The sequence below is a fragment of the Ambystoma mexicanum genome, chromosome 4q, assembly GCF_040938575.1.
Source record: "Ambystoma mexicanum isolate Mex_15411 chromosome 4q, UKY_AmexF1_1, whole genome shotgun sequence".
Classification (NCBI taxonomy): Eukaryota; Metazoa; Chordata; class Amphibia; order Caudata; family Ambystomatidae; genus Ambystoma; species Ambystoma mexicanum.
Genome location: NC_090928.1, coordinates 56,525,077 through 57,678,509, shown reverse-complemented (window position 1 = coordinate 57,678,509; position 1,153,433 = coordinate 56,525,077). Strand labels below are relative to the sequence as shown.

Sequence of the window (1,153,433 nt, the reverse complement as noted above, 5' to 3'; positions counted from 1 at the left end):
AAGAGAAGCTGCAATATTGTCAGGAATATATGTTGTATATAGGCCAGTTCTCACATGAGGGAGAAAGGGTCACACCTGAAAGAGCTGAGGCGATCATGAAAACAGCAAAACCGCACACGGTAAAGCACATGCAACAATTTTTGGGATTATGCAACTACGTTAGAGCTTGGGTGTTTGATTATAGTTCATACACAAGACCCCTTTTGCAGGCTATGAAGAAAGCATATGTGAATAAGCAAAAAAGATAGAATGGACTGAGGAAAGGTTTGAAGAACTAAAGAAAGCAATTTTACAGCTCCAGTTTTAGAAATTCCCAATCATGATGAGTTCTTTTTTATTTTCGCTCACAAATGGGACAGTCATGACAGCAGTGCTTACACAGAGAACTAGACTGGGGTACAAACCTCTGGCATATTATAGTGGAATTCTGGATCCAGTTATGAGAGGACCGCTTCCTTGCAAACAGTTGCTGGCAGCAGCCGTGTTCGCAATAGAGAAATCTACCAGTATTGTGATGGGATGTTCCAGGACACTTTGTACAGCATGCTTGGTTTGCTATTTTAGAAAAACATAAGGCAACATTGACATCTTAGAGAGCTTCTGCATACGAGGTGGTTACATCGAATCCTGCAATCAAAATAGTCAGGTGTAAAATAGTGAACCCTGCCACATTTGTAGCTGAGCCCATCATAGAGGGCGAGGGTGAGTATGTGCATGATTGCTCCAACTCCGAAGAATTCTACGATGACATCCCGCGCGTAAAAAGGAAAATGCATTCGCAGGTCGGAGGGGGGAGATTCTCCTTATTGATGGTTCTTCGAAAATCTATCAAACCAGTGGGCAAGGCATTCTGGCTCAGCTATGGTGAGGCACGGAGCAAACTGTAAATTTGAGGTGGTAACAAGTACAAGACTACAGTCTCACATTTCAGCGCAAGCAGCAGAATTGGTGGTGCTTATTGTTGCACTCGAGAAACACAAAGGGCAGGAAGTGACGCTGTACAGTGACTCCACCTATGTGACGTCAACAGTGCATGCAGGAATAGCACGTTGGAAAAGGAGGGGCTACCTCCGAGCAGATGGCACTCCAGTGCAACACACAGCATTATTGGAAAGGCGTATTAAAGCACTACAACTCCCAGTAGCCACTGCAATAGGTAAATGCGGAGCACATACTAAAACTCTCTTGTCGGAACGAAGCTGCAGACGAAGAGGACAAAAGGGTTGCATATTCACCAGATATTTCAAGTTTTTATACTCCAGATGTAAAGGAGTAGGTAGTCACGATCATGATAGTAAATAAAGGGTTTCATCATTTATCAAGAATACAGCTGATGGAGGTTCAAGGCAGTGCACCACAGGAAGAGCAGGAATTGTGGAAATGAAGGGGGTGCTCTTTTTCCCTCCTCTGAAGCATTAAGATGACAGGACAGCACTGGAAAGCCAGTGATGCAGGTAGCACTGTTGAAGTTAGCACTTGAACAGCTGCTAACTTAGTTTGCATGTAACTAAGGAAAGCCTCGCAGCAGCTATTGTGGAGGACTGGTTCGTACCGAACCTATTAGAACATCTTGGATTTTATGTAGTAAATTGCATCTATGTTAAAAGTTTACCGCTGGGTATTCATGGCAAACGATCAGAGGAGCGATTCCTCGACTGAATGGTCCTTTTTTCAGCATTTACATATCGATTATGTTGACATGCTGCAAGTATGTAGTGGATAGATGTATATGATAGTGGTGGTGTGTCCCTTTTCCAGGTGGATCGAAGCAGGTCCTTGTACACACGCTGATGCCACTTTGTTTTAATTCCAAGAAGTCTTTCCCAGATGGGGAGTTTGTGAGGTGCTGACAATGGGTCCCATTTTGTTAATGAACTATTTTAACAGATTAGCCTATTGTGAAGTATAAAACACAAGTTTTCTTCTGCTCATCACCCGAAAGTGAACACGATATGTGAGACTCAATGGCCTCCTTAAAAAAGAAATTGCAAAATTAAAATTGACACTTGAAGAAGGGATGGCTGTATTGCCTTCCCCTTGTGTTATATGCATTAAGGAATCAGCCTGGGTCAGACCACCACCTCTCACCCCACGAGCTAGTGACAGGGAGGCAAATGAGAATGCCTTTGTCTCCTCCATCGAGGAGCAGAAGTGATGCCCAGAAGACTGCAGAAATGTTAGGAAAGGAGTTATATGCTTGTTTGACATGTATCACAGATAGTATCTCTGTCATTTCATACAAACTCAAACTCAAGGGCAGTGGGGCGTGGGTCTCAGGACACACATGAAGACCATTCAGCAACCAGAGTTCAAGAACCATTTCCTGTCCCTAAACTTTTTATTGGCGATCCACTCATAAGGAATTTCACCAGGAAGTGGCAAGAGCCACGCTTTAGTGGTCCTTACTTAGTGGAAAATATTACTCCCTCGGCAGTAAAAGTCCAAGAGAGACGCGCCTGGATCCATTTGAGCAACGTAAAGCCATACGCCGGTGAGACCAATGCACCCCTGACTATCGATTCGAAGCAAGACAAGAAGAGAAATTCAGCATGTGCAAACCGGGTCAATGACAAGGAAGAAGGACGCTAAGGTTGCGGATTAAATAAATACAAGTGTGCATTTGGACTGTGGCTCACCCCAGACTCACTTTATAGATATTATAGCAAGAGTGCAAACTCAGTTCTTTAGTCACAGGAATCTTTGAATTGGACTTTAGAAATTTGCTGACGTATAAAATATGCCAAACCTGGAGTTTGGATTCAAATGGAAACGTGAGCAGTTTCCAGACTCGTTCCTGTCACGCCCCCGCACTCACCCCCACTCCCACTTTCTCCCTCACACCCGTCTCCCCTACCTGGCGCTTCTCGCCATCATGTTTTCCACCCACATCAGCAGGGGAGGCACGGCAGGCGGGATACCACGGTGGGCAGATCCGCCTCTTTTCGCCCTTTTCCACGGTGGCGGTTGCTATGGCGCCTCCTCCACACCCGGTGATGCCAGCATACCAGGAAACGCCGGCAGCACCAATCGCTGGCCGCGTTGCGCTCTGCGTAACGCACGCTAGCGGTCACGTGATGCGTCACCTGACTCCACTCGCAGCTTCAAAAGAAGCCGGCAAATGCAGCGCGTCGCTTCACAGCTACTTCTCCGGAGGACTGCCAGGCGTTACTTACTGCATCTTGTTACTATCCTTACCTCGACCTCGGAAAGTTTTACTTGGACTTGCTTTGGATTACCCTTGGACTTTGGCGCGCTCTCTGACCCCCCGGATCATCTTGACCTCTGTTTGAACACTGGACTTGGCTCTGGATTGTCCCTCTGTTTCTGAAACCTCGAATTGCTTCAAGTTTTGCCACAGATCATGTTCTTGCTTCACCCAGGTGTTTCTGGAGTGCCAACTGCATCATCCCAGCCTGCTGTTGGTTTCCCCTGCTGTCTGTGTATGTCTCCTACCTATGCTACCATCCTTTAGGTAAGCTGGTGTCACTGTACCTTGTTTGCTCCCTCTGCCAGTTGCCTTTTGGGTGTTTCCTTGATTCCAACCCTTTGCCTTACAGCACACTCAGGGGTCCTTCCGGCGTTCCCGGTACCAGGCTGACGACGACACTCCACACCTGTGGCCTCAAGGATTGCTAGGGCAGTTATATTTTCCTGCTCGAGCGGTACTTGGGGACGGAGGTATTACATAACTGCACGACCATCAAGTCTGACCCATCGAGATAGAACAGACTGTGAAGCCGTCTGCTCGTCCAGTTATGGATACCTCAGTCCGGGACCCTGTGACTGCTTTAATGCAAGCAGTGACATCGCTTAGGGCAGACATGGCAGCTGCTACCACTGCCCTCTACACTGACATGGCCACTGCCACTACTGCGTTGCACCACCGCCTTGATGCCATGCAAAGCACACTCCACCCCTTGCCTGTAGACGCAGAATTCGGTGATGCCGCTCCACCCCAAAACCCAATCCCTGTCACACCGCCCACCTTGCCAGCCCCGCCTGTAGTGGTTCAGACCCCCTTCCCTCTGGCAGCCCCCAAGAGATACCAGGGGGACCCAAAGAAATACTGCACCTTTATAAACCAATGCAAATTGCACTTTCTGTGTCGACCCCAGGCTTTTTCTGATTCAGTCTCTAAGGCGGCCTTTCTCCTCTCCCATCTGTCAGGTGTGGCAGCCACGTGGGCAAACCCATTGTTGGTGGGCGACCATACCGCCCTGTACGATTTTGAGCTGTTAACCCAAGAAATGGCCAAAGTTTTTGACACCAGATACAAAGCACAATCCAGAGATATGGAACTCCTAGATCTCACTCAAGGCCGGTCATCTCTCATTGAGTACATCACCAAGTTCAACCAGCTCTCTGCTGAGACCTCCTGGCCAGAGAACAAAAAGGCAGTGATATACTATCGGGGCTTGTGTGGTTCCATGAAGGACGCATTGTCTGTGGTGCCCTCTCTTCCCGCAGTCTATGCAGACTTGGTTGACCTGACATTGCAGGTCGACGCTAGACGAGCAGAACGTAGGGTGGAAGCAGGGCTATCCCATACCCCATCATCAACCACATCCGACACCTCACCCGAACCCACGCAGATCGGCGGGGTACACAGCCCGATTACTCGTGCCGAACGAGAGCGCAGAAGGACAGACAGTGCTTGCTTCTACTGTGGCCTCAACAGTCATTTTGTAAAGGAGTGTCACCGTCACCCAAAGAACAAGATTCCGGGTTTTCCGAAGACTCGCCCTTGAGATCAGGGGTTGGGGCGAGTCCTATACGAAAATCCCTCTGATCCTGCTTTTGGTCCCGTCCGGCCTGTGGTGGTACAGGCATCCTTGAACCCTACTGCTGGCATCTCCCACGCAGTACGAATAGTGATCGACTCTGGAGCTACAGGCTGCTTTATTGACATAGCACTAGCCAGTTCATTGAATCTACCTTTGGTTAAAACAATACACCCCGAACCAGTTCATGCAGTGGACAGGACATCCCTTGCTTCTGGACCAATCATGCAACAGAAAACCCCATTGGAATTAGTCATACAGGAAGTCCACAGGGAGACCATATCTTTTGATCTCATATCCACACCTCAGTTCGGAGTCATCCTGGGCGTCCCTTGACTGAAAAGGCACAATCCTCTGATTAACTGGGGCACAGGTCAGGTCTCCTTCGAATCAGAGACGTGCCAATACTACTGTCTACTCGAGACACCTCGGGTTTCCAGCCCCGCAGACATCCTAGGAGTAGTCGCTTCTTTGGCCATAGAGGACAGTTCCGACACCCAGGACATGCACATGATAGGGGCAATCACGGGCAGTATTCCTCCTGAGTACCATGATTTCTGAGCTGTGTTCGACAAAGGGGCTGCGGAAGGCCTACCTCCGCATCAGTCCTACGATTGTCCCATTGATTTAGTCCCTGACGCTCCAATCCCAAAGGGCTGAATCTACTCCTTGACCCAGACGGAAGAACAAGTCCTGCAAGAGTATATACAGCAGGCTCTACGTCTAGGTCACATTCACCCGTCGACATCCCCAGCTGCGAGCCCTATCTTCTTTGTTCCGAAGAAGGAAGGGGATCTCTGCCCCTGCATTGATTACAGGCGCTTGAACGCCATCACAGTAAAAAAACGCTATCCCATACCCCTTATTACCCCGTTGTTAGACAGGCTTACTCATGCCACGATCTACACCAAATTGGATCTCCGTGGGGCGTACAATCTCATACGCATGCGTGACGGAGACGAGTGGAAGACGGCCTTCTGCTCACGACAAGGGTTATTCGAGTACACAGTTATGCCATTTGGCCTCTGCAATGCTCCTGCTACGTTTCAGCGCTTCATGGATGACATATTCAGCGACATCCTGAACGCTTACGTCGTAGTGTACTTAGATGACATACTGGTTTTCTCTTCCTCCCTCGATGAACACATCACACATGTTAAGGAAGTGCTGGGACGGCTTCAAGCCAACGCACTATTCGCTAAACCCGAAAAGTGTCTTTTTCATACCAGTCAGGTCGAGTTCTTGGGGTTCCATATCTCTCCCGGGGGTCTATCTATGAACCAGTCCAAAGTCGGGGTGATCAGCGAATGGCCAATCCCGACCAATCTCAAGCAGTTAGTCATTTCTGGGATTCGCTAACTTTTACTGACGGTTCATTGCTGGGTTCTCCTCTATTGTGGCACCTCTAACTGCTCTCACTAGGCCTTCCATCCCCTATGTCTGGTCCATGGCACAACAAGACGCTTTTGACTCTCTGAGAACCATGTTCACCACTGCTCCGGTGTTGCAACACCCTGACCCTGAGCTCCCGTTTGTTCTCGAGGCAGACGCCTCTTCCTACGCACTGGGTGCTGTATTGTCCCAACCCTGTCCTACCACTGGCCGCCGTTTGCATCCGGTAGTGTTTCACTCACGTAAATTCACGACAACCGAATTGCACTACACGGTTACGGAAAAAGAGCTACTGGCCATTAAGGACGCTCTACAAACCTGGAGGCACCACCTCTTGGGTACAAAACACCAGACTGTGGTGTTCTCCGATCATAAGAACCTCCAGGACCTTGCCTCCCTGAAATGGACAAACAGCCGACAGATACGTTGGCACCTCTTTGCCGTGTTCGATTTCGTGGTCAAACACAGACCCGGTGTCGGGCATGGGAAAGCAGATGCCCTGTCTCGTTCTCCTGGGGGGGAGATTTTCCCATCATTCCCTGAGACCTTGTTGGGTAAGACTCATGTAGTTTGTGTCTGCACACCGTCGCCTTCCTTACAGTCCACCATACGGCAGTGGGTCTCCCAATATCCACAATCACTAACAGAATGGGATCCGGTTATGCAGGATGGGCTGCCTTTCGTACACGGGAAGCTCTTCCTTCCCACAAGTGAAACCAGGTATCTAGCGTTGGACTGGTCTCATGATGCTGCCATTAACGGTCACCCCGGGCAACATCGCACTCTAGACCTCCTCAAACGCTGGTGTTGGTGGCCGACTATGAAACGCGATGTGCAGAACTATGTCAATACCTGTTCGGTTTATGCCAAGGGCAAGTCACACAGGGGCCGGCCCTTGGGTCTTCTTCTCCCTCTCCCCGTTCCTCCACGGCCTTGGCACACGGTCTCAACGGACCTGATCACCGATCTGCCGCGTACACAGGCTTCGATGCCATTTGGGTCGTCGTCGACTCCTATACCAAACTGGCACGTTTCATACCGCGCAAGGGGGTACCCTCAGCCCCAGTCTTGGCTAAGCATTTCTTTAGGTCTGTGTTCTGTCTTTTTGGCTTGCCCCATGTGTTAGTTTCCGATCGTGGCACGCAGTTTACCTCCCGATTCTGGCGGGCCCTCACCTCTCTACTGGGGATCGACGCTCACTACTCCTCTGCTTATCATCCAGAGAGTGATAGGCAGACCGAGAGGTTCAACCAGACATTGGAGTAGTATCTGCGCTGTCTGACATTACAGTACCAGGACACATGGCTCAACCTGTGGCATCTGGCCGAGTTCGCCTACAACAATACACTGCACTCTGCTACTGGGTTCTCACCTTTCTTCGCTCTCTATGGCCAATATCCCCGTACTCTCCCCATTCCGGACTTCTCTTCTGATACCCCCGCCGCTTCGGCCTGTGCTCGGGATCTGGTTTCGGTCCGTGCCCAAACATTGGTCCACCTGCACGAAGCCCAGGCCTCCATGAAAAACGCTGCTGACAGGAGGGCGGATGCCCCTGCTTACAGGGTGGGGGACCGGGTTTGGCTCTCTACCCGCCATTTGCACATCCCTGGCTGTCGCAAACTGCGTCCTCGTTTTGTGGGTCCGTATGGGCTGGTCAAGGTCCTGAACCCGCTGGCGGATCCACCCGGTGTTTCACGTCTCCCTGCTTAAGCCATGCCTTGGCCCTACCCGGTTGGCTGCCCCTCCTGCCCCGGTCTCCGTCTCGTCCCCTGATGCGTTTGAGGTGCGGGCTATTCTGGGTTCCCGTATGTACAGGATGGGTTGCAGTATCTGGTGGACTGGCTGGGTTACGGTCCTGAGGACCACTCTTGGGTTGCTTTCCTGGATGTTCATGCTCCTTGTTTGGTTGCCCGGTTTCACCGCGAGCACCCGGTCGTGGGCCTTTAGGGGGGGGGCTCTGTCATGCCCCCACACTCACCCCCACTCCCACTTTCTCCCTCACACCCATCTCCCCTACCTGGCGCTTCTCGCCATCATGTTTTCCACCCACATCAGCTGGGGAGGCACGGCAGGCGGGATACCACGGTGGGCAGACCCGCCTCTTTTCGCCCTTTTCCACGGTGGCGGTTGCCATGGCGCCTCCTCCACACCAGGCGATGCCAGCATACCAGGAAGCACCGGCAGCACCAATCGCTGGCCGCGTTGCGCTCCGCGTAACACGCGCAAGCGGTCCCATGATGCGTCACGTGACTCCGCTTGCAGCTTCAAAAGAAGCCAGCAAATGCAGCGCGTCGCTTCACAGCTACTTCTCCGGAGGACTGCCAGGCGTTACTTACTGCATCTTGTTACTATCCTTACCTCGACCTCGGAACGTTTTACTTGGACTTGCTTTGGATTAACCTTGGACTTTGGCGCGCTCTCTGACTCCCCAGATCATCTTGACCTCGGTTTGAACACTGGACTTGGCTCTGGATTGTTCCTCTGTTTCTGAAACCTCGGATTGCTTCAGGTTTTGCCACAGACCAAGTTCTTGCTTCACCCAGGTGTTTCCGCAGTGCCAACTGCATCATCCCAGCCTGCTGTTGGTTTCCCCTGCTGACTGTGTAGGTCTCCTACCTATGCTACTATCCTTTAGGTAAGCTGGTGTCAGTGTACCTTGTTTGCTCCCTCAGCCAGTTGCCTTTTGGGCATTTCCTTGATTCCAACCCTTTGCCTTACAGCACTCAGGGGTCCTTCCGGCCTTCCCGCTACCAGGCTGACGATGACACTCCACACCTGTGGCCTCAAGGATTGCTAGGGCAGTTATTTTTTCCTGCTCGAGCGGTACTTGGGGACAGAGGTATTACATAACTGCACGACCATCAAGTCTGATCCATCGAGATAGAACAGTTCCTCACTGAGTTTCTGTTTGGTTAATCCAATGGTCCAGACAGATGCCGATGCCCATAGGCTACTTCTCGCTGTTTTTGTTTTCATTATTCAAGCTTATCCTGCTCTTGTTGGGCACAGTGTTGACACATGCACTTTTCTGCATGATCCTAAAAAAGACCCTGCAATAAGGAGGCTGCTTATGGCGATAGTTGAACAGATCCTGCAGTTACCTGATTATTTAGCAGGGTTGCCTGATTAAAAAGATGTTTCCTTCCTTAAATCAGTATGCAGGCACAATGAGGAATGTCGAGAATGGTACAGTTTTGGAAAGTGAGCAAATTCAACGACGTGTGGAAAATCGTAAATGTGGGTATAAATGTATTGGTGCATTATATATGCATGCTCAGCATTCATCATTGTTTTCCTGATTTTGTTGATCCATACTGTTTATTTCATTGGTCCAAGCAACGTATAAGTCCCTTTGATTCATTCCAACTCCAGTGACTCTCACAGAATTATCTATTACTGAAAGACGAAGACCATTTGTGATTTTCCCCACACCAGGAGCTAGTGTGAGGGTGCCTATTTCTATGACAAGTGCACCCATGTTCTCCCCCTGTAGGAAGGACCATTACTGACATACTTCTTGAGTATTATGCAAGCACTCACTTTGCAAGAGGGAGACAAGAGAAGCATAAGGGGAGATGATCATAAATTAAATAATTATCTAGACAGCACAGCGCACTTGCACAATAACATGTGGTATCAGCACATGAAAAAGGTGGGATAGAGACGAGAGTTGCTATGTTTGTGCTCTGATACTTTATGCCATGGGTAATTCTAAGATATTTATAGCTATAGACGTAGAAGTCCAGAAAGCTCATTGTCCAACACACCTTGCACTCTGCTAGACGAGAGGTCAGTTCCAGGGTCGAACAGCATCCTTGGTATGGGTGACTGAGAAGACAGCTCCAAGAGAAGATGATTATGTACAAGATTTAAAGACAAGAGAGACGCCAGCAAAAAAGAATCAAGTGATAAGATATGAACAGCCTGGAATAAATGGAGCAGGAGTCAAATGGGAAGAAAATAAAATGTTCAATTGTCAAAGAAAGAACCACAAAGAAATACAAAGATGCAAGGAGAGAGGTCAGCTGCAAATCAAAGGAACACTGCTGATCCCAGAAGGATGGGCTGAAGGCCTGATGATATGTAGAGCATCAGCACTAATGGGATACTATGAACCAGTCAGATACTGCAGAAAATGAATGCAAGCATCATTGGCCAAAAATTGTGAAATTGCTGACATGAATCCATGATAAAGGAGGATCATTGCAGATAGTACCTCTGGCACATGCACAACTGTGCTTCAGAAGCAATGGCACAAGAAAGGTTCGAATGAATCAGCAGTGCGGATGAATTTTCAATGTACCAGGCATGAAGGATGGAATAGTAGTGATAATCGATCACTACTGGGCCTGTGGATCCAGAGCATATATGAAGTTGCCCAAGGATTGGGGAGGGCTGTGTTCCATAGTTCTCATTCATGTTCCAGCATTGGTGATTCCGAAGAGTGACCTGAGCAGTGAAGAACTCTTAAAAGCAGATGCTTACCTGAGGAACAGGAGATCAGTTGGAGTTCTCAATCGAAAAAAGGAGAACTACTTTTCAGCTAAATCCTCAGAAACATTTGATTCGATTCCGTATGAACACAGGTTGTTCAATCAAACTGCAGTATTCACAGCTATCTTCATTCCAGTGATCCAGACGACGGCAAATGTGAAGTGGTTGCAAATCATTCACTCGGAGCTCCTGCAGACGATCAACACTACCATAAAGGGATTCAACGATATCAAGGAAGAATTGAGAGCTATAAGATTGATGACCCTGCAGAAAAGATGTGTCCTGGACAGGATTACAGCAATAGAAGGAGGGGTTTGTGTCAAAACCTGAGAATTATGTTGCACACACATGACAAGAATGGGACCTTGACAGAGGCCATAACAATGCTAACGAACTTGCACATCAAGATGGAAGATGAGAGAAGATTTTGCATATCACAGCTGGTTTGCATCAATCTTCTCATGGGTTCCTCAATGGATGGCGAATACCTTCATGTTTCTCGGAGCACTATTGGTGACGATCATGTTTGGATTCTGTGTGATCGGAATAATCACTTATGCAAGTCGACGGCAAAGAAAGCTGTAGGAATGACGATCATGATCGATATAGAGTCTAAGTTTGGACTCAAGGAGCTGACAGAGGAAGAAATCAGAACATTTGTAGAAGCGAGTATTCTAGCACCTGAGGGAACAAAGTTCCTGTATCCAAGCAACCTCAAGACGTATGTGGGAAGATGGATCTACTGCAGCCCGAATGGACAATATAGACACATGACCTGGGGTGTTGATAAACATGTAAAATCAGCAGGATCTCTGAAAGGAGTAGTGAAGGTATGGACTCCAAAAAAGCACTTTTTTGGAGAGGATGTCTAGAAGTGGATGCAGGTGAAAGAGTGGTTGATTAATCAACCAGATGGGGAGTGTAGAGGAGGAGCCAAATGCCTCTACTGGAAAGAAATCCTGCCCCTATTTTGCCTATTTGTTGGAAGCCAGAAATTGCGACATACACAACACCAGTAATTTTACTGATCCCAAGAAGAATCCTCAAAACCAGATATCCATTGAGAAAGCCCTGCATGATGTTCCGGCTTAGAGATGATACTCTCTTAAAGGAGGTTCTTGAAATGTGAAGCGATGAATGCAAGAGGATGGTGACGTCACATGAAGAGGATGCACCAAGAAGAGCTGCCAAGAAAGATGGCGAATAGACCTTATAGAAACTGATGAAGTGAAGAGTCGAGTAACATTTCATGTGCAGAATAAAGATTGCACATGCGAAGGGCACTGAAGAAAATGCAAACCGTTTTATAACTGTAAAGATGCTGTAACGCAAGTTGACTATGTAATCATGAAGGCTGGCGATACGTAGTAAATAGACTGCAGGCGGTGCCACCAATATATGTGTATAGAATTCGATTGTTCCACGTCGTATTATAGCAAACCAGGACCCCATGAGCAAAAGGGCTGAAAGTGTGACGCAGCAGAGAAAGACAGCTGAAGATGGAGGAATAATCAAGGCGGCTTGTCTGGTCCAGTGTCAAGGGTTGAGGCAGCCAAGAAACTGGTTATCTATTTTAGAAGATACAATGAACGGGAGAAGCAAGGCCAGCTCCTGTTCAGGTGCAATGGAAAAAGACTATGAGTGCCAAGTGTAATGTATTAAATACGAAAAATGAGCTAAAACAGGGTCTCCTGTCACATGGGGAAGATGGAAATAGACTTTGGGCAAGCTACATCGACACTGAATATCAGAATGTGGTCGCAATTCTTTCTATTCTCAGCGGCAGTAAAAAATACTCTGCAAAGACATTTCGAATGGCAGACATCAGGAGTGATGATGGATAATGGGCTAATTGGGTGGGAAGGCATGGTCAAGTCTACCCACAAGCACCTGGAGTACCAGCTTGCGTGCTGCTAGCGAGTGGAATATTCCAGAAGGGTACAAGCGTGCCAACCAATCTGAGGGCCACATAGCAAAGAGCCCTATAGTTTAAAAGCCAATGAAAAATTGTGTATTTGATGACAATGAAGATTACTTGCACTAGGGGTGGGCATAAGTTGTCCAACTTACTATAGAGACCAAGGTAAAGAAAACACCAATAGGAGTATTGCTCAGAAGAAAGGATATCAGTCGTAGACTCGAACTTGGTAATATCGTCAACAGAAGATTTGCAACTCTCAACGGGATACAGCCACCAGATGATGTGCAAGTCTCAAGAGATAATCACCTAAGACAAAGGTACAATTCAGATATCAGAACAGACCCCTTAAGACCCTAAATATATCAGGAAAGACTGCACTGTACAAGGACACAAATTCACAGTAGCGAAGCTTGGAAATTCATAGGAGAATAATAAAACATGAAGGGAAAGCAGGCTTACCAATAGTGGAAGTAGAGCGGTGGAGCAATTCTGGTCTTGAATGTACCACTAAACACCCGACGAAACGTGGACGCAGAACTAAGGTGGCGAGTCTGTAGTCCACTGGAACCACCGGACCCGACGGCACACGGACGCCTTTCCTGAGGTGGTAAGTCTCAAGTCCACAACAGAACCACCGGACCCGACGGCACACGGACGCCTTTCCTGAGGTGGTAAGTCTCAAGTCCACAACAGAACCACTGGACCCGACGGCACGAGGACGCCTTACGTAAGTTGTAACCTAGACCAGAAATTGCCTGGAGAATGTTGTTATTCCGCGTTCTTCCATTGGGCTGCACAGTTTCCAGCAAGTAATCCCAAGTTGTTCCGTGGATGTCAAAACGCACTGATTCCTTTAGTAGTTGAACCCGAAGACACAACTGCAGGTTCCGTGATGAAATGCTGGGACGTCGGTTCTTCTCACCGTGTTAAAACCTGTAAACAGGTGAGCAGAGTCCCAAATGCCAGAACAGGAAACGGGCGAAAGAGCAGGCAAGGATAGCAGTAAGCGGACAAAGCCAGACAAGGAGACAGAGAAATAACAATCCAGGGACGTAGCCAAATAGGTCGAGATACCAGAACCAGGAAACCAAAACAAAGGGCAAGGCAAGAGCAATCCGTTAGGCAGGCAGAGGTCGAGAAGCATGATAACGCACAAGACAAGGTAGGCAAGTAGCAATGCACAACTTCAATCAGAAGCACCGAGCTGATTCAGCGAGCGGTTTAAGAAGCCAAAGTCACGTGATCTGCGGATACTATGCACGTGACCAGTACGTCGTCCAAAACGACCCAGTCTCCAGGGCAACTGCCAACGCTCTGCGAGACGAGTCCTAGCCATCAGAAAAACTCGATTTGCAAAAGGCATCATGCGTCTTTGTAACTTAACGCCCCTCCTCACTCTGGGATAACAGTTCTCCGTAGGAAGCGCAATGCAAACACCAGGTAGATTAGGGGCTGACTGATCGCGTATCCTAACATTTTGTCACATAGTATGATGTCCATGATGAGGAGGTTTTGCTATATAAATATTTTTTCATGTGAAATGTTGTGAGACTGGAGCGAACACCCGTTGATGTCCGTTGTGCTACCTGTTTTAGACAATTGATATTAAAAAAGTTATGTTTTGCCAACTTCCTGAGTCAGTGTTATTATTGGTGTAAGAGTAAATTCTGCATCCCCAACCATCCAATAAATAGTTAACTTACTTAATAGGCTTACGGGTTCACTCCTTTCAATTTTGAGTTCCTTTCTCACTCGCTGTGGAGAGTGTGTTTTTAAATCCGCTATTTCCACTTTACCCAACCCTAAAGACACTGTTCTGCCAGAACAGACCCAGAGATTCAGATTACCAATCGAAACCCACTTCTGCTTTTATGCAGGGTTCGGAGAGTGGTAAACAATTCAGAATTTCGTTTTTTTATATGCACCCTCCACTTTAGGAGATTTTTGGTATTGACAAAGGGCAATAGGTGATCCACAATTAATTTCAAAAGAATATATTATTAGCACTTGGAAAGATGTTGAAGATTGCAATTTTCCCCCAAATCACCCCAGTGTCTTCTGTTGACTATGTGGGAATACAATTATTAAATAACCGGGACATTCTAGGGTTCTACTTATGGATGCCCACCCCAAGAACCTCTATAGGGAGCAATCAATTCATTCAAATAGAACCCCACCAAGAGTTTGTTCTGATGGAATCATGGACTTACTTTAGAATCTCTCTTGGTCCTGCACGGTGCATCAGGCTTCCTGGGTTATCTTATAGGAAGAATAGGGACCTGGTTGGACTGCTTCTCCAGACTTTGCTATTGAGGCACCCGGCATCAGCCGTTCTGACTGTGGTGGTGGATGGCCCTGAGCGCAGTCCTCCGCGTTCCATCTTTCTCCTAGTTTGGTTGGCTTAATGGCTGCTTAACTGTTCTGCTCTCAAGATCTCATTCCAGTGTCTCCTTGTCTTTTCTAAAGTTCTCCAGTGACTAATCATTTTCTTTCTGATCTGATGATCGCCTTTTCAACTGTGCGTCTGCTTTTATGCTAACCACACTCCAAAATATGTAAATTACGATTGACCGGCTCATGGGCTAATGATCATAATTGGACATCTATTGTGCTTCCCCCGACACAAGTCCTAGCCCCTTCCCTCTAATTGGCCCTTCGGTCTCTAGGCCACAATTCTGAGAGTTCTTGCCCCACCCATCTGACATTTTATTTCTCAACAACTTAGATCTGATTTAAAAAATCTCCAACATGGCACTTTTCTTCAATTTACTTGTAAGGGGTAAAACCCCATATATTTCTAAACTGATCTGATCATGCCGGTCACAATGAACTGTCTGGTGTCGGCACGCAAATGTGTGAATGACAGATTTCTGCAATTTCCCCAAAAAGGACTCAAGTGAAAATCTTGATCTTTTACAGACCGTTATCCGATTTCAATAACCTACCATATTCGTGACTCTCTGACCTGTAACCTTTTCAGGAAAGCTACAGTCACATTTTAGCATATAACTCTGGTTCCCAAGGTCATATTTTATGTGATTCCCGACAACAGAGGCCTTGTCATGTGCTTTCCGAAGATGTCAACCATCTCTGACTATTCTGGTGCCCCAGTGAATGAGCAAAATATGATCCCCCATATCATCCCAGGGGACCATTTAATTATATGCATATTATTAATTCAATCAAACAGAACATTTCTGTTCCCAGCCCTGTAGGTGGCATAGCCATCTATCTTTTCTTGACCTAGTCTGCAATGAAACATTGCTTTCAAGGTTAATGACCTGCGCATGTGTTTCCTTATCTGCTTGAACAGAGGGTTATAGCTCCGCCCCTGAATCATATGACATGTCAACTGTCAGCCAACCCAGCACCTTACCACAAATTACATTTCATTTTCAGTATTTTACATACATACATGAAAATTCATGTATGTATGTAAAATTTTACATACATAAAATTCATTTAGTATTTTTCAGAGTTCAAACATCCATGGACTGCATCATTATTTTCTCAGTGTTGATTAATTCACCCCAATAACCTCTGTCACAGGCTCAAGCTCCCACCCATTCCTGGCACTGTTGAGCTTCAACGTTTTTCCAGATAGTGAGTTGAAGGAGTTTTTGATCTTTCTGGTCTGATGGGGTTTGGGGGGAGATTTCTTTGGGTGTTTTAGCACAGGCTGAAATCTCTTCTTGTAGTGCTTTTAAATTCTGTATTTTTCTTAACACAAGACCTGCTTTAGTATTTTACATCACAACGTATGTATTTTTCTCCTGTACCATGCCATCAATGTCAAACCTTACGTTCTGAGAGATATTTATACATATTTAAATGACTCTGGCAATGGAGTTTCATGTTTCATGTGTTCATAGTTCCGTACAAGCTGTAAAATGCACAGACTTCTCCATGCTAGCTCTCTGTTTTAGCAAACCTGCACTTCAATGCATCAGTCACCTGTAATGGGAAGAAGGCCATATTTATTTTTGCCTCGTAACTCGAACACAGGGCACAATTCGTTTTTATTTTCCTTCTTCTGAAAACCCTATTTAGATGTCCTGTAGTTGAGCTAAATGCTGGCCTTTTGGTCTGATGTCCAATAGTTTTATTTCCAGATTTCTGCACCTCTGGGCTCAACATAGCTAGATGCAGTCCACTTATATACTTGTGCGGAAACCCATAACAGAGCCTCAATATCAGGCTGGGTTGGCAGGAAAGTTTTCTTTTAAGGTAATGGGCGTGAACCAAGCGGACAGGTCTACATTTAAAGAAACATGCAGATTTTTTAAGTCATTTTTAAATTCTATGCTATATCTGACCAGGAATGGAAGCTACGTAGAAAAGATGAAGGGTCCAATATATGGCTAGCTTGCTAGAAGTCCCTTCTGTACTTTGGACACTCAAATCAGACCAGACATGACTAGCATGGAATATATTTTCCTGGCAATGTGTAGAATGGTGCAGAGGAGGGGTGCTGGATCACATTCAGGGAGGCGATTGATTATACTTCAAAGTTTTTCCCGAAGTGTTATTTGGAACAATGTTTTTAACACACATGAACACTTTTTGGGGTCCACCTTTTTTCAGTGTGGAGGCTGGTTCTTACTCTGGTGCCAATTAATGGATGACCTCAAAGAGCGATAGTCACAGAAGATTCCTCATACTATATGGGGGCTTCTGTCCTTAGGCGTGGGGTGTATGGGACTGCTGCCCATTTCTGGGTTGGCGGTTTTGTTTCAGAAGAACCTGGGGCCACATTTCAGAGAGGAACTATTTTTTCTTCTTTTATTGACCTTCATAGGAAGTGTGTGGTCCCCGAGTTACAAATCACTCGCTGATGGTTCAAAAACAAAGTGTTCGTAAAAAATAATTAAAAACAAGGAACTTCATCCATAGTAGTGTTTGTATGGTCTAGTTCACGGGATATCCCTGGTTGATTTCTGGGATATCCTTAGTTAAAAGGTGGTCGACCAGTTTGGATAATGGCTATTTATCATCTTCTTCAGGACCGTGATTTTAGCTCGTCTCAGGGAGATCAAGGGTAGGTGAGGGGCGCGGAGGCCATCATCTCATCTACCTAAGAGAAAGAGAAAACCAATGTGGGTTTTGAGTCTTGAGGTCACTGTAATTTCTTATTCTTAATCTAATAAGGGAGTGCTTTTTTTGGTTATTCAGAATAAATTAATTAATGAACATTAGGATTATCTGAACAGAGGAGGGGTGGCCACCAGGACATGAAGGTTGGAGGGGAAGGATAGTGGAATGATCTAAGGAGCAGCTGTAGTTTGCAACAGTTCTTTTGGCAACAGCAACTATTTAAAGGTGTATTTTGTTGTCCGTACCTGTTGTATTCTTCTTTACTCTCGATCAAGAATGGCCTGTTCTTCATTTTTTCTCTCGAAGTGGGAGGTCTGGTTTCCATTTATCTCCTGGTTTCCCAGGGTATGGAGGTGGGTCTCCTTCCTGGGTCTTTTTATTTTTCCTTTTCTTTCCGTTTGAAGGGTCACCTTTGGACTCCTATCTGGTTGCGAGGCTGGAAGAAATTTGCATTACTTTTCCTAAAGAGAAGAGTAAAAAGAGTTATTTAGAATGTATGTTTAAACAGTTTCCACAGACAAACATTGCCTGTAATTTGAGACATTTACTCTTTAATATTTGCAATAAAAACACTATTCAATTTCTGTCAAACATTTTAGAGGAACTTTTATTTCAATTAGTCACCAGTTAGATATTTTATTTTGTTGCCTTCTTCTGGGATGGCAGCTTTTTAACTGATAGAAATAGACCGCATTCTCTTCCAGCTGTTCTCCATTAGTGATGCAGATTACAGGTCTGATTCATGGAATGTTTTCCTATGGCATTGCACCTTTATAAAACACTTCCATGAATCAGGCCCTATGTAGGCAACAGGTGATATTTTATCAATAGTCTCAAAACTGCTACGCCAAGATGGAAGGAATTTCCATTCCTTGGTTTGGTTCCTCTGAAAGTTATAGAGCTGGACCTTTTCACCTACCTCATACTCCTTTTTCGTGGTCTTCAAGCCATAGTATGACTATATCCCTTCAGCCGACTTCTCAAAGTTGCGCTGGGTATAAGTAAAAGTGTGCTGGAGGTACTTCTTTAGGTTATCAATATACTCATGAGTGGTGGATGCATTTATCAGAGTCTGCTCCTGAGTTCTATGGAGCACATGCTGAGGTAACACCATGTACTGTCCGTTCATCAGTTCAAATAGAGACATTGTAGTTTGCAAACGAAGGTGTAGACCTAAGAGCCCTCAGGATAAGCAGTAATTTAATATATCAACTGAGTCCAAAGTCAGCCACACATTTCTTCAGTATGGTCACAATGTTTTTTTTTTTAAACCGATTGAATATCCCACATCTTGGTCATCAGCTCACTGGTAAAATGACTCCCTCTATCTGATTTGGTTGTTCGTTAGCGTGGCAGCTGTGTCCACCTTACAATTTGGGGCAGAAGGATATCTACACACTTTGTAAATAAGCATGTTGTCGTCAACATAAACTTATTAAAAAGGAGTGTGAGGGGTCAGCAATGCGGACAACTTTTAGATGATTTCTCAAGATATGGCATTTTATTAAATCATAAATGTTCACAAACGTCTCACTATGCCTACTCTGACGAGGATTTCCCTGCCTATCAAAACTAAAGGAAAACATTTCATAGTAACTTCACAATGATATTCACAGTCTCTCTTGGTAAGCCCTGGGTGAATTTCCCTTCCCACGCTTCAAGATATATTTAACTCCAATGTTCAACAAAAGAAACAAGTACATCCGGGTTTGTAATACAATCTCAATTTAGTTCTTGGCTTCTTCAATGTTAAGGTAAAGTGTTGTCAACCAAAGTTCCAACAACAGAAAACGCTTTTCTTCTTGGTGAAATAAATCTTTCCACTTCCTCAAAAAAGCATCAATGTCATTCCCAGCCACGATGCATTGACAAATTCCAGTTGTCCAAGAACAACCACAGTTCTTGGTTAACACTCAGTAAATACAACTTCTGCAAAACATTAGAGAAACATAGTTCTTTAGTTAGGTATCTGTCAGGGTGACTTCACAACACAGCTAGGTCTACTTCTGCATCTTTCAACTCTGAGCAACTTCTACGAAGGTTCACGATGAGTCTACTACTCTGCCTCATAGTATTCCCACTTCCATTGTGCCACTGAAGTGTCAGATCTACTGACAACCAAATACACCAACACAGCTTAAGTACTTTGAGACTTAGTGTTCAGATATAACAAGATTCACTTTCTTGTACTCCCACACCCTTCATCTGAATATTCTTTCTCCAGAGGGGCAGCCTCTTTGCCTCTCTTGTCTGTCTGCCACAACAACAACAACCAAGAATTGCCTCGAGGACACCTGTCTACTTCCTATTGGCTTTCAAAATAAAAATCACAAGTAGCAAGTTTCCCTTCCCCAACATTGCCTTTATCCCTCTGCCTACTGTTGAAAATAATAATTAACCAGAAGTTTTGTTGCCACTCTCTTGGCTTCAGGTAATGCTTTCACGCCCTTCCCTTAGGCAAGGCTGATGTTCTATTCGGCTCACAGTTAGACTATTTTTTGTCTCTGGGAAAGGCTGGTTTCAGCCTTAATGGGGCACTACCTTGTTCACTCTTGGCTTGAGCAATGCTTGCTCTGTCCAACTTATAATGTTTCAAGACTTGACTTGTCTTATTGTAAACTGCTTAAATAAAGATTCAGAGGTCATCCTTCCTCACATAATCCTTTATTAGGCACACAGGACCACTTCTTTATGGCCTTTGCAAGGTTTTAAGCTAAACAATGGGGGTGATGGTAGTTTTTTTGTAGCTTTAACGCAAATGTTGCAGAATGTAAATGCGATTAATGTGATTTTGGGAGGGGACTTCAATGTGGTTTTAGAACCTGGACTTGATAAAAGTGTGGGGGGTGTGGACAATGCCAACGCTCTGAAAAGAACAGCATTAAAGAGACTAATTGATGAATGGAACCTCACAGATGTTTGGAGATTGCAAAACCCTTCTAGGAGACAATATACTTTCTTCTCTGCAAGGCATAATGCTTATTCAAGAATTGACCTCTTTATGACCTCTGGCCTCTGTACACAATCATTCCAAAGGGGTAACATCGGATCACTACTTGTTTCGGACCATGCTCCAATCTCCATAGTCTTGCGATTGACCTTCCCGGTTCCTAGGTCTAACACCTGGCGGATGAATGTCTCCCTCTTGGACGATGAAATTGTGGACAAAATTGTTCAAGAAGCGAGATTCTTTATATCTGTGAATTGGACTGGTGAAGTCCGGGTGGAGTTTGTGTGGGAAGCCTTCAAATCATATATGCGAGGATTGTTGATTGGTTTGTCCAGCAAAAGGAAAAAAATGAGAGATGCAGAAGTGAAAAAGCTTATTGTGGACATTCAGGATCTTGAGAGAAATAATATGCAAAACTTTTCAGATGAGACTATTAAAATATTGAAGCAGAAAAGGAGACGATTGGAAGATTTGTATTCTTCGAAGGCTGAGTGGTTGCTTTTTAGAACCAAAAGCAACTACTATGAAAAAGGAGAAAAATGTGATCGACTTCTGGCACATCGGTTGAGGGTTATGGACAGTGTCAGATCTGTCAATGCAGTGGAAAGACAGGATGGGTTGGTGACTTTTGATCCTGTGGAGATTAATGCAGCATTTCTGTCGTATTATAAAACCCTGTACTCTTCAGAGATCAACTTATCTGAGCGTAGAATTGGTCAATTCATTGATGACTGCCATCTGAAGAAAGTGAGTTTGGAATCCTTGGAGTGTATGGAAAGAGATTTGAACGTGGAGGATCTCAGGTTGACTGCTTATGCGCTGAATTCTGGGAAGTGTCCAGGCCCGGATGGGCTACCAGCTGAACTTTTCAAAATTTTCCCAGAAGAGGTGTTTGCTTTGATGCTAGAGATGCTGCGCGCCTCTTTGAGGAATGGGTGCCTTCCAAGTTCAACAAGACATGCTTCAATCTCCGTTTTTCTGAAGGAGGGACGATCACCAGTGAAAACTGGCAGCTATAGGCCGATCAGTTTATTGAACACGGACAACAAGATTTTCGCCAAGGCGTTAGCTTTGAGGATTGAGAATGCGCTGATGGATATCATAGATGTAGGCCAATCTGGATTTGTAAAAGGCAGACATGTTTCAGAAAATGTGAGAAGATTGTTGCTGACACTGTATGAAAGCAAAGAACACCATAATGATGTGGTGACGTTGTCCTTGGATGCTGAGAAAGCTTTCGACCGTATTGAATGGACATATCTTTTAAGTACATTGAAAGGCTTTGGTTTTGGAGATACCATGATCGGATGGATAAGACTGCTGTATTCCCGGCCGACTGCTTGTGTTCGGACTAATGGCATGGACTCGGGCATTTTTGAACTTGGGAGAGGGACGAGGCAAGGCTGTCCACTGTCGCCAATTCTGTTTGTGATCGCCATGGAATTGCTGGCAGTGAGGATAAGAGAAGAGGATAGAATTGAGGGCGTACGCTTTGGTGCAGCCTCCCAGAAAGTTTGGTTGTATGCGGATGACATGCTGGTGGTGGTTCAGAATGTGGAGAGCTCCATTCCTGTGCTGATGGAGTTGATCGATGTGTTCAACAAGGTTTCTGGATACAAGATCAATTGGACCAAGTCGGAAGCGCTGCCGGCATCAACCACTTGCACTGTTTTGAAGATGCAGGGTTTTCCCTTTAAGTGGTGTCCGAATAAGATGAGATACCTTGGGATTTGGCTAACGAATGATGTCTCGAAAATAATGGATGTCAATATTACACATGTGATTCAATCTTTGGAGGTGGACCTGAAGAGATGGAATGCACTTAAATTGAGTCTCTGGGGGAGAGTGAATGCCATCAAAATGACATCAACACCGCGAATCAACTATGTGCTCAGTGTGCTTCCCCTGGACGTAAAGAAGGGCCATTGGTGGAAAATTGAGAGTTTAATCCAGTCTTTTCTCTGGGAGAACAAACAGCCACGCCTCAGCTTGTGGAAATTGCAGCTGCCCCAAGACTGTGGAGGTTTGGGGGTTCCTGACTTTGAGAATTATCATTTGGCCTTTGGAGCCAGGCATCTGGTTCCATTTATTGAAGATTCGGAGGATGTTTGGACGCTGGCGGAATCAAGTAGTTCTTCTCCGTTGCCGCCTAGGGCCATACTGTCCACGGTGGATGGATCTGGTTATCGCTCATTTCCGCCGACAAGATTCCTGAGAACTTGTTGGAGGGAACTATGGAAGAAAAGTAAGCGTAAGGTATGTGATAATGATTACATACCTATCTGGTTGAATCCAGGTATTTTGCTGAATGGGAGGCCGCTATTGTGGTTGAACTGGCTCCTGAGTGGTGTACTATGGTTGAGTGATCTGATGGAAGACGGCAAATGGATCAGCTATAGAAGACTTTCACAAATTAAAGATCTCAGAGACTGTACAGTGGGTGAATACAGAAAATTGAGAGGTTTGCTGCGGAACCAGAGAACTGTTGATGGCGGTGGTTGGCAGTTATGGCTACCTGAATATAAGACATTAGGTGGTATGGCGTCCAAAGTATATAGAAATCTGAGCCAACAGTACACGCCAGCAGAGGGGTTGTTAACTAAGTGGTCTGAGGTCCTTGGCTCTGATATGACTGTGGAGAGGTGGAGGTTTCTTTGTAAAAACGTAACTCTGACATCCATTAATCTTGGACAACAATGCCGCCAAATCAAAATTCTTAATAGAGTGTTTTGGACTCCCCAGAGACTTTATGCGAGAGGGATGATTGACTCAGAGTCCTGTTGGAGGTGTAAGCATGATGTCGGCTCCTTTGAACACTTGATCTGGGACTGTTATGAACTGAGGACATTTTGGAGGAGTGTCACTGAAAAGATTAATGAGGTTCTATTACTGCAAGAGGATTTTGATTATAACACTATCATCTTGGGTGAGGATGATAAAGTGGAAGATCTCACTTATCCACAGAAATGCTGGTTTTTTAGCAAAAATTCTGCGAAAAAAATTGTTTTGAGAAAATGGAAATGTGATGAGAGACCGACCTGTTCAGAATGGGTGGAGGACTTGAGGCAAGTTGCCAGAATTGAGAAGGTTATCCTTCGCAGGAACAAAAAGTTGAAATTGTTTGATGATATGTGGGGTGGGTTTTTGGATGACATGTGATAATAAGTTGGCCTGTTTTGCTTTTTAGATTCTGTGAAGGTTGGGGATGGATATGGGGTGTGGATTCTATGCAATGAGTTCTACGATTACAATGCTGATAAGTTTGTTGCTTGTATGTTTTCTATAAAATTCAATAAACTTAATAATAAAAAAAAAAAAAACAATGCATTGTCACTGTGTTTTCTCCTTAAGTGTGTGAAAGGGAGAATGCTTGGTCAAACGCAAGTGCTACAATTCAAGAGTTCTATTGTCAAATACTTAATCAAATTTGCATAACTTCTACTCATAAGCAAGTGATTATTTAGCTGGATACTGTTGTCAGCAGTGCTTGCGAAAGGAATCAACACCCGGCTCTCCTCACCGGCTTCTCAGTTTCCTTTCTCTGTGTGCTGCACATCATCCACGACTGCTAGCTACACTTGGGACCGACATCTTTCCTCTTTGAAGGAATCTCTGGTCCTGACACAATTAAGAAGTCCCTTCTCGCTCTCGAGACTCACGGCTTCAGAGCAACATTTCGCCAGTGTCTGATACCCTTCCTGCTATACAATCTCTGCCATTGGGTTCACATGGGGAAGGGCAGTATTCCTGCACGCCTTCCGCTGCACAGCCTCTGCACATCAGAGTTTGAGGCAACAGGACCCTCATAGGACAAGCAGGTGAAATCTGCTGCAGAGTCCTGTTGTCCCTTCTGTTCTCCCACTTCTGCCTGGATTGCCAACTGCTTCTGCTGAATACACTCCAACCACAGTTCCAGCTCCTTCTAACTGCCTGCACCTGAAGGGTCCTTTTAAGCCTCACAGCTTCCCTCCGGTGTAGGCCATAAGGCTTAATTGCCTGACTACTACAATATGCCTCTTCAACCTTCTTCCTCGTCCCAGTACTTATGGGATTATGCGACTTGTAGTCCTTAACAAAAAATAGTTCATTTTGGCCACTTCTTATTTTTAAGGGTAGATTAATTTCCCTTAAAGGTATTTAGCGATGCATCATGAGAATTGTTAAAGAGGAAGACAATGTATTTAAGGTGACATTTTTAAAGTCCCTTCCATTATACCTTTGGGAGTAAGGAGGATGTGTATCCTTAGGTGCCTTAAATTGTCTGTTCTTGAGGGTTGTTCCGATTTTATATGTCACCCATGCCTAAAGCCACATATTTTATATGTGGTTTAGATCCATCAAAACGACAATAGGCCATTGCATGCTTTGGCAACTTTAAAAGGTTCTCCCCTTTAAAGCACAAATACTGCATCTCATACCACAGGATATCCTCACCATCCTGGTCTCCGCGCAGGTGATCTTCCCACAGTACACCCCCAAGTGCCTGCCTTTCCTGGGCCACAGGAGAAGAGAATTTAGGAAGGGTTTTAATGTAGGATTCATAGAAATCACATGAGCAAATCACTGGCCCGATGAAATTGACTTGCAAATGTGTCCAGGGTAGTGTCATTCCCCTTTTTGGTAGGGGAGCTTGATGTGTGGGAAATTCAGCACACATGAGGCACTGCTTTAGATACGTGCTGAGGTCCTGGCCCATATGTGGCCAGTATGCAACTTCTCGGAAGATTTCAAATATCTTGTGAAAACCCCCATGACCGGCTGTAGCAGCGTCATGGGCATGATTCAGCATCATAGAATGAGGTAGGTACCACCCATTGGTCACATCCAAATAGTGATCTCTTTACCAATAAACTGTCTTGAAAACATTTTGGAAAATGCCATCAACACGCGGACAACCCCCTTTTTTAGGTATAATCACTGGGTCTACAATATGAATAGAATTTTCAAATATGGTCCTCTTTTTGTGCAATGATCAAATGTACATCCGGGGCATCCCTGTTGGCATGAGTTCTAGACATGGTCACAGCCTGAATTTCTCCCAGCAGGGATTACGTATCTATGAAGTCTTACTTTATAGATCCAGTTTTAGCAAGCTGGTCAGCCGGCTGCTCCCAGTCTTACCCAAAGACCCTGCATTTTGGAATGACCACTAATCTTTTTCCAATAGATGGTCATCCCATTAGAGTTCACTATATTATCAATGGACTGGATCAGTTTCTCATGTTTTAATGGTATGTTAGCAAAAAGCATGCCTCTATTCTTCCAATTGATCAGGCGCTCCACAAACCCATTTCTGACGTAGTCAGTCACTGATTATCCCCAGTTCTTTGGGTTGGTGGTGTATCACAGTGAGGATGGCTTGATATACGGCCATCAACTCCACCACCCGACTACTTCAGGGTCCTATTTTAGGACTAGCAGAGGGTTCAGGGAGATCCTTAACCGACGCATTCCCAATGCAGACACTTACTTTTTACATCATAGTTGACATGGTAGGAGCACCCGTCCACATGAACTGTCAGTATCCCCTGGCACAGGTCTTCTTCACAGACCTTGTGTGCAGAAACTTGGTATGCCTCCATATCGTCTTTGGATATTAGAGTTTCTTCCTTAAGACTGTTTCCTTGAGCACAAAAATGCAATTCTGTTAATCCTTGCGCAAGAGTACTCTTGTTTTGGCCACATCTGATCTCCACAGGAAAGCCTTGAATGGACAGAATGCAGGAAGTAATTTTGGAATTTGATCCATTACCAGCTTGTATTCTGTCAATTTGTTAATCCTGCAAGGTTTGGTGAGGAGTCGCTATAATGATGTGTTCCCCTGGATAAACAGGAGCTGGTTTTTTAATGCCCATGCCCTTGCCAGGAGTGCCTTCTCACAATTGTTGACATTTTCCTCCACAGAGGAAAAAGATTTGCTTGAGTAAGAGATAACTTTGTAATAAAAGCACGACAAGGTCAACAATCTGCTGTTCCTTATTCTAAATGGGGTAAACCAAACAACTTGACTGAGTGTTATTTTCAGTTGCTTAACTGCCTCAGATTGTTCCGGACCCCACTTTCACTTGACTTCAGCCATTAATGTACCAGGGGCCGAGTGACCTCTATGTAGTCCTCAATTAACTTTCTACTCTAATTAATGAGTCCAAGATGGCTTCTCAATTCTCGCAAAGTGGTAGGGTCTTTTAATCTCAATGCTTCTACCGTTTTCCCCTGGGGGTTAAGACACTCAGGAGTGATTTTATGCCTGAGAATGTTCACTCTGGACTTAGACCATTATGCCTTCTGAAAAGGACAGTTTTGCTCCAGCTTTCTGCAACTGGGCCAGAACATAGCGAATTTCTGCAATATGTTCCTCCACAGTTGAGCTCTTGATATTTACTTACGGCAGGTTTCCCCTTTCGCCCAAGTCGGGCATGTCCTTATGAAGGAATATATTGAACTTATTTCTAGAGTTTATATAATCAAAGGGTGTTTGGGTCCACATATAATGCTGCCCCCACCCCAGAGGTAAGGGCAAGCTTGGACTGGTCTTCCTTACTCATGGGCACCAACCAGTAAACAGTCAAATCAGTGGCTGACAACACTTTTGACCCATGAATCTGCGCCAGCCATTGATTGATGTAGGGGCTGGCCATCTTGACATGTCGACCAGTTGGTTGAACTCCCTCAAGTCTGCACATATTTTCCATTGCCCATTGGGCTTCAGTATCCCCAGTACAGGGTTGTTAAAGGTACTGCAGATCGGAAGAATTATCCCAAAGGATTCCAAGTTCTTGATCATCTCTGAGTGACTCCATATATGTGAGAGATAACCGGTATTGTTGGACGAATACTGGAGCCATCTCTCTTTAGGTATTGCAGTCGAATGAACTGATGTATGTTCACAATCAAAAGAATCTACTGAAGAAAAGTCTAGAAATACCTGTTTCAGCTGCTTTCTCTGTTCCTCAATCTCAATCTCACAGGCATCAGCAAGATTGATCCATTCCTCGACCACCTGCCTGAAACCTGCAAAAACCTCAGGCTTGGAAATCCCAGCAGTATCCTCCAGTTGTGAGGAGAGATCCCTTTTAATGGTGTTTAAATGGGCATGAGGTTCCATTGATCCGAGGTGGTGATGAGGCATACCTATTGACGCAGTTACCTAAGAATATAAACATTGATTATTTTTAAATGAGAATAAATATGGGGTGCCCCAATAGGAATGAGAGCAGTTACAGTGCAATGTGCACTAATATTGCTAACAAGTAATGTTTGTAGATCCTGCCATCACCATGGCCCCAGAGCGCTTTAGATTGTCTGATAATTTGGCAGAGCGATGTCTCAGCATGATAAAGCGTGCATCAAATTGCACAAGAAGGCTATTACATGATACTGAGAATTTATTTTGGCAGGGAAATGGCAATTTTTTGCAGTGACGACTAGCGCCGCAACATTGTATTTTAGCAGTATTATGCGTTGGATGTGGAATGGTGTGTGATTTACTATATCAGTGAATATGTGGTTGCTGGCATCAGAACCAATGCGTTTGGCTAATAGAGGGACACTGCCGTAGTAGATGGAGCAAACTGTGTATATGCATAACTATTTATCCCTATGGCAACTGATTGCATATGATGGCTCTGCAATTGCATAAGACAGAACTTTACATTGCAAGCATGTTTGCCAATGGGTAATCTGCAGGCATGCAGCATTCTCAGTGGTACACATGCACGAGATCTGAAAAAAAGCAGGTGCCTGCCATCATCCTCCCAGGGTACGCAAGTCCAGCATTGCAACCTCTAGTGGCTAGAGTCATGTCACCAGAATGCCATGTGTGGCCATGCCGCCTGTCGAAGACATCTGCTAGAATCAAACACTTGACAATACTATGACTCTGTCAATAAGGAAACATTTAAATGAAAATGAGAATCGGCCATTCTTCAGTCATTAAACACAGGCATTCATACGGTATAACATCAATTTCGAACATCATGCACAATTACAAAGCTGAATTAATTGGCAAAAAGCAAATCCAATTTGAGTGACTTAGTTTCACATTCTGAGAGTACATGCCCATCATGTTTATTGTGGCTCACTCATTTTTGTGACAATAATTGCACATATTTTAGGTCTAGAACGAAAGCTCAGCAGCCTTGAAGAATCCATGTTCATTAGAGGGCGGGGCCCTGATGCTAGACAACTGCTTCGGGATGCAAAGCGAGTGCATCCTTGTGAAAGCTCTGTTATAGCAGTGGCCGTATTGTGGGATCGAGTAGAACTCCCCGAGTTGGGGGGAGGGGGAGAGATTTGTGAATTATACTTTTAAGAGCAAGCCTTGTTTTTGAGTAATTTGCTGCATTAGACGTGGTATTCACTTTTGTGTTTTATTACATTATTTTTCCTGGTTCCATAGCCTGCCCCACAAAGCAGGGCAAAGAAAATCTACGTTTACAAACCCTGATCTATATGCATGGTGTGCTCAATATAACAATCAGAACTTCCCTTTAGTTGGAAACGAATCATACCTTTAAAAAAACTTGTGTATTTTAAAAAGGAGTATGCTGCCACCGGCGATCATCTTGTTAGCCCTGTAGGGTATGTTATTATAATTTGTATAGTGCATATTCCCCATTGGTATGGTCTCAAAGCGCTGTGGATGAACGCCCTTGAGGGACCGAAGTTCAAGGTATGGGAAAATCGTCAGAAGAGTTTTGAATGCGTATGTGCATTTTGGCCTACTCTACAGATAGGATATGGCATTTGTAATGTACCTATACACAAGTGTTTCAAGGCGCGACGAAGCAAGGAAGGGGGAACAGAGGGAGGATAGACAACGATCTTACTAGGCCAAGTGACATTGAGATTGCGCAAGTGCAGGGGAGGGGGGAAGTGCCAGGGGAAGCGGCAGTGCTGTACATGAGATCAAAACAATAAGAAGTGCAGCCAGCAGGTGCAAGGGTAAGTGCAGACAGTAGGTGTCCAAACGTGCAGGTAGGCGGACTGTAGGGTTACAGATACAGACCTAAGTGCAAGGGATGCCGGGTGGCAGTGCGGGTGTGCAACTAGGAGGGCAGGGGCCTGGGCCCAAAATCAGAGGGTAGCCAGGTGACCAGTGCAGTATCAGACAGGAAATCAGCAGGGGAGAGGAAGAGAGAAGGCAGAAGCAAGGAGGAAGGTCTTGAGGTGCTTCCGGAACCAGAGATGGTTCTCCTTGAGTTTCAGAGAGGCAGAAAGGCTGTTCCATAGGGAGGCCCCAGCCGAAGAAAGATCTAGCACCAACTCATTGTTTGGAGAAGCGACTGACCCTGACGGAGTTGGCGGTGGAGGAGTGAAGCGCTCGAGTAGGAAGAAATTTACGAAGAGAGTTGGAGGTATTGTTGACCTAGGCCCCAGAAGGACTTGTGGACAATGCAGAGGGTCTTCAACTTAATCCTTGCAGCCACTGGCAGCCAATGCAGAGATTTCAGTGCTGGAGAGATAAGATCCCTGAGCTTGAGGCCAAGGACTAGACTTGCAGTCCTGTTCTGGATGAGTTGCCGAGGGCGGAAAGTAGAAGCAGGCAGATTTAGAAAGAGGCTGTTGCAGTAGTCCAGCCTAGAGAGAACCAGAGCTGTAGAGAGTGAGCTTCTGGGGGAAGGAGAGGAAAGGAAGAATACCTCTGAGGAGGTACAGTTCATTTGACTTCTTAGAGACAGAGCATTGTGGATAATTTCTATTAAAATGATACCACAGCTATAAGGAAGTTTATAGCTTTATTGTAGAGAACCCACAGCTGGGTGCACTCATCAACAGACATCAATACACCCCTCACGTCATTCTCTAGCTCTGTTAAGCTCTAGAACGACATCAGAACCGCACTGGAAGAATGTTACATAAACACACAGATTACATCATAACAGAAATGTGAGGAGAAAAGGAGAGTGTGGAGCCAAAGATGACGCAAGGTTCTTAGCCTCACAGGTGGGAGCAGGAAGAGGGCACGGGAGGCCAGCCAGAGAGTGACATGAAAGGAGGATGCAGGTGTGCCTATGAGGAGAATCTCCATCTTACTGGCATTAAGGCAGAGATCGTTGGTGGCACAACACTGGATAGCAGACAGTCTAGAGATGAGAGAAGAAGAGGTGGCAGAGGGGAGCCTGAAAACAAGCAGAGTGGTGTCATCTGCACAGCACTGAAAGTTGGAGCAGAGAGCGGCAATGCAGTGGGCGAGAGGTACAAGGTATTGGTTGAACAGCCAGGGATAGAGCTTAGACCCCTGGGGAATGCCACAGGTAGAGCGTGAGATAGAGGAAAGGAAGGTCCCAAGTTCGACCTGGGAGGGTCGATCAGAGAGGAACAAGGTCAGCCAGGCCAGGGCTTGATCAGTGATACCCAGGTCATCACGGAGACGATTGAGCAAGATGGCATGGTTGACTGGGTCAAAGGCAGAAGAGAAATTGAGTAAGATGGGGACAGAGGGGAGATTAGATACAAGGTTAGAGAGCAGGTCTTCACAGATGTTCAGGAGACCAGTTTCCATGCATCTGGCTGCTCTGAAACCAGACTGATGGTCATGGAGACAACCATCAGATCCGGTGTGAAGATTAAGCTGGGAGATGGCCAGCTCTTCCAGGAGTTTGCCCAGGAAAGCAGTAAGGGAGATCGGGCGATAGTTAGGAGGAGTTGGCTGAAAGTTTGAGAAGAGGGTGCACAAGAGAGCAAGAAAGTGCTTCAGGGGGGAGGGAAGGCTCCAGTGGTGAAGGAGTGGTTGCAGTAGTCAGCCAGGGCAGGAGTGAGGGTGTCAATGTGGTCCTTGATGGTTTTGGAAGAACAGGGAAGAACCTGTTTTGACAAGACTTTCATAGATCAGACTTGTCTAGAAACCTTGTCGGTGGAGAACGGAGGAAAGGAATGGAGAGGTGAGGTGGCCACAGAGGGGCCGAGGTAGATGAGAGTAAAGGGAGGAGAGGACAAAAGGGTGGACAGGATGTCCTGGGTTTCAGAGATGAAATGAGAAGCCAGGGCCGGGCAGAGGCACTGGGAGGGGACAGAAGAGGTAAAGACTGCAGCAGGATTGGCCAGCTCCTTGCAGATTTTAAAGCGATCAGCCGAGTTGTTAGATGCCGCAGAGATGCGCGCTTGGGTGTGGGCTCTCTTCTTACTGCGGATAGAAAGCCGGTATTGCCTTTGGAGCAGGCGGCAGGCCAGTTTGTCAGAGGATGCAAAAGAAGCTAGCCATTTCCTCTGAGCCAACCTGCACTTGCATTTAAAAGTGACAAGGCCAGAGTCATACCAGGAGTTGCACTTGGCTTTGGGCTTCAAGCAGATCCTCATGACATGGGCAAGAGCATCAAAAGTATCAGAGATAGAAGAGTGGAAAGGGCTGTGTCAGGATGCGAGTCAGTCAGAGGAGTAGGGGAGAGAAAGTGGTGAAAGCCTCAACTGAGACACGCTTCACTGCTCAGATGACAGAGAAGGTAGGTGGCAGTGCTGGAGTTGGCTTCGCCTGAGGGCAAGAGAGGGAGCGATTGGAGGAGAGGTGAAAGTGATCACAACAGGAGAGAGAAGTGGTGAGGGGGAGGTCTGAGGAGATCAGAACATCCAGAGTGTGCACTGCAGAGTGAGTCGGGCCAGAGGGGAGAATAGAAGAGTCGCAGAGGTCGTGAAAGAGTCCAGAGGAGAGACAGGAAGCATCCAAGTGGATGTTAAAGTCTCCAAGAAGGAGGAGTTCAGTGGTCGAGGACAGGACGGAGGAGTGGTCTGCCCTCTCAGAGGAAGGAGGTGATATGACCGGAGTGGCCAGGAGAGAGAGAGAGAGATCCTGCAGACAAGGTATTCGAAACAGTAGGCCTGCATAGGAATGACAGAGGCAGCAATACACTCTGGGAAGATCAAGGCTACACACCCCCTCCGGAACAGTTGGATCTAGGCGTGGAGAGGATCTTGTAGCCATCAGGGAGGAAAGTGTCAAAGCTCATGACAGAGCTGGCCGTGAACCATCTCTCAGTGAGACCGAGGACCTAGAGATCAAGTTCTTCCAGGAGTGGGCAGATGTCAGAGGAGTGTGACAGCTGAGCGAGAGTGGCAACATGGAGAAGGTTGGCAAGCTTGAAAGACTTCTGGGAAGGGGTACAAACCAGAGGTGTGCCCTGTGGAGGTATAGAAGGAGCCAGAGGGCAAGGTAGCCAAAGAGGAGGCAGAGGGGGGAGGCGAGGAAGTCAAAAAAGGGAGAGAAGGGACAGCAGGAGATGAAAGGAAATTGAGGAGGCGCGGGAAGTGTCCATCAAAGAGGAGAAGGTTGGCCTGAGAGCCTTGGACCAAGATGGTGCCATTCAGGTAAACATTAATGATTACCTTAGAGGAGTGGACATGGGCCAGGAGGGCCTCCAACTGGGTGCCACCATTAATGGGAGAAGAAGAGAAAGGAGAGAGCACAGACCATATGAAGAGTCCATAGGTCAGACGAGGGAATGACAAAGAATGTGGGTGAGGGTCTGTCTGGAGGAAGCACTGGTATAGGTGTCGGTGATAGGGAGGCCTGGTTTGGAGACCAGGATATCCTTTTTGAACTTCCTCCTACCAGACGTAGTGAGGAGAGCAGGACAGTCAATAGATAAACAGTTTGAAAAGACAGGAAAAACAGAGCGCACCATAGAGTAGATGGGGGAAGAAGAGAGGAAAAGGGGTGGAGGATAAAGGTGACGGCGACACTAAGGGAGGACACAAAGAGGGGTGCAAGCTGACGAGACTGAAAGGGACAAGACAATAGTAGATGATTGACTACGTAGACAAGAGCTAAGATGGAAGAGCAGGCAGAAAACAAGGCAGTCCGGTGACCAAATGAGGTTACCAGGGCATCAGGAATAGAGCAGTCATTAAAAAGCAAACCTAGAGGAGGGTGGAGCACAGCAGAACACAGAACAATATACAAAAGAACAAAGCAGTTGATAAATGTAAACGTACAAGAAGGAAGAATGCAGCAGAACCCAAAGCAATACAATGCAAAACAGGGCACTCAATGAGGAAGAGCAAAGGGGCGCGTGGGTGCAGGAGGCTGGAGAAGGGGGGGGCACGAGGCACACGCGATAAGGTGTTGAGGGACCATGCAGTCAGGGAGGCACCGCTGTGAGCAAACCGCTCACACGCTGCGGTGCGAGAATTTAACTTATAAAAGCACAATCCCAAAGATGCTCTATGGGATTGTTATTCACAACATTGATGGTGCCTAATAGAACAAAAGCATGTGTGCAGTTGTTGCGGGTACTCATGTTCGAAGAAGAATTTCCTGGCATTCCGTTGAGATACTTCCCTCATCGCCATGAACAGACTGATTTGCAAATGAAAATGTATCCTCTATATGGCACAAAGGGGTAAAATGTTACTGTATGCAGACTTGATTGACAAAATTGCATTGAACATGTTATTGGTCTTTGTTCTCACTAGAAGGTTTAAGATCATTTATTCTGTACATTTTTTTAAGAATGGTAAAACTATTTAAATAAATATGACTTCAGAAGACTTGCATCTCTAAACAAGCAATGTAACAGATTGGGCTTTTGTGTAGGCATGGTAAAGGCATTTACCAGGCACTGCCATAGTGGTATTAACTGGCTACTGATGGTAGCAGGTGCAACATGGAGCGAGTACCCGGGCCTCTATTAGCAGTGCCTGGCAAATGCCTAATACTTGTACACAAGCCAAAACTGTTGGCTTTGACAATGCTGGTTTTGTTTAGTCTCAAAGCACAACTTCCTTTGTTGCATAAAATATATAGTTAACGCCTTCTGGCTTTCATGGACTTGTATTATGCTTCAGTCTATTTAGCCGGTTCCATGTAATAATGTCCCCGCAAACATATCGCCATGCAAACAAATCGCCGAAAAATGGCCGTTTTTTGTGGGGACATTATTACATGGAACATGTGGGGGACACCCCCGCACCCACCCCAAGCCTTTTTTCTTCTTCATGGTGAGCGGGGGACACCCCCGCAACCCCTGCTGCCCCTGTCCCCATATATATGGTCACCCAAATAATATTGCCACGACTTGTTCCCGGCGATGATATTTACGGCGACCATATATATATATATGGGGATAATATTACCTGATAACATATTACTCAAAATGTGTATTAAATGATGAAGGCCAAATGGTAATATTTGGGTTGCTCATTAGGTGGACACCCAAATCTCATAACCCCTGAAATACAGCCCGCCGCACAATTTATGTGCAAGAAACAGGCATTTGTTTTTAAATAACTCCCCCTTCCCCTTCTAAAATCATGGACACCCATGTGAGATGGCTTGGCTACACAGACATTGTCCTCTTGGACCATACTCCAATAGGCCTCAAGAGATCCCTTAATGAAGAGCATGAGCCAACCATTAATCTGATGTGACGAATCCAAGCATCACGTCCCTTTTACCATGCAAGGAAACACTGCTCCAGTGCTTAAAGCTACTCTAAACACTCATATGACCTACCAAGTGGTGTACGGCAAAATAATAGCACCACCTACATGTGCTATTAGTACTGGGATGAGGTACTAGAAAGGCATATACCATATAAAATGGAGGAACTCGGGAAATACTATACTGTGGTGTGAATACCTGAGAAATCCAACGTTTAAATAACCAAAATTCACAGATTAGAACTCGCAGGTCCATTACACCTTGAGTGAAGCTGACCATTTTCAAATTAATACTGAACTATTTTATTACATTTGAGCACATTTATGTTAAAATACCAAACCTAAATGGTCTTGTATATTCTAAAAACTATGTCAAAATCCCCAAATGATTTTCAAAAGAATAAAATGAAATGTGTTGTCCAACAGAAAGTTATTCAAAAATACATTCAATATACTTCCCCCAAGAAATTCAAACTGAATCAATATGTTGCCTATGACCATCTCAACAAGTTTCAGTTCCTAGATGTCAACAGTACTTAACATTCCTCAGGAGACCCAACATAAAATAATCACCCAATGTGAAAATCACCCATTTATAATAAGCCCAGACATTGGGATTGACATGCTCCCCCACAGCAAATTTATATAACAAATATTTTTTGTTCAAGTTTTCTGTTCGCTCGTTTATTCATATTAGACCTGTGAGTAACACAATAAAATAAACAGGCATTAGTATATACCGGTCGCTCAAAACGACTTAACTTTATTATAGTAGTATTGAGTTTTGCACACTACCTTAACTTGCAGTGTGCAGACAGAAACGAGTAGGACGACACCAGAACGAGGACCAGGAGCAGTAGCCCCTTGTCAAATTTGTCAACATACAGCTTAACCAATGCTGACAAATTAGTCATGAACAAGAGACTGGGGTTTGTGGTCACTAAAAACCATGATCCTTTTGAATTTCGATTAGAGAATCAGAAATACTTGGAGAGAAAAAATAAAATAAAAATCAGACTACATGAATATTTCGATGTGATGAATGCACAGTGAGAATGAGGCGTATGTGCCCGGACATGGCACTGCATGTTTCTCGGTTCGTTGTGGTGTCTGCCAAGGCTGTATTCTAGATTCTAGCTCTGATTCTTTCTTACCCTCAATTATAAATGGCCTTTTAAAGGCTTTGGAGGACACGAGGGCGGATTTTCCATATAGGGGGGGGGGGGCATGGCTTTTCCGATTCTAGCATATGCAGATGACACCATGCAATTTGGCAGAACCCCAAGGGCCCTCCAGGTGCCGATCTCTGCTTATGTGGCCTTTATGGAAGATCTAGGGCTTAAAATAAACAATACAATCTGCGGTAATGGGATGTACAGGGCGAAGGAGGCCGGCGAAGATGCTCCCAATGATTTGTAACAGATATTATTCCCAGAGTGAAGGAATTGGACTAACTGGGGTCAAATTATCAGTCAATTACGGGTATGGCGCATATCAAGTGACAATCTGCCAAGTTTAGCCAACAAGTGGGAGCGATTTTTGTCCCACTGTAATGGACAACACTTGGATGTTGACCTTAAAATCTACTCCGCCCAGACAAAAGCAGTGACCTTGCATGGAACACCACTCTGGGGCTTCCAGACAGCCACTGAGATTCAGGTGAAAGAATACATTTTTGACAAGGCTATCAGGACTTCCTGGAGCAGTTCCCTCTATCTCTACTCAGAGAAGTGGGAGTGTAATTTTGGGAGGACCAGTGGGCTTTGACTTCTATAATGTTTTGGATCAGGCTTTGGACAAACGAGTATGCATCTGTATGCCATTTTATTATTATGTCCCTAATGGTCAAGGACAATTGAAGGACAATCCTGTGTCACTCCTATATTGATGGAGCATTGTCCAGTGGAGATATTCAGGCTTTTCACCACCAGTGAACCTGTTGACCAAAAGCCTAATGAGATCCTACAAAGGGAGCCTACGAGAAATGTTTAAGAGGAAAAGAGATCTCATTGAGTCTGCAACTATTTCAGATGGAGCACATGCAGTGATCAGCCAGGTGGAAGAGATCCAGCCCTATTTAATTTGGGGCTCTAATATAACAGACTTCACTCGAGTTCACTCGTGCAAGATTTGACTGTCTACAGTTGAGGTGTAACAGCAAAATGGCGTGGGCTTCCCGACAAGGCAGGTTGCCCAACATGTGGTATTGCTAGAGAGGACATGGTACATCTTTTATTGTTCTGTCCTGCCTATACCAACAGTTTACTATACTGCCAGTTCTTACATCAGCTTATATCCGTAACTATAGGCCGGCGGTTATTTAACTTGTGACAGCAGATTCTGTTTTGACAGCATGGGCCGTACTAAGATTTCTAAAAAGAGCTATGCACCGAAGAAAGGGGCTGCTTATGTAAATGCACTAAAAATAGGCTCTCTTTTGAAGAATTTGAAAGTACTATGCCAACTGCAGTGGTGGTATCCTGAGGGTTTTTCTCTCCTTTTTATCAATTATTCGCTATTGATATATAGGACTTATTTTTTTTGTATGTTATGTGATTCTTTCCTTTTTAAAGAGCGCTGTGTTTTGATTGGTCTCCATTTCTAGGAAACAGGTTTTATATGCAATTATGAGCAGTCATTTTAAGTCATGTATTTTATATTGTATGCGTTTGATTAATTCTTTTTGATCCGGATAAAGATGTTGACTGGCTGAAAAGGTATTAGAAAAGTACCAACAACGTTCTAGTTGTTGTCTAGCTACGGGAGACACTGAATAAAAAGGGAAGTGGAAAACGGACACAGAAGAAATCATAGTAGTAGTAGTAGTAGTGGGAGGCGTGGAAGAATGAAAGACCAGCAATGGCTAAGATTGAAAGCCCGCTCCAAGACAGCCAGATAATAGGGGAGGTCGTAGAATAGAAAAGTGCTCTGTTTACTTCCAGCAGTGAGAGCCGACAGGAAAAGAATAATTGAAGCAAGTGACGAAAGCTGGAAAGAGGAACAAAGGCACGCCTAAAAGCAAATCCCAAATTCCCTATAAATTGGGGCAGTAGTGAACCCGAGGCAGGACAGCAAAGCCTTATGGGATCCACAACTTTAAAGCAGCAAGGCACACAAGCAAGAACTCGCGCCAGCAAAATACTATCCCAGCCTGGTGACCAGAGCTGTGGAAGGCACAGGAGGCTACGCTGGGTGTCGAGCTTACCACCATGGGGCAAGACGACGAGGAAGATCGGTCACAAGCTGCACACAACAAAGTTGGTGCAGGGGCAGGACTAGTCCTCAATGCGGGAAACCTTTATGTACTTTTGCCATAAGACTGTCAGGGAAGCCCGCAGGACAGAAGTTTCTTTTGTTGGTGTTGCCACTGGCAGGCTGAAGAGAGCCCTTGGAACCAAAGGAAAACCACAAATGGAGGAGCCCCAACCCGGCCAGCGGCACTGATCCTAAAGGTACCACATGTGGAAAACAAGGCTCCCATATAAAAAGGGGCTGGTAAAAAGTATATTAGAAAGGTGGGTTGCAATATAGCCCCCACAAAGTTTGTTATTGGTGAATGACAATCTGGGTAGGGGAGTGAACCCATTCTATCAGTGGATAAAATCTAAAACAAGAAATAAACAGGCAGTATCAAAATGCTGTGCATAAGCCCGAAATGAAAAGAGCCCCTCTTCTTCGTCCAAGTTTTTCTGGGAACTAAGATTGACAGTACTTGGCAGGCGAGTAAAACAAGTCTGTCGGAGACTGGAAGAATGTTGTTTTTGCAGTCACTCAAAAATAGTTGAACTACTGGAAAGGCATAGGGAAGACCAGGGGAAGAGGATCGTCACCCTTGGCATTTTGTTTTACCAAACACCAATGCAAGGAAGTCACTTCCCCAACAGTAAGCTGTCCATCAAAACCTCACTGAGTTGGTGGAACTTCATTATTTTGTAACACTTAGGTTTCTTTTCATATTGGAACTTTGTGCATTAGGAATTGAAGAAAGTTGCAGCTAAGCAGCTGTTAGACACTTTAATTTCCCCCTTGTTGCACCTTCAGGAGCATTAAGTGTGTGAGGGTAACAATAGGTTTTGGACACAGGACAGACAACCTTATTTTGGACATCCTGGAGACTGGTACATTTGTTTTGTTGAAGCAGGGAAACCACTCTGAGTTAGGGCTAGTGAGGCATTTTTCCATCCATTTATTATTTGAACAAAAGTATTGGCAAAACGTCCACTACCTGTGAGTTTCATATGTTCAACACCTCACACTGGCTAAATCCAAGATGTAGTAGTTGAGGGAATAGTTTTCCTTCTACCAATCACTGGCTGCTAGGTAACTCAAATCTAGAATGTGTTTGCACTGATCTCTATCTGGGACACTATTTAATAATAAACATTGTGAAAATGTTCTTTGGGAGAACACAGACTAAAACTGTGAAAACATGGTACTCAAGCAGGTAAGGGGGCACTTTGGAGGCTTCTGTTTAAAAGGCTCCATTCAGTTTCATCTTTCCTGACTGGTGCCTACTGCACTATGGAATTAATGTTCGGCTGGAATACGAAAAATGATGGGCTAGATGTTTTAGAGGGAACGATATAGAAAAGGTTGCTGGAATTGGCAAGTGCAGTACAAATATCAGTTATCAAGTTGGAGTGGGGAATACCATCTTTATATGTATTGGCCATGATGAGAGGTTATCTTGTATCTAAAAATACAAAAGTGCTTCAAAAATCATATCTGGCCTTTGATGCATTGGCGGAAAAAGCTGGTAGATATGTTTGGCTGAAGACCATTTGTGCCAGTATACAGGGCTTTGAGTTTGTTGGACTGGCAGTGTGGCCAACTCCTTACGGTCAGTTGTTGCTACAATCAAAAATATACAAGGGCTAACAATTTGCGAGATTGCTGCCAACATGAAATCCACTCAATCTTGGCCAGCCTCAACGTTACCTGTTAAAAACTCCCTACTCCAAACAATGAAGGGTATTTTTACTATTGCGATGTAACTAACTGAAATGTTTGGCGACTTATGGCCCCAGTTAGACCTTCCCAGGGAAACCAGGGGCAGTCGATTGTGTGTTAAAAGTCAAGGGCAGGAAGCTATGAGGTACTTGTTGCTGGAATGCACAGGGTTTACACCTCTTAGACATCACCATCTTAATATTTTAGTGCATTCTGGTGTTTTTATTAAGACAAGTGTTTTGGGTATGCTGCCTGAGGGGATCACAGGTATCGTTGGTAATTGAAGACAAAGATGTGGGGCTTCATTGAAAAAGAACTGCAGCAGTCAGGTCCAGATTAGTCCCCACTCTGTGGGGAGTAGATTGTTTTCATTATTATTTTTATTTTTTCTTCAACTAGTTTATGTATGTACAAGTTTTTGGATGTTTTGTTTTAAAATTGGATGGATTGTGTTTTATATTTTGTATAGTACGAACATTGTAAGTTATGAAAGGTTATAGCGTGGCAAGTTTAATGTTAAACTATCAACACACTGAATACAATAATTTTAAAAAAACAATGTGCACAACAGGCTGCTTGTCTACAGAAAACTAAATTAACTTGCCCGCACAATTCTCAATATTTCCCTCACACATGCATCCCATTTCCATTAAGAAAATTAAATAAAATATTATATATAACAGCCTGCAATTATGGTTAAGTTGCTCAACTCATATCAAGAGCACTTTATGCGGCTTACAACTTTGCCCCCTCTGGACGAAGCCTCACCAAACTTTGCAAAAAAGTATTTCACCCTCAGAATTACTTTGCGAAGTTTGGTGCGGTTCGTCCAAAGGGGGTAAAGTTACAGGGGAGTCCCAAAATTTGAGAATCCTCAGACGCAATGGAAAAAACGTGTTGCTCACGCCTGCAGCACAAGCCGCTGGACAGATTTTTACCAAACCTTGCGCCAGGAGCGGTGGTTTGGTTTATGAAAGCATGCTTTTTGAAATTTGGTGGGAATCCGTCCAGTATTTTTTTTAAATGGCAAAAAAGTTGGGAAAAAAATATGTGATATGTTGGTTTTCAGACTCCTTTGCTGATTTGAAGTCTGCGGACACCTCTGGACCAATCAGAGGAGTGTAATGTTCTTGGACATCATACATGCCCACTGATTCGTCAATTAAAAACGTGAGGTGCTCCAAAACTTTTGAAATGGACGCCATGCCATGTTGGATTCACAAACAGTGCCCGTAGTCTGCAGACATCGCAGTAAAACCATTACAAAACACAACATTGCACTAGTCAAACAAATGAAACCTTTTCTCAGGAAGGGTCATTGGGATGGGATGGGGCAATAAAAAAACAAGCCAGAAGAACAAGTTACTTTCTTACCTGGTAACGTTCTTTCGATGGGATGGTCCGACGACGTATTCCATATCTATGACAGGTAATGTCCACAGCTGTGCTGCTTCGGAAAATCTTTGGCGTCTGCGTCGATGACGTCGATGCGCCGTCCCCGAGGACCTCCTCCGACGGCACCCGATGTGATAAGTAGGACGCACGATGCCCATAGCCTCAGTTATAGTTTTTTCCCCCAGAACGTGTGCCACCAGTTTTCTGCCAGACACACAAGGCCTTGCGGAACGCAAGCTGCAATCGCAAAAGAAATTGTACAGCGGGGAAGGCAGGGAGGGAGCGATATGGAATACGTCGTCGGACCATCCCATCGAAAGAACGTTAGCAGGTAAGAAAGTAACTTGTTCTTCGAGGGGATTGGGTCCTCCGACGTATTCCATATCTATGACAGACTCCCAAAGAAGTACCAAGCAAGGAGGTGGGAAAGAATTTAGAATACAAATTTAACATGCCCAATCAAATTGCGGAATAGAGAACTGCCTTCCCAAAGGCCAGATCTTGCCCTCTGATGGAATCAAGGGAATAGTGACGTACAAAAGTATGTACTGAAGCCCAGGTGGCTGCATCACAGATGTGACGAATAGGAACTCCCCTCTGCAGGGCAGTAGACGCAGCCACTCCCCTGGTAGAATGGGCCCGCAAGCCAGCCGGAGGGTCCTTACCCGCCAAGCAGTAACACTCAGATATCTAAAATAATCCAACGAGAAAGTCTGTTTCGTCAGAGCTTGTCCCAAACGCTTTCCAGCGTAACCAATGAAAAGTTGATTGTCCACTCTGACCCGGGACATGCGCGAAATATAAAAGCTCAATGCTCTCCGAGGATCAAGCCTATGGAGCCTCTCCTCTTCCTTACCAGGATGTGGAGGAGGATAGAACGCTGGAAGAACAACTTTCTGGCTCAAATGAAATTCCGAAACCACCTTCGGAAGAAAAGAAGGACGAACTCTAAGGACAACCCTGTCCTTATGAAACACAGTGAAGGGTTGCTTAACTGAAAGTGCCTATAACTCACTCACTCTGCGAGCGGAAGTAACCGCAACCAAAAACACAGTTTTCTGAGTTAACAGCCTCAAAGGGCAATAATGTAAAGGCTCAAACGGAGCACCCATAAGAAACTTAGGAACAAGGTTCAAATCCCAACCTGGCACCAAAAAAGGTGACGGAGGGAACACATTAGTGAGCACTTTCAAAAACTGCAAAATTAAAGGAATCTTAAAATAGGAACACTCTTCAGACGAGCGCTTAAATATGGACAGCGCCACCAGGTAGCCTTTAATGGTCCCCACTTGCAAGCCCCTATGGGCCAAAGGAAGCAAAAAAGACAGAACCATGGGAATGTCACATTCAAAAGGATCCACATTCTGAACTCCTCACCAGTCGCAGAACTTTCTCCAACGGCAACGGTACAGAGACTTTGTTGCCGGCCGCCTGGCTGTGAGCAACACCTCCATCATGTCTTCAGGGAGGTCCCAATCCTTATACCTCAACCTTTCAGAAGCCAAGCGTGAAGATTGAGGGAACTGACCTCTGGATGGAGAACCTGACCCCCCCTCCCGTGAGAGCAGATCGTCTCGGTAGGAAAGACGACGGGGAGGGCAGATGGACAAGTCTAGAAGGTCCGGGTACCACGTCCTCCGGTCCCACACCGGAGCAATGAGGATCATCCGGGAACCGAACCTCCGTAACCTCCGCAGCACTTGCAGGATCACGGGGACTGGAGGAAACGGTACAGCAGTGGGAATGACCACTCCACCACGAATGCGTCTCCTAAGGCTCCTTTTGGAGGAAATTCCTGCGAGCAAAACCTTTCGCACTTCCGGTTCACACTGGAGGCGAAGAGATCCACTTGAGGGGTCCCCCAAAGGGCGAAGATCTCCAGGAGAATCTCCTGAGACAGCTCCCACTCCCACCGCCGTCTCGTTGTCGTCCCCGGCCAGATGAACAGCTGAGATCGAAACTTCCTGCTGGATGGCCCAGAATTCGAGCTGCATCGCCTCCCTGCACAGCGGAAGTGACCCTGCCCCCCCTTTTTGTTGAGGTAGTGCATGGCCACCGTGTTGTCCGTTAGGATCAGGACACTCTTTCCGCGCACAGTCGGCAGAAAAGCCTTCAGGGCTAGCCTGACGGCCCTCAGCTCCAACAGATTGATATGGAGTCTGGACTCCGACGGAGACCAACGAACGCTGACTGTCAACTCGTTGGCATGAGCTCCCCATCCCGTGAGGGATGCGTCCGTCACGATCGTCACCTCCGGCCAGGGCAGCCAAAATGGGGCCCCCTTCATCAGATTGCCCTCGACGGCCCACCACAGAAGGTCCTGGGCTACCGAGGGCGGCACCTGAACAGGGTCTGACAGCCTGCCGGAGGACTGACCACTGGAGCTTGAGTGCCCACTGCAAAGATCTCATCCGCAGACGAGCCTCTGGAACCAGAAGAATGCAGGATGCCATGAGGCCGAGCAGTCTCAAGAATTCGGACGCTGGGAGATTCTGGGCAAGCTGAAACTTGTGCACCATCTGCTGAATGTGAAGAGCCCTCACCTGAGGAGGAAAACATTGCCCCAGGGACGTGTCGAGCACTGCTCCGATGTACTGGAGCCGCTGCGTTGGCAACAAATGGGACTTCTTTAAATTGAGGGAGCAGCCCAGCCTGTGAAGGGAGTGGCAGGTGACGGACAGATGATCCAGGACTTGCTCGGGAGAGCTTCCCCCTGATCAACCAATCGTCCAGGTAGGGGTAGACGTGAATCCCCTCTTTCCTGAGATGCGCTGCCACCACCACCATGAGCTTGGTGAAAACCCTCGGGGCGGAGGTCAATCCGAACGGCAGGACCCGAAACTGAAAGTGCGAGTCGCCAACCGCGAACCTCAGGTACTTCTTGTGCTGGGAATGGATCGGCACATGGAAGTAAGCATCCTTGAGGTCGAGAGACACCAACCAGTCCTGAAGTTGAAGGGCCTGGAGGACTTGAGAAAGAGTCACCATCTTGAACTTGTCCTTCCTGAGGAGTTTGTTCAAACCGCGCAAGTCCATGATGGGTCTCAATCCCCCCGTCTTTCTTCGAGATCAAAAAATAAGGGGAAAACCATCCCTTGTTCCTCTCCGCTACAGGCACCAGTTCTATAGCGCCTTTCTCCAGCAGGGCTTGAATTTCCTGCGCAAGGAGCGGATCCGGACACTTCAAAGAGAGGCTCCATGGTGGATTGTCGTGAGGCCTCTGCCGAAAAGGAAGACAGTAGCCGTGGGTTATGATCTCCAGAACCAGTCCAAGCCGCCGCCACCCTTCTCTGCAGAGCCATATGAAAAGGCAAAACCGGGTCAGTGGGTGGACCGAGATCAAGGATGTCCGTGAGATCATCCTGAACGAACTCCCCAGGGGGAGCTGACCAACCCAAGTACTCGGTAACCCGAGACATAAGGCGCCCATATGAAGAATCGGCATGAGTGCCAGGCTCCGGCCGACAAAACTCCACTGGCATCATGCAGTGACTGCCTCAGGTCATCAAACTGGCTATGGCCCGAGATAAGCTCATCTGGAACCGTAACCAGAACCAGGCCGCCATCAGAGCCTTCATCACCCTCTGAAATGTACTCCAGGCGGGGAGAGGAAGACCTCTGAGGACCAAAGCAGTGCCGGACCTTAGCCATACCCCGTGCCACGGGGCCCCTCCGACACCACCGCCTCAAAAGGCGTCGAGGGCGACGAACGAGTCGGCGCCGACAGAAAAGGTGTCGAGGGCGCCGAACGAGTTGGCGCCGGCGTCGATGTCAGCTGCAGCACCGCCAGCATCGGCGGCGTCGACACAGTCCTCGAAGCCGGAGCTCCGAGCGCGTCTCTCGACAACCTAGGCGCCGACAGCGTCGACAACCCCCTCGGAGGCGGAGCCTCAAGAGAAAACGTCGACGACCTCGGCGCCACAGGCGTCGACGTCAACTTCGAAGACAGCACAGGATCACATGGTCTCGAGCGCTTAGAGGACCGGGACCTGGCACGGCATGGCGAGAACAGCTACCCTTGTCCGAGCGGGACCTCTCCCGCGAGCCGTGCTGACCACTCGAGCCCGAAGGCGTACGTGCGGTGTCTCTCGACCGGTGCCGAGCTACCCCACTCGGAGGCGCGGACGGACCGGTGCCCTGCGATTCCAGAATCGCTAGCATCTGCTTCGCGAAGGAAGCCCATTCCTCCGGTGTCGCTTGCATGGAGGGATAAGCGGCCCGCCGACGGGCGGAGTCCTCAGAAGAGGACGGGGAAGGCGACCTATGCCGGCGCTTCCTGGAATGCCTCGAAGAGGCGGAGGAGTGGCGAGACCGACTCCTGGAAGGAGACCCACCGGACCTCCGACAATGACACGGAGAGTCGCCCCTCGAGTCATCCGTCGAAAGCCCCACAGACCTCGACTTCCGGGGCTTAGACACCCGGCCTACCGACAGCTTCTTCTTGCATTCCCGCAAGGCCTTTGCCGTGAGCGATTGGCAGTCGACACAGTCGTCCGTATCGTGGGCCTCCCCGAGGCACCAGAGGCAGGCGTCGTGCGAGTCCGTGACCGACATCTTGGACCCACAGTCCCCGCAGTTCTTGAAGCCCGGACGCGGGGTTGAAGATGAGAAAGACATCGCCACGAACAGGTCTTCACAACAAACCAAACAGGTTCAACGAACCGAGAATTGAAAACAGCAAACTCCAAGGAGTCGAGGCGTACCTAGATTCACGAAGCGAACACGTTCGCAGAAAAAACGGGTCTGAGGCTATGGGCGTCGTGCGTCCTACTTATCACATCGGGTGATGTCGGCCGTAGGAGGAGGTACGCGGGGACAGCGCATCGACCTCATCGACACAGGACGCAGACGCCAAAGATTTTCCGAAGCAGCACAGCTGTGGACATTACCTGTCATAGATATGGAATACGTCGGAGGACCCAATCCCCTCGAAATCAGGCTTTTTCTTCTACGAAGTCCGCAAACCTCTATTGTTCGGGACAGTCCTTTGATGTTCGTGAACATCTCAGATGTTCAGGGATATCGATGCATATTTGCAGGGTTGGAAGGCTTATAACTTCGGCGCCAATTAATGATGCTGCATGAAATGTTGCAATATGATTATAGAACTGACCCGGAATACTTCTGCAAAGTTTGGTGCTGTTTCGCCAAGAGGGGACAAAATTAGAGGGGGGGTCCCAAAATATTTTGAAGGCTTTTAAATTTGGTGCCGTCTGACAAATCTGCACAAAGGTTTTCAGAAAGATTACAGACCCAACCTTGAATGTTTGTGCAAAGTCTGAATGAATATTGAGAAGTGGGGGCTAAGTTATAGGACTATTCTTATCATGCACATTTTGACACTTCTCAAAAAATAAAACATGGATGGATTTCCAAACTCGTGCAAGAAGCATTGGCAAGAACCTGGAAAGCATTGTTTTGCAAGTGTCAGTGTTTTATTTTTTGAAAAGTTTCATAAACGTAGGTAAACAAAAAAAGATATCTTTGGCCAAATGCCATGACCCGGACAATTTAGCTACTGGCATGGCCACTAGAGACCAGCAATGGGGTTAAAGTGGGCATGGCCGTGTTAGGGAGAATTCTCATAAATGTGCCAATTACCTCTACTTTAGAGCCCTCCAGCTCTTTTGGGAAACTTTGGGACTTTGAACATTTTCATTCTGTTTGTTTTCTGTGTTTATTTCTTTGATTATTGGGTTTTAAATAACTCCACAGACATCTTTTCATGTGTGTCACAAAGCACCCTCAGTGCAGTGACACAGGGAAGTCTGTCCCAAGGTTTAAACACCTTCTCTGGGATAAACTACTGTTTCCCAGAGAATGTAAGGTTAAATTGACTTTACTAGTCTTTAAATTCCTAGACCCAGCACACACTATCTTACAATAGATACAGATCTATAGAACAGGTTATCATGCCATGTTCTTTCTGGAGAGGAGCGCCTGCTATGTTTTTTGAAATATTTGCAAGGAACTTGGGGTTGGACACCCTGAGTTACCTGGGGGCAACCAGACGTGGACTCCCTGCTCACTGTGCTCAGAGAGGCACAGCTTCACCTCACTGATGAGGCCCAACAAGGCTGAAACACGTGTATGGGGTTGCTGTTGGTACTCTTGTTCAGATAGGAATTGCCATAGCATTTTGGTGCTGGACTGCCCATGTGGGCAGGACAAAGACTGATATGCAAATGGATATGTGGTTATCATGCCTTGTTCTTTCTGGAGAGGAGCGCCTGCTACCTTTTTTGAAATATCTTACAATAGAGTGCTGAGGGGTTATCTAGTATCCCCTGTGTCTAGAAACTCATGTAGCAGTCAAATGCTACACTTTCCTATCGAAATGGCTGGTGGCAGTGGTTTCATAACTAACTACCATGATTTTTCCCAACCGCGAACACCGGTAGGTAAAAATCGTGGGAGCCATGTTTTTCAAGATGGCGCCCAAGCCCCCTTTGTTTAAACAGGTCCCGGTCTTCTTTTTTCGCCATTTATTTTTGGAAAGGTCCTTCTAGAGTTTGTCTCTGCACACCAAACCAGGTTTGGTCCCTTTGTTTCCATGCCTTTGGCGGGCTTCAGGACTGAAGACCGCCTCTGGCGCCCGAGTGTCTGGGGTGGGCAGGAAGTGAGGGAGGTGCCCAAAACTCCCTGTGCTTATTCTCCTACAAGACCCAAATGCACTCTGGTGTGATTGGCTGGCTGACTGTCCGGCAAGGACAGCCACCCTGCTGGGTGAGTGGCAGCTAGGCTGGAATGAATGGGAGAAAACTGCTTAAAAGGCTGGTCTCTTGGCTTGGAAGGCGGAGTCGACCACTGGAACGAAAGAACCAAAGACAAGCTGGAAGAGGACGGCTGCTGCAACTACTAGACGTTGGTTTGCTCAGTGGAGCCCTGCTGTGGGTCTGAATCGCCAAGTTCACCTCGACAGAGAAGGCCTTCAAGGACAACTTCTTCCTTAGAGACTTTTCTATTTAAATACAGAACCGTTTTTAACTATTCAAGACACTAGTGCATTGACTTTGGCCTACCTATTGCATTGAATCAACTCCTCTGGTGAACTGAAATGATTTGCAATGTTTTAGAGTAACTAATATTTCTTTTATTAACTTATGCCTTTTTGCTCCTACTTCAACTACTCTGAATGCCATTTTGCTCCTCCTTCAAAGTAGTGTCAATGTATCAGAACCGGTTAGTGTGAAGTATTGCAGTATATTTTTGTGTGATCTTGAATGACTCCTTTTAGTGAATGTTTTCTAACTGACTGTGTAATAAATTAAGTGTTTTACCAAACAACCTTGAGCGGAAGTGTATATCTGAATACTTGTGATTGTAGACCTCTTTGTAACATCCTTACAAGCTCACATTCGCACTTGAGATAAGCCTGGCTGCGCAGCTCGCTACCAACAATTGTGTGGTACAGACTTCTACCAAAGGTTGGTTTTTCTTACACCTGTAGTCATAGTTGTGTGTAGTGGTCCCAGAGGGTACTGCATGCAAACTTTGCCTAAAAGGCAACTAGGGACCAGCTATGTGGTAACTTTTTTCGAAATATAGATAGGTTTGAATGTGAAAAGAAATTCTGCTTGCAGCTACAGACCAAAGAGAAGGACAAGATTGCAGCAAACATTTGCGAGGAGCATTAGCAAGAACATCAAAGTATGGTCTTGCAAATCTGTCCTGCGTTTCATTTATCCAAAGTGTCACAATGTAATTACAAAATAGTGATATACCTTTCGTGCATCGACAGTGGGTCTGGCCCTCGGCAAGGACAATGCCTGCTCTGATTTACTTATTGGGGAATGCGGCAAGGCCGAAGCCCATGCCTCATGGATTGTGGGGATTGGCCTTGGCTACAAGCCATGAGCACTGGCCATTGGTCTCATTATGAGGGTATAGTGGACACTGAACTAGGATGCAGGGTAAGTGCAGTGGATAACAGGGGTGGTTTGGTGTGGCTGCGGTCATGGTCGAGCCTCATGCCCTAGGCAATTTAATCATGACTTTCATCCCTAGCATGCGCTGCTGACATCAGTATGTGTTGCAAAAAATATGTTTGTTAAAGGTGGCTTACAGTTTTAATATATATTAAAAGAGGAATTATTAATAAAGTACATACAGGGATGCAACTTCATGAAACATTTTCACTTCAAAAACTATGAAATTCACATAAAAAACCTTTGTTAAAGGGTCGTTATGGTTACAAGTAAAACCGAAAAACCCAGGAAATTCATAACTTGCACCACCACCGTGCACTGCTAAGACTAACACCCAAGACAAAAATGACATCACAAATGTCACTGATGACATCACATATGAAATTATGTTGATGACGTCCCTACAAAGGGTTGCGTTTATAGTGTTGCTAATAAGATGTCAGGGTTGATCGGGAGACCCATTACGAACTACTTAATGTATTAAAGAATGTACTCATCTAAACAAAACATTATATGGGAACATTGTTAATACAGGAACCACATCATACATACACAGGAATTGGTGGCAGCATGCACCATAGAACTACAATGGGCCTCATTACAACTCAGGCGTTAAGGGTTAACGCCACCGTTAACCCTTAACGCCTGATTCTGATTTTAACGCCTGCTTTTAGCAGGCGTTAAAATCCATGGCGCTAACCTGCCATGGTGCTAATTACGCCGCCGTAATTTACGGCGGCGTAATAAGCGCCTTCCCCACTCCCATTATGCCCTATGGGGCAAAAATGGGAATGGGGAAGGGAAAATGGGAAATGGGGATTTACCGCCCCACTCACCTTGGAATGGGGCGGTAAATCCGCCATCCACCATGGTGTAAACAGAGTTTACACCATGGTGGTAAAGTTGGTGCACTTAGCACCAAGGTTGTAATGAGGCCCAATATGTTTTATCTGTTAATTTCGGATAGTAAAATAATGAATGCTACCTTATCAAAGTTTTTAGTTAAACACAGAAAAGCTAACAATTCAAGACTTACTACACACTTTTGTTAGTACAAACCAAACTTATGAAGACCCACAATGCATGCAAATCAGAGGCACATACAGGGAAACTAAAGTAAGGAAGAAAGAAAACACCATCACCAGAAACAGTGTCAATAACATTAAAGTTCATCTTCATGTATACTAAAGAATTGTGTGTTTCAGGTTTGCTTATTGCCCAGTGTATGTGCACCATGAGCCAAGACCAAACTCTAAGAAAAGTACTTTAAGAACATATGACAAGGGTAATGTCTAGATACACAGTACCTTATGAATTTCCATATTCTGACTGTTGGTGAACAAAATCAGCTATCCTAGATATGTCAGTTAACAAAAAAACATGTGGCCTAGATCTGTGATGTCATCAGTGATGTCATCACTGGCATGTGTGATGTCATGTTTGATGTTCTGAGTGTTAGTCTTAGCAGTGCACAGTGGTGGCACGAGTTATGGTTGTTTAGCTTAACGTAACTGGCGAATTTCTGGGGGTTTTCAGTTTTACTTGTAACCATAAGATCACTAACAACCCTTTTTCACTGAATTTCATAGGTTTTTATTAGTGCAAATTAACCATAACGTCCCTTTAACAATGTTTTTTCTGTGAATATTTATATACATACACTCACTGAAAAAACTTTAGCTCAAGTTAAGTTGCAAAAATTATCGCAACAAAACCCCTAAAATTCAGCGCATTTGGGAAATCATGACTGGCTTAACTCGGCACGCTCCAGCAAATAAGCAAATAAGTCATCTCCATAAATGTCAAACTAACCAAAATGATGCATTGCGCATAATGAAAAGAATTCAGAGGAGAAACCATATCCCCCCAACCACAGGAAGGATCTGCATTGGCTGGCGGCATCAGCATGCATTCAGTACAAGGCAGCTATGCTAGTCCATCAATGCCTTCATGGCTCAGCCACTACTTACCTAAAATCACTGATGTCGAGCTACACTCCAGAGAGTACTTTGCACTTATCAGATTTATTCCTGAACAAGTGCATAGAATTTAAACTTACAACTGGATTGGGAAGTTCCTTCCCAACAGGGTCGGACTGGGACAAGAAATAGGCCCGGACACCCACAAAAAAGTGGCCCACCCCTCGCCTCAAAAAAGTGGCCCACCTCTTGCTCCAAAAAAGTGGCCTACCCATTGCCCCAAAAAAAGTAGCCCTCAAACCATCATCCGTGAATGGCGTCAATTCACAACTTTACAGAAAATGCTGCTTATGGAGGCTTTATGTGTCTGTTACATTACAACACAACTCATAAAATAACATAACTTTGCATACAGTTCTGTGACAGGGCCACAGCTTGTTGAGCCTCCATCCAGGGCCATAACGAAAAGAAGACCCGGGGCTACAGCCTCCCCAGATACCCCACCCACCAGCAACGCCCCCGCTCATGGGAACTCCTCGAGCTCACCCCAATCAGGCCCATCAACAAACCTAGCATGCAAAGTGCCCCCGCCAGCACGTTCCTCAAAGCCGTCCTCTGAGAGCCAATAGCTCAATTGGAGTTGCAAACCGCTACTGGTGCAATAAAAATGTCTTAACCAGGTCATCCCAGAGCCACTCGACCCATAGGCATTCTGTGTGACCTGCTCTGAAGTCCTGTCGAAAACAAACACTGGCAAAACCAACAGCCCTGACCTGTGCACAAGTGGCATTTCTCAGGCACTGCTATTATATGCCCAAGTACTCGCTCGCACCATTTTGCACCTGCTACCATCAATGGGCAGGTAATACCACTACAACCGTGCCTGGCAAGTGCCTTGGCCATGCCTACACAGAAGCCCAAACTGTTGGTAATGCCAATGTCTTACACTTGCATACAGAATGCAGCCCAGGACCACTCCCATTCTTCAAAAGGCCTTTGAACATTTCACTCAAATCCAAGACTTGTTACTTTACTGGCTGAAACCCTTATGAATGCGATTGGCAACCGCATAAAACAACATTACAAATTCAAAGAAGCAACACCCCATGGGCCACAAGAAAGGGAGCACCCTCCTGCCCCCTAGGTCACAACATCCGACCACATCTCCTTCAAAATATCACAAGGACAAAAGCTTTGCCTTTAAAATGACTGTATTTGTCAATGGGGGTCCGAGTAAGTATTTTTGTCCGATCTAACCACTTCATTCTCATGTTATCTTTTCACTGCTAGCACGTCCCAAGGCACCAATGGTAGCAACCACTGGCACCCAATGACCCACTTGGTGCCCCGTCATTCCCCCCCGTATCACCTCCACTGTATAAAGATCCATGCCACCTGCCTTTTGCCACAACTGCTGCACCCACCCTACCTCTGCACGTTCTCCACACAAGCACGTCACCCCACGCTCGTATAAATCCACAATAAACAAATACAGCGTGGGATTTTCAGCAAGCACAGTTGCACTTACTCCGGTGATACCAGGGTGACTACTAGCTGCATTCCCTCTATTGATAGTGAGTGGCTCACACCTGCACTCACTACAGTGGCACCCGAGTGGCACACAGCTGCACTCACTCCAATGATACCAGAGTGACTCACAGCTGCATTTAGTCCATTAATAACCAAGTAACAAACAGCTGCACTCACTCGATTGCTCACAGCTGTACTCACTTCAGTCATACCTGAATTGCTCAGCTCTGCACTCACCACAGTGGTACCCGAGTAACACACAGGAACACTCACTACAATGATACCAGAGTGACTCCAAGCTGCACCCACACCGTGATACAGTGGTGATTCACAGGCGCATTTACTCAGAGCGCTCAGGTTTTCCGTGGTCATGCGTGAGAAGGCAGTCCAGACCTGTTTTTACTTGGAATTCTGGGGGTTGTAGTTTTCCATCTTTCAAATCAGAAATAAAAAAACGAAAAGTTCCAGAACTCAATGGGGAAAAAATGGGACTGGATGGCCAGGGGGATCTTGAGAGCTCTGGGTAAATTGCACTGATGTCCGAATAACTGCAAACTCACTGGCTGACTGAAGTCACAGCTGATCAAACCACTAAAACAGAAGTAACCCACAAATACTCTCACTAGTGCACCCTCCCTCACCTCCCACAGTAGTGCCAGAGCACCTCATAGCTGCGTTCACTCGTCCCAGTGATTCTGAGGGGACCCGAAGCTTCCCACACACTGCAGTGATTTACAGCAGCTAGGAATATACCAGCGTCCCAACCCCCCCCACCTTGAAGGCTGGCATCAGCTGAAGACTGACTACTACTCCAGTGCTGCTTCAAGTTGTTTTGGAAACAGTCACGGTTACATACTTACAGTTAGTTACAGTATGCTTACTTTGCTTGCTGTAGGAATACAGGATGGTGATAGCTAAACAAGCAAGATTGGTACATACAGTGAGAGAAAATAATTGCACGTATAGCTGATCCTATAGAGATATACACACACACAGCAAACCATCTGTGCAGATTGTGGCCTCAGCGCACATGGCCTTTTCTCTGCAGTCTCCTCTCTGATGCAGCCTGCGTGGACCTGTCCAAAAGTCCTGCCAACATGCCCCATCCTACTCAGATGGCAGTCCAGTTCTGTTTTCCCCCTTCCATTTTCCTGATTTGTGGTCCTGAAGTTACCCAATTTCAAATCAGTGCTACAAACCATCCCCTGAATGGAATGGGTCGTGTTGACATGTATGATGCGATTAGTCCACACTGCTATTGAAAAGTCTCGAAAGTCTTGCAACCTTGATTCTAGGGACATGGTGAGCAGCTATTGGCCTATATTTACATATCAATAGCATACGTGCATCTTCAGAATCCCAGTTTCTGGTCACGTAGAAACAGCCAGCGAGTCAATCACAGCTAAAGTGAGAGTTTCGATTTGGGCAGAAAGTAAGAGGCCACTGCCCTTGCTTCGGCAGGTAATATACATTTGCAATATCACCAAGTTAAGAGGTCGAAACACGCCTAGCCCTCAATCAGCAGGCCACTCTCCTCTGCATGTAATTACTGCTTTCTCCCTTGGAACCAAAGCGATTTCTCATAACCAGTTATTTGCGCTAGAAGGGAGCCGCCCCCTCCCTCCTCATGGGAACAGCCTCCCCGGTCCAGTGCTTGCCGCATCCCCTGAGGACCACAGTCCAAGAACCGAAGGGGAATCCGAGGAGCCTGGCCTATGGAACAGTGGCAAGATTGCACGCCAGGCCTGTGTTTCTGACACGCTGGCATGCCAGGCTAAGATAAAGCTATGGTTCTGGCAAAAGCATGCAAAGAAGCTGCCTGTAAATTCAGCTCAAGCCACCCTGGCACTCACCCAAGCGTCAGTTACTTACAAAAATAAAAAGCACCTCTAAAAAATAATAAACAAACACACACACAATTTTCCTGCTCCGGTCTCCTCGATTCTTTGGAAGGGGGAGGGCAATGGTATTTGAGGGCCTTACCTTCCCCTGGCCGGTAGCCTACATTTCCAGGAAAGAAGCAGGCCCAGAAACAGCAGCTGAGGCATCAGCTGAAGGCTGACTCTCTGCACATGGGAATGACCGAGGCCAGACCCTGGGCTCCTGGGTCCAGGATCCCTGGGCTGAAGGCTCGACCAGCGCTCGATCAGGCGAGATGTAGGGGGCCCAGATGGGAAGCCTTGGATGCTGGTCCACCACGCAGCTCACTGCTTCAACTTGTGGCGGGCACTGGAGGCGGTCGCCGAGAGCAGAATCTGTGTAATACAAAACACTGGGAGGGAGCAGGCCGGGCTGAGGCAGCACCGCCCAGCCCTGCCGCTCTCGCTCCCAGTGTTTTGTAACACTGACTGCTGCTGGCGCCAGGGTGTCGCGGGCCGCGGCAGTTGGCCGCCGACTCACCGCATTTATCAAAGAAAGGTAACACTTCAGTGTTACTTTTCTCTGCATCTGCGGTGGGCCGGCGGCGGCGGGCGCGGGGCTGCAATTGCAAAGGATCTGTAAGTTACTTACAGATCCTTTGCAACTTGCATCCGTCCGGCAAGGCAGAGGCCCTGGGGTCTGGTTCCTTAAGTGTGAAGCCCATGCCTGGGCCGAAACCGGCCCACGTGGGCTTCAGGAACCGGCCCCCAGGGCTCTCGCCATGATTTTGCATCGGCCACGGGCCGATTGGCCAACGACCCAATCCGACCCTGCTTCCCAGTCCGCCCAGCTCAAATTTGGAACGCTCGTCTGCTGAACATTAGACAGGAGCACAACCAAACTATTTTTAGTTGATCGTTAAAATCATACTTTGATTTGTGGACCTACCTTCCCTCTGCTCTCCTTGATAACTGCACTGTCCAGTCATTGCTTGTATACTTTGTGTGGATGTATGCCCTGATGCCTGCAGGCTATTGGCGTGTTACAAATAAAAAATATTTTACAACACTGCAGAGCCACTATCCATGGCCTTCGGGTGTAACCACTGTATATTTTACAACATTACCAGGCAATCGTCGGTGGCCAAAGCCTTTGGCAGTGCTCACTGTGTATTTTTCATTAGGCTATGGTCTGTGGCCATGGCCATTGGTTGTGCCCACTGTATATTTTACAACACTACCCGTTCACCAGCCATGGCCTTCGGCTGTGCCCACTAATTTACAACACTACTGGTCTTGCCCATATGCCCACTATTGTTTAAAACACTACTAGGCCACTGACACCCTACCTCACTGCAGCTGTAAAAATAACGACTCATGATGTCCTCACTCCCCCCTTCCCACCTTCATCCCCCCAGCAGACTGGATATTTTGGTAAAGAGCTGTTAAAAAATAAAGTTAAGAAAACAAAAAGCAGTTTCAGCCTAGTCACCATTCATTTCCCCATAGGCAACGCCAATTTTCGCCAGACCACACAACCCAAACCGCTAGACTTATTTGGACCCGGTCCGAAACAACTTGGCCAAATAGTGCTTAAAGGAGGCATTTTTGTGGTTTGGGGGTTATATACTGTGTAGTAGTTTTTTAAAATATTTGATGGAGAAGGGAGTGCCTGCTTCTAAAAAATAGATGGCTATATCTCTGGTAAATTGCCAAAACCTGGATTTTTTTTAAATGAAACGGCGCCCATCTTGTTTTTCTCTTGTTGCGAGAGATGGCTGTGCCTATAGCCGAGGATATCAGAAAATGAAATAAATTGCCTTCAGTCTAGAGGTGTGGGCAGCGGTGTGGGGGGTTTTAAGTGAAATTTGGGAGTTAGAGGTGGTCTAGGGGCTGAGTTTGAAACACAAATCTTTTCTGCATCCTTGGATATAGCTGCGAATAACCGACATCTGAAAGCAAACCGCGCCACAGAAAGTGTGTGTGTTGTGGGGGGAAGGGAGAAAGCAGGGGAGGTGAGGAGGGCATATTTGGTGCTGGCACAGAAGAGGATGGCACTTGGTGAGGGCCTGGGGAGGAAAGAAAGCCTTTTCTTTCCCGGCCATTTTTCTGATATTTGCTTTATAAAAAACAATGTGTAGTCCATACTTAGAATGATCATAGATAGCGGAGGGTATCATTAATTCTGAACCCACGGTTAGTTTTTTAGAATGATATTTTTTTACAGTCAAAATGAAGTCAAGTGAAAAATCACTGCCCACAGCAAGTGACACGATAGCCTTCCAGGCCTCCCATCCATGCAGTAACTGGGACCAACACTGCTTAGCTTCAAAGTGAGGAAGGGGCCAGCCCCCTCAGGCCATGTTGGCTTATAAATAAAGCAGGGACAATCCCGGTTGCTGCATGGATGAGCAACAGTCCAGTCCCGGATGTCATGTGTTGTTAGTTTTAAATAATTCATAACACTAAGAAAAGACAGCAGCCACATTATATGGTTTTAAAACGTGCAACTCCGTCCTTGAAAGTTTTTCACACAGATAATTTGCCTTTTGCTGAATTGCATTATGGTATTTGTATTCTCTCAGTCACGCGGGGGGGGGGGATAAGGCCACAATTGCAAACTTTTTGCCTAACATAGTTCTATGAGGATTTATATATTTGAGTGACACTATGGTATGTGTGATTTTAAAATTCTTTTTTTTTTATAAATCAGAGTACTGTTGAAAGCCAGACATGGGAGTTAGTGAGGATGGGAGATGAGTTGGCAAGTAAGTCATGAGTATTTGCCCAAGATGTGGCAAGTGAGTACAATCCTGGACACTGTTGAAGTTATTTTCCACCAATTGTGGCTGCTTTTCAGGGCCCAAGTAAAGGACACGTGGGTGGACAGTGACTTTTTTTATAGGGAGGACACGACACATGTTTGTTTTTTGAGCATGGCAAGCAAGGTCAAGTATTTGGCTGCTAGTATTTTACACAGTTTGTCATGTTGCCAGTGCAGACGCTTACCCACAAGACCACAAGCATTTGTTTCATATAGAGATTTTGATTAACAGTGAATATTTCACGACAGATTGCTGGGTTTGAATGGTGAGATTCTTTTATAGTTTACCAGCATCATTATTTCAACATTACCTCCGTCAGGTCATTTTTCTGGTGTTCATTACTTTTTTCTGTCTTCTGCACTGTAGTATTTGATTTATTACAAATTCTAGTAAACCGTGCCACATTCCCGAAGGCCTCAGAGCACGTACAAAAACTGAACTAGACAAACAAAACCAGCGACCAGGCAGAGAGCAGCAAGACAAAGACAGAAGGCAGATTAGTCTGGTGATAGGTTGAAGCGATAAGTCTTCAACCTTTTTTTTTAATTCAATGGTTATTGTAATTGTTCTAAGGCTATGCAGAAGGGCATTCGAGGCAGTGGGACCCTGGACCTCAAAACTGCGTCCACCGGCCTTGGCAAATTTAAATCTGGGCTGTACCATTATGAGTTGGTTCTCAGACCCAGGGGTACGAGTTGAGACAGTGTATTAGATGATGTGCAAGATATTTTGGGGCCAAGTTGAGTAAGCATTTGCGGGTCAAAGTAAGCTATTTATGCGTGATCCTGAGCTTCACAGGGAGCCAATGAAGATCCCGCCTAGAAGCAGTAACGTGAGCTCACCTTGACAGGCCTGAAGCTGCGTTTTCAGGTGTTAAAAAGGTTGAATATTGCAGAGTAGTTTATTGATCAATCCACAGGATGAACGAGTCTAAGCAACAAAATGGTTCATCGTGAGCTCTGCATCAAGGATAACACCCAAGGTTTTCACCTTTTTTGCCACAGGTATAATCATGCCAAAGATGGGAAAACTTGTATTCTGATGGAAGGGACTTAAGTTTAGCGTTGGAGGCTACAATCAAAAGTTCTGTTTTCTTGGTATTCAGAGCCACGTAGTTCGTTGCCATCCACGCATGGATTGCAGAGTAGATGTAGTTAAGATAGGCCAGATCCTGGGAATAAGAGCCTGTACGTTTGATGATGACCTGGGTATCATCAGCATAATTGGTATACTGACACCCAGGCCGTCAAGAAGTCTCAGGAAGGGGATAATATAGATATTAGACAAGGGGGGGGGGCAGGACCCTGGAGAAACACCACAGGTGATGGAGCTGGGCTTGGAAGAGGCCTCGCCCAAACTTACTCTGGCATTGCGTGGGCTAAGAAAGGAGGAGATCCATTGAGAAGCCTTGGGGGTGGGGAGGGGTGAACAACCAACAACTGTACAGAGTCTGACTTCCAATAATGGTCCATTAGGTAAACAGCAGAGGACAAATCCAAAAGCATTAACAGTGCTGGATGTCCACAACCAATGTTCAATAAATTAGCCTTGAGGTCCAGCATGGCCGTTTCCGTACCATGCCCCATTCTGAAGCCCGACTGATGAACAGCTAGGATATCGTTTTGTTCAGGAAAGTGGCTCTTTAAGAGAAAGGGAACATTTGTAATAGGTCGATAATTATCAGCCACAAAAGGATCAAGTTTGTCTCTTTTCAGGAGGAGGTTGACCCAGGCCTCTAAGAAAAAGGGGAACAGCCCCCTCAGCCAAAGAGATGTTGATTAATTTCGTAACCTAAGGGCAAAGCACATCCATGAAGTTAATGAATAGGCTAGAAGGACAGACATCACCCTAGCACGAGGCAGGCTTCATGCAAGAGGTGATCTGATGACTAGTGGATTAAGAGTAGGGGCGAATGAAAAAAGAGGGGCAGTCACTTTGGAGCATTGGGTTCAGCACTAGAAGATTTGGAATTGACCTCAATATAATGAGCGTCCCTAGTAGACTGGATGTTGCTTTAATGTAAAATGACTTGATAAAGCATTGTGGATAGATTGACACCAGTCATTATCTTTCACCGGGGCCGGCATGGAGCAGGCCTTGTCCTTAAATTCACTCAAGATGGCCAACAGTACTTTGGAACTAGACTTGGCCTGTGTGATCCTGTCATTGTACAAAGAAGATTTAGCAGAAATAATTGCTTCCTTGTATTGCTTGACAACTGATTGTAGTTGGCCAAGGTGGCGGGAGAGGGGTTCTTGCGCCAGCAGCTGACCTTTTTTCCAGTCTAAGGTGGATGATGGTATCATGAAACAAACTTTTAAGCTTTATGGAGCAATTTTTTAATGGTGCCAACTGATTGATAACCATATCAAGAGTATTTGAGATACGAAAAAGCTAGTTCACCTGCCGCAATAAAGTCATCCAACATGCCAAGCATATCCTGAAGAAGAGGAGAAACTTTTTCGCAGGTTAAGTACTTCCAATTCTGTCTTCGAGTGGAGAATCTGGAATTGGTATTGAGTCTAGCCAAGGGTTCGGGTAGATTAATATGAAACACCACCAAAGAGTGATCCGACCAAATGCAAGGCGAGATAACCAGGTGGCCTAGGTTAAGATGAACAAGAAGCCAATCAAGAATATGCCCGGCAACATGTGTAGGACTAGGCACCATTTGGGAGAATCCTACAGAATCTAAGGCACATAGTAAGCAAAGAGTAGCAGCATTGAGGGGAGCGTCAAACCAATGATTGAAGTCACCCATTACGCGAACTGGTGACTGGGATTTGGTCAGGTTATTTAACAGGTTTAAAAGTTGTTCCTCTAAGAAAGGGAGAACCCTGAGGGGTCTATATATGATAACAATGGCAATCAATGTATGTTCTGATATTTTAAGTTTTACTAACAGAGCTTCACAATCAGCAGGTGATTCATGTGAGATTACACGATACTGCAGTGAATCCTCTACAAATAAAGCTACTCTGCCACCACGACAGCCAATTCAGTCAGCATGAGGAAGGGAATAGTTATTTGGGACGGCAAGTAAAGCTTCCAAGGGATAGCTTCATCAAGCCATGATTCCGTAATTGCAAATAAGTCTAGATCAGAAGAAAAAAGGTCTGCGATATCAACTCTGTGCAAATGGAGAGAGCAAGGGCCTCATTACACGGTAAAAAACGGCATTTACCGGCATGGCGCTATTAACGTGTCCCCCTTGGCAAGAGGCCGCTAATTGCGTACCATTACGAGTACGTGGACACGAGCATAGCGACATGCCGGTAATGACCCTACCGCCATGCCGTTAAAGACCCCAAAAAAACCCTTAGCGGCACCGACGAAAGCGCTGATAGCACTACCGATCTCCTGCACCACGTAAATGACGGTGACCGCTATTAGCGGTCACCGTTAAATAGCGGAACCGGAAATAGCGTCATTGCACAGGAACGGGAAAGAGCATGGCGGCCATCTTTAAAAACACAATACATTGCCATCCTCTGCCCCCAGGACCTGTTTCGACACCAGTGACATCCCTAAGCCCCATGGATCCCTGCACCATGCCAAAGGCCATAAAAAAAACCACAGACCGCGAGCGTAAAGAGAAATTTACAAATGAGGAACTCATAATGCTGACAGAGACCCTTGCAGCAAACTGTGATGTGGTATTTGCCAATGACATGCGGCGGGAGACCCTGATCCAGAAAAAGGCCATCTGGGCAGAGGTCGCCCTGAAAGTGAGTGCGGTGGGCACCACCACCCGCACAGTTAGTGAGTGCAGGAAGCGGTGGGACGATCTCCGCCTCCGCAGCATACTGTCTGCGAACCGCCAGCTGGCCATGGCCACAGAAGGTGGCGCTGATTCACCAATTAAACTCAAGGAGTGGGAGGAGACCTGCGCCAGCATGATTGGCGTGGAATCCATCGGGGGAGTCGGGAGCATGGTGTGGCCACGACATGAGATGGAGGTGAGTGTACACATGAAACAATGCACTGTGAACGGTGAGGCACCCCCCAAATGTGAGCCCAGATTCACCTCATGGATGCGGCCACAAACATACATGCACACAACCCTGCCCATGTGAGTGTCACACCCCAATACACACACACGCATCACCACAGACAAGTGCCACACAGACCCATGCATGGAAGACCCACTCAACAGCCCCATCACCTGAATGCCCACTAATGAAGTCCCAATGCACAGAACAGCATGATGAACTGAATCTACATGAAGCACGTTGAACCATCACCAATGCCATCCCCCTCTTTGTCCCCCACAGGCTCACATACAGACAGCGAAGAACCTGCCACAGCAACTCAGGCTCCCCCTGTCAAGAAAAAAACCAGGGCACAGGAGACACCCCCACCACATCAAGGGGCACAGGGAGGAGTGAGCACGTGCAGAGGGGCAAACATCGCAAGAGCACCACATGACAAATACCGCAATCTACGCCAGCAACAATTGCCACACCCACTGATGTAAACCCCCCCAACACAGGTTACCCCCACGGAGGGCCCACCCTCCGCTGCCACAAGTTCAACTGGTGAGGCAGCAGCCACAGCGCCGCTGTCAGATGTGGAGGACCCTAGTCAGGTCACAATGCAAATGCACACTCCCCACCCCCTCAGAAGCATCTCCATAGCCAACACCAGGATCCAGCATCCATGGCCAGTCTGGCGAGGAGAACACGGGAGGGTGCTGGAGCCCACTGGTGGCCTCACCTGATGTCCGTGACATTGAGGAAGGTGCAGCAGCCACACCACGAGCTGGCCACAGTGGCCATGACCTGGCCACCATCAGGCAGCACCAGGACGACATTACAGTGCTGGTTGGGCAGCATGTGGAAAAGGCTGCCCGTCTCAGGGGGGAGGTCACGGAGAGTGCTAGGCAATCGAGTGAGGCGATGGAAGCCTGTACCAACTGGCTGTGTGTGGAGATTGGCCAACTGAGGCAGGTCCTCACGCGCATAGCGGACGCGATGGACTGCCAGTTCCCACCACCACCACAGGGACAAACAGCAACCTCATCATCTGCGAGTTCAAGGCAGACAAGCCCCCTCTGCCGCTCCATGCGCATCACGAGGCGCAGACCCCCTCCCAACCTCCTAATGGTGGTGGTGGCAATGGAAATTAGGGACAGCAGGGTCTAGCTGGCACGTGTGCAACAGGACATGAACATTGTGCAAGCCACACATGGGGTAGTTGTGGGGGGAGAGGGGGAAAGTGTGTTTCGGGAGTGTTTTGGGGAGGGGGGAAAGGGTGTTTCGGGAGTGTTTGGGGGGAGGGGTGGGGGAAAGGGGGGTGGGATAGTTGTGGACATGCACTTTTTCATATCATTATACCTTAATACACTGGTGACTAGTTGAAACACAGGCTTGGACTTAGTCATTGTGTATGTGTACTTTATTGGGGACAGGGTCCATTGTGCGCTTCACCACAGACACCAGTGCACTAATACCCATATCCATCCTACTGAGTTGAACCATGTGTCTCAGAATATTTGGTTGATCAGATGCTGTGGCACATCGCGTCCCTCCTGGGCATCGCCTCTTGCATGACCAGCATCCCTGTCCCCTCCGTCCTCATCTTCATCAGGTGGTTGCATTTCAACGTCAGGGGGCAGTGGCATATTCCGTCTGATACACATTGTGCAGCATGTCACATGCCAAGGTGATCTTGGCCACCTTCTCATGGCCGTACAGGAGAGCCCCACCCGACCTGCTTATGCACCGGAACCGTGTCTTCAAAAGGCCAAATGTCTGCTCAATCATGATGCGGATACGGGTATGTGCACGATTGTAATCCTCTTTGTGCCTGTTCTGTGGGTTCTGTACAGGGGTAAGGAGCCACCTCTTCAGGGGATAGCCAGCATCACCTATATGGGTGGAAGAATGGGGACCTGTTACTGTTCACCTCAAGTGCGGCCTGTACATATCACACTAATCGAATTTGCATTGTGATTGACATCCATGATTCCCAGCAGGCATGCAGACGATCTGTGTGACTGCAATGTGCAAAGGTGAACTCGTCCCTGCAAGTGGACATGCCCGATGCATGCCTCTGACAGTAATTGACATGTCCTGGGTGAGGCCAGGTCTTAGGTGTCCCTGGGCCCAGGCAAAATTGGTACCATACTGCTAGTGTACTGCCATTCTGATATCGATGTTGCCATGCTGTGAAGCATCACTTCCAGTGGTGCTATAGGTGTGTGGGTCAGTGCTATTGCTAGGGGGGGATCCCTTTGCATGCATTCAAGGGTGCATAGCTGTATTGATGTTGTGCTGCGCTAATTCTGTATTACAGTCTTGATGCCATGTTGCTGATTTGTGTAATATGTGGTGTGGCATGATGTGCGATGTGGATGGATGTGTCATATTTGGAAACCTGGCTTGTTCTCAATGTTGTACACCTTCAAATTGCATGTGGGTTTTTCTCAAGTACATTGTGGCCTTCCCTGATGGACATTGGCGTACATCTGTATGTCCATTTGTCCGACGGCCGACAGTCAACACCCAAGTGGAGTATGCATCTCTCCCCCCCAATCACACCCAGGTGGAGTATGCATCTCTCCCCCCCTGCCATCACACCCAGTTGGAGTATGTATCCCCCCCCAATCACACCCAGGTGGAGTATGTATCACTTCCCCCCCCAATCACACTGCCATGTGCTTGCCCTGCTACTCACCAAGTAGCCACGAACGTTGTCCGGCTTGTCGCTTCATGTAGCGTGGTATGGTTGAGTTCCGCAGGACCATTGAATCATGGGTTGATCTGGGAAATCGGGCACAACAATGTGTGATTATCTTGTTTGCGTCACATACCATTTGGACATTGATGGAGTGGAATTACTTTCTGTTTCGGTAGACTACTTCATTGTGATGTGGGACCACCAATTCCACATGGGTACAGTCGATGGCCCAGATGCAACTTGGGATGCCTGTCAGTGAATAGAAGCCAACTTTGGTGTTTGCGATCTCCTGGGCAGTCCGTGGCAGGAATATGTGTTCACGTGCATGCTTCAGGAGGGCATCGAGAACCTGGTTCAGCGTGCGTGAGAATACTGGTTGTGAGATGCCATGCATCTGCCCCACTGTATGCTGGTAGGTGCCTGTGGCCAGGAAATGGAGCACAGTCACCACCTTCAGTAGAGGGGGGATGGTAGTTCTGATGTCTATGAGGCTCACAACATCTTCATGTATCATGTTCACGATGCTGGTGATGGTATCCCGGTCCAGACGGTACAGGGTGTGTATCTGCTCAGGGGTTAGGTTAAATGGACTTGATCTGATCCTGGGGATTGGTGGCTGCCTCTGTGGTATTACTAGGTGCCCTGGTGGTGCTTGCTGCGCCTCTCTTGCCCTCCTCCTCCTCCTCATCCTGCGTCTCCTCTGTGCTGCCTGTTGTTGGTGGTGGTGCTGCACTGCAATCATGTCCTCCAGCCCATGTAATGCTGCTAGTATTGGAACCATCTTGGTGTGGGAAGGGGTGTGTGAAGGGGTGTGGTGTGCTCCTTTTGTGCTGCCACAGTCTCCATTGCCTCCCCCTGTGCTGATTGTGTCCACCTGTGGCAGGTGGGAACACTGCTCAGTTCTCTTAACGGCTGGTTCGCAATGCCGGTATTAGCGCCATGCCGGTAAGGGTTTTTTGGGGCTGTGCCATGCCGCTATTTGCATGTCCGCATGGCTTGTGATGGTGTGCTATTAGCGCCATACTGCTATTTACGGAATGAAGGGTCGCGCACCCGCGAACTAGCCGCCATTAGTGGCACCGTACTTAGCGGTTATCTGGGTCGTAATTGGCATGGGTATTTAACAATACCGGTATTCCCTTACCGGTAATGTTAATCCCCTACCGCACAATGTGTAATGAGGCCCCAAGTGTTAAGGAGTGCAGCTTGAAAAAAGGGAGCAACTACAACCGGTGGAGTGGTAGAAGTAATGAGAGATGAGGCTTGAGGGTGGTTGTTAGCATTGATGTTGATAGTATCAGATTTCAAAAGGCATAGTCTTTGAGTGTACATAATGCAAGTAACACTGGTAATCGTGGCGGACTGAATGATGGGGCAGGGCAGTATCAGAGGCTGGAATCATGGGAATAGTATCAAAAATGGTAGGCCTGCAGGGGTGAGGCATCTGCTGAGGATGCGACTGCAGGATATCATGAGAAAGCACAGCGAGTCTAGCCGTCCAGTTTTTATGGATGCTAGATATTAGCTCCAAGCAAGACAAAAGGAGACAAAGGAGGTTTAAAAAAACATGCAGAGTACTCGCAGGAGGGGTTTAATGGAGGCAGTCAGAATACTGCAGGTACTGCACCCATGTCACACACTGGACACAAAACGGAACTAACCGGTTTAGTCGTGTCTTGAAGCGGACTAAAACAGCACATGGACTACAATCCTGACGGGAAATGAAGTCCCAGAAGAGCATGCAAGGAAAGTAAAACACTGATTCAAATTGCTCAGATACTAAAATATAGCAGCGCACAGGCTAAAAGGAATGAGTAAGGGACAAGAATATAATACAAGTAAAGCGTGCCAATTAAAAAATATACAAGTTGAGTTTCAATTCTTGTGCAAAAAGCAAATAGCAGCAAATTTGTTTTTTTAGCAGGATACCCTTATTTTTCTACATGTCCCTTTCATCATACTAAACCCCTGCCCCCAACATGATAGCCACAGAGTCTGTGGACTGTGCAACTGTCCGTGGACAGCATTCACACTGCCCAAAAGCACAGGGGTTACCTTACATTGTTGTATCCTGCAACGGGAAAAAACATGTACTTGAAACAATAAGATATATGTAGCACATCCAAAAAATAAATATATATACAAATTCTGTACTTAAGAAAACAGAAGAACAAGTTACTCTCTTAGCTGGTAACGTTCTTTCGATGGGATGGTCCGACAACGTATTCCATATCTATGACAGGTAATCACCACAGCTGTGCTGCTTTGGAAAATTTTGGTGTCTGCGTACTGCATCGATGACGCCGATACGCTGTCCTCGAGAGCCTCCGTCAAGCCGACGTCACCGGATGTTATAAGTAGGACGCACAACGCCCATAGCCTCAGTTGTAATTTTTTCCCCAGAACGTGTGGCACCAATCTTCTGCCAGTATGACCACAAAAAGCCTTGCGGAAATGTAAGCTGCAATCGCATAAGAAATTCTTTAGCGGGGCAGGTAGGGAGGGAGCGATATGGACTATGTCGTCGGACCATCCCATCGAAAGAACGTTACAAGGTAAGAGAGTACCTTGTTTTTCGAGGGGATTGGGTCCTCCGACGTATTCCATATCTATGACAGACTCCCAAAGCAGTACCAACGTATGGAGGAGGGAAAAGAATTTAGAATATAGAAATTTAGAATACACAATTAAATCGCAGAGTAAAGGACCGCCTTGCCAAAGGCCAGATCCTGCCCATGGATAGAATCTAGGGAGTAGTGTCTTACAAAAGTATGGACCAAAGCCCATGTGGCTGCTTCACAGATGTTACGAATAGGAACACCCCTCTGCAGAGCAGTAGAGGCAGCCATACCCCTAGTAGAATGGGCCTGTAAGCCTACCAGAGGGTCCTTACCCACCAAGCGGTAACATTCAGAAATTGCCAAGATAATCCATCTAGACAACGTCTGTTTAGTAACAGCTTGTTCCACTCGCCTTCCAGCGTAACCTATAAAGAGATGATCGTCCACTCTGACCCGGGACATGCATGAAATGTAGAAAGTTAAAGCTCTCCTAGGATCCCACCTATGGAGCCTCTCCTCTTCCTTACCAGGATGCAGAGGAGGATAAAATGCCGGAAGAATGACCTTCTGGCTTAAATGAAATTCCGACACCACTTTCGGAAGAAAGGAAGGACAAACCCTAAGGACAACCCTGTACTTATGAAACACTGTGAAGGGTGGCTTAACAGAAAGTGCCTGCAACTCACTCACTCTGCGAGCATAAGTAACCGCAACTAAATATACAGTTTTAAGGGTTAACAGTCTCAAAGGACAAGAATGTAAAGGCTCAAATGGAGCACCCATTAGGAATTTTAGATCAAGGTTCAAATCCCAACCCGGCACCTGTAAAGGTGACGGTGGAAACACATAAGTGAGCCCTTTCAGAAACTGAGAAATTAAAGGAATTTTGAAATAAGAACACTCCTCAGACGTGCACTTAAATATGGACAGCGCCGTCAGGTAACCTTTAATGGTACCCACTTTCAGGCCCTTGTGGGCTAACGAAAACAAAAAAGACAGAACCACAGGAACGTCACATGAAAAAGGATCCACATTCTTAACCCTGCACCAGTCGCAGAACTTTCTCCAATGGCAACGGTACAGGGACTTTGTTGCCGGCAGTCTGGCCGAAAGCAACACCTGCATCACGTCTTCAGGGAGGTCCCAATCCTTATACCTCAACCTTTCAGAAGCCAAGCGTGAAGGTTGAGGTATCTGACCTCTGGATGGAGAACCTGACCCCCTCCCGTGAGAGCAGATCGTCTCGGTAGGGAAGACGGCGTGGAGGGCAGATGGACAAGTCGAGAAGGTCCGGGTACCACACTCTCCGGGCCCATGCCGGAGCAATGGGGAAAATCTGGGAACCGAACCTCCGTAACCTCCGCAGCACTTGCGGGATGACAAGGACCACTCAACCACAAACGAGTCCCCTAAGGCTCCTCTTGGAGGAAATTCCCGCGAGCAGAACCTTTTGCACTTCCGGTTGACACTAGAGGCGAAGAGATCCACTTGTGGTGTCCCTCAAAGGGCAAAGATCTCCAGGAGAATCTCCTGAGCCAGCTCCCACTCGTGAGAGATCGCACTCTGCCTGCTCAGAGCATCCGCCGTCTCGTTTTCGTATCACCTCCCTGCACAGAGGCAGTGACCCTGCCCCCCCTTTTTGTTGAGGTAGTGCATGGCCACTGTGTTGTCCGTCAGAATCAGGACATTCTTTCCTTGCACAGTCGGCAGAAAAGCCTTCAGGGCAAGCCTGACGGCCCTCAGCTCCAACAGATTGATATGGAGTCTGGACTCTGACGGAGACCATCGATCGCTGACTGTCAACTCGTTAGCATGAGCTCCCCATCCCGTCATGATAGTCACCTCCGGCCAGGGTAGCCGAAATGGAGCCCCCCTCATCAGATTGCCTTCGACGGCCCACCACAGAAGATCCTGGGCGACTGAGGGCGGCACCTGAACGGGGTCCGACATCCTGCCGGAGGACTGACCACTGCATCTGGAGAGCCCATTGCAGAGATCTCATCTGCAACCTGGCCTCTGGCACCAGAAGAATGCAGGATGCCATGACGAGCAACCTCAAGAACTCAAATGCTGGGACACTCTGGGCATGTTGAAACCTGTGCACCATCTGCTGAATGTGATGAGCCCTCACCTGGGGAGGGAAACACTGCCCCAGGGACGTGTCGAGCACTGCTCCGATGTACTGGAGCCGCTGCGTTGGCAACAAATGGGACTTCAAGTTGAGGGAGAAGCCCAGCTTGTGAAGGGAGTGGCAGGTGACTGACCGATGAGCCAGGACTTGCTCGGGAGAGCGGGCCCTGGTCAACCAATCGTCCAGGTAGGGGTAGATGTGAATCCCCCCTTTCCTGAGATACGCTGCCACCACCACCATGAGCTTGGTGAAAACCCTTGGGACGGAGGTCAATTCGAACGGCAGGACCCAAAACTAAAAGTGCTAGTCGCCAACCGCGAACCTCAGGTACTTCTTGTGCTTGGGATGGATCGGCACATGGAAGTAAGCATCCTTGAGGTCGAGTGACACCAACCAGTCCTGAAGTTGAAGGGCCTGGAGGACTTGAGAGAGAGTAACCATCTTGAACTTGTCCTTCCTGAGGAGCTTGTTCAAACCACGCAAGTCCATGATGGGTCTCAATCCTCCGTCTTTCTTCAAAATCAAAAAATGAGGGGAATACCATCCCTTGTTCCTCTCCGCTACAGGCACCAGTTCTATGGCGCCTTCCTCCAGCAGGGCTTGAATTTCCTGCGCAAAGAGCGGATCCGGACTCTGCAAAGAGAGGTTCCCCGGTGGATTGTCGCGAGGCCTGTGCCGAAAGGGAAGACAGTAGCCTTGGGTTATGATCTCCAGAACCCACACATCTGAAGTAATGGCTTGCCACTCTACAAGATGCTGCGCCAGCCTTCCCCCAACCGGCGAACCATGGGACATGGCCTCATGACTGAGTGGGAGCGGCTGCGGCGTTACCTGAGGGCAAAGAGGCAACTGCCCGAGCGGCCTTGGCACCACGGGTACCCTGTCGTCCACCTCTGGTACCCCTGCGTTGGCCTCTTTGACTGCCAGCTCCTCTCGCTTTACTGAAGGACGAGTAATAGCGAAAGGAACCACCCCTCCACTGCTGTCCCCTAGGACGACAAGGCGGAGGTTGGCGAACTGCAGCGCCCAACGACTTCGCTGCAGCTTTTGAGGTCTGCAACCTCTCAAGGCTCTCGTCAGCCTTGCTGCCAAAAAGGTGTTCACCGTCAAAGGGCATGTTGAGGAGCCGGGACTGCACATCAGGAGCAAACCCCAACTTCCGCAACCACGCAAACCTGCGTATCACGGTGCTCGCCGCCATGGACCTACTGACGCATTCAGCTAAGTCCAAACCCGACTGAACGGACTCACACATGGCATCCTTACCATCCTGGACTAGCAAGGAAACCATCCCGTTCGTCCCCTTCGGGAATATGTTCAGCCGCTAACGCAACACAGTTCCACAGAGTGTGCGTGAAACGAGACAAGGCACAAATGGAGTTGGCCGCCTGAAGCGCCATACCACCAGAAGAAAACACTTTCTTCGCCCAAACATCAAAACGTTTGTCGTCCCTATCAGGAGGGATGGTAGGGTACGACGCCTGCTTTGCCGGGGCCGTGGCCGCCTGCACCACCAAACTCTCCGGAGTGGGGTGCCTGGTCAAGTAGCAGGGGTCGCTACTGGCTGGACGGTATTTTCGCGACAAGGATCTTCCCACCGCCGGGAGACTCTCCGGACCAGTCCAAGCCGCCGCCACCCTTCTCTGTAAAGCCATATAGAACGGCAGTACCGGGTCAGTTGGGGGACCAACATCAAGGATGTCCGTCAGATCATCCTGCACAAACTCCCCTGGGGGAGCAGACCATCCCAAGTACTCCGAAACCCTAGCCATAAGGCGCTGGTACGAGGAATCGCCATGAGAGCCAGACTCAGGCCTACAAAACTCCACCTCCGGAGAGGTGTCCAGTCCACTGGCATCATGCAGTGACTGCCTCAAATCGTCAATCTGACTATGGCCCGAGCCAATTTCATCTGGAACCTGACTAGGAACCAGGCCATCAGAATCCTCATCCGCCTCTGAAATATACTCCAGGTGGCGAAAAGGAGGCACCCGAGAGTGCTTGCTCTTAACCAGAGCCTTCCTAGGGGGTTCTCCCGTGCCACGGGGTACCTCCGACACGAAAGGCGTCGATGGCGTCGAGCGAATCAGCGCCGGCGTCGAGAGAACCGGCATCGGCGCCGAGAGGATCGACGTCGAGGAAATCGGCGTCGTCAGATGCAGCGCCTCCAGCATCGGCGGCGTCGACACAGCCCTCGAAGCCGGAGCTCCGAGCGTGTCCCTCGACGACCTGAGCGTCGACGGCTTCGACGACTTCCTCGGAGCCTCGACAAAGCCTGTCGACGCCCTCGACGCCTCAGACATCGATGTCTTCCTCGAAGACCTCACAGGAGCACACGGTCTCGAACGCGTCGAGGACCGGGACCTGGAACGGGTACGTCGAGAACGAGTCTCCTTGTCCGAACGGGACCTCTCCCGTGACTCGTGCCAACCACTCTTGCGAGCGGTGTCTCTCGACCTCTCACGGCCGACCCCACTCGGGGGTGCGGACGGCTTAGTACCCTGCGACTCAAGAATCGCCAGCATTTTCTTCCCGAAGGAAGCCCATTCCTCTGGCGTCGCACGGCTGGAGGGGTAAGCGACGTGCCGGGCAGAGTCTTCCGAAGAGGACCTGGAAGACGACCGGTGTCGGCGCTTCTGAGAATGCCACGAAGAGGCTGAGGAGTGGCGAGACCGACTCCTAGAAGGAGATCTACGAGACTTCCGACGATGACGCGGAGAGTCACCCCTCGAATCATCTGTCGAAAGCCCCGCAGACTTCGACTTCCGGGGCTTGGACACCCGACCTATCGACAACTTCTTCTTACGTTCGCGTAAGGCTTTGGACGTGAGCGACTGGCAGTCGATAGTCATCCGTGTCGTGCGCCTCCCCGAGGCACCAGAGGCAGGCGTCGTGCGAGTCCGTCACCGGCATCTTGGACCCACACTCCCCGCACTTCTTGAAGCCCGGACGCGGGGTCGAAGACGAAGTAGAAGACATCTTCACACAAAGGAATTTCTACAAAACGAACAGGTTCGAAGAACCGAGAAGACCAGAACTCCAAAGAGTCGAGGCGTTTAACCGAGAAACACGAAGCAACATGTTCGCGGAAAAAACGGAACTGAGGCTACGGGCGTCGTGCGTCCTACTTATCACATCGGATGACGTCAGAGGAGGTCCTCGACGACGGCGCATCGACGTCATCGACGCAGGACGCAGACGCCGAAAAAAGTTTCCGAAGCAGCACAGCTGTGGTGATTACATGTCATAGATATGGAATACGTCGGAGGACCCAATCCCCTCGAAAGAGAGCTTCTTCTTACGGTCCTGCAAGACCTTCTTCTTGTTAACGACTGGCACTTGTCACAATCATCCCTGGCGTGGTCCTCACCGAGGCACCAGAGGCAGGCGTCACGCGAGTCCGTCAGCGACATCTTGGAACCACAGTCTCGACACTTCTTGAAACCCGGACCCGGGGTAGAAGAAGTCTAATACATCATGGAAATCTTCACAAACTAACGGGTTCGAAGAAACAAAAGAATAGAACTCAGAAGAACCGAGGCGCGCCGAGATCTCCGAAGCGAACACGTTCACGGAAAAAACGGAACTGAGGCTACGGGCGTCGTGCATCTTACTTATAACATCGGCTCGACGGAGGCCCTCGAGAACAGCGTATCGACGTCATCGACGCAGGAGCCGAAAATTTACGAAGCAGCACAGCCGTGGTGATTACCTGTCATAGATATGGAATACGTCAGATGACACAATCCCCTCGAAGTATGTTTTCATAGGATGCACAACATAATTGTATACACCAAACACAAAGATGAACCATACACTTAACATGTACCACCTCAGTGGAACTTTCCTTACATACTGAGAAGCAGCTGTAAGACTTTCCAGAAGAAAGTCGTAGAGAAATAGTAAGTGCACTATATTTATTTCTGTACCATTACAATGTATTATACATACATAACGTGTAAGAAGTAGCGGTATTGTTTTCTTTCAACAGAAAATGTCAAGCACCCTGGAATGGTTGGAGAAACATTTCCCCCATGACGAAATGAGTGAAGGAAGCAACTCTAATGGTACAAAATACAACTGTTAAACCAGAAAGTGATGCAATTAATTGACAGGTCACTAAAACATGGTTTTCTTTTGAACAGTAAATACTGCAAATGAAGCAAGTGGCCATGAATAATTATTAAATGACCAAGAAGATGACCACAGACAGCCCCTAACTCCAAATGCAGACAATGAATTACTAAACCTATCTGCAAAAAGGGATGAACTAAATTTCGCACAGTGGATGACATTTATTGAAAAATCATGTCAAAGAAAATATCTGATACGGCTGCCTGACTTGTAACTGTACTCATTCACCGTGTCCCAACCAATCAACCCCATCAAATTCCCTAAAAGAAAGACGCCATGATGAAACCTCAATCCCTTCCTCCCCTCATAAACAGTGCGTAGAAAACCCCAATTACCCCATATATGCTTCCCAATCTGCTCCCCATGTTTTTCCTAATTGATTGTATGCGTTTGTTTTAATAAATGTGTATATTTGTACTGTTGGTGCGTGTGTTTTTTTTTTAAAAGCCCAATTTGGAGTCTGCAGACTTCGCAAATGTTTGAGGACTCCACTCCTGTCCTGACACAGGCACACATGCACAACTGATCCCCTTATACCTCCGGACATCTCTCCTGTCCACACATGTCTGCTCCCACGTGTTGCATTTTTAATTAGTTTGGGGACCTCAGCCAAGTCCTATCGACACCGGCATGCATGTGCACGCCATATCCCATGGAATAGGTGTCCACAGGACAGATGTCCTGTGCGCAGCCGTCAAGGGACGTCATGATGAAACATGACCTATGCTGCAAATCAGGAGTATCCGCAGACACTGTCTGCACCCTCTGACAGTTAACTGCATTTTTTGCCGAATCCAGGGTGTTTTAAGCTGAAACCTCACCCTTTCAGAGGTTCTAGATCATGTATTAGTTCTAGCAACTTTCTATAACTTTTACGGACAGTTGGGCCGTCCACAGAAAGCACCCCTAAAGGGACCCACCCACTACTGCTCCTCATTGCATTTCTGGCTGTCCAGGAGAGAGCAAGTTCTGCTGGCTCTGCTGTCTGTTGGCTATCTCTGCCTCTGTGCATCTTAACAGAATGGCTTCCATGGCTAGTACAGCTGCCTCTCCACCATCATCTGGGGGGCCTGGAGAGGGGAAGAGGCTTGGTGAAAGAGAGGTGTAGGTGGATCAAAAGGAGTATGAGGTAGTGGAAATCCCTATCTCTGGCTCCCGATGTGAATGTTGGGTGTCGCAGCTTTTTAACACCGTTGGCGGAGTAACTAAGGCCCGTGCAGACAAGGTTAGATGCACTGAGTGCAGTCGCAGAAAACTGGGTCTATACAGCTATGGGACCACCTCAATGCAGCACCAGCTCAGGTCTCATCACAAGGGAGCAGTGCAAAAGGTCTTACCTTACCTTGCACCTCTATATCTATTATACAAGCCTACATGAACAATTATTGATCATTTCTGCTCGCACGTTGTGTGCCCTTCTAATCCGAGCCAAATAGTTCCATTGCACCCTGTAGACCTTATCGAGGTGACACCAGTCGATCCGTACAACTGCATCTGATATATCACATTTGATTTAGCTGATTTGTGCATCTGCACCTTACGAGCCTCACCTGATTTAACTGGTCTGCTCAATCATCCCACAATAGCTTAGATCATACGCCCCACCATAATGTTACCAATTGCACCTGCTACACTACCAGCCATGTGTGCCTCTCACACCCAACGCCTAGCATCCCCCCCTCTTAACATTAGCCTGAGCACCTCAGATCACATCACCAAATATTCCACCTCAACATGTACATGTCCCACTTAATATGCTATTTACTTCCGATTTCTTGCAACTTACCTACGCCTACCTGCACCCAGCCCAACTCTAACATAGATCAACCTATCCTGCCTAACTGGATATCGATCAATATGAATATGTCCAGCACAACACCTACTACTAGCATTAGACCGCCACCATCAGAGAGCATTCCTCCATTGACTTTTCTGCCTTCCTGCCTACAGGTCATTAACAATGTCACCTCCTCCACCACTGCTCTACCACCTAACCCGTACTTGAACTCTCCAGCCCTTTGGTTGGAACACTTCTCTACCAAACCTACTCCAAATCAACCTTGCACCTTGCCTCTCAGGAACTCTAGATTAGGCTAGAGATTCCCACCCTCTACACAATGTCGTTCTCCCACCTCTGTTCTCATAACCCACAACACTCCCATCAAACACACATACACGTCCATGACATTATCGACCACGAACACCCCACCTAAGGCTCCCTCAACCATCATTGACTTCAATCACACTCTGGACAAAGCTATTACCATCAAGAGCGCACTAATTAATGCAAGGTCACTCCTTGCTCACGCCTTGGATATTGCCGACTATATCACAGTGCATGACTTGGACTTCGTAGCCATCACAGAGACATGGCTTTATGCAGCTGCAGGACCCTTACTCTCACTTGCCATCCCCAACGGCTACTCCATTACAAGATGTGATGGAGACTCTAACCATGCCAAAGGCGGCGGCATTGCCTTTATCTCCAAAAGTTCCTTAGGCCTCTGACCCATTCCTAACCTGCATATTCCATCAGCTGAGTTATTATCCGTTAAGATGCCTGGCCTCAGCTACCCAAACCATTACCATGCACCTCATCTATAGGCCACTTGGACCAGTCTCCACCTTCATAGATGACATTACTACCCTCCTATCAGCCAACACTAAGCCCAAGTCACAAATCATGCTATTAGGTGACTTCAATCTTGGCTTCCAAGATTCCAACAACCGTAAAGCCTTAGACATTGCCAGTGCCATAACTGAATTGGGATTCTCCCATCTCATCCAGGAACCCACACATATCAAAGGAAGAACCCTTGACTGGCTGGTTGAACTTAATTGCAGGTTCTTTTCAGATCCACATTTCACAGTTCAAAAATAGAAGTACCAAAAAAAGTTACAGGTGCTCAGCCCAGCCTTTGAAGTCTGTGGACAGAGCGGTAGTCTGCTTACATCTAAAGAAAGTGGGTGGAGGCATCAAAACATTCAACTCTTTTGCATGAGAAAGTGGTGGCTCTGAAAAGAGCCTTTTTTGTATTTTTTGTTTTTAAACTTTTTTTTCAAGTTTTAAAGTAAACTAAGCAAGATTCCAGTGAACTAAACTAAACTTTCAACTTAAAAACAGTTAGCATTCTGTTTTTGCCATGCTTCTAGGCCTTTTTTTCACCTACTGGAAAATGCTTTCTATATTTACAAAAAGTGCTTCAAAGCATTTTTTATATTTTGCAAAAAAGCTGATTACCAGCATCAGTCTGATGTACTCCATCTCTGCGGAAAATATTGGCAGTGTAAAGTTTAATATTTTTACTATGCAAAGACATCATGCCAACATCTCCCAAAAATGCACACAGCCTTGTTGACATTGCGCCTCTCTTTCTCCATTTGCAGACCCAATCAACTGGAGCGCATCCACATCAGTCTTTGGACAAAGCGAGAAAAAAAATACATAGTGTGTTCGGGAGCATTTCCTTCATTTTGCCAAATGTCTCCTTCATTGCAAACTCCAATAAAATTCCAGTTACATACCCTAAACTGTTCCCCTGCATAATGAACAATGATAATGCCCGGATGTTACAGTGTGGAAAAATTGACACAAAATGGGAGCAAGTCCACCCACTTTAAGCCGCGCACTCCATACCACTTCACATGAACGTGAAGAACTCCAAGATGTTCAGCCACTCCACACTGCTCTGCATACACCTGCAACCAATGGATCCACAAGTCCCCCAAAATCCAAACGCACTGTCTCCTGAAAGTCATAGCCATAGCAATCTGCACACCGATCAGCAGCCAGACCTTCTGCCATGCTCTCTCCTTGCATACCACACACAGGATACCAGATTGGCTAATGACCCTGGACAGCACAGTCCCATTTCAATGCCTTGCATCCTCAAAAGACCCGGATATGGCATGTGGTGTCCGCAGACAGATTGTCCAATTCAAAGGGGGGGGGGGGCAGAGAAATTAAACTCAAGGTTATTTATGTACTCTTTAGTGGTGTCTCTGAAAATAACCTTTTTATTTTGAATTTCTGGGGGGGGGGCTTTTCAGTTTTGTTTTGCTATACCTACTCACATGCACGCTACATTATTTTCACAAGAAGTTTGCAAGTGCATTCTGAATATTGGCAAGAAAGATTGCATTGCCACAATCTGTAACAATGATGCCATCGCTAAACAAAGTATGCCCAGCATCCTCCAGAATAGTCTCATTTCAGAAGGATGACATGCCAACACTGTACAAAAATGAACACACCCCTTTGTTGACAAGGCGACTTCCTGAGGACAAAAGACATTGGGGAATCGCCATAGAGCCCTAGGAGGTATATGTGAAAATATTACCTTTCCAAGTGGAAACAGCTCCATTGGTGCCTTCAGCAATTCTTTCAACGCAATCTGCAAACTTATTGCATTAATATACTCCAAACTCTGTCTTCCACAATGACACCTGGAGTTTGGAAAACAGACATTTTTTCAAAGTGCAAATAAACTCTTCTGGTTTTGCCCAGGCACAACAAAGGTCCTCCACTCCCTCCAATCCAAGGTTAGCAGAAATGCCACAGATTTGGTGTACCTTTGAAAATTATCCATGTAACAATCTCCCACCATCCACACAGTAAGCCTTTTCATCTCTACAACCACAGCCATCTTCCCTACACACAGCAATGAAAACTATAGCTCTCTCTTCCTATAAAGCACAACCTGAACACCTGGATTGGCTAATTCCCACAGTTCCCTTTCCATGTCAGACATCCTGAAAAGACCCAGCTGTGGCACGCCCTGTCAGCGGACTAGCGCGCGCGGTCCGTGGACTCCATGACACAAGACAGCCCTTCCTCCCTTTCCAGTTCAATCTTTGCAGCACTTCCTCATTGGCTACTGTCAAGCAGTCATTCACCCATCCACCGATCACATCCAAAAACTCTACAACTGTCATCTCAGTTCAATACTTCAGTTGTACTGTTGAACACTCAGGGTATATGTCTCCTGTTACTGCCAAGCATGTGCGTCAAAGAGTTCTATACAAATCTTCAAGATTTCTATTTGGCGATTGAACCACATCCATCAACACAAAGAACAGGTATGCATATATTTTGAAAAGTACATTTCCAACTCATTTACAAATGCACTAAACAGGGTTCCTGCCACTTACCCTGTATAACCTGCTCAATCATACTCTCATTTGTCCCACCTCCTGACATCAAGTGGTAGTTGCAATGCTGTGTGCTTGGAAAGTTTTCTTTTAATGAGCATTTTCATAACTGTTGCAAAACACATATTTCCAATTTCAGCCGCACTGTTGATGTATTTTGCGAATGAAAAGAAAACCACATTTAAAACCTTTCCACAGTATGTTTAACTGCCATTTCCTGTGTGAAATTTAAATGTATTACCAGGACATGCATACTTGCCCATATCGCCCATTATAATGTCCAAACTTATCTTCTTTCATTCTGTCACTTTTAACACCACTTCTCCCACTAACAAAGTTACATAAACTCCCACAATGCAAACTCAAAACGATAACTGCATGTAGGTTACTAAAGCATGGCATATAAAGGGAATAAAAATGGCAAAATGCAATGCGTTTAAAACTATTCATTTCAAGTAAAACAAATAAATGCATGTATACATTTACAACAGCACTGTGTGTATCTTATAATAAATGAAAGAAAATGCTAACAATTCCGCGCACCTGAAAGTACCGGCAAGTACCGTTTGCTGGAGGAAATCTCTACGTGCAACTTAGCAAAAATCGGCAGGAAGAGCCTTTTGATTGCAACACTGAATGTGGACTGTTCCTTTAAGCAAGTAAATACTTTGTGCTGCCGTTTTTGTCAACCACTGAAATGCTGACCCTGACTTGAGTAAACCCACGTAGGTGGGCTGTGGAGTATGCTAATGAACGTGCTGTGGAGTATCCCCTCTATAGTTGTAACTTAATGTTCTTTTTTGTGGTGTTTTACTTGTAGATACTGACCAACACGGTCACGTGAGCCTGCCCCCGCTCTTGTGACAGGAAGTAGAGTATAATTACCCAGGTATAGCACACCCTGCGCACACCTGAAAGTACCGGCAAGTATGGTTTGCTGTTCGGTGCTCGCAGCAGAACAGCGGTGACAGCTCCCCGTGAGTTAACTCCTCATCTCCTACGATTGTGTTGTAGCGTTTTCCTTATAGTTTGTCATATTTATCCAGTTTTCTCACAAATCCATTTAATCATTTTAATTTATTGCCGCTTGATCATCAGCGTTCTGTAATGCAGCAGCTGTAGTGAAAAGTGAAGTGCACTTCGGCTTTCACTGGCGTGATCCTTCCTCATAGTCTGTGCAGATAAATCTGGAGATAAACCTGCAATGTGCTGCATCTTTTTAAATATTGAAGTTCGGAGTTGTCTTGAGAGGCTCTACTCGACTTAGACTATTGCTATACTGCGACTTAGCGGTCTCTTAGCAGTTTCTATAGAACTCAACATAGCCTTGAGTTATTGCTAATTACTCCAAGTACTTGCTTTTGCTGACGTCCTTTACCCTCACCGGCATTACGGTCAAGCTGTATTGACTGAACATTTGCGTGAATTAGAAATGCATAAGTCTTTAAGAAACAGACAAATCTGCATTCCTAAAGTCATTTCACGCGCACTGCCTCAAGATAACTGCATTACTGACTATTTTGACAAAAATGTCTTGGCAAAACCTCATGTTATAACGCCAAATTCAGATGTGATAGTGTCGAACGAGGCACTCTGTGAATCCACCGATGTATTGGTATCTGAACCTTCATGTGAGTTGGGTTGTGTTAGTACGAAACTCTTGAATGATATTCTGGGTGGCTCCAATCCAACTCAACAAGTCACCAATCAGTATGACGTGCCCCCCACTAAGGTTCACAATGATGTGTGTACAATCATGGAAACGCTTAATTTAGATGTATATTCTAAAACACTGTCTAGTCAGGATATACAGTGCAAGGTCACTCCTGCTATAACATCCTCAATTGATTTACCCACCTCTAAACTTATAAATGGAAATCGAATATCTTGGTCAAGACCTTGAAATGTCTATTGGTGAGCCCACTGCACTCCACTCTATTTCACCCCTCCATCCAAACCGATTGTCTCGCTCCTTCCAAATGAAGATGTAGCCTTTCTTCCACCTGTCCTACCGCCCAACATTAAGAATAGTCTTGAAGCCATACCTTTGCTGAATACCCTATCATTATTTAAGTTCAAATCAACAGTCAACTCTGCTAGTCGGAATGAAGACCCTCGAACTAAAAGTGCGGCTACCAATCATGGGCTTATGTTGGCTGATATTGAATGTGATCGAAGCATGTCATCTGACGATAAATTTGATGCTTTAGAAAATCTCCTTACCAGCCACCTTACTAAATGTAATCTACTTGAAACTAAAATTGATGTTCAATCCCTGCTTATCCATGCAAGTCTAAGAAGAAGATGCAGTACTCATTGTACCCCAAAGACTACACTAAAATCTAATAACTTGCCTGAAGCAAAATGTCCCTCAAGCACAGTCATACCGGCACAGCAGGTGAAAAACAGGAAGAAAAAACGTATATATCAGGCATTCATGTATCGGAAAAAACTCCACCTAGTGTAGATAAGCCACATGTTTGTCGGGAGCACCCTCCTGTTATACTGCATTCTTCTACCATTTCCAGTAGGTGCCCTCATGTTGACCCAATTGTAACTATACACAACTCCCCACAGCAAAATAAATCATCAATAGATTCCAAAATGGGTACCTCTATGGTCCCTAAAAAACAGATAAAAAAACTAGAAAGAGAAAACCATCTCAATCTGCTGTAGCCACTCCCCTAGAAGTTCGACAAATGACATTACCAAAAGAATGGGTGCAAAAATCTAAAGGAACAACAAAAAATATTTTTTAAAAAAAGTTCTCTCTACTACCGTTGACCATGGGCTGATTTCAGAAACACGATCCCCACTTATGTCAGCCCTTCAACTCACTCAAATTGCGACTGTCACATTGCGTGATCCCCTAAACAGAGCTGCAATCCTGAAATGATTTCATGAGATTCTTCCACTTCAGGTCATAACATCAAATGATATCCAGTTAGTCGATCAAATTGAGCTAAGAGACCATTATTCATCGAATGTGTGTTTTAAAAAGGATGAAACCTTGAATTATATCCTTTGCTTTGAAGAAAATCTGCTTAATCTAGGGTACATTGCCCAGCCTGTTGAAATTCCTATGATAAAACGTCTGGGGCACACATCAGGAAGCTCTGCTTCTCTAACCTCCAGGTGCAAGTTTCAAAACCTGATCTCACAGCATGTTGCGAATCCAAGAAGAACGAGTGCAATAGAGAAGACAGTCCCTGCCCAGTCAACATCAAAAGACTATCGAGTCCATTCCAGAAGGATATTGGCAATGGTTGCCTCTATCTTTCAAAGACCATTTTTCTGGGTCAAGACAATGACAAAAGTCGCACGAACTTCTTTACTCTTGGAATACTAGGGGTTTCACACACATGTTCGATGCAGATGGTCTCCTGGCCAATTTTGATATATTCCAGATTGTTGCCCTTCAGGAAACTTGGATAACAGCTGCCATTCAAATAGATAATCATCTGACTATACATGAAGTGGCTACGAAGGGCCCGTTGGGCTGACCAAAAGGGGGTCTCCTTATATCGGTAAAGAGTCCATGGTCAATTGAAAAACTCCCACAATCATCTCCAAACATACTAATAGCTAAAATCAAAAGGAGAGATACAACTATTATCATTGTCAATATCTATGATCCACCTAAAATGTCTTTACTATCTGAGAACATCAGAGCTATTGATGCCATCTTAAAAAAATATTCCAATAATTTCCCGATTTTACTTCTTGGAGACTGTGAGGCTGGAAACCCAGGTGCCCGTGGGGTTAGCCGGCAATGGCCAGGAGGAACAGAAAAACCACAAGGAAACTCCAACCAGGGAGTTAAGTCGAGTAATCCTGAGTCACCAAAAATGAATAAAAGGGGGTTGCATACCAGGAAGGAAAGGTTCCCTTTTCCCTATAGCCGTGGCAGGAAGAGATACGAGGTGGGCAAAGTACGGGATATGGAAGTTGCACTGAGCCATGATAAAAACAAAGTAGTAGAAAAACCAATGCCTCGGGAGGTGGAGAGTGAAAGGGAGGGACTGACTGGGGAAAGGTGGAAGGAATTGCGCACACCTGAAGGTGCAGAGGGTGGAGGGGAGGTGCGGTTAAAAACAGCCACCTGGAACTCATTAGCTCTCCCGATTCTTTCATCTAGGAGCCGAGTGCAGGCACAGAGGAGTGGAGCCCGGACGTCAGTGGATTCGAGTGGGCATACTAGGTCAATCCATCCCTGGGACCGAGGAAGCCCCTACAGCCGCACATTCAAACCAGGGATCCGGACAACCAAAGCAAAAACAAAGACATCAAGGAAAGGGTGCTCTTGGAACTCCTGTGACATTTTACGAGCATAGCTATAATTGCGAGAGCACAACGCTGTCTGGGAGGAACGTTCGTGGTTTTGTTTTCTTTATTTTCCTTCTTTGTTCAAACACGGCTCACGAGGAAAAGCCCGCAGAAAAAAAGGGAATGTTCCTTGATATGGCCATTGCAAGTGAGGTGCAGGACTGAAAAGCCTACTTATTTTTGCATTTTTGGTGATTTAAGTTTCAAAAGCTGCAATTTCGTTCTGAAAGCACAGTGCCAGTGAGAAGCCTATTTACTTTGCATTATTTGTCATATGAGTTATACAAACTGCAAATTCAGTCGTAAAACCGGAATAAACCCCTTCTTTGATTTAACCTGAATTACTGACTCCTGCCTGCTATTTAACAGAGACCTTAATGCCAAAATTGATGAGCTCCTTCAAGTGGAGCAAATGGTAAATGACAACATAAAATCAAATCCCATCAAAAAAGTCTCTAATTTTCAAGGGAAAAAGTGGCATACTCTTCTTCAAGCGCATAATATGACTCGTCTGAATGGAACTACTATAAGCAATCAAAATATGGCACCGACCCGGGTTGAAGGTCAATCAGCTGTAACCATCGATTATATATTTTCTAATGCCCTTGTATGTCCTTTGTCAATGACATGGGAATTGTATGCCGCGAGGAAAGTGATCATTTGCCCTTATGTCTTCTCTTTGACAGTCAGAATACAATTCACACATCATCCTTATATGCCAAAAATGGCCTGATATCGTTAAACGTAGGACAAAACCGTATCATAATGAAATCCCACATGATGGAACAAGCTAAAATAAAGGCCCGCCAACTGCTACCAGCCTTTATTTATTCTCACTCAGTATCGTCAAGCTCAAATGACAAATGAATTGGTCACTATTCTTCCGTCATGTCGAAGATACATAGCTCCAGTATAGAGCAACGAGATTAGAAATCTGTCATGGAGAGAGTTAATATATTGAGACCTGCTCGTATTGGTAATGATAAATCCATTCAAATTCAGAAAAGGACACTACGTAATAATATAAAAAAGCTGGTTCAATCTAATATACGAGTGATGACACCCTCAGCCATATCAGCCCAGATTTGTGTTCTAAAGAAAACTTATCAACACTGGCTAAGAACTCATAAGTTAGATCAGGAGTCAAAACTTTGGAAAATGACTGCTAGAATGTCTCTTGTGGGTGATGGAAATGCAATATGGGATCTTCTAGCCAAGAACAAAAAAAGAGATTGGACCATAAATTGTATTAGTGAAGAGTCATGGGCTGACCATATAGCCTTGACGATAGGAAGGTGCGATACTGTTGCAGATGCTCTTCCGATCCTTGAATCACCATGGGCTTGCACAGCATCCGTACTAGATATAATTGCCATAATTAAAAAATTGAAACCATCACGTGAGGCGGGCCCTGATGGTATCTCTAATATGGTAATTAAAAATGACCCCCCACTATGGGGCGCTTCCTTGCATATCCTATTTTGCCAGATTGGCAAATATGGTAAGTTACCCCTATCATGGAAAGAAAGTAATATCCTGACGGTGCACAAGAAGGGTGCTTGGGATAACCCTTCTAACTTCAGAATGCTTGCGATGTTAGACTCTACATCTAAAATCTTCACCAAAGTATTACTGTTTTAACTAAGCTCCTGGTTTGATACTAACAAGATCCTTCCACCTAATCAGATTGGTTTCCCTCCTAAATCAAGTACCTTACATAATCTTACTATTCTAAGATCTGCAATAGAACACTTCTGGGAGCAGAGGAATCTTGATGTTTACTTTGGCTTTATTGATTTTTCCGCTGCTTTCGACACGATATGCAGAAATCAGCTATGGCGCAAATTGACACAAAGGGGGATACCAAGCGGTTTGCTCCGCATGCTGATGTTACTATATGCAGACACATCAGTCATTGTTCGTCTCAATGCCCTGGGCAAATTATCTAAATCCATGCCCTCCAGACGAGGGGTTAAACAGGGTTGTATGATTGCTGCAACACTTTCAATTTATATCTGGCCGATATGATTGTTTCGTTTAACATCCAGGCTGCCAACCCTATCAAAATAAAGAATGTGTATGTGGGTTGGCTTGCGTATGCAGACGATCTCCTACTTCTGGATTATACTCCTGCGGGGTTACAACTTCTGCTGAATGCGCTAGCAATATATGCAACCAATAATGGTCTTATAAACAACCTAAAAAGTAAGATCATGGTCTTTACAAAAAAGTTGAGGCCGAAGCGAATACATTGGTCCATATTTGATACCCGATTGGAACAAGTATCCTCTTATAAATATTTGGGGATTGTTATTGATGACAAGCTGAAGTGGGACTTGCAAATGGCAGAGGTCAAAATGAAATGTGAGACCTCTACTAATATTCAAAGTGCATTTATCGGCAGGAACAATGGTTACAGTGCAGCTGCAGTTCTAACCATATACAAATCAAAAATTACTGCAATATTATCATACGCTATATAGATTTGGGGTCAAATTTAAATTCGCAATTATTCGTTTTGAAGCCAAACTACTAAGGCGATTGTTACGACATCCGAAAACAACAAGTATTGAATATATTTACCTTGAGTTTGACCTAAAGGGTATATGGAATGTTTATCTCACACAATGTGTGATGCTTTTCCATCATCTGACCACAGCCTCAACTGACAATAATTGTCCCCTACATACATGCCTTTTTAGCCTTAGATGCCTCCAAATCAGTTGGAGCTATCGGTATCCTAAAACACAATCATAGGCAGTGGCTCTACAAAGATGGCAACCCATATGAAGTTGGTAATATTAAAATATGGCTTAAAAAGAAATTGGCCATGTCTGCTTTATACCATAACTTGAGTCATCTTGAATCCATGACATCTGCAACAGAATACTGCAAATACAGAATCTCCGAAATATGTGTTGGCATATCCGAGTCCGCACATATTTCGTGTGTATCTTCTCTTGAAATTTAACAGATCTGTGGCCCTATCACCCAAAAGCTGGTTGAACAAAATTGAATACAACCACAAATATTGCAGATTATGTGGCAATTTATTGGAAGAAACTCTGTTCCATCTTTTCATTGAATGTGAAAGTTTGAATCACTTGCGTCTGCAATATTTTAAATCATATAAGAATGCTGTTACTATGCTGGATACTTCGATTATGGCATGAGTTTTTACAAGGTGATGATATCAATTTGATTTATTTTATTGTCAGATTTTATATCCGGATTGTTGAGATTTTTAAATGTCTTTCCTGAGTGTATTTTGTAATTATTGTTGATAATCTACTATTTTTAATATGTCTGTAATTCAAATGTTATACAAAGCCTTGTGCTATACGTATATCAAATAAACAATTCAATCAATTTCTCCAGCATATTGCAATAACACTCAGTGTGTCCAATTTCATTAACTTTCCCCACACATGCATACTTGCTAACATTCTTCTTTCTAATCTGTACATGCTTATGGCCTTCCCGATTTTTCTCTGCATTCTGGTACTTCGAGTGCACCTTTTTTAATGCAAATAGTGCAACCACAACTCCCACAATGCAAGCAAAAGCCATCATTTAATAAGCAAGTACACATTACAATACATCCCATTCGCAAGTATGCATGTGCTGACAACATAAACCTTCACACAAAAGTGTTCTACAATTATTTTCAATATCCATTTCTATTTTTAAGAAAACAGTTATGCAAAGTGCTGCTATAAATCCACAAAACCACTTTTTACCTTTCATGTCAGCCTCTCAAAAATGACAACTTTTTAAACACTCTGGATTTTCCATTTTCAATTGTATAAATGTCACACTTTCTTGCTATGGCCCCATGGGTCATACTTATCGCGGAACCACCAGCGCCATTAGTAACGCTGCCGATGCTCCCGTGTCCTCAGTCCCATAGAGTGCTATGGGAACTACACAGAACTAGGGCCTAACATTTTCCACTACCTGCCTTTCAAGGCCAACATGACCTGTAATGTCCTGGTGCTACTGGGAAGCTAACTGCCAAACCATTATTGGGAATCTGGTGGCAACCAGTCTGCAGCAACGGCAGGGTTGCCACCATACTCTTAATCACGGCCAATGTTACTAACTCTTCTTCCCAACAACTCCTTCTACATTACAAAACAACATTTGGTACTAAAATCACTTTGCCATTACCATAAATACCCATTAATTTTCATCTTTCTCAATTGCAGTGAAGAACAACCTCCTGGAAGACAACCGACCTCCTAAAAGACAACAACCTGAAGAAACCTACTCTTCACATCCTACAAAGTGTAGTAGTATTTATTCTGTTACTCCTACAGAACAGTGTAGCCGCGTACTAGCCTACAAACCTTTGTTCAAACCACCAATACTTAACTCTGATTTATTGCACCTCAGCAGGTACACGCTTTGCATTCTCATCGGAACAGCATTAATATAACACCCACTATTATGGTGAAAACATTGTAATGTCCTAACTTATTCATGTACACTAGCACTCTCTTACACACTAACCCAAGCCCTTCACACATCTACACACAGCTACACACAGCTACTTTTACAACCTTCCCAACCAGAACTAGCAGCACATTGCACAATCACATAGCCCTCTATGTCTGCACTCGTATTCACTCATTCACAATGCACGCAAATATATTCCAGAACTTTCAAACCCACACTTTTCCTTTTTTCTCCACCAGACAGAACAGAATGCCTACTAAAAAGCAACTGTAGAAAACAAAAAAAATAGCAGATAAAATAAAAGCATGCAAAATACTCATCCACCTCTAGCAGAATTTATAGCAAATGTTCAAACAAAACCGCAAATACAGTCAGTCAACAAAACAACCAGATACCACAAAAAAAAAACCTAGGGCCCATCTTCCAAAACGTATAAAGAAAAGTAAAACTGCTAATAAAGCTACCACTATATCTACAAATGTTAACGTATCCACAGTTAAGCATTCCAAAAAATACATTTTACAAAGAATGTTCCACCGTAGAGTAGTTCAAAATCTTATAACAGCAGAAAAGTCACGCTCAACCCTTACAAATTACTGCAGAAGACTAATCCTGGAAGCTCTCAATGACTGTGCAAAGCTCTTCAAAAGAAAATTGTTTACATTAACTTTAATCAGCATGAAACCACCAACAAAATTAATTAGTAAACTACTAAAAGTACTTCTAAACATGCACAATATCAACAGAGATACCCGTGCAAGCTTCTGTGCAAGTGGATGGATTCACACAAGCAGCACATAAGCCTCTTCATTGAAATATGGTTATAAACGAGTACAGAAAAACCCAATTGTCATACATAGAAGTGGCCAAGGTTATGAAATTCTAGACACCAGTATGGCACAAGAAACCCTTATTGAAAAAACGTCCCTAACAAACTTACAATCAACTCTTCCTTCCACCGAACCAATCTGCCGAGTCTACAAATGCCATGCACCTCAATGTCTAACATCCGGAAACAATCCTTCAAATCTTTACAATTCCTCAATTACTATGTGAAACTAGAAGACAAAATTAGAATAAAAACGTTACAAACCAGGGACTCCTGTCCAGTGCGTAATTACACTGGACTGCGAGGACATCCTTTAGCCAGCATTTCAGGACCTGCTTGCAAAAGCAACTTTCATCACATCAAAATGTTAGCAACACTCCATTCCACTACACGTAATCTTCTCCAGAACTGTACTATGCAAAAAGTACTGCTTTACAACTGCAAACTTTTCAATAACATTCTCCTACATGGGACACCCAAAGAACTCCTTCAGAAAATAAGTAAAGTAAGCAAATATTTTGGAAGTGAAGATCACATAGAAAATTCATAAACTTTAGAGAACATTAGCGAAAACCTTACAAATGCCAATCTTCTAATAAACATGTACAAAAAAGAAATATCAAAGTTTAAAAGCACATCAGTATGTGTGTGGTTGCAGAACCTTTTATAAAAAAGGAGCACAAAAACTGTAGATCTGACTTACAAAATAGAAGACGAGGAATCCCAATGGTTCCAATTAGCTCTAAATTTTATAACAGAAAACAAATACAAATTAACTAACCCCTCAATACTTGTACATACTGCAATACAAAGCTTGATAATAACCAAATGCCTTCATGGGCTTTGACTAATAACTTGGAAATATTCCCACTTACCAAACCTCTCCAGGAGCTTAATCTGTATGAGAGCATTATAATCCAAACAGTACACCCATTTCAAGCTATAAGATGCCTTCAACTCAAAACAGCCAAATGGCCTCCTTCTGAACTACTAAAAGGCATTTGCGGCAAAGTTGTAATGAAAATGTAGAAACTCTAGAAGTGCAATGGCCAATAGATCAATCTTTGATTATCCTAGTTAATGGTGTGCCAACGAAAAACAAAACAATGTGGCAACATCTAGAAGTCTTAAACAAAATTATAAAAGCCCTACAATATCTAAAAGAACACGAGGACTACTACAAAAATATAAACATTGAACAGAACTTAAGGGAAACCACCCAAATAATTCAGGATTCCTCACCAACTGGCCAATTTGAACTTGCAGGTCCTATTACGACATCCAATATTTTAGACCAGTATACAATTCACCCATTACACTCCAAAGACACCATAGACGATGCATTAGAAACATATCAAATGCGGGAAGCCAAAGGATCTCCAATCAGCATATGGGAGAAAAGTGTAGAAGCGTGAGCCTTTCCTCTACTCTTTCCTATAGGAAAAGGGGAAGATATGAAATATGTAGACTAATAACAGCATCAGAATACCGCTCTTTACGAATGTATTCTTAAGACCTCAGATTCAGAAAAAATGTTGAATACATATTCCTCAAGACCATGGGATTTTACCTGGAGGAACTACCGACCCAGGAAGAAATAGAAACCTTTCGAAATCCCATATAAAAAGCTGAAACTATACAACCACCTATGGAATTGGCAAGAGGCACGCTAAACCAAATTAGAAACTGAGATGAATGGGCCTGGTTGGAAGGGGCCATTAAAATGTTTAAGACGACGAAATTGAACCAGCGGCATCTTTGAAATAAATGACATAAGAATAATGTCATGGAACATTTGCTGTTTCGACAAATTTACAGGAAGTACCACTACACCTTTCAAACTAGCAAACATTCTACAGGAAACAATGGGAAGGAGCACCCTTGATTTGATAGAATTCAGAACCTACTGCAAATCTGCTAAATGAGGCGAACAAGGCTGACCTAAAGGAGGGTGGGGAGTGGCAATAGATTTAAGCTGTGATTGCAGGCATTATGAAGGTAGAAGTGGCATCACCTGATGTGATAGCCATAAGCATCCAAATGCCCCTCCGAGCCCAACCTACTAATAGTAAACCTCTATGGAAACCAATGCAAAACACAAATGCTGGCTTTACAGAGCATGCGGTCAATGTTTGAAGAGTGGTTGGGGAAAGACAGAAATGCCAATATACTGGTAGCAGGTGACTTCTACGCAGCCTGTGTGTAGGACCAGCGGAGCAGTAGTTTTTATCGAGGAGGAAACAGCAGATCAAGGAGCGAACAAACAGGAGGGTTGTGGAAGACCTTCATGGCAGACTGGGATCTTTGCCCCTGTACCCCTTCAGAAGACGACCTTAAGACTTCCACAAGTGGAAGAGAGGGGAATGTACTTCATGGATTGATCATATTTTTGTTTCCACAAAGTACAGTAGGAAGAGTGACCGTTTAACTAGGGGGAGGCAATGGTGAGTGACCATTTCCCTATAAATCTCAAACTAAATATGCGATTGGATAGGTACCATCGCGAACCAGCCTTGGCATTCATCAAAGTAGCCAGTGGGGCAGGTGCATGCTATTAGATGGAACATGAGGGCATGCAAGTACATTATGGACATCTGGAACAAGGAACTGCTTCGAACGGCAGAATTGGGAGTTCAACTAATAGATTGGAACTACGACGACAAGCTGCAAACATGCATTAAATTGCTTTCACTGCAGGGACAATTTCTAGGAAATGTTTCCCACACAAATCTCTTTGATATTAAAGTCAAGAAGGCTAAAATGGCTATGACAGTAGCTATTCAAGCATGCTTGAACGAATCTACCTCATAGAAAGTGTTCTGGGAAGACAAGAGGAAGATAGTAGCAGGACACAAACAGGTATTGAATTCAATTAGGAGGGAAAGCTCAATTAAGAGAAACCAGGAGATGCAGATATACTAGTTAGAAAGGACGTAGTAATGTTTTAGTCCCTGATGGGGGGGAGCAGCGAAAAAGAACATCTCTACCATAGAAATATGTCAGATCCCTGCGCAAGTGTGGGAAAAATACCTATAGGGAAAGTAATCTATACCACAAATGAATCCTTAACTGATCTAGAAGGAAAGGGGCCACCTTTAGATGTAGCATGCCGTTGGGACATGAAGGATGTAATTTGGGCAATTAGTAGAGCGAAGCCCTCAAGAGCCCCAGGTCCAGATAAAATTCCACCCGTCATTAAAGAAAACTGGGAAACATGTGCCTCTGTCCTTTTGGAACTATTCCAACATGTACATCATTCACAAGTGGTTCCAGAAACGTCGAAACAATCTTTGATCGTCCCCATTTATAAGAAAGGGGACAAATTAAATCCAGTACATTTTAGACCTATCGCCCTAGAGGCCAAAGAGACCAATCCAAACTCGTGCCGTATTACAGAGTTTGGGCCAGATTTGGCCTGCCTGAATGTCTTTCCAGAGAGCTTGCCAAGGATCGTATTTAAGCGGGCCCCTAGGTCATTCAGATGGATATCCAGCCCGTACACAATCGTCGGCTCCACTTGCATCAGATAAAACTGGATCAGTGTAGTCAATGAAAAGGTACATGGCTGTGCATACACCGGTCTCATTTTTGTAAGTAAGGGGCCATATTTGGAATTTAGATAGTTTATCCCCCCCTTGTTTCGAGATGGAATTTAGTATATCATATCCCAAGTAGGTCAAAGCAGATACTCGCTCGTGGCTCATCTCGCACCCGCCATGTCATAGTTTTTGGGCTTCTCTGTTGAAAATATACTCTCGATTTCCGTCCATTTACTTTAAGATTGTTTCCACAGCATATGTTGAAAACAACGCGAGTTTACGCTGGAGCCGAGTGGTACTCTTGCTATGTCTGCCGTGTACATGTTATACAGGGTCGGGGCAACCATACAGCCCTGTCTTAACCCTACATGGGTCCTAACAAGAGCGGTTGTTGACCCCCCCCACATACAGCTTCACTCTTACTGTTGTATCCGTATGTAAGAGAGTCAACATTTTCACCAAAGAAGTCATAACAGCAGCCCGCTGGAGCTTTTGCCACAATCATCCATGACTAAATGTATTGAATGCGCTAGTCAGGTCGATTGATGCCATGTATACAGTACATTGTTTTCTTTACCGCTGCCCTCATATGTGGCCCAATTTAAAGGCGTTAAGCGGATACCCATCCCCACGAGAAAGCCAATTTGGCACTTGGACAGGAGTTTATATTTAACAATCTGCACTTTGAGGTCCCTCAACAGTGTACAAAATCTTTTACTTGACGAATTCAGTAGTACAGTATGGAGGAACTTGATGGGATATGCCAAACTACTGAATACTCCGACCCATTTGTTGTATGAAAAATGGGGAGAAGTTCAATCACACACTTCAGGAGCATCAATAACAAACATTAAGGAACAAATGAACAACTTATTGATAGAAATATGATCATCTAGGGAGGAGCTCGCCACTAACCCACTGAGTGAAACAAAAGCTGTTCCATTATGACTGGGGGAAAATATCAGAGGGGGTGGCAACACATGTACTTTATAAGGAATATGCTAAACTGGTCTGTAAGAGGGAACAGGTCTCAAAATACATACTCATTTTTCAGTGTCCAAGAAGGTCATTGTACCTCCATTTTTGATTAAATCAATTACAGACACTAGAGAGAGTGAGTAGATGGGATGGGGGCTGAGACAATACGAGTTGTAGGTTGTGTGGTTTGGTAGAAATGGAAGACACCATAAAACATCTGGTGATGGGAAGCAGTGCTATGAGGGAATTTAGCAAGATATGCCCAGCCATGTCACATGGCAATGAAGCATGGTGGGTCAGTTTGATGGGCGGCCAAGTGCAGGGTCACATTCTGGCTTTATGTGATCTTTTGAAAATTTTGGAGTAGCTAGGAAAGGTTGTATTCTGAGGAAGAGAAATAGAAAGGTTCATTGAGGCATTATTTGCAGTAATTGTGTTAAGATGCATCATTGTTTAATGGGTGTTTTATTTGTTTTAAGATATATAATGTGGAAAAAGAAATTCCTTTTTAAAAAATGTTAAGTTTTGTGAAAGAATATTTGTTTACAGATGGGAATAAAAGCACAATACATAAATAAAATAACATTCCACCTCCTTCGTAAGTGAAATAGCAACTGTTACGGAGTGGCACACATTGAAAACAAGCTTCATTTTTTAAAAAACAGGTCTGCTACCCAACTACTTCAAAAGATAAGACAAAAATGATGTTTTGCAGTCAAGTATCACAAGTCTCTTGCCAAATATGCGTGGTACAAAAGAATACTGGTTACGACGTCACGCTGATGTACGGTGTATGCTAAGGAAACTTGGCCCACCCACATGGTTTGTGACTAAGTTGTGCAGAATATGCATGGGATGACTTGCACGACTTCCTACACACAGAAAACCAAAACAAAGCAGCGATAGACATAAAAACACCATGAAAACTCTGCTCTCCTGTAAATGTATCAAGATACTTTCACCACCACTTTATTGCCATGCTGCACTTCATCTGTAATAAAAATATTCCTCCCCTCAGAGAAGTGGAACACTTCTTTTGGAGAAAAGAATATCAATCCAGAGGAGCACCAAACATCCACATGCTTTAAGGATAAAAGATGCTCCTAAATGTGGTTATGTTTGGCAGTTCATTCACAAATCCATAACCTGAACATGCTTTCAGAAACCACACAGTGAGCTATGTACACAAATGTTATGCTTCCAAAAATATAAGTGTGGCAAATACTGCAGACTCAGACATAAAAACAAAGGTAAATACAACACCAAATGCCGCTTTGGTTTCCCTAGACCAGTTTCAGCAAAAGGATAAGTAAACAACTTCATGTCTTCTGTTCAACACAGTTTGATAGGCAAATCGCCTAAAAACACATACTACATTTAAAGGAACAAAGCTTCAAAGTACAATGATTACAATGTAATCATTGCCCTCTTGTGGAATGCAAACATAGATATACAATATATTGCAGACAATTTCACTGTTGTTGCAAGATATGTCACAGCCTACCTAACCAACGCTGGGAAAACAGAGCTTAAAGACATCTGGATGACATATCTGACAAAACACTGTCACAAAAATGGGACAGATTTGGCATAAAAATTCTCTCCCATAGAGAATGTGGATGCTACAATGCTGCAGACTTAACCAGACACAGCCTTATATGGAAAATCTGAACACAGTCTGGCTAAGCCTTGGTCCAGCAGCATCCAGAAAAAGACTAGCCAAAAATGATCCCAACAGCCAGGACATTTTGAAAAACTATTAGACACATACTACCCAAACAGAAGTACTGCTTTGGAAAACATGTGCCTGTACCACATAGCCAAACATTTCCCCTACAAGAATAACGTTAAACCATATGGAAAATGTGGAAAATACGTGGTCTCAGCTTGTGAAGGGAGCCTCGTCAAACTTCCCAAACCCAGCCTAATTAATCATATGAAGTTATCATTTAAAACTCCTCAACATAGAGAACTTTACTACATTGCACTACAGCAAATTTTTAAACAATGGAGAAAAGAAGATGTATTAGGCACCCATGACTCATTTGAAGCTGCATTCAGTGCAAATGAAAGCAGTATAACAAATGTCAATTTCAAGCACTACAAAAACATATTGCATAATGATCGCCAACAAGGGGAAGAAGTTCAAGCACAACTAAATGAAGACACTCCTAAGGGCAGTCAACCTTCTGTTACAGGAAGCCAAGAACCACTTGGAGAGCCACGCATAGCAAAAGAAGCAGAATTAGCCATGATTGAAGTAGAGAACACCATCTATCAATATGAGCAATCAGAAGAAAACTTGGCAGTGCTGAAATCGCAACTAAATGAGGAGTAATTTAGCATTTTCCTAAAAGTGACTAAAGAAATTGAACATGGTTTGAAGCATGAAAGTAAAACTTGAAGCTGTCATGTAAGTGGTGAAGCTGGTTCTGGAAAAACATTCTTAATAAAAATCATCAAATTCCTACAAAAGTTAACAAAGAACCTTTCAACTGTTGGAATAGCCCCAAAGGTGTACAACAGAGGAGGTGTCACTTTACACCTATTACTGCTCCTTCCAGTAGAACACCAAAACAAATTAGTGTGCTACAAACTATCAACAGAAGCTGCTACTGAAGCACATAGAATTTTGAAACAAACCAAAATGCTCCCAATAGATGAGCTAAGCATGGTCTCCAACCGAATGTTGGCTTTAATTCACCTCAGATTACAAGAAGTCCTTAAAATGGACTACAAAGAACTCTTTGGAGGAAAACACGATATTGTTTTTGGAGATCCCCTACAATTAACGCCAGTGAAAGGTGAACCTATTTTTAAATCCTTAGGACACAATCAGTGCCACAACACACTTGGCAGCATAGGAAATGTAAATCTCTGACAACATTTCCAATACAGAGAACTAACTCCAAACATGTGTCAGTCTGCAGACCTCACCTATGCTAACATTTAAAAAAAATATTGGGACTGGCCTTCTTTCTAAAGATGCACAATCTATCTTAAATAGTAGACTCATCCATGAGCTATATGGGTATGACACATCTGCTCCTGATGTCATGGAAAAATGTGCACACAAAAAATGTAAAATGCATGTCCTTAATGCCAACCCTAGAAAGCTGTATGCAATTCAATGAGACAATGTAAAAAGAGAAAATGCAACCAATAGTGCATATTAGCTCCACAGACAAATTGGAAGTGAACGGTATGACACTCCCAATGTGTCAACAAGCAACAGCAAGACTAAATAGCTTAGAAAAATGTATCTACAACACAGCTGGTTTGGAGAAGATGTTTACATTGTGTTTAAACTGCAGAATAATTCTAAAACATAACCTTGACATGGATCAAGGTTTAGTCAATGGAGCAGTTGGTACAGTTCTTGGCTTCCAGACGTATCCACATGACAACATTCAGCTTGTCACCATCCACTAACAAACTTTCAGACATTAAAAGGATAGGACACTCACAGCATGATTGCTTCTTTTCAAAGACATGCATGTATGCAAAGGGCAATCCTCTCGGTCTCTTGCATATGCATATTCACAAATCACAAGCTCCAACCCTAGATCAGGCATCGGTTGACATTGGCAGCAGAGTCTTTAAAGAAGGTATGAGTTATGTAGCACTTTCACGTTGACGTACACTCAAAGGACTATTTCTAGTCAATTTTGATGCAAACAAAGTCAAGGCTCACATTCCTTGCATGTAGAGTACAACAGACTACATGCACTCTACATACCCATCTCAATATGTACCCTGTTCGTGAAAAAGGTAAACGTTTAAAAAGAAAATTAATACAAACAGAACTTATAAGAGATCTCCCAAAAATACGACCAAAGAAACTAAAAACATCTGTTATTGCATCAAGTAGTACAACTACAAAACTATATGTCATGATGCCTACCCTGAGGCATCCGGACCAAGCCCATCAGCCCCAGGAGCAGGCATCTAGACATTTAGTAAAACCTCAGCAGCCCCGGCTAGGGGCTATCTGGGTTCAGTCCTGGCACCATAGGTGCCAGGCTCATAGTAGAAATCAGTCCTGGCGCCTAAGGCACCAGGCTCATAGTCATTACTTACCTCAGGCAGAGCATGCTGCAAATGACTCCAATCCAACATGAAGCCTGAAAGGGACTATTTTTCTACAGGGACTATTTTTTACTCGGGTGTGGTTCTAGGGACTTCTTACCTGGGACTACTTTTGAGGCTTTTTAAACCACGCCCGACCAGCAACACACGTTTCACGCTATTCTGCATCCAGCAGCGTAACACTCACCTTGCCTGCATCCAGTCTTCTGCCACGCCCGCCTCGAATCCGGAGCTCCTAAAACAAAGAGGAAAGAAAGGGACAAGGTTAGAAAAACTTATTTCTATTCCACACCTGATTCTGGATCCATCTCGTCTCCGGACCTGTAAAGAACATCATTTCTGCACGCGCCGCACCTCCAGCTACAGCGCCGCGCCATACTCAACAGTCTTCACAGCATCCTTTGGGTCGGCGCTGCCTCCATCATTTCTTCGCTGAAATTTGGCACCTAGGAGACATAAGAAAACCACAAGGTGAGCCGAGGGAACCGACAAATATAATTCTTACCACCATAGACTTACCTGATTTACCACCGGAGGCATCCTTTTGTGACTCTCCATATTTTCACGGGCTGCATCTGTAAAGAGACAAAACACGTTTTCCACGTGCAACATTTACCGGACAGCGCCGGGTAATACAGACTCTTACCTGAGCGCCACCAGCTGCCACAAGAGCATCTTTTCACGAGCCAGCTGCAAGACAAGAAAGGAAAGGGGCAAACAAGAGTGAACATTGGACATATTGAACTCTATGAACTTAATACTTACTGGTCCTCACCAGGAACCTCAGAGTCAATACTCTCCGGAACTCTCCCAAGCCTTCAAACCAGTGAAGTAACTGGAATCGATGAGCCCCTGCAAATCCACACAGGATGGAGAGCTCACCTTTCAAGAATATAAGGTGAGATTGCTGTGAGGGCATTTTGGAGGCGATTAGTTGGGGAGGACTGTGGGGGTGCCATCACTTGAATCCACAAGTGGCTAAATCCATCTCTCCACTTGCAGGAGAATATTTATACGGGTTAAGCAGACAAGATTAGGAGGGCAGATCCAGTCAGTCATCGCTGCACTACGCATCACGTGGGTGGAGACCGCAGCTGTCCGGGTCCGACCGACGCCCCTGTGGGAGCCAGCTGAGCGTAACACTATATAGTGCAAATGCAAGTGTAAATATATCTGAATAAAAAGAGATATCTCTTCTAAAAAAAGGAAGTGGAGGCCCAGCAAATGAGACAGACAGAACTCTCCCGTCCAATTAAAATTTCCAACACAACAGGTGTAAATTGGTATTTAAATTTAGCAATCTTCTGTTCCAATTGCCACCAATTGTTCAAAACATTTACTTGAATGCATCAGACCACTTGTGTTTACAAATGCTCGTCCTTCATAGAAATGCCACAAATAATCCTGACAACACACAGTCTCAGGAATAAGGCAAGAATTGAATTACTGTGCAGGAATGGTCAAATTCACCATAAACACACAGGAAGATCCACAAGAACCTCTAATGTACTTACTGCAAGTACAGGAAACCAAAAACATACATATAAATTATATCTTCCAGATTTCATACATGTGGAAACATACATGCACTCTCTGCCACCATGTTGCACAAGAGCACATCCCTAATGAACAATTGGTGTATGTAGCTATACCAAATTGCGTATCCATTCCATTTCATCAGCTGGTGCAAAATGCAAACCATGCCATATTATGCACTGTTTGCAATTCAGACAATCGTTCCACCTTATACAAACTCGCAAGCCAATATGTAATAGTATTGCTTTTAAGGTACAACGTAGATGGTACCAAAAACTGCAAGATTCCCACATGGGCAAGTATCTCTTGGCAAGAAAACCTTCACAACAGTAGGCATAATCTACCACACTCGTGCCACAACCACTGCAGGTCATACTGCATATACTGCATACAAAAAAAAAGATGTGGTTGGTTTGAATGCAATGACACTTCCATTACTCTAAAACAGAGATTACCAGCGAATCTAACAAATGCCTACCTAATTTTCCTTAAACCTAAATTTAGTCACTGACCAGTGAAACTATCAAGAGTTAGTGCACTTCAGACATTCCCTTAAGTACTGCACAATACAAATATAGCGTGACAGTTAAATTCACATAAATGTACTAAATGTTTTGTAATGCTGCATGTTTTTTCCCCCCCAATGATTATGCAAACAGAAACAACAACTCTGCAAAACACAGTAAGGCGAGAGTTCGGCAAAGGAGTTTACCGGTGTGGTGGCTGGTTCCTTTGCTGCCTCTATTTGTTTTGCTGTGACTGCTGCTGTGGCTTTAAGGCCCCACCCCTGCCTGCAAGCATAAAACCAGAACCTGGCGCGAAGCGCCGGCGTGAGATTTCGGTGAAGGAGTTTAACAGAGTTTCACAGAGGTGAAGTGGAGTGCGCAGAGAGTTGCAATAGTGTCAACTTCACGCCAGAGGACATGTAATTAGATCAAGAAATGTACAATGATTGATCCAACTTCAGAAACAAGGACTCTTCTTTCGGTAGCTGATCCTAGCAGCAATGAATGCTCCAAGATGCGATAAGGCTGCTATTCCAACACAAACTGAGGTGAGTGCTGGCGAAGGTCGCCACTGATCCAGGAAATGCCGTGCAGGCTTGTTAATCTAGAGACTGCATGCAAACCTGAATGCATAATAAATTGTGACCCCTTTACCCCGATACAAGCAGCGGATGTATGCCGCTGCAACAAAACTAACCTGGAGATATGCGCGTGCCACTCGATTAGTGATCTTGATGTAAACACTGATGCCCAGCCATTAGGCGTTGAGACAGAGGAAGCGATGACTTGCGCGCCACTTCCTACTCGGCAGACTTTCAATAAGCTTTAGAGCTTGGGAACCAGAGCAAAATCTTGAAGATGCAGGCAGAAATAAATCGAGAATAGCAGGGTCAGGCACAGAAAATAGACTGGAAAATGAAACGACACGGATTGGAAATGACCCATGCGGAACTACCACTTTGACAGAATCTGCACCGAACCTCAAATTATCTACCCATCCCCTGGGGGAAAAACAAGTTCTGCTGACATCAGCCCAAAAGAGTCTGTCCAGTGTGTGCCTTCAAATACAATTGGACGTGCTGCTAGAGTTTTGCAGGACATCACAGAGATACACTCTCTGATGTCCAACCATGAGAAGCAGAACCTAGTATTCGGGCTCACCCTACCTGTTTGCATGAAAGGAAAAAAAACAGACCCGACATCGACTCTGGTGACATACAATACCAGCAAAACTGTCAAAACGACATTGGTCCCCATGGAGGCCCCTGCCTGCGGGAGGTCAACCGATAATGTAGCAACAACTCTATCAAAAAAAGTGAAGATCCCTCAAAGCAATTTGCAGAGACAGCTACTGAGTGTAGCTGACCAAAGCAATGAAACTGTACAAACTGAACTTGATTATACCCACAAACATTTTCCTCAGACAATGGCGATGCCTACCATTCCTAAAACAATGAAGAGCAAGGTTTCAAAAAGCAGAAAAACAACATCACCTAGCCAATGTCAATTTATTGAGCAAGATGCCTTCCCATCAATCCCTACAACGATGGACTTCCAAAACAGTTTAATGGCAGCATTTACCATATCACTTGCACCGTTCCTCAAACTAAACGAAACATATAGCGAAGTAATGAAGGACCAAGACACCTTTTGGCAATGATTCACACAAAGCAGATCCACATGGAAGCTTTTGTCAATAGAATCCAAACAAGACTGGGCACAGAAGCGGAAAGCTCCGCACAGTGGCAGGTGCAGCTCTTTGACGTAGCAAGAAGCGAGCATGCGGATAAGTCCACTATGATGATGTCACTCCTGGAATTTATTTCATTAGGCAAATCTGTGCCTAATGGGAAGGGATACACAAAGAATGCAAGGATCCCCTAACAAAGGTGAAAGGCCAGTCTAGACAGGACTCCAGGAGATTTAAGACAAAGGCGGTAAAGACTGCAAATCCGAAAACCAACACAGAAGTCCTTAGTTCACTGCCCCAGAATAAAAAGGAAAAAGAAAATAAGAAGCCCTTACATCCAGGTGCAAAACATACCAACAACATCTGCAAAATCCATAGGTTCACAATTGACCAGAAATATACAGCAGATAGAGGCAACATCCAGGTCCTCTCCGCTTATGCAACCAAGCACGGATGATTCTCAGAAGATCTCCAATAGTGTCATGGCAGAATTAAATTTACACAGAAAAAAGGATTGAACAGCTATCCCAAATGTGGATAAGAAACAATCTTTCCATATTTCAAAGTCTTCCAATACAGAATGGTACAACAGTCGCCATGACAATGAAAGGTAACATACAAAAAAGCAACCAGGAATTGCCAAATCAATATCAAAGGGCTCAAGAGCATTCCTTAGAAATCTAAAAATAGCTCCAGCACGGCCAGCCTCCCCCCAAACAAAGCTGCCAAAGGATGGGCTGAAAAGAATCTTCCTACTACCATGCAACTTGACAATTCCAAAGGAGTGAAATCTGTCTTGTCAAATGAAGAACTGGAACACATATATCCTGATGAATTTGTCATTATATGAAAATCGATGAAGAACTTGGAGAAAGGTCACCTCACATAACGGACAGTGTTCTCGTGTGAAGACATTTCAGAAAACTATCTCGAATGGTCAGCTTTTGATCTACCTTGCAACAAAGAAAAATCAACCCACACATGATATATTGGCAGCCTCTAGAGGACTGCTCTTTCAAACACTTGCCTAGAAAAAAACCTCAATAATGAAGATTCAAAAACAGCTACATGAGAAGAACACAAAATCTCACACCCCCCTATATTGCCAAAATGAAGTCGAATGCATGCTAAGCGCGCTATCCAAACTAAACACCCGAGATCTCTGGGACCTTCTGAATGGTCATTCACAGCATGCCAACCTCCTTATTTCAAATGTTTCAGAATCAGTCTGGGTGACCTACATCTCTAGTCTTTTTGCAAAGAACTCAGATTGGCAAGAACAATTTGTAGGCCAAGCAGGCAAATGACCTCACTTTTAGGAGCCACGAAGAAAGTCCCCAGAAAATGTCATCGAAAGAATGACAGACCTTGTGGATGGTCGAATACTCAATCGAACCAATGTGCTGAAATTGCAACAAGCTCCAAAACATCAAATCTCAAGATATCAAAATAGTTGAGTTTGTAGATGAAAAGAGAACTGACTGAATCATATTGCACCTGTTCTCAAATAGGATCCAGACGTCTATATTGGATCAGACTGCTGCCATCTTGCCTCTTGAATTTGATCTAACCTGGCCAAGATCGACTGCCCAGTGGAACCAACTTAGGGATGTACCCTCCTACACAGGCAGTGAAATCCACAGTTATTTCAGTACAGACTTCACAAACGACAAGCAAACCAAAGAAATAAATACATGGGCAAAGGAATGAACATGCAACGCATGGAAATAAAATTTGACTCTAAAGATGCAAGAATCCCTAGAGAAGTAAAAACGATGGTGAGGTAGAGTCCACCAAGAGGAAAAGCAAAGAAAATGTGTCATACTAAATCCATCCTACAAACGGCAAAGAGACAGTAGCCAGCATGCTTAGTTGACACATCCGTGGAAGCTCTGCTCACGTATACGTGTGGTTTCACACCTTTTCAAAGAAGGTAATCAAGCGCTCCAAAAGTATGACATCATAGGTCTACAAGAAACACGGGTCAGCAAAAATCCTCTTTGCGATTGATATACAGTAGCGATGAATCCGAGGATTATAAGAAAGATTAGACAACCTTTCTCTGGGCTATTGACTCTAGTCAAAGTGGCAGGCAACTTGTCAGTCATTGAATCAATAAACCCCCACCCATTAATCCAGGTCACGGTACTTGAAGAGCTTAATACCAATTATGTGCCTCAAAACATGTTGGGAATTTGCAATCTCTACTGGAACCCTGCAGCCATCAGTGATCATGCGTTTATGGATGTTCTATTCTCATCAATTGACGTACTGCAAGGTCACAGTAAAAGCACAAACTTTGTCTATGGAGACTTAAATCTCAATCTTTTCACAAAAATAGGAGCGTTAACACCAAGATAAGCTCCTGCTAAAAGCCCAAACGTGGATGAAAGAAGTACTGACAAGAACATTCTCCTAATAAATGGACAGATGAGAGAACATATCCTCCAATGCCAACCTGGCAGAAGGGCCAGTCACAGGTGTTTATTGATTACATCTTGACTACTCAAGCAATAATAAGCACACTGGACACAATGAAAATCATTCCCACAACAACCAGTGACCATCATATGCTCACCCTTACCTGGAAGGAACCCCAAAAGAGAACAATGGGACATACATTACTGATGATGCAACTTAACAGTTAAAATAGGCTGCACATTACTTCAGAGCAAGCCTAAGCTATCAGAAATGTTCTCAAATACACCAAGAGTCGGGGTTGAGAAACTTGGCTACGAATGGCTTCTGACTCATTACAGAAAGGTGGCCCATACATCATCAGTGAGGCTATCGAAACACAATCATGGGTATACTGCAGAAGTTGCAAATAGGAAAAAACAAATACAATTAAAAGCACTGAGACAACTCCCGCTGGGAGAGAGCTTTGGGAGAGCATAAATACTCAAACAAAGCTATCGGAACTGGCTGCGCAGTTCACACCCCCTACATTGCCAAAAGGAAGAATGCATGCTAAGCGCTCTATCCAAACTAAACACCTGAGATCTCTGGGACCTTCTGAATGGTCATTCACAGCACGCCAACCTCCTTATTTCAAATGTTTCAGAATCAGTCTGGGTGACCTACATTTCTACTCTATTTGCAAAGAACTCTGATTGGCAAGAACAATTTGTAAATCCAACGACAATTAAATGGGACATTGAATGGGACCGAGACAAGCTACTGAATCAAATTAGACATCTGAATACATTTCGGGCCCCGACGGGTTAACAGGTACAATCCTTAAAACAAATCCAGAAGCATGGACTGATCTTTGCCACCTGCTGTTACAGTAAATCATGTCATATAAACCAATCCCCAGCACATGGAAAACTGCAGAGCCAATACCAATTTTCAAAATAGGAGATAAGATGATAGCATCCAACTATCGTCCGATAGCACTCCTCGATCCACTAGGAAAAGTCTTTGCTTATATGATTTTACAACATTTGGTAGCCTGGTCAATCAAAATGAGAGAAATTCCCATCAGACCGGATTTGTTAAGGGTGCCGGCACAAACAAACTTGATACTGAACTTATTGAAACTGGAGGCAATTAAATCTAAATCTTAAATATATGCTTTGTTTGTTGACCTAAAACCTGGGTTCGGCAGTGTAAATCGTGAGAAACTATGGACAGTGGTCGAAGTGTACGAAAAGAAGTAGTGGAACTATGTTCCCTCCTGGCCTGCACCCACTTCCCACAAACCCCATCACCACGTCCCCTCCCACACACAATACACACCTCCAAACACGTGTACCTGCTGTTTAAGGGAACGTTCAGTGCAGTGCACTGAAAGTGAAAGTTTCAACCTCTTCCTACACTTTTATTTTAAAACAAAAAAATTCCGGAACGGTTTCTTTTTAAAATAGAACTATAGGAGCTGTAAAGGGTAATTTTAAAAAGTAGAGGAGCACCACTCCCGACCGCTCCCGCTCACTTCGACCACTGACTATGGAAGAAGTTACACTCTTGGAACGGACTGCTGGATCTTCTTGCAATGATTCAAGCGTTGTACTCCAACACATCGATACGTGTGAAGCTGTCTGCAAATGGAGAGACCCCAAAGGAGATACCTACGTGGAATGGGCTGAAGCAGGGCTGCCCCCTTGCAGCCACTCTATTCACTCGATATGTTTCAGAAATTGCAGATAACCAAGCAGAGGTAAGCGCATTCCCCACGCCCATCCTTAGCGGGATAACAGTTGCATGGATTGAATATGCAGATGACCTTGTCTTACTCGATAAAACACAAGTGGGTCTTCAGTGAAGAGTAAATGCACTAGCTACATATGTTGAAGCAAATGATTGGGCTATAAACATAGGAAAATCCCAAACAATGTGCCTTGTAAACCAGCAACATCAAAAGAAGAATGCCTTTGAGATCTCTCAATTTTCAAAATCTAACATGTAGATACAATCCAGTATCTAGGAATGTGGCTGAATCCTAGCGTAAGTGAACATGGATGGGAGAAACATTTGCGCTTAAAAGCTGAATCATTAGCCTGACAAGTAGTGAATTTGCATTAAAAAAAAAACAAAGTGCTCACTGCGCCCACTCATTGCATTCTATCGACAAAAAGTAGTTCCTACCTTAACATATGGAGCCGAAGCAATACTCAATCTAACATGGCAAACTTGGGACCTCTTGGAAGCTGTATTCTGGAGGAAAATACTATTGCTTCCAAAAACGTATCCAGTACAAAGGATAAGATATAAGCTTGCACTACAATCCATCCATTCTATCAAACTATGGAAATCACTGGACTTCTTCAGGAAAATAATAATCAACGAGAATCTACCACCGATAGATATACACTGAGAACGCGATGCCCAGCAACCCAGAAGTTGGTACTGATTAAAAGAAAAACAACATGCTAACAATGAATCTGGAATGTTCAATTGAAATGCCAATGCAACGACCACAGGCTGTGAAAGAAAAAATTGAACATAATGAATGGATTGAAACACAGGGACAAAAAAGTGATAACAAAATGGACATGAAGTGTGCTGAGGATAGTAGGGCCCTGAACCAATTACCAGCATATCTACATCTTTTCCCTTGTCCACAGACCAGTGATCTTTTCCTCCAAATGCGGCTTAACCTTCTAACAAGAGAGGTTTTACTACAATCCAGACAGCTGATGGACCAATCCAGCGCATGTCGCTTCTGTAAAGATTTAAGCCAACCAGAATCTCTACACCATCTCATAATGGTCTGTTATGCCCCAACAGCCACAAGAAGTAAATACGCCACCATGCTGCCGCCTGAAGCATCCTCCCCATCTCCTGAAGCTCGCTGGGATATCCTGATGTGTAGAACAAAAAAGACTTCTATTCAGGGTCGTACAATTCTAGACTGAAAGCATGTCCCTGACAGCCTGATAGACTCATGGCAGAGTGCTCCTTTGACAAACTTAGTTTGGCTCTTCATCATGGCATTAGTGTTCCAGATGCCGGAACTTCTATCCTCTTTTTTGTGTTGTCTTAATGGTTTTGATCTGATCTTTAATTTGAACTTATTCATGAATTAATGAAAGAAAAGTTTGAAAAAAACGAAATCATTTAATTAAAAAATAATGTTTTTAAAACCACACAGTAATGTTGTTTCAACCATAGTACCTAGAACAGACTAATTATGAGGGTCTACAAAGTTTAGTCAGTTACAAAACACCACCTGGTCTAACTGCAGCCATGCTACGCCAATGCTACTTTTGAACCGCAAAATAGCTGGAATACACCACCAGGTATCAAACAGTTTTAAAAAAATACTCTTCAGAACTGTAAAACTATAAACAGTTAGAATACGCCAACTGGTATCCAATTACATCCATAGTGCTGCAATGCTGTTTTTGCAATGGCAATGGAAGACAGTTTCAATACACCATAAATGTAGTACTTTTTGGTAATACTGCATTGATTTTTTTTCACAATGACTATGCAAACTGTGCAAAACACACACTAATGTTTCAACTGTAGTGCTTAGAATGTATCAACAGTTTCAATACGCCAACTGGTACCGCAATGCTCCTTTTCAAATAAAAAACAGTTTCAATACGCCAACAGATATCTGAATACTTCCAACATTCACCAGCACTTCGAAAAGCAAAACACTTACAGCATTACGATTCTTCCTACTGCAGCACTGCTTGTAACAAATACACTTATTTATGCACCTTAAACATTCCTTTAAGTACTGCATAGTTCAAACAAACATACTGTGACACGTAACATCAAAAAAGTAGTAGTTTTTGTTAATCCTGTATGGATATTTCCCAATGACCCAATGATTATGCAAACAAAAACAGCAACTGTGCAAAAGGCACAGTAATGTTGTTCGAATCATAGTACTTCGAATGTACTAATGATGGTCTAAAAAGTACATGAAAGTAAATATTTATCGCTGAGTGATAGCAGGGTGCAGCAGGAGTATTCGTGTTCGGGTGTGCGGGCCTGCGGCGAGCCACCACGTAGGTGCCTCCTCTTGTGCGGTTACCCTTTTTTGGATTTGCCTACTGTCCCCTTCACTCCCTTGGCGGGCATTTTTCAGACTGATAATCTTTTGGGATGGTGAGCTGCTGGAATAACTTCACCTTAGTTACTTCTCTGCCCTTTATTCAACTTGGGCAGTATTTGTTTAGAATGCCGTTCAAAAGAAAAATTAACTTACGGAGCAAAAAGGCATAAACCTGGTAAGCGAGCCGCCCGCAACCCTCTCTGCGCATATACAGGCCGTAGTAAGCCTCCAAGGACAAAGAAAAGAAAATCTCATACATTGCTGGTTATTACGCATCACTAACAAGAAAAATCACTACATTTTGGGATCTTACAAAGCAGAGTGCTAGTTTGTCCCCGAAGACCACTCAAAGCACTATTCCAACTGTTGATAGCACTTCAACGCAAATCGCTGATGTTTCTTGTGGTCCCTCGACGAGGTTGAGGGCTGAAATTAACACCAGCCTATCCCAATCATCTATGACGATGGACAAGAACGGCTCGCTGCTAAAGTTGTGCCATAAATTAAACCTCCTGGCACCTTCTTCCATTGTCCCCTCTTCTGCGATTCATGATTCTGACATTTATTCCACCCCCGATTTGGGTATACTGGTTGCGTTCCAGCCACAATCTTGTGATTGCAATGAAGAGGAAGACATGTCTACTGCCATTGCTCATATGATGGGCCAAGACAAAACTTTAAAATTGTGTGACAACAAATATTTGGAGGCAAAAATATAAGCTGTTTTAGCTTTGTGTGGGAATATTGCTGTGGAACAGAGGACTATGAAATCGTTACTATTGAAGCTAACAAACATGCCTGGTAACATAGATCTGGGCACTGAGCCCAATGTGTTCTCTGTATCTGGCCTATTTGGCACTAACACGGCTTGTTCACCGCACGCAAGATCGTTGCCGGTTGATAGTTGAAAACCCATAGACTTGAAGGAAGGTGAAACACTCAACATAATTGCGATGGATAATGATGCTATGGACGTACTCTGCAACGAGTTTTCCATGATTGATGGCCCCATAATTTTTGAGGACAGTCATGAGATTTCTGTTAGCAGTAACTTAGGCCCCACTCTTAGGAAAAGGGTGGCTTTTGTCAATTACTCTTTAAGCTCGCCCTCGGCTGCAGTGGACTCAGTTACTCTGGTCTCCCCTCTTGATGGCTCCAAGAGGTTTGTTCGGATTTAGAGTTCTGGCATGCTCCGATAGGCGGTGGTGTATGGCCCAATGGCTAAATGGGTTGCATCTGTGAATAATGTTTTTTCGTGGTCCATTGGAAATCCTCCTGTTGAGCCAATAAAGTCATCCAATTCGCGAATACCAAGCATAGTTAATTATAGTGCTATAATGAATGAAAAGCCTAGAACAACCTCAAGCATATTAACGAATCTTGTTAAACAAGGTCTTGTTCCAAAATGTGTGAATCAGTATGTAACTAGCACTAATGGAAAACAATATTTTTGCCAAGAGCAGCCATTGACCTCAGATCGCTACTTTGCCAATTAAATGGTTGTGCTGGAACACTCAGGGTTTTAGTTATTTTTTTGTCCCACCCCTTGGACAAGTCACTCATTCAAAAGTGATATATTTGTATTACAGGATACCTGGTCAAAAAAGCCATTTTACATTGATGGCTATGAGATACTTTACACATTTGGCACCAGTGGCCCTAGGGTAAGACCTAGTGGTGGTCCGGCCAACGGTGCCTCAGTAGCTTACTCTTTAAAGTAGTGTATCTGTCAGGGGAATATTGCCCTCGTAGTGTAGCCGAAGAATTCTTCTGACTATTATACCCCGCTGGCGGAAAGTGAACAACCAGTGTGATCTAGTAGCCAAAAGATAGGATGCCAAACGAAGACCAGGATGGCTGCAGTACTCAGGATAAGGTGCGCCGACACATGAGTATAGGTAGACTGGAAGCGACTGTAAGGAAAGTGACGTAAGTTATCCACAATCCGTAACAGTAATACAGTGTGAACAAAGAATAACGGAACACTGACCTTTGAGTTAAACACTGTCAAACCCAAAGAAATGAACCAGCCAATCTACCAGTTTTCCCCTGTGGATAAGAAAATGAAACAATAAATGCTAGCTACTGGAATTGACAGGCTAATGATTACAAAAAGAGAAACTCAAAAGACACCCTTACCGTGAAGGAAGCTCTACTGGAGCAGTTGAGGCAATGTTCAAAGACAGTCCGTAGCAATCCAGAAGGCAAACAAACGTAGGCTAGTTAGAAATCCGTGGACGTTCCAAAGTCAGAGCAGTACAATGAATAGATCAAACAAAGTTCAAACACCAAGGAGGCAGGAGACAGGCAATATCCAGGGACAGTCCAAAATCCGATAAACAGGAAGGCAGTTCCAAGATGGGGGGGGGGGAGAAAGGGAGGGAAGGTACACAAGATTCAATGATACAAAGTAACGCCACTGGAAACCAGGAAGTTCAGAAGCACCGAGTGATTCCCGGCGGCGCTATTTAAACAATCACGTGAGCGCATAGTGATCACGTGAACACGCTAGCAGAACGCCGGAGGCGGGGCAATGAAGAAATGACAGGACGCCAGCATTGCCAAGCCAACTTCCATGCGCCTGGTAATCCTCGTCTTAAAGGGCCAGAACCTGTCGGAGCACGGCTTTTCTTGCAAACAACAAAGGGGGCCACAAATCTTCTTGAGCCTGAAGCTTTATTCATGACAATATCATGGCTCGTCCCTGCTCCTTTACTATGGCTGCCTCTCTGACTAATGATGGCCACTCATCATTCATGTTTATAACCCTGTGGTTGGTGCAGAAACAAGGGCTATAGTTGTCAACATTGAAGATACTCTTGTTCTCCGGGGATGTTTACCGTATGGGGGATTTAAATGCCCACAGTTTGATACATACACTACATAATGTCCATTCTTATGAAGTGGGGGTGTGCAACTTGGAGCCACTCATCTTTGCACACCTGATATTTGGCTACAATTAGTGCTTCCTCAGGATTTGGTATGCCCGAACGTAGGTGGTCACAAGATAGGATGTACTCAAAAGACATGGACCAATGGCACAAATGATTCCAATCTGGATTATGTGTATGCTGATGGGTGTAGCGTCAAATGATGGAGGCATTTAAGGTCACGTTTAATCATAGTGACCACGCCACTATTCGCTGGAATGTGAATATCTCTTTCAGCTCAGCACAAGCGGTCTTGACAGCAATTAATTCCCAAGGGAATCGGGTAGTATTGAATGAATGCAATGTGGTTAAGATTATAGTGAATTTGTTAGTAATTGCCCTCAGGTATTAGCCCAGTTTATTGCAAATAAGTGCTTGGAAGTATCCAGAGTCATGGGCTTCTTTAATAAACAGCTGCATTTGTCCTCTAAGTCTACAGGGGAAAAGGGTCAGCAATGTAACAATTTCGATATTGCAGAACATACTGAGAAAAAAACGATATTCAAGATGCTGTAAATAGATTAAGCAATCTAAGCTGTATAAATGAAGACAAAAAGTTTTTGGCGCATGAGCGTACTAAATATAATATTTGGCATAGGAATCAATTTTCTAGGAACAATGTGGAAATGTCTCTTTCAATTAGGTAATGACGCTAGGAAATTCTGGTCCATGTTCCATTCCTTCACCAATGACTTAATTGACTGTGAAAGTAAGGTTATCAGCATGGAAGACTGGACGACAGCCATATTCAAGCTATATAACAAGATGGGGATTAGTCAACCTCTAATTCCATTTGCTCCCATTATTGAATTTGCTCAGGGATTCGAAGTTGATAACAAAGGCTTATTGAGTCCTTGAATGGATCCAGAGCACATGGCCCGGATACGCTTATAAATCCTGTCTTTAAAGCCGACACAGAATTTTGGCCGAGGATGCTATATAGGCTTTATCAATGAATTCTTAGCACAGGTGTGCTTCCTTCTAGTTGGCACAGATCACTCTTATTCCTGTGTATAAAAGGGGCGATTGGTATAAGATCGATAACTACAGGGTCTTGGCTATGTCAGATATTAGTTCTAAAATATTCGTCTGTATATTACAGAGAAAGCTGACGGAGTGGGCCACATACAGGAGGATTGTTATCCCCATTCCAAACAGGATTCCGGAAATCGTTGGCACAGTGCATAATCTTTGCACCTTACAAACGATTAGCCAGTCCAAGGAAGAAAAGTATGGGCACATTTAGGTCTGTTTTATCGACTTCTCTAAAGCTTTTGAATCTGTTTCCCGCAATCGGCTTTGGTCTAAACATATTAGTTGGAATATTGACCAGTCACTATTCTACTTTATTGCAGCATTTTATAATCACACCACGGTTTCTCTTCGAGTGAACCACAGGGCAAACTAACTAATGGCATTCCAACTACCAGGTTTGAAACAGGGGTGTGCTCTGGCCCCTTTTCTATATAACATATTTGTTGCAGATATGGGTCCCAGTATTGAAGCTACCCACAATTTCCCTCCCCGCATCGGCACAATCCCTGTACCTTGGCTTGGTTACACTGACGATAGTAATTATGGATCATACACCAGTTTGGCAACAAAGATCTTTAGATGCTCTAGCTGTGTATGCCCAGGCTACTGATCCGTCCATCAATAGTACCAAAAGCAAAATTGTGCTATTTGGTAAAAAAAAAAAAGAAATTGAAGGCTAGCTTTAAATGGCACTATGACGAGGATGTATTGGAAGTAGTGGACAGATATGTATACATGGGAGTTCCTCCCTTTAGTATCCCATCGGGACAAAAGTATGGAGAATATATTATTCTCAAAACAAAGAGGAAATGGCTTACGATTAGTCCCAGCTGTTATGTTCCATATTAGGGGTCCCTTCTGTGCCAGTAGAGGCCATTCAAAGTGAACTTGGGGTTCAATCCATTAGCTCACTATGGCTACATCAGCGATGTAAACTGTTTCTCGAGATTTGTAGTATGCCTATTGAGACAGAATGTTTTTAGCTATTTGGCTCGACTGTATAAGTGGGTCACTTCCAACACATTTCTCAAGCAATTTAAAATGTCAGTATTTACACATCTAGCCAACCTTGATATTGATATCCTTGAGCTGCTGAACACCCGAATTTTCCCCTTTTTCTAAAAAAGGAAAAATATGAATGCAGACACGGCGTCTAATATTGAAGCCTTAAGAAAAAAAACGATGTACCAGACTTTCTATGAAGTCTTTTTGTCAAGGTCAGCTTTGTACCTATTGAACGAAACTACTACCTTCTAATATGCAGCGGTTTAGGCTGTACCTAAGGCTCAATATTCTCCTGACTTTGGAACATATGGGTAGATGGACTAAACTAGCTCGCCGTTACAGATTCTCCCATTTATGTAATGCCTATATTGAGTCTGCACGTGATCTGTTGATGCAATGTCAGGCTCTTTAGGACTTTTATTTTGCCGGCTATAAGGAATTTGTCCATAACATCAGGGCAATAGCTGGAAATCAATTTTGGCGCATTCTATTCAGTGCTGAGGCCATCGCTCTAACAGGAGCTGCTTTTCATATATGGAATACGGCAATGCAACAAATAGCAAGTTTAAACATGCCTAATTTATCGACTGCTTAATGTATTTCTGTACAACTGCATTTTATCTTTTGCTAATGTTTTATGTATATGGTTTTACTAATTGTTATTACTGTTTAAGTGATAACTAAAGACTAACTAATTGGCTAAAGGTTTGCATTTTAAGCAAATGCTAAATAAATAAAAAATATATGCGAGATTGTATGCAATGCGACATTGTGAAATATCCTAAAATATTCTGCTAGGTTTTTTTCACAGACCAAGAAAAGATTTCTCCTGCATTACCATGTGCAACAAAGTCAACCTGTACCCCCAATGGTACACCAATCTTGCACTTCAATTTTATTGTGTCCTCATAATACAAAACTATTCACTGCCTACACACTATATTATCACTATACACATTATTATAATGGTTGTTTCCAATGGCAGAATTCCATTTCTGTACACATTATTGCAATGGTTGTGGCCAATGGCAAGATTCTTGGTGCATGGCCGTGTCATGCTGTGGTGGTTGTGGCCAGTGCCTAGATTCTTGGTTGCATGGCCTATGATGAAGGGCCATGCACCCAAAAATCTAGGCACTGGCCCCAACCACCACAGCATAATATGGCCATGCACCCAAGAATCTGGCCACTGGCCCCAACCACCACACCACAACTTGCCCTCAACTTCCCAATTCAAATGACATCTGCAGACATCAAAATAGACCGCCAACTCTATTTTTCACCTATGCCAATAGCCCCATATCATCTAGATTCCACTCCCCAACTCTAAACAAGGCCTCTTGTAGTCACCAAATAACCCCAAACTGCTCGGAGAAGACTTATTACAATGGTTGTGGTGAGATTCTTGGGTGCATCGAGGCATATTCTGTGGCGGTTGTGCCAGTGCCTAAATTCTTGGATGCATGGCCTATTTCACACCTATGCAAATATCCCCATATCATCTAGATTCCACTCCCCTACCCTAACAAAGCCCGCTTGCCGTCACCAAATAAGCTGCCCCCAAGACTGTCAGCCGACTACTGCACACCATATGCTTTTCTTCAAACAAATAGTCACATATCATCCTACTTTCACACCCCTCACCCTTCCCAGCCCTTCTATCCAACACCAAATAACCCAAAATGTGTTTACCAGCTATTGATCCCCACCACGCTATCCGCGGACAGTTGCAGCGGTCTACAGATGCAACATGGCGGCCGTTATGGAAAAATATGACGCACCTCATGCTTTACGCCAACCATTCAGCAGGCACGTCAGATATCTGTGGACATTACGACTGTCCCTCGACCAACCTACTTCTGGCCCATTTTAAAGGAAACTACTGGACGAATTTATAAAAACACGCTTTCGGGACCAAGCCGCTGCTCCTGCTGCAAATTTGGTGAAAATCCATCCAGCGGTTTGGGCTGTACACGCGAGCACATTTCTTTTTCTATTGGGTCTATGGAAAATAATGACATTTTGGGACCCCCACCTATAAAACTTTAACCCCCTTGATGAAACCTCTCCAAACTTGCCAGAATGATTCAGACTGGGCCAAATACTTTTCCAAAGTTTGGCGAGGCTTCGACAGGGGGAGCGAAGTTATAAACTGCCAAAAGGAAAAACATCAACATTTCTTTCAGATGCTCCACCTCACTCAAGGATTACCTAGTATCCAAAAATGTGGACCCTACCTGCCCTATGGCCTTACATTTTCAGGAAAAACACGGAGGGACACTTGAAGGTTTTTCCTATTTTGGAATACACACCATTCAGAAAGCAACAAGAGGAGGTAATCGGGAACTTCTCCTCAGACAAACGGAGACAAGATATATCCTAGACCTTGAGACTAAGAAACCTAAGGGCCATAAAATGGATGAAGAACTTTACACTTTTTTAGGCACATAAGCACTACGATTACAAGTGGACTCGAAACCTATTATGAACTTTTTTTGTATAGATTTCGGACATGTTTCCAGCATTCCCTTATCCCTTTTTTTCTACATACAGTGTCTCTTTTATAATGACTTTTAGATAATCTTTAGTATAATCTGCAGTCTCTTGACTTTCTACACTGGTGGTTTTTATGAATCCATTCTGTGATTGTTTTACTATATATAGAGCCTTACACACGGCTGGTGAAGTGTGTCTCTCACATTAGCATTTAAGATTGAGTAATCATGAATTCAATATTTTACTCACAACCAGTAATTGAATGAATTTTAGATTCTCCTTTTCCTTTCTTTTTTGCTACCTTATTTTTTTTTTTCTTTTTATAGGGTAAGCAATGGTTTTGCTTTTACACTCATGAACACAGACTAACTGGTAACTCCATATTTTTACACCCTCTATCTATACAGCCCACCTTCCTTTTATTGCACACATCGCCAGCAACATCTTAGGTATTTTTTTAATTATGTATAAAGGTGTTTTTAACAATGGTTTTATGTGCTCTTATATGTATATAAAGAACATCCAGCTCTATGAGTGATGTAAAATATGGTTCGATACTGCCTTGAATCAATATGCGCTAAGCACTTTATGTATCCCCACTGTGGGTATACTATCGTTTTGCTGCTATATGCACTTTGCACTTTATCAATATCAATCTGAAGATTGCGAGTTTGCACAGAATGTGTAAGGTAATTCTCGATTTAGGGAACACCAACATTGAGCAGCTATATGCACATTGCACTTTATCATCATTTGCTGTATATTGCACAATTAGTAAAAACAGGCAGTAGCACTTTTGATAGCCAATTCTTGACATAGGAACCTAAATATGGCATCACCATGAGCACTAGGCACTTTAATTAAAGCACCTTGTATATTTACACCTTTAGACTCTACTGGCGAGTTATGAATTTATACTTCCATCACCTATCTTTTGAAAGCATATGGACAGACACACACCTTACACTACAAAGGCCACTCCCTGGATTGGAGGGGCTAGAATCCATGGTCATTCTGATTATAAACATACTCGACCAGTGGTTTTACAAATGGCACTGTGCATAGCTATACACGTTTAACTACCATATGCCTTCCCGTATTCGGAACGCAAATGGCTAAGAGGTAGCACATGAGCCAGGATACCATACAGCATATATTTTATGCTAGTCATAGCTGTTAAGGGTAATCTTTTACATTGAAAATAATACTGGGGTTTTTATCTATATTTGTGGCATACTGATTGACTACTGTAAATCATGTCCATTCATTTGAATTTGTAATGTTAAATCATGTTGTGTGCAATGTTCCAAGATGGTGGCCACTGCCAACAGGCAGATTGAGTATGACGTTCCATACATTGGAATCATAGAGAGTATACCAGTTTAAAAGTCCTTTGTTTGTGTTCATACCCTGAACGTGATCAAGCGATGTGTTTGCCGCGAAACGCGTCGTTTTTTGTGTGTTTCTTTCTTTGTCCTTTCTTTCTCCTCGACATTTTCATTAATTAAAGAAATATAATTTTATACCTGGTAACCTGGCTTCCTGACTCAGATGTTTAGTGTGGACTGTACGCACTGAATTGCCTTCTGGAGTGCACTCCACCTACTTTGCACTGCTGTACAAAGTTATATATATATATATATATATATATATATATATATATATATATATAGTTAAAAAAACTTTGTTAAAGAGACGTTATGGTTCCAAGTAAAACCAAAAACCCCCTCATATTCGCCAGTTATGACTGGTAAGCTAAGCTACCATAACTCGCGCCACTACCGTGCACTGCTAAGACTAACACCCAGGACATCAAAGATGACATCACAAATGCAGGGCACAGCCATCTTAAGATAATCTTATCCGTTGCTGCATCGCCCAAGGTAGGCTGCACTGGCGGCACTAATTCATATGGCCCGCCCCTGAGGCTGACATCACCAAACCTAGTGATATTCTCCGCCTATCTCCAGAACGTTACTGGGCAGCGTAGCCAAACGCACCCAGTCATCACCTACGTGATAACATTAGTTGACAGAACCTGGAATATCAACACACATCTCACAACACAGTGCGTCCCAATTTTGAATTTTATTTTTTTTTAAACTTTATTTATTCGACTTGACGACATACAAAACGACAAATGCTCACAGCATAACACTTCGCAATAAAGTGCTGGCTTTCGGGTGCATCAAGAGGGTCAGGGAACCAGGTGATGGCATGGGTATAAGGTGTAAGACTCATTATTCATTGGGTGACACCTGTGCAGAGAAAGTCCAGGGGTGGAGGATTCAGCGTCGGAGTTCGAGGTCGTGGCAGACATGTAATTACAAAATCTCTGCCAAATGTCTCTTGGCCTTGAGTGCGGGTGTTGCAGTGCTCCCCAGGCCTCCTCGGTGTCGTGTGCCCACGTGACCGTCCTGAGCCACTGTGCATACGTGGGTGCTCTGGGGCGGAGCCAGTTCATCAAGATGCAGCGTACAGCTAGTATCATGCAGAGTCCAGCCAGTTTTTTCGAGTCAAAACCCAGTTGGGGGAAGTCATGGAAGAGATCACATTGGGGATGGAAATATGGTGTAATCTAGTATGGCAGACAATGTGGTGCATATTTAGGTCCAATATTGCGTGAGCCGCGGGCAGCTCCAAATCATATGGATGTAGGGGGGCATGATCTGCCCCGCATCTAGGGCAGCTGGAAGGAAGCTCACTAAACATATGGTGTAGTCTGTCCTGAGTGTGATGGTATCTGTGTAACTGTCAGAAGCAAGTGCCTAATGGGCATGGGGTACTCTTGAACTCGTAGTGAAGAAATGAGTTCTTCCCACCACTGCAATACTCAGTTGTACTTAAGAACAGTGCTGAGCGTTTAATTGGTTGAAAGAGTAATTGACGATGGCTGGACACGCTGGACCCCAAATGGCTGCAAAGAAAATACTGGGTTAGCAACTGGTATATGGACGGTACTAGTAACATAAATGACAATTGTTAACCCACCTGACTAGAACCAAGATGACTCCTGGGATAGCAGGTACGAAATTGCCAGCACTGGGGTTCTACGTTATTTCGCCGAATGATTTTACATCGTGGGACTTTTCATCGCCACCCTTCGACGAAATGTGTGTATACCAGCACTGGAGTCAGATAGCGAATCTATAGTAAACACCACACCACAGGTAAGCCTAGTACTGGAAATGGAATCAGATAGAAAAAAAACAGGCACTAGTACCCTTTGCTTACCTATGTGTCCAAAAGCAGAACCTCTTTTGTAGCACCAGCACAGCAAGACGTAAACTTGAAAAGCGAATAGTTCCAAAATTTCACAATGAAGCAAGAACTCCACCTGTACCGCCGAAACGAGGATGCCTAGGTTTCACAAGTGCTGCAGCCAGTCTCTAGTCCAACACAGTCGAGTTCCAAAGTGCTGCAGGCAGTCTCTAGTCCAGCACAGAAATAAACACCCTATTCCCGCCGGCACGAGTACGCCTAGGAGATGGTATTTCCAGCGCAGTTCCTTGTAGAGGTGTTTAAACAATGTCCATAAAGCAAGGCATTCCGTAAGCAGTCCAGGTCCTCAATCCACGAGCAACAAGAAGAAGTGAAATCACGAGACAAGAGCACAGCCAGTTACACAGTCCGGGTCGTAGCAGTTCAAGAAGGCTTAGAGAGGAGGGCAAGACAAACTAAGTCCAAAAAACAAGCAAGGGTCAGAAACCAGGAGTTCAGTAGTACATAAGCGCTGCTGTTGAAGTCCAAAGAGAAAACAATAGGAAGCGCCGGGGGAAGGAGGGGTTGTGACTATCGGCGTTGCTGCGACGTGGGAGTCACGTGAGCGGAAAGCAGACTGGATCGTGACTGCAGCCGTGTCAAGTGCCAGCGTCACCATGGCAACCCCCAATGCCTTCGAAATAGTCCATTGTGCAATCGCCTGCCCGTATGTGAGATTGTTCGTTTAGTATCACCAGGTGAGCGAGGGGAACATGCCGGCGATTGCAACCTGACAGTAACACCTTAAATTGTATTAGTTTAAACCAGGAGTTATATGCTACATTGTGGGTGCGAGCACACATCTGGGACCAGCGGTCATCAGTGAACTCAACTCCCAGGTCCTCCTCCCACTTGCATCTCAGTTTGCTGAAGGAGGGGGTGGCCTTAGTCTGCAGTAGGCTATAGAGCCTCAATACCTTCCCTCTAAAGCAGTCAAAGGTGCACAGCTGTTCAATTATGGGCACGTCCGCTGGTATTTTAGGGAAGTTGGCGTATCTGGCCTTGAGATTTTTCCGGAGGGAAGAGTATTGCAACCATGCAGAAGGCTTACGTTTGAGGGGAATTGGGAGGTCGGCCCATTCAAGGAAGTTATCCTGTTTATTGATATCCCAGAGTACCAGGAAACCTGCATCAGCCCAGCGGGACACTATGGATTGTGGGATATTTGGGACATCGGGGAAGAAGTTCCAGAGCGGGAGGTCCCAGTGGAAGGGGTGTGGTGTTTCAACTAGTTTCCAGATCTTAGTGAGAGCCAAGGATGTACAGGCAACAGGATCAGCCGATTCTGGTTTAACTGGGACAGGTTTCAGAATAAGGGATCCAATTTCCTGATCACTGACCGTTCGTTTCTCTAGGCGGACATGTGGAGGGGGGTCAGCGTTGTTAAACCAATAGGAAGCATATTGTGCTTGGGCCACTAACCAATATCTGGCAAAGTCAGGGGCGCCAAACCCACCTAGTTCCTTAGGGGTAGTTAGTGTTGTTAACTTGAGTCGGACTGCGCCGGAGTGCCGTAGGAAAGTGTTGGTTATGCGGCGCAGCGATCGGAAGAAATCATCGCCCAGCCACAGGGGAACATTTGTAAATCGGTAAAGGAGTTGGGGCAGTACCACCATTTTAAGTATACCTATCCGGCCCGCCAAGGAAGTAGGGAGTCTAGTCCAACTCTCTGTTTTAGTGGCCAAGTGCGTGAGGTATGTGCTGTAGTTGTTTCACTTAGTTTCGCTGTATGCCGGGAGACCAAAACCCCCAGGTAGGTAATGTTGGATTGAGACCACGTGAATCCACCTAGGTCGGAGGGGGGTAGTGTAGAGTCTGAGTGGGAACCGGACAGATTTAGAGCAGTTTATTCTTAGACCAGATATGTGTCCGAAGTGGACCACATCTTCCAGGATAGGGGCAAGGTTGGTTTCTGGGCAGCGAATATAAAGGAGGGCATCGTCGGCATACAGGGAAACAATACCGGCTTGACCTGCAGTACGTAAGCCCCTATGAGTGTGTGACTGGCGCATTATGTCGGCAAAGGGTTCCATGGCTATGGCGAATGTCAGTGGGGAGAACGACAGCCCTGCTGTTTTCCCATGGCTATCTGGAAGGCAGAGGAGCATCTATCTTCCGTGCGGACCCTGGCCGATGGGTCAGTGTAGAGCAACCTAACCCAGATGCGAAAGTTGGGGCCAAACTTGCACCTCGAGGACTCGCCATAGATATTCCCACGACACCGAGTCAAATGCCCTTGCATGACTAGGGTAGCCGCCACAGCTTCTACCTCCAGACCAATCCTATTGATCACATTAAAGAGCCTTCTCAGGTTCAGGGCGGTGAATCTGCCAGGGACAAAACCTGCCTGATCAGGATGGATGATGTGGGGCATGAATGAGGCCAGGCGGATAGCCAGTACTTTGGCATATATTTTGACGTCACTGTTGATTAGTGAAAGGGGCCGGTGTGAGCCGCATTGGGTGGGGTTTTTTGCCAGGTTTAAGAAGGACTGTTAATTGCCTCTCGGAGCGAGGGAGGGAGTATGCCCTTCTCACACGCCTCTTGCCATAGGGTTAATAGGTGTGGAACTAGGAGCGATTTGAAGCGCTTATACAGGTCGATGAGGAGGCCATCTGGGCCAGGGGCTTTACCCGATGCCAATGATTCAATGGCTTCCATGAGTTCTTCTGGTGTGAACGGCCTCTCCAGGAACATGCTAGCGTCAGTGGAAAGGACAGAGAGGGAGGTTTTCTAAAGAGGAGTCAATTTCCGATGCTTGGGGGCCATCAACTTTAGAGTACAAGGAGGTGTAGAATGATAGGAATTCTGAATTGATGTCTTGTGGTGACGTGGCTAGTGTTCCGTCTAGTCGCTCTATCAACGGTATGTTGGGGGCTCTGAATTCTCAGTGAATCAGCCTGGCGAGCAGTTGACCTGGCCGCTCTCCCTCGCCATATTTCCTAACTGAGTGTGGGCCGTCTAAAAATGTGACTTCCCGTTCTGCTAGGGTGCGGAAAGTGTCTAGCTCAGACCACAGCCATGCCAACGTTTCAGGAGCTTGATCGAGGGCATATTGGGTCTCGAGGTTAGCCAGAGTCGACTCGCTATCAGGAATTTCCGCACAGATTTCCTTCAGGATACCACACCTTTTGGAGATAGCAATACCTCTGATGTATGATTTAAATGATTCCCAGAGAGTAGCCTGTGATGCGACTGAGTTAGTGTTAATCTCCAAAAATTCCTCAATGGAGGATTCAAGTTCAGATGCAAAGGCTTGGTCAAGTAGGGCGTGAGGCCTCATTCTCCACCGTCTAGTTTTATCATAGTCTTGCCCCCAGTTAATTGAGATAATAACCGGTGAGTGATCAGATAACGTTCTAGGGGGATCCTTAGGTGGGATAGGCATCTGACCAATATATCCGATACAAGCCACCTATCTATCCTGGAGTGTGAATCATGCACTGTGGAATAGTAGGAGTATGTGCGGGAGTCAGGGTACATGAGTCGCCAGGCATCTACGATCACCAAACGAGGAAGCGTACTTAAAATTGCGTGGGCTGCCCTGGATAGTTGGCGGGGCCTAGAGCCCGATCTAAGTTGACGTCAAGTATCGTACTGAAATCACCACCCCACATGATCGGGACCAGGGGTTAGCTCTCCAACACTGAAGCTAGGTGCAAGTAGAAATCGGGGTCATCGATGTTTGGACCATAGTTATTTGAGATGATTACCTCTTGATTTTGTAATTTACCATGGATTAGCACATACCTTCCTTGCGGGTCTATCAGTGAATGGCTACATGAGAACTTTAGGCTTTTATGTATCAGAGTTAGGACACCTCAACTTTGGGTAGAATAGTTGGTAAAGTATCTTTGAGGCCCTCATTGTTTAGCAAACTTCTTGCATTGTTCTGAACGGGCCTGGGTCTCTTGTAGGCATAGGACTTTAATTTCATGACGTACCGCGTACAATTGTATCTGCCTCATTCTTTTGTAGCTACCCAGACCTCTTATATTCCAGCTCATAAATGCGAAGCTACTATCAGCCATTTGTGTAGGGGTGTTGGTTGATTTCCAGGGTACGGAGTGGGAGTAACCATTGCCAGCCCAACAGGGCGAGCACTTCGTGCCATCCGCAAGCATGTGACATAATACAGTGGTATGTGTGGCATCTTCTGTGGTCGTCAAGTCCTTTTTAACATAACTTCCAATCCCCCCATCCCCCGACTACAGGAATGATAACCCAAAAATACCATAGTAACAACAAACTCATCGGCATCAGCACCTGGGGGCCTGTTGGCTGGTGGGCGGTGACGCATCGGACTGGGGGACATATAAGGAGATTTTCAATAGCGCAGTCTTAATTGAGCGAAATCAGTATAGACTGCGTCCCGGAGGATCAACAGTTCGGTGGAATATCAAGATTAAATTGCCCATGCATTCCATGTAATATAGCCTCAACTGGGGGCTAAATTGGTGCCATGTCGGCGGTCAAGAACCAGCCGTGGAAATGTTCATCTATGAACTTCAAGGCCTCCTCCGGGGTCGTGAAGAAGAATGTTTGATTAGAGTGTTCTATTGTTAGTTTGGCAGGAAATAACATGGAGTACTTAACGCCATGAACACAGAGTCTTCTTTTTACTGCCATGAAGGTTTTACGTTCCTGCTGCACTGCCACAGAACAATCAGGGTAGAGATGGATCTTCGCTGCCCCAATCCGCAACTCCCCTTTGAGTCTCGCTGCTCTCAGAAGAGCGTCACGGTCGCGGAAATTTAAGATTCTGGCTATGATGGGGCGTGGAGGAGCGCCAGGCTTAGTTTTTGCAGTCAAGGAACGACGGGCTCTTTCCACCGCAAACTGTGGGGAGAGTTTCGGAGAATCCAGAATTGACAGCAACATGTGCTCCACAAAGTCTTCCATGGGCTCCTTAATATTGTCCTCGGGCACTCCAATTATGCGTAGATTGTTGAGCCTTGAGCGTGACTAAGTGATTATTCTATTTTTCCACCGCCAGCATTCGGGTAGAGAGCGAGGAAACCGCGGCCCGCAGGGAGCCAAGATCATCTTCAGCGGCACCACCCTTGTTTCAATTCCTGCCACCCGGCCATCAGTTTTCTCAATATGCGCCTTTATGGATGAGATGGTGCCATTCATGTCATCCAGCTTGGTGTGAAGAGTGGTGAACCCCTCTCGGATGTATTCTAACATTTTTTGCGAGTCATCGGGGGTTGGTGTGGCCGATGCTGCAGGGGTCTCCTCAGGTGATTCCGCTGTCGACTTATCTGGAGTCTTGGCAAACATGTTTAGGGAGCTCTGTTTCTTGCCTGCCCCTGCTCCTTTAGTCATGGTGTCGGGGAAGGGTGGTCACCGGGGGGTTGGGCCGGTGTGAGCGGCTATCTATCCCAGGTCTGGAGCTAGCCCGCTGGTCGCCAGTCTATTGAGCGCAGCAGCACCCTTCAGGTGTGGGTCTCTTGAGCAATGCGCAGTGTAGTGGGCTCAGCCCAGAGTGACTGTGGTGTTAGGGTCTTATCCCAGTTTTCTTCTGTTTACTTATGCTGGGAGTGCAGTAGTGGGGTTAGCGTGGTAGATGCGCCTATATAGCTCTCGGTATTGTAGGTAATGGGGCTACGCACCCCGTGCCCCAGTTCGTGGACAGCGTAGTAACTCTCTGTGGTGTCCAGTCTTTAATCAGTGGGGTCACCGTTGTGGATCACAGGGTAGTAGTGGGCTAACCAAAGAGGGGGCCCTGCCCAGTCGGGGGGTATCCTTGGGTGGGTGCTGAGGTTCAGGGAGGTATGGATGTCGATGCTGCAGAAGAAGGATGTGCAGCATGGTGTACAAGGTGCTCTCAGTTCAACAGGCCAGCGGCATATGGGGAATCAGCCGTACATTTGGTGCATAGATGAATCACAGGCAGTGGGCCCACAGGGTCATAGGGAGATGAGAGCGGGGAATTGGCAATATTTAGGTTGCTGAATGCTGTGTAGTGCAGCATAGGCCAGTCCAGTGCTGCACCGTTATGTAGGGTTTTATTTGCTGCCTTTTGTGCTCCAAAAAGTGTCAATAGTCTAAAAGTGGGCACCATTCCATATGAGCGGCATCTTGCGGAGTGGCTATAAATGTGGGGACTCCCATACCTTGAGTCCCGATGGCGGGGGGGGCAGCGCCACCCCCTGCTCGCCGCCTCGACGCGGATCAGCACCTCCAGAGCTCCAGGTCCTGGCGTATCAGAGCTTCACCCGGCCCATGGGGTTCCCAGCAGATGGCAGAGCCTTGGATTAAAGGGGCGTGCGGTCGCACCGGGCAGGGCCCCACGAGGCAGTGGCTCCTGAACAGTGGGTTGAGGAGCGAGAGCCCAGAGGGAGCCGGAAGAGAGGGGGGCGGTATCCCTGGCAGGTCCGTAGCAGAGACTGTTATTGGAGGGGGCCAAGGGGGTCCAAGACCGCAGCCACGACTGCAGGAGCAGTTTAGAAGGGGCACGTTGCACCAAGCGGCGGTCTCCCCTCCCCCCACCGGCCTCAGGATCTGCAGCTCTTGCGTGCCCGGGAGCCCGCTCCCTGTGGATGTGAGTGGCGGGACGGTGTAATGAGTCGAGGTGGGGTCTCGCTGCACCGCAGGGATCTCTGTATTGGCTCTTCTGCGGAAGGCGCCAATCGAGTGGGAGGATCAGCAGGTCCTAAGTAAGCGATCTGCCGGTTTGCAGCTCAAAATGCAGCAGTATCGAGACAGGATCGGAGAAAAGGATCTTCCCCCATCACGGAGCGTCGTGCTCAGGCAGCCATCTTGATCAAGCTCAACAGCTCCCCCCCCCCCCAATTTTGCATTTAAAACCATACTTTTCAAGGAAATAAACTGTACATTTTTTGAAGTACTTTAATTTCACAATAAATGCTCCAAGAATATCCGGCGATTGCCATAATCAAGCAAATGGGTAATTCTTTTCTTCTTTCTCGATCCACAAATGTTTATCATGAGTCACACAGTGTTCCTTTTGGGTATAAAAAGCGCATTGGAAGCACTGTGAATCGCAAGGCTGTGGCATCAGCTTGGCGCTAGGCCACCGTAAACGATGTCAGGTTGCTCCTTATCACTGCTGCCGTGTAAGGGCATATCGGCCCGTGGCGATTGTCCCAAAAAATAGTCACTGTTATCCAGCCATTCACGTGTATCTGGAGCTGCCGGTTGAAAGACCCATCAGTTGGTATCTGGAATCGATGACCATCGCAGAAAGGAAGGATGTACCGGTTTATAAACGATAACAAAAATGTGTCTCAGTAGCCGATCTTTAGTACAGTTTATCATTTTACCCATTAATTAGGCCCCCTGTTAAAACTAATGATGAACATGTACGTGAAACAATGGGAACACAGAAAACAACGTGAAAAGTAGTTGTCATTTTACTTCAAAGGTTACTGCTATGCAGTATGTTCACCTCGAAATGGGAGGCTGACGCTACAATCAGGGAGCAAGCTAAAGGCACAAAGAACACAGATGGAATTTATTTTAATTAAATATTAGCGGTGAATTAAGCGTTTGTGGAACCCACTAGTGGAGTACACGCATCTCGATGCTGCACTGCCCAGGAGCTAAAGCCAAGGACACACATATTTGCGTGTCGTTCCAATATGACACAAACAACCACTTCGTACATGTAAGCCAGCAATAATGGTCGGCGAATTATAAGTTGACACGTTGCTCTAGAAAATCATTGCAAGTAAAACGTACATAATATTTGGCATTTCCATTCTCTCGGCATAACGCAGACACTCGGTTCAGGTCAACAAATTTTCATAAAATGAAATTACATGTTCCTTTGTCCAGTTTTGCAATGGTGAACCTTATATTTGACAGTGCAGTCCATCCCTGAAAGCATTCCTTTTGGAATCCTCCCTTTGTTTCAAGATCAAACAATTGAACCTTATACTGTGTACGATGCGTGGGTTTGCTGAGCTCGGAAACAAAATTTCAATGGCGCGGACCTTCACTCAAAAGGGCAGCCAATAGCCCTTCAGACCATAGTGGCATTAGAAATATTTTTTTTAAAAGATATGAATTGTTTGCTACCATTTACCAATGCGGGCCACATTTCTACAGATTTACTTTGTTCCTCTGGAGAACTTCGCACTCTCCCAGTGACTCCCACAGCCAGGCCACACCACCTGTCAGCTCAGCCCATTTCCTCTTCACACACCAAAGCACACAACATTTTTTTGGAAGCAGCAAATCTCGAGCTCTGACAAAATGGCTTGTACGAGAATGTCCGAGGAAGCCCTGCTACAACCCCCTCCGGCCAGGCCGCGGTCCCATGACCCCATAACCGCAGCTGTGTTAGAGGCCTATAATTTGCACACGTGTCTTTGTACTATCCCACTTTGGGTCACTAGCGAGTTGAGCGGTGTGGGGTCTTCCCACTTTACAAATACAGACACATAGTAAATAAGTAATACTTTCACGTTATACTGCAGATGGTACCAAAAACAACTGCAAGCTAAGTGGATTCACATATAGTAAAGTATCACCTGGTAAGGAAACCTTCACAACAATAGATATAATCTACCATGCGGGAGCCACAACCAATGCAGGTCACTACACTGCATATATAAAAAACTATTGTGGATGGGTCAAATGTAATGATACTAACATTACTGTGAAACATATTACCAGCAAATCATGTAAACGCTTACTTAATATTCTTAAAACCAAAATTACCTAACTAATCTGTTTATGAACTTAAACAAAACTTGACCTTCAAAACTATGACCACCTAACTGCCCCAAGATTCTGCAACATACAAACAAATGAATATCATTAAAATGAAACAATAAATAAGCAGTTAAAATACGCTGACAGGCATCGAACTGCAACAATACTACCACCACTTCCAAATCAAAAACCATACACATATTCAATTCCTCCTACTGAACTCAATGAAAGAAATTTATTGTACCACAACGTGGAAATGTTTTTTTTAATCCAGCAAGGATTTTTCTCCCACACACCCAATGATTTAATCAACAAACACAGGAACTGAGCAAATTGCACAGTACACTGGTTTGAACTATAGTACTTCTAATGTGCTAACTATGAGGGTCTACAAAATACAGAACTATCTACTATGCAATGCAATACTCATTATAAACTTCCTACACTAACATGTGTTTTTTTTCTTTTATCATTGTGATTGAAAAGAGATGTCTGCTCGAACTACCCATGTCATGAAAAAACTTCAGAAAACAAGGGGGTTCCTGGGAGTCTCTCTGCCAGACATTAGTTCTGGGTACGAGAGCCTTACCCAGATTCTCTAGCTCACCATCTTTCACAGAGGCGAAATGTCCCAATCATATCAGTCTTTGTCCTGCCCAAGGGCAGTCGAGCACCGAAATGCTAGGCAATTCTCCTCTAAACAAAAGTACCAACAGAAACCCCACACACGTGTTTCGGCCTGGTTGGACCTCATTAGTAGCGTGGAGCTGTGCCTCTCTCAGAATAGTGAGCAATGGGTCCACGTCTGGATTCCCCCAGTAACTTAGGGTGAGACCCAAAGTTACTTAAATATGCAAAAAACAAGGGGTGTCCTGCGATTGCTATTGGTACTCTTCTTCAGAAGAGAATGCCCTAGCATTTCAGAGCTGGACTGCCCCAGGGCAGGACAAAGACTGCTATGTTTGGGATATTTCTTCTCTGTGGAGGATAGTAGTTAAAGACTCTGGTTAAGTCTCTCGTAACCAGGACTAATGTCTAGCAGAGAGACTCCCAGGATCCGCTTGGTAATTTGCATAAAAAACCTGCATACAACCACAAAAAGTCAAACAGTAAGTATATAATGATTGGACTCAAAAACCACAGCATAACACACCCATTCAAGCAAACACCTCACCATACACCACAATCCAAAATGTTTGCTTCCATGGCTATCTAATGCTGCAGCGCTTCTTGCCAAACACTACAATCTTGACTTCATGGCCTGGCCAAAACTCTTCATACAGCCTCACCAAAAGAAACACTAAGTATATAATAATTAAACTCACCACCACCTTAACATAACACAGCCATGCAAACGAACACCTCACCAATAAATACAACCCAAAAAGCCTAGAGTCTTCAATACCAACATTCTGAACACAATCCAACAAACAACTAAGACACATCATGTAACTGTCCTATAAACACTAATACACTACTACCAATCAGTACACATTTTTTAAAACATATCCCTTAAGCAGCCCACATACCACAGTCAAAATCTTTGGTAACATGGGTGTATTATGCTGCGGTGGTTGTAGCCAGGGCCTAGAGTCTTGGGTGCCTACGGCACTTCGGCCATGCACCCAAGACTCTAGGCCCTGTCCACAACCACTGTAGCATAACACACCCATAGAAACAAACACCTATCAAATAACCACAACCCAAAAATATAATACATCCACCTCAAAACCTACCCACTTCAATCAACATTCTAAAAAATAATTACAACCAAAGTACAAACTCTTCAATACATACCCTCTTCACCCAATGCTCTTCTAACGACCCAAAACCAACATCATACTAACGAAAATAGCCAGTAGTGCGCCCAGTGTTTATTATGTCCGTGGACACATCACAACCTTCATCCACCTATACAAATACAGAATGTGACCCATCTCTTACTGCCCCACACTCTCCAAGCACTCACACACCAACACACTGCCCAAAATTGGATTTATGCTCACTTCCAGCGCTTGTCCGCGCATCCAATATGGTGGGCGCATCAAAACAACTTGATGCATGTCACGCCTCATCCCAGCCAATCAGACATCATGTTGCATGTCCGCGGACATGACGCAAGTCGATTATCTAATCTGTGTCGTGTCCGCGGAGCGAACAGGAATTGTGTCCGCGGAGCGAACAGGAATTGTGTCCGCGGAGCGGACATAGGCATCACTAATTTTTTTACCTTACGTTTTGTTCGTTTACAAAAATAACTACTGGACGGATTTACACCAATTTAACAAAAGCACACTTTCGGGACCAAGCCGCTGCTTCTGCCGCAAATTTGGTGAAAATCTGTCCAGCGGTTTGGGCTCTAGGCGCAACATTTTTTTCCACCATGTCTATGCGAAAAAAAGAAATTGACCAAACCTCACCAAACTTTGCAAAAAAAAATAAGAGCGGGCCATATACGTTTTTTGCAAAGTTTGATGAAGATTCGTCCAGGGGGAACGAAGTTATAAGCCGCCCAAAAAATGCTCTTCCTATGGGTTTAGCAACTTAACCATAACTACACGGCCACTACCGTGGGCCGTGTAATTTATACATATATATATATACACACACACACAAAGAGATCCTTGTGGGTTTAAAAAGGTGTGGAAAAAAAACATCACCTTTAAAGTGAAAGTTGGATAGTTCATTTGAGCCAAATCACACATTGGACAACGCCACGTAGTAGAGTGAGGGGTCAGAAATGAGAGGCGGACTGATTATTGAGAAGCCACCCTCGACACAGCAGGGAGTTCCTTCCCTCCCCAAACACATGTTTATGCAACAAACTGTTTTAGCCCCATCTCAGACACACATCATGCCCCTTGGATCCCTCTCCCCTGAGCGCACAATGAGCAAAGAACCATGCTGGTGTATGGGAAATATACTGGCATTTATTTAAATTAAAAGTAAAATAAATCACGAAAATATCAAAAACACTTTATCCATGGCACAACACAATCGGCTTCTCTCAGCATAAATACATCACAAAAGTTAGTTAAAAAGAACACAGACACTTCTTACTTTCTGCAAATTTCACTTCACAAAATAATTAGACTGATCAATTGTACTGTTGTGCGATTTTGATTTTCCTGCAGGCTTAAACGGCGGGCCGTAGGATTTCAAGATTTGTTAAAAAAAAGCATATGGTAATTACGATTTTGCCAACACTTTTGGTTTAAAATAAACACAGGGTGATTTAGCGCTTTGTTTTCCAGACCCCCTCACCCACCTTACTTTTGTCTATGTTTGGAAGTCAGACAGAAAAATGTGAATGCTTTGGGGAAATTTGGATTTCAGACCCTCCTTATTAAAAGGCCTGTGTTGGGGAAGCTGGATAAAAATGTAGGATCAATTTAAGAACAATGACACCCCTCTCCCTTAAAGAATTCGGGGTCAGCTGGACAACAAAGATTACCCAATGAATGTGCAGACTATAATTTTCAGCAAATGCTGTGAAGTGAGCTTTGTTAATTTCGAATTTTAACAAAATTCACCCCGTAGTGTTCTGCTTTAATTCTTATTTTTGGTTACATAAGCTAAGGATCTGAACCGTTTCCCCCCCCCCCCACCCACTATAAAGGAAAAGGATTCAAGGCAAGCAGACTCGCCCCACCTTTTGGTTTTCCAGGGTTTAGCGCTACTTACATAGCAATCCTCCGTTTAAGGTACAGGAAAGCCAGCGGCATCTACGGACACACTGGGAGATAGGGCAGCGGTCTGGTCACTCCACTCTCAAAGATGGCCTCCCACTCTCCACCACAGGACCCAATCAGCTTTGAGGCGCTCCTAGAAATAGACCGCTCTACCCGGATGCACTCTTAGCAATCTCCTCTGGTGTCTCCTTACAGCTGTCAGAATTGTAAGTTTCAGCAGCCTTCCTGATAATCTGTCTCTTCTGTCCTCCTGTCTTTCTCCCTTTTCTGTCTCCCTGGTTTTTGAGCATCTGTCTTAGGGCAGTCCCACTTATATAGAAGAAATTAAGTTGCCAATTCTACAATCTTGGGGAAACACCCTGCAATAATCCCTGCCACTAGGATTGGACAGTCACCCACTCTCTCCTCCCAACCCCACCTCGAAGTCAGGATTGGTTTAGGGGTCTGGAGTAACATATGGCATTTTTCCCCATGTGTATCGCCCCGTTGTTCTCCTTTCAAATTTTTGCAAAAACGAGTTATGTATCACCACTTCATAATTTTACTAGCAACTGCCAGACTAAACTTATTTTCTGTTTTAGCGGATCATGGAGAATGAGATAAGAATGAGATAAGCCGACTGCCAAATTTGTATGATGTTGCATGGCCATGTGGCACATTTCTGCCATTTCAATAAGAATTCCAACAGTTATGAATGTTTACATTATTAAGCAGATCCCTAATTCCATTTTTCACCCACTCACCAACTCTCACATTTGGAACATGTTTAGATCAGCCAGAAACCTAGTTTAACTGGCCATTACAGTTCCCAGAGTCACAGGTAGATGAATTGTATATCCCCCAAATCACCTAGAAATTACATTAAAAATGGTTCTAAAATGTATTCAATCCACATTAGGGTTGCTGTGAAAAAGGCCTAAATGATAATGGTCCTTATAAATTGTGAATGTTCATGTGGGACAAATGGGAGTTTCTGCTTTCAGGCCATTTGTTTTCCCTGGGTCAGCCTGGCCTGTGCCCAGAGTTTCTCCTTTGTGCTAGAACCTTGCTCTTTGAAGTTTCAGACCCCAGTCTTCACACCTTTTAGATGACTACTTGAAGCCCCTGCTTTAGAGCCAGCAGGTCTGGGGGGGCACTCAATGTCAACACCTTTAGCAGCACATTTTTATTGCAGGGTCATTATATGTGACATCCAGGATGTGACATACAGGATGAAAGTAGGAGTTTTCATTGTGATGTTATGGCCTCAGCCATCAAAAGGGTCTGCATTGGGCTGGCATTTGTTCATGCAGACCAAGTGGCACTGCAAATGTCACTGTGTTTTGTGGGTGAAACATAATATACATTGCTCTTTGTCAATCCACACGTTTTGTTTTCCCGACATTGTGTGAGCAGTGATGTTTTAGTTTTTTCCAAACCGTTTTCATTTCCACACACTTGTGCATGCAGTTTTTGTTTTCAATGTTAAAAAATCCTGTTTTCCATGTGACAGGGATCTTTGGTTCCTCCTCCTTTTGTAAATTAAATGCTGCTTGTCCATTGTTAATGACAGGTAGGCCCCATTGCACATGGCTCTTCAAACTTTCTTTGAAAAACAAAAAAGTGAGACCATTTTTGTTTTACTGTTCAACATCTTGCTATTCATATGAAAGGGACTTCTGTTTGTGGCCTTTCAATGCACCCCACATGACACCCCCGTTCTTCCATGACTTTTTGTGGGGGAAGAACAGGGCAGAGTGGGGTTTCATTGGGTGTCATTTCCTTCATCAGGGAGTAGGGCACTCCAGTGTCCCCTTACACCTTTGGTTGGGGGGGTATGGCATGGCATCCCCTTTTCTTCCTTCTTTTGGGAGTGGACACTCTAGCCTCCCATTCCATTTTTGAGTTGAAGGGTGTGGCATGGCACCCCCTTTCAACCTTCCTTTCCAGGTCCCCGGGGCTCCCACAGGACTCGGCTCTCACCTCCAGGCTAGAACTTTGAGGTTAGTTCTCCAATAAAAGATAGAAAAAGAGTTTCCATACTTTTTATACACCCTTTTCCCCCAGGAAGATATCCATAGAATTTACAACAAAGTTATAAAATGACATTTCCATTTTAGAAACACATTTGATTAATTGTCTTAATTTGTATAATAACACCAAGTAAATTACTCCCAGATATATATATTTGGAACGTGAGCAAGCGGCCAGTTGCTGCGAAACGCGTCGTTTATCGTGTGTTTTCTTTTTCTGTCCTGGACATATGTCCAAATAAAGTATAATCTTTTAACTGAAATCAAATGGATTGCTGCCTCAGTGTTTTGCCGTAATTGTTACCAGCAGAACTCGTTTCCTGGAGTGCCTTCCGCTTTCCCTGCACTCGCGTACAGGGTATATATATATATATATATATATATATATATATTTCCATCCAATTTGTCATCCTACAGATGGTTCCTCTGACGGTCATTTGGCTCATCAGTCGTGAAGCGTGTCTGGGACAACAGCTTTTCAACTGGTTGATGTGGACCCATTTTTCTTCTATCTGTAAGCAACAGGTGATATTTTATCTACAATTTAAAAAAGCACCACACCAAGAGGAGAGTAATTTCTGCTCCTTGCCCAGATTCCTTTGAAAATTGTACACGTAAACCTGGTCACCGATTTCATACTCTTTCTTGGTGGTCTTTAGATCATAATAGGTCTTCATTCCTTCAGCTGGCTTTTCTAAATTGTACTAAGCAAAAGCATGCTGAAGTGCTTCCTTAAATTTTCAGCGTACTCGTGAGTAGTGGACGCATTTATCAGTGTCTGCTCCCAAGTCCTATAGAGCAGATGCTGGGGTAACAGCATTTTTAGTCGGATCATGAGCTCAAATGGCGATATCTTTGTTGCAGAAGATGACGTAGACCTAATAGCCATCAGGACAAGCAGCAATCTGATGTCCCAACTGGGTGCAGAGTCTGCCCCAAACTTCTTTAAGATACAACAAAATTGTGAGCAACTCTTCATCCCCACCCCCGTTTGAAGCCGGGCAGTAGGTAATATGGAGTTTTTTTTCTACCCCTAGAACCTTCCACATCTTTGCCATCACCTCACTGGTAAAATGGCTTCATCGGTCAGACTCCATCCTTTGCGAGAGGCCAAAAGAAGAGAAGATGTGGTTGATCATTAGTGCAGCAGCTGTCTCTGCCTTGCAATTCGGGGCTGGTAGACATTCTACCCACTTTGTGAACAAGCTTGTCACAGTCAACATGTACTTGTTTCCTCTAGAGGAGAGAATCACTGGCCAGATGAAATCGACTTGCAAATCTGACCAAGGCAGTGTCATTCCCCTTTTTTGTAGGGGAGCTCGGTGTGTGAGTAAACTGGGTTGGAATTGAGCACACACAAGACACCCCCTTCATGTAAGTGTCGAGGTCCTGACCCATGTGTGGCTAGTAGGTAACCTCACGCAAGATTTCTAATATTGTATGAAACCCTCCAATGACCAGCAGTGGCCATGTCATCGGCGTGGTTCAACACCAGGCTTCGGAATGAGGAAAGTACCACCCACTGGTCACAGCAAGATAGGGCTCTCCTTACCAATAAACAGTCCTGGATCCAGAACATCTTGGAAAACACCCAGAGATCCTCTCTACCGGCATAATCAATGACTTCCAATGAGATGACCATCTAGTAGAAGAACCTTAGAACTCATTCCAAGATAGAGTTGCCAGATAAGACTGTGAATGACCTGGCTGACAAGCTTGCTAAAACCAGAGCTCTGCAGGGGGATTTCATTGAAACGGAATCCCTGCTGGGTGAAATCCAAATGGCAGCTGTCACCAGGTCACAAACTTGGACTAACAGTGAACTCGCAACAGCCCAGTAGAGTAAAGATACCCCAGATGCAGATTTGATCACGGCACAGAAAGAGGACCCGGGTATCCCCCGACACGTGTCTTCTTCATAGACCTTGTGTGGGGAAGAGAAGTATGCCTGCATGATGATGGTGGTCATTAAACGTGTCCTCAAGACAGTTTTCTTGAGCACAATCATTTAAGTCCGTCAACCCTTGCGCTAGGGGACTCTTCTTGTTTCAGCCATATCTGACCTCCAAACCCTTGCATCGAGAGAATCCAGGAAGTCATTCTGGAATTACTAACTTTCCCCGCCCGGATTCTGTCACTTTGCAGATACTGCAAGGGTGGGTGAGGAATCTTGACAATGATGTGCTCCCCCTGTACGAATGGTGGTACATTTTCAGTGCCCACACTGTTGCCAGGAGTGCCTTCTCACAGTCATGAGCAAAGTGAACTCTCAGAGGACAAAGTCTTGCTCGCGTATGAGATGGCTGTTGACCGACATACTTTTCTAGTATCTGAGAACCCCATACCCAAGAACTCCTTGTTCTTTATGGGGTAAGCCAAACAAGGAGCCTGGGAAAGGCTTCTTTTCAGTCGTTTAAATGCCTCCGATTCTTCTGGACCCCACTGGACTCCAGCCTTTAATAAATGGGCCAAGGGCCGAGTGACCTATGCATAGTCTTCAATGAACTTTCAACTATAATTAGTAAGTCCAAGAAGGCTTCTTAATTCTCGCAGAGTGGTTGGGTCTTTTAATTTTAATAAGGCTTCCACCTTCGTTGCCTGGGGATTAAGACCCTCAAGTGTGGTCTTGTGCCCGAAGTTGTTCACTCAGGTCTTCCACCACTGTGTCTTCTGAAAGGACAGTTTTGCTCTAGCCTTCTGCAACTGGGTAAGAACAGTGGATTTCTGCTATATGTTCCTCCTCAGTTGAGCTCTTGATCAAAACATCATCCACATATGCCAGGTTTCCCCTTCAGCCCAAATCAGGCATGGCCTTATGTAAGAAGATGTTTAACTCATTGCCAGAGTTTATGTATCTAAAGGGGGTTCGGGTCCACATATACTGCTGCACCCCAAAGGTAAAGGAAAGCTTGTATTGTCTTACCTACTCATGGGTACTGTCCAGTAACCGTTGGTCAGATCAATGGCGGTGTACACCTTTGACCCTTGGATCTGGGTCACTCCCTGATCGATGTAGGGAAGGGGCCATCTTTATCAGTTTGTTCAACTCCCTCAGGTCTGCACATAGTCTCTATTGGCAGTTTGGTTTGAGGATCCCCAGTACCGGGTTGTTGAAGGTACTGTGGATAGGACGAATCATCCCACAGCATTTTAAATTCTTAATCTCTGCGAGTGTCTCCGTGGATGCGAGAGGTAACCAGTATGGTTTCACAAATATGGGAGCTATCTCGGGGTCCGTGGTTGGATGAATGGATGTGCGTCAACAGTCATAGGAGTCCACTGAAAAGATATCTTGGAATTCCAGGCAGATCAGTTTTAGCTTTTGTCTTTGCCAGGGGCGTTGCTAGGGGGGTCCAAGGGGGCTATAGCCCCTGATCTTTTGGTTGTAGCCCCGGATAGAATCTCAGGAGCTACAGCCAAAAGACTAGCTAGCCCCCAGTCCCAACAGTTCCAACATCAGCTTAGCCCCGGGTCTTTTCCAGACCTAGCAACTCCCCTGGTCTTTGCTCTTCAGTCTCACAGGCCTTAGCCAGATTGATCCTTTCCTCGACCATCTGCTTGAAACCTGGAAAGACCTCGGGCTTCGCAATTTCAGCAGTATCCTCCAGTTGGGTGGAGAGATCGCTTGATGGTTTTGACCTGGACAGGGGATTTGAGGTAGTGATCCTTGACTCTGAACACTACCTCCCCCATCTGAATGTCCCAGGTCACCTCTTCCACACCATAGGGACAGTAAGAGTACACCAGGAAATTTCGCCCCCATGCTTACTAAAAATATTTTCTGGAGGAATACCGTCGCTGATGTCGAAACAGTCGTTTGGTATTGGTCCCATGATTTCATTACCTATATCAATAGAATAATGTTGGGCATCAACTGCCATTCCAATAAATGTATCTGCGCCCAAAGAGATACTTTGAGGGTTGCTGTTATCCACCAATATTCGAATGGTGTGTTCTAGGTCTACTAGAGGTGTCGGATTTAAATATAAACCTTGTTGGAGATGGGAATTTTGCTTTATATATGCATCCTGATGTTTGAGGATCTGTCCGCCCTTAATTTTGAGAGGAAGAGTAAATTGTCACACCTGTCCTGGGATGGTAACCTCTTCTCACACTTGAACTTCAACCGCATGAGGCAGCAATTGAGCTGACTGGAATGCTTTTTCAATGTTGTCAAAGCCCATGGGCTTACTCCTCATTCAGGACCATGCTTTATTATTAATTAGATCCAAATTGATTGTGAATCGTTTAAGAATGTCACTTCACAGATAAAAGGCGGAAGGGACATCTCAAGACCCAACAATTATGGTCTATACTTTTGTTGCAATGGAAATCTTTACAATACACTTGCTATGCAGGAGAGGTTTGGAATTTGGGGGTTCCAGACCTACTTCCCATTTGTTAACTTAAATGTGGGAATGGTCCGATCTTTTGGGGGTTTCCTGAATAATTCTTTGCGGATGAAGCTCCTTCCACTATTCAGGCAGACTCTGGCGAGCATCGGTTCCTCAAACTGATTTAACTGAATGGGGAAAAACAACTGCTCACCCTTTTTTGAATGTCCATGAGACTTTGAGCAGACTCTTCCTTGTCTGGTTTCACAGGATTCAAGGTTTCTTCCGATATTGGACTGGTGTAACCTTTTAGTGTGTTCCCTTCCAGTGTGGATTGCCACTTAAAACTGAGAGGAAAGTTGAGTTTCAAGAAGGGTGAAAGGTTCTCAGCACCAGTTTGTTCTCCTACAGAGTTGATATTGAGGTCTGGGACTTGGTTAATTTTAAAATGGAACGCTACATTCTCAGAGTGTTGATCAATTACGTGACAGGTACCATTCAGGCTTACATAATTGGTGCTCATTTTTAATTTGATGCAGTGGGTAGTCCAGAGGACCTTGTTTACACAGTCGATCAGAGGTGATAACCTCCCAAGGAGATTGTTGCCCAGTAAACAAGGTGTGCCTTCTGGATTCACAACGATCATGGATGTTTCAGCCGGTGCTGTCCAATTTTTATGTCCAGAACCGCAGTACCATAGATGGAAATATCATTCCTGTTGACATTTTGGAGTGGTCTGGGAAGTGGTGTGAGTGGAATTCGATGTCCTCCCCACGTCCTGAGTTTAATTGGTCAAAGGCCCTTTTTGACAGGAGGGTGGCTTGGGATCCAGTATCCACCAGAGGTGATAATTTACACTGACCTTGCAGCTTAACCAGTGCATATAATTGGCCTTCTTTCTCCTCCACAGTGCAAAGAAAGTGATTTATTTGACAGGCCAGTGGTCATTTTCTTAATATTGAACCCCGACAGTGTGATCTTGGGCAGTTTTCTGCGTCGGAGTTCCGGAAACTGTAAAAAAAAAAAATATATATATTGGATCTCGCAATGGGTGTTGTTGGGGAATCCTTTTCGCCGGCTCCTTGCCTGTCCCCAGTTACCTTGCAACAGTTCCCAGTACCAGTTTGGAGAAAAGACACCCCTCTGTTTCATTTCTGTGTGGCTCACATGTTTGGGGTTGAATGGTTTCTGAGTCAGTCGCTATACTTCCCCTGTCCCACTCAGGGTCATTTGGGACCTATTTGTCTTTGGGAGGATGCCCCATTTTTGAAAGAGAAGGTCTTACCACCTGCATGCTCCAAGGATGTTTCACTTTCAAAGGGCATAATGCAGATTTCTTCCACAAAGTGGGCTCTTCTTTGGCCTCTCTGCTACTTACCCTTTGCTCTTTGGGTTCTAACATTTTGGGGGTAGAAGAGACTTTCAGCCTTTGAGGTTTTTAGGGGCTTTGTTTGGATGAGAAAGGAAGCTTCCTCAAGTGCTTGGCATCTCCCCTCCACCGGAACCTGTATATGACTGAGATTTCCTCCCATCATTTCCCCCCTGGGGCATTAGACCTGTGTGTTGGGGAATTCTGTGAAACAGGGTTAGGTTGAGAGTTGCACTGAGCCCTCAGCATGTGCCCCAGATCATTGATCAGTTGCTGGACCCGTCGCTCCGGTTGCGAAACCTTGTCTGGGTGGTGGGGAGGGCTCAAATCATACATCTGCTGTTCTTGAAAGAGTAGCTCGGGTACTGGAAATTCCCCCCATAATTTTCCATCCTGAATCTCCCTTCTCCCAGGGTTAAGGGTCTATTGTCCTGGACCCGGACGAGAAAGGAGGCTTGTTTTGGAAGTTCTGCTTTGGGGGATATCTGGAGAAAAAGTTCAGATTGGGAGGTGGAGTGATGTTTCCCTCCTGAGGGATGTTTGTAGGGATGTTTCCTGGGGCAGTATTTACCTGATGTTCCTCCCTTCCCCTTGGGAGTGTATATAACCCAGGATTGGTTTAGTACCCTTGTATATAGGACTTATATTATATATCAGAAGGATCAGTGTTCTAGGCCCCCCCCACCTGACTACCAATCGATAGGGCTAGGTTGGGGGGGTCCCTTCTGCTTTCCATTTGGCTTGTTTGCAGGAGGGTTACTTTTAGCCCCCCCCCCCATCTCCAGATCGAATGGGGGTGGGGAGGTAGTTTTTACCTCGGCCACCTTTGCAGCAGCAGGGGTGTTAGATGGTTTGGGGGTTTTGGTGGTATTTTTACTCTCAGCTGGCTTTTGTAACTCATAAATCCTAGTAGCCTGTTCAATCCCCCTGTCCAGGGTCCTATGCTTGTGAATGTCACACACCAACTGAGTAATTATGTGTTTGGGGAGAGCATGGAAATATGTAGTTATGAACGCCCTAATATTGATGTTCACCCGTCGGGAAGTCTGAGCAAATGCTCTCTTTAACTCCTGCACAAACTCCCTAGGCGCCTGATCATCCCCACACTGCAAGTTATATGCAGCCTTAGGGCCTCTTTTGGGTTCCTATTTGTAAGAAAAATGTTGCAATATGGTTGCCGTATAAGTGGACCATTTATGATGCTGGCTCTCCAGTCCTGCAAAGAAGCTGGAGTACTCCGGTGAGAATGTCCATTTAGCAAATGCTATACAATTCACATAATTCCTGATCTGGAATGATGCCATCATCTGCTCATAAAGTTCCAGGTGCTCCCATACCGAATACTTGGCATTCTTGTGGTATGGGGTCAGGAAGCTCTTTATGGCCTTGATTTGTCTTATTGTGTCTTTCACAAAACCCTTGCTCTGCTTTGCTGTCTTTTTCTTCCTCTGATCCAGAGTCCATTCACCTTCTGACTCAGAGCTGCTAGTGGCACTCCCTTCCATGTCTTCTAGGTGTTCCCTGTCTCTATGAGAATGGGAATATATCTCCCAGAACCACAGGGTCTGGACTCCTCTCGCCTGGAGCAAAGTGAACTCTCAGGGTCAATCTCTCTAGAGTTCCTTTCAGGCCCAGGATAGAACCCAGTTTCCTCATCCCTTCTAACAGGTAGTCTGGGCCTTCTTGATCAATTGGGCTAGGACTGGGTAAGTAACTGCCTCATGTCGCTCTGTTCTGGATAGGCAGCATGCATGAGGTCAGTTCCCATTTGTGCATGCGAGGATATAAATGACTGGCATGGGGCCCCTGCTGAGAGGTGTGCCATACCTTGATCAATGGGCCTTGTCCCATATCGTGATTGGTCAGGGTGCCTCGGTCCCATTTATAATTTTTGATTTCCTTGGTGCAGCTCTCACACCGGTCTCTTTATTTGCTGTTGTTAGTCAGAGAGCTGGCTTTTTAATTCTGAGACTAAGGTCTGATTAATCTCATGCACCCTGCTCAGAGTTACAAACCAATCCTTTGTTTGCTGTACCTCCTGCTGTGAGCCTTGTATGCTACGTGCATATTCAATGCGCTTTTCCTTTAGGAGACTAATCGCTTTCTCTTGTTCATCCCTACATTTTGCTGCCTAATAGTTCAGCTTCCATTTACCTCACTCGCTGCACACACTTGTTCCTTTCTTCTCTAATTCTGGTCAGTTCCTGAGAACCTGACTGTCCCTTTTCTACCTCCATTTCCACCCGATTTATTCTCTGTAAAAGGATGCTGTAGTCCTGATTCAAGAGGTTTTTTTCCGGAATCAGCTGCATCCTCTGTTTCAGAGTACTTACCTGCTGGTATATCTGATCAAAGTCATTTTGGGAATCAACCCCTTTGATAATTGACTATTTTCAGTTCTCATTTGTTTTAATTCTGATTGGAATGCGAGAATGTCGTCCAAAATGACCATTATGAGCAGCCTGGTCACTTGTGTTGCAGTGTGCTCAGATTTTCTACACACTCTTTATGTGCATTTGTCAGTGCAAAAAACTGTTTCACGATCTTTGTTGATTTAACAACAAAGACAAACCTCTTCCTTAAAGTAGTCGGGGTCAGCTGGACAACAAGGATTACCCAATTAATTTATAGGCTATCGTCGCTGCAGTGTTTTTAACTCGGCTTTGAGTTGCTGAACAAGATCCTGGGCCTGTGACAGGTCTCCAACCTGATTCATCCTACTAGGCCTTACTATGTTGCCAAAGCTCTTCTACTAAGAGCAAATGAAAATATAACTGAGCAGTCAGCTGAGCCATTTGTGCTTGTTCATCACGAGCAGTTGGTCATAAAATGCATAGTGCAATATCCCAGCTTCAAGCCAAATATTGCTTGCTGAGGTAACCTCCCACACAATTCGGATCTGCCAGATTCCTGCATCGTCCCCAACCCATTCTCCTTTGAGAAATAATTTAGTTAGGTGATGCTCCCTGGCTTCCCCAATTTGCACAGTAGTCCTTGTTACAATTGGCTTTTTACACTTTAATAAAACTTTTCTTTATGCAGGGGCAATCTCACCCTGTTCCTGCTCAATTTGCTTACTCAAATTCTTACACACTCTTAATTTCATACCTGTACAACTCCATGGAACTCGGGAGTCAAGTCCTAGCAGCACTTTAACAAAACAAAGATTACTTTCCCTCCACCTTAATGCAATTGCATCAAAATGAATAGACAGTCACAATGAACTTGTCATGGGTCAGGAATAGGAAGCTAAATCCCGGCCACAAGCCTCCACATTGTAATGGTTTATTGAGAAGCCACCCTTAAACACAGGGAGTTCCTTCCCTCCCCACTCGCGTGGTTATGCAATGTTTAACAGATTCTTTTTTAGCCCCATCTCAGACACATATCATGCCCCTTGGATCCCTCTCCCCTGAGAAAACAAAGCCAAGAACCAGGCCAGTGTACAGGAAATATATTGGTATTCATTTAAATTAAAAGTAATGTAAATTATCATGAAAATATCAAAAACACCACTTTATCCGTGGCACAAGACAATCAGCTTCTCAGCACAAATGCATCACAAAAGTAAGTTAAAAAGAACACAGACACTTCTTACATTCTGCTAATTTCACTTCACAAAATGACTGATCAATTGTACTGTTGTGCGATTTTGATTTTCCTTCAGGCTTAAAAGGCTAGCCATAGGATTTCAAGATTGTTTCAAATACATAAGGTAATTATGATTTTGCCCACACCTTTGGTTTAAAATAAACACACAGCGATTTATCGCTTTGTTTTCCAGACCCCCCCCCCCTCCTCCGCCCCCTGCTTTGGTCTATGTTGGGAAGTCAGACAAACATTTGAATGCTTTTACTGAAAGGCCTGTGGTGGGGAAGCTGGATAAAAAGGTTGGAATGATTTAACAACAAAGACAAACCTCTTCCTTAAAGTAGTCTGGGTCAGCTGGACAACAAGGATTACCCAGTTAATTTATAGGCTATCGTTTTTAGCACACAGTGAGCTTTGTTAATTTTGAATTTTAACAAAATTCACCCCATAGTGTTCTGCCAGATGGGGAATTAATTAAATTAATATTTTGGTCACATAGGCTAAGGATCTACAAGTTTTACCCCCCACCCACTATACAGTGGAAGGATTCAAGGCAAGCAGACTCCTCCTCCCCCCCCACCGTTTGGTTTTCCAGGGCTTAGTTCTACTTACATACCATGCCTCTGTTTAAGGTTCAGCGAAGCCAGCAGCATCTCGGGACACTCTGGAAAGATAGAGTAGGGGTCTGGCCACTCCACTCTCAAAGATGGCCTCCCGCTCTCCACCATAGGACCCGGTTAGCTTTGAAGCCTTCCTAGAAATAGACAGCTCTACCCGGATCCACTCTCAGCAATCACCATTCTGACAGCTGTAAGGAGACACCAGAGGAAAGTTTCAGCAGCCTTCCTGATGGTCTGTCTTCTCCGTTCTCCTGTCTTTCTCCTTTTTCTGTCTCCCCGGTTTGTGTCTGTCCTAGTGCAGTTCCCCTTATATAGCAGAAATGACACCACCACTTTTACGTTCTTGGGAAAGTATCCTGCAATAATCCCTGCCGCTAGGATTGGGCAGTTACCCACTCTCTCCTCCCAACCCCGCCTCAAAGTAGGATTGGTTTAGGGATTTGGAGCAACATATGGCATTTCCCATTCGTAATCGCCCCTTTGTTCTCCTTTCAACTTTTTGGCTAAAACTAGTTATGCATCACCAGTTCAAAATGTTACTAGCAACTGACAGACTAAAGCTTTTCTGTTTAAGCTGATCATAGAGAATGAGATGGCGACCACCAAATTCTTACGATGTAGCATGGCCACGTGGCACATTTCTGGTCTTTCCATAAAAAGTACAATATTTATGAATATGCAAGTTATTAAGCATATCCCTAATTTCATTTTCCACCCGCTCACTAACATTTGGAACATGTTCAGATCAGCCAGAAACCTAGTTTAACTGTCCATTACAGTTCCCAGAGTCACAGATGCATTTTATATACCCAAAATCGCCTAGAAATTAGATTTAAAAAAAAGGTACAAAATTAAGTCAATCTATATTAGGGTCGCTGTGAAAGAGGCCTAAATGATAATAGTCCTTTTAAATTAATTGTGAATGTTCATGAGGGGCAAATGGGAGTTTCTGATTTCAGACCATTTGTTTTCACTTGGTCAGCCTATGCCCAGAGTTTTTTTAAATCAGTCTCCTTTGTGCTGCAAGCTTATTACAGATCCCAGACCTCAAACCTTTTAGTCATGCGCCAGCCAAGGATGACTTTTCTTGAAGCCCCTGCTTTCAGAGCCAGCAGGTCTGGGGGGGAAACAATGGTACTCAACTACTCTGTTAGGCTTAGGCCTCTGTCCCACTATACATGACTCTCTAATCTTGCTGTGTTAGTCCCGTACACAACTTACAATGCTAGGTCACTGTGTTTAGTCTCGTACACAAACTGCATTGTTAGGCACAGGCCTCTCTCACACTATACAGGACTCTCAAATCTAGCTGTGCTTAGCATTTGTAAACTACTAAATTGACCCTCAAATCTAGCTGTGTTTAGTATTGTACTCAACTGTTCTGTTGGGCGTCGGCCTTTCTCCCACTGTGCAGGACTCACAAACCTAGCTGGGCTCAGTATTGTACTTAACTCTTCTGTTAGGTGTGGGCTTCTCTCCCACTATACAGGATTCTCAAATCAAGCCGTGTTTAGTCCCGTACACAACTTGCATTGTTAGATTGCTGTATTTGATGGACTCTCAAATTATAGACCCAACAAACAAGCAACTCTAGCAGCGTACAGTATGTATTGCTCACACCACTAGCATGGACACAGGCAGCAGGCACGGCCAAACATCCATGCACAATAGAATACATCTGGGGCTAAGCACATCCCGCCTAGTTCACACAACCATCCAGAAACACCTGACGTACAACATCTCTGCCACTAGCATACAGCAACCACCACCCAGTATAGCTGGCCTCACAGACTCTCCCAACAACAGCAATCTATCTCTAACCTCAAGATCACCCACCCACGTGTCTGACCGCTACTGGGCTGCTTAGTCGAGCCTTGCCAGCCACCCAAGTCTTAGAATGGCAAACATGCACACACGCATCTAAGTTTATCCCCTAGAATCTCTAACCACATCGACTACGGTGACCAAGGGTGTTCAACCAAGGAAAAAGCACATTGAGGCCACACAAGTGGGGAAAGAGCGCTATATAAACAAATACAATACAATTTCAACGCCTTTAGAAACACGTTTTTTATTGCAGGGTCATTAGATGGAAGACAGGGGTGTTGCTAGGTCTGGAAAAGTCCCAGGGCTACGCTAATGTCAGAACTGTTGGGACTGGGGGCTAGCTAGCCTTTTGGTTGTAGCTCCTGAGATTCTATCCGGGGCTACAACCAAAAGACCAGGGGCTATAGCCCTCTTAGCCCCCCCCAGCAACGCCTCTGATGGTATATTACATCCAGGCTGGATGTGGGAGTTTTCAGTGTGATGTTATGCCCTCAGCCAGCAAAAGGGTCTGACCTTGGGCTGACATTTTTGCATACAGACCAAGTAGCTCTTCAAATGTCACTGGAGTTTTGTGGGTGAAACGGAATATACATTGCTCTTTGTCAACCCACACGTTTTGTTTTCCTGGCATGGTTCTGCGAACAGTGATGTTTTTCAGTTTTATTTTTTTCCAAACAGTTTTATTTACACACACATTTGAAGGCTGCTTTTGTTCTCAATGTTTAAAAATCCTGTTTTTCATGTGACAGGGAGCTTTGGTCCCTCATCCTTTTGTAAATTAAATGCTGCTACGCCCCTTTCCACATGGCTCTTCAAACTTTCCTTGAAAAACAAAAACCAGGCTGTTTTTGTTTCACTTGCTATTCATGTGAAAGAGACATCGGTTTGGGGTCTTTAAATGCCCCCCACAGGACACAAAGTTGTAATATTTTCATTATCAGACCTCTTTATTAAAATAAAAAAGGGTTGGATAAAGGCCTCTGTCCCCATCCTAAAGAGAGTTTTCCTACCTAGGAAACTAAAGATCAGTCTATGTCACATCGCCAAACTTATAAACTCTCCTTGTGTCCAAAACATAGTTAATTTCTAATGAGGGTCAGATTTAGTAAGTGTAGAAGGAAACTTTTATGACTTGTGTTGCAAAAAGTGTTCACAATCAAAGCTAGTAAATAAATCCAACAGAAAATGGTCTTTACCAAGGAGAAATCCTTGGATCTAGAGTGTGATACCCTTCCCCTGAATTTCCAGATAAGATGACAAAATGTGTCTTTAGAACAATAGTTTCTCAAAGATAGCAACACTGTCTCTTTTAAGCAATGGTTTCTTAAGGATGGCAAGGTGTTTCTTAGGGTGACCTCCTGGTATACTCTCCTGCCAGATATACAGCGCCTTGATGCCCTTGGCCCGTAGTGCGCTTTACGAATAAAAAAATAAAAATATCTGGTCACAATGTATTATCTCCATAAACTTTGAATGGATTGCCTGGTATACTCCCATGCCAGGAATCCCTTTCTGGTGTCTTGCAGATCTCCTGGTATACTTCTTTCACAAGGACTTTCTTTTTGCTGTCCTTTAGTTTAGCACAGTTGTATTACTTCACTGTTCTTCCACGTCATTGGCTTGAGGTACTACTTGCTCCAACTTTCCCCACATTGACATCTCATACATGGGGACTTGTTCAGGTTCAGTCTTTGCACTTCATTGGACGGTATTCAAATATCCTTATTTGCTTAGATGCCTGTCGGTAAGCCCCAGGGTCCCCAATGGCTCTGGGCAGATTCACTGGTGTCTTGAAGCATCCTGAGGCACATTTCTGCCATGTAGCTTCGTCTCTGGGACAGCCTCCCTCGCACTGCAGACCTTCCTCCAAAGCTCCGGACAGCTCTGCGTTCACCCACCGGTAAGACTGCTGCTTCTTGACATGACCGGGTCTCCAGTAGCCCTGCTGCTTCTGCAACAGCTCTCCCATGGTTCCCCATGTCTCTCTCCTGGCCTCGCTCCATGCTGGTACAAAGCTATAAGCCGCTGCCTGGAAGTGCCTGCTCTTGGTCCTCTCCTGTAATGTTCACTTCTCCCACTTTGCTGCTTTTTTGATTGCTAACACCATTGTTATATGTTTCACGAACTCGTACCTTATAAAAGCAACTAGTCCGGATGTTCAACTTTGTGTGTCTTTCCATCTGCATTAACTCCCTCCCGTTGAGGTCCCCATAATGCCATGCCCCCATAATGGCATCTCTTATAATATGTATGTGCTCATGGGCTGTGCAATGGGAACGCATTGAGTTAAGCTTGTCATAACTTCCCACATCTGTCAAATTACAAGGGTTTTGTTCAGTTAAACGTGCGCAACATAACTGCACCTTAACCAAGGTAATTTTTCAGCGAATTTCAAGGGTTTTGTTTTTTTTAAACGGGCCCACTAGCCAGGCCCTTTGGCCCTGACAAGTGAGCACAGCATTCAACTGTGCCTGCAGAATATTTTAACACTCTACCGGGCAACCAGGCACGGCCTTTAGCAGTGTCCACTGTACATATTCCCCAAATATGCTTCTTTTGGACCCCCCTATGTGGACACAGCCTTTGGCTGTGGCCACTATACATGTAATTCAGGCCCACTAGCCAGGGCCTTCGGCCGTGCCTACTGTATATTTTAAAACACTACTGCACCCCTCCCCCTGAATTACCTCCTCACCCCAACTCCCCAAGGTGTCCTCTTTCCCTCTAGCCTGATGCCATTTCATCCTTTTTCCTCCTCCAAATGGCATTTTTTCATTTTCAGCTTACCCCCAATAATTGCGAACATCTCTCGCATCGGCCCAAAAAAACTGCAGCTTTATTTCTAAAAAGCCTCCCTGTTGCAAGGCATCATGGGAGATATAGCTAAAATTTTGGGAGAAAGGGCCACCCCCGCTCCGGCAAATATTTTACCACCTGCTGGACTGAATAATTGAGAATGTATCCCAATTTACCATCTTGTACAGCAGTAGAGGGCTTGTTTGTAGCACAATGAACACGCCGATTCCTTCCCTTGATCTCCCTGAGGAAAAGGGGAGCAATGAAAGGACCAGCTGCAAGGCCCAGATGAGGAAAAACATTCCTGAAAAAACCCTCGATAGGTCGACTGGTGCTCCAGATATAGGAGGGCTCCGTCCAGGATGGTAGGCAATTACGGCTGTGCAGCAGGCTGAAAGACTGGAATGTGCACCAAGCACAATGGGAAGATCCAATAGAGCAGTTATATGCAGGATGGAAACTGGAGCTCCTGAGGTAGGGAAAAAAAAGCCTACGTCCAGGATGACTAAGAACAGATGATCTGCCACCGAACGGGAAGTGCACGGAGCACAACGGGAAGCTCAGATAGAGCAAAGTTCATCAGAAAGAAGAAGTGTAGGAAAGGGATTTGGGAGAGTTGGAAAGGAGTAACTTCAATAAAGGAACGTCCGTACAGGAAGATTCACACTGGTTGAGACAAGGTCTGGTCTCTTCACACTCCTATTTTGCTGTGAGATGCTGTGTGCAGGGTACTGGGCCTAGACCGCACAGACAAAAGCAGTCAAAGCCATAGCGGAAACAATGCTAAACTGATGCCAATGCCTCCAAAGGGGCCATGGTGTGGGGGATCTGACAATAACCCTGCCTTTACTTTTACTTTACTTTAATAAACTTGTGTGCATCAATGGACCCGTAGGCATGATGGCGCAGACAGGACAAATACATAAAACGAGTATGGAAACTACAAGAGGAAAGAACTAGGCTCAACCAAGAATTTTGTCAAATAGCCATAAGTTAAGCTTTTTCCTGAAGGGCTCTAGTTTGGTTTCCAGTCTAAGGTCTGGCAGCAGACTGTTCCAAGCCGTCGGAGCTGCTATGGCAAAAGAACCTTTTTCGGCCCTTTTAGATTTGCTCCTCAGGATCGTGAGCATTTTAGACTCACCTGATCTAAGTGATAGAGGGATATTCTTGAACATGATAAATTCATTCAAGTAACGAGGCATGATGCCCAGTAGGCTCTTAAAGATAATCAAAAGGAGGCGATAGTGAATTCTAGCCTCTATATGGAGCCAGTGCAATGATTTCTAGCTGGCGTGACATGGTCGCGTCTGGCTAGGCCCGTTAACAACCCTCACTACCCCATTCTGAATAACCTGGAGTCGGTTTAACTCAGTTTTACTAATGCCGGTCAATAGACTGCAGCAGTAATCCCCTTTAGAGCCCACAATGGCTCTTGTGAGCTTCTCTGCGTTGGTCTGAGAGATCATGGGGAGAAGGTGTGCAAAGAGTCTGAGGTAATAGGCTGCTCTTGAGACCATACTCCCCACGTGAGCTCTCAGAGAGGTGCTGATCGAAGATCACCCCCAACAGACTTGACCTTCTTGAGTGGGTCGATCTTGACTTCACGAGCTGAAAATTGCTATACCGGACGTCTAGCTTGGAAATCCGGCTAGGTGACCCCATGATCATGAGCTCAGTTTTAGACCTGTTCAGCGCTAGTCCATTCTGGACCATCCAATTTTCAATACACGTGTATGCTTTGTTTATGTGATCTTCATCAAGTACATGATCACCAGTCAGGGGGATGATGCGTTGCGTATCATCCGCAAAGTTGGTAAACCAGTTATCTTCTTGCTCCAACATCGTAAAGAATGGGACGGTGAAGATGTTGTAGAAGCAAGGCGAGAGACTTGCTTCCTGAGGGACTCCATATTCAGTCGGTACAGTGGATGCTTCGGCAATGTCCAAGCAGACACAGCTAACCCGATTCTGTAAAAACGAGGCAAACCAACAGGAGGCTTCAGGGGAGAACGCTGCCACTTGTTCGAGCCTGGTGACCAACAACGTGTGGTCAACCAGGTCGAAAGCAATGGAGAGATACAGCAACATCAGCATAGTGGGCCTCTCCCTTGTCAATATTAGACAGGAGCCTGGATTTGAGTTCCAGGAGAGCTGTTTCGGTACTGTGCCCTGCTCTGAAACCTGACTGTCGACAGTGAAGGATAGGATGACTCAATATGCCTAGGTATCTGTTTATACGTGACCCTGTCCAGTATCTTCATTAAAAATGCTGAGTTGGTTATGGGCCTGTAATTCAGGGGGTCCTATTTGGGAAGGCCTGCTTTTTTCCGGAGAGGGGTCACCCATGAACATTTGAGAACGTCCAGCACAGAGCTTTCTCTGAAGGATGCATTAAACTGAAGAATGGCATCCAGCAAAGCGGGGGGACATGTTTCAATAATGATGGCAAAAAAGGGATCGCCCTTGCAACTGGTTGTTTTGAGCTGTTTCACAACCTCCATCAGTTCTGCCAATTAAATGGCAGTAAATGAAAATTTGGGGATTGTGGAGCATCTAGTCGGTTCTTTGCCTATTTTGGCACTAATATCCATCGGTGTGTTGGCCTTTTTGATGTTAGCTTTGATACCCTGCAGTTTAGCACCCATTGCATCCTGAATTGCCCAACACCAGGCCTCATCTTTCACCACCTCATCCACATCGGGCGCTGGGGTCGACTCTTGCTCTTTGAGAATTTTAAAAAGCTCTTTAGTCCCCGACTTGGCTGCAACAATCCTGTTGAAAGAGTTCTTTGCTTCCTGTCGAGCAGCTTTATATTTTCTAGCCGCCTGTTGGTAAGCGAGAAGCTGATCGGGGGAGTAATTTGCTTTCCAATTGTAGTATTGTTTGAGCGTGAAAATATTAAGTTTACATAAATCCGGCGTGAACCACGATTTATTGGGTCCGATTTATGCTTCCTCGGTTTCGCAGGGGCTAGTTTGTTAGTAATGTCTGTGAAAGAGTCCATAAAAACTTTGAACAACTCCTGTACAGAGTCTGAAGTCTGAATGATGGCCAGATGGGTGACCAGGGGAGAGATTTTTTCCAGTGTGAGTAATTTAGGATTGTGCCCCTTTATCGGAGGCAAGGCTTTGCACTTATATTTTACAGGGAAGGCTAAGCAAATAACACCCAAGACAATGCTAGAAAGAGGTTTCAGGCAAGCAACCAAATGGTTAGATAAGGCAGTGGTAAAGTCGGCAGGGTGTGAAGGGGGCCTGTATATTATTAAGAGATTAAGTATAGCCTCAGAGTTGATGCCAATCTTGATCTGCAAAGATTCGGTACCTTCCATGATATTCACTGTTTTGCCCCAAATAGTAATATGGGATTTAAATATAAGCGCCACTCCACCCCCTCTTCCGGTGGTCCTATCTGCTCTAAACATAGAGTAACCCTCGGACTGCCATGTTGGGAGAGGGGCCCGCGGCACAGTGTGCCCAGGTTTGCATGAGGGCGCAGATATCAATGTCATGCTCCTCTATATAAACTGCTACTTCCACAGCATGTTTTATCAGAGAGCCGGTATTTAGTAGGAAGCAAGATAAGTGTTGTTGGGGTAAAATGATATGTGTATTGCTACCTGTTACTTTGTCGTCCTGACCCATAGGCTCCTTGGAAGTCTCCTGCGGACAGGCGCAAGATCAATCTGTGAAGATGGCAGGGGGAGGAGACCAGAGCCCATACTGAGTGAGATAGAGGGAGTAGTATGAAGGGCATTGGGTGATACCTGAAGTGGACATTCACCTCCTTCAGAATGCGCGCCTGGTACGCCAATGATGGTACTCATGAATGTTGTGCATAATGAGAGTCGATGAGGAAGCGCACCATCAGTGGATAAGGGTGGATAAGGGTACATGGCTCTTACCGACATTTCTCAGGGACTGCAGTCCACTGAAGTGCTTGCGTGCCATTGAGTTAGATCTTGCAACTTCAAATGCCATGAGAGCCTCACGCACACCCATAGTGGGTATGTGCGTTAACGGTAACAGAGAGGAAGCAAGCCCTTAGTCCAGCCTAGTCCGTCGTCTGACAGACTGGCTAAGCCCATCTGCGCTGGTGCATTTGCGCCAGGTTCCTCAGGAAATGTGCTTCCAGACTACAATCCTGCTGGGGATTGTAGTCTCAGACTAGTAGTATGTGCAGGAGACGGGACGCCTCAGTTTCAAATCGTACTGGTAAAGCAAATCGGGTACAAACTAGAATGCAAGGACTATGGACTATTGAGAGGAATTAAACACTAAGGATAACCGTTCTAAAAATTTAAAAGCACAAAAATACAATGACAAATGGATAAAATAGAACAGGTTAAAATAAGAATCTATGAGGAGGGCCTGAAAATATAACCAACGCTCCATTCGCAAGTTGTTTTATACCTGGTCTAACCCTGTCCAGCAGTATTCGCTGTGTGCTTGAGAGAAGAATGTGACTTCACTCTATGGGAAAATGAAAGGGGACTAGGACGAAACTGTGTTTTTGTTTTCTTAATGACATCTTTATTTTACAACTGATCGTTTCCAAACTTTCGAGTCTTTTGGGGGCATGGAGGGGGAGATGGCAGCAGGGGGGGGCAGGAGGGTGTGGACTTCCCCAAGCACAGTTTTGTTTAGATAATTTGAGCCAAATCTGTTGTATGAATCAAAGGTTATTAGCAGTTAATTTTTCGGGTTTCCTATATTTCTCAATACTCTACTTATCTATAGTTGGGCAGTCTGAATAACACAAGACATTCTAATTGTACTTCCACTTGTGATCAGTATCTCAAAATACTTTACTTAATTAAACAGTCAAATTATCATATTCATAAATTAATCAAAGACCTTCACTTTCCACCAGTAACATCAGCATATTATAGAACAAGAGAATTTTGCTCAACTCCCCTTTACCATGCTTATCTGGTGCTGTGGGCCGGCAACCTGGGTTGCGTTTGAGATGGGTTTACAGTAACCTGTATTTAAATTCTACATGCTTTGGATTAGAGAAGTAATGTTTCCAATTTAGAATGCACAGAGTATTTTAACACTCACCAAACCCGAGAACATAGTTTTCAGATTATAATGTACACAAATATTCCCTCCTTTCAAATCACATATTAATCTCACTGTGCAATTTTAGAATGAGAGATTGTATGGGATTAACATTTGCACTAGCTTTATGGGAACATCATCACTCCTTTATTGCTCTGATCTCATATTCCTTATTAAATAGCCACCGACATCGAAGAACACACATTGTCAAACATATCTCCATTAGGTCACAATATGGAGCCCACAAAACATGGTCTAATGTTGGCTATACCTGCGAAAGCTCTTCGGGTAACATTTTATGGAATATGATTTTTAAAGAGCAGCAAACTGAATCCACAGAAGTGCGAGCTATATCATTGCACACGACTCAAACATATTTTAAGTTGGATTGAAATCTCAGTTCTACATAATGAGATTGTACAGTTCATTTCCCATTTAAATCAATGTATTCTGATAACATCTTCCTCAACCACCCCTTTTTCTGGACATAGCATAAAAGTAGAGACCATATATTACTCTTGGGGAAATCTCATACTCCAGTTTGATTATTCTTTTGAGGCATGAAGCCAGGCGAAATTCTCATGTCCCCATGGGAGTCTCATCAGGTTCCTTTCTACAGAGCATATTGGGGACAGGAGTCACCCCCTGGAACAGACACCTTGTCTTCTGCAGCAGTAAGGTTACTCTTATCCACCACCTAGGAAAAGGTGCTCTTTCCTGCAGCTCTTCCCAGTGTCAGGATCCTTTCCCAGGTAGATTTCCAAAGGTGGGAGGATGTGTAAATGTTCTTAGTCAAAAAGATGGTTTTGATATTTATATTAAATACATTCTTTCTCAAAAATGAATCGGGTATGATCATTAGTAATGTGAACATGAGTGATTACTAGCCAAACTGACCACTGAATAAGGATCAACTGACATGAAAAATTGCATGTTACTTAACAGAAGAGTTTGACCATTTCTTGGTCACCAAAAATGCTGTTCTGATACTATGAAGATCATGGCAGGAGAAGTGGGTCACCATTTTGGATCTATTTGAAACGAGAGAGCAGGATCTCATAGTGGGCTGCTTAAACATGTGTAAAAGTGATAAACTGCTACAAATGCCTAGCAATGGGTTGTGTTGTCTGGACATGCACTGTTGCACACAACTGGGATAGTGGAAGACTGCCGTTTAGCCCAGCATGCGAAATAGCAGTGCATTACCACAGGGAACAGCAAATACTAAGACAAAGCAGCATAGGAAACTGGATTCCCTCAATGAGGCAAATGCTATGATGGTTGTGCGTACTGTGCATTTGTAAGCCTGTTGAAGGCCAGTGACGTAAGATCCAAGTAAAAGTTTGAAGTGTGCTTAGTGTTCCCATGCAATTGCTGGATCTGCTGATCATTGCATCACTATTGTGCTGTTGGGAACAATAATGTAGTATAAGTGTATTACATCGTGCACCAACATTGTAAAGGTGCAATTGCAACATGACAAAATAACCTTTATACTGTGCAAACAAACATTTCCAGATGGACATTCGCTAGAATTGCGATTATGTAGTGGTGATGTGGCACTGTCAAGCTAATCTAGGTTGTGTGCGGTGGTGCTGGAACCAAGTGTGCTGGAGCACTCCCCGACCTCATGAAGGGTATTTAGCAGGTGAGTGGACAGAAAAGCAGTCTTTAAAGACTTTTGCTCTCTAAATCCAGATAGGAGCGCTTTTGTAAATTTGGATTTCTAACATACAACCCCTCGTGAATGTAAGGAAAAGAAGAAGGGCTATGCCGTCTGTTTTCTTGGCCATGGCTTTAACATGTCCAGGCTCATCATGAGTTGAGTAAATTCTAAACATACCCCCTGGCAGGCCACACCTCACAGCGCTGCACCCCATAGAATTCAGTCCAGTCAGACAATACATTTGGTCTAATTGTTCATATAGCTTCTCCATCTTTACCTTTTCATGCCTTTCTGAGCATCTAATTAATCATCCACCTCCATCCAAACCATGTACCCCACCTTAACCTTTCAAAGGGACAAAGTAGGATTATCACAGTACATGCAGTAGTGGTATCAAGGAGCAAAGCACTTCATTGCCATAACCTATGGCAGGAGGCGTGATACAAATGCAAAACAGCATATGTGAATTAGAACAGTCAATTGTCCGGCAATTGGGCAGTCAATAGTCAGGCAATGTCTAGAAGGAAATTTCTCAGCATCTGCCAAGCATATCCAGGTTTACTTTTCTGACTGAAGCGATAGTAGCGAGTTCCTTGAAACTAGCAGTGATGGCAGACTGACTGGGGCCAGGTGATAATCTAAAACGATTACTTTCTGGTACTCCCCTCTGCAATGCAGAGACTGGATAACACCATTGGTGTATTACATGCAAATGGATCAACATTCTTAGCTCTACACCAGCTGCAGAATTTGTTCCAACAGCAGCGGTACAAAGACTTAGTTGCTGGCCTTCTGGTTGAAAGCAAAATCTCCATTACATTCTCCGAGAGGTCCCAATCCTTGTATCTCAGCCTCTCAGAAATCATGCGTGAAGGCTGAGTGTCTTGACCTCTGGATGAAGAACCCAACCTTCCTCTTGCGAGAGAAGATCCTCCGTTTGTGGGAGACGTATTGAAGGGCAGATGGACATGTCCACAAGATCCGTGTACCATGTCCTCCTGGCTCAATCCGGGGCAATTAGGATCATGGATTTCCCAAATTGCTCAACCTCCTGATCACCTGAGGAGTGACAGGGACTAAAGAAAACGTATACAGGAGTGGGAATTCCCAGTCCACCACGAACGTGTCTCCTAGAGCTCCTCTTGGAGGAAATTCCTTGGAGCAGAAAAGTTCACAATTCCAGGTTGACACTGGCCGTGAACTAATCCACTTGATGGGTTCCCCAAAGGGTGAAGATCTCTTGAAGGCCTTCCTGAGCTGGTTCCACTATTGGGAGAATGTGCTCTGCCTACTCAGAGCGTCCACCACTGTATTCTCCACTCCGGCTAAGTGAACTGTTGATAGGGAGATCCCTTCTTAGATTGGTCAGTACCAGAGCTGCATTGCCTATCTGCACAGTGGTAGTGACCATAGACCACCTTTTTTTGAGGTAGTACATGGCCACTGTGTTGTCCATCATTATCAGGACATCCTTTCCCCGTACAGAGGGTAGAAAGGCTTTCAGCGCTAGACTGACTGCCCTCAGCGCCAAAAGGTTGATGTGTAGTTTGGACTCCGATGGAGACCAACGACCGCTGATTGTCAGATCGCTGACGTGGGCTCCCCACCCTGTGAGGGAGGCAACGCCACAACTGTTATCTCTAGCCATGGTTGCTAAAAAGGTTCTTTCAGAATATTCTCCTGGCAGGCCCACCACCGAAGGTCCTGTGAGACTCTGCTTGGAATCTGAAGGTGGTCTGACATCCTTCCTGAGAACTGAGACCACCGAGTCCTGAGAGCCCATTGGAGAGATCTCATTCTCGGGCGAACCTCTGGCACCAGAAAAATGCAGGATGCCATTAGGCTGTGCAACCTCAAAGTCCCAGGCTGGGAGATGCTGGGCACCATCTGCAGAATGTCTTGAACCCTCACCTCTGGTGACGAGGCTTTTCCCAGGGATGCATCCAGGACTACTCCAATAAATTGGAACCTGTGAGATGGTGTTATGCGAGACGCCTAGTCTGAAGGGAGTGACGGGTGGAGCTGAGATGTTCCAGGGCCTGTTCGTGGGAACTGGCCCTGATCAGCCAATCGTCCAGGTAACAGTAGACGTTAACAACCCCCCCCCCCCCCCTCTGCTGGGACTTGCTGCCACCACCCCCATTAACTTGGTGAAAACCATCAGGGCAGAGGTCAGCCCAAATGGCAGAACTCGAAACGGATAATGAGAACCGCTGACGGCAAACCTCAGGTACCTTCTGTGCAAGATATGGATTGGCACATGAAAGTAAGCATCCTGAAGGGCCAATGATACCATCCAATCCAGACGCTGGATGGCCTCAAGGATCTGAGACAGGGTAACCATCTTGAACTTGTGCTTCCTGAGGAACTTGTTCAAGTCTCTTCTTCAGTCCAAGATGGGTCTCAATTCTCTGTCCTTTTTTAGAATTAGAAAGTACGGGGAGTACCAACTCTTGTTCCTCTTTGATACAGGTACTGTTTCAATAGCACCTTTCTCTTTCAAGGTTAATATTTCCTGCATAAGGAGTGGATCTGGAACTTTGAAAGAGCTGTTCCCCGGTGGATGACTAAGGCTTTTTTAGAAAGGCAAGGCAGTAACCCTGGACAACTGTTTCCAATGCCCATGCATCTGAAGTAATAGCCTGCCATTCTTTCAGATGCTGTGAGTCTGCTTCCCCCACTGCAGTCTTGTGAACTAATTCCTCAGAGAGGTTTTGGGGCGGCTGATGGCAAAGTAGCCGCTGCTGAGGTGGTTTTATTACCTCCTCCCAGTTCACCACGGGGGAAATCTTCTTTGGCCTCTTTGAATGGACTGTCCTCTGCCTCTTCCAAATGTGGAGTAGTAACGAAAGGACCTACCCCTCCAGGGCATACCAGGAGGGCTAATTGGAGGTTGTCTTATCACAGCACCAAGGGATTTGGCTGTTGCCCTTGAAGTTTGCAGTTTCTCCAGACTCATCAGCCTTGCTACTGAACAAATGTATGTCAAAGGGCATATTATGCAGTCTGGATTGTACAACCCGACTTCCTTAACCAGGCAACCTTGCACATAACTGTACTAGCTGCCATTGCTCTGTCTGCTGATACTGTCAGCAGAGTCTAGACCAGTTTGGAGGTATTCGCATATAGTGTCCTTTCCATCCTTGACTCGTTCTTCCCCTTCAGGGTTATGGTCAGCCGCCATGGGTATACACTCCCAAAGGGTATGAGTGAACCTAGCCAACGTGCAGGTGGCAGTTGCAGACTTTGATCATCATCCCCATCAGGAGGGATAGTAGGGTAGGCATTTTGTCTTGCGGTTGAGGTGACAGCCTGTACCACCAGACTCTATGGGGTTGGAGGCTTTTACAAATAGGGATCACTGCTCGACACCCTGTATTTAGAGGTCAGTGTCTTGTTGACCGCCGGATTCAATTCAAGCGCCTCCCAATTGGTATTTACATGCTTTTGTAAAGCCGCATTAAATTGAACAATTGAGTCTTCCCGAGGTCCCCCGTCCAGAACATTGGACAGATCATCTTGTTCGAAAACTAGGCTTGGTCTAGTCCATCCCATGTACTCAACTACTCTTGTCATCAACTGCCTATAGGTTACTTCTGCATGATCAGATTGATCTGATCTGCCAAACTCTACCTCTGGCGTCCAAACCACTGGCATCATGTAGGCTCTCTTGATCTTTTATTCTGGATTCTTCAGAAATTAGGGCCTTAGGGACTGATGGCGTACCATACTGGAGGCCACAGGATCTTGATTCAGCCGATGATGGGTCTGCATCCTCATAAATCGAGGAAAGACTTGAAAGTCAGCCCTAGGTAAAGGGGTATATGTTTTTTCAATGATACCCAAAGGGGTCATGTTATTTGTAGACAAAGGTGCCGAAATTGTTGATACCGTCGACGTCTTCAATGCCTGTGTCGATGACTTTGACGCCTGTAGCATAGAGGAGCTCGTAGCCCGATGAGTCGATTACTTATGTTGGGCTTTTGGCGTCGATAGCGCATCTCTCGCCACCGATGAAGAGCCGATGGCGTCGACTACTCAGTACTCATAGGGACTTTTTCCTCGACTCGAGGGATCTTTAGAATGCTCTTCGAGGAGTTTTGCCTGCTGGGCCCAAACATGCACGGGTTTTATGCTTATCAGGTCTTTTGACCTGAGCATGGCATTTGATGGTACTCAAGGGAGTCAAGGCTGCATTCGCAAATACTTTCATCATTGAGTCTAAACTCTTCCCACTCAGCTCAGGAGGCTGTTTTTGGTGGACATACGACCCGTTCCGGAGAGGAACTCGAAGACGTTGAAGATGGCAGCCTGTGGCATTGTTTCTTCGAATATCTTCACTATGACAAATGGTGGGAACCACTTTGTGATCAGGATAGTTTACTTTTTTTTTTTACAGCAAGGATAAACAGTTCAACTTGTCTGATGTCCGTCTTTTTGACAGAGTAGATGGGAAGTTATGGATCCTACCGGCCGCAAGTTTCCCTCTGCGCTCTCTAAGGGCTTTCGACGTCAAGGACAGGCAGATGCCAGACATCACAAGCGTATCTGGAGCGTAAGCATGGAAAAACATTACTGAAGCCAACGGACGCTGCACGTGCTATATATGCCTTCGGTTACGATGACATTGAAACAGAGGCCTCCAAGGCACATCGAGTCGACAGACATCGATGCGCAGCGCCCTCTTGATTGGTGACTGGATGAACAAGGGGATAGCTTTAGGGCAGCCCAGCTGGCTGACCCATCCCTTTGGCACACCAGAGTCAATCCATGAGACCAACCAGGCAACCCCTGGAAGGGAAGCCTTCTTCATGAAAAAGACCATGTATTATAGGTTATGCCCCATATAGGGCAGGGATTTACAAGAACTGTTAATGAATCCCGTTAAAATACTGCAAAACTGTTTTGGATGCAGCAGATGAACAGGCAGGAGAAAAGCATCAAAGGCCAGGTAATACCCACAGAAAAATCCTACAGATTCTATTGGCCAATGGGGAAGTAGCCCTATACTGTCAACAATGTACAGACTGCTAAAAAAAAAACAGGTCACCATACCAGAAGGCCCACTACAGCCCATGTCAAGGAGCAATTTGAATGCATCAGGATGGCTATCTTGGGCCTGCTAGACTGAGTAGAGGACACATATCTATTTGGTAATAGTGGTCTATACTAGCTGCTATCCAATGGCTCACACTCCGCAGCACCTCAGCCCAACAGGTATTTGATGTGCTTGTCGGATTTCTGGCTAGAGCTGGCATACCCAAGGTAGTCGCCAATGACCAAGGGACCAACTTCATGTCCAAAGCAGTACAGAAAGTCTGTTGGATTCTACATATTAATCATCACTCTACAGCAGCGCCTCATCTACAAACCAATTTCTTGTAGAACAATATAACCAGACCATCAAACAAATGTTAAAGATGACATTGGGACCAGGAGATCGGAAACAAAAAATTTCACACCACAGGAAAAGGTGGTCTTAATGCCAACTTTCGAAAATAAAGTGTTGGCTACCTAGAGAGGACCTTGCCCTAATGAGAAAGCGGAAGGTCCAGTGACGCATCAGCTGAAACAAGATAAAAGACGCCAACTACAAACATACCACGTGAACTGCCTCAAGAAATGGCATGATTACACACTGTTGCGAGGGCTTGCTTTATGGTGACAAAAACATCCTCAGCTGGCTGGGGTTTTGGCAGGGGCTCATCATGCATGAGGATCTGGAGGGGTTTAACGATGGAAACGTTCCCTGGGACCCACTGCCTGAAGTAACTGACCATCCTGAGGAACTCCGATTTGCTCGGGAGATCAATCACAACCGCAGCAGACGTACCATAAAGGACATTGCTGTCAACTTGGAAATAATTAGGGAACAAGAACTGAAAGACCGATGAACATTCAAGGAGACGACCTCTGTCATGCCATGATGTACAGAGTTGGTTAGCCATCCTATCAATACACAGCAAGGGAAGTACAGTCAGTCGACAACCATGCAGAAATTCTAAGACTATTAACGGTGGTGGAAAGAGAAGCAGCAAAGATGCTGGCTTTATGGGTGATTGAACCTTCATCTAGTCAGTGGTTCTCCCATATTATGCTGGTACCAAAGCCAGATGGGAGCATTCGGTTCTGCACGGACGTCAGACAATTTTGAACGCGTCTTTACTTTCAATGTTTACCTTACGTCCAGGGTTTGAGACCTACTGGAGACACTCAGAAAAGCACAATAATTCACAACAATCGATTGCACTAAAGGATATCTGAGAAATGTACAACTGAGTAAAACAGCTAAAAGACCAGGCAACAATAAGACCAGCAATGTCAGAACCAAAGGTTAGAAAGCAGGAGTATACACAAGACCAAGTAGTTTGTGTCAGATTGAACATGGGCAAATCCAACTTTGTAAGGCCTATTTTTGCTTTCAAGAAAAGCACAATTATTTGTGATATGGTCAGACAAACTAACCAATAAAAAAATACAATAGTTCTATGTCAATACGGAAAACATTTGGTCCTGAAATAATGGGACATTTCCCATGTAGCAAATGTATTGTATGACCAAAAGAATATGACAAAGGAGATGGATTTGGGTATATCTAAACCATGAATGCTAGAAAACGTGCCAACCGTGTCTCAAAAATGGTGATTTATCAAATAGTTTTCCCATGAGGTTTAAAATGTGGGCAACATGGAGAGCTGTGAAGATTTGGATAATCGAACATACGAGTCGTACCAATAAAAAGATCGCAACAGCCCCAACAGTCAAATACTTCAGTGAAGGAGGACACAGGGAACGCGATTTCAGATGGGTAGTCCTCTAGCAATCGAAGTGCAACAGTGACAGGAACAAATAACTTGGTAAAATTAGAGCAAAGAATGATTTTTAGACTACAGAGTGTCAGATAGGATAATGAAAGTAAAATGGGATTTTGGGACAGCTTTTCCCTATTGGAGTTTGTACCTTTCTCATTTCAAGTGGTTCGTCTGTCTTCAGTAGACATTTAGAAATGTGTGTAACATTTAAAGTTATTGGTAGTATACTAGGTAATACTGTGGTCACTTATAAAAATAGGTTTAAAATCAATAGTGTTTAGACCAACCGTAATACTTGCAAATGTTGGCATATTGTGACAACGTTGGTCTATCTCAAATTGGAGGCATAATGGGCATCCCTGTAGGTGACAGAAAAAATGATTAAGAGGCAAAAACAGTGCAGTCAATTTGCTGCAGAGACAAGACAACAAAGAACAAATTACCACTCAGTAGTGTCTTTCTGATGGATGTTCCTCATCTATGATACACCTATCCCAGCACAGCTGTTCTCTGGAAACTTTTCCGTGGCCAGGGGGTGCAGCGCGGGTCTGCGTCTGCTCCATCTGACACTCCTATGTGCCCAGCATCAGATCCGATTTTGGGACCAGTATATATAGCAGCACTGGGCCCCACGACCTCAGTTCCACCCTTTTTCCCTAGCAGTCTGAAGGTGAGGGATTGTGGAACAGATTGTGTACTAGCTTACTGTAAAGAGGGACAGGTAGGGAGGGCGATGAGGAATCCATGGAAGGAACATCCATCAGAAAGAACATTATAGAGGGGTAAGCAATTTGTTCTTCTAATGGATTATTTCCTCCCACAGATTACTCCTCTATGATATACTCCTAAAGCAGTACATATACATGGAGGAGGGAGGAAGCAAAACCACCACCTAAACAAGACCACCAGGAGAACTGCCCTAACAAAACAGGCACCCTGGCCCACAAGGGAATCCAAACTGTAATACTTAACAAATGTGGGCAAAAATGCCGCCTGCCAAATAACCATGACTGGGGCTCCTATCAGCAGGGTGGGTTTGGCAGCCACTCCCATGGTAGAATGAGCTCCGACATCCCTCAAACACATCCTTACCAGCCAGATTGTATAATTCTGATATGCAGAGAATGATCCACCTAGACAGGGTTTGTTTGGACCCAGCCCTGTTAGCACGAGCACCAGCATAGCCAACTAAAAGTTTTCCATCTTTCCGAGCATCTCTACAGTGAGAGACTTACAACTTCAGTGTCCGATCCCGGTCCAGCCGATGCAATCATGTCTCTGCCTCGGAAGGGTGACTAGGAAAAAACTGGATGACTGATCTGTGAGAGGGGAAACTAGAGATTTTCGGCAGAAAGGAGGGCCTCAAATGCATCTTCTCTTTGGAAAAAACGAAATAGGGAGGCAAAACAGACCATGCCTGGAGCTCACTCCACTCTTGCGGAAGGGATAGCAAACCAGGAAAATCACCTTAAGGGGAGCAATCTAATAGGACATGAAAGAAGGAGCTCAAACGGAGCGGCCATAAGAAACGTTAAAACTAAAATTCAAATCCCACACCAGAATCAAACTTGCATGGAGGAAACTGGTTACCCAACCCTCACAAGAGCTGCATAACAGTGGGAATTGCAAAAAACAAGCCCTGTTCTGAAGTCATTTTCAACACAAATAGCAGAGAGGTAATGTAATACTGGGCACACAGAATACAACCAGTTACAATAATCAATGACTCACCGGTACCTCCATTCTTGTCTTGATTCGGCTTGCTGGACCCGGATGTGGGGGCAATTCTTAGGATTGGAAACCTTCCCAGCAATCTCCCCCACTGGCTGAATAAAATCTAAAGCCAGTGCAGTGGATTACTGGAAAGGGCACAGCGTTTCCTATTACGGGGAGAGCCAGGGTATGGAAGCAGTGGATTCAGCAGAATTGTAGGTTCTCCTAAAAGAGGACCACCAAATGAGTAATGCAAGGCTAAGCTGGCTAACCCACCACCTTCCTTATTGACATTAAACAAAAAATGTTCCCTACCTGAACTGGATGCAGTTCAAATATCAGAAAAGAACCCTAGGAAACGAATAAGGAAGGGAGGTTAGTAAGGTACTATAACCCGCACGGCATGTGGGACGCACAAGAGTCGGGTTGGTGCACCAATTCACTGCAAAGCGTCCCTTGGTCCAGTGCACGTGGTAAAGATGCAGATATTAAGAAAGGTATGTAGAACCTAGAGGCACACCTATGTATAATATTTTTTGGTCAGGTAAATCATGGAAGTAGAGGCTTTGAAGATAAATTTTAGGTGCAGGGGGAGAAAGGCTCAGCCTTGGCATCTAGGTTGGGTACATACATGGAAAGGTGTGGTTGTTCCCAAAAAATGTTTTGGGAACTCCCGTCCCCTACACACTGTATTTACAGATAATCGACAGTGTGCAGGGGAGGGGAGTTCCCAAAACATTTTTTGGGAACAACCACAGCTTTCCAAAGACGCAGATATTCCAATACAGTAGCACCCAAAGTTCAATGATTTCTGCTAAGGCAGAATACAGTCGAAGCAAAAAGCAGAATCCACTGGGATGTGATAAATAAACTGGGAAAATCAACCTTAATGCTGTCAATAAGTAATGCTACAAAGACTGTAGCAACCCAGGAATATCAGTATTAATTATACCCACCGTGGGTAATGCACAGTACAAAACAAAAGAGCGAATGTCAAGAACGTCGCACATAGCTTTGGCTGCTGAGTGAAACTGATGCAGAACAAAACTAACGGTAACTGGAGCTGTGCGGAATAAGCTTACATCATCTGAAGGTCATAGCAGATGAGCGCTGCAAGAAACAGACGGAGAACAGTGAAAACTGCAGGCGGGAGATGCTGTGGGGTGGAACACTGTCAAAGGTCGCACTGAAATGTACTGCGGAGGGAAGCGGTCCACAATGGAGTTGCAGGCGGAGAAACGCTGTCTAAGGAACATTGCGGGAGGGCGCAGCCGAAGCAGGCTGCGGGCAAAGCAGCTGAAGACAATTGGAGATAAGAGACACTGTGGGATGAACGCTGGGACTCCAAAACAAGAACGAAGGCAAAATGCTTTCCGAAGGAGAGTGGAAAGCCGCTGGATTTAGTTACTCAGGCCGCATGCCAGGAGCAACCAGAGCTTCAATAACATAAGAAGCAGCACTGGGCTCCCGCCACACCCTACCTTAAATGCACACAGCCCAGAACACATGTTTAGCGTCACGTGACATACAGATCTAATGTTGGAAACGGCGTCCCTCAACAAACGCTGTATCCAAGGGAACAAACCAGTAATCTTGTACCTGGAATAGAACGTCCTTGCTGCAGTTCTATGAGCGAACTGTTTGTATGTAACGGAATTATTCCACCTGGATGAGGAACCAACAGGAGGATGCCTAGCAGGAATGATGGGCAACCCTTCACAGTGCCAAGCTGCAGACCCGTCAGTGCGAAAGACAGAAGAAAATCCAACACAGGGGACAGAGGACAGAATGAAAGATCCCAGGCCCTCTCCAGGCACCAAGTCAAAAGTGTACACCACCTATAGGCATAAATGGATTTCGTAGTGGGCTTCCGAACTGAAAGGAGCACATCGAGGACCTTGTCTGACAAGTCTGACTCCTTGGATCTCCGCCGCTCAGTAGCCAAGCATGAAGGTTCAGGATGCAGAGGTGCAGATGGAGGACCCAACGCTCCGATAGGGAGAGCAAGTCCACTCTCCTCAGAAGGTACCACAGAGGGCAGATGGACATGTCCAGCAACTCCGGGTTCCAATTTCACCGAACCCAATCTGGGGCGATCAGGATCATTGAGGAGTCCGTCAAAAGGAGATTATCTCCTCCATAACTTCCGAACAGAGGTCCCACTCGTGGGAGGCCAAAGTATGTCTGCTGAAGGCATCCACTGTGATATTCTCTTGTCCAGACAGAAGAGCTGCTGTCAGAGAGACACTGTTCTCCAAAGCCCAGAACCAGTCTCAATCCTCCTCTGTACAGAGGAAAGGACCCCATGGAACCTTGTTTGTTGAGATGGTGCATGGCCAGTGGTGTCTGTAAGAATCAGCACATTCTTGCATTTTAGAGGGGAGGAAAGTGACCAGGACCAGCCAGATTGCCCTAAACTTCAGCAAGTTGATGTGTTCCTAAGAATCCGTGGGAGACCACAGTCGCTCACGGTCCGATCCGATAGGGGAGCGCCCCAGCCAGTTAGATGCGTTCATGACCACGTCACCTGGTGCCAAGGTTGACTAAACAATGCATCTCAGCAAGTGGTCCCACACAGCTCACCACGTGAGATCCTGGGCCACCTGGTAGGAGACCTGTAGAAGGTCGGACATGTGGCCATGGAACTGCAACCATAGGCAACGGAGAAGCCACTGAAGCTCTCACGCGCAGCCCTCACCTCTAGCACTACAGGAATGCATGAGGCCCAGCAGGTGCAGGAAAGCCAAGGGCCATACTTGTCCCTGTGATTGTAGGACATTGACTATCCGAAAGATGTTTGCCACTCCATCCTCGGGCAGACTGCCCCGATGAATTGGAGAGACTGGCATGGCAAAACCAGAGACTTTTTGAATTTCAGGGAAAAGCCCAAACCGTACATTACAGTGCATGTGCAGAGTAGATGCTCCAACACTAGCTCTGGGGAGCGAGCTCGGACAAGCCAGTCGTCCAGGCAGTGAAAGACATGGATGCCTTTCCTCCTGAGGAGAGCCACTACCACTGCCAGCAGCTTAGTGAAACCCCTGGGCGCCGATGAAAGACCGAACCACAGGACTTTGAATGCTGTTGGCCCACTACGAACCTCCAGTACATCCATGTGCTGATTCATCTAAAGTACAGGAAGTGGCCGCCCTGAAGAACCAGGGAAACAAACCAGTCCTGTAGATCGAGGGATTGCAGGATCTGGACTAGAGTAACCATCTTTAACTTGTCCTTGCGCAAGAACAAGTTCAGAAACTGCAGATTCAGAATGGGGCGCAAGCCTTGGTCGTCCTTCGGCACCAGAAAATAGGTGGAGTACCAGCCCCTTCCTCATTCAGAGTGCGGAACCCATTCAATTACACTGTTTGCCAGAACCACTTATTCTCTTGTATGTTTGTCTTTTTATCTCCATCTTCCCATCTGCGTGAGAAGCACATGGACTGGGACGACAGAGGCTAGAAGGCCCAGGTTGTAGAATGCAAATCCAAACTCGTTTCACAGGCTGGCTGGCAGCAATGAGCCCAGCAATTGAACCCTGGGAGCAAGAATAACCCCATGAAGCAAGCAATCAATCCGTCTCATTCTCTCACAAAAGTACTATCTATGCCCCCCTCCTGCCACAAAGCCCCTACCCCCAACAACTACCATCCACCTACCCCAATCCCCTCTTCCACCCAGCTTGTGAAATGTGCGGGGATCGAGCTCCAAAAACAGAACCACTCGGGGCATGCAGGCATACGTCCATTTGAAGGGGCGTTTCTAGGCATGGCTAACAGAGCTGCGTTATCTCCTTCCTCTTCAGTGCGCTTTTTCTTTGTTCCACAGAAGACTATCAGCCACTGTAGGGAAAGAAATGAAAAAGGATATTCTGGCAGGATGCTGGCTTTACAAGACAATTCTTACAAGGGAGTCGAGACCCTGTAAGGGGAAGATACCGTGGGATAACAGATGGGAGATGTTGAGGTCCTGTTGACAAAATAAATTTATGCAGGCAACTTTTACTGTGAGCATTCAGTGATTCAGCTCCCTGCCGAGTAGCAATCAATCCTTCTTTCTAAGTGGCTGGCAGATGACTTGCCGTCTCGTGATAATTAGCGGCTATCAACCTCACCTGCATCTCCATTATAAGGTATGCCCCCCCAGAGGTGCCTCAGACTGATTTCTGCTCCAAGCAAAGGATGGGGGCATACATTATAATGGAGATAAAGTTAAGGTTAATAGAGATGCAGATATGTCAGCAATGCGGCCAACTGTTTGAAGTGGGCTGTTACTCGTTACAAAAGTAAACCCTCTTGGTTGGCTGCATTTGGCCCGCGGGCCGTATGCTGGACACCCCTGCAGTACACCATTTACTTGTAACCTAGTCAGCCATTTTCATAGGTTATGTCGTACAGACACACGTTACTTATGGTACAAGGAGCAGGCCATTTAGGTATCCTTTCTGGAACAAATATGATGGACAAAAAACGATTCTCTAGGCATATTGATGTCGACACACGTTTTGGCCCCTCTCCTGTGAAAGGCCTTTTCCTATCGTTCCCATTCAACTTTTTAATCAGGCCTTAGTCAGGACGTGAACCTTGATTGATGTCACCCAGTATAGAAATACCCCCAATAGTTTGTTGACTCTAAAAACATGTTTTTAGAGTGTCAATGAACAGTGCGGGGTATTTCTAGACCGAGTCGGACATCAAGCAAGGTTCACATCCTGACGAAGGCCCGATTAAAGAGTTGAACGAGAACGCTAGGAAAAGGCATTTCACAGCAGAGGGGCTGAAACACGTCAGCATCAATATGACTAGAGAATAGCTTTTTTGTCTGGCATCATTTTCCAGAAAGGATACCTAAACATCTGGGTCCTTGTACCATAAGTAGCATGTGTCTGTACGACAACCTATGAAAATGGCTGACTAATTACATTTAAATGGTGTACTGTATATGAAAAAAAGCCACCCAGTACTAACTCCTAGGCACAGTTTTTAGTGCGTTTTGTTAGTAGATGAGATTGTTGGCATAAATGTGGTTGTCTATTTGTATATGTATAAACAAAACAGAAGTTTTTTTAAATTTAAAAAAAAATGTTTTGATTAAGAAACTTGATTTTTGCTGAATATTTGTTAAGCATTCAATTTTGTAGAGGTACATTCACAATATGTGTGAAAGTGCAAGGGAGGGGTAATCTTTTTCCACTTTATATATTGTGAATTAGGAATTCGTAATCATGTTTCAATATAGATTTATGTATGAAGAAAAAAATGTATTCTTATACGACGTGCATTTATGTCTTTGTATAACCAATTGTCATTAGATATGTGGTTCCTGTAGTTGGTAAAAGCACTCAATGTATTCTATAAGAACTTTATGATACACTAATCTCCATAAGTTTAGTTTTCCTTATTTTTTGTATGTTAAAGAGAAAACTGTTTGCTCCTATATCACTTCATCATTCTCCCATTTGGTTTACACGGGGCATAGCCAAGTTTTAGTGGCTCACGGATAAGATACTACGAAAACACGAGAACTATGGTGCCACATACCTAGATGACATTATCATCCACAGCAATGATTGGCTGTCGCATTTAACCCAAGAAAACCCACTATCACTGCCTTCCATACCAAGTATTTAGGATACTTTATCGAAACTGCAAGGGCTGACCTCGGAAGGACAAAAAGACAGTATACACAGGCTGAGGACACCAAAGAAATAAGAGCATTTGCTTCGTCGTCTGCGCTCCTAACAGATCTGCTCAAGAAGGATGCCTCAGGGATGCCAGCAAAGATGCAGGACAGTGCCAGACATGCCTTTAATGGTTTAAAGGCTTCAGGAGAAGAGGGCAGTATTGCATTACCTGGACATCTTCAAACCCTTCCATTTGCATACCAATGCTTCAGGAATGACACTCAAAACTGTGCTATTCCAAGAAATGGGGAACAAATGCACCATCCTCTATTAGAAGGAAGCTCTTGCCCAATGAACTATACTATGACACTGAAGAAAAGTAATGACTGATGGTCAAGTGGGTCATTGAGTCCTTGTGGTACTACCTCCTGGGTCCAAATTTCACGTTGGTCATGGAACATTGGTTTGCTGTCTTGCCACAAGGACTCAAATCCCTGTATCCTCTGGTGGTTCCCAACTCTACAGACATTTTCCTTTATGACTGTTCACATTCCATGTCCTTTATGGCTCAGGTGGATTTCCTTTCTCGTTCCTTCTATATACCCCAGCTTCTGGGCTTGTGGTCGGAGATGTGAGAAGAAGCTGGGGTGTGACCAGAGTCTGAGGATGGGGTCGGCATCTTCCCCCACTTGTTCCACCAGCGTGCAAAATTCCACTGGGCAACAGTGTGGAATCGTGGAGCCACAACAGGCAGGGCCATGACTCACCAGAGCATCCCGGGTAATGCACTGCAATGGTGCAACCCGAAAACAGGGTAAGAGCAGCCCCAAAGCACTGGGTCAGATGTGATGCAGTGCAGCGATCCCACAACAGTGGCACACCCTGAGCAGAACGGCAGCTGACCTTGGAAAACCCCCAAAGCATTCCATGGGTTGCCCAGAGAGGGAACCCAGCTCACACTTACCAGACCGGTGCCGCCATACAGCATGGAGAGGGAGACAGCGGAAGAGCCTTCTTGTGTTCCTGGGCTGGGGGAAGAGGGGAGGCCAGCAAAATCAAGACCAGAAAGGGAAGAGAGAAGCCACAAGGGAAGAACCACCAATGAAGAAGGATGGGTGTGTGTATAAAGCAAAGGGAAGGAGAGAATAGAACGTTTTTTCTCTTGTGATTTGTAATTACAGACTGTGCTGGTACAAGCAGATAAGGAGGACAGAATATTCCTGGTCATACTGAGGCCACACCAAGTATCTCACAGAAGACCGGTCTGAGCGCCAACACTCAGACGGGTGCCAACCCAGAGGAGGGACAGAGACAAAATAAAGACTCTGGCGGTGTGGGAGGGATGCTGTAATTGTCTCATCATATTCTCCTGTACACACTATAGAGTACCATTAAAGAAGCAGGAAAATACATATCTTTTAAGTACCATGGTTCTGGACAGGAAGAAGCTTCACAGGCTATGATTTTAACAGCACAGCACCATACTCTAATAAAACAGTGCTTCCAGTACTTTGTACGGTTGCTATTCTTTTAATAGTACAGTGTCCTTGTTCCTCAGCAAAAACATCTTACACTGCACAAAGTACCATACCTTTTCAGCAGATCTGCTCCAGATGTATTTGGGTAGCACCAGTATAACTCAGAGGGACGGTATACCTTGAAAGGAGCATGCACTTAAAAATGTAAATTGTTTCTAACTGCCAGTGGAAAAAACAGTCCATTCTCAAAATAGTCCTTGCCATGGTTGCACACCGTTTTGAGAGATGCTTTCAAGGCTTTAAAGAGGACGTGACCTGGGAGCAAGACAGGAAGTACAGTCTGCAGGGCCACTATAGCAGCAATTCGGTAAAATATTTAATTGTTTGTACTTTACACCAATATGTCGGCCCACCTATCGAAGTAAAAGTAATAGTGCCATTACTAGTAATACTAACAATCCCAACAGTAGTATCATTATTACAAACAGCAGTTTAACTACTACAAGTAGCTGTCAATTTGCCATTATCTTCAGTAGTAGCACTTTTAGTAACCATAGTATTAGTAGCAATACCTCTACTACGGCAAGGACCACTCACTGTTATAATGGTATTTGTAGTAGCTGTAAAACTATTACTCCTGCTAAGAATACCAGATTCTGTCCACAGAAATGTTAACTATACCAGTAGATGTAGTCACAATTACTACCAATAGTGATAGTGTTAGTAGCAGTACTAGTAGAGCTACTGCCACTACTAGTAGTATTACAACTACTACTCGTACTAGCAACAACATTAGTAGTACCATCAGAGGTACAACTACTACTGCCAGTAGTACCAATTTAACTACCAGTAGTGCTATTGTCAGTACTACTGTCAAAAGTACTAACATTACAAATCCTGGTAGTACTATTTCTAGTAATGCATTAGTTGTAGAACTGGAAGTACCCCCACTTCTGCTATCGTGGTAGTGCCACTAGTACTGTGGTATAAAACCTGGTATAGTGCTAGAAGTCAGTGTTGGTAGCAGGAGTTGTAGGACTGCTAGGGAGTGGTAGTTCTACTACTGGAAGTAGTGCTGTGAATGCTGCTATGACTGCTACTGGTAACAGTGCTACTACTTACCAGTCTACTGGTAGTAGTTCTGTTAATAACACTTCTGTTACTAAACACACTGGTAGTTGCAGTAATATTACTGCTAATGGTAGTAACGTCACTACAGATGTTAATATTGGTACTACTGTTGGTAGTTCTAAAACTAGGACACATTCCTTCACACTACTGATAGAAATACTACTATTAGCGGGACATAATGATTAGTAGGCAATTAACTAGTTGATGTAAAGTGAAAGAAATGCAGCCTTTGTCTACAACTATTCTGCTAAAAAGGATGTGCAGACTGTCCCTTTTAAGGGTGTGAAGCAGTTCACAAACTAGGCGGGCGTAGCAAGAAAAAGGTGTACAAAACCTTGAAAAGGAGAAGGAACTTTTTTTTACCTTAAAATAGTCCGAACAAATGACATTTTCTTTTTGTAAAAGTGGTAGGTCACTTTTTAATTCACTTACTGCAAATATCAAAGTTTAGGTTATAGGTTCCTGGTTCAAAATACTGGTGCTGGAACTTGTCTTCTCTAAAAAGGTGTGTACACGGAAGTCACTGGATTTAATCACAGCTGACCAGACTTCAGCACCTTCCTCTTAAGAGATTCACATTTGGGCAATTCTAGAGCACTGCCACATGCTGTAGTTTCACATTTGTCAACCACAAGGCCCTTGGTCATGGTCTTCCCAAACCATTTCCTATACGAATGTCAATTAAAGAGACGCTGCTATTGGAAAAGTGCTCGTATTGTAGTGTCAATCTGGCAACGTCTAATGCCGTAGGAGACCTGGTACGGTTAAAAAAAGTAAATATTATAAATGTATCTAGCTTTATGCAGAAGACACTTGGCACTGCTTAAGGAGAACTCAAACATCACATGAAATTTGCAAACAACCAGTGTAGAAAGACGTGTTACGTGGGTAACCAGCAAGTCATGAAAAGCAAGCAAAAACATTTACTGTAAGAAATTGAATTAAACCTGTTTAAATAAAAAGGCAAAGCACCAGGCAAACCCCTGGAGTAGCATTTCAGCGAGCACACAAGACACTCACTGAAGTGCAAATGCAACTACAGTAAATTGAATAACGACCATCTTTCGCCCATTAAAATTGTTCAGAAATCAGAGTCACTATTTGCATCACTGTACAACAAAATAGAAAAAGGATTTTATTTTGCACAATATTGGCCATCACATGTCCATTTTTATTACACTTGGTGCACCTTACAGTATTTTCATGAAAAGTAATGCTCGCGTAATATAATGGATGTTCACAAATCAAATATTTTCGTTCTAAATGTATGTTTTATATATTGGTTCTCGTGACGTTTAGTACCATCATGTTACCATTGGAAGCATAAAGTTGCTTCAAAAAATCAAATTTCGCAGATATTGGAAGAATTGTGCTAGAATCTTTGCAAATAAAACATCGACATTATAAATATCGTACCGAAACATTGTTCACATGAATAGCCAAAGAATTCAAGAGAATTAAAGGTTTGAGCGGACATTTTAAATAATTAGAGATTGTTCTATACACAAAACGTTAAGCCTTGTTGGCAAGTAAATCCTATTCATTCTTTAAGAGCAGAGCTAAAAGGGAAGATTCAGACTCTGCAAAATAGGGTAACTTGCTGTAAGCTTACTTTTAAACACACATGTAAGCAATGACAAAATTACATTTGCAACGTGCACTAACCCTGTGCTGTCGCACATCACGTGCGGCCAGCCTGCTTAAGTACATTACATTCAGTGAAAGCACTTCAACATAGCCGTCTTAAAAAGGACAGAATGAGTGTAGGGAGCCTTAGAAAGTTTCCACACAGGTCATAAAAAGTTTTCTTTTTCATCTCCCATCTGTCACAAAGATTGAATAGTTTAAAAGAGGGAAGCATGTAAAAAGGTGCAGATAGCATAGTGAGTGAAATCGGGGAAAAAGGTTTTGAAGTTGGGCACCAACTCGTGAGAAATTAATAGGCCTTAATGAGTGCCCTGGGTCATTATCACATAGTATGACATAGTATGATCCACACAAGTGATTATTTCAATTAGTACCCCAAACCAAATGCCCAGGGTGGTATGAGCCTTTAAATTGTTGGAAAACTGCAACAGATGGCATGTTTTCTCATGAAGAACAAGAAACATATCCCTCAGAGGGACACCATGGAAATAGAGGACAGGACTCCATGAATAACCCCTCTAATTGCCATGGTTTGCTTAGCACAGTAAGGAAGGAGTAGGAGCTGAAGTGGTTGACAGGAGAAGGCTGCCATCAGTGTGAAGGACTGTGCCCTAGATAAGGAGACTACTTTATTGGAGGAATGTGAGTAGTGAGAGTCAGGGGTGAGTACTAAGCAGGGAAGAGTAAGAAGGCCAAGACAAGAGGAAGGAGGGGCGGGGGGAATGGCAGAATGTGAGCAGCAACAGCTTTCTCAGAACATGGGCTAGGATCAATGGCAGCAAGACCTGCCAGCTTTTCTAAAGAATGATATGAAAAGTCCTAGAACACATTCTTGGAATTGCGGAATGAATTTGGGGCCCCAATAGATACCTTGCAGGTTACTCAAATTTGTAGACTCCTCTGCAGTAAAAGTGAGCTTTGAGGCAAGGACATGGGTCACAGGGCACTTGGACAAACATTTTGGAACTAAAAATACTAATAGACGGTCAGGAAGCATGCCAGTTGAAGCAGCTTCTATGAGGGCGAGTAAAGTTTTATGCAAGTTCTATTTTTTTCATGATGAATCTTCCACCGCTTTAAATATCCAAATCATCAAACATTTCCCCTGCTTCAAAAACTGCCTTTAGGGAGGAACTCCAGAATGTTTAGGTATTGATTTTTGCGAAACATTTACAAACCATTTTTTAAATAAAAGATTGTGTCCCAAGTTTCATTCTTACAAAACAGGACGTACGATGTTAAATCCTAAAGTAATCGGTACTAAGCAATTTGCAAATCTAAAATATACGGCAGCAACTAAAACGTGGGTCTAGTTAATTTGAAACGTAAGAAATTTTTCTGTTTCTGTAACACTGGCAAATTGGAAATCGGTTTAAACTAGAAAGGCTCCAGTTGGTGTTGATGGTCAAATGCTTGTGGATTACTTCGGAGGCGCAGCCCTGCCAGGTATTCACTAAAATACCCGTCACTGAACGTGTGAAAAGAATTCCATTTTGTGGCCAAGATGGGAGGTAAATAACATGTTCTCTGACTAAATGGCAAAACAAACCAACTCGCTCACATATTGGGTTCCATTTAAATCGATTTGGCCCATGCCATCACTCCAATATCAGGGGACAAAGACTTGCACTGGCAGTCATTTGGCTCAATTTGCCCAGACTCAGGACATTCATTGGCTCCCAGGCAACAGACTAGAACATTCCTTCTCCAGTGGGAATAGCAGCAGTACTAGGAGCTATTTCATGCATGCTCTTACTTGCCCTCTGGCACCACGCACCACAATTCTCTGAGGCATTTCATAGAACGATGGGGTGGGGTTGACTGGAGGAAGGGTGACTAAGGGATGAAAGTACAACAGTCACTCTTAAATAAGTGAGGAACGTGTACTTCACGATACCTGAAGCCCGGCCTTCCTTCAGACTCCTGCAAAGATAAGTATTAACTAAGGAAAGCATAATTTGTGGTCTAGTTCAATTTGACAAAAGAAGTTCATGCTAAACAAGAATTGGAAATGCCAACAGATTGGGCTTTTGTGTAGTCATGGGAAAGGTACTCCCCAGGCATTGCAGTGCTGGTATTAACTGGCCACTGAGGGAAGCAGGTGCAAAATGGGGCAAGTACTTGGGCATTTAACTGAACTGCCTAGCTTTGCCAATGCTTTTTTATCAGTACTTCAGTGAAGGACATGCATTGTGCTTGGGAGTGGCTTGAGGCAGACCCGGTTTATTACACCAGTAGTGGGTTTACAGCACCAATTAAGTAGTGGTCAAAGTGTAAGAAAAGGTAGTGGAACTAAATTCACTGCTAGCCTGACCCCGCTTCCCACAAACTCCTTTGCCACGCCCCTCCCATGCACCATACACACCCCTAAACAAATGTGCCTGCTGTTTATGGGAATATGCAGTGCATTGAAATGCAAGTTACAACTTCTTCCTACACTTATTTTAAAACTAAACCATTCCGTAACTGTTTCTTATAAAAACAATTTTTTTAAAAAAGTATAGAAACAGTAAAACTTAATCAAAAAAGTAGGAGTGCACTGCTCCCATCCACTTCGACCACTGTAATTAAGTCATTAACTCTGATAAGAATGCCTATGACGTGGTGTTTTGGGCAGGAACTTGGAGGGAATGGCCATAAAGATTAGCATGACCATGGGCAGTCAATGGGTGGGCAAATAACCAAAAGCCTTCAAGCTTGGTGTCCCTACTCATAAGCCATTAGAATGCAATAGATTCGGCTTATAGGTGGCTATATCACCTAACAGGCCAAACTAAAGAGGGAACAAAGAAAAGGGACCCTTGATGAGAGGAGGCGAGGATAAAAACCAGAGCAACTTCTGGTGGTACCGCAAACCGCATCTTGCCAGCCCGGCAACTAGAGCAGCAAATTATTGCAAAATTATTTTCCACAAAGCCTGCTAGCCATTAACATTTCAAGACTGCTCAAGCAGCAACCCGGATTGAGGTAATAAATGCCATGCCCTTAAGTGTATTTTCTTGCAATCTAAGACAGGTATTTGGCCCCGAGCATGCGATCCGATACAGTTTCGGATGGGAACATCTTGGCACAGTATGATAGATTGGGATCAGGAACATGCCCAATGGAATTCTTAGCCTGAGCTGGTTATGACCGACATCTTTAAGCCTAAACCTTGGTGCACCTTCCCGAATGCCCGAAATGAAGGGTGGACTAAAACTAGTCCAAGGGGAACCCGCACAGGCCCAGAAGCAAACAACGAATTTGGCCACTAAGAAGCCCCAAAAGAGCTACAGCAGAGGTGAATAAATCTCACAATCTGTGGAAATAACCCCACTGGTAGCTGTCCGGAATGATTAGACGCAAGCGTCATGCAGGCTTGGTTTTGGTTGCGTGCTGAGGTTCGAAGTGGCTTTGCTATGGCAGCGATGGTACTGGGAAGGGGGCAGAAAGTTCTTCAGAGGATTGCATGCTATTCTTCCAGGAAAGCAATGGCTAGCTCACAAAGTAAACGTAAACACAACTGGGACATTAGAGAGGTTAAATCCTCCATTGAAGACCTTAAGGAGTTTCAAATGTAAGAAAACAGATACAAAATCGTTGTAGACAAGACATCAAGGTGATTAAGGCCGCCCAACATTTAGCAGAAAACCAAAAGCTTATTAGTTTGCTATGCAAGCGTAAAATCAAGGATATATGGGGTATTTTACGATCCCAAGGCTAAATGACCCAGCCCATTTTTCACGCAGCAATTTCTGCTAAGACGTGGAATCAGTATATATTGAAGAGATATAGGTTACCGTCTAGGTTTAAACACATTAATATTTCTGATTGATTTCACTAAGAGTGTACCTGATAAATGTCCCTGGACATTGGGTGATGTTATATGGCCAATTCATAAATAATCATATTCAAAGGCTGCTGGCCCTGACGGGATTCCCTCCTGTGTATTAAAAGATGATCCCTATTTTTGGGCAAAAGTGATAAAGCCTATTTTTGACTAAAAAATTTTATCTAAGATTATTCCACAATCATGGCGGTCTGCCATAATTGTACCTATCCACAAAAAAGGTCCAATTAACAATCCGGTCAATTTTCGTCCGATATCCCTGATTGATGTGCCAGCCAAGGTTTTCGCTACTCTCTTGTTGAGGGAACTAGAGATGTGTGTCACCAGTAAGCAACTACTATCGAAATACCAGGTTGGATTTCGAAAGTCAATAGGAACTACACTTAACGCCACGATTATTGCCAACTTGCTAGAATCTTCCCTTTCATCTAACTCGGGGGCTTTTTATATGGCATCTTTGGACCTCTCAGCCGCCTTCGACAACATAAGAGCGGTTATTGACCAAGCTATTAATTTATGGAGTACCGAGTCATATAGTAGCGCTTATAGCACTATTACATTCCAACACATCTTACATGGTGCGGATTAAACAAGATGGAAGAACCACAGATGCTATCAACACAGAGATAGGAGTCAAACAGGGATGCCAATTGGCAGCCATATTGTACAATCTTTATATATTTGATATCGATAAGTTGTGGGAACAATTGGTGGTTTTTCCTATGAAATTGGGTGATACCCGAATTAATTGGTTAGCATTCGCGGACTACATTATTTTGTGTGACAATACTCCGTATGGGTTGCAGACCAAATTGAATGCGTTCTATGCGTATACAGAAAGTAATAATCTTGCCATTAATGCTGATAAATCAAATATAATGTTATTTGCCAATAGGAAAAAGGTATGCAGATATACATGGAATATGAACGATATGGTCATTCAGCATGCGCTGAAAATCAGGTATTTGGGGTACACCCCATGTGATTCGAATTCTTTGGTAATGTGGAATACCACTTTGATCCAAAAAGCAATTCCTCTCATATCACATATGAAAGTTATCTTTTACAAATATGCGAAGTTTTCCCTTAAACCTTTGTTTGAGTTTTACACCTTAAAAAGGTAGCAGCCGTCTTATTGTATGGTTTAGATCTGTGTATTTTGGACCCAACAACGACACTCAAAAGGATTCAAGGGAAGATATGGAAAGCGATGTTGGGTTTGCCTAAATCACTGCCCAATTCAATTATAATGCATGAATTTGGGTTGAATTCCTTGGCCTCTAAATTTTGGTGGCGACAGCTAACGAACTATGGCAAAATGCTAGATCATCCTGCTAATTCTTTGTATCAAGATTTCTCTACCATAGTTATGAAGCGATACCCGATATCAATACATCGATATGTTATGAAGATGGAATCACTATTAAAAATTATAGCTATGGATCATAAGGAACTATACGAACGACCGAATGTGGTAAAAAGGAAACCTTTCCAAATGGACTGGGGCAACACAATGGAGCTCAACGCAAAATATAAATGTTTCAAAGATCAATATTATTTCTTCCACAAACAGCTACCAAGATTGCAATATTTGCTGATTCTTCCGTGTTCAAAAGCATGGAATTTGCATTTGAGATTTAAACTAAATCTTATACACAAAGCAGAAATAACCAAGTATTGGTCTAAATACTATACTCTTTGAACGAGTGTGTTGCAGATTTTGCTGTAACAAGGATAACCCTGAGTCTCTTAAACATCTTGTTATATATTGTACCCATCTTGAAAATAATCGAAGTTTCCACATGGGCACATTTTACAACAGTAGTTTGGTATACTTTAGAGAGTTATGGTCACAGTGCATGTGGGAAAAATCTCAGATGCTGACTCTTGCATTAACACGCTTTATTGGAGTTCTTGAGGAAAAATGTCTTTTGGCTTTGTAAGCCCATTTCTTTAAACAATGGAAAGTTATCATTGTTGATTTTGTTTCAGTGAAGGTTTTAAGTTTAGATTTATTTTATTGATTTCAATTATACTATGGAAATATGATGCATGTATTTTACGAATATGATGTTTGTGTTCTATGAAGTACTTTGAGGAATTCTTAAGATAAACAATTGTTTTAAGGTATTTGTAAAGGTGTATTAGGCCAAAAACAAAGTAAAAAAATAAAAATAAAGTGTGCACTTCAACTGGGCAAACCTAACCTACACGGGTCCCCTTAACATCTTAAAATGATCTCCAAGAATGTCGAACTCTCAGGGTGTGCAAGATCAAGGCGGTTCAGAGCCCCAAATGCATGTGGGCGAAACTCTGCAAATTCATTCCCATAGATCTATCAGAAGTGCGTGTCATGGAGTACAGGTAAATGGAAGGGCAAAGAGCAGATAGGCATATGAACATTTGTTTATTTCAAAGAAAGCTGGTTTCTGCATCCCATTGCAATTCAACATGTAGGTCTTTTATTGTTTTGCCCGTAAAGGGGCCCAGAGGTATCCGAAAGAGTTGTGCATTTTGGCTTCATCCACCCCAAGGGAAGTTTATCCTCTGTAGAAAGCTCTGTGCATAAACTTTAGAACAGAGGCAAGTAACTCAAGTTGTCATTAAGCCTGGGTGAATAGGCCCATGCGCGATTTAGCACGTTACAAAAACTAAATCAAACACCTTAGTTGGTTGGGAGGATTAAGCTTCAGAGCTCAAGCTGAGGGGCTGTTTGAAATGGGCATAGATTGCAATGCCTGGTGCGGCTGTGGAGACTATTTTTAATGGAGTATCCCAGGCACACAGATATGGGCCTCAATGATCAAACACGGTAGGGACCAAATGAAATGCTAGAATGTGAAAGCTGGGGACAAAGGGAATAGATGTTCATCCGACTAACCAGCCATGCCCACATGTGTCTCAGGTACAAATGTTTTAATAATAGATCAAAACAATTGTGCGCAGGGAGGGTTAGTCAAACTCCAGAGAGAAGACTCATGACCCTCTTGCCTTGCACCGGCACTCCAAGTGGCTCCCCCCACCCAGACAGTAAAAGGCTGCCAGATCATTAAGGAGCCCGGGGCAGCAAGTCAGGGATTAGAAATTGCAACTTGGAGAACTTTAAAAAAACTATCTGTGGGATGCTGCTCAAGCAGTGGAGGTACTCCTTATCAAGGTGGTACCTACAATTCAGATTTTGGAATGTTATCAGATCAGGTTAACCACAGCAAATATTTAATTTTTCTTGCCCGTGGGTCAGTGGCGTCTAGACACACTGCGAGGAAGTTTGTTTTCAAGAAAGCCCTAGAAAAAACCATTGAGGACCTGGCACAGTAAATCTGTACGATTTGTGGAACTAAAGCAGGGTATTGTAATCGGGTCAAGCCTAAGTTCGAAGCAAACACATGTTCGGCAGATAGAGGGTGTGGCTACCCAAGATAGCAGATTGTGGGGTTGTTTCAAAAATCGGGTCATGGGGATTCACAGAAGGGACCTGATTTAGAGGGCATAGATTTACATTTCTCTCCCCGACTTCAGGGCTTCCGTTTTATGCAAGTTGACAATTGCCATTTTTTTTATAGCAGTGGGGCATGTGAATCATGGTGGGATATTGGGATATTAAAGAAGGTGAAATCAGTCCAGCGTGCAGTCAGCCCATACTTTTTCTCAATAGAAAACTTATGACCCATGTCAAAGTTCTGCTAGATAAGTGTCCCGGACTGGATGAAGGTAAAGGGGCACTGTGGGAGGCAGGCAGACATTTGTAACAATATATATTGAGAGGCCACCCTCAACATTGGACGTCCCCCCTACCTAAATCAAGGTGCCACACAAATGTGTCTAGTTCAAACTATACCCATTTCATTCCTATAGATCCACGTAGATCTCCTCCCACTGTGCCAAAAATGAGCCAAGAACCAGGCGGTGCAACAAAGAATATATATTTAAATTACAGGTTCAATGAATACTTGTCTCTAAACATAACAAACCCTCCTGGACTGCTGGTGTAGGCAGAATAGATAGCATAAAGGAGAAATACATCTAACTTTGATTATTCATTTGTTAGTTTGAATTGTAATTGGGCATTTATAATGTGCCGAATACCTGGAGGTTCCTAAGCATGGAGCCGGGGAATCGAACTCCAAGTCATCTCGCTTCCAAGGTGAGTGTGTTGCCCCTGAGCTATCTGGTCCTGTACGTAATCCCCAACAAGGTTATCCTGAAAGCGTTGTAGCACTCATGGATGAACGCCGAGAACAGAACTGACTGCACCCATACAGCTGGCAGACATAGCAATCCACAAGGCTCCTCGCCCGTCCAGTTGAAGGGTAGCAACATATTAAAATCATGGCGTATTCTACATCGTGACTACACCAGAGGCATACCAGGGGACTGTAATCAAGCGACTGCAACAAAGGGCATACACGAAGCTAGAAACAACTAATAGAAGAGGTCCACTACACTGTTTGAAAGGGACCTTTTAAGAGTTGAGGATCTGATCGCTACAATCAAGTTGCTGGATATCGCTCCATAGCGTAAGGCTAAAATAAATGGCCCTGAAAAGTTAAGATAGAAATGGAATAAGGTGGACTTTCCATAAATGATCAATTGATGGCTTAAGATTGGGCAATGCAGATCGGGTGTAGGAGAAAGATTCGATCCTGTAAGAGGGTCAATAGATTTAAAGGCTCTCAGCAGCATAGAGCCACCTAAAACTGACAATCGCATGTGTTTGCCAGAAGCTATATCACCACAGTTTACTGAAAGTACTACAAGCCCCTGACGAGGTTGCACAGATACAGTCCAAATTCAAGGAATGAAACTTGTTGGGCACATGAGGTAGTGTCAATATCAAAAGTTTGTTTGCAGATTTTGAACATTTAGAGTGGAAGTGTTTACAAATAGAGGTTTACACAGCACGGTACCACCGTTTGCACTGGAGGGTCTTTTTTACTACTTTAAAATGTATGCATTTGTAGGTCATTCTTGATTTAAGATGTCTGCCATAGCACTTTCAGGATAACCTGTTGGTACTTACTGTACTTAAACTGACGAATAAATAAAAGGTAGTTATTTCTCCTTATTGCCATCTATTTATTTCACCTGCACTAGCAGTCCAGTAGGGTCTGTCATATTTAGAGGGTAGTATTACCATGGATAACCTTCCTGCTGCTTTATCATATACCCTGGAGTCTCCCAAAGAATGTTTTAGTTCATGAATATTTGCACCAAATCACACATGCCACCTTCTATGTGGCAGAAAATGAGGCTTCAATACAAAACTCACTTTTTCCTTAGAATTCTACTGTTGTCTCATGTCCATGGAACATAGGCCAAATAAAAAGTTCTAACTTCTGGTCCCACAAACACCGTAAACAATACCTTGGAACATTACCAAACCATGAGCATTAGCATTTCTTGATAAGGTTTAGATTTAAAGCAACTGCAACTTATTCAGTGTGAAAAAGCAAATCCACACATGCAGCGCTTTGTAAATTTCGTTTCCCTGCACACTTACAAATACTAGCAGTTTTGAAATCAGTTGGATCGATTGAACCCTCCTTTCTAAACCCCAAAGAAATACAAAATCTATCTTCCAGGTCACTTACTCACTTCCAGAAGAGAGGTTGTATTTTTCAATGGAGAATTACACTTGGTTTCAATTGGCAAAGCACTTCTCTCCCCAGCACCAAAAACCAAGGATTCAGTTATATCCAGCACCCCTCTGTTGAAAGGCCAGCCTTGGGGCGTGGTGACAGTTGGAAATTTCGTTTTTTGGACAAGGACACCACTTTTCTTTAAGGAAGTCTGGAGTTGACAGCAAAAATAGATGTACCCAATTACTTTAAAGGACTATAACTTGAATTACCGCTAGGAACGCGGGTGGCGGTTTTGAGCTCCCCCTGCGTCAATCTATATGGCAGTTAATTACATTATTATTCCCACAAGTATAAGGGTCTACTCAGTTTGCCCCCCCCCCCCCCAACTCACTATTAAGGGAACAAGATTACGGCAAGCAGATATCGCACACACTTGGTTTCGTTTAGATTAGCTACTTATATTGAAATCTGTTTTTGGTGCTCAAGAAAGCCAGCAGGGCTCCTATTTTGGGGGAAGCAGACAGACACCTGGTGAGGCACTTCAGTCAAAGATAGCCCCCCCCCCCCCCCACCTCCATCCCTCATTTGGTTCTACTTAATCATAGGGCCTGGTCAGCACCAGGATTTCCCAATTGATGTCTTCCCATGCAAAGTTATCCCTCCAGCAATTTTTAGTCCTTTCCAACCCAAGTAGTATCAGCCAATTCTGTCCCAGATGATTCAGACAGCTGTCCTGGCAAGGTTAAATTCTGCCCCCTTCCTTCAGTATTTCACCCAGATGATGTTTAGGCATTCATGCCTCCCTCTGGTTTGGCCAGCTGCTTTTGAACCTCAAATCCAGGACCAAAATATTGAGATCAGGTGGTGTTAACTTATTAGCACCGAATTTAGCTAGGACCTTTACGGTCCCCTCCCTAAGGTACAGCCCTCTCTGCCGATAGGCCCTCGGAGTTATGAAACAAACATTCAGAGAAGAATGAATACACCCACCAGAGTTACCATTTACACTGATTTTTCACCTAAAAAGTCACTAAATGACAAAACTTTGCAAATATGTGTGTGTGTTCTCCTAATCATGGCAGATAGATTACAATTATCCCTGTTTCAGCAGGACACTGCATGTGGAAACTTTTTTTGCCATTTACCCATGATTAAAAAAAAAAAGGTTTGCGTCACCAAACTTTACAGTTACTTGATTACCAAATCTACTACCTCCCAGTGTCTTGGTCTCTGTATATTTCTGTGGAGCTGGAAGCACATTTTAGGCTGCAACAGGGTTTTCCAAAAAAATCGGATTCTTACTGAAGTAGCAGAATCAAAACGGGCTAGGAAGGAGCTTTAAAATGACACCTGAATGGCCTCAGTCGACTTATTATTGCAGAGAAAATGAAGAATAACGATAGTCCATTTAAACTAATGGCAGATTTCAACATGTATGCAGATCTCAACTTTCATTTCACAGTTTTCAATTCCCATTAGACCAAAAGCTCTGGGCATCTGCTTCATCATTGCAGCTCCGATTTTGACAGAGTAAACTCATTAGCCTTTCTTCATCCAAGGATAATGGTAATTCTATTGCTGCTCCCAGATAACAGGCCTCCATAATGTTTCTTGATCACTTGCCTGTGTTTTCTGCATAGCAACTGACTCCTCAGGAAATCGAACTTACAGCCATACATTTCCTGGGGCCCTCAGGTCCATGTACATGGCATATGAAGGAAAATACAGCCTTTTCAATAGGTTGTATTTTTCTTTAATGTGAAGTCTTATTTGTTATTAACTTGCATCTTGCTATCACTGTTGAAGGCCCTTCTCCCAATATGTCATTTTGGCAAGGGACAATTTTTCTCCATGTCTATCTCCAGTGACAAAATGCACATGCAAGGCACTTTTGAATCAGTGTCTCACTTGAACACAGCACTTTCTTTTAATGTGGCAAACAATGAAACACTGCTGTTCCTTTTGTCATTCACAATATGCATTTTCAATTGCTTTCTGCAGTCTGGTTTCGTTTTTTGCATATCCCTAGTTTCAACTGTAGAAAGTACACAATCTGTATTCACTAGGCACCCTGGCTGTGTTAAGAGTTTTGCAGCTGGCTTTTCTTTCTGCCAGTGTGCCTTTCCATGACAAAATCCATTTCTGAAAATGTTGGGCCTGCATAGCCTTTCAGTTCGTGCCATCCTGTGGCTGTCATTAAACCTCACAATTTCAAAAAGGCTTGGGCATTGTGGAACACTCCCTACTACTGGAACTCAATTTCCAGCACGTAGAGGCAGAGGGATCTCTCTTCGCATGCCATTTGATCACCTTCAGCAATTACTGTATTCCATCGCTTGTGGTAAACTGGTGCATGCTGGCTGGGCACTGTATGGACAAATCACTGCTGGATATTATTATAGCCTAATCCAGAATTAGATACGGTTCTTGGGTGGGTGAGCTTAGCGAGATAAGTACTCTATTCAGTGTTTACCATTTACATCAAAATATGAGACAACACAGCTATGAAACCAAAACAATCGAGGCTTAAGGTTCTTGGAAGAAAGCACAGTAGTAAGTGGAAAAATTAGGTGTTGGTGGTCAAGTGAAGCCTTACATAAGTTTGATGAGTGATACAAGAGGCATTGGACGGACCAAAGCATACACTGGGATGCTCAGAATCTCCGGACATTGTAGGGCATGAACTAATCACAAGGATCTATCCATACTCCAAGTTAAAGCTGTGGCATGATCAGCGTACACTGGTGGGATCTGGGCAGATGAGCACACCGACTGAAGTTGCAAGCGGAAAATGCTTTTTTAAATTGCTGCTTTAAGGAATAGCTTGAGCACCCTATGAATGCACTGAAATTCCTTTGAGAAATCAGCTGGGATTTGCTATAGTGCAATTCTGGTCTACAATGAGGCCGTTATGGGCCTCTTTGCTATTGCAGGGGAACTTACACCCAGTGACAGGGTTGGATCAAGGCCTTCGTTCATTAACATGGAGAAGGCCTGGTCAACCCGGTTAGAGCCATATTAACGACCAAGCCAAAGCATGCTATCTAGTAAGCTGGAAAGCCAGGGTAGCTCCAGGTCAGGCTTAAATGAAGTTGAATCAGAGTCGATTATGGACAGGAGGCTTATTTGTGGGTGATCTCGATATCCAGGCTGGCTGATGAAAACCAAGTTCAGTTTCTGAATGCTCCCAGGGATTAACCTGGCAGGTTTTGCCAGAGGGTCACAATGCCATTGTGCAACAAATGTTGTGGATACTTGTCTGTTTTCTCACCGATACATTGGGGTTTACCCCATCAGTAGGTTGTGCTGTACTTGGTAAGGATCTTTGAATACCTATTCACCGACAGGGCACTGGATGTTTGACTTCTTTTCTCACCAACCACCGTTCTGTCACGGTTTATTACCCGGCACACACCAGCCAGGGAACTCCTTCCCCTACAATGAATGTGGCGCACAATAAAACGCTTTTTATTTTTAGTATAATGCAGATTCTTTTTGAGTGGGCCTTCAACCAGTCTTGCACCCAACCTCCACCAGCACCCTTTGTCACAATGGACTAGGAACCAGGCTGGTGTGTATTAATAAGATATTGTATTAATTATTTAATGTAAATGAGAATCAAAATACAATAGTCACCAAAATTGTAGCAGCATTAATACAATGTCCGATCTATAGCAACCAGGTTGCAAAAAGACTGTTACACTTGATTTTGCTTTAATGACAAAACAGGAAAATAACAATTTCACACAAAGTGACAGCACCTACAATTAAGCACTCCCCCTGCAACACTTACGCCCAAACATCAATTGGAGTTGGTTCCTTTGAATGGAAGGCAGTGGCAAGGAGTACTAATATAGCCGGGGGGAACCGTTTTAGGGTAAAGCCCACCACCACAATATGCAAGCCAACAAAGAAAGGGAAAATACGTTTTTGCAGCAAAAAGAAATGAGGTTTTGATTATTTCTCACAACTGCTAAGGGACAGCAGAGAAAGAAAATGTAGGGTTTTAAAGAATACTAATCAGCATACCAGGAAAAATTGAAATGGAGTCGGAAAATATGTTTTTGGGAGAAAGCAATGCAAAGGGAAAATACATTGGCAAATGGAAATTCATTAACACTGATGCTTATAATGACAACTGGGTTCTGGGAAATGGGTTTAACTCACAAAACTAAAATCGGTTGTGTTTCAGGCTGACCGATACAAAGAGAATTTGCTTAGCAGGGCATCATTTAAATGGGGACAAATTTGCTTTTAAGCTCAAAAGGGGATTGATTCTTTTGTGCAACACTTTAATGACTAAATTAACAAAAACACTGGGAAAAAGATTGGTAGTTTCGAACTCCACCAATCTTTCCCTGTGAAATTCAATGTGGGAATTAATTGATCTACTTACAAAAATACTAAGGATTTACCCTGACAAAGGAGGTTTTTTTCGATGGGATCTGCTACCATACACAGGCAAACAAGAGATTCTTCTATGGGGAGATGACAACTACACTGGCAATTGGGGTTTTCAATGGGGACATATTGGATACACTGCTACAAAATGATGGGCTTTTGCAATTTAGGGCTGGGGTTATTGTTAAGTACACAGCAAGCCTTTGATTAAGTTTCAGGAATGCTGCGTGCATCTCAGGACACTGGTCACTCCACTCTCAAAGATGTCGAGATTCAGCAGCCTTCTCTCTGTCCTCCTTTCCCTGTCTTCCCCGATTGTGCGTTTGTCCTGAGTCCTAGTACGATATGATATGGCATTTATAACGCGCCTATACACAAGTGTTTTGAGGCACGATGAGGCAAGGGGGGGAACAGAGGGAATACAGACAACGATCCTACCAGGCCAAGTGTCATTCAGATCGCGCAAGTGCATCGGCAGGGCAAGGAGGAGAAGTGCGGAGAGAGAGGACAGTACAGTAAATAATAAACAAATAAAAGTACGGCCAGCAGGTGGCAAGTTAAAGGGTAAGTGCAGACATCCGGTGTCAAGTGCTGGAAGTGGGACCGTAGGAATACAGAAAACAGTCACCCAGTGCAGGGGTTGCCAGGGAGGCAGTGCATGAGTGCGACTGGCGAGGGAATGGACCTGGGCCGATATCAGTGTGTGGCCAGGTAAACAGTGCAGGTTCAGTGTCAGCCAGGAAATCAGCAAGGGAGAGGAGAAAAAGCGGACGCAAAGAGAAAGGTTTTGAGGTGCTTTCGGAACCGAAGAGGATTCTCCTCAAGTTTCAGGGAGGCTGTTCCAGAGGGAGGCCCCAGCCGAAGAAATATCACCACCAACTCTTTGCTTGGAGAAGCGACTGACCCTGAGTGAGTTGGAGGCAGATGAGCCTGAGAAGGAAGGTATTTAGGAAGAGAGTTGAAGGTATTGAGGCCCCATGCCCCAGAAGGCCTTGTGGACGATGCAGAGGGTTTTGAACTTAATCCTCGCAGCCACTGGGAGCCAGTGCAGAGATTTCAGTCCTGGAGAGATATGATCCCTGGGCTTGAGGACAAGGACAAGTCTCGCAGCCCTGTTCTGGATAAGTTGCAGAGGGCGGAGAGTAGAAGTAGGCAGATTACGAAAGAGGCTGTTGCAATAGTCCAGCCTGGAGAGAACCAGAGGACTAGAGACAGTGAGCTTCTGGGGGAGGGAGAGGAAAAGAAGAATATTTCTGAGGAGGTGTAGCTGGTAGTGTGACTTCTTATAGACGTCAGATGTGAGGAGAGCGGAGAGTGTAGAGTCGAAGATGACCAAGACTTTTTGCCTTGCAGGTGGGAGCAGGAAGGGGGCCAAGAGAGGCCAGCCAGAAGGCTACAGGAAAGGAGGGAGCGGGTGTGCCGATGAGGAGAATTTCAGTCTTACTGGCATTAAGGCAGAGGTCATTGGTGGCACACCACCCCTTCATAGCAGACAGTCAGAGATGAGGGAAGTAGAGGAGGCCAAGGGTAGCCTGAAGATGAGCTGTGTGTCATCCGCGTAGCACTGGAAGTTGGGGCAGAGAGAAGCTATGAGGTGGGCCAAAAGTGCCAGGTATTGGTTGAACAGCCAGGGAGAGAGGTTAGATCCCTGGGGCACACCACAGGTAGAGAAAAAGACAGAGGAAGACCGAGTTGAACCTGGGAGGGTCGGTCGGAGAGGAAAGAAGTCAGCCACACCAGAGCCTGACCAGTGATACCCAGGTTATCACAGATTGTTGAGCAGGATGGCATGACAGTATCAAAGGCAGAAGAGAGATCAAGCAGGATGAGGACGCAAAGGGGTGTTAGAGTCGAGGTTGGAGAGCAGGTATTCATGGATGTTCAGGAGAGCAGTTTCCGTGCTTGTGGCAGCTCTGAAGCCAGATTGATGGTCAACCAACAGATTCAGTGTGGAGATTTAGCTGGGAGGTGGCCAGTTTCTCCACCAGCTTACCCAGGAAGGGAATGATGGAGATGGGGCGATAGTTAGCCAGGCAGGAGGGGTCGGCAGAGGGTTTAAGAAGAGGGTGCACAAGGGAGTGCTTCAGGGCAGATGGGAAGACTCCGGTGGCAAAGGAGTGATTGCAGAAATCAGCCAGGGAGTCAATGTAGTCCTTTATGGTTTTGGAGGAGCAGGGGTGAACCTGTTTTGACGAGACTTCATAGATCAGACTGGTCTAGAAAACTTGTCAGCGGAGAACAGGGGAAAGGCAGAGAAGGAGGGAGGAGAGGAGGCTGCAGAAAGGCCAAAGGAAGAGCAGGGAGTAGGGGGAGGGAGGGGATAGGAGGAGAGAGGACACAGGATGTCCTGAGTTTTAGAGATGAAGTGAGAAGCCAGTGCCATACAGAGGGCCTGGGAGGGGACAGGAGAGGTAGAGACTGCGGCAGGATTGGCCAGTTCCTTGCAGATTTTAAAGATTTCAGCCGAGTCGTTAGATGATGCAGAGACGCAGGCTTGGATATGCGCTCTCTTCTTGGTTAGGACAGAAAGCCGGTATTGCCTTTGCAGCACGTGGCAGGCCAGCTTGTCAGAGAATGTACATGAAGCACGCCATTTCTGCTCGGCAACCCTACACTTGAGTATAAGAGTGACAAGGTCTGAGTCGAACCAGGAGTTGCACTTGGCTTTGGACTTCAGGCGGATTCTCATGACAGGGGCAAGGATATCAAGAGTATAAGATATAGCAGAGTGGAGCGTGGAGAGGGCTGTGTCAGGATGAGAGTCAGTCCGAGGGGGAGGGGGGGTGAGAAGGTGGCGACGAAAGCCTCAGCTTACACGCGCTTCATGGGTCGGATGACCGAGAAGGTGGGTGGCAGTGATGGAGGTGGCACGGCCTGAGGGGTAGGGAGGGTGAGGTGGGAGGAGAGGAAAAAGTGATCACTCCAGGAGAGAGGAGTGGTGAGAGGGAACTGTCTGAAGAGATCAGAGCATCCAGAGTATGCCCTGCAGAGTGAGTTGGGCCAGAGGGGAGAATGGAGAGTGAGTCGCAGAGGTCGCAAAAGAGTCCAGAGGGAGGACAGGAGGCATCCAGGTGGATGTTGAAGTCTCCAAGAAGGAAGAGATGAGTGCTGGAGGCCAGGAGTGAGGCAGAGAGGTCAGCCAACTCAGAGAGGAAGGATGAAATTTGACCAGGTGGCCGATAGAAAGCCACAGTGAGTGAATGGCTAGGGGAGAGAGCCTGCAGACGAGGCATTCAAAAGAGGAGTGGCCTGCGTAGGAATGACAGAGGCAGGAATCCACTCAGGGAAGATCAGGGCTCCACCCCCACCAGAGCATTTGGCCCTCGGTGCAGAGAGGATCTTGTAGCCGTCAGGTAGGAGAGTATCAAAGCTTGTGACAGAGCTGGCCGTGAACCATGTCTCAGTGAGACGGAGGACATCAAGGTCAAGTTCTTCCAGAAGGTGGCAGATATCAGCAGTGTTTGATAGGAGAGCAATAGTTAAGAGTGGCAATATGGAGAAGGTTGCCATCCTTGAAGGACTTCTGGGGAGGGGTACAGATCAGAGGTATGCCCTGCAGAGGTGTACAAGGAGCCCGAGCGGGGGCAGAGAGGGAAGGGGAAGGCATGGTAGCCAAGGAGGAGGCAGAAGGGGGAGGTGAGGTAGTCCAGGAGGAGGGGATAGGGGACAGCAGGAGAAGAAAGGAAATTGATGAGGCGCAGAAAGCATCTATCAAAGAGGTGAAGGTTGGCCTGAGGGCCTTAGACAAGGACAGCCCCATTAGAGTAAACATTAAGGATGACCTTAGAGGAATGAAAGGATGCCAGGAGGGCGTCCCACCGGGTGCCACCGTTAATGGGAGAGGAGGAGAAGGGGGAGATCACAGAAACCATATGAAGCGTCCATAGGTCTGGCGAAGGCACGACAAAGAGGATGTCGGTGAGAGTTTCCTTGAAGGAGGCACTGATGTAGGTGTCAGCGATAGGGAGGCCTGGGTTGGAGACCAGCATGTCCTATTTAAACTTCTTCCTACCAGATTTAGTGAGGAGAGCAGGATAGTCAATAGAGAAGCAGTTTGAGAAGATAGGAGAGACAGAGCACCATAGAATAGGCGGGGGAGGAAGGGGGAGAGGGGAAGACTCTAGAGAAGGTCCCTGGAGTAGGCAGTCAAGACAGCGAGAGGCAAGCGAGTTGAGCAATAGCACAGACGGCAACACTCTGGATGAGAGTATTCAGAATCCGCCGGTTAGAGACAGGTAGGAGGGTACACCTAGGTTTGAGAATCCTATAAGGGGGAGAAAAGGCCAGGTTTTTCAAATTCAATTTTAAATACTGATACAGTACATATTATAACAAGGAGAAAACCACCCAACTTTGAGAATCCCAAAAGGGAGAACGGACTGGCGTTTCACAACACAGGGAATATGATACAACCGAGACAGTGTCTGAGGGTGGCAGGAAGCTTGTGGGATTAAGCTGAAGACTGATTGGCAACTGGCGTCCCCCTTACAAGGGGGACTAGCAGTCCCCCTTATCACTAATTTTACAATATTCTCTTCACAAAGGGCCTCATTTTCTTTCTGTGCATCTTGTAATGTCTCAGAATACTCAGACCATTTCCTTTGCAGGAGATTAATCTCCTCGCTGCACATTTTGGTCTGCATTGTCTGCTCTAGCTCACATTGTATTTGTCTCATATGCCCCATTAATTTTTCATTCTTTAATTTTAGGCCAGTCAGTTCCTGAAAATATGACTCCTTTCTACAAGTCTGATTCAACTGGCACACTTCACGGCATAGGGCATCATTTTCCTGATACAGTGTGTGCCATTCTGTTCACTAAGGTGATGTCTCTGCTGTTTCATAGCGCTCAACTTCCGGCGCTCCTGGTCAAATTCCTCTTGGGAATGGACCTCTTCAATAATCCACTGGTTAGTCTCCTCTTAATTGCTTAATCTGATTTTGCAAAGCGCATATATCCTCTAAGCAAATTCTATTGTAAATCAAATGTTGACTCAATTTTAGCGGACTCTTTAAGGTTCTCAACCCCTTCTCGGTACTCCTTTTTCAGTGCAGAGAATTGTGACACTCACTCTGAATTAATTAGTTGCTGTGCTGCCCACTCCTCCTTTAGCTGCTGAATAATGTTTCCCAATTATTGACTCTGTAGCACTTTCTCCTCCGCTTTCCTTAACTCTGTGCTTGCTCTAAAAGCTCAGATTGATTATGCCCAGAGGCTACACTCTCATGGTGCCTTTCTTCCATAACTATCATGTGGCAATACATATATGCAGTGAGCTGGGCTATTTTAATTTGCCACATCTTTGTTGTTCTGCGTCATAGAATTCTGTCAGGGCTTGATGCAACAGGCCGCTGTCCTGCCACACACCCATATTTATAGGGGTCAACTCTTGCATCATTCTAGATGGCCAGGCTTCATGTTTTTGTTCTGCCCATTCACCTTTAATGAACAATTTGGATAGTAGGTGCTGCATAGCCATGTTAATTTCCACAGTGCTCATTGTAAAAAGTGTTCTGCACCTTATGGGTCATCTATGCAAGGGCAAAATCTCAACCTTGCTCCTGCCTAGTTTATCCTTACAATATTTTATTTAGACACTGCCCCGACACCTAGGGTACACATTTTTGGGTGGCGCCTTTACAATGCAACCCAGCTTTCCATCGACTAAAAGTAACAATAACTTCACTGGGTTAGTCTGCTGTGTTGCACGGTCATGGGTGAAAACTCTTCCACAATCACGGCACAAGCCCCCACTTTGTCACGGTTTATTACACAGCACACACCAGCCAGGGAACTCCTTGCCCTATAATGAATGTGGCACACAATAAAATGCTTTTTATTTTTAGTATATTATGGATTCTTTTTGAGTAGGCCTCCAACCAGTCTCACACTCAACCTTCACCAGCACTCCATGTCACAATGGATTAGGAACCATTGTATTAAGATATTTTATTGATGTATTTTGATTATTCTAATTTCATTGAATAATAAAACAGCCACCAAAAGTGTGTCAACAAAACAAATGCAATATCCTATCTATAGCAACCAAGTTCAAATAGACTGTTAGACTTGCTTATGTTTTAATGACAAAACAGGAAAAGAATGATTCTACACAAAGTGATAGCACCTACAGTTAAGATCTCCCCCCTGCAACACTCACCCCCAAACATCAATTGGACTTGGTTCCTTTGAAAGGAAGGCAGTGGCCAGGAGTAAGAATATAGCGGGGTGGGGTGGGGGATCAGTTTTGGGGTGAAGCCCACCACCACAATATAGGAAGCCAGCAAAGAAAGGCAAACTCAGTTTTTGGTGCAAAATGGAAGAATGAGGTTTTGATTATTTCTCACAACTGCTAGTGGACAGAATAGAATAAAATTCTTACTGCTTGCACTTGGGAGACGGGCAGAATTTTAGAGAATACTAATGAGCATACCAAGGAAAATAGAAAGTAGGAAAATCATTTTTTGGGAGAAAGCAAATGCAAAGGAAAAATACATTGGCAAATGGAAATTTGTTTACACCGAGGCTTATAATGACGGGTAGGCTCTGGGAAAGGGGTTTAACTCAAAACTAAAATCTGTTTTGGTTCAGGCTGACAGATACAAAGAAATGACACTGGCAAATGAAAATTCGCTTTGGAAGGCATAATTTAAACCGGGAAAGATTTGTGTTTTAGCTCACAAGTGGTTTGATTCTTTTGTGCAACACTTTAATGACTATAACAATTAACAAAAACACTGGGAAAAAAATTGGTAGTTTCGAACTGCACCAAGCTTTTCCTGTGAAATTCAATGAGGGAATTAATTGATTTACTTACAAAAATACTAAGGATTTACACCGACAAATGAGGTTTTTTTCAAAGGGATGTGCTGACATAAACAGGCAAATGAGAGATCTTTCTATGGGGAGATGACTGAACTACACTGGCAATTGGGGTTTTCAATGGGGAAATATTGGATACACTGCTACAAAATGAAAGGCTTATGCAATTTAGGGCTGGGGTAATTGCGACGTACATAGCAAGCCTTTGTTTAAACTTCAGGAAAGCTGGCTGCATCTCAGAAAACTCTGAAAAGAAATGCAGGGGGTCTGGTCACTCCACTATCAAAGATTATAAGAATCAGCAGCCTTCTCTCCGTCCTCCTTTTCCTGTCTCCCCCGGTTGTTGTGTGTAGGTCTGTCTCGAGTCCTAGTATAGTTCCCCTTATATAGCAGAAAGGACATCCCCTATATTGTAAAATTGGTGAAGTACCCTGCCATAATGCCTGCCGCTAGGATTGGACAGTTACCCCCTCTCTCCGCCCAGAGTAAGGATTGGTTTAAGGGTTGGAGCAACATCTGTCTTTTCCCATTTATCACCATCCTTTATTCTCCTTTCCACTTTTTGGCCAAACAGAATTATGCATCATAACTTCATAATTGTACTAGCAACTGCCAAACAAAACATATATTCTATTTTAGCTGGTCATGGGGAATTAAATAAGCAGACCACCAAATCCGTACAATGTAGCATGGCCATGTGTCACATTTTTGTTGTTTTCATCAAATGTACAACAGTTATGAATATGTAAATTACCAAGCATATTCTTAATTTCATTCTCCACCCTTTCACCAACTCTCCGATGTGTCACATGTTGAGATCAGCCAGAAACCTAGTCTAACTGGCCATTACAGTTCCCAGAGTCACAAGTAAGATGCATTTTACACCCCCAAAACCACCTGCAAATGGCACAAAAATGAAATTAATCCTCAGTCTGATTGCGCAAAATGCCTAAAAATGAATAGTCTTCCATATAAATGAGTGTTTATCAGCAAATGTGATGGTCACTTTATCCCCCACAGCCATCTGTTCCCCTGGGTCCGCCTGTGACCAGAGATTTGTATGAGTCTTCTTTGAAGTTAGTGTGGGCTCTTGAAGTGGGTGCAACAAGGACTCACACCTTTTAGTCATACCTCAGCCACGGAATGCCTTCTTTTGAAGTCCCTGCTTTCCTTCTAGTAAGTCTGTAAAATAGGGAATGTGGACGCCTTCAGCAGCATCAAATTTTATTGTAGGGTTATTCGGTGGGAGGTGCGACATCCAGCTGGAGTGGGGCTTTTGATTGTGAAGTTTTTCACCCAGCCAGAATAGGTTTTTCCTGAAGTGTCTTCAAATGACATTTGGGTTTTGTGGGTGAGCATATACACATTGCTTTGGACAACCCACATATCCTGTTCTGCTTTCCTGACATTTTCCTGTGAGCATTGATATATTTTTCCATTGTAGCTTTTTAAAGCCGTTTTTATTTTGCGAACAAAGCAGGCTGTTCATGCTTCCAATGTTTAAAAATCCTGTTTCCTCTGTCACATGATTCCTTGATTCCTCCCCCTTATATGTATTAAACAGCTGCTTGTCCATTGATAATGACAGGTAGGCTTTTTTCCCCATGGTTCTTTAATTTCTGCTGAACAAAAGAAAAAAGCCAAGCCATTTTTGTTGCAGTGTTTAAATTCCTGCCATTCATGTGACAGGGAAAGCAAAAGCCAGGCTGTTTTTGGTTGCAGTGTTTAAATGGCTGCTATTCATGTAAAAGGGACTTCTGTTTGGGGCCTTCAAATGCACCCCACCGTTCCCAGTTGCAATTGGGCCCTTTCTCCTCCACCACTTCACTCCAACTGTAGCGTGCCCCAGGGTTCCATCATATCTCCATGGCTTTTCAATATCTATCTTGACCCTCTTTCTCACTAGATTTCTTCCTCCTCTCATTTCCAGTGTTATGCCGATGAGACACAGCTTTCCTTCAAACTTCCCTCCTGCTCTCCGATTCCCGACTGTCTGCCATTCTGCCATCGTGTCCAGCTAACAATCTATGCCTTAATGCCACTAAAGCCAAGATAATTCGGATTGGGACACCTGCACCCTCTTTTCCTCCTATCCTCTAGACACCTGCTTTGGGCCCTCTGCTCCCACCATCTTGTGAGGCCAAAAACCTCAGGGTGATCTTCCATTCCACTCTCCCCCTCATCCCTCAAATCATGGACCTTATTAAGACATCCCCACTTCCAGATCTATCTCCCCAGAGGCATGCTTCCTCTCAGACATGTGCCAGACCTCCTTAAGGTCTTGAAACTGCTTCAAACTCTGCTGTGCTCTACCTCTTTCCATTCCCTGCTAATCACCCCACTGGTGCCATGATCCTCATGAATCTGACAGGATTCCAGGCACTTATTTCCGGTCGATACCAGCACCTCCAATGCCCCACTGCACTGCCTTGCAGACCCCTGCTTGGCGGCTCTGTATCCCACTTTGGGAGACACCTGTACTAGCACTGAGCCTGAGGCTCTCCTCCTTGGCTCCCCTTCGCACTTCCCTCTCGGGCCCTCCATCAGCATTTGCCCACTCCTCCCCCACCCACCTTCCCCTCCCCATTTCCCGGACTTGCGCATCTGAATGCCACAAGGCTTGGTAGGACCATGACTATATTTACTGTTTTGCCACTATTATTTTTCCTGCTCCCTTCCCATTTAGCTTTGTGGCACATTGAAACGCAATTCAGTTGCATAAGTGCTAACAAATGCCCAATCAAATAAAAATAAATAAAAATTGCACAGACCAGAGGATTAGGGTTGCAATGCTGCTTCGAGTTCAACTGAAGAACATTTTTTTTTTGTTTAAGGTGGCTAATCTGACACTTAGACATCCGTGTTTTCATTCATCTTGTCTTGTATATTGATGGGGTTTAAAATGTATTGCATTGAGTTTCAATTGAAATGTAATGAAGTTTGTTGTTTCAGCTGCTCGCAGCCCTACAACTACTCCTGGGATGCAGCATGCGAAGCTTGAAAAGTGTGGTGGTATCCGTATATATGGAGCAGGAACGAGCTGGCGGTGTAGGGCCATTAGGTGAGCTGGGAGGCCTGCTATGCTTGTTGATCTGGCCCAGCAGTTCCTGGTCTAAGATGAGTAGAGGCATAAAACTGCAGCTGACAATATGACATAATACATCACAATGAGCCAGATTAGAATGGACAATGATTTTTCTTTATTATTTACAATCAGCATTCTATAAAGACACATCAGGATGTGTGCTTTTGAGTACTACAGGGTCCGGAGGACTATGCCAGTTACCAGCTTCCTCTAAATTTTTTCAGAGCTCCTCCAAAATTCCAGTGCTGCTTTCTCCCACTGGGAGAAAGCTCTGCTTAGAACTTCCAGTACCGCTTTTGCGTTCTGCAAGTAGCACCTGTTCTTCTTAACCATGACAAAGGTTTTCTGGCTGGCGTATCTTACCAAGCTGAGGGGGGCATCTTCCACCCCTTGAGTCCACGACTGTACAATAGTCATCCGTCTGATGTTCTTCTAATGCTCCTTTAATGAAACATGCCTTGTATGTCTGATTTATTGTGTGATGAAAACTTTATTTTCCTTATGTAGGGAGGGACTGATGGTTAAAGAAGGCCTGAGCTTGCTGCGTTGCTTTGCCGCTCATTCTCCGTGCAGAGCCCGGAATTCAAAACAATGACCCTTTTTCCCTGGACCTCTGTTAATTATGGGATATATTCTGCCTTAGGAGGCAGCCTCTCGGGCTCCAAGCGGTGCGATCAAAGCCTGGGTTTCCCTAACAAGTGGTCAGCTGGCCACTTCCTTTACCACATTTTTTCCTGCGCTCCTCCCATTCTCGAAACCAGGCCCCTCCAACAATAGTCAAGCCGTGAAGGTGTGCGCCTGTCAAGCAGGGGTCAAGGCATGAAGGTGTGCACCTGTCAAGCAGGGCTCAAGTCGAGCGTACACATGGGTGGACAAGTCCCCACACTTTTTTCAGAGGGCACCTTGATAATGCTAATTTCTGGTGAAGCCACATTCAATTGGTACGTTAATGAGTGCCCCCACTATTTCGTTTTTAGGACTTGACCCCTGCTGTCTAGCGCCCACCCTGCTGGCAGTCACCCTGCTGCCACACTCCTCTTAACACACGTGACCTCCAACTCCATGGCTGTCGAACATTGTCCATCATGGGAACTTTGCAGCAGAGACTGGTGGTAGCCTTGGGAGCAGGACATGCCTTCCAAGGTTTCCAAGGCTGCAGCCAGCCATTTGGCCCTACAACGATGCAGTTGGCTATAAATGGGTGTGACCTGAGCAAGACTGCAACAAAGTTTTGAGACACTGGGTGTCTGCTGCTATTGGTTGTCTGTGCATGGCGTCCCAGGGTGCTGCGCCTCAGAGGAACGGAAGTGGCAGGTAGTCTTCATCCTGGGAGATATGTTCCCAGTGAGTGACCTCTATTATGCACCAGACTTAAATCGCCCATGACGTTATATCCTCCCTTTCTGCAAGTCCTTCAAATGTACTCAGACTAAGTGCCCCGTAATATTGAGTATGTATTATATGCTATGCACCTACTATGTCCCTCATATGTACTCTGATGTAGTTCCCCATAACAAGAGGCAAGATTTCCCAAGTATGTATTCTTTCTGTACTATCCAGGCCTAATGTACGCATGTTCTGCAATGATAACTTGTCTGCTTCCAGGACTTACTGTAACGATATTCTTAAATTAAGCGCATAGATGCCCCGGGGCTTTGTGCGCTATATATATAAAAAAAACTAACCTGAACTTTTATGGTCACTCAGAGTTTCATTTTTCTAGCCTTTGGCTTACATTTCCATCAACCATATTTCCTGGAGAGGTTCCTGGGTTTGTAAATGGTGTCCTCCAAATTAGTTGGATTTTTCTAATTTGGTATTTTCTTCTTTATCTGTTTTACCCCGTTGACTGTCATCACTTCATTTATTGTAGTACTTCATTACTTATTGTAAAGCATCTTGGCATATAGCGCTATAGAAGCATAATAAAACAATGGCATGAAAGGTTATACGCTGTCAGTTTAGCAATGTTGTCTGGATTAAAGCAAAAAAAAAAGCCTTGTGTGCAGAGTTGCTCCTTGCTTTCCAAGTGATTATCCTTCGTTTTGCACCCCCATTTTACTGACTTAAGTCATTATGTTAATTTTCATGTGTAATGCAATACCCTGACACCATACAGCCATAGCAGGGTTTTCATCTTCCGTGTAAATTACATTTCACACAACGTTGCCTCTTACAAATACATGATTTTCTATCGAGCAGAGTTGTAATTGGGTAGGTATTTAACTATGCTGATCTTGTACCGAATAGTCAATACATTTAATATTTACATTCCTTTCATATACCTTTTCAGGCTTTGTGGGTTTATAAAAGGAACATATCTGCAAACAACTTATTTACGGAGGATATAGATGTGATTTCACATAACCATTCGCTTACATTACAGATCTGCACCGCAGAAGGACATGCTACAGCTACATGGTTAAAGCACAGGATTTAATACACTGGTTTATAAATGTACATGTATGGCTCTTACAAAGGTCAGAGCTGATTTCGATCACAACCAATGTGTTTACATTAAAATATGTGTGTTTGTTTATTGCTACTTCCCTACTTTGACAATGTCAGAAAGTAAGACCTCTTTACTCCTATGGGCAATAAAGCACTTCAGCACTCTTTTTTTTTTTAAAGGCACGAGCAGACCCCTCCATCCCATACGTAAATGAAAGACAGAACTCGGGATGTTTACATTTATACCACATTTCACCATTAGCATCTTTATCTACAATGGTGTATACATTGTCCTATGCTGCCCCTGGGTGAAAGGAGGAGAGCTGGTACTCACCCGTTCAGCCTGGGGTCTGCGAATACCGAGACTATCCCTACGCCGAGAATATCCTTTAGCACAGGTTGTCCACCTCAATTTTCTTCACCCGATTCTTGCAGAACATGAGATTACCACACAAAACGGCAGGCCCATGAATTGACATCCGGATGGACCCAGCACCTCGGACAGAGTGACCAAGCTTGATAAGGCTAGGTAGTTATGCTGCTCCTACAACACGGTACCAAAGCAGATGTTGAAGTCGCTGGGGGAACTGGTATGGAGTGAAATTCTCTGACCAAATTGGCGAAATAGGCTCGAGCTTTGAACCTTGTGATATGCCTATGGTAGCAGGACTAGCTGGGGACATGCCATGGTTGTTAGATTGTGAGGCCTAATATTTTAAGGGGTTTAATCGGCCAACACAAATCAAGTTAGGATGAGCATACATAGTGGCTGAAGGGAGGAAATGGGGTACCAACAGAGGAAGGTATGCGGGAAGAGTTAGCACTTATGTTGACTATCAAGGGCATGATTTGGTAAGCCAATGGGGAGATGTCCTATACTAATGTACTATCAAATAGGGCTCATAACATGGATGCTCCATTATCCAGCTCCGAGAATTAGACTTCTACATGTTGGAATCCACCACTAGAGACCTAATGAAAGTAATCTGCCTTTGGGACCAGCAGTGGTCGAAGTGGGCGGGTGCACCTACTTTAAAAAAAAAAAAAGTTTTACTGTTCCTATACTTTTATTAAAAAAAAGAATAAAACATACATTCTTGAATGTTTTCGTTTTAAAATAAAAGATGTTGAAAATTGCATTTTCAGTGCGCTGCACTGAATGTTCCCTTAAACAGCTGGCACATGTGTTTGGGGGGGGGGGGTTGTATTGTGCATGGCATGGCGATGGTGTTTGTGGGGAGTGGGAGCAGGCCAGTAGCGTACATAGTTCCATAGCTACATTTCGAACACTTTGACCACTAGGGACCAGCCTGTTGAGAAGAACTTTCAGGGCCCGAAATGAGTGGCAGATGGCAATTTAGGAACATCATGCCTTCATAGACTTTAAAGCAACCCCTCTCCCAACAGCTTCATGGAGACAAGAGTATCTTTATACTTGGGCCTCACAGTGCAGGGATGGGGTGCCCATGTTTGTGCCACCTGAAGAGTCAGTCATATTCAGAAACGTCATGTACTCTGTGTGCACAAACCCCTAGGAAGGGAGCGTGTCAGAATGCAGATATTTCATACAGAGCCTTTTCCTGCCCCAACCCCCCCCCCCCCCCCCCCACCAAAACGCCACTGAGGACAATCACGATGCTTCTGACCCCTTGGTAACTTTAGAACAAAAGCGTCGTTTTAGTAGTATTGGACACAGTTGGTTCAGGGCCAAGGTGCACTCTGAAAGTTTCTAGTACAAAAAAAAAGGAAAAATAAAATTCAGATGGTCCGGGGTCATTGATGAGAAAAAAAGTATTTCCCGCTGTACTAAAAGTATTCACCTGATGCCCACTAAAAACCCTACAGTGGAATGAATTAAACGAAAGTATATCAACGTGTGAAGTGAGGAAAATTGAATGGAGACTCGGGTTCAACACGTAAAGCAGGTGCACCATGGCCACATCAAACTGACTGGTAGGAGAGGCACCTCTTGAAACAAACGGTCAACAGCCTAGATCAGAAGACCCAGGGATCTGTGCAAGAGCAGTCCATCAGAAAATTGTAAAAATAAGCATGAAAACCTGAGAGCTGGGCAAGAAAGATGCGACCACAAGCATCCAAAAACCACGAGGTACAAGAAGCTGCCAGGTAAAAGCCTGCAAATAGAAAAGGAATATTTCCAGTTGTATACAGACAGCCAGGACTTACTGTACAATGACTGCAGATATGGAAAATAGATGCGCCAGGTCCTCACAATTACCTTCGTTGTGAAGATAAGCTCCGGAAACATAAGCAAGGACATCTTACCTTCCGTCGGACACCCATTGTTGCCTTAATAGGAGTTGATCGGCCAAGAAAAAAAATCTTCCAAGTCCCAAATCTTTCTGGCATATGTACATGCAATCACAAAGTTGCATAGCCGACTCCATCTGAAAGCATTGATGGACAAAAAATGTGCTAGGAACTCAAAAAAGCCTCCCCTGGAATGCCTTTACATTTCCTATACAATATATTTGAAGGCGCCGGACAGGAAATGTAGCTTTGTTAAACAAGAGGCCGCCCAATGAAGACCATTTCGGATTTGCCATCATTTAAATGGGACATTAGTGAATCTCCTGTGCAGCATTAAACACATTTTAGCAACAATCTAGGAGAAACACTATATTGAGATATTAACTGAGGCGGTGGGTCGACCCTGTTGGTAACCACTAAGGGCCCAAGCGAAGCCGAGCGCGGCAGTGCCTTTACCGCTGAGGCTTATACACGGTGCTAATGTTATTTTTTTTTTTTAAAGAAACGGTCCTTTGTGGTGCCGCTCGAGTCCAGTTTCCATGTTGAAGACTGACATTATCAACATAGAAAACGGACTTCCCGAAGAGGAGCACTGCCATATTTGAGCTGCACCACAAAAGGTAAGTTTAATTTTGTTTTCCTTTTTGGGAAAAGGACACCATTAGCGCGTGTGTAGAAATGTACAATGGTGCTACAAGGTGCAGGGCAGCAGGGAAGGGAACCGCCCAGCACCAATGAGAATGCTCAGAACACAGACTTTCCCTTTGTGTATCCAGCCCGCGTTTCGAGCGTTCTTAATGGTAGATGGCTCCTCCCAGGGCACTAATCAGTTTAAACATACAGTTTAGCTGTCAAAGTGATCTAGAAGGGAGACAACCATATTCCGGTTAAGAACAGATTGCAAAGTGAGATGATACCAGAAACATTTAACTCACAAAGTGGACTAAACTTTATATGGAAGAGGAACAGACCAAGACCAAAAGATACTAATATGAAGTAATCAGTGAACCCAATGTAGTTCTTCCCCGTCTTACATTTTAGCAAGCAGCGATTGAATATTGTGCACCTGAGAGATGGAAAATTATTTCCAAGGTGCCCCAGCTTTTGTGTCCTGTATGTTTATTGGGGGGCCTGCAGTTTTTGAAGAGGGGTTTTTCCTTGTCCTTGGTAGGTATCAGATTTAAGAAACTAGAAAATTGACTTTTCATAAGCTCTATCCCAGGTCAAGCAGTTATAGCTCCAAAGCTGCAGTTTGATGTCCAGTGTAGTGCTTTAAAATATCTTACGCACTTAGAGCCTTAGCCTCAAGGGTAAAATAATGGAAGGAGCTGAAAGGGGGAGTCCGGTTGGAAAGAGGGGGCAATCATCCTTGCTCCAGCTAAGGTAACATTTCAAACCAAGTTCTCCTGAAAATTTAGTATTCGAGTCTCTATTCATGGATATTTTGGGCTCGTCATTTATGACATTTTAAATTGTAAGCTACGTTGCTAGGAAAAATGAATTTTTCCAAATGTGGGATATTGCAGAATCAGTGACTCGGGATGGTTTTGGCATTTGTTAGGGATGGGAAACAGGAGGGGCTACAATGGGAAGCAGAGGAGCTTGAGGAGTGGGAGTGAATTTGGTGCAGAGGAGAGAAAGGAGACGTGCGAAAGTTGAGAAGGAAAAGTCAGAGCTGCAGATTTAAGTGATGAATCAAATGAGGAAGCGAAGCTGAGAACTTTACGGTCTGCAAGTGCTTTGGACAGAAGGGTAGATAAATGTACACAAAGAAAAGTTATCGCTAATGATTCTTTTTCAAACAATGTGTCAAATGAACTGCTCCAAGTAAACTTTTCTTTTAGGTCTACCTCCAGAGTCTTTCGCATTTAAGAAAATAAATATTTGATATATATATATATATATATATATATATATATATGATACATTACTCACCGTAATCGTATTTCTGATGCTTGTATCTGCTTAGATTCACATGCTGTGCATAGGCCGACATCTAGTGGAAGCTGCAGAGTATTACAGTTTGTTTTTCGAAACTCGAAAATGGGCGTCGACACAGGCGTGCCAGTAATACTATCCCTAGTGTGACGTCCACTGTACCCAAGATCCCTTACGCGTCTAGGATCCTCAGATTGTATTTTTTCTGACATGAGGAAGCATGAGGAGTAGCGCGAGTACAGATAATCCAAGCAGATAGACAGAAAGGTAAGACTACAAGCAATCATGCGCCTTCTCTCGGAGGGGAGGAAGGGTGGGTCGCATGTGAATCTAAGCAGATACAAGCATCAGAAATACGATTACGGTGAGTAATGTATCCCTTCTGAGGCTTGTGGAATCTGCTTAGATCACATGCTGTGCATAGATTAGCGAGCAGTACCAGAAGAAGGAGGTGGGATGTGAGAAGGGTCATGAGCAAATAAGTGTCTTAGAACCGCTTGTCACACTTGTGTATCTGCTTTGGAATGAGTGTCAATGCAGTAATGCTGAGTAAAAGTGTGAATAGAGCTCCAAGTAGCTGCTTTGCAAATGGTGTTGAGGGGAACATTTGCAATGAAAGCCAGAGTGGCCCCAATGCCTCCAGTAGAGTGGGCCCTTGGCGTAAAAGGCAGAGTCTTTTCAGAGAGAGAGTAACAGTTGTATACAGTTGATAATCCACTTCGAGATGGCGCCTTTAGAGACGCGATCCCCCTCTCTGCCTGTAGCTACAGAGACAAACAGTTGATCTGTTTTTCTTAGCGTTCTGGTTTTATTTACATAGTAGAGGACCGCCCTACGCACATCTAGGGTGTGTAGTTTCACCTCAGCCGAGCTTTGCGGGTTTTGGAAGAAAGCCGGAAGCTCGATGGACTGGTTTACATGGAATTTTGATATAAATTTCGGTGAGAACCTAGGGTGTGTGCGTAAAACCAGCTTGTCTTTGTGGATAGTAAAGAAAGGATCCTGCACTGACAGAGCCTGAATTTCACTGACCCTTCTTATAGAGGTAATGGCTACTAAGAAGGCCGTTTTATAAGTCAGGTGTTTGAGACTACTTTTATGCATGGGTTCGAAAGGGGGGCCCATGAGCTTAGCTAGCACCACATTAAGGTCCCACCCTGGCGGTGGGTTAGAAATAGGAGGGTGAAGTCTCTTTACTCCTTCCATGAAGGCTTTAACTACTGGTACTTTCCACCACGACACCTTGCTATGGGAAGTGGTGTAAGCCGAGAGGGCTGCCAGGTGTACTTTCAGCGAGTTAAAAACCAATCCTGCATCTAGCAGGTGGAGCATGTATGTCACAATGTTGGAAGGAGTGCAATCAACCGGGTTGATTTGTTTACTCTGGCACCAGATAACGAACCTCTTCCACTTGTCAAAGTAACAGTACCTTGTGTTTGGTTTCCTAGATTCCTTTAGGATGTCCATACACCTCTGTGGTAGATTGAGATGTCCAAACTCTATGACCTCAGGAGCCATGCTGCCAGGTTCATAGAGTTGGGTTGCTGGTGCACTGTTTGACCTTGTTGCTGGGACAGTAGGTTGTACCAGGCTGGAAGTCTGATGGGCTCGCACACCGCCATCCTGCGTAGGTGTGGGAACCACGGTTGTCTCGCTCACATAGGAGCAACTAGGATGAGCGTCATCGATTCCTTGTTCATCTTGTACACCACTTTCCTGGAGAGGAGTTGGTGGAAAAGCGTACGCAAACATCCCTGACCAGTTCATCCACAGGGCGTTCCCCTGGGAGTCTGGTTGGGGGAACCTGGATGCAAATCCTGGGCATTGTTTGTTTTCGCTTGTGGCAAATAAGTCTATAGTGGGGGAACCCCACTGAGAGAAGAGATCTTCTATGATATCTCTGTGAAGGACCCATTCGTGTTCCTCTGGGAAGGAGTCTCTGCTTAGAGCATCCGCTAGGGAATTGAGCTCCCCTGGAACATGTTGCGATGACAGGAAGATGTTCCGTTTGAGTGCCCATATCCATATTTTCTGGGCAAGTTTGGACAGATTTGGCGAACGAGTCCCTCCTTGTTTGTTCAGGTAGAACATGGCTGTCGAGCTGTCCGTCCCGATTTGCACTGACAGGTTTAGTAGGTGGGGCTCGAACGCCTGAAGCGCTCTGAATACTGCCAGAAGCTCTAGCAGGTTGATGTGGTTCTTGGCTACTGAGTGAGACCAGAGACCCTGAGCTGTGTGGTGGAGATGGTGAGCTCCCCACCCCGTCAGGCATGCCTCTGTAGTCACCACTGCTTGTACTTCTGGATCGTAAAAGGGTTTTCCCCTTGCAAGATTCTCTCTTGTCCACCAGTGTAGGCTCTGTACAAGTGTTGGCGAAACGACCACTAGATCGTCCCACTGACCACTTGGCCTGAGACCACTGTTTCGCCAACCATTCCTGCATGGGACGAATGCGCAGGCGCGCGTGGGGGACCAGGTAGATGCATGATGCCATCATGCCCAGTAACCGCATTGCTTTGCGTACCGTTATTTGTTGACCGGACTGATAATGTGGAATTTGCAGTAGTAAATTCTGAATTCTCTCCTCCGAAGGGAAGGTCAACCCTTTCTGAGTATCTAGAATAGCTCCTAGGAACTATTTTGAGGTGCTTGGCACTAGGCTTGACTTCTTTTCGTTGATTGAGAAGCCTAATTCGTGGAGGAGGTCGATGGTCCTCTGAATGTTTGTTCTGCATATTCCTGGCGTTTCCCCCCCGTTATGAGCCAGTCGTCCAAATAAGGGTACACTGGGATTGCCTCCCTGCGTAGGTGTGCAGCGGCCACCGCCAGTACCTTGGTGAATACCCTTGGTGCTGAGGCTATCCCGAAGGGCAGTACCTTGAATTGGTAGTGGCGACTGTCCACCTTGAAGCACAAGTACTTTCTGTGCGCCGGGAGCATGGAAATATGAAAATAAGCATCTTTCATATCCAAGGTTGCCATGTAATCCCCCTTTTTTAGGAGGGGGATTACCTCTTGTAGCGTGGTCATACGGAATTTTTGGGGCTTGACATACTTGTTGGCAGGCCGTAAGTCCAATACTGGGCGCATTGTCAAATCTTTCTTTGGCACAAGGAAGTAAGTTGAATAGATACCCTTGTTTACCTGGTGTCCTGGGACGAGTTCTATCGCGTCCTTTTCTAGCAGAATGGCGATCTCCTCGAGAAGGATCTTCTGATGTTCTAAGGAGTGTACTCTTTGTCGTGGCGGATGGTTCTGGGGACACTGCAGTAGTTCTATACAGTATCCTGTGGACACTGTTGACAGCACCCATCTGTCTGAGGTGATCCCTTCCCAAGCCTGGGTGAAGTTGGAAATGCGTCCCCCTACTGGGGTTGCGTGAGAAGGGACCCTGAACGGAGCGTCACCGCTTTGGTGGAGGCGTGCCGCCCCCCTTGTTGGGGCTGCCTCTGCCTCTTCCACGACCTCTTATTACCCCTGCCGTAACTCCGGGTAGACTGCTGGTTGTTGTTCCACTGTGTACCCTGTCCCTGAGCATAGTTGCCTCTTTGTGAACTTTGGCCGTGTGGGCGACGAAAATTACTATTCCCCCTCTGGTTAGGGGGTTTGTTGGTTAGTTGGCCAAGGGATTTGAGTGTCTAGTATCGTCTTTGGCGTTTTTCAGTGCGTCTTCGACCGCTTTCCCAAACAAAAGATCGGGTTCCACCGGCTTGTCTATTAATGAAGCCTGAGTTTCTGTTTTGAACCCCGACTGCCATAACCAAGCATGTCTTTTGCTAACAGTACCTTCTGCTATCAATCTTCCTGCGTTGTCCGCGGCGTCGAAAGTTGCTTTCAAAATGCAACCAGACACGGCCCTACCCTCCGCAGAGATCCGAGCCAACTGGCCCTTTAACGTTCAGGAGCAGAGGCTATGAGTGCCGCGACTTCTTCCCACTGATGGCAGTTGTAGCTGGCCAACAGGGTCGTGGAGTTAGCAATCCTTGCTTGGCAGGCGGACGTTGAGGCTACCTTCCTGCCAAAACCATAAAGTTTCTTGCTCTCCTTGTCGGTAGGAGCTTCTGACGAAGACAAGGGAGTTCCAGCCCTCTTCCGAGCGTTGGTAACTGGGGAGTCTGGTTCAAGATGTCCTCTTATATAGAGAGGGTCAGACTGGGCTGCTCTGAAAAGTTTTTCGACCCTGGGGTTGACTGCTCTAGTGAGGTTTGGATTCACCAGGGATGGGTCTATTCTTCGCTGGATGGATTTAAGGATAGGGATGGTCTGGGCGACCGGCCTCCTTTCTCCCACCAACTCTTCTGCGAAGTCCCTTTCCTCCTGTACACCGTGGGTGTCGATGTGAAAATGTTCCGCTGCGCGAGCGAGAACCTCATTAAGGAGGGGTTGGTTATCGACTGGCGAGTTGGTAACTGGGGCTTCGTTCTCCACCGGGGAATCTACTCTGTATATTTCCGGCTCCTCCTCTTCCTCCTCCTGGTCCTCATCATCCGCATAGTATTCCGTCCCGGTTTGTTCCTCCATAATTTCAAACTCCTGGTCCCCCCCAGGGAAAGACTCTCCTTGGTACCTGGGGTATGGAGTAGAGTATGGAGTAGAGTAAGGCTGCACCTCGAAGGGTTCAGGACTCAGAGGTTTCGAACCGGGCCTTCTTACTTAGGGGGATAGGATCAGTGGAACCTGAGGGTGTGGCCCCCTGTGGGTCATACAAGAGGAAATGTTCTGGATTTTTGTCATAAAAATCAGCCAAGGAAGACATTCTTGACATGACTATGTCTTCACTGGACCATTTTTTTGCAACAGGGGATGACTTTAGTAGGCAATTTAGGTGACTTATCGCGAGTACTCTTGCTGGATGTTGATTTATCAGTAGACTTTTGTCTGTCTGCTTAGGGGGAAAGGATGGTCTTACAGGAGTGGAAGAATGTGCAGGTAGTGCTTTCTGCTGTTCCCCCCCCCCCTCCCCGTGCGTGGAAAAGTGTTTTCCCTGTCCCTTGGAGGCTCCGGAGACTTTCGACGCCTGGCGTCGAGGATCGGGAGAGGTAACTCTGTCCGTCGAGAGTGGGGCCTCGCTGGTGTTAACTGCGGGTTCCGTCTCTTGGAGCGCGGCCTGGGGGTGGAAGTCGTCTTCGTCCTCCGACGATCGAACTTCCGTTAGCCTAGGGAGCAAGGCACTCTTGGCAAGAGTGGATGATTGCCTTGCGTCATGAGGCGATCTCGATCGAGAGCGCCCAGAGGACACCGAGTCGGACCGTTCTATCTGTGCCTCTTTCCGAGAAGTCGACGTCGTCGAGGTTCGGTTGGACTTAGTGTGCTTAGTGTGTGTAGCGCTTGCGTCGCCGGGAGTCTTCCCCATAGCCGCCCTGCCGGACGACCTTCCGAGGTCGGGGACCTGCGCTCGGCTGTCCTTCGACGCCGTAATGCCCTCGCCGTCCGAAAGTACGGCGTCGCTGCCATCGCTGAAGGCGCCCTCCGCTGCCATGGCCGCCTGCCTGGCGTGATGGGCCCAACGCTTTGTTGAACGGTCCTTAAGTGTCTTAGGTTTAAACCTACTACACACTCTGCAGTTCGCTTCGGGGTGGTCCCTCGGCAAGCAGAGATTGCACGTGGCGTGCCTGTCGACCCAAGGGTATTTGCGGTTGCACTTGGGGCAGAATTGGAAAGGGGCACCCTCCATACGCACCTTAAGGCAGCGGGCTGATAAGTGTAGGAAATATATAAGGTGTACCTATATACCAAGAGTGAAGAGTATGTACCACCCCCCACTCTCCCTACTTGCAGGGCTGAGGCCAGCGGCCTACTAGGCCCAGGCCGAGGCCAGCGGCCTTCCGAGGCCCAGATCCGTCGTGCAGCAGCCGACGGTCAATGTCTTGTCCAGCCGTCGTCGAGTGTCGAGGGTCGACGTTGGGGTGGGGAAGGATGTCAATAAAGAATTATAATTCACAATTATTAAAGTAAGGCTAAGGCCAGGGGACTCTGCAAGATGCTTCCGACCAGTATGGCTGAAAAAAACAATCTGAGGGTCCTAGACGCGTGAGGGATCTTGGGTACAGTGGAAGTCACACTAGGGATAGTATTACTGGCACGCCTGCGTCGACGCCCATTTTCGAGTTTCGAAAAACAAACTAATACTCCACAGCTTCCACTAGATGTCGGCCTATGCACAGCATGTGATCTAAGCAGATTCCACAAGCCTCAGGAAAAAAAAAAAAAAAAAAAAAAAAATATATATATATATATATATATATATATATATATATATATATTTGTAGTTAACAAAAGGAAGATTTAACAGAATGGCTCTTAGAAGAAACTTAAACAGCAGGGAGAGGGAGAATAGATTGCTGAGTGAACCATACACCCATGCACACAAAAAACCTGATTGTTCTGCAACATGCCCAGCCTCCCCCCCCATAGGGCCCTCCCCCATAAAAAAGATTAGGCAGTCTCCTGCCAAGTCTTGATTTTTCCACCTGCCCTTCCGCCCTACCCTCAGAGAAGTAGAACTGTGTATGCCATGTACACTCATTTTGCTTGGTTGTTTGTCTTCATCCCCACCCTTGAAATAAATCAAACAACTAGTATCCCCTGCCAGCCTCCCATTACCCACCCACGTCTTGTTCCACCTCCCTTCCGGAAGAGCGTTGCTCAATGACCCAGTGGGACATAGAAGCGAGGTCTAGAAAGTGACGGGCTTCTGGCTGCAGCTCTTGGATAGTAAACATACACTCTGCAGTAGTCCGGGCATTGACTGGCATACTGCAGAGTATGGCCTCCCGATACCTGAAACAGTGGAAGTAGTGCTTCACTACTAGTAAACCAGCTGCTCTGGCACAGGCCTGGCCAAGTGCAATTCAGGAACAGAGTAGGGCCGCCAGACACTAGAGGAGATCTGTGTGAAGCTTAAGCAGTGAGGCATAGAAAATGATATTAAATGCTTAGGTCTAGTACCCATTCACACCAGTGAAGACTTTAGTTTCTCACAGGTTTGACTTCAGAGTAAGTGAACAAATCAGTTCTCCACTGACCATTCCCAATTACTTCCACACTTCATTACCACGAAATACAACTTAACTCAAATTAAGATAAAAGATAAGCTAAAAGCGAAATGCAGTCTTATGCAGGTCACTGATTGCTTTTAAAGTGATCACAAAATAAAGGTACAATATAATTTACAAGTCATTTACGATATTGCTGGAGTCACTCATGTTAAAATAAAGCTTAATATGCCTTTGCTGTGCAGTTGAGTTTGAGTGCAAGTGCATTCATGTTTATTAAATCTTGAAGTTCTCTAGGAAACTTTGCTGTATTAAATTAGGGCATCCTGGATTCTTGTTGGCAGTGATGCAGATTGCGGACCTTTGCATTGGTATCTCACATAGGACTGGGCGATCAACAAAAAACCTGGGATGTTAGGACTAGGCTGGCCATGGTAACCGATCCAGGAACGCATAAATCATTCAAAGAACCCTGCCGCCCTGCAAGTCCTTTATTAAGAGGCACCCAATTTGAAGGGTGTGATTCCTGTGCTGTCACACCGTTAGTTGAAGCTTGGATTCAACTTTTTATTGCAATTGGCAGTTCTTTTGCAGTAGATTGCACCTGTTACTTAACAGTTGTCCTTGCAGTCCTAAAAACACAGGTAGAGATACAGGCGTTCCAATCAATGATGGCAAACAATGCCTGCTCCCATTGTCTGACTTTTGTGCCACGAGCCATTGTCCCAATACGTAGCACCTCAAAGAAATAGGACAGTTCTTCCATGGCTTATTAAGTGGTGGGCTTGGGCTTTATTACCCACTCTGCATTCGGGTTAAGTTGAAACAGATCCTTCATGTAGGTGTCCACTTCAAGGCTGCGTTCCACTGTGGGGGAAAAATAATCGGAGATTAAGCTTAAAAGGTAGAACTGTATACTTCACAAAGGACACCACTATAGTCTTCATACACGTGGCACGGTGCAAATGACAAACCAATATCTGCATCAGCCTATTTCACAAAGCCATTGGAAAACTTGTGGGCCCAAGGAGCCATTTACCCTCCTACTCCCCAAGACCAATCGCCTTTCCTTCTGTGTCCTGCCAGACTCCACAAGATAGCTTACATGATGACAGAATGCCCAAGTGTTTCAAGGAAGGAGCCACACATGTGGCAGCTCCCTCCACCATCCCACTTTGATCTTGTAAAGAATGTTTACTTGCACATTTGTTGAAAGTGGCTTGATTGTCGTCTATGAGTCACTTAAAATGGACAGGCGGTTACTGCTAGGCTGCTTTCAAGAGAACAGCTGCAGCCCACATCGGCGATGGACAATTGTTTTTATTAACTTGCATTAGAAAGTCATCCGGTGGGAAAGAGAAAGCAGAGGGATATTTTTCTTTTCTGAATGAAAAATGTGTCTTGTAAAGAACAGAATTGAAGAAATTACACAATCAAATGTCATTAGGTAGAAAGGTGGTAGACTGGTGAATAGAGAGACGAGTTTTTCCAGAGCACCGTGAAGATGTTGCAGTCTGGGTACCAGGCCCCTGGGAGTCAGGCGAGGATTCCATTTTTGAAAAAGCATTGTAGTAGGTATACAGGGGAGGATTTTGTGGTGTGTATTTGTGGGGTGAATGCTGTGGCACGGTTGGGGGTGAAGTTGGTGTGCAAGAGTTTGGGCAGTTGTGGTGAGGGAGAGCTTATTAGGAAGCAGAGCATGAAGCAAGGGCAGTGCTGTGGGTTATGGTTTTACAGCACTCGCTCAGTGGAAGCATGTTGGGGCCTAAATTCAGCAGATGGGAGCCGGAGGGAGGTGGTGAACAAATTCTGCCGCTCAAGGAAATAAAGACTGGCACTCTAGCCATTGGTAGAGCAGGTAGCAGGGAAGAGGCAGGGCGGGCAGACAGTGTGGCGTGAAGCTGCACAGGTACTCAGTTGAGCAATTCAAAAACATGGTGGTGGGCAAGAAAAGGAAGCAAGGAGGAATAACGGGTTTATACTTTACTATAGTGTGCACAAGAATAGAGGGTGAAAGTAAACGAGGGTTGGGCAGAGTGCAGGTGGTAGGGAGGCACAAGCAAAATTAAGTGCTTACTTTGAAGATTAAGATTTAGGTAGCAAAGGCGCCTAATTAAGTTGCATTAAAGGGAGCAAAGTTAGATTTATTTGAACACATCGTTTTATTGAAAGATCACAAAAACATTTGGAACAGCAGCAAAAGGTCAGTCCACAGCCTACAAATCCCAGCATCAAAACATCATTCTTATACTCTATACAGACTGAAGGATTGCCATCTGGCAAGGGAGTAGAAGTGATTGCTTTGTTTTTATTAATAAAATGATGCAGGTAGTCCATCTCAGAAAGGGTCCCCTGCTCAGAGGATCTCAGCAACCCTTTTGGAAAACTGCATGCAAAAAACAGTGTACACCTGTGCCCTGCACTCCATCAGTCTCACTGATCTGCAGCTCCTGCTATTCAGTGGCACAGAGCAGGATCAAAACGTTGCAGGTGCTCTTTTTGACAGCTGCTCCAACAGTAAACAGAGGTTGCATTTACATCGTCAGCTTCAAAACCACAATCAGAATGAACTATTAGTCTAGTGGCAGAGTAATCTCCAATAAACCATACCTAGTTTTTGGTAAGGTTAGGTTACATTGCGGCTATTTGTAAAGTGCACGGTCGCCCGGAGGCATCATGGTGCTGGAAAGGAGAAACCGCTAAACCAGGAGGGGCACCAGAGCAGAACCTAGAATCAAAGCCATACGGAAAGTTAGATGATTCGAGCAGGATTATAGAGCAGGTGGCAAACTGTTCCAGAGCTGGGCTGCTGTGATAGAGAAGGCCCGCCCTCCCAACCGAGAACGGCAGAAGCTGAGAATGCATAGCAAGCCAGCAGAGCCAGACCACAGCAGGCGGTTTGGAACATAGCGCTCACATTTTATGGTATGGTCACCGAGTTCACAGTTAAAGTCACATCAGATCTCGGGTCAAAAAAGCCCAGCGTAGCCTTAGGAAGGCCATGTGGATTCTAGTCAGACTGCCATCTTTGATCCCTTGGGAGGTTGGGTAACACCTGTCCAGGAACCACACACCAGTGTGTTAAATGCCAAAGGGCCTTTGAAGCTGCAGACTTAGGAAGGGCGGGATTAGGATAGTCCGAGCAGACTGACAGGAAGAGAGGTTACTCCATCTTGTTTTTTGTGCGTTTCTCCGTCCTTGCCTTTTCCTACACTTCTCCTTCAGATGAAGCACGTTGTGTACGATTCTAGAATGCAAAAGCCACGTGTTACCTTAACAGGGATGAGACCCCTTAACACAGGATGATATCCAATTCTGGGTGGCCTTCTGCCCATATAAGGAAAGGGTCGCCCACTCCTTTGATTCATCTTGAACTGTTAAGGACAAAAGAATTCATTTAGACCCTAGTGAAGCTCCCTAGCCATGCCCCAGGGCACATTGGGGGTGACATGCTGTTGAGCCAAGACCTACACTCTGCCAGCTGCACCGGTAAACCAGGCTACTCACTGGAGGTGAAGGATTCATGAAAGTGCTAGCTAGTCTCCGGAAGGTGGAAGTGAAGAGGAAAGGGCTCATCTTGGCCCCGAGCTCCTGGTTTGGGACTTCCAGCACCAGAAGCCAAGCAGCTAGATTTCTGCATTCTGGAGCATTGAACCATCAAACCCGAATTGACTAATCTAACATTGTAGAACTATCAGAACACGGAGGGCTACCTTAGACACTTCTTCAGACCTTGAATTACTTTTGCGCCAGCTGAGCAGGTCACCGGCTCTGGCTCAAACAAGAAGGTTGCCGCTACAGAATCCTTCAAACTTAAACATCTTGAACAGCTCTTCAAACAACTAGCGTTTCATCGACCGAAGTTCAACCATCAAACTGACCCTGGTAGACTCATTGACGAACATTGCTCAAATGCTGCATTGAACTGCACAGAGATTCATCTCAAGCCCAACTACAGACCGCTTCCCATGTCTGATCACATTGACCCACTGCATGCGAACCTGCTACAAACCGCATGCACATTGCTGAGAAATCTGATTGACACTGTCAAACCACTTTAAGAACAGATTCAGGTATTTTCAGCAGGTCCTGCACCCATATCGTATTTCTGATGCTTGCATCTGCTTAGATTCACATGCTATACATAGGCCGACATATAGTGGAAGCAGCGTTTTATTACAGTTGTTTTAATCCACCGTACGCATGGTTCTTCAAAACAATCTGAGGGACCCTGACGCGTGTTCTGACATGAGGTTGCGTGAAGTTTAATGTGAGAACAGTGGTGTCCAAGCAGATCTAGAAGCTCATAACATCTATGCACCCTTTCCCAGAGGGGAGGAAGGGTGGGCGCCTGTGAATCTAAGCAGATACAAGCATCAGAAATACGATTACGGTGAGTAATGTATCCCTTCTGAGGCTTGTGGAATATTCTTAGATCACATGCTATGCGAGCAGTGTTATGAGAAGGTGGTGGGTTGTGAGAAGGAGCAGCAGCAAATAGATGTTTTAGAACCACTTGTCCCACCTGTGTATCTGCTTTGGAATGTGTGTCAATGCAGTAATGCTGAGTGAATGTATGCACTGAGCTCCATGTAGCTGCTTTGCAAATGCTATCTAAGGGGACATTTGCGATAAAGGCCAGAGTAGCTCCAGTGCTCCTTGTGGAGTGAGCTCTTGGTGTAAAAGGCTTCGTTTGATAATGAATAGCACAATTGAATACATCTTACTATTGATCTGGAGATGGCATTTTTTTAAACGCAGCCTCCTTCTCTGTCTGGTGCTATGGAGACAGTTTCTGTTTTCCTAAGCAGTCTGGTCTTATTTAAGTAGTAAAGGACCGCCCTCCTCACATCCAGTGTGTGGAGTTTTACCTCAGCTGAGCTAGTTGGTCTCTGAAAGAAAGCCAGAAGCTCAATAAATTGGTTCACGTGGAATTTAGAAATGAATTTAGGGGAGAACCTAGGATGAGCACGTAAAACCAATTTAGCTTTATGTATGACAAAGAAAGGGTCCTGTACTGACAATGCTTGCAATTCACCAACTCTTCTTATGGAAGTAATAGTCACTAAGAAGGCAGTCTTGTATGCCGGGTGTTTCAAGCTCGACTTATGCATAGGCTCGAATGGGGTCCCCATGAGCTTTGCTAGCACTACATTGAGATCCCATTTTGGTGGTGGGTTTGAAATAGGAGGGTGGAGTCTCTTGACGCCCTCCATGAATGCCTTAATGACTGGATTCTTCCACCATGACACCTTGCTTTGAGAGGTGGTAAAGCTGATAAAGCCGCCAGGTGAACCTTTATAGAGTTGAATACTAACCCTGAAGTAGATCATGTAGTTGAGAATGTGTGAAGGAGTACATTCTATAGGGTTTGTTTGGACTGGCCCCAAACTACGAATCTCTTCCACTTGTCGAAATACCAGTGTCTAGTGGTAGGTTTTCTTGCCTCCTTGAGGATAGCCATACACCGCTGTGGTAGATTAAGGTGTCCGAACTCTATGACTTCTGGAGCCATGCTGCCAAGTTCATTGAGTGTGGCTGAGGATGTACCGTTGTTCCCTCGTGTTGGGTTAACAGGTTGGTTAGGTACGGCAGCTTGATGGGATCGCACATGGCCAGTTTGCGCAGATGCGGATACCATGGTTGTCTCGCCCACATAGGTTCAACTAAAACGAGTGTCATCTGTTCTACATGGATCTTGTTCACAATCATGCTCATTAATTGTGTCGGGGGGGCGGGGGGGAGCATAAGCAAATTTCCCTGACCAGGTCATGCATAGGGCGTTCCCCTTTGAGTCTGGCTGGGGGAACCTGGACACGAAGTCTAGGCATTGCTCGTTTTCTTTTGTAGCGAACAAGTCTAGTGTGGGATAACCCCATTGAGAGAAGATGTGGTCTACGACACTTGAGTGTAGTTGCCACTCGTGTTCCTCTGCTAGGGATCTCTGCTCAGAGAGTCTGCTAGAGTGTCGAGTACCCCTGGAACGTTTTGGGAGGATAGGGATACCCCCATTTGAGCGCCCACCTCCATATTCTTTGCACCAACTTGGATAGATTTGGAGAGTGTGTGCCTCCCAGTTTGTTGATATAGAACATGGCAGTTGTGCTGTCTGTTAGAATTAGAACTGACTGGTTCGTCAGTTGCATCTTGAATGCCTGAAGTGCTTCGAGTACTGCCAGAAGTTCCAGTAAGTGGATGGCCAAGATGGCCATCGCCTGAAATCTTGGCATCACATTTAATTTGCTTTTACATCAGCAAAAGCGGATTGGTTGGTACCTTCTACTTCAACCAATCTCGCTTCGCCGGCAGGCTAAGGCCGGCCCATGAAGGAAGGCACAGGAAGCAAGGCTAACCCCTGTCCCAAGCCTGTCAGAGCCAGGAGAGTCTGAGGGCTGCACCACCAAGGTCCCACTCTGGTGTTCGCCATAAGGACTCCCTCCCTGCCTATCCAGTACCCGACATGAAGATATTAACCAGGAAATCCCACAAGGGGTAAGAACGTAACACCCGCTCTCTGATCAGATCCCATTGACACACTCAACCGTTCTCCGATTAAGGATGCAATAACATGCAACTTATGAGCTCATTATGAATTGCCTCCATCCATATCGTTGCTTTCTAATTGTACGCACGTGTATTTGCAGTTGCGCTGTCCAAATCCCATTGTGCCTATGGTACTCTTACTAAACACACCAAGCACACGATTCATACAATTACATCTTGGCTGCAACTTGTTTCCCATCTCACTCGACCATATTATTATGGTGTACTGTTATAGTGGTTGCAGCATGTACACCACCTGCAGTGCCTTATAAGTTTACCCCTACTTTTAGCCTCACCAAGTACTTTAACTGCCATTTCAATTAGCAATCTCTGCTAATCTGCCTGACACGCTATTACATTGAGACTTGCATTACCCCTTATCCATGCCTCTGCATTGTATAAGTTTAATCAGCTATGACGTTCATGTAACCTATGCCTTAGTTTGAAATTGCTTTATGCAGCATAGTCTAGCTGCTCACTTCGTGATGCTTACTGTATAAGTAAGCTCCACCTCTCAGGTACCTATATGTCTGTCTGGACTCAAATATGAAAAATAATTACTGCTGTGTGCCTAGCTTCCCACGTGCTATGCTCGATTCATCTAACCTATCCAATCAACTGTAGCGATGCACAGCAAATTCGACCAGGAGGAGGACCGGTGTCTGGCAAGCTGGTTGTTCCCACCAAGCTCAAGGGAAGAAGATTCCTTGCAGATCTCCTCTGTCGTCCAAGTTTCAGGCAATTCGGACCTGCAGCAGGGCTTCACCGGGTTTCCAGTAGTTGCAGCAGTCGTCTTCCTTCAGCTCCTTGTTGGTTCTCTCATTCCAGTGGCGACTCTGCCTTCCAGTCCCAGAGGCTGGCTTTTTATGCACCAAATCCCCATTCACACAGCCTGGCTGTCAATCACACAGCAGGGTGGCTGTCCTGGCAGGACAGCCACCTAGCTAATCAAACAAGAGTGCAACTTGGGTCTCCAAGGGGACCCTGTGCAGGGGGGCTCAAACCCCTCCCTCACATCCTGCCCAGACACTCAGGCGCCCAAGGAGGGCTTCTGTGCAGAAGGAAGGCGAACAAAGGAACCAAACATGGTTTGGCGCGCAGAGTTAAACACTAGAAAGACCTTTACTAACAGATATGGAAAAAGAACTCGACCGGAACCAAGTTAGAATAAATGTGGATTACTGTGTTTCGTTCGAGGCTACCACCATAGCCTCTAACGGTACGGAGCCTATTTTCATAGTCCGCGGTAGAATAAAAATGGTAGATCCCACTGCCACCAGCCAAATCTTAGAGAAAGGGGAACAAAATGTTCCATGAGAATCAGACAATAGGGGATAACTATTAACCCCTCCAGTACTCTATTGGAAGATATGGTGTACTGGGTCTGTAAATTTAAAAAAGACTAGTAAAGTCAATGGTAAATTTACATGTTCTGGGGGACAGTAGTCAGTCCCAGAAAATGGACTTTAAAGTGGGAAGTCAGAAAATACAACTCTGTGTCGCTGCACTAATGGTGCTGGGTGACAGCAAAAAGATGATGCCTATGGAGTGGGTGAGACGCCACAATCCATGAGCAAAAAATGTAAAACCTTGAAAATGAAAAGTTCAAAGCCCAAAAATAGAGCAAAAGAGCTGGAGGGCTCCAAGTTGGAGGGAATCAAGCACTTGTATGAGAAATCTCCCTAACACGTACTTAGCTGAGAGCATCCAACCTCCCACCTCTGCTGCATTACCATTTGAACTAGCCCACTAGTAAATAAACTGGTCACTGTGCCCATGCTTCCACCACTGCTGTGTTTTTACTTAAATCAGTCTGACTAACTGATTTAGTCACTGTGAAATCGCCATTGCCTTGTTGTCATCAGAATTAGCTTTTTGGTAATAGAATTAGCCATCGGGTCTTCACTACCACCTTGATGTCAATTGAATCAGCCTATTGTTTTTGAATTAGCCACTGTCTTCACTACCACCTTGATGTTAATTGAATCAGCCTATTGTTTTTGAATTAGCCACTGTCTTCACTACCACCTTGATGTCAATTGAATCCGCATATTGTTATTGAATAAGCCATTGCGTCCTCCCTACCACCCTGTCAATTGAACTAACTTTTTATTATTTGAATTAGCCATGGTATCTTCAGCATCACCCTTCTGTCATTTGTACTAGCCTACTGTTAACTGAATTAGCTACTGTGCCCACACTATCACATGCTGCACTGTCAACAAAATTAACCTACTGTTATTTGAACTGCTCACCATTGTACCCACACTACCTACTACAACCACTAATTCATCAACAAACCTCCTGCATAATCACTCGTCGTGGCTCGCCACCATGGCCTCCTTCCACAATGGCCATAGTCTACTTCCTATCTTTATTCCAAACCATTACTCCAACCAACTTCCTACCACCTCTCCAACCACACATCACAAGCACCTCAATGGATGCTCCGACCGCAAGGCCCTCAGCCAGTTCACCGCTTAGCCCACTTGAATGGAGACATCGCTTCGCTACACCGCCCACTCCACTGTTCCCACTACCAGTACTCACAAGAAACCTGAGACCAGGCTCTCGCTTCCCCAACAATAAAGTCACCTTAAGGCCCATTAGCCATCTCACAACACTGCCAAAGACTACGCCCAAACCTAAATCTATGCTTCCACTCACCCCCAAACTCCCCTCCAATCCACCCAGGACTACCACCAATCAACCTGAGCCCAGGGGAACCCAAACAGACTCCTCTGTCACCCTATAGCACAGGAGCTGTGATTAATGCTCGCTCCCTAGTAGCCCACGCCACCAAGATTGCAGACCTAACCCTAGCCAACCATCTGGACTTTCTAACCGTCACAGAAACTTGGCTCCATCAGGCTGCAGGCCCAGCCCTCTCACTAGCCTTACCAGAAGGCTACACTTTTATCAGATCAGACAGGAACCAGGGTAAAGGAGGAGGAGTGGCCTTCATATCAAAAACTCACCTTGGTCTCCGAGCCACCTCTCTTACCAGAATACCTTCAGCAGAAATCCTATCCGTTAAATTTGCACTATCGCCTACTAAAACTATACTGATGCATCCAATTTACAACCCCCCCCAGGCCCAGCTGCATCCTTTGAGGATGACATCACCAACCTCCTCTCAACCAACACCAAATTAGGATCCCAAATCCTCCTCCTAGGAGACCTAAACCTGAAAGACCCCAATGACCCACACACTCTAGCCGCGGAAAACTCAATCACTCAATTGGGCTTTAATTACAGAATCAATAGAACCAACCCACAGCAAAGGTAGGATATTAGATTGGGTGTCTGACGTCAATTGCTCTGTCACGATTCTTCAAAATACACCAGTAGCCTGGTCAGACCACCACTTCATCTCCTTCTCCATCCAAGGAATCCCCACCCCCCGCCCAATAATCAGCACTGCCCCCCCACCCTATCCAGAAATTGCTGCAACATATCCTTAAACAGTCTTCAGCCACTCAACATCATCTTGGACGTCTCCAAGCTCAAGGACCTTGACCCCACCAAACTGGTCGACCCATATAATACCACTCTTAAATCAGCACTAGACACCATTGCACCTCTCAAACTAAGAAAAGTCAAACCACCTGGCGCAAATCTCCCACAACACACAACAAAACCATGTTCACATCAGCAGCGGCATCTATAAAGCAGCTATCTTATCCACCAAAAAAGAAGCTTATAACACTAGAATCCACAACGCCAAATCAAGCACTAAAGAGCTCTTTAGCATCTTAAAGGAGCTAGAATCCCCTGCACCTCCATGCCAGGACCGCATTAAGGACGCAGCCTGGTGCACAAAAATACAGCAAGCACTAGCTGACAAAATCTCCTTACTACAAAGTAAAATTGTATCCCAATAATCTAGCCTTTCAAGCTGTCACCGCCCTAACTCCTCTCCAGAGAAAGGTCAGCCACGCTGTAAACCTTTTGAGTTCTCCCAAGTATCCATTAAAGAAGTGGAAAATATCATAAAAGGTCTGAAACCATCTCACTGTCAAGGTGACATATGCCCAGCCTCCATTGCGAAGGGTGGAGCCGAAGTGCTAGCACCTTTCAACACCACACTGATAAACTCCTCCTTCAATTCCAAACAAGTCCCTAACAATCTTAAGGAAGCATGAGTTATGTCCCTATTGAAAAAAACCAAACCTTGACCCAAGCATCCCAACAAACTATAGGCACATCACCATCGTCCCCTTCCTGCTAAAAATTCTAGACCGAGTGGCCCATCTGCAAATACAGAAACATCTTGAGGATAACAACCTCCTAGGACTCAGACAATCCGGCTTCAGGCCAAGGCACAGAACCGAGACAGCCCTCCTTGATCTGATGAGGCGAAGGACAAAGGAAAGCTAGCAATCCTTTTGCTGCTAGACTTGTCCATGGCATTCGACATTGTCGACCACCAAATTCTAAACAGGCACCTCACTTCAGCAGCAGCTTTCTCCGCCAATGCCTCAGCCTGGATCAACTCCTTATCTAATAGAAACACTAGGGTCTTCTTGCCAGAAGCCTCTGCTGACCCATGCCCCACTCTGAAGTCCCCCAAGGTTCATGCATGTCACCCACGCTCTACAATATTTTCACAAAGCTCCTCTTTAATCGCCTGGACAACTTGGGTGTCATCTACACCAACTATGCAGATGACACCCAAGTACTCATCCCCCTCACATGCTGCTATGAAAAAGACACTAAACTCTTGAATGACATCTATCTAGAAATCCAGGCATGGATAGCTAACAGTCTTAATGACAAAAAGACAGAGCTTCTAATTGTTGGCACGCAGTCACAGCTAAATAAGGTTGGCCATAGGTATACCACCATCAACATTGATGGCAACCCAATAAAGGTCTCAAAGGAAAAAAAAACATTGGGGGTATACTTAGATGCCACACTGTCCCTCAAGAAACAAGTCAACTCAATAGCTTCCTCTACAGCCTATAAGGATAAACTAATCTATAGCTGTAAAGCTTACCTCTCCACCATCAGTTGCCTAACTCTAGCCAGAGCACTAGCATTGTCCAAAATAGACTACTGCAACACACTTCCTAGGCTCTTCCAAACTTAATTTAAATAGACTCCAGATCCTGCAAAACAACTCATTAAGAGTAGCACGTAGTCTTCCTAGATCCAGTCACATATCTACCCTCAGGCGCAATGCCAACTGGCTAACAGTTTGCGACAGGATCACCCTCTGCACCCTAGTAATCACACACAAGTGCCTCGCAAACACAGCACCCAAATATCTCTGACAAAACCTGCCTACACGAGTCAGCCCGCACCTCCCGTGCTGCCCCATCTCACCTCCTTACCGTACCCATGTTCAGCCTAAAAACCGCTTCAGGAGCAAGCTTCCCAGGCCAAGCAGACAAATGCTGGAACTCCTTACCCACTGCCTTCAGACAAGAGAAATCCCTCCTGGCATTCAAATCCGGAATCAAGGATTGGTTGAACAAGCCCCTCCAATAACTACCCTTGCAGATGCCAAACATTTCTTCATTTGATTGCACATCTGCCCAGACTGTTATTTTTGTTGTTGTATGCCCCAGACCTTCTGCAACCACAGGTCCTGCTAACTTCAATTGTACTGCCATTGATGCTCTTTAACAAATCATTAGTCTTTTTGTTTTTCATGTATGTAAACCACAAGTATTTTCCAGCGCCCAGTTACCTCAGGGTTCGGTGCGCGATACAAATAATCAGCAAATACAAAAATACAAATACAAATATGGTTCTGTGCAGTGACCTGTTTCCACAGACTGTGCGCTGTGTGGTGAAGTTAATGAGCCCCCCACCCAGAAAGGGACGCGTCTGTCATGACAACCGCTTGCGCCTCCGTATCGTGCAAGGGTTTTCCCCTTTAACAGATTTTCTCTCTACCTCAAGCGTAGGTTTTGTACCAGTGTTGGTGAAACGACCACTAGATCGTCCCACTGACCACTTGCCTGAGAACATTGTTTCGCCAACCACTCCTGTATTGGTTGCATGTGCAGACGTGCGTGTGGGACTAGATAAATGCACAATGCCATCATGCCTAGAAATCGCATTGCTTTGCGTACGCTTATCTGGAGACCGGCTTGGTATTTGCCAAAGCATGTTTTGCACTCTTTCCATTGACCGAAATTCCAAGCCTGTTTGGGTATCCAATGCAGCTCTTAAGAACTGTTTCAATGTATTTGGTACAAGACATGACTTTCTCATTTATCGAGAAGCCCATTTGGTAGAGAAGACTTATGGTTCTTTGCGTGTTTAATTTGCAAAGATGGGGATTTTCTCCTGTGATCATCCAGTCGTCCAGGTAGGGGTACACTGGGATTGCCTCCCTGCGCAGGTGTGCTGCCACCACTGCCAGTACTTTGGTGAATACCCTTGGAGCCGAGGCTATCCCGAAGGGCAGGTCCTTGAACTGGTAGTGCTGACTGTCCACCTTGAAGCGCAGATATTTTCTGTGCGCTGGGAACATGGAAATATGAAAATAGGTATCTTTCATATCCAATGTTGCCATGTAATCCCCCTTTTTTTAGGAGGGGAATTACCTCTTGGAGAGTAGTCATGCGACATTTTTGGGGCTTGACATACTTGTTTGCAGGCTTGTAAGTCCAATACTGGGCGCATTGTCAAATCTTTTTTTTGGCACAAGGAAGTAAGTTGAATAAATACCCTTGTTTACCTGGTGTCCCGGGACCAGTTCTATCGCGTCCTTTGCGAGAAGAATTTCGATCTCTTCGAGTAGGATCTTCTGGTGGTCTAAGGAGTGTATTCTTTGTCGTGGAGGGTGGTTTCGGGGACGCTCTAGGAGTTCTATGCAGTATCCTGCGGACACTGTGGACAGCACCCATCTGTCTGATGTGATCACTTCCCAAGCTTGGGTGAAGATGAAAACGCGTCCCCCTACTGGGGATTCATGAGAAGGGACCCTGAACGGAGCGTCACTGTTTTGGTGGAGGCATGCCCCCTCCTTTATTGGGACTGCCTCTACCCCTACCACGACCTCTTTTGTTACCCCTGCCATAACTCTGGGTAGACTGCTGGTTCGTGTTCCATGTAGTACCCTGGCCTTGGGAATAGTTTGAGCCTCTTTGGGAGTTTTGTCCGCGAGACCGACGAAAATTGCCATTCCCTCTCTGGTTAGGGGGTTTGTTGGTTAGTTGCCCTAGGGACTTGAGTGCCTCGTACTCGTCCTTGGCATTCTTTAGCGCGTCCTCGACCGCCTTTCCAAACAATAGATCCGGCTCCACCGGCTTATCCATCAATGATGCTTGGGTCTCGGCCTTGAAACCAGACTGCCGTAGCCAAGCATGCCTCTTGATGACCGTGCTTTCAGCAATTAATCTGCCGGGGTTATCCGCGGCATCAAAGGTCGATTTTAAAATGCAACCTGACACGGCTCTCCCCTCTGCCGAAACTCGTGCCAATTGGCTCTTTAAGGGTTCTGGGGCAGAGTCTATGAGAGCCGCGACTTCTTCCCATTGGTGGCAGTTGTAACTAGCCAGCAGGGTGGTGGAGTTTGCAATCCTTGCCTGGTAGGCGGAAGTGGAGGCTACCTTCCTGCCCAAGCCATAAATCTTCTTGCTCTCCTTATGGGGGGAGCTTCGGAGGATGACAAGGGTGTTCCCGCCCTCTTACGGGTGTTTGTAACAAAACGGAGTCCGGTTTGAGATGTCCCCTTATGTAAAATGGGTCAGATTGGGCTGCCCTGAAAAGCTTTTCAATTCTGGGGTTTACTTCCCTAGTAAGATTGGGGTTAACAAGGGAAGGGTCTATCCTCCTTTGTATTGACTTAAGGATAGGGATGGACTGAGCAACAGGTCTCCTTTCTCCCACCAGTTCCTCTGCAAAGTCCCTCTCTTCCGGAGCACCCTGGGTGCCTATGTGGAAGTGCTGTGGCGCTCTGGACAGGACCTCATTCAGGAGAGGTTGGTTGTCGACAGGTGAGTCGGTAACCGCGGGCTCTTTCTCTACCAGGGAATCTACCCTGTATGTATCTGGGTCGTCCTCCTCCTCCTCTTGGTCCTCATCATCCCCATAATAGCCTGTCCCAGTTTGTTCTTCGAACATGCCCACGTCTGGGTCCTCAACAAAGGATGGATCTTCCTGGTATTGAGGATAGGGCGGTCTATAGAAGGGGTCTGAAGATTGTGCTTCACCCTGGGACTTCCTACTTGGGGGTATTGGATCCTTCAAGCCTGAGGGAGTTGACCCTTCTGGGGTATAAGAGAGAAAGTGTTCGGGGTTCTTGGCATAGAAATCTGCCAATGATGACATCCTTTACATTACTATGTCTATGTCATCACTGGACCATTCCCTTGAACTGCGAATAACTCTTTCCTGGAGTGCTTTCCCCGTCTTATCCTGACTAGACCTACTGGTTTGAACAGGGGTCTTGGGGACAATAGATTGAGATTTGTCCTGGCTAGGCCTACTGGCCTGAACAGGGGCCTTAGGGACAGGGGACTGAGACTTGTCTGTTTGGGTGTGGAAGTAGGCTGGGACTGCTTACTTCGTTGTTTCCCCCCTCCCCGTGGGTGGAAGAGTGTTTCCCCGACTTTAGGACCCCATCAGAGCGTTTCGATGCCTGGCGTCGAAATTCAGGGGTAGAGTCCCTGTCTCTGGAGAGTGTAAGGGATTCGGTAGCAGCCTTACCGCTGCCTGCAGACGCCGACTCCTGGAGTGCGACTTGGGGGTAGAGGTCGGCGTCGTCCTCCGACGACCGAACTTCAGTCACTAAGGGGAGCGAGGCACTTTTAGCAACAGTGGAGGGTTGCTTGGTGACATGAGGCGATCTTGAACGCGAAGAGGACACCGACTCGGTGGACTGTTCTCTACGTGCCTCTTTCCGAGAACTCGACGTGTGCGTCGAGTCTCGGTTGGACTTTTGTTTGCTGGAAGTGGTGTGGGTAGCGCTCGTGCCGCCGGGGGTCTTCCCCATAGCTGCTCTGCCGGACATCCTTCCGAGGTCGGGGACTTGCGCTTGGCTGTCCATCGACGCCACATTGCCCTCGCCTTCCGAAAGTACGACGTCGCTACCATCGCTGAAGGCACCCTCCGCGGCCATGGCCTCTTCGCCTGGCGTGGTGGGTCCAACGCTTTGTCGAACGGTCCTTAAGGGTCTTTGGTTTAAACCGACTGCACGCTCTGCAATTCGCCTCGGGTGGTCCCTCGGCAAGCAGAGGTTACACGTGGCGTGTCCGTCAACCCAAGGATACTTGCGGTTGCACTTGGGGCAAAATTGAAAGGGGGTACCCTCCATACGCACCCTATGGCAGCGGGCTGGGAGTGTAGGAATATAAGTAATGTACCTATATTAATCAGAGTGTAGGATATGTGCCACCCCCCACTCTCCCTACTTGCAGGGCCGAGTCCAGGGGACTTCCGAGGCCGGGGCCGAGGCCAGAGGCCTTCCGAGGCCCAAATCCGTCGCTGTAGTCCGACGGTTGAATTTTCTCCGATCCGGCGCCGAGTGTCGATGTTCAGAGACTCGACGTATAAGTGGAATAAACGGGGAAATATATAACAATATTTGCAAAATCTGACTAAGTCAGGGAACTCCGCTCAGTGCTTCCGACCAGCACGGCGGAAAAAAACAATCTGAGGGTCCTAGACGCGTGAGGGATCATGGGTACAGTGGACGTCACACTAGGGATAGTATTATTGGCCTACCCTGTGTCGACGCCCATTTTCGAGTTTCGAAAAACAAACTAATACTCCGCAGCTTCCACTAGATGTCGGCCTATGCACAGTATGTGATCTAAGCAGATTCCACAAGCCTCAAATATATATATTTTTACACTGAAAAACCTTTAACGGAATGTTATGATTAAGTTGCCACAGGCGTCCCGACGAAAACGGTACCTCAGGTGTGTGGGTGCACCTACCAGGGCGCAAAACGAAAAAGGCTACACCACTTGTAACCCCAGAGGGTTTGGGGAGACAACCTACAGATTTGGGCGTAGGGTGTCCAAGCCACCAAGGAAAACCAGGAGCCCCATGCCTTTCTGAAAAGAGGACATCCGTGGGAATCTGCAGAGGTTTGACTTGCGCAAGAACCGGTTCTTGAAAGCCAGGAAATTGGGGAATTCAGCACAGCAAACCATTTGTTCCTAGCTCTTACAAGAAAAAAACCACAGGCTTCTTAGTAAATCTTTTTATTGCCATTTTCTGTAAAAACACAACATTTTCCCCCTTTTTGGTTATTTTCTCTCACCTCCCCAACCCCCCCCCCCCGCACAGCAACCTAGGATTCCTAGGTGGCGTTACAACCGCCTACATGTGGGGAAAAAAGGCCAAATTTGGCCGAGATATCTCATGTAACAAAAAAGTTACAAGGCATTGAATGGCGACATACCGAAATCACCAAAAAAGGCCTTGGCACTGGGGGCGGGGAAACCCATGGCACTTAAATGGTTAATAATGAAGTGGCACAACGTTGCTTTGGTATTACCCCAAATTCTGAGCCCATGTAAACCAGGGGCAGCGGCCCAATCATCCTCCAAAAATAACACCCCCAGTTCTCTGTGTACAGATGCACAGGAAGAACAAGAGAGTCGCAATAACCTTTTAAAATGGCGGTTTTCCCTTGCCTGCATAGCTCCAGGTTTTTGAAACCACCAAAGAGCTGCTCCTTAAAGAGAGGCTGCCTTAACCTGTATGGAGTAGACCTGGAGTGCAGATTCCAGGTGTTGGCCCTTGCACCTATGGGAAAAACGCTTGAGGACCCCCCCGGCCCCCAGGTATTGGCACATTTTCAAAGATTGTTTTGTTACATGCGCTTTACTCGAAAAACACTGAGAACTTCACACACAAATATCATACTTGATTTACCCTCAGGATAATATCCCCTATACAAACAATGGGGCGCCTCTTAATCGAATTTCATAGGTTTTTACAGTGCACGCTAATTTCCTATAACTTACTAATATCATATTTGCCCAAATATAGCATTTTTGTTTAAATTACGTTTCACCTTAAAACCATGCTATATCCCGCCTTCCCTTTTTAATATTTCCTTACATGTATTGCATGCATGTATTGCAAATTTGTTCACCGTGTGTTTGTCGACGTTCTGTCATCGCAGACTTTTCATAAAGTGCCACGTGGCCGCACGGCATGACGTGTCCACAAATGCGTCTGCACTTCGCAAACAGGTCCGTGCTTTGCAAACAGTTCGGCAATGCATGGTCAGCTGATCTAGGAACTTTGAAGCTCAACATTTACCGTTGCAAAGCTGTTAAAACCTGTTGCTCATTATCAATACAGCACACGGCACGCACTTGGAAGAATATTAGCAAAACTGCTATTTATCTTAAAAATGGCATCAGCTATTGCCATTTCTCCTCAAGAGCCACCACCAGCTGGAGCACTTGCGCAACAAAAAAGGCAGCACTTCAAAAGACAATTAAGAGGACCAAGAAGATGAAGAGGAAGTGCCTACCTCTAGCACCCAGAGAGAACAAATTCCACTGTTGGGAATGTACCAAAGGCTAAAGCTACCAAAGTGAAATGCACTCAGTACAACGTTTTACTCGGTCTACCTGGACAGTACTCCTACGGGACCACCTCCAAGCGCCGCCACACCAAATCCAACCACTGCAATGCTCCAGAAAGGTGGTTCCTTCTTCAGCAAATAGCAGGCTGTCTTCCAGTGAGGGACCGTATTGCCAGTGACTGCTCCTCGCTACCCAACTAGCCTAATATCAAAAAACCAGTCGGCTACACCTAACCGCTCTGCATATCTTGGGCATCTAAGCCTAGATACCAAAGACAGAGCAGGTGGTTCCAGCTTCCCCGTTATGGCAGCTAACTACTGGAACACCCTGCCGGTGACCATAAGGATGGATCCTGCCTTACTCATTCCGCAAAAAGTTTAAAACATGGCTCTTCACGCAAGACACTAAGTTACCCCCCTCATCTGTAAGCAACCTAACCTACCGCATAAAGTGCAACTAACTTTGCAAGCATACATTACCAGTGACTGATATAACCAGTAACCAAGTTTAAGTATCCATTACTGGTTACCTCACATCCTATAACTAAAATTGTAAGTTTGCACTGTTCACAACCAGTAAGTGTATACGTATGCATTGTTTTCTTGATCTGCACAATCTGCAACCATATTCTTAAAACAGCATAACATCTATCTGTGCAAGTATGCACTAACTGTGATCTGCATTAATTGTAACCAAACACTCAAGCTTAATCTTCCTGTAACCAACTTCTTAAGCCTGACCAACCTGTAACCATATTCTTCAGTTTGCTGAATCTGTAACCATATTTGTAATTTATGCACCCAAATGCCTAAGGGTTGGGTGCGCAATACAAATGTAATAATAAATCCCTCTACATCTTCCTCAACCAATACTGTAACTACACAGCCTACATCTGTGGGACAGAAACTCCCACCTGCTCCCTTACAAGAGGCCACTGATCCATATCTTTCAAAGGCAATAGTACTCTGTAGATACCGCAACACACCACTCGGAAGGGGGTAGCAGTTTTGAAGTACTATTGAAGCTGTAATCGAAGAGCATGAGAAACACTGCATCCTACCTTAGATGAAAGACTTGTGCAACTTCTTCACCTGTCCACCAGACCCTTCATATTTGTGGTGCCGCCTCCCTCATTTCCCTCCCCACATTACCTTCTGGCCTCTCCTGCAAAAAAAAAAAAAACCCAAAAAACCACACAAATAAACATGTTCTGTAGGAACCACCTTTCACAGTTAAAAAATAGAAGTAAAACAAAGAATCTTATAGACTCCATCTACTTTACATTTCTCAGTAAAAATATTCTATGATTCTCCAACATTGCCATTCGAATTGTGTTATGCTAATGGGAATAGACAATTGTATACTAGAGAAAAATATAAAAGAAAAAACAATTTTCTGTCCCAAATACTTTTCTCTAGCATAAAATAAGGAGCATAATAGATGGACCTTTGTAGCTATCTGCGGTCGCCACTGTCCCCTTTCCAGGCCATGGATCATTAAAAGACCCGGATGGAACGTTCACTCCATCCCAGAGCAGCCCTTCTACCTTTTTTAATTGTGTATTTGTAACACTCTCTCAATGCCTGCTTTCAAACAGTCACACATCCATCCACCAATCACTTCCAAAAACTGTACATATAACCCTATGACCATATTAAGCTGGAACACACCAACTGCCACTTAATCTTCTACACATGATATGATATATGATAAGGTATTTGTAACGCGCCTATACACAAGTGTTTCAAGGCGCGACGAGGCAGGGAGGGAGGGAAACAAGGGGAAGACAGACAAACGATCCTACTAGGCCAGGTGTCATTCAGATCGCGCAAGTGCAGAGGAAGGGGAAAAGGAGACAGTGCAGGGGGAGGAGGTGGGGGGGGGAAGTGCAGTACAAGGTAAGTAGCGTAAATAAATAATAAATAATAAATAAAAAGGGCCAGCTGGTGGCAAGTGCGAGGTAAGTGCAGAGCTGGGAAGGGGGCTGTAGGGGTACAGTGACAGTCCCGCAGTGCAGGGGGAGCCAGGGAGGCAGTGCAAGTGGAGAGTGGCTGGGCCCTGGACCGAGGTCGCTGAGAGTGGCCCAGATGCAGGTATAGCGCAGAATTCAGTGGGGAGTTAATGAGGTTTAGCAGGGGAGAGGGAGAGAGAAGGCAGAAGCGAAGAGGAAGGTTTTGAGGTGCTTCCGGAACCGGAGATGGTTCTCCTCAAGTTTCATGGAGGCAGGAAGGCTGTTCCAGAGGGAGGCCCCTGCTGCGGAGAGAGATCTGCCCCCAGCTCGTTGCTTCGAGAAGCGGCTGACCATGAGGGAGTTGGAGACGGATGAGCGAAGGGCTCGTGAAGGAAGATATTTAGGAAGAGAGAGTTGAAGGTATTTAGGCCCCAGGCCCCAGAAGGCCTTGTGGACAATGCAGAGGGTTTTGAACTTAATCCTCGCAGCCACTGGGAGCCAGTGAAGAGATTTCAGTCCTGGAGAGATACGGTCCCAGGGCTTGAGGCCAAGGACAAGTCTCGCAGTTCTGTTCTGGATAAGTTGCAGAGGGCGGAGAGTGGAGGCAGGCAGATTAAGATAGAGGCTGTTACAGTAGTCCAGCCTTGAGAGAACCAGGGCTCGGGAGACAGTGAGCTTCTGGGGGAAGGAGAGGAAGGGAAGAATACCTCTGAGGAGGTGCAGCTGGTAGTGTGACTTCTTAGAGACGTCAGATATATGAGGAGAGAAGGAGAGTGTGGAGTCGAAGATGACCCCGAGGTTTTTAGCCTTGCAGGTAGGGGCAAGAAGGGGGCCAAGGGAGGCCGGCCAGAGAGCTGCAGGGAAGGAGGGAGTGGGTGTGCCGATGAGTAGAATCTCAGTCTTACTGGCGTTAAGGCAGAGGTCGTTGGCGGCACACCATTCCTGGATAGCAGACAGACAGTCGGAGATGAGGGAAGGAGAGGAGGAGGCCGAGGGTAGCCTGAAAATGAGCTGGGTATCGTCCGCATAGCACTGGAAGTAGGGGCAGAGAGTGGCGATGCGGTGGGCAAGGAGTGCCAGATACTGGTTGAAAAGCCAGGGAGAGAGGTTGGATCCCTGGGGGACACCACAGGTGGAGAAAAATATGTCAGAGAGGAAGGAGCCCATTTGGACCTGGGAGGGTCGACCGGAAAGGAAAGAGGTCAGCCATGCCAGAGCCTGACCAGTGATACCCAGGTTATCACGGAGACGGTTGAGCAGGATGGCATGGTTGACAGTGTCAAAGGCAGAGGAGAGATCGAGCAGAATGAGAACACAGGGAGTGTTGGAATCGAGGTTCAGGAGCAGGTCCTCACGGATGTTCAGGAGAGCAGTTTCCGTGCTTCTGGCCGCTCTGAAGCCGGATTGATGGTCATGAAGATTACCAACAGATTCAGCATGGAGGTTAAGCTGGGAGATGGCCAGTTTCTCCAGGAGCTTGCCCAGGAAGGGAGTAATGGAGATTGGGCGATAGTTGGCCGGGCAGGAGGGGTCGGAAGAGGGTTTCTTGAGGAGGGGGTGCACAAGGGAGTGCTTGAGGGGGGATGGGAAGACTCCAGAGGCGAATGAGTGGTTGCAAAAGTCAGCCAGGGCAGGAGCCAGGGAGTCGATGTGGTCCTTGATGGTTTTGGAGGAACAGGGGTGAACCTGTTTAGACGAGGCTTTCATAGATCGGACTTGTCTGGAAACCTCATCAGCAGAAAAAGGTCGAAAAGCAGAGAAGGAGGGCGGAGGGGCGGCTGCAAGAGAGCAAGAGGAAGAGCCGGGAAGAGAGGGAGGGAGGAGAGAGGAGGAGAGCGAGGACAGGATGTCCTGAGTTTTTGAGATGAAGTGCGAGGCCAGTGCAGTGCAGAGGGCCTGGGAGGGGACAGGAGAGGTAGAGACTGCAGCAGGGTTGGCCAGCTCCTTGCAGATTTTAAAGAGTTCGGCCGTGTTGTTAGAAGCCTCAGAGATGCGGGCTTGGATAAGGGCTCTCTTCTTGGTGAGGACGGAGAGCCGGTATTGCCTTTGGAGCAGGCGGCAGGCCAGTTTGTCAGAGGATGAACATGAAGCACGCCATTTCCTCTCTGCCACCCTGCACTTGCGTTTTAGGGTGACGAGATCAGAGTCATACCAGGAGTTACATTTGGCTTTGGGCTTCAGGCGGATTCTCATGACGGGGGCAAGGATATCGAGAGTATCAGATATAGAGGAATAGAGCATGGAGAGGGCTGTGTCAGGGTGGGAGTCAGCCGAGGGGGGAGGAGGGGGCGAGAAGGTAGCAGCGAAAGCCTCAACTGACACGCGCTTCATGGGTCGGATGACCGAGAAGGTGGGTGGCAGTGGAGAGGGTGGCTTTGCCTGTGGGGTGGGGAGGGAGAGGTGGGAGGATAGGAGAAAGTGATCGCTCCAGGAGAGAGGAGTGGAGAGAGGGAGGGAGAGGGGAATGTCAGAAGAGATCAGGGCATCAAGAGTGTGCCCTGCAGAGTGAGTAGGCCCAGACGGGAGAATAGAGAGTGAGAGAGAGTTGCAGAGTTCGCGAAAGAGACCAGTGGGGGGACAGGAGGCATCGAGGTGGATGTTGAAGTCACCGAGAAAGAGGAGTTGGGTGGTTGAGGACAGGAGTGAGGAGGAGAGGTCAGCCCACTCAGAGAGGAAGGAGGAAATTACACCAGGTGGCCGATAGATAGTAGCCACGGTAAGGGAATGGCTAGGAGAGAGAGAGAGTCGGCAGACAAGACATTCAAAAGAGGAGTAGGTCTGCGTAGGAGTGACAGTGGCAGGAATCCACTCAGGGAAGATAAGGGCAACACCACCCCCTGATCGGTTGGGCCTGGGCACGGAGAGGATCTTGTAGCCGTCGGGTAGGAGTGTGTCGAAGCTGGTGGCAGAGCTGGCAGTGAACCATGTCTCAGTGAGACCGAGGACGTCGAGGTCCAGTTCCTCAAGAAGGCGACAGATATCAGAGGAGTGCTTGATGGCAGAGCGAGAATTTAGAGTGGCAATGTGGAGAAGGTTGCCACCCTTGAAAAACTTCCGGGGAGGGGTACAGATCAGAGGTACGCCCTGCGGAGGTGTTAGAGAAGGAGTTGAAGAGGGAGCAAGAGAAGGGGCAGGGAGGGAGGGGAGAGGCAAGGTAGCCGAGGACAGAGGAGGGGGGACAGCGGGAGCGGAGAGGAAGTTGATGAGGCGTGGGAAGCGTCTATCAAAGAGGTGAAGGTTGGCCTGAGGGCCTTGGACCAAGACGGTCCCGTTAGCATAGACATTAATGATGGCCTTGGAGGAGTGGAAAGGGGCCAAGAGGACATCCCAACGGGTGCCACCATTAATGGGAGAGGAGGAGAAAGGAGAGAGCACAGCGACCATGTGAAGGGTCCATAGGTCAGGTGAAGGCACGAAAAAGAGAATGTCAGTGAGAGTTTCCTTGGAGCAGGCGCTCGTGTAGGTGTCAGCGATAGGGAGGCCTGGGTTGGAGACCAGGATGTCCTTTTTAAACTTTTTCCTACCGGATTTAGTGAGGAGAGCAGGATAGTCAATAGAGAAGCAGTTAGAGTAGATAGGCGAGATAGAGAGCACCATGGAGTAGGGGGGGAGGCGGACGACACAAGTATGCAGACAGGAAGTGAGTGGAGGGCACTAGTTTACCACAATGCAGAGCAAACAGTAATGCGTCTTTTGCATCTGCATTTCCCTGACTTGTGCAAACAAATTGTACACATTTCTCCTATAAATGCACATATGCATTGTGCAGTGAGAGAAGTGCATAAATAGAAGGGGGGCAATACGGACAGGCAAGTGCTTATGAGTACCCAGGACGGAAATGCCAAGGTGAGACGCCACTGGCCAACTACTGGAGCAGAGTACCACCAAGGTTGGGATGCATTTTAACAGTAACATTCCTTTAACAAAGCTTTTTCCTGTCAATTTAATAGGTTTTTATAAGTGAAAATGTTTCATGGTGTTACATCACTGTATACAAGTTATTAATAATTCCTCTTTTCATATATATGAAACTATAAACCTCCTTTGAGAATTTTTTGCAACACTTTTGTTAAAATATCTTCATCAGCATTTTCTTAAACATTAGCAACCAAAAAGGTTCTTTATAGTACTTAGTACCCCCTGCCGCCCCCCCCCCCCAACTGAAGCCGACCCACACCCCTCCTGCACCCCATCTGGCCTTTTCTTTAGTAATGACTGTTCAACACTAACCCCGCTTTCGCAACCCTCGTCCCAGGTATTGAACAAGTTCATGCCACTGCAAAATGTATTTCGCCTCCTAGGTCCTGGTGGTGTGTATTGGCTATTCACTGCCAAACCCACTTCTCTGCTAATGTAAATTTTTGCAAATCCTTCCACCATAGTGCAACCAGCAGGCTAGCTGCCGACTTTCAAGCCATAGCAATAAGGCGCTTAGCCAACAAACAGGCCAAGTCTTTCAATTAACCCACCGACTTTCCAGTCTTTCCCAACGGGTACGATCTACGCAGACGGGGATTGAACTTTCAGGTGGACCCCCACCACCCTGCCATATTCTGGGCTACCTCCTCCCAGAACCTCCTAACAGTAGAACACTCCCAGAACATATGAAGCATACCCGCATTTACGGTGTTACATTTGGGGCAAGACTGAGTCCCTGCACCTTTAAATTCCGCTATTGTTTGCAGCGTTAAATAGGCCTTGTACGTTATGTACAGTTGTAACAATTGCAGTCTTGCATTCCTGGAGACTCGCTTGTGATTGAGCCACCTTAAGTCATTCAGCATCTGTAAAAGCAACTCCCAAGTCTGCCTCCCATTTAATCCGGACCCTTAGTTCTGTACCACAGTGGCATTCTAGAAGCACTTCATATAGTCTTGAAATGGTATGCTGTCCCTTATGGCTTCTACAGCCTCTTGCCTTATTGTGTCTCCACTTATTGTAGCCCATCTGCCTTGGATTGTGTCCATAATAGAGCACTGCAGGAGTTATTGTTGTATGCGTATGCCAGTGGTCTCCTGCAATTCTTGGAAGCTCATGAAGGTGTAGTTTGTCAATAGGTCCCCCATCGTGGCGACCCTGCACGATTCCCAATGCCGCAGAATACTGGCTCTCAGGCCCCTACTTTCTGCAAGAACTGCAGCAGGGGGATATGTGGTGATATTGGATCTTTTATCTTTAATTTCTTGCAGGCCCTCCCCCATATTTGTATCCACAATTTCACTAACTGTGGGTATTCCTTCAGCATTGGGGAGGGTACGCCTACAATGTCTTAGGTGCCAAATCATTGATTGTAGCAGGGTTCGTCCGCTATCCATCCTACTATAGCCTAATAATGTAATCAATGGCCATTGCTCATGGATTGCAGCCATGGGGCCTGGGCTTCGGAGTACACATTTTCGTTTGCCAAGGGCCAGAACCACTACCCAGACAGCAAATTTATATCACTAGTTTTTCTACTTGCATTCTTACAAAATAAAAAACAAGGTTTTACAAAATAAAAAACAAGGTTTATTTCCAAAAACATGCTTTCAGTACCTTGCTAATGCTAGTCGCGCAAATTTGTTGTAATCTAGTCCACCATTTCAGGGTGTAACCGCAAGCAGAATATTTGTTCCCATTCAAAACCTACCGCCTCGGCCATGCCGCATGCCCCATTAAGCAAATTACAGTAGATATTTCTCCTTGCCGACATCCAGGCCCATTGCCCAGACACCAATGTTCTATCACTGCTGTGTACTTATATTTTCACACTTTCAAAATAATGAAACGGGACATATTTGCAGAACCATTCTTTCAAGTTCTTGCTGGCCCTCCTTGTGCTCAATTTGCTGCAATCCCATACAGCACTTCAACCTGTACCCACTAGCAGATTTATTTTCCCCCATTCAAACCTATCCCAATTTCGAAAATGTTTACCACATAGCTGGTCCCTGGTGGCCATGCCCACTTTAACCCCATTGCTGGTCTCTCGTGGTCATGGCCAGTAACCAGATTGTCCGGGTCATGGCCGACAATCTGGCCACTCCCCATGGCCACAGGCTATACATGGGTCACCAGAGGTACATCACTATTTTGTGTAACTACATTATGACACTTTAAAAAATAAAACACGGACACATTTGCAAAACCATGCTTTCTGGTCCTTGCCAATGCTCCATATTTAGTTTGCTGCAAATCCGCCCAGTTTTTATTTCTTGAAGTGTCAAAATGTTTATACATAAAATAGTCCTAACTTAATCCATTCAGACTTCGAAATTGGAAAAACACCAGATTTGTGGGCTTTTTACGGCCATGTCTCATCCCATTCTCATCCACCCTCATCTCTCCTGATTGTTTCAATAGTTTGACAAGTGCACTGTTGTGTTTAATATGTTTTTACTGCGATGTCCGCGGACAACTGGCGCTGTCCGCGAATCCAACAAAGCGGACGTTTCCAAGAATCTGATGCAACTCGCGCGTTTCGCCACCCAATCAGTGGGTGCGTCCGATGTCCACGGACATCACGTCCTCTTGAGCAGTTGGAGGCCCATCTGCGGACCGAACCCAGATACCACTAATTTTGTAGTATCTACTTTTTGGTAGTTTTAAAAATAACTACTGGAAAGGATTTAGACAAAATTTACAAACGCATGCTTTCAGGACCAAGCCACCGCTCCTGCTGCAAATTTGGTGAAAATCCATCCAACGGTTTGGGCTGTAGGCGTGAGCACATTTTTTTCCATTGTGTCTGTCAAAAACGACACCAAACTTTGCAAAATCAATCTGACTGGGCCATATACTTTCTTTGCCAAGTTTTGTGAGGATTCGCCCAGGGAGGGCAAAGTTATAAGGTGGCCAAAAAGCGCTCTTCCTATGGGTTAAGCAACTTCACCATTACTACACGGCTGCTACTGCAGGCTGTGTAACATACATACACAAAACCTCAATTGGATACTCCTATATTTTGGACTGTTGTACTATTGCTCTTTGCGTTGCTATTGTTATCAGTGTCACACTAGCAGGCCCACATTACCACAAAAGACAAATTAACCTCTTAACTGCGCCTGTTTCACCTTTAGGTTTGGAATCACTGCTGGTTTGTAATAATGTGAAGGCTGAATAGGTAGTTTAAGCCACTACTCATGCAGAGCAAAAATCCTATATGCATGCACACACACACGTGACAAATGGAATTTTACCCTGCAGGAGTGCAAGGGAGAGTAGAGGCTAAAGCACCTACTCGGCTCTCACACTTCTACAAACCAAGAGCCAACTGAAATCAAAGTTAAATCTAAGTTCAGAGATAGGCCTCCTTTGCCTTTTGTTGACAACGCGGGCTGGGGGAAGGCTATACACTCAAGAGGTGTGTGAATGTGATTTAGCAGCAACCCAAAGAGCGAAGTACAACAGTCCAATATAAAAAATGTCCAGTCCAGGTTCTATGAAAATATCTATACTTCAATTAAACACCACGTACAATAATTAACAAAAAAATTGCTACACAAAACCCACCCCTGAGGAAAGAACACTGAAAAAGCAAAGATAGCAAGATGCATCACTGAGTAATTAATCTGGGTGTAAGGCAAGTAAACAATATGTTCCTTACAATTATATCATCTCGGGTACAAACGGGATATAAGTGACCTAACCAGTCCCTAGGATCCAAAAATTGAACAAGAGGGCAGTTTTAAGTCAACAGTAACTACAGTTCTTTGAGGTCCAGAAGCACTGAATAAGACTTATTGGCGATGTGGAGCATTTTGAAGTTTGGGAGAATGCTAAAGGCAGCGCCGGTGGGTCCTGGTTCAAATGTGTGCAACTGTTCTTGAAAACTGCTCCAAAAAATTCAACGGCAAAAACACTAGGATCCAGGCTGTCTTGGTTCTCGTGGTGCTGCGAGTTCCAATCCAGGGGCTCAGGGACAAGAGTCCCTTTCTTGTGCTTCCAAATACAGGAGAGGCAGGCCCACAAATGCAGGGGTTCTTCAACATGGTGAGGCCCTTTGTAGCAATGTGGCCATCAGAGACACATCTTATTCCAGCAGCATGCCCTCACCAAACGGTCCCTAGGGATGCGTAGGGGAAAAGAGCACACATCTGCTTTAGAACACCTGCCTTCACCTAACAACTGGAGGACTCTGGAAAGGGCTGCTCTCCCAGCAGAGTCCAAACAGAGTCTTGTAGGAGTCCAAAAGATTACTCAAAGCAGTAGTGAGAGAACCCTTCCTTTAAAAAGGTAAAAGCCCATAGGCGATTGGCCTAAAGCAAGCCTGCTATAGTGGTCCAATCCCTGCTCTTGAAATGTGTGGGCAGTGTCCTGACAGCATCCAAAATGCTTGCCCCGTGTGAGAAACCAGAGGGTGTTCTCACTCCTATTCCCCATGGGTCCTCTGCATAGGTGGCCTGGTAAAGGTCATCACTTTTGGATCCTGACCCTGTGGGTGGATAAGTGAGGGAGGATCATCTGGATGGACGATCTTTGGGGACTGGGCTGCAGTTGGGCGAGGCATGGTATCCCCTTTCCCTAGTGACAACCACCCGAACACTTCCCCAACCTTCATGGGAAGTTTGTCCCCTTTACACCACTATTGTACTGGGACGAAGAAGATGCCTGCAAAGAGGTGAGGGTCAGGCAAGTCCTTATAATTGTGGTCAGCAGGAACTAAACAAAGTTCCACACCTGTAGCCGGTCAAGGAGCTGCAGGTGTATAAAGGGACACCAGCCCATCAGGACACAGAGCAACGGGTAGAGTGGCTGGTGAAGCAGCAGGAGACCCATGAGAAGAGGTAGCCGTGGTGATCCAGGAGAAGGGGCCAGGAAATCCCAGAGGACTTGGCAGACCCACTGCAAGTGGGCCTCGTATTCCCCACAAGCTTTTGAGTCTCTGAACAGTGTGTCCAGCAGGAGCTGCCAAGGAGCCCAGAATGCAGGGGATGCTGTCCGTGCCCGAAATCCAGTAGCAGAAGTGCCCATGTGAAACAGGGAGCACACGGCAAGAGAGTGGAGCTCACTACGGTGGTCAGTCCCAACTCCAGGCGATGAAAGGAAGATGCGGGAACCACAGGGTGAAAGCCAAGAAAGCAGGCTAGTATCTGAGAGGTGTGTCAGCACCAGGGAGCTCAGAAATGATGCGTGACTGTCCATGTGAATGAAAGAAAAGGCGCACAATGAATACCAAACTAAATGAAAAGTGAACTTTGGGAAAATTCAATGCATATTAAAAACCGATCTAAAGGCAAATGTAACATTAAAAAGCCAATGCATGTTACACATCTCACTGAACAGCACCCTCTACATGGAGATAAAACCAGCGCACATTGAAGATCGAATTAAAGCGCCATTTAACCCTAAAGCAAACAGGAATGCATTAAATACTGAATTTAATTAAAACACCTATGATAGCATTGAACCGAGTTAAAAGTGGACTTTAAATAACACAGTGAAGGCTGAAGAAAGTCAAACAGTGAACTTTAAAGAGTGAATGCAGTGTGGCAAGGCTACAGGTTGTCAAGGGGTGTGCGCGGCACAGTGGCAGAGCCACAAGGCGATGAAGAGTAGGCCAGAGGAGCACAGGAATACCTCCAAGCCACAGATCCTAATAAAAGTGAATAACTGACAGTGACTTGGTGCTCAGGAATGAACACCAAGTAATCTGTGGGTGTGTGCCGAGCTGCCCAGGGGTTCTGGTTGTGCAAACTGTGGTGGGTGGACCATGTGGTCTGACAACTGCGCCTAGATCAGAGAGCCCTGGATGGTGAAATTTAGAACACTGAGACAAGTCCACTGAAAACACTGCAAAGGAGGTGGCAACGCAAGCCAGAAAAGGGGTACACCACTTTGAACTGGAGAAAGGTACACTCAGCCTTTTTCATGATATTTTCTTATGCTTGGGGAAGGGGAGCGAAATGGAAGCAGAGTTGAAAGCAGCATTTCAGGGAAGAGCTGTTCGGTAAAGAGCTGTTGTGGTTGCATTGCTCCCTGGACTGCTCCCCGCTTGCATTCTCTGCCAAGGACTTAATAAGGACTTGCTTTTGGTGAAGGAAATCTGTGATTTCTACGTTTAAGTCCCACCCTCTTTACCCAGAACCCAATATCAACAGGAAAGCAGCGCATTTCACGCACAAACAGTTCGGGGAAGAGCAGTTCGGGGAAGAGCAGTTGTGGCTGTTAGGGCTGCAAAGGGCGTTCCTTGAGACGCTCCAGTGAATCACTCTTATACCGAACGCTCAGTGTGAAAGAAACATACCCTTCTACCCAGTTTCGCTCGTTGGTACAGTGAGCTAATCGTTTATCTGATTGCCCACGTTTCAGTGTTATCAATTGTATCCGATTGCCTTCCTTGCTATGGAAGCCTTGGAGGTTTGACAGCCTGGTTTTGATGCCCCAAAGGTGACTAAGAGAGCGTCTGATTTGCATAAACTCTTGGTTCTGTCCAGGTAGAATTTTGGAGCACGTCTGACATCTGGACAGTGCAGTACTCTTTGAGCGTCATCCTTAGGGTCCGCAAAGAAAGTCGGTAATACTACCTCCTCATTTAAGCGAAAGGAGGAGACGACCTCAAGTAAGAAAGAGGGATGTGTTCTGAGCTCCACCATGTCCTTATGAAATGTAGTATATGGCTCTGAAGCCACCAGCGCCTGGATCTCACTGATTCGGCGTGCCTATGTAAGGCCCATTAAGAGGGCCATCTTAATGGTTACTAGCCTGATGTCCACGGACGCCATGGGCTTGTATGTTTTATGCGCCAAAGGGCCCAGGACCGCATTGAGGTCCTACACCGAGGGCGGCTTCTTAATAGGTGGATATAGTCTAGTTAAGCCTGATAAGTGCCTCTTAACCACCGGATTAGAGGATGAGAATACCTCCTCCTGAGAGTTCTTGTAAGCTCTAATAGCCGCCAGATTAAGTGTGGAAAGTGTCTACTTGTATGCCTCGGTGCGCAAAGTGTGCTTAGAAGGAAAGCACGTCATCCAATGTGCAAGTCAAAGGATCAATTTCTTTGGATTCTGCCCAGTGACAGAACCTGGTCCACTTGCTTTTGTACTTGTGGCATCACTCCTAGCCCACTGTATAATGGCCAGGTTATCCTGCGACAGGTGCAGATACTTCAGGGAGACCTGTTCAGGAACCATGCTGTGAGGGATAACTTCTGCGGGGAGGGGTGGATGACCGTGCTGCCCTGCTGAGTGTAGGTGGGTTGGGCCCAGTGGGAGGTGTACAGGGGTCTGGTTCCGACAGGCTGAGCAGCTCTGAGAACCAGCATTGTACTGGCCACCATAGTTCTATCAGGATGATCCGAAGGCCCCTCTACTCCCTGATCCTGCAGATGACCCTGTGCACCAGGGGTGTGGGAGGAAAGCGTAAGCGAACATGTTGTCCCACTGGATCTGCATTGCGTTACCCAGCAAACCTCTGCCTTGCCCCTGCCAAGAGGCAAACAGAGCACCTCCTGTTGCAAAGAAGTCCACCTGCGGATGACTCCACCTGTTGAAGATCCCCTGAATCTGCCATTCGTAGTTGTCCGCACCCAGTCTGCTGAACCTGTCTGCCTCTAGGTTGGACTCCCCTGGGAGGTGGACTGCAGACTGGTGTATGTTCACCAGAGCCCACTCCCAAATGTCGACCGCCAGTCTGCAGGAGGGGCGGGGTGTGGTGGGGAGGGGACAGGGGGAATGGGTGCCACCCTGCTTGTTGATGTAATACATGCATGTTGAGCTGTCGGTTTGAATGATAATCACCCCGTCTATGATAACAGGTAGAAAGGATTTGAGAGCAAGCCAGATCGCCATCATCTCGAGCCAGTTGATGTGCCTCATCTGCTTCTACCTTGACCATACTTCATGGAAACAATGGTTGTCCAGGGTATCTCCCCTTCCCTCTAGGGAGGAGTCTGTGGTAATGGTGACCTGAGGTGTAGGTTGTCGGAAGGGCCTGCCTATCCGCAGGTTGTTGTCCGTACCCCACCAGATCAGATCCTGGTGGAGCTGTTGTGGTATGCTGACCTGCTCTGCTGACGAACTGTTCTCCTGGTTCCAGGAGGCTGAGCAATGTAGCTGCAGCCACCTCATTTTGAGCCTATGTGGCACTGCAAGAAGACATGCAGCCATAACTACCAATAGGTGTTGGTACCACCAAGCGGAGGTAACTGCTCTGCTGGGAAAATGCCCAGTGGCCCTCTTGATGGCCGTGATCTTGTCCTCTGAGGGGAAGATCCTCTCCGCGCTCGTATCCCAGCTAAGTCCCAGGAAGGTGAGGCTCTGTGCGAGCATCAACTGCGACTTTTTGAGAATGATAGAAAATCCCAAGTCGTATAGTGTATCCATGAAGGCGGATGCCGAATGTTGGACCGCCTCAAGAAATCTCGCCCTGACTCGCCAGTCTAGATATGGGTAAATAGGATGGCCTTGCGCCCAGAGTAGGGCTGACACTGCATTCATTAGCTTTGTAAAGACCCCGGGGGATGAATTGAGACAACGGATGAGGAATTCGATAAGAAAAATAGCTCGCAGACAGTGAAATATTTATCGATCCTCACCAAGTTCACTCTCAAAACCTACAGCCAAACCTGTAGTACCCTGTATTTTAAGTGAACACCCATGATCCTGGACTTCAGGAAAGACCAATGGGGTTCCCAAATCGGAACATTTAGGAAGGCATCCTTCAGATCCTTGGAGCACATCCAGTCTCCCGCAATGAAGGCTGGAGTAACCATCTTGAACTTTTGGAGGGGGAAGGGAAAGGTTGAAGGTGGAAGGTCCAACAACTCTCAGGCCAGCCTGGATCTTTTTTTGTGTATGGTGAAAATTTGTGAAGAGAAGCCCATGGCCCACTGTGACGCTGGGACTTCCTCCACGGCCTGGCTCAGTACTAGCAAGTGTATTTCCACCAACAGAGTTGCTGTACCAATCTGCGGAAGTGGAAGGCAGGAAGGAGGAGAAATGGCGAGGGGCAAGCCATACTACTGAGAGCATCCATGGGTCTGTGAACCTTGTCCACCAGCGGTGTGTGTGTGTGAAGGGCAAGCCCCCCCCCCCACCATATACTAATAGATCTGGATGGGCCTGTGACAATTTCTTCCCCTCCGAGGCTGGGGCTGAGGAGGGGGACTGGAAAAAACCCTGGTTAGCCAACTTGTGTTTGTGCCTGTGCTGGCGAGGTAATCTGTTCGGTTGCCTGGACTGTCTCCCCTGAAAGCCTCTGAAGCTTCTGAAGGACCAACCCTTGTCCGAGCGCTGGTGCTTTTTTGGCTCTAATTCTTGCGAGTGAACTTGGTGAGGATCAATAAAGATTTTAGTGTGCAAGCTATACTTTCTCATCGACTTCCTTGTCCGTTGTCGAATGGAACAGGTCACACCCCCGCCCCGAAAGGCAGGTCTACTATGCGTTCCTGCACATCTGGTTTGTATTTTGTGGCCTTTAGCCAACCCAGCCTTCTCGATGCAAATGGCCCGACCTGAAGTGTCAATGTGGGCCACCGTGGACTCCATTATGTCCTGTCCCACTATTTTGGCCTCATCCAGCCTAGCCTTGAAGCGAGCCTGGCTGTGGACAGGGAGCTCGGGAGGAAATCTGCCATCTCCCGCCATAGTTTCTGGTTGACCGCCACCAGCATGGCATCTGCGTTGCCGTTGGCCTGGCCCAGCTGGAGAGTGGCGTTGGAATAAATGTTCTTGCCGAGCACCTCCAAGATCTTTTCCTCTTTGCCCAGGAGTGCCATGGCTGAAGTAGATTGTGGCTTGGAGTACAGTGATGTTGCCGCCATCACCGAGAAATGTGGTTGGGGGTGCGCTGAAATTAAGAGGGGGACCCCTTCCGTTTGCCTGTATTTAGCGTTGAAACGCCTATTGGTAGGCTGAAGAGTTTGGCTTGAGCCATCCTTTTTTGGCAAACGCTACTACATCTTTCTGGGGATTCCCGTTCTAGCACTAGGGCGTAGCGTGAGAACTTCAGCCAGTACCCCCGTCTCCGGTTGTTCCACCTGTGGCTGCGGGATTCCTATGTACCCAGCCAGGCCCGCCAGCCATTCGTAAAAAGCTTTGGCTGACTATGGTGTCTGGATCCTCCTCCTCGTCGTCGTCTGTGTCCACTGTTGTGTCCTGCAGGTCTGGGGGAGCAGGAGGAGTGCTGGGCGCAGACAGCGGAGGTGTGCAGATTATCAGTGCCAGAGGCTACTGGGGTGGCAGAGGCGGGGCTGTCGTGACTGGTACAAACATGGGGGCCGGGGGCTGAGCTGGACCCAGAGGCGGAGCCATGGGCGCTTGTGAGTGAGCAGGAGGGAACATGTCCCTGATCACATCCCTGAGGATGGTACCCATCTGTGGTGATCTCATGAGTGTGAGGAATTTCTCAAAGAACCAGTCTTCACAGGCCAGAGGAGTGCCTGATGTTATAGGCATAGGGGTTGGGACCCGAGACTACTGTGTCCTAGCCATGACTTGTCTCGCAGCATAGGGCAAAGAATACCTGCCCTTAGAAGTAGATGGATAGGATGTGAACCAAGTGAGTCGACCAATCCCATCTGGCAGTTCTTTCCACTGGCTGGTCTACGAAAGGAAAAGGTATCGAGTTAGCCGCCACTTTGTCTGGCCAGGCAGCCATTGCATTTTTCTCCGTGCCACGTGCCTGCGTCATGGAACTAGCTGAGCTGGGACCGTCTTCCACCAGTCCGTTGATGGTGGTGGGGGGTGAGGCCTACCCTGCACCTCAAGATAGGACCTGGTAGGCGGAGTGCCCACGGCTGTGTTGCTGGTAGTGCAGGTGCCCCCCCCCACGACATGGGTTTGGTGTTAGGGCGAAGCCCCTCGGGTTGGGACTCGGTAATAGAGCCTTACAGCCCCTCAGCGGTGGCACCAGTAGTATCTTGCAACCCCTCGGCCTAGTGGCCAGTAGCTGGAGCAGCGTTGATGCTAGTCTTAGGACCTGGTGGGTCCCTCCCACTTGGCCGCTTCCTTGGGAAGGAGTCACCCTTGCGAGGTGCGGAGGAGAGAAGGGCACCTACCTTGGGCCGTCTTCTGCTTCACTAATGCTTTGACGTCCTCTGAAGGCGATGTTCCGAAGAGCTCCCACCACCTAGCTAGTCGGTTTTTGAGCGCACGCGGAGTCAAGGCGTTGCACACAGTACAGCTGTCCCAAGGCACGAGAGGCAGAGGGCGTGGGAAGGGACCCTCGCAGGCTGGCCATCTGCTGAAACCCGTCATCAGTGACATGCGCCGGGGAGGAGCGTGACAGAGGACAAAGCCGTACCTGATAATTGAGAAGACAAAGAATACTTCACTGGGGAAGAACACATGGAATAAGTAGGCCGGAAGCCTAACCAGGAGCGCTGGTGAAAGCGGTTTGTTCCCATCAACGTGGAAAAGAGGACTGAGGAGTGGTACCGGTGGGCGGAGTCAGGGGAGCGCATGCTCCCAGGGCCGTGCCTCCGCCCGCATCTAAAGTTAAAGGGGAAGATTATTTTTGTGGTGAGAAAGGTTCCGTCTCTCATCCCTAGTGAGGGATGCCCATACAGTATGGAAGAAATGGGACGGGGTATAGGAGTATGACCACTGCTATGATTAGTAGAAATAAGAAATGGGCTGAACCAGCTGAAGTGGAGGATCTAGGCACTTACCTCAGGCTATCAATAACCAAATAGATGGTGCAGCTGTGATGCTTGATCAACTCGCGTTAAATTCAAACTGGAGTTCATCACTCTTGGATACCCCCCCCTTTAGTTGTGGAGGATGTAAACTATCAGACCTAACTGATTGTAATCAAAATGGACATTAGATGCAGAGGTTGAAATGGGTCCTGGAAACAGCTTTATTTTCGGACACCTATCTTGGGCATTTCTGCGGGCTCGAACATCTATCGAGAATCTGTGCAAGAATATTAACAAAGAACTTCAAGAACAATCCGGCTATCTAAGTAATATATCTTCACGTATGATTACCCAAGTACGATAATTTCTGCTGAGAGCCAGAGGATTTGTTACCTACACAATCAGAAAGGGAAGATTGGGTGGCTAAAGAAGCAAGGAGCGTAAAAGACCAAGGGGGAATGAACCAAAGGAGCAGGGGAATACAAATTTCAAGACAATCTCGTAGACTGTTTGCTAAACCATCAGGTAGCCGTTTACGTAAGGTAGTTTTCCTGAGTCACTTGGGTTTAGGAGGAGGCCAACAGGGTATAGGGTAAGGAGTTGGCCCCTCTAGAGAATGTTGAAGAGGTATCTCCCGGCAATGCTTCAATGTATAACACTAACTCCAGAGAATGACACCCTATATGGACTAGACGTTGAAGGGGAAGTAGTTAGAGGGCCACCAAGAAGGGGGGAGGTGGCCGTCTGCCTCTATGAAAAATAAGGGAATACGAAGGAGTAACAAAGATTGGGTAGCCACAGAATCAGATTCTTGGAAAGGGCATCCTTTGAGATATTCAAGTGCCCAGTGGGTGCCCAGGCACGAAAAGGTTTTACAGTCAGCGTTTAACAAGAGGCAAACTTCCACTGTAGAAGAAAAAGCAGATCATGGCACAGGAAAGCAGTTAGCAATTTTGGAAATAAAGCTAACTGAGGGGATGAAACAAGATGCACAACATCACACAAAGTTAGACACTAGGAAGGGACACATCTAGCATTTCTAGGGACATTAAGGGAAAGGGGACTTTAAGGGAGATGATTAGCCCTGCTGGAAAGGGGGATAAGAGAGCCCCTTGTGCATAAAGAGATTTAAGTGAATTTTCGATTTGTGACGCTCATTGTCAAACACAGCTGTTAGTTCTACATAATGAGGTTTTAGTGGATTCCAGTTGCGATGCACAATACAACTCAGCGGTCTCGAGCTACACAATGAAAATAGGAATAATTCTGTTCACACTACCTCATTGATGGATTCCTCTCAGGGGACGGGGCACGTAGGGGAGGTCAGCACTTAGGGTTTGGGGCTAGAGTTTATGTTGGATAGAGGGGGGGCAGGTACCTTGAACAGATATGGCTCTTTTCAACGATGTTCCAGCCCTAGGTCTGATCACAACTAGGGACATTGAATATGTGGAGCTTGTTAATCCCTCAAGGTTAGATTTTGTTAAACTACATATTCCATCTAGAATTGTATATGAGGAATTGTTAAAACAATCTAGTCTGGATAAATTGGGATATAAACTTTCTCCGTACATAGAACATAAGATGAATGGGATAGGAGGCGGCAAAGGACAAGGAGATGGATGCAGACATACTGGAGAGAAGGATAACCGTTAGGGGGGTCCACTCAAAACAGCTGAATCAGGGAGGGAGGTGGGGAGAGAAGGGGCATGGAAATGGTTGGCAATGGCTTTGCATGAATCAATCGTACAGTTGAAGGAACAAACTGCTTTAGTGAAGAGCACGGTTTTACTTTGCCATCATGGTACTCAAGGGGCTCTGCCAACTTGATGTCAGACCCTACTATATGCACCTACCTAGGATCTTTTTCTATTTGTCTACATGAAGTCTTTCTATTTGTCTACATGAAGTCTTTCTATTTGTCTACATGAAGTCTTTCTATTTGTCTACATGAAGTCTTTCTATTTGTCTACATGAAGTCTTTCTATTTGTCTACATGAAGTCTTGTTAACGACAGTTCCGGTCCTAGATAGATATGTTCTAGCTTACCGGACAGCCATGTAGAGTCAAAAAGGTTGCCCTTGTGGTGTTTTAGTCGTCGTTCTATGCCGTGATTTATGTTTTGAGATCTGTAAACAAATTATTGATGTAAAGGGATTGGTCGCAGTCGGTGTAAAGAAGGTTGAGCGAGGTAGTGCTACTTATTTGCTTGTGGTGAATATATACTGGTCACCTGAGAAAAGGGATACTTTCAGAATTACTGATGCAATACATTCCATTCTGGAGGAATGGTTTTTAACTAACTCAGGGAGGCAGGTTTTAGTAGCTAGAGATTGTAAGGCTGTCGAGATAATATAATACAAGAAAAGAGTGATAAACAGTGGAGTCAGGAAGATCGGAGGGAAATCATACAGGGCGCTGAGTGGAGGCAATTAATGGATGAATGAGGCCTCAGAATGTTAAATGGATTATTGTGAAGTGATTGATATTAGTTGTCAACATGGCAGAGCCAACTCTCGCTCTGTTACTGATTATATCTATGCAAGTGGTTTATTGTTGGTTAATTGCAAAAAATGGGAGATCAATGGAAACCCCACAAGTGATCACAACATATTGGCGGCAGATTTTGAGATCAATTGCAGCTCAAACCCTAAAACTGGCCAGAGTACTGTGCAGGTGAATGAGGGAGGTAATCGCCTGAAGTGAAATAAGAATATACATAGCTTCAATTTAGTTATTGCACAAATATTCACAGTCACCAATCACAAAGAAAACAGATAAATACTTGGTAGGAACAATTACAAATGAATTACAGTTGGCCTTGAAATCTATCCATAAGGGCCGTGCCGGGGTCAACACAAAGGTCTTTAAAGGGAAAAACGGAAGGCCATTTGTGATATGAAAAGGTCAAGCTGTGAATAGCATTGAAAATAATTTGAGGCTTAAAAAGATCAAACAAAAGTCAAAAAATTATATGATAGCTTACTGTTATTTGTTTCATCAACGTGACAGGGAGGCTATGTTGGCTTTATTAATGGGGAGAAAGTCAAATATTTGGTCGTTGGTAAATGCAGCTGAGACGAATCAGGTGAGGGTGCGGTCTGACCCCATATGGCGAAATGTATGGGTGTGGGGAAGCTGAAAGTAGTATACCATGTAAACCAATTAATTTAAATTGGTCTCTAGATTTCTCAGTTGATATATAGAGAACAATTCGAAATGCTAGCTCTTCTAGAGCTGGGGGACCAAATCAGCTTTCAAATGCACTTTTTAAACAAGCCCCAGAGAGTTGGGCAAATCTCTTTCTGATATTGTTCAAGGATATTTTAGAGACTATGACTTTACCATCTTCATGGAAATCCACTTCCGTTATTCCTATATATAAAAAAGGTGATACAATGTCCCCGAACAACCATCAGCCGGTGACCTTGTTAGATGGCGATTCTAAAATATTCGCAGCTATGTTATTGGAGGAAATTGAGAAATGGCCTTTAGAGAATGGCATCGAAAGTACATTTCAAATTGGTTTCAGAAGGCAGATGGGGAGATTGCAGGGGTTTATTACTGACATATGCAGAATTTGGCTTGGGATAATCAGTCGATGCCTATTAATGCGCTCTCAATGGACTTACCCACTGCTTTTGATTTGGTGGATAGAGACCAAATTAAATAAATGGGGTTTACCAATGAATTTACTGAATATATTGATGCATATGCATGAGGAGACATCAATTCAAGTCAGACTCTGCAATAAGGGTGTCATGTCTAAATCAATTAAAACAAATAACTGCCTTAGACAGGGGTGTATCTTGGCCCCCTGTCTTTTTAATTTATATATGGCTGATATAGGTCATCACCTTCAGCATGCTTCCTTTGTAGCTCCCAAAATAGGCGATCTAAAAATTGCCTGGTTGGCGTTTGCAGATTTTATTTTATAGAACACCCATAGGCCTTCAAAGATTGATCACTGTATTTGGTGTTTTTATTGAGGCTCACAAATTGAGCATTAATCCTACTAAAACTGTTATGAAGATCTGCAAGCAAAGAAAACAAATTTTACTTGGTTTAATAAGGATTAAGCTTTCACTGTTCGAACTAGCATGATGTACTTGGGTTTACCAATTACAGCTCATCCATCAAAAGCTTTCATTAGGATTTCTTTTTAAACAAAAAACTTCACTTATGGCTAACCAAATAGCAAAGATAGATACAAAAAGTTGGTACATTTTCTATGCATCAAGTTTTTTTTAATGGGGAAAGTGGTCCAAAAATGTATATACAGGCTAGAGATTTTCCCAATATTGTTAGTGGATGAACTGGATTATTATGAGCCAATTATGTGGAAATGTGTTATATTAAATAGTCCGTTACAATAGCGGTCCTTCATCACGAATTAGGCTTACAATCTTTACGCAGGAGCGGTACTGGAGGTTAACTATACTGTAAAATTGTGAGTTCCCCTCCCAATCTGCTATATGAGGTATTTGGGAAATTAATGAAAAATGGTGGAGCGGAATTTACAGGGTTTTCTGAATACTGTACTAATATTAAAACAATTGGGGTGACGCAAGAACTGCTGGTGACCAAAATTGGATTGAAAAACAAAAAAAAAGCATGTAGGATTAGTTCATAAAAAGGTGGGTACCTTAGAGGGGCATTTGGACAGTTTCCTGACCGATCGTTAAGAAATACATTAGTATGCTTTAGATTTAATGTACTTTTAACTAAAAATCATTTGCATTAGGAATCATCTGCCTTCCGTAATGTCACTTTGTAGATATTTTGAGTACCGTGGCTCAAAAGAAAACCTGCACCACTTGCGGTTACATTGTCCTAGGTTGCTCTTGGTGAATTATGAATTTTAATAAGTTTGTTCATGATTTAGCTTGTGTGGATTCAGATACTTGGGACGATTATGCTAAACAAATTCTATAGCGATAAAATTAGCAGTAGTGAGATTTCTACAATCATGAGATTTTTATAAATAAGAACAGATGTAATATTTTGTGTTCTAAAGTTTTTAGATTCTGGTTTTCTTTTCATTATTCTGGATTGTAGCTTTTATATATGTATTATCATTCAATTTATTGTTGTTTAAGTGTTTTAAAGTGGACATTTTTGTAAAGGTTCATTTTAAACCATAGACAAATAAGAGGCATGGCCCTGCAGATTCCTTTCCTGTCATTTGGCAGGATAAGCCTATTTGGCCTACACATCACCTTCCACAGTTGAACTAGCTCACAGGAGCTGACTTGTGATACAAAATGGGATGTTGCTGCAATGATCAGAAGTAGTGCCATGCACCATGTCTTAACCCAGACATACCTTTAATGCAGAGTTGACCATGCCACCAGTATGGGCTTCTTACAATCATCCCAGTTGACCCATTCAAGACAAAGCCCATTTGAATTCCTTTCCTACATACATTTTCCACACAAAAAACTGAGTAAGGAACATAGATCAGTGACATGGAAAAGTGAAGAGATCATCCCAAACTGATTTTAACTACTGTCCTCTCTCATTGACAGCAGTGCAAAACACATGGGAGAGTCATCACACCATCTGCAGGACTGGGTATTGGACAATAGAGTTCCATCTAAATTACAGGCAGTCTTTAGGCATTGTGCAAGTACAATCAATCAAGTCTTTAGACTATTTTTACTAAATCAAAAATGTGTCCAACTACGACAACCCTTATAACTGGCCCTTAGACAGCATTTGATACTGTCCCAAGGAGTAGTTTATGGGAGTTTCTAAAAAGAATTGGAGTTCCCATCAATCTTTTCACTGAAATTAAAATTTTGTATAGCAAAAATTATGCACGGTACACTACTGCATTGGTGTATATACTGCTGCTTTTCCAGCCACGAGATATAAGAGCTTACTTTAAGCTCCCCTCCACTTTTGCCTATTTGTGAATAATCTGGCAGAATCTATGCGCACAATCAAGATGAATGACCCAAGTTTTGGTTAGTCTTAACCAGCATCTTTCTATTTGCTGATGAGTGCTGATCAGCAAGACCGCTAAGGGACTCCAGCGAGCTTTGGGACATTTTGATTATCATTGCACAAAATAGTGGTCTAGAAATGTATACTGACAAAACCAAATATTGTACCTGGTCTAATAAAGCATTAAAAAATATTGATATTGTGCTACAAGACAAAAAGCTTGAAAGGGTTAACTGACAATTTAGGGGTGAGGATAAATGAAAGGGTCTCAGGCGAAGCAACTAAAGAGTGAATTGACTTTGGAAAATCATGGGAGGAGCAATATCATCACCAAACATTATGGCAGTAAAACCATTACTCGGTCCGTAAAGCAAAGGCACAGGCAGCCATTTCATATGCTGCCAAAATATGGGGCTCTTACAATCTGACAAATCTGGGAAGAAGAGAAATTGAAACATTTCTTTGTCTTCCCAGGAGTACGTCCACTCTCCCTCAGCAGCTAGTACTTGGAATACAAGTAATCCCATATGAGGTGGGTCTCAGCCCTTTTTTATTTTGGATGAAAAATTGTGGACATGTGATGCCTTGGAACCCTATAGAGTAGACTGTGCAGACATTGTATAGAAATTGGGCTCACACAATCTCCCCGGATCTTTATCTATAAGTCAGAGCGTTGTAGGCCTAGATCAATTGTGGGATGTTGTATGCACAAAACAGTTCCAAAATCTCTATAATAAAGTGTCAATTAAAAAACATATGAAGAATGGTATATAACATGTAAACCTGCATGATGGCCATCAACGGGTAAAATAGCCCGCTACATGTATAGGAAAAGTACATTCACCCAAGAATTGTATATCTCATTAGACGGCAGTGAGACAAGACTAGTATCCCTGAAATGTCAGCTCGGGAGATTACCTCTAGCAAGATTTGAGTACATAAATAAATGGTGACAAAAAGGAAAGCAAATTCTGCCCTGACCAAGAAGAAAACATTCTGAGGAGCACTGGTTTCAAATCAAATGTCAAGCTGCTATTTAAGAAAAAGAATTTCAGGTCTGCAAAGTAGGCACTACCCTTTTTTGTCTCATCTCGGATAAAGGTCTGCCTTTGTGGGGGTACTTAATATATAAGGCAAGCTTGGGATCCAAAAAGAAAAGGAGTACAGGCATAACCTAAACAAAAAACTTTCAAAATTCAAATTGCCAATGTTATATTCATCATCCGTTTTAATGAGTTTGTATTGAATAAAAAGAATTAGTTTGAATTTGATATCTGAATGTTATTTTATTAGCAGATATAAATTGTACTTAAATGTAATCTTTTCTATTCCTCCTTCTCTGAAGGGATTCTTCACTCAAATCGATCAATGGCATAGCCCCAAGTCATGCTATCATCTAACAGGGGTTTGCCGGTGATGCAAATAGTAAAAGAAAATGTCCTTTTGGCTGCGCTTTTTGCATGATGCCAATCTCCAGAGGGCGGAAACAAAAATAAAGGATGGCTTCCGCCATCGAAAAAGGGACTAAGTCCCTTTTCAACATCTATGGTGGTGGCCAGGAGTGGGAGGAGCAACAAAAGGGTTTGGTTTGTTTGGGGAAGGCAACAGGGAGAGGCTCTGTTGCCTCCCACATTAAAAAATAAAAGGGCACCACACAGGGATGGGCCTTGGGTGGCTCGAAACAGCAGGCAGCGACTGTATTCTCGACCGCTGTTCCAGCCACCTGATCGGTTGAGCACCCTTCCGCAGGTGCAAATACACAATTTTAACCCATTGAAAATAAACTCCTGGGGACTAGGAACCCCACTAAATCCCCCTTGGTTGTTTCAGGCTCCCTCACTATGCTTGGTCGCTCTGGCATATTTGTGGGAAATCTTTACGCCTCCTCAAATTAAAAGAAAAATCTACAACCTCACCTTGGATTATGGGCTGCATATGCATATCCTTATGATATCCAAAAACTGGCATACAGACAACTCCCCTTTCCACATCTGGTACCACCTGATAACTCCCTTTTGGCCTGAACAGATTTGAAAGCATAGGCAGCGAGTATCAATTGTTTATGAATCCAACTTGCATATCTTCTCCCATCTAGACCACCTTCCTTTGCCAACTTTTTTTTAACCTGTTTACTTATGGACACTTGGCATATGCAAGACAGCATCAATCATCGGAGCCGGACAATATGATCATACAGTTTACAATAATATACTCTAAGAGTATTGCAGTGTGAAATGCTACCGAATCATTTCATGGCAGAGAGTCATCTCTAGCTAAGAGAATACAATGGCCCTCTCCTGCCTCAGTGGAATATGAAAATCATCGCTATCCACCTACATGCTATAACCTCTACATACAAAGAGCAAAAATGTTGCAATAAGTCTTTAAAGCCATGGAGCGCATAGTTCTTGTAGTGCATGCATACATACATGGATTGTGCCAATTCATATAAAACAAATACTTTTCCTGTCTGTGGATGTTTGTAAAATATATCGCAGACCGGGTTGTGCTGGAGGCTCATCCGGGAATGTGGGCCAGTGAGTCTGAAATGCAGCGTGTATGCACAAATACAATGTCTGTAGCGGGCCATCCACCAGAGCTCCCTTTAATATTCCCCAGTCCACAAAGCGACCCTCCACTTATAAGTACCCTCTGCACTCCAAGCCTTTACGATACCACTATCCGTGGTGGGAGGGTGCATGGGGAGCCCCCACAGGGGGGAGAAGCTGGTCATACACAGGTGCCTGCGCCACCTTAGCGTTCAGCCTCTTGCATGCTCGCCATGTTGCCCCAAAGGGTCTAGCTGATGTATTGCCTGATATTCCCCACCCACCAACAGTGATGCTAATGAAGTGGGCTCGACTATCACCCGCTCTAGATTGGCATGTGGAAGGATAGAGTTGCACGCTGACCACTAGGATGCATAGTGTATTTGCGCAACTATGAAATACAGTTCAAAGTCAGGTGTGTTAAACCCACCCTCATAGGGTTTGGTCAGGTGCGACAATATCAAGCGTGCCATGCGCCCCGCCCAGATGGAGCTGCACTCTGCAATGATATCATGGAACACCGCACATCCAGGCCAGAGCGGGATGTTGTGGAACATGTAAAGCAATTTGAGCAATACCAACATTTTGATTAGCGATAACTTCCCTGCCAGAAACATAGGAATCTTTTTCCATCTTAGGAGCTTAGCCCTTAGGTCCTCTACATATACCCCGTAGTTCAGTTCTCGAGTGAGGTCCGGTGTTGGCACCATCGCTATACCCAAGTATCTGGTAGATTGGGCAGCCTACTTTAACCCCATAGTGTTTGTGTGTTCTATTGTGCCTGTCAGGGGGGAATACTTCTGATTTATTACTATTTAGGTGTAAACCAGTGTGTGCACCGAAACCCACCTGTTGAGTACCCCAGCCAGGTTACTGTCGGGATCCTTAATGTACACAAGAATGTGATCAACATATAGTGATACAATTGCTTCCCCCCTATCCTTATACCCGCTTGACTAGGCTAAGCGCGTATCTTCTCTGCCAGTGGTTCAATAACTAGCACAAATAATAATGGGATAATGGGCACTCCTGTCTGGTTTCACCCCTTAACTGCAAAAGCAGAGAATCACAGCCATTTGTGCAGACTTGGGCATAAGGTTGAGGGTAAAGCAGTTTCACCCAGGAGATTAATCTAGGCCAAAACCCGTAGTCACTACCGTCATCTCCAACCATGGTTGCTGAAAAGAGATTCTCTTGAGAATAGTGTCTTTGTAAGCCCACCACAGAAGGTCCTGAGCAACTCTGCCCAGAACGTGCAGGTTGTCAGACATCTTGCCTGCGAATTGGGACCACTGAGTACTGATGGGAGGGATCTCATTCTCTTGCAAGCCTCTGGCACCAGGAACATGCAGGATGCCATGAGTCTGAGCAACCTCAGAAAAGCAAAGGCCGGAAGATGCGGAGAATTTGGTAACCATCTGCAGAATGTGTTGAGCTCTCACCTCGGGTGGCAAAGCTTTCCCCCAGAAGTATCCAGGAGTGCTCCAATAAATTGGGGTCTTTGGGATGGTATCATGTGGGACTTCTTGAAATTTCGGGAGAAGCCCTGTCTGTGGAGTGAATGGCAGGTTACGCTGAGATGTTCCCAGGCTTGCTCGGGTGAACGAGCTCTGATCAGCCCATCGACCAGATAGAGGTAGACGTGAATACCCACTCTCTCGGGATTTGCTGCCACCACCGCCATCAACTTGGTGAAAACCCTCAGGGCGGAGGTCAGCCCGAATGGCAGAACTCTAAACTGAAAATGAGAACCGTCAACTGCGAACCTCGGGTACCTTGTGCTTGAGATGGATTGGCACCTGATAGGTATCATTGGACCTTCAGGATGCTTGCTATCAGTCTCGGAGTTGGAGAACCTGAAGGGTCTGTGAAAGGGTAACCATCTTTAACTAGTCCTACCTAAGGAACTTGTTAATTTTCTTAAGTCCAAGATGGGTCTCAATCCTCCGTCCTTTTTGGGGATTAGAAAATACGGGGAGTACCAACCCTTGTTCCTCTCCGCTACAGATACATGTTCTATTGCACCTTTCTCTAGCAGGTTCAACATTTCCTGCACAAGGAGAGTATCCGGAATTTTGACAGTTGGTTCCCGGTGGATGATCCCGAGGCCTTTTTTGAAAAAGATGGCAGTAACCTTGGGCCACAGTTTCCAATGCTCAAGCATCTGAAGTAATGCCCTGCCATTCGTTCAGATACTGAGAAAGTCTGCCTCCCACCAGGGTCTTGTGGGTTAAGCGCTCAGAGTGGTTTAGGAGGTGGCTGAAGGTAAAGTTGCTGCTGCCTGGGCTGATTTAGCAGCTCTGCCTCGCTCACCACGAGGGAATCTTCGGACCCTTTTGACCGGCTTGACCTCTTGCTCTTCTAATTGAGGAGTAGAATCGAAACGACTTGCCCCACCAAGAAAAGGAGCCTGAATTGGTTTGTTGAGGCTGTCTAATGGCGGCGCCAAGGGATTTAGCCGTCGCCTTTGAGGTCTTCAGCTTCTCCAAACTCATCCACCTTGCTGCCAAACCACCTTGAGCCGTCAAAAGGCATGTTGAGTAGTCTTGCCTGCACATATGGTGCAAACCCAGACTTCCTCAACCATGCAAATCTGTGTAACACCGGGCTAGCAGCCATGGATCTGCTGATGCCGTCTGCAGTATCCAAACCTGACTGGAGACATTCACCAATTGCTTCCTTATCATACTTAATAATTGCCAGGAAGCAGTCTCTTTGCCTTCCGGATGAGTTCAGCCGCCATAGCAACACAGTCTCACAGGGTAAACGTGAATCTAGACAATGTGAAAGTCACATTAGTGGATTTCAAAGTCATACTACCCGCAGTAAAATCTTTTTGCACCTAGGCACCCACTCTCTTGTCATCCCGTCAGGAGGGAAGGATGGGTAAGCAGACTGCCTGGTAGACACAGATGCCTGAATCACCAAGCTTTCAGGTGTGGGATGCTTGATAAGATATTCCGGGTCACTGCTGGATGGTCTGTACTTCCTTGTGAAGTTTTTATTTACTGCAGCCACAGTTTCCGGTGTCTCCCAATTAACAGACTTTTCTGTAGTGCCATATAGAAAGGTAAAATTGGGTCTCTGAGGACCCTGGCGCAAGATGTCATTCATATCATCTTGCTCGAAAGAGGGAGTAGGCCTACTCCATCCCATAAATTCAATAACCTTCCCCATAAGCTTTCTGTACGATGAGTCATCATGCTCAGAGGGGTCAGGACTGCCAAACTAACTCTGGCGAGGTATCCAAACCACTAGCTGACTGGAGATTATCATATAAATCTTAGCCTGCATCAGATACAAGTTCCTCTGGAACATTGGGGGTGCCAAACTGTAGACCAAAGGGTGTTGTATTGTCAGAGGGTTGATCTTCCTCATATATAGCCGACATACTTAAAATAGTCTTTTAGGTAAAGGTTGGTAACCCTGGTCTTGGACATTTAATAGCTTTGACAATGTCGAAGTAGTCTAAGTCTACTTTGCAGTCGACGACTGCTTCGAAACATATGCTGGTTTACTGGGCGTCCACCTTGATTTGGGTATCTATGGGGTCTGCAAAAGCAAAGATTGACGTCTTGTGCTTCTTCGGCAGAACCTTAGATCTGCTAGGTTCTCAACTCGTAGCTCTGCGATTTTTCAGCAGATTGAGAACTTTTTCAATGGAACGCCGACTTTAAGCTCAGCTTTGAAGATTTAGTCTTTGACTTCCCCTTGTCCTCCTTATGCAGTGACTGGGGAATGGCTCTCTTGCTTTTCATTCGGGGGCAGTGGTCAAGGCCGCATTCTCAAAGATTCTCATCACTATGAAATTCGTTCCACTTAGCAGGGGAAATCGGATTTTGCAGGACACCCGATTACCTCTATTGAGGAATCGCTGGAGGGCGAAGGTGACCTGTGACTCCTCTTCTTGGACCTCTTGGAGGAAGAAGACTAAGAATGGTGCGATCGACTCCTGGATTGGGACCTTTTGATTTTTCGTGTCAGGAAGAATCCCTCGACGCATCTGTCTTTTTCCCCCCTCTTCGAAGGGGACTTTGATGCTAACCTCCCCAGTGCCAGTTGAACTACGCTCCCTGATGTTAGGCAGAAACCTGTGCAGTTCCCTTAGGGAACACTGCAAAAGATTTAGGACTACAGGTGTTAGCAGTAAACCCACTTGGTAGCAGTCTGTACCACCCAGATTTACCTGGTAGCTGTGGCTGAGCAGTCAGACTTCTCTCAAGAAGAGTTAGGCAGTATGCAAAGTATACACAATAGGCACTCAGACACAATAATACAAGCAAACACTGACCAGAGCTTTGGTATCAAAGTATATAATTATTTATTTAAAAACACACTTTTTGAAACACTCCAGCACTCTTGTTGTAAAATATTCTAAACACAGTTACTATTGTAATATATACACCCCTTTTTCCTTATCAGATAAGTCTCAGTAAAACGCCACTTATTTTCATACAGAGGTGAGCGCTTAACTAGATGGCACTCCAATAAGTTTGTGAGAAAGGGAGGGAAAAAGACAGAATATGGAAAGGTACACCACTCCAAGATTCAGGAACACTGCTAGCAAGGCAGAAGAGCAAAAGTCACTGGTGAGCCAAAGTCCAAAGGCTGGGCCCACTCTTAGAGAGAGGAGAGCACAAATGCGCCCAAGATCACAGTTACACTAGGCTTAGAAAGTCTTGCAGAGAGTTCAAAAAGAGTTTAGAGAGGCTTAGGAAAGTTTAGCCAGGGTGTCCCAGGCTAATCCAGGTTCAAAAGCCGGGGGCTAAATCTACCCCGTACAGTCGGTAGCAAGGGAAGCCAGGCGGGACACGGTACCTTAAGTGGGAAGGATCCTCCAGCGGTGGCAGTTGTTCCTGGCAGTGGGTGCAAGTCGCGTCGTCGTCCAGGGGAAGAGAAGATCTCGACTTGGAGGAAAGATGAAGGTCGTTGCACTGCCAGGGAAGAAACCAGCCACGGAGTTTTCCGGTTAAAGGTGGTACCTTTGTTTCGCGGTCGTGGTAAACCGTGGTATCCCGGTTGCCGGGGTGCTTGGCACAGGCAAGGCGGCCACGAGGTACGTCAGGAAGGTGAAAAGACGGTGAAACTGGTTATCCCCACCAGTCAAAGGAAGAAGACTCTCCGGCGGGAGATCTCCTCTGTCGTTGGGAAAAGTGGTGAGACGGTCCAGCAGGGCTCCACCGGTGGTGGCGTCGTGGCAGGTCGGGTCAGCTTCTCCCTCGTCGGATTCTTAGGTCCTGTGGCGACTTCTGAAGTTCCAGTCCCCAAAGCCCTGCTTTTATGCAGAAAACCCCCCATTCACTCAGCCTAGCTGTCACTCAAACATGCTAAGTGGTGAGCCGGCCGGCTCACCACTTGGGCCAATCAGGACGGAGTGCGACTTGAGTTGCCTGGGCAACTCAGCCCAGGGTGCCTAAATCCCCCTCCACGCCTCCTAAGTACCCCAGACAGAGTGGCACCACTTTGGAGGGCTTCTGTGGAGAAGCCCGCCAAAAAGTGGAACAAAGGGCTCGACTTGGGTTGGAGTAATAGAAGAGAACACAAACGCCATTTTAGAATCAAGTTTTGGCAAAAAATACCAACCGGAGAATTGATATTAATTAAATAAACTGGCGGTATGTTCAAGGCTACCGTAAATAATTAAATAAAGATAGTAGCCTAAAACAATGGGAAATCCCATAGGAAAATATTTGCGGTTGAATTTAAAAAGTAGTATCCACTGCCACCAGCCAAAACTCGATCAGGGGGGACGGAGAAGTGCCCCCTCGACTAACAGACCCCAGGGCAATTGAATTGCCCCAGCCAGTACGTCCACAATATGATGGTTTGTACTGGTTCTGTTCAGAATTCAAGACTAGTAAAGTCAATGGTGACTTTACATGCCCTGGGAGACAGTAGTCAGTCCCAGGGTATGGAGTCTATACTGGGGGGGGGGGGGTCACTATGACACCCCTGTGTTACTGCACTGAGGGTGCTGTGTAACACACATCACAAAAACACATGAAGCCCTATGGAGTAAAAGACCCCATATCCCATTAAACACATCCAGATTCAAAGAAACACACTCAAATCATGTCCAAGAGTGAGGGTAAAAGAGTCTCACTCTTGGCAGGAGAAACAAATAAACCCCAAAAATCCAGCAAAGCTGCTGGGGGACTCACTAGGTTAGGAAATTCAGCCTAAACAGCGAATTCTCCCTAACACCCGAGAGCCTTCTCGGTCATCGCCTGACCGGAGCCACAGTCGGCGGTACGGTACCCAGAGCCCAAACACCACAGACACACGGTGGGGGTCATTGAATGACATTTTTGACCTGCAGTCCTGGCACTTTTTGTAAAACGACTCGGGCGTCAATTGAGTCAAAGACATTTTCGAACGGAAATCTTTCACTGAAGCACGCCGTGATTCACACGATTAGCTTGGAAAAACAGAACTGAAGCCAACCAGCGCTGCGTGCGCTACTTACACTGATGGGGACGTCGACCGAACGGAGGCCTCGACAACATTGCACACAGGGCCCACTGTCGAAAAAACAATTACGAAGCAGCAAACCTGGAGAGATAATCATCATAAGATGAGGAATACGTGGGAGGACACAATCCATTCGAAATCAAGCCTTGCATTCCAGCCTCTCAAACCATGCATTAAGGCCGAGTGTCTTGACCTCTGGAAGGACAACCCAACCCTCCTCTCAGGAGATCATGTCCTCTCTTTGTGGAAGACATATTGGGGGGCAGATGGCCATGTCCAGAAGGTCTGGGTACCACATCCTCCTAGCCAAATCTGGGGCAATTAGGATCATATGTTTCCCAAACTTTCTCAACCTCCTGTTATCTCTGGCCACGATTGCCAAAAATATTCTCCCTTCAGAATGTTGTCCTCACAGGTCCACCATAGAAGATCCTGTGAAACTCTGCTCTGAACCTGAAGCAGATCGGACATCTTCCCTGAGAATCTGAGAGCCCATTGAAGGGAGCTCATTCTCAAGCGGGCCTCTGGCACCAGAAAAATGCATGATGTCAGGAGGCCGAGCAACCCCAAAAAGGTGAGACCCATCAAAGGGCACGTTGAGGAGTCTGGATTGCACATTCCAGTCTTCCTTAACCACACAAATCTCCATACAACAGTGCAAGTAGCCATGGCTCTGCTGATGCCATCAGCAGAATCCAGACCTGACTGAACCACACATGGCTTAATCGTCTCCAATTATGGCTAAGAACCGGTCACTTTCATCCCCCTCGGGAATGTGCTCCGCCGCCATGGAAATGCAGTCCCATAAAGTCAATGTAAATTTTGCAACCAAACATGTGGATTTCGATTTGAGCACCATACTCCCTGCAGAAAATAGCTTCCTTGCCCATCCATCTACTCTTTTGTCATCCCTATCTGGAGGGATGGTGGGGTAAGCTGCTTGCTTAGAAGTTGCGGTAGCTGCCTGTACCACTAGACTCTCTGGAGTGGGGCGTTTAGACAGGTAGTCAGGGTCACTACTGGAAGGGTGGCATTTCTTGGTCAAAGTTTTATTAATAGCCAGATTGGTTTCTGGCGTCTCCCACTTTGCCATCACCCTTTTTTGCAGAGAAATGTGAAATGGTAATAGGATCTGACGGAGGACCCTTATCCAAGAAGTCTGTTTGATCATCCAGTTCAAATGGTAACGGAGGCCTACTCCACCCCATATATTCCACTACCTTCTACATGAGCTGTCTATATGACGCATCAGCATGCTCCCCAGCCTCTGGGCTTCCAAACTCTAGCTAAGGTGAGGTGTCCACCCCACTGGCCGTCTGCAGATTGCCATAAAGGTCTTTCAACCTTGATTCCTCAGAGATAAAACTTTCTGGCACTTATGGCTTAACAAACTGGAGACCAAATGGAGCATCGTTGTCTGAGGGTTCATTCTCAAATTGAGGCAAGGCACCTCAAATAGTCCTTCCTTGGCAAAGGTACTCAAGTCTTTTCAGGCATCAAGGGTTTTTCAATGGCACCATAGGTTTTGATGGGGCGCTCAACGTCGATGGCACAGCAGGCACGGATTGTAGCAGCTGGCGTCTAAGTCACAGCAGGGGTGAAAGGTGTCAATGACCCCGACTTATGCTTTCGGCTTGACGGATCCTTCGTTGCCAGGTCATCGGATCGAGGCCTCAACAGTTCCCGATGAGGATCAGGTCTTTGTCCCGGGCTAGAGGGTGCGCAGGATTTAGTTTGAGCCCTTTCCTTCCTGGCTTCTTTAAAGGCACGGTAGGAGCATGGCTTCGGGGTTTTTGCTTTTCAAATATTTTTAACATCCCTGCTCTAAAAGCCTCCCAGTCGGCCTCAGCAGATTTCTTTGTGGGGCAAGATACCCTCCAGACGAAGTCTAAGGCGGCGACCTATGGTGTCCCTTCTTGGACTTTGACGACGAGTGGTGGGAGCCACTCCTCGATCTTGACCTCTTCCGCCTCTTGACTTGTCGTTTGAAGGTTTTTTGGTCGGGGTAGATTATTTGGGGTTTCGACAGCCAATTTTCCCCCTTCGCTCCTTCAAGGCATTGCCCGTCATCGACTGGCACTTGGAGCAGTCCAAGTTCTTATGCTCCACCAAGAGACACATACGGTGTGGGTCATTGAATTACATTTTCGAATCACAATCTAGACATTTCTTCAACCTGGTCTTCGGGGTAGTCTGTCGACAAAGACATACTCGTATGAAGAGATGAAGTTGTATGAAGTAATGAAGTGCACCGTATTTCTCGAAGCAATAGCATTTGCGGTAAAAGGGAACTGTAGCCAATGGGCGCTGTGCGTGCTACATGCGCCTTAGATGACATCCTCGAGACGGAGGCCCCCGAGGGACATCGACTCGACATCGATGCACGGCGCCCTCTGCTGACATTTTTTCCTGAAGCAGCTGAAGCTGGATATCGAATATCAAAGATGAGGAATACGTAGGAAGACGCAATCCATACAAAACTATCTTTGGGAGACACTGAAAACCAAATATGACCCCAATACACAAGTGCCCTTTTGTGCTGCACCTGAGAAATGCATAACCCCCACTCCAATTAAAAACCTCTTCAGTCACCCACATCTCCTAAAAACAACATGCAAGTGCATTAATAAACACCCGCAAAACAAAGGAGGTAATGGCTGGAAGGTTTCAAATTCATCTCAACCCCTGGCATTGCTCTTAGCAACCCTCCAGACCATCGTTCTTCACCTGGAAATCCATTACAACAGGGGAAGTCAGCCCAACTGCTGGCGTAACCAAGCCTGATTTGCATATGATCTTTTCCCTATCAATGCAAGAAAATAAGATTCATTCTAAACCTTCCAGCCATCACCACTTGTGTTTTGCTATAGTCACCCTGCGTGGGACAAGCCTGCCCAGATGTAGGTTCCATGCCTGCTGAACCTAGAGATCAAAGCTATTCCTGATGAGGCCCAACAAGGCCAAACATATCTGGAGATGCTTGTGTTCTCGTGCAGAAGAGCTGTGACCTAGCAGCTCAAACTGGACTGCACCTTTTGGGGTGGTACCAAGCCTGATTTGCATATGGCCTTACCCCCTGTAATGGCTTGGCAAGTGAAGAACAATGGTCTGAAGGATTAGCCAGAGCAATGCCAGAGGTTTAGATTAATTCTAAACCTTCCAGCATCACCTTGCATTATTAATCACATGTCAGTCAGACATCAAGCTTGTTATTCCTCAATATATATTCCAGTATAGTAGCTTTAGTGATTTGGTAACATCAATCACTGTGGGGTGTACCTCCTAATCAGGTGCAGTTTCAATTGGTTTCTGCATTGTGGTGGGGCCCACACACCAATCTAAAAAATGTAGATATTTTTTGCAATCTATATACATTGGAGATGCTATGTAAAATATCCTTCAACATTGTAACCAATCACTGGGTGGGGAAAATTCAATAACTTACCTGAATTATTAGCTAATAAAAGGTCAAGGGTTTAAATTGGACCATTTCTTTTCCTCAACTCTGCAACATCAACTTCTTTCCTCCTCTCCCACATACCTTTTAGTAATCATCTGTGGTGGGTTAATTCTAAGGCAAATGTAACGTTATGCCATGCTATTGGGCATTTGTATAACGCCTTTCACCATTGGTGTGATCTCAACGTGGTGTGGGTTGAACGCTCTCTGGGACCATAGTCCAGGTCAGTGGAGAAAATATGGAGGGAAGTAGTGCATGTGTGCACTTAGTATGTGTGCAGCTATACCGGATTTTGTGGTGGGTAGCTGGCTTCTAATGCTAGGAGTAGTGTAGAGATTGTATGAGACCAGTAGTATGTGTGCAGCTAGGTCAAATTGTCTTAGGTAGCTGCTTTCTGGCATAGGTGGTGCTTGTATATGAGATTGTGTGTGGCTAGGCCGATTTTTTCGTGGGGGGTTACCGAAGTTCTAAAAGATTGCTGAGCTGTGCATGGTGGGGTCTAATTATTTGTGCAGCTACGCTGAAATTAATCATGGGAGATAGCTGGATTCTATTGTTTTTCGATACAGAGGAGAGTCAGCATAGTGGTCGGTATCTGCGAGTATCCAGCTGTTGGAAGAGGTCCCATGGGGAAGACGGGGGTTGGGAGTGGTCAGGAGGCATGGTTTCAGGGGGGTGGGGGGGTGGGCAAATCAGATCTTTGCACAAATTAAGAGAAGGGAGTGCTCTTCGGAATGCCATGTAGTCTTGGAGGTGTCAAATGAAAGGGGGGGGTGGAGTTCAGTGAGTTCGATTGTTGGCACCAGGGTTGAGTAGGCAGACCCTCTGATCCTGGCTGATATGGAGGCAGGAACCACTCGGAGGGCAGTGCCTGGTCTTCGTGTGTGGGTGGGTAGGTATGACGTAATCTTTTCTTGTAAGTATTTGGGGCCGGCTTTGTGCACAGCTCAGTGAATAATGCATAGGCTTTTTAAGGTGGCCAGTCGCCTAATTGGGAGCCAGTTTAAGCTGCAGCGAGCAGGTGAGATGTAATTCCTTTGTCAGACGGCAGGGAGTAGCCTGGTTGCGGAGGTCTGTACTCTTTGGAGTTTTAGTTGGTAGGCTGGTGCACCCAGGTAGAGGTAGATCAAATAGTCAAGTCTGGACATGCCAATGGACATAATTGCTGCCAGTCTATTCGGGTAGGTGGGGTAACTTAAGATGTAGTTCAAAAGACTAAGGTGGAAAGTGCAATCTTTTGAATACATTGTTAATGTGTTGTGACAGTTAAATCAGAGTCCATTGTGCAGCCAAGATTTTGACAGAGGTGGAGGTGGGTGGTGGGGGGGGTCACGGGAGACTTGTGGGAATAGGGCAGTTTCACCGGATACCATGATTTCAGTTTTCCATGGGTTGAGAAGGAGATGGCGACTCACCATCCCGAGATCAATGCCTGTAAGACAAGCTGCTTGTGTCAGATGTCGCTTTGGGATTCCTCATGATGATTTTTGTCTCATTGGCGTAGTTATAGCAGGGGAGGTTGTGAGTGGATGAGCCCGGGCAGAGGTGTCATGTAAAGGTTGAAGAGAAGGTGAGAGGCAAGCGCCTTGGGATATGCCAGTGCTCACTCGGCATGGAGTGAAGAAAAGAGGGAAAAGGTGATTTGCTGCCGGTTAGTGAGGAACGAAGCAACCCAGTTGAGTGCAGTCTGATTCAGAGGGAGTGTAATCTGTCAAGCAGGATGGTGTGGGTTAACAGTATCAAAGGCTGCTGAGAGGTCAAGAAACACAAGTGCCGTGCATCCTGTGTCTGCAGTGACTGATGTAATCCCAGATAGAGAGCAGTGTGGTTTCGATTCCGTGGCGAGGATGGAAGCCTGATTGCACGGGGGGTTTAGGAGGTGGTTGGTTTCTACAAAACAGTTTAACTTCTCCAAGAATCTGGTGTTGAAAATGGGCCTGTAGTTGATTGGTTGAAGACCCTCTGCATTGTCCACAAGGCCTTCTGGGGCCTGGGACCTAAATACCTTCAACTCTCTCTTCCTAAATATCTTCCTTCCCGAGCCCTTCGCTCATCCGTCTCCAACTCCCTCAGGGTCAGCCGCTTCTCGAAGCAACAAGCTGGAGGTAGATCTCTCTCCACGCAGGGGCCTCCCTCTGGAACAGCCTTCCTGCCTCCCTGAAACTTGAGAACCATCTCCGGTTCCGGAAGCACCTCAAAACCTTCCTCTTTGCTTCTGCTTTCTCTCTCCCTCTCCCCTGCTAAATTCTCCACTGAAACTGCACTGAATCTGCAACTGGGCCACTCTCACCGACCTCGGTCATTGGCCCAGCCACTCTCCACTAGCACTGCCTCCCTGGCAACCCCTGCACTGCGGGACTGTATCTGTATCCCTACAGCCCCCCCTTCCCAGCATTTGTCTGCACTTACCTTGCACTTGCCACCAGCTGGCCCTATTTATTTTTATTCTATTGACCCTGCACTTCCCCCTCTCCCCCTTCCCCTTCCCCTTCCCCTTGCACTTTTTCCCTCCCCCCTACCCCTGCACTTGCGCGATCTAAATGACACCTGGCATAGTAGGATCGTTGTCCGTCTTCCCCTTGTTGCCCCCTCCCTGCCTCGTCGCGCCTTGACACACTTGTGTATAGGGGCGTTACAAATGCCATATCATATCAGGGTCGAGGGATGGTTTCTTTTGAAGGGGTTTGACATGAACGATTTCAAAGAGTTCTGGGAAGATGCCAGAGGTAAGGGAGGCATCAAGAATGGACCTTGCCAGTTTGCCTGCACATGTAGAGGTTAAGATTTCTTTTAGGCGTGAGGCAGGACAAGGGTCAAGCGAGAAGGACGGCTGTCAGACAGCAGTTTGATGAACTCATTCGAAGACGGGCTGAAAGAGCAGAACAGAGGGGTCTCTACAGGTATGTGGGTTGGTTCTTGAGGATAGGGTGTTGGACAGTGCGGTTGGAATGTTTGGCACCAAGGATGGCAGTCCCGTCTAAGGCCGTTTTGTGAAAGTGTTCAGAGAGGGAGTTGCAGAGCATTTGGGAGGAGGTGATTGGGGCGGCATGCAAGAAGGGTTTCAGTGATCATCCTGTGGAGCCCTTTAATGCTATTGCAGCAGTTCAGGATTCTGTTATTTTGGACTTGCAGATCTTTGATTTATAGTTTCAGTGATGGCAGGCGTACGTCTATTTGTTGGAGTGGTTCTCGAGACTCACCCTTTGCGCTTGAGGGAGGAGTTTTGAATGCGTTTAGTTGGGGGTGAACCACTTGGGGGGTGGGAGGGATGGGTCAGTCCTGGCAGGTGGGAGCAGAGCTGGAGGGGTTGAGGGGAAGGAGCGGTCCCAGGCCTTCAAGCGAGGACCGGCATGGGTTGGGAAGTTAGGTTGGTAGTGATTGGCTCAGTGGTCTGAAGGGGTGTGGCGAGTAGGTTTAAGTGGTTGTGGGCTTGGTGGTGTTCGGGTTTGGTGACCAGAGGTTGGGTGGGGTGATGTTGATGGTTGGTATTCGAGGGTGTGTGGAGGGGGGGGGTGGTTCTTGGTCATGTTCAAAAAGGGAAATGGCAGGCATAGGTATCAAAGAGGGCACAATAGAGTGGGTAGGCAAGGTATGGTTGGTAGACTGATGCAGGGCTGGGGAGGCATGTAGTGCTGAGGGGGAGAGGCTGTCCCTACCTCTGTGTTTGGGTGCCAGTGGGGTGTGCAAGAGAATTGGGAGTCAGCAGGGGAAGCGGGTTGAAGCAATGGTTTGGGAAAGGGCAAGACATGTCATACTGAGAGAAGGGAAAGATGTAGCGGGGGTGGTCTAGTGGTGGTGATCATGGGGGGTGGAGCAAAAGTGGCGATGATTTGATTGTTTTTTTTATAACGCGCTTAATACCAGAGTTCAGTTTCTAAGCGCGGATCCGGGATTCAAATCCCTGTTGCTCTGATTTGACTTCCAAGACTAGCATGTTGCCCCTGTGCTATCCTCAGTTAGCCATGATGGGTGTAGGTCAGGCTTGAGTGTGTCTGAAGGAGCTTAGTGGTGGAGGAACCATGCTTATCGAGGGAAATGTGGAAGGGGCAAAGGAGGTGGATCCTCAGCCAGTCATGCTGACAGGGGTGGCCTTAAGTGAGCAGTGAAAAGGGGCTTTGACTGTCAGAGTGCCACCGGGCCTCGGCAGCAGGGGCTGGAGGGGGTAACTGATGGAGCAGGAGTTATCAGGATAGTGGGTGTGAGGTTAGTAAATGACAGAGGTCTTTTGGTATACTAGAAAACCCCCCTGGTATGAGAGTTGACTGTGTGGAGGTGTGTGGGGTTCTGGCTGGGGAGGCATTTGGGGGGGGAGGGGTGAAAGAAGGCAAGTTCCTGAAAGTTGGTGCAAGAATTAAGCTAGTGTCGGGAGTCTTGTTTTCTGGAGCGCCAGAGGTCTCTTCTGGCCTGGGAATTGTAAGCTGTGTAGTTTGTAGATGTGGCTGGTGTGTGGACGTGGCTGGTTGCAAGTCTTTCGGTAGGGGAAGCGGGATACAGTGCAAGCGAGAGTGAGCAAACCTGGGCAAGTAGGGGGCAGGTTTAGGGTGTTTTCTGGTGTGCCAGAGAGCTCCTCTGGTCTGAGAGTTGGAAGGTGTGTGGTCTGAGGAAGGGGAAGGGGAGGCCCGTCTATGGGAAGGAATGTGCTGGAGTTGATGGGTGTAGGAAGCGTCAGGGAGGTTTCTAAATGAGGGCTCAAGGGTTAGGTTGGGGGTGAGGAAGGGGTGTTTTTTTGGAATGCCAGAGAGCGCCTCTTTTCTGAGTTGGAGTATATGTGGTGTGAGGGAGTCCCATGTGATTTCAAGGGGTGAGAACTGTGTGAGGGAAGTGGTGGTCTCTGTTGTCTGTGTGCCCAGCTCAAGTGTGTGTTGGCTGTCACAGTGGGTGATCGGAGTCTGGCTTGGGTGAGTGGCTGTGGTGGAGGGGGTAAGGATAGGGGATGATCTAAGCCGACCTGCTTAACAGCAGTAAATGAAAGAGGACCTAGATAAACATCAGTAGTGGGAACACACCAGTAATGGGAACACACCTAGAAATGAATTACAGCAGTAATAGGATAGTTCTGCTGGCCGCAGGTAGGTAAAGTGTAATAGCAGCAATGGCTGTACTTACCCACCCAGACCACACTTACCTTTTACGTTGCTGCTGGTTGACTTTGACAGGCTTCTCAGGCGAACATGGGCAAACACAAACTGAAGCTGCTTTTTTGGGAGCTGCCGTTTGCCTTGTGGCTCTTGCTCGAGGGCTGCCCACACAGAGGCTGCCTTGGGAGCTGTGTCTGAAGTAGGGCTGCCAGCCCCAATCAGGAGCTCAGGGGCAGGAGGGATAATGGTGGACGATGAAACAGGCTTGAGGGGACCAGGGAAAGCAGAGAAGCACAGTAAAACCACTAAAAACAGCAACACTAAAAGGAAATGGGGTTGCTGACCCAAAGACTTCACCTGAGGCAAGCTGGAGCAAAATGGAGGATTGAAGGAGGGGCCAAGGGGGAAACACTGGATGTTGGGTTCAATGGGCTGCTAGGCCCAATCAGGGGCTTATGACGGGATGGTATGTGGGGTAAGGGCAGACCAGGAAGCGGGCCTGAGGGAACCAGGTAAAAGCAGAGAAGTGCCCCAAAATCACAAAAACAGCAGAAATTCAAAAGTAAATGGGATTGTTGACCCTAAGACTTCACCTGAGGCAATAGTATTACTTTCAAGTTAGCTGGCGAGATGTACTACAGGGAACGTTCCTGCTACTAGGACCAGAAGAACAACCAAACATCCCTATCAAAGGCAGATTTCTACCAGTGTTAACCATGAATGACCATCTTTTATCTTTGACATCTCCTCCCAAATCATTTGCTTTATAGGCCTTAGTCCAATGGTCCTCAATCCCAAGGCCAGGTACATGTATAATCCACATGATCATCCTTTGATAGGATATGTGACATTATTGGGGACCATTCACATAGCAGTAGTGCACGGCATGAACCCGAACATACCATATACCATACTATTCATTTAGTCAAGGGAATAGCCCCCTGCTCACACCCGCCTCGGCACCTAGTTATGCCCTTTGTTCAGTCAATTGTTTCCAGGATAGCTGTGATTTAGCATTTTGCCAAACATTCACAAGATGAAATCTGCATGAAATGGAACTTCAGAACTTCATCCCCTGACCAGTAACCGAATGGTACCTACAAAGTGAATTTAGCATTGGTTAGCTTGTCTAGAACTGGAGATGGTTCAACTATAGGGGCAGGCCTTCTTTGACAGTTACATCACTTCCTACTGTGGACAAGAATCATTTAACAATGTGTAAAAATACATATATCTATATATGTAATTTACTGTATTCACAATTCCTAGACTCCTGTTCATTTTCAGGCATGCAAACAATCTAGTGCTCCTTGAAGCTATCTTGGAAAATTGACTAATGAATGTTGATTCTGGCTAAAACCTTCTGAAATATAATTGTGTGCATCTCTGATGGGCAGCATTAAGTAAAGATGGGTAGGAAATATGCAGCTTTTTTAAATTGGGGCTAAAAGTAAGACTTTCCGAGGACATAACCCAGCAAATGTGACTGTCTTCAACCAGTTCTGTGTAAAACATGGTACTTTTTGGCATAGTGCCCACTTTCTGTAGTGTGACGCAGAGAAATAAGATATGTGCAGTTGCACTGACTGTATTGCGGATATGGAGGTATAGCTAGGCATCAGCTTTTGATTCTTGGGCACTTATTACTCTGTGCCCAAAGTGGTGCAAAGCCATCAACTTTACATTTAGCCAATATAAAACTTCAGAAGTTTCCAAAGTATCAAAATGACTAGGGTCAATGAGTACTAGAGCTGTACCAAATTAAGGCAGCTAGCTGAAATAAATGAGTCCCCCCCCCATGTGTGCTTAACTGCCCCAGATTTGCTGATATACACAATGACAGGACCAATAGTCTGTGGTACTAAGTAGCTCCTCTTCCACTCATGGATAACTCGAAGCAATCACTATTTTGCACCCAATTAAGCATTCAACGGGTGCACAAAGAGGATGCCAACACTCATCTAAAGAGGTGGCAGGTGAGGTCAGGCAAGGGTTTGTATGGAAAATGCATCTAGTCTACCTTTTTGGCAGCTTTTCGATTTTTGTCCTCACACATCGGCATCCTCAAGGAAATGAGAGCCAAGAGGCCCCTTACACCAGATTGTGTTTGGGTTCAGGGATAAGATGTTTGGCAGGTACTGGAGAATAAAATACACACTTACCAATATTTCCTCCAATTTCATACAAACAGACCTCATCTGTCCTGAGATTCTGTGAAATTCCACTGTTAGGAAAAAGAAAAATAATGTTTTCTATATGCCTTTTTGATAAAGTGACTATACCATGAAAAGTTACAAGCACAATTACACCATTTCAAATCTATGAACATTCTATAGTATTTTTCAATTACAGCCAGGGAGGTGCAACTAACTAAACAGATTAATACACCCCAGTTAGTTTACAATTGCAGCTCATGTAAATCAATATTCATATTAGTATAATTTCGTGTTCATCACTGTCCTTTTGGTGCCATCACCAGAGTTGATGGTAGAGCAGAACAGTTGTTACGGTTTAAGTTACTTACCTGTACCCATTGTCCTCCAGCATGGGTCCGGCATGGATTCACATGCTCATGAACATTCCCCATCAGGCTGGGAATCCTCGGTACAAAAAAAAAAAAAAAAACATTCACGTAAAAACAATGTTTCCTCTAAACAAATCACTGTCCTCGGGGTCATACTGCCCACGTCCACTGACAGTCCTCTCCCTAAACTCCTCCTCTGGCAGCCATCTTCAGATTTGGTAAGCACATAGTGGCAGTATGACCAAGAAGAGCCGCAGAGGGAGGGTCCTCATGTGAATCCATGCCAGACGCATGCTGGAGAACAATAGTTACACGTCAGTAACCTAACCCTTCTCCAGCCTGGGCTCTGGCATGGATTCACATGCTCATGAATAACGAATATATAGCAGTACAACATTATACAACCACGAAAGGTGGCAAGGCTCAACAGAAGTAATTAATTCTTACCTCTGGAACAGTCACCTCAAGCGAACAGGTTGCGTAGAACTGCTTGGACGACTCTGGACCTCTCCCTAGAATCCCTGTCGACGCTGTACCTCGTAAAGGTGTGTGTGGACCTCCATGTCACAGCCCTGAAAATGTCCAGCAGGGGCACAACAAACAGGAACGCCGTCGTCGCAGAGATCGCTCTGGTGGAGTGGGCTCTCGGATGGCCTGGCAGCGGTCAGTTTGCCAATCGATGTGTGATGCTGCCTGATAGCCACCTAGAAATGGAAGCCTTGGACAATGCCTTCCCATGGTTCACAAACCGCTGGGAAGTCTTCCGAAAAATCTTTGTGCATGTCACATAGAACTTCAGGGCACGAGCAACATCCAGCGAGGGCAAGACCTATTCCGCCGGTGACAAAGGTTTCAGGAAAAAAAACAGGTAACACCAAAGGTTCGTTGAGGTGGAAGTCTGACGGAACCTTTGGCATGAAGGAGGTGTGAACGCAGCACAACCCTCGATTCGTGGAAAGTTAGGTATGGTTGCTTGCAGGATAGGGCTTGGATCTCACCCACCCTTCTGCCAGAGGTGTTGGCCATAAGGAAAGCAGTTTTCCATGAGAGGAACGAGAGAGGCCTGATGGATAGGTTCGAAGGGCAACACCCACCCACCCCTATGAGCCCCGTCAGCACCACGTTCCACGCCGGGGCAGGAGCCTTCACTGGCAGGAAAGATCGAAAAAGTGCCTTGAGAAATTCCTTGACAAGTTGATGGGACCAAAGTGAAGATCTTCCTGGGGATCTGGTGTAGCGGGAGATAGCTGCCAGATGCACCTTGATAGAGGCGTGCGCCAGTCAGGCCAAAGATAGCAAGTACGGAAGAACCTGCAGGGCCATGACCCTCAGAGGGGTAAACTTCTGAGGTAAGCACCACGTAACTAAATGCTTCCACTTGTGACCGTAGCACTTAAGATTTGACAACGCTCTGGCCTTGGCAAGCACCTCCCTGCAGTCTGCAGGCAACTCATATCCTCCAAACTCCAGGGCTGTAGGAGCCAAGCCCTCAGGTTCAGCGATCCTTTGTTGTGATGCAGGATTGCACCTCCTTCTCTGGTGAGAAGATCTAGAAGCACTGGCAGCTTTACTGGCGACGACGCCGATGGCCGAGAGGGTTCAGATACCAAATTTGCCACAGCCACACCGGGGCGATGGGCATCATCTTGCATGCACACTGAGTGTTGATGACTCATAGCATGAGAGGGGAAACAGGGGGGTGCGTACAGGAACAGCCCTTCCCAAAGGAAAAAACACGCTCCCCTAGGCTCCTCGGCTAGTGGAAATCTGCTGGCAAACCTCTTGCACTGGAGTTCTCCGCCACAAAACAGATCTATCTGTGGCCTGCCCCACTTAACGAACAGGCGGTGCACCTGATTCGGACAAAGCTGCCACTCATGGCAGGAGCATATCCTGCTGAGGGAGCCTGTGATGATGTTCTCGACTCCCACCAGGTGTAGGGGAATGAGGAACATCACCTGTCCGACGGCTCAGCGCCACAAATCCTGCACTTCTTTGGAGAGCACCGGGGATCGAGTGCCCCCTGCTTCCCAGTGTGGAACCTTGTGGTTGTGTTGTCTGCAAAGATCCTCACCACCTTGCCTTTCAGAGATGGTAGGAACTACTTGAGGGCCCAGAACACTGCCCAGAGCTCCAGGATGTTGATATGAACATCTGTCTCCGGCAGCCACAGGCCTCTGGTGGGCAGACATTTGGTGTGCGCTCCCCATACCTCTACTAAGGCATCCGTGGTGACGTCTCCTGGTATGGCAGGCTTTGAAATCATGTGCTTGGGCGATGTTGGAGTGAACGCCCCACCATATTATCGCCGACTGAACAAGTCGTTGAGCGAGATCTTGTCTGTGAAGCTTCCGGACACCTGCATCCAGGAATTCCTGAAGGGGTCACATTTGCAACTTGCAGACCCGGAGCGTGGTAGATGCAGGACATGCCAGTAACGACATGAGGGCCTGCACTGTGGTCATCTTAGTCGACGACAGCCGTTGCACTTTTCCTAGAATGGCTGCTATCCTCTCTGCCGAAGGTGAAGCCAGGAAAGACACTATTGAGTCTGGTGCCTAGGAACAGCGTGTTCTGTGATGGCATTAAGCAGGACTTTGGATAGTTGACGGAGAATCCCATATCCATTAGTAGCCAGACGGTCACCTCTGTTTGTCCGTCGGCCAGCTCCCACAAGCAGGTGTGAATCAGCCAGTCGTCCAGGTATGGGTATACGTAGATGGGCCGCCACTGGTGGCAGGAATTTCGTGAACACTCTGGGGGCCAACTTCAAGACGAAAGGTAGGGCCTTGAATTGGTAGTGCTGACCCTCCACCAGGAAATGGAGAAACTTTTGGTGTTTGTTGTAAATGGGGAAAAATGTGGAAGTAGGCATCCTCCAGGTCCAACCATGTCAAGAAGTCTCTTTCCAGTTGGCCGAGCACATGTCGCAACGTGACAATCTTGAATTATTGGGACATTATTTGTTCAGACGTCGTAGGTCTAGAATGGGCCTCCAGCTCGTTGACCAGAAATTATCTGGAATAGACTCAAGCCCTGGAGCCGTTGGGGAACTAGCTTTATTGCCCCTTTTCACAGCATGGCGGTACCTCTTCCAGGAGCCGAGGGATGTGCTGCTCCTGACTAGCAACCGGAGGGATCTGCGGAGAGTGTCCAGCAAACTGTCAATGGTGATCTTTCGCCACTCGCTGACATATCTATTCAGCAGGCCTCCCACCGGAGTGCACGAGTGGGTGTCCGACGTCCTGGTCGGTTCAGGCTTGCTTCAGTGTTGGCATCCTTCCATGCAGGCGCCGACGCTATCCACTGCTACCGTAGGCCTGGGAACGGCCTCTGTAGGATTCCTGGGTTGTGGATCTGGAAGGCGGTCGGTACAATGCAGAGAAACCTTTGGAAGACTTTCCACTGGAGGAGCAAAAAGAAGAGCAGTGTTGTTGGCGAGTGCCAAGGAAACGGGCCGTCTCTGTATGCGCTTTGATGGCCTGGCGGAACTCCTCGATGACCTTCCCAAACAGATTCTCTCAGTCGAAGAGTATGTCCAGCACCGTCGGCTGGACCTCCTGACTAAAACTGGTGGCTTTCATCCAACCTTTGGCGACAAAACAGGCACCGTTCCCCATTTGTCGGAGACGTCCAATGTCACTGTGATGGCGTGATCCAACGCCACTTTCCCTCCTGAACGAGAGCGATTACCTCCATCTTCTTATCGTCGGGTAGGAACTCAGTCGGCCCCAACTTGCACCAAAACTACTGGTCGTACCTGGCTAGGATCGCCTGTGCGTTGGCCACCTTCCCAGTGTAAATCACCTTTTTTCCTATGGTTTTCATTCTTTCCCCCTCCCCCTCGCTGTCCGGAGATACTGAAGGCGATGGGTTGGCCGCCTGCTTCCTCGAAGCCGCCGATGCCACCGAATCCAGCAATGGCTACGACCGGTACCCTATATTTCTTCTCCAGCCTATCCCGTTTGTCTGGAGCCATGCAAGTGTCCATGAGGTCCAGGCCCTCATCCCAAATATCGTTCAGACGGGGCACAACCATGATAGTCTTCCTCTTGCGCCTCTGGTACAATCAGCCCTTCTTGGTTTCCTTGGGCACCAGCTGGAATAGCTTGGAGGGTCAGGAGATCATTAAGTAGAACAATCCCACCTCAATCAAGTGTGAAGATTCACTGTCCACTGCAATTATATCTTAATCATCCGTCATTGTGGCTGTATCTGTCCCCATACCAGTGTCTGGGTCTACTGGGGAGAAGGGACCCAACGTGGTGGTAGAGTTTGAAATGGGGGCGTCGGACGACGCTTCCTCTTCTTCGCTGGCGGCTGATCAGGGACTCACAGGTCCGGTGCCAGAGGCATCCTCAACTGGATCTCCGACACCAAGGTGTGTAGAGTCTACAGAATATCCAAGGAAACGTCCCTTAGATGAGATGGTAGAACAGGAAAACTAGGCCCAGCGCCGTAATCGTCCTCTTCAATGTCCTTGTGGACCGGTTGTAAGGACTCCTGATCTTATTTGTCCGTGGACAAGACCTCCATGGCTTGGTCAATTGCCTGGGAAGGCTGTTTTGGGGCCTCCTCACGCCCCCTCCTTTTTCCCCTCCGATGGTCTTGAACCAAAGCCTGCGCCGGTTTCATCCCTTCTGGCGTGCCTGCAGACTTTGCCAAACTCACTGCGGCTGTGTCATGCCTTGGGGTTAGGGACACCTGAGCCGTGGGAACCACCCTTGAAGGATCAGTGCCCTTCGCAGTTGTGGCAGTATTGGTCGTCGACTGAGTCGCCGATGAGGTCTTAGCCTGTGCCGGGTTGAGCCTGCTTGGTCTGTTCAGCCTTCTCTGTCCGCGGCTTCTCGGATTTCACAGTTTAGCCAGGGTAGATGACTTCCTCTTCGAAGAGCAGTGTGATTGTCGGCTGGCAATTGAGACGGAGAGTGATGCTGATCGCACCCTACCCACTTTGGGACCCGCTTCCGCAGCAATCTGGGTGGTCTCGGACTTGCGGTTCTTGGCCTGATCTTCGCCCCCCACAGATGAGGGGCCCTCAAAGGACTTAGAAGATCGCTCCTCGGACCAGCTGGTCCTGGTTGAGGCATGAACCTGCCCAGAGCACGTGTCAGAGGCCTTGACATTAGGCCATGGCGCCAGCCTACTAGGTCTGTCCTTCGTTGTCTGAAGAAACAGAGGCATATCTCACACTCTAGCTCTTTGTGGTCCAGGTGCAGACAGAGGAATTGCAGGTGCTTGTCCTCCACAAACAGATTCCCTAGCCCGCATTTGGTGCAGAGCCTGAAGAGGAACCTTCCCTCCATCTCCTCCGTTATGGACGGGGGCGCGAAGTGGGCCCAAGGGCCTTGTGGAATCTACGACAATCTTCGCCCTTGAGGGGCACGAAACTTCACTGACAATGAATCCCTGCGGTCGGCAGATCAAGAAAAGAGCACACAGGCTTCTTTGAAATAAAAATAACTTTCCGTCAAAAACTCAGAGCAAACTCGAGGACTCCCAACACTGAAGCGTGCAGTAAAAATCTGAAGATGGGTGCCAGGGGAGGGGAGGGGCTTAGGTAGAGGACTGTCATTCGATGAGGCAGTATGACCCAGAGGACAGTGATTGGTTTAGAGGAGAAATACAGTTTAAGTGAAGCTGTTTTCCTTTTGCCGAGGATGCCCAGTCTGACGACGGGGGAATATCCATGCCAGATCCCATGCTGGAGAAATAATGTTTTTCAAGGCCCTGAGAAGAGCAAGGTGATCACAGAAGGCCTGAATCCGAGAAGTGTGGTGCTCTAAGAGTTCAGAGACAAAGACAACAAAGGCCTGTCCATCACAACATGAGATCTAAGTGAGAGTTGAAGAGGTTGCTCATAGACAGGACTTTTGTGCTGCCAGACTGGTTACCTGGTCAAAATGTTGAGCTCCCAAGTGGTATCTTCCACCTGTCAGCACTTGTGAGGCTCTTCTCCAATGATCAGAGTTTCTGTAGTTCTGGCCACAGGGAACTGGTAGTTTAATGCCACAGCCATTACCAGCACTGGGTTGAAATGCACCAAAATTAAATGCATACCTCTGTTTCTTGGCATAGTCTCTTATCCACTGTTATGTGTCCTCCTGCTTTCTCCTAGATGTCTGCAAGAATGGAGGCTCACTTCTCTTAGCTTCCAGCCCTCCTCCAACCATCTTTCTACCCCTTTTTTCCCCTCCAATTGTTTTATGCACCAATGACATTGGGCCAGCCTCCTTTCACAGTTTTCCCACTCTCCCTTACTCTTTTCTCCCAACCTCCTTCCTCTTGGGATACTGCGTTTCACATCCTCCTCCACTCGGATCTCTCCCTGCTTCCCTTCTGTCAATCAACTCCACTATTCTCCTTTTCAGATTTATCTTGCTTCTCACACTCCTCCACACCATTCTCTATTTTACTCGCTCCAATCTCCCATCTATATGCCTCAACCGTTCCCAGTGTCCCCTCTGCCAGGTTTTTCACTGTCAAACACCCATCACTTACCTCCTTTCGTGCTATTGCTCCCCTTGCCTTCTTACTCTTTCCAGATTCCCCTACTCACCACTCCGATTCAACCAACCTCTTTCCACAAAGTCCTGTGCTCTGCATAAAATGCGAATTTTTGTGTACCATTCCAGACTTGCCCACAGGGCCTGTTAATGTCAAACTGCGCTTAGCTCAGTAACAAAAGCTAAATATGGGATTGGGTCTCCATATTGAAAAAGTGTTCCCTGCAGCGCGTTCCGACAGGTCCATTAATGTTTACCCCAGGCTTGACTTCCATACTGTCCCGCCATCACGGGCCTTCACTCTTGGATGGCGAGCTATACAGGCTTTCAAAATGGCTGTCACCTCGACAGAGCTATGCTTTCAGGGGCACTTGCTTCACTCTTCAAATCTGGATTTAATAAATTGCCAAAAACAGACATAATCCCCCATGTTTTACATGGTCCATCATTAATGTCCATTTGTCTGGCAAACTGGGACTTATTTTTGGCCACATCCTGCTTATAAGACCTCCACAATATGCTCAAGTGATCTTTCTCAATCGGATCATCAAGCTACATTTTGCTTCCCTGCAGTCCATTTCTAACCATTATCTTGGTTTCTTTGACCACTTCCTCATTTGGGTTACTGGGACGGTCAACATGTGTTCAGCAAGTTCCAGCATGTTAATGAAACTCCTGCATATGTCTGGGCTGGGTAAATACCCTTCAGATTACTTCAATGGGAGTCTGAATTTTATGATCTAATTGTGGGGCCAAATTCTCCAGATTCATATTTGCCCATGTCAAATTTCATCTTGCATATCTACTTGCCTAGCTATTGGTGCCAGTCAGGACCAGACACAAACATAATCTATTCTATATCTCCCATTCAGGCCGTGAAATGTATTACCTGCAGAGGTATAAACTGGGAACTGGCCATTACAAGGTCTCAAACCAACATTATGCATGCTCCTTGCCGTCTCTGACTTTGGGTGTGTTCTCACCAAGGGGTTGACTATTATATCCGGTATGCCCAAGGCCTCATCCTTGTCATCCCAGAGGCCTTCCAATGCTTTTGGGGTTCCAACTGGGTGTTAAAACCACCCATTTCAATAATACATTTTTCCTGCCCAGCCGCCTCCCCTCTATGTTCAATAGTGTCAGAATGCCAGAATGGCATTGGTGCTCTACTTTAAAGACTTAATCTCAAAGACCTCATAGCCCTGGATACGCACATCCTCAATGGCCCAGGTCTCTTGTAAAATGACTACATTGTAAGGCTCCAATGTTCCAATCCACTCACTATCCTTTAGGTTTCTAACAAGGTCTTCCAGGACATTAATTTTTGTGGGCATAGGTTTACAAACTTTTGTGGTACCTCAATCTGTGGCAGTCAATCAACGCCCTCCATATCGCCTGCCATCTCAGGGATAACAACCATTGGGTCCCTTATGTACAGGCCAAGGGTGCATCTCTATCGTCTCCACCCCTTGCCATTTGTGATTTTGAAGTCTGGAGCCCCGAGATCATAGCCTTCATGGAAATGCTGCAGCCCTGCAGTGCGTAAGCTCTAGTTTCAATTCCAAGTATGCCCTGTATCAAGCATTCCTCCTCCAGAAAGACCTGGATGCAATCATTTCCACCTCTATGCGAGTTCATTGTCTTACAGTAGTCTATGTTGTCACGGATCACAGACACACCCTCATTTGGAATGTATCCAGTGGGGAACTTAACCAGCGCGTCCTGGTTCTGAAAGCTTCCCTTTGATAATTTCGGGACATTGGCGAGAACCATTGAGTACTTCCTTAATCCTGGGCGATCCACCCTCTTAACCCCAGTGCCAAATGGTATCAGTTTAGCTCCCTTCTATGGGCAAAGATAGGCGTCAGGCCATGATGTTTAACTGGTCAATATTTGTTCTAGCCACTGCGGGTGGGGATTCCTTCACTCCCTTCCTCATTTCCCCTTTGCCTCCCTTACAGTTGATTTCTCTGCACCATCCTTCCACACGTTCCTGATCTTGTCTCCTATGACCACCCTGGGGGAGGGGTTTAGGTTTTTTGGTCTTTTTCTTGAGGTCTCGTTTCCACATTATGACTAGTTGGTATTGTGGGGCTGATTATTTTCAGGGCTCCGTCCTTCCGTTGCTTTCTGTGCCCGCCCTTCAAAGGGCCTTTAGTTTGAACATCCTGTACGGTCAAAGGAGAATACCCATTTGCAATGAGTAATAGCGGACATACTTCCACCACCTTCCTATCACCATCGTCAGCTTCCTCAGCCAGACCATGCCCCAGTCCCCTCAATGTCCCCTCTTCGGTAGTCTTCCATTCAGTAACAATGTGGGCTCAGCTGCTTCAAGGAGATCTGTCTGGGATCACGCCGGTGCAGGTTCAATTACACAGGGACCCAGCCTAGCATGTGTATTCACTTTCACTGCAGTCAGCCAGTATGTTTCACCCTTTTGTCCTGCCTTATCTACTATAAACTCATTGAGGGTTTCTCACCGTAATGTTGCTGCCTTCCCCTCGTGCCCACCCCCATTGTTTGCAACTTGGCGATTAAGGCAGCGCAGTCGGGACCGATCTCAAGGATTGCTTTATCCTGTTCGCCAATCACAAAATTTGATTTGGGCCTCCTCCTGCGTAAAGTGGCCACCATAAATGTCCTGTAACAAGTGCTTTATTTCTGTGATTAACACATTATCAATGGATTTAAACATTTTAAATGGTCTTTTTGAACCATCTTCAGGGGAGATTTCAGCAGTTGCTTTACTGTTCGACATCACAAAAAAAAGGTATATATAAAAAGTGTTTTTTCTTTAAAAATTACATTTGAAGATTTTATTTATTTATCACAATGGTACGCAATACTGTAAACTGTAGTACTTTGCAGGAGATGTAGTTCAGCATGTTGCCGCAAGTCCAGTTAAAATAATTTCAAGATTGTCGTGCTGTCGAAGTATGCAAGTTATCAGTAACTTATGAGTGCAACAGTATGCCCAGAGAGTTATGCTGACCCTTGTAAAGGAAGTATATACTGGCAAAGCGTGGAGTAAAGAAATGTTTGCAGTGCGCGTGAATAAAAAGACAAACTCTGTACACTCAGGTTAAGTCCAACCAATACTTTGAGTCAGAGCTGGGCACCCAGCAATAATAGGAGCAACCACAGACAAGGTCCTCACATTTACTGTGGATCCCCAACTGCTCGTATACTTGCGAAGTCGGAAAAGTAATAATCAATCAATGGCTCTGTATTCCTGGAAGGAAAATATTTGCAAGGTGCGTGGAAGTGGTGAAAGAGGTCTGCTGCGGTCCGGTGGGTGCCGGTGAGGACGGTGCACTCAAATCTATTCAGAGCGGTAAGCAAGAATCACTAAAACTACAACTAACATTGGTAACCCAGGCTAAAGTGTTAAGCGTCACATCATTTCCTGTGGTCTGGACTAATTAAATTGGAAACATAAAAGTACACCCCACTTCGTGAAAGACATTGTTATACTGTTCTAACGCCAAGTATTACCCATTGATTAAAAAAAATAGCCTAATCTTACCCACCTATCCTTGCACCTTCAAAAAACGGGGCGATGAGGGACGATCATCATGCTGGAAGAGATCATTGGAAAAAAGGACTTGAATTTACCATTACAACTACAAAAATACAAAAGAAAATAGTAGACCACTTTGGCAAAAAATAGATCAAAAAGTGCAAATGATGAAGAAATTATATGGATGGAAAATAACTTTTTGAACCCCAATAAAAGATCGAGAAGAGATAGGGAGACACTAGACATGACAGACCCCACAATACTGGGTCTAAATACAATTGAATTATCTTTAGAAGAACAAATCATGCTTGGTTCAGATAAGGTTCTTGAGTCGACAATACTGGGAAATTAAGAAAATTTGGAAAATCGCCAAAGCTGTATGGAAAAAGGTATTGCTCAACCAGAGAAAATACAAGATCGAGAAAATGAAGTAAATGGAAATACACTCTCTGCATTAAACTATGTTCTGAGCTCCTTGGTGTCAGTATTTGAATTACTAAAGGGAGAGGTGCAATCACAAACAGGCACCCTCCGAGAAATGACAATGAGTAGGCAAACCTGGATGGGGCAATAGTGGGTTGCAATAATGGTCTAAATACAAATATTCTGCAAGGACTTCAAGAAGTGAGAGTGGAATGCACCAAACAGGGACTGGATTTATCTGCCATACAACAATCTATGGCATCCTGGAAAACATGAGGAGTTAGGCCTGAAGCTGAAACATGATATCCTATTACAACTCCAAATTCTGAATCAAGGAAAGTCAGATATAGATGAGAAAAGAGACCAAGAACCCCAAAACTCCCTGATGGAGGATACCCCATTGTCAGAATCTGTACTTGGAAGAGTTCAGGAGATTGGCAAATGTGGGTGACGTTCAAGAAGATGAAATACCAACCTCCCAAATGGCAAATGCAATAATGGAGAGTGAGACTAACAAGAAGGGGTAGGATGAAGGTTCGGATCATCCAACTTCTCGGGGAGGTAAAAGAAAGGAAAAGAGAAGCAAGGAGACAAAGAAGATTGAAAGAAAACATTTTAAAAAAAGGGAGATGAAAATGAAAAATCTAAAGAAAACGTGACAATAATTCAAACAAATAACTTCCTGAAGAGAATGTCAAATACATTCTCAACACAAACAGGGGGAGAACAGGAAGTTATTGAACTAGATCCTGAGGAAAAACCATATGGGAACACAGAACTGATGAAGAAACAAAAAAATCTTGGTGGAAAAAAGAATCTGTAAAGGCAAGCCAGTTGTCTTGTAAGAAGATATGAATCCACCAAGGAAGTCAACAGGCTGCCAAACAGAAATCGAAACAGCCGGTCTGACACCATCTGTAGAACTAGTGAAAACCAAGGAGAGCCTGCCAATTGCACCAATATTCTTAAGAATGAAGCAAAAAGCAGAAACATCAAGAAAAAAATCAAAAAGCTGAGCAAAGTGGAGAAGTGAAGCCCACTCTGAAGATTCCATCTATTTCTGAAAAATGCCGAAGTAGAACAAAAAAAAAAAAAATCAGCTACTGGAGAAGAAATAAAGATGGGGAGGGAAAGTTTAGGATGATTGGTGAAATTGGGACAGGAATAGGGAAATCAAAAGACGCAAGGGGGCTTCCCACTACAGACTCAGTAAGAACGGTTTCGGTAGAGCCCCCAAAAGAACAGCTGGATGGAGAAGTAAAATTATCATCACCATTCGCCATGCCAATCATTTGGCTATCCTCAACTGCAAATAAAAACCAGATAAAATCAATAGAGGGACCATCGTATCACTGTTCAAAAAAAGTGTCAAGCTTAAATCTCATTAATAGCAATGATATGGAGTTTGTGAAATTCCCAGACATAGAACATCCCTTGGTGGCAGAAGAAAGATGTGCATCAAGAGAGGTGTTCAGGGCCATTGAAAGGGCAAAGGACGATCTGAAGAATCTGAACCTACTCATTTCAAACACCATGCCAGAGACACTGACTCAGCAGGGGGGAGGAGGGTCGGGAAGTATCGGACATCAGGGGAACAAAACATCCCCCAGGTTGGACTCACAGGCGGTAGGGAGCCCAATGGTATCCACCAAAGTGATAACAAATGAAAATGCTCTGTCTCTACTCCCGAGCATTCTCAGAGGTTTTGCAAAAACTAGGGTTGAGCCAAAAGCCTCTGAGAATGCTTGTCTAAAAATCTTTTGTTGGAACACGCGGGATCCGGATAACTTTACATCCAGGTCCATGAAAAACTCTTTGGGGGCTGGGAGTGGGGGGGGGATATCATAATGTTGCAAGAAGCATGGATAGTAAACCAAATTGCAGTAGAGGGTTTTTCTATAGAGGCACAAATGGCACATCAAAAAGCAAGACGCCGGCCAAGCGAGGGGATGCTTATAGCTCTTAAATGTGCTATATTTAGGGATATATACCCAATTGATTGTAAAACGCAAGGACTGCTATTATGTAAAGCAACACTGAGAAGAGAGAAACAGGACCTGGATGCGATAGTTTGTAATGTATATTGGAACCCAGCATGCTCTGGTTTGAATGCTTTTTTGGATGATCTATCATAGTCCTTGGAAAAGGTGAAAATACAATTTGCAGGAGCAGACATAATATTGGGGGGAGATCTGAACTCCCAATGCCTGCATTTATCAAAGGAGCAAACAAAGCAAACGGAGTGGAGGGTGACAGAAAATGCCCTCAAATGGGTGGATTTCTTAAGGATGTGGGACCTGAAAAATGTCAAATGCAATCTCCCAGGGGACATGCCAGCAAAACCAACAAGAGTTCAGGGCACCTTGTTGTCAACACTTGATTATCTATTTCTAGCTAGTGGATTACTTGAACAGAAGGCAAGGCTGGATATCCAAGAGGGGGGTGGAAGTGACCATCTAAGGTTAGAGTTCTCTTTTCCAGAACTACTACTGGAAGCCAAGATGAGACACAAAAATTGGAGTGTAGGAAGGGAAGAGTGTGAACTCTTAAATATAAGGCAGGGGGAGTGAAACTAAACGAAAAATATCCTGAGTCCACTCAATATGAGAACAGCTCTCCTACAGGTTTTATAAAATTCATCTGGTCAATCTGCCCGCTGAAAGTAAATGGAGACGGACCCAAATATAAGCACAAACATGCATATGATGAGGAGACCATGATAAAGAGAAAAAAAAAAGAACGAAATAAAAAAATACAGCTGATAAAAAAAATCCAACAAGGGTAATAGTGAGGTAATAAAAGAGGAGGTTAGGCTATTGACAAAAAAGTATAAAGAATGGTCTATATCAAAGAAAATAGATGGACATCAAAAAGATGGCGAATATATGCTAGAACTATTAGCGAAAAAGAATTCGAATGAATTCTGTCCGTTATCCACAAGCTGCAGGGTAAATCGCTGCCACAGCAATGCAATCTGGTCAAAGAAGAAGACTAGATCAGCTACCTAAAATTAGCCTTTGGAAAACCTGTAAAAACTATCTGCAAGTGTGATACCCAAGCAAGTTGGCACTTGTCATTTGATGAAACCTATGTAGAAGAATTGATTATGAAAGGTTCCTCCACAAAATCAGCGGGACCAAATGGTCAGGAGTTCAGGAATAGACCGGATCTATGGGCAAAACTTCTTAACTGGCTCTTTAGGGAGATACTTGCTAGAAGGCAATTGCCACCCTCCTGGGGCTCCACAACCATAATACCTCTGTTCAAGGGGGCGGGGGGGGGAATAGGATGGTGGCAGCAAACTACCGTCCTATTGCCCTCTTGGACACAGATAGCAAGATATTCATGAAGATCCTTTTGGGAGAGTTGGGGACCTGGGAAAGAGAAGTAAAGATACTATCAAGATGCCAGACATGTTTTAGGAGAGGGCTCTCCACCACCCTAAAAAGTATAGTGTTCTGTTAAGTGAGAAAACACAAAAGAGTGGTGAAGAACAACTGTATGGGGCATGGGTGGACTTCGCTAAGGCCAAGTGGATAGGGGAAGGCTCTGGCAGAAATTGAGGGCAAAAGGGATTCCAGAGGGAATGTTGGGCATGTTGATGGAATTACATCGAGAGAATGACAGAGTCCGGTTGGATGAGGAGGGTCATCTGTCAGAACCAGTGAGGGTGAACTGGGGGGGGGGGGGGGGTGACGTAGGGCTACTTGGGGGCTCCATTTTTCTTCAATCTCTATACAGCTGACATGGGAGATTTTCTGGAGTCCTATACGTTGGCAGGTCCAGTTTTGAATGGGGTAAAAATCCACTGGCTTGCCTATGAAGATGACGTTGTAGTCGTAGATAGAACAGCAATGGGATTACAACGTCTACTAAATGGACTCCATCAATATGCAAGTGAAAATGAGCCCTCACTCAATCCGGTCAAATCGAAAATATTAGTCTTCAAGCATAAAAATAAACATATCACATCTCATCAATGGTCAATGGGGGGATAAAAAATAAGAGTAGAAGAACTTGTTTATCTCGGCTTCAAAATATATGCTAACCCAGCAGTATACAAAATGGAGCTTGAGATCTCTAAAACTAAAACTGTCATGATGCCTACCTCCAAGGAGCCAGGTCTGACCCAGCAACCCCAGAGGCAGGCATCATTCCCCCCATGGAAGTGCCAGCGGGCCCAAGCTGGGGCCCTTTGGACGCAGTCCTGGCACCTTAGGCGCCAGGCTCATGTTAGACCCCTGTCCTGGCGCCGTAGGCACCAGGCTCATAAAGCTAGACATGTGTTCAAGTGTTTTAATGTGCACTTACCTGATGCAGACCATGCTGCTACATCCAGGCCCTCTTGAGGCCTGAATGGAACTACTTTACCTGTGGGACTACTTTCCACCTGGGTGTGGTCGGGGAAGGATACATACCTGATCGGTGGAAGGATACATACCTGGAACTTCTTCCACGCCTGATCAGCAACTCACGCTTCGCGTTGTTCTGCTCCTCGCAATGGAACGCTCACCGTGTCAGCTCCTGCATCTGGACTTCAGCCACGCCTGTCAGCATCCTCGGTCGCCTGCAAAGGGAGATAAGAGAGAATTGGAGAGAAAGAAGACCTTACCAGCTAAAGCTGCATCACGGAGACATCACACCGACGATCCTGAAAGGGAAGACATCATTTTAAAAGCATTTCGCTTCGATCGCTGCAGCGCTGCATTTCACTCACCTTTCCTGGGCGCCTCGATCTTCAGCAGCGATCATCCGGATCCGCACCCACTTCTCAGAGCCTAGAGAGAAAAAGACAAGAAAACAAGGTGAGAGAAGGTAGGGAATAGGAAAGGCTCAGTTTCCTTCTAAGACTTACCTGTTGGGTTATTCCCATTTCATTTCGGGTCCTGCCGCTTCCTGGCATTCCGGACCCCGGCCCTTATGGGGAAAAAAGACATATGCATTAGCGCTTGCTGCAATAAGACAATGAACATTATTATTAAGCTTGAACTTTTGAACTTGCAACAGAACTCTTACAGCGCCTCACCTGAATAGTCAAGCTTATTTTGAACTCCCATCAAACCTCAATCCAGTGAAGTAACGGTTTCAACGCGCCCCTGCATCAGAAGCAGGATGGAGAACTCATCCTTCCAGACCCTAAGGTGAGACTTCACAGGGAATCGTGGAGGGCTGGAAGGGAGTGGGAGGCTTGAGCATTATTCCATCAGTAGGTAATACTCCCTTTTCACGCACAGGGGAATAATCCTGCGAGCCAGAAAAGACCAGAGTAGAGTGGCCCTTCCAGTACATCTTCAGAGTCCTGCGCTTCACCACTGAAGAAGCATCAGCACTCGAAGCCAGACCTGCGCCTCCGTGGGAATCAGGTGAGCGTGACAAAAACCCCTGGCGGCACAAATGAAAGATACTAGGTAGGTACGGAAAATTCTCCATCATACCAGTAATAAAATTCTACCAAGCAAAAGTGGTACCCATCTTACTTTATGGGTTGAAGGCAAAACCTCAGCTATGGCATGCACAATGGCAAAAATGGGAAGGCCTCCTGTGGAAACAGGCATTTGGGCTCCCATTGCGTTTATCAATGGACAACCTTAGGTTTGAACTGGGCCTTAGGTCCCTTGAGTCATAGGCAGGGTGGAAATTGATAAAAATACGGCAAAGAATCATTACCGCACAAGACGACTCATACTCAGTTGTAAACGCTCACATGGAATCGGGTAAATCAAGCCTACTTGGTAATTTAACTTCGCTTGTGACAAAATTACTATCAAATGCAGACATAGAAGAACAAGTTACTTTCTTACCTGGTAACCTGCTTTCGATGGGATTGGGTCCTCCGACGTATTCCATATCTATGACAGGTAATGTCCACAGCGCAGCTGTGGACATTACCTGTCATAGATATGGAATACGTCGGAGGACCCAATCCCCTCGAAAGTAAATTACTAATAGAAGACGTGATGAAAGCCAAAAAGAAATGGGAGGAAATGGATTGGATCCAGACAAATAAGATCAGGGTCCAACCCAAATCCCTTTCAGGTAGTAGATCGGAAATTGGGCTTCCTGAGTAAATATTTGGTAAAGTTCCCTGACTGGAAAATCAGGACCACATTTTTAAGGTTAAGATTGAATGTCACCAAAACAGGAGAAATCTTGACAAAAAAGAGGAATGGGTGATCTGGCATTAAAGTCCAGAACTGCAATCTATTAAACATATATCGCTAGCGTGCGGTGGCACACTGCAGGCCAGACAGATCTACTGTAACGCTAACGCTCTCACCTTAGGTAAGTGAATGCCGAGCTCTCCATCTGCCTCGGGGCAGGGTGCTGTAACCAGTTTCTTCACTGGATCGGTAGCGCAGGCCTCTTGACTTCAGAGGACTGCTGTCCGTCGTTTACTGCACGAACGGTACGTTTCGAGTAATTCTATTGTCTTTAAAGTCTTTAGCAATGATGTCTCTTGTTTTGCAGGTTCCGGCGATGGCGGATGACGGGCTGAAGTGAGTTGAAGATGGAGTCTGTATGATGAATAGAAGCACCTGGAAGCACGTAAGTAAGCGCTTGTTGCCTGCTTCACGATGCGCTCTAACTGTCTTTTATTTTGCAGGTACGAGTTCGGAGCGGCTGCAGGGTGCCGGAATACCCACTGGGGTTGATGTGGAAAGGAGTAATGGCACGTGAGTATTAAAGTTCCCCAATGTCTTTAAACGCACCTTGTTTTGTCTTTCAGATGCAGGATGCAGCGCCGAAGGCCTCCGGAGCGTGCAAAGAGTCGGTAAGCTTTTGTCTTTCAGATGCCGGAATGCAGTGTGAAGACCTCCGGAGCGCACGAAGAGTAGGTAAGCCTTTGTCTTTCAGATGCCGGAATGCTAACCTGTTCTTTCTTGTCTTTATAGGTGTTGCTGAAGACTGGATTCAGGATGGTAAGCCTTTTTCCTTAGGCCCAGGATCCGATGCAGAAGACACGATGAGCGTTCTGCTGCAGAGGATGCAGAATAACGCAAAGCAAGATTCATCCACCGGGTGTGGTTTAAATAGCCTCCTGTAGTGCTTAGGTATCTCCTTCCACAGCCACGCCTAGGTAAGAAAAGAGTTCCTGCTTTCCAGAAGAGTTCCAGTGTTCTGAATCTAGGGAGTGGCTCCTGCCCCACCCAACAGGAAAAGTAGTTCCAAACAGAAGAGGATCAGAGGCTCAGCTGGCAGGCAAGTAAGCAGCATGGTCTGCTGCAGGTAAGTCCACCCAAGCATTATGAGCCCGGCGCTTCCAGCGTTGGGACTGGGCACATTTATGAGCTGGGTCCAAAAGGTCCCAATTGGGACTGGTTGGCCCTCGGAACCTAGGTTATGGATCTGCTTCCAAGGGAGTTGGGAAAACCCTGACCATTTGGAAGCAGAGATCATGACATCTACTTCAGCAAATTCACATACCCTGAACTATACGATACACCAGAATCTTTGCTGGAAAGGTTGACTAGTGGACAATCACAAGAAATGACAACAGCAGTGATACAAATGATAGAGAGCTGTAAAATCGATCTCTAGATGTGATATAGGAGCACATATATAGAACTACTTAGCTCTAGATAGGGGGAGTTGCTATCAAGAAATGGTGGAGAGTTACCTAGTTAACACTGTGGTTGTCAGGTTCTACCTATAAGATAAAGAGGGTGAGTGGGTTTGTGTCTTTGCTATGATTTCGATTTCTCCGGTTTTTGGTTTGGAAAGGATGTTTTATTTAAAGATTGATTTTATGTATGATTTTATTAGGTTTCAAGTGATATAAGTTCGTTTTGTACAAAATTTGGAATTACTGTGAATTATTTGTAAAAGGTTAATGGTAACCATATACAATAAAAATAAAAAATGTGCAAGTAAAATTAATAAAAGGATCCCATTAGTTCAGCTGCGTCATGTGCACACTAGAACCCATTGAGACAGAGGCCGAACGAGGCACACCCAATGGCTAATGGGGCTCCTCCTCCTCCACGCTCCCACCATTGAATACCTACTCGGCGGCCCAGTTATCAGTTCAATTATCAGTTCAGGGTCAATTGTCCTAATAGACTTCAGAGAAACAAATTGATAATTGCTTGCATCTTTTCCCAGTCAGAATGCTTAATGTGCACGACCAAAATGTACTGTAATATACGTCCTTCCATGCAGTTCTTTGGCAGCTTTGCTGAATTGATTGCCCACATCACGTGTCGTACCTCTTGTGTTGTCCAGCCTCCTCTGCGAAGCGACGATGCAGGCTGCCGGTTTACGATCTTACACAGATCTGGGTGGCAGAAGTAACAGCGAGGTTACAAACAGCAATGGCTGCAAACAGACGCCCTTACGACAGCCAGGTTATTTTGCTTTAATGTGCAAAGCTCTCACTGGATGCATCACCTGTGCTTCTAGGTCTGCAGATAGGATTACAGCCGAATACTGACAGGAGCTGTAATCGGCGCTCTCTGAATTAATGAAGGGCTTAAGACAAACCTGCTGGTCCTACCCGTTTGCTTGATTCTACCGTTTCCTACACGCTCTTAGAAGCTGGGTGTTTGTGAAAGTCTTGTTGACTGCCTCGTTTGAACTCGGCTCTTATAGACATGGGCCCTCCTGAGGTGGGAGGCACAGGGGCATAAGCTGGGAGGTGGGCTCTGTCGTGGGCCCGGACGTGGGCAGCACCTTTCAGGTGCTGGCCCACTTATCATACCTGTGTTGTGGTGGGCCTCCGGATCCCAGCACAAAAGGGACCCAGACTTCTGGACGCCCAAAACAGCAAGGAGGAGGAGACAGGGGCAGGTGACAACAGATAAAAATGTTTTTTAAAAAAAGAAAGTTAAAGACAAAGCAACTGAAAGAAATGCAGTCACTAGCTGGGAAGTTCAATTATGCAACAAGGCCAGGTTTTCTACAGGAGCCTTGAATTAAGAAAGAGGGGTAAACCAAGCAGCATCACCACATAAGACTGGGCAAAGAGATAGCGAAAGACCTAGCGGTATGGGAGACATTCCTTAACAACTTTAATGGAAAAGTAATATGGTGCAAGCCTATAAATTACTCTGCCAAAAGGGCCCTCTTCACTGACGCTGCAGGGAGCAAAGGCTATGGTATATGCTTTGAAAATAAATGGTGTGCAGGCCACTGGCTGCCCAGCTGGCATGAACCGGGATGTACCAAAAACATTACCTTGCTAGAGATATTTCCCATATGGATGGCACTTTATATATGGGGGGACGCACTGATTAATACCGAGATGGTCACATCACCAGACAATATTGCAGTGGTGCACGTGCTGAACAAAGGTGCTACATCTTGCACACTGGTATTAAAGGCATGAAGAGAAATTACAAAAATTAGCCTAAAGTACAACATTATCATTGCACGGCACGTTGCCGGTAAGGAAAATAAAGCCTTCGACGCACTGTCCAGTCTTCAGTTCCATACTTTCAGGGCACTAAAACCTCAAGCAGAAGGAAAGATGAGAGCTGTACCAAAAGAAGTGTGGGGCATCTTGGGATAAAACAAAGCCGGCCACAGCATCCTCATAGGAAGGGACCCCCAAAGAAAATCCCTGCTCACAACCGCCCCCAAATAAAAGGCTCAGCGGGAAGCAAATCAAGGCATCGCACATCAACGGGTGAGCTTAGAGGGATCTTGGGGGACCTGGCAAAAAATTCCTTGGCTTTGAAAACTGAAGAAAAAAAAAAAAAAAAAAAGTACAGTAAATGCCTGCAAGAATTTGCCAACATAACTAAAATCACCAACAAAGAAATTCACGAAATCCATGTCAATTACTTCATGGAATGGGCCTTCAAACAGAATAAGAAGGCATGGGCACCCTCCCACTTGGCAGCAGTAGCTTTTTTACACCAAACTGGCACGGGGTACGAATCCCACACAGCACATTGACAAGAGGTGCCCTGAAAGGTTGGTCTAAACTTGAAGGGGTAAAAAGATACCAGGCGGCCCCTGAATTTTGCTAAACTTAAAATCCTCATAGACCGCTTGCATAAAGTATGCAACAATTCATATGAAACAGCCTTTACACTTAATTACTTTGGGGCTTTTAGAATAAGCGAAATTGTTTCCAAAAAGACAAGTTCATAGGAAGGGCTGGATATTTCTGAAATCAACCTAGGTAAAGAAACAGCAATAAAGCTCAATGGATCCAAGACTTATCAGATGAGTAAAGGACAAATCATCAATCTATTGTACAGAAGAGGCAGAGTATTGCCCCATTTGTAACACCAGGGCTTTCCTTAGTAAACGTACAAGTGCGGGGGGCCAACTTCTGACCCAAAAATGGTTCTTCACATAGCATTCATTTAGGGTGGGTGCTGCAACATCTGCATGAATGGGGGGCCTACAAGAAAAAGCAATAAAAGGGATTGGGGGATGGAAATCTGTGGTATACAACAAATATATTAGAAAGACCTAATTTAACAGCTACACCCCCTCACCCCCTTTTTTCTTCCCGCTCTTTCACACAGGGACCATTCCACATACAACTGCATGGATCGGGGGCCACCCATTCATCACTAGGGCCAGCAGATGGCTTGAGGAAACCCAGGAAGGCATGCATTTTCAAAACACTATCACTTAATGGTGGGGCAAACCCGGCATGCGCTGGGGCGACCTGCATGACAAGCTGGCCGGCCTCCTGGGAGTCAGCACACCTCCACCCCCGCACCGTCCCAGACTTCCTGATCATCCACCTTGGGGACAATGACTTGGTCCAGCTAGGTAGGAAGCCGCTGCTGATAGAAATGTGCACCTCACTCCAAGCCATTGCGCATGTATGGAGACAAACAGAGCTCATGATGTCTGAAATCATCCCACATCAACAAGGTGCTGAGTCCAATAAGGCAATAGATATTTCATGGCGCAAGCTAATCAAAGCATCGGGCAATTTCTGACTATTTTCAGGACTTAAGTTTATAAAACACAGGATCACAGTGCATAACAAAGCCCTATTTTCCAGTGACGGGGTCCACCTCTCCATAGAAGGTATGGACATCTTTACAAGGGAAATGTTATTGGTCACTCACAGAGAGGGGCCGTTTAGTAATTTTTTCCTATTTTGGGAGGACCCGAGGAGCTGCCGGGCAGCACCACCTCAGAGTGGCGGCAGGGATCAGCCTTGAGTTGGCCCTACGTGGGAGTAGGGTCCCCAATCACCGGATCCCCTGTTCCGCAAAAATATTTGCGTTATGTTTTTTCATTATGTTTTATGATTGGTTGGTTTTCTTTTGCACCATAGCTCATGTACAATAAAGCTTGTGGCCAAAGTTTTTCCACCTTGCCTCTTGTTTGGCCTCCTCATTATGGCACTGTCATTACTGTCCTCACTGTCACCCGTCACACCCTGCATGTCTCCCCCACACGAAAACACTTCCAGGCTTATGTGACTTAATAGGAGAAGCATTTGGTCGGCAAGGGTTGCAGCTGTCACCCAAAAAAAAATCCAGGGGGTAAAAAGGATGGTTGCAAAGGGTGCGGATATACCCACTCTCCGCAGTCTGTAAAGCGAAAAGCAAATGTTGCCAGTTGTTATCATGCGGGGAAAAAACTGCACCAATCACAGGCTTGCAAAAACAGGCAGAAGGTGCAGATGACTCGTTCTCTGCATGCTCCCCTTAATTTGTTCCTGTGTCGTCTGTGTAAACTCTTGCTCTCTACTCTTTTCCAATTACTGTTTTTTTTATATCATTTAATTTGTACGTCAGAAGCCCAAACGATATGTGGAGTCTCCACTTAGCCAGGCGTCCATCTTTGTAAAAGTGATTGGGACCTTCTGGAGGCTAGCCAGGCACTTCAGACTAACCTGCTTTAAACAAACAAAACTCCTCCAGTGGCTACACGATTTAGCATCCTATGCTAAAGTGCCAGTGTGTGCACGGTAACATCTGGATTTACATCAATTTCTTTGAATGATGCTGCGTGTTTGCTTCATTTTTCTATGCCAGGGTTGTCCAACTTCAGGCCAGAGGGCCAGAAACATGTTTGTCAGGATGCCCCTCAATATTCTTGTGATAAATTTGCAAAAAATGATTCTAAATTTATGCAAATTCTCTCAAATATTACACAACAAAAAGGCCAGGCACAAGGAGACCTGTGACTCCCCCCTGAAGACTATGAGCAAAGGAGACTCCAGGGGCTTTTTGAGTATTATGGTGCGGGGCAAAAAGCCAGGGCACAATGTTATGCAGAGCCGCATTACAAAATCTACTTGGGTTGATTATTTCTCGGGCTGTATAGTGAAGCTAGATTTCAAACTGTTGGCTCTGCTGAAAAGGAGGGACCAGCACCAGAGGGCAGTGGCGCAAGATTACCCACCTCTAGTTCTTACTAGTGAGGAGGGAGCTAAAGCATTACTCAGTCAAAAATTGTGGAAAGTCTGGGGCCCAGATAGGGTCCCAACAGATCTGTATGCCACAGACCTAGTCATATGGATTGCATATCTGATCAAATGATTTAATGCAATCATGAACCATAATGTGGTCCCTGTATCCTGGAATAGAGCACAGATAGTCCTGATCTTCATAAAGGGAACCCGGGAGACACCTGCCAATTATCACTCAATATAATTACTGGATGCGGAGAGTGGGGGAGCGGAGAGGGGAAAGGCAAGAGCTAGGACATGCATAACTTAACGTAAAAGCATTTGTTGATTGATTGCATCCGCTTAGATTCACATGCTGTGCATATGGTCCGACATACAGTGTCACTGCAGAGTATTGCATCTTGTCTTTCGAGAATCAAAAAGGGACGTCGACATGGGCGTGCCTGTAACACTATCCCTAACGTGACGTGTAGTGTACCCAAAAACCCTCGCGCGTTGAGGTCCCTCTGATTGTATTTTTTCTGCCATGAGGGAGCCTATGACTGCCATGAGTGAGTACAGAAAAGAGAAAGTAGTAAGACGTCTTTGTTCCTTCCATCCGAGCGGGGAGAAAGGGTGTGCGTGCATGTGAATCTAAGCAGATACAACCATCAGAAATTCTTTTACGGTAAGTAATGCATGTCTTCTGATGCTTGTTAATCTGCTTAGAATCACATGCTGTGCATAGACTAGCAAGCAGTACCCGGAGTTGGAGGTGGGATGTGAGAAGTAACAGTAGAGAAAAGATGTCATAGTACTGCTTGTCCCACCTGAGGATCAGACCTAGAATGAGTGCCTAGGCAATAGTGTTTTGTAAAGGTGTGTACAGAACTCCAGGTTGCCGCTTTGCAAATTCTAGGGGAACATTTGCAATGAATGCTATGAAAGCCCCAGGGCCTTCAGTACAATGTGCTCTAGGCTTGAAGGGAAGTTCCTCTTTAGCAAGAGTAACAGTGTGATGCATTTGACAATCCATTTAGAGATAGTAGATTTGGAGACAGGGTCTCCTCTACCTGCTGCCACTGAAACGAAAAACTGAGTGTCGCTTAGCGGTCGAGTTCTTTCCATGTAAAACATGACTGCCCTGCATACATCCAGTGTGTGCAGGCTTCTTTCTCCCATGTTTGAGGGGTTCTGAAAGAACGTTGGTAGTTCTATGGATTGGATCACATGGACCTTCGAAATGAATTTAGGCGCAAACCTAGGGTGAGTGCGCAGAACTACCTTATCTTTTTGAACTGTTACAAACGGGTCTAGGACAGAGTGTTTGTAGTTCACTGACTCTCCTAATGGAAGTAATAGCTATTAAAAAGGCAGTTTTGTAGGCGAGATCGTTGACTTGCTTTCTGCATGGGCTCGAAAGGAGACCCCATAAGTCTTGTTAACACCACGTTTAGGTCCCATCCGGGAGCTGGGTTACAAATGGGAGGGTGAATTCTCTTTACTCCCTCCATAAAAGCCTTAATAACTGGTATCTTCCACCACAACACCTTTTGTTGTGATGTAGTGTAGGATGAAAGATCAGCTAAGTGAATTTTTAGCAAGTTAAAAACTAGGCCTGAGTCAAGTAAATGAATCCGGTACAAAACTATAGGAGTGGGAGAGCAGTCAATGGGATTGATGCTCTTAGAGTTGCACCAGATTACAAAATGTTTCCACTTGCTGGAATAGCAATATTGTGTGTTAGGTTGTCTTGCCTCCCTGAGTATGTCCATACACTTTTGAGGGAGTTGTAGGTGCCCGAACTCTATGACCTCAGGAGCCAGGCCGCTAAGGTCAATGTTTGCGGGCATGTGTGAAGTGTCTCACCCTCGTCTTGCGACATGTTGTATGGGCAAGGTAGTTTCATCAGAGGAAATAGGGACATCTCCATCAGATGAGCGAACCAGGGTTGGCGGGCCCACATGGGGGCCACCAATATCATTGTGACTGGTTCTTGGTCTGGAAAACCCCATTCTGTGAAAACAATGTTTTCATGTATTCGCCATTCGTACTCCATGGGTAGTGGGAAATCTCTGCTGAGTATGTCTGCCAGAAGATTGAGTTCCCCTGCAACATGTTGGGACAACAGGAACATGTGTTTGAGAGCCCACTTCCAAATGTTCTGGGACAGTTTGGACAGCCCTGGAGAGTGAGTGCCCCCCTGTTTGTACAGATAGTACATAGCCGTGGTGCTGTCTGAGGATCAGGACCGTCTTTCCCTGCAGTTGTGTCTGAAAAGCTTTCAGTGCTTTGAATGCTGCCAATAGTTCCAACAGGTTTATGTGGTTGGATGTTATGTCTGACGACCAAACTCTGCTCAGTCTGTTGAAGCAGGTGAGCTTCCCACCCTGTGAGAGATGCGTCTGTAGTTGGAGTGACCTCCACTGCGGAGGTGGTGAAGGATTTCCCCTTCAAGAGTTTTCCCTCGACCACCACCGTAGCGAGAGAACAAGGGCTGGCGAGACAACCACTAAATCGTCCCATTGTCCGCTGGCCTGTCACCACTGGCTGTTGAGCCACTCCAGCATTGCACGCAGCGCGTGTGAGGAACCAAATAAATGCAGGACGCCATCATTCCCAACAGTCGCATAGCTTTGCGTACTGTCACCTCGACTGGCTACATGCTGAGGGATTTGAGACAGCAAGTTTTGGACACTCTCGTTGGAGGGGAAGACGAGGCCGTCCTTTGTTCGAATTAGAGCCCCCAGGAACTGTTTAACCTGGCTGGGATCTAGGCTGGATTTCTTCTCGTTGATAGAGAATCCTAGACTGAATAGAAGACCTCAGTCTTTTGGGTATTTGACAGGCAGGTTTCATAGGAATCCCCTGTTATGAGCCAGTAGTCGAGGTAAGGATAAACTGGAATGGTTTGTCTGCGCAGGTGTGCTACTGCCACTGCCAGTAACTTTGTAAATACCCTTGGTGCAGAAGCTATGCCTCATGGTTAGTACTTGAGCTGATAGTGCTTGTCTTGAATCATAAATCCGAGGTATTTTCTGTGATCCAGCAACATTGAAATATGAAAGTATGCATCTTTCATGTCCAATGTTGCCATGTAATCCCCTTTACTTCTTGCAAAGTGACCATACAAAACTTTTGGGGCTTCACAAATGTGTTTGCTGGGCGCAGATCTAATACACGACGCATGGTGAAATCCTTTTTGGGTACAAGGAAGTATACTGAATAAATACCCTTGTTTACCTGTAGAAGAGGTACGACCTCTATGCCGTTCTTTTCCTGCAGCGTTTCAACTTCTTGTAGCAGGATTTGCAGATGTTCTGGCGTCAGGCGTCTTGCTCGTGGCGGTCTGAACTGTGGGGTCTGGCAAAACTCTTTACAGTACCCGTGAGCGACGGTCTTTAGCACCCACTGGTCTGTAGTTATTCCCTCCCATGCTCGAAGAAACAATGTTAGCCGGCCCCCGACCGGGATGCATGGGAGGGGACCCGGAACTGCGTCGTCATTTCTGGCCCGAGGCCGGTGAGCCTCGAGGGGTAGGGTTTCGGTAGTAGAGGAATCGCCTGGCTGGCAGGGTTTTTTCTTTCAAAATGTCCTCCACAAATTCAGCCTCTGGAATGGCTTCTTCAGTAGCAATATTGAAGTGTTCTGCTGCTTTTCTCAATATGGCATTGAAAGCCATTTGATCGTCTACCGGGGAGGCCTGTCTAGTGGTGGTGGCTGTAGGGGAGTCCAGGACCAAGGCATTAGGTTCCAGAACTGGAGTAGGTGATTGCCAAGGATCAATTGAGTCCGGGTCTACCCCCCCCCCAACCCTCATTGGGGTCTAAATGGACCTCCTCAGAGTCAAAGGGATCTTCATTTTGAGCCTCCTCCTCCTCCTCAGTGAGGTCATAAATGTATTCCTCCTCTTTTTCATCTTGAGTAGAGTCAAAGACCCTTAGCAGCTTAGCCACAGGGAGAGGGGGTATTCCTCCCTAGACCTGTTGGGTGTAGACTTCTCAGAGAGTTCCACAAACCTCTCTAGTCTGTCCATACATCCTTCAAATTCCAAACAGATGAACCAGAGCAGTCCAGGAGTGGAAAGGGCTCATCTAGTGGATCTTCCGTTTGCAAACATCGAGATTTTTACACCGAAGAAATCCCTTCAGGAGCTTCCGAAAAGTCTTTGCGGGGTTCCGGCGGTTGACGCGTGTCTTCTCCTCTGTCTGTAGGCCTTTCCGTAGGTTCCGGAAAATATTTCAGCCTATCCTTGTGCTTCGATGAATCCTTGTGCTTGTCCTTGGGTTTCGACGAATCCTTGGACCTTTGTGAGAATCCCCCAAAATGATTCTGGCGATGAGCTCGGTAATTACTTCCTCATCGGGAAGTTCGGAAGTCCGGGCCTCTGGTTGCGCCACTACTTTCGGCAGAAGCGGAGCCTTTTCAGTCGTGGACGCTTTCTTCCGATGTGTCTCGACGGGATGGTGGATAGTAGGGTCAGCGCCCTTTGATTTAGCAGGCCCAGTCAAAAGGCGCATCTGTGGTTGCGCAGAGGGCTGCCGACACCGACGGTCGGTGGGCAAGGCCGAATCTTTCGGTGTGCCTGTTGGCGCTATGGACCGTTTCGACTGTCTTGTCGAAGACGTCCCTGGGGGTTGTGTCTTTAGTGTGGGGAACATGTACGCCTGTGTCGCCAGGGTGTACAGTGGGAGAATTAGACTCGACCTGCAACATTCCATAGGCCGCCAACCACTTAATGCAGAGCTCCTTCAAGGTTTTCGGGCACAGGAGCTTGCAAGCCGCACAAACCGACTCGTCGCTAGTGAGGGGTAAACACGGTTACACTTAAGGTGCTTATCTTGCCAAGGGAATTTGGGCCTGCAAACAGGACAAAACCTAAATGGAGTCCTCTCCATAGCTGAGGAAATAAGCTGTGACAAATAGACCCAGAGAACAAAGAGGAAAGGGAAAGGCATTCTCAGAAGGGGAAATGTCCACCCCGACACCACTCTCTCTACTGTGTAGGCTGGCCAGAAGGCCCAGCCACGTGGTTGGCAGCGCCGACCGGGCTCCGCCCGTCGAAGATCCGTGGACCGTCTTCGGCGGGGAACTGGAACAGCCGTCGATGGTTTGGTTTATTATTTGTAATGCGCCGGAATACCCGAGGGTAACAGGGCGCAGCAGATACAAGAATTTGCGAAGCTTAGACAGTAAAATATATACATGGCATATACGCAGTAAAAATGTAGGCGAGCACAGTATATACATATATACAGTTAACAATTGCATAATCGGATGAAAGGAGGGAGAGGCGTCCTGGTTCAGTATGTTTAGATGGCGGCTGTCTTCAGCCAAGACATCAACTTGGAGCAGAAGTTTTGGTAGGGTAAGTCCATTCCAAGAGTGGGTGGTAGGGAGTACCACAGTTTCGCCGCTTTCACTGGAAAGCGGTTGCCTCCTATGGTAGAGCGTTTGTAGTTAGGGACGAAGAGGCAGTCTCTATATGCTAACCTTGTCGGTCTCGAGGATGTGAGTCTGTGAAATCTGTGTCAAGTAGATGGGGGCCGCGTTATTAAGGGACTTGTGGGTGAGTGAGGCAGTTTTAAGGGAGATTTTGTCTTTAATGGGGGTCCAATTGTTCTGCTGGCTGTGTATTGTTATGTGGTCTCTTCTGGAGATGCCCAAAGGTGCTCCAAGTGCATTATTCTGGAGGGTTTGAAGCTTGCTAGTAATGGCTTTGGAGGATCCAAGATAAAGCGCGTTACAGTAGTCTAAGCGGGATAGTATGAGGGCTCTGGCCAAGGTTAGGCAGCTGGTGACGGATAGAAAGGGTTTGGCTGTGCGGATCAATTTGCACGTGTAAACCGTGGACGAGGCTAGTGAGTTCACTTGTCTATTAAAGGAGAAGTTGGAATCCAAGTAGAAGCCCAGTGTTTTGACTTCATGTCCTACTCTGATGATGTTGCCATCAATCATGAAGGAGGTGTAAGCTGGGCTTAATTTCTTTAAACTGGCAGTGGTACCCAGGGGGATGAGTTCAGTTTTATCATTCAGGCATAGACCGTGGGTGGCCATCCATGCCGGGATGATGATGTAAACCCTATTCACCAAGGCCAAATCCTTTCCATAATATCCAGAAAGCGGAAGGAGGATCTGAGTATCATCTGCATAGTTAGTGTAGGTGATACAAATCATGGAAAAGGGGCTTGGTGAATATGTTATACAGTGTAGGGGAGACACAGGAACCCTGAGGTACGCCACAGGTGATCGGTATAGGGTCTGCAGCATCTATGGGCGAAAAACCCTCATGGTTCTGCCATCGAGGAAGGATCTAATCCATGTAATGGCCTCGGGGGAGAAATGGGCAGCCGTGTGTAGGTGGGTGCAAAGGACCGAGTGGTCGACCAGGTCGAAAGCTGCAGAGAGGTCAAGGAGGAGGAGTAACGCTGCTTGGCCATTGTCTCTGAGCAGATCGATCTGTGTTTTAAGGTTGATGAGAGCTGTCTCAGTCCCATGTTGGGGTCAGAAGCCTGATTGTATGGCTCCTAACAAGTGGTGTTCTTCCAAGTGCTTCTGTATTTGAACATAGGCTACCTTGTCCAGAATTTTCAGGAGGAACGGTACCGTTGTTATGGGTCTGTAATTAGTGGGGGTAGCTGGGTCAAGAGTAGTTTTTTTTTGGTAGAGGTAGAACCCAGGATTGTTTTAGATTAGTTGGGATGGACCCAGTGGCGAAGGAGGCATTGATTAACTTTGTGATAAATGGGGAGAAGTCACGGGCAGCGTCTTTTATAAGCTGAGCTGGGCATAGGTTTCCCTGGCAGTTAGAAGGCTTCAGTGACAAGATGATTTTCTCGACTTCGAGGATGGTCACTTTTGTGAAATTGAATCGGGTATGTTCACTTGTAGTTTGCTTCTCTGGTAGCTTGGACAGGGCAGGGTTATTCAAAGATGGAAGGGATGGTAGGGTAATATCAACCTAAATATTTATTACGACCTATGGTCGAAGAGAACAAAAGCAATTTCTCTGGACAAGCTCCGCATAAGGCGACCAGTATGCTGGGCGGAAAAAAACTATCTGGGGGACCTCAACATGTGAGGGATTTTGGGTACACTACATGTCACGTTAGGGATAGTCTTACAGGCACGCCCATGCCGACATCCCCTTTCGATTCTCGAAAGACAAGATGCAATACTCTGTGGTGACCACTGGATGTCCGACTATATGCACAGCATGTGATTCTAAGCAGATTAACCAGCATCAGAAACTTTTCTACCTCGAGTCCTGGATTAGTAACAATCATAAATCATTGGCAAGCAGGTTTGTGGGGGGGGGTTGAGCACGGTCGACCAGAACCTACGGCTGAGGCTGGTCTGCGACAGGCACACTGTCCTCAGGAAATTACATTTAGGTTGACCTAAAGACAGCATTTGACAGTGCCTAGGTGCCGACTGTGGGAGGTCTTACGAGGGCTACACATTCCAGTTCACCCCTTGAGTGCTATGCATAACATATACTTAGTAAATCAGGCTGTGGTCTGCTGGGGACTAGATGGGAGTACTTTCAGAACTATTAAGATCGAAAAAGCAGTACGCTATGGGTGTGTACTGGCCCCCCCACCCCCTGCCAAGTTATTTCACATATTAATGGGGTACTGGATGAGCTTTTGGCCTGCGAGTGATTCCACAATGCTAGTCAGCCCTATTGTTTGCCGATGATGCAGCCTGACGATTATTGGTTCCGGCTTTTGCCAAACTGTACCCTATTACAGTATAAAGATGCCCTAATTGCTGCAATTAACCAAGCAGGGGCCGCCTCTCTACCGTGGGTAAGGCACGTCAAAGAAATGGTGAGTGACCTGGACCTTGGGGGAGTATTTGTCTAATCCAAGTACCATATCCAATGCATCCAAGGCAGTGATTAAGGCAGCAACCTTGGACAAGGACTTGCGAGACAATACCCTCAGGGCTGCAGGCTAGACGGCCTTGAGATGGTACTGCAGCGTAATGACAACAGAGGTTTACAAAGAGTACCTGGATTATCCGAATCCCAAACATGAACAATCTCTATTCATTAAATTGAGCATAGGGATTTTCAAACTGCAATTCTGTGACATAACTGGAACAATGCATCTGTGAGGAGTCCGTTGTGTGGCAACAAGAATGAGAATATGGCACACTTCATGCTGATATGCCCAGTGACAATGCCAGTGAGAGAACATTACTGAAAGCCATTATTCCTGGCATGAGGGTTGCCAGTGAACAGACAAAGCTATGGAAGTCTGCTATAATGCTAGTGAAGCCCTCGCAATGTATGTCACCTAAATATCTTGTGTGGGCTTGGAGAGTAAGAGCGAGAAAGATTATGATGCAATGACAACGATGTCGGGCTAATGCATTTTATGCATTTTTTAAATTGTTTAAAGAATCCTATTAGCAAATGGTTCACTGGAATTGTAGGAACAATATTTTTACTCATTTTATGTGCTATGTATTGTGTTAGTTGCTGCTTTTATGAAATATTTGTCAAAATAAAGAGTTATGAAATGGAATATTAATGAGGATATCCTGAAAACTCCAGTCCCTTGAAAGCCTGGAGTTGGACAACTCTAATCTAAGCAGATTTTAGAGCAACCTTGTAAATATTGTCTTCTAAATTGAGAGGTTAAAAAAATGTACGTTCTAGAAATGCTTCACAGTTTCACGTGCCTATGCCATTTTAGACTTGATCCCAGTACTTAAACGGCTAAGAAGGCACATTCACTGTTCATCCATCGAGCTGTTTCGGGTTTGATCATTTGTATATCTGGCATTAGTCCACATTGCCTTTACAAGAGAAGGATATTCCCATTTGGTGCCCTTGGAACCTTCACGGCTTACAAATCCTGTTTGGAAAACACAAACACTGGCTTTGTGCACAGCACTTAATTACAGCAGCAGAGATGAAACCTAAAAGCTAGGCATTATAAAAACTAGACACTTTAAAGTCACTACATGGAAAACCATACATTGAATCAGGCTCTCAGTTCCATTTATGTGTGGGGTGCACAAAATTCTGGAGGATACATTTGTATTTCAGTTATGATCATGTTACATTGTTGTAACTTCTAGAGCACGCCTCTCCTAAAAAATGAAGTTCACAACAGATTTGCCGACCAACCATGCAATTTTTTTTATAAAATCATGAGTCACAAAAGTGGAACTTCAAAGAACAGCATTTCCACAATCCAAACAGAAAATACACACATGAACAAAATAATTCTAATCAAGTGAAATATGCTTAATACATTTTAGTACACCAATCTGGAAATATTGAGTATCCGAAGGTGGAAATTCAAAACACAGCAAATGCACCACGGCAAGCAGGTTTAAAACATGCACACACTGATCGAGAACAACTGGTTGAAAGAAGGTGATGAAAAAAACTAAGAAAATGTGCAGACATCCAGTCCTTTCTGGGACAGAAGAGGTCAATATTATCCCAAGACGACACCAGAAAATGTACAGACATCCAGTTCTTTCCGAAGAGGTAACTATTATCGCAAGACGACATCTGAAGACATTACCGATTACCGTTTAGTCATCCATGTCTCCCAGAAGTTCAACTGAAATATTCCAAAAGACAAATTGACCCTGGGACAAAGTAAAACTCAGGAACCAGCTTTGACCTAGTTGGACACACCTGGACAACTCAAGAAAGTTCCGAAAACCAATTTAGAAGAATGTTTCTTTGCAAGTAGAGATAACTCAAAAGAACTCCATTCTCTACTGCAAAATTTGACAATTTTTTAAAACTACAACTCCCATCAGCCTATTCAGCCATAGTCTATGGTGAGGGAAAAGGAGGATTGCAATCAAAAACATCTAGATAGCCACACATTGCAGATCCCTGATCTATTGTGCTTAAAGCAACAGATAAAGGGGAGTAAATGGCCATTGGAGGCATCCTGTATGCGGGTCATCCGAAAGGTTGCACACTCCATGCCATGACCGAGACAGAATGCAGACTAATACAGTAGGTCTATGTTAAGCAGAATGAAGGCTATGCAAGTCAAAGCAAGGAACTCTCAGGATGCTTACTTGGAAAAGGTAGAACTGTGATTGATAGGAGGTTTTGGTTTTTAAGAAACAGATGATCCCAAATTGATATGCCCGCGGCACTGGCACACCTTCACTTAGAATCTGACTTGAAATTAACACAAGGTAATCCTCTAAGGTTATCATCTTTGACAAATCATCTAATCTAAAAACAAATGATGTACCAAATGTTATGAGAGTACCACATCAAAATATCAGTGCAGTAACAGAAAAGATTTTCAACCTTATACTAAGACAAGCAAGAAAATGTTATACTTAAATGGAGAAGGTATAGCCACAGCATTCTAAACAGACATCGGATCATCAGTAATCCTGAGAAAACCGCTATTTGAAGGGTCTGCAACATATCGTCCTGCAGGTCTTTTGGACTACAAATCATTCCTCCCGTTACACTATGCTGGATCGGGCTGATGGACGTTTTTGTCGAAGAGAACTAACCGTTATGGACGCCTGCACAAAGTCTTTACCCTTCTTTCCAGTTGCCACATATAGAAAAACTTATATTTAGGAGTGGCAAGATATTTCTCGTAGAAAAAATAAATCAATTCAGATTCAACAGTTTTAAAAATCAGATTAATGAGATTGTCTGATGAGTAATGTGTCATTCTTTCCAACAATATCTCACAGCAATGGCTTAGCTTAAGAAGGCAACATTCTACAATGTGCAAAGGGAAATGTTTTGCTCACAAGGCCCCTAGTAGAAGTGTAAATAGTGGCTCTAAAAGGTGGACCCTCAAGTCAAACCGCTTTGCAGAAATAATTCAACAATAACTACATTCGGTATTTCAAGCACATTCCATCGAACCATACATCACATACAATAAATGGAACCTGAACGATGCAGTGCACACATTCCCCTTAATTTATAAACACAGCATATCATATGTTGAACTATTATTGGAGAAAAGTTTGTTCACCTTAACAGGCTTAAATTTTGGGATGTTTTAATAAAAACTAACAGTTTGTCACGCATCCTTTTTCTTTCACAAAGAAGAAGTATAGAGCCATAATCCCTTGGCATGATGGGGATCGCAGAAGAATCAAATATGAATTACCCAAGTCTGATCTGAATATTAGGCAACTCATGACAGATCAGAAAATGACTGAAAAGGAAACAGAGCAGCTACTCTTCAGCAATAGGAAGAGCTTAAGTCCACACTCAAATACCACAATCAAGCTGCCTTTTGGCAAATTGTTATCCAGAGCACACCAATGGCCACTATGGAGCCCTCAATGCATATCCCAGAATATAGTTTCAGCATTTAAAAAAAAGTTATATATGAGTAAGTACCCAGTACCATACATTATAAGAATATGTCAAGTCACCAGGGGCCGCGCCATGGCCAAAAAAGACAGAGTTCCTTTATAAGGTCATGGAACTACGAGGTGACTAAAACAACACGTTACTTTCTTACCTGGTAACATTCTTTCGATGAGATGGTCTGACAACGTATTCCATATCTATGACAGGTAATATCCACAGCTGTGCTGCTTCGGAAAATCTTCGGCGTCTGCGTCCTGCGTCGATCGATGCGCTGTCCCAGAAGACCACCTCCGACGGCCGACGTCACCCGATGTGATAAGAAGGACGCATGACGCCCATAGCCTCAGTTGTAGTTTTTTCCCCCCAGAACGTGTGACACCAGTTTTCTGCCAGTCAGACACACAAGGCCTTGCGGAACGCAAGCTGCAATCGCATAAGAAATTCTGCAGCGGGGAAGGTAGGGAGGGAGCGTTATGGAATAAGTCGTCGGACCATCCCATCGAAAGAACGTTACCAGGTGAGAAAGTAACTTGTTCTTCGAGGGGATTGGGTCCTCGGTCGTATTCCAGATCTATGACAGACTCCCAAAGCAGTACCAAGCAAGGAGGTGGGAAAAGATTTTAGAACACAAATTTAGCATGCCCAATCAAATTGCGGAATAAAGGACTGCCTTGCCAAAGGCCAGATCCTGCCCTCGGATGGAATCGAGGGAGTAGTGACATACAAAAGTATGTACTGAAGCCCAGGTAGCTGCATCACAGATGTGACGAATAGGAACACCCCTCTGCAGGGCAGTAGACGCAGCCACTCCCCTGGTAGAATGGGCCCGCAAGCCAGCCGGAGGGTCCTTACCCGCCAAGTGGTAACACTCTGAGATGGCTAAAATAATCCAACGAGACAAAGTCTGTTTCGTCACAGCTTGTCCCAAACGCTTTCCAGCGTAACCAATGAAAAGTTGATCGTCCACTCTGACCCGGGACATTCACGAAATATAAAAGCTCAAAGCTCTCCGAGGATCAAGCCTATGGAGCCTCTCCTCTTCCTTACCAGGATGTGGAGGAGGATAGAACGCCGGAAGAACAACCTTCTGGCTCAAATGAAGTTCCGAAACCACCTTCGGAAGAAAGGAAGGATGAACTCTAAGGACAACCCTGTCCTTCTGAAACACAGTGAAGGGTGGCTTAACTGAAAGTGCCTGTAACTCACTCACTCTGCGAGCGTAAGTAACCACAACCAAAAACAGTTTTCAGAGTTAACAGTCTCAAAGGGCAAGAATGCAAAGGCTCAAACGGAGCACCCATAAGAAACTTAAGAACAAGGTTCAAATCCCAACCGGGCACCAGAAAAGGTGACGGGAGGAACACATTAGTGAACCCTTCAAAAGTGAGAAATTAAAGGAATCTTAAAATAGGAACATTCTTCAGACGAGCGCTTAAATATGGACAGCGCCGCCAGGTAACCTTTAATGGTCCCCACTTGCAAGCCCCTGTGGGCCAAGGGAAGCAAAAAAGACAGAACCATGGGAATGTCACACTCAAAAGGATCCACATCCTTAACTCTGCACCAGTCGCAGAACTTTCTCCAACGGCAACGGTACAGAGACTTTGTTGCCGGCCGCCTGGCCGAGCGCAACACCTCCATCACGCCTTCAGGGAGGTCCCAATCCTTATACCTCAACCTTTCACAAGCCAAGCGTGAAGGTTGAGGGATCTGACCTCTGGATGGAGAACTTGACCCCCCTCCCGTGAGAGCAGATCGTCTCGGTAGGGAAGACGACGTGGAGGGCAGATGGACAAGTCGAGAAGGTCCGGGTACCACGTCCTCCGGGCCCACGCCGGAGCAATGAGGATCATCCAAGAACCGAACCTCCGAAGTACTCCACCACAAACGCGTCTCTTAAGGCTCCTTTTGGAGGAAATTCCCGCAAACAGAACCTTTCGCACTTCCGGTTGACACTGGAGGCGAAGAGATCCACTTGAGGTGTCCCCCAAAGGGCGAAGATCTCCAGGAGAATCTCCTGAGCCAACTCCCACTCGTGAGAGATCGCGCTCTGCCTGCTCAGAAAATCCGCCGTTTCGTTGTCATCTCCGGCCAGATGAACAGCCGAGATCGAAACTTTCTGCTGGATGGCCCAGAACTCGAGCTGCATCGCCTCCCTGCACAGAGGAAGTGATCCTGCCCCCCCTTTTGTTGAGGTAGTGCATGGCCACCGTGCTGTCTGTTAGAATCAGGACACTCTTTCCTCGCACAGTCGGCAGAAAAGCCTTCAGGGCTAGCCTGACAGCCCTCAGCTCCAACAGATTGATATGGAGTCTGGACTCCGACGGAGACCAACGACCGCTGTCTGTCAACTCGTTGGCATGAGCTCCCCATCCCGTGAGGGATGCGTCCGCCACGATCGTCACCTCCGGCCAGGGCACCCAAATTGGGGCCCCCTTCATCAGATTGCCTTCGACGGCCCACCACAGAAGGTCCTGGGCGAACAAGGGCGGCACCTGAACAGGGTCCGACATCCTGCCGGAGGACTGAGACCACTGGAGCTTGAGTGCCCATTGCAAAGATCTCATCCCTAACCTGGCCTCTTGCACCAGAAGAATGCAGGATGCCTTGAGGCCGTGCAGTCTCAAGAACTCGGACGCTGGGAGAGTCTGGGCAAGCTGAAACTTGTGCACCATCTGCTGAATGTGAAGAGCCCTCACCTGGGGAGGAAAACAGCCCCAGGGATGTGTCGAGCACTGCTCCGATGTACTGGAGCCGCTGTGTTGGCGTCAAATGGGACTTCTTTAAATTGAGGGAGAAGCCCAGCTTGTGAAGGGAGTGGCAGGTGACGGACAGATGATCCAGGACTTGCTCGGGAGAGCTCCCCCTGATCAACCAATCGTCCAGGTAGGGGTAGACGCGAATCCCCCCTTTCCTGAGATGCGCTGCCACCACCACCATGAGCTTGGTGAAAACCCTCAGGCGGAGGTCAATCCGAACGGCAGGACCCGAAACTGAAAGTGTGAGTCGCCAACCGCGAACCTCAGGTACTTCTTGTGCTTGGGATGGATCGGCACATGGAAGTAAGCGTCCTTGAGGTCGCGAGACACCAACCAATCCTGAAGTTGAAGGGCCTGGAGGACTTGAGAGAGAGAGAGAAACCATCTTGAACTTGTCCTTTCTGAGGAGTTTGTTCAAACCGCGCAAGTCCATGATGGGTCTCAATCCCCAGTCTTTCTTCGAAATCAAAAAATAAGGGGAATACCATCCCTTGTTCCTCTCCGCTACAGGCACCAGTTCTATGGCGCCTTTCTCCAGCAGGGCTTTAATTTCCTGCACAAGGAGCGGATCCGGACTCTTCAAAGAGGTTCCCAGATGGATTGTCGTGAGGCCTCTGCCGAAGAGGAAGACAGTAGCTGTGGGTTATGATCTCCAGAACCCACACATCTGAAGTAATGGCACACCACTCTACGAGATGCTGTGCCAGCCTTCCCCCATCCGGCGAACCATGGGACCTGGCCTCATGACTGAGTGGTAGCGGCTGCGGCGTTGCCTGAGGGCAAAGAGGCAACTGCCCGAGCGGACAGGGCACCTCGAGTACCTTGTTTTCCACCTCTGGCACTCTTACGGCGGCCTCTTTGACAGCTCCTCTCGCTTTACTGAAGGACGAATAATAGTGAAAGGAACCTCCCCTCCATTGTTATCCCCTTGGACGAAAAGGCAGAGGTTGTCGAACTGCAGCGCCCAACTACTTTGCTGCAGCTTTGGAGATCTGCAACCTCTCAAGGCTCTCGTCAGCCTTGCTGCCAAAAAGATGTTCACCGTCAAAGGGCATGTTGAGGAGCCGGGACTGCACATCGGGAGCGAACCCAGACTTCCGCAACCAAGCAAACCTGCGTATTACGGTGCTCGCCGCCATGGACCGGCTGACACAATCTGCCATGTCCAAACCTGACTGAACGGCCTCACACATGGCATCCTTGCCATCCTGAACCATAGCAAGGAAACCATCCCGTTCGTCCTCTTCGGGAATATGTTCAGCTGCTAATGCAACACAGTTCCACAGAGTGTGTGTGAAACGAGACAAGGCACATATGGAGTTGGCTGCCTGAAGCGCCATACCCCCTGAAGAAAACACTTTCTTCGCCCAGCCGTCAAAACGTTTGTCGTCCCTATCCGGAGGGATGGTAGGATACGACACCTGCTTTGCCAGGGCCGTAGCCGCCTGCACCACCAAACTCTCTGGATTGGGGTGCCTGGACAAGTAGCAGGGGTCGCTACTGGCTGGACGGTATTTTCGCGACAAAGACTTGCCCACTGCCGGGACTCTCCGGAGCAGTCCAAGCCGTCGCCACCCTTCTCTGCAGAGCCATATGAAACAGCAGTCAGTGGGGGGGGGGGACCAAGATCAAGGATGTCCGTGAGATCATCCTGAACTCACCCGAGACATAAGGCGCCGGTACGAAGAATCGGCATGAGTGCCAGGCTCCGGCCGACAAAACTCCACCTCCGGAGGGGTGTCCAGTCCACTGGCATCATGCAGTGACTGCCTCAGGTCATCAAGAGCCAGGCCGCTAAGGTCAATGTTTGCGGGCATGTGTGAAGTGTCTCACCCTCGTCTTGCGACATGTTGTATGGGCAAGGTAGTTTCATCAGAGGAAATAGGGACATCTCCATCAGATGAGCGAACCAGGGTTGGCGGGCCCACATGGGGGCCACCAATATCATTGTGACTGGTTCTTGGTCTGGAAAACCCCATTCTGTGAAAACAATGTTTTCATGTATTCGCCATTCGTACTCCATGGGTAGTGGGAAATCTCTGCTGAGTATGTCTGCCAGAAGATTGAGTTCCCCTGCAACATGTTGGGACAACAGGAACATGTGTTTGAGAGCCCACTTCCAAATGTTCTGGGACAGTTTGGACAGCCCTGGAGAGTGAGTGCCCCCCTGTTTGTACAGATAGTACATAGCCGTGGTGCTGTCTGAGGATCAGGACCGTCTTTCCCTGCAGTTGTGTCTGAAAAGCTTTCAGTGCTTTGAATGCTGCCAATAGTTCCAACAGGTTTATGTGGTTGGATGTTATGTCTGACGACCAAACTCTGCTCAGTCTGTTGAAGCAGGTGAGCTTCCCACCCTGTGAGAGATGCGTCTGTAGTTGGAGTGACCTCCACTGCGGAGGTGGTGAAGGATTTCCCCTTCAAGAGTTTTCCCTCGACCACCACCGTAGCGAGAGAACAAGGGCTGGCGAGACAACCACTAAATCGTCCCATTGTCCGCTGGCCTGTCACCACTGGCTGTTGAGCCACTCCAGCATTGCACGCAGCGCGTGTGAGGAACCAAATAAATGCAGGACGCCATCATTCCCAACAGTCGCATAGCTTTGCGTACTGTCACCTCGACTGGCTACATGCTGAGGGATTTGAGACAGCAAGTTTTGGACACTCTCGTTGGAGGGGAAGACGAGGCCGTCCTTTGTTCGAATTAGAGCCCCCAGGAACTGTTTAACCTGGCTGGGATCTAGGCTGGATTTCTTCTCGTTGATAGAGAATCCTAGACTGAATAGAAGACCTCAGTCTTTTGGGTATTTGACAGGCAGGTTTCATAGGAATCCCCTGTTATGAGCCAGTAGTCGAGGTAAGGATAAACTGGAATGGTTTGTCTGCGCAGGTGTGCTACTGCCACTGCCAGTAACTTTGTAAATACCCTTGGTGCAGAAGCTATGCCTCATGGTTAGTACTTGAGCTGATAGTGCTTGTCTTGAATCATAAATCCGAGGTATTTTCTGTGATCCAGCAACATTGAAATATGAAAGTATGCATCTTTCATGTCCAATGTTGCCATGTAATCCCCTTTACTTCTTGCAAAGTGACCATACAAAACTTTTGGGGCTTCACAAATGTGTTTGCTGGGCGCAGATCTAATACACGACGCATGGTGAAATCCTTTTTGGGTACAAGGAAGTATACTGAATAAATACCCTTGTTTACCTGTAGAAGAGGTACGACCTCTATGCCGTTCTTTTCCTGCAGCGTTTCAACTTCTTGTAGCAGGATTTGCAGATGTTCTGGCGTCAGGCGTCTTGCTCGTGGCGGTCTGAACTGTGGGGTCTGGCAAAACTCTTTACAGTACCCGTGAGCGACGGTCTTTAGCACCCACTGGTCTGTAGTTATTCCCTCCCATGCTCGAAGAAACAATGTTAGCCGGCCCCCGACCGGGATGCATGGGAGGGGACCCGGAACTGCGTCGTCATTTCTGGCCCGAGGCCGGTGAGCCTCGAGGGGTAGGGTTTCGGTAGTAGAGGAATCGCCTGGCTGGCAGGGTTTTTTCTTTCAAAATGTCCTCCACAAATTCAGCCTCTGGAATGGCTTCTTCAGTAGCAATATTGAAGTGTTCTGCTGCTTTTCTCAATATGGCATTGAAAGCCATTTGATCGTCTACCGGGGAGGCCTGTCTAGTGGTGGTGGCTGTAGGGGAGTCCAGGACCAAGGCATTAGGTTCCAGAACTGGAGTAGGTGATTGCCAAGGATCAATTGAGTCCGGGTCTACCCCCCCCCCCAACCCTCATTGGGGTCTAAATGGACCTCCTCAGAGTCAAAGGGATCTTCATTTTGAGCCTCCTCCTCCTCCTCAGTGAGGTCATAAATGTATTCCTCCTCTTTTTCATCTTGAGTAGAGTCAAAGACCCTTAGCAGCTTAGCCACAGGGAGAGGGGGTATTCCTCCCTAGACCTGTTGGGTGTAGACTTCTCAGAGAGTTCCACAAACCTCTCTAGTCTGTCCATACATCCTTCAAATTCCAAACAGATGAACCAGAGCAGTCCAGGAGTGGAAAGGGCTCATCTAGTGGATCTTCCGTTTGCAAACATCGAGATTTTTACACCGAAGAAATCCCTTCAGGAGCTTCCGAAAAGTCTTTGCGGGGTTCCGGCGGTTGACGCGTGTCTTCTCCTCTGTCTGTAGGCCTTTCCGTAGGTTCCGGAAAATATTTCAGCCTATCCTTGTGCTTCGATGAATCCTTGTGCTTGTCCTTGGGTTTCGACGAATCCTTGGACCTTTGTGAGAATCCCCCAAAATGATTCTGGCGATGAGCTCGGTAATTACTTCCTCATCGGGAAGTTCGGAAGTCCGGGCCTCTGGTTGCGCCACTACTTTCGGCAGAAGCGGAGCCTTTTCAGTCGTGGACGCTTTCTTCCGATGTGTCTCGACGGGATGGTGGATAGTAGGGTCAGCGCCCTTTGATTTAGCAGGCCCAGTCAAAAGGCGCATCTGTGGTTGCGCAGAGGGCTGCCGACACCGACGGTCGGTGGGCAAGGCCGAATCTTTCGGTGTGCCTGTTGGCGCTATGGACCGTTTCGACTGTCTTGTCGAAGACGTCCCTGGGGGTTGTGTCTTTAGTGTGGGGAACATGTACGCCTGTGTCGCCAGGGTGTACAGTGGGAGAATTAGACTCGACCTGCAACATTCCATAGGCCGCCAACCACTTAATGCAGAGCTCCTTCAAGGTTTTCGGGCACAGGAGCTTGCAAGCCGCACAAACCGACTCGTCGCTAGTGAGGGGTAAACACGGTTACACTTAAGGTGCTTATCTTGCCAAGGGAATTTGGGCCTGCAAACAGGACAAAACCTAAATGGAGTCCTCTCCATAGCTGAGGAAATAAGCTGTGACAAATAGACCCAGAGAACAAAGAGGAAAGGGAAAGGCATTCTCAGAAGGGGAAATGTCCACCCCGACACCACTCTCTCTACTGTGTAGGCTGGCCAGAAGGCCCAGCCACGTGGTTGGCAGCGCCGACCGGGCTCCGCCCGTCGAAGATCCGTGGACCGTCTTCGGCGGGGAACTGGAACAGCCGTCGATGGTTTGGTTTATTATTTGTAATGCGCCGGAATACCCGAGGGTAACAGGGCGCAGCAGATACAAGAATTTGCGAAGCTTAGACAGTAAAATATATACATGGCATATACACAGTAAAAATGTAGGCGAGCACAGTATATACATATATACAGTTAACAATTGCATAATCGGATGAAAGGAGGGAGAGGCGTCCTGGTTCAGTATGTTTAGATGGCGGCTGTCTTCAGCCAAGACATCAACTTGGAGCAGAAGTTTTGGTAGGGTAAGTCCATTCCAAGAGTGGGTGGTAGGGAGTACCACAGTTTCGCCGCTTTCACTGGAAAGCGGTTGCCTCCTATGGTAGAGCGTTTGTAGTTAGGGACGAAGAGGCAGTCTCTATATGCTAACCTTGTCGGTCTCGAGGATGTGAGTCTGTGAAATCTGTGTCAAGTAGATGGGGGCCGCGTTATTAAGGGACTTGTGGGTGAGTGAGGCAGTTTTAAGGGAGATTTTGTCTTTAATGGGGGTCCAATTGTTCTGCTGGCTGTGTATTGTTATGTGGTCTCTTCTGGAGATGCCCAAAGGTGCTCCAAGTGCATTATTCTGGAGGGTTTGAAGCTTGCTAGTAATGGCTTTGGAGGATCCAAGATAAAGCGCGTTACAGTAGTCTAAGCGGGATAGTATGAGGGCTCTGGCCAAGGTTAGGCAGCTGGTGACGGATAGAAAGGGTTTGGCTGTGCGGATCAATTTGCACGTGTAAACCGTGGACGAGGCTAGTGAGTTCACTTGTCTATTAAAGGAGAAGTTGGAATCCAAGTAGAAGCCCAGTGTTTTGACTTCATGTCCTACTCTGATGATGTTGCCATCAATCATGAAGGAGGTGTAAGCTGGGCTTAATTTCTTTAAACTGGCAGTGGTACCCAGGGGGATGAGTTCAGTTTTATCATTCAGGCATAGACCGTGGGTGGCCATCCATGCCGGGATGATGATGTAAACCCTATTCACCAAGGCCAAATCCTTTCCATAATATCCAGAAAGCGGAAGGAGGATCTGAGTATCATCTGCATAGTTAGTGTAGGTGATACAAATCATGGAAAAGGGGCTTGGTGAATATGTTATACAGTGTAGGGGAGACACAGGAACCCTGAGGTACGCCACAGGTGATCGGTATAGGGTCTGCAGCATCTATGGGCGAAAAACCCTCATGGTTCTGCCATCGAGGAAGGATCTAATCCATGTAATGGCCTCGGGGGAGAAATGGGCAGCCGTGTGTAGGTGGGTGCAAAGGACCGAGTGGTCGACCAGGTCGAAAGCTGCAGAGAGGTCAAGGAGGAGGAGTAACGCTGCTTGGCCATTGTCTCTGAGCAGATCGATCTGTGTTTTAAGGTTGATGAGAGCTGTCTCAGTCCCATGTTGGGGTCAGAAGCCTGATTGTATGGCTCCTAACAAGTGGTGTTCTTCCAAGTGCTTCTGTATTTGAACATAGGCTACCTTGTCCAGAATTTTCAGGAGGAACGGTACCGTTGTTATGGGTCTGTAATTAGTGGGGGTAGCTGGGTCAAGAGTAGTTTTTTTTTGGTAGAGGTAGAACCCAGGATTGTTTTAGATTAGTTGGGATGGACCCAGTGGCGAAGGAGGCATTGATTAACTTTGTGATAAATGGGGAGAAGTCACGGGCAGCGTCTTTTATAAGCTGAGCTGGGCATAGGTTTCCCTGGCAGTTAGAAGGCTTCAGTGACAAGATGATTTTCTCGACTTCGAGGATGGTCACTTTTGTGAAATTGAATCGGGTATGTTCACTTGTAGTTTGCTTCTCTGGTAGCTTGGACAGGGCAGGGTTATTCAAAGATGGAAGGGATGGTAGGGTAATATCAACCTAAATATTTATTACGACCTATGGTCGAAGAGAACAAAAGCAATTTCTCTGGACAAGCTCCGCATAAGGCGACCAGTATGCTGGGCGGAAAAAAACTATCTGGGGGACCTCAACATGTGAGGGATTTTGGGTACACTACATGTCACGTTAGGGATAGTCTTACAGGCACGCCCATGCCGACATCCCCTTTCGATTCTCGAAAGACAAGATGCAATACTCTGTGGTGACCACTGGATGTCCGACTATATGCACAGCATGTGATTCTAAGCAGATTAACCAGCATCAGAAACTTTTCTACCTCGAGTCCTGGATTAGTAACAATCATAAATCATTGGCAAGCAGGTTTGTGGGGGGGGGTTGAGCACGGTCGACCAGAACCTACGGCTGAGGCTGGTCTGCGACAGGCACACTGTCCTCAGGAAATTACATTTAGGTTGACCTAAAGACAGCATTTGACAGTGCCTAGGTGCCGACTGTGGGAGGTCTTACGAGGGCTACACATTCCAGTTCACCCCTTGAGTGCTATGCATAACATATACTTAGTAAATCAGGCTGTGGTCTGCTGGGGACTAGATGGGAGTACTTTCAGAACTATTAAGATCGAAAAAGCAGTACGCTATGGGTGTGTACTGGCCCCCCCACCCCCTGCCAAGTTATTTCACATATTAATGGGGTACTGGATGAGCTTTTGGCCTGCGAGTGATTCCACAATGCTAGTCAGCCCTATTGTTTGCCGATGATGCAGCCTGACGATTATTGGTTCCGGCTTTTGCCAAACTGTACCCTATTACAGTATAAAGATGCCCTAATTGCTGCAATTAACCAAGCAGGGGCCGCCTCTCTACCGTGGGTAAGGCACGTCAAAGAAATGGTGAGTGACCTGGACCTTGGGGGAGTATTTGTCTAATCCAAGTACCATATCCAATGCATCCAAGGCAGTGATTAAGGCAGCAACCTTGGACAAGGACTTGCGAGACAATACCCTCAGGGCTGCAGGCTAGACGGCCTTGAGATGGTACTGCAGCGTAATGACAACAGAGGTTTACAAAGAGTACCTGGATTATCCGAATCCCAAACATGAACAATCTCTATTCATTAAATTGAGCATAGGGATTTTCAAACTGCAATTCTGTGACATAACTGGAACAATGCATCTGTGAGGAGTCCGTTGTGTGGCAACAAGAATGAGAATATGGCACACTTCATGCTGATATGCCCAGTGACAATGCCAGTGAGAGAACATTACTGAAAGCCATTATTCCTGGCATGAGGGTTGCCAGTGAACAGACAAAGCTATGGAAGTCTGCTATAATGCTAGTGAAGCCCTCGCAATGTATGTCACCTAAATATCTTGTGTGGGCTTGGAGAGTAAGAGCGAGAAAGATTATGATGCAATGACAACGATGTCGGGCTAATGCATTTTATGCATTTTTTAAATTGTTTAAAGAATCCTATTAGCAAATGGTTCACTGGAATTGTAGGAACAATATTTTTACTCATTTTATGTGCTATGTATTGTGTTAGTTGCTGCTTTTATGAAATATTTGTCAAAATAAAGAGTTATGAAATGGAATATTAATGAGGATATCCTGAAAACTCCAGTCCCTTGAAAGCCTGGAGTTGGACAACTCTAATCTAAGCAGATTTTAGAGCAACCTTGTAAATATTGTCTTCTAAATTGAGAGGTTAAAAAAATGTACGTTCTAGAAATGCTTCACAGTTTCACGTGCCTATGCCATTTTAGACTTGATCCCAGTACTTAAACGGCTAAGAAGGCACATTCACTGTTCATCCATCGAGCTGTTTCGGGTTTGATCATTTGTATATCTGGCATTAGTCCACATTGCCTTTACAAGAGAAGGATATTCCCATTTGGTGCCCTTGGAACCTTCACGGCTTACAAATCCTGTTTGGAAAACACACACACTGGCTTTGTGCACAGCACTTAATTACAGCAGCAGAGATGAAACCTAAAAGCTAGGCATTATAAAAACTAGACACTTTAAAGTCACTACATGGAAAACCATACATTGAATCAGGCTCTCAGTTCCATTTATGTGTGGGGTGCACAAAATTCTGGAGGATACATTTGTATTTCAGTTATGATCATGTTACATTGTTGTAACTTCTAGAGCACGCCTCTCCTAAAAAATGAAGTTCACAACAGATTTGCCGACCAACCATGCAATTTTTTTTATAAAATCATGAGTCACAAAAGTGGAACTTCAAAGAACAGCATTTCCACAATCCAAACAGAAAATACACACATGAACAAAATAATTCTAATCAAGTGAAATATGCTTAATACATTTTAGTACACCAATCTGGAAATATTGAGTATCCGAAGGTGGAAATTCAAAACACAGCAAATGCACCACGGCAAGCAGGTTTAAAACATGCACACACTGATCGAGAACAACTGGTTGAAAGAAGGTGATGAAAAAAACTAAGAAAATGTGCAGACATCCAGTCCTTTCTGGGACAGAAGAGGTCAATATTATCCCAAGACGACACCAGAAAATGTACAGACATCCAGTTCTTTCCGAAGAGGTAACTATTATCGCAAGACGACATCTGAAGACATTACCGATTACCGTTTAGTCATCCATGTCTCCCAGAAGTTCAACTGAAATATTCCAAAAGACAAATTGACCCTGGGACAAAGTAAAACTCAGGAACCAGCTTTGACCTAGTTGGACACACCTGGACAACTCAAGAAAGTTCCGAAAACCAATTTAGAAGAATGTTTCTTTGCAAGTAGAGATAACTCAAAAGAACTCCATTCTCTACTGCAAAATTTGACAATTTTTTAAAACTACAACTCCCATCAGCCTATTCAGCCATAGTCTATGGTGAGGGAAAAGGAGGATTGCAATCAAAAACATCTAGATAGCCACACATTGCAGATCCCTGATCTATTGTGCTTAAAGCAACAGATAAAGGGGAGTAAATGGCCATTGGAGGCATCCTGTATGCGGGTCATCCGAAAGGTTGCACACTCCATGCCATGACCGAGACAGAATGCAGACTAATACAGTAGGTCTATGTTAAGCAGAATGAAGGCTATGCAAGTCAAAGCAAGGAACTCTCAGGATGCTTACTTGGAAAAGGTAGAACTGTGATTGATAGGAGGTTTTGGTTTTTAAGAAACAGATGATCCCAAATTGATATGCCCGCGGCACTGGCACACCTTCACTTAGAATCTGACTTGAAATTAACACAAGGTAATCCTCTAAGGTTATCATCTTTGACAAATCATCTAATCTAAAAACAAATGATGTACCAAATGTTATGAGAGTACCACATCAAAATATCAGTGCAGTAACAGAAAAGATTTTCAACCTTATACTAAGACAAGCAAGAAAATGTTATACTTAAATGGAGAAGGTATAGCCACAGCATTCTAAACAGACATCGGATCATCAGTAATCCTGAGAAAACCGCTATTTGAAGGGTCTGCAACATATCGTCCTGCAGGTCTTTTGGACTACAAATCATTCCTCCCGTTACACTATGCTGGATCGGGCTGATGGACGTTTTTGTCGAAGAGAACTAACCGTTATGGACGCCTGCACAAAGTCTTTACCCTTCTTTCCAGTTGCCACATATAGAAAAACTTATATTTAGGAGTGGCAAGATATTTCTCGTAGAAAAAATAAATCAATTCAGATTCAACAGTTTTAAAAATCAGATTAATGAGATTGTCTGATGAGTAATGTGTCATTCTTTCCAACAATATCTCACAGCAATGGCTTAGCTTAAGAAGGCAACATTCTACAATGTGCAAAGGGAAATGTTTTGCTCACAAGGCCCCTAGTAGAAGTGTAAATAGTGGCTCTAAAAGGTGGACCCTCAAGTCAAACCGCTTTGCAGAAATAATTCAACAATAACTACATTCGGTATTTCAAGCACATTCCATCGAACCATACATCACATACAATAAATGGAACCTGAACGATGCAGTGCACACATTCCCCTTAATTTATAAACACAGCATATCATATGTTGAACTATTATTGGAGAAAAGTTTGTTCACCTTAACAGGCTTAAATTTTGGGATGTTTTAATAAAAACTAACAGTTTGTCACGCATCCTTTTTCTTTCACAAAGAAGAAGTATAGAGCCATAATCCCTTGGCATGATGGGGATCGCAGAAGAATCAAATATGAATTACCCAAGTCTGATCTGAATATTAGGCAACTCATGACAGATCAGAAAATGACTGAAAAGGAAACAGAGCAGCTACTCTTCAGCAATAGGAAGAGCTTAAGTCCACACTCAAATACCACAATCAAGCTGCCTTTTGGCAAATTGTTATCCAGAGCACACCAATGGCCACTATGGAGCCCTCAATGCATATCCCAGAATATAGTTTCAGCATTTAAAAAAAAGTTATATATGAGTAAGTACCCAGTACCATACATTATAAGAATATGTCAAGTCACCAGGGGCCGCGCCATGGCCAAAAAAGACAGAGTTCCTTTATAAGGTCATGGAACTACGAGGTGACTAAAACAACACGTTACTTTCTTACCTGGTAACATTCTTTCGATGAGATGGTCTGACAACGTATTCCATATCTATGACAGGTAATATCCACAGCTGTGCTGCTTCGGAAAATCTTCGGCGTCTGCGTCCTGCGTCGATCGATGCGCTGTCCCAGAGGACCACCTCCGACGGCCGACGTCACCCGATGTGATAAGAAGGACGCATGACGCCCATAGCCTCAGTTGTAGTTTTTTCCCCCCAGAACGTGTGACACCAGTTTTCTGCCAGTCAGACACACAAGGCCTTGCGGAACGCAAGCTGCAATCGCATAAGAAATTCTGCAGCGGGGAAGGTAGGGAGGGAGCGTTATGGAATAAGTCGTCGGACCATCCCATCGAAAGAACGTTACCAGGTGAGAAAGTAACTTGTTCTTCGAGGGGATTGGGTCCTCGGTCGTATTCCAGATCTATGACAGACTCCCAAAGCAGTACCAAGCAAGGAGGTGGGAAAAGATTTTAGAACACAAATTTAGCATGCCCAATCAAATTGCGGAATAAAGGACTGCCTTGCCAAAGGCCAGATCCTGCCCTCGGATGGAATCGAGGGAGTAGTGACATACAAAAGTATGTACTGAAGCCCAGGTAGCTGCATCACAGATGTGACGAATAGGAACACCCCTCTGCAGGGCAGTAGACGCAGCCACTCCCCTGGTAGAATGGGCCCGCAAGCCAGCCGGAGGGTCCTTACCCGCCAAGTGGTAACACTCTGAGATGGCTAAAATAATCCAACGAGACAAAGTCTGTTTCGTCACAGCTTGTCCCAAACGCTTTCCAGCGTAACCAATGAAAAGTTGATCGTCCACTCTGACCCGGGACATTCACGAAATATAAAAGCTCAAAGCTCTCCGAGGATCAAGCCTATGGAGCCTCTCCTCTTCCTTACCAGGATGTGGAGGAGGATAGAACGCCGGAAGAACAACCTTCTGGCTCAAATGAAGTTCCGAAACCACCTTCGGAAGAAAGGAAGGATGAACTCTAAGGACAACCCTGTCCTTCTGAAACACAGTGAAGGGTGGCTTAACTGAAAGTGCCTGTAACTCACTCACTCTGCGAGCGTAAGTAACCACAACCAAAAACAGTTTTCAGAGTTAACAGTCTCAAAGGGCAAGAATGCAAAGGCTCAAACGGAGCACCCATAAGAAACTTAAGAACAAGGTTCAAATCCCAACCGGGCACCAGAAAAGGTGACGGGAGGAACACATTAGTGAACCCTTCAAAAGTGAGAAATTAAAGGAATCTTAAAATAGGAACATTCTTCAGACGAGCGCTTAAATATGGACAGCGCCGCCAGGTAACCTTTAATGGTCCCCACTTGCAAGCCCCTGTGGGCCAAGGGAAGCAAAAAAGACAGAACCATGGGAATGTCACACTCAAAAGGATCCACATCCTTAACTCTGCACCAGTCGCAGAACTTTCTCCAACGGCAACGGTACAGAGACTTTGTTGCCGGCCGCCTGGCCGAGCGCAACACCTCCATCACGCCTTCAGGGAGGTCCCAATCCTTATACCTCAACCTTTCACAAGCCAAGCGTGAAGGTTGAGGGATCTGACCTCTGGATGGAGAACTTGACCCCCCTCCCGTGAGAGCAGATCGTCTCGGTAGGGAAGACGACGTGGAGGGCAGATGGACAAGTCGAGAAGGTCCGGGTACCACGTCCTCCGGGCCCACGCCGGAGCAATGAGGATCATCCAAGAACCGAACCTCCGAAGTACTCCACCACAAACGCGTCTCTTAAGGCTCCTTTTGGAGGAAATTCCCGCAAACAGAACCTTTCGCACTTCCGGTTGACACTGGAGGCGAAGAGATCCACTTGAGGTGTCCCCCAAAGGGCGAAGATCTCCAGGAGAATCTCCTGAGCCAACTCCCACTCGTGAGAGATCGCGCTCTGCCTGCTCAGAAAATCCGCCGTTTCGTTGTCATCTCCGGCCAGATGAACAGCCGAGATCGAAACTTTCTGCTGGATGGCCCAGAACTCGAGCTGCATCGCCTCCCTGCACAGAGGAAGTGATCCTGCCCCCCCTTTTGTTGAGGTAGTGCATGGCCACCGTGCTGTCTGTTAGAATCAGGACACTCTTTCCTCGCACAGTCGGCAGAAAAGCCTTCAGGGCTAGCCTGACAGCCCTCAGCTCCAACAGATTGATATGGAGTCTGGACTCCGACGGAGACCAACGACCGCTGTCTGTCAACTCGTTGGCATGAGCTCCCCATCCCGTGAGGGATGCGTCCGCCACGATCGTCACCTCCGGCCAGGGCACCCAAATTGGGGCCCCCTTCATCAGATTGCCTTCGACGGCCCACCACAGAAGGTCCTGGGCGAACAAGGGCGGCACCTGAACAGGGTCCGACATCCTGCCGGAGGACTGAGACCACTGGAGCTTGAGTGCCCATTGCAAAGATCTCATCCCTAACCTGGCCTCTTGCACCAGAAGAATGCAGGATGCCTTGAGGCCGTGCAGTCTCAAGAACTCGGACGCTGGGAGAGTCTGGGCAAGCTGAAACTTGTGCACCATCTGCTGAATGTGAAGAGCCCTCACCTGGGGAGGAAAACAGCCCCAGGGATGTGTCGAGCACTGCTCCGATGTACTGGAGCCGCTGTGTTGGCGTCAAATGGGACTTCTTTAAATTGAGGGAGAAGCCCAGCTTGTGAAGGGAGTGGCAGGTGACGGACAGATGATCCAGGACTTGCTCGGGAGAGCTCCCCCTGATCAACCAATCGTCCAGGTAGGGGTAGACGCGAATCCTTCCTTTCCTGAGATGCGCTGCCACCACCACCATGAGCTTGGTGAAAACCCTCAGGCGGAGGTCAATCCGAACGGCAGGACCCGAAACTGAAAGTGTGAGTCGCCAACCGCGAACCTCAGGTACTTCTTGTGCTTGGGATGGATCGGCACATGGAAGTAAGCGTCCTTGAGGTCGCGAGACACCAACCAATCCTGAAGTTGAAGGGCCTGGAGGACTTGAGAGAGAGAGAGAAACCATCTTGAACTTGTCCTTTCTGAGGAGTTTGTTCAAACCGCGCAAGTCCATGATGGGTCTCAATCCCCAGTCTTTCTTCGAAATCAAAAAATAAGGGGAATACCATCCCTTGTTCCTCTCCGCTACAGGCACCAGTTCTATGGCGCCTTTCTCCAGCAGGGCTTTAATTTCCTGCACAAGGAGCGGATCCGGACTCTTCAAAGAGGTTCCCAGATGGATTGTCGTGAGGCCTCTGCCGAAGAGGAAGACAGTAGCTGTGGGTTATGATCTCCAGAACCCACACATCTGAAGTAATGGCACACCACTCTACGAGATGCTGTGCCAGCCTTCCCCCATCCGGCGAACCATGGGACCTGGCCTCATGACTGAGTGGTAGCGGCTGCGGCGTTGCCTGAGGGCAAAGAGGCAACTGCCCGAGCGGACAGGGCACCTCGAGTACCTTGTTTTCCACCTCTGGCACTCTTACGGCGGCCTCTTTGACAGCTCCTCTCGCTTTACTGAAGGACGAATAATAGTGAAAGGAACCTCCCCTCCATTGTTGTCCCCTTGGACGAAAAGGCAGAGGTTGTCGAACTGCAGCGCCCAACTACTTTGCTGCAGCTTTGGAGATCTGCAACCTCTCAAGGCTCTCGTCAGCCTTGCTGCCAAAAAGATGTTCACCGTCAAAGGGCATGTTGAGGAGCCGGGACTGCACATCGGGAGCGAACCCAGACTTCCGCAACCAAGCAAACCTGCGTATTACGGTGCTCGCCGCCATGGACCGGCTGACACAATCTGCCATGTCCAAACCTGACTGAACGGCCTCACACATGGCATCCTTGCCATCCTGAACCATAGCAAGGAAACCATCCCGTTCGTCCTCTTCGGGAATATGTTCAGCTGCTAATGCAACACAGTTCCACAGAGTGTGTGTGAAACGAGACAAGGCACATATGGACTTGGCTGCCTGAAGCGCCATACCCCCTGAAGAAAACACTTTCTTCGCCCAGCCGTCAAAACGTTTGTCGTCCCTATCCGGAGGGATGGTAGGATACGACACCTGCTTTGCCAGGGCCGTAGCCGCCTGCACCACCAAACTCTCTGGATTGGGGTGCCTGGACAAGTAGCAGGGGTCGCTACTGGCTGGACGGTATTTTCGCGACAAAGACTTGCCCACTGCCGGGACTCTCCGGAGCAGTCCAAGCCGTCGCCACCCTTCTCTGCAGAGCCATATGAAACAGCAGTCAGTGGGGGGGGGGGGACCAAGATCAAGGATGTCCGTGAGATCATCCTGAACTCACCCGAGACATAAGGCGCCGGTACGAAGAATCGGCATGAGTGCCAGGCTCCGGCCGACAAAACTCCACCTCCGGAGGGGTGTCCAGTCCACTGGCATCATGCAGTGACTGCCTCAGGTCATCAAACTGGCTATGACCCGAGTGAAGCTCATCTGGTACCGGAACCAAGCCTTCATCAGAGCCTTCATCACCCTCTGAAATGTACTCCAGGCGGTAAGAGGAAGACACCTGGGGACCAAAGCTATGCCTGACCTTAGCCAGAGGCTTTCTAGGGGCTAACCCCGTGCCACGAGGCCCCTCCGACACCACCGCCTCGAAAGGCGTTGAGGACGCTGAACGAGTCGGCAGAAGCCGGAGCTCCAAGCGTGTCTCTCGACGACCCCCTTGGAGGCAGAGCCTCAAGAGAAGAGAAATCGTCGACGACCTCGGCGCCACAGGCGTCGACGTCTTCCTCGAAGACGGCACAGGATCACGCGGTCTCGAGCTTGTCGAGGACTGGGACCTGTAACGGGGCATGGCGAGAACGGCTACCCTTGTCCGAGCGGGGCCTTTCCCACGAGCCATGCTGACCACCCGAGCCCGAAGGCGTACGAGCAGCGTCTCTCGACCGGTGCCGACCGACCCCACTCGGAGGCGCGGACGGACCGGTGCCCTGCGATTCAAGAATCACTAACATCTGCTTCCCGAAGGAAGCCCATTCCTTCGGTGTCGCTTGCATGGTGGGATAAGCGACCTGCCTACGGGCGGAGTCCTCGGAAGAGGACGGGGAAGGCGACCAATGCCAGCGCTTCCGGGAATGCCTCGAAGGGGAGGAGGAGGAGTGGTGAGACCGACTCCTGGAAGGAAACCCACTGGACTTCCGACGATGACGTAGAGAGTCGCCTCTCGAGTCATCCGTCGAAAGCCCCGTAGACCTAGACTTCCGGGGGTTAGACACCCGACCTACCGACAACAACTTCTTGCGCTCCCGCAAGGCCTTATCCGTGAGCGACTGGCAGTCGACACAGTCGTCCGTATCGTGGGCCTCCCGGAGGCACCAGAGGCAGGCGTCGTGCAAGTCTGTGACCGACATCTTGGACCCACAGTCCCTGCATTTTTTGAAGCCCGGACGCGAGGTTGAAGATGAAGTAGACATCGTCACGAACAGGTTTTCACCAAAACTGAACAGGTTCAACGAACCGAGAAGAATACAGCAAACTCCAAAGAGTCGAGGCGTACCAAGATTCACGAAGCGAAAACGTTTGCGGAAAAAATGGAACCGAGGCTACGGGCGTCGTGCGTCCTACTCATCACATCGGGTGACGTCGGCCGAGGTCCTCGGGGACGGCGCATCGACGTCGACGACGCAGGACGCAGACGCTGAAGATTTTCCAAAGCAGCACAGCTGTGGACATTACCGGTCATAGATATGGAATACGACGGAGGACCCAATCCCCTCGAAACCATTATACGGTATGGAGTAATTTATTCCATACAATCAAGGGCCATACAATGCACACCATTAATACCTGGCCTCTTGCTTCCCCTAATGTAAAACATCTTGCATTTGCTGATCCAGAAAATCATTGTAGGATCCGTTGAGATTTTAAAAAGTTAATATGCAGCGCCTAATGTGTTGCAGATAAGTATCTTAAGCAGTTCAATTAAGTGCATTGTAAAAAGGTTTTAATTTTGTGCTTTAGGATAATCAGATTGTTGCTCATGTGTTGAACTCTAGCAGTGCACAAATTAAAAATTCTACCATAAACAGTCCCTTGTCAAGTAATGCCTGTAAAGTGCTGGAGAAAACTTTACGAGCAAGGAATTTGAAAAGCTGGTTACTGCGTCAAGTGCTGGGGTGACAGCTGAAATCCTGCTCTTTGAGGCATTGTGGCGTCACAACTGAAGCATAACGCATTACAGCAGTTGTGAGGTAATTTTCTATTACAGGAAATAGCCTATAAAAAAATATTTCCAGGCTTATATATGGACTAGCAAAAGTACCAGTGCTTTGCACGGGTTCCGTAGACAGACATAACACTATCAATTGAGGACAACCAAGGGTCCTGTAGGTCCCGGTTGCGACTCGATTATGAAGAAAAAAAATGGTGCTGCAGTTTGCACATCGTTTGATGTGCTTTGTACTATGAAGTTACTTGCACTGAGAATAGGCGTGTGTGGCTTAGATACTTCGGAGCAGACGGGGAGGTGAGAGCTGGCGTGCTGCAGATTGATGGGACCGTCTGTGCTCTCTCCCAAACTGTCGCTTCACCTTGGAGCCGTGCACTGTGTTGCAGATCTTTTGGAAATGGTGCATCCTAGGACATTGAAACGTGGTTTTGGAGGACCAAGTTTTGTTCCATGCAGCGAGACGATTAACATGATGCCCACCTTGATGTTTCACCACTTCCAGGCAACAGTCATGTGTGCAGGTGATGAAATCTGGGGAACAGGGTGGGGTGTCCACATTTAATGTAGTCAGTGACGTCCGGACGTTCCTTACAGGCAACTATGCAAAATTTGGTGCAGATTGGTGGAACGGTGTGGATTAGTTTAAGGAACAAACTAACAGATGTTTGTTTCATATAGATATAGAAGTGTGCCATGTATTAGTACACTATTCCATTGGCAAGGTGTGTTAATCTGGTATCACGGCCGCCGATATATATCAACCTACATGGCAACATTCTTTTCTCCTAATAACGTGGGGCTTGCATTATTCCAGAAAAGAGTGGGATGGTCCCTGGGTCCATATGTACTAATCAATGTCTTCAAAACTGACGCAATAAAATGGGTACCCATAATAGTTTAAAATGTTTAATTCCATCAATATGGATTTTAAGTCTGTATGATCCTGGAAATCTGCAGATATTTTCCCAATTTTTAAAAAGGGTAATTGCAACAACCCATCACATAACTGTCTTATTTCTTTGTTAGATAGTTTAGGTGAGGCATATGCAAAGATCTTGGAAACCACCGGCAGCCAATAACATTGAGCCATGTCCATGCGGGATTCCGCATTAGAGAAGGAACAATCAAGAAGATCTTCAGGCTGCCCTTGATTATGCATAAATGTTTCAGATCGATATGTCCCATTGAATATTCACTGACCGTAAGGTCAACCAAAACTTACTGTGGTAATGATCAGCATCTCTAGTTCATACCAAATTGCTTAAAGCAATCTCATCACTCCACACTGACTAGGCAACAGGGGAACTGAGAACTTCACGCATGTTGTCATATATGAATTCTGAAGTACATTACCAATCCGAACAGCATCAGGTGTTCTGTCAAAGCATCATTCGTATGTTTGAAATTTTGATGAAAAAAGTAATTTTTTTCTGTGAAACTTTTTTGTTAAAGGAAAGGTTGGGGAATGATATACATAACCACACAAGTTGTGAGCGTAATTTGTTATTTCTAGGAACACTGGTAACCTGGAGACATTCACTGTGGCAAATGAAAAAGTATGCACACTTTTGTGCTTCCAAACAAATCTATCAGGACAATCATTTCTTATTTAGTAGATTTACCCCAGGGCCTAACACGAAGGGTATTGCCTCTGGTTAAATAATGAGGCAACAGGAGCCAGACTTCCCGGTTACAAACTGTGCACACCAAGGATGCGTTCTAGCCCCTTTGTACTTTCAATGTTTAATGACGTTGCTTAATCACCTGCTTCTCCAGGCAGTAGATGCTCCTAATCATTTGGTGGCTTGTTTTGCAACCCCTTTTCCATTCTGAAGCAGCCCTCCAGCCGGTTTACTTTTACAGTTGTTGAGCTGGTGCAAGTAGATCTAGGCCATGGGATCCGATTGCCACCCAACTGCTTAGCCCTGCCACATCCTTTCCTCATTAACGGTTAGATCAAAGGTTATTGACTTGTAGCAAGAGCAGGCAAAGAAAAAGGCTTGTTCAGACCGGAAGGAGCCAGGACCAGAACATATAGTTATACAGGGCGATTTGAGTTCACACAATACAAACTTAAAAGGGTATACCATAGTACAGTATCACATCATAGAAAATAACAGCACTTCAGAAGGCCTTAACTGGTGTAAGAAACATTTAGAGAAGAGGGACCTGGGGGATAGGAGTAGTTTTTTATCTGTAACTCCATTTCTCCAGCTTTGGTATCTTTCATAGATTCACATGCTGTGAATAGTCCCAGTCAGGCTGGGAAACCTCAGTAACTTTAACTTCGCGTTTTCCTATGGAAAACTGACACTTCATTGTCCTATCAACGTTCTTTTTGGGTGCTTTAGGCTACACCAATAGGGCGTTTGGTATAAATAGCCCCGCCCCCGTGGCTTCGCTTCAGATCTTAACCTCCAAAGTAGAGGGAACCCGAACCAAGGTTTGTCTGCAGGGGGCGGCCGGCGGGTGCATGTGAATCCATGAAAGATACCAACAGTGGAGAAATTATAAGTTGCTCACCGTGACTAACATACTCTTAAGTCCATAGTCCCCTTTCCTCTATACTGAATGGGCGTCCCTTCCAAGGGACGCGAGACGGAACCTTTTTGACCAGAAAAAACCTTCCCCTTTAAATTTAGAGATGCGCGGCCCAGGTAGCATGTGCCACACCTCAGTCCCCATTGAAGCGTCGACAATAGATTTAACATTGCCTAATGACACCAGTATTATTAGGGGGGAGGTTGGTGGGACGTATGGAGGAAAGGGGACTATGGACTAAGTACGTAAGTCACTACGGTGAGTAACTTATAATTACTCTTACGTCCCATCCTCTTTCCTCCATACTGTATGGGCGATTACAACTGATTGTAGCCCCAGGGTGGAGAGTAGACCCTCCTTAAGTAAATAGGTTCCTGAGAACCGCCTGTCTGAAAGCCGCATCAGATCTAGAGTCAGCATCCAAACAGTAATGCTTGCAGAAAGCTGAGGGAGAGGCCCAAGTGGCCGCCCTGCTTATGACTTGCCAAGGGACATGGCGCTGGAATGTGATGGCCGTTGCCTTCGATGCAGACTCCGTGGGCATGTATGTTGGCCGGAAGCGGCTTGTGCTGGCCCTAGTACGCTTCTTTGATGGCAGAGACCATCCAGTGGGATATGGAAGCCTTAGAGGCCTTAAAGCCTGGTCTTGAGCCTCCGAAAGTGACTAACAGGGCGACCGATTTACGGAAACCCTTGGTCCTGTCCAAGTAGAGCTTCAGGGCACGCCTGACATCCAGGCAGTGCCACGTCCTTGGGACCAGGGAAAAACTTAGGAAGGACTATTTCCTCGTTCAAGTGGAAAGCAGAAAGGACATTGGGCAGAAATGCCGGGAGCATCCGCAGGACTACTTTGTCTTTGTGAAAGGTGGTATATGGCTCAGAGGCGACCAAAGCCTTGATCTTGCTGACTCTACGAGCCGAGGTAAGGCCGACTAGTAAGGCCGTCTTGATGGTGACCAGCCTGATGTCGACAGACGCCATTGGCTCCAACGGTTTGTGCGCCCAAGACTATGTTATGGTCCCACACCGGTTGCAGTCTCTTAACAGGCGGGTAGAGCCTAGCGAGACCTGTCGGATGTTGCTTGACGATGGGGTTTGAGGAGGAGAAAATGCCCTTATCCGAGTTCTTGTAAGCACCAATGGCTGCAAGGTATGTGCAGCAGATGTCCACCTTCACGTCTGAATGAAGGAGGTGCGACGAAAAGGAGAGCACGTCGTCCAAAGTGCACGCCAAGGGGTTGATTCCCTTGGAGTCTGGCCAGTGGCAGAATCTGGACCATTTGCTTTTGTACTGGGCCCTGGTTGCTTTGCTCCGGGCGTCTTGTATGATCTCCAGCTTGGCCTGAGAGAGGCTAAGGTGCCGAAGCCGTACCTGCTCAGGTACCACGCTGAATGACACTGCACCCCTCCCCCCGCGGTGCCAGAAGATGTGCTGGGCCCGTCAGGAGGTGAATCGGGGGCACCTCAGAGAGGCTAAGTAGCACCGAAAACCATGACCTGGCCGGCCACCATGGAGCTATTAGAATCATGGGTCAGCGAGACTATTTTGCAAATTACCCTGTATATCAAGGGAGTGGGCGGAAAGGCGTAGGACCTTGCCAGGATGCGAACTGGTGACACTTCTTGCTGTGCCAGGTGGCAAAGAGAACCACGTGGGGGTGACCCCACCTGTTGAAGATCTCCTGAAGAACGAGGTTGTTTAACTGCCACTCTTAATTGTTTGCTCCCAGCCTGCTGAGCCTGTCCTCTTCCAGGTTGGATTCCCCCAGGAGGTGGACTGCCGTGAGGTAAATGTTTTCCAGGGCCCACTCGCACATGCTGATCACAAGTCTGTACAGGGGAGGGGATCTGGTGCCTCCCCGCTTGTTGACGTAGTACATGCTGGTCGAATTGTCCGTCTGGATGAAGACAACCTTGCCCCAGAGAAGTGGTGGGAATGCCCCGACCGCCAGCCAGATGGCATTCAGCTCTAGCCAACTGATGTGGTATTCCTGCTTCTGTTGCGTTCAGGTGCCGTGGACCTGAAAATCGTCCAGGGTGGCTTTCCAGCCCTCCAGCGTGGAATCCGTGGTGATGCTGGCCTGCAAAGTGGGCAGCTGGAAGGCAGCGAAAACAGTCTTGGCAATCTAAACAGGCTTGCCCGTCCGCAGGTTGCAGTCTCTGGACCACCAAGTCAGGTCCGGGTGTATAGATGGAAGAACGTCGATCATCACGGATTGAGAGACCCGCTCCTGGTTCCATGATGCCGCGAAGTGCAGCTGAATTCTCCTCATCCTCAGTCTTGTGTGCGGCATGGCTAATAGGACCGCTGCCAGTAGACCCAGGAGATGCTGGCACCACCATGCCGAGGTCACCTCTCTGAGGAAGTGGGCGGTCACCCTCCTAATGGCTGAGATTTTGTCCTCCGACGGGAAGACCTTCTCCTAGCATGTGTCCCAGATGAAGCCCAGGAATGTCAGTATGCGTAGGCTGCAGCTGTGACTTCTTGCGATTGAGCGAGAAGCCCAGATCGTGCAGTATGTCCATAAGGGCACGGGAAGAGTAGTGAACCGCTTCTGGAGATGTAGCCCTGATGAGCCAATCGTCGACGTATGGGTAGATGGGGAGGCCGTGCGCTCTGAGGAGGGCCGTCATAGCATTCATGAGTCTGGTAAAGACCCTGGGGGCCGAGTTGAGGCCAAAAGGAAGGACCTTGTATTGAAAATGGTAGCCCATGATCCTGAACCATATGAAAGAACAATGGTGCTGCCAAAGATGTGGAATGCGTTGGAGGACACAATCCATTTGAAAATGTTTTACCAAGCGATCACTAAAAACAGGAGCAGCATGGTGCCTTCTCGTGAACCTAGAAATCGCTGCCAATTGCACCTCAATGGATAACGTCAGGCCCCCTTGCGCAAGGTGTAACAAGTATGGGAGAACCTGGGCCGGAGAGACGTCCAACAGCTGCACCCCTGGATGGTCCTCACACCAGGCACAGCATCTCGCCCATTTCCGACAATACAATACATTGGTATAAGGGGTCCTTGCCGCTTCCAAGATCCAGCGACACTCTCGGGAGATACCTAGCTGACCGTACTCTGAGTGATCAGGAGCCACACCGCCAGGTTGAGACACGCCGGATCGGGGTGCCACACTCTGCCGTCGTCCTGAGACAGAAGATCTTGGTCCTCCCCGAGACGAAACGGCTCTTCAACCGCTAGATGGAAATCTGAAAAGCATGTCTGTCTGAGCCACAACGGGGCCACCAGGATCACTCTGCACCGATACTTTCTCACTCACTGGATGGTTCTCCGAATCAGTGGAAAGGGTTGGGAGGGGGACTTGCGCGAAGAGGTCCGTCCACGGGAACACGTCCCCCATTGACTCTGGATGAGCCCTTCTGCTGGCAAATTCCGAACACTTTGTTTTCAATCGTAGCAAACAAGTCTATCGGCGGAGAGCCCCCACCATTGGAAGATTTCTTCCACCTGCTGCGTCTTCAACCTCACAGTGAAATGTAGCTTCGGATCGAGACCACCGTACCCCTTCTCCACTCACCTGCTTTGGCTTTCAACTTCACCACTCTCGTCGGAAGGGTTTCACCAGGTTGTCTTGGGTGAGAAACTGCACCCGAGAAACACCATTTCCCTGGGCAGCGTCAAATAGGATTTTCCGAAGTTGACGGCGAATCCCTGCTGTTGTAACAGGCCCATAGTCACCACGGGAGACTCCCTTGCCCGCTCCAGTGACCAACCCCTTATCAACCAGTGGTCCAGGTAGGGGTACACGTGATGGCCCTCCCAGCGGAGGAAAGCAGCCATCTGAGCCATACACTTTGTAAAACGGCCTGGGATACTACTTCAGGCCAAAGGACCCGGAACTGGTAATTATCCTCGCCAACCACAAAACGCAGGAACTTGTGGCGCTTCTGCCTCATTGGGATGTGAAAATAGGCGTCTTGCAGATCCAACGATGCCAGGAACTCGCCCGGTTGCACCGAACGGATTACATCCTGAAGTGTGAGCATCTTGAACTTCAGGCACTGCAGATTCTTGTTGAGTGCCTGAAGATCCAGAATAGGCCTCCACTTGCCGTTGGGCTTTTTTTACGTTGAAAAACCACGAGTACACCCGCTCCACCACTGGAACTGGTTCTATCACCCCTTTTTCTAGCATGAGTACCACCCCCTGCCGCAAGAATGGAAGATGTGGCTGTGACACATACTTCGGCGGAATAGGGACCGGAGGTTGCCAAAACTCCAATGAGTGGCTTAGACTTACTGTGTCCAGCACCCAACGATCGGATGTGATAAGTCGCCACTCGTCAACACAGGTCACCACCCTGCCCGCCTCTCCCCCCGCAGGCTGCCCACCTAGCAGTCATTGTTAATACTTTGCCCGTCTTCCTTTAGCAGCCGAGGCTTGTGAACCTTTCTTGCGTTGAGCTTGAAAGTCTCTGCTCTTCTGCGCCGATGGTGCAGAGCGCTTATAGCCCTGTGACGAGTAGCCAGAGCGCCTGTAACTTCGATCTCTGGAGGAGGCAAACCGAGCATTACCCGCAGCTTCCCGGAACACCCAAAAGGAACGAGAAGGGCAGCCACTCTGCAAGGAACCTAAAGACTTTGCCGTCTCAGTATCCTCTTTCATCCCCTTCAGGGCCCTCATCAATCTTCTCCCCGAACAAGTGTTCTCCCTCACAGGGCAGATCGATGACCTTGTACTGGACTTCTGGGCGAAAATCTGTACACTTCAGCCAGGCCTGCCATCGGAGAACCACACCAGTATTGAGCTGCTTAAACCCAGACTCCGCCAGGTCTACTGCGATATTGATGCTGTGGTTGGAGGCCTCCTCCCCTTCTCTAACCAACAGCATTGCCTTCTTACGGTGTTGCTCCGGAAGATTGAGAATCAGAGCCAGCCTGTGCCACATTTCCCGGTCATATCTGGCCATAATGGCCAAGGAGTTTGCCGCTTTTACTGTAGTAGCCCCTACTGTCAGGACCTTCTTCCCATAGGAGTCCTGCTTCCTGGCTTCGCTGTCTGGGGGCATGACATATTTGTGTTGGCTTCTGGCCTTACGGCTCGCCACTGCCAACACCACCGACTCGGGCGCGGGCTGCGACACAAGACATCTGGGGGTGGACTCAGGAGTCTAATTTCTTTGAGACGACCCTTCACCTCAGGCTCAGAAAACAGATGGCGCATCGTGCGCAAGCCCTCCTGCCACACATGGCCGAGAATTAGAACCGAGAAGACCGCCTTCTGGCACTTTCCCATATGGTCGAAGAGAAAGCAGTCCCTACGCTCCTCCTCAGGGACAAGTCCAAACTCCTGGCACGCCTTCGCCATGGTGTGGAACGCCCCAATATCATCCTGCAGAGATGGTTGTACCAGGCTACTGGGCACCTCGGGATCCGTGTCCCAAGCATTGTACCTAGTCGGTGACTAAGACACGGTTGACAGGGTATCACGCGGAGCACTCTCCGGATCCAAATTAGGCAATCCCCCCCCTTCAGGATGACTCCGTGGATGGTCCAAACCCACCAGCAAAAGTGCTGGAGGAGACTTCCTAGGGGCCTCACCAGGCAAACTTCCCACCACTGGAACCGATTGACACGGAGGCAGTGGCAGCTTCGCATCCAGTTGCCCCAACAATGACTGTAGGGTGTTGAGCACCTGCAGGATAGCACGGATTAAGAATTAACCAATGGGTAAAGGGCAGCCCAGCCCTTACCCCACTCGACATAGACGGCCGTGCACTCTTCAGACCCAGAGCCGACGAATCAAAAAGCAGATCATGTTCCTCCTCCATCCCCAAGAAAACAGAATACGCTGCCAGATCCTGCTGCATAATGTCCACCGGAAGCATTGGTTCAAAGCCGGCTGACTGCCACGGCCCACCCGTCGCCAAACCTTCGACTCCATCTGCATCGACGACAACAGCCGACCACTGTCAGTCATGGACGGAGCCGACAACAGTCGACGAGGGAACATCAGTCAATGCTCTCGTCGTCAGAACCATGGCCTCCACGGTCTTAGCCTTCACCGGTGACCTGCACTTTCTGGACGAAGAAGCGCAACAGTGCTTTGAAGAATGTTGCTGGATGACGACCTATAATGATCCTTAGATGACGAGTGCTTAGAGGAAGACTCCTTCATCTTTGCCCATCCTTGGACACCATTGACTTCTCCGGCCTACTATCCGAACCTTTGAATTTGTCAGGCCGATCTGACTTGGATAGCGAGGAACCACTCGCACCCTTCGAATGATGTGACCTGGATGTAGATAACTTGCTACCTCTCTCCACCTCCGACGCAGGCAACTCCGTCCGCTGCTTCTTGCCGGGGGTGGTTCCGATGACGCTGCTAGTCAATGTTCAGGGGCCTTCTCCGACCTCACTGAAGACTGGCTCCCTTGGGCCAAACCCACTTCAGAAGCCAGGTAAGCGCCCTTGTTTAACAATGAGCAGGCAGTTACAGACTTTCAAAGTTTTCTGTGAAAACCCCCGGCATATCTCGCAGGCATCCGCCGAATGGTGGGGGTAAAGACAGCAGAGACAGTCTGTATGACCATCCCCTTCAAAGACCTTCCTCAGGCTGCAGGTAGCACAAGGCCTAAAGAGATTTTTTCTGGCCCACAGATGACATATTGGCCGGATACAAAACACACGGAGAGAAACACAAGGCGATCCCAACAGTTTGGAGACGCTTGAAATCTGAAGGAAGCCGCGGGGGTGGGGCTATTTATACCAGACGTCCTAATGGTGTAGCCTAAAGCACCCAAAGAGAAAGTCGATTGGACACTGAAGTGTCGAAGTTTTCCATAGGAAAATGCTAAGTTAAAGTTAGAGGTTTCACAGCCTGATGGGGAATATTCACAGCATGTGAATCCATGAAAGATCCAATGCTGGAGAATGGAGGCATCAGTCTTCCCCTCCCTCAGCAGCCCGAGACTGCAGGTTGGACCGGAACGGTGGCCATATGTCTCAGGGCATGCAGCCAGCAAGGAGATCCGACACTCCTCCGTATCCGATGCCCAAGTGACATCGCAGAGCCATTGCTCCTTGGTGGGGGTAGTTGGTCTGAGCTACAGCAATATACAACGCACTTCAAGAAGCATACCGAGACAAGCAAGTTTGCAGCAGCCACCCTGCAGAGAGGGACCTCATGGAATAAGCAGTCATAGGGTTCGGGTCAATAGTTCATTCAAGCATCAGACAGCTGGGCAGACCCCCTCCCAGTACTCGTTTGGGGCAGGCCCAGACCATGTGGAGGTAGCCTGAATTTTCAGTATGGGGCGAATGGTCCTGGGACAGGATACGAAGCCTAGCAGGAGTGTAGTGAAACCTGTGCAGAACCTTGAATTGAATCAGGCGAAACCTTGCATTTAGGAACACCTCCATGGGCGCGTCCGCACATAGCCTCCCATCTCCCATGAGTTCCATCTGTACAAGGTCCCTACCGCAAGCATCAGGGAGCCTAGTAAGTGGTTTATTGATTAAATCGTGGAGCAGTCTATACAGAACAGACACCGTGCCCAGGAGTACTGCGTTGCCCAACAGGAGCGTTAGCAAAGGCTTGTCCGGGGGCTGTGAGGGGAAAAAAACAAAAAAACAATAATAATAAATTCGGGCCACGTCATCCTAACTGCACACCATAGCCCAGCGTATTGCAGCCATCTGGAGGAGTGGCCACTCAGATGCCTGTGCGCGTCAGACCAATTTACAAACAAGCCCTGTTCATCAACCAGAGTGGAATAGCCGTCAGCAGCCCAGTTGGTCACTGCCGTCTCGTTTATTTTATGGAACCCAGGAATGAGGTTCCACAGTGGCAAGTCTCTATGGAATGGGCGGGGGAGTCGGTCTGCCTCCTTATTTTGTCCCACGCCAGTGCAGTGGTTGCCGATGGGTTGGGCACACGTGTATCCTTCGACAGCGGGGGTAGAATCAGAGCATAGCTCTAGTTCCGGTGTAAGGTCTTTCGATTTTCATATGTGGTAGCAGCGGGCCCTTCGCAGACCAGTATGCTGCATAATGGGCCTGAGCAGCCAGCCAATAAAGCTCAAAGTCAGGGGCGGCAAGGCCACCCAGACTATGTGATCTTGCCAGTGTGGAACACTTCAGTCTTACCGTTCTGGAATGCCACAGAAAACCATTCATTGTGATTCTGAGCTCAGCAGCGCCACTCTGGGTCATAAAGGAACATTTAAGGAGCAGTTCGGTATTTGCGGCAATATAGCCATCTTAAGGAGAGATACCTTAACAGCGAGGGTAATGGGCTGCTTAGCCCAAATGAATAGTTTCAGTCTAAGTTGTTGCAAATAGGTCCCAAAGTTATGCTCATATAGTACATCATGTCAGCTTTTGACAATGTTATGTTACTTGGCATTTATATAGCGCCTTATGTATCATTGGTATGACTTCAAAGCGCTTGTAGGTTGAACGGCTCGGGAACCGTAGTTCAAGTCAGTAAAGAGAAAGTGTGTCATATGGTGAGTGGGTGCAGCGGATATGGATGCAGCGGATGTGTGCAGCTGGTGTGGCTGTTGGATGATAGTTGCTTTATAGCAATAGGTGTGGTGCTGAGGAAATCAGTTGGATGTGTTTAGTCTGGTGGGTGGACACGTAGACTGGGTTCTGGCTGCGTTAGGCCTGAGGAACGCCTAAGCTAGCTGGAATGTGCTCAGCTAGCTGTGTTTTATTAAGGTGATGAGGTGGTTGTGTTCGTATGAGAACAGCTAGGCCGAATGATCAGGGGTATAGCTGTGTTCTAGTTGAATGATCGTGTATAGAAGAGAGTAAGCATAGTGGTGTGATGTGGTGGAATCAGTACAAGTGCCTGAGACCAGGCACGTGAGCAGGACATACATAGCAGTGGCGACGTACATAGTGACATACATATATTGTGACAGGAATGATAGGGGTGTATATGGGATACAGATAAATAAGCGGCTACATGTACATGGCATATATAGGCGATACAGATATTAGGAAACGTCATGGTGAACAGGTATTGTCTCTGTCCGCACCATCCGTAGCATCTGCACTATTTGCACCATCCGTAGCATCCACGCCATCCGCATCATCGGTGCCATCTGTAACACCCACGCCATCAGTTGTGTCCATTCCGTTGACACCATCCGTTCCATCCACTCCATCCGTTTCATCCATTGGATCTGTTCCATCCACTCATGGGTTCCATCCGTTCCATTCACAGTTCCATCCGCACCAACCGTTCCCTCCGTTGCATTCGTACACTCCATCCGTTTCCGTATTTTATCTCTGTTGGAGCCCAAGCAAACCCCATGAGATCAGCTGAGGCTGAAGTGGCATCAGTCAAGGAGAAAAGCTCAGACATGGACTGGTTAACCCAGAGATCGGAAAGGAACTGAAGTGAAAGAACTTGTGCATAATGGGATCGAGATTGCGTTCGGGGTCCCTGACGTATAGTAATGCATCGTCTGCATAGAGCAAAATGATCCCAGCTAAGCCAGACAGTCGCATCCACCCTATGGGAATGTTTATGCCGCAATAGATCGGCTACGGGTTCCATCACTATTGCAAATATAAGTGGAGAAAAAGGGCACCCTTGTCTGGTCTCCCTGCAGATCTCAAATGGTCAAGAGAGTCAGCCGTTAGTACAAACACTAGCCACAGGTTTGGTGTTAAGTAGCTGTATCCATGTAACGAAGCTGGGACCGAAATTACACTTCCTGAGCACAGCCAAGAGAAAGCGCCAGGAAACAGAATCAAAGGCCTGTTGCACATCCAGCAAGGCGGCCACAGCCAGTGGCATAAGGTCTATTTGGGCCAGGATGCTAAATAATCACTGCAGGTTAAGGGCGTGGAATGGCCAGAATGAATCCAGATTGGTCTGTGTACATTAGGTGCACCATATATGGAGCGAGGCAGAGAGAGATTGTACTTTAGCGTATACCTTTACATCGCAGTTGATCAGTGCTAGGGGTGTGGTATGAGAGGCATTGTGAGAAGCATTGCGTGGCGGGTTTACCAGGCTTGAGAAGAACTGTTATCACTGCCTTGTTGAGTGCCAGGGGCAGCTCCTCTTTAACGCAGGATTCGTCTCATAGGGCAGCTAATTGGGGAGCAAGGAGGGGTTTATAGCATTTGTAAAACTCCATGCGGAGTCCAACAGAGCCTGGGGCCTTGTTAGAGGGCAAAGCATCAATGGCACGAGATATCTCCTCAACCTCCATGATACGGTCAAGTCTGACCCAGGTTTCATCAGAGCACCGACAAGAGACGCAGAGGAGCAGAATATCTCATTTACGTCAGTGTCGGTGCGGACCAGTATGATCTGGAGTATCTCCCTTAACCTTGCCTATGGTCAAATTCAAACTGGGATGCAAGCCAATAGGCTTGCACTCAATGACTCCAAACCAGAGAGCATGGTGGTAGGAACTGTTCCCCAACAGCGTAAACTTGCTCAAGAATATTGCCAATTCGAGCTTGCAGGCTGCTCCATTAAAACCCAATCCAGAGTCAAGACTCTGGGAGTCACCCTGGATCAAGACCGGTCCATGAAGGCGCAGGTGAGCAGTTTTGTATCTTGCACATAGTACTATCTTAAGATACTGCCACAGCTCCGGCCCTTCCTGAGCACCTCCAACTGTGCCACGATTGCACGCACCATCATAGGGGCAAAGTTGGATTATTGCTCCGGGCTGCCGTTCGGGATTACCAAAAGGGATCATCCAGAACAATGCTGTACACCTTGTGAAGGGACTGCACAGACCATGTCTTGTCGGCCAGAAGAGCCTTAAACTGGCTCCATGTGAGCAGTCCCATTCTGTTTTGGGTACACTGCATTACCCATCGCTGCCTCTATGGCCAGGGCCCAGAGTATTTGGCCAAATGTCTTTCCTGGTTGCCTGCCCTCAGACCATGCAGTCAAATAATACTTCTCTTCTGGTCACCCCGAAGGACCAAACTCACCTGTGTGGCAGAAGGGTCCTTCACCAATGCAGCCCCTAGGCTCTGGAACACTCACCTGATCTGTGAGCTTAGCTTGCACATCGCTTTCCATCTTTAGGCGGGGACAGAAAACTATTCTATTTTGCTGACACATTTTTCTTTTCACCTGCCCATTCTGATTTTTTTTAATCTGTCTGTCTTGTTTAGTACCTCCTTGCCTCTGGGCTTCTTATTGTGCTATATAAATAAAATAAATACATACAAATATATACAAATTACCAAGAAGGCCCATTTTCAAGTTCCGCTCAGAGGTATCCTTCCATTCCTCACATTTCCGCAGAAGCTCAATGTCTCTGGTACCATCTAGGCTGGACTATTGCAACAGCCTCTTCCTTAACCTACCTTCTTCCTCTCTCCGACTTCTCCAGCTTATCCAGAATAGGGCTTCAAGACTTAACTGTATCTCTCCAGCCCTAAAATCTCTCCACTGGCTCCTGGTTGCTGCAAGGATCAAATTCAAATCCCTCTGCATCATCCATAAGGCTGTCTGGGGCTGGGGCCCACACAATTTACAACTTGCTCTCACCAAATACTCTCCCTCCAGATCTTTACGCTCCACCGGCTCCAACCCTGTGTCAAGTGCTTCTTTAAGTAGAGAGCTGGCTGCCGATTCTTTTCCTCAGCTGGCTTCAGCCTGCAACAGCCTCCCCCTTGTTCTCAGTCTTGAGCTGATCTCCTCAAATTCCAGAAGCCCCTCAAGAACTTCCTCTCCTCCTCCTCCTCCTTCCCCATCTCCCCCCAGTGCTAAACCCCACAGTTGCTGAGATTGGTGGCCTGGGCCCTTATGTGTCCTCTGGGTCTTGGCCTTCCGCCCAAAAGCCTTCTGCCCTTTCTCAGCACTCTTACCAATTGATCTCAGCAAGGCACTTCACTGACTCCACGACCCTTCCCTCTGTGGAACTCCTAGCACTCCCCACCACCCCCTTCCTGTGTCCAGTCTCTTTTCTGCACTTGCATGTTCAGAATGCTCACAAGGCCTAGTAGGACCGCCTCTTTCTTGTTCATCAGTTTTATTCCATTTGTCTTTTGTCCCCATGTTCCATCCCCTTTGCCCTGTGGGCGCTTTGAAACACAATTCTCTGATGTACAAAAACAAAATAAATAATCAAAAACTTTGCCAATTTTAATTAACTAGGTGTCAGTTTTAACAAAAATGGTGCTCACAAATTGTTCAAAGTGCGTTCATAATGAAGAGATGAACTAATTCTGGTGTAAATGGTGGATTCCTTTATTTAAAAGAAACAGGATTTCCTCCCTACTTGGAGAATCTGACTTCTGGTGGATCCTGGTGAGCAGATCAAGGGTACTGGTTAATCAGTGACTTGTGCAGAAGACTAAACCAATTGAAATGAATATTAACTGGAATTTTTCAATGTGTTTTTATAAGGACTTTTTAAAGTTCTCTTAAAACCTATTGATTGTACTGACAATGCTGGGTCTAGTACACCGATTTTTGGCGCTTTGTTAACAATGGATTATTTGATATAGTGTAATATGAATTACAAGAATACTTGATGTACATTTTAAGGTGTTGTAGTTGATATACTGGCATGTGCTCTACTTTTTCCCCAGCTCCTGTTCCTCCCCATCTGTGTGTTTATACCTTGGAGTACTCTTATACACTCTTTGTAAAACCCTATTGCTTAGGCTTTGTTGATCTATCCCCCTCCTGGTGTAATCCATTCTTTCTGTAATCTTGACACTTTACTGCATTTTACCTTCTTCTAGGACCCTCACTTTTGGGTGATTTTAAACTTCAACTTTATTCTGTCAATGCATCAATTCCTTTGCTCCATTTTTCCCACCCTTGTCCTCATTGATTCTGTTTCCCATCTTAATCTTATTTCTTCCTCTCCACTATCAACGTCATCAAACTCTGCCCTCCCAGTCCATTCTTCTGACCTTTTATTCTTTTCTATTCTTCTGCCTCCTGGGTCCACTTCGGTCCAGACCATTCCCTCTCGGTATTATACTTATTCTCGGCACAATCTCTGTGCCTTCAAATACTTGTCCATTTGTCTTTTGTATTTCTACCCTTTCTTCACATCCATCTTTCACAGCTTTCTGTTGATTATGCTGCTTCTTTACTCTGCTCTGCTTTCTTCTCTGTATTCCTTGTATCCCGCTTCCTCCTTTTTACCTACCCGAAAGCCACCACAACCTTGGTTCACTGCTCAACTATGTTCAATGCGGCAAACTATGCCGACTGGCGCATGGCTGGCATAAATCACATTAAGATTCTGACTCTCAGTTTCATTCTCTTTATGACAAAGCTTTTCTCTTTATGACAAAGCTCTTCTTTTGGCTAAGTGTCATTTCTATTTTGATATTATTAGCCCTCGGTCCTCTCACCCTAGCAGTCCATTTCAGACTTCATCTAGTCTCCCCTCAGTCTCCAAACCCTGCCCTTAATTATTTCTTTTTGCTACTGATTCCGCTTCATATTTTTCTTCTAAAGTCACCGTTCTTCGCGCTATTGTTCCTTCTTCCTCATCTCCCACTCTCGATACTCATTCTTCTGTCTTTTCATTCCAATTTCTACATCAGCTACTACACTTATTAAAGTGAAGACTCTGGGAGTCTATCTACAAGCCTCCCTAGGAGCAGAGGCGCACACAGCATACTTAAAGAAAAATTGCCAGTACTATCAAATACTCTTGAAAAAAATTAGACCTTTGATCGATCAAAAGAACAGCACCATTATTGCCAGAGCAACAATATTATCCAGACTGGACTATGGAAACTCTTTGCTCCTAGGAGCCAACAGCAAATGTCTGAAACAATGTCAGGTGATCCAAAATAACGCCATCAGGACAATCACAGGCAGGTCAAGGAGGGAACATATCACAGGAGACAGAAAAGATCTTCATTGGTTGGCCATGGAAGATAATTATTTTCAAGTCACTCACCATGGTCCATTGATGCCTATATGGCAAAGCTCCGGCTTACCTAAAGGAACAGTTTAATTGGCATGCGCCATCTAGGTGCCTCAGATCATTCAATACAGGTTTACTGCAAACTACCGCAATGAAAAAGCAAAATGGCCTAGGCAAGGCCTTTCCGACCAGAAGTACCCAAAAATGGAATGAACTATCAACTTCACTGAGGCTTGAATTCAACTATATTCAGTTCAGGAAGAAATTGAAAACACTGTTCAAATAAAACTTGGAATTAAGTCAATCCTACTACAATAAAATAACGGCCCGGTTCACATCTTTGTCCCGTCTTTGATCTTTATTGTCTTGTCTTGTCGGAAAGCGCTCCGATGCCTGCGGGCTTTAGCGCTATATAAACAAATAAATATATATATAAATATATCCTGTGTACACCCCCACTGCTGCTCCCTTTGATCCGATTCGGCCTACTTAATCCCAAAATGTATTCCCATCCTGAAAAAGCTTTCTCCTCTCGATCCCTGGTCTCCCCTCTAATTTCAGAGCCATCACCCTTCTCTCTCATCTAAGCTTTTGGAACGTCTGGTTTATTCTCAAGTTTCTTCTGTTTCTGATAATTCCATTCTTTTTAGTTTAAAAATAGGGTTTTAGTTTGTTTTACTGCTCTGCTTTCAGTTTGTAATTCATTGCTTCCTGCTCGTTACTCTAAACCTTCCCTCTTAATGTTAGTTGATTTATCAGTTGCTTTCAACAGTGGATCACGCTCTGCTTCTTTCATTCTTTGTGTTTTTCGGTTCTGTTCCGTTGGTTTTGTTCCCATGTCAAACCGCACCTACTCTGTCCTGGCAGGCAAGTCTTCTCCTACTGTCTCCCTTGGTCATGGGGTGCCCCAGGGCTCTTTCTTGGGTCCTTTAAATTTTTCCCTCTATACCTCTCATCCAGTGGTTAAAGTGTACAAAAAGAAGAAGTAGTGGAACTAGGTTCCTTGCTGGCCCTGTACCCGCTCCCCACAAACTCCATCACCACTCCTACACACAATACCCACAAACCTCATCACCACTCCCACACACAATACAAACCCCTAAACAAATGTGCCTTCTGTTTAAGGGAATGAGTGCACTGAAGTGCAAGTTTCAACTTCTTCCTACACTTCTTTCAAAACGAAACCAAACCGGAATGGTTTCCTTTTAAAATAAAAGTATAGGAAAAGTCAAACTTAATTAGAAAAAGTAGAGGAGCAACCACTCCTGCCCACTTCGACCACTGCTCATTTCTTCATTTGGGTCGTCTCCCCATTTTTATGCTGATGGCTTAACTTTCTCTTCTTTTACCTGATATTCATGACAGTCTTCCCGTCTCTTCGCTATTAAATCTTGGATGGCTGATCACCATCTCGTGTTAAATTCTGCTAAGACAAAATGTTTTCTCCCTGCTATTACTATCCCTCCTCCACATGTTTATACCTCCTTTGCTTCCCATTTCTTCTTCAGACCGTAATCTGGGCATTTACCTGGATTGGGGATACGCTTGTCTCCTCAGTTGCAGATCACTGATCGGAAGGTTCTCTGACAGCTGTGACAGCTAGCAGAACAGCAGACAAAACTATAAAGAATAGAACAAGACTGATTAAGGAATATTTTATTATACAGAAATAAGGAAAGGATTCTCTCCTGAAGATCCATGTCAAAAACATGGTGAAGCAACTGTGGAGAGAGGTGATGAGAGAACTACATAAAGCTATGCAATGAGAAACTATATCATTGTGAAAGTTTAAAGCACACTTTTGAAGCTATGTAATGTGAAATATTACATCATTGTGAATGTTCAAATAATACCCATGACCTATAAGAAGCCACATGAAAGTTAACAATGTGAATAACGCGTGGCTATCTGGCCATGGAATAGGAGGTGCTACGTGAGGAGCTCCTGATGATCCGACTTTAATTTTGCCAAAGTTACCCGTTGAAACTGCATCGAGCGCCTAGAACTTCGGGGATCAGGCGTCGGAAGCCGCACGCCAAGTGAAGTTCGTTGGAGAAGTTCATAGTCCCGGGGAATCGCGAGATACACATGTTTTGGTTGGTACGGCTGTGTGGCCGCTTCGGCACCAAGATGGCGGCTAACAAAGGAGAGGCCTCCGAGGAGAAACGAAACTGATTCCCCGGAACTGCGGGATATGGCTGCGAAAACTGCCTGGAGGAATAGTACGATAGGGAAATATGGCGGAGTGCTCGAACTAGCACCATGAGAGCGCCCGGCCTGGCAAACGCTAATGGAACCCCGGCGATCTGACTGCAGGAGGAGATAACATTGGATGCTTGGGCGACAAGGCCTACGGAAGTTGAACGAGGAGTGCGAGGCCATAGCCCACCCGTAAGACAATTCGAAGTGCCGTCCCGAATGCGAGTCAGGAGACCTGAGAGCCAGACCATTGTCGGGCCAGGGACAGTGCAACAGCTGCACTAAGGTGGAGTCGTACAGGAGTAGAGGGCAGCGCCATGTCGGCGAAAGGGTTGAGAATCAAGACTAAGCAACCCACGATGGAGGCTTTTGCGAAAACGCAGCGGACCCCCTCAACATCGGCGCAGAGCATGGTCGTGACCCCTGCGGAAGACGCCCCCGAAGGGGACAAGCACCAGATCCTGGAGGCTATAACGGGACTAAGTGAATGGGGACCTACGCACAGCTCTAGAGAATAAGATTGATGCTGTGGGTACAGAACTCGCCCCGATACGTCAAGATGTCAGGGCGTTTGCAGAAAGGACCAGTGGCCTGGAAAGTGGGTGAAGATAAACACTGATGTTAGCACGAGCAATGCGAAAGAGATTCATGTCTTAAAACAGGTCGCCAACCTGGAAAATCGTGTGGAAGAGGCGGAAGGAAGGGCGAGGAGGAACAACATTCGCGTGGTTGGCCTTCCGGAGGGCGAAGAAGGACAAGACCCCACAAACTATGTGGAAAACATGATCCTGCAAGGGATCAGAGCAGGGAATCTTTCGCAGGGATTTACGGTGGAGAGGGCACACCGCGCCCTAATGAGGAAACCCCGGCCGGGGGCCCCGCCAAGACCGATCATCGCGAGGATCCTGAATTACAGGGACAGAGAGAAGATCCTCGAATATTTTCGTAAGGGCAGTACGATCGAGAGAGCATCCACCAACATCACAGCATACCCGGACTATACGATACAGGTGCAAAGGCAGAGGTATAGTTACGTCGCCGTCAAAAGAAGGCTGAGGGCGGCGGGAGTCAAATATATGCTGCTGTATCCGGCACGATTGAAGGTGCTACACAAGAAAAAAGCGCTGTTTTTTGATACCCCGGAGGATGTTGTCACATGGCTGGACCTGCAGGGCTGCCCGGAACAAGAAGCGGATCGTGATCGGCAGGATCATACCGAATGAAGATTTCGTTATACGGACATTGGGAGGGTGAGCGGGAGATGGACCATGACTGTACAGAGAAACTGTAACTGGCTGAACTTTGAACATAATCTGAGCCTGGTGCTCGACTTGGACTGGAATATAGTGCGTAACTGTAATTGGTAACTGTTTGGCAACTGTATGCGTAATGTTTTTTGAAAGGAGCAACAAAACGTGGACGACCTACCCCAATAGATTATTAGTTTCAGTGGCCATTAGGGCGGCTTAACTCTACTGGGCCCCGAGTAGAAGCTTGTGCTAGGCAGGGCTAGATGTGGGGGTGCTTGAGATCCAGGAATGGAGCTGGGCAACGGTTGGGGAGGGTATTGTTGGGGGAGGGGTGGGTGGGAAGAAGGTGGGGGGAGGGGATGTTGAGTGTGTGTGGTTTTGGGGAGTTTGAGTTTTGTTTCGAGCCCATTTGAAGGAATCAGCATGTTGCACTTGCGGTGCATGAAGGGGCGGAATTGGAGAGTGCTTACTAACGACCTATGGGGGATCTCAGGATAATAACGTGGAACGTCAGGGGCCTTAACAGTTATCTGAAAAGAAACAAAATCATGATGTATCTGAAAAGGCAGAAAATTGATATTGCACTACTACAGGAGACGTACTTGACGCGAGAGAAGTTGGCCCTGGTTAAGAGAAAGTGGAAAGGGACTGTAGTGGGCTCGCCATACTCGACATACGCCCGGGGTGTGTTAATCTGGGTGGCACCGCATGTCCCGTTCAAACCGACACAAGAGGTAGTTGAAACTGATGGAAGGATGGCTACAATGCGAGGGCTGGTGGAGAGCAGGGAAGTATGTATAGTAAATACGTATGCCCCCAACCAAAACACAGCAGCATACTTCAGAGCCCTGTGTACCAATCTCAGCACGTGTATAGGGAGCGGGGTGATCTGGGGTGGGGACTTTTAATTGTGTGTTGAATCCTGTGGTAGATAGATCTGATGGCGGGGTGGGTAAGCCTAGCCTAGTGGCTTTACAGATGCGTGGAGGATGAAACATCCCATTGAGAGGCAATATTCGCACTATTCAGCCCCGCATCAACTGCACACTAGGCTCGATTACGTCTTTGCTACAGCAGATGTGATGTCTGAGATTATCCAAATCGAATATAAGGCTAGAGTCCTCTCGGATCACTCGCCCCTGATCCTCGGATGGCAATATTGACCCCTGAGGGCGAAGATCCCTACATGGCGCCTCCGAGCGGAGGCGCTTAAAGATCCGGTCTTTAGAGAAGATATAAGGGAAGAGATTACTAATTTCTTTGAGGAGAATACTGGAGTGTTGATTCCGCGGGTACGTTACGGGAAGCTTTTAAAGTGGTGATGCGCGGGGCAGCCATTGCTAAGTCAAGAGGGTTACAGGGTGGGGTCTTGGCTGACCTGCAGAGGACGGAAACCGAGCTAGAAACAGCATTGAAGAGCGGTGACGTAGACACGGAGCTGGTACTCCAACTACAGCAACAATGTGCAGGGCATTGGGAAAGACTCTGCAACCTCAATTATAGGAAATATGTTGAGAGGCAGCACGCGGGGGGAGATAAGACAGGCCGCCTTTTGGCCTGGCTATACAAAAGCGAGACCCCTAGGCCTCCGATTAGGACCATCATTAGGGAGGACAGGGAGGAGGTGGCCACGCAAGAGGGGGTTAACAAAGAATTCGTGGAATATTACAGAGTGCTGTACGGAGATGATGAGATGGGTGACCAACGCAAGATAATTGAAACGTTAGAAGACATAGGGCTGCCCAAGATAAGTGAAGAAGAGAGGGAGGAGTTAGATGAGCCAATCACGTTGGAGGAGTTAGAGGAGGTTGTGAAGCAGTTGCCTACCTGTAAGACCCCGGGAGCAGATGGGTTCCCCAGCGAATTCTATAAAGTATACAGAGAGGAAATCCTTCCCCCAACGCTAGACATGCTTAATGAAGCGTTCGAGATAGGACGGTTGCCTGAGTCACTCAGAGAGGCGATCATAATACCGCTGCCCAAGCCCAATAAGCCGGAACATAGATGTGGTTCCTACAGACCTTTGTCGATGCTAAATCAGGACAGAAAGATTCTCACGGCTGTCCTAGCAAATTGATTGCAGAAAGTGATTGGTAGACTCATACATCCGGATCAAACGGGTTATGTCCCGAACAGGAACATAACACACAACCATAGGCGACTTCAACGGGTGATCGAATGGGGTAGTAAGAACGAGGGTGAGATGGCGATAGTGTCTCTAGATGCAGTTAAAGCTTTTGATTCGGTCAAGTGGTCATGGCTATTGGCTGCTCTGGAAGGGTATGGAATGGGGCCGGGCTATATCAGGTGGGCTAGGATGTTATATAGTGAGCCACTTGCCAGGGTCCGAACTGGAGCGGTGATATCCGAGAGATGGCAGCTTGGTAGAGGCACCAGACAAGGGTGCCCCTGGTCCCTGATGCTTTACAACCTAGCCCTGGAGCCTCTGGCAATATGCCTTAGGGCACAGTATGATGCGATAGGCATTGAGGTAGGAGGGGAACGACACTCGATATCCTTGTACGCAGATTTGTTACTGTACTTGCAATACCCAGAAGAAAATCTCATACATACTTGAAGTGATGGAAAGGTATGCAGAGTTGTCGGGCAGATCGGTGAATCCCCAAAAGTCTGTCATATTCCCGCTAGGTATCTACAAGGGGACCCCCGTAGATAGACTACCGGTGCTACAGGTACCATGGGCAACTAGCTCTTTACGTTACTTGGGTGTAGAGGTATATCACACGGTGGAGGATGAACACAGACATAATACGGAAGTAGCCGTCGAGAAAATTAGGAACGGCATGCAGTTCTGGGCAAGATTGCCCTTGGTGATGATGGGGCGGGGGGCTATGCTCAAGATGGTAGTTCTGCCCAGGCTCCTGCATTACTTTAGTAATATCCCATACATAATACCCAAGAAGTTTTTCAGTAAATTGAACAGCATGTGTAGGGATTTCCTGTGGCATGGTACCCGAAATAGAGTGGCGTTTTGGAAACTGCAGAACTGTTATGAAAAAGGAGGTATTAGACTGCCTCATTTTGAGGTTTATTATTTAGCAGGACAGTTACAATATGTGGCTAAGTGGCTTTCTGATGAGGTGACCCCTGAGCACAGGGTGCTTGGACAGGACTGCGCCCCGTTCTATTTGAAAGAGGTGATTTGGCTGTCTGAAACCGAAATGAGGGGGCGTCCTGCGATGTTGAGGCTTGGATGGAAAATTTGGCGCAGGGCTTGTTGTTTGATGGAAGTCCCGTGCCCGTGCCTCCCGCAGATACCGCTGGTTGCTTTGACAGGAGGGGATAATCAACTGAGGGTGATTGTTAGAACCTACTGGGAATCGGTGGGGCTGGCAACGCGAGGCGATGTTTGGCAAGAGGGATCCATTAAGGAGTTCATAGAACTCAACGAAGAAGCGGGGCTACACACGGGCCAATATGTCACGTTCATTAGGCTGGTACGGATGATTAAGAAACCTGGCCAGAGACAGTTTTGATAGAAGAACCAGATGCAGTTTTGGGAGCAATATATGACATATCCGAAGGGGGTCATGAGATCTCGAGACTGTATGAGATGGTGATGGTTAAGGCGGGGAAAGATTTGACACATCTGAGACTGGACTGGGAGGAGGAAGTGGGGGCCCCGATAGAGGATGGGGTGTGGGAGCGTGCCCTGGGCTACCACAAAAAAGTGTCTAGAAATGCCAGATTAAAACAAATACAGCTGTATGTCATGCATAGGGCATACATGACCCCCTTGAGGATATATAAGTTCCGAAACGCTGGAAGACAAGTGTGTCCTAAATGCAACCTGGAGAACGCTGACATGACATGTGTTTTGGTCGTGCCCGATCATTAGGTGTTTTTGGGGAGAAGTGGCGCAGAAACTGGCTGATAAAGGGGTTACTCTTGTCACAGATACGGCCTGTGCCTGCTTACTGGGCGGGTTTCCTAGGCCACGGAAACTTAGGCACATTGAGAAACTGAGAAATCTGGCGTATGTGCTTGCGAAACGTAGGATCGCCATGGGGTGGAAGAAATGCCACAAACCCAGGGTGGATGTATGGTGGAAGGACTTGCAGAAATGGGCGGAGGCTGAAACGGTGGCATGGCAAGAAGCGAGTAGCCGGGCTGATGAGGGGGAGGCGGGCACCCTGTTGGCTTGGAAAACGCTAATAGCAGAATTGTTTGGAGTAATATCAGATCCAACTGACTTCGAAGAGAACGAAACCCAGCAGCATGTGCCAAACATTGAACGAGACTGACAAATAGGCTCACGGGGGGAGGGAGGGGTAGTGGGAGCAGTAATTAAGATGATTTGATGTGTAATGGAACTATTATGATTATGCTGCTTGTTTGGTTTTTGTCGTTTTGTTTGCATAAAATCAATAAAATTAAAAAAAAAACAATGAATAACTTTGAAAAATGTATGAAAATAAAAAGAACATTTTTTTCAAATGGAAATAGCGAAGTAGTTTGACTGTGTCAAAACTTATTGAAGCAAAGTTGCCGTGCATCAGAGATACCACACAGTAATTAAGCTTAATTCTATTATTGATAGTCACAATAATGGTATCTCAAGTGGCAACGACTATTGTGAAAGGAAACTTCATTGAAAAAAGATTTGCCCAGGGCTCAATGCCTACTAACTGACCGGACAAAGACATTATAAATATAATAACAAATCTATTGGTAAAGTATGCCATGGCTCGCGAGGCCAGATTGTCTCCGTTTATATTGTGAACACAACATAGCTAGGACCTCTCCCCCTTTCTGTAACATGTCCTCCTTTTACCTCTAACTGGTGGTAGTCTTGGCAATGCTTTCCTCTAACTCTTGCTTCTAGAAATGTTGTTCGGCTTTCAGAAGTGGGTTTGGTTCTCCACCTGTGGCATGCCATGTCGAAAGCTCCACCGCAGTTCTCTGGATTGATTTGTGCTGAATAGTTCAGTCCTAGGCATCACTTCATGACTACTGCAGACTCCTTGATTCGTGCTCCCCATGGACAAGGTGATCAGATAGTGGGCGGGGAAAAAGGCGTTAGTCCCCCCGTCAGGCTTTTAGGGTGAAGGGACCATAAGCGCTGGGCACATCCCAAACTTCCCGGAGTGCATGGACTGGTAATTTGTCACTAAGGCTATCACTTTAAGGAACGCATACATGCTAGACACACTTACATTATGGCAGAGGCCGTAGCACCAGTGTGGTATGTTCCTATCGAACAAAGGGCCAGATTTACTGCAGACAGGAAACCTATGGGCCTTTGCCATCCGAGAGTGCAGTGACACTGTTCGTAGGGCCACTGAGCAAGGAAAGGTCATTGCTCCACTCAGCTTGAATGCAAGCCAGAGTGTTCGACATCAGGTCATGGTTCAGTGAGGGGGCGGGGCAAAGGAAGTAACTCATTGAGAGCTGCTGACTGAGGAGTCTGGAATGAAACTCAGACGACACAAGTCAGCCATGTTTTGGGTTAAAGATTTATTGAACAAAAAGGGTTGGTAAAATGCCTCTCTGACCTTGCTCCAAGAGGAATCTCCCTACCTAAACCAAAACTAAGGAGCAATCTGCGTTGGGATGTCAAAATTAAACGTCCTTGTGATTTTCTAGTTTGACCCTCGCACTAAAACTAAATTATAAAAAAGGTGATAAGGCAAAGGGTTATGCTTCATCCCCTCACCGAGTGAGGACCCCCCCCCAGCACTTTTTGCTGAACTTCTGGTCCTTTTTCTGAAATCCTGAATGAGTGGAGTCTTTCCACTCATTCATTCTTATGGGCTCTGTTTTTTGGAATTCTATTCTTTGTATCTTACCTGTCCTATGGGGTCTATTTTCCTCCATAACTCTTAAAAGGCATCTGTATTTTACTATTGCAGCACACAGATCCTTATGGGCAGTGTTTCTGGGGACCCTTAGGGTCCTCCGAGATTCTTTTTCTTTATCCCAGAGTAATTATATTTCTTAAGGATATACTTGCATCTCTCCTAAAACTCTGTCAGAGATTGACTCACACCACCTTAAGTGGAGTGCCAACGGGATACCTAGTATACCCCCCTTTGCTCTGCTGCTGTTACTTGTTAGCCACAGACAATCTCCTAGTTCTGGCTGGCGGCAGTGAATGTGTGCAAATTTTCCTATAGCCACAGTAGTGCACAATAGGGGCGTGTGTGCGTGTGTCAGTCTGTCCTTTAGCTGGAATCCATGGGTGTCCCCCGCCTAGGCTCCGGAGTGTCTGCGCAGGAAGTGGGGGAGGAGTTTTCCACCAACATGTCCTTTGTCTGCCGAGTGCCTGAATGGGACCAGCTCCCACTCGGGGTCTGGCTGTCCTGATTGGACAGCCAAACACCATTTTCTGTAAACTGCTGAGGATGATTGCGGGGGAGTGACTGCTGAACTGTATAAAAGGTGAGGCTCCTGGATTGACAAGCAAGTCAACTACTGTAAACTGAAGTAATTGAAGACTATCGGAGACGCCTGCAGACCCTTTGCAACACTGTGAAGCACTACTGCTGTCCTGACCCAGTTTTCTGTGTGACAGGAACTCTGAAGATGACTCCTTTCCTTTGACTGGTGGAACCAACCAGTCCCAAGACAAACTTTTTTGAGCCATCTCCTGAGGTCCTGTGAGTTTCCAGAGCTGCAGAAGCCCAATACCAGGAGAGCTGCAGCCCATTTCGAGTGCCTCGGTGTGGAAATGCTGAATTAGTTCAAGTCTTTGCTGAGCCCTCAAAGATACTCCAGAGACTCAACTCATTCAGAGCCCCTCAGAATTCAGGACTGCAGGAACCGAAAAGGATTGACTGGGTGAATCGCGTCTTTTGTTGGTGATGCAGAAAAAGTGACAAAACCGCAGAGTGACCAAAGAAGTTGGTGAGAGACATGCCAGAGGACCTTCCCTTGAGACTGCTGCTGAGATATTCCGACCGTTGTCCTGCCTTTCGTCATCAGACCAGGGAATCCAGAGGTCGGGTCCAGAGCTGCAACATTGCAGAGCATCCACCACAAACGTTTTCTTCAAACCTAAGGTACTAAGGGGAGGGGGGTGGGAAGTAATTGCTTACCTTATCCCAGAAAGTCACTCCAGAGCATTAGAGTGCACATAGAGGTGCTCGGGCAACCCCTTACTTATCTCCGACTCAAGCTACTGCTTGTGTCCCTTTAGCAAGTCCTTTAACAGGGTCCCAAACGTTGGTTACATCTTCTTGCATCTTTCCTAGAGACTAGAAAGCATCCACAGGAACTTTTAACTTCTGCTGCTTTTCAAGACTTTAAGCCTTTCTGAACTGCCTTTTAGCTAGGATTGCGTTTTGGACTTTAAAAGACTTGCTGTGCAGGGAATCTGCCTCTAGAACATGAAGCCCTACTAGGATAACACTATCCAACTGTTTTCCTTCCCAAAAATCACTCGTGTGTATGCAGACTAAATACAATTACTGTATACTGTGTGGGGCGCGTTATTACCGATATTACAGTAGACCTGTCAAACTCCTGAAACAATTGTATGCGTTCAGCAACTACTAACTATGAAGTGTCCTTTTGAAAGTAATGACAAGTATACCCATGTGTGTCAGTTTATTGTGCTAAGTATTTAACAGTGACTTGTGTAAATATAAAATCTATATTTTAATATAAAAGTATGTGTTTTATGTGCATTACTAACTGGGTTCAGTGTACTTATCCACAGCTCACATCTTCCTCTTAAGATAAGCCTGACTGCTCTGCCACTCTACCAAGCTCTCTGAGTAGTACAGACGGATACCAAGAGTAGAGTATCTACAAACCATTGGGATAGCTTACTAAAGTCTCATCCATAGTGGGACTTAAACTTCCAACACTCTCCTGCCAGGACATCTTATTCTTGCATACTTTTAATTACCTGGTGCATTTTCCTGCCAGTGCTTCCCATTCTTGCACACTTGCAGTTGTCTGGTATTTTCTCTATCCAGGGCTTCTTGAGTTCACATGGGGTTGCCAACCATATCTTCAACTGTATATTCAATTGATTCGATATTGTATTCTGATGGACATTTCGGTTTTGATGCTCCCATGCATTTAAATTCCACACATTCACACACCTATAAGGGTTTTACTTCGCTTCCCCGTTTTACAGTTCGTTCCTTCATTTTCTCCCTTTCGGTGGTTCTTAGAACTGTATTTGGTGCGGTCGCTGATACGCCCCGTGGTCCCCACTGCCTTTGGGCTGTCTCACCGGCTTTTGCTGGCGTTCCCTGGCTCGTTCGGTGAAGGTATGTTGCTTAGTTTCCCTTAGTGGCTGTTTCCTATTCTACTTAACGTTTCCTGTGGCATCCCTCTCACACGTCCAATTTCACTCTGGCAAGCAGGGGTTTGGCTTGCAGACGTCAGTACATGTCCATGAGTCTTCCTTCCACTACTGGCATCTCGGCAGCATTACCGGCTCAGTCAGTGTCTCCCCTCTTGACTGCTGGTGAGCCGCCCAGCTCCTCCATACTTCCGCTTCTCCGTTCCTCGAGCACTGTAGACAGGTGAAACGTCCTCGCCAACAGTCGCCTCTTACATCTCGGTTCAGTGCTTTAAATTTCCCGGGCACAGATATTTGGGGGAATATACTAGAATGCTTGCTTAGAATGCTTGCTGGGCATCTGTTTTTTCCTGCTCTGTGTTACTCTGACCCTCTTCTTCATCCCAGTACATAAGAAATACACAAGACGTCCATTGTTGGTAGTTGATGTCTAGAGCTTGAATAATCATTTGGATGAAATGACAAACCTTGTTCTTTGATGGCACTGGCGGGTGGTTCTTAGCCATTGGTTGTAGCCCCAAGTTACTTATATTTCTGGATATTTGAAATAATGGAGATAGGACTCCTGACTTCTTGTCATCAATAAGGGTTTAATGTTGTTACACACAGATAGATCACAGTGTCTCTTTCGCCCAGACACAGATTGGGTTACCAGCACACCACCCTGAAGTACAGCGAGTTTCTCTCCAGGTGCTAAAATCCTAAACAGGATCACCTATCACTTTTCTGCCTTGATAAAGACTACAGTCGAAACGCACGCTGGCTCCCGTTTCACCTGTACCTAGCATGCCTAGCTAGGCCCAGGATCTATGTGTGTCACAACATAAAACCCTTATTGATGACAAGTCCAGAGTCCTATCTCCATTATTTCAAATATCCAGCAATATAAGCATTTTAGGGCTGCAACCAATGGTTAAGAACCACCCGCCAGCACCATCATAGAATAAGGTTTGTCATTTCATCCAATAACTCACCCTCTGGTAACACTGGAGTTTTGGTTCCCCGACAAACCATTAGCCAGGACGCAGGTCTTATTATAGCTACCAACTAACGCTGGCTGTTAGCGCAGGGGACCGCTATCCTTCCTACTCAAAACCAACTGAACCTGGAGTAATCATTTGCGATAGTTATAAACGGTGACATATTGTTGGACAATTGGACCTGGACAAGGCAGTCTTGTAATTTCTATCAAATAGATCAAGGTTGGAGGTTTGGCTCATACGATGTGGAAAAAGGCTTTAACTATGCTTCAATGGGGGAGGTGTAAATGAATGAACATAATCCATAGTGGTTTTGGTTATGGGAAGATTATCTTCAAAAGAAAATGGATACTATATCCTACCTGATGGAGTCATGGCAACTCCCTGGAGGCAGTCTTCTCCGATGTGATCCTCCCTCACTTGACCACCCCCAGTGTCAGGAATGGGTAGCAGCTGCCGTCACATGAGAGGAGGTTACCGCCCGGAGAGGAGTGATGACTCATCCGGATTCATAACATTACTTATTTAAACAAACAAATCATTCTCTGTATGCAAAACCCCACAGCAGAGAGGGAAGGGTCTTGACAGGCAGGGGACAAGTCCATATGTAAGGGATTGAGAAGTGTGTGGGAGTCGAGGTTGCGGAGGAGTGGCATTGTGGAGGCAAAACACGCTAGTGGAGATTAGCGACATCAGGAGATAGAGGAGAAAATACAGGAAGGAAAGGTGGTATTACATCAAAGGACAAACTGGAGGATAAGGGTAGGACAAATTGAGAAAATAACCAGGCTTGGGAGGTCTAGCACTATGTGGATCCTGGAACTGTTACACACCTGGTGGACCAGAGTGCAGAAGGGAAGGAGAAACTAGTACATGTCTGAGTGTTGAGGAGGTCACAGGAGAATAGAGTGCGGATTAGAACATCAGGAGGGCCAGGGAAATCAAGGTGTTTTCCCCAAGGAACAAAATAGTTGCAGAGCCACGAGAAGGCTAAATATCAGGTGTGGTTGGGAATCCGTGATCGGTGCCCCCCAAAAAGCTTCTCCAATACATGCCAAGATCTAAATACCAGCAAGGTGTGACTCTGAAAGAAGACCAACATTACAATGACCATGAAGGAAAAAAAAAAAGATTTAAAAAAAAAAAGATTTAAAAAAATAAGAAATGCAAGGGACACTTCAACACCCACAGACTGACTGATAATGGCCTAAAGATTGTCAGGGGGGAAGATAGATAGCAGAACTGTTAGTGTATTGAATTCAAGGAGAAACTGTTTTATATTAACCAAAAAGACTTTCATTTATGAAACTATTTTCCTGGTACAAGTCTCTCATTGATCATCACTCTTAGTGACCGGTAAGAAAGGTATTAAGTAGCTATTACCTATATACCGACTGATTTCACAGTAAAAAAATACCTTGCTATTAGCTTATTCAATTCAAGTGGCTTTTATTCGACGCAACTGTCCTCTTGCCAAAAATACACTTTGGAAATGTAAAAATATATCCATATACTCACAATTCATAAATACCCATACAAGGATTACAAAGGTTAAAATATCATTATTTAAACCATAGGTGTGTGACAGATTTCAAGTAGGACCATATAGGTACTCCACATTATTTTAGTACTGTACAATACATGTGTTTACAGGGGAGACAAAATATATGGAGAAAAACAAAGCGGATTGCTCATGACCCCAAACATCCCTCTTATGAATTTAGCCCTTGTCCGCCAAGACTGGATAAGAGAGCTTGCTACACAGAATAACACTTTGGTGTCTTCACAGCTTTTGAATAGCTTAAGCACTACAGTGATGCAACATATGCCATACATATTACATACAGATGTTAGGAACTTACGTCGGGCAATGCGATAACCATCACACATTAAGAGAAAATGAAAATGATTCCCCAGCTAAACCACAGACTGGACAAGTCTATTTGCCTTCCGAGACGCACTTCTTTGTGACACTTGCCAAATTCAATTGCGAGACTCTGAACCCAACATAAAGGTTATGCATTAATGGAGGCCCAACCAAGTCTAGATACCTTTCAAACCCCATACTTCACTTGCTAGACAGGTAGGTGGAGCCCACCAAGTGAGGGTCCGGGAGATATTGTTGGCTTTAATTCGATCTCCCTGAGTGATGCCCTGAGGGTGCTGCGCTAGGTCGACCAAACCCACCCGCATCAGCAAGTTTTTAACAAGCTGAAACCATGGCAGGGATCTACCACCCTCTGCCTCCAGTATATGTAGTATGGCTTCTTGGTATATTTCAACTCTGGCACTATTCAGGCCGAGATTATGGTCTGTTCCAGTCTAAGGATTGCTTCTTTTTGGATTGGTATAAGGCCAAATTCAAGATAGATTGGGGTACTTGGGCTTGATTTGGAGGGTCCCAAAAGATATATATTTTTTTTTCTAGAAAGGATTGTTCTGCCAGCCCCAACTTATTACAATATGCGTAACCCCAAATTTCGGCGACATACATGGCTGATGGTTTGGCCTGGACTGTAATCATTTTGATTGCAGGCGAAATGGGACCTTGGCCATGAGTGTAAACAAATCTCAGTATCCCTCCCCTGTACTTTTCCGACTGCAGGCTGGATTTAACCACTTGGGTAGGCCAACTGCCTTGATCATTAAACCTGAAGCAGGGATCATAATGTTGCACTTGCTCGAGGGATGCATTATTGATGACCAGCCTAAAATTTGATAAGTTTACTAAATTTGGGGCAAATGATCGATCACGTCACCTTGGGATACCTACTCCTATACGTGCACACATATTGCTTTGGCAAAGACTTGCCCTATCCCATCCAGTAGGGAAATGGGCCTAAAGTTAAATGGATCCTTCCTACTTATATATTGGTATTATAGCCTTTCTCCAGCAAGGTAGGGACCCGGTTTTGCCTTAGGGTTGAATTAAAAAGGAGCTATAATACGCCGCCCATACCATTACTTCATTTTTAAACAAATCTGCGCATGAGATTGGGACCTGGTGCCTTCCTCCACTTCTGGTTTGAGATCGCATTACAAACATCGCTATTGAATTGGTTCAGTGGAGTTCCCACAGGCCTCAAATGTTTGAAGTTTGCCCATGTCAACTATGGATTCACACATTCCGTAAAACTCCTGAAAGTGCTTCATCCCGGAATTCGGACTTATCTCAGATGCCACCCCCCTTTCTCACCCTTCCATCAAACCTGCTCACTAACCTCCAAAACGTCCGGTAATCACCCATTCTCCGGCCTCATGTAGTTTGTCCCATTTTTGCCAGACATGAGCCTCTTCTTTAGCTTTCGTCAAGGTTTTAAAGGTTGCAATAAGTGATCTAAGCTCTATTTCGGCCAGGCCTTGTTCACTTTTTAGACAGTTTAAGATACCAGTCTTTGCAGTCCTACATTCCTTGCCATACCAAGGAAAGGATTTAATGGCATGTTTTTTTTTTCATTCTCTTGCAAGATTTCATAACGAATGGTTGAATAGTCTCAATAACTATTATATGTAGAGAATAAGTCAATATCCACCATTTCTAGCAAGGAAAACTGTCATAAGAGTCAAAATAGCCTCGTAGATCTGGGGTTTCCCTCGAGTTAGGTGAAGGTCGGACCATTTGACCAGTTGTTTGGATTGGCCCTGGATGAAAGTATGAATGCCTGAGGTACTATAAGAATGTTACGTGTGGCTACCCGAGTTAGAGAGCTTCAGATGGAACGGCTTGTGGTTGCTCCCCTGTGCGCTCAGAACTTCAAAGTCTTTTATTCTGCCCCACAATTCCATCAATAGAATATATAATCAATGTGAGAAGAGGCACAGGGCTCTACAAAAGTCTGCTTCGGTGGTTGGTCCTTTACGAGGCGGCCGTTGCAAGTCCTAAACCCCAGCCCTAATAGCAGAGTAGCATAACTCAGAGCCAGAGGGTGGTTTCTCCTCAAAGGTGGGGCCAAGAGGGGGTACATCCCATGCATCGTCTAGGTTGTCCCAGGTCCCCTCCAAATCTACGAGAGGCTCAATTTAGATATTAAAATTGCCCACAAATCTAGTTTGATGGTTTGGATTTGCTTGGCACAACCATGTCAATACAATGTCCTGGGCCAATTCTATAGCATTCGTTGAGGCCTTATGGGAGACTACTATACAAATTGCATAGGGATAATGGTTGGGCTCCCTTATGATTCATGACCAAATATTGTACTTCCGGTGAGCCAGATTCTATTTTCAGATCCAAGGCTGTACTAATTCACAGGGTGTTACGCAGAATTATATGCAGTACCCTTTGGGAACGCAACACACAATTAAGACTACAAGTGGTAGCAGTAGCGGAGCAGCCAGACCTATCTCAAGAGTAAGTGAGCAGTACAAATAGTTACACAAAGGACAGCAATTACTATGCTTCAGGCAAACACTGACTCAAGGTTTCTAAGTAAAAAAATATATATTTTATTTACTTATCAGTTGTATAACAGTTCACCTTTCCAAGCAAGTTAACAATCATAAATACACCACACCACTTCCCTTAAATTCCAGACAAGTTAAGCTCACAAAACTAAGTGGGAGCAAAATGGCACTACAGCAATTTAAAAAAGAGGGAAAGACAGTTATTAGAAATTAGGCAAAACCAACAGGTAAGTACTCAGGGCAATTGAACAAGAGACTACAGTGAGGAGATCAGATAGAAAATGCTTAGGGCCAAAGTCAATGGGTCAAAAGTCTTTTGCTCAAGATCACACAGTTCAGGGTAGTTTGCGGTAAAGTTCGTGGCACAGATTCCAGACGGGGTTGGTTGGTAGAAAAGTTAGTTCAAAGAGAAGAGAAGGACAAGTCCACGGATTGGAGAAAGATTTCAAACACTTTCACTGCGGCTGAACAAAAACGGACAACCGGATTTGCACAGTACCTTAAAACGGACAGGGAGCTGTAGCTGAGGTGGACGTTCCTGGTGGTTCCTGCAGGCTCATTGTTCCTGAAGCGACTATCGGACTGACACGAAGTAGGAAGACTGGATGGTCCTGCACCACCCAGGGAAGAAGACAGCAGCAGAGCAAAACAACAAATAAAAGGTGCGCTCCCCAAGCAGGGTCCGACCTTCCTGGCTATCCGGCCCACTGTAACTCTGTACAGCAAATTCAACCAGAGGAGGGGTCCTGGCTTGTAGTTTGGGCGAACTGATTGGTCCCACCAGCTAATGGGAAGAAGTTTCCTGGAGGATCTTCTCGGTCGTCGGATTCGGAGATTCAGACCTGCAGCAGGGCTTCACCAGGCAGTTCAGTCGTGGTAGGGGTCCTCTGCTTCCTGTTCCTTGTTGGTTCTTTCGTTCCAGTGGCGACTGTCTTTCCAGTCCCAGAGACCTGCTTTTTATGCAGTTTGCCCCCATTCATACAGCCTGGCTGTCAATCACAGCAGGGTGGCTGACCTGGCAAGGCCAGTCCCCTCAGCCAATCAGACAAGAATGCGACTTGGGTTACCAAGGGAACCCATGCCAGGGGTCCGAAGATCCCTCCCTCACATCCTGCCTACCTAGACTATCAGGCGCCTTAAGGAGGGTTTCTGTTCAGAAGCCCGAGAAAAGACAGTGAACAAAGGAGTCATCCCCGGATTGGCGCACAGAGAAAAACAAGAGAAAGACTAACAAAAAGAAATGGCGAATAAACCCAGCCGGAACCAAAATAAAATGTATTTGGTCAAGCGGGTTTATGTTCGAGGCTAATCTAATAGCCTGGAACAATACCACGTTTATATAATATAGCCGCGGTAGAAAAGTTAGGGTAGTTACCACTGCCACCAGCCAAGTCTTAATGTTAAGGGAGAAAAACAAGGCTCCAAGAGGTACAGACAAAAAGGGATACGAGTTAACCCTTTCCAATACTCCATGTAAGATGGGGTGTACTGGGTCTGTGGTTTAAAGTGACTATATAAAGTTAATGGCAACTTTACCTGTTTCTGGTGGACAGTAGTCATCCCCAGAAAAATGGAGTCAGTGGGAAGTCTCAAAGACAACACACACAGAGTGAAAACACACACAGCAAAACACATGTAAGAGTGGGAAAAAGGCTCACACTCTTACCAGGTGGAAAAAATAAACCCTAGAAATCCAACAAAGCTGCTGGGGGACTCTTTAGGTAAGGGTAATCAGCCATTTATGAGAATTCTCCCCAACACAGGGCAAGCCCTCCATAAGGCGTACCCTTAGGACCTTTTCTTGCTGGAACCTGGAAGGCCTCATATCCCTGAAGGATTGTCGAATCCAGGTCCCAAGTCTCCTGAAGACAAATCATGGCATATCCCCGGACAAGGTCACAACACTCTGGGTCCACCAGATGTTTAAGCCCAGCTATATTCCAGGATATCAGGCTAATGACTCCCTCACTAGTCCGGGACCTTAGTTCGGGGGGCAACAATATGTCAGTCTATGGCCTCTAGGAATGGGCTGACCCAACTACTAGGGGTGTATAACCACCTCATATTCATTCAGTTATCGGTATGTAAGGGGGGCAAATAAGCGGCATTCCGCACATCATTCCTCTGGATCCCAACTGACGGTCTGATCAATATTCCTATGCCTATAGGGAGGTATGTTCCATCATCGATTGATAACAGGCCATCCATCAACCAAGTATTTTTTTTTTTTTTAAATGGACCACCATTTTATCACCATTAGGGAGCATTCTCTGTCTTCTGCATTTCACAATGTCACTTCTAAGGATCGATTTACAGCCTCTCGTTTCTCTTATGTAATGATTGACCTTATTCATCAGAGATTCTGGATTTTCATGTGCCACATTCAACAAGGTGATGGATGGTCTCACCAACTGTGGCCTTGTACTAGAGCAACTCAATGGCGGGGTGGTGGCACCCCCACCCTGGTTATAGTGTTGACCTCCCCTCCCGTGGATCCCAACAGTGTTACATTTTGTTTGCGAATCCCATGGGGGCTACATAAGGAGGGATTCAGGTTTGGGAAATTACTTTTACCCATCGCCCTCCCCACTTCTCCTGTGGTCTATATGGGGCGTAACTAGAAGAGTTCCCCAGGTCACGCACAATGAGGGGCCTGGCACCCTCCACCCTACCACCCCACCACACCCCCAATCAGACCACTCAATTTTTGGTGCTCACCCCTGCTTTGTGTTTCGGTATTCGAAGGACTGGGGGTATTGCACATGGCTGCAAGTGTATTGGATGTTGGCCGCCCAATGGTATCCCATTTGACCCATGCCCTATTAGAGGTCTTGCCGTCAGCCTTTCTTTGATGAAGCTAGATCTGCAAAAAACATATCAAAAGGAGGAGTCCAAATGCTCTCCAATTTGTTACTCATGAACTCCATTAAACCGGGGATTTCCCCCAGTGTGCCCACACCATTCGTGTCCCTCCCCCTTTCAGAAATTAAATTCATATCTGCTCCTTCGGTATGGGTCCCCATGTCTATGCTAATGCAATGGTTCTTCGAATTTGGCAATCCCTGTGTAAAACACTGTGTGCCTTTATTATGGCTATCAGGAGAACCAGAGTTGTGGGGAGTGACAGATACCCCCTTAGGGGGTTCTTTCTCCGATACCGATTGGAGATGAGAACCATGACTTGGAAGACAGTAACTTTCTTTCGGGGAAGTTGCATTAACCTCTTCTCCTCCTCGTCCCCCATCCCTCTGAAGAAGTGATGGTGAAACCAGAGGGAGCACAGTCTGCAGCATGCAGGACAGGAAGGAATCGGGGTGTGCGCAACTGTTACGAGGACTGTCAGGTGTGAGCGAGGATGCAGAGAGAGGCGGAGTTGGGTTAATGAATTGGCTCTGTCTTATCAATTAAAACGAGGAATAGGCCTGCCAGGAGTTGGTCGTGCCACGAGGGACCGAGGAGACTGCAGGTCACAGGCCAGAAGAGGCACTCGTCTGGGCTTATTAGCTGGCCCTCGTCTGGGCTTATTATCTGGCCCAGGAAAAACGGTACGGAGGGCTGACATGAACGGATGCAGAGGTGACAGCGGAAGACCAGGGTTGCCGCAGAATGCCAACAACGAGGGAGCAGGTGAGCCTGCCGAAGATAAAAGGGGTTGGGTACGAGAGAAAGGGTGAACTCTAAAGCGGAACACTGCCACTGTAGGATTTGTTCATAAGTGGGACAGTCTGGGCTGGAACATTCCAATTAGCGGACCACCATAGGAGAACTGGGACACCAGGCAGGGGGGGGTGAGGTAACCACTACCCTACTACCAGAATGTTGGACTAATTATAAGTAATCGTTAAGAAATAAAATAAAGAACTGCGTACAAATTTCCTCGAGTCTCAGCAAGCTTTGTAATGAAACCCAAGTAGTGTAATTCCCCCCCCCCTTTCCATATTGGGGAGCTGGGGTATCCTCTTCATTGGTTACAACAGTAGGGCTGGATGGAATTAATAGATCCACAATATTTCTGTGCAGTATTACTTGCACACATTCTCCCCTTGCGCAACAAAGGGGATGGTATAGTAATCAGTCCCCTCTCCACTTTAGACTGGAGGAGTTTTAGCCACTTGGATTGACCCCACGCATCACCATCTGTCAATCAAGTAACATCCTCTCCTGACATGGATCTTGTCCTTCCCGAGAGATTGCTCAGAACGAGTAACACCGGGCCACATTACTTCCAAATCCATTGCCCAATCTTGGAGTCCTGGGTTTGTCACTCTAAACCAGCTCTTCAATGTCTACAACCATGCTTCGATAGTCCTTCACAACCACTTCAACAGTAACTTCAATATACAGATGAAACCAAACTGAGAATGGACCAGGATTGTAATTTCCAAGCTAGCAGGTCAAACAGCTGTCAAGGAGCCACCTCAGTCTCCACTCAGTCCAATATCTGTTCCACGGTCCGACCATGCAGTAGCCATAACAAGTTTTTGGCTTCAATATCTTGGTCGAGAAAGTCAAAAATCCAGATGTTCTTTTCGACTAGCACCTTTTTCCAGTAAGTTTTAATTCTGCAAATGTCACTTCCTACTCAACCTGCTAAGGGTCTTTTAAAGATCTAAATAATCCACACTTGTAATTAAGGCTGGACTACTAGAACTGCCTTTACCCTGGACTTCCTGAAGAAGGGACATCTCTTAAGTACTAGCCTATAATAGGGCAGCTTGTGTGATGTTTGGGTAGAAATGTGAACATATGCCCAAAGTGTTCGTCTTTACATTGACTCTGCTTGCAACAATGTATTGAATGTAATGTTCTATGCATCACAACAAAAGCAGTATGAACATTGGGTCTCAAATACCTATAAAACTTATTCAACAAATATACTCCCCGGTGACACCTATGAACCAGTACGGCCTGGATCTATTTGATTCGAATTGTCTCTGAGAGGCTTACAAAGTTCAAAAGGGAAGAAGTGAACACAATTTACACAACTATCAGGAAAGGATTGGAAGTTTAGGACTGACAGAAGATGGCATGGGAGGTGGAGTGGCTGGCTAAGGATAAGAGGTATGCTGATGCTTTTTTGGAAAGTAGTGATGGAGGGTGCGGTGCAGAAGTGGAGTGCTCAGGCATTCCCGGCTCTGGGTGCCCACTGGGTGAACGCTCGTCTATGTTCATACACCCTTACCACATTAAGAGAAAATTAAAAGTAACAGTTGGCTGCCCCCCCCCACTGGACCAAAGATTGGAACCCAACGACCTTAGATTCAGAAAACCTTAAAATCTTTCTATCATAAGGAGCCCTCAGGCACTAAGAGCAGCTTCCTCTGGTGCCTTGCAGCCTTGATCCAACTCAGCACCTACACATCAGCATGTTATTTATAGAAATTGTTGATAAAGGAACTAAACATACTGCAGCACCTTCACATCTTTGCTCCACTCTTCCAACCTGAGTTTGTTCAAGGTGGGCCTACCTGCATCACACTCCATTCCACTACTCCTTCCCAATCTCACAACCATTAGAGATGTGGTGACATGGAATGGGATAAACCATCTTGACAAACCGTCAATCACAACATCAATGTTCAATCTTTAAAAGACAGTGGCTGTGCTTGAAACTGTGGAACTCAAGTTAAACTAATCACAAACAACTCATCAGGCACATTGATGTGACAAATTATTTTTAAAGTTAGGATTATAGATCTGAAAATACAAAAGTACATCAGTTTATCTGGTGCCATAACATGTATTCCAAACACCAGCTCATACCTTTCTCCCCAATAATGTGGGATAGAAGTACATTCTGACTGCATCTATTCAGCCAGCTGTGACAAATCCAGGGAACTCATCCCCCCCTCACAAAAGGGGGTGGAGGGGCACCCACTTTGGGACTAGGGAGATGAGCCCACTAAGCTTAATACCCCCTAGATGTTAGAGCAGATCTCACAAGAGGTGACCCCCACCCCTTTGAGGACAGGAGATTCCCCAAAAGGGCCATCAGTAGGCCTTCCTATTCCAATGAGCCCAAAGAACAAGTTACTTTCTTACCTGGCAACGTTCTTTCGATGGGATGGTCCGACGACGTATTCCATATCTATTACAGGTAATGTCCGCAGCACAGCTGCGGACATTACCTGTAATAGATATGGAATACGTCGGAGGACCCAATCCCCTCGAATGCTTTGTTGGCTATATGGGATTTACATGGTGTGATGACTTCAAACCTCTCGTAAGAATGGCTTGCATGGTTTGACCCTCTGTGTACAAAGTATTCCCCTGGAATGAGAGATCACCTGGAACTAGAGATAGCTGGAACAGCCCTCCTCCTTACAGAGAGAGAACTAAAGCATCAATCAGCATTCGAGATGGGGAAAAGTGCAGCCTGCAGAGCCAGAGAAGCATGGGGTCCTCATCGTGTGAGGTGTGGCAGGAAAGGTGTATGCCAGGCGTGGTAAAGGGGCCACAGTTTAGCCAGTGGAATGCTCACAGCCACCGCCTGACAGACGGACAGTGTACCAAGACATCAGCACTGAGACTCTGCAGAAAGCCTGCAAGGACACAGTGCAAGCTCCACCTAACAGGCAAAACCGTAGAGGAGCAAAAGAAGTGGTGCCACAGTTGCCAAACTCCAAAATTCTTCAGTGGAGCACTGCACAGGGATCAGAGGTACGCGAGGCCCAAAGAGACCCTGGATTGAGAGAAACCAGAGACACCCCGTGGCGGGGCTTAGAGAAACCAGAGACACCCCGTGGTGGGGCAAGCGACTTGAAAGCCAATGTGGCGTGACCTAAACCAGACCCCAAGGTGGGGTGAATGGAACCAAAACTCAAGGTGAGGAAAAGCCCAAAACTGCCTAGCAGGGGAGCATGCCATGAACTTTCTTGGGAAAGATTACAAGGAATACCAAGTGGGGGACCCAGGCCAGACATGACCACACGAGAGGAAGGACAAGAGACATTAACTGAATTGAATACTACAGGCAAGAGGGGATTGGAGAGCCATTCAGACAACAGGCGTTATTGGGCGGGGAGACTTATTGAGAGAGGCTCACAGCGGTAGGGGTTAGAAGCCAACCACCAATAATTTCCTTTGGACCAAGGCCCAAGTGTACCTTTTTAATGGTTAAGGTCAGAATTCAGGTAAGCGCATAATTCTGGGCGGATGACTTTTGTAAAGGACATCCAAAAGAGCACCCTTTAATATCTTTTATAGAAAAGGGTCAGGAACCTGGACTACGGGATAGCATAGGTTTCTTCTTTTGATCTTGAATAAAGAAATGTGGAGCCATGTCGTCACCTTCTCAGTCGTCCGAGTTTGCTCTACCACACAGCACAGACTTCTGTGACACGTTTTACATAGAATTGGAGAACTCCACCATAAAGTGTTCAAGTTGACACCAGAGTAAAACAATCTAGGAGTACAAATATCCTCAAACACTTATGAATTAGTCGATGAAGCACAGTGAGAGAAGGAGTACGAGCAGGATGATGTTGAGAATAAACAGCAAAGGTCTCGACAGATAAAGGTGTAACGTGTAGGATGGAATAACATGGTATAAACCAACAGATTAAAAGGAACTATTCATCTGCAACCTAGATGGCCTCCAAAACTTTCTGTAGAGTGCACAACAAAGTTCGCAAACTAGGAACTGCCTCATGAGGCACAATACATGCAACTGCGCACAAAAATAAAACAAAAAAAAAAAATAACTTTGTATAACATTATCCATTGTTTGCAACAGGATAGCTACATATGGAATCCACTGATAAGGAAGTGTGTGGGTGGGTGGTGTGGGACTATCAGTTTGTTTTCCCTCACTAAACACATTGTTGGAGAACTTCCACAGAATAGTTTTGTTTCACACAGTAAGATTTGTAAAAAATAATTTAAAAGTAGTTTTATCAATGACATTCCTTCAAAGAAAAGCATGGTTTGCAGAAACAACTTAATTGTCACTGAACGTTCTTACCTTTCTTGTGTTAGAAATCTTGCCAGTATATCAGATGCCCTAAGGTCTTCTGTCAGCTGCACAGCCATGGATACTTTGGAAAACTGTGGAGCCTGCACTCGTATAACACCCTGCGGTACTTCAGCCTGCAGAAAAATTGGGAGTTGAAAACATTAGGCAAGTGGAAAGCAGCATCCTCTCAAAACGGCCATTTAAGCACAACTCTACATTCATATTTCCATTCTAGTTTTGGTGAAAACAAACAATGCTGTTTTACACATGATTAATCATAACATTAAAACCTTGGTTGAGGAGCAAGAAAAACGCTAATCTTTCTGGGGATCTTTTCTATTGCAGGTCATTGTCCTCAGCTGATTGTATATTTGCTGTTGCCTCATTATTCACATGCTTGGCACAGAAGACCTACATATTTGAAAGAGAATCTTCGATGTGTGAGTTAATCTTTCTGAAATGTATTTATGGAATTGTCACTCTATAGTTTTGTTAATTATTTGATTAATTGTATTTTGCATGCTTTGATATTATTGAAATAAAGCTACTAAATGAATACATATTTGCAATTTGTAATTCATAACAATTGGATTGCAAAATGATGTCAAACATGACTGAAGAGGCGATCACCTAGAAGGAAGTAAAGTTAGAAAAACTGTACAGGAATAGGGAGAAACATAAAACAGAGGGAGAATAAAGTAAAATAAACAAGAATGTATGGCATAAGAGAATGAAAGAAAATAATTAGATGGACCAAGGAAGATGGGAGAGGGAACAGTTTTATGTGTAGTCTGGATTCTGATGGGGAACAAAGACTACTGATCACAAGATCGCTCATGTGAGCTCCCCATCCCGTGATGGAAGAATTCATGGACTACTGTCATCTGTGGCCAGGGTTGCCAAACAGGTTTCCCTCTCCACTCCCCCATGATCATTTTCTCTTTGCAGGCCCACCACAGGAGATCCTGCACAACCTTGCTCGGTACCATAAGAAGGTTGGTCATCCTGCCTGAGAATTATGACCAATAGGATCTGAAGGCTGTGTCGGCATGTAATGAGGAGTCTGACCAAACAGTGGTAACATGATTGTTAAATACTCATTTATAGGATAAACTAACCTACCAATCCCCAACTAAGATGTGGTTTCACTACCTCAAACAAACTAGGGCAAGTCTGTAGTCCAAATAAAAAATTCACCGCCCTAGTCCAAATTCCTATTCAATCCCGACCACTTCAACACAAATCCTAATCCAAGAAAAATCTGTTCTAAAACCCACGAGAATTACTCCCTTCTCCTGGGTATGAGACTCTTAAAGTGCAGCGTTCTAATCTCAGGAAATGTTCCAGGGTTCACAAACAGAGCGGTTTCTAAAGTTGACAACCAAAAGAAACCGTTCCAAAATGTCCAGGTGGGGCTAGGAGACCGACTCCCTTCTCCTGGCGTGCTCCCCAATTCTTTGCAAGTCTCTTTCAGGGTATCCTATTTTCAACAAATTTTGTAGTTCCCTCCAAGGGTTTCCTCACAGCTCTACTTTGTCTACCATGTCCAAATGGGGTGAGTAAGAGGCTTATTGATTGCTCTTTGTTCTCTTGAGGCCAGTATCTCTCGTACAGAGTTTTAACAGACTTCTCGTCCTTTTTTAGGGAAGACGTGTGCCTCCCCCCACATCCCCTTTTGGTTTCACTGGGGGCTTTTGGCAGGATCTAGTGCTGACAAAAATTAAAAGGAAGACCACCTCTTTCATACTGTTGTGTGCCGCTAAAGGTATCCACTGGCTCACCGTCATGTGAGCCAGAGGATTTCCAGGCTTTAAACCAGGAGGATGCTGTTCTCGCCAATGCTCTCGAAAAACTCTAGTTCCGGGAGTATATTTTCTTGAGGACGACTTCCAAAGGATCTTCCTCTTAGATGTTTGGGGGCAAATGTTTTAGCACCACCCAGGGTTCGAAGTAAGTCTCTTGTGTGTGCTTCAACTTTCACTTACATATCCTGCTGCTCCCTCTCAGACTGTCTCCACTCCCATTACCTGCTCTGGGTGGGGAAAGTTTCACTGGTTCTGCCTGTGGCTGTTCTGTGATGTTAGATTTCTTCCTTCTTTTGTTGTAGCCCACTTGGTTTCGCAGCCCTCAGCCGTAGGCAATTCAGGCGTTTGGTACAGACCCGACCGCCCAGCCATTCCATGTAGCATATGATTCACACTTCTGGCTGTTTGTCATGTAAACACCTACGCTGTAGGCCAGTGCTGAGGTTTCAGCATTGTTCCCGGATCACATGGTCCACCAACCATAGGTCACGCCACCACCACACTTTCTCTTGGTTTCAATTATATCGGCTCTCGGACGACTATAAAGATACTCTCTGGGTGTCGCACACTTCACTCAACCTTTTTCTGAATGGGTTCAGCTTTGTATCGCTGGGTCTCCCCCCTCCTTGGTTGGTAGGACGCTGGACCAGTTTTGTCTTTCTTCCGTCTCACACTCCCCCTCCAGTTTCCACCTTCATCCAATACTACTACTACTACTGTTAATGTTCTGCCGACTTGCAAGAGACACTCTTCACTTCCTACTGCTGACACCCTGCCAACATCCCCCAATGCACTTGTGTGTTCCGACCAAACATTGCCTGCATGTTGGTCTCCTTTCCTGGACACTCTTGCCCTCTCAGATTCTGAACATCACCCAGACCTCCTTTGCAGTTTGGCTTTAGTAGCAGGGATGGCCCCAGCAAAACGTCAGTTCGATTAAGAGCTGGTCGAGCAATCTTGCTACTGGATTGTAACGTGGTCAGGATCTTCTTCATCCCTGTACTCATTACAGTGTGTTTATCTAAGAGTTTACAATAACACATGGTTTAAGACTATTTCATAGGTAGCAGTAGTAGTTGGTCATTTATATTGCGCCTTTATCCCATTAGTATGGGCTCAACGCCCTTGTGGTGGGAACGATCTCTGGGACCGAAGTCCAAGGTATGGTAAAGTTGTCAGGAAAATTAGAATGCGTATTTGCATTTGGCCAAGATAGGGCATTAAGTGGGCTGGCCGAGCTCCAGTAAACTACCCATGAATGTCAGGCATGTGAATGGGTGCCAAGGTGGTCAGGAGAGTGCGCAAGTGCAAGAGACTCGTTTCCAGCTAGACTGATTTGTCATAGGTCGTCACTGCATTCCGATGGCAGGTTTTCTGCTTTCTGTGTTTTAGTCTGGTGTATGGAGGTGAATCATTATGCGTCCAGCTAGAAAGAATGTTTTGTCATAGGTTGTTGCTGAGGGTGGATAGCCATGCCTGCGGCATACGTCCACCTAAGTGGTGAATGATGAATACGTACCTTGAGCCTCAGATGGAGCTTTGCCTTTGATGTAGCAATGTGATCAGATCATCTGTATAATAGACAGGCTATCCTAATACAGCTTCTAAGGACAATAGACAGGCTACCATCAGAAATCTAAGTGCAATATCAAGGTTACCACGTAGATCTTCCATGTGCAATTCATTGGATATCCTCAGATCTAAGCTCAAAATAAAGGTGAACATGAATCTTCTAGGTGCAATACTAAGGCTAAGTGCAAATGACAGGCTATCCTAACACATCTACTAAGTGCAAGACAGGCTATCCCAATATATCTCCTAAGCGCAGGTGCAATAGACTGGTTACGACAAAGAACAGTGCTATGGACAGATTACCATAAGAAATCTATGGGCAATACAAAGGCTACCCGAGTAGATCATCTATGTAAAATATATTGGCTAACTATTCTTAGCGCAAGAGACAAGGTCATCCCTATAATCTTCTAGTGTAGTAGAAAGGCTGTCCATATAAGTGCAGTACATTGCCTACCTCCAGAATCCATGTAAGTTCAACACATAGCCAACAGTAGAAAAGGTTTGGGTGTTATTACCCTTTGGGGTCAGGAGTTAAAGGGGCTGGCTCTCAGACTTGCGTCCTTATCCCCAGGAGGTGAGTACCTCCCCAGTTAGACACTCCTAGGGGGACTATTGGTTAGCAGCCGCAACTCCCTAGCCTCATAGAAAGGGGCTTTCCTCTGGGGAGAAATTACCCCAGCCAGAGGATCGTCACAGGGCCCACTGGAAGGAAACCATTAGATGGGCTACTGGCAATAGGAAAATGCAGGATGCCATGAGGCCCAGCAACCTTAGAAAATCTAAAGCCAGAAGATGTTGGGCATTTTGAAATCCTGTTACCATCTTCAAGATAGGTTGAGCCCTCAACTCGGGAGCCAAAGCCTTTCGAGAGAAAGAATCCAGGACTGCTCCAACAAATTATAGTTTTTGGGAAGGTGTCATCTGGGACTTCTTGAAGTTGCCGGAGAATCTCAGTTTGTCGAGAGAGTGCCAGGTGCTGCCGAGATGTTTCAGAGCCCGTTCCGGACAACAAGCTCTGATCAGCCAATGGTCTAGGTAGGGAAAAATGAATTCCTCCCCTCCTTCGATTCACTGCCACCGCCATCTACTTAAAGACCCTCGGGGTGGAGGTCAGGACACAAGGCAGTACCCGAAACAAAGTGAGAACTACCAATGGCGAACCTCAGGTACTCTGTGCTTGGGATGTATATACACGTGAAAGTAAGCAACATGAAGATCAAGTAACACCATCCAACCCTTGGACTGAAGGGCCTGAAGGATCTGCAAAAGAATGGTCACCCTGAATCTGTTCTACCTGAGGCACTTGTTCAAGTGTAAATTCCAAGATGGGTTGCAGTCCTCAGTCTTTCTTGGGAACCAGAATGTAGGTGGCGTACCAACCCTGGTATTGCTCAGCCACAGGTAGCACATTTCTTCAGCAGGGAAATCTTCAGAAGGAGCGGATCTGGCACCCATAAAAAGGATTGCACGCACGGGGGACATTGTGGAGTCCTTTTTAAAAAAGGGAGATGGAACCCTTGAGCTACAGTCTGCCGCGCCCAAGCATTCAAAGTAATATTTTGCAAATCTGAGATGCTGGGTTACCCTGCCTTCCTCCTCAAAAACCAACCCAATTAACTTAGTCTTTTTGACAAGGGTTTAAAACCTGCTGATGGTCGGAGGAGGATGTTTATGCCTTCAACGTAGACCTCGACGTCGAGTCATTCGAAGGACAGTCTCCACCACTCGAGTAGGCACCTCAAGCTTTTGACCCCAGGCTCTTGGGCGGGCAAGTCAGGCCTTAGACTCTTCCCATGCCAGCTTTAGAAGGCACAGTGGGGTCTGAGAAACCGGAGGGTGTCTCACTGTCTGAACCCTGGGACTCCCTTTCTCAGATATGCAAAAGGCGTTCGACCCGGTCTCCCGGAGGTTTCTGTGGTTGGTACTAGATAAGAGTAATTTTGGCCCCCACTTTTTATCCTAGGTCATACTACTATATGCGTCCCCTGTCGCCAGGTTCCGCACTGAAAACCGGTGCTCCACCCCATTTAAGATAGCCAGGCGCACCAGACAAGGTTGCCCCTTCTCGTCTTTGATATTTGCATTCGCCATTGAACCTCTGGGGGATAAGATATGTCAACAGCATGCCTCCAAGGGTATAAGACTCTCCGGGGACCCCGAGAGCATTTCACTTTATGCGGATGCCGCTTTACTTTTCAACAACTCTCCAGATGAGAACCTGACCCCTATATTGGAAGACATTCTTTTTGGCAAATTATCCGGGCCAATGGTGAACAAGTCCACACTATTCCCGTTGACCAATGCCACTGCGGTCCCTCTGGGTCTTCGTGGGTTTGCCTGGTCTCAATCGGTGATGACATACCTTGGGGTAGTGGTTGCACACCACTGGACCCCATTATATGATCATAACTACGGGAATTACCTCGCTTCCCTCACCCGAAAGACTGCAGATTGGGCCAAATTTCTGATTACACTAGCCGGGAGGGTGGCTGTTCTCAAAATGATAGTTCTACCACAACTGCTATATAGATTTCAGAAAGTCCTGCTATGGACTGGTGGTGAATTCTTCAAGTCACTGACACGGACTGTCAATGCCTTCTTGTGGCACTGTGGTGCTGTCTGCCTGAAATTGGACATGTTTGCTACCCTTTTTGTGCAGGGTGGGTTTGGCGCCCCTAATTTTGAATGATACTGGATCGCTGCGCAGGCCCATTTCGCTGCGGTTTGGTTTGAAGCCAGAGAATCCCCCCGCCCCCCACATCAAACTTGAGCACCTTGCTGCCGGTGATCTGGCTGTTCGCTCTGTGGTTCTCCCTTCTCTAAGCCTCAAACTACATCCCATCGATCCCCATGAAGTCACGATGACGGCAAGGCGTAGACTTTGGAAACAGATAATCACCGCACATCCATTTCATGGTGATTTCCCCTTGTGGAAACGGTCTCCCCGAGTCTCCTCGAGTGGATGCCACAATGGTTCGCCACTGCTCCGAGAAGGGCCTTGCCTCTATACATGATGTTTTTCACGTGATGTGTGGGTGGCGGATCACAACTGCAATGCATCAATCACCGCCATCTCTGCTCAAATCTGGACTGACCACCACCTCCTGGCTTTCACGCTGGTAACTAAAAAACCTGCCGCCTAGTCAACCCCATACTCACTCCCCCCCACACGCTAACCAGAAACAAAAATGAATATCATTCTAGACAAACTCCTTCCCCCGCATTCTCCCCACGTTCAACTCACTACATGACAATTTGAACCCCAATCTCCTAGTTGATGAATATAATTAAATCATGACCATTGCTCTTGATATTGCCCCATTAAAACTGCGAAAAAACAAACCCAAAAGGCACCTTAACACCTGGTTTACCCCACATTTGAAAAGACGAAGGTTAGACAAGAGAAAATGTGAAACTGCATGGAGATTACTCCCCTCACCAGAAAACAAACTTAATTAACATATCAGCTCAATACAAGAAAGGCATCCTCTTGGCGAAACCAACAACAGAATGTTGGATTCTGTTGTTGGAAACCAACAACAGAATCCTGCAAGCCAATTCTAGTATGAAAGAATTATTTACAATACTAAAAGAATTAGAAACTCCATTCCTGCACCAAAGATAAAACATCGTACTCTGACATTCAGCATGCTCTAGTGAATAAAGTCTCTAATCGTCAGAATAAGATAGCACTAAAGAAAGCTTCCTTAATACCCTCGACTGCCTCGAACAAAACACCTTTGCTACCTCTCAAACATATAACCCGCTTTAGCGTCTCTAAAGTCACCACTATTGAGGTGGAGAAGGTTATATTTGCACTCAAACCCTCAAACTGCCAGGGCAACCAATGCCCAGCACAACTAATCAAGGACACCGCCAGAGATTTAGCACCCTTCATCTCTAAACTGATAAACACCTCCTTTTTATCAGGTACCATCCCCTGCAATCTTAGAGTCTTGGGTACTTCCTCTTCTCAAGAAACAAACATTAGACCCCATTATACCGACTAACTACAGGCCCATCATAACAGTGCCTTTCCTTCTAAAAATTCAGAACATCCAAATTCAGAACTTCTTAGAAATCAACCATCTACTAGGAGCCCGCCAATCTGGTTTCCGGCCACAATATGGTACGGACACAGCCTTATTAGATCTCAAAGTCCAAATAGATCAACTAAGACAATGGAAATCTAGCGGTGGTACTCCTCCTTGACCTCTCGGCTGCATTTGACCTAGCGGATCACAAGGCCTTATGCAGCCACCAGGATTCAGCTGCTCATTTCTCCAAGGAGGCCATAATATGGATACAGTCCTTTCTTAGTAATAGGACTAGGAGAGTCTTCTCTCCCTCAGCAGCAGCAGACCCCATCACCTGCGGAGTACCCCAGGGATCATGTGTCTAACTGACCACGTATTACGTATTCACCAAGCCCCTTTTTGATGATCTGGACCATCTGGGTATCACCTATACTAATTATGCAGATGATACTCAGATCCTCCTACCACTTAATGGGGATAAGGATTTGGCCTTGGTGAATAGGATCTACAGCGTCGTTCAGGGTTGGATGGCCACCCATGGCCTCTGCCTGAATGATGACAAAACGGAACTCATCATCCTTGGCACTCCCTCTCACCTTACTAGATTAGGCCCGACTATACCGCCTTCACCATTGATGGTAACTCTATTACAGTTGTCAAGTAAAAACTCTAGGTTTTTACTTGGACTCCATTCTAACTTTTACCAAACAGGTAAACACTTTGGCTTCATCCACCGCATACACATGCAAACTAATCAGAGCTGGCAAACAATTGCTATCGCCCAATAGCTGCATGATACTAGCAAGAGCGCTCATCCTGTCCAAATTGGACTACTGTAAAGCACTCTACATTGGCGCCAACCAATACATCATTGAGAGAATACAGATACTTCAGAACAACGCCCTTAGAGCCACACTCAGCTTATCAAGGAAAGAACATATTTCTGAGACCAGGAGACAACATGAATGGCCATCAATTTATGAAAAAAACCCAGCTGAAAACAGCATCTCTTATCCACAAATGTCTCAATAATAAGGCCCCATGCTATTTGACAGAAAGAATCATTAGAAAATCCTCAAGTAGACCCTCTAGAACAGCTCATTCTAACTGTCTCCTTGTACCTCGATTCAAACTCTCGCCAGTTGGGGGCACTAGGTTCCCAGTCAAGTCAGCACAATTGTGGAATTCCCTGCCAAGAGTGGCCGAAATATTTGCCAAATTTAGACAGAAACTGATTAACTGGTTCAAAAGAGAACAACAAGTAAACAAGCCTAGGCACACCACCTGTAAATAACTATAAATACCTTGTAAATTACATTTTTGTACATATTTTGTTAATTACTCTCATGCCTGTACACTTTATATTTTACTGTTACATTATCTTATATGTCTGTATCTACTTGTGCCTATATATTTGTATTCTCGCCAATGTCTGTATACTAGGATTTGTAGTCATACTACATGTAACTAAGCCTAAAGTCTTCTTTCTGTTCTGCACCCTGATACCCTCGTGTCCGACACGCATTATAAATAAACAATACAGGAACATTTACAGAATGGCTGGACCTGCCGGAATCCGTGGGAGAGCGCCCGTCCCATTGGCTACAATACGCAGGCTTGCGTTGGGCTTTCATGGGCAGGTGGCTTGAATTCCCCTTGATGACTCACTACTATCCGAAATCATGATGGGCACCACCACGAAGGAGAGGGTTGCCAGGCTGTATTGTCTTCAGGGGACGATAGGCACACTCATGGGGTGTGGAGTAGTGACTTGAGTACTGAAATTACTGATCAAAAATGGGAATCTATGTGCGCCCGCAGCCAAGAAGTCTCCCTTAATTCTAGATTCAAACTGATCCAATTTAAAATACTCCACAGATTTCACTATACCCCAGCTAGGTTACATCATATGTCAAGGAACCGGCCTGAGTGCCCCAAATGCAGAACAGACAAAGCTGACTATATACACATGCTCTGGTCCTGTCCAAAACTCTCCTCATTCTGGGAGGAGGTGAGTGAGGACGTCTCTCAAATTCTAGACTGTACCTTTACACCATCCCCATTGACGTGCCTCTTCCACGAGTTCCCCTGCACCGCCTGCGACCTCAGGAGGCTGGCCGGTCTTTGTATGTTGCTTGTGACCCACCGTGTTTTGTTGCGCCCTAGTGCTCCAATTTTCAACCAATGGCTTCAGGCTGTCACTTGGGCCTCTGACGTGGAGGAGCACTGGTCTGTCATGCAGCCATCATAGGAGCAGACCCAGAAACATGTAGGCCCCCTTTGGATCCTATTTATTCTCCTTGACTGCTGAAGATGGGGGTGACAGTGACGGTCCATAACCCCCTGACCTTTGTTCTGGTTAATTTGGTTACGTATAGAATGGGTACTTGCCTTACTTGATGCAATGCTTTTTAAGTTCTTCTATTAAGACCCTGCTTGGTCACGTTGATGGATTATGTACCTTCTTTGTCAGATGCTGACGACTCACACAATGCTCGTTCTCCGTTGTATTGTAAAGCAAATTCAATAACGTCTAAAAAAAATAAGGAGTACAATACTCCCACATCAAAATGTTATCTGGAGCACTGGGGACAACCTTAAGTGGGGAAGGCTGGGTTGTGAGATCACACAGGAGAGAAAAGGTTAAGTATCCTGGGATCCAATAGTGAATGCTACACTAGGACCCCAATCGGACAACCGCTCTTCTCTGATTGTTTATCCTACATGCATTTGCCAAGCCCCCAAAGAGCCAAATGACCTTGCAAAAGCAAAGAGTCGAGAAGTGGTTGCAACACTATAAAACGCCAGTGACTATGCTACCCATGTGGCAATCTTAGAATAAAGAGGGAAGAACTGTGGACCACAGCCCTAAAGAAAGTTAGGAATCTGGTTTGCTGTCCAATAGTTTATTATACCTTTTCCAAGCCTACTACTGTTGATCTTTTGAGATGACCAACAGAACTAAGTTAGGATTGAGTTCTCTGTGGATCCCTCAGCCGCTTCACTCCCTATATTGCATCCCCTCTCCATCCTACATTTTCTACACTTCTCATTGCTGGTGCTTTTAATAGGCTTGTCCAAAGTACTCCAGTAATAGTTACAAACTGCACTTTGAGAAATATAACTGGCTGTACTGGTAAACATCGCAACACATTGCTTCTTAGCTCACAGACTGTAGAGCCAGTCAGTAATGCAAGTTACTTAATACTTGTACCAACCTGCAGCTCTGAGCTGAAGGCAAAGGCATGCAAGGAAGGATAGGTAAAAAAACTAGTAGAGCTGAGCAAGCAAGGAAAGGCTGGAGACAAACTTCTAGCTATCCAAAGTAGTGCAAGCCAATTAAGTGCAGAGCCAAGCATATCCAGTCTACATTTCTGCTTTCTCCTAGAACTTTTCAATCTAACTGATTGTCTCATATTTTTCAATTGTGTCTTTGGACAGGAAGCAGTTAGGGGCTGGGCCAAGAACGGCACAAGCATACAAAAAGATAATCTGAATGTTTTGCCTTTTCCTCGTCATGCTTCAGAGCAGTGTGTGGCAGGATCTGGGTGTGTTTTGCGACCAACGCTGCAGAGTTTGTGTTCCCTTAAGGAGGCATTACAGAACAGACCAGAAAGAAGCACGTTGCTGCCATTACCCATAGGGTGCAAGCATTCTAAGGGAATGAAGAGCCCTGGGAGAGGGCTACAGTGCACAGGAACAATGAAGTACAGGACAAGATTAATGCAGCAGGGATAGGTGTAGTAAAAGTGTGTGGCAGGGGCTAGAATGAGAAGGGTGGTAAGCGGTTGATGCAAGGGGAGAGTATTGTACGCAATACTATGGTTTATAGAGCGGTAAGGTAGTTGGGTGCCTGGGAAGAAATGATTAGTGACAGAAGTGCACAGAGTGACACAGGCAAACATGGGATGTAGAGAGTTTGAGAGTAGCAGGAGAAGGTTGTGGGTCCATCGGGGAGGAAAGGTTAGTAACAAAAAGGTACAGAGAGTGAGGTTCAGGTAAAGAGTAGTACCAAGAGTGGTAGTGAAAATGGAACAGATGAGTGGAGATCACAGAAGAATGCAGGGAGGGATTAGATTAGTGAGAAGCACAGAAAGAAGTGCATGCAAGAAGGGTGTAGAACAAGTTTAACTCTCTGTAACTTTCTTTCTGATGGATGTTCCTCCCCTGGATTCCTCATCTATGATAATCTATCTGCAGTATACAAAAAAGGTAGTAGACGCCCCTCTCTCGAAAGAACACTGCATGATAACCTGTTCAGTGGTTATTAACCACTAAGAATTTGCAGCCATCTGCGAGACATGGACTCCCTGCTCCCTGTGCTCCGAGGCACAGCTTCACCTCACTGATGAGGCCCAACAAGGCTGAAACATGTGTATGGGGTTGCTGTTGGTACTCTTGTTCAGAGAGGAATTGCCATAGCATTTCGATGCTGGACTGCCCATGTGGGTGGGACAAAGACTGATATGCAAATGGGTATTTCCCATCTCCGAAAGGTACAGTGAGCAAAAAGCGTGTGCTGCAAACTCATCTCAGAACAGGTTATCATGCCATATTCTTTCTGGAGAGGAGCGCCTGTGCTACCTTTTTTGATCTATCTGCAGTATGCTGTTCTAAAATGTTTCCACCACCAGGGGGAGCAGCGCAGCTCTGCCCACCGCCTATGTGCACTCTAGTAGATGCCTGGGCCAGTGTATAGTGATGCACTCTGCCCACTGACCTCAGTGCCACCCTTTTTCCCTAGCACTCCGACATGGAGGGGCTGTGGAACCGATGGTGTACTAGCTATCCGCCAAAGCAGGGCAGGTCAGAGGACGATTAAGAATCAATAGGAGGAACATCCATAAGAATTAACATTACAGAGAGGCAAGCCATTTGTTCTTCTAAAAGATTACTTCCTCCCACGGATTCCTTATATATGATAGATCCCAATAGGAGCACATGGTCTGGAGGAGGCGAGCAAAAGGACACCACCTAGATCAGAAAACTCTGCAGGACTGCTATTCCAAAATGGGCTTCCTATCTTGAAAGGGAATCCAAGCAGTAATGCTTCGCAAATGTCTTCAGAGAAGTCCATGACGCTGCTTGGCAGATGTCCAAAACAAGGACTCCCCTCTGCAGGGTAAAGAAGGCAGTCACCCCTCTGGTACAATGAGTGAGATTTCAAGCACATCCTCGCAAGCCAGGTCATATCATTCAGAGATGCAGAAGATGATCCACCTTGACCGTGTTTTTAATCACCTCCCCCCACCCCCAGCATAATCCACAAAAAGCTGGTCATCTTTCCCGATGTCCCTTGTCCGAAAGACAAAGTATTTGACATCAATGTTCCCTCCAAGCTGTGCGCATGTGCGCTTGCCCAGCTTCCTTCTGGGTGCCGCTCAGAATGTTTTTAGCAGCGCACACAGAAAAAATCTCACCTATTTGTAATAAGGCACAAGCCATAACAATTACCTGAAATGTTCTCTCTTAAAATAAACTAGTCTTGATAGTCTGCTCATTTGCATCACAGTACTATGCAAGGGTTACTGTAAAAATACCTAAAATCGAATATGAAAAACTAGCTCCATGAACAGAAGAATCTAACCAAGATATGCCTGCACACATTAACCAAATAATGTCCCTCCCCACCCATGACTCCTAAACCTGACTCTGCCACACTTTGCTTATGGCTCTAACTTCTGCCCCAGAACACATTAAGATACTACCGGACAACTTTGACTCTTCCTCTCTTGGCTCTGTGAAAGGTTAGCAGAAATGTACCTACACTCACTAGTTTTATATTTGTTGTAACATGAATAACGTTCACGCGCCAGAATTGATGTTACTCATTGTGCCTTACCAAAAGTGGCACCCACACTATATAATTACACTAGATGCTCAAATATTGATTATTGACTGTAAGTAAACAGGCTACTTGGATGTGTAACCTTATCCCATACTTACTCTTCTTTTTACATATGTCACGCAAGTGTTTTGAAGCGGCCCCCTGGCAAGTATGCACATTATAAAGCTCAAATATTAATTTGCCCTCTAAAGATTTTGAGAGGGCAAATGTTTTGATCAGCGTTTCCTACTTAGCATTACTCACATTACCTTATACGTGGAGAGCAACATTGCAATATAATTTACTTAGCCTACAAGGAATAATGGGTATGGACTATGCCTGGGATTACTCGTCCATATTATCAAGGTACCGGATAATCAGACAGGAGAATGTTTTTCACACAATCTGCATTGTTTCCAAGTTCCTTTGGGCATAGTCCTTCACACATTATATGTTAACTCGCATCTATACGAAAACAGTTTCACTGAGCACTTTTGTAATCATACACAGTGATATAAGGGTGGGGTATGTTGCAAACAATCTTGTATGCCCTGCAAAAGAATTGTGTACATGCAGTGTCATGACCGTCTTAAAATGCACTTCATATGTTGAGGCATTAAATATGCCTTGCTTGTGAAAGTTACTGCCCAACATGCACGTATATCAAATAGACCAAAATAAAGGACACTAGGGAATGAGACCAGGAGAGTAATTGCAAGTGAAACAAATGTATATAAAATATGAAATGCAAGCAGAGAACTCTGCTGCCTGAGAGCGCTCTGCCAAACAATACACGGGCAGCACATTATGAACCAAAATAACGCCACAAGTGATGTCACTACATACAGCATGAAATAACAGTTTCAATTGATAGGCCCATATGGTGCAGCATACGGAATAGGTGATGTCCGGCTGCGATTGGCTGCTGTTTCTGGGTTGATTGGCTGGCACGTGGGTCAGGTGGGCTCATCTCCACGGTGTGAAGATCGAACTTAGTTCATGAAGTTACATTTCCAACTAACCTAAGCTAAACAACAATCATTGGCCTACAAAGAATAATGGTGGACATAAACTGGTGTGTGGCTGGGGGTGCTTTGTGAAGTAAAGACAGATAAATGGACATTCTAGTCCATGCATTTTATGGGGGTTGGGTGGCACTGGGCCCCTCTGCCTGGTGCCTTAACTGTGGGGTTTGATCTATAAATTAGTCTCCCTGGTGCCTCACGACTCAAACGACTATAAAGACAGACGTTAGTCTAGGAGAGAATATACCGCTACACGGGATCAAGTATATGGCGGGTAATCTGGTGTGATTGTTGGGAGGGTTCATGCAGGCAGTTACCTTCAAAGAGTGGAGGGCAGAGGGCTAGTGGACCATGACCTGGCATGGAGGGGGTAGAGAGGGTATGAGCAGGTCAACTGAGATGAACGGGAACATGGTTTGGAGCTAGCCCCAGTCTCCTACTGTGCAGTGAGCACATTCTGTCGGCATTTGATACTAGCCAATTGCAACAATAAATGGCGAACTTCCGTGAGACCACAGCTCGTGCGGAGCTGGCAGGGGGTGGCGGTGTCGTGGGTTGTCCATACGCGGTGCTGGGGAAGGGAAAGCCGACATCTCAGTGGAGTAGATTTGAGCCTAGCAAAAGATGGGATTTCGCAGGACACAAAATGGAGTCTCTAAACACATGCATACGTTAGGTTACTGGCATACAGATTAATGTTATGTTGTGCAAATATGTACAGAGGGTGTGGGGGTGACTCCTCCCTTAGCTTACACATGGTCTACCTGCTGCGGAAATGCTAAAGGGGGTGGGACAATGCCACCTCTCCCCCAACACTTGCAAAGCATTGTGGGTCTGCAAATATTCCAGTGAGTGTTTACTGCTACAATCCCTTACTTTCTACAGTGCTCTATCAACTAGTATTGGAGGGTAGCACATGGGCCGGGAAAGGGTATGGGTGTAAGAGCACAGATCATCAGTCCTTGCAAGTGGTGAACAAAGCAGCACATTTCAAAAGTCAGACGTTTCGGCAGTACACTGACGGAAATGTCTTGCTTGTTTGCTAAAGGATAGTACATTCTAGTACCCATCTAGACAACAGCACCTTCTTTTTCTTTCTATGCTCAGTGGCTGAGGGCTTTTCAATGTAACCATGTGTTCTGTGTGTATATTCTCTAGCATCTTCCTGTATCTTATTTAACTTATCACAAAGAATTACAGAAGAGGGATCCATAGTTACAGAAGAAGGCACTTAATCAGTTGTATCGCTGATGAATAGATGCTATTAACTTAAAGGGCATGTGTGTGATTTTCTTCAACAGGGCTCCATAATAAACCTCACTAAGACTCTTGTTTAATTTTCTCTAGTTTGTGGTGCGGAAGGGTGGGCAAAACTATACACTTTATTATGTGCCCTGTCATTTCACTTCCTATGTCGGGGGTACAAGCGGGTTCTAATCAGATTTTGCTCCCTAATTGGAGTCAAATGATTTTCATGGTAGTAAAATAGTAATTGGATTTGCCAATAGGGATACTTTCTGCTTATTAAAAGATGTTCTTTCCCCTTGAAATTCCGCTTGAGATCGGGCATTAATATTATTAGAGTTCTTTCCTGTGCCACTGCTCCACTAGTCACTAATTCGAAAAAATATCAGTGGAGCTTTGTGGGTTGAAGCAATATGTTCATAGTTTCGTTTTTGTTAGGCACATTTTCCTTTTTTTAGGGAGTAAAATGAATGGTGCATATGTCTCTTAGCTGTAAGGCTGGTGTTATCACTACCCACAGGAGAACGTAGTGTGAACAGTGGTCGAAGTGTAAGAAAAGAAGTAGTGGAACTATATTCCCTACTGGCCTGCACCCACTCCCCACAAACCCCATCACCACGCCCCCCTCCCACACTCAATGTAAACCCCTAAACACATGCGCCTGCTGTTTATGGGAACCGTCAGTTCAGTAAATGTAAAGTGCAAGTTTCAACTGCTTCCTACTCTTATTTTAAAACAAAACCATTTTGGAATGGTTTCTTTTGAAAATAAAAGTATAGGAACAGTACAACTTAATTTAAAAAAGTAGAGGACCACCGCTCCCACCCACTTCAACCTATGAGTGTGGATAGTAAGCAGATACACAGGAATCTTCGATCATCCTATTCTGAGGTGCAGTTATTCTGATGCAATTCTATGACAAGACCGGAGGCGATCATTATGCTTATTCTTCTTTAATACTGCTTCAAACACAGCTTTTCAAATCATGGCTATTTTATTTTTCAACAATAAATGTAAAAACAAACTTCCAACTTTATCGAACATGGATCATTGAAACCAGACCAATCTGTCTCAACTACATTTCCCATGAGGCCTCGGGTATCCTGTAGTCCCAGCCTCAATGTGAGCCACCAATAGGACTCCCTCATAGTATAAATCCTCCTCTGCCTAGGTGCTTTCCTCTTCTTTATGCTGCTCTCACAGTTAAGTAGATTTTCGGAACTTTTAGAGCCATTCAATTTGTATTAAATAGTTTTCTACCGTGTAAGGTTTCATCATTGAGCATGTTACCATGCGCGAGCGTTTGTTAATCTCATTCATAGTTAGAACGCGCGCCTTAAATGCCAAAACATTTGGACTCTTGAAGTATATATTTAAGATAGGAGCCGCGTCGGCGCTTTTCGCGACCGCGGCTCATTCTTGAGAGTTTAGAGGAAGGCGGAGCACCGCAAGCGTTTACGCTCGCTTTAGGGCCCGCCCGCCTATTCATTTAGGAAATAAAACGAAGGAGTCCGGCCCGTGAACGCGGCTGTGACGCCGCGGGCGCGCCGACGCATCACATTGCGCATGCGCCCAACGGCAGTTTCGACCTGCGTAACGGTCAATTTCGGGTCTACGCCGTAAAAAGCATTTCCATAGTCCCAGATCCCCACGCCGCTACTTTATTCAGCCACTCCCAGAGGCAATTCATCAACAAAAAAAAAAAAACAAAAAAAAAGGATTTCTCGTCCGTGGCTATCTGTTCTGCTGAAGGAGTGCTCCTCCTCAGAGACATCTGCACAACTGTGTGAGACTCCATAAGACTGTCACACCTTTCCTCCCATTGAAGGCTCAGCCTTATAATCCAAGGTCATGGCAAGTGACAGGGAAGAAGAAGAATATTGGGAAGAATTCGAGGAGCAGGAAGAGGAAATGCAGGAGGAGGAGAGAGACCTCTCTCAGTTTCAAGAGTGTTGGGCGACTCACTGGTTAGAGCGGTGGCTCAAGGTGTGCAACCTCTACAGGAGAGACTCCAGATTCTGGAGGGTTTACTGGGCACTAAGGCTGGCAGTCAAGAAGATCCAGGTGAGGAGACCTCCACAAGACCTCTGGAGAACACTAATAGGGGGAGCAAAGTGGCCCGGAAGAGGAAACACTCTTCTACCCCCCCCCCCCTCCCCGGGCTCTATCAGGGGACTAGGTGAACAGCCCCAGGAGGCAGCTGATGCCTTTCATAGACTTAAAGAAGCCTTTTTGGCAAAATCAGCAGTGCCCTGCCTCGTACCCCCTACCCCAGGGGCAGATAATGTGGGGAACGAAACCTCATCGTCAGGAGAGGATGGTGAAGAGGACGACGAGAGCCTTTTGGGCAGAGAAAAACCTCTGAAACAGCCCAAAACAGAAAAAAGTAAAGCCAGCACAGTGGAGGCTACCCCTGACAAAGACATATCGGACATGTTCGATCCGGATGCGATCAGGCATCCGCGGTCCCCAGAATGGACCCCTTCACCAAGGGTGGCTATTTATATGGCCCAGAAGATAAGGAAACTTCTTGAGAAGGAAATGAGGTTCAGACTCCGATCCGAATGCCCCAGACCGGAGCTCAACGGTAAAGTCTCTGAGACTCCGGAGTTAGACCCGAAAATGCTCACATTCGTTTCTGAAGCAAATAAAGATGTGAGAAAGGGAATGGACCGAGCCTGGCGATCAGGTCAGGATAAACTACTAGACCTGACTGGGCCCATTGCAAAGATTATGGACCTCGCAGAAAGAGCCAAGGACACTGGAGAACCAGTAGATCATTATGTCCTGGCTAACTGGGCTCAGCAAGCCGTATGTCTTTTAGGGAATGCGAACTCGGCAATTTCGGCAGAAAGAAGACGATCTACGTTGCTTAAAATTGACAACAAGCTAAGCGATTTAGCTTCATATGAAGCAGGAGAGGGCGCTCAAGGTCTGCTCTTTGGGGACATATTCGTGAAAGAAATGAGCAGGTTCGTAGGAACCTATACGGCCCTCGAGAAATCACAGGCATCTATCAAGAAAGTTTTTCCCGGGCGAGTTTTTGCCAGGGCCAGTCGATACAGAGGCCGCTCGACCGGCCGGTTTAACACCAACCGAAGGCCACAGGGGCCGAGAGCCAAGTACTGGGAATCACGGCAGGAGGATGCTTTGTTCCCAAATAGAGGCAGAAGCTTCAGAGGAGGAAGAGGCTACTTCAGACACCAGTCTAATAACTCGGGGGAGAGTCCGCAAGACAATATACCCCCCCCAGTGGGGGGCAAAACATTGCTCTTTATGCACAACTGGCGAAGGCTTTCTGCAGATGTATGGGTACTCCAGTCGGCGCAGGGCTATAAGTTAGATTTTGTGAGTTGCCCCAAGCAGAGGAAACCCCCACCACGCTTACATTGCTCAGCGGCAGAAGCAACCTTACTAGACAAAGAATTGCAAGAGTTAGCGCAAAAGCAGGCCACAGAGAGAGAGAGCGCAGTCTCATTCGGAAAGCTTCTTGAGCAACAGGTTTTTAGTGCACAGGAAAGGCAAAATTCGACCGGTTATAAATCTGAAGGAGCTGAACAGCTGGCTAGTCTACAGACATTTCAAGATGGAAGAAGTCCATCTGCTAGCAGACCTTCTCAGGAAAGGAGATTGGTTGACTCGGTTAGATCTGAATGATGCTTATTTGACAATACCGGTGGCACGTCAGGAACGCAAGTTTCTGCAGTTGATCTGGAGGGGCCAGAGATGGCAGTTCAAGACCCTACCTTTCGATTTAGCCTCAGCCCCGTGGGCATTTACGAAACTAATGAGACCTCTAGCAGCCGCCCTCAGGGACGAGGGCATACGGGTGATCATCCATTTAGACGACATTCTTTTTATGTCCGTGGACAGGGAGAGACTAGTAAGTCAGATTCAATGGGCAAGCAGACTGATTGCAGAGCTGGGGTTTCTCATCAATACAGAGAAATCGGACTTGGTGCCGTGCAAAAGAATAGAGTTCCTAGGTTTTGTGATAGATACAAGGAAGGCTTCTCTAGAGCTTCCCGGGGCCAAGATCAGAGCGATAGAGAAGGATCTGAAGTCAGCTCTGAGGAAGCCGGTTATATTGCTTTGCAATCTAGCCAGGATAGTGGGTCTCCTAGCGGCCTCGATCCAAGCGATATTCCTGGGCCCTTTACATGATCATGCTCTTCAGAGGCTCAAGATAAGATTCCTACAGAAGGTTTGGATATATCATCATCTAGTTCCTTTAGACGAAGACAGCAAGTCAGAGATTCAATGGTGGCTCAGCAACATGAAGGCCTGGAATGGCAGAGCCATTTTCGGGGACATTCCAGAGATAGTCATAGAATCAGACACCAGCAGATCAGGCTGGGGAGCGAGATGCGGGCTCGTCGAGACAGGCGGAAAATTGTCAAGAGAAGAGTTTGAGATGCACAAACTGTCTGGAGTGCTTAGCAGGATCATTCGCGGTCAAGGCATTTACCAAAGATCAAGCGAAAATGCTGCATCCCACTACGGATGGACAATATCTCGGCAGTGAGATACATCAACAAACTAGGGGGCACGAAATCCAAGATGCTAGCAGAATCAGCAAAGGATTTTTGGCATGCTTGCTTGGAAAAGGAGATAGCAGTGGAAGCAGAATATCTCCCGGGAGTAAAGAATACGGTAGCAGACTGCAACTCCCGATATCTGACAGACTCCAGCGACTGGAGGCTGCACGAATCAGTCTTTGAGAAGTTGCAACAGAAATGGTGTCCTTTCGGTATAGATCTGTTTGCATCGAGACTGAACGACCACCTGCCGAGATATTTCAGCTGGAGACTGGACCCAGAAGTGACCGGAACAGATGCGTTCATGCACAACTGGAAGGGGTCAGTTCACTATGCTTTTCCCCCCTTCGTGATGCTGGCGAGAACTCTAGCAAAGACTTGCAGGGAAGGAGCAGAGCTAGTGATAGTGACACCAGAATGGAAGTCGCAAGCATGGTTTCCAATTCTGATGGAACTTTCTATGGATTTCCCGCCGAGGATTGCCCACAGGACAGATCTTCTCGATCTGAGATGAGATCCACACCCGCCGATTCAGAACAGGATGCTGCACCTCATAACATGCAAAATTTCAGGCGCAGATGGTGCCTGCCAGGGCTTTCAGAGGAGGCTACAGAACTTATCAAAGTATCGTGGGCTCCATCCACAATCCGGAGCTATGATTCCGCTTGGCAAGCCTGGGTCAGATGGTGCAGGGGGAGGAGTATTCCTCCAATTTCAGCCCCTATAGAACACATACTGAATTTCTTAGCATCATTGGCAAATAAGGGACGAGCTTTCAGGACAATAGGAGTTTATAGGTCAGCCATTTCGGCAGGCCACAAGCACATAGATGAAATCCTGTAGGAGAACGTCCAGCAGTGACTAGACCCCTTAAGGGATTAAAGCTTACTAAGCCGCCTTTACCTAAATATTCAATGCTTTGGGACGTTAATAAAGTTTTACAATTGTTCGAACAATGGCCTCGAAACAAATTAATATCGAGCAGGCAACTGTCAGGGAAGCTAGCCACGTTACTCTGTTCGATCTCCTGCAGGAGTGCATCAGACGTCAAAGCATTAGAAATTGACAGAAAAATATTTTAGCCAGAAGGCATAGCGTTTAACCTGGCGCAGCGTACTAAAACAAATTCTAAAGTAATTAACTACCCCCATTTCCCAGACAACAGAAAGCTCTGTGTGGCGCAATGCATTAAGTGTTATGAAGCAGCAACAGCGGCAGTTAGACCTCATAATGTCACTCAGCTTCTTATTGCACGAAGAAAGCCTCAAAGCAGTGGCCCCAGCTACCATTGCAAGATGGGTAAAAAGTTATGAACTAGCAGGCATAGACATTTCTGTCTTCGGAGCTCATTTGACCAGAGGATCCATGGCTTCGGAAGCTTTCCCAGCTGGAGTTCCGCTGCAAGAGATCTTGAAAGCAGCAGACTGGTCTAGCGATTCTACATTCAGAACTTTCTATTTTAAGCCTCTAGCGAACATTGCATCTGCAGTGATTGAAAGCTTTGAAGATTGCCAAAGCGCATAGCGCTTGGACTGGCTAATGAGTTTTCTTTATAATCACGTATGACATTTTATTTTCGCCTATGTGTTTGGAAAAAGAGTAAGATTTATAAAGAATTGCAGTGGCCGGAAGACAAAATTCCTTTCCAAGCTCTCATTTGCGACAGTAGCTCACAAAGTGACTTACCTCAGTCAGTTATGCACATGGAAAATAATGTGCGCACAACAACCAACCAGTTCCGCACACAGAGAAAAATAATTAAAGGGAACATTGTTTGAGATCCCACACTAGGTCCAGCCATTGGATCAGTTCCTATCCCTGGGTAGGATGGGGCGGAGGGAAAAACACTGGAAGAAGGGTCTTTTGGGAGAGATGATAAATCTAAGATCACCTTGGGAAGAAGGATTGCCTTCCTCAACATAACCTTCTCTTTAGAAAAAGTAAATAGGGAGGTATAACTGTCAATGCCTGGAGCTCACACACCCGTCTAACGGAAGTGATGGCAACCAGGACAAATCACCTTAAAAGTGAGCAACCTTAAAAGAAACAGTATACAAGGGCAGAAACCGAGCGCACACAAGGAATTTTAACACTTAATTTTAATTCCATGCCAGAGGAACAAAGTGGCATGGGGGAAATGGATTGCATAACCACAAGGACTGTGAAGAATGAGCCTTGCTCAGAGATCCTCTTTAAACCAGAGCCATTCGGTACCCCCTTCACAGTGCCAATCTGCAGACCCGTCCGGGCCAAGCAAAGTAGAAAATCCAACAGGACTAAAAAGGGTCCAGATCCCTCTCCTGGCATCAAGTTGAAAATGTACTCTACCTGCAGGAATAAATGGATTTAGTGACAGGTCTCAGAGCACAGAGGAGGGTGGTCTAGGATGTCATCTGATAAACGCCATTCCTTGTATCTCAAATGCTCTCCAGCCAAGCATGAAGGTTCATGCTGCCGAGGCTCGAATGGAGAGCAGATCCACTCTACAGAAGACAGCAGGGAGGGCAGATGGTGCATGTCCAGCAACTATGGGTGCCACGTTCTTCAGGCCCAGTCTGGAGCATTCAAAATAACGGATCCAAATAGACTTCACCTCCTGAGAACCAACAGAATAGACAGTGAAAAGAAACATGAGATCGAATGGCCACTACCAACAGTGCGTCCTCCAGACACCCCCCACGCCCCCAAGGGGACTTTTCTGAAGCAAAACTAGCACTTCCTGTACACACAAAGTGGACAGGTCCACCCAAGTAGTCCCCGCCCCTCTCCACCCTCCCCAACGGAGCAAAATCGGCAAACTTCCGTACAAATGCTCCCATTCGTAGGAACCCATAGCCTGTCTGCTCAAGGCATCGACGAATGTTCTGTCACGAGAGATGAGGCTTTGTTAGAGACACATCATTCTCCTGAGCACAGACCCACAGCAGCATTGCTTCTCTGCACAGAGGTAAGACCCTACACTACCTTGCTTTAGATAGGGGATTGTTACTGTTTTGTCAGTCAGGACTAGCAGTCTTGCCCTGCCTGCTCACCTTCAACTCCAACAAGTTGACGTGTTCCCGAAAACTCCAAGGAAGACCATGGTCCACTCACTGTGATGTCTTGCAAGTGAGCACACCAGCCTTTTAAGGAAGCATCCCAGACTACCATTACATTTGGGCCAATGTGGCGAAACAACTCCCCTTTCAGCAGGTTGTCTCACAGGACCACAATAGGTCCTCGGAAACTGTTGCTGATACTTACAGATGGCCAAAGAGTTGCCCAAGAAATTGAGACAAGCGACGACTGAGAAGCCCCTGAAGTAACCTCACATGTAGCCGGATCTCATGCACTACATGGATGAAGGAGACTGTGGGGCCCAGCGGACGCAGTGAGGTTACTAACCCAATTAAGGGGTCCAGCAATGGAACATTTCCACAACATGGACATTGAAGTTAAGGATTTGATTATTGCCCTTAATGAACACATTTTTAAAAAGAATGATCATGATTTTATAGCGAATATTTTTCATTTTATCAGAAGGTCAAATTATAGTGTTTTTACTTTCAACAAAGGAACATCTCCCCACATAACTAACAAAATTATCGTTGAATATTCATAGATTATATACTTGCCAAACTGGCACCTAATGAGACATTGTAGATTATGTAAAATCCAGATTGAGACTACTCGACATCTCACCCAAGGTCATGTTTTTAATGTCCTACTATATAAGAGCTATCGCCGCTTGGTACACAACTATTGCTTCATACAGGAAGAACAATTTCGGGATCCAATATGTGGAGCAGAGAGTACAGTCAAAACTGGAGCAGCATATCATGTCTGGAAAGTAGCCCCATATCAAATTTCACTACTGATCACCGATTTTAATTGACCACAAATTAACTTGAGACTTTAAATTGCTCTTCTTTTTAGGTCTTAATATTGGTTTTATTAATATCCGATTTTACTTTTATATTTTATGTGATTTATTCAATTTTGAAAAAGGTTTATTGAATAAGCATATGCTTTAACAAACAAAATAAAAACATCTTTAAGATGTTTGCTGCACGACCCTTGGGTGGGAAATCTATGCCCAGGTGGGTGTTCAGGCCCACTCCAATTAATCAAAACTTGGACAGCAAAACCTGAGACTTTTTGAAGCTCCGGGAGAAGCCCAATCTGTGCAGGAGAGTGTACATATGGTACAAGATAGCCAACACCTGGTCTGGAGACCTGAGCTCGGACATTCCAGTCATCCAGTTAAGAAAAAAACATGAACACCCTCCCTCCTGAGTGAGGTGAGCCGCGGCCACTGCCAGCAGTTTGGTGAAAAGAAAGACTGAACAGCAGGACTTTAAAGTGCTATTGGCAATAGCCCACACATCCCTAAGGTGCTTTCTCTGCTTGAGTTTAATCGGCATTTGGAAGGAGGCATCCTCAAGATATTGTAAAAGCAAGCAGTCCTGCATCTGGAGAGCCTGAAGGATCTGGGCCAGTGAAGACATCTTGAATTTGTCCCTACGCTTCTACAGATTCAAGAACTGCAGATCCAAATGTTGGACGCAAGATCCCAACCTTCATTAGAAACAGAATGAATACCAGCCCCTGCCTTGTTCCAAGCGACGCACCCGTTCTATGGTGCATTGTGTTATTGCTAGAAAATGACAAACCTCCTCTGAACCTCTTCCTAAAAGGTAAAGGTCTGGAAGCAAGGGGGGCATGGATTGGGATGATCTGGCGGGCATTGAGCAAAGAGGAGACAATATGCCTGGTGAGTGAACTTGGAAGTCTCAGACGTCTGAAAACCATTCGATGCCGAACAGGGAAATTCACCCCCCTGCTCCCACGTCCCCAGGGGATTTATGTTGGAAGACTCCTTCACAAGGGCTAAGCACCAGGGGCTGCAAAGGTCTTCGTTCATGTGGAGATGCAACCTCATGGAGCACTTCTGGCTCCTCCTCGGGCTAGACAGTGCAGCTGCTTTCCCAATGGAGCAGCCCTTCTGACTCTGGGCAAAAGATGTGAATTTTCTAAACACTGCCTCTGTTAGGGCAAACCGGGTGCTGCATTTCCATGCCCAGGGACTTGGCTGTTGGCTTAGAGGATTGCAACCTCTGGAGATACTGGTCTGCTTTCGGCCTGAATGGATTATGGCCGAACAGCATACCACGAGCTGCGCCATAAAATGTGCAAACCCCAAGGTCCACATCCAGTAACCCTCTTGCCATCGCCTGTGCCACACATTCGACAGTGTTGCGGCTAAACTGTAGGACAGGAATGGATGCTCCCTTACTGTCCTGGATGCATGCACAGAGGGAATAGACTACGGGTCCTCAACTGATAAAGAAGCTGTGTGTGACACCACCAGATACAAATAACCACCTATTCAACACCCTGCCTAAAATTGATAAGAATCCTCAGGACCTCCCCCGCCCCCAGGACGTAGGGATATACCGGGACCATTTCCTACACCAAGACATATATACAGGACATTATGGATACGATTAAGAAAGTGTAGCATTTCATACAATAGGGATGGCATACATTACTCACCATAAACTTATTTCTGGTGCTTACATGTGCTTAGATTCCCATGCTGTGCATATAGTCGGATATCTAGTGGTAATCTCAGAGTATTGCACTGAATAACAAAAAAGGGACGATGACCTGGCTGCGTCAGAAAACTACCCTATCATGACGGGTCGTGTACCCAAGATCCTTCCTGCATCAAAGTCCCCCGAATTGTTTTTGTTCTGTCATGAGGGAGCCTGAAGAGAATGTGTGAGTGAATACAGAACAAAATAAGGTGCAAGATGCCTATGTTCCTTCAACTACAAGAGGGGAGGAAGGGTGGGCGCATGTGAACATAAGCAGATACAAGCACAAGAAATAAGATTACGGTGAGTAACGTATGGCTTCTGATGCTTGTGAATCTTCTTAGAATCACATGCTCTGGATAGACTAGCGGGCAGTACTAAGAGATAGTGGTGGGATGTGAGAAGGAACAGCAAAGAGATGTCTTGACACCGCCTGTCCCACCTGAGAATCGATCTTGTGTATCCAAGCAGTTATGTTGAGTGAAGGTGTGAACAGAACGCCAGGTAGCTGCTTTGCAAATAGAATCAAGCAGAACATTTGCAATGAAAGCTATAGTAGCTCCTGTGCCTAGAGTACAATGTGCTTGAGGCGTAAAGGGTAAATCTCCCTTAGCCAGAGAGTAACATTTGGATGCATTTAACAATCCATCTAGAGATTGCCGACTTGGAGACAGGGCCCCCTTCTCTACCAGTGGCAATAGAAAAAATTGTTTGTTGTAGTGGTTTTGTTTCATCAAGGTAATACACCACTGCTCTCTTAACATTGAGTGTATGTAGGATTCTTTAGGAAGTTGGGGAAGTTCAATGGATTGGTTCACATGGAGCTTGGAAATAAATTTAGGTGCAAAGCAGGGGTGTGTGTGCAAAACCACTTTGTCCTTGTGAATAGTAATACATGAGTCTTGAACTGAAAGCCTGCAGCAGTTCACTAACTCTCCTAATAGAAGTAACAGCCACCAGAAAAGCTGTTTTATAGGTGAGAACATGAAGACTAGCCTTGCGCATTGGCTCAAAAGGAGGGCCCATAAATTTAGTTAGGACAACATTCAAGTCCCATTTGGGAGTTGAATTAGAAATAGGAGGGCAACGTCTTTTTACCCCTTCTATGAAAGCCTCGCTTACAGGGCCTTTGCACAAGGAAACCCTACTTTGAAATGTGGTGGAAGCAGAAAGGGCAGCAAGGTAGACCTTTTGTGAGTTAAAAACTGGCCCGGAGTACAAGAGGTGAGTTAAAGGACTGTGTGGATGAACAGTCAATAGGGTTGATGTTAAGAGTGCTGCAATAAATGGCAATGTTTGCACTTACTGGAATAACAGTGTCTAGTATTAGATTTTTCATGCTTCGCCAAGAAGGTCCATATACCTTTGAGGCAGATGAAGATGCCTGAAATCTAGGACCTCAGGAGCCATGCTGCTAAGTTGAGAGTTTGTGGGCATGGCTGCAGTGTTGTTCCCAGATCACGGGACGGCATGTTGTATGGGCAAAGCAGTTCCACCGGAGGGTGAAGGGACATTCTGAGATTTAAGAAACACATCTGTCGAGCCCATATTGGTGCCATCAGGAATAGTGCAACTTGTTTCTGGTGTGTTTTGTGAACTATCCTGTTGAGGAGAGGAGCTAAGGGGGGGAAGCAGAGGCACTTTGACCTGACCATGTGATCCATAGACCGTTCCCCCTTTGACAGTCTTTGGGGATTCCTGGAGGCATAGCCTGGGCATTGTGCGTTCTCCAGTATTGAGTAGGTCGATGTCTGGATGTCCTCGTTCTGCAAAGATGGTGTAAAATATTTTCGTGCAAGCACCACTCTTGCTCTAGAGGCAGCTGCATGGCTCGGCTGAGCACGTCTGCTAGAATATTGTGTTCTCCTGAAAGGTCTGGAGGAACATGTGTTTGAAGGCTCTGATAGTTTGGATAGCCATGAAGAGGGAGTGCTGCCCTGTTCGATAATACATGCCTGTGGTGCTGTCTGTAGGGACCAGAACGGTCTTCCCTTGCAGTGGTGCCTGAAAACGTTTTTAAGGCTTTCACTACAGCAAGTAGCTCTAACAGGATGATCTGTTTGTTTGCTACTGATTGTGACCATGTGCTGTGCGCTATCTGGTGTAGGTGGTGAGCTCCCCATCCGGAAAGGATGCGTCAGTGGTGAGAGTGGCTTTTACTGCGAGGGTGGTGAAGGATTTTCCCTTCAGACGGTTCACCTTCGTCCACCACTGCTGAGGCTGAACGAGGGCTGTCTAGACAACCACAATATCGTCCCACTGACCGCTTGCTTGACACCATTAGCTCGAGTGCCACTCCTGCATACAACGCATGCGCACAAGGGCATGTGGAACCAGGAAAATTCAAGATGCCATCATTCCCAATAGCTGCCTTGATTTCTGTATCTGAAGTTTTGGATCCTCTCGGCGGGGAAGACAAGCCTATCTTCTGTTTGAACTAGTGCCCCCAGAAATAGTTTTACTTGGCTGGGGACAAGACTTAATTTTCTCGGTGGAGAACTCCAGGTTGAAAAAAAGGTCTATAGTCTTTTGGGTGTTCCACAGACATACTTGATGTGTGTCCCCAGTTATGAGCCAGTCTAGATCAGGGTACACCGGAACGGACTGTCCGCACAGGTGAGCTGCTCCCACTGCCAGTACCATGGTACACACCCTTGGGGCTGAAGAAATGCCAAAGGGGGGCACTTTGAAGTGATTGTGTTCTCGATGTTGAACCTTAGATATATTCCTGTGTGTTGGTAACATTGAAATATGAAAGTAAGCAGCTTTCATATTCAAGGTGGCCATGTAATCGCAGTGCTTCAGCAAAAGGATTACTTCCTGCAGAGTGGTCATCCTGAAATGTTGAGGTTTGGCATACTTGTTTGTAGGAGATAGGTCTAATAGAGGGTGCATGGTTAGATGCTTTTTTGGGTACAAGGAAGTATATTGAATAACTACCCTCATGTATCTGATGATCTGGGATGGGTTTGATTGCTCCCTTTTGCAGTAGTCCCTCTACTTCGTCCAGAACGAGTAGGCGATGTTCCAGAGACTCTTTTCTTGGCCGCTGGTATAGAGGTGGCTAAAGAAACAAATGCAATGACCGTCGCCTACAGTCTTGAGCACCCACTTGTCCATTATGCCCTCCCATGCTGGGGAGAAGCAGGTTACGAGGTGTCCTACTGGAGAGGCAAGGGAGGACACCCACATTGTAGTCATTTGGTGTCAGGGGAGCCTTTGGCCGCTGCATTTCTTCCCCTTACTTTGCCACGCCGAAATCCACTATTTTTTTGTAAAGTTTGTTTTACAGTAAACACTTACCCTATTGGGTATTAAACATTCTCACCACAATATAACCCAATTCAACCCTCTGCCCCACACAATCGATCCACAATGCACAACCGTAAACTTATTTAACATCCATTCAAGTGACCAATACTGCATCAAACTCCATTTTTTCCATGACATCAATTATGGAGATTCTTCCACTCAGCTTGCAACATCACTCTGGTGTTTATCGCCCACTCGGTCAATTCGGGATAGAGTCTTGGGTCTGCGCTGCTTGTGCTTGCTGATACTGTTGAACGGTGACCAATAGTCGAACGGACGGCTAGTAGTTGGTAATGTCAAAGCAAACAGAGTCTCTCTGTTCGCAAAGGGCCATGCACTCCAGCCATCTCGTAAATGTGGGGGTTGGGGGGGGTTGGTCTTACCCCAGGAACTAGCAAACAGATATCTAGCTATTACAGAAGCCATACTCATGAGCCTCTTTTCGGTGCGAGTGCCCCCCTCAACAAGGGCAAGGAGCCATAGTTCTGGAGTGTAAACCCGCGTTGAGGTGAGCATTTCCGACATGGCCACTTCTATATTGTCCCATAAGGATCGAATGTTCATGCAACTTCAACTGACATGGTAAAAATCTGCCCTGTTAGCATTGCACCTTTTACATACAGGCGGGCTATCAGAGTAGAACTTGCTTAAAGAGTATGGGGAGCAGTACATTTGGTGCACATACTTATGGTGAAGCAGCCTGTATCTGGAATTTAATGAGCTATATCGCGTTTGCATACAAACAGACTTCCACTGTTCCTCACTCAACGCCTTCCCCAGGGATGTTTCCCACTTGACTCTATACGCATGTTTCTGTACCATTCTCTCCCCTCCCTCCCTTATCAGCATATCAATATTAGATACCACCTTCCTGGTAGATGTGGGGCGAATAATATATCTTTGCGCTGGGTGGATGGTCGGTGCAAGTGGGAAGTCGGGCCATTAGGCTCTGAGGATACATCTCAGTCTGTGGTAATGTAATAGAGTTGCAGAATCATGCACGCCCCTAGAACTCAGCTCCTCTCATGATACAAAGCGACCATCCTGTACCAAATCCCCTAGAGTATAAACACCCAGGGACTGGAACTGCTCCCTGAAGGACCTTTCGAGTGTGAGTGGGATTCCTGTTATGTTAAATATTGGCAACTCAGGAACGAAAAATGGGTAGGCTCGTAGTACCCGATTCATCTCCGCCCACACCCGGCATGTAATTGCGATGGGTTGGATTTCACTTTGCAGGACTGGATCTCCATCTCCTCACAACATACCCATTAGAGAGTCCGGATGGGAGATAGCCCCAGCTATCTGGGCATGTGTGGACCCAGGGTCAGGCAAACTCCATCCAGATGTATATTGTGCCTTAGCAGCTAAAAAATAAAGAAGATTGGGCTACTCCAGGCCTCCCAATTCATACGGTCGAGCCAGGGTATCATACGCTAACCTAGGCTGTCTACCTGCCCATACTGTTGTGTCCTCAATCTCCGAACACAGGTCCAGTAGCTAGCTGGAGGCCATACCGGAACATTATTATATACATATAGCAATTTGAGAAGCATTACCATTTTGGCCAGCGCTATACGGGCGACCTGGTATATCGGAAGCAGGATCCACACCTCTACCTTTTGCTCCAGATCATCTAGCAGCATTACATAATTGGTTTTATACATGTGTTCCTTGATGGTGGATATCGTAACGCCAAGTATCGGAAGCCATGTGGCGACCACCAGAACTCCTTGCCTATGTCAGCTCTCTGCACAGCTGGCGTTAGGGGGAGGACCTCAGACTTCTCCCAGTTAATCCTGAGCCCCGATAGTTCCCTAAATCTAATCACTTCCTGCATCAATGGTGGGAGGTTGTGGCTGGGGTTTTTTACATAAAGAAGGAGATCGTCTGCATAGAACGATATGATAGAGGTGTGTGTACGAATCCTGCGCTGTGCGTGCAGCTCCCGGATATGACAGGCCAGGGGTTCCATCGCGAGGGGGAATAGGACCGAGGAGAATGGACAACCCTGCCTAGTGCCAAGCGTAGGATATGTGCAGACTTGAAGCCATTCGTATATATAGCCGCCCTTGGTGCCGTATACAGAAGCTCAACCCACCTGATGCAAGTTAAACCCAAGCCTGAGCGTCAGAGCACCTTGAAAAGGAAGGACCAGTCAACCAAATCAAACGCCTTCTCTGCATCCAGGGCGACTACAGCCATCGGGACTTCTGGGTTGATGTTCTGCATGAGGGTAAAGAGTCGGCGTGAGTTATTCTGAGTAGAGCATCCAAGAATTAATCCAGCCTTGTCTGGTAACACTAGGCCTGGCATGTGTGGATGTAGATAGTAAGGATTTTGGGGAGAATTTTATTGTCAGTATTTATAAACGACAGTGGCCTGTAAAAGTATAGATTAAGGGCATCCATCCCAGGTTTCAACAGGACAGTAATTAACAGTCCTAGTAGAGTCCGGAAGGATGCCCTTAGCCAGCGCACCACTAAACATCGCCAGCAGATGAGGGGTGACCAGATCAATGAATGCTTTATAAAATTCAGCTGTAATACCATCTATACCCGGGGCCTTCCCATTGGGGAGAGATTTGATGGCATTGCGAACCTCATCCTCAGTAATGGGGGCATTGAGAACACTGCCTTGTTCAGGGTCTAGCCATCCCAATGCAACCTCAACTAGATAACTGATCCCTTATTCGATCCCCACCCTGGCCAAGACCAGTCCCCCGAGTCGGGGGATATCAGATTGAGAAGAAGGGAAACCAAGGACTGACTCCACTTGCCTCCGTCTGGAGACAGTTCATGAGAGTCGAGGAGATCGCCCTGGTGATCCACCCTTGTCAGGAAGATTCTTGTAAATTGTTCCGCTGACTCCGCTGAGGTGAAGACAGTAGATCCTCCATGCTGGATGCAAAGTTTAGCGGGATACAGCATAGCATATTTCACTGCTCCTGGACATTTGGACTAAAATCAGGGAACAGTCGGATCGTGGAGGAGCCCCATCGCATTCCCTGGCGGCCTGAAGGAGAGCATTGCAGTCCCTAGAGCAGAAGATCCTGGCGATGATCAGGCGCCCCAGGTGGGGGCCTAGCAGCCATTGAACGGTGCGCCCTGTTGACCATAAACATCGATGTGAGAGGAGGATTATCGAATATTTCGCCCAGTTAGGTTTCCACAAACTTTTCCACGTTGCCAATTGAGGTGGACTCCGGGATCCCCAGTATGCAAATGTTACTGCGCCTCGAGCACCCTTCCAAATCTACATTCTTGGCAAGCACCTTCTTCACCGTTTGCTGTATCACCGCCATCTCCGATTGCAACATAGCGACCTTATCCTCTTCATCCCCTATCCGCCGTTCAGCCTCTGCCATGTGACCACAAAGTTTATCTATTTGAATGGCTGAGGTATCCACCTTGCAGGTTAGGGTGTCCGTACTATGCTTTAGAGCCAGCAGTGTCCGATTCAAAGCTGCCGCATCTATCTGGGCTTGCGTCTGGTCCTGGCTCGTGGGTGGTGGGTGGTGGATGTTGGGATGGGTCCGCACGTGCAAATTGGTCCATCCTTGCTTGTTTCTTGGGATTACCCATAGGAGTGTTGTGCAGGAGTTGCAGTGCCACTGAAGGGGCTCCTGATCTAGACAGCAGACCGCTCAGCAAGGATATGGGCCCCAAAACCTCAGTCTCTGGGAGTTAATGACACCAGTTATGCCCTCGGGGTGCAGCTCTTCAGTTCTCAGCAACTAGCCTTAAAGAGAGGAGAACCAGTATAATAATACTGATCTACGGTGTAGATCCTGGCCAGGTAGAGGTTATCACCTTAGGAATGCAGGCAGGGTTATTACTTGGTGCTGCCCGCCCTCCAGTCCTGTGCAATAAGTTCCAATTAGCACCCAGGTGGTTATGCCTAGTGCGGAGGCTGTGAAGGGAGAGCCCTTCGCCACAGTGCCCCCTATGCCCCAGTCAGGCTGTGCCACTACACCAATGGAGGTCTCTAGCACTGGAAATGTTACAAAATGCTGTCAAGAGTCTTTGCAGAAGAAATGTGAGTGCAAAAGCACCGCTCTTGCAGGACGGGGAAAGCCGGTGCTCGCCGTTGTATTATCTCGGCAGTAGAGCAATGTCTCAAAAGTAGCTAGATGGCCCCAAAGTTAGTTCTTCAAACGGAGGTGGGGGTGAAAACCAAGGAGAGCGAGCTAAGTGGCAGCTATTCTTCTTTAGTATAGTGCTGCAAGTCTCAAATCGTGTTACCTTGCCACCGGATCCTCAGAGGGCCCCACAGGGGAGCCACGCGAAAATGGTGCCCGGAGAGAAGGACCCTCCCCCCCCACCACTGGGAAGGGTGTAGCCAAACCACTTTAGGTAGCAGTGACAGGAGGTCGAGGCAAAGTTCTTCAGAGTGGGCGAGCTTGTAAATGGTCAACAATAAGGTCACCCAATGGGAATCACAGATTACACTTTGACAGGATATATAAAGATAGTTATTTAATTATGGCTAAAACACACTACAATCACACAACACTATCAAACTAAATGCATATATACATTCACTTTGTTATAGGGCATAATACAAATCAGAAACTCCATCAAAGGACAGGTTAGACAAGTATTATGCACAAAAAGGTCCACAGAGATGATCACCCCCCCCGCACTCCCCAAACTAAACTTGTCCAGCCCTAAATTGCCTCGGTCCTTGTGAACAATAGTTCAGGATACCGTTCAACAGAACGTATGATGCAGAAAAAAAATGCAGGTAGGGTCTCTGGGGTCCAGTGAAGGGTTCTTAGGTTTAGGATTTAATTTAGACTAATTCCCAAAAGAAGCCCCAACAGTCAGATGTCTTGCGCAAGCAAGCAATTGAAAAGCCAATAGTGTTAGAAATAAGCTTTATTATAAGCCCCTAGAGTTATAATGGGAGTATAGGGTTAGGTTAGAAACTAATTTAACCCCTCACCCTCCGTACTCAGATTCTTACCCAGACTTGGTAGGACAAAGGAGGTGTCAGATGTTTTTCCCATTAAAAGTCACAGCCCTCGATTCCCTGCGGTTGCAGGTTCAAGCTAATCTCCGGTTGGTGTCTTCTATTGTTGGAAAGACACACGTTTGAAGAATACAGAAAAACTCGGTGTAGCACCCCTTGGACTCTGGTCAGTTAAGCAATTTTCAGACGGTGGTCACCAGGCATGGCGAGGCAAAATGACTCAGCAGCCGTGCAAGGGCATTGCCTTCTATCTCAAGTCTACTTGATGCTAGGATGCCAAAATTCAACAGGAGGTAGTCCGGCAGGGCCAGCTAAGGATCCCTCCCCTCAACCCCCACCCCCAAGTTTCAGGCCGGAACTTGGTACAGTGACGCCAGCAGCATGGTAGCCCAAAAATGAAGCGGGTCGGCCACAGGACTGTCCCAGGGCACTTCCAAAGGCTTCCTGTAATGCTCACCCGATATCCACGGGGACGCCACTCAGTCTGGTTGGACCACCTCGAACCTCTCCCTTGGACTCTTGTTCGGCTGAGGATAGGGTCTGAAAACGCAGGAATTTGGGTTTAATCTTATTGCCTCTCCTTGCTTGGAGCCCACCTCCATTGTGGACCCAACTTCCCCCTTAGTGCTCTCCTCACCTTGCTTTATTGGATGGTGCGCTCTCCGTCCTGCTTCTCTGTGCAGGGGTGCGTCGGTAGTATGGGCGCGTCGCAACCTAGTTGCTTCACTGGTGTGGGCCCTCAGAGTCCAGACCTGCTGCGACTCCAGTTCGTCCAGGTAAGTCTGCTGGTTTTGCAGTTTGTCCTTTTCTTTGCAATTGCCCATGTTAATGTCTCTCCTCCTTCCTTAGGTGCAGGAAGAGCTCTAGTGGTGCCACGCTGCTTGGGGCTAAGCATGAGATGGTAAGTGAAAGCGCGATGTGCGGCGCTAAGTGCCTTTTCTTGTGCTGAACCGTCTTTCTCTTTTTTGCAGGCCGCTGCAATGTCCCTGAATGGATGCTGCTGAGAAGATGGAGACTGGTGAATAACGCATAGCACGGGGCGCCTTCTTTATCTTGTGTGCTAATCTGGGTTTCTTTTCTCTTGCAGGTCGTTATTACGGCCCGGAGAGGACATAGGCCAAGAGCGATTCAAACCCAGGTAAGCATGCGATTGATCAGTTATTTTCGGAATTGGAGTATAAACGCTTACTAATGCTGTCTCGTTCTTTTTCTTCTCAGGTGGCGGCTTTTTTCAAGATCGAGGGGACGTTTCCGAGCTACCACGTTCTCCGGACCCAAGAGCGGTGGACAGGAGCAGGATTCACTCACAGGTAAGTGTTATACTGATGGTGTTCTTGTTCTTTCAGGTATTCAGCTCCAGAATGCTGGCGACGATCCGAGCAGAACGTGGTGAGCATCACGCTGCAGAGCGCAGAGTAACGCGAAGCCTGTTTCTCAGCCTGGGCGTGGCTTATATAGCCCCCAGGTATCTCTAGGCCTGACCACACCTAAAACACTAGACCGCATAGCTTGGTTCTTGAACTGAGCTATGCGGGGGCATCCATGTTGTGCAAAAGTCCATTGCCAAGCCCAATTCTCAAGTTCTCTTCACTTTACATATGAGCCTGGCGCCAAAGGCGCCAGGACTGACTCCAGGAGAGTCTTGGGTAAGATGGCAAGGCCTTAAAGGCCATGATGGAGGGTCATGACATAGCCCAAATGGCTTGCCTATTAGAGCCAGGGGTCATGACACTTCCTTTGTAAGGGCACCGAGCAGATGTCTGGAATGGATGGTCCCTCCACTCCAAGGGTCACAGCTCCTTCGCAGGACTACTAAAGATCACAAGCAAGACGGTACTACTCCAGGACAGCAGCAGTAGTAGTAGTAGTTGGTTGCCAGGCCTCCTTCAGTCAGGTCTCGGATTTCTTTGCGGGTCTCAAAGCTGGATAGGATACTTGGCTCCTTCAGGTTTCTCCAGGATCTCTGAAGGAAGGGTGCAGGGGTCCTCTTATCCTAAAAGCCAGGTAAGAGCTGAAACTGACTAGCCAATAGCAGGACTAGCCCACACTTACCGCAGCAGTGGTCCAATACATTCATGCATACCACTCAGACTCACAAATCCACAAACTGGTTTCATAGTCACAGACCCAGCCCACACACACATGTGCCCACACACACACACACACCCCTCCAGTAGCCCACAAAAAGCTTATGCTTTCCCGGGCACTGGAAGTCCTTAATGGATTTTCCTGGACCCTCCGGCCAGGAAGAAGGCTAAAAGAGAAGATGGCAAAATAACAGGTGAAAGATCTCGTGGCACAGCCAGGTTTCACCAGTAGCCACAGTTAGTAGCCAAACCCAGTAAAACCAAAATGAAAATCCCCAAAAAGTGGGGAAAGTCACTGCTGCCACCAGCCTATCCTTTTAGCACACCTAGAGTAACCAAAAATCCTCCGAGTGTTAGTCTGGGGCAAAACAAAATGCACCCCATTGTACTGCAGTGTAAGCTGCTATGCATAATGTTAAAAAGTTACCACAAGTGATGCAAAAGTAACCAAAAGTAGTAACAGTAACACAACTAAGGGAAACAATGTTTCCCAGTACTGACAGCCTGAAGGACATAACCGTTTCCCCATAACATATGAGCAAAGGCCAGTGCAGTGAAGCTTAAGGCTTCACTATACTGCAATAAGTACAGGTCAGAATCAAAAATGAAAGCAAAAGGTTTTGGAGTGCCATAAAGATGGAAGGAAAGGTGCAGTAAAGAGAAATCTTTCCCAACAGCGACAAGCCAAGGAGGGGGAAACAAAGGGAGGACAAAATAATCTTACTAGGCCTTGCAGCATTCAGATTGCGCAAGTGCGGGGAAGGTGGAAGGGGAGAAGTGCCAGGGGGGAGAGGAAGGGTGGGAAGTGCAGTTCACTCACAAGTCCAGCCAGCGGCTCATAAGTGCAGAGTGAAGGGACTGTAGGGCTGCAGATACAGACCTTTAAGTGCTGGAGATCCCGGAGGCATGCAAGGGCAACTTGACATGCAGGAGCCTGGGCCCAAGTTCAGAGGGTGACCAGTGCGCGGAGCAGTTGGGTGCATCAGCTGGGGAGAGGAAGAGAAAGCGGAAGTGAAAAGGAAGGTCTTGAGTTGCTTCCAGAACCGGAGGTGGTTCTGCTCAAGTTTGAGAGAAGCAGGGAGCATGTTCCAGAGGGAGGCCCCAGCTGAGATCGATCTGCCCCCCACCCCCCATCTCTCTGCTTGGAGAAGCGCCTGACCATCAGAAAGTTGAATGAGGATGTGCGGAGAGCTCGAGAAGGAAGATGTTTTGGAAGAGAAAGTTGGAGGTAGAGCAGTCCCAGTCTGCAGAAAGTCCTGTGGATGATGCAGAGGGTCTTTAACTTGATACTTGTAGCCACGGGGAGCCAATTAAGAGATTTCAGAGCTGGAGAGATAAGATACTTGGGCTTGAGGCCAAGGACAAGTCCCTCAGTCCTGTTCTGGATAAGTTGTAAATGTTTGAAAAGTAGAGACAGGAAGATTTAGAAAGAGGCTGTTGCAATAGTCCAGCCTAGAGCGGAGTTCTGGAGACAGTGAGCTTTTGGGGGAAGTGATAAAAGGAAGATTACCTCTGAGGAGGTGCAGCTGATAGTTTGAATTCTTAGAGATGTGAGGAGAGAAGGAGAAGGTGGAGTCGAAGATGACACCAAGGTTCTTAGCCTCACAGGGCAGAGCAGGAAGAGGGCCCAGAATGGACGACCACAGAGAGGAATGGAGGGAGCGAGTGTCTCAATGAGGAGGATCTCAGTTTTACTGGGATTAAGGCAGAGATCATTGGCGGCACACCATTCTTGAAATGCATCAAGACAGTATGGTATGAGAGGAAGCCGATGTGGCTGAGGGGAGCATGAAAGAGCTGAGAGTCATCCGCATAACATTGAATATTGGAGCAGGAAGTAGCGATGCAGTGGGCAAAAGGTGTTAGGTAGTGGTTGAAGAGCCAGGCAGAGAGGTTAGACCCTTGGGAAACCCCACAAGTAGAGCGAGATAGAAGAGAGGAAAGACCCCTGTTGGACCCGAGAGAGTCAGTGAGAAAGGAGGTCAACCAGACCAGAGCTGGATCAGTAATACCAAAGTTGTCGCAGAGGTGATTGAGCAGGAGGGCCTGGTTGACAGTGTACAAAGCAGAGGATAGATTGATGAGAAATTCTAAGTTTCTCACCGTAGTGACTAACATACTCCTAGTCTAGTCCCCTTTCCTCCATACTGTATGGGCGGTCCTCACAAGGGACAGGAAACGGAACCTTTTTCAGCAGACAAAATTGTCTTCTGCTTTAAATTCAGATGCGTGCAGGAGCTGGCCCTGGGAGCAAGTGCTCCAGTCTCTGCACACCAGCGCCACTCAGTCCCCTTTCACGCGTCGACAATATTACAACTGCCTAATCACATAGGTTTATTATGGGGAAGGATGTTGTGACTTATGGAGGAAAGGGGACTGTGGACTAGGAGTACGTTAGTCACTACGGTAACTTATTACTCCTACGTCCCTCTAAGAAAACAAGTTCTTCAAAACTGCCTAGCCAAATGCTACGTCCGACCTGGCACTGGCATCCAAGCAGCAGTGCTTGCAAAAGGCTGATGGGAAGTCCAAATAGTTGCTTTGCTGATAGTCTTCCATGGGCCATGTCGTTGGAAAGCCACAGGGCCATGGCCTTGGCTCCGATGGTATGGGTGTGCATGTTGGCTGGCAAAGGGCCTGTGGCCATCACCATCCACCTTGCTATGGAAGCCTTGGAGGCTTGACAGCCTGGTTTTGACCCGCCAAAAGTGATCAACAAGGCATCTGATTTACAAAAGTTATTTGTCCTGTCCAGGTCAAATCTTAGAGCACGCCTGACATCCAGACAGTGCAATACATTTTGACCCTTATCCTTTTGGGTCTGCAAAGACTGTTGCGAGTGCCATCTCCTCCTTAATATGCAAGGAGGAAATGACTATAGGGAGAAAGGCAGGGGGTGTTCTGAGCACTACCTTGTCCCAGTGAAATGTCTTATATGGCTCTGAAGCCACCAGGGACTGAATTTCACTAATCCGGCGTGCTGAGTTAAGGCCAACCAGTAGGGCAGTCTTGATAGCAAGTGTGTGCGTGCAAGGGTGTGCGTGTAAGGGTGAGCGTGCAAGGGTACCCAGCACCACATAAAGGTCCCATACCGGGTGTGGGCATTTGATAGGAGGATATAATCTGGTCAGACCTGCCAAATGCCTTTTATCCACCGGATTGGAGGATGAGAAAATGTCTCCAGAGTTCTTGTATGCCCCTATAGCTGCCCGATAAGTACAGCAGGTGTCTTACCTTCACACCTGAGCTGCCAGATACGCCAAGAAGGATAGTACATCGTCCAGTGAGCACATCAGGGGATCAATCTTGTTGGTTTTGGCCCACTGACAGAACCTCGTCCACTTGTTCCTGTATTGACTGCTGGTGGGTTCACTTCTTGCCCCTTGTATGATAGCCGGTTGTCCTTTGACAAGTGCAAATGCTTCAGAGTGATCTGTTCAGGAACAAAGCTGCCAGGGATAACTTCTGGTTAGCAGGGTGAACCACTGTGCACCCCCCAGCTGGGATAGTAAGTGGGCTGGTCCGAACAGGAGGCATACTGGGGCTGATCCGCCAGAAGTTCCAAGAACCAAGATTGCCAGCCACTAGGGGGCCATCAGGAAGAGCCTGTGAATCAGCGGAGTGGGGGGCGGGCGGGCTTATGCATTCATGTCGTTCCATGGAATCAGCAATGCATCCCCCAGAAATACTCTGCCTTGCCCCAGCCATGAAGCAAACTTTTGGCATCTCCTGCTGATCATGGTCACGAATAGGTCTACCGGAGTATGACCCCACCTGAAGATCCTCCTCAGGTCCTCCTTGTTCAACTGCCACTCGTAGTTGTCGATCCTCAGCCTGCTGAGCCTGTCAGCTTCCAAGTTGGATCCCCCGGATGGCCTGCTGACAAATAAATGCTGTTCGACAGTGCCCACGCCCAAATGTCAATGGTCAGCCTACATAGAGGCGGGGGCCTGGTACCTCCCTGCTTGTCGATGTAATACATACAGGTGAAGCTGTCTGTATGCAGACCGACCTGCTGCTGATAATGGGGGAGGAACGCTTTGAGAGTCAGCCAGATGGCCATCTCGAGCCAGTTGAGTTCCAGCAGTTCCTGCCGTGACCATACACCATGGACATGGGTTGTCCAGCGTAAGCCCCATGAGTCCATCGTACTCTCCGGAGAGGGATGCCTGAGGTGTCTGTCGCTACGAGGTTTGTCTTCTCACTCCAACACTCTAGGTCCGGGTGTAGGTGCTGTGGTATGCTAACTAGGACTCCCTAGGAGCCCGTCTCCTGATTCCAAGAGGCTGAGAAATGCAGCTGCAGCCTCCTCATTTTGAGTCGTGTGTGGCACAGCCAGGAGACAAGCAGACATTCTGAGTAGGTGCTACTACCACCATGCGGAGGTCACTGGTCTGCTACGAAAATGCCTCGTGGCCTTCTTGAGCGCGATCTTGTCTGACGAGGGGAAGTTCCTCTCTGCCCTTGTGTCCCAAATCAGCCCCAGGAAGAGAGTAGTTTCTTAATTGTAACTCCATTTCTCCAGCGTTGGTATCTTTCATTGATTCACATGCTGTGAATATTTCCCCGTCGTCAGGCTGGGTAACCTCGGTAACTAACTCAGCCTTTTCCTATGGAAAACTTCAACAATTTAGTGTCCTATCAATGTCCTTTTTGGGTGCCCCATCAAAAGGACATGTGCTATAAATAGCCCTCCCCCTAACCCCCCCCCCGCGTCGTGCCTTCAGATTTTAACCTCCAAAGTAGAGTGAACCCGAACCCAGGTTTGCCTGCAGGGGCGGCTGGTTGGTGCATGGGAATCCATGAAAGATACCAACGCTGGAGAAATGGAGTTACAGGTAAGAAACTACTCCCTTCTCCAGCATTGGCTCTTTCATTGATTCAGAAGCTGTGAATCGATTACATAGCAGTACAACCAATTAGTGGTGGTGTGAGACAGGCAAACCAACAAGCTGTACTGAATCACATACACGAGACAACAACCCCAGCACATAGAAAAACAAAAACCCCCGAAGCTGCGGGGCCTACCTTATTGGAACAGGCGTTGGAGGACCAACCGCCCCACCTGCACATCTTCCGAATGTTGATTCCCCAGACAATAGTGCCTGGTGAAGGTATGCAGCACCGCCCAGGAGGCCCCCTGGCAAATGTCCACCAGCGGTATCCCAGACCATAGAGCCGTCGACGAGGCAGTGGACCTCGTGGAATGAGCCTTCGGAGTACTCCGTAAATGCTTTCCAGCTTTAGAATGGCAAAAACGAAATGGCAGAGGAAACCCATCTGGAAAGTCCCTGCTTGGAGATAGCCTACCCATTGTTGAATGGGCCAAACACCACAAACGGCTGCTTTGATTTCCTGAAGTCCTGAGTGCGATTTAGATAAAACTTTAAGGCCCTCTTAACGTCCAGAGAATGCAAGGCCCTTTGTGCTGCAGTGGATGCACCAGCCAAAAACGAGGGTAAAGCAATAGATGCAAATTTATGAAATGCCGTTGGCACTTTCGGAATACAGTGCGGGTTACTGGCCAGGAGAACCTTGTCCTTCAGAAATCTCAGGTAAGGAAGGTCAATGACCAATGCTTGTAATTCCGACATCCTCCTGGCCGGGGTAGTTGCCACCAGAAATGCCACTTTCCATGAGAGGAACTTCAATGAAGCCGTCAACATAGGTACAAAAGGAGGCTTCATCAAAGTGAAAGGAGCACATTAAGGCTCCATACCGGTGCAAATTTCTTCACAGGACAAAAAAGTCCGAAACAACCCCTTCAGGAAGTGTTTCACCAACCGATCACTGAACAGTGGAGCCATATGGAGTCTTCTCGTGAACCTAGAAATCACTGCCAGATGCACCTTAATGCACAACAATGCAAGTACCCCTTCTGCCAAGTGCAATAGGTACAAGAGAACCTGCGCCAGAGAAACGTGAAAGGATCAATTCCCAATTGACCTTTACACCATTCACAGAATTTCGTCCATTTATGCCCGTACGAGACATTGCTGGAAGGGGCCCTTGCTGCCTCCAAAATTCGTCGACATTCCTGGGAGAGTCCTAAATGGCCAAACTCTGATTGGTCAGGAGCCACTCTGCCAGCCTGAGAGACGCCGGATCGTGATGCCAAACCCTACCCTTGTCCCGAGACAGGAGATTCGGTACTGCTCCCAACCGCATCGGCTCTTCCACCGCCAACTGCAGAAGGTCGGAGAACGACGTCTGACTGTGCCAAAACAGAGCCACCAGAAGCACTCTGCACCAGTACCTCTGAATCCACTGAATGGTCTGTCAAATGAGCGGGAACGGGGGAAACGCATACCCGAAGAGCCCCGTCCACAGGAACGAAAACACATCACCCAAGGATTCTGGCTGAGTCCCTCTGGAAGATCCTTGAGACCAGTCGCTCCGACAGCCTCCACTCGTGCAGCTGGACGGAGTCCCTGCTGAGCGTGTCGGCCTGCACATTCAGCACCCCGGGCAGATGGAAACCGACAATGCTGATCTGTGCGCTAGAGCCCAATGTCCTGTGCCTCCTTCGACAGGACTTGTGAATGTGCACACCCCTGTTTTCTTAAATAAAACATTGTGGTGGTATTGTCCGTCAACACCCTCATCACCGAACCACGGAAGAAATGACTTTAGGGCCCAGTGCACAGCCCTCAAGTCGAGCACATTGATGTGGAACATAGCCTCCACCCGAGATCACAGGCCCTGCACCTGCGAGCCGTCGAGGTGTGCCCCCACCCCAACTGGGAAGCGTCCGCCACAATCGTGAACTTGAATTCTGGCACCAGCAATGGCAATCCCGCCATCAGATTGATCGTGCATGCCCACCAGCGAAGGGCGTCCACCAGGTCCTTGTTGTTCACCAGCTTGTCTGACCACAATTCTTGACCATGCGACCATCTGTCTGCAAGGAACTCTTGCACCGGCCTCATGAAGAGACGGTAATTGGGCAGAAGCGGGATACACAATGCCATAGCCCCAAACAGCGACATGTAGCTTCAGACCGACACAGCTGCGCCCACCTTCCATTCACTTACCTTGGACCGCAACTTCCACACACGCTCTTCAGAAGGCTTCACCAAATTCTGCTGGGTAAGGAACTGTGCCCCCAAAAACACCAACTCCCTGGACGGCGTCAAAAAAGACTTGTCGAAGTTGACAGCGAATCTCAGCCGTTGCAAGAGAGCATGGTGGCCACAAAAGACTCGAGCTCTTCCCGGCGACGATCCCAATCACCAACCAATCGTCCAGGTAGGGGTATAAATGAGGACCTTCCCGTCGGAGGAAGGCTACCACCGAAGCCAGACACTTTGTGAACATCTTGGGGACGAATTCAGGCCAAACGGGAGGACCCAAAACTGATGGTGCTCCTGCCCTACCACAAAAACGCAGGAACTTGCGGTTCCGACACCGCATAGGGATGTGAAAATAGGCGTCCTGCAAATCCAACGATGCCACGAACTCGCACGGCTGCACCGACCGGACATCCTGAAAGGTGAGCATCTTGAACTTCAGGCGTTGCAGAGTCTTGTTCAACGCCCGAAGATCGAGAATAGGCCGCCACTTCCCATTGGCAGTGAGCCAATGTTATTTTTCTCCACTCTTCGACGTGTATGGCGACCCTGCCCCCCAGCAGATTGTCCAAATGGCAGTCATTGTTGAGGCTTAGACTGCCTCCCCTTAGACACAGAGGGCTGCACACTTCTTCCGCTGAGCCTGGAAGTCCCAGCCTTTCTGCCCTGACTTGACAGATGGCCTAAACCCTTGCGAGGAGTAGCCCGAGCGCCCATAACCATGGTCTCTGGTGGAAGCAAACCGGGGATTCCCTGAGGCACCTTGAAAAGGCCAAAAGGAACAAATGGAGCACCCACTCTGTAAGGAACCCAAGGATTTAGCAGTTTCAGTATCCTCCTTCATACCGTTTAGGGCCTCATCGATCTTCTACCCGAACAAGTGTTCGGCCTCACAAGGCATGTCGATAACTTTATACTGCACCTCCGGCCGAAAGTCAGTGCACTTTAACCAGGCCTGGCGCCGAAGCACAAACCCACTGTTAATCTGCTTAAAACCCAACTCTGCCAGGTCAACAGCCATATTTATGCAGTGGTTGGAGGCCTCCTCCCCCTCACGCACCAACAGCATTGCTTCCTTTCTTTATTGCTCCAGTTTATGCCACATTTCACAATCATATCGGGACATGATCGCCAAGGAATTTTCAGCCTTAACCGTCGGAGCCCAACCGACCAGACCTTCTTTCCAAAAGCATCCCGTCTCCTAGCCTCACTGTCTGGCGGCGTAACTCATTTATGCTGACTTCTAGCCTTCCGGCTGGCTGCCGCCGCCGCCACCACCACCACCACCACCACCACCACCACCACAGATTCCAGCGTGGGCTGTGACATCAAAAAACAAGGTGTAGACGCTGGAGCCTTGAACTTCTTTTCAAGCCGACCCTTCACCGCTGGTTCTGAAAATGGATGTTGCATCGTACGCAGGCCCTCCTGCTACACATGGTCGAGAATCTGCACAGAGAACAACACCTTCCTCCGCTTACCCATATGGTCAAAGAGGAAGCAGTCCTTGCGTTCCTTCTCGGGTGCTAATCCAAATGCCAGACAAGCTTTTAACATCATGGCGTGCAAGGCCCCAACATCATACGCAGGTGAAGGCTGCGCCGGGCTACGAGGATGCTCCACCTCCTCCCTGTCAGTGTCCCATGCGTCATCCCTTGTTGGCAACGACGGAACAGTCGAAAGGGTGTCCCACGGACCACTCTCGGGCTCCGATTCCTGTAGCTTGCCTTCTTCCAGATGAGACTGGACAGTCCAACCCCACCGGCAATGGCAACCATGCCGGAGGAGACCTAGGAGCCTCACTAGGCAACACTGCGATGACCGGCACCGCCTGACTCTGAGGCGGCAGCAACCTTGCATCTAGCTGTCTCAACAAGGATTGAAGTGTCAGCAGCACTTGCGGGTTATCCAGCCCCCATTGCACTCGACGTCGACTGCCTTGCACTCTGAACTGATGGGTCAATCACCTGTACCACCTCCTCTTCAGAAGGCACAGCAAATGTAGTGGGAGCTGCCTGCAAAATGTTCTCCGGAAGGATAGACTCAAAGGCGTCGGCCCGCCATGCCCCACCTGACAATAAAAGTCCTTCCGATTCCACCCGCGTGGATGAGGATAGCAGCGGGCCACTCTCCGTCAGTGTCGTGGTCGGCGCCAATGACCCCATCGTTGACGATGGGACTGTAGACTGCAGCACAACCATCGATGGAACAATCGTCGACAAGCTCGTCGTCTTAACCACGTCCCCTGGCCTGGACTTCACCGGCGAGGACGTCTTTTTAGAAGAACTGGACTGGTGCTTCGAGGACTCCCGGCTGAATGAAGACCTATGATGGTCCCTGGATGATGCGTGCTTCAACGAAGACCCCTTTGACTTTGCCAGGCCTTTGTCCAATTCCTTCGAATGTACGGGCCCACTACCAGACCCCCTGGAATGGTCCGACTGACCCTGCTTGGCCAACAAAGACCCACTATTCGATTGCTGCGGTTTGACAAAGACTTGCTGCTTTTCCCCACAGATGCAAGCACCGAGGTGCAATGCTTGTTCGCCGGAGGTTCTGTCGATGCCGCCCGGCGATTCTGCAGACTTCAATGCAGTACCTGAAGCCAGGATACCGTGGCCCGACCACACCTCCGAAGCCGGGTACGTGCCCTCATTAAGCCAACAGATGAGCCGTCAATTACAGTCCTTCAGGGTCTTCTGTGAGAACCCCTGACAAATCTTGCAGGTATCCGCCGAGGGATAGGGGTAGAGACAGTAAAGACAGTCCATATGGCCATCACCTTTGTAGACTTTCTTCGAAACACAGGTAGCACAAGGCCGAAAGACTTCTTCTGGGCTACAGAGGACATCCTAGCCCACGATATCCAAACGCACATGCACAAAACACGAAGAAACACGAGGTGATCCCAACAGTTTGCAGACGGTTGAAATCTGAAGGGAAGTCGCGGGGGCGGGGCAATTTATACCAAATGTCCTATTGGTTGGGCCTAAAGCACCCAAAAAGGACGTTGATAGGACACTAAAGTGTCGAAGTTTTCCATAGGAAAATGCCAAGTTAAAGTTACTGAGGCTTCCCAGTCTGACGGGGAAATATTCACAGCATGTGAATCCATGAAAGACCCAATGCTGGAGAATGTTAAGGAATGAGAGGGGAGTAAGTGCGACTTCATGAGGTTGATGGAGAACCCCAGATCGTATAGCCACTTACTGCCTCTGGAGAATCTGCTCGACTAAGCCAGTCGAGGCGTGGATAGCGATGGTGGACCTCCGCCCTGAGCAGGACTGCTACCAAGTTCATTAACCTTGTAAAGACCCTTGGGGCCAAGTTAAAGCCAAAGGGGAGGACCTTGTACTGAAAATGAAAGCCCATGATCCTGATCATCAGGAAGGAATTATGGGGCTCCCAAATGGGGACATGAAGGTAAGCATCCTTCAGATCCAGGGAGCACATCCAGTCTCACCTACATGGTCTCTGCAATAAGCGCTGGAGTAACCATCTTGAACTTTTGAAGGGGTAGGGAAAGGTTCAAGGAAGAAAGGTATAGAACAACTCTCAGGCCAGCCTGGTGGTTCTACTGAATGGCGTATATTCGGGAATAGAAGCCCATGCCTCGTTGTGAAGTTGGAACCTCCTCCCTGCCCGACTCGTGATGAGCAAGCGGATTTCTGTCAATAGAGTTGCCATCCCAATCTGGAGGGAGGGGAGTAAAGAGGAAATGGAGGGATTGGCAATTGGAAGCCATGGAGACCACAGAGGGCCCATGCGTCCGCAAACCCTGCCTGCCATGCCCTGAATTGCAGGGCAAGCGTGACCCCCACCCGAGACTTGTGGATCGGGATGACGTTACAACTTTCGACCCTCAGAGGCTGGTGCCTCGGACGGGGCTCGAAAAAACCCTGCGAGAGAGATTTGTGCTGCTTGCGCCTGTGCTGGCTAGCAGCCTGGTCTGGTTGTCGGTCACATCTCTCCTGAAAGCCACTGAAGGTACATGCTCTATCCGAGCGGTAGTGTCTCTGGCTATAGGTCTTGGGCGCTGTCAGCATTGACAAGGATTTAGCTGTCCGAGAGCTATTCTTTTTTGCCCAGTTCCTCGTCCGTGGACGAGTGGAACAAGTCCCACACCTCAAATGGCAGGTCTAGAATGTGCTCCCGCACACAAGGGTTTAACTTGGTCGCCTTGAGCCAAGCTGTCCTCATATCAGTGGCGATGGAGATTGCTCTACCTGATGTGTCAACGTGAGCCACTGTAGAGTCCAAGATATCTTGGGCCACAATTTTGGCCTCTGCCAATCGGGGTGCTCAAACGCACCCGACTGCATGGGGAGCTCTGGGAGGAAGTCCGTAATCTCCCTCCACAGCTTCTGATTCACTGCTGCCAGCATAGCATCCGCATTGGCCTGGCGTAGATGGTGTGGCATTGGAGTAAATCTTTTTGCCATATGCTTTAAACAGCTTTTCCTCCTTTGCAAGGAGCACTGAAGTAGGAGCAGCTCACGAAGACTGAGGCTTGGAGTAAAGGGAGGCCACAGCTATAATTGATGAATACGGTTGAGGGTGCACAGACTAGTCCCCTTCCGCCTGCCTGCACTTGGCATCCAGGCATTTCTTGGTAGGCTGCGTGGAGTGTGGCTTCACCCATCCCTTCTTGGCAAGGGCTTCTTCATCCTTTTGCAGAGAGATGCCAGTTCTAGTGGCAGGGCAAATGGTGAGCACTTCAGCACAAACCTTTGCCTCAGGTTGCTCGACTTGAGGCTGCAGACTCCCCAGGTATTGTGCTACACCCACCAGCCTCTCGTGGAAAGCCTTTGCTGACTAGGGAGTATACTGGTCCTCTTCCTAGCCTGTGTCACACGCTGTGTTCTGCAGGGCCACATCTGACTGAGGCGTTGTGGGTGCACATGCATTTGTGGTGTACTGACTGGCAGTGCCGGGGGCTGCTGCGGAGGCGGAGCCTGCATGATTGGTGCGAGCACGGGAACCAAGGGTTGAACCAGTACCACGGTCTGCAAACACTGGAGTCTGAGGTGGTGCTGGGGGTAGCATGTCCTTCGTGCCCACACCTCCCACCACCCTGAGTATGGTGCCCATCTGCAGGGACTTCATGAGTGTAAGGACCATTTTGAAATGAACCTACCGTCGCATGCAGGGGAAGGGCCTGGAGGCATGGGAGCATTGCCCTGTGGTTGCAGTGTTCTTGGCGGTCCTTGCCGCACCCTGCTGGGAGTTGCATACCTCCCCTGTGCACGTGTGTTTGGGTATGAGGTCGACCAGGTCACCAGGGTGGTCCTGACTCACCTAGACGGGTGTTCCCATGCCTGCTCTCCAGAAGGAGGTGGCTCTGGGCGAGCTGCCATCTTGTCTGGCCTGGTGGCCATTTTGTCATGCTCCGCGCCACGTTCCTGCTGCGTGGTGCTTTAAGAGCCAGGCCCAGTAGCCTCCTGTACGCTTAGAAGCAAAAGATCGGACCTTCCCTGCACCTCAGGTAGAGATCTGGGAGGCGGAGTGCCCTCGGCCATGATGCCAGTAGTGCTGCCTGTAGGGGCTGCCTTGGGTATGATCCCGGTAGTAGAGCAAAGCCCCTCTGGGATGCCCTGGTACAAGAGTCCTGCAGCCCCTCAACAGTGGGACTGGGAGATTCGTGGGATCCGTCAGCCTGTTGACCGGTAGCTCTGGGAGCCTCAGTCTCCTTGCTGGTTTTAGGACCTAGAAGGCCTCTCCCACTCGGGCACTTCCCGGGGAAGGAGTCGGCCTTGTGGGGTGCAGAGGAGAACAGGACACCTATCTTGGGCCTGGTCTTCCTCCTCACGCAAGTCTTGAAGTCCTCTGAAGGCGATCTCTCAAACAGCTACCTCCACCTGGCCAAGCGATTGAGAGGTTGCGGGGTCAACGCGTTGCAGGCAGAACAGCCGTCCCAGCTGTGGTCGGGGCCCAGGCACTAGAGGCAGAGCACGTGGGGATCTGATGTGGGCAGGCCGAACACCTGCTAAAACCTGCCATTGTCGACAAGCGCCAGGGAGGAGCGTGGCACCAGAGGACAGAGTCTTCTCTGACAATCTAGGAGAAAACAGAAGAAAAATAGAATGTTTTCGGGGAAGAGCACATGGAATTAAAAAGGCCAAAGGACTAACCCAGGAGCACTGGTGAAGTGGTACGTGCCTATCGACACAGAAAAAAGTACTGGGGAGTGGCACCAGTGGGTAGAGTCAGGGGAGCGGATGCTTCAAGGGGAAGATCATTTTTCTGGTGTAAAAGGTTCTGTTTCCAGTCCCTAGTGAGGGACACCCTTACAGTATGGAGGAAAGGGGACGGACTTAGGAGTATGATGACAGAAGGCAGATTAGAGTCATGATTGAAGAGCAAGTCTTCACATGTTAGAGAGGTGTCCCCCAGAGAATAGGGGAAAAATACAATTTAGACAATCTGCCTAGAAATACGCCCGATAAGACAGTCAAGTTGGTTGAGCAGTTGATGGTCCCACACAATATGAACATCAATATCTTTGTTAATTGTGCAGTAACAACCATAGTTTAAATGTATTAACTTGGGTGTTGCTTCCTCATTAAGGACTAAAATGTAAAAATGTTTACGATCTCAAGGATACCAACAAACAACTTGTGCTCTAGACAGGAAGGTGTTTTTCCACACAGATGGATCCGATCATGGCTTGTGTTATAACGAATATGTTGATCGTGGGGGTAGTCCGAGTACCTATCATTCCCTCCATTGTTAGAACCAGGAAACCAAGCACTCCAGAAAAGCATTAACACCATGAAAAGTCAAGCAAGCAAAACCAAAGCAAAGGTCATACATAGAGCTTCAAGCTTGCTTGTCACCACAAACATAAGCTAACACAAACACTTCCACTATACTGTGAAGCAACTAACACTGTACTAAAGGTGAAATGCCAACATTACGCTCCCAAATCACCATTAAGACATGCTATCACCCCATTTTCTCAAAACCAGTAGAGAACTGAAATCCAATTGACCACACTCTTTAAAACTAACATACCTTGACACTACACAGACCAATATCACATTCACAAAACATCAAAGGACAACTATGATGCACCCATCTCAAATAAACAAAAAACAAATCACTACAAACTAACATTACAGGAACACCAATTAGTGCTCATTCTAACAGACTGTATTTTTAAAATCAATCGCAGCACTAAAAGCTTATAGAAAGTTAACCAATTCAGCTGCAATAACACCAAATTACAATTCAGAGAACACAAATCCAATGCACAAGCAGCCGACCTGATTAAGTGCACAACCCACATTGAGTAGTGGATAATTGTTCCGTCCGAGTACCCAAACAGCACACAGATTTATTATCAGCATATCTTCCATGAGCACACATCACAAATGTATGCAAAATACATGTAAACCTATTCAAAGCATACTTGTCATACAAGCACAACCTCTCCAAGTCACCCTGCTTCTTCACACAAACACCCACCTTCCACACCATTAGAATTCTTTCGGCTTTGTGAAGACAACAGACGCATCCTGGACAGACCATGAAACTTGGCATTCAAAGTTATCCTGGAACGCAGTATTCATACAAATAGCAGTAAATAGACCATTACTACCTTGTCACCATACACTCTTCTTGAACTTGTAGCAAGAGACCAGCAAACACACAATGCCTGAATATTGATGAGGCTATCAAATGAACTGTGAACTGAAGGATTACCAGGGTACTAGGGGAATTAATGATTTTGGGATGTCTTGCTCCAGGATTTCTTTAGAATCATCTGTAGGGTATTCTTTCTCCACTAAACAGAGTTCTTTGAAAGCATCTATATTTAGACAGTGTTGCATTGTAGGGAACCTATTAGAGGAGTGTGCAACCGCCTAGTGATTTTAAAAAGTGTGCAAATATGGGGTAGATCATAGTGGACGGCTGCTGTGGGAGTGGAGGATCTGGTGACTTCCCTAGGTCACCTTAAGGTAAACCATGAAAAGTATTTTGACCACTACTAACTGTGCTCTGTACCTTCATTTGCAAAGATATATAACATGAAGGATACCAATTAAGGTTATGTCAATGCGGCTGTGTTTATTCAACTGGTCACAAATTCGATCATGTCGATTTGCACATCAATAGAACCGATAACATTTGTAGTTTTCACAAACATGAATTCAAATATGGTTTGGTCCTCTATAGTATATGCATGAGCCCCATGCAAGTTGGTGAATTGGTCAACAAAAGTAACCCCTCAGTTCCTTAAATGAGCACATCAATAGACACAAGGGTTAGCATCTCAAAACGTGAACCAATTGTATGTTGGTCCTCAAGAAATGTGTGCCAATTTTTTCATTGGACACAAATTAACACAGATTAACAGAATAAAACAGGTTTGTTTTCACAAACATGAATCAATTATGAGTAGAACCTCATTTGCCTGGTCAAAAGTATGTGCAGAGTATATGCGCATTTGCTTGGAAACCATACTAGTACTTGGGAAACCAGTGCAGGGACGGTAGCCTCTACATATACATGAGATGGGGATGGTTACCTGACAGTAACATTTTGCTGCAACTTCATTAGTTTAGAATATACCTTCGGGTTGCATTATCCACATGACATTTATGCAAACAAACTGAAAAGGAACACGATAATTTTTAGAGAAATTCCCCATCTAGATGGCAAAAAACTTGGTTGCATGTAAGTACCACCACGTATATTAAATAGTATTATACAAATATGGGCTTACCGGTATGTGTGATTGCTATATGCGTACCATCCCCAGTATAATGAGCAATCTGCACTGCGATGTGTTATCTTGCGTTCGCTGACAAATTGTAATCCAATTATTAGGTGATCCTCAATATATTTGATGAAGTCTGAAATACAAAACACTGAATACATTTGCGCTACTGGTGGTCTCTCCAATGTAATGTGTATGCATGGTGAGTGGCAGTCACATCATATATAATGTTTTTGGAAAGGCCCTCCACATTTACTCCGATTCATGGAATTATTTGTGCGTAAAACGCACATTTGCGTGCCATTCTGCCTGAAAATCCCTGTTTGAGCAATGGGGATTTTCGGGAAGAATTGCGTGCAAATGTGCGTTTACGTGCAAATAATTCCATGAATCAGGGGCCTAGTTTGTCGTTGCGTGTGTAAAGCTATGCAATCTGCTTACCAGTCTCAGATTTGAGAAGTTCTCGCAACATTTAAACCAGTACAAGTTTGATCTTGAATTCACAGGCAAAATAAAGGCCACAGAAAGTGTTTTTCTGGATCTCAAAATTAGCATTGTCGACAATCTCATCCACACCCAAAATTACAGGAAAGATACAGCTGCCAATTCCATTTTACATGCTGCAAGTAGTCACAGAAAAAGTGTCATCAATAACATTCCAAGGGGGGAGTTTTTGTGATCAAGACGGAATTGTAGCAACAATGCACAATATCAGGCAGAATGTAAGTCGATTGGTGCCAGATTCAGAGACACAGGGTACTCCAAGAACATAATTGAAAAAGCGGCAAAAACCACAGAGAAAGTAAATCGTGATCAATTATTGCAAGACGACCAACCACCCAGAGAGTTTCTAGAGTATGTGAACTTCATAACCAAATACTCCAGTGACTAAGTTTCTATTTCATGTGTTACAAAAATATTGGCATATCCTTAAATTGGATCCCGTTGTATCACAATACATCTCAGACCAACCCAAAATTATTTTCACCAAATCGTCCACTTTGCGAAATGCGTAAAGTCCCTCCTTCTTAAAACCAGACACCAAAAGACAGGACTGTTGGCTCGCCCCCTCAACCAGACCAATTGGGTTTTACAAATGTGGGACATGTAACTTCTGTCAATTTGCATTGTCTTCAACAAAGGTGTTTACATGTCATGGAGGACTACAAGTTACGATTACGGACTTTATCAACTGTCCCACCAAATTTGTGGCATATGGAATACAATATGTGTGTAACAAGGTTTATGTGGGCAGTATCATCAGAGAACTGTGTCAGAATTCGAGAACACTTGGCCAACCTTAACAGACAAGATCCGAGAATCTCCTTTGCTCTACACTGGCGCAAACATCAGCAAGACCACTGCAAAGACATATGTTTTATTGGGCTTCAACACCAAGGTACATGCCCGTGGAGGAGAAAGACCATTGACATTGCACCAACAAGAGGCAAGAATGATTTGCAAATGACACTGTTTGAAGCTCGGTCTTAACCAAGAACACCAGCTCAATGTGTTCCTGTGATACATGTCCAGTTCTTTCTTTTATTAATTTGCTAACAAAGCAGCGGGTAAATTTATACATCCATTTGGAATTTTCCTTGTATTCAAGGTCAGAGTAGGTTGATGCTGGAAATACAGGTCCCACCTAATACTTGTTCTGACCACAATCACGGCATTGCAAGATCCAGTGAGTGATATTAAAAACACAATGCAATTGCATACATGAACTGGGATGCACCCTAGTAACAGGAGGCAGGATCCAAGAGTAGTACTATTTGGATAATAAATCATCAAATACAAATTTGTACTGCATTTACACAGTATTACAACAGCAAGTCATATACTGTTGCCGGTGGATTTCTCCAAACCTAACAGAATCAACACTGGTTTGTCCAATTCCAAATGTATTGCCAAATAGCCACTCCATGACCATACTAGTATTAACAGTAGTCACAGTCACCAACAGTACACTAGTACAACTATTCTGAAGGTTTAACATCCGTGCTATGTCCCATTTCAAGTGGGCAATATGTATTCCCCACAGTTATTAATATTCGCGAAAGCTATTAAAAAAGTAGGTTCAGATACTAACAGTGCACAAGAAAATTCTAAGGGCTCAACCTTGGTGCCATGTCCTAAACAGGAGTGTTTTTTCCACCCCATTAATGATCATAAATATCAATAAAGAATATACACATTGGTGTGTTCTCTTAATCGTGCAGATGCACTATCATGATATGGCCGGCAGGGAAACCATGGAAACTTACAAAAGTCACCCAACATATCACGTGATGTGGAAGGTAATGGCTCGCTCGTGTTAGGGAAACCATGGAAACTCATAGAAGTCACATGACCAATCACGAGCTGCGGAAGAGAAAACATTCGGGCGATAGTAACTCGTGCCCCTTTGCCGAGCGGTGGAATTTCGACTGCAATTGAAGCAGAGGACTACCTACGCAGCACTCAAGCTGAGACTGGTAAGCACAGATTGCATAGCTTTGCACACCAGACGACAAACTAAACGTGGAGGGCCTTTCCAAAATTATTATGTATTGCGTGACTGCCACTCACCATACATATACATTATACATATACATTACATTGGAGAGACCACCAGTAGCGCAAATGTATTCCGTGTTTTGTATTTCAGACTTCATCAAATATATTGAGGCTCACAATTGCTGTTACTGAACGCAAGATAACACATTGCAGATTACTCATTATACTGGGGACGGTACGCATATAGCAATCAAACCGAGACCGGTAAGCCCATATTTGTATAAAACTATTTAATATATGTGGAGGTACTTGCATGCAACCACGTTTTTTGCCATCTAGATGGGGAATTTCTGTAAAAATGATTGTGTTGCTTTTCAGTTTGTTTGCATAAATGTCATGTGGATAATACAACCCGAAGGCATATTCTAAACTAATGAAGTTGCAGCAAAAAGTTACGTGTCAGGTAACCACCCCTATTCCATGTATATGTAGAGGCTACTGCCCCTGCACTGGTTTCCCAAGTACTAGTATGTTTCCAAGCAAATTCGCATATACTCTGCACATAGGTGTGTGTTACTCAATTAAAAGATCACACAACTATCAAACAGTGATTATAATAATGGTTCGATACTTTGTTTAGACTAAGTTTTTCTAAAAGTGAGATGTATTGTTCTGCCCTGATGACGACCTTAGCAGGTTGAAACACGTGTTAGCAAATGTTTTCTTGGTTAACCATTTAATTTGGCAAAAAAGAAAACGGTTTCTTGGGCAATTTTTGACCAGGCAAATGAGGTTCTACTCATAATTGATTCACGTTTGCGAAAACAAACCCTTTCCCTCTGTTAGTCTGTTTATCTATGTGTTCATCTATGTGCCCAATGAAATAATTGGCAAACATGTCTTGAGGACCAACTTACAATTGGTTCACGTTTTGAGATGCTAACCCTTGTGTCTATTCATGTGCTCATTTAAGGAACTGAGAGGATACTTTTGTTGTTGACAAATTCACCAACTTGCATGGGGCTCATGCATATACTATAGAGAACCAAACCATATTTGAATTCATGTTTGTGAAAACTACAAATGTTACCTGTTCTTTTGATGTGCAAATCAACATGATCAAATTCGTGACCAATTGAATAAACAGCCGCATTGGCATAACTTTAATTGGTATCCTTCATGTTATATATCTTTGCAAATGAAGCTACAGAGCGTGGTTAGTAGAAGTCAAAATACTTTTCATGATAGATATAGATATAGATATATATACACACACAAAGCTTGATTTCTCAATTCAAGCCATTGGTGGTTTTAAGACAAGTGTATAGTAAAGTAGCTCAAGCAACAATGCTTCACTTACCTCACAAATACTTTTCTCTGGTTTTTCATGTTTTTCTCGGTCATACGCCATTTTTTTCAAAAGTTTTTTCACTGCCTTTTCTTTGGTTTGCTTCTTCTGGTTTTCTATGTTTTGCTTTCTCACTTGGCTCACAATAAACTTCGGAATCTACAGAAAGGGAACAAACTTATCAGAAAAAGAAACAAAAACATTTACTAGCATGCAACAATGGCACACAGCATTCCATTTCGAAACACATTAAGTTGGCAAGACAAATGAATGTCTGGTTAATCTACAAAACAAGAGGGAATAGGACATTCTGTAGTATCCATGAATGGGAGACATGCGTTAAAGTTCCTTAATACAATTCGACATTAACAATTGCTAACTCCGACAAGACAAAACGTGCCCATTGCTGGGATTATACCCTTATCCGTGATTCACCACATATACATTTCTTATTTCCTCCTTACCAGTCATCTTATATATACACACACTTAAAAGTCTGTACAGCTCCATAGTGGCAAATGAAAAAAATGTACTGCCCATGTGCAGGATTGACGTTACCAAACATGTTGCGTTATCAACTTTCAAACACTACTTCAGAAAGGAAGCAGCCACGTGAAGGGTTTGAGCCTCTCAATAATTGACCTACTTTTTTCTCTTTCTTCTTCACGGGACAAGGAGAGTAAAGTTCACCTTTTGATTCCCAACACCAGGTGAAGCAGAGTAACTGAAATAGTACAGTAAAGGAAGGCAAACTGTTTTACGACATGGGTGCCCATTGTGGTGTCTTCCCAGTAGTCAGAAGGAATAGATGTAACCGCTGACACCTTAACCTGGACAGTTGCAGGAACGTGACCAATTGCATCTTGAAAATAAAGAGGCCAATATAAGAGTCAAGTTTGCCAACACCATAGGATTATGCACCAGGTTGGTGATAGCTCAAGAAAAATGATCAAAAAGAATACTGAACCACACCAGACCACTTGGTTGAGGGTGAACAATATTAAACTTTCATCTGATGAAGGTTGTTTAAAAACGAGGGCGAACAAGTTCTTTACCCCATAATAATCCCGAAACACAGTGTCAACATATTTGGTTTGTATAGGTCTGTCATTAGAACGTCAGGAAGAGATATGCTGTCTGGTCATGAATCATGTTTTCTTTGACAACTTGGACACAGTAAAGGAATTGTAAAAATGAATGGTGCCGAGACACAGGTATTAACCCTTATTGGAAGCCCTACTAAAGATGTGGTACAAGAGTAAAACCCTTGCATAGGTTTTAATGGAAGAAGGATGTATTATTAATTGCTTGGTATATAGGTCATGTTGGATGAACCTGTTGCCCTACAATAACAGATAATTTAATCTGTTACCCAGTCACCATTTTCTGAATTACAGCTGTTCTTTTTCATACATAGTGTATTGTGAGTACTATAGAGCATTCTTGGATAAGGAGTAAAATGTAGTTATCTGCACTGTGTGGTAAGGCTAGCAATGCCACTCGACACCAGATTGCCGTTAAATTTTTTTACTTTTACTCAGTTTGCCAGAAGGAGGTGGAATTAACCAATGCAAACTAGGATTACTATCGCAAAAAGCGTCAGGGATGTGAAGTAGCATTCTTTTCCAGTTGTTCAGCACCTTCAAGGATAGGTGTCTGTATCAAACTTCAGAATCCATTCTTAAGAATCCTTGCCCCTCCAAGTCCAACCAAGTCTACAAAACATGTCCAACCAAGTGGCAAACAGAAAAGTTAGTGCTATTCCAAACACAAGTTGCGTGAAGTGGCCAACAAAGAGTTCACAATCTAGTCTCAAATATCCACCCCCAACGGAACACACATCCCAAAAGGCTCTCCTTGGAAGGCTCTTCCAGGGTTAACTCAGTTGCTTCCACCACACTGCTTGTGACCTCTCCCAGAATCCTTTTAAGCAGGCATCATCTCAACCTTTTAGCATTTTCTTCATGCCTCTCCCAGACAGTGTTTCACAACAGCTTCAGGTTTCTCAGGCACAGTGGATATTCCTTGCCAGTATTTGGTTATTTATGTAGTGGGGAAACCAGAGTGGCAAGAAGGCTGCCCTCCTGGAAAAGGTTATTCAGAAGGTGAGGAGCATCATTTGCAGAGGAATATTAAAGAGCACCAATGTGAATATGGGTTTCCCTGAAGAGGTGCTAAATGTTTGATGCTGCAAAACAATGTACACTATGAAGCTGTAGTAAAGCAATTATAAGTTGATCCTAACCACAGAAGCACTTGCTGTTTTTGAATCTCTGTTTGGGTATGGGAGTATACCCAAATGGTAAAACCTTTGATGTAGTAGGGCTGGCATGGAGGTAAACCAAGTAGAAGTTGATGAAGTGCTATAAAGTGGTGCTGGTAAAGACAATGTATGTTGCTGAAGAAAGAACTGTATAAACCTGCTGGAGGAGTTACATTTCTTCAGAAATACTTGGTTGTGGCAAACCATCCTGATGGATAATTATTGTTGCCATTAACAAAGAAAATATTCTTTATGTGATGATAACTCAATCTTACTCAAGGAAGAGAAAGAACCTACTATTTTCCTTGTTAAATCACTGGAGTGTTGGAACTTTCTGTTGTCAAGTTGGAGTCCCAAAGAACGGTGTTGGAACTTTGTTACAAAGCAGGATTTCCTTGTATCTTTTGGTACTGGAGGAGAATCCTGCTTGAATCTCGGGGGAAAGGGAATTCACCCACATAAGGAGAGTGTTGTCATATTACCAATATAATGGTTATAATTGTGTTGCCTTTGAACTGCCATGCATTACTTGATTGAGTTATTGTATGTATAAGTGTGAGGGACAGATACCCTTTGTTACAGTGTTTCCTTTATTTTACGCAGGGAAATGCTCGTTAGGGTAGGGATAGCGAGGCGTTAATCTAACTTTTTAAATTTAATACAATGGCATCTTTTGAAAGATCTTCACAAAGTTATCCGCCTCACATTTCTGACCCCTCACTCGTACTGGCTCCCTCAACAGTTGATGCTCACCTGGTCTCCATGGGGGCGTCGCTCGAAGATGCAGGAATGATGTCTGCCCTGGCGTTACTTGGCTGGATGAGGAGACTTGCACGTGACTTCTCCTTCCCTGTTACTTCCCCGAATGCTTTGTTTTGGTTTGTTTAGTGGTGGACTCTCCGTCCTGCGGTCTCTCGCAGGGGCGCAATATGACAGTCTCTCCCTGGATCTAGTTCCTTCACTGATCCTGTGGGGGTGTAGTGGAGTCTTGAATTGCTTGACTCAGCAGCTAAGTCTTTATACCTATAGATGCTTGGAATAGCTGCTTAAATGTCTATTATCCAAGTTTTAACCTTGTATTCACCTTTCTTTCAGGCGCGGTTTTGAGCAGTTTTGTAATGAAGATTTGACTCGTCCTTCAACACTGAGCAGGTTCTATGCAGGAAGTTTGAGCGTTCGTGAGTGGCACCGAATGTCTCTATAATGGTTTCTTTCCGTGCGCGACTAACCTGCTGTATTCTTTTCTTTCCTGCAGGTGCAGCGTAGCGCCGATCGGGTGAACCACTGCTGTGAAATCCCAAGTAGAACGGTCTCTGGGTGAGTATCAGCTGTTCTAGCAGATGCTTTCTTTTCTGCAGGTGCGGCGAACTGAAGAGCAGCTGAAGGAGCGGCCGCTCGGATGGAATCCTTCAGGTAAGGTTGTAAACTCTGTATTAATTCCCGTTTCTCTCTTCTCTTCATCTGTTCTCAGGTTCCGATGGATGGAAGTTCCAGAACGGGCGTGGCTGCTGGTGTTCAGGTACTGGAGCTGAGCAGACACGGTGAGCGTTACCCTGCAGGAGTGCAGAATAACGAGAATCGTGTTCTGTCGGCAGGGTGTGGCTTAAATAGCCTTGTCAGTAGTTCCAATAAAATTGTCCTTCCTGCCTCAATCTGCAATCACAGGTAAAGTAGTCCCACAGCCACACCTGAGATAAGCCAGATGATTTTACTTCCTTTGACTGGGCTGCATGTAGTCCCATGTAGTGGATTACCAGATGGAAAACCATGAGCCTGGCGCCGATGGCGCCAGCACTGAGTCCAGGAAGTCCTTGGACTACCCTTCAGGGTTTTATAAGCCCCGATGGGTGTCAGTGACTGGGAAAGGCCTGCCAGCTCCAAGTGTTCTGGAGCATGCACCGTGACTATAACACTGTTTTCCGCATTCATGTAGGCTGACACAGTGGTCTGGTATGGAAGGTCTTCCTCAAACCGGGAGTCCTTGTACTGTTAAAGTATATTTCACATAATGCCACGTGATAACGAACATTGGCCTAAACGCATTTGCATCGCACTGAAACTCGCATTTGAATGGACCTGAATAAGGCCGACTACGCCACCATTTTAGAATCATCCACCATTTTGATTAACTCCTGTTTCTGCCTCATGTTAAACTTTGTTTTCGGCTGGAGCAGAGAAAATTGGACTTTGTGCTAATTCAACGTAGATTAACATGTTGTGCCTACTGAAAGTGGATTGTTTGTCCTGCACTAAGAAACCTTGGAGCTGAACTAGAGTTGAACTGAACAGTGATTTAGATGTTGTCTGTATCAATAGCATCATCCTCGTGCAAAAAGTGAACAGAATGGTGAATAGCTAAAACCGTGTACGTTTGCAGAAATCTTTGGGATCCTTCCTTGAAACTGGATTAACTTTAAGCTTGAAAACAAATGTTACCGTTGTATTGTAGGTGCAGAAAACATGTCTAGTGTTTGAGGAAAATATTGAACAAAGAGTTATTTGAATCTGTATTAGTTATGTGAACTGGCCACGAACCCTTAATATGTAACTCGAAGATGGGCTGGACGATGTAACTAGGACTGTAGAAACGGTATATAAACCTGTCTCTTTGTAATGTCCAGCACTCTCCCCACTCACAGTGTCTGCTGGTACACACTGCGAGGCGTTGAGCCAGATAGCTATCTGACCAATAACCAGTACATGTACTTCTGAACTCGTGACTAGCGCATTTCATTTTTGGTGGTTTAAGTCTCGATATTTCTTTGATCTTTCAGATGGTGCCCGAATAGGGACCCTCAAAATTGATATCACATCGCTAGATGAAGACAAGGCTACCGGAGTGCGACGGGGCCCCTGCAAAGTGAGACGCAATTTTTCTGCAATACTGCACGACTCGATTCCTGGACGGTGAGCAACGTTGAGGATATCTTGACGAGGGTCCCCATATCGAGGCCGGTTATCGAAATCGCCAGCCACTACGATAGTTTGAAATCCGATCAGACCCCTTTGTTTTGAAATGAGGTGAGTCGTGCCCTGATTCCTAAGAATCCTGATATTCATAGCAGTTTTGGATTTGCAAATACAAATGTTGCCAGGTAAAACCAGTGATCTGATAGCTGTCACTTATCCACATCCCTGACCCCTTCAGATCTAACAGCCCCCTGACAGCAGTAGGGCTACATCCCTCCACAATGGCTCCAAGGGCCTTAAAACTCCATCATCCGAAGACATGGAGTCAGTCCTTGTGCCTTTGGCGCCAGGCTCATTACCAGGAATAAGGCAAGTACCCATTTTGGACCTTAATCCAACATGGAGGTCTGTTACACAGCTCAGTTCCTAGAACCGAGCTGTGCTCACTAGTGTTTTGGGTGTGGCTGGCTATATAAGCCACGCCCAAACTGGAATTCACGCTTTGCGTTATTCTGCACTCCTGCAGCGTAACACTTATCGTGTCCAGCTCCAGTTCATTTGCTTCTCCCGGCAGCCCTATCCTGAAGCCATGGATCCGAAATTCCACCGCCAACCGGGAAGAACACGAACAGCATTAGCAAGCAAATACACTTACCTCCGAGTAGCAGGCCCTGAATCCATCCAGCACTCGTTTGCCTCGCCCATCTCTGTATTTCACCACAACCTGCAAGGGCGAAGAAGAAACAAGGACAGCATTAATAATAACCCTTACCTGGGCAAGCAGCGGATCCTAACATGCGCTTTGTTTGCCTCGTCCCATCTCCGGATAACACTGCAACCTGCAAAGGCAAAAAAGAAACATGAACATTGTAAAACACTTACCTGGGTAAGCAGCGCTTCGATCGATCACCACTCTGGAACATCACCGCACCGCAACCTGCATAAAGGGAAGAGAATACAGTTTAGCAACTAACTCCAAATAAACAGCGCTGCGCTCTGCGCTCAACAACTTGCCATTGTCTTCTCCATCCGGCGCTGCGGCTCCAAAATCGCAACCATCCCTGTGGAAACAGAAAGACATTATTAAATAGCATAGTGGGGAAAAGTAACAGACGACACAGAAAGTGAAGGGAAAGAAAGACAGAACAGAGACTGAAAGACTCAACTGAACACAAGCAGTCAGTCACAGCCGGTCTGGACCCAAAACAAGGGCACATGACCAGTGAAGCAACTAGGTCCCCAGAACATCCGCATCTATCACGCGCACCTGCACAGAGACGCAGGACGGAGAGCTCAACGCACAAGAAACTAAGGCGCTACCCAACGGCTGGCACACAACCAAGCACAGAGGGGTGCGGGATAGCGCACAGCCTTCCATCCAGTAGCGTGTGGCGCCCCCGTGGATACCAGGTGAGCGTAACAATATGCATGAGAAATTGTCATCCTGTTTCAGGGTATTATTCTGCAGAGATAGACAATCTTTGGGACAAGGCCAACAGGCACCACGCGATGGGTCACCAGCATATTTGATGTATTGTAAGCCTAGGAGTTTTCGTATTTAATGATATTTGGCACAGCCAGACTAGACATGTTTCCGAACTTCAGTGGCCAGTTTATGGCAGTTTTGAAATTGCATTTAGAATCCATATTGTTGAGGAAAAAGGCTAGGCCTGCAGCATTTGATGCAGTTAAAGATTGGAGAAAGGAAGCTATGCAGCAACTCAGAAGTAAAGAAAAGCATGCACGTAGACACATGGCAAATGCGGAGAAAGCACTATTGCATGAAGAGCAGAAACAGTCAGAATCTATTAGGGGTATGTATAGGGCTTTCCAACTTGACGTGCAAAAGATATATCCGTCTCAGGATTTTCATACATCAGATGAGTTAATTATTGAACGAAGGAAGAACTGTTCCCACTGCACCACCTCCTTATGTGCCTCCTTCCGTTGTAGTTCCTCATCCTCCCGTGGTTGCTCCTGTTCCTCCTCCTGCACCCCCACCCTTACCGACAGTGGCCGTCCCCTTGATTCCGTCTGCACCACAAGCGGTAGTGCCTCCGCTACCTATTGGACAAGATTTGTCAGAACTCTTTACAAGATAGTTCTGCTCCACCTGTAGTGGTTGAAGGAGTGGGAGCTGTTTCAAGATTAGTGACTCGTGGTACAGTATCTAAAGCTAGGAAAAGAATTATATACATGGGCTAAAAAGTACATAGAAGAGGGTGATGAATCAGCTGTTTTAATTGAGATTTCCGTCCAAGGGGATATTCCTGAACAGACTATTTTGATATAATGGACGGGAACGCATTTAGCTGATATATGGAGTGATTTGATGGACATGAATGTCCCAAAGAGGTTGAGGTATTTGAATGTCCTTGCTCGCTCAAGGGACACTGCGGAGAAAGTGCATGAGCATGTAGAGAAGGTATTCGAGTTTAAGAGGGAGCTAGATTGGTTACAGAAAGATGAAATGGATGGTAATGGCGGGAAGCTTCATATGTGCAGAAACAATTTCTTCCTCCATTGCAATCAATGAGTGAAGGAATACGCATTTGCACAAGAGACGATCTCAGATGGATTTCGGATGTTTCAATTTCTCCTATTGAAGTGCATGACACGTTTAGTCAGTATGCTCCGGCAATGCAAAGGAAAGTGTTACAGGTGATGGTAGAGTATCTACAAGATGAGCTTATGAAGAGAAAGGTTTGTTGTCCCGCAGATTTGATGGTCATTTATAAAAAGAGCATTTTTGCCCGATACTGCTTTGACTACTTTGTCACTTGATTTAGCCTTGTTGCTTAATAGACGCTCAGATTTGCCTACTTTACAATTGCCGATGAGGGAGGTTCCTCAGATATTTGTTCCAAAAGTAGAAATTCCAGCTAATGCCGCCGCAGGAACACCTGGCCACTACTATTGAAGCACATTATATCTCACAGTTTGTTCATGTCCCATTTTCTAGACAGGAAGTGAATACTATTAGACAATTCCAGATATTAGGAAGAATCCAACAGCTTGCATACAATTACGGCTTGCATACAATTGAAGTCAGAGGGTGCAACTGAGTATTTTAATAGGTTTCAGCAAGTGTTTTCAGATTTTAGTGGTCAAGACTTAAGTACAGAATCAGGAAAAAGGCTGTTTGTAGACACATTTGTGCACAGATTATTGACTGAAATCCAATCACAAATTATGACTTCTGAGAGTGCTTGGCAAGCGAAATCACTATCTGAAGTATTACATATGACTCAGTTTCTATGAAAATAGGGTTAATAAAATGAAGGAGAAGGCAGAAAAGAAGAAGGGAGACTTGAAAACTAAAGTATTCTTGCAGCAAATAGCTAGAGGAGTCAGAGGTGGGAATACACAGTTGGGAGGCCAATTTACACCACAGGGTAATGCACAACTGGGTCCTGTACACAGGAACCAACATGCATTTTGTAGACAGGAGGCTCATTGGTGAGCACAATGCCCGATCCTACAGCAGAGATCAAATAGCACATATGGTGCCATGGGTAGACGATCCAGAGGCCGCCCTTGGATCCTGGTAGAAGTCAGTTTGCACAGAATTAACAGACACCTTCGCAAGATAATCAGCAACAAAGTGTTAATAGTGGGAACATTTTCTATAATCCTTCAACTGTATTTTTCGGAGGATCATTCATTTGACGATATACTGTTCCCTTAGGACAGCCCGAAGCAGGGTCTGGAACCGGTACCTAGGCCCATCGGTCAGAAAGGGCCAGACATTGAAATGAAGGTGGGGAATAGGGAACATCTATTCTTGATACATACAGGAGCACAGAAGTGTTCTATTGATCATTCACAGGTTCAGATATTCCACTGTCAGGGCAGAACAACATTTCTGTAGAGTTCTCTGGTACGCCAGTGGTCCGTCCAGTCTCTCAGCTGGTACCGATTTCACTGGGACCATTCACTGATTCGTGTCCATTTCTGTTGATGACAAATTGTGGTGAAAATTTGTTGGGATTAAATTTATTAAAGAAATTGAATGCTGTGATTTACTGTTCTCCAGATGGTGTAGTTAATGATTTCACCTCAACAAACTTCCATTCCACAATTTTTGTCTAGACCTTTACCAACTGAATAAGGTTCCAACATGTCTATGGGCAATTAATGATAATTACGTTAGCATTTTACAAATTGAACCAGTTAAAATTGTGTTGAAACCAAGTGTTACATTGCCGCATATTCTGCAATATAAGATTTTGGTTGAAGGTAAGCAGGCTTTGAAGAGTATTATTTCAGATTTTGTACACATAGTTGTGATTGACAAAATTGCAGGGAGCGTGTGTATTAGTCAGATTCTACCAGTTTACAAGAAGGGGGATACTGAGATTCCTTTTCGTTTCATCATTGACTTGCACGCCATTAATAAGGTTGTTGCTCCACAGTTTCCGATTGTACCTGATGTTACTACAATATTGACTGATTCCAACCATGGCTACACATTTTAGTGTTGGACTTGGAAAAAACGCTTTTTTTAGTATTCCTGTACATGTTGAAACAGATATTTGTTCGCCTTCACCCTAGGCGGACGCTCGTTTACATACACTCGTGTGCCACAAGGGTACACCGAGTCCAAGCATCTATAGTAGAGCATTGAAACGCTATAGTAAAGTTTGATACGCTCTAGTTACCTTCTGCTTGCACGTTGTTGCAATATGTTGATGATCTACTTCTAGCTGCTGATTCTGAAGTTGTTTACAAAGAAGGCGCTGTGTTGCTGCTTATTCATTTAGCAGAACATGGGCATAAGGCTTCATTGAAATAGTTTCAGTATGGTCAACAGGAGGTCGCCTATTTAGGCTCCTATCGAAGGAGGGAAGAAGACTGACAACTGAACAGATACAAAGCATCTCTAGTATGTCTGTCCCAAATGCACAGAAAGAGGTCGGAGCTTTAATAGGCATGGCTTCATACTGTAGACAGTGGGTCCCAAATGTTTCATTAATGATAAAAACCTATGTTGGCATTGACAAAGAAGGGTATTTCTTTGCCTTTACCATGGAACATGGATTGGCAGAACCCTTTTGATCTGCTCAAGGCTGGGTTGTATTCAGCACCGGTTTTGGGCACACCAAATTAGGAAAAGAGGTTTGTTGTATGTGCATGAATGCGATGGATGCGCTTTGGCTGTTTTGACACAGGAACATAGGGGCAAGAATAGCATGTGCAGCTATTTTTCCTCCACGTTAGACCCTGTTGCATGCGCTTAGCCGAGATGTTAGAGCTGTAGCTGCTGCATCCGTGAAACAAAGTGAGGTTATGGTTTTAGGTCATTTTTACTGTGACGGCACCCCCACTCCCTAGACATTCTATTGAACGCAGACGCAACATATCACATCGGCTTGGCTAACAAGGTACAAGCGGATTCGATTTGCTCTGCATATCCAAATTAAATCCAAAATTAATGCTCATTAAATCCGGCTGAACCATTTCCTCTCGCAAAAGAAAGACTGTAGTTACAAGATATCACATGATTGCCTCTAACACAAAACAAGAAACGAAGGGCAGAACTGATTTAAGTGATACACCCTTAAAGAATCTATAAGGGGAACTGTTTTGTGATGGCTCCTGCTTTAAACCTCCGGATGGTACATCCACTGCTGCTTATGAAACCACAACATTAAGCACTATTGTGGAAACCAAACGAATTCCGCATAATTCTGTGCATGCCGCAGAAATGATTGCATTAACCAGAGCCTGTGAAATTTCTGAAGGGCTTAGTGTGAATATCAACACAGACAGCCAATATGCCTTCGGGGTAGTTCACAATTTTTGTCGACTATGGGCTGAGAGAGGTTTATTGACTTCGCATGGAATAAAGATTCAGCATGGTGCCTAATAGTTCAGTTACTTTCAGCACTTGCGCTTCCTACACAGTTAGCAATAATGAAGTGTGCTGCACACCAGACGGACGATGGGGGGGAAAAGGAAACGCTTTTGCTGACAGAATAGCCAAACAGACTGCCACTGATTTGCATTGAAAGATATATGTGTTATATCCAACAAAAGGGGTCACCGACACTTGTATGATAGACGAAGGGATTAACTGTATAAAAGAAATTCAGGCTGAAGCTAATCCAGAAGAAATCAAACAGTGGGCTGAGGGCCCAGCAGGGCTAGATGAGGGTTGTTGGGTGGATAGTGAAAAACAGATGGATGCTACCCAATGCCTAAGTTACTGCTATGGTTACCATGGCCCATGGCCCAACACACATGTGGCAAAAAGATTTGCAAACAGTTAGATCCTGTCTGGTATAATACTCATATTCAGAAAACTGCTGATCGTTTTGTCCAAAGTTGCATGATATGCTTGCAACATAACATTGGGAAGGGAACACTAACACCAAAGGGTAGTTTTGGTCCCCCCGCCATACATTTTGAGGTGATTCATTTTGATTTTCTTGAGATGAAACGTTGTCAACACTATAAATGTTTTAGTCGTCATCTGCGCCTTCGGTAAATGGGTTGAGGCTTTTCCTCTAAAAGATGCTAGAGCAATGTCAACAGCCAAGACCATGCTGAAGGAAAATTTCCCTAGGTTTGGCTTGCCGGGAGTCATTTGGTCAGATAATGGCCCACATTTTATCGCTGCTGTCATCCTGCAAGTTGGTTCCCTTCGGCCAGGCATGCTCAAAGTGCCGGTCTTGTGGAACGCCATAACGGAATTCTAAAGAATGAAAATCGCAAAGGTGTGTGCACATAGCAATCTGAAATGGCCTGATGCTTTACCAATAGCCTCATTATCAATGCAGACTACTGCACAATCAAAGACATGGTTCTTCCCCTATGAGATCGTCATGGGGAGACCAGCCAATATATGGAATGTTCCAAAACCCAAGCAGTTGAAAGAAATCCAGTATCTGCTTTTGTCTGATTATTGTGACCAGTTGACTCAAAAATTGTATTTGATTCATCAACAGGTGCGAGCAGCCCTCCCTGGAAAATACGAGGGTCCAGGTAATCAACTCCGACCTGGCCAGTGGGTCCTACTGGAGAATTTTGAAAGGGGCTTCTGTCTTGCACCTCATTGGAGGGGACCACATCAAATCCTTTTGGCCACGCAGACCAATGTACGAGTAACTGGGAAGAAGCACTGGATCCATGCGACATGTGAAGAGGATTCCTTTTCCTCTGCTCTACGACAAAGGGGAGGAGAAGGGAATTGGTGATCTTTATGCTCAGGAGCCTGCTCTGATCGACACCAAGGGTGTCACAGAAATCCTTTCTGAGCCAGTGGGGCCTGGGGAGACTGCTTTTTCTACTACGGAAATCCTTCCTGAGCCCATCGGGACTGGGGAGATTGTTATTTCTTCATATTCTTCTTCACCGTTGATCAATCTTGCTACTGCTTCTTCAGGAAACAACACTTTGTTCACCGACCATACGGTACCTGGAGTCTCAAGGTATGATATGCGACAACGGAATCTGATTTAGAGTTGCTGACATTACATTAATGTAAATAGGATAGGAAAGAGCAGCTAGGCTGTGCCCACAAGAAACCACTGTTGAGCCGGTCCCTAGTCATTCCTTTGCTGCATCGAATAAGAGGCTGGCACCGGCAAAGTTACCTTCAATCAACATGTAGTCGAGTGCCACCCACGGATGAACTAAAAAAAGCCCAACAGTGAAGCTTCTTAACGGATGCTGAGAAACTATGCCTATTTTACAGGCCAATCATACAAAAAAAGGATTCTGGTCACTTCTCCAATGATAAATCTGCTTGTCAAGGATCATGGTCCCCTAGGACCAAATGGACACTGGTCACAATAACAGCTTGTTTTATAATTGCATTAACATTTGGATTTTGGTATTTGGAAAATGCACATCTGCTTAATGTCTTGTTACCAACTGCAAGTATCCCCACTGTGTCTCCACCTTACATGCATTTGTACACTCATCGTCCCAGAGACCTCCAACATAGAGGGGGTCATCACAATAACACTTAATGATTATGAACGCAACCCATGCCATTTTGAATAAGACCAACTGCTGGGTGTGTTTGCATTTGCCACAACATGGGGAAAAGGGACTGGGCTGGTGTACACATCCTCTTCCTTGAACTACTGCTTAGGGCATTATTCTTTGGCTGATGGAACAATAGGGCCACTGGGAATTTTGATGGGACTAATCTTAACGAATATGAAAAGCGAGTTTTAACACCTCTTGGATGTTCTTTGTTTGCAAATGGGAGCAAGCTGAATGTTGCTTCTATCAGGCCTTCTGACAGACTAGCTAGACCTTTTCAGTCGCTGATTACCTTCAAAATGGCTCAAGTAGGTAGTAGGGATGCCGCCTCCTTCCAATACCATCAACCATAGTCCAAACTCCGTTCCATTCTTCATACAAAGAGGGTTCCCAACAAATGGGTACATTTGAGGGATGTACGAATACTGCAGTACTAACCAGTGAGGATAGACCTTTGTACGTAGGAGATCCTGTTTACTTCGTTTGTGGTGATGAGGCATATCCGTGGTTACCCAGAGATTGGGAGTGTAGTTGTTATTTGGGTATATTGTTACCAGGAGTAGATGTCACCACCACTGCTGAAGTCTCAAAAATGTGTCCCAGGCGGGATGAGAATGGTGTAACGCTCACCTGATTCCCGTAGAGGCGCCGGTCTTGACTGGGCGTATACCGTATCTTCAAAGGTGATGTGTAACACACGGCTGGCTCTTTGGGCTGGACCTCTGTGCACTGTATGTCTGACTCGAAGGGTAAGATGTCTGCAGATAGAAAATATGGGATTAAGGAACTGGGTTATTGAATGTCTCTCTCTTCTTCCCTTTCTCTTCTCCTGTAGAACCCCAAAGGTTAACGCTCTCACCTTAGGTAAGTGAACGCCGTGCACTCCATCTGCCTCGGGGCAGGGTGCTGTAACCAGTTTCTTCACTGGATAAGGGGAGCAGGCCTCTTGACTTCAGAGGACTGCTGTCCGTCGTTTACTGCACGAACGGTAAGTTTCGAGTAATTCTAATGTCTTTAAAGTCTTTAGTAATGATGTTTCTTGTTTTGCAGGGTTCCGGCGATGGCGGATGACGGGCTGAAGTGAGTTGAAGATGGAGCCCGTGTGATGAATAGAAGCGCCTGGAAGCACGTAAGTAAGCGCTTGTTGCCTGCTTCACGATGCGCTCTAACTGTCTTTTTATTTTGCAGGTACAAGTTCGGAGCGGCTGCAGGGTGCCGGAATACCCACTGGGTTAGATGTGGAAAGGAGTAATGGCACGTGAGTATTAAAGTTCCCCAATGTCTTTAAACGCACCTTGTTTTGTCTTTCAGATGCGGGATGCAGCGCCGAAGGCCTCCGGAGCGTGCGAAGAGTTGGTAAGCTTTTGTCTTTCAGATGCCGGAATGCAGCGCGAGGCGTTGGTGACAGCCGATGGACCAGGTAAGTGTAGAGCTGTCACTGAAGACCGTAATGCTAACCTGTTCTTTCTTGTCTTTAGAGGTGTTGCTGAAGACTGGATTCAGGATGGTAAGCCTTTTTCCTTAGGCCCAGGATCAGATGCAGAAGACACGATGAGCGTTCTGCTGCAGAGGATGCAGAATAACGCAAAGCAAGATTCATCCATCGGGTGTGGTTTAAATAGCCTCCTGTAGTGCTTAGGTGTCTCCTTCCACAGCCACGCCTAGGTAAGAAAAGAGTTCCTGCTTTCCAGAAGAGTTCCAGTGTTCTGAATCTAGGGAGTGGCTCCTGCCCCACCCAACAGGAAAAGTAGTTCCAAACAGAAGAGGATCAGAGGCTCAACTGGCAGGCAAGTAAGCAGCATGGTCTGCTGCAGGTAAGTCCACCCAAGCATTATGAGCCCGGCGCTTCCAGCGCTGGGACTGGGCATATTTATGAGCCTGGTGCCACTGGCGCCAGGACTGGGTCCAAAAGGTCCCAATTGGGACTGGTTGGCACTCGGAACCTGGGTTATGGATCTGCTTCCAAGGGAGTTGGGAAAACCCTGACCTTTTGGAAGCAGAGATCATGACAAATGGTGACGCTCCTTCACAAATTCTGGGTGACATCGCAAAATCCTTCGTGCCATTTTGGGGACAAATAATAAACTCAAGATATTAGAAAATTAGAGTGCTAGAGAAAACCATCAATGAGACCACCGACATCCTGTATAACATGACACTAGATAAAAGGGCTATTAGATTAGTGACTCTCCAAAATAGGATAGTGTTAGACATCATTCTAGCTGAGCGTCGTGGGGTATGCAAAATGGTGGGATCTGTGTGTTGCGTTTTTGTACCCTATTCCGCCCCCACCATATTTAAGGCAATTAAGAAATCGCAAACCTCGAGTACTGAAGTACACATTCTAGAGGGAAATTGGGATATTAGTACATGGTTCTGGGACTTGTTGCGATCTTGGGTTTGGAAAATCTTTGCAGTCTTAATGGTAATCCTTGGCATTATACTGTTCTGCTGTTGTTGCATACAATGTCTGCCTGTCATTTGTTCTATGATAGGAGGAAGTTGTGCACAGGCAATAGGTACACTACAACCTAAGACGCATATGCCCGGGAAAATTACTAATGCCTTAGTAATACAGGATATTACCATCAAGGAGTTAATGGCAATTAATATATTTGAAGACAGCAATTCAGGATGTTCTGACAAGGATACATGTTTTTTGGATAATGCTGATGTTTGAATAAATGTTCTTGGCTTAGGCCAAAAGGAGTGTTTGTTAAAGTATATTTCACATTATACCACCTGACAAACATTGGCCTAAGCGCATTCGCATCGCACTGAAAATCACATTTGAATGAACCTGAATAAGGCTGACTACGCTGCCGCCATTTTAGAATCATCCGCCATTTTGATTAACTCCTGTTTATGCCTCATGTTAAACTTTGTGTTTCCCTCTGCAGTAGAGAAAAATGGACTTTGTGCTAGGTTAATGTAGATAAACATATGGCTGCTGAAAGTGAATCGTTTGTCCTGCACCAAGAAACCTTGGAGCTAAACTAGAGTTTAACTGAACAGTGATTTAGATGTCTATCAATAGCGTCATCCTCGTGCAAACAGTAAAAAGAATGGTGAATAGCTAAAACCGTGTACCTTTGCAGAAATCTTTGGGATCCTTCCTCGAAACTGGATTAACTTTAAGCTTGAAAACAAACGTTACCATTGTATTGTAGGTGCAGAAAAACATGTCTAGTGTTTGAGGAAAATATTGAACCATGTAGAGTTATCTTAATCTGTACTAGATATGTGAACCGGCTACGAACCCTTAATTAATATGTAACTCTAAGATGGGCTGGATAATGTAACCGGGAATGTGGAAAAGGTATATAAACCTGTGTCTTTGTAATGTTCAGCACTCTTCCCCCCCCCCCCTCACGGTGTCTGCCGTTACACACTGCGAGGCGTTGAGAGCCAGATCTGACCAATAGACTGTACATGTACTTTTGAACTTGCGACTGGCGCATTTCATTTTTGGTGGTATTAAGCCTCGATATTTCTTTGATCTTTCAGTACAGCAAACTGAAGTCGCTCCAAGTGAGGCGCTGCTTACTCAAACCCATAGGGAGGGTTTTGCGGCGCAAGCTCACCTCCTTATCCTCACAGGGGGAGACTCCCCTCTGGGGAGAAGGGATGAATTGACTAGATTCATCAGTTTCCTCTTTGTTCATTTAAAGCAAACAGGTCAGCCTCTCTGCTGGGGATTGGGTCTGGCTGAGGGTGTGTCCAGCTCTCTTATATCTAAACAGCTGCTTACTTTGTGTTTCATGGCATATGTGGCTTTGTGATTGCTCAAAGTGGGTCCCTGAGGCCCATATATGACAGGCAACCACTTTCAAAAGAGTGATCAGGTCTCTTAACATAAAGATGAGGTCTCGGGAGGATAGCTCAGTAGGCAACGTGCTCGCCTGGGAAGCAAGACGATACGGAGCACCACAGGTTCGATCCCTGGGTCCGCGCTTAGAAACCTCTGGGTATTAAGCGCGTTATAAATAACCTATCATATCATATCATGAAAAGGCAATCCTGTTTTGCCATTTCGTTCTCTGGGAAAGGAGCAAACTGGCCAGTTAAGACATGTGGGTGCAGCCACATTCAGTTATCAGGAAGAGAGCTGGATCCAACCGGCCTAGGCAAATATCACTTGGATTGGGGAGGCCGATTTTAAGATAGTTTTTTACTCTGTTCCCCCCGACTCCCTTTTGGTAAGGGTGGGAATGTTGGGTTGATGCTATAATTAGCAGTCTTCTCCATGCTCCAACACAGGGCCCAGTACTCCATAATGAGAAGACCCACAGTCATTAAGCAATCTGATTTCAATTAACCTCTCACCTTTCAAAGGGCATGCTAGGGGGAATAGAAGGGGGAGTAAATGGGGTAGGAGGGAAACAATCTGCTCCTTCCATTTATCTCCATGTTTCGCTCTCCCCCAGATCTACCTCGTACATCAGAGGTTTGCAAAGCTGGTTAAGGCATTGATGCCCAAAGCTTTTGCAGGGCTGGCGTGGTGGGGCCTGGAAGTGCAAAAATGTATATATCACACCAAAGAGTGGCAGTACCAAATAGACATCAGTTCTGGCAACAAAGTTGTGACGCAGCCTTACTGTGGCCCCTACTGGCTGTGAAAACATTCCAGATCCAGTCTGAATAGATATATTGGAGAGGACTAATCTGTGGGAAAAAGGCTCCTTTGTAGGCTCCTTTGTGGAAATGCAATGATTTCACCAGAGGATGTTCATCGTACACAGGCCTCTGGTCTATCACCACTGTAAATAAGTGGTAATAGAAGCCTGGGCTCCTTTCCATTGTTGAGGCCCCTTTATATGCCCATACCTACAAAAAACAGAACATGAATCGTAATATAAAGTGTTATTTCTAAAGTAGTATTAAGTTCTTAATGTTGCTGCAGTCCATCTGTGCTGGGCCTTCGGAACAAGTAGAAAAGATTTGAAAATGTCCACTTCTGGTGCAGAGGGCAATTAAAGTGACCTGTGAAAACTCTAACACATGCTTCCTCTGCCTTTTTAAAATCTGCACCCATACATTTTTACCATTAACAGAAAAACATATTTTCAAATTATCCAGGCCCCTTCAGAGAAAGCATTTCTCACATGCAGGGAAACGCGCAAGTGGACTACTTTAACTATGCAATGCAAGCATTCTTTTTAAACCATGAATATGTCCTGCAAGGTAATTTTTCTGTAGTTTAGTTTTACAACTGTTACATAGGACTAAGACAGCATCGCATGTTCCTGGAATAACCGCTTGGATTTAAAACTCAGCACTTTTTCTCCTCGCCTTTTTACCATGTAACTAGGTCTTGGTGACTTTAAAAAATCACTAAATTATTCCATCCCAGCAGATTTAATTTATCTAGTCCTAAAAAGGTATCAATGCCCACACATTTACAACTACTGAAAGTAACTTAAAATTGGGAAGTCTGAATTAACTTTAATAGTTGATTTAAGTTAAATCAATACCTCTTGCCAACAAATGGTGATCTAAGTGCGATTTAAAGCACCTGCCGAGAGATCTTCACCCCCTTTTACTGAAGAAATGTGGTATGAAATGAAGGTAATCAGGTATACAATAAATAAGCATTGTAATGTATTAGGTTCTAAAGTGCAAAATGGACACGAACAAAATGTGGTATGAGAAGGAAACTGTAGAAGTGTGTAATGTATGGCTCTCCCTCCACCATTCAAAAATAAAACATGAATTATAAACCTGCCGTTCTCCCTATATCAACAAATTCAAATTATCAAATTCCACCAAAAATGTCTAGTGTTGTTACTTTACATAGCCTCTAGTCATAGAAAAATATCAGTTGCACTAACCAATCCCGATTAGGTGGAGCACAGCTTTTCCAATTCTTTGCAATTAATACTCAAGCAAATGGCCAAGCATTGCTGAATAATTCCAACCCCAGAAAAAGATAACACTACCTTCCACAACCAGTATTCATTCAAATGAATTATCTCCAGCTATAGGGATCTACAATTCCAGTAACGAAGCGGGGCAAAAAAACTATTCCATCCCAACACTGATTGGTATACACGCATTTCGTCGACCACTTTTTCATCGCTGACCCTTTCATCGCCAACATTTATTTTTTAACAAATTTTTTTTTAGGGACGGGGGGTGTTTGTGCGGGTTGGGGTATGATTATTCAAGTAAGAGGGAGGCTTGGGGGGGCACAGCCCCCATAAATAAATAAATAAATAATTGTTGGCGATGAAAGGGTCGGCGATGAAAAGTTGCACGATGAAATTTCGTTTGGCGAAATAACGTAGAACCCATTGATTACGCCACAGCACAGGCACCCATCAGACTACTGGGTACCTGCCATTACTAGGATTAGGTGCAAGATGCATCCAAAAGATTACCTTGTATGAATATATTTCAATACATTGTAAGGGTGCAAAAGGAGACTGACACAGGTGGCATGGTGATTGCTATAGACTTATTAGTCAAGAAAATATAGAGAACACCTAACTTTCCCCATCTCTAAGAGGGATTTCCCTGCCTCAAGTAAGTGCTAATGGGTCTGTACAGAAAACCAAAGTGTCTACAGCTATGTGTCAAAACTCCAATTCTGTCCCTTGCACTTAAAACTAAACTAGTAGGTTGCATCAATGTTCTTGGTCCAGGAGAATGACTCCCCTCTTCTGGACTGAGTAGCACAGTTCTGGTTGCAAGTTCCTCACAAGCGGGAATGACTGCCTCTGGTTTTAGTACTTCACAACAAAAAGGATTCCCGTTTCTCTAATACTTTGGATCAGAAAGTTCAATATTTCATTTCCTTTGGGGGAATGACTCCCTTCCCCAGGATTGCTGGTTTGATCCTCTTTTGAACTCACTACAAGGAGAATAAATGTTTTCTGGATTTCCTTGGATTTTCTGTCAATTCCCAAAACCAGGGGGAATGTCTCCCTTCCCCTGGTGTCTACCAGGCTTTCCTTCACAGTTCACACCAGGGGGGAATGTTACCCTGGCCTTTCTCACTTTGATTACACAATTTCCTTCAGTCTTGCACTTTGAGGGTCCCTGATCACAGCGTCCCAGTCTCGGGCATACTCGATTCACCCCCCTACCAAGTACTGCCATGAGGAAGAGGACTTGAATGACTTCATGTTGGTGCAGGCCACAGGCCCCTATTCCTCTACTGTTGGGATCTGGCAGACCTGGTTCACTCCTGCCAGGTACTGCCACAAAGAAGATGGCTTGTTGGGTGAGGGTCCCAGACCCGCATGTCTCCATTTGGCTCATCAGGTAGACTTGGTCTACTCGTCTGCCAAGTACTGCCACAGGTAAGGTAAGTGACAACTCTATTTTGTCTTTAAAATTGGGGTATATGTTATTGTCCCAGTTCGGGAAACACTTCCTTCTGGGTGCCCCACATCTGCAATCAGGCTTTTTTGTCCTGCCGCCGTTACTTATATAAGTTATGTGAGAAATCTGAGGGCATTCTCACATTTAGCCCTCCTAGAAACAACCCCCCCCCCTCAGATAACCAAGAGGAAGCTAAGGCTGCCAAATCCCGACCCTGGGGGTGGACAAGCGAGGGAGGATCACCTGGGCAGAGGGCGAGACACAGTATTCCCCCTTCTCTGAAAGGGACAGAATTTCCGTGAAGTTCAGTTCTGGGAATAAAATCATCCTAAAAGTAATGCAGGTTACCTATGGAAAGTACCATTATATTACTGGGAAGAATAAGATGGAGCCTGAGCAGACCTAAAGTTCAGGCATGACCCACTAACATTTAAAAAAAAAGTATGGGGTAGAGAACCCTCTTTTGTTCGAGGAGCCCGTGTCTTGAGGGATAGTATTGCATGTATATATGAAAAGGAACACAGGCTTACTTACCGATCTCTTTTACACCTGCAGGGATGTTGTACTCCACTCAAACAGATTTACTCAGTTATACTGTATTTTTCATTAAGCAGATCAATACTATTTGCTGTTACCAAAAATACATAATTTTATTGGTCATCCCACATTTGTTAAAAAAAGCCTATCCACAGGCTGTTAATTATGACATGCACATTTCTGTACAATCAATTTTCTAAACACCTAAACACTATATTTACAATCGTATAGTGCTTTTGTGTGGTGTCTAAATACGCAGTGAGGGGGGTTAGTATATAGTGACTCAGTGTGTTGCTATTATTCCAATACACATTTCAAAACTTGAAATGTGTATTGGAATAATAGCAACACACCGAGTGCGTGTTTAGACAAGAACCTCTTGCATCCCCCACCAGCCAGCCTGTATATTCCTGTACCTTTCGGATCTCGTCGGTGGGCTCCTGCCTGCTCTGGGTTTTCGGTTCGCCTTTTTTGCTTCTGCATCTGGTTTGCGCTCTTTGGTCGCTCAGCGGCTTCAGACGCTCTTCCCTTCTCGCATCTGCCTCGCACTGCGCTGTCTCTACTTTGCCTCCGGTCGTTCTGCTGCTTTGCCGACCTTTGGTTAGGTCCTTAAGCGTTGGACTTTCTAACAACGCCTTTGTCCTCCTGACAGCATCCTGGTATAAAGCTGCTTCCCGTTCCTGTGCCGACTTGCTGTACTTGTCTCTGCTCCTCTTGGGACAGCTGAACTTCCGGCTGCTCCTGGGAGGGCTCGACCATATTCTAAGTCCTTTGTTGCTTTTTGTTGTGAATGAGCACAAATGACTAGGCTGCTCATTTAAGTTCTTGTTGATTTTCGTTGTTCCTTACATAGTCCCTACTCTCTCATCTCAGTAGTTAAGTCTTCAGATTTACAGAGACCGATGGAAGTGTTGGAAAAGGGGTGTGTAGGGTGAGGGTTGTTATACTGCATTCTGCCTAGATGGTCGTGCTTGTCCCCACAGGGGGAGTCTCTACCCATGATATCCTCCTGCTGTGTACCACCCCGCCCAGGGGGACTATCAGGTAGCGGCCTCACCTCCCTGGCCTCATGGGAATTGGCTCCCACTCAGAGAAGTAACAAACCAGGAAATGCCTCTAGCCACCACCCTAAAGCACTCATTCACACTCATTCGACATGCTGTTCAGAGTCTCCAAAGGAGTGGGAGCTCTACAGAGGATCCACAGCGGAGACGGGGAGTCTGAGCCACACCATCACCGATGACACCCACATCAAACCGGTCAGAAAGCCACAACCACAAAAAACCCACTGCAGGTTAAGGAGGTAGGTGAACACCATCCAAAATTGTGGTGAGCGTACCAGAGAGGAAAAGTGGCGGGGTCCAACATGGATGGAAACGGAAGAAAGGTGACTCAGGTAGGCTGAGGAACCTTTGAAGCACCACCCAATTCCCAACCTCTCAAGTACATTTGTATTCTGTATCAATATTCTATAGAGCTACCGCAACACACATCGGAGCCTCTCACTGGAGCAATTGAAGGGGATTCATCTCTACGCCTATATCAATGGGGCAAAATCCACCACCTACCCTTTACCCCCGTGACAGTAGGGTGGGATGGGGGTGGCGCCCAAAGGTAAATCAAATTCCATAGCTGCCACAGTGTAGTTACATTGGGGAGCTTCCCTTTCTAATTTCGGATCCAGGATTAACACACGCCTGCCGCCAGAACTAATCAACAAGGTCCAGCACAACTCTAAAACGGGAGTGGGTATGGGAGGGTGAACAGGGGGGCAGTGTGATCCCATCATCAAGGACTTTCTGCAACTGAGGGAGGGTCCCAGAGCTCCCAAACCTCAGGTTAGGGTAACTACGCCCTTATCTTTGAAGAAGGGACTGGCACAAGATCCATTTCCCACCTCCTCAAGTCATTGGAATCGGATAACATCCATGCATGAACTACACAACTCCATTCAGGAGTTACATCAGAATGTCTAAGGGACTGAGAAATGAGTGGATGAATTGGAAAAAAACTTTCTGCAACCATTCACCTAACCAGGTGTGAGAAATCTGAAGGTCTCACACCCGCTAGACCGCGAAGATCCGTCATCCGGGTGGCCAGGACACAGCCATCTCTACTGGATCCAGTTCCTGGGGGTGGAACAGTGGCGAGGATCACCTGGATTGGGGGGTGGGTCTTCGGGGAGTGGAGGTGGGACACCAACTGGCGAGACGTGGTACCCCTTCTGCATAACACCTTTTCCCATCCTACCCCGTAGGATATTTAGAAGCTCAACCCCTCCCCCCCCAGCCCCCTTTTTCCAACACTTTTACACTGTGAAACTAACACCAGAGCTGTATACCTGACATGTCCCAACACAAGGGTCAGGCAGAGTCAGGCAATTGACAACTACACGGCTCTGACAGCACCACAGGGATCCCACTCTGAGCAAGGCCAACTGCATGAGGAAGCAGCTATTCCAAGACAGCAGTTCAACCCGAAGAGAAAGGCAGCAAGACCTGAAAGGACAAAGAGGGAAGTGCCCATGTCCTTTGCGACCCAGACCCGCAAAGCCTCTGTGAAAGGAATAAGACCGGGAACTACAGCTGATGTGTGGGGTAACAAATGTCAATGGTGTACATGGCCCTCTTGGACTGTTAGCCAAGGTAGGGAGACACGCTTTCTACTGTGGTACCGTCCTGTACTCGACAAGAGACACCAAGGATTTCAGCACAACTGGTGAGTCAGAGGAAGAACCGATAGTAAACCAGACTGTGTTGAGTGAACATTGCAAACAGCAACATGATATGAATTGAAAGAACTTATGAACGAAGAACTTGTGTGTTTCTGAACGCTTACGAAAGCCCAGGGATAGACCATCTGCAGAGTGGTCCAGCGTCATATCGGCTGCCATTACCTAAGACTCTGGTTGGTCCCCATTTGTAGAAACTACAAATACCAGGAGAACCTGAACGTGTGTCAGAGTGGTCATACAAGGGTTGAGTAAAACCCCTTTTACATTCGAAAGTCTTTGACATGTTAAGAGGAAAGCTAAGGGAAGTGAATCCCACATTGTGAGAAAGCAAAGTGAAATGTGTATCTGGCCGTAGTGAACCCGACTGATGGAGGACAATATTGAAGAAGGATCAGAGCCCGGTTGAGGGGGATCCAAGGGTGAAGAGTCGTCACCCTATTAAACGGGAAATCATATTGTGCCTCCTGATATATATTGGCCTAAGCCTAGTCGCTCTGCGAAGAAAACCGCATTGCAAAGTTCTGATTTTGGATCGACTTCGCCGCCATTTTAGAATCGTCTGCCATTTTGATTTCTGTTCATATGTGATTCTCTGTTCTAAAATGGTGGACTGTGTTTCTAACTTGCAACCAAGCCTTCCCGACCTTTACATCTTGTTAATGGTTAGACTGTCCGAGGGCCGAATGTTTAGACTAGGTAATGAGACCTTGGCCCAAGCATGACTTGTCTAAGGATTGTCTGCACTAACAAGCCTCATCCACGAATACACATCGAGGCCAATACTAAGTAAATGTTGAGCGTGGACACTGGCAGAACTACATTGTGAAGGGATATGTGCTAAGGCTCACTGTTAAATGCAGGAATACACTTTGCCACTGTAACTTGTTGGAAACGCAAATCTATGTAATCCAAGTGCATATTATTTTATGAGCTATATGTGAACTCAGCAAAAAATCTAAGCAGCAGATTATTAACCTGTAGAAGGGCTGGATAATATTGCAAGATATGTATAAATAATGCGACTGTTTAGATGTCCAGTACCTCTCCCTCCTCACTCTGACTGGCTGGTACTCATTGCGGGGTGTCGAGAGCCAGATAGCTATCTGGATCAGATCTGTGTTTCTTTGTAACTGTGCAGTATTAAAGACCTGTAAATCTTGAAAGCCCGTGTTTGGTGTATTTCCTTTTGTGGTACTCTGCCTCGATATTTCTTTGCTTTTACAGATGGCGCCCGAATAGGGACCCTCAAGATTGATGCCATCTCGTTGAAGTGTTGACGCGGCTATTGGACCGGGATCGGACGGTGAGAAAGGGGGCCCCTTCTTGGAAGAGACGCGATACCTCAACAGTACTGCACGACCTAATGAAGAGTTCCTCATGGCAACCGGTAGTATTCTGGTAAGGATTTGTATTTTCCAACACAGTTCAATAAAATAATGTCAATATGTAACCTGTTGCTTTCTCCCCCTTATTCAGGCGCTGAGAGAAAGTATGAAGTCTTGGGGAATAATACCTCCGGCGGTAAAATCAGGTAAGTTTATTGTGGTGAGGAGGGTTCCCCTTGTTAGTCCCTTTTCTTCACCTTGCTGTCCTTTTGTTTCCCCTTAGGGGCCGGGGTTCGGCGAAGATGCAGTGGAAGCTGCGCCGACCTGTGAAGAGGAAGAGTACCCCCGGTGGTAAAATCAGGTAAGTCTATGGGCGGGGGGGGGGGGGGTAACTAATATTCCTCTGCGCTTGGCTCACCTTGCTGTTCTGGTCGTCTCCTAAGGTGCCGGAGTGCGGCGGGAAGATGCAGGAGGATGCAGTGGAATGTGAAGATGCTGCGAAGGCCGGTGAGTTCAGCGCGGCGCTGCAGCAGGTGAGTCAACGCGCATAAAATAACCTTTCTTCCAGCTCGAAGGCGCGATGGATCGGGAATTCAGGTAAGGATTAAAGGTATTGCTCTTGTTCTAACCTTTTCTCCTTCTTTCTCCCTTTTTCTAGGAGCTCCAAACTCGAGGCGGGTGTGGCAGAAGGCTGGATGCAGACTTGCAGGCACGGTGAGCATAACGCTGCTGGATGCAGAATAACGCGAAGCGTGTGCTGCTCTTCGGGCAAGGTTTAAATAGCCTCCAAAGTAGTGCCAGGTAAGTATTCCTCCCCAGCCCCGCCAGAGTAAAAAATAGTCCCTAAGTAAAGTAGTCCCTTCCAAGCCTCTTTTGGCTTGGAGCTCTTGCAGCATGGTCTGCATCAGGTAAATTTTAATCTATGAGCCTGGTGCCTATGGCGCCAGGACTGACTCTCCATATGAGTCTGGCGCCATAGGCGCCAGGACTGGATCCAAATAGCCCCTAGCAGGGTTTGTTGGGCTTGCTTAGGATAACTTGATGCCTGCTTCCGGGGTTGCTGGACGTGGTCTGGGTACCCGGGGGTAGGCATCATGACAGGAACATGGAGGGAAGAATAGGCTGTGTGGTTACTTTTCTTCCGCCCTTGATCCTGTTGCATGCGCTTTGCCAAGATGTTTGAGAGCTGTCGCTGCTGCGTCTGTAAAACAGAGTGAGGGTATGGTCCTAGGCCATGCTGTAACCTTGTTGGTACCTCACTCTGTAGATGTTATATTAAATAGAACACAAACACAACACCTCACCTCCGCACGATTAACGAGATACGAATGGATCTTGTTTGCACCGCACATTAAAATTCAGAGGTGTTGTGTATTGAATCCGGCTGAACTATTACTTTTCCCGCAAGATATTGCTTGCAGTGACGAAGTGCCACATGACTGCCTTTACACCACAGAGCAAGAGACTAAAGGCAGGATCAACCTGAAAGATGCACCTTTGAACGACCCACAAGGGGAGCTGTTTTGCGATGACTCTTACTTCAAACTTCTGGATGGTACATCCACGGCTGCTTATGCCATCACCACAATAAGCACGATTGTGGAAACCAAAATAATTTCGCATAACTCTGTACAGGCCGCAGAGATTATTTCATTAACTCGAGCTTGTGAACTCTCCGAAGGGCTTAGCGTAAACATATATACTGAGTCAGTATGCTTTTGGGGTAGTTCACAACTTCAGCAGACTTTGGGCAGAACGAGGTTTCTTGACCTCACATGGAACGAGGATTCCATATGGCTCCTCGATAGTGCGGTTACTTTCAGCGCTTGCACTTCCCACTCAGTTAGAGATCATGAAATGCGCACCGCATCAGAAAATCATAAATGTAGGAAAAGGGAACGCTTTCGCTGACCAGATAGCCAAACAAACTGCCACTGAGCTCTACTCAGAAATGTACACTGCAAGGGAGGCCACAAATGTTTGTACCATAGATGAAGGTATTGAATGCCAAGCCGATGCCACTCTAGAAGAAACTAAGCAATGGGCTGAGGGTTTGGCGAGGTTGGATGATGACGGCTGTTGGGTGGGTAAATTAGAGGGAAAATGGATGCTGCCAGACGCGTACATTACTATGATGGTCGCAATGGCTCATGGGCCCACCCACATCTGTGCAAGGAAAGTTTGAAAAAGGTTAGAAAATGTCTGGGTGAACGATAAAATCTCGACAACAGCTGAGCGTTTTGTCCAAAGTTGCATGATCTGTCTACAGCATAATATGGGAAAGGGCACATCGACACCAAGGGGTAGTTTTGGTCCACCTTCTGTCCCCTTTGAAGGTATCCACTTTGATTTTTTTGAAATGGAACGTTGTAACAATTTAAAGTTTGTATTGGTTGTTATTTGCACCTTTAGTAAATGGGTTGAAGCCTTTCCTGTGAAAGATGCCACAGCAATGACAACGGCGAAAATCGTGCTTAAGGAATATTTTCCTAAGTTTGGTTTGCCAAGGGCCATCTGGTCGGACAATGGTCCACATTTTATCGCTGCTGTAATTCTGCAGATATGCGCGGGATAGCAGATCGACGGTTACATTCAGCTAGACATGCTCAGAGTGCTGGATTGGTAGAGACACATAATGGAATTTCGAAAAACAAGCTCGCTAAGACGTGTGCCGGCACCAAATTGAAATGGCCGGATGCTTTACCGATAGTGTTACTGTCTATGCGCACCACCCCACAGACTAAGACTGGGCTCTCCCCATACGAGGTGGTCATGGGTAGGCCAGCTAACATTTGGAACGTCCAAAGCTCCGGGCCCTGAGGGATATTGAACATGTACTCCTTTCCGATCACGGTGACCGGTTAACTAAAAATCTGTATTTGAATTACCAACAGGTGCGAGAAGCCCTTCCAGTAAAATATGAGGGGCCACGTCACAGTATCCGACCTGGGCAGTGGGTGCTCGTGAAAGCGTTCGAACGAGCATCCTGTCTCGCACCCCGGTGGAGAGGCCCACACCAGGTCCTCCTAGCCACACCAACGGCGGTCCGAGTGGAAGGAAAGAGTCACTGGATTCATGCGTTGCATGCAAAGAGGATTCCCTTTGCCACACGATACAGAAGATACAGAGGATACAGAGGAACCTACCTTCTCTGCTTCCAACAAATACTCAGCATTGAGCAGTACTGAGAGTGCTTCGGAGAGACTCCGAGCCCGTGGGGCCTGTGGAAACAGCCGATTCATCTTCACACTCTCCTACAGATCCTTTTTCACCACTTCAGGTTCTGTTGCGAATTCACCACTTTCATCAGGAAGCAATGACACGTTCGCAGATCACACCGTATCAGGTGTCACAAGGTACAATCTGCGTCCACGGAGCTAGACTTACTGCACAGTTCAGCTGTGCCACCAGGAAAATCATCATAGGGCTAGTCTTTTGCCCAGTCTTTTGCATACAAAGGAAAACTGTTGGCCAGGGATAGGGAAGGACTAAGAAAATGCGCGATCAGGAGATCTCCAGCAAATGAACTCCAGCGTTTTTCGTTTTGAAGAAACAATGCCTGCTACCCCCTCCACCCGTAGGGAAAAAATAAGTAATTGTGTGGCCAGTATAGACCATGGACAATCGAGTACATAGTCTTTTAAAACGTATTGCTTTCTTGTATTCATGTTAACCGGTTTCACAACAGTAATTGCTTTGGGATTTTGGTACATGGAAGAATTACGTCCTCTTGAAACTTTTGCCCACCGAAAATGTACCCACTGTATCCACACCTTTCGTGCATCTGCACACTATCTCCTAGAGATTCTCAACACAGAGTCACCACAATAACACACTACTGCTTATAATGAATACAACACATGCCATTTTGAACAGGTCTAATTGCTGGGTCTGCTCTCATTTACCGCAACATGGAGACAAGTGGTTGGGCTGGTATATTCATTCTTTGCCTCAGACCACTGCATGTTATGCTTCTCTGAGGGCACCGTTCTTTGGCCGATGGAATGATAGCATCTCGGGGAACTTTGATGGAACAAATTTGAATGAGTTTGAAAGACGAGTTTTAACGCCACTGGGATGCTCGCTTTTTGCAAATAGGAGCAAGCTTAATATTGCTTCCATTAGGCCTTCTGATAGACTGTCTCGACCTTTTCAATCTCTGATCTTTCAAGATGGCTCTTATAGGCAATAGGGATGCCACGCCACCTTCCTATACTGTTACAGCCCGACTCAAGTTTCTTTCTGCATACAGAGGAATGGTACTCAGTCAATGGGTGATTTCAAGGGTTGCACCAATGTTGCGAACTTGACCAGTGAGGACGGATCTTTGTATGTAGGCGAACCCGTCTACTTCCCGTTTGCGGTAATTAAGCTTTCCCTTGGCTACCTAGGGATTGGCAGGGAACCTGTTATTTAGGAATTCTGTTACCTGGGGCATTTATAGCTAGTACCACAGAAATCTCTAAAGCTCGTTCAAGGCAGGATGAGAATGGCGATATTTTGTCACAGGTTTTGGGAGACGTAGCAAAATCCTTTGTACCTTTCTGGGGGCAAATGCTAAATTCCGAGGAGATTAGGAGACTAGCGAGAGTATGGAGAGGACCATCAACCGGATCACTGACATACTCTATGACATGACTCTTGAACAGAAAGAGATAAGGTTAGTGGCACTACAGAACCAGATGGCATTAGACGTTATCCTGGCTGAGCGTGGTGGAGTATGCAAAATAGTGGGGTCCGCTTGTTACGTTTTCATACCAGATTCCTCCCCAACCATCTTTAAGATGATACAGAATTTGCACATCCCTAGTTCAGAACTGCACGTTCCCGAGGGAAATTGGGATCATAGCGCTTGGTTCGGGGACTTCTTACGATCTTGGGGATGGAAGCTACTTTGAGTCTTACTAATTATTCTGGGTATTCTGTTTTTCTGCTGCTGCTGTATACAATGTCTTCCTGCCATATGTTCAATATTAGGGGGATGTTGTGCACAGACTATGGGAACATTAGGACAAAAGGTACGCGCACCAGAAAGAATCACCAATGAATTTGTGTTGAAGGAAATTTCCGTCACAGACCTTATACCGATCGATATCTCAGATTACTGTGATTCAGGTTGTATGGACATTGAGACGTGGAGTTACTCGTAAAGTGACTAATAGTAGTTTAGTGCTTAGCTTCGGCCAAAAGGAGGGTTTGTTAAACGGGAAATCATATTGTGCCTTCTGATATATATTGGCCTAAGCACACAGCAACATGATATGAAATGAAAGAACTTATGAACAAAGAACTTGTGTGTTTCTGAACGCTTAGGAAAGCCCAGGGATAGACCAGCTGCAGAGTGGTCCAGCGCCATGTCGGCTGCCATTACCTAAGACTCTGGTTGGTCCCCATTTGTAGAAACTACAAATACCAGGAGAACCTGACCGTGTGTCAGAGTGGTCATACGAGGGTTGAGTAAAACCCCTTTTACAATCGAAAGTCTTTGACATGTTAAGAGGAAAGCTAAGGGAAGAGAATCCCACGTTGTGAGAAAGCAAAGTGAAATGTGTATCTGGCAGTAGTGAACCCGACTGATGGAGGACAACATTGAAGAAGGATGAGAGCCCGTTTGAGGGGGATCCAAGGGTGAAGAGTCGTCACCCTATTAAACGGGAAATCCTATCGTGCCTCCTTCTGATATATATTGGCTAAGCCGTCATTTTAGAATCGTCTGCCATTTTGATTTCTGTTCATATGTGATTCTCTGTTATAAAATGGTGGACTGTGTTTCTAACTTGCAACCGAGCCTTGCGGACCTTTACATCTTGTTAATGGTTAGACTGTCCGAGGGCCGAATGTTTAGACTAGGTAATGAGACCTTGGCCCAAGCATGACTTGTCTAAGGATTGTCTGCACTAACAAGCCTCATCCACGAATACACATCGAGGACAATACTAAGTAAATGTTGAGCGTGGACACTGGCAGAACTACATTGTGAAGGCATATGTGCTAAGGCTCACTGCTAAATCCAGGAATACATTTTGCCATTGTAACTTGTTGGAAACGCAAACCTATGTAATCCATGTGCATATTATTGTATGAGCTATATGTGAACTCAGCACGAACTCTAGACCGCAGATTATTAACCTGTAGAAAGGCTGGACAATATTGCAAGATATGTATAAATAATGCGACTGTTTAGATGTCCAGTACCTCTCCCTCCTCCCTCCGACGGGCTGGTACTCATTGCGGGGTGTCGAGAGCCAGATAGCTATCTGTATCAGATCTGTGTTTCTTTGTAACTGCGCAGTATTAAAGATCTGTGAATCTTTATAGCCCGTGTTTGGTGTATTTCCTTTTGTGGTACTCGGCCTCGATATTTCCTTGCTTTTAAAACCCAACGTAAAATATTAAGGAAAGGAATTTTTGTTTTGTTATTGTTTACACATCAGGCCCTTGGGGTCAAGAGACTGAGAAAGACTTGGTGACAGAAGGCCCCGATATCGCTGGAATGAACTGTAACCTTGTGCTGGAGAAGCCCAGGTGTGTGCCGTGTTCAGGTGTCCCACCTTGTCCCATTCTAATAACCTGGGGAAGGGAGACGCCAGCTATACCATCCCGACATTTTGTGAACACTTTCTAGTGAACATTATCCCACACCTTTTTGTAACTTAGCGGTAAGGATGGCAATAGTTTTTTTAGTATAGGCCCTTTTTATTTGACAAGACGCCACTAGCACTGCCTTTTTCTTATTTGATGTTCCTAACTTGCTCCCATCTTAGATTTAGGCTTTGATTAAGCGTTTCTCACCCATTTATACAGTTTAATAAAGACCCTTGAACTGTGATCACTTGGGTCTGTCTTTACTGTTGCCACCATGTGTTCCTTACATAGGACATCTGAGAACATAGGGTTCTTTAGCTAGAGGAGCATCAATGCCACATGGACGAGAAGAGACAAACGATCACAGCATTATTTGAGGCATCAGGGATCCCCAACTCTGATCTGAAGAAATAAGTTGTAGCTCTATTCACTTTTATTATAGTGGAGTCCCCAGAAATAGATAGCACTTTAGATCAAACCCACAGAGTGGTCACAAACCTTCAACAGAAGAAAGGCTTGAATCCAGAAGTCCTAGTGAGGCTATATTTTGTTAAATTCAAGGAATTTATTTTGCAAAAGGCAAGATCCTAAGATACTATCACTTTCCGATGAGCTCTTCCGAGACTTGGCTCCAGGTACAATTACACATTCAAAGCTCATGAAACCCTTTACAGTCTGGCCGCAGCAAAAAAGTATTCCCTACCACTGGGGGTATCCTTTTAAAATCATCTTACGATGGCTGCTTGCATCAATTCTTCACATTCAAAGCCACTCTAAAAATGCTGCAAGTCTCTGAAAAGGCTTAATCTGCTAGAGTACTCAGTAACATTTCCCACTCATTCACCATGGACCTAGCAAACTTCTAGTAGAGGGAGTGAGAAGACAAATTGAGAACTCACTCAATCGACAGACGGAAATGCAGCAACGATTAAAATGCACAAACATGAAGCTATGCCTCTCCAGCTTTCGAGTCTTGGGAAAGGATGGTCTTACGTGTAGTTTAACTCCTATCTGTAGGAAGGATAGCTGAGGGGCAACACCTTTGTCTTGGAAGCAACACAAGTTTGAATACCGATCCCTGTGCTTAGAACCCACTTGTTGCTATTAAGCACATTTTAAATGAACAATTATAACATGTTAAAAAACAAACAATATGTGATAATTATAACATGTATAATAGTAACGTGAAAAGGCTTACCTGCTAGGTCGTAGCTGTGAACCAGCTATATAAACATGTTCAAGCTGATCTTTGGGGGTTTCAGTTCGGCAGTTATTCTGTATAGCCATATAGGCAAAGTACACTCTTCGGTACTTTACCGTATGCATTCCCCATTGGGGCCAAAAAAAGTTCATTACGGTTTTATTGATTGTGTTTTATTAGATGTTTAATTACCTACATGTTTACTGAGGTTTCTGCAAGTAGGGTTATTAAACTAGGTGCATGGCACAGGCTGGGCTAATTTTCTAATATTTCAGAGCTAAAACCCAGAGTTTGGAATATTCGGTGGCCAATTATAAGTAGAAATCTATTTATCCAGGGTGCAAAATTACCACACCAAATGTATCATTCACCTTTCCCGGGGCGAATACCCACAGCAATTCAGACAGAATAGAAAACTCATCGCCTACATGATTATTTCATGTCATTCCCCCTTCCCTCTCCCCTGCACTTGCGCGTTCTCACTGTCACTGGGCCTAGAAAGATCGTTGTTTGCCCCCCCCCCCCTTGATCCCCTCCCTTGCCTCCTCGCGCTCTGAAACACTTGTGTATGAGCACGATACAAATAAAATATCACAGTAACTAATTGTCCAACCTGGCAATCAAACCCTTATGTATTAGAGGCACAGAAGTAATATTTGATGAACTATCAAAATCTGATCAACAAAGTTAAACCTTAAATGAGTTTCATTAAACTTCAGGGCTGAAATACCCCCATGAAAAGGAAGTGTGTTCCGAATTAAATTCAGAAACTAGGAGCAGATACGCCTTTTATACAAGAAACCCATCTTCTCTGAGAAATTGCTGCTGTCTCAGATCAAAATAGTTTCCACACCATATTTCGCCACCCCCACCGAAAATAATAAAAACAGCTGCCATTTTATTCAGTAAAAATATGTAAGAAATTGGATGAAATTAAGGACAAACAGGATTCCTCGGTTGAATATACAATGCAGAGCAACTGCATTTATCATGGTGCATTCTATTGCATTTTTCCACACAGCCAATTTTCAAAAAGGAGAGCGAATTATAGGTGGAAACTCAGTACTACAACCAGAGATAGAAAAATACCGACCACTAATTGGCGTCCCACCCCCCGCCAACCCTTCGGGTGATCAAAGACTTGAACCTGATAGATATCTGTATACATTCCCACCCAATTATTAGAGATTACACTTAATATTTGCTTGTGCAACAAAGTTTTTCCAGGATGGATTACTTTTGATCTCACACCCATTGGTATCCCACTTCCTCCGCTTCAACTGAGCTCATGACTACCCAACACCATGAGGCAATCATTTTAAACCTAGATCTTGAGGAACAGTGAAGTCTTCCATGTAGGGTTAATAACTGCTATGAGACCAGGCAGTGCAGGGCATCAACTGAATTCAGAATCGCCTCCTATTGCAAAGAAAACTCACTTAGTGATAATTCAAAAGAAAGCTTGGTGTGAAACACTCAAATCCACTATAAAGGGGGATCAAATTAGTCTTGCATCCAACTGAAAGAAAGTTTTAACAGCTAGACAAAAAGATAAAATTTAAGCCCCTAGAAGCACAATATAAAATTAAGAGCTCACAGCCAATACACGCAACACCAAGCAGTCACATCTGAGCTTACGGCACTATGGGTCTTACACATTTGTCACAAGCTACTAAATTGAACTTTTTGTGTAGAAATTCCACATTACATGCACCCGACCAGTTACATAGAGCAGAGGAAGTCCTACCTGCTCCGCTCCATTTACCATGCCTCCCCCTCTCGAACAAGGCTACAAGAGTCAAAAAGATCAGAATAGGTTGCGCAGGTTATTCTGCTTCCCCATTACCAAGTCACCAGGACCCGACAGTCTCCTAGCTATATTCTAGAAGCCCAGTTCTATACTTACTCGACACTTAAGAAGTTTTACAATAGTTTCCCAATATTTGGAGCAAGGAGCCCATCAATGGGGGAAAATTACTTCAACGTTACAGGCAAAGCAAGTGAACAATAGCACCTGAAGTGATTCTTAAAAGCATATTGCAATACTCAACTATGACACTACACTACTGGCAAACCATCTTGTTGCAACTCCCAACCCTAACTGAAACAGACCCAACAGGATTTGTCCCAGGCCACCCAATGCATGACAACATTCACAGAGCAATCAATGTAAACTATGCAAGCTCTTATAACAAATTACCTTTGCTTTCGATACATGTTGAAAAGAATTTAGATTGTCTAGATTGGAGATACTTACCAAAGTGGGCTAGTACTTGGTTTCTGCCCAAAATTCATGGCATATGTATTAGCAAACTACATTCACCCTTCAAAGCGTACAAGATTAACTGAGCATTATCTGATTGCATAACGTTGAGTGGGACTGCCAGTGCTGCCTCCTTTCCCCATTTCTATTCACCCTCACTATAGATCCCTTGGCCCAACTGATGGTCACTCCCAGGACATCCAGGGAATTTACTTGAGATAATGACAACATAAGATTGTACTATGCAGACAACCTCCTTTTGTTCATGCAAAAATCAATTAACCTACCCAACATAGTAGCTCATTTAAAATAAGTGTTAGGTTTCAGGATTTAAGGTTAATTATAATTCAAATTGTTCTTTTATAACGCGCTTTATACCAGAGATTGGTTTCTAAGCGCGGGATCTGGATCGGAAGCTGGGTTGCACTGTGTTGTCTTGCTTCTAAGACAAACGTGTTGCCCCTAAGCTATCCCCCCTCACCAATACAAAATCCCACATAATACTTCAGAATCCACTTTGATGGTGGAGTGGGGATCAGATCTGATTTTCCATGGAAGGCTGACGGGTTAAAATATTTAGGCATCTACTTAGCAAACATCACACCAATTGCTCTACAATATAACATCCCGCTCTATTATGCACCGTTAAGGAAGATCTGACTTAATGGGCAAAGCAGGAAATCCTGTGGATGGGCAGGATTACGGCATTCAAAATGACCCTTCACCCTAGACACATTATACACATATATATATACATACATATATATATGTATATATATATACACACATACATATATACATACACGCATATATATATACACACACATATATACATATAGATACATATAGATACATATACATACATACATATATATACATATACATACACATATATACACACACATACACATATATATATACACACACATACACATATATATACACACATACATACACATATACATACACATATACACATACACACATATATATACATACACATATACACACATATATACATACATTTACATATACATACACATATACATACACATATACACATACACACATATATATACATACACATATACACACACATATATATACATACATTTACATATACATACATATACACATACACATACACACATATACATATATATATACATATATATATATAATAAAGAAAACAGAGGAGAGGGGACGGACCTCACTCTCCGTGGACCCAGTGAAATCCTGCAATCCCAAGAGGGAAGAGAAAAAATGTATAAAGCTCACACGATATAATAGGAAGTTATTTTAATGCTGGAAAAAACTGCACATGATATGCAGAGCAAACGGCTGGGGAAACAGCAAAACAAACAGGGGCAGGACGCATATATATATATATATATATATATACATATATACACACACACACGAGATACATTACTCACCGTAATCGTATTTCTGATGCTTGTATCTGCTTAGATTCACATGCTGTGCATAGGCCGACATCTAGTGGAAGCTGCGGAGTATTACAGTTTGTTTTTCGAAACTCAAAATGGGCGTCGACACAGGCGTGCCAGTAATACGATCCCTAGTGTGACGTCCACTGTACCCAAGATCCCTCACGCGTCTAGGATCCTCAGATTGTATTTTTTCTGACATGAGGAAGCATGAGGAGTAGCGCGAGTACAGATAATCCAAGCAGATAGACAGAAAGGTAAGACTACAAGCAATCATGCTCCTTCTCTCGGAGGGGAGGAAGGGTGGGTCGCATGTGAATCTAAGCAGATACAAGCATCAGAAATACGATTACGGTGAGTAATGTATCTCTTCTGAGGCTTGTGGAATCTGCTTAGATCACATGCTGTGCATAGATTAGCGAGCAGTACCAGAAGAAGGAGGTGGGATGTGAGAAGGGTCATGAGCAAACAGGTGTCTTAGAACCGCTTGTCCCACTTGTGTATCTGTCTTGGAATGAGTGTCAATGCAGTAATGCTGAGTAAAAGTGTGAATAGAGCTCCAAGTAGCTGCTTTGCAAATGGTGTCGAGGGGAACATTTGCAATGAAAGCCAGAGTGGCCCCAATGCCTCTAGTAGAATGGGCGCTTGGCGTAAAAGGCAGAGTTTTTTCAGAAAGAGAGTAACACAGCTGTATACAGTTGATAATCCACTTCGAGATCGCGCCTTTAGAGACGCGATCCCCCTCTCTGCCTGTAGCTACGGAGACAAACAGTTGATCTGTTTTCCTTAGCGGTCTGGTTTTATTTACATAGTAGAGGACCGCCCTACGCACATCAAGGGTGTGTAGTTTCACCTCAGCTGAGCTTTGCGGGTTCTGGAAGAAAGCCGGAAGCTCGATGGACTGGTTTACATGGAACTTAGATATAAATTTAGGTGAGAACCTAGGGTGTGTGCGTAAAACCAGTTTGTCTTTGTGGATAGTAAAGAAAGGATCCTGCACTGTCAGAGCCTGAATTTCACTGACCCTTCTTATAGAGGTAATGGCTACTAAGAAGGCCGTTTTATAAGTCAGGTGTTTGAGACTACTTTTATGCATGGGTTCGAAAGGGGGGCCCATGAGCTTAGCTAGCACCACATTGAGGTCCCATCCTGGCGGTGGGTTCGAAATAGGAGGGTGAAGTCTCTTTACTCCTTCCATGAAGGCTTTAACTACTGGTACTTTCACCACGATACTTTGTTATGGGATGTGGTGTAAGCCGAGAGGGCTGCCAGGTGTACCTTCAGAGAGTTAAAAACCAAACCTGCGTCCAGCAGGTGGAGCATGTATGTTACAACGTTGGAAGGAGTGCAATCAACTGGGTTGATTTGTTTATTCTGGCACCAAATAACGAATCTCTTCCACTTGTCAAAGTAACAGTGCCTTGTGTTTGGTTTCCTGGATTCTTTTAGGATGTCCATACACCTCTGTGGTAAATTGAGATGCCCAAACTCTATGACCTCAGGAGCCATGCTGCCAGGTTCATTGAGTTGGATTCCTGGTGCACTGTTTGACCTTGATGCTGGGACAGTAGGTTGTACCAGGCTGGGAGTTTGATGGGCTCGCACACTGCCATCCTGCGTAGGTGTGGAAACCATGGTTGTCTCGCCCACATGGGAGCAACTAGGATGAGCGTCATCGATTCCTTGTTCATCTTGTACACCACCTTCCTGATGAGGAGTTGGTGGAAAAGCGTACGCAAACATCCCTGACCAGTTCATCCACAGGGCGTTCCCTTGGGAGTCTGGCTGGGGGAACCTGGATGCAAATCCTGGGCATTGTTTGTTTTCGCTTGTGGCGAATAGGTCTATAGTGGGGAAACCCCACTGAGAGAAGAGATCTTCTACGATATCTCTGTGAAGGACCCATTCGTGTTCTTCTGGGAGGGAGTCTCTGCTTAGGGCATCCGCTAGGGAATTGAGCTCCCCTGGAACATGTTGTGATGACAGGAAGATGTTCCGTCTGAGTGCCCATATCCAGATTTTCTGGGCAAGCTTGGACAGATTTGGCGAACGAGTCCCTCCTTGTTTGTTCAGATAGAACATGGCTGTCGTGCTGTCCGTCCGGATCTGCACCGACAAGTTTAGCAGATGGGGCTCGAACGCCCGAAGCGCTCGGAATACTGCCAGAAGCTCTAGCAGGTTGATGTGGTTCTTGGCTACTGAGTGAGACCAGAGACCCTGAGCTGTGTGGTGGAGATGGTGAGCTCCCCACCCAGTCAGGCATGCATCTGTAGTCACCACTGCCTGTACTTCGGGATCGTAAAAGGGTTTTCCCCTTGCAAGATTCTCTCTTGTCCACCAGTGAAAGCTCTGTACGAGTGTTGGCGAAACGACCACTAGATCGTCCCACTGACCACTTGCCTGAGACCACTGTTTCGCCAACCATTCCTGCATGGGACGCATGCGCAGACGCGCGTGGGGGACCAGGTAAATGCAAGACGCCATCATGCCCAGTAACCGCATTGCTTTGCGTACCGTTATTTGTTGACCTGACTGATAATGTGGAATTTGCAGTAGTATATTCCGAATTATCTCTTCCGAAGGGAAGGTCAACCCCTTCTGAGTATCTAGGATTGCTCCTAGGAACTGTTTTGAGGTGCTTGGCACCAGACTACTTCTTTCTGTTGATAGAGAAGCCTAATTCGTGGAGGAGGTCGATAGTCCTCTGAATATTTGACCTGCAAATTCCTGGGGTTTCCCCCGTTATGAGCCAGTCGTCCAGATAAGGGTACACTGGGATTGCCTCCCTGCGTAGGTGTGCAGCTGCCACCGCCAGTACCTTGGTGAATACCCTTGGTGCTGAAGCTATCCCGAAGGGCAGTACCTTGAATTGGTAGTGGCGACTGTCCACCATGAAGCGCAAGTATTTTCTGTGCGCTGGGAGCATGGAAATATGAAAATAAGCATCTTTCATATCCAAGGTTGCCATGTAATCCCCTTTTTTAGGAGGGGGATTACCTCTTGTAGCGTGGTCATACGGAATTTTTGGGGCTTGACATACTTGTTGGCAGGCCGTAAATCCAATACTGGGCGCATTGTCAAATCTTTCTTTGCACAAGGAAGTAAGTTGAATAGATACCCTTGTTTACCTGGTGTCCTGGGACGAGTTCTATCGCGTCCTTTTCTAGCAGAATGGCGATCTCCTCGAGAAGGATCTTCTGATGTTCTAAGGAGTGTATTCTTTGTCGTGGGGGGTGGTTCCGGGGATGCTGCAGTAATTCTATACAATATCCTGTGGACACTGTTGACAGCACCCATCTGTCTGAGGTGATCCCTTCCCAAGCCTGGGTGAAGTTGGAAATGCGTCCCCCTACTGGGGTTGCGTGAGAAGGGACCCTGAACTGAGCGTCACTGCTTTGGTGGAGGCGTGCCACCTCCCTTGTTGGGGCTGCCTCTGCCTCTTCCACGACCTTTGTTACCCCTGCCGTAACTTTGGGTAGACTGCTGGTTGTTGTTCCATTGTGTACCCTGTCCTTGGGCATAGTTGCCTCTTTGTGAATTTTGGCCGCGTGGGCGACGAAAATTACTGTTCCCCCTCTGGTTAGGGGGTTTGTTGGTAAGCTGGCCAAGGGATTTGAGAGTCTCATATTCGTCCTTGGCATTCTTAAGTGCGTCTTCGACCGCTTTCCCAAACAGTAGATCGGGTTCCACCGGCTTGTCTATTAATGAAGCCTGGGTTTCTGTTTTGAACCCCGACTGCCGTAACCACGCATGTCTCTTGATAACAGTACCTTCTGCTATCAATCTTCCTGCGTTGTCCGCGGCGTCGAAAGTTGCTTTTAATATGCAACCAGACATGGCTCTCCCTTCTGCCGAGATCCGAGCCAACTGGCCCTTTAATGGTTCAGGAGCAGAGGCTATGAGCGCCGCGACCTCTTCCCATTGATGGCAGTTGTAACTTGCCAACAGGGTGGTGGAGTTTGCAATCCTTGCTTGGTAGGCGGACGTTGAGGCTACCTTCCTGCCAAACCCGTACAGTCTTTTGCTCTCCTTGTCGGGAGGAGCTTCTGACGACGATAAGGGTGTCCCAGCCCTCTTCCGAGTGTTGGTAACCACTAGGGAGTCTGGTTTAAGATGTCCTCTTATATAAAGAGGGTCAGACTGGGCTGCCCGAAAAAGTTTTTCGACTCTGGGGTTGACGGCTCTGGTGAGGTTAGGATTCACCAGGGATGGATCTATTCTACGTTGGATGGATTTAAGGATCGGGATGGTCTGAGCGACCGGCCTCCTCTCTCCCACCAACTCTTCTGCGAAGTCCCTTTCCTCCTGTACACCGTGGGTGTCGATGTGAAAATGTTCTGCTGCGCGAGCGAGAACTTCATTAAGGAGGGGCTGGTTATCAACTGGCGAGTCGGTAACTGGGGCTTCGCTCTCTACCGGGGAATCTACTCTGTAAATTTCCTGCTCATCTTCTACCTCCTCCAGGTCCTCATCATCCGCATAGTATTCAGTCCCGGTTTGTTCCTCCATAATTTCAAACTCCTGGTCCCCTTCAGGGAAAGGCTGTCCTTGGTATCTGGGGTGTGGAGTAGAGTATGGAGTAGAGTAAGGCTGCACCTCGAAGGGTTCAGGTCTTTCGAACCGGGCCTTTTTACTTAGGGGGATAGGATCAGAGGAGCCCGAGGGTGTGGCCCCTTGAGGGTCATACGAAAGGAAATGTTCTGGGTTTTTGTCATTAAAAATCAGCTAAGGAAGACATCCTTGACATGACCCTGTCTATGTCTTCACTGGACCATTCTTTGGAACAGGGTATGACTTTAGTAGGCAACTTAGAGGACTTATCAAGGGTACCCTTGCTGGATGTTGATGTCCCAGTAGATTTGTGTTTGTCTGCTTAGGGTGGAAGGATGGTTTTACAGGAGTGGAAGGCTGTGCTTTCCGCTGTTTCCCCCCCCTCCCCGTGCGTGGAAAAATGTTTTCCCTGCCCCTTGGAGGCCCCAGAGACTTTCGACGCCTGGCGTCGAGGGTCGGGAGAGGTATCTGTGTGTTTCGAGCGTGGGGCCTCGCTGGTGTTAACTGCGGCCTCGGTCTCCTGGAGTGCGGCCTGGGGGTGGAATTCGTCTTCGTCTTCCAACGATCGAACTTCCGTTAATCTAGGGAGTGAGGCACTCTTGGCAAGAGTGGATGATTGCCTTGCGTCATGAGGCGATCTCGATCGAGAGCGCCCAGAGGACACCGAGTCGGACCGTTCTATCTGTGCCTCTTTCCGAGAAGTCGACGTCGGTTCGGTTGGACTTAGTGTGCTTAGTGTGTGTAGGGTGTGTAGCGCTTGCGTCGCCGGGGGTCTTCCCCATAGCCGCCCTGCCGGACAACCTTCCGAGGTCGGGGACCTGCGCTCGGCAGTCTTTCGACGCCGTAATGCCCTCGCCGTCCGAAAGTACGGCGTCGCTGCCATCGCTGAAGGCGCCCTCCGCTGCCATGGCCGCCTGCCTGGCGTGGTGGCCCCAACGCTTTGTCGAACGGTCCTCAAGTGTCTTAGGCTTAAACCTACTACACGCTCTGCAGTTCGCTTCGGGGTGGTCCCTCGGCAAGCAGAGATTGCACATGGCGTGCCTGTCGACCCAAGGGTATTTGCGGTTGCACTTGGGGCAGAATTGGAAAGGGGTACCCTCCATACGCACCTTGAGGCAGCGGGCTGGTAAGTGTAGGAAATATATAAGGAGTACCTATATACCAAGAGTGAAGAGTATGTACCACCCCCCACTCTCCCTACTTGCAGGGCCGAGGCCAGCAGCCTACTAGGCCCGGGCCGAGGCCAGCGGCCTTCCGAGGCCCAGATCCGTCGTGCAGCAGCCGACGGTCGATGTCTTCTCCAGCCGTCGTCGAGTGTCGAGGGTCGACGTTGGGGTGGGGAAGGATGTCAAATAATTTTAAACTTCAATAATTAGCAAAAGTATGGCTAAGGCCAGGGGACTCCGCAAGATGCTTCCGGCCAGTATGGCGGAAAAAAACAATCTGAGGATCCTAGACGCATGAGGGATCTTGGGTACAGTGGACGTCACACTAGGGATAGTATTACTGGCACGCCTGTGTCGACGCCCATTTTCGAGTTTCGAAAAACAAACTAATACTCCGCAGCTTCCACTAGATGTCGGCCTATGCACAGCATGTGATCTAAGCAGATTCCACAAGCCTCAGAAACATATATATAATACATTACTCACCGTAATCGTATTTCTCATGCTTGTTTCTGCTTAGATTCACATGCAGTGCATAGGCTGACATCTAGTGGAAGCTGCAGAGTATTAGTTTGTTTTTCGAAACTCGAAAATGGGCGTCGACACAGGGCGTGCCAGTAATACTATCCCTAGTGTGACGTCCACTGTACCCATGATCCCTCACGTGTGTAGGACCCTCAGATTGCAATTTTTCTGACATGAGGTAGCATGAGGAGTAGCGTGAGTACAGATAGTCCAAGCAGATAGATAAGACTACAAGCATCCATGCACCTTTCCTCAGAGGGGAGGAAGGGCGAGCGCATGTTAATCTAAGCAGATACAAGCTTCAGAAATACGATTACGGCGAGTAATGTATCCCTTGTGAGGCTTGTGGAATCTGCTTAGATCACATGCCTAAAGGGAGTAACATAGCTGAATACAATTGTCTATCCACCTGGAGATGGCACCTTTAGAGACACGATCTCCTTCTCTTTTTATTCATTTCATTTAATATTTATAATGCGCCGGTAGCTCGCAAGCCTTGGGGCGCAGATACAAGGACACAAAAACAGACAAACAGTGACTAGACAGTGAGGACGGGACAACCATATAAATTTACTCTGAAATAGGCATGGGCTGGGGATGTCATTTATTTGAAGATGTGGGTTTTCACCAGTTTGCGGAAACGGATGTAGTTGGTTTACAGTCTTACGTGGTCCAGAAGATTGTTCCAAAGACTGGCTGCGAGGGTCGGAAAGGATCTGTCTAGGCCGCTTTTAAGTTTGTGTGGGGCCGCTGAGATTTTACCAAGTTGGGACGATCTCAATGTTCTACTTGGAACATATGGTTTAATCCTGGTTTTTAGTTAAGCCGGAGCTTTTCCGTAAATACATCTGAACGATTGTTAAGGTTTTCAAATGCACCCTATCTTCAATTTTCAGCCAATGAAGCTCCCTTCTGGAGCTGATGTGCTCGGATCTAGTTTTGTGCTTAACAATTCTTACTGCATTGTTCTGGACAACTTGGTAGCTTTGCAGACACCGCTTAGAGGCACCCAGAACTAGAGCGTTGCCATAGTCAAGGCGCAACATGATGGTGGCTCTTGTTATAGTCGCGCAGTTGTACAAGGGGACCGTAGTCCCACAGGTATGCCTATTTATTCTTATTTTTACAAGTCATCATAGACACGCCTACGGCTAATCTAAAACACACTAATGGAGATTTGGGTATCTCATTACAGACAGGTCAGTCCAAGGGAATCTGCAGATATCACTCATTTCGGAGCAGATAAAAGAATACTATAAGTGAGTACTTTTGGAATAGTTGAACATGACACTTGAATCTAACTAAGTTTGGAGTGGGACCCAGCGCATACTTTTGCGCCTGTTCCCACACAAACTCCAACGATGACTGTACTAAGCAATACTATCAATGGTAGTAACACAGTGATGTCTTCTCACAGGGTCCTTTTGTGAAGAAGGAAATTGCATTCAAGAACACCTAAGTGGCAGATCTTGCCCAAATACTCGCTCCCAGTAAAGGCTGATGAACAGAGCAGCATCTCTTTGATTTATTTATGACTGTGAATGAATATTGACATACACAAATTGTTTTTGTTTCAAAAAAAGTTTTTCAAAGTTTGGGGTTGGGAGACCCTAACGAATGAATTATTCTGAATATTCATTTACCCGAAGAAGGGCCGGATTGGCCCGAAATGCATAGTAGCTAGATAGATAGGTATAGAACAACATTACCTGTCTGTTGACTTGGAGATCCACATACATACATATATGTTTAAAAGTGTTGGAAAATGATGTTATTTGTTTATTTATGAATACAAACTTTTATGTTTGGTACTTTTCATGAGAAATTGAATGAAATGTTCATGTAAGCATTACCAAAGTTGAGGAATTCTGTATACATAAGAATGTTTTTTTTCTTTTTTTTTTGTTCGTGAAATTAAGTCTTGAAAACAGATTGACATTTACCTGGAAGTGACACATATGCTTGATTATTAATTAAGTATTGAACAATTGAAAAGTATTTATTTTGAATGTTTGTCTATGACATACTTTGTCTAATTAAAATACTGAACTAGATAGTTCTTTGAGTGTGCCCCTAGTTATACCCTGTTATTTCAGGGCATCTTCCTTTGCACAATTTCTACGGCCTGGTAGCACAGACTCACTAGGGAGCACCAGGAATTTGTTAAGGGTATTAGGATATCTGTTTAAGTTGTTTTCAATCTTTTGTCAAATTTTAAGGAGTGCACCTCTACCCTTAGCTTTGTTAAGTCTATCTCTTGTTGCTACACCAACTTTAGAGGTTGCACCATTATTTACATTGAGTTCTAACAGATATGTCCTTTTCGAAAATTGAATCTCTTACTACCAACAGAGCAGAAACATTAGCATTCTCCCAGGAGGATGCAAAACGCATACTGGATTTAATTAAAACCACGGAGAAGGAAGTCTCAGCATCAGCGAAACCTGAAGAGCTAGTTTTTCAATTAGAGAGACTCATTAGAAGAGAAATTAATCAACGGTTACATGCTACCACCTTAGCTCAGTATCATAGAGCCCAACGCATCCCAAGGGGGCTACGGATTGATCTAGAGCCCACACTCTCTAAAGAGAATCCCAAGTTCGTGAAAAAGTGGAGGTTGATACTAAATAAATGCTCTCTGGACCTCATACTAACAATAGAGGAACTATCCAAATCTTTAACTACATTGGAAGCGGATATAGAGAATACTAAAAAGGCACTTTCAGCATTTATCACCAAGGACGAGCTAGTACAACTACTTGAAGAGGTTAACACAAAATTGGAGGATTACAAGAGTGAGATTGAATCTAAAAAAATAAGAAAATTCAGACATGACACTCTTGATTACAAATTAGACATCGTCTATACCTGGAAAGAATATTACCATTTGAAAGATCAATCGAAAATTCTCAGACAGCCCTATAACAGAGGAAGAAAAACACTTTCATCCCCCCCCCAACAACATCGGACGCCTCAAGTATAGAGGCTAATAATACAGAAGCACCTGCTAAGAACCAACCAGAAAGGAGTGAAGAACCCAAGAGTTCGGAACAGAGACCCAGTACTTCCAGACAGATACCGCCAAGCGATCCCATTAGTTATTCTTTTTTTAGATCGGGTCCGTGCAGACGAGGGAAAAAAAATATCCACCAAGGAAAGTAAGTCAACCAATAAAGAGGACTTAGTTGTTAAAATTTCGGCGCACAATTTGAGTAAGTTTGAGAAAGCTACCTTGCAAAAAGGAATTTCCTTTGTACCACATTACAACAGTTCTCTACTGAAACAAAATATGTCATTCTTCAAATTAACAAGGAAAATGAGGTTGAAGTTGTTCTTTGATTCAATAGACCAACAGACACCAGGCCTGAATCGAAATATCTAGAGATGAAACCAAAAAGTGTATTTATGCCGCCCATTCAAAATAACATAATGGATGCTTTTCAGAAATCTGTACTAAATGATATGAAGAAAATGAAATTTCAAAATCGATCGAAGGAATCTGACTAATAGAGAAAAACAGGTTTTGAAAAAAATTGTGGAACAATCCGGAAAGAATTATAAAACCCGCTGACAAGGGGGGAGCTCTCGTGATCTTGGATACAGAGAAGTACAAATCAGAAATAGAAAGACAACTATCTGATTAAGATACCTACTTGGAAATCTACAATGATCCTACAGCACAAGTCAGAGAACTCATTAAAGATACACTTGATTTGGCAGAGATAGATGAACTTATTACTCACAAAACAAAAGCTTTTCTCACCAATACACACCCTATCATGCCAGATTTGTATATTCTTCCAAAAATTCATAAGGATTTACATAATCCTCCTGGAAGACCAATCATAGCGGCCTCCAAAAGCTTATTTGAACCTCTAGCACAATATGTTGACAAGATCCTACAAACACTGGTGCCGACAATCACCACCTACATCAAAGATACGAACGACTTTGAGGAAACTCAGTGCTTCCACGTTCATTGAAGAAACTGACATCCTGTTTACTATGGATGTGGCAAGTTTATACACTAATATTACACACCAGAGTGGTCTATAAGCAGTGGAATGGATGCTTTTGAATACCACACAAAAAGTCCAATCCGACAAGGTTTTTGTTTTGAAACTTCTCAAGATTATCCTGAATAATAATTTCTTTAAATTTGAAGATCGATACTTCCTACAAACCTCTGGGACATCAATGGGGGCCGCCATGGCCCCAAGTTACGCAAACATCTATATGGCATACATAGAAGAAACACAGATTCTAAACAGTACCCTATGGATCGGAAAACTACAATTCTTTGTGAGATACATCGAGGACCTCTTCGGTATATGGAGAGGTACAAACGAGGAATTGAATAGTTTCTTTGATTGAATGAACACACCATCACCCAGGACCAAATTCACGCACAAATCAAGCAAGAAGCAACTTGAATTTTTAGATGTTCTTGTATATTACAAAGAGAATCGCCTAGAAACCATAGTACACACAAAAAGTACCGACAGGAACAGTATACTACTGCATCAAGCTTTCACCCTAAGAATACCATTGAGAGCATTCCACTGAGCCAGCTCCTTAGGTATAGGCGAATAATTTCAGAAGAGGAAGAATTTGAAAGAAAATCGGTGGATCTCACCAAGAAATTTCTGGCAAGAGGATATGATTCTCAAAAACTACAATCAAAGGCAGATAAGGTCAAGAGTATGACGAGAGAATCAGCATTGAAGCCAAGTACCAAGAAATCAGCTACAGAATTAGTATATGTTACCACCTATTCACAGCAGAGCAATCAAGTGAAAAAAAATACTAAAGAAGAATTGGGGATTGTTAACCCTTGACCCAAATCTGGCAAGACTCTTCCCAACGACACCACTCTTTGCTTACAGCAAGAGCAGGAGTATTCGTGGTTCTTTGATCAAATCAGATTTCAGCCACAAGAAAGATACATTAAAGATCCACAAGGGAACACTGCCATGCAATAATTGTAGCTGTTGCCATACTGTGATCCAAGGCAACCAAGTAAATCACCCTCAAAGGGTTTTGTCAATACCACTAAAACACAGGTCCACATGTGACACTATGAATGTAATCTATGGGTTGAAATGTCCATGTGTTTTTTTTCTATGTAGGCCTGACGGGCAGGAAGGCCAAAGTTAGATGGGGAGAACACAAGTCGAACATCAGACCATCTTCACCTAAATCCCTGGTGGCTATGCACTTTAAAGATACAAACATACAGTTGCACAAGTTAAGTTTATAATCCTGGAGCATGTGACTTTACCCAGAAGGGGTGGGGACCAAATGAAATTGTTACAACAGAGAGAAGTGTATTGGATAGACAAGCTCGATTCAATGTGCCCCCGTGGGATAAATTTAGATTGAAATCTATCTTGTTACCTGTGAAAATCAAGTTGTTACTTGTTCTTTAATACCAAACAGTTTGCTCCCTTGCTTTGATGTTTTAATGTACTAATGTCAATGAAAATACATGTATAGACCAGATGGTTTGTCAACTATCAATATTGGATTTGTTCTGTCTATTGAGTTATCCGAGAACCCATATGGTAGTACTGAAGCAGAAATTGGTTACATCACTGTATATGCCAACTAAGATATGGCGCTTTTCAATGGAGATGTGATAATGCTGTTTCGAATAAGAGGCAGGTTTAATTAAGATATTGCATATTAGCAAGAGATGTACATAAATTTGTTTTGCTGCAATTGAATCACTACATTGAGGTCTAAAATAAGGGATTTAGTATAATATACGCATTTAACATGTCCCCACTTGAGCGCAGCATTAGAAATACATGTTGAGGGCTGTTTCACGCGATAATCAAACTGTAACTCATAGATTACATTATGAAAGAAAGGTTCTTAGCGGATTTATAATCAACATTTTAAAAATATAGCCGACAACAGCACATTCACAGTGTTTATTCATATAGATGGTTATACTATATCTGCATATAATTAATATTAACCATGTTACTATAACATGCTCATCACGTGATCAAATTGCGGAATCGGCACCCTCCTGGGTGAGTACTTTGATTCATATAGATGGTTAAAATATTAGCATCTATCGAATACAAATCAAGTGACCGTAACACGCGTATCACGTGACTACTTTGCAGAATCTACACCGTTCTGGTTGAATACTTCAACACTCACCCAAAATGGAGGTTGAGGTATCAGGTATTGAAGTGTAACGCACTAGATGTGGCAGCGTAGATTAGAGGGAGTAACCAGCAAGGTACAGTGTTTACTCACAGTACCCGCCACTCTGTCGTAGTAGTCGGAGAATTTTCAGCTCGGTCCTAGACAGATCGTCCGCCCACGGAGGAAGCAGTCAAACATTAACGTGGCTCTCGTGCACCAGCCGGGCGCATTTCATGCTCCGTGCTGCATGTGGCGCGTCCGCGTGAAGTTGTTTTCAAAGTTCGCTATTAAGCATATTTAAATACTGTAGTTCAGCGGAACCATAATTTAGACCCATATTATTTCTAATAGGAGCTGCTTCATCCCGAAGGAGCCCATTATAACAGCTCTGGCGACACGAATGACAGTGCAACAGTGAGAACTGATTTACCCATGCCAACGGGGATTATCTTGTTTCGGAGGGGACCGTAGTCCCACAGGTATGCCTATTTATTCTTATTTTTACAAGTCATCATAGACACGCCTACGGCTAATCTAAAACACACTAATGGAGATTCGGGTATCTCGTTACAGACAGGTCAGTCCAAGGGAATCTGCAGATATCACTAATTTCGGAGCAGATAAAAGAATACTATAAGTGAGTACTTTTGGAATAGTTGAACATGACACTTGAATCTAAGTAACTAGGAGTTTGGAGTGGGACCCAGCGCATACTTTTGCGCCTGTTCCCACACAAACTCCAATGATGACTGTACTAAGCAACACTATCAATGGTAGTAACAGTGATGTCTTCTCACAGGGTCCTTTTGTGAAGAAGGAAATTGCATTCAAGAACTCCTAAGTGGCAGATCTTGCCCAAATACTTGCTCCCAGTAAAGGCTGATGAACAGAACAGCATCTCTTTGATTTATTTATGACTGTGAATGAATATTGACATACACAAATTGTTTTTGTTTCAAAAAAAGTTTTTTTCAAAGTTTGGGGTTGGGAGACCCTAACAAATGAATTAATCGGGATATTCCTTTACCTGAAGAAGGGCCGGATTGGCCCGAAATGCGTACTAGCTAGATAGATAGGTATAGAACAACATTACCTGTCTGTTGACTTGGAGATCCACATACATATGTGTTTAAAAGATTTGGAAAATGATGTTATTTGTTTATTTATGAATACAAACTTTTATGTTTGGTACTTTTCATGAGAAATTGAATGAAATGTTCATGTAAGCATTCCCAAAGTTGAGTAATTCTGTATACATAAGATTTTTGTTTCTTTTTTTTTTATTGGTGAAATTAAAAGAGTCTTGAAAACAGATCGACATTTACCTGGAAGTGACACATATGCTTGATTATTAATTAAGTATTGAACAATTGAAAAGTATTTATTTTGAATGTTTGTTTATGACATACTTTGTCTAATTAAAATACTGAACTAGATAGTTCTTTGAGTGTGCCCCTAGTTATACCCTGTTATTTCAGGGCATCTTCCTTTGCACAGTTCATCCACAGGGCCTTCCCTTTGGGAGTCTGGCTGGGGGAACCTGGATGCGAATCCTGGGCATTGTCTGTTTTCGCTTGTGGCGACTAGGTCTATAGTGGGGAAACCCCACTGTGAGAAGAGATCTTCTACGATTTCTCTGGGCAGACACCATTCGTGTTCTTCTGGGATGGTATCTCTGCTCAAAGCGTCTGCTAGTGAATTGAGATACCCTGGAACATGTTGAGATGACAGGTAAATGTTCCGTCTGAGTGCCCATGTCCAAATTTTCTGGGCAAGCCTGGACAGATTTGGTGAACGAGTCCCTCCCTGTTTGTTTATGTAAAACATCATTGTAATGTCTGTTAAGATCTGTACCGACAGGTTCAACAGGTGGTGTTCGAACGCTCGAAGCGCTCTGAAGACTGCCAGAAGCTCTAGCAGATTGATATGATTCTTGGCCACTGGGTGAGACCTGAGACCCTGAACTGTGTGTTGGAGGTGTGCTCCCCACCCTGACAGGGACGCGTCTGTAGTGACTACAGCTTGTATCTCCGGATCATAAAAGGGTTTCCCCTTTGACAGGTTCTCTCTTGTCCACCAGTGAAGACTTTGTACAAGTATTGGCGAAACAACCACCAGATCGTCCCACTGACCACTTGCCTGGGACCACTGTTTCGCCAACCATTCTTGCATGGGTCGTATGCGCAGGGGCGCATGGGGGACCAGGTAAATACATGACGCCACGATGCCTAGCAAACGGATCGCTTTGCGTACCCTTATCTGGCGACCGGACTGGTATTGAGGAATTTGCAGTAGTATATTCTGAATTCTTTCCTCTGATGGAAAGGCCAACCCCTCTTAAGCGTTTAGGACAGCTCCTTGGAACTGTTTGGAGGTGCTTGGCACCAGGCTTGATTTTTTCTCGTTGATAGAGAAACCCAATTTGAAGAGGTCGTCGATCGTTCTTTGGATGTTGGATCTGCAAATTACTGGGGTCTCCCCCGTGATGAGCCAGTCGTCCAGGTAAGGGCACACTGGGATTGACTCCCTGCATAGGTGTGCCGCCACCACCCCCAGTACCTTGGTGAATACCCTTGGAGCCGAGGCTATACCGAAGGGCAGCACCTTGAACTGGTAGTGCTGATTGTCCACCTTGAAGCGCAAGAATCTTCTGTGCGCTGGGAACATGGAAATATAATAGGCATATTTCATGTCCAATGTTGCCAAGTAATCCTCTCTTTTTAGGAGTAGGATTACCTCTTATAGAGTAGTCATGGAAAATTTCTGGGGCTTGACATACTTGTTTGCAGGGCTTAAGTCTAATACTGGACGCATTGTCAAATCTTTTTTGGCACAAGGAGACAATTTCCTCGAGGAGGATCTTCTGGTGGTCCAGGGAATGTATTTGTCGTGGAGGGTGGTTGCGGGGGCGGTCTTGCAGTTCGATGCAGTATCCTGCGGACAATGTGGACAGCACCCATCTGTCCGATGTGATCCCTTCCCATGCCTGGGTGAAGTTGGAAATGCGCCCCCCTACTGGGGATGCGTGGGAAGGGACCCCGAGCGGAACGTCATTGCTTTGTGGGAGGCGTACCGCCTCTATCGGGGCTGCCTCTACCTCTACCACAGCCCCTCTTGTTACCTCTGTCGTAACTTTGGGTAGTCTGTTGGTTGCCACCCCATGATGTACCCTGTCCCTGTGTATAATTGGAGCCCTGTTGTGATTTTTGGCCGTGTGAGCGATGGAAATAACAATTCCCTCTTTGATTAGTGGGTTTATTTGGCAATTGTCTCAGGGTCTTTAGAGTATCATACTCGTCTTTGGCAGTTTTTAATGCGTCCTCTACCGCTTTGCCAAACAGGACATTCGATTCGACCGGCATGTCAATAAGGGTCGCCTGTGTTTCGGGTTTAAACCCTGACTGTCTTAGCCAGACGTGCCTCTTAATGACAGTGCTCTCTGCTATGAGCTGGCCTGCATTATCTGCGGCAACAAAGGTTGTCTTGAGGATGCAACCTGACACGGCTATACCGTCCGACGCGATCTGGGCCAGCTGACCCTTTAGTGGTTCCGGTGTGGAGTCAATGAGAGCAGCTACCTGCTCCCACTGGTGGCAGTTATAGCTTGCCAGCAGAGTGGTGGTGTTGGCGATTCTCACTTGGTAAGCGAAAATGGAGGCTACCTTTCTTCCTAACCCATACATTCTTTTGCTCTCCCTGTCTGGGGGAGCCTCGGATGATGATAGCGGTGTTCCCGCTCTCTTTCTGGTGTTAGTAATTATTAAGGAGTCGGGCTTCAGTTGACCCCTTATGTAAAGAGGTTCTGACTGGGCGGCCCTAAACATCTTCTCAATTCTGGGGTTTACAGCCCTGGTGAGATTAGGATTAAGAAGGGAAGGATCTATTCTATGTTTGATTGATTTGAGAATAGGAATGGCTTGAGCAATGGGTTTTTTTGTCTCCAGCTAGTTCCTCTGCGAAGTCCCTCTCCTCTTATGCCCCCTGAGTGTCAATGCAGAAGTGTTCTGCCGCTCTAACCAAGACCTCATTTAGCAGGGGCTGGTTATCTACTGGAGAGTCGGTAACCTAAGGTTCTTTGTTAACGGGAGAGTATATATTGTAGACATCTGTGACATCTTCCTCCTCCCCATCCTGGCCCTCGTCATCTCCATAATAATCTACCCCCGTTTGGTCGTCCAACAATTGTAAGTCTGGATCCTCAGTATATTGTTGTGGATCCATACTATAATGCTGATAAGGATGTATATAGTAAGGGTCTGAAATTAGGCCCCGAGTTGGAGTCTCAAACCGAGTTCATTTTTACTAGGGGGCTGAGGGTCCTCGGATCCTGAAGGAGTAGCGCTGTCTGGAGTGTAAGAGGAAATGTTCTGGGTTTTTAGAGTAGAAATCAGCCAGGGAAGACATTCTGCTCATTACCCTATCTATATCTTCACTGCTCCATTTCCTGGAGCTGGGGATGACAACCTCTTGAAAAGGTTCCCTTCCCATTTCCCTACCGTGAAGAGAGGGAGGAATAGGTTTGGTTTAAGGTGTAGAGAGAGGGGTCTTGGAATGATCCTTATCTGGGTCTGGGTCTGGAAATTATCCTTATCTGAAGATTTGTGTGTCCTTATGTGTCTGAGGAGCAGAAGTAGAGTGTACTGTCTTTTTTGGCTGTTTACCCCCTTCCCCTTCAGTAGAAGAGTGTTTTCCTGAAGTTTTCACCCTTTCTAAGCTTTTCGACGCCTGGCGTCGAGATTCGGGGGAGGTCTCTTTCGAGTGTGCACATCGGGACTCGGAAGCAGACGCCGAACGGGCTGCCGGAGCTGACTTCTGGTGTGTGGCCTGGGGGTGGAGGCCGGATTAGTCCGACGACCGTACCTCTGTGACTTGGGGAAGCGAGGCACTTTTGGCAACTGTGGACGGTTGCCTTGTGTCGTGAAACGATCTCGACCTGGAACGGGTTAGTGTGTTTAGGTGTAGTAGTATGGGTAGCGCTCGTGTCGCCGGGTGTGTTCCCCATAACTGCCACGCCAGACAATCGTCTGAGGTCGGGGACCAGCGCTTGGGTGTCTTTCAACGCCCCTGTGCCCTCGCCGTCCGAAACAGCGGCGTTGCTGACATCACTGAAGGATCCCACCGCCTCCATGGCCTCGAGCTGCCAGGCGTGATGGGCTCAACGTTTAGTGGAGGGGTCCTTTTGTGTTTTAGCCTTAAAGAGCTTACACGATCTGCAGTTAGCCTCAGGGTGGTCACTTGGCAAACAGATTACAGGTGGTATGTTTGTCAACCCAAGGGAACTTGCGGTTGCACTTGGGGCAACATTTAAATGGAGTACTCTCCATATGTCACCTAATGGCAGCAGGCGAGTGTGATTATGTCCACCCCCCACTCTCCCTACTTTCAGGGCCGAGGCCAGAGGCCTTCCGAGGCACAAAGTCTGTCGTGCAGTCTCAACGGTTGTTTGTTCTTCGGACCGGCGTTGATCTTCGATCTCTCGACGTGGGATTGCAAGAACAGGGATTTTTAGATAAATTATGAATAAATGGCTCCGCAACAATGCTTCCGACAAGTATGGCGGAAAAAAACAATCTGAGGGTCCTACACGCGTGAGGGATCATGGGTACAGTGGACGTCACACTAGGGATAGTATTACTGGCACGGCCTATGTCGACGCCCATTTGAGTTTCGAAAAACAAACAGTAATACTCTGCAGCTTCCACTAGATTTCGGCCTATGCACAGCATGTGATCTAAGCATATTTCACAAGCCTCAGAAATCTATATATGAGAATGCATTACTTACCGTAAAAGCATTTCTGATGATTGTATCTGCTTAGATTCACATGCTGTGCATAGGTCCGACATCCAGTGGTCACTGCAGAGTATTGCATTTTGTTTTTCGTAGTCGAAAAGGGGACGTCGACAAGGCGTGTCTGAAACACTATCCCTATAGTGACGTGCGTTGTACCCACAATCCCTCACGCGTCGAGGTCCCTCTGTTTGTATTTTTCTGCCCTGAGGGAGCCTTCTAGACGTGAGTGAGTACAGAAAAGAGAGATATATAAAGGAAGTCTATGTTCCTTCCATCCGAGCGGGGAGGAAGGGCGGGCGCATGTGAATCTAAGCAGATACAATCATCAGAAATGCTTTTACGGTAAGTAATGCATTCTCTTCTGATGTTTGTTAATCTGCTTAGAATCACATGCTGTGCATAGACTAGCGAGCAGTACCCGGAGTTGGCGGTGGGTTATGAGAAGGAACAGTAGAGAAAAGGTGTCGTAATACTGCCTGTCCCACCTGGGAGTCAGATCTAGAGTGTGTATCTAGACAGTAGTGTTTTGTAAAGGTGTGCACAGAACTCCAGGTAGCCGCTTTGCAGATGGACTCAAGGGGAACATTTGCAATGAATGCTATGGATGCCCCCGTGCCTCGAGTAGAGTGTGCTCTTGGCCTAAAGGGCAGTTCTCTCTTAGCAAGAGTATAGCAGAGAGTGATGCATTGAACAATCCATCTAGAAATAGTGGATTTTGAAACTGCATCTCCTTCTCTTCCTGCTGCCACCGAGACGAAGAACTGATTAGTCTTCCTCAGTGGTTTGGTTCTTTCCATGTAGAACATGACCGCTCTGCGTACATCTAGTGTGTGCAGAGTCCTTTCTCCCAAATTGGAAGGATTTTGAAAGAACGTTGGTAGTTCTATAGATTGGTTTACGTGGAATTTAGAAATAAATTTCGGAGCAAACCTAGGGTGAGTGCGTAGAACCACTTTATCTTTGTGAACTGTAACGAAGGGGTCTAGAATAGAAAGAGCCTGAAGTTCACTTACTCTCCTGATGGAGGTGATCGCTATTAAAAAAGCAGTCTTAAGCGTGAGGTGTTTAAGAGATGCTTTGTGCATGGGTTCGAATGGAGAGCCCATGAGTCTGGTAAGTACCACATTAAGGTCCCATCCGGGAGCTGGGTCAGCTATCGGGGGGTGTATTCTCTTTACTCCCTCCATGAAGGCCTTTATAACAGGGATCCTCCACCACGACACTTTGAGTTGGGAAGTGGTGTATGCAGAAAGTGCAGCTAGGTGGACTTTAATGGAGTTAAACGCTAGACCTGAATCCAATAGGTGGGTCAGGTATAGGACCACATGTGTGGGAGAGCAGTCAATAGGGTTGATGCTTTTACTCCTGCACCAGATGACAAATCTTTTCCACTTGCTAGAATAGCAGTGGCGAGTGTTCGGTTTTCGGGCTTCCCTGCATCTTTGCGGGAGTTGTAGATGTCCGAACTCTATGATCTCAGGAGCCAAGCTGCTAAGTTCATGTTCTGGGGGCATGGATGCAGAGTCCTGCCTTTGTCCTGAGACAGCATGTTGTACGGGCAGGGGAGTTTTACTGGGGGGGATAGAGACATCTCCATCAAGTGAGCGAACCATGGTTGTCGTGCCCACATTGGGGCCACTAGTATCATGGTCACTTGTTCCTGGTGCATCTTGTGCACCACTTTGTTGAGAAGGGGAGTCGGGGGAAAAGCGTAAACAAATTTCCCTGACCATTGCATCGACAGACCGTTCCCCTTGGATTGGTTCTGGGGGTACCTGGAGGCGTAACTTAGGCATTGTGAGTTTTCCAGGTCTATTTCTGGGAATCCCCATTGTGTGAAGACGTCGAAGACGATGTCTTCGTGCAGGCGCCATTCGTACTCTTTGGGCAGGGGGAAATCTCTGCTGAGACTGTCTGCTAGCAGATTGAGTTCCCCGGGTACATGTAGTGATAGTAGGAACATGTCCTGTTTGAGAGCCCACTTCCATATATTCTGGGCCAGCTTGGACAGGCCTGGAGAGTGGGTGCCCCCTTGCTTGTTGATGTAGTACATGGCTGTGGTGCTGTCTGTAAGGACCATTACTGTTTTGCTTTGTAGGTGTTCCTGGAAGGCTCTTAGCGCCTTGAACACAGCTAGTAGCTCCAGTAGATTTATGTGTTTGGATGCTACGTTCGGAGTCCACACTCCGTGAGCAGTCTGATGGGATAGGTGCGCCCCCCATCCTGTGAGGGATGCGTCTGTGGTTAGAGTGGCTTCCGCCGCGGGTGTGACAAAGGGTTTCCCTTTTTCCATGTTTTCCTTTGTCCACCACCGTAGCGAGAGAACTAAGGTCTGCGAGACCACAACTAGATCCTCCCATAGTCCGCTGGCCTGACACCACTGGCTGTTGAGCCACTCTTGCATTGGGCGCAGGCGCGCGTGAGGTACCAAATAAATACACGACGCCATCATTCCTAGCAAGCGCATTGCTTTGCGTACCGTCACCTCTCGACCGGTTACATATTGAGGGATTTGAAACAGCATGTTTTGGACCCTCTCTTTGGAGGGGAAGACGAGGCCGTCCTTTGTTTGAATTAGAGCCCCTAGGAATTGTTTGATTTGACTGGGGTCTAAACTGGACTTCTTTTCGTTGATGGAGAAGCCCAACTGGAACAAAAGGTCTACTGTCTTTTGGGTATTGGAGAAGCATGTTTCGTAAGAATCCCCTGTTATGAGCCAGTCGTCGAGGTAAGGGTAAACTGGGATGGACAACCTGCGCAGGTGGGCCGCTGCCACTGCCAGCACCTTCGTGAATACCCTTGGTGCTGATGCTATGCCGAAGGGTAGCACTTTGAACTGGTAGTGTTTGCCCTCTATCATGAACCTGAGGTATTTTCTGTGCGCTGGCAACATTAAAATATGAAAGTATGCATCTTTCATGTCCAATGTTGTCATGTAATCTCCCTGAGAAAGCAGTGGGATTACTTCCTGTAAGGTTACCATACGAAACTTTTGGGGTTTGATAAAGTTGTTCGCTGGGCGCAGATCTAATACAGGGCGCATGGTTAGATCCTTTTTGGGTACAAGGAAGTACACTGAATTAATACCTTCCGTTACCTGAGATAGAGGCACGACCTCTATGGCTCCTTTTTCCAGTAGTTGTTGTACTTCTTGGAGAAGGATGGCAAGATGTTCCGGTGTCATGCGACGTCCCCTCGGGGGTCTGTAGGATGGGGAACTGTTGAATTCGATACAGTATCCGTGGGCTACGGTGGACAGTACCCAACGGTCTGACGTTATCTCCTCCCATGCAGGAAGAAAGGATGTTATCCGGCCCCCGACCGGTGTTGCATGGGAGGGGACGCGAATCTTCGCGTCACTTGGAGTTGTTGGGGGCTTGGGAGCCTCTGGGGGTGGATCCCCGACCCCTCCCTTTGCCCCGGCGTTGTCCTCTTTGGCTGTACTGCCCACTATTGGTTTGGTAATTGGTGGCAGGGTATTGCTGATGTTGATTTTGTTGTTGGTGTTGGCCACGAAAAAAGCGTTTGTTGCCATAGCCGCGCCTGGTAGTGGGCTTAGAGATCTGGTCGAGAGTCTTGATAGTGTCGAACTCTTTTTTAGCCATCTCTAGGGCTTCATCTACCGCTTTTCCGAAGAGGTTAGCGTCCTCGACAGGTTTATTTATCAAAGACGCCTGTGTCTCTGTTTTAAAGCCTGAGTTGCGCAGCCATACATGGCGCTTTAGGAGTATTCCTTGTACCAAGGAACGTCCTGCTGTTTCTGCCGCGTCCAGAGAGTTTTTAACAATGCTCTGGTTCACTTGGGTTCCTTCGCCAATAGTTGACAGTAGGCGCGTACGTAAAGGCTCCGGTGCTTCCTCGGCGTCTTTTCGCAGTTTGGCCCACTGCGCGTCTGCGTAGCTTGCAAGCAAGGAATTGTTGTTGGCAATTCTTGCTGAGAAGGCAGCCGAGGAAGTAACCCTTTTTGCAAGGGCATATAGCCTCTTGCCCTCCTTGTCAGGGGGTGCCTCACTCGTGGAAAGTGGTACCCCTGCCCTCTTTCTAGTATTAGAAACCACTAGGGAATCAGGAATGGAATGTCCCCTAATGTAGAGGGGGTCTGAGGGTGAAGGAGTGAAAAGTTTTTCAATCCGTGGATTGACCCCTCTGATCATAGCGGGAGTGGACAGCGAAGGTATGATCCTTCTCTTCACTGAAGCGAGGAGTGGAATGGTCTGGCTGACCGGGGGTTTTTCCTTAATCACTCTTTCCACAAAGTCCAATTCTGGAGAGAGTTCCCCGGTGTCGAGTTCGAAATGCGCTGCTGCTCTGCGCAACAGTGCATTGAACGTTGGCTGATCGTCAATTGGAGACGTGTTCCTAACTGGAGAATTGTCCGGAGGAGTTAGGTTTATGACATCAGTGTCGGAATACACTGATGGTGATTGCCAGGGGTGTGAAGGTCCCTCTTCTGGGTTAACCCCGAAGCCTTCTTCTATAATGTCTGTTCTGTCTTCCAGACATCCCTCCTGGTTCTGTTCTTCATTGTCCATGAAATCATATTCTTCCTCGAAGTCTTGCTCCTCCCCAGTGAGGTCATATACATCTTGGAAGTCTGAGGCTGTGTCCTGCTGGGGATCGACTAGCCTCGGATTTTTGGCCCTGGGGTCCTCCTGAGGCCCTTCTCTGGTCCTCTTGTGTGTTTGAGATGCCTGGGTGCTCATGAACTTTTCCATCCTCTCCATACAGAGGTGGAGTCTTTCCATAGTTTCATGGGGTACCCCAGAGCGGTCTGGCGGGGGAAACATAGGGTTATCTAACTCGAAATGGCTCGACCTCTCCCAAAGCGTCGAGGAAAGTGTCCCATCGCCCTCCGAAAAACCTTCTGGTGTGTCGGGAGACTCCCTGCCTGAAGGGGGTAGTCCCTGCTTCCCTTCGGGCTTTTTCGGCGTATCCTTTAATTTATGCGTAACGCTCGACGAAATCTTCGGCGTACGCTTTTGGGCGTCGGCTACAGCGATCCTTGCTAAGCTATCGGCGACTCGCTTGTCGGCGACTCGTTTGTCGGCGGAAGCTTGAGTTTTCGACGCTATGGGTATCGAACGCTCTACGGCGGTCTGCGCTTTCTGTTGATGCGCACCGGCCGATGGTTTGGTGGCAGCGCCCTTGTTTGCCGAAAGCCCAGTCGCAGGTCGCGGCTGCGGTTGCGAGAGGGGCTTCGAACCCGAACGGTCCGAGGAGGCCGCCGGTGGAACCTGCGTCTCCTTGGGCGCCGAAGGTCTTTTCGACTTTGTCGACGAAGAGCCGTGGGTTGTGTGCTTATGTGGATCTTTGTGTGCGTCTGTGTCGCCGGGGTGTTCATCCCCATAAGCAGGGCGTGAGCCGAGCCCGTCGGGGCCGGGGACAGACGACGAAGCGCGTAAGCGCTCCTTAGAGGGGGTTTCGACTTCCGTAGCGGAGGTCGTGGTTTCGCGTTCCTCGTCACTGTCGGTGGTAGCAGCGGCGGGTGAACCTTCGGCCTTCGACATCGCGTAGGCCGCCCACCTTTTAACCCTTCGGTCTTTTAGAGTTTTAGGCTTAAGAAGCCGACACGCCGCGCACCTTTCCTCCTTGTGATCGAGGGGCAAGCAGCGGTTACACCGTGAGTGCTTGTCCTTCCAAGTGAATTTGCCTTTACAAAGTGGGCAAAACCTAAACGGTGTCCTCTCCATAGCCGAGGCAATAAATCGCGATACACACCCCAAGGGAAAGGAAGGGGAAAGGGAAAGGCATTCTCAGAAAAGACCCAGAGATGTCCCACGACCCCACTCTCCCTACTGTATATGGCCTGCGAGGCCAGGCCACGTGTTCGGCAGCGCCGAAGGATTTCTTCCGCTCGACCCTCCGTCGAAGATTCTTTTCGGCGGAGAACAGCTTACAACTGCGTCGAGGGAGGGATTATAAATATTAGAGAAAATACGACCAGGGGTCGAGGAGTTACAATGTCTCTCGAGGAGCTCCGCGTGAAGGCGACCAGAAGCTGGGCGGAAAAAAACAATCTGAGGGACCTCGACGCGTGAGGGATTGTGGGTACAATGCACGTCACTATAGGGATAGTGTTTCAGACACGCCTTGTCGACGTCCCCTTTTCGACTACGAAAAACAAAATGCAATACTCCGCAGTGACCACTGGATGTCGGACCCATGCACAGCATGTGATTCTAAGCAGATTAACAAACATCAGAAATATATATATATATTTCAAGCACTCCCTATGATTATACCAAAGAACGTTCTACAAGTACTTCAGTCACAAACATCAAAATTTGTATAGGTCAAGGGGACACAGAGAATCCTTCAGAAAACAATGCAATCATCTAGGTTAAAGGAAGTCATGGGACTCCTGGACATCAAAGGTTATTTGTGCTCATTTAGCACTTACTTGAGACTGGAAAGCACCTCCTAAAACAAAATGGTTATAATTAAAACAAACCATTCAGTCGCATCCAATAGAGAAATGGTTTTGGCATCCCCCAAAGGATGTGAATCACTGATTTATGTAACAGCTAGACTTGCACGTTAATACTGCAAAGTCGCGCCTTGAAACACGTGTGTATAGGCGCGTTTTAAAAATCATATCATTTTGGTTTGTTCCCTAGATAGAAAGTGTACCAAAATGCCCAAGGTGTTCAGAAATAATTGTGCCATCCCTGAGTTTTGTCTGAATTTGATCTATGCAATCACTTTTCTACTGATCCAACAGGGGGCTCTCATATTGCCAAACTAGAATGCAACCGACTTTGGGCGATGTGTCACAATTCAAGAATATTGCACTTCCCAAGCTCTAAACAGGATTCTTTAGCTATTGCTTTTGTTTTCATTATTTAAACCTAAATATGGTGCTACTTTGCAAAGCTATCCCTCCTACTAACGGTGGAAAATACCACTTTCAAGAAACTGTTAGGGATCCAAGATCTGCTTCCAATTATGAAGTGCACACCAAACTAGGTCAGAGCTACCTGGAGGATGACCTGTCTTTCAAGCCTGTAAATCGGCTATGACTTTGGTCCAACCCCATGGCAGTTTTCACCCTGTTCATCAATACGAATATCTAATCTAAAAGGGGTGCTTTAATGAAGCCATGGTTTTAGCATGTCAGTTTTTAATAAAAATGAATGCAGTGTCATTTCTTTTCCATAGATTTTCCACAAGATCATACGCAAAAAGTTTTAAGTGCCTTGTTTTAGATGATCGAGAGACCGAGAAACATTTTCAAACCTTTTAATCTTAGATATCTTATTTGTAACAAACCAGGATTTCATAGAGGGAGCTATAAAATAGAGGAATAATCAAGAGGGCATGTTTTTATTGCATCCCAGTAAGAGCAATAACTGCAAAATTTTGGTGCTTTTCGATGAAGATTTGTTACACTTCATTTTTTTTTTCCCCAGACAGAACGATTTTTATGGCCCTAATTGGGGCTGGATTTTTACAGCTTTATGTTTACTAAAATGATTCTTCATTTATTGTCTAGCCGTGACTTTCACATCTTCAACAGGCCCTACACATTAGGAATCCTCGTACCGTAACAGTTACTCTATCCGATGCCTTTTCAGTATGCTTACTGTACTATGTATTTCTATGTTTAGATTTGTTCTATATAATTTTCACCAATAAACGTGATGATGACATTTTAAATCTCTTCATTACCATCACCCCTTACGCCTCTCTTGAGCAACCTAAAATTTCCCCTGGGTCTTCATCCAACCACTTTTCTGCAATGGATTGAGCGTGGTTTAGATAAGCTGGGACAACTTTAGAAGAAAAACATTATCCCCATTTTTGACAAATGCAAAAGGGCTTTTATTCCCCTAAGGGAGTCATATCTGGGTATACATATCATTTGGGATTTTAATATCATTGTTCAATATAATATTGATAAATCGATTAATAAAATTGTGATGACTATTAAAAAATGGGAAAGGATGAATTTGAATCCGTGGGCAAAAATTGACAATTAAAATAGTCCTGTTACCTAGGGTACTATACATTATACAATCGTTGCATGTACTAGTTTCAAAGAAATGAATGCAGAAGATTGATAAGTTATTTCAAACTTTTTTTGTGGGGAATAGGTAAGAGACCACGCATCCCGAAATATATCTTACTACAAATGTTAAGGAGGGTGGATTTGGTTACCCGGATTTGGTGAACTATTAAGGCTTTTTTTTAATTTAAGAAGAGTTCACATTATTTTGATAGAGGATGTTAAAAGGTCTTATTTGGCTACGGATGGAGAAAGAAATCTGTGCTCCTTACCACTTGGATAATCTTTATACAATGGGAAAAAGTTGCAATCGATAGTAATAGCTAGACAGGCTTTAATGACATGGTTCAGGGAGAATTATCTAAGTTTTGGCTTCAGTTGTTATGTACCATCTGGCATAATGAGACATTACAACTTAATAGATGCTTGCATTGGCAGAGTTGGATCAGGAAGGGAGTATTGAAAATAAGGGATTTACTAGATAGAGATAGGCTACTGAGTTTTGAAAAATTGCAAGATAAGTTTAACTTGGGGAGGAGGGAGCCGAGGAAATATATGGAATTGATCGCATTAATCAAATGAGTATGATTAGTAATACACTGGAAGAAAGACCAGAGATTTACAAATTGTTACTTGGACAAGAATATAATGTGCATACTTGTATGCGATTTATGCCTATGGAAGTTAGCTATATAGAAGAATGGATTAAGCCAAGGGAAACTTGGCCAGATTACATTAACATGGTCATATCGGAGGAGGAATGGAAGGACTTCTTAGAGTGGGCATGAATTAAGGATTTGATATGAATCTATGTCTAATTAGACAGAAGATAGTTGGTAGGATCTATTGGGCACCAATTAAGATGTTTGTTAAAACTGAGGACAGATGAGAACTGCTGGAGCTGTGGTAGGGGTAGAGGAACCCTATTACATTTGCTCTGGAATTGCCCGAGGGTACAAGATTTTTGGAAGGCAGTTATTGATAGAATTGATACGGTTTTTGGTATAACCATTCAGAGGTCGGCTGCTAATATGATTTTGCTTCTGCATAAAGGGAGATGTGCAATTATTACAAAGCATAATGTCTGGATTGATAAAGCTATGGAAGTATTGATCAAGCCGATTCTTAGAGTCTGGAAGAATAGGAAGAAACCCAATGTGGAAGAATGGTTGGTGGAATTACACATTGTCTAAATATGAATGTAGCTCCTTAAAAGACAGGTAGAGAGGATGATTATCTTTCGCTGTGGAGCTCATTTAATGCCTTATATGACTGATGAAGTAGTTATGTAGAGGGAAGGGGGAAAGGAAGTGAGGATTCTTTTTGTTGTCGTTTTATGTGATGTATTGTAGGTCTATGTATGGTATTTGGTGTTTGCGGTCTTCCATTATTCACATAGAATGTTAATGTGTTAGTGTTTTAGATTGTAGATGTAACTGATTATGGATGTAGATAAATGGTATTGTGATGAAATATGAAGTTATAGTGATATATAGTTTATTTGACTTGAATCTATGTGATGAATATGTATTTTGATGAATTTTTTTTTTTAAAAAGGCTTTTATTATAATTGGGACTACAACAGCTGCAAAATCAGTCACATGGGAAGTAGGGATACAGCAGGATTTGAGCAAACCTATATAGGGGCTCGCTCAATTTAGAATTTGTCTGCTCTATAAACACACATATATATATATATATGATACATTACTCACCGTAATCGTATTTCTGAAAATAGGCATCTTTCATGTCCAATGTTGCCATGTAATCCCCTTTTTTGAAGAGTAGTCATGCGAAATTTTTGGGGCTTGACATACTTGTTTGCAGGGCTTAAGTCCAATACTGGGCGCATTGTCAAATCTTTTTTAGGCACAAGGAAGTAAGTTGAATAAATACCCTTGTTTACCTGGTGTCCCAGGACAAGTTCTATCGCGTCCTTTGCTAGAAGATTGACGATCTCCTCAAGGAGGATGTTCTGGTGGTCTAAAGAATGTATTCTTTGTCGTGGAGGGTGGTTTTGGGGACGCTGTAACAGTTCTATATGCAGTATCCTGCGGACACTGTGGACAGCACCCATCTGTCTGAAGTGATCCCTTCCCAAGCTTGGGTGAAGTTGGAAATGCGTCCCCCTACTGGGGATGTGTGAGAAGGGACCCTGAACGGAACGTCACTGTTTTGTTGGAGGCGTGCCACCGCCTCTACTGGGGCTGCCTCTACCCTTAACACGCCCTCTCTTATTACGCCTGCCATAACCCTGGGTAGACTGCTGGCTGTTCCATTGGGTACCCTGCCCCTGGGAATAGTTGGACCCATTCTGGGAATTTTGTCCGCGTGGCTAATGAAAATTGCCATTCCCTCTCTAGTTAGGGGGTTTATTGGTTAGTTGGCCTAGGGATTTGAGTGTCTCATACTCGCCCTTGGCATTTTTCAGGGCGTCCTCGACCGCCTTCCCAAACAATAGATCCGGTTCCACCGGTTTGTCTATCAATGAAGCCTGGGTTTCGGCTTTAAACCCAGACTGTCGCAACCAAGCATGCCTTTTGATAACAGTACCTTCTGCTATCAATCTGCCGGCGTTATCCGCGGCATCAAAGGTTGCTTTTAATATGCAACTGGACACGGCTCTTCCTTCCGCCGAAACTCGTGCCAATTGGCTTTTTAAGGGTTCTGGGGCGGAATCTATGAGTGCCGCGACTTCTTCCCACTGGTGGCAGTTGTAACTCACCAGCAGGGTGGTGGAGTTGGCAATCCTTGCCTGATCGGCGGAAGTGGAGGCTACTTTCCTGCCCAAGCCATAAATCTTCTTGCTCTCCTTGTCGGGAGGAGCTTCCGACGATGACAAGGGTGTTCCCGCCCTATTACGGGTGTTATTAACTACCAGGGAGTCCGGTTTTAGATGCCCTCTTATGTACAGTGGGTCTGTTTGGGCTGCCCTGAAAAGCTTCTCAACTCTGGGGTTTGGAGTAGGAGCTTCAACCCGGGACTTCTTACTTGGGGGTATAGGATCCTTAGAGCCTGAGGGAGTTGACCCGTCGGGGGTAAAAGAGAAAGTGTTCAGGGTTTTTGGCGTAGATATCTGCCAATGATGACATCCTTGACATGACTGTCTATGTCATCAGTAGACCACTCTCTTTCCCTGTTTTATCTAGACTAGACCTACTGGTTTGCACAGGGCTCTTTGGGATAACAGAAGACCGAGACTTGTTCATCTGTTTATGTGGGGTAGAAGGTTTTTGAGGTGTGGAAGTAGGCTGAGACTGCTTCCTCGGTTTTCCCCCTTCCCCGTGTGTGGAAGAGCGTTTACCCTGTTTTTTCGCCCCTCCGGAGTCTTTCGACACCTGGCGCCGAAGTTCGGGGGTAGTGTCCCCATCTCTGGATCATGGAGGTTGGGACTCGGGAGCAGCCGTTGGGCAGCCTATTGATGCAGACTCCTGGAGCGCGGACTGGGGATAGAGGTCGGTTTCGTCTTCTGACGATCAAACCTCTGTTACCTTGGGGAGCGAGGCACTTCTGGAAACAGTGGATGGTTGCCTGGTGTCATGCGGCGATCTAGATCGGGAACGCCCAGAAGACACCGATTCGGACCGTTCTGTATGTGCCTCTTTCCGAGTACTCGGCGTGCGTGTCAAGTCGGTTGGATCTCATGTGTTTTGTGGAAGTGCTGTGGGTAGCGCTTGTGTAGCCGGGAGTCTTCCCCATTGCCGCCCTGCCGGACGACCTTCCGAGGTCGGGGACTTGCGCTTGGCTGTCAATTGACGCCACGTTGCCCTCGCCGTCCCAAAGCACAGCGTCACTGCCATCGCTGAAGACGCCCTCAGCTGCCATGGCCTCTTGACGCCTGGCATGGTGGGCCCAACGCTTGATCGAACGGTCCTTGAGTGTTTTCGGTTTGAACCTACTACACGCTCTGCAGTTAGCCTTGGGGTGGTCCCTCGGTAAGCAGAGATTGCACGTGGCGTACCTGTCAACCCAAGGGTACTTGTGGTTGCACTTGGGGCACAATTGGAAAGGGGTACCCTCCATACGCACCTTGTGGCAGCGGGCTAATACGTGTAATTACTGCTCTGACAAGGAAACAGAGCAAAAGAAAAAGCAGTTTGATCAGTATTGAAGTGTGTACCCATAAAGAATTGCCTGCATAGTGAAAGAATGAGGAATGAAACATGTTGGGATGAATGATTTGATAGAAATAAGAAGTGGGATAACCGAAACCGACAATTGGTGAATTTGTATGTTTTTTGATGTTGTTAGGTTTTCTCCGAGAATAAAAGGACTACATGGTCTTTGTACTATTGATGAGAAGTGGAGATCAAAAAATAATTTTAGAGATTCAATAACTGATCAAATTAAACAAAAATGATTGTTTTAAGAAAAATGTTTAAGATTAAAGTATATTTGATAAATGCTGAAAGGTTAGGTGATTTTTTCGAAGATAGATGAGGATAGATATATACACAATAGTAGGTCTAACAGTCATATGGTGGAAGTCTGAAAAGACAGAAGACCATCCAAACAGATTGTATATACCAAATGTATTAGCTGAGGGATTGTTTGGAGAGGTCCAGTTAAATATCCCCTATTGTCTCCATGTTGTGTGTAAGAGGCTGTTGCGGAGCCATCCGGCTCAGGAAGACAGAAGTAGGAAGATGACTGCAAGAACAGACACGCTGCGAGAATGCCAGAAGCAAGCAGAGGGCTCCTGGGTGTTTGCAGGTGCAGAGAGGCAGCGAAGCAGAACTGAAAGATCGGCAGGGATCGTGTCGGCTGAGGAACAAAAGGCGGCAAAGCAGAAAGAAGCCAAATGACCGCCTCCGGCTGACTACAGTAAGAAGAAAACACCAGCAAGTGGTGGCGAGTTCCCTAAAGTGAAGCAGGGACACTGGGGCGCACGGGCAGACATGCCAAAGGAAAATATATGCAACATATGTGAAAGACTTGATAAAGAAAGAAATAAAGAACCATTTATAATAAGAGAAGGCGAATGAGAAGGAAGACTACATTTTGTGAGTTTACGCAATACACATTGAAGAACATCTCTGGCAGGAAAGTGTACCAGGCAGCTACTGTGTTAGATCAAGTAGACTCAAGAGAATATTACATTTGAAGATGTGTGCAGGGCACACGTGAAAGGAAAGTCCTGGCAGGAGAGTGTACCAGGCAAGTGCAAGAAAGTTTATATGGGAAAGTCCTGATAGGGAAATACACCAGACAAATAAAGTGGCAAGTATATAAAGAATTGTATCAGCAAAAAAGGGGTCCTGAGAAGGATACATCAGGACCAGCCAAACGGCTGTGTGAAACAAAGGAAATAAGTGAAAACCTGGCAGGAGAGTATAGCAGGCATCCTAATAAGATAAGAAACCAAGTTATTTTTGTGGAATAGATGGATTACGAGACATTCAAGGAACTGTCATCTTTAAACATAAAACAGAGGGAAGAGAAATCCAGGGGACAGGAACCATATTCTGGAATAAGGAACTCGTCCATCTAGAACCTTTGTGTTGGAGTTAGGTATTTTTCCTTTGAACATTTACAAACCACTTAAGGCCAAAGACATTAACCATTTCACCATAGAATTTATTTTGTTAAGTGTGAGAGCCAGAATAGTAATTTGGGCACAGGCCGGTTTCTGTTGGACATTCTGACATTGACAGACACTTTGGTTTAAGATGGGGAAACCCCTTCAGTGCAGGGACAGCGGCATCCCACCCTTCATTTTAATAGAAGTCTTTGAACAAAACTATGAATACGTTGTCCATAGTCTCATTCCTGGCTCCTCATGCTACCTAGTTTTGCTCTTTTGTGAGATATTTGACAAACAGCTGTTTTTTAGCATGTTTTTAATCCAATTGCATAAGGTCTTCTGACACTGCATTAAAAAGGTATGTCAATTATATTTTCATTAACCATGGATAAACCTGGATTTAATAGAGGTAGTTCTATGTTGGCTCCTTGAGCTATATCCAATTGAAAAATGTGTGTGTGCATGGCAAAACTCAAGCATCCTAATTTGTTGTAGATCTTCTACAGTGTGTAGGATGTATCCTCTACAACAATGGAATCTTCTGCATTTCTTTCTGATTTATTTAAAAATATTTTTTTAATTAGACAAAATGTATATAAATCTACATAAAGCTCTACTGGCTGCTAATGTTCATTGGGAGAAAAACAACAGTGTCCAATTCATTTAATTGTTGGGCTATTTAACCTAACTATTTAAAAGTTGTCAGCGTTTTGATCTTGCAATTACACCTTTTGAGTTTGTCGGTTTCCTTCATCTCTTCTCGTACTGTTTTTTTTTTTTTTTAGCTCCAATTGGTTTGTTCCTCAACTGTCCCCCCAAAAAAAACTGAATTCTTGTCCATTTTTTGTCCTAAGTCTTTCTGCTAAATAATGATTCGGTTTTATATTGTCTGTAGATTTGAGGTGCTCGTCCCTTCTAAATTACTGTGGGTACTTTCAGCATCTGCGCTGGCAGAACATGCTTACGTGTCTGGATCATACCTATGTAGCATCATTTTTTGTCTTGCTCTTGAGCTACAAAAAGACCGCATGATTTAGACAAGTGCATGCCTGACAGGACCATAGTAGGTGTGTGCTGAAGCAACGTTTGGGATGACACTTGCGCCCTCGCAAATTTGGTGGAAGATTAAACATGCACCCCAATTAAAGCACAGGTTTGTCCTACAGCTCTACAAGCGGCAAACCTTTGGAGCTATTCTCCTATCAATTTATTTAAAATGAGGAAAAAAGCTTTTTTTTCTAGAAAACTTTCTTGGATGTTAGAGTACAATTGAAGGTCGCAAGCAGCTCTAGATGCCCAGGAATGGTGGGCAAGAATCTGGCATATGGCAGCAATGGATAAAAATCACATCTATGATGGGAAACAAGATGCCCAAATATCTAGTTACCTGCAGACCCTTTATTCAGTTTGTGCAGGTGAATGATTGCCCAGCCAGAAGTCACAAGCCAGTAGATCTCGGATCCGTTATGCAGATTTAAAGGCGATGACGGAACCTGTGCAGTACCTAATAATAAAGTTTAATTTGTTGGACAATGATTTTTATTTTCATGCCTATTAAGTTTGTCTTTCATTTTATCAGCTTTGGAGTATACATGCAGGTTCAAGTTGGACTCACTAGGTGTGTAGCAACATTTCTATGCATGCAAGCTTTATGGATGCCAACTCTAGTTGTAGGACATCTTAATCGGGTTGCCACTAAAAACTGCACTGTAAGCTTTGAACTTTTAGCTGTAATCCTGTACTGACCATCTGTGGTTTCCTTAGAAAACAAGTGACAGTTAGACATACAGGATTTAATTTGGAAAAAAAAAATGAAAAAACTTTACAGAATGATTGAATTAGGCTACAGTTCAACCAGATATGGAATATGGTAACAGGAGCCTGTTCAAATCTCCAGCATGCCGGAAAGGCCATGGGGGAACATCCTAGTCAGCCTTGTGGGAATGGGATACCACCCCATCAGTAGTTTAGAACCATTCTCCCTCACTTGTATACATGCAGAGGAACCCACTGCCCTCTATCAAATATTGTACCAAATTGTATCATCCATTTCCCTTCCCAACCCTTCCTCCTATTTGGCCATTAAGTGTGTAGAGAGTAGTTTAAATTAGTAGATTTTATATAGAGCAGAAATGTTCCAAATTGGGGAGAGAGGGTATGCAGGGGTTGAGCCTTCACTTATCTATGAATCTTCACATTTTGTACACCTACTCCTCCCTCGTCTGACTTTACAGTTATCAGCCTAACGTTTAATATGCAATTATTTTAATTTAGCAGAGTTTGGAAATAAGAATGCCTGCTTGCGCTCAAACGTTACAAATGTTTCCCCCTCTTTAATAATTGCCCCAGCAGAACCAGGCCACCATTAACCAAATGGTAGAAACGATTGGTGTTACGTCCCAGGGGTGTGGTGAGGAACAGAAGGGGCCTGTGGAAATCTGGGTTGTCCAAGAATGCTGGGAAAGGGTACGGAAAGGAAGAGGTGTGGCTCTTCTGTATTGCTATATCACAATACTGAAGTCTTACCCTAGTAGCCCGGGAACACATTAAACCTTTCTGGTCCTTAGAGGGGATCTAGCGACAGCCCCCTATCACAGCAGCATGCTTTGCTCTAGCTGCAACCACTCTCTTTGGGGGCGCACCCAGTCTAAAGTAGGAGCAAGCTGTGTTGCATATGGATATCCCTGCAAGTCTGGGTCCCCCATCCTTCCAATTATTTTGGCAAGCATTGTTCTCTTAAGAATTATGATTGTCTCCTTAGCCCAAAAACATTTGAATAAGTACTTTCAGGTCGTGTATGACCTTGCCTGGGCTAACATCAGGGAGAGCCTGAAATATAAATATATACATGGGTCATCTTTAGCACCATGACCCTGACCATCCAGGACATTTCTTGCTTTTCACATTGGGTTAAGCTGTGTTCACTGGTGAATATCAGATCTGGAAAATTATATTGATGGAGCACATGATATCGCCAAGTGAATACCCAACTACTTTAATTTATCTGTCTTCCATGGGAAGGCATACTTGTTCGCTAACATATCCAAGGTCTCCTGGGTTCCGAAATATAAAAAATATGGGATTTAGCATATTGGATGATAAACCCTGAGACTCAGCAAAATAATCTCTAACTGGGCCACTATATTGGGTAAGGTTTCTGCAGAATTATGCCTGTGGAAAAGGAGACTGCCAACATAAAGTCTCAACTTGTTGTGAATTGGCAGTCAATCGCTTTGATATGCTGAGAGTTCAAAATCATTTGCTGGGCAAGGGGTTTCATGGTAAGTGCAAATAAGAGTGGGGAAAGGGGCATCCCTGATTAGTACCTCTCCTCAATGGTATGCAGTCAGATAAAATACTTTTAACATTTATGTGTGTTGACAAGTGAACATAGTTTGTACATATTTTATAAATATAGGGCAAAACCCAAAGTGGCTCAGTGTTTTACTCCGGTATTACCATCTATGCAAGAAAATGCCTTCTCTGCAACTATTGAGATTAGAGCCAATGATTTCTTCATATAGTTTGCTTAATCACTCCCTTCGATGGACCAGAGTATGTGATCATGTGTTTGACAGCCTGGCACAAAGTCTGTTTGACCTGCCCGAATTAGGTCTTGAAGTACTGAGAACAGCCAGTTTGCAAATATTTTAGAATATATCCCCATCATCTTAGTTCAGCACAGCAATGGGTCTTTAAGATCCACATCTTGTATCCTCTTTCCTTGGTTTAGCTATTAATGTAGATTCCCCCATAGATAGTGTCACTGCTCCTGCAACTAGGAAACTATTGTAGAGCGCAATTAGGGTGGGATAGGATGGGCCCCAAATGGTTAGTAAAATAAGGCTGACCGAACGTCAGCGCCCAGTGTTTTATTGGGGAAGATTACGTATAACCTGGTTGACTTCTTCCAATGTAATGGGTGCATCCAGTCTTGCCTTCTAACAACTTGGAGCTATTTAAATAAGATTCTTGTTCCGTTTCTGTCAACTGTTCAGAGGTGTAAAACAGACTAAATGTTAGAGAATTCTCAGCTCATTCGGTTCAGGTAGCTGAACCACCCGGTCCTGAAGCTGTGTAATTAGGTTTGTTGTGTTCTGAGTCTGTAAGCCAGCAATTTCGTAGACTTGTTGGAGGTTCTAATAAAACTGCCCGTTTTAAGCAATTTGTATGTTGTATATATCAGGCTCATAGTTCCTGGAATTCAGATCTGGCCATTTGGAGCGGCCTATATATTGCCCAAGTTCCATTTGCTTTATATTGAGAATTAAGTGTCTTAACCCAATTTTCAGTTGAATGCAAGGCTAATCAATTCACCCCTTATGGTCGGTAATCCAGACGTGGACTTCTTGCTCATTACTTAAAGGCGCACCGCTTTGCCTCACTCATTAGGCCCGTCTAGGCGAAACATGTGTCTCGGGTCGCTGTTCTGAGAATGGCCTAGCATTTCGGTGCTGGACTGCCTAAATGGGTGGGACCAGATTGATATGCAAATGTACACTTCTCCTCTGTGAAAGTTACAGTGATCTAAAATGGGGTTGTAGACTCTCCAGAGTATGCAGCCTTCCCATAGAACAGGTTATTTGCCTTGGTCTGTTCTCAGTAGAGGGGCTCCCAGAACATTTTGCAAATATGTATAGTCCCTAGTGGAAGGAAATGCCTCGACCAGATGCAAATCTATTAAAGTCCTCTATTACCAGCTACTCTCCCCTTCTGCAAGTGAGCCATCTGTGGAAAAATGTTAGCACAGAAGCGCTCGTGTATTCGGGCTGTAAATTTATTATTTTTCTACAAATTTGATCCCAAAACCTATATTCACTCAAATGTGCATTTATGGTCCTTAGATTCCCCAGTTTAAGAGGCATTTGCGCAAAAAGGATCGCAATACTGTACCTCTTGTGCTCAGTAGAGGAGTCACAGGGTTAGTGGGGTAACCATGATCTAAAGCACCTGTAATCTACCCTTAGAAGGTGTTTCCTGCAAAAGGGAACTGTTGACCCCAAATTCCTGAATTCTGCTCAAAATACTTCATGGGGTAATTTACATTTACAGAACACACAAGATTCAATATCTCCACACAAAATCCATCATCTCTGATGGAGATCTATTGGGCATGAAAAGGCATTGGCTCCTACTGGAAAGATGTACAACACTAGATCGGTGCCCTGTGTTAGGGTCTGCTGAGCTCTTGGATCCCAAACTGCCCCTACCCAAGTGTACCGTCCGATTCTCACCTCACCTCACACAATCCCCTGGCTTGGAAGGGAGCAGTGAACCTGTGAACATTAAACTGTATATCGGCATATAAAGAAAGCATCCGCATCCAAAATGATGATTTTTGGGCCAATTAGGTGAAACAATTTGGGTGCGCCTTGACAAGGACTGAAAATTAACTGCTCTTCAAAGCCTCTGTGAATCGAGGTGGGCCCTTCACATCCATCCCTACCAGTTATGGCATAGCCAGTCAAGCCTCTAACATACTACCAAATACCCTAGCTTAAGTCAACCATGTATAAGAAAAGGTAGATCTGATGCCTTTGTCTCCGAATGGGAGGCTGGTGCATCTTCAGGGCTGTGTTCTGGATTCATTGCTGCGTGCCAGTCTGTCCATCGAGGGGGTTCCGAGCATGCACCTTCTTGCTGTGCAGGAGGTTCGCGAGAACCTTGTGGCTTGAGGTTCCATGTTGTCTGGAAGATTCAAGCTCTTCCAAGGGGATCTTCAGAGTTTCCTGGGCTGCTGCAAGTTTGACAAATTAATGTTAAACCTCAAGGAGCGTGAACATGAAAACTGTTAGTGACTCCATTAGTGGTTCCTGGAGCCTGAGGGAAATACCCCGAAAAGTGACTAACCTGCAGACTTGCCTTTTGTAGAATTGCTTTCTTCAATTTAAAGAATTGTAGCTGTGCTAGGCCATGTGGGATCAAGCCATTCTTTAGAAGATTTGTAAATACTCTGGGATCAACCAATAGTGTCCAATGCCTGGGAGTTCCCCAATATGGAGGCATAACAAATATTCAAATTCTGAGTTTGGCAAAGCCTTAGGGTTCCCCTCCACCCCAAAGCCTAATGTTTTTACGGCACAAGGGATTTTCTCCATCCTTCAACTTCTCGACATGCGCCGTTGATGATCCCTCTAATGCAAGTACTCTGTGCTCCAAGTCATCCAGATTGTGTGATTGGTCATAAAAGATCATCTCAAGCTCGTTTACTCTTCTATATCCCCTTGTATATTCCGATTAAGCTCCCAGATGGGATGCATCGATCTAGTTATGCCATGTTTCAGTGACTGATAGAGATCGGAGCTATCCGCCTTGGTAGCTTGGGCTATTTCTTCATACTCAGTGAATGCTCCCTACTGAAGTAAGCAGCCATCCGGGAAATCTGGGTCCATCCAATAGTGGATTGCAGCAAGTCCTTGATAGACTGACGTTTTTAGACTTGGGGGTGGACCATGCTGGGCGAAGGCCGAGGTTGGTGACCAGCGTGCCCTTCAATAGCAATAGGTGCAAGAGAGCGACTGCTTGGCATCAGACTTCGCCAAGATTGGAGCACTAGCAAGCACCCCACCCCCCACTACGTGTAGGTGTAAGTTCACCCCCCCCGCCCAACGACCCCCTGGGTAAGGGGAACACAAAGTATGGTCTGCTACTTGTTACAAGTATACATGTTAATTCCAGGTCACCAGAGTCCCCTGTCGCTTCTCCAGCCAACCTCGACTGGACCCAGCACTACTGCGAGCATCTTGTTTAGCTTGCGCGCTTCCCGCCACGGGATCCTCATTAACTCCCAGAGCTTGTCAGGGGAATGGGTAGAGGTCATCAGAGCAGCTACTACTAGTGCTCTGCTCCGTCTGCTTAACTGCTAGACCATGGCAGCTCCGGCTCCTCGCTTAGACCTCTCCCTTGCGAACAAACGTCCACATAGGTGGCCTAGTTCGGTGGCAACCACAGCTCTGATTAGTGTGCCAATTGCAGATTGCCAGGGGGAGAGGAATCCAGGCACAGCTCCTCCATCAGGGGCCAATTTCAACACAAGATTCCCCTGGGCCGTGCACCATCATCCCTCCAGGGGCAGGGTCTGCCTGCAAGTGAGCGGAGGTGGGCGACTCCCAGTGCGCTCCTTGCGGGCTCCCCAGCAGGGTGTGCAGCCTTGGGGCCCTTCCGATCAGCAGTGCTGCCGCCTGCCAGGCCAAATACCTCAGTCATTCTGCACCTGGTCACCACCTTTGGATGAGTGTCAATCTATGCCTGGTGGGCCACTGATCTATTTCTCCCAGAGGACGGCGGTTATCAGATTTATGAGGTTCCTCAGTCAGGCTCACAAGTTTCCGCTCTGCCTCTCCATCTCCTGCTAGCCCAAATTGTCAATCTTTGCTGGGATTGTTTATGTTTAGTGCTCAGCATCAGAGTATGGATATTTACATAACCATTGAGCTGCATCCAGGCCACACCCTCGCATGAGCTTCTTGAAAAGTGTTTCCCTTTTGAAACTCCCTATATGACCCCTCGCTATATATGGAAGCCAGACTTTAGCCAATGTGGTCCGAGGCAACTTAAGAGGACACGTGATCTGACTTGGATTGAACATGAGGCACAACTGGATATTCCACAAGAAAGTTCTGTGGAAATTTTACTCTAGTGAAGGTTGCCAGTCGAGATGGCTCTTATTTGTTTAATCCAGTCTATTTGGATCTAGGTTTCTCAGATCTTTGGAATGGGAATTAGGAGCTCTCTTCTAGTCGTATCCGATATTGCCAAAGAGCCTTCAATGAGTGGGCACTGAACCACTTCCTGCAAAGCTGCCTTTACAAGCAACAACTTTAGAATATTAGTGCATTAAAACACATTGGGTTGCGAGCCTCATTTGGGGTGCATTGAAAAACCTCACAAGGGGGCTTTCAACACAATTTCTTTTGCCCCTTGCTTACTGTATTTGTATTTATTTAGTTTATATAGCGCTTTACACCAAAGAGCTGCACATTTTTACAGGATACATATGATAATTAACATAACCGTAACAGTAGAAGCAATTTACAATTGAGAATCAGACCAGCAAAAGAATAAGTAGAGCAATTAACTGGAGGGGAGAAGGAGAGTAGTGCAGTAGAACTGAGAGGGAGAGGGAGGGGAAGATGAGGAGGTGGGAAACGGATGGGGTGAAGGGCGAGAATGGGGGGCGGGGGAGGGATATGATCAAGGAGATAAGTCAAGGTGGGAGGGGAGCAGGAAGGGGGAGGGGTTTCATGGCGGGGAATACAGAATGAGAGATTTGAGGGAAGTGCGGAATGAGGAAAAGGTAGAAATAGAGCAGAGTAAGAGAGCCAAGGCGTTCCAGTGTAGGGGGGCTAGGAGATGGAAGAAGCGGAAACGGGATGTGGCACAAGGGGAAGGAGGAACTGTGAGAAGGAAGTGGACAGCAGAGCGAAGGGAGCGGGAGGGAGTGTAGAACGAGAGGAGGGAGGAGAGATGAGGAGGAGCAAGACCGTGGAGAGATTTAAAGACTAGGCAGAGAAATTGAAATTTAAGTTGGGAGTGAACGGGAAGCCAGCCAAGGGAGGAAAGGGAAGCAGAGATGGAGTCACGGGGGGAGAGGAGACAGAGGGTGCGGACGGCAGATTGGTAGATAGATTTAAGGGGGGGCGAGATGAGAAATAGCAAGTCCAAAGAGTAAGGAGGAGCAGTAGAAGAGGCGAGAGAAGATGAGGGAGGAGATTAAGAGTTTAGTAGCATGGAAAGTGAGAGGCAAAATAATGGCACTCCAACCTTCAATTGCTGTGCTAAATTTTCCGAAATGGAAACCTTTTTTTAGTTTTACGGCCTCCATCATAAAATCAGGGGGTGGAGGGGGGGGGGAATGACTTTCTACTGAAAAATACAAGATTAGCACCCTAGTGATGCAGTGGTGTTTTTTCAATTAGCTACTTGGGATGTTATTAGACCGATTAGCAATTTTGTAATCATGACATTTTACTTTTCAACATGCAGTTTCGTTTTCTTTTTTGGCCGTTTGAAATGTATTTGTTTTTTATTGGATTTTAGAAATGCTATTTCTGGAGAGATGTGTGCTATTATGGCTATTTTCAGAATGAAGCATTTAATTCATAGTAATTTACCATACGTACTTCAATGCATGCAATACAACCCAGCCACCATTCCATCAGTGTCCAGCACCACAACCAAATTGTGCATGTACTGGATTCTCAAAGATTGTTGCTTGGATAGCCAACAGATTAATGAAAGACCAACAAAGCGATATGCTCGGGTAGCACAGGGACTGAAGACAGTCTGCACAATCATGTTTTTTAGCGTTTATTTGCTTAGACGAAAAGCTTTCCTTTCTAGTGAGGTTAAAATATTTAATAGGGTGGTGATTCGTTCTTGGATTGTTTGCAACCACATCTTTTGTTTCACATAAATCAGTTTAATCAATCTCTGATGAACTTACCGTCCAGAGAAATGCATGGTACTTAATCATGAGGAGCATGACATTGGCTGTTCCTGCAGCCATGGCAAGCTCACTTTGTTCGTTTGCTTTCATTCGAAACCCGTGGAAAGAGAAGAGGTTAGGGGCCATCACCATTGCCACATTCTTCAGTGTCATTTTATTTTCATGCCGCCGATCGACTACTCGTTGAAGGAATTCTAGCAGCGCCTAGAAATAAACGCATTTAGTAATATCACAAAGGAGAGCGGAATTACAGTCTTGAGGTAGAGACTTCCAAATATGAGCAGTCATGAATGCAGTTACTTTACATCTGTGTGCAGCAAAAATGACCAACAGTTTTCTTACCCCACCTGGCTGCATTTCTATATTTGGTATGGGTACCAGATGGCCTAAATAATTTGCAGAGTCCCACTACATTTCCGGTTTTAAAAAAAAAAAAACCTTTATAGAGAACGAATGGCATGCACCGTTTCTCAGAGCCTAGATTGTACAGCATAAAATAGGCAGATGGTTTTATAGGGTGCACCAGCTGGAAAAGTGATTTGGGAAATGGTGTTACGGCTATCCCTCACTCTCCCCATCTACCTCATTATTACCCAGTGCTCTGCGCCCTTGCTTCCATTGACTTGTACACTTCTAGTCCTCATCTCCACCCTTCGATGTTACTCCTCCATGCATCATACTACTACGCCTACCACTACCTCCACATAAGTGCTCTTCTCCCCCAAGCTCAGGGATACGGTTCCCTGATCACCCTTCCATTACATTCACTGATCTCACCCACTTCTCTCTCATCTCCCACGGCTCAGACAAAATCATCTTTCTTTAGATTATAACCTCCTTCGTCGAATACAGGTTTCACCTGAATCGTAACAAGGTTACATTTCTACTTGGACTCAGCCTTAATAACAAAGCTAATTCTCTACATGTTTTGTCCATAAAATGACCTAGAGACTTAAACCTATGGAAATCTAAAGTTCGGCGCCAATCTCTCAAATACAAAAGGTTTTTCACTTTGCCCTGATCATTAATATTGAGGATAAATGTGCATACATTTAGAATCATGGTAGGCACATTTCTCATGAATATAGAGATCCTGAATGACTGGACAAGGATCTGGCATTCGAGGCCTGCAGCCAGACAACCCGGCATTAGTTGAATATATTCTAGTAACCAAGATTGTAACATTTCAAAGCCATAGATCATCTTTGGGATCAAGTCCCCTCAAAATACTTTATGAGGGGAACAATATAGAATCGACAATATTTTGATCTCAACATCTATATAACCAGAGCCTTTATTTTGCAGCTCATAACAGTCCAAATACAACTATGTAATGCGTCCATCAGATAAGATCCCTACAGCCGTTGACAAAGTCCTCACAATTATATTAAAGCAAAAAGGACAGTGGGAACAAACTACTAATACCAATACTCCAGCATCTTTTAGTTGTGAAGCATATTAAACTCCCAGTGAGAAACCATTTGCTACATAAATCAAAACATCTCATCACCAAACAGGAGGGCAGAATGTGCTCTGTTATGTATGAGGGAACAGAAATGCTAACCACCCAATAATTACACAACTAGATCCATCCGCCACTTAAATCAATCAGGTACTGACTCAAAAGATTGAAGGCCATAATGGGGGAAAGTTGGATGGCTCCCAATTGGTTCAAGTATTTTCTTAACAAAAAGTCCTCTTAAGCCAAATTGAGTGATTTCAAATCCTTTTCTTTCCAACTTAAGGTTGCCACAAGAGTTCAACCTGCACCTCATGGCTCTAAGGTTTACATAACCCCATGGCTTACCTTATATAATCCTTTTCATTTACTTTGCAAATCCAAGCTTTCTCGACCCAATCCCCTTTAACTTTTACTCCATCAGGACCACACCCACACATTCATCCACTACCTTGAAGTAGTTGGACGCTGGCAATAAGTACAAATGCTGAGAAAAGCGATCTCTTTACAACACCAACTACTAAAGCTCTGAAATGGACAGGCTATGGGAGATCCCATTGAAAATTTAGGGCTCATACCATAGTGTGATCCCAGGTGTTCAATAGGTTTTCATAGGTTCCTAAATCAACATGCCATTTAGCCCACAAATGAGAGTGCATCAATCCCATTGCCAACTCCATATGCTTGGGAAAACAATATCCTACCTGGATGGAAATGGTGCCCCGACCCCCCAAAAAACCCTAGAAAAAACCCCCAAAAACTTGTTATCCAATCCAAATAGTACATATCTAGGTCTAAATAAAAACGAAAACAACAAAAGTATTCAAAACAGAGAGTGGTCCTAGGCCTTAAACCAGAACATGGTGCCCCTCTCCAAATGTTTCCAGCGGGAGATGGCCATGGAATCCAGGCTCTCCACAGTGTGTGCAACATGCTCCAATCAGTATTGGATGTTGAAGCCCAAGTCGAAAATGGGTTTGGGCCAAAGCTACCACATTATGTATTGGCTTCGGTTTTCATCATATGATTCATTCATTCATTCCTAGTGCTGCATCATTTAATTAATCTTACAAGCTCACACTACATGCTTAATGTGTCCACGAGTGGGTTCCTCTTTCAGCCACAACTAAAAGGGGGGCTAACAGGGAGAAGAGGAGCAGCACAAGGGTGTGGAGTGGCGAAAATGAGCCAATGATTTCATGATCGAGTTGGGGGTGGGTAGGATGGTACTCTGCAATTTGCACCAGCTGTAAAATATTTTGCAAACTATTCATCTTCACACATTGAAACAGCACGTAAAATGTTCTGTTCACAATAAAATCAAGAACATCTAACCTTTAGAGTGTCCCTATTTCCGTCTGGCAGGAGGAGCACCAAAAGGTTTAGAGCCTGCAGCTGCTGCTTCCTAGTTGGGAGATCTGAAAAACAAATGAAAAGAATATTCATGAATGACAAAAATGGGCATGTCACTGGAAAGAAAAAATAACGATTATTGAAACATTATTCAACTGTAGTTGCTGCCAATCTGCAAAGAAGTTTATGAACATGATAATTCCCAGATCTAAATAAATCCAGGTCAGGCTTTTTCAATGTGTCGGCGGTTAAAGGATCCGTGGCTCCTACAGAGTTTCTGTAGGTAGCCCAAAATGCTCCTTACGCTTCTAATGTCGTACAACAGTGCAGGATCAGAATCAGGTCAAAGCACGTAGTCGTGTGCTGCTGACCAATCCCTAAAATGGTTCCTAAATTGTGTACATAGTTGGGGTGATGTTGCGGGTGGGGAGGGTGGGGGAGATAACGGAAATTACCTGGGCTCTATAGGATGCTTAATTCACACACTGAACGCGACAGACTAAAAATGTGACTAGAACATTTTTTCACATGGTTTTTCACCTCATGAAACTTTGTTGCACTTTGGGTGGGGAGACCCTGTGAAACGCTGGCCACCCGTGTTCCTACACTACTTAGGCACACTGACTGACTGTTAGCAAGCTAAGCTGAAAATATTGAGGGGATGGTGGCCCAGGCTAACTTTATAAAAGGGCTTTGCGTCTTCTTGGAATTCACCTGCGTACTTTGGGAGTTGCTTGTTTCCCCAACGAGCTTGTCTCTTTCATGCCCAGGCATCAGAACAGGCCTTCCTTCATGCGACAGGCTTGTAATGCTTGTGAATAGGAGGAGCAATTTTGCAACTGCTGTGGCTCTGCCAGCATGCGGACTGGTTATTTGGTAGACAGTAAAAAAGGCATTATTAAATCTGCATCTCTGAGCCAGCGCATTGCCAAACTGCTTTACATATTGCTGTGGGCGGATTCCTATACAAAAGGTTTGTCTAAATGCCATGTGCGAACATGGAGTAGTATTTGGGGAGAGATTAAAGTATCCCGGTATAACACGACAAGCGTTCAGAAATGTCTGCAATTGTCTGTGATGGCTTTGCCAAAGGAGCAGGGCAGTCTCTGCAGACTGGGGGAAAACAGTGTGCAGCAAGTGTGAACGTTTTGATCTCCTAACGCGGCCAATACTGGCAACGGTGAACTTTGCAGGATCAGATAGAATTTTACTCAAGATGTTGCCAATTCCTACATTTAGCAAAAACAAAAAAGGTGATGGCTGTAAGGTTTAGAATTATTATATCAGTATATGCTCTGGGAACCCCTCCAGACCATTGCTCTTCGCTTGCCAAAATATTACAGAAAGGGCAAAGACCATATGAAAATCAGGCTTGGCTCCACCCCAAAGGGGCAGTCCAGCCCAGACTGTTAGGTCACATCCTTTCTGCACGAGACCAGAAGCAACCCAAGACATGTGTATATGCATCTCCCTGTGCGAGGGGGGTATGCCCAGACGTGGTTCCCTTGCTCGCTGCGCCATAGGGAACCAAGCTGAACCTCAGTGATGAGGCCCAACAAGGCTGAAACCCATGTCTGGGGTTTCTCCTGTTTCCGTGCAGAGGGGACCTGACCTAGCAGTTCGGGCTCAGCTGCTCCCATTGCTGGCACTACCCGACCGATTTACATATGGCTGGATCACTTTTGAAGGGGCGCAGACAGGCAAAAAAAACGGATGTGGAGGGTTGCCCAGAGCAGTGCCAGTGGTTCAGATTTATGCAAAACCTCATTTACTGGATATAGTCCGGTTCTTAAATGCACCAGTGTCTGCCTTTCCAGTTTCAATTTCTGCGATGTCAGCTGTCTCATTGAGACCATCAAGTGAAGGTGACCCAGGAATTCCTCATACTTCCACCAGGCCCATCATTCTCCAGAAATTGGGGGTTGGGATCTGGGGGCGGGGAGTATCCGGCCCTCTTGTTACCCCATTGCATGCTCAATAGTTTGCCTTGAGACTTCATTAAAGCTCCTTTCTAAACAGACATTTTATTCAACTACTCCCAAATACAGAGAGGTTTTTCCATGGAAAAAGTGGTGGGATGGGTACAATTGGGAAATACACAAAGTAAAAAAAAAGTTTTAAAAAAAATAATAAAAAAAAAAGGTGTACAATACTAATACGGAAAACCTTCAAGTGAAACTAAAACTAATGGGAGACATCTGCCAAATATGTGTTAAAATAACCTGATTATTAGCAGAGGTGTGGGGCTGAGGGTGCAAAATATTTCTTATAAATGGTAATCCAAGAGGTAATTTTTCCAGTATGCCAATATTGCAGACTGGTTATTGATGCAGGTTCCTAAGAATACAGGTTTTAGGGGGCCGGGGGGTGGAGGGGGATGACCTACAGGGGAAAAATCATAATCATTGGTACGTCCTTTGACCCCATCACTTATATGTTGCCTACTCATTACCACGATTATTCATTAAAGGCTTGCCTGCACAAGCGAGACCAGAAACTAACAAATTACTTACCCCCTTTGTAACATTAATTCTATTCTATGTTCCTCCCACAGATTCCTCATGTTTGATATACAGATATCCTGCTTGCAGCTTCAGAAACTTTTCAACAGCAGAGGGCACTGTGCAGTGTTGAGGTCCCCTCAGCTGCTTTCTTCCATGCGATTTTTATGCTGGTATAAATATCACATACAACAATGCCCATTGCTTCAGTTCATGTCCCCCCTGCCCCCGTTTCATGCACAGCAGAATTGAGGATCCCAAAAACCCCAAAGTTTTTAAAGAGGAAGGTCTAACATTGCAAAATTCACCTACAGTCAGAAGGGGAGGGTGAGAGGGCGATGAGGAATTCATGGGAGTAACATCCAGTAGCAAGAACATTAACAAGTAATTTGTTGTAATGGATTGTGTCCTACCACGGATTCCTCATCTTTGATAGATTCCCATAGCAGTTTGTAAATGGAGGTGGGACCACGTAATTTTGTTATTGATTTATGCTTTGAAGAACAGCTTTGCCAAATTCTGAGACCTGGCCTGGAATCCAGGCAGTAGTGCTATGAGAAGGTAATGAGGAACAGGTGGTGGCATTACACATATCCTGCACCTCTGCAGAGCTGAAGTGGTTGCCACCCCCTGGTAGAAAGTGCTTAGATTATCCGGAACATCCTTACTAGCTAAGGAATAGCATTCTGTAATACACACAATGATCCACAGTGACAAGGACTGCATAGTCACATCTTCCCCTAATTTATGTCCAGTACAAACAACAAAAAGTAAGTCGTCTTGTCTGACGTTAGCTAGTCTGCTTATGTGAAAGATTAACGCTCTCCTAGTATCTATTCGGTGAAACCTCTTCATTCTTGGTAGGCTGAGGGGTGTGAAAAGCCAGTACAAATATTTTCCAAGACCACCTTAGGGCGAAAGGAAGGTCATACGCTCAGAAAAACCTCCTTGGAGAAAATGATGAAGGGAGGCTTGTATGACAAAGCATGAAGCTCACTCACTCTACAATTAGAGGTGATGACTACTAGAAAAATATTTTTAGCATCAATTACCTGAGCGGACAAGAATGGAGGGGCTCAAATGGGGCTCCCATTAAGAAATTAAAAACAAAATTACGGTTCCAAGACGGAACTGTGAATGGAACTGGAGGAAAGATTTGCAGGAAATGAACAATGGGAACCTTAACAAAAGAGCCTTGTTCTGGCGTGTGCTTGAATATAAACAGTCCAGCCAGGTAACATTTAGCACTAGACACCTGAAGCCCCTGATGGGCCAGATGTAACAGAAAAGAGAATATAGTGGGAGTGTGACGAGAGGATCTCTTTAGCTCTTCTGGCTCTTTAGTATTTAGCTCTATACCAGCCACACAATTTTTTCCAACAGGAGTCTGTATAAAGCTTTTGTTTCTGGCATCCTAGCCAAAAGCAACACCTCCGTAACATGTTCCTGGGGGTCTCAATCTTTACACATTAACCTCTCAGAAAGCACGAGTGAAGGTTTAGAGTCTTGATTTCTGGATAGAGAAGATGGCCTTACTCTTGAGAGCGCAAATCTGCTCTCTGGGGAAAATTGGAGGACAGATGGACATGTCCAAAAGTTAAGTGTACCACGTCCTCCTGGCCCATTCAGGATCATGGCATTCCCAAACTTCATAAACAGCTTTACATTAAGAATGACTGGAACTGGAGCGAATGTGCACAGGAGTTAAAAATCCCAATCCAACACAGACGCATTCCCCAGAGCTCCTCTATGAGGAAATTCCCTGAAGCAAAAGCGGTTGCACTTCCTGTTAATACTGGATGCAAACAGATCCCCTTGAGGGTTTCCCCAAAGGGCAAATAAGTCTTGAAGGACTTCCTGAGCTAGCTCCCACTCATGAGACTGCTCTGCCTGCTCAGAGCAACTGCCGTTGTGTTCTCTTCTCCAGATAGCTAAACAGCAGACAGAAATTCCTTCGTGAAGTGCCAAAACCAAGAGCTACATTGCCTCTCTGTACAGTGGTAGTGACCCTACACCACAACACTTGAGGTAATACATAGCCACTGTGTTGTCCGTCATTATCAGTACGTTCTTCCCCGTACAAAAGGCAAAAAGGCCATCAGCACTAGTCTGATTGCCCTGAGCCCTAAAAGGTTTGTGTAGCGACTGACCGTTAGATCGTTAAAGTGGGCTCTCCATCCCGTGAGGGAGGAGTCAGTGTTAGAATGGATTTCTGATCTCTGTTAAGGTGGATGTTCAGAAGGAAACTCTAGTTAAGTGAAACAAGGAACACTTCTGCAAAGTTAGACAGGACAATTGAAGGTAGCTTGGAGAGCAGTCAATGCTAAGTGTCGGGAGTAGTGGGGGTGACTGGAGGTCTTGGATGAGCACACTGTAGGACACCAGAATTGCTCTTAGGCGGTAGTACATCAAAAATATACAATTTATAAGGCCCAGAACAACCAGGTGCATAATGAACACATTAATACTATTACTTAAACACACAAGCTAAAATATGAAAAAATGACCTTCATGGTGATTCAGGTTCTCTTAGTCCAGGCTCTCCGTCCTTCACAACTGGCTGGGAATGCTTTCATACGCAGGTGGGCCGGAATAGCTGGCTGCAAAAGATAGCGGTCACTAAGAAATCTTGAAGGGGTAGAACCTACGTCACATGTGCCGGGCTCACACCTTACCCCCCCTACGTAACCAACGTTCCACACCCAGTTTTCTGCGGTTCCGCCGATGGCAGTAGAATTAAAGTATATGCGTACTGTAAGGGATGAGTGGGTGTTGTGTAGAAGGGAGATCCTGGACCAAGAAAACCTGAATCACCATTAAGGTAATGTTTCATTTCTATTTCGTCCTGCCTCTCACCATCCCAACTGGTTGGGACCAGACTAAAAAGCCTTAGAATAAGGGTGGAGGAGACAGCATGTACGGAACTCAGGCAAACAAGTTGCAGACCACCTCTTAGCCAAATTTTGCTTCATTTCTAGAATACTTATCCATAGCATAGTGCTTGCAAAAGGCAAGCGGGGTGGCCCAGGTAGCCGCTTTACAGATGTCTACAATGGGACCATGCCTGGTGAAGGCTACAGATGCTGCCTTGGCTCTAGTGGAATGAGCCCAAAGTCTCTGCGGAGTCGCGAGCCCTTTAATATCATTAAGCTTTGGCGATACAGGAGACAGCCCATCTGCCGATGGAAGCCTTAGCTGCCTTATTGCCAGGAGAAGGACCGCCGTAAGTAATGAAGAGCTGATCTGCTTTTCTGAATGGTTTGGTTCTTTCTAGATAAGTTTTTACTACATCTAGGTTATGCAATGTCTCTCCTCGCCCGCAGACATATTTCCTGATTTAAATGAAATTCAGAAACCACCTTCGGTAGAAAGGAGGGGACCACAGAGGAATACTTTATCATTATGGAACACTAGATAAGGTTCCTTTGAGGAGAGAGCTGGGAGCCCTCCAATCCTTCTAGCCGAAGCATTGGCTACTACGAATGCGGTTTTCCAAGTTAGAAATTCGAATCCACTTGAGGCCATAGGCTCAAATGGTTTTCGCATTAGGGCTGACAAGACCACGTTGAGATCCCACTCAGGTGAAGGTTCATGAATAGGGGGGTGGAGGCGTAAAAGGAGGCCCTCTAAGGGCCTTCAAATGGCTTCGTTGGAAAGAGAGAGACTTCTGTTCTCTATTCAGGTATGCACCAGTAGCTGATAAGTAATGTTTGCACGTGTCTACTTTGCACCAGTGGAAGCTAGATAAGAAATGAATGACATTACATTATCAATAGAAGCCTCTAGAGGGTTAAGGTTTTGGCCCAAGGCCCAGTGACAGAACTAACAATTTGCTACGATATCGCTTCTTAGTGGAAGCCATCCTAGAAGCGGGCAGGTTTATATTTTGCTCTTACAAAGTGGGGGAAGGCTAGTTTTTCAGGAACCAGGCCTTCAAGTTCAGCAATTGAGGGGAGGGCTGAGGGACCTGCCCCTTCGGTTCAGTCAAAAGCTCTCTCAATGATGTGAGATCTAGTTTGTAAGTCCACGTTAATTGTAGGTCTGGAAACCAAATCTGGCAAGGCCAGAACCGGGCTATTAGCATCATTGTCTGATTCTCTGCCATTCTGAATTTGATCAATATTTTGCGTATTAATGGGAGAGATGGGAACGCATACACAGTCTTAGGTTAGCTACTGATGGCTTCAGCTCCCACTCATGCGGAGCAGATTGTAACCTGCTTAGTTTGTCTTCTAAGACGTTCTTTCCCTCCAGATGGGACACCACCAAGAACATGTGATTTTGAATGGGCCAATGCCAAATCCTCTCTGCTAGCCCCTAGCACCTAAAAGGGAACAAGTACCACCCTGCTTGTTGATATAAAACATTGCAGTGATATTGTCAGTTAGAATCTTGACCACCTTTCCTTGAAGTGAGGGAAGAAATGACAGAGTAAGAAACATGGCTCTTAGTTCCAGGACATTTATGTGGTCCTTTTCCCGAGAGGACAAAAGACCATGAGCTGTTAAGACTTATACAATGGGCTCACCAACCTTACTCTGACCAGTTGTTGTAAATATTTGGTGCAGAGGAGGATGAAAGGGAGACTAGATTAACAGGTTCTCTGGGGAGTAACACTAGAGAAGCGAGTCCTGAACTTTTGGAATTTGAATTTCCTGTGAATGTAACAGCTGGTTCCAGTTGCAAGCCAGATGCGACTGGACCGTTCTCATATGAAGCCTTGAAAGGGAACTGGGTTTATACAAGAGGCCATTAGCCCCAGGAGCATTTGACACCACCAAGCTGTCAGAATCTGGTGGGCATTGAACTTTACGATGGTTTGCTGAATAGCGTCCACCCTTTCGAGTGGTGTAGTATCTACAACTCTGCCTAGGAATTGGATTCTTTGCGAAGGAATGAGCTTGGATTTTGCTACATTTATGGAAACGCCCCAGTTTGAAAAGAGTGTGGCAGGTTAGTTGCATGTTTTGAAGCAATTCCTCTGCAGACTGCTTTGAGAAGCCAGTCTATGTAAGGATATGGATGTACTGCCCATAACCAAAAAGGTAGGCCGCGTCGGACCCCAGAACTTGTGAAAACCCTGGGAGCAGAATTTAGCCCGAAGGGAAGACATGTGAACTGGTAATGAGACCTTCCTATGGTGAACCTTAGGAACTGCCGGTGATTTTTGTAGGTGGGGATGTGAAAATCAGCATCCTGTAGATCTATAGATGCCATCCAATCGTTTGGATCAAGAGATGCTAGGATCCGAGGAAATGTCACCATGTAGAAGGTTTTGATTGACAGAAATTGGTGGAGGTCTGAAAAGGTCCAGAATTGGACGGAACCCCCCCCCCCTCTCCCTGCCGATTTCTTTGGGATCCGAAAGTAACGAGATTAGCTTCCCTGACCGGACTCCTCTTGAGGAACCAACTCTATTGCTCTTAAGGAAAGGAGTTTTTGGATCTCGTCCAGGAGCTGTGGGGGAGGATTTTTGGACCTTCGGAGGAGAGGATGGTTTTCCAAAGGGGAAGGAAGTTGGACAGCCTTCCTGCTACCAGGAATGTATGCTCCTTGATGATAGTAGGAGCGGAAGGTATGTACATGCCCGGAAGAAAGTCAAATACTTATTTTGTTCTTGAGCAGAATTTGAGGAAGGTGAAGGTCCAGACTTGGATTTGGGTCTCCATCTTATCTTTTTAGAAGAGTAGTAAGACTTTGCGGGAGTGGCTGGACCTTTATTTTCTGGAGGACGTGGTTTGATTGATTAGGTGATAGGGTTGCTTCACCAAAATTGAAGCATGTGTATTAGCGGCCGTGACACTATCCTTACATTTCTTTTTGAGGACCTCATCCGTGGATGGCTTGAACAGCGTCTTGCCGTCAAATGGAAGGTCGACCACCTTCCCCTGAATATCTTGATGAAGGGAAAAAGCTGACAAATATGCGCATCTACACATGCAGACTGCACTAGTGACTGCTCTTGCAGTAGTGTCAGTAAGATCTTCAACCACTTGAAGTTGCTGGATAGCCGCCTCTCTACTCTCTGAAATCCAGAAGGAAAACTCGCCTGCGGCCTCGTGAGGGATCATGTTGGTAAATCGCTCAAGACTTTCACAATTCAGGATACTGAATCCTGACAAAACTGCAGCAGTGTTTACCTGCCCGAGTTGCAAGGTAGAGTTAGTGTTAGATTTCTTACCTTTAGTTTCCCCATGCTTTGGCATTTTTATCCAGAACTGAAACTGTAGATGGAGCCGTTTCAGGCTTATGCTTAGGGAGGATTTCTAGTGCCTGCATGGCTTTTGTCAAGATGTCATGAAAAATGTTTAACTGGTGACAGAGTGGTGTCGTCTTCCGAATCAGAGTCAGAGTCTTGGACTATTTTTTGTTTCTTGGGCGGAGGAGCAGAGTCTTCATTGTCCACTGACACTGATTTGCTCAGGCGTAGGATCGGTAGGCACTGATCCCTGCGGTAAAGTACAGGACATTTTCTCTTTAATGCGTTGTGCCAGAACTTCTAGGAAGGGCTCAGAAAGCATGGTTTTCAGCACTGTATTGGGGATGTTGTTAGCCATTCTAGAAGGGCTAGGTTGAGGCTCCTCAAATCTGAAAGAGGAAATAGAGCAGTCAGCTGTGTAAGGCGGCTGGTTTGGATTGTAGATGTAGAAAATCATGGGCCTAGGTACCTGGATGTGAGCTCACTTGGTATCCACGGGGACGCCACCCAGCCCTGGTTGGATGATTTGCACTCTCAAACCCTCTCCCGGTCCCTCGGTAAGGCTTCTGGTTAAAGATGGGTCTTAATATTTTAGAAGGTGGATTCTCCATCCTGCTCCTTGTGGCAGGGGCACGTAGATGTGGGGGGGGGGGGGGGGGGGCGAGCATCGGCCAAGTTAGTTCACTGGTGAAAGCCTCCCCTGTGGGAATCCAGGCCTGCTGCGACTCTGTAGGTTTGCTACTTTACAGTCTTTATATGCAGTTCTTATGTTCCTCTTAGTTCGAAAAATGTCTTGCTTCTTTCCTTTTAGGTATGAAAGGTATTTTGGAGTTGTCATGCAGTTTGAAGATGAGCATGGGCTGGTAGGCGAAAGCGCGGTGCGCGTGATGCTGTCCAGTGAGTAATGCGCGGCGCTGTTTCGCCTTTTATATTGCTAACCTGTCTTTTCTCTCCTTGCAGGTTGCGATGTTCCTCGCCGAGCGCCGTAATGTTCCAGCAATGATACTGACCAGGAGATGACTACCCAGGTAAGAATTGTGTGGCTTTCTTCATTCGGAAGGAAACGTGAGTACACTTACTAATGCTGTCTTTCTTTCTCCTCTTTCCAGGTTATGGTATTCCAGCATGCATGTGGTGCCGGATGATGGAGTTTGTACCTTCAGGTGAGTGGAACTGAAGTCAGCGAACGATTGAAGACAGGATACTGTTACAGGTAAGTTTCGTAGTGTTTTATCTCTGCAGGTCCTTGGTTTCAGGTAAACTGGCATCAAAGAACTGGACATGGAGAGCGTTACGACGCCCACAGCAGAATAACGCGAAGCATGTTATGCTGCTTCGGTGTGGTTAACATAGTTTCAGGTAAAGTAGTCCAGGTAAAATAGTCCCAGGCCTGCCACACCCAAAAGACTAGACCGCAAAGCTCAGTTCCTTGTAACTGAGCTATGTGTGTAGCTCCATGTTGGCTATCCCCCTCCCCACCCCCCCAAGTTAAATAGTCCCAAGTAACTAGTCCCATTCTAATGTTGGTCTTCATGATGGTTATGAGCCTGGCGCCAAAGGCGCCAGCACTGACTCCAAGAGAGTCTTGGATGAGGTTTTAAGGCCTTTGACCTGGCCCCAACTGGAAGGCTGACTTGCCAGTGAGGGCCAGGGGCAAGGGTCATGACAGTGGTCCATATTGTGCTGGTACCCATAGTAGGTTGACACAAATTGTCTTCAGACCGAGGAGAAAATTGTGGCAAAAATGTGAAGAGAATGAACTCACAGGAGTGCTGAATAATTGTTCCGGTGGAACTGTAAAAAATGTGGAAGCATCAAAGTCTTCAAGTCAAAAAATGTGAGTAGAATTATCTTTCGGACTCTCCGGTGCCGGGTCAGAGAGATGTCACAGGAGATTTCTTAAGTCGTTACCGGACTGGATTTCGAGTGAGTGTTATGCCTCATGTGAGGACTTCTGTAATTTTCTCGGTACCGAGGAGCTTGAGGGCTTAACAGTGGTAGTAGAGGAAAGAACTTTGTCTTTCGGTACCGAAGTACCGGAAGCTTTACATGCAGAAGCGGACTTGGCTTTATCCGGTAAAGGGGAATCATTATGGATCGAGTCATCCCCGGAGGCGAGGGCCTCTTTGCATGAACCCTTGCCTGTCTGGGTTACTGCGGCTTTATAGGTTTACCCCGGTACAGTGGTTATTTTGTCTGGTGTAAATAACTCTTCCGGTACAGGTTGGATCTGCTCAGACCCATCACCACCAGGAGATACTAGTGCTTTCTCACCCAAGTGAACATGCACAGGGTTTACCCCTGAATGGTCCTGCGAAGACTATGAAACTGAAGAGGCAGTCTTCCCTTTGGTACAGTAGGCTGGTGCCGAAACTCCTACCTCATTTGAAGGTAGTCTCCCCCTTACTGATCTCAGCCTCCCTCCTGTTCCAAACAAAGTCTTTGGTATCGGTCCCAGCTGTGACATGGGGAGAAGACGTGGGCAGAGACATCGGTTGAATCCCACAGCAAAAGACACAGGTACTCACCGGCTGATGTATACCCAAACAGCGGACGCAGGAATGATGGGGGTCAGCCGCAGAGAAATGCTTCTGGCAATGGATGCACTGCTTCAATCCTGTTGCATGCATAGAGGGAGGCACCACGAACTGAAAAATATAAGTGAAGAACCAATCGGATGCAGGTGTTCCCAACCAGTTGAGAAAGAGGGAGAACCAGGACAAAAGAAATCTAGACGGTCACTTGGTCCCTTTTGGGTCAATGCAGTAAAGTGCGGATTCCTGCCAAAACCTGTAAGGAGGGAAAGCACAAAGCATCACAATGGCTACCTGCAGAAATGGATATCCCCAACTTAAGTCCAGACCTACGATGGAGCCTTGTGCTCAATGTTATGTTTGTGCATAAAAGCGCTCGATGCGTAAACTTCACAAAGGACACATTTCAATGGGAAGGAAAAGTTAGACGAGGACTCTGGAGTGTGAGGAATTTGGTTCCAAGATTCAGAAACGGGTCTGCTACAGAGAACAAAGCAGGAGCCACCCAAGTTAAGGCAAGGACCACAAGGGATCCTTTGTGTGTAAAAAACGGTATGGATGAACTAGGGGCCACTGGTAAGTGGTTTGATTACTCACCGCCCATAGCTCACTCCATGTTCAAACTTGGCAGGTTTGAAGGTCGCATGGACTACAAAATCCCCTCCTTGTTTGTGCTTCAAAGTGCACAGGCACTGCAGGTGTGGATGCAGGTCCGAATTACATAAGGAGCTGGATCTCTCGTCACGAATGCAGGACAAATAAAGCATTGATGCAGCTGGTCTCAGGACACGAAGAAAGGCGGGAAAGTCACCAGCAGCGACCGCCAGTGTTGCAGTGACGCAGGAGCACCCAAATCTCACGGACTGACACACGCTTCTCTTGTGGTTCAAAGCAGAAGGGACGACGAGATTTGGCAAGGTGGTGCATTGCAGTGCAAACTATGGTTCTCCCAAAGCACGAACCAAAAAGTCGATGTAGCAACACTCCAGCACGGGTGCCAAGTTACAAGCTGGTCAGTCCACTGAAGGGCCCAGGGACACTTCTGAGAATGTTCGTTTGTAGGGCACCAAGGGAACGTTGAGAGTAATTGGTCACACCAATCAAAAGGGTTGAAGCACCTTTGCAGGTCTTCAGATATCGCGCGCAAAGCAGGGCTCTACCGTGACAACAGCAGGCTCAGAGTGCCAAACCTCTGTGCAGTTCCGGACAGTCCTTGGATCCGCTTAGCTTCTCAGGATACTTGGCTTTGTGCAGAGGCCGACTCGGACCTGAAGGTGATCTCTGGCTCTGCACTCAGAGACCCTCCTTATAACCTAAAGTCTAGTGAGTGCTCGCACCCAGCTGACCAATGAGGATATCTGCCCCACTCATTCATGACAGCAGTGGTACAATCGGGGACCACTGCAACTCATGCTCTCATGCACACCAGACATCCTGGCAACAGTAGTGTGAATTGGGACCAGACAGTACCATTCCAGTTCCAGGGTACCCACACACAGACGTGATATGCATTAGCCCGTAAAAAGAAACGGCTTTCACAGGAGAATACTTGCCCAAATAATGCAGTCACCTGTGGGATACCATTTGGCTAAGGATTGACATCTAAACTATACATTCGTGAGGCTCAACTATATATGGTGACCACACGTTATGCTGTGGTGAGAAAAGAGAAGGACCAGTGCACCACACACTGCAGGTGTGATGTGTTGTAAGAAGAGTGGGACCATTACATTACATATTGCTGGTGTGATCCCACCCTCCACCATACGAGGACAGACCACATGGGCATTGGGGCAGTATTTATGGTAATCTGTTTTTGGACGAGATACCATGAGTAGAAAAGTCTAGATTGGTGAGACACCACGGTGCAAGTAGGGGCATGCACATTTGACCATCATAACACGTGAGGAAACAGGAGGAAAAATGTTGAAATGTATTGCAGTAAAGGAAAAGTGGGACGTGTAGATCACTGCGTTTTTACCACATTATCTAGTGATACATTTTACATTTTTGCACTAGTGTATTTTTTAGATTATTTTCTAGATTGTCGTGTTGGTGATATAATCTGTACCTGCAATGTCTGATGAGTGACCTATGTGGTTGACAAACGGGATAAGTAAACATCTGAGAAGCGTGAAAGCAGTCCTATGATGGTCTCCGCACTTGATTAACGCTAGTCTGTTGTCCCTTTCCGTGGAATTATATACGGCCTTCTGTAAGCGATAAACTCCGGCTTTTGTGTACACGGTGGATCCATCTTGCGACCAACAGAGGTTAAACGCTCAGTGGAGCTAAGGAATGCAGCATCGGCATTCTGCCTTCACTGCACTACCACTACGCGGATATGTGTCAGGGGCACGCATAGCCCCTAGCTGAACAACAAGTAAGCAGTTTAGTCCTAGGTGCACTAGGAATAGGTAGTTCCGCCATTAGACGAAGAGCCCTTTTTAATTAAGGGTTCTATCAATATAAACAAAGGCAATCACAACACATGGAATGTATCAGTGATATATGCATATGCGTCAGTCTCACGTGGAGCTTGTGTAGAGACAGTGAGAGATACTGCAGTGCAGTGAGGATGGGGTAGAGAGAACTTTTACCTTTACAATGTTCGGTTTTCCATCTGACTAGGAGCACCATGTAATAAGGGCCATTTCCAATTTATGGCTATTACAATACACGTAATACTGTGTTGTTACTCCCAAGTCTTTGATATACTAAGTGCTAGGATGGTATGCTACGACCAGGTGGTAACACCAGTCCTTCACGTTACAGATACTGCAAAGAATATACAGCATCCCAAAGATTACAGCATATAGGACAGGAAATCTTGAGAATCTTGTTCCAATATGGGTGAGTGCTCGTTTTTCCTCTTGTACTTAAGGAAACTAAATAGATACATCATTCTAATTCGACCAATCAATTTACAGGTCGATTATCTTCTGTCTTGAATTGCGGCAGATGACTGATGTCACTAAAACCTGACATACAGAGCCAATAGAAAACGCCTTGAGGAAGTAAGTTCTCTTGGAGGGTTGCCTGTATGTTGTATGTATACTGCTTGGTTGCTATAGCCAAGTGTAAGATGAAGAATGTTCACTCTAGGCCTATGTTTTGTAGGTGTCGTGCGGTGGGATCCTATTTTGAAGAATACACAAGGTTCAAAGACCACGACAGGGTCCGCTAGAACTAGAGGGACAGTTTTGCCCAATACTCACAAGATCCATCAAAAAACAGTTGGAAGTTAGTGTGAGACAACACAACAGAGTGATCCATGATTTGTTGCACAAATTGAATATGCTGCGATAAAGTAATGAAGTTGGATGGTAATAATTGTGTTTGTGTTATTGTTTTTAGGTGACTGAGAACTATATAATCTGTGAAAACAATCTACCACCTTACATTTTGGCACAAACAGATTTGATTGCGGTTCTGTTTATATTGTCCTGAAGAAGGTCCTGAGAATTAGGGGCAATAGCTGTGCCTATTGAGGACCGAAACATATGTAAGACATAGGCCGCCAGCTCACGTAGGTGGTCTGATGGAAAGGCATACTACAAAAGGAAATATGGGGCCGAAGGTACTATTGTAAATAGGTGAAGAAAAATGAGCATATATTATACTGTTTTATATGTGCTAAATATCTGTGGTAAATATTGGAGTGGGAGACAGCATGAAAGCTGGTTTTGAAAGGTATGGTCAAATTATTTTGGCATATATAGTTTCTATGGTTGTTTTATGTAAGCAAATGTACTTTGATGTGAAAAAGAATAAAAAATAAGGAATCTTTTTGCTAAGCTTAAATGTTAAGTGGAGTTTATTCTAGTAGAACTAATCCAACCTCACTGCCCCAGATCTATGTTTTGATCATATTTATATTGTATACCTGAAGGGATTTGGGGGCTATACAGGTATCCCTTTGTTATATACTGTCGCACTCTTCCTTGCAGGACGCCAACGCTCTGTCGTCGACGAGCACCGCTAGGAACGAAGCTGCCACTTCCCGGCCATAGTTCACCCTGTTCACCGTCGGACGTTCGACGACCCATGACTCCTGCCTTAAAGGGAGGGCACTCAAGAAGGGCCGTCGATTCCCCGACACCGAACGCCAAGTTCCCCGACACCTCTCGACGATCCGTGGCTCCCGCCTGAAAGGGAGGCACTCAAGAAGGATCGGTTGGTGCACCGTCGGAGAACTCTACTCCACCAGGTACATTGGGGGGGTAAACCTTAATAGGAAGAAGCAAGACTATCGGACAATATATGGACTGGGCTTGTGCTATATATCTTTATTTACAGGTTGCCCAGGTTGGGGGGGGGGGGGGGGGGGATCTCCACACAGAACTGTGCCTAGAGGTAGGGGCCAGTATTCTGCCTATTGTTTCAACCATCTTGCGTTCCTTCCCATCTCTACTGCTGGTTTACTCGTTATTGATCTGTGTGACATTTTAACCGTACAGTTGATGCACTTTAATGAGATTTGATAACATTAGTGGTACCACTCTAACCGTGTATATATTTATCATTATTGACTTCCAAGTACAAAGTGCGTTATTGTGATCGTGTACATACCTTTGAATATTAATTATATAAAGACTGTTTTCAGTAATACAGTGTGTGGACATTCCTTTGTGGGGGTTTGGGGAACACACTGTACTTAAGAACCAGCCCGCATCACCGCCTGAGAAGCTAGGCCTTGATTGCTCGACTACATTACCAATAATAGAGAATCTTGGCTGGGGTCCTCTGTGCCTCTCCTCTACCATATAGAGAGCGGAAGTACAGACACCCCCTACGGGTCTTTACACCCCCCCCACTGCAGTCATGAGTAAGGGACTGAGGTTTTGGAGTAGTGGCTGCGGCGGAAGGTAAAGATGTAGATAGGTAGAGACTGCTTGGGTGGTACAACCTCCATGACCTTTTGCATCACAAGGGAGTGTTCTCTGACCTCTGGGCAAACTGGCCCCTGGCCTTACCAACTGAACAGTCAAATTGAAAAGAGTGACCCCTTCCAACTCTGAAATGAATACTGGCTTTGCTGAGGCTGGCGGATTGCTGCTCCTAAATATTTATCAGACGCCTTAGAGGCCTGCAACTTCTCAAGACTCATCAGCCTTAGCGACAAAAAGCTGAGATCCATTAAAAGGAATGTTTAATAGCCTGGATGAACATCTGGGGCAAACAGACTTCTGCAGTCAAGTTGCAACAGTGCTAGCCGCCATAAAATGGCCAGTGCAATCGGATGCGCCTCATCCGGATTGCAAATATTTGCATGCAGTTTCCTTGCCATTCTAAATATTTAAGAAGCCCCCTCATTTCCCATTTGGGGATGTTCACAGTTGCCTGGGCTATAACACGCCATAAGGTGCAAGTGTACTTCACCAATGCACAAGATGCATTAATGGCCTTCTAATCCACACTGGCAGCTGAGAAAACCCTTACCCAGAACATCAAATGGGTCATCCCCGTCAGGGGAGATTGTAGGGTAGGTCGCTGCCTTTGAAGTGGATGTAGCAGCTTCAACTACTAGACTCTCTGGAGTAGGATGTTTAGACAAGAACTCTGGGTCAATAGACAATGGCCTAAATTTTCTGACAAGATCCTTACAGACAAATGGTGTTGTGTCTGGCTTCTGCCAGTTCTCTAGGATTTGAGGTCCTTTGTCAAGGATATCTCAAATCATCCTGTGCAATGTCCTTGGCAGGATGGCCCCAGCCCATGCAATCTTACAGGTCTACCATGAGTAAAATGATAGAACTACTAGCATAGCCAGCTGAATCAGGAGTGGCAAACTGTACCCCCAGTGAGGTGTCAAGACCACTGGCATCTTTTGAATATTCAATAATTCTGTACCCTGGAGCCCTCAGATGAGTTCTTCCGGTACATTAGGAGTGCCATACTCCATCTTAAAGAAAGGATAGTCCTCATCCTTATCAATGGATCCAAGTATTTTTTCGACAAAGGCTTAAAAGCAGTCGATGGGTCAGAGGAAGACGTCGAATCCCTCGACAGAATGGTAGAAGTGGACAGTGCCTTTGACATTTCGAGGATTCTTCTCTGACACTACCCAGGCTCTTATGGAATGCAAGAAGTAATTTTAGGCGACACCTTGTCGGCCTTACCAGGTGTGACCGGTCAGAAGCTTTCGTTGGTTCACTGGAAGGACTGGACAAGGCTGCCTTTAAGAACTCTTCCATCATTTGCAGACGAGATTCCTCCCAAACTCCTTTAGAGACAGATTTACTTGGAAAGCTTACCTTTTACCGGTCAGGTAAGCATCTGACAAAGATGACAAATGACAGCGCCTCTGCTTCGATTTAAGTCGTGAAGAAGAGTGCTGTGAAACGCTCCTGGAGCGAGTCTTGAGTCACTGAGAAGAACAGTACCTCAAACCTTTTTCTATCAGACGATACTCTTTAAGGGAGTGGACGAAGGATATTTAGACGCCGACCCACCCATGTTGAGTTTATGTTGCCTCTCCTTCAAGGCCTTGCTGGTCAGATTGGCAACACACTCAATCCTCAACCTTGTGAGCGACTTCAAGACACCAGAGGCATATCCTGTGTTGCTATCTTTGACCAACAGTCCGCGCACCTCAAATCCAGTTTTAGGAGTAGACTTACTCAAACGTAAATGCGCAGTTGAAAAATCACTGAGGCGTTCAGACAGTGCTGTGCATGCAGAGAAACTGAACTGAAGCAACCGGGGCAGTGTGTGCTATTTATACCAGTGTCAAGGTCACATCCAAGCTCAGGAATGTAAGCCGCTGAGGGACCTAGATGACGCACAACGCACACTGCTGTCAAAATGTTTCAGCAGCTGCAAGCAGGATATTGGTATATCAAAGAGGAGGAATCTGTGAGAACAAACCATTAGAATAAAAAACAATGGCTCTTTCCCAGGATCATTGCATAAAAGTTATATTGGCCATGACTGCCCATATCCAATTTGGTTTTTAATCAGCATGATCCACTACTGCAGACAGAAGAGCAACGCCAGAATTGTGAGGTTACTGAGCCGAAAGGCTTGCTTGACCTCAAAATGGGGGATTGCCTTCAAGCAGGGTGCTGTCTCTAATGGGGCAATTAGAGAGCATGGCAATGCAGAAGAATCGCATCACGAGTGCTTAACATTGCCAGATGAGGAACTCCCGAGGGCCTGAGAACAATCGCCAGTATTCCTGTTGCAAGTCACCAAGTCCAGTGCAGAGGCGCCAACAGTGGGGCACAACTCGCAGAATTCCCTACTTGTCAAAGGAAAAACCTGACCAATCTGGTTGCATGAAATATGGATCCCTGAAGATGAGGACATGGTTAAACTATCCTGTTACCTGAAGCCCAGGAGCTAACCAGGACCTGCCAACAGAGAAGTACTATGTTACCCATAAACCTGCTTTCCTTCCAAAGGAAAGCTGGGACTAGACTAGATGACCACACTTAATGATTTGGGGAAAAGGAGCACTGGGGAAGGCTATGGTATAGCACACAAACGCTTTCCTATTTCACATGGGATATCGATGAGGAAAACATGCCAACCCATTTAAGCCAGAGGGGTAGGACGACGCACACATGCAGCAAAATGAGATTGAGCGCTCCCCTACAACTCACACCGAAGAGGCCTTAAACGGGAAGAGCTCATGTCTCCCTTGCAGATGAAGGCACAAGGGAAAAGAAGATCCCCGTTACCCATACCCGCATTGGAACTGAAGGCAAAAATGCCCCTCCGAGCCATAGGAAAGGCTTGTTCAGCCACCCCACTGAGAAAAACCTGAAGGCGTCTCACTTATCAGTCCGAGGATCTGTCATCTAGGTGCCCAGGACACGGCTATTGGATCCAGTTCCTGGGGGTGGACCAGTGCGGGAGGATTACTTGGATGAGGGGTCTTCGGGGAGTGAAAGTGTGACACCGAAGGTTGAGATGCGGTATCCCCTTCCTTTTAACACCTTTCCCCATACTACCTAACAAAAACATAGAAACTCTACCCCCCACCCCTTTCCGACACAAATACTTTTACACAGTGAAAGACAGACAAACCACAGCCGTTTACCCGACATGTCCCAACGCAAGGATCAGTTATCTCTACTGAGGTACTCTCCCTCAAATTTTTGTTTTCGGGGGGCCAGTGTCTCAGAACGGGAGGCACAATAACAGAAAAATACACAATTGAGACAAACTGACTACCCCACTCTATATCCAACCAGTGCTGGCAAAGTGATCTACAGATTTATTGTGAGCCTGGCTTTCACCTTCAAATTCAGTGAGCCAGATTTATACAAAACATCTTGTATCATGTGCAAAAGGAACAGAACCATACATCTCAATTAATACACACTAAACATGACCATTTTTCAATATGTCCATATCAATTTATTAAATATTTGGATCACTTTAGAAAAGTTAAAAAGGGAGAAAGATCGAAAAACAAATCAATGAAGTACACCTTAATCGTGGTACATCAATATATCTTCTCGCTCGTCTAAAAAACAATGTTTCATATGGGGTTTTGTTATCTTAATAGAAAAAACCACTCAACACAATTCAGTAGTTTACAGATACTAGACTATATTCTTTAGCTAGTCTATTGTCAAGTGGCGACATGTTTCGGCCGTTTTTGGAGATAAAACACTATCCCTAGTGTCTCTGCAACCAATACTTTTAAGGCCTTCTTCAGGACAGACAATTTCTTGTTAATTTCTGGACATCTCTATTTCAAATCCCCCGTAACAGGATACTCTAAAAACAAACAAATACATTTATACATTAATCACATGATAAAACAATGGTTCCATTCCAAGCACACACATTTTTTCTTTATTCTTTAATCGATTTACTATATTCTCTTAAACTCTTAGGTAGTTCACAATCAATTTAGATCTATCGATCACACACGCCTTTACTTACATCCTGGTTAGATTTGAGCTTTATACTAGGAGACCCCTAGTCGTAGCAGGTCGTAATTCCTGCTTCCCAGATGTCACAAATCAATTCCGGTTTGTCTTATTTCCTGGCTGTGTGGGAGACCCATTTAACATAAGGAACCCAATTTTCTTTTAGAAGATGTACATTTGGTGTATATTAATTTAAGACACAGCGCTCACCAACATACTCCTGATGTCGTACTTACTCAGAATGACACCCCTTAGTTTGTGTCTCATATTTTCTACATTATGTGCACAGGCAAATTATCCTCCATGTTACTAAAAATTTCCTACTTTCACCTTATTAAACTGTTTTCTTAGACTTTTACTTTTTCCATGTTTTCTTTTATTTATATCTTACTTTTGTATTCCCCAAATGGGCATGTTTGTAAACCTAGCAAAACAATCGTAGTCCCACACTGACTTACTTTCCTTCCGCTAGATATGGCTGGCCCGTAACAAAGTTTATTCCATTCGGTGCGCGGGGAGTACTTGAAAAGCTTCAGAATCTTCAAAATATTACACAGCTCGACAGGGTGGGAGCGGCCCTCGGGACACGTGCGTGTCAAAGTAGCTCAATACATTTTCCCAATACCCTATGAGAAACATAACAAGACAAACGGCGGCGGTTTAGTCAAAAAACCTCTCTATCATCTGAAAACACTATGTCTCCCCCACAAAACGACCCGCCTGAGAAATTCACACGGCCTAGTGGTACCATCCATTTAACAACAACGGCGATAATCTTGCCATAAGAAACGGCCGCGTCTACCTAGAAGGAGACCAATTTATCAAAGATATTAAAGAGAAATTGGAGAAAATGGAAGAAGTGGTTAAATTCAAAAAGTTTACGTTGGATAAAAAAGTATGGAAATATAAAAAAAGATGTAGAAACATATAAGGAGACTAATACCTACCCTTATCTTGTTGAATCATACTATGAAGATCAAAACAAACTAGCGAGAAATAAAGGAAAGAATACCAATCGTCAGAGGAATAAATTTGTATCTTTTTCTAATACCTCGAACACTACCAGTAGTGATTCTGATAGTACAAATTCGGGAGGTAATCCTAACAATCCCAACAACCAGCCCCATTTTCAGAGAGGCCGAGAAGCTTTTCAAGTACTCCCCGCGCACCGAATGGAATAAACTTTGTTACGGGCCAGCCATATCTAGCGGAAGGAAAGTAAGTCAGTGTGGGACTACGATTGTTTTGCTAGGTTTACAAACATGCCCATTTGGGGAATACAAAAGTAAGATATAAATAAAAGAAAACATGGAAAAAGTAAAAGTCTAAGAAAACAGTTTAATAAGGTGAAAGTAGGAAATTTTTAGTAACAGGATTAATTTGCCTGTGCACATAATGTAGAAAATATGAGACACAAACTAAGGGGTGTCATTCTGAGTAAGTACGACACCAGGAGTATGTTGGTGAGCGCTGTGTCTTAAATTAATGTACACCAAATGTACATGTACTAAAAGAAAATTGGGTTCCTTATGTTAAATAGGTCTCCCACACAGCCAGGAAATAAGACAAACCGGAATTGATTTGTGACATCTGGGAAGCAGGAATTAAGACCTGCTACGACTAGGGGTCTCCTAGTATAAAGCTCAAATCCAACCAGGATGTAAGTAAAGGCGTGTTTGATCGATAGATCTAAATTGATTGTGAACTACTTAAGAGATTAAGAGAATATGGTAAATCGATTAAAGAATAAAGAAAAAATGTGTGTGCTTGGAATGGAACCATTGTTTGATCATGTGATTAATGTATAAATGTATTTATGTTTGTTTTTAGAGTATCCTGTTACGGGGGATTTGAAATAGAGATGTCCAGAAATTAACAAGAAATTGTCTGTCCTGAAGAAGGCCTTAAAAGTATTGGTTGCAGAGACACTAGGGATAGTGTTTTATCTACAAAAACGGCAGAAACATGTCTACACTTGACAATAGACTAGCTAAAGAATATAGTCTAGTATCTCTAAACTACTGAATTGTTTAGAGTGGTTTTTTTCTATTAAGATAACAAAACCCCATATGAAACATTGTTTTTTAGACGAGCGAGAAGATATATTGATGTACCACGACTAAGGTGTACTTCATTGATTTGTTTTTCTATCTTTCTCTCTTTTTAACTTTTCTAAAGTGATCCAAATATTTAATAAATTGATATGGACATATTGAAAAATAGTCATGTTTAGTGTGCATTAATTGAGATGTATGGTTCCGTTCCTTTGGCACATAATACAAGATGTTTTGTATAAATCTGGCTCACTGAATTTGAAGGTGAAAGCCAGGCTCACAATAAATCTGTAGATCACTTTGCCAGCACTGGTTGGATATAGAGTGGGGTAGTCAGTTTGTCCCAACACAAGGATCAGACAGAGTTTGGCAATTGACAATAACTACACACACCGATGGACCTTTCCCTTCCTCACAGGGATAAACGATGGAGCACGAGAACACACTGGTAGCAAGGCAAAACGCACAAGGAAGCAGCTATTCCAGGACGGCAGTTCGAACAGAGGAGAAAGGTGGCGAGACCTGAAAGGACGACAAGCAGTGAAGTGCCCTTGCCCTTTTCGACCCAGGCCCGTGAAGCCTCAGTGAAAGGAATCACAAGACCAGGCACTACAGCCGATGTGTGGTGTAACAGATGCCAACGGTACACAGGGCCCTCCCACATTGATCACCAATGTGGGGAGACGTGCTTGCTACCGTGGTACCGCCCTTGACAAGAAACGCCAAGGAGTTCAGCACAGCCGTTGAGTCAGAGGGAGAACTGATAGTAAACCGGACTGTGTTGAGCGAAGGTTGCAAACTGCAACATGATATGAATTGGAACTTATGAACAAAGAACTTGTGTGCTACTGAACTTTTAAAGTCCAGGGAAAGACCAGCTGCAGATTGGTCCAGCGCCACGTAGGCACTCATTCGAAAAACTCTGGCTGGTGTCCTTTTGTTGAAACTACCGACAACAGAAGGCCTAAGGAGAGTCTGACATAAGAGGTCAAAGTGGTCATACAACACATGGTGGATACCAAGAGAACTGTTTGTGGCAAATATGCACCCAACTGAGGTACTATTGAGATCAGGAATGAGAAATCCCACAGAACTAGTTTAGCTAAAGGCCTGTTTTGGACACATTCAGCCCTCCCTCCGAGGTGGGTCCATTCGAAGAATGGGCTGAGCGAGTACAGAGGCAGTTGTGCTTTGCTAGCTTCTTTTTCTGAAAATGCCCAGGAATGCAGCCAGCAGAAATCAGGGACGTTGGATGTAGACCCCCGTCCCTTGAAATGTGCCATACTTTATACCAGATCTCTCTTGATGCATGCCACTAACATTTCTGATAAGATATCTTCTTTAGATCTAGATTGCATGGTATTGACCGAAACATGTCTACATGCGACTGCTATGCAGGTGGCATTATTGGCCACCCCTACGGGTTTGAGAATGTTTAGAACAAATTGAACTAGCTCGGGTGGGCGGGGGGTAGGGTAGGGGTAGAGGTCTGGTTGTTTGCTCATTGCTACGGTTTCATGCAAATGTCAAATATCTCCACCTGTGAACTAGATTGCTGTGATTGTTTGCAACTGAAGCTTAGTGTAAATAACACCATGATGGCATGTTTGGTCATTTATAGACCACAAAAAAAACGACTCCTTATTTTGAAGAACAGGTATTATCACTTCTAAGTGACTCATTGAAGGACTTTTCTCACATGTCACTACTGGGTGACTTTCATCTATGGGCACAATATTGATCCAGAGGCCACTGTATTGCGGTCAGCATTCTTGGCAATTTGTCTCATCCAGCATGTTGAAGTACCCACATACAGGGAGGGGAAAACGCTGGATTGGTTGCTTACACATAACATTTTATTTCTCCTCCAATGTGTACCACTTGCCAATGGTCAGACCACCACCTAATTTCTTTTGACCGATCACTTCCAAATGCTCCCAGCCAGGTTAATCGCCATCCTAGATTGACAAAAAGTACAAGACACAAGACAGACCACGCCATAGGCTTTTGCTGGTGCTGTTACCCAGTTACTCATAAGTAGGCCACTGTCCTCATTTGTGGAAACATTAGTGGGACAATTTCAGGAAATTATCTCTATAGAAATCAATTCTTTGGTACCAGAGAAAATGAGGATTGTTAAAAGTGAGGCAAAACACAAAACCTGCTTCAATAGTTGTCTGCTAGGGTCCCTATGAGCCTAAAAGGGGTCTGGGTGAGCCCTTTGCTTAAAAAAAATAAAAATGAAAAAAGAAGATCTTGATCCTGAGGTTGCGGGTAATTACTGTCCTATAACCAACGTCCCATTTCTCTTAAAAAAGTTGTACAGGAGGGCTTAACTGCAACTTTAAAAACATGTGGAAAACAATGAACTGTTGGGACAGTCAGTCGGAATTCAGGACATTTCATAGGGACTGAATATATTTATCGACCACCGAACCAATCTTAATGAGATCACAGTTGGTGAGCAAGTGCATCTATGTCATTCGACCTAAGCCCCACCCACCTTTTTGGCCCTGCCTCTTCCTTTCTGCTCTTAACTATTATTTCAAGGGCATCTCTCACGATGGGCAAGCAATGAAAGACAATGCATTACTTACCGTAAAAGCATTTCTGATGTTTGTATCTGCTTAGATTCACATGCTGTGCATAGGTCCGACATCCAGTGGTCACTGCAGAGTATTGCATTTTGTTTTTCGTAGTCGAAAAGGGGACGTCGACAAGGCGTGTCTGTAACACTATCCCTATAGTGACGTGCGTTGTACCCACAATCCTCACGCGTCGAGGTCCCTCTGTATTTTTTCTGCCCTGAGGGAGCCTTCTATACGTGAGAGTACAGAAAAGAGAGAGATGTAGAACGGTGTCTATGTTCCTTCCATCCGAGCGGGGAGGAAGGGTGGGCGCATGTGAATCTAAGCAGATACAACCATCAGAAATGCTTTTACGGTAAGTAATGCATTGTCTTCTGATGTTTGTTAATCTGCTTAGAATCACATGCTGTGCATAGACTAGCAAGCAGTACCCGGAGTTGGTGGTGGGTTATGAGAAGGAACAGTAGAGAAAAGATGCCTTAATACTGCCTGTCCCACCTGGGAGTCAGATCTAGAGTGTGCATCTAGGCAGTAGTGTTTTGTAAAGGTGTGCACAGAACTCCAGGTAGCCGCTTTGCAGATGGACTCAAGAGGAACATTTGCAATGAACGCTATGGAAGCCCCAGTGCCTCGAGTGGAATGTGCTCTTGGCTTGAATGGTAGTTCTCTCTTAGCAAGAGTGTAACAGAGAGTGATGCATTGAACAATCCATCTAGATAAAGTGGACTTTGAGACTGCATCTCCTTCTCTTCCTGCTGCCACCGAGACAAAGAACTGATTAGTCTTTCTCAATGGTCTGGTTCTTTCCATGTAGAACTGACAGCTCTGCGTACATCTAGTGTATGCAGACTTTTTTCTCCCAAGCTGGAAAGGTTTTGAAAGAACGTTGGTAGTTCTATTGACTGGTTTACATGGAATTTCGAGATGAATTTTGGTGCAAACCTTGGGTGTGTGCGTAGAACCACCTTATCCTTGTGAACTGTTACGAAGGGGTCTAGAACAGAAAGAGCCTGTAGTTCACTTACTCTCCTAATGGAGGTGATCGCTATTAGGAAAGCAGTCTTAAGAGTGAGGTCTTTAAGAGTTGTCTTGTGCATGGGTTCAAAAGGAGGGCCCACGAGTCTAGAAAGTACCACATTTAAGTCCCATCCGGGAGCTGGGATAGCTATCGGAGGGTGTATTCTCTTTACCCCCTCCATGAAGGCCTTGATAACTGGTATCTTCCACCACAACACTTTAAGTTGGGAAGTGGTGTATGCAGAAAGTGCCGCCAGGTGGACGTTAATGGAATTGTACACTAGACCTGAATCCAGTAAATGGGTCAAGTACAGAACAATGTGTGTGGGAGAGCAGTCAACCGGGTTGATGCTCTTACCTCTACACCGGATGACAAATCTTTTCCACTTGCTAGAATAGCAGTGGCGAGTATTAGGTTTTCTGGCTTCCCTGAGGATGTCCATACATCTCTGCGGGAGTAGTAGATGTCCAAATTCTATGATCTCAGGAGCCAGGCTGCTAAGATCATTGTCTGAGGGCATGGATGCAGTGTCCTGCCCTTGTCCTGTGACAGCATGTTGTACGGGCAGGGAAGTTTCACTGGGGGAGATAGGGACATCTCCATCAAGTGAGCCAACCATGGCTGCCGGGCCCACATTGGGGCCACTAGTATCATGGTAACCTGCTCCTGGTGCATCTTGTGCACCACTTTGTTGAGAAGGGGAGTCGGGGGAAAGGCGTAAACAAATTTCCCTGACCATTGAATCGACAGACCGTTCCCCTTGGACTGGTTCTGGGGGTACCTGGAGGCGTAACTTTGGCAATGTGATTCTCCAGAGTTGCGAACAGGTCTATTTCCGGGAATCCCCATTGCGTGAAGACGTCCAAGACGATGTCTTCGTGCAATTGCCATTCGTACTCTTCGGGCAGGGGGAAGTCTCTGCTGAGTTCGTCTGCTAGCAGATTGAGTTCCCCTGGTACGTGTTGTGACAGTAGGAACATGTGTTTGAGAGCCCACTTCCATATATTCTGAGACAGCTTGGACAGTCCTGGAGAGTGGGTGCCCCCCTGCTTGTTGATGTAGTACATGGCTGTGGTGCTGTCTGTAAGGACCATCACTGTCTTCCCTTGTAGGTGTTCCTGGAAGGCTTTTAGTGCTTTGAACACCGCCAGTAGCTCCAGTAGGTTTATGTGCTTGGATGCTACGTTCGGAGTCCACACTCCGTGAGCAGTCTGATGGGATAGGTGAGCCCCCCATCCTGTGAGGGATGCGTCCGTGGTTAGAGTGGCCTCCAACGCGGGTGTGGCAAAGGGTTTCCCTATTATCAGGTTTTCCTTTGTCCACCACCGTAGCGAGAGAACCAAGGCTTGCGAGACCACCACTAGATCGTCCCATTGTCCGCTGGCCTGACACCACTGGCTGTTGAGCCACTCTTGCATTGGGCGCATGCGCAGGCGCGCGTGAGGTACCAAATAAATACACAACGCCATCATTCCTAGCAATCGCATCGCTTTGCGCACCATCACCTCTCGACCTGCCACATATTGGGGGATCTGAAACAGCATGTTTTGGACCCTCTAGTTGGAGGGGAAGACGAGGCCGCCCTTTGTTCGAATTGGAGCCCCTAGGAATTGTTTGACTTGGCTGGGGTCTAAGCTGGACTTCTTCTCGTTGATGGAGAAGCCCAGTTGGAACAAAAGGTCTACAGTCTTGGGTGTTTGAGAAGCATGTCTCGTAAGAATCCCCCGTTATGAGCCAGCCGTCGAGGAAAGGGTATACTGGGATGGATAACCTGCGCAGGTGGGCCGCTGCCACTGCCAGTACTTTCGTGAATACCCTTGGTGCAGATGCTACGCCGAAGGGTAGCACTCTGAACTGGTAGTGTTTGCCCTCTATCATGAACCTGAGGTATTTTCTGTGCGCTGGCAACATTAAAATATGAAAGTATGCATCTTTCATGTCCAGTGTTGTCATGTAATCTCCCTGTGATAGCAGTGGGATCACTTCCTGTAAGGTCACCATACGAAACTTTTGGGGTTTGACAAACTTGTTCGCTGGGTGCAGATCTAATACAGGGCGCATGGTTAGATCCTTTTTGGGTACAAGGAAGTACACTGAATAAATACCTTCCATTACCTGAGATAGAGGCACGACCTCTATGGCTCCTTTTTCCAGCAGTTGGTCTTTCTTTGCGTTCTCCAGTGCGTCATCCACTGCTCTCCCAAAGAGGTTGGACTCCTCTATGGGTTTATTAATAAGGGACGCTTGTGTTTCCGCCTTAAATCCGGAATTGTGAAGCCAGACGTGACGCTTCAGTAAAATTCCTTGTACCAAAGTGCGGCCAGCCGTCTCTGCTGCATCGAGGGTATTCTTGACGATGCTTTTATTGACCAGAGAGCCCTTGTTAACTGTAGCCAGTAAACGAGTCCTTAGGGGTTCGGGAGCTTCTTCGATGTCCTGTCTGAGCTTAGCCCATTGAGCATCGGCGTAGCTTGCCAATAGGGTATTATTATTGGCGATTCTGGTAGAGAATGCTGCAGAGGTGGTGATTCTCTTGGCTCGGGCATACAGCTTCTTCCCCTCTTTATCTGGGGGTGCCTCTCTAGTAGATAGTGGGACTCCTGCCCTTTTCCTGGTGTTGGTCACGACCAGGGAGCCCGGGATTGAGTGACCCTTAATATTATAATGGGTCTGATTGAGAGGGAGAGAACAGTTTCTCAATCCTCGGATTGACCCCTCTCACCAATGCAGGAGTGGAAAGAGAAGGTGTAATACGTCTTTTAACTGAGGCGAGGATGGGTATAACCTGGCTAGTGGGGGGTTTTTCTTTGATAATCGTCTCCACAAAATCGGTGTCTGGGGTGATCTCCCCGGTTTCGATTTCGAAATGTGCTGCTGCCTTCTTCAGCAGTGCATTGAAGGTTGGTTGATCATTGACAGGCGAAGGGTTCCTGACTGGTGTAGTTTCAGTAGACCTGATGACTATACTGCTACTGCCTGTGTCAGTCGACCTAGCCGGTGACTGCCAGGGATTTGGGTCGCCTTCGCCTGTGTCTTCCTGGAATCCTTCCTCACATAGGTTAGTTTCCTCGTGAAAACCTTCCTCTTCTTGTTGGTCCTGAACATAGGTGAACTCATCTTCCTCTTGGAAGAAGGTGTCTTCCTCAGTGGGATTGTAAGAGTTTATGTCCTCCTGTATGGGGTTATAAAACTTCTGGTATTTAGCCTTTGGACTCTCCAGGGGGGCCTCCCTTGGTCTCTTAGGTTCATGTCCATCCCAGAAGACAGGGCACCCATCTAGTTTGTCCATACAGGTCTGGAACCTTTCAAAGGTCCACTGAGGTCGGCCAGGACGGTCTGGGAAAGAAAAGGGGGTTTCTTCCTCCTGTAATTGTCTGGTTCTGTCCCATAACGTCGAAGAAAGAGAGCCTTCGCCTTCTGAGTAGCCTTCTTGCTGGCTAGGGCCTTCTGTCGGCGTCGGGAACTGGCCTGATCTGTTTTCCGGCGCCTTCGGCGTATCTTTGGCCTTGTGCACGGTTTTCGGCGTTTCACTCGCCGTACGTCTTTGGCCGTCCTTAGATGCTATGCGCGCGAGGCTTTCGGCGATCATTCTCTCTTCCGAGGGATCGGTCGCCGTCGCGCTATGAAACGTCGAGCCTTTGCTCGTCGAGTCCTTGCTCGTCGAGTCCTTGTTGGCAACGTGAGTGCTCTTGCGATGCGCGTCGCCGGAAATTTTGGTGTTAGCGCCCTTATTTTTAGAGTGCGCAGTCGCGGAAGCGGTGGCGGGGAGGGCCGACGACCCTTACGGTCGGCGGAAGACGTCGTGGGCCCGGCTTCCCCGTTGGCGCTATGGCTGCCTTCGTCTTCGACGAATGTGTGCCTGGGGGTATGTGCGTCGAGGGAGGGATCTACGTTATTGATATTAATAACAAACGACCAAAGGTCAGAGAAACTATTTGGCAATGTCTCTCGAAGAACTCCGCATAAAGGTGACCAGTAGCTGGGCGGAAAAAAACAATCTGAGGGACCTCGACGCGTGAGGGATTGTGGGTACAACGCACATCACTATAGGGATAGTGTTACAGACACGCCTTGTCGACATCCCCTTTTCGAATACGAAAAACAAAATGCAATACTCCGCAGTGACCACTGGATGTCGGACCTATGCACAGCATGTGATTCTAAGCAGATTAACAAACATCAGAAAGGGCATTTCCTGCTTGGGCCTGTTGGGAGTGGGAGGATCGTCAACATCCACTCAGCTATCACCCATGCAGCAGATATTGCCAACCTCATCACCACACAACCTTGATGGCATCTTTATCACCAAGACCTTGCCGACACCCACCTCGACCCACATCCTAGACGTCCTTGTACTCCCCCACCCCCCGACTGCTACAGCATCCAACACAGCGACCGACCGAACAAGACAGGCGGAGGCCTTGCAGTCGTCCACAAGACCTCATGGCCATGCACCAGAATTGACGTCAACAACATTGGCTCCTTTGAAGTCCTCTAATGCAACTTCCTGCTCTCCCCAACTGACACAATCACCTTCCATCTCATCTACAGACCACCCTACCCCAACACTGCCTTCATCAGAGACTTCACCAACCTGGTCACCACCATGTCCCTCACGCACGCCAACATCATCTTCCCAGGCAACTTCAAACTCCGAGGCAACAAGGCCACCAAACTGATGAAAGGAGCTCTCCTCAGCCTTCATCAGCCTCACACAACACACTAAAGACCCAACACACGAGAAAGGTAACATCCTCTACTACAGCTCTTACCTCCTGCTTGACTGGTCTGACCACCTAGCCGTGCCTTTCAATATCCTGCACACCACCCCAGTCAAGCACTCCCAGCAGAAACTCACCAGACAAATCTTCTGCTCCTTCAAGAACTTCCCAGTGGAAGCTCTCATCAAAGACCACACCAGCCTCCACCTTACATGAACCGTTCACCCCAATCGAATTGCAAATCTCTACTGGAAGCACTCAACACCACCCTTTTAGCCTCCATCGAAAAGACACGCGCCTCTGAAACAATGCATGTGCAAACCAAAACCATCAGACCCTAGTACACCCAAGAACTCCACCTCAGGAAAAGAGTCATCGGGAAACAAAAAAGACAACCTGGCACTGCTCTAGGACCATATCAGACCTGGCACTCCTCAAGGAACTCTGACCAACCCTCAGACAACTCATCAACAGAGACAAGGTTTACTTTTAGAACATAGCAGAAGCCAACAAAAACAGAGCCCTCTTCAAAAATCCATTGCCATCGACAAAATCAGCAAGATTCCCCAGCACATAGACACAAGCTCTGCATCCAGCTCCCAAACTCAAGGCACCTTCCCATCGACCATAAAAATAGGACTAAGCCTTACTCTACTAAAGAAACCCACTCTGGATCCCAACAACCTACGTAACTGCCCCATCACCCACCTTCCCTTCCTAGGTAAGGCCATCGAGAAAATAGTAGCCGCACACCTGCAGCAAAACATTGACATGATCAATCTGCTCCAAACCTACCCATCTGGGTTCAGTCCTCGATTCAGCAAAGAGAAAGCAACCATACAGGTTGTAGACGATGCTCTCAACATTCTTGACAACGGCCACCTCTGCCTCCTGGTCCTATTCAACCTCTTGGCCACTTTCGACACAGACCACCACATACGGGCACCCTACATTGGCGCATGGGATTCAGCAAACTTGTCCTACGCTGGTTCAAGTCCTACCTCGCCAACCGCCAGTAGTTTGTTCAGATGGTCTCCTCTAGATCACCAATGCTGCCCATCACCTGTGGAATGCAACAAGGTTCCATGATCTCCCCAATGATCTTTCATCTGTACATGGAACCGATGGGAGCCGCCCTAGCCACACATCCACCAATACGCCGATGACACAACTATACCTCAAGATAGACTCCATCAAGGACATCATAGGCTCGTAAATGCCTCTTGCTGATCCAGTCTTGGATGACCAGCGCATACTTGAAGCTCAGCCCCTCCAAGACCAAATTCCTGCCCAACACCAGACAGACATACAGACATGGCCATCACCCATGATGCGGTCACCTCCTGCACCAAGTCCCTTGGGTTCCACATCGTCAAACATCTCTTTAAAACAGACATAGCTAAGCACTGGTCCTATCCCACCTGGATGGGGGCAATTCCCTCGTCAAAGGCCTCCCGTCCTCCCTTGTGCCCCTGAGAAGTGTCCTTCATGCAGCCGCATGCCTCAAGGGTCTATGCAGTAAGACCACATCACCCCGGCCCTCCTCAACCTTCAGTGGATCCCATTACACACACAAATCACCTTCAAGTCTTCCTGCATCTATTAGGCAGTCGCCTTCAAGTCACCCCGCTACCTTTGGAAAAACTCCACATGCACGGTGGACAGCACACCACAAGACGTCAGGACACATGTAGACTTGAAATCAGCTACTGCAAACAGGAAAGGACCAGAAAATAAGCCTTCTCTGACTACGCCCACGAATATGGAACCTCCTCTCTGTCAAAAGACTCACTCCTACAATTGCCGAAAGAACTCCAGACCAACCCCTTTAAAGAATCTCTTCTCAACATCTAGGCCATCACATTGCCCCTTGCACCACCTGACTCGCTAGATGCTGCCTGCCCTTCTGCTCCCCCCACCTGTTACAGCTGTACCCATCTATGCCCCTCTGTATCCTGCCCCCCCCCCCCTGTATCTCTGTACTGTTGTAAACCTCTAAAGCGCTCCTTTAGCTTCTCAAAGCTAGGTCAGCGCTCAATAAATATAATAAAATATAAGGGTCAAATGGTTCTGCTCATGTTGCTTGATCTGTTATCAGCGTTCGACCTCATGGGTCGCGCTTTTCTTAAGAGTCTGAGATCACCAACTGCTCCGATTCAGTTACAGCCTGGCTTGGGTCTTTCTTTGGTCCCAAGATTCACTAGGGTTTCAACTGCAGAATGTAAATCCTCACCTGTTCCTGTGTCATGCTGCATGCCACAGGGGTCTTGCTTATCCCCATGTTATTCAATCTATACACATGTTCATTTGACCTCCTGGACGAAGCAGGGGTGAAATGCACCAATTGTGCAGGCAATACCCAGTGGATTGAGTTAACTGGGAATTACGATACTGACTCAGCTATTGATTCCATCTATTTAATGGTGCAGAATTGGATGGCTTTGAACTGATTAGCCTTGAATGACAGCAAGACGGAGCGGTTTATTGGGTCTGCCCAATGCCTAAGATAGCTGAAGGAAAGGTATGACCAATGTGTGATTTCGGGTTACAAAACACCTGTTTCCTCTGTTGAGAAGCTCGGAGTGCTTCTCAATTCCAGTCTGAATATGAAGAAACGCATCTCATATCTTAGATCCACCTTCACATATACAACAAAACTAATCAAGCTGATTAGAACATACTTGTCTGCTGGTAACCTGGCTGGAGATCTAATAAACACCAAAATGGATTATTGCAATGGCTTGATTGCAGCCACTTCCAAAACCAACTTAAGCTCAGACCATTCACAATGGAGCCATTACAGTAGTGAAAAGCCTTAAAAAGACAGAGCATGTGACTGAGGCCTGAAGAGCACTTCATTGGCTCCCTGTGTGTCAGAGTATTGAATAAAATCTTGACTGGCACACAGGCAATGACCGCAGATATTGTGTTGATCGCTTGCAGGAAGCTCCAATATATAGGGTGCTCCGATCAAATGGAGCCAACAAGTTGAAGCAGGCACAAGTCAGACTCCAAAACTTTGGGGTCCCAGTTTTGATCACTGTGCCCCCCAGCTTTGGAACAATCTGCCTAATAATTTACCTGATGCCATGAATCTGTTCAGCTTCAAGAAAGCCATTAAAACAAATTTCTTTAATTCTAATAATTGAGCAAGTTTTCGATGTTCTCCAAGTCTTACAGCCAATTCCACGATTTGTTCACTCTTATGGACTATTTGTTGTCTTGTTTTCTGCAAACATTGAGGCAAAAGGACAAGTTGCGCATTATAATCAATATAAAAAATATACCTCAGAGGCAATTGGGATGATCAATACATTAAACATGAGATCTATACTAATAGCATAATGGGGGATTAAGGAATCTAGTAATATCAACCTTGAAAATGCAAACAAAGTTGAGGAGTAACGGATCAGGAACCAGATTAGAAGCCAAACCCCAGTCCAGGCAAAATAAAAGTGTCTGAAAACTCAGTGGAAGAGGGAATCCCGGAGGATGAGACACTTGCTTAGTCACATTCCCTTGGCAAAAGGAGATTCCTGAAGCATTTGGAAGAGTGAAAGAATCCAGATAGGAAGCAGTCCAGGTCTAGAGGGCCTGAAATGAGAGGCTGACCAGGATGCTTAAAACCCCTTCCACATCTTGAGAGAATTGGAAGGCCAAAGCTCAAGGTCATCCACCAGCGACCCAAAGGTAAATTGGAGTGACTGGACCCATGGCATGTGGATGAAATCTGCTGCTTAATAAGGAACCCAATATGAGGAAAGGGGTAAACCATAAGCAAAGTCTGAAAGGCCTGTTGTGAAGACTGAACAAAGCAAAGATGCAGGAGTTATCTGTAGGGAATCTAGAACAAAGAAAAAGGCCTGGGAGAGACTAGTTAGAACCCTCAGGAACCCTAAGGGCAAAGAGAGCCCACAGCAACTATTACAAGGCTGATGGAAAGCCTGAATGAGAAAGAACTGAGGTTGGACACGTAGGGGAGATCTTGAAATGCAAAGTGAAAAAGGCAGTATGAAGTAACCTGCTACAAGGGGGACCCCCAGGGGAGTACATCCGCTTTGTTAAATTAGAATTTCAATTTCAGCCTAATCGTTCCAACAGAAGCCGTGTAAGGCCTGCTAACTTGTTTTCCAATCTAAGATCGACCATCACCTGATCGGTGTGGCACCCACTGCACCCGTCTTCACTAACTGGAGGTCTTCTAAGGTCACAAGCACCACAGAAGGTAGTGATTTCTTACCTGTAACTCCATTTCTTCAGCATTGGTATCTTTCATGGTTTCACATGCTGGGAATATTCCCCGTCAGGCTGGGAAACCTCTGTAACTTTAACTTAGCTTTCTCCTATGGAAAACTTCAGTGTCCTATCAACTTTCTTTTTGGGTGCTTTAGGCTACACCAATAGGACGTCTGACATAAATAGCCCCACCCCAGCGGCTTCCCTTCAGATTTTTACCTCCAAAGTAGAGGAAACCCGGAACCAAGGTTTGCCTGCAGGGGCGGCCCGGCGGGCACATGTGAATCCATGAAAGATACCAACGCTGGAGAAATGGAGTTACAGGTAAGAAACTACTCCCTTCTCCAGCATTGGATCTTTCAAGGATTCACATGCTGTGAATAGATTACATAGCAGTATAACCAATTTGTGGCGGTGTAACACAGGCAAACCACCCAATAACACTGACATGCATGAGAACAAAAACCAGCAAGTAACAGAGTATCAGAAACCCCCCACCCCCTGAAGCTGCGGGTCCTACCTTACTGAAACAGGAGTTGGAGGACCGCCCGTCCCACCTGCACATCTTCCACATGTTGCTGTCCCAGACAGTAGTGCCTGGTGAAGTTATGCAGCACCGCCCAGAAAGCCGCCTGGCAAATGTTCACAAGTGGTATACCAGACCATAGCACCGCTGATGACGCTCTCGACTGAAGAAAGCCTTTGAATTGCCCCTCAAAGGCTTGCCCGCTTTCGTGTGACAAAATGAATTTGTAGACGAGACCCACCGGTAAAGTCCTTGCTTGGAAATGTAGTGGCCCTTGTTGGAGGGACCAAATGCCACAAGCAGCTGCTTCGACTTCCGGAAGTCTTGGGTACAGTTCAAATAAAATGTCAGCACCCTCTTAACGTCCAGAGAATGAAGGGCCTTTTCTGCTGGCGTGGACACATTAGCAAAGAATGTGGGCAAGACAATAGAAGCAAATTTGTGAAACGCTGACGGCACTTTAGGGATAAAGTGCGGGTTAGTAGCCAGAATAACCTTGTCCTTCAGAAATCTCAGATAACGCAGGTCAATGACCAGTGCTTGCAATTCCGACACCAGTCTGGCCGAGGTAATCGCCAATAGAAAAGCAAGCTTCCACAAGAGGAACTTCAAAACAGCCGTCGACATCGGCTCAAACAGAGGTTTCATCGGAGCAGAGAGAACCACATTGAGAGACCACACCAGTGCAAACCGCTTATCCGGGGGAAAAGTCTAAAACAGTCCCTTTAGAAAAGTTAACCAAACTATCATTAAACCGAGGAGCAGTATCGGACCTTCTCGTGAGCCTAGAAATCGCCACCAAATGCATTTTGATGGATGACTACGCCAGCCCCCTTGCGCAAGATGTAACAAGTACGGGAGAACCTGGGCCGGAGAGACATCCAACGACCGCACCCCCCGTCTGGTTCCAAGATACAGCAACACTCTCGGGAGATCCTTAGGTGAGCGAACTCTGAGCGATCGGGAGCCACGCCGCCAGGCTGAGACACACTGGATTGTGATGCCACATTATGCTGTCGTCTTGAGACAGGAGATCTTGCTCTGCACTGAGACGAAACTGCTCTTCCACCACTAGATGAAGATCCGAAAACCATGTTGGCCTACGCCAGAACGGGGCCACCAGGATCACCCTGCACCGATACTTCCTCACCCACTGGAGGGTCCTTGCGAATCAGTCGAATAGGAGGGAACGCTGTAAAGACTGGAGGGGGGTGTCTGTACTCCTGCTCTCTATATGGTAGAGGAGAGGCACAGGGGACCCCAGCCAAGATTCTCTATGGCTGGTAGCAATGGATGAACAATCAGGGCCTAGCTTCTCAGGAGGTGATGCAGGCTGGTTCTTAAGTACAGTGTAGTCCCAAGCCCCCACAAAGGAATGTCCCCACACTGTATTAGTTAAAACGCAGTCTTTATATCATTAAGGTTCAAGGTTATATACACACAATCACAATAACTCACTTTGTCCTCAGTAAATCTACAATGGCAAATATATACAGTTCTAATTGGTACCACAATTATCAGATTTCATTAAAGTGCATCAACTGTACTCTGGTTAAATGGTTAAATGTCACACAAATCACTTAATAAAAGGTAACCAACAATAGACATAGGAGGAAAGCAATTGGTTAGGACAACTGGCAGAATACTGGCCCCATTACCTAGACACAGCTCTTGTGGAGATTTCCCCCCTCCCCCACCTGGGCAACCTGTAAAGTAAAGATATCACAAGCCCAGTCCATATATTGTTCTATGAGTCTTATTTCCTTCTATAATGTCTCTACCACCCCAATGTACCTGGAATAGTAGAGTTCGACAGATCCTTTTTGAGCAGCACCCTTTAAAAGCAGGAGCCATGGATCGCCGAGATCCCTCGAAGAAAGTGAACTCTGCGTCAAGGCGGCAGCTTAGGTCCCAGCGGGGCTCGTCGACAATTCGAAGACTTCCTGCAAGGAAGAGGCGTGCGGGGCACCTAGATGTCGATCGCCAGGACCGCAAAGTTTGTGAAGAACTGTGACCCAGTCATCCGGCGTGTCTACGGTTTTTGGGTGTGGCGGGAAACCCACCGGCAGATGCTCCTCGCCGCGTCGACAGCCAGGCCTTCTCCGGCAGGAAAAGGCGGGCGGCGGTGTGGAGGAGCACGTCCGTGACTCAAACGTTTTAGGCAAAGGAGCAGGTGCCTCCAGTCGTTGGCGGAACGACGTCATGCGGTCCCCACTTCAGGCAAACATGCCTTCGACAGGCCTCCAGCCGTCACAGCAACTTGCAAACCCTGGTCGACGACAGTGGACGTAATGTCCAGTGCTTACCTTCGTTCTCCTCTGGGGTCCATGTCTCTGGTCGGCAACCTGTCGAGGGTCTGACTTCCAGGGCACTTCGGCCAAGGTAAGCGGTGCTCGATGGTCCCTCAGAGCACGGGAAGAGGACGCCTAACCAGGTCCTCTCTTGGATCAGCCTCAACGGCTTTCGGCGAAGGGAGACAGCAGTCAACATTCTTCAGGCTCGGCTTCGAGAATAAGCTTCAGTTTCAATGTTAGTTTCAATTCCAGCTTCTGAACGATTTCTAGCAGTGAGAGGCCCCCAGATATACTAGTTGATCTCCCATTCATTCTGCTGGGTCACACTCAGGAAACCGATCACTCAGAAGGGCATTCAGCAGTCAGTCAGCCAATCAGGCATTCAGGCCATTCTCCTCCGTCTCAGACACTCGCAACAAGGAATGTGTATTGGGACAAGTACCCAGCCATTCAACACTACACACTGCATTCATACCAGTTTCGGGTAGGGCTGTCTCAGTCATTGTGTCAAACACCAGAAACCAGACATCCACAACAACAAGTGCATATTGGTCACTGTTAGGAAAGATTTCATAATGGTATGTAATTTTCCCTCCATGTGTCAACCCCCAAACTTTTTGCTGCTGTTGTAACACCAATGACTGACTTTGCCAGAGAAGCACATCCCTCTGCTGCACTCCTCTGGGCTTTCGCTCACTTCTCATGGGGAAAATGACATGCCCTTAAAACAGTCAGTACTAGGAGCCTTTGTTTCCCTTAGTCCTTTCCTCATGTTGCAACTTTTGTGCAACATGTAACAAGTGTGCAATGTAACTGAACTTACAGCACACTTGGGTCTCTAGTTGTTTCCAAAGGCCCTAGAAACTCTCGCTGGACTTTTATTGAACTGCAGATGTGTCATGGACAGGACTGGTGGCAGCTATCATTTTCATTTATTTATCCTTTCTTGCCATGTTAAACACGTTTACCATGAATAGATGGCCTGGCTCCAAAATGGCCATGCCACGAGGTTCTTTGTCCTGTCCTTTGGCCATCTTGACCCTTCACCAGGTCGAGTCGACCCGGGTCAGTCCTTATTTGGGCATGCACTTTCCCGTGAAACCCAATGCTTTGGCGGGCTTCTCCATGCCTTGTGTGTGCCTCCAGGATGTGGGCTGGGATGTCTGTTCCCAAAACACATCCTGGGTGCCAGAAAGTCTGGAGTGTCCTGAATGCCTGGGACCACAGAGGTCCATGATTGGTCCACGTATGGAGCGAGTGTTTGTGAGCAGATCTCCCATTGGGTCCTCTCCGTTTTGGCACGAAGGGAACTTTGGATAAGAGGAGGCTGAAAACACCACTACCAAGTCGATCCCCTGAGTTCACACCGAACAAGGGATAAGGAGCCAAGTATCCTGTAACAAGAAGCCGAGTCAAGGAACTGCTGATGAGCCGCTGGAAGGTTTGGCACCCTGAGCCCTCTGTCGTCCCGTGGGACCCCCTCTGCATCCGATCGTCCCAGAAGGTCTGCGAAGGCGCTTCGACCCATTGGAATAGTGGGATCAACTATTCTCAGCACCTTCAACAAACCCTGCAAGTAAGCCTCTTCGGAAGTGTCCCTGGGCCAACCAGTGGGCTGACCAGTTTACACGGGACGTTTGCCCGGTTACCGCTGCTGTTTCGAGGAGGCCCTCGGAATTGGTATACTGCTTGCTCCGTGTCCACGGCACCCTCACACCGAATTTTGTACACTTGGCGTTCCCAGGTCCGAAGTGAGACGAGTGCGCCTGGACCGGAGTAAACGCGGTTACCGTGTTGCCCTGCTGTGGCAACGACCTGTGCAAGTTAGCTGCATTTGTGACCCCCTTACCCCTGAAGCCTGCTGCAGTGGAGTTGGGCTGATTCCTCCACCCGGAACGGAGAAATCACCACTGTCCCGTTTGGGAATCCTCGCTGTATCTCGGGAACTACACGGTGTCGAGACATCCTGATTGTCGCATTCGAACCTGCCAGCAAAGTGGACTGTACTGGTGAAGTTTGGGTCTGCCTGCGTCGGGGACTGGCGAGTAGTCCTTACCCCAACCAGTGGCCCCTAGCGCAGGAACCCATTTTTACGCACAAAGTGGCCCCTGAGGGCCCCTTTCCTTTCCACAGCTATTGCGAAATAGCGACTCCATCCCGCACTCTCAAACTGCCTCTGCCCTCAAGTGGAGGTCCTGCTTGAATAGTGGGAACTTGGTCTTCTTCACCTTATCCACCTTCCTGAGCTGCTAGAGACCCTTGATGAGACCCTATTTTATACACTGGCACCAGCGTGTGCAGGTACTTTTGAGCATAAGGCTCCTCTCTTCGTAGGGCTTGGACTGCCTCTTAGTTAGGTGTATTCTGAATGTGGAACTGGGTCTAAAGATTACTTGCACTGCCTGTTTTCCTCCCCATCTAGGTGGTCTACATATTTCGTGCTTTTAACCCCTTAGACCCCATTGGTCTTGTGGATTTATTGTGTTGATTGTGACATATTGGTTTAATCTAGTGTTACTGTGATTCTTTGCTATGGTCTATGTTACAAAGGTGTAACGCTCACCTGATTCCCGCAGAGGCGCCCGTCTTGACTGGGTGAATGCCGTATCTTCAAAGGTGATGTGTAACACACGGTTGGCTCTTTGGGCTGGACCTCTGTGCACTGTATGTCTGACTCGAAGAGTAAGATGTCTGCAGATAGAAAATATGGGATTAATGAACTGGGGTTATTGGGTGCCTCTCTCCTCTTCCCTTTCTCTTCTCCTGTAGAACCCCAAAGGTTAACGCCCTCACCTTAGGTAAGTGAACGCCGAGCTCTCCATCTGCCTCAGGGCAGGGTGCCGTAACCAGTTTCTTCACTGGATAAGGGTGCAGGCCTCTTGACCTCAGAGGACTGCTGTCCGTCGTTAACTGCACGAACGGTAAGTTCTGGGCACTTCAAATGTCTTAAAAGTCTTTTGTAATGATATCTCTTGTTTTGCAGGGTTCCGGCGATGGAGGATGGCGGGCTGATGAGTTGAGGATCGAACCCGCGTGAGGAATAGAAGCGCCTGGAAGCACGTAAGTAAGCGCTTGTAGCCTGCTTCACGATGCGCACTAACTGTCCCTTTTATCTTGCAGGTACAAGTTCGGAGCTTTAGAGAAGCTGAAGGGTGCTGGAATACCCACTGGATTCGGCGTGGGAAGGAGGAATGGCACGTGAGTAATAAAGTTGCCCAATGTCTTTAAACGCACCTTCTTTTGTCTTTCAGATGCGGGATGCAGCGCCGAAGGCCTCCGGAGCGTGCGAAGAGCTGGTAAGCTTTTGTCTTTCAGATGCCGGAATGCAGTGCGAAGACCTCCGGAGCATGCGAAGAGTAGGTAAGCCTTTGTCTTTCAGATGCCGGAATGCAGCGCGAGGCGTTGGCGACAGCCGATGGACAAGGTAAGAGATGTGCTGCCACTGAAGACCGTAGTGCTAACCTGTTCTTTCTTTGTCTTTACAGGTGCTGCTGAAGACTGGATTCCAGGATGGTAAGCCTTTGTTCCCTTAGGCCCAGGATCAGAAGCAGAAGACACGATGAGCGTTCTGCTGCAGAGAATGCAGAATAACACAAAGCAAGATTCATCCATCGGGTGTGGTTTAAATAGCCTCCTGTAGTGCTTAGGTGTCTCCTTCCACAGCCACGCCTAGGTAAGAAAAGAGTTCCTGCTTTCCAGAAGAGTTCCAGTGTTCTGAACCTAGGGAGTGGCTCCTGCCCCACCCAACAGGAAAAGTAGTCCCAAACAGAAGAGGATCAGGGGTTCAACTGGCAGGTAAGTAAGCAGCATGGTCTGCTGCAGGTAAGTCCACCCAAGCATTATGAGCCCGGCGCTTCCAGCGCTGGGACTGGGCATCTTTATGAGCCTGGTGCCACTGGCGCCAGGACAGGGTCCAAAAGGTCCCAATTGGGACTGGCTGGCACTCGGAACCGGGGTTATGGGTCTGCTTCCAAGGGAGTCGGGCAAGTCCTGATATTTTGGAAGCAGAGATCATGACAAAAGGCCTTGTAATAAATGTGTCTATATTTTTAATATAATACCTGTCTGGAGTAATTTGTAAGTGTCCTTGCTTTGTGTGCTCATGGAGGTCTTTCAGTCACCCTCACCCCTCTTGAGACTTAGTCTTGACCGCCTGCCATAGCTACCCTGATTGGTCTGGCTAGTCCAGAGGTTACCCTGTTCTAAGAAACTAGGTTCTCCTTCTGAACCTCTGCCCCTCCAGGTCAGAGTTCAGAAATCGTTCTCAACAGTCACACTCCATTCACCCAGGTCCCACCCACAGGGTGTACCCACAACATACAGTCAACTTCCACCCAACAGCCAGTCAGGGGGAAGGGACAGAGTCAGGGTTTCCCAGGACTTTGGGAAAACAAGGTAATAGGCAATAGAAAGCAAGAGGCCACAGGAGCCATTTTGTTTCCCCATCAGGAATCAACTGATTCCAATGGCAGGGCCTGGGTATCCCAAAATGGAGGATACTAGAGCACCTGTCAAATTCAGCATGGAGCTGCCACCAGCCCATACCCTGCTCTGTGGGCCGCACACAGGTGCCCAAAAACATACACTAGGGGCAGAGGGTTGTACCCTCACCCATGGGTGCCATAAGGGTATCCCATGAGTCTGTACTCCAAACCAAAAAACAGGAAGAGCTGCACTGCCAGGAGTCCCACATGGACTCCTGGGCAGAACACAATACAAAACACAAATGAAAAAGCACTACAGGACAACAGGGAGGCCCTGTCCCTCCAATGCATTTCTAGCATCACAAATGCATACGCGAAGAGGTGCGGCCACAGGAACGCGTCCCCCCCATTGACTCTGGATCAGCCCTTCTGCTGGCAAATCCCAGACACTGTTTTCCATCATAGCAAACAAGCCTATCGGCGGAGACAACCACTGACTGAAGATTTTTTCCACCTGCTGGGTCTTCAACCGCCACTCATGCAGCTGACTGGCGTCCCTGCTGAGCTTGTCTGCCTGAACATTCAGAACCCGCAGCAGATGAAACGCTACAATATGGATCCCTTGAGCCAGGTCCAATGCCAAACCTCCTGTGCCTCCTTTGACAGGAACCAGGAATGCGTGCCCACCTGCTTCCGCAAATAGAACATCGTGGTAGTATTCCTCACCACTGCTCCTCGGATGCGCGGGAGGAATTACTTCAGGGCCCAGTGAACCGCTCTTAATTGGAGTACATTGATATGCAATGCCATCTCCTCCCGAGACCATAGGCCTCGTACCTGGAATTTTGCGAGATGCGCCCCTACACTGCCTGGGAAGCATCCGCCACGATCATGAACAGGAACTCTGGTTCCAGCAAGGGCATAATCCGTACAAGATTGTTCGCACTAGTCCACCACCAAAGGGCTTCTACCAACCCCTTGCTGACCACCAGCTTGTCGGACCATAACCCTCAACTTTGTGACCATCTGTCTGCGAGGAACTCCTGAATGGGTCTCATGAAGAGTCGGCAATTGGGAAGGAGTAGGATACAGGACCCCATGGTCCTGAACAGTGACATGTGGCTTTGGATTGAGACCACCGTAGCCCTTCTCCACTCGCCAGCTTTGGCTCGCAACTTTACCAGGTTGTCTTGGGTGAGAAACTGAAGCCCGAGAAAGACCAATGCCCTGGACGGCGTCAAATAGGATTTTTTGAAGTTGACGTCGAATCCCAGCCTTTGCAACAGGCCCATGTCACCATGAGAGACTCCCTTGCCCGCTCCGGCGACCAACCCGATACCAACCAGTCGTCCAGGTAGTGGCACACATGAGGGCCCGCCCTGCAGAGGAAGACAGCCACCAGCGCAAGACACTTCGTAAACGTCCTGGGGAGATGACTTCAGGCCAAACGGAAGGATCCGGAACTGGTAATGATCCTCGCCGACCACAAACCGCAGGAACTTGCAGTGCTTCTACCTCATTGGGATGTGAAAATGGATGTCTTGCAGATCCAACAATGCCTGGAACTCACCCGGCTGTACCGACGAGATGACATCCTGAAATGTGAGCATCTTGAACTTCAGATGCTGCAGGTTCTTGAGTGCCCGAAGATCTAGGATAGGCCTCCACTTGCCATTGGACTTTTTCATGACAAAATACCAGGAGTACACCCCCTTGCCCCGCTCTGCAACCGAAACTTGTTCTATAGCCCCTTTTTCTAGCATAAGTACCACCTCCTGCCACAAGACGGAAAGATGCGGGTGCATCACATACCTCGGCAGAATAGGGACCAGAAGTCGCTGAAACTCCAAGTGGCCGAAACACACTGTGTCCAGCACTCAGCGATCTGATGTTATAAGTTGCCACTCGTCGACACGGGTCGCCACCCTGCCCCCCCCCCAGCAGACTACCCACATGGCAGTCATTCTTGAGACTTTGACAGTCTTCCTTTAGCAGTCGAGGCTTGCAAACCTTTCTTGCGTTGAGCTTGAAAGTCTGTTCTTCTGCGCCGAGCGCCTATAGCCTTTTAACGAGTAGCCGTAGCATCCGTAACTTCGATCTCTGGTGGAGGCAAACCAGGCATTACCAGCAGCTCCACGAAATCCCTGAAAGGAACAAAAAGGACGACCACTCTGCAAGGAACCTAAAGACTGTCATCTCAGTATCCTCTTTCATCCCCTTCAGGGCCTCATCTATCTTCTCCCCGAACAAGTGTTCACCCTCACAGGGCATATCGACGACCTTGTACTGGACTTCTGGGTGAAAATCTGTACACTTCAGCCATGCCCTGCCATCAGAGAACCACACCATTATTGATCTGCTTAAATGCCAATTCTGTAAGGTCCACTGTGATATTGATGCTGTGGTTGGAGGTCTCCTCCCCTTCTCTAACCAACAGCATTGCCTCTTTACTGTGTTGCTCTGGGAGATGATCGCTAATAAGAGCCAGCCTGTGCCAAATCTCCCGGTCATATCTGGCCATAATGGCAAAGGAGTTTGCAGCTTTTACTGTAGTAGCACCTACCGTCGGGACCTTCTTCCCAAACGAGTCCCAATTCCTGGCTTTGTGGTCCAGGGGCATGACGCATTTGTGTTGGCTTCTGGCCTTACGGCTCACCCCCCGCCGACACCACTACCGACATGGGCACAGGCTGCAACACGAGACATCTGGTGGTGGACTCAGGAGCCTTGAATTTTTTTTCTAGACGGCCCTTCACCGGAGGCACAGAAAACGGGTGGTGCATCGTGCGCAAGCCCTCCTGCCACATGTGGTCGAGAATCGGAACCGAGAAAACCACCTTCTGACACTTTCCCATATGGTCGAAAAGAAAGCAGTCCTTATGCTCTTCCTCAAGGACCAGACCAAACTCATGATACGCCTTCACACCATCATGGTGTGGAATGCCCAAATATCCAGCACAGATGGTTGTGCCGGGCTGCTGGGCGGTTCCACCTCAGGATCCGTGTCCCAAGCATCATCCCTCGTCAGCGACGAACACACCGTTGACAAGGTATTATGCGGAGCACTCTCCGGGTCTGAATCAGGCAGTCTCCCCCCCCCCCCCCCCCCATCTCTTCCAGATGACTTTGTGGCCGGTCCAAACCCACCGGCAACGGCAACTGTGCCAGAGGAGACTTCCTAGGGGCCTCACCAGGCATACTTCCCACCACCGGAACCAATGGACTCTAAGGCTGTGGCAGCCTTGCATTCAGTTGGCCCAACAAAGACAGGATCGTGTTGAGCACCTGCAAGGATAGCAGGGACTGAGAATTAACCAATGGGTAAAAGGGGCAGCCGAACCCCAGTCGACGACGGCCGTGCCCTCTGCAGACCCAGAGCTGACGGATCAAAACGCGGCTCATGGTCCTCCTCCATCCCCGAGAAACAGAATATGCTGCCGGATCCGGCTACATAATGTCCACCGGAAGCATGGGTTCAAAGCCAGCCGACTGCCGCGGCCCACCCTTCGACAAACCTTAGACTCCATCTGCATCGACGACAGCAACAGCGGACCACTGTCAGTCACAATCGTGTACAGAGTCAACGCCACCACCGTCGACAACGGAAACGCAGAACGCACCGTCCCAGTCGAGGAGGGAACATCCGTCGAATATCTAGTCATCGGAACCGTGGTCTTAGCTTTCACCAGTGACCCAGAATTTCTGGACAAAGAACCGGAACAGTGCTTCGAAGAATCCTGGCTGGACGAGGACCTGTGATCTTTCGATGACGATGAGCGCTTCAATGAAGACTCCTTTGGTTTAGTCTGTCCCTTGTCCAACACCTTTGACTTCTCGGGCCTACCACCCGAACCTTTGGACTTTTCAGGCCGATCTGACTTGGATAGCAAGGAACCACTCGCCCCCTTCGAATGATGCGACCTGGACGTAGAAGACTTGCTACCTCTCCCCACCTCCGACACATGCAACTCCGTCCGCCGCTTCTTCACGGGGGACTTCCACCGACAACGCTTGCTGATGCTCAGGGACCTTCTCTGCCCTCACCGAAGACTGGCTCCCCCGGACCGACTCCACCACTGAAGCCGTGTAAGTGCCCTCGTTTAACCAACAGATGAGCCGGCGGTTATGGTCTCAAGTCTTCTGAGAAAACCCCTAGCATATCTTGCAGGCATCCAGCGAATGATGGCGGTATAGACCGGCAGTAGGTATGGCCATCCCCTTTCGAAGACCTTCAGGTTGCAGGTAGCACAAGGCCTAAAGAGATTTTTTTCCTGGGCGACACAGGACATATTGGCCTGATACAAAACGCACATGCAAAACACGGAGATAAACACGAAGTGATACCAACAGTTTGGAGACGGTTGAAATCTGAAGGGAATCTGCGGGGTAAGGGCTATTTATATAAGACATCCTATTGGTGTAGCCTAAAGCACCCAAAAAAAACGTTGATAGGACACTGAAGTGTCAAAGTTAAAGTTACTGAGGTTTCCCAGCCTGACGGGGAATATTCACAGCATGTGAATCTATTAAAGATCCAATGCTGGAGAAGTCTTCCTTTCATTGCAAGGGTCTTCATACAGGTACCGCAACCAACCAAGACTAAATCCTGCATCAGAAACAGACTTCTGAACCCATCACTATGCCTCCCTAGTCTGGGTCAAGCATAGGACGTATCCCCAATAGCATCAGAACCTCTGTAGTGGTCTGTGGTGAAATCAGCGTAAGAAGGGTAAGTTAACACACCGGTTCCTATGGAGTGAGCAACAGTGTTATATTGGTATAAAGACCTGTACCTATCTCTGTTTCATGACTTCGATCGGTGTGGGTCTGGTCAAGGATCCCCTGCTGGGCCTTTCCTAATGTAGTGGAATCAAGAGTTACTAAACCGAAGCGTTTCCAAATTATTGAACACTTGCAACACAACCACCAACATCATATCACATGGTAAACCTACCTGAAAAGTATATTGTTTGGAACGGTTGACTTTAGAGCACTAGGCCCCAATCCATCGTAGGCTGGAGTTACTATTAGGGAATGATTCTAGTGTTTTTACGCATTTGTTTTAGACATCTGATAAGTTACCTGTACTGCACCAGTTTAGAATCAAATGCTTTTCATCTTTCACAAGAGTGAACAAATACATGTATTTTCCAGTAATTGTGTGACAATACCTACCTCAGGATTTCTAAGTTTGGCATGCATTTTAAAGGCCTAATAAAACATCGAATATTTGTGTACTTCTCTGGCTCTGTCTCACCATATCCCTAGACCACTCCCATCACTCAGAGGCTAAGCATTGCTGTCGAGCAGTCTAGCCAAACCCAATCCAGGAGAGTAGCAGTCTTTCCTGTTCACCATAATAGGTGGGCCTCCAAAAAAAAAAAATCCACCACAGGGTGGATTTTGGAAATCCATCTGAACACATACTCTTGCTAGAGACAAAGACGAAAAAGCCAAGGGGATCCACCCTCCATCCTTTGATGTCACTTCTCCCTTCCTCCACTCTAATATGCCCCTCCTCCACGCCTACTCCTCCCTCCAAACCACTACTCGATCACCCTCCTTGCACTCAGTATCATCCACAATCCCTCCTTACACTACTTTACCTGCAGACTTACCACAGAAACATGCACTCAAACTACAGAACCACTTTCACTCCTAAGCAGATACCTCAATTGCACCACATATCTGCTTTATAAATCGCTGTTCCTTCCTTCCACTGGTCTCTTGGTGGTTTTCCACTTCAACCTCAACTCATCTGAAAAACCCACACTCCCATTTAAATCCCTCCTTCTCCAGGATTGGCGAGTTCTGCCTGGCCAATCTGGCCTGGTATTCCCCACCTGTGGGGTGTGTATGCGTGAAAGGAAAAAAAAGGGTAAGCCCCACTCCTTTTCTCCACACAGGCTTGCCGGTTAAGGTTGATGGCAGGTTGGCAAGACCAATGTTTATGTTCTGAGACTCGGATTCGTGGGCTCTGGCAAGCTCATCCAGGGACGGAGGGTGGACCAATCTCCCATATGGGTCCATGGTGTTCTAGGGAGCCTCTGTGCGAATTTGTGCTGCCACGTAGAGATGCATATTTCTGTTCCCAGTCATGCATCGCAAGCATGTCTGGTGTGCTCCACCGGCAGTGCTTCTTTCCTTTCCCTTCAGCAGTGACCACAATGGCATCTGTGGTCTCTATTGCTCCTGGCTTTACCTCTGGTGCTGGAGCTCCGAACGTATTCTGGCGCGCTGGATGGCACTGCAGAGCAGTTGGCAGACTGCTGCTGACAAAGTGGCTGGGGTTGCCGTAGGCGGAGTAGCGGGCTGCGGAGTGTTGCGCTGGAGCTACCACAGCAGCCTGCGGGTTTATCCAGTGGTGAGGCGGTCAGCTGGCAGCATAGGAGCCGCTTGATATTTGGTAGGACCTGCCCGGGACAGCGAGGCCCCATAACTGCTCTGTCACCTGGAGACTACATTTATGGCAGCGAGGACAGCATACTAGAAGGCTCTGGCACTTGATTTGGGGTGTTCTGGTGGACCCTTGGGCTTCCAACCAGGGTCCCACAGTGTCCTCTTTGGACACTGTGCGACCCTGGTTGGAAACACAGTCCGATACTTTTGGATGGGATGCTGCCATCCCGGTGTGCAATTTTCTATACTTTGCATAACGTGGTAGACATTGAGCCTTTGCAGTTTGTGTCCCTTGCTTGCAAACCATTTGCTCCTTGTGGACTTTGCAAATACACTGCAACCAGCCCGGGTGGGCTTATGTGAGGTCCCAAAGGTTCCAAATCTAGCCCTCTGTTTTTTTGATATTTCAATGTTTTTAGGTCTTCCCCTCCAATGTTACTCGGGTGGAGGGTGGCCTGGAAAATGTTCATTGCATGCTCGACATTCACCTCAACTGTTTGTGATTCATCAATTCAAATGTGTTGCTCTATTGTGTTATCTTTTCTTTCTGCTTCATTTCACCATTTCTTTAACTCATCTTTACAGCTATTATACCAACTCAGATTGTTGTAAAACGCTATAATTTTTTTTTTAAACAAGTATCTGATGCAGGCAAGGCTGGAAAGAACAGTGGTCTGCAATAATGCATTCTGGCACAGAAGGTGGTACAGGACGTTGGGCCTGGTTTTACAGTGCTACCCATTAAAGGACTGGCTCTGGGCTGCTTTGTAGACTTCCCATCCTTAGCAAAGAGGGGCTCTCAGCCATTCTTGACAATGGCAAGTTACTGGCTTTGGACCACACTCCAAAGGTAACTCTTGTGCATCAGTTTTTAAAACTGATAAGACTGGCTAATTTAGGCAGTCGTTTTACAATTTATATTTACCATTCAGACCACATGTGCCTTTACAAAAGCTTGAACCACTTCAGTAAAAACAAGTTTGAAGAAAAAGGGGCACAACTGAAGAGATTCCATTCATAAGTAATGTTATTTTACACCCTCTCTCAATCCATCCACTCTTTCTTTCAAGCAGTCTACTTGGTTTTCCTTTCTTTTTCAATGGATCAACTTCTATTTCTTCTTTTATTTTCCATATATCCATCTCCATTTGCTTCTCTTTCAGTTCACACCTTTCCTCCTCATTCTTTTATGGCGATCTGCTCTTTCCACATATCAATTTTCTAGGTGTCCTTTGTACCATCTTCGATTCGCTTCATCTCTCCATCCCTCCTTTTACTTTTTTGTTCCAATTAGGAGTTGATTCAATGAATCACCCATATTGTGAGAAACCTGAAGGTGTTCTCACTGCTGGAACCCAGGGGCCGACCATCGCTTTTGGATTCCAACCCTTTGAGCGGCCAAGCGAGGGACAATCAGCTGGGTAAAGGATCTCTCTAGACCTTGGCAAGAACACCTAAAGGTGGGACCTGGTATTCTCACCCTCCCCGGCTTCAACTTCCTTACCCCAATACCACATCAGCCTTTTGTAGGTTACTGGTATACCAACTCCCCACAACCTTATCCTTTATTAAAAAACAAAGCTGATACCAACAAGGAATAGCCCTTCTTCAAACACCTTTCAAAATCAAAAAACAGCTTCTCATTACAGGAGAAATTGCCAACCACACTGTTTTTGTCCCCCCCCCCTTTTTTTCTTTTTTTACATAATCCATACCCCTATCCCAAACTACTTTGTAGAACACTAAAACTCCCATGATCCCCACCCTTCCTTTCAGTACTACTGGGCAGAGGAAGATCAGGAACAGAGTCATGAAGATTAACTCCCAACTCTTTTCAATGGCTCCATCCAAGTAATGAGGACAGGCAAGGTCAAGCCTCTCTTTCCAATCATCCCCACGTGAAACCTGTTAACTTTCCCACCTGGCATAAAAGGGGAAGCACACAGGTACACTGAGCGAGACGGAGTGAGAAGGGACAGGATTTAGGAGCTGATGTAAATGCGAGATTGGAGAGCAGAAAGCCAGAGGACTTTACGAGCTGAGAAGTCTCAAGAAATCTAGGGAAAAGGACCACACTTGCAACAAGCAGCTGATAACCCGAGCTGGAAGTCATCCTTCTGGGGAGCCTTGATGAGAACCTTGCTTCCCTCCCGGTGAATGATTGAATTGGGGATGTTTGATAAAGCTACCAGTAAAGGAACCTTGAACTTCAACACTCGATCAATATTAAAACACAGCAGCCGGTGAGTTGACAGAGAAGAACAAAGGCCCGGATGTTTTTGTTTGAAAGTAACTATCAAAACAAGGTTATGTGCAATGCGGCAACTGCAACGCTTTAAGGAGACAGTGTGATACAATGTATATAGAGTGGTCCTGCTGTTGGATACAGCACCATCGAAAGTCTCTAATAACGTGCTTGACCATTCAAAGTCCTGAGGGACAAAAGGGATTGTGGGAAACAGAAATTATAGTGGATTGAAGCTTGCGCCCGATCGAGTGGAGCTTGTGAGCTGGAGAAACACATCCCAAACATGAGCCAGACTGAGGAGAGGCTTGTGTGAACTGTGAAAAAGGTATTGAAGGCCTGAGCCAGACTGAGGGAGGCTGATGTGAAACATAAGAGGTCCGAGTCTGACTGAGGGAAACCAGTAATATTAGGAGTGGCTCAAGCCCGACCGAGAGAAGCCCATAATCTTGCAACTACAAGTACCAGAAAGTATTGGGAGAAAGCGAAGGTAACAGTTGTCGAAGTCGTCAGGCATAGTCCGAAGCCAAACATATACAGTCTAGGAAGTCAGACCAAGAAAGCTTGGCGAAGGGTATCACCAAGACCTTTATAAAAGATTTTGACTACTGAGGTTTTTGTTTGCAGACAAAGTAGTCCATTTGTGCAAAATATTTGTAACCTTTGTTTTTGGAAATTCCAAACTAACATTGGATTATGAAAGCAGCCCAAGCATTCTGTTGACTCGCCCCAGTAAGACAGAGTGTGCCTCACTGGGAATAACTGTGCTGCCTATGTGCCTATGCCCTTGAATCCCATTGTCCCAAGGTGAAATCGTGGGGAAGGGATTCATCAGGGCTTCAAACACCTTGGCATCCTAATCCTTTTGTTGAGAACACCATCCTTTTCATTTTGTGTGCATTTCCACTGCACCTTTTTGTATCAGCATTAGGGTAGGAATTTGGTTTAGAACCTTTTGCTTTGACTCTACTGACTAGGATTATTTTTCTTTCAGTTTATGATTGAGTTTACTCACACTTTAGATTTAGGGCCAGTTAGGAAGTCTCCAACCCCTTCCAAAGTTATAAATAAAGCTGTAAATCGTGCATCTCGTTTGACACTCCTTTTGATACACACTATCCATTGCAATGAAGCACCATGCCCTGCTCTAGAGGTCGGGGTGACCGGGGTGCTGCCCGAGTCGAAGTGATTTAAGGCTTCTAGGAGGAACCACACCCTCCCCACCTTGGAGCTTGCAGGGACTTGTCACAAGGTCTCCTTTAACAATGGACATACACCGGCATCGTGAGCAGATATACGCACCTTGAGAGCCACTTTGCCCATCACCCATGAAAGGTAAGCCCTGTTGGGCTTTTATGATGCTTAGTCCGGGAAAAAAAGAAATACATTTTGGGAACATTTCTATAGCGCTCCCAACTCGCTACTTTCAGATGTAATCACCACTGGAGTCCTTCCACCCTTTCAGGACCTTCATGGGCGTACCACGATAAATCTACACCTTTGCAGCCCGATTCTAATCTACTTTTCGCATTTGCCGAGGTTCCGTTCCCAAGATGGCCACCATCTCCTCGTGGGGAGACACCAACATACAGTGAGGTTGCAGCCTCTCCGATTGGCTAGTCCCCGGCTACTTTACCCCATCAGGACCATCGTGAAGGCGATAGCTAGCCCACTCCTCCAAGTCCCACGCTGTAAGACTCCGGTCTGTGCCTGTCCAGCCCTGGCTGGCTGTTGTGGGCCCCCCCACTTTGCCAAGCCCTCACCATGCACATGGACACTGGGGACCCTATCCTGGCGCTCTTGGGCTATGTGATCGCCCCCTCAGCAATCACGCAAGTGTGAACCATTTCTACGCTGCCGGCATCATCCTCTTAACTTGAGCCTCTCCTGACAATATCTATAAACTATCCTCAGAAGACACTTTCTTCTTTTATTTCAAAAACGCCAAACCTTTACACACACGTCTTCCTAGACTTAACTCCAGTGCTACACCCCTGCAACTATCCTGCTTATATGCCCTGTGACCTAAAGAATACATTTTTAGCTGTGAGCACATCTTGATTGTCTTACTGCTGCTTATTTAGCTGTGTGCAGAACCTGCTTTTCATGAGAATGTGTTGACAAGTCCACCCCCTCTATACTCTGTCTGGTCCAATACCTGTTCCCTCAGTTCCCATTGCCTGTGCGGTTATTCCCCCTCAAACCTACACCCGCTAACCCCCCTTTCCTCTGCGTGTTCACTGTTTTCTGTGCATACTACCTCCCCCAGCTCCCAGTGTTTCTCTCCTAGTCTTTTGCCCAGTCTCTCCCAAACCCCCCACATACTGCTCTCGCTGTGCCTCTGTGGCCTCAGCCTGGTTAAGTGTACCTCACTATCTGCAGTTTGCTATGGCAATCTCCATCCCTCCTATCTTCTCAAACTGATTCTCTATCTCATCCTTCACCCCTTACTAAGTCCGGCAGGAAGAAACTCAAGGACATACTGGGCTTTAACCCAAGCCTTCCGATTGCAGACAACTATGTCACTGCCTCTGACAGAGACTCACCAACATCCTCTGTCGTTCCCTCACCCGACCCATGGCCTCTCCATACAAATAGCTCTTCTCTCCCTTCGTCTTCCTTACCCATCAATGGTGGCACCTGCTGGGCGGTCCTTCCTGCCCTCTTCTCCACCTCCAGGGTCATCATCAATGTCTACTGCAATGGTATCATCACGGTACATGGTCCTCAACGCAACCTACTCCTTGATAGGCTCCTCCCCTGCCCCATAGACCCCTTCTCCCTCTGCACCAGCTCCTTCGGTACCCCTGGCTCCCCTGCCAGCTGTGCCCACCTTGGCTCCCTTGCTGCCTCCCAACCATTCTTCTACCCTCACCACAGCCTACATGCCGCCACCTCCCATATTGACAAGCCCGTCAGCAGCCTCCTCTCTGATGAGCCTGCCACACACTAACACTGTACCTGGGGCTCCCTTGCCTCCTGCGGCTCCTCCCGCACTAGCTCCCTTCTCAACCACTATGGTCCCAGCTCCCTTGTCGGCCTTGGCTCCTCAGCCCCCCCCCACCCCATAGACCTCTGTCCCTCAAGCACTCTCGACACCTATGGGGGACCACGGTCCCCTGCTCCCCCTGTAAGTCTTTCATGGATGGAAATCTGCTCCACATTGCCACGCTCATCACTCGCTCAGCAGTCAAACACTCCGACATCTGCAACCTCCTTGAACTGCCGGATCTTGAGGTTTAGGTTTATTAATTTTATATAGCGCTTTACACCAAAGCGCTTTACAATGAAACAAGATACAATGGAGAAGCAAGTTAACAAACATGAGACAAACCAGCGTAACAATATGTAGAACAATTTCCTTGGATATTGGAGATGAGGGAAAGTGAGAAGGAAGGGAGAGAAGGGAAGGGGATAAAGTTCAGTTATATGATATAAAGTCAAGTGGCTGTGAGAGGAAGGGAAGGGGAGAAGGGAGGAGAAAAGGTAGGAGATCGAGGGGGGAGTGGAGAAGAAGGGCTTTCAAGGAGGGAAGGAGGTGTAAGTGGGGGTGGAACGGATAGAGAGAGGTAAGGCGTTCCAATGTAGGGGGGCCAGAAGCTGAAAGGAGCGGAAGCCGGAAGCAGCACAAGGAGACGGGGGTACAGTAAGTAGGAAGAGGTCAGTGGAGAGAGGGAGTATAGAAGGAGAGGAGAGATAGGGGGAGCAAGGTCATGTAGAGATTTGAAGAACAAGCAGAGAAATTGATATTTAAGTTGGGAATGGAAGGGAAGCCAGCCGAGTTGAGAAAGTGAGGAGGAAATAAGAGTCACGATGTGACTATTGATGTTATTGCCCTCACTGAAACCTGGTTCAAGGATGGCTCGGTCACTAGTTCTGACACAGAAGACTAAAAGATACTCTCTCTGCCTAGACCAAACAGACCAAGTGGGGGAGCAGCATTGATTTTCCCTTTGTGGCTCAGTGCGTCATTCCCACTCCAGCCTACTCATCTGCTGTCATTCACTCCTCGTGGCCACCTTCTATCAGCCACCTGGTCAGCCCTCCCTCTTCCTTTCAGAATGGGTTGACCCATCTCTTCCTTTTCCTCCTCTTCTCAACTCCTCCTACTGTGTGATCTCAACATCCATCTCAACTCACCATATTCCTCAGGACCTTCACGACTCTTACCATCGTACCCTCCGGCCCAACGCACTGCGCTGGCCACACCTTGGATGCTCATCTCGACAGACATTCCTCCATCTATCCCTCTCACTACTTCTCTCTCCTGGACTGATCACCCTCTTTTCACTTGAAGCTCTTTCTCCTCTTGCATAGGTAAGCCTGGCACTGCCTCCAGTCTACAGGGTCATTAGACCCATGAAAAGAGTCAGAAGCTGCCTTTGCCTCTACTTACTCTGCTCCTTACACTCCTGCGGCTCACTCCCACCCTAACACAGCCCTCTCTAACTTTAACCTCTGTTTCCAACACTCTTGCTATTCTTTCCCCGGTCATGAGTGTACGACTGAAGCCTACCAAAAAGTGCAACTCTTTGTATAACTGAGAACTGGCTGCCCTTAAACGCAAGTGCAGGGCAGCCGAATGGAAATGGGACTCCTCTGGCACATCCTCTGACAAACTGGCTTGCTGCCTCCTCCAAAGGCACTATAGACTCTGCATCCGCTCCAAGAAAAGTGTCTTTTATTCAAGCCTGCATTTCCGCAGCATCCAATAACATGGGCAAACTTTTCAAAGTCTGCAAGGAACTAGCCAACCCTACCACAGCCGCCTCCACCATTGCACCCACCCAGGCCCTTTGCTCGGCCCTGGCTGCACAATTCACCTCAAAAACACAGGAAATCTATCCTCCCTCTCCCACACCAGCTAATGCATCAACATCTCTTGCACCACCCTTGGCCACCTACATCCTTCCCCTTCTCGCTTCTCTCTCCCTTGTCACACCTGAGGAGGTCATGAGACAAGTCCGGTCTATGAAGGCCTCCTCCAAACAGGTGGACCCTTGTCCCTCTAAAACCATCAAGGACAACATTGACGCTCGCCCCAGCCTTGGCCGACCTCTGCAACCTCGCCTTCGCCACTGGAGTTTTCCCCCACTGCTCTTAAGCACTCCCTTGTGCACCCTCTCCCTCTGCTGACCCTTCCATTCCGGCAAACTATTGCCCAAACTCCATCACACCATTCCTGGGCAAACTCCTGCAGAAGCTGGCTATTTCCCAGACTACACTCCATACTGAATCTGTTGGATGCTTCCATGACCAGTCAGGTTTTAGAGCATCCAGAGGCACGGAAACTGCTCTCCTGAAAACCTGTGAAGATCTGCTCTCAAATGATTCCAACTCTCCCTCTGTCCTCATTCTACCCGACCTCTCCTCTGCCTATGATACAGTGAACCACAACACCCTGATTGCATGTCTCTGTGATACGCTGAACATCACTTATCAGGCCCTGGCGTGGCTAACCTTCCTTCTCTCCAACTGCCCATCCAAGGTGGAATTGGGGTCTTTCCTCTCCCCTATCACTCTCTCTACTTGCGGTGACCCCCAGGGATCTAACCTATCCTCCTGGTTTTTCAATAGCTACATGGCCCCCCTGGCCTGTATGATAGCCACCTTCATCTCCAACTTTCAGTATTATGCGGACGACAGGCAGCTCTGCTTCTGGCTACCCTCAGCCTCTTCCTAACTCATACAGGACTGTCCGCAATTTGGTCGTGGTGTGCTGCAAACTACCTCTGCCTCAGTGCCAGCAAGACAGATTGTCCTCATCCAAACCCCTGCTCACGCCTTCCCTCTGGCCAGCCTCGCTTGGCCCTGCGCCTCCACCTACCAATGAGGCATAAAACCTGGCGGTCATCTTCGACTTCACATCTCGCATCATAGCCATCTCTAAAAAGTCCCACTACCAACTGCACCTTCTCAGAGGTATTCTCCCATTTTTTCGCCTCTGTCCCCCCACCCCCCCCCCACCAAGAGGCTCACCGTCTCCGAGCCCTGGTCCTCTCTAGGCTTGACTATAGCAACAGCCTCTTTCTCAACCTGCCCTCTTCTACCTTCCTCCCTTTTCAACTCATCCCAAACAGAAGCGCAAGACTTATCCTTGGCCTCAAGCCCAGGACTGCATCGCTCCAGCCCCGAAATCCCTTCACTGGCTCCCTGTGGCTGCAAGGATCAACTTCAAGACCCTTTGCATTGTCCACAAGGCTTCCTGGGGCTTGGGCCCACTTTATATGCCTGCTCGCCTTCGTCCAACTCTCTGCGGGTGGGCCGCTTCTCGAAGCAGAGACTTGTGGGGATGTGGGGAGATCTTTATCCTCTGCAGGTGCCTCCCTCTGGAACAGCCTCCCTGCCTCTCAGTCTTGAGCGGGATCTCCTTAAATTCTGGAAACTCCTCAAGACATTCCTCTTCGCCTCCTACTTCTCTCCATCCTCCTGCTAACCACCTCTTTCTGCTCTCTCGCTCCTCTACTTCTGCTCACTTTCGCTGACTGGCTGCCTCAGAGCCTCACAGGTCCCAAGCTTCCTCGCCAGCCTCCTGCACTTGCCTCCGGGCCTTGCACTTGCCACAGCACTACTGCACTTCAGTTACAATGCATGAGTGTATGATCTCTCGGCCCTTAAGACATGTTCTGATGGGACAGGGCACACTTGTCCCCACTGCCCCCTCTGCCCCCCCACCCCAATTCCCACGTACTTCCTTTTTCTGTTCACCTGTATAATGTGAATGTACCATGCCTCATAAGATAAGTTGTCTTCCCTAGGTCCTCCCCTCCCATGTATGATTGCGCTTTGAAACACTTGCGTCTAAGCGCACAATAAAGAATCAATGTTAATCTCACTGTTAGGATTTCCAAAATACGCAGGAAGAGTAAAGAGATCATCAAGAGTGAAGTCTCCTTGAGGTAACTTGCATGCCCCGCCCTTATAACCCACACATGACTGCAAAGCCTCAGGAACTGCAGACAAGAACGTACATGACCCAATGACTATAAAATGATCCCTTTGGGTTTATGTAGATTGAAAATCCAAGATGGCGGACGGTGGGAAAAGGCCTCTGCCAGTGGAGCCTAAAATGATGCCAGAAAGATTAACCAGCAGGGGACATTGCCCAGGAAGAAACTTTGACCTCCCACAGGTCTATGAACTGTACTCATCACACCTACAACCCATTGTTCCAAGACAATTTCAGGGAAGGGTTGGAGGGTAGAAGAGCACAGACGTGGGTGGTGTGGGATTTTTGAATGAGTAGAGATCAGAAGGATCAAGTTGGAGAAGTGTGCTTTGGAGGGCTCTGGGAGAGAGGTGGTGATAAAGGAGACAGTTGCAAGAGTACTGAAGGTAGCTTGCGGGCAAGAAGGCAAAAAAACAGGAAGGCAGAGGTAATCGATACTCCAGAGGGAGAGCGAATCCAGAAAGTAGAGCGAAGGAACCCTAAATCATGGGGCAAGAAAGACCCCAGAGATTAAGGAAAGAAAAAACATGGGCTAAAATGCTGATCGGGAGCAGACTACACAGGGGGACTCATGCCGATACACTACATCTGGCAAACCAGTGGGGGCCGAAGGAGTTCTAAACACTGCAGAGCATCAAGACGTCCGGAATTTAGCAGCGGGAAGGAGATTAATTTCCCCACAATGAAAATGAAAGCAAGTTAATAAAAATGAAACCAGGGACAGAAGACTGCAAGGTGCCCAGAGGAGGATCAATAGAAGGGGATGCCAGCAAACTCCAGAATCCGCCCAACACAGCCAATCTACTCAAATCAAGCCAGAGAACACACAACTGCCATGACAATCCTAGCACTCCTAGAAGTAATTACCCAGTCCTGTGAAGTGCTTGGAGTGACCCTTAGACACCTCTTACCTGAAGTCAGTATGAATGAGGCCATAACCAAGAGGACTGTAGATTGCCAGGCCATGGGACCCAGACATGGAGACTGCTTACTAAGAGCACAACTCCTATGACGAAGCAATCCAACATTCCTCCTTAAGACAACAGCCTAGTTTAGCCCGAGGCCAAAATATGGATTGGCTAGACAGGTCTCCTTACTTGTCGACTTAAGGAAAATAGAAATAAAGACAGATGAGGGTACATAATAAAATGCTTTAATACTTTGTTTTATTTCGTGCTGTGCTTTGTACCTGCCTGGACAGATCCATCTATTCTGCCAGGGGGTTGAATGGAACGCTGGAGAAAACAAACCCTGCCCACTCCACAGAGAAGGGATTCTATAAAATAACAAAACACAGGCCTTGATCATTACCATGGACCGGAACAGCCTTGGCACCCATGAGGTTGTGATGTTCTGGTAGACCACCCCGGGGACAGACCAGACAGGCACATCCCTAAAGGCGCCAGACCGCATGTGTGGTGTGGTCCAGGGAGAAGAATTCAGAGCTGGCCAGTCTGGGCAGTGTGCGCAGGGCGGCCTGAACCAAGCAACCCAGACTGTGCCCTCCTGAAACCGCACTGTGGCCAGCTGGTGTGGGCCCTGAAATGCAAGCCCTCTTGGATTGTGTATGCCAGGGAGGTGAAGCTGGAGGAAGCAAAGGAAGCCCTGGGCCGCACTGAACAGAAGTCACAGGCTGTCCAGGTGAAGAAGCGAGTTCCAGCACGCCAGCTAGAGCCCAGACGTGGATCGCCCTATAATGAAATGGGATTCAAACATGTTCTTTAATATAATTTATTACGATTATATGTAAGACAGCTACAGCATCTCAAACCTGCTCAGCTACCAATTCCACCTGTTCTTCCTATTACATTCTTCACTTTGTTTAATAACAATTCTAGACCGAACACAGGGAGCATAATTCTGTAACGGAATCCTAAAGTACAAATGACAAAGTAATTACATACAAATGAAGACCGTAAGGTAACGTTATAACGTGCCCCCTGTTTCAATTCAACGCATTGGAGATGGGGTGGGGCTGCAAAGCCAGAGGCAGTATTGGTTTGACATCTGCAGTGTCCCCATATTAACGGGACATCGTCTGATGCAAAAATGGTGCTGTGGGGGCGATTGTGGGCAGCCCCCGCAGTGCGAGGCAGCTGCCAATTAACTGATTTTTGAGCACACAGAACCAGCTCGTGCCTAGAGTGAGTAGCCCCATGTGGTGGATGGGGCTCACCCATAAGAATAGATTAAAGGGGACACTGCCCATAGTGTCACCAGGAGGCAGACTACAACTGACAGGATACCACCGCCTAGAGGTACTGAAAAGGGGTGGCTGGCTGCAGCCGTCACGCCTGTGCGACAGGTTTTATTTGTTGTATGTCTATATGTGCATTTACTTGCATATGCGATCTTGTGCATGGTGCAACGGCCCGTCCGCTCTTCCGGCCCTATCTTTTTACGGCAGAAGCTTAAAGCCTACATTCATTCTTGTAGGCTTCGCTTCAGTGACAAATGTCACTTAAGTGCCGCGTTCGCACAAATCCAGATCAGGGGGCTGTGCTTTTTCGTTCCTGGCCCCAATCTCTGGAACGTGCTCCTGCTGACACTCTGTGGCCTCTCAGACCTTCTTGGTTTTAGGAAACAACTAAAGACCATGCTGTTTATGGTCTAAATTCTGTTTGTTTTTTCTTCTGGTTTTTCTCCGGCTTCTCTCTTTTAGTGCCCAGAAGCCTCGTTGGTCTTGGTTTGCGCTCTATAAATTGCAATACATACAAACATGCATATATTTGTGCAGATTACAAGCAGAGGTTTGAAGTTGTGTATAAATGGAATGTTAATAGTTAATTATGGTGATAAATATAGGGCATCTTAATGATCAAGTAGGGGGTTAGCTAGGAGAATGTTTATATAGTGGATAGTTTGGTATAGGAAGGGGGAGAGGCTAGGAAAAACATAGGGACTGTTTGTACCCTGGCATGAAGCAGGTGAGAGGTGGTGGCCTGCCAGCACCACCTATGGGGTGAGAGCATTCACGGAGGCCATCCTCCAGCCTCCCTCCACATTGGGTGGTACCAGGTGTAGGTCAGGGGTCTGTTCGGTCAGTCTCATGCTATGGATGAGCCTGTGACCACCTCTAAATTACGGTGGACTGACCGGGTAGATCACTTTTAGAAAGTACTCGCACCAGGGAAACTTAGAGGAGGGAGGGGAGGATTAGTGATTTCAAGGGTAGGAATGTTTAATAAGAAAGATTTACATTTTGATAAACGGGGATCCCAGATAGGATCACTAAAACCACATTGGTTTCCGTCTAATGAAGAATCAGGGATTCAGGGTATATCCCACCTCCCGTTAAGAGATTTTATTTTGCAGGTGCATTGCTTTCCCGTGGGGACTGCCCCTGCTCTGTGATGGGGGAGGTGTGCACCCTGCCCTTGACTGGGGCCAGAATCAGGGGCACATTATTATGGTTTTTCAGTTGAGCTCTTTTTGTTTGGTGGTTTAAGAAGAATTACCCTTTAAAACCTCTTTTAAACATATGCATCTTTTTGTTCCCACTATCTATACTGCATGGCACCCCATAACTTTGTAAACCTACAATCTTTTCTTCCATTTATTAATCTACCCTTCTCCTGCATTCAATCCTTTTCTTTGGTATTTTGTTCGTTCTTTCAATTGGAATCCCGTTTGCTTTTTCATTTAATTTATTTTCTGTGATGGCCACCATCTTTTGGAACAAAGTGCCCAAACTACTTCGAATAGGACCACCCGACATTACACAAAGTCAGACAAAGATGGCTGTTAATCAGGCCACAGGAAGGAAATGACACTAGATCATATCATGCAAGACTTGGGCCGACCCAGAGTGGACAAACTTGTGACAACCAATCTAGGGACAACAACCACCTAACATCCCTCATAACCAATAGTAGGACATGTGCCATATGTTCCACCAGGATTCCAGTGAAATCAGAAACTTCATACAACTAAATCAATAAATCGGCACAAATTCCTTGTGGTTGCACATCTGCAAAGCCAACATAGTCGGCATATACCTGATATATGTCCTCTTAACTGGAAAAGTACACAATAGGATACGTAACAATTTTCAACTCAGGTCACATTAAAATCAGCTATGCCTCAAGTATGTAGATTAAACACAATATGTGGCGCAGATTATTTAACGGGACATACTCCCATCCCCTCATGCATGGATGCCATCCCTAAAACTTAACAAATGCTTAATAAAAATTGAAGATGAAATTCCTGCTTACTCATTTATCACAATCTAGGAAACATCTTGGTGTGCGCCTATGCACGTTGTATGCAAAAAAAAGTGTACCACCTCATAATAAGGAGAATTCCTTATCAGTGCGAAAGATCCCGGTAATCACATGGAAGAAGAATGAGGTGAGAAATAGTTCCCACAAAACAAACCAGCAGACTTCTGAGTGGTTCAAGTACCGTTAAATTAAAAACTTCACTGGAGAGGTATTTGGTACAATAAGGGCACATGGGATAACAAAATGGTGCCTCTATGAGGAAAGGCAGATTATAGCAGACCCCCTCAGGGCGCTATACTATGCCCCATATCCCTAACGAGGCCTGGCAAGCTCCTGCAGGGCCATGGGATATGCTAAACCCTTTTACTATTTTCAAGCACTCGTGCTGGACATTCAAAGAAGTTGCATTGCTTTTTGGGAAAGGGCATGGTGTACTTTTAGGAGGTGCAGGTGGGCTGGTTCACAACCAAAATGAGTCCCATGAAAATGTGTGAAACTTTTAGGGGCATTTCACAGACACTTAAAATGCGCTGCGTCCGTTACCTCCATGAGACGCGCAAAACCAAGCAGCAGTGGCCTTTTACTCTAAAAAGCAACCTTCCCATCCACTCTAAATTAATCAAGCTCCAACATTCTAAAATACACTACAGAGAACCAGAAAATCTACACAGACGCTGTCTGGAGCTTCAAACGGTCCACTGTCCAATTCGAAAATCAGCACTTTCCACCCACCTCTACAGTGCAGAGAGCAAACGCCAAAAAGGGCCCCCACACCCCTGGCAACAGAAAAACAATATTCATTACAACTCACCTTTCTCACTAGCACATGACCTGTATTAATCAACACCCATATCGTTCGTTCATTCATTCTTGCGTTGCATGCGGGGCCTTGGTCTTCATTTTCACTCCTTATCTAGCAGACGAAAATAACGGGAAACTCAAACCTTCTTTCATCAGTAAATATTGTGATCCGAGCAATTCGCATCATCCCTTCCTATGACGGCCAGCAATGTCTTGGCAATCCAGCATGGAATCCGATGAATGCTGAGCGTATTACCACCAAAAGGAGCCTGCCTCTTACGTAGGAAAAGTAACAATAATTGTCATTAGTTGAACTTTCTTTTCCCCCCCAGCCTCAACGATGGAAAAAAGGCTCAATCGAATTTTGGCTGGATGGGTACGCCCACTATTGAATCAGCATATACTGTCAAATACTAAACTGACATTTTGGAAACATCACTGCAATAAAATGTGTAAACTTTGTTGCTTCAGATTTATATATTGCCTAATAAAGTAATTTAAAATAAGATAAAAGTTCCCAACCCCATCAGCATTGAATCATCTCCAATAGGAGAGGCTGGTCGGTGTCCTGTAGCACTACAGCTGCCAGGGGTCCCTGTGGAAGAAACCAGACTTCAGATCTCACCAAGAAGTGGCAGCAGCGAGCAGGAAGGCATCCGAACACCCCACCACTCAGACCGACCGTGTAGATGCTCTTTGCTAATAGTACATTCTAGAGTCTGTATCTATGTTACAATAGGCGCCCAGCAGTGTGTGTATGTGCGTATAAAAAGGGTCTGGGCTTTATCACTTTTAAGCATTGCGATGTATGTAACCAGGTCCACAGGGGAAAAAAACAGGCAGCAGTTGGCCTTGGCGAACCAGCCAACGTGGAGGACCAATCAAGGGAGAAGAGGGGAAGGATGCTAGATAGAACAGGTCACTGTGGGAAATTCAGGTGAGGTAAAGAGAGAAGAAGGCAGACCAAGAGACAAGCGGATGCAGATGGTATCAGTGTGGGGCAGGATTACAGAAAGCAAGTGCAAGGTGAAGTATTAGTTTGATAAGAGAAAGTGGTATTTGGGTGCGAGTGTATACAAGGTGAGCAAGTGAGACTGCGAGTATGTAGGGTAGTGAGTAGATGGGAAAAGGTGACTCAGAGTGAAAGGAAGGTGGTGAGAGAAGGGATTTGTAGGAGAGAAGAGTAAGAGGGAAGGGAGAATGCTAAGAGGAGTAAGTAAAGGGTAGAAGAGACAGAGAGAAGACCAGAGGGACAAAAGAGGCAGAGACTGATGGGCAAAAAAGGGAGGCGAGTAGAAGGATGTGAAGGAAATAACCTCAGGGCAAAGAGTACATGGTCGTGAGGGGTGAATGCCAGGTGGAACCTGGGCAATTGGAAGGCACCTAAAAACCATGGTTATTCTTGTGGGGCCCAATAGGATTCACCTTGAAGATCCTGAGGGAGCGAGCTAGATCAGGCATTTGCCAGGGAGGAGAAAAAAACCTCATGGAAGACTTCAGATGGACAGCCCTTTGTGGAAGCTCCCCCCCCATCCACTTCTCCAGCTTTAATTAAAAAAAAACATGAACTGTCTGGTGTGTCCTTCAAGCCATCTGTAATCCGCTTGAATTTGAGGTCTGCAGTCACGCATTCCACCTTCCTCAGTAGACCGGCTGAGAGATGCCTCAAGCCTCACTATTCATCAAAAAAGCAAGGGAGTTTCAAGCTAGCCCTGACTCGTATATGAATATCTAGAATATTTTTAACCACCTATGGACATAATGCAGGTATATTCAAATTACTGCAGTGGAACTCCACTCCAGTTTGTGGTTAAAAGAAAAATAATAAATAAAATTTACATTTATTTCTCATCTATAAACTTACACAAAATGGAAAGAAAAAAATAAACACTGTACAATGAGCTGCCTGGACAATGTGTAAAAAGTGCGTAGGTGCAAAATCAGGTTGGTAACCAAAGTGCCTTTTGTGCAATCAACATTTCTATTAATAGGAAGTTATTAACATTCAATGTTTATCCATGTAGTCATGGGAACACTACCAACAGAGTTTGTTTTGTAGAAATTACTCATTTTTCTGATCTACTTGGATTGAAAACATGCATTTTAAATGCAGAGAAAAATCCAAATGAATTTTACAGTCCCTCCTCCTGTTTTACATCATTATTTTGTGTTCAAACATTGCCCGGCATGTGAGTTTTCTACTCTCTACTTCTGCTCTTGAAAGGATATAGAAACATTCTGTCGACACAAGGTTTTTCAGCCCTTCAAAAAAGATTCACCCACCCTTTAGCAATCTAGCAATCTTGAGTGCACAGGGGGGCCTTCATCAGGACATACAATTGATTTACAACACGAAATCCAATCGCTTGACTACCCTCCTCAATATTCCTTTCCATTCTTAGTCTCATTGTGCTTATGGGGAAATCAATGATTTTTCATAGACCATGCTGGTTCATGCTGTGGCACCTTAATACTTGAAAACAGATGGATTACACCTGGTGCTTTTTTTCTTAACATCTGCGGTACCCGTTGGCCACACTCGCAGACCGGACCGTAGAGGTTTCCTAGGTGTTGCTGCGACTTGCATCCTTGCTCCAAGCTCCCGTCAGCTTGGGAAAAACCTCACTATAATATGCTCTAGTGTTGTGCTCCGTGACCTGCTGGGAGTTTTGCCCGCTGAAGGGGGGGCCCGTCGAGGGCAAGTAAGGGGTTTGGTCAGGCGTTCCTTAGGCCCTGTTCGGGGTAGGGGCCAGAATCCCTGCTAGTTGCTCTCGGAGATCTTCCCTGCTTTCTCCCACAAGCCCCAAACTTCGATCCAAAATTCCCCCAATGGCCACAATTTACCAGCATTTGATTCAATAACTTTTTTACTGCAACTCTGCAGGGTGGTCTTCAAAATGAATACAAGGAGCTTTCCAATAACAATGCAAATCTCGAGTTCGCAGTCTCACTCCGGTGTCTTGCTAATGAAAGATCTCAGGATTTCCTAACAAAGCTATGTGCCACACCTAAATTAACCACACAATGGAATTTATTGCAGTTCATCAAGATGCAAAATATACTGGACAGTTTGCACTCTATTTGGGCATGGCCAAGTATGAACACATGGCAGCAGTTAAACAGATGCTTACCAAATGCCACATTACCAGTGGAATCCCTGGCAATGTAGATTGGCATACACTGTATTCGCCAGATAAAGAGAACTTAAATATCACAATTGCTCGTTTCTAAAAGCCTAAATCAAAATGCTAGGGTGTAACAAGGGTGTGTTAGAACAATGATCAACATGTATAGCCTGTGCAAAGCTGTATTGAACTCTGTTCCCAACTAGTAAGAACTCATATCAATATCTGGTTTCCAGCTGTTCTCGTCAATGCAAGAAAACCCCTTCCATATGGTGTTGGTTTAATCTACTCACTCTGCACAGCCCGAAAATCCTTCAGATATTCCACAGTAAGTAAAGGTTGTGGCAGTTCACGGATGAACAGTTTTAAGATGCTTGCTGCATCATGCTGCTTGACGCTGTCCCAATTGAAGGACTGTTCATAAAACTTGGCTTCCAATTCTTGGCATATATTCTGAAAGAGTAAGTAACACATTCAGGAGACGCCCATTGCATCAGCATAAACAGCATTCCCAAATGCACAACAGTACAAATATAACTCTAATGTTATGTTTTCAGGTTGTCTTGCTGTGACAAGCCATCACTAAATATACTATACAATGCTAATGCACTTGCTAATACTTAATAAATTACTTGGCTTCTGTAATATTTGTGCTAATGGATGTAGTTTTCCTCCGATTCGTCATTATGAGATTAAATCAGGCCCAGTCAGATTCTGAAGGTGAAACTCTTCACATAGCAGCGACGAAGAAGCCTTATGAGCCTGCATGCCTAGCTCCACCCTAAATACCACTCCACAAATGCTAAAAGCAACAGTGAACAGGCCATAAAGAGGACAAGAATGGCGATAAGTAATCATGGTACGCCACTTCCATTACAAGTGGGCAGGGGGCATAAGACCAAAAGTGCCATCCTGCCACACTAGAGAATGGTCCCAGTGTATTTTTGACAGTTCCTACCTCGTTTAGCAAACCTTTCGCTAGAGGAGCCTTCATTAGGAGCCAAATACAGTGCATGTCCTCTCAGAAAGCCCAAGTTCTACAACAAGGATACCCAGTTTTATCGATTTCCCTGTAAGAGAATCCTCAAACAGCTGCCATGTGGGCTTCCAATAGTTGGCAGCATCGATAAGAATTCCAGTGGGGGTACAGCCGGCTGCTGTCGAGGCCATTTATAGATTTTGCAATAACAATAATAAGTGTGTTAGGACATGCAAACTATATTTGGGCTAATTTCCATGCCTTCTAGCTACACTACAAAACCAAACATATTTAATGTTCTATTCCAGGTTTTGGTTTAATTTTTCAGGTACATTATGGTAGCTGTATGCTTTCCAAGACACAGACAGCTGTAGGAAACACCCAGATTGCTCTCAAGTGTCATGCCGCAGAGAGCTAAAGGCAGAATCTGGATTGCTCAGCTGCTTCATGTTGCAACCTGCTCCACCATGTGTGGGCAAGAGCTGAAGGACCTCACATAAGATGGCTTTCACTGATCAGGAGTTGTTCCATCAACTAACCTCAATGGGTAGTTCCTGCCTTGTACGCCTGTGGCTAGTATTGTTATGAATTCTGAATCCAACCAGCTGTGGCTGCATTTTGCATCATCCTGCCCTGTCTCCTGAAATACCCATATATATGGAATACATTACTCTCTGTAATCGTATTTCTGATGCTTGTATCTGCTTAGATTCACATGCTATGCATAGGCCGACATCTAGTGGAAGCTACAGAGTATTACAGTTGTTTTTGAAACTCAAAAGGGGACCGCGACAGGGCGTGCCAGTAACACCATCCTGAGTGTGACTTTCACTGCACCCATGGTCCTTCACGCGTCGAGGTCCCTCAGATTGTTTTGTTTCCAACATGAAGTGTAGCCTGAGTACAGGTGTATCCAAGCAGGTATGCATCAGTGAAGACTAACATCTATGCACCTTCTCTCAGGGGAGGAAGGGTGGGTGCATGTGAATCTAAGCAGATACAAGCATCAGAAATACGATTACGGGGAGTAATACATCCCTTCTGAGGCACGAGGAATCTGCTTAGATCACATGCTATGCATAGATTAGCAGACAGTGTTAGGAGAAGGTGGTGGGTTGTTGGGTGTCCTGACCCACGTTTAAGCTATCATGCCACAACATTTGGTGCTGTGGGCTTAGAAAATTCAAGATGGCGGAAAACCCACATGTGCGCCGAAATCCAGGAAAGCTGCGCAGTTTGTGCGCACACCGAAATGGTTGCCTCACTTGCCACCCACCAGTGCGAGAATGAAAGGCCGGGTTGCCATGAGGGAAATGGGTTGCCAAAGGAAAAACAGTAGCGCCGGTTAGCTTCAAAGCGCTTTAAAACCACCATTGGACTACCCGCACAGTAGTCTGAAACCATTGGGAATGGCAATGCTGATTGCCAAATGCAACCTAGAATTGTGGGGAATTCATTCTTAAATCCCAAAAATGGGTGCAGTACCAGTACTCACCACTATCCAAAAGCCGGCAATTTAAAACACCAGATTTTACTTTTTTGTATAAAAATGAATGAACCCAAAGCAGGCCAAAGAAAGACTTACTGAGAGGTGGATACAATGTAAAGTGATATTCTGAAGTGACTTGAAGGTTTATAACAAGACTGGCTGAGCTGTGGATTGCAGCAGTTTAAGTTGCACTGGATTTAAAGACACTAAAATCGAAAATGTTTAGATTAAATGAGTGACCCATGTTTGGTGTCACATGCCTTTGTAACTGTTGAAATGTCATAGTTTTGCACTTAGAATCAGCATTCTAGCTGCATATGTAAAAATGTTTAGTTTTATTTGAATGCAGGAACTGGGGAACAAAAAGTGACATTTTATCTGAAACCTGGCTTAAGGAACTGAATTCTGCCTGGCAACTACCCCCATCAGGAGTGAAACTTGAGTCACAGCTGTGTTCCCAGGCCTAGCTGCCCTTTTGCTGCTCACACTAAGGATATGCCATCTATCTGATAATTGAATTACCTGTGCTCTGCAGGAAAGTGAACAAAGCCCTGTCCTGGCTCAGGCAAAGGTTTTATTGGCAGGAGTCGTAAATGGTCGTAAAAAGTGGCTTCCTCCTGAGGAAAGGGGAGGGGCACTGCCTGTGAGAGCAAGCTGGCTTGGCAGAACTGGAAAAACCAGTATTTCTACCTTGTGCTGAGAGGAAACCACACCCCTTTGGAGCCAGAACATAACTCTAAAAAGATGAATAACTCATAGAGCGGACATGTGAACATTTTATAAATGATACCATAATTCTTGTGATTTTTCTGCCCACAGTTTAAGAGGTTTTTAGAACCGGTGGTATGTTCAGGGGGGTGTTAGCGGAAAAGTGGATATTACTCTAAATGTATGCATGTTAAAAGTCTGAAACTTCATCAGTTAATGTCCTTACTCCCTGCGCACATGTATGTAAAGTTGGGTCAATGTCAGAAATTGAAAAATCAGTTAAAAAGTCAATTATGTGCCATTTCTGAATGCAAGCTCTTAGAAACAGCAGATTTGGACAGAGACATGGCTAAATTCAGCCACACCATGTATATGTAATTTCAAGCAACTGTGTAACTGTGAAATATGTCTTTTATTATCAAATATAGAATGTGTGCAATCTGACAGAGGAGTGTCCTATCTGCAAGCCATAAAATGACATCCCTCTGACTCACAGTTCATTCCCCAATCAAATGATAAATGGAAGTTTGACCAATTAGAAGCTGAGAGAGAGGTAGGGTCAGTGATGCTAGAACACACCCACATTCTAAACACATAAAAGCAGACAGACAGGACAGATAGGGACCTTCAATTCCATCTTCCGCTGGAAGCTCTGCCGGAAAAATCCATACTTACCTCCATCAAACCTCCAGAGAGCCAAACTAGAGACTTCAATCTATCCAGAACTAGAGACCCAGACCAGAGAACCAGAGAGAGCTGACCCAGATCACTGTGAAGTGCAGAGACCAGAGGCGAGTTTAAAACCTGACCAGATCCATGGCGAGGCCCATTTCACTCAAGAATATAGTGTGAGTACCTAGAAAACTGTGCAGAACCAATCTCCTAGTTAAAATAATATAATTCAATCTATTTAATCTAAGTAGAACTGCCTCCTAACTGTCACCTGTCATTTGTAAAGCTGTCACTTGTCATTTCCTAGTTGCAAGCTGCACTTGTCTTTTTGAACTTTAAAATTTCAAATCTGAAAAACGACCTTCATAAAATCGCTCATATCTCCGCAACCGTTTGTGCTAGAGACTTGCAATAACTTTCATCTGAAAGCTTAGAATCGTGGCTTTCCTACGAACCTAGAACCGCATTCCTACCCCCTATAGTTTTACCGCAATCGCGGAACACGCTTCCGCGAATTTTACCGCGATTTGCAAATTTCTTCACATGTAAAAACTGCTGCTGCTTGCCTTCCATTTGCCAGAAATTCGTTTAACCTGCTAACTATCCCTGCATCATTGCTAGTGTGAGCCTGGACTAATATTAACTAGATACCACTCACCCTGAACCTCTGAAAGGGAATTAAAAGCATTTCCAGCATATTTCTCATCCATTGCTAGCACATATCAAAGCATTTTGCCTGTGTTTTCAAAACTCCTATCTGTTTTCTGTAGTGTAAGCTTGCTGGGGTGAACTGATTTACATTGATTGCATTTCTGAGAACTGTGTGTTTTCCTTCCATTTCCTTGCCTTGCATCAAGGGGGGGAGGGGATTGCCAGAGAAAAGTGATTACATTGTTTGGTTGAAATCATATTGAGTATTTTCTGTACTGCATTCATTGAATATTGCATCCACCTGAGCTTACATAAAGCATCCTCTACCACATTATACTTTTGTTCCTATTTACCAGTGTGCTACCTTATCCATTTCATGTCAACTCATTAGTGATTATAAGAAGTGTGCTAGTGCCAGATTCTCCGTTGTTAATCTTTATCATATCAGATTAAGTGTGATATTCAATTATTAATTTACTATAAAGTGGGATATATATATATTTTAAATTATCAAATAAACCTTTTTAACTTGCAAAACAGAACTACTTCTTGGCTCAGTGGGGTCAGGGGGATTCCAAGAGAGGGGTGTTATATAGGGGTAGTCATCCAGAACGCATGAACTGGACATAAAGATATATCAATAAGGGTTTTCATTCAGTATTATAGACTAGGTGTTGACTTAGCTGTAGTGTTGAATTGAATCCTCTTACAGGGTTGTGAGAAGAAGGTGGTGGGTTGTGAGAAGGCACAGCAGCAAATAGAGGTTTTAGAACCGCTTGTCCCACCTGTGTATCTGCTTTGGAATGAGTGTCAATGCAGTAGTGCCGAGTGAAAGTGTGTACTGAGCTCCAAGCTGCTTTGCAAAAGATCTCCAAGGGGACATTTGCAATAAAAGTAAGAGTAGCTCCTGTGCTCCTTGTGGTGTGAGTTCTTGGTGTGGAAGGCAGTGTCTTGTCTGATAAAGAATATCATAATTGTATGCCTCCGACTATCCATTTGGAGATGGCATTCTTGGAAATGCGGTCTCCTCCTCTGCCTGGTGCTACGGAGACAAACAGTTGGTCTGTTTTTCTAAGCGGTCTGGTCTTGTTTAAATAGTAAAGGACTGCCCTCCTTACATCTGGTGTATGGAGTGTTACGTCAGATGAACTAGTTGTATTGTGGAAGAAGGCCGACAGCTCAATGGATTGGTTCACGTGGAATTTGGAAATTGAGGTGAAACCCTATGATGTGTACGTAAAACCCATTTGTCTTTGTGTATGACAAAGAAAGGGTCCTGCACTGACAATGCTTGTAATTCACCAACTTTTCTTATGGATTTAAGGGCCACCAAGAAGGCAGTCTTGTAGGTCAGGTGTTCAAGACTTGATTTATGCATAGGCTCAAATGGGGGGTCCCATGAGCTTGTAGAGTACTACATTGGGAGCCCAGCCTGTTGGAGGGTTAACAATTGGAGGGTTAACCATTGTAGGGTGGAGTCTCTTTACACCCGATAAACAAAATTAGCAAAATAGCCCCCTGCACAAAAAAGGACCTATGTGGATGAGGACAGGAACACTAAGACCAATATACAGAGTCCACAGATGGCTACCCAGCTTTCACACAACTAGGCTGTGTGAAAAAAGCCCCAGTGTACATTCTGTACATTTATGTTAATTAAATTCAATAGTTGTACAGTAGGTCACAAAAAATTTGCGTTGAGATACCGTTATAAAAAATACATTGATAAAACATACAAAAAAGAAGGTAAAACACTTTTCCAATCAGATATGCCCAATTGCTATTTTGGACATTTACTTTCATTATTATATGTTGGATATTTTTCTTCACAACAATCTTAAGTGGGGTTAGTAACATAGGTAAGTGGCTAGTGCCAAATAACTATGGGCATTTGCCCTCACGTTTTCAATACAACCCAATCTTTTTTGTGGGCTCCTTCGAAGCAGTCTTCAGGACACTCAAAATGCTTTAACCATACATATGACACTTCGTGTGCATGTGATCATCTGTGTGAAAAGTTCTAAAAAAAGGACAGTTATATTAAAAAACTGACCATTATAGCCTTTCCTGTATTACCATACGCGCTTTTTCCTCTGACCATACATTTCTTAATGTTGCGTAAAGCAATGTTCTTTAATGTCCCACCATAGGTACCATTCAGTTTATCCATTCACATTCGAGGTAAAAACATTTTTTCTTCCCCATTATACTTATTCAATGGTTGAGTGTTCGACATAAATTGGTCTATATTATCTCATGGCACGATTTTCATTCCAACTTAATTATAACATACTTATCAAACCTTCAAACACCGAGGGCCTGCTATTGACATTGAATGAGGAGTCCTTGTACACAAGTATTCCACAAATGAGATGTGTTGAGATCATGCACTGCTACTTGGAAAAAAGGACAAAAAGTACAGTCAGATTTTATTGCTGAATGTATAAAACTGGCCCGCACACAAAAAGTCTTCATTTGTGAAGGAACATATTACCAACAACTCCATGGGGCCAGTATGGGGGCAACCTTTGCCCTGGACCTGACCAACCTTTAAATTGACAACTTCTAACTGAATTCGATATATGTTGATGACAATCCCTTCAGAGAAGATATTGCTACATTGACCACACTCTGGAGTGGGGGCCTAGAAATATTAAAAAACATTCTTGATATGGTTAATTACACAGGAACCATCAATCAAATTTACCATGTAGTCAACAAAAATCAAATTGCATTCCTAGATCTAGAGATCTTCAGGTCTGTAGAAAACACACTTGGCACGACTTTATTCAAAAAGCCAACGGATCAGAATACCCTTCTGTCATTCAACAGCTTTCATCCGCAAAGTTTGTGGGAAAACCTTCCCCATGGACAATTTCTTCGGATCCGATGAAACTGTAGTAATAAGGAGGATTTTGAAACTAACAGTGGAGAACTGAAAGTGAAATTAAAAGATAGGGGTTATCCCTCATATGTCATCAGAAGGTCTTATAAACAGCCCCGAAATGCGGACAAATATGTCTGACAAAACAGAATAAGACAGCCATTGAAAACAAATAACCTGTGTCACCTCATTCTCCCCTATCAACAATGATCGGAGAAGCATCTTAAAAAACTGGAAAATGATATACAGATGATTTCCGGGTTAACGAACCCCGCTTTGCATTCAAAAGAATGCCCAATTGAAGGGATACATTAGTTCACACATATGCACTTCAAAAAGAAAACAATCTGGTGCAAACCACCCTTTGGCACCTACCTCCAGTAAAGGGCAACTTCTGATGTGGCAAATGATCTGTCCGTCATTTGACCAAAAATATCAAAGAGATCGACCTCGATGGCCGGATTTGGCAATTCAAAACATTTACTAATTGTGCAACCGAATGGGCCATATATGGGATTAAATGCCCATGTGGCTTGATATACAATGGGAAGACAAAAAGGCCAGTACTCCAAAGAATATGCGAACACTGATCAGGTGTAAGAAAATTGGGTTGCAGACAAGCCCATAGCAGAACATTACAAAAAGGCTAGACATAACTACGAGGTTATCTACTGGTTTGTTCTACAAACAGTAGATCCGCCCCCACATAGCGTTGATAGAGATCTGACACTGAAATTCTCCCTTCACTCTATATGAAATGGGTTGAATATATGTATTGAGTGGAATTTGTTTATACATTAGTAAAAAAAAAAAAATAAAAAAACTGAATGCTTCTGCATTAAAACCTATCAAGGTACACCAAAATCCCCTTTGGCAAAAAAGCACTAAAAAGCGCTCTTGCTCTAACACGATGACAGGCGTGCCATTTGAAAAAAGCAGAAACAAGAACGCAATATGGGGTCGATTCATGGAATTAATGTGCGCCCGAAAATTCCCGCTCAGAGGTGCCAAAACATGCGATTCGCAGTAAAAGTGCGAAAATCGCAGTGCAAGTGCGAAAATCGCAGTGCAAGTGCGAAAATCGCAGGGAAACCAGCGCACATCGATTCATGGAAGTCCGTGCGCGAGAAAAACATTGGATGTGCGCTAAAAATGTGCGCCGCGCACGCCGGCGCACAGGTCATCCAACAGCGTGCGCCACGGCCACTGCGAAATCGCACATAGCGCGGCGCACATCACAAAATTAGGCGGAACACGGGGTGTAACACTCGGAATGGGGAACAACGCGTGAAAATATGGGCGTCCCGGGGGAAGTACAGGAGGCAAGTGCGCGGAACGCCCACACGCTCGCCTACAACCCGTATTCATGGAATCGAATAGGGCAAACCAGTGCACGGTCAAAGACGGGCACAGGGCCAAACAAGTACGCCACAAGAAAGCAGGCGGTAGCGCCCCTGCGACTGAAAAAATTGTACGCCAAATTGTGCGCTAATAAAAAGCACCCATATACAGCCATGATGAATGGTCCATACAGTGTCCCTCTAGGACAAATGAGGTGCAAAGGGGTACCGACAAACGCGGACACCCGCTGTGTGAAAAATAGCGTGTGCGCAAGAAGTTCCACACGCGATTACCCTGGCTACGTGTACTTCAGGGTGCGAGGGAAGTTCCACACGCGATTGGCCTGGGTACGTGTATTCCGAGGTGCGCGGGAAGATTCACACGCGATTTCAGCAGGGTACGTGTATTCCGGTGGTGCCGGGGAATGCTACATGTGATTTGGCCGTGTGGGTCCTCCAGGTGTTCCCTCTACACCCTCCACGGCCCCTGCAGGCAGCCCACACCACAGGGGACTACCCTGCACCCCTGCTCATGTCCCACAGGCAACCCATCCACCATGGCCATGCCCACCAGCCAACCCACATGTCACCTTGCACTACTGATCACCAACACATGTCTCCCAGCACCCCCAGCCACCAGGGGCACCCTCCACCAGGCCCCCACACACATGTCTACCACCACCCCCAGCCACCAGGGGCACCCTCCACCAGGCCCCCACTCATGTCTCCCACCACCCCCACCCCCCAGCAGTGCAGGGGCACCCTCCACCAGGACCCCGCTCGTGTCTACCACCACCCCCACCCCCCAGCCACCAGGGGCACCCTCCACCAGGCCCCCCACTCATGTCTACCATCACCCCCACCCCCCAGCCGTGCGATTTGCCTGGGTACGTGTATTCCTGGGGTGCGCGGGTAGTCTCCCATGCGATACCATCAGGGTACGTGTATTATGGGTCCGCGTGAACTTCCACACGCGATATGTGTTTTACGGGGTTCGCGGGAAGTTCCACACGCGACTGGGCCTGTGAGAGTGGGGTACGTGTATTCCTGGGGTGGGCGGGAAGATTCACACGTTCGCCTAGGACGCGCTGAAAAATAAATGGTCCAATCCTGAAACACCTACGCCAGCATGAAGCAGGTGTACGTCAACCCGCACAGCATAAAAGTGCGCGCAAACAACAAACAAGCTCAGACACCAGGATGAATATACCGTCCCTAGCAGTAGTGGCCGTGGGTTACCAAAGGAGGAGGAGGATAGTGAGAGCCTGAATTTTCACTCCCAGAACCAGCCTTTTTGGGATACCTGATGACCAGGTGTATGGGAGGTACAGGTTTCCACACATACTAGACCTGGTCAGTGAGTGGGAGGATGACCTCACATCACCCACCCTGTGCTCCCAAGCACTCAGCCCCCTGGGGAAGGTCCTCAATGTACTGCACACTTCTTGGCCACAGGATCATTTGAGCGGACAAGTGCCATAGTGGGTGGGGTGTCACAGGCCACGCAGTCACGCTGCCTACACCAGGTCTTGAACATCATCACTGCACGCCCATCAGTCCGTAGGCACATATACCTGCCCAGGACACCTGCAGAAAGGCAGGCTGCCACCCTCGATTTCTACGGTGTGGCACAATCCCCAAAAGTGCTAGGTGCCATTGACTGCACCCATGTGGCACTACGTCCCCCCAGGGCATCTGAGCACATCTATTGGAACCGCAAGCAATGGCATTCCATCAACGTGCAGGTAGTATGTAATGCCAAGGGAATCATCACCTCAGTATATGCCAACTATCGAGGATCCACCCACGACAGCTTCATTTACCGAATGTCTACCCTAAGCCGGGATGTAGAAGCTGGGCGGCATGGCGATACATGCCTGCTTGGTGAGTATGAATGCCACTGCACATGCATGCATGTCAGATGCAGAGTTATGTCACTAACCCACTAATGATACCCATCACCTCCTCACCAGGGGACAGTGCCTACCCTCTTAACACCCACATGACGCCGCCAATTCGCAACCCCATCACGCCTCCAGAGGTAAGATACAACACAGCCCATATTGCAACCCGGGGCATAGTGGAGCGCACATTCGGAGTGCTCAAGTCACGCTTTCGCTCCCTTGACAGTTCTGGCGGGCAGCTGTTATATGAGCCCCCAGTAGTGTGCAGGATCATAGTGGCAGCATGTGTCCTGCACAATGTTGCAACACGCCGGGGCCTGGCTGTGGACCTGGTGGTGCCCCCACATCCCCAACCACATGCACGCCCGCTGCGCATGGGAGGGGAGAGGGCACGGGGTGAGGCAGCCCGTACGCAGCTGGTGGCTATTTACTTCACATAGAAATCACACCTCTGGAGTGCACACAGCCCTGGCACATACCATCTGATAAGCAATGATGACTTGACCTGACAATTATGACGAACAAAGGGACAGTCAACTGTCAGAACCATAGCAGCCTGAGATTGTTCATGTGGAAGTGTCACAATGTGTGCATCCCTACCTACACAAACACCACCAATGCAGTGTCATCAAAAGACACTTCCATGCTGCAGAAAAGAATACCCACTTGCAAAATACTACATGAAAACAGTGCCATGTCACCCAAACCCTCCCCGGCACGGCCACACAACACACCATGGCATGTCATGCAATGTGAGAGGAAACAAATTAATCCCCACAACATGCCCCAAGTGTCACCAGCTACAGTGTCCCTAATGGAAACATGGCCACACATGAAATGCTCACAGTAATGCAGGACCTACAACACACATTACCAAATACTTACCAAGAATACCAATCACCTACACAACCTCCAACCTACCTTAAACATGACATTACAGACTTAAAAATTTCCTAGCCTCACTACCTGATGATGCCAGCACTCCGAACACTTCCAAGTATACAGTGTTAGCGCCACGCAAGTGTGTAGGTGCACTGCTTACAACATGGACTCCAGTTCCAAGGTGGACCGCCTTGTGAAGACATGAGAAATGGACCTGCAAATTAGGAGGATGAGATGGATGCAGAGGCACATATCAATACACCATGCAGTGTACAATACAACAACATGCACTATGAATGTATACACAGTATTGACTACAGACTGCCCACACATCGAATGGGAGTCCAATGTCACCATGTACGTCAATGTCACTTGGGCACACCCTTTGCAAGCCCATGGAAACGGGAAGCAGGAGGGGTGTGTGTCACAAAAACCCAAGCATCTGAACCAAATTCATGACAAGCCTGCATGTGCCCATCCACAATGCAGCGTATGCCCACGGGAGCCACACAAGGCAACACACTATCCCCAAAAAAAAAAAAAAAAATTAAAAAAATAAATGGCCAATAATGGGCCGGGGGGGGGGGGGGGGGGAGTCCACCCAGAAGGTCCGAGAACAGGGTGCACACCAAAACCCACCTGTGTGAAGTGAATCTTGCGAAAAATAAAACACCTCCATGGGCTCGTGGCCTACACGGCTACCCTATTGTGGGAGAATCACTGCTGTTGCTCTCCTCACCCTCTGCAGCTGCATCAGGAGGTGGTGGCACTATGGGAGGCAGCCCACGCAAAGCCCTAGTCTGTTCCTCCATGGCTGCAAGCATGCGTGTGTGGTAGGTCTCGTTCTGGAGGATAATTGTGCGAAGGTCCCCATGCAACAACTCACGGGATGCCCGGACCTCCGCCCTAGTTGCCTGCATCTCAGCTGAGAGCGTACGTGTGAAACGCTCCAGCTGCTGTTCTGTCCTTCTGTTTGTTGAAGCCTCAAGCTCAACAAGAGTCGTCCTGAGGTGAAGGAGTTCCACCCTCAGGGCTTCCCTGTGGCACTGGGACTCTATGGAAATGGCTTCCTGCAGAGTCGCCAGTGCCGCCCGCCTGTCCCTGTCGGACGCCAACATGTCCTCCCTGTGTGACTGACAGATGGAGTCTGTTGCCTGCTGTAGTCGCTCCATCAGCCTTTCGGGGGGGACAATGGAAGTGGCCACCCTATCCATGGCCTGAGCCATCATCTCTGATGATGCTGCCTGTTGGGTTGCCATACCGTATACGGATTGCTCCCATGCGGTATTGCCAGGTGGCTGACGGCCACCACGTCGGCGGGCACCACACCTGTCTGGGGCAAGGCGGACTGCGCCTTGCTGTGCCGGCACTGCCTGAGGCTGCAGGACTGCATTCCCCCTCTGATCTGCTGGCCCAGGAACAGGATCAGATGTCGCGGAGTGTGACCCTGCATCCGTAACCACCAAAGGCGTACCTGCCAACACTGACATCCCCATTTAGGGTTCTAACCCTGGTGCAGGTGGGTCGGACAGAACAGAATCCCTCCCAGGAACACTCACCTGCGACGGCACATAGGTCTCATCATCCGAATCAACACCTGAATACAGCTCGGGGGAGGTGCAGCCAGAGACACCCCTTGAGAGCACGACCTGCAGCAGTTTTGGGTTCTCACCCACCACCACACCACGTCCCTCACTGGTGGTCGGTCGGCCCTCAGACCCCTCCTGGGTCTGCACCATCTCCACAACCCCAGCAGTATCAAGTGCGTCATCACCTGCAAAGACATAAAAGAAAACAAATGGAAACCGGCATTAGCACTATGGCACAGAATTAGGGCTGAGAGGCTACAGAAACAGTACTTGATTGACACATGTCCCACATGACTAAAACCCTCCCATGCATGCACCGTCACTGCGTGCAAAGGGTAGGCAGATGGCACACATTGATGACACCAAGATGGAAGATTAACACATTTGCTGCATGCTGCCTAGCAGTGGCATCACACATTGGCCAGTGATTGGCAGGTCAAATACACATGCCATCACACAGATGGCATGTACCCTAGCCATGAAGTGAAGAGGGAGAGGAGGGCACCAATTGGTCATTCAGTCCAGTTTGCTCATGAAATTGATTTTTCATTGAAATGGTTCAAATGTTTAACCTGGAGCTGCCAGTCCAAAATGGTCCTATAGCACAGGGACATGTCTAAACTAATCATGTCCAGGAAACAAAGCCAGTCCACTGTACCATAGCCATGTGACAATAGGACTGAGAAATCCAGAGAAAAAGTGGTGGTATGCAAACAATCTGCCTGAATAAACAGAGGTAAATAAGCAACAATGTTGTGGCAAGATGACACTCCAAGGGCAACTGGCGTGGTGTTGGGCTGGATGTCTAATGTTGTCAGAAGGGATGCTGCTATACCCAAATGCTGGTGCGCAGAATGTATAGGAAGAGGCACATGTGTGACCCGAACCACTCAGGCACACACCCTCCCCTGGCACCCAAACAGAAGCCCTCCCACACACACCATGCACATGGATGACACACATGCATGTGCACTCACCGGACAATGCCTCGTAATCTACCAGTTCTCCCACGCCTTGGATCTGTTCCTCCGTGACGTAGGTCCCAGCAACCTGCTCATGTGGAGTGAGTTGTATGTCCTCTGCTGGAGACCCACCTCCAGTCACTAGAGTTGCGGCATGACTTGAGGCCAGCTTATTCTTTGCCCTGCGCTTCAGGTCATTCCAGCGCTTGTAGCATTCAGTAGCTGTGCGCCTCACGATTCCAAGGGCACTTATGATGTCCGCAATGGTCTGCCAGTGTGCCCGACGTTGTGCAGGTGTGGTCTCGGATCCTGCAACCATCACCATTTCGCGGTCATGTGCAGACACATACTCTACAAGTGCATTCAGTTCGGCCTCATTGAAGCTGGGCTTCCTTGACGGTCCGGACTGTGTAGCCGTGTCTGGGGCATCAGCCTCTACTGGACGAGCACTCTTCCGCTTCCGCTTGGAAGGTGGTGGGGATCCTGAGTGTCCTACGCCGCTCTGGACACTAGGGGCAGGAGCCCCGGTGGACTCTGTACTAGGAGTGTGGGATTGCACTCAGCATGGGAGTTGGTTCAGGCATTAGTTTAAGTGTGATGGTGTCAGGGGGGGATGTCAGCATGATTGACTTGGACCGACACTGTCCTGGCTGGGTGTGTGAGAGGTGGGGTGGATGGAGCCGCAGCTGCCCCTGCAGCCTCCCCAGCCTGCCTACGTGGGGCAGCAGATGGCCTAGCTGCCCCTGATCCACGTGGCCTGATGACACCAACGTTCACCGGCGCACGTGGCCTAGACCTGCTGACCTGGAAGTCGGACATGGAGTCACCCTGTGCCAGGTCTGGTTCCACAGTGGGCTGGTCCAACAAGGGCTGAGCATGGATGGTGTCAGCCATGTTAACCTCAACCGGGGGGGGGGCATGGGTGTCCCTGACTGCTCCTCCACACATGGGGGGCTAGGGGCACCCTGCAAGTCACGGCCACGTCCCCTACCGGATCCACCACGGCCACCACTTGGGGCTCGGCCACCTTTGCCACCCTTACGGCTTGTTCGCCTCCCAGCCATGGCACTGATGTTATTGTGCGTATGGGAGTCGATGTGAACTATTGTCCTGGGCAATTGGGGGTCAAAGGGGTTGGGTACCAGATGGTAATGGTACCCTAGTGCTCTAGCAAGGCTGTAAGCCACCCCTGGGGAAAGATGACGGGTCACGCAAAGCACAGGCACCCCAAAAAAGGGAAGTAAGGTGCACACAACCCCTCCTAGACCACGTGCGTGGAAAAATAAACCTGCACTATGCTGTGGCACCCAGAAACACAAGAATGAACATATGCGTGTCACACGCAGCCTAGAATGACCTCTGAAGGGGTACGCGACACACGGGGCAAGCACAGATGTTAAATACGTGCACGACTCACCGTCTGCCAGGAACAAAAGCGTGAAAAAAATGCGCGTGTGCGCGTTGGCAACACCCCCGCCAAAAAAAGAATTGTACGCTGTCTGAGGAGACAGGACAACAATAGAAGGGAACGCTGTTTGAGGAAACAGGCCCAGGAAAAAGAGGAAAAGAGAAAAAGCTGTCAGAGGTAACGGAGTACGAACTGGAAACGCTGTGAAGTAAATCGCGTGTGAACCGACAAGTACAGATTTCACCCACTCGCTCTCCACGAAAAGCACGTACAAGGAAATGGCGTTCTACACGTACCTTTCATACACACACGTCACAGACGCGCATACGCGATGAGGCCATTTCCACCAATTACACGCTTTGACACTCGGACGTGTATCTTTTTTTTTTTTTAACACGCGCCATTCTCTACGGCCATGCGCGTGATGTCACAGCTGCGCATGGGGGCCTTTGGGCCAATGAAATCGCGTATGCGTGCAGACGCGCTTAGGGCCTTTCCTCAAATTACACGCAGACGTGCAGGACTTTTCACGTGCCAAATCACTCCGTATCAAGCTGGCCACGCGTAAGCACACGGAAGACCACGCTCCTGCCCAGAAAGCTGATATACTGCCCCCCAGAGCCCCGTGCATGCTCCCACCTGCCACCTGCTGCTGTCTGACTGCCTGCTGCCCACGTGCCCTGCCAGTTGCTGCCTGCACATCAGCCAGGGGTGCTGTTGCTGTGACCATCCCTGCTGCAACCGAAGACTCCCGACTGGGATTCCATCGCTCCACAGCCCAGCCCCAGGACCCAGTTGCCCACCCACTCCTGCCTCTGGGGTTGTCATGTCGGGCACTGCAACATCTGGCACCACTGACAACCCACAGCCAGAGAGGCAGAGGGGCACCAGCTTCAGTGCCAGGGAAGTTGGTGTCCTGGTGGAGCAAGTCCTGGGGCAGTATGATGCCCTCTATGGAAGGTTGCGCGCCGACAAGGAAGGACGGACTCGGATCTGGACGGACATCGTGACTGCCATCAACGCGGAGGGGGTGGCAGTCCGCGACTTCCAACATGTCAAGAAGCGCTGGGAGGACTTCAGGTCCAGGACCCTGAACAAGGCCCGGCGCCTCTTTTAGGCAGCGGATGCTAAGGGGCGCCGGCGCCACTTGTCGGAAGATCAGATCAGGGCCCTGGAACGCATATCCCCAGTGCTCCACGTCCAGGTCCTTGAGAGGCAGACCCATCTGGAGTCGAGCGGTAAGTGTACATGCATCATGATTGTAAGCTGTGCGTGTGGTGATGTGCCAGTAGTGTGCCGGTTGCACATCTGTTTGTATGGGGTCGAGAAAGGGTGGGGGTGTACAGGACCGTGAGGCGAACACATGCGAGCGCTGTCATGTGTGAGACATGGATGGTGCTTGTGTGTGTAGGCTTGCATGCCAAATGCAGTTGTGTGGGCACACGTTTGGATGAATGTGTATGTAAGTAGGCATGTTCGTGAAGTCGCGCATGTATGTTGTTTTCAGCTGCATGTATCAGCACTCTGTACATGTGCATGTGTGTGTATTTGACAAGGGTGCAACAGTGATGCAACATGGATGCATGCGACAGTGGGATGTGGAAGCCTGATTGCCAGATGTGACATGGATGCCCATCGGAACACTGCGACAGTTGGCTGAGGTGTACACATGCATGCAAGTGTGGTGGTGTGCCTGCATGTGTAGTGCACTCCCTGTGTTGCATGTGATGTCTGGCTCACCTTTGCCTGCTCATGCTGTTGTATGTGTATGGATGGTGCTGGCAGTTGCTATGTGGCTGTGGTATGGCTCATGTGTGCATGTAGAAATGACATGTGTGTTGCCAATTGTGATGCCATGTCGGAGGTTTGCCAATGCCACTCATGTGCAACTGTCATGTGTTTATGTGTCCATTGTACAGTGCCCGGATGCCTGTTTTATTTCTCCCTGTCTGCAGCGTCAACTGATGAAGAGGGAGGAGAAGGTGCTGTGGAGCACAGCGGCGGGGATCGCACCGTCAGCCGGAGACGCAAGGCCTGGCTCCCCTCCCAGGTTGTGATCTCGTCAGGGAGTGAGGAGTCCGGTGCCGCGTCCCAGGCCGCAGCTGCCGGGGGGAGGTCCAAGAGGCGGAGGTCGGAGTTGGACTCCTCGGCAGCAGAAGGGGCAGCTGGGACCCGCCAGGGCCCAACGGGGGAAGATGGCACGGAGTCATCCAGGTTGGTGGGGGGGTTTGGTGGAGGAGGCCGTGCAAGCAACAGAGACGGGGTCTGGAGGTGGGATTCCACTGGTGCTAGTGGTGCAGTGCAGGACCAGGGACAGGAGGCAGCACAGGTCGCCGCGGAGGTGCCTGTGTGCAATCCTGTCACTGATCCTGTCACTGCATCATCTTGCACCAGCAGGGATGCCTACGTCCAGACCCGTTTTCAGGCAGGGGATGAGCTCACGACAACTGGTCTTCCTCTGCCTGCGGACGTGGCTGTCCGGGTCCGGGTTGAGCCTGTCCTGACTGGTGTGGCGTTGCGTCAACGGGCCATGCGAGGTGACCTGCCGTATTTTCATGAGGAGACGGCACGTCATCTCGAATGGCTCTTTGACCGCGTCGGCCTACTGGGACAGGTCACCCAGGCCGGATTCCTCCGTTTGATGGGGCTTGCTCAGACCCCCTCCTCAACTGAACCCCCTATGCGCCAGTCGTCCTCCGTGCCATCTTACCACCCATCAGTCACCTGGGTGCCCTGTGGAGCTGCCTCTGACGGTGCGGCCAGGCTGGTGGAGGAGGCATCCCTGCCACAGTCGGGAGTCGGACGTCCAGCAGGGGTGGCCACATCAACGACTGCACCCCAGCCAGCGGAGGATGTGCAGGCAGCAGGAGGCAGTGCACGGGCAGAGGCGCAGCAGCAGCAACGTGGTGGGAGCCATGATGGCTCGGGGCCTTCGGCATCGGAGGGGCAGGCATCGGCCGGAGGGCAGGAGGACCCAGGACGGGAAGTGTCTTCCGTGTGGCAGCAGTTGGGCCACGCCATAGATGTGGAGCGGCAGCGGGCGGAAGAGGCACGGCTTACGATGGTCAGGGCGGAGAACTCCATGCGGAGGGCCCTGAGGCGGGCCGAGTGCCTCGAGGCAATCCGCAGGGAGTTTGGGGGGGTGGGGGGGAACATGTGGACGGCCCTGCGGACCCTCGGGGCCATGGAGGAGCGCCTCCGGGACATTGAGCAGGAGTTCGATGATGCCCTGGCCCGGAACATCCCGAAGTGAGCCGTCAGACTAGCCCGCTGCCCTTGTAAATAGTTCTGTAGTTAGTGTTAGGTTTCCTTTGGTTTAGCATTTTTTTTGGACCTTTTGGACAATGGGCCACATTTTTGTAGATTTTTTTTTTTTTTTTTTTTTTTTTTTTTTTAAAGGTAGTGTTATTCCATAGGTTTCATTTCTTCGTTTGGGATCATGGACCCTGGATTGTTTATCTGTATATAGTTGACTTTTTGATTTTTTTTTTTTAATGATTTCCCCATGGAGCAATGGTTTTCGATTTTAATTTTCCATTGGATTTACTTTTGTGGACTGACTTTGGACACCTTTCATTTGCATTATGATTTGTGGTTTTGCATTATTTCACGTACCTGCTGTTTTTTTTTTAAATTCCATTGTTTGTTTATTTTGATTCAATTTATGTTGCGTTTAATACATATTTTTTCTACAAACTTCAATGTGTAGTATCATCTCATTGGTTTCATGCATATCATGATATGAGTTTTGACATTCACTGACACCCATTGGGTGTATGTGAGGGACATGTGTTCATTTCCAAACTTGCAATTGGGGTTCCATCATGTTTTTGCCATTTCTAAGTGGGTGGATGCAATACTCAGGTGGGTGTTTGCCATTTGGAGGCTGACCATAAGGGCCAGGGATCTAGATTGTGGTGACATGTTGGCTGGGAGACATGAGTGGGGGCCTGGTGGAAGGTGCCCCTGGATGCTGGGGGGTGGGGGTGGTGGGAGACATGAGTGGGGGCCTGGTGGAGGCTGCCCCTGGGGGGTGGGGGTGGTGGTAGACATGAGTGGGGGCCTAGTGGAGGCTGCCCCTGCACTGCTGGGGGGTGGGGGTGATGGTAGACATGAGTGGGGGCCTGGTGGAGGCTGCCCCTGCACTGCTGGGGGGTGGGGGTGATAAGGGACATGAGTGGGGGCCTGGTGGAGGCTGCTTCTGCACTGCTGCGGGGTGGGGGTGGTGGGAGACATGAGTGGGGGCCTGGTGGAGGGTGCCCCTGCACTGCTGGGGGGTGGGGTGATGGTAGACATGAGTGGGGGCCTGGTGGAGGCTGCCCCTGCTCTGCTGGGGGGTGGGGGTGATGGTAGACATGAGTGGGGGCCTGGTGGAGGGTGCCCCTGGTGGGTGGGGGTGATGGGAGACATGAGTGGGGGCCTGGTGGAGGCTGCCCCTGCACTGCTGGGGGGTGGGGGTTGTGGGAGACATGAGTGGGGGCCTGGTGGAGGGTGCCCCTAGACTGCTGGTGGCTGGGGGTGCAGGGGGACATGCGTTGGTGGGCAGTAGTGCAAGGTGACATGTGGGTTGGCTGGGGGGCATGGCCATGGTGGATGGGGTGCCTGCGAGACATGTGCAGGGTGGGCCCCTGTGGTGTGGGCCACCTGCAGGGGCCGTGGAGGGTGTAGAGGGAACACCTGGGAGGACCCACATGTGCAATTCACGTGTGGTGCTCCCCGCGCACCCCTGGAATACACGTACCCTGATGGAATCGCGTGTGATACTTCCCGCGCACCCCTGAAATACACGTACCCTGCTGCTTTTGCGTGTGATACTTCCTGCACATGCCTGAAATACACGTACCCTGCTGCTTTTGCGTGTGATACTTCCCGCGCACCCCTGGAATACACGTGCCCTGATGGAATTGCGTGTGTTACTTCCCACGCACCCCTGATGTACACGTACCCAGGACAATCGCGTGTGGAACTTCCCGCGAACCACTGAAATACACGTTCCCCGCTTGGCGTTTGCTGTTTGGCAGCCCTGTGAAGTGGTCCAGGGTTAGCGCAGCCCTTTGCGATGATTCGGGGATTTTGAAGGCTTTTGCTTGCGCGAGGGAGTTCTTGGGGGCGTAACTGGCGCTGCTGCAGGGTCGCTGCGCCACTCTGCGGCACGGCTGGTTTCGGAGGCTGAAATCCATGAATATGATGTGCGATGGAAAGGATTTTTTTGCACGCGGCTGGCGCAGTGTATCGCACGGGGACACTGTGCGCCAGCCGCGTGCGCCATTTTTGTGCGAATTTCTATGAATTACCCTGTATAGCTCTTAGCAAAGCTCTTCATGATAACCACCTATTAAAAAAACATTAGTAAAACACCTGTGGTTGATCCCTATTTGGCCGTGGGCCTTGGCAATTTACATGCCACTAATAAATACCAGCATCTAGTCCCTATGATAGATTAAATCGGATCACTCTGTCATGAGCAATCACAAAATATCTAGGGGGGCATTAGGACATAATGAAATAAGTACAAGCAAAACGCTGTAGTAGTCCTTCCCTTTAAGTCCAAAATGGCGCTCATTAATACCGCCGACATAAGCAGAGAAGAGGTCCAGAGGACTTTGCTTAAACATACAGCGGCGAGACAACGCCGCGAGGACGACTGGCTGGGTCTTGAAATACATTGACAAACAAGTGAAATGTGCGCTTACAAACAAATGAAATGCCGTAGAAAAAACGCGGCAATAAATAGACACCTGATTGAAATTACTAAGAGTGTATACTATTTTAAACCGTAGGTTAAGTATGCACAGCAACCACGGTCCGAAATAAGAAACATGAGGAGCCATTAAATTGGATACAATCTCCGCGCCGTCTAAATAAACATCCTACTCGACTGCCTGAGCCATTGTTTAAAAGGTACATTGAGGCCTGTACAGCTCCAATGGCATAAAGGTGGTAATTCTGAATCAAGAAAAGTAGAGCAATAAACACGGCCTTCGAGTAGAGGTATCATAGTAATGATTGTTTATAGTTATATATTCTAGAGTAAGTGCCCAATCCACCTATGGTGTTGGGAAAAAACACGCAGAGGCACTAGACTGAAAAAGTAAAACGTATTGGCTCCCAATTGTATAAACTAACGAGTTGAAAGGTGAATTCTGTCTCGGGAAGACAGCTCAGCGGCAACGTGCTTGCCTTGGAAGCAAGACGACAAATCCACAAAGGTTCGATCCCCGGGTCTGCGCTTAGAAGCCTCTGGGTATTAAGTGCGTTATAAATAACTTATCTTGTCATGTCAGAAAGGTTTACTTCGAAAGTGACTTGGCAGTTAATCACTGTAGTGTAACGTGATAAATAATGATGCATGCAGTTTGAACATCTAGTGCAATACAGGAGGGAATTTTAATTGCCTCTGAATTTTGCAATGTCAGTGACCAGACAACAGGAAACGTCAGAATTGTACTATCTACAAAGTAGAGTTCATGGCGGCCACTAGAATTGTGTAAACCACTAACAAAGGTGTTCTATAGAACGTGTAGTGACTCTTAAAAGCAAAGCATGTCTGAATGAGCTAATATCAAATAGAGAAAAAATAAGGTTTGATAGTACATCTTATAATTATGATGGAATGAAAATCATGCCATGAGATAATATAGACCAATTTAGGTCAAACACTCAACTATTGAATACGTGTAATAGGGAAGAAAATCTTTCTTTCCCTCGAATTTGAATGAATATCGCGTGAATAAACTGAAGGTTACCTATGTTGGGACATTAAAGTATATTGCTTTACACAACATTAACAAATGTATGGTCAGATCGATGAAAAAGTGCCTATGGTAATACAGGAAAGGCTAGAATGGTCTTTTTTTAATATATGACTGTCTTTTTTAGAACTGTCACACGTGATCACGTGCACACGAAGAAGCGTGTCATGTGTATGGTTAAAGCATCTTGAGTGTCCTGAAGACAGCTTTGAAGGAGCCCACAAAAAAGATATGGTCGTATTGGTGTTCTGTTTGAAACTAGAAACACCAACTGGTGTAGACACGAAAACGTGAGGGCAAATGCCCATAGAGTTATTTGGCACTAGCCACTCACCTATGTTACTAACCCCACTTAAGATTGTTGAGAAGAAAAATATCCAACATATAATAATGACAGTAAACGTCCAAAATAGCAATTGGGCATATCTGATTGGACAAGTATGTTACAGTGTATTTTTTTAAACTTCTTTTTAATCTTTTTATCAATGTGCTTTTTTATAATGGTATCTCAATAAAAATGATATATTTGACTGACATACTGTACTACTATTGAATGTAATATAAATGTACAGAATGTACACTGGGGCTTTTTCCCAAAGCCTAGTTGTGTAAAAGCTGGGTAGCTATCTGTGGACATAGTACATTGGTCTTCGTGTCTCTTTACTCCCTCAATGAACACCTTAATGACTGGCACGTTCCACCATGATACTTTACTTTAAGAGGTGTAAGCTGATAAAGCCGCCAGGGGGACCTTCATAGAGTTGAATAATAACCCTCAGTCTAGCAAGTGGAGCAGATCATTTAGAATGTGGAAGGAGTACATTTTATGGGGTTTGTTTAGACTGACACCAGATTGCAAATCTTTTAAATTTGTCGAAATAACAGTGTCTGGTGTTTGGTTTACATGCCTCCATGAGGATATGTTTATGTTAAAGGACATTTGTACTGCGCACTATCACCATCGGAGTGGTCCCCTGGTGCTCTGGCGGCTCTGAAAGAGGGGGAAAGGGAGGGTGAGTTAGTGGGAGGAAGCTGGACAAGTGCAAGAGAGCAGTGATGTGCTGTTGGCAGCCTCAGCCCGGTGGGTCAGTTGGCTGGGCCTGGGGTGTTTACGGCCGGTAGTCGTCGTGTACTGTTGTGCGAGTGTGTGTGTGTTTTTGTTTTGTTGCTGCAATGTAGTGAAGTTTGTGCCGTTTGATTGTGCTGTAGGTTTGTGGTTGGTTTGGAGTTTGAGAGGCGTAAGCAGAGGGGGAAATTGTTGGAAGTATTGGTTAGTTGGCATTTGTCTCGAAGTAAGGCGCTGGCTTTGCGTAATCGCTCTAGATGGGTGTGGTCCATTGTGGTTCAGTGATATCCATACACTGTTGTGGTAGATTAAGATGTCCGAACTCTAGGATCTCGGGAGCCATGCTGCCAAGTTCATAGAGTGTGGTTGAGGGTAAACTGTTATTCCGCAATGTTGGGTCAATAGATTGGTCTGGCACAGGAATTTGATGGGAATCGTACATCGCCAGTTTGAGCAGATGTGGATACCATGGCTGTCTTGCCCACATGGGAGCAACTAGGATGAGCGTCATCTGTTCTCTGTGAATCTTGTTCACTAACCCGCTCAAAGGAGTTGGGAGGTGTGAGGGGAAGCCCAAGCAAATTTCCCTGACCAGCTCATCCAAAGGGCGTTCCACTTGGAGTCTGGTTGGGGGAACCTTGGCATTGCTGGTTTTCTTTTGTAGCAAACAAGTCTAGCATGCGGTAACCCCACTGTGAGAAGATGTGGTCTATGACACTTGAGACTAGTTGCCACACGTGTTCTTCAGGTAGGGGATCTCGGCTCAGAGTCTGCTAGAGTGTGGAGTACCCCTGGAACATGTTGGGAGGATAGAACATCCCCGTCTGAATACTCACCGTAATTGCATTTCTGATGCTTGTATCCGATTTGATTCACATGCTGTGCATAGGCCATCTAGTGGAAGCTGTGGAGTATTACAGTTGTATTCATACTCGAAAAGGGACGTCGACAGGGCGTGCCAGTAATACTATCCCTAGTGTGACGTCCACTGTACCCATGGTCCTTCACGCGTCAGGGTCACTCAGATTGTTATTTTTCTGCCATGAGGTGTAGCTCGAGTACAGTTGTATCCAAGCAGAATACGTATCAGACAAGCTCATAAGCATCCATGCGCCTTCTCTCGGAGGGGAGGAAGGGTGGGCGGCATGTGAATCTAAGCAGATACAAACATTAGAAATACAATTACGGTGAGTAATGTATCCCTTCTGAGGCTTGTGGGATCTGCTTAGATCACATGCTGTGCATAGATTAGCGAGCAGTGGAAGAAGGAGGTGGGATGTGAGAAAGTTCATGAGCGAATAAGTGTCTTAGAACCGCTTGTCCCACTTGTGTATCTGTCTTTGAATAGGCGTCAATGCTGTAGTGCTGAGTGCAAGTATGTACAGAGCTCCATGTAGCTGCCTTGAAAAATACTGTCCAAGGGGACATTTGCAATGAAAGCCAGAGTGGCTCCAGTACCTCTTGTGGAATGAGCCCTGGGCATAAAAAGCAGCGTTTCATCTGATACGGAATAGCACAATTGGATACATCTGACTATCCACCTAGAGATGGCATTCTTAGAGATACGGTCACCTTCTCTGCCTGACGCTATGGAGACAAACAATTGATCTGTTTTTCTTAGCGGTCTTGTCTTGTCTACGTAGTAGAGGACTGCTCTCCTCACATCTAGTGTGTGGACTTTTACCTCAGCTGAGCTGTTGGGTTCCTAGAAGAAAGCCATTAGGTCAATTGACTGATGGTGAATTTAGGGGAGAACCTAGGGCGAGTACATAAAACCAGCTTGTCTTTGTATACAAAGACATGATCCTGCACTGACGATGCTTGAATTTTACTAACCCTTCTTATGGAAGTGATAGCCACTAAGAAGGCAGTTTTAAAAGTCAGGTGTTGAGACTAGACTTGTGCATAGACTCGAAAGGGGGTCCCATGAGCAGGGTCAGACTGGGACAAGAAATAGGCCCGGTCACCCAAAAAAAAGTGGCCCACCCCTCGCAAAGTGGCCCACCCCTCGCCTCACTACCCTTGACCGCTGATGACATCACCGGAAGTGATGTCATTTGACCCCACCCCAAAGTGACATCCCGTGAAGCGATGAAACATGACCCTTCACCCCTTGACAAAATAGGAAGTTCCATCAAATAGCATTGTCCCCAAGTACACTAAATTACTGGGAATCCAAGCAGACGTCCAAGGCCAAATGATATGTTATTGTATAGCACTTACGCTTAAGCTCTTTTTTATAGAACAAATATGCATACAATTTGACGCAACCTGTGTTGGTACTCATTTATCGACCTAAGAAGGATGAAAGGCTTTTTGGAAGGAAGAAAAAAAAAAACATTGAAAAAAAGAAAACATTTTTTTTTCTTCCAAACCGGCCCAGGCATGGCCAGAAACCGGCCCCCACTCCCTGGGGGTGATTACGGCCCGGCCACGGGCCAAAAGGCCAAGGGGCCAATCCGACCCTGCCCGCGAGCTTAGCGAGTACCACATTGAGGTCCCAACCTGGCGGCGGGTTAGAAATTGGAGGGTGGAGTCTCTTTACAACTCCCATAAATGCCTTGATGACCGGTACTTTCCACCATGAGACCTTATTATGAGAGGTCGTGTAGGCCGACAAAGCCGCCAGGTGGACCTTTAGGGAGCTGAATACTAACCCTGCAACTAGCAAATGGAGCAAATAAATTAGAATGTGGGATGGAGTATATTCTATGGGGTTGTTCTGTTTAGACTGGCACCAAATTGACAAATGGAGGAGATTCGTAAAGTAACAGTGCCTAGTGTTCGTTTTTCTAGATTCTTTCAAGATATCCATGCATCTCTGTGTCAGTTTGATATGTCCGAACTCTATGACCTCAGGAGCCATGCTGCCAAGTTCATTGAGTGCGGCTGAGGGTGCACTGTTAGTCCCTGGTGCTGGGTGATTAGGTTGTACTGGCACAGGAGTTTGATGAGAATCGCACATCGGCAGTTTGCACAGATGTGGATACCATGATGTCTTGCCCACATAGGAGCAACTGGGATAAACGTCATTGGTTCCTTGTGTATCTTGTTCACCACCATCATTGGTGGTGGGGGGGGGGGGGGAGCGTAAGCAAATTTCCCTGACCAGTTAATCTATAGGGCGTGGATCCTGGCTGGGGGAACCTGCACGTGAAGTCTGGGTATTGATTGTTTGCTTGTGGCAAATAAGTCTATAGTTGGGAAACCCCACTGAGAGAAGAGGTGTTCTAAGACTCCTTTGTGTAGAAGCCACTCGTGTTCCTCTGGTAGGAGATCTCTGCTCAATGAGTCTGCTAGAAAATGGAGTTCCCCTGGAACATGTTGCGACGACAGGAACATCTTAAGTTTGAGTGCCCATTTCCAAATTTGCGTCGCAAGTTTGGACATATTTGGAGAACGTGTACCCCCCTGTTTGTTGATATAAAACAATCGCTGTAGTGCTGTCGGTTAGGATCTGCACAGATTGGTTTGTAAAATGGGTTTGAATGCCTGGAAGGCTTTGAATACTGCCAGAAGTTCCAGCAGATTGATGCGGTTCTGAGCTACAGTGCGAGACCACAGACCCTGAGCTGTGTGGTGAAGGTAATGAGCAACCCCCACACCCTGCCAGTGAGGCGTCTGTCACGACAACCACCTGTGTCTCTGGATCGTAGAAAGCTTTCCATTCTTTGTTTTCTCTTGTCCACCAGCGAAGATTTTGTACAAGTGTTGGAGAAACGACCACTAGATCATCCCACTGACCACTTGCCTGAGACCACTGTTTCGCCAACCACTCCTGCATGGGTCACATGTGCAGGCGCGCGTGAGGAAACAGGTAAATGCAGGATGCCATCATGCCTATTAAACGCATAGCTTTGCGCACCCTTATCTGGCGGCCAGCTTCATAATGTGCTATTTGCAGTAACACATTTTGTACTCTTTCCTCTTATGGAAAGACCAAGTGCTTGGCACTAGGATTGACTTTTTCTCCTTGATGGAGAAGCCCAATTAAAAGAGGTTGATTGTTCTCGGAATGTTTTGTCTGCAAATCAGGGGTGATTCCCCTGTAATGAGCCAGTCGTCCAGGTAAGGGTACACGGATTGCATCCCTGCGCAGGTGCGCTGCCACCACCGCCAGTACCTCTGAATACCCTTGGAGCCGAGGCTATTCTGAAGGGCAGCACCTTGAATTGGTAGTGCTGGTTCGCTATCTTGAAACACAAGAATCTTCTGTGCGCTGGGAACATTGAAATATGAAAATGGGCATCTTTCATATCCAGTGTTCCCATGTAATCCCTTTTTTTTAGCAGAGAGATTACCCCTTGTAGCGTAGTCATGCGGAACTTCTGTGGCTTGACATACTTGTTTGCAGGATGCAAATCTAATACTGGGCGCATTGTTAGATCTTTCTTTGGCACAAGGAAGTAAGTTTAATAAATACCCCTGTTTACCTGGTTGGTCGGGACGACTTCGATGGCGTCCTTTAATAGAAGTGTGGCTATCTCTTCGAGAAGGATACGCTGGTGTTTTTCTGAGTGCATCTTCTGTCATGGGGGTGGTTTTGAGGACTTTTGAGTAGTTCTATACGGTATCCGCCTGCTACTGTGGACAGCACCCATCTGCGATTCCCTCCCATCCGTGGGTGAAGCTGGAAATGCGTCCTACTGGAGAAGCATGGGTGGGCACCTGAAGTGGAATGTCACTACTTCCAAGATGGTGTGCCACCTCAAGCAGGGCCTCTGCCCCGACCACAACCTCTGCGTTGTCCTCTAGGATTGGCCTTGATTATTTCCCCCATGAGGAACCCCGACCTTGACTGTAGCTGGATCCTCGATGAGAGTTTTGGCCTCGAAAACTGCAAAAATGTCCATTACCCCTCTGTCCAGAAGGGTTGTTGGCGAGTTGACCCAAAGATTTAAGTGTGTCATACTTGTCCTTTGCTATTTTAAGGGCATCTTCAACGGCTTTACCGAAGAGCATGTTAGGTTCAACAGGCATGTTTATTAGGGTGGCCTGCATTTCTGGTCTAAAACCTGACTGGCGCAGCCATACATGCCTTTTAATAACAGTCCCCTGCGCAATGACTCTTCCAGCATTGTCTGCCGTGTCAAAGTTGTTCTTAAGTAGACAGCTAGACACTGCCCTCCCATCTGCAGCCAGCTGTGATAGCTGGGACTTCAGTTGGCTGACATATCTTCCCACTTGTGGCAGTTGTAACTGGCCAAAAGTGTTGCATTGTTCACTATTCTGGTTTGATAGGCCGCAGAGGTGCCCTTTCTACCCATGGCGTAAATCCTTTTGCTCTCCTTATTTGGTGGAGCCTCAGAGGAAGCACGGGGTGTGCCCCTCTTTCTAGTTGTAGTCACAACTACAGAGTCTGGCTTCAGTTGCCCTCTAATATATAATGGCTCTGAAGGTGCAGGTCTAAATTTATCAACACATGGGTTTACAGCCCGTGTGAGATTAGGGGCATATAAAGATGGTTGTATTCTGCGCTGCACTGACTTCAGTAGCGGGATAAACTGGTCCACTATTTCTTTGTCCAAGGATTTGTTCTGCAAAGTCCTCATCTTCCTGTATCTCCTGGGTGTCAATCTGAAAGTGCTCAGCCGCCATGGCTAGTACCTCATTGAGGAGGGGTTATCAATAGGAGAATCGACAACTGGAGTGTCTTGGTTAAGAGGGGAGTCTATAGAGTACATATTGGCTTCTTGGTCCTCGTCATCCCCATAATAATGGTCTGCCGTATCCTCATCACCAAATTGAGGGTCAATTGCCTCTACGAAGGGGTCATGGTCATGAAGTCAGGGGCATTGGCATGCAGGGGGTCACATGCACAGGAGACCTGGGTGGACACTGTCCTGGCGCCTTTGCCGCAAGGCTCATGAACAAAAGTGAACAAGAATATCCATTTAACACCAAAAAGCTTTTATTATGGACATAGCACTTCAGACGCATTAACCTTGAACATTCTATCCATTAAGCAGGATGCATTAACCTTGAACATTCCATCCATTAAGCAGTGTATTCTTGGGTGTGTCTGCTAATGGATTGCCTTCGCACATGCTCACTCTCTAGGAGTGGCAGGGTGTGGGTGGTAAGGAGGCCCTAATGGGAATGCCAACTATCTCAGCTATATAAGCTATATAAGCTGCCTGATCCTCACACGTGTTGCGTTATTCTGCACTTGCAAGCAGTGTAACACTCACCGTCACCTGAGGTCAGACTTACTTTTGAAGATCCCGTTTCCTGGACATCCTGCTTCCTGCCGGCATACTTACCAACTGGGGGAAGCTGTTCTTACCTGTACCTCTCTTCAGCGAACCAAGTATTCATCTTTACACTTTCCGGAAATCTTCATCTTGACACTGCAGCACGACACGCTCCATCGTCGACTGAAGTGCCTGCAAGGAAAAACAGAAGACAGGGTTAGACATCAAAAACGCAGTCAGTTTAAGGTTGCGCTTCGCCATACTTCGTGCTTTTCCTTAAACCATCACTTACGTGCTGTCGAACATTGCGGTAGCATCCATCTTCCATCCAGCCGCGTCTCGCGTCTCACAGCTGCATTAAGGCCGCATTTCCATCTAAGGGAAGAAAACAGAAGAGACATTATTGCGGGCATAAATAGGAGCAACATATAAAGACATTAAACAAAACGAACAGCATCACAAGAGCTCAAGAAAGACTTACCAATCATAGGGAGAAGCATAGTCGCAGCTGGACTGGACTAATCCTCATCAGGGATCAGTGAAGGAACTAGATCCCATTCGACGCGCCCCTGCCAGAAGTAGCATGACACGGAGCTTATCTTCCATAATTCAAAGGTGAGCTTTATGGGCCGGTGTATGCCCACATAAATCGTACTTTGGGGTGAAGGGTTTGAGCGGTACAAAAATCACAGATTGGCGCGCACACACGCGTATCTCCACGTAGGAGCAGCATCACCACGTACCACCGCTCACAGCTTTTCTACTGAGGGAGAGGCCGGAAGGGGGTGATTCATGGTCAGGGAGGGCTGCATCCGTGCCACAACGCCTCCGCAGAGACCAGGTGAGCGTAACAAAAGATCTTCGTGGTCTGATTCTGGGTCAGAGATAGCTAGGACTGTACTCTGTAATGGAACATTAGTACTAGACCTCTTAGAGGGGGTTGAGTAGGTAGAGCAGAAGCTTGGTAACCAGAGGGAGCCAAGGTGGGGGAGTGGAGTGGAAACTCAAAGTAATCAGGGTTCTACTCGTAAAAATTGGCCATAAAGGTAATTCTTATCACTCTGTCTTGAGAGGGCCATTCTTTGGAACTCGGGACTTCAAGTCCTCATCTGTGGGAGACATTTGTCCATGAGGTATAGGCCTAGAATCTCTAGGTTTCGAATGGGCCTGGATTCTCTAGGTTTTTCCTTCTGCTGGGTTTTATCCCCAAGAGGGCTTTTGTCCCTATAAGGTGTTTTAGAGGATTTCTTGTGATGTCCCCCCCCCACCCCTCTAAGCCCAGAGGTGCGTTAAACCGCCTTTTTGGGGCCCACTACTTGATCTGACGCAGAGCGTCGATTTTCGGATGCAGGTAGGGCTGAGGTTTCGTCCGTAGACAATCGGCCTTCGGAGGGAGTTTTACAGGCGACACCCTTGCCGTCTTTCGACGGTTGGGCCCTGTCGTGTGGCGATCTCGAGCGAGATTGCCGAGAGGACCAGGACTCAGCGGACCTTTCCCTGGGTGTCGAACGCTGTTGATCACTCAACCCATGTGTCAAGTATCGACCTGGGTTTAGTGGGGTCCGTCTTTGTAGCGCTCCCACCACCGGGTGTAGTCCCCACAACATGGCCGCCAGCCTGTCCTACGGGGTCGGGGGCATGCGCTTGGGTAGCTGGAGCTACCCAGTCGCCCTCACTGTCCAAAAGGGCAGCGTCGTTGCCATCGCTAAAGGGCCATCTTCCTCCATGGCCTCGAGCTGCCTGGCGTAGCGGGCCCAGTGTTTTGTGGAGCGGTCCTTTAACATCTTTGGCTTGAAGAGCCTGCACACTCGACAAGAAGTTTCGAAGTGGTCTCTTGGGAGACGCAAGTTACAAACTAAATGTTTGTCTACCCAAGGGAATTTACGATTACACTTGAGGGCAGTATTTAAAAGGGGTATTTTCCATAATTACAGGCTATGGCAGCTGGGCGAACAAAGTGTAGGAAGGGGGGTATATACATCCTAAAATGACCTCCCCCTACCCCCCTAATGTCTGGGTCAAGGCCTGGGGCGACCTTCCAAAACCGAACGGTCCGTTGCGGTCGTCCTTCGACGGGCAGTTACTCGGTCTTCACCGGTGTGATGTTTCGGAGGTCGGTGAAAGGATAGAAAGAAATACAATCGATCATTGAAATATTCAATGGCTTTACGCCGAAAGAGGAACTCCGCTATACGCGTCTGTCTAGCATGGTGGAAAAACACAATCTGAGTGACCTCCATACGTGAGGGATCATGGGTACAGTGAACGTCACACTAGGGATAATATTACTGGCAGGCCTGCCGATGTCCCTTTTCAAGTTTCGAAAAAAAAATATTCTGCAGCTTCCACTAGATGGAAGTATATTTTAGTTCATTCCTACAGAACCCCGTAGGCTGTTTCCCTCACACTTCTCTTGCTCTGTAACTTGTCACCTCAGTTGCTATGCAATCCCAGCTCCTTGCCCTTTAATCTAGTCTTTTTAGCACCGCCACATAGTTTTAGTCATCAGCAACCTTCAGTATGAAACTTTAGCTGAGCAGTAAACAAATTCTAGACTGTTCTGTAGTTTAATGTACCAAATCTACTTATTTGCTGTGTTGGCACTGACCTCTCGTCTGTGCTTTAGTGCTGAAGGTTTCCTAGCACATTCCTGTATTCTCAACTTTCCTCTGGTCCCAAGTGCTTCTCTGCATTCTCAGCCACACTCTGGTTTAAGGCGAATTTCAGGATTTGCTGTACCCTTAAGTTGTAGGTGCTTTTCAGGGATCTCTGGGTAGCTGGTTCTACGTGGTTTTCAGGCTATATGCACCAATCTGATTCTGCATTCTTTCTGAAGGCGAAACCTCCTAGGGCTAGGCGCTAGCAGGATTCACCATTCCTCCTTTCGAGGCACTTACATGTTTCCCAGTACCACTCAATCAAAATATTGGCAAATCACCACAAGGGGATTCTTACTTTGACAATTTTAGCAACAAGCAAACGAGAGCTCTTTATAGCAGGTTTCGGATGGGCATTTTGTCATTAGCGTACCTGCATAACAAATGAAATAATAGCCACCCTCCAACATGCCATCAATGTCAGGCACAGAGGGAATATGAGATCCATTTCTTACTGTTCTGCCCACTCTACTCTGACCTTAGGAAACGCTATTTAAGGCCACTGTTTATAGCCAGAAATATCAGGGCAACTGTGTGTGCTGTGGATTTATGTTGTAGGTCGAGAGAGTTTAACAGTACACTGTGGCCAATTACCTTCTCAGGGATTGGAGAAGGAAGAATCCCAAACTGAGCTAAAATACAGAGTTCATGTCCCCTTTAAACAGTTTTTTCTTCATCCCACACTGTGCATGCAGCAAACGAGTTGCCATGCAATGACGAATGACACTGTATTTATAAGCTTATAGCTTGTTACTTTATGCACTTAACCATATTTAACACCCCAATAGAAGCTAAATACTGGCAGTCTTCTTTCCCGTCTTCTCTCCAGAGGGCAACTAACTAGCTAACAGTCGGGTTGTGCTTTGTAAAGCTAGGCCTGAAGCAATTGCTAAGATCTTAGGGTAGCGCACGTTTGTATTACTATTTATAATTTTGATTGATTGGAGAATAATTATAGGGAGTTGCATTCTGCACTTTACAATGCAATGATTATGACATTTTACTATGATCTTTCTAGTGGCCGTGTTTGACTTTTCATACATTGTCGTATGCCTTGTCTCATTCATGTGCAAATATGTGTAAGGTCTAATTAATTCATTTTAATGTGTAGATTGTTTTTATGTTTTAATATTTGTAAGTAGTATTCAATGTTTTTTGGTAAAGAAACTGAGTTGTGCTTTATATGTTGTACTATTATGGCTTCGCTGAAATATAGCTGAATGAATTGTATTTATAATCGCATGGCTGGAGGTAAGGATTCCCAACCGCATTTGGTTCGGTCGTTTTAAAAAGGCTGTACAAAACCCCATATTCCTACCAGAAAATCATAAAGACCTTCCATAAACATACTCCATATCATATGAAAACCATCAGTGGGCCTCTATGTCACTCAGTTTTATTGTAAATGTTTTTACAGGCGATTAGACTACAGACCAAATTGTTCATCAATCCTACAAATTCCGGCAGATATTTCCCCAAGATCTAATTGAGGTATGGGCGACAATACTCCTGCAAGTGGTCAATACCATTACAACCACACATGCAGTCCCAGAAATATGGTGAAAGGCTGCCATAATCCCCCATTTCTTTTTGTATTGTTTTTGGTTTAAAATAAAAAAGGGTGCTGTTGCGCGACATAGCAGACTAGACCTGATCTAGCTCAAACGCCGCAACAGCAGAGGCGTAGGTGCCCTAAAACAGTCAACGAAGCCGGCAAAAGTGGGTGCAAGAAGCGCAGCAGTTGGGGCCCATCCTGGGTAGGCGGCGGCTTAGTGGCAGGCCCACAAACGGAAGGAATTGCCCAGGTCAGGAGGAGAGCCAGACATGCCAAAATGGCAGTGCGATCCCGATAAGCGGCAAGAAGTGAAGGCGGTAGAGGGTGCTTGGAGCCCCGGACGGGCGGCCAGCTCCAAGGCCACTCTAAGGCCTGTTGGGTGCCTGCTCACCCCCTCACTCCACTCTTCCGCATCGTGGGGCGAGGGCAGGAGCCCCCCCAGCACCCCAGCCCAGCAGAGGAACCACGAGGAACACGGACAGGGCCTGCCTGACCCTGTCCCCACACGCCGCCTGACTCGCGCATGCCGGGCGCAGCGCGGCCTGAAACCGAGGCTGAGCCTCGTTAACATCAGCTGTAACCGCCGGCAGGCGGATCACGCCGGCGGCCAGCTCCAAGGCCACTCTAAGGCCTGTTGGGTGCCTGCTCACCCCCTCACTCCACTCTTCCGCATCGTGGGGCGAGGGCAGGAGCCCCCCCAGCACCCCAGCCCAGCAGAGGAACCACGAGGAACACGGACAGGGCCTGCCTGACCCTGTCCCCACACGCCGCCTGACTCGCGCATGCCGGGCGCAGCGCGGCCTGAAACCGAGGCTGAGCCTCGTTAACATCAGCTGTAACCGCCGGCAGGCGGATCACGCCGGCGGCCAGCTCCAAGGCCACTCTAAGGCCTGTTGGGTGCCTGCTCACCCCCTCACTCCACTCTTCCGCATCGTGGGGCGAGGGCAGGAGCCCCCCCAGCACCCCAGCCCAGCAGAGGAACCACGAGGAACACGGACAGGGCCTGCCTGACCCTGTCCCCACACGCCGCCTGACTCGCGCATGCCGGGCGCAGCGCGGCCTGAAACCGAGGCTGAGCCTCGTTAACATCAGCTGTAACCGCCGGCAGGCGGATCACGCCGGCGGCCAGCTCCAAGGCCACTCTAAGGCCTGTTGGGTGCCTGTTCGGAGCCACAGGAGCCAGGGGCCAGGAACTCTGCCCTTACCGCTCCAGCCGCAGCAGCACACCTCGGATCAGGGGCAGGAGCTCTAGCCTCCTGAGCCGAGGAGCATCTCCAGCTACACACGGCTCGGCCGTGCGTCTGATCACCCTGCCTCACCGATTTTCCCTCAAGGGCTAGGGTTGCCATTGATCTCCAGTTGCTCGCCGATTGCTAAAGCGCAACGCTTCTTGGAATCGACTGACTCCGTCAGACTCTTCCGCCTGGCCCAGCAATGGCGGGCGCATCGCGGCACCAGAGCGAGGCTCTGGCCGCACGAATCAGCTGTTGACCTCCCCATTCATAATTAGCCCCTCCGCCGGCAGGCGGGAACGCCGGCCTCTCAACAAAGGCCCGCACTAAGGCCCCTGTTCGCCTCCGGAGCCTTGGAGCCAATGTCTACTCGGACCTCTAATCCATTGTGAGTAGAGGGGTTACCCTCAGTCTACACTACTGTGCTTTCTGGTATGTCTTCTGCTACTCCGCAATCACATACATTTAGACTCGGTTTTTCTTCACCTCGATAACTGTTTGCTACATACACTTATGCCGCCAACTCTGTTGCCTCTTTGCGTTACTGCCACCTCTCATTAGTTCAGTCACTTTCTGCCCCTAATGTGGTATGTCTCATGACTGATACTGGCTGTGCCCTTTGGTCGTTAACCAACCACTGCAACTGTGTTGTGCCTTATGGTCTTTAACTGACCACTGCCATTGTGTTGTGCCTTATGGTCGTTAACCAACCACTGCCATTGTGTTGTGCCTTATGGTCTTTAACTGACCACTGCCATTGTGTTGTGCCTTATGGTCATTAACTGACCACTGCCATTGTGTTGTGCCTTATGGTCATTAACTGACCACTGCCATTGTGTTGTGCCTTATGGTCTTTAACTGACCACTGCAATTGTGTTGTGCCTTATGGTCATTAACTGACCACTGCCATTGTGTTGTGCCTTATGGTCTTTAACTGACCACTGCAATTGTGTCGTGCCTTATGGTCATTAACTGACCAGTGCTACTGTGTAAATGTCATATGGTCGCCCTCGCTCTCCCTACCATACTACGCGCGCTTAGACTCTACCAGGTCAACATGCCCCCCACCAACAGTCTAACTACTGCAAACTCACCACTGTACTCTTTCAGTACACTACTGACCAGACTGCTGCCTACCCTTCTCATCCTTATACTGCACCCTGGCTGCACCGCACCATACCATACCACCACCTCTATTTACTACTCTTACTTGCATCTTACCTCAACTATGCCATCCCACACTCACCACACCAACCCTTATCTTAACAACCCAGCCCTCTGGATCCAGCACTTCGCCACCAGACCTTTACCTAACCTACCCTGCTCTATCTCCTTGAGAAATGCTAGACTTGGCTCGCGTCTCACCCACGCTTCCCATCACTCAGCTCACCGCATCAAACTGCCTCTCCCTCTGTCACCACCTACACTTTCACCTAATCTACCACCATCTTCCAACTCCCCTAACTTAAACAACATCAAAGGCGCGCTAATCAACGCCAGATCACTCCCGGCTCACGCCCTAGAAGTAGCTGACTTGATCCTCAACCTTGACCTCGACTTCTTAGCAATCACTGAAACCTGGCTCCACCCAGCTTCAGGTCCTCTTCTCTCCCTCGCTATCCCTCCTGACTACAACATTATCAGACATGACCGTAATTCCATCCAATCTAAAGGAGGTGGCATCGCCATCATCCACAAAAACGCTTTGAACTTCCACCTCTCAGCCACACATCACTCCTCCACTCTGGAAGCACTGACTGCTAAACTAGCTCTCACACCCAACCATTCTATCACCTTTCATCTACTCTACCGGCCACCCGGCCCACTATCTACCTTCGCGGAGGACCTCTCCAACATCTTCACACACAGCACCAAAGTTACCTCCCAGGTTATGATACTGGGGGATTTCAATTTAGGCCTCAACGACCCCAAGGACACCGCTGCTTCGTCTATTGACAACATCCTCACTAATGCTGGATTCACTCAGTTCCTAAACCAACCTACCCACAACAAGGGCAGAACCCTTGACTGGCTAGCCGCCCTCAACTGTCCCATCAACATCACCTCTAACCAACAGTGCGCCTGGACAGACCACAACTTAATTACATTCAATATTGAGTCCAAACCTATCAGCCTCCCTCACAACATTGCCCCGGCTATGGCCACCCGTAACAAACGCAACATTACCTGCGATAGACTCCTACCCCTCCTCCTTCCAGCTCTTAATGTTCTGGATCCATCATGCTCTGACCCTACGGCCCTGGTCGACACCTTCAACCGGGCCATGCTTACAGCCTTAGACACCATTGCACCCTCAAAACTGAGAAAATCTAAACCTCGAGCCCACCTAAACTCCTGGTTTACTCCCCATCTCAGAGCACTACGCAAAGAAAAACGAATTGCAGAATCCCACTGGAGAAGCAATCACTCTCTAGCTAACAAATCACGCGTACTCCTGGCCACCCTTAACTACAAGGAAGCTATATTCCAGGCAAAAAAAGACACATATAACTAACGCATCGAGCAAGCCAAATCTAACACCAAAGAATTGTTTAAAATTCTAAAAGAACTTGAAACTCCTGTTACCCCACCTGACACATGTACCAAAGATAGCACCTGGTGCTCCAAAATCCAAGAAGCTCTCCTAGGTAAGATTGCCACTCTCCAAATTTAAATTAACAACAAACAATCTAGCCTTCAATCCAACCCTCTACAGATCCCTATACCTACCACAAACCCCTCTATCACAGACTCTCTGACTCCTTTTAGCTTCTCTCCACTCTCCATTCTCGAAGTGGAAAAGATTATCACTAGCCTTAAACCGTCCAATTGTCAGGGTGACCTCTGTCCTGCACCTATTATCAAGGAAGCTGCTCACGACCTAGCACCTTTCATCACTACGCTCATCAACTCCTCCTTTAGCTCTGGGATTGTACCGGACAATCTTAAGGATGCATGGGTCATCCCGCTTCTGAAAAAACCTACCCTCGATCCCAGTATACCCACAAACTACAGACCAATTACCACTGTACCTTTTTTACTAAAAATCCTCGACCGCGCGGCCTACCTACAAATTCAGGAATACCTTGAATCTAATAACCTTCTGGGACTCAGGCAATCAGGCTTCCGGCCTCGCCATGGCACTGAGACCGCCCTTATTGACTTAAAAACGCAGATCGAAGATCTCAAAGACAAAGGCAAACTGGCATTATTACTTCTCCTGGACCTCTCTGCTGCTTTTGATCTCGTCAATCACAAAATTCTCTGCCATCACCTCAAATCAGCCGCACACTTCTCAGAAAATGCCGCCACTTGGATCAGATCCTTCCTGGATAATAGATCTATGCGTGTATTCTCCCCACTTGCGGCCGCACCACCCGCTCCGGTCGCCTGTGGTGTGCCTCAAGGGTCTTGTATCTCGCCCACGTTATATAACGTGTTTACCAAACCCCTTTTCGATATTTTGGATCACTTGGGCGTCACGTATACCAATTACGCTGATGACACACAGATACTCATCCCCATCACAGGCGATTACACAACTGACTCCCTTGCCATCAACGCCATCTACCAGGTCATCCAAGCGTGGATGGCCCAGCACGGCCTCTGCCTAAATGATGAAAAGACAGAGCTCCTCATTCTTGGTTCACCACAAAAACTCACTAAACTTAACCCTGCCTTCAAGTCTTTCACCATCGATGGGAATACCATCCCGATTGCTAAGGACACGAAAACCCTTGGGATTTACATCGACTCAACCCTATCCTTGACTAGACAATCCAACGCAGTCTCATCTGCAGCAGCGCTTACTTGCATGCTCATCACCGCCTGTCGCCCGTTCCTAACCACTGCCAACTGCGTAACCTTGGCCAGGACCCTTGTTCTATCCAAGGTTGACTACTGTAATGCCCTCTATCTAGGTACTAATCTCCGCAACTTAAATAAGCTACAAATTGTCCAAAACAATGCGATCAGAGCGGCCCTTAACATTCCTAGGCGCCAGCATATATCTGACACCAGGCGCAACCTGCACTGGCTCTCTATCCCACAGCGCATCTCCTTGAAGTCCTTGGCTCTCACACACAAATGCCTCCACAACCAAGCCCCTCGCTACCTGGCAAACAGATTCTCTTTCCACAATTCCACCAGACCTCGCAGAGCGGCCCAAGCCAACTGCCTTGTCATCCCGCGCTTTAATCTCCTAAGATCTGGTGGAACCAGCTTCCCCATCCTGGCAGCCAAACTTTGAAACTCACTCCCCAATGACCTTAGAGCAGAACCTTCCTTCCTGAAATTCAAATACCTTACCAAAGCATGGCTATCCGCCCAAGACTGCTAACATCAGCTTACTGCCCTACTTGCACTTTGACCTACTCGGCATCCCTTATTAACTATCCTGTAAATCACTGCCTTATCGATATTCATTTGAATGTATATGTTGTAAATTTTGTATATCTTCCTGTAATAATCTTGTAATACTCTGTCACATTGCCTTGTCATGCTTTCATCTTGTTGTAACTAAGTTAAGCGCCCGGATGCCCCTGGGCCTGGTGCGCTATAGAAATAAATAAAATACTAAAATACTAAATACCAGAGCAGGAGTCAGGCTGCAGCGAATGAGGTACTGTGGATGAGGCTCCCCCAGGCCCACTACCCAGCATGAGCGAATGGAGGGAAAGTCAGGAGCAGGGTGGCCCCGCTCTCTCCCCTGAGAGTATAAGCAGTGCCTCGGCCCAACTGACTGATTCCCCCCACAACGCCCCACCCCTCTCCCCCTTTCCCGCTAGCTGAAGGAGGAAAGCAGAGAGGCACTCCGGCAGCATCCAGCAGGGGCAAAAGGAAGCAGCATTTGATCATCTTGGGCAGCAGCCCGGCCTGGAAGTTAGGCAGGAAAACCACCTTGGGTACTGGTGGCCACGAACCGCAGCTTGAGCTTCTCGACGCCTCGGGAGGCTTATCCACATATGTCCGGGGATAAAGCAGGTATTTTAGCTGCCGCAGACAGCATTGCCGGATGCCAGAAGGTCTTCCTTTCCAGGCACACGAGTAGGGCAGCCTGATGGACAAGGGCTCTGGTTACACTGCCTGCTCAGATTGGTTCCTTCTCACCCACAGCTGTTGCACCATGCCCGCTGGAGGCTGCACTCCTTTCCTGGAGGGACACATACGGCAGAAAGAGAGGGGCTGTCATGCCAGGCACCCAGCCGCCTCCTGCTAAGCCGTTTCCTTTCGCCTCCTGGCACCTACTGGACACTGCCGGAGTGCCTCTCTGCTCCCCTCCTTCAGCTGTCAGCAAAGGGGGGAGAGATTGGCCCGTCAGTCAGGCAGAGGCACTACTTGTACTCACAGGGGGACCGTGGGCAGCCCCTCTGCTGCCTCTCGTTGCATGCACTCCTGGCCGTGAGTCTGGGGGAGCCTCATCCGCCCCGTCCGTCTAATTCACTGCATCCTGGGGTTGCGGGCCCCTCTTACCACCTTTACTTCTCCCCGCTTATCAGGAGCAAATGAGGGACTGAGGGAGTGGATGAGACTCCCCCAGACATAGCAAGATACGGCCGGGAGTCTGGCACGACAGTCAACACCCCCCCCCCCATTTCCTCCGTATGCGACCCTCCAGGCCCCACACCCCCAAAAGTTGAGCTGACCCCTGTCCCATAACCCAACAGCAGTTGCATGGCAGGAAGGAGACAGCTGGGGGCGGGAGTTAACTGTACAGTTGGAGTACAAGTGGGGCCACCTTGCAGTTTGGCCACTGGAGCAGCACATCCCAGTGGGTCTGCCTTACAGTTAAACCTTCAACCTCCTGGCCACTGAAATAGTAGTGAGCATCAGTGGGGCCACCTTTAAGTATTTTGGCCACTGGAAAAGGAGTTCCAAAGATTTGCAGCAGTTGCCAGCGGGGCCACCGTGAAGAATTGGTCACTGGTTCACAGCAGGGCCACCTACCGTTATTTGGCTACTGGAGCAGCATTTCCCAGCGGGGCCACCTTGAAATTATTTTGCCCACTGGAGCAACACACCCGATCATTGGCACATACACAGCTTAGGAGAGATTAAGTAGTTAGAGCATCAGGCACCAGAGGGGCGAACTTACAGCACCATGGCCTTATCAAAATGCAGTTCAGGAGGTGGGCAAAGAACTGTGAGACAGTGAGCGCTCACAGTCAAAGGAAAGGGTACTGTAGCAAGCATTTCGTTCTGTGCCCTGCATGCTCTTCGGCGTCGGAGGAGGAATCTGCTCATTGGAGGGACATTTTGGGATACTGCAGATGTTTCGGTTAAGCCCTTGAAGATCCTGAGAGCACATCTGATTTTGCCCCCCTGCTCCCCCGCCCCCTCCCCCCCCCCCCCCCCCCCCGAGAGCTCTCAGTATATAACAGAATACTGATTTTGTTATTGTGTGTGATGCGAGGCCTGCGATCGGTTTTGGGTCATGCCTGGCTATGTTTGGCTCAATTCTCTTTTGTCTTGGTTGGGGTTGAAGTGTTTTTTTGGTGTGGTTGACGTGGCCTCTGTTTAGGAGTTGCATTGTTTTCTGATCATTGATGGTTGTGACAACAGTGAATTAATTAACAAGATGTATCTTGCAGTAACGTTTTATTCCACAGGACCAACGTGTACTCTCTGGACTTTTAAGGTTGTGTTATTTTCACAAAATGTTTCGAGCTCAATATTTGGATTGCAATGCATCACATTGTGTGTGCTTGAGGGTGATGTGCATTGGGAGAATGGTGGACGTTTGCTTGGTAACAATTCCAGGGTGTCTGGAAGCCGGTACTAGGTGTAGGGGTGTTCTGCCACCTGTGGCACAAATATTGGGGTGTTGGACATCGCACTTGAGGGGGTTTCTTGCACGCGTCTTGAGGAGTTGGACGCCAGTATTTTAGGGGGAGGTCCTCTCTGCCTGCCGTGCCTGGGCTCTGTGCATTTTGAACTATGATTATTTGTTTTGGTAGTATACTAGAAGATGAAGGATGTGCTGCGTTTCAGTACACCTTAGTTGCTGGCAGCAGAATGAATGAGGGTGTTTTTGGTATCGTGTGGCAATGGTGGTGTATTGAGTTAAGGCTGGTTCCTTGGTCTGAGTGTCTCTGGTAGGGCTGCTACAGACCGAGTGTATTGGCTGCTTTTCAGGTCGTTGAAGGGACTAGGTTGGTAGGAGCATGAGGCATGTCTCTTTGTTCTTCGGAATGGAGTGAGTGGGATTTGGATTGGAGTTTGGAGTGGAGGTGGCCAGAATGTTGTTGGTTTCATACTTTGGTCGCATTAGCCTGTGTATGTGTATTTTCCCCCCTCGCACTTATTTTGGTACCTTTATCTTGGTTTCTGTTGAGGAGGGATTTGTGCTGTGTCTTGTGTTCCCTGCTTTGGTCCTGAATGAATGCTTGCCTGAGAGAATGCCTGATGGAATGTTAGGTCAATAGAATGTTTTGGTGCGAGTGCCCCTGTAAGCTCCATGAAGGTCTGTTGGAGTGAAGCAGCCTGTGGGAGGAAGCCAGTGGATGTCTCCTGTGTACCTTCCTATTTACTTACCCTTGGACTTAACTGATGTATATACCTGGTCAATGGAACTTAGTAAAGAAGTTCACCTCCCCTACCAGAGTATCAGATCTTCCATTTCACCCTGCAACACTGAGCAGGCGGAAGCTGGAGCCCTTGTCCATCGGGCTGCCATAAGCATGTGCCTGGAAAGGAATAGACACTGGCTTGCCAGCAACAACGCCCTCGGCAGCTAGAAGACACGCATCAGCCCCAAACGTTTCTGGCGCGCATTCCAAGGCGCTCAAACTGCAGATCGTAGCCACCAGTGCCCAGGGTTGTTTTCCTGCCTAATATCCAGACCGCTCTGCTGCCCAAGAAGGTCAAAGCCACAAGACAGGGGACTAAGCCAGCGAGTATTGGAGAAGCCGGGAAAGAGAAAGGGCTTCCACATCTCCAAGGTCAGTAAGCAGGGAGTGAGTGTTCACTGTAAACAGCACGGACCATTGATCTGAGTGTTGCACGCCTATCAAAGACAGCCTTGAGGCTTACAAAAACAATGCTGGTGCTTCAGCTGTGAAGGGAAGGAAAGCCGAACCAGTTTGCATCTATATTACTCAGTAGGGATGCTTGCGCCAGTGACAGTTGGACTTCGGCCTGCCAGTGCAGACAGTAACAGGGCCAGAGGGGGTAAGGAGGCAATAAGGAGTGTTCACAAAGAGGACGTGACGGGCACTGCCCCAGGCTACATAGTAGGGGGAGCGAAGAACCCCCAGCCCAAACCTCCCACCTCCAGCAAGTGGAGGGGGGGTGAGAAGGTATGGGGGATTGGCAGTGGAACCTGGCAAGAGTGAAACGGGTAGCAATGAGGCAGACCCACAGGACACCTGGAGAGATGGTGAAAGATAAGCACAAAGGAAAGAAGCTATCCACCCAAGCAAATATAGACTAGTTTGCGGTACACCCGAAGGACCAAGTGAGCGGAGGAGAGGGCGGGAGAGACGGCAGCATAGAGGTTTCCCCAGAAATACCCCTCATTGAATGAACTGCTCTTTGCCATCAAGGAATCCAAACCCTTGCTGGAGAGTAAAGTGGATAATATGGGGGCAGATGTGAGCTTCCTGAGGCAAGCCATCCATAAAATCTCGGCGAGAGTGGGGGAAATGGAGCATAGAATGTCGGAGGTGAAGGACTTGATGCAACAGATGCAGAAAGGCAATCAGGAGCTAATGAGCAGGATGAAAGTACTTGGGAGAGGTTGGAGGATGCAGAAGGGAGGGCACGCCGCAACATTCGGATACTGGGACTCCGAAAAGAGGCCCCTCCATGGGGCTGTATTTGGAAGGGGGGCTGAAGGACTGAATGGGTCCTATGGGGCTGTTGCAATTTTTCTCTGGAATAGGTCCACAGAATCCTGAGCGGGGGTTGGGGGTGCCAGGGGCTCATCCTAGGCCAGAAATTGCAAATCTACTAAACTATTGCGACAGAGAAGCGATTCTGCAGATGTCTGAGGGGGCTGGTCCTCGTTAATGGCTCGAAGGTAACAGTCTACCCGGACTTTACAAGGGCGGTTCAGAAGGCCAGACAATTGTTAGAGGCAGTTAAGAGGCGGCTGCGGGAGGCCGACATCAAGTACACTGCTTTTTCTGGCCACCCTCAGTGGTGGGCCAAATTGAGTTCAATTCTTCCACAGCTCGAGCATGGGACTGGGCAGATGCCGACAGAATAAGCCAGAGGAGTCAGCCAAAAGCAAGCAAGGGCAACAAAGCTGAAATCGACAATGGGGCGGAGAGTAAGCACAACATGCACAGTGGAATCTGAACAGTAAGGACAATATAGAAGATGCCCAAAGCCTGTTATATCAAGGCATAGAATAAGCAGTATCGCATCGCTATTTCTGATATAATAATGCCGGTTTGCTGTGTATTTCAACAATGTTGCAGTTACTGCAATATGATTTCCACTCCACAACAAAAAAAGAAAAAAGATTGTGCCTTTACTGCCTGCCTCTGCACAGCGTGCACTGCAGGCGAGGCAGAAGCGCAAGGGCTGGACTCAAAACATTGTATATGTTATGAGCCCAGCTCGAATGCGGTGTCATCCCGACGTGAGAGGAGGATCTCCGCCCCCCCTCTGTTAAGTATTTCAATCAGGTAATACACCCTGGTCTCAGCCTAGTATATAAGCATTTTGGTTGTGCACTGTAGATGTTCAATATTTTGAGTGAAACACCACTCATATCACACTCCTTTTCAAATAACCCGGGTCACGATGGACCAGGAATCAGGCTGGTTGGTAAAGGTAATATTTATTTAAAATTCAAATCAAACATACTTCTAATATATGGGGCAGCAATCACCAATGGGGTGACAATAACAGATAGGAAGGTATGTAATGCACTTAAATTCACTCTTTAGCAACACAATATAAAAACAGAAAAGATAACTTTTGGCTTGTTTTGAAAAATAGCGCTTAAGTTGGGATTCACCCCAGAAATATTCCTCAACCCACAAATAAGCAATTCTAAATGGGTATAGGGAAGCAGCAGGTAATCAGGAATAAGGAAGAGAAAACAGAATTCGAATTCAACCTTCCCTCCCCAAACAAGAGAGACACAGATTTGAAACCCTACTGTTTAAATGACATTTTGGAAATGGCTGAATAAAAACACTGAAAATGTGCAAAAATCCTTAAATCAGTACACATTTCTAAGGGAGCAACATTGAAAAGATACTAGCAAGCATAAACAATAGTTTGAGCAAAAGTAAACAATTCGAATTTGAATGGAAGGTTGAAGATAATTTAGAATAAAAAAAAAACCTGTAAAACTCTGCAAAAATGTTGATTCTCACCTAAAATTAACCAAATGGTTTTTACGAGAATTTCTGATTCAGAGTGCAGTTTGAGGTGTAGCTACAGATCATAGGTATAATTCAGAGTTGAAATGAGGTCTCTAGCTATTAAGCTGAGGGAGATATGCAATGTAGAATGAGAGGTGTTTTTAGAAAAATCGTGTAGTGAAAAACAGAAAAGAAACTCAGTTTGGGCAAAAAATATTTACTATAATTTTACTCTTGACTAGAGTATTCAGGCTTAGAATACCAAAGAGGGACACAGTAAGCTCTGGAGTTGATTCATGACTTCAACCACAGAACCCCAGCGCCCGCTCTGGCGGAACCAGACCGACCACTCGAAATAGGATTGATAGGTTAGGATTTGCACAGGATAAAAATGACTAAAGAAATGGCGGTTAGCAAGATAAATCAAAGACAGTATTGCAGTAAGGATTCTGACAAAGTTACAAGTTATTAAGGTAAGGATAGGATGGTTTAGAGATTGGGCTAGGGCAAGGTATGCTATGGTTTTCTATGATTCCTATAAATACTTACAGTCCACTTTAATTTAGGATTTTGGACCGTCAAGGGTTATGGTCATCACATGGATTGTGACTAACCAAGGACAGCTGGGCAAATCTGGCGGAACAGGATCAGCTGGGCCGTTCTGGTCATCAGACTGGCGCTTCTGGTTACTGGATACTACAGATCACTGGGGTGGCATTTTTGGAGCAGGCATACATTTAGTAGCAGCAAGCCAGGAGGGATCAGGATGCTTCTCGTTTTTTTGGGGATTTTTAGAATTTGAGGCCTAGCTGAAAATGGGTTCAGGAATGCATAGGCCTTGGCTTTGCAATGAAAATCTGGAATCAGGATCAAACACGATGAAGAAATCAGGAACAGGATGCCACGCAGGAATTCAGGGAGAAAGTCAGGAATCAGAATGTCTGTGGTGTTGTCAGGTGCCCTTATTTATCATGCCAGATGACATCACTACAGTATATGGCAGGGGCAGGCTTACTACCCACACCCATAATGCTAGGATTGGGCAAGAGCATAGTTTCCACCTTGCCCACAGCTGATTGGATTACAAAAAAAGGATGTCATGTTATGGGGTGATTCTTACAATGTCTAGAAACCTCCCCTAGCTACTGGAACCAAAACCCAATTTTGACACATATATATTTATGCAGTTATAACCTCTGAGAAAGTCAGATACACCGGTTACATATTTTGTGCGTCATATTTCAATCAAAATCCCAAGTTTGTGGGACCTGGTTTTGCGTTTCGGCTACATTTTGGCAATTTTAACCATGAAATATTTGGCCCAAAATTCCCGACTTTTGTACACCGATGCGCATTTACCCCTGGGATGTGTGTACAAAATGTGTTCACAACATCAATACTTTCCCCGCAATTTGTCATTTTTTACAACTTCTGTTTCTTATTCAAATAAAGCATACAATTAGATGTAGAACTACCAACTTTTCATATTTTCCCTAATTCTTGCTGCAAAGTTAAACGTCTTCAGTTCCAAAATAACCTTTCAAACCAAATGTCACTTGATCCTTTTTTTCCCTCCCCCCCCCAACTGCAAGCAGCTGTCAATTCCTTTGAAGCAGGTTGAGGGACCTCTCTTGATTAAAGGTTTTATTGCCCCTCACACTTGCCAGGTGAGCGTTTCAGCCTGCTATTGTCACAGCCTGGAGCAAAGACGAATGTCTGATGAGCTTGGGAAGTCCCTTTGTCCTGATGCATTCAAAGTCCTCCAAGCTAGCAATTAGCGCTTTCCTGTTCCAGAGGTTTATGAGGTGTCACCCTCTCTCAGGGCTTTTATATAGTTTAACTTAGCCTGAGTTTTAGCTTTTCTCATTTTACATCTTGGCTTAAACCTATGGAATAAAAACAGTTTATAGGTGCACTTTTACCAGCGACAAATCCTTTTACATTTCTAAGTAAGCAGGCCTTCACAAAACAATGTACTTTTAAATAGGCGATTTTCTCTCTTCAGTCGGAAAAAGCACATTTTACTATTTCTTTAAATTCTGTTTTCATCTCCAGCAAATACACACTTTCTGCAGGTATAGTTCTTTTCTTGAGTGCTGGAGTTGTTTTGCGGCATGGATACATTAAACAGGCATCTATTTAGAGTCTTTCTCTGAACAGCTGATTCTTGATACTTTTGCAAAGAAAAGAGACGCGTTTGTGTAAAATGAAAACAAAGCCCCTGGTTGATTTTTCAAAGATACTTTTGACAGGAGCCGTCATTCAAATGAGGCTGGTTTCCTCTGAGACACAATGGATGATCCTGGGTATTGCAGGGCCTTTTTAATCACAGTGGTTCATGGTAAATGGATGGATTTAGCGCCAAACAGCACTTTTAATGTGAATTATGTCATTTTAAAGAGGCATTTTGGGTTTACAGCAAAGTAATGCTGCCTCTTTCGCTTCACTCCATGTTAAATGTTAGAGCACACTGGCACATTACTGCAGCGAGTACTCTGTTCCACCCCACCTGAAATGCGTGTGGCAGGGTGGTGCAGCCATTTTCTGGTTGTTGCAAAAACGCAGTTTAGAGATCTTGGCGCACACACAGGAGTCAGGGCGGCCATTTTGCTGTTTCTTGCACCACTGCAGCAAAGTGATGTAGCATAGCACAGCTGCATGGGTCAAAATATCCCACACCTCTCACACTCTGGCTTCAACTTTGAAGAGGTAAGGAGGCCGAGGGAGTCACTGAGTGCTAGGGAGGTTTGGGTGGGGGAGCCAGGCCCTTTTGATTTGGAATCTGTTGGGTACTGGGGGTAAGTGGCTGATCATATTTCTCCCACCCGTTCAAATGGGACAAATATTATTCTCAGCCACTTGCTAACAGCAACACCTGCCGTAATAACGCAGCTTGCTGCTCATATAAGGGCTTTCAAAAGTTCTTTGATCAGCAGGCTGCACTATTACAGCGGGTGCTGGTGTTAGCAAGTGGCTGAGAATAATATTTCTCCCGCCCGCCACTTACACCCAGAACCCGCCATAATAATGCTGCCTCTTCTACGAGCAGCAGGCAGCGTTATTTTCTTTAGACTCAAACACTCAGTGGCGTCACCAGGAATCAAATTTAGGAGGGGCAAAGAGGGGGCCAAAGAAAAAAATAGGGGGCACAGACAAAAGTAGGGGGGCCGCCTATGAATGTGTGATGTCACAAGCACTCATGAAGCTAGGCTTTTGTGCACGCCAGAACTACCCACACCCCACTGCACCTCCCCTCATCAGAATGCAGGCACAAAACTTTTCAGTGACTAATATGGCCCATCATTAGAAGTTGTGTGGCTACATTCTGATGGGAGGGGCTGCAAGCTGCTCGATCACTACTAGCTTTGAGACAAAAGGAGTATTGCCGTATGATAGGCAGACATTGGCCTTAGTGAGCGTCACAAATAACACCACAAACAGAGAACATGGTCACTGCTCGTCTTATGTAGGAGGGGGGACAAGTGGGGCACAGGATGACCTTTGCCGAGTAAGAACCAATGTTCTGGGTGTATGTTTACAAATGAGGTGGCAGTAACTTAATAACTGGCTAGTAACTGGCCGTCCCTCTATCCATCGTTGTGTACTGACCCACCACTTGCTAACACCCAGTACCCGTCATAATAATGCAGCCTGCTGCTCGTAGGAGGCCTTTCAAAAGGTCTTCTGTGATCAGCAGGCTGTGTTATTACGGAGGGTGCTCAGTGTTAGAGAGTGGTTGGCAATAATATTTCTCTCGCCCGTTCAGCCACTCTCTAACACCCTGCACCCACAGTAAGCAGCATCAGACCCGGGTGAATGTGTGTGCCCCCCCCCGGTGTCATGACCCTTGCCTCTGGCCCTCACTGGCAAGTCGGCCTTCCAGTTAGGGCCAGGTCAAAGGCCTTAAAACCTCATCCAAGACTCGGAGTCAGTCCTGGCGCCTTTGGTGCCAGGCTCAAAACCATCATGAAGACCAACATTAGAATGGGACTATTTAACTTTTGAACTTGGGGGCGTGGGGGGTGTTCAGCCAACATGGAGACACACACAGCTCAGTTACAAGGAACTGAGCTATGCAGTCTAGTCTTTTGGGTGTGGCAGGCCTGGGACTACTTTGGGTGTGGCAGGCCTGGGACTATTTTACCTGGACTACTTTACCTGAGACTATTTAAACTGCACCCAAACAGCAGAACATGCTTTGCGTTATTCTGCTGTGGGCAGCGTAACGCTCACTGTGTCTAGTTCTTTGATGCCAGCTTACCTGAAACCAAGGACCTGTAGAGAGAGAAAGAACACTACGAAACTTACCTGGAACAGTTTCCTGTCTTCAATCCACTGCTGACTTCAGTTCCACTCATCTGAAGGTACGAACTCCATCCGGCACCGCATGCATCCATTATGGGATACCATAACCTGGAAAGAGGAGAAAGAAAAACGGCATTTAGTAAGCGTTTATTCACGTTTCCTCCCGAATGAAGAAAGCCACAATTCTTACCTGGGTAGTCCTCTCCTGGTCAGTATCATTGCTGGAACATTACAGCGCTCGACGAGGAACATCGCAACCTTCAAAGACCGTATCACTCTGAAAATCCTCACCATCACACAAAGATGCATCAATAAAACTGCCCCAACATACCTATCTGAAGAATTATCCAGGACAACAGCCACACGCCCCACCAGAGCGCAGTACACCAACCAGCTACACATACCACGCATAAAGAACTACAGCTGGCGGTCTAGGCCTCTCCTATATTGCACGAAAACTTTGGAACTCTCTCCCAAGGCCACTTTCCTCAACTAGCATCGCTACCTTCTCCTCCACTTCGGCCATCTATATTGGAATATGATACAAATGTAATATAACTATATTGTACCCTGTATATATATATTGCTAATGACTATGCAACTAAGCTTTGTACTGTAACAAGTGCCACGATGTCCTCGGACTGTTGTGCGCTATATACATACCAATAAAACAAAGGAGACAAAAGACACAGATTAGCAATATAAAAGGCGAAACAGCGCCGCGCATCGCGCATAACTCACCGGACAGCATCGCGCACACCGTGCTTTCGCATACCGGCCCATGCTCCTCTTCAAACTGCATGACAACACCAAAATACATTCCATACCTAAAAGGAAAGGAGCAAGACATTATTATTTGAACTAAGAGGAACATAAGAACTGCATATAAAGACTGTAAAGCAGCAAACCTACGGAGTTGCAGCAGGCCTGGATTCCCACAGGGGGGCTTGCACCAGTGAAGTAACTTGGTCGCTGCTCGCCCCCCACATCTACTCGCCCCTGCTACAAGGAGCAGGACGGAGAATCCAACTTTTACACTATTAAGATGAGGAGAAGGCCCAAGGGGGAGGAAGGAGTTAAGGCCAAGGGAGGTGGGAAAACAAAGAGGGCTGGGTGGCGTCCCCGTGTATACCAGGTGAGCGTAACAGCCGCCCCCCCATTGCTGATGGTGGTGGAAACCGTGGGCCAGGGTCAGAATGGGGCAGACAATTGTCTCGGCACCAACCGAAAGTGCTCCACATTGAATTAATTCCCTTTGTGACATTGTTTGAATAACCCAAGGGGAGGTGAGGCAAATTGTACATTTTAATTCAGCAACACTGGTCAGAACTGTTAACCATTAGGGCCAGTTTGATGAGTTACTGGACTCCAGTAACTCAAACTGGCCCACATTGGCCAAAAAGGTGGCTCACTTTTACCCAATAAATGGGCCCAGGCAAGCATTTTGCACTTTTGGTTAAGCCATGGGCCTATTGCCCTATATAGGCCAGTCCGCGCAGCCTGCAGGAGTGCATGGAGGTTAGCTGCCGAATGTATCACGAGGCAGGCAGCCAGACCCAGTAGGAAGCTTTACACTGGCCATAACTTTAATGTGAGCACTGCAAAGCGCATATCAAAAGTCCCAGAACGAAAACTGTGACCAACTTGCTTTGCGGACTGGAACCATGGGCGCAGTTGCTGGACCTCTGTCCGCCTCCCCCCCCTAATGATCCCCCCCAGAGGCTCGAAGCCTCTCGTTTGTAAAGGTAAAAGGCCCAACGCTGTCCCCGATTGCTGGGCTGGGTTGTTGGCAAGTGGCTGCGCTGGCATTTGTTCGGCTGTCGATTCTCGAGGCCCCCCGCCCCCAGAGTGAGTGTTTATTGTTGTGGGTAGCCAGTAAATGAGTTGCTTTTTGCCTATTTTGTAGGAATTGGTCTGCAGTGTAGAGGAAGATTAGGCAGAGAGGACTCCCACTTGATACCAACGGCCCTGAGAGTTAAGCAAAGCCTAGCCCAACTTTTTATTCTAAAAAGATCTTTTTAATGTAGACAATTCAAAGGCCTTCTGCAAGCAGGGTAGGTTATTGGTGCAGGTGGCCGCACTGGGAATTTGGGTGGGAGAAATATCTACCAGCCACTTGCTTGCGCTCAGCCCCGCACTAAAAGCACTGCCTGTGCGGTCAGAAAGCCTTGTTTCAATCACAATTTAAAGAATATTAGCTTTTCTGAGCAGGCAGTGTTAAAATTGCAGGGCTGTGTGCATGCAGAAGGCTAAATCAGTTCTTTCCTGTCTGCAGCAACTACGACTTGCAATTAATAGATTTGTGATCATCATGTTAGTACTTGAATCAGAATAGTGCTTGGAAGCAAGAAGAAACGGGAGACCATTTAGCACAGCTAACTGAAGAGTCCCATGAATGTGTAAATAAGTTAGTTAGATGCCTTAAACACCACATTTGCACAGAAAGTGACTCAAAGCCATTTCTTTTTAAAGCCGAGTTCATCCATGAGATCAAACATGGTTTTGCATCCGGAGGTGTGTAGTCTTCGGTTCAGGGTGTTGCAAATACTCCAAGGAGGTTGCTTTGGGTGTACTTTGCAAATAAGCAAGACCATTGTGGCTCTTGCTTAACCGAAACAAATGTGTACTAATTAGAGCTTGGAAGTTTGTGGCAGGTAAGTCAATATGCTGGCAATTCTGGCTTAACCAAAGCATGTGATCCTGGGCAAATCATTTGACCCACCCAACCATACAAGTGCTGGCAAGAACAGAAATGTGTATTTTATCCATAGGTGTCAGTGGCCTCAGCCCTACAGATAAGGGGTGTATTAGCCCCTTTTACTCCCTTAAAGGCAAATATACCCAACAAAAAATGTGTGCCCCTGCCTTCACCCACACAGCTTCATGTATATTATGTTTGGACCAGTAGTACCACAGGAAGAAACTAGGGTTATATCTGCCTGATCAGAAGTAAAGGCATAGCTTTGATTAAACTAGGTGCAAAGGTGCAAAGAAATATTACAATTTCATTTTCCAGAAGAAGAAAAAAAAAAGAAAAAAAAGTTTTCCCACTTATAAAATACTGTAATTCGAATTACATTCTTACCCCTAAAAAGTCATTTTACTCCAGACTTTAAAAATAGGTAGTAAAATGCTCCCACTTTCAAATATCTGGAGCACTGGGTGGCTTAGATGGGCAGTACATTGCACAATTTGCTACTAACTTGCCACTTAGTACTTCCCACTGCTTTGGAGTCACAGAATGCACATGTGACACGGTTCAGAACAATTTCTGATCTTCTGGGCACCTGGTTAATTTTTTGAAAATTGGAATTAAGAGGCATCTGGGACGGCTGCATGCCCTATTTAGATCATTTATTTTGATCTTTTAGATCTGAGTTTTTTCTGAAGGTCCAGTTTGTCACAAACTCCTTGTAGCAGCTGTCTTCATCTTCAGCAGTTGAGTGATGCAGTCAACCGATGGACCTTTAATGTTTGTTTTCAGTTTAGACATGGCCACCTCAAAACCACATACTGTGAAATTGGCCACAGCTTTGGGGTGGCAAAGAAAATACGACACAGGCAAAACATATCTAGACATTTATGAAGAGGAAGACGCTGTGTGTGCAAGATGTACACTTTGTGCAGAGTTTCAAACAGATTTGCGTTCTATGAGGAATTTCAGAGCCTCATTGATTTCTGGGATCAGTGGCTCCCAGCTGAAAGTAGACATTCCACAAACACCTGGAAACAGCGCAACATCGAAAAGCTGAAAAATTCAAGAAATTTGGAAAGCCACGCAGTGCTGTGGACCTTTATCGCCACACTGGTGAGTTAGTGAAGATTTTTCCTAGGGCTGTGCTTAGTTGCACGAGCAATTGCAAGCTGCTTTTGACAGTCATTGATGTTATGATTTTTAATTTGTTAAAACGGAGTTTTAGCTACATCAGAGGATCAGCATAGACTCACTGTAGGCAAGCTAATGGATATCCTTTATACAATGGCAAAGGAGGACATTCCTATTAAAAAGTTTTCTCCATTGGCTGAGCAGGAGAAGCGTAATGATGTGGACCTGGGCTCCAAGTACACTAATGCTGTAACAGGACGAGCGCTTACAATTTGTATTGGATGCTACCTTGAGGAAGAACTATTTAATGTTCTCAAGACTGCTGATGCATTTTCTGTTTTAATGGATGGTAGCACAGATAGTGGTGTAATAGAGAAGGAGTTGGTGTATGTTCAAGGCATAAATTAGTTTTCAAAAATGAATTAGCAGATTTTGCTGATTAATTTGCTAATCAAAAAAGTTTAATTTGATTAGTAATTTTGTACTAATATTGAATGTGACCAGAATTACTTGTAGCCCAAGATATAGAATTAGCAAGAATGCAGAAATGATTTCTATGTACTTCTGAAGTATAACATCAGTGAAATGTCTGTAAAATGTAAAGGTTTGATGCATAATGTGGCCAAACAAAGCTCTAAAAACATTTTTCAGTTCAAGGACGTGTGGCTGGGTCAAGCAGTCAGTGGTGCAGCACAGTGCTGCGGCCTTCATATTGTTAACAAGACATCAATTAAAGCCAGTGTGTGCATGCAATTTTTATTTTATCATCTTCAAGTTAACATATAGCAAGTGTTTGGCATAAACTGTCACAAGCAACTTTACTTGGTTTAAAATTGGGAACAACAAAAATGAATGTGTAGGACTAAGAATTGGTGTCTTGAGACATGCTTGGTGTGCATGATCTGTTCTTTTTGGGTGAGGTAGGCCTTAAGTCATCATCGGCAGCACCAGGACGTCTTGGTTTCATGCTGAAAAAATAAATTGCAGCCTTTTTGGATTTGAACTCTGCAGGAGAAGGGCCCTGCGTCTTAATACGAATGAGTGTTTCAACAGTCTCTTCTGATAGGGATGCCCTCCAGTCTGTTTTAACTTTGTTCATGCAGGAAAAGCAGAGTTCCACAACTGCATTGGACACAGGGAAAACCCTCAAGATGTCTATGAGCTTCACAAGCTGGGGATATGAGGTGCCAGAGGGTTGCGGTCACCCAGATCTCTTTTGGTGGCAGTTTACAAAGGTTGTTCTGAGCAAATGCTTTAAACTCTTGCCACTCAGATAGAATTGTTCCAGGATTTGCTACTGAAAAACTGCAGTCAACAATTAAATCAGAAAAGTGTTCTGCCACTAACAATTTCATTATTTCCATATTTTTCCAACTCTTAACTCTGATGGACAGAATCATGTGTAACACTTTTGCACAGTTGTAAATACTGTCCTCAGTAAAAGACAATCTATCTTCACAAGATTTGTCAATGTCTGACATTTTTTACACTGTTGCTTGAAACTGTTCAGAACTTGAGCACTCGCATGTGTTAGTTGGACCCCACGACAGGAAACAGACTCGCAGGTTTCAGACAATTTGTTGGCCTCACTTTTAAGAGTACAAAGCTCACTTGCTACCAAGGCAGTCTCTCCCCTTAAGGTTTGCAGAGTCATTTTTAAAGTAGAAATAGAGATAATGAGTTCTGGCATTTCAATCACTTCCTTCTGAAGTGCAAGAGAAAATCTAGCAAGGGGTTGCAGAATCTGCTCAAAGAAAAGCAGATGGCATACCATCTGAAACCGTGTTAAATGCTGCAATACTCCCTTGGCTTTTGCCTGGTCATGGCTTGGATCAGCTGCCAAACTTTCTAAATGTGCACAAACTGGGAAAGAAGTATTCAGGGCCTGAGTAGCAAGTAATTTATGTTGCACCCAACGGGTCCCATGAGCTTTCCTTGGTTTCTGAACAGACTGTTCCATGGCTAATCCCAAGGCACGCAATTCATGCAACCTTTTGGGGCTTTTTTTAAACAAATAAAAAACTGCATTAACATATTAAACATCACTGAAGTAAGCGTTATCCAATGCATCCTTCACAGCCAATACAAAACGGTGAGAAAAACAATGGACAGACACCAGCCATTTAATGTCTTGTCTGAGCAGTGCAGCAAGACCTTGTTTCACACGCAAGTTAACAGCTGCCCAGTCAGCCCCCCAACGCCCACCATTTTCTTTAAGGAGAGTCCTGTTTCATTTAGGACTTCCAATAGAAGTTTTCAAAACTGATTTCATTTTGAGAAAAGAAACCTCCACTTCACCACTTTGTGGGTTTACGTATATATCATCAAGGCATAAAATAAGCGGTATTGCATCGCAATATGCAGTACAATACCAGTGATTCTCGTTTTATTTAATCAATCATGTCGCACTAACTGCGAGATGATTTTCTAGAGCGTTGATAATGTCAGTTCAGTACTATTTGTGCCAGAGAGTGCTGTGCACAGCATGCAGCCAAGGCATAGGCTCCCGGGCTGGGCTGAAACATTGATCAAGTTATGTGCCCGGTTTCAGCCCAGCCCCGATGCACAAGCACGTGCTGTTCAATAGAGCGCATGTGAAGGAGAGCCCAAATCTTCAGATCGAGTTACATACTCATCTGCTGCCCTGTCTCATGGATGTGGATAAGAAAGAAGCCGGAGCATAGCAAGAGAATTAAACGATGGGGCCACTTCGTTGCAGCTACTTAGGTGAGAGGGTGTACAGCCTGGTGTATAGTCAAGCTGGGAGTGGGGACATACCACAGGCTGGTGGGGGGGCGGGAGAGGAGGGCAGACCAGCAGGATGTGCATCTGGCAAGAGAAATGTTTACAGGTACTCGCTCACACACAAACCTGTAAACTTCAGTGCTGGAAATATGTGCAGCCTGTCAGCCCATTCGGTGTTAGGAGGCTTGGAATGACACCTTCGATTGATGTGCTGCTCTGCACAGTCCAGCCTGTCGGACTGATCCTCCTCCAAGCAGCACACTTGTCCAGGGCCTTTTCACAGTCACCTTGACAATGCTGCGGGGTCCATCTTTACAAACCTCTCCCTCCTCTAAATACACACATTGCTGTTCCGTGTTTTTCGCATGACAGCAGTGCCAGAGAATGTCCCTTGAGTCTGGAGTGACAACAGTGGTGAAACGGCTGTTGATCAGACTGGGCTTTAGCCCTCCCACCACCCTGAAATTTAGGGTTATGCCGGCTTGACCTGGCTAAACTACCAAGACAGGACAACGCCATTAAACCGTGCTTGGGGCTGCACTGTTGACAAAGGCCTGGCAGTTACTGAGGTAAAGCATTTCATGGATAGCCCCTGCATTCGTATGCATACATTTTTTTGGCAATTTAAATCGTGATGAGGTGTTAGTACTTTTAGGTCAGCAGAGTAATTTGCAGGGCATGGAGGACAGGATACAGCTCATTCTCACAGCAGTGTGTTTCAGTCACAGAGTGAGTTAACAGCTTGTAACACTAAGCTGCACTATAGTCTCATTAGAATGTGTAAAGAAGTTAAGTGCACCCAAACAAGTTCTCCCCTCCCAGTCTCTAGAGTTAGCCCCTCACAACATTTGAAGGGTTATCCCCTCCCCTCCATAAATGTTTGCCTAGTTGCGTACCCGAGTGGCACCAGTCTGACACTCAAACTAGAATGGGAATTTAAATTAACTGCCATGATCGCATCAAGCAGCAAATACCTTTGTAATCATATGCATATGTTGACTAGATTTCAAAACTATAAGGCCTTTCTATAAATAGATTGTACAACAGAACACATACATATTTTGCAGATTAAAAACGTGCAGCGAGATAAGACTAAATGGCTTGCCAAGGATCACACGTTATTTAAGCAGTGATGCTGGTTTTTTAGCTCTATTTGGTAGAAAATGTGAGTCCAGTTTGGCTTCACAGGCTAACATTAGTAGCCGTCAGGTTTTATTGGACATAAAAGTGCACATAACAATTCTGATCAGGACGTTTTGCAGTGATCCATTTGCTGCAGCTTGTTTGCCACAGATCCCCTGTCGCCACAAACTGTTGGCTGCATCCAGCAGGAGTGGACGCAGGGACCTATGAGTTTTGGTATTGGAATGTTTCGGCTCACCCCATGAACATACAGACTAATATATTTAATTTTTCCCTTTGTAATGATTTTTGCAGAATATATACTTGATGCTCCTCCGCCTTGAAGGTAGCACAGAGGCCAGCACATATCTATGCCAATGTACCTCTTACTAACTTTCAGATTCACATGCTACTTAAGCATTGGGATCAGCATACAAATCTGTCAATGTACCTCTGATCAGCAACACTGCCTTCTACTCTATCACTCGGCAGTATATAACCCTATGTGGCCCAGTCCTAATCTGAAGCACCCACTGCTATTCGACCAAGCACACAGCTCTGCCAGTGCACCTGTATCCTGACCAGCAGCACCCACTCATATTAGAGCATTGGGGTAAGCAGCGCTCTGGCAATGCACATTAATCCCGACTTTCAGAAAGCACTGCCGTTCTTGCACTGGGATTCACATACACCTCTGTTAAAGCACCCCAGTGTAGCATTCCCTAGTATAGCCAGCACACAGCGCATATTAATTCGAACATTCAGCAAACATTGCTTGTGCAGCACTGGGGCCAATAGGTTCTCCCAATGCATCTCAATCCTGATCAGCAGCACAAATTGCTCTTCCAGCAGTGAAACCAGCATTCAGCTCTGCCAATGTACCTCAATCCTGATAATACATCACTGCACCCACACACAGCCCTAGCAGTCTTTCCTTGAACAGATTTCTGAAATTGCCCGTACTGGGTTAGACCCCTTCTGCACCCACCCGATTCCCAAGCCAGCGCCAACTAGAAGTACACTTGGTGAATTGTTCCATTGTCTAACACAATACCCCCAAGCACACCTCGCGACACGCCTTCGCCCTAGATTCCTTGATAAAATTGTTTAAACCAACCATTTGCTTGTGGCTGTGAACCTTTATGCCCACCACTGGCAAAATGTGATGGAAAAGCAAAAATGACAAGCTGAGTCTTTATTGATGCCATGTTACAATTAACTGCTCGTCGCAACGAAAATAATGACATGAACATTGCTAATCATTTAGGTTAAAATGCTAATCAAACATTTTAGGTAGCAAATTTTGACTAATTTTGCAAAACTAATGTATGCCTTGATAATAGATTTTGTACTGTAAATCAAGCTCCAGAATTGATCACCTTTAATGGATCAAATGTCAGTAAAAAGCCATATACAGCTCCTCAGATAAGGCATTAAAAGAGGGCATGATTTTAAGCAAGTGACGTGCCGATTCAAGCTCCAAACAGCATAAGCAACAAGTCCTTTCTTTATATGCTAATTTGAACCAGCGACCAGTATGTTCCCTAGATGGGAGGATGTTAAACGCAGGTAAGAAATAAATCTGAATGGGAGCGGAGCAAATTCTTGTTAAGATAGTAAATAATGGCGGCGAATCCCTGAGTACTAAGGTTGCATAAATTACCTTATTACTTAAGCAGGAGATATATGCAATCAAAATCACAATCTTTCTGTTTTTAATAATTGATAGATCAGGCAATAAAATCAATCAGGGACTACATCAATATTTAAAAAGTGACTCAGGGCAGTAGCTCTCAACTGCCTTAAAACATTACATACATTTCCCTTTCACCATCCGGTAGGAAAAGAGCCCTGAAGCTCCCTTCCTGGTGGCATGCTGGTGCTATATACAATCTCTGATTTATGACAGTTATGCATTGATGAGATGCCCATTGTTTTGCTCTAAAATGTATTCTTGAACAAATGTGAACATAGATATACACCAATATGAACAATCTTTTTAGATGACCTTCAGTGGTTTGCTTAGCACCTATATCAAAAACCCCAAATGTAATTCATCCCTCCCACTGTCGAGAATATTACTGTGCATGGTTTAAAGATCAACATTTCAGCAACAATCATTGCCCATGTGCAATGTAAGTGTAGTGTGCCATACAACCATAGGCTGTGCAAGGACCGGATCCTTTAGAGATTTACCTTTACTCTTGTTGCAACACCTGGAATTCGTAGGAGTCCTTCTGTTTGCAGTCCACCTTGTTCTATCTGTGAGATGAGCTGTAAAAGCATAATAGGATTGATTTCTAAGAATGAAAGTGTAATAGTGCTTAAATCACGATATGTAGAACAGATCAAAAAATAACACAACAGGTTAGAAATTATAAAGATATTTATGATCCTGCATTATTACGTCCTTAATCGGGAGTCTATACCAATATGGTTGCTTTGGATTAAGTATTAAAATATGCAGTGAAGGATGACGTATGGTAATCCTGATCTGCGCTATTTTCAAATACCACATTTCCCCATTGTTCTTCACGTTGAAGAGTGTATATTATGCAGCTACACACAAACACTTCCTTGGGACCAGCTCAGTTAACAGCCCGAGTTTGCACACCCAGCATGAGCCAAACTAATGTCTTCACCTGTGATCAGACAAGGCAGAAGAACAAGTTACTTACCAACTGGTAATGTTCTTTCGACTGGCTGTTCCTCCAACGTATTCCACATCTTTGACATGTAATGTCCACAGCTGTGCACTTCGGAAACTTTCAGCAGAGGGCGTCCTGCATTGATGACGTCGGGTCGATGTCTCTCGAAGGCCTCCATCGAGGGCGACATCACCAGATGTTATAAATAGGACGCACGGCACCCGTAGCCTCAGTTTAAGTTTTTTCCCATCAGAACGTGTGGCACCACTCATGCCTGCTTGATTGCACATAGCCTCGCGGAAACATAAGCTGCAATCGCATAGGAAATTCTCCAGAGGGGCAGGCTGGGAGGACTATGTGGGATACATTGGAGGAACATCCAGTCGAAAGAACGTTACCAGTTGGTAAGTAACTTCTTCGAATGGATTGTGTCCTACAATGTATTCCACATCTTTGACAGACTCCCAAAGCAGTACCAGTTACTGGAGGAGGGAAAAGAATTTAGAGTACTCAGAATGCAGAATAAAGAACCGCCTTTCTAAAGACCATATCCTGACCATGGATTGTACCCAGGGAGTAATGTTTAACAAAGGGGTGGATTGAAGCCCATGTGGTTGAATCACAAATATTCCTAATAGGAACCCCCCGCTGGAGGGCAGTGGACGTAGCCACGCCCCTAATCGAATGAGCTTTCAACCCTTCAGGAGGGTTCTTACTCGCCAGTCGGTAACACTACGTAATGGTGAGGATAATCCATCTGGACAAGGTCGGTTTGGTAACAGCCTGGCCCAATCGGTATCCAGCATATAATACAAAGAGTTGATCGTTCACTCCGACCCTGGACATCCTAGAAATGTAAAGGCTCAGCTCAGAGCTCTCCTAGGATCCAACTGATGGAGTCACTCCTCTTCCTTACCAGGATGAGGAGGAGAGTAGAAAGACGGAAGAACCACCTTCTGACTCAAATGAAATTCAGATACTACCTTTTTTTTTTTTTTTTAAACTTCTTTTTATTGTTTACAACATAACGGAAAAGAACAAACCAAAAAAGAACGCATTCCCCATTTCCCTTTTTTCCCTCCTCCCCCCTCCCTCCCCAAAGGCTGCCGCAGTATGTTCGTAGTCCATCGCCTCCTCGGGCTTGGCTCTAACAGTTGTCGCGTTTATAGCGGAAGGACCGGTCTCTCAGCAGCCTCCTTCCTTTCACTGGGAGTGTCCCTGCTCTCGTCTATGCGTGTGTATGCTGGCCTTTCCAAGTAGGGTTTCCACTGTTCAGCGTCTGCGCAGGCTACGGCCAGACCTCTTTCCACCCAGTTCTTTCCTATCTCTGGATCATATGGTGCCCTCTGGCGTGGGCGGGCCAGTTTCCTCATTTCCTGAGTCGCCCTGGTCGCTCGTGTTATCACCGTTTCTGTTACCTAGCAGGTCTCGTACCAGAGAGTTCCATGCCAATAGTCTGGCTCCACTGTTACTCTCCCCCCTTTGAGTGGCTCTCGCCCAGACTGCCGTCTCTGCTATTGTCCATTTTTGTAGGTCGGCCCACCAGCCCTCCTTCGAGGGGCCTTCGCTCCTGTTCCATGCCATCGCTATGCGGCGCTTTGCCAGTATTATCATTAGGTCTTTCATTTTTGCCACATGTGACATCTGCCGGTGCCCCCTTGGGAACAGGCCCAACAAGTATGATGCCGGCGATCCCGCTGGCATGTGTATGTCAGCTGTCAGTGCCTTCTCCTTCACCATGTTCCAGAAGTCTGTTATCTGCGGGCACGACCAGAACATGTGCACCATGTCGGCTTGTTCGACTCCGCAACGCGGGCAGCACCGGGCCTTTCCATCTCCCATCCTCGACATTCTCTTGGGAGTCAGGTATGCTCTATGCACTATGTAGAGTTGCAGCTGCCTGAACCTGGCGTTCCTGGAGACCCTTTTCGTGTACCAGAGAACTTTGTTCCATTCCTCTTCTTCAAAGGGTTGTTGAAGTTCCTCTTCCCATTTCCTACGTACTCTTAGTGTCTTTTTGTTGGTGGTTCCCAGCAACTGCTCATAGAGTCTGGATACGGTGTGCCCCCCTTCGGAAATATCATACCATGCGTCCAGTGCTCCTTCGGTGTCCTCGGGCTCTGGCATGGTGTTCCACCTTTTCTTTATTGCGCATATTAGGCTATTATGTAGGATGAATTGGCCCTTGTGCATGTCCTGTTCATCTACCAGGGTTTGGAATTCGACCCATTGTCCTTCTCGCCACAGATCCCCTATTTGGGCTACTCCTTTGTCTTCCCATTGTGTTCTGTACGTGGTCAGACTGGCCACTCGGATGTCCACTAGCCCTGCTAGTGGAATATGTCTTGAGCAAGGGTCTCGTATGCCTTGTGACTTCCAAGCTCTTTTCCATAGTGTTTGGCCTAGCTGAACTATGTTGGGAAGGTCTTTAGCTTGGGTGGCCTTTATCCATAAGAGTTCTCTCAGGTGGTATCTCCGGAGTGTTGGCCCAAAAAGTATTGCGTCTATGGAGATTTCTTCCCCTAGCCATCGCACCACAAATTGGAGTTGTGCTGCCAAGTAGTAATGCTCATAATCTGGGAGTTTTATGCCCCCCCACTCGTAGCTCCTTTGTAGTGTGTTTAGTGCCACCCTGTTTCTCCCCTCTCCCCACAGGAAGGTTCTCACCATGGTGTGTAGGTGTTTAAAGAAGGACCTCGGTATGTTATATGGGATGTTTGTAAAGTAATATAAAAGTCGGGGCAGGACCGTCATCTTTAGCAGTGCCGCTCGGCCTATCATGCCCAACGGTAAGGTCTGCCAAAATTTCATGGCGTTTTCGATTTTGTTCAAGGCTGCTAATGTATTACCTGCATGTGTTTCCGTGGTGTCGTGGTAAATGTCTACTCCCAGGTATTTAAAGGTGTTCGGGGTCCATGCGATACCTAGGTGCGGCAGTTGGTCTGTCGGTATTGCGCGTAGGCCAGCTAAGGGAAATAGTGAGGATTTTTCTCTGTTGACCACTATTCCGGACAACCTACCGAACGCGCTCAGCGCTTCCAGCAAGTCCTGCAGGTGGGCGCGTGGGTTCTGTATGTAGAGGAGTATATCGTCTGCATACATGGATATCTGATGTGTTTCCCCATCTATCTCTATGCCCGTGTCCTTGTAATCCGTTCTTAGGAATACTGCGAACGGCTCCAGGGCCAGAATATATAACATTGGAGACAGGGGGCATCCCTGTTTTGTGCCTCGCTCTATGCCCCATTCCTTAGAAACTTGTCTGCCTGTCTTGACCCTCGCTCTCGGATCCTTGTATAATAGTTCAATCCATCGTATGAACCCTTGACCAATCCCATAGTGGGCGAGCGTTCCCAGGAGCCAGTCCCATCCCACCGAATCGAATGCTTTGATTGCATCCAGTGAAGCCACAGCCCTCTCCCCTCCCTCTTGGTTTGTCCTTTCTATGACATAATGGAGTCTGCGTAGATTCCAGGACGTGTTTCGTTCCGGTACATACCCAGTCTGATCTGTGTGGATCAGGGTGGGTAGCACTTTTTTAAGGCGGTTAGCCAATGTCGCCGTCAGGATCTTGGAGTCCTGGTTTATTAGGGAGATCGGTCTGTAGGAGCCGCATTCGAGGGGTGGCTTTCCTGGTTTAAGGATGGGGACTATTATCGATTCTGACATGCTTCTCGGGAGTCTTCCTTTCTCATATGCTTCCTCTAATGTTTCCAGCAGTCTCGGGGCTATGTCGTTTTTGTATTGTTTATAAAATTCGCCTGGCAACCCGTCTGGCCCCGGAGATTTCCCTGTCGGTAACCGGGTAATCACTTCTGTTAGTTCCTCTACAGTGAGAGGGGCTTCTAACATTTGGGCCTGTTCCTCCGTCAATTGTGGGAGGCTGATTTCCGCGAGGGCGTCCTCCAGGTCCCCCTCCTCCGCTTCCTGGACCCTGGAGTATAAATCCTCGTAAAATTGCGAGAACACCTCATTTATACCATCCTGGGATCTTATCACCTCTCCCTGTCTATTTTGGATTGCGTTGATCGGTTCCCGCTTAGTATCCTGTCTGGTTAGCCAGGCCAGGAGTCTGCTGGGCTTGTCCCCTTCGGCGTGTAATTTCTGTATATATTTCCCATAGTCAAGGCGCCCTAGTCTTTCCCAGGTCTCTACACACTGTTGTCGCAGGGTGGTGAGGTTCCCCTGTTCTGCTCCCCTCTCCCCCGCCTGCTCCTCAGCTCTCTCGATTTCCCTCTCCAGCTCGCCTAGTTGCGTTAGGGTTTCTCGCCTAAGGCCTCCCATCTTCCCCATCGCCTCGCCTCTGACCACCACCTTGAAGGCCTCCCATACCGTGCCCATGCTTTCCACACTACCCGCGTTATGCTGAAAATAATCTTCTATTACGTTTTGAATGTATTCTTGGAAACCTCCATCTAGTAACGCTTCTGCCCTTAATCTCCACGTGGGTATAGGGGCTCTCCTGTGTGTGTGCTCCCATGTGATTCTCAGGGGGGCGTGGTCAGATAGGGTTCGCGCATGTATATGTGCCTCAGTAAATTCCCCCAGTGTCTCCTTGCCCGTGAAAAGATAGTCTATCCGTGTGAATGTCCCATGTGGGGCACTGTAATGCGTGTATCCCCATGTACCTTCCTCCAGATGTCTTCGAGCTCGAGTTGGTCTAACATCTGTCGTAGTGCTCTCGCTGGTGGCGCCGCTCTCTTGTGCTTATTGTCCGACCTGTCTAGCCGGGGGTCTAGTGTGCAATTGTGGTCGCCCGCCCAGATCATCGTAGCATTCCTGTACGGGGCTAGCCGGGGCGGGAGTGTCCTGAAGAAGGCCGTCGCGTCATGATTGGGGGCATAGGTATTCACCAGGCATATCTCCCGGTTTTCCAGCATCCCATGGACCATCAGGACCCTGCCTTCCGCGTCTTTTTCTTGGTTGATGAGTTGGAATGGGATTCCGGGAGCGACCCAGGTCATTACTCCCCTTGCGTAATTGGAGTATGTTGCGCTATACATCTGACCACCCCATTTTTTCTCTATCTTGGCTTGTTTTGCGGCCGTCAGGTGTGTCTCCTGCAGCATTGCAATGTGGGTCCTTGTTTTGTTCAACCAGGTATATATCCTCAATCTCTTAACATATGCGTTCATCCCTCTAACGTTCCATGTGACAATCCTCAGGTCGTCTCGGTCCTTATGGAGACTCGCTCTAGAGGCCTATTTTTTCCCATGGGCCTGCTCAGTGTTCCATTCCCTCGATTTACTCTTGCCAGGAATTTGTACCCCTTCTTCTGCCTGTTGGAATTTAGATAGTCTGTTCGTCGGACCTCTCGGGTCAGTTCCCCTACTGTTCGCTGTATTCCGTTGTTGACAGTCTCGTTTCGTGCTTTCCGCCAGTTCTCTGCTTGTGGGTGCTGTTCCCTGTGTTTGTCTTCCATAATGATTCTTTGTGTATGACAACTGTTATATCTCCTTCTGCTTTCCTCTTTTTCCTGCGGGCTTAGCCTTAACTCTCCAACTGCTATAACTGTTAACCAAAAGAACATCAACAAACGCCCAGCCTCCCTCCCCCTGCTCGGGCCCCACCGCTCTCCAGGTGCCGTCTTCCTCTTCTTGGGCCTGCCTGTCGCGGCGTAGTGTCTCAAAACTGACACTATAAACATTGTCATAACTGGGGTTCCACTGTGGGTCTTGGCGGTTCCGCTTCCCTGAGTTTCTCGCTCCTCCTGCAATTCTCTTTACTGTAGGCTTTTCAACTTGGAGGCTGTCGGTCGCCCTATTCCGGTATTTCACGGCAGGGTGTCTCTACTGCTCTGTTGCTGTGGCGTTGGGTATGCATATCGCGCTTGGTTTCACTCTGTTTCGCCGAGGGGAGTTTGTTTTGCTCGCCTCCCTCTGCCAGCTGCGGAATCCCTTGTTGGTCCATCCACTCCTGGGCGTCAGCCGTTGTCTCGAAGATCTGTGTCTTTCCGTTATGCAGTATTTTAAGTTTGGCTGGGTACAGCAGCATGAATTTCACCCCTGCCGCTCGAAGGCGCCCTTTGGTCTGCCAGAACTGGGCTCTCTGTCTTTGCACAAGGACCGTATAGTCTGGATACATCGTTATCTTGGCCCCATTTCTTGTTATGCTGCCTCCTTCTCTCGAGAAAGTCAGGATTTTTTCCCTGTCCTTAAAGTTCATGATCTTTGCAATCATTGGTCTCGGTGGTGCTCCTGGGCGCGGTTTTCTGGTTAGCGCCCGATGTGCTCTCTCCACTACAAAGCCCTGGGACAGGGTCCCAGCTCCTACTTCTTGGATCAGAAGGTTCTCTATGTAACTCGTGGGGTCTCTTCCTTCCTCCCCCTCCGGCAGCCCTACTATGCGTACGTTGTTACGTCGGGCCCTGCTTTCTGCGTCTTCCGCTCTGCGTTCTAGTATATTAATTCTCTCTATTGCTTCTGACATTTGTGTACGCGAGATGGATACTTCCGCTGAATTGCTGTGCACTTGTTGCTCTACTGTTGTCATCCTCTCCGCCAGGTTCCTCGTGTCTTGTCTGAGGAGACCCACATCCACCATTACTGCATCTAGCTTGCCTTCTATTGACGTCTTTAGCGCCTCTATGGCTTCCAATATGCTGCTTTCCACTTGCCTGATCTCTCCTTGCGTGACATATGGCTCTGGCGTGTCTTTCTCTTCCGCCTCAGGCTGCTGGTCATCACTCTTGCGGGCAAATGTCTCCATGACAGTCTGTCTCCCTCTGCCACTCTTTGGCTTGTCTGGCATGTTGATACCTGCTCGTCTTGGCCTGTAGTGGAGTCCTACTTGCCCGGGGTCTGCTTTGCGGTCTTTGCCCTCACTTACACACTTCCTGCGTGTGTTGGCCTCTAATGAGCTTCTTCCTTCTGTCTCTCTGTATTTGCCCTTCCGCCGTGTCTCTCTGCGGTATTGTCTTCTCGCACACCCGTGGGTGCTTGCGGTCTATCTTACCGTGGGGCGGTTCTTCCTCTGGTCACTGCCCCTGTCCTGGCGTTATAGCGGGCGGCCAGTCTTACCAGCTGAATTTGTAGCTCGTGCTTCTATTGAGGAGCCGCCTCGGGGGTTATTTTGCTCTCTTACTTATTGTCCTGAGGCGGCCAGCTGGGCCGGGGTCTGCTTCTATGTGTGTCCCCTTTGGTTCACTTCCCTGTCGTTATGTCAGCGGCCGCCTCTTGGCTCTGCGCCGTCCCAGTGCGGCCTCGGTCCGGGTTCGGGCTTTGGCGTCCCGGTCGCTGCTGCGCCTCTTTCTCCTACCGGGTCTTCGTTACCGATGCTCGCCTCCGCGTCAGCAGGGGAGGGCTCTTCTTCGGTTCAACCTGTGGGCCGCTTCTAATTTCTCGCTGCAGTTCCACGCAGTTGGTACTTCGCGCTTATTCGTCTCTACGCCATCCCAGTTCGGCCGCAGCTCCCCTCGCAGGCTCCGCTCGGTCCTCGGTCCGGATCTGGGTCTGTGCTTTGATGTCGTGCCCCTTTCTTCCGCCGGGTCTCCGTTTCAGTCGCTCACCTCCACACCGGCAGGGGAGGGCTCTTCTTCGATCTGGTCTGTGGGCCGCCTCTCGTTTCTCGCGGCGACTCTGCCCGCTCCAGTTCCACGCAGCGCGACTGCTTGCCGTGCCGTCGCGGGCTCCTTCCTCCGCCTGCTGCAGTCGGTACTCCGCACCTACGTCGCTCGGGAAGTATTCCGGTTCTGCCGGAGCTGTGTGTTGGTCGGCTGCCTCCCCCGTCGCCTCCGGTCTCTCCCTTCACCTCCGGTCCTTCTTGGCGTCCTCCTTCGTGTCTCAGGACGCGGGTCGTGGTCTCAGTGTTGCGCGCCCGCCATTTTGTTGGTGTCGCCACGCATCTCTCCCTCTCCGTTTTCGCTCGTTCCAGCTTCCGATTTTTCTCGGGTCTTCTCCCGTATGCGCCCTGAGCCTTCCGATGCCTTTCCCTGGCGTTCGTTCGGTCTTCCGACGTGTATTTCGGCCTTTTGTCAGGATCATTAGCCGGATCGAGTGGGAGCCTCTCAGAGTTCGCTCACGCTTGCATGGCCGCCAAGCCACGCCCCCTCAGATACTACCTTAGGTAGAAAGGAAGGACGTACCCGCAGTACAACCCTGTCCTTGTGCAACACAGTAAAAGGGTGGCTTAAAGGATAGTTCCTGCAATTCACTCAATCTGTGAGCCTAAGTAACAGCAGCCCAGAACAGTCTTTAAGGACAATAATCTGAAAGGACAAGAGTGCAAAGGTTCAAACCGAGTACCCATGAGAAATTTCAAAGCCAAATTTAAATCCCAAACCGGCACCTGGAAAGGGTACAGCGGGAACACACTCAGTCCTTAAAGAAATTGAGAAATAAAAGGAATCTTAAAGTAAGAACATTCTTCAGAGGAGATGGGCTGCGCCGCCATTTAACCCTTAATGGTATCCACTTGAAGGCCCCTGTGGGCCAAAGAAAGTAAGAAAGACAAAACCATAGGAATAGAGCACTGAAAAGGATCAACATTGTGACCTCTGCACCAGTCGCAGAATGTACGCCAACGGTACAGGATTTTGTTGCAGGCCGCCTGGCCGAAAGCAACACCTCCATCATGTCATCCAGGAGGTCCCGATCCTAATACCTCAACCTTTCAGATACCAAGCGTGACGGTTGAGGCTTGACCTCTGGATGGAGAACCTGATTGACATGGAGTTGGGACTCTGGAGACCAACGACCGCTGGCGGTCAAGTCGTTGGCATGAGCGTCCCATCCTGTGAGGAAAGCTTCCGTCACTACAGTCACCTCTGGGCACGGTTGCCAAAAAGTTCCCCACTCCCCCAGCAGGTTCTCTTCGTTGGCCCACCACAGAAGATCATGGGAGACCAAGAGTGGAATCTGAATGGGATCTGACATCTTGCCTGAGAACTGTGACCACTGCAGGGATCTCATCCGCAGCCTGGCCTCTGGCACCAGAAAGATGCAGGATGCCATGAGGCCAAGCAACCTTAAGAACTCGAAAGCCGGGAGACTCTGGGCATGTTGAAACTTGGTCACCATATGCACAATGTGATGAGCCCTCACCTTGGGAGGCGAGCACTTCCCCAAGGACGTGTCTAACACAGCCCCCATGTACTGGAGCTGTTGCGAAGGTGTCAGATGCAGCTTCTTGAAATTCAGGGAAAAGCCCAGCCTGTGGAGGGTGCGGCAGGATCCAACCATTGCTCGGGAGAGAGTGCCCGGATCAGCCAGTCATCCAGGTAGGGGTAGACATGAATCCCCCCTTGCCTGAGGTATGCTGCTACCACCACCACCACCATTAGCTTGGTGAAGGCCCTCGGGGCACAGGTCAATCCGAACCGCAGGACCCGAAATTGAAAGTGTGAGTCACCAGCAGCAAACCTCAGGTACTTTCTGTGCATGGGATGAATCAGCACATGAAAGTAAGTATCCTGTAGGTCTAGAGACAACAAACAATCCTGAAGTTGAAGGGCCTGGAGGACTTGAGAAAGCGTAACCATCTTGAACTTGTCCTTCCTGAGAAGTTTGTTCAACCAACGCAAACCTATGATGGGTCTCAATCCCCAGTCTTTCTTCTGGATCAAAAAATAAGGGGAATACCATCCCTTGTTCCTTCAGGCACCAGTTCTATAGCGCCTTTCTGCAGCAGGGTTAAGATTTCCTGCGCAAGGAGCAGATCCGGAAGCTTCAAAGAGTTTCCCTGGTAGATTGTTGTGAAGCCGCTGAAGGAAGGGACGGTAGTAGCCGTGGGCTATGGTATCTAGAACCCACGCATCTGAAGTAATGGCTGCCATTCTTCAAGATGCTGAGACAGTCGGCCTCCAACCGGCGAACCATGGGACATGGCCTCATGACTGTTTGGAAGCGGCTGCGGCAGTGCCCGAAGGCAAAGAGGCAGCTGCCTGAGCGGCTGTGGCACCTCGATTTCCCCGACCACCACAAGTACTTTTTCGCTGGCCCTTTTGACTGGCGGCCCCGCTCGTTCTGCCAAAGGAGTAGTAACGAAAAGAACCTCCACTCCACTGCTGTCCCCTAGGACGAAAAGGCAGAGGTTGACGCACAGCTGCACTTAAAGATTTAGCCACAGCTTTCGAGGTCTGCAACCTCTCAAGGCTCTGGTTAGCCTTGCTGCCAAACAAATGTGCGCCATCAATGTGCATGTTCAAAATATGGGCCTGCACATCTGGAGCAAAACCAGACTTCCGCAACCACCCAAATCTGCGTTCAACGGTGCTCGCAGCCATGGATCGGCTAACACTGTCGGCTGTATCCAAACCCGACTGAAGGGATTCGCACATGGCATCCTTGCCGTCTTGCACGAGAGCAAGGAACCCATCCCCTTCTTCCACCTCGGGAATATGCTCAGCCGCTATAGAAACAGTTCCACAGAGTGTGAGAACCTTGCCAAGGCACAAGTGGAGTTGGCCAATTTCAATGACATGCTCCCTGCAGCAAATACCTTCCGAGCCCAACCGTCAAAGCGCTTGTCCCCATTAAAAAAGGGATGGTAGGGTACGCTGCCTGACTCGAGGTGGCCGTAGCTGCCTGAACCACCAAACTCTCGGTAGTGGGGTGAGTGGTGAAATAGCTGGGGTCGCTAACGGAAGGGCAGTACTTTTTTGTCAAGGATATATTAACAGCCGGAAGAGATTCCGGGGACTGCTAATCAGCTGCAACCCTTTTCTGTAAGGTGAGATGAAACGGCAACACCGGGTCAGAGGATGGACCTTGATCTAAGATGTCCGTTAGATCATTCTGTACAAAGTCTTAAGGAGGACTGGACCAGCCCAGATACTCCAAGACCCTAGCCCTGAGCCTCCTGTATGAAGACTCAACGTGAGCCCCAGGCTTACCAAATTCCACTTCCGGAGAACTGCCCAACCCACTGGCATCATGAAGGGTTTGCCTGAACTCCTCCAATTGACCGTCTCCAGAAAAAACAGGAGCCACATCAAGTTCACCAGGGTCCTCAAAATCAGACCTTTCCTCCTCTTCATAAATGTCGTCCAGAGGGAGTTGAAACCCAGGCATGAGGACAGAAGAGGGCCTGGTGTCCAATACTGGCCTCACAGACTTCACAGTAGCCTTCCTAGGAGGATTCACGAGATTCAGGCACTCCAATGGCAAATTGCGGCCAAAAATAGCCGAAGTGTCGAGGGTGCCGAAGGCTTCAAGATAGCCAACCTAGACGTAGTTAGCGCCAAAGGCTTCAACGTCGACACTGGTGCCGACGGCACTGTAGGCTGGACGGCAAAGCATCTTATCTACAAATCGGACGGACACAGCGCTGACCTAGTCGACGCTGGCTTTGAGCCCTTAGCGGGTTGCAGCGGTCTCGCTGGAGACAAGGACAGAGACCTGGAGGCACGTCTCCTGAGCCTTGTCTGAACGAGACCTCTAAGGTTCCTGGTGCGAGTCGCGTCCCCGAGCCCAGAGGCATGCGAGCCACGGTATGTGACTGTTCCTTGCCGGCTCCATTAGAAGGCGCGACCAGAACCGTGCCCTGTGATTGAAATCTCTCTAACATCTGCTCCTTAAAGGCAGCCCATTCCTCTGGAGTCGAGGACTTTGTCGGGCATGCCACTTTCTTCGAGGCACCATCCTCCGAGGACGACGGGGAAGGTGACCGGTGATAACGCTTCCTAGAGTGTTGGGACGAGGAAGAAGAATGGCGGGAACCACCAAGGGACCGAGATCCCCGAGCAGACACGGAGAGTCACTCCTCGAGTCGTCAGTGGAAAGCCCCTTGGAAGATTTAGATTTTCGGGACTTACTAGGCTTAGAGCCCCTACCTACCTGGTGCTTACCCTTACACTCCCTCAAGGCCTTGGCAGTAAGCGACTGGCATTTTGAACAGTCGGTGTCGTGAGATTCGCCCAAGCACCACAAACAAATGCGATGCGGGTCAGTGATCGTCATTTTCGACTTGCAGTCCCGCCAACTCTTGAAGCCAGACCGCGGCGTCGGATGGGTCGAAGAAAAAGACAGCTCAATGATGAAACACACATGCCGAGTTTCACGAAGCAACACGTTCGCGGAAAAAACTGAACTGAGGCTACGTGCACCGTGCATCCTATTTATAACATCCAGTGACGTCGCCCTCGACTGAGGCCTTCGAGGGACATCGACCCGATGTCCTCGACGCAGGACGCCCCTCTGCTGAAAAAGTTTCCAAGTGCACAGCTGTGAACATTACATGCCAAAGATGTGGAATACATTGGAGGACAGAATCCATTCGAAAAGCAGTTGGTGCTGGATATGTAAAACAGACTGGAGTCCATTTTTCCTATATTTAGTTTACACAAGGATAGACTCGGACTGCAGATGCATGCATGCTTATTCCCCCCCCCCCATTAATTATGCAGATTTTCCCATTGCTAACCTAGAGTCGGTTTACAAAATCTGTGCTCGTGGCTCACAGAACTGTGGGCCGAAGGCACTGCCTACACCACCTGCAGGTGTCTGCATCACAGAAGAGGTGGCTCTACCTTGCTCTCCCAAGCCTTACCTTATGGGGAAGAAACCGGTGCCATCACCATCAGTGGCATAGACAAGCTGTGGCCCAAGGGGCAAGGCTTGCCCTCATTTTCCCAGGGCCCAACCTGTAACATTATATGCAAGGGAGTGCAGGAGGGGAAGATAATTTAGTTACATGAATACCACTCTAAGTGCCCCAACAGGAGAAAATACTTTAATGGCACAGACTATCCATCTGAATGGGTCCAGGGAAATAAACAACCAGAGCCCCACCAAAACCAGGCAGAAAAACAAATTACTTCACCCTGTTAATGTTGTTTGATGGATGTTCCTCCCACAGATTCATCATCTTTGATATATTCGGAAAGACAGCAGTGGGGTACTGTGAGGCAGCGATCCCTCGATGGTTACCATTCTCGCATATAGACAATACTTGTATAAATAGCACATACTGTGCCCGTTGCCTCAGTTGCTAGTCCCTCTGCCCCCTTTCTGCTCAGCAGTCTTGAGGAATTAAATAACCTGCATGGGTGTCGAAAGAAGTGAAAAAAAAATGCCCCACCGTCAGGGGTAGGCTGGGAAGGCGATGAGGAATCTGTGGGAGGAACATCCATCAGAAAGAACATTACAAAGGGTAAGTAATTTGTTCTAACGGATTGTGTCCTCCCATGGATTCCTCATCTTTGATAGTCTCCCATTATGGAGGTGGGAGAAGTGGATTTTTGTGGAATTCTGATTAGCACACAATATTGTGCATAACCGTTCTTACAAATGAGCGCCTTGGGACCCACTGGGTGTCGAAGCAGTAATGCTTAGAGAAAGTGTGGAGCAATGACCAAGTTGCAGCATTGCAAATGTCCTGCACTGGTACACCTCTTTGGAGAGCCAAGGTGGTTGCCACTATGGGATCTTAGATTTTCAGGGACATCTTTTCCAGCTAGTAGCACTCCAAAGTGCATAGAATGATCCAGCATGACCGTTCGATCACAGCGTAGCTTAACTTGTGGCCAGTAGAGCCAATAGTTGGTCATCCTGTCTAACATTTGCCATTCTTGAAATGTAAAAGCTAAAAGCCCTTTTCTGGTCAGCCTGTGCAAACTTCATCCATAGAAGGGTGAGGGGGAATAAAAAGATGGCAGTGTGATCTTCTGTGTCGGGTGAAACTCAAAACTAGCTTCTACTTAGACAATACAGAAATAGGTGGCTTGCATTATGGAGCTCTTAACCCTACATGCAGGTGTGATGGCTAATAAAAAGATGGTTTGAGGTTATTTGGCCCGAGAGGGCCGAAATGAAGCAGCTCAAACAGCGCTACCCTCAGAAATTTTAAGTACCAGTCAGATTCCAGGAAAGAACCAAAAAAGGGACCAGTGTGAATGTATTCATCAGTCCTTTTCAAGAACGGTACATTGGCATCTTAAAGTAGAGCCTTGTTCTGGCGTGCATTTACAAATTAATAACGCCAGCAAGTATCCCTTAACTATAGCCACCTGCAGCTCCTAATGGGCTTGGTGCAGTAAAAACAAAGCACTGCAGGTGTATTGCAAGAGAACAAGTTACTTACCCCTGGTAATGTTCTTTCGACTGGATGTTCCTCCCGTGCATTCCTTATCTTATGATATTTCCAATATCCAGCTCTGCTGCTTCAGAAAAATGTTTTCAGCAAAGGGCGCTGCATGTCGATGCCGGTCGACTCGATGTCCCTCGGAAACCTCTGTCTCGATGTCAACAAAATCATATAGAGCATGCAGCGTCCGTTGGCTTCAGTTTTTACAAATGTAAGCCCTAACCCATACCTGACAGCTACTCCTCCTGAAAGAGCGCAGACTGCAATAGTGAAAGAAAATTCTACTGCAGGGTAGGTTGGGATGGTCGATGAGGAATGCGTGGGAGGAACATCCAGTCGAAAGAATGTTACCAGGGGTAAGTAACTTGTTCTTTGAATGGATTGAGTCCTCCCAGGTATTCCTCATCTTACGATAGACTCCCAAAGCAGATTCTAGTATTTTTGGATGAGGGATTCAGAATGGTTACGACAATTTAGTAGTTCTCATGGGTCTGTGTGCACAGAATGAAACACTGCCTTACCAAATAAGCCTTCCTGGCATGAAGATTCCAAACTAATGTTTGGTGAAAGTATGTACGGACGACCATGTGGCAGCTGCACACATTTCTTTTACTGGTACTCCCCTCTGTAATGCACAGGAAGTCGCTATGCCTCTGGTCAAATGAGCCGGAAGGCCTTCTGGAGGATATTTTCCCACCAGTCTGTACCATTCAGATATTGCCAATATTACAATGTCTGTTTAGTAATAGCCATACCCAACTTGTCACCTGAGTAGCCAACAAACAGTTGGCCATCTTGTCTTATTTTTGCCATTCTGGTAATACAGAAGCTTTGTGCACGTTTAGGATCAAGCCTGTGTAGTCTGTCTTCCTTCCCAGAGTGCGGGCGAGGGTAAAATGATGGTAATGTTTTTTTCTGAGTCAGATAGAATTCAGATGCCATTTTTGGAAAAGAGATGGGTTTCACCTAGTGTATGGAGGCTTGCAGGATAAAGCCTGAAGTTCACTCACCCTTCAGGCAGATGTAATGGCTACTAAGAAGATGGTTTTTAGGGATAAGAGCCTCAAAGGACATGAGTTCATAGGCTCGAAAGGAGCACACATGAATTTCAACACCAAGTGGAGATCCCAAACTGGGATTTGAAATGGGATCGGAGGGAAAAACATTTGTCAATCCCTTTAAGAATTTTATAAGGGGGATTTTGAATTAAGATACTTCTTCCGAAGTGTGCATAAATACTGAAAACTCTGCAAGATATCCTTTAATAGTACCAATCTGGGGCCCAGATTAGCTAGGTGTAGCAAAAAGGATAACATTTATTACATGTAAAGGGATCAACATTCTTATCTGTACACAAGCTGCAGAATTTTTTCCAACAGCAGAGGTACAAAGACTTAGTTGCTGGCCTTCCTGCAGAAAGCGAAATCTCCATTACATCTGCAACGTCCCAATCCTTGCACCTTAGTGTCAATCAGCAGTCGGGAGTCCTCAATCTGTTAAATAATGAACCTTTATTATGCAGTTTAAGATTCTTGGTGGATCACAAAACAAGTATTGAAGGAGAATTCTCCTTGGTAATGATTCAGTTCATGGCTTATGACCCCTGTTATTAATGTCTCTGGAAGCCGCCCGGCTCGGTCAGCGTGAACTGAAATAGCAACTTAAACCAAACCACGGCTTTGTGTGTTCTGGCCGGTCAGACCCCTATGTTAACATTCCAAATTGGTACCGTCTGACCGCTGTGACGCTGCGTTCCCTGCTGAAGAGTTCGGCATTTCTCACCTTGACATAATAGTGTCCCGCTCGTATAAGTTCCTTAATGGGAAAACGCTTTTCTCATCGGTGCTTCTCCAGTACAAAACAAAATCTTTCAGAACCCCTGGTGGCTTCGGATGGAGGCTCCGGTTCTCCTTTGTTTTCTCTCTGGCATAAGGTCGGGTTCTCTGACTTAACATGCCCAATTCCAGCCGGCAGCGTCTTCTGTCCACACGTCTCTCCTTGCACCGCTCCTACATCCAGAAACAGACAGCTCCTGAAGTTATGCATGCGGTTCTTAATGTTCCTCCACCCCGCCCCTTCCCAGATGTAGTCAATTCCTCCCCACCCTTCTCAATCAATCCCTCCCTTCTCCCAGTTTCCACTTGGGGTTTCTTCTCATCCACCTTGTAGCATCCCTTGTCCCCTTCGCCTAGTCTGTGCTCTTTCCACCCTAAAAGTCCCCCTCCCCCAATGACAGGGCAATAGTCTTTCATTAAGGGCTTTAACGGTTTTGGCTTTAGGGATTTTCAGATGGTAGACTGAAGTGACTCCGGGAAACGCATAATGGAGTATTTGTTCTTATGCCCGTATACAGAATGCATCCATTATTGTTGTTACCCCGGCATGGTGTCTTGGTTTTCCACTACCTGCGTGTTTATGGTGTCTTCCGGGGTTACAATTCCGATGTCCCTGAGGTCCAGCTTCACACTCAGCCTCTCAGAAACCATGCATGAAGGCCGAGTTGTTCTCTGGATGGAGAACCCGACCCTCCTCTCGCGAGAGTAGGTCCTCTCTTTGTGGACGATGTATTGGAGGGCAGATGGACATGTCCAGAAGGTCCGGGTACCACGTCCTCCTGGCCCAATCAGGAGCAATTAGTATAATGACTTCCCAAACTTTCTCAACCTCCTGATGACTTGAGGAATGACGGGAACTGGAGGACACGCGTATAGGAGTGTAAATTCCCAGTCCACCACGAAGGTGTCTCCTAAAGCTCCTCTTGGGGGAAATTCCCTGGAGCAGAACAGTTTGCACTTCCGGTTGACACTGGTCGCAAACTTGAGGGGTTCCCCAAATGGTGAAGAGGTCTTGAAGGATTCCCTGAGCTAGTTCCCCTTGTGGGAGACTACTTTGCCTGCTCAGAGGGTCCGCCACTGTATTCTCCACTCCGGCTAGGTGATCTGCAGATAGGGAGATCCCTTCTTCGATAGCTCCGTACCAGAGCTGCTTTGCCGCTCTGCACAGTGGTAGTGACCCCCACACCACCTCTTTCGTTGAGGTAGTTCATGGCCACTGTGTTGTCCATTATCAGGACATTCCTTCCCCGTACGGAGGGCAGAAAGGCCTTCAGTGCTAGTCTGATTTCCCTCAGCTCCAAAAGGTTGATGTGTAGTTTGGACTCCGATGGATACCAACGACCGCTGATTGTCAGATCATTGGCATGTGCTCTGCACCCAGTTTGTGAGGCATCTGTCACTACTGTTATCTACGGCCATGGTTGCCAAAAAGGTTCTTTCAGAATATTCTCCTGGCAGGCCCACCACTGAAGATCCTGTGAGACTCTGCTCTGAATCTGTAGGAGGTCTGACATCCTCCCTGAGAATTGACCACCGAGTCCTGAGAGCCCATTGGAGAGATCTCATTCTCAGGCGAGTCTCTGGCACCAGAAAAATGCAGGCTGCCGTGAGGCAGAGCAACCTTAGAAAGTGGAAGGCCGGGAGACGTTGGGCACTCTGGAATTTGGTGACCATCTGCATAATGTCTTGAGCCCTCACCTCTGGTGGAGAGGCTTTTAACAGGGATGCATTCAGGACTGTTCCAATGAATTGGAGCCTTTGAGATGGTATCCTGTGAGACTTCTTGAAATTGAGGAAGAAGCCCAGTCTGTGAAGGGAGTGACTGGTGGGTCTGAGCTGTTCCAGCGCCTGTTTGGGGGAACTGGCGATGATCAGCCAATCGCCCAGGTAGGGATAAACGTGAATCCCCCCAACCTCTCCCGAGACTCTCTGCCACCACCTCCATTAACTTGGTGAAAACCCTTGGGCGGAGGTCATCCCAAATGGCAGAACTAAAACGGATTAGAACCACCAATGGTGAACCTCAGGTGCTGTCTGTGCTTGTGATGGATTGGCACACGAAAGTAAGCATCCTGAAGGTCCAATGATACCATCCAGTCCTGAAGCTGGAGGGCCTCAAGGATCTGAGAAAGGGTAACCATCTTCAACTGGTCCTTCCTGAGGAACTTGTTCAAGTCTCTTAAGACCAAGATGGGCCTCAATCCTCTGTCCTTTTTTGGAATTAGAAAGTACGGGGAGTACCAACCCTTGTTCCTCTCTGCTACAGGTACAGGTTCTAAAGCACCTTTCTCTAGCATGGTTAATATTTCCTGCCTAAGGAGCGGATCTGGAACTTTGAAAACGCTGTTCCCCAGTGGATGACAGGCTTTAGAAAGGGAAAGCAGTAACCCTGGCAACCGTTTCCAATGCCCATGCATCTGAAGTAATAGCCTGCCATTCTGTCAGATGCTGTGACAGTCTGCCTTCCACTGCAGTATTGTGAACAAAGTCCTCAGAGGTTTTGGGGCGAATGACGCAGTGGCTGATGGCAAAGTAGCAGCTGCTGAGGCGGTCTTAGTACCTCTTCCCCGTCCACCACAGGGTAATCTTTTGTCTCTTTGAACCGACTGTCCTCTGCATCTTCCAAATGTGGAGTAGTGACAAAAAGTACCTACCCCTTCAGGGCGTACCTGTGGTGTGATTTGGAGGTTCTCTAATCGCAGCACAAAGGAATTTGGCTGCTGACTTTGAAGTTTGCAGTTTCTACAGATTTTCATCAGCCTTGCTACCGAACAAATGTGTGCTTTCAAAGGGCATGTTGAGCAGTCTGGACTGTACGTCCAGTGCAAATCCTGACTTTCCCAGCCAGGCAAACCTGCGCATAACTGTACTAGTCGCCATTGCTCTGCTGATACGGTCAGTGAAGGCGAAACTAGTCTGGAGGGATTCTCACATAGCATCCTTTCAATCCTTGACTGTGTTCAAAAACCTATCTAGATCTTCCCCTTCGGGGATATCGTTAGCCGCCATGGATATGCACTCCCAAAGGTTATGAGTGAACCTAGCCAACGTGCACATGGCATTTGCTGACATCAGGGCCATACTTCCAGCTGAAAAACTTGGCACAAGCGTTATAACTCTCATCATCCCCATCAGAAGGGTAGGTATTTTGTCTAGTGGTTGAGGTGGCAGTTTTAACCACCAGACTCCCCAGAGTTGGGTGTTTTGATGAATAATAGGGATCACTGCGCGACACCCTGTATTTAGAAGTCAGTTTCTTGTTGACAGACTGATTGAATTCAAGTGTCTTGCAAAGCTGCATGGAATGGAATAGGGTCTTCCAGAGCTCCCCTGTCCACAATGTTGGTCAGGTAATCTTGTTCGAAAACTGGACTTGGTCTAGTCCATCCAACATACTCAACTACCCTCCGACATCAACTGCCTATAGGTAACCTCTGCATGATCAGATGGATTGAATCTACCAAACTACATCTAGTGAGGTGTCCAAACCACTGTCATTCATGCAGGCACTCTTAGCTCCTTTATTCTGGATTCTTCAGAAATGAGGGCTTCAGGGACAAATGACATACCATATTCGAGTGCAAAAGGTCTAGATTCATCCGATGGCTCTGCGTCCTAATAAAGGGTGGAAAGAGACTTGAAAGTCAGCCCTAGGAAAAGGGGTATATGTTTTCTCCATAGTACCAGGCGGTCTTATAATATTTGTCGACAAGGGTGCCAAAATTGTCAACATCGTTAAGGGCTTTGATGGCTGCGTCGACGACTTACACGCCTGTAGCATCAAGGAGCTCAAAGCCCGAAGCGTCTATTGCTTTTCATGGGTTTTTGGTGCCGATTGCGTCGATGACGCGTCTTTTGGCGCCGATGGCATCGATGACTCTGTCCTCAAAGGTCTTATTTGTATGGGCCTTTGACCGGAGCATGGCTTTTGACAGCACTCTAGGGCATCAAGACCACATTCTCCAACAGCCTAAAATCTGCCCATTCAGCTGGTGAGGCAGTTTTAGTTGGGCATACAACCCGTTCAAGGGGAACTAAGACGGCGTCCTATGGCGAGTTTCTTCGAATGTCTGGACGATGACGAATGATGGGAAACACGTGATCGGGACCGCTTACTTTATTTACAGCAAGGAAAAACAGTTCTACTCGTCCGAAGTCTGTCTTTTCGACAGAGTCAATAGTGATTCATGGGACCTACCTACCGCAAGTTTCCCTCTCTGCTCTCCCAGGGCTTTCCACGTCATGGACAGGCAGTCCCCACACTCCAATGAAAGATGAGCAAATGCCAGACATCTTCGAACCGCAGTCACAGCATTTTTTGAAACCCGACTTCGGAGTAGAAGATGCAGACGACAAAGCCATTTTCTAAAATTTCGCTTCACAAAGGAATGAAGCGTACCGTAACAGAAGCGATAGCATGGAAAAACGGAACTAAAGTCAACAGACGCTGCATGCTCTATATATACACCTTCGGTGACTTCGACATCGAAACGGAGGCCTCTGCTGAATTCTCGTTCCCGAAGTTGCAAAGCTGGATATTGGAAATAATATAAAGTACCTATATCTTTGGCTCTAAATCAGCTGCAAAACTTGTTGCATCTGCAGCGGTATAGTGCTTTAGTTGCTGGTCTTCTGGCCAAAAGCAACAACTCTGTCTTCCACAAGGTCCCAATCTTTATATCTTAGCCTCTAAGAAACTAGGCATGAAGGTTCAGTGTTCAGATTCCTGGGTGAAGAGGACTGCCTCCCTCCTGCTAGAACCACTCTGGGGAAGACATAATGGAGGGTGGATGGACATTTCTAAAAGGTCTCAGTAGCATCTCCTCCTAGACCAATCTGGGGCAATCAGGATCATAGATTTCCCAAACTTCAACCTCCTGATGAAGTGAGGGATGATGGGAACGCATACAGATGTGGAAAGTCCATGTCCACTAGGAACAAGTCCAGAGCTTTTCTCTGAGGAAACTCCATGGAGCAGAAAAGATCACAATTCCTGTGGATCTGTTCACATCCAGTATCAAATGGAGGTGGTCCCCCAAAGGGTGAATCTCTCTATAAGGACTTCCAGAGCAAACTCCCACTCGTGGGAGTATGCCCTACCTGCTCAGAGCATCCATTGTTGGATTCTCTTCCCCGGCTAGGTGAACAGCTGACGGAGCAATCCTTTTTGTAGAGCCCAAAACTAGAGCTGCTTTGCCTCCGTGCACAGAGATAGTGACTGTACGCTTTCTCTCTTTTTGGAGGTAATGCATGTCCACATTGTCAGATCACTTATATGAGCTCACCATCCCGTGTGGGAAGTATCCGTGCCTACAGTTCTCCGGCCAGGGTTGCCAAGAAGGTTCCTTCCCATCATGACCACCTCCTTGAAGGCCCACCACAGAAGACCCTATGCGATCTTACTCAGGACCTGAAGGTCCCTCATCCTGCCTTAAAACTGACCATTGGGATCTTAAGGCCCACTGGAGTGACCTTATCCTTAGGCTGGCTTTTGGAACCAGGAAAATGCAGGATGCATTGAGGCCCAGCAACCTCAAAGTTGAATGCCGGTAGATATTGATGTTCTGAAATTTACCATATGTATGATCTCAACTCAGGAAGCAAAGCCTTCCCCGAGGAGTCCAGGAACGCTCCAATAAATTGAAAGTTCTGAAAAGGCGTCATCTTGGACTGCTTGAAATTGAGGGAGAAGCCCAGTTTGAGGAGGGAGTGGCAGGTGCTGTAGAGATATTCCAGAGCTTGTTCGGAGGAACAAGGTCTGATCAGCCAACCTATGCAGGGAAAGATGCAAATCCCTCCCCTCCTTCGATTCATTGCCACAACCGCCATCAACTTGGTGAAGACCCTCGGGCGGAGGTGAGCTGGAAGGCAGTACTGGACATCAGTAGTGAGAACTGCCAATAGGCACCCTCAGGTACTCTGAGTTTGGGATGTATAGACACAAAGTAAGCAACCTGAAGATCGAGTGATACCATCCAGTCGCGGAAGATCGGTCCTTGCTGAGGAACTTGTTTAAGCGCGTCCAGTCCAGTTTGGGTCATAGAGCCCAGTCTTTCTTGGGAATCAGGAAATAGGTGGAGTACCAACCCTGGTTTTGTTCTGATACAGGTACTTTCTCCACTACACCTTTCTCCAAAACGGAAAGACTCCTGTAGGAGGAGCTGATCTGGTTCCTGAATAGATTTTTTGCTTGGTGGACAATCTGGGGGACTTTGAAGAAATTGGAGACAGTACCCTTGGGTCACTGAAGTAATAAGATTTCATTGTTGCAGATGCTGGGTCAACCTGACTCCCATTAGGGTTCTGTGAGAAAAGAGGTTTTGGGGCTGTGGCAGAGGGCAGCAAGGAGGTTGCTGCCTGAACAGCGTTCCCTGCATGGCCCCTAGGGGCAAGTGTGAACTTTTTGTTGTCCTCTTTTCTGGGTAGTCTGACCAGGGATGTCATTTAGGGGTTACCTAACTTTTTTAAAAAGGTAAAAAAATGTTTTTCAAAATGAAGGGTTTGGGCTGTGGCTAGCAGCATTTGGCTCTTTGTTTCTGGATTGGCTAGTTTTTTTGTATAGCTGTAGCTGGTAAAATAGCTCAGTGGGTTGAGGGCTTACTGCTGCAATGTAGGTGATCTTCAAAGTTGCACGTGCGACTCCCGGCAAGGTCCACTCAGCCCTTCATCCTGCTGAGGTTGATAAATGAGTACCAACACAGGTTGGGTGATATTGTATGTATATTTGTTCTATATGAATCACTTAAGCGCTATATAATCAACACATTGTTTGGCCTTGGACGTCTGCTTGCATTCACAGTAATTTGGTAATATGGGCCTATACACACTGATTAGCGATACATATGGTGATCCATTCTTTTATGAAACGTATATCACTACAGTGATATCATAATATTTAAAGTAGCGTACTTGGAAACAATGCTATGTGATGCCACTTCCTGTTTTGTCAAGGGGGAAAGGTTGTGTTCAATCGCTTCCTGTGAGGTCACTTTGAGTGGGGTCAAATGATATCACTTCCTGTGATGTCAGTTACTTCTGCTACCCCGGGCATGTTGGTGAAAGGACGCCCAGAGTCTGACCTCCTCCCCTTTGACTGAACATTGGGAGCAAAACCTGACTTGCGCAACAAAGAAAATCTTCTGATTACTGCACTAGAGCCCAAACATCTGCCAGTGTAGTCCAACACATCTAGGTCAGACTGGAGGTATTAACAAGATGCCTCTTTACAATCATTAATGAGGTTATTGCACCCATCTCGCATCTCATCTTGTGGAATGTTTTCTGTGCTTGGGCAACTACATTCCACAATGTATAGGTGTATTTCGAAGTGCACAAGATGCATTAATGGCTTTAAATGTCATGTTTCAAGCTGAAAGTACTCTTTGGGAGAGCGTCATATGGTTTATCGTCCCTATCCAGAGGGATGGTTGGATAAGCTGCAGCTGTCGAGGTTGCCGTCTGTACAACCAAGCTATGGTATTAGATGCCTTGATAGGAAATCAATACTTCACCAAATCTTTGTTAACAGCCAGAGTGGTGTCTGGTTTTTACAAGGTTTCCAAAACAATTTTTCTGGTGCTGTAAGGAAGGGCAACACAGGGTCCTTAGAAGGGCCTCTAAGATGTCTGTCAGATCATCTTCAGTAATGTTCTTTGGAGGATGCCCCCACCACTAATAGTCAATCACCCTGTTCATAACAGTCCTATAGGCCGCATTTGGTCGAGAGTGGACATCTGGTGTGTCAAATTCAACCTCGGGGGAGGTATCCAGACCACTGGCTTACTTTATGCAGGGTGCCATGTCTTCTAGACGTGAATGATCAGAAATCATTTCTTGTGGAACATTAGGGTTCCAAAACGTCCATATCCAAAGGGTAGGATGTAATCTTCCTTCACATCTTCCCTGAAGATGGATCCAAAGGATTTGAAGAAAATCGGTCTTCGATTGGGGGTTTCAATTCAGAGCAGACATTGAAAGTCCCATCGACACCTTCGCTGAGGAAGTCGCAGAAGGTTTTGGCTTTAATGTTATCTCAGTAGTTAACGCCACTCGAGAGGACATCTCCAAGGACTTCAGGCTCTGGCATCTGTGCACACGGGTCAAAGCCTAACTTGATTGAGGAGGGTGGGATCAATAGCATATTTCTTTGTTCTTTTGAGAGGCCAAGAGGGGCCGCCATCTTTTCACAGAAATGTTCCCATTCGGTCGCTGAGGTGGTCTTGGGAAACCATACCTTATGTCTGTTAGGCCAGGAATCTGATGGAGATTAACGAAAGCATGATTTTTACTCTTCTTCCGTGGAAGAGGAGTGATGGGAATAACTCCTGGTACTCTAGCTCTTCAAATGTGGAGCATTTTTTAGACCTTTCTGGAAACTTGTTTCTGATGGAAGCCCTACCTTCAGAAGACTTTTCAAAAGGTGTGAAAGACTGAATTAGAAACCGGCCAACCAGAGGTGAGCTTTGATCTCTCCTTTAAGGCTTTACTGGTCATCGATTGGCAGGAGACACATTCAACAACTTAATGTTCTTTGCCGAGGCACCAGAGACCGATTTTGTGCGAAAAAGTGATTGGTATGTTAGAGTCATAGTCCGCAAATCTCTTAGAGCCAGTTATCAGCATAGACATTCTGATAAATCAAAGTATTGCGAAGCTATTCAGATAGAATTGCGTAGGCGGGTTGAACCGTTTCGAGAGCATGCCGCGCATGCAGAAAAAAGTAACTTTGGCAACGGGCGCAGTGCGTGCTATTTATAACAATGTCACATTTGGAAGACAGAATGGTAATGGTCAAGGGACAGACGCGGATGCCAAACAGCACCCCCTGCTGTCAAAGTATTTCCCCAGACCGCAAAGCAGGATACTAATATCAAAGATAAACAATCCATTAGAAGGGAGTAGTTCTTTCCTGTAACTCCATTTCTCCTGCGTTGGCATCTTTCATGGATTCACATGCTGTGAATATTCTCAGTCAGGCTGTGAAACCCCAGTAACTGACTTAGTCATTTTGCTATGGAAAAAATTGACATCTTGAGTGTCCATCAACGTCGCTGTGGGTGCTTTGGTACCCATCAATGGGACACTGAGCGTATAGCTCCGCCCCAGCAGCTTTCCCTCCGATTTTAACCACTCCAGCTGGAGGATATTTCTCAAAGAGGATGTTTGCCTGAAGGGGGTAGGCTGGAGGGCACATGTGAATCCATGAAAGATACCAACATTGGAGAAATAGGTAAAAAACGACTCCCTTCTCCAGCAATGGATCTTTCACGGATTAACATGGTATGAATAGATTTTGTAGCAGTATAAATGTTAGGAGGTGGAAACCAAGCAAACAGATTAGATACTTGAACATTGTCTGCAGAAAGAATACATTTTGAAGTAGAGAAAGGAAACAAGCACGGAAGCTGCAGGGCTTACCTTACAGGAACAGTTGTTGAAGGATTGCCATCTGCACAGCCTCAGCGTGTTGCTGGTGTAAGCAGCAGTGCCCACTGAAAGTGTGGGGCATGCCCATGTTGCCGCTGGGCAAATGTCACTGATGGGTACCCGAGACCAGAGAGCCGCAGAGGCTCTAGTTGAGTGTGCCCTGGGGCAGAATGTAACGCCCCGTTAGCCTTGGAGTGGCAGAAGGAGATTGTAGAGGAAACAGATCTTGAAATGCCCTGTTTTGATATGGATCTTACTTTGGGGACGGACCAAAGGCTACAAACAGCTGCTTAGTCAATCTAAACGATTGTGCGATCCAAATAATATTTCAATGCCCTTTTGAAACAGAGTGCAGAGGCTTTTCTATTGGTGAAGTGGTGTTCGGAAAGAATGTAGGCAGAGTTATGGTAGCATTTTTTATGAAACTCTGGTACTTTAGGAATGAAATGAGCATTAGTGGAGAGAACCACTTTGTCTCATGAACCGTAGATACGGAGGGTCTATAACCAAGGCTTAGAGCTCTGAAACCCATCTAGAAGACTTAATGGCCACTAAAGCAGCCACCTTCCAAGTTACAAATTTGATGTGGGTTGTCGACAAAGGTTCGAATTGAGGCTTCATAAGCCCCAATAGAACCAGGCTCAGGCTCCATACAGGTCGAATCATTTTCTTGGGTGGGAAGGTACTAAAAAGGCCTTTTAAGAAGTGTTTGATTAGCCTATCACTGTAGAGGAGAAGATCTTTTCCATGTAAGCCTGGAGATTGCCGATAAGTGCACTTTGAATGAAGCGATCGCCAGACCCTCTGTAGCTAACTTTAGTAGATAAGGAATGATCTGATGAGGTTATAGCTATTGGCTGCAGGTTAGGCTGCTGTGCACACCATGCACAGAATCTTTCCTATAGCCGAAAATGGGAAATGTTGGTAGAAGAGGCTCTAGCTGCTCCTAGAATGCACCTGATGAAAGATCATCCTGTTCTGCGAATTGGATCGTTCGCTGCCAACCAAAAGGAGATCGGAGAACCAGGTCTGCTTGTGCCAATACGAGGCTACCAGGATTATCCTGCAACAACCTTTGCATACCATTTGTATCGTTTTCCTTAGGAGAGGAAAAGGAGGGCACGCGTAGGCAAACGCCCTGTTCCAAGGGAACGGAAATACGTACCCCTGAGAGTCGGGATGCAGAATCCTGCTGGAAAATTTCTGCAACTGCTTGTTGTTGGGGCTTGCAAAAAGGTCCATCAGGAAAATGTTGGATATCTGGATGCTGTGCAGTTGCCACTCGTGTGTCTTGCGAGGAGTCCGTGCTGAGGGTGTCTGCTTGCTTGTTCTGCATCCAGGGCAAGTGGAAGATCTGAATTAGGATGTTGTGCCGGATGGCCCAATGGCCCAATGTGCTTCCTGGGACTAGGTGTTTGATCGCGTTCTGCCTTGCTTCCGTAGATAAAACATGGTTGTGTAGTCAGTGAGGACGTGCACCACTGAATTCTCGATTAGAGGAAGGAACGATTTTGGGGCCCAGTGCACGGTTTGCAATTCCAGTACATTGATGTGTAGTAAGGCTTCCTTGGGGGAGGGTAGAGGTGGAGGTGGGGGGGGGGGCGGGACAGATCTTTGGCCTGGTGCTGGTCCAAATGAGCGCACCATCCTGCCTGGGAGGCATCTGTCACAATGTTAAGATGGTAACTTGGCTCTATCAGTGGCATTCCTTTTGCGATTTTGAAGGGGCATGTCCACGATTTCAGTGAGTCTGACCTAGTTCGGGAGATGGTTACCTTGTCTGACCAGGAACCCTGGGTTTGGAACCATCTGGTCACCAGAAACCTTTGTACTGGCTGCATGTATAGTCGGCAGTGTAGAATAAGCGGAATGCAAGAGGACATGGTTCCCAGCAGAGCCGTGTATGAGTGGACTGATTAGTTTGGCATAAACGAGCCCACTAGAGTTATCAATATTTTGATTCTTTCCACTGAAAGTTTGACCAGTTTGCACCCTGTAAGGAATTGAGCCCCCAGGAAAACCAAGCTCCTTGAGGGAACTGTACAGAACCTTGTATAGTTGATTGTAAAGCCCAACTGTGGGAGCAGCGTCTGTTTGGTTGAGAGACTAAGGCTTGTTGACACATTGACCCCTGAACTAGCCAATCGTCCAAGTACGGGTAAACGTTGTGGCCTTGTTTCCAGAGGAAGGCTGCCAATGGTGCCAGGCACTTAGTGAAAAGATAGAACCCAAAATTGATAATGGCTTTTGCCGACTACAAATGAGGTACTTTCAGTGCCTTGGCTGTATTGGCACATGGAAGTATGCATCTTTGAGGTCCAAAGCCATGAGGAATTCCTGCGGCTGAACAGCTTTTAGGACCTCCTGGAGCATTACCATTTTGAATTTGTGACTTTCGGTGTTCTCGTTTAGTCTTTGTAGATCCATAATAGGGTGGCACTTGCCATCTGTTTTTTGACAAACTACCTGGAGTATACTCCCTTAGCTCTTACTGAGGGAGGCACTTTTTCAATGGCGTGTTTTCTTAGCATTTGACATATCTTGTCCTGTAATACATGAAGATGCGGGTGAGATACCTTTAACTCCAACAAGTGGCCGTAGTGGATTGCATCTAGCACCCACCAGTCAGTCGTTATTGTTTGACACTCATCGAGGTAGAATGCCACATTTCCCCTTCACCCTGACATAGTTGCGTCTTATTTTGCCTACCTCTCTGGGAGGTGGTAGATCTGCGCTTTCTTTGCCCTTGGTATGCTCCATTGCGCTGGGAGGATTGACAATTGTGCTTGTAGCCCTGAGAGCATCATCCAGGCCTACTATAGCTCTTGCTGTCTCTGCATCTGAGAATCTTGTATTGCATGAGGCTCCTCGAAAGGAGTGAAAGGATTTCCTGCATTGAAGGTCAGCAAGAGCTATAGCCTTGTCCGAGTCAGCCTTCATGGCTTTAAGGGCTTCATCGATTTTGACGCCGAACAGATTTTCCCCTTCACATGGCATATCGATGACCTTGTGTTGCATTTCTTGGTGAAAGTCCATGCAACGTAGACATGCCTGGCGTCGAAGGACTACCCTATTACCGATCTGCTTGAACCCAGTTTCACCTTGCGCACCAGCATCATAGCCCCTTTTCTTTGCTGTTCTGGCAAATGTTCCAATAAAGGTGCGAGACGGTGCCACATCTCGAGAGACTATTGCCAGGGCATTGGCTGCTTAAACAGTTGTTGCCCCAATGGTGCGAACCTTCTTTCTAAAGTCATCCATTTTCCGATTTTCATTGTCTGGCGGGGTGGCACACTTATGCTGTGTACGAGCCTTGCGGCTAGCTGCTGCTGAAACGACAGACTATGGGTCAGGTTGCAAAGTGAGGCATTTCGGAGTAGTATCTGGAGCCTTAAACTTCTCCAACCTTCCTTTAACCGCAGGCTCCGTAAAATGATGTTTCATAGTACGGAGGCCTTCCTGCCACACACGATTCCAGAATGCATATGGAAAAGACTGCCTTCCTGCGTTTATCCATGTGGTAGAAGGGGAAACAATCTTTCTTCTCCTCATCTGGAATGAGGCCAAACTCCCAGGATGGCTTGAACGCCATGGAGTGAAAAGCTCCGATATCGTCCAGAGGAGATGGCTGAGCCGTGCTACACAGAGCATCTTGGTATGGATTTGTGTCCCATGTGCCGGCTCTTCTTGGGGATGAGGTTGTATCCCTAGGATCAGTGTCCTGGTATGTGTTCAACCAATTGACCTTGTTCTCTCCTACGTGGACTAAAAGCCTGTGGAGGTGGAGGTCTAAGAGGTGTTTGCATCCTAGGGTGTATGCCTTGGTCTCTAGAGGGATCAGTTGAACGCCTTCGTCGAGGTGTAAGGTGTGGTTGACCATAAGGTCAAATTTTTTGAGCAAGCGGAAGTCTGGCGTCAAGCGGACCTAGTAGCAACTGCAGCGTAGCAAGGACCTGCATGGAAAGCAGGGATTGAGGATTTATAAGGGAGTATTGTGTCTGGGGTATTGGGACTGCATACCACCTATTCCTGCAGACTGATGGCAGAGTAGGTGTTTGAGACCTTAGAGGCATGTTTTCCACTCTAGCCGTTCCCTGGATAGGAGGATCAGAAGTTCCTGCTTCTGGATCAGATTCAAATACACCTTGGCATTTGTATGGCAGAGGCTCAAAATCCAACGGAATCTGGTGCTGCAGAATGTCTTCTGGCATGATAGATGGGTAGTCCATAGAAGACATACCAGGGGAGCCTGGTCGCTATGCATTGTGGTCCCAGTTGGGATTTTGAATATACCCTTAGGGGACAATAGGTTCTGAAACTTCCAACCTGGTCGACAGACGCATAGGTTTTTCAGTAGACTACTTTTTCTTGGTCATGGACGAGGTGGTCATCGACAGGAGATGAGCCGTGGACCCAGACTAAGAGGTCATCGTGGTCGATGCAGTCATTGATGGTATTGACTATTTGGCCATGGACGTGTGTCTTGATGACTCGTGGCCAGGGGAGGATCTCCAAAATTCCGACGACGAGCAGTGTTTGCCACTCCTCGAGGTAGACTTAGACGAGGTTGAGGAGGAGGTCATAGCCTGTTTGGCTCCATGTTTGTCCGTCGACAGAGGAGACTTCCTGGACGGGTCTGTGGATTTTGAGGAGTGCAAGCCCTAGGTTTGTCCGATGGTGACCTCGACAATTATTTTCAAAGCCCTCAACTTAACATTCGAAATGCCTCTCCAACGGGGCCCCAAAATACTTGGTGGACAAATTCAGCAAGCATACCTCCAATTGGCCTATCCGGTCTATCCAGACCAACCATCTGAAGGTACCCAACTTCAAATTGCTAAGATATGTGCCTACCTAGCACGATACATACTTTCATCGCTGACTTTTGCCAACCCTACAGCAGCCGGCTTGCCGCTACTACTCTGTATATAGTATTGCTTAAATCTAGCCCTCACAACTGCCTTGGACGGATATATTCTGATCCATGGGTATAATTGTACAAACCTTTGTTCTATGGGCAATATATGCAAATTTCAGACTTAAGTGTGTAAGATGCCTATGTAACCTCTGTAAACGTGCAAAATGCCCAAGTTACAATGTAACTAATGCGCCCAGATACCCTTGGGTTAGGTGCGCTTTATAAGTTGTTGGTTTAATCATTTATAATGCGCTTCAGACCCACGGGTATCAGGGCGCAGCAGTTACAAGGATATGCGAGGCTAGAGTACAGAAGTTACAGGATGATACAAATAAGGATGGATACATCAAAATAATACAGTAATAGAAAAGTAAAGTAAAATAAACATTTCCTGTGTTCGCAGTTTGGTAAACTGACTGTGCTGCTTACGAATTTATGGTGGTTTCCTGTTTCACATCTCAGAAGGAACAAGTTACTTACCTGTAACTATTGTTCTCCAGCAGGAGTGTCATGGATTCACATGCTCATGAATATTCCCCACCAGGCTGGGAATCCTCTGTAAAAGAAAAAAACAGTTTCACTTACAAACTGTATTTCTCCTTTAAACCAATCACTGTCCTCTGGGACATACTGCTCCCAACGAGTCCTCTCCCTCCACTGGCAGGCATCTACAGATTTGGCAAGCATGTAAAGTGGCAGTATGACAAGAAGAGCTGCAGAGGGGTCAGGGGGAGGGTTTGTGTGGGAATCCAGACCCATGCCATGCTGGAGTACAACAGTTACAGGTAAGTAGCTTGTTTCTTCTCCAGCATGGGGTCTGGCATGGATTCATATGCTCATGAATACATAGCAGTACAACATTACACAACCACAGGCAGTGGCAAGGCTCAACAGAACCAACGATTCCCTCTGGAACAGATCCACCTCAAGCGAACAGGTGTAGCACTGCACACCAGACAGGCACGCCGTTGTCACAGATATCGCTCTGGTGACAGCCAGGAACCTGTGGGTTCATGAACTGATGAGTGCATGATGCAGCTGGAGAGCCACCTTGAAATGGAAGCCTTGGACAAGGCCTTCCCATGGTTCATATGACCGAAGTTCACAAACAGTCCTACGTGAAGTCTTTAGAAAACTATGCGTGCGCCATGTGAACTTCAAAGCACGAGCAACATCCAGCGAGTGCAAGGCCCTCAGTCGGTGACAAAGGCTTTCGGGGGGAAAAAAAGTAAACACCAAAGGCTTGTTAAGGTGGAGCTCTGACAGAACCTTCAGCATAAAAGAGGGGTGCGTCTGCAGCACCAGCCTAGATTTGTGGAAAGTCTGGTATGGTTCTTTGCAGGATAGGGCCTGCATCTCACCTACCCTCCTGGCAGAAGTGATAGCCACAAGGAAAGCCGTTTTCAAAGACAGGATCGAGAGGGGCCTGACGCATAGGCTTGAAGGCCCCCCCCCCCCCCCCCAACCATGAGCCTCGTCAGCACCACGTTGAGTTCCCACACTGGGGCAGGAGCCTTCACCGGCAGGAAAGATCGAAAAAATCCTTTGAGGAACTACTTGACTAGTCAGTGAGGCCAAAGTGAAGACCTCCATTGAGTCCTGGTGTAGCGGGAAATAGCCGCCAGATGCACCTTGATAGAGGCGTGTGCTAGTTCGGACCTTGCCAAGGATGGCAAGTATGAAAGAACCTGCGGGATCGGGACCATCAGCGGGGTAATCTGATAACAGCACCACGTAGTGAAGCGCTACCAATTGTGGCCACAGCACTTCAAAGTTGACGATACCCTGGCCTTGACGGGGAACTACCTGCAGTCCACAGGCAACTCATATCCTCCAAACACTAGGTCTGCAGGAGCCAAGCCTTCAGGTTCAGCTATCCTGGGTCTTGAAGGATTGTGACCCCTCTGGTGAGAAGATCCGGAACCACTCACCGCTTGACAGGCGGAGACGGAGACAGGCTGAGAAGGTCCGGATACCGAATCTGCCTTGACCAAGCCAGGGCGATGAATATCATCCTGCATTTGTATCGAGTGTGTTGATGACACGTAGCAGGAGAGGCAATGGAGGAAACTCTTACAGAAACATCTCTTCCCACGGGAAGGAGAATGCGTCACCCCTGGTGCCCCATTGGTGGAAACTGCTAGCAAACTTCACCCTTTTGGAGTTCGCTGCCATCACAAACAGTTTCATCTGGGGCCTGCTGCCCCCCTTAACCAAGATGCGATCCACTTCGTCCTGCCGAAGTTCCCAATCATGGCAGAAGTGCAAGTTCCGTTTCCTGATGTAGAACATGGTGGTGTTGTCCGTGAAGATCCTCACCACCTTGCCCTGAGAGACGGAAGAAACGACTTGAGGGCTCGCAACACTGCCCGTAGCTCGAGTATGTTGATATGGAGATCCTTCTTCTCTGGCAGCCACAGGCCTCTGGCATGTAGACTTCTGGTGTGGGCTCCCCAACCTTCCAGGGAAGCATTGTGGAAACAGTCTCCTGGTATGGAGGGTTTTGAAACCCTGGGCAATGTTGGAGCAGAGGCCCCACCACCCTATCGCCTGAAGGAACTCTCATCGAGTGGGATCGTGTACACAAAGCTTCCGGACAGCTGTATCCAGCGAGTGCTCAGGGAACTTCTGAAGGGGTCGCATGTGCAACCTGCAGAGTCTGATGAGGTAGATGCAGGACATCATGCCGAGCAACAACTTCATGGTCCGCACTGTGGCGGTCTTCATCGAAAACAGCTGCTGCACCTTCCCTTGAATGGCCACTAACCTCTCCTCAGAAGGGGACGCCAGGCAGGACACTATTGAGACTGGTTCCTAGGAACAGCGCGTTCTGCAATGGTGTTCCGCAGGACTTTGGATAGTTTATGGATAATCCCAGAACCGTCAGTAGCTGGACAGTCGCCTCCGTGTGTCCGATGGCCAACTCCTGCGAGCAGTACCGGATGATCCAGTAGTCGAGGTGCGGGTATACGTGTATGCCCATAGACGGGCCACCACCAGTACCAGGCCTTTCGGGAACACTCTGGGGTCAGACTTCAAAAGGCAGAGCAAAGGCAAAGTCAACAGTTTTGGTATTTGAAGTTTATTGCATTTTACATTTAGAACAATGCATCAACTACCTGGGTGTAACGCTCACCTGGTTCCCACGGAGGCGCGGCGTCGAAGGCGCAGAACTCTGAAGATGGACAGGAAGGGCCCCTCTATTCTGGCTTCCCTGGCTCGTTGGATACCCTCCTGTGCGTGAAAAGGGAGTATTACCAACTGTGGAACAATGCTCAAGCCTCCCACTCCCTTCCAACCCTCCACGATACCTCCTCCACGATTCCCCGTGAAGCCTCACCTTAGGGTTTGGAAGGACGAGCTCTCCATCCTGCTTCTGATGCAGGGGCGCGTTGAAACCCAGTTACTTCACTGGATTGAGGATTGATGGGAGTTCAGGTAAGCTTGACTGTTCAGGTAAGGCGCTGTAAAAGTTCTGTTCAAAAGTTCAAGCTTAATAATGTTCGTTGTCTAATTGCAGCAAGCGCTAATGTCTTTTTCCCCTTAGGGGCCGGGGTTCGGAGTGCCGGAGATATGGCGCCGACCCGAAGTGAAACAGTTCTGGATGAGCGCTCAGGTAATGTCTTTGCATTCGCTCATTCAATGTCTTTGTCTTTTTTCCCCATAGGGGCCGGGGTCCGGAGATGCCAGGAAGCGGCAGGACCCGAAATGCAGTGGGAATAATCCAACAGGTAAGACTTAAAAGGAAACTGAGCTTTCCTTATTCCTTTTCTCCCTCTCACCTTTGGTCTTGTCTTTTTTCCTCTAGGCGCCGGGGCGTAGCTGAACCCGGAAGATCGCTGCTGAAGATGGAAGTGCCTTGCAAAGATGAGTAAAATGCAGCGCTGCAGCGATCGAAACAAAATGCCTTTAAAACGATGTCTTCCTTTTCAGGGCCGTTGGAGAAATGACTCCGGGATGCGGATTTAGCAGGTAAGGGCTTTTCTTCTCCTATTCTCTTCCTTTCTCCCCTTGCAGGTGTTCCAGGGTGCTGGCAGGCGTGGCTGAAGTCAGGATGCAGGAGCTGACACGGTGAGCGTCCAGCTGCTAGGTGCAGAACAACGCGAAGCATGTGTGGCTGTTCGGGTGGGGTTTAAATAGCCTTGGAAGAAGTTCCTGGTATGTATCCTTCCCCGACCACACCCGGGTGGTGAAGTAGTCCTACAGGTTAAGTAGTCCCATTCAGGCCTCAAGAGGGCCTGGATGAAGCAGCAAGGTCTGCATCAGGTAAGTGTGCACCCAAGCACTTAAACACATATCCTCTTCTATGAGCCTGGCGCCTAAGGCACCAGGACTGGGGTCCGCTATGAGCCTGGCGCCGAGCCTGGCGCCTAAGGCACCAGGACTGGGGTCCGCTATGAGCCTGGCGCCTAAGGCGCCAGGACGGAGTCCAAAAGGCCCCGACTTGGGCCCGCTGAGACTTCCCTGGGGAAAATGATGTCTGCCTCTGGGGTTGCTGGGCCCGGCCTGGCTCCTTAGAGGTAGGCATCATGACAGTACCCCCCCTCAAGGCCCCTCCCAAGGTCTTTTCCTCCGGGGGTTTTGGTTTGTGCGGGATTCTTCGATGGAATCTTTGAATTAATCGTGGTGCGTGAACATAGTTACTGAGTTCCCAAAATCTTTCCTGAGGTCCATATCCTTTCCAATCAACAAGATAGAAGAGTTTCGACTTAACTATCTTGGAATCTAAAATGTCTTTCACTTCGAATTCTAATTCTCCATCAATTTGGACAGGACCTGGGGGCTCAGACAGTCTGGTTCCAGGTTGTACTGGTTTTAGAAGAGATGCGTGAAAAACGGGATGAATCCGCATGTTGGATGGTAAATCGAGTTTAAAGGCCACTGGGTTGATAATAGCTTTGATGGGGTAAGGCCCAATGAATCTGGGATTAAAAGTTCGCTGACCCTTGAGGGGTAGATGTTTAGTTGCTAGCCATACCCGATCTCCTACTTGGTAAGGAGGAGTTTTACTTCGGTGCAAATCAGCGTTTTCTTTATACTTTTTCTTGGCTTGCTGTAAGTGGGTTGTAGCTTCTTTGAAGGCTTGGGTTATTGTGGAATGTAGGTGATTTACTGCAGGCATCTCCAGGGTCAGAGGTGGATCTAGGTCAGAGGTCCGAGGATGGGGACCATACAGGGTATAAAAAGGAGTCTGTCCGGTTCCAGAATGCACTGAATTGTTGTATGCATATTCTGCAATCCAAAGGATGTCCTTCCAATTCAACTCGGATTGGTGTAACATGCACCGCGGATATTGCTCGAGAATCTGATTGGTTCTCTCGGTTTGTCCGTCGGTCTGGGGGTGGTGGCTGGTGGATAACTGCACGTCTATTTGTGCTAGTTGGCAACATTTCTTCCAAAAGTGGGAGATAAATTGACTTCCACGGTCTGAGACTAATATGGAAGTGAAACCATGTAACCGCACTATATTTTCCATAAATTCCTTGGCCAAGGTGGAAGCTGACGGCAATCCTTTTAAAGGGATAAAATGGGCCATTTTGGAGAATAGATCCACTATTACGAGAATCGTGTTGTAACCACCACAAGGAGGCAGGTCAGTTATAAAGTCCATTGACAAGGTGTGCCAAGGTGCTGGTGGAATGTCCAAAGGTTGAAGTAGGCCGGCTGGCCTTTTCTTTTGACTCTTATTTTGGGCACAGATTCCGCAAGACAACACAAATAACTTTGTCTTTTCTCCAAGAAGGCCACCAGAAGTGGCGTTTGATCTTTTCTTCAGTTTTCGCGATACCGGGGTGTCCTTCCATTAATGATTCATGATGACGGGTAATGACAAGTTCCTGCAATTCTTTACTTGGCAGAAATAACCGCTCTTGGAAGTAGGGTAAATCATCCTTAACGGTGTAGTGAGGACCCTTTTGACTCCATTCCAGTAAGGCAGAAGAGTCAAAAAGCTGTTTTACTTGAGCTTGGATGTCCTCAATGCTTTGCAATGAAGTCAAGCCCAGAATTCTTTGTTCCGGTATGATTGGCACAGGTTCTAAACTCGAATTGGGTTCTTCCATGCCTATCCGGGATAAGGCATCTGCCTTACCATTCTTGCAGCCAGGGCGATAGGTAATTACAAAATCAAATTCCGCAAAGAATAAAGCCCATCGGAGTTGTCGCGAAGATTGAGCTTTGGCCGTCTTTAAATACTGCAAATTTCTGTGGTCCGTAATTACGGTGATGGTGTGTCTTGCACCGAGAAGATGGTGACGCCAAGCCTTGAAAGCAGATTTAATAGCCAGTAGTTCTTTGTCGGTAATTGCGCAATTGAGTTCAGGTGGAGAGAATTTTCTGGACCAAAAGGCTACAGGGTGTAGTTGGTTAGTTTCTGGGTCTCTTTGCGACAGGACAGCTCCCATGGCCGAACTGGATGCATCGGTTTCCACGATGTAAGGGAGATCTGGGCGCGGGTGCTTCAATACAGGTGCAGAGGTGAATTTGGTTTTCAGGTCCTGAAAGGCTTGTTCAGCCTCAAGAGTCCATTCAAAGCGTTTATTTTTCTTTAGGAGAGCTGTGATGGGTTGAACAGTTCGAGAAAATTCCGGGATGAACCTTCGATAGAAATTGGCAAAGCCAAGCATGCTTTTCACTCCCTTCACAGAGCTAGGAGATGGCCATTTGAGAATGGCGTCCACTTTCCGCGAGTCCATTCGGATTCCTTGAGGTGTCAGGATAAATCCGAGAAACTCCACTTCTGTGGTATGAAAAACGCATTTTTCGAGCTTGGCAAATAATTTGTGCTGGCGCAATTTCTCAAGAACTGCCCTAACATGGTTTCTGTGATCAGATTCTGAGGAGGAATACACCAGGATGTCGTCAATATAAACGATGAGACAAACATCGATAAGTTCCCGAAGAACATCATTCATGAAGTACTGAAAGGCGGCAGGTGCGTTGCACAAACCGAAGGGTATTACTTGATATTCGAAGAGCCCAAATTTGGTGCGGAATGCAGTCTTCCACTCGTCACCCTCTTTTATACGTACCAGGTGGTAAGCTCCTCGGAGATCTAGCTTGGTGTACACACGAGCATCTTTTACTTGGCCGATAAGCTCAGGTATCAGGGGCAAAGGGTAACGATTCTTAATCGTCATCTGATTTAGGGCGCGGTAGTCAATACAGGCCCTAAGGTCTCCTTCCTTTTTAGGTACGAAGAACAAAGCGGAAGAGACTGGTGACTTTGATGGGCGAATGAAACCATTGGCCAGGTATTGATCCAAATACTGGCGCAAATGCAGGTTCTCAGGTTCAGTAAGAGCATAAATCCTACTACAAGGTAGTTGTGCATTGGGTATCAAGTCGATTTGGCAATCGTAAGATCGATGGGGAGGTAAGGTGTTAGCCTGCTCTTTCTGAAAAACGTCTTGGAATTCTTGGTATTCAGATGGTAGCTGTACAGGGGTGGAAGTTACAGAGGCTAGACCCATAGCTGGATTCCTTGGGTAACAGGTTTGTTCACAATCAGGAAAAGTTATCTTCTTTGCTCGCCAGTCTATTCTCGGATTATGTGTTTCTAACCAAGGGATTCCAAGAAGTACTTGAAATTGTGGGGCCTTGATCACATCAAACACGATTGCTTCCCGATGTCCGTCCTGACCCACCAGAGTGATTTCAACTGTGGAATGCGTTACAGGCCCTGAGGCTATTTCGGTTCCATCAACTGTAGTAATTACATCTTGGGTTACTTTCGGGCGGAGAGGAAGCTTAATCCTGGAAGCCAATTCACGGTCTATGTAATTTCCAATAGCTCCACTGTCTATGTATGCTTTTATAGCATGCAACTGCTGAGGCTGTTTTGGGTTCACAAGCACCATTGGCATGACAAAATGCGAGGTCAAAGAGTTTGTTTTCAAGCTCGGCAAGCGGACCCCTACGCTTGTCGGGCTAGGTCGTTTCCCGAACCAGGTGTCAATAACTCGTTAACAGTGGCTCCAACCACCTTCTTGGGTGGTTTAACTGGGCAACTTTGAAGAAAGTGACCGGAAGTTCCGCAATACAGACAAAGTTGCATTTGTCGCCTTCTCTCTCGTTCCTTCTGCGTTAATGGTCCTTTAACACTGCCAATTTGCATAGGTTCGGAAACGTCAGTACTCTTGGAGTTAACGTGGGTCTTGATAGGTACTCTGGTTTCATACTTGAGCCGATCTGCTTTTCTATTTTGAAGTCTGTGATCAAGTTGAACCACTAAGTCTATGTAGTCTGCGCAGGCATGGGGTGGATCTACTATCTGAGCTATAACATCTTTAAGCTCTCCGCGCAGGCCTCGATGAAACAATGTGATCCTTTTATTTTCAGGCCATCCGGTTTCCACAACTAGTCTATTAAAGGTGGCGATATAGGACAAAAGATCCTGATTACCTTGTCGTAAGGATAGCAGTTCGTTGTCAAGGGCCTGTCCCTGTGAGTGTCGAGCGAACAATCTTTCCATGCTGGCCTGGAAGCCCTGGAAATCCCGGAGAATGGGATCATCCTGATTTACCAATGGAATAGACCAATCGGCAGCACAACCACTGAGGTAAGATAGTACAAAGGCTACTTTGGTCTGGTCTTGGGGAAGGCCCCGGGCCTGCATAAAAAGTGTAAACGGCATTGGTTCATAAAAACTGCATATTTCTTGGGATCCCCCGCAAAACGTTCCGGCGGGGCCAAAGGCATGTGTCCAGGTAGATTGATTTGTACCGGGTTATTCGAACCCATTGTTGTAGAAATATCTCCGGAAACAGGTAAAGGAGTGTGCTCTGCCTGGCCCTGCAATAACCTTTTGGCCAGATCATCAGTTCTTTCCTTGGATAGGATTAGTTCCCTTCTGAGAGCATTAGTCTCCTGGCGGGCTGAGTGCACTTCTGCCCGTAATTCCCCTAAAAGATGGGCCAGCTGATCTGTCTCGGAAGCCTCCATAGCGCCCAGGTGGGAAATTGTGGCAAGGCTTCGCGTTCTGTAACGCTCACCTGGTTCCCACGGAGGCGCGGCGTCGAAGGCGCAGAACTCTGAAGATGGACAGGATGGGCCCCTCTATTCTGGCTTCCCTGGCTCGTTGGATACCCTCCTGTGCGTGAAAAGGGAGTATTACCAACTGTGGAACAATGCTCAAGCCTCCCACTCCCTTCCAACCCTCCACGATACCTCCTCCACGATTCCCCGTGAAGCCTCACCTTAGGGTTTGGAAGGACGAGCTCTCCATCCTGCATCTGATGCAGGGGCGCGTTGAAACCCAGTTACTTCACTGGATTGAGGATTGATGGGAGTTCAGGTAAGCTTGACTGTTCAGGTAAGGCGCTGTAAAAGTTCTGTTCAAAAGTTCAAGCTTAATAATAATGTTCGTTGTCTAATTGCAGCAAGCGCTAATGCTTATGTCTTTTTCCCCTTAAGGGCCGGGGTTCGGAGTGCCGAAGATATGGCGCCGACCCGAAGTGAAACAGTTCTGGATGAGCGCTCAGGTAATGTCTTTGCATTCGCTCATTCAATGTCTTTGTCTTTTTTCCCCATAGGGGCCGGGGTCCGGAGATGCCAGGAAGCGGCAGGACCCGAAATGCAGTGGGAATAATCCAACAGGTAAGACTTAAAAGGAAACTGAGCTTTCCTTATTCCTTTTCTCCCTCTCACCTTTGTTCTGGTCTTTTTTCCTCTAGGCGCCGGGGCGTAGCTGAATCCGGAAGATCGCTGCTGAAGATGGAAGCGCCTTGCAAAGGTGAGTAAAATGCAGCGCTGCAGCGATCGAAACGAAATGCCTTTAAAATGATGTCTTCCTTTTCAGGGCCGTTGGAGAAATGACTCCGGGATGCAGATTTAGCAGGTAAGGGCTTTTCTTCTCCTATTCTCTTCCTTTCTCCCCTTGCAGGTGTTCGAGGGTGCTGGCAGGCGTGGCTGAAGTCAGGATGCAGGAGCTGAAACGGTGAGCGTCCAGCTGCTAGGTGCAGAACAACGCGAAGCATGTGTAGCTGTTCGGGTGGGGTTTAAATAGCCTTGGAAGAAGTTCCTGGTATGTATCCTTCCACCAATCAGGTATGTATCCTTCCCCGACCACACCCGGGTGGTGAAGTAGTCCTACAGGTAAAGTAGTCCCATTCAGGCCTCAAGAGGGCCTGGATGAAGCAGCAAGGTCTGCATCAGGTAAGTGTGCACCCAAGCACTTAAACACATATCCTCTTCTATGAGCCTGGCGCCTAAGGCGCCAGGACTGGGGTCCGCTATGAGCCTGGCGCCTAAGGCGCCAGGACTGAGTCCAAAGGGCCCCGACTTGGGCCCGCTGAGACTTCCCTGGGGAAAATGATGTCTGCCTCTGGAGTTGCTGGGCCCGGCCTGGCTCCTTAGAGGTAGGCATCATGACACTGGGCACCACTAAACCCATGAGTCCAAACATGTTTGCAAGCATACATTAGTTATATACTTCAAAAGACGTTTCTTCCCTGCAGTGTATCAAAGTCATTTAACAATTTTGATTACAAATGTGTCTGCAAACACTATCTTGCAGAGATTAAGTATGGTGATTTCAGGTGTGGAGTAGGGGTGAGTTAAAGTGGGAGGGAGCAGGTTGATATTGGATGGGTGTTTTCTTTTAGGTGTAAGCATGGTTGAATTAAGGAGGGCTGCTGGTATAGAGGTACGGTGTGGGCAAGGAAGGTTGGGCTATGGTGAGGGCATAGAGGGGTGAGGTTTAAAGCAGGGGGTTGTTGGGCCACAAAAGTGACAGTTGGTAGCAAAAGAGTTATGGGGTTGGAGGAAGTACAAGAGGGTCATTGGATGGTTGGGAGTGGGGAAACCAAGAAGGAAAGGCAGCTGGAGGTGGGCGAGGGGGGTGGGCACAAAAGAAAAAAGGGTTGGGTGTTGTGAGAGAACAAAAGAAGGTTGTGGTTAAGAACAAGAGGGCTTGGGAGCACAAATGAGGGTCAGAGTGGTGGGGAAGCATAAATGAGGATCACGGAATGGGGAGCACAAAAGAAAGGTGGGGAGCACAAACGAGTTACCTGGGGTTTGGAAGCACAAGAGGGTCAGGTTCCTAGAGGTGAGAGCACAAACAAGGGTGAGGATAGCAAAGAAGACTTGTGCGCGAGAGGATCAGTGAGAGGGAAAGAAAAAGCGTGAGAGATGGGCTCGGGGTGAAAGGGAGAAAGAGCGAGTGAAGGTAAGAGTGAGAGCAGAGGGTAAGCGAGAGGAGCTCAGAGGGTGGTTGCACTAAATCAGATCAGATTTTATGGTAAACACAAGGGAGGGTGAGGTGGGGAGCACAAATTACGATTGGGGCTGGGGAGCACAAACAAGGGTTGGGGTGGTGGTGAGCACAAACAAGGGTTGGAGATGCACAAGAGGGTCAGGGTACTGGGAGGTGCACAAGAGAGTTGGGTGGCAAGGGGGCGATTGGAGGCTGGGGTCCACAAAAAAGGGATAGGGGTAAGCACAAAAGAGGGCTGGTGGTGGGGGAGCAAAAGAGGGTGGGGTGTGGCCTGTGGTATATGTGACGCACAGTTTTTTCCACTTATAAGTAAGGAAACGTAAAAGGGTTTTCTCTTGCAAGTTGCTTTGAAAGCCCAAATATAATATGGTCTAGCAAATGACACCATCGTATATGCTAAGATAAATGCCCCATGGTATTAATATCAACATATAACTGCATTAAGGATAACATGGCACTGCGGTTTTGACAAGACAGTGGGTGAAAAAAGCCACAGTGCAGCAGCCGCAATGCAAAACTCACATGGCACACGCACGGTGCTCACGTGACTGCACAAAACGACAAAAGATGTGGAAATCAAGCCGCAGCTGTTGACAACATTTTGCAAACAGCGAAGACGAGCGGCCGAGCAGGAACAGCTGGAAATGGGCCTTCTTGGCAAGGTATGTGATGTGTGGAGAGACGGAGAGTGTGGAGTCTAAGATGGCCAAGGTTTTTTGCCTCAAGAGGGTGAGGGCCCAAGGAGGGCGGCCAGAGTGAGAGGAAAAATCGGGAGCAGGGGTCCCAACGAGAAGGATCTCAGTATTAACGGTGCAAGGAGATTACGATTACAATTACAATGCATGAATAGTGGATAGGCAGTCTGGGATTAGAGGAAGAGGAAGAGGCCGAAGATAGCCTAAAAGAGCTGCACGGCATCTGCATAACACTGAATGTTAGAGGAAAAGTTAGGGAGGACCAAAGGGGCCAGATAGACATTGAAGAGCCAGACCCTCCCAGGCAATCCTTTAACCCCACAGCTTCTTGAATGCAATGAGATGCGTGCTGTGTGTCTTTATTCCAAAACAGGAGGGCTTGGTTGGCCACCATGAGTTAAGAGTTAACACGTAGTGGACGCCCCTTAACCAAGCATGGATAATGGGCTTCCTGCAGCATGTTAGCTCTTTACTCAAACAAAAATGGAGAGTATGGCTAAACCAGCCCTCCGGTTTATGAATAAAGTATCATGCAGCAGGTTTAGCCAAAGCGCTGCATGGTTACATGGAAGACTTCAGGAGTTAGCATTTCGGACTAGAAAAAAGAAAAGGCACCTTTTCTTTTTTTTCTAATCTGAAACCCTGACACCTGCAGGCAGGTTAGCCCCAGCAGGGAGCCCATCTCAGAGACTGCTGGTGCTTGGCCGCCGCCCAATTAAAGCCCTGCCTGGATGCTACGGGGGGGGGGGGGGGGGGGGGGGGGAGAAGGAAGATGGCAGAATGAGTGCCTTTTAAAAGGAGGTGGTGCTCAGAACAGCAGTTTTTCTTTTTATTAAAATGATAGTTTACATTTTAAACTTTCACTTGTATCACTTAATTCTTTATAATGCATTAAGAAAAAATTATTAATTTATTGAATCGCATTCAAGAGTCAGTCGCCACAAGGGGCTGAAAGTGGCGAGCGTAGCAGAATGCGAGCTGTTCCATGGGCCAATGAATTATGTCCTGCTCAAGTGTGATTCCATGATGTTATTCAAGAACTGAACAATGGTATAGATCCGTTTTTTGTCCTTTCCCCAAAAGGATGTGTCTGTCATCTAACCTCTGGGTCCATTTGTTACACTGAGATCTGAAAGTGATCTCTGTAGACGTTTCTCTGTTCCGCCAGGGCTGGGCAGTCCATTATAATTTGTTGCAATGTCTCTTGCGCTGACTCGTTGAGGCAGAATCGGCAATTTTGCTCTGAACTAAGACTTTTAGTTTTTGCAAGTCTGTATCTAGTTGGAATAGTGTTCAGACGTATTTTCAAGTATGCATCACAAATGAGATTGTCTGGAAATAAATTTAGCTAGGTTGACAACTCGTTTAAGGCCCTTGTATCAAATTTGCAATGTAGGTTAAACTGAGAAGCCGATTTTGCTCGAATGGTTTTAGCGCAGTAATTTCGCTGTAGCTTCATTTTGGAGCGCTGCGGGCGTAGTAGTAGCATTTCCATAGATTTGTCTCCGCTTGTCAGAAGTCTTTCCATGTCCTTCTTCCATGCGTTCAAGATGGTATTGTTCATGCTACTCGGGTTTGTTTGGAGAATCTGTATTGCTGGGATGTTTTTTCTTGTCATTATTTTATAGAAGATATCTAGTTGTTTCCAGATAAGAGCGATTGAGTAACAATTTCAAACCTTATTCTTGCCATCGGATATGTTCGCGGCAATGCTACGATCTTCCAGCAAAACATTGCTGGACATTTTTGCCACATTGGAGGTGAAAGTTTAAACAAGTTTTCGGTCCCATAGGTGAGAATGGGTATGACTTTCTGCCTATAGAAGGCAATGATGGGTTTGAAAGAATATTTTCCCATTCCGTGGTGATCTGAAAGCAATGCACTACCACAGGAATGATTACTAGTAATAGTTACTGCAGGAATAGAAAGCACCATGGGAGTGACCAAGGGAATTTCCTGAGGAACATTTCAGTTGAATTTATAGGATAAGGCAAACACATGAGTCATGGACCACAGCCAAAGTTCATGGCTGGTGGAATCTTGTTAGTGAGTAAGCACAGTGGATGGGCAGTATTAATAACTACTGTATTGAAAGCCAAACTCTGCTGAACCTCCATACGATTTAATAAACGGTGCAACATGGACAGTGGCCGCAGCTGCTTAGTTACTAGGTGGGGGAAATCAGCCTCTGCCATAGACAGAGGCCTCCCTCTTTCCGATTCAAAGTTTTGGATATTAAATAGGCTTGGGCTAGCATGCAGCCCAGCCTCAAACAGAGTTATTTTGGAAGATTAACCATTCTCATTAGGAACCAGTTTAACTATTAACCCATATGACGTCTGAAACCAGTTTGGCATTTATGTAGTATGCCAATAGAAGTCAACCATGACTAGATCCCTTAAAACCAATGGTGCAATAGGTTTGCTTCTAGTATCCATCAGAGCAATGGGCATAGTTTGAGATCAGACGTACCCTTTTTTGTATACAATGCAAGTATATGGGATAATTTCCACGAAAAATACATGGTATTGGATAAAAGAATTTGAAGAAAACGTGTTGCCAATGATTCGCCTCATCATTTGGGGCTTCACATTAATATCAGAATTGGTCTATCTAGACGCATGACACCTGTATTCATTTTTTCACCGTTCCTAAATAACCTCTTCCATCGAAATCATGTGACCAGCATTTAGTGTTACACAAATCTAACTCTGGCACAATATTAGCAGAGGGTGCCTATAAATCCTCAATGTTTCACCCCATTTCTGAAAGTAATTGGATTAAAGTGTAAGTCAACTTGATTTGTGGTCTTGTTTCACCACTGACCAGAAGTATTCCTAGTTCAATCATTTTCAACATCAACTCTTTCTTTGCAAACCCAGAGGTTTATGAGCCAACAACCAATTTTTAATATCATTCGTAACAGTTTACTCCAGCAGTAAGAGTTGATCCGACTGTGCATGCTAAACGCCACATATTTTTACACTGTTCTTTTCACTACATTGACCTGCATAGTTTTAGGTGTACTCTTAATTTAGGAGTCAAAAGGTTAGTTGAGTAGCTAACATAAGATCCCAATTGCATAAAGTTTGGATAGTTTAATAAGACAAAGTATTTCAGATCTTTGATCAGTGCCCCTGCCTGACAAACCGTAACGCCTCTTATTACAAGCTTGCATTTTGGTCGGAAATCCTTTTATTCTATTCCTTACTCCACCCACTACTAACCAAGAGTGTTTCCAAAGCCACAAGCTAATTTGCTTCCTTTCCACCGACAGCATTAGCGAAATGTGATCCATTAGATAAGTCTTTACCAAGGTAAACTGCTGGCAAACCGATAAGGCCAAGAAGACTGATAGAATCTTGATTTAATAGGGATAATTCCCTTTACGGTCGCATTGGTTTTCAACAAAATCCAACCCACAATGGACACCCCTCGCATTATTTTGTGAAGTCTTGGAAGGTGTGGCATAGGTTTTAGACCCATCAAAAGTATACATATCGGAGCATAAACAATACTAATGCACACTACAAATAGCTTCAATGCCCAAAAGAAAGCCACAACCCCTTGATTTGACAGGCAGACCATTTAGTTTTTGAAACCAGAGGATTAGAACCATCATTGCCTGAGAAACCATCATTCCAACCCACTGGTAAGACGAGACATTGCTTTCTAGTCTTGGATGTTTATTTGAATCTGGACCTTCTACTACAACCCTGACTGGGCTTTTTCATGATGGAAACTGCAGATTCACTTAATGCACTTCTATCCAAGGTTTTAGTAAAAATTGGTAGAATCCTTTCAGAGGATTGTCCCTGCCCCTTTTGTTTCCTAGTTATCTTGCTACCGATTTAGTTTGATTTACTAGCGAGTATCCCCAAATCCTTCCTCTGCACATTTAACAGACTGTATTTTTCGTCCATTATTAATCGGATGGGAACATAGGTCATTCTGAAATTTCCTGGACGACCCTTTATTTGCATAGTAAGGACCTTTGATTTTTTTTGTTTGTCTGAGCTATCTTTCATGGCAAACCACTTCATCGGCAACAGTAGTTTTATGGGAATTACTTGGTTCAATTACGAAAGACCTGACTAAAATCCCTGCATTTATCCTGTAATCAACCACCTTAGATTGGTTTGGGCTTCGAGAATACCAGTCATCTAGGCTACACCAATTTTCAGTGCCCTCCCCACCCAGTTGTTAGCTCAAATTCATTTTTACAGGAATCTGCCTGCCATTAATTAACTAAATTTGATTGAAACTGTTTGAACAAGTCACATGAACATTGTATCTGTTTAATTCTGTATCCTCAATTCCTCACTAGTAGTAGTAAGTTCAAAACAAAGTTGAGAACAGATGATATATTGGGGCCTAATGAATCAAGGCATTGTGCAAAATGAGCAATTGCCACTAGCTAGTGATAATTGGTTCTTGGCGAGCAAGAAATCCAATGCTCCATGTATGCATAGAGCTGTAGTGGTGAGTAGGTTTTAATGGCTGGCTAGTAGCTTGCAGTTTGAAATGTTTACCCCTGGTAATGAACCAATTTTTTAATACAAAATTGAATAGTTTTAGACTGTGGCATAACCAATTGACATTATGGGCGAGATTGAACAAGCTCAAAGTACTGTTAAGATTCAGTACCAAAGTAACCAAAACCACCTCGATGTGATGCAAATCAGATGGACAAGGTGGGATTGGCAGAGTGTTGGGGGAGTCTGAACATCTTAAGGGCAGACACAAAAGTGGATAATAAATCTTGGCTTGCATCAAAGTCAAACATTTGTTCTCTGGCAAGTACCACAGCTTTATAAAGTTTCAGCATTGTCAAAGTTTGCTGAAAAGAGGTCTGTTATTTTAGTCTTGTATCATTTTTGCTGCCCATGATATTATCCCCTTCCAAGATTAGCTCCACCAATAATTTCAACGTCCGGGGGCGGATTTGAAACGGGGCACGCCGGTCCTGTAGTAATAAAGCTTTACAAGTACTGTCTCATTTAAGCATTCAACTTGCTCTTCAAATTGTACAAAATGACACCTTTCACATGGCCTTTCAAAAAAGTTATGCTCCACTCACCTAAGCCAATTGCTATCAACTACGTCAACTGCACTTTCCCATGCACTTGTCCACAACAGGTGTGGCAAAGGAACCAGAACCCCACCAAGGAGGTTTGTTCCTTATACAATTCCACACCTTTCCAATCTGTACCAAATGTTGCATAGTTAGTGGCTAGGACATTCCGGACATTACTGGCTACATGATATTTGGACACTCGAGCCCTTTCCTCAGATTTGAGCCCCTTGACACACGAAACGGTTGCCTGAAATCAAGAAAACAATGTGGTCGTAGAAGGACCGGACAAAGCCAATTTTAAGCAGCCTGATAGGAGGAACAAAACTATAAGGATATGGACCTCAAAAATCACGTTTTAAGGCCCTACGACGCACAGTTTGAGATATTGGCACTGCACTGCGTCAGGGTGAAGTGACAGGTGGGGAGAGGGCAGAGAGATAGCTCTCAACTCACACGCTTTTGGCAGGTGTCACCTGCGTTGTAAAGGGCTGACTCACCCGCCAAGCCTCCTGCACGCCAATTCATTCCAATGGGCTCTCGCCCGCCAAAAACAAAATCGGGTGATTTCACCCGCCTTTGCGACAAATGATTGAGAGCTATGGCACAGATGGTCCCAGTATGCTGCAGAATGACAACTCTCGCCTCCACTCCATGTCTGTTCCGGGGTATGTCAGCCAGCCACACATGCCCATTCTCAGTGCAGCTTACTTCAGGGTGCAAAGCATATCAAGTGATGGGCGAACCGAGACAGCGATCTACCGGATCACTGATTTTCAACAATTGATGTATTAGCAGGTCTGTCGGAAATATGGTACAGAATAAGAGTCCTCTTTTTTCGGGGCAGTGTGGAGAAGGACAAACACTAGTATGCACAGGAATCCACAAAACAGCTTCCCACGTATTAGGTCAGATAGCTTACAAATATCGCCAAATCAATGGCATCATTTATTTTAGACAGATATTTTAAATTCACATATTTTAATCAATATATACAAAACATTCAATCATAAAAGTTGAATCACGTTAAAAACCATAATTTAACATTAACAATGGCCTTATTGGACTAGGGCAGTGACACCCATAGTTAACCAAGTGAATTCTAATCACCACAACATTTTTGTGAGGTTAGTAGGGAGGTGAGGGAAACATCTGGGATCAACCCTCTCCTTTTTATATGATTTTCCTTGACTTAGTCGACACTAAAAAATGTGTTTCTAGGTCCCGGAACTAAGCCTGTATGCAGCCGACTCAATCTGGTTTGCAACGTCGGATGGACCCGTCTTCAGGACACTATGTAGTAGCACGGATAAATTACAAATGGCACATTGTATGAAGATCTTCTAATCTTGTCAATCTAAAAAACTAAAACAGAATCATATTGGTAACACTGTACTTTTTTTAAACTATGAAACTCTCAGATCGACCCTCCCAGGTCCAACTTCGGTCCTTCCTATCATCTATCTTCCTCTCTACCTGTGGTGTTCCCCAGGGGGTCTAACCTCTCACCCTGGCTTTTCAACCAATACCTGACAACTCTCGCCCACTGCATTGCCATTTTCTGCTCAAATTTCCAGTGCTACGCTGACGACAACTCATTTTCAGGCTGCCCTCTGCCACCTCCTCTCCCTCTCTCATCTCGGATTGCCTAACTGCCATTCAAGATTGGTGTGCCGCCAATGATCTTTGTCTGAATGCCAGCAAGACCGAGATCCTCCTCATCGGCACACCTTCACCATCCTTTCCCCTCACTCTCTGGCCGGCTTCCCTTGGCCCTCTTCCTACCCCCACCTGCGAGGCTAAGAACCTTGTGTCACCTTTGACTCCACCCTTTCCTTCTCCTCCCACATCTGAGGTCTCTAAAAAGTCATTTTCTACTGCACCTCCTCAGAGGTACTCTGCCTTTCCTCTCCTTACCCCAGAAGCTCATGGTATCCCAAGCTCTGGTGGGTCTCTCTAGGTTGGACTATTGTAACAGCCTCTTTCTAAATCTACCTGCCTCTACTCTCCCATACTTGCCAACCCTACCGATTTAGGCGGTAGGATACCGCTTTTTAAACAGTCCTACCGCCTACCGACTTTCGAGGCCGAACTACGGATTCTCAGGCCTGTGCCTGAGGCCCCAGAGCACTGCAGCATCCAGGGCGTGACGGCCCATCTCGGATTTTGATTGATGAGGTGTGCGCCTGGCCAGGCGCACGCCCCTGTCATCAATCAAAATCTGAGATGGGCCGTCACGTGACTCCGGCTCTGCCCTGTGCACGTGTCTGCCTCAGCCTGCCAGCTTGAAGTGTGCCGTGATCCTTCGGGCAGTGGTCACTGGTGCCTCAGCTAAAGTTGAGTCAGTTACCGTCAGTCTGGACAACTCCACTCTGTCAGGTAAGTTGCACATAGCGCTAAAAGGCACGCACTTCCAGGCGCCGGAATGTCATTTTCTCCCAGGTGCCATTTAATTTAAAAAAAAACACAAAACTTTGTTTAACTGTGAGCAGGAAAGTCAATTTGCATATCTTTGCCTCATACTGTATATTGTGGGATGCGTCCGCTTATACTGTTCTACCAACATCCCCTTCCCCCCCCACCGACCACATTTCTCTAGCCTGCTCTTCTACTTTGCCGCCTGTCGCCCAACCACGCTGTCCAAGCCATCCTAAAGCACCTGCCACTACTGTACACAATACAAGATTACATCTCTGCACTAGGGTGAACATGCACTCACGAAAAGTAGCACACTTCCCTCCTCCTCACGCCCACATCGCTGCCTGGAGCTGACCTCCCCGACTGGCGCCAAATGGCCAGCATCACAACCTCATCCGCTGCACGCAGCCCAGAACCTCAGGCTGAGGCTACGTACTAGGCCAACACTGCACCAGACTTGCCCACAACTTCCAAGGTTACGAAATCGCCACCTGCAAATGTGCACAGTACCAGGCACACCCAGAAAGTGCTATGTATCCCAGAAGCCTTATGGACAATCCACTGAACCCACCGACTTCTGCATACTTGCCTGTGACCAAAACGATGTGGGATTTTTCAAGTTTCCAAAATAATAGAGCATAACAATGACATCACAGGAAATTACAAAGCATACATTGTTGGCAACACTGGATCATTCTAAAATGCACAAGCCATCAAACAGCACAACATGGAAAGACGCTCAAATCTTTAAAATGTATAATTGTGAATGGTAAGTTGACACGAAATTCAGTTACCTAACTTCACAGAAAATCACACAGAGTTGGTAGGCAATGTTTGCCACTGCTCTGTAGCAACAGCCTGGCCAGTATATATTTATTTCTGCAATGCAGGTTGAACACTGAACAACATGGAGACTCCTACCCACCTCAGTCACTTGCCTTCACGCGTGGTTCATCTAAGGTCTGTCCCGGCAAGAGTGCAGGGCAAAGTCATGTAGCTGTCAGATCAGTGGATTGATATGAGCCCATCACTCAAATATACCACTTACCCGCCCCCCGCACAGACAGATTAATTTCCTTAGAGTCACATAAATTACCTGCCCCTGTAAAAAGCAGTAGGATCGGTCACCCAAATCTGTAGGCGGTAGGACTGCTTAAAAAGCAGTAGCCTACTGCCTAAATCAGTAGAGTTGGCAAGTATGCCTTCGAGGCCCCCTAGGCTGAAAATGTTGCTGTGGAAATGTCATTCAATGATGTTGCCCCAATTACCAGAGTCAGTCATTTGATTACTATGTTAATTATTATTAGGGAAGCACACCACAAAGAGCCTTGTGGTTTAAAAATCAAACAGCGACGTGCGCATAAGCCACAGTTAAGAAGGCGCAAAAACAAAGGCACACTGCAAAACACACCAAGCACGTTTACAATTTTAAAAAACACTGTCCCCTGTGTGTCAAAAACAAAAAGGGAAAGGTGCTGCTGCTGACTGTACTGGGAAAGGTAAAACATTTACTCACAAAGTGACAATTTTCTGAAAAATCATTGATATACCTCTGTGCAGGTCTTAATTACACTCTTAAACGGAAAATGTCTGGCATGCGTTAGCTGTCAATCAGCTGTTACGCTCCAACCAACCTCAGCCAGTTGCATCCTTGCACCCCGTATTGCCCGTCCCTGAAGTGCAGCTCATTCAAATTCAAGTCTGTGTTGCGCTTTGTGCTTTCCATGAGGTCTTGCCCTTTATAAAATACCAGGCATTTTGGGCTCTCTACGCAAGTGCAGCACAGACTGAAAGTGGACCCCCACACAGCTTTAGTTTATTAAATAGGCCTCCATGTGTCTGAGTGCATGCAGGAACGCAAGCTGCACATAAAATGCGGTCACCACATCATACTTGCCAACCCTACCGATTTAGGTGGTAGGATACTGATTTTTAAGCAGTCCTACCGCCTACCGATTTATTGGCACCAAATACTGATTTTTTAAAAACTTTTTTTTGCCAACTCGGGGGAGTCTTTCAAGGGCTCCCCCGAGCTGGCGTAGCGGGAGAAGGCGCGGCTTGCAGGCTTTTGATGTAAAAGGCGCCCATGGCGGTGGGCTAAATGCACCCCTCCGCTGCGGGTGCCTTTGACAAAAGGCGCCATTAGCCCCCCACCACGCCAGCTCGGGGGGAGTCTTTCAAGGGCTTCCCCAAGCTGGCTTAGCGGAAGAAGGCGCAGCATGCAGGCTTTTGATGTAAAAGGCGCCCATGGCGGTGGGCTAAGGGCGCCCCTCCGCCGCGGGTGCCTTTCACAAAAGGCGCCATTAGCCCACCACCACGGCAACTCGGGGGAGTCTTTCAAGGGCTCCCTCGAGCTGGCGTGGTGGCAGAAGGCTTGGCAGGTGCCTCATTGTCATTGTGGCGGGCTCATTCAATGACAATGGGCTGCTGAAGCCCTATTCCTATCATTACCTCCTCGCCTGACTATTTTTGAAACTTTAAGATTCCTACAGATTTTTGGTCACAGAATGTTGGCATGTATGCTCTCCGCCCTCTGAAACTAATCCAGAACAGGACTGCAAGACTTGTCCTTGGCCTCAAGCCCTAGGATCGTATCTCTCCAGCTCTAAAATCTCTCCATTGTCTCCCAATGGATGCAAGGATTAAATAAAAAACCCTCTGCATTGTCCACAAGGCTTTCTGGGGCCTGGGTCCAAAAGACCTTCAGCTATCCCTCCGCAAATACCTTCTGTCTCGAGCTCTTTGCTCCTCTAACTCCCTCAGGGTCAGTCGTTCTTCAAAGAAACGAGCTGCAGGTAGATCTCTATCCTTGGCTGAGGCATACCTCTGGAATAGCCCCTCTAAAACTTGAGAACCATCTCCGGTTCTGGAAGCACCTCAAGACCTTCCTCTTTTCTTCTGCCTTCGCTCCCCCTCTTCCCTACTTATCTGTTCTCTTGGCAAAGTGCAACTGGCTAACCTCTGTCCTCCGGGCCCAGGTACCGGCTCACCCTGCCACTCTCCCGCACTGCCTCCGGTTCACCCCTTGAACTGGGGGCTGTATCTGTACCCATACTGCACCCGCCTTTTCTTGCTGCACTTATCAGACCTACCCTGTCTGCTGCCTTAAACCTAGCACTTGCAAATTGCGGGCTGCACTACCACTGTTTGTTGCCTTTATTAATTTATTGTTATTTATCTGTTTCTCCTCTGCTTTGCACTTTCCACCTCTCACCCTTCCATGCACTTTTCCCCTCCCCCGCTCCCATGCTCTTGCACGTTCTCAATGTCACTGTGCCTAGTAAGATAGCTGTTTTGTTCTCCCCTGTTCCCCCTCCCTTGACTTGTCGTGCTCTGAAACACTTGTGTACGAGCGCGATAGAAATAAAATATCAATATCAATTCTGTATATGGCGTTTGTGGCCATCATCACTGACCTCTCGATTTCTTTGACCACATATGAGGCATCTTCTAGAGTGAGGATGACTATATTGCTTGATTTGTTGGTGTTTAGTACCAACTTCAATCTGGCTATAAAAAGGAAACAGTTTAGAAAATAAATGTCAGTTTCTCCGGATTTCTTTTATATTACTACATCTTAATAAATTTACTTTGTTTGAATTTATCAAAATGCAAATTCATGCATTTTATACACTTGGTCTCCAAAACGGAGTGTTTGCATTCTCCCTGGGCTGTGTCTAAGAAGATTTATTTGCAATTGGCATGTAGGCAAACCCCGACTGGCTTATCCAAAAGAGTCTATTTTATATATAAATATTTTTTTTAAAAACAGGCAACCCTGCATTAGTTTCTGGGTGATTACCTTTGTGCCAATTGCTCGTGGATGTCTTGATATTTTTATTTTTGTCTACAGGATGTGTTCGAAATGAGTAATTCGATTAATTCCGTGTCAATCTAGCAAGAGAAGAGATGACAAAACAAAGACGAGTTTTAGATTTACAATCTATAGGAAACTTATTTGGTAGGTAAAAGCGTGATATGAACATGCATAGCGTCAGTGTTCAACAAATCTTCCGAAACGCCAACGCGCAACGGTTCGTTTGCTGCTCGTGTTAATGGTGAGCTGTAATTTTATGGATTAGAAATCATCAAGTTCTAAAACAACTAGAACAAAAATGGATCTACAATTTAAACACGGTCCAGGCTGGACTCGATGTTGCGATCGAATGGAACTCGTTCATTCACAAATGACATCACGTAGAGGACACAATTCAAGGTTGTATTATCCATGAACAAACCCTCTTTTGAATGCCTATGTGACATAACACCATGTAGGGTACAACCTTAATTGCTCTGGTATGGAACAGCGCTATTCTGTTTATATTCGAAGGTGGCTGGACATTGCCCCATTTTTTCATCTTATAAATATGCCACCGTGAATAAATATGGTCGAACCCCTGTGAATGCCCGACATGGGCCATTAAGTTTATGGATGCCTGGGGTGACTTAGAAAGATAAACACAGCAATTGGACATCTGTAGCCAATCCACACCAGTGCATGTAGGATATCAGAATACCATGCCTTAATAGTACACCTAAAATGGCGGCGCGATTAAGCCAGCTGTCCACTGTACAGCGGCTCACCATTAACACAAGCATCAAACGAACCGTCACGCGTTGGCATTTCGGAAGCTTTCTTGAACACGGACGCTATGCACGTTCATATCATGGCTTTTACCGACAAATTAAGTTTCCTAATATACGGCACTTATTGCTGATACTTTAACCAACAGAATTGGTCCGTGATACAGATTGTAAATCTAAAACTCGGCATTGTTTTGTCATCTTGTCTTTCTCTAGAATGCCACATAATTAATCGAGTTACTGTAATATAAAAGAAATCAGGAGAACAGTAGACATTTTCTAAACTGTTCCCTTTTTATAGCCAGATTGAAGTTGGTACTAAACACCAACGAATCAAGCAATAGTCATCCCCACTCTAGATGATGCCTCACACGTGGTCAAAGAAATAGAGAGGTCAGTGATGATAGCCATAAAAGGCATATACAGATAGAGAATCTTATTTTTTTAACAGAAATGTATAGTGTTACCAATATGATTTTGTTTTTTACATTGTCAAGATTAGAAGATCTTCATACAATGTGCCATTTGTAATTTATCCGTGCTACTACACAGTGTCCTGAAGACGGGTCCATCAGACGTTGCAAACCAGATTGAGTCGGCTGCATACAGTCTTAGTCGACAGTGTTTCTAGGTCCCGGAAGCAAGTCAAGAAAAATCATAAAAAGGAGAGGGTTGATCAATTGATCCAGATGTTTCCCTCGCCTCCCTACTAACCTCACCAAAATGTTGATGATTAGAATTCACTTGGTTAACCATGGCTGTCACCGCCCCAGTCGAATAAGGCCATTGTTAATGTTAAATTATGGTTTTTAACGTGATTCAACTTTTATGATTGAATGTTTTGTGTATATTGATTAAAATCTGAATTTAAAATATCTTCGTCTAAAATACATGATGAAATTGATTTGGTGATATTTGTAAGCTATCTGACCTAATACGTGGGAAGGTGTGAAGCCGTTTTGTGGATTCCTGTGCATACTATAGTTATCAGAGTGCGGGAACTTCTCGCTAGTAGGATATGGGATACATTGCTCACCGTAATCTTATTTCGGATGCTTGTATCTGCTTAGATTCACATGCTGTGCATAGGCCGACATCTAGTGGAAGCTGCAGAGTATTACAGTTTGTTTTTCGAAACGCAAAAATGGGCGTCGACACAGGGCGTGCCAGTAATACTATCCCTAGTGTGACGTCCACTGTACCCATGATCCCTCACGGGTCTAGGACCCTCAGATTGTATTTTTTCTGACATGAGGTAGCATGAGGAGTAGCGCGAGTACAGATAATCCAAGCAGATAGATAAGACTACAAGCATCCATGCGCCTTCTCAGAGGGGACGAAGGGTGGGTCCCATGTGAATCTAAGCAGATACAAGCATCAGAAATACGATTACGGTGAGTAATGTATCCCTTCTGAGGCTTGTGGAATCTGCTTAGATCACATGCTGTGCATAGATTAGCGAGCAGTGTTAGAAGGAGGTGGGATGTGAAGAGTCATGAGCAAATGCATGTCTTAAAACCGCTTGTCCCACTTGAGTATCTGTCTTGGAATGGGCGTCAATGCAGTAGTGCTGAGTAAAGGTGTGAATAGAGCTCCAAGTACCTGCTTTGCAAATGGTGTCAAGGGGTACATTTGCAATGAAAGCCAGAGTGGCCCCAATGCCTCTTGTAGAGTGGGCTCTTGGCGTGAAAGGCAACGCTTTTTCAGAAAGGGAGTAACACCGCTGGATACAGTTAACAATCCACTCAGAGATGGCACCTTTAGAGACGCGATCTCCCTCTTTGCCTGTAGCTACGGAGACAAACAGTTGGTCTGTTTTCCTTAGCGGTCTTGTTTTGTTTACATAGTATAGGACCACCCTATGCACATCTAGAGTGTGTAGTTTCTCCTCAGCCGAGCTTTGTGGGTCTTGGAAGAAAGCCGGAAGCTCGATGGACTGGTTCACGTGGAATTTAGAAATAAACTTAGGTGAGAACCTAGGATGTGTACGTAAAACCAGTTTATCTTTATGAACTGTAAAGAAAGGATCCTGCACTGACAGAGCCTGAATTTCACTGACCCTTCTTATCGATGTAATTGCTACTAAGAAGGCTGTCTTATAAATCAGGTGTTTGAGACTGCTTTTATGCATGGGCTCGAATAGGGGGCCCATGAGCTTGGCTAGCACCACATTAAGGTCCCACCCTGGCGGTGGGTTTGAAATAGGAGGGTGCAGTCTCTTTACTCCTTCCATGAAGGCTTTAATTACTGGTACTTTCCACCACGAAACCTTGCTATGGGAAGTGGTGTAAGCCGAAAGGGCTGCCAGGTGTACTTTCAGTGAGTTAAAAACCAATCTTGCATCTAGCAGGTGGAGCATGTATGTAACAATAGTGGAAGGAGTGCAATCAACTGGGTTGATTTGCCTACTCTGGCACCAGATAACGAACCTCTTCCACTTGTCAAAGTAACAGTGCCTTGTGTTTGGTTTCCTAGATTCCTTTAGGATGTCCATATACCTCTGTGACAAATTGAGGTGTCCAAACTCTATGACCTCAGGAGCCATGCTGCCAGGTTCATTGAGTTGGGTTGCTGGTGCACTGTTTGACCTTGGTGCTGGGACAGTAGGTTGTACCAGGCTGGAAGTTTGATGGGTTCGCACACCGCCATCCTGCGTAGGTGTGGGAACCACGGTTGTCTTGCCCACATGGGAGCAACTAGGACGAGCGTCATCGACTCCCTGTTCATCTTGTTCACCACTTTCCTGATGAGGAGTTGGTGGAAAAGCGTACGCAAACATCCCTGACCAGTTCAGACTCCCAGGGGAACGCCCTGTGGATGGTTGGGGGGAACTGGATGCAAATCCTGGGCATGGTCTGTTTTCGCTTGTGGCGAAAAAGTCTATAGTGGGGAAACCCCACTGAGAGAAGAGATCTTCTACGACCTCTCTGTGAAGAACCCATTCGTGTTCCTCTGGGAGGGAGACTCTGCTCAGAGCATCCGCTAGGGAATTGAGCTCCCCTGGAACATGTTGCGATGACAGGAAGATGTTCCGTCTGAGTGCCCATATCCAGATTTTCTGGGCAAGCTTGGACAGATTTGGCGAGCGAGTCACTCCTTGCTTGTTCAGGTAGAACATGGCTGTAGTGCTGTCCGTCCGGATTTGCACTGACAGGTTTAGTAGGTGGGGCTCGAACGCTTGAAGCGCTCTGAATACTGCCAGAAGCTATAGCAGGTTGATGTGGTTCTTGGCCACTGAGTGAGACCAGAGACCCTGAGCTGTGTGGTGGAGATGGTGAGCTCCCCACCCCGACAGACATGCATCTGTAGTGACTACTGCCTGTACTTCGGGATCGTAAAAGGGTTTCCCCTTTGCGAGATTCTCTCTTGTCCACCAGTGGAGGCTTTGTACCAGTGTTAGCGAAACGACCACTAGATCGTCCCACTGACCACTTGCCTGAGACCACTGTTTCGCCAACCATTCCTGCATGGGACGCATGCGCAGGCGCGCATGGGGGAGCAGGTAAATGCATGACGCCATCATGCCCAGTAAACGCATGGCTTTGCGTACCGTTATTTGTTGACCGGACTGATAATGCAGAATTTGCAGTAGTATATTCCGAATTCTTTCTTCTGAAGGAAAGGTATCCAGGATTGCTCCTAGGAATTGTTTTGAGGTGCTTGGCACCAGGCTTGACTTCTTCTCGTTGATTGAGAAGCCTAATTCGTGGAGGAGGTCGATAGTCCTCTGAATGTTTGTCCTGCAAATTCCTGGGGTTTCCCCCATTATGAGCCAGTCGTCCAGATAAGGGTACACTGGTATTGCCTCCCTGCATAGGTGTGCAGCCACCACCACCAGTACCTTAGTGAATACCCTTGGTGCTGAAGCTATCCCGAAGGGCAGTACCTTGAATTGGTAGTGGCGACTGTCCACCTTGAAGCGCAAGTACTTTCTGTGCGCTGGGAACATGGAAATATGAAAATAAGCATCTTTCATATCCAAGGTTGCCATGTAATCCCCCTTTTTTAGGAGGGGGATTACCTCTTGTAGTGTGGTCATATGAAATTTTTGGGGCTTGACATACTTGTTGGCAGGCCGTAAGTCCAATACTGTGCGCATTGTCAAGTCTTTCTTTGGCACAAGGAAGTAAGTTGAATAAATACCCTTGTTTACCTGGTGTCCCGGGACGAGTTCTATCGCGTCCTTTTGTAGAAGAATGGCGATCTCCTCGAGAAGAATCTTCTGATGTTCTAAGGAGTGTACTCTTTGTCGTGGAGGATGGTACCAGGGACGCTGCAGTAGTTCTATACAGTACCCTGTGGATACTGTTGACAGCACCCATCTGTCTGATGTGATCCCTTCCCAAGCCTGGGTGAAGTTTGAAATGCGTCCCCCTACTGGGGTTGTGTGAGAAGGGACCCTGAACTGAGCGTCACTGCTTTGGTGGAGGCGTGGCGCCTCCCTTGCTGGGGCTGCCTCTGCCTTTACCACGACCTCTCCTATTACCTCTGCCGTAACCCTGGGTAGACTGTTGGTTGTTGTTCCACTGTGTACCCTGCCCCTGGGAATAGTTAGATCCTCTCTGGGAATTTTGGCCGCGTGGGCGACGAAAATTACTATTCCCTCTCTGGTTAGGGGGTTTATTGGTTAACTGGCCAAGGGATTTGAGTGTCTCGTATTCGTCCTTGGCATTTTTCAGTGCGTCTTCGACCGCCTTCCCAAACAGATCGGCTTCCACCGGTTTGTCTAACAATGATGCCCGAGTTTCTGCCTTAAAACCAGACTGCCGTAACCACGCATGTCTCTTGATAACAGTACCTTCTGCTATCAATCTGCCTGCGTTGTCCACGGCGTCGAAGGTTGCTTTCAAAATGCAACCAGACACGGCTCTACCCTCTGCGGAAATCTGAGCTAATCGGCCCTTTAACGGTTCAGGAGCAGAGGCTATGAGAGCCGCGACTTCTTCCCACTGATGGCAGTTGTAGCTGGCCAACAGGGTGGTGGAGTTAGCAATCCTTGCTTGATAGGCGGACGTTGAGGCTACCTTCCTGCCGAAACCGTATAGTTTTTTGCTCTCCTTGTCGGGAGGAGCTTCTGACGAAGACAAGGGTGTTCCAGCCCTCTTACGAGTGTTGGTAACAACTAGGGAGTCTGGCTTCAGATGTCCTCTTATATAGAGAGGGTCAGACTGAGCTGCCCTGAAAAGTTTTTCAACCCTGGGATTGACTGCTCTGGTGAGGTTTGGGTTCACCAGGGACGGATCTATTCTCCGCTGAATGGATTTAAGGATAGGGATGGTCTGGGCAACCGGCCTCCTTTCTCCCACTAACTCTTCTGCGAAGTCCCTTTCCTCCTGTACACCGTGGGTGTCAATGTGGAAATGTTCTGCTGCGCGAGCGAGAACCTCATTTAGGAGGGGCTGGTTATCGACCGGGGAGTCGGTAACCGGGGCTTCGTTCTCTACAGGGGAATCTACTCTGCATGTTTCTGGGTCATCCTCTTCTTCTTCCTGGTCCTCATCATCCCCATAGTAGCCCGTCCCGGTTTGCTCTTCTATCATACCAAAATCTTGGTCTCCACAAAAGGAAGCCTCTCCTTGATACCGTGAGTATGGTGTTGCGTAAGGTTGTACCTCGAAGGGTTCAGACCTCATCGGGGTTTCAAACCGGGCCTTCTTACTCGGGGAGTGGGGGTATTGGATCAGTAGAGCCTGAGGGTGTGGCCCCTTGTGGATCATACGAGAGGAAATGTTCTGGATTTTTATCATAAAAATCAGCCAACGAAGACATTCTTGACATGACCGTATCTATGTCTTCACTGGACCATTTTCTGGAACTGGGAATGACTCTCTCAGCAAGTCTATGGGATTTATCTTGAGTAGCTTTGCTGGTTGTGGACCTATCAGCAGACCTGGGCCTGTGTCTGTTTAGGGGGGTTGGAGTGTCTCACAGGTGTGGAAGAATGTACAGGTAGTTTCTTCTGCTGTTTCCCCCCCCCTCCCCGTGCGTAGAAAAATGTTTTCCCTGTCCCTTAGTGGCTCCGGAGTTTTTCGACACCTGGCGTCGAGGATCGGGAGAGCCGTCCCTGTCCTTCGAGCGTGGGGCCTCGCTGGCTTTAATTGCGGGCTCCGCCTCCTGGAGCGCGGCCTGGGGGTGGAAGTCGTCTTCGTCTTCCGACGATCAAACTTCTGTTAGCCTAGGGAGCGAGGCACTCTTGGCAAGAGTGGATGATTGCCTGGATCATGCGGCGATCTTGATCGAGAGCGCCCAGAGGACACCCAATCGAACCGTTCTGTCTGTGCCTCTTTCCGAGAACTCAACGTCGTCAAGTCTCGGTTGGACTTAGTGTGTTTAGTGTGTGTAGTATGTGAAGCGCTTGCGTCGCCAGGGGTCTTCCCCATAGCCGCCCTGCCGGACGACCTTCCGAGGTCGGGGACCTGCACTCGGCTGTCTTTCGATGCCGTAATGCCCTCGCCGTCCGAAAGTATGGCGTCGCTGCCATCGCTGAAGGCGCCCTCCGCTGCCATGGCCGCCTGCCTGGCGTGGTGGGCCCAACGCTTCGTCGAACGGTCCTTAAGTGTCTTAGGTTTAAACCTACTACACGCTCTGCAGTTCGCTTCGGGGTGGTCCCTCGGCAAGCAGAGATTGCACGTGGCGTGCCTGTCGACCCAAGGGTATTTGCGGTTGCACTTGGGGCAGAATTGAAAAGGGGTACCCTCCATACGCACCTTGAGGCAGCGGGCTGTTAAGTGTAGGAAATATATAAGGTGTACCTATATACCAAGAGTGTAGAGTATGTACCACCACCCACTCTCCCTACTTGCAGGGCAGAGGCCAGCAGCCTTCCGAGGCCCAAATCCGGCGTGCAGCAGCCGACGGTCGATTTCTTCTCCAGCCGGCGTCGAGTGTCGAAGTTAAACGTTGGGGTGGGGAAGGATGTCAATAGATTATTTTATAATTTTAGCAAAAGTATGGCTAAGGCCAGGGGACTCCGCAAGATGCTTCCGACCAGTATGGCGGAAAAAAACAATCTGAGGATCCTAGATGCGTGAGGGATCTTGGGTACAGTGGACGTCACACTAGGGATAGTATTACTGGCACGCCCTGCGTCGACGCCCATTTTCGAGTTTCGAAAAACAAACTAATACTCCACAGCTTCCACTAGGTCGGCCTATGCACAGCATGTGATCTAAGCAGATTCCACAAGCCTCAAATATATATATATATATATATATATAGCAACCTGGATGTGTAAAAGAATGATTAGTTTAATCTCACCTTTTGAAAAATAAGTGGTACCCGCGTGGCAGGTAATTTCCTCTGATCCTGTTCCAGTAAAGCCGAGAGAGACACACCAAAGATGCCATAATCTATAAAAAAAATAAGGAAATCCAGAGTTAAAGCAGTAACTGTTCTAGGGGTTGAAGATGGGTAGGAGTGGACTCTTAGGAGTAGCCCACCCTGCCAATGTTGCTTCGTAACCAACAACTTAAGTAAATTGATTCTGGATACCCACAGTTCTAGTAGTAAGACATGTGGATTGCCTGGGGCACGTCAAATTATCTCTAAGTGTTAATCTGTAAATATCCCTCAAAGATTAAACGGAGGTCCTGGAGATAAAGTGAATACGTATTAATCAAATACTATGCCTGCATCCAGGTACCATATGTCCCAGTCAAATGATAGAATATAAAAGATATGAGTATTAATGATGCACAACTTGTTCTGGAAATGGGCTCGCCTTGGAAGCAAGACGCAATGGGACACCACAGATTCGATCCCCGGGTCTGTGCTTAGAAACCTCTGGGTATTAAGCGCATTATAAATAACCTAAAATATATCATATGGCACTCTCACAACAGGAACCGTCCCCTGGAGCTTAGTTAAAACTCAGCAAAATGCTACATCAAACCATAGCCTTAGAGAACAAACCTAGTTGGGCGTTTATAGTCAACTTCTTCTGTTGGAGTATTGCCATTGCAGTTACTGCCAATCTTTGCTAGGGCACCCTATGCCCAATCTCTCCATGGTTTTTACATGCATTCCCAAAATATGGTAGGTATTGTTACACATACAAATATGAATGTAAACATTAGACAGGCTCAGGCATTGTATCGGAAATTGGCAAATCAAGACCATTTACTGGTTACAAACAGCATAAACAGATTGCCCATCAACCCACTGCCCAAACTAATAACCCCACCAGCCTCCAGCCGTTCGTCCCTTATTTCCCCCTCATGGGTTCTCCATAAATTGGTCATACATCTGTTTAGGTATCTCCTCCCCCTCCCCCCGCTCCCCTTTTAGCACAATGACACATTGTAAACCGCCGTAGTCAGTGTTTAGTTTCAATCTATCCTCCTGGGACAGTGTGGCTCTTCGCTTCCGGGTCAGTCGTTCTAGTCGGACAATATTCAGTGTAGTTATCCTCAGGTGAAAGGTCTGGGACAGACGCCCCCTGATAAACATCCAGTCGAAAATGATACCCTATTGTCCAAGCAGGTTTAAGCGAATCAATCCAAGATGGAGGTACAGGTGGCCTTCACCCAGTGCCGCAAGAGATTCCAAAAGCGCTGCCTCACCAGTAGTTTAGCTCATGTCCATTTTAGTAGAAGCTCTCGGGTGCAAGCATAACCAACAGCAAATAAGAAAAATAGCAAACTTCTCAGGCAAAAACAAGTATAAAACTGTAGGTATGGGATTCCAAGATGGCCGCCAGACCGCAAGGATGCACACCTCAGGTCCTCCGTGCAGGCAAACGAAAATAAGCGAAATAAGGCAGCTGGAAAGCACAACATGACCCGGATCGAACATCCGTGAGCTGTGGGTCCAGCCACAGTGTCCAGTGTATGGCAGAGCCCAGGGCCCCCGAAGCAATTCAACGGAGGCCACAGAAGGAAGCGCAGGGCCCCGGAGTAACAACAGCCTGTAATCGTCACTCGTTCGGAGGCATCTCCCGGCTCCCAGGACACGGCTACAGCGGGAGGCAGGGGATCTGAAATTGTGCAGTTGGAAAACACAACACGATCCAGGTCGAACATTTGAGAGGTGTGGGTCCGAGGACATGCCTGGTGTGTGGCGGAGCCCACGTCCCTCGCAGCAATCCAACGGAGGCCATAGAAGGAATCACGGGGCTCCGGAACAGCTAGCAAGCGACAACACTCATTCGGAGGTTTCGCCCAGCTCCCAGGACACGGCCACAGTGGGAAGCAGGGACCCGAAATTGGGCAGCCGGAAAACACAACATGATCCAGACTGAGCATTCGTCAGGGACCGAGGATTTACCGCCCAACGGAGTAGCACGACAGGCCAGGGAGAACTTGCAGAGCACTGGCTACAGCAGTAATAAAAGTACCAGCAGCGGTTGCTAGCGAAGCGAAGGGCCCAGAGGTGAGGGAGGCCCCCATCCCAGGGAACCGTACGCACACCCGAGGGGGAGCGGCGACGCGGAGGGAGCAGCTCAGGGCCAGCCCAGGCGACACCAGACAGCAGCGGAGGCGTCCATCCTGCACTCTCCCAGGTGCTGGGTGAGACCGTGGCCCCGAAGGGAGGACGCCCCATGAGCGGGGCCCTCCCGCAGACCAAAGGAGAAGCCGGGCAGGCCTGAGGAGCGCACTGAGGCGATAAGCAGCATCCCTGACGGGACTGGGCCGAGCTCCGTCGAGACCCAGGGAGGCAAGGGGCCGGGGAACTGCGAAAGCCTGCGACGGACATATAATTGCCGATTACTCAAGCCAAACCAAAAAGAACATTGGCAGCGATAGCAACATATACTCCACACTGGGAATAAAGCTTGCCGACAGTGGCCAGAGTAATTCAGATGCCAGGCACCAAATCCAAAACGGGCCCAACCAGAGCAAAAATCCCAGCGAGACCCCAGGAAGGGCAAATTGAGAAGTGCTGGCGGCAGAGGCGCCAAACACATGCAGAATCGCCATCCCCTCCACCGGGGCCGACTCCTGAAATAAAGGATCTCCCAACTAGCATAATGGTAACCGACAAAAATGAACTCTTGAACTGCTTGAAAGGAATGGAGGCCAGAATGACTAAAGCCTTCCATAGTCAAATGGAACAATTAAGGGAGGACCTGAAATCATCCCTCCAGGAGGTCAATAAAGAAATGGCAGAGATGGGAGAAAGAGTGGACATTGTCGAAAGTGGCCTCTCGAATGTTACGGAAGAAACTTATCAAAACAGCCTGCTACTGGACCAGTTGGCGACCGCAACAAACAACCTAGAAGTCCAGGCGGAGGATCTGGAAAATCACTCAAGGAGATCTAATATTAGGGTCAAAGGCCTGGTAGAATCGGTGCAGGACAAGGATCTAAAAGATACCATGCAACTCTGCTTTAGCAGCCTGCTAGCAGATATCCAACTGGAGACGATCGGCTTCGACAGGATACACCGCGTGGGCCCAATACGCAATGAACCAGGGTCAAGACCTAGAGATGTCCTGATAGCAATGACTTTGTATGGTCTGAAAGAGGAGGTGCTACGCGCGGCAAGAACAAACTGAGACCTTACGATTAATGGGTCCCGTATACAGTTCTACCAGGACCTTGCCCGGATCACTCTCCACAAAAGAAGGCTAATGCAACCTGTTACGAAGGCCCTTCAAACACATCAACTCCGATATAGATGGACGCACCCGGATGGCCTGTCGTTTACATGGGAAGGAAAACGGAGGATAATTGGGAACTGCGCAACTGTGCAAAAGGTTTCACTCAGCTACACCTGGAGGACGAACAGAGGCGCCCGTGCCACCGCGCCCAAACATGAATGGCCCGCCCAGCAAACCATGGGAATGGTCAACGGAGAGAAAGCAAAGACTAGGGAGGAAAGGAAGAACCGGAAGCTCGCAGCCGGCTCATGACCGGGAATGGAGAGGCCCAACAGATCCGAACTCGGCCCATCACACGGACGACGAGTGAAGTGCTGCTATACAAATGTGAGAAAACCGCACGGCTGAATGGAAGCGCCTGCGCGGAGGTAGGAGGTCATAAATCATGAAGCAGGGTCAGATAATACAACTCCTGACTATTGTAAACTGGGGAAGAGTTAAAGGCACTAAGCCCGCTGTGACCAGCGGGGGGGGCCCCTTGGGAGCCCAGGCCTCATGCACTCCCAGGAACGGGGAAAGGGAACGAATGACAGGAAAGCAAAGAACCAAAAACCGGGAAGAAAGGTGAGCCAACTCCACAAATGTGTGAAACGTAAGCAAAAACAGGCAGAGAAAGCTATAGCAAACAAGAACATGGAGTCCAACAGGCAGATAATCCTCACCTAGGGAGTAATGGAGGAAGTGAAGATTGTCTCGATTAATGTCCAGGGGCTAAACTCCCCTGCTAAAAGGCATTCGATCTTAGGCAGACTGGAAGCTATGCAATCAAAGATAGCAATCCTATAGAAGACGCACCTGCTCCAGAAAGATGAAAAAAGTATGCGGAGCAGAACATACCCTCTTCAGTTTTTTGCCTCAAGCCAGACAAAAACAAAAAGGGGTGGCAATCCTATGTAGCAGAGACTTAGACTTCCACAAACAGCAAACAATGAAGGATCAGGAAGGTAGGAAGGTAGATACCTGTGGGTAAAGGGTACTGTCAACGGCCAATTGTATACAATACTAGCACTCTACGTCCACAATGAAAAGCAGGACCAGTACATCCCTTAACTACTCCAGCGGGTGGGAGGATGGTGCGAGGGCCGAGTGATAATAGGAGAGGATTTTAACTGTGTGATGGACCCACAATTAGATAAAACACTCCCCCCCCCCCCCCCCCCCCCCCCCCGACTGCAGCAGATCAGCAAAACAGACAGGCCCTCGGAAAACTTTTCAGAGATTTGGAGGTGATAGAAACGTGGCGATTTTTACACTCAGATATCCGAGAATACACAAACTAGTCAGCGGTACACAAGGGTTACTCTAGAATAGACATGATTCTGGTGTCCTCTACATTAATCCCCTATGTCAAAAAAATAGAAATCGGTGTTCAATATCTCTTCGATCACGCCCCAGTAGTGAACTGCATAGAACTGCAAGGGACAACAAATAGACCCCCGACCACAATGGAGGCTAAATGAAACAATCCTGAGGGATATTGCACTTAGGGCACACATGGAAGAAGTCATAAGGAACTATTTCCTTGAAAAGGACAATGGGGAGGTGGACTGGAGGGTGGTGTGGGACGCGGGGAAAGCAGTAATTAGAGGGGAATTCATAGCACAAGCAACGCAATACTATAGGGAGAGAGCCCTTATAACGCGCAAATTAGAAGAGGTGAGAAATGCTGAAAAGCTCCATAAGACCCGTCAGACGCCCAGAGCCTGGCGAGACCTTAAAAAGGCCCGAGCCGGGGGGTGTGGCTTGGAGCACCAGCGATGTGGTTGCTCCACTGATGCCGCCTGTGGATCGACCCGCTACTGCAGCAGAATTCGGGCGGTTCCCTTGGCTGAAATGACTCGCCGACATCAGCAATAAGGAGCAGAACCGCTAGAGCACAAGCGGTCTGAAGATGAAGAGCCTGCACGGAAGCTCTGCGCCCGAAACCGCTGTCAAACACAGTGCTCTGCACCCCTCAGAGGAAGCAAGATGGCGGGCGCACCCGCAATCTCAGACGCAGCCAGGAAATGGAGGCGGACCCTATGCTGACTCAGGAACCGGAGCAGAGGAGAGCCCGGGCGCAGCCTGCAGCCCGAAATCGGATGCACAACGCGACCCAGACCTAGCATGACGGTGAGGGGGCCAGCCGAGCATTAGCCGGAGGGATCACCCCCGACTCCCAGGCGTGACACGCGGCGACGGAGACCGCTGCGAGCCTGCACTCCACAGGCGTCTTGGAGCCGGCTCCCCCGCCGAGGACGGGGAGGCGGGAGGAGAGCCGACGGACTGAGCCCACCCCCAGAGGAACAAGCGCGGCCGGTGGGGACCCCCTGGTGGCAGAGACCGTAGCTGAGGCTGCGCTGGGAAGGCCCGCCGCCTGCCCCTGCTTCTGGTGTGGCCCGATTAGGGGCTCCACCCTCGGAGAGAGCTAAACGCAAGAACCAGCGAAGAGAAACGCACTGAGGCTGTGCTGGAAGCCCCTCTCACCTGAGATAGCAGCCAAAGTGGGCAACACAGAAAATTAGCCTGGTGCCCACCTCCCACAGACACTCGAAAGCGGGCCCTCAGCCCTGGAGGGCACAGAAAAAACAGACTCTGGACACAGACAACACTGGCCTCCCCCACCAGCCTGCTCCGCTGGAAGACACCAGGACCCCGCCTCACCCCCCGCTCCAGCGGGCTGTGACCCTCAGTTGCGGATCCCCACCTGCGGCCTGGGAGCACCCTAAAACCACGCGCCCCACATAAGGTCCCCTGGCTGCACAACGAAACCACCGGTGTAATCCAACGACCTCTGCAGATTCTCTCTCCAAGATCTGCCTACTGTAAGTTTCCTGGGGTGCCGCGGCCCACATCCCTGCCCAGCTTCATTGTCTGCACAACCTCCGCCGCAGCCGTCATGACGAAACAAACAAAGGCCTGCAAAAACTCTGACATAGCTACTATGTTCTCGACGATACAAAATGGTAAGAAACAGGACCCTCCCAGTTTTACCCCGCAAATACCCCATGGAGGAAAAGAAGCCCTCGCAACCAAGGGAGACTTGGTGGCTTTTATGGCAGACATCAAGACCGAATTCCGCTCATGCCTAGCAGAACTCTCCAAAGTGGAACAGACTGACCAGAGGGTGACTGAGGTAGAGCAGAGGCTGGGCGAGGTCGAAGATCGCTCACTGGAACATACAACCACACTAGGGGAAGTGCAACGCTCAGAGCCCTACACGATAAATACAAGATCCTAGAGTATAAACAAGAGGACCTCGAAAATAGGGCCCGCCGCAACAACCTCCGGATCCGAGGAATTCTGTCCTCTTTACCCGACAAAAACCTGGCGGAATACGTCAGATTTTTCGGTCCTTACTCCCAGATCTGGATGAAACCCAGCTTGTATTAGACCGCACCCTTACACTGCGCCACACCAGGGAATAGACTCGGATCTCCCCCCAGATGTCATCACCAGGGTCCATTTCTTCTCTACTAAGGAGGCCATCTCGGCGATCAGCCGTACCGGGGACAAACTCTTTCCAGGGCTCACTGATCCAGATTTATCAAGATCTCTCAATGCTCACCCTCCAGAAAAGAAGGGTGCTCCGACCCCTGGCATTCTTTCTCCAAGACCAAAAGGTGCGATACAGATGGCTATTTCCAACGGCCCTGCAGTTGTCATTTAAAGGCGTGGTGTGACGTATCAGTCACCTGGAAGATGCGAGTAAAATCATGCACCCAACCTCACCTAGAGAATCCGCCTCACCAAACTCAGACAACTGGAGGCCCGGATTTGGCCCCCCCCCCCCGAAGCCAAGGCGGCCCTCATGGTCAAAGGTGCAGCAGAACAACCGGAAGAAATAACTGAAGACGTAGGCTCTCACCACACACTTCTCACCGACCGCTCGACCGTGCCCCGCAAGGAACCATCATCTTCGGGGTAAGGAACATGTGCAATTAACTGCGGCGGCGGGCAATATCCACCGCTCATGCCCGCTCCAAGGGACGTTCCACTCTGAGTCCTTGGAAATCCATAGTACTGTATTGCTTGTTGGCCCCGTTGGCCAAGGGTGGGACCACTCACACAATGTCGGCCCACCCGCTATTTAAAGTTACGGCCCTCCGTTGGGGGCTCGTGTTAAAATCCCAAGTGCAGGTTGACCCCTTATCTCTCACTAGCGATGGCTGTTGACCCAGGCGCTATCGACCCTCCCCCCCCACCAACCCAGTCAACGGGGGAGAATCTGGCCCCAGATCACCAAAACCTGAGACTCCTCTCCCTCAATGTCAATGGGCTAAACTCTCCCGCCAAACAGAAAAATATCCTGTAAAAACTCCAGGACGAGGCGGCCGCGGTGGCCCTGCTTCAGGAGACCCACCTGCTACGAGCAGATTTCGGGCGTCTCCGCTCCTGGCTGTATCCACTCCAATTCTTTGCCTCAGGAGAGACTAAAAAAGGAGGCACTGTAATCCTCTTCAGGAGAGACCTACACCCTCAAATCCTGGACACGAAGACATGCTCAGTAGGCCGGTTCATAACAGTCAAATGCCTCCTCCTTGGTGACATATACCTTTGTCTCCGTGTATGCACCCAACTCTGGACAATCGAACTTCTACGACTTTTTGAGCACGTCCCTTTCGTGCTTCATAGAAGGCCAGGTGATAATAGGAGGAGACTTAAACGGAGTACCAGACCCGATAAGAGATAAGTCACACCCTCCGACTCCGAACGACTTCACCCAGGCACTGAGCCTCCTACACCTATTCAGATCCCTGGAGGTGGTGGACTCGTGGCGGGTCCTACACCCCACTGAAGTAGACTACTCTTTTTACTCTTATGTCCACCCAACCTTTTCGCGGATCGACCTCCTCCTGGCGTCACCACAAACTCTCGCCTTCGTCAAAGAAGTGTCCATTGGCTCAAGAATTCTATCTGACCACGCTCCAGTGATCATGGAGATCCGGGTGCAGAACCCCATCCCTAATTCTCCGCGTAAATGGTCATTATACGACCCGATCCTCAATGACATGTCGGTGAGAGACAGAATCACGATGGCAATCAAGAATTTTCTTGAAGAAAATCCAACTTCTGATACCTCCCCGGCGAATAACTGCGAGTACATGAAGCCAGTGATCAAAGGCGTCCTGATTGCACACGGAGTAGCCCATCATCGGAACAGCGGCAGACCAGGACTGCCTTGGAGGAAGAACAAAGCGTCAGAGGAGATCCACAAGGAAAAAGGCTGGTCCCCAAAACGCAGCGAGCCGTACGCATGGCCAGAAAGAGGCTAGAAGCCCACTATGCGGGACGGACCGCGCAATTAATGGCCAAGGCCAAACAATCCTACTACGCAAAGAATAATAAGGCAAACAAATATCTGGTAGCCAAACTGGCCAAAATAAAACAAACTAACACCATCTCCGGCCTGCGCGACACCCAGGGAGTTGTTCAATATTCAGAAGCTAACAAACAGCAACTGGCGGTAGCCCACTTAACTCAGGTCATGACAGCTACTCCGCGAGACCGGCTCAAACAGAAGGAACACCTGCAGAGCGCAGCACTGCCCCAGCTCTCCACCTCGGCAAGGGAATCCCTGGAGGCACCAATCACAGAAGAAGAGGTTGAGGAAGCCATTAAATCACTCAAGACACGGGCCCCAGGCCCGGATGGATTCTCGACAAGATATTACAAATTATTGTAACACCAGCTGAACCACCCCTTAGTAACTCTCAACTCCTTCAGAGATTCTGGTTCAATGACCCCCTCGATGCAGGAATCGACCACTATTCTTCTACCCAAGCCAGGGAAAGACCCGAGAGACCTAGCCTCCTACAGACCGGTAGCACTATTGAACATAGACGCACACCTGTATTCCAAAGTCCTCGCAAATCGTCTGGGTTGCATCCTACCGAAGATAATCCAGCCACACCAAGCAGGTTTCATCTTAAACCGATCAGCAGGGGACAATATCCGGAGAACTCTAAACTTGGTGGACATCTTCACCCGAAACTCCCAAAACCTAGTACTGATGGCATTGGATGCCACCATGGCATTTGACAAGGTGGACTGGCCATTCATGAAACGCACGCTGGGGGCTTTTGGCTTTGGAACAGCTTTTCAGACAATGGTTTTGGACAACTACAAAGAACACAAAACATTCCTGAGGACCAACGGATCCATCTCGGCCCCGATCTCACTGTCCTGTGGTACAAGGCAGGGCTGCCCATTATCACCTCTGCTTTTTGCACTTACCATGGAGCCCTTTGCCCAGAAAATAAGACAAAACACCCAGATCAAAGGCCTGCAGGTCGGCCCCTCCCAACACAAAATCGCCTTATATGCTGATGACGTCCTGCTAACGATCTCACAAACCCGCCCCTCCCCGATGCATGACCTGGCAGAAATAAGCAGCTACGGTGAGGTATCCGGCTTTTCAGTCAACTTCGCTAAAACAGCCTTGGGCATTGGCCTCGCCACGGAGGAACAGGAAACACTGAGCAAGATGAGCCCGATCAAGTGGGAAAACAGAGCCATCCCCTACTTAGGGGTCTACATCCCGGCGGATCCAAAAGAAACATACCACACCAACTTTCCCCGGCTATTTAAAGAACTGGAGGGAGACCTAAGACGTTGGATGACTCAGGAGATCTCCTTAATGGGGCGGATAACAGCCTGCAAAATGAACCTTCTTCCGAGGTTTCTTTATGCCTGCTCCTCCATCCCAGTGGCAATCCCTGCACCAACCCTTCGAGATCTACAGAACAAAATGGTGAAGTTCATATGGAGGGGTAAGAAACCTAGAATTCCCTACAAAACTACTGGGTGCCTCCAAAATGGGAGGGCTTGGAGTCCTGGACTTGCAGGCCTACAGAGTGGCAGCCCAATTGGCACACGTTCACGCATGGCAAAATCACAACCCACCCCAGATGGGTAGAACTGGAACAGTCACGGCTGCCCCTGCCCCTACCCCTGCGATTCCTGCCACACATGCCGGCCCCACTCAGAACACATCTGGGAGACCTCCTTCGGGCAACCAAACACACCCCGAGTACCTGGGACTGGGCACTAAAACGGAAGGGCGTCCCGAGGGGCCTGAGCCCGCAATCGCCGATTTTCCACAACCCAGCTTTTTCACCCAGGTCAAACCTGTGCAATTTTCAACACTGGATAAAGGGTGGCCTTGAGACCTTAGAGCAGATGTACGAGGGAAATGCGCCCTGCACGTTCGAACGATGCAAGGAGAAGTTCCAACTTCAGGAAAGGGACAGATTTACCAACATACAACTGTGCCATTGGTGCTCACAGCCCCAAATCCTACAAGCAGCAACGCACGTCCCGACTTCACTGGAACTATCGCTCAAGGACCCCCCCATCTCAAGGCAGGATATCTACCTTTTATAGAGGCTTTTTAGGCGATTTCCTGGTCGAGAGAACCCGCTGCATGGCCCAGTGGGAGGCCGAATTGGGGCACCCGATAGAAGACCAAACATGGGTGGACATTTGGACCCGAGCACACTCATCCACCTGTGTCACCAATAGGGAATGTGCATATAAAATCATGCTGAGGTGGTACTACCCCCCTCTTAGGCTCCATCGCATGAATCCCAGGGTGGACCCCTCCTGCTGGAGAGGATGAGACCACCCAGGCTCCTTTTTGCACATGTGGTGGACGTGCCCGAAAATCCAGCGATTTTGGAGACAGTGCCTGGGGACGATTACACAAATCAGAGGGCAATGGTTCCGCTAGAGCCTGGCCCCCGTCCTGCTGGGGATCCCAGTCCCGGCGATCTACCCACGCTTCGGGAATAAGGCGAAACTGTTGACACAATGCCTTCTAGCCAGGATATCAGTGCTGGCCCGCTACTGGAAGTCCCCGGACTGCCCCGGTTTAGCTCATTGGTGGACAAAACTATGGGACATACTGATAGCGGAAAAGGTGACAGCAGCGAAGGCCGGGGTCCTTCACCGGTTCCAGAACATTTGGGGCCCGGTACTGGAATATGACCAGCGGTTTCCCGCCCTGACCTATAAACCCATCAATGCCCGATGGACCCTGGGAATCCGGGAGGAACCCGAAGGGGACACAAACTATGGGGCCATGGAGAGGAGAGCTTGGAGAGTGAAGGCCTTTGCAGGGGAACGGAGGGAGGGGGAGAAGGGGGGTGACAGGCCCGAGGGGAAGGGGCTGGGGGTTAACACGTCTTTGCTACTATTTACGATGTACGTTTGTCAAACTGCCTTGACTTAAATATTTTTTTTTAAAAAAAGGCCAGAGCCAAACTAGAAAACCACACTGCAGATAGAACAGCGCAAATACTGCTAAACACGAAACAATCATATTACATACACGGGGGGAAAGCGAGCAAATTCTTGGCAGCTAAACTACGCAAACAGAAGGTGCATAATCATATTACCAGGCTAAGAAATAGTAGAGGGGAACTGCAAACGGGATATGAGGAGAAACCAGAAACGATGGTCCACTTTCACAAAAAACTGCTGATTAGCGAGAACCTGAATGCAGCAGAACAAGTGTCTTATTTGTCAGCCGTAAAACTGCCAGAGATTTCGGAACAAAAAGGAAAATTAGGGGACCTCATCACAATACAGGAAGCGTGTGATGCGATAGCAGCGCTACCCAGGGGAAAGGCACCAGGGCCAGACGGCTTAGGGAATGGGTTCTGCAAAATGTTCTACAAAATGTTCCAGACAATTGGTAACCCCCCCCCCCTCACTCGCCTTTTCAATTTAATCAGGGATAGGGGAGCAGATTCAAAGGACATGGGCCACTCGACAAGGGAGTAGTTTCTTACCTGTAACTCCATTTCTCCAGCGTTGGTATCTTTCATGGATTCACATGCTTAGAATATTCCCCATCGTCAGACTGGGAACCCTCGGTACACATATATAGTCGTTTCCTATAGGAAAAACTTCCGACACTTGTGTGTCCTATCCACATCTACGTCCTCTCCGGGGCCGCCCACGCATGCCCCGTAGGACGTAATGGTATAAAAGCCCCGCCCCCGCGGGTGCCGTCAGATTTCGGCCCCTCCAAAGTAGAAAGGGGGAACCTGCTTATGCACAAATCTTGCACATTGCATTTCGGGGAGGCTGGTGGGCGCATGTGAATCAATGAAAGATACCAACGCTGGAGAAATGGAGTTACAGGTAAGAAACTACTCCCTTCTCCAGCTTTGGATCTTTCATGGATTCACATGCTTAGAATAGATTGTATAGCAGTATCCTAGAAGAAGGAGGTGAGAATGCAATGCAACATACATCACACAAAAAGACCACCCCCAAATCCAAATATATATATATGCACGTAAGCAGCAACATATTTTCTGATATATATATATACTTAAAGGCGACACCCTAAGGAGAAAACCAACATAGGCAAGGTAAAAGACAACAGCTTCACCATATTTGGCTTACCTCATTGAAAAAGATGGCGCAGCACTGCCCTTCCCATCTGTACTTCATCCGCATGCTGCCTTTCCAAGCAGTAATGGCGTGTGAACGTGTGCGGGAATGACCATGCTGCCGCCTGGCAGATGTCGGTCAGAGGAATTCCTGCCCATAGCACCGCGGAGGAGGCTGTCGATCTCGTGGAATGGGCTCTAGGGTGCCCTTGTAGGGGTCTCCCGGCCTTGGAGTGACTAAAAGCAATAGCCGACGAGACCCATCGGGCCAGTCCTTGCTTGGAAATTGCCCTTCCTCTCGTCGACGGACCATATGCGATGAACAGCTGTCTGGTAGTTCTGAGTTGTTGCGTTCTTTGCAGATAAAACTTCAACGCCCTTTTCACATCAAGAGTATGAAGAGCCTTTTCCGCCGTCGATGACGGGGTCGCAAAGAAAGTAGGGAGAACAATGGTCGAGTGTTTGTGATAGACCGTCGGCACTTTCGGGATGAAAGTAGGATAAAGAATCTCATATGGAGGGTCTATGACTAATGCCTGTAGTTCCGACACTCTTCTAGCGGACGTAATGGCAATTAAGAAAGCCAGCTTCCACGATAGGAACTGCATGGATGAAGAGGACATTGGCTCGAAAGGAGGCTTCATTAAGGCCGCCAACACCACATTTAGACTCCACGTTGGTGGGAACCGCTTCGCAGGGGGAAAGTTCGAAAGAGACCCCTCATGAAATGTTTCACCAGTCTGTCGCTGAATAACGGCGAGGACTGTCTCCTCCTCGTGAACCTTGAGATGGCCGCCAGGTGCACCTTTATGGATGACGAGGATAGCCCACTCTCTGCTAGGTGAAGAAGATACGGTAACACTTGTTCTGGAGTTACTTCCAAAGGCCGTATTTCGTGCTGCGTTTGACACCACATACAGAACCTTCGACACTTGCATATGTATGACTTGTTGGTGGAAGGAGCCCTAGCCGCCTGTAGAATTCTCCGGCAATCCGACAAGACTTTCAAAGTGCCAAATTCTGAAAAGTCAGGAGCCAGGCCATCAGGTTGAGGCTGTCCGGATTGTGATGCCACACCGTTCCCTTGCCCCTGGACAGGAGATTCGGAACTTTCTGGAAAGTTATCGGTTGTTCCAACGACAGATGTAGTAGGTCGGAAAACCACGGTTGTCTCGGCCAATACGGTGCCACTAGATTGACCCGGCATTTGTATCTGCGAATCCACTGTATTGTCCTCCGTATAAGGGGAAACAGAGGGAAGGCGTACAGGAACTTGTCTGTCCACGGAAATGAGAATGCTTCCCCTAGGGATCCTTTCTGAGGCCATCTGCTCGCGAACTGCTCGCATTTCTTGTTTGCTTTCGTTGCGAAGAGATCCACTGAGGGGTGACCCCACCTTTTGAAGATTTTTTGCAGCTGAATGGTGTCCATCTCCCACTCGTGTATCTGAGCCATGCTTCTGCTCAGGGAATCCGCCTGTACGTTCTTCACTCCTGGAAGATGGTGAGCCACTATAGATATGTTGTGTTTCAAAGCCCAATGCCATACCTTTTGAGCCTCCACAGAAAGGGTCCTGGACCTCGTGCCGCCGTGTTTTATCAAGTAGAACATGGCTGTCGTGTTGTCTGTCAGCACTCTTACTCTCGACCCCTTGATATGTGGGAGGAATGATTTCAAGGCCCATCTCACTGCCCTCAGTTCCAACACATTGATATGTAGGAGTGATTCGGTCGGAGACCATCTGCCCTGGGTTTGGTGGTTGTCCATGTTTGCTCCCCAGCCCGTCAGGGATGCGTCCGTGATGATGGTATTCTGAAATTCTGGTTCTTGTAGAGGAACCCATCTGTCCAGGTTGTGAACGCTTTTCCACCACTGGACGGCTCGGATGATTCTGTTGTCGTCGACTGTTATCCTGTCTGACCACCGGCCCGTGGACTGCTTCCATCTGTCCGCTAGGAATTCCTGCAGAGGCCTCATGAACAATCGACAGTTGGCTACTAAGTGGATGCAAGAAGCCATGGAACCTAGGATCGCCACATACTTCCTCACTGAGAGTGTGCCCTGTAAGCGTAGTTGACTCGTCAGTCGATTGATCTTTGACATTCTGTCTAGGGAAGGTTTCACTATTCCCGACTGGGTTTCGAATTGAGCACCCAAGAACTTTAAGTTCTTTGATGGCCTTAGAGAGGACTTTTCGAAGTTCACTGCGAACCCCAGTCGTTGCAGAAGCTGTAAGGTGGCCTGTACGCTGTCGTTGGTCGACGCCGAGGAGGATCCCCTCACAAGCCAGTCGTCGAGGTACGGGTATACATGATGCCCTTTCTTTCGCAGCCAGGCTGCCACGGGTGCCAAACATTTTGTGAACGTTCTTGGGGAGGATTTGAGACCAAACGGGAGCACTGTGAATTGGTAGTGTGTCTGACCTACCATGAACCTCAGAAACTCTGTTTTTGACACATAGGAATGTGGAAGTACGCGTCCTGTAGATCCAGAGACGCCAAAAAGTCCCCCACTTGAACAGACCTGATCACTTCCTGCAGCGTGAGCATTTTGAATTTTTGGCTCTGTAAGGTCTTGTTGAGGTCGCGCAGGTCGAGAATGGGACGCCATTTTCCGTTCGGCTTTTTTACCACAAAACACCGTGAGTATACCCCTTGGCCTTTCTGCGATGCAGGGACTAACTCTATGGCACCTTTTCATAACATAAGTGCTACTTCCTGCAGCAAAATGTCCAGATGTGGTTGGGGTAGGAATACCGGTGGACATTTTGGAGGTTTGCATTTGAATAGTAGAGAATGTCCGTACCTCACTGTGTCCAACACCCACTGATCTGTAGTGATGTTTTCCCATTCTTTGACGCAGCTTGACACTCTTCCTCCCAGAACGGTGCGCTTCCCGTCATTGCTGGTCTTTGTTTGTTCGTCGACGAATAGGTCGGTCGTCTCTTGGATGACTGGAAGTTTCTGCGCCGGCTTGAGTTTTGAGATGCGCGTCTATATCCCTGAGAAGGGTATGCTGATCTGCCAAAGGATCTATCCCTGGGTGCAGAAAATCTTGAGTTGCCAGATGTCCCTCTAAAGGGACGAAAGGATCGAAAAAGTTTACCACTCTGAAGAGCACCCAACTAACGTGCCGTATCAGAGTCCTCCTTCATGCCCTTCAAGGCCTCGTCCACCTTTTCTCCAAAAAGAAGGTCACCTTCGAAGGGCATGTCCAATACTTTATACTGCACCTCGGGCCTGAAGTTGGTGCACTTAAGCCAAGCCTGGCGTCTTAGAACAACCCCGTTGTTTATCTGCTTAAAACCCGAATCTGCCAGGTCCACCGCTATGTTAATTGCATGATTCGACGCTTCTTCGCCCTCTCGTACCAGAGACATCGCCGTTTTTCTATGTTCCTCCGGAAGGTGGTCCAGTATAGGGGCTAGTCTGTGCCACATCTCCCCGTCGTACCTGGCCACAATAGCCAGAGAGTTGGCTGCTTTCACAGTTGCAGCACCCACGGAAAGAACCTTCTTACCAAAAACATCCTGGCGCCTTGCCTCATTATCCAGAGCACTTGTGTTGGGCCTTCGCTTTCCTCGTCGCTGCTGCCGACACCACTGAATCAGGTGTAGGTTGGGACGAAAGACACTTCGGGGTAGAGTCTGGCACTTTAAATTTCTTTTCAATGCGGCATTTGACGGCCGGTTCAGAAAACAGGTGACGCATGGTTTGAACACCCTCTTTCCAGACATGATCTAAAATGGGTATTGAGAATACTGAACGTCTATTCTTACCCATATGGTCGAATAGAAAACAGTCCTTTTTCTCCTCCTGCTGGACCAGGCCAAACTCCTTGCATGCCTTTTCCATCATTGAATGAAAAGTGCCAATATCGTCTGGTGGCGACGGGTGAGTGGGGCTCTTTGGTGTTTCCAGTTCCACATCCGACACCCAGGATGGATCCCTAGATGGAGACAGGGAGATATCCGATGCTGACACTCGGTCAGATAGAGAGTCCGAAAGCTCACCCTCCTCCTGGACTACTGGAGTCACCGGAACTCCGATCGTTTGGGTTGGACGGTGTGAAGGACCTGGCTCGTCGACGCCACAGGTGGAAGCCTTTCATCCAACGATTTCAGCAGCGAGTGTAAGGAGGACAGGACCTCCATGGACAGGGCCGATTGAGAGTTTGAAAGCTGGGTAAAGACCTGGGAGCAGGTTGCTCCTGATGGCGACTTGGCTCGTAGCCCAAGGTCTTCCGGGCCCGCAATCCTGAAACCGTCGTCTTCCTTCGAGGAAATCGACACTGCTTGTTCCTGCAGTAACGTGTCCGGCAACCCCAGATCAAAAACCTCTGGTCTCCAGGCCAGAACTTCGGTCGACGAGGACATCGTCGCCGTCGTCGTCATCGGGTTGATGACGGGGGAAACCAACTGCGTCAGTGGCAGTGAAGACACTGACTGGTTCGTCGTCGTCGACGGTGGGCCTGCAGGTGGCTTAGGCGGTCCCGCCTTAACGGAGCTCTCCCTGCGTTTATCCGATTCTCTACTCGTGGCAGATCTATGAGGATCGCCCGAGGAGGATTTTGGCCTTTCCTTTCCTTGTTTTTTCGACGATGATGTCTTTTTTGAAGATTCTTTTGAAGAGTCTTTGGAAGAGTGGCTTCGTGGAACATCCTTTTCCGCCGGTTGAGTCTTCTTCGCCGGTGGTTTCCGACGAGGCTGAATGGCGCGGGGCCCCCGATGTTTTCGTCGAGGCCACGCTGCACACAGAGCCAACCTCCGACTGAGGGTATGCTCCCGCCCCGTCATTGAACCACGATACCAGCCGCCGAATCCGATCTTTCAGGGTTTTCTGGGAAAAACCTTTACATATTTCACACTGGTCTGCCGAATGGTGAGGGTGGAGGCAATAAATACAATCGAGAACGCCGTCCCCCTCGTAAACCTTTTTCAATCCGCACGTGGCGCACGGGCGAAAGAGGTTTGCCCGACATCCTGGTAAGACCAATAACCTCACAGGAGCTCGTTCGGTCAAAACAGCGAGTAATTTCAACGATAGCCTAGAAAGTAGACACTACGCGAGGAGATCCCACTATCTTTGGAGACGGTTGAAATCTGACGGGACCCGCGGGGGCGGGGCTTTTATACCATTAAGTCCTACGGGGCATGCGTGGGCGGCCCCGGAGAGGACGTAGATGTGGATAGGACACACAAGTGTCGGAAGTTTTTCCTATAGGAAACTACTATATATGTGTACCGAGGGTTTCCAGTCTGACGACAGGGAATATTCTAAGCATGTGAATCATGAAAGATCCAATGCTGGAGAACAATATTACCCCTAAAGCCTGGGAAAGACCCAGTAGAATGCACCAGTTACCGCCCCATAGCTCTCCTCAACACAGATGCAAATTGATATGCAAAAATACTGGCGAATCGATTGGCAGCAGTACTGCCCGAGATAATACACGCAGACCAGGTAGGCTTTGTAAGGGGGAGACACTCAGAACGTCCGGTGCGTAATTGACATTATAGACTGGGGGACCAGGGGTGCCCAAAAGTTCTCGATTGCCGCATTAGATGCCACACGAGCATTCGACAGCATAGACTGGGAATACCCAAGATTGATACTGTAGGGTTTCGGCTGTGGACCGATATTCACCAAGATGGTTCTGGCAAATTACCAGCATCCATCTATGCAACTAATGGTGAATGGCTACACCTCAGAAAGAATCAATATCCGGAGGGGTACTCGGCAGGGGTGCCCTCTCTCCCCGCTCATATTTGCAATGGCAATGGAACAGTTTGCCTGCAGAATAAGGGAAGACCCGGGAATTAGAGGGGTACACACCGGGGAGATCCAAAACAAGATAGCCCTCTACGCAGATATCATATCATGCTCTACATGGCAGACTCAATACACACATTACCCAGAATAATTAGAGAACTGCAGAAATTCAAAAAAACATCAGGGTTCACAATAAACTATTCAAAATCCAAAGCGCTGAATATAACCGAAGGTAGCGGGGACATAGCATTTCTGAAGGAACGTTAACCCCTGAAATGGGAAAAACAGTCCCTGGAATATTTAGGAATCCATATCACTAGAACCGTAAAGAACCTGATCAAGGCAAACATTACACCTCTATGGACGCGCCTGCAGGAAGACTTGCAGAGATGGGACGCTCAGGAATTATCATGGTTTGCTAGAATAGCGGCGATAAAAATGACTTTGCTACCCAAATTACTGTATGTAGTAAGCTCAACCCCAGTGGTGGTCCCCCCAAAACAAATCCAAGAACTCCAGAAGGCCGTGTTTAAATCTATCTGGGGAAATAAGAAGCTGAGGATCCAAAAAAGGATCCTGATGCGGCCCATGCTTCTTGGGGGGATGGGAGTCCCAGATATCGGGAGATGTGTTAGCAGCCCAATTGGCACCAGCACTAAAATGGGCGGGTAAAGACCCTCTTCCAGGTTGGGGGGAAAATAGAACAGACCGCGACCGATATCCCATTGGGTATGCCACCATTCCTAAAGTCAAAAGCAAGAGATAAGGGAGGTATCCTATTAGAGGCCACTAAAACGACTCTACACAGCTGGGATAAGGCTATCCGTAGCAGGGGGGTCAAACTAGGTCTGGGCCCACTATCCCCTATTATGCATAATCCAGACTTCTCGCCTGGGCTTCACAAAAGGTTCTGGGAAGGTTGGAGCAAAGCAGACACATTGTCCCTACAAGATATGTATCAGGATGATGCCCCGCTTACCTTCGAAGCATGCAAACAATGATTTGGTATTGCCGAAAACCACAGATTTAAATATATACAATTGCGTCACTGGATCTCACACCGAGGTAAAAAGGGCAGGGCTACGTGGGACCAAGCCTGATTTGCATATGGTTTTTCCCTTCTGTAATGGCTTGGCAGGCGAAGAACGGTGGTCTGGAGGGTTGCCCAGAGCATTGCCAGTGGTTAAGATTAATTCTAAACCTTCCAGCCATCACCTCTTTGTTTTTGCTATGTCACCCCGAGTGGGACGGGTATGCCCAGACGTGGGTCCCCTGCCTGCTGGGCCTAGAGACCCAAGCTACTCCTCACTGATGAGCCCCAACAAGGGCGAAACATGTTTGGGGATGCTTGTGGTCTCGTGCAGAAGGGATGTGGCCTAGCAGTTCGGGCTGGACTGCCCCTTTTGGGGTGGGACCAAGCCTGATTTGCATATGGTTTTTCCCTTCTGTAATGGCTTGGCAGGCGAAGAACGGTGGTCTGGAGGGTTGCCCAGAGCATTGCCAGTGGGTTAAGATTAATTCTAAACCTTCCAGCCATCACCTCTTTGTTTTTGCTACGACCCCCTGTAGGCCTAGAATAACAATACGGGAGGGGACACATGAAAAGGGATTACTAGACTATACAAGCTACTAGACAAGGCGCAAACAGACGACACCCTCCAGTATATGAAGGGCTGGGAGTGGGACATAGGAGAGGAGATTACACAGGAAGAATGGAGTCAAATCTGAAGGAGGGCTCAAACTATCCAAATCCACGGCAATTAAAGAATCGGCATACAAACTATGTTATCGCTGGTACTTTCCACCAAGTAGAATACACAGAATGATCCCCACGTACCCCCAGAATGCTGGCGTCAGTGTGGAGAAAGAGGACACTGGTGGTCGTGCCCAAAGATAAAAGTATACTGGAAAGAACTACTGAGCCTGATCAGGGACATAACGGGCGCAGACCTACCATGGTCCCCGAAAGTCATTCTGCTGGGGGCAGTGGCAGAAGGGATATATGCGGCCTCAGGGAACAGAGCGGCTCTCATAACCCACTTACTGGCTGCAGCAAGGATGACAGTGGCCCAACGATGGAAGACAGTGGAGGGCCCTACAGCTCCATGGTGGTGGGTGAAAGTGTGGGGAGTTATGGAAATGGAGAACATTTGTGCCACAAAATCAGGGACATATCTGAAATTCTTGGCCATATGGGATCCACTTCAGGACTATGTGGGGGAGCGGGAGAATCAATACTTTAAACCCCGGACTCTTAGAAACATCCATATCAGATCAAGACAGCAGAAGATATGGCGGAGGGGTTGTGTCATGATGCCTACCTCCAAGGAGCCAGGCCGGGCCCAGCAACCCCAGAGGCAGACATCATTTTCCCCAGGGAAGTCTCAGTGGGCCCAAGTCGGGGCCCTTTGGACTCAGTCCTGGCGCCTTAGGCGCCAGGCTCATAGAAGAGCATATGTGTTTAAGTGCTTGGGTGCACACTTACCTGATGCAGACCTTGCTGCTTCATCCAGGCCCTCTTGAGGCCTGAATGGGACTACTTTACCTGTAGGACTACTTCACCACCCGGGTGTGGTCGGGGAAGGATACATACCTGATTGGTGGAAGGATACATACCAGGAACTTCTTCCAAGGCTATTTAAACCCCACCCGAAAAGCCACACGTGCTTCGCGTTGTTCTGCACCTAGCAGCTGGACGCTCACCGTGTCAGCTCCTGCATCCTGACGTCAGCCACGCCTGCCAGCACCCTGGAACACCTGCAAGGGGAGAAAGGAAGAGAATAGGAGAAGAAAAGCCCTTACCTGCTAAATCTGCATCCCGGAGTCATTTCTCCAACGGCCCTGAAAAGGAAGACATCATTTTAAAGGCATTTTGTTTCGATCGCTGCAGCGCTGCATTTTACTCACCTTTGCAAGGCGCTTCCATCTTCAGCAGCGATCTTCCGGATTCAGCTATGCCCCGGCGCCTAGAGGAAAAAAGACAAGAACAAAGGTGAGAGGGAGAAAAGGAATAAGGAAAGCTCAGTTTCCTTTTAAGTCTTACCTGTTGGATTATTCCTACTGCATTTCGGGTCCTGCCGCTTCCTGGCATCTCCGGACCCCGGCCTCTATGGGGAAAAAAGACAAAGACATTGAATGAGCAAATGCAAAGACATTACCTGAGCGCTCATCCAGAACTGTTTCACTTCGGGTCGGCGCCATATCTCCGGCACTCCGAACCCCGGCCCCTAAGGGGAAAAAGACATAAGCATTAGCGCTTGCTGCAATTAGACAACGAACATTATTATTAAGCTTGAACTTTTGAACAGAACTTTTACAGCGCCTTACCTGAACAGTCAAGCTTACCTGAACTCCCATCAATCCTCAATCCAGTGAAGTAACTGGGTTTCAACGCGCCCCTGCATCAGAAGCAGGATGGAGAGCTCATCCTTCCAAACCCTAAGGAGGGTATCCAACGAGCCAGGGAAGCCAGAATAGAGGGGCCCTTCCTGTCCATCTTCAGAGTTCTGCGCCTTCGACGCCGCGCCTCCGTGGGAACCAGGTGAGCGTTACAGGTTGCCCAGTGGAACTGTGCTGGTTACAAGCATGGTTCGGATTGGTTCAAACAATAAAGGGAAGGGGGCGGGTGGGGTGGGAAGGGGGGTAGGTAGGGTGTGAGGGGTTGGGAAAAGTATGAAGACAATACTAGACTCAACAAGAAAGTTCAAGGGTGTGGAATAAGGGGTTCATGTTGGTAACAATGTTCTTAACACATGTTGTAACGAAAGCTCAACTATTGTCTTAAGTAAAAATGAAAATAAAGTTGGTTAAAAAAAACTGTAGGTATGGAATTCTGCTCCCGGACTTCTACCAGATCATGGTTTATTTACCAATTTTGATCATAGTCTTCCAATGCCTTTATGGCAACATTTTACAGTACAAATCAGATTCTCCCAGCTCCTGTCACACTCACCTGTGTCTCTGCAGGAACGATGGACGAGCCTCCCTCACCCAGAGTCGTCACTTCCCCGGTTTCACTCGGAGGAATACCTTGCTCTTTATTAGGGTGTACACTCCATCCTGCATTTGCAGGGGCACGATTCACTCATGTGATTGGAGCCAATGTCTGTAGGCCGAGTTAAGATGCCAAACTCCGTTTTATGCCTTCACAGCGAAGCCGAGAGTTCAAGGCGCCTGTTTCTTCACCGACTAGAAAGTCTTTCCCACAAGTGAACGTTGCAGAGAATGTTGAGTGTCCAAAATTGTCCGTATTGTCTTTGTTTGGCGGTATTTTTGTGGGCGAGTAGCGCTGCGTGTAGAAGCTAGCTGTTAGTAGGTTTGCACAGCGCCTTCAATTCGAGTGCGCCTGGTAATGTCTCTCCCTTTCCCTTGCAGGAGAAATTATGTGGTATTAGCGCCTCGAGTCCGGGTTCAGCGCTACTGGAAACTTGCTGGTTAGGTAAGTTTGCACGGAGGCTTTTGGTAAGTATGCACCGCGTAGAGCGAGCGAGCGCGCAGTGAAATAAGTGTCCGCGTTATTGAAGCGAGCGCAATGAATGTCTCTTCTTTCTTACAGGGGTTTGTGCGCTCGTGTAACTAACCTGGATTCCAGCATCGCAGGAAGATGCGGTGAATAGGCGCAGCGTTACTAATGTGCGCGTATTAACGCCGTTATTCTTTGTTCTTGCAGGTGCCGGTGTAGAAGACCCTCTTGAATGGAGACAGCTGCGGCGTGGAGTAAGAACCAGGTAAGCTGAAGGTGAATGATCAGGAGTGGGTAAGCAGAAGCAGGATGATCCGGAGCAGGTAAGCAGAAGCAGGATGATCCGGAGCAGGTAAGCAGAAGCAGGATGATCCGGAGCAGGTAAGCAGAAGCTAGCTGATACAGAGCACGGCAAGTGTGTTGCAGATACAGCTCACAGCAAGCAACACAAAGCACTGGAAGAATCTTGGGTGTGGCTTATATAGCCAGCCACACCCAAACACTAGAGAGAGCTCATGAGTTATCATGCACTTCCTGTTTGGCAACAAGAAGTGGTAACCAGGAAGTTACTACAAACACTAGGAAGGAATGAAAGGAGGGATTTGTTATGGGTTCTTTGTGTGCTTATGCAAGGCCTGCCAAGCCTCCACCCAGCTTGCCCCAACTACCCGCCTAATACCCATGACACCTCCATTGGGGGCCCGCAGCATGAACACCAACTACTGCCTTCGTGTATCAAAGTACTCACACCATTTGCCACATTCAAACTAGAGTAGCAGCCTTCAGGCAGTCTCTGGCAGACTGTTCCAAACCTTGTTCCCTGCTGCCACTTTATAGGGCTGTGCATCTGCCTACATTGCCCATTAATGCATGGGATTCAATAAGCAATTCCACCATCTCCGGTCAGTTGCAGGGTTGGTGAGGTCTCCGTTCCATTTATTTGCTATATGTTATATCCCAGTGCTAGTGTTAGTTGCTGCATCTTTTATTCCAACTCGCTTCCATGAATTCACAGTTTGCCCTTGCAAATGCAAACTGAAAGATTCAAGTTTGATCATAATTTTGAGGTCAGATGCAGCGAATGGTACACAGAGCCATAATTTGCTTCCAGCTTCAGTGAGGTTTCAATGCTTCCCCGCAAGTTTTAGCCTTACCAGATGAGCTAAATGGAGCGAGACCCAAAAACACCCTGCTGTAGTAGCAAGTGTGCATGCTTCATTTCTGAAGTGGCAATGCTCGGAATGCAGTTTTTGAAATATCCATGCAGGCTTGCTCTGCAACGTTCCGAGTTTGTCCAAGTAAAAAATAAAATACTAAAAAAAAATTTTTTAAAAAATCTGAGTTAGATAATAAAGGGTGTCCACGCCCTGCAAGTGCCTCCAATCTGGTGTGATCTATTCCTGCATCCCTAACACTTTACCTTGTGCAGCAGGTTGGGGAAAGATCATCCATATAACTCCTCAGAGAAACTCTTCCCAGCGCTTGTGTAAAGTCAAGTCACCTGTGGCGAATATCGGTTTTCAGTTACTTCTCCCCATGGGCAGCCTTCCCCTGTGAGGCAAGAGGTGAGATCGCTACGCAATACTCTCCCTAGGGGGTAGAGGCAAGTGAGACCTCACCAGGAGAGACTCCCCCATGGGGACAAGGACTCTTGTTCCGATGAGGGACTCCTGAACACACCCACCTATAACCTGTCGCTAATACCTACCAGAAGAACACATGAACAAACAGATTTGTTATGGTCATGTAGAACCCTGGAGTAAATCTGAAAAGGGATACTTATTCAGTACTGAGAAGAAAATCACTTAAATACAGAGTGCGAGCAGGACTTTAAACACTCCGCCGGGGAAGTCCTACTGCCATGTCATAAATCGGAGAGGAGGAAACCTGGAACTGAGAAGTCGGGGAAATCTAAAACTGCTGTGCGAGAGCTGAGCTGAAGGAGGCGGCGACACACTGCTTCAGGTGCAGAGAGGAAGCTGGCATGCAAGGCCCAGTATCGTGGGCTCAAGGGAACCCGAGAAGCCAAAGGACAAACAGACAGTCCAAGGAGCAATAGTAAGTGGTGGTGTGATCAAAGCTTGGTGGACTTGGAGTGCCTAAACAATGCCAAGACCACATACTTGAAGGCACTGTGGAGTGTGCAGAATAAAGAGGAAAGGACAAGCCAACTGGACATCTACCGAAAAAAACACTGTGTGGACACAAGCCCGGTGACATGATCCCAAAGGCAAAAAGTTAACGGAGAGAAGGAGACCTGGGTGGGGAACTTAAAAGTTGCAAAGGAGTGAGAATCATTACTGGAACACTCATACTTGTCCCAGTAAGAAACAAGTGAAGAAGAGTGACAAGTATTACTGGAACCCTTAAACTTGTCGCAGTAACTACCAAGTGTTGGAAAAAGAGTGAGAATCATTATTGAAACAGTCCTACTTGGACAAACCAGGAAAAGGTTGAACATAGAGTAGAGAAAGTGTCATGTTTAATGAACAAGGCAAGAACGGAATTGCCCTAGGGAAGAAGGGAATATAAACAAAGGTCAAGACAAAAGAATTAAACAGAGGGGGAAACCAAGGTCTTAGACACTGGAAAAGTTTAAGAACCCAATAACTGAACTGTACGATTTCAGAAAAGTAGTAACCAAGAACTACCGACCAATACTTTACTAAAGTGAACTTGCTGAGAAGGAGCCCACAGGAGAAGCGAGTCATTCTCCTGTGCCTTACTTGTTTTGATGGTGGCAGGGACAGATTAGTAGTTTGGACAGAGGGCAGATCTTCCTTCTGGACTCGCTGACAGACTAGCACACTAGTTTGTTTTGTTAGACAGGGAAAAGCCAGTTAAGAGCAAGTCAGAAGTTTTCACTTTTCTTTTAAATAAACAATTGTCTAAAGACCAGAGTCCTTGTCCTTCTGACCCACCACACAATCCTATATGGATGGCTCCTCAAAGTTGATTACATGCATCAAGTATTGTGATGGCAAAGGATGATATTAAAGTACCACAACAAGCTCAATTTTACCCTCCACGATCAGTAACTAGGTTGATAAACTGAGTAGCAGAACACCCATTTTAGAGCTTAGAAGCAGGGCAAATCCAGCATGAATTTCACTTGTATATAGCGCTTCATTTCTATTAGTCATGCCATCATACAATTGGCTATATCCACTGTTTATAAGGAACTGGCATCATATGGCATGTGCTGACCTTTTAACCAGGTACTCTCACAGTCCGATACAACCATCACCGGGTGCTGCTATGTACTTTTTGCAGAGACCGGGTAAGTACTGGCACCATATTCCAGTTTGCAATTATGTGCCAGAGTTCCCATTTGCACATCAATGCCTTGCAAAAGTTTTCTATTCTCCACACGCCCTTTGCAATCAGTATTTTAGTGAGTTTCACAGGTTTTTCAGACATCCAGAAATGGCATGTCCTTATTGAGTCCTTGTGTAGTGACTGAATACTACTGGACCCTGAGAACCAAGGCGATGCAAACCGAAGTATATCTTCAGGGCTCTAAAGCATGCTTGGAATGAGTGGACGGAAACCCCAGTGAAGCACAACATTGTGGCAGTTCTGTGAACCATCAAAATAGCCCAGACTCAAGAGCAGATTAAGGATGCAGCTGCGGACAACACTGTGTTCTCTAAAGATGACATATGATCCAGAACAGGCCCAGGATAGATTCTCTGTCATGAAAGCAGAACCACAAGTCGGGATTTCAGGTTCTGCAAGGAATTCAGTATACAGTTAGACTTCTAAAACCAATGCCACAACAAAACAATAAACTGGACATCTCTTTAGTGAGCTACTAGCCTTTGAAGTGCCTATACCATCTACTTAATCTGAACAGTATCACTGGGAAACTGTCAAATATGACATCACAGATTACTCACTAGTTGGACATTTTCAGTCTTGTCGTCTGAAAATATGGTGGAGCCTTTGCCTGAAACTCCTGTAAAATTTGATGTATACAAGAAATATCTAGAGGGTCAGGTTACCCCTCACAGACCAAGTTCAATGTGGCTTAAGCATGGCTAGGGTTGCTTGTTGTCTCACGCAGAGGCATGTGGTGACCAAGCAGTTCAGTGCATGGTCCCTTTTGAGGCGTGATCAGCCCGATTTGCATAAAGTCCCCCCACCCCATTCTGTTTTGGTGTTAAAGGCTGAAAAACCTTTCTGGGGGATTGCCCAGGGCAGTTGCAGAAGGTTACCATTCATGTTAAACTTTCCAGACATCATTCTTGGTCTGATGTGTTTCAGTGGCCTGCTTCAGCCGAGAGGTATTGCCAAAACAGACATGCACGGTGTACAATGCCACATTTCAAGCTGCACTGTAGCCAACCATCTGTGAGGAGCAGATGCCAAATGAACATGCCCAATTACATTGAGAACTGTGGATGTTTAGATCAAACTAGAACCTTTGCTGGCACGAGTCGCCAGTCCCCAACCCCCAAACAAAATGAAATTCCATGAAGCCGATCCTACTTCAAGTGGACCACCACAACCCAGAAAATGTTCCACCAATGGATTCAAAATTGAGGGGAGCTGGGGGTTTATACGCTCCTGCTGCTTCTAGCACAGTAAAACCTGGTTAGCTTGAAACGGTTACCAGGAGCTACCTTTGGCTCCTAGGGCCAACAGGTGCCTTCCAAATACGTAAATGTGTCATTAACTGCATATTTGAGAATTCGAATAAAGAAAAACCAGAACACATAATATACATTTAAACACAATTCATAAATCACGCACCACAGTGACTAACGTACTCCTAGTCCATAGTCCCCTTTATTCCATACGGTATGGGCGTCCCTCGCTAAGGACTGGAACCTTTCACCAGAAAAAGAAAAAAACTGTCTTTCCCCTTTAAATTTAGTTGCAGAGGGGCGTGTTGCCGGGGGCATGCGCTCTGATGACTATGCCCACTTGCGCCACACCTCAGTCCCCTTTGAGACGACTATTACTTTTGTCAATTAACACTTAAAATGGAGGATGGTGGAATATATAGAGGAAAGGGGACAGAGTATGGTAGTCACTATGGTGACTAACTTATTACTCCTAGGTCCCGTCCCCCTTCCTCCATACTGTATGGGAGATTGCCACTAATTGAAGCCCTGGGGAGGAGAGAGGTTCCATGCAGAGAACACGTTTTTAAGTACCGCTTGGCCAAATGCTGCATCTGATCTTGCACTGGCGTCCAAGCAATAGTGCTTGCAGAAAGCCGATGGGGAATTCCATGAGGCCGCCAAGCTGATTGTCATGGTACGTGTCTTTGGAATGCCACTGCAGTCGCCTTGGCTCTGACCGCATTAGCTTGCATGTTTGCTAGCAACTTCATGCGCTGCCCTTCGTACGGTTCTTTGATGGCCAAAACCATCCACCTGGCTATTGATGCTTTGGAGGCCTGACTCCAAAAGAGAAATAAGGCATCCGATCTGCAGAAGCCCTTAGCCCTGTCGAGGTAGAATCTGAGCGCTCTCCAGACGTCGAGACAATGCAGCACCTTTTCTGCTTCATCCTTTGGAAAGAAGGTCGAAAGGACTATATCTTGGCTGAGGTGAACCAAAGACACTATCTTTGAAAGAAATTATGGGTTCTCCGTAGCACCACCTTGTTCCGATGGAAAGTGGTATATGGCTCCAATGCCAACAGGGCATGAATTTCACTGATCCAACTCGGCAAGGTGAAGCCCACCAAGAGCGCAGTCTCAATAGTGACCAATGTGATGCCTACCAATGCTATGGGCTCAAACGGTTTATCGGCCAAGACACCCGGAACCACATTGAGATCCCAGACTGGGTGTGGACGGTTGACAGGAGGGTACAACCTGGTTAGTCCTTCTAGATGCCTTTTCACCACTGGGTTGGAGGAGAAGGTATTGCCAGAGTTTCTGTATGCACCTATGGCTGCCAGGTAAGTACGGCACATGTCCTCCTGCACACCCGAGAGCCAGATGTGTGGAGAAGGATGGCACATGTCCTAGGGTGCACCCTAATGAGTCTTCCATTGTCCTAGGCCCAGCAGCAGAACATGGTCCATTTGTTTCCATATTGGCTCCTAGTGGAGGCACTTCTTGCCCCTTGAATGATGTCCAAGTTGTCCTGCGACAAACTGAGATGGTGCAAGTTTATGTGCTCTGGAACCAGGCTGCTAGGGCTAAATTCTCTGGGGTGGGGTTAACTTGCTGTGATAGTGGATCCAGTTCCAGTCATCTAGGTAAGGGTAGACATGGTGGGCCTCCAACCTGAACAGTGCTGCCACCGCATTCATTAGTCTTGTAAACACCTTGAGACTGAATGGAAACCGACTGGGAGAACTTCGTAAATGGAAACCCATGACCCGAAACCGTAGGAAGGAACAATGGGCCTGCCAAATTGGGACGTGTATGTATGCATCCTTCAGCCCCAAGGAGCACGCCCAGTCTCCTCCACACAGCGACTCCACTATCAATGCTGGTGTTACCATGTTGAACTTTTGAAGGGGTAGGTAAAGATTTAAGGATGCCAACTCTAGGACCACTCACAGGCCTTCTGTTTAGAAAAGTTGCAAGAGTAAAATCCCAAGCACCTTTGTGAGGAGGGGCGGTGGACTTCCTCTGCTGCCTCGCTCACTACTAGAGTGCATCTCTGCCAGGAGAGATGGCGCCCCAATCTGCAGAGGGGAGTGGGAGGGGGGCGGGGGTCTTGTGGTATCAGAAGGCGTAAGCCCTGGGAAACCACAGAGTATCCATATGTCCATGAACCTTGTCCGCCAGGACTGAAAAATAAGAGTAAGTGTGCCCCCCACCTGAGAGCTGGGGATTCGGATTACCCCGTCACTACTTTTTCTCTGAGGTTAATGCCTGGGAGTTGGACTGGAAGAAGCCCTTGTGCATAGTCTTCTGCCATTTACGCCGATATTGGCTGGGAGACCGGTCGGGTTGTCTAGTGCAGCGGTCCTCGAAGCCCCTGAAACCACCAAAAGTACGACCTCTGTCATACCTAGACTGGCCCTGGCCAAATCTCTTAGAAGGCAGCTTTGCAAGCATAACCAGAGATTTAATTGTTTGTGAGCAGTTCTTCTTGCCCAACTCTTCATCAGTGGAAGAGTGGAACAAGTCCCCTCCCTCAAAAGGTAGGTCGAGAATACAGTCCTGCACATCTGGATTAAACCTAGTGGCCTTGAGCCATGCAGTCCGCCTCATGTCTGTAGCCACACAGGTCCTGCCTGCTGTGTCGATGTGAGCCACGATGATTTCCATTAGGTCTTGTGTCAATATTTATTTCCGCAAGACCGGCCAGGAACTGAGAGGTCTTGGAGTAAGTTGGCAATCTCCTGCCAGAGTTTCTGGTTTACGGCAGCTAGCATAGCGTCCACATTTGCTTGCCGTTAGGTGTAGAGTGGCATAGGATTCTACTTTTTTCCATAGGCCTCCAGGACTTTTTCCCCTCCTTGCCTAATAGGGCCGAAGTGGATGTGGAAGTCTGAGGTTTAGCATACATTGACGCTGCCGCAATGACTTATGAGTGCGGTTGTGGATGTACAGACAGGATGAGAGAATCTCATGCCTGCCTGCATTTAGCATCTAGGCACCTGTTGGTTGGCTGCGTGGAGTGGGGTTTTGCCCAACCCTTCTCTGCCAGGGCCTCCACACACCCTTTTGTAAAAGGTATGCCCGATTTGGTGGCTGAGCCGATGTCGGAATCTCTGCTAGGACCCGACCCCCTGCTTCTGGCTGCTCCTTTTGTGGCTGAGGAATTACTAGGTACTCTGCCACTCCGGCTAATCTTTCATGGCTCATCCGAGCACAGCTGATTCCAGAGGCTCAGGAGCCCTCCGCACTGCAGGAGCAGTGCCCGAACATTCACTCCGGTGAGCTGAGGTAGGCACTTGCTGTAATAGCCACCTCTCACCGTGTGTGACAGACCTCCGCACCGACGCTTATTACATTTTTATATCTGCCATTGCACCCGATTGTCTATCCTATATGAAGTCGGATTGCCGCACAAAAAGCATTTTTTATAGCACCACAGCCTCGCCGCCATTGAAACACACAAGGTGTTTACATTTCCAAATGGCCGGGGCACTTTACACTTGTAGCCGGAAGAAATCCTCCTCACCAGCCCAACGCCACTTGATCTGATTGGCCTGTTCTGCATTAAGAGGACCAATCCCGCGCTGGCAGGCGCGTGCCGGCCCTCCGAGCAAGGACCTCCCAATAAGGATCCTGCCTATTTGAAGCAAGTCTGAACCGAAGGAGCCAGGGGCCACAAAACGCTGTTACCGCCGATGGGTAAGACAATGTGTTACTAATGCTAGTATGGCCTGTAAGCAATATCCACTTATACCTAAATAAGGCCTCCTCCACCAGGACTATCTACCACACAATGACACTCACGTTCAAGCACTATCCATAAGTACAATTCAAATATTTACAACCCATCCACATTAGGTTAAGCTGTTTTTCTATCTGCATACCCTGTACTAACTTACAAGTGCATCCTACTGAACAAACGGTTATACGATGTATTGCCACTTATTACATGCTAAATAATGTGCGAAGGCAGATGTACTGCACCCCACTGCATTAGGTGGTCTGCATCAGCTGTACCAGACTGCCATACGCTATCCAATCAGTCATCCTGTAAATCAATGCAACTGTACTACTGGCATTATATGTATTTCAATGCAATGTATTATTAGGATACCCCCTATTCATGCATGTCCTCGTAGTCTCCCTGCCTAGCTAAATTAGGCAGGTGTTACCACTTGCACAAAGCAGAGTCCCTGGTGTTTTCCACATCTGTGCCTTACGCTGCAGACTTTCTGCTAGCCTTACTATTAATCAGATAATATTGGGGACACGTGCATTAACACAATATTAGTATAGCTACCAAACAACACTAACATACTTCAGCAGCATGTACACTCTGCGTCTCCTAGACACATTGCTCACACTGCTCACTATCACGCACAACCACCACTCAGAGCTTGCCAAACACACCAAATTCAACACATCTAACTCTCCAACTATGCACTACACGTGCAGTCCCTCATATGCAGTCACGCTTGTTCCAAACAATCAAGACAATGCAGACTCCGGTCTCGCACACTCCCCATGCACATCACAGCCATTCCCATCAAGGCAGCACTCCAACACAAGACTGGGCTCACGGGCCCCCACCCAAGTAAACACTCACCTCCGGCTAGCAAACATCAATAGGAACACCAAGTGTACCCTAGGCATACCCACTTACAACACTACCTCACAACGGTCCTCCTTACTTAACACAAGTGCCACCTCACCTCTTACAAAAATGAACCACCAACTGCTGCACTACAAATGTGCCCTACTCAATGTACACACTATTAATGCTCACGCACTAAAAGTTAATGAATTGATCACCAAAGAAGACCTGGACATACTACCAATCACGGAAACATGGCTTCACAAAGCCTCCGGCCCTGCTATCGCACTAACCCTACCTTTAGGATACTCTACTCTCAGACAGGATAGGCCAGCTAAAATAGGAAGGGGGGGAGGGTTGGGGGGGGGACTAGTTGCTCTCATCTTTAAAGAGACCACCTCTATAAGACCCATCCCCCAACATAAGTGAAGGAAACGTAGACATCCTGTCAGTCAAACTAGCACTCTCCGAAAAATACTATAAATATCCATGTCATTTACGGACCTCCAGGTTCCTCTACCTACTTCCAAGGACAAGTCACACATCTCCTAGGGAACATTAAAAAATCTACCAAAACCCTACTCTTAAGCGACCTAAACCTAAGCTTCAAAAATCCAAATGACAAAACTACCATCTCTCCCTCAAGGGACCTTGACGATAGGTGTTTCTCTCAGAAAATCACTTCTCCCACCCACTTCAAAGGCTGCATCCTAGACTGGATGATGGACCATAACTGCGACACAGACATCTCTAATACTAGCCTGCCATGGACAGACCACAACTGTCTACTATTCACCATCCCTCTAATACCAACCACAAAATCTACCACACCAGCACCGGCTACTTTAGCTAGAAGTGCAAAAAAACTTACTGCAGACAACCTCAAGACCCACCTAAATATCCCATGTCTTGCTCCACCCTTCTCACCTGACCCCAACGTCTTAGCCGAGATTTTCAAAGACAACTTGAGCACTGCCATCAATGCAGTTGCCCCGCTAGAAAGCGAAAAATAAATCTTTCCATTCCAACTCATGGTTCACTGAGGAGCTCCAGATCCTGAGAAAAAGCAAGCGCCAAGCCCTTAATGCATGGCAGATAAACCCTTGTGACAGCACCAAAAATAACTTCCATGCTATTGCAATAAAATACAAAGACACCATATTTATTGCGAAATCCAAAGCCTAAAATCATCGCATCTCCACTGCTAATTCCCAAACTAAAGAACTTTTCACTATCTTCAAAGAACTTACAGTACCATCCACCATCACGGACGAGATTGTTAAAGATAAAGCATGGTGCAACAGCATTCAAACAGCCATGCTAAGCAAAATAGAACTACTCCAAAACAAAATCACAGACCACTACAAAAACCTTCCCAAGCAGAACTACCCTAGGCAGACCGCTCCCAAATTAACAACCTCCCAGAATTTGCATTTAGGGAAATCTCTGAAGCTGATGTCATTGACATCCTGAAACACCTCAAACCCTCACAAGGCAAAGGTGACATATGCCCAGCCAAAATTACAAAAACTTCTAAAAAAAACAAAACCTACCCTAGACCCCACTCAACCGAGTAATTAGACCAATAACAACCGTCCCATTTCTCAAAATATTAGACAAAGCCGCCCATAGACAAATCCAAACACCTCGAAACAAACTCCATCCTAGGCAAGAGACAAATCAGGGTTTCGCAAAGGGCATGGAACCAAAACCGCCCTTTTAGATCTGAAAAATCAAAACATCCTAGACAAAGGCAAACCCGCACTTCTCCTACTCCTTGACCTTTCTGCAGCGTTTGACCTTGTTGATCAGAATACCCTTACGAATCTCCTCACACATGCTGCATACTTCAAGCATGCTGCGACCTGGGTCACTTCATTCCTAGAAGGCAGGGTTATGAAAGTGTTCTCTGATATAGCTAATGCAGAACCCCACTATCATTCTTGTACAGCCCCCCCTCTTATCTTTTTACGAAGCCTCTCTGATAAACTGGATGCTCTTGGGATCACATATACAAACTATGCTGATGACACCCAAGTGCTCCTCCCCCTTACTAGGAACTACAAACAGGACACCATTAGCCTACAAAATATCTATTCCAGCATACAAGCATAGATGGCAACGAACAGTCTATGCCTCAATGGGGACAAGACCGAAATCCTCATTCTTGGCCAAAAATCCACATTAACCAATTTTGACTCGTTATATCTAAAAGTCCGTATCGACGACAGTGTCATCCCTGTACTAACCTCTGTTAAAACTCTTGGTGTACACATTGATGCTACGCTTTCCATGGTCAAACAAGTTAGCGCTATTGCCTCAGCTTCTGCCCTGAGCACAAAGCTGATCAATGCGATAAAACAATTTCTAACAATGAACAACCGCCTCTCCATTGTCAGAACCACCATAGGAGCCAAGCTGGATTACTGAAACCTCCAAAAACATAGCTAGACTCCAAACCACCCAAAATAACACACTTAGAGCTGCACTTAGCATAAAAGAGACCACATCTCACAAGCAAGAAAGACAGCGCATTGGCTCCCATTCAAAGACCGCATCACATTCAAAATCCTCACAACCACACAAATGCATCAACCATTAAGCACCCACATAATTATCAGACATGCTTACCATAGCGCATTCCACCAGGCCTATCCGACTACACTACTCAAACCAACTCATTGTACCGTGCATCAACTGGAGGTATTGGAATTCCTTACCTCGCCCCCAAACTCTGGAACGCACTCCATACAGCACTAAGAACAGAAACATTTCACCTTGCATTTCGCAAAAATCTCAAAACGGTCCTCTTCAATTAACTATTTCTCCCTTATACTACCCTATTCCTAATTGCCTATAGGAAGTATAAGGAGTTTATTCTATTACCACCTCTGTATAACCCCAATGATGTCACTCGTCCTCTGTATGTTTTCTATGTATGTAACCTAAGCTGTAAACACCAATGTAACAAGCGCCACGATGCCCTCGGGCTGCTGTGGGCTCAACAAATACGAAAAAATAAATGGACAGCCCTTGCAGAGGAGGAGAAGGTGTCCTGATCGTCAGTGTCACCCGCTGTGTCTTGCCGGTTCGTGGAATCTGCTGGCAGCGTATTGGGGGGAGGGGAGGTGCAGGAGGCCGAGTGGGGGAGCTCCGTGGACTGCAACAAGGCCACCACTGTACTTGGAACAGGGGACTGTACTGTAGCCGGAGGTCTTTGGACTGAAGCTGGCTGCTGCAGGGGGCATTGCCAGCATCATGTTTTGAATGATTCCCTTGAGTATATTCCCTATTTGCTGGGTTTTCAAGAGCGAGGAATTTATCAAAAAAGCGTTTCACACGCTGGAGAAGCGCGCTCCTGCATTGGTACAGCCGTGAAAGTCTGCACGTACTGCTGAGTTCTCCCTGCGCCCTGCCTGCTCTGGGCATAGCCCGCATCCGTGTAGCGCCCTTGCACCGATGTTGTCGGGTAGGAGGTGCACCATGTGACCATAGCAGACCATTCCACCCTTGGCATTTGGTACTCGCTGGCAAGGCGTGCTTCCTTTCGAACCACCATTTTGTCTGGCTGTGCTGCCATTTTGTCTTGTACTGTACCACGTACTGGATGCGTGTCGTCTACTGTACTGGCTCTGGCCTTCACCGTTTTGCTTGAGCACAGACATGTCTTGCACCTCCCTCAGGGGTGGACGGACCTGGCAGGTGTTTCACCCACAGACCCATTGCCAGTAGTGCTTTCTGTATTGCATGTAGGCGCCCCCTCAGACTTGTGCCCGGCATTAGAGCAGAGCCTCTCGGGGGGAATCCCTGTAAGAGCCATCTGGCCCCTTCGTGGACCCAGATGATCTGTGGACCCTCTCAGTGTGGCTGGTAGCCCGAAGAGCCTTGGTAGCCTTGCTGGTAGTAGAGCCCAATAGTACCCTCCCACTTGGTCGCTTCACTGGGAAAAAGTCGCCCTTGCAGGGTGCTTTAGAGAACAAATTACTTGCCTTAGATTTTTTTTTCCTACGTACGTACTCCTTGATATGCTTAAGTGGTGACCCAGAGAACAGCTCCCTCCACCTGGCAAGGCGGTTCTTTAGTGACCAGGAAGTAACGGTGCGCCAACCAACCGTGGTCTTCACCTAGGCACTGGAGGGAGACCGTGTGCAGGTCCGACGTAGGAAATGATCTGTTGCAGGCCGGGCACCTGCTAATGCCTGCTGACATGCGCCGGGGAGGGGCGAGGCATCGGAGGACAGTGTATATATCTATAATACAAAATTGAATAGTACAGAAATCTCTCTGGGTAAGACTGACTGCGTGGAATTACGAAGAGGGGGGGGGGCATAGGCAGGGAGGGCCTCAACCAAAGCATAGGTGAAGCTGGTCCGCTCCAGTTGACGCGGAAAAGGACGGTGTGTGAAGGGAGCGCATGCTTCCGGGCCACGCAACTAAATTTAAAGGGGAAAGCCATTTTTTGAAAAGGGTTCAGTTCCCATCCCTAGCGAGAGACCCCTATACAGTATGGCGGAAAGGAGATTGGTGTAGGAGTATGATTCATACAAAATGGAAGTTAAAGGAGAAACTCTGGTAGCTCCCGGTTCCCCTGTGGTAGCTCCTGCGTACATGGTGATGCCCCACACCCAAAAGCTGGTTTTAGCTCTGCTCATCGAAACTCAATTTCAAACCCTGTACATGACAAGACATCTGCTTTAGAAGCCCATTACCCAAGCCTACACCCAAAGCCAGACCTGCTGAATGGCTCTGAGTAAATGTCCAAGCATTCAACTGAGGGCACATTTGTAAATTGTTGAAGCTGTCAACAATCCTGTTGGTTTAAGAGCAGAGTGTGCCAAAGTCCCATATATCAAGGTGCTCTAATGCCATTTGGTAGAGCTGAAAAGGTGGTTGGCCACTGCGTGACCGAGCTAAAGTAAGTCGGTATCCCCACTGTGCCGAATTAGCCCATGAACATTAAGTAAACTAGAGATCTGGTTGCTTATCAGATCACCAATTCCATTTGCACAAGCATAGGGAGCATCTAATCTCAGTGAGATGGAATGCTGTACCTGCCACAAGAAAGCAAGGAGGAAGCACAGACTCTAGTTAGTGGGCCAGACTTGTCAAGTCCAATACTTTAGCAAGCATGAACATTTTTGCATCAGAAGTGCTGAGGCCTCACCCAGCATCCAGTTCCTTTATGAGGAAAGCAGGTGTTGTGTTAATGTTCTGGAGCACAAGCTGACTAGCAGTGTTCCTTGTGACCAAGCAGTCTCAAAGGACTTGCGGAGCAAGCACTAGTGCCTTACAACCTGCTTGCTCCCACCTAAGAGCCCTGCACCACGCAAAGGACCTGTGGTAGTCCTTTAACTTTGGTGCCTCTGCACCACAGATCACTGCAGCCAGCAGCCAGCCCACTCACCCAGCCACCCACCCACAGACGTGTATGTCCACAGATTCTGCTTTCCTTACTTGAGGGTTCGCATCTCATGGCAGTTCCAGCAACCACTCCAGACAAACGCAGCTGTCACCATTGTCCCCGGTGCCCAGCTCAGCATTTCCTTTTCGCTAAGCTGAGTCTAGGAGCCACTTTTGTCATCCTTGGCTGCCTGAGCTCTTGTTGGGCATCTATTCTTCTCAGAAGGCCGGATGCGTTATCTAGGAGTGGTTGAAAGCCAGACCTTTCCTATAGAGCCACTGTGTGAGAGTTTGAACAGTTGCTTGTCCACCGCTTTAGAGATACAGGTCTACAAAGTCCCGCCTTCCATCAAGATTCCAGGACCATTCTTCGAACAACATTCTGCCGTACTCATTTGCTATGAAAGAGGGGAGGGTTGGTTATTTTCCTCTCCCCCTGCCCCGGATTTTTCTATTTCACAGCTTTGACCCAGGATTGATCCATGTCCTTCTGAGTCCCAGCAAGATCATGTTGCTGACTGCCTCCAGCAGTTGTGTTAGCAGACAAACTCAATTCCCGGTAAATTTACACTCCTTAAGGAGTGGGTGCAAAGGTGTAAACTGGAAATGAAAAACTCCTTTGTTTACTCAACCCCACTACTTGACAGCAGCCCTCCCGGTATACTTGCATATCGTGTCCATAAGAAATAAGTAAGGGCCATCGATTGTAGGGTCCTGAAGACTGTTCCGATCTGTGAGGAGACTACTCCTCCAGTTTTATGAGGCGTAGTGCTGCCCAGGGGCCTTCGCCGTAGTATGTTCCCTTTGCGTCTTCCAGTGAGTCTGTAACAGTGATTGGAACTGCCCAAGATATTAGTTTCCCAAGATGCAAAGAAGGTACACGGTTGCTGAATTCATCAATGGATGTCATGTTTTCTAAGTGCACATCTTTCCATCATACCCTTCATGTCCAAGGTTAATTGTGAGTCTCATAGCAATCATGAATATTTTATAAACATTTAAAAATATTTACTGAAATTCTTTTTAAAATAGGTTAAAAAAACTAAAACCTAATTAAACACCCACAAAAAAAAATGTACATCTCGATCAGTCTTTGTTTTACAATAGTGTAAAAGGTCTTCATGCTTTTCTTTCTAGGGCTCTCAGAGTGGCTTCAGCCAAAGGTTACAGAGAGGACAATATAAAATATTGTGCAGTGCAAGTTAGAATTAATGTTCTATCCCACCCAAATATTGAATACTTGTTTTTAATTATCGACTTCCCCTTCTGGGGAGTAATGCAACTCTACCACCATCACATGTGCTTCACTTCACGACTTATGAATAACAGCAAGGTTGCTCTTGCTCAGCAAGAGCAAAGGGCAACACACCGAGCTGAGTAAACCAAAATTAAAAATACCAATAAATCAAACGTTTAGGCTTGTATCGGCCTAATGGACCTTTCTATCTAGAGAGTGAGATGCTTTTACTGATAACAAAAAAATCCCACTAGAAGGCTATTCCATGCTTCCCATCATCTGAGTTCATATTTAAGCACACATAATATTCATTAGCACCTCGGTGGTAGGAGCAGGCAATCAGCTGGCTAGGAATGCGGGCTGAAACCGGCAATCTCAGCCCACGTTCCAAGCCACCTGGCAGCCGCCACCCGCCCGCCAATTTCCCCCACCACCAACCCCTTTTTAAAACATTTCCCTTACCTCAATATGGTGGCAGCACTAGCTTCCTTCTTCCTTATCTTCTGCATGTGGCCGCCATGCAAAGTGAAGGGGCTCTGCATGGATCACCACCTTCCCTTTCCATGGTGGCCATCTTTGAACAGTTTTCTTTCTGTGAATGTGATGCTGTGAGGTGACCCGTTCACGGAACAAAAAAACTGTCAATTACCCCCTTCCCTACTCATGGCACGGTTGCTTAACACCAGAGTATGAATAAGAGACCGATTGCCATACCAAACGACTGGTTACAAAAAGCCACCAGTGAGTTTCATACTTCTAAAAGAACACCACTGGTGATCTTTTGAATGACTATGCATTTCCAAACTATGTTGAAAATGGACATTTCCCACCCTCCCTGCAATTTTAGTTACGTACAAAGTGGAGTTTGCTTGCTTTTGGGCCTGCAGAAGTAATGCTTGAAGTGAGCGTCTGTGGTTACTAAATGGTTTGCACTTTATGGCACAGTATACAGACTTTCAGAATAGAAATGACCGAAGGATCCAAATTGCCAGAGAAATGTAAATACAGTTTACGTCTTGCTAAATCAATTACTGGCCTAATTACATCAACCATGTGTTACAGGCAGAATCAGCGGAGTGTGCTGCTGCACTAGGTGGCAGACAAAACTTCACATTCTCTGAGAAGGTGGGTGTGCCAGTTGAACTGGGAGATTAATATTAAAAGGACAAATTTGTGTTTAGCACTACAGATAACCGGTGTATCTGCTACTTACTTGCTTAGAAGAACAAGTTACTTTCTTACCTGGTAACATTCTTTCGATGGGATGGTCTAACATATTCCATATCTATGACAGTAATCACCAAAGCTATGCTGCTTTGGAAAATCTTTCGGCGTCTGCATCGATGCCGTCGATACACCGCCCTCGAGGTCCTCCTCCGACGTCACCAGATGTTATAAGTAGGACGTACGACACCCGTAGCCTCAGTTGTAGTTTTTTCCCAGAACGTGTGGCACCAATCTTCTGCCAGTATGACCACAGAAAGCCTTGTGGAAACGTAAGCTGCGATCGCATAAGAAATTCCGTAGCGGGGTAGGCAGGGAGGGAGCGATATGGAATAAATCGTCGGACCATCCCATCGAAAGAACTTTACCAGGTAAGAAAGTAATTTGTTCTTCGAGGGGACTGGGTCCTCCGACGTATTCCATATCTATGACAGACTCCCAAAGCAGTACCAACGTAAGGAGGTGGGAAAAGAATTTAGAATATACAAATTTAGAATGCCCAATCAAATTGCAGAGTAAAGGACCGCCTTGCCAAAGGCCAGATCCTGCCCCCGGACAGAATCGAAGGAGTAGTGACGTACAAATGTATGGACCAAAGCCCAGGTGGCTGCATCACAGATGTTACGAATAGGAACACCCCTCTGCAGGGCAGTAGAGGCAGCCATATCCCTGGGGGAATGGGCCCGTAAGCCTACCGGAGGGTCCTTACCCGCCAAGCGGTACCATTCGGAAATTGCCAAGATGATCCATCGAGACAGTCTGCATCGTAACAGCTTGTCCCAAACAGCGTAACCAATAAAGAGTTGATCGTCCACTCTGACCTGGGACATGCGTGAAATGTAGAAGCTTAAAGCTCTCCTAGGATCCAGCCTATGGAGCCTCTCCTCTTCCTTACCAGGATGCGGAGGAGGATAAAATGCAGGAAGAATGACCTTCTGGTTTAAATGAAATTTCGACACCACCTTCTGAAGAAAGGAATGACGAACCCCAAGGACAACCCTGTCCTTATGAAACACAGTGAAGGGTGGCTTAACTGAAAGTGCCTGTAACTCACTCTGCGAGCGGAAGTGACCGCAACTAAAAACACAGTTTTAAGGGTTAACAGTCTCAAAGGACAATAATGCAAAGGCTCAAAGGGAGCACTCATTAGAAACTTGAGAACAAGGTTCAGATCCCAACCGGGCACCTGGAAAGGTGACGTAGGGAACACATTAAAGAGCGCTTTCAGAAACTGAGAAATTAAAGGGACTTTAAAATAAGAACACTCCTCAGACGAGCGCTTAAATATAGACAGCACCGCCAGGTAACCTTTAATGGTACACACTTGCAGGCCCTTGTGGGCCAAAGAAATCAAAAAAGACAGAACGACAGGAATGTCACATGAAAAAGGATCCCCATTCTGAACCCTGCACCAGTCGCAGAACTTTCTCCAACGGCAACGGTACAGAGACTTTGTTGCCGGCCGTCTGGCCGAAAGCAACACCTCCATCACGTCTTCAGGGAGTTCCCAATCCTTATACCTCAACCTTTCAGAAGCCAAGCGTGAAGGTTGAGGGATCTGACCTCGTGATGGAGAACCTGACCCCCCCACCCATGAGAGCTGATCGTCTCGGTAGGGAAGACGACGTGGAGGGCAGATGGACAAGTCCAGAAGGTCCGGGTACCACGTCCTCCGGGCCCATGCCGGAGCAATGAGGATCATCCAGGAACCGAACCTCCGTAACCTCTGCAGCACTTGCGGAATGACGGGGACTGGAGGAATAGCGTACAGCAGCGGGAATGACCACTCCACCACGAACGCGTCCCCCAAGGCTCCTCTTTGAGGAAATTGCTGCGAGCAGAACCTTTCGCACTTCCGGTTGACACTGGAGGCGAAGAGATCCACTTGAGGGGTCCCCCAAAGAGCAAAGATCTCCAGGAGAATCTCCTGAGCCAGCTCCCACTCGCGAGAGATCGTGCTCTGCCTGCTCAGAGCGTCCGCCGTCTCGTTTTCGTCTCCGGACAGATGAACTGCAGAGATCGAAATTTCCTGCTGGATGTCCCAGAACCAGAACTGCATTGCCTCCCTGCACAGAGGAAGTGACCCTGCCCCCCCCTTTTTGTTGAGGTAGTGCATGGCCACCGTGTTGTCCGTCAGAATCAGGACATTCTTTCCTCGCACAGTCGGCAGAAAAGCCTTCAGGGCAAGCCTGACGGCCCTCAGCTCCAACAGATATGGAGTCTGGACTCAGACGGAGACCAACAACCGCCGACTGTCAACTCGTTGACATGAGCTCCCCATCCCGTGAGGGATGCGTCCGTCACGATCGTCACCTCCGGCCAGGGTAGCCAAAACAGAGCCCCCCTCATCAGATTGCCTTTGTTGGCCCACCACAGAAGATCCTGGGCGACCTAGGGCAGCACCTGAACGGGGTCCGACATCCTGCCGGAGGACTGAGACCACTGGAGCTTGAGAGCCCATTGCAGAGATCTCATCCACAATCTGGCCTCTGGCACCAGAAGAATGCAGGATGCCATGAGGCCGAGCAACCTCAAGAACTGCTGGGAGACTCTGGGCATGTTGAAACTTGTGCACCATCTGCTGAATTTGGCGAGCCCTCACCTGGGGAGGAAAACACTGCCCCAGGGAATCGTCAAGCACTGCTCCGATGTACTGGAACCCCCGAGTTGGCATGAAGTGGGGCTTCTTTAAGTTGAGGGAGAAGCCCAGCTTGTGAAGGGAGGGGCAGGTGACGGACAGATGATCCAGGACTTGCTCGGGAGAGCGCGCCCTGATCAACCAATCGTCCAGGTAGGGGTAGACGTGAATCCCCCTTTCCTGAGATACGCTGCTACCACCACCATGAGCTTGGTGAAAACCCTCGGGCGGAGGTCAATCCGAAAGGCAGGACCCGAAACTAAGTGCGAGTCGCCAACCGTGAATCTCAGGTACTTCTTGTGCTTGGGATGGATCAGCACATGAAAATAAGCGTCCTTGAGGTCGAGAGACACCAACCAGTCCTGAAGTTGAAGGGCCTGGAGGACTTGAGAGAGAGTAACCATCTTGAACTTGTCCTTCCTGAGGAGTTTGTTCAAACCACGCAAGTCCATGATGGGTCTCAATCCTCCGTCTTTCTTCAAAATCAAAAAATGAGGGGAATACCATCCCTTGTTCCTCTCCGCTACAGGCACCCGTTCTATGGCGCCTTTCTCCAGCAGGGATTGAATTTCCTGCGCAAGGAGCGGAGCCGGACTCTTCAAAGAGAGATTCCCTGGTGGATTGGCGTGAGGCCTCTGCCGGAAAGGAAGCCAGTAGCCGTGGGCTATGATCTCCAGAACCCACACATCTGAAGTAATGGCACGCCATTCTACAAGATGCTGCGCCAGCCTTCCCCCAACCGGCGAAGCATGGGCCTCATGACTGAGCAGAAGTGGCTGCGGCGTTGCCTGAGGGCAAAGAGGCAACTGCTCACGCGGCCTTGGCACCTCGAGTACCTTGCTTTCCACCTCTGGCACTCCTACGGTTGCCCCTTTGACTTGCAGCTCCTCTCGCTTTACTAAAGGAGGAGTAATAACGAAAGGAACCTCCCCTCCATTGCTGTCACCTAGGACGAAAAGGCAGAGGTTGCCGGACTGCAGCGCCCAACGACTTCGCTGCAGCTTTGGAGGTCTGCAACCTCTCAAGGCTCTCGTCAGCCTTGCTGCCAAAAAGATGTTCACCATCAAAGGGCATGTTGAGGAGCCAGGCTTGCACATCAGGAGCAAACCCAGACTTCCTCAACCATGCAAACCTGTGCATTATGGTGCTCGCTGCCATGGACCGGCTGACACAGTCTGCCATGTCCAAACCCGACTGAACGGACTCCCACATGGCATCCTTGCCATCCTGAATAATAGCAAGAAAACCATACCATTCATCCCCTTCGGCAATATGTTCAACCGCTAAGGAAATACAGTTCCACAGAGGGTGCGTGAAACGTACCAAGGCACATACGGAGTTGGCCGCCTGAAGAGCCATAGCCCCTGAAGAAAACACTTTCTTCGCCCAGCCATCAAAACGCTTGTCGTCCCCATCAAGAGGGATGGTAGGATACGACGCCTGCTTTGCTGGGGCTGTGGCCGCCTTACCACCAAACTCTCCGGAGTGGGGTGCGTGGTCAAGTAGCAGGGGTCACTACTGGCTGGGCAGCATTTTCGCGGCAAAGACTTGCCCACTGCCGGGAGACTCTCCGGAGCAGTCCAAGCCGCTGCCACCCATCTTTGCATATGGAATGGCAGTAACTGGTCAGTGGGTGGACCTTGGTCGAGGATATCCGTCAGGTCATCCTGCAAAAAATCAACTGGGGGCACCGACCACCCCAAGTAGTCTGTGACTCTCGACATAAGGCGCCGTACGATGACTCGGCATGGGTGCCAGGCTCAGGCCTACAGAACTCCACCTCCGGAGAGGTCTCCAGACCACTGGCGTCATGCAGTGACTGACGCAAGTCCTCAATCTGGCTATGACCAGAAAGAATCTCATCTGGTACCGTGTCCGGAACCAACCCATCTTCAGAACCCTCTTCCACCTGGGAAATATACTCCATAGGCTGGAAAGTGGGCATTGAATAAGGGAGAAAGACATGTTTTGCCTTGGCCAGAGCCTTTCTAGGGGGTTCCCCCGTGCCACGGGGTACCTCCAACACCACAGCCTCGAAAGACACCTTTCGACGTGGAGCGTGGCGCCGACAGCATCCACGGCTTCGACACAGGCCTCGAGGCCGGAGCCCCAAGCGTGTCTCTCGAAAGCCTAGGCGTCAATGACGTCGACTACTTCCTCGGAGGCGGGGCCTCGAGAGAGTCCGGCGACGACCTCGGCGCCACAGGAGTCGACGTCGTCTTCGAAGACTACACAGGTTCACGCGGTATCGAGGGTGTCGAGGACCTGGAACGGGGCTGACTAGAACAATTCCCCTTGTCCGAGCTGGACCTCTTCCGCGAATCGTGCCAACCACCCGAGCCCGAAGGCGTACGAGTGGTGTCTCTAGTACAGTCACGGCCGACCCCTCGGAGGCGCGGACGGACCTGAGCCACCATTTTCTTCCCGAAGGAAGCCCATTCCTCCGGAGAGGAACGCTTGGTGGGGTAAGAAACCCACCGACGGGCAGAGTGCTCGGATGAGGAAGGCGACCGATGACGGCACTTCCGGGAGTGCCTCGAAGAGGCAGAGCAGTGGCGGGCCCACTCTGGGACTGAGACCCCCTAGACCATGGGTGCACAACAGTTGCGGCCCGCCATGCTCTTTTGTCCGGCCCGCGAGGCACAAAGACTTTCCTAATGGAGGGCGGCCCGCGGCCGCCCTCCATTAGGAAAGTCTTTGTTGTCGTCCGGACAAAACACTGGCCCTCATTGGCTCAGCACACACGCACCACGTCGCTCCTACGAGCCACGTAATGCGTGTGTGCTGCACCAATGGAGGGTCAGCACTACGGCTGGCGTGGTCCATAAGGCTTAATGCCGGAAGGCATTTCAGCCATGGACCACGCCAGCCGTAGTACGATTCCAGCGTTCCAGCTTACCTGCCGCTTACCTACCTTCCAGCACGTCTCCAGTAAGTGCTCTGTTTGTGTGTCGGGTTTGTTTTGCTTTATGTTTGTGTGTATGTTGAGATGCGGGGGGTGGGGGTGTGTGTCGGATGTGTATGAATGTTTGGATTTGAATGTATTTTGTGTGTATGTTGAAATGCGGGGGTGGGGGGGTGTCGGATGTGTATGAATGTTTGGATTTGAATGTTTGTGTGCTGAGTTGGGGTGGGGGTTCGGGTCTGTATGGGTGCATGTTTGTGTGTGTGCTGAGTTGGGGGGTGGGGGGTTCGGGTCTGTATGGGTGCATGCTTGAGAGTGCTGAGTTGGGGGGTGGGGGGTTTGGAGTTGGGGGTTCGGGTCTTTATGGGTGCATGTTTGTGGGTGTGCTGAGTTGGGGGGTGGGGGGTTTGGGTCTGTATGGGTGCTTGTTTGAGAGCGTGCTGATTTGGGGGGGTGGGGGTTCGGGTCTGTATGGGTGCATGTTTGTGTGTGCTGAGTTGGGGGGGCTGGGGGTTCGGGTCTGTATGGGTGCTTGTTTGAGAGTGCCGATTTGGGGGGTTGGGGGGCTTGGGTCTTTATGGGTGCATGTTTGTGTGTGCGCTGATTTGGGGGGTGGGGGTTCAGGTCTGTATGGGTGCATGTTTGTGTGTGCTGAGTTGGGGGGGTGGGGGTTCAGGTCTGTATGGGTGCATGCTTGAGAGTGTGTGTGCTGAGTTGGGGGTGGGGGTATGCAGTTGGGGGGTGGGGGGTTCAGGTCTTTATGGGTGCATGTTTGTGTGTGCTGATTTGGGGGGGTGGGGGTTTGGTTGGGGGTGAGGGGGCCATGGGGTGGGGGTGAGGGGGCCATGGGGCATAGCGTTTGGTTGGGGGTGAGGGACATGGGGCATAGTGTTTGGTTGGGGGTGATGGACATGGGGCATTGTGTTTGGTTGGGTGTAAGGGGGCCATGGGGCATAGTGTTTGGTTGGGTGTGAGGGGGACACGGGGCATAGTTTTTGGTTGGGTGTGAGGGGGACACGGGGCATAGTTTTTGGTTGGGGGTGAGGGGGACATGGGGCATAGTGTTTGGTTGGGGGTGAGTGACATGGGGCATAGTGTTTGGTTGGGGGTGAGGGGGACATGGGGCATAGTGTTTGGTTGGGGGTGAGGGGGACATGGGGCATAGTGTTTGGTTGGGGGTGAGGGGGACATGGGGCATAGTGTTTGGTTGGGGGTAAGGGGGCCCTGGGGCATAGTGCTTGGTTGGGGGTAAGGGGGCCCTGGGGCATAGTGTTGCACTCCAAGAGTGAACGCAATAATAAAGCTAAAACAGGCACAGTTAGGAGATGTTCATCTTTGGCTTTTTGAGGAAACCTGACTCAACGAAGGCCATACTCCTCTTGGGCAACCCAAAGAGCAAACTGTAGCAGTCCAAAACAACGGCATGTCCAATCTAGGGTCAATAAAATATATATAAGTTAATTAAACAGGCAAGATACAATAACTAAATAGAAATAAATAACAATGGAAAATGTGTAGTACAAAATGTAAGTTTGAAATGCAAATAAAAATCGTTACCCCTCAAAAACATTCTTTTCCATGCGTTTAGTACAACTTGGGGGTTTAGAAAGCCTCCTGCCCCGCCCCGCCCCGCCCCGCCTACCGGCCCCCCCCACATTTACTGTAGCCCTCATGTAAGGTACTTTCGGCCCTCTGTCAAAATCAGTTGTGCACCCCTGCCCTAGACTTACGACTACGATGCAGAGGGTCGCCCCTCGAATCGTCTGTCGAATGCCCAGTGGACCTCACCTTCCGAGGCTTGGACACCTTACCGACCGACAGCTTCTTCTTACATTCCCGCAAGGCCTTGGGCGTAAGCGACTGGCAGTCGACACAATCATCTGTGTTGTGGGCCTCCCCGAGGCACCAGAGGCAGGCGTTGTGCTAGTCTGCCACTGACATCTTGGACCCGCAGTCCCCACACTTCTTGAAGCCCAGACGCAGGGTTGAAGAAGAGGAAGACATCCCAATAGTTTACTTCACAAAACCGAAAGAACAGAAACTCCAAAGAGTCGAGGCGCGCCGAGATCTCTGAAGCGAACACGTGCGTCCTACTTATAACATTTGGTGACGCCGGCCGTTGGAGGTCCTCGAGGACTGCGTTTCCACGAAGGACGCAGAAAGATTTTCCGAAGCAGCACAGCTGTGGTGATTACTGTCAGATATGGAATACGTCGGAGGACCCAATCCCATCGAAAATAAAATACACCCAACAAAGATAGGAAACCGACACAAGAGCCTGTACCTCTGCTTTCACCCACAGAGCTCCCTTGACATTTTTGGACAAGTAGTTGCCATAGGGCTAAAAGGAAGAAACTGCTTCCTTTATGTATTTTCAATGTGCATGAATACCTTTGTGCATAGGATAAAATGACAACAAATTTCTATTTCAAAGTTACGACATAATTTTACGTGCCTAGTTAAAATACTCCATTGGGAACGGGACGCTTTTCTCCCAACTAAAAACGTAGCTAGTAAAATACTTCCACTACAAAATCTTCTCTGGAGCCCTGGATGCATACATAGGGAAAATATTCCCAACCATTCTCCTCCCATTCTCCTGCAGCAACCATATCTGAAACCAGTGTAGCACAAGGGGACAGTAGTGGCTAGAGGCTGGCCTTGTGTGTGAGAGTGACATTTCAAGACAAAACTCTGGTATCCACAATATTGACCTTTTCAGACCCACTGTAAAGAATTAATAGGTGCCTGCGGCACAAGGTCGCTACCTCTGAAGAGGGAGGCTGCTCCCATACGTGGTTCAGAGTACATGCCAACAAGCTCCTTCACTTGCATTCAGGGACTTTCAGTCCAATGTGGCTTTTTAAACATAGGACTTGAGTGGCTATGTCAACCAAAGAAATTTCTCAAAAGTATAAGGACCATCATATATTATTAAAGGTATTATTACTCCAACCAGTGGTCCAGATAAGATTTCTAAGTGAGAGCATTTAACGCCCTATATTTTAAAGTTGGGACTAAATTGACTTTTTAGGGAGTAAAACTGCAAGTCCAATTCCTAGTGGAAGCATTTTATAAACAAGTAAAAATAGGTTTGTTTTTATAAAAAACTATTTATTGAAGGTTATGTCGATGTTATCACAGTACAATAACATTTTCCACAGCATAATGTAATTCCAACAGTGCATGTACATTTAGGTTTTATACGATCATTGCGAAGAGGCGAAAAGTAATTCAACAATCTTCTAATGGTTCCAGTGACTTTACCAATGTCTCCGAACAAACATTTGATGAGTGAGGGACTGGGATTGATGTTATTTTCTCGATAATCTCAGCCACATTGTTCCAAAACCCAGTAACCAGAGGGCACGCCCAGTACATATGAGAAGAATTTGCACGTGGATCCCCACATTTCAGGCATTCCCCCAAACAACTTTCAGTGAACTTGGCCATTTTGATAGGGGTGTAATGCAGTGGATTAAGGATTCTGAAGTGAATCAAACGGAGGCCTGCATTTAGTTTTGGTAGGTTGGCAGTATTTGCACCATTGTTCTTCACTCAGTGTAGTACAAAAATCTGATTCCCATATTTTGGTGTTCAGGGATGGAGAGTGTGTTTGCATTAGGGCATAGAGTTTAGAGACCTCCGTCCCCGTTCCATCCCTGCATGTTATAGCTCGCACACATTTGGGTGCAGCAGGCTCCTCAGTCAACATTGGCCATCTCGCACCAAAAGGGGCCCTCCTACGGTAATATTGAAGCAATTACAGCGGACCTCCCCAATAGTATTAACCTCCTCAAGAGTTCCATATTTGCCTTCAGGGTACATGTCCCGCATCTTTAATTGTTTATCCCGGTCCCATGTTCTCTGCAGGGCCTCATCAAATGTTGGGGACATTCTGGGGCAATGCCAGCGTGGGGCTTCTGGATCGTAAGGTACTTCTACCTTAATTCTTTTAAATATCATGGACCAGGCGTGGACAGCAACACTAACGGGGTCATATCTGCAGGGGTCTTTGTGGCATGTACTGAACATGACAGAGCGAAGATCAGTGGGGGATGCAGCATATCTCTATCAGGATGTGTGGCAGTATCCCGTGGATCATATCAGTGTTTAGCGAATTGGGCCTGTGCCGTTAAATAATAAAGTTTGAGGTCTGGTGCAGCGATTCCACCCGTATTGTATGGCTCTACCAATTTATCCTTGCCACTCCCCCGTTCCATATGAACGAGGTGGCAGTGGATTGAAGTTTTGTGAAGAATAACCTACCCAGCCAGAGGGGAATGTTGCCGATGTAGTAGAGAAGTTTGGGCAGGACCACCATTTTTAGGAGCGCTATCTAACCGTATAAGGAAATGGGGAGTTTGGCCCATATTTGAAGTTTCGTGGTTAACAGCTGTAGGAAATTCTCATGGTTATCTGCATATAATGTTTGTCTCTCTATAGACAAGATTATGCCCAAAATAGCGAACATGGACAGGTGACCATTTAAATCCATTCATATTTGACAGGCATTCAGTAGCAGGAGTAAGTGGGAACAATTCTGATTCAGAGTTGTTACTTTTGTATCCGGAATACCGTGCAAACTCATGTATATCTTTCATGATGGTTCTATGTTTACTTCGGGGTCCTGGATGTAAAGACATGTGTCGTCCGCGTATAGGTATATACTTTGAGGTGGGCAAGTCATTAGAATGCCTCTGTGCTCATGGTTTTTCCACACAAAACGCAACCATCGGCTCGATTGTTAGAGCAAAAAGTATAGGAGATCAGTGGCAGCCTTGTCTGGTGCCCCTGCCCAATAGGAATACTGCAGATAAGGTGTGGTTTGTGAGGACTCTGGCTCCTGGGTTGTGTAGAGGAGCGGAACACATTTTATGAAGTAGGGGCCCAGTCCAAAGCATTTAAACACTGCAAACAAGTACTCCCAGGATACTGAGTCGAATGCCTTTTCGGCGTCTAGTGCAGCTACCGCTGCCTTGCCCTTAGATCACATCTGTGCCATGACCCCGAATAGTCTACAAAGGCTGAGGGCAGTGGACCGAGTTGGGATAAAACCACATTGGTCCAGGTGTACCAGACTGGTTATGTTCGGGAGAAGTCTAGTCGCAAGGACTTTGGCGAAGATCTTTGCACCTGTATTAATTAAGGAGAAGGGTCTATATTAGGACATGTCATGGGGTGGACACCTTGGTTTCAGTAATACAGTTATTATGGCTTTGTGCATAGAGTCAGAGAGTGTTCCTAGGTCCATCGCTTCCTCCCATACGTTTAACAAGATAGGGGTTACCTCTGCATAGTATTCCTTGTACAACGCCTAAGGCGTCAGGGTCAGATCCAGGGGCTTTCCCTGATGTTGGAGCTTTAATTTCCTCTGCTATTTCCTCTGGGGCAATTGGTAGATCCAACAAGGATTTGGCTTCGGGGAAGAGAGGGTGGCACTGGGAGTCCTGGTGTATGTAGATAATCAGCCGTTTTCTGGGCTGATTTCTCATCACAATTAAGAGTACAACTCTGTATAGAATAGCATGAATGACTCATTTATTTCTTCCTCTTGCGTCACCACACTGCCATTTATGGTTTGGATGCTAGCAATAGGATTTCAGTAGTTTTCAGCCTTCAGCATGTTGGCCAGAGACCGTCCAGCCTTAATCCCCTCCTCGTATCTGGACGCCCTACCGGGACGGCCATGTATTGCACTTCCCTGTCGGCTAGTTTGTGGAATTCATTCAGTAGTTAATATCTGCAAGTGTACCTCTGCTATGTGTACTACTGTAATGTTTCTCCTGTTCTCGTAGCTGGGATTCTACCTGGCTCAATTCCTTCCCGGAAAAAGTTAAAATGGATGGTATTGTCACGGGATTGAAAAAGAACAGGTGAGAAAAACAACGTCTTGACTATCCCTACTGGAAGAACACCCTGACCCTAACCGGAGTGCCTCGCATATAGTGAGCCTTTTAAGGTATCCCACTCACATGGGATTTGTTTTATATATTGATTTTGGCTGCCTGTGGGGGAATAAAATCATTAGCAAAAATCCCAAGGCAACAATTGTATTGCCAGTCAGCTATTTCGACAGGATCTAATAACCAGTCCTGTTGTCCACAATAGCCGATTGGTTGTCTCTCGATTTGTTTTTAATGCTAATTTGACACACTCATTCATTTGGTAGCAACAAGGTAGGGATAGGTCAGGAAATTGTTTTCTCACCTGTTTTTTCAATCACGTGACAATACAGTCGGTATTAACTTTTTCTCCTGAAGAACCGTTTATGTTGTGGTACAAGATCGTTGTTTAACGGTTAGGGAATGCAATAAGTTTCCCATGATATGTTCTTTGAATTTATCCTGCTGTACGATCAATTCCTTGCCAACAGATTCGAGTAACCCGGTGGTTTTGGACATAAGGATACACCGAACCCAGACCTTGAAGGTTTCCCAAAGTGTTGCGTGAGTGTTAGCAGTCTCTTTATTGATAGCAAAGAATTCCTCAATTTGTGTATAGGGATTCAGTCACATTGGGGTCTGTGAGGATAGCAGAAGGCATCCTCCAGCGCTTAGCGGGTGTGAGAACATCACATAATTTGAGCAACAGAGAACGAGGAGTGATCCGATAGTGTGCGTGGATGAATATCACAACTCTCAAGTGCATTTGCAAGAAATGCAGTAAGAAGCCAATAATCGATACGCGATTCAGAATCATGTACCGAGGAGTAATGGGAGTATTGTCGGTCTAATTGGTGAAGGTTCTCCAGGCATCTATCAAAGGTAATTGTAATAATATCTGATGAAGGGCGTTTGCTGCTTTAGTGAGCGTCCGGGGATCATCTGATCTATCCAGTGTAGTATCGAGGATCGTATTAAAGTCCCCTCCCCCCAGCACCCAGGTCTCACCCAGTGGGATTAGCATATCTAACACAGTGACATAGAACTCCAGATAGTCTATATTGGGTCCGTAGGTGTTCACCAGGATAACAATGCCCTGCTATTTCACCCCAAACCAGAATGCATCGTCCAGTGGGTCTATTTTACCATCTGTACATCAGAAGCCCAGCAACAGGTGGACAAGGGTGAGGACCACCCTGGCCTGCGTGGAATATTCAGTGTAGTATCAGAGAGGTCCCCAGCTTGCGATAAAATCAGTATTCACTTTCTACAGCGCATGGGTTTCTTAGAACATCAGTATGTGCAGGTGGTGTCTTGTCATATGTGCCCACATTCTGGGCTTTACCTGGGTTGTTCAGGCCCCATACATCCCAAGAAAACAGATTAATTTTCAGCCCTTTGCCGAAGGTGTATTGTAATCACCACACTTATCTTTGTGTGCATTTCTAAGTTTAGTACTGTTCATAGTGACATAACCATTCATTTTAAAACGTAACTCCCCCCTAACTTGGCCAGCATCCCACACCCATACCACCTCCTAATCGGGTGCACCAGGGAATGACCATTGCATTTCCCCCCGCCTCCACACTCCCACACCATCAACCCCAACACAACCATGTTTCCCCTCAAACTTGTGGAACCTTCCGGAAGTGCGTATGCTGCAGCTCAATGCCTGCCCCAGCTGGACGCATCCAATCCAGTATAACTAATATGGATTTGTGCCACACTGACACAGCACTCAACACATCAGAAGGATATCACAGTCTGCAAAATTCAATCTGCTGGATCTCTTTCATCATTGGGTCAGGGAGTCAAGTTCGGATCCATTCCACGGTCATGTGGTGGTAGTGGGAATCGAAGCCTCAATGTAGTCCATTGCTGCAGTGCGATTCTCGAAAAAAGTGCGCTCTGCCTCAGTGTTGGATTCGCATTTTCGCAGGAACAATGAAGGCATAGGGGAATTGACGCAGTCAGAGTTGTCTCAACTTGTTCGTAGGATCTCCTTTGAGCTTGTATTCCTGCAGTGAAGTCGGGGTAAATGTGTATGTTACCATCATATTGTAGCGTTCCCATCTCCCTTGCCATTTTGAGGATCAAATCTGACACGATAATTTAGCAGCCTGGTAATGATGGTGCAAGGTGGAGCCCCGGGCTTAGGCATCGGTGCCAGGTTGCTATGTGCTCTCTCCACCCGGAAGTGTGTGGAAAAAGCTGTTGTGCCAAATAGGGATTTTAAGAGCTTCAGTGTGCACCTCCATGCGGCCTTTACCAAAGAATTCAGCAACTCAGACTATCCGGATATTGTTTCGCCTGGCTCTAGACTCCAAATCCTCACATTTTCGCGATTTCCCCTTTAAGTTGAGCAATGTCGCGGCTGTGCTGGCTGATGGCATCTTCGTTCATACTTATACTGGCCTCGGTTTCCGTCACTCTGGCCCTTTCTTTATCCAATCTCACCTTGAGTGTTCCGATGGTGGCCACAATGTCGTCCAGTTTAACACTGACCGATAAAAACCCATTTTGCATTGCAGCAAGGAGTTGATCGTCTCTAGGATTAGTGGAGTATGTAGTCTGAGTGTCTTCACTCGATGGCCTTGTCGCTGCCGCAGGGTCCTGGGAGCTCGTGATTCAATCCATCGGGCCCTTCTTCCTTGTACTGGAGCCCTTTGTCATTATCGATACGTTGTCGTATATCCGTTGCCTTATGGCGCTTGTGGTCTAGGGCGTTGAGATTTCTGGTGGTGGTAAAGTGTCCAAGAGCTGACTGTCGTACAAATAGAGCTATTCTTGCGTGACTGCCCCGTTGGTGTTCAGTGGGTTATGTTGGTTGCTTGGTATTAGGGGCGTATTTTCCTTGCAGCAGCGTCAGTCTTCAGTGCAGCATGGTCAAGGAGAGTGTGTTCCTCACGTATCTGGAGCACAGCACAGTGAGGAGACCTAGTTTAAGATATTCTGTCGCTGCCCGGTATGGGGAGGATCAATATTGAGGCTTTGGCGGTTGCGTGCCCTTGGAGGTGTTCTAGTACCTTATTGTTCGAATAGCACCCTATGGTGTGATCTCCCAGCAATTTGCCTGGTTCACCACAGCTGTTTGCCAGGTGCCAATGATCCCGTGGTGTGTACTCAGAGGAGTAGCACCCAATGTCCTCTATGCAGATCTTACTGGGGTCTAGGTATCACTCGAGGCACATCAGTGTTAGACCACAGGGTGATGGACCCTCCGTGTGTGTGATTTGTCATGAAAGCCTTCTCTGCAGTGTCACTGAGTACCTCCTGCCCAACACTCCGGCTAAAGGATGCAGTGTGCTCTCCCACGTCTTTAGGAGTTACGGCCACTATATTAGCTAGGCTGGCAAGGCACCTGCCGCGTGTTATATCTCAATCTTGAGCGCCTCGTCAATGGGTCGTTGGCGCAGAGGCGTTGCACATTTTGTTTCACACTGCGCAGACAGGGTCTCCTTGTCCTTCCAGTGGAATCTTCCTCAGGATGTTTGTCTGGGGTAATTTGTTAATCTGAATGTCAGTCATCCGTGGCCAGTATGGAGTAGGATGTGTGCCAGTGAATCAGGCATTATCCTGGCCTACCACAGCCTGTCGGACTGCACGTGCTATCTGGCCTGATGTGTGCTTGTGTCAAAACACAGGCTGCGAGGGGTATCACTTCTTACCTGTTGCGTTAGCAACCACAGGTCGGATAGCTTCGGCTGAGGGACCTGCCTTATGGCCGCTCCAGTTGTATCCGCTAGTTCGTGGCCCCCGATTCCAATGAGATCATTCAGGTGGTTGGTAGCGAGAGTCTGCTACTCGTTTCTGGTTTTAAGATGCAGATTAAAGTATAACACAAAAATCACTGTCAGTATTAAGGCTGGAACGGGTAGTTACGAATGTACGTCCCCCAACGTCAATGCAAGTACACAATCATCTTCCAAAGACTATGGATGGGTTCTGATCTCCCACATCTCAAGAATTTATATTTGCCATGTCGGGCCGTTCATCAGGTTAAACGTGGCATGCGATAAGGTTGCGGCCCCCAAGCAGCCGTCCAACTGCATTTCCAACCGTGCTGCGTATTAAAGGCTTCTTTTTTTTCTTCTTGTCGTTCGGTTCCACAATGTATCATGCATAAAAGGGGTGGTAATGTGGCCGGGAAGCCTTCATTGCGGGAGTGCCGCAGGATACCTGCCGGGGCCCGGCGCAGCCGCCACTGTCCACCCGATCAGGGTCAAGCGGGTCTCATTGCCAATACCATGTGCTGAGTTTGGGGCTCAGTCTGGGGAGGGATGTCTGCTTCTGCCTACTACGTCTTTCAGACAGTGAGACAGATAGCGCTTGTGAAGGGCTTACCTCGTGATTCCAGCGTAGGGCTCAGTCTGCTCCGTTTAATGTAGTTGCGGTGGTTCCCACGTTGTTTTGCCTCAAGAAGAGCCGATCACTGGTATTTATTGTGTTCAGCCCAGTTTGCGTCCGAGTCGGTGATATCTTCCGTGGCTTCAGCAAAGGATGGTGTGCTTGTGCATCCCCGGCCTTCTCTGCTGGGAGTCAATGGGACCGCACGCAGCTCGATCAGCCGTAACACGGATCACCCGATGTGAATATTATTGTACAAGGGGTATCTTGGAGCGTTCAACCCCCATGGGGTCTTGCGGCCCTGAGAGATACCGTGTATGGTGTTAGGTGGTGTGGCAGGGATCTCAATAGACTCCTCCTCTTTCACGGAATGTGAAGTTCAGTCTCCTGAGTGGATTTAAGGGTGTGCTGCGTGGTTGCCACCGCCGGCCTCTGCAACACGTCGTCCACAGTTCTCCCTTTCAGTACAGATATCTCAGACCTTTCACGTCAGTTTGTTTCACAAATGAAGTTGGATGTTCTTCGACCATTTTAGAGTGGATGTAGCAGCAAATCTGGACCCCCGGTGGCTCTGGAGAGGAAAGTAAAGGATCTGGTCCGGATTGGAGCTCTACAGCTAGGTAGCCATCATGTGCTTGTGCAACAGCGCCCCCTCTCCTCCCCAGTAAAAATAGATTTTAACTGGGAAAAAACAAAAATGTTCTTCCAATCAGGCAGTAATTGAAGTTTCTTCCTGTGGTACTATGTGCACTACTGATCCAAGCATATCTATGGAGATGTGTTGGTGAACTCAGGGATACACGATTCTACATGCCAGTTTCTCATTTTTTTCTTGGGAGTATTTTTACTCAACATTTATTTTTAGGAGTATCTGCCTATTTTTAGGGAGTGAACGTCTCATCTGTAGGGCCAACGCCTACTGCTACCTACAAATCAACATGGCAAAACAAAATATCTATTAAAGCAGGAAAGTAGTCTGCATACCTGTAGAACACCTCAAAGTCCAATCTTCTTGTACTAAACCTAGCTAAATACATACATTTAAAATATCAAAATTATCCAAAAAAGGTAACCCCACCCAATTAGGGTGAAAGTCTCAACGTTCAACTGGTTTAAAATAAAAAAAAAGCTCTACAGCGAAAAAACGCAAACTTTCACTTATGTGTATGTATACATCTAGAACAGGGGTCTGCAACTTTTGCCTCTCCAGAGATTTTGGACAACTCCCATAGTATGCCACAATGGACTATGCTGGCTAGTGCTGAAAGTTATACTTGAAAACATCTGGAGGGCCAAAAGTTGCAGACACATTTTGTAGAATAATCCACCAGCTCATCCAATCACACGCTATCATCCAAATGAAAAACATGGGCTTCATTGCAGGACAGGCATTATGAAAACAACTGCTGGCTTGTGTGAAATTCCCCATTACAAAAGTTGAAAATTGGGTCAATAAAACATGCCATGAGCCGTGTTGGTAAATAGCAGGTGGTGCAATTACATGGTAGTAAAAATACAGCCAGCAAAATGATTTTTCCACAGATAGTCCACATCATGGAAGAAAATACAGCAAGGGAGGGGTTGCATTTCATAACAAACAGGCCAGGTTTCAACTGGTCTGAAGAAAATGTACCATCCTGAATCAGAAGCTGCATGCCTAGTGTGTCTCATGCAAACATTACACGTTCGTAATGGCAACATGGTGTGTCTTGGGTGTTGCATGCCAGCACTAGAAAATTAAATGGGACTTGTTGCCCCACCAGCAGTAATCAGACCTTGTTTTTAGTGCAAGCAGCATTTGTGAAGCTGTTAGAAAAATAAGTGCAGAAAGTGATGTGTGGGGGATGCACTACGGGAACTGTATGGTTCAAGATAAATATATGAAGTCATTGAAATTCTTCCAGGCAAGTATCCCTGGCTGCAGGGACCAAGAAATAGAAGGAACATATTGTTCTTTGAAAGACTAATACCCGGGAATGCCTATCGGAACATCCCAAACAAAACTAAAATCGTAATGCTGAATGTATATGGTCTTTCTTGTATTTATTACAACCAAGTGCAATAAAGTCAAGAAAGTTGTGTATAACAAATTGTGATTGTATTATTTTTTTACATCTCTTTATTTTCAACATTGAACAACTCCCTCAAATAAACAAAAACTATTCCCCCCTTCCTCCCTCCACCCCCTCACTACCCCCCCCCCCCCAAGACTCTTCTATTAACCCAAGGCAGTTCATATGCAACATTTTACTAATAACCAATTATATGCATTATTGGGGTCCATCCCTCCTCCAATCGCTAGATCACATCCAGGATCCTAATATTATGAGGACACCATTGGATCATAAAATCGCTCTGTAGATATGCGAGAATACTCCCCCAGTCTGAGGGGAAAGCCTTGTGGGCCCCCTTGCAGTTTATACGTCAATGATTCCACCGCCACAAACCCCCATACTTTTATCAGCCAATCGTGCATAGTCGGTGGATGAGCGTCCTTCCAATGCTGAGCTATAGTCAGCCGGGCTGCAATGATCAGGGTCATGATTCTCCCTCTGCTGACTTTTCGTGTAAACCCTTTCGCTTCAAGTCCCACATGCCCAATAGCCACGTCCTTGGGTTTAGGCTGTCTGCTCCCGGTACCATAGCATTGATTTGTTCTATTATGTCTTGCCAGAATGGCTTAATTTTCAGGCAGCTCCACCACATATGAAGCCAGGAACCCTCCGTGGAGCACCCACGCCAGCGCAGTTCACTGATGTCGGGGAACATAGCGTGAAGCCTTGTTGGTACATAGTGCCATTGCAGTATTACTTTCTGCCACATTTCCCTTAGCTGGATGGAGCGAGCTAGTTTCGGGAGCCTCTTCACAATTTGCACCATTGGGCCTTGGACAATGGTTCCCCAAGAGTCTCTTCCCACTTCTTTATGTAGCGCCAAATTACTTCCTCCCCCTGCAAGCTCAATAGGGCATAGAGATTAGTGATCAACTTCCTTGTCCCTGAATTGGTTGACAGAAAGTTTTCAAAGCTTGCGAGTGGTCTGGTGGCTGCCTCTGATATCGGGGCGCTGGAGCCAATGAAGAAGCTGCATATACTGATAGTGGTCTTTTGGCTTGCACCCCGGATCCTGCCTACATTCTTGGAACGTCCTGACCCATGTTCATATCTGACGATGACACACCCTGCTTCCGTCCAACTAATGAAAGCCTGCCTCTGTAATCCAGGGGGGAACCCCGGGTTGTCAAAGAGTGGTGTGAATGGGGACGGCACAGACGTTAGGAGCCCCCTTGATAATGCCCCATCCCAGGCCTCCAAGCTTGCATTACTTCGCTGATGGTCGTATTCGGGTTCCTAAACTTCCTGTGGTCCCACAGTAAATTAGATAAGGGACCTGCCGCAACTGCAATGTCCTGGCACACCCACAGGTTACTAGGGCATCGGTCCACCCATTGCTTGATGACCCTCAATTGTGCCACCTCATAATACCGTTTGAAGTGTGGGAATGCCAGCCCTCCATCCTCTCTGCGGGCCGGGAGGTTCTCCATTGCTACCCGCGGCTTCCTGCCCTGCTAGACATACCATCACCAACTTATTGAGCGCTTTGAAGAAAGCTCTTGGGATTCTGATTGGAAGCATCTGAAAGTAATATAACAATTTTGGAAGGACTGCCATACTCACTACCTCTTGCCTGCCCCAACAGGAGATGGTAAGCGTGTTCCACTTAGCCATATCTTGCTTCAGACGTCATAGCAATGGGGGAAAATTCACTCCATAAAGCGTCTTAACCGAGGATGTCAGCTTAACCCCCAGTTAGGTAATGTCTTGGTGAGCTATCTTCAGACCGGTTGTTCATGCCAGAGCATTCACAATGAATGTGTGGGTTTACCGTTAGGTTCAGTATTTCCGATTTGCTCCTGTTAATTTTTAGGCCCGAGGCTGCTCCAAAACCCTCCAATTCTAAAAGGAGAGCTGGGAGGGAAACTTCCTGCGCCATCAGGGTCAGAAGCATGTCATCGGCAAACGCCATGACCTTATGCTCCACCCCTCCCATCATCACTCCCCATATTTGATGTGATTCCCTCATCTTGATTAACAGCGGCTCCAGAAACAGGGCATACAGTTCGGGGAGAGAGGGCATACCTGCCTTGTCCCCCTAGATAAGGAGATCTGCGATGATAGAATTCCATTCAAAGCTACTCTTATCGAGGGGCGTTTATAGTTTGCTTGTACCATAGTCATGAAGTGGTGTCCAAACCCCATACGTTTCATTGTAGTGAAGAGGTGGGACCACTTGACCCTATCAAATGCCTTTTCTGTGTCGATGGAGACTAGAATCGATGGGGTCCTGGTGTGCTCAACCTTTTCGATGACATGGCACACCCTACAGGTGTTATCAGCCGTTTGTCTCCCGGGACAAAACCAGACTGGTCCGTGCCCACCAGGGATGGTGGAAGACCAGAGAGTCTATCCGCCAAGATTTTGGTGTAAAGCTTTGCATCAAGGTTCATCAAAGCTATAGGCTTATAGGATCCCGGGAGAGCCGGATCCTTTACGGGCTTTAAAAATACCACTACTCATTCATCGATTCGGTAGTTACCCCTGTCTCCCTGAAGCTATTGAAGAGCACTGCCAATTTAGGGGCCAAGAGATCCCAAAACCTCTTGTAGAAGGAGTCTGATCATATTTTTTACAATCTCAAGAGGAGAAAACATCTTGAACAATTTTTTACAATCTCTAAAAGTGAATATATCAAATCTATACAGTCACCAATATTCAGTTTTCATGCTATATCAATGGTAATCATTGCATCTCTCCAAAACATTCTTACAATATGAAAGTATGCAACATTGCAAGAATTTTCCTTAGTGTGAAGCAAGGATGTATCGTCTAACGCTCTTGCAAGGGAAACAAAATCTCCCTACTTCACCTGGGTACACTCCGTCTTCCTGTTGAAAAAGAACATTGATCAGTAATCCTAATAATCTCATGGAAGCTAAAAAAAAAAAAGGATGCAATAAACTTGAAGTAAATATTGGCTACATGAAGCAAACTGGGATATTCTAAAAGACATCAAAAATTGCAAAGTTTTGACTGTTTGCAATGTCTAAAATGTATTGGTGACATAAAAATCACTTAGTTTAGAACACAATACTGAAGTGACTGAGCCTCAACAATATCGTTGTCAATCCTGCAAAAATACCATAAAGAAGGTCTTGAATACTATTGCCAACATTTGCTAGTATGCTTTGTGTTGACTTACTGTGAAAAGTCACTTACTGTGAAGCATGCTAATGTTTTTTTCATTCTTATTTCTATACCCCAGTTGAAACGCTGGTACCAGTCCTATTAAAAGACCAGAAAATATGTCTTGGATTACAATATTAATCTCCTTGGTATGGAAAGGCATTTCTATCCATGTGGATATGCTTACCTTTAAGTCTTTTACTATTGAGCGCAGGACAATAAATTGCTGAAAAACAGCCTCCCGTCCCACGATCAGCTTTGTACTGAAGAACAATCACGTGAACTGTCAGACGCAAGAGTGCGTGATAACCTGGGCTCATACGTGATGTGGTGTGGTATATAAACAAAAGGTGGAGTTATATTGTCTGTTTCTCCATTAGGTTGTATAAGACAAATAATTTCCTCACGCCACTCTGCGTCCGCATGCTTTCAACATACTGAATGCGGAGGACGGCAATAGGAGCGGCTGATGATAGTATGACCCCTCGTAATTGGCCTTAAGCTGTCCTTCTAGGGTATAGACTGTTCCAAGATTTAAAAAAGGTCCATGCCCCAGATCGAGCGGTATCGTCTGAATCAGTCCTCAATTACTGGTTAACTGAGTACTGCCCCATAGATACTCATACTCCTAATTTACCCAAACTACACCTAAGTAATACCTTGACACAGCAATGTCAGTATGTCTAATAAGATCTCTTCCACCGCAATCAACAGGGGTATTTGGTTTAAAAACTGATCCCAATTGCATCGGAAGTAAGTCTCTCTGAGGTGGCTGTTGAACTATTGGTTTTCGTCAACATATTAATGCTCCCCATTTAATTTCTCATACCTTTCCATGTTCTAGTACAATTAAGTATTACATGCCATATATTCTTGACAGAGCATTGTATTTCATAAGTGCAAAAACATGTCTGAAAGAGAATATAGACAGGGAATCATAACGTTCTAGTTTATGCATTCTCTTATACTACGATGATCATATACATTACAATATCATTGGGATTAAAGTGTGTGCAAATTAAGCATGGTCTAGCGCAGGATTGACAAGATCTTTGAGGCTCTGACAGACTGCAGTGATGTTTAGGTCACCAATACATTTTAGACATTGCGAACAAGGGGTTACATTTTTGTAGTGTTTTTTTAAATATCTAAAATAATTTGACCGTCTTTTCGAATATCACTGGTCTTTGCAGGTAGCCAATATTTTACTCAAAGTTAGAGTATACTTAAGAGCTTGTCTCGAATTTTGTAGCTTAATTTCAGCTCCCATGAGAGGATTACTGATCAGCATTTTTCAATAGAAGACATAATGTACACATCTGAAGGGATATTTTGATTCCCGAAACACGTAGTTGCAAGAGTGTTACAGCCAATACATCTTTGTTCCACATGAAGGAAAATTCTTGCAAAGTAACATACCGTCGTATTTATAGTAGGAATGTTTAGGACAGATGCAATGATCACCATTGGTATAGCGTGAAAACTAAATCTTGGTGACTATAGATTTGATATATTCACTTTTAGAGTTAAGAAAATCTTCAAGAGGTTTTCTTCTCAAAATTGTAAGGAATTATATATGATCAGAATTTGTTACACACTTATCTTTCTGAACTTTTTCATTACACTTTGTTGTAATAAATACAAGACAGACAATATACATTCAGCATTACGATTTGATTTTTGTTTGGGATGTTCCCATAGTAGTGCCTGGGTATTTCTTTGAGTTTTGAAGAACCCTTTGGAAAAATAAATGCTCCACTGGCTGCTGTATTTCCCCAGTTGGTGTTTACACCAAGCATTGTGGTACTGCCATCATGTAAATTACAATATCATTAGTATTAAGTTATCGGCAAAACTATGCATGGTCTAGCACCATTGTAATTGCAATACAGCTGGTAATTTCAGAGCAGTAGTACCAGCTGAGCAGCAATTTAATGTTGGCGTTATTTGTTCTTCAATAACTGCAAGTAAATTAGATGCGTAGAATGTGACCATTATTATATCAATATATAACCTAAATCAATTTCCCCTACCAGCATATGCTTGACAAGGTGCATTTATGCACATTAGTTAAATATGCAGCACAAAGCAACAAAATGCACTAAAAAGTCAAACAAATACAGGCTTTAAAAAAATTGGAAAAAAAAATACTTCACAAAAACCGGTAAACCTTCATATAATATAGACAATACCTCCTCAAAACAAGAAGAAAAAACATCAGTGGGGGGAAATAAAGTTATGCCTCCTATCTACAAGTTGTAGTATACAAAAATTGGGGATGCCAACATTAAGGTTGAACATGTAATTTGGCACTACAAAAAAAAATAAAAGCAGCATTTGTGTAATCTTAATTCACCCTCAAAAATGGAAAGGAAAAATAACATCAGGTTTATCTTTACAATGTATTCCAACAAAAAAGATAGCAAAAATACATTCTAAAAAGCACACAATTAGGAATAATAACTATATTATAAGCTCAAAACAAACAGCTACAATTACAGGATGTTAGTAAAAGTAAGAACCAATCACACCACACTTCAGGCCAAACAATTAACATGCCAAGTGCAAACAAGAATGCATACCACATCAATAGCCAAACATCACAAAATACAATTTAAAGTAATAACTTTATAGTACATAGTTCTTGAAAGAACTAAGCACTATCAAACTAAAAAAAGAAGAGCATCTACATTTAATACATATACACACACACAATCATATTACAAATCAGTCGGGATCTTCATACAAACTATCCTTGAAACCGAACAGAATTCATTAAATGGCCTAAAATTGCACACATCAAGTGACTACACCAAGTTGTTCATGTTGAGATACTTCACAATCCTTCTCCATACCTTATATAGTGCCAATGTGACTGGCATTAATTCAGAGTTTAAACAGAATGGCCAACACTCTGAAGATTGTATAGTTATAATCATGAACAAATTACCCAGCGGTTTGCCATATTCACACGACCCTTTAACGTACCAAGGTGGTCACAATTACAATGCCAGTGCTATTTAATCACACATCTAATAAATGCCCCTTTTAATTTTAAAAAACAGCATGTCAAAATCAGGTGCCCAGTCAATCATCATGCATAATTTCTGAGAGGAACCTATCCCTGCTTGGTCAGATCGTAACTCCTACCCAGATTTAGTAACAGGGGACATATTGGATCCGTCTTTGCCTTCAACATCAAGGAACCTCTGTGAACCAAGTGTTGCGACTTCAAAGACATCAGTCCTAACTCAAGACGGACATATTCAATTGGGGTAGACCTGGATAGCCCCAACTTTCCAGAGTGAGATCCCAATTCTGTCAAGCCATTTTAGATCTTTCATACACAGTGCTTCCAACCCATACAATACAGTTGGGCATAACCATTGCTTATAAAGAATATGCCCTGCAATGAAAACCCAAACCCAGCATGCAATGTCCTAGCCATATATGTAATCTGTCTGGCCCTTCTTACCTCAGACTTTATTATGGCTGCGTAACCGCGGTCTGCTGACATTTCGAGTCCCAAGTATTTGTAGGCATCTGTATACTCCACTACGCCTAAGGTCTCTAGCTTTTGTCGCGATGAACATTACCTTTATTTTATTAAAGGTTTATTGAAAGCGGATTCACTTCTGCGTACCTTCCCAGCTCGGTCAACATACAATTTAGGCCCGTTAAGCGATGGGCAAAAATAGACAGATTGTCTGCATATAGCATCCCACCAATGGGTAGATGACCCATCCTGGGAAGATAGCCAGCTCTCTCCATCAGCCAGTTCAACAAGTCCACTATGTAGATGTTAAAGAGCAGGGGGGGGGGGCCCAACATGCAGCCCCATCTCACCCCCCTCCTAATACGCCTCACGTCTGACAGTTGACCATGGTCGCCAAGCAGGATCTGGGCCAAAATATTTGGGTGCAAAGCTGTAATCATTTCCAACAGCCACCTGGGGCACCCCCATCAACACATTTTCCTCCAGAATATGGATCGGTCAACCTGATCAAATGCTGATCTGGGGTCGACAAAGGCAATATAAACCAAGGCAGAGGAAGACATTCTAGCCTGCAATATTATCATGTTGAGTACTCTTATTGTGAGTAGCACTAGACCCAGGTCAAAAACCTGTCTGGAAGGGATGCAATATGTCATCAGTAACCCAGCTCTGAAGGTGCTCCAACATGCGAACACCTTGCCTGTAATGTCTAGCAGGAACAATACAGTACTTTTCTGGAGCGAATCGATCACAAGCTTTACAGTCTGGGACCATTATTGCTGATTTCCATGAATCTGGGACAGTCGTGGAAGCACAAACCCTTTTGAACAAGTAACATCACTTTTACCCACTGATTGTAGTCTCCCTTCAGTACCACAGCAAATAAACTAATAGGCCCAGGAGCCCTAGAAATTTTAAGGTTCTGCAGATGATTACATATGTTTCTTGTAGTGAACACAATAGTCAAGTTTGACTCAGGGGACACCCGCCCCACCCTGACAGGCAGATCATCAAACATTCTGGACTCATATGAACCTAACCCACATTCTCGTTTGCAAAGGTAGCGGGCGCCCCTCTCTCGACAGAACAAGGCCTGATAACCTGTTCAGTGGTTATTAACCACTTGAGAGTTCGCAGCCACTGCTTTTACTCACTGTGCCTTTCACAGATGGGAAATATTCATTTGCATATCAGTCTTTGTCCTGCCCAGGAGCAGTCCAGCACCGAAATGCAATGGCAATTCCAACCTGAACGAGAGTACCACCAGCAACCCCATACACGTGTTTCACCCTTGTTGGGGATCATCAGTGAGGTGAAGCTGATGCCTCTCTAAGCACAGTGAGAGGGAGACCACGCCTGGTTGCCCCCAGGAGACCTAGGGTTACCAATCCCAGGTTCCTTGAAATTTAGTTTGCAAAGGTAGCGGGCCTTGTTCTGTCGAGAGAGGGGCGCCAGAATCCGCCACATGCTTCCTGAACGGCGGCTTAAGGCCTCAATCATTTTCTGCCAGTTTCCAATCGTCCCCCCTCTTTTCCTCCTACCCACCCAGTTTCTATATTGATTCTTTGCTCTAGATATTTCTCGTTGAACTGAGATGCGGAAAGCAAAGAGTTGTGCAAAGAACTCAACTGTTTTCTAAGGGCTCTTTCAGGGTCAAAGGGATGGATAGTCAACTTTCCTGACCTAGAGATGGTCGTACCCTTCATTCTACCTGCACAAGAAGCAATTGTTGACAGCCAATACTCCATTTCATTCACAGCCCACAACTGTAGGTCAATCTTTTTCATGCAGAGCTCATGCCACAAAATGTTACAGGCCCTCTCAAGATTTCTTAAAGACAATAACAGTCTGTTACCTGCCTGTGATACAATCACATCCGCAGGTCCCCCCATTTTAAAGCACTGGAATTCCAATGCCCACACTGCATTCAAACCTGCATGATCGCTTTCAATCTTGTTAATACCCACCGCTGCAATTCTATTAGTCAGGACATTGTTGCAGCACAGGTAATCAATAGTTGCCCGTCGGCCCCCTGCCTGCCAGGATGGTTTCCCAGGAATATCCCCTTCGTACTTCCATTCAGTACAACCAGTTGCCACTCTGCTAGGAAATCTAGCCACTTCCCCCCCCCTTCACCTTTGAGGTTTTGAACTCCATTTTGCTATCCAAGCAAACTATACTAAAATTCCCCACCATTCTGTGCTCACCACACCTCACATTCAGATCACCACCCAGAATGATACCATCTTCACCCGTAACCCAATTTATAATCAGCATGTCAATGTAGGTGAAAAGAGTCTGTCGAGCAGCCCCCGGGAGGGTCATAGATATTTATCGCTGGGACACATTTCACAGTAAAGGACCCTTTCAAGAGAATTTCCACAGCCAAAACATTTCCTGCTGGATCACAGGGGTAGATTACTCTTGACTCGACTTTTTGGGTAAAACTAGTCAGCAGCCCCCAAATGTGCAACCCAGCTAACCTTTTTTTGCCTTGGCCTGATGTAAATAATACCCATCAGTCTGATTGACTAACCCCGACTCTTGCAGCATAAATGTCTGTTTCAATAGGAAGTCCAGCGAAGGGCCCTTATGGAGAAATTTCATTTAAGGTGGCCCCTCCAAAAAAAAAAAAAAAAAAGCCACCGCAAACCTGGGCATTATCGATTTCCGGGGGAGGCAGTTTGACCATTGGCTTTGCAGTCTCCCCTGAAGAGCTATTTGTACAGCAGCTACAGCAATTTGGAACATCCAGTACAACAGGAACCCAGTCCAACTCAAACCCCAGAGATACCAGTGACTCCCATCTGGGCACACAGCAGGGAAGCCATTGCAGGCAAGCTGCAATGCACCCTGGACCCGGCTGAACTGACGGTTTTCATTTAGATGCAGGAACTTTGCTTTCTCGCCGATCTTTCTGATGGCAAATTTCCTGGTATCTAAAACCTTGGCGGGGACCGGTGTATCCAGCACCAATGCTGGTTGCACCCCCACTTGTCCGGAAGCCACCCCCACTGTGGGGTCTGTCCCCCAGATCTTTAGTAAGTTGAATTGCTGCCACATTTGGTTCCTTCTCATTAGCTTTTCTCACTTCGGGGCCACTCAAAGTGATCCCGAGTGGTATTGCTGCCTCACTTTCTTGAAGTAGCCATCTGGTCAGGGCACCCGCACTCTGTTGCAGCGCTTTTGCCGGGACAACCTTTTTTTCTTCGCTTTGTCATTTTAGTCAGTGTTGTCCGAGTCAAAGGTTGAATTTAACAGTTTATAGTCAAAATGTCTTAAACAAAAATGTCGAAAACAATGTTGAAAAAAAAAAAAAGTCGAAAGTGTTTTTTTAGTTTTTTTGTTTTTTTTTTAATGGGGGTTCCCTCCCAGCCCCACGTTAATTTTTTATAGCTAAACCCAAAAAACAAACATTCGGTTTTTTTCGACATTTATTTTTTTCAATATTATTGTTTGACTTTTTGCAGTCGACATTATGACTGCACACCAAATTTAACATCAGGGACTGTTCTTTAGCGGAGATCGAAGAGTCAGTCTTTATTTACTGCAGTTTTCCTTTGCCTCTTTTTCAAGCGTTGCTGTTAATGCGGCAGGTAGCTTAAGGGCGAGTGATTGGAGAGATCCTGCAGACTTGTGTTGGAGACAATACTGGAGAGGACAATGATCGACCTAGCATCAGACAGCTCGGCCATGGGGGTAGACAGCAGCTCGTCTTGTAGTTCGACCACATCTTTGTGTATTTTTACTAGGCAAGCCGCCAATTCTTCTTGCAAATTCCCCATCTGGTGGTTTTATGTTTTAATAAGTTCTCGTGAATCCGGTTGCATAATTTGAGCAGAATTTTCACTGCAAAGGTCAAAAACGTCCCATGAGGCACCCACCTCCAAGTGTGCCGTATGGTCCCGAAGTGGAGAACTCTTCCCTGATGGATTGCCCAAGCCCCTAGCCAGGAACTGCTGAGCCCCCACCATCCCCTCCAATGTCTAGAGGGATGGAGTAATGTTGGGGAAGGCTGAGTCGCTGGGAAGAAAACGATTTAAGGGGGCAGGATGAACATAGATGGCAAAGAGGAAGGTGGGGGAAGCAAAGAAGGCAGCGAGGAGGCAATGGGGACAGGTGGGGGGAAACAGTTTTCTTACTGGGTGATGCTGGATGCCCAGGAGCTGGTTTTAGCTCCCGCTCATCAATTCCTGCTGTATGTAAATTTACAATTGTGGCAGTCCTGGGGCCACCAGTTTTTTTGCTTTCCCCATTTGCCTTTCACACAGTTAGCACCGTCATGTGGTTTAATTGAAGAATGCATGGTGTAAAATGTCCAGAAAGATTTGTTTAAGGTATGTACAATATTTACTTTCTAATCACCCTTTACAAAAGTAAATTAACTTTGCTACTTTTAGAACTTACAATGTACTATATATAAAATTGGAAAATAAATATGCAATATTACCAACATTACTGAAACCCTCTTCAAGTATTCTGTGAATGTGTTGACATGCAAATCGAGTGTGCGCAGTGTGTTCAGGTGTAGACCGGGACTGGAGGCAAAAGTGCTGGCAGTCTTTTCTCTGCATCTAGAGTCTTTCTACTGTTTCTACCCCAAGCCTGCCCGGAGGCAGACTCAAAGACACCAGCACACATGCAGCGTACTGTGTGTTTAGGTGTTTGGGCAGCGTGGTCGCCCCCTCCACTCCACCACTATTCCCTCCACCCCTCCCCCCTAGCCCCCCCGATCAGCTGCTGCCAGGCCTCGTGAGGCGCATCAGGGTCCATCTTCTGCAGTAGAGAAGCCATTAAGCGCTATGAATGCAGGCGTATAACGAGATTTACACTGACATTTATATCTGCTTTTCCAAAGGTCTGAAGTAGGAGATTGTGGCGCCTAGGAGGCACTGAGGTGCGAGTGAAAGACCCCCCACTCCCTCTGCAGTTGGCAGGATTGGAGAGAGGGTGGTACCTGCCTGTAATTAGTCCTTCGTGTCTCTGGAAAACAGTTGCATGCATGTTAGCCGGGAGTGGCTTGTGCTGGCCCTGGTACACTTCTTCGATGGCCGAGACCATCCAGCGGGATATGGAGGCCTTGGAGTTCCGATGGCCTGGTCTTAAGCCTCTGAAAGGGACAAACAGGGCGTCTGATTTACGGAAGCCCTTGTTCCTGCCCAAATAGAATTTCAGGGCATGCCTGACATCCAGGCAGTACAGCACTCTGTGCTTCGTCCCTAGGATCAGCAAAGAACATAGCTAGGACTATTTCCTCGTTCAAGTAGAAAGCAGACTGCATCTTGGGCAGAAATGCTGGGTGTGTCTGCAGGACTTTGTCCCTGTGAAAGGTAGTATATGGTTCTGAGGCAACCAGTGGCTGGATTACGCTGACTCTACGAGCGAAGGTGAGGAGAGACCTACTAGTAAGGCCATCTTGATGGTGAGCAGCCTGATGTCCGCGGACGCCATTGGCTCAAACGGTTTGTGCGCCAGGGCGCCCAAGACTAGGTTGAGGTCCCACACAGGGTGCAGCCTCTTGACAGGCGGGTAGAGCCTTGCAAGCCCCATCAAATGTTTGATGATAGGATTGGAGAAGATCCCCTCCTCAGAGTTCCTGTAAGCAGCGATGGCTGCGAGGTAGCTACAGCAGGTATCCACCTGCACACCGGAGTGGGCAAGGTGCACCGAGCAGGAGAGCATGTTGTCCAACGTACATGCCAGGGGGTCAATTTCCTTGGAGTCTGCCCAGTGGCAGAATCTGGTCCATTTACTTTTATATTGGGCCCTGATAGCCTAACGCCCTGAATGATTTCCAGATTAGCCCGAGAGGCTCAGATAGCACGCTGCGAGGACCAGTTTCTGGGGCACGGGGTGGATGAGCCTGCCCCCCTGCGGCACTAGATGTGCTGGACACGTCGGGAGGTGAATCAGAGCATCTCCGAGAGGCTGAGCAGCTCCGAAAACCATGGCCTGGCTGGTCACCACAGAGCCATTAGAATGATGTCGAGTTGGGGAGACTCCTTGATCTTGCAAATCACTGAATCAGCGGTGTGGGCGGGAAGGCATAAGCCTTCATGCTGTTCCACTGAAGCCGAAATGCATCGCCCAGGGAGCCGGGGCCCGGTCCCTGCCAGGAGGCAAACTGGGGGCACTTCTTGTGCCAGGTGGCAAAGAGATCCACCTGGGGATGGCCGCACCTGTTGTAGATCTCCTGAATAACACGGTCGTTTAGCTGGCACTTGTAATTGTCTGCTCCAAACCTGCTGAGCCTGTCCGCCTCCAGGTTGGATTCCCCCGGGAGGTGGACTGCTGTGAGGTAGATGTCACTTTCCAGAGCCCATTCCCGCATGCTAATTGCCAGTCTGTACAGAGGGGAGAGGGGGGGGGGGGGGGGGCTGGTGCCTCCCTGGTTGTTGACATAGAACACCTTGCCCCTGAAAAGTGGTAGGAATGCACTAAGCGCTAGCCAGATGGCATTCAGCTCTAGCCAATTGATGTGGTATTCCTGCTCCTGTCGAGTCCAGGTGCTGTGGACCGAGATATCGTCCAGGGTGGCTCCCAAGCCCTCAAGCGAGCAATCCGTGGTGACGGTGGACTGCAGAGTAGGCGGCTGGAAGGGCTTGCCGGTCCATAGGTTGCAGTCCCTGGACCACCAGGTTAGGTCCGGGTGGAGAGATGGCGGAACGTTGATTATCTCGGATTAAGAGCCCCCCCTCCTGGTTCCATGAGGCCGTTCAGTGCAGCTGAATCCTCAATCTAGTGTGCGGAACGGGTAAAAGGACCGCCGCCAATAGACCTAGGATATGTTGGTACCACCATGCCAAGGTCATCTCTCTGCTGAGGAATTGGGTGGTGTCCCTCTTGATGGCCAAGATCTTGTCCTCCGATAGTAATACCTTATCGGAGCACGTGTCCCAGACAAGGCCCAAGAATGTCAGTCTGCGTGGGCTGCAGCTGCGACTTCTTGAGATTGAGTGAGAAGCCCAGATTGTGCCGTGTGTTCATAAGGGCATGGGAAGAGTGGGTGCACTGCTTCCGGAGATGAAGCAGTGACTAGGCAGTGGTCGAGGTATGGGTAGATGTGGAGGCCCTGCACTCTCAGGAGGGCCGCCATCGTATTCTTGAGCCTGGTAAAGACCCTGGGGGCTGAGTTGAGGCCAAAGGGAAGGAGCTTGTATTGAAAATGGTAGCCCATGATCCTGAACTGTAGGAAAGAACGATTGGGCTGCCAAATCGGGACATGTAGGCACACGTCCTTCAGATCCAGGGAGCACATCCAGTCTCCGCTATAAAAGCTGGCGTAACCATCTTGCATTTTTGCAGGGGTAAGGAGAGGTTGAGGTGAAAAGGTCCAGCACAACTCTCATGCCCAAGTGGTGGTTCTTCTAAATGGCGAAAATCCTGGAGTAAAAGCCCAAGCCTCGCTGGGAGGCTGGACTTCCTCCACTGCCTGGCTCTCTACGAGCGACTGGATCTCTGCCAAAAGAGTTGCTGTCCCAACCAATGGGAGTGGAGGAGGGAGGAGAGAGGAGAGACTGGGCTAGGGAGGTGGAACCCCGTGGATACTACGGAGAGGATCCAGGGGTCCAATTCTGGCGCCAGAAATGCGCGTGGAGAGCAAGCCTGCCCCCCCCACTGGAGACACGTAGACCCCGAAGGGGCATGTCATGGCTTCTTTCCCACGGAGGCTGTCACGGAGGAGGGGGGACTGGAAAAAGCACTTACTCCCAACCCCCCTTTTTGTTGTTTGCACCAGTTTTAAGACAGTGAGCGGTCCAGCTGCCTGGATCTCCATTCCTGGAAGCCGGAAAAACCCTCCATACACACACCCCTTGTCAGAGCGCTGCTGTGACTGGGTGTACAACTTGGGCGTGGTATTTGTCAAGATGGATAAAGATTTGGCCGTTTGTGAACCATTTTTCTTCTTGTCCAGCTCCTCGTCAGAGGTGGAGTGGAAGAGGGGGTCCCCCCTTGAGCGGTTGATCCAATATGCGTTACTGGATGTCAGGGTTGAATTTCGTTGCCCGGAGCCAGGCTGTCCTCATGTCCGTGGCGATACAGATGGCATGGCCAGAGGTGTCAATATGGGCCACGGTGGACTCCATGAGGTCATGCACCACCAGCTTGGCCTCTGCGAGCCCTGCCTTAAAACGTGATTGGCTCTGCGTAGGGAGTTCCGGGAGGAAGTCAGCGATTTACCCCATAACCTTTGGTTAGAGGCCGCCAGCATGGGAAGATCTCCCTTGCGGGGTGCGATGGAGAATTGCAGCCCTACCTTGGGCTTGGCACAATGTTTAACGAAGTTCTTGAGGTCCTCTGGAGGAGACTTCTGGAAGAGCTCCCTCCACCTGGCTAGTCTGATCTTCAGTGCTTTCGAGGACAGCAAGCCACACGCTGTACAAGCTTGCCAAACGTGGTCTGGGCCAAGGCAACGTAGGCAGAGAGCATGGGGGTCTGAAGTTGGGAAGAGCCTGCTGCAGGATGGACACCTGCTGAACCCTGTGGAAGTCGACTTGCGCCGGGGAGGAGTGTGACGCCTGAGGACCAAGTACCTAAATAATAAAAAGACAAAGAAGTATCCGCGCGTGGAATTACATGGCCAGCGCTGGTGAATTCGGCCTGTTCCCGTCGATGCGAATAGGGGACTGGGATGTGGCACCCAAGGGCAGAGTCAAGGCAGCGCATGCTCCCTGGGCCGCACTCCCGCACGCGCCTCTAAATTTAAATGGGAAGGTTTTTTCTGGTGAAAAAGGTTCCGTCTCCTGTCCCTTGGAAGCGGCACCCATGCAGTATGGAGGAAAGGGGACGGGACTTCAGAGTACATGCCTGGTAAGGCGCCCTACAAACAAAGGGAGTACAACCTGCGAAAAGCAAAAAATAATCTGCCAGGCAAAAAGGGCAGCTGCAAGAAAGCAGTTACTTTGGAGTCGCCTGCGACAGGTGGGGGATCCTGTGAAGAGGTTCAGTGGTGGCTCAGTATGGATTAAACCCTATGGCAGAAAAAACTCCGGGTCCTGCCCCTGGATGAGTTATCCCCCATATACTCCTACCCACATTAATAAATCAACCTAAGACGACATTCAAAATCTGAAGAAAATTAGATCTGACAATCTCAGACTGTATCACGGACATCATGCTCAACTTCAGAGACAGATTCTCGCCCCAACCCCCTTATTAAAATGGTATAATGAGACATTCTCACTATTCTTAGACAAGTTTGCCCCTCTCAAGTCTAGGGTTGTCGGTGACGACCCTAAGCATCAGAACCGGTTCTCAGCAGAGAAAGGCGGAGAGATGCTGGTGTAAGCACCCATCAATTCACAACAAACATCTGAAAGTTTGATGTAGCCTACGAAAGGGTATTACAAAATAAAAAAAAATAAAAAAAATGTCATTTACCAATCCAAGAAGCTAAGAGTAAACGCAGGAAACTGTTCGACATTAAAACTAAAAAGGTCCTTCTAAAGGCCCTTCTAACACGTTTAGGCCTACTGACACAGACTGTACCAGAATACCTTTCAGGATAAAATTCAGAAGGCTAGGGATGAAATTCAAACTCCGATTTCAGCCAAGTTAAGTGCCTCCACCTTAGGAAGACCCTTCCCCTCTTCCCGGCCGAGTCCAGCCCAACAGGAATGTATTCCCTTTGATTTCAGTCAGGTGACCTGCCTAGAGTTGGCAACCACCTTGGAGCGAAGGGCATCCTAATACTGGCCCAACAACATAATCCCCCTCCTCCAAAAGCTGATCCTGGAGAATATACTTTTTTTATCCCTTTGACTGTTAACGCCTACCTGTGAGGACAGGTTGTCCCACTGAGTATCAAAAATATCATGGTAACCCCTGCACTAAAGAAACCCATCATGGCCCCCACGGATCCGGCGAACTAAGACCCATCGCCACCTGCAACTTTTTTCTGAAAATTCTGGATAAAGAGGCAATTCGCCAGATCCAATTCTATATAGAAACCATGAATATTCTCCATTCCTCTCTGCTCATAGCACGGCAACACCCCTTGTTGATTTACAGAGCCATATGTTGAGCATTCTTGATCGTAGCAAATCAGGGCTTTTAGTGCTGTTGGACTTATCAGCAGCGTTCCACTTGCTCGATCATGGCCCTCATCCAGACCCTTACTGACATCTGCCACTTCTCAGCCTGGGCCTGCAAGTGGTTAGCATCCTTTATGACGGGCAGAAGATCAAGTCTGCCTGCAGGATGCCTCCTCAGATTTCATGGCTTCATCGTGTGGGATCCAACAAGGTGCCTGTACGTCCCCCATATTGTTTAATCTCTACATTCTCTCCCTCTGCACTCTTGGAAGACTCCGGAGTGTTTTGGACTTATTACGATGATGGCTCAGCTGGTTTTGGAGCTTTCTAAGGATTACTCTGCGGACAGTCTTCAAAATATATACAACCAAATCAACATAGGGATGAACAATTGGATGTGCCTTAACAAAGGCAAGACCAAGTTGCTTATTTTTGGCTCAGCCCAAGCTTGAGCCAGGCTCTCGGACTCCAATCAGTTTTTCATCAAGACTGCGCTATCCCCGTCAGAGAAGTCAAAACAATTGGTGTTCAGACTGACGGTGCGGTAAGTGCCGAGGCTCATGTCAACCTAGTTTCCAAGAGTTGTGCATACCATCTCAAACTTCTTAGGAATACCAGTTTCTACCTTAATGAAGAAAAGTCTGCTACTCTTGCTAGAGCCACCATTTTATCAAGAATGGACTATTGTAATGCATTTCTTGTTAGGGCGGAAAAGAAAAGCTTCCGTCTGCAAACCATCCAAAATGAGGCAGTACGAATTATCAAGAATGTCCCAAGAAGAAGCCATGTTTCTGGTTTCCGACAGGAACTCCATTGGTTACCGGTTGCAGCAAGATGCCAGTTTAAAGCAGCAACCTTGCTCCATAAATGCATTTACAGGAAAGCACCTAGCTATCCGAAATCAGCAACCTCATGAGATGTCCCCTTATCATCACTAATATCTTCCAACACTAAGCTTGTCCTCCGTCCGCCTTGTAAGAAGTCGAAAGGACTAGGCAGATAGTTTGGCAACTGCGCCTTCAAGATCTGGAAGGACCTCCCTACAGCCCTAAGCCCTTTCCTCTAAGAAATCCCTGAAAACCGCGTTTAAGATTATGCTGAACTAGTCGCTCTTGTCCTGTTTCTGTTGTCCCTTGTGTATATGTGCGCCCTGATGTCCCTGGGTTTCCTGCACATTACAAATATAAAAATTAAAAAAAATACAATAAAACAATTATTTAACTTGACTGTGGAAACTAGTGGAGATTACTCAAAACCAGTGCGAGGGGCTCAAACTGAAAGATTCATCAACATTTGAGCATCTGTATGCACAAATATTTGAATAAAAAACAAGAAGTTACACCAATAGCCAGATGTACTACAAATGAAGGATCGAGTCCATGATTCTACACCAATAAGGATGCAATGACTCTTGAGCTCCTGAGCATTCATTGAAGATCAAAGCAATTCCTAGACACCGCCCACCACACTCTTCCCCCCCGCCCCCGACCCCAAACAGGTACCTGGGTACATATTTAGAGAACAGTCTATGCTATTGTTTTTTCAATGTAAGTGTTCATTTTGCACATTGTAAGTTTACATCATTAAAATGATTTGTTTCAGTGCCAAAACAGTAAATCAAGGAAACCTCAGATGTAAGAAATTAGTGATCATCTTACCTTTCGTTTTAATTTTCACAGCCTTCTGGTGTTTAAGCTCTTTGCCCAGAACATCATAAAGAGCTGTTAGCTCAATCAAAGCTAAGGAATAGACCTTTTTCATATCTTGAGGGGCCAGATCGCCAATCTTTGTTGTACCAGTCTTGTCCTTTTGCAATTTAAAGCTCTAGAAGAAATGATTGAATACATTAGTATGCACATACTGCATTCAGCTGCTTGATACACTGAAGCAATGGAAGTCTACCTGGTGCTGTGGGTAGTGCAAAACCATATTTGCATTTTTTACACAAGCTTCTGAATATTTATTTTTATCAAGGGCAATACTCCCAACTCTACATAAGGTCATTCAATTCAGGTTAGTCCTTTACATCGATAAAGTTTTACAGCCCCCTATCCCCCCACCACATATGCTCCTGCTCCGCTAAATCACTGGATTTCTTCCACCAGCATTTAGTCGAAGGTGGAACTTCCAAGCAAGGCTTAGGTGCTGTCACAAGACAGACCTGCCCCACCTAAGAGCACCCACTAGGGTCTCACTAAAGAGCTCTACCCCTGCTGTCTCTGCACTGTGCCTGTGCTTAACATGACCCACAAAGTGTCTCTGCTGCACGTGTATTCCTCCTCCCAACTTTAAATCGAGTCAGATCCTGGACTATCCCCAGATATTGGGTGGCCATGCCTTCTCAAACCTTCCTTTTCCTACTGTACTTTGCCTCCCTTTCTCTCCTGCTACACACTACCTATGCTCACCAGCATCCACTGGCTGTCTCACTACCAACAGCAACCTATACCGCACTGGACTCCAACCATCATCTCCTTTTCTCAAATCTTTTCCCGTCTCCTTCCTCAAAATTCACCAACTCTCCACATGCCTCCCACCATCTCCTCCAAAGACCCACACAGCCCAAAAGTATACGCTTATACAGTCCTTTGTCCCCTCCCCAGTGCTGGACTCCTTAGGAGGGGCTGCACCTGTGACCAGAACAGTAACGGCATGCATGTTGTGTCTCTTACCAAACACCTTTTTCATTAAAGGTATGGCCCACTTTTTAATAGCAGGTCTGCTGCCACTAAGGGATTCACTTATGCCACCATTAATCCCGCTGGGTCTGCAGTCTTTCTAGCCATTAAATAACTTGGACAAGAAAAAGGTAAGCATTTTTCAAATTAATTTGTCGTTGGCATCTGTCCTGTTATCTGAGAGTGCATGCAACAGTTGTGCTGAACAAGCCATACAGATAATCCCTGACACTGCAGGGAACACAGCGTGAAGGTACATTGGGACTGTGGAAGTGATATGATGAACTAATTGCATGGAACTGCTAAGTTTTAAGTGTATGGTACATCACCTATTTTGGATTGGTTGACGCCCCAATCTCTTAAAAAAGGGACAGTGTTTGCATTTGTCAACTCTTTTTCGAACAGTTCAAACCCCAAAGTTCTCATATGGACAATGTTGTGTAAAGTGATTGAGATTCCTCAGTGACTACTCCCTGCCATGCAACAGGAACTAAGTGGGGGTGACCAGGTGTTCGCTCTCCGGCCCATCAGCTAGTAGATGGAGGCATTATGCCCCTTTGCTTACAATGATAAAGGTCCCTAAGCACAGGCAGGTGAATGTCACATTGCCCATCTAAAGCTGTGTATTTCTGAAGATTTGGAATTAGGGATAGCACTGATTGAATATTACAGCACCTAGATGCCTTTGTGTTGGTGTGCACTTTACAAATGAAAAAAATAAATTACATTATGAAAGAAACCATGCACGTGAAATCTTGCAAAAATGTAAAATTGTCTCCAATCACTGGCATAGCCAACGGTTTCAGGTTGCTTAAGGGAACTGCTTTGGCTGTGCGCTCCTAGGTGCCAGGCAGAGTCCCCGCCTGTATTGCAGAAGGAGCAGAGGTGATTGTCTGCTTTTGCACTAGTTGGTGTTGAGGTATGACAGTATTTACACTGGTCTTGTTATTCTGACAACCTTAATTTACTTAATACTGGTTTACCTTCTGTGTGCAATCCCAGCTCTGAAATACCCCTTACCTTTTATTCTCCTCCAACACCTCTGTTAATCTTCGCTGCATTTCCTGTTATTTGGTCTGACCATTATGTTATTTTATGTTCCTTTCTTTCTTCGCTCACTGTTGGATTGGGAAAAAAATGAACTCAAACACAAGTAGTACTCTGTTTCTATGTTGGAGATGGGCACTCACATTAGTAAGAACTGCGGTGACCCTGTGAGGTATAATTGGCCCGCTCTTTTGCAATCATTCAGCAAGGCTGCTGATTGTCTCGCCCCTCTGAAGAACTCTAAACAAAAACTTTGCATTACTGAACCTTGGTTTACTGAGAATTGCAACTACGCAAGGCTAATGGGAGACAAGCGAAAAGAAAATGGTGGTTTGCATATAGGCCAGCAGACAAAAGTTTTACTTTGTCTAGCCACGGTCTGCCATCAGACAGCTATACGCCTTGCTAAGCAAACCTTCCACCTTACAATTGAGGGTGCAATTAATCATCCTAAACAGCTGTTTGACGTAGTCCGTTCTCAGACCTCTTCTGCTACCACTCAATCCTCTACTGCCTCATCCCAATCCCTCTGCGACTCCTTGTCCGACTTCTTAGTGGGTAAAATCACCACCATTCGCAGTGACATAGCGAACTACACTGCTTTGTCAGATTTGTGGCCTTCGCCTGGTCCAGTTTGTAAGTTAACTATAGGGTGGTCCACCTTCCCTTCCTTTACTGTTCAGGATGTTCTTTAAGCCATTAACAAATTGAAATCTGCCTCGCCCTTGTACCCCACCCTTTTGCCTATGCTAAAAAACATCTCCACTCAGGTTGCCCCCTGGATTACATCTTTAGTTACTGGTTCGTTTGCTACAGGAATTCTACCGGAGGAGCTGAAGCATGCCCTTGTGATCCCGCTCCTACAAAAACTTCAATTGGCTCCCTCTGTCCCACCTAATTTTCCACCAATATAACTTCTGCCATTTCTCATGAAAGTGATGGAATCTCCGATCACTCCCCTGCTTAGTTCCTTTGTTGAGTCCTCCAATTTCTGTAATCTGCTCCACTCTGACTTGCCCTGGTAGGGATACGGAATCCATGCTTGTATCAGTAGCGGATGACCCGACACATCTTGTGGACCAGGGTTGAGCTGGGAGTGCGGATTCCATTAGATCTGTCAGCCGCCTTTGATACCGTTGACCACCCTACCCAGATCACTCGTTTGTCCTGCACTGGACTCTCTGGACAGGTACTTGCCCGGGTCTCCTTTTTAGAGGGTCGGTCTCAGTCTATCTTGCCATCTCCTTTCTATTCTAAAGGAATGTTTTTGGTGTGTGTAGTACCTCAAGGCTCAGCTCCATCTGCCATTTTGTTTAATATTTATATTCAGCCACTTGCCAAACTCATCCTCTCTCGTGGCTTCATGAGGATACACCCATTTTGCGGCTTCATCTCTCCTCAGATAGCTGCACGGCTGCGGGACTGCCTTAACGCCATCGGGGACTGGATGGCTGACAACTGACTGAAGCTTAATGCTGAGAAGACAGAGGTGCTGGTTGTAGGCTGTTCCGATCCTTCCCGCTAGTGGACCCCTGATTTCTGGCTTTCCATAAATTGCTGTGGTGAAGGATTTAGGTGTTAAAATCTCTGCCTCTCCATCGATGGACCAGCTGTCCATGGTCTGTCAATCTGGTCACCTAAAATTGCGGACTCCCCGCACGGTTCGCCCTTTTATCCCCTCCTGTTTTCATGCCCGTGGTCTTTTCCTCAGTAGTATTGACTACTGTAGCTCCTACTACCCGTCACAGCCAGCCTATCTGCTAAGCCATCGTCAGCCGTTACAAAACATGGGAGCTAGGTTCATTCTTCACCCTCCTTTTGGCTCTCATCTGACCACACTCCTCCTCCAACTACATTGGCTCCCAGTGGCGAAAAGGGTCTATTTCAAGTCATGTATTGTGCACAGTGTTTAGAAAATCAGAGCAGAATATATTCAGTCTACATTTTCTCCCTATATTCCTACTAGGGTATTGTGCTCCCAATCTTCCCAGACAATTCAGACTCCATCTGTATATCACTCTCGTCTACTCCCACCCTACTCCTCCCAGCCTCCACAACCCCACCAAACCTTACCCCACCAACCCTCGCTATCCCCCACCCACTGACCCTACCCACACCCAAACCTCTCCACTCTCTACCAAACCCACCATAACAACCCACCATCCCCTCGCTCTATCCCTCTGAAAGTCCCCCCCATCTAGAAGTCAAATCTAAGAGTGGTGGGAAAGTGCTATCCAGAAGCCAAAATAACTATTGTGTAGCCCCTCCCAAGTGGTGTGAATGTGTCCCCTAGGTGCCAATGCTAATAGTGTCTAAAGCACCACCCAGGCCTCAACTAAACAGCCAAATGAAAACGTAGTCTTTCTGCTACCGCAACACATCTTTCTCTACACTATTCCAAAATATTTGCTTCCTTAGGTGTTGCTAAATCACCACATACAAGCCAAACCTGGACATTCCTGGTTAACTGCCAACATCGGGTTAAATGTCTAATGCTCAAAATGGTCATCCATTCAGCAGAAGGCTCCAAATATTAATTCCAGTAAAACACTACAATAATCTTATCTAACCTGCTCCTACAATGAGTCCCATCAGCACCATTATGCCTCAATTTATGTTATATTCCCTTAGAGGATTACTCAATCCTTTATGGTATTGAGCACAGACCTAGCTTTGAGAAGCAATGGAGCACTAAATTAGCTGATGCAAATTAACTGCTAGATTTATATTGAAATGTGAAGAGGGAACATGCAGACTAATGCAACTTGTATGTTGGTATGATGCAATCATTAGAGTATTATAAAACGTAAACCGCATATTTCTGTGTAGCTTTCACGTACTGTGACCCTAAGATGTTAAGCTAATATGTATGTTCATGCAAAGCGCAGCTTTGAGAACAGGCAGACAGACTTCAATATATTCGCTTTAATCAGTACATCAGTCAGGGTGCAAAGTTTGCACTCACCACTAGCCATTGGATTGGGATATTGGACTCTTGTCAAGTAAGAAATTGTGTGCTGTGTGCAGAATTGAGGTGGCAAGTGACTTTTCTATGACTAGCTAGTAGCCTGCAACCGGAACGTGTACACCCAGCATACATTTACAAAGTACATCTGTGCTCACTTGAACAAAGGCCTTGTACCAATTAACAAAGAAAACACACTGAAGGCAAGCTTTGAATTACATAGTTGAATTACACAGATACATTTTTAAGATGATAAAAGAATAAATGTAATGTCTGGTGGATCAGTAAAGAGGCAAAGCAAGAAGGCACTTTGAAGAATATTAGGTTTCATTAATAGTACCCTATTAAAAGGGACTTTTGTTCAGAATAGCAGGGGTCTGTTTATACCAGCAACTTTGCAACTTTTGTAATTCCATCTCAATTGTAACGTGCTGCACACAAGCAGTGCATTTGAAAGTGTCAAATGGAAAATACATTTTCAACTATCTTTAGAACCATTTGTGCAATCTGAAAACAAACATACGATTTCAGTAGACCGGGAACAACAAGCATTTTGGATTGGACTGAACATGTGATCTGTTCTCAAGTTCGACCCTGTAGGATCCTCTTCTTTGCTTTGATTGGTACAAAGTGATGTACATTACTGATATTGCTACTTTGCATAGCTCATGCATGAAGGAACTAAAACAAATTTCTACCTTCGGCGGATTCAGAATATTCTTGTAAATCTGAATATATACATCACATGACCATCCTGGAAATAAGGGAAATAAATATTCTGTCTAATTTAGTTTACATTCTTAAGGGGTAAGGCTACTTCATCACCAACTTCTCCTGATGACAAACTGTATTGTACCAATCAAAGCCAATAAGAGGATCCTACAGGGTCGAACTTAGTGAAGAGAACAGATTACATGTTCTGTCCAATCCAAAATTGCTGTGTCAAGGGATGCTGCATGGTTGGAGTTTCTTGGAAATGTAATCTCAAGCATTGATAATTCAGAAAAGGAAAAATAGGCTGTAAATGAAAATTTGAGGAAATAAAAAGGTTTATAGTAGGTAATCCGGAATCTATAATTCCACAGGGCACATTTGTCCATCAGTTCTAAATTATTAATGATTTGGGTTTTCACAAACGCAAATTGTGTTTGGGTTGTGAACGAGATTTACAACAGATCCCAGATTAAACATCTTGACTTGTGAAAAATCACACCTTACATAAACACAGTCTGAATTAATTGTATTCTTTATGCAGTGGAACAGAAAAGATCTTTTCTGCCCATCCATCCAAATAAAATCATGTCTATTTCAATAGCACAACACCTTTTTTCCAAGTAACATTGCACAGAAATACAAGAATCTGACGAACGTGAACACCTAATGTCAAAGTTAATTTGCCAATCCCTTTTCCATTTCGGTTTTCATAATCACCCGCTTGTGTGACACTAATGCACCAATGCATTTTTGTTCTCCAAAATGGAAGCTTCTATCTGGTAGTAATATCATTTTATTTCAATAGGAAAAGGAGACATTTCCAAAAGCCTTCGCCATGGTCAGGATGTAAGAGCAGTTTTCTCCGATAATTGAATACTTGCAACACAACTTCAAATTACTATCTTGAAATTACTGTGTGAAATCAGGAACTTCTCATTAGATGAAAAGGGTTGCTGGTATCAGAATAATTTCCTCATATTGAACTGTTTGTTGTATGTTGTGATATTTAAAACCGAGAATTAAGTTCACATTTGAGTGTTCACTGATGGAAGATTACATTTTTCTCTACATATTTATAGTTTATTTTACATGCATGCATGTTGGTTTTACTGTAGACAGGCTGCCTATATTTAATCTCCATTTTTAAACGAAAAAGAAATTCGATTTACAAGAGCCTGCTTCTTGTTCCAGATTTTGGGCTGTCATGGCAATCAGTAAAACAATTAGAAAATTAAGCCATTGCACAGCAACACAGACTTAATGCATACTGCAAATTCATCGCCATGCGTGGCGTGTTAAAGTATGCCAGCCAAGAACAAATGGTTCCGCTCACAATTTAGGGTGGCAAGAAATAAATGATGGAAATTGGATTAAAGAGACACTCATTGCTAGAAGTGGACTACAGCACCTGCATAAAACAGGAATTTGAAAAACCAACAGGGCAGCTTAGGACCATTTTTGCATATTTGCTGAAACAAACATACATCTCCACTTTGCTCTTTCAAGGTACTTTCTAAATTGACCAGGTATGCTCACAATTAGATTTCTGCTGTAGATTTGGGCAGCAATTTATAACGTTTCTTTCTGGAAAAAATAATCCAAGCAAAGCTTGATGTTGCACTGAACTTTGGGCATTATATGAAGCATCAAGGCCTCTTAAATATAACCAACAGTTTTAATATGATCACACAAGACCAATGATACAATCACCCGAGTGGAAAGATATTTTTCACCACTATATCCTAGTCTCGTAGATGCCAAAAAGACTATTTCTGTAGTTATTTGCTATCTCTGGATTTCACCATGGAACAGTGGCTAAATCTAAAAGTTACAATATGGGGTTTTGCTAGTAGAAGAACACGTTTTAGAAATCATGTGTAAATGTGAAAAAGTGACAATAGTGAATGGAAAATCGTTTTATAATATAGTATTACACTGTTTTTTCATTATAATTACCAAAAGTAGTTCATTTATTCAGATGTTATTATAGAAGTCCTTTAAGTTGCAAAACAGGAACCCACTGGCTCTCACCACTTGGACTGCATCTTTCCAACTCCTCCTGGTGGAAGGCCAGCAACATTCTCTCCCTCATACATACAACATTCCAACATGCCATCATTCACTCCGACCTCGTACATTCCAAACAGTCCTGCATGCATCCATAAGCAGAGCACATCACAACACATCCCTTCCTTTATGACCATACACCCCCATCCACACACCCACACCCCCCCACCCACACCCACACCCACACCCACACCCCCCCACCCACACACCCACACACCGACCTCCTACTCCGCGCATCTTGTTAGGCATAAATAATGTGCAAGAGTTGGGCAACAAATACAACACAGAGGCAACCAAGGACAAGTGGGAGCCATATGCCCTCAACCACGCCAACTCCAAACAACCCGATATACACCCATGCTCACCACTAATCTCCACACACTGCCACGTTCATCCACGCATGAAATGATACGCGTGAAGTGCATATCTCGATGCACTGCACCAATACAACACAACCCACTTCCACATGGGCCCACAATGTTTGGCACCAAACGGACACCACCAAAAACTCCTTTTGCTATCCAATCCATAGATCTGACAGCTCACAGGGACCACAATAAACATAACCCAATCTATACATCCGAGACCGCAATAAACATTATTACCCAATCATTCTATCTGGCACCCACGGCACCACAGTAAACAGTGTTTTACCTGATCCAAACGTCTGGTAATTTGGCAGTAACCTCCAAACATGAACTATTTTTATTTTCAACTTCCCCACTTCCCCCCCATATCCCGCTCATAAAACCCAACCAACATTTAACCAAATTTTCTTAAAAGTTCATAATGCTCTTCTGCAACACTAAACCTGCTGATCTTAACACTCACTTCTAATATAAAAGGGAAAGGTCCCTTACTTGCATGAACTGGGAAATATATGTTATACAAAGGGTTGACCGCCCCCAACCCCCCACTGGAAATATTTGTTTCAAATGTTGGGATTTAGATAGTTACAACATATGTGAAACATCAGGCAATCAAAATCCAATATTGGGCTAGTGAAAACGAACTTCTCGTGCTAGTCTGTCAATAAATCAGACTTTTAAAATGTTTACTGCACGAATTTTTTTCATTAGAAGAGTAGAAATACATTGTTAATGCAATATACAATTAAATCTAATCGCAAACAATTGCAGAAATCAGTGAAAAACACCAAAACAAACCAATAACTAAAATACTATCGAGGAAACTAAGAAAGTAAAATTAAGCTGTCAGTGCAGTTACAGAAAACAATTCATATAGAGATACATCAAGCGATGGTGGCTTCATTTGAGGCCTAGGTTGCAAGTGGTAAAGAATTTGACAATAAGCAAACTGGAAGAGATATCCTGTTGGTGTGGGATGATTGGAATAGTCAAATATATGTCAGAAGCCCAGAGACATTTAGGGGCGAGACGAATCTCGTATCCGTACAATGACCACCCTAGTTGGTTGTTCTTGAGCCAGATTACTAACCCTGGCAGTTCTTTACACTTGTGGGGTCAAATCTGCTCTTCACGTAGGGTGATTTATTTTGTGCAGAATTACTTTTCTTATTGTGTCAATCGCGGTGTCTACACATGTTTCGCTTGAAGAGTCCCACACTGGGAAGAAAAGTGCATTTTCATCCAAGGTCTGCTTGGAAAGTCCCATACCGGTGCCGTGAAATTTCAATATTATAGGGTCGACGTGTAGATACGTTTCAGCACGTAGATGGAAACAAATTTGTCAGACCCTGCGATTATGGAGACCCTGCGTATATGGGAATAAATGAACCAGGGATGAGATGATTGGCCAATAATGACAGAAAATGGAAATGGAGCTCGCCATAAGTAGCCATAAAGATGGCTACATCAATTAAAACTCCGTATTGGCGACTCCCTGCATACAGAGTGGGTGGATCCATCATAATAAATACAAATAAAGAAAATAGGAGCAGCCTCAAAGGATATGAAATATTAAATGCCTATGAATTGGAAGATGTTGAAAAAGAACAGAGTGCCAAAGCTGATAGAACAGGCACAATCAAGTGTGACAAATGTAGTCAAATCTGCCCTTTCCATGAGGCCAGGGAGGTGAGGCCGCTACCAGATAGCCCCCCTGGTGGTGAATATCACGCAAGGTGCAGCATCAAGGTGTGCATGGGATGGGTGGGTCCTGTGATAGGACAGCATTTGTGTCGACATGGGGAGAACAGTGTAACCCCATAGCCCACCTAATACACCATCATACCCACTCACCCCCTCCCACGAACACCTGCCCCTAGTGGACCCACGTACCTTTGCTGTACCAGCAAGGTAGGAAGTCGTGAGAGGAGGAAGCCTGTGGGCTCTTCAATGGACTCCTGTTATGCTCACCTGGCTCCCACAGAGGCGTCGATCTGAACTGGACAGCTGCGTCTCCACCAATGTGACACGTAGGGCCGAGACGACGGACTGGACTGGCCCACCTAGCTTTGTTTGCTTGGCCCCTAGGAATATCCTTCTGCAAATGGAGAAAGGGAATTAACCACCCGTGGAGTCGAGTGTAAATTCCCCCCACTGTTCTCCCCACAGATCACCTTTAATGTCCCCTCCTATAGTCTCACCTGATGGTTTGAAAAGATGAGCTCTCCATCCTGCATTGAGCGCAGGGGTGCGTTGATAACCAGTTGCTTCACTGGCTCGAAGGAATCTGAGTTCCAGAACAATAATGACTCCAAAAAATATGTAGTTCATAAGAGTTCACATGTCCGACTTTCACTCTTGTCCGATTCCTTGCAGTTTGCAGCTTGACCCCAGCGAAGAGTTCCTTGTGGTAGCTGACGAAGTTCAGGTAAGGATTTGGCTTATCCTACACAGTTCAATAAAATAAGGCCAGAATGTAAGCTGCCTGTTCCCTTATTCAGGTGTGGCGAGAAAATATGAAGTTCGAGGAATTATGCCTCCGGCGGTAAAATTAGGTAAGTCTATTGCAGTGAAAAGAGAGCCCTTTATTGTCCCGTTGTCTCACCTTGTCGTCCTTTTGTTCCCCTTAGGGGCCAGGGTGCGGCGAGGATGCAATGGAGACTGCGCCAACCCGTGAAGAGGAATAGTACCCCCGGCGGTAATCAGGTAAGTCTATGGGGGTAGTTACTGTTGCCTCTGTTTATTTCCTTGGCTCACCTTTGCTGTTCTTGTGTTCCCCTAAGGTGCCAGAATGGGGCGGAATGTGCAGAAGGATGCGGTGGATCGTGAGGATGCTGAGAGGGCCGGTGAGTTCAGCGCGGCACTGCAGCAGGCGAGGCGGCGTGCGTAAATGCTCGTTTCTTCCAGTTCGAAGGTGCGGTGGATCCGGAATCCAGGTAAGGATCGAAGGTTTGCTCTTATTCTAACCTTTCTCCTTCTGCTCCTCCCTTTTTCTAGGAGCTGCAGACTCGAGGTGGGCGTGGTAGAAGACTGGATGCAGGCTTGCAGACACGGTGAGCGTTACGCTGCTGAATGCAGAATAACGTGAAGCGTGTGCTGCTCTTCGGGCGTGGTTTAAATAGCCTCCAAAGTAGTCCCAGGTGAGTATTCTTCCCCAGCCCCACCCGAGTAAAAAAACAATAGTCCCTAGGTAAAATAGTCTCTTCCAAGCCTCATTTGGCTTGGAGCTCTGCAGCATGGTCTGCACCAGGTAAGCTTGCAGCATGGTCTGCATCAGGTAAGTTTACTCTATGAGCCTGGCACCTATGGCGCCAGGACTGACTCTCCATATGAGCCTGGCGGTATAGACGCCAGGACCGCACCCAAACAGCCCCTAACAGGGGCTTTTGGGCTTGCTCAAAACAACTTGATGCCTGCTTCCGGGGTTGCTGGGCTTGGTCTGGTTCCCCGGGGGTAGGCATCATGACACTCCTCATGTACTAAGATGAGCAAGAGACCAACTGAAAGTAATCCAGATTAGTACCGGACAAGGAAGAAGAGCGGAAGCATAAAGAGCACCGCTGCTGAACTGTGTAGTTGTTACAGACCTATTGGTGGAGATTAAAATAGAAGTGAAAAATCCAAATGATGGGGCACTCCCTAGAGGAACCAGGAGATTCGAATCCTGTACGAAGATGGAAGAAGAAGCAGCAGCAGAGGAGGATGGGAAAGTTACCTGCCTGCAGCAAAGTCCCCGGAAGGGCTGAAGCAAGAGGCAAAGCAAACAGCCGAGCAAGAAGGCTGGAGCGAGGGAACCGCCTGGGCAGTGCAGGCCAGCAATGGGGAGCTGCTGCAGCCCTAGGAATGATAGGAAGAGGCCAGAGAGCAACAGGCAACGGCTGCAGAGCCGCTGCAGTCCCTGGAACGATTGGGAGATGCCAGAGAGGGGACCAAAGCACGCAGGCAACCAAGGAACACGGGTAAGCACCGGAAGAGGGTGGTAAGACCAGGTTGGTTGTATGGAACCCTACATTAAGGAATACTTGGCAGGATAGTGAACCGGGTAGAATTCCTGAGGAACAAGAATAACTAAGAAGGGTTATGGACCCACACCCAATAACAAGTTGCCTCCAAGATGATCATCGTCACAGTACCTGGCAAGGTAGTAAACCAGGTAGATTGTATGTACAGAACACAGGAGATACTGAGAGTATTGTGAGCAGGGGAAGGAAGGCATATCCCTTGGGGGTATTAAACAATGCAGAAGGAGCCAAGAGGAGGGAAATATTCTCTTGGCATTGTGAAACCTATGATAACGCCCAGGAGAAGAAAGACTTGTCCTGGCATTAGGAAAATCATTAAGAAACCAAAGAAAGGTGTGAAGGTACAAAACTATTGTTTTATGTGCTTGTCCGTGAAAGTGGATTACCATCGAGAAGAGGGAAGCCCTTTTTCAGGACCAAGAAGACCACCCCTTTTAGTTAAGTTTATAGTGGCAAAGATGGAAATAGGTTTTGGACACAGGACAGTGGACACTTTGCTAGAGTGACATCCTGACAACTTGCTTAGTATTTAGTTGAGGCAGATCTATGTGCTGCCTCTTGCAGAACAGCTTCTAGATAACCACGAGGTTCAAATTTATTCTCCAGAAGAACCCGTTCAAAGTTAAATACCTCTGGGTCAGAAATTATTCTCTATGGATTCCGCGATGGCCCCAACATAAAAAAAACATTGTATGTACTGATTTGAGAAGACCTGTATTAGATCATCCAGATAGGCCTGGGAAGATAGCAATGTGGAAGACCTGTATTAGATCATCCAGATAGGCCTGGGAAGATAGCAATGTGGAAAAGGTACAAAGATATTTTCAGAATTTGGACTGGTACAGTATTGGAATGGGGTTTTGATTACTTGAATGCTACACATTCACACATTAAGCTCACAATGGAGGCTGGTTCTCCTTACCTGAATTTCATGGATGGCCAGCTTGGTATTGAGGAGGGCAATTTGGTGAAGTCTGGTCATCATAAACCCACCGACTTGAACAATTTGTTAAACTTTGAGTTTTCACCCGAAAACAATGACCAGGAGTTTACCATACAGTCAATTGTTGAGGTTGAAGAGAAGAACTTCTGACCCAGAGGTATTGAACTCTGAATGAGTTGTCCTGCAGAATACATTTTTGACATAGCACGTTTCATTAAAAAGATAAATGGGCAGATCCTTCATCATGACCCACAGTTGAAATTATTTCCAAAGACGCTCATGATGGCGTATTAACGTGGGAAGATTTTAAACCAAGGACCAATCCGGTCTTTGCCTGGTCCACTTGTAGCAGCTGTGTAGGGCAGGAGCCCCCTGCAGCACCAGCGGCTGAGTTTGGAGGAGCAGAATTGCTGCACTCACCCTCACACCCTTCATTACCTTGTGGGTAAGAATTTTTCTGCAAGTTGCACCTGAAGCTGGAACCCATTTACCCCCCCCCCCCCCCATACCCATCTGCTTCGATCTGAAGTGCCTGTAGGGATATTCATGCAAAAAGAGCAAAGGTGGGGGTTTCATTGTGTAGTATGTAAATGCAACCATTTCAAAGTAGGTGCGAGGCACAGCTTTTTAGCAATAAGTCAGCAAGCAATAGTTTTTGGAAATGCATTTATACAAACCAGCAAAATGGCTTTAGTTTTAGAAGCATTTAGTACAGTGTGTTGTCATTTTAAAATACAGAAAATTTGCATATTTTACAATATGGATGTTTTCATCCGCGTGAGACTGCATTTAAAATATATAATTAATCCTATACTAATTTGTCCCACTAACTCATTAACTGTTCATCTAACATATAATGCAGTTAATTAAACACAGTGAGATTCATTCCATGTTAGTTTTTTTTCTGAGAAGAAATATGTGCGACAGGAAAGTAAATGGAAACAATTGCTTTGCATAACTGAAGTCTCTATTGTCCTGACAGGCGAGTGCACAACATCCTTGTAATTTGATTGGTAAATGAAGGGGTGGAAGAGGTGATGTCAAAAGAGGGCTGACCTAACAGTGACAGACAGGGAAAGTTTTTGTTAATGAGCCGAGATGAAAAAAATAGGCAGAGCTGTTTGGGAGCTGAATGCGAACAGTTCTTCCAGGGGTCAGATACTGCTGCTGTCTCCTTGGATGGGGGCTCGGTGAATGCAGCTTTGAAAAAACAGCTGGCAGCCCATAAAACAATTTTTTAAAACATTTTTTTTAAAAAGGGACGGCTTGCTAGCATTGAAACCGGAAGAGTTCTGAGCTCGCACTGAGTCTTGACGGCAAGAGCTTTAAACTTCGCCTGCCTGGGTAAGTGATGTTAAGTGAGGAGTACATGGGTGGCTGAAATGTAATCATATTAGCATAGGGTGCTTAAGTTATAACAAAAAATGATGCATTTTTGCCAGACAGTAGCAAGTCAGGGTTAATAAAACGTGTCAGATTTCTCTCTGCATAAGTGCTATTGCGAAGTGCTTGTTTCTGGGGGTTTTTTTTTTCCTCGGTTAGGTTTTGTAGGCTCGATGCTGTGACCAATATGGAAAGAACAAATGATTGTAACATCACCCAATGTAACCTTGTTAGTAGGATTGTATAATACATTGTGTACTGAAAGTACATTAGGTTTCCCTTTGTGTTTCATTTCATGCGTCTGTTGGTTTTTTCCAAGGAGAAGGGAAATCTAATGGGTTTGATTTTCATGCTGCGGGGGCGCTAAAGCATTTGCCATTTTATCACCAATGCTAAAAGTAGTAAACAAGAAAAGGTATATAGATATATCTATCTGCCAGGTGGGAAGGTGTGTGCATGTGTTTTGAGTGCGCGTTTCTCTGGATGCAGAAGAGAAAGCGGTGTAATCTCAGACACATAGGTTACTGGATGTCAATAAGTCATTAACACCAGTTACATGCAATAGGTAGCCTTCTGAATAAACTCACTGGGTTCCCTAAAGGTGCTAGGTCCACTCAGTACCTACAGTCAGCCAAAAGGTGGGTCAGAATTGTAATGAGGTAAAGTTTGTTCTATGATGGGGCAATAGTATAAAAATCATGCTCACCACTTTACCACAAAAATAAGGTAATTTTAAAAATACCACCAAAAATAAGATACCACTAAAACTACCGCTAATATAAGATCACACTATAGTATAATCAAAATAGGGTAATACTGAACTCTCTAATGGTAAGAACAGTTTATCGCCAATATACAGCCAAATTATTACAGTAAGAAAATGCCGCCAAATTCAGAAACTGCCCCAAAAGCCAAAAACCCCTACATGCCCCAGTTTTAAAGCAGGCCAAAAACACCATGAGGAAGTCCTCTAAAATGGCAGTGTTCGTTCATTTTCGTCTTTGTTTACTTATTGCATAGCAATGTGTACCACAGTCGATTGCCTCATCGCTACTTCCAAAGGGTGGCCAGATGTCCTGGTTTTCCCGGGACTGTACCAGTATTTTGTGCTCTGTCCCACTTTCGAGATTATGTTCCCATTGGAAACTGCAGTGGTCCCGGTTTTTTGTAGTTGATCTTTATAGCTGGCAGGCAGGAATGCACAGAAGAAATGCTGCATTTTGCAACTTAAGATAGTGTTAGTTTGTCATGAATTATAATATGTGTTTCTTTGAACAGTAACACTTAAACCCCCCTTCTCCTCCAAACGCTACTGAAGTGTAGTGCCTGGACAGCCACTTTCAAGAGTTAGTCCTACTTTTATGTTAGTTGCCCTGTCCCAGTTTTTTACTTTTTTAATCTGGTCACCCTATACTTCCGTGACCAGCAGGCACCGGAAGGTGAGAGCCGGGTCCACCCACAAAGGACCACTACCTGAAAGATCTTTCATCTCCCTCTCGCTCTCTTGACCTGCAGCAAGCAACAATATCAATTAGATCCCTTCACTCGTAACCACCCCTGAAGTATCTTCTACCTCGCCTCATTCCGCGTGAATAGCCCAAACGCGTACCTCTATGATAATTGCTGATTCCTACTGCTATTTTTATTCCCGCTCTCTCGGTTATCCAAGAGTCCTAACACATTAAGTATGGCAAAGCACATTTCGCTGCACCACTCAACATTCTATGTTGTACTTGTCTGTAGTGTGCCAAACCTGGCTTAGCCACTTTTGCATTACGAACTGAACGGCTCCTGGTGGCTTCAACTAGAAATGCCCAGTCCGCCTATCAACACAAATTAGCCAACCCAGCTCGTATCTATCTCTCTGCACCTCCAAAATTACCCAGCGCAACCACAGCAGTCTCCAATGTCATTATTCGCTTTGTTTCTGTTAGCCACTGTAAATTCCAGCGAATCATACTTGCATTGTTATCCACTGTGCCATCAAGTGTTCTTATATGCACCGACAGACTGCTGCCCTGTTAACCATTGTGTTACCTAATGACTTTCATCTGCATCACTAGCCCCATGGCCCAGCAACTCTATCCGCCTTATTAGCGTTTATGCTTCCCAGTGTATTATTACCCACTGTGCTGCCAAGTGAGTCTAACCTGCCATGTTAGACGCTGTACTGCCCAGCATCACCACCCACTCGTGCTTAGACTTACACATACTAGTTTTGTTCTGTCAAGCACATATCTAACATAACAGTGATCTGCACATCCACAAATTAAATGGCCACGTTACTTACAGTAACCTTCACGATGGCTACCTTTCTCTCGCTATTTCACCAACTAATTTTTTACCTCCAACCCAGGCCAAGATCCCATGCCCCATACCTCCACCACCTCCTCCCCATTCACCCCGACAGAATGAATCCATAGCTTTGCATCCCCCACGCACGATACTGATCAAATGTACACTTCACCATGAGGAATACTAGACTAGGTTCATGCTTCCTTCCTAAGAAAGTAAAAACCAGTCTAACCTCCCTCCAGGTCACCACCAGGCACACCCACAGTGTTCAACAACCCTGAGCCTACCCCCGCCTCTCCCACAAGACATCTACCACCCCTTCCACAAGACCACAACTGCATCAGTCTAACACCAGACATCAAAAGAGCCCGTATTAATGCTCGATCCCTAGTTGCCCATGCTCTAGATATTGCAGACTTCATTACTTCAAACCAAATAGACTTTATAGCCATATCAGAAACATGGTTATAGCCAGCTATAGGTCCATCCCTAGCATTAACACTCTCTGACAACTTTATTATTAGAGCAGACAGAGCCAAGGGAAAAGGGGGCAGTGTCGCCTTCATAGCTAAAACTAACCTTGGCCTTAGAGAATTTTCAAAATACTGCTTGGAGATCTGAACTTCGGTGTTCACGACCCCAAAATGTGAATGCCACAACCTTGGAAAACACCATCTCACAACTAGGCTTCAAATTCTGCATTAATGAACCAACTCCCATTAAAAGCAGAACTCTGGATTGGCTGGTAGACCTCAACTGTTCCACCACCATCCTCAATAATAAACCTTGTGCCTTGTCTGGCCACCACTGCATCACCTTTGCCATACAAGAGAAAGGAGCAAGAGAATTAGAAACATTCACAACAGCCCTAATTAACTCCTGCAAAAACTGCGTTGTCTCCAACAACAAAAGCATGGGTCATGCCCCCTCTTAAAAAACCCAATACAGACCCTAATTGTAACGCTCACCTGATTCCCACGGAGGCGCAGGTCTGGCTTCGAGTGCTGATGCTTCTTCAATGGTGAAGTGCAGGACTCTGAAGATGGACAGGAAGGGTCCTCTACTCTGGCTTCTCCGGCTCGCAGGAATATTCCCCTGTGCGTGAAAAGGGAGTATTACCTACTGACTGAGTTATGCTCAAGCCTCCCACTCTCTTCTAACACTCCACGATACCCTTCCACGATTCCCCGTGAAGTCTCACCTTAGGGTCAGGAAGGATGAGCTCTCCATCCTGCTTCTGATGCAGGGGCGCGTTGAAACCCAGTTACTTCACTGGATTGAGGATTGATGGGAGTTCAGGTAAGCGTGACTATTCAGGTAAGGCTCTGTAAAAGTTCTGTTGCAAGTTCAAAAGTCCGAGCTTAATAATAATGTTCATTGTCTTTTTTCAGCAAGCGCTAATGCTTATGTCTTTTTTCCCCTTAGGGGCCGGGGTTCGGAATGCCGGAGATATGGCGCCGACACGAAGTGAAACGTGCAGTTCCAGTTCCAGTAAATGGCAGGTTAGTTCTGGATGAGCGCTCGGGAACTGTCTTTGCATACGCTCATTCAATGTCTTTGTCTTTTTTCCCCATAGGGGCCGGGGTCCGGAAAATGCCTGGAAGCGGCAAGACCCGAAATGAAATGGGAATGACCCAACAGGTAAGTCTTATTCCCTTCCTTCTCTCACCTCTTATTCTGGTCTTTTTCTCTAGGCTCTGGGAAGTGGCTGTGTATCCGGATGATCGCTGCTGAAGATGGAGGAACCCAGGAAAGGTGAGTGAAATGCAGCGCTGCAGCGATCGTAACGAAATGCTTTTAAAAATAATGTCTTCCCTTTCAGGATCGTCGGTGATGTCTCAGTGGTGCAGATGTAGCTGGTAAGGTCTCTTGTCTCCCTTTGCAGGTGACCCAGGATGCCGACAGGCGTGGCTGAAGTCCAGATGCAGGAGCTGACACGGTGAGCGTCCAGCTGCGAGGAGCAGAACAACGCGAAGCGCGAGTTGCTGATCGGGTGTGGTTTAAATAGCTTTGGAAGAAGTCCCAAGTGTGTATCCTTCCTCCGATCAGGTGTGTATCCTTCCCCGACCACACCCGGGTGGAAAGTAGTCCCACAGGTAAAGTAGTTCCATTCAGGCCTCAAGAGGGCCTGGATGTGGCAGCATGGTCTGCATCAGGTAAGTGCACATTAAAACACTTGAACACATGTCTAGCTTTATGAGCCTGGCGCCTAGGGCGCCAGGACAGAGGTCCAACATGAGCCTGGCGCCTAAGGCGCCAAGACTGCGTCCAAAGGGCCCCAGCTTGGGCCCGCTGGCACTCCCCTGGGGAAAATGATGCCTGCCTCTGGGGTTGTTGGGTCGGACCTGGCTCCTTGGAGGTAGGCATCATGACACTAATATACCAACCAATTTTAGGCCCATAACACCGTGCCTTTTCTCTTAAACATTTTAGATCGTGCTGCCTACATCCAAATACAAAAACATTCGGAAGACGACGACTTACTAGGCATTCGAAGTCAGTCTTCAGACGGAGACATGGTACGGAAACCGCTCTTAGGTCTAAAAATCCAGATGTATGAAACCAAAGACAAGGGCAAGCTGGCAATCCTCCCATTAGACCTCTCTGCAGCATTCGACCTTGTCGACCACAAGATCTTGACCAAACATCTAACGGCAGCTGCAGCCTTCTCACGGAATGCCGCCAGCTGGATTCTTTCAAACAGAAGTACCAGAGTTTCTAGCCTTCAGCATCCTCAACTTCAGCACCCATATACTGTGAAGTACTGCAGGGATCTACCCTTCTCCCACGCTCTAGAACCTATTTACAAAGCTCCTCTTTGATTGCCTTGACAACCTGTGTGTCACCTACACAAATTATGCAGACGACACCCAGGTCCTCATCGCACTTTTTGGATGCTATGTCAAAGATGCCAAATTAATAAACTATATTTATCTTGACTTTCAAGCATGGATGGCGGCTCACAGTCTTTGTCTAAATGACAACAAGACCAAACTCTTGATCATCGGTTCTCAAGCTTGACTAAACAAATTACATTAACGTTACACAGCCTTCAATATTGATGATAACACCATAAAAGTCGCCAGCGAAGTCAAAATGCTTGGGGTTGACCTAGACTCCACATTATCTCTTAAAAAACAAGTCAATACTACAGCCTCATCTACAGCCTACCCAAATAAACTCATAAATGCCTGCAAACCCTTCTTATCCACCAACAGCTGCATTACACTAGCCAGAGCCCTGATCCTTCTTAGGTTCCTCGCATGGAACATAAACTCCAAGTCCTGCAGAACAATGCGTTGAGATCTGACAAACAGACTGAGAAAAGGGTTTGAAATTGAGGTGAGCTGGCAGCTATTTAGCTCCTGCTTCTAGCATAGTAGAACCTGGTTTGCTTGAAACCAACAGCTACCAGGAGCTACTTTTGACTCCTAGGGTCAACTGGCGCTTTCCAAACATGTAAATGTGGCATTAACTGAGTATTTGAGAATGTTAATAAAGAAGACCTAGAGCACATCTAATACACATTCAAACAACAATTGATACAAAATGGACAACAAGTTGAAGGAGCATCTCTGAAAGCTCCTGGTTCCCCTACAGTAGCTCCTACCTACAGGGTGATGCCCGACACCCAGGAGCTGGTTTTAGCTCCTGCTCATCGAATCTCAATTTTAAACACTGAACAATGACCCGGGTGTTTATGCCAGTCTTTCTACAGGCACGTTTTAATTAGGAAGAGCACTTTTACGGCGGTTTATTACTTTGCTCCCCCTGGAGGAAACCTCACCAAACTTGGAAAAAAAGTATGTGCCAAGGTGAGTGAGGTTTTGCGGGGGGCAAATGGCTTTTCACCACATTTGCAGCAAGAACGGGGGGCTTGGGTCAGAAAGCATGCTTTTGTGTTTGGTGGAAATCCAACCAGTAATTTTTTTGCAAAATACTGACATTTTGACCCATTTCCCTGTTCACTCCGTGGACAGAAGTGTCATTAGATTGCGGTACGGCGTGTTGTCGGAGAAGTTTGGACGCAGCCGGTGGTTGGCTGGAGGGAAGCATGCTGTGCGTCAAACTTTTTTGTGACAGCCGCCATGGTGTATCGGAGGACAGTGCAGTGGCGGAAGGGTCTGGAAAATCGACCGTACGCAATGTGTTGCCGGCAATAAGGCAGGGAAGGGATGGCGGAGTGAGAAGTGGTTCATGTGACATATGTAGGTGAGTACTTTGTGTGGTGATTGGAGGCAGTTGTCGTGACGGCCTCATAATTTGTCGCAACCGATTTTCGGCAACCTCTTTTCGTGGTGAGTGGTGGCAGGTCAATTGCAGAAGGGTAGTGAATTGCACATGACAGAGGTTGGGTGGGAGCGCAGGTGGCTGTGCGCTGCGGATGGAATAGGGTAGTTGGGCACATAGTGCGGTTGGTCTGTGGAAGGATTAGACTATTGGGTGCATGGCCGAAGGTCACAGGATGTAGGGCATGAACTCAAAAGCGTAGGCCTGCAACATACCCACCGCAGGAATGCATGTTTGACTTTGCATCCGGTAGAGGGTGGTGCTTGCATAGTGTGGTGTGTGCAGATTGGTTGCAGTAGGGCCAGTGTTGTGTACATTATGTTAACTGTTGCAATTTGCTGCATAGCTCCATGGCGGTGTGCAGGTTGGGTAGGAGTGCTGGTGGCAGTAGTGTGTATGTGGCTGGTCGTAGTTGGCGACCTGCATGGTAGCATTACATTGCTGTGGGTGTGTTCAAGGCCTCTGCTGTGTGCAGATTTGTGGAAGTAGGCCCAATGTTGTGAACATTTTGTGGTTAGTGACAATACTTTGTGAATGGCTGTGGATAGGGGTGGTGGAGCCTGTGGTATGTTTGTGGATTCTGCTAATTGCAACCGGTTTTCGTGAATGGGTGTTTTATGGTGTGGGGGAGTTGGGGTGAAGTGCTGATACCTATGTATGTTACGTTTGTGCATAATGTTACCTGCCCACATGGGCATTATGGTAACTGTTGCAATGTGTTGCTGCATAGCTCCATGGCGGTGCACAGGTTGGGCAGGAGTGCTGGTGGCAGTGGTATGTATGTGGATTGTCGTAGTTGCCGACATGCATGGTGGCATTACGTTGCTCTGGGTGTGTTCAAGGCCTAGACTATTTTGTTCAAACAGAATGGGGGTAGGTTGGCAGTGGCACAATACTTTGTGAATGGAAGTGGGTACGTCCAGAGTATGTGATTGAAAGTGTACAATGGTGCAGGAGTGTGTGTTTTGTTTGTACATTGTTAACTGTTGCTGCATAGCTCCATGGCGGTGCACTGCGGTTGGAGATGCTGCAGTGAAAAGTCACGCATTGTGTGCAGTGTTTGCATACTGTCAGTATGGTAAAGGGGACAGTTGAAGGGCAGCTTATATGCGCTTGGATAGTGTGCTGTGTGCACAATGCTTGCAGTATGGGCAATGTTGTAGACATTTTGTGATTAAGGTGGTAGTGACAATACTTTGAGTGGAAGTGGGTAAGACAATGTGAATGAAAGGGTGTAGGGGTGCCGGAGACAGTGGAAAGTATATACATTATGGTAACTGTTGCATGTAATGCTGTGCATATCCATTGCAGTATGGAGGTTGGTGATGAGCGATGGTGCCAGTGGTGCGTATGTGCATAGTGGTAGTTGGCGACATTCTGACATGCATGGTTGCATTACAGTGCAGGGAATGTGTGCAAGGAGCACACCCACTGGAGCAATGCAGGTTTGACAGTGCATGAGGCACAGGGTGTTGATCTTTGGAGAATGTGTGTGGAGCACATTGTCGACGTGTTACAGCACCACAAGTGAGTTGCAAAGCGTGTATTGTGCGTTCCATGGTTGTGGTGATAGTTGCAACATGCTGCACTATTTGGTGCGCGGCAGGAGATGGTGCAGTGAGGAGTTGTGTAGTGTGTCCACAGTGTGCAGTGTGTACATAAAGTATGGCAGTGGGTATGGTTGAAGTGCAGCTTATATGTGGTTGGTTACCCTGCTGTGTGCAGATTTATTGAAGTAGGCTCAATGTTGTGAAGCTGTTGTGCATAGGTTGCCAGTGACAATACTTTGTGAATGGCACTGCTTAGGGGTGGTGCAGGCTGTGGTATGTTTGAGGATTCTGCTAAGTGTGACACGATTTTGTGAATGGGTGTTTTATGGTGTGGGGGAGTTGGGTAGAAGTGCTGCTACATATGTTATGTTTGTGCATAATGTTAGGTGCCCACAAGGTCGCGTGCTTGAATGTATAGTGTTGTGGTGGGTTTGGAAAGGGCCCCACTGTTGTGTGCATGGCCAAAGGTGTGCTGGGTGCGTTTTAGGATCTTTGTGGATGCAGCAATTGTACATTCTTTAGCAGAAGTTTCTGGTGGAGGGGGTTTGCAATCAAACGGAACGTGTACCGAGAGTGTTTAACAGTAAATATGGAGTAGTGTATAGAAATGACAATGTGCAATGCAGAGGTTTTGTATGCGATTGCTGCATGCATGTTTGAAGATTTGACAGCACAAAATGGGGGAGTGCTGCAAAAACTACTGTGCAAAGGGCAGAAGTATGGTTTGTGTTTTACTGGGCCATGGCTCTCACTGTAGATGGGTAAGCGTACGTGCCACATCCTGCCATTGATGAGCAAGGTGGAAAGGGAAATGATATTGTGGGAAATCGGCAATTAGGAGTTTATGGTGTGGTTCACAGGAAGGGCCGGTACCATTTCGTCCCAATACTGTGTCGTGAGGGTGGTCGAGATGGAGAGACGCACAGTGTTTATCTTCGGTGATACCTTTGTGCGCCATCTGCACAGGTGTTGTGTGCAAATGGACGTTGCTAGTAGTTTCGGGTTGGAAGGAGTGGGCGCTTTCTGGGCCTGTCGGGTGACTGCAGTTTTGGCGGGATGGTTCGCCTTTGCAGATATGTAGCGTCCTTCACGAATGCTGACTTTGTCTTGGTGCACTATGGAAGTCTACATTTGGGTTACATGTCGTGTAGACGATTAGTCCGTCACCTGAAGAGGTTGCTGACCGCAGTGATGCACATTTTCCCTACTGCCAAGGTCGTTTTCTCATGCCTAACACCAAGAGGAGTATGAGTCCACGACGGTGTAATTTGTCCCCAGCCAGAGGTTGGAAGGTGTGTTATAAACAGAATTATGCATGAATGTATGGAGACTGCTTGCATGTTCTCCACCCACTATGAGATCATGAGGTTGCAAAATATGCAGTGGCTCCGTAGAAATGGTATTTGAGCGCCATTGGCAATGCCGTTTTCCTTTTACACTGCGCAAGAAGCATTGACCAGAATGTTGAAAAAAAAGGAGAGGAGAGGCAAATGCACGCATATAAAGAGAAAATACAATAAAAGTTGCTTGCACGCACGTCAAAACGGAAGGAAAAAATCTTTATACATCTACGATGGAACACTGAATACCCTACCCAGTTTCATATTGTTTAGCCTGCCACTTCCCCCACTCCCAAGAAAATGGCATTTTATTGTCACCCATTGGCAATGCAGTTTTGTTTGCTCGTCTACAGGATGTGGTGAATTGTTTGATGTACTAATGTGAGCACAAGAAAAAACAAGCTAATAAAAACGAAAAAAAGGTTTCTGTAGAAGCATCTAAAAAAATAAAACTAGCTGCCCCTTCCCACGAACTCCCCCTACCCTGGTTGCAAGTTATTCCCGCACGCAGCACGAAAGACACATCCAGGGATTTTGCAGCTGGCAGCCACGGAAATGGAACTGTGGGGTTTGTCCAATCAGATGCTTAGGGTGTACGACGACAGGAAAAGGGACTCCTGCTTACTTGGGGACTTGCACGTGTCACATTCGGCACTTCTCAGCATGCTGGCCAATGGGACTAAGGCCGTTACGCTAACCTGTTCTCTGATGAGGCGTTCGGGCATGGTTGCAGCCCTCCCTGAACTTTAATCACCCCCTTCAGGCCTCTCCCTCAGTAGAAAAGCTGTGAGCCGTGGTACGTGGTGATACTGCTCCTGCTTGGAGATAACCGTGTGCGAGTGCACCAATCTACGATTGTTGTACCTCTCGAAACCTTCACCCCAAGTAAGGTTTCTGTGAGCATACGCCGGCCCATAAAGCTCACCTGTGAATTATGAAAGATAAGCTCTCCATCCTGATACTACTGGCAGGGGTGCCTCGAAATTGATCTAGTGCCTTCACTGATCCTTGATAAGGATTAGTCCAGTCCAGCTGAGACTATGCTTCTCCTTACGATTGGTAAGTCTTTCTTGAGCTTGTGACGCTGTTCGTTCCGTTTAATGTCTTTATATGTTGCTCCTATTTATGCCCGCAGTAATGTCTCTTCTGTTTTCTTCCCTTAGATGGAAATGCAGCTGAGAGACGCGAGACGCGGCCGGATGAAGATGGATGCTACCACAATATTCGACAGCAGGTAAGTGATGGTTTAGGGAAAAGCGTGAAGTATGGCAAAGCGCAACCTTAAACTGACTGTTTTTTCGATTTTCTAACCTGGTCTTCTGTTTTTTCCTTGCAGGCGCTGCTGTCGACGATGGAAAGTGTCGTGCTGCGGTGCCAAGATGAAGATTTTGGCGTTCCGGAAAGTGTAACGATGAATACTTACTACAGCTTCTAGGGAAGCACCTTTAAAAAAAAAAATGTAAAAAATACAAATCACAAAAGCTTCTTTTAAGAGCCACCTCCACTACCATGTGAGCCCAGCACGAAAAGACAGACTATCGCGTGTTACATATGCCCCTTTTGCAGAGGACAGACATAGAAATGGGCCTGCAGAGGCTACGGGATTGGACAATAAAGTTTGTGGGTGTGGTGTGCGTACGGACAGACTGTGCTACACTGTGTTTGACAACAGAAATGCAGAGGGGGTGCGGTTATGGCTGTGTTTCATGAGGCACAGCGTGCAGGTTTTACGGGATTCTGACATAGTCACTGCAAGTGAATGGAAAACACTGCAGTGGCTACTAATTTTGCAATCCATCATGTGCATGTGTAGTGCTATGTAGTAGCTACAATGAAGTGCCTGATTTTGGTTTCTCTGTGTGACACTTTGGTGAGACGCAATCATGCCGATATTGATCATTGTGCAGAGAAAATTGCCCAGCATGTTACACGAGTTTGTGTCGTTTGCGATGAAGCAGGCACTTCCCCAGTTCATGTGCGTGTTAACGATCTCTTGCATAAGTTTCTATCACATTATGCAGCCACCTATGTGGCAGCGCCATTTTCCATTTGGGCTGTGAATGCAGACAGCGCGGTACATTGCAAATAAGTGTATTTGTTCGACATGTGCCAATACTTCGCCCATGGGAATATGATGTTTCACAGCACGAACACTTTTCCCCAGCTATAACATGCATCTTACTATGCCAGCCATCCCGATTTCTGCCCCCCCTCCTCCCCCATCTACATTGGCTTGGTGCCCTTCCTGAAAGTAGTGATTTTATTTTTGTAAGTGTTGCGCATTGACTCTTGAAAACGCTCTAACACGTAAAGCTCTTTGTACAGCGACCCCCTTTTTAACAGATCGAGTGTTTACCACACGGCCACGCTTCCCGCCCTGCTAGCGTGCATTGGCAATTCCATTGTGGATCTGTGAAAGGTGCTTTCTTTAATTTTTTTTATTTTTATTTATAGGCAGCAGTATACAACAATCACACATGTCAGAGCACATTGTATAGTACAAATATTAACAAAGCATAGCACATATAAAGACCAGCAATACATTAAAGAGCAACACAGGAACTGCCCGGTGCACAGTATACAGAAATGCAATTACGGGGAAATGTGAGTTGCTGCCGGACACATTTTCAGATTGATTTAGGTAACTATTAAATGCAGACCACACATTCTTGGGGCGAGAGTATTGGGAGCATTGTCAGGTATTCCTCCTCACAGGTACGGGACCAGAGAAGTGCAGAAATCCATTTCTGGCAAGTCAAGGGGGGAGGGCAGGGGGGGGGGGGGGGACTCTTCCAACTTTGTAGCACGCAATTCTTGGCCACCATGCAGCTTATGTCAAGAAATTTAGCCTGTCATCTAGGATCCCCACACTCCAAACATCAATTTCCACGCCCGTGATGTCAGCAAGGGCCCCCAAGGATCCCCTCCCAAAAGTTCACCAGTTTATGGCACAACCAGAACTTGTGTAAATGGTCTGCACCCTCCACTTTACAGCGGGGACAGGTGTGTGTGTGTGAGTGCCCACAAATTTGGAGAGTCTGCGGGGAGTGTATTACAGTCTGTTAAGCAGTTTAAACTGGATAAGGTGGTAGCAGAAGTTCAGGGATACTCTGTGTGTGGGAACACATCTTTTTCCACAGGTGGTCAGATCTCCAAACCCAGCTCATCTGCCCACTCAAAACGTGCGCAGGACGGCCGGGGGGGTATCCGAGCTATCAATTTGTATAGGGAGGAGACAATGCCATGAGTGCCGCTCGAGTTAGCTATGAAGGCAATCTCAGGGGAATCGGGAGGTTTGTCAGGGAAGATGGACCACCTAGCACGGAAATAGGCACAGAGTCTACAGTACTGTAACATTTCAAGCGCAGATCCTGTGTGGCCCTGCCTCCATGACCGATGGTCGATGAACCTCCCGTTAGGGAAGAAGTCGGTTATTGCCTGGTATCCCAAAGCTGCCCAGTGGCGAGTGAGTGCAGCGACATCTGTGGGTTCCAGCCCAGGAATTCTCCAAGCAAGAAGCCATTTATAATAGGGGCATGTGTCCGCTATTGTGTCGAGGAGGTGGCCCCAGGCGTGTAAGGTAGCTGCAACTGGGTCAAATGGGGAGTCGGGCGCGAAGTCTCGTTGGAATACCAGGGTCATAATGTTGGTCCCCGCTGCAGCCAATGTTTTCAGCTAAACATGCGGGCGGGTTAAGAAACTTGGGTACCAGTATGTAGCGTATTGGGCCTGCGCAGCGACCCAGTACAGCATCAGATCAGGCGTAGTTAGTCCACCTCGCTCGTATGGGAGCACCATGTCAAGCCATTTCTTGCGGACTGCACCCGAATGCCACAGGAACTGTGCACAGGATTTTATGTAGGTTCATGAAATAGTCTTTCCCGGGCCAAACGGGTACGTTGCAGAACACAGCAGTCTAGGGACCAGGATCATTTTGATAAGTGAGAGCTTCCCAGCTAGTGACAATGGAAGGGAGCGCCATCTGGCCATCTTGGACTCAGCCAGTTGTGCAGCAGCCATGTAATTATCTGCCAGCAGAGTGGACCCAGAGAGAGAGACACCTGGACTCCAAGTATCAGATCCCTCGCGGAGACCAGCGGAGTGGATAGTCAGAGACAGGCTGTGGTGTATTGGCAGTAAGTGGAAAGATTTCTGATTTGGAATAGTGGATCGTGTATCCTGAACAGGTGCCAATGCGGGTGATATCTCGAAGTATGGGGTCAAGGTGGTTAGTGGGATTTCTAATATATAATCGTACATCATCGGCGTATAGGGAAATTATTTTGGGGGTGCCGGTCAATCGAACTCCTCCGAGTGTGTCGAGCTCTGATGTGATCAGCCATGGGCTCTATGACAAGCACAAATAGTATTGGCGAGAATGGGCAGCCCTGGCGGGTGCCTCTAAAGAGTGTGAACATCTCAGAGGTCAAAGAGTTGACCCGCACCCTGGTTACTGGGTCAGTGTACAGTAGTTTAATGTATCTAATCATATTGGGCCCGATACCCATTGTCTCCAGAACCAGCCACATATATTTCCATGAGACCATATCGAATGCCTTCTGGGCATCGAGTGCGACGGCATGGAGTCTTGGGTCAATTCTGGCCATGACATTAAAAAGCCGCCGGATGTTTAGTTTATTATTTGTAGGGCGCGCCATGCCCTGGAGCATCAGGGCGCACAAGACAAGAATATGCTCAACTTTGTTACAGGTACATCTACATAATCATAGTACATTCTACAATAAATAAAATATGTACACGTACATATTTAGGGAAGTGGACCTCCCCGGCACAAACCCTGCCTGGTCCTCATGTACCAAATGCGTCATGAGCGGGAGGAAGCGGTTAGCAATTACCTTAGCAATATTTTGGTGTCGATGTTCATAAGTGAGAGGGGTCTTATATGAGCCGCATTCATCACTTGGCTTGCCCGTTTTGTGCAGCACCATAATGATAGCCTCACGCCACGAGGAGGGGAGGACGACGAGCCAGAGTGACTCCCTTCCCCCCCCCCCCAGACCTCAAGGAGTCCGGGAGCCAGAATGGCAACATGTTCATGGTAGAATTCCGGGGTAAATCCGTCGGGCCCAGGTGCATTGCCCTTTGGGAGGTCGGAAATTGCTTCAACTATTTCCTCCAGTGAAATCTGAGAGTCAAGGTGATCCCTGGTGGAACCAGAGAGGAGTGTCATGGGGATCTGGGCAAGGAGGTCTCATATGTTGCTCACTATGCTCTGGGGCAGTGCGTAGAGGTTAGTATAGAAATCAGTAAAGATTTCTAGCATCCGCTGGTCTGACCATTGAGTCATCCCTTCGGTGTCTTTGGACACAATTTGGGTCTGGCCCCACTCCCCTCTCACTAACCCAGCTAATGTTTTCCCAGGTCTCCCTCCCCGTAACTGCGCGCAGCTTACGGTCGGCTGAAAAAAACAGACCGCTGTGGTGGCAAGCGCATCAAAGGCACCATGTTTCCTGATGATCTGTGCAAGTTTACAAGAGTCAGTCGCAGTGGTACAGTTCTGCTCTAGGTCCCGGAGCTTAGCTTCGGGCCAAGTGAGGTCATTTCGTATGGTCTTCAGCACGCCAGCCTCTCTGGAGATAGACATCCCCCTGATATACACCTTGAATGCCTCCCATCGGACGCCAGTGGTGGTGGAATGTGGGGAGTTACATTCAAAGTACGTGACGATCGTACGGGTCAGTATGTATGCCTCACAGATCTTACCAATGAGGCCATTTGACACCAAAAAGAGATCTATTCGGGATGAGCTATCGTGCACGGTTGAATAATAAGTGTATTCTCGCAGGTGGGGATGGAAGGTCCTCCAGATGTCGCGGATGTCCAGCGCAGCACACTGAGTGCAATTAGTGTTCTGCACACGATAATGCTCTAGGGGCCAATCCCGGTCTGTCCAGGACGACATCGAGAATCAAGTTCATATCACCCCCCCCAGATGATTTGGACCGCCACATAGCACAGCAGTATTGTGCTACCGTTTCAAAGAAGTTGGGGCCGTAAGTATTTACCAGGAGGTATTCCCGGTCCACCAGCATGCAATGTAGTATGACATTATCTGCCATCATTGTCAATGTAGCTTTTTAAAAGAGTGAATTTTATAGATTTGTGAACCAGTGTCAGTACCCCTCTACCCTTATTAGAATATGTTGTGTAAAATCTGTTGGGTCCCCAGAATAATGCAATGGTAGTTGCCAGGTGTGACCGTGCATGTTTTTCCTGCAGCATGAGTATTTTGATACAGTGTCTTTGGGCATAAGCAACAATTTTGCGGGACTTGGGTGTAATTGCCTAAGCCCCGGACATTACCTCAGTGGGCATCATGGAGGTCGAAGGAACATCCCAGCACACATGGCTCTGTGCAATTCCATCTAGCGTCTCCACCATTATGCCACTCTTTCCTGGTGCGAAATCCTGCTCTACTACTGCTATTTTTCATAAATTCAACCCACCCATCTCCTCCCCCCTCCCTCACCACCAAACGCAGTGACCACATCCACCCCTTGCCCACAATTACCAACAATTCCCCTTAACCAGACATCAACGGACCCAACACAACCTGGTCCAGCTCCACTGTGGGCCCAACAGGGGCCAACAATCAAGAACCCCTCTGGATTAGCCGTTGCAATGGGGTGCGCGGTTGCCGTGAGGCCACCTAAGGAAAGAACTGAAGCAATGAAGTACCAGTCCGGTGCCTACATCGGTAGAGTAAATATCAATCTCATAATTACCATTACGTGTAACAAAGGAAACCATCAGTGGAGCATGGATGGACGTGGCCCAATAGCAGTCAGTCAGTGAGCGTACAAGTGGCCTGGTCGCTGTTGCACGCAGAACCATGCGTCTCAATGATTAGTGGAGTAGTGAGCAGGCCATGGTGGAGACGGCCAGGTTTACCAAGTGTACCGGTGCCAGCAAGGACCAAGCGCATATGTTGTAGGAGAGCCAGTGTGGCTAGCATTACCATCATCACGTCATTGAATGAAGATTAATGAACCGACATGTATAACAAAGAAGCAAATAAACCATTAAACAGTCGCTATAGACTACACAAGTATAGTCCCTCCCTGGGTCAGTATTCCATGAGATCAGCGGGATTATTGAGTGGTATCTGCGCCTCAATGAACTTCACTGCCTCATCAGGGACTGTAAAGAAGTAAAGTTTTTTTCCCCCCCAAAAGGTAAATTTGAGACGCGCAGGACACAGAATTGCATAGGGGATGTTGCGTTCTCTCCGTATTTTCACCCCCAGGAATTGCCTCCTCTCCTGCTGAACGCCCACCAGGTCTGGGTCGAGGGAGCAGGGCGCGATGTGCACGCTCAACAGTGAAGGGGGACAATTCAGGGTCGCCGAGCAGTTTCCTAAGCAGATTCTTGACAGCCAACTCCATGCGGCCTTTAAGTGCAGTTTCTGGAACACCTATGATACGTATAATGTTCATGCGTGACCTGGACTCCAAGTCATCACATTTAGCCTTTACAGACTTCATATCCCGCGCAAGTGAGGAGACAGTGTCCTGGAGAAGTGCAACACCATCTTCGTTGGCTCCTATTCGAGATTCTGCCTCAGAGATCCTGGTGCCAGCATGATCGATTTGGGATTTGAGCGATGCAACGTTGGCATTTATATAATCAAGCTTCTCATGAAAGGAAGCAAAGTTCTTGGCCATGGACTCCATTGCAGGGAGGTCCGGGGCAGGTGCACCAGGAGCCAGGACAGGTTCTTCAGGGATGAGTGATGAGTGATCGGGTTCCGCTCTAGGCGCCACCTTAGCGAACGTATCCATTGCCCCCACCTTGCCAGTGCCCTGGGAAAGATTTGACATCTCTGAACGACTGCCTCCGCAGTGGAGCCCAGGTGTGTAGTGTCAGACGTGGTAACTACAAGTTAAGGCTGGGACCCACTGGCATATGGTTCTTGCCTCGGGGTCAGGTTGGTGACCCAGCCAAGCAGCAGAGTAGGGATGTCGATTATGCTCCTATAAGATCCGGATTGTAGTTCAGAGGGCTGAACCCCAGTGTGATGGCACAAAATAAGCAGCTACAGTCATCCAAGAACATCTGAGTGTAGACTGGGCAGTCCACAATGAGGTCTGTGGTATGTGTGGCAGCAGAGCGGGCGCCGAGTGTATGGGTAGACCCCTGCGCAGTGGGCCCACGGGGATCCGACGCACGGCCAAATGCCCAGTCTTTATGGGTTAACGGGACAGGAGCGCAGGTCCACGTGGTACAACAGATCACCGCTGCGCTGAGATTGCAGAGGCCACAGTTAAGGGAGCCCTGTGCACAGATCTCCTCAGCAAGGCAGTTGCATTCACCAGAGGGCCGGTGTCTCCGGATCAGGCAAAACGCTGGCACCGGGCGCATGCAAGGAGCCATGAGGGGCAGGAGCCACAGCAGCACTGGCCCAGTATTGTTTGCGCACCTAGAGGACACCAATTACAGCGGTATGCCAGCTCCCAGTCCGCCACAGCAGCAGACTCACCCGCGGTCGGTGTCAGGGGAGAGCCGGCTCTCTCCGTGCACCCCAGGTCTCAGGAGGAGACTAGTGTTGTGCCCGCAGTTCAGGGATCCGCAGCGCAGGAAGGTGATGGCACTGCCCCCGGCCCGCAGAGGACGCACCGCCGACAGCCACGGGCCGTGCCACGGCAACAGTGCCCATTGTAAGCAGCAGCGCTGGGTTGATGCATGGCAGGATGGGGGCACGCACCATGCACACAACGATCCCCGCCTACTCCCGCAGATGCGGGGTCCCCCACCCTCAGTTCGAGGCAATGCAGCAATGGGGCCCGCCGGCAAGTGGAAGCCAAAGGATCAATCAGTGCTTGGCTGACCCTGGTTAGGGGCCAGAGGGCCTTCACTTCGGCCGCCACACGCTTGGACTGGTAACACCCACCTGGGTAAATGGAGGGCCGGATCACCGCAGCACCCAGGGTCGGGACACAGGCCGCCGGGGCTCCACAAGCCGGCAGCAGCACCAAGCAGAGTTCTGTTGCGGGCTCAGAGTCTGTCCGCGCCAGAGGTGTCCGGTGTAGCAGAGCCCGCTGGATCAGGGAACTCCTCTGCACCGAGGCCACCACGATGTCCAGGACCCGGCCAGTCTTCCAGGGCACGCAGCAACACGGCCCCCAACGCCCGGTCTCGCGAGGGGAGGCTGCAGATGGGAAGGAGCGCAGCCAAAGCCCCTCGGCAGCGGAGGGCAGGCACAGCCGCCAAAAACCTCCAAAGTTTCAGACTAGCCGCAGACTGATACCGGCTGCGCTGCAACTCCCATGCAGCCGTGCCACACCACCACACAGGCCGGGTCGCTGCAGCCAGCAGTCCGACCCCACAGCCTGCCAGAATTCAGCAAGCAGTATCCGGGCCCTCGAGGTCCGTTTTTGCATGGAATTAAATCCAGACGTACCCCAGCTCCGCAGCTATCTGTAGTGGCAGGTGCAGTCTAGGATTGACTGGGAATCCGCCCATGCAGTCGGATAAAAGCAGGTGGTTCATGGAGCATTTAAGCTAGGCAGCCATTTTCCAAGCTGCTAAACACCCCCAGGTGCTTCCTTTATTTATCTTTTTTCTTTGCCAGTTCATTTTCATTTATTAAAGTGTTCTCACACAAGCTACAGAAGGAACGGCAGGAAAGGTCCGGTAAAGAAGGGGCAGCACCTGCCTGGATACTGTACGGTATGTGCCGGGAGACAGAATTATTGTGTGGCCCTCACCTACATAGGCGGCAGTCATTGTAATGCTCCCATAAGGACCATTCGCGCGCACTTCCAAGTACCTTCCCTCTGTACAGTAGCGCTTTGTAGTACATGCACAATACAATGACCTTTGCCGGGTAAGGGTCTGTAGCACGACATATGGTTTGCACAGGTTGTTTTACAGCTCCGCTGCCCTACATGAGTGCACCTCTTGTTGTCCGCAGCTTATGTGGCAAATGCTGTACATGAAAGTACCCTATGTAATTGTTGGAATAAAGGTAGCCTGCCCACTGGTTCCTTGTGCTTTCATTTCAGTTGTCATCATATGCAGTACAAACACTATTGCTACGCCATTAGTGTTAGTGGTAGCATTCCCGGATATACATACTTTGTGGAATACAAGAATATTTACACCAACGCAAAACACCGCTTCATTACCTACAGCAGGAAGCCATTTATTCTGTGTGACCCATGCGCTACAGTGCTTTTCTAACTACCACGTAGAGTGTTTGTGCTCTGCATATTCTGCCGTTTCCTTACTTGCCTTTTCCTGCAGTAGTGTATGCGTGAGGAAGGTGCACCAGCTTTGCCATTTTGCAGACTTACTACAAACTGTCCCACGTGCAGTTACACGTTTCCTTGAACTGTACGACCGGCAGGGGACCTCTTGATACTTTCCGTCACACTGCTGAGTGCAGGCACAATGTATCTGTTTCACGGGTCATGGAAAGGCAAGCAGCAGATAAATCAAAGTAATGTGACATTTAACACGCCCATGTGACACTGCAGGTTGCTGTTCCTAGTTTACCAGTGGCCGTTAAATCTTTAGGAGTACTTTAGCCACACATTGGTAGGTTTGCAGAGACACCCACGAAGTCGGCAGCAGTCCTTTAAATGCGGTAGCTTACTGCATGACCCCGTAGGGCTGGCGACAGGGGGCTTGGTTACCAGCATACAGTGGAGACACGACAATAGAATCCACCATGGTGCAGTGTACCCCTTTTAAGGATTGAGAGACTCTCTTGCCGCTATTATCACAGAGATGAGCCGAAAACTTTAGGGACAAGTTTTTCATTGCAAAGTAGGGTGTGGGTGAAACTTGTCAAATTCTGGGTTTGCTTGTGAACAGAACGTGACATTTAATGAACGATTATGAAAGAAAAACTATTTAAAGTGACATCACATTTATTTAAAGATAAAACTCTGTTGCTTGTAAAGTTACATTTGGAAAAGTGCAAAATATGTTCGTGTCTAAATGGGATCTTTATATGCTCTTGATAATGTACTTGGGTTGTATATTTTCCATGAAACTTTGCCGATTTATGTGGACCATGTAATCTGGGTTAACTTTACACTAGAAAAGTAACCGAACTCCACCATTTTGTGCTCTCTTTACCCTCAGAGTTTTGGTGGCATTGGATGCAAGGGAGGGGGTGGTGGGGGATCATCTCTGGCCCAAAGGAGGAGAATATGAGATAATGTCGTTTTGACAGCTGTCATCCACCTCTCTGGGTCACTTAATGAAATGGCCTTTAAAAAAATAATAAAAGCCGTTTCCTCATGGAGAGGAGAGCGGACCTGACGTGTCAGTCAGCTGGCACAGGCTGTCCCAGCCCTGGCTGGGCTTTCATTCATCAGTTTTACCTACTCTGGGGAATACAGCGAAGGGAGAGCAGCTTATCGCAGGGGCTGTGGACGATCAGGCACCTTACCTCACTGCCCTGCTCAGGCGATCTTAAGGCCGTATATGTTAGAGATGCTGAAGAGGTTCCTGCCTCCCATCTATTGCTGCTCAGGGGAAGGAAAGCATTTTGCCTGGACCAGTGCTACTGGAGTTTAGCTTAGGCTTAGAGGCAGCGTCCGAGCATTCCTTTCCAGAGTGACTGGCCCATTGGCCCCTTAAGTAGTAAGGACGAGATAGTTATAATCTACCAATCTGCCCCTAGGAAGGGCCAACTCATTTATTTTTATTGTATATTTCTATAGTGCTTTTACTCGGGTGGGGAAGTGGGGGCAATATAGGATGCTGGCTGCTTTGCATAGAGACCAAGTGCATTTTGGGGACATAAAAATGACCACCACTTTGGGAAATATGGTTTTGCTAGTTATGCAAATATGTATTCCTTCTGAGCATGCAATGCATACTTGGTATGGTGCTCATTTCCGCTGCACACTATTGTAACAGAGGAAATGAGCACCATGCAGTGTGCATTGCATGCTTCGAAGCAATGGATATTTGTATTACTAGCAGACATGTTTGAGAAATCGGTGGTCATTGTTACGACTGGGTGGCAAAGGCAAGGGTGGAATATGGTGTTTGACGGCAATGTAGGATGCTGGCTGCTTTGCATACAATCAAAGTGCATTTTGGAGACATAAGAATGACCACCACTTTGCATTACTTGCACCACCATGTTTCTCAAGCGTTTACTCCTTCTGAACATGCAGTGCACACTTGGCATCGTGCTCATTTCCTCCAACTACTCGGTCACTCTTCCAGTAAAATGTTTCGGCTGTTGAACAAAGCACGACTTTCATAAGCAGTCTGAAGTCTTTGTGCATAGAAACACTGTGTGCAGCAGAGCAGGGATATGCAACAAAGTGCCATACAAATCCACCCCCTCTCCCCAAGTTGAGGAAGCTCTATGCTGCACGTGTCAGACAGCGTTCAGGAGACTCCAGGCAGTAAGAGGCAGAGAGCTTCCTCATTGGGGGATTGGGGAGGGATTTGTACGGCACTGTGAGATAGGGGGTAGTTTGCCCTCTTGTGTCCACGAAACAGAGCTCCGGCAAGACAGTTCATGCTGGCGCAAAGCTCTGTCTTGTTACCCCCAATGCATATTTAAGCACACTGGCCCACAATTGCAGGGTAAGCCCATGGAATGCCCCCGTGCTGCATTTTGCCAACCCCGGGAGGCAGCAATGGCTACTAGGCCATCTGGAAAAGCATGTTCTGGCTGGTGGGGGTTTCCATATGCCCCTTCCCCTCATACCCCTTTCCTATCAGGCATGAAGTAATTTCAGTTTGCAGTTTAGCCTTCCTTGGTGGCAGATCAATGGCATGTACCATTCATGTGGGCCAAGGGAGCAAAAGGTTTGCAGATAGCAGCATGAACATTTGGAATGTGTTTTTGCTGGGCTGACCACAGATCGTGGTTGTTTTTATGTTTAATTTACAGTTGTGGCCGTTTAGTGGTTCTCGGGTGTAGAGGTTGCTGGTGTCAGTAAAAAATATGCTCCTTTCCTTATACATTATAAAGGGGGGGCCGGGGTGGATGGTCACTGGTGGGTGGGACTGGGGCTGGATTGTCACTGGTGTGGGTCAGAATGGGTGGTGCCGAGGTAAGTGTAAAATCATTTGCATGCCCTGAATAGAGGATGCTTTGCATTAGAACAAACTGCATTTTGGGAACATAATCATGACTACTACTTTGTCAAACATGCTAGCAATGCAAACGTTTTTTCTGAGCATGCAATGCAACTTGTTATGGAGCCCTTTCCCTTTGTCAGAATGGTCATCCTGACAGTAAAGTTTGAAAATCATGAGACACAGCTTTCAACAGTTTCATTGTTTGAGCTTGGGCAATTGAGAAAAGCACCACTTTCAAATGCAGTCCAAAATATTTGTATATTGTGGCTCAGGTGAACACATGGAGACACTGCCGGTGTGTCTCCATGTGTGCAGCTGAGCAGTGATAGAGTGCCAAAGATACCACCCAGGTAAGCACACCCACTTATGCGAGGTCCGATTTTTGTCAGGACATCTGCGTGAACTTGGGACATCTGTTTACAACATGTAAGTTTACAAATTTGCATTGCATTCTGGGTAAGAAATTGTAGCGCAATTGACACAAAAGTCATACCTCTTTGGATTCCCACAGGTGTCTTTTCAGAAACGCAGCGGATTACCTGGTTTCTTTGGTGGCTGTGACACCCCATGCCCAAATCTGGGGGGCAGAATGAATCTTGCATTTTCCAGACAGTTGACATACCAATGGTTTACCCTTTCTTTTCTGCCCAGCTAAGCACACCCACACATGCACCGTCTAGTTTTCATCGCAACACCTGCGGGAATGTGGAAAGTTAGGGCATGTTACAATGCCCACATCTTTGTGGTTTCCTGGTTGCAAATGTCAAAATTGTTTTTTCCCACTCCTATATTTTGCACTTACCTGGGCATTCTGGGTAATACATTGTTGCAAGATTCACGCAAGTGAGACCTCTTTGGATTCCCAACGGTTGTCTTTTCAGAAATGCATGGGTTCCCCGGTTTCCTTGGTGGCTGGGACACCCCAGGGCCAAATCTGTGGGTTGTCCACAAGGCCAAATCCACTACACATTTCATCTGTCCAGGGCGTTTGATGTACCAGTGGTTTAGCCATTCCCCTTTGCGCCCAGGCCAGTGCACCCACACTTATGAGGTGCTGCTGTCATCGGAACACATGTGGGAAGGTAGGAAATGTGTTTTCACTTGGTTGTGATAATGTTTTCATACATTTCCTACTGTGGTTTGTTACACAACCCTTTCATTTCCCAAATGTGCCCTAGTCACTGCTTTGGGCACTGTATGCTTTTGCGACCTGCATAAATCACCCATCCTTCAAAAGGTCAGCCTGAGCGCTTTCAAAAAATGAATGCTTGGCATTCTTCACCACATGGATTTTTGTTATCAAATGCTAAGTCACTCAGTTTAGGTCATCAGCAAAATACTGTGTACCATGGCTTGGTCTTTGGCTCGCGGTATTGCTCGTTTTGTGAAACATTACGGAGATATTTCTTAACCAGAAGAGTCGCGAGAATGTACTGGTGCATTGCTTTGCTGAATAGTGCAAACATGTACAGCACATACATTTTTTTCTGTCACTTTTCCAATGTTTTGCCAAACAATTGGAATTGGATACATAGTCTTGCCTGACCTGTGCAAAATGACCACTTCCTGAACTTGTATCTACTTCTTAGATATGTATACCTGTGTTTCCATTTAGTTTCCCTACCTCTTGCATTGCATGCAAGCATGTTCTGTTAAAAAAGAATCAAGAAAAAATCTCCCCCAAAACCAAAAGGTACACTTATGAAAAATATTTTTGTATTTTTCAACTCTTCTTGAAAGCTTGGAAAATGGTGAATTCAGAATTGCAAAAACGTTCCTTGCTCTTACAAGAACAAAAACATAGGCGTATTTTTACACCCTCAGCTCCATTTTTGTTTTCACCTTCATTTTCAGTTCCTGCACATCCGACAGAGCTACAGTGATCTGCTGCTTATTCTAGTCAGTCTGCAAAACACGGTTTTCATTCCTTCAGCAAGTGCCCTCACGTTCTGTGCGATACATGGTTTTCATTGCGTTAGCAAGAGCCCGCACGTCCAGTCTAAGTCACTCAACATCAATGATAACCTCATCGTTCTTCCTCTCCAAGTTTTCAATGCTGCAATAGACTTGAAAATCAGATTCTCTTCCTTCTTATTCCCTGGGGCGAGGCAGTCTGTGTGGCGCAGCCCTCCGACAGAGCTGCACTGATGCCTTCACCATTGCGTCAAAGGCCTGCATTTTGTCTGGTCTGGTTTTCCCTTTTGTGCTGTTTGTCCAGCATGCAATCTGGAGGACTGTCTCCTGCCACACCACATCTTTCCAAGAGCTCATCAGGTGTGGCAGTCGGGCAGACACCACAGCCTCAGTGAGCCTCATGCAGGGCAGTCTCCGCAGCCCACTGCTTGCACGTCAGGGCTGCCACCTCAGCACACTCACCAATCCTGGATCCCATCCATATAGGGTCCTCTGCCCTCGACTCGCCCTGCGACTCAGGTGCAATCACCACTCTAGATCTCTGCGGTCACAGGATGGCCATCCCTTTAAGCATTCGCCAGCTCAAGACCTCTCTCCATGTGTTCCGGACGCCGCATCGACGGGCTCCGCACGCCGAGTGTTCCTCTCGCCCCAAGCAACGTTCACAGCCACTTTCTGCATTCCTTATCCAATATCAACGGTATAAGGCTACTCTTTATTTCGGATCAAGCAGGAGAACACGGCCAGCAGCCATGCTGTGAGGACATGACCCCTGCACCATTGTGTGCAGGGACGCTATAAATAACTAACACTGAGCCTTTAGGGTTTGCTGCCCGAACAGACAGAAGATTTAAACAGAATAAGGACTAGACTGGTTCACCTTGCATTTGGATACGGTTCGGTCTAACTTTCCCAGCGGTGTAGTTTGCCTACTCATAGGCCCTATAGGCATTTTTCCAACTATGCACATGGTACATAAAGCTATTCAACAAAATGTCCTTGTGATGCGATTTTGATACCCTAGACAGCAACAAGTGCAAATTAGTTTCCCCATTTGTTATGGAGGTAAGCAGAAGGCTGCAGGTCTTCCATTTTATTTTGGTGGCTAAGGAAATTCAGCAGCTGCGGGAGGCTCTTTCCACCAGATGTTAAGGTAATTACACCATACACAAAGCATCACAATGCATAGTACAACTCCATTTGGTTTAGACTGAAAGCATAATCCAAATATTAGTTTTCCTCTGCTAATCATGTCCCAAAAATAGTTCTGGCATGCTGACAAAGTAAAATGCTGTCTAGCAGGACCATCAGAGTGCACTGTTACCGGGGGAAGAGAGGGAGGTAGTGGTGGTTTGGGGGGGAGGGGAGTAGGCTGGGGGGGCACAGAGGTACTGCAACCTGAGCGGGTAGCCAGGAGGACCAAAACACCAGCAATTGCCGGTGTTAATTGTTCCCAACTGGACCTTGGGAACCCAGAGAACTGACTGCAATGGGACGCTACTGGGCAATGCCGCAGGGCCGCCCAATGCGAGGCAGGGTAACTGCTGTTACAATCCGGCAGGCCAGGGAGAGGGGCAGCTCCCACCCTCAAGCAAGCTCCTCTACCCCACAGACAGACACGCAGTCTCTGCCACACAAAGCCCGGGAAGGGTGAGGTGTGAACAATCAACTCACCCTTCCACAAAGCAACTAGGTGCTAAACACCTAAGAGAATCAACAGTCAGGCAGGCAGGGCGCAGGTTCAAAGACCTGCCCCCCTCTCAGGGGGCCAGACAGTCAGCTACACCGGCCTGGGGGCTGGACTACAGCCCCCACTATGCACATCAAAGACCCAGGGCTCCCCTGGGTCTTGCAAATCAGAGCAGCAAGCTCTAAGAAAACAATCTGTTTGTGGACCCTGAAGGGGGACCCAAACAGGAGGTTCGCTGTTCACTCAGCTTCCTCCACTCTTTGCTTTTTTAGCAACTCAAAAGTTCACTGCATCCGCAGCGCCTTTTTCCTTTTCAGAACAAAGCACTGTTCTAAACAAACTCCTGCAGACGAGCGGCAGAATTGAAGGCAAAACAAGTCTAAGGAGATCGCACAGCATATTTGAAGAGCAGGACGCCAGGAGGTCGGCCCGAACAAGTGGAGAAAAACAAACAAGGCAGTCCGGCGCAGGCGGCGTGTCAGTTTCACATTACAAGTAGGTGAGCCACTGCGCCGGGTTGCGAAACAAATGAAAGGCTGCTTTTAGCTGGTAAACTTTAATGTAAACATCCCGCTGGCAGCCGATCGGAAGCAGAGCTCCCGCAACCACTAATTGCATCTTTGTTTCCCAGCTACGAAAAACGAAACTAGCATGGCTTTATTAAAGGTTGATTTAATGTCAATTACAATACTAATCAACAAATAACATCGGGCAACATTATCTCACACTGCACGTACTATTGAGCTCAGGCACAAAGGATCTTATTAGATGTCAGAGACCTGTACAAATAGCGCAGTGGCAACGCGGATGTCTTGCAAACAAGACTACGCAGGATCGAATCCCACACCCGCCACACAGTGCGAAATTTAAATTGAAAAAATCCCTGGGTACGCCAGACAAGCAATACGCTCAAACTGAATGGTAATAAGCTTTTTCTCGGTAGACATACGCGAAACAAAGGGCACATAAATAAAATTGACAAAGCAGTTACTGCTCTCCAGGCTACAATTTTATGAACATAGAAAAGCCCAATTAAGTACATTTGGCAAAATGGTCAGTACAAAAGAATTAAAGTGTTGAAACTTCCATCCAGGCACACCACCAACCAGTTACCCAAAAGGGGCAACATAGCAATTTTTGTTTTTGCCTTTAAACCGATTTTCATGGGGCAACAATCAAACCGTGCATGGATGTTCAATTTATAACGGAAATAGCTGTTTAGTTACATAAGATACATTTTTTTCATTCCATTCAAACAGGCAAAGAATAATGGCCTCAAAACGAAAACCACAGGAACCCATAATCCCATCACAGAAACCCAAATCACCTCACCTACTAGCAGCAATTGAGGCAGCCGAACATTATGGCTGGGCCTGGGTCAGAGAAAACTTATATGGCCTACCAAAGGAAGGGGTGCCCATGCCACCAGGCCAGGAGGATGACCCATTGCCAAAGAAAAGGAAGCCAGCAGGTAACAAAAATAAAAAACTGTCTAAATTATGTGAAAACATGAGTGAAATGCAACAATTATTGCTCGAAATCAGGGGTAAAACACAACCCCCACACCCAGGTGGGCCCGGACCCAAAAGCCACACCACTAGAACCCGACATCATAAACCCCATGCCACCCGCAACAATACCAACACCACCAACAGCAGCCGCCATAGGTCCAGTTACGCCAACAGCGGCAACACCAGACCCGACAGGTGCACTAAAAGCATGGGCAACTCCCAATGCAAACGCACCAGGCCAAAGATAGAGGAGAAAGCCATAGCCAGAAACGCCCAGGTAGAGCAGAAACGGGTCAACTGGTTGCAATCCTTCGCCATCCTGGCAACTATATATGAAGAAAAATTCCCCCAGGATGGTAAAAAACTATGGGCGTACATGGACAAAATCAGAGAAGTAAAAATCGCCCAAAAGGATAAAACCCGGCTAGCATATGATATTAGATTCAGGTGGAGCATGTCATAGGCCAGCCATAGACTGGGACGAGGTACAGAATGACATACATGCTAAACACTGAGCCTCCATCAGAGGAAGACGTCAACCAAGCGACACCCAAAAATAACAAAAATTCACAGGGCCCCAGATTTTCAGAAAATGAAAAACACAAAAAGGGGGAACAGCCCTGTCGGAAGAATCAGCCATGGGCGGCTAAATCGAATGCCCACAGGCAGAACAAAAACCACTCCCCCAAGGCCAATTTCCTGTGCAGGAATTTTGGAAAAAACCTGTGCACCTGGGGGGAAGGAATGCTGGTATAAACACACTTGCACTAACTGCAATAGTGAAAATGCAGCAAGCAATTGCATCAGACTTCCAGCCAAATATGCAAAAGATTAGCACCAACCCCGCCCTGCCAACCCCTCTTAGAACCAGGTAGAACCCCCATCAATCCAAACAATTTTAGAGAAGCACTGATGAATTACCCAGACAGAGAAACCAGCGAGGCAATCCTGCAAAGTTTCATCATCCCCTTCAAGGGAAAAGGGACCCAGAATATCACCAAAAACGTGAAGTCAGCCAGGGACAACCCACAAATGGTGGAGAGCAAAATTGAGAAGGAATTACTATTGGGCAGGATTGCAGGCCCCTAGAACTCCATGCCTTTCAGGGATTAGATCAGATCCCCCCCCCTGGGATTGGTCCCCAAAAAAGAACCTGGGAAAATGAGACTAATTCATCATTTGTCCTACCCTAAAGGCCAATCACTGAACGACTGCATCCCGCACACTGAATCTGCGGTATCCTACAGACACTTCCAAGAAGTAGTAAGACTCATACAGGAATGTGGTAGGAACACCCTGATGGCCAAACTAGACATTGAATCTGCTTTCAGACTACTGCCAGTTCACCCAGAGCCTCAGCAATGGCTAGGGTTTACCTTCAAAAACACATTCTATGTCGACAAATGCCTCTCCATGGGATGCGCAGTATCCTGCGCCCTATTCGAGCAGCTCAGCTCTTTTTTCCAATGGGCATTCCAAAAACAGAGACCAGGGGCCAAATTAGTACACTACCTCGATGACTTAATGGTGATGAGACCAGCAAAGTCCGAGGAATGCGGTAGAGCCTTGGTCAAGATAGAAAGGATGGCCGCATTATGGGGCATCCCTCTGGCAACAGAGAAGACGACCAAACCAGCCACCAACATCATCTTCCTGGGTATGGAGATAGATTCTGCAGGGGGCTTATGCAGAATCCCAAAAACAAAGTTAGCTGAACTGGAAAAAATACAAGGCCTAACAAAAGACAAGGGCAGAGTAAAGGAAATCCAATCACTGGCGGGAAGTCTCAACTTTGCAGCCAGAATCATCCCCCAGGGGAAGGTATTCTCCAGAAGTCTAGAACTAAAAATCAAATACACCGAACCCCACTTACACATCCGGCTAGGCAAAGAAGTGAAACAAGATCTGGACATTTGGGGGAATTTCCTCAGAATCTTCAACGGGACCTCACTTTGGTGCACGCCATTGAATACATGGACAAAAAGGGTCCTCTTCACTGATGCAGCCAGGAGCAGGGGTTTTGGAGCCATACTAGACCCTGAATGGGTGGCAGGACACTGGCCCAAATCATGGCAATCTGCAGGGTGGACAAAAAAAAAAACATCACCCTCCTAGAAATATTTCCCATTTGGCTAACTATACACATCTGGGGCAGACAGCTAACTAACATGGAACTCTTGGTCTGGTGTGACAACATGGCTATGGTAGGCTCCATAAACAGAAGATCTACCAAATGCCATTTAGTGCAGAAAGTTCTACGAGCCATTACAGCAGTCACACTCCAGGAAAACATTGTGTCAAGGCAAAACACATCGCTGGAGCAGACAATAATATTGTAGATGCTTTATCTCGATTTCAGTGGCCAAGATTCCGGGAGCTAGCACCACACGCCCGAGAACAGATGACGGCAATACCAGCCGAATGCTGGTCGATAATGCAAAACTAAGAAAAACGGCATCAACGCCAGCGCCAGAGAGCTCAGGCCGGGATGCCCAACAAGAACCAGGCACCTCAAAAACGGGTGCCAACAACACGCTGCCCACAGAGAACTCGAACCCTGGCTCGGGGTTCCAAACAGAGATGGCAGAAAAAGCACTAGCAAGCACCACTGCAGCTCAGTACAGTAAGTGCTTACAAACAGTATTTAAAGCCACTGGTTTAAACCATGTACACTTAATAACAATCAAAGACAAGACGATTCTAAAATGGGCGCATGAACAGGGTTTTAAGAGAGACTGGGCAAAAAGACACCTAGTAGCAATTTCATATTTTCAAAAATACGGGGAGACTCAGACCCCACCCAGAACGTCCTCATCTCCAATGCCATGAAAGGCTGGGGCAGAATAGCGGTACCTCAGGTAGACACCCGCCGCCCCCTAGATTCTAACAAACTATTAAAGATAGTAGACCAACTGGAGGCCATATGCTGGCATCGGTGTCCGGTCAAATGTTCGAATGCAAAGGGTCGAATGACCTTTTGATCGAAAGCAAAATGACCGAGAAAAAGGATTGACTTTTTTTTATTTATTTATATTTTTTTTCCCCCGTTTAGCATATATAAAAAACTTTTTTAGAAAAAGAAAACGGAGGGGTTGAGGGGGATCAACCCTTTTTTTGGTCATTTTACTGTCGAAAAAAAGGCATTCGAGCCTTTTGTTTTCGAACTTTTAACCTAGAACCGCTGGCATCCATACAAGACCATGCTATTTAAAACAGCATTTTTTCTGGCCTATTTCAGGGCTTTTTCGGGTAGGAGAACTCCTCGCCTCCAGCACCAAAGCCAACAACGGGTTAGGCATCATGGAGGCCAGGGTCAGACAGGACAGCGGTAGCATAGACATCCAACAGTCCAAAACGGTAGCCAAAAGAACCATCAACATTTGCTGCATTGATGATGCAAACTGCCCGGTGTGCATCACCAACCTTTATTATGCACAAAGGCCCAAAGTGGGGGGGAGGTTTCTAATCTACAAGGATGACTCGGCGCTAAGCCGCTACCAATTTAAAGGGGTGCTTATGAAAGCAATCAGCAAAGAGGGATGGGATTTGAAGGAGTTTGGCACCCACTCCTTTAGAATCGGGGCCGCTACCTCAGCATGGCAAGGAGGGCTGGCACCAAAACAGCTAAAAAAACATAGGGGGATGGAAGTCTGACTGCTACAAAAGATACATCAGACCACACCTAATATAGCCCCCCCCCCCCTTTTTCCTGTCCATCCCTCCAGAAACAGACAGGGGGAGGGGGAGAAGACCCCACTCCGATCAGCATGGATAATCGGCACTTATTAGTCTTCAGGACAGGCCAATGGGCAGAAGAAACCAAAGAGGGCCCACCTTTCAGGAACACCTTTGCTTCCTGGTGGGGATACAGAAGCCTCCGTTGGGCCGACATCCATGATCCACTAGCTGAGCTGGTCGCATACAGAGACCCGCCAGCATTCCTGATAGTACACCTAGGGGGCACCAACCTGGTGACCCACAGAAAGGAGAAAACTACTTGGGGAAATGTGATCCCCTTAGCTGGCATTTCACACAACTGAATGGACACAAATATACTTCTCGGCCATCCTGCCCAGAAAGAAAGGGCAGGGGGCTATCTGTTACAAATCAATAGACATTTCCAGAAGGATACTGAACAGGGGGCTAGAGAAATTATGTATAGCAAGAGGCCTGAACTTCATAAAACACCCGGCCATTCATTTGGGTGACCCAGACCTTTTTCTCAAAGACAGCACCCGCCTATCAAACCAGGGCATGGAGCATTTCTTTCGAGAAATTTCGGCAACCCTCGCCTCCAGGGGTTGCCAATAGGATATACTTTCGGGGGAACAGTCAGCCGGCAAACTTGCCCGTGTGTGGCGGCACAGGCCAGAGGGGGTAACCTCAGGACCCGGTGTCCTAAAGAATGATATTATTAGGATATGTATGATATATGGCATTTGTAATACACCTATACACAAGTGTTTCAAGGCGCGAGATATGTGATCATTGTTATTCCCATAACCATATCTGCACAATAAAATCTTACGTTCTTTTATTGCCAACACTTGACAAACTGTGTGCTCCAACTTATTCACTGGTAAGGGTAAGGGTTCGGCCAATGTAAGTTGCATGCATATGAGTTCAGCAGTTATGGGCAATGCCGCAGGGTCGCCCAAGGCGAGGCAGGGCAACTGCCGTTACCATCCGGCAGGCCAGGGAGAGGGGCAGCCCCCCACCCTCAAGCTTGCTCCTCTCCCCCACAGACTCAATCACACAGCAGGGTGGCTGGCCTGGCAAAGCCAGTCCCCTTAGCCAATCAGACAAGAGTGCGACTTGGGTCATTTAGGCAACCCATGGCAGGGGTCCGAAGATCCCTCCCTCACATCCTGCCCATCTAGACTATCAGGCGCCTTAATGAGGGCTTCTGTGCAGAAGCCTGCGAAAAGACGGCGAACAAAGGAATCATCCCCGGTTTGGCGCGCAAAGTAAAACACGAGAGACAGTGAATAAACCCAGCTGGAGCCAAAAACAAATGTACATGGTCAATCGGGTTTATGTTCGAGGCGAATATAATAGCCTCGAAACAATACCACGTTTATATAATATAATCGCGGTAGAAAAGTTAGAGTAGATACCACTGCCACCAGCCAAGTCTTAAAGTTAAGGGAGCGAAACAAGGCTCCAAGAGGCACAGACAAAAAGGGATAAGAGTTAACCCTTTCCAGTTCTACATGTAAGATGTGGTGTACTGGGTCTGCAATTTAAAGTGTCTATATAAAGTTAATGGCAACTTTGCCCGTTTCTGGGGGACAGTAGTCAGCCCCAGAAAAATGGAGTCAAGGGGAAGTCTCAAAGACAAACCTGTGTTACTGTACTGAAGGTGCTGTGTAACACAAAAAGGTGGTGCACTTGGAGTAGGTGAGGCTCCAGTGCCCAAGATGACACAAACGGTGCAAACACACAGCAAAACACATGTAAGAGTGGGAAAAAGGCTCACACTCTTACCAGGTGAAAACAAATAAACCCTAGCAATCCAGCAAAGCTGCCGGGGGACTCTTTAGGTGAAGGGAATCAGCCATTTATGAGAATGCTCCCCAACAAGAAAGTGAATCGGTTGTCTGCATCTTGCTTCATGATGCCTTCATAAGCCAAATAATTGGCTGAAATGTTGGCTAACAGCCCAAAAACGATTTTAATTACCAATTTAGGCAGAGACGTTTTTATGGGAGGGCAAAAGGGGCCTTTGACCAGGGTCCCTACCTTGGAGGGGTCCCCACAAAGCGGTCTGATCTAAAGTAGTAAGATTCCTTTGGTCACCAGACTTAAATAGCACACATCAGGATATTTTATGGCATGGTGCTGAGGCTCTAAACCTATTGCCTGTCTGTTTTGGCAAGTACATTCTGCCTCAATTCATCATGGAATGCTTTCAGTGTTCACTGTGGTGTATATAGTTTGTGTTCGTTCCTTGCGGCACAACTCCTGTAGCATTCTTTCCTTCCTGTGGGAATTATGTTGATCATGGGCAATAGCCACATTTGAAATGCGTATTGGCAAATTAAGTGTCATAATGGTTCAGATGTTAGCTCAGTGTGTTCAGCACTCATTGCAGAGATTTGTTCCTATGCAAGATCAGACTAGAACATTCCTGTAAGGCTGGCTGAGCCTTTCCTAGGTCTTAAGTTTATAAACCTGCCTGCATATGTACTTGGTCTTGCAACACAACAGGTGCTATCATCGGCAATGTACCTGCACCAGATAGGGTTTGCTATATAAACAAACATGTCATCTTTATGTTGAAGGTCTAGAAATTGGTTTGTTCAATTGAGGTGTTGTAAAACCTAGGCAATCTCCTCCAACGATGAGCATAAACTGTTAGTCCATATTTGGAACCAAAGCATTTCCTGCTTGTTTCCTGGCTTTGCCAGCAGACTATACAGTGATTCTGGTCAAATCATCTAATATCTCGAAAATTATTGTACTGTCTTCTATGAAGTTTGCCTCCTGGCATACTGGTGGGATCGTTTAGCCCCTTACTTATGTAGGCCATTTGAGTGTAAGGGGTGGTACACAGAAGGGAGTGGACCAGATGGTGCAGGACTCGGCCAAGCATATTTTAAAGTCTGCTCATTTGGCGCAAAAGAACGCTTTGCCTTACTGTACGTTTTTCTGGACGTTTATAAATGACAATTTCACAAGCCAGTGTTTTGGAACTATGTAAAGCTTTAAAATACAAAAGACCAACCCAGATTAAATCACACTGATTGGTATGCAGGTACTTATAGGCTGCTCTTGATGATGGAAAGAATGAAGCAAGTATCATTCTGTGTTATACCCTTCTATAATATTTTGTTTAAGAATTATCATGTTTGGTAATGCGATTGGTGTACTTTCCAAGTCAGTTTTATAAAATTAGATTATTTTAGTTAATGGTAAGAACTAGTAATGAAAGTGTTCAAATGCATAAATTGCAGAGTTGGCACAAATCCCAGATTCACCCCTTAACCAGTGAGTGTAATGCTGTGCATCCAATTTATTATTTTGTTACCTAGCCTCTTGAAATTGCCAGTCCCTAAACCTTTCAAAATGGTCAGCTTTTCAGAGAGGTTTCCTTCTCAGGGTAGGATCTTCAAAACAGCCTCACTCATGGTTTCACTGGCTATAGCGTTGCTTCCACTATAATAGTGGACATTGATATATTGCACACCACAGGTACTTTATTCTTTTGATCTCCAATTCCAACACTATTTGAAAACCATGTCCCACTCAATCTCAGTCGGTCTGGATACAGACCCCTTCCCGGTAGCTTCTGATCTGCATCCACTATCCATGCAATGGTATGTGTAGCTTTCTGCTTCCTACCAATTGGTCTCCTCTATCCATGCTTGAACACGTTTGTGTTCTGTGAGGCAGCAAATGTGAGTTCTCCGTCCATTATGGGTTACCTGCATAAATATTACTGGCTGCATACCTTCCTGGATTCTATTGATACAAAGTCTACAGTATCTATGCTAGAACAGAAGTAACCTCTTCGTAGACTGATAATGTTGGCCTTCAAATGGTACTTGTTTATCATTCTGATTAGAGCAAGAATTAAGAGGGTAAGGGGACTAACCTATGGGTTGTGATTGTGGCAGGGCGGGGCAGATATTCTTAATCACTTAATTCCTTTTGTTTTGTGGAAGGAGGCCCCAAAGATGTCCGTGCCAGGGCCCCAAAAGTGCTTAAGATGGCCATGAATTTAGGTTAACATGCGAAACTGGCGGACTATGCAGATTTTGTCCAGAATTTTCCAAATTCGCTATGAAGCGACTTCCTAAAGATAACCCCTATTGAATGACCGATCAACTGGCAAGATAGAGGTCACTTCACAGGTATGTATCCTGCACCTTTCAGTGATATTTGTATATCGAAATAGTGGAGCTGTGTCAATGAAACGCCCATTTCAGGGGAAGAAAAGAGGAATGTTCAAATATTGCTTTCAAGTACAATATGTAGAGTCCCATAGGCAAAGTGAGCACGAGGGGCATCTCTAGATATGTATCTCTTTGTAATGCTATACCAGGCAGACCAGGCCCAAAGAGGCAGAAAAAGGAAAGCATTCAGGTTTGCATGCATTTCTGTGTAGCGTGGCAGTCAATTGGTCCCCTCTTGTAGAGGCTCAGTGTAATACAATAAAAGTAATAGAAGAGATCACAAAATATTCACAACCGCTTACAATCCAAAGTTACAAGCATTCCCATCCCAACAAGTATGCGATTGTAATAGGTTGTGCTCTACACAACACTATATATAAAAATGTATTGGGGTTTAAAATTATTGTACATACACCTTGTGATTTCTGGGGTACAAACCCAAAGAACAATAAATCTCTTGAAAACATAAGTACTAAACTCAATTGACTGAAAACCACCAGATGCAAAGGTCATTAAACCATACACAAAATATCACATTGCACAGCACAATTCCATTTGGTTTAGGCTGACCAAAGCACAATCCTTCGCCCAAATATACATGAAGCATCTAGCTACCTCTTGAACCAGTCCACCTCGCTTGCCTTACTTTACGGCAGCACTACCACATAGGACTTCTGGAAAGCAAATAGGAAAATGGAACATATGCAGTCCTGGAACTACAGAGAAACGACCACACGCAGCACTCCACTTTACTCCCATTAGTGCCATCAAAAACTCATTGATCTCTGTAAAATTACTAAGGGGACTTACCCATTGCTCCCTGAAACATCAGATTACACACAACTGGTAGTACAAACGTTTTAGGACTCCTTGCACAAAATTGCCCATTGCCCATTCCCCTCTGCCTCTGAACATTGCTCTCCATGCTCCTTCCCCGAATCAGGACGAGGCCTGTGGTTCTTCTATACACCTCTGCCATTTTTGATCAGTGCCCAATATCTTCTGCCTACTTCCCCTAGGAATCCGGGAAATCACTAGTTTCCAAATAGTCAATTAGCTAATCTGGAAACTATAATTACTTAACATGGGGCCTAACACAAGTACTAAGCCCAAGGATTGCTTAACATCTTCATTGACACTAAAGGTTTTGGAGACAGCAACTAGCAGGCAAGGCCTCAGCCTGTTTCTATGGTTCAGCCGGAGAAAACGCTACATAGATTAAACACTGCCGCGCCCCCCCCCCCCAGCCCCATCCACCCACCAAGGCAATTGTCAGACTGGATCCTGCTGGCCACACCCTACGAATGTCAATATTGTGGCATAAACATCCTTCAAAATTTGAATTGGGGATGGTAAATAACTTAACATAAACCCATTGAGGTTCAGAACTCTATAGTGTCTGCAATAACGTTAGAACACGTAAAATATGAGTGTAGGGAAATGGCTTACCAGTAGCTGGGCATCGTCCTCCGAGTTTCCCTTTTTGACTTTTGAAGAGTCTTTAAAACGCGATGCCTGCTCTGCAAATGAAACCTCCACGTTGATGTCCGTTTCAGAGGTTGGTAAATCTTCCAACAACATTTTTTCTTTAATGTCAGTTAATCTCTTATCTGAAAATAAATTACGTTTCACATGGTCATAATGCCTTCCTTGCCATTTTCTCTATTCTAAAAAAATAGAACATTCAGCATTGTTCATTTTTTATTACAATTTGTTGAAAACTGCTTTTAAAGTGCGAGAGGATTTGTCTTTTGTCATTGTTGTACTTCTGTTTTGTTAGCAAACGGAACCCACAAAGCACAACCAAAGACACTTTCAATGCTAGAAGATCAACATCCCGACACCTTCCAGTGTTGCAGATGTGATCAGGCTGTTCCTTGCTGTGGTTTAGTTTTAAAGTACAATTAAAAGTTATATCCATCTGGAAGATAAGTGGAATGAGGACTGAAACCAAGGACAATTCTCCCATAAAGACATGCAGGAGCCTCACAACGGATGTGTGAGCAGATTGCAATTAAACATCTCTTGCAGGTTTTAGCTGATAAGTGGCGTTAGTCGAAACTAATACTATAGAGACAGAAATATATTATTTGTGGAGGGCTACAGATGCTCTACTGCTTTGGCCATATCCCTATTCGCTCCACACACAAACTGCACACACTTTGAGGCCTACGTTGCTAGAGGACATTAACACCACTCCTCCATGGCCTTTTGGTGCCATCATTTGAAGTGCCAGTTTCTGAAGGCAGGTGTGTGGACCGGTTTTGCTTAAAGGATCTCACTCCCTTGAAAATGGCAACTTTGTTCCATGCTAATGAACTGCAAAATAAAATCCCTTATAAATGTCTGCTGCGGGAGGAGTGGGGACGATCATAAGAAACTAATCTGCCATTTGACTGCTTTTTTTAAGACTAAAATATCCAGGAGACGACTGCATAGGACTGGGGTTGCTTTCTCGGTTAGCATCCAGCACATAGCGTCAGTTCTATGCCATATCTTTAGATCACAACTCGGTTAAAAGCATCACGTTTTCGAACTCCGCGTTTGTCTGCTCCAGAAATAACTTGCACCGATTAATATGGTTCACCGATTTGTTTCCAGTATGCTTTTCTAAAAACGTACCCAATTATTTTCCAAAGGTGACATGCTTGGTATCAAAATAAAATACAGAAAATTGCCCACTACAGTTGAAATGGGGGGAAAAAGCATTGGCAAAACCAAATGTTTAGGCTTTAGTTTAAGTTGTATGAAGGTGGGAAAGTATATGTTGCGGTTTGTGAATGTCTGGATGAGTTTGCAAAGTATGGCCATTGACTTATTCTTGTAGTCGCCAAGTAAACAAACTAGTTGTATGCACCACAGTTAAAAGATGGTATGTAAACCATGTCCTGGACATATAAAGGTTCATTATACACAATGAAGTATTCTAGTAGTACAGCGACCATACTATGTACATCATTTAAAGTAATTAAAAAAATGCACGCACTGTGTGAGGTTAGCTATTTTCAAACTCCAAGCACTGGTTATAATGGGTGCTGCAATAACCAAACCTAAAAGAGTCAATGGTTTGAGCCCCAAAAGGATGAAGGGCTGACATCTCAATGGATCCCAAACATGATACACACTTGTGCAGCAAGCGCTCACCACTCAGCCATCTTGAGGCAAAGCTCTAATTCACAAAAAGGCATTCAGCTTTTTCTCTGTGGCACTAATGAAACTAGTTAATGACATTACTCAAACATGACAGTGATCGAACAAAATGGATACATGAAAATGGTGATGGGCATAACTGTAGTTGTACTGAAAGCACGTGTAAAAGCTAGGGAATGTAGGGTCTGTTTTTGATTGATATTTTATTTCTATCGCGCTCGTACACAAGTGTTTCAGAGCGCGGCAAGGGAGGGGAACAGGGGAGAACAAAACAGCGATCTTACTAGGCCCAGTGACATTGAGAACGCGCAAGTGCATGGGAGAGGGGGAGGGGAAAAGTGCATGGAAGGAGGGAGAAGTGGAAAGTGCGAAGCAGAGGAGAAACAGCTAAATAATAAAAAAGGCAACAAACAGTGGTAATTCAGCCAGCAATTTGCAAGTGCTAGGTTTAAGGCAGCAGGAAGGGTAGGTCTGATAAGTGCAGGAAGAAAAGGGGAGGGGCTTTATGGGTACAGATACAGACCCCAGTGCAAGGGGTGTGGCAGGGTGAGCAGTATCTGGGCCCAAAGGACAGAGGGTGGCCAGGTGCACAGTGCCAAGAGGGAACAGATTAGCAGGGGAGAGGGGGAGCGAAGGCAGAAGAGGAAGGTCTTGAGGTGCCTCCGGAACCGTAGATGGTTCTCCAAGTTTTAGAGTGGCTGGGAGGCTATTCCAGAGGGAGGCCCAAGACAGATCTACCCCCAGCTCGTTTCTTTGAAAAACGACTGACGAGGGATTTGGAGGTAGAGGAGCAAAGAGCTCGAGAGGGGAGGGATAGCTGAAGGTATTTTGGACCCAGGCCCCAGAAAGCCTTGTGGACAATGGAGAGGGTTTTGAATGTAATCCTTGCATCCACTGGGAGCCAGTGGAGAGATTTCAGAGCTGGAGAGTTACAATCCCAGGGCTTGAGGCCAAGGACAAGTCTTGCAGTCCTTTTCTGTATTAGCTGCAGAGGGCGGAGAGTAGAGGCAGGTAGATTTAGAAAGAGGCTGTTACAATAGTCCAAGCTAGAGAGAACCAGAGCTTGGGATACCATGAGCTTCTGCGGGAAGGAGAGGAAAGGCAGAGTACCTCTGAGGAGGTGCAGTCGGAAATGTGACTTTTTACAGACCTCAGAGATGTGGGTGGAGAAGGAAAGGGTGGAGTCAAAGATGACCCTGAGGTTCTTAGCCCTGCAGGTGGGGGTAGGAGGGCGGCCAAGGGAGGCCAGCCAGAGAGTGAGGGGAAAGGATGGTGAAGGTGTGCCGATGGGGAGGATCTCCGTCTTGCTGGCATTCAGACAAAGATCATTGGCGGAACACCAATCTTGAATGGCACTTAGGCAATCAGAGAGGGAGAGGAGGTGCCAGAGGGCAGCCTGAAAAGGAGTTGCGTGTTGTCAGAGTAGCACTGGAAATTTGAGAGAAAGTGGCAATGCAGTGGGCGAGAGTTGCCAGGTATTGGTTGAAAAGCCAGGGCGAGAGGTTAGACTCCTGGGGAACACCACAGAGAGAGGAAGATGGATGAAAGGAAGGACCCAAGTTGGACCTGGGAGGGTCGATCTGAGAGGAAAGAGGTCAACCAGGCCAGAGCCTGATCAGTGATACCCAGGTTTTTACAGAGATGGTTGAGCAGGATGGTATGGTTGACCGTGTCGAAGGCAGAAGAGAGATTGAGAAGGCGACAGAGGGAATGTTAGAGTCAAGGTTGGAGAGCAGATCTTCACAGATGTTCAGGAGAGCCATTTCCGTGCTTCTGGCAGCTCTGAAGCCAGACTGGTGGTCATGGAGACAGCCAACAGAATTGGAATGAAGGTTAAGCTGAGAGATGGCCAACTTTTCCAGGAGTTTGCCAAGAAAGGGAGTAATGGAAATTGGGGATAGTTTCCTGGACAAGGAGGATCAGCTGTGGGTTTCTTGAGAAGAGGATGCACAAAGGAGTGCTTCAGAGGGGAGGGGAAGGATCCCGAGGCAAAGGAGTGGTTGCAAAAATCAGCAAGGGCCGGAGCGAGGGTGTCAAAGTGGTCCTTGATGGTTTTAGCGGAACAGAGATGAACCTGTTTTGACGAGGCCTTCATAGATCGGACTTGTCTAGCGACCTCATCAAGGGGGAAAAGAGGAAAGGACGAGATGGATGGTGGCTAAAGGAGGGTCAGCAAGCACAGATGGAGAGGGGAGAGGAGGGGTGTGGGTGGAGAGGGTGGACAGGACGTCCTGGTTTTTTTAAATGAAGTGAGAGGTAAGGGCATTGCAAAGAGCCTGGGAGGCAACAGGAGGGGTAGAGACTGCAGCAGGGTTGGCCAGCTCCTTGCAGATTCTAAAGAGTTCGGCCGAGTTGTTAGATGCCTCAGAGACACAAGCTTGATTGTGGACTCTTTTCTTGGTGTGGACAGAGTCGGTATTGCCTTTGTAGCAGGCGACATGCCAGTTTGTCAGGGGATGAACAGGCAGTCCTCCATTTCCTCTCAGCTGCCCTACACTTCCGTTCTAGTGTAGCTAGGTCAGAGTCATACCAGGAATTGGACTTCAAACAGATCCTTATGACAGGGTCAAGAGCATCAAGCGTATCAGAAAAAAATGGTTGTATGCACCACAGTTAAAAGATGGTATGTAAACCATGTCCTGGACATACAAAGGTTCATTATACACAATGAAGTATTCTAGTAGTACAGTGGCCATACGATGTACATCATTTGAAGTCATAAAAAAAAAATGCACGTTACCCCCCCTCCCTTATCTGTGTGAGGTTAGCTATTTTCAAACTTCAAGCACTGGTTATACTGGGTGCTGCGATAACCAAACCTAAAAGTACTCAATGGTTTGAGCCCCAAAAGGATGAAGGGCTGACATCTTGATGGATCCCAAGCATGATACACACTTGTGCAGCAAGCGCTCACCACTCAGCCATCTTGAGGCAAAGCTCTAATTCAAAAAAAGCCATTCAGCTTTTGCTCTGTGGCACTAATGAAACTAAATGACATTACTCACCTATAAGGTTTACACCTTCTTACTAAATCAGATTCTCTGGCATAGGCCCAAACTATGACTTCAAATATCAAGCATGACAGTGATCGAACAAAATGGATACATGAAAATGGTGACGGGCATAACCATAGTTGTACTGAAAGCACGTGTAAAGCTAGGGATTGTAGGGTCTGTTGGGATTAATCGTGGAAATATGTAGCATTCATAGTACAGCAATCACAGGGTTTCTTATGAAGAGTGCTGCCTCGTCCAGACTACCAGAATTTATACACGGACATGAAGTGCTCGCAATTTGGCAAACTATTCTGCCATCTATGAAACTCCATAAAGCATCGGTTTGTTAAGAAATTGTCTCAAAGTGGCAAGGAAGGCATATTCTAGATTTGTCGCATAGGGCCAAAAGCATGCTTGAAAGTTCTATGGATCAATGCAACTCCTTGGATAGTTTCACAACCTACAGATCACATACCTGCCGTTTGAAATGTGGTGGTATCCTCCAAATCTCTCGCCCATACATTTTCTTGATCCCATGATTGTCCTTTCCTCCCTTTCAGTACTACTCTGATTGTATTACTTTCCACTACCCTTCCCACCCCTTATCTTTCAATCTTCTTTCACTTTCTCACTCGCCTTCCCATTTACTCCTTACTCGTGCCTACCACTGTTAAGACAGATTTCTGAACTCTGTCCTGGAGGCGCAGAGGTTCAGAAGGCCAACCTAATTACTTGGTACAGGGTAACCTCTGGGCAAGCCAGACCAATCAGGGTAGCGATCGCGGCGGTCAAGACTAGGTCTCAAGAGGGGTGAGGGTGACTGAAAGCCCGCAATGAGCACACAAAGCAAGGACACTTACAAACTACTCCAAACTGGTGTTATATTAAAAATATATACACATTTATTCCAAGGCCTTTGCAATAATGACCGTAGCGAGAAATCACGATAAAACTCTAGTAAACCAACACATACCAAACCAATACAATATATATACAAATACAAACGAGTCTAAAGCGTTAGATGCACAAAATGTGTAGTCCACCTAGAAGGGGAGGAAAACAGGCAGTGTGAAATAATGATTAGACCCAGTCCGCCTTCAGAGGCACCTAACTAAAAGGAAGTCCAAGCCCTACGAAGAGTGGAGCCTTGTGCTCAAAAGTACCTGCACACGCTGGTGCCAACGGGCAAAAAGAGGAGTCTCTTCGAGGGAATCAGGCAGTTCGGTGCACAAATGAAGAACAGAGTTCCGCGACTCAAGCGAAGCCTCCACTGTGGGCAGAAGCAGAGCGCGAGTACGGAAAGGCGTGCTGTTTGACACAGCGGAGAAAAGCTATGGGCTCCTGCAGGAGGACGACCAGTTCCTAGCTATGCTACTCAACGGTCCCCGATGCAAGCAGACCCAGGCTTCTCTGCGTCAGTTTCAGTGCTGGCAGGTTCAGGGGAGCAGGGGACGTCTCGTCGTGTAGATTCTGCAGCAGCAGAGTTGAGTTAAAGATGTCCCAAACAAAGTGAAGCCGCACAGTTTGTTACCACAGCAGGGCAACAGAGCGGCCGTGTGCATCTCAGCCAAATGTACACTACTCACTTCAGACCTGGGAATGCCAAGTGTACGAATCGTGAGAGAGTGTCATGATGCCTGCCCCCGGAAGACCAGACCAGGCCCAGCAGCCCCGGAAGCAGGCATCATGCCACTTGGAGCATGCCCAAAAGCCCCAGTTAGGGGCTGTTTGGGTACAGTCCTGGCGCCTATGGCTCAAAGATAAAGTCAGTCCTGGCGCCATGGGCGCCAGGCTCATTATTGATAACTTACCTGAAGCAGACCATGCTGCATACTCACCTGAGGCAGACCATGCTGCATGAAGACTCAAGCCAAATGAGGCTTAGGAGGGACTATTTTACTGAAGGGACTATATTGTTACTTGGGTGGGGCTGTGGAAGAATACTTACCTAGATCATCTTCCAAGGCTATTTAAACCACGCCCGGACAGCCACACGTGCTTTGCGTTATTCTGCTTGCTGCAGCGTAACGCTCACCGTGTTTTCAGCAGCTCCAGTCTTCAGCCACGCCCGCTTCAGTCCTGGGACTCCTGAAACAAGAAGACAAAAGGATAAAGGTTAGAACAGGAGTTTAAACTTTAATCCTTACCTGAATCCTGAATCAAGGACTTACCTGATTTACCACGGGAGGTACTCACCTCATTTCGGGTCGGCGCAGTCAACTCTGCTTCATCGCCGTACCCCGGCCCCTAAGGGGAGAAAGCAAGGACAATACCAGTTACCCCCCACAAAACTTACCTGATTTACCACGGGGGTCTCACCTCATCTCGGGTCAGCACAGTCAACTCTGCTTCATCGCCGTACCCCGGCCCCTAAGGGGAAAACCACAATAGACTTACCTGAATCTTACCGAGTGCTATTTGGAATCTTCGAGTGGATTAATCGGCAACCTGCAAGGAATCGGACAGAGTGAAGAGCAGACATTTGAACTCATGAACAATTGGACTTTATAGTCAATACTGGAACTCACCAATTCCTCTACGCCAGTGAAGTAACTGGTCATCAACGCGCCCCTGCGGTCGACGCAGGATGGAGAGCTCATCCTTCCAAACCATCAGGTGAGACGAAGGAGGGGACATCAAGAGTGATCAGTGGGAAGACAACGGGAGTGGGGGAGGTGGGTTGACACTCAATTCCACGGGTGGTTAATTCCTCTTCTCCTTTGCAGAACAATATTCTTGTGAGCCAGACAAACTAGGCTGAGCGGGCCAGTCCAGTCAGTCATCTCTCCCCTACACGTCACGCTGGTGGAAATAACAGCGGCCCAGTTCCGGTCGACGCCCCCGTGGGAACCAGGTGAGCATAACAGAGTGACAAGGACTCGAAATACAACACGACCTGGCGGCGGTTACAGAGCAAGACTCCTGGGTAGGCTGGTCAGTCTGCTGGATGGCCCAGAGACACTTCCGAAGGCTTACGTGCAGGCAATGGTGAAGATGCCAAGAATAGCTGTCCCCGCTATTCCAAGGGTCGAAGTACCAGTACAGGCCTTCTGGTTCGATCAGAGGTAGAAAGGGTTTCACAAAGCGACAGCAGTGCAGAGGAGCAGTCCTTCAGCGGGTCACCAGCGATTCCTTGGTTCAGCCTCGTGGTTGCAGGATACTTGGCTCCTGTATTCCTTCGTTCGTGAGAACTCAGGAGATCGACATGGTAGTGGAGTTTCCAGACCCCTCCTATCCACGGTTCCCGTCGCGACAAAACGGAGGGGACCCAATGGGAGATCCGCTCATCAAACACTCACACCATACGTGGACCTATCACGGACCACGGTGGTCCCAGGCATTCATACCACACTAGACTCTGGCACCCAGGATGTGTATTGGGACCAGACATCCCAGCCCACATCCTGGAGGCACACACAAGGCTTGTAGAAGCCTGCAAAAGCATTTGTGTTTCGCGGGAAAGTACATGCCCAAATAAGGAAGGCCCCGGGTTGGCTCGACCTGGGGAAGGTGAAGGGGGCAAGACGGTCAGCGGACAGGACAAAGGAGCCTCGTGGTCTGGCCATATTGGGAGCCAGGCCACCATTTTGGGCTAAGCGCGAGAAACGCGCTTAAAACGCCAAAAGGGGCTCAAAAACACAAGAAACGATCGCTGCCACCATTCCCGTCCGTGATTCACTTGCACCGATCAGTTACAATCCAAAAAGAGTATCTAGGGCCTGTAGAAGACTAGAGACCCAAGAGAACAGTAACTTAGTTTACAGTGCCCTCTTGTGTCATGTTGCACGAAAGCTGCAACATAATAAAGAAACTACAGAAAACAGCGTTTCCCGGTACTGACTGTCTTAATGGCATGTCAGTTTTGCCGTAAGAATGGAGAGAAAGCCCAGAGGAGTGCGGCAGAAGGCTGCACTTCTCTGGCAAAGTCTAGATCAGGGTGAAAACAACAGCAAAAGGTTTAGGGGTTGCCACATGGAAGAAAAATTACCCACAATTAAGAAATCTTTCCTAACAACCACACACATTCTTCGAGGGACCAGAGATGTTTTTATGGGTGGACAAACTGGGCACATCATTTAGACACTGAAAAGAACACATGCTTAGTGGGTGCATGCCTGCAGGCATATTTCACACACAAAAACCACTGGCAATACCAACAGTTTGGGCTTTTGTGTAGGCATGGGAAAGGCACTTGCCAGGCAGCATGTAGTGGTATCAACCAGCTATTGATGGCAGCAGGTGCACAATGGTGGGAGCACCTGGGCATCTAATAGCAGTGCTTCCAAATGCCTAATACATACACAAGACAAACCTTGGCTTTGCCCATGCTTGTTTTTAACAGGCAGTCAGTGAAGGACACAGTGCTTATAAATCATGTGGCTGAAGGCAGACATGGTTAAGAAATGTTTATTACAACAGCACACCATCTCAATAAACCTCAGAAGACTGGTTTGGGAAAACATTTGCAGATGCTTTGGAAGCAAAGTTTGATGTGACGGCTTGAGCAAAGCCAGCTAAAAGAGTTCTCATGAGGTGTTTTGGGTGGGGAGGGGCAGGAAATGGCCATAGTGATTAGCATGACAAAGGGCAGTCAATTGGTGGGCAAATAACCAAACACCTACAAGCTTTGTGTCCCTCGTTATATGTCATTTCTTCCTATGTGTACGCAAGTACAGTTTTCGCACAAGACTGTTGGCCTAATTGTTTGCATAGCGCCTTGTACCGCACATAGGCTAAGAAAATGCTATGCCACTTAAAAGCCATGGCACATTTTATTCGCAGTAGCCATTGGCATGGGTAACGTCCCTGGAGCCTGTCTCTAAGCGAAAACAAAAGCAGGTGACAGATGTGCCATGTCCCCAGATGTTAACAGGAAAGTAGTAGTAATGGAAATTAAGTTGACCTAATGCACAATAAATAGGTTTGTGTGTTGAGAATATTTTCTCAGGCTAGTATAAGTGTATTGTAGGAGGAGCTGTACAAATTAGAATAAACAGACATATTACAATCTCACCATAGTCCCTGCCGCACAACGCTGGCAATCATTTTGAAAAATAAGAACTCGGACATGCTTACTTCTCTGTGAATGCACTTTGCAGAACACCTTTTACAGATTTATGGTGCAGGTCCGGTATCCACACCCTAGCCATTAGCACCTTGTAAATCTCAATCAGCGCCTAGCTAAGGTGATGGCGGACAACAAAATTGAGTGATAAAAGCAGGAAAAGCGTGATCTGTTTGTCTGCATACACCGAGATGTTGCACTGTGGGATTGGCCTCCACCTGGCTACCCGGCAAAGACATTGTTAGACTTTTTTTAAAGACTTAAACAATGCATAGTGTGCAGAGGAGGTATTGCAAGAGAGATCAGATCAACGGAACCTCTAAATGCCCAGTTTGTGCATTCAGAACATCATAACCTTTGTGGCAATCCCATCTTTCTTTGGGGAATAGAATACAATTAATTCAACAATCAACGTTGAAATGATAATTGTTAAGATTGAGTTCCACCATGGTGTATAAGATCGCTCAGTGGGTTAAGCACTGTTGCAGAGATCTGTGTTCATGTGCTGGGGCTCATATTTGTGTATACACGTACTGTTGATAGGAGCACTTACTGTGCTACTGAACATACCTGCAATAAAAAACTAGTTACGTGAACTAAAAGGCGTCACTATGGTGCTGGTTAATGGTGGTGTGCGTCTTTCCTCACCAATTTATTTTATAGCAACAATAGCGCTGTAAAATAGATTATAACTGCTACATTTCTCAGTGCCACCCATTTACTAATTCATGCAAAATGTGCAATAGGAAATGTTAGCATGTCTCAAAGCCCCCTTATAATTGCCCTCTTCATCTGTACTTTAAGCTTTCATCCCCCTTTCAACAATGTTTTTTTATCAATTCCTAAGCAAGACGGAGGTTATATTTTAGAATGTACACAGTGTGAATAATTTCCATCAGGCAAGGGTTTTTTGTTAATACATAAAATTGTGTGGGTAATTCCATCTCCAAAAGGGGTAATCTGCCAACCACATCCCCCTTTTCATCAACTCCTTGCCAAAAGCATTGTGTACTTGTGCCCTGCTGCATCAGTAGCCTGATCCACAGCACCTGCTCTGCTCATAGCAAAGAGCAGATTAAAAGGTCAGAAGATGTCCACTCGACAGTCAAGTTTCTGCCGCGTATAGGCACTCTTTCACATATGCCACCCCCACCTGCACCAAAACTAAGATGATCATGAATAACACATGCTGGTGACAGGATAAATTCTAAAATAAAGCTATGCCCGTGTTTAGGCATGGTACTAATGATCATAGCGACAACATCTCAATTGATAATAGGCATTTGTCAGATCCTGTGAGTCAGCTCTGCTGTGGAAGGGGATGTGTATTCTAGCCAACCGGATGGAGACTGCCAAATGGAAGTACAGGAACCTTTAGGACTGACTCTCTGATCTCTTTGCGAGGGCGGGTACCACCCTCCACCAGAGACATCTGTCCTGGGTCAGGGCATCAAAGGATCAAACCCATTCAAAAGGAGCAGGGTCACATCAGGGTGCTGCATCTCTAAGGGCCTTTGTTCTTAGTGTAAAGGGGCGGGATTAGAGTAGGCAGGAGGCCCTAGTCAATGGAAGGAGACTTCAACCATCTCGTTTTTCGGTCTCTTTCCTGTCCCCTCTATTTCCTCTGGAGCAAAACACTTGCAAGAACAGGGATTCGACCACTAAGTCAAGTTCGCTTTAGTCCGCTCACCGGGTGACTTTTGCCTTTAAAAAGGGGGTCTCCCCACCACTTAAGATTCTCTCAGATACTCTTGTATCCTCTCTCAAGATATGAAGGTTCACCTGAGAAGTACTCACTGGACTTTCTTTGGAAAAGTTGTGCTTTCCAAAGCCCTCGGCCTGAAGTGAAGGAGCCGTCCAAGGTGGAAGGAAGGTCTGCCCCGTACCAGCTCCCATGGAACATCAGGAGGGTCCTTGCTGTAGACCAGGAGCTACCACTCTGCATCAGAATCTCCTAAAGTTGGGAGAGCAGGCCCCAAACAGAACCATCCTATCCTCAAGTCCCCCTGAGCGGGCTTCACAGCATCTGGAAGGCCAGACCAGCCAAAGCTCTCGATTCTACCGAACCGGTCGCTCCATGTTTATTGCATGGTGAACGAGAGGAACGTTGTCCCTCATGAAACTTAGATAAGGCGGGTCGATTACCAGAGCCTGAAGTTCAGAAATCCTCCTGGCAGACGTGATGGCCACCAGAAAAGCCACCTTCCATGTGAGAAACTTCACCGCCGCCGTGGACATCGTGGTTTCATGAGGGCCGAGAGTAATAAGTTGAGACTCCAGACAAGAGAGAAAAACCTGGGGGAGGGGGGGGGGGAACGTCCTGAAAAGTCCTTTGAGGAAATGTTTAATCAGCCTGTCACTGAACAGTGGTGTAGCATTGTACTGCCTCGTGAACCTAGAGAAGGCAGACAAATGGACCTTTATCGAGGCCAAGGCCAGATCCACCACCCCCCCCCACCCCCTCTCTTCACCAACAGCAGAAGATCAGGCAGGAGGTGAGGAGGTGAAACCTGCAATGGCTGCACCTAGAGCTGCCCTCCAGGCACAGAACCTTTTCCACTTTCGGCTTTAACACACATTTGTCGACGGTGCCCTTGCGGCCACCAAGATACGACAGTCCCGTGGAATACCTAGGTGTCCAAATTTGGCATGGTCATGAGCCACGCTGCAAGGCTGAGGGAGCAGGGGTCGTGATGCCACACCTTTCCTTCGTTCTGAGACAGAAGATCTGGCTCTGACCCCAGATGAAGGCTGCCCACTGTTAGGTGAAGAAGATCTGAGAACCATGTCTGCCGAGGCCAGAACAGGGCTACCAGGATCACTTTGTGCACCATTTGGACCATTTTACGGATCAGAGGGAACATGTAAGCAAACAGGCCCGTCCACAGGAATGAGAATGCATCCCCCCAACCCCTCGAGTCCAGATGAGCCACCCTGCTGGCAAAGAGACTGCACTGCCTGTTTTCTGGGCTGGCGAATAAGTCCAGCAGGGGAGTCCCCCATTTCCTGAATATCCACGCCACCTGGTCGTCCTTCTGTCGCCATTCATGCATCTGAACCGAGTCTCTGCGGAGAGCCTCCACCTGCTCATTCTGACCCCCTGCAAATAGTAAGCCACCAGTTGAAACTTGTGCACTATGGCCCAGTGCCAGACAGACAGCCTCCTTGGACAGGGGCTGTGAATGCGTGCCCCCTTGTTTGCGGAGATAAAACATAGTTGTGGTGTTGTCTATCAGAACCCGGACCACCGAGCCCTGCATGAGGGGCAAAAATAAATAAAAGACTTCAGTGCCCAGTGCACAGCCCTCGACTCCAGAACGTTGATGTGCAATGAAGTCTCCTTTAGGGACCATAGGCCTTGGACCTGAAACATGTTGAGGTGAGCTCCCTAACCCTCCTTGGAGGGGTCCGTTCCGATCGGATACTGAAAATCAGGCTCCACCAGGGGCATACCTCGTAAAATTTTGCCGAAGCAAATCCACCATTGCAGGGTGTCGGGTAGCGCCCAGGAGATGAGAATCTTGTCGAACCAGTAACCTAGAACCTGTGACCACCTTGAAGCGAGGAACTCCTGTACAGGCGACATTAACAGCCGACAGTTCGGCATGAGCGGGGTGCAAGACGTCATGGAGCCTAGAAGAGACATGTACCCCCTGACCTTGACTGGCGTCCTCCCAGGAACACGCCATGGACGACAGCTTCTCCATCCTCCTTTCCACAGATGGCTTCACCAGACTGAGATGCATATGAAAATGAGCCCCCCAGAAAAACCGAGTCTCTGGAGGGCGTCAGACAAGTTTTGGCAAAGTTAACCGCAAAAACCAGATGCTGCAACAGGATCATAGCCGCTCAGAGACTTGACGCCCACTGACAAGTCGCTCCCCCCCCCCCGACCAACCAGTCGCCCAGGTAAGGATAAATAGGATGGCCTTCCCTATGGAGGCAAGCCGCCACCAGAGCCAGGCACTTGGTGAATGTCCTGGGAGCCGACTTAACCACAAGGGGAGAACCTGAAACTGGTAAAGCTTGTTGCAAACTACGAACCGTAGATACTTGCGATGTCTGGGGTGCACTGGGATGTGAAAATAAGCATCTTCTAGATCCAATGCCGCCAGGAACTCCCCCAGGCTGCACCGCCCTAATAACATCCTGCAACGTTAACATCCTGAACTTTTGGCGTTTCACATCTTTGTTTCACGGCCTTAGGTCCAGAATGAGGCACCACTTTCCGTTCGTTTTTTTTTTTATGACGGAAAACTGGAGGTGCCATGTCCTCTTTCCAATGTCGGGACCTTTTCTATAGCCCCTTACTCCAGCATCAGGCGCACCTCCTGCCATAATACCCGTGGAAGGGGCTACAAGACCTTCCCCGGTGGAATAGGGAGCGGTGGACGCTGGAATGCCAACGAGTGGCCGTACTGCACTGCCTCCAGTACCCCTCGGTCCCTCGTAATCAAACGCCAGACGTCGACATATTGCGCCACTCTCCCTCCGAGACAACTGCCCTTGTGGCAGTCATTGTTGAGGCTTGGACTGACAGCCTCTAGTAGAGACGGAGACAGAACCCTTCTTCCACTGACTGATAGCTCAGAGAGCCAAAGTGACTGGTAAGATTGACGAAACCCCCGAGTGTAATAGCTGGACTAACTGTAGCCTTTGTCGCGCAATCCCACAAATCTGGCGTTCCACGAGGCTCCACAAAATGAGCAAAAGGTACTAAATGAACAGCCCCACCCTGTAGCGTTGCCAGGGACCTAGCTTTATCCGAATCCTCCTTCATATTCTGCAGAGCCTTGTCAATCTTCTTCCCAAACAGCTGCTCCTCTTCGCAAGGCATGTCCACCAATTTATGCTGCATTTCATGGGAAAAAAAAGAAATAAATAAAAATAAAAATTCGGTACAGCGCAACCATGCTTGCCGCCAGATGACAACCCCAATATTTATCTGCTTAAAACCTGACTGCCAGGTCCACTGCAATATTAATGCTATGATTGGAGGCCTCCTCCCCTCACGGACCTGAAGCATCGCATCCTTATGCTGCTGCTCAAGCAGATGGTCCAGCAGCGGCACCAACCTGTGCCACATTTCCCTGTCGTAGCGCGCCATAATGGCCAACGAGTTGGCCGCCTTCACCGTTGTAGTCCCCACTGTGAGCACCTTCTTGCCAAAAGCATCCAGCTTACAGCCCTCATTGTCCATGGGAGTCGCACACTTTTGCTGGTTATGTGCCTTTCTACTGGCAGCCGCTGACACCACCGACTCTGGCATGCGTGGGCTCTGACGCAATGCACTTTCGGCATGACTCCATCACCTTAAATGTTTTCTCCAAGCGGCCCTTGACCGCATGCTCCCTGACAGGATGGCGCATCGTGCGAAGCCCTTCCTACCAAACGTGGTCCAAGAAGGGGGATAGAGAAGACTGCTTTCCGCCTTATGATCGAAATAAAAAATTTTAAAAATTAAAAAACCCATTTTCGCTCCTCCTGCCATGAACAGTGCCGACATCGTCAGGGTGCGCAGTCTGCACTGGACTGCTCAGTGGATCCACCTGTGGGTCGTTATCCCAGGTATACGCCCCCGTGGGCGAGGACGACACTGTCGAGAGCGTGTCTTGCAGGAGGGGTGACCTCCCTAGGAGATGGAACCGGAAGCCGAACCTAGGGAAGACTTCCTTGGCAGACCACTGTGAGGGGTATCCACCACCTCCTTTAGTCGGGGGAACAGCTGGAACCTCCCGCCCCAAGGGTCCCACTGGGGATTGGGACACCGGAAGCCGGGCATCCAACTGTCAAGAGGAGCGACTGCAGCGTAGTCCGTACCTGCATGGAGAGCAGGTAGCGCAGGTTCACCAACGGATACTGAGCCGGAACAGCCCCCAGGCTAGCCGAAATGAATGGAACCGCCGGCTTTAGGCCCAACGCCAAAGGATTCAAGAATGGATGAGACTCATCCTCTTGACTCGAGGTCAAATTGTAGGTGGAAGGATCTTGCTGTAGAATCTCCATCGGGAGCAACGGCGTAAAGCCGGTCCCAGACTGCCACGGCACTGCCTTGGAATGCAACAGGTCGCCATCAGAACCCATTGGGCCCACGGCAGATCGCAGGCAACCAAGACGACCCAGAGCCTCTGCGGACCACGAAAAAAGGTATGCAGTGACAGGGGAGGCACCAGGACCCCAGGAAAGTGTTTGAGAAACTAGAGACGATCCTAGATTCTAAACTTCTTGGTCTGGGACCCTGATGCAGAGAAAGGAACTTTTGCTTATTAAGAAACCCACTGTAGTATTTGGCAGGTGAGTGAACGAAGTCTACCAGATAAAGGAGAAAGCAGATTTGTGGAGGCGCTGCTGTGTGCGATCTAAGATGGCTGCTCAGGAGGCCCAGAGCTATTAATGGACGTCCCATCCCATTAAAGCCTGTTTTACCAACACTACTCAAAGTAGTGTTGGAAGGCACAGGCATCCCGACACTGATTGTGAAGGTATGTGGTTGCCTGTTTGTGGTAGATTGACGGGCTCAGTGTGCAAAAACGGCCCTGGGCCAGGTGTGAGGCGGCCGCCTGACAGACTGCTGGCAGAGTACAGGTGGTGGTGGAGTTCTTAGCTGTGGGGCGAATAACGGGATGGGGTAGTGTGGTCCCTGCCCATGCAACTTGAGATGCCAAGGCGAACTGATCGGGGAGCTGATCCGAGACTGTAGCGCTTGAGACCGGTGACAGTGAGAAGGAGGTTGGAGGGCACACTGAGCAGGAGCAAGTGGCACCCGAGGACCGTGTGAAGAAACAGTCTGGTGCTCTCCTGCGCGGCCAGTGGCATCCAGGCTGGAGCGTGCCTGAACGCAGCCACGCTCATCGATGTGCCCCTGGCTGAGCGTACTGCAGTAAGCTGTGTCGTGTTCTGGTTTTGTTGGGAGTACTGCAGTGAGCTGGGGTGGTTTTCTGACCGGCCCTGTGACAACCTGTGGTGGCGATACAGCCTTATTATCCTAACCCGAGACTGGAAATTCCAATTTATGCTGAGCACCACCTGTGGTTGCTCGCCTGGGACCGGTGGCCTGTATAGATTTGCATAACTGAGAAGGAGTGCAGATGTAAGATTTTGAAACTCCCTCTCCCTCATCCCAGCCCACCCCGGACCCTGATTGGATACTTCAAGCTACCTTGCCCAGTGTAATCACTGCCTCTCCCTGCTTGCCCGTTTCCATCTTGAGCATCAGGTGAGTGAGATTGTTTTAGCGACCCTCCTGGGCCGGTTTTTATCACTCAGAGCCTTGTTTGCTGCCCCAGACATGGCCTTCGCACTCCGTTGTTCCCCGGCACCTCCACTTCCTTCCTTAACTCCCTCCCTCCCTCCTCCTCCCTGCCCCCGATTGGCCAGGTCAGTATTCAAAACTCATCGCCCATGGGCAGCCCTCTGCCCGGCAGCCCCAAGGCAAAGGGCGGCTCCTACATTGGCGGCTCCAAACTAAGGAGGGGAAGACAGTGGCCAATGACCAGCTGTGAACCAGCAGAGACTACCCAGGTAGGTGTGGCACGGGTGGGGAGTACAGCAATCACTGTACTCTGGAAGAAAGGCAGTACTCCTAAATACACGACTCCTCATCTTGGATTGGCCTAGGAATAATTTCGGATATGCTTATCAGCAGGGTGTCAGAGTCACATTTTACCCAGGACATAGTCGGAGGACATTCGAATGATTCACCCATTTTCCTTAGCCGGCACTAGACGGGCTCCCTAGACACAGAATAAGCTGGCGATTCAAATCACAGCCACTGACGGATGTAGCCGTTGCAAGCAGTATGACAGAGCATGTCAAATTGTTCTTTGAGACTGAGGGTTCAAGAAGCGTCTGAGCTGGCGCTTTGGCAGGCTTTTAAGGTGTATATGCATGGAATTGCTATCTCTGCTGAATTTGGGGTCCTCAAAACAATCAGAAGAGAAATCGGAGGAAAGAAAAACTGCACCGGCTCGAATTAAGGCAATGGGATCATCCTCAGACTGCTACGCTTGCTCAGATCAGGGAATGCATCGATGAGTTCAGGCACAGTGCTGAGAGGGAGTTAAAGTATATTGACAGCCCAGTGACGGCAAGGCGTTAGGAGAGGCTGAAGGACCAGGTAGGCTACTCACCCAAGTAGTCAAGCAGGCTGAAGGACATAATTGCATATCACCGATTGGAAATTAGTCTGGTACTCTTGTATATAAACATGGTGAGATCAATGCAGTATCTAGGGCTTTAAATGCCAATTTACAAGCAGATACACAAGCATTCAATCGAGGATGTTTAAGGGTTCCTTGAGAATCTCCCGCTCGTGCAGTTATTGTTGGACACAAGTGCCAACTTGACCTTCCAGTATCTCAGAAGAGAACTCGGGCCACTGATTATCTCTCGACCGGGAAAGCCCCTAGCTCGATGGCCTCCCTCTCCAACCCTTCTCGGTACGCCTCCCTCTCCTGGAGCTATCACTTTCTCCTTTCCTCCCATCTCTCCCTCTAACCCCTCAGTCCCAGCCATCTCCAGCACTGCCACTTACATTCTCGGCATCCAGCCCATGAGGTATGTGTCAGTTGAGGCATTTGCTGCCCCTTTCTCTCCCTCTCCTCCACCACTGTCTGACCCATCCGGACACTGCACTTTCCAAGCTCCACTCTGCTATCTGATACTCTTGACATCCTTGTCCCCATCATGAGGATCTGCCTGAAGCCCAAAGCCAATTGCAACTCTTGGTACGACTGACCTTGTCACCCTTAAACGCAAGTGTAGTTTGGCTGAGAGGAAATGGCAGGCATCATGTGCATCCTCTGACAAACTGGCCAGTTACCTGAAAGGCAATACTGGCTCTCTGCCTGCACCAAGAAGAGTCCACATCCAAGCCCGCGACTCTGCAGCAAACTGAGCCAAACTCTTTAAAATCTGCAACGAGTTGGCCAATCCTGCTGCAGTCTACTTCGCCGGTCTCTTCCGAGGCCCTCTGAACAGCCCTGGCTTCTCGTTTCAACAAAAATAAACAGGACATCCTGTGCACCCACTCACCCTCTCCCCATGAACTCTGCCCCCCCCCCCTGCTTGCAGCTGCCTCTCCTCCCTCTTTCTCTCCTCTTTTCTCCCCCGATGAGATGACCAGGCAAGTCCAATCTATGAAAGACTCATCAAAACATGTTCTTCCCCATTCGTCCAAAACCTTAAATACCATATGGACACCCTTGCTCCTGCCCTGGCGAACTTCAGCAACCACTCCTTCGCCACCTGAACTTTCCCCTCCTCTGAAGCAATCTTGTGCACCCTCTGCTCAAGAAACCCTCAGCAGACCCCTCCGATCCGCATAACTATCGCCCAATCTCCATCATTCCTTTCCTGAGCAAACTCCTGGAAAAGCTGGCCATATCGCAGCTTAACCTCTACACTGAATCTGTCGTTCGTCTCCATGACCATCAGTCTGGCTTCAGAGTAGCCAGAAGCATGGAAACTGCTCTCCTGAACATCTGTGAAGACCAGCTCTCCACCCTGGACTCTAATCTCCCCTCTGTCCTTATCCTATTCTCTCTTCTGCCTTTGACATGGTCAACCATGACATTCTGCTAAACAGTGTGATAACCTGGGTATCACTAATCAGGCCCTGGCCTGGCTGACCTCTTTGCTCTCCTACAGACCCTCCCAGGTCCAACTTGGTTCCTTCCTTTCCTCTACCACTCTCCACTTGTGGTGTTCCCCAGGGGTCAAGCCTCTCTCCATGGCTGTTCAACCAATACCTGGCACCCCTCGCCCACCGCATTGCTCCTCTCTGCTCCACCTTTCAGTGCTATGCCGATGACACTGCCTACTCGTTCATAGTCATTATGTGGCAGGTGAGTAAACAAGATTGACTGTGCCTAGAGAGCCGAGAAAGGCCAGGGGAAGGGAGTGATTCCCCTGGTGTTGATGAGAAGGCAAGAGAAGGGAATCATTCTCTTGGCATTGTCAAAAGCCTGAGAAAGGCCGGCGAGACAGCAATTGCCCTCCGATGAATAGTGAGAAGGGAGTCCTTCTCTTGGCCCTGTGATTAGTCAGAGAATCCTGGTACAGAGAATCATCCTATCCGGGTGTTTGTGAGCATTGTGTGAGAAGCAAAGGGAAGGGTAATTTCCTTGGTTTTGTGAGAAGAATGACCAGGGGAAGGGAGTCATCCCCCCACCCCCCGGCATTGTGAACTGATCAGTCAATGCCATGGAGGTGGAAGTGGTCCATCCTGACACTGAGAAGCATTGACAAACCGAAGCAGGTTTGGGGGGGGTTGCCGGGGAGGACATTTCCCTCCCCCGTCCCCACTCCAACACTGGAGATATGAAACTTTGCCATGTCATTGGTAGAGTGCCAAGAATACTTTTAAGACTTGGTTTTGACCTTTACAAATCGCCCTTTCCACATAACCCAAAAGCAAACATTGGTCTATCGTCCAGAAGAAGGGAGTCATTGTGGACCAAGAAGATCATCCCTTTATGTACTATAATTTAGAGTGTAAGGGAAGGAAAGAAGTTTGACACACGACGGTGGTCTATTTGCTTTCCACAGACAACGTGAAAGCCCTTCGTAGTTGGTGGAGGCAGGAAAGTTCCACTAATAGGGACAGGTACGGTTTCCCCTTTTATTTTGGTTCAATAAAGGTTTATAACCATAGATATGCCACGTGTGTCATTCTCCTACCTCTACACCCTTACACCACAGAGCTTCCTTGAAGATGCCAGGGGACAAGCAACAGACTGCTGCAGCGTCCATTTCCAAAGCATGTGCGCTTCAGTGAAGAGCACCTAACCACATTCCTCCCCATCTTTCAACACAATCCTCCCTTGTCATGGATTTCCATAAATAACTCCACCTTTGTCAAGTTGCCTTCGACTTGCTACCATAGAAGGCTTTTGCAGAAGGACAACGTAATGCAGGACTCGTTTCCCCAATTTCCTGAAACATAGCAGAAACTCCTGAAGTATGTACTTGAAGAGCCTGTACACATGCACAATGCATGACAAGAGTACTACAGTCCAAGCTGAAGTCTCTCCTGGGAGCAAAGTTTTTTGCTTTTAGTTTTTGAATGTTGGGACTCAAGCTGCAAAGGAGTCTTTGTGAACCACCATTGAGAAAGCCCTTTCTAAAAAAAAAAATAATGAAGAAGCATGCATTGCCCGGATAATGTTCCAGAATCTTTTTCTTTTTTGAATACCTGAAATGTTTAGGTTGATTAAGATAGGCGAGTTGGTTCGAGGTAAAAAAAAGTGGCAAACTGAGGAGAATGGATATGGTAAAGGAAAGACGACCAATTAACCGATGGGCATATGAAAAAATACAGATGGTGCACAAAAGCTTGCAGAGTAGAAGTCATATTGATGAAATGACAAGATTTTCCTGGGCATGGAGTCTCAGATGTAGAAATGCTTGGAGGGGCTGTTGCCACATATACTGAGAGTTGTACTTCTGTCATACAAAATTAGGCATTAGTTATCATTTTCTTTTACAAATTGTTACAAATGTGTTATGGGCTGCATGGAGGACAACCAGCACAGAAACTGGCCCCTTACAGTCCAAGATTACGGCTTTGCTGTTAACAGTGCTTGGGGCAGGCTAGTCTAGCAACTTGATCAGAACAAACCTAGCCAACATGTGGTGACAAAGGAGGATCAAACCCTTGATTTCCTTCTGAGAGTTAGTCAATATTCACCAAGGTTTCATCAAGTTTCATCAGTCTTTTCTTACTCGTAGTGATCATACTTAATTTAGATATTTTGCCACAAAATAATATTCATTATAACACAAATAATACATTCTCAAGCAGTTTTCTAAAAATAAATAAAAAATAAAGTATTCCTTCATTTGCATATCGACTCACATTTTCTACAATTCACACACTGTTAATGATAAACAAATATTTCCCTTGTGATGCTCAAAGTCCTTGTTAAAAGGACACTCTGGGCTATACAGCAACCACCCAGGTGGATTTATTGACTAGCAACTTTTATATACACTATGTCCATGGTTACTAGTGATGCCCTTTGAATGCTTTGGATTACACTCCTGTGACCCTTCACCATGAACTATGCTGGCCAGGGCTCATGGGAGTAGACATTTAAAATACTGGAGGACAAGTTAACCATGCTAGTATCAAGAGCAAATCTTTTCTAAAAAGGTACACCTTTTTAAATGCCCTCGCTGCAATCAGAACTTTAACTTAACCTTTAGGGCCCATAACCGATACAGCTCTCGGACCAGATGTATAACGCACATTAGAAAATCGTTGTCAGATCCATTGCAGACTATGCACTGGCAGCAAACGATAAAGGCTGTAATGAGTCTTGTCCCAACATTTCAATGTTACTCCTAGTTTTAAACAGAACATTGTAGCCAGATTGATGGAATGTTCAATTAGCAATAATGCTCATCTACCACGGAAATTAGCTGCTGTTAGAAGGCCAAGCAATCTTAAGTGACATTGCTTCAATGAGATCTTGGACAGATGGCGGTAATGCAGCACTATTCCTTAATTCGGCTCTGGCTTAGGGTATCGGACAATCTGGGGTCTGGCATAGTTAACCTTAACTCATGGTATAACATGCTTTTCCAGATCCCTCCAATCTGCGGGAAGCCACCAACACTGCTATTTTCCCACGTGTGCTCACTCCACTTGCAGGCCACCAACCACCCAGTCAGGTCCGCTCTCCCCTGCATCCACTTTTCCTCCTGCCGCCACAGCCCCAGACTTGCCCTATTATACATTACTGCTGCTGTTCCAAGTGCACGCTGCCCCCTTCGGATGGCTACCATGGAAAGTTAGAAGGGATTCCATTTTCCCCATTTTGCCACAGGGAACATTTTCTTTTTGCAGTTTCCCAAGGCCTACAAGGGTGAGGCTTAAAACACCCACCAACCAATTTTACAACTTGACTAAAAAGACTTGAACAAAATATATATCTATTGGCATCCTGGACAACATGCAGAGGTGCCAATAACTAATTGTCTTGGCTGGAGTGACATTACCTTATGGTAAGGGCATGCAGGGTGGGTTAACTTGGGCTTAAGACCATTACCAAGTGGTAACGCCCCCCTTCCTCACCTTTGGTGGTGTTGTAGTTGACAGTATGAACTTCAACAGATAGAGACCGGCTGGCACAATCAGGGTGGTTCAGGCCCCGAAAGCCGTTCAAGGCTCAGCCCTTGCCATTCTAGAACTAATGTTGTGAACCCTGCAAAGTCCAAGGGGATGAGAACCTTGTGAAGACTACAAGGTCTGAGGAGGCCGGGATGGGGGGCGAGGGGGTGGCTGTTGTAAATCCTGTCAAAATTAAGGTCTTTGAGAGACCATCAGTAATTGTAAAAAGTAAAGGCCTGGTAGGTGGTCTGTTGAAGGAAGGAACAAGTTACTTACCTGTAACTGTTCTCCAGCAGGGGTCTGGCATGGATTCACATGCTCATGAATATTCCCCGTTGTCAGGCTGGGAATCCTAGGTAAAGAAAAAAACAGTTTGTTTCGTTTCTGAACTGTCTTTCTACTAATAACCAATCACTGGTCTCTGGGTCATACTTCCCCCAGCCAATGACTGCCCTCTAAGCACCTCCTCTGGCAGCCATATTCAGATTTGGTAGCACGTAAAGTGGCAGTATGACCAAGTGAAGAGCCGCAGAGGGGAAGGAGGGAGGGTTCGCATGTGAATCCATGCCAGACCCATGGTGGAGAACAACAGTTACAGGTAAGTAACTTGTTCCTTCTCCAGCATGGGGTCTGGCATGGATTCACATTCTCATGTATATAAGAATACATAGCAGTACACACATGCACAACCATGGGAGTTGGCAAAAGGCTCAACATTAAGCATTACATAAACTCAACATTAAGCAACTCTTACCTCCTCACCAGGCCCCACCTTCAGGCGAACAAGTTGCGCAGCACTGCTTGGCCGACTCTGGACTCCTCCCTTGAATCCCGGTCGACGCAGTAGAATCTCGTGAAGGTGTGCCTCGACCTCCACGTAGCACCCCTCCAGATGTCCAGCAGGGGCACACCAGACAAGAACGCTGTAGTAGCAGCGATCGCTTTGGTCGAATGGGCTCTCGGACGGCCGGGCAACGGTCGGTTGGCCAACCGATGAGTGCATGATGCAGCCGGAGAGCCATCTGGAAATGGAAGCCTTTGAGAGAGCCTTCCCTTGGTTCACAGGTCCAAAGTTCACAAACAGCTGTGATGTCTTCCGAAAACTCTTCGTTCGGTCCACATAGAACTTAAGCGCTCTTGCTACAACCAGCGAGTGCAAAGTCCTCTCGGCCGGGGACAAAGGCGACGGAAAGAAAACTGGCAACACCAAGGGCTCATTAAGATGGAAGTCCGACGGCGCCTTGGGCATGAAAGAGGGGTGCGTCCTCAGCACCACCCTCGCATCGTGAAAAGTCAAGTATGGAGGCTTGCTGGATAGGGCCGGAATCTCTCCCACGAGTTGTGCGGAGGTGATGGCCACAAGGCACGCTGTCTTCCACAACAGGAACTTCAAAGGAGCCGAATGCAAGGGCTCGAATGGCAGCCCAATGAGCCTGGTCAGCACCACATTGAGCTCCCACGCCGTGACTGGAGCCTTCACCGGCGGGAACAATCAGAACAGTCCCTTCATAAATTCCTTCACCAGTCGATGAGACCACAAGGACGGCCGTCCTGTAGTTCTGGTGTATCGGGAGATTGCTGCCAGATGCATCAAGATGGAAGCGTGAGCTAGTCCAGCTTTGGCCAACGACAGTAGGTACGGTAGCACTTGAGGTGCCGTAATCCATAGAGGGTTGATCTTCTGTGCACGGCACCAGACAGAGAACCTCTTCCACTTATGTCCGTAGCACTTGAGAGTTGAGGACGCCCTGGCCTTTGCAAGAAAGTCTCTGCAGTCAGCCGTGATATCGTACCCTCCAAACTCTAGTGCTGCAGGAGCCAGGCCTGCAATTTTAGCGACTCCGGGTCATGATGAAGAATGGCGCCTCCCTCTCTGGAGAGGAGTTCTGCATCCGTCAACAGCTTGACTTGTGGGGACGCTGAGAGGTCCAGAAGGCCCGGGAACCAGATCTGTCTCAGCCACGCCAGTGCGAGGAGTATCATCCTGCACTGGGACCTCTTGAGCTGGCTGATGAGTCGAAGCAGCAGTGGCAACAGAGGAAATGCATACAGGAACAGGTCGTCCCAGGGGAACGAGAAAGCGTCGCCCATGCTCCCCGGCTGGGGAAACCTGCTGGCGAACCTCTGGCACTTGGAGTTTGTCGCCGTTGCGCACAGGTCGATCTGGGGTTTGCCCCATCTTTGGAAGAGCCGATCCACTTGATCCTGGCATAGTTCCCACTCGTGGCACAAGCACATCTCCCTGCTGAGTGAGTCAGCGATGGTGTTTTTTATTCCTGCCAGATGGAAGGGAACCAGAAACGTCCCCTGGGTGATGGCCCAGTGCCACAGATCCTGGCCTCCTTGGATAGGGCTGGGGATCTGGTGCCACACCCTGCTTCCGGATGTAGAACATCGTGGTGGTGTTGTCGGTGAAGATCCTCACGACCTTGCCCTTGAGGGACGGGAGGAACGACTTGAGCCCCCACAACACGGCGCGGAGCTCCAAGATGTTGATGTGGAGAGACCTCTCTTCCGGGAGCCAAAGGCCTCTTGCGTGGAGCTCTCTTGTGTGCGCACACCATCCCTGCAGGGATGCGTCCATCGTCTCCGTCTCCTGATGTCCGTGCCTGCCGTGAGGTGTGCACGGGTGCCCCACCACTGAATCGCCTGACGAAAAACCTCGTTGAGCAGGATCTTGTCTTTGAAGCTGCCCGCCGCTTGGATCCAGCGGCCGTCGAGGAACTCCTGTAGAGGACGCATCCGTAGCCTGCACAGGCACACTAGGTAGATGCATGAGGACATCATTCTGAGGAGGGACTTGATTGATCTCCCCCTGGCCACGTCCGTGGCTAGCAGGCGCTGCACTTTGCCTAAGATGGCCTTCGTCCTTTCCTCCGACGGTGACGCCAATCGTTCCACTGTATCAAGCTTCGCACCCAGAAACAGTGGGGCCTGCGACGGAACCAGATGTGATTCCGGGTAGTTGATGGGGAAACCCAGCTCCGTGAGTAAGCGGACAGTCTTCGCCGTGTGCTCGACGGCGATGTTCTCTTGTCCTTGCACGGATGAGTCAGTCATGCAGGTAGGGGTAGACGTGGACCCTCTGCAGGCGCAGCTGCGCCGCCACTGGTGCTAGGCACTTGGTGAACACCCTGGGTGCCGACTTCAATCCGAATGGCAGAGCTCTGAATTGGTAGTGGCGTCCTTGAACAACGAATCTGAGGAACTTTCGGTGCCCTTTTAGGATGGGGATGTGGAAGTAAACATCCTCCAAGTCCAATGAGGATAGGAAGTCGCCCTCCTCCACCTGTCCCAGCACGTGCTGGAGAGTGACCATCCTGAACTTCTGTGCCTTGATGTATTTGTTCAACCGACGTAGGTCCAGCATGGGGCGCCAACCGCCTGTCTTCTTTCTGATGAGGAGGAAGTATCTTGAGTATACTCCGGAACCCGGGAGCCTCTTGCGGACGAGCTCGATGGCACCTTTGAGCATCGCTTTTGCCTCCAACAGCAGTTGAGGGATGTGATTTTCCTTCCTGGCCACGTGAGGAATGCGGGGACACTTTTGGAATTCTAGAGTGTGCCCGTGGGCCAGGGCATCCAGCACCCAACGGTCGGTGGAGATGACTCCCACACGCTGATGAACTTCGCCAGCCGTCCTCCCACGGGGGTGCTTCGGTGGGGGCCCGACGCTATGGCCGGTTCAATCTTGCTTGGAGGCGGCCTTGACCTCCTTGGCGACTACGAGATCCTCCTTGTTTGCTGCGACCTCTGTAGGCCTCCTGGGACAAGGAGCGGGCCGCCTGGCGGTACGTAGAGGAACCAACGCCTGATCCCTTGGAGGCCCACTGTCTGCCTCCGGCGCTCCGAAAGGGCTGTCGTTGCTGAAGGACTCCGAGGGCTCGGGCCGTGTCGGACTTGATGGCCTGCTGCGACTCATCCACAGTTTTCTCAAACAAGTTGTTGCCGTTGAACAGCATGTCCAACACCCTGGTCTGCACTTCCTGATGGAAGTCTGTCGCCTTGAGCCAGCCTCGTTGTCGAAGGCAAACACTGTTGCCTAACTGGCGAAACTCGGTTTCGGCAATATCCGTTGCCATCGTTATGGCGTGGTCCAACGTCTGGTAGGAAGTCCAGTAGGGGTGCCATCTTGTACCATAGCTCCCTGTCGTAACGGACCACAATCGCTAAGGCATTGGCCGCTTTAATTGTCGTCGTCGCCGCCATGACCCGTCGCCCCATGGCGTCCAGTTTCTTTCCCTCGCCGTCAGTTGGGGAAGTGGAGGTTGAAGCTGTCTCCCCCGCCGCCTTCTTCTTGGCCGCCGCTGAAACGACCGGCGTGGGCTGAGCCCTGAGGCACAAGGGGGCAGCGTCGGGGACCCGGTACTTCTCGCATCGGTCCCTGTTGGCAGGCGTCGTGGACGGGTTCTTCAGGACCGCAAGTCCCTCGTCCCAGATCTCGTCGAGTAACGGTACCGCGAGGACAGTCCTTCTCTTGGCCTCTCGCCGTTGATAGAGGAAACCTTCCTTCTGTTCCTCAGAGCCAAGCTGGAAGAGCTCGGACACCCTGGCGATCATGGCGTGAAAGGAGCCAATTTCATCGGGCGGGGAAGCCCGAGGGGGTGGTGATGGAAGGTCCATACCGTCGTCATCCGTCCCCGTCGTCGTGTCCGACACTGTGTCATCCCTGGGATCCGGAGAGGGGGATGAAGGCTCCACGGGCCGCGAGGGCATGAAGGGCGGGGGGGGGGGTGAACTCTCCTCCACTTGTTCGGAGGGCTTCCCGACGGGCCCGATTCTGGATCGTCCACCGGGGTTCGTGGTAATCTCGTCCTCATCTCCTTGCATAAGGTTTGGATGGCCATCAAAATGGCCGCCGATTCGGCCCGAGGCTCGGGCAATGGCTGCGACGGGAGGGCTGGCCGCTCCTCCACAGGGGCTTCGTCGGCGCCACTGTCGTTATCTTCGACCACCTCTTCGGTGTGATAATACCTTCTCGAACCCCTCGTTGAGACTCTTCACGGACTCCACCAGCTCCTCCTCAGAGGCTGAATCTGTGTCCGTAATGACCACCGCCCCCCTCTTTTTCCACCAGGGTCTTGTCGATGGGCTGGAAAGAGGATTCCCTCCGCGGTGGCAGGGAAACTCTGGACCCCGAGGTTGCCACCACTGGTGTAGCCTCCACAGGCTTCACCAGGGTCGCCGCAACTCCCTCGATCGAGGCCTTAGCCGGGTGAATCAAGGCCTTCACCACCTTGGGCACGCTTGAAGCCTTCACCTTGGGGGAAGAGTCACCGCCTCGCTCCCCCTCGGCTGAATCCTTTGAGTCGACCGCGGCCTCTCCAGAAGCTTACCCGGGTTCTCGGATTTCCTCTTCCCCGAACCAGAGCGTTGGCTCGTGGTTGATGGTGCCGGGGAAGGTGCGCCCTGCCTGGCAGCCGAAGAGCCTGACCGTTCGGCGCTCCCGGTGCCCGCGGACTCACGGTGCTTAGCATTCTGTTGGGCCCCCCGTCACCGGGGCGCCCTCACAGGACTTAGGAGACCGCTCTGACCTTTTCTTCTCACCTGCTGGGCCCTTCTCCAGCGAGCTGGCGAGGCGGGAACGACGATCCCTCATGGTCCGTTCCGATAGGTTCTTGCAGAATGCACAGTCCTTCTCCATGTGCATCTTGTCCTCATGAAGGCAGTAGAGACATCTCGAATGCTCGTCCTCCTTGAAAACATTCTGTAAACCGCATCCAGGGCAGCTGAACAGCTTGGGTCCGGGCGTCGAGCTACCCTTGTCCTGGGCCGCATCCATGGTAGGCCACAGATCTTCCGGAATCCTCCAAGAAGCGGCACTCGATGAAAACTTCACCCTTGAGGGGCGTAGGAAATTCCAAAACGGGTCCCCGTTGATCTGAAGAATAAACGGTGGAGCTTGAGACTCTATTTAACTGAAAAATTAGAATCTCCTTGAAAAAGCGTGAAAACGCAGCAAAAGCTAGAGAGCTATAGCACGAGGACTCCCAACACTTGAACGTGCGGTAAAAATCTGAAGATGGCTGCCAAAGGAGGGGCTTAGGTAGAGGGCAGTCATTGGCTGGGGGAAGTATGACCCAGAGACCAGTGTTTGGTTATTAGTAGAAAGACAGTCGAGAAACGAAACTGAAACTGATTTTTTCTTTACCGAGGATTCCCAGCCTGACGACGGGGAATATTCATGAGCATGTGAATCCATGCCAGATCCCATGCTGGAAAACACCAAAATAAATAAAATGGCTGAGTAAAGTCAAACAGGCCAGGTCAATCCTGAGGGAGGACCTCAAGAGAACATATGCTGAAAACCTGGAAAAGGTTTTGAAAAGCATGGTGAAAGCAAGGGGGCCTCAATGTAGTACCAGAACAAGTAACGGCTACTAGAGCAGTTCAGTTTCATTATTACAAAAGTGGCATCATCTGAAGAAAGGTTTTGTGGACACTTGCTTTGGGTCAAAATCTGGTATTAGTTTGCGGTAGTCACGTTCGCCATCAATTTTGAGGCTTTACTTTGTAGGGAAGACCAAGAACACCTCTGTTTGACCAGACCCGCTTCTGCATTTCACCTACAAACTAGACTCCAAGAAAACAATAACCATGTTTGTCCTCCATTCAAGGCCCACCAGCATCCTTGCTATGGTTTTAACAGCCAAGCATTGTGGGCAGCCCAAGCAAGCTACCCTAGCTAACCTCAACTATATCACCCTTAGCCCATCCAACACCCACTGACCAAACATGCATGCCCCCCTCATGCCGATCAATGCTCACTCAACTCAGTAGTTACTCACTTCCAAGATAGCTCATCTCATGTCAAACAGCAATCTTGATTCAATTTTAAACACCTACACATGGTTTACAGAGTCCTCACCCCATGTCTGACTTCATCCTACCCCCTGGCTACTGAATCCAGCATGCCAACAGCCAGGAAAGGCAGGAGGCGGAGTGGCAATCATCCACAGGAGCGATTGGTCATCTCCCAGAACAAGCAAATTTGAATCACTCGCCTGCTGGTTTCCTTTATCCAATAAGCAATACATTGCCTTACACCTCATCTACAGACCCTGTGAGATTTTAACATCCCACAGTGTCTCACAGACCACCACCCTCAAAGCATGCTATGCGGACTCAACAGATCCATGTAGCTTAATGTCCTCTCCCCACACAGTCAACTTAGACGTAGCTTTTACATGCCTCCCTCTCACAGTATATCACCCACTCAAACACAGGCCAGAAAAGGTCAGGCTAAAGCAACCTAACTCAGCGCTGCTTATTCACAATGTTCCCGGTCAATGAGCTTCACTGATTTCCCCATGGCAAACAGAATGCCTCGTCTGTTCTAGAATTATTCAACAACTCTGCTATAAAACTCGTGGACACGCTTGCCACCCTAAAATAATTGCGGTATCAAGTGTTAAGATGATTTCTGAACTCTGACCTGGTGGGCAGAGGTTCAGAAGGCCAGCCTAGTTTCTTGGAACAGGGTAACCTTCTGGACAAGCCAGACCAATCAAGGTAGCATTGGCAGCAGTCAAGACTAGGTCTCAGGAGAGGTGAGGGTGACTGAAAGACCTCAATGAGCACAAAGAGTAAAGGACACTTACAAATCACCCCAGTCAGGTGTATGTGTGATAGATATTAACAGTAACACTTAAACCATCACAATCCTACTAAAATACATATATACAAAACCAAGTGGCTTAAAGGGTTAATGCACGAAACAGGTCCACAACCTAGAAAAGGGAAGGAAGCAGGTAGTGCAAAGAGTCTTTAGGCAATTCTGCAGTAATCACAATCCTAACTGAATGGCAGTCCAGACCCCAAGAAGAGGGGAGCCTATTGCTCAAATGTACTTGCAATGGTGGCACACGCGGTAGTGTAGGGTTTGTAGCAGCTCAGGAAGGTGGGTGAAGTGATGCAGAATAGGTTCCCACTATTTTTGTAGGGTGTCCCCGAGAGGGCAGAACAGGTTCCAGGAGTTGGGAATAGTTTGATAGCTCAGGCTATTTGTGGAAAGAAGAGGGGCCCTCCAGGCCAATCGCAGGTAAAAATGGATGGATGGGCTAGGGGCTACTGGTAAGGGTTCAAATTATTCCCCGACCTCTGGCGCACTCCAGACCAAACTTCGGCAGTCGAGTCCAATCCGGTCGCAGGTTCAAATGTGGCAATCTCACGACTGTTCAGCTTTCATCAACAAGTTACAGCGTTGATTCCCAAATGGGACAGTGGCGATTTCTCCGCTCCTGGTGGATGGATCAGGCCGGTTTCACTGTAGCAGGCTTCAGGGCACAGGGGGGTACAGCTGCAATGCACTTGCAAAGTTCGTCACCATGGGTGGGCGACATAGTAACCGTGTGTACTCCGGTTCGGGCGCTCGCTTTACTCTAGACCTGGGAACACCAAGTGTACGAAATTCGGTGCGAGTGCCGTGAACACAGAGCTTGCGATCTACCAAGTTTCAAGGGCCTCCTCGAAACGGCGGCTATATCAGAGCAAAAGTCCTGTGTAAGCTGGTCAGCCCACTGGTTGACCCAGGGACACTTCCAAGAAGGCTTACTTGCAGGGTTTGATGAAGGTGCCGGGAATAGTTGGTGCCACTATTCTAATGGGTCAAAGCGTCTTCGCACACCTAGTTCGATCAGATGCATAGGGGTCCAGCCAGACAACAGCGGGCTCTAGGGTGCCAAACCTTCCAGCGGGTCACCAGCAGTTCCTCGGCTCAGCTTCTTGGTTTCAGGATACTTGGATCCTATCCTTCGTTCAGGGAGAACTCAAGAGATAGACATGGAATGGATGTTTGGAGCCTTCTCTTATCCAGAATCTCCTTCGTGCCAAAACGAAGGACCAAATGGGAGATTTGCTCACATACAGGCACACCATACGTGGACCAATCATGGACCTCGGTGGGCCCAAGAATTCACAGCACAACAGACTCTCTGGCACCCAGGATGTGTATTGGAACCAGACAGTCCAACCCACATACTGGAAGCGCGCACACACAAGGAATGCAGAAGCCCGCAAAAACTTGGCGTTTCGCGGGAGAATGCATGCCCAAATAAGAACTGACCCGGGTCGGCCCGACCTGGGGAAGGGGCAAGATGGCCAAAGGACAGAACAAAGAACCTTGTGGCATGGCCATTTTGGAGCCAGGCCACCTATCCATGCCAAACACGGTTTACCTTGCAGGAAAGGGTTAAAAAATAAATAAATAAATAAATAAAAAGAAAAGGTAAGCTGCCACCAGCCCTGTCCAAGACATCTGCACTTCGAAAAATACGAGAGTATCTAAGGTCTTTAGAAATGACAGGAAGACCCAAGTGCAACATACTGTAAGGTACATTTTGCACTTGCAACATGTTGCAGAAAAGTTGCAACATTGACAAGGACTAAGGGAAACAAAGTCTCCCAGTACTGAATGTCTAAGGGCATGTCAGTTTCCCCATAAGAAAGTGAGCGAAAAGCCCAGGGGAGTGCAGCTCCTCTGGCAAAGTCAGACTATGGTGTTGAACAGCAGCAAAAAGTTGGTGGGCACACAAGTGTATGGAAAATTACGCATGAAATGGAAATCTTTCTTACCAAGACTAAACCATCTGCCTCTTGGAACACTCATTTGCTCACCTCCAACCAACGCGCAGAGCCCTACAGAAACGGACAAAAATAAAATTTAAAACAAAAAAAAGTAACCCTCGAGATCTCACCTACCTCAAAGCTCTGTGTCAAATGTAGGCTCCTGGACACCCAGGCCACAGCAGCTTACTACTCCACCTCCCTTAATGCAGCCTCTAACAGGAGCAAAGCCCTCTTTGATTGCACCAAGGCCCTCACCCAACCCAGAGGTGCCAGCAACTAAGGAAGGATGCGACAAACAACTGTCCCCCCCCCCCCCCCCCGCCTGCTCCCCTCCCAATGAAAATACAAAGGGAAAATCCAACTATTGATTGAAATAAACCTCCTCAATGTCAGCCTCTGTTCCCCAGCATGCACACCAACCCTCTGGACAGAATTTTCTCATCTCTACCCCCAGACCTCCCAAAATAGCTAACATCCTTCAAACCTATCTCCTACTTGGACAAGATCATCCTGCCTCATCATTAAACAATTGAGGGCCTGGCACTTGATGCGCTCCTCAGCATCATTAATTCCGCCATCACTGAAAGCATTTCCCCCCCCACCACATCCTCAAGACTGGTTGCATACTACTTATTAAAAGAAAATCAAAAATGATACCTTCAACTCAGACGACCTGGCCCATTGGGAGCCTCTGGTTTATCCGCAAAATTGTGGGAGAACAGTTACTACACAACTACTTGCCAGAATAAAACTACACAACAAGCAGTCTGGGTTATGCCCAAAGTCTAGCATCGAGACAGTCACCATCTTGGTAGTGGACAAATCATGGCACTCAATGATAAGGGTGACTCGTGCTGTCTCTTTCTCCTTGACCTTGCAGCTGCATTTGGCACAGTTACCCACTGCATCCTACACTCCCACTTTGCGGACATCAATCCCTGGCACCAACCTGGATAGGGCTACCGCCTACCTCTTGGGCAGATACCTAGCAGCCCAAATGAACACATTGCATTCTACCCAATTCCCAGTCTCCTGTGGAATCCCCAAGGCTCTGTGCTCTCACTGATCCGCTTTTACCTATACAAGGAGCCTATGGGCACCCATCACCAAAGATCACGTTATAGTCAACCAATACATGGAGGATACTCCAATGTCCTGTGGGATTTTTCTCTCATGTATAACAGTCATTTCCCCCATTGCCAAGCCACCACCTAGACTTGGATGTCTACAGTCCACCTCAAACTTTGCCCCAAGACTCATTTATCCTCTTTGGTTGCCCCGCTAAACTGGCTCAATGAGATCTGCCTATAAGGATTTGATTTTAGAAACGCCCTTATGCTTCACCGACAGGACCCTGTCTTTTCAGAAACATATTCCCAACAGCCTGGCTCCAAATCTCAACCAATCACAATCAATCACAATCAAACCCTTCATCCTGCTGCAGTACTTTGGAACTTAGTGCACACACTAGTGATCACGCACGTTGGGAGGGAGGAACTGGGCATCCAGCCACCCACTTTGCTCCCCTAAAAGAATCATGCCTCATCACAGGTGCACAGCAATGTGACTGAATCGCTCCAGCCCTAAACGATCTACACTGGCCATGATTCTGCTCACTACTGCATGGATCATTTACAAAGCCTTCACAAGTAGCACCTCAGCGCACCTGGCAGCCAAGCCAGAAAGGCCATACTTTCTGCACGCCTTTCGTCGGCCCCACCCTACCACACCCATATCAGTCAGGGTATTCGTCCTATTTTCACTCATTGTGTTAGTCTTATTGCTGGTGAGCTGAATTAACGTCATTTTATATATGAATTACCTTTTGAAGAAAAAAATAAAAAGCTCGATTTGGAAAAGAGCAGCAGGTTACAGACCATCGCCTACAGCAACTGGCTGCTAGGATGACAAAAAGCAATCGTCAGGCTACCACCTCTCATTTGCAGCACATAGCTTGCCGCTTCAATTTTGCATCAAAACGGCAAACATTGAATTTTATGACTTCTTCCTTTGAAGGAAGCCAAACTAAACTGTCCTCATAGCAGTTTGAAAAATCACAGAAATCGAGAAACAAAAATAGTCAATTTAAAAGGATTACCTCGACAGAATAATTTAGGACAGGTACATTAAAACAGAAGCAAACATTGTTTTGGCCTGGTTTGTATAAATAAGCAAAGAGTATTAATAACATGGGTGGGGCCTATTGAGTACGCATAATCCTCTCCCACGCCCAGAGAGACTGCATACAGTAATTACAGTAAAATTACTGTAAATATGATGGCATAGACTGCCACCATGACCTGAAGAGGGAGAGTAAGACAGATTTGGTAACCAAACTGTATTCACTCAGATTACTGGCTCACTACAATGTGCATACATTCACAAAAGAGGATTCTGCAAGGAGCAGAGTGATGCAGATGGGAAATGTGAATTTCCCAGTCACAAAATTAATTTGCAGCAGCCCGTTGCTCCCATACAATTAAAGTAACATGACTTGTGGGCATTTCAGACCTCCCAGCCATATGGGTCTGACACATGGTGGGTTATTCACCAGCCTTCTCTAACCCTATATATTTCTCAATGTGATCAAATACTTAGTGCACCTCGAGAATAAAGAGAGCAATAGCCAGTGACGCATGTTAGTCTTAATGATCAAGAAATTGGGAAGGCACTGATGGGCGCAAGTCTGCATTGTACAGGGCTGATAGCAAGCGTTCCCTTCTTTCTTGTACAAAATGCATCCATCACTATCATTTCTGGGTCAGAGAGGAGATGCAGGAGTTAAAAAGCTGCCTTCAGTAGCACACTACCTCCACCAAGGTCTCTTGAACCATGACAGCAGGTAATGGCTGAAGGCATTTAAGTCACTCAGATTCTCATCATTATACCATCCACAAATAGGGTGCTGAGAACAGTGAACAGATGCCTCAGGGCTTTGTGGCTCTATAAATAAACAAAATAGAAGTGTCAAATGGTTGCCAACTTGGGTTAAAATAAAATGTTTAAAAAAACAAAACACAAAAAAGTGTATTTCTCTTTCAAAACGATTTAAGCGATCTAAGAGATTTTGCTCGATCTCTTTCACCCAAACCAAGTCCTACCTGCAAGTTTAGTGTCACTTGACAAACCAATTAAAAAAAAAGGAAAAAAAGTCTAATCTATCCTAAATGCACAGAGCAGAACGGTGTAAGGAACAAGTTACTTACCTGTAACTGTTGTTCTCCAGCATGGGTTTGGCATGGATTCACATGCTCGTGAATATTCCCCATCGTCAGGCCGGGAATCCTCGGTATAGAAAAAAAATCAGTATCAGTTTCGTTTCTGATCTTTCTTAGTAGTAACCAATCACTGGTCTCTGGGTCATACTGCCCCCAGCCAATGACTGCCCTCTCCCTAAGCCCCGCCTCCGGCAGCCATCCTCAGATTTGGTAGCACGTAAAGTGGCAGTATGACCAAGTGAAGAGCCGCAGAGGGGTAGGCAGGAGGGTTCGCATGTGAATGCATGCCAGACCCATGCTGGAGAACAACAGTTACAGGTAAGTAACTTGTTCCTTCTCCAGAATGGGGTCTGGCATGGATTCACATGCTCATGAATAAGAGAATACATAGCAGTACACACATGCACAACCACAGGAGGTGGCAACAGGCTCAACATTAAGCAATACAACAACTCAACATTAAGCAACTCTTACCTCCTCACCAGGCTCACCTTAGGTGAACAGGTTGCACAGCACTGCTTGGCCGACCCTGGACTCCTCCCTGGAGTCCCGATCGACACAGTAGAATCTTGTGAAGGTGTGCGTTGACCTCCACGTCGCAGCCCTGCAGATGTCCAGCAGGGGCACACCAGACAGGAACGCCGTGGTAGCAGCGATCGCTCTGGTCGAATGGGCTCTCGGAAGGCCGGGCAGCTGTCGGTTTGCCAACCGGTGACAGTGCATGATGCAGCCGAAGAGCCATCTGGAAATGGAAGTCTTCGAGAGAGCCTTACCTTGATTCACAGTCCCAAAGTTCACAAACAGCTGTGACGTCTTCCGAAAACTCTTCGTGCGGTCCACGTAGAACTTCAGCGCTCTGGCTACATCCAGCAAGTGCAAAGTCCTCTCGGCCGGCGACGAAGGCGAGGGGAAGAAAACTGGCAACATCAAGGGCTCGTTGAGGTGGAAGTCCAACGGCACCTTGGGCATAAAGGATGGGTGTGTCCTTAGCACCACCCTTGTGTCATGAAAAGTCAAGTATGGAGGCTTGCAAGATAGGGCCTGGATCTCTCCCACTCGTCGTGCGGAGGTGATGGCAACGAGGAAAGCTGTCTTCCATGACAGGAACTTCAAAGGCGCCGAATGCATAGGCTCGAATGGGGCCCCCCCATGAGTGGTCAGCACCACATTAAGCTCCCACGCCGGGGCAGGAGCCTTCACCGGCGGGAATGATCGGAATAGTCCCTTCATGAATTCTTTCACCAGGCGATGAGACCACAAGGACGCCAGTCCCGTCGTCCTGGTATATCGGGAGATTGCAGCCAGATGTATTTTGATGGAGGCGTGAGCCAGTCCAGCTTTGGCCAGCGACAGTAGGTACCGCAGTACTTGAGGGGCCGTAATCCGCAGAGGGTTAATCTTCTGTGCACGGCACCAGACAGAGAACATCTTCCATTTATGTCCGTAGCACTTGAGAGTTGAGGACGCCCTGGCCTTTGCAAGAACCTCTCTGCAGTCGGCCGGGATGTTGTACCCTCCAAACTCTAGTGCTGCAGGAGCCAGGCCTGCAAGTTCAGCGACTCCGGGTTGTGGTGAAGAATGGCGCCTCCTTCTCTGGAGAGAAGGTCTGCGTCCGTCGGCAGCTTGACTGGCGGGGACGTTGACAAGTCCAGAAGGTCCGGGAACCAGATCTGTCTCGGCCACGCTGGTGCAACGAGGATCATCCTGCACCGGGACCTCTTGAGCTGGTTGATGAGCCGGAGCAGCAGCGGCAGCGGAGGGAACGCATAAAGAAATAGGCTGTCCCAGGGGAACGAGAAAGCATCGCCCATGCTCCTCGGCTGGGGGAACCTGCTGGCGAACCTCTGGCACTTGGAATTCGTCGCCGTCGCGAAGAGATCGATTTGGGGTTCGCCCCATCGTCAGAAGAGTCGATCCACTTGATCCTGGCGTAGTTCCCACTCGTGGCACGAGCGCAGCTCCCTGCTGAGTGAGTCGGCGATCGTGTTTTTTATTCCTGCCAGATGAAGAGGCACCAGGAACATCCCTTGGGTGACGGCCCAATGCCACAGATCTTGGGCTTCCTTGGATAGGGCCGGGGACCTGGATCCGCCCTGCTTCCGGATGTAGAACATCGTGGTGGTGTGGTCGGTGAAGATCCTCACCACCTTGCCTTTGAGGGATGGAAGAAAGGACCTGAGGGCCCAGAACACCGCACGGAGCTCCAAGATTTTGATGTGGAGAGACTTCTCCGGGAGCCAAAGGCCTCTCGCGTGAAGATCTCCAGAGTGTGCTCCACAACCTTCCAGGGAGGCGTCCGTCGTCACCGTCACCTGGTGAGCTGGGGTCTGAAAGTCCGTGCCCGCCGACAGATGGGAGCGGGTACCCCACCACCGGATGGCCTGACGGAACGTCTCGTTGAGAGGGATCCTGTCCTCGAAGCTGCCCGTCGACTGGATCCAGCGGGCGTCGAGGAACTCCTGTTAGGGTCTCATCCGAAGCCTGCAAAGGCGCACCAGATAAATGCAGGAGGACATCATCCCGAGGAGGGACTCGATAGATCTTACACTGGCCATGTCCGTGGCCAGCAGACGCTGCACCTTGCCCAGAATGGTCCTGGTCCTTTCCTCCGACGGCGAGGCCAGCCGCGCCACTGTGTCGAGCTTGGCTCCCAGAAACAGGGTGAATTGCGACGGAACCAGGTGGGATTTTGGAAAGTTGGAGAATCCCAGGTCCGTGAGCAGCTGGACGGTCTTCGCAGTGTCCTCCACGGCAAGCTCCCTCGTCCTTGCCCGGATGAGCCAGTCGTCCAGGTAGGGGTAGACGTGGATCCTCTGTAGGTGTAGCCGCACCGCCACCGGTGCGAGGCACTTGGTGAACACCCTGGGTGCCGACTTCAATCCGAACGGGAGGGCCTTGAACTGGTAGTGCCGCCCTTGGACCACGAACCTGAGGAACGTTCGGTGTCTTTTTAGAATGGGGATGTGGAAGTACGCATCCTCCAAGTCCAACGACAACAGGAAATCGCCCTCCTCCAGCTGTCCCAGCACATGCTGTAGGGTGACCATACGGAACTTCTGTGCCTTGATGTACTTGTTCAGTCGTCGTAGGTCCAGGATGGGGTGCCATCCTCCTGTCTTTTTTTACGAGGAAGTACCTTGAGTAAACTCCGGAGCCCCGAAGCCTCTTTGGGACGAGCTCGATGGCACCCTTCCTGAGCATCGCCCTTACTTCCAACAGAAGTTGAGGGACGTGATTTTCCTTCCGGGCCACGGGTGGAACGCGAGGGCACTTCTTCTGAAACTCAAGGGCGTGCCCTTGGGCCAGGGCGTCCAGAACCCAACGGTCGGTGGAGATGGACTCCCACACGCTGACGAACCTCGCCAGCCGGCCTCCCACCGGGGTGCTTCGGCAGGGGCCCGACCCCACGGTCGGTTCAATCTTGTTTGGAGGCCGCCTTGCCTCCTTGTCGACGACGACGGGCACCACCTGACTTGCCGCGTCCCCTGTAGGCTTCCTGGGACGAAGATCTTGCCGCTTGGCGGTAAGTGGAGGAGCCACTGCCGGATCCCTTGGAGACACCTTGTCTGCCTCCGGAGCTCCGAACGGACGGCCGTCGTTGTTGGAGCACTCCCAGTGCCCGGGCAGTCTCTGTGTCTGTCTTGATGGCCTGAAGGGACTCATCAACTGCCTTCCCAAACAGGTTGTTCCCATCGAAGGGCATGTCCAAAACCTTGGTTTGTACGTCCTGGCGGAAATCCGTGGCCTTGAGCCATCCTCGTCGTCTCACGCAAACGCTGTTGCCCAACTGACGGAAACCGGTGTCGGCGATGTCCGTTGCCACCGTGATGGCGTGGTCCGAAGCAATCTCCCCCTCCTGTAGGATTTCAAGGGCCTCAGCCCTTTTGGCGTCCGGAAGGAAGTCTAACAGAGGGGCGATTTTGAACCACAACTCCCTGTCGTAGCGGGCTACGATAGCCAGGGCGTTGGCCGCCTTGATAGTCGTTGCTGCGGATGAGATGATCCGTCATCCCATCGTGTCCAACGTCCTGCCCTCGCCGTCCGGCTGGGAAGTTTATGTCGAGGCCGATGCCCCCCGCTTTCTTCTTTGCCGCCGCCGAGACAACCGAATCCGGGGTAGGTTGTGCCCAAAGGCACAAGGGGGCAGCGTCAGGGACCCGGTACATCTTCTCGTACCGGTCCCTTCTTTGCCGGCGCCGTGGCAGGGTTCTTGAGGAGGGCGAGCCCCTCATCCCAGATGTCATCAAGAAGCGGTACGGCGAGGACCGTCTTCCTTTTAGCCTCGCGCCGTTGGTAAAGGAACCCTTCTTTTCTTCTGGGCAGAGCTGAAAAAGCTTGGATGTCCTGGAAATCATGGCATGAAAGGATCCAATCTTGTCGGGCGGGGACGCCCAAGCGGGGGGGCGACGGGGGACACATCCCGTCGCCTCCGTCGTCATCTGCACCTGTCGTAGCCGTGTCCGTGCCTATATCATCCCCTTGGCTAGTAGCCCGGGGGTGGGGGTGGGGGGGGAGGCAGAGCAGGCCGCAGAGGTGGGAGAGGTGGCGTAGGATGCGTTGTCCTCCTCTTATGCGGTGGACTCTCTGAAGGTCCTGGCTCCGGTTCCCCCGTTGGGTCTGGCTCAGGTACCTCCGTCGGGGGGAAGGGGCAACCTTGTCCTTATCTCTGAGCATAAGGACTGAATCGCTGACAAAATGGCCGCTGAGGTGTCCTGCGGCGCCGGAAACGACGGGCGCGAGGGCTCTTGAGGAGCCTTGTCGGCGACACAGTGGCTCTCGTCGTTGCCCTCGTTGGGATCCCTCCCGATGGGCTGGGCCTCTTCCACGACTTCGATGAGCTCTTCTTCAGAGGTCGTGTCCGTATCCACGATGGCCACCAGCCCCTCCCCCACCTTTTCCAACGAGGACTTTGTGGGGGTCTTCTCAATGGGCCTGAAAGACGACTCCCTCCGCGGTGGCAGGGAGACTCTGGGTCCTGAGGGCGCCTCCACTGGTGTAGCCTCCACAGGCTGAGCCAGGGCCGCGGCGACATCCTCAATCGAGGTCTTAGCAGGGTGAATTAAGGCCATCGTCACCTTCTGGACGCCTGGGGCCTTCACCTTGGGGGGAGGGTCCGAGCCTCGCTCCCCCTCTGCCGGAATCTTCAAGATCGACCGGGGCCTCTCCAGAAGCTTCGCCGGGTTCTCAGACTTCCTCTGGCTCGTGGTTGATGGCGCCGGGGAGGATGCGCCCTGCCTGGCAGCCAAGGAGCCCGACCGTTCGGCGCTCCCGGTGCCCGCAGACTCGCGATGCTTAGCTTTTTGTTGGGCCCCCGTCGCCGGGGCACCCTCACAGGACTTAGTAGTCCGAGCGGTCTTCTTTTTCTTCTTCCCGCCTGATGGGCTCTTCCTTTCCAGCCAGTTGGCGAGACTGAGGTGGCGATCCTTCATGGTCCGCTCCGACGTGTTCCCACAAAACGCACAGTCCTTCTGCTTGTGCGTCTTGTCCTCATGGAGAAAGTAGAGGCATAACGAATGCTCGTCCTCCTTGAAAACATTCTGAAGCTGGCATCCAGGGCAGGTCCTGAACAGCTTCCCGGACGTCGAGCTTCCTTTCTCCTGGGCCATATCCGGAGTAGGCCTCGGAACTTCTGGATCCTCCAAAAGCGTAACTCGACGAAATCTTCACCCTTGAGGGGCGTAGAAAACGCCGAAACGGATCCCTGTTGATTGGATGTAGAAACGGTGGAGCTTGAGGCTCTATTTAACCGAAAAATGAGAAAAATCTCCTGAAAAAGTGCCAAAACGCAGCAAAAGCTCGAGAGCTACAGCACGAGGACTCCCAACACTTGAACGTGCGGTAAAAATCTGAGGATGGCTGCCGCAGGCGGGGCTTAGGGAGAGGGCAGTCATTGGCTGAGGCAGTATGACCCAGAGACCAGTGATTGGTTACTACTAAGAAAGACAGATCAGAAACGAAACTGATACTGATTTTTTTCTATACCGAGGATTCCCAGCCTGACGACGGGGAATATTCATGAGCATGTGAATCCATGCCAGACCCCATGCTGGAGAATCTGAATAACTTGTCACTTATTGCACTTCCTGTGTCTACAGGTGCCGCCTGTATCAAAGCCCACACCGACTTCAGCCAATGCTGAAACACAGGGGAATGAGGCCAAGATGATGAATTGGGAGTCAGCCACCAGGCTGCAGGTAAAATACACATTTTGGTGAGGTCTAGTATTGAATCAGCAAGGGTGCTAAATGTATAAAAGAGAAGTTGGTTCTGGTGTATTGCACGCCCTAGTACTGGAATGGCACATGGATGTTGAGTTCAATGAAGAGATTCATTGGAAAGTTGTAGACCAAGAAGCACATGTTGCTCCAATGCATAATTTAAATGCAGGGACCTAGAGTACACTCATGTAGCCAGGTCCCCGCGCCAAATGTTCATTTGCACGGCGGCATGCAAATGTCAAGGGAAAAAGGCAGCATGTACGTGCATTTTGCTCTGTACCTTTGCAGTCCGCCGTGCAAAATGGGTAAACACTGCCTGGCATATTTGTACACGTGAGCATGGCAAGCAGCATTTACAATTAAATGCTGCACATCGGCGTTTAATTTTACTTGTGAATGCTGCTTTCCCTGCATGTGTGCAGGGTAAGCAGCGTTGAGTTACAAGTAAACGCTTGCGAGCATGTCAGGCAGTGTGTACAAAGGAAACTCGTGTACAGGCGCGTTATAAATGCCATAGATCATCCCTATGGGGGTCTGCCTCCTTTATATGCCGGTGCATAAAGCTGGCTGAGCCCATAAGCTTCGCCAGCATTTGCACTAGCATGGAAATCCATGTATGCACAAAACCCAAAGCATTTGTATAGCCGAGAGGAAGGGAGAAGCACAAACGCAAGTTGCATTCCACCCCCTTCTCTGCACCATCGAAATTGATGAAAATGGGGCATGGTGTGAATGGAAGGCGTTACAGCAATATGCAAGGCTTTTACGCCTTCCATTTACATTACGCCCCCAACCCAACACGAGCTTTCAAGTGCAGACAGCTTTTGGAATGGGCAGAGTTGTAAAACAAAATATTTGCGCTACTAGGGGGTCAGGATTGAAGTACACCGACCTGGGGGGATTGCTACATTAAAGGAATAGAAGGATGAGGATGCATATGCAGGTATGAGGAGTGGGATACACAGAGCCAAGTGTGGAACCTAAGCACTGGAACAGCATGACCAGCGCCTCGGCAGTCAAGATTGACGTGGTAGCCTCACTGAAAGAGGCATAGCTAGCAACTTGCTCCAGGCTTTGAGCAACATTTTGAGGGAACTGCACTTTGTATAGTTCGACATATAACCTGATATTCCGGGTGGCAAAATTGAAACTACAAATGCCAATGACAAAGTGCCCGACAGGACTGGAAGACTTCTGCTTGTGACGACCGGTGGGTGCCTGTATATGGCCAGGCAGGCTCACTCCATGTATCTGCATTGAGCGTATGCATTCATGCATCACCCGTTTGACCCAGCTCTCCAGTCACCTCTTTTGAGCATGGCAACTCATCATACGCGCCATTGCACCCTCTCCCAGTGAGTGATTCGCCGACTAGGTTTTACACGTACCTGGAGCATACTCAACCCTTTAAGCTACAGGGCCACGAGACATGGGTCGTCTCACTAGACGTCTCCAGCAGCTGTGCCAGACACAGACCGCCTCCACAGCCAGAAAGTGATGACCATTGCAATGCAAACACCGACATTGCATCTGTATCAATTGCAATGACAGTTTGAGCCCAGGTTGGGTTTCCATGACAAATCATGTGCAGCAGGACACTGCAGCAGCAGCTCAACACCTCGAGGAACTATATGCACTTTAGCCCCATCTATATTATCCCTAATATTTCTATTACAAAACTTGAACTTCTAATGTATTGTTTTCAATGTGACTGGGGAACAATACAGGATCTTGTAAAGTAAGCACCAACTTATAGCACAAGTAGAATGTTATCTATCGCTATAATATGTGAAATCTACTTGTGTAACTTGACTCCCACTAAACGACAGCCGTTGCCAGGAAAGTAAGTTTCCTGTTGGTGTCCACGTAAACACAAAAAAGGCAGAAGGGCAGGTCAGCCCACATTTCATTAATGTAGGACCTAAGAGCCAGTGCACACTCATGACAGCCAACTCAAACAGGGGGGCAAACCAACAAATAAGGCAGCCTTCAGTGTGATCGCACACATCTGAAAGTACAACTCCTGTGACCTCGAAAATTGGTGAGCATTTCCAAAAGCTTTGCAGTACAAATATCCATTGTAGGGTAATTCCTCTAGTTTCAATGTGACATTTTCCTGCAATGTCAAGCAAGCCTTTAAAAGTGGTTCATTTGAGATTCTAGTAAAATTCAATGTTCACATTAGCCTGCCCAAGTTAAGAGGGAACAGGTTTGCTGAATGAAAGCATATAGGGTACCAGAGTAAGTTAGAGGGCAGTCTATGAGCTGTAGCCACAGGGTTCAAAACAACCAGTGCTGGCTCCACCCTTCATCAAAAAGAGGTTTCTAAATTAAGTCGCATTCAGTTGGGCGAAACAAACGTCCATTAAAACACTAGGAGGTGGCAATCTAGCATGAATCACTTTATAAACACATCGAACAAAGACTCACAGTACTTAGTTATTATGTTCTACTAAAAATGCCCTTTTGTGAATACTATGCAGCATTAGAATTATGCACCTAGGCTCTCCTCGCATTGACAAAGGATGATTTTGCTTTCTCTGTTTGGAAGGCAACACTGTAGAGCAGTGGAGGAGTGTACAGTCAATCGAGGCATGTCCTAGAGTAACAAATTCTCACCCTTCAACCACGTTGGTAAAAAGGATGCGAAATTAAATTTGAAGCAAATCTGGGTCTGAGCTGGATAGGTGGTGATCCTTAGCTCCTTCCGCCACATCCTCCCCTTCCAGGGACGGTGATTATCAGGAGAGGCCACACATTACAATGCTTGTTCTTCCACATTCTTCTGCTGTAGCGATTAGAAGGGGGCTATCCTGCAAGCGAGTTCATTAGTCATCTGGAGTATCTCCCACTCCCAAACTGTAGCAGGTTCATCGATCTGAAAGTCATCAGGGTAAATGTAGTGCACCCACGTAATCTTGGCAGGGGAGTTTCCCAAACCCTCTTTCATGTCTGAGTTGGCCAAAGATTGGTCCGAGGTGTTCCACATGAGGTGGACTTTGACATCTTCAACCAAGTCATCACCGCATAATAAACCTCCCACACTTACCCCCCCCCCCCCCCCCATTGTGGCTGTGCAAAGCACTGGAAAGTGATGTCTCTGCTTTCGTACAGGTGGCTTGAAGATTTTTACCTACATATTAAGTGGGTGTAAAAACAGAGGCCATGGGTGCAGTGTTCCTGTTGAAATCATTCATGCAGCTGTTCTCCCTGTTCCAAGACCTCAGTTTTGTAGACTTTCCAGAAGGATGAGTGATTGAGAGAAACATTGTTTTAGATTAGTTATAGTAGGTGCATTGTATTTTTTGTTTTTACAATTGACTTTTTGCTTACTATGGGTGAATTCTTTTATAGATCCACCTGGGTTAAAAAAACAGCGGCTATCACTTGGAAATTGATGGGGACTTCCTAGCAGATTAGTTTTGGACATTCAAGTAGGTCGTTTTTCATTTTCCTTTAAAAAAAAAAAAATGTTGAAATGTGATGTAGTTATTACAACACAGGATATGTGTTTCCACTCATTAGAAACTGACACACTGTAGGGACTGTTCACAGATTTTTGGTGACGTCAACCTCAAGGTCCTATTGATTCGATTTTGGAGGGGTGCAGGTTACCCCGGAACCTTAAGGTCAGTGAAGTTATCTAATCCACTAGCACACATGGACTTGGAAAGGGTAATAGCATTACACGTTATTGACTGAAACATGTTTGTTATTTTACAACAGATAGGGATATTAAAAGTAACATCCATACCTAAAGGGAGCAACGGAACCCCGAAACGCGGCGTATTGTCGGTTGATCGACTACTTGAGAACAATATGAAGTTAATATTGTTGGATCAATATAGGGTTGATTGTACTACACAATGTTTTGAATGTGCTTTGAATCAGTGATGTAAACAAATATACACATTCTTTTCAAGTTTTTCTCTCAAATCAATGATATTGTAATTAAAATTGGTTCGTGTTGAATTTGGTACTCTGATTTGAATTGTGAAATACTCACTTGAGTCTAATAGGTGACTGTAATGACAATCTATTTTTGTGTGATTTGAAGCTTTAAAAAAAGTTTTTTTTACTGTGCAGAAGAGGAATGGGATGTGAAATATATTTACACTTCATATGATTTAATTGAAGAGGTCTCACGTCCTCATTGGAGTGACCAGGTTGTCATCTCAGATTAGAGGTGCTAATAGTTGGTTTGAAATCATTCATGTGCCCATGCCACTAGAAGCAGGTTTGTCTGTTCAGGGTTTCTTTGGCTGAAAAAAGCACAGTGCTCCGGCCAAGTCATTTTCAGCACGAGACACATATTTGTGGCTACATTGCTCTGTACAGATGCAGTGTTTTGCAGCACCTGTAGCCCAGAGACTCTGCTGGTCAGTGCCAGCAATCGCTGCACCACATTTGGCTGTGCCCCGTCTCTCTGGCGGTAATGTCTGCAGCCTTCTTATTTGGGGTAATTTCCCCTCTTTATAGGCCATTGTAGGGAAACACTGCACCAGATTTTGGGGTAGACTGGACATTTGACAGATTTTGGACTGCCACAGCTTTGTATGCGCCAAATGTAGGCTCACGAGACCCACATAGGGAGAGGATGGACAAACACTTTTGAGCGTTACTTTGGTTTTGGCAGTATGAACCAACTCTGTCGCTTCAGGATCCTCAGGGTCTCAGAAATCGCTGGCTTTCCATGTCTCTGGAAGCAGAGCTTAACCAGGTTTCTTTGCACATGGTCAGTTCTCGGCAGGGATGCCGGACACTGATGTATGTATTCTTTTACAAAAAATGGCTGTGCTCCCAAGTTCTGCCTCTACGCATCCTTCGTTATCAAGATCATATCGGTATACATTGATCCATTTGGAAGACTTTGCCTGACTGTGCTCCCTCTCAATGTACCCGCCTCAGCTGCTGGTCCAGTACATTTTTTCATACATCATTTCATGCCTGTAGTCTAGTTATTCCTTCTTCCAGTGTGCTTACATGCCAGCTGTCCAACCTTCATAAGTTATGGGGTCTGCAGGAAACTGGAGCACCCAGGTGGTTGGGGGATGTGGGGCCAAGCCAGTTACTGATTATCCTTAATTTCTCTACCGAGCCCCACTGGTGTTCCAAGCAGTCTCCCCTTCATGACATACACAGAAGGGATGCTGCCTACTCCTGCCCAGCAAATCCTTTCCAACAGTCATCTTGTGGGGACGTTTGTAAGGTAGGAGAGTCAGTAGCAGACAACATTGGCTCCTGAGCAGTTGCAGTAAGTCCAAGTCAGACATTAAGGTCCAATTCCTTCCCAGCAGATGAGATGATCCTTAACGAGGTGCCTGCTTTGGTAGCCTCCACAGCACTGTTTCGTACTTCAGATTTACATTATGGCAGGCTTTACACATTTCCTCACATGCCTTCTAGGTAAACAATATATATAAACATTTTTTAATGGATTCTTTGCCATTGGAACAGTATCTTTTCTGCTGGCATTGGGCTGAGTCATATTCCATCACCCCGCCCACCACACACCCAAAAGTATTTGTTGACGACGGCAGTGCATTGAGAGTACACCAAGGACAGACATAGTAACATGTTGGCCCATCTTCGCACCCAACTTATTTTCCAGTAAATTATTTGTAATATTTTAGTCTACAAACACTTTAAAGATTGAAACCATTTTTATTCTAGATTTTAAGTACACATGCATCGATTAAGGAATATAGCTATAGTATCAACACCCTTGGCAGTGCATTTAAAATGGGTAACCTCAAAGTACCACAGGTTGGTTCTTACTTGTTTAGGTTGGTGCTTTTGCCTTCAAGTATGACATCTGATGTAAGTGGAATGTAGGTCAATTCATGTCTCTGCAGAGAAAGTGTGACTCATGCATTTTATGATTTTTTTGCATGCTTTATAAATTTATGAGGAGCTAAACATTAGTGCAAGTGTGGAAGAATTCTCGAACCAGGAATGAGACTAGTTTTTTCAGTCTTGACACGGCCTGATAAATATTCCTGTTTTGTAGTGGCTGCGTTTTTTTACTTCTGAATTAAGGAGAATAGAATATTTTCAAGTCATTGCTGTCATGTTATTTTCTAAAGTATTATGTATATTGTATATGCTTTGATAGGTCAGTCACATTTCATACCTTTAACTATCGGATTGCATCAGTTGATACAAGCACAAATACTACAACACAAACGCTTCATTTGAATAGTAAATTCTTGCAAAGCTGAAACAAATACAAAGGAAACATGTGGTCTATGTTCCCTTTTTATCTGCCACAAATGTCAAAACTGTTGCTATGTTATCAAAACAGTTTCAGGATGAATAATATTCAGAATCGACAAACCATGTGGGGTTTCGTTCAGTGGGTCTTGGCTATTTCCACTTGGCCCTTGAGACTGCAGTCCATTTGCCTCCAAATCCTACAAAAGGAAAACAAAGTAAGAACACATGCAAAGTAAACCTAAATTACAGTGCGAGACTTGAGAAAAGCAGCAAGTTCACCATGTAGTAAAAAACCTAATTGGAGCAAGCATTAAAAGCTATACTTTAGAATAGTCCAGGCTAGTGGCTCTATTTCTGAAAGCAACAAAGGCAAAAACGTACAAAACACTTCCAAGTGATCTCGGGAAATATAGAACGTAAACTTTCTACCACCAGAGCACTACCATAACTGCGGATATTGCAAAAATGTCCCGCCGACTCATTTATTCAATCATTTTACCTAGGATAATACACATCTGTTTAATTGTGTGCGATTTTGAAGGGCTTCAGAGCAATGCCTTTATGAAGTCCTGCACGCCAGAGGGCACAGATTTCCACACATCTTGCACTGTCCCAGAGAGATTACTAATAGGAGCAGGCCAGCAAGCAGCCACCACATTGCACAGGGTCCTTTCCTCGAGTAGTCTCAGATTCCGGCACAGGTATCCAAGTAGTGCCTCTGAATAACTCTTTCCCACATATCTGTAACTACATTTCACTCAGTTGATAATCTAGGGCTGTCTGGCACTTGTGCAGAGCAGCAGGAGCTAAAAGTGAATGCAAATTCCCTCTATACTCCAGAGACTTTACATTCTATGTCCCCCAACAGATGGCCATGCCCAGAATGGGTACAGACGACGAACACGAAAATAGGGCTTCCACTGCCCTATACGCAAGTCTTTATGACTGATCCATTGCCTCCCTCTCGCCCCTGCAGATGCTATAAAACGGGATCCTGTAAATCTCAACGCTTGGGTGGTTAGTCTTCCACTCCACTTACTCAATAGATTATGCTGTGGTGTCATGTAAATGTGCCCCAGAGAAGCCATAAATCAGGCCATCAACTCCTTTGCCACATGCATCAGCAATTGGGAACAGGCATAAACACCCTTGGTCACGTAGAGGTGGCTACTTCTACTAAACCCACAAATCAGGAGCTACATTCTCAGAAAAAGTAGTAATTTGAAGGTATGATGGGGCTACAATTCAAAATCAAAAAAGTAAATGCAATAAGAATTGTATGGTTAGCTATGCAACCATGAATCCCAAAGTATGCACTGATTATAACAGAATACAAAGACGCTACCGCCATACCACCCCCCTCAGGGGTAATATACACACAGCACATCGTACACCTAAGAGCCAAGTGTAGTTCACAGTGCTCACTGGGCATGACGTGTGGCCGGGTCCTGTGTGCATATCCATTGCCAAGAGACAACGTATATGAGAGGCTAGGTGTGGCTTAAGGTCGGTGGCCAGGAGTAGCCTGATGGACACAGAGGGTGGGGGACGGGTCTGAATCGTCACTCACTATTGCTCTTCTAAGAGAAAAGTTTGTGCTCCAAATAAGTCATAAATCTGCATGTCCACGATCCGCTTACAGTACTTTTTTATAGATTCATTTTCAAGTACTATATTTTGGGTCTACAAACTCAAGATGGAGGATAAATTTACGGCCTAAACTCCACCTACCCTAGTGCAGCAAGGCAATCTCAACTATTGCCAAGCATACGTTTCAGCTCTTTTTGTGGGTTTATTTTTAACCACCAATGGATGGATAGACGGACGCCATGCAAAAAGGGACTTCAAATTAGATTAGGTGCAAAGCTGTAATCGAACTAGGGCACCAATCGTTGAAGTAGTTTTTATGGTTCGTGAGGGCTCGATTTAGAATTCTGAATAGAAATAATATTTGAGGCCACCCAATTACCTACAATTCCCCCCCAAAACAGTGGGTGAAGATGTTTACAATGAATTGCAAAAGAAGTTTTGCAGGCCGGGAGGCACAGAATATGCACCTTCAAAAATCAAAATAGCCTTAAAACCTACATAAGACGTAACCGCATTTGTAGTTAAACAATATTGCTGCATTCTGTTGGACTGGCCCCTCGATCTTAGTAGGCCCGATCTTAGTAGGTATTATTGGCACACCAGGGCAAAACCATGAGCTGCTAAGGATGTGTGTCGAGAACCCTGTGGGTTCCACGTTCGAAGAAAAAACACTGCTGCCAAGGAAATTGAATGCAAGCCCCTCTTCCATTTCCATGGTCTCCTATGGGTGTGTTAAAGACTGGACAAGCAAGACAGCTAGAGCCGAGAAGCATGGGAGAGCGGCACTGGAGGTGGGTGGGGCAGGTAGCAGTGTGGAACAAGCAACAAGTAAACACCAAACACACCCTGTAATGCAATGCCCGCTGCGATTGGAAAAGACTGTATAAAAAGCCCTCGTTTCTCACTCACAGCAGCATTCCAGAGCTAGTGCGGTGAAAGGCACCATAATGAAAAGCCGGTAGATGGACAAAACTTTAGAGAACTGGGATTGGAAGAATTTAGATCAAGAGAAATGTCAGAGGGCATCTTTCCATTAGGACTGGGACGGCGTGAAACTGACTCTCTGCCAGTGATTGGGCTCTGCGTGTCCAGGGCGGCTCCTCTCTCCGAGCCTTCACTGGCCACGTCCACACGAAGACTTCATAAGATGACTTCCGGGGCAGGGTCTGGCCACGTCCCTATGCTGTCTGCAGCAGTCAATGGATGGCAATAACTCTTTACTCTATACCACTCTTCTGCCATCTACAGTGTCTGTCCTTTCCTCTCTGCAGTGCTGCTTCCATCACCGTGCTACCATCTCAGTCCCTGTGCTACACCCCTGGCTCCAGCCCCTACACAATACTGGGCCTACACCCTTCTCATTTCTGGATTGTCTAGTTAAAAGCTCTGTGGCCAGTGGTCGAAGTGTACGAAAAGAAGTAGTGGAACTATCTTCCCTGCTGGCCTGCTCCGCTCCCCAAAAACCCCATCACCTCGTCCCCTCCCACACACACTACACACCCCCAAACACTTGCACCTGCTGTTTAAGGGAACGTTCAGTGCAGTGCACTGGAAGTGCAAGTTTCAACTTCTTCCTAAACTTTTATTTTAAAACAAAACCATTCCGGAACGGTTTCTTTTTTCAAATAAAAGTATAGGAGCTGTAAAAGGTAATTTAAAAAATTACAGGAGCACCGCTCGACTGCTCCCGCTCACTTCGACCACTGTCTGTGGCGCTTGTTGCTTCACATTTCCTTTAGATAGTCTATATTCTACTTTTTCTCCTCTTGCTCTTATTTTTTCTCTCCTCCACCATGCCATCTCCAATCCCTACTTTTTGCACCACTCCCCTACATTCATTACCCATGCGCTTTCCTGTAACTGCAATAATCTCATGTACCCCTCCCCTTTGTCCCTCTCAATCTTTACCTTTGGAATGCATGTCCCATCTGTAACCAGGCCCACTGTGTCCTTGACACTTTCCTTTCACTCAAGCTTCACGCTTTGTCTCACGGAAACACGGCTTACTCAAACTAATCTTGCCACTCATGCTGTTCTTTTTACCCTCTTCTACTTCCTCATCCCACACCCCCAGTCCCTTGGGCTGTGTGGGTGGTGTCAGTATTCACTTATTACCAAGGTCCATACCTGCATCGATTTTTATCTGTCCCTACTTTTTAACCTCTCTTCAGTCCTTCACGTTTCCTTCTTCAAACATGCCCAAGCCCAATCAACTAGACAACTGCTATATTTTGCCTTTGTTGATCTACACACAGCCTTCGATTCTGTTTCTAGAATCAAATTGATGGAAAAACTACATTTGGCCAATTGTCCTGCAACCCTTTGTGATATTATACATGCCCTGCATTCGTCAACTACTAGAATGGTCCGGTTATCTGTTTCAGGTCTATTGTCTGCGGCAATACCTACATTTAGGGGGTTGAAACAAGGCTGTGTGCTGGCATCTGCCATCTTCAACTTTTTCATTCATGATGTAAATCAGACCCTTCTTCATGTAGTCTCAGACTCTCCAAAAATGAATGGTGCCCTCATCAAAGCCCTATGGTATGCAGATGATTTGGTGCTTGTCTCGAAAACACCGATAGGCCTCCAGAATTTACTTTCTGCGCTACATGAATATCTGGAAGTCAATGCGCTAGTAATTAATCTAAGCAAAACACAAGTTGTTGTTTATTGCTCCTAAGCCTTCCAGAAGAACGCAATTTGACTGTAAAATAGATAACAGGATTGTGGAAGTGGTTCCAACGTATCTTTATTTAGGAATTTTGTTTGATGGTTCACCCTCCACTGATTCGCACTTTAGGTCCTTAGACCATAAGATCATGTCTGCCATTTCTCAGACCAAAATCATTTTGTATAAATTTGGAAGTTCACCATCAGGCCAGCTATAGCCTATTGGAGACAAAAAGTATTAACTATATTTTATGGTCTGGAGACCAAAAAAAAAATTGTCTGCCCAAGCATATTGCAAAAGCTAGAGGCGAAATACTGGCGAGGTGTATTACAACTCCCTCAATGTGTCCCTGGCCCCTGGCTAAGACGAACTAGGTCTGACATCCTTGAGTGCAGAATATCACTGGAGGCTTTGTGCCTTGTTTCGCAAGTGCCTCATTCATTTAAAGTCTGATAACATATTGACTATACTATCCTTTTACATACTGACCTCTGATCACTCAATTGTTAAAAGTTGGACTTCGCAGATTCATAACATTCTAGCTAGAGCTGATCAGTCTTTGGAAGCTCTCATTGTTAATCCGACTAAAGCAAAGGAGAATGGTGTGTTGGTCATACAAAGATTTTGTGGCTCTGACCTTTGAACATAAGTCTTGGAGTCTTGGCTCCATACCTAAATCAATCTCCTTCTCCACAAGTAAGAACAACCATCTTACGTCTGCGATTTAATTTGTTTCCAACTCGCGACGTTTTGGTTAGAAGGAAGTTGTTGCCGGCAAATGAGAATCATTGTACCTTATGCATGGTTTTGGCGGTTAAAGAAACCCTCAAACACATTATCACAGAGTGCCCAGCGCTAACTGAATTGAGAAGGAAACATTTTGAATCCCACATGCCTTATTTCAGTGCATTAACCCCTGAAACCCGGTGGTCGGTGCTACTTTCTACCAACTCAATAAGTATTCGCATCGCCACCTACAACTTTTTGAGGGCCATTATGTTGAAATTTAATTTTGTGTCTTCCCTGGAATAGAATTATAAGGGCTTATAAGCCTGGTGTAGTGTGAATATATAAGAACAGTTAAAATCTGGATGGGCCCGACCACGATTCAGGATAAATTATCACTAAATAATGACGAGACTTATTTTATGTAATGATGTTTGAATGGTATCATGAATCTAATTTCATGCTCATTTTAATATTGCATATGAATTACCATATTTTTCTTTTTAACCAAGTCTCTCACAAGTCTGGCCCTTCCAAATGATTTCAACACTTTTAAACATTTTATGCTTGTTTGTTTTCTTTTTTGTTTGTTGTTTCAGTTTGTATCATAATGTATTTGAATTTGACTTGACTTTTGTTGTACTTAATATGAAAAATGAATTCTGTTGGAATATTGAAAAAGTTGATTTATTCAGCTATATTCAAGAAAAAGAAAAAAAAAAACATGCATCCATTCTCCCTATTCTCAAGAAACCTTCTTTGGACCCTATCCTCTCAAACAATAGCTCAATATCGCTCTTACCCTTCCCCAAACTACTTGAGCATATATTCTACGCTTAAGTTTTTCATGTTAACAATGCTTCTCTTCCCTCTCCATCAATCCGGTTTTCGCCTTCTCCACTCTACCGAGACGGCTCTTCCCTCAGTCTGTAATTCACCCCCATCCGCTCGACACTCTAGGCAATCATCTATTCTGGCCTTACTTGATCTGTCTAACCTTTGAGACCGTTTATCACGCTCTGCTTCTTCGCCCCATTTCTGGTCTTCGTTTAGTTTGAAACTGGTTTAATTCTTAATGCACCAACCATGCTTTCTAGGTTTCTTAGGCTGGCCTACATTCAATTGTTCCTCTTCAGTATGGGGGGGCGGGGGGGGCCTAAGGACCATCTTGTATCCCCTGCTTTTCTCTTTACACCATTGCCCTGGTTTCATATCTCCTTTAGCCATCCTTATGCTGACGATACACAACTTTCTTTCTCCCCTTCAATACATTCAACTTCTTGAGGTTCAGTCTTGATGTCAGCCCATTTCCTACATCTAAACCCCTCCAAGACGGAAGTTCTTTTCTACCCCACCATGACTGTCCCCTCTACATCCCCTTCTCTCTTTTCCTCGCCTCACCATTTCTCTCTGCCCAGAATCTTGGTGCGATTCTTGACTCTTCCCTTTCTTTCTCCTCTCACATCTCCGTTCCTTCCTGCAACCATTAGTTCCAGCTCTAACATTCGTAAGGCTTGACCTTATTTTCCTTTACTACTTGAAAAAAATTGTTTTGCTCTAATATTCTCTCGTCTGTTTTGCTGTTCCTCCCTTCTTGGTCTACCTGCCGCCCACCGATCCACTTAGTTTAATTAATAAATCAGCTATGGTTCCATGTGTTAACGAATTAAAAAATAAGTAAAAATGTAACGAGTGAAAACGGTAGATTTAATTTTTCAATTTCGGGGGTTCCCCAAAACCACCCGTTTCCCTAGCTTTATTACCGCAGCCCAACACCCTTCCCACCAATTTATTTATTTTGCAATTTTCATAGCGCAACTTACGCGGAAGCATCTAGGGGCCCACTCCCCACATAACTTTGACGTATAAATAATGAAAACAATTCGAATTGTGTTTAGTTATAAAATACATTTGTTATTGTTAGTTATTAACACTGTATACTCTCAGCTATACGTCTTCTCTTCTCCGTATCCTCTCGCAATTTCCCTTTTTGTCCCGCTTCACCAAATCCACTTTGAATAATGTTTGCCATTTAACTTTCTCTGTCTTGTTTTTAAATGGCCCCATGGCATCACCGTCTCTAACCCCACCTCCTCCCCTCCCCTGTGCCAATTCCAGTTTCTGCTCTCTCCCCCTTTTGGACCCCAAACACTGGAACGCACTTCCTCTCCCGGTTTGATCACTTCGTTTTCCAGTTTAGGTCTTAAAGCTCATCCATTAATTTGTTTTGTCCGATTTGTTTTTACAGTCCATAAGCTTTATTCGGCAAATTTGCCTTTAACGCACACACAAGTAAATCATAAAAATAAATTACATGGAACAATTAAATATCAGTTCATAGTAGACCTCAATATAAAATACGCAGTTCATAAAATAGCATTGTTATAAGGCCTGCAAAAATGATAAAAGCCAACATGAGTTAACCAATTGACTTGGGGCAACATCCTACGCAACCAAGCACGATAAATACATTTGGCTACAAAATATACATTGTTCACTGCAGCCATAGATTTGCATAAAATGAGCACTTCTTGCGTGGTTTTGACAAGATGCTTTTCTGAACAGTGGTAACAAATAATCTTCCGGACCCGGGGATCTAACTAGTGTTGCTCGGTATCGTCTTGCTTCCAAGGCGAGCACGTTGCCCCCGAGCTATCCTCCTGAGATAGCTCACAGTAACACTCACCAAGAAGGCAAAACATTAGTAACTAATTAGATCTCTGGACGACACAGGTTTCAGTGTTGCACACTTCCATCCACTAGTAAAGGAAGCAACATACAGTGTACAAGTTCTAAAGTCCCAAAATAGGGTACGGGCACAGGTAGGTGAAACCAGATCCCTCTCCACCAAGTATTTCATGGAGAGGTATGCCAACCCACTTTCATGTTCAGACATGAGGCAATGAGACGTTCCTGAATTTCATGTTTGATTAACTGCTTAATGTCGCCTTTGAGACCTTGTTAGGGAGAATCCTCATTCTATGGCTAATTTTCCTTACCTATAGAGTCCCCCAGCAGCTTTGCTGGATTTGAAGGGTTTGTTTTTTTCTCCTAAGAGTGAGACTCTTTTTCCCACTCTTAGACAGATTGCTGATGTGTGTTCTAAGCTAATTTGTGTTTAATGGGGTTTTTCCTCACCCTCATAGGAACCATCTTTATACAGGGTGTCATAGTGACCCCCAAACAGACTCCATACCCTGGGACTGACTACTGTCTCCCAGGGCATGTAAAGTCCCCATTGACTTTACTAGTCAATAGTTATGAACCAAACCAGTAAAAACCATCTTATTATGGAAGTACTCGAGAGGATACCGTACAGTCCCTCTCTCAAAAGTTTCTGGCTGGTGGCAGTGGTTACTACCGTAAATATTCGACTGGGAATATTTTCCTATGGGATTTTACCATTGTTCGAGGCTACCACTTTTACTGACAGCCTCTCACGAACCGCCGGTTTATATTTTTATTAACTTTAATCCGGTTGTTTTTTTTTGCCAGAACTTATTTCTTTCTCGTGTCTTTCTCTGAGATCCTAACCCAGGTCTGGGATCTTTGATCATCCTTTTGGCGGGCTTCTGCCAAGAAGCCCTCATCGCGGCGCCACTAAGTCTGGGGTAGACCCACTGTGTGGGAAGGGGGGGGTGGGGGGGGGGGGGGGGAGTAGGCACCCTGGACAGGGTTCCCTAAGAAACCCAAGTCGCACTCTGCCCTTATAGGCTGGAGGGTCTCCCGCCAGGATGACCACTCCACTGTGCAAGTGACAGCTAGGCTGTATGAATGGGGGTCTTTCTGCATGAAAGCAGGGTCCTTGGGACTGGAAGAGCAAGACATCGCCACTGGAACTAAGAAGCTGAAGAGGAGAGAAGCCAAAGACAACTGCAAGGACAACCACCGGTGAAGCCCTGCTGCAGCGTCTCATCACTTCTTTCCACACGAGAGGAGATCTTCATCTGCAAGAGCCTTCTTCCCTTGAGCTGGTGGGGCCAACCAGTTTGCCAATCGCCTTCTAGTACCTGCCTTGGTCGAATCGCCAGTGTCCTACACTCAGAGACCGGATAGCCAGGCACCCGTCCACCACGACCGCGATTTAAAGGAGCGTACCTTTTAATCCGTTTCGGCATCACCACGGCTGGCTTCTTCCCTGGGCAGTGCAGTAACTCGAACCTTCCTCCACAAGGAGAGCCCCTCTTCCTCTGCTGGACAACACGAGCGGCAGGAACTGCCAGGAACCACCGCCACCGCTTCCACTTTTTCAGGTACATTGTTCCGCCAGGCCTCCCGGTTCGCAGGGTACTGCTAAAGGGGTTTGAAATCCTTTACCTACCTCCTGGGTTGGCCGCCCCCATCGACTAACATTATCTTTTACCTTCTGCACCCTCCTTTTGAATCGTTAAAACCAAAGACTTGACTTCAGCTACTAGAACAGTTTGATCCTGGGCACATTGCCTTGTACCACCAACTCTGGCACAGGCCTATTGACTTTGGCTAAATCTGTTACAACTGCCTTCCCTAGATTGCTTTTCACCCTCAACTGTTTTGGTGCACCACATACTCTTAGAACCACTCTTCCTTCCCTCTCAAGTCTTGAAGTGCCATTTTGATCGGCTTTCACCTATGTATGACAATTGCTAAAGTGTTACCTTGCCTAAATTGTTCACAATCCACTTGGGAAGTGTTGCTCGCGTGTTTAAGAGGTTAACTCTGTATAACTTGTCCTTTCCGAGAAATTACTAGAGTACCATTTTTGCTTGGTTGACCCTGTGTCCTTTTGCTCAGTTTTCACTCTTGCTCAAACTTGTCTATAATTTAAATAGGGAGTTGTGTATACTTTCCTTGACTGTTTTAACTTGCTTTTATAATTGTGATTTATGTGTTGAACTAAGTGTGTAAAATAAATAATATTTTTAATACAAAACTTTGGTCAGTGTTTTCTTGGGCCATAGTACTGTAGTACTAATGTGTAAACCCTGAATACTGCTCATCTTCCTCTTGAGATAAGTGACTGCCCAGCCACAGCTACCAACTAAATCTTTGTGGTACGGACTGATACCAAAGGGAATTTATTGCATATACCTGTAGTCTTAATCTGCTGTAGTGCTCCCAAGGGAACTGCAGTGGATTCTGCCTAACAGACAACAGCGTAAATTGGCCAGATTATGACATTTTTCCATGCCAGCCAGTTTAGGATTTTTTTGACATGATTTGTACCATTTTATTTTTGTACAGCGCTGTGGTGTATTGCACTATATAATCATTTTAAAAAAATAAACTCGCTGCCAGCAGCATTCCAAAGGGAGGCAAAAGGCACCATAGTGAGAAAATCTGGCAGATGTAGAAAAACAGAAGGGAACTGGGATTGGAAGAATCAGAGGAATTTAGATCAGGAGAAATGTTTAGATGTTAGAGAAAGGAAATCGCCTTACCTTTCACCAACACTGTGGAAAGGAGTTCAAATAATGAGTCTAAACCAAGCAGACCAAACACCATATATTGTAGAAAAACAAGGACATCCAGTAATACGCGATTGAGCACCAGTTATGACATCAATTGTAGTAGGTGAGCAACCAGATGAGTTGAGGAAAGGCCCCTTCAGTCAAATGTTCTAAAATGTAATCAGTTTCTCCACCGACAGCTACCACAACAGTTCCAGGGTTGGTAAAATATGGGATTATAAGAGAAGAGTAGGATTTTGGCCACCAAATTTTTAATAGCTTTTTTTCCACCCACATACTTTGTATTACCGGGATTCGGCCTGTCTTGCTGTCAAACAATCAAATCTAGGTCTACATGACAGTCACCCTGTGGGTGAAAGAAAAGCAGAGACGCTTAGATTGAAGATGCAATTGGGCAAAACTGGGTGACCTTTTGTTTTTGGAGGCCAACTGCTAGTTGGTCATCTATCGAAAGAAAGCCTCCTGAGTGTAGGACTAGGAAAGGAGGCCAACTTGAAGATTTAGTGTTTTCCCAGGTATTGCACAGATTATCACTTCAGCCTTATTGAAATGCTGGAAAGTGGATGGTGCAGCAGACCTTGGAGTGCTCTTTGGCGGATCATAAAAAATACTACTAACACGAGTGTGGCAATATGACTACGCTAATTATCTGCCAATGCTGCTTTTAGGTCTGCAAGCATCATGAATATAAAAAACATCTAGTTGAAAAATTGGACGTTAGAGGCAATCCTAAAAGACTCAATAAAACGGGCCTACAACAACCATGATGCCCTTTAGGAGGAAACGCAAGGAACGCATTTTTGATAAGCTGGTTAATGTAAACACTTTCCAAATTATACAAAATCAAGTCTATAATAAATAAGAACTGGAGAAGTATCAAAAAATCTGAAGCAGCACACATGTGTTTTCAGGAGGAGCACCATCATCAGGTATAGTATCCATGATGATGTACAATCAAGAATTAAGGGTCATCACACCCTTACAGAAATGTGGGGCTCAGACCCCATTGTCATCAGTGTGGGTCATTTATTGTATGTGACTCACTTACTACAAAAACTGTAGATCTGGGATTACCGCCGCCCCCCTCCCCCCTCTGACCTCCGCCTCCCACGTATGGCAACTTTCACCAATTGTAACATTTCTAGTGTTTATATGATCAGATGCCCTGCGGACTGAGATGCATTGGGGGAAAAGAAAAAAAAATAGCCAATTGAAGACTGTAAAGACTGGTAGGGGGTGTCTGTACTTCCGCTCTCTATGTGGTAGAGGAGAGGCACAGAAGACCCCAGGCAAGATTCTCTATTACGGTAGCAATGGACGAGCAATCAAAGCCTAGCTTCTCGAGGAGGTGATGCAGGCTGGTTCTTAAGTACAGTGTAGTCCCCCAACCCACACAAAGGAATGTCCACACACTATTACTGAAAACAGTCTTTATATAATTAATATTCAAAGGTATGTACACGATCACAATAACGCACTTTGTACTCGGAAGTCAATAATGATAAATATATACAATTCTAAAGTGGTACCACTAATGTTATCGAATCTCATTAAAGTGCATCAACTGTACAGTTAAAATGTCACACAGATTAATAACGAGGAAACCAGCAATAGAGATAGGCAGGAAGGTAAGATGGTTGAAACAATAGGCAGAATGCTGACCCCCTACCACTAGGCACAGTTGTGTGGAGATTCCCCTCCACCTGGGCAACCTGTAAATAAGATATCGCACAAGCCCAGTCCATATGTTCAATAGTCTCACTTCTTCCTATTAAGGTTTTACCCCCCCCCCCCCCAATGTACCTGGTGGAGTAGAGTTCTCCGACGATGTGTCGACTGATCCTTCTTGAGTGTCTCCCTTTCAGGCGGGAGCCACAGATCGTCGAGAGGTGTCGGGGAACTTGCCGTTCGGTGTCGGGGAATCGACGGCCCTTCTTGAGTGCCCTCCCTTTAAGGCGGGAGTTACGGGTCGAACGTCCGATGGTGAACAGGTGGCACTACGACAGGGAAGTGACAGCTTCATTCCTAGCGGTGCTCCTCGACGACAGAGTGTTGGCGTCCTGCAAGGAAGAGGCGTGCAGGGCACCTCTGTGACGGTAGTTCTGGACCGCAAAGAGATGAAGAACTGTGGCCCCGCAAGGGCGTCGAGTCGTCGGCGTCTGTGGTCTTTGGGTGGCGGGAAACCCACCGGTGGATGCTCCTCGGCGCGTCGACGGTCGGGCCTTCTCCGGCGGGAGACAAGCGGATGACGATGCAGGCGAGAGCGTCCGATCAATGGAAGTTCTTGGGCAAACGGGAGAACGGCGGCTCCGGTCGGCGACAGTGGCGGACAACAGTCCGAGTGCTTCTTGGAGTTCCGCAGCAGTCCCCATATTGGGTCGGCAGCCTGTCGAAGGTCTGTCTACCAGGGAGCGTTGGCAAAGATCAGCTGTGCACTATGGTCCCTCGTAGCTCGGGAAGAGGGCGCCTTACCAGTTCCTCTCTGGGTCAGTCCTTGGAGGCACAACAGCTTTCAGATTGTGAAGGAGAGCAACAGCAATTCTTCTCGTCCAGCAGGGCTTCAAGGTCAAGCGTCAGTTACTCATCGTAGTTGACTTCAGCTTCTTCTCCCATTCATTCCGCTGGGTCACACTCAAGCATCCAATCACGACTACGGGCATTCATGCAGGCAGGCAGCCAATCCGGCACACGAGGTATTCAGGCCATTCACTTCTCTCCAGACACTCACAACAAGTTGTGTATTGGGACAAGTACCGAGCCATTCAACACTCCAAGCTGCAGTCATACCGGTTCGGGCAGGGTTGTCTCAGTTATTGGGTCAACCACCAGATACTAGACACCCATAACAGAATGCATATTCATCACTCTATTCACCCGGGTCCCACCCTCAGGAGGTACCCACAACATACATCACCGGGAAGGCTCCAGCTAGTCTGGCCGGGCCTCCACAACACCATATATGGCACTTCCATCCAACAGCCAGTCAGGGGGAAGGGACAGAGTCAGGGCTTCCCAGGACTTTGGCAAAACAAGGTAATGGGTAATAGAAAGCAAGAGGCCACAGGGGCCATCTTGTTGTCCATCAGGAATCAAATGATCCCAAAGGCAGGGCCGGGGTATCACAAAATCAAGGATACTCCGCGCACCTGTCGATTTCAGCATGGAGCTGCCACCAGCCCATACCCTGCTCTGTGGGCCACCCACAGGTGCCCAAAAACATACACTAGGGGCAAAGGGTTATACCCCCACCCATGGGGGTCATAAGGGTATCCCACGGGTCAGTTCACCAAACCAAAAGAGAGCTGCACCGCCAGGAGTCCCACATGAACGCCTGCACGGAAAACAGGACAGAACATACGATAAAAAGCAGTAAAGGACAAGGACACGGATGCCCTGTCCCTCCGATGCATTTCCAGCATCACAAAGACTCCTATTATAACGCATAGAAGTTGTGTTAGGAATAACATTGCAACAGCACCATTAGTGAAATATTTTCCGCTGCTTGGACATACAATGAATCATTTTGACGAGAATAGGAGAAGGTACTCAATGTATTGACCACTGTACTCCTAGTCCATAGTCGCCTTTCCTCCATACTTGTGGGTATTCAGTTTAACAGGACAGGACCAGAGGTTTTTGTTGCACCATACCAAAAATGGTTGTATTGCGGGCCCCAGCACATGCTTGGCTATAGGCTCCACCGCTGGGCCTCGCCATGCAGTCCTTTTCGACCAGTCTAGGTAAGGATGTTACTAAAGATGGACATTTTTTAGAGGGCGAGGGAGGGCGCATGGAGGAAAGGGGACTATGGACGAGTACTGTAGTCATTGAGAGTCACTTTTCCTTACTCCTACGTCCCGTCCCCTTTACGCCATACTAGTTGGAGATTCCATAGCACATCTTCCAAGGGGTGGAAGGTTTAATTAGCAACCCTAACTAAAACGGTTCTTCAACACTGCCTGCCCAAACTGAGCATCTGCTCTTGATCTCATGTCCAGGCAAAAGTGCTCGGAGGAGCTTGAGAAACTCTGAAAGAAAAACTGCAGCGTTTTCCAACACAACCGCGTTGTTTCCGCCTGAATCTGCTTTACCATTTGGGGCTCTCGGGCTCCCCACGGGGAGCAGAAACAATGCGGCATTGCCGAAAACAACCGCGTTGTTTCTGCCTGAATCTGCTTTCCCATTTGGAGCCCGAGCGCCCCAAATGGGAAATCAGCTGCAGGTAGAAACACTACACGGCATGTAAACATAACCGCGTGTGTTTCTGCCTGCTGTGGCTTTCCCTGTGGGTCTCCGGTGCTCCCCTCGGAGGAGCCTGAGAAACTTGGAAAGAAAAACCGCAGCGTTTTCCAACACAATAACGTATTTATGTTTGCGGTCGCTTCAAAAGCGACCGCAAACATAAATGCAACGTTTTTAAAGCTGCGGTTTTATTTCTAAGTTTTCCGGGCTCCTCCAGCCCGGAAAACTTAGAAAAAAAAAACGCAGCTAGTGCTTATTTTAAAAAAACAAATATATAAAAATAGCACTTACCGAGATTCAGCTGCAGCTTCCCTGCTCTGGTCTCCGGTCCCCGTCCTCTGCCTACAGCACTAATGAAGGGAAAGCCACCCAGCGGAAGCCTTTGTTTACTACAGCTGGCTGGCTTTTAATTCATTAGTGCCGCAAAAGCCAGCACAGGAGGGCCTACATTTCACAAAATGGATGCGCCCATGTGCTTGCTTTTGCGAATTTTGAGCTTGAATAGCTCAAAATTTTACATAGGAGGTTTTAAAACGGAGAATGCTAGTATTTTTTTTTATGTTGCCCATCTATTTTTAAATACATTTTTTTACTAGACCATCCCTTTAAGAAAGCACAGTCTCTTGAAATTTCCACAGGGCTCGATGAATTAGCAGTACTGGCAGAAATGTGTAAGCCACCATCCACTCCCAAGGGATCTCCAGAGCGTCCCTGAGAGAACCCTTTCCCTAACCCACTTGGATGAAACATCCAGGTAGTGACTGTTAAGGTTTGTGGCAAAGAGGTCCACCTGGGGAAAACCCCATCTGCAGAAAGTTCCTTCACCACTAAGGGGTGGAGCTGCCACACGTGGTTGGTCTCTGCGAGGTGACTCAGTTGGCCTGCTTCTGTGTTCTGTTCAACACACCCAGAAGGTGAACAGCCCACTCGCATACATCCAGGGTTAGGGATTAGAGGGGAGACCTGATGCCCAAGTTTGTTGATGTAGACCATGAAGACCGCATCGTCTGTCCTTATAGAGGCTGCCATGCCCTGGATATAGGGGTGAAATGCCTTCAAGGCTTAAAAAAGATTGTTTTCCGCTCAGGATAGTTTGTGTTAGGATCAGCCCTCCCTCGCCCGTAGGTCGTAAACCTGCAGATTTTTTTTAACCTTGATCCCCATCACAGGAGGTAAAAATCCCTTGTAATGACCATCTGGTGTGTGGAGGCGTGGAATGGAACCCCTTGCAAAAGATTCAGGGGTGGTCCACCCACCATAGAAAATCCTGAGTCAATTTGTGAGGTATTTGAATGAGTTATGATTGGGGCTTCAAGTACTGCAACCAGGAATGTCTCGGCTCTCTGCATTTTTACCCTGGGCAGTGGGACTGCTTTAACACAGGACACCATCAACCCTAGCAGTCTCCGGAACCACCAAGCTGTGGTGCTGTGGGCTGAAAGAAATAACATGTCTCTTGAATGTCCAAAATCCTCCGGGTTGTCGTGCCCTTCTGTGCCGCCCCCCCCCCACCGAAAGAACGCCTACGAATACCAGGCGTTGACACAGGGTCAAGTTTGACTTCCTCCAATTGACCGACCACACCAAATTGTAAAAAAGGTAGCGTAGATTGGTCAAATGAGTCCTCACTTTCTCCATGGAGTGACGTCTGATCAACCAGTCGTCCAGGTAGGGGTAAACATGTACACCTTGGAGGTGGAGGAAAGAGGCCACTGCACCCATCATTATCGTGAATACCCTAGGTACTGCATCAAGACCAAACTAAGACTCAAAACTGGAAATGGGACTCCCCCACCGATAATCTCAAAACTTGTGGTGCAGGGCCGATATGCGGATGTGAAATAAGTATTCCTTAGATCCACCATTCAAATCCAATCCTCCTGTTGAAGGGCTGAATGGATTTGCTCTGAAGTGAGCTTGAATTTATGGAGAGAGGAAAGGATTGAATTCTGCCAGGTCCAGAATGGTGCACAGCCCTGCATGGACAGACTTTGACACATTGGAAATTGGACAGGGGTTCTATTCCAGTCTGTTCAGAGTCAAAAAGGGAATTATAGTCCTCAGCTCAAAGCTTAGTGATGTCTGCCGTGAGCGAGGAAAAACCAAACAGGTTCAAAGGGGGGGATAGGAAGGAGGAAAGGGGGAAGTGCGAGTCTGACCGCCCTGCTGGTCACCCACAGCACCCATGAATCTGGAGAAATGGTCCTCCAGGCCCCCCATTAAGGCAAATGCCCCCCCACCACCCTCAGTAGAGTTCTGTGACACTGTGCAAACACATCATTTGGCTGCCTTATCAGCACAAGAAGCTGAGGTGGCGGTTGAAGCAGCTTGGTGGAAGAAAAACTAGTAGTAGTCTCCTGTTGCTTTTTCCCCTGGCTTGCTCTGTCGGACACCCTGAACCTAGAGCAAGATCAGGAACGCGCGTCCACCCTGAAGGAAGGAGTCTGCTTCGATGAGTTTGGTTTTCAAGACAGACAGCTACTAAGATGTTAACGTACTGGCCTTTTTCATGACAAGTTCATCAGTCGAGCTCTGAAATATCAAGCCTGTCAAACAGGAGGTCTAAGACCTTGACCTGCACCTCCTTAGTTAACTATGTTACATATAGCCATGCATCAATGCCAATTCCCACACCTCTGGCTGACGTATCTACGTGGCGTGCCACCACAAGAAGGGCTTTAGAGACAATTTTAGCATCTTCCAAGCTGCCCTTAAACTCATCCAGGCGATCTGCTGAGACACCTCTCGAATTAAGACTAGATCTCTCCATAGCCTCCGATGTGTGGCTGCAAGCAGCACCGTGGCGTTAGTCTGCCGGAGCTGCAGTGCTCAGTTGAGAAATACTTTTCCACAGAGCTTCTAGGGTGCAATCCTCCTTGCTCAACATCTGAAAGGCAGAAGATGGTGCAGCTGCTGGCTTAAAGAAACTAGGTGGCCGCTACCACTGAGGAGGCCTGTTGTGGGCAAGAAGACAGTGCAATGTCCTCAGACAGAACCAACCGATAAAACAAAGATGGATTCTTTTATTAGTCAGTCACTGAAGGCCGTTTTGCCCAAATTCTCTTCGCCATCACGTACTTCTGACAGGATGGGCAATGTCCTTCAGACTTCATGGACTGTGCCCCCCCCTAGAACTCATGCCGGAGCGGTGCAGGAAGCAGAGGCCCGACTGGGGGAGACAGGAGGCTGAAGCTTGATTGGGGGTGCTATAGGTGACGGATTAGGCAGTCCAGGAGGAGTAGGCATAATTTCCCCAACAATGCCCTTGAAGTACTCCCTCTTTGGCCCTGAAAGAAAGCCTCAGACTGATTAGACCTTTGCAGAGGAATAGGCCTCTGAGGCAGAGTGGGTTTAGACCAAGCCTCAGTAGAAATTGGTTGTCAAGTTGACATAGACATCCATGTATCTGTGTAATATAACAAGGATGAAGTGCGGGGTAAAGACAACAGCATGGGTGCCAACCACTCCACTCTCTGCGCTAAAGGATCGCGTCCAAATGCCCTACCCTGAAAATACCAAGGGCTAAGAACCCAATGACGTACAAGGCATAGACTTGGGCCGCTTCTTTGGAGCAAAAGACTGTTGAATTCACAGGGTGTGGAACTTCTGAAGACGACAATCCGGACACCAATAGAAGGTTCTTTGTGGCCTGAATCCAGTCGTGTTCAGCTCTTGAACAAGAAGCCTCAGTGCTGCTAGTAGTAGATTTAGCCATCAAAAAGGAGGGATCCCTGGTGTTTTCAGCTCTGTGTGGGGCCTAGTCGACAGGGAAATCAGCTTAGCCCCCTTAGAGGGAACCTCAGGAAGACTTCTGGTAGATTTAAACCTGCTGGTTGTTCTTGTAGCCCTCGTGGAGGGAACCTCAGGGGGGGACCCAGGTTAACTTCAGCCCCCAACGGGAGAACTTCAGCAGCACCAGCAAGTGCTTCAGCTGGTCACCGGGGAATCTCAGAGCGAGCTCTGGTATCCAAGTTCCAAGGCCCTCCCCCGTCACCAGGTACTTTAGAGGACAATCTCTTCTCTCCTTGCCCCCTCGTCCCCCGGTCTGGGGTGTCCTGAAAAGGAAGTCACTCACTGGCTGATGTTTCTTCCTTGTAATCAATTCCTGAATGTGCTTTTGCGCAACATGGCAAAGGACTTCTGCCCAGCACCGAAGACATGAGTGACGGCCCGGACAAAGTGTCTCACAAGCAAAGCACATGTCCACCATGTGATCTGGACCTAGGGACTCTAAAAAGGAGCATGTGTAGATCCACTACTAAATAGCTACTCACAAGATGCGCAGGAAGCACATCTTTTTAGTCCCTGAATAAGCAGGTTAAAAAGCCAGAGGAAAGAAATCCCGACAGAAGACAAAAAGCAGGAAACCTAAGAAACCGCTGGTGCTGAAGCATCCGGGCCATACCGTGTGGAGAAAAGGATTGAAGGGCGAGGCCCAGTGGCGGGCCTTGGGGAGGTGGAGCCTGTAGCCAATCATTTGTGTGGACACTACAACAAATTTACAGAATTCTTTTTGTATGGGGCTAGAAAAATCTCAGGTCCCGTCCTGATGGACTGAATACCCACAATTATGTTTGCAGACTGCTTAGATATACATTTGTTGTGCAGAGCGTTGGGGTAGTCAGGAAAGGGCCCAATGAGAAAGGGGTTCATGTTGCGTGCGCAATATTTATTACTGGGGGAGTGGCAAAGTTAGTGCGATATTGCAATTATGTATGTTTCCAGCATAGTTCAGGAGAATGTTGTGTTACTTTGTGTTCCAGTTCTTAAAGATTCACGTGTGTAGTGAAATAAAATGTCAAAATCTCCAATGAAATATAAATACAGTCAGGGTATGGTGTGTCACGAAGTGCCTGGAAGCTGGGCAACAAGGAACTTCATAATGTGCATGCAAGGAAGGGGATAAGAAACCACTTTAAAGATGAGAATAGCTTTTAATATGCATGCACACTGATATACATACATGGGGAATTTGCAAATCTATATGCAATGTGCTCTTATAAATTGGTTAAACTCTGCAGTTAGGGTTAGCAAGGTGAATTCTGAGTGACTGGGAAAAACTGGTTTTGCAGGGTTTGGAAGCCGAAGGAAAGTTAATGATTAACCGCAACAGATAAGTCAACAGCTGGCCTGGGGTTTTTATGGCTTGGCAGTATCGCGGAAGAAAGATCTTTTAAGTGCATGGGAGCTTGTTACTTATTGTTCAGGGGGATCCAGCCATTTGCTTTTTGACGAGCAATAAGGTACAAGTTAAGGACGCCGGAGGCCAGAGTGATGATACTTTATGGCTTTCGATTGTTTTCTTAGGATGTGACCCGAGGCCAAACGTGTTGACTTGGTACTTGTTTAGATTACAGTATTCCAAAGACGCCAGCATGTCGGGGGTCGGTGAGATGGTAATCAGGCTTTTCACCTATAAGGGTCAAATGCATGCATGCTCCTGTCTTTATCTGCAACACTGGTACAGGTGGTTATTGGTGTCGGGTACAGAACAGACCATACAATCAGTTTTGATGGTTTATGTATATTTATATTTGAGATGTCTGTAGGCAGCACGAGTCCAAATTTTTTTGAAAATTGGCACAGCCAGAGTGCTTCTGAATCAAGCAGAGTTATCAATGGGTATTGCTGAATCTTCTATTGAGGTATGTTTTAATTTCAATTAATTTGACACATTGTGTTTTTGGAGAGAGCTGGTCCTTTGATTTATTTATTTTTTTATAGACTTCATGTGTATAATGGTAGATTAAATGGAACTTTCACCATCGTTGTGGTGCATACTCTTGATGGAAATTGGGTTGAGCTGGTGGAGAGGAAGTTGTGGTCCTTGCTCATTCTAAAGACGTTCAAACATCCATATGTTGATTTTCTCTAAACATCCATCTGATTAATTTTGCCTACAGATCGCAAGGGGATGTTATGCTGCATATTTATTCCTCAGAAATGTTCAGAATTTATAGCCTGTAGGACAAACATTTTTGTACTGTGCGTTTAGGAAAAGTGTTTTTTGGACTTTCTGTACTAGTCAGTTTAGGTAGATTAATGTAAATAAATGCATAACATGTTTTCTGTATTCTAGCTAAGTTTTTGTTTGGACACTTCAGTAATTGTGATTTTTGTTTTTTTTATTCTTTTCTACAGGTTTATCAAAAAATGTGATTTTGGTAGTATTCAATTTGTGTACTCTACCTCGACATAGTTGCCTTTTCTGTTGAACAAAAAATGTATTACCATAGAGTAGACATGATCCAAGTACCTCAGCTAATTGTGGGGTTATTCTGTTTATGTATTAATAGAATACAATTACAACTGCACATCAATTTCTAATAGGTGCACAGGGGCTACACATTACAGAATGAAAACTCACAACAAACCCCAGGCCTTGGTATTTGCAAGGATTAAAAAGCAAGTATTTATTAGTTGGCCAAAAGACATCTCTAGTTGCGCAAGTTAACTACAGGTGCCAGGGCAGTGCCAGAGCTCTAGCTGCAACGCATTTCCTTTGAAAATAACATCTTATGCAGCAGTTTTCAAGTCCCCACCAGAAGGGGCGAGTCCCCAAAGGTTCAATACTTATGTATTTTGAGGGAAGAGGAAAAAGCACAAGAACTACAGATTGCTTGCCTTTCTCCTACCTGGGCATTCCAAGTACTGAAGCAGCTTGCCCCTGCACAGCCCACCAAGAGGACCAGTCCATCCACTCACACAAGTTTGCTTTTGAGTTTAAGTCAATTGTTTGCCCAGTGTTTTAATGCATTTGTTTATTCTAAATAATAAATAAAAACAGTTTGGGAATTGAATGACGCAATACAAACAAAAAAACACAAATGCGGTTCCGATTTTAGTTTGTCCAGTTTAAATGTACACAAAGCCTCGATTTTGATTTCAGACAGATTTCATACAACTGCAATGCATTGCCCTATGCGTTGAGCTTTCACTCGTGCATATGGTATGGGCACATTTAGCATAGACAGCTCCAAGGATGTGCATAGAGGACTATCTGCAAAGCAGAACAGTGATTGGTTCAATGCACGATTACGAAAAGGTATTCCTGGAACTGTACCAAGTATAAAAGGGTAGGAGTATACCATTTCTAATCCAATTGGTCCACATAAGGTGAAAAGCCAAGACTAAGGTGAAAGTTATGTAAAGTCTTTAGATGAAGAGGAAAGTGAAATAAGGTATCTTGTACCATTAGAGGAAGTCCAAGCCAAGCAACGATAATCCAGCAGTTACAAGATTACACTCAACTGAAAATCATTTCTGATGCGATAAACTATTAAAGTAACAGTTAAACGCAGTGTTGGAGAGCCATACCCAATGGATCCAGAGATAACTCCATTCACTGTGGAACTGCAGTTACCTCCATCCCCATTGTGGGCCCGTCAACGAGTTTAGTCATCTATAAATCCATTCTAGCCCAACTCTGTTGCGCTTGCTCCTTCTCAACCATTGTTTCCGGTTTAACACTTGCCCCCTCCCTCTTGAGCTACACTGTTCCGGTCTTCCCTCGCTTATTTTTCTACCCGTCAACATGCACTTTCACTTTATTTCATTCCTCCCCGTAGTTCCTTTTCTGGTCTTCTCAGCCTTCAGCCACAACGCTTTCCAACTTCTACCTCACTCCCCCCGATCCTCCTCCTATCCCCTCTCCCGCTGAAACCCAACGCTTTCGCTCTCCCTCATCTAACTGCCCTCTCCTGCAGCACATCTGCTCCCCTCCCCCACCTCCCACCATTCTCCGTTGACCTGTAGGATTCACAATCCTACATCACTGATCATCACCTTCAGTTTTCACTTGCCATTATAGACCCAGACATGGCACGGAAACTGCACTAATCGACCGTAAAACACAGATCGATGAGCAAAAAGAGGCAACAGAACTCTCCTGCTGCTGCTTGACTGATCATCCACGTTTGACCTAGTCAGCCACAAAGTCTTATGCAACCACCTCACCTCAGCCCACTTCTCTGAAAGAGACACTGCCTGAATACGATAATTTCTAGACAAAATAACAAGGAGAGTCTTCTCTCCCACGGCTGCGACCGACCCAGCATCAGTAACATGTGGAGTACCACAAGGGTCTTGCGTGTCACCGAAACTTTATAATATATTCATCAAGTCACTGTTTGATGATCTGGATCGCCTGGGTGTCACCTACACAAACTATGGAGATGACACCCATGTCCTCATCCCAATCTCTGGCAACTACAACAATGACTCCACATAACTGAACAAAATCTCTCATCCAGGCATGAATGGCCACACATGGCCTCTGCCTCGATGAGAAGACCGAACTACTAATGACCGGCTCCCAAGCCAACTTAAACTAGACACATTCTTCAACTGATTCACCATAGACGGCATATCCCGGTCTCCAAAAACATTAAAACACTTAGCATCTATCTTGACTCCACCCTAACCTTGACAAAACAAGTGAATGCTACAGCCTCAGCTACAGTGTACGCCTGTAATTTATGAATTAATGCAGACCTTTCCTCTCCCCAGCAAGCTGCTCCACTCTAGCCAGAACGCTTATATTATCCAAACTGGATTATTCTAACACTCTCCAACCAGAGACCAGCAAACGTAACCTCAACAAGCTCCAGGTCCTGCAAACGAACACTCAGAGCAGCCTCCAACACACCCAGATCTCACCATATCTCTGAAACCAGATGCAACTTCAGCTGGCTATCACAAACAGATTTTCGCTTATAACCTTAACCCTCTCACATAAATTCTTATCCAAATCAGCACCCGATTACCCGGCACACATTTTCACCAAAAAGCAATCCAATCGACCTACTGGATTAGCCCAACTGAACTCTTAATCCCAAGGTACAACTCACAAATATCCGGGGGCAGCAGCTTCCCTGTCCTTGATCTCCATACCTACTGTCCTTACATACATGTCCTTGAACTCCATACCTACTGACCTAAGATGTGAACCTTCGTTCACATTATTTAAAAGCAAAACCAAAAACTGGCTTGCCCCTCAGGAAGCTAGCTAGTCTCCGAACAAACGGTGCCTCCTCTGTATATAGTTATACTTTGCTCTTGTAAATTACTGCCCATGTAACCTGCTTACCAGATCCTTACCCTTAATGTATATATCAATGCTTTCTTCTATATGTATGTACTCTGGAAAGCCTTCCTGCATCCCTGAAACTTGAGAACCATCTCCGGTTCCGGAAACACCTCAAAACCTTCCTCTTTGCTTCTGCTTTCTCTCCTCCTCTCTTGCTGAATTCCGGACCGAAATTGCACTGGCTACCTGGCCACCCTTTTGATCTCTGGCCCAGGCCCCGTCAATTACCCACCTGCACTGCCTCCCTGGCAACCCCTGCGCTTGGGGACCTTTTTCTGTATCCCTTCAGTTCCCCCCCCCACCTTCTAGCACTTACGTCTGCACTTCCTTGCACTTGCCACTAGCTGGCTATTTATGTGTCATTTATTCCACTTCCCATGTACTGCACTTCCCCTCTCCCTTCCCCCTTCGCACTTTTCCTTTTTCCCCCCTTCCCTTGCACGATCTGAATGACACCTGGCCTAGTAGGATCGTTGTTTGTCCTCCCATTGTCCCCTACTTGCCTCGTCGCGCCTTGAAACACTTGTGTATAGGCGCATTATAAATGCCATATCATATCTTTCACTGTAAACTTGCAATGTAACCGAAACAATGCGCCCAGATGCCTGAGGGCTAGGTGCGCAATACAAATAGGTAAAATACAAATAGAAAACTGATTTCCCCTCATGACCCTGCTACACTAGCAGCTCTTGACAATTGACTGCCACCTTCCTCCAATTTCCCCAACTAGCTGGGAAGGGTGGAGAGCATTTCCTAGTCAATAAGGCCTTCACAACTGCCCCTGCACCATCTATTCCTCCTAGATGTGCCACCTCTCCACTACTCTCGCTTCTAGCTCTCCATCGATGCCATCCATGGTCCTTAACGCCTCCTCCGACATGAGCTTTTCCCACACAATCCCAATGGTCATGCTGAAAGACTTCAACCTGCTAAACTCTTCCACAACCACCTGCCTTGAACTTTGCTCCCTCCCATCTGATTCTTCTACAATCAGCCTACCAACTGAGGGGGAACAGTTGTCCTTGTATTGCTCTACATTTCACAAACCACCTCGGACCTCTTCATCTGATCACCAAATTGTTAACTTTCACATCCTGCCTCGCGATGTTTTACCCTCGTCAAGGACCATGAGAAAATTCAATCAGGACTCTTGCATATTATCTTGATGTGATAACCTCTCTCCGGTCAACCCTATTCATGCCTCTTTGATTGGCCATTCTTTTTCTGACTTTACCCATGCATATTAGCATCTTCCTGTCCCATTCCTCTGAATTGGATCACTCCGATTCAAACCCCCAATACAAACACGAGTCATGACCTACGACACTGGCACAAATCACAGACCACCTCCCCACACCCCTCCCTCATGCTACTGCAAGCCTGCAAAAACTCCCTTGTTGCCCCCACCATTGCATTGGACTCAGCCAAATACTATTACTTCACAAACCTAATCTCCTCCCTTCCATTATCCCTGCAAACTCATCTACCCTCCAACATTTGCTCTCACCTCAAGCAAATATCCATGGCCTCCTTCCTTCCAGGGACCCTGAAGACAACCTTTCCTTTAAAATCTCCAAAGCTCATGGCATCAACAGCCCTCCTTTCACACTCCTGTCCACCACTTCCACCACCTACTTGCTCTCCCTTACCCAATTAGCACTCATTCGCCACAGTACCAACCCATCTTGCACACCTATTACCTGTTTCCTCCGCAAATCGTAAAAGACCACCTGCCTCAATAAGAGCTTTTTAAAAACATTTTTATTGTTTTCATGTACAAAACATCAGCACATTAATCCCACATGTCATCCCACCAACCTCACCCTCCCCCCCCCGGAAGATTAGGGTCCCATTCGGTTTTGTTTCAGGAAAAGTTTGTGCTGTATGTGTCTGATATTTTAATATTGTGCGGGCAACATTGTTCCAAGTAGTCCGACTTCAAATATTCCAACACTGTCCCCCATTTCTTCATGAAGGAGTTCTTCTGATCCTGAAGGTGGTGCATTATCTTTTCCATGGTCATTTGCGACCAGTCTTTTTGTAACCAGGTGAATACCAATGGCGGTTCTTGTTTTTTCCAGTTTTGGGCTATCATTGCCCAAGCCGCAATGACTGAGCCCATGAAGCTCCTCCATTGTGCTTTGTGGAGTTTTTTGGCCGGTGAGTGTGAATCCGCACAGCCACACCCGCTCCCCCATTTGGTCTGCCCCTGGGAACATTTTTGACATTTCCGTTTGCACTTCTCTCCAGAAGCCCTTTACCCCCGGACAGTCTATGGGGTTTGTTTTTCCACAGTAGGTCCTCCAGGGGGGGTCCTAGTGACCGCCCTATCTTGTATTACCCAAATTGGTTGTTGGTCTTCCCCCCAGCCATTCCTTCAGGACCCAAAGTTGTGCTGCTTGATAGTATTTCTTGAAAAGTGGAAGTGATCGACCCCCTGCCCTGGTTGGTGCCGTGAGGATAGCTCTGGCAACCCTAGGAGATTTGCTGTTCCAGACGTATACCGAAATGGCCTTGGACAGTGCTTTAAAAAAGGAGTTTGGGACTGTTACTGGGAGGGCGTGGAAATAGAGCACCCTGGGAAGTAAGTTCATTTTTACTGATAGGATTCTGCCCCACCATGAGACCCTAAGCGGACACCATCTGTCTAGGTCCTTCTTCACTCTAGCCAATAAGTTTGGTTAATTGTTCTTATAGATCAAGTCGACCTTACGTGCGAGTGTCACCCCTAGATACTTAATGACCTCTTCTGCTATTTTTAGCCCTAGCGAGCCCGCCACTTTTTCCAGTGTCCCTTTATCCGCTAGGAACATGATTTTCTTCCTGTTTATTTTTAGGCCTGAGATTCCCCCCGAATTCCTCCAATTCTTTCAGGGTTTGTGGTAGAGAATTCCCTGGGTCTTCCAGGGCCAGCAGCATATCGTCTGCGTGTGCAATAATTTTGTGCTGCATGCCTGCCATCTCGATCCCCCTCACCCTTACCGATTCCCTGATTTTAATTAGGGGCAGTTCTAAGAATATAGGAGAGGGGAGCGGGGGCATCCCTGTTTCGTGCCTCTTGAAATCTCTACCCTATCCGTTACTTCCCCGTTTATTGCAATTCTTATCGATGGAGATTTATAGTGGACTTTGACCATATTTATAAGTTGGTCTCCAAACCCCATGTGTTTCATCGTTTTGAATAAGATGGACCATTCTACCCGGTCGAAGGCCTTTTCGGCGTCTAGTGAAAGCAATATTGCTGGTGTGTGAGTAATGCCTATTTTTTCTACCAGGTGGATAATTCTTAGGTTATCATGTGTTTGCCTGCCGGGGATGAAGCCGGACTGATCTGTGTTTATTAGGGTCGGAAGGAGGGGTGATAATCTGGCTGCCAGTATGCTGGTATAAATTTGTGAGTCCAAATTTATCAGGCTATAGAACGATATGAGCCTGGGAGAGTGGGATCTTTACCTGCTTTATGGAACACTAGGACTTTCGCCTCATTCATGGATGGAGTTACGTTTCCACTGTCCTTGAATGTGTTAGTAGCCTTGTCAGGACTGGGGCAAGAGTGTCTGCGTATTTTTTGTAAAAAGGGGGCTGTAAAGCGCCTTTGCGGTTGTAGAGGTCCGCTATTGCCCTACGGACTTCTGTAATCCTGGATTCAAGTATCATTTTGTCGTCCTCCGATATTGTTGGGACGGGGAGAGATTGTAGGAACCAGTCTTGCTGCTCTTCATCCGGGTGGTTCTGTCGTGTAGAGGTCTTGATAGAATGCCTTAAAGGCCTATGTCCCTGTTGCATGTTTGTATCTTTCCGTGTGCGTCTTTGACGTTCAAGATTTCCACTGATTTCTGTTTTTCTCCAAGTTGTCTTGCTAGGTATTTGTCTGCCTTGTTGGCCTTGATAGAGTAAGGATTTCTCTGCTTTTTTTGTTGCGGAGCATATCGAGTTGGCCTTTGCCACCGTTTCAATGCCTTCTTGAGGCTTCTTGTGGGATGAGCTACCAACTCCCCTTGAATATCTGTTATTTTCTTTTCCAGTGTTCTTTCCCATTCGTAGTTCTGCTTGTCTTTGGTGGTCTTTAGTGCTATAATGTGACCACGAATTACTGCCTTGAAGGCTTCCCATAAGGTCCCTAAAGGTACTTCTCCATTGTCATTTATGTCGAAAAATTCTTAAATTCCCCCCCCCGCCAACTGCCTCTCCCATCACCTGGTCCGTAAGAATATTGGGTGGCAACTTCCATTTCCAGAGGCCTCTTCCCCTACCTGGGGTCCGAATGTCCAGCCAGAGCGGGGCATGGTCTGATAGAGCTATTGAGCCCATTTCTATTCCCTGGATCATCCCGATTAGTCCCACCGACACCCAGTAGTAGTCCATCCTCGACATCGTGTTATGGACGTGCGAGTAGTACATGAATCCTTTAGCTTGTCCCTTCTTTTCCCTCCAGGCATCATGTAATGCCAGCGGCTCCATCATTTGCTCGAGTTGTTTTGACGGGGCCCCCTGACCTCGAATTCCCCCAGCGCTCCTATCCAGCTTTGGTTGCCAGGCCATGTTTAGATCTCCTCCCAGTATTATCTCACCCTTCGTAAATCCTTCTAGTTTCCCTAGGGTGTCTCGGAGAAATCCGTCCTGCCCAGAGTTCGGCGAGTATATTGACGCTAGGGTGTGCCGGAATCCCTCTATTGAGAAGTTTTCAAATGCGAATCTCCCTTCCCAGTCTACCTGTGCATCTATGAGGGTTGCCCCTATTCCCCCCTTTTACTGCAATCATCACTCCTGCTCTTTTTCCCCACGCATTCGCCTGCGCCCAGATCGTGTACCCTCTCAGGTGTACCTTCTTTCTATGCTGGGCCTTAATATGCGTCTCCTGGAGGAGCAGAATGTTCGCCTTCTCCCTATTTACCAGGGGCTCCAGTTTCTTCCTCTTCACCGGCGAATTCAGCCCCCTTACATTTAGTGAGAAGATTCTGAGTTTCCCCATCTCGTCTAGTCTGTTGCCATCTTTCCCGCTTTCTGTGTTCCCTTCCCTCTTCCAGAGTCTCCCCCTCCCGGTTTCCCCCCCCAAACTACCCAACTTCCCCCAAACCATTAACAGTAACTCAACTTTGATCCCGAGGAGGGCCCAGGCACCTAAGGTTGAGTTGACGTTGAGTCTATCGCTCCTTGCCCTCTCTAGACTCGGGGTGAACTTTGCGGGGGATCCTAAACCCTACATCTTCCTCAGACCTGGGCTGTGTCCCTTCCGGGTCTCCTGCCTGGCCGCTAGCTATCTGGTATTCAGAGTTTCCTCTGGTTTTTCTTCTCCCGCCTTCTCCATTCGGAGACTGAGCTATCGGTTTCTAATTGGATATTTCTACTTTTCCCCTGCTGGCTGCCCTGCTTTCCAACAGCCATTTTGTTTCTTTCTTTGCCGCACTACTTCACATCCTCTGGTCCTCTTGTGTGGATCCCCCTTTGTCGTGACCCCTCTTGTGTCGCCGTCCTCCGCTTGTAGGCCCATTGTATGAAGTCATTCCTCACTGGTGGTCACTCTTCTCCGTTTGCCCTCCCACTGGAACAATAGACCAAATGGAAACGTCCACTTGTATCCAATTTCTTTTGCCACCAACTCCTTCACCAGTGGGGCCATCTTCCTTCTTTTTAAGAGTGTCGCTGAGGCCAAATCTTGGTATAATTGGATTTCCACCCCATTCATCCCTTTGTGGTCTAGCAGCCCCGCTTTCCTTAGAATCTGCTCCTTTTGTGGATACGAGAGGTCCGCAAGTACATCCCTTGGTCTTTCCCCTGGGGTGCCAGTTCTTTTTGGACCCACCCTATGGACTCTGGCGATACCAATGCTCTCCGCTTCTTGTTATTCTATTATGTCTCTGAAAACATCTTGCACCGCACTTTTTAGGTCCGTCACCGATTCAGGCATATATTTAATGCAGATATTGTAACTCCAGGAGCGGTTTTCCAGATCTTCACATTGAATTTCTAGATCATGGGTTAGCCGAACCAACGGTTGCTGCGTTTCACTGTTCTGATTCGCTACCTCTTCTACATTTTGCACCATTCTCTCTAGGGCGTCAGTCCTTTCCTCCAGCTTGGCCACATCTATTTTCAACTCTTGGACAGCCTGCTTCATTTTGTTCCTCATTGAGGTAAATTGTTCCTGTACTGTGGACATGAACTGGTCCTGCAGCTCCACAAACCAGGCCCGCATGTCATCCTTTGTCAGTGAGGAGGTGCTCTGGGTTAGGGGAGTGGTGTCTAATGTGGGCTCTTCTCCTGCCCTGTCCTTTGTGATCGCTGGTACGTCTGAGGACCACATTTGAAGCAGATTTGAGTCCCGTCTGGGATGCTGCGACGCAGGTTGGGATGCGCCCCCTTTAACCCTTGACATCTTTCCTTATTTGTGGGGGTCCTGTAGTAATTCTGGGTGTCTCCTGGGTGCTTGAGGTGGGGCTGCTATGATAGCTCTTGGTGGTATCTGGGGGTATTTTCCCCCTTCTTTCTGTGAGCGATGCCTCCAGGCCGTCTGCTTCAGTGTGGGAAGTATTACGGCGTCTCCTGTGCCTTCCTAGGGTATGCTGGTTGGCCGTTGTTAGTGTGGTGTCATGTTCCCCCCCCCCCCCCCTCCCTGGGAGCTGCGACCCCCCCCTTGCTTTATAACGCTATGCTGAGGAAGGTGTGCTGGAGGGGGGTGCTCAGCGCCGGTGTTCCCAGAGCGGTGCCTTGCTTGTGAGTTCACAGCCTATCCAGGACCTCATGGGATGTGGAGAGGAGGAGTGCTTATGCGGGCGCTCTCACCTCCGTCTCTGGGTCTCCGCTCCTCCGCGACCGGTGCTCCTTCGTTTTGCGCCTGTGACTAGCACCTCATCGCCACGGCGGAGCCGACCGTTGCCACTGCAGTGTGGTCCTGCGGGCTTAGTGTGTCACTGTGTGGGTCTGGTTGGGCCCTCCTGTCCCCCTGCCTTTCTCCACCAGTCCGCGCGAAGATTCCCGTCTGCCCCGCCGGATGGGGAGGGGCCGTTCTCACCCTGCCGTGTCTGCTCCCGGGGATGTGGGATGCGCCTTCCTGGTGGCGCGGGCGGGCGCCTGCTCGAGCAACTTTATTTTTCACCCCGTGGGTGTATGTTGGGAGCTTGTGGTTCACCCCCTCGGCCTCAGTGCTCTCCTTTGCTCAGTCTCCGCTTGAACGCTCCTGTTCGTGTGGGGCGGGGGCGCCGCTTCTCTTGGATGGTTCTCTCCCACAGGAGGGGAGGGGGGGGTCTTGCTGGTAGGATTTCTGGTCGCTTCTGCGCCCGCCACTATATGTAAGGTGCGGGAGTGTGTCTGGTGCAAAACTGCTTGGATATTAGTTTTGAAGTGCTTTTTGTTGGCGGCCCGACGGGAGCGCGACTCAGACGCGACTTCCACCGCCGGTGGCCATCTTGGAATCATAAGAGCTTTTTAATACCACTCTCCATGCACCATTCACCCCTGCCTCCTTCAAATCTCTAACTGTCCAACCACTTTTGAAGAAACCCTTTGCTGACCCAACAACTCCCCCGAACTATCACCCAGTTTCCCTCCTTCACCATTTTGTTTTTTAAAGTCCTTGAGCAAATGGCCTTCCTCCGTATCACCAATAACCTGGAGAATAGCAGCCCTAGAAAACCACTTTAATCTGGCTTCCATATTAAATAGTCCACAGAGTCAGCACGTCATAATTTCTCCACCTTTCCCCTATGATGCTCACAACTCTAAACTTCTATTGTTTTCCAAAAGAGACAGAATAATAACCCCCAACTTAAAAGGACAGTGACCCACCAGCCCCCAACATCACACACTGAGGGTCCGCATCCTTCTACTTCAACCCCATCTCTAAATCTAGATAGCAGAACCCAGGACACACCAGGACCAAGGTCAACACATCCAACCTGCAGGCAAAACTTCCAGTATATTGTTGGCAATACCTCCAGGCACACAGAAGCCCCCTTCTTTTAAAGTAGGTGGTATCCAGTAAAAATATCCAACACATTACAGAGTGGTAAATTTCAGAGTGCACCATTACATCGAAAAAGATTGCAAACATTAATTAAATGAAGGGTAGTGGGGTAAAGGCTTTAAAATGGGCTGGGGTGGCGTGGCGTTTTAATTGTTAAAAACGGAGAGCCTCATGGGAGACCCCAAAATAAAAATATTGTGTTTTTTGGTATTTTGTCCGTGATGAAATTTACCACTCCAATTGTGGTGGTAAGATCACATAACCAAGTAGGTAATCTTCAGACAATTACACCCCCCCCCTTCCCCTCTGTGCCTGTAAAAGAAACTGTTTATACAATCCCCAAAAATCCTTTGGCCTGGCACAAGGGTGCACTATTGCTCCGTATTCCAGCTCCATTTTGTTACAGAAAAGAATAAAATGTTTCCAATGTTCAACAACATTGAGTGCCCCCCCCCCACCACAACATTGCCACTCTCCTCTTTGCCAACAGTAAACCCCACCAATCTCCTCACATGGCCAGCAACACTCTGTATCCCAACAATGTCATCTTCAGGCTGGGTCCACCCTTTCCCGAATAATAATCACTGAGCACATCAACCAATCAACCACCTCACAGAACCTCAATACAGGCAGACACCCCCATGCCACGTGGAAAGTCAGCGAGTGAGGCTGAACATCAAATATTCAGCCACTGACTCCAGAAATAACTTTTGCAGAGCCATATGAGTAGAACAAAACTGATGGAGAAATTTGAACTGTATCAGTTTAAACCACCCATTTCTAGCTATCCTACTCGGCGCACAACAATACTTCAATTTTTCATCTGTGATACCAAACCCCAGCATCCCCTCCAACTTCTCCCCTCACTTCGATTTGCTATCTCTATGTTTAGTGTGTGGAAACGTGTCCCCCCAACACCATCACCTCATCCATGATTCTTGCCACCCCGGGCAGCAATGGACTCATCAGAAAATGTGATCTCATCCTAGAATACAAGAATAAATCTAAAAAGGTGTGGTGCTCCCCTTACCGCTGAACTCATTCACTGAAAGAAACTGCCCTTCCAGTAACAAATCCAACACAAGCTTCGCACGTCAACTTCACCATGCGCCGGGGTCTAGATGGATTGTTCGGAGCCCCCTCTGACTACCCGCAAAAGATCTGGAGCCGCCAGGGCCCTTTCAATAGGTCCCCTGTCCTTACACTCTGCATGCCAATATGCCAAAAGCCTGCGCTACTACGTAATACACTCAACAGATTTCAATAGTATAACAACCACTGCCTCCCTCAAACTCTGGCAGCTTCCTATCCTGGAGGGTTTGCCTTTAAAATTCCTACATGTGCAGTGTTAGGATGGTGGCATAATGTTTATAGAAATCTGCAGGCCGTCTGGCCCAGGGGACTATTCCAGCGGCAGTTCCCTAATCGGCTCCAATATGTCTTGCAAAGTAACTGGCTACACCAATACAGCCCTACCTGGCCAAGATAACCCTCCATTATTCAACCGTGATCCACATGTCTGGGAGGCGTACAGCTGTGTATGAAAGTCACCAAACCACATACCCAATATCCCATCAGTATTCTTTGGACTGCACAGAGAATCCTTAAGCGCTGCAATATGTGCATTACCTACAGACTTATCCACTTGTGCCAATAATTTGCCGGGTTGTTGCCCCTCCCCATACTGCTGGACTCAAGCTTTCCTTGCCAAAAAGCACACCTCCCAGTGCGCCGCACTAAAATCTCTCCTCACTAACCTTCTGCAGCTTAACCAGCTTAATCTGGTTCCATTTGGAGCCGCTTAATCATTTCTTTGCCAGCTCCATCCTAATATCCCTGAGCACCTCATATTCCTTGGACAAGCATTCGTCACGTACAACACAGTTAAAGGATTCCTACAGCACTGCATGCGAGTTGACCGAGGACACATACTCCTTGAAAGAATTCTCTACCACCTGCGTGAGGGCTGAATAAAACCCTGTGTCAGTTAAAGCCTCCTGCTTAAACATCCACATTAGTTTACTATAAAGCCTCATTGGTACATCCATCACTATCAACACTGGCGCGTGGTGGACAGGGTGTGGGCCAGAATTGCAATCCGAGACCAATAAGCAATCCAGCCTAGAAGTAGTCTGGTGCACCGAAGAGTGGAAAGTTTAATCCTCCATCTGTGCCATGCCCGACCCGCCACACATCACAAAGTTCCCAGGTCCAGCACACCTCCCCCAGTCCACCAGTGGTCTTAAACACATCCCTACAAACCCCATCTGTCCTATCAAGGACTGGATCCATCACAGCGTTAAAGTCACCAGCCCAACACTATCACTCTTTGTGATTCCCTGGGCCAATTGCTGCGCGATCCACTTCAGGGTATCAAAGTCTGTATTGGGTCCATATTAATTCACCAAAGTCATCGGCCCTTTTATAAGCGCAGTTAACAGCACCCCATTCCTCCTTGTCCACATCCAATAACCGAAACCCCACTGAGCTATGTATGAGTGTACAAACCCCTCTAGAGTAGGTGGCGTAAGGGGAAAATTATTCAGAACAGCCCCATCCCAGGCCAAATTACGATTCCCCAGTAGGGAAAAGATGCATCTCCTGTAGAAAGGCGGCAGACTCTGCCTCCTCATATACAACAGTCAGTAGTTCTTGGACGGGCAGTTCAGCCCCCGGATGTTCCATGACATGTATCGCACCCCACTAGCCATAACCGTGTCCAGAAGCATAATGCCACCACAAGCTTCCCCCTCCAAGCCCCTTCTGTTATTGCCAGGTGGTGCATCAATGATCATGCCACCACATTTCTCCAGATTCGCTGAAGGGCCCAGACCACACATGCAAGAGGCTCACCAGCTAGCGTCTCTTCTCCCCCCACTTAAAACTGTCCCCTCACCTCCCTACCCACCCACAACTCAACACGCCGGCATACCCCCCCCCCCCCCAACCCATCCACCCCCAAACCCAGTCATAGGCAACCACATGGGGAACACCACCCGAGTGCTTAGCCAGCCCCGCTGCACTCATCCATGATACCTGGCCCACACCGCCAGCCACCTTTAATATACACTGCGCTTCCTTAGTCATACATCATTTTGTTGAGGGGACCACCCGCCCCTCGCTCATTGCCCCTATGGTCTGGGAGGCCTTGGCAGCAAATCAAGGAAAGTATCAGCCTCCCCAGTGATTGAAAGAACATTGTGCTACACCCGGAGTTTCGCAGGGAAGTGCATTGCATATTTTATGCCACGCTCCCATTCTCTTCATTTAGATATACGTCCTCCCGGATGCCTGAACCCAGTCATTGAAATCCATAAAGAGGTCAATGGAGTCCCCCCTTGTAGGTCAGGGCACCCTTCTCTAGCCTTTTGCAGAGCCAAGTCCCTACCTCAGTAATTTAGCAATAAAGTAGCCTGCCGCTGGGTATCCGATGTACCCGCTCTACGATAAACACAGCTGAGAAGCCATCCGCTCCCAAAGCTTCCTGCAAAATGGAAGCCACCAGCGGTTCCATAGATGTCCCATCCACAGATTACGGCACACCTACCTGCAAATTATTCTTCCTAGACCGAGGCACAAGGTACTCCGGCTTCTTGATCAGCTCCTTCAGAGCCCTCTTGACCTGCACTAGTTCTCTCGCCGCCATGGTGGAAACATCCTCCACTGTAGATACTGGTCTTGGCCTCGTCCAGCCTCTCCCCATGCTTGTCACGTGAACATGCATGTGGTCCAGTTTACAGAGACTGTGTGCCAGCCTGTAGCTGGCCAAACATCACCTTTATATCGGAGTTGAATCTTCTGACAGCGACGTTGGCCCCAGAGCAGGGCACTCACCACCCCGCCCAACCCCCCAGTCCCCAAATACTCCTTTGGCCTGGCTAGCTTCTCAAACTGCAGCTTTGCCTGGTTTTTGCCAAGCTTGACCATTGTGTATTTACACAATGTCTCAAGTTGTTCCAGTCACCAGTGGGCACAATCACCGGCAACCAGTAGCTCACTGGCTGCCTGGGAGTGGGACGGTGTCCGGGTGTGCCATTCAAAGTGAGCACGGCAGCTACTACTCCGAGATCCCACTCCAGCCACTGCTTTAAGCCGGGTAGTCTGGCTGCAGAAGCCAGCAGGAAGCCTGTATTTAAAAAGGCCCCCACGCCACTCTGCCTCACAAGCACAGCTAGCTCCCCTCACCAGGGGATCCCCAATGAGCAGCGTCCCCCGCTACAAGACAGACTCCCACATATCACCAGAAGCCTCACTCCTTGCTCTGCTACTGGGCTCTCCCTCCTGAGGCCTACGTTCCCAGTCAGTCACTGTTCAACACTACAGGGGCCTTCCCCTTCCAACAGTGCTGCGCTGTCACAGGGTTAGAGCGGCCTTCACGCCAGCCAGGGCTGCCTCTACTCTTCCGGTCCCATGCAGACCAACAGCACCTCCAGGCGCCACAGTGCAGACCAGAGTCTGCTCCCTGCGTTTCACTGTTCTCCTGGATCTCTGGCCCTCACCACACAGCTCAGTGCTCCAGCCCCCGGAGCAGTCAACGCCCATCCGGCGTTCCCAGGTTCTCTCCCACCTGCCTCAATGGGCAGGGCTTAGCGGTCCAGGGCTGCCCGCAGCTCACCTGGGCCGTGCCGGCAGCCGCTTCAATAGACGGGTGTATTCTGTGACCCGGACTGCAAAGGCTCACCTCGCGAACTTCAATCTCCGCTGCTGGAGTGTCTCACACCACAGGGATTCCACAGACCGCATCGGCAGGCTACACACCACTCATGAGCCAGCTGCTGTAGCGATGGTACAGGCACGTCAGGATTAGGTCTGGACTTCACAAGGGTCAAGCGGGAGCGTACAGACCTGCAGCCATCCTGGCTGGGCTCTCTAGCGTTCTGAACGCCAAACTCTCCTATGCATATCTTTGTTGGACCTCCAACTTCAACACTGCTGAACACTCCCCTCTCCCATTCACTCTCCAAGGCCTTATGTTTCACAAACCAGAGCTCACCTGATCGCCTCCGACCAGGAAAGTCACCAGTTTAAACTCTCCTCGAATTTCAAACTCTGCCCCCCTAGGCCCCCTCACTGTCAAAGTTCTGTGGACCAGTTCTTGGACCTCTGCCTTCCAAGCTCTTTACCTCTGCCCCAGGAAGACTTCTCGTCCTTTCGCTTTTGCCACCACCTCTTTCCTGACACTCAAATCTTTCTCCTTTCCCTCCATTACCTTAGCCATCTCGGAACAGATTAACAACGTTTTTACTGCTATCAGTCACTGAATAGCGTTCTTCTGCCTCATGCTGAACCTTTTAAAAATAGAGTCCTCTTTCGCCAGTCTTCCAATGCCAACCCTCATCTCCTTCCAACAGGACCTCCTTGCCGAAAGCTCAAAACCTTGGGTTCCTCTTGGTTAGCCACCGAGAACTGCAACAATGCATCACTACCATCATCTCTGCTGCTCCCCTTACAATGAAATTTGCTCATTCCATTTAGCTAAAAATCTCATCTCTGCGTCCTCCACAAACTAGACTATAGCTCATGCATACTCCTTTGCCTTACCCCCTACTCCCATTGAAGTAACAACTTTGTACGGAGTGCAGTTGGCAAACTACTCAGCACCCCCGCCTCACTATCCTCCACGAATAAAGCCAGCCCGACCGTGGATCTCTTCAAAGCTTAAAAGGTTTTGCTAAAGAGGGACCTCAAGGTGCCCCCTCCCCAGCTCCCTACTTGCCCCACCACTAGGTGCAGTGTACTGTAATTTAAATGTTGTAAATCTATAAAAGAACTCTTATGTTGAAGCACTTCCCCCTCTAAGGTTAGTGGTGTCTTTCTAAGTCACACTTTTCACATTTGTGTATTGGGTTGTATCTGGTTAAAGTCCCAATTTGCTCACACCCTCAAACTTACCACTTGTTCTCAACTTTGTACAATTGTACATGTACTCTTCTGGGGAATGCCTCCGCCATCTATGTGTTAATGCAAGTCATTTCTGAGGACAGAAAATGCACAACAGATAGGCTTTCCAAAAATGTAAGGAGCCTAGATTTGGTGGTTTGAGGTGCAGGTATGGCGAGATAAAGATTAACATCAACAAAAGGCCAAGATTTTCACTTAACTAATTCAAGCATGTTCTGTTGAAGGTCAAACAAAACAAATTCAACTTCTCCCACAACCTGCAGTACTCAAAGAGCTCAGACTTGCAACAAAACCCGACTCATGGCTATCCATCAAATTCCAAAGCCATCTACAGTAGAGGAAACGTAATTGATTGAACTTACATTTTCTTTTGATGGAACTTCTTGCTTAAAGATTTCCCGGACATCAGGAACCTGATAAGGCTTGTTTTTTTTCCGCATGGTCTGTGAAACTGTGTCAAGTCTTTTTTGTACTGCCTCAGACTGTGTCCTTGTCAGAGTGCTGAGCAACACCATGCTTTCAATGGAATCCCCAGCACATTCTGCAAAGAGGTTGGACAGACCAGCCTCTTTCAACCACTCTTCTTCCAATTCACCTTCTGCAGGGAAGAAACAATAATAACATGCCACTAAACTTTCAAAATAACTTGGTATTGTTTTCCTAACACTGCATAATGGTACTTTAAATAAAAAGCTTTACTGTTTATGTGGCGTATCACGTTACATTAGCCCTTCAACTACACCGACTACCAAAGGGCAAAATAATTAAAATAAAATCTGAATATATCAGTTAAAGTCCATACTCACTAATGGACATATTTGAAAAATTAAGTTACACAAATCAGCACACTAAATTACGTTTTCTTATTAACTGGTTCTTCCACAAAAACTGTGGAAGAACAGGATATTCCCAATCAACATAAAAAACACCACTTGCTGTTGAAATAAGTTACTGCACTATTGGAAACATTACTAAAGTCACTACATGCAATAATACAGTCTAATTTAATATTTTAATGTGTTGCCAGTCACATTAACCAACACTGCAGATCGCTTTGTGCCAAATAATGAATTGTGGCAGAGTCAGACCATAACATGTAGTGAGACTCACAGATTGCCTTTATTGCATAGGTGGTGCAATTGGAGCCTATGGTAGCCAAGAAGAGCTAATCTTTTTACTTGAGATCACTTAATACTTCCTTTTACTTCATATCTTTGTGCCATATTCACACTTTTTCTTAACAGTAAGTGGTTTTCCTGTGTACTCCAGTCAGGGCGAGCGCATTCAGGAGCCTGCACCAAATATCAGTGCATAATGAAAAGAAACAGGGAAACTGAAGTACAGTCAATCCTGCTTTCACAGCTACAGCAACAGAAGATTGATTGGAAGGAATGAGTTACTTACCTATAACTCCTGTTCTCCAGCATTGGTTTCTTTCATTGATTCACATGCTCTTGAATATTCCTCGTTCTCAGGCTGGGAACCCCCTGTAACATTAAAGCAGTTTACCTTTACATTTGTAAAAATAAAAAAAAACCTGTCACTAAACGATTCGACTAATTTTGGGTCATACTGCTCACAGCCAATTAGACAGGTCCCCCTAAGCGCCACCCCTGGTGGCCATCTCCAGATTCGGCAGTACATGTAATGTGGCAGTAAGAACCAAGAAAAGCCAGAGAGGGGCAGGAGGGAGGGCTGCATGTGAAACCATGAAAGATTCCAATGCTGGAGAACAGGAGTTACAGGTAACTTAATCAGTCTCCAGCATTGGATCTTTCATGGATTCACATACTCTTGAATAAGACTATACAGCAGTAGATTTACACAACCAAAATGGGCCGAGACACAGCTCAACAGAAGTAACCGACTCACCTCATGTTAACAGGTTGCAAAGCACTAGCTGGCCGACTCAGTACTCCTGGCTGGAATCCCCATCAATGCAGTAGAACCTATGGTAATGTATGGCTAGACCTCCACAGGGATTCCCTGTAGATGTCAAGCAAGGGAACACCAGACCGGAATGCCACATAAGAAGCTAGGGCCCTTTTGGAATATGTGCTCAGTCTTCCTGAAGGGGCTTGTTGGCCAGACGATGGCAGTGGGAAATACACACCGAAAGCCATCGATCATTGAAAGACCTTGTCAGCGGGTCCAAAGGCAACAAACAAATGAGATACTTTCGATACTCCTAGTGTGAGCCACATAGAATTTGGCGGCTTGGGCAATATCCAGGGAATGCAAGGATCGCGCTGACAAAGAGCCAAAAAACACTGATAGAATCAAGAATTCTACAAGGCAGAATGCAGAAAGGACCTTCAGCATGGATGAAGGGTTTCTACGAATGACCACTTTCTACTGATGGAAAGTCAATTAAGGAGGCTTGCAGGAGAGGGCCTCCAGTTCCACCACTCATCTGGCTGAAGTAATGGCAACTAGGAATGCAGTCTTCAGGGAGAGAAACTTCAAGGAAGCACTGGGTAGAGACTCGAAACGACATCAAAAAGGACCATGTTGATTTCCCAAACTGGAGTAGGCGCTTGGGCAGGGGAGCGGGGGGTAATCAAGATAGGGCCTAGGTCAGGCTGGTTTGCTCATCTGGGCTCTGGAGGAAACACAGTCATTGCTGGTTCCCTCTATAAGAAGACCGATCTTCATTTGAAACCCTCCTAGGAGGGGCCAGCGCGTGATGTCTGCAGATGGTATAGAAGGATCTATAATCCCTCGAAGACCTTGAAAAACGTGATTTCCCAAAGAAAAAGGAATGGCAATGCTGTTGGGGAGTACCCAACTAACGAGCTGTCTCGGCGTCGCCCCCGATGGTTCGTAGGGTTTCATCAACTTTCCTCCCAACTAGACCAATGCTGCCAAAAGGCATATCGATCACCTTGGATTGGACCTCTGTACAGAAACTGGTGGCTTTAAGCCAATCTTGGCGTCGTACACTGCCCCATCACGCATCTGGCAGAATCCTGCATCTGTGATTTCAACAGCAATAGAGATGGATGATGCCGCTTTTCCATCATGGAGCAGTGCAAGGGCCTCCTGTTCGTCATCCAGAAGAAATGTCAGAATCGTTCCCAGTAGTAGCAAGCGAAGATGACCATGAATTAGCCACATTGATGGTGGTAGCGGCTGTAACCTCTTGTCAAAAGCATCCAGCTGTTGGCCTTCCTTGTCTGGGGTACCATACAAGGGCACAAAGTATTGTCTGAGGGCTTATGGGAGACTTCTGAGACAACAGGGTCCTGGCAGTTGCGAATCTTGGACCCTGTACTTCTTTTCTAAGCCACCTTTCGTGGTAGACGACGAGAAGTACTTCATATTACTAAAAAGGCAGTCCTCCCAGAAATCTTAGAGCACTGGAATGGCCACCATGTACCTCGGATAAAGGAATCCCTCCTTTTTCTGCTCCTCAGGGAAGAGATCAAAGCTTTGCAGCTTGTGACATGAGGGCATCAAAGGAGCCAACCTAGTCAAGAGGTGAATCTTTTGGAGGGAGATGTGCTGGTTCACCATCCCCTGGTACCAGATCCTCAAACTAGTCTGTAGAGTGAGTGTGTGAAAAACCATCCATCAGATAGTCCTCAGTGTCCGTATCTCAGAGTGACTGGTGGCCAAAGTGCCGCCGCCCGGGGTCATACGGGGCTGTGCTGGAGAAGGTATGGACGGTGCTGGAGCTGTTGCTGGGGCACTGAAATCAGTGTCTAGTGAGGACAGCATGTCCATAGACGAGTCCCTTGAGCCAGAGGGTGTAGGAGCCTAAGATCTGGGATACACCACCAAGCTCATTGGTTCTTGTGTTCTGGGCTTTTGAAGTTAAACAGGCTCTCTCAAGTATAGGTCACGGAACTAGCAATATCATACTAGTGTTGTAACATCATGCACCATGCAAAGACCTGGGAAGATTTCCCCCCCCTCCCATCTACTACTGAGCTTTTGCCAAAAAAAGCCTTTAAAAAGTTTTAATACCACTTTCATAAAATTCGGTGAATGCATTTCGAAGAGGCACTCCAACACCCGATAATCTTTGTTCAAATGCTCAAATTTACACCGCCAGCCTTCAATCTGGGACAGTCAGCCTAAATAACCACATAAGACATCGGTGTTCGGTGTCCGCTGGGCCCCATTTCCCCCCCTCCTCCTCCCCCGCACAGCTGAATATAACCCTGGAACTCCTGGTAACGGTGGTTCTATTATATGAGGCATACATAGCTTCAGAGTAAAAGGGAAAAGCAGTAAATGGTTTACTCTTCTCAGACATGCTGGTGACTTTGTCCTCACGCCCAAAATCTAGCACATATCTCAAGTCGCTAGTGGACAACTTTTCCCGTTACAAGATTGGAAAAGAAATCCCTCACCATCTGCGGAATGACAAGCAACCAAAAGTACATACAATGGCCTTTTTGCTATGAAACACAGGAGGTTACATACCCAAGCTTAATTAACAAGAAACCGGGCATGTCAATGAGTGAGCATCTGGAAAGTTACGCAGAAAAAAGATTGATATTTTAAGATGGAGTATAAAAGCAAAATAAGTAGATCAGCCAATATAAATATGGTTCTAATAAATATCCTGCCACTCCATCTTACAAAATGTGTACTTGCTACACCCTAAATCACGTTGCAAGTCGAGCCCTGCTATCGCGCTGGGATCCAGAGGTCAAAGCACAAATCCGAGTAGAAAAGCACAAATCTGAGTAGGAAAGCAAACTATTTCCACCACAAATCTTTCATCCCCTGATCTAAAGGTGCCAACATGCCTTTTTGTTGCAGCAGGTGGGTGGACGGTTAAAGCAATCTGATGTCCAGACATTGGGGAGGGCTGGCATACAGATGAACACTTGAAAGTTTACAAACATTTGAACTGGCAGTTAATAACTGTATGGATGCCTAAAGCATATACTTTCTAGATTTCTTTGCTAGATTAGTTTCAATAATTATTGTGAGCATGGTTTTAATGTTTTGCCGATTTTAAAAGCTTTAGTACGTTGGTTACAATAATTATTTTTATACATACTTTGATGGCAACTTGCCAAAATAAGGCAATCTTGATTAATTCACCACACGATGCTTGATCATGGCATTCAGGTAACAAAGTATTTGAAGGTCACCATGGACACAATCTGCTTTGCAAGACAACTTGGCGCACCCACCATAAGTTGAACCTACAATTCCAGCTAGATCCCATAGCAACCCTGTGGCAGAATGATTACATACCCATAGGGTGTCATATTTGGGCGCTCTGGCACAAGGTTGGGATCAAATCCGAGACAAAGGGCAGACTCACCATCTTCAGTGTCCGCCATAGAAAGCACATGCTGCAGAGATCAGAGCTCTGGAATTTGTGTTTGGCTCATGTGGTGGACCCTGCAAAGGTCTCGGAAGGTACAGATTCAGACATGGTTTTGTTATTGCACTTCAGTATAGAGATATGGAAAAGCAAAGGCTACTCAAAATACAAATGAGAATAGGATCCAACATGCTCAAAAGGCTTGTGCCAAGCGCCAATTGCCCAGATCCACAGACTACTGGCTCATCACAGACGGTGGCTCACAATGAGTGTGAATCCGTTTCAGACAACCACTCAAAGGAGCGAGTGCAATGGACATCAATATGAATGGCCAAACTGCACCTAATTTACAGGGGAGCATTGGAGGTGCCGTGCCCCAGATTCTGTGCTTGTACACATGCCAATTAACTGTCCTAAGGACAGAAAACACTGGAGGAGGTTGCTGAGAGAAATCATCAATGTTGACCCAAAGCCCATCATAGTCAATGGCTTTACTGATTGGACTGTAAATTGAAAAAACATTGGCTGGAATGTGGCTCAGAGGCCTAGTCTGATTTTTACTCCACTCCAAAATCTACACTATTTAGAGATCCGAACCCTAGAGCACATCACTGTTGTCACATTATCAAGTGGAAAGTGTGAAGTACAATTTCAGAAGACCGGAGGAAGTGAGAAAACATGGCCATTCTGGACCCGTATGAAACTCCAGCTACTGGTAACCATGCCAAGTGTAATATTGACATTGTAATTCTTTCATCACTTCGAGTATCTGTCTTCCAAATATAGGTCATTTTGGATTCAGGAAATTGACCCTGCTAGCACTGCAATGGGACTTTGCTTGATGGGAAGGAAAGTTCTATAAATCTGATTCAACTTATTATGGATGAACCATTTGGGCAAGATGGGATAAGGGTGTGGGTCCATGTTCTTGGTATTCTTAAATCCGCTAATACTGGAGGTTCATCCTTGCCTTTCAATTGTGTGATTTTATCTCCAGTTATTGAATCTAAACTTCACTTCATCCATCTTTAATGCGGTCCCATATTTGTTGCAAATATATTAAGTTATGTTTGGAAAAAACTTCAAAAGCAAAAAAAAAAGTGCATCTAGAACCATGAAATAATAAAAGGATGACGTGGAGTCTCCACACTGAATATTGGGAGAAAGATTAAAGGGGGTCTTCAATAGATTGAATACAATTGACTAGATCAGATGAAGGAAACTTGCCAACAGGTTGGTAACTTTGCCAAGTGTTTCTGCAACGTCAAAGCACCAATTCTACATCATATCGCAGTAATTCACCCGGATCTCACTGTGGATCATATTTTGTGTAATTTGTTAAATGCATCATTTCAAATACAGTTTTTAACTGAATCTACTAAAATCATAAAAATCAATCATATTGCAGTAGGTCAATTAAAAAATATATACAAGTATACTTAAGTGGTAAAAAATGTTTTCCTAATTGAATAAAAGTTAGATCAAAATAAATAAAAATCAGCCACCACCTTGTAGGGTACATTACTGTTACCATAGTTCCCATAGCAGTATTATTTTAAGCAACAAAGTAACTTTTTTCACCCACCAAGGGAAAAAAAAAGGACAGTCGCACATCCAAATAGATCACAGGTCATTCCTCTGTGGTTAAAGAGTGTCAAGGCCCTAGCACCCCCTAAGGACAGATATGTACCATCTAGTCTCAGGGGGGCAAAATTCAGACATTCATGAAGCAGCCAGAGTCACTCCCCTGCTAAAAAAAAAAAGCAGTTGCCTCACACAACTGTTCCAGTTGAAGATCAGCGGACCTCCAAAGGCAGACTTGATGAGAAAGTGCTGAGTGAAGAGCAGTCAGGATTTGTATCCAGAATGGGGACAGCCTACACTACTGGACGTTAAGGACAGCTTACGGCAGATCTTGCGAAAGGAGAAGGCAGACTTGAGACTCAACCCACTGTTGACCACCATATCTAATCCAAAGTGAGAGGAAGGTGGGAGCTTTAGAGGGTAGTACTTCCTGGCTGGAATGCTTAGTCTGTGATCGAGGACTGCACTGGATACTTCCCCAGACCACCGCAGATTAATCAAGAGTGCAACATCTTTCCCGTTACCCCATACAACATTTATTTTAAACCCTTATACAATATACTCTTGCTGAAAGGGGCCCAAATCCATAACTGTTCCGATGAGAACAGATATTTTTAGGCTAGTTGGGGAGCAGGCTACCAAACTGGAACAAGGTCAATCAGCAGACCAGCCATTCACCAAATTTTACATTGGAGGCTATGACATTGCCACTCTGAGCAAGATAAAAAACGGAGTCACTTTACTACATGATATCAAGCGTCCCCTATGTAAGAACATGAAGTTCAACTAGTTACATGATGCTGCATTAAATGGCACAATCCCCATCTTTGAAGCCAATTACATTATTGTTCCCAATGCCACAAATGAGACCATGTTAACTTATTGCAATACTCCTAACTCCTCCTCGGTTGCCCTGGACGCCGAGAAAGCGTTCGACTGAGTAGAATGGTCCTACCTTTTTCGGGTCCTCCAGAAAATGGGAATGGGCAAAGGCTTTGTAGACAGGATCAGGGCCAACTACAACTCCCCGTCCATAAGGATAGCGGTGAATGGTGGGATTTCGGAAAGGGTAAACCTAGAAAGAGGGACGAAGCAAGGGTGCCCGCTTTCCCCCCTTCTTTACGCCATTTATTTGGAACCACTTTTGGCGAGAATAAGGGATTTTCAGGAGGTGAAGGGTATCGAGATGGCGGGGCTGGCTCATAAAGCGGTAGCCTACGCTGACGATATGCTGGTGGCCATAGGGGACCCAGAGACATCCCTTCCACATCTAATGGGAATCATAGAAAGCTTTGGCGAGATATCTGGGTTGAAAATAAATAGGCAGAAATCGGAGATATTGATTCTGGCTGGGAATAGAGAAGTAATTGGTAAATACGCCACAGATTGCCAACTGAAAATTGCCAACACGGGCATCAGATATCTAGGTATCACTCTCACAGAACACAGACAAATTATACGCCCATAACTACACACAGATTCTTGAAAAAGTCAAAAATTACCTGCTAAAATGGAACCCGTTATCGATTTCCTGGTGGGGAGAATCACGGCAGTGAAAATGACAATTCTCCCCAAGCTAATGTATTTGTTCCAGTTGCTCCCGATAAAACCCCCCCAGGCTTTTTTCAAAACACTCCGGAAGGTGGGATCTAAATTTGTCTGGCAGAACAAAACCCCTAGAATTTCAAATGAGGTATTGACAGCACACAGAAAGGGGGGGGGGGATGTTCAATGCCACACTTTAAGAAATACTATGAAGCGGCCCAACTCTGGGTAGTAAGGGATTGGATTTCGGAACAGGGGGAGAAAATCTGGTTGGCGCAGGATAGGGCGGTGGCAACAACTTCCACCAGGCATCTGCTTTGGATCAATAAAAGATTCCGACACCCTAACATTAACATTAGTGAGATAATGAAGACTGTAATGGGGGTATGGGACGCCGCCACGAAAAATGAAACCCTGACCAAGGATCCCCGCCCCGTTCATGCCAATGTTTGGAAATCCCGAGTTCCCCCCGGGTATGGAAAAGGGATCCTATCGCAAGTGGGAGGGAGGGGGGGGGGTGCAGGATGGTGGGAGATATGCAGCATGACCAACAGATCAGGTCCTTCGAGAATTGCAAAGCACTTCTGAACCTAACAAAAAAAGATATATATAAATACGAACAGTTACAGCACTGGCTGAGTACCCACGCATAAAGGAAGCATTGACCAGGGAATTGACCCCCTTCGAGAATTATATTATGACGCACACTGGTCCCGCAGGTTTGTCTCCATCACTTATAAATGTATAAATGCACTAAAAGAACCTAATGTATGGCAATATATGAAGAAATGGGAGAAAACCCTGGGTCTCGGTCTTTCTAAAGAGAGGTGGGAATACACATGGGGTCTAATGCCAAAATTGACACGAGCCGTCCAAACGAGGGAAATGTGGGTGAAGATAATGGTGCAATGGCACTATACCCCGGAGAGACTGCACTCGATGTTTGCAAACTACCCGAACACCTGTTGACGTGATTGTGGTGGGAAAGGTGACTGGAGACATATTTGGTGGGACTGCCCGAAGATAAGCCCATACTGGGGAGAGATCAAAAGCCAAATGCATGCGATGTTCCCAGGGTCAGAACACCTGGGAGAGGAAATATGGCTGGGGGGCTTTTGGGACCCAAAAGACAAAACGTTAACCACTTCTCAGAAGAGACAATTTATGGGCCTCCTAATAGGAGCTTGGTTGGAAATCGCAAGCAACTGGAAACGCAAATCCCCACCTCTGGCTGTAGACTGGACCCGGAGGGTATGGTCTCACCTCGCACTGGAACTAATAACTTATAACATTCAAGGGGTTCATGGTAGATTCAGAAATGACTGGGGAGGGGTATTGGAATTTCTTCAGAAAGACTACAAAGAACAATGGTGCCCGAATAATATAAGACTTCTGGACTTATTTACGTAAAGGAGGAAAATAACTTCCCAGAGAAGATATAAAGGGGCTGAGCTATGCACACTTGGGGAGTGGTGGGGGGGGGGGGGCGGGCAGAGGAGAATGCGTTGGATGTTTTTTCTTATGTTCCTTTTTCTTTTCTTTTTCTTTTAATGTTGCCACTGTAAAGTTTGTCTGTTGTCTGAGAAAACAAATAAAAACGTTTAAAAAAAAAAAAAGAAAAAGAACTCCACGGTTAACAGGCTCTCCTGAACCCTGCTGTCAAGACAAATTTTCATCCCATACATGACCAAAACTCGCTAGTCCTTTGTAGTCTGCACTGCCCAACCTTACCAATAAAGCTCTTTAATGCCCGAGCATCACAGTGGCAGAGGCAAACAGACTTTGTTCATTCGACAGGCTGGGTTGTCATTCATAGGTTTAAACTTGTTTTGGCAAATGGGAAGCTTTTTCAAGGTGAAAGCAGCCAAGTTGAGAACTCCTAGTGCGAAGATGTACGCCAAACTGAGTCTTACTAGTTTCAGATGCAGAATTAGGACCCTGTTATACTTTGGTGTCAAACAAAGCTTCACCTTCCCTACACCACGAGATTTAAATAAACACCAGATGATAGAAATTATGTCCAAGGAGTGGCCACATGGCACGTGTTAATCAGGAATCGTGTACAGTCTGCAGTGACTTGTCATACAGCCAATTCACACAGGAACTTATTTCATTATTATTTTTATTATGACCAATTTCATGACATATCAAGGAGCAGGTGAAGGAGGGAAATTCAGTCACTTATTCTGGTTGTATTTTACAGGTGGGCCAATTAACAACTGGGGACAATGAGTAATAGACCGGTTCCTCAGGGCTCACTCGCTGTTGTAAAAGAGTATGTGTTTCGGTCGTGGCACAATTGTTTGCGGCCAAATTGAAACTGGTCAATTTGGCTGCAAAGCCAAATTTACAGCAGCCAAGACTGCCCTAATTAAGAGCCCCCACAGGCCCCCTACTTACCTTTTTGCCATCCGTGCATGTTCAGACTCTGTGCCGTCTGATCCATCCCTCCCACGCGGGTCGGATCCAACGCTGCATGGTCTGCTTTTTTTTTGTTCCTCCACCTCCAGAAGCAGGGGACACCCCCGCTGCCCCCAAACGAAATGACTACCAAAGATGGGGAGCGGGGGACACCCCCGCTGCCCCCAAACAAAATGACTACCAAAGATGGGGAGCGGGGGACACCCCCCACCCCACAAACTGGTAGTTTCCAAACAACCAAATAGTACTGGTCGAATTCATATCCCTTTCATACCTAGTGGAGCCCTGTTGATTACCAGTTTGGCTTTAGAACCCTACAAGCATTAAGAAAAAGAAAATTAACCTAATATAAAATACATTAAACTCGAAGGACATCCTTCTGCTCCTACAAGTTTCTGACATTGCATACTTGTTAAATGCAAGCTGTGCGCCCATCGTCCCATTTATCCAGGGTAATCAGGAGGACTTCCTTAATCAATGGCAGGATCCTCCCAGTGCCTCAGATTTGTTTTTGTGAACAGCCTCTGGATACTCTTCCCAGGAAACAATATGCATCCACCTCCACCCCCGCCTCCAACCCTCCCGCCGCCCCAACCCCCACCTTCCATTTGGCCACCTCCCGATATTCACTTCTTATCAATAGTCCCTCTCAAGGCCTCCAACCTCTTCCAAAATCTTTACTCCCACATCAGCAAAATTACTTCCCCCTCCACAACCTCTTCCAGATCAAACACTGCATGATTGAGAACCTGGGTTTATATAGTCCCACAGAGACTGTGGTTTGATTTCTTGTGAAGTAGTGCCATCCCCCCCCCCCCCCCATTTGGGATTTTGGCTTGAAGCCGAGACCAAACTTTTATATGGCTGAACAGTCATTTTGGCTTTTAAAACATCACAGTGTGTCCCGGGAGACACTAACATGTTTTAGGATGTATATGCTGAGCTTCAGTGCAGGGAATGGGCCGGAACAAGACGGAGCGGCACTCCAGCAAGAAATGACTTACCGAGTGCCACTCCGTCCCCCATACCCAGGGACCAGCACATGACACACCCAGATCCTGAGCCTTAATGAGCAGACCGTTTTCAGAAGAAAGCGGTCTGCTTGCGAAAGCTCAGGTTACGCCTGGAATAAATGTGTACTGCTCTTTCAGCACTGGAAACTGGCAAAGCATCACAAACAGTGCTGCAGCTGTCCAAACAGATACATGTCCTGCAATTTACAGACATCTCTTTATTATGGTGAATATTGTGACCAATCAAAACAGAAGAGTCCATTCACTTATAGCTCTTAGCTTTTATGGAAATTGCTATGATTGGGTTAGATGAAGAGATACTGCGTTTCCAACCTGGCCGAGGGCCATGCCCCTTGGCCCCGCCCCTCCAAAGAGGTGACAGTTGCCAAAATCCCCCCACACCCCTCTCCATTTCCAGCACTGCTGAGCCTTGGAATTATGGCCCAATGTTTGTACTAAGGGGAAGTATGGAAAAAGCATTTGGGGATGTACCATAGTTTCTTTGCAAGCACTCAGGAAAAGGAGTAGAGCATCCTTTGATCAAGTAGGCTTGCAGCAACAGTGCCACCCCAAAGAAGCAGTGTTCTTTTGTTTGGGTTGGTGCAAGCTGCATAGAAAGATTGATTCTGATCGTTCAACGCAGACTGAGCCACTAGTATGGCCAAATATGATTTGCTTCTGAAGCATACAAGAGTCCACTGTGCAAGTCTCAGACATTTTCAATGCATCCCTGAAGCCAAAGTGGGACTCTTTGTATTGGGGAGGAAAAGAAAAACACTAAAATAGCTAAAAGGTTTGTTTTGAGTCTTGGAACTGTATTCCCTGAAAACAGTGGTCTCCATATCCCCCCCCCGACATCCTTTGGGCAGCCCCTCCCGCCTCCCCCAAGGGGGCTAAACACATTTTAGTCACAAGGGTATAGAGAAGGAACCAAGTACCCCCACCTGAATCAACCCGCCCCTTTTACCTGCATACTGGAAAACCGAGTACGAGACATATACAGAACTGAAACGACAGAGCAGAATATCGACTCCGTCCAGTGCCAATAAAAGGGCCAGTACCTAAGAGGATCTGGGAGCCAAGGTACCCATTGATAAAACCTTATCTGCATCTGAACGAGATTCCTGAAGAAGCAGAAGCAATAAATGACATGGATGAATGGTAATATTACTAGCCATTGCTAAAGTATGTTATATGGAGCTGAAGATGAAATACATAAGATACAGTGATTAGAGAATGCGGATATTCTAAAAGGCATCAAGAAAGCAATAAGGATAAGTGACATCTTGGGCTCAAGGTGAAGAAACTTATGCCACAGAAACAGATTAAGATATTAAATCATTTTACATGTGTACAGATTCAGAAGAAACGCAAGCAGCAAAGTAATCGTGAAGCTAGCTCCAAGCCTATAGAAAAATAAATTGCGGCAAGCGCCAACTTATACATACATAGGAATGAGAGAATTGAACAAGTTACTTACCAACTGGTAACGTTCTTTCGACTGGATGTTCCTCACAATGCATTCCCCATCTTTGACATGTAATGTCCACAGCTGTGCACTTCGGAAACTTTTCCGCCAGAGGGAGCCCTGCGTCGATGGTGTCGGGTCCATGTCCCTCGAAGGTCTCCGTCGAGGGCGACGTCATAAATAGGACACACAGCGCCCATAGCCTCAGTTTAAGTTTTTTCCCCCAGAACGTGACACCATTCAGATGCCTGCTAGACTGCACTTAGCCTTGCGGAAATCGGAAGCTGCAATTGCATAGGAAATTCTCCTGAGAGGCAGGCTGGGAGGGCTACGTGGAATGCATTGGAGAACATCTAGTCGAAAGAAAGTTACCAGTTGGTAAGTAACTTGTTCTTCGAATGGATTGTGTCTTCCAACGCATACCACATCTTTGACGGACTCCCAAAGCAGTACCAGTAAATGGAGGAGGGAAAAGAATTGAGTACCCAATCAGATTGCGGTATAAAGAACTGCCTTCCCAAAGGCCATATCCTGACCATGGAGTGTATCCAAGAAATAATGTTTTACAAAGGTGTGGACGGAAGCCCAAGTAGCGGCATCATAGGATAATCCACCTGGACAAGGTCTGTTTGTTAACATCCTGGCCCAATCGGTGTCCAGCATATCCTACAAAGAATTGTTTGTCCACTCTGACCCTGGACATCCTAGAAATGTAAAAGCTCAGAGCTCTCATAGGATCCAACCAATGGAGTCGCTCCTCTTCCTTACCAGGATGAGGAGAAGGATAGAAAGATGGAAGAATCACCTTTTGACTCAAATGGCATTCAGAAAAAAGGAATGGAGCACTGAAAAGGATAAACATTGTGATCTCTGCACCAGTCGCAGAACTTACGCCAACGGTACAGGGATTTTGTTGCAGGCCGCCTGGCCGAAAGCAACACCTCCATCATATGATCTGATAGCCCTCAGCTCTAACAAATTGATATAGAGCCTGGACTCCGACGGAGACCAATGGCGCTAACGGTCAAGTCGTTGGCATGAGCGCTCCATCCTGTGAGGGAAGCATCCGTCACTACCGTCACCTCTGGCCATGGTTGCCAAAACTGTTCCGCCCTCATCAGGTTCCCTTCGTTGGAGCAGCAGAGAAGATCCTGGGAGACAGAGAATGGAATCGGAATGGGATCCAACATCTTGCCTGAGAACTGTACCACTGCATCTAGTGTGCCCACTGCAGGGATCTCATCCACAGCCTGGCCTCTGGCACCAGTAAAAGGCAGGATGCCATGAGGCCGAGCAACCTTAAGAATTTGAAAGCCGGGAGACTCTGGGCATGTTGAAACTTGTCCACCATCTCTGCACAATGTGATGAGCCCCTATCCTGGGAGGCGAACACTTCCAAGGACGTGTCTGACACAGTCCCGATGTACTGGAGCTGTTGGGAAGGTGTTCGGTGTGACTTCTTGAAATTCAGGGAGAAGCCCAGCCTGTGGATGATGCGGCAGGTGACAGTGAGATGATCCAACACCAGCTCGGGAGAGCTGGCCCTGATCAGCCAGTGGGCCAGGTAGGGGTAGATGTGAAATTTCCCCCCCCACACACCTTAGGTACGCTGCCACCACCACCATGAGCTTGGTGAAGACCCTCGGGCGGAGGTCAATCCGAACGGCAGGACCCAAAACTGAAAGTGAGTCGCCAGCCGCAAACCTCAGGTACTTCCTGTGAGCGGGATGGATCGGCACATTGAAGTAAGCATCCTTGAGGTCCAGAGACACCAACCAACCCAGAAGTTGAAGGGCCTTGAGGACGAGTGACCATCTTGAACTCGTCCTTCCTGAGAAGTTTGTTCAACCAACGCAAGTCCATGATGGGTCGCAATCCCCAGTCTTTCTTTGGGATAAAAAAATAAGGGGAATACCATCCCTTGTTCCTCTCCACTACAGGCACCAGTTCTATAGCGCCTTTCTCCAGCAGGCTCAAAATTTCCTGCGACTGAAAAATCACAATCATGGATTTCTTAAACGCCGCCCATTCCTCCGGAGTAGAGTATTTCGTAGGGCACGTAACCTTCCTCGAGGCACCATCCTCCGAGGAGGACGGGGAAAGAGACCGGTGATGGCGTGTCGAGTGCCGGGACGAGGAAGACGAGTGGCGGGAACCACTCTAGGCCTGAGATCCCCGGGAATCCTTCCAACGCGGAGTCTCGCCCCTCGAGTCGTCAGTGGAAACCCCCATTGGACTTGGAAGCACAGGACTTAACAGGCTTCGAGCCCCTACCTACCTGGAGCTTCCCCTTCCGCAAGGCCTTGGCAGTCAGCGACTGGCATTTCGAGCAGTCTTCGGTGTCGTGCGACTCGCCCAGGCACCACAAACAAATGTGGTGGGGGTCAGTGAGCAACATCTTCCACTTGCACTCCTGGCAGGTCTTAAAGCCAGACCGCGGAGTTGGAGGGGGGCGGGGGTCGAAGAGAAAGACATCTTCTACGAAGAAAACACACGAGGCACGCAGAGTCTCACGAAGTTAACACATTCGCGGACGAAATGGACCTGCGGCTACGGGTGCCGGGCGTCCCATTTATAGCATCCTGTGACGTCGCCCTCGACGGAGGCCTTCGAGGGACATGGACCTGATGCCATTAACGCAGGACACCCTCTGCCAAAAAGTTTCCGAAGTGCACAACTGTGGACATTACATGTCAAAGATGTGGGATGCGTTGGAGGACAATCCATGCGAAATGGATGTTTCCACTAAACATATTAAAGCAGGTTGGACATTAGCAAAAAAAAAAAGGCCTCAGTTCAGTGGGTCACAGTTAAAGCAGACATTTTACAGAAACGGAGCTCAGAAAGGCGAGGTCTCATCAAACTGGAGTAAACTGGACTAAACCGACTTTGGAATAAAATATTAAATACACGTAAAGGCTGGATTGTATAGTCTCTAGTCACATGGAAGCAGGACGTTGGATGAATGAGATGATCGTACCTACGCGAAGCAAACTGCCTCACTCCCTAATTTTTTCAGATCCAAGAACACTCTCCAGGACGAAGTTCAAAGGCCTCATTGACAGTAGACCACGGAGGTGATGGATTGATATGCTAATTGATGGGAAGCTAAAGTTAAGGCAACCTCTCCAGCATCTGGACGGCCAGCCTGCAGGCTGCTAAAGTAGGTGGAAAAGTAATGAAGATGGATAGAGTGCCAACCAATTGTAGAAGACCTGCGTATTCAGGGGTCCTATAGTGTGTAAACCAATGGGACGTTGTGTATTTAGTGACGTTCATAATGGTCATTTTTAGAGGAGGGCTTAGTTGCCCACCTGATGTTAATTAACCAATCACATAGTTGCACCTTTTTAGACTAGTATGGATCATATACTTAGATATTCACTTAGAGCCAATCAGTCCCTCCGTTAGGTTTTTGTAGTTTGCCACGTAGGATGATGTTGGTAACACATAGGTTAGAAGTTAGTAATGACACATTTTGACTATAAAAGTACAGTTTTTTCTTAAATGCTTTGAGTTTGAAGATTGAGCGTTTGCTTTGATGTTAGTTATGCTCCCCGTTTTAATTGACAAACGCTCTTCCTTTTGTCAACTTCCTGAGTCAGCTCTATTTGGCGTAGGAGTAAGATCTGCATCCCACCCATCTCAATGGTAATTGCTGATCATCCAAGGGGCTGGACTATCCAGTTCACTTGGTAGCAGAGAGAGGATGGTTTAAGAGCCATCGATCTGAGTAAACTTTACAGTTTCGGTAATATCGTACAGCCTTTGCCATTCGGCTGAAAGAACGTGAAGCTCCCCGTAGATAGTGGCTTTTGTAAAACCAAACAAGTGTCTTGCAAAACCAGATGTGACGGGTCCCTTACTTTCAGATAGAATCCCCTCCCATGTCTACGCAAATTGATCGGAAGGTTGAAGAGGCGATAAAAAAGGCAGCCGATCCCGAGAGCCGAGAGTCGGAAGAGGAAAAGATGATATCGGGAACAAAATCTGAATGAGCTGACAAAATCATGGGTGATGAGTGAAGAAAAAAAAAAGTGTAACAGAGGGAGGCAGGATAAAATATAACATGAGGGTACGTGTATAATATATGTGGGAATGACATATTGACTCTAGTGTGGCAGAGCAATGATCTAAATCGTGAGTGTGGCCACAATAAGAATACGCCCTGGCCTGCATTTTTTATGACTTAAAAGAAGTTTGAACCCAAGATTCCATAGCGGAATATTTGGAGACAATCCCGGTTAAAGATGTATTTTTAGACGGCTAACAAGTATTAAGAGAATTATAGGAAGTCTATGGAACCGGTTGAGTTTGTCTGTTTTATGTGCAGGTGACATCAGCGGAAATGATTATTTGAATGTTTAGAATTGAACCTGATGGTTGTTTTTAGAAAGATTAATAACAATTGTGATTAGTGAGATTGGCGCTTGAGAATATTGGTGGCATGTTTTTAAAAAAATATGTGATTAATAAATAAAACGAAGTGTCACACAAAGTTAAGGGTAAACGAGTTAAGAATGGAGGATATTACTCCACTTGTGCATCTCTGTAAGCAATTACCAAAACATGCACCTAAGCTTAAACAGTATAGTGCGGAATGGGTTAAGGGAACCGCAGATAAAAATCTTTATGCTGTCGCCACAAGGGGGCTCGTTATCGAAGGCAGTCCTGCAGCATACGACTACATTTGCATGCAGAATACACAGGAAAGAAGCTATAAAAGCTATTAGCTAGTTTAGAACTTTGGAATATGTACCACCAAAAGGAGGTAGAACATCCTATAGATTGGATACTTAATATATGCAGAGTGGGGTGATGAGCCTTCTGCTCCCTGTGCCCCAGCTGAAACAGGAGAAGAGTGCAAGAAAGAGGATGGGTTATATCCATTGAGTGAGCTTAAAGTAGCAACAGGATATAGTACCCCGGCATATGAGTCACCTGTGCAAAGCAGTGACGAAAGTACAGAGAAAAATACTGAGAATGATGTAATCTCTAAAGCCCCAAGGGACAAAGACGCGATAAGTAAAAGGATCGATTGAGCAAGTACATCTCTAGATATAGGAACAAAGAAAATGATGGAAAGGAGAAAGACGAGGCTGATGAGGTAGCGCTTTTACAAAATGAATGGGTGTTCAGATTTTATTAAAACTCGATGGTAAGAGCATTGAGGATGTAAGACAACGGGAAGATCAAGACAAGCAAGAAAAAGATAAGGAAACAGAGGAACGATTGAAAGATGAAGGAGCAAAGAAAGGATAGGCAGAGACAAGAACAGTCAAGAAAACAAGAGCAGAAGAGCAAAGAAAACTCAATACACAGAGCGATTGATGAGCAGGAAACATCAAAAAAGGATAGAAGCAGAGCAACAGAAAAAGGATAAAAGAATACAAAGGCAAAAAGATGAGATACACAGGGCAAATGAGAGAAGGGATATGAAGAAAAATGAGGAAGACAGTAAGAGAAGAAGCAAGGAAACTAAGAATTTGATGATATAGAACGCAAAAGAAGGCAGAGAGCATGCAATCGCGATCGCCTGGAAAAGGAGAGAAGATATTCGGTGCCAGAAGTAGCATGGGAGGACAGAGGACATTTTTCCAGAATACGAGTCTAACCACCGCCTTTTAGAGTAAATCTAGAAGACTAGTTTGGCTCGAGGAGCATTGGAGAAGCGATCGATGAGGTATATCATGAAATGAAAGCCCAGAAAGAGTTAAAGGGGAAGGGAAAAACAATCGACTCGAGAGTACTCAGTTGTACGACAGAGAGCCTCATGTAGCACGAGGCCAGAGGAGTTTTCTTTATATACACTGACTCTGAGAAGAAATGATGAGCAGTTGCACAAGTTGGCCACAGGAAATGTCTGACGAAGATAAAGACACCTTCCATGGGCAAGGAAGAAGGGATGTATGTGGCCCTGAGGGATGTTTTTCAATGGAGAAGGAAGTAAGATGGTTCGATTTAAACACACCTGTAACCAGGGCACCAGAGCCACTGACAGTCAGATTGACCCAAGGGGCAATTCCACAGTGAAAGGGGAGAATCGCCGCCTTATGTGAGCAGATTAAGATCGCTACCTGGTAGAAGGCGATATGGTAATATCGTTCCTGTATTGGACAGACAAATGATGAGAATGAGTTTGGGGCGTCGCAGTTTCCCTTGTTGGAAAAAAAAAAAGAGGGGTCAGACCACAATATATACCGTGGCCCCAGATGGATAAAGATAACTTAAGGTTTAAGCTCCCGAGTTTAACTTCGGGCGCTGGGAAATGGATACATGAATTAGAGAAAATGACGGGAGGTAACACGTTAGCCATAGGGGACATTAAAGGTCTCATCACCATACTTGGTTAGAGAGCCGATGACGTATGGACAAGGGCAGGATACCCTGGTGTGACAATAGTTAACACTGCTCACGATGAAGCACCATTCAATAACTGCAGGGCAGCGGTCTGGAAGGCACTTAGAGTACTATATACAGACACGTCTGATATGTGAGCTATGATGACGAATGAGAAAAACAGATGATCTGTTGCCTTACATTCAAAATGTTCAGGAATCTTGGGCAAACACGAGAGTATTGGGCAAATTCTATGCCAGTATTTTATCATATTATGCCATGGGCTACCAGAACCAGTACAGAAGCAGCTTAATAAATTTGTGGGTATTGAAGCCAAACTGTGGCTAGCGATTCAGCTGGGCATTGCACACTATTGCAGAAGAATCGCAAAAAAAAGATGCCGGGCAAGGCGAATAAGCAAAATGTGTGCAGAAAAAGCTGTCTAAATATGCCATTGAAGGGGCGATGTTGAGGAGTGTAGATGGACCAACTCCACAGCAGAATGAAAGTACGCCAGAGGTGAATACCCAGAGGCAGTTTGACCAGAGTAATAATGGGTTTACTCCGCATGGAAGGGATGGATTGAGAGGAAGAGGTTTTCAGAATAATCAAGGAAATTGGCAAAATAATCAGGGAAGTTTTCAGCAAAATCAAGGTCGGTTTCAATACATGTAGAATGACAGTCAGAACATGCAGGATGGGCAGGTTAGGAGGCCACCCCTATTCGGGATGACGGGGCATTTTGCTCACATGTGTGTGTAGGAGTCAAGGGTTTGTGCAAAACTACCAATTTTCAAGAGGGGGTGGGGGGGATTTTAAACCCACCAGCATCTTCGCAGCAGTATAATGAAAATGTGTCAATCCCATTGCACAAAGACTCACAGGATCTGACCTGGTTTACATTCAGACAAACACGACTGAAAAGTACTCAGCTGCCCCAGGGGTATTGCAAGTCACCATCGATTTTAAATAGAGTCCTGCAGATGGACTTGAACAATATTGATTTGGAAAGTGTTGGTCTGCAATACGTAGATGACATTAGTTTGCAGTACTACAGAGGAGGAGTGCAGATGCGATTCTGTCCAGCTGATATTACTTGCCGACAAAGTATACAAGGCTGACAAAGAAAAGCTACAGTATTGTCAACAAGAAGGGTTATACATTGGCCAATTGATTTCACATGAGGGAAAGAATGTTACTCCAGAGAGGGTGGAGGCCATTTTGAAAACCGCAAAACCACACAAACACCCAGAGGTTTTTGGGATTATGCAATTAGGTCAAAGCATGGGTTTTTGATTACATTTCATATATAAAGGCCTCTGCTACAGACTTTAAAGAAAGTACAGGCAACACAGGAGAGAAAAAAAATAGCTTGGAGTATGAAAATGGAGGAAGGATTTGAATAGCTGAAAAAAGCAATTTGTACAGCTCCAGTTTTAGGGATTGCCAATTATGCTCAGGAATTATTTTTATTCTCACACAGATGGCACAGTTATGACAGCAGTCCTTGCGCAGAGAACCAAGTTGGGGTACAAGCCCCTTGCATATTACAGTGGGACCCAGTAATGAGAGGTCACTTCCCGGGCAAACAGTCTTTGGCTGCCGCCGCGTTCGCCATAGAAAAAGCTGCAAGCATAGTGATGGGATGTTCCATGACACTATTTGTAGAGCATGCACTTATATGCTATTCTAGAAAAACCCAAAGGCACATTAACTTCTCAAAGGGCTTCTGCCTATGGAGGTAGTTATATCAAATCCAGCAATTAAAATAGTTTGATGCAGCGTAGTGAATCCAGCCATGTTTATAGCTGAACCACTGACAGAGAATGAGCAGGCGCATGACTCTGCAAACTATGAAGAGTTCTATGATGACATCCCAAGATTAAAAGAAAATGCCTTGCCAGGTGGAGAAATTGTTTTTATTGACGGTTCTTCGAGAATCGATCAAAATGATGGGCAGAGAGACTGGTGCAGCTGTGGTAAAATGCACAGCTAATGGGGAGTTTCAGACATTGGTAAGTGCACAACTACCTTCTCGCTATTCAGCACAAGCTGCAGAGTTTGTGGCGCTGATTGTCCCGCTCGAGAATCATGCAGACCAGGAAGAAACACTGTACAGCGACTCCACCTATGTGACGTCAGCAGTGCATGCATGCTTTGCATGATGGAAAAGGAGGGGCTACCTCCGAGCGGATGGCACACCAGTGCAGCGCGCAGCCTTATTGGATAGGCTTTTCAAGGCACTACAACTCACAATGTCATTCTAAAAATTGTATACACTGTATGTGTGTAAAATATACACAAAGCCTTCTCGAAACCAGTCAGACCTGTTTTTACATCTCCTTAGGCTTATTGCCTCATTGACAGTGTGCAGGGGACGCAGCTTTCCAAAATTTGGATTTCTTCTGTTCTCTACTACAACTCACAATGGCCTTTGCAGTCAAATGCGGCGCTCACACTAAAAATACAAACTATTTCACTCGAAAACCAAGCAGCAGATGAAGCGAAAATCGCTGCATGTTCAGAGAATATAATGTCCTTTGAAACACTGGATATAAAAGAAAAAAATGTGTTGCGTTGATGAATGTGGTTGAAAAAGTGATTTGCCAAAAGCACAGCTTATGGATTTTTAGGGGGAAGCACCTCAAGGTGAGAAGTATTTGTGCACACGAAGAGGGTGTTCTTTAAAGTCCTCCGAAGCATTGTGGCGACAGCCTTACTGAGGGTGGCGCTGGAACAGCTACACTACCCTGCGTACACAACTAGGGAGAACCTTGCTGCAACAATTGCTGAAGATTGGTTTGTACCAAATCTGTTAGAGCATGTTGTCTTCTTTATGACAAACTGTATAATTTGTCAAACATTCACGGCTGGGTACATACTGCGCACAGTTAGGGAAGTTATTCTGAGTCCCATTAGACCCTTTCAGCATTTGCATATTGACTCAGTCGATATGATTCAATTATGTAATGAATACAGATATAGGATTGTTGTGGTGTCCCTTTTCAAGATTGAGGCAGACCCCAGTACACAGCCAGACTACCTGTGCAACAACATTTTTGGTGCGGGAAGCGTTTCCTAGATCCAGTACGGGAGATTCAAAACGCAGACCGGCACTAGGGAGAAGTGGAGAGCAGCAAGATAACGCTGAAGAAGTACTCTGCCCGCTGAAAAGAGGCAGACTGAATCCCGAAGCCAGGAAGACACTGAAAGCCACAAGTGCAGATGGCGAGTATGCAAGGTGATAATGTCGGATAACGGTACACATTTTGTGAACCAAACCTTTGAGCAGATCAGCTTGTTGCTTGGTATACATTTTCCTCGGCTTATCATCCACAAGGAAATGGGATCTGCGAGAGGCTCAATGGCTTGCTTAAGGAAAGGACAGCCAGGTTGAACCTTACTCCGAAGGTGGTATGCATTGCCTAGCACTGGCATTATACGGTTTGAGGAACCAACCAGGTTCTGACCACCAGGGACGCCTCACGACATTGTGACTGGGAGGCAGATTAGAACACCCCTAATGCACCCATCCAGAGTTAAGTGATGCTCAGTCAACTGCAGATTTGTTTGGCATGGAAATGCATGATTATTTGAACTGTATGACTTCCAGTATCTGTCATTTCAGGACAGCTGCAGCGACAAGGATGCAGGGTAGTACATAACAGAAGGAGATGCTTCAACAAATCAATTTAAAGAACTGTCTTCCCAAATTATTCGCAGGAGAGGAGGTCTTAATTCGGAACCACACGAGAGAAAGGTGGGACAAACCTCGTTTCAACCGACCATTTATCATACAAGACATCACGCCGTCTGCCGTCAAAGTGCAGGGCAGACATGCTTGTATTTTTATTGGAGAGGTCAAGATTCTTACTGGAAAAACTTCCCTGCCCCTGGCACCCCACTGAGAACCAAGTACAAGCATCAGGGAAGAAGCACAGCATGTGCAGATGAGATCTATGACTAGGAAGAAGGACGCAGAAGCTGACAAATAAGAAAGATAAAAAGTGTTGGACTGTGGCTTGATTCAGGACACTCCTTTTTGCTGGCTTAGAAAAGGTTAAGGGAAATAAATACGAGCACTCTGTGCAAATCTGTTGCAGGGTTAAGGCAAGATCTATATTCTTAAATCCACAGTAGCTTATTGACTTTGGACTGAGGCATGCTTAAGTCTTGATAAGAAGAGATGCCAGACTCTGATCGTGGCTTTGATAACTGGAAGAGGGTGCAGTATCTTGATTCGTTCCATACCGAGTTCTTTATTCAGATTTGCCCATGATGTTAGCCAATGACATTGTCCCGGAGGATAGCTGAGCGGCAATGTGCTCGCCTTGGTAACAAGACACGAAGCAACACAGGTTTGATCCCCGGGTCTGCGCTTACACACCTCTGGTTAATAAGTGCATCATAAATATGCAACTAAGACAAAAATAAAAATCCTGTAACAGCGCATCAATGCCCCTGGGCCATGTAAGAGCTTTAAAAATGCAAATAAATAACGATAACGTTTGAGTTATACTTTGTCTGGCCATCTGTGGGCAGCATTTCTTGCTAGGGTAATCTGGCAAATCAGCAATTTTGAATACATTTCAATACATGTTGAACTTGGCACAAAAGTACAGTCTATACCTTTTTCACACAACACAATTCATCGATCTTTCAACAGACCCTGGGACTTGCACTGCCCGATTAATTAGGGGTGACCGCCTTACCCCTCAGAATGTGTGCAGATATCACTGGGCTTAGGTACACTCGTCTGATCAATTGGATCACGGGACATGACATTAATAGATGTTTTACAGACTCAGTCTGTGTGCGGTCCTTCCATAATCTGCATGCGTTTGTGTTCAATAGCCCTCTCACAAACAGGATTTTGTTTGTGGCCACTAAGTTTAAAAGTGCTCTCAGATAAGTTTGTCTTAGCGATTGGTTTCCACCCTTTACTATATTATGTAACCCTAACCACCCCTGAGCACTGCCAAAGACTGGCAGCCTTATGATCATCTTTGATAACCTAGATCTCCTATAGTTCATCACAGCTAGGCTCTGCGTCTTCAAAATGGAACTTTACCACACTACACAAATACACTCCCAATAAACTTGCTGGTCTAACTAGTCTAGAATGACCAAGAACTTTCCATATTAAATGTACACCTTTCACGTTAGGCAGCATATAGCCGCTAGTCAAGGTTCTACTGGGAATCCAGTTGTCCCTCTATAGTAGTACAATTTGGGCTATATATGATCAATATCACCCCACCATCATGTGTTGTGCAGTTCATGAACAGTCCCAAATGCAGATATTTATCAAATTAGCACCGTTTACCCGTGTACGTTAGTGTTGTGTGAACCTAGCTGTCAAGTAACAGTTGTACAAGGGAGTACAGTAACAAGTCCACATATGGATTAGATGCATTTACAACAGTGTTACTATGTCCGTTTGTGGATTACATGCTTGAAGTATCTTAGGCAACACTAATCTGTAACATCAATAATGTATACGCAATGGGACTGGCAACAAATTATTCCCAGTCATCCGTGCAGGAGGGTCTTTTGGAAAATGTGTTGCATTTCCTATTACTTTGTAAAAAAAAAATAAAAAAAATAAAGTGTTCGAGACACAAGTAGCGGTGACATATTCTGCACAATGCAGGAATTTGCCAAGCAGTGTCAGCTCTACGATTCCTAAGAGAATGTTTCCTTCCCCATGTGGTCTCTGGCACTGCACGTTTCATCCATAGGGCTTGGCTGTTGAGGCAGGATTATTAGGTATGGCCCTGTCAACATAGATATGGGTGAGTGAGACTCGGTGGCAGCGAGCTGTGCTCTCCCCGATAGTCTCTGCACCTATATCTTGGCAGAGGCATAGCTAAATATTGACAAAAAGCAGGAATTTTTATTTTGAAGTCCAGTTTTTATACTACCTTGCCATGTAATTTCTTGCTTATTTCTGCCCATTATTTTGTGAATAGTGTCACTATGGATTTCTTTTATCAATTGAGAATATTTTTACATTTGTATTTTTTGTATGAATTGTATTTTATAACTTATAGGTTAAAATGCTGAATAAAAAGTGTTTGATGATGGTTATTTTAATGCGACCTCTGCATTTTTTCAGCATGTAGAATGAGCAGAAAAATAGCAAACCCTGGGGCTGGCTGAAGATGCATGGGACAGTTCCGAATGCAAGTCCGATATCTCTGCGCCCGACCCTCCTGCTTTCAACTGGGAACACCCCCTGCATAAGAAAATATGTATTGATGTGGTCGTTTGTAAAAAAAGGGGCATTAGAAACAATATATACACATTTTCTGGGGCACAAGCATTTCCATTGGTGCAGTTTCCCCATGTCCTGTGCATATATCTGATCACACAATCAATATATTATAGGAATAAAGTTTCAGTCATTATTCACTACATGTGAACATCTTCCTTGGTGGATAACAGGTTCTCCCAGATAAACTGCCAAGACAATGGCTTATTTAGTGGATATGGGAACTGCAGTCTCAGATTGTGCTTGGATTCTGTGGGGGCATCCTAGCTAAGGCAAAACAGGATGTGTGTGATGTGCATTTTAGGAAGGGCATGGCATATTTATAGTACAGATGGGAGAAATAATTGTGCCTTTGATAGAACTGAGTTTTGCAACACCACACCCTAATAAACATTTTTGGCTATGAGGCCATCTCAGATTTTTCCTGCAACAAAGTTGGCAGCTCTTAAAAAAAATGCAGACTAGTCATTTAGGCATTTTAATTTTTGCAGATCTTCACTGTTCAATAATTTACTGGTCATAAAATGCCTGTACAAATGAAAACCAATATTAAAAATATAAATTTAGGGTCCTGGCCACCAGGGGGCGCGCGGATGAGTATCTCTCCTGCATGAGCTCCGTCCCTGCGGTCCCGATAAGCGGAATGAGCCCCCGCTGAAGGATCCCCCCCCCCCACGAAAGTTCGAAATTCTGTGATCTGAACGGACCCCCCCGCAGCTGAGAAAAAACCCGACAAAAATCAGACCCGCTTTGACCGAGAACTCGGCAGTTTCAGAAGTGCCTAACCGCTGCGCCACGGAGGGCCGAAGCCTGGCGTAGTGCGGCCCGTGCGATAGGCGTTACCCGCGGTGCGCATCTGTGCCCTAAGCTTGTGGTGGTGATCCCTCGCGTGAGACAGCGAGCCCAAAGACTCCCAAGGATACCGGGCGGCTGCACGGGGTGAGAGACTTTTACGCAAAACTCAGCGGTACCAGAGCCCGCGCATCGCGGTACCGCGTAACACGCGTGACCCTCCAACCCTGCCGCTCCCTGCACAACACTACGCCAGAGGGAGAAGAGCGGTCGGTTGGACTTCCTCCAATTGCGCACCCCAGAACCACACATACCCCCCGTTTGGGGCCCGCGGAGCTGAACCAAGGAGCTGTCCCACACCATACGAAGTGCTGGAGACCGGAGACAATACGGATCCCACAACCCGAGCATCCTTATAGAGGGTAGGGCCCCCTGCTCAGGGGCGTGTGCCTCCTCGAACCAGGATTTTGTCGCATGGACCTACGCCAAAAACTGGCCAGATTTGCCTACGAACCGTATGTCTCGCCTTGCGGATCTACAGGTGCAATGACCACGGACCCATCTGAAGCGGGTGCCGCCGCCACCAAAGGGGACATCGCCACACTATTGAACAAAATAAAAAACATGGGAGCTAACCTCGGCGGCAAGATCGACAAAATCACTCAGAGGATGGACAGATTCGAAGAACGATTGGAAAGTGTGGAAAATAACCAGGCCTCGATCAACACCCTTGAAGTTCAGATGGACGTACGGATCCGAAACATCGAAAAAAGAGAAGTCGAGGCGAGGCTCAAGATGGATGATTTAGAAAACAGAGAAAGGAGAAATAACCTCCGCTTTTTCGGCATTCCGGAACGCGAAGGTGAAACTGAAAAAGATCTCAAAGACACCATCCACGACATCATTAGAATACTGACCGCCGATTAAGACATCGACGAGCCCAAAACCGAACGCGTACATAGAGCCGGTGGGCCAACCGGTGGTCCGCGATCTGTTCTGGCCAGGTTTCATCGATACCAAGACAAAGCTAGAATTCTTGAGAAGGCCAGGTCTGGAGGCCCGCTCACAATGGGAGGCGCTCAAATCACCATCTTCCAAGATCTATCCTCGTTAACTTTAGCCCTGAGACGCCTTTGCAGCCCCCTCACGAAATGGCTCAAGGACCAGGGCACAAGGTATAGATGGGGTTACCCCTTCTCCCTTACATTTGAGCACGGCAGCAGGAAAATAGTCCTACGCTCTGAAGACGAAATCAAAGACTGCATCGTCGATCTCCTCGGTGCAGACCCGCGGAGCAAGGAAGGCGGCGACGACGGACGACCGGGATCGCAGTGGGAGCTCCAGGGCCCGAGGCGCAAGAGGGTAAAGGGATTGAGAAAATTTAGACGCCCCAACAACACCCACGATCATGATTAACCAAGAGAAGCCGCGCTGTAATTGTGCTAGCTACAGTCATATCTAAAACACGTGGCACTGTCTCCCGCGGGGGATGCAACATAGCGGAATCACACGCTGCGGACAGGGCACCCCCCAGGAATGGAAGATGACGTGGACTCCTGCGGAAAGTCCTGAAAGCCACATGTAACGTTGAAACTTTCACATGTTTATTGTTATTACTGTTAAAATTGCATAATGTTTGGGGGAAGAGGAGAAGAGATGGGGGCTCACCCTTAAGTTACGATGGTAAATTTGCTCGGGACCATAGGTCAACGGTCCCTACTGATGGTCCGCCGACGGACTGCAAACTCTCATCCAGTCTGTCCCCGACGCAGACAACAGCTGCCAATGCAGCACCCCCTGTTTGCAAGCTCAAGCGAGCACCACCAATTATGGTGGAATACGAGAAAAGGGGAGAGAGAGGTAACAAACACTTGGGACATGTACAGATAACAATATGTTTGCTCCGAAGTATCACAGCCAAGATGACACAGGGCACCCACTTGCCTTTCTGCTCGCTGATGGTGAGAGATCCTAGTCTCCAAACCGCTGATGGCATCACATGAGAAGTCTAAGGGCAAGGGTCTCCTCAGAATTGGGACTATCAATGTGAAGGGACTGAACTCCCCGACTAAGATCGCTAGTGCACAGAGAATTCCGAAGATCCAACATTGACATTCTCCTCATACAAGAGACGGAATTTGCCAGAGGAGAGGAGCGAACGGTCCTGGGGAATCGTGGGGGTTTGGAATTCTGGGGCTCTGGCCCACTCAGGAAGGGAGGAGTTGGGATCCTCATCAGGAAGGGAGTAGGCTTTGAGCTAGAGAAGACCTGGTCGGATGCGAGTGGACGAACCCTCCTGATAGTGGGGAAAATCGCAAGAGTTCAGGTCACGATTGCTACCATATACTCGCCTAATAGCGGGCAAGCTGCATTCCTTCGGAGAACGATTCCCAAAATAGTACTAGAGACTGAAGGCCACCTCATTATAGGAGGCGACTTCAATCAGTGTGTGAACCCATCTGTTGACTGGAAGCCAGGCAACGCCGACACGCGGGCCCAGCATAGAGGGGATCGCACTGAATTTGCTGCCATGATGGAACTTTACGATCTACGAGATGTGTGGAGAATACAAAATCCTGACGAAGGGGGTTTCACCTTCTACTCGAACCCCCATCGCACATTCTCACGCATAGACTATATATTCCTCGCACCTGACCTTGCAAGGTCAACAAGTCATACCAACATTGTCCCGACAACATGGACAGATCATGACATGGCCCTAGCAGATGTCGACTGGGCCGACCTGCCTGCCGCTGGGGGATCCTGGCGATGCAACGAGTCCCTCTGGACCGACGCGGCGTTCAGAAATGAAATGGAAACCGAGATCAAAGAATATTTCAAGACGAATGACAACGGTGAGGTCTCCAAACAGGTGATCTGGGAAGCGGGGAAGGCCACGTGGAGAGGTATATTAATACGTGAGGGCTCCTCTAAAAAGAGAGCGTAAAATTGTAGAAAACAAACTCTGCAAAGAAATATACCAGCTGGAAGCGGGATTAAGAGACGAAACGACGGTGGACTCCTCCAAACTAGACATGGCCAAACGTAAAAGAGTGTAACTACGGCTGTTAGAACATGGCCAGGTGGTGCGGAAGTTGCAATTCCTGAAACAGACATATTACGAGAAGGGGGACAAGGCTGATGCGCTCTTAGCCGCCAGGCTCAGGGAAAGGAGGGAAGAACGCAAGGTGAAAGAGATAAAAGAGCCCATCAACCTCGCGATACATCCACCCCACTCGATACCCGAGAGCTTTGCCACTTTTTACGAAAACCTATATACCTCTGAGCTGTTTGCGGCTCACCCCGATATAACCTCTTACCTGTCCCCAATTACTATGCCCACAATATCACACACAGAGTCCGAACTCCTCGATAGCCCAATAACCGAACACGAGACACGAGAGGCGATCAAACGGCTTACACTGGGGAAGTCACCGGGCGAGGATGGTTATACGGCCGGCTTCTATAAGACCTTCGCTGAGCAGCTATCACCCTTTCTCACGGAGCTCTTTAATGAGATAATGAGTTCTGGGATCGCACCAGATTCCTTTAAGAAAGCCCTCATAACTGTCATCCCTAAAGAGGGTAGAGATCCCAAATTATGCAGGTCATACCGCCCCATTTCCCTCCTCAACCTCGATGCGAAGATTTACGCACGAGTATTGGCAGCCAGACTGGAAACTCTAATGCCCAATCTGGTCCACCCTGACCAGGTGGGATTTATCCTTGGGAGGCAGGGCGCCGACACCATGCGTAAAACTCTACACCTTGTCCATGTGGGGCACAGTTTTTCAGATGACCCGGCCCTCCTATCGATTGACGCAGAAAAAGCCTTCGATAGGGTGGAATGGGAGTTCCTGGGTGCAGTGCTCCAGAAAGTAGGGATAGGCTCAAAATTCCGTGATGGAGTACGAGCAATATACACCTCTCCCAAAGCATCAATATTTGTGAACGGGGAATATTCCAGATGGTTTGAATTGCAACGGGGGACCAGACAAGGATGCCCACTCTCTGCGATCCTGTTTGCACTTTCCCTGGAGCCCCCAGCCCAAAAAATAAGGAACGACCCTCGAATAGAGGGAATACGGCTGGGGACGGAATACAATGCAGGGCTGTATGCTATGATCCTTCTACACCTAACTAAACCTATGACCTCCACTCCACACGCCCTAAATCTAATAGATTCTCTGGGTTTAAAGTAAACATGTCCAAATCCATACTCTTTCCACTCCAAGGTACCCCAGATGATAATGACACCAAGTTCCTCCCCTTAGGGCTCAAGGTAGAACACACGACATTACGATACTTGGGCATACAGATCCCCAAAACCCTAGACGACCTCTATGAGGCTAACTTCCCCCCGCTCCTTCAAAGCTTTGAGAGAGACCTTGAGAAATGGAGCAAACTGACGATCTCTTGGCTGGGGCGCATCAATGCCGTCAAGATGGTGTGCCTCCCCCGTTTCCTCTACCCCCTTCAGATGTTACCGATGGAGATACCCCAAAAATTCTTCGTGGATGCCCGAAAGATCATGCTGCGGTTCCTCTGGCAGGGAAAAAGACCGAGGATCTCTTATGACACACTTATTCTCCCCAAGGATAGGGGCGGATTAGGTCTTCCCGATCTGAGAAAATACTACAATGCCACTCAGTTGCGCGTCCTAATCCCACACTTCAGAGACCACAAACACCTGCAATGGGTTCAGATGGACAACCACTACTTGTCCCCCGCCACAGTGGCAGAGTGGCTGTGGTCGCCATACCAACGGGTCCAGAAGAGAATCAAGCACCACCCCATACTATCCACCATATGGACTATATGGCGCACTGCGAAAGAGATGCGCAAAGTTACCACCTGGCCATCCCCGCTCAGTCACTTGTGGCCTCCTGGCATAAATGACCAAATCCCGAACCTAGACCGGTTCCAGTCATGGTACGAGGCAGGCCTGGAGAGGGTGGGACACCTCCAGAAAAAGGATGAGTTTATCACACTACCTGACCTGACAACGGCACTGGGGATAGGTACTCTATCGACATTCCACTTCATCCAGCTAAAAGGGGTGTTAACGAGAACCGAATGGAGGGAAAAACTGAGAAGAGATCTTACCGCCTTTGAGAAACTCCTAGACTCTAGAACGGAAATGAAAGGCCTTATCTCAATAATGTATCAAACGCTATGGGGTGCAGGCGGCGGGACTACGGAACCCCTTAGGGCCAGATGGGAAAAAGACCTCGGCGAAGAGATACTTCCCGAACAATGGGACTTAATGTGTAGAGCTCCGCCTAAATCCTCCATATCCAAACAGTATAAGCTGCATGCAATAAAACTCCTACACCGATGGCAATACGATCCGCTTCGACTCTCCAAAATGTCCCAGTCCATGAGCCCAAAGTGCTGGTGAAACTGCGGAGAAACTGCCAACTACTGACACATGTGGTGGAGCTGTCCACACATCAAAGTGTTTTGGACTGAAGTCCTGGGATGGATCAAAGAAGTAGATGACATCCATAGAGAACTTGACCCGCTCCTTGTTCTGTTTGGCCTTGAGAGAGTCGAGGAGGATTGGTTTCGGGTCAAAGGCCTGGCTCCTCAGCTATTACTGGCTGCGAGGGCCCTAATAGCGACCAAGTGGAAATCCCCTCAGGTTCCAGGTAAAACCGAGTGGATTAAATTGGCCACGAACATTTATGTAATGGAAACAATCACTGCCTCCCTGCACAATAATTCGGTGAAATGCGAAACTCTATGGATGGACTTCAAGAATACATATATCACACCTACTTACGACTCCCAACCAGAGGAACCCCCCCAAAAACCTGACCGAATGATGCTACACCTAAGGAACACTACAAAGGATGAGACTCTTACTTCCAGCGACCATGGTACCATCGGATGTGACACTGTCAATCATATGATACTAATACTTTTGTCAAACTATTGTACTCGTGAAATACACTAACCCAAGTTGGGGGGGGTGGGGTGGGAGTGGGCTTTGGCGAACAGTCAATGAGATACTTCCAGACAATCGGGACTGTCGCACTACCAAGAGATTCTAATATACTGTTTTACTATGCACTGTTTGTTCGACTTGTACCTCTGGCAGATGTATGATCTTGTTTGAATACTGTTTGCTTCCTTTTGTTTCTCGCAAAACCAATAAAGCTAAATTTTTTAAAAAAAAATATATATATACATTTATAGCAGAATATATAAATTGCTTTAGTCAAGGGAATATAAGCAAAACCATCAAGTATTGATTGATGTTCATGTAATGCAAAAACAGTCATTCTTGAGTGTTAGTTTATTATTGAATGATTATTGATACTATTCCTAAAACAGATTATTGGTAATAACCCGCCCCCTCCCTTATTTCAGTAAGTATGAAGAGCGTTACACTGTAAGGCAGCCTTCCTACACTTGCACTGTAGTGTGTAGCCTTTCTTGCAGCAACATCGCAAGAGTTCTCTGCAAGTAGGGTTGACCAGGATCTTTCCCATCCTCCTGGATTCTTCTTTCACCTGCCCCCCTCCCACTTGGCGATGGAAGCTGTGGTGTTGTGACCATCATTTGAGCCTAGCAATAACCAGCCTGGTAGACTGCTCTTTTTGTATGCTGAATGAGTACATCTTGAGTGGGAGGGAGATTGTCCGTAGCTCTACCTTTGAGTAGATATGTTTGTCGCTGCAAGTACGGTCAAAACTACAAATCTCTCTCATGGCTTCAGCCTTCCTTTTACTGCCTTCCGACTAGGGTCATCAGCCAAGCAACAAGGAGGTGAGGTGATCTCAGTATGCATTCCAGGTGTCCCAGACAGCCCTCTTGCCTCTTCCTCAAAAAAAGGACAGGGTCACACAGTTAATGCGTGAAACATTGGTAAGGCAGTACAACAATCAGGATTCCAAGCTCTTTCCAACTCATGAGCCACAGAACCAGAAGTTTTTCCCAACTTCAAATTCGACTTATGTAAAATATACAAGGTTCTGTTAATATTGGCACTAATCTATACCTATTGAAAAAGTTGTAATCACAACTAAAGCAATAATCTTCAATTGTCTGGTGTACTGCGCTACCAAGACTCCCGTTTTACACACGCCTGGTGTACTCTCCTGCCAGGACTGCTGTTTCACACCACAGACTTGTGACTGCCTTGTTTACTTCCCTGCCAGAACCTCTGCTCATTTGGGATTCTGGCGGCGCTTTGCAGAAGAGATTATTTTCTTCCAATACATGCCTTCAAGCAGGTCCCATTTAGGACAATTTGATGGGAGTTTGGTTTGGGCTCCATATGTGATCGCTGGTATGACCGTTATTTAAAATATTCTTGATGGTTTAAAACAGTTGCCATATTTATTTGAACTGCTTTGCCTTGGGTTGTTTCATTTACGCCTTTAGCTAGAGTTTATATGGAAGATCCGATACATGCGTGTTAAGGTTTAATCCAAAATATTTGTACTGGATAACTTGAATGAGGGAGGTTTTGGAAAGGTTCGTTAAATTTGTATTTATGGTTTGTCATTTTATGTAGAAAAATCATGGCATTTGACTGAAATTTATAATAAGGTGGTTGGTATGGGTATTTTCATCTAGAGCAGCCAGCTTCCTTCGGAGGCCTATCAGAGTTCCATCTAGTATGACAAGATAATCGGTGTAGAAAAGCAAAGATATTTCTTTTGTGCCCAATTTTGATGGGAAGGAGCGTACCGACTTGAAAGCCTTATTGATGATATTAATGTAGAATGTAAACAAGAGAGGACAGGATGCAGCCTTGCATTAGTCCTGCACTTGTTGGAATCATATTTGAGAGTTGGCCATCAATGGTCAGTTTTACTTTAGATGTATCAGATAAATGTATTCAGGACAATTGGCATTAAAATGTTTTTCCCATAAAAGATCGCTCCAGATAGAATCTAAAGCTGGTTTAAAATCGATGAATGCTACAAAGACCGGTTGTTTCAATGAGACAGCTTGTTTAAATCCCGATTGATGTTCGTCAACAAGTTTCTTGGAGTTCATCCAACCGATGAAATCCCGGAGTATAAATCTCGCAAACATCTTGCCTAGCACATCAAAGAGGGCTATGGGTCTATAAATTATGGGGTCACTTAGATTGCCTTTTTTAAAGATGTGTATTACAATCAACTTTCTAGGTGGGCAGGATGAGGCCAGTAGTGATGACCGTAGTATTTATAATTTCTAAGATTGATGCCCATTCCTCCGTTGGGTGGGCCTTGATGGTTATGTTTGTCAGATTGTCTGGACCCGAGGCTCTAGACTGACTGAGGTTTTTTTTTTAATTTTTTTTTATAAGGAGTAGAATATCTACTTGGTCAAATATCAAATCTAAGATCTGGAGTGGAGATAAACAAGAATGATGTTTCTAGTGTGTGCTTAGTAAGAAGTGTAGAGATGTGTGTACTACAGGTTTGTTCACTGATGGCGTCAGTGATGATGTAGTGCATCTATTTTTTTCCATTTAAGAGATTCCAAATTTGGGAAATTGATTTGTTATGGTTCTCTGTTCAGCGTCATCTTGGATTCTACTGGCAATAATGTGCTTTACAGCATTTCTATAGGAAGTTTTCAGGCTATGTTTTTGTTTTGAGTGTGAAATACAGGGCAATTGCCTCAATGCTTGGCGTAGGTACATCTTAACCTAAATTTTAATATCGTTGGTGTATTTATGTTTGAATATTGGACGACTTAGGATTGTAGTCGATTAGGTGATTCTTTTTAAGGCGTTGTCATAATGTTGGAGCTGGATTGTGATAAATGTTTAATAGCTGATTTTTTTTTAGTAAAGCCAACTTGTATGGTTGACAGATCAAGTGATTCCTACCTCGATTCAGCAGCATTGATGGTTTAAAATAATCTTGTTGTGATGTTATGTAAAGGGCTCAAGTTAATTCCAGAATTTGATGGTCACTCATTTGTTGGGGACGACTTTGAATGTTGATATTTGACTGATGGCACTAGAGGAGATGAAGACAGTCAATGGTTGAGCAGGCCGGCCTCTCGACCAGGTAGTTGCTGCCAAGGAATCCCCTTCAGTAGAACCATTAAGCATGACGAAGTTCCTTATTTTCATTAAATTCATCCACTTATCGGCTCTGGTCGGACAATGTTTGGTGTTTGTTATAATGCAATTTGTGTTAAGATCTCCTGCTATTAAAGTTATTCACATTTTTGGCTCAAGTAGGACAAGATCTAGCATGGTTTCAATGTGGGCTAGAAAGTGATCTTCCTTTATAGTTGCTGGGTTCCAGTATACATTCAGAATTGCTGCATGAGGGGAAGTGGATGATGTGGGTTTTTTACTATAGTATTACCAGTTGAATCCCTGGATAAGTGGAAGCCCAGCTTTCCAAATTAATTTGGGAATCAAGTTTGACTGCTATCAAAAGGCCAGTGGAAAGGTGACCTTTTGCAGATTTTATGGCAGGGACCAAGGCAATTTGTTATCCCAGCCATACTGGTTGGGTGGCGATCCAGGTTTCTTGCAAGAGAAGGTCATATGTATAAAGTGGTCTGCTTTTGGAAGTTAATAGATTAGCAAACCCTCTGTTGTTCCAGACAGCCATAGTGCAAGAATTCACCTGCTGTAAGTAGATCTAGTGACTATCAATTCAGTTGCTAGTGCTGATGGCTTCAGAGATCCAGGTCCATTTTGATTTTGCACAAGGTAGGGGATTTGGATTTGGTTGTGATCGCTGTATGGGAGCATTCTTCTGCTGTGATGAATCTGTCTTGGTTCAAGATCTCTCCTATACTGGTCTTGATCAAGATGTGATTGCGGGTGACTGTTAATCGATTTTCTTGACATGAACGGTCCCATTTGTTGATTGTAGGAATTCACTTCGGAGGGACTAGTTGCTACTGCACTTGAAGATCAAGCCCATGCGATTTCAGATGGTGTTTAGCTTGCCATATTAGGGTTTTTATAATTTGCAACGGGATACTTACTTCAACAGTGTTGTAATTTGATGGATCAATGAAACAATGGCTTTAATGTCATTCATGCGGATATTTCTAAATCTATGATGGAGTGAAATGCTGTAAGCAGGGTTGATCTACTGGGGAAGAGGTCCGTTTGTAGTCTGTCCAACATTGTTATTTTAAGCTTGTCGGAATCTAGTAAGGCTGTTTTCTGAGAAATAGGGGCAGTTGAGTGTAAGACTGGAACCTGGATTGGTATGTCTTGAGTTGACATGGGTCGGAGCTCTGGTATAGAGGGAGTTGGAGCTTCTCTAGATTGTGTTGGGGACATGCATAGAGCCATAATGGGTTGATGTGCTCTTAGTCTAGTGTGAGTCGGAATGTCTGATTTGCATTGGTGACTTATCTAGAAAAGGTTTAGTTCTGACTGATTCAGCTCTTTGTTATCACGTCTTAAAATCTGGGTAGTCAAGATCTCGGTTGACATACATTGTTTAAGGTTGTTCTTCTGGGCCTGCGGACAGTGTAGACTCTGATGAATAATATCTAGTATTGGTAGGGACAACACGGAATACACTGAAAGGTTCATGAGGTCAGCATTGTAATTAATAGGGTTAGTTAGAACATTGTTCACAACCATTGAGTTCACATTATTAGGAATTACATTTAATAACGAAGTAGACTAGTTACCTTGAGTGCTTGCCGGAAAGCTTAACGTAGGGAGAGCAGAAGAAGTGGATGCAAGCTTTGCTGCACGATCAGGTTTTCTTCAAGATCTGTAGTAGTTGCAGAGGGAGGGTTATTGTTTCTGGGGACAGTTAGGCCATCAATACATTTGAGATTTTTTGCTTGGGATTTTTTTTTTCCCCTTTGGTGCTGGTTGGTTCTTAGAATTTGTTGGCTTTGAATGACGGCGGACAGTTCCACTTTGATTGCTTTTCCTTTGTTGCTTTGGTTGAAATAGGTCAAAGATAGGAGGTTCAGCACTATTGATTTTGGTGATGTCTGGATTATCGTTCTGGATAACGGGTCCTTCAAGCTGTTCATTTAGTGTGCTGAGGAGGACTGATTCTACGGATTACACAGGGGGAACTTAGAAAGCTCTCTGTCCGGGCTGGTGGCAAGTTCAAGTTATCTTTGGGGGAGGGAAGGATTATGCTCTCCTGGGGAGAGCGGGGGCAGGGGAGATTCATGATGTTAGGCTCACACATTACTTTCCACACAATTCAGTCAATTTTTGCTATAAGAGATTGTAGCATGAAGTTGTGGTGCGTGACATTGTGGTCTATGGACTCAGTTTCATAAGGACGAGAATACTAGTATTGATGGCGGAAAGAGTAGTGTTGTGTGGCAATCCAAATTAAGGTCTTGGCGTCCGCTTAAAAAAAAAAAAAAAAAAAACGCTACAATGAAGTTTCAGAAGAAAACAGTCATTGTGTCTGGGGCCTCTTTATTCGCGTATAGGATGGGATAATTCGATTATATATATAGCTGTTACATCATTCCTATTTTTTCCATTGGTAGTCGCAATCAATATACAGGAACTTTTGCAGAATCTGCTTTGACTGCTCCAATGGGGTCTCCGCTGTGGGATTAGTAGGTGGCGGTTGCGACCACAGGTTCACAATGGAGGTCTCATAAGGAGCACCTTTGAGAACTTGTGAATACAGTGGGGGGAACAGGGGGAGGGAGAAATTGCATGAAATCCACTGCATGGATGGTTGCGATCACCCGGGGTTGCAGTGGTGTTTCCATATCAGCATAGGAATCAAGGTCTTGTGCAGCAGATGTGGAGTCGGACATTTTTGGATTGTTGCGTCCGAGAGCTCTATGGGAGTACTTTTGTTCTTTGGAGTTGCCTCCCCCTGCTCAGTGTGGCAACTTAATCTTCAAAGCAAGGGAGCATAGTTTTAGGCTGTGAATTAAATATCCTTGTAGCGCTGTCATTGCGACAGAATTGCCTAATGCAGAGATTCCCATTTGGATGAGTTTCTGAAACTGCACGTGCGGATGGGAGGCGATTGGGGTATTAACTGGCACCGAGGGTTGAATCTTAGAGTGAGTGTGGAGGAGGAATGCAGGCTGCTGCAGCATCGCGCTCGTGAGACTTTATACTGCCATGATGGCCTCTATTAGATTGAGAATGAGACACTGATCGAGATATTTCTGGGTAAGGAGAAGGGCTCTTATGAAAGGTTAGTATTCCAGGGAGGGGGGAGCACATGGCGCAGTGGAGTGCTGACAGCACTTGCCTGTGCACTCCCAGATGTGCGGTTTCACAGCTGTATTGTTTTTACGTGATTGTTTAGATTAGCCATGCCCACTCAGAGAAAATTAGATTAGATGAGATGAGTATTACGAACATTGAAGTTATGAGTTCATGTACCAAATGAAAGTTCCAGGAGTTGAATAAGGAAAGTCAGAAGAGAATGCTGCATGGCACGTTGTTGGAGGAGGCAGTGGGTAGAACGACCAGTAGGTACAGTGGACAGCATTCGCCTCTGCACTCCCGGATGGGCGCTGAAAATTAAAACACGACAAACTGTTGTGCGCAAGTGTTGCATCTGGCCAAGAGGCCCAAATGACTATTCTTGAAAGAAATTAAAGTTGTGAAGTTAAACAGTTGTAGTGCAAGTGTTGTACTTGGCCAAGAGAGGCCCCAAAGAACTATGGTGTATGAAAATCTCAAGGAGTAAATAAGAATCCAGGGGAAGGGAGTTACCCTCTGGAACCAAGACCCTTATTTAAGCAAACCTTCAAGGATAAGTCTCATTCCTTTATGGATACTTTCTCCAAGCCAATTAAGGTTAAAGACAAACCCTCTTTCACCTTAGGGTTGCACGTTTAGTGTAAAGATCAGAATAGAATGTTGGACACAGGACAATTTTGTTTTGTCATCCTGCAACAGAAAGCCTTAGTTTCTGGTGTAGGTAGGGAAAGCCTTATAAAAACAGGTAAAAGTGGCCTTTTCCCTTAACCCGGTTTAGTTTCGATAAAAGTCTAACAAAAAATACATGGCAAACATGAGTCGACTCATTTCTGACTTCACAGTATGACCACAGTACTGGCAAAATCAAATATTTGCACAAATGCTGGTCGCAGCAGGTTGACAATTGCAGCACCATCAAGTATGGTAATTTGGACTGTTGGTTCGGAAGTAATTTTTCTGGGTGCAAGTTCTTCCAGGCAAAAATCAATAAATCAGACTTTGTTCTGGTTCCCTCCCTAACTTCGACAGTGCTGGAGAATAGGCTTAGTTTTCGTGTCCAAAGAAATCATCCAGATCTGCATTACCTATCTGATGTAAATGTAGAGTCTAGCAAATAGTGACCAGTTACTCCTCACCGATCAGTTGTAACGGTTTACTTGACTTTTCACAAACTGGACGGCTGGGAGGGTATTCTGCTCAATAGATTGCGATTAGTTTGATTTATTAGCCGGTCGCTAAAATAAAACTGGTCAAATCCAATTTTTTCAATATTTAGCAACGTGTCTGAACTGCTGGATGCAATCTATTTCTGTTGACAAGTACCTTAAGATCACAGGTGGTGATCTTGTATTGCATGAGTAAGACTAGATATCTTTTGCAAAAGCTATGTGTGCATGCTTTTCGGCCTTGTGGCGCCTCATCTTACCCCCCACCCCATCTCTTCGTATTTGAAGAATTAAGTTCAACTAAATGGACCAGCTCAGGAACAGAAACCATCCAATGATGCAGAGTTGTTGGACTGTCAGGCTTCCATCACCTTGCATATTTTTGTGACAAACTTTCCTTTCACCAATTATGCATTTGTGTTATGGTTTCACTTAAAACACATCATCCTATCGCGTAAGTGGACAGAACTCCATTGTACATAGGGAGTATGGACCAAGGAAAAGAACCAAGGACAATCTTGGATGGTGCCTCCAAACAGAGCTGGAAATCTCCTTCTCGTATCTTACAAAAAAGTCATCAAAAGGAGTTCTCCAATTATCTACCAGAATCTAAATTGGGTACATACACCACTTCTTTCCTTACACCAGTCCACAAGTTACTTGACTGTTATCCTCTAGGTCTTGGCTGTAGTCATTGTATGTCTGCATCAGAAGTAAACAGAATACTGGCTCTGATTTGATGAGCCCTACGGATAGGAGTCAAGTGAGAACATTTCATAAACTAATCCTCTTTTGCAGTGCTGGTAATAGCAGCCAAAACAAGTTCTACAGTCCTCCACTTTCATACAAGAGATGTCCAAGAACCCCGAGAACTGGCATCTCCATATGCAGCCCACCAACTAACAATGAATTGATAATCACCATTAGTTGTTGGCCAGTTCCACTGGATTTGTTTTGTCAATGCATAATGTGGCTGGTCAAACGGAATAATTGGAATCTGCCCATGATTAAAGAATCGTGATTCAAGGCCACAGATATAGCATGGTCTGGAAATAAAGGAAAAAGGGATGAAAGTGTGAATATTCGCAATTTCTGGGAGTTTCGTATTGTTGATTTGCATGGTATGCAGCCCAGATGATTATTTCATCCGTTTGTAGGTTGTCACAAGCCAGAACCTGTGTTGCATGCTTCAGCCAGGTTTATTCTTTCACCATAGCTTGCAGCGTAACTTGGTAGTCAACTACGTTCAATACTGTTGGCAGAGGGCAATCAGTTCTCATAGGAGGAACAAGGGACATGCTAGTGTAGCACTCAAATGATGTTCAATAACTTTCTCAGCTTAAGGAATTTTAGTCATTGTCCGATCAGTCCCTGTAACATCTAGATGGAGGAATATTGATATTCCTCTGCCATGGAAAGAGTCAAGAGCTGTGGTAGAGCTTTGGTTGCTCTCTATATGGTTGACCACACTAATGAAGAGCCCTCCTTTTAACTGGAGGAGTTACAGCATTTTTCATGTGATAGTGATGACATACTTAATTGCCAATTTCGGACGAGATGTGTAGCACAGTTGTAGGATATGCTGAACCCAAGCTTGTGTAGGGTTTCAACAAGTTCACACTTGCGAGTTCTTATATGGATTAAAATACCCAAGTAGATAGGCAAAGTATTCCTGTTTTTGGTTGTGCCTGAAGACTCTTTCAGACGCATACTCCTGATGTTTCAAACTGTTGTACATTAGGAACTGTACAACAGTGAGGATTGGTTGTGGCATTGTTGAAGATCTTCACTGCGCTGTAATGTTTGGGCTGCTGCCAACCATAGCAACTGGCTAATAGATGCTGGCACAGGATCTTCCCGACTCTGGTTTTCAAATGATCAGTTGAAGTGATATTTCATTTTAAAGAGGTCTCTTCCCACTGCATTTGCTGCTTTAACCAGATGACCAGCGCATTGTATTCAAATGCTTTGCTCAGCACAGATCCAATATCATTAAATATAAGCATCACAACAGACTCTCATATGCTTTCAGGTCAGGAAAGTAAGCAAACATCCTGTTTTTCAGATTCATGGAATGTATGCGTCCTGAAAGATCACTGCCATGTTGTTTCATCCTCGTGCTGTACAGATTACATGGATCAACAAGATTAAATATGGGAGCAATTTCATTGTGCATTTGAGCATCTTCGATGAATGATGGAATACCATGGTTAATTTGGTCCATCTCAGTTACTTGTTTGTGTCTCTTGCACATTATATAATAGGAGGCAATGAATAGGGTAAATGGCAACCTGTGCAATAAGATCTACACTCACTTTAGCAAGCAGGGTTTTTTCTTGTGTGGGCCTTGTACACACGTCCAACTGACATCTTCCCGACTTTGCAGCATCTGAATCTGCCTTGTATACTATCCTGCCATGGCTTTTCTTTCGTGCGTACTGCATACACAGACTGCTAAGTCTTCAACTTCTCTACAGTTCTCCCATTTAACAAAATGCCCATTGGCTTTGTCACTTTTCAATACTTTGCTTGCTTTTTTTGAAATGTTTATTTGCATGCAGCATGGCTGCACGTATGCCCCATTGTCCACGTTTCCCTTTTGGGGAATCACTGGCTCTTGCTGCGGTATTTCCTTGTTTCTGCAGTAAACCAGTGATGGGTGTCTCGTTGCCTTCGCTCTTTGGTTTCTCCACCTGCTGAGGTCCGCGCTGGGCTCTTCGGCTGCGCCAGGCTTCCATCAGGTAAATGGTGTCACTCAACAGCTGCGAACGTCCCCGGAAGCCCTGGGTTGCCTTTTGGCATTCCTGCAGCCTGTCTTCTTTCACCAACAAACTTCCTCTTGCCTCACAGCCAGATGGCTCCACAGCAGCTTCTGCAGCCCCATGGTCTTCCAACCACAAGAGACAGCCTTCTCCTTGCAGCAACAGTCAACGATGGCTGCAGTTTACTTTTCTTAGCTACAGGTATGCGCGCTGAACTAAAGTGCAGCCTGTACTTTGTCTTTTATGCTCTGCATTACTCGGCTCCTCTTCCTCGCCCAAATATCCTTGTAGTTGTGATAGTCCATTCCTGATGCTTTACAAAGTTTGGGTAAGCGTTCGAGGACAAGTAGGCTCTTAGCGACTTGCAGGTAATGGTAAAGTATTTTCATGAGACTTCCATGCAGTTTGAGGAAAGATCTTCCATGTTCTTCCAAAACGGAAGAGGGGAGGTGTAACAATATGCTATTAAGGCATTGGGTATGGATGGTGGATCCTCAAGAGAATAAGGTGAATAACCTACCACTTCGGTTGTAGTCTTCCCACATAATCCCCCCAAAGTCGCCCCCATGGTGATCAGTGGCTCCCATGCCCTGGCCACATGGGGAGAGGTTACCACCAGGAAAGGAACATCAGATTCACCACATTATGTACTTTCTTTATATTTCTCTTTCTTGAAATCATACAAATGTGTGAACAAAAAAAAATTATATTGCACTAGTTTTTTCGCATGCATTTTTATGAACTATTGGATGTGATTTGCACATAACAAATTCACAGAAAATCACATTTAATAGGCAAGTAATCGCATCAAATAAAGAGGATTACCAGTTTTCTGAGGCCGCCACTTTGAATGTCTACCATTGCTGTTGGGGTTTAGGGGGTTGGGGGGGGGGGGGGGGGGTTCTGGATGTAACATATGTTCCAAGTTTCATGCTTCTATCCTCAATAGCACAATTCCTCCAAACATTTCACCGATCTGCTGTACTATTCTTGTTAAGTGTGTACAACAAAAAAAGTAAGTCAGCCAGCATCTGAGCAGAGACCATCTATAGCCATTAAGCTTGTCATTCATACGGCAGAGCTCAAAATTAAGATTGGATAAGCAGGAGCTAAACGCAGCTCTTCGGTATCCAGCATTAACCAGTGACAAGACGAGAACAATGGGGAACAAGGCGCTAGTACATGGCGTTCTGCAAATCTAACTTCCACATAAGCCGGCGACATAATTGTGTCCATTATTTATTACCCCCCCATTGCTTTAAATGTTGTATAGATGTGTCCTAATGTTTATTTATAGCGTGTCCCAAATGCACAGAATTGGAGAAGTGAAGGTGTTTGTACAGCATCAGTTGCCCTCAGGAGCCAAAAGTAGCGCCTGGTCGCTATTGGTGTTAAGCTAACCAGGCTCTTCTAGGCTACAAGCAGGAGCTAAATAGCTCAAAGCTCCACCCAATTTCGAACCCGGATAGGGGTAACCCTCAAGCTGTGAAGGCGCATTTCAGTTGAAACGCTTCAAATGGCCAAACACAGTCACTGCCTATATGTGCAGTGTAAGCAGTGTACCCATATAGAAAGTAGCATTTAACGCCTAGTAATTGGCAAAACAATTATAAAATTGTAATCTTCCGTTTTGCAGAAGAGTGGGGTGAAATGGGGATATATATGAAATAGTGCAAGCGTTGAACAATCTGCCACTATAAAATGGCACCATCATCAACAGTCATTTTGGTGTCTGACAAATCGACAAAATTCCAACATTGAAAACTGTGGCCAAAAAGGTAATGAAAACCAGCCCCCACATCATGACTACAAACAGCTAATGCTGCTCGAACAAGCATGGGTTTTTTCTTTATTATGCACAGAGATGTGGTAGTCAGAGAGCAAAAAAATAATAAATAAAGCAGGAGCAGTATCAGTGCTAAGTATTTGAAAGGTGACGGTGCACAGTTTACATTCTGTTTTGACATTTACCATTTCCATTTTTTAGTTCCGACGTAAGCTTTGGGCACACAGTATGACTTGCAGACAGCCACTGTAAACACACTCCAATGCTCACGGAGAGATTTAGGATCCTATTCATGATAACTTCTTTCCTAAATATTTAAGCTGCTTTACAAAGTCTGATCATGCCTTTGGAAAGCGTGCCTTTTCAAATGCCAGAGCCTGCAAGTTCAAGCATGTCTAAATCTACCCTTGGTTACACTTCACATGAATAACAGTACAAGAAAGAACTATTAGTCATGCATTTTAAGCAACTAAAATTACAATGCGCCGTCTTGCATTTTTTAGGAAAAATAATTCTAACATAAATGAAAATGGTTTAGATACAATATTAAAAACAAAGTTTAAACTGACCACTGCATACCAGATTGACGGTTTATACTTTCTGTAATTCTGGCTACTTGATCATTTAATTTGTTGACCTGGGAAGGGTGAAAGGCTAAGTAAGTAAGCCATCCCAGAATTTGCATATGTGAATGCAGGTTGAATAGCTAAACCTCAAACCATTTACTCGGTGGAGAACTCGCTGGTCTTTAAGACACACGTCGCTGCCAATGTATGCTCCCCAAAAACTAGCTCACCATCAAATATCCTTAACAAGCTATGTCCATATCGCATAACCTTTTTTGTTGTTCTGTATTTTGTGCTTAAGAGTACAAAGTACTACACCCAGAAACACTTACAGAAGAAGAAATTAATTGATGCAATTAGGGGTCACACATTTTCAGCAGAAGGTACTGAGCCACTGAATGGTAGATGTGGGTAATACAATTAGAAAAACAGGGGCAGAATAGATATGACAGAATTAACAGAGGTGGACAGAATATATAGAACATAGTCTATACCATGGAGTGATGTACAGGGATGTCAGTGCAATGGGGAGCGGGAAGTTGTGCGAGTAAGCTCAGAAGCCGAGGGCACTCCATGGTCGAGGAGAGGTTTTAGTGCAGATTTGAAGGTGTGGGTAGTCGTTTTTACATGGGGAGGGAGCTGAAGTGGTGCAAAGCCTATAGAGAAGGACCATTAGTGAGAGAACGTGCAGGATAGATGGGGAACAGACTAGGCAGCGTGCTTTAGAGAGGTTGCACGGGGGAAGGAAGTGAAAGATCACATCAGCTAGGTTGGGTGGGGGGTGCCAGCACAAGCACAAATCTCAAAACTAGCAATAGGAATGTAAAGATGACTGAATGGCGCCCACCATACTATGTAGGCTGTATTCGGAGGTGGGGGGGTTGGGGTGGTGGGCGTGTTGTAGAAAATGGAACCCTCCAGAGTCTCCTTACAACTTGCTGGTGCGCAGGGTATGGGAAACATGGGCCATAGAGAATAAATCCCTACTACCCTGAATGAACGATTAGCCACATTTCTTAAAACATGGCACACTTTTGCTGAATACTGGCAGTACTTGCTTCATATTCCCTTGAAACCGGTTGTACTGCAAAACCTCTGTATGCAACTACCGGTTGAGGATACTGACTGGATCATAGGATTGTGATACTTTCATGCTGAACATGTCATTTTAGTAGCATCTTTTCTGATTAGTAGCTAGACTGGGTCAGGGAGGGGGTTCCTGAACTGGTAACCCTGTCATTCTATCCTGCTTGGTCATCCAATTCCTCTTTACCTGGTGCCTAATTTAATTAGGTTTACTTGGTTTTATCGGGTTACTTCTCCTGTGTTCATATGCTTTCTGGATTGTGTTACATTTGCAAAACCTCAGCCAAATCTGTCATTCAAGTGAAATATTACTTGACTTTTCGGGTTTCCTATGAACTGAACACTCACCTTAAATATATTGTGGCGACCAAGACACTAGAATATTATAATTTATAATACATGTAAAGAGAATGAATGACTCAAATTGAAGTCTTTCCCTTAAGACTAGAAACAGTCCTGAATTTGTAGTTTGAGAAAAACAAACACAAAAATACTTAACCTAGGACAAGGTGACAGTAGCAATCCCATTTCGGAGTACCTTACAAGTCCAAGGCATGTGGGGTTATGAGGGTACAATAAAGTAAAGGGAGCTAGCATACACATTCTTACTAAATGAACAACAAAAGGACAAGGGAGGGGGAGATGAGGGACACAAAACCCAGAACCTGGCAAGGCAGGGGTGTGGCTATGGACAACTGGAACCTGCCATGGGATGAGAGGAGGGTTGGGGACACCACAAGCCTAACAGGCAAGGTGCTTGGGAAACTCAAGGGAGGCCATGGCATTAAATGAAGACACTACCATAGCAGTGATGTTAAGGAGGAAGATGCACAACACCTTGGTGCCAGCTGTTCTAGTGAAAGGCTAGGACAAGCATGGTAAAGAAGCAAACTTTAACTGTTATTCATATGCCCTTCACCAGGCCGTTCGGGTGAGAACATCCTTGTTCAAAAGTAGGCCATGAGGGCTCATGTTATGCAGCAAGCAGACAATCCAGTGGGTTTAGCCTCTGCGGGTTTAGCCTCTGGTGAAGGAGCAGTGGAAGGTTGCCAAATTGAGCAGTTCTGGATGGCTTCCATTATGGAAGTGGCTGACCAAATGACGGTTCTCCTGCTTTCAGGGGGCAAGGCATAGTTTCTAAAGGCTGGCAGGTGAAAAGTAGGATGCCAGACCATCCATTTGTGCAGCAGGTAATAGAGGGATCCAAATTAAGTCTAGGAGGTTTTGTGGATGTTCGGCTACATAGTATTGCTCACTCCAATTATACTAAGAAGCGTGCAGCCAATGCAGCATTTTTAGCCAGTGTGCTGCAAGAAGGGCGATTGTGTGGTCGCTGGGTTGGGCAGTGCTGGAGCACAGTCATGTGTGACGAGTCAGAGGACCTCATCCAACAAGGAGAAGAGCCACTCCACTGATCTCAAAACCCTGCAGTTTATGGGAAATTCCCATACCATCTGAAGAACTAAACACTGAAAAATTACATATACCCACCCATAGGTTATATCAATGTAAATCCTAGTACCAAGAGGAGGAAGCCTCCTTTAGAGGAAAACCGTACCTGATGTGCAAGTCATTTTTGTGTTTGATAAAAGGATTCACAATAAGGAGATATGGTAGCACTGACAGGGGAAGAGAATGTGAACCCCAAGGAGACTGAGAAGGTTTAGAGACCCCGGCAGAAAAACATACTCGTGCAGCATCCATTACCGAGAAGGAGTATTGGAAGCAACTACAGAGAAGCCGCCAAGTGACAGAGCGGACGGCCCGCTCTGCAGCAGGCAGAGTACGGTCTTTGAAGAGACGCAGCGTCCTGTGACAGCACGAGGTACAGCTTCACGATAAGAGGGCAGCCTACAGGTGCAGTGAACGTAGGCTGCTGAGCAAAAGGGTGCTTCCAAAAAGAAAGACTGGTCTAGCACCAGAGGTGGAAAGCGCTACTCAGGAAAGGTTACTGCGACAAAGAAACCAAAGCCGGGAGTGGGAAGGCTTCCTTAACTGCTGTCAGCAGCAGTGGGAAGCGAAAGTTGGAAGAGTCTCCCGGATCAAGTGAGGTCTGGCATCACCACAGGTAAACCAGGCTTTGGCATTCGGGGAAAAAAGGTAGTGTGGGGAGGGAGAAAAGGATCATATTATCAAGGGGGGAACCCTTGTTAAAATGACCCACCCACCACACCAGAACCTGAAGAGGCACTAAACCAAAATAATCCTATCTTTGAAACAAACAACCCCATTACCAGTGAAAAGGATAGCACATGGACAAAACGGTGAATAAAACCTTTGACTGTTCCCAAGGAACCACAGAAAAGCCCACAAAAAGGTGTGCTCCACCCTGGCTGGGGCTTAAAAAAGAAAAGAAAAAAAAGCAGTAGTCCTGCATTATGCTAGTAGTGGAGGTCGAAGCAAAGCAAACTGACATTTGATAGGAGGAACAAATCAGTCAGCCACAAGTAAGTGGAAGCAAACAATGGTTTATAACAGGGCCGTGGGTCCACCAATGCACAGTGATGATCCTGGGCACCGAACAAGTGCATACTGGTTAGGATAAAATAACTAGCATGGCCATCAGTGGGAAGAAACTACACATTAGTGGGAAAAGACCAGAGAACGGCGTGTTTCCATTGCAAAACCAAGACCAGGGAATGGCTTGTTCCCCTGGCAATTGGGAATCCACAGAAAGGATTTTTCTTGTGAAACAGAGGGAGGAGAGCGCTACCCTGAAAGCAGTACACTATCATTACTAGACCAAATAGGCAGGGAGACTGAAGAAGAACAGCAGCCAACATATTTTACCCCATAGTAGATGTATAGGATTTGAGTGCAAGAGTTAGAATAGATTTCAAACACGACACTGAACATCTTTAGTTTGGACATCTTGATAACGACTGGTCCATAAGTTAGTTTTGTTGAGGCAGGGAACCCCACCTCCCCAGTTAGGGACAGCGAGGCCTAACCCCAAACTCCCTTATTATTTAAATAAAGTCATTGTGAACCGCTCAAGACTTTCCGTTGCCCTACTTCTAGTGCCTCACAAGTGGCTTGACACAGCTGCAGGGCCTCAGGCTCAAAAGGTTCAGTGTTCAATCTTGTCCATAGGCTTGGAGGACAAGTAGGGGGGGGGGGGGTGAGGTGGGAACGGAGAGTGGGGGAGGATCTGAGCCATTGACCGAACATTACCCTGTAACATTTCACCTGTCCAGCCTGTGCGAGAAGGTCAGGCCTTTTTTCTATAATAAAGGCTAGTTATTGCTTGGCCAACATGACCGGTTGCAATTTATTTTAACCACTACCTCAAAGCAGGGGCAGCTTGCCCATAATGGGAGGGGGGGGGGTCATCTTGGAACCTTCACCCATTATGGAGGAGCCAGCCCAGTGAAATACAAGCACTCCAGCAGTTTTCTTTTTTTTTTCAGCTGAGGAAGTGCTCTTAATTGTCAAAGGGAAACACTGGGGGTGTTTTCTTCCCCAGCCTCCCATGATCACTGGAAATGTTGGATGGGAACTGCATGTCTGTACGTGCTTGTGCACCTTCTCGCTCAGACAGTAGGCTGGAGTGGGGCATTTCGTCATCCATGCTCAGGCACCTCTACGCATGAGCAGAAACCAGGAACCTTCCAGATTCCCTCCAGTTCATGCGAGCAGGGGGCATGAGCGCAGAAGAGGAAAGACCTGCGGCAGAAGGTAAGTTTATGTTCCATTTTAATTTAAATGTGTTTGGATGCGTGCATGCTTGTGTTAGGTGAATGAATGCTGGTGTGCATGAGAGCACGATTGCTGTGTTTACGTTGTCTAAATGTGTGCATTTGCATGTTCATTTATTTAAATGTGTAAGGATGCTTGTGTTATGAGTGACAGAGAGGGGGGGTGGTGTGTGTGTGTGTGTGTGTGTGTGTGTTGATTTTGGAGAGTGGGCTAGGAGGTGCACAACCTTCATCCCCACTGGCCAAAATCAGCTCAGTCTGAGGTGCTGTGGGGGACAGAGATGGTATTTATTTTGACAGGACGTTAGGCAGATATTTCTTTCAGATAAATTGTGTTTGTCATGATCAAGTACAAATTCAGATATTGTTTGCAGGACAGACCTAAAATCCTAGCTGTGTATCAGATAACATGTTACTGTTGTCAAACCAGTCTTGTATGCGAACGAGAACTACTCTACCAAAACCCCTAATTTGGAAGTCCAATATATTGGTCTGTATGCAGCAGAGGTTTCCTTTTTGAAAACAGGGAACAGAACTGCTGGTTTCCAGGAACTCAGGAAGGTGTTAAACCAATCTACCATACAAGACGTTGTTGCGTAGCCAACAAGTGATCAATGGGCCAAGCGGGATACCAGGCTTCAACTAGATTTGGGAAAATTACAGCTCTTTGCTAAAACAAGCGGGAGAATGTAAACTAAACCAAAATGTCATTATCTGGGCCAACCATGTCTAAGGTCTTCACAACCTGTGCTCTCATAAAAAGGGGTTTCCTATTCTGAAACTGTTGACGTGGCACTTCTAGACAGTCCCAGTCTTGGCCAAGATGCGAGCCTAGCTCTCCATTCTGCTACATTCAGTCTAAAATGACGACCATTTAAACACAAGTATTTTCTCCAAATCACAAAGATTCCCACTTACCATCGGGTTCTTTAAACACAACTTCTTCTTTATCATGACTGGAATTACTGCTCTTGATGTTCTCAATTTCTGTGAAATAATCATCCAAAGAAAGCTCATCTAAAGAATCCTGAGAACCGGACCGGTGAAATTGTGCCCTTGCTGCGCTTCGTGGTGAATGTCCAGGATTCCCAGCACTCTGTCCAGATTGGTCACTTCAGAAAACAAAAAAAGGGAGCAATAAATCATGCAGTATGGCATCAAAAGGGCAATATATGTTACATTTTTTGTAATGTTAAAATAACTGCTCAGTGCCACCCACTCAGACTATGCCTCTTGGCAATGACAAACTGAAGGAGGTAAAGCAAACAGTCAACACTTTTCACCTTTTATCAACTCTGATGGATTGCTAAATAAAAGTCCATAAACATTACAAGTTAAGTGCATGATAAAGGAAATAAAGATCCATTCCTTGCAACCAGAATACAATAAGTTTCCTTCTACCCAAAACAAATTACACGATCCGACCGCATTTTAGAGAACATTTTGAGATGCAAAGGTTTCCATTCAGTGTTGTCCAACTCCAGGCCTTGAGGGCCAGATACCCGATTGGTTCTCATATCCCTGTTGATTTTAAATATATGCAGTTTTCCTCATGAATAACAATGGGGGGTATCATGAAAATCAGACATGGATCCAGCCCTCTAGGCCCGGAGTTGGACAACCATAAGGAAGTAGTTCCTTACCTGTAACTCCATTTCTCCAGCGTTGGTATCTTTCATGGATTCACATGCTGTGAATATTTCCCGGTTGTCAGGCCAGGAAACCTTGTTAACTAACTTAGCGTTTTCCAATGGAAAACCTCAGCACTTTAGTGCCCCATCAACATCCTTTTTGGGTGCTTTAGGCCCCACCAATAGGACGTCTGGTATAAATAACCACACCCTCACGGCTTCCCCTTCGGATTTAATAAGGTCCAGATAGCTGGCTTTCCAGAGAATATTGAACAGGGCTCTCCTGCAACATTTTTGGAAAAAACCTTATTAAAACTGCTTGGTCTTGATCCTAAGAACCCCTTGGAGATTGAGAGGGCTCATAGATACTTGGGCCCTAAACCAGGACCAGGTCAAAGACCTCGGCACTTCATCAGATTTTTGAGGTTTCCAGTGAGAGAACTGATCCTACGAAAGGCAAGAGAGAAGGGTGAACTGCTGTGGGGAACACACAAAATTATGATTTTTGGTGATTTAAGCCGCGATGTTTTGGAGAGAAGGAAAGCCTTTAATGTGGCGAGGGATAAAGCAAGAAGGAAACATCTGAAATATTCTATGATTTACCGAGCAACGTTGAGTGGTGCTTTTTGGATCAGTACACTCTTTCATGGATTACAAGGATGCAGAGGCATTTCTCTCCGAGTTAGATACAGATCAGCAACCCATGAACAAACACCTGCTGAACACCCAGGATCCTTGAAGAGAAGATGATCTTTTGGGTATGGATTCTTGTGCTTTAATTTTACTTAATTTCCCGTTTGTATTATATTTTTCTGAGTTTGCTGTATCGTTTGGTTTAATACCGTTTAATTTGTTTCCATTTAAGAAGTGTGCATGTTCGGTTTGTTTTGAATATGCGCCTGCTGGAAGACCTTAGGGGAAGGACCTAGCAGGCGTGATTTGCGTGCCTGTGCGTCGGGGGCGTCATTTCATTTCATCTTTGTGCAGACTGGTAGCAGCAGTTACAGGAAAACATGCGCTTGGAGGCGCTGCTGTGAGGGAACTTCCACCGTACCTCGCTGCCACTTTGGATGGCCCGATAAGCACATTGTAACTGTGGTAGTGCGGATGTTGGCTGTAGCTGTGTGGACCACTGATGGGTAAGCGATAGAATATTGAAATGGCAATGTTCTACTGCTACGATTGATGCTGCAGCTGACAGGCCCCCCCCCCCCCCCCCCCATCAGCTGTGTCGGAAAAGACTATCATATCGCTATTGTGCACGTATAATGCTACACGCCATTTTATTACAATGCATTGATCTTGAGTACCCAGTGTTGTGGAGAATTTACAAACTGTCCATAATGCAATGTGAAACTCTGCTGTGGAATCTACATGCATTGGTCTTGTTTTCTGGAATACTGCATTTACCCAGCATGCGTAGTACCATATAGAAATGCTCAATGAATGGGCCTCTTGAGCTCGGAACAATACTGACTCTACTTAGCCCCTACTTTGTCGGTCTGCAGGTCCCTGTTAGGTTATTTTTTGCTTATCGTGAATCATCAGTGAGCGCAGGAGTGTGTCTCCCCACTGCAATGCCCCTTATGGACTAGGCGTGTTTTCAGCTCCAACAAGCTGCCCAATTAATCAATTGATGCCTATGACGTGCCGCTATCCTGTCAGGGTGGAAATCATTCTGGGTTGCTCATAGGTGAAGCTGATTGTTATAAAGTCCTCTGGGACCGACCTGTTTTTTTTCAAGAAAATGCTTTCAATTGGAACATTTCATGAAATGTATATTGTGAGAGCTGAGAACTGTGTTCTCTCCTTTTGGACAAGTAGACATGGCCTTATGGCCATGGTAGAACTGGTGGGATGTCTGCTGAGGAGCAATGCTTGGATTGTGGGGACCCTTGCATGATTATTGCCATTAGCCAAGGTGGCTCTTCTGTGCAACGGCGCAGCCCAGACTGTAAAGACACCGACTACAACAGATGCCTCATCTGTGCCTTTCCAGCCAAGTGCTATGGGATATGGGCACACCTTCATGGCTGTAATAACTTGTACCAGGCCAGTGCACTGCTACAAAACTGGGAATTGACATCCACATATCATCCGACCTGAAATGAAACTTATCTTGTGGTATAGGCTTTGTATTAATGTCAATTACTGTCAAATATCATTTAAGGCATCAACTGAGTCCCTCCTGTAATCTGCTTTGGTAGATTGGTTTTGTCCACTTGAACTATGTTTAGTTCTATATCATTTTAACTTCACATGATTTATCAGACAGCATCTGTGACTGTTACTGACCAGTTATGAGTGTGCCTGGAGTTCATATGTTAATGTTGACTTAAATTCAGATGCCCTCTTGCCGGATGTGTCATGGAACTAGGTTGCACCAGGAGAGAGGGAGTGCTTGTGATATGAGGCCTACAGACTACACCTACCTACCGGGGCCACCAGAATCACCCAGCACAGGTACTTCCGAATCCACTGGATGGTCCTCCCAATGACTCGGGATGAGCCCCTCTGCTGGCAAACTCCAGACACTGCTTGTTTTCCGTTGTAGCAAACAGATCCAACGGAGGCTGCCCCCATCACTGGAATATTCTCGTCACCTGCTGTTCCTTCAGCCTCCACTCGTGCAGCTGACTGGCGTCCCTGCTGAGCGCGTTCGCTTGAACATTCAGTACACCGGGCAGATGGAAAGCGACAATGCTGATCCCTTGAGCTAGAGGCCAATGCCAAACGTCCGGCGCCTCCTTCGACAGGACTCCGGAATGTGTGCCCCGCCCATTTCCTTAAATAGAACATCATGGTGGTATTGTCCGTTAACACCCTCAACACTGATCCACAGAGAAACTACTTCAGGGACCAGTGCACCGCCCGCAACTCGAGCACATGGATATGTAATAGTCTCCACCCAAGACCATATGGCCTGCAGCTGGTGTCGAAGTGTGCCCCACCCACCCTACCTGGGAAAGTGTCTGCTACGATCGTAAACTGGAACTCCGGCTCCAGCAAGGGCATGCCCCTTATAAAATTGGACATGCATGCCCACCAGAGAAGGGCGTCCACGAAGCCTTCATCGACAACCAATTTGTCCGACCACCCTCCTCGACTCTGCAAACATCTGTCTGCGAGGAACTCCTCCACCGGCGGCAATTGGGAAGAAGAGGGATACACGATGCCATGGCCCCCCAAAAGCGACATGTAACCTCAGACCGAGACCACTGTGCCCCCTTTCCACTTGCCTGCCTTGGTCCGCAACTTTTCCACACGCTCGCGGGAAGGCTTACCAGATTTTTCCAGGTAAGAAACTGCTCCCCGAGAAACACCAACTCTGGACGGCACCAAATATGATTTGTCGAAGTTGATGGTGAATCCCAGCCACTACAAAAGCCGCATGGTCGCCATGAGAGACACTCAACCTTACTTGCGACTAACCCCCTCACCAACCAGTCGTCCAGATAGGGGTACACATGATGACCTTCCCTCCGGAGGAAGGCCACCACCGGGGCCAGACACTTCGTGAACGTCCTGGGGGGACAACTGCAGGCCAAACGGGAGGAGCCAAAACTGATAGTGTTCATCTCGGACCACAAAATGCAGGAACTTGCAGGGCTTCCGCCTCACAGGGATGTGAAAATAGCCATCCTGCGGATCCAACAATGCCAGGAACTCACCTGGCTGCACCGAACGGATATCTTGAAGGCTGAGCATCTTGCACTTCTGGTTGCAGCGTCATGATGCCTACCCCCGGGCTTCCGGATCGAGTCCTTCAGCCCCGGGAGCAGGCATCCAGATATTTATCAAAACCCCAACAGCCCCGCCTTAGGCGCCAGGCTCAGACATTACTTACCTCATGCAGACCATGCTGCAACTGAATCCAAGCCAATGTGAGGCTTGGATAGGACCATTTTGTTACAGGGACTATTTTTTACTCTGGTGTAGTTCTGGGGAACTTCTTACCTGGAACTACTTTGGAGGCTATTTAAACCACGCCCGATCAGCAGCACACGCTTCGAGTTATTCTGCAGTTTATCGCCTGCAAGCCTGCATCCAGTCTTCTGCCACGCCCGACTCGAATCCGGAGCTCCTAGGAAAAGGGGAAAAGGAGAAAAGGTTAGATAAACATTTTTATTCCTTACCCGATTCCGGACCCAGCACGTCTCCGAGCCTGGTAAGAACATTATTCCAACACGCGTCGCATTGCCAGCTGCAGCGCCGCGTTATACTCACCAGTCCACAGCATCTTTAAACTCGGCGCTCTCTCCATCTTTTTTGTCGTCGAACTCGAGCATCTGGGGAAAACCAAAGAAACACGGTGAGCCCGGAAGCCAACAAATATCACTTGCCATAGACTTACCTGACTTATCACCGGAGGCATTACCCTTTAACTTGCCACATCTTCATATGCCGCACCTATAAAGGGAGAGAAAACAACAAATTAAACTCAGGCAACTTTACCGGACAGTGTTGGGAAATACAGACTCTTACCCAAACGCAATCAGCTACCTCCAGGCAATATTCTTTTGGACCCAGTGCAATTCTAAAAAGGGAATAGAACAAGAGTGAACATTGGACATATTGAACTCTTTTGAACTTTATAAGCCCCGGAGTCAATAGCCGGAACTCCTCCAGTACCTTCAAGCCAGTGAAGTAACTGGTATCTACGCGCCCCTGCATGCCAAGCAGGATGGAGAGCTCATCATTTAAATACATAAGGTGAGCTTACTAAAAGGAAATGTCAGGAGGTGACTAGTGGGGAGATCGGGAGCGGGGGGGGGGGTCCTTGCTAAAATCCACGGGTGGCTAAATCCCTTTCTCCACTTGCAGGAGAGTACTTCGGGTCAAGCAGACGAAACTAGGCGGGCCAGTCCAAACAGTCATCTCTGCACTACGCATCACATTGGTGGAGACGGCAGCTGTCCGTGTCTGACCGACACCCCTGTGGGAACCAGGTGGGCGTAACATGCATACTCTTGTTCAACGCCCGAAGATCGAGAATAGGCCTCCACTTGCCGTTGAGCTTTTTCACAACAAAGTACCAGGAGTAAACCCCTTGGCCCATTCCGCAACCGGAACTGGTTCCATCGCCCTTTTTTCTAGCTTGAGAACCACCTCCTGCCGCAGGATTGGAAGATGCGGCTGCAGCACGTGCACCAGCGGAATAGGGACCAGGGGACACCGGAACTCTGAGTGGCCAAGACGCACTGTGTCCAGCACCCAGCGATCTGATGTCATCTTTCACCACTCAATGACATGAATGGCGACCCTGCCCCCCCAGCAGATTGTCCATATGGCAGTCTTTGTTGAGTTTGTTTGCCGTCCCTTCGCCGAGGACTGCAAACCTTTCTTTCGCTGAGCTTGGAAGTCCCGGCCCTTCTGGGCCGACTGATCGCCGATAACCTTGAGACGAGTAGCTGGAGCGCCCGTATCCTCCATCTCTGGCAGAAAAACCGGGCATTCCCAGAGGCTCCACGAAAAGCTCGACAGGAGAGAAAAGAGCAACCACTTTGCAAGGAACCCTAGGATCTAGCAGTTTCCGTATCCTCTTCATCCCTTTCAGGGCCTCAATCTTCTCGCCGAACAAGTCTTCGCCCTCACAGGGCTTGTCGACCTTATAATTGGACCTCCGGCAAAATTCAGTGCACTTCAACCATGAAAGATCCAATGCTGGAGAAATTAATCTTATAACGTGCTTTTTGACAAAGTAAACATCTTCTCTTCATATGCTCTTCACTATCTTACACTGTTCCATGCCTTAGCAGTAGAATAAACATTAGGTGGAGGGAAATCTTAATGCAGCAGACATTGCATCATTTGTTATTTTGTGTGCGCTCCTCCACTTACTCCTACAGCCCTTGGCACACAAACTCACTAGACTTCCTACTGGTCTTCGCCTACAAACCTAGTTAAAGAAATAACTGTCCACTTTGCTTTATCTCATGGAAAGTGAACACAGATTCCAAGGGGGGGGCGGGTGGGAGTGAGAGGAGGAGCCAACAAAAAAAAAAACAAAAAAACATCCGATTACAGAATTGGTAGGTACTCTAAGTAAATGCATTCTGCCACGAAAGCCAGATCTGCTAAACACTGACTTTTGTACAATGCTCTGGTTTTTACACACTGGTGTGGGTGGGTGTGTGTGTGTGTACCCAGATGGGCATGCCAGCCACTGGCTACATTATTGAACTTACCAATATCCATATACAAGACACCCCCCTGTATACCTGTTTCTGGGAATCTGTAATTGGCACACCAGAAGCCTGTCAGCAGAACTGGAGTGATACTTTACAAAGTGCTCCAGTTGATGGATTAAAAAGGTGCAAACCATTTCTAGTTTATTTTTATTTGCATTTTTAAAGCGCTCACACAGCCCGCGGGCATCGAGGCGCTGTTACAGGAATGGTTTATTTAGTTTCGCAATTGTTTTTTTTTTCTTACTTTCTTATAACACGCTTAAATACTCAGGTTTCTAAGCACGGACCCGTGGATTGAACCTATGTTGCTTCATATCGTCTTGCTTCCAAGGCGAACACGTTGCCACTGAGCTATCCTCCCGGTAGTTGACAAATCTACAAAAGCAGTACCCATCTACTTCAGGAAGGCAACAACCAAACGATTAAATCAGTGGCATGTTTAGAATCACAAGTCATTCGACATTTCGGGAATAAACACAGGGATTCATTTGGAAGTATAAAAAAGCAGTTCAATAACTGTACCTCCTAGACCTGGTGGCAGTTTAACTATAAAGCCATATAAGGGTTTAGATATAAGCGGCACCACTTGCGACATGTGCCCCCAAAGTTATACATTTCAGCAAGTAGCTTAGCACATTCCCAGGTTCTTGCTTGCCTCAGATTTCAGCAGGATAATAAAGTAGGTTGCATATGTGTCCAATACAAACCTAAATTGATGTATGTTAGTGGACAAGTGGGAACAGGGAAATCTTATTTAATTCATGCATTGAGAGCAATGATACAAAATGTAATCAATTGCTCTCGGTCATGTATTCAAACTGCTCCAACAGGTTTAGCAACATTATAGGAGGAGTACATTACATCGATTCTTGATGGTACCAGTGGAACATGACAATTCATTAGAGTATCAAAAACTTGCATCAAGTGAAGCACAAGAAGCAGGAAAAGTTAAGAAAATTAAATAACTTGAGTGTAGAATTAAGCATGGTGTTTAACTTGACACGCTTTCATTCACTTGCTAATGCAAGAGGTTTTGAAGACCGACATATTGTTTGGAGATAAACATCTTTTTCAGAGATTTGTTACAATTAACCCCTGTTATTTGAACAATTGAAGCATAGTCAAATAACTAGGGGAAGCATTGGTAATTTCAACCTTTGGAATGGTTTTGAATTCCAGGAACTTAACATTAATGTGAGGCAATCTGCAGACTTGAGTATGCAGAAATGCTCAATAAGATTCAAATAGGTATCCTTGAAGAGAATGAAAGGGAGGCCGATTTCTAACATGTTTCATGCAGGTTACACTGCGCCCAATGTCATGTTAACTCTTCAAGAAAAGAACATTTGTGTTGCTCTGATGTGTACACGTGTAGAGTTTGACAAGTTACTCTACAATGTTGCTCTGAGAAGCAAGACATTGTAGAGATTAAATTGCGTGATATTTTAGATGGCCATGTTATGCCATTAGAGTTGGATAAAAGAGCAAAGGCTCTATTAATTGAATTAGACAGTACAATTTCTAAAACAGGACTAGAACCAGTTTTAAAACTGCATCAATGGACAGATAATGTTAAAGAGGAACTTGGTCTTGTCAATGGAGCAATGGGAAGAGTAGTGTGAGGCAGCACGATTCAAGTAAAGTCATCCTGTAGATGAGCCTCATTTGATTTCCCGGACCTGTGCACACTTCATGCTCATTAAGGATACCTTTTGGAAAACTGCATATTCAATTACTATTCATAAACCACAAGGGTCGACTTCAGAAGCAGCGCTTATTCACATTGGACATTCCTTTTTTAACACTGTATGACCAATGTAAAAAATATTGAAGTTTTATTTTGAATAAACTTTGAAGAAATAAAAGTAACAAGCTGGCATTTCCTGCATTGAACAATAGATTGTGTGTACTGTATGCTCCCACCTTGACCTTCTACCTGCAAAACACTTACAAGGAACTGGTGAAGCTACATTCAAATACATTGGTTCCTCTTAAGTGTACAAAACAAGAGAATCCAACAGTGTTGGCAAGTCACATACTCCGAATGCAGATTTCGTAACCAAGAGTTGAATGCTATTCAACTGCAGCTTTGTGCATCTTTCAAATGGCACCACTGATGCAAGAAATAGCTTCAACAGCAGACAAACATCTATGTGTAGACATTTCTATTCTTAAAGTATCTGTAGACCAAAGACCACACAACACACATTAGGCAATGCCAATCGAAATGTAGTAGCTCACAGGGGTGGAAGAGAACTTCACTCAAAATAATGTGAAGTGTCAGAAAGGTGAGGCGGACAACTTTCAGATGTTTTGTCAAATAATGCCATTTTAGTAAATCCAAACTGTCAACTAAACGCCTCACTTTCCCTACTCTAATGGGGAATTCACAGCCTAAATAAACTAAGGGAAACACTACATTTCTGGCCATCACACTTCTACATAAACCAGCAAATATATGGCAATTCACAATGTCAATACTTGTATTAGCAACACCTTCAAAGTCGGATTATAACCTGAGCAAATTCCCCTTCCCCAGGTTTTAGGTCCAAGTCAGTATCGTTGAATAACACAAAACAAGGAAATCCGGGGTTGAAGCAGAGTTCCAATAAAGTTTGTGACAAAGACAGGTTGTTAAAAAAACTTCCAACACTCCACAGTAGTTCAATACAGAAAAGATTCTTCTGGAAATATACAGTTCCACGTTTTTAACAGCACCAATGGTATCTTTGGACAGGATGATTTCTGTTACAGCCTATATGATTCACAAAACACAAATAGGTTGAACCCAACATCTCTTCATAGTGCTTCTCAGCACTATGAAACACAACTTCTTTGTCTGTGAAATGTCACAGTGTTCCCTCTTGGCACTGTAAAAACCAAAATCTCTCTACTGTGCTTCTCTCTTCGCACCATGAAATACAACTTCTGTTAAAGAACAAATTCACAGTACATTCAAATTCTACCCGAGTCACTTTGTGCCAGGTCCTCTACTTCTGTCTGGCCCTCTCTTACCAGATTCAACTCCTTCAAAGATGCACCATGCAGTTTTAATTCCCTGCTTCGCAGCGTGTTAAATCTTGTACTGCTTCTGAAGTGTCCGTTCCACTGTCAAAACAACTTCAAACAGCTTTAAAGAACTCTTCATAAAGACAAGATGTATACCAATGCCCTTTCAACTCTGCTAGACAAGCAATGTCTCCTTCTCTTCTTAACACCAACTTCTTCTAGGCCGCTTTGTAACCACTTTGGTCCAGCCACCAACCAAGTACTTTCAATTCAATCTATTCACTTTAGCAATGTGAGTTTGTGACCAGTTGCTGTTCCTCTTACACCATAGTCACTCATCTACAAGCTTTACCTTTAAGGATGTGCCATCAGCCCCTTTTATTCGGGTGGCAATTATTCTGGAATAAACCATTATGTTAGCTTCTTTTAGCTGAGGGCAATACTGGTTCACCTCTTGGCTGAAGGCAATGCATTTTTGCCCTTAGTTTCACAATATGGTTTCACAGGATACACAGTTATTGTGGCTTTTATCAGGCTTTGTTTTAGAATCACTTTAAGTCACAGGCGACCATTATGAAATGAGTTTGTTTTTTTTTTTGTGTCCTTTATGCAAATTTAACTTCTACACCGTATTAGTCTATATGCGAGTGCTACATTCGTAACCCTCCATTGTCTGATGCACACAGTCCACTTCTGTCAATTTCACTCCTTCATAAGTGAAAAGCAACCAGTTACAGTTGCCCACCAAACAATGCTGGAGGGCTGAGAACGCTCAGAATTACTCACCGGTGGCATGACTTCAAAAATGCTGATTTCTCGACCGGGCACACTCAGTAACCTGCCTTTGGTTCCACCTCACAGACAGAGTTTGGCTCACTAAGACCCCGTGGAACACACCAGCTTCCAGGCACGGCCCTCTGCACGCTTCAAGGCTTGTATATCTTGCGCTTTCCACTGGGCAGCCTCTGCAATCCATACCTGAGAAAAGGACCAACTCAGGACCGTTAACTGGAATAAGCTGATGGAAAATCCTGGTGTCCTTTATTTCCTCCCACTTGTGTGGCTTCTGCCAGCAACATGCTTTTTTCTGCCACTTTTTCCTGCCCCAGCTGCTTCTGCTACAACTACTACTCCACCTCCAGCCATGACCACAACTAATGGCTTGCACCTGAGGGAGCTTTTTAAGCCCCTCAGGTGTAGGCCGTTAGCCTTAATTGCCTCAACTTCAGCCCTCTTCTTCGTCCCAGTACCTTTGGGATTATGGGACTTGGGTCACAGTAGCAAAATTAGTTTTACTTTGTAACTTGCTACTTTTATCTTCCAAATTCTTTTGTTCATAGCTTTTTAAATGCATCTCACTAGGTTTCATTTGAGAAGGGAAAGGCAGTTCATTCATGTCCCCATTTGTAGGTTTCCGTTCACTGTACCTTTGGGAAAAAAGGGGATTTGTAAACATACACGACTCAACGGGTTCCTCAAGTGAAATGTTTATAGGTTACACCCACTTTGCCTATAGTTCCAAACTTAACATGGTGTTCAAATACTTCATAATGGCAATAAACCATTGTATATGCCTTGGCATCCTAGAAACCTCCCTCCCTTTCAAATGGAGAATACTGCATCTCATTCCATGGGCTGCCTTCACCAACCTGGGCCCTGTGTCCTCCAAGGTGACTCTCCCGCAGTACACCACCCAAAGGTCAGGATCAGGAAGAGTCTGCCTTTCCCTGGCCACCTGGGAGCATACTTTAGGCAGGGAACAGTGCTGGATCCGTAGGATTCATCACAATACAAAGGAGTCCCTTAAATAATGAATAGTCCATAGGCGCCCCTCTGCGAGAACGAACACAGCATTTTTGAAGGGCCTTCGGTCTAGTTACCTTAAGTTTCCCAGGGTCATCCAGACGTAGACCCCTTGCTCACTGTGCTCAGAGAAGCACAGCTCCACCTCACTGATGAGGCCCAACAAGGCTGAAATGTGTATGGGGTTGCTGTTGGTACTCTTGTTCAGAAGAGAATTGCCACAGCATTTTGGTGCTGGACTGCCCAAGTGAGCGGGACAAAGACTGATATGCAAATGGATATTTCCCTTCTGTGAAAGGTACAGTGAGCTTAAGTGTGGCTGCGGACTCGAGTGGGTAAATTCCCAATAAACAAGTCATTTAGCTGTGTCCGTTTCTCGCAGAGGGGCGCCTATCGACTATTTTTTCATACTTTCTAGTTGGTGGATTCTGTAAAGTACTTCCATTTGAAGTGTGGTAGTTACCACAAAAGTCCAGGAATGTATTCGGTCATTACACTATGGATTTTTGGGGAAAATAAATGAGTACATTAAACTAAAATGTTATTAACATCTTGTGAGTAGGTGGCCAAATAAAAAGGACGCACAAAGACAATTTAGAGCCGATTCGCATATTTTATAAAAAGAACTTTCGTTTAGTAGAAAGAAAAAAGGTTTTCCACACAAGTTTCTGTGCACATAGAAGTATTAAAACACGCATTTTTAAAAAAATGTCAAGATATATAGATTATCAAATGTCATTAACTGCTCATGTGTGTATGTGGCCAAAAGGACACAGATATTAAAGACATATTGATATGACATTTGTAAGATTTAGTGTAGCTTGTAGTGAGCGTTGATGCATTTACACAGCTTTTTTCGTCAAAATAATGTTACAACCTTGGCATGTCTTCAAAAACTAAAGACAGTTAAATATGCAACCTTAATCAGGAAACCGAGACAACTTAACATTTTTGTGATGTATATGGTGGAGAAATACCTTTGGAGGTGCATGAACTATTGACATTGCAGGAAATGGTAGCTAGCAAAGTGCTTAGTCTAAGTGTTGTACCCATGCAGTGATTCTTGTCCCTTAAGCAGCCTCTACAGACCCCTCCGATCTTCAAGTGCAATTTGTTTAATATCCACCATTATTAAATATAGGGTGTATAGTTTTCTTGTTCAATGTTGAATACAATTCTGAGGGATTATGTAAGTTTGTTTCCATTTCCATAGCTACCCTCACTCTTGGATAGGTGTATTAGCCTTTGGTGTAGGATGTTAATTATGCATTCTATGTGCTACATTGAAGCAGAAAAAGTAGAACTAAATTAGTATTTTCCCCTTCATTCTTTATGGGCGATGTATATTGTGCATTTACTGGAATGTAAACATCCTCAATAAGTGCGTCATATAGCGATATTGGAACAAAGTGAGATAGTATTTCATTTGTGTGCAAATATTTGGTTATTTTAGATAAGCGAGTAAGGTTCCCCCCCCTCCCCTCTACAAAATGTGCATTGTTTTATTTGCAGCTAGGGGTCGCTCTTTCTGATTAATATCGACTGCAGCGAGGATTTTCTCCTCCGCTGTAAATCTCAAGTCAGAAGTGGAATATACATGCGATTCATAAGCAATTGGTATTGGGCTTCCATCAAGTGCGCAGACTCTCCAGATCCTCCTGGAACTAGATTTTCAGTCTATTAGACTAATATACAGAGCAAAACCACCCCTGTACTGTATTAGGTTGTGGAAAAATTAGTAACCTTCCAAAATACCGGGCAGCCCTAAAAGATGTAATCAACCTGGAGGGCGGGTGGGTTCACTCCAATGGGTACGGCACGTAAGGTCTGACCTGCTCTTATTGAACCTTTAAGAGCTCTGGACCAACCGCACAACTATTAATGCATCCTCAACAGCTAAAATTGCGCATGCTGTTAAGGGGGAAAGAATGAAGGAGATAAAGAGCAGAGGCACTTCACTGCAGTTTACCTACTGAGCCCTTAAACAGGTGCAGGTTTACGTAGAACTCGTTATGAGACCCAAGTTAATGCGCCCGGTTTCTTAAAGTGCTTTGACATCTTAGCTTTAGCATCTAATAAATCAAAACGGAATCCAAGTGTGAGCTCAGGTTGTCCTTTTTGTCCTGGGGGTTAGGGAAGATAGAGTCCACTTCCTGTTCCTTTGTCCAATTTATAAGGATATTCGAAACATGTCACCAAGGAATCTCTTCAACTATTTGTCTCAACTGTGACTGGGGCGCTTGCGCTCTAAGTGCGAAGGTTCCCTTGGCCACGTTCACAGTGGGTTGGTTCTTGATTCGGGTTGGTTTAGAAGAACAAAGCAGAGCAATCTTTTCCCATAAAATCAATAATAGTGCTATATAGTGTGCATAAACTATCCATGTTTCCAGATTTGCTGAAGAATCACGGCCAAGCCTGGTGCTACAATTATTCCCTCTTCTGGATGTTTTATCGTTTGAGGAATGTGTAAAATATATCTATTGCATGCACGGAAGCACTTTGGTTCGACATTGGTTTTAGCTGTTTTTAAATAGGTAGCGTCACAGATTGCTAAAGGAGAGTATGCAGCTGGAAGGAAGAAACCGGTCTAAAGCTTGTGTCTTTCTTGGGGTGCAACTTGTGGATAGGCAGTTTGCAGCAGTCCCAGTTTTTCCAAATACCATTTGGGTATGGTATAATTTCAATATAGTTAGTGACTTGTTATATACTCAAGTACTGGATAGCTGCTGTCACTGGTATGGTGAGGCTCCTTATTTCCCCCCCCCCCCCAAACTCATAAAAAGAAGGTTATGCCCGTACTCTGTTCATCACGCGTATCTTTTGGCTAGTCTAAACATTGAATTAGCACAGAATATTCTATGAACAAGCTACTTTATCAGATATCCATACACTGTTTTCTCAGTCAAATTAGAGCCTTGGGTTCACACTGAATTTAATTGAACATAATGATATTGCACAAAGTCCTCAGCCAATTGATCTTGACAATATTGTCACTGACTATTCATAGTCCTAGCCAACACGTGTTTTGACCACTGGTCCTTGTCAAGGCTTACAAAAGGCGCAAAACCCAAATTTGTTAAATGCACCATAGTTACCAAAATTATTGGTACATACCATAATCACACCATTAAGTTTGTAGAAGAATGGGTAGCATACAAAACCAAAAACAGTTTTCAAAACTCAATTAGCATAATTATTAAAACAAAGATTCTAAAACAAACCAAGAACCTTATTTTATACATCTAAATGAATTCTTTATGTGCAAGTATAGCTATATTTTTGTGTCACATTCATCCCATTAGATGGGCCACAATCACCATGCACCAAGTGCAAAGTACAGATTACCTCTGTTATTTGAAAGGAGAGCTGTTCAGCTATTATGTATTTAGTTTACAGCTTGTGCCGGTATCTTTTGCTGTATTACTCCCTCAAATATATTCACAATTCATCATGGAGGTCAAAGTAACTTTTCAAGATGGTAATTCCATAGGTAACATGCTTACGTGTGAATAATACTGGATACAAATCTAATTTATAAATTATGTTGATTAAAAATGTTTCAATTAGCATAGCTCACCCAATGTAATTACTGTTAGCTGCTTGCATATGCCCGGTAGAATGACCAGATTATCTCTTGAATCTGTAAAAACCATCACAATATGAATGTATTTGGATGGCATTGTAGCCCTGACGAGGACTTCTCTGAAGTTCGAAACGTGCTAGCGAGACCAGTAAAGGATACATACAAACACTGGTTCAGCTTTTATTTGTATCCATTTATAATACTGTGTTATTTAATATGGTGTGGCACAATTGTCTAGTGCCTGATGAATATGATGTTGGATTCCCCTCGGTTCCCTTGTGTGTGCAGATCAAGTGTGCCACCACTATTAAAACAAGATACAAGTGCCCACACAAGCAACCAGTTATATTTTGATACATTTCAATTAACTTTGCCCAGCGCACCAACTGCCCAGACCCATACCAACTCCCACCAGGAGTTTTGTAGTATTACCAATATTTTGCTCACATGACCGAGGCAAAAGGATCACTCCAGGCCTTCCTACCACTCAACGGCACCTTCACAGGAAATTGATCACGTTAAGATATCTTGTGGTACAAGATAATTTAACCCCTTGACCATCCCATATATGCATTTGTTCGCTGCTGGTCACACTAAAGTTTGCTCCTGTGTGGGCTCCAAGGTGGCGCTTGCTTCCTACAATTTCCATTGTATGATTTGGTTGGTCATTTTTATTCCCCATCCACGTGACACTTACATTTTCAGTCTCACTAAGCTAGACAGAAAATCTCACTGACACTGCAGACCAAACTACACCAAAAGCTGCACCAATAAACAATGCAAAGCACAACCCAAATCTGCACAAACTTATCCAAGTCACTAGAAAACGCTCTCTGGAACCAAGGGCACTAAGCCAGAGACCAGCCCACACAACCTTACGCTCAAACATACTACAGGATAGACAGTCTAGAAAACATGTACACTTCCCTACCCCCAGGGTACACATCCAGTGGAATGTACACAGGCATCTCTATAACCTTACCAGCCTGGTTCCTTTGCACTGGAGCATTCAGTCAGGCCTTCCAGGCACCTAAGCCTCAGTATAGTCCTCAGGCACTATAGCTCAATTAGGTCTTTTAATACCCCAAGAAAGATGGACTATTGGTTGGCAATGGGAACACAGATCTGTAGGTCCAAGGCAGGACCACAAATCCAGACTCCTCAGAACAAGGATATCAGCCTCTCCATGACATTTCCGAGCCCAACTTGGCATCCACCAGAAATCGCTGTCTGGATCACAGATCCAGGCAAATGCAACCAATACCTCTACCTTAATACTTGACGGAAGACACTTGACAGGTCTACCTCTAATGTAGGTGGGCCAGTGTTGTCCACAGCACAACACTGAGATTGAATATTTTGTTCTATTGCTCCCTCAAGTGGTCTGCAACCCGCTGCTCTCCAGATGTTTAGGACTAACTCCCATATTGCCTCACCATTTACTATGCAGACTAGTGAAAGTTGTATTTAACACATATTCCCTCATATGGACAGTCCTTTAACCACCGACAAGTCAGTGAGGCTCAATGCTATGACCGGCTTTGGGCCACATGAGAAAACTTACATTACCATTCACATCTGAAGTCGAATTACAGAATTGAGTTTATCTTGCTGATTTTCCTAAAATGGTTCTACCACTTAGTCTGAGAGGATTTTGCACCATATTTGTTGGTCTACATTTGGAGAAGCAAGCCAACAATTATTTGTTACATTTACCTTTTGATTGGAGTGGTGTCCTATAAATATTTGGGGGAGGGATGGTGGGCGTGGGGGTTAAATTTTCCAGAGCAGTATGGTGGCTATAAAATAGCTCAGTAGCTTATCCGCTCGCTGCTCAAATCTGTTTGGTATCTGCAGGCCATAGGTTAAAACCCCAGCAAGGTTAACTCAAGACTTTCAAGAGGTTGATAAATTAGGAACAACTTTATTTGGTGTAAATGATACGTAAATGTGTTCAATTTACAGCACTTTGGTGAAAGCAATTTATACATAAACAAGGCATAAAATAAGCTGTGTCGCATAGCAATTTGCTATGCAATTCTGTAAGTTTGCTAATTAAAATGACACTTGTGTAGCAAAACTTGCTATTTAAGTTACCATATTCAATGAAAGCACAGCTCGCCCTGCATTCCTCTTGCCCTCAGCACGCTCTCTCCATACTCTTCTCTGTAGAAGTTCAAAGGGGCTAATGGAGAGAGTGCAGCAGAAATCGTCTGCTCCACTCTTAAATGCTAAAGGCCTGTATGGGAGCGCTAGGCAAGATTTTCTTTTCGGTTTCAAATAATTGCAAACCAAAAGTAAATTGGGAGGTTACTTTATCAAACTAACTACATCCTGTCTGGCAAAGACCAGTATGTGTTAACTTTAACAGTCACACAATTCTATTCCTAAAGAATTTAAGTTCTTACATAATTCAAAATTATAGTATTGCTACTGTAAAACACTGCATTGTTTCCATGCTTTCCAGTAAAGTTAAGGCTAATGCATCTAAATCTCATAGTGAGAACTGTTTCATTTTGTAGGAGACGATGCATCACATTGATGAGTGAACACATGAAAATGTACATGATCAGACAGACAAATGCTTTTCACAGCAAACCTAGTTCTGTGACCTACTGGTTGCAGTCCTCTGTGCAGCTGGCGCTCTGCCCAGGAGCTGATTCCATATTTCTTGAGATTCTATCGTATCATCCTGTTGCTTTATACCCGCTACCCTGAAAGTGAAATGGTCGCAAACTACAATATTCCACCTAGTGTTGACAGTTCTCTCCCTGTCATCCAATCTACTTAGTCGATTATTTTCTTTCCGCTTACATAATGAATACACAAAGCTAATTAGATTTTTACACAATGTAGTGATTAATAATTCCCTCCAGTCTATAGATCTACAGATCCAATGCAATACCATGCGCTGTAGTTGGCCTCCAGAGCTCGCTTTGCTCTATGCTTAGGATTGCATTATGCATTGGTGCCTGCTGGAGACAGCTGGCCAAACTGTTTACTGAGCCTTTTTTACAATATCTATGTGTCCATTCATGCAGCTAACTCTACAGACACCCATCCATGGTTCACAAAGTCTACTCCCCCACTCACATAGTCTAGTAGATTTTTGGAAAGGGTACCATTTGCAGGGGATGTTTGAAACTTTTCATTTACTTTGTTTGCAGTAAATGTCAAATACAAGTTTCACTGTGCATGGCCGGCCTCAGTGTGGCAGCAGTGCGACAAAGTGGGTTTGTGGTGAGGTGCACCATTGTACAGGAAGCCCATTTACATTTTTTGTCATCCGTTGCCATGGGTCGAGTGCATTTCTTTTAGGTCGGGTAGGTAAACAAAGTTACTCGACCTGCAGGTCAAGCAAAATCTCACAATTGTCTTACTTCAGCGGTACACAAAAATGCAGCATTGTTGCTCATTTTATGTCTTGTGTACAAATAACTTCTGGTGACATTAAAAATATTAGTAAACCATTGCTAATCAACTGGGTTTGCTTGATAGTCAAGACAATTTTAATTAGCAATCTCTGCTAATCAATTTGAGAACTAATTTATGCCTTGATAAAATTAGCTCCAAAACTTCAGGACATCAATAAGCTTGACCCGTGATTGTAAGTTTTTTAAAAGATTTTTATGAATGGTTTATGGATTGACTGTATGACGCTTCCTAAAAGGGTCATAGTTTGGTGGGTGGTTCACACCGAGCAGTTAATGCATGAAGGTACAGACCAGGGGACCATTACTACTTACTGGTTTGTCCCAAGTTTACTACCCTTTATGTTAAAGTGTATTCCTCTGGCAGCTCATTTGGAACTTCTAGAAACAGACCAGTTTTGGAGTGCAATACATGCCGAATCTACTGTACTTACTGCTGTTTTTTTCATACGGAAGGAGGTCTGGCGGAAATTGATTAGTTTGTCTCATGCACAAGCAACCGTTTGGTAGGACTTTCCACTTTTTTGGAGTGTATTCCATGTGGTGTTCATAATTATTTTAGTTTGTCTTTCTCCACTGATCATCCTTTTTAACATTTTATTTGGTCTATGTTTGTATGGATGATTTATTGTTTTTTTATTCTCGATTGTCTCTCTTGGAAATGCTTCGTGATTTAACTGTGCTTTTATTTTAACCAAATGCACAATAAAGAAAAAATATTTAAAAAGTATATTGCTATCTGGCTGGACGCCGGGGCAGGGGGTGGGGGGATGGAAACAAGTTGGGGGTTGTTTGTTCGGGAAGGGGTTTGGGGGTCAGTTGGGGAAACATGTCAAAAGTGTCCATAAGTCAATTCATGGGGAGTTAGAAAGGAGAATTGTTGCGAGGCAGCCATCCGTTAGAATAGAATTCATAGACAATGGCTGATGGTCTGCCGGCCCTGGGGGTGGGCACCCTGAATGTTCGGGGCCTGAATACCCCATCGAAGAGATCCCTAATCTGCAGGGAGTTTAGGAGGGCTAAACTGGACCTTCTGTTTGTACAGGAAACGCACTGGGCAAGGGGAAAGGAGCCCCGGTTGCGGGGGGGGGGGGGGAAATCGAGGAGGTCTTTCACGCTTCCCATAAGACCAAAAAGAGAGGGGTGGCCATCTTGGTAGCTAGAGATGCAGGGTTCGAGAAGGCAGATATCCTAAAAGACCCGGAGGGAAGATACCTGTTGGTCCGGGGCACCCTACGGGGCTTCCCCCTCACTCTGGCTGTAGTATATGGCCCCAACGAAGGACAGGCCTTATTTTGGGAAACGGTGAGAGGTAGGATCAGACTATTCGTGCGAGGTCCGCTAGTGGTAGGGGGGGGACTTCAACATGGTCCTCAACCCGATTATGGATAGGAAAAGGGTAGACCCCCTTACTCCCAGAGCTGCAGAAGAAGCTATGGCACAATCTTTCCAGAGGGTAAACGTGGAACTGGGCCTAACTGATACAATTCCTCTTCCCAGAGGGGGAATCCCTTCCTTCACCTATTATTCAGCTATACACAACTCTTTCTCCCGTATAGACTACGTCCTGGTAGAGGAGGCACTCAGTCCATATGTGTCAGGCTACAGAATAGACCCTGTACCCTGGTCAGACCATGATTTAGTTAAAGTCACAATAGCGATGGGGTGGTGCAGGGAACGCAGAGGGCGCTGGAAGTGCAACAACGCTCTGTTAAAGGATGAGGTCCTCTCAGGAGGTCTTGGACTCCATAACAGAGTTCTTTGACCTAAACGACAACGGGGAGGTAGCCACTCACACGCTTTGGGACGCCTTCAAGGCTACCCTGAGAGGGGTCCTTATAAAACTTGGGGCCCAGAAGAAAAGGGAGAGGGAGATACAGGAGAAGGCTCTGAGAGATAGGATATCCCGCCTCCAACCGGCGAGCTCTCCGGGGCGCCCATTAGCGGGTGAACAGGTGGCCGCCCTCGAAGACTGCAGGCTACAGCTTAAAGACCTGCTCCTACATAAGACAGAAAGGTGTCTCCAACTAACTAAACAAAAATACTATGAGAAGGGGGACAGGGCGGACCAGATCCTAGCCTGGAAGTTGAGGGAGGTCCAGAGGAATAGAAGGGTGAGGGAGGTGAGGGACGCCCAGGGGCTTCTCGGCAACTACTCCCCCCATATCGGTGAGGCTTTCCGCCAATATTACACAGCTCTCTACTCCTCAGAATATGATGGAGATGATGCCCAGATAGACACCTTCCTTGACTCAATACAGATTCCATCCCTCTCAAGAGAAATGGCAGAAGGGATAGAGGGTCCGGTCACAGAGGATGAGGTGGACAAGGTGATCTCTGGGATGAGGTTGGGAACCTCCCCCGGGGAAGATGGCTTCACAGTTTTCTTTTACAAAAAGTTCCGGTCCTCTTTGATCCCATACTTAGTGAGGGTCTTTAACGAAGTGCTGGACGGGGGCATACTCCCCGAGTCTATGATGGGAGCCGTGATAGCAGTCTTGCCCAAGGAGGGGAAGGACCCCTCGGAATGCTCCTCCTATCGGCCCATATCATTGTTAAATGTAGATGTGAAGATCCTGGCCAAGGTGGTGGGGAAAAGGCTGGAAGGCATAATGCCGAAGTTAATTCACGGGGACCAGGTGGGCTTCATAAGCGGGAGGCAGGGCTCGGATAACATCCGCAAGACCCTAGACCTGCTCCACTTTGCCCAATCATCGGAACTTGACTCTTGCGTCCTCTCACTGGACTCGGAGAAGGCCTTCGACCGGGTCGAGTGGCGCTATATGGAGCTTCTCCTTCAAAGAATGGGCTTTGGGACCCACATCATGAGCTGGGTAACTGCACTCTATAGAGCCCCCACAGCGAGGGTACAGGTAAACGGGACACTGTCTGGGTCATTCCCCCTCTCCCGAGGAACAAGGCAGGGGTATCCACTCTCCCCCCTGATCTATGTCCTCACCATGGAAGCCCTGGCAATTGCGGTCAGAGCGCACCCGAACATTAGGGGAATAAGAAGGGAAGAGATAGAATTCAAGCTTTCCCTGTTTGCGGATGACATTTTAGCCTACCTAGTGGATCCGGGTTCTTCCCTCCCCCCCCTCCTGGCCCTGGTGTCAGCATTTGGTCGATTCTCGGGCCTAAAAATAAATACTGCAAAATCAGTCCTGCTCCCAATGCGAATAATAGACCCGGTGCTCGACCCCCAGAATAGGTTCCACGGGATCAAGGTGGAGAAGGTCGCTATACGGTACTTGGGGGTTTTCCTCCCCAGAGATATGTCGAATCTGGGCTCCGCCAACTACGGTCCCATGATTACAGAGATCACCGCAGACTTGAGGAGATGGGGTAAAATGATTCTCTCGTGGTATGGCCGAATGACGGCCGTCAAAATGAATGTCCTGCCACGACTCCTGTACCTATTCACAGCACTCCCGACCAGGGTCCCGGCACAGAACTTCAAAGACCTACAATCGGGGGTCCGTGACTTCGTGTGGCAAGGCAAAACCCTGAGAACTGGAAGGGCCGTCCTGACCCTACCAAGGGAGGAGGGGGGATTCGGGCTGCCAGACTTTCACCTCTACTTCTGTGCTGCCCAACTGCGTGTCCTCCTGGAGCACATGAGAGGGGCTGAGAACGTACTGGTCCTACCTGGAGGACATGGACGCCCATCCCCACAAAGTCCGCGACCTCCTGTGGACGCCTCGCAGGGAAATACCAGGGCGTTTACGGGCCCACCCGACCCTGGGAGTCCTATGGGACATTTGGAAGGAAGGCCCTCAGACCGCTCACCTTACCACATGGCCGTCTCCAATGTCATCCCTCTGGGGACACCCCATCAACCTGGGAGGAAGAGGGCTCAAACACTCCCAGATCTGGTCAGATAGGGGGATGGAATGGGCGGGGCAGATGTTCAGGGACGGTGAATTCTTACCTTATGAGGAGCTCAGGGAGGCACTGGGTCGTGACTCAATATCTATCTTCGAATACCTTCACCTGAAGGGCATCCTCTGTGACCCATCTTGGGGCACCAATCTGCGAAGACAGTTGACCCCCTTTGAGAAGCTCCTCGATTTGGCGGCCTCCAGGAAGGGGGCGGTTTCAAGTTTGTACAGGGTCCTAAACACGTACAACCTTCAGGGCAGGAGGAGTTTGCTTGTTCTGGGAAGGCCTGGCAGGTGCCGAAATCTCTGAGGATGATTGGGCTAGGATATTTAAAATTGCATTTCACGGAAATCTTTTCACCGCTGACATGGAACATAATTTTAAGATACTGCAGGGATGGCACAGAGACCCCGCAAAATTATCCAAGATGTTCCCGGGAGTGTCACCAAGGTGCCCGAGAGGGTGTGGGGAGACAGGGACCAGAGGCCACATGTGGTGGCACTGTGCGAAGGTTCAAACATATTGGGAGCAAGTGAGGGACTGGATGGAGGAAGTGACTGAGGTCCGCATACCACTTAATCCCCTGACGATGCTGTTGGGCCTCCCCCCAGAGGACACAGGTGCACCGATACCCTAGGATGTGGGAAACTATGTTAAGGGCTGGAAGAGTGGCTCTGGCCCAAAAATGGAAAAGTCCGGAGGCTCCCTCGAAAGGAGGACTGGCTGAAAAAGGTCAAAAATATGTTTTTGATGGACAAATTGACGGCCATGGTAAATGACAAAACTAGCTCATTCCTCACGGACTGGTCGGGTGTCCAGCAATCCTGGGGATGGGATGTGCACTGAACCCATTGAGAGTCCCCCTACCCTGGAGATGAGGGGATTGACCCCCTTTTGAAGGTCAACCAAACTTGGGGCCCCAGGACCTGGGGAATGGCAGAAGCCAGCCAACTGATGTAGTGGTTATGCATCGCAACAACTCTATGACAAGGGAGACGGAGGCATCTCCGCGAGTCTCCCAAGATGAATACACTGAACTGGACACGGGGAAGAGGGGGGGGGGGGGGAAATCCAGGGGTGGGGCGGGAGGGTGGGGGGGAGGGAGGGGGATCCACTGTTCTTTTTCCTTGTTTGCTTATTTGTAAAATTTAAAATGCCAATAAAAACGGAAGTTTTAAAAAAAAAAGTATATTGAATAAGGTTGGGACCAATGCCACAAAGACAATAGGATGTATCCATCAATTGCAGTGGAGACTTCCACCAATAACATTAGGAGCAGAGGAGAAATAATGGTTGGTGTATTCCATCCATTTATTTCAGTGTGCTTTATTAGGGGATTCAGTCCCCCCCCCCGGCCCCCAAGGTATTTATTTCTCCTTCAATTATAATATGTGCCATGGGGAACTGCATACTCCTTGTTCTCAAATGCATATGCCGGGCTCCCCCACAAAGGAGGCAACAGTCGCCATGAATCAGTATCATGTTCAACCAGAAAAACCCCATTACTGCTACAACAAATCAAAATCCACATTAAACTTTGTGAAAATAATAGCCGAGGAGCACTAAAATGTGAGCACTGTTGTACCACGCATATATACATAAAAAAGAAATTAAAGTTCTCTAGGCCATCGATGACCTAAGGAATTCATTAGAGCCCATTATTGATGGCATAAAAAGGAATTTCTGTAAGTGGTGGACTTCCAGACACCAAATACGCCCACCTTAATATTAGCAATGATTAACAAAGGCTGTGTTTTTGCATACTGTGGCAGGTCTTAAGCTCGTTTTTCAATGGATGTGTTGGACTTTCGAGTTCTACATTATAGAATTATGCCTGGGTATCTAGGCCTCCCAGATTCATCTCAGGGGATGTCAGATAAGAATATTCAGCTTTCTTGTGAGCGAAGAGGTCTAAAACCAGGATGGGTCTGTACCAGTCTGTGGGATTAAAGGCAGCTGGGTATGTAAAAGGGCGTGCACATTCATTATTGCCTTGATTTGTTAGTGCTTTTAAAAGGTGTGCTACACCCCCTTGCTGAAAAACAATTCTAATTTGGCGATCAGGAGGTACGCACTCACAGGCAGAACTATGGTAGCTTGCTGGTGGGCAGATGCGAGCTAGAGGGTGTGGGTTGGATGAGGAAACAATAATTCAAATCGGACTTTTACTGTTAATGGGAAACACACCATTTGAATGGGCAAACTAACATGTTTACTAGCTAATGGAAATCGAGTAATAAAATGGAAGGGAAAGTACACGCTGTAATTGAGAAAACAAATACAACCTAGTCACCTGATGTACAACAGTTTTCATCGGGAAATAGTACAAAGATCGACCCAGTGAGATAATTTTAAGGGCACGTTATCTATCCTTCCTACTAAACAATATAGTACAAAGTAGACATTGAAATCATAAATATTAAGACGCTTTCACCACGAAGTGATAAGAACACAACAGTGGACAAGACAAAGGCACTGCAATAAAAAACGGAACATACAACAAAATGCCAGCGTGGTAGGCAGGACTTTTAAAAGAGAAAATGTACGGTACTGCTGAAATAAAGCAGCCTGCCAGTTTGCACCAATCCGTCAATTTAATGTGAGCCCCTTATGCGCGGCCAAAGCTTCAAATGTCAACCATGTCCGTGACTATGTAAATCGGATTCTATGGACAATGTGGAGCCGGCATCGGGATGGGGGACTGGAAGGTGGCAAATGCAGCAGAGCATTTAAGGAATTAATTAAATTGTGACACTTCGTGTATGGTGTGCACTTCGGCACAATGATGGGTGAACTGATCAGTCACTAATCCTTCATAAACAGAAGTCAACTAAAAGCAAATAATTTGGAGAGACTACAGAAAGTACTTTGAACGCACAAAATTGAACAGCATCCCTGCCCCCAACCATTACAAAAGGTGGGGTTCAGGAACATATTTCTATGACTGTTCATATAATGGAGGGTTTGGCCAAGAGGTTACCAAAGGAAACATTTTGTAGTCAATTTGAACTGAAAAAACAAGAATTTAAAAAGGGGGCAAAAAAATGAAGATGCAAGCTACTAGCCAGCCATAAAGTCACCTGCTACCACAATTTCCAAAGATAATCACAGCACACCATTTCTTACTCGGGAACAAATGTCACTAGCCGATGGCTAGTGGGGAGTGCAACATTTTTCCCTTTTTCATTTGGAAACCAAACTGGCTCCATCAATTAAAAAAAACCAAAAACACATTTGAGAAATTGCTGCAAACCAACAATTTGGGTATGAACCTTACCAACAGTCGTCCTCTGTTGCACAGGATAGATTCATTTGCAAGGGTTTTGGGACAAACTGGTCAATCAGAGGCGATGCTGCTCTTAAATCACTTTAGTAACCACTTCGAGGACTATGGCATCAATCGGGATAATAGAGGGGTCAAATCCTAAACATTTTTTTTATGAAGTAGGGGTCTCAACATACGCAATTTCGTGTGAAATCACCATAAATGTGCATATTGATGTGGAATATGCACGTTCATTCAATTGGCGTTGCAGAATACAAATTTCACAAGACGAATGGGCATTTGTCCTTCATAAATTCAACACAACAAAACAAGGACATTTTCTTCAGTGTTGAAAAATATAAATGTGTGCTTGTTTTAAACCCCCCCCCCACCCCCGCCCAAAAATTAATGCCAATTGTTTCCCTGAATAACAGAATCACGGAATGTGGCATTGCACCTTCAGTCATTAGTTATTTTTCACCAGGCTGTATGGTGCAGTGGTGAATCAACCTGCAAACCTGGCATCTGTAAATAAAAAAAAAAATAAAAAAAAGTCGCCTGGCGCAATGCACCTGCATGTACCATAAAGAATCCCACTCTGGACCCCAAAAATCTAAGTAACTATCACCCGCAACACATCTTCCCTTCCTAACTAAGGTTGAGAAAGCAGTAGCCGCACAATTTCAGCAAGACACCAACAATCGCCTCCAAACCTACCAATCTGAGTTCAGTCCCAGATGCAGCCCGGAAACAGCAACCATTCAGGTGGTCGGCGATGCCTTCAAACATCCTTGAGGACGGCCACCCCTGCCTCCTGGTTGTAAACCTCTCGCTACTTTGACACAGACCTCCACGCACTTACGAACACACTACATCGGGGGGGAATCAGCAACCTTGTCCTACACTGGTCAACTCATACCTTGCCAACTGGCAGCAGATTGTTCAGATAAACTCCTCTAGATCGCCAATGCTACCCGTCACCTGTGGAATCCAGCAGGGTTCCATCTCCCCAGTGATCTCCAATCATACATTAAGCTCCTGGGAGTCCTCCTAGCTACACACCATCCACCTTCACCAATACGCTGATGAGACAAAACTATACTTCAAGTTAGACTCCAAGGACATCCATAGATTTAAAACCTGCTTCTCGCTGATCCAGTCTTGGATGCCCAGTGCATACTTGCAGTTCAACCCCTCCAAGACCGAATTCCTACTCACCAACACCACCAAAAACCCAGACATACAGACAGACCTGGCAAAGGGCTTCACACCAGAGTTCACCTCCTGCACCAAATCCCTCCGGTTCTACAGTGACAAAAAACTCTCCTTCAAGACAATAGATAAAAATATATATATTTTTTTTAAAACAGCTTGATATCAAGCTCTCCCTCCTATGGAAAGTCAAGCCCTTCCTCCTTCGACCGCTTTAGAGCCACGTTTCAAGCACTAGTGCCATCCCACCTGGAGGGGGCAATGCACTCCTCGAAAGCCTCCCATCCTATCTTGTGCCCCCGCGAAGTGTCCTACACGCGGCGCAATGCTCAAGGGTCTACGCAGATCTGACCACATTGCCACGGCCTTCATTAGCCTTCACTGGCTCCCATGGCACACACTAATTACCTTCAAGTCTTGCTGCATCAAATATAAAGGCAGTCGCCTTCAAGTCACCCAGCTACCTTGCGGAGAAACTCTGCACGTGTCCTGGCTTCTGGTGGTGCACTGTCCACCAGAGATGCAGACTTTAAATGTGCTGCTGCAAAAAGGGAAGGACCATAAAACAAGCTCTCTCTGCCTACGCCCCAAAACGAAGTAACCACTTCCCATATCAGCATCTGACTCATCCCCATTCTCCTACAATTCAGAAAAGAACTCTCGACCCACCTCTTCAAGTAATCTCTCCACCTAGGCCTTCACATCGCCCCACGCGCCAATGGACTCGCTAAACGCCCACAACTCTCCATCCCGCCACCCAGTACAGCTGTACCCACCTGTGGCCCTCTGTATCCCACCCCCCACTGCATATTTGTTCTTACCTCTGAAAAGCACTCTGTTAATTACCTGTATTCTATACTTTTGTAAAGCGCACTGCTGCTTCTCGAAGGTATGTCCGCATTCAATGAACACCATCATAACATAACTAACTTCCCAGATAGTTGGTGGGCCGATAGCTGGTCGTTATCTGGCCATCGTGAGAATAAAACCAACACCTTGCTAACATCCCATAGTATACTTACCGGGCTGGCAGGCGATTTATCCTCACAACCTTCAGTAGTCTGAAAACTGACTGGTGTTCTCCCACAGAGGCACCATCCATGTGCTCATGCCAGGATGAGATGGGCGCGCTAAATTCTCCTATTTTTTGGAATGCCTTACCCTCTTGTGATAACGAGACCCGAAAATTCAGTATCTTTACCAAAGTGGCAGAAACAGGATGAACACTACTTCACGCACCAGGCCTACCAGCGCTGCCATGCAGCACCAAAGTTCCTGAACGTGGAAGGGGCCCAAGATTCTCAGAGCAGACGGTTCTTAAATCCCTGGCATATTCCACGTTCACCCGAAACTCTGGAAGCCAGTAGTCTAAGGCTCTGCGCCCGAATCAGAGAATGAGGGATCCCTGTAGGTTCCCTTAGCAGATTCTCCTGTAACAATCTGTGAGAAATCCGAGGAAAGTTCCATCATAACTTCAAACCACACTTGTAACTTCCAATCGGGTGCCATCACCACAACCTCCCTCTGTCTCCATGCAAATGTTTACGAGAGTCCTGGAGATAATCATAAAAGGTGGGAAGGCATAGTGGGTCGGTCTGACCCATACCTGAAGGAATGCATCCGTGCCCTGCACTTCCGGGTCTAATCTCCAACTGAGGTAACTGGGCCCGTGTGCAATGGTACCCACAATGTTCCTCTCTATTCTGAACACTGCTCTATATAGCATCCAGTCGCTGGAGTCTCGCAGATAACGTGAGTTCCAGTCCACTACTACATTCTCAACCCCTGACTGATACTCTGCGGCGATCAAGATCCTTTTACCTAGGCAGCAATGCTGGAGCTCTTTTCGCAAACTCCACTGGCATCCTGGGCCTCGCGCCCCCCTCCCCCCAATCCAGCTCCCCCAGGTGGTTGGTGTAGCAAACCACTGACATGTTGTCCTTCCTGAGGAGGATTCAACACTTCTCCTTGATTGAAGGATCCCGCCTGAAGCTCTAAGGAATTGTTGTGCAGATCCAACTCTGCCCGAGACCATCTGCCACCCCCATTTCCAACTGTCTGCACCACAACCTGATCTGCTCACATCCAGCGCCATTATCAATTCTAGGATGTCTCCGAAGATGGCTCGGCCATTCCAGGCTTCCATGTTATGGAGCCAACATTTTAACTCGGGCTTGGCTTCCTCGTCTAGTGGAACTAGCTGATACTAAACCCCCCCCCCTCCTTTAAGTGTTTCATCTTCAGCCTTTGCAGCACTCTGTAGTGCAACGACCGGGAAACATCACCTGTCTCGAGGAAGCCAATAACTCCACTAAAGCTATATAACCTTCCGGAAACTACTTTCTTCTCCTTCTTGATCTCCCTCATCTTGTGAGCTGGAAGCTCCAGAGTCGCTTTCCTGAGGTCTATGACAATACCTAGGAACTTCATGAACCTGCTCGGAATGAGGTCTGACTTTTCCCTGCTCATAAGGAAACCGAGAGACGTGAGCAAACTGCTTGCCCACCGCAGCTGCTCTAGACCTTGGCTTCTGTCTTGCGCTAGGAACTGAACATCGTCCAATCATTCTTGCGCCCCTTTCTCGAATTGCGGCTGCAACCATCATCAGTTTGGTAAAGGCCCATGGACCTGAAGGCAGTGCGACAGGCAGGCATTTCAATAGCCACATTTGCCCCACCCAGAGAAAAGCAAGTATGGTTGATGTTCGCTTGTGACGGATATGGTGAGAATGGCTTGCCAGACTTGATCTGAAAAATACTTGTCTCCTTTCCTGAGTATGTCCCAGAGGAGGCGAATCCCCTCCATCTTGAAATGATGGTACAGCAACCAACTGTTGAGACCAGACAGGTTGATCTCCAGCCTGCCTTTCCCTTTCCTGTGCACCAGGAACATATTGCTGTAGAACTCCCTCAGCTGAAGGACCGCCCTCTATAGCCTCCTTCAATCTAAGCTGTTCCAACACAGATTCTAGCAGTTGTCTCGGCTTGAGAATACCATACTGTCTGAAAGGCCTGCGCTGGATTCCCAATGAACTATACGTTAAAATCCTACCACGTCTGCAATACCAAATCATAGCTTCATAGCTTTCACCAGTTTGCTCACAACTGTCGAGTCCGCCCCCCCCACTGGAAGCTACTGGTGATAAACTGCCCTCACCTATTCCAGCTCCTTGATGACAGTAGCCTCTACCTCTGCGAGCCCTGGCACCTCTGCCACAAGTTGGGAAAAGGGTATCCTGTTGTCTAGATTCCCAATACTGGGCCCTTGGCACCAGAGGTGGTCTCTGCGAGCTAAACCAACCTGTCAAACGACCCCTGTAGTGACCAGCCCCAGCAAACAGACTAGGAAATATTTTGCGCATTGAAGATTGACCTTCGAGCGCTGTGAAGGTTCAGATGATCATTCATCTACTTGGCGAAGGTCTCAAACAGAAGACCATGTGCCGTGTCACCCACTTTGTAAGAGGCCAAGTCCCACAATGAATTATCCATCTTCAGCAGCATGGACCTCCTTTATTCTGTGGACAATGCAAAATTGGCATTGGCCGGCATGAATACTGTTCACTGTGGCCAAATGACGAGCGCCCGGGCATCTATTGTTCACCAGTGTCAGCCCCTTTCCCCAGGTAGCTCTGGTCTCAGGCATTCTGCCTTATGTGGAATTGTGCCCATCTAAAGGCTTACGCAATCAGTGAATCATGTATGTCGTCACTTTGGGGGAAAGCAACCAGTCAGTGGATCTAGGATGCCTAATTGCTTCCAGATCAAACATGTCAGATCTCTTTAGGCTCCTCCCTCTTCTGCTTCTTGCCCTGATCTGGACACAGTCTGGCAATTGCCCATAGTCCGGATCAGCGCCTGCGTCCCTGGTGTTTAGCACCCCTGGGGTATGGGGTGAGAGGCCGGGCTTAGTCGATCTCTGCAGGACTGCATCCCCGAGTTGTTCAAACATGTTCTTTGCCTCTTGGGTCTTTTGTCTCATCCGTCCCTTGACCCAGGGAGTAAAAGATTGCTCTACCTGGTTGGTAGACTCCCGTGCTGTTCAACCCTTCCGAGGATGTACACTAGATAATCCTTCTCCTGGACTGGTCTATCCTCACTCCCCCCCCATCCCCCCTTTGCCCATCTTATTCCAGTCCTGGCTTTTACTGCTCACGAGAGCTTCCAGCACCACCAGCCTGTCCTACAGGGTTTTAACTCTGACAGAGCTTGCACGAGAGTCACCCAAAACTCTTGAAGCCAAGCGTCAGACCCTGTTCTTCCTCAGTCATTTCCTCCAAGTCCTCTTGATCTACAAGTTCCACCTCATGCTCCTCTTAGCTCTCAGTTATAGCTTGATGGCTATCTCCACTCCAGGAGTCCTCCATCTCTTGTAGGACTTAAATTAATAAAGTATATTTTCCTTTCTCTATTTTTCCTTTTTTGAAACAAAATTAGCTCAGCAGTTTAATCTTCTAAGCGAGCAGTTCTGTGCTCCATTTGCAGACTGCACTTGCTCTGCTAGCCGCTCACTAGGAGCTGCAGCTTTTTGCTCATGTGCTTGAGGAAGGTCCTAGGGCCTTTCCTCTGGGGCGCATATGCATGCCAGGCCAGCTTTCTGATGCGGGTCGGGCATGCACTACACCGTCCCGTCAATCCAATTATCCCTCACTTTGCCAACACGAGCTCCAGGGTGGGCACGTCCGCTCATGAACCCGGCTTGTGTCTCCTCAGGCTGTATGGTAACCGGGAAGCACTTGGTCGTTGTCTGGGTGCTGCACGCAGCACTGTTAATTGACTTGCTGCGCTCCGAGCGCAGCCCCGGAGAGTCCGAACACTAAAAGCACTACAAGTGTATAAATATACATGAACATAATGCAGTCCCCATTTTTATGCAAATATTACATCTTTCCACAGAGATCAGATGAATCAGCACATATCTGCTCGAGAACAGCAAAAAAGAGGAAAGGACTCAGTCAGGACAGGACATGTATGAGAGTAGAGGAGAGGAGAGGTCCTACGCACTGGAGTAGAAAAGGCAGTGCAACGTACTAAACAAAGCTACAAATTGTACATGGTCGGTACAGTTGCACCCAACGCCACACAGTGGAGGTGTGCATTTTTTCTTTTGGGCTTACCAACGATTTGGCAGGAGGCTAGTGAAAGAAATTAAGTGTGGGAGGGGAGCTGGTTCACCAAGATATGGATTATCAGAGTTGTCAGGGACACAAATGGTACGAAAAGTGCTACACAAATTTTGTCAAATGCAAAATCAAGATTCAGCCAAAGGGTCCATAAATAACTTAACTAAAAAGGTATCACTTGCAGGTCACCTATACTTTTACAGGTGAAAAAGAAAAAAATGCTTTTACCTATGACTTTGCAATAACTTAAAATTTGGTCTCAGACTATTCTACCCGGGAAGGTTGCAACAAAAAGTGAGTTTGTGGACCTTTTCCTACATGCAGGATTGAGATATTAAATCAATGATATGCTGTACAGAGCTTCAATCCAATACACAGTCCACTTTTCCTGGATGAAGTAGAATATCCAGGTGGGCCTCTTTAGCGGTTACGAGAGGCACGGCACTAAATAGATTTAAGAGACTACCATTATTTCCTAACCAGGCAGAACAGTTCCTTTTTTTTTTAGGTTATTGCAAGTCATTTGATATTTCATGACCTTTCCCAGTAAACCGGCAGGGTGTCTGGTCAAAGGATCGAATCCAAAGGGTCGGATGGTCAAAGGATTGACATTTTTTTGGGGGGGGGGTTTTCGTTTAGTGAAAAAAAAGCGGTTTTTAACACAAAAACGGGGCTTGGGGAACCCCCCAAAAAATAAAAAAAATACAAATGTAAAAAAAATAAAAATAAAATTCGATCCTTTGCTTTTCGGTCCTTTGGTGTCGATCCTTTGACCTACAACCAACTGGCAGGCCATCTGATATGATATGGCATTTATAATGCGCCTATACACAAGTGTTTGGTCTTAAGCCCATCAACCAAGAAATACCACAGATTATAGCACAAAGGGAAATGACGTCAGCAGCTTTACAAGTTCTTTAGATTAATACTTTTGAAATACCAGTGGTAGAACCCCTCAATACCTTCTATGGGTGTTACATCACCATACTGACTATTAAATCGAATGCCTTCTAACCAAACCAGAAGCTATGCTGTATTGACTTTTGTACTATAGAGTTCTTGCATAGACATTCAGATCCAAACACACTTTAACAAATGCATTAATAGAAGGTGTTGTATACAACTTGCATTTAAACTAAAACAGCCATGAGCACCCAAATACATTTATATGGCCACTCTCAAGTATACCCATATCCACACAGAATAAAAATTGTACAGACACAAGCAGACAATAGAATTGAAATGCTTTAAAAAAAGAAACTTAAAATGACAGTTTGCCTTTTAGAATTTATTGCATTTATAATTACTGTGCATAAGAAACATGAAGTAGTGGAGGGGCGTGGCTAGGCGGCACGCCATGCGGTCGTGTTTGCCGTGAGCTCCGCTATAAGGTGCCCAAATTATGAGATGCTGAAGCACTGAAGCGAGACTTTTCACCAGATATTGACTCCATGGGTTGCCAGAGATGAGCTACGTCGGCCGAGCGAAGTATGTGGAGCCGATTGCCCCTGGTTTGGAGGCCGTTTACTAAAGTTGAACGGCACGGCGCCTGGGGGGTGGAAGATGGAGGCGTGCGCCAATACGGGTGAGCTGGAGCCCTGACTCAGCTGGCGAGCTGTGTTGATACCCAAGCAGGCTGACCAGCACGGCAAGCGCCCGCCGCAGCAGCCCTCCAGCCGAGACGAACAGCAAGGAAGAGGCTGACGCCCCACGGCGCGGCTTTGCGGAGGTGTGTGACATGGAGCTTCCCGAGGTGAGTGGGACAAGCAGTGGACCGCAGGCTGGGCTGAGGGCCCCGGCGGGAGCAGACTGTTCCTCCTGCATCTACGCACCTGAAGTAATTCCCGCCAGACTGGCTCGACCTCACCGATCTCCCTTGCGGGCTGTAGGAGGCGGGACCCTGAACAGAACTGAGCCATCCGCACTGTGATCAGAGCGCTTGAGGTCTGGAGCGCTTGCGGATGATGCACTCCATGCCACGGCCCCTCCATCCCGGCTGCTTGGTGCCCGCCGCGTGCCTCATTCCGGATTGCTTCCCTGTTGCTGGCCCTGTGACAGGCTCAGTGGGCGCCCGCCTCAAACCGCGCGGGATCGCCCTCCTGTAACGGGACGCCATTGGAGGCCCTCAGAGACAGCAAGCGCAGGTCCAAGCCTCCGTTTGTCTCGGTCCACAAATATCCCTGAGAGATTCTGGCACACAAGAGCTGCAGAAAGAAGGTTGATGCCCGCACGCCCCTGGGGGAACCATTGGGAGGGCCGCCCAGCAGGGGGAGATGCGGGCTCACCAGTTTTGGGTTCTCCAGTTGAATGTCAGTGGAGGCATGGGCCTCATTGACTGAAGCGGTCCTACAGCAGGCACAGGAACCTTGGGGAAAAGAAACCCCTCACTGCCCCATGTGATCCGAGCCAGGGGAACAAGCTTAATACCCGCTGAGATCCTGGTGGGATTTTCAGGTTTTTTTTTCCTGCGCCTTCTAACCAATTATAAGCCCCTGCGCTGCGGGCGCCCTAACGCAACTTACATTAGAGCCACTGGCAATGCCTAAAACCGCAGGAAAGTGGAGGGTGCATGGCATACAGGCCTTCCTGATAACGCAGCCGGCAACTTCTTGCTCTTACAGTCACAGCTGACATCCACCCGGCCCAGTCTATGACACAACATTCAAACATGGCCCTCTCCAGTAGTGACTGAGGAGATGTTAAAGGCCTTCAAGCAAGACAATTACCCAAGAAATTAAAGCGGAAATTAAAACCTCAAAAGACTCCCTAGCCCAATCACTTGCAGACCTGACGTCGCACCTTCGTAGCCTTGAGACCAGAGTCAACGAGTTGGAAAACAACCTGTGAGCAGATGCATGACAGCGAGGTCCTCACGGAAAGGGCGAGTGTCATTGAGGAACAGCTGGAAGACATCTGGGCAAAGCAGGCAGACCTTGAAAACCGGTCAAGGAGGAATAACGTGCACCTTCATGGTATCCCTCGGCAAATCTTGGATCAAGATCTTCCTGAATACGTGGAAACGCCATTTAAATCCCTCCTGGATCTCCCACCCTCTGAAGAGCTGACGCTGGACAGAACCCATCGGCTATATTCCTCGGCCCAGCTAAGAAGAAATCTACTGCCGGACGTCCTTACCCGTCTGCACTTCTGCCAGAAGGAAGAGATCATGTTAGCAGCCAGGAAGTCGGACTCCGTACAATTCCGGGGGTCAACAATACAGCTCTTCCAAGACCTTTCCCCATACACCCTCGCAAATCGAAGAGGGCTACAGAGGGCGACGGCCTGGCTGCAAGCTAAAAATATCCGATACGGCTGGGGGTTCCTGTGCAAGTTAATTTTTGACCTTTACAATCAGCACTACATAATCTCTTCAGAGGATGAGGCAAGTGGGCTAATGTCTGAGTCAAACCACGAAGATGCCTCTAGGCCTTGCGCCCAGGACTCGATGGACTCAACCTTCAGCCCCACGCCAAAGGACAGGCAGAGAAAGCCCCGGGGCTGGCATCGACTAGGGGCACCCCCGCACCAGGAAACGGAAGCCACGGAAGAGGCGGATAAGCGGCATGAGCCCGAGGCCCCCTTGATGTCAGAAGGGGACAATCTTAGTGCCAGCTGAACCCGGGAAATGCCTGACAATCAGGAAGATGGAAGTTTAGGCTTCTCACTGGTTCATGCCCAACTAATGGCATCTCCTCCTTTGTTTTTTAACAATGTCAATGGGCTTGGTTTATGGCCTCACACACTGCAAAATACTTGTAAAATGCACCACAACGCAGGGTTTCGGAGAGTGCCTCTTTCATGATCCCCCCCCTCCTCCCTGACTCCTCTGCTGGTCATCATAAGGCGTGATATTTATAGGGCACAACCAGGAGGGCTGGGAGATGGACGGTGAACTAGAGAGTTCTTCCAGGGGTACGAAACACTGCCACTAAACAGACCACAAAAGCCTAAACGAATCCAGAATGGCGATCCCAGACGTTAAATGTATCATCCTTAATGTGCAGGCTTAAACTCCCCCCCCTAAAAAGTAACGCCTTGTTTCATAGATTAGCAAACCTAGATGCAGCGTTCCCATTTCTCCAAGAAACCCACCTTCAGCCCGCTGATGAATTTCGACTAAACAGGCTTTACCCCACAAAATGTTTTGCTTACAGCGGCCTGAAGAAACGGGGGGGGGGGGGGGGGGGGTTTGCCATTCTGGTGCGCAAGGGCATCCCTCTCAGGACACTAGAAGTGGTCCGAGATGAATAAGGGAGGTTCCTACTAGTAATGGCCATGTTAGATGGGCACAGAATTACACTGGTCTCCATATATGCCCCGAATGCTAAGCGAGATGTATTTTTTGCAAAATTATCTAAAGCTCTGTCTGATCATGCAAAGGGGGAGAAATAATTTTGGGTGGTGATTTTAATGCAGTAATCAACCCCTTAATGGATAAAAAATTGCCCCCAATGGCCAATGACAAGAGTAACTTTAGAGAACTTAACACACTGCTGCGGGAAAACTCACTCATTGAGGTGTGGCGTTATCGCCATCAGGAGGAGCGGGACTATTCCCATTTCTCTGCGGTTCACAAGGTTTTCTCCAGGCTAGATAGGCTTATCTCAGACTCACTAATCCCTTCTGTGATAGATGCAGAAATACTTCCAGAAGCCCTTGCAGACCATGCCCCAGTGAGACTAACAATGTCCCCACTTCAGGCAACTCCACCCCGGAAGCCCCCCAGGCGACTAAATGATTTCCTATTGGAAGATACATTTATATGAACTCATAAGGGAAGCTATGGAACTATATTTCAATGGGAATGATACTGGCAACATGAGTTGGGACATATGGGAGGCTAGCAAGGCAGTGATTAGGGGGCACTTGATTGAACAAGCGGCACAAAGGTTGAGGGCCAGGAAGCTATTGCAAGTTCAATTAGAGGGAGAAGCTCACAGGCTTGAAGAGATACATAAAGAGAAGGGCTTGCGACGCTCAGAGATCTGCGGATAGCTAGGAAGGCGCTATAGGCACACCACACGGGGAAGGCAGCTCACCATATGATGCTCACTAAGCAATATTTTTATACAAGGAGGAACAAAGCCAACAAGTTACTGACAACTAAATTGAAAAAAACAGACAAAGCGAAACAGGATAGACACCCTACGAGATGGTGAAAGCAGATATATCTCCTCGGAGGATGCCAAACTCCAAATTGGAACAGGCAACTCCACATGTAGGAGATTTACCAACCTCCGAAGACTTCATAACAAAAGAGAACCTCCCACAAGTTCCACAGGCTCTGGGGGATCCTCTGGAAATCCCAATAACCACACAGGAAGTGGAAATTGCAATCAAATCTCATCCCCTCGGTAAAGCCCCGGGCCCAAACGGGTTTTCGAATACATTTTATAAGACCTTCAGTGCAGAACTCACACCCCACAAATCTATTTAATTTACAGGTACCGTTCCACAGACAGACAATGACTGAATCTGCTACAACCCCAATTATGAAACCTTGGAAAGACTCAAACAGAATGCACATCCTACCGCCCTATAGCCTTGCTCAATACTGATGCAAAACTCTACAGCAAAATCATAGCCCGGCGGTTGGGGGAGGTGTTGGCAGTAATAATAGGTTGGTACCAGACTGGGTTTATTCAGGGTTGGTCTGCACAACATCCGCTGAGCAATAGATCTGATAGCCCTGGACCCTACAATCCCGGGTCCCCTCATTATCCCTAGACACCCACAGGCCGTTTGGTAGCATGTCCTGGGACTATATAAATTTGGTGTTAAAGGGCTTTGGCCTGAAATTTTGTAGACCACTTCTGTCAAACTTTCAGATCCCTTCAACCCGAATAAGAGTTAACTCACAATGGTCGGCCCAGATAGCCTTGGGTAAGGGAACCAGACAGGGTTGCCCGCTATCTCCATTGGTATTTGCGTTAGCGACGGAACCCATAGTCTTCACCCGAAGATTCATGGGCTCGCAGTCGAAGGGCAAAGTCACAAAGTTGTGTTATATGCGGACGATGTGCTTTGTTTTCTGAGAGAAGCTAGACCTTCCCTTCCTGCCCTTATGGACTTGCTCAATTCGCGTTGTCTCAGGGTTTACAATAAACACAGCTAAATCAATGGGCTTGAACCTGTCGAACCCCCCGACACCTTGGCCACCTTGCAGAATACATACCCTCTTCACTGGAAGAGCACATACATCACGTGCCTGGGTGTGCACTTGACCCCCAACTTATGCGGGACTGTTGAAGGCCAATATCCCCAGCCTCTTGAAAGACTCCAAGGAATCCTTGCAGAGATGGCTCTCACAAGAGATATCCTGGCTCGGACGCATTAGCGCAGTAAAAATGGTTCTGCTCCCGAGACTTTTATACATGTTCCACGCCCTCCTTATATTGATCCCAGAGCGAGATCTTCTTGAGCTACAAAAAGAAATGGGGTGTTTTATATAGCAGCGAAAACCACCAAGAATTCAGCGTAAGCTTCTAACTCGCGAAAGGATGCTGGTGACCTGAGGCTTCCCTCCATTCCACGGTATTCGAGCAGCCCAAATAGCAGCCATCTTGAGCTGGACTAATCCAATAGAGGCCCCTAAATGGCAGGACATTGAACAACTATTTGCCCCCCCCCCCTGTGCCAGTTGCCGTTTCTCCCACGAGAGGCGCACAACTATCGGGGATTCCTCCTCCCCACCACGGGAGCTACGCTCCGATGTTGGGATAGGGTCTCCACACAGAGGTTTTACATCAGGCCTAGGCCCACTTTCCCCTGTCACGCAGAACCCAGCCTTTACTCCAGGGTTCCAACTCAACTCATCTCATCTCTGGTCAACTGAGAAGTCAATGAGACTACAAGATCTTTATGCTGATAACCTGACGCTGACCTTTGACCAATGCAGAGAGAAATGTAATCTCCCAGAAACTGAAAGATTCAGGTATATACAGCTTTGTCAATGGATAACTAATCCAAAATTACGAGACAGGTAGCCACAAGATCTCCCACAGGACTGGAACTAACAGTTTTGGAAGGCCAACACTAGCAGTATAGCTACTTGCTACTGTCTCCTGGAGAATGTTCCGGAGGACGAGAAACTCCCCTATATGTTGGCATGGAAGAGGGAGTTGGGGATCGCCATTTCTCAAGAATCCTGGCCGAGGATATGGGGTAGGGCTCATAGATCTTCAAGGTGTACTGCACTAAGGGAAGGATCTCTTTAACTGTTTTCAGACTATCCAGACACGTGTTGGCATGGCTGTGGTGAGAAGGGGGACCTGAGCCATCTGTGGTGTTATTGCCCTATCATACAATCCTTTTGGCTGGAAATTAAATCAAGGATCAAAGAAATATGTGGGGGTCTATCACCCATGGATCCACAAATAATGCTGCTGGGCGATACACCAGAAGACGGTCCTATCCGCTGTCGAGCCCTAGAGCTGAATTGATAACCCAACTACTTATGGCAGCTCGCCTCACACAAGCCCGCTTCTGGAAAGAGGTAGATGGCCCTCACATAGCCCATTGGTGGGTGAAGGTTTGAGAAGTGCTTGGAATGGAAAAGCTAACTGCTACAATTGAGGGGAAGTCATCCAAGTTTACCCGCATCTGGGGGCCATTTTTGGAACACGTAGCTGTTTTTTCAGCAAAGACTGGTTAAATTCCTCCTTAATCCGTGACAAGGCTTGGATATAAGCGACCCGAGCACGCAGGGTTTGGAACGTAGAATATGCCTTCTTAGATGTTAATGTTCATTGTGACTGGTGTGTGTCTTTTTCTTCCCCTCTTCTCCCCTTTTTTGTTCGGTATCCTCCTTTTGAAGCATTACATTGCATTAACCGGTTTATCAGACTTGTTCGAGCATGATGAATTTATGAATATTAGATGTACTGTAATTAAGTTGAAATTAAATTTCAAAGCATTGTTTTACAGAGGCGGTTAATGCTTTATTACTGTTGTGTATTATGCAATGAATTTCATGTTGATCGAAGTTTCAATAAGATATATATTGGTAAAAAAAATGAAACTTGAAGTGGACTCACTATTAAACGGAGATGGTAGTTGCTTTTATATGAACATACTAAGAATAAACTGATTAACAAAAAAAGAAAAAAAGAATCCCAGGGCCCCACCTCCATGCCACACAAAAAGGAGAGGCTCGTCTTTTTACCCACAGTTAATCTGAGCCCTTCAAAGCAGTGCCTGCACGTTTAACTCACTTGGCACCAGGCTGAAACTGCTCCTGAATCCAAACATAAGTGAGACCCCCAGGTTAAGCCGCGGTATCCCAGAAAGGGCCAGCCAGTCACTTTGCCAACAACAAATAGCAAAGGGGAGTTTGGAACTCCAATATGGCAAATGTAGTCCCTGACACTGCATTTCAGTTGACACCAGGAAAAGGCAAGACTCCCAAGATTTATATCAAACTAGCACACCAGAATTCCCTGAAAGGCAGGGTGTGGGATTGTCAGTTGGAATGAAGACCACACTAGGGGTGGGACAAACCAATTCCAAATGCACCACTAGGGCTGTATTCCATTTCTAGAGGCAGAGACCAGCTGCCAATCCAGGCTACCACAGAATCCCATGCCACGAAAAGGCTGAAAGAAGTGACAAAGTCCAATACAAATCAAAGGCCTCACTCAACAGCTGATGGAGCCAGGGGAAAGAGCCTATATGGTGCAGGCTTGAGAGCGGAAAAGCTGAAGGCTGGAGCAGATGTCCCTGGTTTTTGAGCGAGTAGGAAATGGAGGCTGGAAGAGGGACCCAGAAGGCTGTAGTAGAGGGTAAAGGAGGCTGCCGGGAGGGCCATGGAGGCTGGGTAAAGGAACACGTAAGGATCAAGAAATGGCGTGGGCTGGAAGGAGAAGGACATACGGTTAGGGAGTGAAAGGTCAAGGAAGATGGGAGGCGATGGCACACAGGGCCAGGACCCAGTGGAGCAGATGGGAGAAGATCCCAAAAAGGGATGAAGGAGGTACTGTGACAGATCCAGGATATTCGTCCCTTCTCCCCAAGAGAATCGCCCCCACTGAGACTAGGGAGGTAAGCCCACTATATCAGCCCCTCCCCCTCGGGGTATGGGCAAGCAGGATCTCACTGGGAGTGACTTCACCTCATCAGACAAGGACTCCCAGTGTTAATTGTAGCCATTAAATCCAGCCTCCTCCGCTTTATGTATGTAAAGGAAGTTAATTTCATAAAACACTCGTTTTTGGCCCAAATGAAATGCTCTGTAACCAACTGAACTTTGTATCTTGTTTACAAAAAAACCTTCTAAAAAGACTGATTCTCACCTCTAAAGAATAGACACTAGCAGACAGTCAATCAGCTGGGGCTGAGATGCACCAAGTCGGCGTCGCTCCTACCGTGCGGAACAAGCCCTGCCTGGAGCGGGACCATAGAGCATACGTGGTGGGCAAGCAGCTCGAGGAACTCCGAGCCCAGGGACGCAGATTAAATCAGGTTCTCCACTCGCATCCTGGGAGAAATCAACCGAGGAAGGAGAAGAGATCCTGCTCTGCAAGCCCACGAAAAGGTTGCCAACCAAGGAAAACAAAGTGCTGGCTAGTCCACAAGAAGGCTACCACCGGAAAAAGCCAGAGACAACACAGGCAAGGCCACAAAGGCAGACACTGAGAAGGCAAAGGCACCAGTAAATGCTCCAGCTCATAGTCCAATGACACTCCAGTTATATACTCCCTGGAGAGAGTATCGTGGAGCATGAGGTAAGCGGTTTGGGCACCAGAAAGGAGGGTGATCTGGGCACAAGAAAGGTGGTGCTCGAGTTCTGCAACAAACTCTGGGAAGAACAAAACTGGTGAAATACAAGGAAGGTGAAATTAAGAGCCCTGTTCGCTTACCCGCTAAAAACCAAGGCAAACATACAGATCAGAGATTAAAGCTGAGGACATACCCAAGCAGGATGTAAATCAAGGGGCTAGAGTTCTAAAGCGACCAGGGTAAGGTTACTGGGTGGAACACGAGGTCCATGAAAGAAAGTCAACCATCGCACAAAACCAGAATACAGCTCTGAAAAGGAGGTGTAGTTGCCCTGTAATGGGGGCTAGAAACATATACACAGCATCTGCAAGGGGATCAGAAAAATCTTCAGTGAAATCTCCAAGTTTGTGTAGGACAGAAAGTGATACCAGTTCATTGGAAAAGCCCTTGAGAAGACAATCCTGTTATGAACTGCAACAAACAGAGTAAGAATTGTGTAAGCCACTGGTGGCAAACGGCAACTACAGAGTTGTGAGGACCGTTTTTTCCTCAAGAATTGTTTAAGAGGCTGTTGGCAAAGGACAAATGGAGAAACTATGATTAACATTCATTTTCAAGGAGTACCTTTTCAAGAACAAGCAAGGAGGAGCCAGCTACAAGATTCTAAGCCGAACAAGCATGTACTTTAGGTGTTGCAATTGTATCCAATGGTAGGGCCAGATAAGGTTTCCAACCAAGGACAGACTTTTGGGTGGCAGAACAACCCGGGGAGCATCCTCACGGTAGCAGTATGGCAAGATTGGGTAGGTTTTCAAGCAAGTTAATAAAAATCTTGTTTGCACCATGTCTTTTGGTCTGACTCTTACTTCTAGCGCACCAAAGTACCCAAAGAGGCAAGGAGAGCTAGGAGTGAAATTAGATTCTGAATGGTCCTAAGATAGTACCCCAAGGGGAGGGAGAGTGGTGCAAAGAGAAGACCCAAAAGGGAAGGATGGATTTGGGGGTAGGAGAAGAGCAAGCTAGAACTCCGGTTTTAGCCTATTCCTTCAGACAATCAGAAAGTAAAGAGACGGAACTGAAGGGGAAACATTGGGTAGCATCAAGGAGGTACCAGAAGGAACTAAAGGTGTCATCCAATATCAGTAAAGGAGTAGGGAAATATGTAGGAGCACTTCTGTTGAAGGTAGCACTCTCAAGGACAAACATGTGTACCCCTAGGAAGACAGACTAAATGTTTTGTGGAAGCGAGACTTGGAGAGAATGAAGCAGGTAATGAAGGTGCAGAACCCTGACAGAGGGAGAGCATGAGGGACCTACTCAGCATCCTGGCCCAGCATTAGGCCAGCCTCCAGTCAGCGTCTGGGTCCGATTCACCATGAAAACCCAGACACTTAGCCTCACTTACCGAATTCAGCCACAGGTTACAATTACAAGTCTCGGAAATGAAAGGCATGGAAAGCCTTAAATGTTAGCTCACAATTTTGTGTATGCATTTGTTGGGAAACATCCAGTCATGGACTGAATGAGCACTAGCTAAGATTTCTGTTGGAACACTACTTCTGAGAGAGACCTTCGTTTTGGTTGATTATTCCCAGAGAACTAACCGAAGAATAAAACACATCCAGACAAACATGTAGTTTGACGGTGAGCCTACTTGTTTATTTTGGTAATTGGGAGGAATCCCTGGATGTCGTAACTTCGCCCCTAGGAGGAGCCCCTTCCCATGAGGCCAGGGAGATGAGGCCGCTACCAGATAGTCCCCCTGGAGTTGGTATTTAGCAGGTGAATCTCAAGGGGAGGGAAGCACTGTACGATATTAGGTACGACATGGGGAGAACATTGTATCCCATAGACCACCTTCCTCACCAACCCCCTCCAGTACTATTCATAGTGTTCCTATAGGTTCTTATACTACCAGCATAGGAAGTACTGGACGAGGAAAAGTACGGACTACCCAAGTAAGTAGATGCCGCATACAAAATACTAATACGAAGAAGAGCTCTTTTGACTCCGGTCGACTAGTCAAGTCAGTAATTTGATGAGGACGGGGCGCAGAGTACTAAGGAGCAACTTTCAGAAAAAAGAAAAGTGAGCAGACCAGGCAATCTGCCTCCACTATGGAATAAAAAGGAAAGGACTTTGAAGAGGAGTCAGTCCTCCGCCGAGGAAACACAAGAGTTGGTACTATGTGCATGAGGAAGAGTGAAAAACAGGATGCCGCACAAGAAGCCAGAAAAGTCAGGAGCCAGTTCACAGGGAGAAGGGACAGCAGGCTGGCGGAAGAAGGTTCAGGAATTCTTGAAGCCTGGCTAGCACTACCAGGACAACAAAGGTGCTGCAGAGTTGCCAGAGACAAAATGAAGCTCACGCAAACCCCACGGCAGACAAAGCCCAGGAACACTGCAGACTGAGCGAGAAGGAATGCAGGTGGTGGGTAAGGCGCCAGGGCTCCAACCAAGCGTTTAAGAGCCCGAGATGAGCCATGAACAGACGGTCTGGGACACCGAGATAGGAGAGAGGAACTTTTGCGGGTGGGAAAATCATCCAAACCATTCTTCGTAGTCGCAGTACCTGGCAGAGAAGTGAGCCAGGTTGTCTGGGATTCTAAGAGCAAGGGTAAGGCAGGAATGACCCCTGGCACAGTGCTGTGGGCATTAATCCTCAGTCCCAGTAACTGGCCATGTGGTAAGCCAGGTTGGTGGTGAAACCAAGCCAAGATGACCTGGCGAAGGAAAACATTCCCCCGGGAGTTGTGAACATTGTGAAAGCAGCCAAGAGGAGGGAATCAGTCTATTGGCATTTTGAAGAGACTGATAAAGGCCAGGGAAAGAGTAATTTATCCTTGCATTGGGAAAAACAAACTTTAGGGAGAGAGTCATCCCGCCTAAAACTTTGAAAATACAAGACTATTTTCTATGTGCTTGGTGGAGAGTCAGTCCAAGGAACCTTTGAGACTTTGCGTCTCTTGAAGAATACCATTTCCTTTTTCCTACAAGTGAACCTTGAGGGGTCGTCCAGAAGAAGGTAGCCATTTGTTTGGGCCAAGATTACCACCCCTTTTTTTCCATAGTTGATTTAGAGTGTAAGGAAAGGCAATGGGTTTTCACACAACAGTGGACTATTTGGTTTTGACGGACCTCCTGACAGAATCCTTAGTTTGAAGCTGGGAAACCCCCCTTAGAAAAAGGGTCAGGTAAGGTTTTCCTTTCATTTTCAACTAATAAAAGGTCTAGCCAAGAGCATGCCACCTGTGTGTCAGTCTTCTACTTCGGCCACCTTATACAATCCTATACACGTTTATTAATAAAGGCCTCTAACATGCCTCCCTGGTCTCACCAGAATGTTGATCAAAGTCTGCTATTTAGCACCTCCTCGTCTGTGAGCATAGCGTAGGCATAGCACATGCCTACCAGACAGTACAGATTAATCTCCCTTGCCCCAAGTGTTTAGCGTAAATAAACTTGCAGGAATACTCCCTACAGTACTGCGTCAAACATTGGCACATTTCTAGCTAAAGTAACGCACACCCACCAGCCAAGGGTACCCTCTGTTTCAGCTCACTAAAGGATCCAGTATGGCCTTTCTTGAACCCACTTGAGATTTCAGTAGTTCTTTCCTTGCTAGTGCACTGTCTTCTACCAGGTTCCCTCTTCATACCAGGCTCTTTGTTGCAGCCCAGAAAAGCAAAACCCCACATCTCCTTTATTCCTTGACAATGCCATCAAATGTTTCCCAGATCACAGGATTAGACGGGCCCATCGTCTTTCCTCTCCATGTAATCATTACTCCCCCGACCCCTCTTGCTGGGATTTATGTAATGCAGCTTGCCTTCATGGATAATTCTATGATTTGGGGCTGAGAAGACCAGCTACGAGCACACCCTGGGGTGAAGCAATAGTCCGGTTAGTGCCCCTTTTCCTTGAAGAGCACTTTCATCGAATCCTGTATACCGAAGTGGTTTACTGCATTTTACCACCAATATGTAGATGGGTGTTTGGGTTAGCCATTTAGAAAGATGCGGGTGTGTGGGGGGGTTCGGAGAGTGCAACCCCCTGTATGTTATTGTGTTATTTCAGTAAAATGGGGTAAAAACTATTTGGTGAAATGACAGATCCCCAGTCATGGTGGCCCATCACATTTTATATGTTCACGAGCCTCCCAATGTCTGCTCTCCTGGTCTGAGAGCAGGTAAATTCATAGCAACAGCACATTCACAAATAGCTCAGCTGGACCACATTCTGCTCCGAGCATGAGCAACCTCACACCTCCCACTAGCTCTTATGTGCCAAGTCGCAAATCAATGCATTTTCATTATTCCAATCTGGCACTGGCATAGGGTCTTGGGTCCCATTTTATTGTCTGTCACCACCACTATGGAACCGAACATAGAAGGCAGAGAAGATTCTCTGGGAGATCGCCCGAAACCACCTCAAGTCACAAACCTAGAAAAAATGTGTCCATCCAGCAGAGTCAGTTACATCAGTAATTATCATGATGTAGGGATAGAGCATGCAAAATAAAAATTAGTGTTTGGGGCTCTCAAAATCTACTATCCTACTCACATTGGCAAGGATTTTTTATGCAGAGCGAGTACCATTTGGAGGATACTGTACCTTTGCTTGTGAATGAGGAGGTCTGTCATTTTCAGCAAACAAACCTTTGCAGTAAATGGCAAATAAAAGCTTGAATGTCCATGGCTAGCATTTGGGGCCAGCACTGCGCCACGTTTGAAGTGTGCTTATGGTGACATGTTCCATTTTAAAGAAAGCACTGGTAAAAATGTCACTGGGCGAGCACATTTATCATAGGTCAAGTTTGCAAACTAAAAGAACTCTCCATGGTCGTTTAGCAGGATTCTTACGAATTTGAGCATCCCGATGTTGTAGAGAATGAGCTGGTCTGCAAAGAGGAGGATTCTGTACATACGTGGAGTCCGGGAAAGTTATACAAATTAATGACACTTGCCAAAATGCTGGAAGATGTGAAGCTAGAAATACTGTCATTTTCAAAGGACGTGCGAAAATGTTATGGATGGGCAGGAAGTTGCTGCTGCACATCAACCCAAGCAACAACAAAGGCGAGATTCCCTCGGAGATTTTGATGGCCAATTTATGATGGAGGGTAGACCATGGGATGGCAAAGTATATGTTGCAAAAAAGAGTCAGTCGTTTTTTGAAGGAGTGCGTGTAAAACTTAACAGAGCGGATAGGAAACACCTGGTAAATGTAATTATGTTGCGTTCGTTCCACCAGATGTACTACTGAACATATTCCTTTTGTAGAAAAAAATAAAATCCTAAACACGTCACCTGATCCAAGAAACTAGGTATGCTGATCAAATGAAGAAAATGATGGTCCACAAGTGATTATGGAGTTTATCTTCATATTTCGGTCTCAGGAATGAAGAACGTCTCCTTCCGTATCCTAGTTTTGTCAGTATTGGAGTGTGATACATGCGTTTTAAAGGAGGGGGCTGTGTGGTGAGACTCGTATGAATGTACTTCCACTGTAGTGTAGTGGTTTACTGTTTTGTAAATCTATAAAGCTGTACAGTGGTTCTCCTTCGAATGCTGATAGAGGGTTACATAACAAACGCAGTAGAGATCAGGCTAGGTCTGCTCATCTCTAAAGTGCCACGTCTTCGCTTGCATAGATCTTCATTCGTGCTGTTCCCAACCACCAATGAAAGAACATCATGCACACCAACATGTACTGAATAACTGCAAAAGCCCTATATCCTAGTTGACATTTTGACTGAATGCTGCTGCGTGGATCCTTATTCAGCTAGACCCAAAAATGTCTACCAAGTCTAGACTTGAAAACTTTTTTGGTTTTGCTTGCACCTTTCTTTGCGCCGGTATTTCCTGTCTTCACATATAAGACTTATGCTATTCCTAACGAATACAACAGCAGCGTGTAGATTTTTTTTTTTTTTACCCCAATCACTAACTGGACTGCAATAAAGCTGACGATCGGTACCGCGATACTTTAGGAAATGCCCGGATTAAGTGTAATGCCGAAACACGTGTCATCCAAAAGGGCCTAGAATTATCACAAAAATAAAATCTACACACAGACAACTTGAATGCTTTCATTTATTCGTTGGGAGTAGCATAAGTCATATGTGAGACAGGAAATGCGGGCGGAAAAAAAAAAAAAAGGTGCAAGCAAAAACAAAAATGTTTTCTATTTTTAATAATGGAGTTGAGGAGCTCATGGCCTCCTTGTTTGCATACACCTGTGCGACAAACTGAAGGTTAACAAAAGCAATTTCCAATTAAAAAATTCCAATTTCCAAATAAATTTGGAGCAAAAGTATCGGTTGCGAGAGTACAAATCTAAGGGTATCACATTGAACCAAGTCTAGATTTGGCCCATGTTTATAATAAAAAAAAAAATTAAAAAAAAGATTTTTTTAAAAGTTGCAAATAAACAAATGCATCCTTAATCCCAAGTAACCAAAGCTTTTGAATAAACCCATGAACTACCTTTTCTGCATTTCCTTACTCCTTCAAAATGGCATAAGTTCAATTTGGAATACAGCAAGATATTGGCACCACAGCACTGGTTACGTTTCCCACAACTCTAAGTCCACATGGAGGCATGATCGGTTTTACCTTCCATCTAGTCCAAAGCAAGCCAGTGTATTACATAACCACACGTGGGGAAGGCGTTATAAGAAAAGAAAGATGCCTTTTCTGCATTGTTTATTCATACAGATAAAAGTAGGCATTTAGCCATGGACAACCACCACTCAAATCCCCTGTTCCTGGGAAATCCTGTTCCCCAGGGATCTAATCTCTCTCCCTGGCTTTTCAACCAGTACCCGTCACTCCTTGCTCACTGCATCGCCGCCCTCTGCCCCAACTTTCAGTGCTATGCGGACGATACCCAACTCATTTTCAGGCTACCCTCGGCCTCCTCCTCTCCTTCCCTCATCTCTGACTGTCTGTCTGCTATCCAGGTATGGTGTGCCGCCAATGACCTCTGCCTTAATGCCAGTAAGACTGAGATTCTACTCATTGGCACACCCACTCCCTCCTTCCCTGCAGCTCTCTGGCCGGCCTCTCTTGGCCCTCTTCCTGCTCCTACCTGCAAGGCTAAAAACCTCAGGGTCATCTTCGACTCTACACTCCTTCTCTCCTCACATATCTGACGTCTCTAAGAAGTCACACTACCAGCTGCACCTCCTCAGAGGTATTCTTCCCTTCCTCTCCTTCCCCCAGAAGCTCACCGTCTCCCGAGCCCTGGTTCTCTCGAAGCTGCACTACTGTAACAGCCTCCATCTTAATCTGCCTGCCTCCACTCTCCGCCCTCTGCAACTCATCCAGAACAGAACTGCGAGACTTGTCCTTGGCCTCAAGCCCAGGGACCATATCTCTCTAGGACTGAAATCTCTACACTGGCTCCCAGTGGCTGCGAGGATCAAGTTCAAAACCCTCTGCATTATCCACAAGGCCTTCTGGGGCCAAAATACCTTCAACTCTCTCTCCCTAAATATCTTCCTTCCCGAGCCCTTCGCTCATCCGTCTCCAACTCCCTCAGGGTCAGCCGCTTCTCAAAGCAACGAGCTGGGGGTAGATCTCTCTCCACGGCAGGGGCCTCCCTCTGGAACAACCTTCCTGCCTCCCTGAAACTTGAGAACCATCTCCGGTTCCGGAAGCACCTCAAAACCTTCCTTTTTGCCTCTGCCTTCTCTGTCCCTCTCCCCTGCTAAATTCTACACTGAAATTGCACTGAATCTGCAACTGGGCCACTCTCACCGACCTCGGTCCTGGGCCCAGCCACTCTCCACTTGCACTGCCTCCCTGACATCGCATCCCCTGCACTGCGGGACTGTCTCTGTATCCCTACAGCCCCCCCCCTTCCCAGCACTTGCCACCAGCTGGCCCTATTTATTTATTTTTATCCTACTTACTTGTACTGCACTTCCCCCCCCCTCCCCTTCTCCTTGCACGTTTTCCTTCCCCTACCCCTGCACTTGCGCGGTCTGAATGATACCTGGCCTAGTAGGATCGTTGTCTGTCTTCCCCTTGTCCCCCCCTGCCTCGCCGCGCCTTGAAACACTTGTGTATAGGCGCGTTACAAATGCCATATCATATCCCCCTTTACCACTCCAATCACCCTTGACTATTCCACTTCACAGTACACAACACACTTGCTAACAAAAACAGTTGTGGTTGGCCACATTAACAGACACCCTCTGGGCCCCCACACTCAGGCTCTGCAACATGGACCAATCTAATGCGGTACAGTATTTTCACAGGACTTTGTTAGCTAGCACCCATGCAGCGACCCAACAATTGGGCCTTCTCTCTGGCAAAACACTGCGCCCCCCCCCAAACCACCTACAATCTGACTATTGCACAACAATGCCAGCCGCATGCATCCACATCTCGGATTCAGCACCTTCCTTCTCTTTAGCCCGACTAACTCCAACCCCTCCATCTCTTACAGGAGCAAGAGTCTGCCCAGATGGTGTAAGTTCCGCTATAAAAGACATATTAGATCACATAACCCTGGCAAGATAGACGCATTTGAAGGTTTCATGCAACAACAAGGTAAATCATGCGGTGTTAAACCTTTACAATGCTACGTCATTTCTGCATACAAGGTTATCGTGCAAGGCTACAGTGCTTGCACCAATCTTCCATTATTGCCAACTTGCAGTTTGAAGCCGTACATCAAAAGGAATGCGTGACCATGTTGACTTGGGTGTGCATTGGTAAACAGCCAAGTAAATGCTCAAGTTGCATAAGGTCACTGGAACAGACAGAAATGAAACATATGTTTAACTGGCTGAAATAGATCGGGATTACTGGAGAGTCTAAATTAACTCTTTTTGCTGTGTAATTGGATAAATATTTACTTTTCAGATTAACTTGCTCCACTCCTTGTGTGAACTTTTTAGTATACTTCCTGCGTGGGTGCAGAAAAGCGTAGTCCCATAAATACTTGCCAACCACTATTGTATCATTACTTAATAAAAAGAAGTTAGAGTATCGTCAAAACCAAGTTAACCATAAAGTTATAAAAACAATTCACAAAATCAATTTGTCTGCCTCTCTACAAAGCGGGTTTCTTTATTGATGTGCATACTGTCGCTGTGATATCCCCAAGATAAATACCAGTACCAATACGAGGACTGAGCTTTGGCACAGTTAGTGGAAGGGAGGGAGGGGGAAGAAAGGTTTATAATGGAATGGTGCAGAAGAAGGATAATTGTCGGGTACAAAAGAGCCACAGTGAAATTAAAAAGTGAATGTTACAACAGTTCAGAAAAGGGAATAGATGACAAGTGCCGGACAGAAGTCACATGGGGTTGATAGTTGTGAAGGGCATGCTTGCGCCAGGGGGCTAGAGGATGAAAATGCATCAGTATCAGTTCTAGATCAGACCAAGATGGTTAGCCACGGCATGCAGTGAAGGAAAGTCAGGCATCAGCTTTTTTCAAGAGCAAACTTTAGTTGTCTCTGGAATCTATAGTGGATCTCCATTTGGGCAGATCAGGGGGCCATTCAATAGGGTAGACCCCTCTACTGCAAAATTCCGCCGCCCAACCTTTTTGATAGGCTTCTAAGTGTCATGTTAGCAGATCTGCGCAGTCCAGTCCGGCAACATTTTCTGACTTTGTGCACCACGTAGGTAGGCTTCTAAGCCCCAAACAGCATTATAACCGCGGCAGATGGTTTTTGAACTCCCTTATAGCTTCAAACATGACCAGATGGAGAGATTTTGAAGTCTTAACAATGACATTTTGGGCCTTAAGTCGAAAGTATAGTGGTTATATTCAGCATTAGCTGGTTTTGATGGATCCAACATTTTTGGAAGAACATCATAGTAAGTATTACAGTAGTTCAGCCAGAATAGCACTATGGCTTTTCTTTTCCACTGGGGGGAGGAGGGGTGGGGGGGAGGGGGGGAGGTGAGGATGTTCAGAAAGGGAAATATTCTTCTCAGCATGTGCAAGTGGATTGTGCGGTCTTCAACTTGAAGGAAGTAGATGGTCTCGTCAAAAATAAAGCCGAAACACTGCCACTGATTGGCACTTTCAGCAGATAAGAATGACATGGAGTCAACTCCGATGCTCACTGGTGAAGTAAAATTGACCATAACTTGCCCTGAGGTATGTAATTCGGCAGCAGCCCAGCCAAGTGGACATGCCCACTGGACAGAATGGGGGGGCTAGGAGGTGCCTGGGGCATGGTGAAAGGCCACACCGCAGGTACAGTAATTAGGCATGGCTGAAGGCCACATAGAACATCTGCGAGAGGCCTGATGCATACCCTTTGGGCCAATGATTAAAGGCCATACGGGGTAGACACAGTGGATGGTGGAGGGCCCGATTTCTCAGAGTTAGGCACGTTTAGCAGCAGTGCTCTTAAGTGCCTGGGCAAGACCTTTAGCAAAGAACCTACTGGGAAATGTTGCAAGCATTTGTATGTCCCAACTACTGTAGGTACAATACAGTAAAACATTTTCAAAAGATTCAGTTAAAGAGATGCACTGGTTAAGTCATATTCTAAAAATAAAAAACAAACTGAATTATTCCACGAAAGGAACATTGCTGTTTCCAGCATGAAATAAATACACATTTACGGGTTATAGTTCCTAAAGAAACCATGACTGCCACCACCTTCCATTACCAAGGACACCACACGCGAGATTTACTTATCTAAACTACCTACTTGACATAATGAACGGAAATAGCTAGCTCGTTCCCTAGACCATTATACATGCAACAGGATTTCAAGGTAAACCAAAAAATAAAAAAATAAATGCCTGAATTGCTTATTTGAAAGCGTCAAGGGGTTAATGTAGATCATTTAAAAACCTTTAAAAATGAACTAAGGGACATTCTGGCAGCAGCACACAAAACCCAACAAATGGTCCGATTATTGTTCCTAAAGCAATCATAGCTCGCAATAACCATGCACCATTCATGACGCCACACAAAATATGGGGACTAAAAAGGGCCCTGGAAAAACAGTAGTAGACCAGAATGGTTAAGCACAACATTCGAAAGGCGGAAGAAAACCCAAATGGACTGAAAACTGAACTTACAAGCAACAGAGGTGGTGTGTCAGATGTTCAGCAATCACTCAAGACTGGAGTAAAGTCCAATGGTTTTGGCGAACTTGTGGCACTTGCTCCACAAAAATTTCGAAAACATTGTTACACAAGACAGAATCAGGTTCTGAAGTGAGAATATCTACCCGGTTGGTTATGGTTATTTTTTCCCCAAACTCTTACTACCCAATGGCGTTCCCTAACAAAAGGTGCTCCAATCAGATCTTTGTTAGTAGCAGACTTGGTGCCAGGCTTGACATTACCCAGCCGTGCAGTGATTTGCAGGGTTATCATAGTGGGCTATTTCCCACACAATTGGGCTACTAAAAACCCATTTGTGCATGAAATGAAGGGCCTGTGTGAGGTTTCCCCCCCGCCCCCCGCCCCCAGGAAACTTTCGACAACAGATCTGTTCTAGTCTACCCAAAGCCGATTTGTTCATGTTTTCTGTTGTGAAGTCTTCCCAGGTCCATTCACCCCAGCCCCACTTCCTACCCGCACCCATCATACCCCTTGCACCCACTCAACCCCCCCCCACCCACCCTTCACCACCAACAATCCACACCATCATCTCAACCCTCCAACCCACAACCCCTTCCCTCTGCCCCTCATTCAACCCTCTGCACCTGCTCTACCGACCTTACCCACGCACCCTATGCCCACTCAATACCCCCACACCACCTCTCTATCCCACCCACCTGCATCTAGCCCAATAAACCTACCCTCTACCCCCAAACACTACCTCCCTTCACCCTCTCACTTTATTTCGTACCCCCCCCCCTCACTCACATGTTTTCTCATTAATGGCACGCACTTAATTGCTTCTTCCATGCTCTATTCCCATTCTCGTTCCCATGCACGCCTGCATCTCTTCTCGCACCTGAGACTTTGCACTTTCCTCCTTGCACCCCAGTGCCTCCAAAGGCAAACCTGCAGTAAACGTCAAAACTATTGGCTTAGCCAATGCAAGTTATTAAAATGTTGTGGGGCTCAGGGCAGTCCCTCATTTTCCGTGGCATGTACTCACTAAACCAGGTCTACATAATGCCAGGCTAGTATTATCGACCCTTGCTGCCCGTTTCCGGGTTAAGCTACAGATGACTCCAAGACGCTAGCTCTCTAGACTCACCGCGGACTTCCCAAGCCTAGTCCATTCAATTGATAAGTGTTTTCAGTGAATTGCTGCCCTACACCTGCTCAGCGGGATTCAGGCTTTTTCACTCACACCAACTTCCCTCTTACTCCATCACCGTCTTCTCTGCCCACCAATTCTGTCCATCTGATGTCATCACCCCACTCTTACATATTACCTTTGCAACCTTCCTCCAACCACTACTGCTCCCACCTCCAACACCCTCCTTTCAACCAGTTTTCATATGCTTCACATGCACTGTAAACTAACTCCTCCATATACTCGCTACACAAACACGCACATTGCAGGACCCTGGCTCACCAAATGAATGCCTCACCTTTTCAGTAACAGCCCCCACACTCCACCCCTTCCTCCTTGAGCCTGCTGCCCCGTGTGCCTATGACATCACCCTTACAACCCGCACTTCTTGTCTCCGGTTATCCCCCTCCCTCCCTTGATCCTGACGTCAGCCTTCCCTAGTCAATCATGTACTGCCTTCCCTCCTTGGAGGTGTATGTGCAAACGGAAGGCTTTATCAGGGGCCCAAGCCCTGTACACTTCTACGTGCTCAAGCTGCAGAGCGACCATTGTGGCCTTCGCCTAGCAGTATACCGGTTTGGTTCTCAGGGACCCGAAGGGCAGGTGTTATGTTATGAGGGTCCCAGCTCCTGTGACATGTCGTGATCCAAGGAAATGACGCTGGTGCACCAGGCACATAAATCCTGTGGCTCCACTTTCACCTAAGCCACATATCTGGATTACTAGTACGGACGTCCCGGCATCCTGGAGGGTTGTTAGCATTCAAGGGAGGTTGTCTGGTGCAGTAGTGGGATGCTCGACAATGCTCGGTATTCAGCTGCTCTCTAGTTCATCAACTCTACAAAACGCAGTCTGGCGAGTAACTAATTGGCAAAGCATGTTGTGAGACAAAGATGTACTGCTGAAAATAAAGCATGCAGGCACCAGGGGAAGTGACAGACCCTGCCCCCAAACCCCCCCCCCCCCACACTTCCACCAGCTCCCTTCAACTGCCTTCAGAGCCAGAAACGGACCAGGTTTACTTGTTGTCAGGCTTGCCCCTCTTGACAAGGTCAAACTACTGAGCTCCTAGCCAAGAATACAAATTCGTAACGGGTATTTTTTGTTATGTGACTATTATTACCCTTACTTTTAATGTATTGCTCTTACTTTTAATACAGCACATGGGAAATGTGAAACGATTAATTTAACGAGCACAGTGGGGGAAAGCATAAATAGTAGCAAAATGGGGGTGTTATGCAGAACTAGAGGGGGGGGGGGAACCAGTGCACCGAGCAGCATTCAAAACTCTCCCAAACCTATGCAGTCCCACCCGCTTCTAACTGCCTTCACTCCTACGTCACAGAAGCGGATTGAGGCCAGGGCCACTGTAATTTTTATCGTCAGTGGCCATCTGGCATCCTGCGACATCCAGTTGAACAGTATTGCAAGTGGAAGAATAGAAGAACAGCAGCTCAGGGAATCAAATCACGGTGGTTTGCATATACGCAAAGAGTTATTTTGAGAGCATAACAACCACATCCTACATTTCAAATAGGTCTGTGAGACACTGATAGTGCTTCAGCATGAAACCATTCTGACCAAGTAATGCAAATAGGGCCAGTATGGAGACAAAGGAAAAGAGCTGAGAGCCCAAACAGAAACTTCTCAATCAAGACTTCATACCCATTTGGACAACTTGTCTTCAGGAAACAAGGCTTGTGATAATAGTCTGGAGTTCCTAACTATTTCAGCATTCAGTCAGCGTATGTGAGGATTCTGAAATCTGCTTGTGGGTGAGCACAATTTTTATTTTGATATAGCTGATAAAATCAACTTATCAAAAATCAAAACAATTACACAGTTCAAATTCTACATTAATATACCATAAAATAAACACAATATTAAAAGTTTGAGCTTTCATGGATTATACAGAGTTAAAAAATGTTAGTTTATACAATAAAAATGTTTTTTCTCGTTTCCTGCCTAATGCTTCTTGCATTTCCCAGTTAATTCTATCATGCACTTAGAACTTATTTTCAATGGGTAAAATGAATTCCAAGAATTGCGCTAACGCTTTTATCACAGCAAATTTTGTGTTTGAAAATAATAAACTCCAAATCTGGTTTTCATCCAATTCATTATTCAGATTTAGCAAATTTGAAAAAAATCTAACATGTTGTTCATTCAATTTGCCACATATCACAAGATGTTGAAGCGTCTCTTTTTCGGTGACAATCTTACAATAACAACAGTAATTCATATTAGATGGTATAACATTTGTCATGATGCCTACCCCCAGGCATCCGGACCAAGCCCATCAGCCCCGGGAGCAGGCATCTAGACATTTAGTAAAACCTCAGCAGCCCCGTCTAGGGGCTATCTGGGTTCAGTCCTGGCGCCTTAGGCTCATAGTCATTACTTACCTCAGGCAGACCATGCTGCAAATGACTCCAATCCAACATGAAGCCTGAAAGGGACTATTTTTCTACAGGGACTATTTTTTACTCGGGTGTGGTTCTAGGGACTTCTTACCTGGGACTACTTTTGAGGCTATTTAAACCAGGCCCGGCCAGCAACACACGCTTCGCGTTATTCTGCATCCAGCAGCGTAACGCTCACCGTGCCTGCAGCCTGCCTGCAGCCTGCATCCAGTCTTCTGCCACGCCCGCCTCGAATCCGGAGCTCCTAAAACAAAGAGGAAAGAAAGGGACAAGGTTAGAAAACAAACTTATTTCTATTCCACACCTGATTCTGGATCCATCTCGTCTCCGGACCCATACTCGCCAGTCTTCATAGCATCCTTCGAGTCGGCGCTGCCTCATCATTTCTTCGCCGAACTTCGGCACCTAGGAGACAAAAGAAAACCACAAGGTGAGCCGAGGGAACCAACTAATATAATTCTTACCACCATAGACTTACCCGATTTACCACCAGAGGCATCCTTTTGTGACTCTCCATATTTTCACGTGCCGCATCTCTAAAGAGAGACAAAACACCACGTTTTCCACGTGTAACATTTACCGGACAGCGCCGGGTAATACAGACTCTTACCTGAGCGCCACCAGCTGCCACAAGAGCATCTTTTCACGAGCCAGCTGCAAGACAAGAAAGGAAGGGGGGGGAACAAGAGTGAACATCGGACATATTGAACTCTATGAACTTAATACTTATTGGTCCTCACCAGGAACCTCAGTCAATACTCTCCGGAACTCTCCCGAGCCTTCAAACCAGTGAAGTAACTGGAATCGACGCGCCCCTGCAAATCCACACAGGATGGAGAGCTCATCTTTCAAGAATATAAGGCGAGATTGCTGTGAGGGCATTTCGGAGGTGATTAGTTGGAGGACTGTGGGGGTGTCATCACTTGAATCCACAAGTGGCTAAATCCATCTCTCCACTTGCAGGAGAATATTTCTACGGGTTAAAGGGATAGTCCAGTAAAAAATGTTATTGAAAAAATAGATAGGCAACATTAAAAAAAAAATACTAGCACTTTTTTTAAACTTCCTATGTAAAATTTTGAGCTATTCAAGCTCAAAATTCGCAAAAGCAAGCACATGGGCGCATCCATTTTGTGAAATGGATGCCCGCCTGTGCTGGCTTTTGCAGCACTAATGAAGGAAAAGCCAGCCAGCTGTAGTTAACAAAAGCTACCGCTGGGTGGCTTTTCCTTCATTGGTGCTGTACGCAGAGGACGGGGACCGGAGACCAGAGCAGGAAAGCTGCAGCTGAATCTGGGTAAGTGCCATTTAAAAAAAAAAAAAAAAAAGCACTAGCTGCGTTTTTTTTCTAAGTTTTTCCGGCTGGAGGAACACGGAAAACTTAGAAATAAAACTGCAGCTTTAAAAATGTATTTATGTTTGCGGTCGCTTTTGAAGCGACCGCAAACAAATACAACGTTGAGTTTGAAAACGCTGCGGTTTTTCTTTTCAAGTTTCTCAGGCTCCTCTGGCTCGGAGGAACCTGAGAAACTCGGAAAGAAAAACCGCAGCGTTTTCAAACACAACCGCGTTGTGTTTCTGCCTGCTTTGGCTATCACTTTGGGGAGCACCGGAGATCCAAAGTGAAAGCCAAGGCAGGCAGAAACAACGCGGTTGTGTTTACATGCCGCTGTGTTTCTGCCTACAGCTGATTTCCCATTTGGGGCTCTCGGGCTCCCCACGGGCCCCCCCCCTCCCCCGAGATCCCCAAATGGGAAATGCTACAGTGTTTCTGCCTAAATCTGCTTTCCCATTTGGGGCTCTCGGGGGCCCCCCGTGGGGAGCCCGAGAGCCCCAAATGGGAAAGCCGATTTAGGCAGAAAAACAACTTTCTTTTTCCAAAAGCCGGCTTCCAGTTTATTCCACATTTTGTCATTGCCATATAATTTAGATTCAATTCCATAGAGCAAAATAGGGATCACCTTTTGTTCATAAAAGAGAAGTAGATGTTTCAAAGTAAACTTTCCAAATTTATATAACAAAATTCTTGCTTGTGAAATCAAACTCTTAAGTTTAGACTGCATATGAATCAAAAATATATGGTCAGTGACGGTGTTCTGTATTGTGAGCACCAGGTATTTATATTCAGTCACTGATTTCAAGGCATCATTTCCAAGAGACCAGATGTAATTGTCAATTTTATTTTTACCTGAATTTTTGCAAACTAAAAGTTGAGATTTTTCTAAATTTACTACCAAGTGATTCACTTCCACATATGTGGCTAAGGCGGAGGGAAGATTTTGAAGTCCCTTAGGAGTTTGCGATATCAGAACTAGGTCGTCAGCGTACAGCAATCATGATATCCGCTGACCACTGTATGGGAGTGAGGGGCCCCCCCTCACGCCGTACACTCCTCAGTACAAGGCTTGGACCACGTGCCTCCGGTAGTCGGTTTGCCCCTTGCCCTTATGTAAAGTTAACCACGGTTGACCGCTCCATAGATGGGATCACCCCCTTTCGACTCCATCTTGGGTAAACAGGCCTCACTGCGATAGTACAGCAATGCTCAGCTCCCCTTCCACCGCAGCAGCCAAGGACAGAGACAGACACACACACACACACACAGGCAGCTGGCTGGCCCACACCCTTGCACTCCCCCTGCGAAGGCAAGCTCTGCGCTCCCATTCTCACGCTGAAGTCGGAGAAAGTTGCAACAACCAATACGATACAGTTTTCTTCCTCTGAGATCACTGTTAGCATGAGAACCAGCATGTGAACCAGGATGAGCTAAGCACTTTCTGCTCGTTCGTCCCCATAAAACGTGCAAGCCACCCACCCCCATTTAGAGCAATTTATTGCCATCCTGACCCTGTGCTCCCTGTAAGGTATTTCTTTCAAGTGCCAGACCCTCGCCTGTGCTGCGAAATCCACCCAACACACCCACTGCTAACCTTAAGCATCTTGCCACAATATATGTTTTTACTTCTAGGTCTAAATCTTAGGAGATATGCGAAACACAGCTTGACTCTCTTTACATGCACAATAAAGGTCAAGGCCTCCTATTAAAGCCACGAATGACCCAATTGTACTTACAATAAATACTATGTGTGAGAAATATGAAAAGTAGCATAAAATGTTTAGATAATTTGTTATTTAGTGCTTTTTACGAATGCAACATATTAGCTTAGGTAGTGACCACAGTGACCGGACCCTGACCTGCGTGGAGCACAAGATATTTGACGTCCATCATCACGTCAGCCAATCAGAAGGAAGAGATGCCAATCATACCTACAGCACCACACCGCCTGACGAATCGGGTCCATTTAGTATTTTTTGTTAGAGTTACTTTAATTGATATATATATATATATATATAAGTGATGATGCACATTTTTTGAAGGGTTTTGTTGGTTATTTCCTAGCTGGAGAAATAAACCATCCTTTGAACTCTTGTAGCCGGGTCTCAGTGCCTCCTTCCCCGACAGGGGTGGTGTCGGTTATTTTATTTTCTCTCACACGTAGTAAGCCGGGGAAAGGCACCTACATTTTTGGTGACCCCCGCGACGTGATTTAGAGGTGTGCCTCGAGGCCTGCACCGCCCGGCAGTGACATCCAGGACGCCCCCAGCAAAACCATCGCCTCCGCGGTTGATCAGACTGCACACCAAGAAGAAAGGGTCAAGGGTTCCCAGTTGACGAATACCTGATCGAAAAGGCTGCTCGCCAAAGCAGGCCACGGCTTGGTTGGGGCATGGACCTGATCGAGGTCTGGCCGTGAGCGGCGACCCTCGGGGTACCTGACTGAACACGTGGCGTCCCGGTTGCAAAGACCCCAAAGGCAGGTATGGGGAAATACGGGAAGAAGGGAATTAGCAAACAAAGGGAAGGTAGTTAAGAATAGGGTCTGTGTGAGTGACGGCGAGGCTTTTCTGATCTATCCTTTATATGGCCATTAGTTGGTGTAAGAAGTGAGAAGTGAGAAAAGGAGAAGTGGTATCTTAGCCCGTACGGGGTAGAAGGCGGCGCCGCGTAGCATTTGTCCCGACCAAGTGCAGAATAGAGATAAAGAGAAAAATAGTAGGGGTCTCGTATATTGAGTGGACTCTGAATAGTTTTAGAATATTCTTTTTCCGTGGAGGTAAGAAATCTTGAGACATAATAAGGTGAAAGAGGTGGGGAGTGAATGCGAAATAGTAGAATAGGGAAGAAAAAAAAACGGAAAGTAACTGGAATAGGGAAAGAAGAAACGCGCGCAGTCAGTGCATGTGTATGTTGTATGTTGGTCGGTCTGGGTACCAGAACACACAAGAAAGGAAAAGAAGCATTGCCATGGGGGGAGTAACACCACTAGCACATATTTGCCAGCACCTTCCACTATATAGCGACAGGATACAGAAGTATCACGATCAGTGGATCACTGAGATAAAAGGAGATGGGGTTATACCAATTTGGCCAGAAGGAGGGTCATTCGACAAAAAAAAAAAAAAAAAAGAAAAAAAAAAAAAAAAAAAAGTGTTGGACCTAGTATCAACACATTTGCTAGCACAATACAAAGGGAAATAATTACAGAACCGGAGAGAAGTGTTACATTTATGGCGAATGTTCGAGGAAGTTACCCCCACGGCAGAGGTAGGTACAAGCCGAATGATAGAAAAGCAAAATATACCTGAAGTAAGCGGGACACCAAAAGGGGAGTGCTCAACAACTACAACCGAGAACGAAGTAGCAAAAATCTATCCCTTAATGACCAGGCCAGCAGTAGGGTTTAGTGAGCCCCTGTATATATCACCCACCCCCACTGCTCAGTGCGGGGCAACAGCCCCTGGACCCCCACCATATGACAAAGGAGGCCTGTACGGCCCCACGAGTGCGCCTCCTGTGAACATAGTACGTTTAACAGGCGATTTAAATCGCCAACTGGCACACGCACAAATGGAAATAACACGGTTAAGAGCTCTATGCAACAAACAAGGGGCAAATGCTGCCAGGGGGGAGGGGGGGGGGGGGGAGTACCCCCGCTGTCACTGGCAGATCTCACACCCCCGATAGGGGCAGTAAGCAATACAACCCCAGCAGTCTCAGTATGAAGACAATCTATAGCATCACAAGGGACGTCATCACAGCAAAGACAACAACAAGAGTGTCAGTCAGGACAGTTCCTGTTCCAATTGAATAACAAGCCAGTGAGAATTATACACCCAGATACACCAGAGAGTCAACAAGGTGGAGATCAGGGTGAAAGACAAGGAAGTGAACCCAAGGAAAACTGGGAGGATAACAACGAGCTAGAGTCAGAAATAGAAGTATGGGATGATTTAGATGAATACGAAGAGGCAGCTGCCGCAAAGGGTTCCCCACTGCCAAACTGCCGTTACCCAGACACACTATCACCACCATTATGGCAGGTTAGATTAAGACAACGAACAGGAAGGACAGGGAACATACTGGTAAGTAAAACGAAAAAAGGGAGAACGAGCAAAACAGGAAAGAAACAAACTACAAATGCCACTGATGCATAAAGGAGCAGGTAGGCCAAACTATATTCCGTGGGCCCAAATGGATAAAAAAAACCTGTTAAAACTCCGCCCCCCGCTGACGGGAGGAGCAGGTAAGTGGATACATGTATTTGAGAAGAACAAGGCAGGCGTGCCATTAGCTATAGGTGATGTGAAAAGCCTATTAGTATCAGCAATCGGGGACCAAGCAGACACAATCTGGGAAAGGGCAGGGTTCCCGAGAGGAACAATGAGCTGTGATCGCCACGATGGATCACCATTCAACAATGTTCGAGCACAAGTGTGGGATGCAATGCGGCGTGCATTTCCAGACGTTCCAGATTTACATGCAGTGATGCAGTGCACGATGGAGGAGAGCGAGGATCCTGCGCAATTCATTTTGCGAGTGCAAGATTTATAGAGAAGTGAAACTGGTACGGCGTGGAATCAATCAGCCTTATTTTATTTTATCATTAAAAAGGGGTTGCCGAAAGAGGTGCAGAAGGCCTTGGACAAAATAGCTGGGATCGAAGCCAAAGGGTGGCCTGAAATTCAGAGCATCATTGTACACCATTGGAGGAGGATCAAAGAGAAGGAAAAGGAGATCACACAAAAGAGGCTGGCCGACGAAGCAAAATGAGTGCAGACAAAAAGGTCGCCGCCATTACTGCCAGCGTAACCGCAGACAGAGGAAACGAAGGAGAGGAAAACGCGGGAGGAAGGCCCGTTGGGATAGCAGCACAGTGGGTTGGAGAGGACCAAGGACAGTGGAACAGCCATGCCAAGGATCACAGTGGCAGAACAGGCCAGCCCAAGGAAGAGGTGGGTACTGTGGGCAGAGGGGAGGATAAGGATGAATGGGAAACAGAGGGTATGGTGGGCAAGGACCAAGAGGTGGACAACAGGGGTCATGTTAGAATTGTGGAAGGTGGGGACATTAATCACGAGATTGTAGAATGCGACCATCAGGGTATTTTCAGGGGCAGCAGCAGCCCATGAACAATGAACAGGGGTGGGGCTGCCCACACCCAGGTAGCCCTTGTGGAGCTCCAATGGGGAGGGGGGGGCAACAAGATCAGTACTGCTATGACCCCCAAATGCAACAAAGACAGCCAGCCCCACAACATGCGGCAGCCACTACAGCCCATGGCAAGACAAAACTCAGTAGGGAACATAAACAATCACCCTTTTGCAGCGGCCGCAAATGGTGCCCTTGCACCATTCCGTGGCGTAACAGTCGTAGGTGACAATGTTTTTTCAGTGCCAGGTCAGCAAAGATACCAAGACTAGGACAGCCCACAGGGAGTACTTGCGTGTCCAGTCCTATCCACCACACAAAGTGCAAATGAGGAACCACTAGTGGTGGCGAGATAGGAAACAAGCAGTTTATCTTTATGGTAGACTCTGGAGCTGAAAAATCATGTGTCTCAGAAGGGTGGTTTCAGCTCTCGGGAAGAAATCTGGAGACGCAGAGGTTCTCTGGGGCTATTTTAAAAGTTCCTTATACAAAAGATCTTGATGTAACAGTAGGGGGAAAAACAGTGCGCGCACCCTAATTGTATTACAAAGACGCGCCAATCAATTTGATGGGACGAGACTTGCTCAGTAAGTTAAACATGACCATAGCCTTTACTGAAAGAGGGATAGTGTGCTCGACGCCAGGGGTATGCCCCGTACGAGCACTCCTGATAATAAGCACGATTACAAAGGAAGTTGCAGTAAGAGGGATCCCCATTGACATGGACATGTTCGTCTATGGAATACAGGTATTAGCCCGAATAGTGCCTGAAAGAACATAAAAAGAGTGGAGAACACCATCAGACTTCATATTCCACCCAATCACACCAACAGATGTAGTGCCAGGCAAAATTATATCTATAGACATTGAGGCAGTTCAAGTTTCCAACAAACGCATTGTGATCATAGGCCTGGACGCGCAGGGACGCGAGTGGAGAAGTGTGCTATGCATAGAGCCGAACATAATGCTAAAAGATATAACTGATGAAGAATTGTTTACCGATTACGAGGGGGATGGAGAAATAATAATGGAAATAAGCATACCATGTGACATTATGATCCAATACAGAGAAATAAACAACCCACTCATGGCTAACAAAGGCCCCACTGACAATATTTGAGGAAGACATGGCCAGGGTAGCACCTGAAATTTGGACTACAGGGCCACACGATGTGGGATTGTTGCATGAGGCGACTCCCATAAAGATAAAACTGAAACCAGGTGCCCTCCCACCCAGAGTGAAACAATACCCAATATCCAAAGAAGCAGAGGAAGGTATTAGAGAAACAGTAAATGCACTCCTAAGCAAAGGTATCTTAGTGCCATCAACTTCCCCATGCAACACAGCGATTTTTCCGATTAAAAAAGCGAAAGGAGGGGCGTGGAGAATGGTCCAGGATCTCCGCCCACGCAATGACGTCATCCAAAAAGAGTTCCCATTAGTGCCTAACCCAGCATCAATATTGTGCAGTATACCAAAAGAGGCAACTTGCTTCACTGTCATTGATTTGAAAAATGCCTTTTTCTCTGTGCCACTCGCACCAGAGTCGCAGTACCTTACAGCCTTTACATTAGGAAACAGCAGATATGAACACTGCAGACTCCCACAGGGGTATTGCGAGAGCCCAAGCATTTTTAACAGAGTACTACGAGAAGACATCGGCAACATAGATGTAGGGAGCACCATTATACAGTACGTAGACGATTTACTTGTCTGCAGCAAAACAGAAGAAGAGTGGCTGCCAAGGGATACAAAGTGGACAAAGGAAAGTTACAATACTCCTTGCAGACGTATATCTCGGCCAGCAAATATCTAAAGATGGAAAAAGAATACTACCAGAGGGAGCGGCTGCCATTCGACACATCATCATACCAAAAACAGTGAAGGACATGCAGAAATTTCCTGGCATATGTAACTATTGCCGAGCATGGATCCTCTATTATGCAGCATACACACGGCCAATGCTACAAGCACAGAAGAACAGGGCCCCAATAAAATTGACACGAGACAATTGCCCAATTCTCCTGATTAAAAGACCTTATTGCAGACGCCCCAGTCCTTGCAAATCCAGATTATGAAAGGGAATTTTTCCTGTTTTCACACAGCAATGGAACATTGATGACAGCAGTATTGACACAAAAGACATTGCTAGGCCACAAACCATTAGCGTACTACAGTGGAATATTAGACCCAGTAATGCAGGGACATTTCGCTTGCGAACAGGCCCTCGCTGCAGCGGCCTTCGCCATTGAGAAAAGTGCCACGATCGTAATGGGATGTTCTGTGACACTATATGCAGAACACTCATTATTTGCTATCTTGGAAAGATCAAAATCTACTCTCACAACACAGAGCATCTGCTTATGAAATAATCTCCAGTCCAAATGTACACGTGGTCAGATTCAAGACAGTGAACCCAGCCACATTCATTACAGAACCATGTACAACTGAAGATTTACAGGAACAGGATTGTAGCACATATGAGGGAGAGGGCGATGACATTCCCAAAGCAAGAGAAAATGCCCTTATAGAAGGAGAAATCCATTTCATAGACGGGTCGGCATCCATAAACTCAGACAGGAGAGAAACATGTGGGGATGGCAGTAGTGCGCATGGAAGAAGACACATACGAAATGATTGTTCAAAAGCACCTCCCCTCACATTACTCTGCACAAGCAGCCGAACTGACTGCACTAATCAGCGCTAATTCAGACTCAGCTTACGCCACCACCACAGTTCACTCAGGGCTATCACGCTGGCGAAGGAGAGGGTTCAGAAGAGCAGACGGGTCCCCCGTACAACATGCCACGTTACTAAATGAATAGAAGCTTTAGCAGAGCCATCGGTAGTGGCAGTGGTTAAATGCCAAGCCCATACCAATAACAGACGCTGTCTCATTGGGGAACGCGGCAGCCGACACAGCAGCGAAGGAAGCCTCGTACTTCAATAAGACACCAACATCAGAGTACTTTGTAAAAACAGCCACAGCAGAACAACCAGCAGAAGCATACAGTAACACGCCTATAGCACAATTGATAGAACTCCAGAGAAGGGCCCCACCGGAAGAACAGGAGTTGTGGGGCAAACGAGGGTGTAAACAATCAGCCACAGATCTCATTTGGAGACAGGAAACGACAGGCAAGGTAGTGATGCCTGTAGAATTATTAGAAGTAGTGTTCCAACAACTGCACTTCCCAGCTCACGTTGCAAAACACCACATCGCCTCAGACATTCAGGAGGATTGGTTTGTTCCCAATCTGCACGAATACTTGTCTAAATTTGTGATTGAATGTACTAAATGCCAAACTTACAATTCAGGAATGACATTACGAACTCTGCGTGGCACTTTGCCATGCCCTACAAGTCCATTCAGAGAACTGCATATCAACTACGCCGATCTGGGAGAAAGATGTAATGGCGCAAGATACTTGATTGTGGTGGTATGCCCTTTTTCACGGTGGGTGGAAGCGGGCCCCTGTCCCCATCCGGATGCAAAATGTGCTGCCAAGTTCCTTGTGCAAGAAGTATTCTCGCAGTGGGGAATCTGTGACGTGATCCGTTCAGACAACGGCACGCACTTTGTGAACGATCTCTTCAAAGAAGTAACCTCCCTTCTGGGGGTGAAACAAACTATGTTCAATTTATCATCCATTGGCCAATGGAGTTGTGGAGAGGATCAACGGGCTGCTCAAAAGCAATTTATTGAAATTATGCAGCACGTTGAAAAAAATTGGGTATATTTTCTGCCCCTAGCACTGTTCCAACTCAGAAATCAACCATGCAGGGATCACCATTTGAGCCCGCACGAAATTGTGATGGGGAGAAGAATGCACACGCCGCTCTCTTCTGTTAGGAGGGCGTCTGATGCACACAGGGCTGGGGGAAGAGTTTAAGGAATACCTAGCACAGCTAATGTGCGCAGTACGCAGCATAGCAAAACAAATTGCTCCTCCATTTACTGAAGATGTAGCAACAGACGCCTCCATGCCGGCAGCAGATAGCCCGGAGGGGCCATTAATGCCAGAGGAACACATCTATGTTAGAAGTTTTGTAAGAAGGTGGAATTCACCAAGATTTCATGATCCATACACAGTGGTGTACAGCACCCCAACTGCAGTTAAAGTGAAGGGACTGAAATACTGGGTGCACCTCTCGGACGTGAGAAGGGCACGCGGCGTCGCACTCCCCCAAAATGAAACACTGAATGGAATCGCTAACACAGTCTGACATGATGAAAACTGCAACTAAAACAGGGAAAGTATAGTGAAAAGCAAAATGTTTTTTATATATTCTGTCTTTTTTCTTTCCTTTTCAAATCTCATGAATAGTGTTATTTTTTCTATTTTTCTTCATTGTTTTTATGATAAATGGAAAGAAATTGTTAAATGCCTAATTGAGCAAAAAAGATGAAAGAATTAACAATTGCAAATATGTTTTTTTTTTCATGATGACTTGATTTGTCTCGCCCACATAGGTTCAACATGAGCCAATGCGATGAAACGGCTGAGCAGGCTGAAATGTTAGATAGAAATACGGATGCCACTAGGGCCAGTAGATTGAGCAATGTAGAATGCATTATAAAATATGCTGCCATACTATTTGCAATAATGTTTTATTTTATTTGGTATAACGTTTTATTTGTGGCAAATGAAATGAACAAAAGGGGGGAGCGGGGCTAACATGATAAAACCAGGGTCTAAACTAATATGGACTGGAGTAAGAACCATTTTGAAGGACACTTATAACGTTGAATCGAATGGTATAAATGCAACGCCACCCTATAACCAATTGCATGTAAACAAAACTGCTATTCCATAGTTGAGTAATACTATGGCCAAGGAAATAGAGCTTGGATGGAATGTAAATGACGATTACTACTGGTTGACTAACTCCAGAAATACAAGCATGCACACACACACATGGCACCAGAAACTACTACTGAATACACACGTCACCATGAACAACATTGATGATGCATGGTCCAGAATATTCCCGCTGCAATATCAACGAGTTGGTATCCAATTAAAAAACAAAAAGGAGGAGAAAAAGGGGGGGCGGGAAAAAACAGATATGCTATTTATCACAACCAGGGGTTAGATGAAATAGAGGACCCCCGACAATCAAATAAATGGTATTCAGACATGAGCACCGCAGCAAAGCAAGCAAGTAATGAAAGTTTCTACGTGTGCTCACTTATCCCTCATGCAACTGGAACCCCAAAAATGTTAATTCCACAGAAAGTACCCTTGTCTGAGCCCCAATGTTTGATTCATCTGATGCTGTGTAGAATAAAAAAGACATTTCAGGCACACACAGTCACCATGGAAAAATTGGAAAACGAACAAACATGCACCAGCAGACGACAAGGAGTAACTTGCCCCCAAGAGCCATTTTTCATCATAAAAGGGACAAGGTATGCAGACGACAAGTGGCATGATGAAACGATTGAATGCAAAGCTGAGGGGCTTCGAGGGCGGCCAGACGAAACATACGAGTGGGCAAAAGAAACGTGCATCCCCCATCTGGTCATATCACCAAGCCGACATGGGTCACACCCCTGGAGAGACCCATAAAGATTCAAAGGGAAATACCGCACCAACTTTGCTTCCATGTAGAAGGGAAGGTTAATATGGGAAACGCACAGCAGTGCAATAAGACTTTAATAATACCAGATATGAAAAAAGGCAGCATTCATGGATATATACTGGGTCTGTGGCAAACAAGCTTACCTGCATCTCCCAGCATCCTGGAGGGGCATTTGTGCCTTAGCCACACTTCACTCAGCACTAATGGTGATACCAGAGAGCCACGTTACAGCAGGGCAATCGGCTGACATATCGGCAGCAGGGCAATCGGCTGAACCATCGACAGCGCCCGATGAGACAATCACGGAGCCCCCAGCATACGAACTATTGTAAGAAGACACATTGAGAACCACTAACCGGAGTCCTACACCACGGCAAGAACCCGATTTGAAAGGTGCATTAATCAATGCTAGATCTATAGTCGCTCATGCTACAGACATAGCGGACACTATCCTGAACAACGACCTCATCGCCATTACTGAATCCTGGCTCCACGAGGCAACAGGTCCAGCACTAATGCTAGCAGTCCCGAACAACTATACTATCCTTAGAGCCGATAGACTAGATGCACGAGGGGGAGGAATAGCGATCATCGCCAAAACTAATCTTTCCATGAGAGTCACCTCTACACCCAACCTCAAATCCTGCGAATCTCTCTCCATTAAACTACCCACTGCCAACTCTTAAACATTAAATAGCCATCTCCTCTATAGACCCCCAGGCCCCATCAGCACCTTCAATGAAGATATTACCACTGTTATCGCTGAGAAGTTAAAAAACTCCTCACAAACCTTAGTGCTAGGAGACTTCAACCTAGGGTACAGTGATACCAATGATCACCAGGCCACCGCCGTAGCCAACATCTTGACAGAACTAGGCTTCTCGCAGAAAGTGAACATGTCCACCCACACCAAAGGGAGAACTCTTGACTGGATTGCCAGTCACAACTGCAACCTCTTCATTACATCGATCGCCCCCCAAATATGGACTGACCACCACCTAATCTCCTTTACTTTCAATACTAAAAGACCCACTGCTCTAATACCCCCCCTTCGCCGCACCTACACTAACCAGAAACAAGAAAATTATTACAGCAGACAATATTTTGCCCCATATCCTACCGAATCTTAACTCTCTACCAGACCATACTGACCCAGGCCTTATAGTGGAGGAATTCAATAATGCTATAACCACGGCCCTCGACAGCATTGCTCCACTTAAACTTAGTAACAGCAAACCAAAAAAGCATCTTAACTCTTGGTTTACACCCCACCTAAAAAACCTAAGATTACAGAAAAGAAAATGCGAAACGGTATGGAATCTACATCCATCCATAGAAAATAAAACTAAGCTAAGAAATCTCAACGCAATACAAAAAGGATATCATCCTGGCCAAACAAGAAACGTATAACAATAGGATTACCCAAGCCAACTCCAGTATGAAGGAGCTCTTCTGTATCTTAAAAGAATTGGAATCCCCCCATTGCAGTCCAGGACGACTCCATAAAAGATAAAACTTGGTGCACAGATATACAGTTGGCACTAACCAACAAAGTAGCCAACCTCCAAACAAAAATTGCTCTAAAGAAAGCCTTATTATCATCCCAAACCCAAACTCCCCTGATCAAAACACCAATACCTAAACCCAAAGAATTCACTCAATTCAACTTCTCTAAGGTCTCAGTGTTCGAGGTAGAGAAAACCATTCTTGGACTCAAACCATCCAATTGCAAAGGTGACCAATGCCCAGCACAACTGATCAAGGACGCTGCTAGAGATCTAGCTCCCTTCATCACCAAACTTATTAATGCCTCCTTCACCACTGGCACTATCCCACGCAACCTAAAGGGATCCTGGGTACTCCCCCTTCTGAAAAAACAAACATTGGACCCCAACATTCCCACAAACTACAGGCCCATCACCACGGTGCCTTTCTTACTAAAAATACTAGATAAGGTAGCATACACCCAAATTCAGAACTTCCTTGAGGTAAACCACCTCCTTGGCGCCCGCCAATCTGGTTTCTGCCCTCAACATGGCACAGAGACTGCCCTTATCGATTTAAAGGCCCAAATAGACTCACTTAGAGACGAGGGTAAATTAGCACTTCTCCTCCTACTAGACCTCTCAGCCGCCTTTGACCTGGTGGACCATAGAGTCCTGTGTAATCACCTGGACTCTGCGGCCCACTTTTCAGGGGAGGCTATAGTCTGGATACAGTCATTCCTCAGTGACAGGACCATGAGGGTGTTCTCCCCCTTAGCGGCAGCAGACCCGATACCCATTACTTGTGGAGTGCCCCAGGGATCATGTATCTCGCCTACACTCTACAATATCTTCACCAAGCCACTCTTTGACGATCTTGACAATCTTGACAATCTGGGTATCACCTGTACTGATTACGCAGACGATACCCAGATTATCCTACCTCTTTCCATGGCCTTTGCCTGAACGATGACAAAACGGAGCTCATCATCTTGGGCACCGCTGCTCGCATTTCCAAACGCAACCCAAATTACTCAGCATTTATCATCGATGGTAACACTATCAAGGTCGCCAGAGAAGTAAAAACGCTAGGTTTCTACCTCGACTCGACCCTATCCCTCACCAAACAGGTAAACTCATTGCCTTCATCCACGGCCTATACATGTAAATTAATACGCGCCGGGAAACAATTCCTATCAGATGACAGCTGCCTAACCCTATCTAGAGCCCTTATTTTATCAAAATTAGACTATTGTAATTCCCTCTACATAGGGGAACTAAACAAACCATCAACAGAATACAAGTGCTCCAAAATAATGCACTTAGAGCGGCCCTAAGTATTCCTAGAAGAGTACATATTTCAGAAATAAGACAAACACAAATGGCTCTCTACCCAGGAAAAAAAAAAAAACCTCAAAGCTGCCTCCCTCATCCACAAATGCTTAAATAACAAAGCCCCTTGTTACCCAACAGAACGTTTTACTAGAAAAATCTCCACTAGACCAACAAGAACAGCCAGTCCCAATTGCCTGCTAGTGCCCAGATTTAAACTGACCACTATTGGAGGGTCCAGCTTCCCAGTCAGGGCAGCTCAACTTTGGAACTCCCTACCTCATGCTCTTAGATCCGACCAAACGTTCAACAAATTCAGAAAGAATACAATAAAATGCCTCACCGAGAATGCTATGTAACCCGCATTCGCCCCACGTATCCTCTGCATGTACTGTACTTATATAGATTTGCTATCATGTAAAACGTCAGCTATATGATGACTTGCTTTCTGCACACCGTATTGTATATGCACTTTACTGCCTTACCTTCACCCTGTGGAGCCAAGAAAACTGTTTTTACCATGCTCTGTATATTTGTAACTTCTGTAACCAAGCTGTAAGTCCTCTTGTCTTAAGCGCCCTGCTACCTCAGGGTCCGGTGCGCACAATAAATATACAAACAAGTTGTCACGCAGCAAAAGATCCAATTATATTTCGTCCAAATCATCAGAACTCCTTGCTGAAAACCTGCAGCAGTACAAGCTTTTCTCATCCCAGAGACATTTTTTGCATCATTTCTAGCACCAGGCGTTCAAGCAAGGACAAATGTGAAATGGATGCAGATAACACGCTGGGAGCTCATCCAGCTGGCTAACGACACTGAAGAAGGATTCAACATCATAAAAATAGAGCTCCGTGTACTGCGCCTGATGACGATGCAAAACAGTTAGGTCTTAGATCTGATCTCATCTTATCACGACGGTGTTTGCAAAGAAATTGGGGGGGCGTGCTGCACGTTCGTACCAACTTCAGATGCTGATAACGGGACATTGTCACACGTGATAACAGTAGTGCATAATTTAGGAGAAAGAATTAACAGAAGGTGAAGCGGACAACAGCACGTGGTTCGACAATCTGTTCAGCTGGATACCATCATGGGTGAACATAGCAGCGAAGATACTCATTCCCATTATTGTCTTTCTTCTCCTAATATTCTGTGTGTGCCAACTGGGACTAAGATGCTGTGAAAATAATATGCCTAATTCAGCGATGATGGTAACAGTGGGCCGACAGACAACGGTGGCTACCATGATAGATGCCCCAGTACAAACTGGAGAATACACCACACCGCAGTATAGAGTGACTGCCATCTATAGGCAGTATGGGGACGTGGTCGATAATCTACATTACACTACCATTAAAGAACCAAAAGGACTTGCTGTGGTATAACAAGGTTTGGATAGATTTGGATGGGGATGGTGGGATATACTAAATGGTCACCCCAGAAGAATATGCAAGAAGAGGTACCAGCTTAAGAAGTGTGTGCAAAGCATGGATGCCAATAAAGGGTACACCCGCTTGGGATGAGGCTGTGGCTGAAGCTGAGCGCTACCGAAGGGAAAACGGAAAGAACGAGATAAGTAGTTTGTTACTTTAGATGTAACGAAAGGGGGGAATATATGGGAGTGAGGGGGCCCCCCCGAGGCCCCCTCACGCCGTACACTCCTCAGTACAAGGCTTGGATCACGTGCCTCCGGTAGTGGGTTTGCCCCTTGCTCTTATGTAAAGTTAACCACGGTTGACCGCTACATAGATAGGACCACCGAGCAGGACATGGGGCATCCATCTTTTGTGCCCCCTTTCGACTTCATCTCGAGTAAACATGCCTCACTGCGAAAGTACAGCAATGCTCAGGTCCCCTTCCATCGCAGCAGACGAGGACAGACACACACACAAGGCGCGCAGGCAGCTGGCTGGCCCCCACCCTTGCACTCCCCCTGCGAAGGAAAGCTCTGCGCTCCCATTCTCACGCTGAAGCCGGAGAAATTTGCAACAACCAATATGATACAGTTTTCTTCCTCTGAGATCACTGTTAGCATGAGAACCAGCATGTGAACCAGGATGAGCTAAGCACTTTCTGCTCGCTCGTCCCCATAAACGTGCAAGCCACCCACCCCCATTTAGAGCAATTTATTGCCATCCGGACCCTGCGCTCCCTGTAAGGTATTTCTTTCAAGTGCCAGACCCTCGCCTGTGCTGCGAAACCCACCCAACACACCCACTACTAACCTTAAGCATCTTGCCACAATATATGTTTTTACTTATACTAATAGGTCTAAAGCTTAGGAGATGTGAAACACAGCTGGACTCTTTACATGCACAATAAAGGTCAAGGCCTCCAATTAAAGCCACGAATGACCCAATTGTACTGACAATAAATACTATGTGTGATTTGTGTAAGAAATATGAAAAGTAGCATAAAATGTTTAGATAATTTGTTATTTAGTGTTTTACGAATGCAACATATTAGCCTAGGTAGTGACTACAGTGACCGGACCTGCTTGGAGCACAAGATATTTGACTTCCATCTCGTCAGCCACTCAGAAGGAAGAGATGCCACCCACACCTACAGCACCACACCGCCTGACCAATCGGGTCCATTTAGTATTTTTTGTTAGAGTTACTTTAATTGATATATATATTATATATGAGTGATGATGTAAATTTTTTGAAGGGTTTTGTGGGTTATTTCCTAGCTGGAGAAATAAAACATCCTTTGAACTCTTGCAGCCGGGTCTCAGTGCCTCCTTCCCAGACAGGGGTGGTGTTGGTCATTTTATTTTTTCTCACACGTAGTAAGCCGGGGAAAGGCACCTACACCACCCAGTTCAGGGGCATCTGAAACAACTTGAAGAAAGGATTTGCCCATATCCAAAATAAAAGAAAATTCAACAAAATAGACGCCATAATGCAGCCTTGTTTAAGGCCTAGAGATGTGCTAAATGAGGAGGACAAAAGTCCTTCCAGGGACAGACGCACCTGCATAGTTGTGTATGAGTGCAACTGAATTATCAGTGCTAACAGCGAGGCCTGACAACCAAAGAGTTCTAGTTTGTGAAATAATAAACCACGGTCTATTGAATCAAATGCTGTCCGAAAATCAATGAATGCAAAATACAAAGATTGTTTCTGGACAGCATACTTAGATTTGAGCATGTTTATGGCAATCGAGTTGGGTAGAGTACCAAGTCCACTAACGAATCCAGATTGAAAAGTATCTGTTATGATAACTCTTAGACCAGTCATTCAGTTCTCTTTAAATTTTGCGGCAAAAAATCTTCCCGGGGGCATCCAGCAATGAGATGGGCCTATAGCTTGCCGGGTTTGCTCGATCACCTTTCTTGTAAACTGGGATGGTGATAGAGTGCTTCAAAGACATGGGGATTTTCTGTGATAGGAGTATATTCTTGGACATAATGTACAGAATATCAGCCGATATGACCGGGAATTGCTTCATTAACATGTTTGACAGCCTTTCTGGGCCAGGCGCCCTAGAGCGGCTAGCTTTGTTAATAAAGTATAGGATATCATCTTTATCGAAACCAAGATGGAAGTTAGTATGTCGCGTGGGCTCAGGGGGGACTCAGTTCGGAGTTTGGTGCCGAATAAAGATGTGTATAGTACTGAACCCATGTATCCTCATTCACGTCATTGGTTTGGATTGCAAACTGATGACCTGCGGTCACTTTTCAAGGTGTGCGCAGAGTTTTTACTGGACAATAGTTTTATTGCTCCCGTCGCTTTGATATAACTTAGCCTTCATTCCCCTCGTCCAATTCCTATATTTGGTTTTAATGTGCTTCAAGGCTGAGGCTTTGTTTGTCGCTAGGTTGCTTATAGGCCGCCCTCCTTTCAGAGCGAACCAGTGATTTCATGTTTTTTACCTCATGATCAAAAACATGAAGATGAGGCATTTGTTTGTGTCTAATGGAGTCTGGCTGGAACAGCTGCATTAGTTCGGGATAGATTACTGTTGATTCTTGATTTCCAGTCACTTCATACGTCAGCTAAGCCTTGTAACAGAATCTAAATGCTTCCAGGGATTGCTCTGTCCAAATTAGTCTGGTCCTAGCAGGGTTTACCATAGTGGAGCCGCCCTGGATATATTGATATGTCCGTTGAGTCCTATCAAATTTAGATGTCCAGGTCATGTTTAGTATGTTGTGATCGCTCGCATCAGTGTGAAGGACTTGGAAAAGTTTATTACATTCAACATATTTTTGTTTACATAAATGTAATCAATAATTCCTTTACTAGAGTCTCGATGCCAGGTTGCCCTTGGAGGGATGTCAGTGGCAAAATGATCCATTTATCATAAATCGGTTTCTGGACGCATCAAAATTCGACCATTTAACTAGTCGAGGCGTTTCCGATTTCCGTTTTGGACCCAGACAACGCAAGTTCAGATCACCCGCTACAATGAGGGAGTCGAATTTGCCATGCAAAATTATAAGATCTAAACTTTATTCATGGAGTCCAGAAACCCATCATCCGTTATACCCAAGGGATTCCAGTACACATTAATAAATGCAAAATGGCTGTTATCTCTAGCGAGTTTGAATATTTGCACAAAGGGATTTGGCGAATACCATTCTTCTGATTTTAGAGATGAACTCTACTTAATAGCAGATAACAAACCCGATACTGGTCGCCCAGCAGTACCTTTGACAGCTGGATTTAAGAGGATATCATAATTATTCCAAGAGGGAGCAGACATAAACCAAGATTCTTGAAGTAGTATTACATCATATGCTTGCAGATCGAGTTCCTTGTTGTTTATTAAATGCTTATGTCCTCTAGAATTCCAGCTAATCAACGATAGCATCCGGTTGTTCAGAATAATGTGCTAACAGAGTAATTTTTGGGTTACAATTGCAATCATGGGAACATATATTTTGCCTTTGAATTAACTGTTGTGTAGTACGAGTAGATGTTTCAGGTGGAATATTAACAGATGAACCCGGCCCTGACAGTAATACAAATCCAAGATCGAAAAGCTGAGACTTCACGGCCCATATGGTATTAACTACAACCCTGGAGTTTATCCACAGGGCCACTGCAGACCGATTTGATGCATCGGTAAATTCTACTTGTTCGATGTCGATAGTACCAATGGCATCTAGGGCAGGGATCTCACTAAATAAGGAAAGCACCGAAGCCCTGTTCAAATTATACTGAGTAGCAGGGGAGGGCTGGCATATCATGGTTAATGAGTGAACTGCCGGTTGTTTAGTTGATTGGGTTGAGTTTTTTTGTTTACCTTGAAAAGGTATTCAAGTTCCGGGTCGCTGTAGCTTTGGAGCCAGACTCCCTTCCATTTATAGAGGGTTTTTTTAATCTAGAAACTTCAATATCGTAGATTTGATTAGATTTTCGAAGTCGGTGCTTGAAGGGGATTGGGTAAACTGTTTGTTGCTCTTGTTTGCTCCTGTATGTTGTGTCTTACTCAATGCCTCTATAGGTTGTGCACTACATCTACACTACAGCTTGAGTTTGCGCTGTGGCAACTGTTGACTGATCTTGCCCATAATTGTTGGTGCATTCATACAAATAGTTTTACCATTATGACTTTTGTGTCGCATGTCGGGAGACTGCTCTTGGGGGCAGGTTTAGAGGCCATATTTTCATCTACCGCTTGTCTAATTTCTCTGCGGCGATCAATTAGATCAATTAGGCGACTGAAAACAGCACTCAAAGCGATCAAAGGGGCTATATGATTGCACAGAAATGCTCTTGTCTTGAAGGGCCTTAGTCTTCTAAGTCTGTATCTGAAGACGAATAAGAAATATGTTTAACAAATGATTTGGTTTGGGATGATCGCCTAGTCTTGGTCCTAATGTTTTTAGATTTGATAGATCGCCCTTGGTTTGCCCTAATTTAACTTTCGGCACAGGCGCATGTGTGCTTGCACCTTAGAAAAGAGCATCATTTTGGTTTTTTTGCATATCAGTATGAGATTCATTTATGTTACAAGCCAAATTAATAATAGGTTTCAGAATAAAAGGAATGTTATGGCCTCTGTACTAGCTCCTGTGGCTGCACGTTAGTTTGGGAGTTTACCGAGATTTTCAAGATGGGAGATGAGGGTATACCACTTTTATTTGCAATGGTATGCTGCCAGGACAAAATCTGATTATGGAATAGGCTGGAAACCCTGTGAGCTCCGTGATCCGACAACTTTATCCGACCAAGAAACGCATATTTTTTTGATCAGCAGCGACCCAAAAACTATGTGCAGGCATGGGAAGGCACAGAGCAGAGCATGAGCAGGCTGACTGCAAATTTACAGCGGAGGAACGGTCGTATTGCGACTTTGTACTGAGAGGCCGGCTGCGGAAAGGACATCAAAATGGCCGCGGACGAGAACAAAGATCCCGAGGGGCGCACCCCTGAGACGGAGGAGCTGCCTCCGTTCGACAACAGCAGAGGAAGATCGCTAGGGATACGAAATAATCACCACATTGCCCAGTCCGGGTGGCCGCGGTGAAAGAAAAGCAAGGGAAGAGACGCTGGTGGAGTGCCCAGAGTGGAGCGTGGGCGATCGAAAGAACCAGCAGATATCTTTGGCCCTTTGAGGATAGCAAGAATCCACTCTTGCTGGCACTGAAGACCACGGGCGAAAGGGCTGACCCACGACTGACACGGCGCCATGTCTAATAAACCCCCAAGATTGAAGAGTAAGCAACCCACATTAGAGGAATACACTAAGACGCCGCCCGGCCCGGAAGGAGCCAGGAGCAAAGACAAGGCACAAGTTGGGAGCAGTGCCACCATGGGCGCGAATTAGGAGGTCCTTGAGGCGATCGCCGATCTGAAGGCAGCCTGGGAGACCAAGCTCGAACTGGCGGTGACAGAACTAAACAGCGCTGGAGCTCCAGGTTGGGGCAGTGCAAGAGGATGTGAATGTTGTACGGCAAGACGTTAGGTCTCTGGCAGAGCGCACAGAGAACCTTGAGAAGGAGATGGGCCCTAACACGGCGGACTGTGCTTCCCACCGGTCGGAGCTTCACGCCCTGGTACAACGAGTGGGTAATCTGGAGAGCAGAGCTGAGGAGGCGGAAGGACGAGCCCGGAGAAATAATATCCGTATTGTTGGACTACGGAAGGAGTAGAAGGCCATAACCCCACGGAATTCGTTGAAACAATGTTGCTACAAGAAAATCACTGGAAGAGTGCTGTCTCAGGGGTTCGCGGTGGAAAGGGCGCACAGGGCCCTTACGAGGAGACCGCCGCCAGGAGGCCCACCTAGGCCAGTGATCGCCAAGATACTTAACTACAGGGATCGAGAAAGGATCCTGGAACACTTCCGCAAAGGTGGGACAATACAAAAAGGGCCGTCAAACTTAACGGCTTACCCAGATTATATCCTGACGGTGCAGCGGAGCAGAATGAACTTTGGGGCAGTCAAGAGAAGATTGCGAGAAGCGGGTCATAAGTACATGCTGCTTTACCCAGCTAAACTGAAGGTTTTTTACAAGCACAGAACTTTGTTTTTTGAAACTCCGGAAGAAGCTATGGGATGGCTCGACATGCAAGGATGCCCCCAGGAGTCGGACGTTCGGACAGGAGAAGGAGGTGATGCGGATAAGTAATGAACGAGAGGGGCACCTGGGGGTGTCGGAATTTAAGACTATGGGACTTGAATATAGTCACTAAAGTAGCTTGTGGAATGGTGTGATCAGGCTGGGAGAAACACATGATCCGCGAATATTGCGATTAAGGCTTTGACTAGGAGCCTTGCAGGACCAACCTGTACACCCCCCATTTAGAGTTTAGTTAGGTCGCCGATAGTGCGGTGACGCCCTGCTGGGGTCTTGCCCGGGGTATCAGGGTAGGCCCAAACGCGGGGGAGCCCGAGATCCAGGGATGGAGCTGGGCAACTGTTGGGGTTGGGGTAGGGTGGGGAGGAGGGAGGTCAGGGGTTGTGTGTTGTGGTTTGTTATAGTTGGGGCAAGAGTTATGGGGTGAGCCTACACTTCACAGAAAACAAGATGAACCATGGGAGACCTTAAGATAGTCACTTGGAACGTTAGGGGGCTCAATAGTTATCTGAAGCAGAACAAGGTAATGTTGTACCTACGCAGACAGAAAGTGGATATAGCCCTGTTACAAGAAACTCATTTAACGAAAGACAAACTAGAAGTGGTACAGAAAAAATGGAGAGGGACAGTGGTGGGGGCAACATACTCTGCCTATGCAAGAGGGGTAATCACATGGGTGGCCCCACCTGTTCCATTTCAGTTGCTGAGCTCGCAGGTAGAGGCAGATGGTGATCATGAGAGGGATGGTGGAAAATAGAGAGATCTGCATTGTGAATACTTATGCCCCGAACCAAGATACAGTTCAGTATTTTAGGACCCTGTATAGTAAACTCAGTGGCAGCGTGGGGGAGCTATATTGTGGGGGGTTGGGGGGAGACTTCAATTGTGTGTTGAACCCCACCATAGATAGGACACTAAAATAGTTAGACCCACCCCGGCTGCAAAGGCACTACATGCACTATTGGTGGATTTTGGGCTGACAGATGCATGGAGAACACGTCATCCGCAGGATAGACAATCACATTATGCGGCCCCACAGGGCCTACATACAAGACTGGACTATATTTGTCACACAGTTACTGACCGAAATACCACAGGCGGAATGCAAAGCTAGAGTACTCTCGGACCACTCGCCACTGCTGCTAACATGGCAATGCCGACCCCCCCAGGGGAAGGATACCCATGGCGATTGCGTGCAGAAGCGCTTAAAGATAGTGTATTCAGGGAGGATATGCGAGAGGAAATAATAAGTTATTTCGAGATAAATACTGGCAGTGTCAAGACAGCAGGCACACTCTGGGAAGCCTTTAAAGTGGTAGTGAGAGGAATTGCCATAGCCAAGTATAAAGGACTGCAGGATGGGATTCTGACCGAATTACAGGACTCTGAAAAGGAATTGGAGAGGGTATTGGAACGGGGCAGCAAAACTAAGGCAGATACAGAAATTACTCTGGGCCTGCAGCAGAAATGTGCAAGATATTGGGAGAGATTATGTAATCTTAATTATAAAAAGTACATAGAAAGACAACATGCTGGAGGCGACAAACCAGGAAGTCCTTGCATGGCACTACAAAAACGAGACTCCCAGGCCCCCAATCAGAACAATAGTGAAAGACAATGGCAACGTAGTGGATACGCAAGAGGGGGTTAATCAAGAATTTGCAGACTATTATAGACGCTTGTACGGAGACGAGACGGGAAGCAAAAGGGGGAATAGGAGACATACTGGAAGACATTGGGCTATCCCAAATTAGTGTGGAAGAGAGGGAGGAGCTAGATGCCCCGATCACTCTAGAAGAGCTAGAAGAAGTGGTGAGGCAGCTGCCCAGGTGTAAAACCCCGGGAACTGACGGACTCCCAAGCAAATTTTATAAGGCATATAAAGCAGAGATTCCCCCCCACCCCCCCACTGCTGGAAATGCTTAACGAAGCATATGAAGTTGGGAGACTACCGGAATCAATGCGCAAAGCGGTTATTATACCACTCCCCAAGCCCAACAGGCCTGTAGTGACTGCGGTTCCTATAGGCCCCTATCGATGTTAAACCAAGATAGTAAGATTTTAACAGCGGTTCTAGCAAACAGATTAAAGAAGGTCATAACCAAACTAATTCATCCTGATCAAACAGGATATGTACCAAATAGGAATATCTCGAATAATTTGAGGCGACTCAATCGAGTGATCGAACATACTGAAGGGGACACTAGCGAAATGGCGATAGTGTCGCTGGATGTGATCAAGGCATTTGACTCGGTTAAGTGGCCCTGGCTGAAGGCGGCCCTAGCCAACTATGGTATGGGACCAGGATATCTTCACTGGGTAGAACTCCTATATAGTGAGCCATTAGCAAGAGCGAAGACAGGAACTGTGATCTCTGAAAGGTGGCAACTTGGTAGAGGGACCAGACAGCGATGCCCCTGGTCCCCCATGTTGTATATTCTGGCTTTGGAGCCTCTGGCGATTTATTTAAGGCAGCAATATGACGCAATAGGCATTGTCATTGGGGAAACATCACATTTAATTTCACTATGCGCAGACGACATGTTATTGTGTTTGGGAGCATCTGCAGTATGTGTTAGAAGTGGTGGAGAGGTTTGCTGAACTCTCAGTCTCAGGTATAGCCGTGAACCCAAGTAAATCCAGTGTTCCCGCTGTGCAGATATAGAGGGCTCTTGGCAGAGAATTTGCCGGTACTCCAGATACCGTGAGGCCACAACCTTTAGGTATCTTGGGATAGATATACATCATACAGTAGAAGCCGAACATAGGCATAATACAGAAAGAACGGTTCAGAAACTGAAAAACAGCATGAAGTTCTGGGTGAAACGCCCCTTGGCAATGATGGGACGTGGGGCGATGCTCAAGATGGTGGCATTGCCCAGACTGTTGCATTGCTTCGTGAACATCCCATACCCCGGCAATTCTTTATTAAGCTGGACAGCATATGCAGGGAATTCCTATGGTACGGGATGAGGAACAGGGTAGCCCTGTGGAAACTCTAAAACCCGCATGAGAAAGGAGGCATTAAATTATCTAACTGGGAAGTATATTATGTAGCGAGCCAGTTGCAACATGTAGCCAAATGGCTCTCTGCGGAGCCATAAGCTGCATCAAGGAGATTGCACCCCATATTTTTTTTACAGAAATGATATGGTTACCCAAGCGGGAGCTAAGAGGTCGTCCGGGGATGTTGGGTCTTGGGTGGGGGATGTGGCAGAGGGCGTGCCGGTTGATGGACAGGCCGGCCCTGTGCTCTCTGCAAATCCCACCGGTTACAATGATGGGTACAGAAAAGCAACTAAGGTTATGATTAGAAAGTATTGGGAACCGGTAGGAATAGCAACATTGGGGGGGATGTGTGGCAAGGGGAGAAAATATTGGAATTTGAGGAGCTGGTGGAACAAACGGGGTTGAGTACTGGGCAATATATTAAGTATCATGGGATGGTGCAAAGAATTAAAGCTACCTGGTCCGAGGTGGAACTTGCAGAGGAACCGGACACCACACTAGATGTGATATATGATATAGCAGAAGGAAGGCATGAAACTTCGAGTGTACGAGATGATGATGACTCAAGTGGGCAAGGAAGTGGTGCAACTTAGACTGGACTGGGAGGAGGAAGTAGGGGATATGATGAGTGACGGGATGTGGGAAAGGGCTCAGGGGTATCAAAAAAGTATTGAGAAATGCTAGGCTGCAACAAATACAGTTGTATATAACTCACAGAGCATATCTGACGCCACTAAAGATTGCCAAATTTAAGAACGCCGGAACCCATGGGGGTCCCAAATGCAATGAGGAAAACGCAGGAATGGTGCATATGTTCTGGGCATGTCCACTGATAGCGAAATATTGGAGGGATATAGCACAGAAAACGGAAGACAAGGGAATCTGCATGAAGGTGGCTACGGTGTGGGCTTGCTTGTTGGGAGGGTTCCCCAGACCGCGGAAGCTTAAACATGTGTGTAAATTGAAAGATATGGCATATGTACTGGAGAAGAGAAGGATTGCATTGGGATGGAACGTGTGCCACAAGCCCAAAGTGGAGATGTGGTGGAGGGACTTGCAGAAGTGGGCGGAGGCAGAAACAGTGGCATGGCAGGAAGCAGGGTAAAGGGGACAGAGGGTGAAGCCGGAGCCCTAGCGGGTTGGAGACAACTAATAGCAGAGCTATTTGGGCCCTCGTATGATGGACCAAGTGATGATGATTCAATAAGCTTGGCAGGAGAGGTCTCCCCACCACAAGAGGTGGAGACTGTGGGAGAAAGTAGGCTTGGGAGGGTGGTGGGACGGGAAATACAGTGGGTGAAAAAGTAACAATGTATGTGCATTTATGAGCAAGATATGTAACCACTGTAAATTGAGTTGGGTTTGTTATTTGAATACAATTTAAAAAATTGTTTTAAAAAAAAAATTAAGTTGTGACGAGTGTACATCAGCTTTGTTGGACAGTGCTTCAAACAACTTAGCCAGAGGGAGAATTGCCGAGTTTATTGAAGTTAGTGCAATTTCGGTTAAGCCGTTTGAGTTTTCAACTTGTTCAACCGGGGAAAAATGATTGGCCGAGGCTTTCCGTGGAGTTGGGGCTATAAAAGTGTTTCTCCACTGAATTCATGTCGCTAATATTTGTAAATAAAACCGGTGACTGATATATTTTCAGACATTGTGTGTGCAGAGAAACAAGAAGCATTCGTGTCTAAATCTATAACAGCCAGATCACCTGATATGCTTATTTTAGACAGTTTAGAATTAGAGATATCAATATCAGATGATACCTTCAAAACAGGTATTTTACCGCCAGTGGCACTGGGGCCAGTTAGCACATTCTTCAATAAAATGCTGTTAGAGATACATTTTCTTTTGCAAAAATTACCAATGGGTCAACAACCGGAGCATGGTTTACTTGCCAACCTGATATTTTCATACCCAAATTGTCCCGTTTTCCAGGTTGACCGTGTGGAGAGCCATTTTGCGGAGTTTGGTAATGGACGGTTTAGCAAAACAGGCCCGATTTAGTTTTCCAAATCAACAGGATCTGAGGTAGTTAAGTCACGGCAGAAGGGCCGAATATCCATTCCCAAAAGAATTTCAGCTTTGGTGCTTCATTTGGGCTTTATTAAACCCATACGTTGTGTAGAGCTGAGTCGGGATCTTTTTATCGGGCATTGCGGCGAGTTTTGCAAAGATCCAGCACCTTTAGTGTGATGGGCAGCCGTAACTACAGGCATGCCCGATTTCAAAGAGGTTATGCCTCATTTCATGGTTAACACCAGTTACCTTAAAGCACGGCGCAAAATGCTATTATGTGACAGACTAAACCAGACAGCTCCGCAGTCTAGCCACGACCCGCAACAAGCGCGGCTAAGCGGCACTTTCCGGTACTTACTCCGGTGCGCGAGCCCAACTATATAGTCACGCCTACTGACGTGAAAAACACAGCCTAAGAAAAGAGGACACAGATTGAATAATAGTTGACTGCTAAAGTATAGGGGTATTTAAGCAGTTCTTGAAGTGTTTCTTCACCTTATGGGTGTTGAAGTCCGTGCAGTAAGTCCTTGAAAAGCAAAGGCAGTGTAATCTGTGGAGAATGGCAGACGAACGTCTTCACATGAGCAGAGTACATACAGCGGCTAAGCGGTACTTTCCGGTACTTACTCCGGTGAGCACAATTAAGGGCTCCACCTCTGGAACAGATTTTTGGAACTGCTGAACTAGACTTGCCCCGGTTGCTTGAGCCTCGGGACAGAACAGCACTGACAAGCAACTCTGCAGACCATAATTTTGCCTTGTTCCAGCCTTATCCTGCAGGTTGAAGGATAGGGTGCACATAAGGGCGTGCATGAGTTTTTCATACGAAAAACAAATGAGTCAGCTAAGACTGTCCCTAGTCACAAGGGCACCTTATCCCCGTAGGGTAGTGCTGTCCCTAGGTCAACATGATTTGTTTTGCTCGAATCTCTCCCTTCATTGAAATAGAAAACAACCGGTAAGACTTGATAAATGTGAGAAATACCCAACTAGCATACAACACCCACACGTTATGGCTTCCCTTTAATAACAAATGTAAAATGGTTAATCATTAACAGAGCAGATAAAATGAAAGACGTGCAACGTCACATTCCCGTGCGCTGCAAGGTCAAAGTTATAAATCTATTCCAAGGTTTACACTGCTTTATGTGCAAGCATACATCTACTGAAGCATGACCAACAATTCCCAGACACACATCTAATGCGATTTCAGTTTCCAGGCATCGATTTATCCCGGCATCTTCTTCACAGTGGTTTCATTCTAAACGCACCAAGTGTGCACTTACAGTCAGTTACCTCACGGAGCACTCCTTCAATCACATGCATAGATAGCAGCAACCTTCGTTTTACCTTAGCATGCCTTCAAGCAGAGAGTGCTGCACTTCAGACGTAGCATTTACTCATGCAATGTCATTGTATTTCACTGTACAATCCTTACCTTTAAGTTTACGTTATTCTAAGAGTAAAGAGATCATTGTATTTGGTTGTACAACCCGAGGACGGTTAAAAAATAAAAAATGCCAGTGCACCAATTCAGTATGCACAAAGGATCATCAATAGAAAATCCATTGATTTCCTACCAGTGTTCTTCATTACATCTAGTTCTAACTTTCATCGTCCAAACCCTGATTAGCACACTGTCGAAGAGACGCACGCCACCAGAGCAGTCAGGTGCAATTACCTACATGAGGAAAAGTAGGACTGGGTGCAATGAAGATTAGCAGTATGTAATCATCCTTCTGCCTCGTCCCAGTCTTTGCTTCGTGCACATCGTTTCAAACACAAAGAAACAAAGAAGCAACGCTGCGCATGGTGTGGCATGAAAATGGGGCCAGACCCAACGACATCATCCCAAGGAGGCACCCCATGAATCCCCAACCAAGACACAAACCTTCAGTGGCAGTTGTGGCGGTGAATGGTAAAATTCTTACAGGAGGCTTGCAAAGACAAGGAGGCTTCCCCACTTAAAGGGGTAGTTCGCTCAAAAATTCACAAAAAAGTTCCAATGGAAAGTTTTGGGGGAATGCGCCTCATAGTTTGTACTAGGACAAGCAGTTTAGGTAGTCTTCTGATTTTCTGTAACCTCTGCTGTCGCGGCAATAGGGTGCTTTTGCTTGATCAGTGACGCGAAAACAGAGTTAACATATCAAAGGAGGTTTGTTAATTTCACAAAATGGATGCCTCCTGTTCATTAAAAATTCCTAATTTCACGAAATGTTAAATTTTACGAATTTTGTATAAAAAAAATATATTTTTCATTATGGGCAATCTTTTTAAACATTACCATTTTTGAACGACCTACCCCAAGTCCTGTCGCGCAGTGCCAATTGTTCAGCTGGGAGCCAGCGAGAGAGACCAACGGGTGGGGAGGGGGGTTGACTAGAGCCTTCAGGTTTGACCGTTAGTCAGAACTCCCATCCTAAAGTCCAGTCTGAGTGGACGCTACAATGCTGCTCTGCAGTTAACCACTAACGTAAACCTGGTTACAAATAAGCAAGCTTCCTTTTGTACTTAGCTGACTCCTGTCGGAATACTGTTCCTAACCCACGACATGCTGAAATTCGGATCATGCCTATGATAAAAAAATACCATGGTGATATGAGAACCGTTGTCAAGGAATACTGGTGCCGCAGATAATGAGGACCATTTATAAGTGCCTGCAGCTTGTGCACGGGCAGTCCTAGTACTGGCTGTCAAGGGACAGGGTCTGCTCTCAAAAGGGCAGGCCATGATCCGGAAGAAAGTTGTAGGCACCAGAAGGATTCGCGTGAAGAGATGAAGATGTGCATTACAGAGCCAGCTGTCAAAAAGACAGCTTCCAGGTCTGCTGGAGCTCTGGGTTCTGATGCAGAGTTCCAAAGTATACCGAGGAGGAACTACTGGAAAGGGAAGCACGCGAAAACGATAGGGATTCGGACGGCAGTTGGCAGGACGAATCAACAGATGGGCGGCGTCTCCACCTGGTGCACATGCAATCGGTGCGAGCTAATGCCAACCGAGGAGAAGAACTGCTGCTGCCGAGAAAACTCGGGATGCCTGGCCTACATTTCGGAAGGCGAGCCATGACCGCAATGCATCACCGAGCTGCCAGACTTCAGGGCAGCCTGCCTCACACGGGCCGTGTTGAGAATAATGATGGTGCTTATGCACGAACTTCGCGCAACTGTTCGTCCTCCTAATCCGAGTAACGAGTAAGTATACTCTACTTGTCATGCCACTCCTATTTCATATTCTTCTACTATATCCAAAATTACATCTACATATCATTGTAACGCATGTAAGTCGTTCAATAGTGTGCATGGTCTAGATAGCATTTGTCCGTGCAGAATGCCATTAGTTACAAGAATTGTCATTGACAACAAACGTTTATTAAACTTATCTAAGTCATTTAAAAACAGTTTGTTTCATTCCTTTTCACAGGTGGTACAGGCTGGTGGCCTATCGTTCCTTTACATAGTGGCTCCACGGGAGGCTTGGACACCGCGTTCGAAGAGGGATGCCCGCCTGTGCCGTTCGCGCCATAAGAGAAACGTTCCCGAGTGACAGCGGTCAGTACAGGGGATTTTCTCTCGCTGTGCTGCAACCTGACCTGTATAATCTTTAAAGTCTTGTATTTTTGTGTCATGAAAATAAGATACAAAATAAAACACCACATATTTTAACAACGGTTGTTTCGATTTTTTAAATGAATCAAGTGCGTCTCCATTCAAGGATGGACGTCAGACATCTGTGCTCCGAATGGGTGAAGGTCTGGCCGCTGTGAAGCAGGGTGGTCACTATCTAAACTAACATAACATTCTCGATAATGCATGCACTAAACACTTGTTCAAAGTCTTTCAGTAGGTTATGTCTCTATAAAAGTCACATCTATACTAACAATTACCATTGGATTATAGAGGTCTTAGGTTAAGGATCTTGACCACTATAATACACCAGTTGAAGTGTGGGTCTGTGCTCACAAGAATCTCCGGTATGTGGCATTTGTTATTGATGAGCAACGATATACTATCAAAGGCAGTTCGCACCCGTGGATGAGCGCTGGCATGTGGGGCTGTCTGGGGCGCGAACGGCCAAGGTGCCAAACAGCATGTACACTTCAAAAGGTATCCCACGCCAAGGGGCCATTTCTCACATGGCCTCCTCAGACCCCCCCTAATACCACGACATACATACGTCATTCATTCACAAACACACCCCTGTTTCTAATACTTTATAAACCACTTGATATGTCTCACAAGAACATCTTTGTGCTTTGCAAGTCAACTCCTGAACGTGCTACCTAGCAACCACTGAGATCTACGCTAATCTGCTCGTCGTCGTGCTATCCGTCAACTTCTGTGACCGCTTAGAGCAAACCCATCAGTGTGCTACCTGTGGCCACCCACCTATTCTCCTGCAACATACTGCTCTGCTTGCCGAATCCAACTGTTTGTTGGTCAAGGTAAGGCCATGTATCCTAGTGATATTTCACAGATTTTTAAATTTCTATCTATTTGCGAGTAGAGTACACAATAGTGCTATGTTCATTGGTCTCATTGCTATTGACTTGTGTTTCCATTGCTATGCTATCAATAGATCTATTTATTTTCATCTGTGTCTATTGTCATCGAATTGCATCCTTCGGGGGTCCAGTCTATAATGTAAGCATGTTTCCTTCTCGTGCAAGACAGAACATCCAAGGGACGAGTCACATGTTCAGATTTTAGTCACATCTTTTATACATTTCTGCAACTTATGCAAATACTAAGCCGCACATAATGAACTGGTATAGTTCCTGCAACCAAAACAAACCTTGCATTGATCATTGTATGATTCATTTACTTTTGTATCAAATCTTTATTCTTTAAGATTGTATAATAATGTCGATATTTACTTTTCAGATTTATCAACAATGCCTGCCTGTTCGATTAGCGGTTGCCCTTCGAAGACCCATGCGAAATCTGAAGGCACTACAATCCATGTATTCCCGAAAACTGTTGATCGAATAAGAGAATGGGTCAGACATTGCAGATATCCACTGGATGAGCTGGAAAGTAGAGTCCAAGAAGTCTTACAGGACAAGAGGGGTGATCGATACTGCATCTGCAGCCGGCACTTTTCCTTGGACATGTACACAACATCTTGGGTAACAAAAGAATAAATGGCGAGCGACACGGAAATTGCTCGAAAACGCTATTCCCACTCTATTCGTCCACATTCCACCACCGGTGAGTCATGTGTCCGGATTTAGCTTTAGGCCTTGCGGTAGTGTGTAGGTAGCCGAATGGATTAATTGATATTGTAGGTGTTCTATCCCTTGTAATATTTTCGATATTGATATGAGTGTATAGTTTTTTGAATAATGACATTTATCAATATATTCTTTTTCGATTTAATAACCCACAAACGCAATATATATATGGGAACAGGGAACTGTTCTGTATTGAGCATTTTTCAAGTATTCTGTCGCCTTACATGGCTGTTTTTAATATTGGCATTTAATTATCAATCATTAATTTACCTTTACAACTTCTTGACTATCCCTTGAATCTGAAGCAAGAACATTCTACATCCTTGACGTGGTCGCAGTGATCAACCACTTCTAGCGCGTATCAGGTAATCTTACCAGGCTAATCCGCTACAGACTTGTTTTATGCATGTCAAGTAATAGTTTTATTCTATCGTGTAATTATTTTACTGAATGTTTGGTTAGTGCTTTCCAATTGATATACACCTTAGTTATCGTCCACTGGTGTTTGTTTTCAGTTATAATTAATGTTATCCATACTAATGCAAGTACTGTCTTTCAGGGAGATGCTGAAGCGTCCACCACATCTACAACATTTCTAGATGTTCTTCACCAGCAGGAGGTATGGATACTGACAGCTCCATCGAGCGTCATCATCAGAGCTGGAATTCTTGTCGTTTGATTGTTCTACACAATGTTTCATTCGTGGTTAGCCGTTGATATGTACCTGTGCTGTCGACCACAGGTGTGTGTTATGTTTTCACTATTGTAATCCTCACTAATGCTAGTACTATGTTTCAGGCAGTTGATGGAGCGTCAACCCCTGCACTTGATGCAGAGCCTGACATTCAAGTAATTCCAGGGGAAGTGGAAGCGGGACCATGCGTATTCGAATCGGCGCAACAGCTTTCGGAAGTGCGCACTACATTTGCAACATCCATAGATATTCTTCAGCAGCACGAGGTATGGATACTGACAGCTCCATCATGCGTGATCATATAAAGTGATTCCATTTGCTATACTTTCTTCCCTATTAACGCAAGTGCTGTGTTTCAAGGAGACGACGGAGCTTCCACTTTAGATGATGCAGATGTTAAGGAATCGGAGAAATAAGTCGATGAAATCTGCATATTTATATTTTCCTTGATTCTTTTAGACAATGCATAATTTGTGGTTATCTCTTTATATGTACCTGTGCCGTCGACCCCAAGTGTGTTTTATGTTTCCAATATTGAAAACAATACTAATGCAAGTACTGTGTTTCAGGGAGATGCTGATGCCTCCTCTCCAATACAACCAATCATGGCAGTCCATGCAGAGCCAGAGGTATGGATACTGACAGCTCCATCGAAATAGATCATCACTGGTCGAATACTTGTCGTTTGATTGTTGCACACAATGTTTAAATCGTGTTTGGCTATTGAGATGTACCTGTGCGTTCATCCTCACGTGTGTTTTATGCTAACAATAATGTTTCAGGGAGACGATGGAGCCTCATTCCGTGCCGTCTATGCGGATACAGAAAATATAGTCGTTGCAGCGCAAGAGGAAGGGAGGACATGCGGAAACGAATCAGAGCTACAGCGTGCAGATGTTGAAGGTCGAGTCAAAAAAGTTGCAAAGAAAAAAAAACAAAAAATAGGTTACAAACAGTTCATAACTTTAAAAAAAATGTTTGTGCTGGGGACTATTTCATGTTTTTTTCCAGTCAATTGGACTACACTTTATCTTGCGTTTAAACTGAACATCCCTTTTCCAATCTCTCCTCCAGTTACCCGTGGATGTCAGAACTATACATACACAGACAGTGAAGCGAATGAGAGATGTTGCTTGCCAGACCATGTACACTATGGAGGAACTATTAATTGAGGCGAGGCGTGTTCAGGCTCGAGATGGTCATGTCCAATGGCCAGAACATGAATTAACTGTGTTTGGAGAATACAGCAAAGTTGCATTGGACCATTGCTACAGTGCGACCGCACCACCACAAGATGATATTGAATGTATTGAAGATAGCTCTGAAGTAGTTGCAGATCAATTCACACAATCTACACCCGCCAAAAAATTGCCACCCAAAAACCTGTCGACATTGTTGTTTTCTCACATCAATGTTGAAGTAACAGATGTTGAAATGACAGAGAATGAACCAGCCGCAGCATCCATAGACGCATCAGAACCTGATATCAGCGATATTACTTTCCAATGTGTTGAAATCTCCGCAACGTCACAGGCCGAAACAACGTTGACGCAGGATGACAGTCTAATGAAAGAGAGCAAATACATTGTATTCGACAGTTGTTTGATGGAAATTATAAGTATGCTGAAATGTGTGCATTCCATTAGAGGGAAAGTATGTGGGAAGCCATTGATTAATGTGACTGGTCAAATAAAAGGCAGTAACGTCAAAATAAATGCCGCCTGTAGATTAAATCATAGGTTCTCATGGTCTGCACAAACGATGCTGGGGAAAATGCCAGCAGGCAATCTACTGTGTGCAGCTGCATCACTTTTTAGTGGCTCCAGTTTTAGAAAGTTCGAGGCTTTCTTTCAGTTTGTGGGACTCCATTTCATTTCTAAATCGCTGTACTACATATACCAACGTGATTATCTGTTTCCGGCCATTAGTGATGCTTGGAAAAATGTAACAATTGTCTCTAGTAAGTACATTCGAAGGGAAATGTTTCAGGCTAGCCGGCGATGGACAGTGCGACAGCCCTGGATTTTCTGCCAAGTACTGCACCTACCACTTTCAGGACATGGATAGTAAGAAAATTGCGAGTTCGGTGGTCGTGCAGGTAACACAATGTACATTCTCAGTGGCCATGGAGAAACTAGGATTTATAAAATCAGTGGAATATCTACAATCAAGGGGAATGCACATCGACCTCAGCCACGGACAGACACGTTTCAATTGCCAAGACAATGAGAGAGCAGTTCCCACATATTAATCATCAATTTGACGTATGGCATCTTGCTAAATCAATCAGTAAGAAAATCTCGGCTGCAGGAAAAAAAAAAAGGTTTTGAAAGTATTTTGCAGTGGTCCCAGTCTATCACCAACCATCTTTGGTGGAGCTCAAAAACTTGTGAAGGGTCAGTGGAAATACTACTTGAAAAATGGTAGTCACTGATGCACCACTGTACCAACGTTGACCGCTGGACAGAAAACCAACATTTCCACCAATGTGAACATGGCCCTTTGTCCCCAGAGGAGGCACAGAAGAAGAAGTGGTTGATTCCATCTTCACCGACGCACAAAGCCATTGAGAAGATCGTTTGACAAAACTCTCAAGAGATTTGACATGACTGACAGAATTCTGTCACACAGGAGATTTGGCGGTGTTCCACAATATGTGCCTAAAGTACAGGCCAAAGCGCTTGCATTTTAGCTTTCGGGGCATGAAACATCGCACTCTACTAGCAGTCTTGGCCCATAACAGCAATGTCGGACATGAACAATCTAGGACTAAAGGGTAAAGTAAGGATGCCTCGCTACACTAAGGTGTTTTCAAAAACGAAGTAAACAATGGGTGATCAAACCAGTCTATGATGAAATGCAGTTCAACTTTGTGAAAGGCCTTATTGTTGCTGTGTTAGAGCAGCACAGATATGGAATTTTGGACGTTGTGCAGAGCAGTGATCCATTGCCACCGAACATTGCAACTGTGCCATGTCCACCCGAAGCACAGCTGGTTGTGAAGTACAAATCCCGGTTTAAATAATTGCAATACGATTGTCTTTTTGTAAATAAATGTTATCGTACAGTTTACCTGTAACCCTAACCCCTACCTTCACCATCATGGGTGGCAAACAAGCTGGGTGTCATCTTTGAATTCTCTCCATTCACTTCATATATGTGTATGTATATATTTTTCTCATGTCTCATCTCATGTAAGTGCTGCGCACTGTTGCACACTGTTAACGGAGGGGAGGCTTGCGTATTGCAAATAATAAAACAAACAATAAATCTCACTTTTAACTCAACTCCTGTGGTACTTTATACTTTCCCTGACCTTCCGCCAAAAATTAAATGTCTCCATAGTTATGATTTTTTGGGGCTGCAAAGCTCGCAGACAACGGGGACAAAATTGGGGGCCTTGGAACGCGCCAAGCGGGCTGTGGCATTTGGGAGAGAAGCCAGTTCGCATTTGCACATTGAGGCGCACTACATAGAGGGATTCTAAACTTCAAGTTCTCACAGATGCCTTTACTACGTGATGTTGCAAATAAAGAATGCGAAGGACAGCGGCTTTGATTTTCAGCTCGTGCCCAGAAGAGGCCCACAAGTCGCACTGGAAGTATAAGGGTCTATTGTTTTTCGACCTTGAGACAGGGACCATGCCGAAAGAACTTCATTTGAAGGGGGTGCGCAATAACGTAAGACGATAAGGCAGAAAATTCAGAAACTAGACCGAGTTTCATTTTAGTTCAGTATACGAAAAATCGTTGTCAAGAGCACGGTCCGTTTTACAGACTGCATTACGAAGAGACACAATGGAAATTTCAAATATAATGTGAGTAAATCTTTAGACGCTTTTATACCGGAATGAAGAATTAATGAATGGATGCATGAATTAATGAATGAAGAGCTAGGAAAAGCAAGGAAAACGTGTTCGTAGTGGGCACATGGGCATGCAGGTCCACTGGTCTCACCGATCTCGGTCCTTGGCCCAGACACTTTACTCTGCACTGCCTACCTGCACTACGGGACCGTCTCTGTATCCTTCAGCCCCTTCTCCCGGCATTTACCTTGCACTTGCCACCAGCTGGCCCTATTATTTATCTTGTATTCTACTAACCATGTACAGCACTTTTACCCCCCTCACCCCCTTCCCCATGCGCGATCTGAAAGACACCTGGCCTAGTAGGATCGTTGTCTGTCTGCCCTTGTTCCCCCCCCCCCTGCCTCGTCGCGCCTTGGAACACTTGTGTATAGGCGCGTTACAAATGCCATATCATATATCATATCATTCCACACTCATGTAGACTAACTGTCGTTTCTTATTGTGTGTTGGCCTCGATTTATTTCGTTACTTTTCGCATTGATTTTAGAGCCGAACATACTCCATTGAACTATCCTTGCAAGCAAATAGTTTCTGATCGGCCGTAATAAATAAAATGAGTAATATTAATGAAGATCAGCTGGCGAGACTAATTATAATTTTTTTGTTTTCATAACAGGTATTTGCTCCGCTTCTGCTGCCCTCATCGGTTTGAGACACCGGCAGACGGTTTTTTCGTGAGACACCTGCAGCTTCGTGTGAACAACTGGAGCACACTGACAATTTTATGGGACGATCGCCAAGGGCCCACATGCCCTTACGCTGTACTAGTGGCTAGAAGCAACATATCAACCTTTACGATGGACTAGTGCCTAGTTGATGGAACAGCCTTGCGGTTCACCGTGCTTCCAAAGTGCTTCTTTTAACGAAAAGCAACACCCTGTGTACCATTGCGGATACAGATAAAAGAAAATAAATGGCTTTCGGAGTTCATATGGCAATTGCGGAATATTCTCTAAACATTTAATGTCAAATAAATGTACTTTACCAAATGTACCGTGTTGCGGTTTGATTTTAAAGTACAGTTTCATATTCCGAATTGTGGCGCGTTGTGTTGTGAGATGGTCTGTGTTGGTTTCCGGGTTCTGTGTGGAGTCGCGTAGAAGACGACTGGTGCGTTTGCCTACGCAGCACAGTAACGTCACGGAGAGAGGCGGGGAATATGAATGTTTTAATAATGTCAGGCTCAGGGGCGGGGGAATTGATTTAGTGCCGCAGAAGCAGGTCAGCCAGGGCGATGCGGCAAGTGATAGGATTACCACAAAATGGCGGCTCCCTGGTGCCTGTTTTCGCGTGTGTTTAATGGACGAAAACTCGGGTAAGGTCCATAGGAAAGTTTTCTAAAATCGAGCCACTTAGACTTAAAAAAACATGGCCGACCCATAGGGACAATAAAATGTTTTACTGGACTATGCCTTTAACCACTTATGTTGGACCCCATGACTTACAAGCTTCCTTTTGTACTAAGCAGACTCCTGCCAGATTCCTGTCCCAAACGTGACTTACCTGATTAAGTCTAATACTACAGAAACCAAGGGTGGAAGCGGGCCCAGTGAGTTACAAAGACAGTGGCTGCAGCGAGTCTGTGCACGGTCAGGCATCATCTGGCTGAGGTGTTGCAGGGCCGACGATGGGAAAGCAGCCCTCAGAGGCAGCCCAGTCAGACTGCAGTTTATAGCCGCTTTCCTACATACAGAGGGGGTGGGGGGTATTGTTCAAATGACAGTGTCTGAAAATCCAAGAGACTACATCCAGTCCCTGCACACGACCCCTCAAATAAAAAAACTAAGTTCAGTTGGGATATAAGAGACTGGAGGAACGGCATAGAGCAAATCCTTCGGCCAAGGGGATAGGGGAACAAAGCAAATCTTGTGACATAGGGGAAGAATCCAATCCCCAATTTCCTATCTCCCCGTTCTGAAAGCAAAAAACAGATTCTTGTGAAGAATCTATCCTGGCTAGCCCCAACCAGTTCAAATCCCCCACACAAGGAGCCATGGTCTTTCACCTGTGATCAGCACTGCGGGCTTCCATAAAGGGCATGACCACAAACTGAAGGCGCTGTGGGCCCACTAAAAATGGAAGGAACCCATGATTGGAGGGGTGGATTGGGATGTGGCGATAAGCGTTGCATCACGTTCAAGGAAGGCAGCTAGTCCCTTTTCACGATGATGGATAATCTTGTGTAAACCCCATCTTAAATGGAAATTTACTCAACATAAGCATTCACTTGCTTCAGCTTGGTCACCTGCCATCCACCTGGTGGGATGGAGAAAATCCACGGAAAAGCAGCCACTCCCCGTTTCCAGCATTGGAACATCCTGAATGGCATTCCGGACAACCTTCAGTTCCTCCCAGCGCACCGACTGTTTCACTGTCCCAGGGAATCGGAATTACAGGGCCTGTGTCCAGAGGGATTTCTGTAAATTCTTTGCAGTAACCCTCCCAGACAATATAAAGTAAACACAGGTCTGATAGATCAGATTCTCACTGAGGGGTTCTGCACCAGTCAGGACTGCTGATTCTTTGCAGCAGCGGTTCTCGTATTACAATGTGGGGGTAGAAGGTGGGCCAAGTGGACACTTAAAGATGATCCTGCTGAAGAGCGGTAGAAAAGTTAATTGCGGTGTTCTGCACAAGCTTTCGGGGGATTAGAACAGGCCGTTTAAAGAGTGTCTGCATGTCTGTCTTGCTTGTGGACCCTTTTTCTCCAAAATCCCCCCAAAACAACTTGGCACCAAGGAAGACAAGGCATCTACCTCTATGGAAACCATCAGGTTCCAGTTTGATATATGGCATTTATAACATGCCTATACACACGTGTTTCAAGGTGTGATACGGCAAGGGAGGGGGGGAAACAGAGGGAAGAGAGACTAGCAATTCTACTAGTCAATTAGATCATGCAAGTGCAGGGGAAGGGGAAAATGCAGAGTGAAGGGGGGGGAGGTTGTGAAGACATTGCAGTACATGGGATAATAAAACAAAAAGGGAAGTAGGGCCAGCTGGTGGCAAGTGCAAGGGTAAGTGCAGACATCAGGTGGCAAGTCCTGGTGGGGGACTGTAGGGGTACAGAAATAAACAGTCCCCAAGTGCGGGGGTTGCCAGGGAGGGAGTGCAGGTGTGTAACTGGCGGGGGGACCTCGGCCCAAATTCGGAGGGTGGCCAGGTAACCAGTACAGTTCAGCCAGGAATTCAGCAGGGGAAGAGGAGAGCAAGCAGAAGCAAAGAGGAAGGTTTTGGAGGTGCTTCCGGAATCCGATACGGTTCTCATGTTTCGGGGAGGTAGGGAGGTTGTTCCAGAGGGAGGCCCCAGCTGAAGAAAGATCTACCACCAACTAGTTGGTTGGAGAAGCGAGTGACCCTGAGGGAATTGGAGGCAGATGAGTTAAGAGCTTGAGAAGGAAGATATTTAGGAAGAGAGTTGAAGGTATTAAGGCCCCATAAGGATTTGTGGACAATGCAGAGGGTTTTGAACTTAATCCGCTCAGCCACTGGGAGCCAGTGCAGAGATTTCAGTCCTGGAGAGATATGATCCCTGGGCTTGAGGCCAAGGACAAGTCTCTCCTGTTGTGGCAGGCAGATTTAGAAAGAGGCTATTGAAATAGTCCAGCCTGGAGAACCAGAGCTCTGTAAGACTGAGCTTCTGGGGGAAGGAGAGGAAAGGAAGAATACCTCTGAGGAGGTGCAACCGGTAGTGTGACTTCTCTAAGAAGTTGTAGAACGTGGGCCCTAGATTGGAACGGACCTAGTGAGCTCTATGGTTGATAGTGCATTTGTTTGTGGTTCGTATTGGTCACAAGATCACAGGTTAGTGTTGAGGCATAGCCCATACCTCATTTGTTTGGTAGAGAAAAGGGGGGTAACCTGGATACCTTGCCTTCGTTAGTTTCAAGAAATTGATTTTCCATGCAGGACTCTGACCGCTCATGAACAGAATTCCCAGGGCCCAACAGGAGCCGCTGTATATACAGGACCAACCCTATTCTTTACCAAAAACTCCACAGGGGGGGCGCCGACCGCAATCCATAGCCGTGAGAAGGACATACGGGTCGAAACACGTGACGGCTGACCACATGGGGACATGAGAGCCCCGGCTGTACCTTAAAAAGGGCATTTTTTACAAAAAACAAACAACCCCTTTCACAACCAAGCACAAAAACGTATAAAAAACTGTGTAGAAAATCAATTTCTTGAAACTAACGAAGGCAAGGTAGCCAGGTTACCCCCCCACCGCTTTCTCTGGCTTCTTAGAGACCTCAGAGATGCGAGTAGAGAAGGAGTGTGTGTAGTCAAAGATGACCCCTGAGGTTTTTAGCCTCACAGGTGGGAGTAGGAAGAGGGTCAAGAGATGCCAGCCAGAGTGTGACTGGAAAGGAAAGAGCGGGTGAGGAATAAGGGAGAGATCATTGGTGGCACACCACTCCTGGACAGCAGACAGATGAGACGGAGAAGAGGTGGCCGAAGGTAGCCTGAAAATGAGCCGAGTCATCTGCATAGCACTGAAAGTTGGGGCAGAGGGCGGCAACACAGTGGGCATTGGTTGAACATCCAGGGAGAGAGGTTAGACCCCTGGGGTACACCATAGGTAGAGAGAAAGAGAGGAGAGGAAGGAACCAGGTTGGACATGGGGGGGGGGGGTTGATCGGAGAGGAAAGAAGTCAACCACACCAGGGCCTGACCAGGGATCCCCAGGTTATCACAGACGGTTGAGCAGGATGACATTGTTGACCGTGTCAAAGGCAGAAGAGAGATCAAGTAAGAGGCCACAGGGGGTGTTGGAAGCAAAGTTGGAGAGCAGGTCTTCACGGATGTTCAGGAGAGCAGTTTCCGTGCTTCTGGCAGCTCTGACGCCAGACTGATTATCATGAAAGCAACCAACGGATTCAATGCAGAGATTAAACTGGGAGATGCCAGCTTTTCCAGGAGTTTGCCCAGGAAAGGAGTGATGGAGATTGGGTGATAGTTAGCCAGGCAGGTCAGCAGAGGGTTTCTTAAGAGGGTGCACAAGGTAGTGCTTCAGGGGGGGATGGGTGTTAGGCAGAAACCTGTGCAGTTCCCTTTGGGAACACTGCAAAAGATTTAGGACTACAGGTGTTAGCAGTAAACCCACTTGGTAGCAGTCTGTACCACCCAGATTTACCTGGTAGCTGTGGCTGAGCAGTCAGACTTCCCTCAAGAAGAGTTAGGAAGTATACAAAGTATACACCATAGGCACTCAGATACAATAATACAAGCGAACACTGACCAGAGCTTTGGTATCAAAGTATAGAATTATTTATTTAAAAACACACTGAAACACTCCAGCACTCTTATGGTAAAACACTCTAAACACAGTTACTATTATAATATATACAACCCTTATTCCTTATCAGATAAGTCTTAGTTAACACCACTTATTTCCAGTCAGAGGTGAGCGCTTAACTATAGATGGCACTCCAATAAGTTCATGAAGAAGGGAGGGAAAAAGACAGACTATGGAAGGATACACCACTCTAAGATTTAGGAACACTATTAGCAAGGCAGAAGAGCAAAGGTCACTTGTGAGCCAAATTCCATAGGCTGGGCACACTCTTGGAGAGAGCAGAGCACAAATGCGCCCAAGATCACACAGTTACACTAGGCTTTGAAAGTCTTGCAGAGAGTTCGAAAAGAGTTGAGAGGCTCAAAAAAGTTTAGCCAGGGTGTCCCAGGCTAACCCAGGTTCGAAAGCCGGGGGCTAAATCTACCCCGTACAGTCGGTGGCAAGGGAAGCCAGGCGGAACACGGTACCTTAAGTGGGAAGGATCCTCCAGCGGTGGCAGTTGTTCCTGGCAGCGGGTGCAAGTCTCGGCGTCGTCCAGGGGAAGAGAAGAGCTCGACTAGGAGGAAAGCTGAAGGTCGTTGCACTGCCAGGGAAGAAACCAGCCGCGGAGTTTTCCGGTTAAATGTATTACCCTTTATTTCGCGGTAAAACGTGGTATTCCGGTTGCCGGGGTGCTTGGCACAGGCAAGGGGGCCACGAGATGCGTCAGGAAGGTGAAAAGACGGTGAAACTGGTTATCCCCACCAGTCAAAGGAAGAAGACTCTCCGTCGGGAGATCTCCTCTGTCGTTGGGAAAAGTGGCGATATGGTCCAGCAGGGCTCCACCGGTGGTGTCGTCGTGACAGGTTGGCTCAGCTTCTCCCTCGTCGGATTCTTAGGTCCTGTGGCGACTTCTGAATTTCCAGTCCCCAAAGCCCTGCTTTTATGCAGAAAACCCCCATTCACTCAGCCTAGCTGTCACTCAAACATGCTAAGTGGTGAGCCGGCCGGCTCACCACTTGGGCCAATCAGGACGGAGTGCGACTTGAGTTGCCTAGGCAACTCAGTCCAGGGTGCCTAAATCCCCCTCTACCCCTCCCAAGTACCCCAGACAGAGTGGCACCACTTTGGAGGGCTTCTGTGGAGAAGTCCGCCAAAAAGTGGAACAAAGGCCTCGACTTGGGTTGGAGTCACATAAGAGAACACAAACTCCATTTTAGAACCGAGTTTTGGCAAAAAATACCAACCGGAGAATTAATAATTAAATAAACCGGCGGTATGTTCAAGGCTATCGTAATTAAATAAAGATAGTAGCCTCGAACAATGGGAAAATCCCATAGAGAAATATTTGCGGTTGAATATAAAAAGTAGTATCCACTGCCACCAGCCAAAACTCGATCAGGGGGGACGGAGACGTGCCCCCGGGGCAATCGAATTGCCCCAGCCAGTACGTCCACCATATGATGGTTTGTACTGGTTCTGTTCAGAATTCAAGACTAGTAAAGTCCATGGTGACTTCACATGCCCTGGGAGACAGTAGTCAGTCTATACTGGGGGGTCACTATGACAGCCCTGTGTTACTGCACTGAGGGTGCTGTGTAACACACATCACAAACACATGAAGCCCTATGGAGTAAGAGACCCCATAGCCCATTAAACACATCTAGAGTCAAAGGAACACACTCAAATCAGGTCCAAGAGTGAGGGTAAGAGAGTCTCACTCTTGGCAGGAGAAATAAATAAACCCCAAAAAATCCAGCAAAGCTGCTGAGGGACTCACTAGGTTAGGAAATTTCAGCCTAAACAGAGAATTCTCCCTACCAATGGGCAGACTCCAGTGGCGAAGATGTGGTCGCAGAAGTCGGCCAGAGCAGGAGCCAGGAAGTCTATGTGGTCCTTGATGGTTTTGGAGGAACAGGGATGGGCCTTTCATAGATCGGACTTGTCTGGAAACCTCATCCGGGAAGAACAGGGGAAAGGCAGAGAAGGGGGAGGAGAGGTGGGCAAAGAAGGGCCAGAGGAAGAGCAGCGAGTAGAGGGAGGGGGGAGTGGCAGGGGAGAGGACAGGATGTCCTGAGTTTTAGAGATGAAATGAGAATCAAGAGCCATGCAGAGGGCCTAGCAGGGGACAAGAGAGGTAGAGACTGCAGCAGGATTTGCCAGTTCCTTGCAGATTTTAAAGAGTTTGGCCGAGTTGTTAGATGCTGCAGAGACGCGGGCTTAGTTGCAAGCTCTCTTCTTGGTGCGGGAGGAGAGCCTGTATTGCCTTTGGAACAGGTGGCAGGCCAGTTTGTCAGAGGATGTACTAGCAGCACACCATTTCCGCTCAGTCACACAGCACTTGCGTGTGAGGGTGAGTAGGTCTGAGTCGTACCAGGAATTGCACTTTTCTGTGGGCTTCAAGCGGATCCTCATGACGGGGGCAAGAACAGCGAGTGTATCAGATATAGCAGAGAGGAGCATGGAAAGGGCCGTGTCACGGTGCGGGGGGGGAGAAAGTGGCAGCGAAAGCCTCAACTGCCACATGCTTCATGGGTCGGATTACCGATAAGGTGGGTGGCAGTGTTGGAGTTGGCTTAGCCTGGGGGGGCGGGAAGAGGGTGAGCTGGGAGGAAAGGAGAAAGTAATCACTCCAGGAGAGAGGCGTGGTGAGAGGGATTGAAAGGGGAAGGTCTTAGGAGATCAGCACAGCCAGAGTGCGCCCTGTAGAGTGAGTCGGGCCAGAGGGGAGAATAGAGAGAGAGAGAGAGAGAGAGAGAGAGTCACAGAGGTCACAAAAGAGTCCAGAGGAAGGACAGGAAGCATCCAGGTGGATGTTAAAGTTTCCAAGGAGGCGTTGAGTGGTAGAGACCAGGAGGGAAGAGGAAAGTTCCGCCCATTCAGAGAGGAAGGAGGTGATCTGACCAGTTGGCCAATAGATAGTAGCCACAGTAAGGGAATGGCTCGGATAGAGAGTCTGCAGACGAATGATTCGAAAGAGGAGTAGGCCTGCGCTGGAATGACAGAGGCAGGAATCCACTCGGGGTAGATCAGGACTACACCCCTCTCCGGAGCGGTTGGACCTGGGCGTGGAGAAGATCTTGTAGCCGTCAGGGAGGAGAGGGTCAAAGCTTGTGACAGAGTTGGCCATGAACCAACTCTCGGTGAGACCGAGGACATCGAAGTCCAGTTCCTCCAGGAGGCGGGAGATGTCAGGAGTGTTTGACAGCTGAGCAAACGTTAAGAGTGGCAATAAGGAGAAAATTGCCGTCCTTGAGACTTCCGGGGAGGGGTACAAATCAGAAGTACGCCCTGCGCAGGTGTAGGAGAGGAAGGAGGAGAAGCCAGGGTAGCAAAGCAGGAGACAGCAGGGGAGGATGAGGAAGCCATGGAGGGAAGAGGGGGGACAGCAGGAGAAGGAAGGAAATTGATGAGGCGTGGGAAGCGTCTATCAAAGAGGAGAAGATTGGCCTGAGGGCCTTGGACCAAGACGGTACCATTCAAGTAAACATGGATGATGACCTTTGAGGAGTGGAAGGGGGCCAGGAGGGCCTCCCACCGGGTGACACCATTGATGGGAGAAGGAGAAATCAGAGACCATATGAAGAGTCATAGGTCTGGCGAGGGAACGACAGAGGATGTCGGTTTGCCTAGAGGTGGCACTGGTATAGGCGTCAGCGATAGGGAGGCCTGGGTTGGAGACCAGGATCTCCTTTTTAAACTTCTCCGAGAGAGAAAGAGAGAGAAAGAGAGAGAAAGAGAGAGAAAGAGAGAGAAAGAGAGAGAGAGAGAAAGAGAGAGAAAGAGAGAGAAAGAGAGAGAAAGAGAGAGGAAAAGAGAGGAAAAGAGGGGATGGGGGCAAGTCAGAGTTCTGTATGGGGTAAAAAAGGCCTAGGTTTCACAATGTAATTTTGCAGATGAGGCATGCAGTGTACCTCGACAATAGTTTGTTGCTGCAAAGAGTCAATAAAGAACATAGGCCCAACAAGGTAATCAGTCTTCGGCGATCAGGACTCTGGCTTTTGATTCTTCGTTGGCGTCTTCGCAGACTTTTCGGGTGGCGGGAAACCCACTGGTGGATTCTCCTCAGTTCAGCGGCGACCTTGACTTTCTCCAGCGGGACAAAGCTGTCAATGGTGATGAGCAAGGGAGTTCTCGATTCAAAATGGCAATGGAGCGTTGCGGCTCCAGTCGACAATATTACAGCGGTACCCCGAACCTCGGTTGACGGTGGTGGCGGCCTTGACTTCCTGGCGCTTCGCTTCAGATTCCTCGGCAGTCCCAGTCTCCGACGGCAGCCTTTCGATGACCGTCTTCCAGGGAGCCTTGGTGAAGGTTAGCTGGTGCATGATGGTAGCTCGGGAAGAGGTGCTGGTCCTCTCTTGGACCAGTCCTCTATGGCACGGCAGCTTTCAGACTGCAAAGGGAAACTGCACTTAACCTTCGTTTGTTCTTACATAGTGGGACCCAATTCTTTTCAGGGTCCTCCCACTCTTAGCAGCATTTTCAGAATGACCAGATGAAATGCACCACTTCCTCGAATTGCTGGATCATAGATCTACCACATACAGGTAAGTTATCTTAAATTTCACGGAGGCTACATGGGACTGTACTTAAGCCAGTGCTTTACGATTCAGAAGCTTAGATTTGGTGGCTTCCTCTGGATCAATTGAGGAAGATGAAGTGTCCCTATTGCGCTTTGTAGACCCTTGCCTGGAATCTCCCATTTACCTTAGCGTTTCCTGGGAGGGACTTTAAATGCTCTGCTTTCTCATCCCTCTGGTTCCCCCAAGGAAAGGGTTAGAGAAGGATGAAGCACCAAGTATTGTGACTTTGCCTTCGTTTTCACCATAATTAAAATAGGCACACTGTGGATAGAAGGGAGCACATCTGCATCATAGCAACGCTGGCAGTGAGGGAGCATCTATTTTAATCCCTGCAACCGTGGAACCTGCCTGGACGTGCCCACAAGCCTGGCTAGTGACCATCAAAGAATCTCCCTTCCCCTGCATTCCCCCCTCAAAACCAACATGAGGTGATGTGGTAAGAAGGGCATGGGAGCAGTCAAGCCTGCCCGCAAAGTCCAGGAGGTGCTTCCACGAATTTCCACCCTTGGAAAATGATCCATTACAGCATAGCACACAGCACGTAGTTTGCATCACAAAGATCCCTAGTTCTCACCAGACGTTAAAGAGCCAGATATACTGAGCAATGAGTTCACCAAGAGCCGCTGTGTCTCTCCAAAGCATGTATATGTTGTGCTCCTGTGGGGCTATTCTTAGCCCAAAATACTTACTAGGCCCCTTTCCCCCCGCCAAACTCCACTACCACCCCTTCTTACTCTGGATTTGGGTTGGGGGGCTGGGGGGTGTGTAGTGGGGATTTATTTTCATACCCGTTCAAGCCAATTAAGTACAGTACCAAAACCACATGTGGAAGTTGAGCCCACCAAGTCTTCCTAAAAGTCGGGAGACAAAAACAGGAAGCGATGAGCTAGGTGCCATCCTTTACGAAAGGGTTGAAAATAATTTAAGAAATTGATTTGGAGAATCTTTGCAGGGAATGTAGGGTCTTCATGAATTAAGCAGGGCGGAAATGTTAAGATGCAATCTATCAGCCAGCCGTAAAAAAGGTCACTTGCTACCTCAATTCTAAAACATACACCGCATGTCTTACTAGACAAATACCAGTGGCGAGTGCACGCTTTGAGCTCTGTTGTAAGGACTGTGATGAGGAAGAGGACATGGGGCTAATGATCTAGTTAGTAGTCTGTCAACTGTTCCATCATCCATCCTTACTTTTTTTGTTTTTTTTAAACCACACCACCATTAGCATTGTTTGGACACTAGACAAGAGTATAACTTGGAGCCGCCTCAAAAATTCCAACCAATTTAAAAAAGGTTCCAAACTATTGTTAACTTACAATAGAGGGGCTGGTTGGAATTTGCGAAGCATGTCCATGCTAGAACAGTTTGTTATTGGATGTCATATCACATACTGCTAAAATTTTCATGCCCAGACACTTTGAACATACACGAAAAATGGTTGGGTTGTTAAGAGCAGTGGTGGTAGTGCAAGGATGCTCTGCGGTTAAGTTGAGCATGGTTTATTCTTAAAATCCGCTGCTCAATCTACTTCAGGAGTTGATTCTAAATGCACAATAAAACAATTCTTAAAACCGTATATAGTACCACAACGTAAGACACTACACAAACAGTAAGGTTTAATGCGTGAAGTTTAGGCATTTACAGCAGTCTGCAGACTTGCGTGCTGCCACTTTGTATACCCAATTATCAGTGCAAAATGCAGCACAGCAGAAATATGATCCGAGCGGAATTAAGCCTTGTGTCTCTTCCACCAGGTACTGCAATTACATAAGCAAATACAAAATCAGTTAAATTAGCTTGCATTAAATAATTGCATCCATTCATACCCATTGACAGGACGCCCTCAGTGTCTCAATCTGCCCATAGTCCTGTCAATTTATTGGGCCGTCCCTCCAGTTACCGCTTCATACAATAGGGCTCTTCATTATACGGCCCACTATGATTGGTTTGGCACCCTTTTACCCTTCTGGAATAGTCCTCATGCTAGCAGCACGCAGGTTACCATCCAGGTGCATGGAAGCTCTGCGTGATCATACCTCCCCTCCAACCCACTCTCTGTCAACACTCCTTCAGGTTGTTGACAAATAGCTTTTGAACTTGGTCTTGTAGCTGTGGACTTCATCTGGGGGGAAAAGGGAAGGATAGCTTCACTGTATCTTTAGTTTAGGTACAGCCTGACCCAAGCTATTCAGATTTACCCATGTGACTTGAAGACCACTCTTTGAGCCTTTTGCGGTATTTAATCCTTTTAAATGATGACCTGTAGAAACCTTTACTGTTTTTTTTCATACTGCTTCAATCAAAAGCATGTTCCCCTCTCAGGTTCGTTGTAGCTTTGACAGGCATCGGTTACACTGTAGTCTTTTTCCCTTGGTTCTGGGCCAGCCCCATCGTCTCTGTGCCATCAGTAATTTCCAACTGGGCCACTCATTTGAGTCTTTCTTGTTCATGAAGTCTCAGGCCTGCTAAAGTGCGTTGTGGAACATCCAGGTTATATACACAAGAATTGTGTTTTATTGTGCATTTAGAATCGCTGCAATCTAATTCACTATGTAGCCGCCTTATGAACACTTTTCCCTACTTGCGTTTCCTGCAGCTGTACACGTGTAAACTGATTTACATATTCTTCAGTGTTTCTGTAGCATGAGCATCTTCATCTCGATCCCGAAATGTTGCTCATCTGTACCGTCTATTTTTTTAAAGTCATTAGAGAAAACCTGTTCTGTTTCTTCTCTCCATCCAGCTTCAAGATACGTCAACTCCCTTTCTATGTGATGCCATCAGGCTCCTCTGTTCAAATGCATATTTCTTCCGGTACTTCATCCAAAAGTGCCATGTCTTTGTCCATTTACATAGGGTTTCCTTAATGGGCATCTTGTCTCGAAGGTGCTCTGCGGTATTGGAACACTATCTGGAATTGCACATGTCGTCATCTCTCGTTCCCAACATATAGGCAACATAGGGGCAGAGCTTGGTGCGAGGATGTCCGACTGTACCTCTACAATACTGTCCGCATTTGAGGTTGACCTCTTGTCGCAAATCCACTTGAAGGTTTCCCCAAAGGGTGAAGATCTCTTGAAGGACTTCCTGAGCTAGTTCCCACTCGTGGGAGACTGCTCAGAGCATCCACCCCTGTGTTCTCTCTGGCTAGGTGAACTGCCGATAGGGAGATTCCTTCTTGAACTGCCCAGTACCAGAGCTGCATTGCCTCTGCACAGTGGTAGTGACCCTACACCACCTCTCTGGTTGAGATAGTACATGGCCACTGTGTTGTCAGTCATTATCAGACCATTCTTTCCCCGTACAGAGGGAAAAAAGGCCTTCAGCGCTAGGCTGATTTCCCTCGGCTCCAAAGGATCGATTTGTAGTTTGGACTCCGATGGAGACCAACAACCGCTGACTGTCAGATCGTTGGCATGGGCTCCCCAGCCCATGAGTGAGGCGTCCGTCACTACCGTCATCTCCGGCCATGGTTGCCAAAAAGGTTCAGAATTTTTGTCCTCGCAGGCCCAACACAGAAGATCCTGCGAGACACTGGTTGGAATCTGAAGTAGGTCCAACATCTTTTGTGATAACTGGGACCATTGAGTTCTTAGAGCCCATTGAAGGGATCTCATTCTCAGGCCGGCCTCTGGCATCTGAAAAATGCAGGATGCCATGATGCCAAGCAACCTCAAAAATAAATCAAAGGCCAGTAGACTGGGCATTCTGAAACCATCTGAATAATATCTTGAGCCCTCACCTCGGGTGGCAAGCTCGTTCCCAAGGATGTATCTATGCATCTCCAATGTTCTGGGGCTTTGGAGAAGGTGTCATATGGGAGTTCTTGTAATTGAGGGAGAATCCCAGTCTGAAGAGCGTGGCAGGTGATGTAGAGATAATCCCAGGCTTGTTCAGGAGACCGCGGCCTGATCAGCCAATCGTCAAGGTAGGGGTAGATGTGAATCCCCCCCCCCCCTCTCCAGAGACTCGCTGCCACCACCTCCATCAGTTTGGTGAAAACCCTTTGGGTGGAGGTTAGCCCGAATGGCAGAACTCGAAATTGATAATGAGAACTGCCAACTGTGAACCTCAGGTATCTTCTATGCTTGAGATGTATTGGCGCATGAAACTAAGCATCCTGAAGGTCCAATGACACCAAGCAATCCTGGAGTCGGAGGGCCTGGATGATCTGAGAAAGTCTAACCAACTTAAACTGCTCCTTCCTGAGGAACTTGTTCAAGTAACACAAGTCCAAGATGGGTCTCAATCCTCATCCTCCTTTGGTATTAGAAAATAAGGGGAGAAGCATCCCTTGTTCCTCTCCGCTACAGGCACTGGTTCTATAGCACCTTTCTCTAGCAGGGTTAACATTTCCTGCACAAGGAGCAGATCCAGAATCCTTAAAGAGTGGTTCCCCAGTGGATTGTTCTGAGGTCTCCTTATGAAAGTAAGGCAGTAACCGTGGGCTAAAGTTTCTAGAGCCCAAGCATCCGAAGTAACGTCTTGCCATTCTTCTGCCACCCCCCCCTACTGGTGAACTGACGTCAAGGTTTTGAGGCAGTTAACGCAGTGGCCGATGGCAAGGAGGCTGCTGCTTGAGCTGGCTGTGCACCTCTACCTCATCCACCATGAGGATGATTCACTTTGGCCCCTTTGACTGGCCATGCCTCTCGCCCTTCCAACTGAGTAGCAGCGAAAAGATCTACCCCTCCAAGGTTGCCCACTAGGATGAAAAGGCTAAGTTTGCCTAATAGCAGCACCTAAAGATTTGGCTGCCGCCTTGGAGGTCTGCAACCTCAAGGCTCTCGTCAGCCTTGTTGCCAAAAATGTGAGACCTGTCAAAAGGCATGTTGAGAAGTCTAGATTGCACATACGGTGCAAAACCAGACTCTCAACCACTCAAACCTGCACATAAAAAAGGTGCTGGTAGCCATGGCTCTGCTGATGTTCTCAGCAGAATCCAAACCTGACTGAAGAGACTCACATGGCCTCTTTGCCGAAGCAGTCTCTTCCACCCACTTCGGGAATGTGCTCTGCCGCCAAGGAAATGCAGTCCCATAGAGTGAAAGTAAACTTTGTGAGGGCACAAGTGGAGTTGGCAGATTAGTGCCATGCTCCCTGCAGAGAATACCTTCCCTGCCCATCCATCTACGCATTTGTCGTCCCCAATCTGGAGGGATGGTAGTGTACGCTGCTTGTTTTGATGTTGCTGTAGCTGCCTGCACCACCAGGCTCTCCGGAGTGGGGCGTTTTGACAGGTAGTCAGGGTCACTACTGGAATGGTGGTACTACTTAATTACGTTTTTCATCAACTGCCGGATTGGTCTCCCGAGTCTACTCCAACGCACGTAATACACCACCTTTGACATGAGCTGCTGTAGGATGCATCTGCATGCTCCCCAGCCTCTGGTTTCCCAAACCAGAGTTCAGGTGAGAAATCTACCCCATTTGTAGTCTGCACGTTTTCATAAAGGTCCTTCATACTGGACTCCCCAATGAAACTCTCCGGGACATTGGGCGTACCATATTGTAAGCCAAATGGGTCCTCTTCAACAGACTGCTCCTCTTCTCCAAAAATTGAAGAGATTTAAAGTATTTCCTAGGCAGTGGAACATAGGTTTTGTCAGGATTTATAGATTTTGGCAGAATTGGTTTCGACTTTATCGAGGTTCAAGGTTTTCTTTATCAGCACCATTTGTTTAGGGCCGCTCGGGATAGACGGCACTGCTGGTAAAAAATGGCGCAGCTGGCGTCAACATCTAAGGTTTGACAGGCGAATGCGCTTAAAGTGTCGATGGCATCGACAGACTACTTGTGCTTATGTCTCGAGTGATCCTTCAATGAAACATCGGATCGAGGCCTTGCAGGCTCACGATGTTGATCAGGCCTTTTTCCCAGGCTCGAAAGCATGCGAGACCTTTCCTTTCCAGATTCTTTGAAGGCTCGCTAGGAGCATGGCTAGGTTTTTGCTTTTCAAAAATGTAAAGTAGGCTTCCCACTCAGCCGGAGTGGATTTCTTGGTTGGGCAAGCAACTCCTCTCGGGGTAATCGTTTTGGGGGGGAATTTTGCCTACCTTCAGCTTCCCCTTCCATTATCTCAAGACCTTTCCAGTCATGAGAACGAAGAGTGTGGAGTCACAATTGGAGTACCTGTGCGCTAGTTATCACCAATATGATATATCAACGAAAAAATATATATAGGAAGGAAGAAGTGTTAGCAGCAATCCAGTTCCCACCGGCCAAACCACACAGGCCGGTAATAAAGTAACAGTTATATGAAAAAAGGGGGGGGGGGAAATAGGATTGCGCTCAACACTATTACAATTTGACAACCAGAAATCAAAATACAGTATTTTAATAAAGTTGATTGAGTAATAAAGTTGATTGAAAGATAGCCGACACGTGTTTCGACACTCGGGTCGTTTTCAAGGCTAAATGACATACATCAGTGACATCACAAAGTCAGCATATTCAAAAAATAACAATTATACAAAAAATATGTAAAAGAGTAAACAAACATACCAGGAATCAGGTAAGGAGGGTAGTACAGCAGGGGCAGATGGATATAAATAAACAAAAACAAAGGAACACAAAATCGTAAAATGAATTCAGTTAAGTCCTTGTCATTTTGTCAAGGTTAATTGTGAACAGCACCCCGTGGCACGACCCCCATGCAAGCCCAAGTGCCAGCCAAAAAACTCCGGTGGGAACCAACAATTAACTTCATGAGAATTAGTGATGTCCAGTAGACAAAACAGATATAATTACAATAACCAGTTATTATTGACATCGATGAAACCACACCTCAAATAAAACTAAATAAAGCCAAAGTGAGGAGTTACTGAGTTAAAGAATTTTGTTGAAGAAAATAAGGTAGGGTAGCTTACCCTTCAAAACAGTAAATAACAGCTGTTATGGCAATATCCTGTTCAAGGAAGAACTCGAATTAGAGTAAGTTATAAGCTTAAGTAAAAGTTAAACAAATTGTTAAGAAAAAATATAATAAAGAAACCACTCACCCCATCAGTCCGGGTGGATTGTGTATGGGTAAAAGAATATCAGAAGCCACAAATGTCCGGCGTGAAAGTATACCTAAAAGCGAAACCATCACAAAGCATAAGCTAAAACTTGCGCTTATACAAAGAAAAGAAGAGAATCCAAAGTCAAATGGGAAAAACTACTTACTCGACTAATCGAGAAAGAATCCTAATATATCTGGACAATTCCAATCAACGTGTGCCAGAAAAAGCTCCGTATTAAGGACTACCGTCAAGTCCGTCACAGAAGTGACGCCGACGAAAACGTTCGCACGTTACGTCGTTAAAGTGACGTATAATGTCAACAAAGTGAATACGTTCGCACGTTACGTCGTTACAGTGACGTCTAATGTCAACAGGGTAACGATCAAGAAGAAGATTGGTGAATGCGGTCGCAGGTAATGACGTGCAGTATAAACAAGGCACCAAACAGGAAGCACCGTGACGGCAAGTGCCGGAAGTAACTCAGTAACATATTAAGATACAAATATGGTAAATATCTTTAATCGAAATGAGCGTGGGTAATAAAAAAGAATATTTTTGAGAAGTCATGGGAAAGATAACCATTATCAATAGTACAGGGGAGACAACCCCTCAACCAGCAGTAAAGGAATATTTATCATATAACAAAAAATATATATAGGTGCTGGCACTTAAGCGCGCATCAGGGGTGCGCCACAGTGGTAACTGTCGACAAAACCATAAGTAGCAGAAAATCCTGAAATAAGGACATGGGAATATAAACTGAACATGGCACCGTGCGATAGTTTTGCAGTAAAACAACTAGGTCAGATAGACTAGCAATCACAAGAAGACATGCATTTCGTGGTCAGAATTTAATCCACGTGTAGTACATCGCAACAGGCATATTAATTTGGCTTCCATTTGACGTAATTTGAGCTGGAGATTCCCGCCCCTTTTCCCCTTATGTGCTTTCAGCAGTCCAATGTACCGTAAATCCGAGATTGAGTCCATTTGATGTTCCAATTGCCAATGAATCGCTAAAGGCGATTTTGGTTCACATGTTCGGAGAATGGACAAGTGTTCTCTAATGCGGAATCTGAGTTGGCGAATAGTACTCCCCACGTAAAGTTTGCCACACACACACATATAATGGCATAGACCACAAAAGTAGTCCTGCAGTTAATAAAATCCTTAATCGTGACTATGGAACCAAATTTGTCAGTGAAAGTTTGACATTTAGGAGAGGCCCATGGGCACTGATTACAGTTCCCACATTTATGGAAGCCAGTAGGTTGTTGTAGCCAAGAGGAGTTAGACTGTTGATTATCAAAAAATGAGGGACTGATCTGTGACTTGATAGTGGGGGATCTCAGAAAGGTAAATTTCGGTTTAGGTGATAGATATGGTTCAAGATCCTTGTCGAGTCTCAGAATGTGCCAATGCTTGGCAACCATTTTATACAACATTGAAGAGTCAGCCGTAAATGGGGTAACCAAAGAAATATGTGGTAAAGGGTCTTTCGGTCTTGGCGTCTTAGTCAGGAGGTCTGGCTGAGTGACATTAGTGAACTTAGCATGAGCATCATTGATAACAGATGTTTTATATCCCCTATTCAGAAAGCGTTGATTTATAATGTTACATTCTTTGTCAAAGTCAACGGAACGAGTACAATTTCGTCTAGCCCTATGAAATTCTCCGGTAGGAATATTGTTGATAGTGGTTCTCCTATGGTTGCTTTGTGCTGCCCTGCCCTTAAGAAGTCAATGATCCGCACACACAGGGCTGCTCTTGTGTTTCTCTTGAGCGCCGAATCAGTTTACACCGCTTGGGCTCTTTTGACGTTCCTGAAAAGAGCGATGTATTTCAGAAATCGTATTGTGAAACTGCAAGGTGGCGAGGGCCCGTAAGAAAACTTTATAGTACTTGTACTGGGTTAAAGTATTTTGCATTGTCTTCTAAACATATCTTCACTAAAATAACTTTTAATGTAGTTCATGTCGAGGCAACCGTCTAACTGCCAAATGTATTTGTATACTGCTTTCGCCAATGTTTTTTAACTATATATTTTCATGGAAGTGTAATTTTAAGATTTTGTAACCTGAATTAGTGTAATAATTGTGTTTACTTGTCGTTTAATGGTTGCTTTATACAACCGAATAAACTTGTTTGACTTGACTTGAATATGCTGACTTTGTGATGTCACTGATGTATGTCATTTAGCCTTGAAAACGACCCGAGTGTCGAAACACGTGTCGGCTATCTTTCAATCAACTTTATTACTCAATCAACTTTATTAAAATACTGTATTTTGATTTCTGGTTGTCAAATTGTAATAGTGTTGAGCGCAATCCTATTCCCCCCCCCTTTTTTCATATAACCTTTCCAGTCATGGACTGGCACTTCGAGCAGTCGGAGGTGTCATGGTCCACTCCAAGGCACCACAAACAGATACGGTGCGGCTCAGTCAGACACTTTAAAACCGGACGATTTGTCGGTGTCGATGAAGACATTGTCGAAGATAAACAAAGTCACAAGATGTGAGGCATGCAGAATGTTGAAGCTATCGCTGTTGCGGAAAAATGAACCAAGGCTATACATGCCTTCGATTACACCATACTCGAAGGATGCAGTCGAGGGACATCGACTCATCACCATCGATGCACAGCGCCCTCAGCTGAATTTTGTTTTCCGAAGCAGCTGAAGCTGAACAAAAGGTGTCAAAAGATGAGAAATACGGGGGAGAACACAATCCATTCGAAAGAGTGACTTAGGCAGGTCAGAGAGAGACACAGAGACTGCAGACCAGGCATTCAAAAGGAGTAGTGCTGCATTGGAATGATAGAAACAGAGATCCACTACAGGAAAAATATCAAGTCTACACCCCCACTGGGACGGTTGGTTCTAGGTTTGGAGAGAGTATCTTGTAACCATTAGGAAGGAGAGTGCTGAAACTCATGACACAGTTGTCCGTGACCCAAGTCTCAGTGAAACACAGTACATCCAAATCAAAGTCTTCCAGGAGACGGCAGGAGGAGGAGTGTTGGACAGCTGAACAAGAGCTGAGAGTAGCAATGTGTAGCAGGTTGCCATATTTGAAGGACTTCTGGGGAGTGGTGCAGGCCAGATTTACAGCCTGCACAAGTGTTGGAGGTGCCAGAGGAAGGGCAGGGGAGGAAGGAAGAAAAGGCAGGGCAGTCACAGAGGATGAAGAGAGTGCCAGAGAGGTATTGGAGGAAGGCAACAGGGTGGCCAGAGAAGCAGCAGGGGGGTGCCTAAGGGGTGGCAGGGTAAGGCAACGGCAGAGGAGCCAAGGGATAGCAAGAGAGTAAAGTAACTTGATAAGGCGAAGGAAGTGTCCATCAAAGAGAAGGAGATTGGCCAGAGGGCCCTGGACCAAGACGGTGCCATTTAAGCATACATTAATGAGGGTCTTACAGGAGAGGAAGGGGTCCAGGAGGGCCTCCCACAGGGTGCCAACATTAAATGGGAGAAGAGGAAAAAGGAGAGAGGGAGAACAGATCCCATTAGGGTTGGGGGTGTGGGAGGTCTATAGGCCTGGAGAGTGAACGACAGTATGTCGGTAAACGTCTGTCTGGAGGAAACACTGGTATAAGTATCAGCAATAGGGAGGCCTGGGTTGGAGATGTCCCTTATGAGCTTCTTCCTGCCAGAGCTTAGTGAGAGGGATAGGATAGTTGCTAGAAAAGATCGGCAAGAGAGCACCATAGGTGGTGCAGGGAGGAAATAAGGGGGCTGGAGCCCGAGCAGGGGAGGTCACATGGTGCGGGGGGAACAGACAGGAGTGAGGCACGGAGGAAGGGGGGGGGCTTGTTTGTCAAAAGGGAGGGGAGTACAACGGACCTAAAAATCAGATGCAGTACAGAACCATCAGCCATGAAAAGAGCACAACAGGGAACTTGTAAGTAAAGAATGCAGATGCAATACAGGGCCAAAAGCAAAAGAGGTCAGCAGGGAACCTATAAGCGAGGAATGCAGGAAAGTGTAATGTGATGCCACAAGCCGTGGATAGCAACAATATCAAGAACCATAGAGAGCAAACACAAAGTCTATACAGGGAGCGCACATGGCCTGAAGTTGCGGGGAGAAGGCATATCGCCAGAGTTGAAGGGAGTGCATAAAGAGGGGTGACGCAAGCACATGGCGGTGGGAGGATCAGTTGCAGGGGAAGCAAAGCTTATGCAAGAGTGGGAAGGGGCGCAAGAGCAAAGCTAACCCTCCCCGAACCTTCTTGCCATGTGGCCGCAGACAAGGGGGTGAGGTCGTCCACGCTCAGCCTGCGCCGCTACCCCATCGCTGACAATAAGGGTTTCTCAGGGTTCGCCAAGTTAGATACCCTCAACATGGAGAAGTGTAGTAAGCCAACCATATCATGACTTGGGCGGTTGAACAGCATAAAGATGAATGTCCTCCCCAGGATGATATATTTCATATATTTTAGATGTTACATATTGTTATTCCAGAGTCCATGTTCCGAGAGGTGAAAGTGCGTCTTGAGGTTTTTATGGCAGAGTAAAGAGGCGCAGGCAAAATACGATACCCTGGTGCTCCCAAAAGAAAGATGTGGTGTGGGTTTTATGGACCTGTACCTTTACTACAAACCAACACACCTCCGTATTTTGATTCTGCATTTAAGGGAACGGCGGGGGTGGGGTCGTCAGTGGGTGACACTGGACAATCTCAGACCAGCGACGGTGGGGGAAATGGCCATGGGTGCCGGGGTATCTGATTCCAAGATGGATTAGAGAACAATGAGAAACCTGAAGGTGTCTCACCCGCTAATCCCGGGGATCTGTCATCCAGGTTGCAAGGACACAGCCATCGCCTTTTTATTCAGTTCCTGTGCGGGAGGATCACCTGGATGGGAAGTGGCAGTGTGACACGGTATCGCCTTTCTTGCAACACCTTTTCCCAAACCTACCAGGTAAGATACCTAGGAACTCACCCCCCCCCTCCCTTTCCCGACACAACAGACTAACACCAGAGACGTATACCTGGCATGTCCCAACACTGGTCAGGCAAGGTCAGGAAATTACAGATTACACACACACACCTGACTTCACCACACTTCCCCACAAGGACTATAAAAAAAATCAAAGCACGAAAGTACACTCAACAAGGCAAAACACACAAGGCAACAGCAGATCCAAGATGGCAATTTAATATCAGGAGAAAGACAGAGAGACCAGAGAGGGTTACAAGGAGGAAAGTATCCTTGACCTGTCAAGACCGTTACTTACATGAGCCTTGGAAAGTAAGACACCAAAGACCAGGAACTAAGGCTGATCAAACCTGCACAGTGTGTCGGAGGGACCCAGGTCCCTCCCGCGTCGATAACCAAGACGGGCAGGAGCGATTGCTTTCTTATAGGAGCCAAGTACAGTATCACGGCAGCAGTGCCAGAAAAGACCGCACAGCTGTGAATTGGAGACACACATACCAAACCAGCTTGTTTTCTGAGCCAAGGATGCAAGCAGCAACATTGTATAGAGAGAACAAAGAACAGTGTGTGGGGCATTTGGGATGAGCGCCACGAATAGAAATGGAAGCCAAAAGGAAATAGTTGAACTTCGGGAGGCCAAGAAAAGATAGCATACACAGTGGTCCAGCGCCACATGGGTGGTCATTCGAAAATCTGTTAGGTATCCACAACTGATGCAGAGTGTGAGAAATATTTAGAACGAAGTGATCATGCAACGGGTCACGCTAAAACCTGTGCTCATTCAAAAGTTTTGATGTACGTCACAATTGGTCTGAGCCCAGCTGAGGGAGACTAATTGAACAACAGAAAACGATCTGAGCCCAGCAAAGGAGGATCTGGGGTGAACTGAGAGTTACCCAAAAAAGAATGCTGCGAACTTGGTTTAAAAAGCGATTTGAGCCCAGAAGAGGGGGATTCAAAGGATCGGAGCCCGGCTCAGGGAGATCCAGGGTGAACACCCAAATAGAATACTAGCAACATTTGTGTGTCGTTTTTGGTACATCAGGGCCTCTGCGTCAAGAGACTTAGAAGAAGTAAAGAGACTTGGACACAGAAGGTCCTGAACTGGGAAAATGGAACTGTATCCTCGTGCCGCAGAAGTCCAAGTGTGTGCTTTGCTCGAGTGGCACTCTTTCCTCGTTCCGAAGGGAAGGGAGGCCAACTGCCCGAACATCCTGACATTTTGTGAACACTTTTTTTAAATGAACATTATCCCACATTATTTGTAAATTAGTGGTAAGGTTTGGCAATAGGTTTAGTATAGGACTGCATTATTATTCGATGGTCGTAACTTGCTCCCAGCTGTATATTTAGGTTTAGATAGTCGTTTCAGACCAAGTTCAATAAACGCCCTTGAACTGTGGTCACTGTCTTACTGTTGATACCTTGCCTTCCTTACAACATCCGCATCTAGGGGGTGATTTGGAGTATCTGGAGAAAGGGTTGAGAGATGAGTAACCACTTGGCCTTCCCAATTGAGTCATCTACGGGCCCCAGGGCGGAAGGATCGTATTCCTAATTTGGAAAGATAGAGGCTGTTTGAGGCAGGGTTGACTAAGTTTTAAAAAAAAAAAAAAAACATTTAATTAATTGTTTTAATTAAATGGCGCAGACGGGCTAAAAACGGTGGTGTGGAAGGTTGCCCAGAGCAATTGCCAGTGTTTTAGATTCATTTGAAACCTTCCACCACCATCACTTTTGTGGTCAGTTTGCTTTAACTCACAACATACAAGCATTAAACAAACAATCCTATCAAACAAAATGTTACTAACAACCTAATCCTAACAAAACCTATTATCACAGCAACTGCCCCACCCCCCTCACCCCCCTCAGATTTCCTCGATCGCTCCAGATTCTAGTCCGCAACTCGTGTTAATTTTCATGACTGGAGCACTGGTCACTGCCCATATTCATAATACATAAAGCATCTGCAGCATCTATGCATTCTATGGGGTAATGGCCTCCTGGACGTCTGACTTTAGAGCAAATAGATGCACCACCAGCGGGATCCAGGCCACCACCGCATCATCTGCAGTCGGAAGGCCAAAATTGCTCGTTGCTCGCCCCTCTCATAGCCTCCGTTTCTGTCTGCACTCATTTCCTCAGGTCTCGCCACCAATCCTCTACTTTAGGGCACCCCTGGTGCTTTCCATGCCATCGCAATTCCACATTTGGTCAGTATGTACGCCAGATCCTTCATCATACGTATGTGCCTCACACCCTTGGGGCGTGGGAAACGAACCAACTAATATGCCCCATAGGAACGAACATCCAACTTCAGCCCTCCCCTGCACATTGTAGCCGCTACCTCAACCCAATTTGTGTCCGCACCGTGGGGCATACCCAAAACATATGCAATACGCCCGCCTCCTCCAAATTACACCATGCGCAAAGTCTCATTCATGCTCCATGGAAATGAGAAATCCTCAAGGGGGGGTGGGAGGTCAGGGGCTAGGGGGGACATATAAGCCCCTTTTGTCACAATCAGTTGTAATCTAGCGTCCCGGACACTCGCTTATGGTATCCCAGAATTTCCTTCCAGTGTGCATCCGAGAAAGGGGTTCCAAGATCTAACTCCCATTTGCGTCTTGCTACTAGTGGTGCAGGGAAGCCTCCTGTAAGCATCAATTCATAAATCCTGGAAATGGAGTGTCCGCCTCAGAAATGTCATACAGGGTGTCCACAATTGCATGTTTTTCCACTGATGCTCCCCATGCAGGAAAACGAGCTGTGATCTCCTTCATAATCGTGCCAAGTAATAAGTATTGGCCTCTATGTATCCCAAAGATATCAACCAGTTCAACAAATGGCATGAAAATTCATGTCCCTTAACAGATCCCCAATCGTGACCTGATCAGATCACCCGTATCGCCTGTTGCGCTTCTGTGGAGGTTGATAAAACAGATGCCAAGGGAATCTGCATTGAAATCAGGTCTGTAAGTCCTGTGTGTTTAAGTGCCCTGTCCCACATGCGTGCCTGTGGTCTCCTGGCCCATAGTAGTTCCTTTAAATAGAAACATGGCTCTGTGCACAAAAGCACCAGAGTGTCAGGGTTGGGGTCTTCCGCCAGCCAATCTAATACAAATTGCAGCAGACCTGCTAGGCAATACAGCTCGAAGTGTGGAATCCCGATTCCTCCTTTGGGTCTACGCAGGGAAGACAGTACCTGGTCCTGCAGTGATGCCACAAGAATCCCCAGCATGCTGAATCTAACGCCCTGAAGGAGGACTTCGGTATACAGTATGGAACATTTACAAAACAGTAATAGTCTAGGTAAGACCACCATTTTCAGAAGGGCTGTTCTACCCATTACCAATTTATTCCAGAAGTGCAGAGTTTAATACCTCTCAAGGTGTGCACCATATTATTGACATGCCCCGTCTCTGGTTCATGGTACATATTAACTCCCAGGAATCTAAATGTGTCCACTGACCATTGTAGTGCCAAAACCTGTGTGTGCTCACTGTCAGGACAGGCCTGCTAACGGGAACAAGGAGGACTTGTCAATGCTTATTTTAATCCCCGACAATCCTGCAAACAGCACCAAGGCTTACAAAATCTGTTCTAAGTGATCTTCAGGGTTCTGAATGTACAGTAAGGTATCATCAGCGTACATTGATATTAGATGGCTAACCCCATCTATAACTAGGCCGCCTCGAGGTAGTCAGACCTCAAATATTGAGCCATCGGTTCCATGGCCAGGATATAAAGCAATGGAGACAGCAGGCATTCCAGTCTGGTCCCTTTTCATAGTTCCCACGATTCAGAAATCGTCTGCCAGACTTTACTCTAGCAACTGGTTGAGTTGCTAATCAGCCGCACCCACCTTAAGTAGGTCTGCCCAAAACTAAACCTGCGCATCGTAGCATAGAGCCAATCCCATCTCACAGAGTCAAATGACTTGCCCGCATCTAGCATTGCTAACGCACAAGGGGTCTCCCAGGAAGCCGCGTGATCTATGACATAATGTAGCCTACGCATATTCCAGGACATGTTCCTGCCTGGCACATATCCAGACTGATCTGGATGAATATTCATGTGTATCACCTTTTTCAGCTGATTTGCCAATGTAGCCGTGAAGATCCTACTATCCTGGTTAACCACGGATAGGTCTGAATGAGTTACTCTGCAGATGGCTTCTGTGGTTTAAGGAGAGGGATAATGATCGATTCTCTCAGAGAGGAAGACCTCCATTCTCATAGGAGTCCGTATATGCGCTCAGGAGCTGGGGGTGGCGGAAGCTAGTCTATGTATGCTTTCTAAAAAGGCAAGCCATCCGAACCAGGGGTTTTGCCTGTAGGCAATGCCCTAATCGTGCTTTGAATTTCCTCCAGTGTGATGGGCTCCTCTAAACTGAAAGTCGCCTCTTAGGCATGGCAGGTCTATTCCATCCAAAACCTCTTATGTGCGCCTGCAGCATCTGTGGCCCTTCTTGGTAGAGGGTTCTATAAAAGGCTTTAAAGGCTGCATTAATTACCACTTGTCTATGGCACAGTATCCATTTTGCATTGGGATTGGGCTCAGATGCTCCTCCCTCTTGTACAACCATGCCAGCAACCTACCTGGCTTATCCCCCTCCTTGTGTTGTCTTTCGACATACTTTTTTTTTTTTTTAATTTTTTTTATTGATTTTTCAACGCAAACAACAATACAAACCAAACAGCAGTGCAATAAACAATATTCCAATAAACATATAACCATTAGTGCGCACTACTCCCCTGATCCCTCCCCCCTCGCGAGCCATTTTCCATGTCTTGTTCCGCTTCTGTTGCACATGAGCGGGCATCGTCATCATCTGGATTTCCCAAAACCCCTGTCCCGAATGTGCAGGATATCAATGTCTTCCATGCCATCAAAGAGCCCAGTTCCTCCTCCCAAGACATACAACTCGCCTCTTGCCACACCGCTGTCTCAGCCTCCGCCCATTTCTGTAGGTCATTCCACCACACCTCAACCCGTGGCTTGCTACATTTTTTCCAGCCCATGGCTATTCGTCGTTTGGCCAGCACATACGCTAGGTCTTTCAGTTTGCTTACATGTTTCTGCTGCCGAGGTCTGGGAAACCCACCCAGAAGGCATGCCCAGGCGGTGTCTATGGCAAACGTGACCCCTCTCTCTCTCAGCTTGCGCGCCGCCTCCCTCCAGAACCCCTCAATCACTGGGCACGCCCAAAACATATGCGTCATGTCCGCATTTTCTTCGTCGCATTTGGGGCACGCCTGTCTGCCTGCATTCCGAAATTTGGATATCCTCAGAGGGGTCATGTACGCTCTGTGCGTGACGTACAGTTGTATTTGCTGCAGTCTGGCATTTCGAGACACTTTCCTGTGGTACCCCAAAGCCCGTTCCCACATCCCATCTCCCATTTCGATCCCCACCTCACTCTCCCATTCCAATCGTAGGCATGTCAGTTCCTTCCCGACTTTCGACATCACCATCTCATACAGCCTAGAAATTTCATGTCCCCCTTCCGTTGTATCATATATCCCCGCCATCGTAACCTCCGATTCGTCTGCCATGATATTCTCAGGCCACAGTTCCCGAATTTTCTTCCCCAATCTGTGGTATGTAACATATTGGCCTTCGTGCAATCCAATCTCCTCGCTAAGTTCCACAAACCCCTTAATAGCACCCTCCTGCCACACATCGCCCAATGTCACCAACCCCACCGATTCCCAGTAGTTCCTAATAATCTCCCTCAGCTGTCCATCCACCCCCGCAAGGGCAACCAGTGGAATCTGCGGAGAACACGGAAGTGGGTCACCCATCATTGTACATGCCCGTCTCCACACCTTCCACCCCAGCTTCACCATCGCCGGGTACCTTCTCGTGACAGCCTCGGGCAACCAAATGACCTCCTTTAAGAAAAATGGGGCACAATCTTGCCCGAATAGTCTGAGTTCTGGGGTCTCTTCGTCGGACAGCCATTTAGACACAAACTGTAGTTGGCTCGCTATGTAATACGCCTCAAAGTTTGGGAGTTTGACTCCCCCCTTTTCATGAAAGTTCTGTAACTTCCAGAGCGCTACTCTGTTACGAGTACCATGCCACAGAAACTCTCTGCAAACCCCATCTATTTTAGTGAAAAAACCCTTAGGGATCATGTATGGGATGTTGCTAAAGTAATGTAGCAGCCTAGGCAGAACTACCATCTTGATCATCGCCCCACGCCCCATCATCGCTAGGGGCAACTTCTGCCAAAAGCTCATACATGCGCGTATCTTCTCAACAGCCATCTCTGTGTTGCGCTTGTATTCTTCCTCCACCGTGTGGTAGATATCTATTCCCAGGTAACGGAATGTATTGACTGACCAGGGCACCTGGAGCACCGGCAGCCGCTCCGTGGGAACCCCCCTATAGCAGCCCAACGGGAAAATGTACGATTTCTGGGGGTTGACCGCTATGCCCGACAACCTCGCATATCTCCCCATCACGTCCAGGATATATTGTAAATTCTCCTCCGGATGACTCAGGTACAATAACAAGTCATCCGCATACAGGGATATCAGATGGTTTTCTCCCCCCACCTCAATGCCCACGATATCATACTGCTGCCGTAAGTACAGTGCCAGAGGCTCCAGGGCCAAGATATACAACATCGGGGACCAAGGACACCCCTGTCTGGTGCCTCTACTAAGCTGCCATCTCTCGGATATAATCATGCCCGTCCGAACTCTAGCCAGCGGAGCGCTGTACAGCAGCTCCGCCCATCTAATATATCCTGGTCCCAGTCCGTATTCTCTCAAGGCCGCCAGCAGCCACTTCCAATTAACCGAGTCGAAGGCTTTAACAGCGTCCAACGACACTATCGCCATTTCCCCATCACTGTTAGATCCCATTTCAATCACCCGGTGGAGTCGTCTATGGTTTTGGGCAATGTTTCTCCCCGGGACATATCCCGTTTGGTCCGGGTGTACCAGTTTGCCTATCACCCTCCGCAGTCTGTTGGCCAGGACAGCCGTTAGTATTTTGCTGTCCTGATTCAGCATAGATATTGGTCTGTATGACCCACAACTATGCCCGGGTTTATTAGGCTTAGGGAGCGGTATAATAATCGCTTCCCTGAGCGATTCCGGCAACCTCCCCTTCTCGAACGCCTCATTAAGCATATCAAGCATCGGGGGGAGTACTTCCGCTCCAAAAGTTTTATAAAATTCACTGGGCAGGCCGTCCGTTCCTGGGGTCTTGCTAGTGGGTAGCTGCCGGACGACCGCCTCCAACTCCCCTAGTGTTATTGGGGCATCTAGTTCCTCTCTTTCCTCCGTGCTTATCCTGGGCAGCCCGAAATCTTGCAGGGTCTCCACCATTTCCTCCCGGTCGCCGCCGCCCGGATCCCCATACAATGCTTTATAGTAATTTACGAATTCCTCATTGACACCCTCCTGGGTATCTATCTGCTCCCCATCCTCTCTAGTTATTGTCCTAATCGGGGGCCTCGGGGTTTCTCTTTTATATAACCATGCCAAAAGACGACCCGTTTTATCTCCTCCCGCATGTTGCCTTTCAATATACTTTTTGTAATTTAGATTACAGAGCCTCCCCCAATGTTCTGTACACTGCTGCTGCAGTTTAAGCACCAGTTCGTTATCTATATGCTCGCTCTTCAGCACCTTTTCCAGCTCTCTCTCCGCCTTCTGTAAATCGACCAGGGCCACATTCTGCAAACCTTTCGATTTAGCAATCGCCACCCCTCGTATCACAACCTTAAAGGCCTCCCACAGAGTTCCCGCCGAGTCAACGCTGCCAGTGTTGGTATCGAAATAGCTAACTATTTCCTCCCGCATGTCTTCCCTAAAAGCCTGGTCTTTAAGCGCCTCTGCGCGCAGGCGCCACGTCGGGATCCGCGCTCTGGGGCGGCCATATTGCCATCCCACCACCATAGGCGAGTGGTCCGAGAGGACCCTCGCTCTATATTCCGCACTAGACACATCCCCCAAGACGTCCGACGTGGCAAAAATATAGTCTAGCCTAGTGTGCAACCGCTGCGGGGCCGAGTAATGCGAGTACTGTCTCTCATTGGGGTGCTTGGTCCTCCACACGTCATCAAGCTCAAAGTCCCGCAGCAGCGTCCGCAGCACCCGGGCTGCCGGGGCGGGCCTAATCACCTTATCGTCGGATCTGTCCATCCCCGGGTCCAACACACAGTTAAAATCCCCTCCCCAGAACACCGCACTCCCCACACACCAACTCAAGTTGGCACTCATGGTCCGGAGGTACTCTGCCGTGCCCTGGTTCAGGGCATACGTGTTCACTACACACATCTCTCTGTTCTCGACTACCCCTCTCACCATAGCCAGACGCCCCTCAGTATCCACACGTTCCTGCTGCAGTTGAAACGGGACATGCGGCGCCACCCAGATCAGCACGCCTCTAGCATAAGCTGAGTACGCGGATCCTACCACCGTTCCACCCCACTTTTTCTTCACCAGCTCTAATTTGTCTCGGGTCAAATGCGTCTCTTGCAGTAATGCGACGTCTATCTTTTGTCGCCTCAAGTACAACATAACTTTATTCCGTTTAAGATAGCTATTGAGGCCCCTGACGTTCCATGTCAACAATTTTAGCTCCCCCATGATGTACTGATATCCTGCACTCTTCCCCCCGACCATCCCTGCTCGTTCATGCTATCCAGAAGTCTCATCCAAAATCTTCCCTCAGGGCTCGCGATCCCGTTCAAACCTCCCAACACTATGTACACCCCAACTGCCCCCACACCCCCCATTCCCCCTGCCCATCCCCTCCCCCCCAACTCCCTCCCCAACTGTTGCCCAGCTCCATCCCGGAAACTCAGGCCCCCCCACATCTAGTTCCGGCTGTTACACACAGAGCCCAGTAGGGTAAAGTCGCCCTAGCGGCCACTTAACTAAGAAATACTAAACGGGGGTGAATGGACCAGCCCTGAAAGGTTCCCATGTACGACAACAATTACAGTGCAAACAGTGCATTTAACATCCAGTTCCAGGCCCGACCTCCCCAGGCCATAGCAATAACTATAGTCAAGTCCCATAGTCTCCGGCAACACCCTCTCACGTCGTAGAGCACTTATCTCTCATTGCCACCTTCATCCGCCCGGACCTCCGACTCCTGGGGGCTGCCCTGCATGTCCAGCCAACCCATGGCTTCCTCCGGTGACTCAAAAAACAGGGATCTATTATTGTGGATCACCTTTAATTTGGCCGGGTAGAGGAGCATATATTTCTTCCCTGCCTCTCTCAATCTTCTCTTGACCGCCCCGAAGTTCATCCGACTCCTCTGCACCATCATGGTGTAGTCTGGGTAGGCCGTTATAGTGGCCTCCCCCCTTTTGATGGTTCCTCCTTTACGAAAATGCTCCAAAATCCTTTCCCGGTCACGGTAGTTGAGGATTTTGGCTATCATTGGCCTGGGCGGACCGCCCGGTGGAGGCCTCCTAGCCAATGCTCTATGTGCTCGCTCCACCGCAAAACCCTGCGACAGCGCACCCCCGGTGATCTCTTGGAGCAACATATTTTCAATGAAGTCCGTGGGGTTATGACCCTCCAATCCTTCCGGGATGCCCACAACACGGATATTGTTCCTTCGGGCGCGCCCCTCCGCTTCTTCGGCCCTGTTCTCCAAGTTGCGTACTTTCTGTTCCAAAATATGCAGGTCGGCCTTGTGTGAGGCACAATCTGCCGTGTTGGCGCTGCCCTCCTTTTCCAGACTCTCTGTGCGCTCCGATAGGGCCTTCACATCCTGTCGAAGTAGGTTCACCTCCTCCCGAACCTCTCCGACTTTGAGGTCGAGCGCTGTTTTCAGGTCCGCCACCACCATTTCAAGCTTGGCCTCCCAAGCGCTTTTCAAGTCCGCTTTCAGTTCAGCGAGAGCAGCCAGCACGTCCTGGTTGGGGCTAGCCGCGGCCATGGGTGGCTTCTCCTTGGTCCGAGCACTCTCTGGGCCCGTCGGTGTCTTGGTAAACTCGTCCAATGTGGGCTGTTTTGCTCTCTGTCTGACGGCCTTATTCGCCATTCCTCAGCCACTGTAAGCCGTGGGCCCGTACACGCGACCCCGTCGTAAGATCAGCCACTATCCGAGTGTCCCCCAAAGGTCAGGGCCAAAGCACGTAGTCCGTTGCACCAGTCAGCTCAGGCGGGTCCTAGTGCCGACCGCCGACCGTCGCCGACCGATTCCCAGGCCCGCGTTAGGTCATCGGTGCCCACAGAGACGCGCTGACGCTCTCCCAAAAGCTTATCTGTATCTCCACGGCCTGCACCGCCCACGTCGCCGCCGATCACCGCGAGGGTGTTCCTTTCAACGCGTTTGTGTCCCCTCCATTGTCCGGTGTGGCCGCCATTTTCACTCCGTCCGGTCCGCGACTCCAGGAACTTCGATGGCATTTATCTACCGTTGCCGGGCTTGTGGAGGTTTCAGCTCTTCCATAGTTGTGCAGCTCACATTCATGGACAGGTGCTCTCGTTTCTGGCCTGCGGGAGTTAGTGCCAATGCACTATTGCACAGGATAAATGTAGGATCTCCGGGAGCTCTCCCAAGAGCGCGTCCTCTCACATGGCTTCCAAGCCACGCCCGTCTTTCGACATACTTAGCATAGTTATGTTGCCCCAGTCTTTCCCAACACTCCCCACACTTATTTCTGATCTCCACTGTCTCTTCATCTTCACCGTTCTGATCCTCACGGAACTGCTCCGCCTTTTGTAGCTGATCCTCCAACAAGGTTAAGACTCTATCCACTCAGACTTGAACGCTGCTGGATTCTGCAATGGCAGTGCCCCGAATAACCTTAAGGACCTCCCATACGGTGCCAGCCCTTGGACACTGGCCAGATTATGTGCAACACACTCAATGATTTTCTTAATGTGGTCATGAAATGGGATGTCATAACGATTCGCTTCCAAGCAAGCCTCCACATGACTATTGGGGTCTAGTGGCCACATATGGCCATTGCAGTCGGAGGGGCGAATGATCCGACAGTATCCTGCCTCTATAATCAGCAATAATGAATCTGTCTGCGGCTGCTTGACCCACAAAAAAAAAGAAAAAAAAAAAAACACACACAACAACAGTCCATCCTTGTGTGGAGCAGAAAAGTAGGAAAAGTGCTTAGTGTCTGGGTGCACTGTCCGTGTGTCTATTACGCTGAATGCTGTCAAGAGTATCTGTAGAGATCTGGCCTGCGGGCCGGGTTTGCAGTGCCTAGTGTTGGATCTGTCCAATGCTGGGTTTAATGTGCAATTAAAGTCTCCTCCCCATACAACGTTGCTGTTCATAGAAGGGCTAAGCCTTGGATATAAACACTGAAAGAACCCTGTGTTATGGTTGGGGGCATATGTGTTAATCCAGCATTTCTCTAAATGTTCCAGGAGCCCATGTACTAACATTCTGCCTTAGTCATCAGTTTTTACCTGTGTGACCTTAAAAAGGTACTGAGGGCGATATCCAAATTAGGACCCCTCTTGCGTATACCGAATAGGAGGAACCATACATATGCCCTCGCCATTCACAGCAAAGCCTGTGTGTGTCTCTTGCAACAGTGCAATGTCAATTTTCCCCCTCCTCAAATAGGAAAACAACCTCTATTCCATAATTCAAGCCCCTTATGTTCCAGCCAAGTACGTTCAAGGTGCTAGTCATTTATATTTACATCCCTTGGAGCAGGTCTTGCACTCCCATAGACCCAGCAGGCAATGGGCATCCTCAGAACAGCGACCAAAAGTCTTCCTCCTATCTCGGTACACTTTGGGCATTATAGCAGGCAAACTATTCCCCACCTCCTCTCCCTATAAACAAATGCCCCACATAACCACTCATTCTCTGCATCTCGCAGCCACCAAATGCTTATAAACCAGAGGCTAATGCGCAGCGGGCAGGCACAAAAACAAGTGCCCAAAAAGACGAGAAGAAAAAAGAAACGCCCCACAGTAGAGGGTGGTGGGAGGGTAAAAAGATCCAAGGAGGTCTTGGGCACCCAACGCAAACTGCTTTGGGCTTAGTTCCCCTCACTGGGGGCATGTAACCTCCTCCCTCCCGATGGGGCATGTAAAAAAAACATAGGAGGCACAAGGAGGAGATGAGCATTCCAAACACCAGAGCCGCCCAGGTGATAACCCACTCATCCCAGGGCTCCCACCAGGGCTGACACTCCTGGTGGGCTTTGGCAAACATGACCGTGTCTGGCCTGACTCATCCCTCCGTCCCTACCGTTCTCGTTGCTCCTCGTCCCAGACACCTTCATCGCCTGTGGTAGTGTATATTTTTTCTCCATCCAGTCCTGTACCTCTGCCAGGGTTTCAAAAACCAGAGCACACAGGACCTTAAGGAATGCAGAATAATTCAACATGCATCTCAAGCCGGCCCCTCTCAGCCTGGACTTGGCCGCTGCGCGGCTCCTCTGTACCTGAAAGGTGTAGTCAGGGTATACTGCCAGGTCCACCAGGGCTCTGCGTAGACTACCTCCTTGTCTGGAGAAAGTTCAGGACCTTTGCAATTATGGGCTTGGGGGGCCCCAAGAGGCGGTCTTCTTGTGAGAGCTCTATGAGCACGTTCATAAGTAAAGCCTTGGGTGAGGTTCCCTGGTCCAATTTCGTGTAAAAACAGGTTCTCCACGTACTTAGTGGGCTTGCTGCCTTCTTCTCCCTCGGGCAGGTCCACTATCCATACGTTGTTTCTGCAAGCTCTCCCTTCCGTATTCCTCCACTCTGTTTTCAAGTAGGCTAACTTTCCATTTTAGAATATGTACCTCGCTACTGGTTTTCTGGAGCCCCTCTGTGTTTTTTCACCCGAATTTCAAATTCAAGGTCTTCTCCGACAGGCTCCTGATGTAACAGACCAACAACAGTCTTGACCGCCTCCATTTGGATGCCAAATGTGATTTTTAGGTCAGCAATCACCTGCAGCACTTGTGTCTCGCTATGGAATCCCCATCCTTCTCTTGCAAAGACGCCATGTCTGCAGCTGGCGCTTTCCGCGGTTTTCTTGCAAATGGGTCAAGGGTCGATCGGGGTGGCTCTGCTTGGCAGCTTTTGAAGGCATCTGAGCTTACGTATGTGCCCATGCAGCAAACTTGTGGTATGTCCGCCTATCTTAGCCAGGTGCACTCCCATGCACCTGGATTGTGTTTTCCAGTAGCTTGGTCCTCGAGGGAACCCGCTATTTGTGGGGTTAATTCCAGCAAGTAGCAAGTCCTACGGATTAAACAGTTCCCTGCCCCATTGTTTTCGCCACAGGAGTATTGGCGTACTGCTAACACGCACCGATGGCTATTGGGGTGTTGGTCACCCTCCAAGCTGCTGGTACAATGCTCACAAGCAAGCAGCAGCGACGCTCTCGCCCCCATCCCCCCCTTTGCAGCGTTACATCCCCTGGCTCCTGTTACCGACTCACTTGGCTGCTGGGGTCCCGATCTACAGCCTGTTGCTTCTCTCTAGGTGCGTCATCCACAGCAGAGCCTATGTCCGGGTCCACCAGTCTGTAGTGCTGCCCACTCGTACCTCTTTGCCACCGGATATGTTAGCTCCTCATGTCCACACAAGCGCCAACCCCAGTTCCCAAAAGAGGTGGGCCCAGTCTTCTGCCTAGCCTCACTACAGGCATACTGCCCGCCTACCTTCTCCGGATGTGTGGTTTCCAGCGCTTATTTCCTGGAGCAGTCACAAGAAGGAAAAACGACGGTGAATCAAAGGAACTTGACCCCCTTGCTGTTGACTTACACCTTGCGCTGCAGGTGGTTCTTCCTGCTCATTATTGGACAGCCCGGGCAGTCAGTCAATCACCCAGCTAGGCCACTAGACATGGGACCTCATTTCATCATGCGCCTGAGGCCAGGGAATCAGGTGTTCCTTCCCCAGCAGAGGCCAACTCCTAATACTGCCTCACGTTCATGAACAGCACCAGCAGCTGCAAGTAAGTAGCAATCCACTGGGTGAGGGTAGCTCAGGCTGTGCCGCCTCCCACTGTGTAGCCTCCCAAAGGCCAAGGACGTTCTATGCTCACCCACTATGCTGGTCGCGCACAGTGCCTCCGGATTTCATCCTCCAGACCATACAGTCACTGTAGAGATCAAGGGTGTCCCCTCGCCGGCTTCATTCCTTCGTATCCCTCACTTGCCACGCAGACCCTGTTCAGGTTGCAAGACTTATTTGCGCACCTGGCATGCAGTCCATCAGCTGTTCATGTCCTTGCCATGGAGTGCGCGGGGCGTTGTACTGCAAGGCTCACAAGGCTTATTGTCTGCCCGTTCCGGTACACCCAGCTCTTGCTGCAGACTCGACTGGCCCTGAAGCAAGGACCGCAGTTTCGGTTGCACCTCTGCCTTCCGGGCGTTCCTCCTCATGCATTTTCCAACACTGTTGCCCTGCTTCCAAAGCAGCTATGCAGTCTCAACACAGACACTTCTGCTCCACCAGTTCTCCCACAGCTGGCGTCTGCTCCTCCTTTCCACGGTTTTCACCATGCTCTGCTTCTCACGATCTCAGGGCTGGTCGCCATCTTGCCCACACCATGTCCGGAGCGGTCGTCCCGCAGCAGGCAGCCAGGGCCAGCGCTGCATGTGAAACTCTCCACAAATGCTCTCCAGACTCAAACGTGTGGTGATGCCCGTGATACTGTTATGCCCGACTTGCAAAGGATCATCCCACGAATCGGCCCGGGAGCTCTATTCAAGCCCTCCTCATCGCTCCATTCCAAGCAACACCCCTGGGGTGGACTAGGATTGGGAACTTATGGAAGCAGGGTTGATTTATTTCCATGATGGAATTGGGGCCGGCCCAAGGGTTGGGTAGTTTTTCAGGGTTCTCCTACCTGCAATTGTGCAATTGAAAGGGGTTATCACATCAGAAGTGTGGAAGGACGAGTTAAGGAGATCTCACCACGTTGAAGAAAATTCTTGACTCTAAAGTGGAGATGAAGTGACTGATCTCCTTGTATGGTGCCTTGGTGGATGCAGGCGGCGGGGAGGGGGGGGGGGGGGATGAGGAAGGCGGGTGCGGTGTAGGTCATGGCTGCCGAGCCAATGGCAAAGGGACCTGGCTATTGAACTGGGCACATGGTAGAAAATGTGCATATCATATCAATATCAGTATGATCCGGTGCACCTTCCAAGAGGTTTATGGGGGTGAGCCCTTTTTGCTGGCATGAGGGTCGGTGCAGGCGGACTACTGGCACGTGGTGGGGCTGTGAGAAAGTGCAAGTGTTTCGTGCTTAAGTGCTTGGTCATAAACGAACTGGATGGGGTTGCCTGGACATAGACACCACCGTTTATACGGTTTGGGTTGCGGGGGGGGAATGAGGGGGAATATAGTGGCTTGCCGAACATGGCACACTGTTCCTAGCAGCAAGGGCATGTCTTGCAATGCATTGAAGAGGGTAATCCTCCCGTTAAATAAGAAATGGGTAAGCACGAATACAAATATTTATGTGATACAGAGGATTACGGGAGCCATTCATGGAAACGGCTAAAACAATGACCTGGCATGGGGTGAATTTCGAGCTAAGTATGTCACCAGGGGCTTCTGTAGTTAGGGGTTTGTTGCAGCAGGGTGTGAAATTGAGTTGGAGGTATTCGGGGGCGCTGCCGACATGAAAATGTAGAATAAGTAATCTTTAAAGGTGGTTATAATTAATATAATTGTCAGTGTAGGTCGTTGAACAGTGTTCCAAAATGGACAGCACACTAAACTACCCCCTCTGGACTGAAGGTAGTCTAATGGGCATCACTTCTAAACCCAGTTTCCCCTTCTACCTGGAGAGGTAATCTTGATCTTAAACAATTTTAACTTTCTAAAACATTCTGCTTATGCAAGGATGTCGGTTCATCAGATTGCTCTACCCAAGACTAATCAAATAATGCAATTTTCACCTTGGCACGACCTGGTCGCTGTATGCGCTACACGTTTGTCTTTTGTGCTCAGATTTACACACAAATTCCATTCCCGGTTCAGATAAGTGGCTCACGGGAATGTACGCAAGGATGTAGGCGAATCAATGGCACATGCAGTTTTATCACGAAAATATCCACGTTTGCCCAGTTTATCCCCATCAAAAAAATATAATTTCATGGAGCTTTTCAACCTGGACACTTACAACAGACTATTGGACATTCCCTTCAAAAGTTAGAAGAGAAACTAGTTGTATTTGTTTGTTTGTTTTGGTTACATGTAAGCTTTACAAAAGTTAAAAAGCTAGTAAAAACACAAATAAGAGCTTATACAAACATTAGAATTCATGAATAACAAAATCATAAAATAATTAACACATCACAATTCATAATTCGACAAACAAAATCATTCTAAATTGTTCGATTTCCTCTGAAACACTCGATTTCCTAGATTCCTATCCATCAGGGGTTCTTCGATTTGATTTGTGCAACACCTACCTACACGTGATTGTGAAGAAAAACGATAAATCAATGCGCATACATACAGATCCGCAAAAAAAATCAAACCTTATGCGACAGAGAATTCGGTACATTTACCCCCCCCCCCCCCCCCTGTGAAACATTGAGAAAACAATTAGTGATTTCACAGTAATGAATTACACGGCCGGAGAAGATGGTACATTGTGTCCAACCGGCACAGTTTGCAGGGATTAGTCAAAAAGCGTACAACAGCAATCTGTAGGGAAACCCTTTTGCTATGATGCATTTCCCAGCACAAATTGTCAAGGTTTAAAAATGTGGCGTTTGTCACAAACGTTTTAAAACTTGATATTTGTTCAGTTCTTAGTCAATAAGAAGAGGTCTTAATGTTTCGGTATAGCCAATAGGTTTACAAAACATACAGACCGAGGGTCTACCACCCCTTCTCTCCCTCCGGTCTGCAATCTCTCTAGTGAAGAGTACATTGAACCTGAAGCACATACATTCCTGATGCCAATGCTTGTCAGGAAATTGTCAAATATGGTTCCAGGATTCCCCCTTTTTTGAAGTGTGAAACCAACTGATAACAGCTTGGTTTCCAAAACCTTCTCCATGGTGTTATTCCAATCCATATATTCCCAGCGTTTTTTTATCCATAAATTCTAAGGGCCTCATTACGACCCTGGCGCTAATGGGTTAACGGCGCCGTAAAAGGATGCAGCGCCGTTAACCCATTAGCGCCCGATTACGAGGTCCCTTTGCGGGACCCGACCTTAATGGCTGGTGTGAAGTAGGGACCCGCAAAGGGCCCTTGGTGCTAAGTACAGTACCACAATTTGCAGTACCGTTCTTTGGGCCTTCCCCATTCCCATTGAGCCCTATGGGGCAAAAATGGGAATGTGTTAGGGCCATGTAGGAAGGGGGAATTACCGCCCCGCCAACCTTGTAATGGGGTGGTAACTCTCCCTTTCTCCATGGCAGAGTCGGTAAGTTACCGGCATGGACCATGGTGCTATTAGCACCATGGTTTTCCGCCTGGGTCGTATTGAGGCCCTAAGATTTTTTATTTTTTTAAACTAAGGATTGAAGAAAAAAAAAAGGAGCTCATAAAACGCCTTTACCAAAGATTGCAAACATTCTGTTTTTAGGTCACCCAAGTAACCAGAAGCAGTGGAACTGTTGGGCAAGCCACTCCCCACCAATCATAAAGGTTAGATTTAGGACTGGTAATCAGCTTCCTAAAAAGGGAGATCCTTTGCCACATAACCACATTCCATAGATAATAGTCCAAGCTCATAATGTATAGCGATCAAAAGAACACACTTTGGAAGACATCTCAAAATCTGTGCTTCATATTTAGATAGTTCACCTCTAGCCCAAGAGGGCAAGAGCTCTAAACCATAACAGAAGTGCCGTATAACCTTACATTTCTAGTGGCAGAGAGTAGGCAAAACAAAAAGTTACATTTTCCATGTTTCTTGCCAATCTTTTTAAGCTGTGCTATTTGTGGACCGACTTTCCCCGCTACGTAGTGCTTGTAATTTACTTTTTTTTTTATCTCCAAAGATTGGAAAACCCAGGCAGCGTATGGAGGATCTTACTATCAAAATGTCACGATTTAAAAACCATGAGTACTTCAACACATTGTACCTGGCATGAATCCTTATGACGACTGTTTTTTTTGCATTATTGTTAAGAGAATTGGACAGCGTAAACTCTCTAAATGCGGTTCGCAGAGGTTGTAAAAACCTAGGGGCATGGTCATAGAACATAAAATCATCAGCATATGCTGTCCAACTCAACCCAACACCTTCCACCATGGGAGATGCAAAAGCAGCTTTTTGTAATTCATTGCTTGCGTCCGCCACATATAGAATGAATATAGTGGGTGCAAAAATGCACCCTTGACGTAGGCATTATTAAGGTGCACTTGAAGCCTGGAACCCTCATGGAGATTAAACAAGATAGAAAGAAGGGGAGAATGGAGTCGTGCAAGTTGAAGTTTTGACCAAACAAACAATGTTCCCGTCTACCAGGTCAAAAGGCATGGAAGGATCTTTTGAGGCCACATAGATCAGAATGCTATTGGCCTTACAGGCATCATCTTGCAGGATCTTCAATAATAGCCTCCTGCGTCAATCCCCACATTATTTCTAAACCCAAATTGGAACTTGGGCACGTTATTATTGTCCAACCACTCCTGGATGTGCTCCAGCACAAGGCAGGCAAAGATTTGAGTCAGCATCCAGCTATAGTTAGCTGGACATGATCTTTCTCTTATATATCGGCACTATGTATGAAATATGTCAGGTCTCTGTGATAGACCTAAACATAACCATGTGTCTAAAGAAAACGAAAATTGACCAGAGAACATTCCCTTTAAGGATGACATTGGACAACTATTAGGCCCAGCTGCCCAAGACATGGAGGCCTTCACTAAGTTTTTTGATGTCCTCCTGCAATATTGTAAAGTTCCAGGCTGAGTTTTTCACAGAGGCAGAAAGTTGACAGGCAATCCTCGAAGGGGCATAGAGTACAAAAATGGCCTTCCCATGCCTCCTCTGAAATTAGAGGATTGCTCTGTGATTTGAGAAAAATACCTTACAATTAATCAAAGCCCAAAATTGTCTGGAGGAAGAATCCTCCAGGGCACAGAGCATATTTTCACTTTCAGAATGCGGGAGGCCTGATGTCCATCTATTTGATTTTTCCATTTGTTGGTGATCCTTTTCTGCCATACAACTCTGTCAATGGAACACACGAGGTGCCCATGTTCCCTTAGTCTACAGTTTTTCAGATGTTTGACCTTGGTGTGATTATATGTGTTATTTTTAAGGCGCACTGGAATCACAGCCTTCTTTATTGTAGTCTCAACGTAGTGACCAAAAGTATCGTGAGTGTAAAGAGTTAACTTATTCCCTAAATCCATTGCAGAAAAATCGGACACAAACAGCATTCAATTTGCAAACGTTATCTTTGTGCCATACAATGTGTGTGCCGTGTTAATATTCAGAGGGAAGGGGTAGATCTCCAATTTCCTTTAGCCCCAATCCCCTGCGAATAATATAGTTTGTATAAAAGGTGAATGACGTAGCCAAATCCATCATAGGGCTAAAGAGATATATACATATTCAATAGTTGTAGAGACATTGCCATTCGTCCAGGTAGATAGATCAGACGAAGTGCTTAGCTGATCATTTTTTTAAAAAAAAGCCCCAATCTAAAAAAAATTTAAAAAATCAGTTGTCCCTGCAACAGCTTCCGTGAGCTGCCCTGAGGGCCACCTTCTAGGGTGTTATTCGAACGACCAGATAGAACGCCAAGATTCTTTTCCATTGTAATGCTACTACTCCCTTGCCTTACTATTTCAACAATTAGATCTCCAGCAACCATAATTTGTAGCACCGAGCACAATTCATGACATTCAAATAAACAATTGAGAGATGCAAGGGATTCAGACAGGTTGAGGTCAGGACTCCAGTAGATGTTCAGCACTAAAATGGTGTAGGGGTGTGACTGGTTGGTTAACTGCACCAATACTGCTAAAAAAAACATTTAGAGATGTGAAAAACGTTTTACTGCTGGATTTATGTCAACTCTGATGGCTAATATAAGGCCTCCAGAAGGTCTCCTTCTAGGTCCCCTCTTAGCTGGTTCTAAATGAACTATGAAGCCATCCAGGGCATGGGATGAGATAAGCCAGGTTTCCTGACAACACTACAGAGAATTTAATTTTTAATTTTAACTTTTTTGGAACCTAGGCCCTCCCCTGCCCCCTGTTACAAAACAGGGAACGTCCTCCGGCCTGGTTAAAGATTGGGTTTCAGCCCCTGGAGATGTGAATTAGATTCATGTAGACTCAGGGCCAACCACAGGAGGTTAGTAACACTGGGCTCCCCCACCCAGATACCTGCTCCTACTTCCATGCAAGTCATCTAAGGTACCTCCTCTCTGGCCCACAGATTGTTTCGCAGCCTGTGGATTTTAAAAAACCCAGTCTATAATTGCAGAGATCATAACCAAATGTGTTAAAAGGCTCCACCTCTTGCAATACTGCCTCGTACACTGTATGAGAGTAAAAGACAATCCGCACATTATCAAAGCGCTGAGGGTGCATAAAATCCACCAACTTTATTTCCTCAGAAGAAATTAGGGTCAGGCGTGTGATCTCATTAAATAGTACCAAAATACTCAAACGATTAAGGGAAATGGACCCACCACAAGTTAACAAAATGGAGAACACTTTGATCGTCAGGAAAACGGGGGTGTCTCAACTGTTTTCTAATTGAATGTGATGGTTAGATTTATAGGCAGCTTCAAGTGAGAAGAAAGAAGAGCGTGGTCAGTCCAGGAGAAAGGAGTTGAGAGGATTGGAGAGAGGGGTGTGTCTGAAGAGATGAGGGCATCCAAGGTGTGCCCTGCAGAGCGAGTCGGACGAGAGGGTAGAATGGAAAGGGACAGACACAAAGGTCGCGGAAGAGCCCAGGGGAGTCAGAGTCCAGGTGGATTTTGATATCCCCAAGAAGGAGAAGCTGGAAGGGAAAGAAGAGAAGAAGTGAGGTCAGCCAATTCAAAGAGGAAGAGGTTAAACTGGCCAAGTGGCCTGTAGAAGGTGGCCAAGGTCAGAGGGAAGCTTGGAGAAATCTTGCCTCCAGACCAGGCATTTAAAGGAGGAGTGTGTTTGAGTGGGGATGACGGAGGCAGGAATACACTCGGCCACTCCACCTCTGGGCCTGGGCTCGGAGTGTAACTTGTAGCCCTCAGGGAGGAGTGCGTCAAACCCTGTGACAGAGCTGGCCTTAAACCATGTCTCGGTAAAAGGCAGTACATCTGGGTCCAGGAATTCAAGGAGGTGGCAAAGTTACAGCAGAGTGAGAGTAGCAATGTGGCACAGGTTACCACTTTTGAAAGACTTCAGTGGAGGGGTACAGGGAAGAGAGGTACCGATCGAAAGGGGCAGAGGAGCCCGAGAGGTAAAGGGAGGAGGCAGCAGAGGAGCCAAAGGGGTAGCGGATGGTGAGGGAGCCAGATAGGTTAAGGCCGGGGGTGGCAAGGGAGCCAGAGGTGAAGCAGATGGCAAGGGAGCCAGAGAGGTGTTAGATGGCAGAGGAGCGGAATGGTAGAGTAAGGGAGTGGAGGAGGAACCAGAGTAGTGGTAGCAGTAATAGGAGGAGAAGGGAAGTTTATGGCGAGGGAAGCACCTATCAACTAGGTGGAGGCCCCTGGACCATGATGGCAAAATTTAGATGGACATTAATGATGACTCTGGAGGACTGAAAGGAGGCCAAAAGGACCTTGCACCGGGTGCCACCATTATTGGGTGAAGAGGAAAGAGTGAGAAGAGCGAACATATGAAGGGTCCATAGGTCGGGAGAAGGAACAACAAAGAGGATGTTGGTGATAGTCTCTCTGGAGGAAGCACCGAAATAGTGTCAGCGATGGGAAGGCCAGGGTGTCCTTTGTAAGCTTTGTCCTAACAGTCTTAGTTACAAGAGTAGGATAGGAGATCGAAAAACAATTAGAGAAGAAGGGGAAAATAGAGGGCACCATAGTGGGTTTGATAGAGGGAGGAGAGGGCAGGCGAGAAAGGGAGAAGTAAAGTAACACTGCACAGAGCTATGCCTCACAGGGTGCAAAGGAAAGGGATACAGGTGGAGGGGGTGGAGACAAGCGGAAAACAGGCTATAACAGAGCGCAGTGAACAAGTAAATAAGGCAGTAGCAGGCAGTGAGAAACAGCAGTGGGAGCCGGCTCAGGACACCCTAGGGAGGAAGAAAGGCCTGGAGGGCAACAGTAGTGAACACAGAAGAGGAGAACCTAGAGAAAGGAAGCACACCCAGGAACACTTCCCCAGAGAAGAGGAAAATGCAGGCGTATGCAAAAAAGAAAAAAAAACATAGCCCAAAACAATCACCTATAGGGGGAAAATGCAAGAGAAATGCAAAGAAAACAGTTCACACATGCAGAAAACAGTACGTTTAACCATGAGGGGGAACAGCCTAATGGATGCGTGGATCCAGTGCAGGGTAAGAATTGCATTGAAAAGAAAGTATGCCGCGAGGTAGGGCAGTTTTGCAGGACGCAGTAATGGCTGTGCCGCCCGCCCGCACCTTTCTTACTTCGAGGTAGCTGCTGGTCGACTGCTGCGCTGCATGCATGCACTCTACGTTCCGACCCCTTCTTCGCCAAACACCTACTTTGCTCAACACTGCGGCCTTGTCCTGCGAGGGCTTTACCCGCAGACGGTCAAATCCTCTGTTCTTAAGTCAACAGCATTTTAAAATCAATTGCAGACTACTAGACCTTCATGTATGTAGGTGGCTTGTAGAAAAGCAATATGGAGGGGGCGCTGTTGCACGCCGTTGAAAATGGCCGCCTGATCCGAGAGCTCTGCAGCCTGAAAACCCCTACCAGAAGAAACCTGCGGTCTTCCTGTGCCAACCATCACTTTCTCCCCAGATATCGGAGGCTGAGACTTTGGGGCACAACTGGGCCAAATATCCGCTACTAACGTGGCTCTGTTCTGTGAGAGTCAACCCCCTTGCCGGTGGTTGGCTGCGCCGGCGCCTGTGTGGCCTTGAGCTGCGTCTCGTAGTGCCAGTGACGTGAGCGCGAAAAGAAACGATCACCCGCACCGGTCAGACCAGCACCTTGCAGCCTGCCGGACCAGAACACCTGTGCAAGGTCCCGGCAGCTTCATTGTCTACGTTCCAGAACTGTCAACCCATCACCCTGGTGGAAGTGGGCGCCAAGCGAGCACGGAGGAGGGACAGAGACCATCCATACGCGCCCGCTCCCCGGCGACATCAGTGCTGTGTAGCTCCCATGAGGCGCGCACACAGGGAGCAGCTCCACTGCGATACAGCCTCCTTGTGAACAGCCTCACACCTCCGGATCGTGGAGGCTTGTCTGATGCCCATTGAAGGTACGCGCTGGTGAGGGGCCCCTGGGCACGCATGCCTTTTCTGGGCAGACTGCCGTAGCGGGGCGGGGGCACAGCCTGGTCCACTACCAAAACAGAAGGTTGCCCTATCACCACGTGGCCACGCAGAATCAGAGCCCCAGGTCCAGTCTGCCACTGTGCAGGGGGGGGAGGGGTGTTGGAGGAGGGGGGGAGAAGACGCCACCGGGTCTGAGCTGGGCCTAGAGGGAACACTCCGGCGGCCTCACAGCACTTCAGTGACTCACTGGCATGGACCCTTAGCCCGGTTTGGGATCTGCGCTCCAACTGCTCACACTACCACACAGGGACTCCTCCAGGGGAAGAACCAACGAGCAACAAGAGCCCTGCAACCAGCAATGCCCAGAAGCCCCCGGCTGACGACTAAAAACATAGCACAACATTCAGCCATTCCAAGCTGGTTCAGCACCATGTCAGCAAACAGATAACATACTTGTATATCGGATTTGGGGACAACACTGCACGCATGATGGGCGCAGGATCCAAAAACAAGAAGGGACCCATGGACACATTTACCTCTACCCTCACATCCGACCCAACTCAGGCATTACCCTTAGAGAACCCCTCGACTGCCACGCCTGAATACATGGCGGCGATGGATAAGGGGTTCACAGCAATAAGCAACAAGCTGGACGATAGAGAACATCCACAAAGACATCAAAACCCTGCACACAAAATGCGAAGACTTAGAATCGCGGTTACGGCGTAATAACATATGCGTGGTCAGAGTAGCCGAATCAAAACTACCCATGGTGCATTTCCTTGAGGAGCTGCTCCGTACATTGTTCCATGATAACCAGTTCTCCAGCCAATTCCGGGTAGAAAGGGCACTGACCCCTCCCCCGGAACCAGGGGCTCCGCCCAGAACCATCATTGCACGCTTACTGAATTACTGAGACCGGGATCAGATCCTGAAACTTGTGCGTGAAAAAGCCCCGCTGTTGTACGACTCCCATCATGTGCACATATACCCGGACTTCTTGTCAGTGGTACAATCTGCCAGACGCACTTTTGACGGGGTAAAGAAGGCTGATGCGATAGAGAACGCTAGCCTATGCCATGATGTACCCGGCAAAACTCTGTATACAACATGCAGGCAGAACCCACTTCGTGACTCCAGAGGAAGCCCTGAGATATATCAAATCAAATGTCCCCGATGCCATTAAGAACAGCTGCATGTCAACCAATAGGACACAGAACCGGCCTCCCAGATGGTCCTACACAAACAAACCACAGGAGGAGTGACGCCAAAGAGGAGACAACATGCTGGAAGGCTGCAGCCACCGAGACGGAACACGCCACCTCCATTACTGCAGTACTGCAAGCAGTTAAGGGATACACTGCACGGTTGGGGGGGCCGGCGGGGGGGCAGGGGGGTTGGAGTAGGAGGGTCTGGGGATCTACCCCACGTTGGGGGAAACTGTTGGACTATGTTGAGTTGGAGAGAAAACCTGGCATGGCAAAACCTGGGAGACATAATTGGACATCACAGTCACAACACACCTTACATGGTGGAAGGTACGGCAACACAGGATAAGGGGATGAGCACTAGGTTTTTATCCTGGAACATAAGAGGCCTGTCTAATCCAATCAAAGCCAGGAAAGTCATGGCTTATGCTGCCAGACATAAAATCGACATAATACTGCTGCAGGAGACTCATGCAACCGAAAAGACAGTGAAATCTTTAAGCCGTGCCTGGGGCCAACAAGGGATCACCACCGACTACTCCTCCCAATCCAGAGAGGTCGCAACAATCATCCACCGAAGAGCAAACTTAGTCATAACCAAAACTAACCATGATCCCGAAGGCAGATACATAATATGGGGAACGCTTCGAGGACAGGACTTAATAGTCCTCAATATGTATGGCCTGAACGTGGGCTCTCCAGAGTTCTACCACCAGATACTAACTTTGATACTGCCAATTGGAGAGGCAAGGATAATATGGGGAGGGGACCTTAATACCATCTTAGACCCTGAAATGAACGACATGTAGCAGAAAAGAGACGAAGGCGGCATCTACCATTAACACGCCATGCGACTAATACCGTTTGCCGATACATGGAGAGCGCTACACCCTCCTCCCCCAACCCCCCCCCATCTCAAAGACTTTACTTTTCACTCATATGTCCATGGTTCGAGCTCCCGTATCGACTACTGGCTATGCTCCACTAAGGAGTGTACCATATTGCCCTGCACCCTCTGAGACCACTCCCTGATCATGACATTCAATTTGTATCTACACCCAAGAACCACTGAACGTGGAAAAGGCCACTGCAACTCCTATGAGACGAGGCACTGGTGGAGACGCTCCGCACTGAAGGGATCGACTTTTTTGAGCGCAATGAGAGCTCTGTGTCATTGTTCAATACAATATGGGAAACCTTTAAGGTGTGGTTGAGAGGACACCTGATCACCACGGTACACAGCAGACTCCAAGAGATCCGCTCGACCCTAACTCAGACTGAAGCCAGCATAAAAATGGCAGAAGAAGCATATACTAGAGCACCAGGGCAAAATACCCTAGCCCCCTACTGGAGGCCACCGAAACATTTAACAAACTGGCTGACCAGGAAGTTCACTACATGATACAACCCATGAAAGCCAAGAGGTATGGAGAGGAAAACAAAATCGGGCAGACTCCTAGCCAACCTTATCAGGTAGGAGCTAGATCATGGACACATCACAAGCATCACAGACGATCACGGAACAACGCTCACAAATCAGAGAGCTCAATGAAGTATTCCTTCGATTTTACTCCAAGCTATACCAAAACAGGGACCAGATGTCCCCCGAAGAGCTTCAGCAACACTGACTCTTATCCACTTCCAAAGCTCACAGACGAAGACAGGGTGGTGTTAGATACCCCGCTGTCAGTGGAAGATATAACCCAAGCAATGAAAGACCTAAAAAGGGTAAAGCACCAGGAGCTGACGGCATTACGACAGATATCTACAAAAGCATTCGTCACGGAGCTGCCCCACCGGTTCTTGAAAGTGAGAGGAGTCCCTTGAGAGAGGCACCCTACCACCATCTTTACACAAGACCATAATCACAGTATTGCTGAAACCACACACACCTCTTCAAGACCCATCCTCTTACAGACCACTATCTCTCATTAATGTGGATGCGAAAATCATAGCCAAAGCCATTGCCAACAAACTGAATCCACATATGAACAAACTGATTCACCCATCTGGCTTCATACCCTCCCGTTCCACAGCCCTAAACCTCAGCAGATTTGCAATCTCCTCCCAAATGGACCCCGAGAAGAAGACAGTGGCAGTGACACTAGACGCAGAAAAGGCGTTCGATTCCATCTCCTGGAAATTCATGTACACCATCCTCCAGAAGATGGTATTTGGCCCGGGATTTATCCGGAACTTACAGATTTTATACCATAAACCCACAGCCAAAGTTGGGACCAACAGGACCCTCTCAGCCAGCTTTGAACTACAAAGAGGTAGAGACAGGCCTGTCCCCTCTGATATTTGTGTTTACCATAGAAGGAATGGCAGCATTCTTGTGGACCAAACATGCATGGAGAGGGATACACATCATGGGGAAGCCTCAATTCATATCACTCTACGATGATTACACCATGCTGTACGTCAGAGGCCCAGATACACATCTCCCCCTGATAATGCAGGACATCGGAATATTTTGTAAATTCTGCGGATACAAGATCAACCAACTCAAATCCGAAATAATACTGTTAACCAAATCGGTTGCACCATCGGAGGCCACTACCCAGTCGCCTACCACTGCTCGATAACTGGGGATCGTACTGGCAACAGACAAGAACATGCTATACTCCAACAACTATGCTCCATTCCCAACAGCTGGAAACCAAACTAAACCTCTGGGCAGGACTACCACTATCCATGTATGGCCGAATATCCCTGCTAAAAATGGTGATCATCCCCAAGTTATTATACCTCTTCAGCGGCATCCCTATTTGGCCGGGTCGAAAATTCTTCGAAGCTATACAGAAAATAAGTGTACAATTCGTGTGGGGAGGGAACACACCCAGGATTAGCTGGGCCAAGATGTGCGAACACGACGACGCAGGGGGAAGGACGGCGCCGGATTATCTGCTATACTACTATGCGGCCCAAGCCCAGTTTGCCAGATATTGGTCCCAGGACACTGAGCAGTATACACACATACACGCCGAAGAGTTTGCAGCGGCACCAAAAGACTTTCAAGGTATGATGTTCACTAAAGTAAAGGAGGAGAGGATGTGTGCAGACCCAGTGACGTCCATGGCTCGAGCATGGATGCAGATCCTGAAAAAGAGTCCAATGCAATACTCCATACTGGCCACACGCCCCACTGTGGCCAACCATGGATCGCACTCTGCAGAAGATGGGACCCGGAACGCGGAGCCAAAGTGGGCGACCTCTTTCCAGAAGGCCGGTTTATTACAATTGCTGGAATTCGGGACAGAATAGGCTTTGGCCTAACCCCGACGTTACAGTACCACCTCCTAAAGGCGGCATGCAGAACAATTTGGCCGTCGTTCCCGGAGGAACCTCTGGTGCATACGTTTCTGGCCGACATCCTAACACAGACAGGGCTCAAGAGTGGCAGCTGCGAAATATACAGGAAGGCACAGGCACACCCACCTTCGGCCAACACAATGCGATCCAAATGGGAGAAAGACCTTAATATAGAAATTGATGAGCAATAATGGACACACTACTGTAGATACACTAAAGCTGTCTCCCTCAATGCCAATTTCCGTCTTATACAATTCAAAATTCTAAACCAGCTACATATCACACCAAAAAAGATCGCCAAATTCGATCCATCCAAACAAGCAACCTGCCCCTAGTGCGGAGCGACTGCAGCAGACACGATCCATATGTACTGGTACTGCCCACCGGTCCGCCAGTTCTGGGAAGACACAGCGGAGACTATGAGTGAAATACTGGATACCCATATACCGGCGACCCCATCAGAGTACCTATTAGGAGACATTGGAAAGACCTCAATAAAAGTTTGAAGATTGTTTGCAGTGGCATACTTCTAGGGGCCCCCCCTCCCCCTACGGTCCAAACATGGCTCCGACATCTGGTTCTCAAAGAAAACAAGGAGATGTATGTGAAGGACATACAAACCCAATCCAGGCCTAAAGACATCTGGGCCCCACTCAGAACTTATCTACACACGCTGACGAACAATTCGGATGTAGAGGAGGGTCAGACAGACCATCAATAAGTTATTATGTTTAAATGTTAAATTGAATAAGAATAAGTTTCTCCTAAATGTCTGAAACAACCCGTTTGATATTTGCCAACTGCCATGCCAACAATAAATAAGGGTTTTTTAAAAAAAAAAAAGAAAAGCAATATGAACAACATGCATTTAGGCAAGATTCCCTTCTGCAATATTTCCATTTAATCATGTAAAGGCTTAATTTTCTCACTTTCAAATGGGACCTCTAAACAGCAAGAGAATGGGTAGCAAATAATCACCCTCTCCCTTTGGTCTGGAACACTTAACTTGAACAGTGGTGACCATTTTCTAAGTCTGTAAACCATGAGATGTTCTTTGCTGTTCTGTGCTTGCGAAATGCACAGGAGTCCGGGGATCTCGTGATACACAGGCCATAGGTAACATTTCATTGATCTATAATTCCAGAAGCACATACTCGTAAGAAATATTTACTTACTTCCCAGGATGAACAGTCGGTTTCTAAATACTCACCCTCAGAACATACAATAACAGGGCAGGATTTACTCTTAGCATCACTCATCTCAGGATAGATTCCCCTTCACATCATACAAATTTCTTTTTGGCTGGATCAGAGACCGGTGGGCACCCTTTTAAGAACGGTTCCGTTCTTCCCCCTCTAGGAATAGGAAGGAAGTGAAACCAGCAAGATATGTGGGGGTTGGGGGGGGGAAGGGGGGGTTGTCAGCTTTCCTCCAGAGCCAATCTTCCATTTCTTCCAATGAAGGAAGCCTGTGACTGAACTCCTGCCAAGTCCCCACTTTCAGGGCACTGATAATCCAAAAGGAGAGCAATCTATTGCGTCGCCTTCCAATCAGTGAGCGAGTCTCAGTCTCTGTCCCAGAGTGTGTGTTGAATCTCATACAGAACAAGAACCACCTTTTTGAGGTGTATTGTGAAGAGTGAGGAATGAAATTCGGACACAAGTTACAAAAAACATGGCTAAAGACTTCTATTGAAACCAAAGTTGCCAAAAGGACTCTCCGACCTTGCTCTCTAGGAGGAATCTACCAAAAACTAAGGCATGGTCTGCACCAGGTCATCAAAATCAACTGTCCTTGTGTCCGTTCTATTCTGACCCTCACACTATAAACTAAATTAGGGTGCCTTCGTCTTTAACATTAGGTGATCGCACAAAGTTTTCGGAAAGGAAAATGAACAACTCCTTCCCCTGGGCCCTTATTCAATACAAATTATTCTTAGTCTAACAGTTGTGTCTTTCTTGGCCCACAACAATACTGTTATTTACAAACCTGCTTAGCCTAGTGGTTTCCACTTCTTTCAAACATTGCTTCTTGACTAGCAAACACAGTTCTAGATCTTGTGTTACTTAATGTAGATTTGCGAATGCCACGTATACACTCCCTGTCAAGGCTTCTGGAATTCACTCATCTGCCAGGACTATTTATATTCACACATGGTTCCTCTTATTTCCACAATTGTGTATACCCTTTTGGTACATTTCTCCTTGATACGATTTGTGTTACCCATATTTGCATTCCATACAGTCATATGGCTGGGGTACTTATTTGCAATATGACTTTTTGGTTTTCAATCTTGTCTCTGTGCCTTTAATTGTTACAGTTTGTACTTCGCACCGTCACCAAAACGCTCTGGGGTCCCCACTATGCCTGGCTGGCTCACCGGCTTTGCTTGGAGTTTTGTCCAGTTCGTGTACGCGCAAAGGTTTGCCGCCTGCTTCCATTCTGGACTGCTCTTACGTTGTTCCGGTGTCTCTCAGCTTTGCCTCCGCACACCGGTCGTGATCCAAGTCCTGGTAGGGGAAACGCTGCCTTCAACACCTAGGAGTCCTGCATGGACTCCTGGCATGTCTGTCATAACAGCAGTTCTCTGCTTCCTCTCTGGCGAGCCACTCTGCTCAGCCACACCGGTTCATGCTTTCAAGCTCCACAAGCCTCGCGGAGAGGGGCGGGATACCTTCTCCCAAACAGCAGCAGCCTTTAAGAGTATGCTTCAATCTTTAAAAAATGGTCCGCTCAGAGGCGCTTTCCGAAAACTAGAATGCTCATTGAGCTTGAGGCTCCCTCTACTCCGCATTGTTCCATCCTTCCTCGACCCAGTATTTGGGAGAAGGAGTCCATTCATCTCGATTGATACAGATAACCTGGAAAAATAGTTTTGAATGAGCAAGTTCTATATGGTGGATAATTGATTTGGAGCTTTTACACCTTAGGCTAGGGATGGGAGTTTAGCCTATGGCGTTTTGGGACAAGTGTTCTCCATTTTCCCTAAAGAGGGGTGTAGATTAATGGCAAAAAGGCCACTAGGTCATTGGTAATCACAGGGTCTTCTTCATGGGCAAATGGGGGACACCATGTCTCATCCAATGAAGCCATGACATCTCCCCAGAGGCTGTCTCCTACCATGTGATGCTCCCCAATATAGCCGCTCCCAGGGTCAGGACCAGGTAGCGGCTGTCGTCCCCTAAGTTAGCGCTGGGAGATCAGGGATGATTCCATTGGAATCACAGTATACGTTCTCCAATCTGATTGGTCAAGTGATATCACAAGCAGACATACCCCTCAAGTGTCATTGGGCATATTGATGAAGGAGGCAGTCTGATGAGAGTAACTGCAACACCCAGTTTCCCTCCCATTTAATGGTCATCTCATGGATTTCTTGCATTATATATTACCAAATTATACATTTGTAATTTCCACACATGATATATTCGCTCACCAGATTCCTCTGCCACAAAATCAATGATTCAATTTTTATCATGATAGGACCAATGGTTCATCATTTACAGATTTTGGCTTATAACTCGATACCTCTGTACAAATTATTCAAAGTAACAGGCTCGGCCCTGTGGACACATACATAACACTAAAGTGTGCCATTTTTAGCAACAAAATGCACATTTTGGTGTGCATACTGAAAAATACATTTTTCCTACATGAACACTGCAAAAGAAAAATTCAAGTCAGTTCACGAATTGTTGCTTGAAATAATGATTCCGACAGTATAAAAAGACAAACGCATTCCCTCCCACCCCCCAAGAAACATAGCATCATCAGCAGTTGGGTCTGGTCACCAACAGAGAATCTGCAAGGGTTAGTTCAGGGCCAATCTTTACTACCAAGAGTCCTGGCAGTGATGAGGTCTTTGAAGTTTGGTTCTTTAGGTCCAGTTTCCGGACCCTATCCTCCACCAGTTCATCTCCGTGAGAAAGCATGGTTTCCATTTCAAATCTCATTTTGGAAGAGGCGGCCTGGGCACAGGTCGGAGTTCAGTTCTGGCTTCCTTTAATGTGGTCCCATGCATACTAAAACTGCCGTTTTATCTCCTTGGGTTAAGCAGTTTCTCATTTTAACAAAAGTTGCAGGTTATTTCCTGGTACTTGAAATGTTGATATCAAGCAGTGTCAATTTGATTTGAGTGACTGAAGCATTTCTCATGTTTTTTCATGTGCATTTTGCGCAAGCTGCAGTTTTTCTTACAAGTAAAGACTTCCCTACATATCCCATCAATGCCTTTGCTTTCAAGACATGAATGGAGTCTCCAGGTGGATCTTTCAGTAGACAATTTACAAATGGCTTCTGCTAGGTCCAACTGCTGACATTCAGATTCTGCCATGAAGAAATGTTTTGCTGCGCACTGTTCCTCCAACCACAACTCGCCAATCACAACCCATCCCCATCTCCCCTTCAGCACACCTGCAGACAAGAATATGCAAGCACCACTCTTTCCCCTCCCTATCCACCACCCTCTTTCCAATGCTCCTCTAACTTCTTCCCTCACGCAGGTTTGCTTTGCACAGCTTTCCCACCCCCTCACTGCCCTTCAATCCTCTACCGCTCACATAGCATCTTTTCAATGCTTTTTTCAAAGCAAAAACTTGTGTCGTCAATGCTTCTTTAGTTTTTATGTAAGACTGTTCAGGTTACGGTTTTATCCATTACGAATTTTGACAGCGAGGCACAGAGCGAGAGATAAAATGGCGAACCGGCCAGGATTACACAATGGTTTAACCTGGGAGACCCACTCCAATACATTTCTAACCCACCAAATGTAGTCCAGACTTTTTTCTTCCAGGTTCGCTTATCGCAAAAAGACAGAAAAGGAAGCATAGAAGCAAAACGAAAATGGTTCACTTTTAGGGGAAAGCAGAGCGCATGATTTTAACACCTCAGTTAAAGGCCGTTAAAAACACCAGATTCGAAATGTATCCATTTGTTATTCAAAGTGAAATGTCAAAATGGGAGGACGGAAACCCTATGAAGATTTGAAAAGTTGACACTTGATGAAAGACGACATGCTTTTAGATTTCAAGGGCAATGGTGAGTTGCTACGTTCAAAGATAAACGAGGCCCCTAATGCAAACTTTATTTTTAAAAAGCCTGCTGCAAACAATGACTGGACACGGTTTTTGTAGATGCATTACTACACGTGCTCCCCCAGTGTATAGATATGCACGACAGACCAGCCCAGCATATGGCTTTCATGAGTTTAAAATAATAATAATAATAAATGGGAGAAATCTAAAGGCCAAGGGAACCTGGAGCTACACATTTTTGGCGCCTCCCATTCATTTGTTGATCCGCCCCCCACCAACTAACATCCCGTATTCTAGGCGTCATGGGACTAGCATGCAAGCTATGGGAGAGAATGGAATGGCGAAAGGTATGCAGCTGCATGGGCCACCCATGGAGACTCTGCAACCTCTGCCTTCACATGCCACCCCTGCCTCAGGCTAATCATACACACACACACACACACACACACACAGCCAGCACTCTCCAGGTGTATGCCACAAGCTCAGAGCTAAAGCCTTCCAGTAAGTGCAGGAGGCAAATGAAAATCTTTCCGAGTCATGCTCCCCAACAGGCAGCTTAAAGCCAGCACCCATATAGCCCTCAGTTACAGATATGCTTTGGAGCGCACAGCTAAAGAGACATCTCATATAGCAACTAGCATGTCCAAGCCCACCCAAGGTTGGGAAAACTAAAACGCACACCCGCATTACAAGGCCCAGAGCGCTGGCTGGAGTTAAAAAAAAAAAATCATCTAGTGTAAAATTGTTATTGAAACTACTCCATCCCCTAGCAAGTGGTCAAAATGAAAGATCTCTTCATAAATGCTACATCAGAAAGGTTTGCCAAATGTCATTTACAAAATACACCGTCTAGATGTTGGTCCTTCCACATAGCTAGACTAGCCATTACAGGAGAGTGCCTAATTGAATATAGTCCTCTAGTAGGTCCTAAAAAAAGAAAAAAATCCTGGTGATACTAAAGTGGAAACTGCTTGTGGGAGTAACCTGCCAACCTATGCCCAGAGACAAACACTTAAGTGCTGTTGGGATGGTATTTGGTAGCCTATGTTTTGATCATAGGTTCCACTCGGATCACTATTAAGTGTTCTAGCAAATTATAAGTAACCACAACATTGTCACAACAGACCGGATCTCAAAATGGAGAGCACCATTTTGATCTTTTGAGAACGTAATCATAAAAGTAGCTGAAAGTTGAGACCCAGACCAGATGGTCTGTCCCAAAAGAGACGCATTGCAAGGACCAACACAACAGTCATAATAGGATCATAAAATTTTGAGAGATTAACACTCAGACCTCTACTATAACGATACCGAATTTCAAATAAATCTTGATCACAGCAGCATGCTTGAACACAGTCGTTAGAGGTACTTTTGGCAGAATAGCAGAAATTGATTTACAACAGCCATGGGCCTAGCTCGCCAAATGGCAAATGAGAATATTTGGTTCTTCGATAAACTAACACCCAAGCACTCCCAGGGGGACATCCCAAATGGAACTAAAGAATGCAGCCACAAATGTACCAAGGCATAAATAAGCAGTGTTGCATAGCAATATGCAATTATGCAGGTTTGCTAATTAAATTGACACTTGTGTAGCAAAATTAGCTATTTAAGTTACCCTGTTCAATGAAAGTACAGCACTCCCTCCATTCCTCTCTAGGGCCAGTCTCGTTCTACCATCTTATTTCTGTTCACGGAGACTTCAAAAGGGGCTAAGGGAGAGAGTGTGCAGCAGTAACCCTCTCCTCCAATCCTGTGCTAGGTACGATTTTTCTTCCCCCCCCCCCAAATTGTTAACTAAACTAAATTGGGATAATACTTTTACTAAGCTAACTATATCCTGTGTGGCAAACACCAGTATGTGTTTTTTTTTTATAAAGTACAGTCACGCAATTTCATTCCTAAGTTGTTGCATAATTACAGTATTAATACTGTAACACTTTTCTCCAATCTTTACAGTACTATTTAGGTTAGTGCATCTAAACACTCAGTTTCAACTAGATTTCATTTAATTGGGGAAGATGCATCACATTGCAGAATGAACACTTTTGAAAATGTATACGATCACACAACCAAATGGTTTGGTGGAAAACCTAGGTCTGCGTCATGTTTGTTGCATACATCTGTGCAACTGGTGCTCAACCCATGAGCGGATCCCGTACTCTGACATTCTAACTGTTGCTTGATACCAGCTACCATAAAAGCAAAATGGCCGAAAACTCAATAGTCCACCTAATGTTCCCAGTTCTCTGCCTGCTATGGCACCCACTCGAATAAGTCTTACATAAATGAATACACAAAGCTAGAGGTTTATGCACAGTAATTATCAATAATTCCAGCCGCGCTGTACATCCACAGATCTGCTGCAATACCATACACTCTAGTTAGCCTCTTTGCTTGCTTTGCTCTAGGATTGCATTATATATTCACACCGGTGTTAAGAGTGATGGCCAAACGGTTTCCAGAACCTTTTATCATATCCATTTTGTTTGTGTCCATTCATTCGGCTTTTACTAAAACTCATCACGGGCTTGCAAAGTCTACTCGCCCACTCGAGTAGATTTTATGACGGGCGAGTACCATTTGCTGGGGATGTTGGAATCTTTTATTTAACACTTACTTTGTTTGCAATAAATGTCCAAAAAAACGTTTCATTGTGAATGGTTGGCCTCTGGTGGCAGAAGTGGGCCAAACAAAGTGAGTTTGTGGTGACATGCACCATTTTCAGAAAGCAGATTTACATTTTTTATCATCCGTTGCTATGGGCCAGGTGCATTTCTCCTAGGCCCAATGGAATTTTAAATTATTTGCCAGGCCTTACTCATCTCACCAGCGTAATTCACGTTCATTTTACACCAACGTACTGAAACTTTTAAAATAAAATATATACATAACCGTTCTTTTCACATGTGATTCTATACATTTTTAAGCAGAAAAACTTTGAAAAGTTTAACGAGCATTTAGGAATTCAAACACTGGATTTATACAATCAAGATTTTGTTTTCACACTATTGTATGTTGGCTCACTCCCACTCTTTCCCAAGACAAATACGACCGTATGTAAGTTTGCAGGAGTTTCAAGAATCAAAATTTCCCCTCTTCGCTTAGGTCCTCTATCTCCCGAATAAAGTACATCAATCAGTGATGTAAAAAAAAAAAAAATGCAAAGTGTACAAATGTAGAAACGAGTTTGTAGGGGTACAGGGACCGTACGAGAATATTGGTCAATTGTGGCGACCGATGTTTGAATAAAAAAATTGCAGTTTCTTTTTTGATGGTTCATCAAAAAGAATTTCTGAAAGCTACGTGACATATGCTCAAACCAAATTTAGTTAGTGTTTTCCGATTCACTTACTTGGTAGTGTAGAGAGGCAATGACTGTCAGGGCCTCAAACATAGTTATGATGGACACTAAAGCACTTATTTTTTTTTAAACACATTCATGTGGCTATAAGTATTGGTACATACATTTAAGGCTCTTCTCCGTACTGTAAAGCTAGACAGTGCTCTGCGCGCTACACATTCAAAATAGCGGCATTATCTGGTCCTGTAAAGAGACCAAACGATCTTCGAACACATCTAGATATTTCAGGGAATTTAGTTACAATACTCGTACAAGAACGTTTCCTTACCTTTTGCATCACTAAATGCCGAGTGTGGTATGGGTGGTGTGTGGTTGGGGGGACGGGGAGGGCAGTCGCAGATGAGCAACAGCCTCCCATCCTGAACTTGCCTTTGTACAAAGATAGATCACATGAGCCAGGAGACCCGTGCATGTGTCATGACATCCCATTTCATTATTACCATCAATAACTTGGTTATATCAATTATGTATTTTATCAAACACATTGACATTAGAGTCGCAGCACGGTTGAACAGGCCCACCAAAGGAAAAAGCAGGGAGAGCTAGGCGAGGAAGTCACAGCTTGTGCAGCAACAGGGTGGCAATCAAGTCATGTATTCCAACAAGAGCTTCAGTACACCACGGATTACCCACAGGCTTTGGTTACCAACTGTCCCAATGAATTCCACGTTCAATCCCAGGAAGGGTAGGAAATGGGTCAAGTGGAGCTTTGGTAAAGTTGGCCTTTCCAGGGTGCTGCTCCGTCCCGAGGCTAGCCCAAGAAACACCAATTCTGTCCCTGAGCCGAGCTCTGGCGCACGAGCAGCCAGTGCTTCAGAAGACTAGCCATGGGAGAACGCAAAGCAGCCAAGGCATTTTTGTATGTGATCGTTTTCAGAAGATGTCCAAATCAGTATATAGGTCTTGCAATTTGTTAGGGTGAGTAGCGTGAGCAATGAAAAGAGCAGAGTCCAACGTCCATAACTTGCTCAAGAGGGTTTCCTGCTTAATCACTAGCAGAGATGTTTCAAATATAAAATTGTGGGCATTCTAGGTACCCAAAATTCCCTTTGCTTTTATGCAAATAGTCAGGTTTGGGTTCCATTTAGAGAGAGTCGTGTGACCTTGGACCAGGCCTTTCTACCCCACCCTCTCCCACAGCCCCCACACCTCTCCCAAGAAGGTGTTCGAGAGATAATTGCCCGCAACCCCCCTCATTCCCAGCATGGACCACCGATGCGAATACACAAGCACATTAACAATTGCTGGGACACTACATTGAGAAAGCATGGTGAAGTATTTTGTGTTTCCATTGTAAAAGCAGTCACATGGGATGAAGGCCTGGGCTTTTACCGCCAACATATTGGGGAGAACGGCTCCAGCCTGATGTTCAAAATAAATCTTAGGATGGATTCTGTATTGGGAACCGGAATAATTTTTTGTTGAAGACTGGAGAAGGTGTGCCATGACCGATTTACTTCGCTGGTAGCATTTCAGAATTCTGTCAGTGGGGCAAATGCTTTTCAGAAGTCCAAAACCTTGGCAACAATGGCCCTAAAGACAAAAACAGATTTGAAGGGTAAGGCAGCAACACATGCTGAAGCATTGCAGTATGAAAATTGTACATTTGGACAGTGAAAAGTATTTTTTTCTTAAAGGGGTGCAGTGGATTATGCCCAGCACGTGGCAGAAAAAGTATCATGCTGCCTACATCAGTCACTAGAACTAAGATTTGTGCTACTTTGGTTTAATAATTTTCTCAATTAATATAAAACAAGAAACAAAAACAGTGAAACAGAAGTGCTTACAAGGAGGAGTAAATAACAGGGACATGTAAGGGGTGAGTAGGTTGACAGTGGAATACCAGGCTCACGCGATAAGACACTTCTTTTAGCAGAAACAGTGGTTGTGTGCAACCTTTATCAGGGAGAAGTGGTGCAGTATTCGCGGTTTAACTAAGCGTGCTGGGTACTACTTGCAAAATTCATGCAGGGGGAGCCAAGTGGAGACATGTGTGGCATACATATTATGGAGCAGGGCCCCCACCTTCTCAGTCGCCGCCACCTCCCAGATTTTGTATCACCTTATATTCCCTTGGGGACCCTCCAGGCATTTCCAGGATTTAGCCAAAGCTATGCGGGCAGCCACAACTGGAGACCAGGGAGGCTCTGTTGCCACTAATTGGATAGATGCACTCTACTGGGTCCTCTGTTCCATCAGTAAAGCCGCCCACTGTGATCTCAGCTTTAAGAGCTTCCACTTCCCGCCAAAAGGACTGAGCCAGGGGGCAGGCCCATCACACATGAATGAACGGGCCCTCCTCCCCGCCAGCAGAGGGGAGAAATTGTACCATTGAATTTATGAAGGCGGGAGGGGTACATATATCACCTTTACAACACCTTTTATGAGTTTTCTTTGTTGATCACACATTGGGAGGAGGTTGCCGTGCTCCTCCATATTTGTACCCCAGTTCTACTCAGGGATGGGGTGCTCAAGCTCCCCCTCCCACCGAACCATGTATGCGTGCCGCGCGGAGGAGTCGGAGGTCTAATCTATAAACCCTTGAGACTGCCTTGGCTGTGGCACTATCCTGAAGGGTGAGTTTCAAGCCTGGGAAGGGCGTTGGGGGGGGGGGGGGGGGGGGTGGCTTGATGCTGGTGCATTTCAGCAGACGTGTTTGTTAGAAACTAATGTGTCCTATTTGGCCTTGCCTTCGACCCAGTTGTTGGTATGTGTTAGGCTTCTATCGTCTAGGTCTAAAATGTATGAAGGACTACAGTTTAAGATAGTTGGGAATGAGTTAGGAATGCCCAGGGTAGGTCAGTTTGGAAGGGGAACGTCAAGTCACGAGGCAATACCTCTGACCTATGTGCTTTGGGGGTCACGTTTGTAAAGAATGTGAAGCTAACACGAAGACCAAGAAAGGGAATTATAAAGATAGGCGAATGTGATCCTCTTTCCTTAGGACTAGGCTAGTTCAGGGAAAAATTCGATATTGTTAAAGCCTACTGCGCTATTAAAAACATCTAACAAGTTTTTTTCCCCACTGTGAATCATTTCAGAGTGGGGAAAAAAAATAAAAAGGCACCCATTCTTTGGAAGGGTGATAAACTACCACACAGTTAAACGAGTTTTACAGAATGGGGATTTATTTTAGCAGCATATATCGTGTACTGTAGAGAGAATACCTTGTTGCACAAGAGGGTCCGTTCCTACCATTTCTAAAGGGTGCTGTAGAACAGCTCAACGGCTGAAATTATCTGGACAAAATGAGTCCTGTAAACCATGTTTCAACAAATACATTCGAAGAGTTGTTTGATTGCAGACTTAGCATTAAGGTGGGTGTGTCTGAAGGCTTTGACACTTCCATAGCAGCGGGGTGTGTTTGATGGGCGCATGGTGGTGGTAGGGCGAGTGTTGTGAAACAAGAAAACGAGGACCAAGACCCGTGTGCACTTGTACTTTGTAAGTACAGAACTCTTTCACTGCTATTTGTCAAAGATCTGTGGTCACTGCTAGGTTGTCAAAATGCTCAGATTTTATGACAAGCAGCTAGGAACCTATATTGGTTCCACTTGTCCGCTTGCCTTAGCTCAGGGATATTTCAAAGGCGTACAATGGACCAGGTTGTCTTCGATTAATCCATTAATCTTCTTAATCTAGGCTTTGATAATGTGCCATCCTCAGTAAGACTTGTGTTCCCACTAGAACTGTTTTTTTTTGTGATGTTTAGAAATGAACATCCTACAATTGCAGAAATAGTCTCATTACAGTGCTAGCACAAATAGTTTCCTAATCACGTTGTCTTTGAACATAACAGCACCCCCAACCCAATTTTTCTCTGCTCGCCAAGCACAAAGCACTGGGGTGACTCAAGCAAATGTGTACCTGAATTCCCCCCAGGAAGAGGCATTTGACATGCCGGGAACAGCAGTAAGTGTATACATTTTATACAGAAGTTAGTATTCAAAACAACCTTGGAAGAAGCGCTCATCACAAAATGGTGTTGGCTGCAATGATAGACTTTAACCAAAGTTAATAGAAAGCATTTGTCTAGATATATTTGGCATATAGTTTGTTTATTCATTTGTATTGCGCACCAGACCCGAGGGCACAGCAGCAACAAGTATATTCTCAGCTTAGTTACAGTGCTGTACAATAATTAGTGTATACATAGGTAGATACATTTCGGAAGGATACATTGATATACAGAGTACAGGTATACATATTTACAAATTCGCGAGTTGGTCAGTCAGAGGTATACAGTTAGCCGGTGAGCAAAATTTACATGGATAGAAAGGCGAGGTCAGTTATTGGTCCTTATTCTTTAACCATTGTAAGTAGCTGCGCCTAAAGTGGGGATAGGTTTGCAGTGTCCTGAGGGAGGGAGTTCCAGTGTTGGGCTGCTTTCACCTGGAAGCTGTTACCGCCCATTTTAGTTCGGTTGTATCTGGAACTGTAAGAAGGTTGGTGTTGGCGGATCTGGTGGGCCTGTTGGGGGTGTCTCTCTTTATTCTGTCGGCAAGGTAGCGAGAGGCTGCATTGTTGAGGCAGGTGTGTGTGTTAAGGAGGCTACTTTGAGCAAAATGTTGTCGGTAGTGGTAAGCCAGTTGCGAGTTCGCCTGATGCTGGAGATGTGGGGATGCTGAGCGCAGCTCTGAGAGCATTATTTTGCAAAGTCTGGATTTTATTGGTAACCTGTTTGTTGGCTCCTACATGGAGGGCGTTACAATAGTCCAATTTTGATAGTACAAGGGCTCTGGCTACGGTAATGCAGTTCTGGGTGAAGAGGAAAGGTTTGGCTGCTCTTATGAGCTTACAAGTGTAAGCTGTGGAGGTGGCCATGGAGCTAATCTGTTTGTGGAAGGAAAGGGCGGAGTCTAGGTAGATTCCTAGGGTTTTCACTTCTTTGGCTACCTTGATGGGATTGCTGTCTATAGTGAAGGTGGTCTAGTTATGGCCAAGTTTAGTTAGATTGTGGGTAGATCCGAGGATGATGAGTTCAGTCTTATCATTCAGGCATAAACTGTGGGAGGCCATCCATGCCTGGATGAGGATGTATACCCTGTTCACCAAGGTCAAATCCTTGTTGTAATCTCCCGTCAACAGGATGAGGATCTGGGTATCATAAGCATAATTAGTGTAGGTGATACCCAGATGGTCAAGAACATCAAACAGGGGCTTCGTCAACATGTTATACAGTGTGGGGGAGACGCATGAACCTTGGGGGACACCGCATGTGATGGGGATAGGGTCGGCAGATGCTGTGGTGGAAGACATGCATCAATCTGTTGCTCAGGAACGACTCAATCCAGCCGATGGCTTCTTGGGAGAAGTGGGCAGCCGAGTCCAGGTGGTTGCATAAAGTTTTGTGATCAACAAGATCAAATGCTGCTGAGAGGTCTAGGAGGAGTAGAAGGGCAGTTTTCCCATGATCTCTCAGAGTGTCGATTTGGGCCTTAAGATCCTTAAGATCAATGAGAGCCGTTTCTGTCCCATGTTGGGGTCTAAAGCCCGATTGCCGGATTCCCTTTGTTCCAGATATTTTTTGTATTTGTTGGTAGGCAGTCTTATCTAATATTTTGATCAGGAAGGGGACGGTGGTGATGGGTCTGTAGTTAGTGGGTATAGATGGTCTAGGGAGGGTTTGAGTGTGGGGGGGGGTCCCACGATTCTTTGAGATTGTTGGGGATAGTGCCTGATGAGAAGGAGGCGTTAATGAGTTTGGTAATGAAGGGTGAAAGGCCTCTAGCCGCGTCTGATGATTTGAGAGGGGCAAGGGTCGCCCTGGCAATTAGATGGTTTAAGGCCGAGGATGATTCTTTCCACTTCTAATGTGGAGAAGCTGAAACGTGTGAGGGGATTGGATATGGGGTTCTGAGGTGTGGAGTTAGATAAGGATTCTTTCTTGTTGTTGATTTGAAGGCCTGCGACTTTATTGGCCAGTGCGTTTTGGACACTAGTGCACCATTGTTCATCTTTCACGCATGTATCTGGGGCACGGACAGGAGTTTCCAGCTCTTTGATGATAGAAAAGAGTTCCTTCGTGCTGGAATTAGCTTGTGAGATTCTTTGGTTGTAAGATTCTCGTTTAGCGAAAATTATTTTTTTTGTATAAGGAGACTATTTTGTTGAGGATCAGCTTGTTAGTGTCTGTGGGAGATGGTCAAGGTTGTTCCTTTAAGCTTTTCTCTGATCTGAGGGTTTTAAGGTGGGTAGAGAACCACATGTTTAGATGTTTTTTAGGCTTACATTTTCTCAGTTTTAGGGGTGCAAGAGAGTCTAAGGCTGAGCGCATGCTGTTATAGGTTTCTACAAGGTGATGGGGGTTGGAGGTAGCCGAGAGTTGGTTCAAAGTTGGTAGGATGAGGGGGATGAGTTTTTCAGCTGTGATATTTTTCTTGCTTCTCGTAGGAATGGCTGTGGCAAGGAGATTGTTAGGGATAGGGCTTGAGGCTTCAAGGTTGAAGGTGAGGAGGTGATCAGACCATGGTTGGGGGGGGGTATTAGCGGTGATGGAGGCTACACAGTTGTAGTCTACTATCCAGTCAAGGGTTCTCCCTTTGTTATGGGTAGGGGCGGATACTCTTTGGGTAAAGCCTAGTTCTAGCTAGGTGTTGTTGATGAGGGTGGCCTGGGGGTCTTTGGGGTCTTTGAAACCCAAGTTGAAATCTCCTAGAAAAAGAGACTGGGAGGTATTTTTTAGGTTGTTGGTGAGGATAACGGCAAGGTCTTCCTTGAAGGAACCTAGAGGTCCGGGAGGTCTGTGGAGTACGTGGATGTTGATAGTTTGGGAGTTGGCAGTGGGAAGATTGGCTGTGAGTGATTCGCACGTTGGGCAGTGGTTGGTAGTATCAAGTCTAATGTTGAGGTGTAATTTGGCAATTATGGTGAGGCCTCCACCTCTGGAGTCTGTTCTGTCCGCTTGGAGGATAGTCATCAGGGATGGCTAGTGAGAGCGCTGGGCCAGCGGCTGCGTGGAGCCAGGACTCTGATGGCTAGGAAATCTAGTTTGTCTGCTAGAATAAGGTCTGCTACGTCTGTGGCATGGGATACTGCAGACCGCGCATTAATTAAGGTGCCTCTTATGGGTGGTGTGGTAGTTTTAGTGCTGGTGGGTAAGGTAGTTAAATTTCATAAGATTAAAGGAATAATCAGCGGTGTGCCTGTGATTAGGCATAAGACTGGTATGTGAGTGGAACGAGTGGGCTGGTCATCAGCGAGACAACTGCAGGGTGCATTTTGTAGGTCTAGGAGTGCTGAAAATTGAACCACAATGCCTCGGAATATGGGAGGGGTAATGCAGACTTCCCCACCCCCCTCTCCCTCCCTGTGAGGTAAGTATTACATATTGTAGACTGGAGGCAGGTTTCTGAAATAGGTTCTCAGGAAACTGAGCATACCTTGCTTTAGAACTCCTTAGCTTGCCATTTAAGTGAATGCTTATGTATTGATTCAGTTGCCCACTGTTGCTTACAGAGCAAGATTTTGTATGTTGGGGCGCTGTTGTGCAGGCAGCCGAATGCAGCTCCAAGCGTGAGCTCCGGAGGTGCGCTGGGAAGCGGGCTGCTTAAAAATGCTCAGTATTTGGTGACATTTGACAAGGTGCGAGAGGGTCTTGTCCTCATGTATATGAAATATAGTGCGGAACCGGGGACCGTCAATCCGTAGTTATCGCTGCTTTTCAACTTGGCCCCTGCTGCCCAACTAGGAAGACTACGCCACCAGTGAGCCACACCCTGAGAAAGCCCATGTGGATATCGAGGAAGTCAGCGGTGCACCAACAAAGGCCTGGCTGCCGCTACAGAGATCCCGAGACTGACTGGGATCTGACACCTCCAGACGGTGGACTGCTATAGGACAGACTCCACGCCCGTCTCCAGCCAGTCACTGCCAGACTTGGCGGAGAGTATGCGGGAGAAGCCACCCACAACGTTACACACTGCAGGTGAGCCAGGGCCCATGACCCAGATGGCAGGGCCCTGGGAAAACCACCAGAAAGGCACTCCAACCCACCCACATAATAAGCAGTAGCTGGATGCAAGACTCCTGGGGGGTGCTGACCTGGGAAGAGAAGCCGGATGCAAGAGCGGTGCGCCACCTGTGCGTTCGCCCACCCTTGGGACGGTGGCGGCCCACACGTGACACTGGCTGCACAGAAATTGAACACTCCAGTAAGCGTGTGAGTCAAGGGAGACCCAACACGGTGTAGCCCATTGACTTTGAGTCGCAGTTCGGTCTGCAGCAGCAATCACTGCACAACTTTGCAAGCCCATACCAATACCCGAACTCCGAGCTACAGAACAGACAGTGATTCCATCTCCCCGCTCATCACCAGAAGGGTTGTGTGGATGTTGGACTGCAGTTGAGACCCGTTGCATTCAAAACTTTACGAACTTGCATTACAGACTAACAGCAACTTAAGGCCTTCGCCAGGCGTTGGTCAGGCCTTTATCGAGAACCCCTGTGGGTCGCCCATTAGAACTCCCAAGCTGTGCAACCCATGCCATAAGCATATTGAACTACCAAGCTGCACACACCGAGGCAAAAACATAAGCCCATACAATGGATACAGCAAGCAAGCCGGGCTCCGAGGGTTCAGTGCGCGCAGCCGTCAAGAATTTGCCGGCTACGGAGAGGAACCCTTGCGATCTCCAATATACCCATATAAGCAGGAGCCAACTACCATCAACTGGCTGAGTATAACCCACACAGTATAAGCGTACTGCACGTTGTCCACAAGGCTCACATAACCCAAGACACGGCACCGCAGTGGATATTGCATACCCTAGAGTGAATGAGCGGCGACTGGACACAGGAGCCATGATATCCGAAGATACAGAGCACCTCAAGCCCACAGCAGCAATGTGGAGCAGCCTCCCCCACCCTTCAGTAGAGTACAGCCACCTCTCCTCAACCAGAAAACTACGTAACTCCTCCACGCTCCTCGTAAACCAGCTACAGAGGGAGAGGCCTTACAATCCATCGCCCCACCACATGCGGCAGTACATTGGCTGCGTCTCCAAGTCCAGGCCTTGATCATCATAGTAACCTGGTACATATGCAATCATAATTGAACGCCCGATCGGATAATCGCCAGGGCACGCAGCAAGTGCCCCATAAACAGGAATGTTGAATGAACCGAGAAGCAACGACCTTGCATACCACTGTGGGCTAACACACATCTGCACTTTAGATCTGATCCTCAGCAGAGGCGAGGGAGAACACAGACGCAGTCATAGCTCAGTCATTTTGCGACAAACACCACACCTATAGGTGCAACAAGACATTGGAATGTACTGCGATTCCCAAAGGCGCCGCGACCTAAGAGCAGGGATGATAGCAACAAGGCAGGCACCCCACCCGGCCACAAAACCACAATTATACACCACGCATAGAGCACAGAGGTAATAGGGGGGTGGGGCGGACACACCAAAAGTCAAACGCAAGAAGGCACATCATAGTGTCATAGCTACATTTTTAAGTGCAGGGCACAGCCACCGGAATCCAGCTAAGACAGATCGGCTGAGGCAGGATCAGGCCGACAATACCTGGCAAACACATCAGAAACACCAACATCAGACATCCCTGATAGATTTAGGAGCGTCCATTTTGAACATCGTTTTGACCCATACCGTCAGTCATTCTCTGGCTCAGACACTCTCCAAATAGCCAAGACAGCACAACTACGGAACTGGCCTCGTCGGACAATGGCCTATCACCTCAACCCCTTAGTAGGGGAGACGGGACTATTGCACGCTTTACGATGCCCAGAGGTTCTGCGGCCAAGAAAGCTGATCAACAGAACGGTTCGCAAAACCAGCCACTAAGGAAAAAGAAATGTAGCAGCAGCCCTGTGGGTCAAGCAGCTGCCCCTCTGGAGACACAGCCACCCATGGATCTGATGGGAGTCTACAACAATGCATCAAGGATTTGCTGCGCTCCCTGACAAACTCAATGGCATCAACACCAAAGTGATATCTCTCCGGCATCAACTGGAAAAGGCAATGGGCCGGAAAACCGAGGCAGAGACAAGGATCGAGGCGTTAGGGAATACAGTTGTCAATATGGCCAAAGACCTTGGCACAGTCGAACTGAAATGCAAGGACCTAGGAGCAAGGTCACGTCGCAATAACATCTGCATTGGTGTGCCGGAGGGCGCCCTCAAAGGCTGGATGGAGCTGGCTATCGAGGAACTACTTAAAGAGCTATTGGGGGGCCCTGGGTGGTCGGCAATGTTTGTAGTGGAACGGGCACACAGATCTCTTGCTCCGCGCCCAAAACCTGGTGCATACTAATAGCCAAACTAATTAACTACAAGGAGAGAAATTTGGCACTACGAGCAGCCAGAGACAAACGCGAGTTGAAACTCTGATCTGACACTTTGCATATTCCCAGACTATACTCTAGCGATGCAACATGAACAACAAACTTTCCTAGGGGTGAAGATGCTTCGAGAACAGAATATACCATATGCAATGCTGTACCCTGCCAGACTACAACTGTAGCATGACAAGATCTACTTCTTTACATTTCCCGATGAAGCAGTCCCTTGTCGAAACGAACATCCCCATACCTGACAAGCGGCCTGTTGATGAGGAGTCTCATGAGTGAACAGTTCTGCGGACGCAAATAAGCAGCGACCGATTCACCACTACGGCTAGTATTGGCCAATGTAGAATATGCAGATGGTGCTTTTGCGCTGGTATAATATGTTTTGTTGCAAACAGTCGATTGCCATAACCTATAATGAGAGATTATAACATAACACAAATTGAACCGAGATATTGGGAATAAATGCATGGTGCCCATCCCGCCAGCAAAGTGACCCCCCCCCCACCCCACATGCAAGTGCATTTGTTAGTTTGTGGGGTAGGATTAGGGGAGGGAGGGAAGGTGAGGGGGCAATTGAATAGAAGTTGTAGGAACTATGAGGCTGAGGGGTGGGTTGGGTAACAGTTGGTTGCACAGACAGGCAATGTGTCAGCATCATAATAGTTCAATTACGTATAGGCATTTCAAATATGTGCAGTGAGAAATAAACCCAACGGCTAAGGTAAGCCCTGAAGGGATAAATAACATTGATGAGCTGGAATGTAAGAGGGCTGGAGATGCAAATAAAAGCATGTAAAGTGACGGCATATGTGAATAGGGTGGGTGCACGTTTATTTCTGCAGAAAACACTTTTTAGTAGAACAAGCAAGTAAGCTTGCACGGGGATGGGGGACCCACCGCTTTTATACATCTTATTCGACTAGGGCAGGGGGTCCACGATTATGGTGCATAGAATGGTGCCATTCACCCACTTGGCAAGTGGCAGCAACCCAAATGGCAGATAGGTGGTAGTGCACGGCAAACTCAGCGATCCTGAAGTTTTACGGATCAATATCTATGCCCCAACATGGACAATCCAGTGTTTTATACCAAAATTTGCCACAAATGCGCTCAATGCCCGACTGCACAAATAATTTGCCGGGGGGGGAGGGGGGATTTTAACACCATACTAGACCTAAACCTGGATCGCACGGCAGGCACCCAGAGAGCACTCATCTGTGCAGCCCGTGAAAAACACACACACGACCGATCTCAAACTGATGACGCCTCGAAAGCCCTGCATGGCCCACGACAGGTATACACTTTCTACTCGTCTGTGCACGACATGTACTCTAGGATTCTACCTATGATTTGTATCACAGGTCTTAGGCTGGACATTGAAGGTTGCACTTCTCCCTAGAACCTTATCTGACCACTCCCCGATAATTCCAACATTGACTATCCCCCGACTCAAAGCGGCGGCACTAGCGGACTCCGCATATAAAACTGGCTTGGCACAACACATCCATGACTATCATGAACTCAATGAAGGGTCAGTCACCACACAAGCGGAATCATGGCAGGCATTTAAGGTGTACATAAGAGGCGTGGCCATGTCCACTGAACTAGGGGTACTCAAGGACATATGAAAAGGAACTCGAGAGGAAGGAGGGAGAGATAGCCACGCTCCAGAGGCAGTATGCGGCCACCCCGTCGGCACAAATAGCGAATGATATCAAAACACATCTAAATGATTTCCGTGCCACAGCGGACCTTGAAATACGCTATTTTGATAGACCAGCAGCAGCACGGAGATCTGGCGAGCAACAAAGGCCATGCAAGCTACTGGTGCGACTGGTACGGCGTGAAAGGGGAACCATGAATATACTGTGTATAATAGGACCGGACAGTGTTGTAGTGATGTGTCAAGAGGACGTTAGTAAGGTCTTCGACTGTTATGCTAAACTGTACTCACCCCAAAGCACAGCTACAGACAAAGAAATAGACAAGTATTTATCAATGATACCCACAACTCTTGTCTGAAGACACCAGAGAAGCCCTAGATATTCCCCCATCATTGAGTGAAATAGTAGAGGCCATAAAAGCCCTGCCGAGCGGGAAAGCCCCGGTTAGTGATGGACTAGGGGTGGAATTTTATAAAGAATTTGTTGAAATTGTAGCACCTCGCCTTCTCACGGTGTGGATGGAGGCACTGCAGCTGGGGAAATAGACAGAATCTGCTTGCGAGGTGGTGATAACCCTACTGCTCAAACCCAGGAAACAACCAGAAGATTGTGGTCGTTACTGCCCTCTCTCCATAATAAATACAGATGCGAAAATATTCACAAAAATACTGCCCACACAACTCAATCCTTTAATGCCACACGTGGTGCCTGAAGACCGGGCTGGTTTTGGGCCGGCAGGTCCACAGCAAACAACATCGGTTGCTGCTATAATATAAATGGCGAAAATTCCCAGAGGCACCGAAGAGGCCTTAGATATGCAAAAGTGCTTTGACGCTGTATATTGGGCGTTTTTATTAAGGGTCCTTGAGAACTGAGGATTCAGCCCAAATTTAGTTAAATGGATCCTTATACTCGAAGCATAACCTTGTGCGAGGGTATGCGTAAATGGTATGTTGTCAATTCTAGACCTGGCCAGGTGTACAAGACAGGGCTGCCCGCTGTCTCCATTATTTGCTCTAGTGATTGAACCATTGGCGAATGTATTAAAGGGCAAAGTACGCCAGAGCGGGGATACCATTGGCTGGCAAAATAGAGCCAATCACCCTATACGCGATGATATTATGTTATACATCAGAAACCCGGAAAGATATATGGCGAAAGTTGAGAGGACAGTGAGGGAATTCGGGGAATATTCTGGTTTGAAATTGAACACTGCTAAATCTGAGGTTTTTCCATTAACGAATGGGACAGCATGCCCCACCAACTTGCTAGGACTCAAATGGGCACACCAGAGTGTGAGGTATTTGGGAGTATATATAGCACGGACGACACAACTAACCCGTTCCCTTAATTATGGGAAACTTGTGGAGGCTCTCTGCACCAAACTCACCCGCTGGGTACATCTCCCGATCTCGTGGATGGGTCGCCTGGCATTGGCCAAAATGATCATTCTCCCAAAGCTGTTTTATCTATACGATACCAATGTGGCCGGGAACTAAACTTCAGGGAGCATGCTCGTCCGACAATCAAGAATTAGCTGGAAACGTCTTACTGACCCATACGAGAGGGGTGGATTGGTTGCCCCAGACTTTGAACTTTACTTCCTCACAGCGCAAAATCATTATGCTACATTCTGGGTGGAGGGAGGCCCAAAAGCCCTGCATGCAACAATTGAAATGCATGGGAAAGAACCCACAAGGCTACACAAACTGGCGGCGAGGAAACAAATAAGTGACAATTCATTGGATCACACACAGGTGACATGTAGAGCATGGGACAGATTGGCAGGTAACTCCAAGGCACAGTATTATACCACCTCAGTATGCCAATATGGGATGCTCCCTACCTCGCCGCCAAACCCAAGATATGACATTGTCCACGCACTGGAGAGTAAGAGGCATACACCGCATTGGTGATGTCTTCGTTGAGACAATTCATTGGTTGAGACGCAATTAAACCAATAATTGGCGATAATCTACTCCAAAAACTGCAATATTTTAGGCTACGCTCCGCAATGACCAATGTGTGGGAGGGCTTCCCTGCAGAACCCGCAATAAACCCTTGTCTAGGATATGTAATCACCCCCAATGCTACAAAGAAATCTGCCTCCATACTAAAAAATCTCCCTGTCCAACAGAGCACCCCAAACCACGAACATTAGGGGAGGGGGGTGGGGAGAGGGAATAGGAACAGGACCTATAAACCACATTCACAGACACGCACTGGTCAACTATGCGGGTTGACAAAGAACCTATCATGCAACTCCATTTACTGCCTGATTCACTATAAAATACTCAACAGGGTACACTTCACCCCCGCTAGAATCCAAAGCATTTATAACACTATATCCGGGACATGTCCCAGATGTGGGAGTGAGGAGGCAGGCATTTTTCATGATATGGTTATGCACAAAACTTACAGACTATTGGTCTAATATCTGTGACGAACTAGACACAACGTCTGAGCATCAAATACAAAGGGATCCGGGATCATGCGTGCTGGGTATTGTGACCAGAACAAACCCTATACAACGCAGATTTCTTAATTTGAGATTTTTACTGGCTAAGAGAGTGATACTGATGCGCTAGAAAAACAAGGCACCACCAGTGGTGGCAGACTAGGTAAGAGATATGATCTGGGCAAATGACAATGAAGAGGTATACGCTGGCCTCCTGGCACTATCAAGTTGCCCCAAAGATTTATGGGGTGAATTCAGGCAATACTTAGACAAAAGGCAAAGTGAAGCAGAACAAGAGGAAATGTGTAATGTAACTGTAATGATTTAGAGATGTACCAATGATCAAGTGTTATGATGTACAAAGTAATGTACTGTGACTGTGCAAATTAAATAAAGGTTTTAGTATGTTGCATAGCCTAGGAACAGATGCGAGTGTAGGTGGGTGCCCTGACCGGAGTGCAAATTGTGCCATGGCTAAAGACCTTTTGTAAGACTACACTAGCTGTGAAATGTATAAAGGCTCTACTTTGAATGAGGGAAGAGCAGGCAGAGGGCAGGTGGTTCCCATGGCAAATGTGCACGACTGTGGAAATAGTTGCAGCTATATAATAAAACCTTTGATAACAAAACGAATTCTGTGCCAATTTTATTTTTGCCTTAAAGTCAGAATAGGCAGGAATACAAATAGGTATTTTCCCACATCCAAGCACAATGTTAACTAAATACAGATGTAAGGTTTGCAATCAGTAAAGAATAATGCAGAAGTGTTTTTAAATTACTGGTGGTATTTTTAAAGTTAAAAAAAAAATAAAAAAATAATAAAAACACACCTCACCATAGATAGTCCTGAAACGCGATTTATGAGATCAAACCACCAAGCAGGGCATTTGTTGAATTGATTTGCTCGGGCACACAGTTCCACTTATGGTGGCCCCTTATGTACACTTCTAGAAGATTAGAAACAGAAATGAGCAGTTTGAGCTGGAATTCTTTCTCAATGGAAGTGGCAAATGCAAACCGAATGGGTGGCTTCCAAATGTGGCAAGTCTGGTAGTATAAAGAGTATGTTCTGCTGCATTTTCTACAGTAACGGATGCATGAAGGCATTTTCATAGTATCAGCTTTACTTCTAGATTGTTGGAAGTGGCCAATGCTGGATTTGCAAACACTTAACTTAGATCAACTATGTTAGACTTACTGTTCAGCCTTCCTCATTCTCAGTCTATACAGTAGTGTCACAAGTATTGGCAGGTAGTACAGAACTCTACATAAAGATAGAAGAGAATAATGTGGTATGTAAAAGTTAGGATTCAATATAGTGTGGAGAATATAGATCACATTCATCCGTCTCCCAACTTCATTTACTGCTGCACCCATTGAGTCACCAGTCTCCATTTTGGCTAAACTCTTTTCAACCCATTCCTCGATTTCCGTAACAAGTGCTCCTTCGGCCATTATGGTTTCATCTTCAAAATGCCCTAGAAAAACCTTGTGGCCCACTTCTGCATACCAGGCCTTCCAAAGCAGGTCACAGACCTATTTTGAGTTAACATCTAAATTGTAAATATAAAGTCATGGTCCTGTGCAACACCTATAGCAACTGGAAATTAATTACTGCGTCTTCATGAATAAAAACAAAATCCTACATTCCATCCATTTGCTCCCCCCATCATTTAATTGTTTGGCTCTATGTATATTCAACTCCTTTTCCTGAGGCACACATCAGCTTGAGGATGCACACCTTGCCATACCCAAGCTCCAATTAGACAATCCAGCTGATCAGAGAGTATATACACATGATGCAATGAAGTAATTAAAAACAAGAGCAGCTTCGACCGTAAATCACACGCCAGATGGCATAAAAGCTCAGGAAGAGAGCTGAAGCCCTTACTGCACAGACCTAAAGAAAACTAATAATGTAGTTTAATGTAGATGCTGGGATCCTTAAATTTGAAAGGTATAAAATATTATAATTCGTATATGGATAGGAGGTGGAGTGGATCCAAATAGGCCTTAAAGTTGACTTTGTGTATCCAAACAAATGACATGACTCCTCTCAACTGAAATTGCGCGCACAACACAGGACAAAAAGATTTATAAAGCACACACTTGCATCTTTCACACGAAATCCGTAAATGCACGTCAGTACACCATGGAACTAAAGTACTATTCTGGGCTTCAAGACTGAAGGCTTCTCCATTAGGGCAGATTTCCAGCATTGCCAATCGAAAAATAAATAACCTGCTTAACTGTCCTCCGTCAAATTCTTTTAACATGGCTTGTGCACTATGCCAGATTAAAAGCAAACTGTTGATACATAAGTATGTATAATATTAGAAAATTACTCATTCAAAAATACATCTAAAATGTAGCATAAAAATAGAACATAATTTAGCTATACCATTTTTAAAGTATATATATATATATATATATATATATATATATTTTTTTTTTTTTTTTTTTTTTTTTTTTACAAAAGCAGTTTATTTTCAACCAGTTTCGGAAACAAGCTTTCAATTAAAGACACTGTTGTAAAGTGGAAAAATATTTCACAACCAAGACTGAAGAAATGTTGGCAAATTGTACATAGTTTCAAGCATATGAAAATCCTTGCAAACAAATGCTGACAGCATTAACATGGAAAGCGATTAGGCGTGAAGCTAAGTTTCAGGGCACACGTTTACAGTTCCCTGCACTATACAATGTTTGCGCCCTTACCCTTTACTCCCACTGCTCATGTGAAGAATTAATCTGCCAAAGTATGCACTGACGTGAAGTATTGTGAAGACAAACGTCTCACCCAAAGCTTCCGGCTGGGAATTGCAGCCTGAGGAATGCTTTATTTTATTTTTTTTAAATAACTTTTTATTTATTTTTTCAACAAACAAAACATAACCATCACACCTGACATTTTTTGGGTTACAAGCTTCTTAGTGTGCATTTGCATATCCTATATTTACTGTCTCCCCCCGTCCCCCTTTTAAACTCGAGCTTACACTTCAGTTTTCCGGGTTTCGCTTCTCTTGGGGTTCATCCCCTTCGGCATTCTCGGATGGGTCATATTCACTGGCATTGACATGGGAGGATCCCAACAGAGTGGCTATCATTTGTCGCCATGCTAGCAGAGGTCCCACTTCGCTGTTCTCCCCTCTGCTGGCTGCTTCATACCATACTACTGAACCTTACAACTTGTAATTCACAAATTACCATTCAGTTACAATTACCTGTATGCAAATTCTTACTGATACAAAATGAGTCTACAAAGTTAGTAATAGCCAACATTTATAACTACCTCCCTGCAATACAACACCCAATCCGTTCTATAGTACGAATATTTGGATACATGTTCCCAGCCCTACAGATAAGGGGTAGATTGGCCACTTTTACTCTAAAAATCGGCAAATACTCCGAAACTATAAACCTAGGGAGTAAAATTACTCCCCCTCCCACCCCAAAGAAATAGGAACCAGGAATGTAAAACCGGGTTCCCCCACCCCCCTACTTTCACCCACACAGCACAAGTGATATGGTTAGATCAGTAGTAGCACAGGAAGAAACTACTATTGTTAACTGCCTGAATGGAAGAAATAAACCTGCATCTTTTAATGTGCATGAATAACTAGGTGCAAAGAAATAATCGTCAGAAAAACATGGCCATTGTCCAGTTAAAACATTTTTACACACTTCTAAAATACTCCCATTAGGAATTGGACTTGCATGTTAAATCCCTAAAAAAATCGTGTTACTCCCAACTTTAAAAAGAAAGGAGTCAAGACTTCCAAAACATCTGGAGCACTGAACACTGAATTTTCCCATATTACTGCTGCACAATCAATTCTGAGATGTTTTAATGTTTCCCTTCGGCCATTATTGTCAAAGGATGTACAATTCCCATCAGCCTCACCTATTTTGTTTCATGATTCATATATTTGCATGGTGTAAAATATTAAACCTGCATTTGAATATGGTTTGTGTTCATTTGATAAGACCTTATAAATCGCTCGATCTCTAACGTCAGGGAGTAACTTTACATATTCCTTTATCAACTTCCTCAAATTCTTCAGCCAAGACCAGGATGATTCTCTCTTTTTAAAAAGACACTGATCAGTGATGGTAAATCCACCATCACTGACATCTTTCGGCCCATTAGACTTCGAAAGTCATTTCAATAGTTATGCGATGTTATTTGGCATTTATATAGCACTGGTATGGGCTCAAAAGTGCTGGTAGTTTGAACGCCCTCTGGGACCGTAGTCCAGGTCAGCTGAGAGAGTAAGATAGGGTGCACCGGATGTTTGTGCAGCTGATGTAATTGATTGATGGTAGCTGCATCCTAGCATTAGGTGTGGTGGACAGGATATCAGTTGAATGTGTGTAGACTGGAGGGTGGACTCCTAGACTGGGTTCTGGCTGTGTTAGGCCTGTGTAGGACGCTTATGTGTGCATCTAGGCCAGTTTGTCATGGAATGTAGCTGCGTTTTATTAGAATTAGAGGTGTTGATGGGGTAATGTTTGTATGTGAGCAGCTGGGCCGAACTTGATCAAGGGGTATAGCTGTACTCTAATCGTGTGTTGGTGTAGAGTAGAGCGCAAGCATAGGGATATGGGAGGTTGAATATTTGGAGCAATGTAACAAGAAATTCTATGTAAGCGGCACAGGCAGGTAAATCACAGTACTTTTTTTTTAATTTGTTTATGACTCAATGAGTCTTTACAAAACATAAGCAAACAGACCAACAAAACAGATTTTTATACATTTGAATATAAAATAAGTATGAAAAAAAAAATAATAGCAAAATAAATTAAAACAAAATCACAGTACTATCACAGTGGGCATCCTTTGGATATGAATCAAACAAGAACAAATTCTAGGTGGTTGGCACATGTAAACAAATAAAGCTATCTCGGTGGGCATCTTCCACAAGTGAATCAGACCAGCAAGAGCAATTCCAGGTGTGTGGCGCAGGCAAGTGAATCACAGTACTATCTCAGTGGGCACTTTCCAAGTGAAGATCGATGCAATTTTCTAGGTCTGAGTCAGTCTAACAAGAACTATTTCTAAGTCACAGTTGCACTTTAGAAATCGTTCTGTTACATTCATTGACATCTAAGGAAGAGGCAACCGACCCACAGAAATATTACAGCGGGCCCCTTCTAGATGTGCATCAATGCAGCGCAAACAGTTTGCAAGTGTGATCAGCGCACATAAGTAAGTCACAGAAATGGGGCGGCGCCTTCTAGATGAGAATCAAGTTAACAGGAACGGTTTCTACGTGTGCGGCACTGTCAAATAAATTACAGTACTCGGTGGGCACCTTCTAGAAGTGAATCAAGCTAACATGAACACGTTCTATGTGCGGTGCAGGTAAATAGATCACTGAAAGCTCTCAGTGGGCACTTTCTAGATGAGAATCAGACAAGAACAGATTCAAAGTGTGCGGCACAGGTAAATAAATGACTGTACTACTGGGGCACTTTATAGAGGTGAATCAATGGAGTACTAACATTACTTCAATGTTGTGGCGCAGACTGGTTCAGAAGGTAGATAAGAGTGGTCAGACTTCGGAGTAGAGTGATTGCTCCACTCCCCACCAAGGCCACACCTACCTTGGTAGTAGCTGCTGGTATACGGCTGCCCACTGGGTTCCCCTGCAGACAGTTGGAGCTGCCCCCGTTTGAGCCACCCTTTGCCTTTGGGTCCTTAGCCGCAGGGGCTGCACGGGCAGAGGACGGCCCTGGGAGGTGGGCTAAGAGCCCAGATTGACTAATCAGGGAAGGGGGGGGGGGTGGAAGAAAATGGACTAGGAAGGAAAACGGAAGCAGAGGCCGTCTGGGAGATCAGGGGGCACCAGTGAAAATGAAAAAACCTGCTGCAGATGGGGCCCAGAAGGTTCTGCAGCCTTTCCAGTCTGCAAATCGGTTCAGTCACCAGTTTGTCCACACCACCTACTCTTAAATCCAGTATAACAAATGTTTTCAGAGGCTGTGATGATATTATGAGTCCAGTAGAAGTTGTGTGTGAAAACTCCTGCTCAGAGACACTGCTACTAAACCTGCTATGATCATCAATTACAAAGGCGAAACCGGTACATTATTAATGTTAGATTGCCTTTGCCTCCAATTTGCCTGGACAGTGGGCAGGCTGCACACTTTTCAAAGGGGTGTGAGCTAGCGCAGCAGCAGTTCAAACAATAGTAATATGGTTTGAAAGTAAAATATATATTCAAGGTTTTTTCAAAGTAGGCGACCAATGAAAACTAATAAAAATACCAATAACCCACCCCTTTAAGTAGAGGCACTCAGGGTCTGAGGGCAGGGGAGATTGGCCATATTTTCAGCAGAAAAGTAAATTTCAATTAAGGTGTTCTTTAAGGAGACAAGGAGTGGCATCTTAAATGTCACTAGGGTTAAGCCAGGAATGGATTGAGACAAGCAGGTCATTTGCTTCCACTGGGCCAAATCAGTATTTGAGAAGGCCAAGAGAATTACTTCCATAGGTAAAGTCTGTGTTGAGGCAGAACAACCAACCGTTTAAAGCAGCTCAAAAAGTGTAGCATGTCAAAGGAAACTCTAAACAAGACAGACATAATGCGGTCTGCTCAAAGCTGGAAATCTGTCAAGAGCAGTTCCTGGACATCTGGTTGCTGAGGGGCCCGTTCCAGGGCAAGATATGTTCAGCACTAGCTTGTCAGAACACTAGCAGGGACTGTCACCGTCAGGGTCAGTGATCACTGGGTGACAGTGGTCTCAGCTGCAAATTAGCCTTGTCCCATTAGCCGTTCACCCCAAATATTCTTCTGAGATTGAGGGAAAACGGTTTCCTCCTTTCTTCGAAATCTTTACCTTTAGGCAAGAGGACTTGGGGCAGACTGTACCCAGCATCCCTCAATGGAATTCCAATTGAGATCTGAAGTCCAAAGAAGAACCAAATAAAGGTGTGATCTCACCCATGGGTGCCAATTTTTTTAATATTCTGGTGGGGCCCAGGGAAGTGATGTGAATTCACCAAAATGGCAAGTGTAACAAGAGTCATGTCTAGCACCCACTGACATCACAGGAAGTGATGCCAAGCGACCTGTAACCCACATGCCATAACAGGAAGTGATATCACTCATGGAATCAAATAAAACAGTCTTAGAGCAAATTGTATCAAGTTCAGTAAGAAAAAGCACAACACGCTTTTGACACTAGTTGAATAAAATCTGCATGAATAGTATAGTACTTACATATCAGCGAAGCTTATAAACGCTGAGCAAAGGAGGACGATGCCTGAGATTACAAGTATTCCTCTAGGTTCTGGAATGTCGAATTTGAGAGCAATGTTGTACACTGTTCTCAAGTTACTCTAAACTAAAAAAGGTGCCTCTTAAATGGCATGCAACATAAACATGCATTCAAATAAAGCACATAGTATTTAAACAGTAATATCTAAGCATGCAGGTAGATGCATTAAACACATTTTTGGTTTAATCCTACTGGTCCAACATAAAATACCATAAAAAAACACCATTTCCCCACATATCTGGGAGGGTTTGGGGCATACAAGCCTAGATTCCCAGTCATAGCCCTCAACTCCCACACCTTTCGCTGGTGTCACCCACTGTGGAGTCAGTTGACACAAGCCCCAAACTCCTCAGTAGATTTTAATGGGCCTTAACCTCCCAAAAATATACACACACCTCGGAGCCCAGGGCAGGTGTGGCATGGACAGAGTTCATGTGCCAAAAATCAAAGAAATTAGTTATTGAATATGGAAAGAGATCCACACCAGGCTACCCTTGTGGGATAATATGGGATCTTCGAAGAACACCACCTACTTGGTACTGGGGAAGGACAGGAGCAGCTACATCTTCCAGGCAAGATTAAGAACATGTCACATTTAAAACACTATCCTGTGGAAATTAAGCCAAAATACTCAAGTTTGCCATATTTTAACCTAGTGAGGTGCAAAGTTAGGCCTTGCACAAGGATGGGCCTCGAGCAGAGTGGGAGTGTCAGGTTCAGAGCAAGGATCTGCCTTGATGGGCATGGCATGGCGCCTCACGGTGGAGACGAGCCCAAGCAGAGCGCACATTAAGGATACTTTTGGATGAGAAAAGCAATTAAAAATTGTCGCATGTTGAATTTAATCAGAGCTGCCATTTTTTTTCCAACAGAAAAAAAAACATTGGTATCAAAAAGCTGACCATAAGACTTCATGCGTTAACAGAACACTTTCCCCTCTCCCTCACTCTGTGTATTCTCTTTCCCGGTTTCTAAACAGCATTGTGCTTAGGGCTAAACATCAGAATGTACCCCCTTAACACAAATCGACCTAACATTATAAGACCATTGCAATATAAAGAAAAGCCGGTTTTAACTTGCAATTATAGTACAAGAGTATCATATAGACAGCAAAAATTCAACCAAGATTTCACTTATCTCACGAAGATTATTAACTCTAAAGCAAACGCGACTAGTTTACATCGGCATAGTGTTTATTGTTCTATAATCCATTTTTCGTTCATTTTCCTCTCAATGGAAAGTATAGCTAGAGCAAACAGCATCTTTTCAATAAACAATGATGGTAAATGTGTCTTCATCCATTTTAAATTAAGTGAAATCCTGTCAACTAATCAGCAACCATAAAACTAAGATCTTCAATGTGACTCGCACATAGCGAAATGACAGAATTTATTTGTACAGGGAATAGGTCGCCACAAATAAAAACATGTTCACTAGCCACAAACCACAATTGTTCGCTTTGTCAATATTCTACTGAAGTGAATTATGAGTGAGTCTTTATTAGCTCACACTGCAAATTAAATCACTCCGAGACCAACAATGTTTTCTGTTAAGGCCCAGTGATTTTAAAGGATTTGCGAGCTCCACATTTGCCTACCTCTACTTGGTAAAAAATAAGTTCGGCTGTCAAGAATAATGCGTTTTATAAAGATGTCTTGAGATATTGAAGACAGGCATTAATGTTTGGATTCCTAGACTTAAATATTCTGCTTCATAGAGGACTTAAAAAATGGTTTGAACCAGTCAAATGTGCTGGGCCCAAATGTTTTTTTGGGTGCAACACAGTTCCCAAACAGCTGATACAAAGGGCCAGTCAGATGACCCACTAGCAGCCAATAAAATGGACAACAAAAAGATTGTTGTCAGCATAATTGTAGATTTCTAGAAACCACGAAGTCAAAACTAGACATGGTTCACATTTAGATTACAACCTGCCACCGGGGCTTTGGAGCACATCATTCTATAATTTATCATCAGGGTTGGCCATGGTTGGCCCATGGCTGTTGGAACTTCGGCTTCCATCAGACTTTTGGCAAGAATGCATAGGTTACTCTGAAACTGCCATGCTGGCAAACAGGTATCAGACAGCCACAGCAGAGTTACAGGTTTACACTATACGTTTCTGTATGGATGGCGCATTTTCAAAAGTTAGAGCTCCGAGAGGCAGAATTACCACCATAAATAAATGATCAGGTTAATCTGCCCTCACAGATTGGTGTTCTTTCACGGCGGAGCACACGATTAATCTTTATTAAAGAATGTAACCCCTTAATTCGTGCTGTAGTCTCCAATGCCAACCATCCCAACTCTGCATGAAAATGCTTAACTGGTGTACATTTTGGCAAACACTTCTTCTAAAACTAGGCTCTAATTTCGTAAAGGAAAATGCTGGTATTAACTGTCGATCATCAAGTTAAATTGCTTTGGTACACAGTATATTGGGGAGGGCAGAGATTGTTCTTTTTTTGGTATATTTCCAGGTTATTAGCAATTGAGTATGTATTGTGTCATTGATCTTTGAAGGCCAATCTTACAATGACAACACGGTCCACTAAATCCAGCCCCCACAACATGGTATTTGCTAACTTGAGAGAAAGTTCACAAAGCTCCTTCAGGGTTACACCGAGATTCGCCATACAGTTGGGAAATAAAAGGGGTGAGAAAATCCCCACCCAGTTTTAAACCCCACTCAGTTTTTATACGATGGATATATCATCCCTGTGGATCTAATCTTATTCCCACAAGGGTGTTCAAAGGGAGATAAATGCATTTAACAGATGGTATTCAGCCCACTCCCTTTCCCCCACACTGAGATGCTAATAAGCTCCAGAGTAAGTTTCAATTTAACTGGCCGAAAGCTGCCATATATTACAGACATTTTAAATTCATTGAGGTCCAACCAAGAATCATTGCATCATTTATTAGGAGACCATGGATAACGCAGTAAGAGGTCCCATTTCTATTCTAAACAGTCTTGAACACGAAGAGGATGTTTTACTTCTCGACCCAGTTAATATTTGTATGTGCCAATGAGGCAATGATTTTGCCTTGTGAAGTTGGAAGGGCTGGTAACTGGTAATGTTGTAGGTCTACTGTGTAGCCCTTTTAGAATATTAGTACAAGAAAGCCCTCAGGCCACCAACCTCAAGGGAATTACCAGTTAAAAAAAAAAAAACACCAAATAAGGTAAATATCAATTATGCCCATTATGTTATGTTTTAGAAGAGGTGCCAGCTCATCAGGACTGGGATGGTTGTGTACACCATATCAGAAATTCAATTCAGGTGAACTTCAAACCGGTCTCAAGTTCTAACTTACTTGATACCTTTAAGAGTATGCTCCACCCACTTTCCACTATTGGGACCACTGAAAGAATCAGGATATACATCAAATTTTGGCTGCTTAGTCAAGACTTGTAAGACATTTGATAAAAGCAAAGGGGCCACAGTACCAATGGGTGCTCATTCACTGGGAAACAAATGAATCTTAATTTAATGTATGGATGCAAACGAATAGCTAGTTAGAAATTATTTCTGATCACAACAGACTAAAATGTACAACAATCAAAAACGTGAGGCCTTGAGGTGCTGCGGTGAGACCACCCACCTACTCCGATTAGAAGCAGAGTATATTGTATATATTTACTTTATTGTGATACAATCCTAAATTAGGATTTTACACAAGTGTATTGTAAATGGGTGCTTTATACTCAGTCCGTCTACAGAATGTGATATTTGGCATGCAAGAGGGAGAGAAGAGCTATTGCACTTAGTTTTTCAAGAATATGTGCCTTATTCTTAAAGAAGTACTAGCTTGCCTGAGTGTCAATACTGCACTCAACCCACACATTTCATGCTGGAGTGCGTCATAGCAGGAAAACATCTGTATCAACTGAACACAACAGCGATTCAGAATTTACGAGACACACAGTCACTTTTCCTCCGACAGCTATCGAGGCCAGAAGCCAGTGCAACAAAGGCACTGGCATGGGAGGCGTTGTAAAGCCCAAACAGGAACTCCAAAAAAGAGGGCAAGCAACCGTTGCTTAACTACCAGGTCTGCTGCACAGAGGTCATTCCAATTAGCTTAAGGCAAAAAAAAAAATGTTTTTAAAAAAAAATCACAAACTGCAGAATTAAACCGCATCTTGTACTGCGGTCCCACAATCAAACAACTTGTCAACTAAAACGAAAGAGATGGTTCTGCATTTTTTGAAAATCTGCTTTGATGGGCCAGCTTTTGGATGGATGCACACAAAACTAAAATATTTCATTGCGAGTTTACAAAAAAAAAAAAAATTCTGCGACTCAAACGTGAACATTTTTAAAGAACGTATTTGGAAATACAATGGACAAATACAATACTAGAATACGTCAAAATATTCCAAAATGCGTCAAAATATTCTGAAAGTTATTTTTCAAATTTCTCTTGCAGTGGGTCCATGAGTGATTTAGTGACAGCAATTGTAGCATATATCAATGAGATATTTCCTACCAACAGGCGTAGCAAAAATACAGTTGTATGTAAAGGAATATTGAAAACACTCCTTATCTGTAGTGTTATACAATCTGACCAGGAGTTTCTAAATTTCAAGGATTTTTTTCTATTGCACAAACGAGACCCGGGCAGTGCAGGGGTGTATTGGGGGGTTAAGAACTGTAGCAAGGCGAGTGCGCACAGCAACTATTGAATGTCAGCGAACCGAGGAACACTACCTTCGGGAACTGTTGTGCATGCATGTTATGGTGGTGGTCCAAGAGGCGGAAATAATGAATAATTTAATCGCCAGAGGGCCCATCGCGTAATATATGGGCCTAGAAGCACACGGCCATACTTTTATTAAGATGAGATCATTACTCTATGACAAGACCTAAGGCGAGCATTATGCTTAACTCGTTTATAGCCACTTCCCAGCAGCCACATTTTCAAAAACTTATTTTTTACACCCACTCGCAGGTGCTTGATTTTCAACCTCTGGAGCCCTCTGTAGTGTAGAGGCCCGGAAAAGTCGCTTGAATAGAGGATGCCAGAAGCCCTACTATGCAAGCCAAACTCTGCAACGAAATAAACTTCTTCGCCATTGCTATCCTCAACTCCTCCTTTATACTTCTCATTTTCTGATGGGGCAGCTCTAATGTGGCCTTCCTGGTGTCTACTACAAATCACAGGAACTCCATCCTCTGTCTCGGATCAAGCTCAGATTTTTCCCGATTATTCAAAAATCCTAGAGAAGACAGCAGGTTGCTGGCCCAGCTTACCTGCTCCTCAGAATCCCTTTGCTCTGGGCCAGTATCAAGATATCGTCCAAGTAAACAATTATTCTGATACCTCTGCTCCCGATAGCTTCTGCAACCGGCTTCATTACCTTTGTGAAAGCCCAGGGTGCCGAGGCTAGTCCAAAGGGGAGACATACGAAGCACCAGCTTAGCTTCTGAGATAATCCCTGAATCCTTGCTCTATGGGGATGGTGACGGAGGCATACTTCAGATCTAGTCTCGCTAACCAGTCTCCTCTGCGAAGTAAATCTCTCAGAAGATGGATCCCCTCCATCTTGAAATGCCTGCAAACCAGCCACCCGTTCAGCTCCTTCAAGTTTATCACCGGCCTTGACTTCCCTTTCCTGTGAACTAGGAACATGTTGCTGTAAAAGCTGACACACTTGTCTGAACATTACTCTATTGCTCCTTTCTCTACTAGCGCACACAGCTCTCTTGAGTAACAACTCCTCCTCCTCGGACATACTCCTCCTGTGTGGGAACCTGTCCTGATACGGAACACTCAAACTCCAGTCCTAGCCCCACTACGGCTTGCAAAACCCAAGCATTGCCTGATATTGCGTGCCACTTGTCTATACACAACGATGTGCGTCCCCCAACTTTGGGGTAACCCTCCATTTGTGAGCTTACCTCTGGCAGGACTGTTGCCTGAAGTTTCCTCTGCCTCTTCTCCCACGAAAACTTCTCCCTCTGGTGGGGAAGAAGGCGTCGTGATGTCTGCTCTCACAGTACTGTGACCTGGGACCTTGGGGCCGTCTTGTAAAGGAACGACCGGCTACGCGACCCCTTTTGCGGCCGGTCCCGGCAAAAACTCACCCCGGAAAGATCTTGCAGATGGAGGATTGCGCTTTCTCTAGCGCCGTGTATGTCCCTACGAAGCAGGACATTTCCTTAACAAACGCCTAACTTGCTGTCAATCTTGAGCAACAAGCTCCTTCGCCTCTCCGCTGAGAGGGCACAGCTGGCGTTTCCTAGGAAACAGACCGCCCTCTGCGCCCAGCTGGCGAGCGTACGTAGGTCCATCGGTACTCCTGTGTCCCTGGCCCTCTCGGCCAGGTCCATAATCTTGGCGAGGTGACCAGCCACATCCAATACTTTGTCCTGGCAGGAATTCCAGGCTCGATCGACACCTCGTCTCACATCCTTCGTCACTTTAGTCACAAAGGTGACAATCTTAGCATCCAGCTCAGGTGTTTCCATGACTTCAATCGGAAGCTCAGGCCTCGGGCACTCCGCCTTCATACAGAAGCGTATCTCTCTCTCCAGGGGATTGCGAATCCTCGCTGCCATATACTGGGCCACCCTGGGGGAATTTAACCAGTCAGAGGACCTCGGATGTCTTATGCTAGCCGGGTCAAACAAGTCATCCACCTCTTCTTTCGTGTCTTGGCACACTCTGCCCTCGCTGTCCACCTTGTCCTCCTCTCCGAGACCTTCTTTGGCCCCTTCCTCCTCTTCTTGCCAGGATCCTCGTCCTTCTTCGGCCTCCCCTGTGTTTAACACCCCTGGGGCAGGAGGTCCGAGGTTTGGCACCACCGTCTTCCCCAGAAAAGCTGCTTTTAGCTTGTCAAATTGGTCGGCAACCTCCCAGGACTTTGACTGCACCCCTGACATCTGACCTGGGGGGGTAGAAGAGTGGGGGCTCTTCCGGGTCTTGTACGCCCCTTACATGCAGCCACCCGCTTCTCCGGCGGGCCTCGAGATGTGTCCTCTCCAGGGCTGAGCGCTCTAGCTTTCCGCTTAGAGACCGTGGTCGAGAGGAGGGACTCCAGTACCTGTAGGCGCTCCTGGATGGGCTTAACCCCCTGAGAAACCGCTACTGCCAGCAAATCTCGGAGGACCCTCTCAAAACTTAGAGACAAGACCTTGTCCGCCTCCCACCACTCCTCACTGTAATCTGGAGTAGAGCTGGCTTCCTCCATAATTATGGGGACCTGCTCTCTTATTTCACTCCCAATATATCTTTCTTTTTTTCTTCTCTTTGGTCCCTTTATCACAGTATAACTTCTATTATATGCTATATTTTTAGTTCTTTCACTGTGCCACATGCCAATGCCTTGCAGAGGGCAGTCAGGGCGAGAGCTCGCTGCACACACTTGTCAATTTCTTAAAATGTGGAAGCTCTGTAGACAGCAGGGACTTTACAACCCCTGCGGCGCCAAAATTGCTCCGTAAAAGGCGATCCGCGCATGCGCAATGACGCGCCAGTCACCTGACTGCTACGCAAGACACAGGTGCTTATCTCTAAGGCTGCGCAAGCGGTCCTCGGGCTCCCTAGCTTCAAAAACTACTTCAGAAAACTATGCGGGGAGTGCCAGTCACCTGTGGCGAGCAAGATAACTCGTGGCTCCAGTTCTCCCCAGCTTCCACCGAACTCCCTGAATCTCGGAGCAACGCAGATTAACCAGGCTGAAAGGTAAACAACTTAGCTCTCGTTGGGGGCTCCAATGAACTACACTACCCAGCTCACACTCAAATACTTCATCATACCATCACGTAACATTAGGAACACTAAGAAAACATGACTTATCTCAGGAAGCAGCAAAGAAAGAGGAAGGAGTTTGGGACAGGAAGTGAGGCATGGACTGGGACAGCCTTGGATTGGTGCTGTAGTGGAGGTCAGGACTACAAGGACATGAAAGGATTGTGGGGACTTGTAGTTCGGAGCGGATCTGATCATAAGTGGACTGTTTTCTTTCTATTTTTGGTGTTGTGTTTGTAAAAACATAAAGTGTTATATTTTGAAGTTTAGAGTTTTAAAAATGTGGCTGCTGGAAAGTGGCGATAAAAGAGTTAAGCATAATGCTCGCCTTTGTGTCTTTAATAGAATCAAGACTACCCACGCTAATCGCCTTGGTAATCTTCATTATTAATGAAAAGCAAAGCTGCCCATTTGCCCAACATAGAAACTAACGCTGAAACATAAGACCGCGCAACATCTTCAAGCTTATTACCACCTTTCTACACAAGATACACAGGTATACACTAGACGTTATGGTCTGCAAAACTCTGGTAGTAATAGTCCTGCATGGTATGTAGAAAGACAACTATGCAGAACACTATCAAGAGGAATGAAACTCTCTGCCCCCGGAATGAGGGTGAACTTCATGCACATCTCGTTTTCATGGGAAACACCGCCTTGCAAGCTGGGACTTGTAGGCCGCTGATCAGAAGGGAAGAGAATACATTTAAAAAACAAACACAGAAAATGCAGCATACTGAGCATTCTAGACTATCAAATGCAGGTCTCCTGACATGGGACTATTTAACAGTTAACGACCTTCAGACAGTCTACACTGGAGACGGTTCCAGACAGGCATTGCTGGGGGGCTATAGGCCAGGGTCTTTTGGGTGTAGGCAGGATAGAAGCTCAGGGGCTACAACCAAAAGGCTATAGCTAGCCCCGAATCCCACCAGTCCCGACATTAGCTTAGCCCCTGATATTTTCCAGACTAGCAACACCCCTGGTTCCGGACAGTGATAACGTACCGAGAACCAATACGAAAGCAGTACAGATTATGTGGTCTACTTCCTTCAAGTAATTACTGTTTCGCACCGTGACAAGTTCGCTGTATGTTACCATCTCTGTTAGAACTATACGCTAGTCTCACAGAGCAACGTTTCTGCCAAGGCCTCCAGCAGCGGATATCGAGGACCGTCCAGTTTGCAGTATTCGGAAAGGTCCCCGTCTCAAAGGCGACATCAGGATTGCGCCTTCCGCTACAGCCCACTCCAAAAAAATAACGAGTGCGGCTACCTTGCGATGTAGCACGCCACAGTAAAGCAGGTACTCAGTTCATTCCACAAAGCCTTAAATATGTTGCGCTTTCAACAACAAAAGTGACAACGGAACAAAATTGCCATGCCTCAACACACAATTAACAAACAACGCAAACGTGCGTCAGTTGATTAGATCTTTTGTTTGTTCCTCTATTGTGCATATTGTAACTACAATTAAACAAACAACACACAAACCAAAAAAACTGCGAATTGGATCGCTATAGAGGGTTTTCACAAACACCTGCTGCAATATTCATGTCAGCGCACTGTGCGCTGCCCTCACGGTCAATAATGTAAATTGCATTAGACTTTGGCCATGTGACCCGCTACACAATAACAACGCAGCCCCACCCGCGAGGCTCTAACGAGCGCGCCAGCTGTAACAGGTGGAAGCAGCTCCCCGAGGGCTGCTTCCCCGGAGAGCAGGGTCACGAGCACCAGAAGGCGCTCCACCCCTTACCTTCCTGGCGAAGCCTGCGCATCCTTCCTGACATTATTTCCCGCGGTGGCCTGCTTGTTGCTGGCGTGGTAGGCGGTGAGGACAACCTCTGAGGAGCTCGACAGCCAACTCATGGTGCAAGAGGCATAATTTTGTGACTAGGAAAGAGCGAGGAGCGCAAGTTCCTGCCTCGCCTGGCAACTTCGCTCATTAGCATCTACCAACCCCGCCCCTTCTAAGATCAGACTTTGAAAGCGACCACAGAAGGCGTGGCCACGCGCCTCCTTAGAAACTATTGTAGGACTCATGGTTCATGTGCGTTCACGATTTTCAGCTTGAAATGTTGATATTCAACCGTTCTTTTTCTTTTTAAATATCTGTCGCTTACAATTTGAACCGCCAATGTGAAACAACAAATGTAGGTATGTACCAATGCAAACTCTGTCTGGTGTTTTCAAATGTTTACTGGTATGTCAGATGTGTTGGGGCCTTTCAACCTTTTCAGTTGAGATGGGCCTCCGGCTCTGGGACCTCACCTGAATGCTGCCTGTTGGACCACGTCCCTGTAAGAGCCCTGGCTCGATCTTGCAAAAGGGCAGGGGCCGTAATTACCATTCGGATAAGGTAGGTGTTTCCTTGACTTTTAATTGCTACGCTGACCCCCTGTCATGCACCCCTCTCTCAGCGAGGGAGATGATCCCTGCATCGCCAATAGGGGGATGCAATGAAAAGCTAGGCTGTTTTTGGTGGTAAAGCCTGAAGTTCTCGCTTGCACGCGACAGCTTTCGGCTTTACAAAAAAGCCTCCCTCTTGATTGTGTTGCCGACCCCACCACCAGACACCTCTTTCATTAGAGATGCAGAGAGGTAGGACTGCAGGGCCCTGTCTCAAGCACAATTTTCACAGCCTTCCCAGGCTCTGCCTGCTCCCATTTAAAGCCCTGGTTTGGGGGGAATAAATGAGTCGCACCTAAATAGATAGTTTGGGGGGTGTAGGAAATGTATTGCTACTAACTAACCATACTAAAAACTCCCCATTCTGCAATTTACACCTTCAAATTATGTACTAAACGCAACCATACCTCTAGCGCACCACAAACCGTGCACACGTTTCACAACACCAACATAAAACCAAACCATACACAATCATACCTGAACACCACATGAAGGCTACCAACCAAAAATGCTCAGTGACTGGTTTTGAAAGCACCCCGGGCAACCTTTCCTGGACTGCGGTTTGGGAGGCAGGCCATAGGGGAAGGGACACCCGTAGTGGGAGGCACCTTCTCAGCCCCAGGCGGAAGGGCGACGTCATGTGCAGGCGTCACTGTCCAGCGCCGGAAGTAGAGAGGCTAAGATTATATGCTTTCTTCACAGACTACTTGATTTTCTTCTTCCCACTCATCTTTTAAAACACTATATGGACGCTCAGGTCTACATTCATATTCATGCTGTTCAAAACTTCCACATCACAAACACCTTAATTTAAGAGATACCATTTTCTCAGAAAAACCTAGATCTTTAAAATAGGAAGTGTTTTCCTGTGAACTCATAAAAATAGATTTCTGAGATATATTAAAACCTGGAGGTAAGGTTCTATCTTTATCCTTAGGTGTGATTTTTTTAAATTTTAGTTGGAGGAAAAAGTACCAATATTTGATCCCCTTTTACTATATCTGATAGTCTCCTTAAAAGGATGAGTTTTGCTCTTCTACACCCCAAGTGTCACTTGTTTGCTCTCGATAAAGAGGTTCTAATTCAGGGCAACCAGACTCTTCCTCAAAATAGTATAACAATGTAGTCTGAGAATTTTCCCTTTTTGTCTTAAAAAGGGGTTCAAGGTTAAGGCAGCAACTCTGTTTCTACATACCATATAACATGGTGTTCTGTTGATCTTCCCTTTTGATCTTACTAGAAAAAGCATTAAAGTTTAAAGGTAGAAAACATTTCTAGGGTCATTCACAGCATTTTCATGTAGATGATTCTCCTGATGCCATGATTCCCATGCAACATCATACATCAACCTGCCCAATCCATCTCATCGATGTATTTCAAGGGTAGCTGTTGAAAATTGGGAACCATAAGTCTCAATTCCTTTCCACTAAATATAAGTGGATAGATCTTAAATCTGGGTCCTTGTTCAGGTATAATATAGGCAGATATATAAATGGGAAATTCTACCTCTAGTAGTAATAACACTTCATCTGTCTTTTCCTGGAATCACATAATTCTGAGGGAAATATACATGATGCACAGCCCCTTCAACATATTGGGGGTCATTACGACCTGGGCGGTAAGGGATATCGGGCACCGGTAAGGAGACCGGTGCCGGTAATCCTTTACCGCCCTATTCCAAGGTTCCTTTGCGGAGACCATAAGGAACGTGTGGTCTGACCACACGTCCCTTACGGGTCCCGCTAAGGGACCAGGGCGCTAATAATGGGCTTGCAAGTCGCGAACCCGTTATTAGCGACCTCCCCATTCCCATTGAGCCCTATGGTGCTCAGATGGGATTGGGGAATGGCTTGTTCAATGGGGATTTACCTGTCCCGCTAGGGTCGGACGACACCAGTTCCGGACCCGTTATTGGTGGCAGTCATGGTGCAAATATCACCATGACTACCACCAATCTCGGAATGCGGCCCATTATCTTTTAGGAAGAATAGCATGGCCTGAGACTTTAAAGAATTATATAAGAGGCCGCTGATTACAAGAAACCTCTCTTAATCCCCAAGTTCCTTTGATGGAAAAGAAATCAAAGCTCCTTTCCTCCCTTGTAAGGGAAGTATGAGAACCAAATTTTGAATGAGAACCACAAGTGGCACAAGCAGGAGAAATAGGCTCAGACCAACCTTTCTCTGACTCAGCTTCAGTTTTATCAGAATCTGCCAAATACATTGTGGATACCCAGTTTGTATCAGCAACTTCCGATCCCACCCCTAACACCATATATGAGGGGTCAGTAATGCGAGGCGGACAACTGTTTCAAGATCTTTCAAAATATGCGATTTTATTTTAAAAGAAAATATATCAAAATGCCTAACTTCCCTATTCTGTTGAGGAATTCCCTGCCTATTCTGAAAGCTGAGGAAACACACTCTAACACAGGATAACTGGCCCTCACAGTAAACAATAAACACATAAATAAAAGGTATGGCAATTCAACAGAACATAAACAATATGAACATTTCCTAAATAACCTTCTAAAGTCCTGGGAGCTTTCCCTTCCCCAAGATTTGTAGTCACTTCAACAAAATGTTCAACCTTGAAAAGGAAATGTCTGACCTCTGTCATTAAAGATGTAAGATTAAAGCAAAAGTTTATTAACAGAAAGTTCCAATAGTAGCAATCTCCTGCTTGTAACCAAATGTTCCACTAGCAACAAATCTCCTTTTGGGGGACGGTTTGCACTTTTCACTTTAAGCAAATAGCCCCAATGGTAATCCTGGCCACAGTGCTTTGTCAATCCCACAGGAAGATTTATCAGTTCAAAAAGAAAATACAATATCTCATGTTATTGATACACCGTTCCTTTAAATATAGTTTCAACAGTCAAAGTGGTATCTTTATCAGAATAACTTCTTACTACTGCTGATTCTACTTCAACAACTGTATTTCTTCTTAGTTTTACCATGACAACAGTCACTTTGTCCCACAGATTTTATATTGGTTTTGACAACAGCAATGTATCACCTACTGACAACCAAATGTATCTTGGCAATTACTTTGGACTACTGCCACAACTTCAATCACTTTTAGACAGAGATTGATAATACTTCAACCTCTTCAAGTAGGCTAGGCACTCTTCCTTCATAACTGTTTTCTTCAAAGGGGCAGCTTGTCTTGCCTAACTGTCAACAGTGGTAACCTGTGTTTGCCTTGAAGACCCCCTTCTTTTTGGCTGTCATAGTCTTCGGCATTACAGGTTGAGTCTACTTCAACTAAAATGTTCACAAGCAGCCACTTCCCTAGTTTTACCTGCACCTTTCTACCAGCTTTCAGCCCAACAATTACCCAGAAGCCTCGGTGCCACTCTTAGCCTCAGGTAATAGTTGTATTCCTGTTGGTTTATGTCAATAAACTGTTAGTAACTTCACAGTATTGCTGAATTAGTATAAAAGACTGCAAGAGAACAAGCATTGCTCAAAGCAAAGAGGTACTCCATATTCGCTGTGAAGCTGAACCTTTCTCAGAGTTTAGACCATTTTGAATGAAAGGTATACAACTTATATGCAAAGTATAAGATTCAGTCTTCGAGGAGAAACCACAAATAGGCACTCCACAGAAGCAAAGGATAGAGTTCAGGCCTCCATGGGTAATCACAATAAGGCACACATGACCATTCATTAATGTAGTTTTCCCACAGTAAAGATTGGACATTTAATATTGTCAGCGTTAAGTGTTCTGCAATGGTCTTCACAGTGCTCCTTTCTCTTAATTGAGGATACGCGACCAGTCTCTGAACAATTATAGTCTTCGGTTGTCAGAACAATGGGTTTAACAGTGTTAGCTTCCTAGAAAAGCAAGAAGCCTTTTACTTTATATGTGCATGTTACAATTCCATTGTTGACAGTATGTTTTATTGGTTTTACATCAAATGTGACAAGGACCAAGCACACATTTTGAATGCATTACTATAGTAACATGGTATGTCAAACAAAGGATGCATAAGAGAGACAAAACATTTTTTTTCCTTTAACTTTCCCCTCCTACTTCCCCACCCCTCCCCCAACTCATCTCAATGAAGATTGATATTGCATGAAGTTTTGACTCGAAGGGTCCACTTTTAACATTTACCTATCCCACGTATCCACCACACTCCAATAAAACCTAGTCTCAGACCAGTCACATTCTCATGGCCCCCAGTTCAGAAAAGAGTGGGTCATATGCGTACAGACATGGCAAAAACTCAATGCGGCCAATTCTGAACTCCGAACTGTTACTTGCTAAAGTGCGTCTAGAAAGGATTCTCGGTAGGTTGCATAATGCTCTATGAAGGGGAACCATATCAGGTCAATGTGCTTTTTTGAATCCTGGAGAGCAGCGGTGAGATTCGCCATCTCATATATGGCGTGTGCTTGAGTAATACAGCAGTCCACTTCTACTCGCTCAAAGTCCTACGCGAGTGGCAAAGGAGATGGTTACTGTTACCAGCAAGGCTTTCGCAATGCTTTACAACAGCGTGCTTCACTCACCGACTTCTGAAGCATTTGCTCTGCGGTTTGCACTGCTTCCCCAACTTCAACTACAAAATCTACTGCTTCTGGCTTGCTTGGGACACACACCCTTCTGAACAGGTGTCTCAGGTCTGGCCACATGTCTTGGAAGTTTCCTCTGCTTCCAAGACCCTCGACTTGACAAGTGCTTTTTGCCTCGGTATTCGACATGCCAGCAGCTCGGCAACCACAGCAATCAGGCTCACATTGTGAAAACCGTTTCTCCTGCATGACCTCTGCTGTGCAGCCTCTGCACTTTAGAGTTTGGGAAGACAGGACTCTCCAAGAACACGCAGGTGAAATCTGCTGTCTCCTAATTCCAGCGTCCCTCTTGTTCGCCCATTTCTGCTTGGTTTGCCAGCCTTGTGTCTTCCTTCTGCTTCTAATGCCACAGCCTGCACTACAGCCAACGTTCCAGCTCCTTCCACTCCCCCTCCTTTCTGTCCTTGAGGGGAATTTTATGCCTCTCAATGTCATGCGCCGGGATCATTGGCGCTTGTGGTATTAATGGAGGTTGGGCCGCCATTTAACTTCCACCACACTCTCCCCCGTACTCGCATCACCGGTCTAGTTGTTTCCCAAGATGGCCACAGCCGGGGGGTTCTTAGTCCTCAATCCCCTGGCAGCCGGCGTGTTGCAACCGCAGTGTTAGTTTCCCCTTTTGTTGCGGTTCAATTCGCTAGTGTTTTCCTCTTTGTTCCTCACTCGGAACGCTCTTTCCTTGCCACTCTTCTCCCTAGCATTTCGGCTGTCTTTCACTGCACCGACCTCCACAGTGCTTGTTCCATTTTCTACTCTGTGTTCTCTCTATCTCTCCCTTCCTGCTCTCTGCGTGTCCTCTCCTAGTGCTCTCCCGCCCTCTATAGGCTTCTCTTCTCTTCTTTCCGTTTTCTCTTTCACTTTCCCTGTTTTTGGCACAGCTTTCTCTCTTGCTCCTCACTCGCCCGTCGCACAGGCTCTCTGGCTTCTCTCCTGGCCTCCCTCCCTACCGGCTGCTCCTTTTCTCTGAGCCCTACCTTTCTAGTGACATTCCGGTACTGCTTTGGATTCAACCTGCCCGCGTGGAGAGCCCTTTCTGAAGTATTTATTTGGCTCCAACTACAGCCTACCTTCCAGTGGAACTACTCTGTGCTGCTACATAACCCTCATTGGAGACATTTAAGAACACACCACGCAACAGGTCCTCATCAATATTGTTTTTTTATGCCTATGTGAGGCTTTTTCCCCACTTTGCCGAACTCGAGAGAGAGGCCACAGATCTGCAAATTAAAGGCAGCCCCTGTGGCTTCCTCTTGGGGTAGGCCCTACCTCCATAAAAAAAGGACTACCGATTCAGAAGACGCCTGGTGAGGAACAGCTTGGATACCAGTACTTCAGGTGAGGAGGAAGAGGTCTGTGATCCCAAGGAGGAAACCAAGGGGATTGGCGCTCAGGTTCAGTGATAATTTTCAGTTGTGGGCTATCGGCCTCAATTGCCTGATTACTGCAATGGCTACTAGGCTTAATTGCCCGACTACTATATATGCATGCCTCTTCAGCCTCTCTAGGATTCTGGGACTTGTAGTTTCATTCCACAAAGTTAGGTTTTGGCATATTTAAATCGATTTTAATTGTAGGTTTAATTCGCTTAAGGCTATCATGAGAGGGACTGTGAGGTTTAGCCTTTACAGAGGAAGCTAGTTTATTGAAGACACAATTTCCATATTTCTTTATAGGTTACCATTGGGTTTCAGGAAGGTGATTAGTTTGGGATACCAAAAAGGATCTTTCTTTTGGTAAAGTTTTCTCAGATCTTACAGCATTATGGACCACAACTCGAGATCTAACATGGGAGTTCGGGATATTAAAATGATCATAAGCCATTACCTCTTTTAGGTACCTTGGGAAGATTCTTCCTTCCAGAGGAAAAATACTGTGTCTCATTCCACGGAATCTCCTCACCCTCAGCTCTGTCTCCTCCCAGGTGATCCTTCCACAGTACACCGCCCCCAGGGTTAGGATCAGGAAGCGTCAGCCTTCTCCTGGCCACCTGGGAGGAGACTTTAGGCAGGGTTTCAGTGAGGGATACATAGGATTTTTCACAATAGACAGTCTGGTACCTGTGTCAAGTCATCCTGAGTGAATGGTGGCTGCTACTCGCTATCATTGGGTGGCATGGGACACTTCGGTACTGGATCATTATTTCACATGGGACACAATCTTCCAATATTATCTCCCGTCCCTCTGTGTTTTTCAATAGTTGGTCGTCTGCCACTTCCCTTAATGTTTGGGATGGTTCAATGCACAGGATGGTCAGCCATTAACCTCGCTCTTCATAGGTTCCTATGAACACTATTTTGTCTGTTGCCACTATTAGCCCATCCAAATCTTGTGTGATGATCGTCCCTGCCTCATGTTCTTGGGGAAACTGTGGTCGGAACAAGAATTCAGATTGTACCATCCAGGCCTTCCCAGCGACTTCTGGCACTGCAATAAGCAGAACTGTGACCCAGTACACAAACAAGTATCAGTGTACTGGCACTCCTTGGGCTGCTCCCTTACTCCCCAATGCATGCAAAATGGCCATCGCCTTTACACAACATATACCTGAGGTCGAACAAACTATGCTTGCCTCAGTGAATGATCATGTCATGTTTAGTTTGCTAGGCTCATCCCTCCCCAACACATTTACAGGGGATGCTTCTGAAAACAACAATGCTGCTCACACTACTGTGTTACCACCTACCTTAATGGGTAGTTCATCTGTAAATGGAACCAATTTTACTGGCCCAGAGAACCCTTGCATGTCTATTACTTCATCTGATCGGGGGAAGTGCCCCTCCCTAATAGTTGACTTTGTAGCACCGTGTCTACCAGGTCTGCCATGAAAACAGATGGTTTGTTTCCTATCTCCACGTCCACCAATGGCTCTTCTGGGTTGGCAGTGACTGACAGGAGATGCTAAAGTTCTCTGTAAATGTAAATTAATAAATGGCTATATTGGTATCTTTGGGGAGAGTGCCCAGGCTCCATTTAAAGATTAACAAAAATGATTGGGGAGACGATGCAGACTTGGGGACCCCCAGGAGACACAGTTGATTAGAATGCAACACGTTCATCTGGATGGCCTGGTGTCTGCCGAGAGGTAAGAGGTAAATCAATTCAGGGCAGTGCCAAAGAATCCCATTCTGTAGGCGATGAGGATGCAGTGGGTGATGGTGTTTAATGCAGCCGATACGTCAAGGTGGAAGAGGAAGCTTGAGTCGCCCCGATTTGGAGGACATCGTCCACCATCGGGATGGGGGCCGTCTCGATGCAACCCTTGGGGTGGAATCCAGACCGATTGTCATTATGGAGGAGAAGTTGTTCAATTCTGGTGAGTAGTTGCGCTACTTTTTCCAAGAATTTGCCAATAAATGGGAAGTTCAGGAAGTTAATTCCGGCCTTTTCATCTATTGTACAGCCGATTGTTTCTCTTCTGAAGGAAGACACGCCCTTCAATTGGTCAACTACACAGGAGTCAGCCTTTAAGGCTCTGAAGGACAGGTTTACTCAGGAGCCTATCTTATGTCAACAATATGTTTCTAAACCCTTCCTGGTGGAGACTGATGCTTCAGAGTATGCCATAGGGGCGGTCCTGAAACAGAAACAAGAAGACTACCTCGAACATCCCATAGCGTACCTTTCCCAGACATTGAACTCCAGCGAAGTACACTATTCAGTCCTTGAAAAGCAGCTCCTAGCCATCCGCCAAGCCTATACTGAGTGGTGCCACCTCCTTCTAGGTGCCAGATTCCCAGTACAACTACGGACCAATCATAGCAACCTGCAGATTAAACTCCAGTGAAGTATACTATTCAGTCCTTGAAAAGCAGCTCCTAGCCATCCGCCAAGCCTATACTGAATGGTGCCACCTCCTTCTAGGTGCCAGATTCCCAGTACAAGTACGGACCAATCATAGGAACCTGCAGGTACTCCAGTATATTGTTTTGCCCAACTCCAGTTTCAAATATCTCACATACCTGGTCCAACTAACGTCATCGCCGACGTGCTGTCCAGGCGACAGGATTGTATTCCTGACGAACCTCTGCCTCTTCCCAGGATGTTTCCAGACAAAGTATTTATCGCTCAGGCCGAGAAGCTTCTGGACAGGATTAGACCGGATACCCAAACCTCTGCCCTATTGAGGGACTTTAACAACAGCAATCAGTGGGCCTTGTCAACCAAGGATGGATACCTCTTCAAAGACACAGTCCTAGTGATCCCCACGCAGAACCTGAGAGAAAGGGTAACATGCTTCTGTCATGACACCTTCTTCACTGGACATCGTGGAATCAGAGCCACCCTTCAAACCCTCAAGGGGCAATTCTGGTGGCCGAAGATGTATCTGGACGTTCAGGCTTATATCCAGGCGTGTGCTATTTGCAACCAAACAAATACGACAATTGGAGGCCGGCAGGTCTTCTACTCCAACCAGAGCTGCCTTCTCGTCCCTGGGAGATTATAGCCACAGATTTCATTGTGGACCTCCCTCCATCTAAAGATCCACCTCTATCATGGTCCCCATCAACCTTTTTTCCCACATGGCTCATTTTACTCCTTGATGAAGCTACCATCTGCTAATGAGATGGCAAGGATATTCGTGACAGAGATCTTCAGGTTACACAGGCTGCCTACCAAGATCATATCTAACCGAGGACCCCAATATACTTCATGGTTTTGGAAACACCTGTGTCATCTATTGGGCATTGAACGAGCTCTGTCTTCCGGTACCACCCCCAGACTAACGGGATCACTGAGAGGGTAAGCCAGACCCTTGAACATTATCTTCGGTGCTTTTCCTCTCAGGTGCAGGATGATTGGTCGGTTCTGCTTCCAGTGGCAGAATTTGCATACAGCAACAAAAACCAGTCCCTTCTTTTGCAATCATGGGTTTCACCCATGCATCCTTCCCACGGTTCTTCCTTACCCCAGTCCGATTCCTTCAGTTGATGCCTGGATAACCGGTCTGGTGACCATACACAAGGACGTCAAAGTACATCTACAAGAGGCAAGGACTGCTGTCAAAAGGTGTGTATGTGCTAAACGTCGGCCTTCTCCAGCATACATCATCAGGTACAAAGTCTGGTTGTCCTCCCGACACCTGTCCAGGCATTTAAGACCCAACAAATTGGCGCCACGATTCTATGGACCATTTACTGTAACCAAGATCATCAACCCAGTGGCCTTTCGGCTACGTCTTCCAGTATCATGTTAGAGGAACCATCCAGTCTTCCACTCCTCGCTACTGAAACCCTACCATCATTCCACCAGAGCAGGTGTCCGTCCTCCTCCTCTCCTTGCCAATGATCAGATTGAGTATGAGGTCTCAAGGATATGTGACTCTCGGTACAGACAAGGACGGTTACAGTATCTCGTAGAATGGAAAGGCTATCCCTCCCAGTGACCGAACATGGGAACCAGAAACCAACATTCACGCCCCGCTTGGTCCGTCAATTTCACCAGATCCAACCAGGCGAGCCCAGTGGAACGGGGCTTTGAAGGGGGCATTCGGTCATGATTCATCGGTTATGCCCCTTCTGGGCGGCTTGGACACTCCGGCGTCGCCTCGCGGCGTCCATATTTCCTTCCAGGAAGGCCCGCCGATTTTGGGGATCCTGATACTGCGGTCTAGTCTTCTGAGTTTGGGTACACAACATCATCTGCTAAACGCTGCACTCACATGAGTCGGCGCGCCTCAACACTCGGTTGTCAGCTCAGCCGTGCTCAGCATTAATTTTGTTTCCTGCCTTTCGTTCCCTCCTGATTGTGCTGTCTGGCCGTACAGCCGCCTTCCTGTATTTTTCCTGGCTTCGCTCCTGCTTTCGCATGGCCGCTTCCCTCTTGAGCCTTATGTTCTGCTGCTTCTCTGACTCTTATCTGCTGCATGTTCCTGGCTACTCTGTGCCCTTGACAGAGTACTGCTTACCTGAACCGTGCTCATAGCCACACCGCCCTCCTGGCCGCGTGACTCCAGCCTACTTAGCGGTTTGCCTGGTCTGCTTAGTCGTGCTGTTGCTTCTTGGCTACCATCATTCCTGGATTCCTTCCCCGACCTGGAACACTTCACAAAACACCTTGGACCAGACCTTTATGGGATATCTTGATTCCGGGCAATGGCACCGGGTGCTAGCCTGTCTGGTACTTTGAGCTAGCAGGGTGGGGTCAGGGGAGACTCGCCCCTTTTCTCCACGAAACCCGGACTGCCAAGAAAAAGGAGATGTCCACCACCACAAGAAGAAAACACCCAAGACCAAACAGGTGAGCCAAGAATCAGAACCCCTTGAATCTGACAATATTTGAATAATTATTGCTATCAGATCCTCACGGAACATCTAATGGCCTCAGCTGTTTTATCTAACCAGGCGACTGCCTGGGTCCAATCCTCCCTAGCCGACTGAACCACCCGGGACTTCTCTCCGGGGGCTTCAGCCCACCCCATTCCCCATCCTCTGGTGCGTTCCACAAGGTTCATGCGTCTCACCGACCAATATCTTCACTAAGCTATTGTTCGACCGCCTTGATAACCTGGGTGTCACATACACAAATTATGCTGACGATACCCAGGTTCTCATCACCCTATCAGGTTGCTATGAAGAGGATTCCACACAGATCAACAACCTCTACCTGGAGATCCAAGCCTGGATGGCAGAACACGGCTTATTCCTCAACAACGAGAAAACTGAGCTCCTTCTTGTTGGCTCCCAACCACGACTAAACAAACTGAACCTCCGTTACGCTTCTATCAACATAGACGGTAATCTAATCGCTGTGGGCAAAGAAATTAAAACTCTAGGGGTCCATCTAGATTACACACTCTTGCTCAAAAAACAGGTGAACACCACAGCCTCTTCCACACCCTATACAAATAAGTTCATCAATGCATGCAAACCCTTCCTCTCGCCCTCCAGCTGCATTACACCAGCCAGAGCGCTAGTGCTTTCAAATATTGACTACTGCAATACTCTTTTTCTCGGCACCTCAGAACGCAATTTGAACAAACTGCAGGTGCTACAGAATAATGCCCTCAGAGCCGCTCTGAGTATCCTGCGACACTCACACATCTCCAGCTTTAGACAAGGTGCCCATTGGCTCCCTGTACGAGACAGAATCACCCTCAGATCCCTCGTCATCGTCCACAAATGCCTCTCCAATGACGCCCCCAAATACCTGGCAGACAGGTTCTTCAAACACACTTCAACCAGACCAACCAGAACGTTGTACTCGCACTGCCTATCCATCCTCAAATTCTCCCTAAAAAAAGCAGGCGGCTCCAGCTTCCTGGTCCTAGCCGCCAAACAATGGAACTCTATGCCGCTGAACCTTAGAGCAGAACCTTCCTTTTGGACCTTCAGAGCAAAAACAAAGTCCTGCCTCGCCAACAAGAATCCCACCACTATCTGACACACTAATTAATGTACTTGTTTCTTTTGTCGACCACCATGTAACCCGGTCAATAGCACTTACTGTTATTTTCTTGTATGTCTATACTCTGTTGTAACCTCCTCTAAGTCTCCGGCGCCCAGTTACATCAGGGTTCGGCGTGCGGTATAAGTAAAGAAACTAAACTAAACTAAACATACTCCAACTGGAAGGGCATTTTCTGTAAGTATGTTTTTAAACAAAGCCAACAGAATTTGAGACCATAGAGGTATATTGGACTTGAAAATGACATTCGTACGACAATTTGGTCCTGCAGGTCTTGAATTTGATGAGTTCTTAATGAGTTCCGCTATATGTTCTCTATTCAAATGAAGTGACCACTCACCATTGTCCTTCCACTCATCCTAACTGTTTCCAGGATTTTTATAGCGGTCATAGAAACAATTTATCCATTCCTCTTCTGACACCAATTACTCCGGAACTGGATTTGGGAGCCCTGGTCCTTTTTTATTAATCACCAGAAATTTCTCGCATTTTTGGACATCAGGGTATTGAATAAAGATTCTCTGTCTTTTTGATGTTTGAGATATTTTGTCCCTGTCACCTAATTCTGATATTCTGACATCCCTTTTTTCTTAGCTCACATAAATTCTGTTTTTTTTTAAAAAAAACTTTATTTATTGTTGCACAATGTAAGCACATACAAAATTTAAGAAGAGAAAAAAAACATTTCAGGAAGTAAATTGCACACAAATTACTTTGCTTCCACCTCTGAGTTTCAATTTCTGCCTTGTCTGCTAGATATTTTTTGTACCTGGCCCATATATCTCTAGGTCTGGAAGAGGTCAACACCGAGTCTATACATAGCTCCTCTGTATCATTTGTCCATAGCATATCCCTGTCCCAATCTGCCTTAGTTGGCGGGTTCACATTTTTCCACTTCATGAGAATTGCTCTTTTAGCTATTAGCAGGCCAAGATTTAGCAATTTCCGCCAGGTCGGATTCATTTTACCAGTCGCACCCATCAAACACAATCTTGGTGACCACTCCACAGGTTGGTCCGCCATCTCATCCAGAGCTGCACAAACCTCTGTCCAGTAATCTCTCAACCTTATGCATGCCCAGAGCATATGGTATACATTGGCATCCTCAGTACTACACCTCGGGCACGTTCCGGATAAGGCAGGATACATTAATTTAAGCCTAACTTGGGTGTAATGTGTCCGGTGTACTATTTTATAATGTATTATTTTGTATCTGGCGTTGCATGATATTTGTTTGGTCAATTCACAGATCTGGGACCATTCGTGGTCTTCTATTTGTTGCCCCAGATCCTGTTCCCACCTGCTCCTGGCCGTGTGGTTTCCTACTGGGCGCGTTTGCATTATAACCTTACACAGTGCAGAGGCTGTTATTTTCTGTGACCCCCCCTGTGAACATGTAGCCAAGCCCCATGTTTATCTCAGGTTCATTAGGGAAGGTGGGACATACATTTTGTATTGCAGTTTTTACACGCATATATTGTAGCTTATATTTTTTAGTGTCTCCCACTATATCTTTAATGTCTTCCCATTTCACAAAGAGCTTCTCAGGGAATAACGGTCCCCACTGGGCAATACCTCTGGAACTCCAATGCATAGCCACCTCACCATCTAGGTTGAACAGTGTTTGGGGGGTCTCCCCAGAGCGGCATACTCGGGTGGTATAACCTGTCTGTCCCATATATGTCTGCTATTTTGGCCCAAGGCGTGGTTGTTACCTTCGTAGGGTCTATGGAGGTGTGGTGCTTGGGGGCAGGTCTAGTCATCTTATGTAAGGTTATGGTTGCCTCTTGCTCCCTCGTATCTAGCGGGAGGATCCCGGGACTATTGAAGATTGTGGCCCATTGGGCAGCGTAATGTGCCTGTGCGTCAAGTAGTACTAAGTCGGGTGCCATCAGGCCTCCCCTTGCATATGTATTAGTTAATGTCCTTCAACTCAGTCTAGGATGCCCACCCCACACAAATGATACACATGCGCTGTTTATTTTGGCAAACAGGGCACGACCCGGCCATACTGGGACTGTGCTGAACAGGTAGAAAAGTTTCGGTAATATTATCATTTTGACTCGGGCTATCCTTCCCATCATGGAGATGGGGAGAGCATTCCAGCGTTTCATCTTGGCGCACAGAGTGTCCGCTAATGCGCTATAGTTTAGGGCCCGGGATAGTTGAGCTGTTCTAGCAATATATGCCCCCAGGTATAGTATATGCATCGGGCTCCAGATGAGACCATGTAGGTCTTGTGGTGCTACTGTATTTTTTGTGAGCAGGAAAATCTCGGACTTGTTATGGTTAAGCCTTAGGCCAGAGTATTCGCCAAATTTTTTGACTTCTGCTAGTACCTTTCCCAATGTACGATCTGGATTCCTTAGATATAGCAAAATATCATCGGCATGTGTAATAATGTGTAGTCTGTCCTCAATCCATAACCCATATGAACTGTATCCTGACCTCAGGATAACGGCTAGGGGCTCTATCACCAGATCAAATAAAAGAGGTGATAATGGGCAGCCCAGCCTAGTACCTCCGAGTAACTGTAATATATCAGACAAGGTGCCGTTGACTCTTATCTTGGCATAAGGGCGCGCATATAATACTTGTATGCATTTTATAATATTGGGGGCAAACCCATAATTTCTTATTACGCCAAATAGAAATGGCCAGAAGACTGTATCGAATGCTTTTTGCATATCAAGAGATACCGCTATACCTTGGGTTTCGGGGGGTATTTTAGCTAAAGTGTTATGGCACCTCCTTATGTTTGTGGCTGTGGACCTGCCCATAATAAATCCGGCTTGATCTTCATGTACCATATGGGGCATCAGCGGCGTTAACCGAGTTGCTAGTATTTTTGCAAATATCTTTGCATCCGTATTTATTAGTGACAGCAGCCTATACGAGCCGCACTCCTCTGTTTCCCCGGTTTAAGCAACAGTGTAATCACTGCTTCTCTGGTTGTTTCGGGCAGTTCCCCTTTGTCTAAGGCTTCCACCCAGACGGCATGCAATCTGGGTACCAAAAGGTGGCTAAATTCCTTATAGAATTCTGCCCCAGGCCGTCTGCCCCCAGGGCTTTCCCATTGGGTAGTTTTTATGGCCTCCGTTATCTCTGCCTCAGTTATCGGGCTTTCTAGTGACTCTTTAGTGGCATCCGCTATTAGCATCGTAGGTATTTAGGAGAGATATTGGTCTACCTCTTCCTCCGTGACGTGGCATTGAGGGGAGTACAGTTTCTTATAGAATTCATAGAACGTCTCTTTAACTTTATTGTTGTCAGTGGTGACTGTGCCGTCTGCCAATTTTATACATGGTATGTTTGTAGGGCCTCTTTCTCCTCTTACTGTTCTGGCCAATAACCGCCCTGGTCGCTCACTTTCCCCGTATCTACGTGCCGCCGCTGGCTTATCGAAGTATAAGATCTCTTGGTCTGCCGCTTCTTTATATTCATCTAGTTTAAGATTAATCTCTGGGCTCAGCTGGGATGATGTGGTGTTTGCGTGTAGGAATTGTAGGGAGGATATTTGTGTTTCTAAACGCACTAGTCTACCCCGGATATCTTTGAGAACTCCGCTTTTTGTGGATATTGAGCTGCCTCGTATGCAAACTTTAAATGCCTGCCGCAATATTGCCTGACTGGAAACCGAGTTCTCATTTATATCAAAGTATTCCTGTATTTGTTTGGTCAGTGCAGTTTTGTAAACCAGGTCTTGTAGAGCCGCAGGTTTACATTTCCATGGTGGTCTGTTTATCTTGGTGTCGGGGATACGCAGTGTTAGCTGTATTGGTGAGTGATTGGAGTATGTCCTGGGATAAATGTGTGCACTATCAATCCATGCCAATGCTTCATTATCCACCAGCCAT

The 1,153,433-nt window shown here is 46.5% G+C and overlaps 1 protein-coding gene across 1 annotated transcript; it reads right to left on the bottom strand.

The window, feature by feature from the left end:
- Positions 1 to 208,809: 208,809 nt before the first annotated feature.
- Positions 208,810 to 1,137,137, bottom strand: ARHGAP18 (Rho GTPase activating protein 18). The gene is made up of 15 exons (XM_069607469.1): positions 1,136,937 to 1,137,137; positions 953,823 to 954,016; positions 903,335 to 903,570; positions 865,460 to 865,535; positions 817,244 to 817,404; positions 765,698 to 765,863; positions 689,502 to 689,593; positions 627,606 to 627,683; positions 568,462 to 568,621; positions 502,423 to 502,505; positions 499,626 to 499,832; positions 421,880 to 422,026; positions 366,234 to 366,358; positions 269,924 to 269,985; positions 208,810 to 209,558 (listed from the first exon to the last, which is right to left on the bottom strand). Exons 1-15 carry the CDS (start codon positions 1,137,047 to 1,137,049, stop codon positions 209,464 to 209,466), a joined length of 1,995 nt encoding a protein of 664 aa, XP_069463570.1. The 5' UTR covers positions 1,137,050 to 1,137,137; the 3' UTR covers positions 208,810 to 209,463.
- Between the last annotated feature and the right edge of the window lie 16,296 nt (positions 1,137,138 to 1,153,433).

What these genes read in the sequence shown, in the direction of transcription:
- ARHGAP18 (XM_069607469.1), bottom strand. Translation starts at nt 1,137,049, where the DNA reads ATGAGTTGGCTGTCGAGCTCCTCAGAGGTTGTCCTCACCGCCTACCAC. An exon ending in GAAATAGGGACACTCTAAAG is followed by an intron (nt 499,833 to 502,422) that starts GTTAGATGTTCT and finishes GTTTATTTCTAG; the next exon opens with GCGCTGCTAGAATTCCTTCA. An exon ending in TGAAATTGGAGGAAATATTG is followed by an intron (nt 209,559 to 269,923) that starts GTAAGTGTGTAT and finishes TTTCCCCCACAG; the next exon opens with TGGAACGCAGCCTTGAAGTG.